Source organism: Podarcis bocagei (genome assembly GCF_964188305.1).
Source record: "Podarcis bocagei genome assembly, chromosome: 4".
NCBI classification, from domain to species: Eukaryota; Metazoa; Chordata; class Lepidosauria; order Squamata; family Lacertidae; genus Podarcis; species Podarcis bocagei.
Genome location: NC_138128.1, coordinates 17,792,379 through 18,945,811, shown reverse-complemented (window position 1 = coordinate 18,945,811; position 1,153,433 = coordinate 17,792,379). Strand labels below are relative to the sequence as shown.

The 1,153,433-nt window shown below is 43.7% G+C and overlaps 8 protein-coding genes and 2 long non-coding RNA genes across 20 annotated transcripts; 3 read left to right on the top strand and 7 right to left on the bottom strand.

Moving 5' to 3' along the window:
* Window positions 1–49,653: 49,653 nt before the first annotated feature.
* Window positions 49,654–102,349, bottom strand: BCHE (butyrylcholinesterase). Its single transcript, XM_081190317.1, has 4 exons — window positions 102,222–102,349; window positions 95,550–97,062; window positions 56,790–56,956; window positions 49,654–51,597 (listed from the first exon to the last, which is right to left on the bottom strand). The coding sequence occupies exons 2-4, from the start codon at window positions 97,055–97,057 to the stop codon at window positions 51,473–51,475; spliced, it is 1,800 nt and encodes a 599-aa protein (XP_081046443.1). The 5' UTR covers window positions 97,058–97,062; window positions 102,222–102,349; the 3' UTR covers window positions 49,654–51,472.
* Window positions 102,350–482,486: 380,137 nt separating this feature from the next.
* On the bottom strand, window positions 482,487–491,917 carry LOC308585208. The gene is made up of 3 exons (XR_014007152.1): window positions 491,764–491,917; window positions 490,404–490,460; window positions 482,487–482,844 (listed from the first exon to the last, which is right to left on the bottom strand). It is a non-coding gene; the product is annotated as an uncharacterized lncRNA (long non-coding RNA).
* A 58,218-nt stretch (window positions 491,918–550,135) lies between these two features.
* LOC308585209 lies at window positions 550,136–1,043,648 on the top strand. The gene is made up of 3 exons (XR_014007153.1): window positions 550,136–550,187; window positions 1,042,892–1,043,115; window positions 1,043,243–1,043,648. It is a non-coding gene; the product is annotated as an uncharacterized lncRNA (long non-coding RNA).
* Window positions 656,946–698,142, bottom strand: ZBBX (zinc finger B-box domain containing). The gene is made up of 20 exons (XM_081190141.1): window positions 698,018–698,142; window positions 691,514–691,636; window positions 690,497–690,610; window positions 686,892–686,982; window positions 685,958–686,006; window positions 683,267–683,382; window positions 681,490–681,585; window positions 677,651–677,830; window positions 675,931–676,111; window positions 675,381–675,501; window positions 674,408–674,556; window positions 673,190–673,293; window positions 671,761–671,837; window positions 669,571–669,719; window positions 668,709–668,959; window positions 664,646–664,799; window positions 662,182–662,334; window positions 661,097–661,345; window positions 658,873–659,002; window positions 656,946–657,194 (listed from the first exon to the last, which is right to left on the bottom strand). Exons 2-20 carry the CDS (start codon window positions 691,579–691,581, stop codon window positions 657,122–657,124), a joined length of 2,505 nt encoding a protein of 834 aa, XP_081046267.1. The 5' UTR covers window positions 691,582–691,636; window positions 698,018–698,142; the 3' UTR covers window positions 656,946–657,121.
* Window positions 718,474–766,646, bottom strand: SERPINI2 (serpin family I member 2). 2 transcript variants are annotated; one of them, XM_081190474.1, is made up of 9 exons: window positions 765,608–766,646; window positions 760,553–760,845; window positions 746,002–746,229; window positions 744,581–744,775; window positions 739,005–739,200; window positions 736,548–736,645; window positions 735,263–735,349; window positions 726,084–726,173; window positions 718,474–718,653 (listed from the first exon to the last, which is right to left on the bottom strand). In XM_081190474.1, exons 1-9 carry the CDS (start codon window positions 765,634–765,636, stop codon window positions 718,577–718,579), a joined length of 1,293 nt encoding a protein of 430 aa, XP_081046600.1. In that variant the 5' UTR covers window positions 765,637–766,646; the 3' UTR covers window positions 718,474–718,576. The 2 variants fall into 2 exon arrangements, with proteins under 2 accessions (XP_081046600.1, XP_081046601.1); XM_081190475.1 differs by lacking the exon at window positions 765,608–766,646 and adding an exon at window positions 765,027–765,157.
* WDR49 (WD repeat domain 49) lies at window positions 766,790–883,178 on the bottom strand. 4 transcript variants are annotated; one of them, XM_081190056.1, is made up of 20 exons: window positions 883,016–883,178; window positions 880,934–881,406; window positions 864,104–864,547; window positions 862,121–862,297; window positions 860,374–860,548; window positions 856,470–856,637; window positions 852,741–852,889; window positions 848,376–848,612; window positions 836,543–836,707; window positions 833,077–833,192; window positions 819,549–819,679; window positions 817,061–817,159; window positions 807,530–807,679; window positions 795,114–795,301; window positions 793,773–793,970; window positions 784,807–784,991; window positions 777,423–777,532; window positions 775,915–776,061; window positions 770,665–770,837; window positions 766,790–767,137 (listed from the first exon to the last, which is right to left on the bottom strand). In XM_081190056.1, exons 2-19 carry the CDS (start codon window positions 881,054–881,056, stop codon window positions 770,692–770,694), a joined length of 3,108 nt encoding a protein of 1,035 aa, XP_081046182.1. In that variant the 5' UTR covers window positions 881,057–881,406; window positions 883,016–883,178; the 3' UTR covers window positions 766,790–767,137; window positions 770,665–770,691. The 4 variants fall into 4 exon arrangements, with proteins under 4 accessions (XP_081046182.1, XP_081046184.1, XP_081046181.1 ...); XM_081190058.1 differs by lacking the exon at window positions 883,016–883,178 and having other exon boundaries at window positions 766,790–767,135; window positions 770,661–770,837; window positions 880,934–882,316; XM_081190055.1 differs by lacking the exon at window positions 883,016–883,178 and having other exon boundaries at window positions 880,934–882,316.
* On the bottom strand, window positions 885,839–910,568 carry PDCD10 (programmed cell death 10). Of its 3 annotated transcripts, none has more exons than XM_081191175.1 (8): window positions 910,473–910,568; window positions 898,821–899,032; window positions 897,730–897,783; window positions 894,094–894,211; window positions 893,522–893,648; window positions 890,406–890,484; window positions 889,823–889,905; window positions 885,839–886,346 (listed from the first exon to the last, which is right to left on the bottom strand). In XM_081191175.1, the coding sequence occupies exons 2-8, from the start codon at window positions 898,914–898,916 to the stop codon at window positions 886,265–886,267; spliced, it is 639 nt and encodes a 212-aa protein (XP_081047301.1). In that variant the 5' UTR covers window positions 898,917–899,032; window positions 910,473–910,568; the 3' UTR covers window positions 885,839–886,264. The 3 variants fall into 3 exon arrangements, with proteins under 3 accessions (XP_081047301.1, XP_081047300.1, XP_081047302.1); XM_081191174.1 differs by lacking the exon at window positions 910,473–910,568 and adding an exon at window positions 910,275–910,388; XM_081191176.1 differs by lacking the exon at window positions 910,473–910,568 and adding an exon at window positions 909,955–909,973.
* Window positions 910,809–1,016,111, top strand: SERPINI1 (serpin family I member 1). The gene is made up of 9 exons (XM_081190660.1): window positions 910,809–910,965; window positions 967,800–968,072; window positions 972,088–972,318; window positions 979,961–980,155; window positions 983,661–983,865; window positions 993,860–993,957; window positions 1,002,180–1,002,266; window positions 1,009,450–1,009,539; window positions 1,015,740–1,016,111. Exons 2-9 carry the CDS (start codon window positions 967,823–967,825, stop codon window positions 1,015,814–1,015,816), a joined length of 1,233 nt encoding a protein of 410 aa, XP_081046786.1. The 5' UTR covers window positions 910,809–910,965; window positions 967,800–967,822; the 3' UTR covers window positions 1,015,817–1,016,111.
* A 1,271-nt stretch (window positions 1,043,649–1,044,919) lies between the features above and the next one.
* On the top strand, window positions 1,044,920–1,072,966 carry LOC308585083 (acidic leucine-rich nuclear phosphoprotein 32 family member B-like). Of its 4 annotated transcripts, none has more exons than XM_081190638.1 (7): window positions 1,044,920–1,045,146; window positions 1,055,717–1,055,862; window positions 1,057,754–1,057,847; window positions 1,067,644–1,067,762; window positions 1,068,852–1,068,994; window positions 1,070,498–1,070,695; window positions 1,072,099–1,072,966. In XM_081190638.1, exons 1-7 carry the CDS (start codon window positions 1,045,074–1,045,076, stop codon window positions 1,072,208–1,072,210), a joined length of 885 nt encoding a protein of 294 aa, XP_081046764.1. In that variant the 5' UTR covers window positions 1,044,920–1,045,073; the 3' UTR covers window positions 1,072,211–1,072,966. The 4 variants fall into 4 exon arrangements, with proteins under 4 accessions (XP_081046764.1, XP_081046765.1, XP_081046766.1 ...); XM_081190639.1 differs by having other exon boundaries at window positions 1,055,709–1,055,862; XM_081190640.1 differs by lacking the exon at window positions 1,044,920–1,045,146 and adding an exon at window positions 1,045,270–1,045,389 and having other exon boundaries at window positions 1,055,709–1,055,862.
* Window positions 1,072,967–1,100,069: 27,103 nt separating this feature from the next.
* Window positions 1,100,070–1,152,280, bottom strand: GOLIM4 (golgi integral membrane protein 4). Of its 2 annotated transcripts, XM_081190214.1 has the most exons (16): window positions 1,151,262–1,152,280; window positions 1,127,136–1,127,210; window positions 1,125,475–1,125,524; window positions 1,124,547–1,124,600; window positions 1,123,586–1,123,736; window positions 1,123,290–1,123,372; window positions 1,122,222–1,122,305; window positions 1,117,447–1,117,614; window positions 1,112,922–1,113,281; window positions 1,109,667–1,109,905; window positions 1,107,807–1,107,883; window positions 1,107,353–1,107,471; window positions 1,104,968–1,105,135; window positions 1,103,045–1,103,113; window positions 1,101,422–1,101,502; window positions 1,100,070–1,100,335 (listed from the first exon to the last, which is right to left on the bottom strand). In XM_081190214.1, the coding sequence occupies exons 1-16, from the start codon at window positions 1,151,446–1,151,448 to the stop codon at window positions 1,100,171–1,100,173; spliced, it is 2,130 nt and encodes a 709-aa protein (XP_081046340.1). In that variant the 5' UTR covers window positions 1,151,449–1,152,280; the 3' UTR covers window positions 1,100,070–1,100,170. The 2 variants fall into 2 exon arrangements, with proteins under 2 accessions (XP_081046340.1, XP_081046341.1); XM_081190215.1 differs by lacking the exon at window positions 1,122,222–1,122,305.
* Window positions 1,152,281–1,153,433: the final 1,153 nt, after the last annotated feature.

Below are 1,153,433 nucleotides of genomic sequence, written 5' to 3'. Positions count from 1 at the left end.
TCAGTCAAACATGCCAAGTTCTGGGGCAGGCCCAGGGGTCACAAGCTTGTTCCCACATCCATGTGTTCATTCTACCTGGATAACAGCAAGGAAACGGCCCTCGTGGATCGTCACATATTGATTTCTGTTATCTTCAAGGCAAAAAAAAAAAAAAAGTACTTTGAATAATGTTTTTCAAAGATTAATGAGGATTAGAATATCAGCAACACTGTACTCCAAGTGACAACTTACGAATCGTAAAGTAGAATGATGCTCTGTTTGGGCATTTTTCACTGTGACAGTGGTTATTTTAAAAGAAAAAGAAAAGAATGCTACAACTGTGGCGTATGATTTCTCTCTCTCTCTCATGCCTAAAATAGTCCCACACACTATATAATATTTTAAGCCAGCTAATTGAAATGGAATATTCAGTAGATTCATGATGGCAAGGATCCCAATTCTGCCAAAATGTCATTTAAAATCTTGAATCTTACTTGGAAATCTTGACAGGTGTCAATTATAGATTATTTTTAATTTATCACTTAGAGCATAGAACACAGATAGCCATGTAGGACTTTTCCACTGTGCATATGCGCAGTTGCTGGTGACTTTTTTTTTTCTTATTTCAGCAGGCATTTTAGGTAAGCATTTATGCTTAATTTTAAGTTTTTATCTTTTGCAGTCTCATTGCACACTGTTTAGAAACCACATTGCCAAGTGCAGGAAGCTCCTGCAGCCAATCGGAAGCCCTGCCTTGGTTTTCGAACAGTTCTGGTAGTCCAATGGAGTCCAATGGATTAAGTTCAACAACCAAGGTACCACTGTACTGACTTTTATCTCTCCTGAACCTTCTAACATTCAGCTTCTTTCTTTCGATGACCACGAGTTCTAGTCCCATGAGAGATGGAGGGGAACTTTTCTGTATCCGAAATGGAGAAGCAAGACCATTTGGGGTGTTGATGTTGTGAGCCCCTCCCTCCCATTTATGTGCAAATGCAACCATGTATCTTAAAGAACACAGGGATGCGGGTGGCACTGTGGGTTAAACCACAGAGCCTAGGGCTTGCCGATCAGAAGGTCAGCGGTTTGAATCCCCGCGATGGTGTGAGCTCCTGTTGCTCGGTCCCTGCTCCTGCCAACCTAGCAATTTGAAAGCACGTCAAAGTGCAAGTAGATAAATAGGTACCACTCCAGTAGGAAGGTAAACGGCGTCTCCGTGTGCTGCTCTGGTTTGCCAGAAGCGGATTAGTCATGCTGGCCACATGACCCGGAAGCTGTACGCTGACTCCCTCGGCCAATAAAGCGAGATGAGCGCCACAACCCCAGAGTCGTCCACGACTGGACCTAATGGTCAGGGGTCCCTTTACCTTTTTATCTTAAAGAAACCAGTTTCCACCAACCTTCCTTCCAAGGAACCTGAGTCCTGGAGTCTCTTACCATTTGGAGATTAGAATGACTTGCAGCAATATAAGAAGCGGGGCATCTGTTAAACTGGAAGTCTTAAGTTCCATTTGAAATATGGTCTCCACTTTCGGATTCCCCCTCTCCCTGTTTCGAACCTTAGGGCGCACAGTATTAGGTAATGGATTTTAAACTAGATACAACTTGGGGAAGGAAGGAGGCTTTCCAATTTCATCTGCAGTGAGCGGGGGGAAGGGAGCAAGCACATATAGCATTTTTAGTTTCCTTGCTGAACTGGAGCCTATTTGCCTTTGATCACTGCAAAACAGGCTAAGCCTTCTGAAACATTTCTCTCAATTATTTACCCTTTCATATATTACCCTAAAGCAAAAACGAAGTCTGATAGCGTGTCCTCCACCCCCTCCACCAAGCAAATGCAAATTTATGTGTTTAATTGTTTCCCCCACTTTTTTCTAGCTGGGCATAAGCAAATAGAGATTTAAAATAATGAAATGGGCAACGTCACATGTTGCTACTTTGTTAATCTTAACTAAAGCATGGAGGAGGGTTAAATCAATTTAAATTAGCTTTGTGATGACAAGTGGGGGGGGGGGGAGAGAGAGATAAACCTTTTCAGAGGAGGTGTTCTTTTGCATTTCCTTCTGCAAAGAAGCGACAGACTCCCACCTTTCTCGCTCTAGACAAGAATGCTGTGCTGCTTTCTAGTAGAACCATTTGTGCATTATTAACCTAATGCTAGCACTGTTATGTTCAGGCATCAGATAATAAATGATGCTGTAGGGGGCTTGTAGCCTACCTAAAAGATATTCAAAACATCTCCTTTTCTGGAGCAAGTGTCCTAAAATGACCTGATCGCACCCTTCTTGTCGACTTTAGAAGAGGAACAGCTCAATCTTTCCTACCTGCAAACAATCATTCTCAAACTGTGTGTCAGTATAACTTCAGGGAACTGCTGTGAGCAACCAATAAATTAAATAATGGAAGGCACGTCAGAGGCACTGGGAGCACCCCCTGACGCAGTTAGGTAACATTAGTCTCTGGATTTACTGGTCTTATTGCTCCCTGATTTAAATGGCAATGTGTATTGTTACACTTACTTCAGATTGTGGCTAAACTGTTGCAGTTGGAGGTCCTCCTGCTGAGTGGGGAACTGGACCTCTGTCCCAAAGTCGTGTCTCCTTTGGATCTTACCTGGCAGGGGAGATATCTTGATCATGAAAGAGGTTTTGTTAAGTATAATTAGCCTTAAATTTTGTTAAGTTTAATTATAAAAGGGAATGGGGGGAAAACTCTGCATGTGTATTGCTAAAAGTTTGACACTGGAAAATTCCATTGATGCCAAGTACGAGCAGCAGAGTGCCTAAGAGCGGATAATTATTTAAGAATGTATCTCTGCTGTCTCTCACATGGTGTTTAACTTAGATCACATGAAAAAGGCATTCAGTTACAAATTTCCATTTTATGTGAGTTAGTTTTTCTTCTGTCTGAAGCAGCCAGAGAAGAAAGGATGTGCCAATGATTGTCTCCAGGAACAAAACCTCAGGCTGTAATGAAGGCTGTGGGAGAGACGGAGCTTTGATTTCAGTTCTGGATAAAGTTAGTTCACATGTCTAAGATGCTATACATGTGCTTGGACAAGCACATGATATTATGCAACTATTTGGATGTAACCTTGTTGTTTTGAATGTCTGTTTTGGAACAAGTTCTGTTAGTAAAACTTTTGAACCATATTTTCGGACTGGACAATTTTTATTCCAAGAAGCGTATGGTTTTATTTGTCCTATTGCTTCCAAATGCACAATATTAATAACTGCAATAGGTTTTCCCAGTGGAGGCTCATCCATTGCTCTCTAGGTGTGCTGACCCCTGTGATTTCCCCAAATGTGGGAAACTCGACTTCTCTCTGTCTGGCCCTTTGAACTCTCCCCAAGCCAGACACCCTTTACTCAGGCCACACCTGTCACTCACACTGCTTTGCACACTGAGCCTTCTTGTATGGCTTCATTGTGACTTTGAAGATAATGCCTCTTGCTTGCAGGATACAGAGGGGCACGTGCACATGTGTGTTCATGTGGAAAATAGCCTAACTCTAGAAAGGTAACATGTGAATTATTTGCTCTGCACACTTTTGCCTCTGTCCCCATCTGCCACTGGCATGTGGCCCTCAGAAGGTTATGGAGAAGCGATTGCGGCCCTCAGGATGAAAAGCCCCACCCTCTTGATATATTAATTTTAAAAATTGTGGTAGTGCTGCATGCTACTCATGTACTGTTGTGCATAGTTATGCTCGTAGTGTTTTTGAGATGAACCTCAAACAATAACAGCATTTGGACAGCGGATGCTCACAGTTTCTATACACCAAAATATCCAATAATGAAAAGGGGACTGAAAAATGAAATGCAAAACAGCATGAACCAGCAGGACATTTGTGACCAAGTCCAGGGACCTAAGTATTTTGTTGTTCACTCCATTCATTGCTCGTTGCCTTTAGCTGGCACGCATAAAGTTTACCCAGCAAGTGTTAGATAGTCTTAACTTCAAGTACTGGGTAGTAAATTTCTGGATCACTTACTCTGGTGGCTCTTCAGTACACAAAGAGCGAGCAGATGGTAAATGTGCTTCAGATGTGCTGACCACCCTTCCTGAAACACTTGGCAGTGGATGGGGATTTTTATGTGACTTTGTCAGTGGCAGCAGATGTACAGTAAAGAAGAAATAGAGCTGATGGGTGGATAGAAAGACAGATGCACAGATTTCTTTGCCCACCACTGTAACTCCATGCATTATTGCACACACCCCAGTTTTTATTTTGGAAATGGAAACGAGTTTTGATTATCATTGTTGTAGAGGGAGGCTGAGATTCAGAGTGGCTGCTCAGTTTCCAAATGCAACCTGCATGTTCTCTATCTATATTAGAGTGCAGGGTTCTCGAAGCTTGTAAAGGAGGGGTGGGGAGCCTGTGGCCCTCCAGGCGTTACCAGACTACAACACCTATAATTCCTTGCCACTGGCTATATAGGATGAGACTTATGGGTGCTGGGGATGACTGTTTGGGGGCCAGAATGCAGTAATGTATGGAAGTGAGAGCTGGACCATAAAGAAGGCTAATCGCCGAAGAATTGATGCTTTTGAATTATGGTGCTGGAGGAGACTCTTGAGAGTCCCATGGACTGCAAGAAGATCAAACTTCTCTATTCTTAAGGAAATCAGCCCTGAGTGCTCACTGGAAGGTCAGATCATGAAGCTGAGGCTCCAATACTTTAGCCACCTCATGAGAAGAGAAGACTCCCTGGAAAAGACTCTGATGTTGGGAAAGATGGAGGGCACAAGGAGAAGGGGACGACAGAGGACGAGATGGTTGGACAGTGTTCTCGAAGCTACCAGCATGAGTTTGACCAAACTGCGGGAGGCAGTGGAAGACAGGAGTGCCTGGCGTGCTCTGGTCCATGGGGTCACGACAAGTCAGACATGACTAAATGACTAAACAACAACAACAACAACATGTTGAGTTACTTCCTTTTCTAAAGTCAGCAGGAAGGGTGCAATAGGGTCACTCATTACTTACTGACTTTATATTCTGCCCCCACCCCCCCATCACAAGTGATCTTGGCACGGGTCACAACAGTAATTATAAATAAAACAGGGAATCCTCTGACATCATTACATGGAAGCAAGATCTGTTTAAATTGGTGAAAGTTACTTCGACATAAACATGGGTAGGATTGGGCTACATCTCATGGAAGAGCAGATGTGGCCAAGATAGTCAACTCCAGATGTTTTGGACTCCCAAACCATTTGCTGAGCTGTAGTCCCAAACATCTGCAAGTCACCATGTAGGCTTCCCCCCGTGTTAGAGCCTCACAAAAGTATAATAAAACCCAAAATGAAAGCTCATGTCTATTATATGGCTTTGAAACGTGGTTTATCTGTTTTTATTTCTGTGCATAAGTATCACCTCAGAAGGTGTGGACTTTTATCCACCTTTATATCTCCCATCTTCAGTTTCCAGGAAGACAGCTTTGCAACTCAGGCATTTCGTTTCAGTTAATTTTGTTCCTTTCCCAATATTTGCATAAAGAAAACAAGCCATAGCAATCCAATTTACAAGGAACATTACTACATTTAGTTCTCACCTCCTTTGATCCAAGGAAATCAGAAATGCGATTCCTTTCTTCCGTGCCACACAACTGTCAAGCAAAACACATCCCTGAGCTACATTTTAAAGCTGTTCTGGAATGCAACAAACCCATCACTTCTAACAGACGTTAGACTCACTTGTGGGGGAGTGGAGGGGGGGGAGAAACAAACAACGCCCCACATAATTAATATCCTCCTTGTTCCAAAGAAAGTGAAGAGTGAAAATTGTTTGTATGGCTTAAATTATTGATTGCCCTTAAGCATCTCATTTCAAGGTCTTCAGAGGAGACAAAAATAATTATTTATCCAAATATAATTAAGTTTGATTAAAGATTCTAGTGGACAAATTGATAATTATACTTGGTTGTTATTTAAAAAAAATGTTTTTAACTAACCATCCAGACTGAGGTTTTTATGCTGCTCTGGTTATATTTGTACACTTTCTATTGAGGGAACTTTTGAGGAAATCAAAGGGCAAAGGGCAAAAGTGCCTCATTATCTGGAGATTGCAAATGTATGTGTTGAAGGGTTTACTTTAGGGGTTGGAGAGAGCTGTGGATATGATCAGAAGGTTACATTCCAGCCTTGCAAATTCATTCTCCATCCTCAAACACATGCTTCTCCCTCCTGTTGCACAAGAGGCATTATTACAGCTAAACATTACTGTCAAGCAAAATCATCTGAGAAGGTTGTGGCCTGGGAAGTGTCATGAGGGCCAGTTGGACAGGCTTGGAGGGCTACATTTGGCCTGAAGTTATGCCTAGCAAGGGGTGGAAGAATTCCTAAGTACAGTGGTACCTTGGGTTACAGACGCTTCAGGTTACAGACTGCGCTAACCCAGAAATAATACCTCGGGTTAAGAACTTTGCTTCAGGATGAGAAGAGAAATTGCGCAGTGGCAGTGGCAGGAGGTCCCATTAGCTAAAGTGGTACCTAAGGTTAAGAACAGTTTCAGGTTAAGAATGGACCTCCAGAACAAATTAAGTTCTTAACCCGAGGTACCACTGTACTTAAAGGACTCAGGCCAGTGACTCAAATTTTCATGAAACTTGCATATGCAGATGTTGGGAATCTGAGGTGAGATATACACTTCATGGAAGCTGTCCCCAGTTCCAGTCACTACACAGAGGCAGTTTAAGGTCCAAAGTAGTTTACTGCTGCGGAAGATAAGGCTTCCGTAATACAGTGCTGGACATGGATATACGCAGTACATACAGCTTGTTGGCTTTGCAGCTACAGATACAGATATATACCAGTACAAAGTATTTCTGTTGCTCCAGGAACTCAAGATGTAATACAGACTCTGACTCACTTCTCAAGACTGACACTGACACACAGACCAAGACCTTGGCACAAATGAGCTGATGGGCCTTAATCAGCTATGTAGACAGCATTGGGGCACTGCCATAGCAACTGGCTTGGCTGACCCTACACTTGTTGGCTTATCTCATATATGGAGTGATTTGTGCTCATGAAGGAAATTAACTCTTTCCTCCATGTCCAATTCCTCCAACAGTGAATGCTTCTGGAATAAATTAAAATGGTAGGTAACTGGGTTCTCACCTGCACTGTTCTTTGGAGTGTGGCCAGCTGTATAAGGAGAGCCTGAAGATTGGTTTGTAGTAACATGGAAGTGGGCTTTTTCACTGGTGGTCCCAGTGTTGTGGAATACCTTCCCTGCTTAAATAGAAGAGGTTCCATCAGTATGGGCATTCCACTGGCTCCTGAAGACTTACCTGTTTAGATAAGCATTTCCTGGAACTGATCTTCTGATTGTATTATTTTAACCGTTTTAACTGTTATGATTTTTCAACATTTGGAAGGGATAGAAGACACAAAAGACCTTGGGCTCATTCACACCTGGGTCAATTCCTAACAGCATCCTTGCTAAGAGGTCACAGGTGCTATGAAACTATAGCACCAATTCTGGTTAACAACTGAATGTGCAGGCCCTGGAGCAAAGAAATTAAGACATTGCATCATGGGGTCTAAAGCAGTTCCCCTAATTCTGAATTTTGTCAGGAGGTCCATTGCCACCATGACTATAAGAACATTGAAATGGAATGGAAACTAAAAGAGAAGACTTGTTTCTTTTCAAAGATTAAAAACAGACATTTTTTTTCTGAACTGCACCATTTCAGGCAGCAGGTTTGTTATCCTGCCATCTTCCTGACATGCTGTTTTCTTTGTGTAGAAATATTGAGAAATATTTGAGTGTGCTGCCCCGTGTTCACAGCTTAAAATGTCTGGTGGTATAAACTGACCCTACCTTGCAGCCAAATGTCCTAGTTGCAAATTGAGGGTAGTGTTGTATCTCTTCTCCTGTAGCCTTCAGAAGCTGGTCCACAATGTTCCAATGATTTTTGTAATTCTGCTGCGCATTGAATTATACTTTGCCTCCTTCCAGTAGACTTCTTAACACAGAAACCATGTTCACAAGCAGGATCCACCTTTGTGACCTACATCTTTGAACTGATCCAGTGATTCCTTGTGGGTACTGGAGATCCTTTTCACATAAGGACTTCCCTGTTCATGCCTTTGGAGGAGACATCTTCATTTATACAAAGGGATGCATTTATACAAAGGGATACAAAGGGATAACTTTGTGCACTACCAATGTGTAGAGGCTCAATCTGTGCTTTGAGCACATGCAAAGCATTAGATCAAAGGCCACAGGGAGCAAAATCTCTGATAATTTAAATGGTCTTGCTGAAGAGCTCATCCAGCATAGGTGGTTTTAAAAGATGGGGACTACATTGAACTCACTCAGCAATACTTAGATAAGGGAAACAATTAAGATATTTCTTTCCTCTGCTCTTGGAAACCATTCTTATTGCTTCTGAGATACTTATCAGGTAGCCCACTCATGACAAATCAGCTCTTTCCGTATAATGTCACCTTGCTTCTCTCCATAGTTTTTTAAAAAATCGTTTTTAACTTTAAAAGAACTTACGCAATGATTAATCACTTGCTTAGATGTAAAATGAGGCCAGAGACCCCAATTATGCATGGGACCGTGTTTATCTTTATTAAATAAAAAATACTTAATTATAATTGTTGACTGTAAATTAATTAATAATTAATAATAATAATTAATAATGAAATTAATCCATAATTAAACTTAATTATTTTAAGGTTTTTTTAAGATTTTGCATTCTCCTTTTAGTGCAAGAAAAACATTCAAGTTAGTGGAGATGACAATATTAAACCAGAATGGAAGATAAACTGGAGACAAACTAGACCAGGATTAGCCAATGTGGCATCCTCTACATGTTTTGGACCACAACTCTAATCATCCCTGGCTGTTGACCATGATGGCTGGGGCTGATGGGAGTTGTAGTCCACAACGTATTGCACCACCACCCCACCAGCTATACCTCAGGCAAGTAAACCAAGCCATACACCTAGCAAGTGCCAGATGAAGGTGAGATAGTGAATCCCTTTATATCTTCCTGGGTCAAACCAACCTTTGGCTCCTCTTTGCACACTTCCTTGTGCAGTAGTCCTGGTACCTGATTCTGCATATGCTCCTCTTCATTTCCCTATCCCTTTCCCCCTTGCATATTGAGTCTAGTAAGCTGCAAGCCATCATTTTAAACTGTGAAAAGTCTTGAGTGCATTGACAGATAGGTGAGGTTTGTAAATATAGTATAAGGTAAATAAATAAATATTGCTCAAACTCTCTTTCTAACCTGATAGTAACTGGTAATATTCCATTGCTGGAGGTACAAAGTAAAGTCTGGGGGAAATTAATAATAAATTATCATCTTGAAACTCTTTTGCTTCCCTTGAAATTCCTCCACCATCTTGGCCATGCAAGAATCCAGCTTCACTTGCAGCTTGCTTTCTGATGATGAGGGAAAGCATTTTGCAAAGAAGAAAGTGCTGAATACATCGTACATGATTAGCAGAATAAAAAATACAATTTTTCTGGGGTGGGTGTACATTTGAGCAAATGTAAACCATGGAAAAATGAGCAACCATCTATATAACGAAGGAAGTGCATTTCTCTCTCCCCCCAAAATAAAGATTTATTATTAGAAGGACACAATCTGTAGAAAACTTTAATTGTTTAGATTTACAGTTAACCCTGTATATTAGGATCAGTGCTATGGATTACCCAGGATGGTTATAATTGTTTTGTTTAAGAAAGCCACATTATAATCACATTAAGACACCTCAGGGTGTCTACCGTAACAACGACATGTCCTGCTGTGTTTTATTACTTAAATGTTGATGCAATTTGGTCTCCCTGCTGATTACCCATTTGTCTTTCCTGGGCATAGATAGATAGTTAGCTTTATTGAATTGTGCTTGTGTTTATTTATTTTTTTCTAGGAAGAGCTTTGATCAATAATACATGAATAGTGACCAACAGGCTCATTTTTCTAACTCGGCTACTTCTGTGGCAGGAGAATATTGGACGCTACAATTAAGTCATCCATGCTAAGAAACACAGACTGGTTAGACAGAACCACCAATATGGCTGTTGTTGCTGGCAAACATCCATGGCAGGATCCTATCTACACCTAGCAGCAGGCCAGCGACACAACAACAGTAATGATAAATGCAGCAACAATGGCAACCACTCCCAATGCTTTCCTAGTAACCTTGCAGTCCCCAGCCAATCACAGCCATTGCCCCATCCTGTAGTAACAGCAGTGTAAAGAAAACACCATTCAGATTCAGCAATGCAATGTCTGCCAAAAACCTAATACAGTGGTACCTCGGGTTAAGTACTTAATTCGTTCTGGAGATCTGTTCTTAACCTGAAACTGTTCTTAACCTGAAGCACCACTTTAGCTAATGGGGCCTCCTGCTGCTGCCGCGCCACCACCACACGATTTCTGTTCTCATCCTGAAGCAAAGTTCTTAACCCGAGGTACTATTTCTGGGTTAGTGGAGTCTGTAACCTGAAGCGTATGTAACCTGAGGTACCACTGTACTTCCAATGATGGACTTTGGCTCTCAGATTTCATTGGTGGCTTGTGCAATGCTAAAATTTGGCTCCCCCAGCCTCTGTTTTATAGCATTGTTTGTGGGGCTGTCTGCACCAGTTCCGTCACACCGGTCATGCCACCCTAAAATCACCTTTGATACTTCCCCCTCCTCCCCAGACTATTGTCAATGAGGGATGCAGGAATAAGGAAGGCCATCCTTATATTCTTTGATGCCCTCAGTCATGACACTGTAAGCTAGTAAGCAGGAACCCTTCAAAGATGAAGCAAAACACATATGTTCAAGCGCTATCTTTTATGAATGACACCGTATACCCTACTCTCAATTCCTTTCTCCAGTCAACAGTTTTGGAATAGCTCAGTGCAATGAACACAGCGCATGGCTAACAAGTCTTAACACTTATGTCCTGAAAAGTAACTGTGTAGTAAAGGGAAGGTTGATGTTTTCCATTCAAGACAAAATGTACATTGATGGTCAGTGCATGAGAAATGTTGAATGAAGGAGTAAGCGAGGGGACAGTAAAAAGAAAGCCATCATTCACCAGGTCAGGAGACCAAAACCAAGGCAACAAGCAAATAAAGGAACTCTGTCACATAGCCTTGCAAAAGACAGGAGACCATTTTTACTTAATTGCTTTAATTGTCACTACAAATCAGTTCTAAAGATTAGTACTAAAGTAACATGTTTTCTTGGGTAGGCCTTATGACTAGGCATAGTGAGTAAACTTATTTTAGGTGTTACAAAAGGGCAGGAAATGGCTAGTCATTAAACCTATTGTTGTTGCATTGTCACTGACTGCCAAAAGAGGCGGATTTAGGGCAGTGCGAGTGGTGCAGCTGCAACGGGTGAACAGTCAAGGAAGGCATCTTCTCAAAGCCCAGCAAGCTCTTGCCTGGCTTCACAAAGTGGGTGGGAGGGCTCTTATAGGGTCCTACAGTCTTCCTGCCTCCTGCCCTGCACAGGATGGCATATTAGCAAGGTCTGCCCCTGTTGCCAAGGAAGAAGAAATGTGTGATGTTCTGTCACAGTTCCAAAATAACTCTTAGAAGGGAAAAGCAGGTAGAATGGTGAGATTTTGTGTGTGTGAGCATCTGCAGGGGGGCCAAATTGCCTTCTTTGTGGGACACCCCACACTACCAACCTCCTAGTTGCCTCACCCCTCCCATTCACTGTCCTGGTAAGCAGCAGTGATTCTACTCCTCCCTGCCAGCCACTCCTGGAGTGTAATCCTTATGTAGCCAAGATGGCACCACCCACCCACAAGAAGGAGCTATCAGCAAGCTCAGAGAAACCCCAAGCAGGGGAAGGAAGTGAACTCCAAAACAGCCCAACAACTCATTGGTCATGCAATGCAGACTAACTTTTGGGAAGGGAATTGCAAAAGCAGAGTGGACGTCATGGAGTATCCTGGAAAAGAGATGTGACTGGCTACAAGGAACCATGACAAGAATCGCTCCAAACTGCACCATTTTGTTGTGGGCCCCACTTGTATAATATAATGCTAAGTAGTTTTATTTTATTTTTTTTTAAAAAAATATTTTTTATTGAATGATATTATGTTATAAAAAACATTCACAACCATACTACCATGAAATATAATTGAGAAATAAAAATTACATGCATCAATATTTTGTTTGTTATTTGTTATTTACCGTCTTATTTCCTCCCAAACATTCCATAATTGCTAAGTAGTTTTAAAGGTAAAGGGTAAAGGGACCCCCTGACAGTTAAGTACAGTCGCGAACGACTCTGGGGTTGCGGTGCTCATCTCGCTTTACAGGCCAAGGGAGCCGGTGTTTGTCTGCTCTGCAGACACTTTTTCCGGGTCATGTGGCTAGCATGACTAAGCCACTTCTGGCGCAATGGAACACCAACACCAGAGCAGCACACGGAAACACTGTTTACCTTCCCCCCAGAGCAGTACCTATTAATCTACTTGCACTTTTTGGGGTGCTTTCAAACTGCTAGGTTGGCAGGAGCAGGGACCGAGCAACGGGAGCTCACCCCATCACAGGGATTCGAACCGCCGACCTTTTGATCAGCATGCCCAAGAGGCTCAGTGGTTTAGACCACAGCGCTACCAGCATTTTACTGTTATTGAATTTCTGCCAGCATGCAGCCACTAAAAGCACAGGACAGGGGGGGAAGTCACCTTTCCTACGTCAAGCAGCCTGCCGTAATGATACCAGGAGAACAAAGCTGTTGGATTTCTCATGCCATTCCCCATCCTTCAGTCTCATGTAGAAACCTGCATCTGCCAATGCAATGGACTCAGGTGGCACAATCTAAATATTTTCACATGAAATGCTCCCAGGTAAACAGATGTTTCATTGTTTTGCTGGCAGAGATCAGACACAAGAGTGTGCATTTCTGAACGGGAGAAACATCTCAAAATCCTGTTCCTAGTCAACACTTTACATTCTTCAATTGATGGAGCATACATACCTGCCAGAAAGCAATAAATCAGAATGAATATGTGAAAGGACCAATTTTAAGGAAATGTATTGTGCATTCCATCTCCAATATCTTCAACACAACTCTCTCCCTCTCTAATACGTATTGGTTGACCACTGGGGACAATATTCAATGCAAGCATAAACTAACTGCACCTCAGTTATAAAAAGGGGTGTGTTTAGCCTCATACAGTGATTTAAAAATAAGTAAATTATGAAGACATTTTCTACTCATTCAAACACTCAAAAGAAGCAGCCTCTTGCCATTACTACAGTAGAAAAATAAATTAAAAAGGTGTGTAGAGTCAGCAAAAATACATATATTAGACAAAATTGAATGCAAAAAGGGAGCAATTTGTGCTAAAATGCTGATGAATCGTCACGAAGACCTTAAAAAAAATATTAACTGATGTAGAAATGTGGAGAACTGCAGTTAAGAATGAATCCAATAGCTGTCATGTAACTATCAGTACACGTGCACCAAGATTATACCAAGATTACAAGCCAGGAGGGAAGTTGTGGAAAAGGAGAGGAACTTAGCCCAAGAAAGCTTATAAAAATTAAGTTGAATCCAAATCAATCTGAGGTGAATTTGCCCTTCTCCGCTTTTTATGACCTGGAAAGATTTATCCCTCCCTCTGCACCCTTTGATAGGCTATTGGACACTAAAGTGTAAGTAACCTCAAAAATTCTGCTTATTAATGTACTGATTTGAAGAGCTTGGACTTCAATCAAGCTATATAATTTATTCCAGTTTTCTGAGCTTTTTCCTGATCTCTGTTTAATTCATTTTTAATCCCTTTATACATTTTTAATTACATTATTAGAAAGCGTATGTCAAAATTCACCTAGAGTGTTACGGAGTGATAATTAGTATATGTATGACTAGGAATCCCATTGTATTGGCCTCCACTGAAGATTATAGGAAATCAAAATGCTCTGGCTTTGCAAACTATGAGGATCACATGTGCCTTGATGTAAATTTCCTTTCACAATACAAAGCCGTTGAATATAAATCAGGACGAGACAAAAGGCTTTCGGGATTTAATATTTATCAAATAAATGCTTTTTTGTGTTTCACCTGAACCTGCAATGACATTGCCAATGAACCTTGGTTTTTTAAATTAAAAAATATATATCCTAATTGCTTGGTGTGTATGGATAAAGCAATTGTATTACACTTTCATGAAGAAGGGATTAACTGCAGGACAATGATTTAATAAATCCAGTACTGTTCCACATAGTTAAGAACTCTTAACAAACTAGGCAATTAGCATTACAAGTTCAAAATACTGGGTTAAAGTAATGAGGTCTTGGAGGGTAGAAAACTTGTGGGTTTTTAAATACTAAATGCTAGGAGCTAGTGGTTTTATGAAGAATGTTTTCAAGGTCTGATCCCACATCTATTAGAGTTTAGAGTTACTGGATGATGTCCAAGAGGCTTTCCAATTACAGCTTAAATGAATTTGTGGAGAAAAGGTCTCGGATTCTGACTGTTTGAATTTGCATGCTAATATTTGCCTCTCAGATTCCAAGTTTTAGATTTTAAAACTGAAAATTGTGGGTGCCAAGTCTGAGGTGCTAGTGTTGTTGGGTTTTCGAAAACAAAACAAAACAAAAACAGATCTGCTTCATTAAATGGCTTTCATTTGTGTGCATGTTTAGAGAAGGATGGACAATGCCGTCAACTGTTGGTTTCTCTAGGTTACTGATTTTCCAATACTAAGTTCAGTTCAGCAGATTTCTGCATCAGTTTCCTTTTTAAAAAAACAGAAGAAAAATTCACCAGCATTTTAGTAAACTTTTCTCTTAATAGCCACATTTTTAAAAACAATTTTGTCTAATATAACATTTTTTTAAAAATCCCCATATGTAATACATTTTAGTATGTTATTTCCATGAAGAGATACATTTTAAAGCAAGTCTCCCAGCTAATACATGCATTTCTTTACACTCCAAGGAATCTTTACAATGCTCAGCTAGAGTGTGCCCAGAGTCATATTGATTTCATCAAGAGAGGTGTAAGCTCTGAAATCAAGGAATCTCCCAAATGCTTGGCTGGTTTATGCGCAAAGTAATATTTCCAGAATAGTCACACAGAAGTGCACTTTGCAAAAACAATATCCCAAGACTGTAAACCACGAGACTGTGAGGGCCTAGCAATCTTACAGCTACTCTAGGCCCACAGGAGCTGTCATTTTTTTTTAAAAAAAAAGCAACTTCAGTTTTAAAAATATATCAATAATGTCATGGGTCAGCGTTTGGCACCAGGGTCCGGGGAGAGCGCCCCCACAAATAGCAGTCCACTATTCAGAGTTCAAAGTCACACCCTCTGGTCCAACTTGGCAGCTTACAGCCATTGTCTTCCCTCTTCTTGGTGCTGCCACACCTCTCTCCGACACAGCCTCACATCCCCCTCTGACACAACTGTGCTGCCTTCCTCCAGCAAGGCTCTGTTGCCCACCATCAATCCTCGGTCCTCATGCAACTCCTCTGCCAAATGTCCACCCAAAGGCATTGTGTCGATAAGGGTGCCTCCTCACACCATAAGTAGAGGAGAAGGAGGAGGAGGAAGAGGAAGAGGAGGAGTTTGGATTTGATATCCTGCTTTATCACTATCCTAAGGAGTCTCAAAGCGGCTAACAATCTCCTTTCCCTTCCTCCCTCACAACAAACACTCTGCAAGTAAATTTTTATTCAGAATTTGTAAAAGAAAAAAGAAAAAAGGACAAACAAATACAAAAATAAACATTTTAACATAAATTATTCATCCTAATTTCATGCTATACAAAAAGTAAGTGTACAATCATACAAAAAATTAATATAAACATTAGGCTCTACTTAGCCTTTGACTTCCCTTCACCCTTTTGGTAAGTATCAAATAAATCCCGGGTTGCGTAATTAGTTTATTAAAGTTTATAATTATTAGCTGATAAAGTTTTTCTAATACCGCCAGTTCCTCCTATATATCCGTTCCAATATATTTCCAAAATTTACTCCAATTTTTTTGAAATTTCTGGTCGTCTTGGTCTCGTATTCTGCCTGTTAATCTATCTAGCTCGGCATAGTTAATCATTTTGACCTGCCAGTCACTTACGTTAGGTATAGTTTCTGTTTTCCAGTTTTGTGCCAGCATAATTCTTGCGGCTGTGGTGGCATAGAGAAATATTTTTTTATCTTCATTTTTTATTTCCTTACCCATAATTCCCAGCAAAAAGGCCTCAGGTCTTTTGGGGAAAGTATATTTAAAAACTTTTTTAAGTTCATTATAAATTGCTTCCCAAAAAACCTTCACCTTGTTGCATTGCCACCACATATGGTAGAGGTCTCCCTCCACTTCACCACATTTCCAGCATGTTTTATTTTCTGATCTATAGATTTTAGCCAATTTTGCCGGCGTAAGATACCATCTATAGAGCATTTTCCAAACATTTTCTCTCAAACTCGTACAGGCCGTAAATTTAATATCTCTATTCCACAATTTCAACCACTTTTCAAACTCGATGTTATAGCCGAAGTCAATTGCCCATTTAATCATTGCCTCTTTTAATCATTGCAACAAACACTCTGTGAGGTGAGTGAGGCTGAGAGACTTCAGAGAAGTGTGACTAGCCCAAGGTCACCCAGCAGCTGCATGTGGAGGAGCGGGGAAGCGAACCCGGTTCACCAGATTACGAGTCCACCGCTCTTAACCACTACACCTGCTACAGGTGTGGGAGTCACACGCCACTTGCCTGCTCATTGGTGTACAGCCATAGTAGACTTTCCCCACCTGCACTCAGCTGTCAGTGACTTTGTATTGATGCGCATGTGCCGCCAGGCGCCCATTGCATCGCTGAGGCAACTGCCGTTGCTCCTCCCTTCTTGCCCTCTGGTACAATCGTGGTATCAGTGGCAGCAGGAAAAGTGGGACTGGGGGTTCTCCTCCATCCTGATCACATTCTGCTGGTAGGTTCTCTCCTTTCTCAGGCCTCATTCCCCAGCTCCTGCTGGAACCTTCCCCAGTGTCCTCTTCCTCCTCAGACCAAGCATGGAGTGTGGGGCATTTCATGACATCTAACAACAATTTTTTTTTGGGGGGGTGCGGTCTTGTAGGGGCTAAAATAAAGATGGTTGTTTGGTATGAGTGTTGCACCTGCTCTCCTTTGTTTAATTATATCACAGCAGATTCTGAAGTATCTCAGCGAGTAACAAGAGAGGGAGAGGCAGTGTACTTTGCTGGGCAAACTCTGTTTCAATAGTTCACAAGCTGACCTCAAGTTAGCATCATCAATCCAGCAGAATTTGAAAATCAGTATGTTTCTGTGTGTTCATTTTAAACGTTTACTCTCCTCCATTTCCTTGCGAAAATTCCACACGAATTTTGCATTCCATTCCGGGTTTTACAGGCTATTTTCGTCAGCTGGCTCCACCACTGACAAAATATTTGTTCCAGTTCTAGTCCAGATTGTCTGTCCCAGATAGCACAATGTGAAATGGAAGGTTTCACATTCAAATGCCATTACATGATATATCCTTGTGTCTCCTGCCTGGTAACAAAACACTCATAAATCCCTTTGGCAACATCATAAAAATAGCCAACCTGAGGCTTCTGTTGGGAAGGAGTCGCACTAAGCAGCATGATCTGTACCAAGCTGTGGTAATATCCTATTCCCATTCTTTGGATGCTCCATTTCCATTTGGAGTTTGGGGTTTTAATTGCTCAGATGCTGGGAATTCATCACAGAACTCTGGAGTCTCAGGTGTACATCAGGCATTGTCCCAAGGAGAAAATTGAGTGTGCTTAAGGGCCTAGAGAAACAGCCACTGGGGGAAACTACAGGCAAATCTCTTGAAATGCCAGTGGAGGACCATTTCCTGCACTTTGCCCAGCAATTGTATGCAAATGCCACCTTCTGCAGAATTAATATCCTTTGCACAGTGCCATGGGGGCTTGTTTTTGGAGCATTTGCTGTCTTGTGTCAAAAGCTGAATCTTGACTCATGGTCATGGGAGCACACATTGATCACTCGTAGCTACCATGCACTGTAAAAATTGTGTGACTTGGCCCCTAAGTTGCACTGGAATAAAATGGAACAAATCACTTGTGCCCCATTGATTTGAATGGAACAAAAGAGTTGAAGTTCTCAGAAGAAGAGGAGCAGTTTGGATTTGATATCCCGCTTTATCAGTACCCAAAGGAGTCTCAAAGTGGCTAACAACCTCCTTTCCCTTCCTTCCCCACAACAAACACTCTGTGAGGTGAGTGAGGCTGAGAGACTTCAGAGAAGTGTGACTAGCCGAAGATCACCCAACAGCTGCATGTGGAGGAGTGGGGAAGTGAACCCGGTTCACCAGATTACGAGTCTACCGCTCTTAACCACTACACCACACTGGCTCTCAGCTAGTGTGAATGTAATATTTTGGGCTGCCTTGAAATTATATATAGAAGGTGGGACACAGTACTGTTCTCCTAGAAAAAGAGGTGCCAAAACTCACCAAGAATGGCCCCCTTGTTCTCCCTTGTTTCCCTGTTCTCTTATAATGGCAATGGTGCCCACCTGAGAGGTGTCAGAACTGAGTTCCGGTGAGTACCAGCTGAAAAAAGCCCTGCAACTACATAACACAAAGTGTGCCATGTGATTCTTTTTGCCTCATGGAAGCACCAGCCCCCATTCCAACAATATCTGGAGGGCAGCATGTTACCTGTCCTTGTTCTACATGGCAGCCATGGTCCCCACAAGGCTGGCTGGCCAAGACAGAGAAGAGGAATGGTCAACAGATGACCCCAATGAGAGATCCAATGGGCTGGAAAGGTTTCTACCTGGGTCAGGAGAGCCTGAGGAAGGGGATCCTGTGGAAGGTCCTATCTCCCCATACATCCCTACAGGACTACACTTCTGTCTCTGCCTCCAGAGCTGTTCTGGTTCTGGCTCATCTATTTTGCCTGTTGCCCCCAAAACTCCATCTCTGGAGTTGCTAACTGTGTCCACCCCTTTCCCTTGTAACAGGATTGCAGGGCATTGTTCATTGTTGGATCAACATCTCTGTGTAGCCATGTGTAGTACCTGCTGTGCCTTTGGACTGCATTTTGCCTATGTATTTCACCAATCATATTTTAGTAGAAACCAGAATCTGAGCAAGTTCTTCACTGCGTGGGAGCCAGGACAATGACTTGCGTGTTGAGTTCCACAGTGCCACCCCCCAAATAATTACACACTTCACACATCAATTTTGTTTAAGGTTTTTGGCATAATTTTGGCCACAACTTTATTCAAATACAAAAAATGTGAGTGGTTGCTTAGGCATTGGTGACTATCTGTCCTTGCCCCCACAGGACAGAGCTGGCACTTCCGGACTCCACCGGAAGCCAGCGTGGGAAACAAGTATTGGGTGAGAAATGAGGCTGGGAATCAATCCAACACTTCTCACCCTCATGTTCCGGTGGGGCTTGCACGGCCCAAGCCCGGCTCCACGGACAGGACGAAAGAATGGCAAGCCCCTGGATTCCTTTAACGGAATTCCCTTTCCGCATCATTTGGAGGGGTAGGCACTTACCCCTCCAAGCACCAATTAACCAATGCCTAACCGCCAACCTTACAAGTTGTGACGATTTGCTACGCAGTAGGCAAAAACCAAATGGCACCAGCCAATCAGCCAGATGGCAAAATTCCTACCGTGCCCCCGCACCAAGGCGAACGACACCATGACAGGCATAGCAAGGTCAAGTGATCAGCTTAAATAAAAAAACCCCCTATTAAAGGGAGGGAGGGCGGGTGATCCGATGCAAAACGGCCAAGAGGACGTCCCTACGTCTGGCCCTTCTATTTATAACTTCTGACTCCTCCTCCAAATTGGTAACAATCATATTTCCCCAGCAACCCGATTAACCCTAAAGGCCAGGGTTGCAGATTAATTTGCCTAGTCATGGCTGGGCGGCCTGTTCCCCAACCGCAACACGTGCTCTCTGTTAGGGAGAACACGCTTTAGCAATAACTGCCATCAGTAGCCCTTTAAAGTGGTATCTGTGCAGTCGCTGTTTCCTGCACACCAACCTTCAATATCAAGTTCAACTGAAATTGTAGTTCCTGATAGGAGAAGCTCAATATTATATTCTGTGTCTCTGTATTTTTAACCAGAGCTGACAGTAATTGAAGGATAGCACAAGTAAGATGATAGTGCTGGAAAACCCACATAAAAATCCACAAAAAAAGGGAATAGTGGTTTGCCTAATCTGCCTCGCCAGGCAGAGGAGACCTCATAGCGCAGCACTCTGTAATCTCCAGGAAAGTAAAAACATCAGTATTTATCTGTCAACACCCCTTAATATATAGTCAGCAGAATCAGAAGTCACCCGACATAAAATAAATCCTGGCAAAGGATAGGGACCACTTTCCATCCAGTGCTTTTCAGAATGTCATGGAATGACATATTATTGTATTTTGCAACAGGGAAGACTGCCAAGTGCAATGAAACTTAAACAGTAACATTACCTTTGATTGTATCCATCAGCTAATTAAAATTCTTTGTTAGGGATACCTTAAACAGAACATAAGATGCCCAGAATCCTTTGGTTTTGGGGTCTCAGGCAGGCACAGATCCTGAAGCAAAGGTTTTGATGCAGGTACAGAGAAAGGGTGTGAAAAGGCACCGGCTAAGGCAGGCACATGGCCTGTCCTCTCCCTCTAACATAGAAGAGGAGACAGCAGTGAGGGAAAGCAGAGCAAGGCTCAACATGCACCTGAGAGCAACTGACTTTGAACATTAAACAGAGTTGGACTCTGTAGCATACTGGCTCCACTAACCAATACTCAAGAAAGAACCGACTACAAGTGGGGCGGAATTGCAAACCTGATAATTAGGAGTGTGAAGTCAATTCCCTGAATAGAAGAGCAGAATTGTGAGGGGTTCTTTCCTAAAAAGGGGCAGATAGCCATGATACATGATAAATATGGGTGATAGGAAGAGCCCTGGACTTTTCCTTGAAGGAATAAAGGACTCATTCAAACACCTCAGTGAAGGCAGTTCGGGGGTTCTGAAGGCATACCAAACCTAAAATGAAACATTTATATCAAAGGAAAAGCATTACATAATCTCACAAAGGGTTTCTCTTCAATGATGGAGAGGGCTGCACACCTTTCAGTGCATCAATGGAGCCCTGAAATGCATGGGGCAGTCCCTCTTCGTGCAGAGATGTGGGATCACACTGAACTATCCCATACGCAATGCGTATTGACATGCTGGATTGTGGGTTTTTGATGTTTAAATCAATTTTTTCCCTTCTGTCATGACACTAGAACTTCACCCAATGAAACTGGTTGGCACTTGGTTTGGGACTCAATAGAACTACTGCTTCGCTCTGCACAGAATTAACTCACCACATGATGGTTTTTATTGTTACTAGAGTGGTGTTGCATGGGACACAGGTGGCGCTGTGGGTAAAACCTCAGTGCCTAGGACTTCCCGATTGTATGGTTGGTGGTTTGAATCCCTGCGGCGGGGTGAGCTCCCGTCGTTCGGTCCCAGCTCCTGCCCACCTAGCAGTTCGAAAGCACCCTTAAGTGCAAGTAGATAAATAGGGACCGCTTTATAGCGGGAAGGTAAACGGCGTTTCCGTGTGCTGCGATGGTGCTGGCTCGCCAGCTGCAGCTTCGTCACGCTGGCCACATGACCCAGAAGTGTCTTCGGACAGCGCTGGCTCACGGCCTCTAGAGCGAGATGAGCACGCAACCCCAGACTCGGACACGACTGGCCCATACGGGCAGGGGTACCTTTACCTTTAGAGTGGTGTTGAAAACTGAGTTGAATACCATCCTTAGTTGGGAATTGCAATTACGTAGCAAAGAGTACATCCATTGCCAGCATCTTGGTGGCAGAGCTTATTCTTTTTGCCTGCTTAAAGTTTCAGATCCAACCCCTTGTAGCTCTGTCTTTGCAAAATACTTAACAGAACAACACAAAAGCAGGATCTCAGGTCAGCAGCATTGGGAAGAAGATTGCTGCATTTCTGCTTGACTCGATGGGTCAAAAGACTGTATCAGGCAACCCCAGATGTACATGCAACTCCTCTATTTCTTTATTATTATACCGTCTGTAGCTGATATTATATAGATACACTGCTCAGCAGTGTTTTCTGTGAGTTACACAGGCCATGTCTTAGGGGTGTGATTTGCTTGCTATATACAGGAATTTCTATCTCAGGCATGTACATGTCTTCCAGTGCTTCAGGTAGTTTGTCATGTCACACTCCACTGCATGAGCAGCACATTAGGTTCTGTTTGCTGCACAGATCTGGCACATATTCATCAGGACGTGCTGAGCTATGAAATCTGAAAAGCTGCAGTTTGCTGATGGCCGCAACTAAAAAAACATGCTCTTGCTCCCTTCTTTCTCCTCCAGCTCTTGAAATATATGTAACATTCAAAAGCCAGATTTGAAGCCAGATTTCTTCTGTTTGGTTTGCTTTCCTCTGCAATTACTATTGTTTATTGATTTAGGTCATGAACACAGGGGCAGATTTAACTGCTTTTAAGTCCCATTGATTTCTATGAGAGAGATTTAAGAGCCTGCTTAACTCTCCCTTTGAAATCGATGGGACTTACAAGTGCTTAACTAGGGTGGCTTCTGCCCCTGGTTATAAAATAATGTATTGCAGTGTGAGATGTGCTATTCGCCTTGATACTGTAAATCCAGGGATGGCGAACATGTGGTCTTCCAGATGCTGTTGAACTCATCTACCTCAGCCAAGCGTGGTCAGTGGAGTTGTGATGCATGTAGAGTTGGAGCCAGTGGTCCATCTATCTGACAATTACTCATAGAATCATAGAATCATAGAATCATAGAGTTGGAAGAGACCACAAGGGCCATCGAGTCCAACCCCCTGCCAAGCAGGAAACACCATCAGAGCACTCCTGACATATTGTTGTCAAGCCTCTGCTTAAAGACCTCCAAAGAAGGAGACTCCATCACACTCCTTGGCAGCAAATTCCACTGTCGAACAGCTCTTACTGTCAGGAAGTTCTTCCTACTGTTTAGGTGGAATCTTCTTTCTTGTAGTTTGGATCCATTGCTCCGTGTCCGCTTCTCTGGAGCAGCAGAAAACAACCTTTCTCCCTCCTCTATGTGACATCCTTTTATATATTTGAACATGGCTATCATATCACCCCTTAACCTCCTCTTCTCCAGGCTAAACATGCCCAGCTCCCTTAGCCGTTCCGCATAAGGCATCGTTTCCAGGCCTTTGACCATTTTGGTTGCCCTCCTCTGGACACGTTCCAGTTTGTCAGTGTCCTTCTTGAACTGTGGTGCCCAGAACTGGACACAGTACTCCGGGTGAGGTCTGACCAGAGCAGAATACAGTGGCACTATTACTTCCCTTGATCTGGATGCTATACTCCTATTGATGCAGCCCAGAATTGCATTGGCTTTTTTAGCTGCCGCGTCACACTGTTGGCTCATGTCAAGTTTGTGGTCAACCAAGACTCCTAGATCCTTTTCACATGTACTTCTCTCAAGCCAGGTGTCCCCCATCTTGAAACTCTCCAGAGTTTCAGACTGGGAGTGCCTCCCAACCCTACTTGGAGTTTCTGGGGATTGAACCTGGGACCTTCTGCACGCAAGGTGTATGCTCTACTGCTGAGCTATAGCACTTTCCCCAAAACTTCTGGAGGGCCACAGGCTGCCCATCTGTATCGTAATTGCTTGTGGGCAAAGGGATTTGCACACACACACACACAGAACTCTCTTCTGCTGGTCTTCCCCATTATCAGCAACCAAGGGGGGGAGGGTGGTGGATGAGCATCTTCTCATGCACATAGTAATGTGTATGCACACTCCATAAGAGGAGTCATAGTTCAGTGTTTTATATGCAGGATCTCACAAGCCCAACTCCTTATAACTTTCATGCACACATCCATTGGGGGGGAAAATGCAAAATTTAAGGCAAGGTGGTTGAACAAGCAAGCAGTGGGGAAACAGCCTCAGTGTAGTGGGTGTTGCCTTTAGCAAGGACCCTTTGCCTTAGAGCAGCCTTCCCCAAGCTGGTTCCTTCAAAATGTTGCTGTAGTCCAGGGTCTAGCAGCCCCAGGCAGCATATCTAGTGATCAGGGACAGTGAGGGTGCAGTCTAAAACATCTGGAGGGCACCAACTTGTGGGGAGCTTGAATTACACCTATAAATCAAGAGGAGGGAATCTGTGGACCTCCAGATGTTGCTGGACAACAGCCTTCATCATTTCTGGCCATTGGCCATATTAGCTGGGGCTGATGGGAACTGGTGCCCAACAACTTCTGAAGGGCCACAAGTTCTCTCTTAAACTATAAGTAAAGGTTAAGAAAGCTGGATAGACCCAGCCATAACCAGGAACCGAGAGAGCTAAGGAGGAAACCATTGTTGCCTCCAGCTTCCCAAATCTGAATGTGATCACCTCCCAGGCACAGTGGAGCATCTCAGTCGCTTAGCCTTAGGGGCTGCACCAAGTCACGAATACTTAAGTACTGCTACCCCTTGGGGAACAACCAAAGAACAATCCACAAATCCCATCTCTCTCCACTTACCATCTGTCTGCTGAAGAGAAGAAAAGTATCCCTAATGGATCTTGACATGCCAACACATAAAATAAGCCAGAAAAGAAAAGGGAGCTAGCAAACTTTCCAGCATCTGTTTTGGGTGTCTCAGTAATATTAGGGTGTATGAATCCAAACTGACACATCTTTCCAAATGTGTTACTCTTTCCATCCTGCTATAGACAACCTCTTATGAACAATGTGTGATCTGTCAATCAGCATCAATGGAGGTGGCAATCAGAGCTTGGCACAAGACAACTGCTGCCCTAACCCAATTCTTCGTGTTAGAGAAAATGGAGCATAAGCAGAGGTAGTGCTTCTCTCTCTGCTGCTGCCTAAGAAAAAGGTGGCAGGATTATGTGTGGAAACAAGGGGAGAAGTATCAGCAAGATTGAATGCAAGTGAGGCTGAATAGCTGGCAGAATGCTCAAGAAGCAGGTCAATGGTCCTGATGAGGATAAGGGGAAGGGATTGGATGCAAACTGGAAACAAGTGCAACCTGCAATAAAATTACCTAGTGGGGTGCTAAGAGGTGAAGGAGCAGCAGGAAACACTGGAGATGCTAATGCCTATCAGATTCTGAAAAGCTGGTGTCCTTGGGTCAGCTTAATCCATTTTGTTGAATTAATTTAATTTAATTTAATAGTGTAATTGAATTTTGAATAAAGGTGCAATTAACTGTTACTTGGTTTTGAGTATTACTGTGTTATTATCTTCCTCCATGAGTTGTGCAAACCACTATCCCAAACAATGTTTTTGCATGGTACAATAGGGGGCACTGGGAATGTGTGGAAAGTGGGCCGAAAAGGCTTGGGAACCACCAGTCTAAAGCGTGGTAGAGGGGGAAGATGAGTGAGGAATGCTGTGTGAAAGGGAAGGGGAAGGGAAACAGGACATGGAGAAATAAGAGCAAACATTGTTATATGTCAACAGACCACTAGACATCATAGTAATATTTTGTGTACATTAAGCCCCAAATGGGAGTATTTTTTTAATAAAATAAGCTATTTAATGAGGACAGACCAACCTGGTGCCTTCCCCATACATTTTGAACTAAAACACCCATCAACCCTACCCAGCATAATCAATGGTGAGGGATGATGGGAGGCAGAGTCTGTAAGGCACTAGGTTGGGGAAAGCTGAGGCACACCAATACTCAGTGATAGAGCACCTGTTTTGCATGCAGAAAGACTCTCATTTGGCCACCAGCATCTCTAGTTCAAAAGCTATTGGGCATCGGGGCTGGGAAAGATGTGCATGTGAGATGCTGGAGAGCCACTGCCAACCTTAGTAGCCAGTACATAGTAATGCAAAAAACTAGAATGCAACAGATTAGTCAATACTAGGGCTTTCAGCTCGTGTTAGTTGGGAGGGCATGGGGAGAAAAGGGCCTGAAACTGCCCCTGCTGGCATACAGTTTGCTTGCTGCTGCTGCTGGTTTTGCAGTGTTGGTTCGTTCTCCTTCCACCAGTCAGCAGAACCCATCTGTTTTCACAATGGTGCTATATTGCTCAAAATGGGGCATTATTGGAGGGGAAGAATGTCATCAATGCATCCACTTTTTACACTCTTCTGCTAATTGCCCAGATGCCACCAATTTGGACAGCCATGAGTGATGTAGAAAATTCTGAGGGAAGGCATTTCAGCTCTGCTTTAATGGGCAAGGCCAAAGGTGGGGCACAGCCCTGTGGTAGACTCCGTGTTTTCCATGCAGAACGTCTTCAGACTTACCATCTCAAGTGAAGAGTATCTTGGAGCCAAATTGTACTTTGTATGTACATACAAAACTGCTTTATACTGCATGAAGTCACAAGTCCACCTTTCCGTTATTGCCTCCTCTGGATGACAGTGGCAGTTTGTGGCCTCAAGCCCATGATCTAGGCAGAGCTCTGCTGAGACTCTTAAGTTGGAGATGCTGGGAACTGAACCTGATGAGCAAACAAAGAAATCAACGTTTCTTTGGTGCCAAAAGTTTAAAGGAAATGATTCAGAGCACATGTGCACTAGAGATTTACAGACTAACAGTGGAATCCTGCATGTATTTACTCCAAACTAATGCAGCTGGTTTACTAAATAACCCTTGGTGAACCCTGGAAATTACAGACATCTGAGCAGGACTGCTAGTCTCTAACAGAACATTTTCAGTTCCAGTGTTATGTTACTTGATGTTTTTAAAGGACTTTATTTGAAGCCGTGCTCAATTTTGGAAGAGCTATTGTTTTACAGCTGCTGCTGCTCCTACCACTACTAGCATATTAGGATGGTTATTAATAAGGATATAATAGTAAGAATAATTACAGTTAATTTATTATTTGCCTTCTAAACCACCATCTCAAGGTGATCTACACATAAGATATTTAAAAACAGTTAAAAAACAACAGCAAATGCATTTAAAACAAGATGAAAACCCTAACAAATAGACACTTGATAAAGTCCCAGTTACACAACTGGGATAGCCTGTCAGAACAGAAATCTCTTCAATTGTTTCTGGAAAGTGCATACAGTGCACTTTCCTATCTCAACAGCTATGCTATTCCACAGAACAAGCTTCCGAGATCTTTGGAACTTGCAGGAGAAAGTCTCCAGCAGACTGCAGTTAAAATAATGGCTTTGAAGGAGATTTGAAGGACGAGAGAAAGATAGGTCCTACTGAGTCCTTTGGGACTTGGTTGCAGCCAGAGAGGGTTGGCTTTTTCCCAGCACCATCTTAAAGTCCGCACAAAGCACCTGGAAACGCCCTGGGAGATTGCTGTGGTTCTTTAAAAAAACTATATCCAGTAACGAAATAAGCTTCTATATCACACATTCTAAATCCGAAGATTGTTTTAGTTCAAACAAAAACTTTTGAGAACTGGCCATCTTATTTTATCCCCAAACTTTAATGAAGAAAATGCTCTGAACTTTGCATTAAAATGATTTCTTTTTTAAAAAGAAAAGAAAACAGAGAACTCTTTGGTTTCATGGTCTACATAAAAATAGATTTTATTTTATATTTATTTTTTAAAGGAAGGCAGCCCTTTTATAAGCAGCCCTAGCATAACCAGGAGGATTGATCTCCAGAACCTATTGCTTCACAGTTCAATGGCTTTATCATATCCTCACTGTGGAAAGCTGATGGCATCAAGAAGTGTCTTGTCAGTGTTGTGTTTATGACACCTGCATGTAACCATTAATCTTTTCTTGGAGAGTATATTAATGATATAGCCCTAATGGGGGGGATCCATCATCTCTGATTATAAGAATCTGCCTGAAAAATAAATGGAACCAATTAGCAGTTAAAAGAGTACTCTGAAGTAATGTCGAACAAGGACAATCTATTATACATATGAACCGTGTCCTTAAGGCAACTAATGGCAAACACATAATTCTCCCTAAGATAGGCAAGACAAATATTTCCACAAAGTTTCATGGAGAAAAACACTCAAGAAGAGCATTAGATTAGACAACTTTCTTTCTGCAGGAAGCGAGGGTAACAGCCAGCTGAGTCATGGATGGGTCTACTCTGAGTATGACCAATGTTGGCTATGGCATCTAGTTTCTCATGATTTGCTTTTAATGGTAGGGGAGTCTGGTTACAGCCAAAGCTGTGCATTAGCAGCTTCTTAAAATTCTCCATCTATTTGTATGCAGAGAACCTGGGAGAGTGGGTGTTCAGCAAATTTCCCCCAAAGTTTTTTTTTCCAGGACTGGCACATGTTGTTAGCAGTGGCAGTAGTACAATGAATTTATCTTCCCCTAAAAGCTGTGTTGACATCTTGGCTTCCTTTCTTCATGTCCCAGGCCTAGCATCTCTCTCTCTCTCTCTCTCTCTCTCTCTCTCTCTCTCTCTCTCTCTCTCTCTCTCTGTGTGTGTGTGTGTGTGTGTGTTGGGCACCACAAAAAAATTGCAGAGAATATTCAGAGAAAATTGTGCAAAATTGCCTTCTTTATCTGCCTCAGGGAAGGAGCAAAAGAAATATCTTAGAAATTTGCTTGTAAAAAAAATGTCTTCTGGGAGATTTTAGCTCAATTGAAGCTATAAACATTATACTGGGTTTACCACTCATAAATATAGCTACTCCCAATAGGGCATGTTCATATATCACCATTGTAGAATTTGAGAAGCTTAAACTTGCATTTAAAAAGCAACAGCCCAGAGTTTGAAAACCACAGGATTGGTCTTATTTTGTTTACTCCCAGCATTTCTATATCACCATTTTGCACCATTTTGCACTCAGGGTGGCAGTTGTTGTCACTGGCATTCACTGTCTCGAGAGACAATGGAGAGGTGCACTTTTGCTGTGGCAAAACACAATAGCATATAGTTTAACAGGCATGATACAAAAAGGGGGAGGATGGGCCTCTGGAAATAAAGGATGGAGGCAACATTCAAAGCTCTGCTGCTGCTACCAACAAGACACTGACACGTCCCTCACTCCGCAATGCTTTGGGGGTTTGAATCACAGCCTCCAGAAGGTATTGAAAGAGCTGCCACCAACTTGCCACCTTCAAATGGAACAGTGTAAAAAGGGAGCCATTTCAGTCCACACCTAGGACAGAACTGCTATGATTTCAAATAGTCTGCCTGATTCTCTCTCGCAGTGTCCCTTCTCTTTCTATTTGTTAACATTCCCCCCCCACCTCCAACTTTGGTCTCTGCTGTTTCCTCTGCTGTCAACATTGTAAGCTCCTTGGGGCAGGGAGCTCTCTCTCTCTTCTTTTTTTCTTCTTTCATTTACTTCCATGCCCACGGATGGTGCTGCAGAAATAACACTAGACTCCCTGCTCCATCGCCCCATGCACCGTGGCAGCTGATTCTCCACGCTAGCGGGCAGAGTGCCAACTGTCTATTTTTTCACAAGCTTTTTGATTTGCTGGGATTCATCTCTCTGGGACCTTCCAATTTAATGAGCACTTCCGTGGGCATGAAAATCCTTCTTAGTTCTTTTGATTTGCTTGTCCTTGGGCAGGAGACAAAACAAAACAAGAAATACACAAAAGACCTTTTTGCAGCTTATCCTTTTATCATTATACGGAAAACAGTGGGTACAAGGCATTTTGCTGAAGGTATCTATGCAAAGAGCCTAAATAAATATATATATTTTTCCCACTGGCAGAGGTAGCCATTTTATGCCTCGTATGCTTGAAATCAAACCAGAAATGCCATTGCAGTGTAAAGCTCTTGCAGCGTGTGCACAGAGAGTAGGTCATCAGGCAAAGCTGTTCTTAGGCATGTGTGACATGTCCCGCTTGATGACATATCCTGCCTGTTTCTCCTTGTCATAAATACATTTCATAATTGCTGCTTGCCGGTCAAAATGGGGCCCCATCTGCACAGCCGTTGAAGCAGCGCTGAAGGTCAAAAGATGGTTTTGCTGACAAGTGAAGTTTGGAGCGGAGTCAATCGCGAGGCTTTTTCCACTCCCTTGAATCAGGTTCTTAGGACACAGGATTGGAATTGAGGCTGTTTAGGGAAGAAAGGGAGGGGAAGGGTAACACAAAGGGGAAGTTAGAGACACTTGAGAGGGAAATGGCCGTAGCATTTCCAATACAACTGTGAATCCTGTTACAGGAATTGCTGGTGGCGCCAACGAGGTCAGGAATAAGGTCTTGGAAATCAAAGAGCAACTGAGCAGTGCTGCTCAGCCTAAAGGCTTGAACAACAGGGAATGCTGAAGAGAAAGAAAGAGAGGGGAGAAAACCCTCTTTGAAATGAGATAGAATGCAGCTGAAATCCTGTTGTTCGAAACCCACGTATTGGCAACGGCTATGGAAAATTGCCTTGCCGGCTTTTTCTTTTCTTTTCTGTTTGATAAGTATAAATGGAGCAAAGGGACTCTGAGGAGTGCTGCCAATATCTTAAGGTAATGTAACCACTGATTAACAGTGGGGAGGGGGGGGAGAGGCAAGAAAACAAGCCCACCAAAGTGAAAGACAAGGATATTGGCAGCAGCAGCCGGGGGGGGGGGAGAGACTGAGGAATGAAATAACGTGTATGCTAGTGCTGGGGGCATACATAATAATGACTCTTGCATGAAGGTTTGGGGCTTTGTGGGGTGGGAATGTTATCAGAATAAGCGAGTTGCCCTGGTTCCCCCATGAACATGGACTAAATTAATAAAAAACCTGTCTCTGCTAGGACAAAAAAGCAAGCTTTTTCAACTCTTGCCAAAAGATACAGTGCCTGGCCTGGAGGACAGAGAAAAGCACACCCGTTGAAATATTTGAGGGGGAGAGAAGCTAAAAGGCAGCTCATCTCAAAATGCTCTTATGGGTCTTTCAGAGCTGGAATTGCAACCACACTCCAATTTAAAGAGCAAACACTTGCTGCACTTACGGTTTTATTTACTAAACCACAAATAGGACTTATCATACTGTCAAAAGCTACATATATGTGAGAGGTGCTCCATTGCTAGATTGCACCATTTTAGGATGCAGGGGGTAGGCGGGATCAATATAAAAACTCTCCCACATGCCTTACGTTGTGCAAGAGGTCTGTGATATTTTACCCTAGTACTCCACAATCTAGGAATTTTCAGTGGCGTACCATCTTGGAGATCACCACAGCAGATCCTTGTGCTGTCTAAAAGTCTAATGTGAAAGTCCAACAATGGAAAAGGATGAGCCAACAATGGAAAATGGTGGAAACAGATCCAGCAAGGGGCATGTTGCTACCTGGAACCTGAGAAGCAGAAGGCATTAGTACTCACAGAAGGTCATTCAGGACCCTGGACAGATCCCATTTTAAAAGCAATGTGTTCAGAGAAGGCATGGGTGCTAATTGTGTCCTTATGTCAGGGGTTGCCAACATGGTGCCCTCCAGATGTTGTTGGACTACAACTTGCACCATCCCTGATCACTGAGCCACACTTGTTGGAGCTGATGAGAGTTGGAATCTAACATCTGGAGGGTGAACATTGGCTATCACAGCCTTATGAATTTCTTTTGTTTATCCACCTCTCCCAAGTCGTATCATCTTCTAGAGATTGGAGAACCTTCAAAGGACACTCAGACATCTTTTGCCAGACATGCTGCTTGTGGGGTGAGCAGTACTGATATGTAAGGCCATGGATGCAAGAATATCGGCTCTTAGGTGTTTCTGTAATTCCGATAGGTTGATCTCAGACGTTTCCTTGCTTGTCTACACTCCAAATCAAACCATCTCTCTTGATCCTATGCCCGCTTTGTAACAGAATTAAGTATCTCAGGTGTTAGGAAGGTCTTTAGTCTTGCTAATAACTCATTGAACGAGTCCATGGCCTTTTCCCCGGTATTAGCTGATACAATGGCTGAGTAGATGGTCTTCACGTCTTCCGAATGGAGGAGATGAGTTAGCTCTGTATTGAGCATGGGGGTCCATTTAATTCTTCTGGGAGCCAGTGATCCCAGATTAACGATGGGGGTGTAGTAAAGGTTAGCTGTGGGTTTGTTAAACGATGGGCCATTGAGCGCTAAAATTAGTGGGAGGTGGTCGCTTTCGGTGTTATGTCCCACTTGAAACTTCGACACAGAGTTATAGGCGAATCTTGATATCAGTATATAGTCTATCACACTTCCTCCCATCTTTGAAAAATGGGTATACTCCCCTGGGCGATCCTCCTCCTTACTACCGTTTAATATCATCAGCTCCCTTCTTTTTGCGACCTGGGCTAGACATAGCCCCGAGTAGTTGCATTTATTATCTTTAGAAAGTCGTGAAACGCCTGCTTCGGTTGGACTTTCAGGGTCCTGAATCTAATTATATTGGCTGTAAAGATTGTTATCATCAATTCCCATACGGGTGTTGAAATCCCCCCCGATTATAATCGATGTAGAAGGGTGGAAAGATTCTATGGACTCTAGGAATGCCTCTAACTCTGCCCAGTTAGCTTTCACTATAAATTTTTTTTTGGCAGGGGGGCAGATAGACATTGACCACTACCAGTGCATCTCTCTTAAATTTGAGTAGGACTGCCGTGGCTAGTGAGTTGCAGTTTGGGAGGGCTTTTAAGGAATGTTCAAGCTCTGTGGAGATAAGGCTAGCTAAACCTCCACTAGGCCTTCCTCCCCTCACAGATGGAGTAGCAAATAGGGAGTGACAAGAATACCCATTTAACAGAATGGGGTCGCTGTGCCAGGTCTCCTGCAGGAGGATGATATTGAATCGCTTAAGAAACATTGCAAGTTGTTGATTGTTTTTCTTAGCGCGCCATCCTGCAATGTTCCAGGACAGCAGCTTTAATTCTCTGTCCCTCCATGGTGTAGATTTGTTGGGTCCATGGTGTCCAGTGACCCCTTTACATCTAAAAAAACACTCCCATTAAGTTTGTCAATAGGCATTTGCTGCATAAGGGAGTGATTATCCATAGCTCTTGGGGACTTAAGGGGGTGGTTTGGACTTGGGGGAGTAGCTATTTCATTTGGGGAGAGTTTTAGATAGTTAAACCAGGTACTCGGAGATGTGACAATCTGTTTTAGTTTTGCCTTACCATACACCAGCGGGGGCTGCAATTGGTCTTCCGAATCTACACATTTAAAGGCACCTCCCACCGTCCTCTTGTCCACTAGGCACTTGGGGGATATAGGACGTGTGTGAGAGCCTTCCATAGTCTCAACATGGGCCTCCTTTTTGGTCAATCTGCTTCTCAGGGTGTCCAGTCTAACCAAGATTTCCTTTTGGGCTGGCATCTGCAGTGACCCGAACCGATTTATTAGGGCATGTTCTTCTGTGTAGAAAGAGTCCTCTCTGTCGTTCAGATGAAGTTGAGTCTCAATAGGGCTATGTTTTCCTGCTGGTGCATTAGGCTCTGGTTTTGCTGGTTTTGTTGCATGTGCACTCTATCATTTTGTTCCTCTGTTCCTGGTCTCCCTTCCCCCTTGGCCGCCAGTAGGGAGGTTAGCGGGGCTCTGTTTTCAAAGATTCTTAATAAATCTATTCCTTTCTTTAAAAATAGATTTCTTGTTCTATTCTTGACCAGATTATGATCTGTGAAAGTGATCAGGGCACGGACTGAATGTCCATCTTGATATAGGTAGTCTATACTGTCTATGTCGGTTGCTTTAACTGCCCCAGGTAGAATGTTGTTTATAATAGTCAGCAGGTGCCTCAGGCGGTCTGTCCCTGTGCGAGGACCCAGTGGTTTATATTGTAGAGGTCTGTGCGTATCTGATCTATTTGATCGTGTAACTGGTCACCCCTCTCTTCTATACTGTTGGCATTCGCTGTTTTAAGTACTGAGATTATTAATTTATCAGTGGTCTCAGCTTTTGTCCTTAGTCATGGATCTGGTGCTGCTGGTGCAGCTGGGCAGTCTTCCTCCAAATCAGTGTCCAAATTCACCAATGGTGGTCTGAATCATGATGACAAGAGTGCAAGCATGAATCACAGAATTGTAGAGTTGGAAGGGCCATCTAGTACAACAACCTTCTGTGCAGGGATCCCTTGCCCAATGTGAGGCTCGAACCTATGGCCCTGAGATCCAGAATCTCATCCTCTACCAGCTGAGCTATTCCAGACATGTGCTACACAATGAAAAAGTATGATGTTCCTCTAATGTGTTTTTGCTGTCACCCCAACCAGTGGATTTGTTTCTTTGTTCTATAAGGAAGTGCTGCCGCAACCAGCGCCCCTTAATGATTCTGTAGAAGTTGGTAATGAAACATTATGCAGCTGATTCAACTGCATAAGGTCATATTCATTGCCAGGAAATCTGTATAAATTTGGTATAAATCTGGGCCAGATTTAACTAAATAGTTGCAGCAGTGTGAGCCAGCAGAACAGCTTTCCCACTCTTGTCCCCCTACATGGCCCACAAAGATGCTCTGGGAGTAAGTAGAACCCCCAAAACAGTAAATGGGGAATCCTCCAAGCAATTCACACACCTCTTCCATTTCCTGACATTGTTTTTTTGGGGGGGTGGGGAGATCATGCAAGCAGAAATGTCTGAGTTGATGGAATAACCAGATTAACATGATGTTGTATTCCGCCTTCTAAATACCTTCAATAAGTCTGGTTCTTTAATAAAAAAATGTAACCAGGTTGGTAACCAAAATATCATAAAGTATCTTGTTAAATGCCTTGCTGAAATAAAAATGAATTCTATTCACTGGCATTCTCACAATCTACTAAACTAGTAACCCCAATTAAAAAGAGAGCGAGAGTGGAATAATTGGACTGGAATAATTCATTTTTAACGAATCCATGGTGACTTCTACTAATCATTGCACTGTTAAGCAGGTGTTTAGCAACTGATTCCTTTATAATCTGTTCTCCTATCTTCTGTGCTATCAGACTGACATTTCTGTAGTTTCCTGGATCTTCTCATGTTTTGAAGATTGCAAATATTCCGTGCTAGTCCTATTCAGAATAGACCCATTGAAGTTAATAGACACAGTTCATTAATATCAGTATTCAACTCAGTCCTGCTCAGAGTAGACTGACTGATATTAGTGAACCATGTCTATTGATTTCAATGGGTCTACTCTGAGTAGGACTGAGCTGAATACAATCCATAGTTAGCATTTGCATGCCTCCAGGCCTGGGACAGCCCACCCATTCTCCATGATTTATCAAAAATGACAACACATTTTGTGAGCAACTCAGCAAGCACCTTTTGTGCCCTGGGATGCCCATTCATCTGCCCTGGCAGTTCTGAGCTCATTTAAGGTAGCTAGGCATCAGTTTTGAACTGCAATCCTGAGTCCTCTCTAGTTAAATTACATGTCCAAGGTTGCACACAGCTCTCTCTTTAGAATATGGAGAAGTTGAGCAGTTCCACCTTCCCTTTGTCACCCATTACTTAGCACTTGTACCTTCCTCTTCCTTTGAGCATACCTGAAAAAGTGCTTTATCTATCTCTCTTTGTGTTCTTAACATCCCTTGCCAAGCTCAGTTCATTCTGAGCTTTAGCTTTCCTGACACATCTCAACATGCCTGGGATACTAGTCTGCAGCCATCCTTTGTTACCTGTCCTTACTTCAATTTCTTATACATGCTCTCTTTGATTTTCAGCTCTTCACAAAGCCTTTTGTGCATCCACTGGGGATGGGCAAATCTGTCAATTCTGGTTTCTCTCAGTTTCTCATTTTCCCCAGTCTTAAGTTCACTTCATCACATTTCTGCATCAGTTTGCAGTTTTTGAAAGTCCTCATAACAGCTCATCAGCATTTTAGTGCCTGTTTTGTCTACTATGCATATAGATTTTTGTATGCAATTCTGCCTAATTGGAACATTTTTTCCCCAGCAGTTTCTCCTAATTTGATGCATGTGTATGTTCTCATTTTTGTTTGTGTTTTCAGAAAGTTTAAAGGCTAAAAAGGTTTGCACACGCCATCAGTAAAGGGCATTTAGTGAAACCTTTCCTATAGTGGTTGCAAGAGACAGGTGAGTAATTTGATTCAGTTTGCATTTAAAGGTCACTCTATCAAAGTAGCACTTCTTGAAAGAATTTGAGAACTGAAATGCCACAATCCTTTGAAATTTGTACTTATCTGAATTTTGTTATGCGGTTTGCCCACCAAACAATGTTTTGAAATTTGCATATACCAGGGAAGTGTGCATAAAATGAATATATTGGGGGGGGGGGTAGTATACAATCTTACAAAAATGGGTACATTACTCAAAAAGTGTTTATTATGAGAAATTTGTACTAAAACTCAAATGATTTTTTATGATTTTTTTTTTAAACTGTGAATTGCTGCATGAATTTGAAGAACTGAATTTAAGATTGGAGAAATGAGAAGCAGAGAACCAAAATGGACGGATCCTTCCATACTTAGTGGTGGCCACTAGGGATAAGTGGATTGAGGGGTGAGATGGAAATGCTTTGCTTGCTTTATTGTTCATCTTCATTTAAATCAATCAATCAATCAATCAATCAATCAATGGTTTTCATTGGTTTTTCAAAAGGAACATGAGACTATAGCCATCTTATAAAACATTTGCTTTTGAATTATGGTGCTGGAGGAGACTCTTGAGAGTCCCATGGACTGCAAGAAGATCAAACCTCTCCATTCTTAAGGAAATCAGCCCTGAGTGCTCACTGGAAGGACAGATCATGAAGCTGAGGCTCCAATACTTTGGCCACCTCATGAGAAGAGAAGACTCCCTGGAAAAGACCCTGATGCTGGGAAAGATTGAGGGCACAAGGAGAAGGGGACGACAGAGGACGAGATGGTTGGACAGTGTTCTTGAAGCTACCAGCATGAGTTTGACCAAACTGCGGGAGGCAGTGGAAGACAGGAGTGCCTGGCGTGCTTTGGTCCATGGGGTCACGAAGAGTCGGACACGACTAAACGACTAAACAACAATAAAACCTTTTCCCTCCACACACCCCTAATTTCCAAATCCTATGGGAAAATGTTATTCCAAAGTTTCAGGTGGGTACCACTGTATTTGATGTACTGCTGTGCATGGGATGAAAGGATGTCATTTCTCATTAAAAAGATCCATTCTTCTGCAGTGCTAAATGGAACTAGCTGCACTTATTTCAAAAGTCAGGTCTGCCAAATGCTTTCCCAGTAAGCCCTCCCCTCCCCAAAAGTTCATAGACTTTATCCCAACCCACCAAAATGCACTCCCCAAAAGAATTTGCAGCCTCAATAATGGGACCTCGAATTGAGGAGACGTTTTCTGCACATTGCAGAGCTATGGGAAGCTGAGCCTCCATTTTACATCTCCTCCAATACGCCAGGGTGCCTGACAATACTCTGGAGTGATGCGAAATTAGCAGTCTGAGTCACTGTAGGCGACTTAAAATGAAGTTTCATGCCTTCTTAAAGCCTAGCATGAGGTCCAGCATCAGAGCTGGTGGGGCCTGCATGGCGCTGAGATCCCACCAGCTGCCTGAGGTTGTCAAAAGCTGAACACATAACCTTCGTTCCTGCATGTGGCAGATAAAATAGTCATCTTGTAATAATAATAATAATAATGATTTATTATTTATACCCTGTCCCTCTAGTTGGGTTTCCCCAGCCACTCTGGGTGGCTTCCGACAAAATATTAAAATACAGTAATGCATCAAACATTAAAAGCTTCCCTGAACAGGGCTGCCTTCAGATGTCTTCTAAAAGTCTGGTAGTTGTTCTTCTCTTTGACATCTGGTGGGAGGGCGTTCCACAGGGTGGATGCCACTATCAAGAATGCCCTCTGCCTGGTTCCCTGTAACTTGGCTTCTCACAGCGAGGGAACCGTCAGAAGGCCCTCGGCGTTGGACCTCAGTGTCCGGGTAGAATGATGGGGGTGGAGACGCTCCTTCAGATATACCACACCGAGGCTGTTTAGGGCTTTAAAGGTCAGCACCAACACTTTGAATTGTGCTCAGAAACGTACTGTGAGCCAATGTAGGTCTTTCAAGACTGGCGTTGTACTGAGTTTTAGTCCTCACTATTGCTTTACAATTGCTCAATTACATCTAGTTATAGTGGCATGCCAGCTCATGCCAATCTCAGTGAGCGATTGTAGTAAATGGGTGCTCATGGGTGCTGCTAAGGCTGAAACTCCTTTTGGGCATTTACATGCTAAATATCTTACTTGTGATGCATTTTGGGACAAAGGGGTGTCAACTCTCTGCCTAAATTGCCATGCCATCAGGGAGAATTAAGCAGCTGCCTCTGGCAGCAGATGTTGGGGAGCAATGAAGTTTCGGAAGGAAGAGCTGAATGCACCATGTGGCCAGGCCTTCACCCTCTATGCTAGCCTGCTGCCCTCATGTGCAACAGAGGATGTTGCGTGTTGAGTTCCACAGTGCCACCCCCCAAATAATTACACACTTCACACATCAATTTTGTTTAAGGTTTTTGGCATAATTTTGGCCACAACTTTATTCAAATACAAAAAATGTGAGTGGTTGCTTAGGCATTGGTGACTATCTGTCCTTGCCCCCACAGGACAGAGCTGGCACTTCCGGACTCCACCGGAAGCCAGCGTGGGAAACAAGTATTGGATAGAAGGGAGGCCGGGAAACAGGCCCTCACTTCTGACCCTCATGTTCCGGTGGGGCTTGCACGGCCCAAGCCCGGCTCCACGGACAGGACGAAAGAATGGCAAGCCCCTGGATTCCTTTAACGGAATTCCCTTTCCGCATCATTTGGAGGGGTAGGCACTTACCCCTCCAAGCACCAATTAACCAATGCCTAACCGCCAACCTTACAAGTTGTGACGATTTGCTACGCAGTAGGCAAAAACCAAATGGCACCAGCCAATCAGCCAGATGGCAAAATTCCTACCGTGCCCCCGCACCAAGGCGAACAACACCATGACAGGCATAGCAAGGTCAAGCGATCAGCTTAAATAAAAAAACCCCCTATTAAAGGGAGGGAGGGCGGGTGATCCGATGCAAAACGGCCAAGAGGACGTCCCTACGTCTGGCCCTTCTATTTATAACTTCTGACTCCTCCTCCAAATTGGTAACAATCATATTTCCCCAGCAACCCGATTAACCCTAAAGGCCAGGGTTGCAGATTAATTTGCCTAGTCATGGCTGGGCGGCCTGTTCCCCAACCGCAACACGTGCTCTCTGTTAGGGAGAACACGCTTTGTGCTGTCACTGGGATTTGCAAATAAATCCATCATTTCAAAATTTAAAGCTGAGATTCAATACCTGGGTTTTGATAGATGGGAAGTGACTGAGTTTTAATACATCATTTAATGTTTCGGGTTTACACTCCCATATGCAAGATTAGGTTCTCAGAATTATTTACAGCACTGACAAACCTTTAATTGGATTTTTTTTTCCGGTGGCAGTGCATATGGTCATTTCCAACTTCTGGAACATCCTTAAAGGGGAAACTTTAAAATATTGGTATAGAAGACTGTATGGAAAAGCTAACACAAACATCATGATGGGCAAGAGGAATAAAACAAAGGCACTTCTGCTAGTATGTGGTAGAACTTTATTGTCTTTACAAATATGCCAGAAAGCAGAAGACCAGTCTTTAGAGTTTATACTAATGCATGGATTTCATAATAACATTCCTGCCAATATTGTGTGGGAATTGTTATTTTTGCAAGGGTGAAGATATCACCAAGGTGGGAGTTGTATTTCTTTGGTTTTGTAACACAGCTGTAAAATGTGGAATTTTTTAAAAAAGTTATTTACAGCACAGATATATTTTCTAAACCTGGAATGACTTGATTGCCTTGTGTATTATTTTTTTACACTAGAATTTCTTCTATCAACTCACATCAGTGTACAGATTGTGCCAAATATCTAGGTATTTATTAAAATACTGACCATCATCTGGAAACTAAGCCTTAAGACGAGCACTTGAAGGAGCTGGGTATGTTTAGCCTGGAAAAGAGGAGCAGAGGAGATATGATAGCCATCTTCAAATATCTTAAGGGCTGTCACATGGAGGAGGGAACATACTTGTTTCCTCCTGCTCTGGAGGGTAGGACTTGAACCAATGACTTCAAGTTACAAAAAAAAATAGATTCTGACTAAACATTCATAAAAACTTAGATAGTAAGAGCTGTTCAGCAGTAGAACAGTCTCCCATGAGAGGTGGTGGACTCTCCTTCCTTGGAGGTTTTTAAGCAGAGGTTGGATGGCCATCTGTCTGGGATGCTTTAGCTGAGATTGCAGAGGGTTGGACTAGATGACTCATGCATCCCTTCCAACTCTAAGATTCTATGAAATCAGATGTGCAAAAGGAGTTCTATAAGTGCAGGAGCTCCCCCCCCCCCCCATTCTCTTCTATGGACAGGAGAGCACTCCATTTTTGCCACAGAGAATTGGCATGTCTGTACAGATTGCATCACTTTGCAGAAATGAACATGGCCGTAACTTAAGGTGATGCCTAATACAGGTAACTTTACTTTAAAATACAGACAAGACCAAAAGGTATATTCTACAGATGAATTATGTGACCCTATAATGAATAATTAGCTGGCATTTCAAGACACTGCAAAGAAAGACAGAAAGATCAAAGGGTATAACGATTATTAAAATATCAAAGGGTGAAAAGCCAGGAGCTGGAAATAAAATAGTAGTAATACAGACTGTGAAGGAGGAGGTACTGTACTGCTTTAGGCAACTTTTGCCATGTTAGATCCATTCGTTATCATCTACTTTTGTAAATTAGAAGTTGGGAATGGGAGAGGGGGTTGGTTGCAGGGAAAAAAAGGAGGCTGCACAGATGCAATTCTGCAGGCTAGCTATTCTGTGCTGCAGTCAACACATAGTTGATTGTGGACCAGTTCGAACTGGTAGCCTGGCCAATGTGTAGATGAGTCACATGACCCACGCCAGAGAACACAAACAGTGGTCCTATCACAGCAAATCAGCTCTGACAAGGAGCTGAGCTACCATCACAAGATTATTCCCCCCCCCCCACACACACACTTGGTTTCAGGACCAGCACCTGGATTCAGCATTGTTGGGCAGGGGACCCATGGGCAATACTTGAAGCTTCCTAGGCTTCCTCATCCTCACTGTTGCTGCCTGTTCACCTGCTGTTTCTGAAGGTGAAAGCAATGACATGAGTGAGGTGAAGCAGCTGTAGTTTCCTCTCAGCTAGCCCTCACTTTCTGAGAGGAGGTGGAGATTAGGCTTGGTGGGCTTGAGATGACTAACCTCTGACTCTCCAACACTGTTGGACTGTTACTCCCATAATTCCTGACCAGTGGCCACATTGCCAGTGGCGTATCGTGGGTTGTCAGCACCCGGGGCAAGGCAAGTAATTTGCGCCCCCTAACCCGTGGATTTGCGCCCCCTAACCCGTGGATATGCGCCCCCTAACCCGAACCCCCAGATGTAGCGCCCGGTGCGGCCGGCCCCCCCTGCACCCCCCACGCTACGCCACTGCACATTGCATTGTCTTGGGTGGATGGGAGTTGTACTTGGACCACATCTAAGAGAGTGCCCCACTAGCTACCCAAGGTTAAATAGTCCATCCAAAACAGCAACAAAAGCTCCGTCATTTTGTCCCTTCCAAAGTACTTTCTTTTCCACAATCTCACCTTTCTAATTGATCTTACTTCCATATAAGCACCTTGTGTCTCAAAGAAAAGGGAAATGTTCCAGGGGAACAGGAGGGTACAGATTTTTCTTTAACGTGTGATGAAAAATGATCTCTCAGTTCATTTTAATATATTGGTTTTGAGGGTTCATTATAGGTTTTTACAAACATGAAGAGCTTATTCTTTCTATTGAAATCAAATAGCAAACATTCATTTAAATGGTACAAATATCCTTACAAAAAGAAACCCTATTGAATAGCTAATTCAATAGCTAACCCTAATGCATAGCTGCTGGTCATTATTGCTATATTACAATTAAATATGTAGAAAGATACACTGTCAAAAATATCAGTTTATTTGGGTTTACATCCAATTAAATCATAGAGTATGTGCACTAAAATCAATGGGCTTGACTAACTTAAACGTCTTGATTCCAATGGTTCTACTCTAAGTTGGATGCAATCAATTGTCAGTAATAGTCAAGACACATTTTCTGCAATGTGTTTTCAATATTTCCATGCACCAACATGAAATAAAGGATGACAAGCCATCATAACAGGAAACAGAAAAGGAAATGACATTATTCCTCCTTTGTCACCACTGATTACTTATTAGTATTTCTCCTGATTTGAAACAAATATCTTAATGGTCATGCACCTATCAGTATTACTGAATCACTCCTAGATCTCCAGCTGATAGCGTCTATATAGTGCACTGCTCTATAATTAGTGAGTGGGAGAAGGTTTAATATTTCAGAAATATCACTTTGGATGTTTAATTCAACTGGCTTCCTGCAGCCCTAGATAAAAATCCATGTGAATTACTTTCTAAACAATCTCTGATAGATGATCCATCACATCCCTTGGAGTTATACCAGGTTAACCCCTGATACTCATGTGAGTTGAGATAATAAAATCAGATCAATCTAGGACTCCATTGAAATATACATATCTATTTCTGAACCCAAAATGCAGTTGGTAATAAAGAGATGGGTGATGAGATGCCCTGAAAGTGATTAGCCATGCAGCAAGAATAGATTTAATTTGGGAGATTGAGAGGTGCAGAGATAACTGCTTTCTGCCTACACACTTCTACCAGTGCTCTGTATAACCGAGACTTTAAATACTTTATAAATTGAAAGAATTAACCACCACAGTCCTGAACTGAAAGAACCACCTACATCATTTGTGCATTTATTCTATTATTAGTGTCTCACACATTAGCTGGTGAAACTCAAGAATAAATTAGATAAAAACGCAAAGGGATGAGCACTTGTCTTCTGCTTGTGCATTTATATATGCTAATGGGGAAGGACCAGCGAGAGGATGGGACACTTTTTCTAGATCTCAGCAATGTGCCCAGGCAATTGAGAAGCTAGTTTGGTTCAGCAGTACCCCCTCCAGTGAGTTAGGAGGACACTGTCTTACGGCGCTGCAAAGTGGAAACTGACTCAAGATAGTGTGGTCCAGAGGTGGGGAATCTATGACCAGCCTCATCCCCCATTATCCCCAGACACCCTGGACAATGGTGAGGAAAGATGGAAGAAGAAGAGTTTGGATTTGATATCCCGCTTTATCACTACCCGAAGGAGTCTCAAAGTGGCTAACATTCTCCTTTCCCTTCCTCCCCCACAACAAACACTCTGTGAGGTGAGTGGGGCTGAGAGACTTCAAGGAAGTGTGACTAGACCAAAGTCACCCAGCAGCCAGCAGCTGCATGTGGAGGAGCGGAGACGCGAACTCGGTTCCCCAGATTACGAGTCTACCGCTCTCAACCACTACACCACACTGGAAGCTATAGTTCCGCAATATCTGGAATGCCACAAGTTCTCCACCCCTCTTCTATATACTACCATTCAATTCTGTTGTCCAAGTGTGCAATCCTATACACAGTAAGCCCTGTTATACTCAGTAGGGCTTACTTCTGAGAAGACATGTGAAGGATTGTATGTAGTCAAAATGGCACCATCTATGGTCAAGTATTGGCAAGCTTGCAGAAGTAATCTTTAGAGGGAGGGAATCTAATGTGAAAGGACCAAAAATAGCTCAATGAGGACTGGGTGTTTTCCATTGCCATGGAATGCTAGCTGATTGTTGGAGTGGGGTGAGGGGAAATGGAAGAAAAAGAATGGGATGGTGTTTCCTTGAAGATAACATGGCTGGCTGGTGGCATCCTGAACAGGAGCATAGTACCAGTCAGTGTAGACAATACTGAGCTATATAGACCAATGGTTTGACTCAGCAAAAGCAGGTTCCTCTGGGGTCATGTGGCTTGAGAAAATCAGGAAGCAGAGGATGTTGTTGAGCACCATGAGACATCATTTAGAGGGAGAGGAGGGGGCAGTATCAGTTTAAAGAAATGTGCACTGTTCAAAACTATATGGTTTGTGCTTAATTGTTCTCAGGTGTCTGATTCTGTGCATAAACCCCCAAAAGAGCACGAGAACGAAGCCTTTCTGGTGCTACAGTTTTCAGCATGGATGTAATTTACAGCTGTGCTGTATGAATGCACACCTAAGGGGGGGGGGGGAAGAGTAAACTGAACCAAATGATCCATTTATTTTATTTATTTTTTAAAGAAATGGTGTCTGGCTTAAATGGAAAAGAAAAATGGAATTAAAAAAAGCCAAAAGAAAATGTGCTTGACCAAAAATGGAAAGCTTCTAAGAGATAAAATGAATTGGGAGGGGTGAGGGATAAAATATGATGGAGCTTACTTATGTAAACAAAACTGAATTTAATGCCAGCTGAAAAGGAATTGGGTGAAGCTGAAATATGGAGAGAGAATAGTTGACTGAATGGAAAGATTCTGAACATTTATCTTGGACAAAGAACAGATGAGTGTGGGAAGCTTTAGACGTGGAAGGGAACAGAGAAGCATGTGATGGAATCCATCATTGGAAAGCTGGAGGCTGAATATAAATTAAAAAGTAGAAATAGAGAACAAGCTCATAAAGAGGTATATCTTTGCAACTGAAGCATGTCACTGCAAACTGGGGATATTTCAACCAAAAGATCTGAGATCGTTTTTGCACTTACTTACAAAAGTTCAACATTAAAGACCGGGAGCAAGTGGCCAAGAGCAGAGAAGAGTAATACTTTTCATGAAGCCTGGTTTTGGTTTTTTTGCCTTCCTTCTGCAGTGCCTTGAAGATTTTGGGTGGGTGAAATTCAGGGAAGTGAAAATGACTCCGGAGGTGGGGGAAATAAGAACATAAGAAGTGGTCCATCCAGCCCAGCCTCCTGTGGCCACAGCAGCCAACCAGATGCCCTGGGGAAGCCTGCAAGCAGGTCTAAGGTGCAACGACCCCCTCCCCGCCTGTGATTCCAGGCAGTCAACATTCAGAGTCATATCACCTCCAACTTGAGGTGGCTTTTAGAAAGTAAAGTGGGGGAAAGCAGCAGCTACTACTACTATGAAATAGCCCCCTCCCCCAAGCCACTGAAATCTCGTTCACACTGCCTATGGATGTGGATGATTTTTTTTTTTTTTTTGAGGAGGGCAATGTCACACATCCCCATTTCCAGATTTTCACAAGTCTGAAGGAGTTGGATATGTTGTTTCCTGTCTTTACTCCCCACAAAAATGCTTCATAAAGTAATATGTAGATGTTATCAGCTCACTCTCTCACACACAAACACAGGGGTGCCAACTAGAATAAAATATGGGGAGCAGGTAAGCCCCACTCTGCACAATTGGTCAAACACCATTTTAATTGCAATGACCATCAACTTTTTTTGGGGGGGGCTTGGCCCCCTCAAATATTTTATTGGGGTCCCTGAAGTGACCTTGGACCTTAGGAGTTGGACCCTATGACAAGAAAACTCCTTTATGCCCTGCCTTTGACATTACTCCCACAAGGGATTATCTATTCAATTTTTTTACTTTCCATCTTTCCTCCAAGCAACTCCAGGCAATGTACATGGTTGTCACCTTCCCCATTTTATCCTCTCAAAAACCCTGTGAGGTAAGTTGGGCCGAGAGGCAGTGACTGTCCCAAGGTTCAATGAGAACTTCATGGAACAGGGATGCCCTCAGGTCTTAGTCCAGCACTCTAACTCCTACACCACATGGTCTGAGAAGGAATGTATTGTTCCAAACTGAGGGCAGAACTAGACGTGACAAATGGCACAGGGCTGCTACTGAAAGTAGTACAGTGACTGACTAGATCCCCTTGGGATCCAGTGTGGGATTCTTTGTTCAGCTGACAGGCAGACAAACACCTGGCCACTTTTTTGAGGGTCAGGTGTTTCTCCTCCCTAGTTATTTGGCAACCCCACACCACAGAATTATGACCTGCAAGGTTCCCCATGGAGAGAAAGAAATAGAAAAATACTGTTGAGCTAATTTAAGGTGTTGTAGATGGTGCACACTTCAGAGTTGGCATGGTACCAACCAACAACAAAACAAAAGACAAAGTGTCTGCCACCAGTTAAATTACCCCTTTATCAGCAACTTTCTAGGAACAATTGCATAGCATTATCCCGCCCCAAACAAAAGCAGCAACACCCACATATTTAAATGATTGGTTAGAGATAAAAAAAAATAGAGCATGCACGAGAGAGAGAGAGAGAGAGGGAGGTTCTTCTAAATTATGCCAGGGATTTTATCTTACGGATTCAAGTTCCCAGTCCACCCACTGCAAATCCATTGGCATGCAAGCCTTTAATGCAGATGGATCTGGCTTGATAAACATATCCAGCTGCAAATGTCTGTACCACAGGTGCTTGGTTTTTTGTAACTCTGAGCTGGCCAAAAGCAGACAGATTTATTGGCCTCGGGGCTGCTTTTCACTGGCACTGGAAGCGGAAGCATGTTGGTAAAAATAGACATGATATCCTGCTTGGCACGTGCGTCTCCGTGGATGGTGGGAAGTGTTGCACATAGACAAAGGCAGCCACTGTCAGTACATGAGCAAACGTAGTCAACTCAGCCATTTTTAACCCACAGAAAGTGCAACTATCAACTGAAAAGCTATCACAGACATACAGAATTCAGAGTCAAATTCAGAATCACTTTATGCATTGTTTCTGCTGCATTTATATTCTACTTTCCCACCAGTTAATGATCCACAAAATATTTCACAGTCAATATGCACTAAAATAAAATAAATTTAATATTAGAGTAGACCCACTGAAATCAATGAGTTGCACTCCACTAAGTTCTATTGGGAGAAGACCCAGTGAAATTAATACACCCAAGGTAATAATGTCCATTAATTTCAACACTGAATTCAATTCAATGGAATTAAGTCCATAGCTTTCAGTGAGTTAGTTAGACATCATCTATTGTTATTGATGGGTTGTCTGCAAATAAGTTCTAAGTAAACCCACTGAAATTAATGGACCTAAGTTAGTCATGTCCATTAATTTCAAAGGGCATTTTCTAAGACTGATGTTGATACAAACTGTTATTGATATTGTAATTGTTATATTTAGCAGTGCAATCATGAGCAAGGCTCTTCTAAGTATCTTATGCTGAAGTGAGAACAGCTTTTCCCTTGCTAAACATATGACCCTGTTGTTGTCATATGGTTTTATTACATACATGATTGCCATGGAAGGATTTGGAGAAAACCAAAAGCAGTGCTAACGGTTAAAGTCTTCTCAGTGTAGGGATTCAAGACCCCCTCCCACACACAGCATGGTTGAAGGACCTTAAATTGAAATATGGAATCGACAAATGGAAGATCCATCATTATTATGGAAAGAAAGCAAATCAGGGATTTACAGCTAAGGAGCCCCCAAATGGTGTGGTTTTCCATTTTGAATTTCAAAATTTAGTGAACTTTTAATTGCCATCATTTGGATTTGGATTTCAAAGTTTTGACCTTAGTCACCCCAGAACTGAAATTTGACCTCCAAATTCAAACTTTGACCATTTTGACTGATTGAGGCTGCAGGCTAACAAAGAAATCCCATTCATCTCAGTGGAGCTCAATAAAGGAGCATAAAATTGTACTGCAAATAAACAACAGAAGTTAATAATACAAAAAAGTACTGAAATTTATTGCAAACCTTACTGCAATCTATCAATTAAATACTGCCAAAGCTGATAGCTGCTTGCCAGTTTGTGTCAGAAACTAATTGCTACTGCAGATCAGCTGTCAGAGAATATTCGGGAAACGTTTAGCAGAAAACTCACAGGAAATAACATGAAGGGGCAGTTCATTACAAGTCTGTGGGAAGATGGCCTGCAGAAATAGTAGATCACTGGGGAAGATGAAAGTTGATGTTGAATGTTCAACGTCTACCACTCCGAACTTGAAGTCAAGGTTTTCTGCCCCCTGGTCTTGCTATCATCTCCAGACTGCTGTTTCACATTATTGAAAGACACCTCTGAAACACTATACATGTCTATCACAAACTTGATTCTTATAAAGCAGTGAATGCTTAGATCGGCCCTACAATTAGTCAGAGAGAGTTGACTGCCTCAGGCAACAGATTTGGGATGTCAGGGAAAGTCAACAAATTATTAGTTATTTAATTCATTATTGCTGTATTTTCACTGGCAAGAAGGGGGAGAGAAGTTTGTATGTTTTTTCTCATGTGCCAAAAATAATCAGTGCTATTTTTCGAGGGGAAAAAAGGTGCAGGAACCCACCATGAACACCTCTCTCATAATGGCAATGGTGCCCACCTGAGAGGTGCAGGAACTAAGTTCCGGCTGAAAAAAGGGCCTGACTTGTATGGCTTTGGATGTCAAGATTTTTACTAAAGGGTTTCACAAAACAGTAAGATATAGAAAACTAATGTAAATAAATAAATAAATAAGACATCTACAAAAATTACAAATAGAATACAGAGTCCTCACTTAGAGGTAGTTCTTAACCCTTACCACCCCAGAAAGTAGTAGCCCATCCCAGCTTTCACATAGGATATTTCCTTTCTCCTCCCAGCCTCTCACCCTGGGGGACTGATATTTCCCTGCCTCGCACCCAGGGTCCCTCCATCAGCCATCTACCGCAGCCATGGGTGTACAATCCCTGGGCCCCAATCAATGCCCTGATCAGAGGTCTCCAAAGAAGAAAGAGAAGAAAATAAAAAGAAAGAGAAAGACGCAGGAAGGAAATGGGGGAAAGGGAAAAGAAACAATAAAGAAAAAAATGACTTCCAATTTTCCATATGCCTGTTACATACACAAAAGTTCAGTCCATTATAAAATTGAATTTTGTGTGTGTGTGTGTGTGTGTGTGTGTGTGAGAGAGAGAGAGAGAGAGAGAGAGAGAGAGAGAGAGAGAGCGCACGAGAGAGAGAGAAAGAAAACGTAGGAAAATATAAAAATGTGTTTGACCAACCTTGGTGTTCATCCCCACCTACTGTATAACAGGGTGGGGAAATCTCAGACTCCAGGGTCAAATGCAGCCCTCCAGGCTACTATATCTTGCTTCAGCAGTCTTCCCAGGCCAACCACCCTCCTGTGCTACACCTGCCACCAGTTGTTCTTTGCACCCTCCTTGACTGTTTTTGCCTTGGCTGGATTGTGTTCTTGAACTCTGATCATGACTAGATGGAGGATCGCGAGGAGTGGGGGAGTCCGTAGAGAAAGTAGGCTACTGTACAATGGCAAAATGAACATGCATTGTTCTGCTCATGCCTCTCGCCCTGCCCACCCCTGACATACTGCCCTCAGAAGGTTGTTTAGAAAGGAAGGTGGTCCTTGAGCTAAAAAAGTAAATGGATGTTGGGTATATTCTTGTCCTGTGTACAAGAAGTCCCATTCAACCTTGGGACTGCTGCTGCTCTTCCTAAGCCTGTCAATGGGAAAACAAGCCTTGAAATAGTGTTCTGCACTGAATTTCCAGGTCGCATGTCTGAGCTGAACCCACTTAGGATCCAGCCTACATCTCCCACAGCCCTACCTGCATCACACCCCTTTTAGAGAACTTACACTGGTCTCAGCAAAGCCAGCTGTGGCTCGGTCAACTGATCCCCAGCTGAGCCATGTATCTTAAGTTGAGCTGGAGTTGGGAACTTAATGCCGTCCGAGGCCGGCTGAGCCAGGAATCAGCCAGCTGAGCCAAAGCATCATAAGCTGCCCCACCTGGCAGATCTTCTCCATAGGACTGCCCCTTTAGTGTAGAATGCAACCAAGTAGAATTATTGTATTGAATGGATGGTGCAATATTTGTTATGATTCGTTTCTAAGCATCCCCTGATGTACGTATCTAAAAAACTCCAACCAATAATACTACATCATAGACAGAGATCATCAACACTGACACACCAACATCTCAGCTGAATGGTTTTACAGTGAATTTTATTATGGTTATTTGGTTTGCTTTCATCCACAACATCTCCTTTTATTATTATTTTTTAAAACATGTGATTGCCTATAAAATTTGGAGAGTCTTACTCTCAGAATATACTCCTCATTTCAAGGGAAAGGTGAAATGAAAAGTGTGCAACATTCTAAAGCAGCAATCTGCAATTTGCCGGTCCAAAACCTTGGTAAGGTGCCTGGGGATTCAAAGTTGGTACCAAACTCCATTGAGATTATCCTGGATGGAGAAGAGAGACCCGGTGGGATAAACAGACTGTGAGATTTCAGTGAACAGACTGTGAGATTTAAGTGGCATTAAGGGAGCAATCTTTTACACACAAGAAGCCGGCATAAAGGAAGCTGCTGTAAATTAAGTTGATGGAAAGTTACACCAGATCCTGTTCAAAAGTGGGGCTGCTCCTCCTGCTCTGCATAAGCCTGGCAGAAGGAAAACAAGCTTTTAAAAGAGTCTTCTATGCCCAGGTTGCCAGGTCACAGGACTGAGATGAATGGGTTTAGGAACCAGCCTAAGTCCACCCTCTGGTCCTGATTCCATCGTGAAAAAGCCAGATCCCTTTTGGGAAACTTACACTGCTTGCTTCAGTCAGCTGAGCAAGTCACACCAGCATATCTTGGGCTGAGCCATGGTTGGAGGCATAACACCAGCTGAGCTAAGAACCAGCTGTCTGATCCACAGTTCCATTGTATCCTAAGCTGCTCATTCTGGGGGATCTCACCATAGGATTTCCCCCTTATCCACCCATTCCTACCTACTGCAGAAGGATGTTGGGAGACCAGATAAACTGATGATTTCAAAGCACTTTACAAATTAAAAGTGCCAGATAAGCATTTGATAATAGAAAGAGTGCTCTTTCTCAGCAGATGATATGCTCCAGTGGAAGAGGGTGAAGGGGTGAAGAAAGGTTTGCCTGAATAGCTCTCCTTTGATTCATTGACAGTGTCAAGAAATAATTCTGTTCTCTGTAGGGAAAATTGGTATAATTTGACAATGAGCATTTGGGTCTCCAGAATGTTTAGCTTTCAAGGAGCGAGACAGTCAGTTTTAAAAGCCTCTTTTGACTTAACAAGAAAATTGCATCTTTTTTTATTTCCTGTAACATTGGCAACTCTTGATATACCCCTAACAAGTAAATTACAGCTGAAGCAGGATTAAAATGTTGTGACATTGCAGTTGGAGATCTGAGCCAATGGAGCTTTTGATGGCAGTGTTCTGGAATACTGATATTTCTGCTGTGTCCTTTACGGTGAAAGAAATGTTGCATTTATCTGTCAACATACCACAAATATTTATTTCCGCTGAAACTTACTTGCCGCAATCCAGCTCAGGAGACACATGTATACAAATAGGCTTACGCATGTGTGCCACTTCCTGGATTGGGAACAACAGCCATAAATGGGCTGTGTATTCAGAAGGACAGATAGAGTACTGCATCACTTGGAATGGGTTGCAATTCCTGATGTGCAATCAAATCTCCATCCTCATGCTTGTGCAACTAGCCATGCGGCTAGAGTTGGATCGGGGCCATCAGACATCTAACGATAATCCTCAGGTTTTAATCACACTTGGTCTGATTTTCATTTCTCAAAGCTTCAAAGAGGAGAAGCACTTTATAACGTTTATTGATATAAATAGAAATGGACCTGGGAGACAAGTATATTTGTGACGTGTCACTGAGCCTGCATAACATACCTTATTGCTGGATATGCTACATTAGCTATCTCTGTGTTTGCCTTGATCTTTGACAATGAAGGCATTCCAGAAAGGCTGGAACTTTTAATTAGAGACCTGCACAGCTTTCCTTCTTACTAGTGTAATCATTAAATTGATTTTTCCAGTCCATCATGTAATTGTTCCAGCGAAGGAATCCTGCTTTCCACTCTCGTTCTGCTTCATCAATATTGCCTGTAAAACATGAAATGGGTGGCATTAATCTAAATTTAAATCTCTTTGTACATTAATTGAAAAATAATTCTGATTACCAATGCCATTTCCCTCTAAATACACTACACAGCACTACACCCTCCCCTTTGTCACCTGATTTATTGCAAATTCGAAAGGGCAACATTTTATCTCTAGATCTTGAGATAATTGGTTGAAGTGAATAATTATTCTTACAGATCAATGTAGAGTATCCTATGGAATGTCGTTTTCCATATTTACACCCCTTTGACATTTTCCAAGCAGTGTATAGTTCATAACGAATAGGCACCTAGTAACTTGGATCCAGATATTGGCTTCTAATTAGGATGGGGACATTATGGCCTTCCAAATGGTGTTGGACTCCAACTCCCATAAACCGCAGACAGCACGGTCAGTGGTCAGGGATGATAGGCACTGTAGTCCAACAATACCTGGAAGGTCACAGTTCCCCCATCTTTGAACAAGGGAGACGGAGTGGATTTCCTTCTGGAAACAAAACAAATAAATACATCACCTATTCCCAGATGCAGAACAGTGTCCTAAATATAGCAACAATGTGTTAAAAACAAACAAAACAGAAGTCAAAATGGACCTGAAAAAGGAAAGTCTTATTTGTTCAGTATGTTTGATAATTAAAACAGGTGGAAACAGACAATCAGGTCCATGTATCCAAAGCAGTGACCAGAGGATGAATAACTGCTGTGAGGAGTATAGGAAGAAGAAACTCCATGGTGCACCTGTGGCAGCAAAACCAGAAAACCTTCATCTGCCTCAGGTGCAACAAAACATGTCTCTCCCATATCGGTCTCTACAGCCACAGCAGGCACTGTAATTCTCCAACAGTTTGACTTAACCCTCAAAGGCTCACTCCTCCATTGTCTCCTGGGACAGACAGATGCCAGCAACAAAGCAGCTGTACAGAGTCACTAAGAATATGCAATAACAAGCACTGAGAAACAGCCCTGTTATCACAAACAATAGCAAATCAGTTAAAGCACTCACCACACCTGCGAGAATCCTGGGACCTGTAATTTACCCCTCACACAGCACCCTTAACAAACTACAGCTTTCTGGATTATTTTGGAGGGAATGAGCTTTAAATGTATGCTACGTACTCAGCCTTAGTTGCGTGTTGAGTCCCACAATTGCCACCCCCCAATAATTCACACTTCACACATCAATTTTTGTTTAGGTTTTTGGCATAATTTTGGCCACAACTTTATTCAATACAAAAATGTGAGTGGTTGCTTAGGCATTGGTTATGACTATCTGTCCATGCCCTCAGGGACAGAGCTGGCATTTCCGGACACCAGTGGAAGCCAGAGGCATTCCGGACACCAGCGGAAGCCTTAGTGGGAAACAAGTATTGGGTGAGAATGAAGCTGGGCATCAGTCCCTCACTTCTCACCCTCATGTTCCTTTGGGGCTTGCACGGCCCAAGTCCGATGCCAGGGACAAGGACGAAAGAATGGCAAGCCCCTGGATTCCTTTAACGGAATTCCCTTCGCATCATTTGGAGGGGCAGGCACTTACCCCTCCAAGCACCACTTTAACCAATGCCTAACCGCCAACCTTACAAGTTGTGACGATTTGCTACGCAGTAGGCGAAAACCAAATGGCACCAGCCAATCCGCCAGATGGCAAAATTCCTACTGTGCCCCCGCACCAAGGCAGACGACACCATGACAGGCATAGCAAGGTCAAGCGATCCAGAGAACCCCCCTATTAAAGGGAGGGAGGGCGGGTGATCCGAAGCAAAACGGCCAAGAGGAATTCCAACCTCTGGCCCCTTATATTTATAGACTCTAACCCCTCCTCTGAATTTGGCAACATACAAAACTCCCCAGCAACCCAATCTTAACCCTTTAGAAGGCTTGGGTTCTCTCCAAATCTGCCTAGTCATGGCAGGGTGGCATGTTTCCCCAACCGCAACACGTGCTCTCTGGCTAGGGAGAACACGCTTTGTAGGATATGAAATAGGAATAGGGTAAGCATCCATAATATTATCCAGTCAAGAATAGCTCTCTGAGCTGCCTAAACAGGTTGATAATTATCTATTGTTACTGTTCTCTGGTAGCTCTGACGTGGTGTTTTAACCTTAGATCACATGAGAGGTATTGAATTGCAAGTTCATCTTGGTTCTCATGCTCTGTGGAAGTAAGGACATGTAAATGACCTTCTCCAGTGAGTGAATAAAGCTCCAGGCAAAATGGAAACTGTAAGGAGAGACAAACTTCTGATTTTAGATCTGTTTGGAGTATTTCATATTTTATTTCTAAGATGATGAGCCTGTGCTAGACTGCACAAGATATTGTATGACATCATTTGGATGTATCTTTGATGCTTTTGTTCTGCTTTGAAGAAAGTTTGACAAGCAAAGTTTTGAACAATCTAATGGGTCAGGGTTTTTTTTTTGCATCCAGCCACTTCAAGTTGCGCAATATTGATATCTGCAACATTTAGGGAGCAATCCTATGCACAAGAATCTGGCATAAAGCAAGCCAATGTAGGTTGAGCTGCTATAAAGATCCAAGAACTTGCAATCCAAGGACTGCAGCTACTGCGCCACCTAAGCCTGGCAGATGGAAAACAAGTCTTTAAAGTAGTGTCCTATGCCAGGTTGCCAGGTCATGTCACTGAGCTGAATGTGCTCAGGGTCCAGCCTATGGCCCCCTCAGTCCCACTTGCCCAACCCATCCCCAGAACCGCCACCCCTTTGGGGAACTAACACCTGCCTGAATGAGCAAGTTATGCCAAGTACCTTCAGCTCATCTGGGGTTGGGGACATAATGCCACCTGAGCTCGGATGGGAATCAGCCAGTTGAGTTGGAGATCTACTGCAGTCTATGCTGTTCATCTCAGCAGATCTTGTTTTAGGATTGACCCCATCGAGTTAGACCACATTTCATTTTACGTCCCCATTACTGGAGATTATTTTACTGGCCTATTATGTAACACAGAAGCATATCTTACTGATATTGGTTATTTCACAGAACATTTGGTTACATGCAGCACAGTTGCTCATCAGTATCATCTTCCAAACAGATGGCGTCTACAGTTATGATTTCCGTGAGTAATGTCAGATGATCACAAGGAACATTTCGTCAGATTCACGATATACCCACATCTTGCTTGAAACTGGTCCAGGTTCACACATAACACACACACAGGATGCTTGTTTTTGAATGTCTCCCACATCCTACATATGATGGGATGTCATGATGCAAGAGATGATAAAATCTCTCAGATGTCAAATGGAAAACAATGTGTCAGATGAAGATGGCTATGTTCTTTCCCCACTAGGAAGCCTTACGCATAACAGCTATTTGAAAAACCAACCAACCAAAGCCAGCTTATTTGTTAGCTTTCGCTGTCAGAGATACAGACAATCCCAAACACAATATATAGATATGACATGCGCCACTTGGCTGAGTATAAGTACACAAGAGAATTCAAACATACAAAAGAGAAATAAGATGAAGATGTTGCAGCAGCTCGTTCACACTTTGTATAAAGTTCTGGGCCCAGGCATAGGTACCTCTCAAACAGATATGCAATACTGAGCACTGCCTCTACTTATGAACGTCCTAACTGGCCTCTCATGGCTAATGTCTAATAACAGATCTATATCCCACAAATTTGTGTAATTCTTTTTTAAAAAACCCAAAACGAAACCTAAATTTGTGGCCATTGTCACTGTTAACTTCTTACAACTTACTCACTTTTGTAGGCCCAGAGAACTCTTGGAAATGTAGCTCTGTGAAGAGAATAGGTAAAGGGACCGCTGACCATGAAGTCCAGTCATGGACCACTCTGGAGTTGCGGTGCTCATCTCACTTTACTGGCTGAGGGAGACAAACGATGTTTGTCCACAGACAGCTTCTGGGTCATGTGGCCAGCATGACTAACCTGCTTCTGGTGAACCAGAGCAGCGCATGGAAACGCCGTTTATCTTCCCGCTGGAGCGGTACCTATTTATCTACTTGCACTTTGTGCTTTCAAACTGCTAGGTTGGCAGGATCAGGGACTGAGCAACGGGAGCTCACCCCATCACGGGGATTCAAACCGCCAACCTTCTGATCGGCAAGCCCTAGGCTCTGTGGTTTAACCCACAGCACCACCAGCATCCCTTATGTGCAGAGAATAGGGGTCTCCAAATAACTCTCCACACTCTTAACAAACTAGAGTTCTCAGGACTATTTGGGGGAAGTCATGACTGGTTAAAGTGGTATTATAGTGCTTCAAATATACAGTGCAGATGGGGCCTTAGCGTCAATCCCTTACAACTGGAGACAGTTCATAACTCTATCATTACCCATTACTACAACTTCTGTTTGTGCAATGGAATCTTCTGGGGCAGATCCGTGAAACTGAAGGAGTTAGGAGGCGAGAGGGACAGGAATTTCCATTGTGTGATCAGAAGGTGTTCTGTGACCATAATGGTTTCATTGGATGCAATGACACCCTGTTCTTTATTCTAAAGGTTTTTACACCTACCATTGGTGGGTGGATTTTGGATTTCTAGTAGGAAAAAAACCCTGAAGTAGTCCTGACAAGCCAGAAGTCTGTTCAGCCCATTTTAGAAGGCTCATCATTGCTGCGTCTAAGATTGCACTTCAGCCTAAATTTATTACAAAGTAAAGTCTGCAACTAATCCAAGTTTTGGCTTAATTACTGAAAAAGAAATGACAGATTCCACCTATCCCTGGCTGCAACCTTAAGCACCCTTACTAAGATGAAAGTCCTGCTGATCTTGGTAGGGTTTGATTCCAAGGGACTATCACACTTCCATATTTTGCTTTTGAAATGAATGGAATCTGTGTAGGAATGCAGCTGTTCTTTCACCCTTTCATTTCAATGGGGCTCATGCAGCAGATGTTCTCAGCAGACTGTGTTCATGCAATGGACAACAAATCTTATGCGAATGAAGCTGAAGAGAGCATGTGAAACTTGCACAAAACTATATATTACACAAATTGATTGTGTGTGGGGGAGGAGTGTTAGTTAAGTGAAAGAGGTTGTCTTTTTTGAAGGACCTCTGGATTTAATTTTACACAGATAGTTCTTGCTCATAAAAGCCTTGAAATTGAAATTGAAATTAAAATTTAGTAGCAGCAAAGTGACCTTGCATTAACCAATTTACTGTACATACATACATTTGCCACCAAAATTACCTGTCATCTCCAGGAGTTTGGGAAAAAATATATTCCAGAATCGGCACTGCTGGGCACGTAATTTTGTACGAATCTTTGAAGCGTCTGTGCTTAATGTTAAGTATTTTTGTTCAGCGGTGGTGAAGACTGGCCATCTTGTTCCATTAATCTGAGTCCCATTGGGTGTTCTAAAGGATTAAAGAGAAGCATTAGATCTCTCATGGGAAATTACCTGTGCACATCAGTAGTTTAAAATTATACTGCTGAAAAGTTATTTTATTTCAAAGTTTGGTAGGGTTGCATGGAATTACCCCAGTACTTTTGAAACTAGATAGGAATAAATATCAACATCCCCAAACTTTAAATGGGAATTTGGAAAAAAAAGTTTAATTAAGAATAGAGAAATATGCATACAGTAATAAAATCACTGTTCATCAGTTCCATGGATGAGCCCAAGAGGTCAGTGAGAAAATGCAATCTCATGGATAACATTAAGGACAATAAATTCACTAGCTTGGATTGCCCAAAGTTCTTAATAAGAATGCTAATGCCTTATTCCAATATGCAAGAATACTATATTGATTTTTTTTAAGGTAGACATTTTGCAAAGATATGCGCCTATATGGGTGAAATGAATGAAAATTGTATCCTGATTAAAGTATGCTGGAGAAAGAATGAGTTTCCTAATGGGGAAAAAGGCATCTTTCCACTGTTCAAAATAATTAATGTAAGACGATGTGCAGAAGTGCTGTCATATATTGGAATTGATTATCTTAGACATGATGCAGTAATGTAGGGGTGGGTGATGTTGGGACTTGCAGGATCGTTGCATTTGGGGGGGGGGGCACAGGTTCCCTCTTCCTGTTCCTAGCTAAAGAAAGGAAAGTTCCTAGCTAAAGAAATCCTTCCATCCACAGGCACGCACATTAAAGGATCACTTAGCACTTGAGTGACAATGTAAGAGGAAAAGGTGAATCTATATAGGGCATGTAGGATCACAGCCCTTAATTATGCATGCTCTGCAGACCAGGACTAGAAAACCAGTGAAGCATCCAGATGTTCCAGGACTGCATCTGCCGTCATCCTTGACCATTGGCCATGCTGATTACAGCTGATGGAGGGGGACTGACCAACAGTATCTAAAGGTAAAGGTAAAGGGACCCCTGACCATTAGGTCCAGTCGTGACCGACTCTGGGGTTGTGGCACTCATCTCGCTTTATTGGCTGAGGGAGCCGGCGTACAGCTTCTGGGTCATGTGGCCAGCATGACTAAGCCACTTCTGGCAAACCAGAGCAGCGCACGGAAATGCCGTTTACCTTCCCGCTGGAGCGGTACCTACTTATCTACTTGCACTTCGACGTGCTTTTGAACTGCTAGGTTGGCAGGAGCAGGGACCGAGCAACGGGAGCTCACCCCATCACGGGGATTTAAACTGCCGACCTTCTGATCGGCAAGTCCTAGGCTCTGTGGCCAAATTCTCCACCTCTGCTCTGGATTGTTTGTACCAGCCTTCTTCAACCTGCTATCTTCCACATGCTGTTGTCTTACAACTCCTGCCATCTTTTATTATTTTCCAAGCTGGCTGAAGCTTGATGGGTGTGTCCAAAACAAATGGAGGACACCATGTTGGGGAAGGCTGGGCTGTGTAGTGCTGAGGTATGTGCAAAAGGGACACATATAGGTTCCATACATGTGTTGAAACAGTCAAGTGAACAGGCACAAGTGGGAACAGGAATTACTGGTGTGATCCTGCTGCATGTTTGGCCTATGTAGCTCAGTTGTAGAACACACATATCTCATGCTGTTGGCCCCAGGTTCCATCTGCAGCTAAAATGAGATTAGGTACAAGTAGGGATGGGAAGCTCTGATCATTTGGCTTTCTCAGTTTCTCATTTCCCCAAACTGAAGTTCAGTTCTCAACATTTCTGCAACAGTGAATTTCTCCAAACACATTTGTATGCAATTTTCCCTAAAGTACATATTTTTGCAAAACAATTTCCCCCAATACAATGTATCTTTGTATACTACTTTCACCAATGTATGCATTTCTATGTATCCTTTACCCTAGGACTGCAGGTGGATTTTGGTACACATTACTAGGCTGGAGAACTGCACGGCAAAATTCTGAGAACTGTGAATTTTGAAGGATAATTGTGTTTCAGTTTGCATATCATTTCAGAAAGTGCAATTTAGATAGTTTTGCCTTTAGATGAATTACATTACCCCCTCATCCAGGAAAGGTCCCTACCCAACATCTTGGAGAGTTGCTCCCAGTGGTAGGGTAGAGGGACCAATAGCCCGATCTGTTTGTTTGTTATTACGTTTGTTTGTTATTGCGTTATTACGAGAAGCGAAGTTACAGGGAGCCAGGCAGAGGGCCTTCTCGGTAGTGGCACCCGCCCTCTGGAACGCCCTCCCACCAGATGTCAAAGAGAAAAAGCTTTAGGGAAGCTTTTAATGTTTGATGGATTACTGTATTTTAATATTTTGTTGGAAGCCACCCAGAGTGGCTGGGGAAACCCAGCCAGATGGGCAGGGTATAAATAAACTACTACTACTACTACTACTACTACTACTACTACTACTACTATTCCTTTCCACCTTTTCTGCAAGGAGCTCTTGGTGATTTACACACTACTCCCCTTCTCCATAGATTAGGCTGAAAGATGGCCCAAAGTCACCTGGTAAGCTTTATGGCTGAGTGGGGATTTGAACCCCTGTCTCCCAGACCCTAGTCTAGCACTCTAACCACCACATCTACTCTCTCTATGGGGCAGCTTCCCATCCCATCACCAATTAAGAAGCTCGGTATCAGCATGAATCAATAGGAAGAAGGAGCAGAGTTCTCTTTTGTTGACTTCTATTCATGTTTATCAGCCATCTCTCCAGAGAGGGCTCTGTCCAAGCTTGTGCACAGCAAAGAAATTGCAAAGCAAATTCTCCAAAGCAAGGGAAAAGCTACAAAAGCTTCTCTTAAAAGAGGTTTACAAAATGCCGTGAATGATTATTTAAACAACACTCAGAGAGGAAGAAGGCAATAAAAGAACTGAAAAGTGCAAGGGCTGAGAAGAGTAATTGGGTCTCCTTTCCCATGGTCTCCAGCCAGGAAAACCAGCGAGAGAAAGCTAACTCTTTCTGAAGACAGTGGGAGTTTCAGTTTGTTTACCACCGCTGAAGTAGAGGTCAAGAGTGGCCATTTTAGGAAAGAGTGCTGGACTGCAAATGTTTACTTCAGGGTGTGCTTTAGAAAAAAAAATCTCCTAAGTGGCATGGTTGTTAATGTATGCTACGGTTAGCAGCTGGAGGGCCTTGAGGAAAGAGAACTGGGTTTAAGGTTCATGTTCATCTAAGGAAAAATCACTTTTGCAGGAGGCTGTTGGAAACACATCGCTCGATTTGTACACGGGCTGGGTAGTCATATCGCTGTTTTAAAACAACAAAGGATGCTACAGCTAAATGTGTTAAACAGGTAAACAACCAGCCAATGCAAAAATGAAAAGAACACCAGCTGTTCTTGCTACAGGCCACTGGCTGGATGCCTGGAATATCTCAACTCTGTGAAGTGACTACCCAGATGTAGCAATGGGAAGCAACTTTCCTTGCTGTTGCGATCAGTGAAGCTGGTGAATGTCAGGCTGTGGAGGGAGGGCAGGCTCAAGAATAAGTATGTGCATATTTTGCCCACTCTAAGACCAATCCCATGCCAACACACACACCATCCAAAGTTTGGGTCCCAATCGAAACTGGCATGGAGCGTTGCCAGTGCTACCCATTCATCAAATCACAGAATCATGGAGTTGGAAAGGATCCCAAGGGTCATCTAGTCCAACCCCCTGCATTACAGGAATCTCAGGTAAAGCATCCATGACAGATGGCCATCCAATCTCTGTTTAGAAACAGAGAGTCCACCACTTCTTATGGGAGTCTGTTCCATGCTGAACAGCTCTTACTGTCAGAAAGTTTTTCCAAATATTTAGTCATAATCTCCTTTCCTGAAACTTGAAGCTGTTGGTTCGAGTCCTACCTTCCAGAGCAGGAGAAAACAAGTATGTTCCCTCCTCCATGTGACAGCCATTAAGATATTTGAAGATAGCTATCATATCTCCTCTCACTCTCCTCTTTTCCAGGCTAATACCCAGCTCCTTCAACTGTTCCTCATAAGGCTTGGTTTCCAGACCCTTGACCATCTTGGTAGCCCTTCTCTGCACACACTCCCTTTGCTAAGCAAAACTCTGCCTGATTGTGAAAGCCACCATGACAAGCATGACTGACAATGGGGCCTCCGTTAGCGATTTTGAGCAGCACAGCCACATAGTTTTCATGATTGGACATATTTTAATGGATTGGGTAGGACTTGTCTGTCTTAACATATTGCTGGAGGAGCATTTTATGCATTTTGCATTGTTCGGTGTTTTAAAACTGCTATGGTTTCAAGCTGTTTTTATGTGCTGCATTTTACCTTGTCTAATCACCTTGAGACTTTTTGTTGCATAAAGTGACTGATAAATGTAATGGATAGTCCTAATTCATTTCTTCTAGTCCGGATAATTACTAGAATCCTCACCTACATACAGATACACACAGAGAGAGACATGTATGGAGAGAAGGGAGTAGTAACTATAGCAAACTAGCATCAACTATAACTCATGGGTCATTTCATAAGCTCTGCTTTTAGTTACTACATTCCGGGCATTTAACTCTTCCTGAAAGCCCACTGGACAGACACTAGTGAATTCAAGCTTTTAGTCTAAAATATCCCTTAATCTGATCTGGCATGGCAATTCCTAGGTTCCTCAGTTGCCCACTTCTTCGCTAATTCTGCTCTGATTAACTTATGGCACCCATTTAATTGCATGTTTATTTGTGGCTCCTGAGAATAGTGACTTAAGCAGAGCTGACTAGTACTTCAGTTCAAGATCAGGACACTAATAGCACTGTCAGAATTCATTTAAGCACTCCTGCGCTATGAAGCAAGTCATGACATTCCAAATTGTACTTTACAGGTGGGAAGAGGGCTATGCTTGAGGATGCAGGTATCAGTTTGTAGGAAGTGATTGAAAACATCATGTGTTTAATATCATGCCCTGTCGCACGAGACTGAGATATATGTATATTCCTTGCACTGCTAGAGAATACTTAGTACTTTAACAGGAGATACACAGAAATTCCCACTTATCAGATTCACCAAAAACATTGCAGAACTTACAACAGAGTTTTTATGCATGTTCAGTGCAGGCTGGTCTGTTCTAATGGGACAGCAATCTCCCCTCATCCATCCTACACCTGTCTGTCGTCTTACTGATGTCCAGTCCTTCTCCATCTAGAATACCTGGATACAGCTAAAGTTTTAATGTTATTGTCTTCTTTTAACTTTGCAACAAAAGGAAGAAGCAAAGGAAAGAAGGAAGCTATGAGATGAAGCAGGCTGACATCTGCCTCGATGAATTTAAATGTAGATTTTGCAGCTCTAAATGCAACACATTGTCCAAGATTTTGTCTGAATTCCCACCAATATTTATCTTCCATCTGTTCTTTGATTTGCATGTCAATTCCCCCCCCCCCCCTCAGATCTCAGATAGAAATAATCTCAAATCTCATCTGGGTGCCATGTTTACAGAGATTAAATATTTTTAGATGTGGAGCTATTAAATATATTTCATATTTAGTAATCTCTCCATATTTGCTGTGCTCCATTCATGCAGGGTCATATTCCATCAAAAGACAAGTCTCTCTCTCCAAATTTACAAGTTAGAAAAATCTCAGTTAATAGCATTAGGCTGGCATTATGCTAGTAGAGGATCAATATGAGACCTTTGGGACACTGAAAACTCTGCAGAAGCAGTAAAACTGCCTTTAAAGGTTGCTTTTTAATAAACATTACATTTGTAGGCAATTGCTTATTAGCCACTAATTCCATAAGAAACTGTTTATTGGCAGCTGACTTTCGTAGATTCGCTGCTGACAGATAAATACTTTTTGGTCCAACAAAGTAACCTTAGTGGAAATCTTTACTTGGGAAGGAAAACTTCCATAATTAAAATGAATTTTTTTGACCATTATTGTTTTTGCACTAATATGATTAATGCAAACTGAAAGCACGATGTAAGCAGACATTAACTTTTTTTTTATTAAAAGCCACATTGTTATAGATAACTTATCATTCACAGGCAAAAAGGCAGTCAGCTTAATTTTTAATCTCTACAAACAACTTTCACAAGTTTGTTAAGTCCTCTTTTTTGTTACAATTCACTGAGAACCCATTTCACCAAGGAAACTGATGTTAACGTAAGTCAGTGTAACATTTAAACCAGGGGGAGCCAATGTTGTGGCCGTTCATATGCTAATCACATCTCTCAACATCCCTGAGCATTGGCCATGTTGTCTGGCGCTGATAAGAGTTGGAGTCCCATACCATACTGAGGGTACCATAGCGCCTACCTTTGAGTTAACTACTTTTACTCAATAATAACATTGTTCAAGTACAGTCATATCTTGGATTACAGATGCTTCAGGTTGCGTTTTTTCAGGTTACGGACCCGCCAAAACCCGGAAGTACTGGAACAGGCTACTTCCGGGTTTCGGCGCTCGCACATGCGCAGAAGTGCCAAATCGCAACCCGTGCATGCGCAGATGCGCCACTGCAGGTTGCGAACGCTGCAGGTTGTGAACATGCATCCGGCACGGATCACGTTCACAACCCAAGCGTCCACTGTACATTGTAGTGCAACACTTGTGTCCACAAAGCTTCACTAAAAGCATTTTTTCCCCATAAGGCTCCATCCAAACAAAACCTGCCCACAACAGAGAGTTATTAATGAACTGTAGTGGCTGCATCTTCTTGACACCTTAAGAAAACGAAGATTACCAGTGCTTGTCACCTTCAGATACCAGCAAACTATCAACCTTTCCTGAGCACTCCAGGACACCAACAGAATAGGTGAGCTGTCCTGGAATTAACCAACCAGAGAGTCTTTCTTGGAAGCCAAGTGCTGCCTTATCTTCAATGAAGACAATTAGAGTTAATAACAATCGCTCTCACTTAGAGAGGCGTCCCGCTGCATGCTGTTCCTTTTATTTCATTGTCATAAAGGTAAGGTAAAGGGACCCCTGACCGACTCTGGGGTTGCGGTGCTCATCTCGATTTATTGGCCGAGGGAGCCGGCGTACAGCTTCCGAGACATGTGGCCAGCATGACTAAGCTGCTTCTGGTAAAGCAGAGCAGCACACGGAAATACCGTTACCTTCCCACCTCAGTGGTACCTATTTATCTACTTGCACTTTGACGTGCTTTCGAACTGCTAGAATGGCAGGAGCAGGGACCGAGCAATGGGAGCTCACCCTGTTGCGGGGATTCGAACTGCCGACCTTCTGATCAGCAAGTCCTAGGCTCTGTGGTTTAACCCACAGCACCACCCACGTCCCTTTCATTGTCATACAAACCACTAAAAAGAGCCCTGCTAGATCAGGCCTAAGGCCCATTTTGTTCAGCATCCAGTGGCCAACTAGATGCTTATGGGGAACCGACAAATGAGACATCAGAGCAATAATGCTCTCCCTATGCTATCTTGCAATACTGAGGCAATCCAGACAACCTAGTGAATGTAGTAAATCAATTCAGAGGTGCCAGCAAACCACTATAATAAGTTCAGGGGAACAATATTTGGGAACCGTGGAAGATGAGCTATAATTGCCATGATCCCACAGCATAAAATGATGCTGTCATGTTGTGCTTTACTAACATAGGGCTCATGGGAGGGAGAAGAGTCCGTTGTGCCACTGTGACACATCTTTGGGGTATTTTCTGTTGCCTGCTGTGTGGAAAGCCTTCCTCAATAAGCAGTCCTTTGTGCTTAGGGAAGGGGACTGATGCAGCGAGTGGTGGAGGAAATCCAGCCATCAGCAAAGACACTTTGAAAGCTCAGCATCTCCCATCTCCAAGCACAGCAAGCACATCAGATCCCCTTATCCATTTTAGCTGGATTTTGCAGTAAACCTTTGTCAGTTCTCTGGGAGAGTGAACTTACTTGAGAGGAAGGTTAACTCTTAGATATAACCATGCATCTTTGTTGAACTGAGCACCACCTTTGCTAGTCTATTGGAGAAGATCGATAAATTGCGCTGTTTATGACTGGAAGTAGAGTCCTCCTCCTTTTTTGTCCATGACAGAAGGATGCTCCTAATTAGTTTGAAAGCTGGAAGAGCAAACCACGTATGATTACTCTGCCCCCAGACAATCAAGTCACAGCTAGTTGTGTGTGCAAAGTCATCAATCAATCAGAGATGGCAAGAAGTATTTGCGGCATTACAGAGACATAACACATCCAGATGTCTCACATAATTTCTAAAGGCCAGGAGGACACACGATCTTCAATGTAGACCTTCTCCTATTCTGTACTCACAGTGTAACAACTGCAGGGCAAGTACCCATCATGAGCCTTTATGCAATTCCTGGGAGAGAAGTAGAATTCCAGTGACAGAATGCACAACACTTCCTGCAATTTCCCTGCTCTGAGATGCAGACAGGAATGAGAGGTGCTGAAGATTTACTACTGAGCAGTCTCTTTCTAAACCCCACAAACGGCTTATTTTAGCCCTGAGCTAGTAGGAGAGAAAGGAAAGCTTGTTCGTTTGGAGAGCTGAATCATATTCCCGGGCTGTTATCACCTTATATAAAGGTAAATTGAAGTTGTGCATATGCATGTTTAATTAGCAAGGGAAATCAGCTGTTGCATAGCTGGCATCATTGTTATGTGGTTGCAGCTTCTGAGATTGGCCCAGAAATGGCAGCTAGTGCAAAATGCAATAGCTCGACAGCTCATTGAGGCAGACTATTCACTGCTGCTGAAAGAATTGCAGTAGCTGCCAATAAGCTGCCAGGCTAAATCCAAGGTGCAGGTACGAGCATGCAAAACGTTGTGGAGCTTGGAAGCAGGGTATCTTTACCAGCCAGCCAGTTCTTACTGATGTGTTTCAATGTTTATGTAGTTACCGTATTTTTCGCTCTATAGGATGCACCTTTTCCCCTTCAAAAATTAAGGGGAAATGTGTGTGTGTCCTATGGAGTGAATGCAGGCTCCTTGGCTTCAGCGATAGCAACGCGAAGCCTCCGAAGCGCAGAGGGAGTGCTCCCTCCGCGCTCCGGAGGTTTTGCGTTGGTTTCGCTGAAACCTGGAGAGCAAGAAGGGGTCGGTGTGCACTGACCCCTCTCGCTCTCCAGGCTTCAGGGATAGCCGCCTGAAGCCTCCGTAGCGCAGCGGGAACTTGCGCTGTGCTCCGAAGGCTTCGGGTTCCTTTTGCTGAAGCCAGGAGAGCAAGACTGTCCCGTCTTCAGCAGAGAGGGAGAGCTGTGCAGCGCCCCTTCAGCGAAGTGGGAGGAGAAATGGAAGGGGCTCCGTTTCTCCTGCTGCTTCACTGAAGGGGCACTGAGCAGAGAGGGGGAGATTTTTTTTCTTGTTCTCCCCCTTTAAAACAAGGTGCGTCCTATGGTCCGGTGTGTTCTATAGAGTGAAAAATACGGTATATACCACCTTGTGATATTTTATATGAAAGTGCCATTGATACAGTGGTACCTCGGGTTACAAACGCTTTGGGTTACAAATGCTTCAGGTTGCAGACTCTGCTGACCCGGAAGTAGTACCTTGGGTTAAGAACTTTACCTCAGGATGAGAACAGAAATCGCGTGGCGGCATCACGGTGGCAGCGGGAGGCCCCATTAGCTAAAGTAGTACCTCAGGTTAAGAACAGTTTCAGGTTAAGAACGGACCTCCAGATCAAATTAAGTTCTTAACCAGAGGTACCACTGTATTCATAAATAAATACATCAATAAATAGCACCTCACACCTTATATACCCAACGCACCACAACACTTTTGAGGAGAGGGCCTCCCGCACATCCCAACCCATCAGCAGATCTGTATTCATGCATGCAGAGGTTACAAATACTTGGAGAGTGTAGGATTTGTGAGGAATATATCTGCTGCTTTTTCATTGCTTTTTCGGAATAAATGATGCTTTTATTAATTGCTTTTTTTATAAAGGTCAAAAGGCCTCCAAAGCAGCTGTCTTTCAGAATAATAGCGTGTGTAGATTTTTGACAAGGGTTGTAGTTGCTGAGAATGCTGTAACTGATAAGATAACCACAAACGGCTCCAGGATGATGGATACACATATTTAGCAAAACTCGTGGTTAAAATGCTCGTAAGTCATATAGGTTGTGGTTGGGACCCAGACACGAAGCCTCCTTGTACCTGTGGTACTGGAACAACTGGTGGTAAAAATGCTTGCATTTGGAACAAATGGCGGTTAACATGTGTAACTAGAACAATTTGTGGTTGGATAAGGCTATGCTGCTTACGTCAATAGGTAAATGCTAGGGAGGCTTTGTCCAAATAAGGGCAGTAAGGAATGGGCGTTAGGGTTCTGGGAAATGAGTATAATCAGGCGGTCTGGTAGGCTGTAACCTCTGTGCCACCCTTCAACCAACTGAAGGACAGGGGCGGGATTTTGCACTCAGGGAAAGGATAAAGGCTCCTGGGACTTTAAGCCTTAGGAACCAGTGTTTTATATATCACAGAGAGAAACCATAGCTTCCAAGTTTTTTCTTGCAGGACCTCGGCAGCCATTTTGGATGCCACATTCTCCTGCACTTTTGCACTGCACTCTCCCCCTCCCCCACCAGCACTTGGGGGGGGGCAAGAACAAGGTATGGGTCACATGACTCACCGGGGAACACATCCTAGAAGGTGTTCGTCCCAGAAAACGTGTGTCCTGGTTTTGCATTAGGAAATGCTGGATGATACAACATTCTTTCTTTCCATCTTAGCTTCATGGCAAGTAATGGGCCAGCTCAACACATCTGCCTGCCTCAAATGAAGGTGAAGAAGAAATTCCTCTCCTCAATTCCACCTGCAGAACTTGAACAGACTGCCATTTGATTCTTACTTCAACAGTGAGGCTGCGACAACTTCCTCCACCTTGCCAAAGGGCAGCATGCTAGTTTAAAGGGTGATGAGCAGGCCATCTTAGGAGACTCTGGGCCAATGGTAAGGGCTGTTCTAGCCCCCAGAAACTGCTTCCTAAGTTTCGTTCTGCCCATTGACAGAACCAGACTCAATTCTTAGAGGCTGACATTAGGAGGCTGAACTACTCTTAAAATAGCACTTGTTCGGGAAATAGAATTCCAGCAAGCCAACCACTGTGTGTGTGTGTGTGTGTGTGTGTGTGTGTGTGTGTGTGTGTGTTTAGAAACTGTGCTGCTTGACAGGTTCGTGAGACACTGAAAATTAACAGGCCCCACTTGACGAAAAACAGTACTTTTTCATACAGCTCATTGTTAAACTATGGAATTCAGTCCCACAGGATATAGTGGTGGCTGCAATTAGGATGGCTTTAAAAGGAATGCAGAAGGGATCTAGTATTAGAAGCAGCGGACCTTTGAATGCCAGGAGCAGGAGATCAGAGTGGGAGGCTGCTGTTGTCCTTGTGTCTTCTTTGTTGGCTTTCCAGAGGCATTTGGTTGCTCAGTGCTCAACTGGATGGGCCTTTGGTGTGATCTAGCAGGACTCCTTTTATATTCCACAGAAAACACTGATTATTTTGCAGAGTGTGCCATCATAAAAAGTGCCTGCAATCTACATTTAAAGAACACACCGATTGTTATTATTATTATTTATTATTCTATTATTTCTATACTACCCTTCATCTGACGAACACAGGACACTTCACAACATAAAAACAAAAAAATACAAACAAACCACCGCCCCCAGGTTAAAAGGCCATTGATTGTTTAATGAGCCAAAGGCCTAGGAGCAGAGGGGTGTTTTTTGCCTGATGTCTGAAGATATGCAACAAAGATGCCACGTGGGCCTCCTTGGGGAGAGAGTGCCACAAGGGGGGCCACCACAGGAAAAATCTACTCTTATGTTGCCATCATCCAAACCTCTCACAGAAGAGGAGTAAGAATTTAAGCCACATCTGATTAAAAACATGAGCTGAACTATTCTGGGTCAAATCAAACACCCATCTATTCTAATTGGGGATGTTTCAGATATTTCCCCCATCTCTTGCTTCACTCCAGATCTTCTGTTTCTAAGGCACCTGGTCTTTGCTTCCAAACTAGAATGGATGCAGTGGGAAATCTGCATTGTTTGGAGTCTCTGCCCACAAACAATTCCACAGTATATAATGCAAGTTTTCCAAAGTTCCATGACTTGGTCTGTGTCTTCTCCTTGTCAACATTACCCATGAGTTTGCCTGTGTGTTTCAAAAAATGAATATAAAATAAAAGCAATCTTTCTCCTGCTGCAATCTTTCTCTTGGGTGGTATCATGATTCTTTGGGTATGGTGTTTTATCACTGCATAAGGGAGCAGACATGTGGCCATTAACACACTACACAAACCAAATATTGGTGCAAGCGCATCTACGGTCATATCAAAATTGTTTGGTACTGTTTTCTGAACATTGGCAGTACAGTGGTGGTGAGGAGATGCAAAAGAATGAGAAAAACTAAGTGCATTGGGGATATGAAGTACAAAGAACCTCTGTGCACAGCCCATACTGCGGAATTTGCCACCACAATACATCTTTAAAAGTTCGACTGGGTTGCTGACCATAGCAATTGGCTGTGGTGGTTGGCTCTGGGAGTGTGGGTCTCAGGAGCATACTGGAGGAAGAACCTCCCCTTTGGGGCAATTCCTGGGCTATCAATTAGGATCCTGACCTGGATTTTGGTATTATCATAACTGATCACCTCCTCCCCCCATTTTCTCTTACCTGGCAGCACTCATCCAGTTCAAAGCTGTCCACCTCCTAAAGACCTAGATGTGCCAATGGAATCTTTGTTGTTTGAACCTAACTCATAGCTAATTCAGCCAGTGATGTGTGGTCCCTTGTCTTTACTACAAAGAAGCAAACCTTGAGAGTGCTACATGAGACAGCTCTCCAGAAGGTGACAGCCAGGAATATGGGTGCATTGCAAATACGTACTTCAGCCAACTGGTGGCTGTAGCAAATTTATATTCCAGCCAGCAGATGGCAGCAAAGAGATTCAGCCAATCAGAAGTATAGGCAAGATCCCAGCTACCAGCTCACAAACCTCCCCCCTTAGCAAGTGATTTCCCCCAAGGCATGATGCACTCACATATTAGTGATTTCAACTAATTGCAGCATAGGAGACTTTGCTGAAGAGCTGCACAAATGCATGCTTCATGCACTCAACTCAACAGTAGATCAGCTGTCAGAGATCTAGTTGCAATTCAGACTAAAAGCAAGCCATCGACCTCTTCATTGAAAAGAATTCAAGCGCTGCTAGTGATTTCTTATTTAATGAGAGTGGCAAGGGGTGGGGTGGGAAGCACAGGTGTCCCCGGCACCCTTTGCTGGTAAGCATATTGCAGCAGTTCCAATTCAGTGTTGCAGCTCCTACCAACATGGAAAGTGGACTTCTTCACAGCAATGCATCTTGGGTTTATTACAATAAGGGTACACTACAAGCTTCCACCACTTAGTGACTTCCCTTTTCCTCTATAATCTTACGATTCTCTGTGATGGTACATTAGCACATGTGTTAATATCGTTCATATATGTTTGGTTTACCATATGGAGATCTAGAAGCCTGGAGCCGCAGTTTCTATAAATTGATATGCAAAGTTCAATACACACACACACACACACACAGAGAGAGAGAGAGAGAGAGAGAGATTTGCTTCACCCAAACCACCCTACACTCACATTGATCACAATGTTGGAGAAATATAACTTACTTTCCTATTACAACTACAATATATACCTGGCCACTTACTTTAGCTACCTTTTCTCCAAACCATCCTCTGTGGCATTCTCCATTTTGCTTTCCTGAACTGTGAGTTCCCAGACTCCTTTCTGTTCAGTCCCTTCTTTCTTCAGTTTTCTCCGTCACCATTGCACTTTCCCTCAGGCTGATTATCCTTCCTTTAGGAGTCATTTCTTACTCCATTGCCTTGACTTACTAGCAGGACATGTGAAAAGGATCTGGGGGTCTTGGTGGACCACAAGCTTCACATGAGTCAACAGTGTGGTGCAGCAGCAAAAAATAAAATAAAATAAATGCTATCCTAGGCTGCATCAACAGGAGTATAGTGTCCAGATCAAGGGAAGTAATAGTACCACTCTATTCTGCCTTAGTCAGACCACATTTGGAATACTGTGTCCAATTCTGGGCACCACAATTTAAGAAGGATGTTGAGAAGCTGGAACGTGTGCAGAGGAAGGCAACCATGATGATCAAGGGTCTGGAAACTAAGCCTTATGAGGAACACTTGCAGGAACTGGATATGTTTAGCCAGGAATAGAGGAGAGTGAGAGGAGATATGATAGCCATCTTCAAATATCTTAAGGGCTGTCACATGGAGGAGGGAACTTATTTGTATTCTCCTGCTCTGGAAGGTAGGACTCGAACCAATGTCTTCAAGTTTCAGGAAAGGAGATTCTGACTAAATATTTGGAAAAACTTTCTGACAGTAAGAGCTGTTCAGCATGGAACAGACTCCCATCTGTCATGGATGCTTTAGCTGAGATTCCTGCATTGAAGGGGTTGGACTAGATGACCCTTGTGGGTACCTTACAACTCTAAGATTCTATGATGTTATGACTTGGGCCTCTTTGCTTCTAGAGCAGCCTTCTTCAAAGCTGGGTCTCCAAATGATATTAGGAATACAGCCCTCATCAACTCTGACTATTGGCTAAACTGGCAGGGGATGATGGGAATTGTGTTCCAATATCTGAAGATGCCAGAGTCTTCTGTAGGGTACCCGTCCCCCTGCTACCCAACAGGTTCCATGCATTCTGAAACCTCTTCTCAATCCTCAGCTTTACCAGGAGGCTTTAATCCCAGCCAAACTGACAACATTCCCTTCCCTCTTAGAAGTGCCACTGCTGCTGTTTAGTTTCCTGAGCAGCTGAACATTCCATGCCATCACAGCAGCTCAGTCAATCAGTATACAAGCACAACAGAAGAATGATGCAAGGTAATATACAATAGTGGTGCGACCACAAACTGGAACCACCTATATGATGACTTATAAAGTGAACTCCCTCTCCAAAGGTCTCTAACATCAGTTGTCAGATTGTCACAGTCCAATATATTTGAAATGATAGGTTTATTGTGCAGAAAAGTTCCCTTTCGGATACACACTGACTTTAAGGGGGGGGGGTAAGAATGTGCTATAGGTGCTACGTGAATGTTCCCATCTGATTTCCTCAGGTTACCAAATGATGTCACTTGAAATAACAGAATTAGAAGAAGCTTCACTCCAGAATGAATAAAATGGGAATCTGACACCCTCACTCTTTATGATTGCTCAGTTTCATTTGAAGTCACTTTTGCTGTCATTGGGGCCCATTGATGTGCGATTTGATATAATGAGCTCTCTCTCTAGATTTCTTTTTAAATTCAGAGCATTTCTCCACTTCAGCTAGTCATTTATCATCTCATCAAATGATGTGAAGGATTCCCTGTGCAATTTCATCATGCCTTATGCCTAATTCACAAAAAAGTCTATTCAGGGTTTTCATACCTATAAGCCTAAAATAAAAGGCAAATGATAGAAATATTTCATTTTGCAATTTCAGATTTTATTCATGATGCTAGTTTGCATCGATAAGACTCCAGGGTTTATGATTTGTGGGGAAAGTAGAAGATTGAGCTCACCAACTTCTCTGCTGCCATCTCATTCTCGCCTAGCCCATTTCCACCCATCTGTCTTGTCCATTTAATGTAAGTTCTGTGAATAAAAGGCTGCACCACTACAATGCAATGCTTCAACTAAAGAAATGTTTGATTTCAGTTCCTTTCACAGGGAAAGTCCAATAACCTCAGAGAATTCAGGGAGATATACAAAGACTATGCTGAATGGGAAATAAGGACTTGATACCATCTAGTCCAGCATTCTGCTCCCATAGAGGCCAACCACATGCCTATAAGAAGTCCTCATGCAAGACATGAGGATGAGAGCTTTCTCCCACTTATTTCCCCTAGCAACTGGTAATCTAAGGTAGACTGAAGCAAAACTGTTGCCTGGTAAAACTTAAATCTTAAGAAGCTATGCCCCATATCCTGAGATGCCATCAAAACTCAAAATTAGGTGGCTCATATGCTAGAACTATCAGGTTCATAAATGGCTGAATGTGCACCAAGTCCAGATATCTGTCTAACATATCTTAAAATTACCATAATTCAAAATTAAATTAATTCTGAGTTCATTTCCAGATTTTTTTTGCACATGCACTTTCTACATACCGCATTTTTCGTCCTATAGGACGCACCGCCCCATAGGACGCATCTAGATTTGGGGGGGGGGGATAAAGAAAAAATATATATCCCCCCCCCAGGCACAGGGCTGGTGCGGGGGAAGCCCGAGCTTCCCGCGACCCCAGCCCCCAGAACAGGCTACCTGCAAGCCTTGCGAGCCCAGCGGGACCTCCCGCGGGCGTGCGAGGCTTGCGGACATCTGCCCGAAGCACAGGGCGTCCTCCGGAGGGCGCTCCGTGCTCCGGGATGCAGGCTGCCGCCCGCAAGCCTTGCAAGCCCGCGGAAACTCCCGTGGGGGTTGCAAGGCTTGCGGATAGGTTCCTGAAGCCTGGAGAGCGAGAGGGGTCGGTGCGCACCGATGCCTCTCGCTCTCCAGGCTTCAGCGAAAGCCTGCATTCGCCCCATAGGACGCACACACATTTCCCCTTCATTTTTGGAGTGGAAAAAATGCGTCCTATAGGGCAAAAAATACGGTAACTAATCATCTAAATTCTGCATACTCAGGTGCTTCTCATGAGGTGGTGTTATTTTAACCATTTTAGCTACTCTTTGCCAAATCAATTAGGTTTAAAGTTTGGATCTGAACTCCATCTGCAGTTGATCACTTTTGAAGCAACAGTCAAACTCACTGTAAGACAGGAAAACAATTTCTCAGAGAAGGAAGCTTTGTGATGCATGACATCACAATGTATGCTGTGAGTCCACTGCACTATAAATCACACATTGCCAGGATGAACTAACTTATTTGGTTGCTTATTATTATACTCTACCTTTCCTCCCAAAAGAGCATCCCAAATTGCATATGGTTACAAAATCTGGAAAAAACAGAGAACTCTCATCCAAGTTTTTAATGTGGGATTTGATGAGCTAAGTACAGTTTCTGATGGGTTAAGTTCACACGTCACTTCCCATATTCATTGATAGTAGGGTTATCGCAGCACTGAGTTTTACCCAAAGTGACATTTTGAGATGAATTTGCTCTGTTGACCAACCAGTCTGATAATGTTGAAGAGGAACAACAAGTTTTTCAATAACATTAGCAAACTTTGTGACCTAGTTCAACACGTCTTGAAGGGTTTCACCTAGAGCTCTTTTTAAAAGATCACTTTGTACAAACAACGCATTTGAGGAACAAGATTTCTCAAAGAAGTACCAGATGTTAATACGTCCTGGGGGAGTTTTCCAAGTCTGCTTTTTGTTTCCTATGACTAGCACAATAAAACAGGGCCAAATAAGCACATTTATGTAAATGTTTTTAATGTGTGTGATTCATACAATCTGAGACCAGGTGGGCTTTCTGGCAAAGAATTAGAGTTACCCTAGTAGAACTTTTTCTCTGTCTGTACATTGCCCTGACCCGTTACTCTAGCTTTCCTGTTATTGTATGAGTAGCCCTGAAGTGAGTTAAACCTGTTGTTGTCGTTTAGTCGTTTAGTCGTGTCTGACTCTTCGTGACCCCATGGACCAGAGCATACCAGGCACTCCTGTCTTCCACTGCCTCCCGCAGTTTGATCAAACGCATGCTGGTAGCTTTGAGAACACTATCCAACCATCTCGTCCTCTGTCGTCCCCTTCTCCTTGTGCCCTCCATCTTTCCCAACATCAGCGTCTTTTCCAGGGAGTCTTCTCTTCTCAGTGGCCAAAGTATTGGAGCCTCAGCTTCAGGATCTGCCCTTCTAGTGAGCACTCAGGGCTGATTTCCTTCAGAATGGAGAGGTTTGATCTTCTTGCAGTCCATGGGACTCTCAAGAGTCTCCTCCAGCACCATAATTCAAAAGCATTAATTCTTTGGCAATCAGACTTCTTTATGGTCCAGCTCTCACTTCTAGGTTTGATCTTCTTGCAGTCTAAGGGACTCTCAAGAGTCTCCTCCTCAAACGTAATGTTATCAGTTCAGGTCATTCACTTTTAACCCAGCCTTTTCCAGCTTGATGCTATCCAGATGTTTAAATCTATATTTCCCATTGCCCCTGATGACTGGCAATAATGTCCAGGGCTGATGGGAGTTGTAGTCCAAAATATCTGGATGGCACTAGGTTGGAGAAGACTGCTTTAACCACTGGCAAATATAGTTGTCTGCCAGGAGGAATTTGTAAACAACTGGTGGAGAAATGTCTCAGCAAGTTCAAACCCAGTATGCTGAACCTGCTGAATAAGCATACAAATGACAGAAGAACCAAAATCTAGGTAACCATTGGCATTCAAGCCCATTGCCCCCCTAAAACTCTTGGCCAGCTGACTGGCAAAGGTCAGAAGAAACAACATTTATATTCCAATCTAGCTCTGAAAATATTTCTAATTGATTCCTAGAATATCATTTTGAATCATACATTTTGTAGAAGAAAAACAAACTGCAATCCCGATAAAGGATATTAAAAGCAAACATTATGCCTTCCTCTGATCCCTTGAGAAATGTCTGTGATCCAGTTGGCTCTCATCCTGGCATCCAGAAACTTGAGAAGCTCTTGAGCATCTCAATTTTCTGATGCCTAGACATGCTAAATAAAGTTCGGACCTCTCCATTGACATTCCTACTAGGTGACAGCAATCTTAGCTGTAAATTCCTTGGGACACTCAATTCAAAATGACATTTAGAGCAGGAAATGAAGTGGCATCAAGTTGCACATTGAGTGTAGTTGCCCAGGTATGATTTAGCTCTAGTCTGCCCTCTTGTAGGTCAGTCCAACTGTGAAGTTACCAGTGCATGAATCACATGTGAAGTACTGTTTTTGGGGGACAGGGAGCGGGTTGGTGTGGGGGATTCCCTGGTCTTGAATGGGGTAACTGTGCCCCTGAAGGACCAGGTGCACAGCCTGGGAGTCATTTTGGACTCACAGCTGTCCATGGAGGCGCAGGTTAACTCTGTGTCCAGGGCAGCTGTCTACCAGCTCCACCTGGTACGCAGGCTAAGACCCTACCTGCCCGCGAACTGTCTCGCCAGAGTGGTGCATGCTCTAGTTATCTCACGCTTGGACTACTGCAACGCGCTCTACGTGGGGCTACCTTTGAAGGTGACCCGGAAACTGCAATTAATCCAGAATGCGGCAGCTAGACTGGTGACTGGGAGTGGCCGCCGGGACCACATAACACCGGTTCTGAGAGACCTACATTGGCTCCCAGTACGTTTCCGAGCACGATTCAAAGTGTTGGTGCTGACCTTTAAAGCCCTAAACGGCCTCGGTCCTGTATACGTGAAGGAGCGTCTCCAGCCTCATCGTTCAGCCCGGACACTGAGATCTAGCGCTGAGGGCCTTCTGGCGGTTCCCTCATTGCGAGAGGTGAGGCTACAGGGAACCAGACAGAGGGCCTTCTCGGTAGTGGCGCCCGCCCTGTGGAACGCCCTCCCATCAGATGTCAAAGAGATAAATAATTACCTGACATTCAGAAGACATCTTAAGGAAGCCCTGTTCAGGGAAGTTTTTAATATGTAATGCTGTACTGTTTTTAACACTGATTGGGAGCCGCCCAGAGTGGCTGGGGAAACTCAGCCAGATGGGCGGGGTATAAATAAATTATTATTATTATTATTATTATTATTATTATTATTATTATTATGTGAGAGCTGATGCAAGCTGAATCCCTGATCTGGACTGCGTGCAGAGTAGAAACGCTTTAGTGAATAGTCTTAAAATAGTTACAAAGAAATGTTACAAAATGCAAAGTAACACATTGCTCTTAAACAGCAAGAAATGTACACCCCTCTTCTTTAGGGAGAGAGATTGCCAATGCAACCTATCATCATCACTGAACTTAGTCATTACTGCTAATGCTGTTGGCTCCACCGACAGACAAAGATACTGAGTTCTCAGTTTTCATCTTCCTTTTGCTTGACTTTCCAGCATGAGTCACCAGTTAGCGTAAAGACTGGAAACATCCAACTTTTTCTGCCACATTTGCTAGAGTGAAATCTCCTGCCCAATGCAAACTTCTCGACTTTCCAAATGTAAATCTTTATATAAGTTTTTCAAAGTTGAATGCATACAAACATTGCATTTCATGGATATAAAACTTATACCTATAACATCACAGTGACCAAACTATCCCGGAACAGAGAAGGGCATAGTTGGTGTATCAACCTAAGTTGACAATAGGTGCTCCAATGCAATAGGTGCATTGATGTGGGGCACCCATTTCTGACTGAGTAGGGTAGGGCACATCTGTGTAAAGAGGCAGGGCTGAGATCAGTGTATTTTCCCCTACACTTCAAATATGTATAATATATCAATGACAGCAGAGGCAGTTTTAGGCTAATGTGGCTGGTTTGGTCGCACTGGGTGCCATGGTGAAGTGGGCACCAAAACAATACTGTAGAACAGAGCACAAGAAGGTGGTGCCAAATTTTAGCATCACACAGGGCACCACTGAAATATGAGAACCCAAAGTCCACCACTGACGGCAGAAGTTGTACACTGTTGCATTGACCTGAGAACCCAAGCCCTCTTTTTAAACAATGCTCCATTATACTCAGAAATTAAAGAATGCATTGTTCTCATGCCCTCTGTAATGACTGGCCTCATTAAAAACAAACAATTTGCAATAACTCCCAAGGCCAAATGAGTCATTCTGCAACCGCATTTATTTCAGGCCAATTCATTAGTCATGGTGAGCCAAGATAAGGAAGAAGGGTAGTTTTATGAGCAGCTACACTGCCTAAGACAGAAATTAACAGGTCTAGGAATTACGCAGAGCAGTTTTAGGCTGTAAATTGTTTGTTATGGTTGATGATGGAAGAATGTACAACCAGCAGAGAAGACACCTGTTTGTATGTCCTGATAAAATAATATATATATATAAATAGCAGGGACATGACTACCACCTGGAACAGTGAAGACCAGGTCATGGTTTGAGAATGCCCATAGCAAAGTGCTCTCTAGTGTGTGTTCTCCTATATTAATAGACCCCTAGTCATGGGGCGCAGGTGGCACTGTGGTTTAAACCACTGAGCCTCTTGGGCTTGCCGATCAGAAGGTTGGCAGTTTGAATCCCTGCGACGGGGTGAGCTCCCATTGCACAGTCCTTGCTCCTGCCAACCTAGCAGTTTGAAAGCATGCCAAAAAGTGCAAGTAGATAAATAGGTACCACTCTGGCAGGAAGGCAAACATTATTTCCATGCACTGCTCTGGTTTCAGTGTTCCGTTGCGCCAGAAGCAGCTTAGTTATGCTGGCCACATGACCTGGAAAAATTGTCTGCGGACAAACATCGCTCCCTCGGCCTGTAAAGCGAGATGAGCGCCGCAACCCCACAGTCGTCTGTGACTGGACTTAACTGTCAGGGGTCCTTTACCATTTTAGTAATGGGCTTAACTAGCAGTGGCAATGACTGGCAAGAGTAGTATGAGTTTCAGTGTAAAATTTCACACAATGACCTGCGCCAATGTTATACCAAGGGCTTACCTCCCCCCAGCCCCCAATATTTTATTCAATTTGGTACCCCTAGTACAGAGACATAGAGCAAAACTTTCTCTACTATGGCACCCTGGGTGTAGAAATCCCCACAGGAATTTGACTGTCCTCTGCGTTACTGCTTAGTGTCAGGCCAATGGTATTGGTGGAGAGTTTTTGCACAAGGTGTTGAACTGTTTGCAATTTCTCATTCTTAATTTAATTATGTCCGCCTCTCTCACTATCTTGATGTTCTATATTGTTATATGGTTTTTATACATTCAGTTGTACCTTGGAAGTTGAACAGCTTAGTTCCAGAATGTTTTGGCCCCTGAACAGCTGCAAACCCAGAAGTGACTGTTTCGGGGGGGGGGGGGGATGCTTCAAGAATAGGAACCGATGTATAAGATTGACGTTTAAGTTTGGATAATGTCAAGTTGGTTTTTTTCTCTTTTTTAATGAAAATAAGGTTATCAAAATACAAAATTAGAAGTTTAAAAGTCAAATGGTTTTCAGCAGTAATGTTTAAGTTAAAAGAAAAGAAAGGGCAAAAACTAAATGAAATTAAGGGAGAGGACTTGCTGAATAAATAATTGTAAATTGGAATTCAGAAAGGGGAGGTAGGAGGAGGTCAGCGAACTAAGGTATAAGAAAATAAGGGATTGAAATTATACTTTTTTTTGTCTGTGTTTTGCTTGTGTGTATATATAATCTTTGAAAATCTCAATAAATATCTACTAAAAAAAAAAAACAGAAGTGACTGTTTCGGTTTGCGAACTACTTTTTGGAAGCTGAACGTCCGACAGGGCTTCCACAGCTTCTGATTGGCTGCAGGAGCTTCCGGAACTGATTCTGTTTGACTTCCAAGGTGCGGCTGTATTTTACATTTCATATGCAAAAGGTCCCAGGATCAATCCTTGGCTTATCCAGGAAGGACCTGGATTTCCCTTCCCTGGAATCCTGAAGAGTCATTGCCAGTCTATGTGGACAATATTGTGCTAGATGGACTTTTGGCCTGACTTGGTGTTAGGCAGTTTCCTATGTTGCTATGTACCTCTCAAGGAATTTTAAATAGGAAGCTGTCATATGCCACATCAAACTATTGGCTCATCTAACTCAGTATTGTCTGGCAGCAGCTTTCCAGAATTTCAGGTCTCTTCCACCCTGACTTGGAGACGCCATTGATTGAACCTAGGACCTTCTGCATGCAAAGCAGATGCTCTATCACTGAGCCATGATGCCCTTGTTGGGATTTTGCCTACGTGCAGCTTCAAACAGCAATTAAGAGTTGGCCAAAGGCCAAGAAGACTGAGCAGAGGGAGTTATTCTGCCTAGAGATATGGGACCTTGGATACAGCTCTACTATTGGTTGAGGTCTCCACATAGGCATGATGACTCATGACCTTCCTTACTGGATAGTGTGTTGGTCAGTGTAGTGTTCTGAGAGTCGTTTGGAGTTTGTTAAGAGAGCTAGTTAAGATCCGTATCTGTTCATGTATATAGTACCTTGTGAGTCTACTGTAAATAATAAACACCTCTAAGTAACCAAGTTACTGGTAGCAGCATCTCCTTCCTGCCTGCAACTGATTGCTTCTGGAAGTCTGTGTATGCTCTGCTGTATTCAACTGGGTCTGGCTAAGATCCTGCAACAGGTTAAAGTTGCGAAACACCAATAGCCCTTACCTTCAAGCCTTGGGTGGAAGGGTAGAATACAAATTAAATCAACAATAAAAAGATGATAATATAGAATAACATGAGGGAAAGGCATAAGTCCTTTGTCAGAGTAGCTTACAGTTGGGGGAAAAGGGGAGACAATGAAGGCAGGGCAAAGGAAGAAAATATAGAAAGAGCCAATAAAAGAGAGAAAGGGGGAGAGAGGAATCATGACAAAGGGTAAGAAAGGGTTGACATGAGAAGATGCAGTTCCAGCAATGAGGGCTGCAGTCAGGACTTCAAACCTGTAGGTGGTCAGTCAACTAAGCCAGTTTGACAAGAAAGGTCAGTGCGTAGGTGAACAGCAAGAAGCACTCTGCATCAAACTGTGGCGATTCTTTGAGGTTATCTGAAATTACTGTGATGGGAAAGTAGGGTGGTGCGTATTAATAAAACACTATAAGCACTTGAGGTTCCTCAGTGAGGAGAGATTTAAGTCTGTGCTTAAGGCTACCATGCTAAACACACTTTCTAAGGAGTAAGTCCCACTGAGCACAGAAAGACCTGCTTTTGGATAAAAATGTGTTTATGCTGCTGCTGTAAATCTCCTATGGAAGCCAATGGGATTTGAAAGTTTCTAACTTATACTCTTTTTACCAAGGAAACCTCTGGGATATTTTTTCCAACTTTTTTTCTTGAAATAAAATAAAATGTTTCTGGGCCAAACTAGGTGATATGCTGCAGATAAGACCATAAGAAGTCAAGCATATGGGAATCTCACAAGCAGAACCTGAAGGGAAGAGTAGTAGTAGTAATAATAATAATAATAATAATAATAATAATAATAATAATAATAATAATAATAATAATTTATTACTTATACCCCGCCCATCTGGCTGAGTTTCACCAGCCACTCTGGGTGGCTTCCAATCGAGTGTTAAAAACAATACAGCATTAAATATTAAAAACATCCCTAAACAGGGCTGCCTTCAGATGTCTTTTAAAGATAAGATAGTTGCTTATTTCCTTCATATCTGAAGGGAGGGCATTCCACAGGCCACTACTGAGAAGGCCCTCTGTCTGGTTCTCTGTACCCTCACTTCTTGCAATGAGGGAACCGCCAGAAGGCCCTCAGTGCTGGATCTCAGTGTCTGGGCTGAATGATGGGGGTGGAGAGTGGTCTCCTGACTTGCAATTCACAGCCACTGGGTGCCTATGTAGATAAGTGTGCTGTGGGGGTGATGTGGATTGGCACCTTGGCAAAGGGGGATAGTGGTCCGAGGAGATGGGACTTATCCCCTTCTCCCTGCATGAATGAGAACCAGTAGGAAAATATTACGAAAAACTGATGCTTTTGAATTATGGTGCTGGAGGAGACTCTTGAGAGTCCCATGGACTGCAAGAAGATCAAACCTATCCATTTTTAAGGAAATCAGCCCTGAGTGCTTATTGGAAGGGCAGATTGTGAAGCTGAGGCTCCAATACTTTGGCCACCTCATGAGAAGAGAAGACTCCCTGGAAAAGACCCTGATGCTGGGAAAGATGGAGGGCACAAGGAGAAGGGGACGACAGAGGACGAGATGGTTGGACAGTGTTCTCGAAGCTACAAACATGAGTCTGACCAAACTGCGGGAGGTAGTGGAAGATAGGAATGGCTGGCGTACTCTGGTCCATGGGGTCACGAAAAGCCGGACACGACTAAACGACTAAACAGCAACAATCTTGCCTATTATTGCAAAGACCAGCTTAGGAACAGAGGGTATTTTCATTAGGGAAACAATTAATACCTCATCCCTGTATGCTGTGGTTTCCATTAAAACCACCAGCTCTACCAGGGTGGGGGTAGTGTAGCGCTCCAATATTGTTGGACTCCCATTTCTATCAACACCAGCCAGCATGGCTAATGGTCAGGGGCAATGGGAGCTGAAAACACTGGTTTTGCAAGCAAGCGTGTCACCAACATCCCCTTTGATAACTGCCTCACTGCAGCAGCCTAGAAATTTCACGAACCAAGAGAAGAAGGTCATTTAAAGGAGCTGAACAATTTGCAGATGCCCGCCCTCTTCCCAGTATCAACAGTCTGGTTCCCAAACTTATTTTGTCAAACAACAGCAGGTTCAAATATGCTTAATTATGAGAGTCTCTGACAGCTTGTCAGTGCGCAAGCCAGAACTTTATAAAATTGTCAAACATTCATCTCCAGTTATGGGTTTTTTGCCTCAAGTCCAAAACACAAATTTATTGAAACAGCTAAGTGGTTTTTGTTACCATTCCACAATATTAAATAGGTGTGGACAGCCATCCTGTTATGATAAGAAAGCCAGCAAATTCCAAGTAAAGTGAAGAAAATATTATTTATAGCAAAATTCAACACCTCTCATTTTCTAGTGTCCCTCCCCCTATAAATACTCACCATTGTAACCGGTCTGAACAGTACTGACCATACTATTATTTTTAGTGGTAGTGGCAAGATATGCTGTGCTGTTTTTATTGTAATTATCTGTATGCGCTCTCTCTCTCTCTCTCTCTCTCTCTCTCTCTCTCTCTCTCTGTGTGTGTGTGTGTGTTCTTTTAACTCTACCAATGTTTATTTTTTTATTTTTTATGTTTTAAACTGTTCTTTTTATCTGTAAGCTGCCTTGAGTCTCTGTTATTTTATTATAAAATAATAAAATTCTAAGGGAATTTCAAAAGTCAGCTTCTTCTGGGCCCCATCAACAACACACCCAGAGAGTGAAAGCAAGATAAATAGAATCTATTTCTACTTGTCCTTAGTCCTGTTACTGCTCCCTTGCTTGGAGAGGACAAGTAGAAACCATGCACAGCAGGCAGTGATGTCAGTGGGCTTTGGGATATCGGGTCCTCCCTTAAAGAGGGCATGTATTGCGGTGAGACCTGGAAAACCAACACCCTGCCTTGTGGGTGGGTACAATTGGACAGCCACATCACCCGATTGGTAGGTCCCTCGAAGCTGGGTACAATCTGGCCAATGGGACACAGTCCAAACGGTTCGAGGGACCTATTTATGCCTGTGCACGTGACCCAGAGCTTCCTCTTTTGGTGCGTGCATTTGGAACACCCGCCAACCTCTCCCTATATTTAGGACTCTTATGCTTGACCTTGCTATGCCGTCGTGTGTTGTCTGTCGTTGGGACAGGGGCACGGCAGGGATGTTCCCCACTTGGTTGATTGGCTGTTGCCATTTGGGTTTCGCCTGCCGTGTAGCAAATCGTCACAACTTGTAAGGTTGCGGATACACTCTGGTTCAGGTGATAGGGATGGGAGAACGCTCTCACCATCCCTATGTGAAGGGTATTCCGTTACTTGATGGTTTGGTCAACCCCTGAGAGGGGGTTGTGCCTGTGCCTGAGTCCAGGGGGACATTTGGGTGGTGGAGATGGCCCATTCCTGGCTTTCCGCTTATCCGGGTGTTCACCCTTGTCTGACCTATGCTGGAACCCTGGGTCAGTGCTACCTGCATGGCAGGGAGCTAGTCGAACCAGACCCTATGCAACCAGTGACTTTCTGTAATCAATAAAGTTGTGGCCTAAATTCTGCCAAAAACCAAACTAAAATTTGAGTTGTGTGAATTTATTTAGGGGGGAGGTTTCTGGGTCTGAACATGCAAATGACAGTGGGCCCCTGTTGGAGTGTGGGCCTTGACAGGTGCTATTTGGTTAGGGGGCTGTCATTCAGATTTTTTAAATTTTAAACTCCAATGACTAAGTAATCTAAAGCTTAGATAGGCTAAAAGTAGGTCTATTCATGATGGTCTTTAATAACTCAATGAAAACCTTTTGGATGCCTTCACAACAGAAAGCAATGTGAAGATGTCTTAAAATATAAAAGGAGGAATATTTAAAATACTCAGATCCCAATTAGAGCCTGCAAAGCATTTGTTTCCTAGAATGGAAAAAGAAAGATGGTATTCTGTCAGTTCGTCTAAATGAAGCATTCCCCCAAAGGCCCAGCAATGGTATTTTTGTGAGTTCCCTTCACTTGCTTCTTTGCAGCTTTCATTTCATCTGATTTGTCTATCTTTTTGTCAGTTGTTTTTTTTTAACTTCACTCATGTCTGGAAAACGGTACTGAATAAAGATAATGAATAAAGTAATGGAAAAGGCATAACCTAGCAACTTCTAGTGTTGGTTGACAAGCATTTTCTTCCATGATAAATAAAGCTTTGCCTTGCAAGGGTTTAGCGGAGCATACCGCTGACTGTGATTGATCGTACCGGTTAGTGTCACTCATTTACTTCCAAAGGCTTTCTGAAGAACACCAAAAGTCAAGAAGAAAAATGAGAATAAAAATGTATTTTAAAATAAATAAAAAAGCAAGTAAGTTGTCATTGTGGATTTAAACTTAAAATAAGTCACATGAGGAAACCACAGACAGAAATAGCCTCGTTCTAAGAAAACATTCCTTGATTAATATTCATATAAATAACTGCAGAGAAGTAAATTGGCCAAGAATCAAAAGTTGTATTGAGATACTGAGAAACTTTTACATGGACAAAATAGCTTTATCAGTCCAAAATCAGCCCACCACTATGATTGCATACAGGGCTAGTCCAACATAGTTGCTGCCTGAGACAGAACAACAAATGTCACCCCCCACACACACATCCTAAATCAAGATGGCACAGTAACTGAGACTAGGAATAAAAAAATTCCTTCCAGTAGCACCTTAAAGACCAACTAAGTTAGTTCTTGGTATGAGCTTTCGTGTGCATGCACACTTCTTCAGTTAGTGTATCTGAAGAAGTGTGCATGCACACGAAAGCTCATACCAAGAACTAACTTAGTTGGTCTTTAAGGTGCTACTGGAAGGAATTTTTTTATTTTGACTATGGCAGACCAACACGGCTACCTATCTACTACTGAGACTAGGAATGTTATTTTGCCATCTGAGACAGAAAAGCCCCACAGGCTACTCTCTGTGGGGATATAATTACAATAAAAATACATTAGTTAATAAGTCAATATTGTCTCGTGGATACTCTGACCCTGTGGAATTCTTCTGACAGGCCTTATGTTTTCAGCCAACCAAGAATAAGTCCTCATTGCTACACTTCAGGGCTCAGCTGTCTCCCAAGACTCACTAAAAGTTAAATCTCTGACCAATATAGCATATGAGAATGCTGGTGATGGAGCTTGGTCAGTGTTCCTTGAGTTGAAAATGAGTGTGTTGCTCACCTATCTCATCTAGGAAAAGTTGAGTTGTGATTCACCTATGCTGATTTCGTAATGTTTGGGTAGAGGAAGTGTCTGGTGACACTGAAAAGCATTTCCTTGTCTTTAACATGGCCCAAGTTGAACACATTAGCTTAAATTCTGTTCCAAACAGGAGACACTTGGCTGCTTACAAATATGTATCATTGTCCTAGATTCTGGTTGGAGACTGTGCAGCTAATGAGGTAGCACATCTTGAGGATAGGGTGAGCTAGCCTGACTTTACTCAACTAACCTCTCACATGTGCTTTCAATCTGCAGAGTGGGGTTGTCTGAACCTCTTAATGTTGCAGTGGGAACAAGAAGAACGAGGGACTCGGGTTTTCTTTCCCCTCCAACATCAGAAACAGAACCTTAGCATCTCTCAAATTTGGAAAGAAAGATAGGAATGGCCAGCACCTTGGGTAGCATTAACAGAGGATTAGACAAATTCATGCAAGATAAAGCTATCCTTAGCCAGTAGTGTAGCTTGGGTTGCCAGTGCCTGGGGATGCACAGAGGATGGGGCTGGGAAAAAGGGGAACAGACGGCGTATACATGCACACTCAACTGCCTAACTGCGTCCAGGTCACCCAGGAAATCGCAGCCACAGAGATAAGAAGAGTCTGGAGAGGACATTCCCTGGTTTGCATGGAGAAGTCATTTTCAGTGGAGCCCCATGACAGAAGCACACAGCTGTATTGAGGCACCACCAGGTGTTGAAATTTTGAGTCCCTAGCAACTTTGCGCCCGGGGCAACCTTAAAATGCAATACACTACTTTTCTTGGCGACTATCCACAATTTCTTTGTCCTGTCTGTACCATCAACAGTGAAATGCTTTTGAATACCAGTTGCTGGGAATTGCAAATGAAGAGAATGTTATTGCACTCAAATCCTGCACCTGCAAGCTTCTCACGGGCATCTGGTTGACCACTGTGAGAACAGGATCCTAGCAGACAGGCCTTTGACCTGATCCAGCAGAGCTCTTACATTCTCATGTAAGGGTGGGGAGGGGGAAATAGGAAATTGATCTTCCTCAAACTACTCTGTAGGATAGCGATTTCTCAGCCATGCAGATTCTGGGACAGTCAGAATCTGTGGAACTTGAAACCCTCCATCCAAATACATTTCCATCTAATGTACTCCAGTTCCATTGACTAAAGGCTAAAGTGACTAATGGAGCAACAGAAACTGGCTATTGGCAAGGCTTTGACGCCCACTCTTTGGAATCTTATTTACAGCTTAGAGGTATTTGCTTTCTTCTGCCCTTTAGGGAATGTAATGTCTGAGCTGCAGGAAATCGTGTAATTATTGAAAAATCAAGACCCCTGAAGCATATCCTGAAGGCCACAAAATAAAATTTAAAAAATTACACCCTCCAAAGCACGAGAAACACTGAGACAGCTGCAGATCAAGAATGTGTCACATGATATCGCTTCCTATCATCTCTTCATTCATAACCACTTTCCAGGCAGCATTTTTTCTCTGTAATAAAATAAATTCATCAATGAGGCTGACGTCTTATGTTCAACCTTATGGGTCTTCCAAAAAAGGTGTATAGGATTGCACATATTAAGTGGGGAGGGACCAGTTATCAATGCATAGAACCTCTGAATTTATCAGGTAATTGCTTTGCTTATATTATTATACAGAAAGGTGATGCAAAATATCAGAATTTATATCCCAAACTTGTTTATATCCCAAACTTGTATTTGTTTATATCCCAAACTTTTTCCAAGGAATTCACCCCTCTCTCATCTACAAACTCATAAGAACTTTTTGTGGTGGTCAAGGTACACAGAGTGAACTTTATGACTTTGATTTGAACTTGGGTCTGCCCATTCCTAGTCCAACACCATAATCTAACTTTCCACTACCTGGTGCTCTCTAGATGTTTTCTGACTGCAGATCCCATCTGCCCCACCAACTGAGGCCAATGGTCAGGCATTTTAACAGAATGAATATAAAAAGAGCCCTGCCTGGATCAGAACAAATGTCTATTAGATTCAGCTTCGTGTTTTCCCACCATAGCCAACCAGATGTACGTATAGGAGGAGCCCACACAGCCAGGGCATAAGCACAGTAGCCTTCTCCCCTTGTGGTTTTTCAGTGACAGGTATTCAGAGACATGTTGTCTCTGGTCTTGGAAGTTGTACACAGCCTTCATGACTAGGCATGGGGGAGACATTTGATTCAATTCACATTGGTTTGCAAAACTACCTACTTCGTAAGAACTAAAACACGGCCTTTGAAATTTTCACTTCATATTTTGCAATGCTATTTTCCAGCTAAGCAATGTGTACCAAAGGAAAAAAGAGAAAAAAGAGAAAGATTATAGTAGGGCAAAGGGAGCATAAAAAGGTAAAGGTACCCCTGACCGTTAGGTCCAGTAGCGGACGTCTCTGGGGTTGTGGCGCTCATCTCGCTCTATAGGCCGAGGGAGCCGGCGTTTGTCCACAGACAGCTTCCGGGTCATGTGGCCAGCATGACTAAGCCGCTTCTGGCGAAACCAGAGCAGTGCACAGAAATGCCATTTACTTTCCCGCCAGAACGGTACCTATTTATCTACTTGCACTTTGATGTGCTTTCGAACTGCTAGGTTGGCAGAAGCAGGGACCGAGCAACGGGAGCTCACCCTGACATGGGGATTCGAACCGCCAACCTTCTGATCGGCAAGCCCTAGGCTCTGTGGTGTATAGTAGGGCAAAGGTAGAATAACTATGCATATATTCATTAAACTGATGTGCATTACATTTGGGGAAATTGCTTTGCAAAAAAAAGTGTATATCAGGCAAAATTGCATACAAAATGTGTATATGAGGAGAAATTTGCACTAAAATGCTGGTGATTTTCATGAGGACTCCCCCCCCCCAAAAAAAATATATATATATATTCACAAATTGCTGAGGTAATGTGGAAGACTAAACTTAAGATTGGAAAAATACAAAACAGAGAGAAATTGAAACTGACAGATTTGTCCATCTTTACTCATCACTAGTAACATTGACTGCCTTTCCTCCATGAATTTGTCTGTTCTCTTTTTAAACTCTTCTAAATTTGTGGCCATCACCACATATTGTGGTTGCAAATTCTATAGTGTGACTTTGTGAGAAAAATAACTTTCTACAGCACAACACACATAGTTATAAACATGGTGTTATTATCTGTGTTCTTGTGGAAAGGATTTGTGGCCTTCATTGCACTGGATCTCTCCAGGCCAAATGACAGCCTCATTCTATTGCCAGATACAAAAGAGTAATTGATTCTATGAACAGCGCTAGAGTAATGTTTTGATGGAGCAATTTGTCTTTTCCATGATGGCTTTTTTGGTCCATTTGTTAATAATATAACTCCAACACTTAAGTGGACATCCTAAAGAATTTATTTACTCTTTTTTTCTCCTTTGAACTCTGAGCATCCCAAATTGCAGCCTACATGTCAACATGAAATATCTTCTTCATTAGTCTCAAAGCAGGCAACCACATTTTGAAGCAATACAAAAGCATTTCAAATAACGCATAATGAAAAATAAGGATTCCCCTTACAGCATTTCCTGCTATTAAGATGAACCAGTTCTAAAAATGCCGTAGCAAGAAAGAAGCTTTATTTTTCCTGGGAAATACTCGGGCTCTGATGATGTCACAACTCTGCAGAAGAGTTTTTTTAAAACCACAACAACACATATTTAATGTAATTCGCACAAAATGTACATATTCCTTTCTGTTGTAAGAATGGCAAGATTTTTGGGATTCTAAAGTAATCTAGGATGCTTGACAAATTTGTGGATATCAGGTAAGACTGGTCTGATCCATACTTCCTAAACTGTGTGAAGCAGGACAAAATTATCCATCAGCTTTCATGATACTAACTCGGTTTTTGACTCAAAAAATATAGAGGAATAGGTTTGTGCTGGTTTGGGCCAATGGCCTATCTAGTCCAACGTCCCGTTCTTACAATGGCCAGCCAAATGTCTTTGAGAAGCTTGCAAGCAGAACCTGAGGGAAACATCACTCTTAAAACTTCTGGTTCTCAGCAACTGGTATTCAAAGGCTTATTGTCTCTGATAATGGAAGAGAATATAGTCATCATGGCTAGTAGCCACTATCCTCCATGAATTTGTCTAATATCCTTTTAAAGCAATTCAAGTTAGTGGCCATAATGACATCTTGTGAGAGCAAATTCCACCATTTAACTATGTGCTGTGTGACGTACGTTATTTTGTCTTTCTCAACATACTTACAAAAATCATATTTGAATAGAAAAAAAGGTTAGAAATGTATTTGAAGGAAAGGATGTTCCAGTATATATGTCAATGTAAATATATGTGTAAATGAATAAATCCTAGATCAATGCAGAAACAGGATGATGATAATAATAATAATAATAATAATAATAATAATAATAATACCTTTATTGTCAATGTACAACCTGTGTACAATGAAATTAACTGAGCCTCCCCCCCCACAAACATTTAAAGATATCTGCATTTAAAGGAATTTGGGAAAGAAATAGATCGATTCACTCATCCCTAATTTAAAACATTAAGAAGTCCAACAATATAGGTCATGTAACTTAATATTACAATTCACATCCAAGTGATTTAGAATTAGCCCAATAACAGATATTCATACCTGGAACAGCTGGTGAGAAGTTGATTCCTACACTATTAACTTAGCTTTCCCAAATCTTGTACCCTGTGGATGTTGATGGACCCCATCTCCCATCATCCCTGACCATTGGCATTGGTGGACTTTGGGCTCTCTGATTTGTATGATGCTAAAACGTGCTAAAACATAAGGCAGGCTTAAGCAGTATGTGGACCGAGAACTGCCAGAAGTGCAAGCTGGATTTTGAAGGGGCAGAAGAACCAGAGACCAAATTGCAAACATGTGCTGGATTATGGAGAAAGCTAGGGAGTTCCAGAAAAACATCTACTTCTGCTTTATTGACTACGTCAACCACAGCAAACTATGGCAAGTTCTTAAAGAAGTGGGAGTGCCTGATCACCTCATCTGTCTCCTGAGAAATCTCTATGTGGGAAAAGAAGCTACAGTTAGAACTGAATATGGAACAACTGATTGGTTCAAAATTGGGAAAGGAGTACGGCAAGGCTGTATATTGTTTTACTGCTTATTTAACTTATAAGCAGAATTCATCATGCGAAAGGCTGGGCTGGATGAATCCCAAGCTAGAATTAAGACTGCTGAAAGAAACATCAACAACCTCAAATATTCTGATGACACAACCTTGATGGCAGAAAGTGAGGAGGAATTAAAGAACCTCTTAATGAGAATGAAAGAGGAGAGTGCAAAATATGGTCTGAAGCTCAACATCAAAAAAATGAAGATCATGGCCACTGGGCCCATCACCTCCTGGCAAATAGAAGGGAAAGAAATGGAGGCAGTGAGAGATTTTATTTTCTTGGGTTCCATGATCACTGCAGATGGTGACAGCAGTCACGAAATTAAAAGATTCTTGCTTCTTGGGAAAAAAGCAATGACAAACCTAGACAGCATCTTAAAAAGCAGAGACATCACCTTGCCGACAAAGGTCCGTATAGTTAAAGCTATGGTTTTCCCAGTAGTGATGTATGGAAGTGAGAGCTGGACCATAAAGAAGGCTGATCGCTGAAGAATTGATGCTTTTGAATTATGGTGCTGGAGGAGACTCTTGAAAGTCCCGTGGACTGCAAGAAGATCAAACCTATCCATTCTTAAGGAAATCAGCCCTGAGTGCTAACTGGAAGGACAGATCCTGAAGCTGAGGTTCCAATACTTTGGCCACCTCATGAGAAGAGAAGACTCCCTGGAAAAGACCCTGATGTTGGGAAAGACTGAGGGCACAAGGAGAAGGGGACGACAGAGGACGAGATGGTTGGACCGTGTTCTCAAAGCTACCAGCATGAGTTTGACCAAATTGCAGGAGGCAGTGGAAGACAGGAGTGCCTGGCGTGCTCCGGTCCATGGAGTCACGAAGAGTCGGACACGACTAAATGACTAAACAACAACAACAAACTACAACAAAACTTGGTGCCCCCACCTCTTGCACTTCAATCTACAGCATTGTTTTGGTGCCCACACTGTGCCACCCTAAAACCACCTTTGCCATTGGCTATGCTGGCTGGAACTGAAAGGAGCTGGAGTCCAGCAATTTGGAGAAATCTGCTCTAACTCTAGAGCACAGAAATCTCTATTTAAATGAAGACTGAAGTGAGACGTCACTAAAATGTGAGAAGTGTAGCTAGCATGGTGCCCCCCAGATGCTATAGCACTCCAAGTCCCATCAGCCCCAACAAGCTTTTAAATTGAATTCTGATTCTTTAAAGTGTGTGTGGGTTTTTAAATAGTTCTTTTGCATTGGGTCTTCTGCCAGTGACTGTAGAGATGATTGTAAATTAAGCAGTATATATATTGTTGTCAGGGAACTGCCATCGGCTCAAAGTCAAGAGATAGAAGGGCAGTTGTGTTACAGGGAGCCTCCAAAAATCTTGTGAAGCAGTTCCTCTTCCGGAGAGGAGGAAAGTGGAGAAGAGGTGCAAGGACCAGAGGATGCTAGGAAGAGCCTTAACACCGAGCCTGAGCAAGCTGGAGAGGCGGGGAGCACGCCCTTGCCATCGGCCATCCTGCGCAGTAGTTTGAGGTGCAGGGAGGGGTGGAAAAGGCTGGGGGAGGTACAAAAACAGACCACTCCCGGATTCTGCTAGCGATTGAGCCAGACATGAACTTAGGACGCTTTTCACTGTAAATACTTTGCACCAAAATAAAGCCTGTAAAAGACAGGTCGGAGCGTTGCCTGGTTACTCTCGAGCAACTGCAACAGCACCTGACAATTGTTGAAACAAATGCAGAATAAATTATAAAATCAGAACTTTGCGGCAGGGGCTGGGGAGGTGGCTGACAATTACAGAACCATGAAACAAGCCACTACCTTCCAAGGCTGTTGATCCAAACTTTGACAGCCTATCATCTCAACTGGCTGCCTACTCAAATGCTAGACTCTCCAAGGAAGCAGAAGTTGTGTTTGTAAGGGAAACAGAACTCCTGAAAGAATGGGAACCTCTTGAAAAATCCAGGTAACCAGAATAATTTTGCTTTCAGAAAAACACACAGCAACAATGAACACACCATTTCTTTTTACTTTGGAAGCGGCAGCGTGGAACAAAAAGAGAACTGTCTTCATTGTGTAAAGAGGGACAACAACCCTGTCATTTACATCTTCTTGACTTGAAGCCAAGTCTTGCCTGCAAATTGACTGTAGGGCTAAGAAATCCCATTTTGCACCGCCACTGCTGTTTCTGAAGGCAGATGAGGGGTGGTGGTGGTGAGAATTGTTTTTCTTTTGCTCATTTTAAAGTAGCAAACGCTTCCCCCCTCTTTGAATGGCTGTCTTGCAAATAGGCTGCAGTTATCTGCGCTGAAAGTCTAGCATTAACTAGCAGGGCATTGCAAATGTCAGACACTCACTCCTTTTGCATCCCAGGAAGACAGATAAACACTGTTATTTGAGTTGCCGCTGAATTGGGCCTAAAGCAACATTTTGAGTCAAATGTGGAGGTTCCTGCTTAGGGGAAACCTCCAAAGAATTTTTCTCTCTGTTGTGTGTGTGTGTGTGTGTGTGTGTGTGTGAGAGTGAGAGAGAATTGAGCTGCTACTGAGTTCTGCCTAAAGTAAAAATTCAACATAAATGTGGATGCTTCTGCTTGGTTGTAATATTGAGGAATTTTCTGCCAAGCAAAAAGAGTATCAATTCGACAAGCAATAAATATATTTTCTTTCCAAGAGGAAGTTGCAGGTCCCTACTAAAACATTAGGCACATATTACAAATAGGCTTAGTCAGTTAGGTCATCTGGGTAAGTGCTATTACTGCCCCCCCCCAATGGAGCAGAACCAAAGCTCATATCAACAAGATGTTGTGGCTTCATTGTTGTGGGTCCAGCTCTCCTGAGTTTCCTCCCAATAGAAGTCAGAAAGGCACCGTTCCTGATAGGTTTCAGATACCGAATTAAAACTGCTCTATTTCAGAAGGCTTTTCCATCATGAATGTTTCTCTGTTGTTTCAAAATTTTGCGATTTTATTTTCAAAAAGATTTTCAATTTCTGAGGTTTTCAATTTTGTATATTATGTTTAATTTTTTTACTACAAGCCACTTTGAGACCTAGATAGTTAAAAGTGGGATTGTTTATTTAAATTGTAATCATTTATTAATGCATAGTTGTAACCCTTCTTTTTTTCCAAAATGGTAACCTCCACAATTAAGAAGAGGAATACGAAAGGTGCCCTTCATGATGCCACCACCAGAATAGATGTACAGTAACGAATTTGGGAATTAAAGCTTAGATTATTGGGTGCATCTTATGTTACGTTTTATAGACATGGCTTCACCCCATCCTATATATATATATATATATATATATATATATATATATATATGCCAATATAATGTGAGAATAGCAATATCAACAGCTAAGTTTGAGAAAATACATGGGGGATTTCTTATCCAATGTTTTCTTTCTCACGTCATGCTTTATGGACACTTCCTGAGCACTTGCAAGAATGCAAGGTCATATAACCCAGTCATTATATCTGCCTTTGGGAAGAGTGGAGTTAATTTCTCTGGTTGAGAGAGCCAAAGAGGGTGACAGTGCCAGGGGTCACGGGGCTGTAAATAGAATACTTTTTTTGCAACTCAAAACTGTGGCATTCATTTGCAACAGCTGTTACTGTGATGAAATAAGGTTCCGCTCACTTGTAAGGTAAAGCAACAAATGATCAAGAACACTGAAACCATATCCTGTCTTGTTATAAACACATCTGATACTGCCAGCTTCTGGAATAATAGGAGACATCTTGCCTTGAGAGGCAATGAACACTTCCTTGCAGCCTTTGTGAAAGTGCATAACCAATCATATTGTTATTAAATGCTGCTCCAACTACCAGTATTCTCTACTACTTCTGCCACAACCTGTATCCTCCTTCTCCTGCTCCACTACTAAATGACCCAGAACAATTCAGTATGATCAGTACACCTGGCCACTTCATTCTTCACCTCTAACTCTAGATCCTTTATGAATAAGTTAAAAATCATGGATCCCAATACCAATCCTTGGAGGACTGCATTCAGAGAACTGTCCATTTTCCCCATCTCTTTGATTCCTCCTACTGAACCAAATCCTGATCTAAAGAGGACCACTCCTCTTATTCCATAGCCAGGAGTCTTTGATGAGGTACCTTGTCAAAAGCTTTTTGAAAGTCTAAGTACACTATGTCAGATGGATGACCACTGTTTGTATGATTGTTTTTAGAAACTCTGATGGGTTCCTGAGACTTCCCCTTGCAGAAGCCCTGATGGCTCTGCTTCAGCAAGTCTTCTTCTGCATACTTGGTTATTTTACCTTTAACAACACTTCCCACCAGTTTTCCTGAGACAGTTGTTAAGCTAACCAATCTGTAATGTCCAGTATTCCCACAGATTCCCCACTGAATTGCCCTTTAAAAATTGTTGTTGCATTGGCTACTTTCCAGTCCTCAGCTATGGAGGCTGTCTTGAGGGACAAGTTACATATTTTTTTGTTAGAAGAACAACAATGTCACATTTGAATTATTTGAGAACCTTTGGGTGAATGTCATCTGGGCCTGGAGGTTGATCAGTTTTTATTTTCTCTGTTAGGCCTAAAACTTCATCTCTCATCACCACTATCTGCCTCTGTTCCTCAGGTTGCTTTACTGCAAAAGTTAGTTCTTGCACTGGAATCTGCCTTTTATATTCTGCTATGAAGACAGATACAAATAATTCATTCAACTTCTCTGTAATCTCCTTATCCTCTTTGGGCACACCTTTGGATCCCTTGTCATCTGAGGGCCTAATCACCTCCCTAGATGGTCTCTTGTTGCTAATGCATTTAAATAACTTCTTGTTGTTGCTCTTAATGTTCTTAGGGACGTGCTCCTCAAGTTCTTTTTAGCATCATCTTTTTTCATTACATACTCTCTACTGGCACTTTATTTTTTGCTAGAGTTTTTGTTAAACCATCACTGCCACCATATTAATAGTGGGAATGGAGAAGGAATAATAGGATTCAGAGATTAGCCCCACCCCCCACTTCTGCAAGCGAGCACCGAAAAAATACTCAATAGCATGGAGGAATTATTCTGAATTTTTGTAGGATGAATAACTAGGAAAGAGACTAAGCTGTAAACATAAAAATATTTTTCCCCAAACACCCACACCTCCACACCTACAACTTACCCAGTTTTTGCAAAACTTGTCCAGTACTTCAGAATAGACCTACTCAGAGTTTCCTCCGCCTTGGTGTAATTAGCTCTTCTCTCTAGAGGTAGTCCAAATACAAATTCTATTTCATAGCCATGTGGTACTCCCATCCACTCTGGCCAAGGTAGTTTTGAAGATCGGTGCTCAAAGAAGTATAAGAAAGCGTTGTTCTGTGCCTCGGCAAAATGTTTTACAAACTCCACGGTAGGACATATGAAATTGTAATCTCCAACGATATCATCCATAGCATCACGGTAATTGAAAGGGATCTGCTCTTCCTCCCAGTCTGTATAGTGAAAAGCAATAGATTCCAATCCCACTTCACTTGTTTCTGGGAAGGATAGTGCCAAGCCTGCCCAGAATTCTGTTTCATTGATAAGGCTGTTGTTATCTTTGCTGAAGCCAGGTGCTCCGTACACAAGGAAAGCCGTACCTTCATCTTTGTTCACCCCCAACAAGATCTGTGTTTGTTTAAAATTCCCATTCTTCAACAAGGTTCCAGGGAGATCAGCAAGAAAATCACCATCAACTACTGGAGTGAAGTACAGCTCTAAAAGAGCCCTGTATGGTAAAACAGACACTTCATTGGCAAGTATATCCTGGGGATCTTTGCTCTGAAGACAAATAATGATCTCTGTTTCATTGCTACTCGTACAGTGGAGGAGTTTAGCTAGAGCTAGAGTTCTCCGTGTTGCTTCAGAGGGTAGAAGTGCACCCCAAGGGGCATTCCCAGCACCGCTTTGCATGATTGCCCTGGTGAAGAGAGGATGGCTTTGTGGAGAAAGGAGATGGTAGCTGACACCTCCTGCTCCAGCACTCTCTCCAAACAATGTCACACTTTTAGGATTGCCACCAAAAGCTGCTATGTTGTCTTGGACCCACTGAAGTGCCAGTCGTTGATCAAACAACCCTGCATTTCCTGGAGCATCTTCGTTCCCCGGCAAAGCCAAGAATCCCAATGCTCCTAACCTATAATTCATTGAAACGACGATGACTCTCTCAACACGGGCTAGAAATCTGCCATCATAGACATTCAACGAGGAGGTCCCAGTCTGGAAGCCGCCACCATAGATCCATACCATGACAGTTGCATTTTTAGGCTTGGGTGAAGGAACCCACACATTGAGGTAGAGGCAATCTTCACTGAGGTTTGTGTTGGGGTTCCACATCTCGGATCCTGAAAACCCAGGGAAAGTATTGTCTATGTTCTGATAGCAAGAGTTTGCATACTTGGTGGCATTCCAGACCCCTCCCCATTCTTCCCGAGGCTGCGGCTTTTTGAAGCGAAGTCGCCCAACAGGTGGAGCTCCATAAGGAATCCCGAGGAAGGCTGAAACTGTTCCACCAAGCACAGGCAACGCCAACCCTTTGACTCTTCCACTCTTAGTAGCAACGACGGTGTCATCTTGAGGGACCACCTTCTTGACAAACATGTACAGCACAAGAAGCCACATGAGAGTGCATGTTCCATTAGGGTATATCATGTTTCCTGAAATGAAATTGGAGGGGGGATATGTTTTCAGTGCAGCAATGCAAGAGGTGACTGCATTCAGGGGGGGAAATGTGCTATAGCCTTAAAGCATTAAAAATCACAAAATAGTAGGCATACCCTGGGGAGACCAAGAAATGAGCCTTACACAGTAGCTAACTTGAGGACCTAAGACCAAGCTCTCCTAGTGCTTTGAATTACAAATGTAGCCAAACAGGAGTGGAGAAAAATGAAAAGCATTATCCTCATCATAAGACCACAGGAAGTTGTTGTACACAGTAGAGGCAGGATATTGGTCTATCTAGCACAATCCTACCCAGAGATGGTGGTGGTGATTGAATTTGGGACCCTGTGCATGCAAGGTAGATGTTCTGCTACAGCTATCCTCATCCTCCCTGAGTGACCACATATCGGGGGTTCTGTCATAGTGGATTTCCTCCATTGGTAGGGCATGTAACGCTTGAGATCCCTTCCAGCTTAATGAACCAACCATTTTCACTTATAGTCAGCTTCTCCCATTTCTAGTCAAATTCACCAGGAGTGCTTTCCTCAAGGGTGTCTAGCGCCCTTTGAGACTGGTAAGGCAGACCAACACTAGTTGGAGCTTCAGACAGACAGGCAGAGCAACCTAATTCTAGTTTTGCCCACCCTGATGAGGTCTACAAGGACAATACAGAGACTATGGAAGAGCAAGGTTACATGTTCATCACTGCTTCCTGTAGAAATGAGTTCCATAGTCTAGCTGTGTGCTGTATGAGGAAGTACTTTCTTGTTTCTGCCCAGCTTGATTCAGACAAAAGAATGCAGAGGGACCTGCAGACTGAACTATTTGGTTACTTCAGAGGATCTAAAAGAATTAGGTTGACACCATTTTGAGGCATTTCATGGAGAGCAAAATATCCATATCTTATGCCAAGTCATATTTTTACACCAAACTCATTCCTGGAAACTTTGTGTGTGTTTATTCATCACGCCACTAATGATTGCGCTTTCTTTCATATCGAGTTTTCTTTCAGGAGTTATGTTTGAGATTCAGGCCATGATATTGACCTTGGTAAAAAAAACACCTCCAAAATGATATTGCAGTAACTTGGGCGTTGTGAGTAATTTCTCCTTGAGGAGGGTGAAAAGATATGGGGGAAACGAAAGAATTCTGTGTCCTCATTACTGTCATTGTAAACAGTCTGTTCTAGGTTATTGAGTAGTACTTCTATCCTTAAAAGGAGCAGAGTTAATTTCTGTGCAAAATACAGCTGTGTGGCTCATTGAGGGCCATTTTGCTGGCTGTCTGCTTACAGTTGAAAGCTGAGAGTGGAAAATAGGAACATTTTTGCTTGAAGTGCTTCCTAAGTATGCGAGAGCATCAAAGGAACAGAAGGAGAGGGGGATTATCAGAGACAATATTTCACAGATTCAGTCGAATGTGAGAGCAAATAAAAAGCCATGGCGTACAGGCCAAATACTGAAGGAAAGGATTTAAAGTAATAGTAGACTTTATGTAAAGCCTCTTGGGGCGGTTCATAAAGAACTGTAGAGCATGATAAAGGAGCATTAATCTATCCTTAAACTTTGCTCACCTAAGATCTTACCGGAAACTGCACACCTGTGAACTTTGTGCTTGCCAGGTGTTTGGCGATGACACTGGGCTTGCATGCAGAATGCTTGCACAAGGTTTTACATGGAGATCCACAGCCCCATGGGCATGATATTTTCACAAATATATGCATTTTTTGTACATATCACTTGGCTGGGGAAGATGTTCATTCAATTCTTTGTTCCCCTGGGTGGGTCATGCCATTCCCCTTGCCTTCAGTGTTCCTGAAAGTGTCCTGCTATGCCCATTGACTTCAACATGCCATCACAACATTCCACCAAACAAAGGCTCACAGAGCAGTTTACATATCAATGAAAATATGACCGTCTCTATTCTCAGGCTTACATTTGAAGATACCTGACACAAAAGGGAAATGGATTGGGGCAGAGAAGGAGATAAGAAAACTCAAGTGCCAGTTGTCATTTACAAGTCCTTCTAATGACTGGGCACGAGACATGATTTAGAGCACATCCACATGGTGATTTAGATGGATGATGTGTTGACAGAAGTGACCAAAATCTTCTTGGAGATGTTACGTTAAGTAATATGTTTGATTGTTGAATGTGTAACTGTATGTCTAGAGGCAATGGATAAAACAAACACCATTGGCTGCACTGCTGGCTAAGTGTTTAATGGTTATTGTATTCACAGTTGTTTTAAAACCAATAAAAATTATTTTAAAAAGACAAAAGCAGTGACATAGAAGACAATGGGTACAGTATTACATACACACAAGGAGCACAGAAGTAAATGGGCATGGCATGACATACCCATAGAAACCTTATGATCAGAGCACAGGTGGCCAGGCATGTGCTTGTTTAGAGGCACTCATTTAATTAATTAATTAATTAATTAAATACACTGTCCCTTTCTACAACAGATTGGAGCTCATCCCCAAGTAAATGTGTTTAGCATCAGGGCAGGAAACACAAATACTTTCCATTCCTAAGTGGGGGAAATAATGGTGAAATATATTATTTTGTTGTACTGCAAATGCCTGAGAGGAGGAAGCAAAGTAGGATGACACACACACACAGTAGTAAAGTGGCTATGTTGGTGAAATTCTGTTTCTTGCTTTTCTGTTTATAAATGGGTACTTTTAAGAAATTATAATATGCATATGAGGGAGAGAAGTAGGTGGCTCTCAGCCTTTTCAACATAGTTGGCAAAAGACTGAGTGACTGATGGGGCTTTTTATGACTTGAGAAGAAAGCAAGCTGATTCCTAAGCGTATCAGATTTCAGCTTGCCTGCCTACACCCCACCAGCTTCTTCAGTGAGGCTGCAGTCCTAACCCAATTTATTTGGGAGTAAGCTCCATGGAATTCAACAGGACTTCCTTTACTTCCAGAATGTTGAATTAATGTGGAGGAATCATCAAAAATCTATGAAGAATGTTGCCTGCCCTGGTTTTGATCTCTCTCTCTCTCTCTCTCTCTCTCTCTCTCTCTCTCTCTCTCTCTCTGTGTGTGTGTGTGTGCCTAGAGAGAGAGCGTGGGTTTCAGTTCGGGAGGGGGAGATAGATGTAAAATGAGTAAGATTACCAGGCTTAAAGGTTGGGCTTTGGTTTCAAACTGCAGAAGGTACAACAGGCAATTTGATTCAAGAATTGATTTGCAAGTTAATTATCAACAGTACACATACAAGTGAGCACTGTGGAGGCTATCTTCTGAGCAAGATAAGGAGATTAAAAAGTGAAGAATCAGGAAAGGAGGAAAGGAGATTGTGAGAGGTGGGTATGGAGAACTTTGCACTGTATCCAATGCACATTTACTCAGAAGTCAAACCTATCCAGATCAATCCTATTTATTTCCTAGCAAAGCATGCCTATGATTTGCAGGCTGTTTTACCTTGACTTCTTCCAGTCTTCCTGTGGCAAATAATATATACATGATTAAAAAAAGAAAGCAACAATATATCCGGGCTACTCATCCCTTCACACATACTTCTTTTCACAAAGTGGACATGATCCTGTTAAAACTAACTAAAGCAGTGTGTTGTGATGACTTCACATTGCACACACCTCAATACACATTTCAATGTCCCTGTGGGAATGCAAATGGATGGTGATAATGAGCAATTAACAGCCTAACAGCTACACAACTTCCAAATAGTTCTTTGAAGAATCGAAGGCAATGATTTCTGCAAATGGTGAGAACTGATCAAACAGACAAGTTTTTACTAACAATTTTGCCATCAAATCAAATAGGCCATAACAAACTGTAATTATTTTCCTTTAACTTTTGCATTAGTCAGTGATTACAAATCCCATGCCAACAAGGAAGCACCATTGAGGTCAATGGGTTTCTTCTCAAGTAGGCACAAAGAAGCAACACAATTCAGTTCAAATTCTGCCGAATTAGCACTTCCTCAAACCACAGGCGTCATTCAAAATTTGCACTTTTCCGAATTTTGCAACGCAATTCACCAAGCAAGCATTGGATACAAAAGGGTATATACTAGTGAATGGGCATAAAACGTGTGTGTCAATGAAAATAACATAAAAATGCATTATATTAGGGGAAATTGCTTGCAAACTTGTATATAGCATGCAGAAAATGCTGAAGAGTTTTCATGATGTGGAAATGTGAAGAGCTGAGTTTAAGATTGGAAAAATAAGAAATTGAAAGAAATCAAAACTAAAAGATTTGTCCATCCTTATTCCCAAGTAAAGGCGAAGGAAGCTGCGTCCTAATGGTATTCTAGGACACAGTTAAATATACTTTAGTCCAATTAATTTCCACATGATGCAAGTACATAAAACAATGTTCTGGCTTGCAGCCAAGTGTCAGCTATTAAATAGGCACACTGGAACCACACATAATGTTGTGCATGTCACAATTATCCCTATAACAGCTTGTGCTGACTTATTTTTTCCTGCATGATGGAGCAAAGCACTCAAGAGCAGGTACAAAGTTCCCTTTCAAATATTTTCCAAAAGCCAACTCTCAACTAAAAGTTAAACTGCCATTGTTTGGTATGAAATATTTGAGCCTGTGCTTAGGTTAACGTGAAACAGACTGAAGAAAATAAAACTCACTTTATTACTTCCAGAACAAAAGAACTCAGAAGATTCTTTTAGGCTGTCATCCAAATGGAGATACATTGGTAAATGCATCTACTTTTCTTTTCTTTTTAAAGTTTTTTTCCATTAGTCTTTATCCATGAAAGTTCAACAGAACAGACTTCGGTATTCTCATTCAGTGAAGCAATACAATTTATTTCAATGATTGTTTCCTCTCCTTGCAAATCTTTAGCCAACCAAGAAATCTATACACAAGGCTGTGTAATCTCTATTTAAATTCAGCAGATAGTTGAATTAATAAATGATTTTTTTTTAGTTCAGTTTAATTTACTTAGCCCAGAATCCATTGAATAATACTATGGTTCGATACACATGCCTGCTTATTTGTTCCATCAGTTCCATTTGCAGAATAGACTTTGTATTCCCAGCAGAGCAACAAATGGACAGAGCATAACGTTTTAGTAGACTGCAATTCCCATACAAATCGAGCTTAACTATAACTTATGCTGATAGAGATCAACGTAAATAGAGAATCTCTTACCCCGTTTCGTATTACAGAGATGCCAAAGTGTGTGTGTTTTTTAAGATCCAAGATCTTTAATACTTCAGCAAAAGGCAGTGTTCAGCTGCTTCTTTAATGCTTGCAAATTGGACTGTGCTGACATTATAATGAACTGTTTAAGAGAAAGCTCGCGAGACTTGGCAACAGCAATTTGATCTGAAAGCAGGCGGTCTTAATATCTGACATCTGCTCAAAGGAGAATGCCATCATTGTTGAAAGGCTTTGCAGTTAAGTCAAGTAGGGAATCGGAGCATTCCAATTTTCAGGATTTCGTCAGGGACAGGGAAATGAAGGAAGTGCACGCATATTTAGAAAAGCCAGTCCATTGGAAGTACAAAGTATAAAAGCAATGCAGCTTTTCCCATGCCTCTTTCCATGTTTAGTAACATTCACATGCAGGTCTAGAGGAATCATTGTTATCATATGAGTGGTTGGTGGGACTACAGACTTTGTTTGGCACCATCACCAGTATGGGGTGGGTGGGAGGAAGAGAGATACAATGATAATGCAGAAGAGAAATAAATTTAAATTAAATTCAAAATAAAACACACTCCAGTTTTGTTTTGTGTTAGATGATTTTTAAACCGCCCTTCATAGAAGCCCCAGGATGGTTTACAACAAAGTCAAACAAGCTAAAGGTAATACATAAAATCCCAGGTGTACAACCTGACATCTGGACCACCTAGCAGGGACTTATTTAGATCCCCCCTGCAATAGTGTTATTTTCCATCTCTCGGGTATGGAGGCTATCATTAAAATGCCCCACAATGCCCAGAAGCAACATTATATGGGGGAATTGTGACGAATTAAAGAGGGAGCTGCAAGCTACCTACTGCCAATTTCGGTACTGCTGTTGTTCGTCACCGCTACTAATACCACTGAAATTTCCTGCGACCCACCAAAGGCACTATGCTCGTTCGTGGAGCAGACCCTATCCAAATGCTTTTCAGGAATGCACTTTTCAGGAATGGTTAGATTGGTCTCAACTAGGGTAAGGGTCTTTTCAGTACTGGCCCCGACTTGGTGGAACACTCTATCACAAGAGACTGGAGCCCTGTGGCACTTGACATTTTTCCACAGGGCCTGCAAGACAGATCTGTTCTGCCTGGCCTTTGGTTTGGACTCAGTCTGACCCTTATGTTTCCTTCCCCTTATGGTTTTGATTTATGGGCTACGTTTAAAATGAGGCTGCATTTAAAATTGTATTTTAACCTGTATTTTAAATTGTTTTTTCCCCCCTCCCATTATGTTTTTACTGTAATTTTACTGGCGTTACCGCCCTGAGCCCGGCTCTGGCTGGGGAGGGCAGGGTATAAATACATAAATTTATTTATTTATTTTATTATTAAGCCACTTATATGTGCCTTTTTTGTATGTGTAAAAAGTGTAAGGCAGCATACAAAAGCATGAAAGGCATACAAGACATCATAAAACATTAAAACAGCATAAAATACAATTCTACTACAAAGCGTGTTCACGTGTTACAGTCATTGAGTGTGCCATCTTTGTATATGTGCACACATGGAGTTGATCCTTAAACTCATAGAATCATAGAATTGTAGAGCTGGAATGGACAACCAAGGTCACCTTGTCTAACCCCTGCAATGCAGGAATCTCAGCTAAAGCATCCAAGAGCGATGGCCACCCAACCTCTTCTTTAAAACAAAGAAAGAAGATGCTGGCTTGGCTGGTGTTGTCACCTGTGACATTGTTATGTACTGAGTTGAATAGGATCCAAAATGCAGCAGTCTGATTGGTCCTAGAACAATAGGATCCAAAATGCAGCAGTCTGATTGGTCCTGGAACAATAGGATTCAGAATGCAGCAGTCTGATTGGTCCTAGAACAATGCAGCAGTATGATTGGTCTGCAGGAGCCATCCAATCTGGCTCCAGATGGAAGTGAATCCACAACCTGATTGGCCTACAGGAGAATTCCGGAATTAGCCAATCACGTGCAGCCCATTGTGTAAATAATGTATATAAAGCAGATATTCTGGGGGAACTTCCATTCCTCCTCACCACTATGAGCTGAATAAAGAGCATGAAATCCACTCTTGACTCCGAGTATACTTCAGACATCATCTGTGTGAGGGGGGGGGGGTGTTTGCAGATTGGAGGAGATGGAGGCAGAAAGACAGGAAAGCATTTGATTGGATGCAGCTTTCAGCGGCTGTTCAAGTTGCACCCTATAAAACAGTCTTCTGGCTTAAACGAGTGTCTGTTTCTCTTCACACACTGTGTGCGGGAGGACTACTCTCAATCTGAATTTAAATTTGTGAATTCAAGTCAGGAGAATGAATGTCAAGGAGGAAGAATGGTACAGTCCAAAAAATACTGTGCCATCTTGGAACAAATGTGTCAACATTCTGGAGCTTTTTAATTTGCATAAATCTGACATTGTTGGAGTGACATCATTGTGTGAACGCAGCATAGATTTTTAAAAAGCATTTCCTCCTTTCTTGTTAAAACAGCCTGTGCTCCTGCTTCTGTCACTTTAATTGGTCAAGGTGAGGACAGTTTAATTGGGTTTACTCAAAGCTGTTGACAAGGTTTTCTTTTTAGATCTGTCCTTTTTCTCTCTCTTTAGCTCCTAGTTTGTACAAAATTATGCCAGTGCTGTGGAGAAGTGAAAAGTTTGCACTTAAAACACTTTTTTAGCCTCTAGCTGAGTCTTTAGATTTTGTTTGCTGCTCTGAGTGCATCTTTAGTGCATTTAAAAACTCTCCAATGAGTAGTTTAACACTTCCATGCTCCCATGAATGCAAATGATGTTGCAGATAACGTTTTACCTGAATAAAGTAGTAAATGTAAATGCTTGGGAAGGGAGATTGGAACCCACAGTGGGGACTAAGTTGCAATTATTGTTGTGATTATTACTTATTCCTTTGAGCCCAGTAGTGCTGAGAATGGTGGAACTTAAGCTTACAGAAACTGGGAAGAAGAAACCACATGATATACTTCAAAAGAAGCAAGGCACACAGGATTGGCGAGTGTATTTGGAAGTGAGCCCCATTGAGTTCAATTGTATGCTCTCCCAGGTACATATGTATAGGCTTGCAGGCTCAGTTTTTATTAAACCTATGAAGCAGGGATGGGAGTCTGGACCTGGGTGGGCCGCCAGCCCTGTGGGCCAACTTTGACAGGTGGCGAAAGTTCAAGTTCAAAGGGGTTCGCTGTAACCACCAATCATAGAATTGTAGAACGGGAAGGGACCCTGAGGATCATCTAGTCCAACCCCCTGCAATGTAGGAATATGCAGCAGTCCCACATGGGGATTGAACTTCTGACCTTGGCGTTATCAGCACCATGCTCGAACCAACTGAGCTACCCATCCGAAGAGGAAAAATGTCTGCAAACCTCAGAGTCCAAAGGGATCTTCAAAGGGGCTCACAGTCTTCTTTAAATAAATTTATTTATATTTTCAGATTTGCAAACAATCAGCAAGCAAACAAGTAAAACGATTTCCATAAGATTTCCTTGGACTTTCCCCCTCCCTTTTGTGGGCCCTTATCTTAACTTTTTCTCCTGCATCTTCTCTGTTAGTTCAGTTTCATTAAATCTCCGAAAAAACCATAGTCCAATGTTTAACTACAAATGTCATTCCAATCCTACTAATAATTTTAATTGTTTACAATGATTTTTTAAGGCAAATTATATATTTTCCCCATTCCTTATTGAAATTTTGATCATCCTGATTCCTAATTCTTCCAGTCAGTTTTGCCATTTCTACATGACCCATGAGTTTAATCTGCCATTCTTCCCTGGTAGGGACTGTGGCTCCTTTCCAGCACAGCCTTGGTAATCTGTGGATAGTGATAGTCTTCACTTGAATGCTGTTATTTTAACCAGTAGGCAAATATACTCATTCTACGTGCCAGTTTTATAGCTTTGTTTTTCATCTTTTAATTTTCATAAGTTATAATTGCTCTCTCTGTTACATTATAAAATGAAAGAAAAGCAAACATTACAAAACAATAAAAAGGAGCTCACAGCCCGTGAAAGGGGTGAGGAACAGCATTGTACAGCCAATCCTATTGGAGCTCATTGACATCAATCAGCTGATTGGTGCCATCCACACAGGGCCGTCTTAAGCATATGTGACACCGGGGTGCAAAGATCTGCCCGGCGCCCACCCCCACGCCCAGGTTGCCCAGAGTTCTTGACCTTTTTTTAGTGGGGGGAACCCACTAAAAGGTTGTCAACCTTTTTTTAGGGTGGGCCGGCGAGGCGTACATGGCAGAGCTGGCCTGGCCGGCCACCTCAGCAACAACAGAGGAGCCCGAGGAGGTGGTGACAGCAGAGTAAGGGCGGACCAGGTGCCGGGGGGGGGGCAAGCAGATCCCAGCGCAACATCAGTCAGGCTTGAGGCAGCAGCCGCGAATGAGCGAAGCCAGGCACCTGATGTGAACTGACTCTCGATGGCCCACCAATCCCAGGTGCGCAGTAGGGTGGAGCTGGTTGGCTGCCTCAGCAGCTCGCTCGCCCACAACAGAAGAGCTGTGGCACTTTGATGGGCTCTGATCCACTTGGCTCTTGTTGGCTGTTGGCTCTTCCCAATCCCTGGACTCCAAATCTCGGCCCAGGACTCTTGGCCTGCCACCCCTGAAAACCCGGCGCCTGGGTGCCCCACACCCCTAGAACCTATGGGCAAGACGGCCCTGCAACAACAAGTCCCACTTGCAAAGGAAGATTTGGGGCCTTCCTTTGTTCCTCTGTAGCCATGTCTTTACTTGTCCCACACCTCATGTAGGACAGGTGGGTGGTGTGGAAAATGGCCTTGCAGGTCAAACTGAGACCTGTGCCAGGAACCCGTGGCCAGATGTCCCCCACCACTACAGTAAGTAAGGCAAAGTTAATATGATCTAAAATATTTAGGCAGAGCTTTACACTTTTTTTTTGTACTACATGAAAATTCCCCAATAATTCTCTCACAATGAAAAAGTGAAATAGATATATGTTTCTGTAGAATAACTTTCCAATATTAGGAAAGTTCATGCTACTTACCTGCTCATTTCAGCAAATGGGAATATCTTTAACTATATTACAACCAGTGAAAGACTTATTTTATATATATATATGTCAGTATATCATGCAGAGCTATAATTTTCTCTTTATTGCTCTAATTATAGCTGGTTGTAAAAAAATTACTCATTAGTAAAATTATAAGTTGCTAGTTTACAGAAAAAAATCGGGAAAAGACTGTAAATGAAAAAAAATGGTTCTTGGTATAGTTCTTGTCATAGCTTGGTATTTCTTATGAATATATTTTTCTGGTATATTTATTGCACATAAATAAATGTATTATTTTGCTGTTTGCTGGGCACTTCTAAAAAGCTTCCTGGTTAGCCTGCATAGTCTTAAAATGTACTAAAAATGAACAAAACAAAATAGAAGCAACTTCAGAGTACAAACTCCTTTCGGAACAGAAGGCTCTGTCAGTCTGTGAAAATGCAATTGGTGTGTGATCATGAAGATCTCATTATAAACATCTGTGAAAAATTTCCAGGAATATGTCACGATTTCTGCATACTGTGTAAGTATATCACGGTACCATCTGCTTAGAAGACATGGCTTGTCAGAAGGGTGTGTTAGTGGGAAAATATAGTAAATGTGTTCACGTATGCAGATATATTGGATACATAAAGCGTGCCACTGAAAATGACTTCAAAACAGGTTGGTTTTAGCGGAGAGCAAAACATAAGGACATAAATAGCATAATATGGTGAGATCTTTGAAAATCTCCCTTCAGTGATGGTGGTCTGGGGTCACGTAGTGACTGCCTGTGCAATCTGAGTCTTGCCTACTCAGAAGTAAGTCCAAATTAGTTTAATGGGTCTTAGCAGGGCTTTTTTCTTTCTAGAAAAACAGTTGCTTGTTGACAGTGGTACCTCGGGTTAAGAACTTAATTTGTTCTGGAGGCCCGTTCTTAACCTGAAACTGTTCTTAACCTGAGGTACCACTTTAGCTAATGGGACCTCCCGCTGCTGTTGTGTGATTTCTGTTCTCATCCTGAGGTAAAGTTCTCAACCCAAGGTACTATTTCTGGGTTAGCGGAATCGGTAACCTGAAGCATCTGTAACCTGAAACATATGTAACCCGAGGTACCACTGTACTTATAACAGTCATTTAACAATAATTATTATTATTTAATAGGAATAATAATAATAACAATAATAATAATTTATTTATATCCTGCCCTCCCCAGCCGAAGCCGGGCTCAGAGCGGCTAACAAAAAGTAACACAACATTCTAAAATCAATTCATTTTAAAATCAATTCAAAATCAAATTAATGACAACCATTGTGCTAGTGTTCTGTGAGGATTACCAAAGGAGGGGGTCAGACTGTGCCTTGGCCAAAGGCCTGGTGGAACAGCTCTGTCCTGCAGGCCCTGCGGAAAGATGTCAAGTCCTGCAGGGTCCTAGTCTCTTGTGACAGAGCGTTGCACCAGATCGGGGCCACAGCCGAAAAAGCCCTGGCTCTGGTTGAGGCCAGCCTAACCTTCCTGTGGCCCAGGACCTCCAATATGTTTTTGTTTGAAGACCGTAAGGTCCTCCGTGGGACATACCAGGAGAGGCGGTCCCGTAGATACGAGGGTCCTAGGTCGTGTAGGGCTTTAAATTTCTCTATTTGTGCATTGCATCATGGCTATTACAGTCTAAAAGTGTCATCATCATCACAGGATATTACAGTACACAAAAATGTTAGCATTTCCTTTCCTTATTTATTTGATTTTTATACTACCCTTCACCACAAGAGCCCAGTTCACAAGATCACGTGATCTGTGATCACAGATACCACAAGACTACATAGTGTGCATAGCAATGTGACAATATGTGACAATGGTAAAACCATCCTAGTACACAATGAATGAGTAGGGGGTTCATCAAAATCAAAGCAAATTCCCAAACTACCACAAAATTTTAAGGAGAAAATAGGAATATGACAAAATAGCCATATTTGCCTTGCATTATAGTGGTTTCAAATTTCAGTGGCCAGGGAATATGTTGCAGAAAATGTAGGCTTAGCTTTGTAAGAAACTTGCATTCTGATGTAAATTAACAATAAGATATTGCTATGAAAATCCCTCTTGTCAGAATAATATGTGAAATGAATTGTTGGGCACCTCAGCTCATCTGCCTCAGGCGTTTGACATTACATACACTTCTTTTTATTTTGTCACTTTATAGGTTGGAGCTGTTAACAGGTGGGTTCCTGACATTACATATCAAGTTGGTAATAGCTATGGAGCCGATAACAAGTGGGACTGTTTGTCATGAAGCCCTGCGCCAGTGTGAGCTATGGAGCTATTAACACATCTGCTTTTGACAGGGGACCTTTTAACAACATCTTCACAAGTCACCTGATATAATACATGTGTCAATCCATTCTACAAAATGGCGAAATGGATTTTGAAGCAATGCAGGGGTGCAAGGACAGTGACTGCCATGAGGTAACCTCTCATTAATGAATCCCTGACACAACAGGCGCTGCAGCCTCAATAACTGTGAAATAATGATAAAAGTGGGGAATGACCAAATCAAAGATGAGGAAATAAGAAAAGATCAAATCACAAAGAGGGGGCGGACGGCAGACTAAGGTCTTCTTAACTCTCATCCTGTTATATCCAGAACAAGATGAGACAAATCATTTATATATGAATAGGTGGTAAGGGGAACTTCCTATTCTTTTTCTTTCCTCAAAAGATGACCCGTTACTTTTCTTCACTCCTTAAGGAGGGGACAGGAGTATAGTTAAGGGGAAATGATTCAGGGAAAGGGTTAAATATGCCCCCTCCCCCGGCTGCTGCTATTTCACTCTGGATCACTTGATCCTACTGGCTATGCTCACCTGAGTCTGATGGCTCCAACCTGATGGTCCATGTCTGAACCACGGATATTTACGTTTCTATACAGGTTCCCCTATGCATTTAGTCACCTTGATCATGCAAGGGTCAAGTCATATGGGGAGCCTAGGCATGCTACAGGTGACTCCCAGTTTCAGACCTTCACCAGCAGCATATGGTGCAACAGGACCACCGGGAATGTGATGGAGATAGAAAAGCCTTGCAAAATGCAATGCTTCCTTTAAATGCCTGATGTGATACGGAGGTCTTCATCAGGAGCCTGAAGTTCCACAGGGACTTGTCTAATCTCTGCTGGGAGGAAGTTCCAAGAATCAGCAATGCACTCTATGTGGGGCTACCTTTGAAGGTGACTCAGAAACTGCAACCAATCGAGAATGTGGAAGCTAGACTGGTGACTGGGAACAGTCACTGGGAAATATATTGGCTCCCAATATATTTCCAAGCACAAGTCAAAGTGTTGGTGCTGACCTTTAAAGCCCTAAGCGGCTGTGGCCCTATATACTTGAAGGAGTGTCTCCACCCCCATCGTTCAGCCCGGACACTGAGATACAGCTCCAAGAGCCTTCTGCTGTTTCCCTCATTGTGAGATGTGAGGTTACAGGGAACCAGGCAGAGGGCCTTTTCAGTAGTGGTGCCCTCCCTGTGGAACGTCCTCCCAGCAGATGTCAAACAGATAAACAGCTATGTGATGGTTAAAAGACATCTGAAGGCAGCTCTGTTCAGGGAAGGTTTTAGTATGTGATGTTGTATTGTGCTTTTATAATTTTTTGTTGGGTGCTGCCCAGAGTGGCTGGGCAACTTAGTCGGATGGGTGGCATATAAATTGTTGTTGTTGTGAGTTTATATATAGTGAGTTATCACTATATATATAAAAAACTCCCTAGGAAATCTCAGTGATTCAGGCAGGGATCTTATAAATCAGGCAGCTCTTAATGCCTGAATAATCCTTGCAACTCTGGTACTTTTCATACTGCTGTGACAACCGGTTTTACACTTTCTTTCTGCCTTTCAGCATTGTACACCCACATGGACATCAGTCCCTGGCCAGACTGGCAGATGCCTGGAGCTGGTATGTCAATTTGTCACTGCATAATTCATAGTGCATAATGCTACAATACCAAATGGTGTCAAAAATTCGGAGGAGGTGAGGACTATAGGATTTAGTCTGTTTGCAATAAAGATGTCCACACTCCTGCAAACTCTGGAAGAACGTTTAACAGCACAGAACCTCATGTTGACTCATTGGCTTAAACCTGACAGACATTAACACTGTCAGGTTGGTAATTATTGTTGTCTCTGTCGATGCTAGAGCAAGAGAAGTTCTTCGGAGGGAACAGAAATAGAATAGAATAATTAATACAGTTAGCACTGGCTACCTAAAAAGGAAGCATATACTGAATGATCTCAGCAACACTCAGAGAGAGAAGCATAACATCAAATTTAAAATCCAAACATAACAATTCATCTGGAACCAGACTTACTTATTCTCATTCATTTAACCAAATGTATATATTGCTTGAACGAGGTAAAACCTCTAAGTGGTTTACAAAAAAATACTAAAATTATCAATAAAAAGATTGATTTTGTACAAATCTAAAATGAGTATTATTGTGGCACTGAAACCATGTCAGCTCCATAGATTGAAGCAGTCAAGGGAAGACATACAGGGCAAGTCAATTACACAAACTGATCACCGTCCACAGACAGAAAGAAACCTTCCATCCATGCAAGGCTTTTGATCCAGTGGAGAGGTTGTGCCGGCAGAGAGCAGAGGTGACTTTTGTTGATTCTCTTTTACTTCTCCTGTCTTCACAGCCACTTCCCACACTGTTCTGCATAGTATCCCAAGCCAATAGTTGTGGTGGGCACTGGGGTGTGTTATTGCCCTCCACCACTAGAATTGTCCTAGTGGATCTCCACTCAGATGATGCTCTCATGGGGCTCTGTGGGCGGGAACAGGGCTCTCCTAGCAACTCTCAGTACTGTAAACAAGCTACACCAGTGTGGTGTAGAGGTTAAGAGCAATAGTCTCGTAATCTGGTGAACTGGGTTCATGTCCCTGCTCCTCCACACGCAGCTGCTGGGTGACCTTGGGCTAGTCACACTTCTCTGAAGTCTCTCAGCCTCACTCACCTCACAGAGTGTTTGTTGTAGGGGAGGAAGGGAAAGGAGAATGTTAGCTGCTTTGAGACTCCATCAGGTAGTGATAAAGCGGGATATCAAATCCAAACTCCTCCTCCTCCTCCTCCTCCTCCTCCTCCTCCTCTTCTACACTTCACAGGATTTTGTTTGTGTGCAGGGGAACTATATCTGGTATATATTGGTATGATACCACTTAAATGTACAGGGGAGATGGGGCCCAATGTAGAACAAGCTCCTGGAACACACAGATGCACAGAGGAAAACCCCATTGTCCCAAATCATGATTGCTGAGTAAATACATACAAATGTTGCAATAGGCAAATAATTTTGCTTGATCCTGTTCCCCCTACCATTCTCAGAAAGAGCACTGTCACAATCTTCTCTGGCCTTGCCCTGATTCCAACATAGCTGTTGGGGCCAAAAACCTCCTCCCACCCCACCTGTCAGGCTACTGCCAACGACTTCCGGCTGGTTGCCCAGGAACGTACAAAGACAAGGGAATGTTTCTTGCTGTCCACTTTTTATTCAGCATTTACAGAGAGAGGCTGTAGAACCCATATATAATGTTGTTGTCCACCCTGCCCCATCTCTCCCTCTTCCTCATTTGTGATTCTTGTCGTCTCTGCTACGGGTGCTGCTACATGCCCTCTGTCTTTGAGCTCTTCACTCTCCTACTTTCAAGGCTCGCCGGGTTCTGGGAGTGGGTGGGATCTGGAATGCTTTCTAAATTAAGGTTACCAGATTTTTTTTTCAATGAATCCGGGGACACTTTTCAACTTCAATGGATTTTGTATAAGGACTGATTTGTAAATCTGGGGACTGTCCCCGGGAAACGGGGACATCTGGTAACCTTATTCTAAATACACTTTGTCCATCAGCTGTCACCCCCCCGTGCTTCCTCCTCCTCTTCCTCTCCCATTATTTCTCAACTTTTCCCCTCATCTTCCTCTGAGCTACGACCTCCCTCAAGTCCCGTTGTAAATCTAAACTGTCTTTCTCTTCCTCCTCCCTGGAAGGGTCAAGCTGGGGACATAGACTCCACCATTCCTCCTTGGCCCAGTCCCTGACACCACCTTGCATTCAGGATCATGTAGCATTGCTAGCAGTTAGCAGCTATACTTTAAATTTTTAAAAAAAATGAAGAAAAAGGTTAAAAAGAGAGAAAGTAAAATACCCCAGGATGGTTAAGTCCAGTCAAAGGCAACTATGGGGTGCGGTGCTCATCTTGCTTTAGGTCAAAGGAACTGGCGTTTGCTATCAGACAGCTTCCCAAGGCCATGTGGCCAACATGACTAAACCGCTTCTGGTGCAACCCATGATGGAAGCCAGAGCACACGGATATGCCGTTTACCTTCCCGCCGCAGTTGTACTTATTTCTCTACTTGCACAGGTGTGCTTTCAAACTGTTGTGTAGGCAGGAGCTGGGACAGAGCAATGGAGCTCACCCCATCATGAGGATTCGAAATGCCAGCCTTCCGATTGGCAAGCCCAGGAGGCTCAGTGGTTTTATGAAGAAAAGAGAAACAGCTGGCACACATTTCATTCAGCTACCACCACATTGCTTGCAGGTGCATCCCGATCAGCCACACAAGTCCTCTAACACCAAGCAAAATAGAAAATTCTGTTAATTGTTTTTGAAAATCCCTTCAGAGCCCCATTTCTTTCCATTGTTCCATTCCAAAAACACAGTCCAAGACCTGGCAGATACCCCAAAAAAGCAGAAGAAAGGGGAGGGGGGGAAAACATATTTATTTTCTGTTCTGTTTGAATATTTTTTTAGCCTATGCAAACTGCTCGTCTTCCGTTTCATTCTGACCTATAGAATCTAGCAAGATAAACTGGTGCTTCCCCCGCCTCCCAACCACTTTGAACATTTTTACCCCTTAGTGTATTTTATAACTTATTGCAGCATTTTCATGCTAGCCAGCTGCCTCTGGCAGATTGATTGGAACAAAGCAGAGCTCCAAACACATCCAGTCCCCCAAACACAGAATGCAATTGGCCACAGCTACAGCTACAAGTCTATGGATCATTTAAGAAGGATGAGGTCTATTTAATCAAACTCAACATTGTTCAGCGGACAAACTACCTTAAAAAGAAATGAGAAAACACCCCCCCACACCCCTGCAATTCTCCTGCATGATGTTTGGACTCCCAATGAAGCCTGGGGTAGCCCAGTGTCCTACAACTGATTTAATTAAAAGCATTTCTTTACTGCCAGCTGCAAAGAAATAGTGGCTAATAAATTAAAAAGACATGTTCCCCTTATTGATACATGATAATCAGATACCACCAGGTTGTGCTGTTGCACTTAGGCACCATAAATATATACAATGGTAGAACTATGTTACCATGTTTCTCTGATGTTGACATTTGTCTCTGGGAAGGAACTTAAACATCGGAGCACAGAGGCAAGGAATTATTCATTTTCTCCTTCGTTTAACTGCCTAGCATTCTCTTGGAGAGCTTTGGCTCCATCATTCAAGCACCAGCAGTGTTCACTGGCCGTGAACTGTGAACGTACGCCACAGGAAACAAATAACTCACCTGGAAAAGCATATGATGCAAAGCTGCTCAAAAGATGGGCAAAGCTAACATAAACGTGTCAAGTAAGAAGAAAGCTGCATTGAGTTCAATGGGAATTCATCTCGGGTGATTATATATTGGAGGAATGTGGTCTTAGGAGTCCATTCATCTTGCAGGACACCATTCATTCATTAAGACTAGTATTGCAACCAATGTTCTTTGAATACAAGAGGTGGTGATGGCTACCATCTTAGGTGGCTTTTAAAAAAAGGATTAGACAAATTCATGGGAGACATGGCTATCAATGGCCAGTAGCCAGGCCCAGCTATTCTCCCTCCACTGTTGGAAGGAGCATGGGTGTTGCTGGGAGTCACAAATGTGGAGAGTGGAGGGGGCGCAGAACATTATACCCCAAGTGTGTCTCTCATTGACCCTCTCAGAGCTTCAGCAAACTTGGCTCCAATGCCAATTCCCGGTCCCTTGGTGCAGCCTCCTCCAACCAGCACTACAATGGTCTGCCTACTTCCTCCTTCTTGTTCCCAGAACACCTTTAGATTTCAAAAAGGACACATTTTTTCCCATGACATCGCTTTGGCAACCCAGGAATTTATTGCCTGGCACAGTTCTGCAGCTTGCATTCTCCTTCCATATCCCAAATACTATCTAAATACCAAGATTTGTTAATTTCTACCATTCACTAACTGACTCTGGACCTCAGATCTATAACAGTATATGCCAGTGATGGCCAAACTTGGCCCTCCAGCTGTTTTGGGACTACAACTCCCATCATCCCTAGCTAACAGGACCAGTGGTCAGGGATGATGGGAATTGTAGTTCCAAAACAGCTGGAGGGCCAAGTTCGGCCATCAATGGTATATGCATTCCAGAGAAAATGTATAAGGCAGGCATAGGCAAACTCTGGTCCTCCAGATGTTTTGCGACTACAATTCCCATCATCCCTGACTACTGGTCCTGTTAGCTAGGGATGATGGGAATTGTAGTCCCAAACATCTGGAGGGCCAGAGTTTGCCTATGCCTGGTATAAGCTTTTTAGTAGTTAACAAAGTTAAATATTGGTGTCGCAAAATCTCTCCCCCCACCTCTCTCCGTGTGTGTGTGTGTGTGTGTGTGTGTGTGTGTGTGTGTACCATTTAAAAATTAGGAATCTCAACTGACTTTCATGGTACTTTTCTTCCTCATCCAGGTATACACCAGAATGAGATCTGCTTCTTTGTAACAATATAGAAGCATCAAATGTCCTCCAGCTATTTTCACATTTACCTTGTGTCCTCAAATTTTCCATTATCCAACATAATAACTTTTAAAAGTCTACAAGGGTTGCTGAGCATGATATTTAGATGCCACTACCAGAAAAGGTTCTTAAGTTTAAACCTAGGAGATATATTTCTTATTGCTCAAAGACATAATTAAGGAAGAGTTATAGCTCCTAGAAGATTACAAGAGAATTGGTAAAAACCAGCAAAATTTCCACGAGGAAAATAAAAGCTGTGCCTAACCCGTTCACATTCTGTAAAAGATAAAACAATGTAGAGTGCAATTTGAGCAAATTATTTATACTTTTCAAAGGCTCCTGATAAAAATCTATCACAAAACGTTATTACAGGAACTCAGGAACCACAGGGTGAAAGGTAATGTCTGTACCATGGATTTAAAAAGTGGTTAAAAATACAGAGGGAAGAGAGGATGAGTACAAATGGCTAATTCTCAGCATAGAAAGAGGTTAATAGAGAAATGCCCTGAGGATCCGTAATGGCCGTGGTCTGCCTAAATATAACATATGGACATGGTCAGGAGGCTTGCCCTGATTTAGTTAAATGATCTTTCTGTATTTCACATTATATTAACCTGCTTTAGTGGCTCGCATGTTTTTACTATTCAGTTTTGATGAAACTGCCTGAGTCCCTTCTGTTCATTCTTGTTTAGCTATTTCAGAGTCAGAGGGACACATATGTGTGTGTGATGTGGCAGATCGTCTGTATCTTGACAGCTCAACACATTGGAAGGTAAGGCAAAGTTTATTGCAGTTTCATAGCTGGTGTAGCCAAGGACTGGGTGATTGCCATGATCTGCAGGGATGGGGGTCCAGGCGATCCAAACCCACCAGTTCCCTGCCCCTAAATGCCTCATTTTCAGATCTGCTAAATACCAGTCACTGGGAATCACAAGTGGAGAGAGACTGTTTTTCTCAAGACATGCTTGTGCGCATCCCATAGGTATCTGGTTGGCCATGGTGAAAACAAGATGCTCGAGTAGATAGGCCATTGCTTTGATGCAGCAAACACTTCTTATGTTCCGGCCATCCAGGAGAAACTCGGACCAGTACTATGGCAGAGTCCCTTCAGATGGCAGTGCCAACAGAGACTGGAGGAAGGGCCAGTATGCACAATCCTACACAATCCTACCAATCCCCAGACCTCAACATCTAAGGAGGTGTTAGGAGTGCTCTTAAAAACTGGAAATTTGTCGCATCTATTGATGTATATGGCCAGGCATTTGTGGGGAGCTAAATACCAGCTCAACCTAGACAGCATCTTAAAAAGCAGAGACATCACCTTGCCAACAAAGGTCCGTATAGTTAAAGCCATGGTTTTCCCAGTAGTGATGTATGGAAGTGAGTTGAAACCAACCACATGCCAAAATCTCCCTGAATTTTAATACTTGGCTAGACCTTTCCCAACATGTAAACTCTGCATAGTATGGTGATTTTGATGGGGGTGTGTTTTTGAGCCACTTATCCCTCACATATAATTAGGCCAGTGAAAGGACTATTGGCATATCTGAGTAGGTTTTCACTCCAACAAGACACCTGATATGGTGAGCGTTTTGCTGAAATGGAGAAGACAAAGATCTTGTCTCTTGAGGCAAAGATCAGAAATTTACTAGCAGCAGAAAGACTGTAGCAAGGGATGCTTGCGAATCCCAATATGAAATGGCAAGTTTTGCACCTCTTAAACCACTGTGTGGACCAGAACTTGGCTATCTACCATGTTTCACACTTCTCCAACTATTGCAATGCTTGGTTAGAATTTGTATTGTTACAGATGAAATTCAGAGCTAGTGCTAAGTATCAGACTCAGGCTAGGCAGAATCTGGTTCAAATCTTCACTCAGCTATGAAACTTGGGCCAGTCACTACCTGTCAGCCTAACAAAACAGCCTAAAGGGCTGTGGCGAGGCTACGATGGGTGCAGTAAGAATGATGTGCCCTACCTGAGCAGCTTGGAGGAAGAGTGGGAATAAAATGTAATAAATAAATAATTGATGGATGCATCTTATTGAAAATCGTTGATTTTCTGTGGTATATACTATACATTTAATATGCTTAAAGAAGAACTGGGACAATCTTGTGGAGGGCATCATGGAATACTGAAGGTCTCATTCTATGTAGGTCTAGCTACAGTATAGTAAGGGAAGTTTGTTGATGGAGGTCTTCCTTTCCACCACTATGGATGCCCTCTCAGTGGTTCTCTGCTAGCAAGGAGGGGCATGGGGCAAGGAGCTGTGTCAGTGGCCTAGAGTGACCAGTCTTTTGGGTATCCACAGGATCCTATATGCCTTCGTTTCCATGACACCCACCCCACTTGCCCCACAAAAAAGAGAGAGCCAGAAACTGCCTCAATCCGAGAGCTGGAATTTTTATTTCCCTCCCACTGGAGGATGTGGGAGCGAACAAAAGAAGGTCATTACAACCATTTGCAGGGCTTAGGAAGTATGTCACAAACTCCCCCCCCCCCATACACACACCTCACACGTGCATGCCATTAAAGACATTAGGATTTAGGAGATGTACAAATGAAACAACCACTGATATAGAAGTGCGCAGGGCACTGTTGTTCATGTGGAGCTCTCTACATATCAGAGCCCTGCTTATTATGGGATTTCAGCATCAACAAAAGTACAGGTATGCCAAAACGGCTGCTGTGAATTTACACTCTCTCTTGGAGGGCCTGTTAAAATATCTCACATCTTTTAATTACAGGACTGGAAGTTTTCCCAGACTAAAGAATGCATCTGGACACTGAGAAGTTTTAAAAAGAACAATTAAAATGAAGTTAGTAACTGGATTATTTAAAAAAGATTGCATAAGAAATGTGGTCACTTTTCCCCACCACACTTTCTGAAAATATAAGGAACAGCTGTTGAATTGTGCAGTCATAAAAAACATGTCTATGTTCTGATCCAGGCATTATCCAACAGAAGCATATATCCAAATACCACCTACCTGTTATGGAACTTATCACCTTTGCAACAGTTGCTCTTTTTTTTCCCTCTTAAAAATGTCAATTTCATTTGAATATCTGCCATGAAATTTGGATGGCATACATTGCCTGATAGGTTTGAACTGAGATGGATGTTGTATTATTAATGTAAGCTGATGTTTTACCTTTTTCTCACTTTTTTATGTTAAACTTGCTTTAGAAAAATAAATAAATAACACACTTTCCTGAGAAGTGCAATTTCACACATCCATCTGAATTGCAAATGTTGCTGTCCTTTGCATCTTCTCACCTCCTACTCCTGACTAAATGCCACAACTCTGTTTTTACAGTATTAATTCATTAAGAGGTAGAACAAATGCCAGCATCTCCCACTGTTCTTCTGAGCTGGCTTTGGTTCTGTTAAGCTGATCCATGCCTGCCCTGAAAACAGAGCAGACTGGAAGGGCGCAATGTCAGCCTTCTTTGTTCCACCTTGCTCAAAGTATCAAGCATAAAACAGGGCAAGCAAACAGGTAAGTCAACTGAGGACTTAATGGCTGACCAGAGAGATAAGCTGACTTACTGCAACTTTAAATAAAACTTCTCTGTTTACTAAATCATCAACAACAACAACAACATCACTATCTACCAGTGGGTGGTGATTTAAGTAGCTGTACTGCAGATCATTTAAAAAAAGAGACAGCACCTTGCCAACAAAGGTCTGTATAGTAAAAGCTATGGTTTTCCCATTAGTGATGTATGGAAGTGAGAGCTGGACCATAAAGAAGGCTGATCGCTGAAGAATTGATGCTTTTGAATTATGGTGCTGGAGGAGACTCTTGAGAGTCCCATGGACTGCAAGAAGATCAAACCTCTCCATTCTTAAGGAAATCAGCCCTGAGTGCTCACTGGAAGGACAGGTCGTGAAGCTGAGGCTCCAATACTTTGGCCACCTCATGAGAAGAGAAGACTCCCTGGAAAAGACCCTGATGTTGGGAAAGATGGAGGGCACAAGGAGAAGGGGACGACAGAGGACAAGATGGTTGGATAGTGTTCTCAAAGCTACCAGCATGAGTTTGACCAAACTGCGGGAGGCAGTGGAAGACAGAAGTGCCTGGTGTGCTCTGGTCCATGGGGTCACAAAGAGTCGGACACGACTAAACGACTAAACAACAACTGCAGATCATTTTGATTCCTGGATATGAAGCAGGTGTAAGAATGTTGTAAATGTTTCCAGTTGAATCCCAAAGAAGACAGGTGGAGAAAATGGGGACTGGATGCAGAAGTTCATACTCTCTCATTTAGAAAGTGGGTTCCCTACCAAATCTTCTGAAGATCACAGTACTTTTCACAATGGGTTGATGTATTTCCCAGAGATGTATTTCCCAGTAGGGACCATGATGTGACTTTCAGGCAGTTTCAAGTATTAACCTGCATCTATGTTCCCAGATGGATGTGTTAATGGACCCTCAAGTTACATACCACTCTGGATACGTACCTTTCGGGCTGTGAATGTGGCAAACCCGAAAGTGTATACGGTACTTCTGGGTTTCTCTGTGTGCGCATGCGCAAAAATGCTCCACACACTGCACGCATGCGCAGAAGCGCTCTATCATGCCGCGTGTGTGCGCAGAAGCGGCACCTTCATTTATGGACTTTTCAGGTTAAGTACAGACCCTCGGAACGAATTTAATTCGTATTCGGAGGATCCACTGTACAAGATGGCTTTATGCAGATCATAACATCCATCCATATATTTCACTGGAGCCTAGAGATCAGTTTCCCAATGGGAAACATGCTGTGGGTTTTAGTCAACAGCAGATTTGTAAAAATACATGCAAGTTGCCCATTTATTTATTTAAACGTTGCTTAGAATCTTGTTTTCCAGTGGGGAACATGATGTGGCACTTTGAGAAGGATACAAACAAACTAGAATCATTGCAGAGGAGGACAACCAAGATGGGCAGCAATGTGGAAAACAAATTATATAGAAAATGGCTGCAAATGATATACAATCCTATCTAAAACAAAACAGGGTGTATTTTTTTGGGCGGGGAGAGATAAGAAATGTAAATACTGTCTAAGTAACCAAGACTAAGACACAGACAAGAAAGTTTCTGTTGTTGTTTGCTTGTATAAAAATGTGACTGAGATTGACTGGGAAATGATGGAAACTTAACAGGTTTGAGGCTGGGTAGGATACTGTGAAGGAAACAAAACACAAGCTGAGCAAATGCCACGAAACTTCACCAAAGTCTTTCTGAGAGACAGTAAAGCATTTTATTTTATTTTATTTTAATCATATTTATTAAAATTTCCAATAATAACAGAATAGAAAAAATAGAAAAGATAAAGAAAAGAAAGAAAAAGAAAGACCAATTTTAAACCCTTATTTTCATAACCTTCTTTCTGGGACTCCCTCCTTCCCCTCCCGACTGTATTCTCCTTTCCCTACGTTGGTTCCACAAGTTCTCATTCCCAATTTAAACCTAATATGTTGTACCTATTAGCCAATTTAAATTACAATCTTAACATCACTCCTCATCTTTAACAACGTAGAACAAAGATTTTTCCCCCAAGATCTGCCCCGTTTCCTTTCACGAATTCCCCCTTTTTTTCCAAAACATGTTAAATCAAAATACCAAAGTTATATAGAAAGATAAAAGATAGAAGATAGAAGAAGATTCCAAAAGTTGGTTACATAGCCTTTGGATTCTAGAGTTCCCCCTCCCTTCCCCGGTTTGGATTCCCCATGTCCATCAGTCTGTATGTTGTCGGCCTGGAGGTCTCAATTCCACAGCCAAATTTTCCTCAATCCATCTTGCCGGTTTTCTTTGAATTTGCTTGTTTTGATAATGTTTAATTTCAAAAATCCAGTCTAATAGAGGCCTTTAATTTCCCTTGGTCATTGTTGCTCCTCCCATTGTTCTTTCCGTGGCGTAGTTGGTCCTTTGCTCTTTTGTTTCTTACTTTCTCAGGTTTCTGTCTTGTTCAGCTGCAAAACCATTCTTATTCTGAAATCTAGTATCTCTACAGAGGTTTGTTATTCAGGAACAAAAACTTACGTCCAGTTCCTACCTTGTTTCAATAGAAAGATTCTATTGTGTTGTCACCTCTGTAGACAAAACAATATTTCAGTTTTGCTACTTTCCCAGGAGCTAAGACCAGTACACATCCCGGAGTAGTTTTCCACATACGCCACTTGTAATGTCCCAAAGCCCCTCTAGGGGGGTTGCAGTAACTTTGTGTCCTCTAATCCAAAAGTCAAGTTGTTGTTTCTTTTCCCCCCGACATTTTGTATCCATATTTATATCCAATTGTAACAAAATTAACCAGCAAAATACTTGTAGTAAAGTCCTCTTTGTATTCTCAAGATTTGACAGCTACTTTGACAGCTGTCAAACTCTCCATCTCTCTCTGCCAGGTTCTCCGAATCGCCCCGGTTCCCAGGGGGGGGGGTTGCCTTTTCCCTCTCACCCTCGACTTTCCTCCTCCAGCACAATTCTTGTAGTATCCCATCGTGGAATTGATATTTTTTGTCAGCAATAAACTTCTGAATCGATCTTGGTTTCTCAGTCCTTGTTTTAGCATGTTTACAATCAGGGAGGGGACTGACTTCCTTTTTAGATCCCCCCGCTCGTGCCGAATCCGAAAAAAAATCCTTTTTTTCTCCTTTTATACCCGGTTATCCAATTACTCACGGGTTGTTGTTAAATGTCCGAATTTCCAATGGAAGAAGCCAGCACTCTCCGACGAATGGCATGCGGCTGCGCTCGGCAGGGGAAGCGATAGACTCACAGTACCACGCCGCTCCCCGGCACCCGATCCGTAGCCTTTAAAAAGGCTCCTTCACGAGTCGGGAGGGCACTGACGATACCAGCCGAGTCCCCATGTCAACGGGCTCCGTGCCCGTGGTTTTTGAGGGTCCCCGCGTCGCCGGCGCGGTAGGACCCAGCCCCTGCCGAGCAGACTCCCTCCGGAGCTCGGAGGGAGTCCGCCATTCGGCGATGGCGCCAACCCGGAAGTTCTAAGCTTGCTGCATTTTAAGGCTTCACCATCCCTTCCTTCAAGCACGGTGATTGGAGAGCATTGGGTGAGATTCTAAGCCTGGAATGGAAACTAGAGCTCTCACTGTGCAAAGTTCAGGTCCCCCTTTCCCCCTCTTCTAACAAAGTGATTTAATTGATAATTGAAACATTTTGGAGACAGTCTTTCTGGCTTCAGAGAGATCATTTTAGTTCCAGATCAGTACACATTGTCCCAGAGCAATTCAGGTCCATTCAACCCAGTCTGTAACAATCTGTAGCTACCTTGACCTGATCTAGATATGGCACAAATTGCCCCAGTTTGGTTTAGGATTTGGAAAGATCTGTTTTCATCAATACAGACAGTTTCTCTAGGTCCAACCACCCCCACTCCCCATTTATATTTACAATGTAACATTTTAGTCAACCTGGAATCTAGAGCAAGGGCCCTCTGATTTTTGTCAAGAAAGTTTAATTATTTTGCTTAGGTTGTGTTCCTGAACAAACTTTGATCTGAATTAAATGTGATTTGCAAACATTGACCCTCTCTATGAAATAATTTAGAGGCATTGTGTGGTTATTGCATCATTTTTCGCAAGGTACTTAAAAGAATAAAATGACCTCTCCAGATAGATGGCCGGGACATATTTATATATAGAAATGAATAAGTGATCTGTGGTCTATGATACTCAAGTGCTCTAATAACACTGATATATGATGGAACCATTCTAGCCATGGCAATTAATCTCTTCTAAAGCGGCACACCTGATGATAAAGAAGCATGCTTGAGATCTGCCTTAAAATCTACAAGTCTTAAGAGCAAAAAAATAAATTTTATCAGCTAAAAGGCTGGAGACATGACATGCATGCAGGTTTGAGAAGAAAAAGGGAGGAATGGCTATGTGGTGTGATTTATAGTATCTGCCTGAAAAGAAAGCATGCTTCCTAACTGATGTAGGGTATTTTTTTGTAATACAGTGGAACCTTGGGTTGCGGACATAATCTGTGATGGAGGCACATCCGCAACCCCCAGCGTTCATAACTTGCAGCGCTGCATCTGCGCATGCATGTGACACGATTGGGCACTTCTGCGCATGCACGAAGTGCAATTTAGTGTTTCTGCGCATGCGCAAGCGGCAAAACCCAAAAGCAACCCTTTCTAGTACTTCTGGGTTTCCCGCACTCCGCAACCTGAAAACATATAACCCAAAGCATCTCTAACCCGAGTTACCACTGTACATCTGATTGATTTAATGTATTGGGTTATAGCTATCTATTATTTATTAATTTCATTTGTATTCCACTTTTTACCCAAAGGAATCCAGGGTAGGAAACACTTCAGGAGGTGGTTCAGAGGAAGGGTGTGCTCTTACTTGTGTGCCTCAAAATCATCCACTTTGAAAGGGGGAGCAGGGATGCCCCCAAACTCCCAGCAGAGAGTCTCAGTGGTCACTGGGGAAGGGCTATATGAAATGTTGAACTTGTCCCCTTAGTTCTTAGTAAATCTGGTGCACAGCAAAATGGTAAAGGTAAAAAGCTTAAGGTAAAGGACCCCTGGACAGTTAAGTCCAGTCAAAGGAGCCAGTGTTTGTCCACAGACAGCTTTCTGGGTCATGTGGCCAGCATAAACCACTTCTGGTGCAACGGGACACCGTGACAGAAACCAGATCACACAGAAACACTGTTTACCTTCCTGCCACCTATTTACCTACTTGCACTGGTGTGCTTTCAAACTGCTAGGTTGCCAGGAGCTGGGATAGAGCAATGGGAGCTCACCCCGTCATGGGGATTCAAACTGCCGACCTTCTGAGTGGCAAGCCCAAGAGGCTCAGTGGTTTAGACCACAGCACCACCCATAGAATGATACAAATATCATGGCAGTAGACGATATGTGCATCAAAAGGACCAAGTTGGTTCTCACCCCCCCCAAAAAAAATAAAACCCAAACCCCAAACACCCCACTATCACATTGGATCCTGCAAAAGGTTTGAATAATGAAGGAGAATGCTGAAATTAAATAAGCCTGGTGGCTTTTATTTATTTTGATGTTTATTGTAAATATATTTCAAGTCTCAATATGAGTTGTGTCCCTCCCTCCTCCTTCTTTTTAACTATAAAAAGGAAGTAAAACAACAGTTTATTGTGGCAATGCTTCATACTGCCCTACTTCCGTAAATTGTCTCGAAGCTCTAGGGTAAATACAAGAACATTCATGTTTTTAAATTGGATACAAAAGCGCTTTCTCTGCTGCCGCATAAATTGCTACATGGAGGCTATCAGATATGTCTGAATATATTGCTGTTCAGCAAATTGCAAACAATGTTGAGCTTTGCTTTAGCTTTGGTAGACACCCTCGGTGCTTTTGTTATTTATCTGTCTATCATCTATCTATATCTATCATCACATCACCTTGCCAACAAAGCTCCGTATAGTGAAAGCTATGGTTTTCCCAGTAGCGATGTATGGAAGTGAGAGCTGGACCATAAAGAAGGCTGATCGCCAAAGAATTGATGCTTTTGAATTATGGTGCTGGAGGAGACTCTTGAGAGTCCCATGGACTGCGAGAAGAACAAACCTCTCCATTCTTAAGGAAATCAGCCCTGAGTGCTCACTGGAAGGACAGATTGTGAAGCTGAGGTTCCAATACTTTGGCCACCTCATGAGAAGAGAAGACTCCCTGGAAAAGACCCTGATGTTGGGAAAGATGGAGGGCACAAGGAGAAGGGGACGACAGAGAACGAGATGGTTGGACAGTGTTCTCGAAGCTACCAGCATGAGTTTGACCAAACTGCGGGAGGCAGTGGAAGACAGAAGTGCCTGGTGTGCTCTGGTCCATGGGGTCACAAAGAGTCGGACACGACTAAACGACTAAACAACAACAACAACAAATATCTAGCTAGCTAGCTAGCTAACTATTCTAAACAACTCTTGCGTATCAGTGCAAGAGTTCCCTGCTGCCAGCTATGAGCTCCTTGCTTGAAAACATCAGGGCAACGAAGCACAAGACATGGGTGCCACAAATGGATTGCCTCCCATGTTCTCTCACTTGGCGGTCATTCTTTGCTCAGCATTCTAGGAAGGGGAAGATGTTGCAGGAGAGGCAGGGGTGGGCAATTCTGTCAGTTTCAATTTCTCAGTTTTCCCATCTTAAGTTCTGTTCTCCACATTTTGACATCTGTCTGTGAATTTTTTAAGTCCTCACAAAAACTGATTAGAATTTCAGGGGAAATTTATCTTAATATACATGGTGATGGGGTCCTCTTGTCCTCTGTTCCAGGTAGCAAAACAGCTTTGTCCAGCTCTGCCACAAAGAAGGCTGCTGGATCAGGTTCACTATTAAAATTCATATCAAGCCATATTCTGTGACACACAGGATCATTTGAACATCAGTCTACTCTCAAACTGAATTTGGTACAGCTAGGAAAAGCTGTATGGGACAAACTGTAGGAAAAGTTGTATTGGACAAGCTAGGAAAAGCTGTATGGGACGCGGGTGGTGCTGTGGGTTAAACCACAGAGCCTAGGACTTGCCGATCAGAAGGTCGGCGGTTCGAATCCCCGTGATGGGGTGAGCTCCTGTTGCTCGGTCCCTGCTCCTGCCAACCTAGCAGTTTGAAAGCACATCAAAGTGCAAGTAGATAAATAGGTACTGCTCCGGTGGGAAGGTAAACGGCATTTCCGTGCACTGCTCTGGTTCGCCAGAAGCGGCTTAGTCATGCTAGACCTAATGGTCAGGGGTCCCTTTGCCTTTACCTAGGAAAAGCTGCACCACATAGTTTTCCACTTTAATAGATTGCCTCTTATTCTGACAGGGGAGCAGAGAATATACCACCACTACATATATTCTTATTTTGACCTGATTTGAGCTTGGTTTTGCACTTTTTTCCCTTGGTTGTTCTGTAGTTTAGGTTCAACATGCATGCTCAGGTTCTCTTGCAGCACTGGAAAATGAAATATGAATACATCTTTTGGTTCAGGCCCTGGCTCAATTTGTCTTTCTGCTGACAGTCTCTAATATTTATTCAGAATAGGATACTCTTATTAATTTTTCCCTGAGATCTACTATTAACCAATATCCTGTCCATGTTCTGTTAATGAAATTGTAGGACTGTAAAGCACTGGAAATAACTGTAATAGGCATCAGTAATCCCATTGCCATGAGATGCATTATTATTGGACTGAATACAATAAAACCCCTTTTGCTTGCAAGATCTATCACTGAGCAAAAGACAAATAATGCCTTTTGAGATTTGTAAAAATGCTAATCAGGAAAAAAAATGGAAACAAATTAAGCTTTGCCACGGATGAGGGGAAACAATACCTTTATGTAAAGACATTTTGAAAAATAGCTGCATTTCAAAAAATATAACCTACCCATTAACTTTGAGCTGAAAAGTGATGGAAAACTTGAAGAACGCTTTAATTTGTCATTTCATAGCAGGAAATAGGTGCAGAACACTAACATTAAAAGACATTACTTTCCCCTTGTGTTCCAAACTAGCAGTTCTGATTGAAGTTTGACTGAGAGGAAGGACTTTGGCAGAAGTATAATTCTCATGGAAACAGAGAGGGAGAGCTGTTCCTCCATTATGCTCCATAATTAAACATGTGGAGCCCTGAATTTATTGTGATAGGAAGAATAATAGTCTTCATAGCTCCGTTCCCCGCCCTGCCTTAAAAAGAACTGATAAACATGTCCATCAATCGCTGAAGAAGTTCTGGTGACATTGAAAACATGTTGCAGGTTTTGACTATGCAGAAATACATTTTAGATCTACTGGAAGAAAATTAAATTCTGAGTGAGCATGAGCTCCCATACACAGTTATTGAGATCTGCTGAATGGGAGCCAATCTTGGAGGGTCACACTACACATGCGTATACTGTATTGGTCCGAATATAAGCCACACCTTTAAAATTCCGGGGGGGGGGGGAGAGAAAAAAAGACAATACCCGAATATAAGCCACTCCCTTAAAATTCTGCAGGCACTCACACCCGTTCCGTTTTACCGTATGTCTGTTTCAGCAGCGATATCGTAAAAGCCTAGTTTTGTAAGGTCATGAATTTAAGCCTCACTTTAACTTTTCACACTCAGAATTGTGGGGGGGGGGAGTGAGGCTTATATCCAGGCCAATATATTTTTTTCTAAACAAAATGCTATTGGCAACCACTGTGTGCACGTGTGAAATATCAGAATCACAGCATTGGGGGTGGGGTGTTGACTGTATACCGTATGTCTGCTTGCTTATTTATTTATTTATTTATTTATTTATTTATTTATTTATAATAGCTGATGTTCTGCTCCAGCTGTGCTAATGGCCTGGTTTGGGATGAGTGAAGATGAGTTGACTGTGTTTGTTTGTTTAATTTTATTAAATTAATAGCCTATCTTTCTTTCATAAAGCTCAAGTTGGCTTGCACTGCTATTCCTCTGCGCATATTCTCTTCCTAACAACTTTGACGTGTGTTAGATGGAGAGACAACAACTGTCACAAGGACCCTGGTCTCCCAATGTCCTGGTCCACTCTAACCTCTATACCACACTGGATCTCATTTGTTTTATTTCCACTTCAGAAGCTTTCAAGAGAGATTACAAAACACTGTTCAAATGCCAATACTACAAGAAACTCAAACACTAATTAAATGCAGTCACAGCTAACATCTGTGTTCTCAAGCAGGGTAGACTTGACCTGGCATCTGAAATGTAACAATGATGGTGCCAGGTTAAAATGTCCAGGGAGAGAGTTTCCATGATGGGCACCATGACAGAAAAGTTCCTCTCTCCATCTGCCTAATCTGTGTTGGCTGTTCATATTGATGCAAAACCCATACGACCAAACCTTTGAGGCAATCAGCAGCATAATGGCCCTCTTCAAACATCCAATAAATGTAAACAGGAGGAAGAACAACAGGCTGTCCTTCCAACCTGCATGAATTCATCAAATGGAGCTCCATGCACAGAGATGAAGTATGGAGGGTTCTAGATAAAAGATCAGGAGCTCTGCACACACAGGCGTGCCATTCCGATGCCCACTAGACATTCAGTAGGTTGAGATTAGTGTCTACCTCCATAATCTCCCCCACCAACATATTTAATGGCCATGCTTTGGAAGGTTTTGAAAAGGACAAAACTCTCCAAAGATTTCCAATTATATCACCTAATAATAATAATAATACAATAATTGTACCCAACCCATCTGACTGAGTTGCCCCAGTCACTTTCAAACGATCTTGAAATTGATCTTAAAATTGAATCCTCCCTAATATAATGCATTATTTTCACTAATACATGTTGCTCCAGTGTTGTCATTTTGTACACATTACATGGCTGGAGAACTGCATTGTAAAATCTGGAGGAGTGTGAACGTCAAAGCATGGCTGTTTCAGTTCTCATATTGCTCCAGAAGGTGCAAATTATGCAGGTTCACTTTTACATATGAATAGACTTGCAATTCTCCACCATCACACACACCTGACCTCCAGAAATATAAAAGGCAGCTTCCTGTGTTCCTAATCAGACCATGGCTCCATCTAGCTCAGTGCTGTTTGCCCTGACTGCCAATGGATCCCAGTATTCCAGACTGGGCAATGACAAACCTAGACAGCATCTTAAAAAGTAGAGACATCACCTTGCCAACAAAGGTCCGTATAGTAAAAGCTATGGTTTTCCGAGTAGTGATGTATGGAAGTCAGAGCTGGACCATAAAGAAGGCTGATCGCCAAAGAATTGATGCTTTTGAATTATGGTGCTGGAGGAGACTCTTGAGAGTCCCATGGACTGCAAGAAGACCAGACCTATCCATTCTTAAGGAAATCAGCCCTGAGTGCTCACTGGAAGGAGAGATCATGAAGCTGAGGCTCCAATACTTTGGCCACCTCATGAGAAGAGAAGACTCCCTGGAAAAGACCCTGATGTTGGGAAAGATGGAGGGCACAAGGAGAAGGGGACGACAGAGGACGAGATGGTTGGTTAGTGTTCTCGAAGCTACCAGCATGAGTTGGGAGGCAGTGGAAGACAGAAGTGCCTGGTGTGTTCTGGTCCATGGGGTCACGAAGAGTTGGACACAACTAAATGACTAAACAACAACAACAACAATTCCAGACTGGGTCATGGGTATAGCCAAGGTGGGCAGCTGCCCTTCCATATCAATAAAAACAATACAAATCAATACAAATCTGAGGTTCTGCCCCACTGACAAAAACCTGCAACCCCCAACAAAATCCCTGGCTATCCCCATGGTATGTTTCCAACCCTACCATAAGATTCTGGCAATTAAATCTGAGACCCTATGCATCAAAGCTTAGCTACAGCCTTTCCTCAATATAACATCTGCAAGTGTCCCAATGCATGCCATGTTTTTGATGGTCTTTTATCTCCGTTGTAAAAAAATTAAAATGGTTATACAAAATCCCATGGTGGTGTATGATGGTTTATAAATATTTGCATAAATAAATGTGCACAGGGCTCTCTTCATGTGATCAGGACCTCTCGTTTTTCAAGGTCATTCAACTGAACGCATGTAGGTTTTGTCACATGTGAACCCACTTTCACCTCCCCGGAGATTTAGATGAGCAGAAAACTCCCGTGCTTTGAAGAGGTGTGGGGAAATGCACTGAGTGTCTGGATCATGCCTTTCCTGTAAACATTGGCCTTTTACATATAATGGTTTGAAAATAAATGGTAACAATATTTTTTTAAAAAATTCAACCATCGTTAGTATGCATAACAGCAATTTGTTTTGGAAGGAGCAGAGGCAGGAAATGAAGGGATCTTCCAGTTAAGCTTTGAGAATGAGAGATAGGTTTCCATTTCTCGCTTCCAATTCCGTTACCAAGCTCAGCTCCTTTTGATTGGCATTGTGATTGTCCCCATCTGATGCTTCTCTCTGGGTTTATATTGGAAAAAGTAGCCCTTCATTTATCTCATCTCTCCACTGCAATGCCTTTGAATTTGCCAAATGAGAATCCCGTCAATTCACCAAAATTGTTTTCTCAATCTAGGATGAGCGATGCCATATCTCTGACGTGTTTCTTACCTTATTTTCCTCCACCATATGTTCTTCTCTTGTAGCCAACAGCATCCTAACCAGGGGATAGCTCTGTGAAAAATGTGACAATATATCACCCAGCGGTGAATTTCTGAAGTGCCTATGCATCATTTTTAAAGTTGCAATGAATCCTTTGATCCCATCTTATCTTATCAGTAGGCATAAGAAGTGCATTAGAGTTTGGACAGCAGAAATGCAGGATGTCAAAGGTAACACACTATATTTGGGTGTGTGTGTGTGTGTGTGTGTGAGAGAGAGAGAGAGAGAGAGAGAGAGAGAGAGAGAGAGAAGTCACCTCCAGATTGGCAAGGCCTCCTGGGAATGTAGGTTTATGCAATTAGAGCAGATTAAAGCACTCTGTCACCCTAACACGACAAATCTACTTTAAAGGAAATGTTTTTGCTTTTGTTATTTTCCCGTTAGAAACATGGCAGGGAAAAGCACTGAAAAGTGTGAGATGAGCAAATGGTTATTGGGAAGATGTGTAAACACCATGCAAAACTAATCAGGATGAACGATCATAGTTGTATAACCACCCGGTTATACAAATCACAGTGAATGTTCAATAAAGACCAGACACAGTTAAACCTCTGTGTAAGCTTTGCTCAAGCAAATCGGGATGAATGCTCAATAAAGAGGGGAATCTAGAGAGAGGTAATATTTACAGTAAAACATTCAAAGTGACTCTCATGTTGTAGATTAGAGGTGGCCTCCTGCTGTGTTACTTAAGGAGCAATAAATGTTTTCAGCTTTGTCATTCTTATTTGTGTGTCCTGATTGCATGGAGCGCTTGTATGTAGGGCTCTGTGTGATCGGTGTATCGACACAGTCAGGGACCTCAGTTGCCTAGAACTTTTAATAATGAGTCGCAGCTGCTCTACTCCATCCACAAGTATACCCTGCATGCATGGAATGCATTCGTCGAGTTTCTTCTTCTTCTTCTTCTTCTTCTTCTTCTTCTTCTTCTTCTTCTTCTTCTTCTTCTTCTTCTTCTTCTGTGATCACTCGTAGCCGAGTAAGATTGTAAGTGTACTTTCTTAGCACATTTCTCTCTTGCGTCCTGAGTTCGAGTGTCTTCAAAGTCCATGACACCTTTGGTAAAGGCTGTTCTCCAAGTGGAGCGCTCGCTGGCAAGTGTTTCCCAATTGCTGGTGTTTATACTACATTTTTTAAAAAAATTGCCTTGAGACAGTCTTTGAACCTCTTTTGTTGACCACCAGCATTACGCTTTCCATTTTTAAGTTCAGAATAAAGTAGTTGCTTTGGAAGATGGTCATCAGGCATTCACACAACATGACCAGTCCAAAAAAGTTGATGTTGAAGAATCATTGCTTCAACACTGGTGATCTTTGCTTCTTCCAGTACACTGGTATTAGGTCACCTGTCTTCCCAAGTGATTTGTAAAAAAATTTGGAGACACCGTTGATGGAATCTTCCGAGGAGTTGGAGATGGCATTTATATGTGGTCCATGTTTCACAAGCATACAGTAAGATTGGTAGTACAATCGTTTTGTAAACAAGCATTTTGGTTTCTCTGTGAATGTCCCAGTCCTCAAAAACTTTACCTGAAGCGCTAGAGAACCACTGCCCATCAGTGTAGGCCATATGGAGCAAGATGGTCATATAATATAATAATAATAATTCTTTGAGCTAAAGAAGCAATGTCATGGCTGCATTTCTGAATGCAAATTGTCTCAGTCCTACTTGCCTTTGAACCTGAGAGCTGAACTGCATATTGCCACTGACATACGGCAACAGCTTTATAGAGTTTACTATTGTTTTTCTATTCTGCCTCCAAACCAGATCAAAGTAGAATACAGAGGTTTTCCCCCTTAATGCAAAATGGAGAGACACCCAAACTGAAAGTTTCACCCACCTTTACAGGGTACCCATGTAGCATCTTCCCACTGCATTCTGGTCCCAGAAGGAAAATCAGGCTGAAAAGCTCAGAGATTGGTACAGCTGACTTTGCAAGGCTTAAAAAAAATGCAGAAGCAAAGAAACAAATCTACCGCATCACCTAATTTCTCCCCACTCCCTGGAAAAAAATTATTCAGTGAAATTTGCCCCTTCCAAGGGGGCTGGAACTCCACATCCACTTCGGCCCAAATTTACTACATAATGCTGAACAGATCTCTGTGGCATCCTCATAAAATTGGGGCAGGTGGGGGAGAAACAAATCAGGGACTTTCTGTTCTATAACCTTTCACTGTTTAAAGTAATAAAGTGAAATGTGTTCCAAAAATTGTGATCTACATAAACTGCACAGGCCTTGTCTTTATTATGTTTTATTCAAAATTCCTGAACACAAAGTCAATTTTAATTTATTCAGTAAAATTGGGAAATTAATATTTTATAGAGACCATTGTGTATTCTGGAAGTGTTTCATTTTATGACCTATGCTATTTGTAATTATAAAAACGCTACATTTTATACATCTTTAATGTTGCAATGCTGTTACAATTTGTTGGTCGCTTATGGTTCCTCACACAAAATTCTGCTTTTAACTTGGAACATTTGACACATCCATTTTGTATTCCGTGGACTGATTTTTAAATGCAGGGAAACGTGTCCAGACCGGGAGGTTGGGGAACCCATCACAGCTGAACCAGGAAACAATGTTTTAAGCTCAGACTGGAAGATGAGATATGAAATTGTGGTCCGAGTGTGGACAGCATGACAAGAAGCTAGCCTCAACAACAGAGACCTGTCCCTACCCCTGTAACTATTTAGATCATTTAAGCTGCTTTCTGTCACATCACCACATAGCCAAATCTGATGTTCCAAATAGTGCTCTGCACAGGTGGGTTTAGGGCAATGCGATTGTCTCTTTCCCAAAACCCAATAAGCACTTGCTTCGGGAAGCAGGCATTAAGGATCTGATAGGGTTCTAGAGTTCTCCTGCCTCCTTTCCAAAGCCTGGTTAGTGTTTGCCAAGCTTTGGGAAGGAGACAGGAGGACTCTAGGACCTTGCCAGAGTTTTGGGCCTCATTCCCAAAGCCCAGTGTCTCCCTTACCCAGCTTTGGTAAGGCGGCAGCTTTGGAAGGCGGATTTGGGCTGGAAGCAGGACATTTGGCCTCGCACAGGGTGCCATATTACCAAGGTCTGCCTCTGTCTAGAATCACTCAAGAAAGAATGACATAAACAGGTATTCAAGCTTGAAACAGCTGTCAACAGCCATGAAGTAGCTAGAGCTCCACCACCCCCGCAAACACACACACACACAGAAACAAAAGCTTCAGAGTGAAAATTGTTCTCTTATAATGGCAATGTTGTCCACCTGAGAAGTGCCATAACTGTGTTCTGGCTGACAAAAAGTCCTGGGTTTCACATTCCCATCTACTGAATGTCTAAAGTATACAGTGACATGACGTTTCATCACCTACATGGTGAATTCAGACTTGGTTCAGATGTGAGACATATACCACTGAAAAATAATGTAAAGGATCACAATTTGATTGGCAGACTCTATTCCCCACCAGCAGGCTTTGTTTGCTGCTTGGGTCAGAGTGTTCACACAAATGTCTACTATGACAAAATTAAAATCGCCCTGAGCTGGTGGCTTCACTGCTTCCCTTGCCACTCCAGAGGCTTGTCTGAACTCACCTTCCATCTTAAGATGACAAGATCCATATTTTAAAACACCCTATTTGAATGTGAACTACAGCCCTGCTGCCGTTCTGCCTGAATAGAAAACCTTGTCTGCTTGCAGAAGCTTTTCCCAGTAGCTGTGTAGATGATCTCTTGGATGGCAAAGTGCTGAGGTTGTTCTCTGGGATCGTGATTGTTGACCATTGCTGCTATTATCGCCTCTCTTCAAGAAAAGGGCATTATGGAACCCAAAAAGGTTCAGAAAAGGGCAGCCAGGATGATCAAGGGGTTGAAAAAACTCTCCTCTGAGGAAAGGTTGTAACATGTGGGGCTTTTTGATTTAGAAGTCTCTCAGCCCCACTCACCCCACAGAGTGTTTGTTGTGGGGGAGGAAGGGAAAGGAGATTGTTAGCCGCTTTGAGACTCCTTAAAGGGAGTGAAAGGCGGGATATCAAATCCAAACTCTTCTTCTTCTTCTTCTTAGAAAAAAAAGTGAGTTGGGGGGGAAACGATAGGGAGGTATAAAATTGTGCATGGTATTAAAAAGTGGGTAAAGAGGGGGGAAATTCTCCCTCTATCATAATACTAAAACTGAGTACTAGTGAACAAAGTGTTTCATGCAGTTCTTCTAAATAAAGTGTGGAATTCACAACCACAAGATAGCCACCAACTTGGAGAGAGCTTCAAAAGGAGATTTGACATATTCATGGAGAAAAAAAATTCAATGGCTACTAGCCTTAATGGCCATTTTCTGCTTTCAATGTATTCCTCTGAATACTAGTTGTCATAAGTCACAGGAGAAGAGTGTGCTGTCATGCTCAGTTCCTGCTTGTGTCTTTCCATGGGCTTCTGGTTGGCCTCTGTGAGAAGAGGATGCTAGGCAAGGTTGGCCTTTGTCCTGATCCACCAGAACTCTTCTTGTGTCATCCTAAGTTCTGTACTGTGCAGATCTTCTCGGATGTCTTCTCCAGAGAATGTGACATATAAATAAGCCAATCAGACTGTTCTGTGCTTAATAAAACATGGTACGTTGAAGAATGCCTACAAGTCAAGCATTCTCACCCTAGAGAGGCATGAAACCCCTTTGAATCATCACTCATCTTACTGAAACCATGGTTATTTCCCTTAAATTCCCTTAGATGTTCCACTTATATATGAAAATGAAAATTCTCTCAAAATTTCACATTGTGTTAGAGGAAGGAAGGATGAGCATGGGGTGAGGCCTTCTCACTTAGGCACGTCACCGGACGTTCTCTGCATGCTCCCCCCCCCCCAAGCATTTGGATTATTCCCTTCATATTTTACAGTGGTAGAAGGGCCAGTGTGAGAATGACACCAGTGGCCTTGTTTCCAGGACCAAGGAGTTAAAACCCACTGTGACAGGTACATCAGTATACAAGCTGAGGAGAAGAGTGAGAACTGGAGTTTCCACTAAGCTCAGTAGCTAATGCATGGATATTCTTGGGATACCCCTTACTGAAACAGTTGGTTTGTTCCCCTCACCCTGACACTCCCTCAGGTTAAGGTGTTGACTCTAGGGAGGGAAAAGACATGAACCCACTTGCAAGCTAGACATTTTTCCCGGAATAGAGATTATTGGGAGCAAGCATTGCCTTGGGTTTAAAGCTTGGTAGGTGGGCATGGGAACTTATTGGAACAGCTTCTCAACTCCTGTGTAGTCTTGAACTTCTTATCACTGATCCTGGATGTGTGACCCTTGGCCCTTGCTACTACGCCAGGCTCATCTTTGCCCACCCTTCTCCCCTGGATTGGATTAGGCGATACTTAACGCTGTCTGCTGTCATGTTATCACTATCTGCTGTCAGGAGCCAGGGCAGTTTTGTCTTTTCCTTGCCCCACCCTACTGTGCCTACCCTGCTCTTATATGTTGGAGGTCACATTTGTTTAGAGGTCTACATCTGCAGAATCCAGTTCATTAGGGCCCAAACTGTATGCGATGCACACATTAGTGATGAGGGAATACTAGTGAATCTGCAGACAATCATTTTCTTATGCCACCACTAACAGGGCTTATTGCTGGAATTATAAATGGACTCGGGCTTTAGGCCTTAAGTCATAGGGAAAGCCTTGTTCACAGTACAAACCAGTATTTATTTATTTTTTGTGAGGGGATGCTAATTGCCCAAATTTTCATGGGGGAAGGGATCAAGGAACAGTCTGTCCCTTCCACAACTTCCTCTATAAAAATTTGCAGACAACCTCCATATCCAGCTTCAGTGTGATTTCCAGAAGATTGTCCCATTCCCAAACTGATTTCTCCCACATTTACGAGGCTGAGGATATACTACACAATGCACACAGATACATGCATCCAAAACCCATTGGCCACATTGGATTTCGTTTTGTGCTTGTGAGTGCAATGTGCAGCCAAGAAATGAGAACCCTCGCAGAGCCATTTGCAAAAAAACTAGCAATGTTTAGTATAAAGTCACACTATTGAATTATAGCAATTTGCTTTTCTCATTCTCTCAGAACTTTTCCATCACTTTGAATGCCAATCTGTTATTTCCCTCAGCCATCAGGAGCCTTTTATTTATGTGCTATTATTATTGGCTGGCAATAAAAGCACAATGTATTTTAATCACATATGCCATAATAGTGAAATTATGATTGGAACACCTGGACTGCATAAAAACCAAAGCAATACAAAGGCGTGTGAGGAAGAACAGCCTGCTAGCCCTAAGTGGTGTTTAGAAGAGAGCTTTGATGAAGAAAAATACTTTTAACAGCCCTCAGGCCTGCTTCTGAAACTACTAGCGTTATGGACCATTTAGGTATTGATTCCATTTTTGTGTGATTTACTCAACCTTTTCCTCCCAGGAAGACTTTCATATCCTTCTCCTGTCTGTCAAAATCTATTATTCTTCCGATGGCGGAATGCATATGTGTTTTGCAGAGGGCGGCGTCAGTATCTTGTATAATGCTAACACTATTTTTTAACAATGTTGGTTGGAATTTATATTGCGTCTCTTTCTAGTAATTAACTTATCTGTGCTGCAACAGGTAGAACAATCTGTATCCTTTTACATAGTGCTAAGTATTTACACTGGCTGGCAGTGACCTCCAGGATTTCACACAGGGGACATTCCCAGGCCTACCTGGAGATACTGGGGATTGAACCTGGAACCTTCTGGACCTGGAAACTGCATTTTATGTCCCTTACTCACAGGCATCAAGGTATTCCTTAAACTTTTGTGATTGGTGGGCAATGAAAGAAGCCCCTGGCACTTGCTTCAGGCATTTTGGGACTCAAGGAGTAGTGAATTCAGTGGGCCTTCCTAAGTCTTGGAAAAGGTGCCTGTGTCCGGCTTACTTTCATTTAGATGACAGTGAAGATCTCCAGGCCGACAATCAATAAATCAACCAGTTACTCGCTGAACTGAGCTGGAATGAGGTTCCAGAATATCACTCAAGATGATCCCCTTTTCAGGTAACACTGATTGCCTTGCGTTCCTTGTCCCCTGAATTGCACATGGGTAACTGCATTATTCCAGCCCTTCAACCTTTGTTGTTTATTTTAGTGTATCCTAGCTTTCACAGCTAATTATCTATCCTCCCTGTTGTTTTTCAAATTACCCATGCCTCTGTGCTGCAGTCTCTTGGCCTCCTTCCTTGTGGAGAACTAAGGGCACCAGGTTAAATTTACTCATGAATGCCTGAATGTGAATTTCCACAATGAATCTGGCCCTCCTATCTTGCACCTGCCCTTTCTTAACCTTGCTAACGGTACATAATGAACCAAAATTTGAAGAGTCTTCTATAAATGCCCTCACTTGACACTTCTGGCTGACTAGAAGGGTACCTGTGTGTCTGTATTCATTAACTTCATTTATGTATCCAATACTTGTGTTTCTTCCTGTTGTCCTGTTCCTCATTCTCCATGTTTGTGCTTAGAATTGTAGCAACCTATAATGGCATATGGTTATTTTGTCCCCTGAGAAAAGAAGGGTCAATATATGTAAGGATCAGTGCACCTTTCCATTGAACTTAGAATTTGGCTTATTGATGTGCTAGTGGAGAAGACCAGAGTTCCTTCTCTGTCACAAACTAGAGCTCATTGCATATGAGTGTTGGTTATGGAAGAGGCCATATGATCAACTACAGAGCGCAGGCTTTGAATCCCTTGCACCTCCAGTTATGAAAGGCAGGTGGGAGGTGATTTCTGGTGGGTGCTATTTCTGAGAGGAATGAATTGCAACATACAAAACTATATTATCCAGGAGCCAACATGGTGCTTTCTTTCTGCCTTTGATGGAGGCAACTCTGTGACTGCAGCAAAATCTCTAATCCAATTCATGGTGATGTGCCCAAGAATCACAATTACTTGGCATTGTAAAGAGGCAGAAAGGCTCACCATTGCAAACTGGTATGCCAAATCATGACGCCTACAAGCTATGGAACAGTTTACATGCTATATCTGGATGAGGAAAGACGGGAAAGATCCAGAATACTTGGTTTGGTATGGTTGTATTTCTCATGTGAATACCTCATATCAGAGAAGGAATATTCCATTACAACAAAAACAATTATGAAATGAGTTGTGGACTGTGTGTGTGTGTGTGGCATTGTATTTTATCTTGGTTGAATTTGTTCAGAGTCCTTTGTGACCCCAGACTCTAAGGTTTATGTTTATGTTTATTTTAAGTAACTTTCTAGCCCTTCCACAAAGAAGGTTATGGGACAATATGCACAGGTACCTTTTAATTTATGTGAAATGGGTGTGAGTGTGTGGTGGCTATGTTGTATATTTTTCCTGGTACCAAGGAATGTTCCCTGCTGCTATTAAACATTGTGCATGTGTGTGAAAGAGACAGACAGATAAATCAATACTGTGGAGCTTCACAACCAGGACTACCAGGACATAGCTGACTTCCCCTTGAAAGCATTAGATTGCTGGGTGGTTGTCTCTCTAACTGTGTTATGCCACACTCATAATTTGTGTAATTTTGTGTTGTGCTCCCACACCAGCTGTTTTGTGACTGGTGCCACCAGCACTCTTTTAAAATTCAAAATGTGCCCACTGCTCCAAAAAGGTTGGTGACCCCCTATTTTTTTATTTTTTTTAAAAAATTGGAATTGTTTTATTGATAGTTTGATTTTATACGTGATGTGGCCCACACTGGGATCACTTGTCTGATGAAGGACATGCTAAAATTGGGGGGGGGGGGGAGAGAATAGACATGCATAAAATTGCTACTCCTTGTGTACAAGTGTGTGACACAATCATTCTTCATCATTTCTTCAGTAGAGAACCTTTTTACCCCATGCTCTTTGCAATGAATTACTGTCTAGCAGGACTTCTTAACCACCTTTACTTGCAAAACCTAAAATTTGTCAATCAGATTTACAATGTACAATCTCCCTTTTGTGAGTGCATGCTGACTATTCTTAATTAAATCATAACTTTTTAGTTGTTCTCTGGCTCATTCTGATGAATGTTGCTAGTGGAGATTTCAAGCACCGTAGTCAATCTTTTAAAACCTGGATCTTTCCTAGATTCTCTGTTTAAAGAAACCTTAAATCTTGATCAACGCCTACAGCTCCATCGGCTTCTCACCAATCTACTGCACCTTCCTGGGATTCCAAAATGATTTAGGGGCCTGTTTTTCACAGCTGGTTTCTAATTCTCATTTATTATTCAACTGCAGTTGTGATTTATATGCTCAAGCATGCTAGCTGATTGTGTCTAAAAATTAGGAATGGTAGCAAGGTGGCTTGCCTCCAATTTACATGCCTTCCTTAATTATATGGCAAAAATTCAGGTGGGAGAATGGGCATTAAACATCAACTCATGCATGTTCATCATCAACCAGATTTTAAGAACTTGATGGATGTTGTTGAGGAACCTGCTGGTAGAATAGCTCCCATGTGGCCCACTGTGGCCCGGTGTCAAATGTTTTCGACAAGTCTCAGAAAGTTGGATTTAGGTTCATACTTTTCAACTTCTGAAAATACAAAAGAAAGCTCATTGTTGTTACCTTTGCAACATGGGAGACGATTCAGTGTGACATCTTCCCATTTTCATCATGTAAGGTCAGAAGTCCTTGACCATGTGGGAGAAGTTTTAATATCTGGGAAGGCCAACGCTGGCATTGAACTAACTGTCAGCCCACCAGCGTGGCTGGGGCAACCCAGTCGGATGGGTGCGGTACAAATAATAAAATTGTTGTTGTTGTTGTTGTTGTTGTTGTTTTGTTGTTGTTGTAGAAGTAAAAGCTTTGAGAATGCAGTAGATAATGTGTCCTTACCCATCCAACCATTTAAGCATTATTGAGCTTTTCTTTTCTTTTCTCACAAAAAAGGTGGACAAGAAATCCCATCATACCTGACCACTGATGGGAGTTGGAGTGTGTAGTGATTATAGCAATAAAAAGACCAATCACCTAGTGTCAGACTAGTTGATTTCTGCACGTGGGATGGAGGAGGGTCCATCTTGTCCTTTTGTCTCAGATGGCAAAATGTCTTGGGCTGCGCCTAGTTCTGAACTATGGCTACCCTTTAGTTTCTACTTTGGCAGTTGCAAAGCCAGTTCTGTTATATTAATATTGGATATGCAGTCTTGTTCTAATAACCAATTATAGATTTGTTACGGCAGAACAGCCTTCTGTTGTTGTTTTCAACCAGAACTGTTTATTTTCTTTCTTTCTTGTAAATCCACTTTTTGTTTCCTTTTTATCAGAATGTGTCAAATCTATGAACGGCATGTTATTTTGTCATATAGCAATCTTCATCAACACTAGGCTTATTGTGGGCAAACATTTGCTCTGATATCTTTTGAAGTACTAGTGCCAGGGACAATTTTACCAGTACAGAAAAGAGGGGGAGAGGAGCAATGAACTTTTTTTTCCCAGACCTCTGCTTTATGCATGTGGCAATATAGGGGAAATGACTTTGTCAATCTCACCTGCCGTTGAACCCAAAGGGTTGACTATACAGTGGTACCTCGGGTTAAGAACTTAATTCATTCCGGAGGTCCGTTCTTAACCTGAAACTGTTCTTAACCGGAGGTACCACTTTAGGTAATGGGGTCTCCTGCTGCCACGCAATTTCTGTTCTCATCTTAGAGCAATGTTCTTAACCCGAGGCATTATTTCTGGGTTAGCAGAGTTTGTAACCTAAAGCGTTTGTAACCCAAAGTGTTTGTAACCCAAGGTACCACTGTATGCCATTCTAACTTTAGGCACAATACCCGGAACGTAACCTCCATGTAAGTTGCAGCTTTACTCCATTTTATTTTATTTTTTTATAAAATTTTTATTGGTTTTACAGAATTTTTTAAAGACAAACAAACACCTAAAAAGACATACAAACACGTATAGTTTCATAATATTTCTTCATGAACCTCTTTTCCGAGACTCCCCCATACCCCCCCCTTTCTGCATCCCAATGTCCATAATTTTTTTAGCAACTTCTAAATATTCCTTTCCGACCTCTGTCATTTTAATCTTTTCTATGATCTGTTCTTATATCACTGTATCCCTTTTTTCCTGAGAACCTTAACATTCTAGCATTCATCAAGTTTATAATAGTCCTTAAGGTATCTTTTAAATTTTTTCCATTCTTCTTCCGCCGTCTCTTTTCCCTGGTCACGAATTCTGCCTGTCATCTCAGCCAGTGTCATATAGTCCATCACCTTCATCTGCCATTCTTCCAGAGTAGGTAAATCTTGTGTCTTCCAATACTTTGCGATGAGTATTCTTGCTGCTGTTGTAGCATACATAAAGAAAGTTCTATCCCTCTTTGGCACCAATTGGCCGACAATGCCCAGGAGAAAGGCCTCTGGTTTTTTAGAGAAAGTACACTTAAGTACCTTTTTCATTTCATTATAAATCATTTCCCAGAAGGCCTTAATCTTCGGGCATGTCCACCAAAGGTGATAGAAGGTACCTTCCGTCTCTTTACATTTCCTGCAGCTTTACTCCATTTTAGGGACTTTGAGGAGCAGCTCTCCTGTGGAACACCATAAACTGCTGGATTTATAATGGATTGACCTTTTGAAAGGACTTGTGAGAGGGTAACGCTGGCAAGCCTTTCCTCCCGGCAATGCCATGCCTGCTGGTGAAGCTGTGCGTTCTGTGGTCATGTGAAGTGGCCCTACACATGTAATGTCATACACATGTAGGGATCTGTTGAATACAGCCCACTGGCAACTGCTGTCGGCAGTGAGGGCTATATAGAACCTCAAGGTTCACAGTATTCATGGTATTCAACTCTGAATACCAGTTGTTGGGAACAACAGTGGGAGAACATCACATCATACTTCCAGGAGACATCTTGTTGACTGTTATGGAAAAACAAGATGCTGTACTGTACATGGTCTCTGCCATGGGAGCATATTCACCCAGTGCTTTTCCAGCTGCACTGGCTCCCGGTGGAGTACAGGGTCAGATTTAAGGTGCTGGTTTTGACCTTTAAAGCCTTTCACGGCCTAGGACCCTCATAGCTATGGGACTGCCTCTCCTGGTATGCCCCACAGAGGACCTTAAGGTCCGTAAATAGCAACACCCTAGAGGTCCCAGGCCCTAAGGAAGTTAGATTAGCCTCAACCAGAGCCAGGGCCTTTTCAACACTGACTCCGGCCTGGTGGAACACTCTGTCTCATGAGACCAGGGCCCTGCAGGATCTGATTTCTTTCCGCAGGGCCTGTAAGACAGAGTTGTTCCACCTGGCCTTTGGCTTAGAACCATAGAATCAAAGAATCATAGAGCTGGAATAGACCACAAGGGCCATCGAGTCCAACCCCCTGCCAAGCAGGAAACACCATCAGAGCACTCCTGACATATGGTTGTCAAGCCTCTGCTTAAAGACCTCCAAAGAAGGAGACTCCACCACACTCCTTGGCAGCAAATTCCACTGTCGAACAGTTCTTACTGTCAGGAAGTTCTTCCTAATGTTTAGGTGGAATCGTCTTTCTTGTAGTTTGGATCCATTGCTCCGTGTCCGCTTATCTGGAGCAGCAGAAAACAACCTTTCTCCCTCCTCTATATGCCATCCTTTTATATATTTGAACATGGCTATCATATCACCCCTTAACCTCCTCTTCTCCAGGCTAAACATGCCCAGCTCCCTTAGCCGTTCCTCATAAGGCATCGTTTCCAGGCCTTTGACCATTTTGGTTGTCCTCCTCTGGACACGTTCCAGTTTGTCAGTGTCCTTCTTGAACTGTGGTGCCCAGAACTGGACACAGTACTCCAGGTGAGGTCTGACCAGAGTAGAATACAGTGGCACTATTACTTCCCTTGATCTAGATGCTATACTCCTATTGATGCAGCCCAGAATTGCATTTAGCGTCACACTGTTGGCTCATGTCAAGTTTGTGGTCAACCAGTTTGATTGTCTCCCCCTCCTTCTTTTTCCTTTCTCCTCCTATGAAGAGATTGCACCCTAATGTTTTAATGTTGTACCTTAATCTTTTAAATTGTATTTTAATCAACTTGTTTTTATTATTGTTTGTTAGCCGCCCTGAGCCCGGTCTTGGCTGGGGAGGGCGGGGTATGAATATTATTATTATTATTATTATTATTATTATTATTATTATTATTATTATTATTATTACTACTACTACTAGATGGGTCTTGGGTAGAAACCAGCAAGTCTCTTCTTGTGCATTTCAGGAACAGGTGAAGGGATAGGGTACAGTGATTTTGTTGGCTTCCATTTCTCACTTTACAATATTTAGCTCACTTTCCCACGTTTCCACACCACTTTGCAATTTTCTCATTTAAAAAGTCCTCATAAATGCACCAGCTTTTTAGTCCAATTTTCTTGCAATATAAATAGTTTAGTATGTGATTCTGCCTAATATACACATTTTACAATGCATTCCCCCCTCCTATGATGCATTTCTGTGCATTATCTTTACCAATGCATGCATTCTTATGCACGCTTTACCCTGACACATGCATTTGCAAGCATATTAGAGAACTGCATTGCAAACTTCAGATAAGCGCACATTTTGAACAATGACTCTGTTTCAGTTCACATATTGTTTTGGAGTGTGTGAATTAGGTTGGTTTGCCTTTCAGTGCAAACTGTATTGACTTTCTCTCTCACACGCCTAGCGGAAGCATGGGAATGTGATAATACCTTGTCCTGGAGTGTCTGTTTAGCTATATCTGGATATTTGAGAAACCTGCCACAGGGATGTCAATAATGAGCAGAACGGGCAATTGTTCTGGTTTCCTAATCTGCCTACTGAGTCGGTTGCATCTGTTAATATACTCGGTGTTTAAAAGAAAGGGCTTATGTTCAGCACAATTTGAAAATGAAGGGTGGTATCCAACTAAGTCATACTCAGAGTAGCCCTACTTGAAGTCAATGACTATGAAGTCACTTCGGTACATTGCTTTCAGAGGCTCGACTCTTCGTATGACTAACTGTTTATATCACCCAGAGTTACTAGCTCAGTTACAGCTACCCCAGGCTCATTAAATTTTCGGTCAGCTCTTTTTACACTGATGCTTCCTGACACAACATGATTGGTACGTGGGAGACACCACAATCCCAGCAAAGGAGCACTTGCTACAATGCCCTGGAATTAAACTATTAATGGGAAATGTAAGAGGACATAAAAAAGGGGGAATTTTATGTCCGGATTGTAAAGTGTAGGTGTGAACAAAGTCCAGATTTGTAAAGGTCCATTGCATCCCATAGCTCAGGGTGAACTATTTATTGTTGGGATTAGCTGTTGAAGGCTTAATAGAACTATTAATTGAGAGCACAGCACTGAGTAAGCGGGAGGTGAGGAACACAGGTTTGAGGAAAGCGATGCTAAAATTTTCAACAAATGCAGTCCCCTCTTAGCTGCTGGCTGTGTGTCAATACTGAATGCAATGGACAAATGAGCCCCTTGGGTTCCTTTTGGCATACACTTCAATGCAGAGCACACTTGGTCAAAATCTCTTCTCATTTCAACTTAGGTAACAGTCGGTTTGCTTCTGTATGGGACATTCTTTGCATTTAGTTAACAAGGCAAATAAATCATTGGTTTTCTCTGTATTTCTTCATCACTGCAGGGGACATGGGGTTGCAAGCCTGCCCTCTGATCAAGAGAGACATGCTGCAGTGTGGAGAATAAACAAAAGAGAGAGGAAGGAGGAAGGAGATGATGAAGGGGAAGCCAGTATAGCCTCTCCTCCCACACATGTATTCTGTTGTGAGATCCACAGGCTGCCAGGCCTTATCTACAAGGACCAGTTTTCGATTTCAAGGAACCCGCAGCAACTCAGTGAAATGTCCTCTGGAGGCACCCTTCTATATTGGTGAGCCCCTGGTTGTGGAGCTCCATGGTAGGCGTCCACTGTCATTTCCCACAATGTCCCTGATGTAGCACTGCTTCAGGGCATTGTGGGAAGTTAAACTGGTAAGCATTGCTATAGGAACTTATACCAAGTTAAGGGATTAATGTTGGCATCCGCCTGTCTCGTGAGACAATGGAAGATAGCACCTGCAGGGCTAAAGTCAAACATTTGGAGACTTACAGCGCCTGCTGTGGCTGTAGAGATTGATATGGGAGAGACATGTTTTAATGCAAGTGGGGCAGATGAAGGCGCCCAGTTTTCCTGGCACAGGTGCATTGTTGCATCTCTTCTCTCTGTACAGTGGTACCTCAGGTTACAGACGCTTCAGGTTATAGACGCTTCAGGTTACAGACTCCGCTAACTCAGAAATAGTACCTTGGGTTAAGACCTTTGCTTCAGGATGAGAACAGAAATCGTGCGGTGGCGGCGTGGCAGCAGTGGGAGGCCCCATTAGCTAAAGTGGTATCTCAGGTTAAGAACAGTTTCAGGTTAAGAACGGACCTCCAGAACGGAATAAGTTCTTAACCCAAGGTACCACTGTACTCCTTCAAGAGGTTATTCCTCCTCTGCTCACTGCTATGGATACACGACCTGACTGTCCTTCTCCAGGCACTGCAATCACCTGCAAGAGATTCCCTCATGGTGGGGTTAATGTTGCCAGACTTCATGTCACGTTTGCAGAGTGGGTCTGCTGACATTGGTCTATCTAACTCCATATTGTCTACACTGACTGACAGCAGCTCCCCAAGGGTTCAGACAGAGGACATTTTCAGTCCTACCTGGAAATGTTGACGATTGAACCAAGGACCTCAGCAGAAGCTCAACTGCTGAGCTACGGCTCTTGTTCCTTGATCCATTCTTCTAGTTTGTATCCTGGCTTCATTCATTCATTCATTTTATTTGTATGCCACTTGTCAGAGAACTGCCATAGGCTCGGGGGGAGAGGGGAAAAGCCAGATGGATTACAGAGAGCCCCCAAAGATCATGGGAAGCAGCTCCTCCTCTGCGGAGGAGAGTAACCACGACTCCAGTGGAGAGGAGCTTCAGGGCTCGGAGGAGGAGAGGCAGTGCCAGGACACCTTGCCTGGGCAAAGCGGGGAGGAGAGTGCTCCTCCGTTACCCACGCCCTCCTTGCGCAGTAACCTTCCGCGCCGAGAGGGGAGGTGCAGACTGGGAGTCAAGAAACTATTCTGCTGGGTAAGGTTTAAGGACCGCCCACTCACGGATTCTGCCAGGAATGAGCCAGCCACGGGAGAGTGGCGCTCTGGACAGATAAAGTTTATTTTGGCATCAAAAGCAAGGCTTCACAGCCGACCAGGGAGGCATTTGTCTGCTTGCTCTCAAACAACCCCTTGGAACCCTTACACCACTTTTCTACACACACAAAAACCATGCCGAAAGCAGCTTCCAACGAAGGAACAGGGTCTTGGCTACTGGCTTGCCCCCATAGCTCTTGGCTCCTGACTCACCTGAGACTGTTGTCTATAGTCCAGACCTGATATCAGGTCACCTCAGAAAGGCAAGTAGTTTTCTACTTCTTTTTCCTATCAGCTAAAGAAAACCATTGTGATAAAACATTTCTCACCTCGTCGTTCATGGGAAAACATTTTTCTGCCTTGATCTTTTACTTCATTCAATCAGTTCCCGGGCTTGTCCCCCCCCCCCTAACGCTTGGTTTCTTTGAATTGTTTTTCTGCTATGGGCAATATCTGTCATTGGTATAAAAACTTCAGAGCTTTCAAAGGGCAGCTAATACATATTTTTCATCTTGACTTGGTTTATGCCACATGCCATTATCAGATTGCATTTAAGCTCGCCATGACAGCATGTCATTGTTCAATTAGGGTTTTCGACATCCTTCCTAATTGTAAATATTTCAACTCCTCAGGTGCCTCCTACAATTGCCTTTCACTTATTTGTCACTGGGAGCCATTGCTCAAGCAAAGGAAAATGCTCATGTGTTTTTTGAGGGGGAAGAGAGCAAAGAAACCACATTTACTGCTTTAATAAATATTGTATATAAGTTTTTGGAGGAACATTTGACAAAGTTGACGCAAGTTCTTGGCCTAAACAAAGAGGTTGGATTTCTGGAGCCTTGCAATGGTATCTTACAAGAGTACTCAAAAGTAAGCCTTACTTAGTTCAGTGGGGCTTACTCCTATGCAAACTAGAAGTGCTGTAGCTCACATTAAGTATAATTGAATAATTGCACACTGAAATGAAGAATCCCCATATGTGTATTGCCGAAAGGCTGAACATTTGAAAATTTCATTTGAGTATACTAAACTAGAAGAAAGCTCTCTAAGCCTCTGAGTTGATAATTAACTGTTGATGTTCTTTGCTAACTTTCACTTGGTGTTTTAGCTTTAGATCATGTGCGGTTTTCAATTACAAATCTCCACCTTAAAGGGCGTTGCCTGTTAGTCTTTCTCTGGACCCCACAGAGGAAAAAAAAAAGGATGTGATAATGACTCTCTAGGAGCTTCATAGCCTTAGGCTGGAGAGACAGAGATTTGATTTTTACTGCGATTGCAATTATGTTATACAGTGATACCTCGGGTTAAGTACTTAATTCGTTCTGGAGGTCCATACTTAACCTGAAACTGTTCTTAACTTTAGCTTATGGGGCCTCCTGCTGCTGCCATGCCACCGGAGCACAATTTCTGTTCTCATCCTGAAGCAAAGTTCTTTACCTGAAGCACTATTTCTAGGTTAACGGAGTCTGTAACCTGAAGCGTATGTAACCCGAGGTACCACTGTATATATTTAAGAAGAGCCTATGCTTGGAGAAGCGTATGCTTTATGGAATTATCTGAATGCATCACTGGTGATTTTTATACCTGTTTTGAAGAAGTTCTGTTTAGTAAAGCTTTGAATCATAATTATGGGTCTGGACAATTTTCATTCCAAAAGAAGTCAACTTTTATGCATCCAATCACTTCAAGCTGCACAGTATTAATATCTGCAATGTCCCAGGCTCAGTCCTAAATATCTCCAGTACTAGGAAAGACTCTCACCTGAATCCACAGAGAATTTCAGCCAGTCAGTATTGACAATACTCAGCTAGATGGGCCACTTTTTCTGGCTTGGGAGAAGACAGGTTCTTATGTTCTTAGACTTCTGTTGCCAGGGAGTTCCACAGTTTATTGGTCTGCTACACCATGTTGAACTTAAAACAGTGCTTCCAACGCTCTATCAGCATGTGAAATGCCCCACAAGAGGGGATAAGACACTGGATAAAGTTTATTCGAATGTAAATCACGGCTATAGGGCTTTGCAGCTGCCACACTTGGGCCAGTCCGACCATATGTCTCTGTTCCTGGTACCAGCATATATCCCACTCAGGAAACGGGCTCCTAAAATATTAAAATCTGTTAAAATCTGGCCTGAAGGTGCTATTCACCAGCTGCAGGACTGTTTTGAGAGAACCAATTGGGATATTTTCGATAGTTCAGACCTGGAGGAGCACACGGCGGCAGTTCTGTGCTATATCAATCACTGCACAGATACTGTCACAGTAAATAAATCCATCCGGTTTTATCCTAATCAAAAACCCTGGATGAATGGAGAGGTCCAGTGCCTGCTGCGGGAAAGGAACAGGGCTTTCAGGTCGGGCGAGGTGCAGCTTTACAGTGTGGCAAGAGCAAACTTGAAGAGGGGTATTCGACGGGCAAAACTGGATTATAGGCAGAGGATTGAGGATAATTTAAGGAGCAACAACATAAGACAGATGTGGCAGGGGATTCAGCATATTACCAACTACAAACCTAACCTTGGCGCTGTCGACGGCGACCCTTTGCTGGCGGAGGAGCTTAACCTCTTCTTTGCTCGCTTCGAGAAGGAGCCACCTGAGACGCCGGTATTACAGCCACCAGCCCATAGGGGCCCCTCATTCACTGTAGAGGAGCACGAGGTGAGACAAGTATTGAGGATGGTGAATCCGAGGAAGGCGGCTGGACCTGATGGCATCACTGGAAAGGTGTTGAAGGGCTGTGCGGATCAGCTGGCGAGGGTCTTTACTAAGATCTTCAACAAGTCCTTACACCAGTCTATTGTCCCACCCTGCCTGAAGTTGTCAACTATTGTCCCTCTGCCTAAAAAATCCACAATCAGTAGTTTGAATGACTACAGACCAGTTGCACTGACTCCAATCATCATGAAGTGTTTTGAGAAACTGGTGCGCCGTCATATTATTTCTTGTCTTCCATCAACTTTTGACAACTACCAGTTTGCATACAGGGCAAATAGATCCACAGAAGACGCTATCACCACCACTCTCCATGCTGCTCTGTCCCATCTGGAGCAGCCGGGGAATTATGTGAGGCTGCTGTTTGTGGATTTTAGCTCTGCTTTTAACACTATCCTCCCCCATAGACTGGTGTCCAAGCTAGAGACGATTGGACTCCCCAACTCCACCTGTCTCTGGGTTTTGGATTTTTTGTCAGAACGTTCTCAGAGGGTTAGAGTAGGGTCACATGTGTCCACAGCCCTTAGCCTTAACACCGGCTCACCACAGGGTTGCGTGTTGAGTCCCCTGCTCTATGCTCTCTATACGTATGACTGTACAGCCATCTACTCCAGCAACAAAATCATCAAGTTTGCTGATGACACTACGGTGGTGGGGCTCATTTCAGGAGGGGATGAGTCCGCCTATCGGGACGAGGTGGAGCGGCTCTGTGTTTGGTGTGGAGAGAACAATCTGGCTCTTAATACGGCTAAGACCAAGGAATTGGTGGTGGATTACAGGGGAAAAAAGGCGGACATTCAGCCCTTGTATATCAACGGGGAACGGGTGGAGAGGGTGGCGGAATTCAGGTTTTTGGGAGTGACTATGGATCAGGGCATGACTTGGAGCGCAAATACCACTGCTCTGGTGAAGAAGGCCCAGCAGAGAATTTATTTCCTCAGACTTTTAAAAAAGAACAATCTGAGTGAGAGACTGCTGGTGTCCTTCTACCGAGGCTCCATAGAGAGCATACTTGCATACTGTATTTGTGCTTGGTTCTCCAGTTGTACAGCTAGGGAGAGGAAGGTGCTCCAGAAGGTCATAACCACAGCCCAAAGGATTATTGGTCACCCTCTCCCACCTTTGGAAGAACTGTACGGTTCCCGTTGCCTTAGGAAAGCAAACAACATCCTGCAGGATCCATCTCACCCGGGATACAGTCTGTTTGCACTACTGCCTTCTGGCAGGAGGTATAGAAACATCAAGTCAAGGACAAATAGACTGAAAAACAGTTTCTATCCAAGAGCTGTGGCCTTTTTGAATGCTGTAACTCGATAGTGAGATCTGGGAGTTTTTGGGGGTGGGTGTGGGTGTGGTTGGAAGGTGGTTTGTTTGATTGTTGTTGTTGTTTTGCTTTTGTTGTTTTTAAGGGATGGCATCCAATTTCGTTGCACTTGTGCAATGTTGCACTAGTGTAATGACAATAAAGAATCTATCTATCTATCTAAAGGCCTGGTAAAGCTCAACCAAACCTCAGAGAAATTGGGGATAACAAAAAAGGCTCCTTCAGAAGACCTGCTGGGAAACTCCAAGGGTTCAAACTATCTAAGTTCTCCCATGCCATGGGGTCCCAGTTCATCTCCCCCTCCCCATGCCTGTAATTTACTTTTAAAAAAGTCATTCCTGTAGTTGCAGATTTTGTGAATGGTGTCTTACTTAGTTGGGTTATAAGACTATGGACACTTCTTAAGTACTTTACAGCTCCAGTAAGTAAAATTATCTACATATTATTAGTTCCCTTTTTAATGAACGCTTCTTCAAACTGTCTCCATATTTTGTGGAAGCGGGGAATTAATTTTAGGCAGGAAGTCAAAGTGTATATAAGAATGAGAATACATGAGTGTGCCTCTAGAACCTTCATAGATTTCTTCAGCACCATAGTGAGGCCTTTTGAGGCAACCACCTGTATGAAGTGGCTCAGCAAAGCCAGTCTGGTAAATACATTACCCTTTTCATTTTGCTGCTGAAGCTCTTTCCTGAAAAGTACTCAGAAGCAATTCATGAGTCTACTGCAGTGGATTTCCAGTCGACATACGGACAACTAATCCCTTCCCAGGGTATTCTGTGTTTACACCAAAGGTTTAGCCAAGTACCACTTGGTGACATTCGAAGATTTCTAACTGAGTGGCATTATTTCTAACGTTCTCCTGGAGCGTGGAGCTCTTCTAAAAGAAAAAGAAAAGGACACATTTTCAAAAGCTCAACACGAACATGGAAAGGAAATAAGAATGGTTTACTGGGTGGTTTTATCAACCTCTGCTACCAGCTTCCCAAGGCTAGGGGTTACTAAGTGCTCCCAACCTAAAATTAAAAATGCCATTCTTGGATAATCTGGCTTCTTCTCCTGTGCGGTGTAGTGGTTAAGAGCAGTGGACTCGTAATCTGGTGAACTGGGTTCACGTCCCCGCTCCTCCACCTGCAGCTGCTGGGTGACCTTGGGCTAGTCACACTTCTCTGAAGTCTCTCAGCCTCACTCACCTCACAGAGTGTTTGTTGTGGGGTGAGGAAGGGAAAGGAGATTTTTAGCAGCTTTGAGACTCCTTGGGGTAGTGATAAAGTGGGATATCAAATCCAAACTCTTCTTCTCTTCTTCTTCTCCTCTGGTGGAGGAGGCATGGTCTCTGGGCCTGCTGGGGGTGGCCTGGCCTGCACCGCCATCAGCTCCTCCACCTCCATCTCCATCTCTCACACGAAAGATGCACTTGGAACCAGCAGAGGTTCCAGGAGGTGTCTCCTGTGTGATGGAAGCTCTCTGGTGCCTGCTATGGTTTCTTCCTTTCCCCAAATAAGGTTTTCCTTACCTCAACAGGGAGTAGCAGAGGTAGCAGATGAGCCCCAAAGAGGGAGCTGGTGTTTCTATGAATTTCGGGGCACCCTATTTGAGGAAGGGCTGGGATTCTGAGCCCTTCACTTCTGAGTTCATTTCTAGTCTTTGCTAAGCTCTCGTCATTCCATTATTTCAGTTACCGCAGCTCAAAAGCAAGCCTCTGAGTTACCTACCCGTCGCTCGTAAGATTTGCTTGGTCATTTGGTTCTAGGCAAAATGTGTGATGGTAGAAATTTTGTCTGACTGCCAGCCCACATTTGTTCCTTTACGTTGCTGCAGTTCTGGGCACCAACCACATAAAAAGAGTGTGTCGTTGAATTTTAGTTGGGGGTGGGGAGGCTTATTGAAAGCTTATAAGCAGAAAAAAACCCAGAAGCATTTTTACTTGGTATTATAGGTCGGGACATTAATAGGCAAGATGTTAAATTGTTTTTATATGCAACAACTGCGGCAAGAGTATAGTTAGCCCAGAAATGGAAACAAGAAGAAATTCCGATGAAAGAAGAATGGCAGACGAAATTAATGGACTATGCAGAATTGGACAAAATGACAGGAAGGATTTGAAACCTGAGGGACCAGAGATTTACATAAGATTGGAAGAAGTATATGAATTATTTGAAGAGCAACTGTAATCAACAAATTACACTAGTAGGACTACAAGAAGTTTTGTAAGGAGAAATATACGAAGTGTTACGAAGTATCATCGGCCAATTGGTGTTAAAGAAGGATAGAACTTTTTTTATGTATGCAACAACAGCAGCAAGAATACTCATCACGAAATATTGGAAGACACAAGATTTACCCACCAGGGAAGAATGGCAGATGAAGTTGATGGACTACATGGAATTGGCGGAAATGATTGGCAGAATCCGAGACCAGGGAGAAGAGTCAGTTGAAGAAGACTGGAAAAAGTTTAAAGACTATTTACAGAAATACTGTATTTACAGAAATACTGTAAAATTAATGAATGTTAGAAAAATGTTGGAATGAAGTTATATGGCTTTAGTAGAAATGTTATAAGCAATTAAGTATAAATAGATTATTAGAGCATTAAAGGGGAAAATAAGGTGAGAATGTGTTAAGACAATTATAGGATAGAAAACAGAGGAAGATGGAAAGGAATTGCTGAAACAATTAATAGAAGTGGAATACAAAAAGGGAGGTGTGAGGAGGTCGTGGAAATTAGTGAAAGAAAGATAAGATATTGAGATTGGACTGTGTTTTAAACAGGTTTTGTTTTGTTTTGTTAGTTGTGTGTTAGTGTTTTGCAGTGGGGGGTTTTTTAGTATTGTATGGTATTGTTGTATTTTTCTTTTTTTGGTTTTTTGTAGTGTTGTGTTCAATTTGTTGGAAAACTAATAAATATTATTATTTTAAAAAAGATAGAGATATTGGTTATGAGTTTGAAATATAATAGGGAAGATAAGAAATGCATACTGAGAGATTAGACTGGAAAATTTTCAGACAGGATTGATGGAAGTCAAAAATGTGAACAAGATGTAAAAGTATGTTTAATTACTGTTGAAAATGATATGTTTAAAAAAACTAATAAAAAATTATATATATAAAAAGGAAGCTTAGAGGCAGAGTTACGTTTGGGAGCCTCATCTGGATAAGGATGCAGAAGTGAGAGGGGCTTTAACCTTTTGCACCATGCTGCAGTCTGTATTTGAGCCCCTGCATGAACAACAATAAAGCCCCCCATTAATGTGTGTGCATGAAAGAGAGAGAAAGAGGGTCCAATTCACCACTGGCATGTGGGGCCCCCCACATTAACCATGAGGGAATGAGTACTCTGAAGAGGAGGAAGGTTCCCACACTCTTACTTTAAATTATCCTTCTTATTTTCTGAAATACAGGCCAATAATCTCTGGAATGTTGTACTATCATAAAACTGGAGTGGCATTTCATGAAGTTCCATTCAGTTCATTTGGTGGTATTAAATACGATCTCTCCTGCATGGGAAAAGCAAATGATTGTTCTCTCTCTGAAGCCGACTGTGTAAAATGTACTTCAATAAAATCCAAGAAAATTAATATTCAATGATTTACAGTAAATCTCCTGAGTACAGAAGGCTTGCTCTAAGACAGGAAAGGCAAACACTTGTGGGCTACATTATAATGATGGCTTATGCTAATTAAACTGAAGCAGAAATGCTTAATTTATGCCTTACCATCAAATGGATGGTGGGGGGAACACCCTCTTGGTTCAAGCTTTACCTTATTAAGAGGATTTACCTCCTCTTTCCTGTAATAAAAATCTATTTTGAGTGTAGGCAGAGAAAGCAATGACTCGCAGTGCTTTGCCTCTAGTTGCTGTGCCATTTGGGATCTCAACCTCCATTCAGTGTAGTGGTTGCAATTAGGTTAATTAGAACATTATCTCAAAGTGCACAGCTATTGAGGAGTAAGGAGAAAAGAATGCATTCTCACCATCTCTTGCTGCCTTCTCACAAATAAATGGATTTTTGCTGGAAATTATTTTCTAATTATACCGAATAATCTCTCTCTCCCCGGGTTGGGTGACATTTAAATATAACAACTGAAGATCTCTACGCGAGGAAGGGTTGTTGACACAGAAGATCAGTGAGCAGATCGCCTCTGATTTTGATCAGATTAACAGTATTAGTAGACAGGCATTAAACACTTTCCCATGCTATTTCTATGATTTAAATTGCCCCCCAAAGTAACTATAGCCCAAAATTCAGGGGTGTCAACTTGAATAAAATATTGTGGGGGCCCAGGTAAGCTCTGCCCCTCATAATAGATCACATGACACAGTACACACACACTATTTAAATGGGAATGCCCATGAACTTTGTGGAGGCCCGGCCCCCTCAAATATTTTATTGTGCCCCTAGGAGTTTTCTCCTATGCCAAAATGCCAGACCCATTATAAGCCAGCCATATGAGTTGATCTCATCGTGAGCCACACTGTGAAGTCAACTATAACCCATTGCCTGATATTGTTATGTTATTGGTTTCTCACCCATGCTCCAGATTATTGGTTGTTGATGGGTGTGGTGGACATTGAACAGTGTTATGTCAGGACATGGGCTGCTTTCTAACGTATAGCAAAAAGCATCCCCATGTCTTTACATTATGTTGTTCAGTATACACCACACCCACCACCAGTCTTATGATGGTGAACCCCATGTTTCACAGATAAAAATGGCTGCAACTACAATGATGTAGTGACTTCCGTTCCTTTGGAAGTATTAATGTTTCAAGGACCTGATAATACAACCTGGACAGAGAACATGGGCTGCAGATAATAAAATAATATTATCAGCAATATTAAATAGCAATAATAAAATCTGTTCTGCTGTAAACTGGATCTTCACCCTCTCTCTTTCCAAGTTTGTAATCTGCAATGCAAGCAGGGTGATCTTTCCCAGAGCTATCTGGAGATGCCAAAGTCTGAATCTGGGACCTTCTACAGACAAAGCAGACTCTCTGCCACTGAGCTATGGCCCTCTCCTAAGGTTACACCTTCCTTAACACCACTAGTAGTCCGTCCCCCCCCCCCCATGTGAATTGCTGCACACAAAGGAAGACTTTTTACAGAGATTTGCAGATGGGGAGAGAAGGCTTAAACTTCCCCTCTCTTTATACTTTGGTGTTGTTGACTATTGTTCCCCACACCTGGTATTTAATTAAAGAACAAACAATGGCATTTGGGCCCTGGCACTATTTATATGTCTCAGAATGTTTGCTTTTTTTGACTGGCACCAAAAAAGATCACAAATAGATGCCAATCATGGTCCCATCCAATGCTAAAATTCTATGACTCTATACTACAAGTCAGAATAGACAGTATTGGTCTATGATTCACACTGAGAATCCCAGGAATTGTATATCATTAAGAGTGTTAAGATTCCTTAGGAAACCTCTCTCAAAGTGCTGCAATTTTTTCGTGGGAAGTGTTTTAAATGTATTGTGAGGATGTGACCCTAACATCATTTTCTGCAAAATAGCCCATTTCGGCATGAGGGAGAGGGAACAAGAAAGAAAATGTTCACAGTTTTTTTCTCAGGAAAAAAATAATCTGACATTTAAACTCTAGGTTTAAATACACAGATAATGAATAAATGGTTGAGTACCAAAACCTGGTGCTAAACCTCAGTTTCCACTTTCTGTAGTGTCAACTCTGACTCTCAGCTAATGAAGATTCTCCTCACAGAATAAACACCTGCTCTTTGTGTTTAGCTTATGAGTGATATCAGGAAAAGAGAGAAAATAATAAGGATCAGGTAGCTGTGACATTTCCAGCATAATAAGAAAGAAAGAATTGCCAACAGTCTCAATGATTCTGAAGCTTTGGTGGGCCCAATGTGGGTTCAATTAATTTGGTTTCTAGACTTTCATTTTCTTGAAGCATCCATTTCTCCCTATGAATTTTGGGGCTTAAACTGACTCATTTGGACCGCCCATTCTCCTAGTGTGGGTTATACAAGAAGAATATCTGATATGAGTTACAGAGAATTGTGAGACAAAATGTGAAGGTCAAATGGGCTGTGGAAAAATTCCCACAGATCATCCATCTTAGGAGAAGTAAAAAAAGTCACAAGGAAAATAAAATAGGCATGCAAAATCTTGTCCTATATATTACTGTTCCGAATTATAATAGACGAGATTCTATAAGGCCAAGGAATGCATTAATTGATTTCATAACACCCTTCTTCTCTCATTTTATTTGTTCATTTTCCTGCATTTACTGTATATAGGATGTCCCATAACAAATGTTCTATGAGCAGCTCCCAAATCTAATGGTGCAGATGCACATAAGCGCACACATAAAAAGATAATATAAAATGATAAATAGTGCTTAAAGAATGGCAATACGATTAGAACTCAAACATCAAAGATAGCACAGGGGTGAGGGAACTCAGCTCCAGGGAAATATGAAATATGTCCTCCCCGTACCTCTCTATTCAGGTCTTGAGATTCTCTCCAGGCCACACCCTTTCCAGTCATGCCTTGAGTGCTTTTACCTGGCTTGAAAGCATCCTTGGTGAGATAAGATTCCAAGGCTTAGGCAGGAAGATCTGACATTGGACGCCTCCCCCCCCCCACCACCACAGAAACTTCTAAGACATTTGCCCTGCCAAAGTTAAAGCTTTAATATTGGCAGAGTTGCCTAATTTGCCCATCCTGAAACGCCGTATGAACTGTAACAGTTATGCTTTGAAATTCACTCTTCTCCATAGAGGGCTATTGGGCTCAGGTCCTGTTTATGGGCTTCCCCTAAGCAAGTCCTTGGCTACTATGAAAAGCAGAATCCGGGAATAGATGAGCTACAGCCCTAATCCAGCAGGCTCTTCTTATGTCCTACAAGTCCTCCTCCAATTTCATGAGTCTATGATTATTGCATTTTTCTTCCAAGGAGCTGGGACATATACCCCGCTCATTCTGTTGTCACAATAAACACCTTGTGAGGAAGGTTAGGTTAAGATTTGCGTCTGGCCACCCAGAAAATTTTAGAGTTGAATGGAGATTTGACCATGGGATTCCCTAGTCATCAGGGCCATCTTTACCCGGGGGTGCAAGGGGTGCGGGGGACCCGGGCGCTGAATTCTGAGGGGCGCCTGGTGCCCACTGCTGAAGCAGCCTAAGCATATTGTATTGAGCTGCTATGTGGCAGAGGGGTCAGTGGTACCTTTGACACAGCTCACCAAAGCTGGGAGGAAGGGGAGGGACAGGAAAGAGGGAGCAACAGACAGAAAGTGAATGCGCCTATCTAGCTACAGAAGCATGCACAGGCTCTGGAACCTTCCCAAGAAGAACTCATATATGCGCGCAAGGGCCCTCCCAGCTCCTCTAGAAATAAGGTTGCTCCCACAATGAAAGGCTGCCCGAGATGGCTCTCCCATGCATGCGCACAATGCCTGGCCGTCTTATCATTCAGACAACTCCCTATGACTGTAAGTGCATGCGTGGAGTCTTTAAACCAACTCCCAATGTGTTCTTTGTCTTTAGAAAAGCTGGTCTTAAACACAAAACACCCTCTTTTTGGAGCTGCACAGGTGTGAGTGCTATTTATCAAATGATAAAGCATGCCCTCCTCCCAGAGAGCACGCATTGCGGTGAGATAATCAAGACTGACCTTGCTGCTGTTGTGGGTGGGAATGATTGGATAGCCACAACAACCCGCCTGGTGGTCCCTCAGTTGCTGAGTAAATCTGGCCAATGGGATTCTTTCATGCATTAACCGAGGGACCCATATATACCACTGCATGTTGCTTTGAGCTTCCTCTTTTCGCCTCATGCACCAGATCACCCGCCCACCCTCCCTATATTTAGGGTTCATCATGACCTTGCTATTCTGTCATGCATCATCTGTTCTTGGGACAGGGGCCCAGTAGGAATTTTCCCATTTGACTGCTTGGTTGGTGCCACTTGGGTTTTGCCTGCCGCGTAGCAAATCATCACAACTTTGTAAGGTTTGGCGGTTAGGCATTGGTTCAGTGGTGGTGGAGGGGATGTGGATAGGCTGTGCTTGTCTCTCCAACATTAAAGGAATCCAGGGGCTCTCCTTGCTTTTGTCCGATCCCCTTCTAGGGGTTAGGGCCACGCCAGAGCCCCTGGGAGCATTTGGGGTGAGCTTGAGTCTGAACCTGGTCCAATGCTCCCCCAGGATGTTTTCCTTTACTGACGTCTGCCGGAGTCCAGGAATCAGTGTTGCCCTGCTGAGGTCAGGTGCAGCATCGGGAACCAATGCCTAAGCAAACCACTCACGATCTGTAATCGATAAAGTTGTGGCCAAAATTATGCCAATAACCTTAAACTAAATGTCAATTGTGTCTTTATTTATTGGGGGAGGTCTTGGGATCTTTACACGCAATAGTGACATAAGCATAATAAAAGTTGATTTGGGGGCTAAATTAAATTTGGGGGCGCTGGGCAAATCTTTGCCCCCTGGTGGCGCATATGCTAAAGAAGACCCTGCCAGTCATATTCCAACACTCCAGCTACCCCATTGTGCCGACTCTCTAAAGATGTGGTGATTGGAAGGGTCAAGCTAGGGAATGCAAATCCACTTCCCACATTGCTTTTGCGCTGTGTAAAATAGGACTTTATGGTGATGGTTTTGGCTTCTGCACCTGAAATGAAAAATATAGATGTTCTTACTGGTGCATTTCTCTTTAGGGTATAAGGGATGACTGTTTGAAATAAATGAAACATCCCTCACGCAAGAGTAAAATGGCGACAGAGATCCAAACACCCTCAAATTTCAGAACAGTGTAACTGTTTTACTCTTTATCCTATAAACAAGTCAAATGTGACGAGCTATGTAATAGCTTTTTTATGGTAATTATATCGGTTTGTTTGGTCTTTTTACCAGATCATTAAGCTGCTGAGGATGCTGGAGGAGTAGATTTCTTTTTCCAGTGTTTGAAATGGTCCTTCTTTGAGAGTACAGGAAGATTTTTTTGGAGGGGTTGTTGTTGTAATGATCAAAAGCTTTTTAAACAGCAGGGGGAAAGGTGATTTTTAACAGTGTTTTCATTTGTTTGTTTGTGTTCTCTGTAGCAGCATTTGTCCCTAAATTCCATTCAAGGATTTTCTAGTTTCTCTATTTTAAAAAATGACATAAGTACTGCCCTGCCCCCCACAACACAAAATGGGAAAGGAATCACCTGAAAAAGTGTGAAACCAGCGTAAGTTGAGAATTTTCCTAGGGGAAAATTCTGAAAGTATTCCTCCATAATCCAACCCCAAAACGGATTCCTTCCTCAGTAAGTTTTGAAACTGAAGCCTTACAGTAGCAATGCTTGAGAAACATGACCTCCAAAATCTACAGCAGCTCTTCTGTTCTATACCAGCACTTGTAAATTTTGTTTTTATGCCCTAGGTGACTGTAGAGTACTGCGACCAGCATCAGGGACGGAGAATCTGTGGTCCTCCAGATGTTGTTGGTCTCAAACTCTCATCAGCCCCAGGCAGTAGGCCAGAAGTCAGGGATGATGGGAAATGTAGTCCAACAAATTCTGGAGGGCCTCATGTCCCCTGTCCAGCATCACCATGTTTCTAACACAATGATGGATTTGTCATTAAGGCAAGGGTGGTGCTGTGGTCTAAACCACAGAGCCTAGGGCTTGCCAATCAGAAGGTCGGCGGTTCAAATCCCCATGACAGGGTGAGCTCCCATTGCTCAGTCCCAGCTCCTGCCCACCTAGCAGTTTGAAAGCACGTCAAGTGCAAGTAGATAAATAGGTACCACTCCGGCAGGAAGGTAAATGGTGTTTCCGTGCGCTGTTCTGGTTTGCCAGAAGCGGCTTAGTCATGCTGGCCACATGAGCCGGAAGCTGTACGCCAGCTCCCTCGGCCAATAAAGCGAGATGAGTGCCGCAACCCCAGAGTTGTCCGCGACTGGACCTAATGGTCAGGGGTCCCTTTACCTTTACCTTTACCTTTACACCTTGAGAAGCCCTCATCTTGTGGTTACACATACATTCACAGAACATTCATATATTTTCTCCTTCTGCTTGCTGCTCTTCCGAGCCACACTTTTCAGTTTTTCTATAGACAAGATTTGGTGGTAGCTGTGCTTCAATGGTTTGTTTGTATTGCACATCTGAATGATGACGTCACACCATGTCTGCTCATTGATATGTTAACACTATAATGCTTTTAGAAACACCATCTTCCCTGTCTTACTAGTGTAGGAAATGCCGCCGGGAAGGAAGCCCAGATGGTATATTTCGCTTTGGCAAGATTGTGGTAGGCACCGATAATGCCCATCATCTTTAAGAGCAGAATATCTTTTTTTTCTCAGGAACAGGAAAGTGTTCATCTACCAGCTCATTCAAATTAAATAGCCCCAATTCTAGGGGCTATAATTTGAATTCCAAATGGCTGCTCCTATTGTTACATGCCGCATTAACTATACGCACAAGTTAAAGAATAAAACATATTGCAGGCACGAGGAAAAAAACAAAACACAAATGGCTTTTCGGTGAAGAGGCTACAATGGAAGAAATCAAAGTTGTAATGTGCAGTGTCTAAAACAACAATGCTCCATCAAGAAATCATTTCCAGCCAAGTTTTTAAAAACTTTGAGGATGGCACTACTCTTTGGCTCTTGTTTTCCAAACAGGATCTATCTGAGAAAAAAAGAAAGATCACACTCACCGTCCATTTCATGCATTCAGCCAGGACATATGAGTGTAAGACACATGAGTGGGTGGGTGTGCAAATCAGACCCGCACCAACATTGCGTTTTCAGCAGGAAGGTCAGCAGGGACCTTGCCAATCATTTTTCCCGAGCATGTTTATTGGTGGTTAGATTCAAAAGGACAGGCTAGAAAGAACAGGTGGTGCTGACCTTTAAAGTCCTAAATGGCCTCGGCCCAGTAAACATGAAGGAGCGCCTCCACCCCGTCATTCAGCCCGGACACTGAGGTCCAGCGCTGAGGGCCTTCTGGTGGTTCCCTCACTGCGAGAAGTGAGGTTACAGGGAACCAGGCAGAGGGCCTTCTCAGTAGTGGCACCTGCCCTGTGGAACGCCCTCCCAGCAGATGTCAAGGCAATATGCGACTATCTTACTTTTAAAAGACATCTGAAGGCGGCCCTGTTTAGGGAGGTTTTTAATGTTTGATGCTGTATTGTGTTTTTAATATTCGGTTGGGAGCCGCCCAGAGTGGCTGGGTTAACCCAGCCAGATGGGCGGGGTATAAACAAACAAACAAACAAACAAACAAATAGATTTGGTAGTTTTCAGACTGGTACTGAAGCATAGAGCTTATTGCACTTGGTTTGCTGAGGAACCAGTGCATTCGTGGCAGAGGTGGTAAGGCTGTGTGCTGGAGGCCTGAGCCTATAGGAATAGGCAAATATATTTCTAATGCCTTACAGAACTAGAAACTGAATGCCTGAGGCCTGTGAGCTGCCTTGGATTGTTTATGTTCCGAGTCAAAGTCCCCTTGAAACATGGGCTTGTATCTAGAAGATTCATAATATCTACCAACTGCAGGTATTCATACTGATATTCAAGGGGATCATCTAATCTTGGACTTGTTCCTCACCAAAACTGAGGAACTATTGGAGAAGCTGAAGTATTGTGAACCTTGGGAGGAAGTGATCATGTCTTCTTGGGTTTCATGATATTGAGGCAAGGGAAAGCTGAGTGCAGTTGGACATGAACTCTGGACTTTAAGAAGGTTGATTTCAAAAACCTTAAGGAACTACTGGGTGAGATTTCATGGTTTGAAATACTCAAGGAGAAGAGAGTCCAATATGGATGGGAGTTTCTTAATGGTGAAATACTGAAGGCAGAAATGCAGACAATTCAAGAAGAAAGAAAATTGGGAGGCCTCTAAAATAACTGCTGAAGAGCATGTAAAAGAAATGGAAGAAAGGGGAAATCATGAAGGAAGAGTATACACAAGTAGACAACAGTTGCAGGGAGAAGGTCAGGCAGGCTACAGCTCAGAATGAGCTCAGGCTTGCAAAAGAGGTTAATAATAATAATAAAATACGTTTTTTTCTGCTATATTTGAAGAAGAGGAAGAACAAACAAGTAGTAGGTCCTCGGCATGGAGAAGATGGAGAAATGTTATTGGGTGACAAAGAGAAGGCAGAACTGCTCGACGCCTACATTGCCTCAGGCTTCACCCAAAAGGAAAGCAGTGCCCAACCTGATGATAACAGAATAAGTGATATAACAAGGCAGCTGATGCCCAAGATAGGAAAAGAGGTGGTAAGGGAACACCTAGCTACTTTAAATGAATTTGGATCTCCAGCACCTGATGAGCTGCATCCAACAGTACCGAAAAAATTGTGGGTGTAATCTCAGAGCCTCTGTCTATTATTTTTGAGGACTCTTGGAGAACAGGTGAGGTCCCTGCAGACTGGAGGTGGGAAAATGTTGCCCCCATCTTCAAAAAGAGGAAAAAGTACTGACCAGTCAGCTTGACAGCAATACCAGGAAAGGAGAGGGAAGGAAAGTACCACTGTGCAAGCAAAAATCCTTTTATTAATGAAGGAGTTTTGTTAGGTGCAACCCACAGAAGGGTCTAGAGATGGTCAATATCAACCTGCAGCAGATAGGTAGTATAAATCTTCTGGATCATCCAGGGTTGGTATAAATCAGGGATGTGGAAGCAGTAGCCCTCCAGATATTGCTGGACTATTTAACTCTCATCAGCCCAGCCAGCATAGCCAGCGGTCAGAGATGATAGCAGCTGTAATGCAGCAACATCTGGAACGTTGCAGGTTCCCCATCCCCATCGAAACTGGGATCCCGTCCATTTTGACTTTGCTTGATCATCAACATAGTGCCATCTGCTTGCTGCACTGAATGCACCCTCAAAACAAAGTCACCGCTGCCCAGCCTGAGATACATTCCTCCACATATTCACATCTGAAATACCGTATGACCTAGAATTTTTCTGAAGCATTTCCCAGGTCAGCTATGAATGCTAAATTAGTTTGGTTTCTAGAAAAAAGGTGCATAAAGATACGTGTTTTTTCTGGGCATGGATATGGAACAACACAGGGAGAACACACCCTAGATGAGAGAAGTAAGTTCAGCCAGAAAAAAGATAACTGTGGGAGAAGTTAATCCCCTGCCATTCTGCTTCTTTCTTTTTTTGATATAAGTACGCACTGATTCCCAACCCTGTTAGAAAATATTTTACGCTCATGTAACCCCATTGATTGATTTAATTAAGCCTGTTGGTAAATTAGGATTTTAAAGAGTCACTCATCCAAATAAACAGCAAATTAGCAAAATGGGCAGGCTCCAAGGTCACCTCCTGATTTTCAAGCTGGGCCCAGAATGCATCTTCTAGAAATGTGCCGGATAATGTGATTCATTAGCAAAACCATCTGAGCGGTTGAATTTGGTTTGGGAAAATGGTGGAAGTTTTAAGTCTGATTTGCTTAATGCCCGAGACATCCTGATGCTGCTCGTGCCGCATTTGCTGGCGAACATTTCCATTTCGTGTTGTAAAACTCTAAATGAAGGCATCTCCGTTTTAGTGAGGTAACAAATTGAAACCTCATATGCTGCGGTATGCTGCATGTTCTCCTGCTAATAAATTTGATTTGGTAAGCCTTCAGAATGGAGCATCAATTGAAAAGAAGTTGTTTTTGCAGGCCTTTTTAATATTCAGTGTGCGCCAATGAGTATTGCAGATTGTGCTGCAAAACAACGGAAGAAGAATAAACCTTAACTACCCCTCTCAAATGCTGAAGCAGTTAGGCAGCGCTGTAGACACCAAGAGAGGCATAGGGACATAGGAAGCTACTTTATACCATTGGTTCCATCTAACTCAATATTGTCTACACGGACTAGCAGTTGATTTCCAGGATTTCCGACTGGGTTCTACCTAGAGATGCTGGGAACTGAACTTGGACTTCCCTCACAAAGCAGATGTTCTACCATTGAGCTGCTTCCCCAAGCAGGAGTGCCAACTTGAGTAAAATATTGGAGGGGGGAACAGGTAAGCCCTGCCCCACATAATTGGGGGGACAGGTAAGCCCACACCTCTCAGTTCTGAGAAAGTGTGTTCTCCCTGAAATGAGAGCACGTGTTGCGGTGGGGTCTGCCAGGCCAACCCTCTGTTGCCAGGCAGGTAAAATTGTGCTGGCCTGGGGCAACGATTGGATGGCCGGGTTGCTGGGGCAAATTTCATGTTGCAATTTGGTGGGTGGGACCAAAGGCTTTAAATATTGGGGCACTCAGCTTTTGCTTTCTCTTTCGCTGAGTGCATAGGATCACCCGCCCGCCCGCCCTGAGTTCCGGTTGACCTTGCTATGCCTGTCATGGGGTCGTCTGCCTTGGGGCAGGGGCCTAGTAGGAATTTTGTCCATTTGGCTGATTGGCTGGTGCCATTCAGTTTTTGCCCACTACTTAGCAATTTGTCACAACTTGTAAGGTTGCGGTTAGGCACTGGCTATAAAAAGCTGTTGGTGGAGGAGGGGTAAGGATAGGCTGGGCTTGCCCCTCCAATGGTGGTGTGGAAGAGAATTCCGTTAAAGGAATCCTGGGGCTTGCCACGATTTTGTCCAATCCCTGAAATGGGTCCAGGGCCAGCAGGCCTTGGGGAGCTGGTTGGGTGAGTGGTGAGGGACTGTCACTCAGCTCAACTGATCCCCAATATTGTTTTTCCTTCACTGGCTTCCGAGGGAGTTCGGAAAGTCAGTTCTGTCCCAGGCAGGGGGACAGATAGTCATAACCAATGCCTAAGCAACCACTCACAGATTATGTATTTAAATAAAGTTTAAATTATGCCAAAAACCTTAAACAAAAATTAGTGTGATTTGTGAATTATTTTGAGGGTGGCTTGGGGACCTCCACACACAACTTGGAAAACATAACACCTCTGCCTTATCAGGATTCCGCTTTGATTTATTGGCCCACGTCCAGATTATCACCATTTCCAATCACCAGTGTAGCACCTGCACCATCTTTCCTGGTGCAACAGAGAGGGAGGGAGAGAAAGTGTCCATGTATTGATAGCGCGTCACTCTGAATCTCCTGTTGATATCTCCAAGCAGTTTCGAATATTTAAAATGGAACTAAGGGAACAAAACAGGACAACTCCTGTATATGTAGCCAATTAATATAGCTAATTCAATTATGGTCCTGTCCTTAGGCTGCTTACTTGGTCCTATATCCCACTAGTTATCCTACGGGCATCTGGTTGGCTACTGTGAGATGAGGACGCTGGACTAGACGGGACTTTGGTATGAGGCAGCAGAGCACTTATTTTCTTAATTCAAATGGGACTTGTTTCTGATAAGTGTTCATAAGATTGCTGCCTTAAGGAAGAGGGGGAAAGTGCTGATAAACTGGGAACATATTTGAGATTAGGATCTGTTTGCTAGACATTAGAAGGTGTGGATTAACCAGAATGTTTCCTCTAAAATCCTTTTATTCTGACATACTTCAGTGTAATGTCTATTGTGTTCCTTTATCTATCTATCTACTTTACAATTCACGGAGCTGGTATGTGGAGCAACAAAAACAAAATATCCTTACCACCATTTAAAATAATCCGTGTGTGTGTGTACTGTATATATTTATATATGCAGTATATAGTAATATAGATATCGATATCGATATATGCATGAGAGTGTGTATAGGAATAGTCAGTTTTCTTCATTTTTACATAATCCAAATTGGCAGACATAAAAATCTGAGTTTCTCCCCCTCTACTACAGTAGATATTTCCAGATAATGTCAGCACTGCAGTCCACGAGCATTTTGAGAATTAATTAAAGTGTCATGAAATCGTTCTTTCATTAGCATATATGTGGTCATAAAAATAATTATAATTATATCTTAGAGGTGGGAGAGACTTAAATTTGATTGATGGAATTAATGAATATGTAGCCCATTCTGACATATTAAACAGCAGAATTACTGTCCGCCCCCCCCCCTATTTCTAGAAAGAAAAGGGGAATTAAGTATATTAAATGACTATGAGAAATATGCTAGAGAAATCTTATCAAGTTTTAAAAAAAGTATAGCCCAATATTGTTCTTTTATTTGGGAACCTAAAACAAAGTATCCCATGGTGACCAATTTTAGTCCGCTGGTAATATTATAGGGGCACAGTCATGACCCCACATTAAGAGTGAGTTGTCTGAATCGTGTTCAGCCACTATAATTACAAACTCCTTCAATGAGTTGACTTAAAACATTGCAGTTTAATAGAGGCAAGTTTGAGGATGGCCCATGCTGAACTTTGGGTAGAATGGATAATAAATTGATTGTGTTATGGGCAATGTTATCCAAAAGGATTCCATAAGGGTTCCCACTAGACATGATTAGTAAGGACCTATTATTTGTGCTGGTTAAGTGAGAATGAGTGACAGGCGGAGGGGGTTAACTGGAAAATGACAGAACCTCTCATAGGTTTGCACTGAGCATGTGCAAGGGGAACCCCTCAATGGAATCCCACTGAGTAACGCCGCCCACAAAAATGTCTCCTTGATTAAAAAAAACAAACTGCAAACATTACACTTTCGATGGACGATAGCACATCCTAGATATTGCCCTTGACCTAACACGTGGTTTCCCAAAACACATGGCACAAATTATTTCTGGGAAGGGCACCCTAGCAAAATCTAGGAGAGAAAAAGCCACACCACCAGACAGCTTCATGAACTCCCTTGCCAAAAGTTTAGCTCATTGAAAGCAATCCATTTCTTATCCTTTCCTCCCTGAAAATCAAGGAATAAAGATGAGAAAAGTGCAATACCCATGTATATTTTTATTGGTTTTGGCAAGTATGCTTAAGGTATTTTCCTATTAGCCATATATTTCCCTACTTCAAATTAAGTACTAGAAACTACTTTAAATGCTTTAGATTTTCAGATGCATACAGCAAGTGCTAGTGCAATGCGATTTTTATTATTATTATGCATAAATTCTCAGCAGAGCATCAGCGGGAACCAGCAGAAACACAGAGAGCAGAAACCAGATAAAGTTAAGCACTGTTTAAGTCTCTTTGATTTCACTTAATTTGACTAAATCATTCTCAAAGTTTAGTTCACAGCTTCCTGAAGTTGGTTAGCAGCTCGTTCAGCAGCCTACCTGATCTCTACAAGATGCCTTGTTGTTATCATCATCATCATCATCATCATCATCATCGTCATCAGAAATTTGGTCAAACCTCTTTCCATAAATCATAACACAAAATAATAGAATAAAAGAGTTAGGAAAACCACAAATGCCATTCTAACTAAGGTTTTTGTTGTTTGTTTGTTTGTTTGTTTGCTGTCCAATCTAGAGAAAAACAGTAACTCCACTGGCTGAATTGAAAAGGTTTCTGCAGGGGCTGGTGTATATTTTTGCGGTCTTTAAAAAAAACAAAAACTGGAAGAAAAGGATGTGATACAGTTTATTAGAGCAATAACAAGTCACATGCCCACATTTATTTTGGTATTTACTTCTACAATTTATATCTTGCCGTTTGATCGTTTAGGTGTCCCCTTGTGTCATAAAACAACATAAAGACACAATAAACTGACATTAAGAATGCATTTAAAACCTTTAAAAAAACAAAAGCAGAAGAGCCCAATTGACACCTCAAGGTAATTCTCAACCATTTGGAAGGAAAAAAGAACAGATGCTGTTGGTTCCTAAAACCTCTGAGAGCACTGAAGTCATCAAAAGTTGGGAGTTGGTTGCATGTCTTAGCTTACTGATTAGCTTGCACTCTGATGGTTAGAAGCCTGTCCACCTACCCATAGAGGATCAGTGGCAGCACCCTCTCTTCTAACATTGTTGTAGAACACTTGTCCCAAGGATACCTCACTGACACTAAGGGAGCAATCCCATAAAAAAGAAATAGACTAATTTGTGGTGCATAAGGCTTTCTTCTCCTTTCTTCTTCTTTGGTCATCACTCTTAGCCGAGTAAGATTGTCTTCCATGAACACGGTTTTAACAATGAGTCCGTAAGTGACTGTGGAGGCCAATTCTGGATCCACACGTCCTTCCACAATGGGAATATTGGTTTCCGGGTGAGAGTTGATTGTGGTGAGCGATTGCCAAGTGTGCCTTCCTCTTAGCACGTTTCTCCCTTTCGTCCTGAGTTTGAGCGTCTTCAAAGTCCATGACACCTTTGGTAAAGGCTGTTCTCCACTTGGAGCACTCACAGGTCAGTGTTTCCCATTTGTTGGTGTTTATACTACATTTATTTTTAGATTTGCCTTGAGAGAGTCTTTGAACCTCTTTTGTTGACCACCAGCATTACGCTTTCCATTTTTAAGTTCGGAATAGAGTAGTTGCTTTGGAAGGCGATAATCAGGCATCAGCACAGCATGACCAGTTCAACGAAGCTGATGTTGAAGAATCATTGCTTCAACACTGGTGATCTTTGCTTCTTCCAGTACACTGTCATTAGTTTGCCTGTCTTCCCAGTTGATGTGCAAAAATTTTTGGAGACACTGTTGATGAAATCTTTTGAGGGGTTGGAGATGGCATTTATAAGTGGTCTATGTTTCACAAGCATACAGTAAGATTGGTAGTACTATAGCTTTGTAAACAAGCATTTTGGTTTCCATAATTGCTTACTAACGCTGATGGCTAGGTCCTACCTCCATCACTGGAGGCAATATGCTTCTGAATATTAGGTGCTGGAAACCACAGGAGAGTAGTGTTCTGTGGTGCTCAAGTCCTGCTGGTTGGCCACTGTGAGAACAGGATCTTGTGCTAGATGGGCCACTGACCTGAACCAGAGGGGATCTTCTTACACTGAAACTGTGCTGCAAAATCCAGAGAAGTTTATAACCTAATTAGGAGTTGCATTCCAAGGCACAATCAAGTTTGAGATTGGGTTAGTCCACTGTATATTTCTCCTCCTTTGTGCTTTTAACTGAATGAAGTCACTCTGCCCTGCTAGTCCATTGCTTTCTGCTGTCTTTTGGAGACTGGGTCATTGTTCTATTGCGTTTTCATATGGTTACTTGAAAACAAATTGCTGCCTTAGAATTGTATGCCGAAAAGTAAGGTAGCAATGTTTTAAATTGGGGGTGACTCAGTTGATGTTGTTGGACCATCCTTCATTCTAATTGGGGCTCATGGGAGTTGGAGGCCAACAATAACTGGAGGCCAACAGTTTTCTAATCCTTGCTTTAACTAACTTACTTCGCCAAACCTTTATTAGGCATTACAAATATAGGCCATCATAAAACATCCATATATAAAATTTTAAAATATATACAAATAAACAGCCTTGTAAAATATGTAATAATGAGGATTTTAATTTCTAATTAACTAATTAAATGTGAAGTTTCACCAGTCTTATGGACACTTCTGGAACAGAGAAACAACACCCACATTTATCTGGATTTTGCTGTACGTAAAGTTGGGGTGGCAGTTCCAAGCAACAGCATCCATGTCACTTTTATTTTATCCCTGCTACCTGTCTATGCTCTGTGTGTGGTTTATCACAAGCCTGGAGGAAGGAATAGCTTAATAAATTCTTGTTGGCAGTTACTGCCTGATCCGTCCTTTAAATCTTGTTATCAGATATGAAGCATCTGGATGACCCGATTTAACTGCTGTGATTATACAAAGCAATGCTCTGTAATAGTTTTCAAATGGTAGCTAGGAATTGTAAACTGTATTGTGCACCAAAAATATATATGCAAACAAACAGCATTAAAGGATGTGCAGTAATTAGTGCTGTTCACAAAGCAGCTTCCATAGCAACAAGTAACCTATTCTTATTACTGTAGAGTTTGTATGAAAATACCTGTGCTCTGATTTCCCAAAGATATGATGATTGGCAGCTGTTAATCTTAGAAGTACAGCTGCTGAGCATTGGTGAAATCAGGCAGGTCCTGCTGAAGCCAACAATTTGCATCTGTCTGGAATCTAAACTGTAATCTTCTGCATTTAATTCGTATGAGGATCTTAGCATGGTGAGTTCTGAATTAAAAAGCCTCAACTATGTTATTATTGCTGTGCTTCATCCAAATGTTCCTTTCCTATGACAGAAAGATGATGATGATGATTATTATTATTTACTATTAACTACAACAATGAAAATAATACACTTTGGAGGGGTTCCTGTTCAGGGTTCCAGTCAACAAGCAATGCCCCCCTGCCCAGGATACTCCATTTTCTTCTGGAGCTATGCTACAGGTTCAACAATCCACCTAATAGGTAAAGGTAAAGGAACCCCTGACCATTAGGTCCAGTTGTGACTGACTCTGGGGTTGCGGCACTCATCTCGCATTATTGACCGAGGGAGCCGGTGTACAGCTTCCGGGTCATGTGGCCAGCATGACTAAGCCACTTCTGGCAAACCAGAGCAGCGCACAGAAACACCGTTTACCTTCCCACCGGAGCAGTACCTACTTGTACTACACCGGAGCAGTACCTATATATCTACTTGTACAGGTGTGTATCTGAAGAAGTGTGCATGCACACGAAAGCTCATACCAAGAACTAACTTAGTTGGTCTTTAAGGTGCTACTGGAAGGAATTTTTTTTTTTTTTTTTTTTTTTTACTATGGCAGACCAACACGGCTACCTACCTGTACTTGTACTTTGACATGCTTTCAAACTGCTAGGTTGGCAGGAGCAGGGACCGAGCAATGGGAGCTCACCCCATCACGGGTATTTGAACCGCCAACCTTCTGATTGGCAAGTTCTAGGCTCTGTGGTTTAACCCACAGCACCACCCACGTCCCTAAATCCTAGCTAGAGCTATTAGCTATTAGGTGGATTGTTGGAAATTAAAATAGCATGGCTCCTCTTTCCAAAGTGAACCTCACTTGGTGGAAAGACGGGGGGGGGACAAAGACTGCCCACCTGGTTCCTTCTGAGGGATGTTCCTAGAAAGGTGTGGGAACAAGGCTCGAGGAAACAGCTGCAAGTAACTATAAATGCAAAGTGTGCATTTTAGTAACTTCCATTTATGTCTATCAGTATTTGCCTTGGTCTGATTAAAGGAAAGATAGAAAATGTTTCATTGGCATAGAGCTAAATCTGAGGGGAAGGTTTGAAGGAATAGCTTGAGTGTTCCTAAGGAGCCCTTACTTTTGCTCAGAGTATTGTATTTACCTCCCCAATGCCATTTCTTTCTTCTTGTGAAGCACCCTGTGTCCAATTACGTTTGCTGCCATGAATCATCATAATCTAGAAAACTCCTGGAGCATTTCCAGAGTCTCAGGTGTGCCTGCTGAAGTCAGGCAGGGTTGCCAACTCTGGGCCTTGAAGAATTAATTTGAGCAGGAGGCCTGAGGAGCAACTCATATCTGCAGCAAGAACTTGTTTCTATTGGCCATTTGAGGCTTATTAAAATTTGGCTCTAGGGTTCCCCGGTTCAAACTTATCCCACCCTGCTTCCACCTTCCTGTGTGAATAGTTGCACAGCACCAGAAAATCCAGCTGGTGCAACATCTGCCAAACCTCTTTCTGCCCCAGAGTTATTGCTGATGGTGCCAGAGCGCTAGTCCTGAGCTGACAGAAAATTGTGCCTGCACTCCAAGTAGTCGCTAGAATGCTGAACTTACACAGGGAAGAATCAATTAATTCCATGTCTAAATTTAAATAGTCTTTTTTTCCTCATCTGTTTCATGAGACGAAGCCACTTCATCAGTGTGCTTATTAAGGGCATATCTATCTGTTACATTTTGGAGGAAAAACAAAACATAATAACCATAATTGCAGAATTTGTTGCCACATAAGGCAGTGATAAGGGATGCGGGTGGCACTGTGGGTTAAACCACAGAGCCTAGGACTTGCTGATCAGAAGGTTGGTGGTTCGAATCCCCGCAACGGGGTGAGCTCCAGTTGCTCGGTCCCTGTTCCTGCCAACCTAGCAGTTCAAAGGCACGTCAAAGTGCAAGTAGATAAATAGGTACCACTCTGGCGGGAAGGTAAACGGCATTTCCATGCGCTGCTCTGGTTCGCCAGAAGTGATTTAGTCATGCTGGCCACATGACCCAGAAGCTGTCTGTGAACAAACGCTGGCTCCCTTGGCCAATAAAGCAAGAAGAGCGCCGCAACCCCAGAGTCGGTCACGACTGGACCTAATGGTCAGGGGTCTCTTTACCTTTAAGGCAGTAATGGCTACCAACTTGGGTTCCTTTATAAGATGATTAGACCATTTCGGTGGCTATGAAGCACCACGACGGTCTAATTTACACTACAGTTACCCAAGGAAGGTACAATAGGCAACATTTCACCATCCTACAGAATTTCTGTGCAACTGATTCTTTTTTTCTAGAAATGTCAAAACTCAGCCTTTTCTCATTTTATTTTAATGGGATTTTTCTTTCCTAATTTTCTTCCAATCTGTCAGAACCATTTCCTGGTTAAGAGTTCAGAGAGTTCACTGAGGTTCAAAGGACCTCAATTTATTGTCTAAATAAGATTAGCAAATCCTTGATCCTGCTCCAGGTTTTATTGCAAAGCGGAGGCTGCGGTCCTAAATGCCTTCTTAGGGAGCAAGCTATCACTGAGCTCAATGGTACATACTTCGAAGTTTTGGCTTTTTTAAAAAAGCAATGTTAAAAGTGCACAGCTTGTTCAACAGCAACCAGATATTAAACATGGAATCAAAGTCATCTTACTGTCTATTACATCTGATGGAATTGCTAGTCTTCAGCAATTCTTTATCCACCTTGAGATGCTGGTGACTTCTCAAGGTTCACCCCTGTTCAGTCATGGAATCTGAGATAGCCTTATAGGAGCATCAGTGGAGAGCAGGAACCTTCAGAGATCTCCACATTACCAATGACCCCTGCCCTAGGAATAGAGGTAAGCACACCAACTACAGTACCTGGTAGATCCCAGCCACTTTCATCCTCACTAGGCCCACAGGAGCAGAGGATGAGCTAGGTAGGATCTTCAGAACCACCACCGAAGGACCTGGATAACTCATGTGAGGCTTCTCAGGAAATCACATGTCTAAATCAGGCCCTGGCTGAGAGCCAAGAAGGAATGGAGCCTTAGCTCCTTGTCTCCAATCTGCTTCATTATTAAACAGTGACATCTTCAAGCTCCATCCTTCGTGAAGTGGGGAAACAGACAGGAATGACCTGGAAACTTGCTATATCTAAAGCATGTGAGCTATGGCTTGTTCACAGTGGTCTCTTGCAAGTATGAGTGGGGCATGTCAAATGTACAAATTCCACATCATGTCACATCAGATTCATTGCTTTTCAGTTTAATCATTCAGCAGCACCATATAAATTGTGTCGGATCCAGCAGAATTAATCTGAGCCCCGAAAAGCACATAAAGCTGAAAGAGGGAGTGGGAAACAGCTTCACTCCTTCAATTTCCTCCTTCCCCTCTATGTATTTTTCAAGGGAGGAAAACAATGCATTTGCCACCTCTTACCCAATGCGGAAGTAAAGTGGGGCTCAGAGGCTTTGTGGGCACCAAAAGAAGACATCAACAGCATCATTGCACCCACAGATGCCCCATTGGCAACCCCTGTTTTAGCATAAGGCAACATCACTTTGTTTTCCATTGCATATTTCTATTAAGTTAAACCAAACTAAAAACCAAAACTCTCTCACAGACCTGTCAGTTTGGAAATGTGCAGGTACTTGCATCTTTGAAAGGCTTTGTTAATATGGCAGAATTTTCAAGGCTAACCTACTTATTTTGTCTTTCCTCCCCACCTAGAAAAGTATGGCGGTCCTTTATGGATGTTACAAAAACATCCACACATTTCTAATCAATGTATAAAGTGGCAAAAAAACCTCAACCCATCTCTCTGAGAATGTGACGGAGATGGGTGGAGAGAAATTTTCCCCAGCAGACTAAAATTGATAGGACTGCCTTTAAAGGGAATTTTTAAAATACTCAAAATGACTTTTAAAAATAGTTATGCAAATTATTATGCATCTCTGGTGAACAGTTACCTTCTCTTTTATGGATAAAAGGGATGTGCCACAGTGCACTAAATAAAATGTTCTGTATATAACATTATGCTTTCTGTCTCAGAAAAAAAAGAGTAAAATACCATGCTATATAGAAGCTCCCCTGGTAATACTCCAGTACTAAATATATGTAGGAATATCTTCAACATTTGATCAAAGGCCCTCTCCAATGCAATGGACCCTGATCAAAATGCTAGAGATCAGGATGAGGGAAAATAAACACAGCTTTTCACGCAGCCTGTTTCCCACTTCTCCTGCCCCAAAGCGAAAAGAAACAGTGGTGAGCAGTCAAAGTGAAAGGTAGAGGCAACAGCGATGGCTGCAGGTGCTCCTAGTCCCAAGCGGAGCATTGCTTTTCCCCAGTGGGGATGCAACTGCCAAGTGACACCATCTCCGGTGGGAAAACAATATGGCACACACTGTTCCGACTGTCAGAGAATGTCCCCTGGGCCTGCTGCTTTGACAGGAATGCAGCATAGAGTGTTTTCCCATTGGGATCCGACTAGAAATCAAAGGGGTCTTTTCCTTTGGTGGGAAGAGTGCACACATCATCACTTGGATGGTAGAGACTCCTGGTTGCATCCTATGGGATTCCCATTTGGGGAATCCCATGGGAGTCCTGGCTGCATCCCTTGGGAGCCCTAGTTGGGGGATCCCAGCTGTAGCCTGAAGCATTAAACCTTCATCAAGTAACTGGAAGGGCCTACAACTTCCACCACAACCTCCCATTCTCTCTTCACTTGTCTGGAGGTACCAGTAAGTTTCTTTCACCTTTGGGAATGGGGATGGGAAGAGGTACACATCAATAAAGTCACTTGATTCATTAGTATTTTAGCAATGTTGCTACCCTGTTGTGGAATATTATCCAACTATCCCTTGGCAGTCTTACTGGGGGGAAAGACATCAATCTGATTTGCAAGATTAGAGGTTCAGCATAGAGATGATGTCCATATGCGATATCACTCAGAACAACATCAGAAAAATACGGTGGCTTTGCTGAAACCTAGCATTTGGGGGAAGTTGGCATAGCAGTTGTCAGAGCATCAATATCAATAAGAAAGCTGGAAACCAAATAAGTGGCAATAGCAGACACAGCTGTGTGTGCCCACTTCCACCTGCTACAGCCTACTACTAAGTGCTTTTTTTAGTCAGCATTTTTACAAGATTGGGAAAATATATATCATCTAGTACGACTTATTGCAAACTTTAAATATAGAAGCCATGTCTGCAGAACAGATCTCGAAAGACATAACTGGAAAAGATTAATTATTTGAATAACTTGCAGAAAGATGAGCAGGAAATGGATTGGGTGAGGAGGACATGGAAGGCGGTTCTCATTTCCAATGATGTTGTAGCTTCCACCGAGCCATGCTAAGGGAAAGGAGGGCAATGGGTGTCTCTTGGCTCCCACGTGCTTCTTCTGCATGCAAGAACTCCACTCATACTAGGATGCAAATTTGTGTAGGTGGCATCATTACATTTCAGCAAGTTTAGTGTAGTGAATGGAGATATTGTCATAGACTTGCTGGATGCAGAGGAAGGGTGGGAGGAACGAGCTGGGGAACCACCAAGGGGAGAAAGCGCAGAGCCCAGGGAATGGTGATGGGACAACAATGAGTGGTCACAGGGCGCAAGACTTAGGAAATAACATTCAAATGGAAGACACGGGGAAATTATGGAAAGTGGACTTAAAATTTACTGACTGCACATTGTTAAGAGAGGATTATATGAAGATGATGTATCGATGGTACATTACACCTGTTAAGATGGCAAAAATGTATAGAACAGGCTCCAATAAGTGTTGGAAGTGTAAAGAAAAAGAAGGCATGTTCTTTCTGTTGGCTTTTTGCAGTATAGTGACGCTGCAGAGAGCTTGCTGGGGAGATCATGCATTAAAAAGAAAGGACTCAAAAATAACTTAAAGGTTTTAATAAGAAAAACAAAAACTCCATTTAAACTAAATACATCAACAAACCAGACCCAACCACCAACCCATCCCCCAGGGTAATGGGAGAGCTAGGTGCTGCTTCTTATATACTCTACCCAAATGCTGACACGCCTTAATCAAATACAACTCAGCAGCACCTGCTACGTTTCACAGCTGTAAAGCTGGGTCTCGTTAGTTTTCTCTGGCCCTTGCTCCGGCCCCTTAAAGACATACACATGGAGTGGAACAATGATGAACCTTTACATTTAAAGAAACCATTCAACATTTCCCCTGCGGTTCATCATTGTGGAACAAAAACATAAAGCATACTTTGTACATGTCTTTCATGTGTGATGTAAACTGCAACCTATAATGTTTGGTATGTTTAAGGTACATTACCACTCTCTTAAGAGCAGAGAAACATTGCATAGCAGGCTTTTCCACACTGTGAAGCATCTTTTAACAAAAGCTTAACTGTTTCATATTTTACACTTGGTGAATAGCACAAATCATAATCTTCACCTGGAATTTGTTGAAAACCCTTAGCAACTACTCTTGCCTTGTACCTTACAACTTCATTTTTGTCATTCATTTTTGACTCTATAAACCCATTTTGAATCAATAAGTCTCATATCTGGGGTTTGTGGTACAAGAGACCAAGTGTTATGCTCTTTTAAAGAAGCTATCTCAGAGTTCATAGCTTTATACCAATTTACAGCTTGGTGCTTAGGTAAATTCTGAACATCATTGTAGCTTTTTGGCTCAAAAACCACCTTATTGGCATACACAGTATTAAAATATTCATCTGCAAATCGTTGTGGCTTCTGCCTCTTTCTATCTGAACGTCTCAGTCCGGAAGGAGAGTCAGACTCCTCAGACTTAATGGGACTCAGTGAACTACTAGTTTCAGGTTGAAAATCATCATTGTCAGACTGAAGAGGTGCCTGTAGGCTAAGCTCACGGTCAGAAAACTCAAGAGAATCTAGCCTCCCCTCGGGTGCCTGTGACTTTAAATCCTCAAACAAATTATCCGATTCAACAGGCTTTTTGTCTTTCCCCATTAATTCAGAAGCACCATTTTCTCCTGCTGCTGCTGCTTCTTCTTCCTCTTCTTCCTCAGTATCATTTATACCATCAGTATCTTGGAAAACAGCAACTCCATTCCAATTTACAGTTTGTATCATGCTTCTGGTAATATGAAATTTGCCAGTTGCTGGTATGTAAATTCTGTACGCCCCCTGCTGGTAGCCCATTAACTTCCCCTGGACACTACGCTCACCCAATTTCTGCTTAGCAGGATAATGCATAATTACATCTGAACCCCAAATGCGTAGGTATTTCAGATTAGGGCGTTTTTTTTAAACAGCTTCTCGTAGGGGGTGACATCTAAACCAGAATGATAACTGCGATTTCTAACATAACAAAAGGCATGGAGCGCTTCAGCCCAAAAGTCTTTGGGCAGATTAGCATCGTGCAGATAAGTTTTAACCCCTGCCTGCAGGTCACGCTGCACAACTTCAACAAGCCCATTTTGCCAAGGACTTCGGGGGCAAGATAACTCATGAGTAGTCCCCTGCGCTTCCAGTAATTTCTCAAAATCTTCAGAAACAAATTCCCCACCCCGGTCAGAAAACAGGTTCTTAATTGGTTTGTTAAAGTGTGTTTTTACCCAGTTGCAAAAAACCTTGTACTTTTCAAATGCTTGGGACTTCTCAGCTATTGCATAAGTCCAACAATATCTACTATACTGGTCTATGAGGGTAAGCCAGTACTTTGAACCTCCTAATGATGGTGGGAGTGGCCCAACTAAATCACAATGTACACGCTCAAATGGCTCAGTTACTTTCCTATCTGAGCACCTACCCTTGCGTGCAACCTTAATCTTATTCTTGCAACAGGATAGACACTGCATAAAGAATTTACATGGTTTTAAGTTGAGGCCATTGACAATATTCTGTGTCTTAATTACATCAGCAAAATTCAGGTGTCCCAGAATTCTGTGCGCCTCGTGGACACACCCAGAATGTGGCCTTACATTCCTCAACCCCTGGCTTAACTGTGCTGCTCTGCAATTTATAGGCGATTGGGAGTAGGTGTGAAAATACAGTCTATATAAACCATCAGATTCCCGGGCATACAATAGACGTTTGTTCCCCTCGAAAAACTCACACATAGACTTTAAGAAACGCACAGTTATCCCTTGATGAGCAAAGCACCTTACTGATAATAAATTGTCCACTGACGGGCAGTAAATGCAGTTCGCTATTGTAATGTTTAAAGAGTCAAGTTTAACGGTACCCCTGCCAAGCGACTGCAGGACTTGTGAATTGGCTAAATGTACATTACCAATTTCCTCTTCGAAAGAAATAAACAAGCTTCGATCATTGCAAACGTGCTGCGATGCTCCTGAGTCGATAACAAAAGACTTCCACTTGGCATCTTTAATTCTATTACGATCTTTAGTCCGAGCATGAAAAGCTCGCGGCTCGTTTCTGTCTCTACTATACGATGCCGGCTGCTGGGCTGACGACCGTGATTGACGAACAGAAACAGGCTTGGGAGTACTTTGCTTTCTTTTGGATCTGCAGTCCCTTGCAAAATGTCCTTGCTTATTGCAGAACCAACAACGCTTTGCAGCTTTAAATGCAGTTGTATCACCACAGGTTTGCATATGGTGTTCCTCATTCTTTCTGGAAACAGGAGTGCTTATGGCACAAGCCTCCCTTCTATCCAACTCGCCCATTAATCTTGCCGTTACCCCTTCCACAGTTAATTGTGCTGGTGGAACGGCAGATATCTGGCTAGCTATACCATCAAAGTCCTCGTTAAGGGAACAAAGGATGATAAAAACATACTGAATATCAGGTATCTCCATGTCCCTTCGAATTAACTCGCCGCGTATTGCCTCCAGACGTCTCAAGTGTGCTGCCAAATCACCACCAGGCTGCAACTTCGTCTGGTACAACTGCTTGAAAAACGTCAATGCAGACGCTGACTCTTTTCTAACATGCACTGCTGCAAGACTGTCCCACATTTCTTTGGCAGTTTTCTTATTTCTTATATAGACTACTTGCTGGTCGCTGACTGCCAAATTAATTATCGCCCTGGCTTTTGCATCTCCTTTCGACCAAGCATTAGTTACAGGGTCAGGAGGGTCATCAGTTACATAGGTCCATACTTCTCTAGAGGTCAAAAGCGCCTCCACCCGAAAAGACCATAAACTATAGTTCTCATCTGTTAGCTGTGGGAAGACCAGAGCCTTCTCAGCTTCAGGAACCCGGTCAACCATTCTGGAACTCTTCCAGACCCACAAAAACTACGCTAACAGGAGAAGGAGTTTTCAAACCTTTCTCAGAGTCCAAAAATATGCAGTCATCCACTCAGCAGCTGGGCCCATAACCAAAGATGTTGGCTTTTTGCAGTATAGTGACGCTGCAGAGAGCTTGCTGGGGAGATCATGCATTAAAAAGAAAGGACTCAAAAATAACTTAAAGGTTTTAATAAGAAAAACAAAAACTCCATTTAAACTAAATACATCAACAAACCAGACCCAACCACCAACCCATCCCCCAGGGTAATGGGAGAGCTAGGTGCTGCTTCTTATATACTCTACCCAAATGCTGACACGCCTTAATCAAATACAACTCAGCAGCACCTGCTACGTTTCACAGCTGTAAAGCTGGGTCTCGTTAGTTTTCTCTGGCCCTTGCTCCGGCCCCTTAAAGACATACACATGGAGTGGAACAATGATGAACCTTTACATTTAAAGAAACCATTCAACACTTTCATGTGTGGTGGAATTGTAAAATAATTAAAAAGTATTGGGAAATGATTTATAATGCACTGGAAAAAATGTTAAAAGACCAGAAGCTTTTTTACTAGGCATTTCAGATCAAGGTATGCCAAAAGAGAGGAAAAAACTATGTATGCTACAACTGTGGCTAGGATTTTACTAGCCCAGAGATGGAAAAGTGACGAAATACCAACCAAAGAACAATGGCAAGAAAAACTAATGGAATATGCTGAAATGGCAAAGCTAACTGAAAGACTTAGAGACAAAGACAAGAGAGACTTTAAAGAAGACTGGGAACCATATATGCTGTATCTACAGAATCAGTGTAAAGAAATGGACTCAGTAGCAGGGTTTGAGTAAACACTTACAATTAATAATATAAATATAGAAGCTGTAAAGAGGTTAAAGTGATGAGAATACAGCAACATTTAATTTAAGGGTATAATATTGAAGTATAGTATGGTAAGCAGGGCACGTTTAAATATAATAAACCAGAAGGGGAAGTTGAGGGAAGTCGGGGGGGATTTAATTTGTCATTATTTGTCATGATGTAATTATTGAAAAATAATAATGTAAAACTCAATGTGAGGTGAGGACTGCTTCATGGGGGTTGTTTTGCTGTTCTCACTATGTTCCGTTGCATTAATAATAATAATAATAATAATAATAATAATAATAATAATAAAAAGGCCCTGCCATGCGTCTGCAACCTCCCACGGTTGTTTATATTTTAAATTGATACTGCTGGACAGCAGAATAGAGATGGAATACTGTATCCACTTGCCCCACTCCCTCCATATACATAAAACCTTTCCTCCCAATGCTTGCTTTAACAAATGCATGGAAACAAATAAATCTGGCTATGAGGAACAAGGCTTGCTTACAGACCCCTGCACCATGCAATCTTTACAGCCAGGTTTTACAAAGACGTTTTTCTACAGCAAGAGACAAGCTGAGAGAGCCTTAAACCTGTCACCGCTATCATTTTTGAGAGTACTGAAGCTTCAAATATAAGCCTTTGGTCACTCAAATTGTTCCAAGGTCAAGGAAAGGGAAACGTGCCTTCTTCATTTGTCACATAGCCTGTCTCCCTTTCTATGGAATATCACATTAAGGCGGGGGGGGGGGGAACCCCGTCAATGGTACTTCAGTGGGTCCACACCTTTCATTTTCCAACTTGAAAATGTGTCTTCTTTCATGGTGTCTAACTTGCCCACCTGCACACCAATGCAATAAACTGCTGATAGATACAAAAAAAAGTGAAACAGGGGGTTATGGACACTGATGGTCTGTTCTAGTTATACTCAGGATTGTTTTATGGCCCTCTGCTCTGAGATATATTTTTTACTCCAGATCTTTGATGATGCTGCTATCAGCAGCTTTCAGGACATAAAAGTACAAATGACAGGTACTGTCAGATAGTCAAACGAGAATGGTAGAAATTCACTGAGCATGTAATATGGTAGATTTCAGCAAAGCTAAAAACTCATGGCAGCTCCGACTGACATGATCTTTATATATATATAAAAAACCAACCCAAAAACCCATGCTATTTGAAGAGCAGGCTCTTGAAATAATGAATTGGATGAATTCTTACATAACCACTTATTCCCCAGGCTCTTGTCTCCTGCCTTCTTTCAGAAATTGTGCGGATTTTCATGCTAGATCAATGAAGAGCGTACAACAAAATGGAGATGAAAACAACCCGTCCTTGCCCACCAGAAAAATTCTGGTGTGTGTGTGCTCCCCCCCCCCATTTGTTTGTTTGTTCTTTTAAAGAGTCACCTAGGCAATGCTGAAAAAAGCAGATCCTTCTTTAGATATACCGCTGGATAGGCTTTCCTTAGGCAGCAAGAAGGAAAGATGTCAACTTTGTACAGTGGGAGTTTCCCACTTTGGCGAGGATCATATGCACAGCTGATTTTAAAATATGGCAACACTCGGAGAAGGAGGGAAACTTTTGGGTCAAATCATGGAATTGCAGGTGGTTACACTGACTTCCACACTTCCCACCAAACATCGGATTTCCTCAGTTGTCCGTGTGTTCTGATCTGTTATTCAGATTATCTTTGGCAGGACCACAAGTTCAGTCCTGGTTGCTGTGATCGGGTGTGGGCATTGCCTGCTTGCATCCTCCTCCTTCATCTCAGTGTTGCCCTTGCAGAACTCAGCATGGAGAAAATGGGGACAAAACTAGAATCAGTTGACTCTGCAGTTAGCTCTGCTTCCACCTGCCTTCTGTCCTCCCAGTCCCAATGAGCAACAGACACCACTGCTGCTGCTGCTTAGCATACAAAATGGAATATTTCGGAGTGCCATGTGGATCCTTTGCATCCCACGGAGCAGGCAGCTGCTGGCTGTAATCTTGTCAAAACTATGATGCACTGAATATCCATGATTTCCATTCATAGCTGGAAAAAGATAAAGTCCTGACTATAACAATACATTTCTCTTGGAGGTCTGCAGGGAGAGGGGAATTAAATTCTGTGGTGCAGAAAATCTCTGGTGCAGCTCATTGCACTGAATGGGGAGGAATGTGCAAGTCTCAAACAGCAACAGAGTGGTGGACTGTGATGTGCATTAATCCAGCAGCTGGTGAAATAGATGTGTTAACAGTTGAGAAATAATGTGCATTAGGAATACTGGATGGATCTCCAATAGCTATTCAGCCTGCAGTTATGTGGCAAACCTTGTTAAATGTTGCTTAGGCCACAGACATCCACAGTACTTGTTTTGGATGAGGGTTCTTTGGAACTGTCCAACCTTTGCTCTGAATGCGAAACACAATGAGCATAAATTAGACTGAATTGATGACCACCAACTAGTCCGTCATTGATAAGAAATCATGGCAAGATGGATGTCAACCTGGATCCATCCACCAGGCAGAGAAGGAATAGCCACATGGAGCTTACCCCCACAGAAAGAAAGCCGGAGCTCTGCGAGTGCAGCCTTCTCCTGATTGAAGTGCAGAGTGTTTGAGGACCGGGGCATTCTCAGGGAAACCAAAATGCTTGTTTACAAAGCTATTGTACTACCAACCTTACTGTATGCTTGTGAAACATGGACCACTTATAAACGCCATCTCTAGCTCCTCAAAAGATTCCATCAACTGTGTCTCCAAAAATTTTTACACATCACTTGGGAAGACAGGCGAACTAATGCCAGTGTACTGGAAGAAGCAAAGATCACCAGTGTCAAAGCAATGATTCTTCAACATCGACTACGTTGAACTGGTCATGTTGTGCAGATGCCTGATTATCGTCTTCCAAAGCAACTACCCTATTCTGAACTTAAAAATGGAAAGTGTAATGCTGGTGGTCAACAAAAGAGGTTCAAAGACTCTCTCAAGGCAAACTTTGAAGACGCTTGAACTCAGGACGAAAGGGAGAAACGCGCTAAGAGGAAGGCAAACCCTTGGCAAACCTTCACCATGATCAACTCCCACCCAGAAAACTATGTCCCCACTGTGGAAGGGTGTGTGGATCCAGAATTGGCCTCCACAGTCACTTACAGACTCACTGTTAAAACCGTGTTTATGGAAGACAATCGTACTCAGCTACGAGTGATCGCCAAAGAACCCCCACAGAAAGAATACTTGGCTCTGCCACAGTTGAAGGACAACAGATGGAGAGTGGTCACAGCTCAAAGTTGCTGGATGTGTGATTGTTACATCACATCTCTGTATTTACTTTCCAGGCTTGGAAAGTGTGAGAACGGAAGCCACTCTTATCTCTTTCACTCTATTGTACTTTTGTACTGCTTTTCCCCCTCTCTCTCTTGGAGAAAAACTGAGAGGATGCCATGATAGCTTTGTCCTGTATATATTGTTTAATAAGTACTTAGAATGCACACCCCAAAGCTCCACTTCATTTCTGCTATACTCTGCTGAGTGAGCGTGCACATAGTCTTCTGATATGTGTCTCTGGTGCATGCCAGGACTGAAGATTTATGGACATCCTGGGCTGCGCTGCATTAGGAAGACACCTGGAGAGGTTTGTCTCATTCTGGGGGCTGTGTGTGCCCCCCAAGAGTGTTATGACAGATTGGCCATGCCTGTTGTAGTGAGTGCAGACCTTCCCTTCCAATGCCAGGGTTGTGGCAACTTACCTGGATGAGGCCCCTTCATGGATCACTGCCTTGCCGTGGCGAAGGGGCTTGAATAACTCAGAGAAGCTATGAACTATGTCATGCAGGGCACTCAAGATGGACAGGTCATAGTGGAGAGTTTTGACCAAACGTCATCCACCTGGAGCAGGAACTGGCAAGCCACTCCAGTATCCCTGCCAAGAAAACTCCATGGACAAAGACAATAGGCATATACAAGTTACGACGCTGGAAGATGAGCCCCTCAGGTCGGAAGGCGTCCAAGACTCTCTAGAAAAGACCCTGATGTTGGGAAAGATGGAGGCACAAGGAGAAGGGGACGACAGAGGACGAGATGGTTGGACAGTGTTCTCGAAGCTACCAGCATGAGTTTGACCAAACTGCGGGAGGCAGTGTAAGACAGGAGTGCCTGGCGTGCTCTGGTCCATGGGGTCATGAAAAGTCAGACACGGCTAAACGACTAAACAACAACAACCTGGATGAGGATGCGGAAGGGCAGCAGTAAGGTTGGGTCTGCGTTGACAAGCCAATAGAACCAAAGCATCCCTGGGAGCATCCCTGGGAGCTTCAGCAAGGCAGGTGTTGGCAGGGCACCTTTGAAGCTCCTCCCTGACCCCACTGGATACTACTGCTGAAAATGCTGCCTAGCGCAGGAGATCTGGAAAAGCACATCGTTTAAGAGATGCATAAATAGTTGTGGTGCTTGCGTTCCTCGAATGTTCGCCTTAATTAAGCAGAGAGATAATTCTGTAGTGGCATGCGATGATTCAAATTGTACAGATGTTAATCCTCGGGGAAATTGTCATTTTCTAATGCCGTTATTTTGGTTCGGGTGAACTAGGAACCCTTTTCCCTTTTGCAAGCCAGCCTGTGGTATTAAAAGATTTTCTAATTATTCGGTGTGAATGCAACATTCATTGTACATTTGGTCATTTCGCCCACCCAGCTGCAGATGACTACATTGCGCAAATAACTCCCCCACCCGCATTCTGAGTGCCTTCTATCTGTATTTTGATAATCCTGGTTTTCGACTGTATCTCACCAATAGCAAGAGTGGGGCGGGGGGGGGGGGAGTTTCATCCCTGCCACCCCATTCTCCACAGTGTTTAGTGTACAGGGTTCCCAGCACATTTCAGTGTGCTGCACAATGTTATAACAGCCACATCTAGTACTGTAAAATAAATACAGTCCAGGCTGCAGCATTGTATTTGTCCTCTGTATACATCACCCATATTCAATGCAAATGGAGTGAGATTTCAAAACATTCACATCCCTTGTCCTTTTCTCTCTCCTCTGATTCATGTTACATATCAAATCCATTCACGTCCAATGCTAACCATGAAATATCCATGTAAATTTCTGTACTACCTAGGATCACTTATCCCATAAATTTTGTTCTATTTATTTTTCCAAAAATAAAATAAAATTATATTTGGTTATATCAAGAAATAATACAAAAGCTTTATGTTGAGTTATATAAATAATCTAAAACACATTTCCCTTTACATTCATCAGTTAAATAATTCCAGTCATGAGTAGCTTATGTCTTATGTTAACTTGTATATACTGGCTTTGTGTGTGGGCAAAATAACAAAGCAAATCAGAGTTTGACAAATGAGTCAAAGTGTGATAACAATGACCTGCCACCATCCTCATGAGTTGGATTGGGGACTCCACAATTGTAATGTTGTAATATGCAATTACTGATGCACACGTACATGCGTGGAAGGGTTAATCTGAGACTTGAGCTCAAGTAGCCAGTGGGTGTGGCTTAGAAGTCTCCCAGCAGCATTTGCCCCCGCCCCCTTCTCTCTCTTCTGCTGCCTTCCTGGGGAAAAAAAAATCATGCAGAATGGCTCCCATCTGAAGGGAAACCACATGAATGAAATATCACCAAAAAGCGATTTTAAAGACTGCATTATGGAGGAAATATAATTGTTTTACTAGGTAGGGTAGTAGTAGTAGTAGTAGTAGTAGTAGTAGTAGTAGTAAGGGCAGATACCTGAACTGAATGGCTTTTGGAATCAATGCCTGAAAATTGCCAAGATTTTTCTAAACATCTGAGTCAATGTCCTTAGGAACAGGAAAAAACCCAATTAGACAGAACAAAGAGGGGGGCAGGGGGATAGGAGGGCAAACAGTTTGGATAGAGACACAATTATAAATGTAGCTGGGTGGGGGAAAGAGGTAGGGAAAATAGGAAAAAAATGAACAAGAAAAAGAAAAGAGAAGAAAATGAGAAATTAGTTCCTTTCACCTCTTTCTATCTCCCTGACACAAAAAATTACCCTGCTTTTTAGTGCCTTAATATTTAATTTGCCACAACAAGATCTAAGAGCCTAGGATCTAAAGACAATTACTGTGCACATGTTCAACACTTTTTATTATGCAGATGGAGTTACAAAACTTCATAGATTTCTAAGCAAATGGCAGGGTGCTTGGTTTAATTTTATAAAGCATCTTGGAAATATCCATTGGAAAGAAGTCCACTTTCCATTTTTCCTCGAGAGAGTATTTTGCTGTGCTTGCGGTTGCATGCTACGAGACTACGTCCTTTTTGCTTCCCAATAGCAAGTATATAGGATTTAGAGAGCAGCCAAATAACCATTGTGTACACATCATAAGATCCAATTGTCTTCCACCTTGAGAGAGAGGTTCCTATTGGATTAAAATGAGAAACTCCTGTGCTGCCGAAGTAGATGTGATGTTAATTCTTTGAGTGGAGAGCTGTGCCAGTCACAGTAGACAAGGGATAAAGAACCTGTGGTGTCCAGATACTGGCAGACTACGAACATAAGAAGAGCCTGCTGAATAAGGTCAATGCGGAGGCGTACAAAGTGGGGGGCGGAGGGGGTGGAGTGCCCCAGGTTCCACTTGGGGGGGGTGACAGAATGGATCCTGCCTCCCCCCAGCTGTAGCGCTCTAGTCTAGGGCATGCACAGTCAGTATGGTATGGGCACTGCTCGCACGGTGACCATACGGGCTGCCGCATTTGCTCAGTCTGTACGGAATGCTGCACATGCACAGTCCATATGGGATGCCATTCATGTGGCATCCCATATGGTTGTCGCACATGCACACTCCGTACAGGATATCACTCGCGCAACAGCTCATACGATCGCCATGCAAGCGACAGCCCGTACAGACTGCGCATGTGCGGCATCCTGTACAGTCGTCATACATTCGCACTCCATATGGGATGTCACTCATGTGGCAGCCTGTATGGATGCCGTGCAAGCGGCAGCCCATATGGACTGCGCATGTGTGGCATCCTGTACGGTCGCCGCACATGCGCAGTCTGTACGGTATGCCGCACATGAGCAGTCCATACAGATGTCGCGCATGTGTCACTGGGTGGTTCACCCCACCCCTCGGCATCCCACCCCAGGTGCCAGAGAGGGTTCTTCCACCACTGGGTCACTGCTCCATCTAGTCCAGCTTCCTGTTCTCCCAGAAGTCAACCAGATGCATATGGGAAGCCTGCAAGCAGCCCATGAGTGCAACGGCATGCCACACACTTGTCATTTCCAGCAACAGGCATTCAGAAGCATATTGCCTCTGACAGTGGAGGTGAAACATCACCATCATGGCTAGCATCCACTGGCAGCCTTGACCTGCATGAATTTGTCTAATCCTCTTTCAAAGGCATTAAAGTCTGTTTTCATCTCATCGTTGGCCATGCTGGCTGGTGCTCGTGGGATTTGCAGTGGGCCAAATCTAGTGGGCCGCATGTTCTCCATCCAACAAGTAGAAAATAAGTCGCTAGGCAGACCATTGTGTGAGATAGGTTGGCCATCTTCAGATCTCTTAAGGGCTGCTGCATGGAGGAGGGAACAAGCTTGTTTTCTCCTGCTCTGGAGGGTAGGACTCAAACCGATGGCTTCAAGTTACAAGGAAGGAGATTGTGACTAAACATCAGGTAGTAAGAGCTGCTCAAGTGGAATGGACTTCCTCAGAAGATGGTGTTGGTGGTTTTTAAGCAGAGGTTGGGTATTCATTTGTCATGGATGCTTTTAAGTTGGGATTCCTACATTGCAAAGAGTTGGACAGGATGACCCTCAGGGTCCCCTCTAATTCTATGATACTCAGAATTCTTTTTTTAAAAAAAAAATTAATCATACAGAACAATAAAAAGCAATCTAAATAAAAAACAAAACAATTATTATTATTATTATTATTATTATTATTATTATTATTATTATTATTATTATTATTTTATTTATACCCCACCCATCTGGCAAAACAAAGGGAGGGAGGGAGGGCGGGAGGGAGGGAGGGAGGGAGGGAGGGAAAAAGAGCGAAGAAAATATAGAATCATAGAATCATAGAATCATAGAGTTGGAAGAGACCACAAGGGCCATCGAGTCCAACCCCCTGCCAAGCAGGAAACACCATCAGAGCACTCCTGACATATGGTTGTCAAGCCTCTGCTTAAAGACCTCCAAAGTAGGAGACTCCACCACACTCCTTGGCAGCAAATTCCACTGTCGAACAGCTCTTACTGTCAGGAAGTTCTTCCTAATGTTTAGGTGGAATCTTCTTTCTTGTAGTTTGGATCCATTGCTCCGTGTCCGCTTCTCTGGAGCAGCAGAAAACAACCTTTCTCCCTCCTCTATGTGACATCCTTTTATATATTTGAACATGGCTATCATATCACCCCTTAACCTCCTCTTCTCCAGGCTAAACATGCCCAGCTCCCTTAGCCGTTCCTCATAAGGCATCGTTTCCAGGCCTTTGACCATTTTGGTTGCCCTCCTCTGGACACGTTCCAGTTTGTCAGTGTCCTTCTTGAATTGTGGTGCCCAGAACTGGACACAGTACTCCAGGTGTGGTCTGACCAGAGCAGAATACAGTGGCACTATTACTTCCCTTGATCTAGATGCTATACTCCTATTGATGCAGCCCAGAATTGCATTGGCTTTTTTAGCTGCCGCGTCACACTGTTGGCTCATGTCAAGTTTGTGGTCAACCAAGACTCCTAGATCCTTTTCACATGTACTGCTCTCAAGCCAGGTGTCACCCATCTTGTATTTGTGCCTCTCATTTTTTTTGCCCAAGTGCAATACTTTACATTTCTCCCTGTTAAAATTCATTTTGTTTGTTTTTGCCCAGTTCTCTAATCTGTCAAGGTCGTTTTGAAGTGTGATCCTGTCCTCTGGGGTGTTAGCCACCCCTCCCAGTTTGGTGTCATCTGCAAATTTGATCAGGATGCCCTTGAGTCCATCATCCAAGTCGTTGATAAAGATGTTAAATAAGACCGGGCCCAAGACAGAAACCTGTGGCACCCCACTAGTCACTCTTCTCCAGGATGAAGAGGAACCACTGATGAGCACCCTTTGGGTTTTCGGTCAGTCAGCCAGTTACAAATCCACTGAGTGGTAGCAGAGTCAAGACCACATTTTACCAGCTTCTTTACAAGAATATCATGGGGCACCTTGTCAAATGCCTTACTGAAATCAAGGTAGGCTATATCCACTGAGTTCCCTTCATCTACCAGGCTTGTAATTCTGTCAAAAAATGAGATCAGGTTAGTCTGACATGACTTATTTTTCAGAAATCCATGCTGACTATTGGTGATCACAGCATTCCTTTCTAGGTGCTCACAGACTGTTTGCTTAATGATCTGCTCCCTCTCTGAAAGGTAGAACTCTCTGAAAGGTAGAACTTAATCCTTTTTCTCACAGAAAAGGGGGTGGCATTCCCAGCTCTTACTGGGCCTGGGAGCTTCCCTTTCTTCTCCCTTCCCTGCATCTCTCACAGGGTTCTTTATCAGCCAGCCATCACCTTCATGGGCATACAATCCCCAAATTAACCCAGTGTAGAGGAAACCTACCCCCCCCCAAAAAAAACCAACTGGAAGCAAGAGCAAAGAAAAGAAAAAGATGGGGAAAGAAACAGGAAGATAAAAGTAATAAATGAAAGAAAATGAATGAAAGAAAAACAAAAGGGGCTTCCAATTTCCCACTCGAAAAATAAAGATTATTCAAAATATTCAAAGTTTTCACTCCAGGATGGTATCCAGTTATTCCTCCTGCTAGGTGATATTTTCCCAGTCTTCAGGGCTCAAGTTCATTCCTTTTTCCTTCCACACAAAAAAACCTAAAGTGGTTCTCCAGTCTTCCTCCAGACCAGCATAAAAACTTTACCTCCAGTGTTGAGAAACAATAAATTCTTCATCTTTATTCACATAGGAGTCTCTCTGCTGTGGTCATACCTGTATATTAAAACACCAAATTATTTTGTGACAGATCTTCAGAGTTCTGAGGTGTGTAAGAAGCTTCTGAAAGAATTCCAATGGAAGTCGCAATAAGTTTGAAAGACATTGCTCAGGAGGTTTGCTGACCACAGCATACACAGCACCCGGCCTCTCAAGCACTGTTAGCAGGAATATTATATTGTTTTTTGAAAAAAAAGGTCAGATATGTGATAAGGCAATTTTGACAGATGTTCAGACCTTTTGCATTTATCGGGGTGTTCCTTATTTTGCTTTAAAATATATCAAACTTTGCTTTCAGATATCTATGGTGAAGAGTTACTTTATCCTCTCTGAAACAGCGGTAAGTGCATATTCTTTTAATATCATCATTATCTCTCAGTGCCTTCTGGATAATGAATCTGTATTAAGTCTTCAGTGCTGGCTGTTCCAAGGGTTCGCTATTTCAGACATTGAGAAATTTAATCTAATCATGGCTTTTTGCTATTTTTTAAAGAAAAACTCATGTCCTGAGATGGACTTGAATTAATTATCATTCCCTCAGCATATCAAATTCATACTTAAATATAGTTCCCAGGTAGATTAATCCCAACAGGTGACACAAATAGGGGCATTTGAAATGCAAACTCCCCCACTGAGAAAAATCCGACTCCATTTTCGAGTTGGGCCCAAAGCCCTTCAAGTTCTGCCCATCCAAAGTCCGACAGTGGAGGAAGCTGCCTTACACCAAGTCAGAACATTTGTCTATCTATCCAGTATTGTTGACACTGGCTGGCAGCAGCTCTCTGGGGGTTTTGAGATCAAATCATTTTCCATTCCTTCTTGGAGATGCCAGTTATGGAACTTGAAACTTTTTTTTGCAAAGCATGCGCTCTCCCAATGTTTTGCAGCCTTCCTCCATAGGCTCTTTCCTATGGGTGCCAACTTCAATAAAATATTGCTAGGTCTCAGGTCAGCCCTGCTCCATATAATCAACTACATGACACAGTGTGCACACACCATTTGAATAGGAATGTGCATCAATGTGGGGGCCCCATGCGGATGTGTCACCCCTCCCATTGCAAGAATCTGCTGACAATGTTTCAGAAAGGAGGGGGCGGATTTTGCTCATCGCTTCTTCCGCTCCAGCCTGTAGGAGTCTGAGTGTTATCTGTATATAGATAAGGTGACTGCTCAAGCAGCTGTAACACTCATGCAGTCCAGCGTCTCCGATTAGTCTTTAGTTAGTTTATGCAGTAGCTGTAGAGAATAAAAGAAGTTATACTTCAGAGCTGTCATTTGTGTGGTTCATACTCTGCTGTGCTCCGCTGACTTTTGGAACTGAGTTTGGTGCTCACAGCTCTAAGTTGTGAGTCCACAGCACTTAGACCTGCTCCCTGCAGTGGAAGGTCTCTGGGAGTGCTTTTCCAGCTCGCCTGGCCCAGTCGGGGCTGAAGAGGTTGAGCCCAGTCATTGGCACTGGCTCAAAGGCGAAGTTGACACCCAGCTCCCTCAAATATTTTATTGTGAGAGACGAAGCCCCCACAGCCCCTAGGAGCTGGCTCCTATGGCTCTTCCTATCATCGCTCTCCTTGTCAGCTCCCATGCCTTCTCCAGGCCAAAAAGATAAAAAGGATGAGAGACTTACATTGGGAAAAGGAGGTACAGTAAGAGACAGCAAGCAAGCTCATTATATAACACCTGAGAGGCTCCCAGAGGCCCCTCTTGAGCTGGAAATAATGCTCAGAGTTTGATTTACTGCAGGAAATCATAGGGTTTGTAGTTTTCCAACTACAAGCCCCATGATTCCCTGTAGGATAGGATGTGTTGTACTGCCTGCCTTGAAATATATGCTCACCGATAACAGCTACTGACACTTACACGTTCCCATCCGCATCAACAGCCCCATCTAGCAGTGCAGCAGGATGCACACAGGCACTGCAATGCAGCCTGGGATGCAAAATCTAGATGCTTATTTTTGGAGGCACATCTGCAGCTAGTGGTCCTGCGCACTTCCACAAAAATTCAAAAACCTTTCTAGATGGTTCAAGTGGAGGGGCCACATGAACATTGCGATACAGGGATGCAGCTTTAGTGCATATTTGTAGTTGCACCTGTTCCCCTACAATTGGATGTTTGCTTCCTTACATGGACAGCTGGGGGAGCAACTGAAGGGAGTAGGAAGGATGAACAAAACACTTAATTTAGAGCACTCTTTCTCTTACCATCCATTCCTATCTTCCACCCATAAATATTGAGCACCAATCTGTTGCAACTGCTGATTGTTACTCAGTATCATTCCCATATCACATTTGGCTCAGTGTGGGCAAGTGAGAAGCCCTCAAAGAGGAAAGGACATCATCCCCCAAAGCAACATGGAGCACCACCAGCAGCAATCCAATTGCTCCTTATGAGGTTACTGACTCCTAATTCAAGCAGGGGACACAGGTGGTGCTGTGATCTAAAGCACTGAGCCTCTTGGGCTTGCCAAGGTGAGCTCCCGTTGCTCTGTCCAAGCTCCTGCCAACCTAGCAGCTCAAAAGCACGCCAGTGCAAGTAGATAAATAGGTACCGCTGTGGCAGGAAGGAATACAGCGTTTCTATGCACTCTGGCACTCGTCACAGTGTTCCGTTGCACCAGAAGTGGTTTAGTCATGCTGGCCACATAACCCAGAAACCTGTCTGTAGACAAATGCCAGCTCCCTCGGCCTGAAAGTGAGATGAATGCCACAACCCCATAGCCGCCTTTGACTGGACTTAACTGTGCAGGGGTCCTTTACCTTTTACCTTTACCTTTAAGCAAGGCTATTTCATCTTTGAAACCAGTTTCAAAGCTCAATCAGACACTGCTAAGTCTCAGGTATCTCAGGAATGATGCATTGTACATCCTGGTTTACTTACTAGAAAAGAATGTGGACAATTGCCCAACTTTCTCAGGAGCTGCCAGTATTATGTTTCATTTACATTTGCAGACCTATATTATTCCAACTAAGGAATGGGGAACCTCTTTGACTCCAACTCTCATCAGTTTTGACCATTGGAGATGCTGGATGGGACAGATGTGAATTGGAGTCCAACAACATCTAGAGGGCCACACGTTCCCCATGTCCTGTCCTGACTCAATGAACTTTGTGGGTCTTACTTCCAAGTAGAGATATTTATCCAAGTAGAGAGTAAAGTAATTTTGCTTTAATGTATAATGTAAGCAAGTAAAATAAAAAATCAACAATATCCAAAACTGTAGCATTCCACACCACCACAACTTTGACTTTTTGCATTTTCATAAAAAGAAAATGGGAAGGGAAATATCTTCGTTGGTATTTATGATCACCAGACCATATAAATGGCTGGTGGTTGCCACATGAACAATTACTTTAATTTCCAGTTCCTTCTGCTGGAACTTTAATTAATTGAATGATGGTCTTTTTATAATGCATGAGAGCTCTGGAAGTTGTGACTGCAACTTCACTTGAGCAAGTAAAGACACAAAAAGAGCAGGCAGTTGCTTGGACTTTTTCAAAACAGCTGTGTGTGCTTTAAAAATTTAGTAGGGATTAGCACTTTGTCATTTCAATATATCACTCAGGAGTAACTTGTAGAATAATGTTCTGAACAGAATGATGCAACATAATGATACAATGCACTGGAAAGATGAAATGACAGATTGCTGTCATAAAATGTGTCCTTGCTTCAACCAGTATAGTGTCTTTCTCTAATAAGCTCATGCACATCTGTACAAAACATGATATGAGCTGGGTGTCTCTCTTCTTCCTTATATGCTAGAGAGGAACTGGCCACATAAACAAAGCACTGAACTATACTTGGATGTCTAACTATTATGGTACATAATTTGGCACTTTTTGTAAGCTGTTTTGGATGGGTGTTGCTGGGAAATGCAAGATATAAATATTCAATAGCAGGGCATGGTTACCTAGACAGGGACTGGGGTGGCATGGCATGAGTGTATTGGTTTGGTGGTGGTGAAAATGTGTGGCTCCAATTGGCTGCTCCTCCACCCAACCATAGGACAGTTTGGGTGACTTGCGGGAGCAACAGATTTGTTCCACTGGTGCACTCTCATTGCACCAGTGTTGCCACCTCTCTGTCCCACCCGACCCCATCTTTGCATGTGATAGGGACACTACTGCTGACAAATCCGGTCCACTATACTGCTTCTCTGTACCAGACGTTTCGGTAGACATTTTAAAGGAATCAAAGAAGTCTCCCCTTTGTGGCAATTGCTCAGTGCTTTGTAAAAAATGGGTACACTTACATTGCTCTCATTATCACTTGTGGGTTAAACCACAAAGCCTAGGACTTGCCAATCAGAAGGTCGGCAGTTCGAATCCCCATGACCGGGTGAGCTCCCGTTGCTCAGTCCCTGCTCCTGCCAACCTAGCAGTTCGAAAGCACGTCAAAGTGCAAGTAGATAAATAGGTACTGCTCCGGTGAGAAGGTAAACGGTGTTTCCGTGCGCTGCTCTGGTTCGCCAGAAGCGGCTTAGTCATGCTGGCCACATGACCCAGAAGCTGTATGCCGGCTCCCTTGGCCAATAAACCGAGATGAGCGCCACAACCCCAGAGTCAGCCACGACTGGACCTAATGGTCAGGGGTCATTATCACTTACCCTCCCTTGCCTTTGGTGATGTCCAAAGGCTGCTGCTTCTGATAGGCTATGTAGCATTGTGATGTTCCCCCCACCATTCAGCCAGATCCCTCATTTAAAAAGTAAAGGATGCCTGACAGTTAAGTCCAGTCGCAGACGATTCTGGTGGGGTTGTGGCGCTCAACTCGCTTTACAGGCCAAGGGAGCCGGCGTTTGTCCACAGACAGTTTTTCCAGGTCATGTGGCCAGCATAACTAAGCCTCTTCTGGTGCAACGGAACACCAAAAGTAGAGCAGCGCACGGAAACGCCATTGACCTTCCCGCCAGAGCAGTACCTATTCATCTACTTGCACTTTTTGGCATGCTTTTGAACTGCTAGTTTGGCAGGAGCTGGGACCAAGCAACGGGAGCTCATCCTATCACGGGGATGCAAACCGCCAACCTTCTGATTGGCAAGCCCAAGAGGCACAGTGGTTTAGACTACAGCGCCACCCACGTTCGTAGATCCCTCATTAGGTGGGACACTGGCTCAAGGGGGATATTTGAGAAAGCTCCACTAAGAAAGAGAAATGTTAAGAGGGAACTATTGTCTAAAGCACACACCCCAAGATAAGTCTCCTAATAGATGTTAGTTTTCTGCCGCTTGAATCCCTCAACAAGGCAGTTAATTTTACAAAGTATCACAAGGTCTACTTATCATGCAGTCAGAAAGCAGGAAAAGGAGCTCTCTCTCCTTTTAATCTAGTGTCAACTCCATTGCATGCATCATTCTCTGGTTTGTGTGGGTGTGCTCTTTCTCTTTCACAAAGCTCCCAGGACACAGAGGGAGGCATATGAAGGTTTATAAGAAAAATAGGCAAGGCAAACCCATTTATTCTAGCAAAGTGAACATTTGAATGTGCTCAAAAGTTTAGTTTTTTAACTATCCCGTTCTTGTTCTCACGAGGAGGCCATAGGATAAGATAGTGGAGGGAAGTTGGTTGCTCTGGGGCACTGGGGGAAGCTGGAGGTGAAATGAGGCCTTCCATGCCTCCAGTCCACCTCTCCTTTGCTCCACTGCTGGAGAACTGCAAAATCCCAAAGCGCCAACCCTCTGGCCTAAAGAAGGCACTTCTTCACTCCATGGCATGCTATTGGGCTGGCAAAGTAATGTGGGAAGAACTCAACTCCCTGGATCCTGAGCAAAGTGCCTGTGAGGATCCTGACTCAGGTTCTACAGGTGCTGACATATCTCAGGATTATTGGGCCCTGAGTAAACAGCACCAGGTTCAGAGCCAGAAATCTGGTCCAGATCCTCAGCTGGTGTCAATGTAGCCTTGGACTCATTGTACTGCTCACTCCTGGGTCTTGATACTAATACTTCAGGGGACACTTTCAAAATACAGTGGTACCTCGGGTTAAGTACTTAATTCGTTCTGGAGGTCCGTTCTTAACCTGAAACTGTTCTTAACCTGAAGCACCACTTTAGCTAACGGGGCCTCCTGCTACCGCCGCACCGCCAGAGCCCGATTTCTGTTCTTATCCTGAAGCAAAGTTCTTAACCTGAAGCACTATTTCTGGCTTAGTGGAGTGTGTAACCTGAAGCATATGTAACCTGAAGCGTATGTAACCCGAGGTACTACTGTACTTGAAATCTTTACTTTACACAACAATCTTAACTATTATTTGATAACTTCAGTACTTTTCCAACTTCTATAATAGGTTGCTCATCTATTTTGGCAAGTGAATTAATAATGGGAGAATTTGTTTCAGTATTGCAGCACTCATTTTTTTAAAAAAAAAAAACAACTAGTCATCAACACTCTTGTGTTTCTTTGTGGTCTTACTGACCATTATGAATTTGCTTTAGTTTCAGATGGTTCTTTGTGATGTATTCATTCAATTAGATGCAGACTAACTGGTAAGTTTTGCACAGCATGCAGAATGAGAATTCCCGCTGAAAGTTGTGTTGCCATGATGCCCTCGGCAAGCCCTCACTATGGTTCATAACAGCAGTGGCATGACCTATTCTTACCTCTCAGTGAAATAGTCTTTTCTATGGCCTTTTACCTTACCTGTCAGACAGATGTGACAGGAATCACTAGGAGGACTGGAAGGTAATAATGCTAATAATGAAACTATTTTGATGCTAAAATATTGCCAAATGCCCAGACTCCATCTCTCTGATCTACAAGATAAGGGTTCTCTATAGACAAACATGGGCTTGACTTAGATGTTGATTGAAAGAATGAGCAAAACTATGGAAGTTTATTTCAGGTATTCTGTCAGAGCAGGAAGCAACATGCACAGCATCTGTTTAAAGGTAGATACTATATACAAGGGGCAAACTCAGAGGAATGAAGCTCTCTAAGGATAGTTGAACATGTACACACAGACATGACCTTCAGGTATAAACCAGCTTTTTCTGCCAAGTATTCATTAAGCCCACCTGCCTATACATCAACAGACTCCTCCTCTTACATTATTTAACCCCACCCATAGAATCTGAAAACTTAATTACAATTCATGTGTTGTATATGTGTCCTGTATTTTTTGTGTCAATGATCAACAAAATTCTTGGCCCAAAGGAAGATAAAAAACACACATATAAACACTTGCTGTGATTCCTGCATTGCTGTGATTCCTGCATTGCCCACAGACATCGGCTGTGATTCCTGCATTGCTGACTTGATGAGCCTTGGGGTCCCTTCCAAGCCTATGATTCCATGAGAATCGGAATCTCAAATCCAATAAATCTCCAAAGGCCGGAAAACAAACTAAGCAGACATCTTGCCAGAGGAACTATCACAACATCTTGCAATGGGAACAATCATGGAGACGTCGTTTGTCATTACTATAAACCAAGAGGGACCTACAACAAAATGTTGCAGTGTCTAATACTGCTGTTCAGGATTTTAGACGGCTAGCTACGCCCCTCTCCAGGACACTCCATTCCATTTCCCCTTGTCCTCCCCTCACAACCACCTGTCTTTCTTTGCCCTCTCCAATAGTAAGTAGAATTTTCTGCCCCATCCTTGGAGGAGGGAGTCCACCTTGGGTATTTTTGTCATGAATATAGCGCTTAACAAGTTTTCTGTCCGGATTTCCACTGTTTGAATTATGGCAACCCAGATATATATATCTACAAACACTGAGGTATCCCTGAGCTTTTTTGTGTCTGGCTGGCATTATTACAGCTGCAAAAAGATCCACAATCAGAGAAAGAGATGGCTCAGTTGGTAGTGCATGAGGCTCTTAATCTCAGGTTCAAGCCCCACATTGGGCAAAATATTATCTCTCAGCCTAACCTACCACACTGTGAGCATACAATGGAGCAAGGGAGAAGGGTGTACCCCACTTTCAGTTCCTTGGGGAAAAGGATTATAGCTGTTATATATAGCTTAAGTCCAAAGGGACAGAAGGAGGGAATCGTAGAAGACTTCTGGTATCTGAGATCGGAGCAATGTAAGAGTTTCCAGGAGGTGGTTCCCTAACACTGCCAGAGAACTGCTGTGTCTTTTCAAGCACAGTGACAGCTTTTATCAGTTGCTGGAGCAAGAGAAAAGATTAATGGAGGGTCCTGGTCCATTGGCCCAGAAAAGAAGAAAGTGCTGGGTCAAAGAAACAATATGAAAGAGCCGCTTGGTTGCATGATGGATATGCAAGACAGGCAGACAGACAGACAGAGGTAAGAGATTGCAAACAGAACTGGAAGGCTTGGCAGGCATGTGGATCTCCCCATTAGCCAAGGAACCACTTTTAGTCAATTCTGGAAATTGATAATTTATTACCCAAACACAATCTGTCTCAGCTCATTAAATATAATCACTCCCAGTTCCTGTTTGTTTTCCCTCTTTTGCAGCTCTGTGGCCATTTCTTCCATCCTTCTTCCCCACCATTAACTAACATGTCAGGTGTGTGTGCAGCTTCTAAATGCTTTTTCTTTCTTTCTTTAAGCCTGTGAATAAAATGCTTGCTTTTCCAAGCTGAAACTTTTGTAGCAGAGAAACGAATCAACCCAAAGCGCTGATCCTGATAGCTTCCAGGCTGAGCTAGAAGTAAGGGGAGTGGGAATTTCCATATTGTGGAAGGAAGTAGACATGATAGCAGCAAGTCTGAGTCTTTCAACCATGCAGTTGAAGGAGAACAGGGGCAGGGAAAGTGGGGTGCATGTGTGAGTGGGTGACAGGTGCCTAATTTTCTTCACACTTGCCAGTTCTTTCCTCCAGATACCTCTCTCTGTAGCTCCTTCCACCCTGCCAAATTCTGGTTTTGGAGCTGAGCTTGAAGAGAGGGATTAGAAATTGCTCAGAGCAGGTGCTTCTGTAATATTCTCTGTTTAATGACAAGCGGGTCAGAGGAGTTGAATAGGAAATAGTTTTATTAAAGAACTATGCACAACAGCTTTCCCTGATGTTGGGAAAGATTGAGGGCACAAGGAGAAGGGGATGACAGAGGACGAGATGGTTGGACAGTGTTCTTGAAGCTACAAACATGAGTCTGACCAAACTGCGGGAGGCAGTGGAAGACAGGAGTGCCTGGCGTGCTCTGGTCCATGGGGCCACAAAGAGTCGGACACGACTAAACGACTAAACAACAACAAATGCACAACAGGTCTTCTTCCCTTTAGCTACTTACTCTTTCTGCCTATAGCCAAAACTAGATAGGGGGTGGCCTTAAAGCTTATAGTCACATTTATCCTAACAGATTCAGGGGTCCAGCTTCTGACTGCAGAGAAGGTATTGGCAAATCTCAGTTTTGATTTCTCTCTGTTTCTCATTTTTTCCACTCTCAACTTTAGTTCTCCGCCTTTCCACCGAATAGTCCTTGTGAAAATTCATGGGCAATTCAGTGCTGATTCCTCCGAATATATTCTGTGGTTTTACTTGTATACTAATTTTGCTTTGCTTCCTTGTTCGCCCTGTTTCTTGCTGTGGTTTAACAATGGTTGCTGTATTCTGAGCTGGAAAGGAATTTACCTTCAGTCAAAATGGGCCTATCTGGAGGTTTTGCCCTCCTCAGAGTAAAAAAATTAAGGATATACCCCCAATGTCTAAGCCAAAGCCTACCTACATATGTAATCAATTCAAGTTGTGGCCAATTTTTAAATTACAGAAATTGTCCTGTCTGGTTTGTTTACTCCTGTTGTTGTCTTGGTTTTTCCCTTTGGGAGGGGAGGCACTGTGAGTGGGTCTGCAATTAGATAGGTTTGTATTAAAATGTGAGCACAACCAAATTCCTCCTCCAGCCCTACCTAGGGAGTAATCCTATGGCAAGATTCACAGGGATGAGATCCTAAGTCCATTCAGCTTGGCCATCTCATGTAGAACACTATTTTAAAGGCTTGTTTTCCCTCTGAATGGGATTTGGATCAGGTGTAACTTTACGCTGGCTTAGTTTACATTGGTTTTCATTATTCCAGCATAGCACTGCTCTCTCCAATTCTGATTTACCATTAGATATCACATATATTAAAAGATAAACATGCAACCAGTGGATATTCATTTGTATTTTGGCCACTCAGAAATGTGTGACAAATACAATCTCATATCAACATTTGGGTGAATAATTAAATGTAACTTCTCTCTATTTTGAGTTAAAATTAATTCAACATCTGAACTACAGATTAAGAGCAAATAGATTTCCTATGTTCTCCCTTGAATTGCATCTAGAGTAATTAACATGCCATGGAAATCAAGGATGTGAATTTAAAAGTTCAAGGTATTGGCTTAACCAATAATTAATTCAAAACCAAATTGCATAATTGCACTCATGTATTCGAAGTGTTTCGACATTTAATAGTACATTAAATAAGTTACGTTCAAGGGTTAGATATCATTTTTTGCCGTGTGTCAATATTTAGGCATTAATTGTTAGAGTATGTAATTTACTTCCATATGTCAGCTTGCTAATTAAGAACTTAAACATTCCCTACAAGTTTAATGCTCTGGTTTGAAATTAAACATGCTGGTCTGATTTTAATTGCAGATTTAGTTCCATTAATGTCAATAAAGTTGTGTCAATGATATGTTTGATCCAGTGTCTATGGTTAAATATAATTTGAAGTAGATTGAGCTGTCTTCTGAAGGCCAACACTTGGAGGGTTTATGGAGGTCTGCATCATAAATGTAAAATGCAAGGGATCTCCATTCCGTGTTCATAACACCTTCAAGTGCAACTAATCAAACCATACAGTTCCTTTCAAAATATTATTTGGGGTTGAATGCCTTCAAATTTGTTTTAAGCAAATGCATAATTTTAATAGTTTATAACTTATACTGTTTTAGACTGGCCATTGGTGCATCTCAGCATTGTAGAACCTGGACTTACAGCCTATTTATTTATTTAAAATTTATATACCACTAGATTTCCAAAAAGCAGGATTATTCTTTTTTAAGTATAAAACAATGAAACTATAACTCAGAAGAGTTAAAAACAACTATTTAAAACATTGGAAAAATAATTAGAATCAGCAATAAAAAAAGAACCCCCCCCCAAAAAAAAATCCCAGATAGAAACACATGTCAGACATTCTATATTTCTATAAAAGGCTTGCCTAAAGAAAAGAAAAAGTTTTTCCCAAAGAAGCCTGCCTGATATCAGTAGGCAAGGAGTGGATGCTGCCACATTGAAAAGTCAATTTCTTACCAATCTGGAATGAGTATTATGTCGTACCTGTAACAGTGCTGGTTCTGCATATCGAAGTGGTTGATTGGGCATATATAGGGGAAGGTGATTTCATAGATAAATTAGTCCTACGTTGTTAAGGGCTTTATATATTAATCTTGAACTTGACCCAGGAGCAGATTGGCAAGCAGTGCAGGCTTCTTGTCATATGCTGACAACATCTCACTCCCGTCCAGTGCTGGATTTACGTATAAGCTAAGCAAGCTATAGCTTAGGGCCCCACTCTCTTGGGGTTCCCCCAAAAATGTAAAGGGGGAAAAACTGGAAGTACATTTCCAAAATATAAGATAAAAACACACAAATAAAATAAAACCTACATACAGTTAGAGTTTGATAATTTTTTCACTATTAATATACTTCTTAATTGTATTTCAGTTCAACAATTACTTTGATAAAATACATATTTTGTTATGTGCAAATGTTCATGATTCTCCTTTGAGTTAAGGAGAAGCAATACTAGTCTATTCCTACATGCATCATCTAGTTAGATAGTGGCGAGTAAGTTTAACACATACACAAAACCTCCAGCTAGATCACAACCAGGCTTTATAGCACATTGCAGTGCTATTTACTGGACTTTAAGAGGCCCACTTAATAGTACCATTAAAATCCAGTCACTACAAGTCCCATCAGTCCCAACTATCATGGTCAGTGGCCAGGGGTGATGGAAGTAGTGGTTTAAAAATCTGGAATACACCAGGTTGGAGGAAGGCCAACAAGATGCAGGGATAGACAGAGAAATAAAACGAGCTAGCTAGTTGTTGGATATTGTTTTAGTCTTAAAATTTATCAAGTTTTTTCTTTTAGTTAACCTTCAATTTTTTTAAAAAAAAATAAATATATGAAATTTACCAACTTTTGCATTTCTGCTATATTTCATTACAGCCTGAAACACTAATTCTTTTCATTACTCCTTTGCAGTCTGACAGGCTTCACAAGGACTGTGGCTGCTGCTCAGCAGAGAGAGCTCCTCTTTGAAATTGCGTTTAATTTTTATCTTGTTTTAAATGAGACCATCTTGGCTGTGAGCCCTGGAAGACCTGCAACCTGCCTTGCTGGCCTTTTCCCATCTGGCCTGGGAGAGTGAAGTGCTGACTGACTCCAGCTACAAAAACTGAAGCTGTTGAACAGATTCTTGGGCTGGAGTATTGTTTATGGGGGGTTTGAGAGAGCTTGTTGCTGTTATTGATATTATTCTTGTATCTTTGGTTTAGATCTTATGATTTATGTGGAAATTGTTTTCATTTGGTTGTGTACTTTTTGATGTGCTTTATTTATTGTTTATGACTTCTGCTATGTTTGTGACTATGTAAATCTTGTCATGTTGTAAGCCGCCTTGTTTCAACTATGTTTCAACTATGGAAAGGTGGCATACAAGTAAAAATGATGATGATGTAAAATTGTGGCGTTTCAGCCCCTCTGAATTTTTCCACAAAGACTTTCATGGGATCATGGTAAGATGTACAGTCTGTGCCTGTCTTGAGGGGTGGAGAAAGGCCATGACAACTGAGATTTTAGGAAGAATCATCTGAGATTCCCTCCAGAGCTTGTTGGACTCCAACTTCCATCAGCATCAGGCAGCATGGCTAATGGCTGTAGATGATGGCATTTGGAGTCAAACAACATCCACACATCTGATTACAGATAATTTGGTCTGCTATTAGGAATTTGCTCACCTTGTCAAATTGGTTGCAGGAGACCACTGAAGAAGGGACATAAAAGAGGGAAAGAATGGGCCTCATTTTTAAGTGTGATTTTTATGATATGGTCAGTAACTTTAGGCTCTCAAAGCCAATCTGTTCTTCTGCCAGCAGAACAATGTTTTATTCAGTTTATGAGAGCCAAAGCCTAAGACTGTACAGTAGAGCTTCATAACTGTCTCCATAGACAATAGTGCATATAAAAGCAGTATAAATCAGAGATACCGCATCCCCTTTTCTGTGAATGCCAGGCAAGACAACAGTCTTGCTCTATAAATGTTTAAAAGCATCAGCACACACTTGTCAATGAGTCAGGGTTTAGTATGAAATGTTATATAGCAACCATTTTTCATAGTCAACTGCAACTTACATCCTCTGGCATTTTATCACCTCTAATAGCAGCTATGGTCAGCCTCAGTTTAATCACTCCGTTTTGTGTTGGCTCGTGCAGCTGCTGTTGTAGGTTCCATGGAATTGCAGGACTAAACGTTCTTGGGGGGATTATCTTTCTTAATCCATGGAAGGAAGCAGGATCCTCCATTCCTCCACACCTCTAACAGATTAGTCAATGCATTAAAAGAATGAAGGTTATGTTGGCTGTTATTAACACTGTGAAATAAGGACAGGGAACAGGAGTGTAAAGAGGGCAGGATTAGTACTGGTTCAAACCTGTCTGAGAAATCCATTTTAACAATTCAGAAATGGGTTTCTGTTGAAGGAGCCAAATCTATAATAATATTTATCAGGAATGTTGCATGCTATATATTGGCTCCACCATACAGTTAATGAAGTTCTGGGGCATGTGTGTTTGCCTGACTTGCTCTGAAAGATGCCACTTACATTTCACTTCTGTACTACACTATAAAGAAGGCTGATCGCCGAAGAATTGATGCTTTGGAATTATGGTGCTGGAGGAGACTCTTGAGAGTCCCATGGACTGCAAGAACATCAAACCTATCCATTCTTAAGGAAATCAGCCCTGAGTGCTCACTGGAAGGACAGATTGTGAAGCTGAGGCTCCCATACTTTGGCCACCTCATGAGAAGAGAAGACTCCCTGGAAAAGACCCTGATGTTGGGAAAGATGGAGGGCACAAGGAGAAAGGGACGACAGAGAATGAGATGGTTGGACAGTGTTCTCGAAGCTACCAGCATGAGTTTGACCAAGCTGCGGGAGGCAGTGGAAGACAGGAGTGCCTGGCGTGCTCTGGTCCATGGGGTCACGAAGAGTCAGACACGACTAAACAACTAAACAACAACAACAGGTAGAATCAGCTTGCCTGCCTATTGTAATCATATATTTAGTCGGACACGACTAAATGACTAAACAACAACAACACTATACATTGTAAGCACATAAAACAACAACACATGGCTTCTTCAATATATGATTACAATGGTGAGATTATTATATGCACAAATACGAAAAGATACAGTCCGACCTTCTATGGAGGAATGGTTGACAAAATTATGGGATTTGGCTGAGATGGCAAAGTTAACGTGTTTAATTGGAGAAAAACCAGTATTGACATTTATTAAGGATTGGGAACTTCTTGTGGACTTTTTGAGTGAAAGAGAAGATGAGCTTGTCATATCTGAATTGGGGGGGGGGTGGCTTATAGAAAATAGAATCGTTGGATTTCAATTTGAGTGAATACTTTGAACAAGTTACTATATTTAGCTGACAGAGAATCAGAACTCTTTTCATCCTTCCCCCCATTTCCTTTCCCCCCCTCTCTCTTCTGTTTCTTTTTTCTTCTCCCTTCTCTTTGCTCATGTGTCTTTTTAGATTTGATTTTTCAAAAAGATTTCTTTTATTCTGGTATATTACAAAAAAGTTACTTTGTCTTGGGTATAAACTTTTGTATATATTTTGATGAGTGTCAGTAAAAATTAGATGGGGAAAGCCTATGGCTTCATTAAAAAGGCTGGGAACTGGTTTGTTAAGGGTGCTGCGAATTCTAGGTCAGAGAGCTGTAAACTACAGTTCCCATGAATTTTTGAAGTAATCCATGGGCTTGAAATGTGCTTACAATGTTTCGCGTGGAAATTGCCATAGTATTTTTGATCTAGTAACACCCATTCAGCTTTGCATTTCTATGTTGTGTTGCGTGGCATGAATATTTGAGTTCACACTCTGTAGCTTCTATAGTAATTAAATGTGTAAAGAAGTCATATTGAAATAACAGAATTTGTAGGGTAGTTGAGATTTGTTTTTGCTTTTCATGTGGATCTATGCTGTTTTTATCCACAACCAACATGGCTTCCCAAGGGAGAAATCTCCCCAAGGGAGAAGAGGCTATTTCCCTCAAAACATTGTCCCCATTGGGGTGGATAGCTGGCATCTCCGTCCTTCTTTATTTTTCATTTGTATGTATATCTCACTGCTCATCAAATGGTCCCAAGGCGGGTTATGAAAATCACATTATTACAAAATAAAGCTACAAAACAGCAAGAGTAACAGAACCTTTTACCACATGTGGGATTTAGGGAGCAATCCGGTATGCAAGAAGGTGATGCAAAGCAAGCTAGTATTAAGTTGCACCAGAGCTGAAGTGTGTTCAACAATGGGGCCTCTGCTGTCTAAGCTGGCCTAAGCTTGGCAGAGGGGAAACACACCTTTAAAATAGAGTTAGACCTCTCTTTTTGCCAGTTGAATTTATGCTGGGTTCCTAGGTCACAAGACTAAACTGAATCGGCTTAATATACATCATAAGTTCTCCTTTCTGGCCATGCCCCCAGAAAATTCCTTTTCAGGAGTCATGGGACTGTGGTCTAAACCACTGAGCCTTGGGCTTGCCGCAACCCCAAAGTTGTTCACGACTGGACTTAACTGTCATGGGTCCTTTATGCTGAGACCTGTGGGTATAAAGGTAAAGGGACCCCTGACTGTTAAGTCCAGTCATGAACGACTCTGGGGTTGCAGCACTCTTCTCGCTTTACTGGCCGAGGGAGCCGACGTTTGTCCCCAAACAGCTTCCGGGTCATGTGGCCAGCATGACTAAGCCACTTCTGGTGAACCAGAGCAGTGCACGGAAATGCTGTTTACCTTCTCGCCAGAGCGGTACCTATTTCTCTACTTGCACTTTGATGTGCTTTCAAACTGCTAGGTTGGCAGGAGCTGGGACCAAGCAACGGGAGCTCACCCCGTAGCAGGGATTCGAACTGCCAACAATTGCAGATCTACTGTGTTGCACTCATCCAGCTGGGTCCCAGTTGGGCCAGGATGGGGGAGGTACACCAGCACATTTCCAGCTGAGCTGAGGATAAGGGAGGCATAGCCTAGTTGTGCCAGGAATCTCCCAGCTTAGCTAGAGACCTGCTGGATCCTAATCCACTCAGCGCAGCAGACTTTGCAATAGGATTGCTCCCTGAGAATTCCTGAATAGGTCTCTACTTTCCTAATGTAGTTTGGATGGTTTCACCCTACAGCTCTCTGTATTGTAACACCAGGTTAACAATTCTTCAGCGGAAATATATTTTCCAATGCTATTGTTGATGACTCTGCCCACATTATCCTAACTCATCTTTACAGTTCTTTAACCAAAGGAAAACAATTTGCATAAGTATATTTAAATAAGCCAAAGAAGACAAATCTGGGATGAAGTGAAAGGATTATCTGAAGGTTCACTTGGCAGAAAATATTTTATGCAAATACGCATAGCAGTTAAAAGTGGAGGGAAGTGACAGAATGTATAATACACTGGATCCATGGAACAAAATAAATAATTAGTTTTCAGCTTTGGGGTAGAGAGGAGAGGTGAAAAATAGCAATGGGATGTGAGCAGACTGAAAGAAAGGAAAGAAAGAAATCTTATTTCAGTACTCTAGTAAATAGATAAATCTGCTGAAGAGATTGAAAAGATTTAAATTAAAATGAATTCAATCAATTTATGCAAAGAATACAAGCAGATTACAAGCCTAAATATATAACTCTAAAAGAGTGTTAAAATAATGGAAGGAAACACTTTAGCATTATGAAGTACTACTTAAGCGGCATTTCTGCCAGGGTTGTCTCATTCATTAGCTGGTGATCCTTTGACCCTCCAAATGTTGCTGGACTACAGCTCCTGTCAATCCTAACTATTCACCAAGTTGGATGGGGCTGATGGGAACAGGAGTCCAACAATATTTGGAGGGACAAGGGTTCCCCAGCCTTTCTTTCGAGGAATAGCTAACCTGAGTGGGCATCCAGCTGCCATGCAAATTAACTCCTAGGCTGGATAATTATCTGAGCATGATAGGATTAGGAAATGTTATCTGAACACCAACCCAAATATTGTTAAGAGGAACTATTTTTCTACTTCAGTACATGTATGTTTCAAGATGTACATATGCTCCTCTGGTGGTGTTGTTGCTGGACAGCGAAAACTCCCCTGGATCCAGCTGTCATGCTGGAGGTGAGGTGTTTTCCCAGGCTTGGGTAAACCCTGTGTGGCTTCACCCAGGCCTAGGAAGTAGATTGTAGCTTGCCTGACTATTTGGTAGGACGTAGGTAGAAACAGCTTGCCTGCCTATTTGCATGGCGTAGGTAGAAATATAGATACATAAAAGAGCATGAATTTCTCACTGCGTCTTTCTGTTTGTTCACTTAAAGAAGATAGATTGCTAGAAGGGTGCTGAGTATTATAATTTTTACTGGAAAGGGGGTGGTCGGCCAAATAAGTTTGGGAACCTTTGGTCTACGTTGACAACTGTCAGTAGCTGTCCAGGATTTCAGATAGGGTTCTCTCCCAACCTTAGCTGGAGATTCCAGGGGTTTAACCTGGGAACGTCTGCATGGAAAGTAGATGCTCAGCCACTGAGCCATGGGTCGTTCCAACACACTTCCTGAATGGGTGGTATTCTAAATATATGGTGGATTCTAGGCATGTTCAGATGAATGTGTGATGATACTGACTTCTGACCTTCCTGATCAATGCATGACCATCTACAGCTACACCCAACAGAGGAAGGGATATTGGGGGCTGGGCTAATGCCTGTGGCCTCCATCTCCCATCCATCCATTCCCATCGAAAGTCTACTTATGGAAAAGTCATTGTGAGGTTGTGTCTGCCTTCACTTTGTTTGTTGACTTGTGGCATTGGTCCCTTCCACACACATTCATACACCTGTCTCAGGGCCACATGCAGTAGAGATTGAAACTAGGGAATCCTAAACCATAGCAACTTGAAAACATGGGAGAATATTTTCATGAAACCCTTTACCATGAAAATAAAAATTGAGGGGAATCTTTATCACCAGGTGAATTCTCTTCTTGGTGAACCAACAATGGCTTGACAACTTACTCAAATGTTTCCTTTTTCTAAAAGGAGTTCCCTCTCCTCTTGCAACAAGAAAGCTCGCTGACTCAAAGGGAGGTTGGTGGCACAGATTATTTTAAAACTAGAAACAGGAAAATTGAACAGGTGCTGGGGAGCCTTCAGGTCAGAGAACGAATCTGCTAGGAACAGCAGCCGTACAAGTGAAGGGATACTAAAATAGATGGATCATTAATCTGCTTCTGAGAAGTTTGCACAGATCAACAAAAATCAGTGGCACTAATCCAATCCTCTTAAATTCATTTATGCCCGGTACTTCAGACACCAGTTTAATGAACAGAAAATTGTTGAATCCTGTGCAGGATTAATTGGTTGTGCTGAAGAGAGCAGGTTTGTTTGCACACAACCACATATGAGTTATTGGTCAGTCTGTGATGCAGCAAGGGCGAAAGATGGACAAATCTCTGCATTTCAGTTTCACATTTCTCCAATATCATGCTCAGTTCATGATATTTCCACATTGGTTTGGGATATACGTGTGTGTGTACTCATGAAAATTCATCAGTAATTTCATACTTGTGTCTCCTAACACACATATTTTTCCATGCCATTTTGCCCAATATGCACACGTTTAAAAGCAATTTATCCTCACATTATGCATTTCAATGTTGTTTTCACCAAGGTATAGCTTTTTATGCACGTTTCCCCCTAATACATGCATTTATGTACACCTCTTTTCATTTAAGAAGTGCATTGCAGGGACAGGCGGAGTCCCCCAAACCCTGGGTGGCCCCTGGGTGGAATAACGACTCAAGACAATGTGCTATGGGATTAAAATTGGCCACAACTTTATTATGTTGTGGGTAGACCTTGGCTCAGGCATTGGGCATTTATCCCTCCCAGTCCCCCGCTGGGGATCTGGGGAACATCAGGTTTATCCAGAGTGTGTGTGGGGGATGGGATGGCTCTGGAGAACATATATTCAAGCAGAGAGAGCCCGCCCCTATTATGCCGCCGTCACAGGGGAAAGCAATGACAACCTCTAGGCATACGGCCAAAAACAACCCCCTTTAACGGGGAACCCTGCGATCGCTGCCACAAAGAGAAGAGGGGTGTGGGTCATCGCTACACGCCTACCCCCATTTAGGGAAGATAGACTAAAGGATTCCGCCCAAGGCCTGATACCGCCAAAGTTGTGACGTTTTGCTACGGGAAAGGCAAACCTGCCAATGCAGGAGAATTTCTTTCCGGCCCTTCAACAGTGACCTTGATGTAGCAGCGCCTGCATACCAGTGGAGAAAAGGTTAACCTGCAAAAGAAGTCTTAACTGAGGGTGAGTAGGGTGGGAGAAGCTCCGGAGCCAACTGACGATTCCCAGGTAAGATCCTCCCCCTGTTCTGTGGGCAGGGTGGTCCCTCCCACTACCTGGCCTGATCACCTTGGCAACACTTCCCCAGGTGGGATTAGGCAACTGGCTGAGGTAGGCGGAGACCTCCAGGTATCCCCCCTGAGGAAGGCGAAGCCTGTGCTAATGGTGCCGCATAGGGTCCAGGGGGCTGCGCGCAACCATGCAAAGGGCGCCCCCATTTAATGTGGGGAGCGGTCATTGCCAAATTTGAAGTGAAACTTTTTAAGGATAGTGCAGAATGCTGTGGCACAATTGCTGACGGGAGCAGGGCTGGATTTAGGTTTGATGAGGCCCTAAGCTACTGAAGGTAATGGGGCCCTTCATGTGTCCAGCTGTCCTTTGTCAACAATAAATTGTCACTTTTTGTGTTGAATATATACTATATGGTAATTTATGGACCTAATAGGTATCTAAAGCCATTTGTACATGCAGAATATAGGTACCCTATATATAGAAATGAGCAAACCAGTGATATTTTAAGGAGCAGGCTAGCAGGTGGGGCCCATTACTTACATCATAGGAGCCTACACAACACAAAACACTATTGCTGTATGTAGGTTTTATTTTATTTGTTTTTTATCTTATATTTTGGAAATGTACACCCAGTTTTTTCCCCTTTACTGTTTTGGGGGACCCCCAAGAGAGTGGGGCCCTAAGCTATAGCTTGTTTAGCTTATACGCAAATCCAGCACTGAACATGAACAGTGCAGGCAACTCCCCTTTGAGATTCAATGACAATGTGGGGAAGCCCTTTACACAAAACCCTTTACACAAAGCTGAAACCACAATGACTAGTTGTGTAGGAAGTGGGGTGGCGGGATTCAGTCAACACCTGTCTTTCCTTTCTTCTCCCTGGAAATGCTCAAAAGTGAGATCTAAATCCCGCAAACTGTCAGACCAGTCATCGACAAGCTTTCTCAGAAGAAGCACTGCTAACAACCAGAAAGGCCTTACTACCAGGAAGGGTCTTCCAGTGCCCTTTCACTCTCTGCTATCTAACATCTATGCACCTTACCTGTGAGGTTATTTCTTACAGCAAAGCAATGTACCAGCACTTGTTATCCCACTGAATAATGGGTGGCATTTTATAAGATGACCCAAGAGTTCAGAGTAGGTTGAGAAAACAGCACACGGAGCACATGGCAAATTAACAGATCAATGGAACACACAACATTCATGCTAATAAACAGGGGGGGCATTCCTCATCCTCCCCCCACAAAAGGTAGGGGCGAGTAGTATATTTCCTAGCCCCTGTTCTGGGACAATGGACAATAGACATGAATACAGGAGAGGGAAATCAATAAAGGGAAAGAAGCAGGAAGAACTGTAGAAGCAACTCAGTTTGGAAAGATTAACAAGCCTTATTGAGTGAAATGTTGTCATGTAGGAATCAATGGAAGGGCTGGTATTGACTTCAATGACTAAACAGAGTTCAAGACACACTTTTCATGCTGTGCTGCTGTTAGAGATTGAAGAAGGAGCAGCATCAGAAGGAGACGGTGCTAGAGTGGCAAGAAAACACTCACCAATGATGTAAGGAAGCCATGCTCTCTGCTCCATGCTACGGCGAAAATGGGAAGAAAGTATAGCACAGAGGCAATTTCAAATAGTCCCACTGTGATGCGAGAAGAGTGAAGAATGGCCCAGACGGTGGTCAACATCACTGCTATGTGAAGACATGTTCAGGAGTCTGCCTCCATAAGTAAAGCCAGGGATGGGTGCAGGAGTGCAGAAGCAATCACCACTGCAAACATCACCAGCATGTGGGCTGCTCTTCAGGACTTTTTGCAATTATTCCCGAAGGCTTGAAGGAAGTTTTTAAGTTAAGCCTTTCCTAAACTGATTTAGTATGGTATACCCCGTCAAGTATAACATATTTTTTGCATAGTGTAACTGAAGGAAGACTCCATTTTCCTTTGTCCTAAAATTCTACCTCCCATGGTCACTCAATTTGAACAATTTACTCTCTGTTTGGACTGGTGCATTGATTCCCCTAAGGCAGGCATAGGCAAACTCTGGCCCTCCAGATGTTTGGGACTACAATTTGGGACTACAGTTGATTTGGAACAACTTCTTTGCAACTCAGAATTTAATCAGTTCCCTGCAAATTGCTGGGTGCATAGGAAATTTTAAAATCAGTTGCAGGAACTGTGCGACAACAATGCTATTTGTACCTGGAGAGTATGGATAGGAATATCTGTCAGTTTGGGGTCTCTCAGATTCTAATTGTCTCAGACTTAAATTCAGCTCTCCACATTTCAGCAGCAATCTGTAAATAAAAAGAAAAAGAAAATTATCGTGGATATTTTCCAGCATTTTATTGCAAATTTATCTTAAGAAACACATGTTTCTACATCATTTACACTAACATATGGATTTAGATGCACATTTCCTCCTAAAATATGCATGAATGTAAACACTGGTAGGCTAAATAACTGCAAAGCAAATTCTGGATCGGTGCACATTTTGAAGGATGGCTGTATTTTGGTTCTCATATCGTTTCAGAAAGTGCAGTTTTGATAGACTCGCATCTCCAACAACCTATTCACTGGACCACACTGGCTAGTTTTTGACCACATGTTGACATCAGTTGAACTGTGTCATGGTAGATACATGGGCATACATGAAGAAAGTTGCTTTGGGAAGAGCAAAATATGGGCCACAAATACTGCACTGTTTTATATTCTCTTTCATATTCCTGTATCTTTTAGCTTCTGCATAATGAGCTGATGAAGTTCCAGTTGTTCCCATCACTTTGCCATCTACCATTCATTTTAAGATCTATTATGTATACAATGATTATGCTTGGGAAAACTTTTCTTCGGTAACCCAAACTGATCAAAAGAGAGCACTTTCTTTCTTTTTAATCATGAAATTAACAATGCCATTTGATGCAGGGTGAAGAATGCAACAGTGAACAGGCATAAATCATTGCCAAACGTCTAATGCCCGAGGCCACTTCATATACAAAGGTTTGAAAAAATTGCCTTTTATAACATGGCAAGTTTTCTATGCTTCATATTTTAATCTTCACTATGATTTTACAAGTGCTTTTTTAAATAAGTAAATTATTGATAGGCTCTTCCTCGCTTGACATTATACATGTCCTGAACTGGACAAAGAGAAAGGTAAGACAAGGACTTAGAGAGTAATCAAAAGAACTGACCTTTGGTATATGAAGCCAGTGTGGTATAGTGGTGGTTAAGAGTGGTGGACTCGTAATCTGGTGAACCGGGTTCGCTTCCCGGCTCCTCCACATGCAGCTGCTGGGTGACCTTGGGCTAGTCACACTTATCTGAAGTCTCTCAGCCTCACCTACCTCACAGAGTGTTTGTTGTGGGGGAGGAAGGGAAAGGAGATTGTTAGCCACTTTGAGACTCCTTAAGGGAAGTGAAAGGCGGGCTATCAAGTCCAAACTCCTCCTCCTCCTCCTCTTCTTCTTCTTCTATATAAATTTAATAAAAATAAAATAAAAAGAGCGACTCTAACTGTGCACAAAACTACCCTATACATGGCTACCATCAAATATCTTCTAAAGGTTGCATAGTTACTTATCTCCTTGACTCAAGGGTCACATAACTCCATACTCTCCAACATTTCTCTGATGAAAATACGGACATCCTAAAGAAAAGTGGGACGTTCCAGGATCAAATCAGAAACTGAAATGGCTTCTGTAAATCCGAGGCTGTTCCTGCAAAATAGGGACACTTGGAGGGGCTGTAGAATGTCATTGTTTTCATTGGAGAAATGTTGGAGGGCATGATCTGAGAGCAGCTTACAAAAATCAGTACCAGGGTGGCCTCTGTTCTCAGCCTCACAATCCAAAAATACTTGAGGGGGTTAAAAAACAGAAGGAGAGCAAAGAGGAGAATTCCCCCCCCCCCATGGGCTAAGGATTATGAAGGAGGTTAATTGTGGCCCTTCTAAGCATGAATTGCCCTGTGACTATTCATTGCACAGTGAATCAAAATTTCATAGGGCCTCCAAAGCACAGACTGAAGGAACTCCACCTTCCTGAAGCAAATCAGTTCTATGCCTGATCAGCCTGGAGACACCTATATAATCACACCCCCTCAAACTCTCTGGAGGAAAGGCAGGCTATGATATCAACTGTGATAAATAAACAAAGTGTCATTTTCTGCTCCATGTTCTTTTGTTTTCTTTGACTTTCGCAGGGTGTGTAAGCAGCAGGCCTTAACATCACTTTAAAACGCTTTGGGGACTTGGCTAGCCTACTTGATCACATTTAGGATTCTTTTTTTAGGCACATCCCCCCACCCCACCCTGCCACCACCCCTATTTCCAGGGATAATTGTTTCCTGTCTTTGGTGCTTATTCTTCATTTTCTTCAGAGAGCGACAGAGGTTTATCATAGTTATTGTTGTCTTCCCAGTGCTGCCTCTGGGACAAATTAGTCGGAGCCATCACAATAATGTATTTTGAGCCAGTCTTGATGATGACTAAATTGTCAGCCAAGCTGATAAAACAAGCTGGATGTGCTTCTGTTTGGCTCTCAGTTGCCACAAGCTCCAGGTTACCTCATTGTTTCTTTTGGCATTAGATAAAACTTTACTAAATCATTCATTATTTTTCTTCCTTTAAAAAAAAAAAATCCAACTTAGTTTAGTTCAGTTCTGGAAGAGCTATTCACATTTCCATCTCCTCCAGATTAGATTGCCCCAATGTTCTGCTTTCTCCACTGCCAAAATAGACTAATTATCAACCTCCAGGTTCTGTATAAAGTCATCAGGCCTTCTTGCTAACATTTACCACATGGTGTGGGATGCTCAGAAAAATCAAATCCATTTACAATTTCTGTTGATGCGCAGGACTTCTCTGGGGATGTGTTCCTGAGGGTTCTCCTTATTTTGCTTTTGGTTTTATTTCTTTATCATGTAAATGTGCCATGCAAATTCAAACAGAGCTTGCATTCCACAGATGGTCACAGTAAAATCTGCTGGCTTTGGAGCAAGGTATGCAGTTAACACTGTCCAAAGCTTCAAATCATCAAGTCTCAAATGGGGATGAATAGTTCAGGTAATTTTTAGTTCTTTCCACTTTTTCTTTATTTAAAGTCCTTTTTAAAAAAGTTCATTCTAGTCTCTCTGCAGTAATGGTGAGCTGGTCATTGGTTTATGTTTTATTCTACTTGCACATATTATCTCACCAGAGTGGTACATGCTCTGGCTATTTCCTGCTTGGACTACTGCAACAACTACTCTATTCTGAACTTAAAAATGGAAAGCGTAATGCTGGTGGTCAACAAAAGAGGTTCAAAGACTCTCTCAAGGCAAATCTTTAAAAAAAATGTAGTATAAACACAAACAATTGGGAAACACTGGCCTGCGAGTGCTCCAACTGGAGAACAGCCTTTACCAAAGGTGTCATGGACTTTGAAGATGCTCAAACTCAGGACGCAAGGGAGAAACGTGCTAAGAGGAAGGCACACTTGACAAACCCTCACTGTGATCAACTCCTGCCTGGAAACCAATGTCCCCACTGTGGGAGGACGTGTCGATCCAGAACTGGCCTCCAGAGTCACTTACGGACTCATTGTTAAAACGTGTTTATGGAAGACAATCTTACTCGGCTAGGAGTGATAGAAGAAGAAGAGGAGGAGGAGGAGGAGGACGAGGAGGAGGAGGAGGAGGAGGAGGAGGAAGAGAGCTTTGGAGATGATTTGGGAATTACAACTAATCCAAAATATTGCAGCCGGATTAGTGACTGGGAGCAGACACTGGAACTATATAACACTGGTCCTAAAAGATCTACATTGGCTCCAGTTCAAAGTGTTGGTGCTGAACTTTAAAGCCCTGTGTACCTGAAGGAGCATCTCCAACCTCATCATTCACCCCAACAGTGAGATCCAGCTCCGAGGGCCTTCTGGCGGTTCCCTCGCTCTGTTGAATGCCCTCCCATCAGATGTCAAGGTGATAAATAACTATACAACTTTTAGAAGACACCTGAAGGCATCTGAATAGGGAAGTTGTTAATGTTTCATTCCTTATTGTGTTTTTACATTTTGCTGGAAGCCATCTAGAGTTGCTGGGGAAACCCAGTCAGATGGGCAGGGGAAAAAGAAGAAGAAGAAGAAGAAGAAGAAGAAGGAGGAGGAGGAGGAGGAGGAGGAGGAGGAGGAGGAGGAGGAGGAGAATGAACCACCTTGATATGTTAATGTAAATAGGCAGTTTCCATTATAAATGAATTAATTAATTAATAATGTGCAGATAAATCCACACAAAATTCTGACCCAGAATTTTATTCACTTTTACTAAGGCTGGATCCAGACACATTTCGGTTAAAAGCGTTGTAAATTTTAACAGGGAAAACAGGTAGAGAAAAATGGGACTACACATCGCCATCTGTTGGCACAATGTTATACTGCATATACAACACATATAAATCACTTTTTTTTTTACCAATCTAGCTGAGTCCTAGTGGTCCAGGAGTTACCTTTTAATCTCTCTCTCTCTCTTATTTCTAATTCATCTGAACTAGATGGTCACTGTATTCTATCCCCCCCCCCCAGTTGTACCTACATGTTTACCATTTTTTGATTTTTAGAAAGGATTTTCAGCTAATAATTTAGAGGAGCAAGCCCTTTTTTAAATTTTATGTTTTTTGTTCCCAAAGAGAAAAACAGAATTTGATCACTCCTAATGAATTTCTTGCACACATTAAACTGATTGAACTGAGGAGAATTCACTGTAAAATCCAAAAGGACAAGTCTGAAAGCTACTTTCACAGCATGAATAGCTCATCAGTTGTTAAAAAATATTCTGTTCTGGCTATGAGAGTTCATTGATTAACCCCATATTAAACATATGGTCATGGGAAATAGAATATTTGACTTCAAAACATTCAAAATCTGTCTGTTAATATGCAATTATTTTCTTGCTGTGTTTCCTAGATTTTTTTCTATATATTTTTAAATACCCTCTAATGGCCTCATTAGACCTGGGTGGCGCTGTGGTCTAAACCACTGAGGCTTGCTGATCAGAAGGTCGTGGTTCGAATCCCCGCGATGGGGTGAGCTCCCTTTGCTCGGTCCCAGCTCCTGCCAACCTAGCAGTTCGAAAGCACGTCAAAGTGCAAGTAGATAAATAGGTACAGCTCTTGCGAGAAGGTAAACGGTGTTTCCATGCACTGCTCTGGTTTTGCCAGAAGCAGCTTAGTCATGCTGGCCACATGACCCAGAAAAACTGTCTGCGGACAACCATTGGCTCCCTAGCCAGTAAAACAAGATGAACGCTGCAACTCCACAGTCATTCACAACTGGACTTAACTGTCAGGGGTCCTTTGCCTTTACCTTTTAATTGCCTCAAATCATAGCAAAGCTGGGGAAAAGAAATCATAGGATAGCTTTATAGACTGATTGCATTTCCAAACATCAAAGAAAGAAAGTAATCAAATGAACAAGTTATGGAGTTTTTTCCATGAGCTATAATGACAGCCCTTATTTTTAAGTTGAAGGGTAACAGAAAGTTACAGGTAGGTAGCCGTGTTGGTATCTGACTTGTCCTTTTGTAAATTATGCTGTTTTAAATGTTCCTTTTGTATTTGACTTCCTGTAATAACGTTTTCTTTTGAAATGTTTAAGATAATAATTTTTGGTTAACTTTCCTGCATTCAGCGTGCATCCTGCAGTTGACCTCCTTTGTAATGCCTTATTTAAAAATCTTTAAGATAATATTTCAGTTTCCTGTTAATTATATTGCTTTGAATGTGAACTTTATATTTGACATGCTTCAATAATGTTTTATTGTGGATTCTTTTACCTGATGCTCTAATGTGTTGTAAACAACTTTGAGGGTTGTTGTTTTTTTTAATATAAAATGAAAATTATTTTCATAAAAATGAAAGCTGATGTTGTTTGTTTGTTTCAGAAAACCAGGTTCTAGAAGAGATTTGTTGCCTTCATGGCCTGCTTATAGTCTTCCTGGAAATATAATTATAAATATTTAGTTTTGGAGAAGAGGAGGTTAAGGGGTGATATGATAGCCATGTTCAAATATATAAAAGGATGTCACATAGAGGAGGGAGAAAGGTTGTTTTCTGCTGCTCCAGAGAAGCGGACACGGAGCAATGGATCCAAACTACAAGAAAGAAGATTCCACCTAAACATTAGGAAGAACTTCCTGACAGTAAGAGCTGTTTGACAGTGGAATTTGCTGCCAAGGAGTGTGGTGGAGTCTCCTTCTTTGGAGGTCTTTAAGCAGAGGCTTGACAACCATATGTCAGGAGTGCTCTGATGGTGTTTCCTGCTTGGCAGGGCATTGGACTCGATGGCCCTTGTGGTCTCTTCCAACTCTATGATTCTATGATTCTATAACTTAGGAACATAGGAATCTGCCTTGTGCTGATTCAGAACATTGACCCTCTAGCTCAGCACTGTCTCTCTCCAGGGTTTCAGGTAGAGATCTATTCCAATCTTACCTGGAGATGCTAGGCATTGAACTTGGGACCTTCTGTATGCAGAGTAGATGCTCTGCCACTGAACTATGGCTCTTCCCTACTGGAAACGAGCTGCTTCACTGAATGGACTGTTGGTCCCATCCAATGGCGCTCAGGCTTTAATTCACAAATAGCCAATGTTACACCCTCAAGACGTTGTGAATTACAACTCCTTTCAGTGCACCAAGCATGGCCAGTGGACAGGGATGATGGCACTTGTAGTCCAACAACATGTGGAATGAACAACGTTGGCTACACATCTGTAGATCAAATGGTTGAAAGGTGGGGGGAATAATCTGATCCACCCATTCACTGCAATGTAGGAGTGTTGACAAATTAGCTCCCTTCATCTATAATTCCTCACGATTCTGAATACAACATTGCACAAATGGCTCCATAACTTGCTTTAAAAGTTTTTGTTGTTATTGTTAAATATATTTTCTGGTGAACTGCCAGAGAATCTCCATTACCCAGCAATGTACACAAGTTAATACATTGGCAGGGTTTTAAGATTACTTGTAATTTTATTATGAATGGATAATAGATGATTTCAATATATTATAAACTTAACAATGGACATGCAGTATTTTGATTAAGAATTGAACCAAGGAAGGGATTAGAGGGAAGTCCATTTGTTTTGTTTTGTTTTTTATTTTTGTTATTTATGGAAAATTAAATATTATTTTTTTAAAAAAAGAGAATCTCCGTTACCCAACCCTTATTCCATCCAAACGTTTTTCCACAATCATCGCATAGTTCATGTGAGTTTATCCTAAGATAAACATATCTTTCGCTTACTTCTGCTTCTGTTTAAATCAATAATTTGGATTTTCCTCCAGGCCAGTGAGATGGGTTGAGAGTCACAACCAATTTGTGTTTTCCCCTCTTTTAACTGATGGCACTAGACCTGATTCACTTTATATCAGATAAAGTAAGTGGCTTGATAACTCATTGCTGGTAATAAACTTGCTTTAAAAAATGTGCCCTCTGCACACATAGTATTTTCTTGATGGTATCAACAAATTAAACCTAAGCAATTGTGTGATGCCTCAAGTACAGAGACCTCAGTAATTAAATGTATTTCAGATAAAATTATTTCCATCTATATTCATCTTCAGCAGCCTTGCTGCATCCTTTTCTCAAAAAGGAAAAAGAAGAAGAAGAAGGGAAGGAAACATGCTGGGAAAATGATATTTTAAGCAATAACAAATTTATTTGCAAAGTACCATTTCCTCGAAGGAACTTAAAATGGCATATTCTTTGCAGATATCATTGCCTAATGCATAGTGTCTCTGTGTGTTTTCCCCAGAGCCTCCAACCTATGCTGAGGAACTCCAAATAAATGAAGTTTACCTATTGGAATTGTCCGTCTTTATGTAATTATCTGTTCTGAATTGGTGCCTAAATGCAGTGACAGGCTGGATAAGGGTCAATAAATTGAATTCTGAAAAGGCAAAAACATAGGCACAAACATAGGCCCATGCCAGGCCTCCAAACGTGACTTCCGGTATAAACCAAAAGTTGTGTTGGAGATCTCTTGAAGCCTCGGGCGTGACCTCTGAGACCCCACAAAGTCTCAGAGGCAATGTCTGAGGTCGTGTCAGGCCTCAGAAACTGACTCCCAGTTTATACCAGAAGTTGTGTCCAAGGTCTTATGAGGCCTCAGACCTGACCTCCAAGAGCTCGTAAGGCCTCGGAAGTGCCGCAGCGGTGATGCTGAAGTAATGTGACATTATGATGTCAAGAGGACCCAGCTATGTACATTTTTCACCAGTGCTGAAAAAACTGTTAGGAGAGCTTGCAGCTTGGCTGAGTTAGATTGAAATGATCACTTACAGTTTCTGGAGTTCAGAGGCTTTATTCAAGCAGGAGCATATTTATCTTGGCAGGAACTATTTACAGATTCAGTAAATATGGAAGAGAGAAAATAACAGACATCTTGTCTCAACAAATTTGGAGAGAGAGAAAATAGCTCAGCTTTTAGGGGTGGTGTTAACTTAGACAGGGAGGCTACAAACAGGGGTGGCTAGATCACTAAACAAACAGTGTCCCCATGTGGTTTAAAGTAACACATGCATCCTCCAGAATCTTAAGAAAAGACAATGTATTCGCTTCTATCCAGCAGGAACTGTGCTGGCTGTCAATTAGCTACCTGACTCTATTCAGTTGCCATGTTGGTTTAGGAAGTATGAATCTGGTAGACTTGAATTAAAACGTAAACTGAACAAATTTCTGCCCCACTACTAGATCTGATACAAGCTAGCATATCAACTGCCTTGGACAAGTGGACTCTGCCTATATACTTGCAAACAAAGCAAATGCTAGAAAGATGCCATAAATCTTGGTAGCTCTCTCAACAAAAAGAAACTAAAAGCAATTCACTTCCCTTTGGGGAAGTGGGAAGTGTTTAACAACATGTTCCCAAGGCTTCTGTGTGATGAATGATTAATGTGTGCCTTACTTCCATCACCCCAGTGGTCCTCATCCAAGCATTTATAATGAATAGTAGGTTGAGCTGGACCATAAAGAAGGCTGATCGCTGAAGAATTGATGCTTGTGAATTATGGTGCTGGAGGAGACTCTTGAGAGTCCCATGGACTGCAAGAAGATCAAACCTATCCATTCTTAAGGAAATCAGCCCTGAGTGCTCACTGGAAGGACAGATCCTGAAGCTGAGGCTCCAATACTTTGGCTACTTCATGAGAAGAGAAGACTCCCTGGAAAAGACCCTGATGTTGGGAAAGCTGGAGGGCACAAGGAGAAGGGGACGACAGAGGACGAGATGGTTGGATAGTGTTCTTGAAGCTACCAGCATGAGTTTGACCAAACTGTGGGAGGCAGTGGAAGACAGGAGTGCCTGGCGTGCTCTGGTCCATGGGGTCACAAAGAGTTGGACACGACTAAACGACTAAACAACAACAAGTAGGTTTAATGGCACCTCTCCCCTGGTTTGCCAGGGGACGAACCATCAGCACATTACACATCAGCATGGAGTATCTAGAGCCAGCTCATGTTTAGAATAAAGTGGCAGCCACTGCTTGGGAGAGAGAATGACTTGGGGACTCTCTGAGCTATGCAAGGGCATCTGGGTGGTGGGGCATCTTAGACCTGCACTCCTTTGACCACTCTTAGCAGTGTTCCTTGTATCCACATAGTGTGGTGTTGTCTACATGGATTGCAAATAATTCCTCATTGTTTCAGAGAGGAGTCTGGAGAAGCTGGGATTGAAACTGGGGCGTTCTGCAGCCCAACTGTCCTTGAACCCAATTTCCTTAAGAGTGTCATTCCTTAGCAGTAATTCTCCAAGCGCAGAATGCAATTGAGTTTCCCTTGTACCAAACGCTATTTTTCCTCCAAAAATCACCTCCTCTCTCTACTTGGCAGAAGGAGGTAATTTTGAAACCCCAGGAGCTGGAACAATTATTCTGCAACAGAAAGGTTTTCCCAATCTATGATTTACATATAATGGAGTTGGGAGAAGTCAGCCAGATGGACTGAACAAAACAAGTAAATTTGGAGGGTGACAAATTGATGAGCGATGAATATTTGTGGTAACATTGTGATAGGGCCCTAACATCCTTATTCAAAGGAAACACATATCCAAACTACAAGTTTCTTCAATCAACAACGAGCCTGGCTTCATTTCAAAGGATAGCAGGAATCCAGCTCGGCCCTATGAAATAAATCACAGCACAGTTTAGGCAAAGGAGCCATGCTGGAGAATACTGAGAAGATATGTCTCTTTCAAACTTTGGAAAACAGTATTTTATTGATCACATAAAAAGTGATCTATACGGGGAGAAAATGTTTGAACGTCCTCCTGCTTTTTTGGTTGACTGAACACCCTCATTGACACCCCATTTACTCTGCGGGAAGCAAGGTATTATAAACCTAAGACAGGCAGCTGACATGCTTGTTCTTCTTTATGGCCTGTTTTGTCACCTTTTCTTATGAAGGAGGTAAGGTAGGGTGACAGAGCTCTGATATTGGCTTCCAAACAATATTCAATGACTAAGCCATTCAGCAGAAGGCATCAGGGGTGAGGACTAGGGCTGGCCCAAGACATTGTGGTGCCAGAAACAAAGGATGATATCATGTCCCTCTTCCACAAATAGAACCAGACTAGACTGGCAGACAAAAGTGGTGACTGGACAACATCCTCCGCTGAACTGAGGGACATTTAAAGAGTGCAAGGTGGGCTGTGTGGCACACACAATTTTGTCCTCTAATAACTTGCGCCTACTCCCTGTCTACCCACCTTAGCATCTGCTGCCTGAGGCAGCTACCTCACCCAATGCTAGGACTGGCCCTGGTGAGGACAGCTTTGGTCCCCTACAATTAGGCAGGTGCCAGAACCTCATATCTATATTAAGTGCTTTTTTTCTGGAGTACACAGGGGTACGCATACCCCTAAACATTTTGTGAATCTATGTTGGGCCTCATTGAGGGGCGGTATTTCAATATGAGTAGGGAAATGAGAATACCCCTAAACATTTTTTTAAAGAAAAAAAGCACTGTCTCTATTATGGCGCACTGATATGTGTCACATTCTTTCATATTAGGCACCCTTCTCACAAGCCCTTGACAAGATCCTGTGTGTATTAGGAGTAGGGAACCTTTTTCAGCTTGAGGGGGATGCATTCTCTTCTGGGCGACCTCCTGCAGATCACATGCCAATGGTGGCCAGGGCCAGACGCAAAAGTGTTTGGGGCAGTAGATGTTCATTTTGCCTTTGTACAGTAGGCTGCTCTCTACCCACACTCATGCATTCCTCTCTGCCCTCTATCCTGGCAAGCAAGGCACATTCCAGCCAGTGAAAGTCAGAGGATAATATAATAATAATAATAATAATAATAATAATAATAATAATAATAATAATATAATTTATATCCTGCCCATCTGGCTGGGTTTCCCCAGCCACTCTGGGCCAACAAAAGATTAAAAACACATTAAAACATCAGTCATTAAAAACTTCCCTAAACAGGGCTGCCTTCAGATGTCTTCTTAACATCAGATAGTTGTTTATTTCTTTGACATCTGATGGGAGGGCATTCCACAGGGCGGACACCACTACCAAGAAGGCCCTCTGCCTGGTTCCCTGTAACTTTGCTTCTCACAGTGAGGTAACCGCCAGAAGGCCCTCGGCGCTGGACCTCAGCGTCCAGGCAGAACGATGGGGGTGGAGACACTCCTTCAGGTATACTGGGCCAAGGCCATTTAGGTCTTTAAAGGTCAGCACCAACACTTTGAATTGGGCTCAAAAACATACTGGGAGCCAATGTAGGTCTTGCAAGACCGGTGTTATGTAGTCTCGGCGGCTGTTCCCAGTCACCAATTTAGCTGCCACATTCTGGATTAGTCGTAGTTTCTGGGTCACCTTCAAAGCCCCACATAGAGTGTGTTGCAATAGTCCGAGCGGGAGATAACTTGAGCATGCACCACTCTAGTGAGACAATCCATGGGCAGGTAGGGTCTCAGCCTGCCTACCAGATGGAGCTGGTAGACAGCTGCCCTGGACACAGAATTGACTTGCACCAGCTGTGAGTTCAAAACGACTCCCAGGCTGTGCAGCTGCTCCTTCAGAGAAGGGGATAAGAAGAGGATGTTGGGAGTAGATGGGTCACTAGCCTATTCCAGCAGACTCGTATTATGCTCCTATTTATCTCCCTTGATTATCATAGTCCAAGTTACTATTTCACAGCTTAGCCTTCTCATAGGTTACCACGATATTAAAAAAAATTAAAGCACATTGAAGACTGAGAAGTGCTTTAAAATTATAAGCCATAAAATATTTAGATGTTCTGTGCTATTAAACGATACTGCTAAACCAGCACATTCCAGTTTGTGGATAAACACAAGTGGATGAAAATCTGGATGACCTCAGATAGGAGGCAAGAAACTGCAGTTGCAGGTAACGATGGCAAAAGAAAATAATGTTTAAAGAAATCAATTGCAAAGTGGTCAAAGAATAATGGGAGGCAGATATTGCAAAAAATATCAGCCACTGGTTTCTTGCATGTTCAGCAATTTTAATATACTCCCTCCCCCCCCCCCACTCCACAGTCACCACAAGATCGACATTATTTCCTTCGCATTTTGGAGACAGATGCCTAAAATTACCACTTGAACAATTTCCAGCACATCTTGTAAGCTCTATACGAACACAAGCAAGCAAATGATGCATTGATTCTAACGTGGCAGTATTTATGGTGTAGTCATTTGAAGCAAAGATTATCTGAGCTCCCAATTTAAAGAAGAGAGAGGAGCTGGTAATCGTCTCACTACTAAACAATGCAAAATGGTTTGCACAACTGATGCATAGATGAAGACATTGGAGTCAATCCAGAAGAGTCAGCATTTTTCTGTACGTTAAGAAGAAGAAGAAGAAGAAGAAGAAGAAGAAGAAGAAGAAGAAGAAGAAGAAGGAGAGAGAGAGCAGGTTAAAAATAAAGAAGACCTGTGTTGCAGTCACCCAGCTTTGCCTTGATCTTCACAAACTCCACTTTTGAATATTTGTTTGCTACAGAGTCCAGTTGGCTGAAACAAACTGTTTTGTTAATTGGCTCATTCCTCCATGTTAGTTCCTTTATGGTAGCTCAGATTCCAGTCCTGATCCATAGCTTGAAGTGATGCTCTTATCTAAATGTTTTCTAGATTGCCCTCTTAAGAGGAGTCACAACACATTGCATTATACTATAGTATTAAATAGTATTAAAATAGTATAGTAGAAATATCACAACGAAAGCATATAACAAACAAACATCCCAGAAACCAGCAACATGTCATCTAAAACATTTATTCAGCCCAGTAATCAAAACATAGGGCACACCCGCAATATGAATTTAAAGCTTATTCAAAGCACTTTTGAAACACATTACTTTCACCAAAGAATCCTGTGAACTGTAATTTAAGGGTGCTGCAAGTTTTGTGCTGAGGAAACTACAGTTCCCTCAGTTCTTTGATGGAAATCATGTGCATTAAATGTATAGTGTGGATGTGCCCATAGTCTAAAAACAGCAAGGAAAGTCAGCAGTACTCTTGATAAAATAGCCATGCCTTTTTTCTGGTCTTCTTCTCTACCCAGTCAGGATGGAAATCCTCGTAGCACAACATTTTTTATTGGCTGAGCCTGTTTCCATGTTACTGATGTCGGCTGATGCCTTTTATGGGCTTGCTTTGTTTTCAAATGTTGTGCAACGCCCTGAAAAGTTTGAATACATAGGCACATACATATAAGGTGCAAAGACAAGAAGTGCACTTGCAAAGTCTCAGTCTTGCATTGTTATATTTATTCATAAAATGTTAGTCCCACTTCACATGTAGCCTTAGGGCAGCTTACAGTACAAAATATAAAAGCAAAAAAACCCACATCAATAAAAACAACATTTGCAGAGCAATCCAATCTCCTTGGCCCATGAAAAAGTGAAGAAGAAGAAGAAGAAGAAGAAGAAGAAGAAGAAGAAGAAGAAGAAGAAGAAGAAGAAGAAGAAGAAGAAGAAGAAACACTAGGGTGGAGAAGGAGCAGAAGTTTCTCTATGTGAGTGGAAGTCCTTTCTCTCATGCAATGACTTCGGTGGATTCAGATCAGGCTTCCTCAACCTCAGCCCTCCAGATATTTTTGGCCTACAACTCCCATGTTCCCTAGCTAGTAGGACCAGTGGTCAGGGGTGATGGGAATTGTAGTGTCAAAACATACGGAGGGCCGAGGTTGAGGAAGCCTGATTTAGATCAACCCAGCATTCAGAGGCAAAATACCTCTGAATATCAGGTCCTCAGGAGAAAAAACTAGGGGTGATCTTTATCTCCTGCTTGAAAACAGTGAATGTTTGGTGCATGGCAGCAGGGCTCATCTAGTGTTCTTATTGAGACTTGTATCACAACATTTAGAGGCAGCAAAGATGACACCTGGAGAATTAATGGAGTTTATTCCTCAGCAAAGTAGAAGTCATTGCACTTGCATAGCGCCTTAGGTGGAGTCAACCCTTAGTCATTCCAGAAAAAGAGAGCTTACTGGATCAGATACATGAAACACACTGCTTCCCAAACACCGCCAAAAAACTCTGAGAAGCAAAGCATCAAGTCAATTGAAGTGTTCTCCTACTGGTTTCTCTGTTTTGCCAAACCTTACGCCAAAGAATAAACAGACATAAATCTGACATCAAGAATCACAAAACAGAGAAACCAGTAGGAGAACACTTCAATCTCCCAGGACATTCTATACAAGATCTCAAAGTAGCTGTTTTACTACAAAGGAATTTCAGAAATAGACTGGAAAGAGAAGCTGCTGAATTGCAACTCATTACCAAACTTAAACGCGGGTGGCGCTGTGGGCTAAAGCCTCAGCGCCTAGGGCTTGCTGATCGAAAGGTCGGCAGTTCAAATCCCCGCGGCGGGGTGCGCTCCCGCTGCTCGGTCCCAGCGCCTGCCAACCTAGCAGTTCGAAAGCACCCCCGGGTGCAAGTAGATAAATAGGTACCGCTTACCAGCGGGAAGGTAAACGGCGTTCCGTGTGCTGCGCTGGCTCGCCAGATGCAGCTTTGTCACGCTGGCCACGTGACCCGGAAGTGTCTCCGGACAGCGCTGGCCCCCGGCCAATAGATGTGAGATGGGCGCACAAACCCCAGAGTCTGTCAAGACTGGCCCGTTCGGGCAGGGGTACCTTTACCTTTTACCAAACTTAAAACCATGGAGAGACCTGGTCTGAACAAAGACATTGGATTCTTATCTCATTATACATGACTAAGCCATTTCTCACCTTCTCACCCCTTGCCTTTTCCTGTAAGACCTATTATAGTTGTTTAGAGTCGTCAACAGGCTCATCTCAGCTATCTGCCAATCTCCCATTCCCACCACCCTTCTGAGTAATACCCCTCCCCACCTTCTCACTATATAGAAGGGTCTGGCAACTTCTGTTTCAGTGTATCTGAAGAAGTGTGCATGCACACGAAAGCTCATACCAAGAACTAACTTAATTGGTCTTTAAGGTGCTACTGGAAGGAATTTTTTTATTAGTACAAGTCAATAAAAAGAAAATAGAGAACAAAACACACAATACATCAAAACCAAAAAACCAAAGCAAACAAAAAATTAAAAACAAATCCAATATTCCCAAATCTTTATCTTTCGTTATCTTGTTTCATCGACCTCCTCACACCTCCCTTTTTTGTATTCTAGTTATTAATTATCTCAGCAAATCCTTTCCATCTTTCACTATGTTCTGTCATTAAATTGTCTTAATTTATTTTAACCTTATCTTACCATAAAAAGCCCTAAGACTTAAAACTTTGTACATAACTCCTTATATCATTTCTACTAAAGCCAAATAGTTTCATTCCAACATTTTTTCTAACACTCATTAATTTTACAATATTTCTCTAAATGAATTTTTAAACTTTCTTCCAATCTTTGCGTGTTGAGTTCCACAGTGCCACCCCCCAAATAATTACACACTTCACACATCAATTTTGTTTAAGGTTTTTGGCATAATTTTGGCCACAACTTTATTCAAATACAAAAAATGTGAGTGGTTGCTTAGGCATTGGTGACTATCTGTCCTTGCCCCCACAGGACAGAGCTGGCACTTCCGGACTCCACCGGAAGCCAGCGTGGGAAACAAGTATTGGATAGAAGGGAGGCCGGGAAACAGGCCCTCACTTCTGACCCTCATGTTCCGGTGGGGCTTGCACGGCCCATGCCCGGCTCCACGGACAGGACGAAAGAATGGCAAGCCCCTGGATTCCTTGAACGGAATTCCCTTTCCGCATCATTTGGAGGGGTAGGCACTTACCCCTCCAAGCACCAATTAACCAATGCCTAACCGCCAACCTTACAAGTTGTGACGATTTGCTACGCAGTAGGCAAAAACCAAATGGCACCAGCCAATCAGCCAGATGGCAAAATTCCTACCGTGCCCCCGCACCAAGGCGAACGACACCATGACAGGCATAGCAAGGTCAAGCGATCAGCTTAAATAAAAAACCCCCCTATTAAAGGGAGGGAGGGCGGGTGATCCGATGCAAAATGCCAAGAGGACGTCCCTACGTCTGGCCCTTCTATTTATAACTTCTGACTCCTCCTCCAAATTGGTAACAATCATATTTCCCCAGCAACCCGATTAACCCTAAAGGCCAGGGTTGCAGATTAATTTGCCTAGTCATGGCTGGGCGGCCTGTTCCCCAACCGCAACACGTGCTCTCTGTTAGGGAGAACACGCTTTGCGTGTTGAGTTCCACAGTGCCACCCCCCAAATAATTACACACTTCACACATCAATTTTGTTTAAGGTTTTTGGCATAATTTTGGCCACAACTTTATTCAAATACAAAAAATGTGAGTGGTTGCTTAGGCATTGGTGACTATCTGTCCTTGCCCCCACAGGACAGAGCTGGCACTTCCGGACTCCACCGGAAGCCAGCGTGGGAAACAAGTATTGGATAGAAGGGAGGCCGGGAAACAGGCCCTCACTTCTGACCCTCATGTTCCGGTGGGGCTTGCACGGCCCAAGCCCGGCTCCACGGACAGGACGAAAGAATGGCAAGCCCCTGGATTCCTTGAACGGAATTCCCTTTCCGCATCATTTGGAGGGGTAGGCACTTACCCCTCCAAGCACCAATTAACCAATGCCTAACCGCCATGGAGCCTCCAGCTCACCGCCAAACCACTCACAGCCCCAACCAAGACCTCAGCTTGGCAGCCACCGCACCTAACCAAGCCTCATTCCCTGAAGCAGAAAGGTGCACGCCATCATCTCGGAAAAAGGATGGCATCTTAAAAAGAATCGCAGGGTGAGAAATCACATCTCCACCCAGCTCAGCAATCCGGTGTGTCTCAGCAGAATTGATGCGCTTTCTGGCCCTTTCTGTGGCGACTGGGCAACGACTGCCCCTCCAGACGCATCGTTGCAAAAGCTGAGACCAAAATATCATTGCTGTAGGCACCATTGCCCGCAATGTCCCCAAGTCCGTCCAAATTGCAGCACGCAGTGAAGAACAGCCCATAGCCACCAGGTCGTTCTCTCCCAGCAGTATTAAACCAAGACCTCAGCTTGGCCACCACCGCACCTATCCAAGCCTCATTCCCTGAAGCAGAAAGGTGCACGCCATCAGCTCGGAAAAAGGATGGCCTCTCAAAAAGAATCTCGGGGTGGGAAATCACATCTCCACCCAGCTCAAAAATCTTTTTTGAAACAGCAGAATTGATGAGTTTTCTGGCCCTTTCAGTGGCAGCTGGGCAACGACTGCCCCTCCAAATGCGTCGTTGCAAAAGCTTTGACCAGAAAATTTTTTGCTGTTGGCACCATTGCCCGCAGCGTCTCCAGGTCACCCAAAATCGCAGCACGTAGCGAAAAACAGTCCATGGCCACCAGGTCGTTCTCACCCAGCTGCACCCCAACAGCAGTGGGCGGCCCTTCCAGCAGCACCTGCCTCCGAATCAGCGGCAGGAATTCTGGCCGGCGCATTCCCCGTCTGGACAGCCAAGGCAACTGCACATGGAGGAAGGCCGAGACCCGGTCCCAATCCGGACTGCCGAGCACTGATGCCAGCCCAATGCATGATGCTGTGCCCCACCATCCAGATGCGGACAGCTGCTAAACCTAAGATAAAACAAGCAAAAATTGTAAGACCAATAATGTTAACGAACATAACCTTTGAATGCATTCGATTTCCAACGACCTGTATTTTATTTCCACTGCCTTATTAACATGCTTTCCGGCCTTCTTGGTGGTAGTTTGTCTAGGCATTGGTTCCCAACTAGCTGCACCTGACCTCAGCAGGGCAGCACTGACGACTGGGCCCCACCATATCGTCAGTACCAGCAAACATTGTGGGGGAGCAATGAATCCCAAAACAATCACATCCCGCCAGGTGTCGTTCCCCATAGGGGACAGATGCACCCCATCGCCCTAAAGAGGGCAATAGCCTTGAAGAAAATTAGGAGGGTGCAATATTACAGAACCACCTAAAGCAAGGACCTATTTTATTTTATTTGTTATTTTATTTACTTTATTTTATTCTATTATCCACCGCCTTATTAACATGCTTTCTGGCCTGCTCGGTGGTAGTTTGTCTAGGCATTGGGTCCCAACTAGCTGCACCTGACCTCAGCAGGGCAGCACTGACGACTGGGCCCCACCATATCATCAGTTCCAGTAAACAGCATGGGGGAGCAATGAACCAGGATCAGACTCAAGCTCACCCCAAATGCTCCCAGGGACTCTTGCATGGCCCTACCCCTCAAAAGGGGTCGACAAAAGCATGGCGAATCCTTGGATTCCCTTAATGGAACATCTTTGCGCATTGGAGGGGACAGGTGCTCCAACCCCCCCTCCAGACCACCTTGAACCAATGCCTTAAATTATTTTGAGTCCAGGGAGAGCTGCCATCAACTCAATCCAAGCCCTCTTGCATGCAGGAATGCAAACTTATGCTGGAGGAAGACCGCAAACATTCTCGCCCAGCTGTACCACCAGCACTGCGGGAGGACCTGCACAGGTCACACTCGACCGCACCAAAGGAAGGATCTCCTCCCAAAGCATTCCCCATCTAGACATCCTGTATATGTTCACATGGGCAGGAAGACTGAGATGGCGCCCCAGTCCAAACTCGTCAACATGCTTGCCAGCCTAGTGTACAATGCTGTGGCCCAAATGTGCACAGCTGCTCCTATGAAAAAAGGAAATAACAGACAAGCATCAGCACAGACATCATTGTGACACTTCCTGATATAACCCTTGTCAGCGTCAGACTTCCAATGACCCGTATTCACAATCCTGTCTACTGACAGGCCCCCCAGTGTGCAGCCTTTGCAGCAGCACCTAATCGTAAAGAATGAGGAGTGTTCAGCGGTAAGCAAGCCACAGGCTGTAATAACTGGTGCACGACGTAAGCACATCGATGCCTGGCTAACGGGAACCCATTTTAATGCACTAGGAGCGGGCAAGCCCCCAGGGAATAAAAAGCCAAATATTCTGTTATCCGGGCAAGGGCCCTCCTCACCTGTGGCGGGAAGCCTGATTGTGGCACTCCTGTCCACTAAGTCTGTTTTAGAGTTACCAACTCTAATGACAAGCTCCAAAGGATAAGGAAAAGTCCAGAAGCAATAAGCCTCCAGACTCTCAGCCCCGTGCTGGCTCCAACAACCATTTTCCCAACCCTCAGTGCGAAAATGCAATGGACTGCTGAAAGGAGTCTCACCTTGATCTTTAACCAGCAGACAAGTTTTAACTTGTTGCAGATACTGCATAGGTAAAAATTGACCAACTTCCCGCCCACTGTCCTATGAGGTTGGAGGTTCCAACCTTCCAAGGCCCTGCGCACTTCAAACTTTATACAAGGGTCTCTGAAAAATAAAGCTTCAATGTAACAGACATTGCAGCGGACTGAATTCGGATAGTTATAACCGCATGCCCAATCTGCAGCAGGTGGACCAAATACTGCAGGATCTGCTCAGAGGATGGGGGCCAATTCTTCTGAATGGCCGAGAACTGCCAGCTTAAGGCTAAGAAATCCATCCAGGCCTTCCCATAAGAGGTAAAAGCAAAAGGGGAAATGGAAACTGCCGCTCTCTGTAATTACTAATTGTTGTCAAAATGCCACAGGTGGTCTGGAAAAGTCTGGCAATAGCTGAGTCTGGAGCCCAGGATCTGAAGCGCTTCATCTGAAAATCGGATAGTGTTTCAGTGTAATTTGGAGCGTAGAAAGCACAATATTAAACCTTAAGTGGCGCAGCTTGAAAGCATGAGCGGAGGGGCGGAGACTGTGCTAGAGTGTGAGGACTGTTTTGCCAAGACGCTCACCACTACCTGGTTATCAGACCAAAAGCAGATCCGATGGTCACTGAACTCCTCGGGCCACATGTGAACTGCTACTACAATGGGGAAAACTCAAGAAAAGTTATGTCACATGATTGCCTCACCACACCTGGCTTGAGGCCATAGCTTTGCACACCAGCAGCCCTTGAAATAAAAACCAAAGGGCAAAGATCCAGCAGCACCAGCATGAACCTGAAAATCCCTGAGCGGGTTCAAGGTATCCTGCCATGGCGAACTACTATTGCATACATTCAGGAATTGCTACCATCGCCTGATATCTGCCTTCACCATGCTTGGTAGGCATACACAAAGGTAAGGGGACCTCTGTCAGCATCGCCCTTGAGCCAGTGCCACCAACTGGACTCATCCACTTCAGCCCCAACTGGGCTAGGCAAGCTGGGTAGCACATCCAGAGACCACCTTCTGCACAGGAACAGGTCAAAGTGCTATGGACTCACAGCTTAGAGTTGTGAGCACCGGATTCACTCCAACAAGACAGTCGTCGCACAGCAGAGTACAGCAGAACATATAAACAACTCGGAGAGCAGCTCTGTAGAATATCTTCTTTATTCTATCTACAACTATACAAACTATATACAGAGCTTAATAGGTCTAAGCATAAATAAATGCTGCACTGCACTGAGTGATTGCAGCTGCCCTTAGCAGCAACCTTATCTCTACACATGATCTCTAACACTCAGTCTCTCTCTCTCTCTGACACTGACTGACTGATTTGGTGCTGGAGCAGAATAAGTAGAGACCAGAACATGCCTCCTCCTCTCTGGAGAATCAGCAGACTCCTCAGGAGATTCTTGGATATGGGAGGGGTGAAATCTAGGCAGCCTGGCCTAGTGGGAAGATTAGTTAAGTGACCCAGCAAGATCGGATTTGGTGAAGCATCACTTGCTACAGAGGAAGTATTACAAAATAACTTCCTTCAAGGCAGACAGCTTCTCCATAGGCAAGTGGTATGTTTTAGCAACGATATCCAACTGGATCCCTAAATAAAATGGGAATATGGGCAAAAGGTATTGAGCTATTGCTTGCCAGCTTCCAGCCCCTGCTTGGGCAGGGGGCATCTTGTGCTGCCATCATGATATGTAAATTTACAGGGCCGACGCTGGCCAGAACCCCTAAAGAAGTCCCAACCAAGCTGCCGCCAAGCCAGTTTCCTTTTTAGACACACACTCTGTGCAATGCAAAAAACACACTCGGTGCAGTGCACATACTCTCCATGCAATGCAACTACACACTCCGTGCAATGCAAAAAACACGCTCTGTGCAATGCAACTACACACTCCATGCAATGCACACACAAACCCTCCGTGCAATGCAACTACACACTCCGTTCAATGCAACTACACACTCCGTGCAATGCAAAACACACTCCGTTCAATGCAACTACATACTCCGTGCAATGCACACACACTCCGTGCAATGCAAAAAACACACTCTGTGCAATGCAACTACACCCTCCATGCAATGCACACACTCCATGCAATGCAACAACACACTCCGTGCAATGCACACACCTCAGTGCAATGCAACAACACACTCCGTGCAATGCAACAACAAACTCCGTGCAATGCACACACAAACCCTCCGTGCAATGCAACAACACACTCCGTGCAATGCAACTACACACTCCGTGCAATGCACACACAAACCCTCCGTGCAATGCAACTACACACTCCGTTCAATGCAACTACACACTCCGTGCAATGCAAAACACACTCCCTGCAATGCACACACCCTTCATGCAATGCAACTACACTCCATGCAATGTAACTACACCCTCCGTTCAATGCAACTACATACTCCGTGCAATGCACACACACTCCGTGCAATGCAAAAAACACACTCTGTGCAATGCAACAACACACTCCATGCAATGCAACTACACACTCCGTGCAATGCACACACACCCTCCATGCAATGCACACACGCTCGGTGCAATGCAACTGCAAATCTCCCAGCAATGCAATGCAATTGCAGCCCGTGCTCTGCAACGCAAACTGCAATGCGGGCACGCAAAGGTGCTTTCTCCCAGTTGCATATTGCAAACGTGGCGCCCGTTACATCCCTTGCAGTGAGGTAACCACCAAAAGGACCTAAGTGTCCAGGTAGAGCAATGGGGGAGCATGCAGCTGTCCCATACAGGGACCAATCCTGCAACCTAGGCATTACCGGCACTATCCGCTGACCCAGTGAAACCAATGCTTCATGGACCACATGGGGACACTATTCAGGCCGGAAACACTTCCAGGCCATCGAATTCTAGGGCAAAGCCCTAGGATCACCTGCTAGGCCAGGCATAAATGTTTCCAGTGAAATAGCAGAGTTGAGGTAGCCCCCAGCTTGTCCAGGTACCCCTGCTTGCCCTTTTTGAGGGAAGCACCCCTTCAAGAAACCCAAAGTTCTTTTATCACAAATGGGCCGCTTAAGGAAAATAAACTTGTTCAGAAACAGCATAGTTCAAGAGCATATACAGAGTGCTCATAGTCCTTGGAGGCACAGAGAGCCATAAAGCCAACCTTCGGGGATACTATAAATGAAAGTGATACCAGCTAAGCTGGGAACAGCCCTGACTAGCCCCACAATTTCAACAAGAGAAATGGGGGAAACCTTTTTGCGAAAGAAAGCCCCTAACGGGGGGCTCTCTCACTATTGGGAAAGGCAAGCCACAGATACAGGGAGAATCTTCCCACAGGGCAGGGTAAGGGGTGGGGTGGGAAATCGAACAGGAAAAGGGGGGAATTAAATTATTTAAGGGACTAGAGAGGATTAAAAAGAAAGGAGAAATAAAGGGGGGAATTAAATTATTTAAGGGACTAGAGAGGATTAAAAAGGGGAAATAAAAAATAAAGAAATGTAACCAGACAATGAGAAGATTGTCCAAGTGCTCCACGTGATCCGATGCAAAACGGCCAAGAGGACGTCCCTACGTCTGGCCCTTCTATTTATAACTTCTGACTCCTCCTCCAAATTGGTAACAATCATATTTCCCCAGCAACCCGATTAACCCTAAAGGCCAGGGTTGCAGATTAATTTGCCTAGTCATGGCTGGGCGGCCTGTTCCCCAACCGCAACACGTGCTCTCTGTTAGGGAGAACACGCTTTATCCACCGTCTCTTCTTCCTGGTCTCGGGTTCTGTCAGTCCTTTCTATCCATTCCATTTAGTCCATCAACCTGGTGATCTTCTATCCAAGGCTCTTAACTCTTTTCCATGCCCCTTCTGCAGATCTTCCTCATATTTATACCTGCACTTTACTTTGTCTTCTGCTGATCTTGCTCTTAATTTCCTTCCTTTATCGCTGAGGAGTAGATCTCGGGAAGACTCCAACCCCACAATGTCTTTATCCCTTCTTGACAGGTCAGCCCATTCTCCATAGTCAGCACCAAAATCCAAAAGGTATTTCAAGGCATGTTTCAAAGTCCCTCCAAAGTTAAAGGCCCCCACAACTCCAGACTCCCCCTGGCGCAAAACCAGATCCCAGAAGCCAGAACAGCCCTGCATAGGGGGATCTATCCAATTTCCCATCTCCAATCCAAACGAGACTCCATCTCTCCAAATCTGACTTTCTCCAGGTTCGGTCATCAAAAACAACAGCTTATGTTCCTGCAAAGCCACGGCTCTCTCCATTTGTATTACTTGAGGTTCAACAGCAACCTCCTCCTTTGTCTTCTGCACAACTTGCCCTGTCAAAGCAGATTCCTGGGTCGGTTCCTGAGTGATTTCTATATAGGTATTCACTGTTTGTCCAAAATTATTAACTGCAACAGTCATCAAATCCATCTTCTCATGTAGCTGTTCCAATAAAGCGCTTGTTTTGCAAAAAGCAATCACTAAGGCTTCTTCTGGGCACATTCTTGTTCAAGGTCAATGTCTGGTTCTCACAATCTTTAATCTCTACAGCTGGAGAGTTCCCCAGATTGACTCCAACAACAGTTTCAAAAGCTCCCTCTAGGGGAGACAATTTCTATTTGTATCCGTCCTTTTAAAAGCAGATCCAGCAACAAAATTACTTTCGTTTTTCAAATATTTTGTTCCTTTTAAATGCAAAAGGAAACATTGGAATCAATATGTTTCTCTTTTTTAACTATCTGTCAACAAACGTTTTATTCACAGTCAATGAACTTTCCCAAAACGTCTGTCTTCCTAGCAACCCGTTCCCAGGTTCAAGGCGGTGGAAATTTATCTTTCTTTACTCTCTCTCCTGCAGGCTTGAACAATCTAAGATTTCCCCCCTCTTCTCCTGCTTCCAAGGGGGGTTTAATAGTTTTAGCTGATGGAGATTTAGTCCTTTACAAAAGACTTTCCAGACTTTAGCTTGCAATGTCTTTGCTTCAATCTATTTACAAAAGTGCCAAATTAGGATGTTTCATAGTCCAATTTTCCGTTCTACTCACGGGTAGTTGTTTAAAATCCAATTGTCCACAGGAAAAAGTCAGCGCTCTCTGGCAACAGCAATGCGGCTTCACTCCGTGAAGAGAGCAGTCAATTCGAAGCACCGTGCTGCTCACCCCACGTCGCTCCGGATCCCCGAAACCGGGTTTCCCCGCGAGTAGGGGAGGCGCAAAAGGTGCCTGCCTAATCCCACGTCCACAGGCTTCTCCCGCCTGTGGTTTTTGATGGGTCTCCGCCTCGCCGTGGCAGTCCAGACCCTAATTTCCACAAAGCAGATTCCTCCCGAGAGGAAATCTGCCATTGCCGGAGGCGCTAACCCGGAAGTCCAGCATCAAGTCAATTGTTGTTTAGTCGATTAGAGATTCCTTCATGGATCACTCCCTTATCGTGGTGAAGGGGTTTGAATAACTCAGAGAAGCTATGCCGTGCAGGGCCACCCAAGACATACAGGTCATAGCCGAGAGTTTAGACTAAATGTGATCCACCTGGAGAAGGAACCGGCAATCCGCTATAGTATCCTTGCCAAGAAAACTCCACGGACAATAACAACAGGAATATAAAAGGAATATAAAAGTCACGACGCTGGAAGATGAGCCCCTCAGGTCAGAAGGCATCCAACAAGCTACTGAGGAAGAGCAGAGGACAAGTATGAGTAGGTCCAGAGCTGAAGCTGGTGGGACAAAGCCAAAAGGACGCTCAGTTGCAGATGTGCCTGAAAATGAAAGGAAAGTCTAATGCTGTAAAGGAAAATATTGCGTAGGAACCTGGAATGTAAGATCCATGACCCATGGTAAGCTGGATGTGGTAAAACATGAAGTCAGTAGCTCCCCCTATTGCTTTCGTTTAGCTGCTATGGATGGCAAACATCGATGGAATGGTCTTCCACCTAGAAGAGGCAGAATAATTTGCCATCGGCTAACCATTTATTGCAGCCTGCCAGGTGCTTAACAATATTATTATATTTCCAGCTCTAGAATGCTGATTGAGCCCTTAGTAGACTACCATGCAGGGACACTGGTGGCACTGTAGTCTAAACCACAGAGCCTAGGGCTTGCCGATCAGAAGCTCGGTGGTTCGAATCCCTGTGATGAGGTGAGTTCCCGTTGCTCGGTCCCTGCTCCTGCCAACCTAGCAGTTCGAAAGCACGTCAGGTGCAAGTAGATAAATAGGAACCGCTCCGGCGGGAAGGTAAACGGCGTTTCCTTCGGCTAATAAAGCGAGATGAGCACCAGAGTTGTCCACAACTGGACCTAATGGTCAGGGGTCCCTTTAGCTTTACCTTTAGACTACCATGCAGGGCCGGTTGTCTGCATCAGGCTGGGTGGGTTGCATGCACTGGGGTAGTGGTTAGACCATTTGACTATGACCAGTACAGTTCGGCTTGAAATCCGTGTTCAACCATGAAGCTCATTGGGCAACCTTAGGCCACTCGCTGCCACCACCTGTCAGTTTAGCCTACCTCAAGGGTTGTTGTAATTATAAAAGTGTATGACAAGAGAGAACCCTGGTATTCCACCATGGACTTCTTGGGCTATACAAGAAATATACACAGTAAATAAATGGCGTGGTTTTGCTATCAGATTAACCTGGGACCAATTTGTGATCTTAAAAACAAACAAAAAAAGCCCTAAAAGCTATGACAGAGTGAATTAAGGAATTAATAGCCCATATTAATTATTCACAAAAACAAACTCTTGTTTCCCTTTGCTGCTATTCCTACTTTTCCTCAGCTGCTTTATTATTTCTTTTGTTTAGGTAGAGCAACAATGGTTCGGTTCTTCTTCTTTTTTTTAAAAAAAAAGAACACCACAAATTCAGTAAATAATAATATATAAAAGGAAAGGTCTGACATTGCATATAATCTTCCCTTGAGAAAATAAGGCAGCTTCAAAGGCGGCACTTTACTCTCCTGAGAGAATCTGTAAATATCGTTAGCTTTCCCAATTATATTATGCATATTTAAAAGCTTGCTGATTTCCCCAGGAGACACAAGCAGCTATTTCGCTGAACAGTTCCATTCTAGCAACAAAGTCTGCTTGTCTATTGTGAAAACTATTATTTAGCTGAAATACCTAGAGTGTAAAATTGGTACATCAATATTTTCTTTGGCCAGATCTAAATGATTTTAAATTATTTAAACTGCACAGTGCAGCATTTATCATCAGGTTCATCTTACTGTACATGTCTCGTCAGGCAGAAGTGACTTCCACTTAGTGCAGAAAAACTTTTTCCCAGGCAAGGGAATATAGGATTGGATCTATAATATTATTTCATTTTTCACTTCATAGCATTTTTCTCCCATGATCTACTATGGATCATCTGAGCAAGCACACACACACAACAGGTGCAACCCACAACCCACATAACACCTTATGCACCTGATTTGTGATCTGCTTTCAACTTTTCTGGTTATCCTTAGAGCTGCAGCAAAATATCAGGAAGTTTTTAATGTTCAACATTTTATTATGTTTTTATATATGCTGGAAGCTGCCCAGAGTGGCTAGGGAAATCGAGCCAGATAGGCAGCATATAAATAATAACATTATTATTATTATTATTATTATTATTATTATTATTATTAGCCACTTTGAGGGACTCTCGCTATTGTGATAGGTTCACAATTTCTTTCCTCAAATTACTGTTGTTGTTGTTATTATTAATAATAATATATTTCCTATTTTCATCAGAGACATGTTGGAGGATATGGAGGTGTGTGACCCCTGAGCCAAGGACATAAGTAACTATACCACCTTTAGAAGATATCTGAAAGCAGCCCTGTATAGGGAAGTTTTGTAATGTCTAATGCTTTATTATGTTTTTATATATGTTGGAAGCCGCACAGTTGGACTGGGTATAAAGATGATGATGATGGTGGTGGAATAGTAGATCCCTTTTTCCATTGAAGACACATTGGAGGGTATGAAAAGGCTCCATAGATGGAAGGCAAAGTCTGGTTCAATATGTATTGCAGAACACGGGAGAGTTTCATTCTTATCCTGCTTTTTCCCCTCCCTACTCGGTATACTTTTTACTGTCTAATCATCATGGCATATCATTTAGAGAACTACATAATCCTGATAAGAAGTACTTAAATTAATAACCCAAGACTTGTGAAGCACTCTGGCATGATTAAATAGCGAACAATATATAGCGATATGCAAAACAGTGGATAAATTAAGGTATTCCTCAAATTCTACCTGAGGATTAATTTGCAAACGCTACACTGAGAAAGCAGTACCTGGTGCAAATAACTGATTTCCAGTGACACCGTAGATCTTTCTTCTGTCTGATTAGCCACTGGCCTTATTTATGGGCTGTAGCGCATGATAGAAACACAGGGAGGGAGGCATGAATCTTTCCGCTTCAGCCGACAGGGCGACTAATGCATTATTAAGCCTCTGCCATTCTTGTTCCGCTTACCTGTAAACCAATAGTGTCAGTGCTGAATTATTTTTGATATTGAGTCTATTGATGAACTGCAAAGGTTAAAATTAAAGTGTGATTTATGCTGTGATCAGTCGCATGGAGGTAGAGCACCAAGTGAAGTGTGCAAAATTATAACCATAAATATACTTCAGGCTGACAAACAGCTCTATTTCCCCCCCCCCATCTTCCACTCTTTTACTCTTCTCCCCCTTCGATTCTCCTAGAAGGACAACAATGTGATACAAACTTTGTGCTGATGAAGATCATAATCACTAGGGTACTGATCATTTTGTGAATGGGCTCTCTTTTACAAAAAAATAGAAATAAAAATCCCAGGAGTGGTCTATTGCTTGGAACTCCATTTCGACACCTACTAACAGCACTTGCAAAAACGAGTTTGAGCCATGTGATATACGTCCTGGGTTCCTCAATGATGCCAGAAACAGATCATAAAACTATTTGCACATAAATCACTGAGGTTTTGTGTCATTGGACACCTTGATGAATAGAACAGCATTTTAGGTAATTAAAAGGATTAAATTCTCTGCCAGTCAGAACTATCTGGCCCTGTGCAGAAGGTAGAGAGCTGATTGTGGAAGATCTGGAAGTGAAGTTGGGCACAAGGTTTTAAATAGGACCTAGGTATGCACTGTAAGTCAAATGTGTTTATATAGAGGAGTAGCTTAGTGGTAGAGCAACTGCTTTGAATGCAGAAGGTCAAAGGTTTAATCCGCAGCATTTCCAGGGAGGGCTGGAAAAGACTCCTGGTCTGAAATCCGCTACCAGTCAGTTAAACAATACTCACCTTGATAGAGGACCATGGGTGGCGCTGTGGTCTAAACCACTGAGCCTCTTGGGCTTGCTGATCAGAAGATAGGTGGTTTGAATCCCCACAAAGGGGTGAGCGCCCGTTGCTCTGACCCAGCTCCTGCCAACCTAGCAGTTTGAAAGCACGCCAGTGCAAGTAGGACCACTGTGGCAGGAAGGTAAAAAGCATTTCCACATGCTCTGGTTTCCATCACAGTGTTCCATTGTGCCAGAAGCGGTTTAGTCATGCTGGCTACATGACCCAGAAACCTGTCTGTGGACAAACGCCAGTTCCCTCGGTCTGAAAGTGAGATGAGCGCCACAACCCCATAGTCACCTTTGACTGGACTTAACCGTCTAGGGGTCCTTTACCTTTTCTCTCTTTTTTACCTTTTACTCACCTCAATGGACCAATGTTCTGACTCAGTATAAGGCACATTTATATAATAATGCCATACCAGGAGCGGTCCACAACATAGCCATATCATTCTGGCTATTTTGTGAACACTGCAGTATAAAATGGAGCCCTAGGAACCAGGAATGTCCTCTTTTAGGATATGGGAATGTAGCTGCCAACATTTGACAGATGAGAAAAAAATGTATGCATAAATATACTTTCAATGTCACTCTTCTCATAATAACCATCACTGACTCTCTCCATATGCTAACTGCACTTTGCTACAGAGTAAAGTCATCTACGCTACAACCACCAGCTATGAATAGGGGCAATAGAATGGCTGTAGAGCACATTATTTCCGTGACAAAAGTCCTGGGTTCTCTACTGGAGCCATGGGGGTTTTGTGGCCAGGTGTGACAAGGGGCTCAGGATCCCAGAAGCCCTCTTCATGTGTTGTGATGATAAGTACAGGAAACACACGTGGGGGTGCTGTTGCCACACCAACCCACCGTGTGGTGGAGAAAGACCTTGTGGAAATCAGGATTCTAAAATATTTGAAGAGCCTCCACAGCTATGATAGGTTAATCCAGGGTTTCCCAGACCTGGGTTTTTGACTGGTTTTGGACTACAATTCCCCATCATCCCTAGCTAGCAGGACCAGTCTTTGGGAAACCCTGGGTTAGCTGCTTCAGACTGTCACCTTCCCACACATGGATGATGATGGCAATGGGAGGAGCTAGTGTGCTTCTTCCTATATCCTCTTCCAAATGTGTGGCCACCATAATGTCTGAAAAAGACTAGAAAGGCAAGCAGTTGGGAGTGTTGCTGTAGCACTAGCTAACATATGGTTTAAATAGCCACACAGAGGGGTTTGTGAAGGCCTCATGTCACCAGTGGAAGCCTGCTTGAAAGTCAATAGGGTGCAGTCTATTATGTATCTGTGCAGTCTATTGTGTATCTAGCAGGGTTGGAATATCCTCTTCCGCCCCAGGTATCCCTTTGCAGAGTGGAGAATAAAGGATTCCTCTTCTGCAGGCTATTCAGAGGAGGAAACATTCAGTCTGGGGACGGAAGCACAGCTCCATCCTTCCAACTTTGGGATGGATGTTTCTCTGTTTGCTGAAGGTTCTCCTTCGCAGAAGGCTCCAGCAGGATTGCTGCTTTGAAGATTTCCTCCTGGGAGCTTCAAATTAACTGTACACTCATAAGAAGAGTCTGCTGGATAAGGGCAGTGACCGATCTACTCCAGCTTCCGACATGAGAACCTGCGTACGGTGTTACTGTTTTGTTGTTTTTATTCCAGCTATTCAGTTGTGCCTTTATCTGTATTTTTATCTTGTGAACTGCCCTGAGATCTTCCGATGAAGGGTGGTATATAAATCTATAGTGGTAGTAGTAGTAGTAGTAGTAGTAATAGTAATAACAGGCAGGTTCCCATGCTCCATTCTAAAAAAAATGTACACCAAAGAAAATTCCCTGTGTTGCAAAACAGAACACTCTAAGCAACATGTCAGCTAATAATATGCTAACAAAATCTTTATAACATTATACTGTTTCAAATTTCATAAACAGAAGACAAATAATATGTGCATGGAGTCACAAGTAATAGAAATCAGATAAGTATTCCATAAACAAGAATTGCAGGCGTGGTAACTCAAAGGTACATCAAATAGCCATGGATCAGCAATCACTTAAAAGCAGTGATTGCTGATCCATGGCTTTTTGATGTAATTTTGTGGATAATTAATTTGCTGATGAAGAATTATCACTGAAAAAGTTCCTTATCCAGAAGTACTGTTCTGTTTGCTGCTGTGCTTGGAGTACCCTACTGCTACATCCGGAGCACCTGTCTGTTAGAATTCCTGCCCCATGATTACAGTCATGGGATTTTTGTCTATCACATGATGGTATATGTGGGAAGTGACGCAAACAGGAAGTTTGTGTTACTGTGTTCCGTGAAGTGGGACTATGGTCCTTTGTGTTTTTTCTCTTTGCTGTCTGATGCTAGAGAGAGGGAGCCATGATGGAGTGCTCTGTGTGTGTTTATATGTAACTAAAAGTAGATTAGCCAAAATGCTGAGTTGCTGAGGTCTGTCATGCATGATGTGCAAACTCTGTGGATCCCTAAGTGTGCCGGTGTCGGTTGGCATCAGTTGCTGTGATGTTCGGGCAGAAGAAAGCTTTTGAAGAAGAAGAAGAAGAAGAGTTTGGATTTGATATCCCGCCTTTCACCCCCTTTAAGGAGTCTCAAAGCGGCTAACATTCTCCTTTCCCTTCCTCCCCCACAACAAACACTCTGTGAGGTGAGTGGGGCTGAGAGACTTCAGAGAAGTGTGACTGGCCCAAGGTCACCCAGCAGCTGCAGGTGGAGGAGCGGGGAATCGAACCCGGTTCCCCAGATTACGAGTCTAAGCTCCTGAATGAAAGACCAGAGGAGAGAACATGCCAGTCGGGCATGTGTCTCTGCCAGGGTCCTACTCGAGTGTAGGCTGAACTCCTGACACTATCATCTTACCTTTATAGAACACTGACTGCGGAAAGGCATTTTGCCTCCATCTCAGTAACTTACCACACCTACCATTCTTGTTTATGGAATATTTATCTGATTTCTATTATTTGTGACTCCATGCACACATTATTTGTCTTCTGTTTATAAAATTTGAAACAGTATAATGTTATAAATATTTTGTTAGCATATTATTAGCCGATGTGTTGCTTGTTGTTTAGACCATTCTAAAAAAAAGGCACAGACTCCTGCTGCTTAATTCATTTGTAGTATTCAGGTTGACTTGAAATCAATATTTCTCACCAGCTTACAGTGGTACTTTGGGACTCAAATGACTTGGCTACCGAACAAATCGGCTCCCAAATGCCGCAACCCCGAAAGCAAGTGTTCCAATTTGTAAACGTTTTTTGGAAGTCGAACATCCGACGCGGCTTCTGCTTGAGTGCAGGAAGTTCCTGCAGCCCATCGGAAGCCGCACCTTGGTTTTCGAACATTTTCCGGAGTCGAATGGACTCCAGGAATGGATTAAGTATGAAAACCAAGGGACCACTGTATCTCACAGTTAGATACTGGCTCTGTATAGCAGAAGATGGGGGCAATGACCATGTACTTGTCCATGCAGATGGCACTGCAGTATAAAAACCTCACTTTCATTAAAATCACCTGCCTCCATACTTCTTTTCACTAGCCTCTTTCCATTTCCTAGAATGCCCGCCCCCATTTTCTCTTTTTCAAAACATTCTCCTCTTTTCCCACTCACAAAAAGCAAGCAAATACCCAAAGTTGGATCCCCTTTTCTCACTCTGCGTGTGTGTGCTTAGGACTTTGTAGTTGGGGAGCATGGAAACCCTGTTTGAATAACTTTGAGCATTAAAACTATTCCACTGGGAGGAAAAAGCGGAATACTGCCTAGCTGGTTTCTAGCCTGGGAAAAAGGTGGGGGAGAAGAGTATAATTAAAAAGTTGCATTTTGAAGACTTTACAAAATGAAAATGACTTGATGTCAGACTATATTTCCTAAATGTGCTGGTAACAACCCTTTCAGTATAATCCCTTTGATGCTGAAGGTCAGAATTTCCTGAAGTAAAGAGCACTGCTGGCAGTGGGCACAGAGCCAGGCAGGGGTGGTAGGAAACTAGAGAAATAAAATCCCTCTCTAGCCATACCAGCAACTTTGGAGAACAATGCAACATATGCACTACTTTGCTGGGGTACTTGCATCCTTTCCCCTGTGGGGCTATTCAGTTTAGATCTGATGTATTTAGACTGGGAAAATGGCAATGTGCACCTAGCGTGTGTGTGTGTGTGTGTGTGCGCGCACACACACACACACTATTATCCAAGCATATTTACAGGCAGGGTGTGATCAGGATCTGTGGGGTTGATAGCACAGCTTCAATGCTTCCTGCCTTCTGGGAGTCAGCTGTGGACCCTTGAGACCTGCTGCTAACACCATTGCTGCTAACACTGAGTGGCATTGAGTCCTAGTGGTCATCTGGAGGCTTGAAAGGGGTTGACCATGGGGAGCTGGGGGAGGAAGGAAGAAGAAGAAAAGAGTAAGGTTGGAGCAGAGGCCCAACTGTGGAGGAGGAAAGTGTAAGAAAGACATTAAAAACACAGGAAGTCCATCCGGTGGCAAAGAGTTGTCTACACTAACCAACCATGATTTCTCAGGATTTCAGACAAGGATCTCTCACAGCCCTACTGGGAGATTCTGAGGAATGAACCATGGAATTTCTGCAAGCAAAGTAGATTCTCTACCCTTGAGCTACAGAACAAGAGTGAAAGTTCCAGCATCAGGAAGGAGAACTGCAGGGATAGAGTGGAAAGACAGAAGGAGCAGAATAAATGAGACAGATGTGGAATCAGAGGAACAGACTACCTGGGGTTGGGCTGAAGAGGACATCTGTTTCTATCAGGGACCGATCTCCCTTTCCATTCATACCACGTGGCAGGACTCTTGAATTCCTGTACCTTCTTCATGTTCAGCTGATATATTGGGAAATGCTATGGGGCTTCCTCACTTATACTAGGGATGTGGAAACAAGCAAATATGTTTAAATTTAATTGAAGATTAAATGATCCATTATTGGAGGAGGAACCTCATTCTGTTCTTAACACTGGGCAGCACCAACAAGAAGGCTGTCCTGTGGGTGTCAGGCGGCAGAGGAACCAACCCCCATGGCAGGTTTCCAGGAACAGATGAGACGAAGAAAAGTTCTTACCATCTGCTTTTTATTCAACATTTACAGAGAGAGGCTTGGGAATGCAGCCTCTTGGAGTAATGGTGTTGCCATGAGTGATGCCCCCACCCTTCTCTCCCACTTCCTCATTCATCATCTCTTCTACGGGTGGCACTGGGGGGCCTTTGCTTCTGAATCCTTTGCTCTCCTACTTTCAAGGCTCACCAGGTTCTGGGAGAGGGGGGTCCGTAATGCTTTCTAAGGGCACTGTGTCTGTCAGCTGTTGCCCTCCTGTTGCTTCTTCCTCCTCCTCCTCTCCCATTATTTCCCAGCTTTCCCCCTCATCTGCCTCTGAGTTGTGACCTCCCTCAAACTCCTGTTGTAATTCTGTATTGTCTTCTTCTTCTTCCCTGGAAGGGTCAGGCTGGGGAGGTGGTCTTCACCATTCCTCCTCTGCCCAGTCCCCGACAGTGGGTAAATAAAACTTTTATACAGAAATCAGGAGTTATTGGATGCACCTAGCTCTAGAAAACATTTTCTGAACCTAAGAGCTAAAACTCAGACACAAAAGGATTGCTACATGACAATGAGAGTTTCACAGATATGACATAATGTGCAGCAAAAAAATAAAAAAATTAAAAAAATGGCCCTGGAGTTTTGTACACAAGGGCAGTGGTAGTTTTTCTTTGAAGAACTATTAGACTTGTCAGTTCCTACCCAAGTGCTACTTTGCCAGTCCAGGAGCTGTACTAGTCCTGTTGTTACTTGGTGGGCTTAATTGAAATTGGTGCTATAAAGAGCCCCTTCAGACATCAAGTGGACTGGCAAGGCTTGCTTAGTTGAATGATGTTACTTAGTGGTGACTGAAAAGGCATTTTTCAGATCAAAGAGGCGATTCAACGCCATTTCGAGCTACAAGAGTGGGGATTAGAGAATCCCACCACTGTTATTGTCTGGCCCACATAAGAGAAGGATGCCTTCGAGAACTATGATCTGTGGATTCCAATGCAAATATAGGCTATCCAGCTTCACAAAGGAGCATACACCAGATATTCATCAGGTTTGATATTAAATCATGGGGGGGGGGGAGTACTAAATGCAGTCATAAGCTCTCAAGCAAGAGTTAAACATTGCAGAGAATAAGGCTCTCTTCTCAAGCCCTCCTGACTCTAGATGCCAGATCATAACACTCATATTTCTTGTTGGGAAACATGATGGGGCTTTAAGTCCATTTTACTTCCTAACATGGATCCGTGCCACCTCAATGGAAATGATATTGCTCAGGAATGGTCTTTCCAATGAGGAACAAGATGTGGCTTTAAGTCAATTGTGGCTCATGAGCCTCATCTGCGCACCGTGCAATGGACTCTTTAGAGACATCCTTTCTAATGGGGAATGTGATGCAGCTTTAAGCCTGTTTCAGGTAATAGTGTCTGCTATTTCTATGGCTTCCAAATAGAGCACATGCTTCTTTCTAGTGGTGTGTTACTTTTTAAAAATATTTAGCTAAACAGATCGGTACAATGCTGATTTGGCTCTCTGCAGACACTCAAACTATTGCAGGGGTCTGTGGGCTCATTTTTAGGACTGTGGGCCTATTCACAAACTACAGGAAGTGTGATGTACAAACTGCATTCCTGCTCATGGAAACATACTCTTCTCTGCAGAATAAGATGCCTGCAATCAGACAGCCATTCATTTAACCCTCCTAAATTGATTTGTTGCTGCGAAGTTTATTTTTCTCTGTTCAGTGATTTGATAATGGAGCTGCATTGATTTTGTTTAAACTTTCTTTGTTTTAATCCTTGTAAGCCACCCAGAGAACGTCAGTTGCAGGGCATGTATAATTTATGCACAAATTGTAAACATAAATAATGAACAATTGCATTGCTGGGCTGATTGTGTTCCTTCCAGTCAAAGATTACAGACACCCTGTAAGTCTGAAAAGCTGGGTCCCTACTCAACCTTGTGCCTTATTTTATAAGATAATCGTATGCACAAGCTAACTCTCTCTCTCTCTCTCTCTCTCTCTCTCTCTCTCTCTCTCTCTCATATGCATATGTGAATGAGCATTTTTCTCTTCTTTTGCTCCAGGACCTATTTCTATAGATATGTTTGCAGCCAACAGCTTCCTTCAAAAGGACTAAAGAAGGAAGTATATTATTTCTGTCCAATGCAAAATGCTTCCACTGGGAGACAGGTCCCCTAGAGGTGATGCCCAAGCATTGCAGCATAGCAGAACATTGTATGGAATCATCTAGAGCAGCCTTTCAGCAAGCTGGCACAAGTTGCATGGCTCATAGTCAGAGATTATGGGAGTTGTAGTCCAAAATGTCTGGGAGGCCCAGGTTAGGGAAGGCTGACTTAGAGAGTTCATGGGATAATGGAGAGGCAGCTCAGCACAAGGTTAGCAGAAAGCATCTGATGATGGGATGGAGCCATGAGAGAGGAACAGTCATGGGCTTTCACAGAGCCATGGAGAGTGTGCATTGCAAAAGCATCTTTAGGGTTGTGAACACAGCTGATCAGAGGGGATCTCTCTAATGCTTGGCTGAAGGACACTGTGACTGAGGGAGATAAGCCAACAAGTTAGACTCCCTCCCGTCAGACCATGGGATTCCCATTTTTACAAGAATTTAATCGTTTGTGGATAAATGAATCCTTCGTTTAGAGAACTGAATCTGTTGCATTCATTGTGGAAGACAAAACCACGGCTTCTCTCTGCCCCTCAAATTAAGAATGATGTTCTCTCAGCTGCAAGGCTGATGCCCACAATATAATTTGCAGTATTACTTATTTGAACTTTCCAAAATAGAAGCAAGACCAAAAAAATAAAAATAAAAAATTAATGCAATTAAAAATATAGGATTGTTTTTCTCAGTGTCTTTTTATAATGGTATTGATTTGCAATTCCTCATTCTATTTAAAGTTCAATATTAACACAATTGTAATATATCAACTTTAGCCTGAAATCAATTCCGGAGCCAAAGCCACGGCCCATTATGAAGTAACGGCAATGCTAATTTTATTCTGCCAAGTGTAAATTGACTGATTTATCACACCATTATAGAACTGTACTACTCCCTTAATCTGTTTGCAAAGGGAAGTGCAGAAAGAAAAGAAAACATATTATGGTGCCTACACCTTACTGAAAATAGCAGTCAAGGCAGAAAGCCATCCCCCAAGAAAAAGGAAGGGGGGGACGATGCCAGAAGTGTTTGCAGTGGAAGAAAGTCAAGAACAGATGCTCTTCAGCACAGCCCCATTGATTTTATAGCATCCCTAAGGAGTTCTTTACCTCAATTTACCCTTGTTGCCATAAACAATCTGGGACTCTGTGCTTAAATAAGCGAAATCAGGCAAGTAAGATTTAGTGGCTAGGGGAAAAAACCCATGCCTTTGCCCTGATTTCCATGCCTGGCCCAAGACAGTGTGGTGGGAAGATCTATGGAGTCTGAGGAAAGCTCAGCCAGGCCTGAGTAGGGTCAGTTCTACAGCTCTGAGTAATGAATCCATATGAAATTAGAATTATGGGAGAGGGGGAGCAGAAGAACACTTGCTGGTATCATCCCCTCTGCTGCACCCTCTCACCTGGCCCTGCTGCCTACTACACAGTGGTGATGAAAGTCTGAAGCAGGTTATCTGCTGCATTCAAGTCTCAGGGCTGGTTCAGCTGCAGGTAAGCATGGAGACCCGGAGATGAGCCGTAAAGTTGATTATTCAAGGAAACAGAATACAAATAGAGAAACTCATGGGCAAGACTGGCTCCAGTAAAGCAGTTGCTAGAATTGACAAACTGTATCTCCCACTTCCCCCTAAATCTCCTCCCCATCCGTCTGTTTTTCCTGCAATCTTAAACTCTGTCAAGGAGCTTCTGTGGTCTCTGCTCTGCAAACATGCAAAGGCTTCTGTGCCCTTGGAGACAAGGGAGGAGGGGAGCTGAATACAGTAGGACTGGCAGACTCCTGTGAATCTGTTGCAGCCTCAACCCCCACCTCCTCTCTGCTGCCTGTCCTATGTCTGCAGTGCTTTCTGCTTCTTCTTCCTCTTTCTCACTCAAACATGTCCAGTATCCAACCATTCTGCCTCCCCTCCTTCTCTGACCTGTCTTCAGGGTCCCAACACCACTCCCCTGGCTCTGAGCCTTCCTCTTCTGTTGCTTGCCTAGGAAGTTTCTCCAGCTGGAACTTTCCACCACTTCTCATTGTGCAGCCAGTCCCTGACAACAAAGATTGTGACTGTGCAGAGTTCTGCAGAGAGCAGGGAGTCTATGCAGTATGGAGGCTCAAACCAAACTCCCCATGAATCAGACTTTATTCAGGAATGCTTTACCAGACAGAGTTCTAAACAATCTGTGAGAACATTTCCATTAGCACACATCCTATATAGGAAAAACACGCCATCTTAGCTGTTTATTCTCAAGCCCACCACCTTCTGCTACCCTGTCACCCCACCATCTCTTCATCCAACCACAGTCCTTGAAAACACTTACTCAAGCTAAGTTTTTTTCTCTACGTGCAGAGTCCTCCTTGCACTTTATCTGGAGTTCCACTCTACCATTCAGCTGTTAGGTTTCTCCTAAACTGGTTCTTACCAGTTTTGTGGTCAGGCCACATGGATAATGGGCTTCTCTATCTCAGTGTCAGGGCAGCAGCAGCTTCACATGTTGGCAGACAATTTTATCTTGGGGTTTCTATGGAAATAATGATCATCATCCACAAGCAGCAAGAGAACATAAGCAACGGGGATCTGCTCCCCACAGCAAGCCGTCAGTCCCAGGCTAATTGTCACAAGCTCATTTTGATCTGCTGCTGCTGCTATTTATCTCTGTATGCTTAAAAAAACTTTTTTTAAAATGTCTTACATCATATTTTTGTTGCATCAAGTTTATAGGACTGTTCAATGACTATTTTATATAGAAAGCAGACTGTGGATATTTTGCACCCAAATATTTTTTCACTGATTTACCCCAGATTTTGCCCCTTAAATGTTAGGTTACAATAGAAAACATACCGTACAGAACATTTATTTCCCCTGTTCAAATGTTTGCACCTCCCCAAATAGTGAAATCTCAAAACTTTTTAATTTTAACAGTTATTTTGTCATTCCCTGTTCTAAAAATCTTGCGCGCCACTAGGCTAATTAATCTTTTACAGAGTATTTCATGCACCAGGAAGCTGCCTCTTGCCCTTTCTCATTGCATGTCTAATTTACTGTGAGCAGAAGCTAATAACATTACAGCTGGTAACGTAACTAAGATGCATGAAAAAGATTGGCTATTTCTATTTAGGCTTTAAAGTTGTTTTAAAAAATAAAAAGTCATTATGCACAATGCAATTATTTTAGTTTGTGCTGCGGCTACTACTAAATTTTCATAAGGGTATGTTTCCTGGCCAGAAGCTAAATTAAAGCAGAAGAAATTCATCTCACTTATGATTATGCAATAACCAGCATGGTAAGATAAACTCCACTCATCCCAACCATTGAACTTTAGTAAGAAACTTAACTCTCCCCTATTCTCCTCGCATCCTTAAGCCCGAGGGTCCCATGAGATGCTGTGCAAAAAAAATAGAGAACAGAAGTGCAATTATAAAAATGCTGCAAGTAGTACTTACTTTATTACAATTTTGGCCCTCTCTAATTGCAAGACACTCTGTTTCATTTGGATTGAATTACCTTTTGTACAAAGCTGACTTCTGTTGTTGAGCGCTTTGTATTTTCTTCTTGGGCTGAATCGACTTTCATCTGTGATTTCTATTAGAGGATGTGTATAATGAGCTAGAAATCCACAAGCTGTGCTCATGAACAGGTCTGTGGTCTCTGAACTGCTTGCTTTGCACTAACCCCATGATTAGGCCTGCTGCAGAATAGGTGATACAGAGCTGCAAGGCGCAGTTCAGAGACCAAAGCCCCAGAATTGGGGTTGAGTCCCCCAATTTCATTTCTGGTCCACAGCTACCAGTGGCGTAGCGTGGGGGTGCAGGGGGGGCCGGCCGCACCGGGCGCAACATCTGGGGGTTAGGGTTAGGGGGCACAAATCCACGGGTTAGGGGGCGCAAATTACTTGCCTTGCCCCGGGTGCTGACAACCCACGCTACGCCACTGACAGCTACAATTCTCAGTGTTCCCTGGGAAGAGGGATGGACTGTTAAGCCACCCTGAAAACGGTAGCTCTGTGAGGGGAATAGAGGTCTCCTAACCACTCTCATCACACATAATAGACTTCAATTCCCAGGATTCTTTGGGGGAAGCCATGACTGTTGAAAGTGCTATGGTACTGCTTTAAATGTATAGTGCAGATGGGGCCTAAGATTATTGCTCTAGCTAGCACAGTATTTACATTCCAGGTTCCTATTCAATATTTCTCTTTACAGCACTGGACTTTCCTTTTGCTCCCAGGCATATCCGCAACTGAGCGACCTTTCAGCTTTGACCCAGCTGCTTCATCAGCTCTGAATCTACTTGTACTTGTCCTCCACTCTTCCTCAGTAGCATGTTGGACACCTTCCAACCTGAGGGGCTCATCTTCCAGCGTCATAACTTTTATATGCCTGCTGTCTTTGTCCATGAAGTTTTCTTGGCAGGGATACTGGAGTGGCTTGCCAGTTCCTCCTCCAGGTGGATCACATTTGGTCAAAACTCTCCACTATGACCTGTCTGTCTTGGGTGGCCCTGCACAGCATAACTCATAGTTTCTCTGAGTTATTCAAACCCCTTCACCACAACAAGGCAGTGATCCATGAAGGATCCTAGACAGCATCTTAAAAAGCAGAGACATCACCTTGCCAGCAAAGGTCTGTATAGTTAAAGCTATGGTTTTCCCAGTAGTGATGTATGGAAGTGAGAGCTGGACCATAAAGAAGGCTGATCGCAGAAGAATTGATGCTTTTGAATTATGGTGCTGGAGGAGACTCTTGAGAGTCCCATGGACTGCAAGAAGATCAAACCTATCCATTCTGAAGGAAATCAGCCCTGAGTGCTCACTGGAAGGACAGATCCTGAAGCTGAGGCTCCAATACTTTGGCCACCTCATGAGAAGAGAAGACTCCCTGGAATAGACCCTGATGTTGGGAAAGATTGAGGGCACAAGGAGAAGGGGACGACAGAGGACGAGATGGTTGGACAGTGTTCTCGAAGCTACCAGCATGACCAAACTGCGGGAGGCAGTGGAAGACAGGAGTGTCTGGCGTGCTCTGGTCCATGGGGTCATGAAGAGTCGGACACAACTAAACAACTAAACAACAACAAAGCTCAGTACTGCCAACACTGACTAGCTGTGTCTCTCCAGCATTTCAGACACAGGATATTCCAAGTCTTACCTGGGAATGTCTAGGATTGTACCTGAGTCCTTCTGTATTGCATGGCTCCAGGATCAGAAAGCTCCATACCCTCCAACATTTCTCCGATAAAAATAGGAATGTCCCAAGGAAAAGTGGGACATTCCAGGATCAAATCAGAAACCAGGACAGCTTCTGTAAATCTGGGACTGTCCCTGGAAAATAGAGACACTTGAAATGTCTGAACTTCATGCCCAGGCGGGGATTTGAAGTCTGGTCTCCCAGAGCCTAGTCTGAAATTCTTAATGGCTATAGCACACTGGCCTTGTTTCCATTTGATTAGTGTCAGCCACAGGTGGCAAGCAGTCCCCAGTGTGAGATATAAAAAGTGGGTCCTAAGACCCTTAATCCCGCTCCTTGAAATACAATCTGAACAATATTGGTGAAGCAGCAAGGAGTTTATTCAATACAATATGGCAGTGGCAGAGCTAGCCACTCGGGTGCCCGGTGTGGCTTGTGAGTCCAAGCCACCCATGGGGGCAGGGCAAGCCACCCATGGGGGAGGGGTGCACTGCGTGGAGCCTCTCCACTGCCTCCCGCTAAGCTGTAGGGAGGCTGAGGGAGAGGCAGTGGGCAGATGCAAGCCCCACGCTGCCGTTTCAGGCAGCACAGAGCCTACAGGCACCCAAGCCACCATGTCACTCCCAGGAGAGATGCGTGGCTTGGGCATGCTGTAAGCCCCATGGTAAGTGCTGGCCCCTGCAGTGTGGCACCCAGTGCCAGCCACGTTTTGTTACCTTTGTTGACTGAACTAAAAAGTTTTATGAGCCCATTTAAAAAACAAAAAAAAAACTAATATTTTTGTCATTTTGTCACCCCCCCCCCGAGTGATGACACCCGGGGCAGCCTGCGCCACCTTCTTCTGCCACTGCAATAGAGTCTTGCAAGAGTAGGTGTCAAAAGTAGGCAAACCCAGTTTTGGCAAAGCATAAGCTTATATTCCCTATACCAGAAGCGCAGGTTCCCTCCTTTGTCTCCCCAGTGGCTTGGGTACTACAAGGTTTACAGCCTATCATGACTGCCTAATTACCCTACTAACATTTATTATTTGGTCTATATTCATATGCCTGTTGTCTTTGTCCATGGAGTTTTCTTGGCAGGGATACTGGGGTGGCTTGCCGGTTCCTGCTCCAGGTGGATCATGTTTGGTTAAAACTCTCCACTATGACCTGTCCATCTTGGGTGCCCGGCTCGGTATAGTTCATAGCTTCTCTGAGTTACTCAAGCCCCTTCACCACGGCAAGGCAGTGATCCATGAAGGGAAATCAGCCCTGAGTGCTCACTGGAAGGACAGATCCTGAAGCTGAGACTCAAATACTTTGGCCACCTCACGAGAAGAGAAGACTCCCTAGAAAAGACCCTGATGTTGGGAAAGATGGAGGGCACAAGGAGAAGGGGATGACAGAGGACGAGATGGTTGGATAGTGTTCTCGAAGCTACCAGCATGAGTTTAACTAAACTGTGGGAGGCAGTGGAAGACAGAAGTGCCTGGTGTGCTCTGGTCCATGGGTTCACGAAGAGTCGGATACGACTAAACGACTAAACAACAATATTCATATGCAATTATTTGTTAAGCCATGCAAAAATACCTGGAGACAAGTGTGAGTCAATCTACACTGCTGACACTTGTCTACTTATCACACCCACATCCTGACCTCTAGAAGGTGCCAGCAAGTTCTATACTTGCTGATGCCTGCTCATCTAAACTGTCTGCAGCCTTGTGACTTGTGTGAGAAAGCAACATTACATCTGAGGTAATCTAGCACCCAGCATATTAACCCCATGAGAAGATAACCCACAACAGAGACAAAGGTTTGCCACACCTGCTTTCAGCGAACATGTCTTGAGATTGCAATTGTAAGAAATACTGGCCCAGAAGCCTTAGTAGCTCATTCCTAAGAATGAGCGTATGATGGGAGAACAGTCAGTAAAACTTTTCAGTACAGTGGTGCCCCGCAAGACGAACGCCTCGCAAGACGGAAAACCCGCTAGACGAAAGGGTTTTCCGTTTTGGAGGCGCTTCGCAAAACGAATTTCCCTATGGGCTTCCTTCGCAAGACAAAAGCCCATAGGGAAATCTCCGGGACAGCGGGGAAGCACAGCGCTTCTTCCCCACTGGCCTCGGACCTCCTCCGAAGGCTGGCGGTGGGGAGAAAAGCCCTTCTCCCCGCGCCAGGCTTCGGAAGGCTGCTCCGAAGGCTGGCGGTGGGGCGGAAAGCCCTTCTCCCCACGCCAGCCTTCGGAAGGCTCCTCCGAAGGCTGGCGGTGGGGCGGAAAGTCCTTCTCCCCGCGCCAGCCTTCGGAAGGCTCCTCCGAAGGCTGGCGGTGGGGCGGAAAGCCCTTCTCCCCGCGCCAGCCTTCGGAATGCTGTCCTGAAGACTTGCGGTGGGAGGAGGGTTTTCCTTCCCACCGCCAACATTCAGAATGCTGTTCTGAATGTTGGCGGTGGGGAGGAAAAACCCTCCTCCCACCGCAAGCCCCGGGAACAGAGGAGAAGCGCTGCGCCCCTTCCCCTCTGTTCCCGTACCTGTCCTGAAGGCTTGCGGTGGGGAGAAAAGCCCTTCTCCGCACCGCCAGCCTGGCAAGCGGTTTCCATAGGAACGCATTAATTGATTTTCAATGCATTCCTATGGGAAACCGTGCTTCGCAAGACAAAAACTCGCAAGAAGAAAAAACTTGCGGAACGAATTAATTTCGTCTTGCGAGGCACCACTGTAGTTCAGCGGTTCATCTCTAATGTACGGCCTTGGGAGTGGAGGGTGTTCATTCTGGGTTCCTGTGGTGAGGAGCTTAGTACCTGCTGTCATGCTGCAGAAAAGAGAGAGAGAGAGAGAGAGAGAAAGAGAGAGAGAGAGAGAGAGAGAGAGAGAGAGAGAGAGAGAGAGAACGATAACATGCATTACAGAGCTGGCAGTACAGAAAAATGAAGAGCGAACAGAAAAAGCAAAACAAAACAACCCAATCTCCACCCACACATACATAAGCCTAGTCTGAAGACAAGAAGTGAAAATCAGAGAAAAGTAGAGGACAGCGGATACACAATAAACAGACAATGTAATCCAACATTACACAGACATTTTTTCATATCAGTGTATTGAAATTTCTCGTTATCTATGACAATAACAATAAATGATAACGGGAGTGAAGGAGAGGAAAATGAGAACTGCTTAGACTTTTGAAGCACAGATGTGTCCCTTTCAATGGCACAAAACGATCAGGAAGAAAAGAGGCATCTAATAATTACATGCTCTCCCTGCTGTTACATTCTTGGACCTCCGTAGAATTACTGAAATACTAGTGTTCTGTTTTCCATCAGATAAACTAGGAAAGAAGATGAAAGGGAAACAGGAGCTGTGAAGGCCTGCAGAGTAAGGCATCATAATCTGTCAGAACATTTGGTCCACCTACAGAGACCCAAGAGCAGAGGCCATGCAGATGAGACTTGAACCCTAACCTGAAGGCCAGAGGGAGTGAGCACTCCCACAGGTATCTTCAGCCTTCAACCATCTCTGTTGTTGTAGTCAGCAATGATAAAGGAGAAGCGCTTCTCTTTTTATGCTTCTTCATTGTTGCTATTGTTATTTAGTAATAATTTCAGTTAGTATTAGTTAATTTAACTCAAGGTGGCTTATGCACTCCTTCCTTCCCCCCATTTTATCAGGGCCAGATTTAGGTTTGATGAGGGAGGCAAAGCCAGGGAGATAAAGTCCATCATGGCCCCCAAGCCGGCTGCTGGACGATCCATCGACCTCCCGTAGACACGCAGTATCAGCAATTAGTGACATGAGTTCCAGAACATTCTAGAGCCAATGCACACTCTTTATCAGCAGATAATGCACAGCCAAAAGTTGCACTCAGGAGAGCATTATTTACAAGTTTTATTCAGCGTTGATCAGAACAAAGAAAGACATGACTGCCTGCGTCAGTGTCTCCAGACACAGAGAGAACCGAAAGCAAAGACACAACAGAAACATCCTGTGAAAACAGGAAATACGCAGGCTGCGACACAAACATCCTGCTCCCTTTTAAGGTGGAACGAAAATATCCTAACAGTCCTAAGCTACTGAAGGTAATGGGGCCCTTTATATGTCTACCTGTCCTTAGAAATGAGCAAACCAGTGATATTTCAGGGAGCATGCTAGCAGGCGGGGCCCATTACTTACATCATAGGAGCCTGCACAACACAAAACAATGTTGCTGTATGTAGGTTTTATTTTATTTGTTTTTTATCTTATATTTTGGAAATGTACATCCAAGTTGTTTACTTTAAATTTTTTGGGGCCCTAAGCTATAGCTTGTTTAGCTTATATTTAAATCCAGCACAGCATTTTATCCTCTACCTGTGGGGTAGATGAGGGACAGTGACCGGTTCAAGGTGAACTTCCTAGCTGAGCAGTGGCGTAGCGTGGGGGGTGCAGGGGGGGCCGGCCACACCGGGCGCAACATCTGGGGGTTAGGGGGTGCAAATCCACGGGTTAGGGGGCGCAAATCCACAGGTTAGGGGGCGCAAATTACTTGCCTTGCCCTGGGTGCTGACAACCCATGCTACGCCACTGTAGCTGAGTGAGGATTTGAACCCCACATTCTAACCACTACACCACACTGTCTTAGTGATAATGTTATTGGTAGTAAAAAATATTAGTAGAGATAATAATAATGCTTCTATTACAAGCACCATCACTATCAATGTGTTATATTGATTACCCATGCTTCATCTGATGAAAGCAGAAGAAGGTACAGAATATAAAATAATCAACCCACAGAATTATTAATCACAAGACCAGCAGAAGACATTTTACTGCCTGGGGTAGGACAGCATATGGCACCCCTTCTCCAAGTCAAGGTGCTTAGCTTCCAATTCTGGCCAACTTCTGTTGGCATCTGAGGTAGAAAATCCCACAAGTGTCTCTTGCTGCATGCAAAAATTAGAATACTAATAAATAAACACATAGCAATTGCTTTCCTTTATGACACCCAAAATTAGCTGTCTGAAGCAGCTGTCTCTTGGTAGGGCCAGCCCTGATCCATCATACAGCAATGAACACACATCACGCAAAACAAATTAAGGCAGCTAAACAATTCAGTGTGGATCGCTCAATCTCCAACGTTAAAAGAACTCTTCAAACGCCGGAGGAAAAAGATTGGTTTGTTACTTGAGGAGGCAGCATGCTATTGGCAGCTAATTCCTGAAAGCTGCCATTTTCCATGGCCACAGGGCTTCATTATGGTATTCCAAGGGTGCAATGAAGTAAAAAAAAAAAAGAATGGAATTGCCTAGATGAACTAGCAAATACCAACTCTGCCTACTCCACAAGTGGTACAGCAAGGTTTTGTTTTGTTTTGTTTGTTAAAGGAGGGCTAAACTGCACTTCTGCCACAAAGAGCTAAACTCCCACTCCTAGAACTTCTCCCATCAAAAAGTTGCCAGGGGCCCCAGTGTTCAAACCAAATTTGAGCCCAATTTTATCACATGAGAAAGCAAAATTCTCTCTCTCACTCACTCACTCTCTCTCTCTCTCTCTCTCTCACACACACACACAAACACACAATTCTAGTTACCAAGGCAACAGCAAGCCAATAACAAATAAGTGTTATGATTAATCAACTGATATATCTTCCTTAAACAGCAGACAAACATATTCTATTCTTATGCAACATGACGGAGTCAGAACATGTTAAAAAAGCACCTTACAGCTTTCTTACAGCATGCTCTGTGTTAAAAATGAAAGAAAGCAACATATTGTAGACCAAAACACATCCTTCCTAACATACATCAGCAATCCAAAGGAAAGAGGGTTTAGCTCATAAGTCTTCCGTGGGATTTAAATAGGAGCAGTATCTTATGTTTCTTTAAATCAACACCATCATATATACATAAAACTGGGGTGGGATATTAAGGGAGGGGTAGTACCTTGAGTGGGGAACATGTCCTGCTTCGTCTGGGGTAGTTTGTCCATCTTTGGTCCCGGTCCGGTCCCCCCCCTCGCCCCCCGCACTGCAGTTTGTCTTAACTATATTTAATTCTGAATTTTAAATTGTTCTAACCTGAGACCTGCAGGTGAAGGGCAGGTAATAAATGTAATCATCATCATAATATACATGAGCAAATTCAAGTCTCCAAGTGTAGATTCTTATGGAATCAAAATGGTGCCCTCAATGCATAAGACAGAACAGGTTTGGTGGAACTCCAAGTTTTGCAGACAAAACTCCCTCAAGTGCAGCTGCTGGGTGACCTTGGGCCAGTCACACTTCTCTGAAGTCTCTCAGCCTCACTTATCTCACAGAGTGTTTTTTGTGGGGGAGGAAGGGAAAGGAGAATGTTAGCCGCTTGGAGACTCCTTAGGGTAATGATAAAGCGGGATATCAAATCCAAACTCCTCCTCTTCTTCTTCTTCTTCTTCTTTCTTTCTTTCTTTACTGTTTAGGGAAGTTTTTTATGTTTGATGTTTTATTCTGTTTTTAATCTGTTGGGAGACGCCTAGAGTGGCTGGGGAAACCCAGCTGGATGGGCAGGATATAAATAAATAAGTTGTTGTTGTTGTTGTTGTTGCTATTATTATTATTATTATTTACAATTTACCCCCCCCCCAAGTTGGTGTAAACAGTTATTCTCACCCAGACCCATTTTATCTGCACAAAAACTCTGTGAAAGGACATTATCCAGTAAGTGTCATAGCTGAGTAAGAGTCAGATCTTAGTCTCCAATACATGAACTACCACACCACATTAATGCTCCGAATGCTCTGTGACTCCAGACACATCCAAGTAAGGTGCCATTCTTTTGGGAGGGTGGTCAAGATGGCGCCGAGGTAAGATGCACTTATCAGAGCTCTGTTTCTATATCCTGTTGGCATCCTTTCCCTATACTGTAGTATGCAAATCATCGGCTAGCTTGCTTTGCTCATGGTTATCTTTCAGTTCTCACGATAAAAGGGGGTGGGGAAACACTGGCAAAATCTATTTATATTTGATCCATGCACTTCTCGACCATGGATACATGCCAGTAAATTTGGTCGAGACTAATGTGAAATATGTGAAAGCTAAGGCAGTGCAGTGAAAAATTATCAGGCGATGTATATTAGGATGTGAAATTACTAAGTCAAGCATGAGCCCTTCAGATCAAGCCAAACGGAGGAGGGGGGAGTGAACACGGTCTAGTGAATTTAAGATCTAACTGTGCAGGAAAACTCTGTTAATGAAGCAGAAAGGGATACTGAATTCACCTGGGATCTGTAGCTCAGGTATTTATCCATTAGTTTGTACCTGTCTACATCCTTCATTTATCTCTGTGTTATATTTCATGGCCTAGTTCCTGTTCTGAGCTTTTAAAGGGAAACATGTGGCAGATAAAAGGGGAACTCTTACCACAGGACAGGTTTATCTCTATCTCTCTATTTTCAGAACTACAGTGGTTAGGATTTGTGAAACTGTGAAAGCTTCCTGAGAAATTTCTTGAATCTCACCAAAAACACATTCAGCTTCCTCCAGGATGTTTAGCATAACCTTTCTTCAGACGTTGCTACAAAGGTTACATTGGGTGGCATCCTCACAGGCAAAAACCCTTGCATCTCAACTGAAGAGGACCCTGTTCCCACCCCCCTCTAAATTTGGTGTTAAGTAAAATTCAGTGGCAAATCAAATGGCACCTTAAGTGTGTCAAATGCAATGGAGGAGATTCTGATAAGAATTGTTCAATGATACCAAAGAAGACAGAGACCAAAAATAACAACCAGGATAGGAGGGAGTTAGCAACCATTGGAGAAAGCAGTTGAGGAGACCAGGGCACTTTTCTGCCCTCACCGAGGTCCCATCTGTACTATTCATTTATATATTATAAAAAATATTAAATTTTCCATTTTAACATTCCAATCAAATCACATCATGTATTCCAAATTATACAAATTATTCAATAGTTAAACAATCCAAAAATGATGCCAAATTATACATTTTTCGGGGAGACTTCACCATGCTCTGAGGTCAGAGGGGATCTGATCATCTCATACTTCTACTGCTTCTCGTATTCATTTCCAATGGTTCTCATAGGTCATTCTGATGTTAATCCTCATTATTTTCCACAGCCTCTAGGTTCTTCCAACAAGTGAGATAAATCAAACAATATATTTCTGTGTGGTTTTATGTCCAGGATTCCTCTCTGTACTATTCATTTAAAGCAGCATCATGCCATTTTCATCACTCAAATTATCCTGGAAACAGTTACCGTATTTTTCGCCCTATAGGACGCACCGGCCCATAGGACGCACCTAGTTTTCAGGGCGGGGGGGGAAAATCAAGGAAAAAAATATGATTTCCCCCCACAGCTCTGGGAGCAGCGGACAGGCTGCACGCAGCCTGTGCGCTACTCCAAGACCTTCTCCCTGCTTTTGCGAGAGGTGGCGGAATTCCCCCACCTCCTGCAAAAGCCCACAGGAGCCCCACTTGACTCCTGCGGGCTTTTCGACCAGGAGGGAGAAGGGACTGATTCGGCCAGTCAGTCCCTTCTCCCTCCTTGGGGAAAAGCCCCCAAGAGCCACTTGCTCTTTAAAGGGTGTGCGGCTCCTGCAGGCTTTTCTAGGAGGTGGGGGAATCCTCCCCCCTCGTAGAAAAGCCAGCAGAAGCCGCAGAGCCCTTTTAAAGAGCGCGCGGCTTTTGCCTGCTTTTGCGGGAGGTGGGGGAATTCCCCCATCTCCCGCAAAAGCCCAAAGGAGGGTTGGAGAGTAGCGGGAAGGCGTCGCGCGCCTTCCTGCTGCCCCCCATCCTCTGGGGCTGGCGATGGGGGAAGCGCTGCTTTCCCCACCGCCAGCCTCGAAGCCGGGTTGGAGAGTAGCGGCAAGGCATTGCGCGCCTTCCTGCTGCCCCCCATCCTCTGGGGCTGGCGATGGGGGAAGCGCAGCTTTCCCCACCGCCAGCCTCAAACCCGGGTTGGAGAGTAGCGGGAAGGTGTCGCTGGTGATGGGGGAAGCGCTGCTTTCCCCACCGCCAGCCTCGAAGTCGGGTTGGAGAGTAGTGGCAAGGGGTCGTGCGCCTTCCCGCTGCCCCCCATCCTCTGGGGCTGGCGATGGGGGAAGCGCTGCTTTCCCCCACCGCCAGCCTCAAAGAGCAGACTCTCCTGGCTTCAGCGGAAGCAACACGAAGCCTCCGGAACGCAGGCTTCGGAGGCTTCGCGTTGCTATCGCTGAAGACAAGGATTCTGCATTCGCCCCATAAGACGCACACACATTTCCCCTTCATTTTTGGAGGGGGAAAAGTGTGTCTTATAGGGCGAAAAATACGGTAAATGACAGAGTGTCATTAGGAAAATGTTGTTCTCCAAGATCTACAATGCCCAAAATTTCCTGGGAAGGGGAATTGAGAGTTTGCATTCTACAAGGGGAAGAGGGGTCTCCTAACAACTCTCAGCATTCTTCACAAAACTACAAGATTCAGGACCCGTGTGCCTCCTCAGTCGGCTTTTCAGCCCATGCTTTCCCTGTTTATGGTTCATCATCTTTAAGTCAGACTTGAACAGGACAGCTCTTCAGAGAAAGGACTCCTTCAAACAGAGGGCTGTCCTCTGATAGTCCTTCAAAAGGAGGAGGACCTTCTGTAAAAGTAGGGAATGTCCCTCCTACCACTTTCCAGCTAAATGAATGAATGAATGAATGACCTGGCAGGGGAGGTGGAACCCCTCTCATCCAGTGATTAAGGAGCACCCACCACCTGCCTGCCTCCTGCATCTCAAAGAAAGCATCCTGGGCCTTGTGGAAGGAGACAACAGATGGCAACAGAGACAGCAATACTGAGACTTGCTTTTTGAGAGTGCACCTATGTGAATTCTCACAGCATCACTAGAATGGCTCTTGTGCCACTCATATGATCCTACAGAAATGGGTAAGGAGTGTACCAGTGGGACATAGACCTTTAGATGGCAGGTGTTCTGAAACACTGCTAATGCCAAGAGGGGAAAGGGCAGATGTGTATTAATTCCTCCAGACCTTTGGTCTTCTGCTTCCTGGTGCCTTCATATTAATGTTTTTGCTCGGTCTGCAGATTCAGAGCACAGAAGAATTGAGCTTGTCTCTCTAGATCTCCCTTTGTCCTCTAGGCTTATCTTTATGGCAGGCTGCCATATCTCTTGTTTGGCATCCAGAATGTGCTGGAGTCTCACAACATATGATCATAGGCTTAGAGAATCTCACAATCAAAGAGTAGCTCCACGGAGATTCCTTTGATTACCATATCAGAATCAGACGTTCGCGCGCACACAAAAATCTTGGATTTCTTCCTCTATTCCTCCCCTTCATCATAGAAACTTAAGAGACAAGCCGACTGAAGTTAAAGAGTACAGAACAAAAGCTTCCTTTGGCCTTTAAAGACTCTGTCAAAAGTCCAAACTTTAAAAGTCAACAGCTCAAAGTTGAGCCTGTGTTCTAAGACATCTCTCACACAAGACAGTCCTGATTATAAAGTCTACCGAAAGAAAGCTATGTCTAAGAGGTTCTGTAAGAAACTTTCACCAAAAAGAAGAAACAGATTTGCAATTTAGTTGCATTTCCTCAGCTTTCAGCCACAGATCTATGGTGAAGGCAGAAATATGAAAGAAGACTATATGTTCCACTTGAACTTCCAAGAGCAGATAGAGAGAGGTCCTTACTACTGTGGGTTTTGGGGTGTGAATTTATTAAATTAAGGGGAGTTGATGGTGGGTTCATATGGATTTCATTAAGCGCCCCCTATCTTCCCCCCATATTTGAGCCAGGTCCACTGCACCTCATTTTTGAAGCCTTAGGCCACAGCTCAGTGGCACGTGTTTGGCATGAAGGTCTCAGATTCAATTCCAGGGATCTGCTGAATGAGCTGGGAAATATCCCTGCATGAAAACACTGCTACTCAGTCACTGCGTGACAAAACTGAACTACATGGACCAACAGACTGTTTCAATATGAGGCAGGTCCCCATGTTATTCTGCAAAGCAGCACCAAGGGTGGGTGTCTGTGCATGGAAATAGCAGCAGTTGGAAGAAGGTGTGCTCATCCCTTATCCTGTCTTCACCCAGACACTTCATGCCATTCATAATTTCAATGGAAATATCAGACTGAAAGGAGCTGGGTGGGGGTTGAGTGGGAGAGTGGTGCATTGGGGGAAAGTTAAACACTTGAAGCTTCTTTCAAGTAGATCAGTTCTTATTGATGCTGCTTTGTAGAGAAGTGGAAGCCAACATTTCAAGACACGTGGTTGACCTGGAATACATCATTCCAGAGTGAGCTACTTTAAAAATCAATGAGTTCTAGAATTTAGCATAAAGTGACATTCAGGGGGGGAAAATATGTCGTTTGATGCAGAATGTAGAAGGAAACATGTAGAAATTCTAACAAATTTTGCTAGGGCTGCTGTGAGTGGGGAGGGGCAAGTTGCTGCAATTGAATTTTCTCTGGTGTGCAATTGGAGACCTGTTTGGACATTTCTCAAGGGAGAAAGGTCAGACTTGCCCCATGCAGAAGCCCCAGAGGCAGCACCCCCATGCATGCCCCACAACCATCTTGCCGAAAATTGGCACCTCTGGCAGTGATGCTTCTCCACCAACAGCAGATGTGGGATATTGTGAAGTGCAGGAGTGGCAGAAGGGTGGTAGTTCCCTTTTGGCGTCAAGTGGCAAAAGAGGCCATGCCACCCCTGAAAAGAACAATCAACACCTTTCTTTGATTGTGAACAAAAGGCAAAAGTACTGATTGTCTTGGTCATCATCTTGAAAGGTCTATCTCTGCACTGAAAGCATGACCTGTGTCAAAGTGATGCTGGGCAAGCCCAGAATGGGGAAATTACACACATATCAAGACAGAACTTAGTCTAGTCACTAGACATTGCAGTGTGAGCCACTAAGTGGTGACTTTTACCTCCCTGTTCTTGTTTAGTGCACTGTTTGTTACTTAATAAGGGATGTGGGTGGCGCTGTGGGTTAAACCACAGAGCCTAGGACTTGCTGATCAGAAGGTTGGCGGTTTGAATCCCCGCGACGGGGTGAGCTCCTGTTGCTCGGTCCCTGCTCCTGCCAACCTAGCAGTTCAAAAGCACATCAAAGTGCAAGTAGATAAATAGATACCGCTCCGGCGGGAAGGTAAACGGAATTTTCGTGCGCTGCTCTGGTTCGCCAGAAGCGGCTTAGTCATGCTGGCCACATGACCCGGAAGCTGTACGCAGTCTCCCTTGGCCAATAAAGCGAGATGAGCACCACAATCCCAGAGTTGGTCACGACTGGATCTAATGGTCAGGGGTCCATTTACCTTTACCTTTACCACTTAATAATAAATGCACACCTGTCCTCAAACTATATAATGAAATATGAATCTTGTATTGATGAGCCACTGTGTTTCACTGCTCAGAACTATCACAGCTCTGTATGATTTAGAACATTTTTTTTAATCTTTTGCCCATGGAAAACCCAGCCAAAGGATAACAGGATAATTGAAGGTCAGACCCAAACCATGTCATCAGAAGCAGATACAATGTCTGCCTGAGCTGTGTTTATCTCTAGTAAATGTTGTGTGACAAATAGGATAAAGTTGGAGGTACATTCCAGAGAGGACAAGGAATGAAAATGAAAGCAAAAATTCTGCTCTTCAGCACCTTTTGGCTATAGACATAGAAAGAATGCACCAGCGTAAATGGATGCTGAATTCTAAAAGCAGAACTACAGTCTAGTTGTCTCTTATCATCATTTAGGGAGGAGGAGAGATTGATTTGGTTCACAGTCTGATGTGAATTTGCACTTCTCGAACCTACATCTGAACCGAAGAAGAACTATCATGCAAAATTCTCACTTCATTGGATTTTTCAGTGCAGTCCTCCAACCCAAAAATGCATACACAAATGTGTATATTAGGGGATATTATCAACCCATAAATGTTTATATTAATTAAACCATTCTATAAAACTGCATTATGTTAGGGTGAAAATGCTTGCAAAAAGTGTATATTACTTGTCTTATTAGGAGAAAACACATGAAAATGCTTACATATTTTCATAACTTTTTTTGAAATGAAAACTAATGCAAAAATTGGGTGAACCTAAGATTAAAAAAGAGAGATGAAGATAAACTGAAATCATCCATCTGTGCTCTCATTTATAAATAGCTTCTGAAGCTTGACCCTAAACATATTTGCACAAAGTTCAACGATATAGTTTTTTCTGTGTGCTTAGGATTCAAGCACTAACATGCTCTGTATGAGGAAAGTCTTTGTTTACATTTATTCTCATACTTCTCTGAAGGGAAAGCACAAGCACATTGTCCTCAACTTAAAAGCCACCCATGAACCTGCCACCCTTACCTCTCTGCTCTTATATCCTGATATATCCTTGCCTGTGAACTCTACTCCATCAGTCAACCACCCTCAGCTGTCTAAAGGTCATCTTCTCTGTGGAAAGAGTCTGCCCTTCTCCCTTGATGCCCCTTCTGCCTAGAGCTGCCTCCATTTTTACAGATGGGGAACAGAACTTGAATGCATGTGACTTAGAGAGACGTGGAAACAACTTCACACTTCATGAGCCTCAATTTCTTTTGCAGGGCTTTCCAAATTCATCTCAGATTTCACTTTATGCAAAAATCAGTAGCCATGACAATAGCACGAGTCACTCAAGTTCACAGTTAGCCCATGGGTGTTAACCTAGGGTGCAGTTTTAAGGCATCCGAGGTTGTCACCTTGCTGAAATATAGCAAGTATGAATCTGGAGCCACACACATTCCAAGATGGAAGAAAGATGGGGATAAATGTAATAACAATAAGAACAATTCTAAGGTGCAAAGCTGATATTCTAACCATTAGAAGATACTAGATCTGGTCTAAAGGTAGTACTCCAAATGTTTAACCCTCTTTTCTACAATTATTGCTTGCTCTGTGAGCAAAACAGTCACTTCCTGATGCTGTAAAATGAAACAAAGCACAGGGAAAGTTCAATAAAGCTATGGGTGGGGTTCAGCAAATGCGCTCCATCAGAATAACCCATGTGCAAGGACTTTTGCTTGCATGATGGGACTTTCCTCTCACATACACCGCAACCCCCCGTCCCCCAAATTGGGTGGAGGAGTTTGGAGGAGTTTGGGTTTGATATCCCGCTTTATCACTACCCGAAGGAGTCTCAAAGCGGCTAACAATCTCCTTTCCCTTCCTCCCCCACAACAAACACTCTGTGAGGTGAGTGGGGCTGAGAGACTTCAAAGAAATGTGACTGGCCCAAGGTCACCCAGCAGCTGCATGTGGAGGAGCGGAGACGTGAACCCGGTTCCCCAGATTATGAATCTACCACTCTTAACCACTACACCACACTGGCTCTCTCTCTTCTGGGTCAGAAGAATCCCCCAGAACATCATGCAGAGGAGGAGAATGGGGGGTCACTCTGCCTGGAAAGCTGAAGTGCTTGTGGCCACAGCATGATGTTGAATTCCACCTAGGAGTTTACATAGAGAGTATAACAAACAGCTGTTTCCAGGTTCTTGGCCTCATCGTCAAGTCCAGCAAATCTAATTTAATTAATGCAACTCTTACATAAGCATGAATATGGCTGTTCATTGTGTTAATTTTCCAGCCAACTTGTTACAAAGATTAGGTAAATCCTAAAGGCTTAAAGCTGCCTTTGGAACTTATCCTGAGCCTTTCTGCTGATCGGAATCATGACAATAGCTGCAACTGAAAACTGAAATGTCTGTAGCTACTTCCTCTCGTAATTGAGTCATTGCTTTCATTACCTGGGATGTCTGGCTTCTATGGGCACAGGCAAGTGTCATTTGGGTGCTGGCTCTGAAAGGCACTCTCTAAGAATGAGCCTGGTGTTCTGTAAATTCTTTTTATTGTTAGTCATTGCATTCTTACCAATGGCATTCAGAATCAAGACTGAGTATTTGGGTGCTAAGTGTCAGAGGAAAGGGATTGAAAATAAAAGTGTCAATATCATAAGGTTGTTATACAGATCTATGGTGCAATATCACTTGGAATACTGTGTGCAGCTTTAGTCAAAAAGGATATTGTAGATGATGATCACCATGAACATTAATTTATTAATCGCTTTTTACACAGCAGTTTCAAGGCAATTTATAACACACACACCCCACTAAAAACAGTTAAAAACTAAAAACGTACAAACCCAGCCAATTTAAAACAAAACTAACTGCCAACCTAGCAGTTCGAAAGCACGTCAAAGTGCAAGTAGATAAATAGGTACCGCTCCAGTGGGAAGGTAAACGGCGTTTCCGTGCACTGCTCTGGTTTCACCAGAAGCGGCTTAGTCATGCTGGCCACATGACCCGGAAGCTGTACGCCAGCTCCCTCAGCCAATAAAGTGAGATGAGTGCCGTGTGAGGTGGGTGGGTGGCATTGGCATTATAAGAGAACAAGGAGAGTATGCCTCTCTATCTCATTTCTGGGAATCATAAGTGGGAACAGTGCCTGACTCAGGTCCTCTTTGTGAGCTTCCCATAGGCATCTGGCTGGCCTGTATGAGAACAGGATACTTGACTAGATGGGCCTTTGATCTAGTAAAGATAAAGGGACCCCTGAGCATTAGGTCCAGTCGTGACCGATTCTGGGGTTGCAGCACTTTGGGATCATGTGGCCAGCATGACTAAGCCGCTTCTGGCGAACCCGAGCAGCGCATAGAAATGCCGTTTACCTTCCCGCTGGAGTGGTACCTAGTTATCTACTTGCACCTGACATGCTTTCGAACTGCTAGGTTGGCAGGAGCAGGGACCGAGCAATGGGAACTCACCCTGTTGCGGGGATTCGATCTGCCGAACTTCTGATAGGCAAGTCCTAGGCTCTGTGGTTTAACCCACAGCGCCACCCGCATCCCTTATTTTGATCTAGGAGGACTCTTCAAATGCTGTTATTTTCCTGAGTCTGTTCAAAAAGGAAAAGTAAAGATGAGTATAATCTACAGAGGTGAAGATGTGCTCAAAACCACTTCGCCTAATCTTGTACATTGGTTTTCAAAGTTAACTGCAAGTGGTTTTGAGAGTGGAAGCCATGTTGACTCATCCAGCCTAATCTCTGAAATGCACACATGCACATATTAGTATACATTTATTGTAGAGACGTTTGCATCTGACTTGTAAATTTAAACCAAGTTCTAAATTGCAATTGATTTTCTATGAGATCAAATTTAACCCACATTAATGCAAAATACATTCTTCTTAATAAAGGATTCGCACTGAAGAGCAGAGAAATTCATGGTGATTAGCGACTCAAGGGAAAGTATGTTGCCCTTTCTTGTTACAGATAATTTATCACCTGAAATGTCTATCTGGTTTCCAAGGCAAAGTGTAAGCAAAGTTAATGAGATATAAATGACATTTTATTCTTCATCATTTATTCACACAAATTAGTAAAATCAGCTTTTATGGAAGGTTTCCTTATTTTTCCCCACATTTTGTCTCTGACAAAACAAATAAGAATACTAGTTTGAAAACATCAAAAAGGTAGTGATCAGGAGTAAGTTTAATGATATGGTCGGTCTGGGACCAGAAAAACCTGGGTTTGAATCCTGCTGAATCACGAAGCTGATTGAATAGCATTCAGCCAAACTTTATCTTTCACTCAAATATACCTTCAGATCTGTTGCAAGGGGTAAGTGGGGCAATTACATCTTTCCTGCCCTGAGTTCTTCAGAAGAATGATGGGGTACAAAAGTAATAAGTAACTTCCGCATATTAGTTACTGGGATAGAGACTGAAAAGAAGATTCTAGTGTACAAGGCTATCTTCCATCTCCATGGTCCTCAGGCAGCTTCCATGGTTCTGGCAGGGCAGGCGGTTTGAGCTGGGTGAGTAGTTTGCTCTAGCTGCCATTTCAGTTTCTCATAATGCTCCCCCATCTCCCTTTAGCTTTTCTCCAGGGTATTGTGGGGCAATGCCAATGATGAATCATAGGTGTCAGGAGTCCCGGTTCCTGTCTTGATAACACAGCAAGTGTAGTTAATTAAAAAGGAATATTTATTGCAAAAACAGAGTTTACCAGACGGCTCTAACAAGCAGCCAGTCTCATCAGTCATGACTCTTCTGAAGACTGCTTCCTGCAAGAGTAGAAGCAACTGAACTTTCACTTGTGACATCTCTTGTTTTGCTTCCTGTTTTGCAGCTCTCCCATTCTCCGAGACCTTGAGCTGAGAGGGTCAGCTCCCGCCTCTTCCCCATTCTCTGAGAGGCTGTCTCTTAGCTCTTTCCTGCCTGATAAACTGCTTCCTTCTCTGTTCGCGGCACTTTGCACTTCTCAAGAGCGTTGGCAGAGTTCCGGCTCGCTCTCAGTCATTCCCTTATCAGCCGGCATTCCAAGGGGCGGGGGAGTTGGCACTAGCTGATGCTCATCCTGTCTGGCAGTTACCCTCTCTGTTCCTGGCTATTTCCTTCAGCTGGTTGCAAACCTTCCCTGGGATTGGGCTGCAACCCTTTGCTGGGGGTTGGCTCATTCATGACAATAGGCAATGGCTGTACACCTCTACCAATTGAGACAGCCAATGGCTGAGGGGTAATGAGCACATTCCCCAGGGAACCTGAAATCTGGAGGTAGCATTGCCCAACTGGCTGGTTCCAACCTGTCTGTGCCAAATTTTGCAATAGAGAAATGTCAGGATGCTTCCCCCAACCGCAGTTTGCATCCAAAGAGCCATGAGCAAATCACACAGTCCTGTTGAGCTTCTGATGCAAGAAGGTTTGTTCATCTCACCACAGTCTAGAGACTCAAACGAAGTGCTTTCTGTCATCGTTGCCTTGCAACCTGCAAAACTTCCCTGAATATGTTCATTGTCAATGTGCCTAAGAGGGAAGCTATGTGTTTTGAACCTTTTATCTATCCTCTTTTATATCCAAATATATATTTTAACTATATTTTGATAAGGTTTGAAACCTTGACACCTGGAAAAATATGGCCTCTGATAGATGGCTACATTCCTTATCCACGCCTTAGTCTGGGAGGTGCAGATCAAATTGGATAATATCAGAATTTACAGAAATCAAATTTCTCCAGAGAAATTGGGTTCCTGGTTCTATCTCTCAGCAACCTGGAAGAGATAGAGATAACAGGATAAAAGTGCCTGTTCAGGGCATAATTCTACAGTAGATTCCAACATACCAATATCTGTTTTCAATAAGGTCAGGAAAGATACCGCAGGCAACACCATATCTAAAGAACAGCCCTTAGAACAGCCCTTTATTAACCAGGTTTTTTTTTCATAGGTGACCCTCTGAAACACATTTAGGAATCAAGGAAGCTGCCTTATACGGAATCATCCATCGGGCCATTTAGCTCAGTATTGTATATACTGATTTACAACACCGTCTCTATTGTTCCAGACAGAGGACAATTCTCATTCCTACCTAGGATGCAAAGTTGTTGCTGTTTCACTGAGCTAAGATGATGATGATAATGACGATTTATTTTATGCCACCCATCTGACTGGGTTTCCCCAGCCATTCTGGGTGGCTTTGAGCAAACTAAAACACCAAACACTGTCAAACATCAAACATTAAAAACTTCCGTATTGTCAGACGGCAGAGGAGCCAACCCCCATGGCAGGTTGCCAGGAAGGGATAAGAAAAGGAAAAGTCCTTACCATCTGCTTTTCTTCAATATTTACAGAGATAGGCTTGAGAATGCAGCTTCTTGGAATAATGGCGTTGTCCCGAGTAAATCCCCCCTCTCTCCCACTTCCTCATTCATCATCTCTTCTACAGGTGGCGCTGAGGGCCTTTTGCTTCTGAGCCCTTTGATCTCCTACTTTTAAGGCTTGCTGGGTTCTGGGAGATGGTGGGTCTGGAATGCTTTCCAGTGATAACATGTCAGCCAGCTGCTCTGGCTCTGCCTCCTCCTCCTCTCCCATTACTTCCCAACTTTCCCCCTCATCTTCCTCTGAGCTGTGACCTCCCTCAAACCCCTGTTGTAATTCTGAACTGTCTTCTGGAAGGGTCAGGCTGGGGAGGCGGTCTCCACCATTTGTCCTCTGCCCAGTCCCTGACACCTATACAGAGCTGCCTTTGAAACCCACCATAATCTTGAATCCCTTCCCAAAATTTTGATTTTCATACTCTTTACATCACGTCTGAACACTGTTAATGAAGCTAGGGAATGGAAATAAAACCATCTATCCATCCCATCTAATCCAGCCTACAGCTGATATAAAACAAGGCTGACTCAAGCCTCACATGTGAAAACAACCTTAGCAGACCTTATCAGCAGGGCTAACTAGAATAACACGGAATGTTAATAGTTTCTGTTCTTTTGGCATGAAAGTGACGAAAAACGTTCCAAACACAGCTGAGGTGGGAGACAACCGTTCACTGCTGCCTAATCAGGTAATTAATATAAACACAGAATTTTTTCCAAGGGTTCTTTGTCTAATTTACATTTTTGAGAGCAATTGATTTATTATGAAGCTCTCGATGACAGATGAACAAGTATTTGAATGTGCATTCGGATTGTGCATTGTTTTCTGCATTAGCCAACTAATAACTTGGGACGGACTCATCAATATAGCTCTGTAACGTACCACCTTTCCATGTGTTCACCTATAAGTCCATTCTACCACATTTCTGCATGAAGCGGTATTAAACTAAACAAAATATATTCTGAACCAAAATTTAAATGCAAAGCACTAAAAAACCATGCAGCATAACCCTTCCAACTCTGCAAATTTTATGATTTTATAATTCTATGTTGTCAACAGGGTGGAATTATTATTATTATTATTATTATTATTATTATTATTATTATTATTACTATTATTATTACTATTATTATCATTATTATCATCATTATTATCTTATACCCCACCCATCTTGCCGGGCCTCTCCAGCCACTCTGGACAGCTCCCAGCAGAATATTAAAGGTAAAGTTAAAGGTACCCTTGACAGTTAAGTCCAGTCGCAAACGACTATGGGGTTGCGGCGCTCATCTCACTTTGCATGCCAAGGGAGCCGCCGTTTTCCCAGGTCATGTGGCCAGCATGATTAAGCCAATTCTGACAAAGCCAGAGCAGCACATGGAAACGCCATTTATCTACCTGCTGGAGTGGTACCTATTTAGCTAATTGCACTTTGTGCTTTCGAACTGCTGGGTTGGCAGAAGCTGGGACCAAACAACGGGAGCTCACCCCATCACGAGTTCTTGAACCGCTGACCTTCTGATCGGCAAGTCCAAGCTGCACAGTGATTTAAATCACAGTGCCACCCACGTAACAGAATATTAAAAACACAATAAAACATGAAACATTAAAAACCTCCCTAAACAGGGCTGCCTTCAGATGTCTTCTAAAATTCAGAAAGTTGTTTATTTCCTTGACATCTGATGGGAGGGTGTTCCACAGGGCGGGTGCTACTACCGAGAAGGCCCTCTGCCTGGTTCCCTGTAACTTGGCTTCTCACAGTGAGGGAACCGCCAGAAGGCCCTCGGTGCTGGACCTCAGTGTCTGGGCAGAACGATGGGGGTGTGGAACTCGCCACCTAGGAGATAAAATATTGTTAGTTGGTGATGGCAAGTTAAGAGATAACCATCAGGCCATCACAAAACTAACTGGATTCCATTTGTTGATCTCAGTATCCTTCCAGGCAGTGGAGAGGAAGATAATCATGCGTAGAATTATAGAATTTGGGACCATGAGTTCTTTGAGATTCCTGCCTTACAAGGGGTTGGTCTAGATGACCCTTGGGATCCTTTCCAGCTCTGATGGTTATCGCTTTGTGGTATCATGGAGGTGGGCTTTTTCAGTGCTGGCACTAGTGAACTTGTGTTCAGAGTTTAAAGTTGTTATAGGCTTTGTATGCAACAAGATCTCAAAACTGTTTCAGTGTTTAATATGCAGCTAGTGCAGGTCCTTTATAAAATGATTATATATCATTTTATATAAAGTCCTATATAAAGTTGTATATAGAGTCCAAAATAAATATATATTTAAAATGATGCAAGTAGTCCTATAAGCCCTTGATGTATCAAAATCCCATGTGTTTTGATGAACTTTCACTGCCAGATAAAAATGCTTAGGACGTACAGAATTTAACAGAAGTGGGGAATCTAGAGTTCCAATGTCAGGGTGCTAGATTCTTGGCTACTATTTCTCAATTTGTTTGGTTACTTAGACTGTTTATATGCTTATTATTATTATTATTTAATATTTATTATTTATTAAGTTTGCATACCACCCTTCATCTATAGAACTCAGGGCACTTTACAATATGAAATACAATATAAAAAACAACAACACAAAATACATGACAGAAACAAGAACAAAAGACCCGAGAAACTCTCTGAGTGGCTTGAACGTCATCATAATGAAAATGTCCTCATGTTGTCCTCTGAAGCAAGGGTCAATGACCTGCTGAGCAGGTCAGTGTTGCTTAGCTCCTGATGAAGGCATTTAATGTTGCTATGACTACTAAAATCATTGGACTAGATGACCCTTGGGGTCCCTTCCAACTCCGCAATCCTATGATGCTATGAAGATGTCATGCTTTTCTGCCTACATCATACCTGCATCTTTTGCAAATAGGAGTCAGCTGCACCTTTAGATTAAGTTTGTGACGGGTTAAACCACAGGCAACATGGGATTTGTCAATAAGAAGACTGATAACCATTTGCCCATCATTTGGTAACAGTGCTTTTAAACCTACACCGCTAATTATGGCCCAGTTGAAAAATGGAGTGAGATCCCAGCAGCGAAAATGTCGATAGGAGGTTTAGAAAGGATTGATCTGGTGTGAGCTAGAATGGAAGATCCAATGGAAAAAAACCCAAAAGCTTTAATACACTTCCAGAAAGTTTTAAAAGTTTAGGAAGCTTTGTAAATTTGGAGACTGACTACCTAGAAATAATACCCTGAAAAGCTGCAGATAAATGGTAATTTGTCTATTTGTATAAATAGTTATTAAATGTTAAAAGTGGAGTCTAGTTGTTGGACTCCAACTCCCATCAGCTGCAGCCAGAATGGGCCTTTGTCAAGGATGATGAGAGTTATATAGTCCAACCATATCTGGAGGACCATGGGTTCTCCATCCTTATCCAAAGACAAGTATGTTCACATCTCACTATAATACCATTTGGTGTTATTCTTTGCCCATTTACTTGTAGGCTGAGGATGCCACGATAAGGAGAACAGGATGTAGTTTCCTTGGAGACAGTTTCCATAACCTGGCACCAGACAAGCACATGAAGATTTGAAATAGAGAACCAACTATATTATTTGCAACCGGACTCTGGACTGCATATGGAGACAGAGGAAAGAAGAGAGAAACTTAGTTGTTTGGGAACAGGAAGAAGCTGTTACTGTATCTCTTAAAACTACACATATATCAGCCTTGTTGGGGAATTGCTCTTTGGAGAAATAAATCAAAAGTCAAGAGCTGAAGAACTGCATGTTGCAAGGGGCCTTGGGATCTGGAAGATCCCATTCAAACATTGCTGCCTAGGGATGCAATACATCTTTCTCATTGGGGAACTGCAAACCTCTGGCCAATTACTTCTGTGGCCATAAATGTGGCAATCAATCAGAGCAGAAGTGAAAGCAATAAGAACCTGCCCACAAATTCTCTTCCATTAAAATATATTGTATGATTTGACACTTTGCATTTTTAAGGTTCTTTTTAAGAGGCGTAATAATACAATAACAATGAATAAAATAAATTTGAACAGATTCCATAGATTATACGGAAAACAGTGAAATCGTATTGAAGATTTAAGAGTGACTAATTCTCAACCTTTCCTTCAAGGAAGCAAATGAAAATGGTTAATGCGGAAAAGTTTTCCTTGTAGATATTTTCAAACAGTAGATGCTATAGAATTCAGTGATGGCCAAACTTGGCCCTCCAGATGTTTTGGCACTACAATTCCCATCATCCCTGACCACTGGTCCTGTTAGCTAGGGATGATGGGAGTTGTAGCCCCAAAACAGCTGGAGGGCCAAGTCTGGCCATCACTGCTAGATAAAGCTATATCAAAACTGCCTTTGAGAGGTTTTATTTGCTTTCACTTATCAAAATTGCCCATCTTATTTGCCCTCCTCCCCAATTCCTACCCCCCCCAAAAAAAATCCATAACATTTTGGTTATTGATGGTACCATCTCACTGCACTTTATATCTCAGATGTGATGTGGACAGAGAATGGCTATGCAGTTTTTAAAAAATGAACAATAACTGAAAGATGAGCCTTAGCCCACGCCACTCATGCTTCCTTACCAGTTTTAGTGCTTCAAGGAATGTTATGGACATTATGGGGGGGTGAGGGGTCACTATTTATGCAGTATCTTGCAATGTAACCCTTCCCGCTGCAGCTTTGACCTCCCCCCAATATGGTAATTAAGATCCAATCACGCTGTTTCAAAGCCTAATTGCCACACAGCAATTATTTTCAGAGGGCTTGCAGCAATTAGACCTGAAAGTCAGCTATCCATTGGCTCTGGTGGGAGAGAGATTTGTGAAGACTAATTACTTAAATGAGGCAGGCCCTTACATCAGGGGACGGGCCATAGCTCAGTAGCAGAGCATCTGCCTTGCAAGCAGAAGGTCCTTGGTTCTATCCTCGGCATCTCCCGGTAGGACTAGGAGAGACCAAGATGGATCAAGGATCTGATTCTATATAAGGCAGCTTCCTATGTTCCTGTGTAGAGATTCCACAAACTTCCCTTCAGGATTTATATTGGTAACTTTCCTTTATATCAGTGATTTATATCAGTGAGAGCCAACATTTCAATGTCAGTCAGAGGACAGGATTTTCACAGTTGTAGTCAATCTGATGCCTTCCAGATGTTGTTGGCCTTCAGCTTCCATCATCCCTGAGCATTGGCCAGGCAGGCAAGGCCTGATGGAAGTTGGAGTGCCAACAACATCTGGAAAGGACCTTTTGGCTATTTCTGCCATAATATTTTCTGGATATGTTTGTGTGTGTATATGTGTGTGTGTGTGTGTGTGTGTGTGTGTGTGTGTGTGATAGATAGATAGATTAGATAGATAGATGATAAACAGATAGATGAGAAATCTCAAAGTGCTTCACGATATACATAAAAACTATTAAATTTACTAAAAAATAACAATTAAAATATCCATATGGCCACCATGAAATTAATAGCTGTGGTGGTATGTAATTGCTTTATTTATTTATTTATTTATTTATTTATTTATTTATTTATTTATTTTCTGCTTTCTAACAGTTTAAGATATTACAGTGTTTTTAAATGTTTTAAATATGTTTTTATTATTATTTCATTTTAAATAGTACTATTTTATGATTTTGATGTCTTCTGCTCTGGGCTACTTTGGAAGGAAGGGTGGAATACATTTTTGTTAAGAAAAATAAAAGAAAAATAAGAAAAATAAAATACAATAAAACAAATGCCACATACTTTTAAGCAGCTACAGCAGCTTGACCCAAAAATAAAAAGGGAAGAACTTCCTGACAGTAAGAGCTGTTCGACAGTGGAATTTGCTGCCAAGGAGTGTGGTGGAGTCTCCTTCTTTGGAGGTCTTTAAGCAGAGGCTTGACAACCATATGTCAGGAGTGCTCTGATGGTGTTTCCTGCTTGGCAGGGGGTTGGACTCGATGGCCCTTGTGGTCTCTTCCAACTCTATGATTCTATGATTCTATGAAAGGAACTACATTTCAACAGTCAGGAAATGACATGGTTAAAAGATAGGTGTTTAACAGTCTGGAAAAGCATTCCATCTTCAACACACACCTAATACAGAGGTCATGCCACAAAATAGCCATTTGCTATTGAAAGCAATAGTAAATAAACACTACCTAAGAACATAGGATGCTGTCCTGCTGTATAAACTTCCAGGAGACATACCTTTGGAAAATAGGAATCTACTTTATACTCCATCTTACCACTGATCTGTCTAGCCCAGTTTTTCCTGCATTGACTGACTGAAGCTGTCCAACATTTCAGACAGCAGACATTCTCAGCCCTATCCGGAGACGCCAAGCATTGAATCTAGGGTCTTCTGCAGGCGAAGCAGATTCTCTACCACTGAGCTATTGCCCTTCCTATAGGTATACAACCCCTAGCAGAATGGTACAATGGGATGTGGTTTAAGGCACAAGTCATAAAGATCTCCCTATATTAGATATAAGGGCTTAGTCTCTCTCCCTCCCACACACCCCATTTGTGAGTTCTGGAGAAACTACTTGAATGTTTGAAGAGGGCTGGTGTTGCATTTATGACTGAAATAACACATGCCACACACAGAATGACTCATATACCTCCTGTTATTAAACAGGTACCAAGAGAAAATGATATGTTAATAGAAGTCTAATTGATGCTTTCTTTAATAATCTTGGCTTGACTTATGCAGCACAAGTGTTGGGAAGCAGCGATGCTGGAAGGGAGCACTTAAAAAATAAATCCACAGACACAGTTTCACCTGTAGAAGGGATCTGAGATTTGTGCTGGTTCCAACAAGATAAGTGTGTCGCCAAGAAGGGGTTCCATTTACTTTTTCTCCCTCTCCCTCTCTGTATTTTATTTAAGATGGATTTTCTTTCATCCACTTCAAGTGATGAGTGGCATCAATTCCTGAGACAGACAATGGAATAATTGTGTCTATAAAATACAGTTCCTGACTTCTGTCAGATGGAGAAGCCAATGTCTATGCAGAACTCACCCAGATGCATTGCTTATGCAGAATTTGAAATAGAAAAGTAGACAATCTGGACTTCCTGAAGCTTAACCAAAATGCTGGCATTCTTTGAAATTCACACTTCTCCAGATTTCATAATCTAGTGATAACAATAAAATGTGTATGAAGATGTGTGTGTGTTAGGGGACAGTGTGCATTGAAATAGATATGTTTGTGAAAATAGCATATACAAATGCATTGCAATAGGGAAAATTACTTGCAAAGATTTGCACACAAGGAAAAATTGCATACCAAATGTGTACATTAGGAGAAATGTGCAATAAAATGCTGAACATCTTTTGGATCAATTTTTCCTTTTCAAGCTGTACATTGCATCAAAAAACCGTTCTGCTTCTGTTGAAATTCAGTTTTATCTAGACCTGTGCACCAGCGGCCTCTCAAAATTCTCCACCTCATTCGCCAGCAGATGGTTTTTGTGGGGATAGGGGGAAATGATTTCACTGAATTCGGCACAGGAAATGAGAATTTCACCAACAATGTCCAAAGTGCACTTCTAAATTTGCAGCCGCCACCACAAAGCATTTCTCCCCATTCACCTAAGCACATCCCTTTATGCTACTTTTGCCACTATTTTGATCCTCCAGAACAACCTGGGCTACCTAGAGCCATTGCAGGGCACTGTGGGCAGGACATGGTAACTGCCACAAAAAGAAAAAGGCAGAGAATTTATTAAGAGTAGTAGTATTAGTGTTATATTTGTACCCAGCCCATCTGATCGGCCTTCTTTTTCCATGACAGTTAGAAAACAATGGATTTTTTTTTTCCTTTGAGAAATTTCAGCTCTATTTTCACCAGAAACTTTGAATTTGTTGACATTCAGATCCCCCCATGGGATCTGCAACCCAACTTCTGCAAAAGTTTGCTAGACTCAGATTTGCTGCCCCAGTAGGAACTTTAAAGGTCATCAAAAATTTCATCCTGTAAGGAAATGTATCAATAAACACCATCGTTAGAGTTCTGATTTTTATTTTTAAAATGAACATCCCCGCTTCCCTGTGTCCTTTTCCCCCTTTTCTTCAGGAAGCTTTATCCCAACAAACCTTGTAGTTTAAATGTCTCAAAACTCATGGAGCAGATGCACTCAATTCAGTCAAGACTCCGAGCTGTTGACTGTCATGCACTATTATCATACTTCAGAATGCCTGTCTCTTATCTGAAGGATGTTACCTCCCAACAGGGCTGATATTTGCCTTTGGTGTCAGCCTTCAGGCATGTGATCTTTGATCATGGATCAAGTCCTTTGTGGTAATGTAACGTGGTAACAACAAAGCACCAATTTCACAGTGACTGACTGGCTGTTGCCTGTTGTGCTTCTGATATGAGTAAGTAAACTTCACTGAACATTCTGAGCATATTCCTAGCTTGGGCAAACACATTCCAATATGTAGCCTTGCCTATTATTAATAATAATGGAATCTATGTGTGCAAGCTCACTAATAGCTCAGTGCACCATTCCCTTCATGTGTAGTGAAGGCTTCAAAATCCCATACCGTGTATCCAATACAGTATTCATGATCATCAGTAGGTACAAGTTAGTTTGGATTGATGAAATGATTGCTTTCTAGTCCATGCCCTTTCAGGATCCCTTTTGTAGGGATTCCCTTCTCTAGGATCCATTTTAGGAATTCTCTGTGGCACAATTAGTTAGTGCGTTTGGCTGTTAACCAAAAGGTTGGTGGTTTGAGTCCCTCCCAGGGACAGGGACAGCATTTTTATTCTACTGGTGCAGCACTAAAACTGCTTTCACATTTACAAAGCTAAGCAGGGTCTGCTATGGTTTCAAATTGGATAGGGCACCATTTCATAGCTGTCAACCATCCCTTATATGGCGGGAAACTCCCTTATCCCAGCGCCGTTTCCCGCTGCTGTCCTGGATTGATGACATCCCTTAAATTTCCCGGGTTTCAAAGGAAGCAGCTCCTCTCCCTCCCTCCCTGCCAGCCAGGGAGGAGGGAGGCTCCAACTGTGTTGCTTGGCTGCATTGCTCACCCAATAAGGAGTCTAAGAATGACTGGGGGGTGGAGCTTGCATGCCTTGTGCCGATCAAATCGGCCGCGTTGCCTGGGGACTCGCCTTTGCTCAGCGCTTCCCAGCGGAGAGGTGACGGTGGTTTTCCTTGCTGCATCCCCTTTGCCGGGTTGTTGCACTATGGGAACCACCGCTTGAGGCTTTGTTTGGCTGCTGGCTGGGCTTTCTGCCTTTGGCTCGGAGGGGCTCAGAAGTTGAACATACCTGTGCTCAGAATCGGATGGATATGTCATTGACAGCCCACTCACCCTTGCTGGGGAAAAGGTCTGTCTGGAGTGGGGGCACATGGTGGGGGAAAAGGAAAGGCGCTGGTTGAGTACAATGGCGGGGGCGATCTCTTGGGAGGGGGGGCTTTTGGATTTGTTTTGGAGGCTCCTTTGATTGACTGTTATGGGGAAAAGGAAAGGAACTGGTTGGCTAAAATCCCTTATTTTGACTGCTGATCCCTTATTTTCGAGGCTGCTGGTCCCTTATTTTCAAATCTGTAAGTTGACAGCTATGCACCTTTTGTTGAGATAGGTTGGACTTGATGACCCTCAGGATCCCTTCCGACTCTACAATTGTGTGATTCTGTTATTCTCCCTGCCTGCTTGTCCTGATCCGCAAGGCCTTTGGTCGGGGTTCAGTCTGATTCTTTTCTTTCTGTATAGGAACAAGCATTAAAGAGGTCTCCTAGCCCGCTCACAGGTCCTTTATAAGACCAGTGGTAACATTTGGCCCTGGATAATATTAACCACTCTCAGTTGTACCTGTGGACTGCCATCTGTCCAGATTTTAATTTGTTCTGAACTAATTGTAAGATATATTTTAAGTGATTGCCTGTTTTTATGTTCTTATTGTCTTTGTATACTGTGTAGGTTTTATGATGTTAGTCACCCTGAGCCTGGCTCCGGCCAGGGAGGGTGGGGTACAAATAAATTATCATTATTATCATTATTATCATTATTATTATCATTATTATTATCCACAGGCCCAAAGGAGGGCCTGGTAAAATGGTTTGATGCAGGGATACCAAAGAAGGATGTCAAAAATGATGGAAAGTTTAAGTCTAGTGCTTTATTAGAAGAAAGTATAAACTTACAAAGGATTGCAAAGCCTTGCAGCCTTGAGTCAGTGTGAACACCAAAACAGCAAGTGTTTGTCATGATTATCTACACCCATTTTATGCATTACTTATACAGAAAACAGCATACATGAGTTTCACCAGAAACTCCTTTCAGTCAACGTGGCCAATGAAGGCAAAGGTGGCAGGTATCCATGTCTATGGATAGCTCCCTTTGCCGATAAACATCTCTCTCATTATCAAAGAAATCTGAGCAGATGGTACAATGTGCACGGATAGGCATCCTTTACAACTGCAAGATCAAGGAAAAGAGGCAAAGACTCAGATGTGGAACAGCCTCTCTGCCCGTCTCGAGCTCTTGTCCTCCAGCTTTCTTCCCCCGCCCTGAACCCAGGAAGCTTCCTGGGAAGGAGCGCTCTCCCTGCAGCCGCCGCTATCAGGCCCAACAATGAACCTGTCGGTTTCCAGTTCAAGCCTCACTTGGTTGCCGGATTCAAATTTGGTTCCTATCTCAAAGATTTCCAGAAGGGAATGGAAATGATGTTCTTAATTAAGGCGCGGGAGCAAGCCACGGCTGAACTGATAATACCCTTGCTGGTACCTTTCCTGGCAAAATCAGAGGCTCACTATGTCAGGTTCCTATTGGAAGACCGGACAAATGCTAGAACATTAGCAGTGGCAAAGTTTTTATCGGTGGTTGCAAGAACCAATGATCCCTATATTCTCAACAAAATGCATCTTTAAGCTGGAGGTAGGCTGTATGAATTGTGTATTGCTTTGTAACGATTTGTTGGGTCTCTGGACCGTAATAAAGATTGATTGATTGAAAAACAAAGGTCCCAAGCAAAGGAATGCAAAGGAATACTGAAAAAAAGAAAGTGTTTGAGGAGAACATTAAGACCAACAATACAGAATTATTTAAATGCATTACAAGCAGGAATCCTAGTGGTGCTGGTGCGGACGACGGGCATTTCGTTCCCAACACAGGGCTGCAGATACAGCCATTTCCCTCTTCTTCACTTCTAAGATTGGTTTGTTGAGAGCAAATTAGTCAGGCAAAAAAGAAGAGTGATGAAGCCGGGGACATTTTGGTTGCAATGCAATTAACATTTCCATCTTCCAAGAAAAAAAGGGTTAAAAAAATACCATCTGGTTTTCGAATATTAAATGTGCTGCAAAAAAAAAAAAAAAGGAGCGCTCTTGTGTGCCTCCCTGAAATTATATTTCTCATTTGCTGTTGGCAATCAGGAAAAAAGCAAAAAGAAACAGAAATGTTCTCTGTGAGTAACAGGGCTGTGTGCAAAGTGGAAGCTAATCAAGCAGGTGCAGATCATCATTCTGATAATGATTCGGTAATAACTGCCATGCCAAATATGGCCAATGACTGCAAACACTATCCTGAAGTTGGTATGTTTTGAAGGACCACATTTTAGAGACAAAAACCTGGAGTGGAATCAAGGCCAGCCAGATTCTGGCTGTCAGGATTGTCTAGAGCTGGTATATTTGCATGGATGGAATGTACTCTTGAGCCAGTGTGGTATAGTGGTATAGAGCGGTAGACTCGTAATCTGGGGAACCGGGTTCGCGTCTCCGCTCCTCCATGTGCAGCTGCTGGGTGACCTTGGGCCAGTCACACTTCTTTGAAGTCTCTCACTCACCCCACAGAGTGTTTGTTGTGGGGGAGGAAGGGAAATGAGAATGTTAGCCGCTTTGAGACTCCTTCGGGTCGTGATAAAGTGGGATATCAAATCCAAACTCTTCTTCTTCTTCTTCTTGAGCTATGATGATCCCTCCTGCTTGCCTGCATGAAGGAGATAAGTGCATGTATGTATGTATGTATGTATGTATATTACATTCATAAACTACCATTTTCTCCCTCCCCCACCATTTTCTCCTCACAGCAACCCTGTGAGAAAAGTTAGGATGAGAGACGGTGACTGGCCCAAGGTCACCCTGTGAGCTTCATGGCTATGTAGGGATTCAAACCCTGGCCTCTTGGGTCATAGTCCAACACTCTAACCATTACACCGCCCAGGCTTTCATGTAGAAAGCTGTGGCTTTTGCATGAAATAAATGTAGCCTATCATGAAATAGTAAGAGTTATGCCTCTAGCCCAGCCGACCAGTGGCGTGTGGCCCTCAGAAAGTAGCTCATGAGGAAATGTGGCCCTTGGGGTTAAGGCATACTCCCCACCTGGTCTACAGTAGTCACCCACAGGTTATGTATTACATATTGATTGATTGATTGATTGATTGATTGCATTGTATTGTATACATACCAGATGGCAGTCCCTTCAAGGTCCCTTCAGCACCCCCTCTTTTGGTTTTGGAAAACTTTGTAACCCATTTCATGACTCCAGCACATGATTCTCTTGCATGCTCAAAGTGACTTCTTAGCAACAGCTGAATTAATTTTATAATGAATGGTTTTAGAGTGTTGTGTTGTACTGTTGTACTGTTTTATTGTTGTTAGCCGCCCTGAGCCCGGCTTCGGCTGGGGAGGGCGGGATATAAATAAAATTTATTATAATTATTATTCTTATCAGCTCCATTTGGTACGCAGGCTGAGACCCTACCTATTTGTGGACTGTCTCGCCAGAGTGGTGCATGCTCTGGTTATCTCTTGCTTGGACTACTGCAATGAACTCTATGTGGGACTACTTTTGAAGGTGTCCTGAGGTCCAGCGCTCAGGCCCTTCTGGCAGTTCCCTCACTGCGAGAAGCCAAGTTACAGGGAACCAGGCAGAGGGCCTTCTCGGTAGTGGCACCCGCCCTGTGGAACACCCTCCCATCAGATGTCAAAGAAAAAACAACTACCAGACGTTTAGAAGACATCTGAAGGCAGCCCTGTTTAGGGAAGCTTTTAATGTTTAATAGATTATTGTATTTTAAAATTCTGTTGAAAGCCGCCCAGAGTGGCTGGGGAAACCCAGATAGATGGGCAGGGTATAAATAATAAATTATTATTATTATTATTATTATTATTATTATTATTATTATTATTGACTTAGAGAAAAGATGAGTAAGAGATGACACCACAACACCAGAACTCATGGATAGCCTATGCATCTGAATGTTGGAATATTCAGGATACCTAAAGAAAGCAAGCATTTGTTCACACAGCACATGGTGAACTTGCTCCCCCAAGAGGCAGTGATGGCCACTGACCTTAGGTGGCTTCAAAAAAGGATTAGACAAATTCATGGAGAGGGCTAACAATGGTTGCTAGCCGTTATGGATATGCTCTGTTTCCATATTTGGAGGCAGTGATGCTTCTGGAAACCAGTTGCAAGAAACCACAGGGGGCACAAATGCTCTTGCGTTTGAATTCTGCTTGAGGGTTTCCCACCGGCATCTTGCTGGCCATGGTGAGAACAGGACGCTGGACTGGATGGACCACTGGCCTGATCCAAGAGCCTCTTCTCATGTTCTTAAGCTTTATCCCCACCATGTGTAAGGGATGGGTTGTTGGCTGAGGTGAGACAAGAGCTGGGATGCTGGAGCTGTGGGATAAAGCAGGAGGCAATAGGCTTGCCAACTTGCAGGAAATATTGGAGGGGCTCTGGTAAGCCCTGCCCTGCATAACTGGTCACATGACGAGGCACAACCACACCATTTGAATGGCAAGTCCCATCAACCTTGGGGGGTGGCCCACTCAAATATTTTATTGGGGGGGTGAAGGGACCTCGGCCCCTAGGCGTTGGCTCCTATAGGAGGCAGTGTCCACATCAAAGAACAAGTCACAAGGCAGCTCAAAGGGTGAGCCAGGGTTCAGGACTGAAAAACAATGGAAGACACAGGAATACAAATCAGTCAACCAGAAGCTCCTTTGTGAGCGACACTCTAATGAATACCCACTGTATTGAGGGGGGGGGCCTTTATAAAGTTAATGTATATAGGGCTGGGGTGATGACATGTAAATTTCTCTTTTAGTTTTCCTTCTTGGCTTCTGTTCCTGGGAATGAGACAAAAGAACCTATTTTGCAACAATTTTCGCTAATATATGCATTATTATGATAGCTATTATATATTGTATGTGTTTGGATTATCAATGTATTTGGGTGACTTTGTATGATTTTATGATTTAACTCAGGCATAGGCAAACTCAGCCCTCCAGATGTTTTGGGACTACAACTCCCATCATTCCTAGCTAGTAGGACCAGTGGTCAGGGATGATGGGTACTGTAGTCTCAAAACATCTGGAGGGACAAGTTTGTCTATGCCTGATTTAACTGTTTTAATTTATGTCAATAAAGGCTATTAGTAGAAACATTATAACTTTACACTAAAATGTTCATTTTGGTTCAGATTTTGTAGTTGAGAAAAATTCAAAATTCAGAGAGGTGCGAATTCCCCGGGAAAGCAATCAAACATTTGTGTTTGTGTATTGTTGGATTAGATAGATACATCTTAAAATGTAAACCAAATTTCTCCTCCATTTATAGTCTTGTCCCTTAAAAAAACCAAAACAACAACAACCTGTGAGCTCTACTGTGAAGAGAGAAAATGGTGTTTAATTGCTGTGCATAACTCACTTAATTCCCAAAAAGAACATAATCCACTGCCCATTATCCAACTTTAATCTTTCCCTGTGTTTATACTTTCTTCTAATACGGTCCAAAAAAGCCTGGGCAGATCTACAGCTGGATTTGAGATGTATGTGAAGTACACAACCAACTTCTTTAATCGCTTCTGACACCATCCAAACCCATATGCAACCTCCGCATAAGCAGGAGATAATTTGGACAGATGTTTTACTGACTGGAGCTTATTAAAATTCACCAAATGTGAGCTGTCAAAGTCAAACAGCTCCAAGCACAATAACTCAGAGCTAAAGTGGAGGAACTAGGAGAACAAGATTACAGCATCGTGATGTGATCTCTTGACAAGTGGCGAGGGAAACTTGAGAGCAATGAACAAGAGTGGGAGGGGGGATAAAGAGGAGCATAGGCTTACTTCTGATGCAATACTTGTAAAAGTTTGTTTCCCCTAGAAAAATGTTCTTCAGCCTTGGGTCCCCAGAGATTGCTGAAGAGCAACTCCCTCAATCCTCAGCCAGTTTAGGCAATGGTCATAGATGATGGGGACCCAAGGTTGAAGAACACTGCCCTAGACTGATTTAAAGGATGGAGTAGAGGGCAGAAGGTGGTTTCTGATTCAAAACATGGAGTGATTTTGCTTTATTTTTTGGTCATCCAAGAAACTAGAAAGTTCATATCTTCCCTGAGATGTATGGCACAAAGGTGATGCAAGTATGCCCATATACAAGTATGGGACTAAGATACTTGAAATCTGTCTCTTCCACTGTGACTTTTCTGGCCCAGGGCACCTTACCCTTCAGAACTTGCTCTTACAACCCACCATAGTCAGAGGGAAGGAAGGAAGGAAGGGCATTTTCTACTTTCCAAATGGTTCCCCAACACCCTCTTTGAAGCTCTGAACAAGCTGTTGTTATCTTTTTACTTTGCCTAGTTTGTGGTTTGGCTTGAAGTTCTTTTGTGCTTTTGGACTTTGCTTCAGCTGTTTTATTCTGCTCTTCTTATGGAATTAAAATGAGCAACGTATTGCCTTCCCACTAGTTTGTCGTGAGACGTTTTGGTGTCCCTTTTAGGTTCAACGACAAACAATACATAAATGATATTAAATAAATAATTCAACAAGCATGCAGCTAGACCTGGTTTGTACAATAATTTTATATTAAGGGGTGGGTGGGTGGGTTATTGTAGCAGAATAATCCTATGCATAGTCAGCTGTGTGTGCAGAGACCCTCGCACCACACCTTATGTGTGAGGTATCATATGAGACGTCAGGAGCAGGGCAAGTAGAGATATGGTGGCAGAAAACAGGGTTGAACTATTGCAGAGTATGCAACTGTGCAAGGAGTTCAAGCCTGTTCAATTTGGGCACACCAGCCATTGCCTGCTGGGAACTGACTGCTGTCTGAACACTGCAGGAAGTAGGATTGAACCATTGTTTGGTTGGCTACTGTGAGAACAAGGGGCTGAACTCTGGGCCAACCCAGAAGGGCTCTTCATATATTCTTAACATCTGGAGGGCTCTAAAATGGGGAAGACTGGCCAAAAGTAATATTTAAAGCAAATCTAAAGGTTGCAGGGCTTTTTCTACAGTGGTTCCCTGTTTGTGGAATGTTCTTCCCTGGGAAGCTTCCCCGATGCCTTCATTTTAGAGCTTTAGGCACCAGGTGAAAACATTCCTCTTCAACCAGGCCTTGGACTAATTAACATCCTATATCCTTTTAAATGTGTTTGTGGGAGAGGCGGTTATTGTTTCATTTTCGTTCTTGTTTTAATTATGTATTTTGTGGTTTTATCTTGTATTTTTATGCTGTGAATCGCCCTGAGATGAAGGGCGGTATACTACTACTACTACTACTACTACTACTACTAATAATAATAATAATAATAATAATAATAATAATAATAATTTCTTCCTAGGCCGAAACGTCTGGCGGATTATAGGGGAAATTGCTGAGTTTCACCAAGATGACAAAAATGTCCTGTCACTAACGCAAAATAGCAATGTTCATTTAAAATGCCCAAATTAATGGCTTCTCATTACTTGATGGTGAAAACCATCATCCTACATTTATACGCAGGCTATGAAATGGGAGAATAAAAACACGCACCAATCAAATTTAGATTACTTGATCCAAATTTAGACTGCATCCATTATGCCCTTATTTTGTTTTAAGCTTCCAAATATGAGGTTGCTAGGAAACACATTGCAAAATAGCAAAAAGAGAATACCATCAGTCTGTTATTCAGCAGCTTCAACACAAAACACAAAATGCACAAGCTCCCCCCCCTCCCCCGGCCAAAAGAAATCCTGTTTGTTAAAAATGCTAAGAGAAGATAAATCTTAAGTAAGCACACATTGTATTTTCCCCTTTCTTCCACTAGTGACAACAAAGTGTCCCTTCTTTAGATGACCCAATATCATCAGGTGGAATTCCTAGGCAAATGAAGATGCTGCTTCGCCAACTCCATCCCACCAGATACTGGTCCATTAGGGCAGATGAGGTGCTGCCAGAACAACCTTGGTTTTCCTTCAGCCCCCACTTACATCTTGTGACCCAGCCTGCTAGCTTCCCCCTCTTTAGTCTCAGTGTTGCCCTTGTAGAACTCAGCAAGGAGGAAGACAGAGACGAACCTGAGAGTCCTTTTTGTTCAGGATAATTCAGATGGAAATTCCCACGTGTAAAAAAAAAAGGTTATCTATGTATGCCACTACGGTGGCCCGTGTTTTGCTAGCCCCCAAATGGAAAACGAGCGAGGACACAACCTAAGAAGAGTGGCAACTTAAACTGATGGAATATGCGCAGCTTGCGAATCTGGCGTCTAGAATAAGAGAACAAGAAGAACATTCATTTGAAGAAGATGTTTATTGAATATATGGGGGAAATTGTGTACACTTGAGAATGTTGGCAGCATTAAGATAAATTCAACAGTGTAAGTTTTGATGTAAGTAATAATGGAATACTGAATGGTTTAGTTTATATAAAATATGCAGGGATATATGCTATGTAAAATGAACCATGGAAAGAGAAGAAGGGAAGTTATTGATACAGTGGTACCTCTGGTTAAGAACTTAATTTGTTCTTAACCTGAAACCGTTCTTAGCCTGAGGTACCACTTTAGCTAATGGGGCCTCCCACTGCCGCCAGCATGTGATTTCTGTTCTCATCCTGAGGTAAAGTTCTTAACCCAAGGTACTACTTTCAGGTTAACGGAGTCTGTAATTCGAAGTGTTTGTATTCTAAATTGTAAAACAGAAAATTTAATAAAAATTATATTTTAAAAAAGATGGAGACAAACCTGCATTTACTTGACTCTTCTTGTCATTGGCTCTGGCACTACCTACTGTTGGTCTTCCTGGCTCTTCTGCCCTATCAGTCCTATGGAGCATCAGCCACCACTGGATCTTCCTTCCCAGAGCTCTCTTGTGCACCTGGTGTCAGCCATTATAATTGCCTACAGTGGCCTCAAAGCGAGGTGGGGAACCTTAATCCCAGGAGCCAAATAGGGCCCTGCTGGCTTCTCTGTTTGGCTCACATCCCCCTCCATGGGCCACAACCCCACTGGTTCTGCTCTGCAATTTCCTAGAGTGTTCCTTGAGTTCTTGCCGGGCTGGAATGTGTCCCTGAACTCTGGATGGAGAACAGAGAGAGGTGTGTGGGTGTGCACCCAAACTCAACAAAGGTAAAACATTCCTCGTGCCATCCACTTTGCTGTTGGACCCACCCAGCACAGCCATGTGGCCCTTGGAAAGCTGACCAGAAGGGAATGTGGCCCTTTAGATTCATCCCAGACCTAGAGGAACCTTACTGTGGCCCAGGACATTGTGCCACCCATCAGCAGAGCCACCCACCACAGCGTCTTCCAGTCAGAAGTCAATAGGAGGAGGGGCTTCTGCAAATGAGTAATGTCTGCTTCAGTTATGTGATCTGGGACAAATAAAGAAATTGGCATATTGTATTCTTTTAAATGCATTTGCTGATTTCCCCCTCTGTACACCCCTGCTAAATACAACGTGCTGTGCAAATTGAATGCTTTTATTGTTGGCAACTTCTCTCTAAGCTCACTGTGGGGAACAACTACAAACTGGGGAAGACAGGAAAACTGAAAGGGGAGAAGTTTAGGCAAAGGAAATACTCCCTAATGGTTAGATAATAGCCATTTAAAAATGGAAATAGCTGGTAAGTGGCCTTTTCCTTTTTATTTATTTGATGCATGCTTGTTAGTTACTGGAATAAGGGAAAGAGGCAGAGAAAAAACCTAGATGTTACTAGATTTTATTTTTATTTTATTTAGGTTCTTTTGAAATAACTTTTAGCTCAGTTTTTAATTATACTGACAATCCTGACATTATATATATATATATATATATATATATATATATATATATATATGTAGGTTTTGGTGTCTTCGGGTGTCTTCCCGTGTAAGAGTTGGGGTGTCTAGGCGACGTTTCGACGAGGTCTCACTCGTCATCTTCAGGCTGGTGCTTTCGGCTTCTTGTTACTGGAACAGAGCAGGATCTCAGTGTTTGAGTTCCTATAAATACTGTTGAGGGGTGTGGTGTATAGCCTCCAACGTTCTGGGCAGAGAGGAAGTTCCCAGGTTAGTGTGTCTTTTCTTCTTTTGTTCATTAATTACTTGAGGGATATCTTGAGTGATTTCTTGAGTGATATTCTGAGTACCACTTAGGAGGGTCATTAGGTGTGGATTAGTTGCTAAAGCTTTCGTGTCTTGACCTCTTGAGCTTGTGAAGAGTTTTTTTTCTGAGAAGATGGCTGTGCTGCACTTAGTTGTGCTCTGGCTTGGCTTCGTGTATAGGGGCGAGCTGTGGTTTTGTGCCCTGTGCCAGCCAGATCTGTGTAGGGATTGCAGGGGGGTGCAGCATCCGGAGGTGCCACTATGGTTTGGCTACTGGATGGTGTCTGTAATTTATCTGTGGAGAGGGTCTGGGTTTGGGTCTGGTGTGGTTGATTGGAGATGGCGTTCTGTGTGCCTCTGGTTCTGGTGTCGGTTTTTGTGGGGAGGGCTATTTTCCAGATGTCTGGCAGGCGGGACGTATCGTCACGCTTGTTCATGTTGTGAGGGTGTTTCTCTATCTCGATGGCTTCCATGATTATTCTCTTGTGGTGGTGTTCCATGTTAAAGAGCAATTTGGAATCTGAAAAATTAATTTCGTGTCCTGTTTCTTTCATGTGTTGGTAAAGAGAGGAAGTTTTTTCTTCTTTTTTGACGGCATTCTTGTGTTCTGCGATACGTGCATTTATTCGTCTGTTTGTTTGTCCAATGTACGTGGCTGGGCAGACTTTGCAGGGTATTTCATAGACCCCTTGGTTTTCTAACTGGATTTTATCTTTTGGGTTTCTGAGGATATTGGCTATTTTTTGGTTGGTGCAAAAGGCTGTTTTGATATTGTGTTTATGGAGGATTTTGCTAATTTTATCTGTAGTGCCTTTGATATAAGGAAGGAGGGCCATGCCATTGTTTTCTTCTGTGTCTTGGTTTTTGGGGGGTGTTTCTTTTTGGATTAGCTTCGTAACCCTGTTTTGCTGGTATCCGTTGGCGATTAACACATTTGAGAGATTCTGTAACTCAGTTGTCAAGTGGTCTTTGTCAGCCAGGCGTTTGGTTCTGGAGATGAGAGTCTTGGCTACGGAGTTTATTTGTGCAGGGTGGTGGTGTGATTGTGCATGTAAGTAGCGGTTGGTGTGTGTTTTTTTCCGGTAGATAGTGTGTCCTAGGGAGCCATCAGGTTTTTTGTAGATTAGGACGTCAAGGAAGGGAAGTTGGTTGTTGGCTTCTATTTCCATAGTGAATTGTATTTTGGGGTGTAGGCTGTTGAGATGTGTGAGGAAGCTATCTAGTTTTTCCTTCCCGTGTGGCCAAATTACAAAGGTGTCGTCAACATATCTGAGCCAAAGTTTGGGTTTGTGTTCTGACTTGTCTAAAGCATTGGTTTCAAAGTGTTCCATGTACAGATTTGCGATGACCGGTGAGAGGGGTGATCCCATAGGTGCTCCTTCTATCTGTTTGTATCTTTGTCCATTGTGGATGAAGTACGTGTTGGTTAGGCAGTGGTTGGTCAGGTCCAGGATGTATTCGGGGGGATTGTATTTGTTTTGAATGGCTGTCAAGGCTTCATTAATGGGCACTTGTGTGAAGAGAGATACAACATCGAAGCTCACAAGTAGGTCATCGGGATGAAGGTTTTGCTTCTTTATTGTTTCTATGAACTGGAAGGAGTTTGTAACGTGTGAAGCGATAGATTCTGCATTCGCCCCTATACACGAAGCCAAGCCAGAGCACAACTAAGTGCAGCACAGCCATCTTCTCAGAAAAAAAACTCTTCACAAGCTCAAGAGGTCAAGACACGAAAGCTTTAGCAACTAATCCACACCTAATGACCCTCCTAAGTGGTACTCAGAATATCACTCAAGAAATCACTCAAGATATCCCTCAAGTAATTAATGAACAAAAGAAGAAAAGACACACTAACCTGGGAACTTCCTCTCTGCCCAGAACGTTGGAGGCTATACACCACACCCCTCAACAGTATTTATAGGAACTCAAACACTGAGATCCTGCTCTGTTCCAGTAACAAGAAGCCGAAAGCACCAGCCTGAAGATGACGAGTGAGACCTCGTCGAAACGTCGCCTAGACACCCCAACTCTTACACGGGAAGACACCCGAAGACACCAAAACCTACATTCCTGTACCCGTGAAAATCTACGAAAGCATATATATATATATATATATATGTGTGTGTGTGTGTGTGTGTGTGTGTGTGTGTGTGTGTGCTTGAAGGCAACAGATGCTTGAATTTTAAGTGTCTGGAAGGCAAGAAACACAGTTGTTCGATCATGGGGGGGGGGGACTTCACACATGCTCAGAGGTACTTTTACTCCTATATCCTGGTGTTTGCATGGAATGGCATGTACCAGACTGCCACACTGAGGGGACTAAAAAAGTGATTCTATGAAGTTTGGGCTTACATTAAAACTGACAGTGATAAGAAGACTGCATCTTATGCTAGCAGTGTATTGAAATAGTTGCTTATTACTTACATATGATGAATATACCTAAGTTCCATTCATCTTCCAGACAGGCTGAAAAGATTATACTTCGTCTACAACTGCAAGTGGCCCCTATGTGACTCATTGCCTTGCCCTAGAATGCTGGATTGACGATGTCTGCTTGATTTATTTATTTTGAAGCAAACAAGTTTTCTTACTTAAAACTAAACAGCAGCCTGCTGGATCAGGCCTGGATCCTGTTCTCACAGTGACCACCCAAATGCCCTTGATAATCCCTCAGGCCGGACATGAAAACACTCTCCCATTCTGTGGTTGCCAGTGGCTGGTATTCAGAAGCATAGCTGCCTCTGACTGTGAGGGTAGTGCACAGACATTGTGGCTAGTAGTAGGAATAATAATAATAATAATAATAATAATAATAATAATAATAATAATAATAATAATAATAATAATTTATTTATACCCCACCCGTCTGGCTGGGTTTCCCCAGCCACTCTGGACGGCTCCCAACAGAATATTTAAAACATCCAACATTAAAAACTCTAAGCAGGGCTGCTTTCAGATGTCTTCTAAAAGTCAGATAGTTGTTTCTTTCCTTGACATCTGATGGGAGGACGTTCCACAGGGCAGGTGCCACTACCAAGAAGGCCCTCTGCCTGGATCCTTGTAACCTCACTTCTCACAGTGAGGGAACCACCAGAAGGCCCTCAGAGATGGACCTCAGTGTCCAGGCTGAACAATGGGGGTGGAGACGCTCCTTCAGGTATACTGGGCCGAGGCTGTTTAGGGCTTTAAAGGTCAGCCAGCACCAGCACTTTGAATTGTGCTTGGAAATGTACTGGGAGTCAATGTAGGTCTTTCAGGACCAGTGTTATGTAGCCTCGGTGGCCGCTCCTAGTCACCAATCTAGCTGCCACATTCTGGATTAGTTTTAGTTTCCGGGTCACCTTCAAAGGTAGCCCCACATAGAGTATGTTGCAGTAGTCCAAGCAGGAGATAACTAGAGCATGCACTACTCTGGCGAGACAGTCCACTCCCAGTCACCAGTCTAGTAGCCTTCAGTAGCCTTCTGTATGAATTTGTCTATCCCTCTTTTAACACCATCCCGGTTGGTGGTCATTACTGCCCTCTGTGTGAGCAAGTTTCAAAGTCTAACTATGTGCTCTGTGCATAAGTATGTTGTTTTATCTGTTCTGAATTCTCAAATATTCAGCTTCATTGGATATCCATGAGTTCTAGGGTAGTGACAGTGGGATAAAGACTTTTCTGTATCCACTCTATCTGGGGTTTGGCAACTTGGGATGTTTGGGTCATTCTACAGTGGTTCTTGCCAGTGTTTTTAGGATTTTGTGAGAATGCATTTTTAAAAAGGATGCTATCTGTTTAGCTGCCTCAGGCGATAAACGAGGTTAAATAGATTAAATGTGGCCAAAGAAATAATCCATGCAATTACTAACCAGGGAAAAATTAACCACCACCACATCAAGTGATGTGGATAGTCAAGAAAATAAATTGTGACAAACCCTGCTCTGGAAATGTCAGTAGGTGCAAATGTGAGAAATGTTTTATGTCCCCTGAAAAAAATCTGGGGATCACTTTTCCTCTCCAAAAATTCAAGATAAAAGAAAGGCACCTCTCCACAGGGTTGAAGCAAGATCAGTAGCATTTGGAAATCTCACAGTGCTCAAAATTGACACAGAAGAGACCTTACAGGAAGACTGTCAGACTCTTCAAGATTGAGTTACTACCACTGAAAAGTCTATTCAAGTGAAAATGAAAGAACCTACTTAGACTGCCAATACATTTCACAAAATGAATTTTAGTGATCCGTCAAGGGATTGCTGGAGTCAATATTGGTAGCACAAGAAATGTCAGCACTGCAGAGCTGCAGAACACTGTGACTTGCACGGCTAGTCGAGGAAAAAAAGTGACAACCTCTACGGTCTTCAAAATGACTGTGATAGCTTGAAGTTTTTAAGATTTGGTTTGTATCAAAGGGTCAGCATAACATATGGTTGGAACGCTTTCCCTTCCTGTCTTTGAGACAGGCAGTTGGAATCAAGCCAGGGAAAGAAAGGACTAAGCATACAGAGAACATTTTTTTTATATATAAAAAGGCTGTAAAAGAAACAGTGACCTTCAACTGCAAAAGGGCTTAGATGGTAGACTTATGCCACCGATTCATGAATGGGGACAATCTAATGGTACCGAGTGGATTTCATTGGTGCGTTAAATGTAGCCTTTTGATTTGGAAATAAGACCTTTTTGTGAAGGAGCAAGAGGTTTCAGCTCGTAAGTGCTGCACTTGTCAGAGATAAATGAGAGGAAAGCGTGTAAGTCTCAAAACTGAAAACATCAAGCAGAAATAAGTTCTGACTCCTGAACCAGATCCATATGAAAAAGGAGAGAGATGGGAGAGATTAAAGAAGGATTTTGGAACTGGCAGAGTGTACATAAGAAAATGGTGCCCATATGTGTTTCTGCTGCAGCAGGATTTTCTCTCTATCTATTTTTCTGTATGTTGGCTGGATATGTTTAACATGTATTTTTGCACCCTTAAATTTTTATAATGTTTACTAAACACATCAGTAGTATCAAGAAAATTACATAATGCATTTTAATTATTGAAACATTTATAATAAAACTTTAATCACAAGATTAAATAAAACCAAATAATTTTAAAATCTCAGCTTACATGATTATCCTACTGGTCATCTTGCCAGTTTCCCAAATGAATCCACATATTGGCACATGTTATTAAAATCCCCAGTAACATAGGTGTGTGTGTGTGTGTGTGTGTGTGTGTGTGTGTGTTATTTAACACCTTGTCCCACCAAATCATATCTACAAATTCAGCACTTTCCAATAAAGGTATTACTCCTTTACCTCCCTAATCCTAATGTCTGCTACTGTAAACATATAAGCACTTAGAAGTTTTCTTACAATCAAGCGGGATATAAATTTTGTAAAATAAATAAGTCAAGTCCCAAATCTTCAGCATACATTCCACCTAAAAGGAATGCACCTCCTTGTTTCCATTTATAGCTAATCACCATTCTGGCAGCTGCTAACAGGTGACTCATAATTCCTGTAGAACACATGATTTTACATAGCAAAATAGCATCACCGCTGTGTTTAATGCTGGGTCCTAACCTGTCATTTAGCTTGCACTTCTAATAAATAAATGACACAAAATTCCTAATTCTGGGATAGTTTCCAAAAAGATGATCAATGGTCTCCCATAGCTCCAACACACACCATTGGTCCAGGATAATCTATATTGCACAAATGGTTTGTTTTTTCTTGTGCGATCCAAGAAAAAGCAGATGCTCATGATCAGGCTTGGGGAACTGGTGGCCCTCCAGAGGTTGATGGGCTCCAACTCCAATCAGCCTCAGCCAGAATGGCTAATGACCATGGGTGATGAGAGTTGTAGTCGAACAATATTTGGAGGACTTCAGATTTCTTATTCCTGATCTTGATTTAGGATTGGATCTAGGTGTGGGCTGAAATCCTAAACACCAGGTGTTTGGAACTTTTAGCCCTCCAGATGTTACTGAACTTTAACTCCAATCATCTTTTAATGTAGTGACATCAGTACTTTGAAACGCTGTTCCTGTTGACATCAGACAGGTGCCAACAATTTAGATATTTGGTAGACTGCTGAAAATGTTTCTGTTTCATCAAGGATTTTCAGAGAATTACGGTAACTTGATTCAGTGATGGTTGTGTCCTTTATGTAACACTACACGGAAGTCCCATTTTTGGTGGCAGGACCAATAATGTGTATTTCCATGCTAGTTTTTTTTAAGACTCAGTTAGGTCAAATGTAACATATCATTCCTTCTATTGGCATTTCTTGTTTGATTTGTATTTCTAAGTTCCTCCAAGTAGCACATCCTTTGAATATTTCAGCCACCATCTTTTCCTCTCGCTTCTTTTTACTTCATGTGGTAGCGAAAAACCAAAGTCATCCTTGTTAGGCTAAGGATTCAGATTGTCAGGATGTAAATGATTAACTGAGCCTAAGTAATTTATGTGCCTAAAAAGCTACTCTGTATCATGCTCTCTGTGCCTATCATGCATGTTCCTGAAGGATATGTCACCTCTCTCTAAAGCAAGGATTGACAGCACCAGTCACTCTCGAGACAAATGGTAGCTCTCTAAATCTAAATGTGTCAGGTGGCATACAATTCCTCTTCAAAGACTCTGCACATATTTTACAATTATAGACACAGTTCTGTGCTTAGTAAATATAGATCCTGATTAAGAACAGAACGGTCTACTATGCTAAAAGCAATACTGAGAGTGGCTACATATGTGGCAGTGATGCAGAGGGAACAGGAAGTATGAATGCACTGTGCTTCCTGTCCCCTTCTCTTTCTCACCTGAAACAGAGCTTTAATGTATTGGATATTGGAGGTCAGGCTAGCTGATACATGTGATGTTTCTTTTCTTTTCTTTTTTTAAAATTTTTTATTTCTTTATTTGAGATAAATACAGTTTACACTCTAAAATACATATACATATACATATACATATACGTATATATCCATCAAGAAAGAAAAAAGAAAAAAGAAAAACAAACAAGAAAAAACAGTAAAAAAGAAAAAAGAAAAGCACAGAAATTCTACCAAAAAATAAACTTCCTTTCATCTCGGTCTTGGAATACATATCCTTACATTACTTCTGCAGTAATATTGTCATTAACATTGTACGTCGAGGGCTTTAATTATTGTCTACTGATAAATTGTTAATTCCCATGTTTTTCTCAAAGTAATTTAAAAATTTAATCCATTCATCTTTATGTTTAACTGTATTATTTTGCCTTATTTTTTGTGTTAGTCTAGCTAGCTCGATATATTGATATAGCCTCAGTTGCCACCAATCGTGGGGACGTCAGGGGATTTCCATTTTTGCGCTATTAAAATCCTTGCCGCGGCCATAGCGTATTGTACAAAAGTTTGATCTAATTTTTTAATTTCCTCACTAATCATCCCTAAAAGAAACAACTCAGGAGTTTTGGGAAAATTATACTTTAAAATTTTCTTCAATTCCTCATAAATTTGACCCCAAAAGTCCTTCACTACATCACAGGTCCACCAGATATGGATAAAGGTCCCAACTTTGTCTTTGCATCTCCAACAGCTGTTGTCTGCAGATTTATACATTTTTCCTAACTTTGCTGGGGTTAGATACCAGCGGTACATCATTTTCTCTAGATTTTCGCGAAGAGTTGCACACGCTGTAAATTTCATACCTTTTCTCCAGAGTGTCTGCCATTTATTATATTCAATATTATGTCCGAGGTCTCTCTCCCATTTTATCATTACTCCCTTCACCAAATCCTCTTTAGTATCCCATTCTAATAATTGTTTATACATTTTGGAGAGGAGTTTGTCATTACTCTCTAAGATTTCCAGCTGGAATCTCGATTTTTTTTCATTCATTCCCAGCTTCTTATGTTCACCCCACAGTGCATTAATCTGGTGAAAGTGTAACCATTCTTTTATTTTTTCTTTCAACTCTTCGTAGGGCTTTACTTTCCACCCTTCCTCTGTCTTTACTAAAAGATCCTCGTACGTCCATCTTTCACCCATCATATTTATTTTTTTTATTTTGATAATATCAACTGGGGAGAGCCACCACGGGATACCTTTTTCAACCACTTTTTTATACCTATTCCACACTTCCAATAATGAGCCTCTGACTATATGGTTGGAAAAACCTCTATGAACTTCCCTTTTCTCCTGCCATAGGTAGGCATGCCACCCAAACCTTATATCAAAGCCCTCCAAATCTAATAGGTCTGTGTTCCTAAGGGTGGCCCAGTCCTTTATCCAGCATATACAAGCTGCCTCATAGTAAAGCCTTATATTTGGGACTGCAAAGCCGCCCCTCTCTCTTGAGTCTGTTAAGTATTTAAATTTTATTCTGGCTCTCTTCCCCTGCCAAATAAACTTGGTCAGGGTTTTTTGCCAGTTCCTAAAACAGGAGGTGCCTTTTATTATCGGGATATTTTGGAACAGGAACAATAGTCTCGGCAGAATGCACATCTTAATTGCTGCCATCCTTCCCGTCCATGAAAGTTTCAGCCTATGCCAGGTGTCCAAATCTTTTTTTATTTCATGCCATACCTTATAATTATCTTCAACCAAATTTATATTTTTCGGTGATAACCAAATTCCCAGATATTTTACTTTATTCACAATTTTAATGCCGATCTTTGTTTCCAACTGGTTTTTTTCCTGATCATCCAGATTCTTTACTAAGATTTTTGTTTTCTTCCTGTTCAATCTAAATCCTGACAATCTACCAAATTCCTCCAGTAATTCTACCACCCTACCAGCACTCTCCACTGGATTCTCCAAGGACAGGACCACATCATCGGCATACGCCTTCAGCTTGAATTCTTTCTTCCCAATTCTTATTCCCCTCACGTCATCTGCCTCTCTTATTCTATTTGCGATCACCTCTAATACCACTATAAATAACAAGGGGGACAGTGGGCAGCCCTGCCTTGTGCCTTTCATAATCTTAAAGGGTTTGGTCAGATTGTTATTTATAATCAGCCTGGCCTGTTGTTCTGAGTATATTGCCTTGATGCCTTTCAAATAGGGGCCTTCTATGCCTGCCTTATCCAAACATTGTGATAAAAATTCCCAGGAAACATTATCAAAAGCTTTTTCAGCATCTATAAAGATTAATGTAGCTGGGATATCTATTCTCATATCTAGATATTCGATGATGTTTAATATATGGCGAACGTTATCTTTCTGATGTCTGTTAGGAAGGAACCCCGCTTGATCTTTATGTATGTATCTCATTAGTAGCTTCTTAAGTCTACTAGCCATAATATCAGCGAAAATCTTATAATCACTATTAAGCAATGAAATTGGTCTATAATTTTTTATATCTGTTTTTTCAGTTTCTGTTTTTGGAATCAAGGTTATATATGCCTCTTTCCAGGAACCAGGAATCTTCCCTCCCTGGAGGATGTTATTTATGACATCTCTAAGCACCGGCGCTATATATTCCCCTAGTGTTTTATAATATTTTGAGGACAGACCATCCGGTCCGGGGGCCTTTCCATTCTTCATCCTGCTAATAGCCTCTGTAACTTCATTTACTGAAACCTCCTTATTCAGTTGTACTCTATCCTCTTCTGTTATATATTTCCTTCCGCTATAATCCAAATAATTTTTAATTTCTACGCTATCTTCCTCCCCTCTTTTATACAGCTTTTCGAAAAATTGAATGAACTTTTTTTCTATTTCATCTGGGTCTTCAATGATGTTCTCCTCCACTATTATTTTATTTATCACGTTTTGTTTCTTTCTTTTTCTTAACTGCCACGCAAGTAGCTTCCCCATTTTATTCGCGGATTCGAAATACCTCTGCTTCATAAATTTAATTGTCCATTCTATATCTTGGTTTAAAATCGCTGAGTATTGAGACTGCAGCACTTTAGAGGCTCGAATGGTCTCATCATCTGTCGGATTTATAGTCAGTTTTCTCTCACAGGCTCTCAATTTAGTAAGGATGTCCTCTTTTTTTTGTTCCCTTAATTTCCTCCTATAATTGTTTTGTTGTATTAAGAGTCCCCTTAAGACCGCCTTACTGGCGTCCCATACAATATCAATGGTGGCTTCCTTGTTCAGATTTAAATCCAAATATTCTTTCATAGTATTTTTAACTTTTTCTTTCACCTCATCGTTTTCGAGTAGACTCTCGTTCATCCTCCACCTGTACTGTCCCCTTACTTCATTTTTAATTTCCATAGCCAGGGCACAGTGATCGGAAAGTGTCCTAGGTTGAATTTCACATCTCTTTACTCTCAACGAAAGCACTCTTGTCATCCAGATCTGGTCGATTCTACCCCAACTCTGGTGGGGTTCAGAATAATGAGTAAACTGCTTAACAGTGGGGTGTTTATGCCTCCAAATGTCGATTAAATCTAAATTTTCCTCCATATCATTAAAAGATTTCGGCAATTTTCCCCTATTCAATTTCCCCTTCTTTTCACTCCTGTCCAGATCCGGTACTGGAACTCCATTCATATCCCCGAGCAGGATTAATTTCTGAGCATCTAATTCTAATAGAATACGTTCAAGTTTCTCGAAAAATTCTGCTCTGTTTGTATTTGGTGCATAAACGGTCACAACGTTAATTTTTTCCCCCCGGAAGTTTAGTTGAACCCCTAGGATTCTTCCTTCCTCATCTTTACATATCTGTACAGGCTCCCACTTCTCTTTAACATATATCACTACTCCTTTTTTTTTTATTTACCTCCGAATTAATAAACTCTACTCCCAGTTTTTTATTCACCAGGATATGTTTATGTTTCTTGGCAATGTGGGTTTCCTGAAAGCAGATTACGTCATAGTTCTTATTTTTCAAAACTTTCTCAATTTTATTCCTTTTCACTTTCTCATTCAACCCATTCACATTCCATGACAAAAACTTTAATGCGTGTGTTATTGTTTTCCTTTATCCGTTACTGTACCTCTAACCGAGGTCCCAAACTATAGTCTACCGCCTTTGTTTCCTGAGAGTTCCCCCTCCTCTGCCGTCTCCGCTCCCACTACGGCCTCGTCGTCTTCCTCATCTGTTTCTACTACCCTCTCCTCCTTCTCCCCCACCCCCTCCCGTCCGCTCCCTGCCTCCCCCTCCACCCCCTCCTCTCTAGTCCCGTATCTATTCTCTGCCTTTCCTAAATCTTTTTCATATCTTCTCAAGAACTTCTCCACCTCTTGTATATCCATCAATCTGAATTTTTTATCTTTATAAAAGAAGGCGATCCCTTCTGGGAACTCCCATCTAAATTGAATCCCATTTCTCTTCAAAACGGCCACCACTTGTTTATATCCCTCTCTTTTACGTAATAACCTGACCGGTATTTCTTTGTATATAATAATAGGTCTTCCATCAATTCTTAATCTGTTATGGTAGCTCTTTTTTAAAATTAAATTTTTCATTTCCAAAGAATTTAAGATTACCAAGCAATCCCCCAGGAATTTATTAGATTTTAAATATTTGGGCCTTGTCATCCTAAATACATTTTCTATGGTAAGTGCCATCTCTTCCTCTTTTAAACCAAGCCAGTTGGAGAGTTCTTTAATCAATTTCCCTCTTATATCTTCATTTTTTTCCTCTACTACTCCCCTAAATTTTAAATGAAGCTGTTTTTTGCCGCATTTCTGCCATGGCTAAATTGTCCCAAATCCTATCTTGTGAATTGCTTAGCTCTCTTAATTCTTCTTTTACCTTCATTGTCTCTTTTTTTTGTTCCCTCATCTCTTTCTGCATCCTTTTGTTGGATTCTTCAATCAGTTTGGACTTAACAGAGAGATCTTGAATTTTAATTGAGAGTTCTCCAACTGCTCCTTCTATCTTTTTATCAATCCTCTCCTGCACCTGCATGTGATGTTTCAGGTGAGGCCAGACAGCACTGCCACATTTCCCTTTCAACAATTGGATCCCCTTTCAGGTGAGCAAGGTGTGATGGTTGCTCTAGTTAAACAAGGATTGAGTAGGAGTAGAACAAAGCTCTGTGGTTTTTCTCAGAGTAGACCCTGGCAATATTCTCTACCATATGTTAGACACAAGTCCCTCTCACCCACAATGCCCCCAAACAATGTTAGGTCCCAGGCATGGAGGAGGTTGCAAAATGGCAGAATAGGCTTTGTGTTCTACCTTCACTCTCAGAGACAGCTCGCCTCTGAAAACCAATTGCAGGAAATCAGAAGTGGGGAAGAGTGCTGTTGTTATGGTTAGCCACAGTGAGGCTAGAACTAGATGGACCTTTGGTATGAACCAGCAAGGCTTTCCTTATCATCTTGTGTGACCAGCCTAGTAACCCAGTTGCTGCTGCTGCCACTTGTGGTGTCTGTTAAGTATAATTGTTTAATAGCACACTTCAATGGGAAATGCATGTACAGTATGCGTATTGCTAAGGGTTTAACATTGGAAAATCCCACTGGCGTATACTGAAGCTAAGAGGAGCTCTTAAAGCACCTAGTTGTGTTGATGATTAACTGTTTATGTTTTCTGATAGTTCACATGTGGTGTTTAACTTTAGATCAAGTGAGGAAGGTATTTAGTTGCAAATGATCATTTTGAAGGAAGTTGTCTTTGGACTTTGGTTCCCAGCAAGCAGTGGCAGAAAGATGAGTCTCTTTGGGAGAGAAAACAGCTGCAGGCTAATGGAGGCTGTGGAGAGAGACAGACCTCTGATTTTAAATCTGTTTAGGTCTTAGTAATCTAGTATTACTAAGAAGATGAACTTATGCTTTGACAAGCATATGTCTTATGATGTTATTTGGATTTATCATTATATGTTTTTGTACCTGTTGTGAATAAAGTTCTGGTTAGTAAAGCTTTCAAATCAAATTTATTTAGAGGAATCAGTTTTTGTGCATCCTTTTGCTTCAAGCTGTGCAGTATTAATATCTGCAATAGAGGCAGAAAACCATGGTGTTGCCGCTGCTGGTGGTGATCCCCTGCCCAAGAAACTGTTGGAGGATTTTACCATCCTCCTGGATAAATTCAGAGAACTGCTCTCCCAATAGCCCTGCCCACAATATGGTAGACCTCTGAGAGGTCATTTGCACGTAGCATTACACAGGTCAGAACGACTTGGAGAAGCAATCCAGGAATGGAGTGGGAGGAAATCCCCTCATTGCTCTATGATCTGAAGAGCTAGCTTAAGGCTTGCTTAGGAGCATGGGGAGCTGCCATAAGTGGGGCCAGGCCGTTAGAAAACCATTCTCTCGTGTAAGCCTTTGGGTAAAAGCTGACCTGTGAGAATAAGTTACTTCTCAGTAACTGGGGTGAACTCATTGGGTTGAAGCATCTGTGTTATTTTGTGCTATCTTGCTTCAGGGTCAGTGGTGAGGCCTGCTAATTGGGAATTGGTCTCAGCTGTGAGATCCCACAGTGCTAGGAGAATCTAGCTTCTATGGCTTCTGATTGGCTTATTGGATTAACCTCAGTCACTGGGCTTCTTATTATAAAGCTAGACTTTTGCTGTCTCCATTTTGTTTTCTGTTCCTTTCTTCCTGACCGGTTTCTTAGCAATGCCTGGGAGATAATATCTGCTATACTATGGAGTATAACTTTTGGAGTACTGCTCTATGGTATGTAAAAGTAAAGGTACAGGACCCCTGGATGGTTAAGTCGAGTCAAAGGCGACTATGGGGTGCGGTGCTCATCTCGCTTCAAGCCGAGGGAGCTGGCGTTTGTCCACAGACAGCTTTCCTGGTCGTGTTGCTAGCATGACTGGCACAATGGAACACATGGAACCACGGAACACCGGAACACACGGAAACGCCATTTATGGTATGTATAGAGGTAGGAATTAAGCTTTGTTACTTTACTTTTATTTGAAATTCTGATTGATTATTAACTATTAATTAGTTCTTTTATTGAATATTTGCTCCTCTTATATACCACTATTTTTATTACATTTTTGAAAACCCTTTTTCTTTTTTAAAAATAAGCCAGCATCGTTTAAGGTTGTTGTCTGCATTTTTGCATGACACTTTGGTACTAATTCCAGTTCCTAACCTCTTGGTTGCTGGCTAGTGAATGAGTTGGTTAACCTGAGGCTCTGGGAGCAGGTAGCCCTGTTGTTTAGTTCTTCTGTAGAATCTTGGAGGTGGCCTGTAAGGTCTGGAAATCTCCTGGCCCAGATTGGTTGGACTTCAGAAGCAATGGCAGCATACTACCTTGCAGGGTTGGTTTTACACTCTGGTTATTCGATACCATCTGAACCAACAAGAACTGTGTTCCAGGGTTTGTCAAGAAGCTGTTCTCTATAGGGTTCATATAGCTCAGTATTAACTACACTGACTGATGGTGACTCTCCAGTATTTCAGAGAGGGTTCTCCCTCAGCCCTACCCAAAGATGTTTTGGATGTTGTACTAAATTCGCTAAATTCATTTTGGAAATAAGATCTCCAAAATGATTTTAATTGTAAGAGTTTCTGGAGGGATAGCTGTGTTAAGGTGCATTCAGACATGGGGAATATTGTGTTGGTTTTCCTAATTACAATGCTAGCATTTCTGTCCTGTCTTCTAATGTTCCTTTCACACAGAAGTACTTGTTGTGTTATGGAATTGTGGCTTTTTGACACACATACTGGCATGTCAAACTAAATTTCATTCACACGAGTGGTCATGTTATGACAGAAAAACAAATGTCATTGGAGAACGTCGCTACTCCCCTACCCTTTCTGCATATGTATGCTTCTGTTCCCCTATGAAAACAGCAGGGAAAAACTGTATGCCGGAATACTGCTGCAAATTGTATCATTGTAGTCTCATGATTTTCCATGTTAAGGGTCTGTGAGCAGGGTTCCCCCCCCCCCCGGAATCAAATAATGCAGAAACATTAGTTTTCTGGGAGTGGCTTAGTTTTCTGGGAGTAGCAAAATCACAAATAAAATGTGGAAATTAATGGTTAGGGAAACACCGGGGGACTGGAATAGACTGCTATGTGAATGCAGCCATAGTCCTTTGCAGCAAAACAAAAGTGAAGTACCTTGACGCTTATGCCATAATAAGTGTGTTAGTCTTTAAGGTGCCCATTTTGGCTATTTTTTCTCACAAAATTCTTTCTGCCACTGAAATCCAGCTAAGTAAGTGGGAAGAAAAGAAATGTAAGAGTTAGCATCTTTGCATAGCTCTGAATTCCCACTCCTCTATTTCCTGGGCTGTATTATTATTTTTTTAACCTTTCTAGGCGGCGGTATGGAAGAGAAATAGCCCCAAGGTCCCCACCGGATATGGTTTTGAGCGTGCATGTGGGTCAAACAGCTTGTGTCACCTGTTGTTAATGTCATATTACTATTTCCCTCTGAGGCATCTGCCTCTCTCTTGTGAAGTGCTTTTGAAATTTACACAGAGTAAAAAACATGAGCATGACAAGCTGGAGAACTAGATTAACATATGGGCATCAACATCCGTTTTTACTCAAGGGGCTAAGAGGGCCGATTGAAGGATCATCTCTGTGAAATAAAATAATGTTGAAGGCTACATTTGAAAGTGTGCATTTCCCCAATTTATTATCCATTTGTTATATCTTGTAATATCAGATTACAGCTTATTGTATCTTTTATATCTCACCCTGCCTCTGAATATATGTGGTTTTCTCACATTGACCCCATTAGATTGGTTGAACTGAAAGACAGTGAAGGATAAGGCTATCATTTCCTACTAGCCATCATGGCTGTATTTTGTCCATGGTCAGATGCAGTAAAGCTTGTCCATGGTCATATGCAGTATCTGCTTTGGTCAGATCTCACCTGGAGTAATGTGTCCAGTTCAGCACATTGCAATTTTGCAGTTTAAAGAGTGTATCAGCAAAGCGTGTTCTCCTTCATGGAGAGCACGTGTTGCGGTGGCGGCTTCCAGGACACTCCAAAGTTGGGGAGGGGCTAATTGATCATTGGCCACTGATGCGATTGGGCTTCCCTTGTTGTTAGGAAAAAGTTAATGTTGCCATTTGTTGATTGACAGCCAGAAATGCTAAAACTCCTTGCATGAGGCTAGGGCTTCCTCTTTTCACCAGTGCATCAGATTGCCTGTCCCCCCCCCTCCCTAGAATTAGGGTTGTTCGCTTTGACCTTGCTATGCCTGTCATGGGGTCGTCTGCTCTTGGGGCAGGGGCTTGGTAGGAATTTTGTCCATCTGGCTGATTGGCTGGGGCCATTTGGTTTTTGCCTACTGCATAGCAAATCGTCACAACTTGTAAGGTTGCGGTTAGGCATTGGTTTATGGTTTGGTTGGTTGAGGGGCATGGATTGGCTGTGCCTGCCCCTCTAATGCTGCTGCTGCAAGGGATTCCGTTAAAGGAATCAGGGGCTAACTATTGCTTGTCCACTCTGTCAAGGGGGCTCGGGCCATAGCAATGAGCTCCTAGTTGCATTTGGGGAGGGCTGAGGGCAGGTTCCCTGCTCCGTCGCTACCCCCAAGTGTATTCCCCTTTTCTGACTTTCGCATCGTGCAGAATGTCAGTCTGTCCCCCGTGGTGGGGGCAGATAGTCGCAACCAATGCCTAAGCAACCACTCACATTTTTGTATTTTAATAAAGTTGTGGCCAAAATTATGCCAAAAACCTTAAACAAAAAATTCTGTGTGATGTGTGAGTTATTGGGGTGGCCCTGGGGACCTCAACACGCAAAATGGACTTTGCCAAAGAGGATGGCAGCAAAGGTAATGAAGGGCCTGGTGACCAACTACGAAGAGGAAATGTTGAGAAAAGAATATAATGCTGGCCATCTTGAATTATTTAAAGGGCTGTTACATTGCCAATGAAACTAACAGGTGTGTTGAAAAAAAGTTAGGAAGAACTTTGAGGGTATGAATTATTTGACAGCAGAATAGACTACCTTAGAGAGTGAACCTATCAGGGATGCTGTTATACTGAATTACCTGCATCAGCAAGACAGTGGGTTACAGATCTCCTTTGAAGTCCCTTTCAAATATTTTCTTATGATTCTGAAAGGTTCTCAGGTAGTCTTCCCTCTAAGCACTGACAAAATCCAGATTTGCTTAGCTTAAACATGATTCTTGCATCATGCTCAGCCATTTCACTTATACCATTCATGGGGACCACTTTTGTTTATCTGTTTCAGTGCCCTTTAATCTATATTGAGATCTATATAGCCTTTGGAATGGATGTCATGCAAAGGGTCTCTTCAAGTAAAATTTATGGATATGCCAAAGGGAAAATGTCAATATTCCCTTCATTGAGCTTTGATTTAGGGAGGAAAAATATGAATTACCAAACCAAGAATAGGCCCATATCTTTGCCCCAGCAAAACAACATCTGAGCATACACAGCAGAAACAAATAAATCATGTAAAATGGTCTTTTCAAAGGTCAGAAAACAATCCATTCCAGACTAATTGGTATTGGCACATCCATTGCAGAGAGGGTGCAGGGAAGTATGGAAACTGATTAATGACTAGATGGTAAAGTGATCACTATGAGATAGAGACCTCATAAAAATGTACAGGGTCAAGATAGTGAATAGATGCATAGTGGAAATTGCCCTCTAAATAGGGCCTGGGTGAAGAACGTCTTTCAGCCTGTAGGCCACCTTACTTTCTGGGCAACATTTTGAGGGCCACATGCCTGTGGTGGCCAGAGACAGAGATAACGCTGGGTACAGCACTAGATGCAAACTATTGTTAAGTATAGTAATTCAATTCACCGAAATTGTAAATGCTTGTATGCATTACTTTGTGTTTAAATTTGATTGGGTGGTAACTGAGTTCTAGATAGTTCTCTAGATTGGCTAACGTTGGTCACATGGGAGGTATCTAGTGAAGGAGAGGCTCCATTTGATGTGAAGCAAAATGACTGTGTTTTAGAATCCACTGCGAACACTGCTAAGTTGACTAGAGTGTTGGAGTGCTTCTTTTTTGCTTGAAAGAAACAGCAAAGCTGCAGAAGGTAAAAGTGGAAATCTCTCATAGGAGCTGCAAGGCATGGCCTAATTGAGATACAGGAGGCTGAAAGTGTTGAGCTCTGGAAAGAGAGGAAAATACAGTTGTTTGGACGTTAGAAGCATTTGGCTGTAAATATTATGTTTTAATTCATCTATAACTATAAGTTTCTGCAAGTAAACTTTTTGAATGTTAAAGTCTGGACATTGGTTTAATTTCCAAAGAAGGATGTCATATTATTTTTTTCATTGTTTTTCAATATTTTTCAATACCACTGGCACCAGGAAATTTATTCAAGGGCTATTGGGGCATCAGAAAACACTCCCCCCCACACACAAATCAAGCCACAGACCACCAGTTCACCACCCCTGATTTAATGGGAGTTAAGGTCAAAACACTCAAGCCAATTGGTGTTTTGTGAATGCAGACTACAGTTGTCCCACAAAAATTCTATTTTAAAAGCACAGCTCTTACACACACAAAAGACCTGAGTGATATTGGCATTGCTGTAGTCAGCTACTAAGTTCAGCAGGTAGAAAAGAATCAAAAACAAAATGGCATTCATGAGTAGTTAAAACAGGCTCACTAAAGTTTTATTAGAAAAGCAGATGGGGAGGCTAAAGTGAATTTAGTTTAACTAGGTTTTGCACAGTAGGTGCATAACTAATCAAGAAAACAGGTCTCTATGAATAAGCTTTTACAGCAGCTTCAACAGGATCCTCTGCTGATCAGGTAGGGCTGGAATGTGAATTTGTATTCCAAGGACTATTAGCAGGCATCATTTTGATGCATTTTCACAGTGGGAAGAAAATGAGGGGAGATTGTTACATCTCTCATATGATATTTCATCTATTTACATCAGTGGCTGCCTCCTTCTCTCTTTAAAACTTTTCCTCTGCTTTTCTCCCCACTGTTTGCATAGCACTGCAATACTAAATATATAAATATTTTAAGGGAATAAATAAGATGTTCCTTTTTTTAAAAAAAAACTACTGATCTGCTTTACAAAGAAACTTTTCTGCAATGCTCAATGGTGTTCTTGAAGAGATTATAAAATGAAAAGAATGAGTATATTAACCCTAATCCATGAATCCCTCCCCTCTTCCCGGCTGCCCATACATATAAACTGCCACTGCTGCTATGGTGACATTATTTCCAATTCTATTCAACAGTGAGCTTCCTAAATTTTTGATCACTAAAAGGTTATGCCTGGAATTCCTTTGTGTAAGAGAAGGAACTTCACAGATCACTTGTAAGTCTTGTATCAAAATACCCTATTGGAAAATAATTCTGATCACCGGGAGGCAGGGATCAGCTCAGTTCTGACACTACAGCAGGAATGGGGAAAGTGAGAACCTCCAGATCTTGTGGCACTCCAACTCTCATTGGCTTCAGCCAGGTTGATCAGTGGTCAAGGGTGACGGTGGTCCAATAACATCTGGAAGCGTACATGATCCCCATCCCAGCCCTATGGGCAAATAGTGGAATACTTTATCATTAGTGCAAGTTCACCAATATCACATCTTGCTTTAGCAGATTGTGTACTGGAAGAAACAAATATCACCATTGTCAAAGGAATGATTCTTCAACATCAACTTCATTGGACTGGTCACGTTGTGCGGATGCCTAATTATCATCTTCCAAAGCAATTCCAAACTTAAAAATAGAAAATGCAATGCTGGTGGTCAACAAAAGAGGTTTAAAGACTCTCTTAGGGCAAATCTTAAAAAAGTAGTGTAAACACTGACAACTGGGAAACACTGGCCTGCAGGCACTTCAATTGGAGAACAGCCTTTACCAAAGGTGTCCTGGACTTTGAAGATGCTCAAACTCAGGACGAAAGGGAGAAACACGCTAAGAGGAAGGCACACTTGGCAAATCCACACCATGATCAACTCCCGTCGGGAAACCAATTTCCCCACTGTGGAAGGACGTGTGGCTCCAGAATTGGCCTCCACAGTCACTTACGGACTCACTGTTAAAACTGTGTTTATGGAAGGCAATCTTACTTGGGTACAAGTGATTGCCAAAGAAGAAGAAGGTGTAGCATCATATATGCAGAAGAGAATTGTTATGACGAAGAGTCAGATTATTGCCTGCAGTTTCCCCTTTAAATGCCCCCAGCATAAGGCCTAACAGGCCTGGAATTAGCATTGTTCCACTGTTATCCTATTGCAATCTATCCTTCAAGAGTTAATGATTTCTTTGTGCTCAGCATTTATTCAGTAGAAATTAGCATACAAAATAAGGTATTTTTATTTATGGTTAGGCTATGCTATATGTCGCTATAAGTCGCTCGAAGGCAATTTTGTAACAAGCAACGGAGTCTAATCAATCATCGCCATCTGCTTCTCTGGATATCCACCTTGGCTTTCACCTATGAACATCAAACTTGCCTAATCCCTGAAGCTGACTCAAGCTATGGGCCTCTTGGCTTCCTTTCTGAGAATTAATTGCTGGCTGTGCACCTTCACTCTTGAATTTTTCACAATGTAGGGGGAGAAACCATTACGTGGATCATGAACAATTTTAAAAGGTTGTGATGATGTCATGAACAGGGATGTAGTGAACATCAAAGAAGCTAGATTGACTGTGTAGTCTTCTGTTTTCAATCTAGAAAGAACAGGTCCACTTACAAAACACTTACACAGAAGTTAGCAAAAAAGCCTAACAGGTTAATATGTCTTAAGTGCATGATTTCACATCAGGAGTGGCTGACTTGCCACATTCACTCTCAGGAACCCGTGCATAATACATGCAACAATTTGCAGAACATGGCTGAGATACCACGCAACACTCTCTTGTAGGGAGGTGGGATGGTGCTCTAACTGTGAGTATATGAGTTTCCCTATCTTCATTTCTTTCTCTTTTTTTGGCAAGCCTAAAGGGAAACACTTTGTTTTATGATGCATTCTCTCTGATTTATAGTTTCTTCTTTCCAGATAGAATCACAGACTATGTGTTATTCATGTACACTGTGCACAAGCTCTTGTAGTATTGTCAAATTCTTCCTCAATAAAACTAAAATTCATTGAAACAGGTCTTTAATGAATTTCTAAATGACATCCACCTGTAGACTGATGGACCAGCTGATTTTCTACTCAAGCATAGGGGTCCTGAGAAACAAATCATTTTCAGGCCTTTGAAGACTGGAAGTGTGAGGAGTGGGACTCCACAGTGATTGTGTTAGATGGCCACTCTGACATTTGCACCTCCATCTGCAAGGGTCTCTATTCATGTGAAGTCATAGATCTTTCACTCATTCTTCCACCATCCAATGGGGGGGAAAGAAGCTGGAGTCCAGGCACATACCAAATAAAGCCCTCTACATGTATGCTTATGTCTTGTATTCCTTCCTATGCACAGTGTTGTTTATATACTCCAAAACAAGACCTGGGCCCACCATAGCCCTACACAGGTGTTCCTTGCCTCATGGGATTAGATGTAGGCAGTGGTGTAGCAAGGTCAGGTGGTACCCGGTGTGGAAAATTTCTTGTCACCCCCCACATTGAAATCTAGCTGGACTCCCAAGAGACTGCGATCTACTCACAGTGTAAAAAGTCTGGCTGTGATCTACCCATTGTAGGTTGCAGGGTTTGGGTCCTGAGTTGAGAGAGCTTCTGCTTCTCTCCTTGCCTCCACCCTCTGCTTGCTTGCTTGCCTGCCTCCTTCCCATCCTCTCCCTGCCTGCTTGCTTGCTTGCTTGCAGGCAGGCAGTGTGGGAGCGCGGAGATGTCAAAACAAAGCGGTGCAAAGTAGCACAATTACCCCCTTCCCCTGATGGCTCGGGGTAGGCGGGAGTTGCAGGTGGGTGGCGCACCGAATGTCACCCCCCTCAGATATGACACCTGGGGCGACCCACCCCCACCTTGCTTTGCCCCTGGATGTAGGTGAGAGAACAGCTAACAAGCACACACTCATCTCCCAGCCCTGGGAAGCTTGTGGTACTCACAGAGACTCTCTACTTGATTTAAAACCATGACTGTGTAGAGATTGTGTGGAGTTGGTGAGGGGCTGGGACTACTATTTCACACCTGAACAAGGTGCATTATGTGGAGTGCTTAAAGCTGCCTTCGCACGCATCCTGTGGGAGAGGATTCCAGAGTTTAATTATTTGCTGTGTGAAGAAGTCTTTTATTCTGTCTGAAACTGAAGCTGACAAGAGAGGGAGAAAAAAATTCTTTATCCAACTTCTCTATGCCATGCATAATTTTATCATGTCACCCCTTCCTAGCCTTTTCACTAAACCAAGTGCTATAACCTTTCTTCATAGGGCTAGTTATTTTGGTTTTCTAAAACATTTGCAGCTCTACAATATCCTTTCTGAGGCAATATGCTTCCGGACCCCACCCCTGCCATTTCTCCTTCCATGTCTCCTCCTTGTTTCCCTCCCAGCCTCTTTTTCTCCCACAAGACTGCCCTCACCTGCATGAAATTGCTTTGAGGTCTGCATGAGATTAGTGTGGTAAGAAGAAGAAGAGGAGGAGTTTGGATTTGATAATCCCACTTTATCACTACCCTAAGGAGTCTCAAAGTGGCTAACAATCTCCTTTCCCTTCCTCCCCCACAACAAACACTCTGTGAGGTGAGTGGGGCTGAGAGACTTCAGAGAAGTGTGACTAGCCCAAGGTCACCCAGCAGCTGCATGTGGAGGAGCGGAGACGCGAACCCGGTTCCCCAGATTACGAGACTACCACTCTTAACCACTACACCACACCGGCTGGTGCATGTTGGACCAGGCCAATGGCCTGTCTAGTGCAGCCTCCTGTTCTCACAGCGGCCAACCAGATGCCTCTGGGAAGCCCACAAGTGGTTTCTGAGCACAACGGGAAGTTCAACTCCTGTGGTTTCTGGCAACTGGTATTCATGAGCATATTGTGTGTGCCTAGGGAGGCACAGCAAGACCATTGTGGCAAGTAGCCATGATTACCAGCCATGGGATGCAGCCCTTGCCTTGGACCTGAGGTAGTCCTACCCCAAGTATAGAGTTACTACATGGCAAGATAAGAAGACCCTTTATCCCTGCAAAGCAAAGAACCAGGGAGCAGGCTAAGTGACGAGGGTGGAAGAGTGAAACAATGTCTTTTCCGCATTACTTTTATTCAGAACAGCAACAACACAAGTTACAAAATTTCTTGACTACAGCAAGGAATGTATTGCAACACAGTGCAATTATGAGTGGCTAGCAATATCATTTTAAATTATTAAACGTGGAATTGGAACACCGGTCACTTACTGGTGCCTAATGATCATTATAGACTCTTATTATCCGACATATCCATTTCAGTTCCAGTCTTTGATTTCTCTAAAAATGCTGTTTTCTGCATGTTACACAGTTGTATAAACCCTCAAACTATTTAGCTGATTATTATCAATAAAAAGTTTGTGAATGTTTATTCAAAACCAGCCAAGGAGTCCAGTTCGCTTTATTGTGTCTTCAAATACTTTGTAAAGGGTTCCCATTCATCTTTAAAGTCACAGTTATCCTTGTCCCATAGCTTGTATGTCAGTTTTGCCAGTTCTGCATAGTCCATCAATTTTTCTTGCCATGATTCCTAAGTTGGGCTTTCTTCAGTCTTCCATCCTTGTGCTACCAGAACTCTCGTGGACGTTGTCGCATACAAGAAGATGTTTTTTAGCTTTTTTGGCAGATCTTTCCCTACAATCCCTAATAAAAATGCTTCAGGTTTTTTAAACAAATGTTAAATGGAACATTTTCTTCAATTCTTTGTATATCATTTCCCCCCCAAAATTGATTACCTTACAGTCCCATCACATATGAAAAAGCATCCCAGTTCTCCAGTATTTCAACCAGAGGAATCTCCTAGCAGTATCTGGAGATGTTGGGGCCTGAGACCTTCTGCATACAAAGCAGATGCTGTACCACTAAACTATGACACTGCCCCTTCTCAGGTCACAGTTACACTTTGGAACTCAAAGGCATATTCATGTTAATGGCCTCAGTAATTTAGAACAAGAAATAAAAAAGTTCTGGCATCCATTTATGGATACCCCTGTTGGCAAGTTCACCACCTGAGTTTCAGAGTTACAGAAATATAGCTGATGGCATTTCTCACAGCTATTCTTTGGGAGTATTCTGCTACCTAGGTGCCTGCCGTCATCATTTTGTTGGCCATAATCACACGATAAATGTTCAGCATTGGCTCTTGAAGTCGCTGAATATGAAAAGCTGAAGCAGCTGGCTCTAAAAGGTTTAAAGATTTTGAAGTGTCAACTTAACCGCAGCCTTGGCTTTAATTAATTGGCAATGGCGGGTGCTTAGCTTGAGAGCCTCTGTTCAGGCATTTGCAACCAATGAATGGTCAAGTCCTTGGAGAGTGATATGGACAGTTTACCTAGCAAGCTAATGGACTTTTACTGCTCAGATTGCTGTGACGGAAGCATCATCTGAAAATTAAGCACTAGTTCCAAACAACATAGGCCCATCTGCTTTAATATAGCTGAAGTCACACGTTGAAAAACAAGGTTTCCTCTAAAAGTTGGAGTCATAACTAGAAAGTGATTTCAAACAGGAGACAATTCTCAGTCCTACCTGGAGATGTGAGGGATTGAACCTTGGACTTTTGAGATACAGAGCAGATGTTCTGCCACTGGGTTCTGGCCCATTCCTCAGTGTTTTAAAACATGTTGAAAGGCTGTACAAATAAGGGATTTAACCACCATCTGAAAACTACCAGAAGGATGCTGGGAAAATTGACAGGGGTATTCCACAGCTGAGCCCCTCAACTGAAAGGCAGACTGAGCTGTACCTCTAATGTAGCCCCTACACTATTTTATCCCATGTTCTCTCTTATTGCACTTATAACACAGAGATGGAGACTTGGCTAATTTATCTATTTGTGTGCACAGTGATCTTCCTTCCAGTGAAGTGAATGGTGAAGCCCTTTTGAATGGTTAACCTTGCGGATCCAGCCTCAGCTGAGTCAACATTTTTGTTTTCTGAAGTTTTACTATATATATATATGCATCTTCCTTGAGAGCCACGATGGCACAGATTTGGGGGGACATTTTTCTAAGATGTCAGTATTGGCTAAGATAAGTGTACCCAGTAGAAAACTAAAAATAATCAGTAAAGGATGCACAAAGGACAGCTTAATCTCTCTGATTGCTGCGAAAGTTGCTGAGCCTTTAGATTACCCAAATGCATGTCTTTAATATTAATATACAAATAATGTGTTTGCCCTGGTGCCAGAAATAAGAATGGAAACTGATTGGGGAAGGTTAGAACTGATATGAGCCTTAAATACAATCTTAAGAATTAATCACTACCTTTATTTTGATTGAGAGATACTCTGCAGTGTTCACTAGTCCCTTTGATAGGACAAAGAAAATGCAAACCTTTGCAGTAATTCTGCATAAGAAACAAAAGCATGACCTAGAGGAGTCGGCCTTTCTCTGTACAGTAATTTCCTCAAAAGTACTAACCCATTTGCCTTGATCTAAGCAAACTTGAAAACAGTGAGTGTCTGGATGGCCTCAGCACACATAGGCACCTTGTGATAGAGACTGAAGGACTCCCATCAGAGCACTGGGCTGAGAAGAGGCTTATAAACATCTTATCTCATTCCACCCATATGTGCTTACCTTTCAAAGGTGTCATTTCTTCCTCTGCCTTGGCACTACAGTGGTACCTCTGGTTACGTACTTAATTCGTTCCGGAGGTCCATTCTTAACCTGAAACTGTTCTTAACCTGAAGCACCACTTTAGCTAATGGGGCCTTCCGCTGCCGCCTCGCCACCGGAGCATGATTTCTGTTCTCATTCTGAAGCAAAGTTCTTAACTTGAGGTACTATTTCTGGTTTGTTTGTTTTTTAAATGATATTTATTGAAAAAAGAATTTTTTAAAAAAAATTACAAAGAAAAAAGACAAAAACAGAAAAAGGAAAAGAAAAAAATAAAACCATCATTTTCAAATTCTCCACTTTCATTACCTTCTTTCCATGACCTCCTCCTCCTCCCATCTCTTGTATCTTGATTAATAATTGTCACAGCAAATCCTTTCCATAGTTCATAATATTCTGTCATTACATTACCTTACTCTATTTTCATCTTATCTTATAAAAACCTTAAAACTTAAGACTTAAATCTTATTTTTACCAGCTTCTCATAACCATTACCTTTTTACCTAATTCTTTAAACATTTTTACAAGAGCCAAGTAATTTCATTTCAACATTTTTCCAATGTTCATAAAACATTTCTAATGATAAAAAAGAAAATAAAAACAATCCAATCTTCTTCCAGCGTCCCCTCCCCCCGGTCCCGGGATTGTCAGTCCTTTTTATCCCATTAGTCTGGCACATTAACCTGGTGATCTTATATCCGAGGCCTTCAAATCTCTTCCATGTCCCTTCCGCAGCTCTTCTTCATATTTTCCTTTCACTCGTGGGAACTCCAGCTTGGTAGTGTTTTTAGCCCTTTTCAACAAATCAGCCCCTTTCTCATAGTCCAGACTAGACTCCATGTGGTATTTTAAGACATGTTTCAAATTCCCTCCAAAATTGGAAGTCCCAACAGCTCCAAACCTCTGACGGCCCATTGCTAGACTCGGAAAGTCCAAACATCCCTGCATAGGGGGGTCAGTCCAACCCCCCATTTCCAAATCAATCCAAACTTTGTCTTTCCAGATCTGGTTTTTCCCAAGTTCATTTGTCAAATCCAAAGGCTCCTTTTCCTGCTGGGCCAAAAGTCCCTCCATCTCTGGCACCCAAGATTCTGCAACATCCTCTTCTATCATCTGCTCTGTCAGGACACACTCCTGTTTAAGTTCCTGGGTGGGCTCCATATAATTTCCCACTGAGGTACTATTTCTGGGTTAGCGGAGTCTGTAACCTGAAGTGTATGTAACCTGAAACATCTGCAACCTGAAGCGTCTGTAACCTGAAGCGTCTGTAATCTGAGGTACCACTGTATTGTTAGAAGCTCTTACTGCTATAGAACAGGAAGGGCTTGCTCCAGTCTATCTTTTTCTGAGGGTTCTTCCATTTATGTCAAGAAGTCTCATCACATTTCTAGAAAACTATCTGTTTTCTGTCTATTTTGTGTGTAGCATAATAGCATTCTGTTACAGTAAACATATTCAGTCAGAATCATTTGCAAAATGTTAGAACAAATCGTTTAAAGCAGTTTCTAATTATCATCAGTAATGCATTAACAACAAGAAAGTAGTGGTTAATTATTTGTCATATCCCTGCTGCTCTACACAGAAGAGTGTCGTATTGTTGTTGTTTTTCATTGTGTTCCTTGATGCTAGCTAGCAGATGGGAAAATGCAACACATTTTATTTTTTACAAGCAATACAAATAGGGCTACATATATTATTCTCCACTCTCCATGCTGGGGCTAAAAGATAGTGATCTGGAAAAGAGGGTAGAAAAATACTGTCAGAATTTTAATTTTTTTTTGAAAATCTATTTATGGTTCTTCAATTCTATTTGGTTGGATTTATTTCTACAAGCTGCTAGTGGGCTGCCATTATAGGGCTATGAAGCCAATCAGAACTGGCTATCTGATAATGTCTCTGGGGGCAAATGAGGGCAGTAGAGGGATCAGCCAATCGGTTTAGCTTGTCCCATTCCTGCATGTGTTCCTAACCATCTCCATTCAGTCCTGTCTTAAGGAGGGAATCCTGAAAAAGTAACACAGAGTTAGTGATAAACAAAACTGAATGCTTAACAAAGTTATTTCAAGGCAAGAGACCCATCTCATCATGGAATCCAGTAGAAGTGAGGATGTCAAAGTGGACCCATATCCCAGTTCCACATTAGTCTAGGACAGGCATAGGCAAACTCGGCCCTTCAGATGTTTTGGGACTACAACTCCCATCATCCCTGACCACTGGTCCTGTTAGCTAGGGATGATGGGAGTTGTAGTCCCAAAACATCTGGAGGGCCGAGTTTGCTTATGCCTGGTCTAGGAGGTGCAGGTCAGGTAAACCTGCTTCAAAAGCCACTTTCATCAAATTGCTCTCCCATCCTTAAATGACTAGATCAGCTACATGATCCTAGCCACTCAGGGAGCACACCGTGAATTGGACAGCATAATACACAGCATAGCCAATCAGCTGTAGCTACATGATGACATCACAGAAACAAAAAATGAAGGGGGAAAACAGATCAACTGAGTGATGTAAATGAGTAGGCAAAGCAAGAGAGGGCAATGTCACAGAACAGGCAAATGTTTTTTGCAAGCAAAGAACTGTCCAAATGGAAGTGCATGTTTCAACACTGCTAAAAATGTTCCTGGGAAGCTTTGAGTGCTTTCAGCTCAGCCCTAAACAGGACCTTTGAGTTAGCACAACGTAACGTTCATGCCTTGCACACTATTCTATTTCCTCACACCCAGCGCTGTGAAGAGTTCTTGCTTTTGCCAATAGGCAGTAATCAGCCCTGACCACAGGGTGCATACTGAGACTCTGCCTGGAGATACAGGCGCCACCATATGCACCCTTCTGTGTGATCCAGCCAGCCTCTTGGAGCATGGTGTTTGTGCCGGCTGGCCGTCCAGAGGACAGCTGGTCAAGTCAACTTCCTCACCTTGAAAGAGCAGGAAGAAAGTTGTATGAAAGATACAAACTTCACTCAATAATGGATCAGCTTAACTTCATGCTGTTTCATAGAGCTCAGTTGATTAGGTCCCATATATTTCCTAGATAATGTTATAAAACCTTTCTAGGGATGCAACAGATAAATTATATTTTATTTCACAGTAACTGAATTTTACTAGGTAGGTAAGATTTTTAACATTGTTTTCTTCTTAATGACACAGTAAATTAGATTCCAGGCCCCTGCACCCTAGAGTTCAATTAAAGCGGATTTTTGTGGTTGGGGGCTGGGGAGATAGTAAAGTAATTTTTATTCAAACAGCATTCCAGAACATTTTCCAAATAAACCAAAAAGCAATCTGTCTGAAGTTCTCCATACTGTGTACTAAATCTTTATTTGGTACTTAATAGATCTGGAAAAGCTTTTGCAAATAGGGTATACTGTACTGTGTAACAATGGATGAATGTAACAAGATTTGACTCTACACATTTTGGAGTTTGGAGTATTCTCCTTTAGCAAAGCATCTGAACAATATATATATGTATGTATAGAGAGAGAGAGAGAGAGAGAGAGAGAGAGAGAGAGAGAGAGAGGTGCCAGGAGAAATGATTAAACCCCATTGGTACCTTTAATCTTGAACTACTACTACTTTGCTGATGTCTCACTATGTCTGGCCAACTGAACTCTGTGCTTTGAGAGAGCTTGTGGATGGGGTTCATTATTAAGCCACAGTCAGGTTGGAAGGTAGGTGCAACTCCAAACAACCTATTTATCTGTGAACCATGCCTGGCTTGCACAAAGCCTCCATGGAAGTTAGAATATGTCCAGTCTTTATTGAGCGTTCATTTGGATTTCTTTGTGGGGAGGTTCTATAACAATGAGCATAGATCATGAATTAATCCCAATTTGCTTGTGCAGTGATTATACATCTTCACATTATCATTCATCCCACACTTTCTGAACTACAAAAGTCCAGTTGCTGTTGTTGTTGTTGTTTTAAAAAAGTGGATTTGTTGCAACAATGCAAGAGTGTTTTTATCCAGTTTAATTGTGTATACCTAAAGTTAAGGTGTCTGTGATGGGACGATGAGCTGCTTGTGCGTAAAATCCAAGTCCCTCAGAGTTTGATCAAGTTTGCAAACCTCTGTCTGTAACGGAGCCCCTTAAACATGGCTCCCTCAGTCGCTGGCAGATTCCGACAGTGGTTGCTTTCGGAATCGCTTCCAACATAAAAGCTCCTTAACGGAAACACGTCTTCTGGACTCTCTGCGTGACAGTTTCCGGCGAGGAGTGGGTGTCCCTACGGGAGGTCCTGAAACCTCCCCACTGCCCTCGCTGGAAGTGTCTCGGAGCCATCCCTCCTGCTCACTTTCCCTCAGCTCAGCTCCTCTCCCCCTACTAGTTCCCTCTTCAGCTGCTGAGTCTCTCCCAACCTGTGAGAGCCCTTCCACCTCCCTTCCTTCCGATGGCAGTTCCCTGACATCCACCTCCCCTCCAGGGCCCCCTTCACCCCCTCCCGCCCCCTCCTCTATGGGCGGTGAGGAGGCAAAACCCCAGAAGGAACTTCCTTCATCTTCCGATGTCTCGAACACTTCTCTCCACCTGTTGTGGTTCCTGGTCTCGAAGTACTCCTCCCCTTCCGAATCCGTGAATCCTTCCAACTCCTCCTCCTCATCGGTGGTGCCGAAGTATTCCCTCCGGAACCTCTCCACAGGCTGAGGTTTCCTTGGGAACCTTTGATGGAACGTTTCTATCAATACCTCGTCATTGATATCTTCTGCCATTACCCAAGTGTTTTCTGACTCCGGTTCTCCTTCCCACGCTACCAAATACTCCACCTGATCCCCCTTCCACCTGGCGTCGAGGATTTCTGCCACATGGCTGCTGCATTCCCTTTCTTCTATGACCGGTCCCCGAGTGGACATCCCTTCCCGTCCCCCCTCATACGGTGACAGTAACGACCTGTGAAATACTGGATGCAGTTTCATGTGGTTGGGTAACCGGAGCCTGAAAGCCACTGGGTTGACTTGTTGAATGACCTCAAATGGACCCAACCTCCTGGGTCTTAATTTCTTGCAACCTCCTTTGAACGGCAACCCTTGGGTTGACAGCCACACCCGATCTCCCACCCTTATGGTTTCACCTTCCCTTCGGTTCTTGTCTGCCTGCCTCTTGTATTCTTCCTTCGCCCTTTCTAAGTTGAGTTGGAGCTGACGATGGATTGCTTCCATTTCTTCCACAAAATGCTCGGCTGCCGGGACGCTCCATCTCTCCCCTCCTCCCCCTGGGAATGCCCTGGGATGACACCCATAATTAGCCAAGTAGGGGCTCATCCCTGTGGACACATTCTCTGCATTGTTGTAGGCAAATTCCGCCAGCGCCAACTTCTCTACCCAGTCATTCTCTCTGTCATTGACATAACACCTCAGGTATTGCTGGAGGACACCGTTTGCTCTTTCCGCCTGCCCGTTGGTTTCAGGGTGCCGGGCAGTCGAAAAGTTGACCTCCACCTGCAGTAAGCTCATGAGCTTCCTCCAGAACCTGGAAGTAAATTGTTTTCCCCTGTCTGAGACCACCCTCAATGGCACCCCGTGCAACCTAAAAATGTGTTCTACAAATAACTTCGCTGTCTCTTCCACCGTGACTGCATGCGAGCAGGCTACAAAGTGGCACATCTTTGTTAGTAGGTCTACCACCACCATGATGGCTGTTTTCCCCTTGGACTTTGGCAGATCAGTCATAAAATCTATCGACACTGTCTCCCAAGGTCGTTCTGGGGTTGGCAAGGGTTCTAATAGCCCCGCCGGCGCCCGCCTCTCACCTTTGGCTCGCTGGCATTGCTCACACCCTCTTACATATTCCCGTACATCTTCCCTCACCTTAGGCCACCAAAATTCCCTGGTGACCAACCACATGGTTTTGTGTTGTCCAAAATGCCCCGCCGTGGGGCTGTCGTGCAACTGCTTGAGTACCCTCCCCCTTAAGTCTCCTTCGGGGATATACAGTGCCCCTTTGTAATACAATACTCCATTTCTTTCCTCGAAACCCCCTGGTTCCTCTCCCGCACCCCTAAGACCTCTGAGCTTATTCTGGGCATATTCATCATTCTCTGTTTCCTCTACCAGTTCTCTTTGCCCCACCAATGCCACCCCACACACCCAGCGGTCCTCTGGGATGACATGTCTCTCTTCTGGTGCCCCCTCCCCTTCCAAATATTCAGGTTTGTGTGAGAGAGCGTCCGCCCTAACATTTTCTGGACCTGGCACATAACAAATTTCAAAGTGGAATTTGGAGAACTCCTGGGCCCATCTCACTTGCCGTTGGTTGAGCACTCGTGCCGTTCTCCAATACTCTAAGTTCTTGTGGTCCGTGCACACTTGCACCTTATGTTGTGCCCCAATTAATAAATGCCTCCATCTCCTGAACGCTTCATGAATAGCTAGTAGTTCTCGGTCATACACCGTGTAGTTCCTCTCAGATTTGTTCAGCTTTCGTGAAAAAAAGGCACACGGTCTCCACTCCGACTTCTCCTTCCCCCCAGGCTGCAGAAGCACCGCCCCCACAGCCCGGTCTGATGCGTCCGTCTCCACTCGCATCGGTTTTTGTAAATCCACATGCAAGAGCTGTTCTTCCGAAGCAAACGCCTTTTTCAGTTCCTCAAAAGCTCGCTCCGCCTCCGCTGTCCAAACGAATTTCCTCTTACTGCTGAGACAGTCCGTAATGGGAGCCGTCAAGTGGGCAAAATTTCTGATGAACTTCCGATAGAAGTTTCCAAATCCAAGGAATCTTTGCACATCCTTCCTTGTTTTCGGTGTTTTCCATTCCAGTACCGCTTGGACCTTGCCAGGATCCATAGCCAATCCCTTGTCCGACAAGCGGTACCCCAGGAATTCCACCTCCTTGGCATGGAACTGGCACTTCTCTAGTTTCACCCACAGCTGATTGGCTTGCAGTCTGCCCAACACTTCCCTGACGTCTTTTACATGGTGCTCCTCAGTCTCTGAATATACTAACATGTCATCTAAGAAGGCCACACAATTCTTGTAAAGCAAAGGCCCCAGGACGTGGTTCATAAACGATTGAAAGCACGCGGAGCCTGCTTGTAGGCCGAAGGGCATAACTAAATATTCAAATGCCCCCAAAGGGGTGAACATGGTGGTTTTCCATTCATCCCCCTTCCTTATTCGTATCAGGTTGTACGCCCCCCTCAGGTCCAGTTTAGTAAAAATCTTTCCCTGCCTGACCCTTGTCAAAATGTCATCAATTCTGGGCATCGGGAAAGTCACTGGTTCTGACACTGCATTCAAGGCCCTGAAGTCCACTACAAGCCTGGGTTTGTCCGTGTTTTTTTTGTCCACAAAAAACACTGGGCTGCCCCCCACCGCCCTGGACTCTCTGATGAACCCTCTCTTCAGGTTCTTGTCAATGAACTCCCTTAGCTCCTGCATCTCTCTGTCTGACATGGCGTACAGCTTGCCTACAGGGAGCTGTGCCCCAGGTAGTAAATTGATTTGACAGTCAAAGGGTCTATGTGGGGGTAGTTTGTCTGCCTCCCTCTCGCTGAAAACGTTGCTCAGGTCGGCGTACTGTTGGGGAACCTTCCCCTTCTCCGTTACTTCTGTCCCTCCTAGAGTGGCTCTGGCCCCTCCTTGAGCCTCCCGCTCTTTGCAGTGTTCTAGACAATGCGCTGACCCAAAGGAGACCACTCTCTGATGCCAGCCCACTAGCGGATCATGTAACGCTAGCCAGCTCATCCCCAAAATAATGGGAGCTCCTCCCAAGGTAGCCACATTAAACACTATTAGCTCAGTGTGTCTTGCTACCCTCATTATCATTGGGACTGTCTGCTGGCTGACTTCTCCTCCCAGCAGCTCCCTTCCATCGATCGTGGTCACCTGCAAAGGGTTACTTAAAGGGATAGTCTGTATCTGGTGCTCAGCAGCAAACTCCTTACTCATGAAATTGCAGGAGCTGCCTGAGTCCAATAGCGCCTTTATCTTTAGTGGGTGTCCATTAGGCAGCTCTAGGAACACCTCTATCACTAGGGCGGATTTAGGAGGTTCCGGCGTGGGCACTTTCACTGCTCTTTGGCCTGGCTGCTGTGCCCCGACGGTGGCAGCCAGGCGTTGGCTTTTACTTGCTCCGGTACCTTTTCCTCCCTCTCCCCAACAGCTCCCGCCATTCCTTGCCATTCCTTTCTTTGGGGGCAGACTCTGGCAAAATGACCTGGCTGTTGGCAGAGATAACATTTCTTGGCACCCTTCCCCTCCTTCTTCCGCTCTTCACTGGGCTTTGAAATTGCGCGCGCGCGCTGTTCCAATTTCCATCGGCTCTCCCGGCGGGAACGGTGGCTCTGGAATCTCTGGAATGGGAAGCTCCCTCCAACGTTCCCCCTTCCCTTCCCGCCTCTCCAAGGCTCTCGCCTCTTGGCGCGCTCCTATGGTCAGCGCTGATTTGGTCAGCTGGTCCATAGACTCCGCCCTGGGCCCCCGGGAAAGTTCATCCTTTACCGCCGAAGCAAGCCCTTCTTCAAAGAGCATTTGAATGGGTTCTGCCGATAGATCCCACCCCAATTTATGGATCAACATGGTAAATTCAGTCCAGTACTCACGAACAGATCGGCTCCCCTGTTTGCACGCCATTAACTGTCTGCGTACCACCTCCTGCTCAATATCGCTGGAATACATCAAATCCATGGCACGAAAAAACTTCCTCGTGTCCTTCAGGATGTCATTGTTTGTTGCCATCAGGGGCCTCACCCAGTCTTTCGCCCCCTTTTCGAAATGCCCAATCACAAAAGCCACCCACGATTCCTCGTCGGGAAAGTCATCAAACTGCAGGTTAAGGGCATATTGCATCTCTGTCCTAAAGGCATGATAGTCCTTGGGCTCCCCCCCCCCAAACTTCTGCACCAATCCTGGCAACTTTCTGGCGAGCGGGGCGGTTTTCCCCTTCTCTGCATCTTGAGCCCTCCTCTCCTCGAGCCTCGCCGTCTGCAGCTCTAGCTGGATCTCCAACGCCCGGTACCTTTCTTCCAGGCTTGGACCCGCTCCAGCTCCTGCTTCTCCGGTTCCAGCTGGGTTGCTCATGATGCCTTCTCCTGCACAAACTGCTCACAGAGACTGTCGGAATGCTGTGATGGGACGATGAGCTGCTTGTGCGTAAAATCCAAGTCCCTCAGAGTTTGATCAAGTTTGCAAACCTCTGTCTGTAACGGAGCCCCTTAAACATGGCTCCCTCAGTCGCTGGCAGATTCCGACAGTGGTTGCTTTCGGAATCGCTTCCAACATAAAAGCTCCTTAACGGAAACACGTCTTCTGGACTCTCTGCGTGACAGTTTCCGGCGAGGAGTGGGTGTCCCTACGGGAGGTCCTGAAACCTCCCCACTGCCCTCGCTGGAAGTGTCTCGGAGCCATCCCTCCTGCTCACTTTCCCTCAGCTCAGCTCCTCTCCCCCTACTGGTTCCCTCTTCAGCTGCTGAGTCTCTCCCAACCTGTGTGAGCTCTTCCACCTCCCTTCCTTCCGATGGCAGTTCCCTGACAGTGTCCAACCAATTGCTCTTCAAAAACCTTTTCTGACCTTGGTGCTAAATTTGCAAAGGTTTGAAAGCAGCCCAGACACTCTAGAGATGGGTCTTACATGCCTAACCCTGACTTCAACCCTGTTTATAGCCTCACATGTCTTTAGTCTGCTTCACCTGATCCCAAGGTCTAATCCTTATAACCAGCTTTTCTAAAACTGTAATCACAGAGCTTGGTCCTCAGTCCCTTCTGTGGGGACTTTGCCTCCAGTCTCCTTTGATTGCTGCTGTGGAACTTGACCCCTGTCTGTTTGGGACCACAGAACTTAAATGCTTGGAGCTCATCTCTTTTTGCGGAGATGTGACAGCAATAGTTTTGACAAGGCCAGCAAAGCTTCTGAGGACAGCGGGTTCCACATCCCTAAGTTGTCCCTGTTGTTTGCCTGAAGTTTAGACATAAACCTGCTCCATTGTTTTGAAAAACAAGAGAACTTCGATCTCATCTGTGCCCTGTCTTTCCTTCTGCCAGCTTGGAACGTATGTTCCAGTCATCCCTCGTGGCTTTCAATCTGCCACCTTTCCTTGGAATTAATAATAAGCATCTCAATTACATGTGAAATGTTACACTGCATTAGCACGAAGGTATGATCAATAAACGGCCAATTCTCTCAGCGTGCTGAAAGACCTTGCCGAATGGAAGGTCAGGCCTGATGAGAATACAATAGCTGTAAGTGTCACCCAGCAATTGCGGTGATTTGACAATAATTAGGGTATTACTTTTGCTCAGACACAATGCTTAAACAACTAAGCTGGGCAAAGTGAAGACACATTTCTCAATAAGTCCTACTGGGTTTCCAAGAGGCCATCATCGCGTCTTCCTTTTTACAAGTCTGGCCCGATTCCTTTACCTAGTGCAGAGCAGGTGTCTCTCTGCCATAGGGATTGGGGATAGGACTACGTTCACACTTAAAGGCACCTGATTTGGACTTTCCATAACAATATGGAAACTGAAAAACCACCATCAAAATTTGTTGTTCTGCAGGTAATGTGTACAAAAATGCATATAGTAGAGCAAAGTGTGTCTAAAGATGCATATATTAGTGAAAAAATATCATTGGGGGAAAAACTGGCTTGCAAAAATACGTATATCGGGCAAATTTGCATACAAAAATGTGCTTATTAGGTAAAATTTGCACTAATTTTTTTCCCACCATTAAGAGCCCAACCCTGGCTCAGCAGAAGGTACACCAGTTTAATTTGTTCAACACAAATGAGCCAAGGCTGGTGTAAGTCCCCCAAAATGAGTGTTTTGGGGGTGTGGCAGGGGCAGGACCAGATTGTGGGGGCTTTGGCTGGATCCTAAGCCCATTCCGCATGGTCACGTGCCCTGGCAACCCAATGTAGAATACTATTTTAAAGGCTTGTTTTCCCCTCTGTCAGGTTAAGGAGAGCAACTGTAGCAGCCCCACTGCTGAATGGGTTTTGCACCTGCTGCAATGTTATACTGGCTTAACTTACACCAGTTTGCTTTATTTATTTATTTCATAAATTCATATGCCACTTGATTGTAAATAATAATAGTAGTAGTAGTAATAGCAGCAGCCTCAAAGCATTTTACACCAGCTTCTTGTACATAGGATTGCTCCCAAGATTTTTAGCCAAAGATATGTACCAAAATGCATATTTTGGGATGAAGTGTGTACAAAAAAAGCATTTTTGTGAAACAAACATACAGAAATAATTCCTTCCAGTAGCACCTTAAAGACCAACTAAGTTAGTTCTTGGTATGAGCTTTCGTGTGCATGCACACTTCTTCAGATACTTCTTCAGACACTTCTTCAGGGTATCTGAAGAAGTGTGCATGCACACGAAAGCTCATACCAAGAACTAACTTAGTTGGTCTTTAAGGTGCTACTGGAAGGAATTTTTTTTTATTTTGAATACAGAAATAATGCATTTTTGTTGCTTTTTTTAAAAAAGCCAGTCATGGATGGATGTGGAAACAGGATGCAATTGTCTTATGTAAAACAGTGATGGACTAGAAACAGCCTCATCCCTACCTCATCCCTATCTCCTGTCAATAGAGAAACTCCTGGATGAAACTGTTGAGGAACCCAAGGGTTCCCTGAAGCATAGTCTGAACACTATTATTCTAAAACTATTATTATAAATGCTGTAAACTGAAGTTCTATTGATTACATTTGAGGCATTCATGGTGCATTTATAATAACATAAAGCTATCTGCAAGTTAGGATGGATGTATTATTCTGAAAACCTTTCCAACATTGTGATGGGTTGATAGAAGACATCTCATTTAACATAAGAGCAAACACTTCTCCCTCCCTCCCCCTTTTCTCTCTCTTTCTCTCTATTGCAGCTGGCTTCCTTCCTAAAGAAAACTACCCTTGATTTACTAGACTCCTCTTTCAGAAAGCACATTCTCCCTCTACCAATGTCAAAAATGGCAAGATATTTCATTCTATTGCAGCTTTCCAGCTGCGCTGCAGAATCATCCTCCAGAGATTTCTGTGGAGTAATTTGATAAGAGATGAAGTCTAGCAGCTGTGCCCTCCCCTTTCGCGACAATTATGAAAAGCTACTGACAATACGGACACAAAAATTGTCATAATTCACCCTCATCAGGTGGTGCTTAATGAACCTCCCTGCCCACGGGAGCTCTTGACTTACCCTTTTAAGAATTTAACCATGCGGGCATTGATCTGGTTAATAGAAAAGGAATAGTTTGATGATTTGCTCACCCCCGCTTCTTTCCTTGCCTTCAAGCCTCTTCTTTCTGCCCATTGGAATGGGCAGACCATTACTGCTGATGCAAGAGAGTATTTTGGCAAAATAAAAGCCCACCCCATTGTTCACATGCTAACACACAAAAATATTTCAGAACTTTGGCCAAGGACTTAATTCCAGAGGATAGTAGGGATGGGGGCAATATTTGTTTGCTCTGTCTTTTGCAGCAGACTGAACTAATTCCCAAACTTTGGGAATTGTAGTGCTGTAAGACGTAACAACTCTCAGCACCCTTAAGAAACCACAGTTCCCAGAATTCTTTGGGGGAAGCTATTAATGTTTAAGGTGGTATCATAGTGCTTGAAATGAGTGAGCGTGGCCTGATTTACAGCTGTTAATTTCAATGTGCCTACTCTGTGTAAAACTTTGTTGACTACCACCTATTTTGTATTTATTTGTACAGTAACCAGAGTACTTTAAACCTTTACCCAATAAATTAAATTAATTAAGTCATGATGGGCCCAACCCTGGGATTTGGGGGAGTTAGACCCCCTTCTCCCAAGGCTGCTATTGAAATCAAAATGCCAGCCCCCACTTCACTCCCGATGTGATTAATTTTAAAACCACAGAGAAATCTTGATCATCTCTCTTCTACGCCATGTGTATTTGCACTGTAGCTAAAATGGCAAAAGATTTTGAGTCTGCGCATTGCCAGATAATTGCAACCAGCAGCTCTGCTTCAAACATCTTGCTTTCATTAAATATATACAATAAATGCAGATAGCAACCCTTTAGGAACTCATATTTAAAGTACCAATGAACTATTTCTAAAAGGACGTAATAATGACAATAACAATGACCCAGCCAGTGCAATGCGCATTTCATTAGGCACGAGTGTAGTAGCAATAAAATTGAAAGCTGTTCACTTGATACTATACATTTTTTTCTTTTTCTTTATTAAAAAGAAAACCATTCCAATGAAATCATGGAATGCTTCTTTGTCAGATTTGCATTCATCCTTGACCAACCACTGTTCCAGAGTTGGATCATGGAACAATAGTCTGAAAGGAGAGCCAAGCATTTTGTTGTACAATGTGGTTTCAATCTGTGGTCTAGAGTACCTAGTAATTACATTCCTGTGCTTCATTATAGCACGGTCTTTGTTATTTGGAAGAGTTTGCTTCAGCTTCCATTGTCAACCTCTTTTTCTCAGCAATGTATAATTTAACTGAGTCGGGGTGGGGGATTGTGTCGGATACAGGTTTGTACATAAAATCTCATTTGGGAAGAATATTATTTAATTCAGAGTTGCCTTAAAAATATCTATTCACGTTGCTCACCTTCTGCTTAGGAGAGAGATCTAAACAATGTTTTTAGCAAACAATGTGCTAGGAACAATGAAATACACACAGAGGCTCCCTATACAGAGAATCTGATAAATTAATATTATCCTTTACCAGAAGGCGACTTTTCATGCTGACGTTGTACTTCGTTACTGCTGTCCCATGTTGCCAGCTTTATATTTCATGTGGTGAAAAGTAGACAGTTGGAGACATCCAATGGTCTCAATTACACAGCAGATCTTTGGTTCTGCATCAATACTTAATTTCTCTGCTCCTTGCAGCTCCCTGTGTACCCGAAAATCTGCTCCAGAGCATTAAGGACTCCTCCCAGAAGAAATGGAAGCGGAGACAACTGCATGTGGTTCCATTGTGTCCAGTGGCATGACATTGGATCCAGTCCCTTTACAAGTTTAGAGGGAACATGTGAAGGGAGCCTAAGATGACCCAGATCTGAGAGGAGCAAAACATACTTTATAACAATAACAACAACAACAACTATGATAGTTGTTGTTGTTGTTAATCCCACCCATTTATCTAGTGTTGCACAAGAAGAACTAATCAGATCTCACAATGTGTGATAAAAATTCAGAGTATTCTATTCTTCATTATATTGTCAACACTGTCCAGTTTTCATGCTGCTATCCACCAATCTTATTTCAACAACTATCAGCCAAATAATGAGTGAATAACTGTAACTATTTCTAAATACTTCAGGCTCCTTTTTAAAGGAGGATTCCTGCAATTTGTCCTGTGTCATTAGAGATGCCCTATGCAGATGTATTAATAACCGCCTGCATTGTCAAAACCTTAGGAATGTGCTTTCATTCCAGCCCCCACTTGTTAGAGTCAATTTCCATGGACTTTTTGTCCCCAGATGAATGACTTTCACACTGGGATCCATTAAAGAAATGACTCTACAGTCCTTGAGCATAAGGCCGTAGAGAGAATATGCAGCAAGATGAATAATTACATACATGAAAAATGGAAACTAATAAGGAGATACTGCTGTGCTAGCTAATACAGGGGGAAAATGTGTCGTTGTTTTGGCTTGGGTGATTACGTGTTTTATGGCTTTACCAATGGGATCTTCAAAACTTTTTTGCAAAGAGAAATGGTTTCTTCTGAGTGGCGTATCTGAGTGGTCTTCTTTTTCTTCTTGCAAATAATTATTATTTGGGTATTTTGTTTTCAATATTTATAGACAGCTTTTCACCAAAGACGATCACAAAGCAGTTAACAACAGCAATCAATAACACAATCCATCCAACAATATAATACAAATAAAGTATTAGAATAAACAAAAACAACAGGTAAAAATATCAAGGCCCATAAAAGGGCATAGCACAACTTACCTAAAATGTCTGCTGAAATGGAAAGGTATTTGTCAAGCATCCGACATCAACAAGGAGGAGACCTGACTGATCTCATCTGAGATGGTGTTCCACAAAATTTGGCCCACAATACTCAGAGCATGGCACCTGGTGGGTAGGAGCTATGCATCTGAGCCATGGAGGATCACGAACAGAGACTCTCCCCAAATTCTCAGTGATCAGGCAGAAATATAAGAAATCGGGAAGTCCTTAAGATATCCTGGACCCAAGTTGTTAAGGGCCTAGAAAATTAATACAAGAATCTTGGCCGTGGTCCGGAAGTGTATAGGCAGCTGGCGCAAGCTTTTAAACACCTGGAGTTGTGCTGGCAGCAGCCTGTCCTCCCCAAGAGATTGGCCACAGCATTTTGCACCAGCTGTAACATACATGTAACTCAGTAGCAGTTTTAGTACTATGCCCTTCCAGGCTTACAAGCCATTTCACAGCATCATAATACAACACCAGGTTCTTTAATCATAGCCTTTGTTTGTGGGTTTCCTTGCACTGTGCTCAATATGCTTGGAGCAGTTCCTGCCCTATGCAAACTGAGCCTTACACTGTCTACTCATAAATAAGTCCCACTGCATTCAATGGAGCTTACTCCCAGGTAACTGGGTTGAAATATACTCGGAGTCAAGAGTGGATTTCATGCTCTTTATTCGGCTCATAGTGGTGAGGAGGAATGAAAGTTTCCCCAAAATATCTGCTTTATATACATTATTTACACAATGGGCTGCATGTGATTGGCTAATTCCGGGATTCTCCTGTAGGCCAATCAGGTTGTGGATTCACTTCCACATGGAGCTGGATTGGGTGGCTCCTGCAGACCAATCAGAATGCTGCATTTTGGATCCTATTCAACTCAGTACATAACACCGGTAAAGACTCTGCAGCCTTACATTGCAATCCTAAGCATTTTTACTCAGAGCTAAGACTCACTGAGTTCAATAGGATTTACTGCCTGGTATGCTCCATTCTCACAGTTTCTATTATTATCACCACCACCACCACCACCACCACCACCACCTACCTTTTTCCCTGATAGGGACTCAAGGCAGCTTACAGCTACAATTCCATTTATCTGTTGAAGGTGTTGCGCATGATCCCTTCGCTCACACATTTTTTGCTCACTCGAGGTAGGTGAGGCTGAGAAGTTGGAATCAGATCAAGGTGATTAATATCAATGTGCATATGGTGTCTATGTGTGTGGGAGATAAAACGCAGGAGAAGCTTCCTGCTGTTGAATAGGATGCCCCTATTTTCATCGGGGAAATGTTGGAGGGTCTGCCCTACCAGTTGGTTAGATGAGAGGAGCACTTCAGGGAGGGCAACTGAGGTGCTGGAGGCAAGAGATGTGCCCATTGTGCAGCCTGCCTGCATTCTCAGCATCATATGATGGTACTGGGTCCAATCCCAACTCAGTTGTCCCCACCCTACCCACTGTGGTAAGTATGGCTTGGATTGCTCCTAAGTTTGCTACCCCCTTTTTACTGGCTGTAGATCAACCCATTTTCCATCAATGTGGGGCTCATTCTAGAGAATTTTATATCCATATTCCAAATGTTCCTGTTTGGAATAGAGAGCACAGTAAGGAGATCATGGAAATTATTATTTTTTAAGTAAAAGGTCAATATCATGTATACAACTGTAATCAGCTGCTTTTCAATTATATCCAGAGAAGTCTTAATTGTACCATAATTGTAAAATACATGATTTGTGCATATAATATTATGTCTCCATGTGGCATGCTGCTTTGTCTATTATTATCCCAATGCAGGTAGTATAGAAGGAACTGAAATAGAATTAAAACACCAAGTTATTTTAGTGAGCTGTTACTAATTTGCACACAGGAATAAATAAAGCACCTTACCATAAAATGACTCATGTTTTCTGACTGTAACAACACCCTCATTATTTAAAGATCAGCGCTGTTTTATTACAATTTGGGGTGTTTTCTCCCCCCCCCCTTCCTTAAAGAAAGACTGGGGAGAGGAAAAAAAGGAAATGGAATTAAACATTATGGATGGTGATGACTTTTAGAGCGATATTATTTATATTGATAGCAGACTGAACCTGAGCCGAAATGATTATATTCCCATGACATCGTATGGTGTAGGACTTAAACAATATCAATTTAAGTAAGGGCGGGGGGGGGGGAGCGGGGAAGCTTTCAACTAATCACAGGGACAGTGGTATCATATCTGCTGTCACTTTGCATTATCCAAACACTGCATTTTTAATGAGAGTCTTGAGTACAAGCATTTGCAGAGTACCTGACTTAAATCCCGAATTTAGTCCTACAAGTGTCTTTTATGAAAACCGAGTTAGATACTTTTTCAAACTCCTGTTATTCTATATGCAGCTTTATGTTTGGTCTGCAGGCCCCAGCTCAACTGAATATATGCTGCTGAAACTTGCTTATCCTAACTCAGACAGCTGGGCCAAAGCTGGGTGAGCTGAGACCAGTGTAAGCCCCACAAAAGGGACATTTCAGGGGTGGGGCGGAGACAGGAGCAAAGAGGGGGTACATAAGCTGGATCCTGAGGCCATTCAGCTTTGTCCTGTATACCCGAAGGAGCGTTCAGCCCCCATCGTTCAGCCCGGACACTGAGGTCCAGCTCTGAGGGCCTTCTGGCAGTTCCCTCACTGTGAGAAGTGAGGTTATAGGCAACCCGCCAGAGGGCCTTCTCGGTAGTGGCGCCTGCCCTGTGAAATGCCCTCCCACAAGATGTCAAGGAAATAAACAACTATCTGACTTTTAGAAGACATCTAAAGGCAGCCCTGTTCAGCGAAGTTTTTAATGTTTGATGTCGTATTGTGTTTTAATTTGTTGGAAGCCAACCTGAGTGGCAGGGTGAACCCGGTCAGATGGGTGACATATAAAATTATCATTATCATCATCATTAATTATTATTACTATTTCTTCTTCGGCAATCATTCTTGTCATGTGATCTAGCGACGTGACGTAGAATCTGGCAACACCATTTTAAAGGCTTATCAGACCCTCCAAGTGCCCCCATTTTCCAGGGACGGTCCCAGATTTACAGAAGCCATCCCGGTTTCTGATTTCATCCTGGGACGTGACACTTTTCCTTATAATGTCCCTATTTTCATTGGAGAAATGTTGGCAGAGATGTCTCTATTTTCATCTGAGAAATGTCGGAGAGTATGGAATAGGACACTCCTTATTTTCATTGGGGAAATGTTGGAGAGTATGTTATTTTCCCTCTGCCAGGCTTAGGCAGAGCAGCGGCCTTGTTTCTGCATGGGGTTTGGACCTGGTGTAACTTTACACTTGTTTGCTTTATGCCAGCCACCTGTGCATAAAATTGCTCCCTAAGAGGTTCACTCCTGGTATTTAGGATTACATTATCCCTGGCAACTGGCCACACGTGCTATGGTTGATGAAAGTTGTAGTTCAAAAACATTTGAATGGTACCAGGCTGGAGAAGACTGATAGAGAATTTTATCTATCCACTGTCAGCCTGAAGTCTTCTAGCTCAGCTATGGCTTTACGCAACTCAGGGAGCACTCAGCCTTCATCTGCAAGATTCCATAATTCATGTTTCTTTCTTCCAGTCCAGCAAGGAATTGAGAGCCAACCAAGATTTTAGGCTCACTATGGGGATTGATTCTCAGGTGAGTAATGTAACGTGTTTATTAATACATTTGTTAATTTCCTTTCTACAAAGCAGGCAAAGTGATTTACAATATGGGCAGAAAAACCAACACTAACGGTCTGACTCACACAGAGTAAGAAACTCATCATGAGGGTTTACTGATCCCTGTCTTCTTCTTCTTCGGCGATCGCTCGTAGCCAAGTAAGATTGTCTTCCATAAACCCGGTTTTAACAGTGTGTCCATAAGTGACTGTGGAGACCAATTCTGGATCCACACGTCCTTCCACAGTGGGGACATAGGTTTCCAGGTAGGAGTTGAATCATGGTGAGGGTTTGTCAAGTGTGCCTTCCTCTTAGCACATTTCTCCCTTTCATCTGGAGTTTGAGCATCTCCAAACCCATGACACCTTTGGTAAAGGCTGTTCACCAATTGGAGAGCTCGCAGGCCAGTGTTGGTGTTTAGCCTACATTTTTTTCAGATTTGCCTTGAGAGAGTCTTTGAACATCTTTTGTTGACCACCAGCATTACACTTTCCATTTTTAAGTTCGAAATAGAGTAAAGTGGTACCTCAGGTTACATATGCTTCAAGTTACAGACTCCGCTAACCCAGAAATAATACCTCGGGTTAAGAACTTTGTTTCAGGATGAGAACAGAAATCGTGCAGCAGTGGCGTGGCAGCAGCAGCGGGAGGCCCCATTAGCTAAAGTGGTACCTCAGGTTAAGAACAGTTTCAGGTTAAGAACGGACCTCCAGAACAAATTAAGTTCTTAACCCGAGGTACCATTGTAGTTGCTTTGGAAGACGATCATAGGGCATCTGCACAACATGACCAGTCCAACAAAGTTGATGTTAAAGAATCATGCTTCGACACTGGTGATATTTACTTCTTCCCTGTACTGAATGCAAGGATACCCAAGTCTTCCCTAACATCCTGTTTCCAGCTGATTTTGAACTACAACTCACACCAGCCCTTTCTGTCCAAAACAACTCAAGGGCATCAGTCTGATCTGGATCAACATGTAAACTGAACTATGTTTCATTATCAAAGCACTTTGCTGAATAGGACCTTGGTATACAAGGCAAGGCAAAATGGAGCGACCACGACCCATCGACATTTCCTGCTGGATACTATGCCTTGCAGCTAACATCTGTATTCTCCTCCAGGCAAGGTTTTAAAGAAATAAGCTTTCAAAGCACCGTCTTTATTTCTACATGCTATTTTCTCTTCCCAACATTTTCCTAGTCAAAATATCCCTGGAGGCGTCCTGTAAAAAGAATGTCCCTTTCTTTCAATGCTAGCTGAGATCAGAAGGATAAATAATGGCCAGCTGGGACAACAGCTTTTTCAGAATACATCTGTCAAAGTTGCTCCCAACGTGTAACTCATATGTGTATCATATTCAACATTTTGTCCCCTTTGTATAAAACACAGCATCTTTTGAAACGGAGAGCGGGGAGTTTTGTTGCATTCAAGATTCAACTGCATACTTAAGAGCTGTGTGCAAAATGGCCTCTTGAAATTCTTCACCCCGTTTGCGGGAAAAGAAATTGAGGGGAAGGTTTCACCAAATTTCTTCCGGGGAAGGAGGGGTTCCTCAGCAATATTTCAGGTGTGGGCCTCACCATTAGCAGTGACAAATGCTCCACCTCTGCAGTGACCTCACCTTTTCGTTTGATCACACTCCCCCAACCTTGCTCCTCTGTTAGATTGCTTGTTTCACTTTTTGAAAACATAGGGAGTGAAAAGAAGTTTGAAATGCAGCATAAGGGTGGGTCGCTGAATAAAACAAAAGACAAAGAGCCAACAGCATTCGTGAACCCTCTGGGGCTCTTTGGATCATGGCCATTGTATGCAAATGAATTTCACTTGAGTAGGTTTCAAAACAAGACTGTACTTGTTTTTCAGGTTTGGGTGATTCAAAATTCACGTCAAGGGATACGTGTGGCATTGATGCGCCTGTTTCCTGTTTCATTTCCATATGTATGCTGGTACTTAAACGCTCTCTGTGGCAACATAGCATACTGATTGCTCTTCCACATCATGAGACAAGACATTTAATTACCGGTTTGCGCTCTAAACAGGACAGAAAGTGATACTCTGTCGATAGTGGCATTCAAAGCCATTCATGGCATGTTACAGTGTAAAATACCATTGCTAAGCAATCCCACGGCATGCATTCTGGATAATTAAAATGGCAAGGCACTTCCCCCTCCCCCCCCTTGAAAGTGTTGGTGGTGTCTCCAATTGTGGCTGAAAAATGCTTTTCTATTATTTAAAACACAGGCCTCATTTATGGATGGAGAGAAGCCTGTTGGCCCAACTGAAATGATTGAAAATAATACCATTGTAGCAATGTTTCATGGCATGGCATTATTGCAGTCTTGAAGGGAGGCTGGGCAGGAAAGGCGCTGTTTAACATAGGGTATACCTGCCAGGCAAGCCTGCCATAGCACATCCTTTGTTAGGTAAAAACTGCAGGTGTCATGTTGTCATGGGTACCAAATAGTTAGCCAGTTGTTTCCCAGTGAAGGGACTTTGTTGGGGATGTTTGAAATTCCAAATAACCCTTTTTCTTCAGCTGAGGTAATTGAGGTGTCTGTTGAAAAGAAAACATTGCTGAAGGGAATATTAAACCTTGCCCAATAAGCCTATTTCAAGAAGGTATGGGTCTTATCCGAACACTCGCACCCTTATAGACCGCAATTCCATCTCAAAGGATTTGATTTTCGCTGCTTCAGCCCACCTTGCAGTAACAACCTATTGAATGGAAAACTATGGTTGATTAACCATCTAAGTCATGCCCAAAGGGTAGATTCATTGAATTGATTGGGTCTACTCCGAAAATGACTTAACTTTGGATAGCACCCGATGAGTTCATCTCACATGCCTCTCACAAAATGGCTAGAAAGTTACCAAACGTTGTTCCTTCCACATAACTAATTAACAAATAAATAAATAAACCTCCTCTTTGTAGGCATTATTCATATTAATGACATTAAACTCCACTTAGATACTGTCTAAACTGACACAATCAGTCAGTGGCATCTTTCCAAAGCACTAATAGGCTAAAAGGCTATAATTAGTTTGAGCTGCTTAAAAGTATAAACTGAAAAGGAGGGTGGGGGGGGAACCACTCATGAATAAAAAGCAGATGAGTTGAAGTTAATTGCAAAATGTTTGAATCAGAGAAACTTCTGAAGCATCCTATATAGTTTCGCTGTCTCGGTAGCTTTGAAGTAATATGACCTCTGGACCACGCAGACAGTGATTTCAAGTACATAAATCAAGTGGAGCTTTTATAAAGCTGGCTGTCTGAGTTATACGAGGTGGAGATACAATTGACACAGTGAGGATGGCACTTATTTTCTGTGCCCTTGTACTATCACTTCATTTTCTCTCCATCATCACCCTCCCCCCTTCTTCTTCTTCCATTTTTTGTGGGGGGTTTTTTTTAAGAAAGAAGAGGAAAAACCGACAAAAATTGATATCAAGATGTTCACATTCTGAGCTGGTTGTATCTGTGAGATAACTTGTAAGTGAAATGATTTCTCCTTGTAGGGCAGGATTTTCATCTGCTGATCAACTGAAGGAGAGAATTATAATTAAGCATGGCTATTGTCACCTTGTTGATTTTCTTAAGCTCAAACCAGCATTCAGGCAGGTCGCCTCTTCTTTCTTCAGACAGGTCCCTTCTTTGCTAGTGGGTCTATTTTTCCCGCAGCCCAAGTTTTGCAGCTAGAACCTTGCCTTCCTGTTGGCTGCTAGCTACCTCCCCACCCCCTGAAAGGATGCATGGAATAGCTGTCACTTATGCTGAGAAAAAGCAAGCCTGCCTATTGGCCGGATTTGTTGTCTGGGTACAATGCGGGGAGACAAGGCATCATTTTGTGGCTTGCTCAAATTCCCTTCTCCAATACCATATCTGCGCAGCATATTAGGGTTTGTTTCATCCTGGCTGTGTTTTAGGGCTCTCTTGTCCTACCCTAACACTGCATACCCAAAAAATTGGAGCTCCCGTCCAAAGCAAACCAACAAAAACCAGCCCTAGAAGATGTTCACTCTTAACACAGGCTTATGGAAGTTGTGATGTAGTTCCTCAGAGGTGAGAGATACTCTGCATATAGTCAGCAATATTTTTTTTACCTTTTCAACATTCAGCCACACCACCAAAACGCCTATACCCCAGTGACCCCTTGCTCAAACCGAACCCTTTTCTTTTTCCAGGTGGCTTAGGGAAGCATTTAATGTCTGGTGTTTTATCGCTTTTATGTTGTTATTATTATCATTAATTCTGTTGAGAGCCACCCTGGGGAAACCCAGCCAGATGGGTGGGGTATAAATAATAATAATAATAATAATAATAATAATAATAATAATAATAATAATAATAATAATTATTATTATTATTATTATATTATTATTATTATTATTATTATTATTATTATATTATTATTATTTTATTATTATTATTTTATTATTATTATTATTATTATATTATTATTATTTTATTATTATTATTATTATTGTTGTTGTTGTTGTTGTTGTTGTTAATGTGACAATTGGATGAGTATTCAAAGCAGAGGCGCTCAAAATTCAAGGTAACTTCAATTCAAGCTGAGACTGACGCTATTATAATGGACAGGACTTTGTAATGTTAAATGCAAAGTTTGCAAAGACCCACAATCGCTAGCTGCAATGCCAGGCATCCCCAAAGACTCCCTATAGAGTATTGTCTTGGGCTTTACCAGGCTTTTGAAGCCTAAGGATCCAGAGTGCTTCCAATGTCCACTATCTCAGGCAACCTAGCACAGTCCTGGAGACATCCTTTGAGGATGCCTTTCTAGCCTGAGGTCTCAGCCTGCAAATGACAGCCCCCTTCATATCTCCCTGCAAGGCCTCGGCTGTGGTTTGCAGAACAGGAACTTGATCCTTGGGGGAAAGAGGCAGGAATTGGGTTGCTTGGCTATCCAAGTTAGGCAGTGGTAAAACCCACAGAGTCCTCATTCCATCACTACAAGGTGTTGGGACTCAACTTTGTCTGGATGTCCTGTTCACATTGCTTCACACAGGAGCCATTCCTTCCATCTATATAGTGATGGAGGAGGAAACCAGTTTGGTCCACATGCAGAATCTACCTGAGGCTGCAATCCTAACCTTGGCCACTGCCCTATAAGAATTGATGGGATAGTGGGATTACCATCACACAAATAGCAGCAAGGGAAGAAGATGCAGGGCAGGTAAATTACTTTGCAGGAGTAGCTATTGAGCCTGGATTGAACTAATGCTGTCATGTGGGGGAGGGGGCAGCTTGGGATCCAGTGGATCCCTTCCTGATGCTGGAATGCCTGTTTCAAGGATTTCTGATGGCAAAGGTTTGTGAGGATATTATTATTATTATTATTATTATTATTATTATTATTGACAACCGATAAGGCAATGTGACAAACTGAATTTAAGACTGGATGGAAATGAGAAATTGAGAGACGCCACACCTGACAAAATCCATGCATCCCTATCTGTGCGAATGTTGGAAAATAGTTGATGTTTCCTAGTGGAGAGAAGATAGCACTCTGCACATGTTTAAGGCTTTCTTTTCTTTGTAAGTGCTGTAAACACCCTGCTGCAGGGAAGAGAAAGGGTTTTTAATCTTGCAGCCTCACGCACTGAAAAAAGTCCTCGGCTGACACTACAAAGGGAGGGGATGGATTACATACAGCTCACCTACTAGAGTTATTATTATTTTTCTTGGAGAACTTCTCTTCCCCCTGCTGAAATTAACCGGAAACAGTGCAACTGCTACATCCACATTAGGGACTTAACGCATTGTTCCAGCAAACAGCATCTTTCAAATTTGCAAATCTAATTTCAATATTGGTTGATTGGGATGACGATTGTAATTCAAGCATGTGCTTTCCCAATCTGTGAAATACAATGAATTTGAAATTTGCTATGAATATTAACTTCTGCTCTACATATTTCCCTGAAGAGAATCCCCAGATTTTTGTAACCATACAATATCCTCAGAAAAGCTATGAGCGATGTTTTTAAAAAGCTTGTAGAGCAGTGTTTGCCGTTAGCAAAATTTTGCCACTTGTTACATGTCATATAACAAACAGCTGCATAAAGCTTACTGACATTTCAAAGCCCTTTCTTTCTTCTTAGCCAGAGCAGTCGGACACCTCGGAGGTGGGATTCCTCTCCTAATGAGACGGAGCAATAAAAAAGCTTAAACTATCCGTAGGAAACGGGCACATTGAAAGTGCCTTATCTAGTGAACATAAATTCAGAAAATGGAATTTATTTATTTATTGAAATTCCAAGTTCAAAACCCAATCTCGGCTCCCGCACCCTCATTCAAAGAGATCAAGAAAAATGTAAATGTGATACTTCCTTTGAAGACGGAGAGCTCCCAGTGCAAAATGGCATGAGAAACATTTACGATATAATTCACCGCGTAAGGTTCAACAAATGTTTGATCTCTGCGCTCATTTTCAAATGGGAAAGGAAAAATGCATAATATCTTGGGCTGAATCCAAAGGTTCTCGTTAAATGTGAGGGATGTTTCTGGCTGGTAGAGCACCTGCCTGCAGGAGGACCCAAGTAGGCTTGCCAAACTCTAGAAAGTTTGTTAGCTGAAGCTCTAGAAAACTGATTTCTCTCATACATTCTTTCATATGTGGTGGAACTGTAAAAGGGTACAAGAGTATTAGGAAATAATCCATAATGAATTGGGGGGGAAATGTTTAAAAGCACTTTTCAAAAAAAGAAAGAAAAACACCCCAAAAACCAGAGTCCTTTTTGTTGGGGATAATTCAGACAGAAATTCCCAGGTGTCAAAAAAGGTTATTTATGTATGCCACTTACTGCAGCCTGTGTTTCGTTAGCCTGAAAATGGAAAACGAGCGAGGTCCCAACCAAAGAAAAATGGCAAATTAAGCTGATGGAATATGTGCAGCTTGCGGACCTAACATATAGAGTAAGAGAACAAAAAGAACATATGTTTAGAGAAGATTGGAAAATGTTTATTGAATATATGGGGGGAAATTGTGTACACTTGAAAACTTTGGCAGCATTAAGATAAGTTCAACAGTGTAAATAAGTTTTGATGGATGTAATAATGGAATACTGAATGGTTTAGTTTATGTAAAATATGAAGGGATTTATGTTATGCAAAATGAACCATGGAAAGGGAAGAAGCAAAGTCATTGATATTTTAAGGTTGTTTAAATGAATACTCTAAATTGTAAAACAGAAAATTTAATAAAAATTGTTGTTGTTTGGTCGTTTAGTCGTGTCCGACTCTTCGTGACCCCATGGACCAGAGCACGCCAGGCACTCCTGTCTTCCACTGCCTCCCGCAGTTTGGTCAGACTCATGTTTGTAGCTTCAAGAACATTGTCCAGCCATCTTGTCCTCTGTCGTCCCCTTCTCCTTGTGCCCTCAATCTTTCCCAACATCAGGGTCTTTTCCAGGGAGTCTTCTCTTCTCATGAGGTGGCCAAAGTATTGGAGCCTCAGCTTCAGGATCTGTCCTTCTAGTGAGCACTCAGGGCTGATTTCCTTAAGAATGGATAGGTTTGATCTTCTTGCAGTCCATGGGACTCTCAAGAGTCTCCTCCAGCACCATAATTCAAAGGCATCAATAAAAATAAAAATTACAAAATAATAATAAAAATTACATATATAAAAAAGAAAACTGATTTCTCTCAATACAGACAGTATTAGGTTAGATGGGCCTGTTTCATGCTAAAAGCAATTCCTTATGCTCTACAACAGAAGAAAAGAAGAAGAGCTGGATTAGGCCCATGACACATCTTGTCCACCATCCTGTTTTTATAGTGGCCAACCAGATGCCTATGGAGAGCTTGGAAGCAGGACCTCAGCACAACAGCACCCTCCTCTCCTGTGGTTTCCAGCAAATGGTATGCAAAAACATACCATTCTGCCGAAGTCCAGTGGAACTACTCCTTCCGTTGGAGGATGCTTCTTCTGTCAAAAGAAGGGAATGTCTTTATCCAACCCACTACAGTCTGCATCCCATGTGGTTTGTGAGTAACTTTGGTAGGTTCTGAGTGTTAGAATTCCTGCTCCATGATTGCAGTCATGGGATTGTTGTCTTTCACATGACGGTGTATGTTTTGACTCCACAGAGTGGGAAGTGACAGAGACAGGATGTTTGTGTTACTGTGTTCCGTGAAGTGGGACTATTGTCCTTTGTTCTTTCTCTTTGCTGTCTGATGCTAGAGAGAGAGGGAGCCAGGTTGCAGTGCTCCGTGTGTGTTTATATGTAAATAAAGTAGATTAGCCAAAATGCTGAGTTGCTGAGGTCCGTCACGCGAACTGCACAGACTCTGCGGATCCCTAAGTGTGCCGATGTCTGTTGGCATTGGTCGCTGTGATGTTCAGGCTGAAGAAAGCTTTTGAAGCTGCCAAACGATCGACCAGGAGGGAGGGAACATGCCAGTCAGACATGTGTCTCTGCTAAGGTTCTACTTGAGTGTAGGACAAGCTCCTGACACCGAGGACACCCAATAATGTTGATTAATGTACAAATTTTGTAAAAATAAGGCATAGGCGAAGAAACCTGAGGCTCTCCAGAGGCTGCCTCAGGAACCAAACTCTGACCAGGGACAATGGGAGTTGTAGTCCAACAACATCTCTCCACCCCTTTCATAATGTGTAATGATGGTCAGTAGCATAGATAAGCATTAGACATATCCGTAGAGGATGAGTCTTTCAAATAGGTATGACAAATGGCAAGACAAATGGATCCCCCATTATTAAAGACAGTGTGCTGCTGACAAATGCTCTGTGTGCCTTTGTTTCTCAATTTGTATTGTGCTATTTTATGCACCGTGACTTGCTGCTATTTTTATTGGTCATAATTTAGAAATTATTTATTGTAAGAGTGAATTTCTGTTCAATTATTATTTGCTGATATTTAATTTTATGGTGTACTATTACATTCCAATGGATCATTGAATATTATTTCATTTGACATACGTAAGTTGTTTATTTTAAATGTATGCTTTTATTATGACATCTTTGTATTGGGTCAGATTGTTATAAGGTGTGCGGTCTTTGTTGTTTCTTCAACTTGTAAACTGCCTTGTGTATAGTAATAAATAATAATAATAATAATAATAATAATAATAATAATAATAATAATAATAATAAAAAATTTATACTCCGCTCTCCCCAGCCAAGGCCGGGCTCAGGGCAGCTAACAAGCAATAATAAAAACAAGTTGAATGAATACAACTTAAAAGCAAGATTAAAATACAACATTAAAATATTGAAACATTAAAATATTAAAATGCAGCCTCATCACAGGAGGAGAAAGGAAAAAGAAAGAGGGGGGGGATCAAATTGGCTCCAAGCCAAAGGCCAGATGGAACAACTCTGTCTTACAGACCCTGCAGAAAGAAATCAGATCCTACAGGGCCCTGGTCTCATGAGGCAGAGCGTTCCACCAGCCCGGAGCCAGAGTTGAAAAGGCCCCGGCTCTGGTTGAAGCTAATCTAACTTCCTTAGGGCCTGGGACCACTAGGGTGTTGCTATCTATGGACCATAAGGTCCTCCGTGGGGCATACCGGGAGAGGCGGCCCCGTAGGTACGAGGGTCCTAGCCTGTGAAGGGCTTTAAAGGTCAAAAGCAGCACCTTAAATCTGACCCTGTACTCCACCGGGAGCCAGTGCAGCTGGAAAAGCACTGGGTGAATATGCTCCCATGGCAGAGACCCCGTGAGGAGCCTCGCTGCAGCATTCTGGGACAGCTTCAAGGGCAGCCCCATGTAGAGCAAATCACAGTAGTCAAGCCTGGAGGTGACCGTCACATGGATCACTGTAGCCAGGTCGGGGCGGGAAAGGCGACATACAAATAAAGAAAGGCGGCATACAAATTAGAAGCGAAATGAGATGCTAAGGATTTACAGCAAGGCACAGCAAGGAAACAAAATGGCTATCACGTCATAGGAACAAAAGAAGCTGTCTTACATCAAGTCAGACTATTAGTCAAGCTCAGTATTGTCTAACTAGCAGTGGCTCTCCAGGGTTTCAAGTTGCCTGATGTGGAAATGAGGGAAATTGAACCTGGGACCTTCTGCGTGCAAGCCAGACGCTCTCCCACTGAGCTACAGCTCTGCGGTGAACATCCCAAGGCATTTGACACGCCACCACTGGAGACAGAGTTCTGCACTAGATAGATCTTTGGTCTTACCCAGCAGTGATGTTCTTAGCACTCTGATTAGTGTTCCCAGGGAGTTATATTATGTTCATGAGCCCTGATGGCAGGTCTTCCCCTTCCTTGTATGTCAGCTTAGCTAAGCAGCTCAGGAAGGAATAATAATAAGCTTCTCATCATCTGACACAACAGAGGAAGAAAGCCTTCTCTTCTTTGCTGTTTCATTCCATTCCAGCACTTACAAGTGTTTGCCTTCATTTATGTCACCCACCATAATGGCAATTCGTCACTTGCTTTTGTCACCTCTGCAATATATATATATATATCCCTTTGTTTTATCAGTGTTTTCTAAGGTGCAAACCTGACTGCTGAACATTTCCCATGTTCATTATCAGTCGTTTGTGATTGTTTCTCCTGCAAGCTGCTGACATGTCGGTTCACTTACAGTAGCGACTCATTTCTTGCATTCCTGCAGGTCAGCCAGAAAAAGGCAAGTGAATACAGTGGTACCTTGGGTTACATACGCTGCAGGTTACATACGCTTCAGGTTACAGACTCCTCTAACCCAGAAATAGTACCTCGGGTTAAGAACTTTGCTTCAGGATGAGAACAGAAATCGTGCTCCGGCGGCGCGGCAGCAGCAGGAGGCCCCATTAGCTAAAGTGGTGTTTCAGGTTAAGAACAGTTTCAGGTTAAGAACGGACCTCCGGAACGAATTAAGTACTTAACCCGAGGTTCCACTGTACACCCACTTCTAGTGAAAAATCCAAGCCAGGGCACAGGAGAACAGCAGGAAAGCAAATTGCATGTGCCCCATTATTATATTAGATGCAGTGAGTGGTATTCAACTAAGTTTCACTCAGAGTAGATCCATTGAAATTTAGTGAGCATAAATAAGTTAACTCCATTCATTTCTTTTTGGAAAAAAGTTTCCATTTATTTAAATGGGTCCGCACTTAGCTGAATACCACCCAGTCAGATTATGTATAGTAGAGCAAACAAAATTACAATGCCTGAGAAATTTCCAATAGTGTCAAATGGAATCATAAAACAGATTTCTCAGTGGAACACATGCATGCTATACCCCTTTCCTGAAATTGACAACAATTTTAGAAGTTGGTGTTGAAGAACTTCAGTATCCTATATACCAGTGTTCTGCAAGCTGGTGGCATCCACATGCTGTTAGACTCCAACTCCCATCAGCACCAGCCAGCATGGACAATAGTCAGGGATGATGGGAGTCTAGACAACATCTGGGGGGTATGAAGTTGGGGAAGGCTGATATATACTACTGATGAAATCATTCACTGAGTACCTGCCATAGGTAGTGTAAAGGCACCACCCGGAAATGAGAGAGGTACCCGTATACTCAGAGGAACTGTGTGGTTTGTAGAACTAACCCCCAAAAATGCTTGGGGCAGGGAGCCACAGGAACCCCTCTTCCCCCTAAAAGCTAACAGTGAGGACTGACTTAGATCCATTCATTTCAACAGGTCTACTCTGAGTATGACTGATGTTAAATGGAACAGCAACATTCTATGTATGGAAGAAGCAGTTTAAAAACACATTCTGTGCCCAGAAAACAAATGCCTTCAAATGCAGTGAAAGTGTGTTATATTAGAGATTAGAGAAAGCCTTGAGACTGCTGTTCCGGCTGCTTAGTCACCCTTTAGATCAAAGTTGTGGCTTATTCAGATCCTCATTCTTTGTTGTCTGCTTTTATGGACCCCAGAATATTACAGCAACCCTGAAATGTCTATCCAAAGCTACTCTCTTTGGTTTTAGGAAGGTAGTGGAACCCTGTTGTTGTTGTTGTTAATATTCTAACAAACATTTGATCGTTTCTGATTAGCAGAGCTAATTGGTGCTGTCCAGTGCTGAATATGTGGGATTTCTCTTTTGTGTTATCACTTGCTGCTTATCTTTCTTTTGTAAAAATGTGACTTGATTGTAAAAATGGGGACTTGAGATGCTCCGATTACCATTTCCTTTTATATTTGCCTTTTTGTTTCCAAGACTAATTTTAATTAACAAATTTGATTCTTCACTAGCAGAAGCCTTACACAGAACACAAGAAAGCAATTTAGTGATAGCAACCAGCTGAGTATTAAGAGATTCATTTAAGACGATAACCTTTGGGGGCATTCTGTCCATGTGTAAAACCTACCCATGAGCACTGAGAATGGGAATGAAGGCAGGAATATTTTAAAAAACCAAACTTCATTGAGCATGTAACTGAAGAGAGGATCATGTAATTGACAAAGGGAGTCTGTATCAACAGGAAGCCATCCTGGAGGTCTGCTATATCAAGGTGGGTCTCTGTGAGAGAGGCAAAAGCTTTGTTAGCCTGAGAGAAGGGCAAACAAAGGAGGAAGGGTTGCTACTCAATGGTAAAATTCACTGATAGCCTAGTGAGGGTTTAAGGGATTGTTTAAATCCAGGGAAAGTGGTTGTATTTCAAATCTATTATTTTGCTCCAAATAGGATGGTTTTCTGTAACTTTTGCATTGTGTATCTTTTTTCTTAAAACTGTATTTTTGTCTTAGTAAATTTTAGTTTTTTGTTTCTTAAACCTCTGTGGTCTCAGCTTATTGCAAACACCTTCAGGCCTGGATGTCATGTTTGGGGCTTCAGGGAAACCCCAGAGAAGTGTTTAGGCTGATTGAGGAAGGACAGGAAGGAAGGAAGGAAGGAAGGAAGGAAGGAAGGAAGGAAGGAAGGGCAGGATTCAGCTTACTAGTCCTGGTAGCAGTTACAGGTAGGTAGCCGTGTTGGTCTGCCATAGTCAAAATAAAAAAATTCCTTCCAGTAGCACATTAAAGACCAACTAAGTTAGTTCTTGGTATGAGCTTTCGTGTTCATGCACACTTCTTCAGATACTTCTTCAGATTCAGTGTGTATCTGAAGAAGTGTGCATGCACATGAAAGCTCATTCCAAGAACTAACTTAGTTGGTCTTTAAGGTGCTACTGGAAGGAATTTTTTTATTTAGTCCTGGTAGGGAAAACCCACACAACAACTTCAGCTACCACTATGGTGATTTCTCTTCTTTCTCCACCCACACATCCCAAAATCGACTCCAATATGGCATCAGGAGACCACGGATATTGTTCCATCTGGCAAGCTAAAAAGCTTGTGATGATGGAACAATTTTGAATCCCTCCCAGAGAAAAGAATCATGCCACACTCATATATGTTCAATGCAATTAAAGTAGGCAACTGAGTTTCCGTAATTCCAGGCTCTGCTTACGCAATCTCTCATTGAATGCTGCCTTACAAATTCATTCATACTTGCACAATTTAGAAAAAACAAAAACAAAAGCAAGCTAGTTATTAGCATTCCAAACCATGCTAACCTCAAAACGTCAAATGGCTCCTTTCTAATCTTTTTTCTTGAGAACAGATACAACACAGAGGGTGCAATCCCAACTTCAAGGGCTTTGAACATTTATGATGTGCTACATAAATGCTATTTCCTAAAATTTATCATTTTGTGCCTTCAACATGCCTAGTACGGTCCCTTAGGAAATGACAAAGTCTGTGTTGCAAGCATATTTAAGGATGCTTCCAAACTTCTCCAAATTTCAACGAGACTATTGGCAATCCAAATCACCTGGTTTATTTTCCAAAGTGGTTTAGTTTGAAAGTGATGTGACTTTATGGTAGTTTAACTCACACCAGCTTGCTTTTCACCAGCTGCTTGTGCATAGGATTTCTCCATTAGACATTATATGATAGCTGGAGTGAAGAACCTTTGGCTTTCCAGAAGTTGTTCCAGAAGTTGCCATCAGCACTGGCAAGCACTGCCCATAACCAGGATGATGGGAGTTGTAGTTCAGCAACATCTGGAGAACCAGATGTTCCCCACTCCTGCATTACAGCAATTCTGCAGCCTGCTGGAATTGAAGGGAAAGCGCTTAGGACAGCCCTTTGAGAAATGAGGATGAAAAATACATTTGGAAAAGTGATGGGGATGAAGTCAACACACACATTTTAATCTTACCATATCACAATGGGCATAAAATGAATGAGCTTTCTCAACAAATCCCATCTATTCCAAATGAATATCTGCCTTGTGCCAAAGAAGAAGAAAAGAGAAGCCAAGCATTGCAGAGATATGATCAAAATGCAAGCGAGGTCATTTAGCCTTGGGCAAAGAGAGGTCTTGATCGTTTTAAAATTCGCAGCTTTTGCAATGCACGTGTGGTGCAGCATCAATTCAAAGCCATGAGGGATATGTAAGCAGAAGGAAACCATATTTGTGTTGCCGCTTCCCAACAGGCTGATGTCGATGTTGTTGTAAATGAATCTTCTTCCTTTGTAGTTTAAGAATTATGAGCTTCAGTGCTTGAAACAAAAGCAAACAATCTGGTGATGCATGCACAGGAATTGAGGGTATTAAACAGGCCCCTGAAAGTGTTCAGCATCTCAGAGGACTGGCCCCTGATAAATGAGATACACCCCTAGAAAATATATGTTTTTATTCTGTAGTGGTGATGTACGGGTGGAATGAAATAGCATGAACTTTGGAGTTTTCATTCAGCAGCCATTCCTGTTTGCAATAGTCTGAAGTCTTCTTGATTAACTTGCGTAAAGACTTCCTTCGTGATTCAGGTAGCGGGAGGTAGTTGTTTCCAGAACACACTGAGGGCTGAATGGATGATTCATCCCTTTTCTTACCAGAGTTTGCCAGCTTACAGAGGTGGACTTGCTGGCAACGATGTCTCAGTAGCAGTCAGCAGGACAGAGTGGAGCCTGACCTTCCATCATCGACTTTGCTGCAGCTGACTGGGAGTGGGAGGAGCAAGGCAGTTTCCCATGGTACTGAAAAAATGGGGAGGGGGGAATTCAACCTGACACTGAGGAGATTGCTCCATCAGCACATGTATTCCTGCTTGCCCGATGGAACAACCTATTGGCAAAACCTATTTGGTGTTTCGCAACTTTCTGACTAGTTGCAGGACCTTAGCCAGTCTTAGCAGAGTACACGCAGAATCCACGGAAGCACTTGGCGACTTGGCTGCAGACAGGATAGAGGAAGCAGGAACTAGGAACTTGTAGTTAGGTGTTTATTATATACAGTGGACTATTTACAGGAACAGAACACAGATCTTTTGCTAGCTCTCTCTGACACGACTCACAACTCCTGCACAGAACTCTGAACTAAAGAACACTGAACTACTGAACTAACACATTCCAGTTAGTAGGCCATTAATTATCACTCCTTTGAGAGAGCTTGACCAATCAGGGAGTGGTCTCCATGTCTCTGTTATCTCCAGGCAGACTTACTCCTTCGGATTGCCTTCTGGCTGGCTGCCAAACCTTAACTGACTCTGTGTGAGTAGCTGCACATACAGTTTCCCTCTCTTTTCCCCATGCACTGCTCTGGGGGCCCTCCCAGTCCTCCAGAGTGGATTTGAGGTGGTGGTGGTGGGCAGAGGGGAAGGAAAGCCTGTTGTACTAGTGCGGGTTCTTGCTCTGACTTCTGCGAGAAAAATGGGGTACTTGAATCTATCAATGTGATTCAGTGGCATCATTTAGCTTGCAAACATGACCTCGTTATCTCCCCCCCTTCGTTCCTCCTCCCCTCCTCCTCCCCCCTTGCTCTGGAGGCTTTAGCAAAGCCAACTGCTTTCCCATCAAATAATCTCTCTGCAATATCTGGGCCAAACTCCTGTCCTTCTTCTTGTCTCCTGTTGACCTGCCTTCCTTGAATTGTGAGGTTTTGTCAGCGTTGGAGCATATGGGATGCTTTGGGATAAGGAAGCATCCTGTGGATTTACGTCCTTGTATAAATAATTAATGCCACCGTGAACAGCATTTGGAGGAGTTTTTACTGACGCCTATACGTCAAAGCTGGTTTTAATTGTATTGATAGACAATCTGGGGAAAGGCTCCTCTGCACGTCAGCTTATTGCCGTGAAATAACTGCTTACCAGGTTTGTCCCTTTCCGCAAGGCTAATGAAAGTTTCACACGCTGGCATTAAAATATGTAGGCTCTTACATTAATATCAGGCTGTTGTAAATTATATGCACTCCTTAAAGTGATGCACTATTTCAAAAAGGAAAGGGGGGGAACTATGGCTGCTTAGCATAGATATTGAGCTCACACACAAATCAGGACGCTTGCATGAGATCGAGAAACTTTTTATGCAACTACTGACTCTGCATGCACCTATTGGAAAGCATTCTCTTCTTTTTACAGATGCAGCAAAGGAGTGGTGCTTTCTTGGGTTCTGCTTTGCAAAAAACACAAACCCCTTTTTACCTCTTAAATTGCATCAAAATATAGGTTGGTAAGGTCACACTGTCCTGTCGTTTTCAGTGAAAAGAATGTAAAGTCAAGCAATAATTTATTCTCTTTTCTTTTCTTTGGTATTTATACCCCACCATTTTGGCTTTTTGAATGGTCTTTTTGGGAGAGAAATTAAGTTTGGTACACAATTGAATATGAACACAACTAATTTGCACTTCCTGAAACAATACACAAGCTAGGGGAAACACACACACACACACACACACACAAAAATGCATTTTATTAGAGACAATTGTTCAAGAAAATGTGTACAAGGCATAACTGCATCCAAAGAAGTTTTTATAAGAGGAGAACTGTACACTAAACTGCTAACGTATTTTCATGAAGACTTTTCGAAAAAATTGTTGGACAAACTGAATTTAAGGCTGGGGAAGGAATGAGAATCCAAGTGGAACTGAAACTGAGAGATTTGTCTGCCCCCACCCTGATGTGGGCATTTTGGTGAATTGCAGGCCTTATCGCAATCTGAGAAAACTCATTTTTACCCTGTCTCTTCTTTGGAGTGAGATTTGATATCAATTAAGCCATACATTCTTTTTTTAAAAAAAAAAAATCATACCCTAGAATTGAAAGAGCCTCCAAAGTTCCTCATTCTGCTCTGTGCAATAAAGAGAGAGATTACAAGGATCTGTAGCACTGGCTTTCGCCTTTTGTAATGCTTACTCTTGCTTAGTAAATAATAATAAGGTTGGTGTGTGGGGGGGAAGTGTTGCAATAAGCTCCCTATTTGTGTTTTCTTTCTGCCTCTGGTCTGGCATAAGCCTGTTTGATCCCTGAAGAATGGCTGTACAGAGTATAATTCTGAGGAGACTTGTCCAGTATTAGCGTAATCCTAGCCAAAAGGGCATAAATAAACTGACAGTTGGGGGAGGAGGGGGGAAGGCTGTTTCTCTATAACAAGGACCGATCTCATTTCAGATTATAGCTAGAAGCTGTAGGGGTGGGATAGCTTTAGGAGGGATGGACGACTGCCACCAAATGTGCACCACATAAGTTATCTGCATGGTTGCCATGGGGCAGAATGGCTTCTACAATCCTTAAGCTATGAGCACCCCATTCTGGCTTCCCAGATGCCCAGAAGGCAGCCATCTCAGCTGTATTTTAAGGCTCTAATAAGGGAAGGGGGGAGAGAACGAAATGTGCTTACCAGTTGCCAGGTGAAACAGGGAAATTGGCCGAAAGAAGAAAAAGAGAGGTGGAGAGGGAGAGAAAAAGGACATACAGGTTGTGAGAAAATCAGATGAGGCTGAAGTGTGATATTTTCAATCTTCTTTGGGGAAAACAGATTGAACGGTTTGGGCTGCATTGCCAAGACTAGTACAGTTATATCTCCAAGCAAAACCATGAAGTGGGTTTGAGGTAAAACATCATAAAAAGGTGCAAGCAAATATTGTATAAAGAAAACTTGGTACTGGAAAGCCCCATTGCAGTTGTGAAAGTGTTCCTACTGTAGAATGAATGCAGTGGTCTAAATGTTATGGGTGGTACCGAACTAAGTTTTTCCACGAGTAGACCCATTGCCTCAGTCCCTTCATTTCCACTGGTAAAATTTAGTCCTTCAATTTCCTCAGTAAAACCCATTATGCATTAATTTTTTAACGGATGAAAGAATTGTTTGTTGATTTACTGCCTTTTGGGCTTCCCTTGATGTTCTCAGATATTTTACCTCAGGAAGTTACCATAAATTTTGCTTCAGGAAGTGTTTCCATGGCAGTTGTTGCTACAGTTCAAGGCATGTGCAGAGGTAAAGATGGATAGATGTGTAATTAATGTGATATGTTATGTTATCAGCAGATATCAGTGGAGAAGATAGCAAATGCCTTAGGTGAATACAGAAATAATAGAATACAGGAATAATGGACATAATCCACTAGGCAGTCCTCTCATGCAAGGCAAGGCTAGTTGAAATGAATGGATGAGTTGACTGCACTGCGTTTAAGGGACCTATGGTTGGATTTGAAGTAAGCTGGTTTGTATGTTCACAACTGTGACGAACTACAAAGTTGCTCCCAAGAGATTTCTTATTAAAAACTGCAGGTGTAAATAAGAACCATTCCACTGATCTTTCCTGCAGGGAAAAGGGACTTTGATGTGTGGCAAGAGTGTGGGTTGTGTTTGGGGAAGGCTGGCTAGAGAGCACGACAGCTGAAGACCTACTGCACTCCTTAATGGAAGCATAAGGCATTTATCAGAAGCATTAATGAACTCTTTGATCTCTGTAATCACATAATTCAAAGAAACTGATTTCGTGACCGTTCGAGGAACAAGTTCCAAAATGATTAACAGTCATTCTCCAAAGACTTGTTTTAACCTCCTTTGCCCCAGAGATCCTGCCTTTAAGTCGGCTACAATGCTGTTCTATTTCAGTTCATTTTCATTCTAATTTCCCAAGCCTAGCTTTCATTAGCTGCCACTCTGTTAATAAGACTACAGAGTGAACTCCATAGACCTTCCTTCTGTCACTGGGAAGCTAAAGGATTGGCACAGACCTCACAAAAAAGGATATTGGGCAGTGGGGATGTGAAGCTATTCTGTTAGAATATAATATTTGCTTTGCTTCGGTCTATACCATTCAACATTTTTTTTCCCTCCAGCAACAACCAACCAGCTGCCTCTGGGAGTTTATAAACAGGACATGAAGCTGATGGCTCACTCCGTTCCCAATATTTGACATTCAGGGATAGAGTGCCTCTGTAAATGGGGCTTCCATTTAGCTGCCATGACAAATGGCCTTTCCTCAATTATGAACTGAAAGCAGAGTTGTCGGAACACCATGTGGGCAGCAAATTCCATGAGTTATATTTAGAAAAAAATCCCTTTTTGTCTGTCCTGAACTGCCTGGTAATCAGTTTGAACATTGTTTTATCATTGTGAGATACTGGAAGTGGGAACTTAACACTACGAATTTGTGATTTTGGCCAGTCAGCTGACATGCAAAGTGTATTTGATATAGGTATCTGTGCCTGTGAATACTTGCTTTCCTGTTTATGATGGCATTACCACTGCCAATTCAGATTGGAACACCAATAGATCATCCAAGGCAAACTCCTGTTGGAGCCATTGTTTGGAGGGATTCACCCGGTTCTACTGACACTGGTTCTTTTTGAAGAATGAAAGGAGTTTGGGTAAAGTCAATGTCATATAGGAGAGTGCTGGCTGAAATGATGCTGCTGAACTATGGGACAAAACTGGAAATCAGTCCCAGGTTTCTCGTTCTACTTTAGTGGACTTCAGGGCAACATGTAACAGGAAAATATTGCAATTCAAAAGTGATTCTCTCGGATCATTAGCTTTATTGACAATATTTTGGAATGGTAATTCTGGAACCAGAAGTCAATTAAAGCAAACAGTGGCAGAAGTATGAGGATACCTAGATGAAAAGTCTGGTTTTCAGAATGTTTACAGAGCAGTTCCTAGAACTTCTGCCCATTTGAAACCGTATTGGGCAAAAAGATTCCTGCATCTCAGGGGGGTTGGACCCTTGTGGTCACTTCCAACTGTACAATTCTATGATTCTATGATCTCTAAATTGGTTTGATGAGCTGACCAACTGACCCGGTCACTTCCACACCAGGGTTACCCTAATCTGGGTGTGGCTGACCATGATAATGCGAGAAGTAGCTACACCAATCAGTCTGTCCATGTGGCCTCTTCCTTCAAAGATTATCAGAGTACTGTAGAGTGCAAAGCTATAAGTCCTCCTGTATTACTCGGACAATACATTAGTTGACAGTCATAATCAATGGTTTCTCATTCATATGAGTGTGCATCTCCGCAGTATTATTCTCACTCTGATACGAAATGCTTTTCACTGGATTTCGATGGAATACTTGCTAGCAATTTTAGGAGCGCCATCCCATCTTGACAGGCTCACGACACACACACACACACACACACACACACAGTGAGACCTAAGATTGTGTGGGCAAAATAGAAATGTTAAAAATTTTGAACTGCAGCAGTTTTCCTTTTACACATTTTTAATTTCCCATGAGCTGCGCATAGTATGTGAATGGAGAAAATCATTTCTTAATTTCATTTGCATTTCATGATCGTCATCACCATCCTCATTTATCATTCGAGGTTGTATCCAATGCTACGTAAGTGGAATTTGCATGCAACAGGATCCCTGTCCTTCACCACCCTCCGTAAATTGCCTCAGCCCTCTAGAGCAGAGATGTTGAGAGTACATAGGAGTCTGGGAAAAAGAGATTGGGAAAGTTGCATTGGTGCAAGCAGAAGTCTGCTGAGTGAAAGGAACAGCAGCATTGGGTACAACCCTGTATTCCTACAGCAATGTCACAGGCACACTCAGAGAGAAGGTCATTCATGCTATTGCCTAGAATGACCTTCTCGTGCCAGTTAGTGGACCGTTAGAAGCACATAGTATCCCAACAATTGGAGTTAATGAATGGACGCCCTTAGCTGAAAAAAGACATCCAGTCTGTGAGTGCACCTCATTGTCCTAACATTTCCCCCTGAATGCATCATAATCTGAATTTGAATTAGCACTTTCTCTTACAAAAGGGTCACTTTGGAAATTGCAGAAGAGTAGACATTGTCTTCATTTGCAACAGCAAAGAATGTTCCTCTTAAAATAAATGTGTTCTGCCTACTTTTAGATCTATAGCCTCCTGAAATTCATGTGAGTCTTTCCCTTGAGCTTATTGGATTCATTTTTTCATTATTATTATTATCTTGCTGAGAAAGACACCAAAGTGATACCTAGAGAAGGGGCTCCCATCCTCTGGCCATTTCTTCTCTCCTTCAGCAGCCACATTGACTTCCTCCCACTTTTCTGTTTCCTTCCGTAAGAGTTAAAGGAGAGGGGGAAAAGAACGGTTTTGTTTCCACATCTCAATTCAGTAAAGCAGTGCAATATGATGAAGATGATAGCTGGTTTACCAAGCAAACAAAAGTGCTTTAATCAAGCATGAGGAGACAAAGAGTCTACATTGCACAGATGGGCAGTTAATTTCTTTTCCATTGCATTTGCAATGTTCTCCATGATATTATAGCAGCTGTGATGAGAATGGTGGATGTCCCCAGTCTATGCTCCATTTAACTCTTGGAATTCTAAAAGCATCACATTGTGCAGGAAATGAAAACTCCCCTTCAACAATGAAATGTGGCATCCCAAAGCAATGTTAAGTGCTTTAATAATTTTTGGATTCGTGTCTTTTCCAAATGCCCAGTAATTGTTCATGCTGTTCAAATACCGAAGCAGCCCCCATAGATTTCCTGCAACCAACTCCTAACACTTCATAAATAAGTGTAAATAATGTGGTTTGGTCACCTCTGTAGCATTTTTTTTCTCATTGTACAAAATGGCATGCAACTCTTATCTTCACAATAACCATGCAAAGTAGGCTGGATCAAAACTACTGTACTAAGGCATTACTATTTATTATTATTTATTGAATTTATATTCCACCCTATAGCCGCAGGCCGCAGGGCAGTTCACCATTTAGAAACCTACCAGACTTGGATAGAACTTGAATTGCACTTATCTAAAGGAAGAACCATTGATGGTGTTAACCAGCAGAAAATTAGGCAAGAAGGGCAATATTGGCAACAAAACTTGGAATGCTTGATTGCTTCAGTCAGTTTTCTTGGCATTCAAAACTTGGCATTCTGTAATACAACTGAACAGCTATACGGTGAATTTTAACCTTTGTAAAGTAGGCTAACACCTCCACACTTACTCGCCACCTCTACCCTCCATCGAAGCAAGCAAGAAGCATCTTCAGAGTTAAAATGTACATTCCTGCAGAACATTCAAGCCAGGTGGAAAGCAGGAATGGTAAATGGCATGGGTGGGGCAGATGGAGGTGATATGGTGAGGGGCAGATGGAGATTCATGGAGGGCCACATTTACAAACACACACCCCACTGAGGCCTGAGGTTCCTCATTGCAGCTCTAGAGCAAGCAGAACACAGTCTGCAAACCAGTGTCCTAAAATAATGCTTGGCAATGGGGAAGAAATAATTTTGTTGCTGTTGTTAATATTCCATCTATGAATAGTTTCCTGTAGACTCAACATTATCAATATGGAGATAAGTGCACAAAGAGATCTAATTTCAAAGTTAGAATGACTCGGACTTTTTTCTTTTTTTAAAAAAAAAAAAGAATATTGAGAACCGCATTTAATAAAAATTAAAACATATCCAATATAAATTGTTAGAATTCAAAAGGACAGTGATATAATGCAAATCAAATTTGGCAGGTATACCAGAATGGCTTAAAACCAGGATGAGGACTGGATTAAGGGAAGGAAAATAGAGTAGCCTGCTGTGCATTGGCCATTTCAAAGAAAACCAGTAGGGCTTTCTGTAGGCTGAGTCTGGATGAAAGGGAAGTTTAAAAGCCTCCTGATGTTTGGTACATATTGGTAATGTGAGAAAGGGAATAAAAAGTATCAGTAGGTGTCAGGGAACTGACATCAGAGCAGAGGGGAGAGGTGAGGCTCCCAGATTCTGCAGGAGAGGGAACGAGTAAGGGAAGAGAGAGAACGTCATCTGGGGAAGGAAGTCCAGGTGACACCAGGAAGAAGGGAGAGGCAGAGAGCATCTCGGAGGTGAGGCTCCGAGACTCTTCCAGTGAAGTCAGTGAGGAGGGTGGAGGACCACCACTCGGCACGCCCACTCTGCGCAGAAGGCTTCCGCGCAGAGAGGCGAGGCGAAGGTTGTCCATTAAGGAATTCTTATGCTGGAGGAAATTTAGGAGACGCCCACTCACGGATTCTGCCAGCGACTGAGCAGCCGCGCAAAAGGGCTGCTCAGCCAGGGAAAGACACAACCACACCTAAGCAGTTTGGAACAGCTGGAGGTTTACACACAAGCAACCCCAATTCCCTTGACAGTAGGCATCATGGAGAAATGACATGGGGAGGGACCTATTCTATTTCTAATAAACATCAAAGCATAAGATGAGCCTGCTAGACCAGGCCACTGGTCCATCTTGTCCCACAGCCTGTTATTACAGTGGCCAACCAGACTTCTACTTGAGGAAGGGCTGTAGCTCAAGTACAGATCATCTGCTTTGCATGGAGAAGGTCACAGGTTCAATCTCTGGCATCTCCAGGGAATCAGCTACATTAGTCGAAAAACAACGCTTTGCATGCATTATAAACACACAACACCAGATGGCGCTGGGGAGCAAAGAAAATGTCTAAGCAATTTTTACATAGAGTTTTTCTTTCTTTCATTATAATGATTTAATTTCTGACTTAATTATAGTGTGTGTTTTTCCTGTGTGTAGATCCGCCCCAGGTCAGCTTGTGACAGACTCCAGCACCTCCGTATGAACTGAATGTAAAGTTCTTTGAAGAGCTACCATCACAAAACTAACAGCAGCTCACACTCTCTCACACACATGTGATATGTCATGTACTCAGTAATTTCATGCAATTCCAACCAGGATGAGCCACCAGCGCATTTCAAGAGATCATTGCATCAAGCTCCATTGTCACTGAGAAGTCTCTGTCCATCTTACAGTTTTGATCTATAAACCAGTTAAGTCACACTACATAGATCTAATTTTAGCCAGTGGGATTTTACATGTCTTAAATCCAAGTATTTGAGCAGACATCATTTATAGATCAGGTCGTAAGACACAAAAATATTTGATCTTTTGCTTGGTGTGCTCATTTTGTTTGAAAGTGGGATGCTTTAAACTAATGGTCCAGTTAATTAATTCCAAATTGCACTCGAAATCCCATTGATGTACTTATAGCCTCTGCACTTACATCAAATGAGTTCTTCATGATTAATGTTATTACAATAATTACCTAAAGAATTAATAATGATGAGGTTATTATTCTGAAGAGGTATCAGTGCCATTAAAATTTTTCCATAGTTATAAACCACCGCAGCCCAGGAAGTGTACACTGCCACTGATATTTCTCTCTCTCTCTCTCTCTCTCTCGTATGATAATCCAGGTTGAGACAATTGGCTCAGTTCAGATGCTTACCTGAACTCAAGACCCCACCTCCCATTGTGAATGAGAATTCAGTCATGTTCCACTTGATTACAAGGTACATTACGTAATGTGCAATGTGTGAACTTCAGGGGACAAGCAGAGGCCAGAACTGTACAATTATTCCCCCTCTAAAAAAGGAAGGACAATTTAGCATTCTGCATACAGTGGTACCTCAGGTTACAGATGCTTCAGGTTACAGACGCTTTGCTTCAGAATGAGAACAGAAATTGTGCAGCGGTGGCACAGTGGCAGCGGGAGGCCCCATCAGCTAATGTGGTACCTCAGGTTAAGAACAGTTTCAGGTTAAGAACGGAGCTCCAGAACAAATTAAGTTCTTAACCCGAGGTACCACTGTATAGGTATCTACTTTGAGCATCCAAATCAGATGCAATACAGGTATGAAGGGGTGTGTGTGTGTGTGTGTGTGTGTGTGTGTGTGAGAGAGAGAGAGAGAGAGAGAGAGAGAGAGAGAGAGAGAGAGATCTTTGGCCCTGGTAAATATCTAAAATGTGCCTGTTAAAATTAAGTACAGTGGTACCTCAGGTTACATACGCTTCAGGTTACATATGCTTCAGGTTACAGACTCCTTTAACCCAGAAATAGTGCTTCAGGTTAAGAACTTTGCTTCAGGATGAGAACAGAAACCGTGCTCCAGCGGCGTGGCAGCAGCAGGAGGCCCCATTAGCTAAAGTGGTGCTTCAGGATAAGAACAGTTTCAGGTTAAGAACGGACCTCCGGAACGAATTAAGTACTTAACCTGAGGTACCACTGTAAGGTTGAAAATGAGAAAAACCAAAATGGACACATTCCCCCATCCCTAGCCTATGGTGGGTTCTTGTACACCTCACTAAAAACATTTCAACATCAGCATCTTTTTTGTTTTCTAAAGCATTTGGACAGCAGCCATCACTGGATGTTTTTACTCTGATTCTTACTTTAATGTGTTTAGGTATTTTTATTGCTTTGCTGTATTCTTTTCTTGTAAATCCCTTTAAGACGTTCTGTTGCAGGAAGCTATTGAGGGAGCAATCCTATGCACATGAAGCTGACACAAAGCAGGCCATTGTAAATTAAGTCAGTTACACAGATCCAAACCCTGTTCATCTGTGGGGCGGCTGCTGACTCTATTCTGGCTAGACCTTACAGAGGGAAAACCAGCCTTTAAAACAGTGTTCTATGCATTTTTGCCAGATCACATAACCAAGCTGAATAAGCTTAGGATCAAGCCTAAGAACCCCAGTCCATGCTATGACCCCATAATGCCCTTTTGGGGGGGACACACCAGCCTCGGCTGATTCAGATTCAGCTCAGCTCCTCAGCTGGAAAGAGCAAGTTAAGCCAGTATATCTTTGGCTGAACTTCAGCTGAGACAGCATTGGACTGAGCTGGGAAACTTGCCACAGGATTGTCCCCTTAATACAATAAACTAAACCAGTGTTTCCCAAACGTGGGTCTCCAGCTGTTTTTGGACTACAACTCCCATCATCCCTAGCTAGCAAGACCAGTAGTCAGGGATGATGGGAACTGAAGAAGAGGAGGAGGAGGAGGAGGAGGAGGAGGAGGAGGAGTAGTAGTTTGGATTTGATATCCTGCTTTATCACTAGCCTAAGGAGTCCCAAAGCGGCTAACAATCTCCTTTCCCTTCCTCCCCCACAACAAACACTCTGTGAGGTGAGTGAGGCTGAGAGACGTCAGAGAAGTGTGACTAGCCCAAGGTCACCCAGCAGCTGCATGTGGAGGAGCGGAGACGCGAACCCGGGTCACCAGATTACGAGTCCACCGCTCTTAACCACTACACCACACTGGCTGAAAAGCAGCTGGGTGACCCAAGTTTGGGAGATACTAACATCACGAATGGGATGCGGGTGGCGCTGTGGGTTAAACCACAGAGCCTAGGACTTGCCGATCAGAAGGTTGCCAGTTCGAATCCCTGTGACAGGGTGAGCTCCTGTTGCTCGGTCCCTGCTCCTGCCAACCTAGCAGTTCGAAAGCACGTCAAAGTGCAAGTAGATAAATAGGTACCGCTCCGGCAGGAAGGTAAACGGCGTTTCTATGCGCTGCTCTGGTTCACCAGAAGCAGCTTAGTCATGCTGGCCACATGACCTAGAAGCTGTACACCGGCTCCCTCGGCCAATAAAGCGAGATGAGTGCCGCAACCCCAGAGTTGGCCACGACTGGACCTAATGGTCAGGGGTCCCTTTACCCTTTACCTTTAACATCATGAAAGGCTTTGCTTTATAGTCAGCTGCATCAAAAAGCTTCTTTTTCTTTGGTTATGGCTGGGGGGCTCCGTGAGCCCTCCGGCCTTTGTGCTCCTTGCATATCTACCAGTGCGAGATTTCTGTGTGGTTGCAGAGCGCTACCCCGTGGAAGAAGGCTCACCAAATGCAGTCCTTGTTATGCTTGTCCCATCTGACTCTTGGAAGCAAAGATTAGAAAATGAGAGGAAGAGAATTCTACAGAGGAAGGGACTTATCCGTCTTGTCAGCTAATCGCACTGCAAACAAGAAACAACACCCGGTATATTTGACTGGTTTTCTAATGTTCAACGAACCACCCACACCCAACAGAGCAGTCTGATTACCAGTGTTGCTTTTGACAAGCCTTGTCTGATTTCCCATCAGTGATCTAATTGCTAGACCACATTTCCTACTCAGTATGGTGACAGATTATTTATTATGTGCTATGTAAGCTTTTAGCACATTAGTCCTCAAGGTACATGATAAATAGAAATATTATGTGCTGTTTCTCACCATCCAGGAAATGCCATTATGTGTTGACTCAGTGGGATCTTCTTAGATCAGGAATGTAGAATTTATCTGTTTTATTCATTCATTAAAACATTTATATACTGCTCCACACTTAAGAGAGTACTGTATTTATGTGAATCTAATGTGCCATCAAATCTAATGTGCAACTCCATTTTCAAAACCTTGAAGCCAGAAAAAAAGTATTTGCTGGCAAATGTAAATGTGCCATCAAATCTAATGTGCACCCTAGTTTTCACCCCAGGCTATCACCTCACACAGGAAGCTTAGCCTGTCTTAATTAGCTTTTGACACTTGCTGATTCCAGGGGATTAGAAGTGTCTACTACACAACTTAATACACATGGGTCTGGCTCCCAGTTTTAGCACTCCAAGCTTTGATTAAATTCTAACAGTTACTGGTTTTGAGAATTTAAAAGTGTCTGGCACCCAGAAATTCATAACAGTATAATACAATGCATAGACAGGAATTGGTTGGGCTAAATGTCAATGGCCAGCGCAGGGTTGGGCACAGATTTATGTTTTAATTGATGGAGAAAACAGAATACTGTATATGATGGCAGAATTCCAGAGTAGAGACTATTCCATAATGTCAGCACCACCACAGAAAAGGCCCTCCCCCTGGTTGCCATAAGCTGATGTAGGCCAGGACACATACCAGGAGAGATAAGCATCTTAGTAAATGAGCAAAGTTTATATGGAAGGAAGAGTTCTCTTGAATAACTTTGGTCCAAAGTTGTTCAGGGCTCTGATCAGGATCAGAACTCCATAGATTACTGTTCTATAGCACAAAAGGCTCAAATTGAATTGGAGTCATCCCCCCCCCAAAAAAAACAAATTACACGTGAAGGGGAACACTGATCTAGAATGGGACCACAGCAGCTGATAAAGAAGATGAAACTCCCTTACACCAAATCATTATATTTAATAATAATAATAATAATAATAATAATAATAATAATAATAATAAAATTTATACCCCACCCATCTGGCTGGGTTTCCCCAGCCACTCTGGGCGGCTTCCAACTGAATATTAAAAACAATACAGCATCAGACATTAAAAACTTCCCTAAACAGGGCCACCTTTAGTTGTCTTTCAAAAGTAATTTTTCGCTCTATAGGACGCACCCGACCATAGGACACACCTAGTTTTAGAGGGGGAGAACAAGAAAAAAATATTCTCTCCCTCTCTGCGCAGCGCCCCTTCAGCGAAGCAGCAGGAGAAACGGAGCCCCTTCCATTTCTCCTCCTGCTTCCCTGAAGGGGCGATGCGCTGAGAGGGAAAGCTGCACAGTGCCTCTCCAGCGAAGCGAAGCCAGGAGAGCAAGAGAGATTGGTGCACACCAATCCTTCTTGCTCTCCTGGCTTCAGCGAAAGCAACGCGAAGCCATGGAGCCTGCATTCGCTCCATAAGACGCACACACATTTCCCCTTAATTTTTGGAGGGGGAAAAGTGCATCTTATAGAGCAAAAAATATGGTAGTTGTTTATTGCCTTGACATCTGCTGGGAGGGCATTCCACAGGGCACGTGCCACTACCGAGAAGGCACTCTGCCTGGTTCCCTGTAACTTGGGATCTCACAGCGAGGGAACTGCCAGAAGGCCCTTGGCGCTGGACTTCAGTGTCCGGGCAGAACGATGGGGGCGGAGATGCTCCTTCAGGTATACAGGCTCCTCCCTGCCTGCATTTAATGGCATAGATACACAGCTAACATAAGCCAAAGTTTGACTCCGAGTCGCTTCTATGTGATTACTACACCACCTCACAGTGATTTCTTCCAGCAAAAATCATCTCTTGCAGCAGCTAGGGATGTGGCAAGTGGGGGGCGGGATTCATTTCAATTTCCATTTGAGGGCAAACTTGCATAATGTGCACTTTGCAAAACAATACACGAACTTAAACACGGCGATCTTTCAAAACCTGCACTTCTGTGAATTTTGTAGTACAGTTCTCCAGCCAAGCAATGTATGCAATAATGCATCTATTGGGGCAGTGTGTGCATAAATGAGCAAAAACAACATTTAAAAAATGCATTGTCTTGGGTAAAATTGAATGCAAACATCTATTTCAGGAGAAACCTGCACTAAAATCTTAGTGAATTTTCACGAGGACTTTTTAAAAATCATAGCAATGTGGAAAACGGAACTCTACATTGGTGCAGTGATAAAACTGCAGGCACGTTTGCAAAGCTAAGCAGGATCCAGTAGGAGATCGTGTGTTGAGATTCCTGCACTGCAGGGGGTTGGATTAGATGACCCTCAGGGTCCCTTCCAACTCTGCAATTCTATCATTCTATGAAAAATGAGAAAAGGCGAAGAGGAACTAGCCCTGCATGACCTGACCATCAATCTGTGTAAGTCCAGTGTTGATCTGGACAGTCTTATCAGAGTCCAAGTTGGTTTGAAAACGCACAAATTCCCATGGCCTTGAGTTTATTCCAAGCACAAAAGTGACAATCCCATCTTTAATCGTCTTAATTGTTTGGAGCATCATTGGCTTCCTTGGAGGAGCTCTTCAGTATATTACCCTAGGATGCAACTTTTTAAATTATAAGGTTTTTATAATAATAATAATAATAATAATAATAATAATAATAATAATAATAATAATAAAGCTAAATACAGTAAGTAAAAGAAACATTCACCCACAGCAGCTCAGCCTCGGCCACTTTTGCACTGGGCTTTACCATCTTCTGAGTCAAAGCAGAGTGGTGTTTCTACCGTGATGCTCTCTGAAATAGCTGCACTGGCATTTTATTTTAGTGCCCACAACATAACTGTGTTTCCCGTCATGTTCAGGTAATGCTCCACGCTAAACTAATTTCCAATTATGGCTTCCTTCCATTCTGCCACCCCCATTTCTTGCTAGATTGCACTCCTGGCTTGCAGACCACTTGATAATTTACTATGCAGAGAAGCTTCTCTCCCTGTTTCTCTAGCGTGAAGAGAAATCAACCACATCTCTTCTCTCTTTCTCTCATCACCCCTTCTACCTTCCTGGGCTATATCAAGAATGAATCTGGGTGGAATTTTCCAAAAAAAAACTTGATGTCAAGCTTACCCACCCATATTTTTGTCTTAAATTCCTACCTCGCTCCTCGATCTCAATGAGAAGTGAGATGTCCCACCCATTTTGCTCACCTCTATTACAAATACCTGTTCAGTGGTGGGGCTATTGCTAGATGAGCCAGCCCGAGGGAAGGAAAACATGCCTTTAAAATAGAGTTTGACTTAAAGGTAAAGGGACCCCTGACCGTTAGGTCCAGTCGCGGAAGACTCTGGGGTTGCGGCGCTCATCTCGCTTTACAGGCTGAGGGAGCCAGCGTACAGCTTCCAGGTCATGTGGCCAGCATGACTAAGCCACTTCTGGAGAACCACAGCAGCACATGGAAGTGCTGTTTACCTTCCCACTGGGGCTGTACCTATTTATCTACTTGCACTTTGACGTGCTTTCGAACTGCTAGGTTGGCAGGAGCAGGGACCAAGCAATGGGAGCTCACACCGTCGTGGGGATTCGAACCACCGACCTTCTGATCGGCAAACACTAGGCTCTGTGGTTTAGACCATAGCGCCACCACCATATCCCAGAGCTTGGTTACTAGGTCACATGGCTATGCTGACAGAGGTTTTCAACAGGTGTAAGTCTTTCCTTCCTTCATCCTGTCCACCCCCTTTGCTTGGGACCTGCACTGCCGTAAATTCCACCAGTTTAAATTGGGCCAGCTGAGCCACTGCAGCCCCACTTTCAGGGTTGGAGTCAGTTATAGAGGTCATCAGCAAACCAATAAATCACTCGAGTTAATAAAGTTAACTCTTCATTCAAGGAAACAATCCACAGCTCTGGCCTAGTGGTCTCAGCAATGCTTTCTAGGAGGTCCTGCCCCAATGAAGCAGTTGTGAGGACTGAAAGTCCCCACCTTCCCAGTGCCCCTTAAGTCTCCTCCTCTCCAGGGTCTTTCCCATACAGTCTCAGGCTGTGTCTGTGCACAACCACCCTCTGCTCTGCCCCTTTCATTTTTGGCATGTTCTAGGAAACCAGGGGGAGAGGATCTGGTTGCAGCAAGAGCAGATGCTGGCTTCCTCAGCATCCTGCCTCTCTGGCTCCTGGCTCCACCCTCTGCAGCCTCTGCTTCTGCCCCAGTGTCTGAACTGTGCTCTGTCACAGTCTCTTCTTGTTCACTAAACCCTGTCACCTCTTCAGCTTCCGACAGCTCCTCCTCCCCTCAGTTTGCTCCTTCTCTCTCCGACCACTCATCGTCATCCCATCACCAGTCCCCTGGCTCCAGTGCCGGATTTATGTATAAGCTAAACAAGGTATAGCCTAGGGCCCCACTCTCTTGGGGCCCTAAAAAAAAATTAAAGAGGAAAAAACTGGATGTACATTTCTGAAATATAAGATAAAAAAAATAAAAATAAAAATAAAACCTACATAAAGCAACAGTGTTTTGTGTTATGTAGGCTCCTGTGATGTAAATAATGGCCCCCGCCTGCTAGCCTGCTCCCTAAAATATCACTGGTTTGCTCATTTCTATATATAGGGTGCCTATATTCTGCATGGACTGATTATTTTGTTATGTGCAAATGGCTTTAGATATCTATTAGGTCCATAAATTACCATATACCCTACAGCAACGATTTGTTGTTGACAAAGGCAGCTGGACATATAAAGGGCCCCATTACCTTCAGTAACTTAGGGCCTCATCAAACCTAAATCCGGCCCTGCCTGGCTCTGAACCATTTCCCCCTGGGGGTCCCTAGCGTGTCCCCCACCTGTGCCTCTCACCATTACTCAGCATCCTGTTAGTCCATAACACCAGCTCAGCCAGTTGAGGGAGTTACACTGGCATAGGCCAAGATCCACTCTTCCAAACTCGCACATCCCAGTAGGCCATGGGTTTGGTTTGCACCGAACCACTGAAACAAATGAGACAGATCAATTTAAGTTCATTTATTTCCGTGGGTCTACTTTGAGGATGACCTCCACACCTCTGTTTCCTCAAGTAACCAACATATACCTACGGGATAGCTCAGTTGGTTAGAGCATAATGCTGATAACGCCAAGGTTGCAGGTCCGATCCCTGTAAAGGACAGCTGCATATTCCTGTATTGCAGGGGGTTGGACTAGATAAGTCTCAGGGTCTCTTCCAGATCTATGATTCTATGATAAACAGGTACATTCAATAATGAATATAACTAAATACAATACACATCTATTAATATAAAATTATGCTTCTGAATTAGAGTACACAATAGGGCTTCACATATGTTGTTGTTTAGTCGTTTAGTCGTGTCCGACTCTTCGTGACCCCATGGACCAGAGCACGCCAGGCACTCCTGTCTTCCACTGCATCCCGCAGTTTGGTTAAACTCATGCTGGTAGCGTCGAGAACACTATCCAACCATCTTGTCCTCTGTCGTCCCCTTCTCCTTGTGCCCTCCATCTTTCCCAACATCAGGGTCTTTTCCAGGGAGCCTTCTCTTCTCATGAAGTGGCCAAAGTATTGGAGCCTCAGCTTCACGATCTGTCCTTCCAGTGAGCACTCAGGGCTGATTTCCTTAAGAATGGAGAGGTTTGATCTTCTTGCAGTCCATGGGACTCTCAAGAATCTCCTCCAGCACCATAATTCAAAAGCATCAATTCTTCGGCAATCAGCCTTCTTTATGGTCCAGCTCTCACTTCCATACATCACTACTGGGAAAACCATAGCTTTAACTATAGGGATCTTTGTCAGCAAGGTGAAGTCTCTGCTTTTTAAGACACTGTCTAGGTTTGTCATTGCTTTTCTCCCAAGAAGCAGGTGTCTTTTAATTTCGTGACTGCTGTCCCCATCTGCAGTGATCACGGAGCCCAAGAAAGTAAAATCTCTCACTGCCTCCATTTCTTCCCCTTCTATTTGCCAGGAGGTGATGGGACCAGTGGCCATAATTTTTGTTTTTTTGATGTTGAGCTTCACACATAATGTGTGTGATTTTTTTGCATATATATGTGTGTGTGTGCTTGGCTTGAGTCTGAACCACTAAATTCCATTTATAAATCCATTTAATAAAAGACAATGACAACTTGAGGAGAGTGGAATATATAAATGAGGTGGCATGTGGATCGGGCTCAATTGTAAAAGTATTTAGCTCAGCTTTTTGACCCATGGCCACCTCAACCAAATCTCATTCAACTTTTGCACACCCACCCACAGTTATAGGCATTCTCTCCCTTACCTTTGGTAGGGGGAAGGGGGATGAAGCTCAGGTGAAGCTGATTAGTAGTTAGCCCTGCCCAGGTTCACATTTCTTTCTTCAGGAAAAAAAGTACTGTAAATGAAACTATAAGCTGGTGTGTAATTGAGAGTGGGCAAATTCTGACCTTCATCGGGTTCACCCATCACCTCAGTGCTGACCCTGAATGCACCTTTTTTTTTACTATTGTGCTTATTAGTGAATGATCGCAATTACAGTCATTAGAGAAGATTACAGGACTGTGCTTCAGGAGACGGTGGTAGTGGAAGCACGGCATTGGATAGAGAAGCATGGAAAGGGGGGGGGATGCATTAGGTGTGACATGCATTTTGCTAATGATCGGGGACAAATTTGGTTCCATTCGCATTTCAATGAATGCAATTCACATTTCCCCAAACAAGCCATTAAGCTGCTATCCTTCAAAACCGGCATTTCTCTGAATTCTAAGCTGCAGTTCCCCAACCCAAAAATGTACCCACACAGGTATATATTAGGAGAAAGGGTACATAAATATGCATATATTTGTGCAAATGACATACAAAAATGCATTACAGAAGAGGAAACTGCTTGAAAAAAAAGGTATATACTTATGCTGTCCAAATGCTAATGAGGACTTCTTAAAATGTTCAGGAATGTTGTGAACTGAATTTGAAATTAGGAAATAAGAGAAGTTGACATATGCATCCATCCTTAGCAACATGTTGAATACTGTTGTTGTTTTACACAGAGTTGTGTGAAAATCATATCCTGCTACATCCTGCTTGTGGTTTACTAAGATCGCTGCGGCAGGTAGGTAAACAGTGTTTCCATGTGCTCTGGTTTCTGTCACAATGTTCTGTTGCGCCAGAAGCAGTTTAGTCCTGCTGGCCACATGACCCGGACAGCTGTCTGTGGACAAATGCCGGCTCCCTTGGCCTGAAAGCGAGATAAGCTCCACAACCCCATAGTCGCCTTGGACTGGACCTAACCATCCAGGAGTCCTTTGCCTTTACCTTGTGGTCTACTAAGATCTCTAGATCCTTTTCACATGTGCTTCTGCCGTGCCAAGTGTCCCCTTGCCTCCTATAGAATGGAACCTTGGGTTACATACCATCCTCCTTACGAACACTTCGGGTTACAAGCGCCGCTAACCCGGAAGTAAGTGTTCCAGGTAGCGAACTTTGCCCCGGGATGTGAGAGGAAGTTGCGCACCGGTGTCGTGGCAGCAGGAGGAGGCCCCATTAGTGAAAGTGTGCCTCAGGTTAAGAACAGATCTCTGGAATGAATTAAGTTATAAACGGAGGTACCACTGTATATTTGCATCTGATTATTCCTCTCTAAATGGAGAACCTTGTTTGGGATTCTACCCTTAATATGATCTGCCAATCCAGAGGTTTCTAATGAGAGTTCTCATGGAGTTCCTGTGCCCATAATGGTTCTGCTATTCACTTGTGGAGAGAGGAATGCTAACATGTGAATTGACAGCAAACCTTTGCAGAACACAGCCGGTGGGTTTGACCATGGACAATCAACCTGTGAAGACTGTGTTAGTGGTGTGTCTCAATAGTATGAGGGGGGCTTATGGGCCCAAGTGGTTCTTCTCCTCTGGTATGGCTTCCCCTCACTGCATTACTCACAAGACCAGAGGCAAAGGCATGGGTGGCAGCCTGTGTTGCTCGTTACATTAGCACCTATCTCATTCATTGGACTTAACATGTTGCACAGCTATCAAACAGATTAGCCGCTACTCTCAAAGACTTACAAATTTACGTCATCCAAAACTTTGCATTATGACTCTAACAACTGGGGTAAAACATCAATTCCTGCAAAATGCACTTTTTGTGACATACATTTAATTGCGGTATATATTCTGCCTCCCATGGGATGTTGTGCCTTTGATGAATTGGATAGGAGCAGCACCAGAAAACCACACCAGTGACAAGTGATTATTATATTTCTTTCACAAGAGTATGAGAGTCTCATAACTCACAGGCTCACAAATGCTCATTGGGAAATATATATTTATTTACTAGGGAACTACTCAGTTGACGTTGGGAGAAAACATTTTATTGATCTGCATGCCAAGTATAGTGGGCAGCTAATAAACCACAAAGGAGGGTTTCTCTCTGTTTGTCAACATTTCCATGACTTGTAGGCAGGCCTATATTTATTTGTAAGCATTCGTTGTTGACATACTCCCCAAAATCACAGCAGACATGAAGGGAGCCTTAGACAAGTTAGAATGAACAATGCTAAACTCAGCCCACCAACCTTTCATGGTGGCCCATCAAAGATTCAACCAATCCCTGGTTTTCAGTGCCTCATTGGGTTGTCACACACCAAGCATGCCGCAACACATGGCTGGTAGTTAGCCTTATAAAATATGGTTTACCACTTATACACCACAATGGAAGCTTTTTTCTCCTAAGTGGCTGATCTACAGGTTAGGTCAGGAGACAGATGAAGCTGTTGCCATAAATGACATCTTCACGTCTAGCTCTCCTTATGTTCCCTATAAGTTGTAGGGTGCTTCCAGATGGCCTGTTTACTGAGCATTCATCCTGATTTGTTTGCAGAAACATTGGTATCATCAGTGCTTTTTTTTTTTCTGGGGATACTCAAAGGTACGCAGTACCAGCACTTTTTTTCCCCAGAAGAAAAGAACTGGTTAAAAGTGTAGCACTTGCTTAACAAATTCATGGTGAGTACCAGTATCTTTATTTTCAAGAAGAAAAGCACTGGGTGGTATTATTATTATTATTATTATTATTATTATTATTATTATTATTATTACCCACCCTTCACCCTAAGGTCCCAAGGCAAGTTATAACATTAAAACACAGCATTAAAAACAGATTTCAAAAATTTACAATCACAAAAATAAGGTGTGTCCTAGAAATACACACCTCAAGTGTCAAAAGAGAGTGGGTCTTCAGCATTCAGCATCTTCAGAGCAAAATATATTTGAGCCTAAAGGGAAGAACTAAGTCAGAGGGCAGGACTAGATGAAATGGGCTTATTTTGAGGAGGGCAAAGTAAGGGCAAATATGTTGATGGTAAGATCAGTTCAACAATTAAACCACCACAACAGCAAAAATAGATGTGTTGGCAGGGGCTAATGGGAGTTGGAATTTGAAACACTGGGAGGGCACCAGGTTGGGGGGAATGTAGTATAGCAGAGTGTGGCATCTGAATATAGACTGCATTTTTAATCAAGGCTTATATTGGCTTATATCTTGATCAGGTTCCTAAATTAAATGGGCTTAGATTTTCAAATGTTTCATGCCAGGCAGAAGGCCAGCTGTTTAAAGAACACAGGCAATGTTTTCCTCCTAGACAAGGGGCCCCTTGATTTATAGCAGAAAACAATTCTCAAAGTCGTAAAAGCTGGAATTACAGACTGAGTGAGGACACTGACCCTACATGTTACAGAAGATAAAAAAGGCAGAGATAAATATAATTAATAGTTGGTAAATAGTAAAATAATACCAATGTGCCTCCCAGTAAAATGAGCCAGATCTTCTTTCTAAGGTTAAAGACCAAATGGAGAAGCATTTAGCTGGCAGAAAGAGAGCATTTTTGGGAAGTCCTTTTTAAAAGCTGTTTCTTTCTTAAACTGAGAGAGTTAGAGGGCAATAAATGTTGGGAAAAGCAGCTGGCTGAAGGGGGTGTGTGTAAACTGAAGAGGCTTCTTTTAAAGCGGTTTTTTACTGTGTTCCTTTTACTGAGTTCCTTTTCTACTTTACAAAGGCCTTATTCCTTTTAAAAGGCTACCTATGTTATGTATTAAATATATTTGCTTAAATGTAATTATGCAAAGGATTTAAGAAATGCTAAATTCTTATTTCATATAATTGTAAGAGTTGTATTTATCCTGAAATTAAGTCAGCCACCAGTCTAGCCCCCCTGCCAGACAGGAAGACGCCATCCAAGCAGTCCTGATATATAGCTGTCAGGCATTTGTTTAGAAACCTTCAAATGAAGGAGATCTTTCAATGTTGATGTGAAACTCAAGATCCTTGACATATGTTTAAGATAAAAATTTAAGATTAACCATTTGTTTTAGAAGGCAATAGGGCAAGGAGGGCAAGAGGTGAGCTGGTAATTAAGATTCCTTGTTGAGACACATGTAAGATATATTACTACTTATTTGTCATTTATAGATGTAACAATATATAGCTCTTTGTGTTCCATATAAGGACAGGAGGATATGGGTGTATCTTTTAGGATTGGTTATAGCAATCAGCCAATAGGAAATCCAACCAGGCTGATTGGACAGAGGCAGCCAAAGGAGGAGCAAAGGGGGCTGGATTAAGGGAATATAAGTGCTGGCCATAATGGCAGGAGGCCAGGCCAGAGCTTGGTAACCATATACCACTGTGCCTCTCATTTATTTGTCTGACAAATAAATAATTATTTTAATTTCTCTATTGCTGCGTTGAATATTTCATTCCAGCTAAGCGTTAACCACAAGCAGGGTGCTACATTTTATGGTGCTCCTGTGACTCGGATAAGTGGTCTGCTGGAACGCAGCCCCTTCGCCCTAATGGGCAGGGTACAAGAGAGAGGATCTCTAAACTGCTTACCCAGCGCGCACTGGTAAATTTTTCCAGGGGGAACGCAGAAGTCTCGTCTGTCTGATACCCTGCTCACTGGCGGCGACGGACCGGGGGGAAACAGAACCAACCAAGGGTAAGTGCACAAAGGGATTTTTGGCCCTCCAATTAATTGGGAGGAAGAGAAGTCTTGATCAAACTTCTGCGTCTCAGTAAGTGGGAACTGAGTACGCTAGGTGGTTGGGTGTATCAGATGGTGGTCTGGTGAGGGAAAAGGGAAAGTTGGGAGGTAGTGTGTGGTGAAGTATCTAGCGCATTGTATGTGTGAGAAAGTACAGAGCAATCTGTAGCTGACCTGAGTGTGGAGTGGGCAGTACTTCGGTTCCTAGTAAGGCGACTTCACTAGGCAAGGAAACCCACGAAGCGTGTGTGTGAGTGACTGAGTGGATACTTCACAGGGCCATACAATGGGAGTTGGGGGTTCAAAGGGGGAAAATACACCTCTTGAATGTATGTTAAATAATTTTAAGAAAGCCTTCTCAGGGGCGTATGGAGTCAAAATGACGCCAGAGCGCCTGAGAACGTTATGTGAATTAGAGTGGCCGAAGCAAAATACTGAATGGCCATCTCAAGGAACCTTTGATATAAATTTAGTAAGCAAACTTTGGTCTAACATCGCCAAAGAAACTGGAGGGTGCCCAGAACAATTTTCATATATAGATTCCTGGCTGAGCACATTAAATAAAAATCCTCCATGGATAAGGGAATGCAAAGTCCAACGATGCAAATTATTGGCTGTAAAAGCCGAAGCTAGGAAAGGAATCTTGCCAAATAAACTCAAACCCATTTTTGAGGGACCAGAGGAAGAGCTGCTTCCACCTCCACCCTATGCTCCACATCGAAGGGAGCCTAATCCAAACACTCCACCAGTTGTAACCCCAAGGCAAGAAAGTGGAATGAATAATGGGGCTGGAGTCACAGAACTTGATTCCTTGATAGATTATGATAAATATCTTCAGGAGGCATTGGAGGCCTATAATAAAGCCCAAGCAGAAGCGGTTATTCCACCTGTGAGTCCCAGTAGAACTCCATCTACAGTCTCTTTTAGTGGAACAACTGATTGCCTACCCCAAACTCCTGTACATCCAAGTCCTAGAGAATTATTACAGAAGTTACAGGGAGACCTTAATCGGTCAGCAAGCAATACAGCCAGGCGTATAAGGCTGCTAAAAGAACGCCTTGGGACAAATACCATCCCCTATGATTTGAGGCCCCTAGAGCAAAGCGAAGAGAAAGATCACGTAGTAGCCCCTCTCAGAAGAGTATTTGATGCACTTGAGGAGCCTGTGCTGGTTAACGGGCAACCTGGACCACGGCCACCTCGAACTTCGACCCTGCAATATATTCCATTCACGACTACAGATCTGATGAATTGGAAAACACACACCCCATCTTTCGCAGAAAAACCTCAGGCTATGATGGACTTGGTGACTTCAATAATAAATACTCATAGTCCTACTTGGACAGATTGCCGCCAGCTCCTGAATACTCTGTTCACCACTGAGGAAAGGAGAGACATAATTGAAAAGGCACAGATATATTTGCGTGAGCAGGCCAGAGTGGGAAATATTTTTAATATTGACCGTCATCTCCAAGACAACTTTCCCTTGGAAGATCCTAATTGGGATCCAAACAATGCAATTCACCTGGCCAGACTTACCACTTACCGCCAGACGCTTGTGCAAGGTATCCGCAGGGCATGCCAGAAGCCCACTAATATGTCTAAAGTCTCAGAAGTAGAACAGAAACCAAATGAGAGTCCAGGAGACTTTTTAGAGAGGCTGCAAGAAGCCTATCGTATATGGACTCCTTTTGACCCTGAAGCCCCTGAAAACAGCAGAATGATTACTGCTACATTTGTGGCCCAGTGCGCTTCTGACATTCGTAAGAAAATTCAGAAATCAGAAGGATGGGAAGGGATGCTGATGAGCCAAATTATGGCCATTGCACGCCGAGTTTATCGGAATAGGGATGAGGCTGAGAAACAAGAGAAGAAGAAGTGGCAGAAGGAAAAGATGGTAATGCTAGCCACAGCAGTGAAGCAAGACTACCGCCCCTTAAATGGAGGAAGAGGGCGGGGAAGGAATCCACCACTGGGAAGGAATCAATGTGCGAATTGCAAGAAGGAGGGTCATTGGAAGCGGGAGTGTCCTGAACCCCTGAGGTTGGAAGAAGTACGCCCAGGCCCAGGCCCAGGCCCAGGCTCCGGCCTAAGAAACCAGGGACGGGGACGGGGAATGATCCGAGATGGAAGATATCAGAGACCTGGACAAGTACGGAGTAGGGACAATGTCATTGGACTGGCAGAGGAGGATTTTACCCAAGACTAGGAACGACCGGACTCCATAAAGTTAGGCTTCCAGGAGCCCACGGTCACGATTCAATTAGGAAGCCATTTAATAGACTTTATGATTGATACTGGGGCTGAATACTCAGTACTCCCAGAACTATTGCAGAAAAAGGCATCCAAAAGTGTAGTCATTAAAAGTGCCACTGGTCAGTCAGCTAAGAGGTCTTTCCTCCAACCTTTGGAATGCCAGATTGGGGGACATCGTTTAACCCATCAGTTTTTGTATATACCTGAGTGTCCAATACCTCTCTTAGGTAGAGATATGCTGTCCAAATTGCAGGCCCAAATCACCTTCACTCCTCGAGGTCCAGAAATGAAACTGCCATCAAAGGCAGCAGGAATAATTTCCCTCTCAGTACCTAAGGAACAATCATGGTGCCTAATGTCAGCCCTGCAAGTCCAACCCACATTGGATACAGAGTTAAACAAGCTCCTCCGAACTCTACAGGTGCCACCAGGAGTATGGGCTGAAAATAGCCCACCAAGAATAGCCAAGAATATAGCTCCAATTGTAGTAACCTTAAAACCTATGGCTACCCCTGTATCTGTAAAGCAATATCCTTTACCCCGGCGAGCAGCAGAGGGCATCCAGAAACATTTGGACCGTCTATTAAAATATGGTCTGCTTAAGCCCTGCCAATCAGAATGGAACACACCTCTATTGCCTGTTCGAAAACCTGGGACAGATGAATACAGGCCAGTGCAGGACTTGAGGCTCGTAAACCAGGCTATTGAGACCTTGCACCCAAATGTACCAAACCCATATACCTTGCTGAGTTTGATCCCACCAGAAGCAACATTTTTTACTGTATTGGACTTGAAAGATGCATTCTTCTGTTGCCGGCTGGCACCACAGAGCCAACCTATATTTGCCTTCCAGTGGGAAGACCCTTTAACAGGAACAAAAGGCCAGCTAACCTGGACGAGATTGCCCCAGGGATTCAAAAATTCCCCAACTTTATTTGGCACTGCCTTGGCGAAGGATCTAACAAGTTACCCCTCAATACCTGGAGAAAAGGTGGTTCTGCAATATGTAGATGACCTTATACTAGCAGCAAAGGATTTTGATACCTGTAAAGAAGGGACAGAGGAACTGCTCCACTTGCTCTGGGAAGCTGGCTACCGAGTTTCCCAGAAAAAGGCACAGTTATGTTTAGAAAAGGTCAAATATTTGGGCTTTGACATCTCACACCAACAACGAGCATTGAGGCCAGAGAGGAAAGAAGCTATTTGCCTTATCAAGGAACCTACCACAAGGAAACAACTCAGAGGATTCCTGGGAACAGCAGGGTTTTGTAGACTATGGATACCTGATTTCAGCAGTCTGGCCAAGCCCTTACATGAAAGCACTCGAGGTGCAGAAAAGGACCCATTCGTATGGGGACCTGAGCAGCAACAAGCCTTTTTAGTTATCAAACAACGACTTATGGAGGCCCCAGCCCTTGGACTGCCTAATTCGGAAAAACCCTTTCAGCTGTATGTACATGAACAGAATGGGATTGCAGCGGCAGTCCTGACCCAGAGATTAGGAAGTTGGAACCGTCCAGTAGCTTATTTGTCAAAACAATTGGACTCAGTAGCAAAAGGATGGCCTCCATGCCTAAGGGCAGTAGCGGCCACTGCAAGCCTTGTCAAAGAAGCTGATAAATTTACCTTCGGCCAGACGATGTATGTGAATGTACCTCATGCTGTTCTGACGCTCATGGAATATAAGGGTAGTTATTGGCTAACGAACCCAAGGATGGCTAGGTACCAAGGCCTATTGTGTGAAAATCCCAGGATTCATCTACGAGTAGTGAATATGCTCAATCCAGCGACTTTGCTGCCCCTACCAGAGGTAGATGATGAGGAATCACATGATTGTCTCCAAGTAATGGATGAAGTTTATTCCAGTAGACCCGATCTGAAAGATGAACCATTGAAAAATCCAGATGTTGTATATTATACTGATGGTAGCAGTTACCTGCATGAAGGTGCCAGACGAGCAGGATATGCTGTGGTCACCAATGAGGAAGTTGTGGAAGCTGAAGCTTTGCCTGCTGGCACCTCAGCACAAAAAGCTGAACTTATAGGTTTAACTAGAGCTCTGCAATTGGCAGCCGGATGTAAGGCAAACATCTATACTGATTCTAAATATGCCTTCTTAACCCTGCATGCACATGGTGCTCTATGGAAAGAAAGAGGTCTAATAGGAGCCCATGGGAAGGCCTTGAAATATGGACCTGAAGTAGAAATCCTGTTAGAAGCAGTATGGGCTCCAGAACAGATTGCTGTAATGCACTGCAAAGGTCATGGACGAGGAAGGGATCCAATAACCAGAGGAAATCATGCTGCTGACAAAGCAGCCCGAGAGGCAGCCCAAAAGCCTGTGGGAGGATTTATAGCAGCCCTCATACCAGAGGTAGTTCCAGAAGAAGTTAAACCTCACTATACCCCAGAAGAGAGGAAGTGGGCTGAACAGGAAGGAGCGGTTGTGAAGGACGGTTGGATGATCCTGCCGGACAATAGGATTTATGTACCTCATCATCTAGCAGGCACAATTGTAAGAAATTATCATGAATCTACTCACCTTGGCGGTACTGCAACCAGAGAGAGTCTCAGTCGGAAGTTGTATATTATTAATCTATCACAATTAGCAACTTGCATTTCACAGAAATGTGTTCTTTGTGCTAAAAACAATCCCAGGCAGGGACCGGTACAACCTCCTGGAATCCAACATGTGGGATATGTCCCCATGGAAAGCCTAATTGTGGACTTCACAGAGCTGGTCCCTTCTAAGGGATTCAAGTATCTCCTTGTGTTTGTAGATACTCTTACCGGATGGGTTGAAGCTTTTCCCACCCGAACTGAAAAGGCACGAGAGGTAACTAAGAGACTCCTCACTGAATTGATCCCGAGGTTTGGATTACCTAGATGCATTGGAAGTGATAATGGGCCAGCGTTCATTGATCAAGTAGTACAAGAAGTATGTCGAGTCCTACAAGTGAAATGGAGACTGCATGCAGCCTATAGGCCTCAGAGTTCAGGGAAAACTGAAAGAATGAATCGGACTCTGAAAACCCAATTGGCAAAATTAACCCAGGAAACGGGATTGGGATGGGTAGATGTGTTACCCATAACACTGTTTCGTGTTCGGTGTGCACCCACAAAAAGACTTAAGTTGTCACCTTTTGAGCTCCTGTATGGGAGACCGCCCTCCTTTGTTCAGGATATTTCAGCTGATCTTAAACAAATAGGAGACCATGTGACACAGGGACAAGTGCAATCTCTCTCCAGTGTTTTTGTTTCTCTTAACAGGTGGGCCCTCGAGCACACGCCGTGCAGCATTGCCGAGCCGATTCATCAGTTCCAGGCTGGCGATAGCGTATGGGTGAAAGAGTGGAAACGTGATCCACTTGCACCTAAGTGGCGTGGACCTTACACCGTCTTGCTCTCTACTCCAACAGCGGTGAAGGTAGCTGAGGTGACCCCCTGGATTCATCACTCCCGTTTGAAGAAGTCCGAAGGCAGTTGGACGTGCAAAGGTGACCCCTCTAATCCTCTTAAACTGACTCTCTCCAAAAAACCCTGTATCTAGCCCTACCGGGAACGGGCTAGGTCACGGGCAACATTAGACGACCGGCCTGCTGCAGCCACAACCTGGAAGCTGGCTGACCTGCGCACGCCTGAAGCTTGAGGAGCGTCTGAACCAGCGACTGTGAAAGGAAAGATTCTCTTATACAATTAATTGACTGCCCCCCCTTGTGGAACAATTAACAGAGATATTACTCATTGGGGATCCTCGGGATATATGTTTTGGTCTTGGTGGTTCCCCATTTCTGTCACTGGGGGAATTATATTGGGACTAATATTTATTTGCTATCACAATAAGGTAATCTTTTGTGGAAGGAATGCATATGCTAGACATCAACATGATTTTATTATTAATCCTGATCCCTTGGGAAGGGGAAGGGGAAGGGTCCTTGAATCTGACCAAATTTGCTAAATATGGATTCCGCCATGACCACAATATGTGGGTAGGTTTAGCTGAAATGGTAGCCAATGTTGCAAATAGGACCAATTGCCTTGTTTGCTCTCTTGGGCCAGATGATTCAGAGGGAGGTATGCCCTTATTAGATGCCATTGGTATGGTAAGCGAAATGCCACACCAAACAGAAATACAGAATTTCCCCGGATGGAACTCAACTAAACCATTACGAGTTATACCTGTACAAGGGGAATTCTGTGTACATAAATCATCAGATGCAGCTGATTCTACCATGATAGGCTCTTCTCATTGTCACTATACTTGGGATTATATTAAGAATAGTCATACCTGGGCACACGGTACTACCTATCGAACTCGGAATACCTTGCCCTGTGCACCTCCTTTTATTCATGCATGGAAAGTGGTATGGAACATAACTGTGACAGAAAAAGGCAATCTAACATACTGCACTGTGAACTCTCTACCTCTTTTGATATTTCGCCTTCTGTACTCCACGTACCAAAAACCTCAGACCCGATGGTTGTGGTGGATATGTGGAGAATGGGCATACAAGAAACTCCCCTCCAAATGGAGTGGGACTTGTTTCCTGGGATGGGTATTACCACCAATGTGGATTATGCCCACTAATTTGGCCAAGCGTACACGAAGAAACGCTGATATTTCTCGTATAGCAGGAGGAAGTACCCAAAGTTGGAGCGATACTGATGATTGGCCACCAGAGCGCATTATAGCCTATTATGATCCCGCCTCCTGGAATCCTGGTGAGCTCATACAAGGGGCACGGGATCCTATTTATAATCTAAACAGAAAAATTCGATTGCAAGCAGTAGTGGAACTTGTAACCAATGCAACGGCCCAGAGTTTGAGACTTATTGCACAACAGCTGGATGAAAGTAGAGCCGCCATTTTGCAGCTGAAAATGGGAATGGATTATGTACTTGCCAAGCAGGGAGGCCTATGTGGAGTCTTGAACTTGACAGGGAATGCCTGTTGCTTTAACATTTCAGATAATGGTGAGGCAATCCGTGTGTTGGCCACAAAGATGGAGAATATAGCACATGTCCCAGTACAAACATGGGAAGGATGGGATATGGGATGGCTCACCAATTGGTTACCTAATGTCACAGGACTCAAAGGGATACTATTGTCTTGCTTGTTTTTCTTGACAGTAGTGGTAATGGTTTTATGTATGATGCCATGTATCATTTCATGTTTTAGAAGTACAATTAGCAAAATGATTTCGAATGAAACTCTACCTCATATCATGGCCCTATACAGAGCTTTACCTCAGGAATATGATGAAGGTCAAGCTATCAAGCACACTTGGGATGAAGGTCCTTGAGCTTGAAAGGGGGGAATGTGGCATCTGAATATAGACTGCATTTTTAATCAAGGCTTATATTGGCTTATATCTTGATCAGGTTCCTAAATTAAATGGGCTTAGATTTTCAAATGTTTCATGCCAGGCAGAAGGCCAGCTGTTTAAAGAACACAGGCAATGTTTTCCTCCTAGACAAGGGGCCCCTTGATTTATAGCAGAAAACAATTCTCAAAGTCGTAAAAGCTGGAATTACAGACTGAGTGAGGACACTGACCCTACATGTTACAGAAGATAAAAAAGGCAGAGATAAATATAATTAATAGTTGGTAAATAGTAAAATAATACCAATGTGCCTCCCAGTAAAATGAGCCAGATCTTCTTTCTAAGGTTAAAGACCAAATGGAGAAGCATTTAGCTGGCAGAAAGAGAGCATTTTTGGGAAGTCCTTTTTAAAAGCTGTTTCTTTCTTAAACTGAGAGAGTTAGAGGGCAATAAATGTTGGGAAAAGCAGCTGGCTGAAGGGGGTGTGTGTAAACTGAAGAGGCTTCTTTTAAAGCGGTTTTTTACTGTGTTCCTTTTACTGAGTTCCTTTTCTACTTTACAAAGGCCTTATTCCTTTTAAAAGGCTACCTATGTTATGTATTAAATATATTTGCTTAAATGTAATTATGCAAAGGATTTAAGAAATGCTAAATTCTTATTTCATATAATTGTAAGAGTTGTATTTATCCTGAAATTAAGTCAGCCACCAGTCTAGCCCCCCTGCCAGACAGGAAGACGCCATCCAAGCAGTCCTGATATATAGCTGTCAGGCATTTGTTTAGAAACCTTCAAATGAAGGAGATCTTTCAATGTTGATGTGAAACTCAAGATCCTTGACATATGTTTAAGATAAAAATTTAAGATTAACCATTTGTTTTAGAAGGCAATAGGGCAAGGAGGGCAAGAGGTGAGCTGGTAATTAAGATTCCTTGTTGAGACACATGTAAGATATATTACTACTTATTTGTCATTTATAGATGTAACAATATATAGCTCTTTGTGTTCCATATAAGGACAGGAGGATATGGGTGTATCTTTTAGGATTGGTTATAGCAATCAGCCAATAGGAAATCCAACCAGGCTGATTGGACAGAGGCAGCCAAAGGAGGAGCAAAGGGGGCTGGATTAAGGGAATATAAGTGCTGGCCATAATGGCAGGAGGCCAGGCCAGAGCTTGGTAACCATATACCACTGTGCCTCTCATTTATTTGTCTGACAAATAAATAATTATTTTAATTTCTCTATTGCTGCGTTGAATATTTCATTCCAGCTAAGCGTTAACCACAAGCAGGGTGCTACAAGAGAACTACGAGGAAGATATCTGTATGAGAGTCATTCTGACAAATATTTTAAAAGTGGCCTGCAGGCGGTTTGGTGAGAATCAGGAGTGTGGAATGCACAGTTTTGCTCAAGCCCTACTAACCAGCCTCCCATGGGCATGGTGGGGTGGGGTCTGTAAGAACAGGATGCTGAATTAAGCTTGCCTTTCACCTGACTCTTCTTATTTTCTGTCACCCAGCATTCAGAAATAGTGACTTGGCAAGAAATAGGGATGTTATGCGGAATGATCACATACCATACGAAACACAAAACAGAGATAAACACCTTTCGCCCCTTCTAAAGGCCACCTTGTCGACTTCCGGAGGCGGCGCGAAACGGCAATGGCGGTCCTCTTCAGCTGCTGAAGAGGGGCTCCGCGGAAAAGGGTCGTGCGCTGCGGCACAGCGACGACCCATTCAGAAAAACCACGGGTAGAGTGAGCCCGTGGCCGTGGGGTTCGGCGGGCACCAGGAGCGACCTCGGAAACGAAGAAGGGACCCCGTAAGGGGCTCCGGAACGTGGAGGGGGTAGCGGTGCTGTGAATCCATCGCTCTTTCCGCGGAAGTGAAGCCGCGCGGCTGCTGCTGATGAGCGCTGACCTTTCTTCTTTGAACATCTGATTTGAAACAACATACTCGTGAGTAAGAAATCCGAGACTTTATTGGAACTTAAATTTGTGAATTTCGGCTGAAAGCGGGCGACGCTAAAAGGAAGTCAGTCTTCCGGCTCTGTTTAAAGTATTGAGCAAAGACTTATTAAAGCGGAAGCGTTGAAAGGAGTTCAAAAGAAGTTGGAATATACCCTGCAAATTCGGATTTGACTGTTTAAAAGTTAAAGAAAAGTTAAAAACTGTATTATAAGCGGACAGAGACTGTGATTTCTCTCTCTACCCCTTGTGGATTACAAAGTTACGAAACCCAGCTCTTGGGCTGTCTGGATACAAAGTAACATCAGACTGCGGCAACTGTATATAAAAGCATAAAGTCACATTGGGCTACTTTGTAAGTTATAAAAAAGGAACTGTTGTATGCACCTTTGTAAAACTTTTACTCTCTGCAGTTAAAAAGTGAGTTTAGAGGGTTCCCCCCTCTGTGTTGGATTTTGACTAACTTTTTCTTTGGGAACTTAATGGTGGAAATTTTTCATCCTTCTCCTTAATTTCTGGGGAGCTCCCCCTGCTGGATTGTGGAATTATTAGTCTCTGAGAACTGCTGGTTGTTTTGGAACTTTTATGTCTGGATGTTTACTTTTTGGATTGCTTTTCCCATGGGATTTACAATTTGACCTTGACACTTGGACAGCTGTGGAATGAGTGGTGCAGCAAAAACAAGGGCTGCCAAGAAAGCAAAACAAACTGAACGGTTGCAATCAACTTTGCCTGTGCAGCCACGTAGATCATCTGTTCCAATTGTGACAGGTCTGCAAGAAGGACAACCCAAACAGCCAGCTCTTGGGGATATGGCTGCAGGAGGGCTAGACCCTGTCTCTAAAGAAATATTGGACCAGCTGGCAGCACTAAATAAGAAAGCTGATGAACAAGCGTCTAAATTTGATGAACAAGCGGCTAAATTTGACCAGGTGACAGCTACAATTAATAGACTGACAGACCAAGTCGCTCAAAATACACAGGCAATAGGTAACATTGAAAAGACTACAACAGAAAATCGAAAACTAGCCGAGGAAGCAAATACAAAAGCAGACCAAAATAAAAAGAGGATAGAGGAATTAAGAGGGGAAGTAAGACCACTGAGCAGACAGGTTACTGAACAGCAAGCGTACCTGTCCATGGCGGAACTGAAAAACAGGGAAAGTAATCTCAGGCTTAGAAATATCCCAGAACTAGAAAAAGAAGATCTGATTGGCTATTTGACAACAGAAATATCCAAGTTCTGGGGTCTGGCAGAAGAGAAGGACTTTAAAATTGTCACCGCCTTTAGATTGGGAAGAGTGGCCAAGAAAGACAAAGCAAGAGACTGCTTGATCATTTTGAGATCCAAGCAAGAAAAAGATAATATACTCGGCCTGCATTTTAAAAATTCATTGGTGATTCAGGGAAAGACAGCAGAAATCTTCAGAGATATACCAAAACAGTTGCTGGATTTAAGAACTACATACAAAGACTTGGCAAGCTTACTGAGAAACAACACAATCCCTTACAGGTGGGAATTTCCTCAAGGATTATCTTCTACTTTGAAAGGGAAGAAGGTAAGAATTAGAACAGCAGAGGAGCAAGAAAAGTTCCTAAACGATCACGGGGAGGACCTTCGGAAAGGAATAGCAGGTACTTGGCCACCTCCTACGCCTGGTGCAAAACCAGATCCACTTCCAGGCATAGACGACAAGGGAGACAACCCTATTGGTTGACAAATTGGTCCAGGATGTCTCTGCAGCTTTTTAGTTGGAACATTCATGGCGCAAATTCCCCCGAAAAAAGGAAAAGGATTTTTCATATATTGAGGAAGGAACAATTAGACGTCATTTGCCTTCAAGAAACACATGTGACTAGGCTCCACAGGAGAGTGTTAACCAACAAGAGACTAGGCCAAGGATTTATTTCATCAGACAAGGTAAAAAAAAGAGGAGTAGTGATATATGCAAAGGAAAGCCTAGCACCAAAGTTTGTGTTCAAAGATGAACAAGGAAGAATTTTGGCGATCGAAATACAATCACAAGGAGAAAAATTTTTGATAGTAGGAATCTACGCACCAAACGAGGGGAAATCGGAATTTTATAAGAAGCTGCATGAGATAATGCTGGACCATATTGACTATACTAACATCATTCTGATGGGAGATATGAATGGGGTCGTCTCCACATACATGGATAAGTCACAAAATCAAAACTTGACTAAAGATGGCAGACTACCAAAGACTTTCTTTGAACTTACAGACAATATGGACTTGATTGATATTTGGAGGACAAAGAACCCTCTAGGTAAAGAGGGAACATTCTTTTCTGAGGCCCACCTATCCTGGACAAGAATCGACCAAATCTGGATGTCTAGAGGACTGGCACCTAAGACTAAAAAAATAGAGATCTGCCCCAAAACCTGCTCCGACCATAACGCTCTGAAAATAGACTTGAGACTTACACCAGCTGGATCCTTCAGATGGAGAATGAATGACTCTTTGTTTAGAGATCAGGAGATTGTGAAGAAGGCCCAAAAAACGTTGAAAGATTACTTTGAAATAAATTTGAATACTTCGGTGGAAAAGAAAATAATCTGGGACGCGAGTAAAGCTGTTATGAGAGGGTTCCTGATACAACAGAATACTATTAAGAAAAAACTCTGGAATGGTAAAAAGGACAAGATTTTGGAGAAGATAAGAGACGGAGAGAAAAAGTTGAGACTAAATCCAAAATCAAAAGAAGTTTTAAGAGAAATAAAATTCCATCAAGCACAATATGTGAAATTGATAAATCAAGAAGTTGAATGGAAAATTAAACAGATGAAACAAAGATCATTCGAATCGGCAAATAAATGTGGGAAGCTGCTGGCATGGCAGCTAAAAAAGAGACAAAAATTGAACTTTGTTACCAATCTGGAGGTTGAAGGAGAATGTATTCAGAAACCAGAAGAAATTAGAAAGTGTTTCCAGAGATACTTTAAAAAATTGTTTACTCAAGGACCCCAAGTAGAGACCGAGATAAACAAATTTTTAAAAAGCCATGGCCTGCAAAAACTAACACAAGATAAACAAACAGCCCTGAATTACAAAATAACACAACAGGAAATTGAAAGTGCCATTCAGAATATGCAATTAGGCAAATCCCCAGGCCCAGATGGACTTACCTCCAAATATTATAAGACATTGAAGGAATATTTGGCCCAGCCACTAATGGAGGTATGTAACCAAATTATGGAAGGGAAGGGGGCACCAGAATCGTGGAAAGAGGCATTCATCACTTTGATACCAAAATTGGAATCTGAAAAGACTCAACTTAAGAACTACCGTCCCATCTCACTCCTAAACGTGGATTACAAAATCTTTGCTGATATTTTGGCAAATAGACTGAAAAAAGTTTTAAACGAAGTAATTCATAAGGACCAAGCAGGCTTTCTCCCTGGTAGGCATTTGTCTGACAACACCAGGAATATTGTTGATGTTTTGGAGTTACTACAGACAAATTTGAACACGAAAGCAGTTTTGATTTTCATAGACGCTGAGAAGGCCTTTGATAATATATCCTGGAAATTTATGAAGAAAAACTTGGAAGGGATGGGAGTGGGAAGGGCGTTCCAAAATGGTATTGAAGCAATCTATTCAGAACAAAAAGCTAAATTGATAGTAAACAATGTGGTGACAGAGGAGTTCAAAATTGAAAAAGGGACACGACAGGGGTGCCCCTTATCACCCTTGTTATTTATTTCTGTCCTGGAGGTGTTGCTGAACTTGATTAGGAAGGATCAGCGGGTGGAAGGAATACAGGTCGGAGGAAAAGAATATAAACTGAAGGCTTTTGCAGATGATTTGGTTTTGACATTACAGGAGCCAGAACCTAGTACAAAAAGAGCTTTAGAACTAATCTCTGAGTTTGGTCGGGTGGCGGGATTCAAGTTGAACAAACAAAAAACTAAGGTCTTGGCAAAAAACTTGACATCTTCATAAATAGATGGGTTCCAGAAGGAAACAGAATTAAATGTGGTTACAAAAGTGAAATACCTGGGGGTTAATTTGACTGGGAAAAATTTGAATTTGTTCAAAGATAATTATGAAAAATGTTGGTCTGAAATTAAAAAGGACTTAGAAACTTGGTCAAGATTGAAACTTTCCTTGCTGGGAAGAATTGCAGCAGTTAAGATGAATGTATTGCCAAGAATGTTGTTTCTGTTTCAAACCCTTCAGATTGTGGACAGAGTGGAGTGTTTTGGAAAGTGGCAGAGGGACATTATGAAGTTTGTCTGGCAGGGCAAAAAGCCCCGAATAAAATTTAAAATACTAACAGACGCAAAGGAAAGAGGGGGATTTGCCCTGCCGGACTTAAGGTTGTACTATGAAGCTGCATCCTTCTGCTGGATGAAGGATTGGTTTTTGTTAGAAAACACTGATGTCCTAGATCTGGAAGGGTTTAACAGTGCTTTTGGGTGGCATGCATATTTGTGGTACGACAAGGTAAAGTTTCATAAATTGTTCAAAAACCATATTGTCAGGAAAGCTTTATTCATTGTCTGGACTAAATATAAGGACTTACTTGAAAATAAGACCCCAAGGTGGTTATCACTGACGGAGGCTAAGGCCAGAAAACTACTTAACATGGAGAGTGGCTGGGTAAAATACTGTGAGATAATAGAAAGAGTTGGTGATACTTGGAGGTTGCAGAGTTTTGAAAAATTGAAAGGAAAGGTGCGAGACTGGTTTCACTATGCCCAAATTCTAGAGATCTTTAAAAAGGACAAAAAAATTGGTTTCCAGGTGGAAAAATCAAAATTAGAGTCAGAACTACTTGAACCTAAGACGAAAGTGCTTTCAAGAATGTATAACTTGCTGCTTAAATGGAACACTCAAGATGAGACAGTTAAATCAGCCATGATAAAATGGGCACAAGACATTGGGTACAACATTATGTTTGAAGACTGGGAAAGGTTATGGACCACCGGTATGAAATTTACGGCATGTAGTGCCTTAAAAGAAAACATTATGAAAATGATGTACAGGTGGTACATGACCCCAGTCAAACTCGCAAAGATATACCATCTGTCTGATAATAAATGTTGGAAATGTAAGGAGGCTGAAGGAACATTCTTCCACCTCTGGTGGACATGCCCGAGGGTGAAGGCCTTTTGGGAAATGATTTACAACGAGTTGAAAAAGGTATTTAAGTATACCTTCCATAAGAAACCAGAGGCCTTCCTCCTGGGCATTGTAGGCCAGAGAGTGTCAAAGAAGGATAGAACTTTCTTTTTATATGCAACTACAGCAGCAAGAATCCTTATAGCCAAATATTGGAAGGCACAGGAGCTACCCACGCTGGAAGAGTGGCATACGCAACTGATGGACTACATGGAACTAGCCGAAATGACTGGCAGAATCCGAGACCTGGGAGAAGAGGTAGTGGAAGAGGATTGGAAAAAATTTAAGGACTATCTACAAAAACATTATAAGTTATATGAATGTTGAGAATTTGCTAAGTTTTTGGGAAAAACATGCTTCAGTATTGAGATTTGAAAATGATGGAAATTAAGTTATGACTGTGAAAAGTTTAAATTTTAGAGTATATAATTAGATGAAAGTACAAAAACACATGAAACAAGGTATCAATTTGCTGTTTATTTTTTATTGTAAAGAAAGCAGGGGATGGAAGATGTGGGGAAGTCCAGTTGATTATGAAAAAAGATTCGGAAAAGTGAATTTTCTTTTATTTAATTTCTTCTTTCTTTTTGTAAAATCGCTTTTGTTGTGTTATTGACGATGTATTCTGACCTTGGGAAAAAAGCAATAAAAAATATTATTAAAAAAAAATAAAAAATAAAGGCCACCTTGTCTGTTTTATGTGCATCACAATTTCCTCACATTTCCAGAAACATATTGGCACTAAATGAAGTTATAGCAAATTGTTGTGCTTCTTCAGAATGGTAGATAAGATGATTCCAAGTCATTAAGACATATTTGTCTAGCTTAGCATCCATAAAGGGTTGCTAAAGTATTTATCACTTGTTTGACAACCCAGACCGGCTACTTAATAACGGCCAATGTATGAGCTTGAATTTTCACTGGCTCCCCCTTCTTTACGAGATATGAAACAGCAACCAGGAGAGCTAATGAATCTTAAGAATACAAATTACTGCTAGAGGGGGGGAGGGGAAAAGAGATTGGATTTGAGATAATGTATTTATTTCCCCGTTAAGATCATAATTTATTTAGAGGCGTTCTCTTCCACCTTCGGCAAAAGTCGCAGCACTGAAAGCAGAGAGATTCTGGTATTTCAATTCTCTTTCAAGGGTATCTTTGCAAAACTAAGGGCAGTTAGTGTGTGTGTTTAGCAGCCTTGAGCACCCATTACATTTGTGTCAATTATCCTAAAAGAACTTGCTATAGCCATCTGTCCTTAGATGAGCAGCAACTATTCTATGCTTAGAGATATCATTAGTCACATTCTAACGCAGGGTTAGGTATGCGTAAGTCTACTGAAATCAATGGGCTTAAGAGAATCTAATCTAACATTCTTCATTAGGCCAGTCTTCCTCCTGGTGTGGAAAAGCTTTATGCATGTATATCAGGATGCAGTGGAGCCCCTCCACACACCATCTGAATATACATGGCAGTGGGAATATGTCAGGATCCCACTCAAGCCTTCTATGGAAGGGGTCTGGGACAAAACCGCACAACAGAGGACCAAGAGGAAGCCACAACAGTCCCATGGCATTCTGAGTTGCCCCATCTCATGGATGTCTCACCTGGGATCCCTGATAATCCTTCTCAGCACATTCTATGTCCTGCCTTGATTGCCTTCACCCCCTGGGGTGGTTCCCTGGCTTCCAAAGGAACCCAATTATTGGTGTCCTTGAGCACACATTTGAATGTGTCGCCATAACATACCATATTTTTTCGCTCCATAAGTCGCACTTTTTTCCTCCTAAAAAGTAAGGGGGAATGTGAGTGCGTCTTATGGAGTGAATGGCGCTGCGCAGAGAGGTAGAACTGCGCAGCGCCCCTTCAGCGATGCACCTGTCCTGGCTTCTGCCTTAGCTGTGCGCAGCCTCTTCAGGCAGGGGGAGCCTTCATCCCACTGCCCTGAAGAGGCTTGGCACAGTTATCCCAGATGCCAGAACAGCCACACGGTATACCAGAAGCCAGATCCCTCTTGCTGTTCTGGCTTCTGGGATTCAGAATAACTTTTTCTTGTTTTCCTCCTCCCATAACTAGGTACACCTTATGGTCTGGTGCGTCTTTTGAAGCGAAAAATACAGTAAACTTCTGCCCTTATGTAACATGTGTTGGGCTAGATCATTTACACAGCCAAGTGTGCCATTCTTCAGAACAAGGAAGCAAGAGCAAATGGAGCACACTGAGATAGGCACTGCTGAGAGTTGGAAGATCTGAAGAAAGGTTGCCAACTTTTTTTTTAATTGGTTGAACACAGCAGCTTGCTGTGTTAAAAGTGACACCTGAAGATCTTGACATGGGGAATGATTCATCCACTTAATTTCTTTATAGCAGTTGCTGGTGATAACAAATAAGCAAAACCAGTAAAAGAGGGGGGAAATAAATAAAAAAGCATAATTGTAATCAGAAATGAACTGGGGAGGGAATATGACTAAAAAGTAAAAAGGTACAGGGACCCCTGACCGTTAGGTCCAGTCACGGACGACTGGGGTTGCGGCGCCAATCTCGCTTTATTGGCCGAGGGAGCCAGCGTACAGCTTCTGGATCATATGTAGGAAGGGCTAAAAAAGAAGGTCTGATAGACATCACAGAGCACAGTACATATCAGGAGAAAGGTGGTAGATATGATGGGATTATCCCTGCTCTGTTTGAGGAACCAAGTAAGATTTGCTTAAACTCTTACAGGTGAGCCTACTGCCCAACCAACTCATTATTCTGATAGAGTCACTAATTGTGACATGACTCACTCAAGATGACAAGGGAGAAGAGAGGGAAGATTCTTTTTAAAGAAAAAGCTGAGCTGGCGTAATGTGGATTTCTCCAACGTGACATGCAGAGCTTGCTCAATTGGCTCTGTGTAAAAGTTCATCCTGACAACTACAAGTACAATAGCTTCAAAACTAACAAGCCCTGTAACAGGCTGGCTTCCGTTTCTCTCGGTGAATTTTGCTAACAGACACGAGCTTTGAGAGGTGTTTCTGGATCACCACTTCCCCTTCTGAAGAACTGCGTTAGGCATGCCAAGAGTTTTCAGACGTGAGGCTCAGATAGCTGTTTCGTGTATGACTGCCTGAGGATTGTCAATGAGGGAAAGGCAACCATCCCATGAATTAACCATCTGGCCAATGCATGCTTTATATGAGCATCACAAACCGGATTAAAGTCCCATGCATGAAGGTATTCTAATGCTGCTTCCACATTGGTTTTGCTTTGCAGAGCGACGAGGTGGAATCCACAAAAAAGGCGGGTGCCATGCACCCATCTGTCTGGACCCATCTTGGATTGAACACAGACTAACACATAGATCTGTCAAAATAAAAAAATTCCTTCCAGTAGCACCTTAAAGACCAACTAAGTTAGTTCTTGGTATGAGCTTTCATGTGCATGCACACTTCTTCAGATACACTGAAACAGAAGTTGCTGAATTGCAACTCATTACCAAACTCAAAACCATGGAGAGACCTGGTCTGAACAGAGACATTGGATTCTTATCTCATTATACATGACTAAGCCATTTCTCACCTTCTCACCCCTTGCCTTTTCCTGTAAGACCTATTGCAGTCGTTAAGAGTCGTCAACAGGCTCATCTCAGCTATCTGCCAATCTCCCATTCCCACCACCCTTCTGAGTAATACCCCTCCCCACCTTCTCACTATATAGAAGGATCTGGCAACTTCTGTTTCAGTGTATCTGAAGAAGTGTGCATGCACACGAAAGCTCATACCAAGAACTAACTTAGTTGGTCTTTAAGGTGCTACTGGAAGGAATTTTTTTATTTTGACTATGGCAGACCAACACGGCTACCTATCTGTAACTGAAACATAGATCTGTTTCATCCACAAGCATTTCCCCAGAATGTTTTCTTTATCTTTAAACTGGGCTTGGACAGGACATCCTTTCAAATAGAGGTCTGTCCACTCTGGTTCCACCCTGGTGGCAGAGCTGATATACTCCGTGTTCAAGGTGCCTGACTCATGCCAGGATAATGAACTCTGCTGCTCCTCAATCCCCAGACTCTGAAGTTGCTCACCCACGTACGGCATTAATTCCAAACTCAATGTTTCCTCATTTGCCGGGTTTTGTTAATTACTGCAGTTAAAGCTGCACAGGCTTTCGCTTCATATCTGAGGGCACGGAAGAAAAATATTTACATCTCTCCATTCATTATGTATTACAGGGACAGATCATCAGTTTCAAAGTGACTAATGAACTTTTGAAAGTTGTTAAGGTCACTCAGCCATCAGTGCTGCACCTTTCACAACAGGCAAAATTAAAATAAAAAAGTCACTAGAATTAGAGATGGAGAAAGATCCATTAGGTTATCCGGTTCATCTTTCTGCTGAGAAATGCACCAACTGTCATGTCTTATTACCTAATTAAAGGTATTACTCTTAATGGAGTCTTTTACTATGACTTTCAAAATAATGACTTCCAACGCTATTATCTGAGATTGCATTCCATTCCATCTTCTGGTGCATCAGCTTGAATTGTAACATGGCTTGATGGGTGGAAACACATGGAAAAGAGGCAGTGAAAATTACACAGGTCTTGTATTTATTTTTTAAACGATGCCGCAACTTTAATCTCGTTGTAACTCCAGAGGTATGTTCACTGGCAAAAGCGACTGAGGCTTGGTCCAAGCAAGGCCCAAGTAAGGGAGAAAAGAGGGGCAGTTTGCCAGGACGTGAAGATCCTGTGGGGTGTTTGGTCTGGGTCGGAAGTGTTGAGTTACACCCAATATTGGGGGGGGGGGGGAGGCATCATGAGAGTGCAATGTTGTGTGCATGATGTCATGCATGTGTGAATTTTTTTTCCAGATCTACAATATCCTTTTGGAGGTGAGGCATTTTTCACATTTTCAAATGCTTCCCTTTATTTTTATTTTTTTAAAATATATATATTGAAAATAGGAACCTAGCACAGCAGGCAAAGTGCTAAGGTACTTGTGGGGTGCAGGTAGTACTGTGGTCTAAACCACTGAGCCTCTTGGACTTGCCAGTTGGAAGGTCAGCGGTTTGAATCCCCATGACCGAGTGAGCTCCCCTTGCTCTGTCCCAGCTCCTGCCAACATAGCAGTTCAAAAGCACACCAGTTCAAGTAGATAAATAGGTACCGCTGTGGCAGGAAGGTAAACAGCGTTTCCGTGCGCTCTGATTTCTGTCACGGTGTTCTGTTGCACCAGAAGTGGTTTAGGCCTGCTGGCTACATGACCCGGAAAGCTGCCTGTGGACAAACACCGGCTCCCTCGGTCTGCGAGATGAGTGCCACAACCCCATAGTTGCCTTTGACTGGACTTAACTATCCACGAGTCCTTTACCCTTTTTTAAGGTAACACCACTCTTCCTGAGGTGCTGGTATTCTATTTGCACAGATTTTATTATACAGTGAGACCCTTCCAATGCAGTTGCCTTCAGTGGTGATCTGAAGTGGTACTTGCTAGTCTACCAGCTCAGAGCTCTGACAGTTCATTCACATATCATCTATGGGGTCAGTAGAAAATGATGTCTTTGTACAGCCATCTTGCAGAGCAGGGAAATCTCCTTCTCCACCTCCTGGTTACCCTTGTAATCATGAAAGCATTTCTTCTTCTCCTTTCATTTTTACCCTGCCCCAAGGATGATGTTGTACAGAGGGCAGAAAGTCAGATGGTTCTCAGTCATGCCCTGTCAAATAAATAATCTTTTTTCCCCCTTAAAGGCAGGCTGCAGTTGGTCTGATCCAAGACTGCTTCAATAGTGATTGTCAGTGTAATCTCAAAGAATGAGCTCCAGGAACTTTGAAATGCAAATTCGTGTTCTATCTACTATGCTGGGCTGCAGGCATGTTGCTTCCTATTTTCCTCAAAGATGTTGCATTGGGTTTCTGTCTCCACTTTCTTTGTCATCTGCCAAAGCAAACAGGGAATAACATATATTTATGTAGTCTACTGAGAATTAATTAATTAGCCGGATGCTTCCGTGTTTTTTATTAGCTGATAGTAATCAGTGTGTTTCCTTTCCAGGCAGGGATGGGGAACCTGCAGCTTCCCAGATGTTGCTGGACTCCAACCTCCCATCAGACCCAGCCAGCATGGCCGATGGCCAAGAACGATGGGAGTTGGAGTCCATCCCTGCTTTATGGGGACTCTTTTATGAAAAGGGAAATGAAAGACATAATATTTAAGTTTGCACAGATACTATGCTTTCCTTCCCAACATCTGAATATGATCATTTCTTCCCATGTCCATACATTTCCAACACTAAGAAAAATGCTCAGGAACATTCTAAGCTTATAATAATATCAACTTACACAAAGCGTGTTCTCCCTAGCAGAGAGCACGTGTTGCGGTTGGGAACAGGCCACCCTCCAGTGACTAGGCAAATTTAGTTGAATCCCGACCATTTAAATGGTTAAGCTGGGTTGCTGGGGTGTTTTGATTGTTGCCAATTTGGAGGAGGGGTCAGAGTCTATATATACAGGGGCCAGACGTTGGCACGGCCTCTTGGCCGTTTTGCATCGGATCACATGGAGCACTTGGACAATCTTCTCATTGTCTGGTTACATTTCTTTATTTCTTTATTTTCCCCTTCTTTTTAATCCTCTCTAGTCCCTTAAATAATTTAATTCCCCCCTTTTCCTGTTCAATTTCCCACCCACCCCTTACCCTGCCCTGTAGGAAGATTCTCCCTGTATCTGTGGCTTGCCTTTCCCAATAGTGAGAGAGCCCCCATTAGGGGCTTTCTTTCGCAAAAAGGTTTTCCCCATTTCTCTTGTTGAAATTGTGGGGCTAGTCAGGGCTGTTCCCAGCTTAGCTGGTATCACTTTCGTTTATAGTATCCCCGAAGGTTGGCTTTATGGCTCCCTGTGCCTCCAAGGACTATGAGCACTCTGTATATGCTCTTGAACTATGCTGTTTCTGAACAAGTTTATTTTCTTTAAGTTTGTTTTGCCCTGATAGTGGCGACTGCCATTTTAGAGATGAGCCATTGTGGCTAAAGTGTAGGACTAGGACCTGGGAGACAGGGTTCATATCCCCCTCTTGGCCATTGTTATAACAAAACAAAACAAAACAAAACAAACTGCTCCTTATGGGCTATTCTGTTGCTGGGTAGTTCGGCCCATTTGTGAAAAAATAACTTTGGGTTTCCTGAAGGGGTGCTTCCCTCTAAAAGGGCAAGCAGGGGTACCTGGACAAGCTGTGGGCTACCTCAACTCTGCTATTTCACTGGAAACATTTATGCCTGGCCTAGCAGGTGATCCTAGGGCTTTGCCCTAGAATTCGATGGCCTGGAAGCGTTTCCGGCCTCAATAGTGTCCCCATGTGGTCCATGAAGCATTGGTTTCACTGGGTCAGCGGATAGTGCCGGTAATGCCTAGGTTGCAGGATTGGTCCCTGTATGGGACAGCTGCATGCTCCCCCATTGCTCTACCTGGACACTTAAGTCCTTTTGGTGGTTACCTCACTGCGAGGGATGTAACGGGCGCCATGTTTGCAACATGCAACTGGGAGAAAGCACCTTTGTGTGCGTTGCAGAGCACGGCGCTGCACGGGCTGCAATTGCATTGCATTGCTAGGAGATTTGCAGTTGCATTGCACGGAGGGTGTGTGCATTGCATGGAGGGTGTGTGTGCATTGCACAGAGTGTGTAGTTTTGTTTTTGCATTGCACGGAGTGTGTGTGCATTGCACGGAATATGTAGTTGCATTGAACAGAGGGTGTGCAGTGCACGGAGTGTGTAGTTGCATTGCATGGAGTGTAGTTGTATTGCATGAAGGGTGTGTGCATTGCAGCGAATGTGTTTTGCATTGCACGGGGTGTGTAGTTGCATTGCATGGAGGGTTTGTGTGTGCATTGCTCGGAGTGTGTAGTTGCATTGCACAGAGCGTGCTTTTTGCATTGCACGGAGTGTGTAGTTGCATTGCATGGAGAGAGTGTGCACTGCACGGAGTGTGTTTTTTGCATTGCACAGAGTGTGTGTCTGAAAAGGAAGCTGGCTCGGCGGCAGCTTGGTTGGGACTTCTTTAGGGGTTCTGGCCAGCATCGGCCCTGTAAATTTACATATCGTGATGGCAGCACAAGATGCCCCCTGCCCAAGCGGGGGCTGGAAGCTGGCAAGCAATAGCTCAATACCTTTTGCCCATATTCCCATTTTATTTAGGGATCCAGTTGGATATCGTCGCTAAAACATACCACTTGGCTATGGAGAAGCTGTCTGCCTTGAAGGAAGTTAATTTGTAATACTTCCTCTGTAGCAAGTGATGCTTCACCAGATCCGATCTTGCTGGGTCACTTAACTAATCTTCCCACGAGGCCAGGCTGCCTAGATTTCACCCCTCCCATATCCAAGAATCTCCTGAGGAGTCTGCTGATTCTCCAGAGAGGAGGAGGCGTGTTCTGGTCTCTACTTATTCTGCTCCAGCACCAAGTCAGTCAGTCAGTCAGTGTCGGAGAGGGAGAGAGACTGAGTCTTAGAGATCATGTGTAGAGATAAGGTTGCTGCTAAGGGCAGCTGCAGACACTCAGTGCAGTGCAGCATTTATTTATACTTAGACCTATTAAGCTCTGTATATAGTTTGTATAGTTGTAGATAGAATAAAGAAGATATTCTACAGAGCTGCTCTCCGAGTTGTTTATATACTCTGCTAGACTCTGCTGTACTCTGCTGTGCGGCGACTGTCTTTTTGTTGGAGTGAATCCGGTGCTCACAACTCTAAGCTGTGAGTCCACAGCACTTTGACCTTTTCCTGTGCAGAAGGTGGTCTCTGGAAGTGCTACCCAGCTCGCCTAGCCCAGTTGGGGCTGAAGTGGATGAGTCCAGTTGGTGGCACTGGCTCAAGGGCGATGCTGACAGAGGTCCCCTTACCTTTGTGTATGCCTACCAAGTGTGGTGAAGGCAGATATCAGGCGATGGTAGCAATTCCTGAATGTATGCAATAGTAGTTCGCCATGGCAGGATACCGTGAACCCGCTCAGGGATTTTCAGGTTCATGCTGGTGCTGCTGGATCTTTGCCCTTTTGGTTTTTATTTCAAGGGCTGCTGGTGTGCAAAGCTATGGCCTCAAGCCTGGTGTGGCGAGGCAATAATGTGACATAACTTTTCTTGAGTTTTCCCCATTGTAGTAGCAGTTCACGTGGCCTGAGGAGTTCAGTGACCATCGGATCTGCTTTTAGTCTGATAACCAGGTAGTGGTGAGCGTCTTGGCAAAACAGTCCTCATGCTGTAGCGCAGTCTCTGCCCCTCCGCTCATGCTTTCGAGCTGCGCCACTTAAGGTTTAATATTGTGCTTTCTACTCTCCAAATTACGCTGACACTATCCGATTTTCAGATGAAGCGCTTCAGATCCTGGGCTCCAGACTCAGCTATTGCCAGACTTTTCCAGACCTGTGGCATTTTGACAACAATTAGTAATTTCAGAGAGCGGCAGCTTCCATTTCCCCTTCTGCTTTTACCTCTTATGGGAAGGCCTGGATGGATTTCTTAGCCTTAAGCTGGCAGTTCTCGGCCATTCAGAAGAATTGGCCCCCATCCTCTGAGCAGATCCTGCAGTATTTGGTCCACCTGCTGCAGTTTGGGCATGTGGTTATAACTATCCGAATTCAGTCCGCTGCAATGTCTGTTACATTGAAGCTTTATTTTTCAGAGACCCTTGTATAAAGTTTGCAGTGCGCAGGGCCTTGGAAGGTTGGAATAGGCTCCAACCTCATAGGACAGTGGGCAGGAAGTCGGTCAGTTTTTACCTGTGCAGTATCTGCAACAAGTTAAAACTTGTCTGCTGGTTAAAGATCAAGGCGAGACTCCTTTCAGTAGTCCATTGCATTTTCGCACTGAGGGTTGGGGAAATGGTTGTTGGAGCCAGCGCAGGGCTGAGAGTCTGGAGGCTTATTGCTTCAGGACTTTTCCTTATCCTTTGGAGCTTGTCATTAGAGTTGGGAACGCTAAAACAGACTTAGTGGGCAGGAGTGCCACAATCAGGCTTCCCGCCACAGGTGAGGAGGGCCCTTGCCCGGTTATGGATAAGAGAATATTTGGCTTTTTATTCCCTGGGGGCTGGCCCACTCCTAGTGCATGAAAATGGGTTCCCGTTAGCCAGGCATCAGTGTGCTTACGTCGTGCACCAGTTATTACGGCTTGCGGCTTGCTTACTGCTGAATACGCCTCATTCCTTACGATTAGGTGCTGCTGCAAAGGCTGCACACTGGGGGCCTGTCAGTAGACAGGATTGTGAATATGGGTCATTGGAAGTTTGACGCTGACAAGGGTTATATCAGGAAGTGTCATAATGGTATCTGTGCTGATGCTTGTCTGTTATTTCCTCTTTTTTCCCCATAGGAGCAGCTGTGCACATTTGGGCCACAGCATTGTACACTAGGCTGGCAAGCGCGCTGACGAGTGTGGACTGGGGCGCCATCTCAGTCTTCCTGCCCATGTGAACATATACTGGATCTCCAGATGGGGAATGCTTTGGGAGGAGATCCTTCCTTTGGTGCGGTCGAGTGTGGCCTATGCAGGTCCTCCCGCAGTGCTGGTGGTACAGCTGGGCGAGAATGTTTGCTGTCTTCCTCCAGCATAAGTTTGCATTCCTGCATGCAAGAGGGCTTGGATTGAGTTGATGGCAGCTCTCCCTGGACTCAAATAATTTAAGGCATTGGTTCAAGGTGGTTTGGAGGGGGAGTTGGAGCACCTGTCCCCTCCAATGCGCAAAGATGTTCTATTAAAGGAATCCAAGGATTCACCATGCTTTTGTCGACCCCTTTTGAGGGGTAGGGCCATACAAGAGTCCCTGGGAGCATTTGGGGTGAGCTTGAGTCTGATCCTGGTTCATTGCTCCCCCATGCTGTTTACTGGAACTGACGATATGGTGGGGCCCAGTCGTCAGTGCTGCCCTGCTGAGGTCAGGTGCAGCTAGTCGGGAACCAATGCCTATACAAACTACCACCGAGCAGGCCAGAAAGCATGTTAATAAGGCGGTGGATAATAGAATAAAATAAATAAAGTAAATAAAATAACAAATAAAATAAAATAGGTCCTTGCTTTAGGTGGTTCTGTAATATTGCACCCTCCTAATTTTCTTCAAGGCTATTGCCCTCTTTAGGGCAGATGGGGTGCATCTTTCCCCTATGGGGAACGACACCTGGCGGGATGCGATTGCCTTGGGATTCATTGCTCCCCCACAATGTTTGCTGGTACTGACGATATGGTGGGGCCCAGTCGTCAGTGCTGCCCTGCTGAGGTCAGGTGCAGCTAGTCGGGAACCAATGCCTAGACAAACGTACCACCAAGAAGGCCGGAAAGCATGTTAATAAGGCAGTGGAAATAAAATACAGGTCGTTGGAAATCGAATGCATTCAAAGATTATGTTCATTAACATTATTGGTGTCTTACAATTTTTGCTTGTTTTATCTTATTTATCAGGTTTAGCGGTGACCCGTGTTTGGATTGTGGGGCACAGTATCGTCCATTGGGCTGGCGTCGCAGCACGGCAATCTGGATTGGGTCCAGATTCCGGCTTTCCTCCACATATTCGCTTGTCTTGGCTGTCCAGACGTGGGATGCGCTGGTCGGAGTTCCTGCCAAGTATCCGGAGGCAGTTGCTCTTGGAGGGGCCGCCAGCTGCTATTGTGGTGCAGCTTGGTGAGAACGACCTGGTGCCCGTGGACTGTTTGTCACTACGTGCTGCAATTTTGGGTGACCTGGAGACGCTGCGTGCAATGGTGCCGACAGCGAAATTTTTTTGGTCAAAGCTTTTGCAATGCATTTGGATGGGCAGTCGTTGCCCGGCTGCCACTGAAAAGGCCAGAAAACGCATCAATTCTGCTGTGGTCAAAAAAGTTTTGGAGCTGGTGGAGATGCAATTTCCCACCCCGAGATTCTTTTTGAGAGGCCATCCTTTTTCCGAGCTGATGGCGTGCACCTTTCCGCTTCAGGGAATGAGGCTTGGATTGGTGCGGTGGTGACCAAGCTGAGGTCTTGGTTGGGGCTGTGAGTGGTTTGGCGGTGAGCTGAGGGCTCCATGGCAGTTAGGCATTGGTTAAATTGGTGCTTGGAGGGGTAAGTGCCTATCCCTCCAAATGATGCGAATGGGAATTCCGTTAAAGGAAATCCAGGGGCTTGCCATTCTTTCGTCCTTGTCCCCGGAGTCGGACTTGGGCCGTGCAAGCCCCACAGGAACATGAGGGTGAGAAGTAATGGTCTGGTGCCCAGCTTTATTTCTCACCCAATACTTGTTTCCCACTAAGGCTTCCGCTGGTGTCCGGAATGCCTCTGGCTTCCGCTGGTGTCCGGAAGGCCAGCTCTGTCCCTGAGGGCAAGGACAGATAGTCATAACCAATGCCTAAGCAACCACTCACATTTTTGTATTTGAATAAAGTTGTGGCCAAAATTATGCCAAAAACCTTAAACAAAAATTGATGTGTGAAGTGTGAATTATTGGGGGGCTACTGTGACTCAACACGCAATGCACATTTTTTGCTATATCTTGGTGGAATTCACACGCACACCTTTACAGCTCTGATGGATAGCTTTAGATCTTTCCACCTCTTCTTTTTAGCACAGAACTAGTTCTGCCAAAGAGGAAAGTTAATGCCTCATTATATTTTCCTCAAAGCACTGTATGTTTAAATAAATCCAGTGCTATAACTCAGAATGTAAAACTTCCCTGCTAAGGATACAGGCTGAAGAATTAAATATGGAAGTGGGAAAGGTAATAAAGGAAGAGCGTGGAGTGGGAGTGTGGAGGTGTTTCACAAGTGTTAGTCCCTGGACAGATCCAGCGACATCTCTAGAGAATTGATTTCAATTATCAAATCAAATGGTGAAGCAGGATTGCTGGTCATCCGGGTGGTACAGAAAGGTCAGGCAGATGTGGAGAGAGGAATGGGAAATTGAACTGGGGGAAGCAAAAGATGTTTTCTGCATCAGATGATATATGATAGATAGATAAAGGTAAAGGGCCCTCTGACCATTAGGTCCGGTCGTGGCCGACTCTGGGGTTGCGGAGCTCATCTCGCTTTATTTGCCGAGGGAGTCGGCGTACAGCTTCCGGGTCATGTGGCCAGCATGACTAAGCCACTTCTGGTGAACCAGAGCAGCACACGGAAACGCCGTTTACCTTCCCGTCGGAGCGGTACCTATTTATCTACTTGCACTTTGACGGGCTTTTGAACTGCTAGGTTGGCAGGAGCAGGGACTGAGCAATGGGAGCTCACCTCATTGCGAGGATTCAAACCGTCAACCTTCTGATTAGCAAGTCCTAGGCTCTGTGGTTTAACCCACAGAGCCACCCGCATCCCGATAGATAGATAGATGATAGATAGATAGATAGATAGATAGATAGATAGATAGATAGATAGATAGATGATAGATGATATAGTGACAGAGACACAGAGAGAGACAATTCTACATTGCATTAGAAGGCACTATATTTCACAGACAAACTGTGCTCATAGGAAGGGGAGGGTATATACAGGAAGGGACAGGAAATGGCAGAAATCAAGCAGAACATGGATAGATGGAGCAGGGAGTGAAATCCCTAAAATCACTTGGATCCAAGAAGATCCAAAACTTTCCAAAGAGGGGCTATGCCTCACAGAGCAGCACTCCAGCTCAGCCCCTAGGAATTCTGTGGTTGTAGTCTATCTTCAGCAAGGTCTTTCCCCTTGCCCCTTTCTCTTGATGAGGATGTTATTTATTGGTTATATTTTGAAAAATGAGTAGTAAAGACCTCCATTTTACTTAAGGGTAGCCACCATTGGACTAAAATTTCCATGTGCTCCCAGGGAATTTTTCAGAGGTTGGGTTTGCCTAACCCTATCAATATGAAAGATGCAGGGGCCACTGAGAAGGGGGGGGGATGTGAATATTGCATTGTCAGGATTCCTCTACTGTTGCATCTTTAGCTCATTTGAAGAGCCATTGGCATCTACGAAACTGCTTTTCCTATGCATGACTCCCTAGGATAGTCTGATATGAAGCCAGGTCATTGGTCTGTCTAGCTCGGCAATGTCCACGTTGATTGGCAGAAACTCTCCAAGGTTGCAGACAGTGTTTTTCCAATGTCAGCGACTGAACCTAGGAGCAGTTGCTGGCAAATTTTGTGCTCTTCCACTGAGCTATTTGCTGTGTTGGGCCTGATAACTAAGCTAGTATGAGGAGCTTGGATGAAAGTAGTACAATAAGGTGTTGTTTGAATAGGCCAGTGTTCTCCCTGGTTCCATTAATGTTCTTTTGATACATAAACAATTTTTTTCTTCAAGGACAAAAGAATAAGACATAAATAGTTGCACTCTTGAGTCTTGTATAGGCTGTGCAAATTCAATTATTTGATGCTAAATATAAGCATTATACGCAGAGTCTGGGCTCCCAACCAAAAAATAAAAAATAAATACATAGCTGGAACACAAACATAAAGGTATTTCTTTGTCTCGGTCAAATAGAAGATAATTTAATGGAGAGAAACTGGAGGCAAAGCCAAAGCCATATTAAAAAAACAACAAAACACAGCCATTCAAAAATAAAATAAAAATAAAAATAGCAAGATTTGTAGTCTGGAAGATTGCCTTGAAGTCCACAATATTAATAATAAAAACTGCATTCTCTTCTCTTTTGGAGAGTATGTGTTATTTAAAAAATACCACAGTTGCAAGATTTATGTGAAACGTAAGAAGAGTCTTCGTGGATTAGGGCAAATGTCTTTCTTTTTGTAAATAATTTTTATTTGATTTTACAAGTGTAAAGTTATAACAATATCAGAGACATACTCAGATTTAGAGAGTTCTCTGAATCTCTAGACCATGGGTAGGCAAACTAGGGCCTGGGGGCCGGATCCGGATCCTAATTCTAAATCCAGCTCGCGGACGGTCCGGGAATCAGTGTATTTTTACATGAGTAGAATGTGTCCTTTTATTTAAAATGCATCTCTGGGTTATTTGTGGGGCATAGGAATTTGTTCATTTGTTTTTTTTTCAAAATATAGTCTGGCCCCGCACAAGGTCTCAGGGACAGTGGACTGGCCCCCTGCTGAAAACGTTTGCTGACCCCTGATCTAGACTTCCCACCATCCCCTCCATAGTTCCTGCTGTCAACATTTCTAATTGCATGTTATTTCGCCATCCATATTTTAAATCTCTCCATATTGTCCAAAGTATTTCTTACATTACAAGTGTTGTTAAAATCCTGCTAATGTTTTCATTTGCTTACAGTGGTCTCTTAAATACATTATAAATATTTCCCATTCTTTCTTGAAACTTTTGTCTTCTTGGTTCCTGAGCCTTCTGGCCAGTTTTGCCATTTCGGCGTAGTCCAACAGCTTAATTTGCCATTCTTCTCTGGCATTAGGTCCAGTCATAGCCGACTCTGGGGTTGCGGCACTCATCTCGCTTTACTGGCTGAGGGAGCCGGCGTACAGCTTCCAGGTCATGTGGCCGGCATGACTAAGCTGCTTCTGGCGAACCAGAGCAGCACACGGAAACGCCGTTTACCTTCCCACCGGAGCGGTCCCTATTTATCTACTTGCACTTTGACGTGCTTTCGAACTGCTATGTTGGCAGGAGCTGGGACCGAGCAACGGGAACTCACCCCTTCGCGGGGATTCAAACCGCTGACCTTCTGATCGCAAAGTCCTAGGCTATGTGGTTTAACCCACAGCGCTCTTTGCCAGGCATATTTCTATCATAGCAGCATCCTCTTCTCACAGTGGCTAACCAATGCCCATGGGAAGTCCACAAGTGACATCTGAATGTAACTGTACTCTCCCAGCTTGTTATTTACAGCAGCTGGTATTCAGAGACATATTGCCTGTGACAGTGGCAAAACATCTGGCTGGAAAAATCATCTGCATATATACTTCAATTTTCAGGTAGCTGTTATGTCCTAGATTGTCTATGTGGCATCATGGCCAACCTATAGAGTATTGCCTGCCATATGTTGCTGGGTTCTTGCTCCTGCTTGCCCCGGTAAGCATGCCCAATAGTAAAGAATGATGGGAGTTGTAGTCCAACTGGTTCTCCATCCCTTCTGTAGCTCCTTAGAGCATCAGAATGAAAGAGGCATTGGTGTACTCTGCGAAATACTCAAGAGGAAGTACAATAGCCTGGCCCACTTCAAATCTGTGGTGCAACAATCTTGGCACAAACAGGGGTCTCTGTCCCTCCATGTTGTGCCAAGGGCAGCTGCTGCTTAGGATTCAGAGGCAATAAACACACTTTTGGGTGTGGACCAAGTTTTATTAGTTGCACAGCAAGTATGAGACATAAAATGCACAATAAACCTACACAGAGTCTAATCACACTAAGCAAAGCAGACTACTCAGCATTTCATAGAAGAATAGGATTGCAGAATCGGAAGGGACTCCAAGGGTCCTTTAATCACAGGTAAAATAAAAATCTTCTCAAACTGGAGCTATAGCTGTCTCATGATCCTGCCTCTCAAGGTCACAACACGTAACTGGACCTAGCTGGTGTCTACAAGATGACCACCTGAGTAAAACGTCGTTGAATACCACCCATATGAAACAGGAAACTGAGTCACACTATTAATCCACCGAGCAATCTATCGTCTACAATGACTGGCTCTCCAGGATTTCAGACATGGCTTTTCATCAGTGCTTGGTGGAGATGCTGGGGGACATTTGCATGCAAAGCATGCGCTCTGCCACTTGAATAGCAGCCTTTCCTCTCACCCCAGGGAAGTACAAGGATTCAAATTGATACAGAGTCCCCTCAACCTGCGGGGACTTCTCCATTTACATTTTGACTGTGCAGCAGCATCAGTACAAATAAATTTGCATATGGATCTGCTCTCTGTCAAAGTATTTGTTTGTTTGTTTGTTTGTTTGCATTTTCAAAAACAGCAACAGAGAGCATCCCTCCCCTCCCCCTGTCCCACTTACAAACGTACCAAATACAGTATATATCATATGACTTCCCTTCCACACTTTTCCTGGTTCCTTTTGCCTTTCTACTACTCCGCGTAATCCACTTCTTTTTAATCATCCAATTTGTTATCTATTAAGTACTTTATGTCAACTTTGCTGGATTGACACGAGACCTGCTAAGCTATGTATTTGTCTATACTGGTTCTTGAAATAGTCAATAAACATGAACCATTCCTCCTTAGATTCCTTATCTCTGTTTTCTCTTATCCTGTTCCTCAGACCAGGCAGTTCAGCATATTCAAACAATTTGCACTGCGATTCTTTCTTAGTGGGTACTACACTTGTTCTTCACCTTTGTGCCAATAAGGTTCTAGCTGCGGTGGTGGCATATAGTAATAAACACTTTTGTCTTTTGGGGGACCTCTGTTGTTAACATCCACAAGAGGAAAAGCTTGTGTGTTTTAGGGAAAGTTTTTTTAAGTATCTTTTTAAATTCATTATACATAGTTTCCCAATATTACTTAATTATTTTACAGGACCACCACCTGTGAATAAAAGAGCCCTCAATTTCATTACACTTCCAACATATACTGCTCTGTGTCAGAGTTAAGAGAGGAACCTATACAAAAAGGAGGACTTTGGATCAGGGTGACAATGTTTAGAATTGCAGGGCTAGTTTCACTTGAAAGACTCCATGGAAATGAATATACTCTTGTGTGCCACCCCAATCACTGAGCGGTGCAAGATTCCTGGGTTTCCAGGTGCTTACCCAGGATTCATGTTTCCTTTTGAAAATGAAACACAGTGGAGACTGTGGTGCCTTCATTATATATGATCAGAAGGTTGATGGTTTGAATCTGCACGATGGGGTGAGCTCCCATTGCTCTGTCCCAGCTCCTGCCAGCCTAGCAGTTCGAAAGTATGCCAGTGCAAGTAGATAAATAGGTACCGCTGTGGCGGGATTTCCATGCACTATGGTTTCCATCATGGTGTCCCGTTGCTCCAGAAGCAGTTTAGTCATGCTGGCCACATGACCCAGAAAGCTGTCTGTGGACAAACGTCAGCTCCCTTGTCCTGAAAGCAAGATGAGTGCCACAACCCCATAGTTGTCTTTGACTGGAATTAAGCATCCGGGGTCCATTACCTTTACGTTACAGCATAAACACACCATGATGGTCTTGTTTCTCCCATAGCCGCAGTCTTGGATTCAAGCAGAAATCGACCATGGCTTTTTCTTTGTTTTTCCATCCTGTGGCCTTTTTTCAACCACCTCCTAGCTCACATAACTCCTAACTCTAACCTCTCTACTATAGCTTCTGGCTTTATCTGTAGTGGGAGGGCCTTCATCCCATTTGCAGTCTTGCACCAAGTACCTTTGATTCTGTGTTCTCTTACTGGCTTATCACCCAGGCGCTCACCTCAGCACAGAAAGCTTAGTTATCTTTTAACACTTGCTGGATCCAGGGATTAGAGACGTCTAGCACCCCCCAAAACTAAATGCACTGCCATGCATCTACAATCTTCTCTTGCATCATATGGAATTAGCAGTCAAAACAATACTAAGAATGGTGTTTTTAACTGGCCATTCCAAAAGCCACCCTAACAGGGCAGAAAGCAGAATGTATATTATGTGTCTGAAGATATAATGATATCCGATTCTAGCAAGCACTTCGAAGGGAATATTTGTTTAGATCAATATTCAATTAAGGTTGTGGCTACTCCGATTCTACTGTTTGGTTCCCCATGAAATTACTAAGGCTTGGCTATTAGCAGATCTTATTAACTTCATGCTGGCCTTTTGAGAGTCTTTCCACCTGACCACTTTGTGTTCCTTAAAAGATAATTCTAAACACAGTATGATATCGATTGTCTGAAGGCTGTGATGGTAACAGTTGCAGCGAGAGTAAATCTTACTGTATGTGTACGTGTGTCAATGGGTTTCACTAAGAGGCCATTCACTTCCCACTTAGCAAGGACGTCACGGATTAACCATTAACTGAAAAATAATATACAGTGGTGCCTCACAAGACGAAATTAATCCGTTCCGTGAGTCTCTTCATCTCGCGGTTTTTTCGTCTTGTGAAGCACGGCTATTAGCGGCTTAGCGGCTATTAGCGGCTTAGCGGCTATTAACGGCTTAGTGGCTTAGCGGCTATTAACGGCTTAGCGGCTTTAAGAAAAAGGAAACAAACTCGCAAGAACTCGCAAGACATTTCGTCTTGCGAAGCAAGCCCATAGGGAAATTCGTCTTGCGGAACGACTCAAAAAACGGAAAACTCTTTCGTCTTGCGCGTTTTTCGTCTTGCGAGGCATTCGTCTTGCGAGGTACCACTGTACACTCACAGCCTAATAATATCTACTGACTGCCACTGGCCATCCATACTTGAGTGACCCATGGATGCTTTCTTATCCAGTGAGAAGGCATTGATGCAAACCTAGCAATAGTCATGTGTTCATAATCTCAGAGATGTATTGTATTGTACTGTGCTTCGTGAGGGCCTACCCTTGATGGCTGTTTCTTACTACTTTCTTACTACTGCTTCTCATCTATGCAGTGCTTTTTTCTGGGGGGCACAGGGGTACACATAGCCCTCAACATTCTTTGAATCTTTGTACAGTGGTACCTCTGGTTACGAACGCTTCTGGTTATGAACGCTTCTGGTTACGAACTCCGCTAACCCAAAAATACTTGCTCCTGGTTGCGAACTTTGCCCCAGGATGCGAATGGGAATCACAGCAGGAGGCCCCAATAGTGAAAGCGTGCCTCAGAATAAGAACAGTTTCAGCTTAAGAATGGACCTCCAGAACGAATTAAGTTAGTAACCAGAAGTACCACTGTACTTTTGTCCATTTACTGTATTTATTTTCCCCGATTTGAACTATAAAATGGTGATTTTCTTGAGTCAAAATGAGAGGACCCCTAAATATTTCTTTTTTTATAGAAAAAAGCTCTGCATCTAAGTATGAAATCTGCACCGTGTTGCTAATTGCTAATTGCTATTAGTTCCAGTATTCTTCTTTGGACGTATTAAATCTTTTAATAAAAGAAGGTGGTATACTAGTGGATTCAACAACAATTTATAATTTGATTCATTTTCAGAAGACATCTACATCTGCAGGACCCTGGGGACATATTTGCAGGATGACACACATACAGATATATCTATAGAGATATAGACAGTGCTTTTTCCTTAAAAAATTATTTAGGGGTACTCTCATTTTCACCGGGAAAAGAAATGAAGCTGCCATTGGAGGTGATTACAACAAAACTGACCAATCACCGTGCTAGATTCCAACTCCTACTTCACACATTAAACGCTCGCTTCTTTCTGAGACTCAGGAAACACGGGCAGGAAATGAGGCTGCCATTAGGCGTAGCAATGGAACTGACAATTCACCTTGTTATTGAAAAGAACTGGCAATTCACCATGCTATAGAAGAAACTATTTATTTATTTTTGAAATTTTTAGTTTCTTCTCCCGTTAGATTCACAAAATGTTTAGGGGTATGCGTACCCCTGCATCCCCCCCAGAAAAAAGCACTGGATGTAGATATGCACATGCAGAGACCCACAGACACACATACACAGTTTGGGCTGGTAAATTTCAAGCTTCCACCAACCATTTGCTTACCCCTCTCTCTCTCACACACACATAAATGTTTCTTTCTCTCCCCTCATGCCTCACAGACTTGTTCATCTCTCATTTATCTTTCCCTCCCATTTTCTGCCCAATGTATGTGCTATTTGCGGTGAAACTTCACTGCCCCAAAGACAATGCAATGGAGATATACAGTCAGGTGCCCAAAGCTGAGCATTTTAAAATGACATACTGTATTTTTCTGTGGATAAGATGCCCCCTGTTTTGGGGCACTCCAAATTAAGAAAACACCCCTCAGAGCTACCCGTGTATAAGACAAAGCCCAAATTTAAACCTATTTTTGGTATATAAAAAAACAACCCCTAGTCTTATACATAGACAAATACAGTACGTATGCAGCATCTGACCTTAATTTGGAGAAAGCAGCAATTGCAGTGATGCATCCAGCTGTCAAAAAAGTAAAAAAAATTAATAAAAAAGTAAAGTAAACAGAATTATTTCTTTTTTTTAAAAAAGGAGTGCTATGTATACTATGCAGCCTGTAATAAACACTCCTGGGGCTAGTAATTGAATAACCCCCCCCCCCCACTAATTTATATTCACAGATGCCACTTCTGTAATATGAAAGCACATGTTAGTGTGGCCTAGTGTTTAGCTACGTTATATCTGGGATTCTGGGACCATTACACTGTATGTGAATTGGGCTCTCTGACCCACTTGCAAAAAGAGGACAGAGATTTGCATATTCTTTGTGGCATATGCAGATTTGTGTTCTCTTTTGCAGGTGGAGTGAAGAGCCCAAAAATAAATCAGTGGCCACATGTGTAATAAAATGTCTGATGGACAGAATGTGACAAGCTGCTTCACATACTTGGAATTCCATACAAGAAAGTATGGGGTGTTTGGTTTTTCTTATTCCTGTTTCTATTGTATATTTTGCATTTTTATTTTGCATTTTTATGTGTGTGAACTTCCCTGACATCATCAGATGAAGGCTGGCATACAAATTTAATTATTATATAATAAATAAAGTCTTAACTCGTTGAATTTCTGCCTGTCGCTGTAATAGGCACACGAACCTTGATTTCCCCTTATGCTATCTGTATACCATGTCTAGGCTGAAATCCTGTGTCCATTTCCTAGTTGTAAGCCCCATAAAACACAGAGACTTACTTCTGGGTATACATCTAAACCCTTGTACTGTTCGTCAGTTATACAGTGGATTCTTAATGAGGGCTTAAGCCTCCCTCCACAGTTTTCACATATTTCATTTACATTGGGGCAGGCGGTGTGTGTGTTCTTTAACATCCACCCACACTAACTGTGTAATGGCATTTTCATAAAATAATTGGTAGTGAGTACCTGATCTCAGATAAACCCATGGCAGTAAAGATACATCTTGCTTGCTAGGGAAGAGCAAAGATCAAACTACAGTTATCCCAATGGCTAGAAAAGGAGGAACAAGAAAAATGCACTAGAGGAGTAGAGAAAACAGCAGCTCTTTAAATTCCCTGGCATTCCTATTGCTTGGTGTTGCTCAACAATGCTCTGATTTAACTCTTTGCTCTTTCTTGCCTTTCAGGGTTATTAGCCAACCATGTTGACTTTTGTCACAGAAATCACTTAGAAGGGTACCTGCACATTTTGCTTCATAACTTTTTTTTCTAGGAAGGCTAGAAGCTTACTTAAATAAAAGAAAGAACGCTCAGAGTCTGGGGGCCTGGTACATCATTACCCCCTATGCTTGCATCTTGGTAGCTCAACTATAATTTACCTTGCCATAATTCTATAGACTGGACCATTAATTTTTCAGATACAAGCAGTCACTTAATTAGCTGTTTGAAAATCTTCCAAGACATCAGTTAGGATGCAGATCAGGGCTGGTCAGTGTGGTACCCTCCACATCTTGTGGACCACAGATCCTATAATCCCAGACTCTTGGCCATCTGCTTAGGGCTGGTGGGAGTTCACAACATCAAGTGGCCACCAATTTGGGTACAGCTGCTGTGGATATATTAATCTCACTGAAGACAGAATTACAAAGTGGATCTAACTGCGTGGCCCTATGTATATTCCACTGTATGTATGTTCAATGTATATTCAAGTAAATTCAAATGTGTTCAATGGGACTTGCTCTCAGGTAAGCATGGATAGAATTGCATATGAAATCTACATACCCTCCAACATTTCTCTGATGAAAATGGGACGTCCCATCCCATAATGATAATATTACCAGTTATACCACACACAAACAAAAACCATAATAAAACATTTTTTAAAAAACCTCCTTATACAGGATTGTCTTCAGACGGCTCGGGGGGTCAGATAACTCCATACCCTCCAACATTTCTCCAATGGAAATAGGAACATCCTAAGGAAAAGTGGGACATTCCGGTATCAAATCAGAAACTGGGACAATTTCTCCAAATCAGGGATGTCCCTGGAAAATAGGGACACTTGGAGGGTCTGAATCTAAAGTTTACGTCTTGCTTGATCTTGTTGCTGTAGCAGATCAGCAGTTAGGACTCAGGAGATAAAGGGCTTTGATTCATTTCCTGACAAAAAACAGCATCAAGTTATTATAAGGGGGTAGTATTAACCAACTAGAATTGGTTGTCGGTCAATTGGCTATAATCTATGAGTCAGTTTTCCTTGCACATTTCATACAGTGCTGGGTGTACATGTTCATTTGTGACTTTTGACTGATTCCCAATCAACTTAACTTTGACCAGAGGAAACTTTCTTGCAAGCACTTAGCTGAGTTCTAATTTCAGTGCACTTATTCAGGATTTCTTCTGGCATCTGTAAAATAAATTGGGTCTACTTTTTTTGTTCTCACAAAGAGGAGGGAACATTCTTAGTATCTCCACGAGGAACTGAATGGATTCAATGATCAGAAACAAAATATGTAACACTCTGAAAATCTTAGATAAAAAAGCCTTATAAAGAGAGAATGACATAAAAAGAAAAATAATAACTTGGAATGTGTTGTTAGGAGGACGCTAGCCTTGTTTGGGGCTTCCTCTGTGCCTGACTGCCTTTGGCACTCCTAAAATTAAGTTATTCACATTAATATTTTAATCTACATTAGACAACCGGAATTGATGTGAGAATTAAAACAAAGATGAAGCTAAGCGGGTCTTCAATTTTTTAATGTACTCCTGTAGACTCTTTGGTCGTGAAGGTTGCATATCGTTTTCTTGAGAGGCTTCATCAATAGGCATATTTTAAAGAAAGATTTTAGGCATGAAAACTAGGTAACACTCGACTGAAGAAAAACCATAGTGCCCAAACTTTTTAATAAAGTAGGCCTCCTAGTAGAACATTATCTTAACATGATACTTTCAGATTCTACCACAATAATAGAAAAAGAGGACAAAAAGAGTACACAGATTTGCACAGCTGCCTTATATCAAGTGAATCCATTGGTCCATTTAGCTCAGTGATGCCTATGCTGATTGGTTTCAGACAGTGGATATTCATGGCCCCATCTGGAGATGCTTGGGATTGAACCTGGGACATTTTGTGTACAAAGCAGATGCTCCGAAACTGAGCTACAGTCCTTTCTTTGGTGAGCACTTGTAGCCAAGTAAGATTGTCTTTCATGAACACGGTCTTAACAGTGAGTCCGTAAGTGACTGTGGAGGCCAATTCTGGGTCCACATGTCTTTCCATAGTGGGGACATAGTTTCTAGGCAGGAGTTGGTCATGGTGAGGGTTTGCCAAACCTGCCTTCCTCTTAGCATGTTTCTCCCTTTTGTCCTGAGTTTGAGCATCTTCAAAGTCCATGACACCTTTGGTAAAGGTTGTTCTCCAGCTGGAGTGCTTGCAGGCCAGTGTTTCCTACATTTTTTTAAAGATTTGCCTTGACCACCAGCATTACACTTTCCATTTTTAAGTTGAGAATAGAATAGTTGCTTTGGAAGACAATAATCAGGCATCAGCACAAAATGACCAGTCCAACAAAGTTGATGTTGAAGAATCATTGCTTCGACACTGGTCCATATACAATACAACTGCTGTACCATGTAGAAGAATGACTATAATTTAAACAGACTATACAATGCATCTCACCGCAGTGGGGAAGACATGTGACCAAGCAACCAGCTCAGCCTGCTCATTGTGCTGTTCCTGTTGCTCATCCATAGCCTTTCCTGAGGTCCCCACAACCCTCTGGGAAGTCTTCTCAGGAAGCATTCAGGAGTAGGAGTATGGAATTCTCCTTGTGTGACTGAGCACCCTTGTGCTATGCTGTATTGGAGCTGAAGGGACTGGGAATTGTGGGAAACCTGTAGAATGTGCACAGTACCATGTGCAAAATTTGGAGATATATATATGACTCAAATGGAATGATAATTGAAAAATTATAATCCAATGGATTATATTTTAATTCATTACCCACCCTTTATCCTAAAGTCCCAGGGCATGTTACAACAAATTTAAATAAAACATTAAAAACACAATCACACAAAAATAGAGTAGGTCCCAAAAGTACAGATCTCAGGGGCAAAAGGCCAAGGTTCCATTTTGTTTCCACTTTGAAAACAAGACCAGCAGCTCAGAATTACAAAATCCAAGAGAAATTACAGTAAATTGAGGAGTATTTTAGAAATATCCATGCAGTCACTTCATCGTCTCACCCACAACTTCATTCAGAAACCTGGAGGTTCACCCAAAAGTGTCATGTCATTCTGGAGGGTATGAAATCATACTTTGAAAATAATTGCAACAGAACTTTGTGTGTCCTGACCTGCTAAACAAAGGGACTGATTATGACTAAAAATGGCTCATGATTACTATATGACTCTGGTGCTAATGTGACCATGATCCTGTAACAATTTGGGGACTAGATCCTGGATGTATTCAAGATCCTGCAAGACCACCCACCATTGGGATTTACAGGTCTCCAGCCAAATGGGACCTTTGGAATAGAAAATACCGGTAGTTCAGTGTCCACCTTTGACATATTGTCCATAGCTTGGCATAGTGGCTGACAGAAACCTAGTAGAAAAGTTCTGTAGAAATAAAAAGTATTACCTAATAAGATTATCCTGTTGTTATTAAGGATACTGGTCACAAGCAACACACCGGTACTGAAATCAATGGCTCTTAAGCTCACTTAACTCTATCCCAAGTTGAAGCCAAGAATACTAATAGAGAGAGGTATATTCTATGATGTCACCTAATACTCTGGAGCTACTGAAATCATAATCATGTGGACATTGAGATATTATGTTATTTAATAACCTTTGGTGCTCTTTCTACTGTAAAGGACATTAAATATCAAGTAATGTACCTTCCCCCCACCCTCCAATGTCCTATGACTGCATCTGTCATGATGGCTTACTTGCTGATTAATGGACTCTAAAGGAATGCTGAAAAACTGTGTTCACCATATTGATCACTTGCTGACATTTCCCGCCTTGAACAATGCATATTTTTTTTCCCAAGAGGGGAAAAGAAATACAGAGTTGCACCATCAGATTCATGAGCAGCACACAAACAGCAAACAAACCTCCTATTCTGCCTTGGAATTGGGATTTGTGGTTATGCTAAGGAGACAATATCTTTAACTAGTTTTGTAGTTTCTGCCATCATTCAGCACACCTTTGATCAGTGCCATCAGGGATTTCTGTTTCAGCAGAAGGAACAGATTGACTCAGGGATTTGACACTTTGGGTCAAATTAAAACTCTGTGAAGAAGATTGTTTTGGCGCATTATTATTTAGATGGGATATTTGGCATTCAGAATAGTTCATTAGGATGCTGCCAGCCCTGGGGAGCCACTTCAGATTTCAGCATACGTGTATGTGCTAGAGGGGGAAGGAGATTCGGAGGAAGAGACCCTCTCCTGGATATAGTTGAGATGAAACTGCAAAAGTGCAGTGTGTTTTAAGAGTTCTTTTGCTTATCTCATAACAACTATTGCACTCTTAGTGATGCAGATCCAACAGCAGTACCACTTCTTTTGGGAAGCAAAGAGACTTTTGTCATTGGCAGGCATGCAAAGAAACCAGTTTAATTGCTTATAGAAAAGGGAGTTGCATCCAATGGTGGTTTTATCCCAATAGAAAACCCTTCAACTCATGCAAGTTGGAGAGCCTGAATTTTGCTGATCCCTCGCCCCACCCGCAATCCATTTGAATGCCTGTCCACTGAAAACCTACTCCTGACGTTTGTGAGACCCTTGAGAATACAAGAGGAGATGGCAGAGTAAGAGCAATTGGTGAACATTTGGTGCTTTCTACTACGGCAAAACTGAACATAGCGAGTTTGTAAAGGTAAAGGGACCCCTGACCATTAGGTCCAGTCATGGCCGACTCTGGGGTTGTGGCGCTCATCTCGCTTTATTGGCCGAGGGAGCAGGCGTACAGCTTCCGGGCCATGTGGCCAGCATTCTGGCGAACCAGAGCAGCACACGGAAATGGCATTTACCTTCCCACCGGAGCAGTACCTATTTATATACTTGCACTTTGATGTGCTTTCGAACTGCTAGGTTGGCAGGAGCAGGGACCGAGGAACGGGAGCTCACCCCATCACGGGGATTCAAACCACCAACCTTCTGATTGGCAAGTCCTAGGCTCTGTGGTTTAACCCACAGCACCACCCACGTCCTGTTATAGCCAGTTTGTAGAATGCATTAAAACCTAAAGGGTACTAGTCTACTGACTCTTCTTGTTAGTACAAGGATTACCACTAGAACAATGGGAATTTCGTCCTCTCTCTCTCCTATGACTGTTTCTTTCATGTAGGCCCCACACCCTCCCAAAATCTACTGTAGAAGGGCACATGATGGGGGGGGAGAGAGAGTACCATTGCATTGTACCATCAATCTTTGGGTTGATGGGACCTTAACTTAGGGCTATAAAATGAGCACTTACTGTTCCTAACCCTAACCCTGCGGAAAGCCATCTAATTAGACTTTAATTTGATTTTGACCTGTTTTTAGGAGGTAATTTAATTATTGCTTGATTTTATACTAATGTTATATATTTGATGTTAGCCGCCCTGAGCCCAACTTCAGCAGGGGAGGGCAGGATCTAAATAAAAGTTAATTTTTATTATTACTATTATTAATATTACATTGGATACGACCTACAGTCTTCACTCCAACAGGTAGCAGCTTAGTTAAGTGAGAGAAACAAAAATGACCCCTCTACCCCTCCCTGCAGCCTGCCCAGGCCCAAATTAAAATACAAGGGGCCAATGTATGATCCTTATTGGAGAGGGGGGGCAGAGATCATCGTCATAAAATCACTATCTAAAATTAACAAATGCATTTGAATCAAAGGGAAAGGTTTTCATACATAAATCACTTTTCATAATCTTGAATTTTGCTGCGGCCAAGTTGTGAACGGCATCGTTCCTCCAGGGAGGTTGAGATGGCAGACGTTCATGAATTTCCCTTTCCCCCATTTTGAAAACAACCATGTACAGAATGCAAAGCTAAGAGTCAATGACTGAGCCAAGATCACCCAGTAAGCTTTATGGATGAGCTGGAAATTGAAAGCCTAAGGCTATTGCCTTATGAGTCTAACTGTTGATCTGGTTGTGAGCCAGCCCCTAGCCTTGTGCTATTAACTACTCCACAGTCTTGTGCCCTAAGACAGAATACTTAGCTATGATCTTCCCTCTATGTTGCTCTGGCTCTACGTCTCCCTCTGAATGGTTAATGTGGCTAAACTATCTTCCTAGTTCTCAGTGCAGAGACCCACTGATGATATTGTCACCTGATTCTTGCTGACTACTTTTCATTCTTCTCAAATGATGTATTTTGTGGGTTGTGTACTCAAACCACAATCCACCACAGAGTTTCAGGGAGCTCCCACTTCACACAGTTCCATAAGTTGATGGGTCTTAACTGGCAAAAATCCAATCCCCCCTGATCAAAGATGTATAAATCATAGTCTCATTTTTCACAGAATGTTTCCTTTCTCTTAATCCCTTTGGCACGTGTACATATTTGCTGAAAAAGCAAATCCTAAAGTATGAAAATGGAGTCTTGAGGCAAGCTTCTATTGGAGTGTGACTGTTATCCAGCTGTGGACTTGGATACTGATTTCTAATTACTCTAATGCTTTTAAAGACACATTTCAACCCTTTGCTTCCCTTGTCAACAGACCAGTTATGACAGCTGACCCAATGGAAGGATGCTACAGTAGGGTCCCTTCAAACAGCTGTATCCAAGACTAATGATCTTGGACAGCGATTGCCAAGGAACCATATTGTGAGCAAAGGTAAACAGAATCAGCTAGAGATTGGTGATGTGATGAAAGACAAACAATAACGAGCAATGTCAGACAAAGATTGCCAAATAGATTAGGATGAGCAATGCCCTCTCCATTGCTGAGCACACTTAAGAAAATGAAGATGGATGATGCCAGATGTTGGTAATTGATTATGGAGTGAACAAAGAAAGTGTGGAAGAAAAGTCCAGAGGTTGGGGTTTTGTTTTTTAAAAGATGCACCTACCCCAGATAATATCAGAGAACCTTCAGCCCACAGGCAAAACTAGGACCATCAAGACTCAGACGTTAGTCCACCAAGCTATTTTTGGTGAGCCATGCCAGCTTTCTCATGCTGGACGTGTATGATGTCATTTCCAAAAAAATTCAAGCCATGGCTGCAAAGGAAGAACAAGGAGTGCACACGAAGTTCCCTTCAATTGCAGGCAAAATTTTGCATGGTTTTCAAATTACCACCCATTCTAGTTGTCCTGCAAGGTGATCTGTACATTATCTAATATTATTCAATGACATTTATGCTGCTTTGACTTATCCATTTCCTTTTGCTAGCACATTATATAGATATATAGTTTTCAAGCAGAGTTCAGGGGGCTCCTTAAGGGCTTATCAGGGGTTCCTCAATGACAGTGCAGTCCAATGTAGCTTCATTCGAAAGTAAGTCCAACTGAGGTCAAGGAGACAGCTTCTCAACTCGGTTAATATAGGATTGCAGCTTGCAAGGGTCAGTAATGGTGGGGTCGCCACTACAAAATGCTGGTGTTCATCAATATCTATCTTTCTCTATCATGTACAATCACAGGGTTGCACTGAATGCTTTCTAGAGCACATTACACAGGGCAAGTGATAGGTCCAATAGGACTGCCCAGCTCAGTGCATACTAAGCATGCATCCTAGAATACTTCCTCATTGCCAGCATGCTCTGGAGTTGCATAACTTGCCTTCCCCAATCTGATTTTTTTTACTACAATTCCCAGCAGGCAAGTCACCCTGGATTTTAGGAAGGATGGGAATTGTTGTCCAACAAGATCTGGAGAGTGCTGGGTTGGGGAAGGCTGATGTAGGAGTTCATGACTGACACAGGAACCAGAGGAGGAGCTTCTCAATTCACATTCTTGGGCAGCTCTTGACACTGCAAGCCGGGTATGTGCAGAAACATCTACTAGCTACGTCAAGCTGATAGAATGCCCTCTAATCAAAGGGCCCATCTTCTCTCTCTCTCTCTCTCTCTCTCTCTCTCTCTCTCTCTTGCTTTTGAAGAGAGTAATATAAATCGTCTTTTCCCCTCCTTGCCACAGATGTATATTTTTGCGTGTGTAGATCCCCAGGCCACCCCTCAAATAACTTCACACATAACATGTAATTTTAGTTTTGGTTTTTTGGGCACTATTTTGGCCACAACTTTATTAAAATACAAAATCAGTGAGTGGTTGTTTAGACATTGGTTATGACTATCTGTCCCCCCGCCTGGGACAGAACTGACATCCCGAGGTCCGATCGGTAGCCAGTAGAAGGGAAAGTCAAACTTGGGGGTCATTTCAGCTAAGCGTCGGACCCACGCCGCTCACCCCAGCAGCTCCCCAAAAGCTTGCCAGCCCTGGTCCCATGACAGGGACTCCCATGACAGGGATTGGGCGGCCCTGGTCCCATGACAGGGATTGGACGAAATCGTGGCAAGCCCCAGGATTCCTTTAACGGAATTCCCTTCAGCGCAATAGGAGGGGCAGGCACAGCCTATCCTGACCCCTCCACCACCAGCATATTATAACCAATGCCTAACCACAACCTTACAAGTTGTGACGAATTGCTGAGTAGTAGGCAAAAACCAAATGGCACAACCAATCACCAAATGGCAGAATTCCTACTAGGCCCCTGCGCCAAGCCAGACGACCCCATGACAGCCAAGGTCAACCGGAAAAGAGGGCGGGCGGGCGGGCGGGTGATCCGATGCACTCTGCAAAGAGAAAGAGAAACCAGAGTGCACCAATATTTAAAGACTATGGTCCCACCCACCCAATTTGCAACATACAATTTGCCCCAGCAACCCGGTTATCCAATCACAATGCCAGGCAACAACTATTAACCTGCCTGGCAACAAGAGACCTGGCCTGGTGGCCCACACCGCAACACGTGCTCTCATTTATTGGAGAACACGCTATATAAAAAGAAGCAGTCCAAAGATATTCCACTATTCATTACCCCTTTCTTCCTGTCCCATAAGAACACACAAAAAAATACTTTTAATGATGCATTTCTGAAACATCCTATTACACCAGAAATGACAAGCATGCCTCCCCCATGGCAATTGAAATGCAAAACCATGCCATTAATTTTTTGATGTGGCCATCAGCTTTGTTCATTGGTTCGGATTACCCTGACTTTATCTCCAAGGAAGAATGGGCTGCTCCCTACTAAATAGTACAGGAGAGAAAGAGATGCAGTTCATATGCAATATTGTATCTCAATCCTGAACGTTCCCCAATTAATTTGAATTGTGAAGCATTTCAAAAATAAAAGCAGGAAACATGCTATGCAACATTTAGTTCCATCGAGCCATTCAGTGGCATAATTGTTAACAGTTCTTCCACCACATTCACATTGTGTTCAAATCTCATAATTTGGCTCCCAACTGCAGATGGGACCATTTTTGTAAGGCAGTTAAGGCCATCCTGTCATAAACGGCAAAATGCTGCCTTGTGAGCCCCAAAATTTGAAAGCAGATCATTTGCTATGGAAAATTAATTATTATTTTTTTCATCACTTCTCTGGCTCATTTCTCTTCAAATACATATAAGGAAAGAGTAACTAAACTATAATTTAGAGGAGAAAATAGTCCAAAGAGAAAGTTGGGCCTTAACTCTGTGAGCATTTACTCACAAATGAGGTCTGACATCATTCAGTTTCTGAAGTGGTAAGATTTTTCTGTCCTTTCATCAAGAGGTCCCTTCTGAATATAGTGAGATTGACCTAGATCCCCCTTTATTTCATAGTGCTATGAGTCTGGATCCAGGCTTCTGTGGGATCACTTCCACTGAAAGTTTCCTAACACTGATCAACCACTGGTACTGAAAAGTAAAGTATGCAATAATATATTATAGTTCAGAGATCATAGAATTGTAAAGTTGGAAGGGACCCTGAGAGTCATTTAGTCCAACCCCATACAAAGCAGTAATTCTTTTACCCAGTGTGGAACTCGAACCCATGACCCTAAGATTAAGACTCTCATGCTCTACCAAATGAGCTATGTTCTCTTGTTTGGGACACCACAGCCAACCCTACCTTTGGAAACTGTTAATTTTGTTCTCATTTTTTGGAATCTTGTTCAGTTCTCCACATTTGCACATCAGTTCATACATATATTGTAATATTTTGTTGGAAGCCGCACAGAGTGGCTGGGGAAACCCAGCCAGATGGGTGGGGTATATATGATGATGATGATGATGATGATGATGATGATGATCACCATCAATATCAATACATGATAATTCATCAGCTTTTTATTGTCAATTTCTCCTAATATGCATGTTTTTGAATGGAAATTTCCCCAAAATAATGTGTTTTCATGTGCCATTTTCACTAATTTATGCATCTATATACACGCTTTGCCCTAGCATATGCATTTTTGCGCATATTACTTGGTGAGAGAACTGCAGAGGGAAAGATTTGCTGCATTGTCTCAGGGAGAAAAATATCTTGAGCCACCTCTGGCATCGCTCTCCTCCTCCTCTTTCTTTCTTTCTTTCTTTCTTTCTTTCGTTCTTTCGTTCTTTCGTTCTTTCGTTCTTTCATTCTTTCGTTCTTTCGTTCTTTCTTTCTTTCCCCACCACAGCTACTAGATATTTTCTAGGTTGGGGCAATTTAAATGTGGGAAGCAAGCAGCCTCTTCCCATAAGAGTCTCTTGCGAGGGGAAATTAACTACTCGCAGGAGCGCTGACTTGTCCCCCATGTTGAGGGGGCACGGTCATGTGACATGTCATGTGATGCCACCCAGATGGGGGTGGGATGCGCAGAGGGCAATCTCTGTGCTTGCTCATCCCAGGCCTTGCTCCTGGGCTGCCAGGCAGAGGCTGGGGCTGGGGCAGGCAGACGGTGCCCAGTGGCAGCAGTGGATGGCATCCCCCTCAATATTTTGGGGTGCTGCCCCCTGCCCAAAAATATTGTGGGAGCTGAAACTTCATCAGCCCCGTATACCCAGTGCCTCTGACTACTCGCCACTAGTTCTGCAGCCCTGATCAAAATTGCCCCTCCAGCTTCTTTTAACCAAAGAGAAGCATGTCGGAAGATCTATTTACAGATCTATCTTGCCTTGTTTGGCCCTGTGTCTGCCTAGGAACAAAGAACGTCTACGCTTATCAACACTCACATCCAAACACTGTGATGATTAATATACTTCTTTTGGTCATTAGTGTGCATATATTTCCTAAATCACATCTTTCATCAATATTCTAATTGCGCTATACTTTCTGATCATTTAATTATCCACATGCTTTTTGCTTTTTTCTTCCAGATGCTATCGCAGAGATACACTGTGTATATCTGACCGCTCTTATAGCATTTCTCTTTCATGGTAACAACAATGAAAGAAAGCACTTCTTGGAGTGTGTTTTCCCCCCTTTCTTTACCATTCCCAGAATTAATCAGCTTATTAAAGCTTCTTAAGTGAAAAGGAAACTCTCCATGAAAAGTCATTGTTGTGTAGTTCAAAACCATTAAAATGCCAATGGCAGTTAGAACAGCAGAAATAATGCTCCTGTTTTACACATTCCACTGGTTTTCTCATAGACAGCTTGTGCATAAACGTATATAGAAGCAAGAATTACTGGAAAGCGCAAGTGGCTTTTGCTTGCAAAGCCCTGCTTTTGGTAGACTGTATGAAGCCCAGTTCATGGTCCTTGCCTGCAGTGAGATTGATGGATTCTTGATTCATAAATTTGGTCAAAGCATTGCTGACTCCACGGAAACAGCAGATTTCTTTTCACTTGTACATTTTCATGAATTAGGTGCTTGTCTACACTTGACCAGCAAGCACATCTTGGAACTGCTTTGCAGAACCTTTCCCTCGGACCCATGAAACCCCCCTGTCTTAGAAAGTAGCTGGGGGAAAGCAGACGGAGAGATGGGTTGCAAATGAGAAAGCGTGTTCACATCAAAAGAGAGCACGTGTTGCGGTTGGGGCTGAACAAAACCCCATGTTAGTGACCAGGCCATAGATGGCTAGAGGCCTGGGAGCAGATTGGAGGATGTTGTTACTGGGGCAATTTGGATGTTGCCAATTTAGGGGTGGGATCAATGGCTTTATAAGCAGGGTCCACAGCTTTCTCTTTCTCTTTTGCTGTGGACACCGGATCTATCTCTAGCACCGGAGCGAATCAGCAAAAGATTTTGGTCGTATAACCAATTTTTACCTCTTTTCTCTTTCCTTCCCCTCTTTTGACTTATCTTAAGCTACCCCAGGGTAATTAATTTTATTCCCCCCTTTTCTTTATACTCTCTTACCTTTTCCTTGTGGCCCTTGGGACGCCGGTGGGGGGGGCGCGGGACCTCCCGGTCCCGGCCGGCTTACGGCCCGCTCTCGGCCGAGCCATTGGTGGACGGGGGGTGTGTGATTTGCCCCGAGTCTCCCTGCCGGGTCCAGCCCGGTTAGTGCCGGGCCTCCCTTAACCGTGGGAGGCTCCCGGCCCTGATCTAGTCTCCCGCGGCCCGCTGCGGCCTGGTCGGGGCCTGTAGGCCTCGGCCGCCTCTCCAAGCCTTGGGGCCTGCGGGCGCCGGCTGGTCGTGGCCCCGATCCGCGGGCTGCCGCTTCCCGGGCCCGCTCCGGCCTGCGGCTGTCTTTGGGCCCGGCTGGGCCTGCTGCTCCGCGCCGCTTCTTCTCGGCGGCGCGGGGTCTCCCGCGGCCCGCTGCGGCCTGGTCGGGGCCTGTAGGCCTCGGCCGCCTCTCCGGCCTTGGGGCCTGCGGGCGCCGGCTGGTCGCGGCCCCGATCCGCGGGCTGCCGCTTCCCGGGCCCGCTCCGGCTGTTGCCGCTGCGCGGGCCACGTCTGGCGGCGGCTCCTGGGAGCCTGCGTTTTGCGGCCGTTTTCGGCCCGGCTGCGGCTGGATTGGCCGCCCCGTCGCCCCCCGCCTTACCTTCGGGCCCGGCTGGGCCTGCTGCTCCGCGCCGCTTCCTCTCGGCGGCGCGGGGATCGGCGGCCCGCTGCGGCCTGGTTCGGGCCGTTTGAGGCCTCGGCTGCTGCTTGGCTTCGGGCTGCCGCTTCGCCCCGGGGAGTCGGTGCGCCCCCCCCATCCTGCACAAGCGGTTTGGGGGTGCACAGGGGGTAGTGGAGGCCTTGGGGGGGCTCAGAGCGGCCTGAGCCCTGGTTGCCGGCCTCCGGTGTCGCTGGTGGGCTAGAGGTCCTCCATTTCGGGGGATAAAATCCTCTTGCCTTCTTCCTTGTGCTTCCTTCCTGAGCAGTGGCCTCTGGTGGCCAGACTTGGTAATTACAGGGTCTGCCTGTAATTCAGGAATTTACTCGGCAGTGGCCTCTAGTGGCTGTCTCGGTATTGCAGGGTGCTTTTTTCCCTGCTGTTAGAGTTCCTTTTAATACCTGTGCTTATATTTGGTTGCATAGGCCTCCTGTTACGCCGGCGGTGTTGGGTTATTCCCGTACCTGCCGAGTCTCCTTAATTTTATTGATTATTCGTTAATTTATCTTTCATTAATTTTATTATTTATTATTATTATTTTATTACTTTTACAATTGTCGAATTTTGATTAATTAATTATTTTGGTCCGAATTTAACCCCTTCCTTTTATTGATTTTCTGTTTAAGTTCTTAGCAGGAATGGCGCCAAAGAAGGCAGCAAGGAAGGCTGGTCCTGCTATTACTCCAAAGCGGCCCATAAAAGGCCCATCGCAGGCTCTGCGTTCCCCGCAACCTGCCCAGTCTCTACAACGCATCCGGTCCATGGTCAACAGCCTGGCGGGTGACCCAGTGGCCTTGGCAAGGGTGGAGTCCGAGATGGATGGTCTGCTCCGCCGCTCCTCTACCCCGTCGTCATCCTCTGCAATATTGAGTCCTGCTTTAGGCGCCTCGTCCCCGGTGGCGTCATCTAGCGAAGATGAGGGAGGAACATCGTTAGCCGGGGGGTTGCCGCTTGATAGTCAAACACCACGCACCCCGGTTTTACCTGCGTCGCAGGTTACTGTGGCAAGGGGTCGTGGCCGTACCAGGGTTGGGGCCAGCAGGAGGGCAACAGCACGGGACCGCATGGGGGGTTCTCCTTCGCGGTCTTCGGTGGCAGGGATTCAGGCGCCGGGTCATTCACATTCAATTTCTTGTCAGTCGATCCCAGGTACGGTGCAGCAGGCTGATTTATCGGAATCTTCAGTGGAGGATAGCCTTCCCCTACCTCCAAGGTCATCTTCTGGAGGGCTCCGTCGCCGCAAGAGAAGCTCCAAGAGGCGCGCCAAGAAGAGACGTAGAGACACCTCGTCTTCTTCTTCAGGTACCTCCTCACAGAGTTCGAGTAGTGACGAGGAAGCGTCGCTTAAGCTCTACTGGGGGTTTGGGGAGACCTCTGGGCTCCCAAAATGGGTGTGGGAGCGGAGGGCCAACTCCCATAGGGCCAAGTATGGGGCGGTTCAGGATTGTCTTGATGGGGCATTGGTGCCTGACGTAAAAGTCTCCACCAATTCGGCCAGGGACATCATCCCCGGGACCCACCTGTCTGCCAAATTGCGGTCCAGGATCCTGGATGGCCGCTATGTTGATATTTTCTGCCTTGCCCCCCCGCTCGAAGGTCAGGAGCCCTTAGACAGGGGTCTGCAGGTATCTAAGAAGCGGTCGGTCTTGTCAAAAGCAGATAGGACTTTTGAAAGGTGGTTAGATAGCTTCCAGGTTTTTGCTGGAGTTGTGTCCGCAGCTTATCCCAGGAGATCCCTGCATCTGTGGGTTTACCTGTCCATTGTCCGTTCGGCCTTTACGATGGCCGGGGAGACTGCTGCGCTGGCCTACGACCAGAACTTCAGACGTAGGGCAGCCAAGATCCCCACAGCCCGCTGGGATCGGAAAGATTTGGATGTCTGGACCACTTATGTGGCCCCCCGTATTGACAAGAAACTGCCCGACCCGCAGAAGCTCAGGCCCGCCCCGGCTAGGTTGGGCCGCAAGCTGTTCTGCTGGGATTTTAATAAGGGTGCTTGCTCGAGGCAGCCTTGCAAATTCGCGCATGCGTGCGACAAGTGCTCTGGGAACCACCCAGCATCCACGTGCGCAGGGGGTCGCCGGCCCTTTCGAAAAGGGGGGGGCTCTCAGCAGCCTCCAAAAACAGCTGCCCAGGCCCCTGCTGCCGGAGCAGGAAAGTAGTGTCTTATCCTCCTTAGCTTACACCCCAGTAAGGTTACAACCGTTGCTATCATTGTTAGAATCCTACCCTGACACCAAATCGGCGTCCTATTTGCGCGAGGGCTTTTCCGCAGGTTTCAGAATCCCGATAGTTTCCACCCCAGTAGCCAGGAACCCAGCAAATCAGAAATCGATCAGGGACATGCCAGAAGTAGCACGCAGGAAAATCGAAAAAGAATTGGCTTTACGTCGCATGGCCGGTCCTTTTGCCGCCCCTCCTTTTCCCAATTTCCACATTTCACCTTTGGGTATAGTTCCCAAAAAAGCTCCGGGGGAATTCCGCCTAATTCATAACCTCTCTCATCCTACAGGCACGTCAGTAAATGACGTGATTCCCCCGGAGCTTTGTTCCGTGAAATATGCCTCTCTTGATCATGCGATCAAGATGATTCGGAAATTTGGGACGGGCGCTTTACTGGCAAAATGCGACATCGAATCGGCTTTTCGGCTACTTCCAATTCATCCCGACGATTTTTGGTTGCTGGGATTTCAGTTCGAAGGAGGATTCTATTTTGATAAGGCTATGCCCATGGGCTGTTCGGTTGCCTGTGCGGCTTTTGAGTGTTTCAGTTTATTTTTAGAGTGGGCCTTGCGTGAGAAGACCGGACTGGGCGGTGTCACGCATTATCTTGATGATTTTTTGGTCGCCTCGGCAGGTAATACAGGGGACTGCGTGGCGTTATTGCAGGCCTTTGCTTCCTTGACGGAAGATCTGGGCGTCCCTTTAGCAGCTGGGAAGACTGAGGGTCCTTCTACACAGTTGACTTATTTGGGTATCTTGTTAGATACCGTGGCCCAAACTTCTAGCTTACCACCTGAGAAGATAATCAACTTGAAAAAGGTTATTAAGGATCTTCTGCCCTTAAAAAAGGTTACCTTGCAGCAGCTTCAGTCGTTGCTGGGCCATCTAAATTTTGCGTGTAGGGTGGTCTCCCCCGGACGACCATTTTGCTCCCGATTGGCCAAACTTACCTCGGGGTTACGAGCCCCGCATCACAAGATACGCCTTCCTAGTCAGGTACGGGCTGACCTTGATATTTGGTTGGAGTTTCTGGAGGACTTCAACGGGGTGTCCTTGTGGCAGGACACTTTGAACCTGCACAACGACTTCCAGGTACATTCTGACGCTGCCGGGTCTTTGGGGTTTGGCTTGTATTGGGACGGTAGGTGGTGTGCTGAGCGCTGGCCGCCCGCTTGGCAGGGGCAGGCTATTACTAGGGACCTAACGTTTCTCGAGTTTTTTCCCATTGTAGTGGCAGTGCACTTGTGGGTTGAGCATTTCAGGGATCATCGTGTTTGTTTCTGGACTGATAACCAGGCGGTGGTGAATGTACTGGCCAAGCAGTCTTCACGCTCCCCTAGGGTATCGGCCCTCCTACGGGCCTTCGTGCTGCATTGTTTGCGTTTTAATATTGTGTTTTCTGCTCGTTTTGTCCCAGGAAATTCTAACGAAATTGCTGATGCTCTGTCCCGTTTTCAGATGCAGCGATTCAGGTCCCTGGTGCCAGTGGCTCGAGACCGTCCGGAAATTTTCCCGGATCATCTCTGGAACCTTGGCAGAACTTAGTTTTACAGGGAGTAGCTGCATCTGTCGCACCCTCTACCTTGAGGTCCTATGAGAAGGCCTGGGCTGACTTCCTATTATTTAATGGGCAATCTACTGGGGAAGTTACCACCTCCCATTCCACCTCTCAGGTGCTCCGGTATCTGGCGCATTTGTTCCAGATGCGTCGGGCGGCTAGGACCCTTCGTCTGCACTCAGCAGCAATTTCCTTTTTTAATAAGGCTTATTTTAACAAAGACCCATGTCAGAAGTTTGTGGTCCGTAGGGCCTTGGAGGGTTGGGGGCGTCTCGCTCCTTCCAGGCCCATTCCCAGACGCCCCATTACATTTGAATTGCTGGCGAAAATGCGCTCCAAACTGCGGAGCATCTGTTGGTCCAAATTCGAGGCTCGGCTATTTTCAGCAGCCTTTTCATTAGCCTTCTTTGGGGCCCTAAGAGTCGGTGAGGTGGTGCTTGAGCCTAAGCAGGACGGAGGCTCAAGGGGTTTGCTGATACAGGACGTTAGTGTGTCGGCACGTGACCTGCAGGTTAATGTCAGGAATTCAAAGACAGACCAATTAGGCAGGGGCGCCTTTATTACGCTCCCTGCAACTGGTGGAAGTGGCCCTTGCCCAGTGAAAGACCTTACCAAGTACCTAGCCTTGCGTCCCGGCGGTGAAGGCCCCCTTTTCGTTCATGAAAATGGCCGCCCGCTGGTGAGACACCAGTTTGCCAGTGTGTTGCGAAAAGCGGTTGCGGCTTGCGGCCTCCCGGCTCAGGAGTTTGCCCCTCACTCCTTTAGGATTGGAGCTGCCACAACCGCTGCCCACTGGGGTTTGTCGGTTAAAAAGGATTAAGGACCTGGGCCGATGGAGATCGGACGCATTCAAGGGCTATGTGCGGAAATGATTTGTTGTTGTACTTACATATGTGTGTTTTAACCCTAGGTCAGGCTGCTATCCATATCTGGGTAGTAGGGCACAGTATTGTGCACTGGGCTGCGGACAGAGCTCGCCAGTCCAGACTGGGTGAAGGCCTGGGATTCCCGCAGCACGTACATGTGTCCTGGATCTCCAGAAGGGGGATGCTGTGGAGAGAATTTTTACCTCTCATGCGAAGGCGTGTCCTCCAGTTCGGCCCTCCTTCGGCGATCGTGGTGCAGCTCGGGGAGAACGATATGGTTTCTTCTTCCTGCTACGGGCTGCGTGTGGCCATTTTACTGGACCTGGGGGAGCTGGCGGCACTGGTGCCGACTTCCAAGTTATTTTGGTCACAGCTTCTTCAACGCCGCATTTGGCGTGGTAGTCCTTGCCCTGCTGCCACCGAACGCGCAAGGAAGCGGATTAATTCCGCAGCAAGTAAGCTGGTGGTGAATCTGGGCGGGTTTGTTATCCCTCACCCTCTTATCTCATTCAAGGCGATTGAATTTTATAGGGATGACGGGGTTCATCTCTCGCCAGTGGGGAATGATGCGTGGTTGGATGCTCTGGCGTCCAGGTTGAGGGTGTGGCTTGATTTGTGAGTGGTTGGCGGCGAGCATAAGGGCTCGAATGGCGGTTAGGCATTGGTTTAAAATTGGTTGGTGGAGGGGTATGGATTGGCTGTGCCTGCCCCTCCAATGCTGTTGCAGACGGGTATTCCGTTAAAGGAATTCTGAAGCTTACCATCCCCTTCGTCCAAACCCTTGGAGCAGGGTGCGGGCCGCGTAAGCTTCAAGGAGCAAGCGCGGAGTAGCTGAGGGCCTGTGACGCAGCTCCAGCTGACTCTGTCCCTTGTTCCTCCGGGACTGACTAGGGAGTCAGTGCTATCCCCCATGGCGGGGGGTGACAGATAGTCATAACCAATGCCTAAGCAACCACTCTCAATTTGTATTCAAATAAAGTTGTGGCCAAAATTATGCCAAAAACCTTAAACAAAAATTATGTGTGATGTGTGAGTTATTGGGAAGGGGGGTTTTGGTGGACCTCAACACGCAAGTGGTGACTGAGGTAAGCATTAAACACATACACCTTGCCCACTCCTTTCCCCCAGCAAACTGGGCTCTCTGCCTTTCAATGGGGCAACTTTGTGCCCAGTTTGGGTAGGGAGAGGGATCCCAGCAGAGAAAACCGTAACTCTGATGCCTGGTCATGAGTCATGAGTCAACCTCTCATCTTGGATTGGATAGACTATTTGGTGTGGTTGCTAGCCCACAGAGATGATTCTTGTCCACTGGTCTACTACCAGGCTATACAACTAAGACCTGTTGTCATCTACCAGGTGTACCAGAAGCCTTGCTCTGCCCTAGAAGCACATACAGTAGGTGCTTGGAGAGGGGGAGAAAAGTTGATTAATTCTTCGAAATGAAGGGCTGTGTATCTGTATTTTACTCTGTCATGAAGTTGGAAGAATTCCAGTGTTGGGTCAAGTAACTTCTAGCTCTGGATGATGACCGGCTAGTCAAGGAAACAAAATATATTTCTACAGCTCAGGATTTTGAAAATATAACTTATTGGGTGCTATTTTCCAATTGATTTCCGTTCTATTAAAACAGGTCCTCAAGCTTATACTAAACCTTTAAGGGTGAGAAACCTTTCTTAATATGAGATAAGAGAAACTCTGGGATTTAAGCAGCCTCTAAGAGCAGCGTGGCCTACAAGAAGTACAAAGTCAAAGTCCCACAAGTGATGGGTTATCCACTTCAGTTTTAACTTGATTTATTGTTGGCACATACTTCATTTTATTAATTGTAGCCCACTCTTACAATCTGCTTTCCTCATTGAGGGAAAATTCCTGTTAATATTTCCATCTAATTGTATGATTGGTGCATACCCAGGAACTACTCACCAGCGATCCTGGAAATCTAGCCTGCATTCGGTGTCATGTCAATCTTCATCTCACAATTTTGAGAAGACGCAATGGAGATGCTACTTCAAGCCAGTTCCACATGCCAGTGCAAGTAGATAAATAGGTACTGCTGCAGCAGGAAGGTAAACAGCATTTCGGTGCTCTCTGGTTTCCATCACGGTGTCCCGTTGCGCCAGAAGCGGTTTAGTCCTGCTGGCCACATGACCCGGAAAGCTGTCTGTGAACAAACGCTGGCTGCCTCAGCCTGAACGCAAGATGAGTGCTGCAAACCCATAGTTGCCTTTGGCTGCACCTAACTCTCCAGGGGTCCTTTACCTTTACCTTTATTCCAGAGAACTCCATTTAACAGGACTATTCTGGCACAGCTGGTTTCTAGATGGTAGCCCTTGACCAAAGTCTGGGTACAGATAGTCAAATAAATCTCTTCTGTAGAGCATCATATCTATTTGAGTATCCCTTGATTCCTTGCCAAAGCTCAGCTGTCCCTAATTGCTGGTTGCTATCCATCACCAAGAAAGCTAACTCTGAAATCTTAGGTTCATGAGCTTTTTCCTGCTTTCTTTACTTTAAGAATGTGAAGGTTGGTATGTACTGTTCTGAATATTCAGTTTTTTGTTTTTGTTTTGTTTGTTTTGAGAGAGAGAGAGAGAATTAATTAATGTGTTCAGGGAGAATATACTACCCAAACCTAGAGAAAATGGCAAATCATGTCATCCAGGTTTATCTGGGGAAGTAAAAAGTGAAGACAAGAATGAAAGAGACAGCTTTGTAGGTAGGAAAATAGAATGCAAAATATTTGGCTATTTATTGTGTATCTAAACCACTAGCTGTGCATTAGATTGACAATCATTAAAGGGGGGAGGGAATAAAAACCATATGTTTAGGAAAAATATGTATTTATATTTCCCATTTGTGTGTCACTTTTTTTTACCCATAATTCTGTCCCATTTCTACAGTAATCTGATATGCTGGAAGATGAGATGTGAAACTAACTTTAAATCCTTTAATGTTTGGTTGACATATGCAAATAATGAAATCTCCATAGGATATGATATCATATTAGAGTTATTGATGCCACCACAATTGGCATGGTAAAGCTAGTACTGTAAACTATTTATATTTATATTATTTATATTTATGTTTATGTTTATATAAAGCTTAAAATCAGCCTAATTACATGAACATTTATTTATGAAGTGAGCCCCCTTGACTTTAGTGGAACTTTCTCCCACACTGAGTGCGTATAGAATTACAGTAAGGAAACCTGAGTGTCTGCAAGATTATGAAAACAAGATTTAAGGATAAATTGATTTTGTTGTATTTTTTCTTTTTATGTTATGTCTATTTTTTCTTATTTTTTTCTTAATTTTTGTTGTTGTTTCTATCATGGTGTATGGTGATTGTATTTTATATGTTTATTGGTTTGTTTTTCTTCTGTCTAAAAATTTGCAATAAATATCTTTTTTAAAAAAAACAAAAAATCTCTGAGAAGACTAATTTTTCAAAAAAGAAAAGAAAACTAGAAACCAGGTGGGAGAGGAAGAGAATGGCAGAGTTTGGAAAGAGGAAGAGACAAAAAGATGTAAAACTGGGCGATAGGTTTTCCCAATAAAATAAAGGTTGTGGCCTGCCTCTCTCTCTCTCTCTCTCTCTCTCTCTCTCTCTCTCTCTCTCTCTCTCTCTCAACTGTTCCAGTTCCCCAGTCATCTTGGTTGCTTTGCTTATCACCTTTCCCTGCACCTTTTGCTGTTTCGAGATGATTCTAAGTTAAAACAGGGCTGCAGAAGCTGTGACCCTCTAAATATTACTGGATTGCAACTGCCAGCACCCCTAACTATTGACCATGCTGGCTCTGAGGCAGATGGCATGAGGAATCCAACAATATCTAGAGAGCGTCTGGCTCCCTGTTCCTCTATTAAAAGTCTAGAATCATATTCTCTTAAAACTGCAGGACTGGGTGAAGTATATATTTGTAAAATGAAGGAAGCACATTGACTTAACCAGGTGGATCAGACGATGACTATACTTTCATGTGACTAATTTTGTACCAGTATATTCAACAGACAGCAGGAACTGCAGAGAGGTGGCAATCAGTCTGCTTCCCCTGGATTAACCAAGGAGCAGCGGCAGAGAAATTCAGCGACAGTGAAAATTAGCCAGCCCACAGTTATTGCGGTTCATGGAAACAGCAGGAACTATATTGGCAAACTGCAAAATTTATGGCGATAACTTGTGTTCATTTGTCAAACCCGGGTTTTGGTTTTTTAAGAAAACATTCTCCTGGATGTGTGAGTGTGCATGTATTAAAAATATGTGGATATATATGTATCCCTAGTAATTCTGAATTAATAAATATAATCCTATGCTTTGATTTCAGTGACTGATCAAGTGGGATCGCCTAGATTAGAGGCATAAGGTGATATCATACTATCAAAGTAGAACCTTAGGGCTGTGAGATACCACAGCCAAAGGCTTTGGAAGAATACTACTTTCAGGAAAAGCAAATCCCATTCATCCCCAAATATGACAATAAAAGTTAAGCAGTTAGGAAATGCCATTGTAATATATATATATATATATATATATATATATATGCAGGTTTTGGTGTTTTCGGGTATCTTCCCGTGTAAGAGTTGGGGTGTCTAGGCGACGTTTCGACGAGGTCTCACTCGTCATCTTCAGGCTGGTGCTTTCGGCTTCTTGTTACTAGAACAGAGCAGGATCTCAGTGTTTGAGTTCCTATAAATACTGTTGAGGGGGTGTGGTGTATAGCCTCCAACGTTCTGGGCAGAGAGGAAGTTCCCAGGTTATTGTGCCTTTTCTTCTTTTGTTCATTAATTACTTGAGGGATATCTTGAGTGATTTCTTGAGTGATATTCTGAGTACCACTTAGGAGGGTCATTAGGTGTGGATTAGTTGCTAAAGCTTTCGTGTCTTGACCTCTTGAGCTTGTGAAGAGTTTTTCTGAGTTTTTCTGAGAAGAGTTTTTCTGAGAAGATGGCTGTACTGCACTTAGTTGTGCTCTGGCTTGGCTTCGTGTATAGGGGCGAGCTGTGGTTTTGTGCCCTGTGCCAGCCAGATCTGTGTAGGGATTGCAGGGGGGTGCAGCATCCGGAGGTGCCACTATGGTTTGGCTACTGGATGGTATCTGTAATTTATCTGTGGAGAGGGTCTGGGTTTGGGTCTGGTGTGGTTGATTGGAGATGGCGTTCTGTGTGCCTCTGGTTCTGGTGTCGGTTTTTGTGGGGAGGGCTAATTTCCAGATGTCTGGCAGGCGGGACGTGTCGTCACGCTTGTTCATGTTGTGAGGGTGTTTCTCTATCTCGATGGCTTCCATGATTATTCTCTTGTGGTGATGTTCCATGTTAAAGAGCAATTTGGAATCTGCAAAATTAATTTCGTGTCCTGTTTCTTTCATGTGTTGGTAAAGAGAGGAAGTTTTTTCTTCTTTAGTGGCACCTCCGGATGCTGCACCCCCCTGCAATCCCTACACAGATCTGGCTGGCACAGGGCACAAAACCACAGCTCGCCCCTATACACGAAGCCAAGCCAGAGCACAACTAAGTGCAGTACAGCCATCTTCTCAGATAAACTCTTCTCAGAAAAACTCAGAAAAACTCTTCACAAGCTCAAGAGGTCAAGACACGAAAGCTTTAGCAACTAATCCACACCTAATGACCCTCCTAAGTGGTACTCAGAATATCACTCAAGAAATCACTCAAGATATCCCTCAAGTAATTAATGAACAAAAGAAGAAAAGGCACAATAACCTGGGAACTTCCTCTCTGCCCAGAACGTTGGAGGCTATACACCACACCCCCTCAACAGTATTTATAGGAACTCAAACACTGAGATCCTGCTCTGTTCTAGTAACAAGAAGCTGAAAGCACCAGCCTGAAGATGACGAGTGAGACCTCGTCGAAACGTCGCCTAGACACCCCAACTCTTACACGGGAAGATACCCGAAAACACCAAAACCTGCATTCCTGTACCCGTGAAAATCTACGAAAGCAAATATATATATATATATATATATATATATATATATATATATATATGTGCAAGATGTGATTTCTAAGATTTATTAATCCCTTTGGCAATCTCCTCAGAGACTTTTTTAGTCTCTGACCTCACTGTTTACAATTTCCTCCCCCTCACAAATCTCGAGAATTAGATTTGAGTCCGGTCTCCCTGCCTGCTATTTTGTGGCATCTGAATATAGACTGCATTTTTAATCAAGGCTTATATTGGCTTATATCTTGATCAGGTTCCTAAATTAAATGGGCTTAGATTTTCAAAAGTTTCATGCCAGGCAGAAGACCAGCTGCTTAGAGAACCTTGGCAATGTTATCCTCCTGGACAAGGGGGCCCCCTGATTTATAGCAGAAAACAATTCTCAAAGTCGTAAAAAGGGAATTACAGGCTGAAGACCAAGGTTACACAGACCCTACATAATTAATGGTTGGTAAACAGTAAAATAATACCAATGTGCCTCCCAGTAAAATGAGCCAGATCTTCTTCCTAAGGTTAAAAAAAGCTGTTTCTTTCTTAAACTGAGAGAGTTAAAGGGCAATAAATGTTGGGAAGAGCTAATGGGAAAAGCAGCTGGCTGAAGGGGGGTGTAAACTGAAGAGGCTTCTTTTGAAGCTGTTTTCTACTAAGTTCCTTTTTTACTTTACAAAGGCCTTATTCCTTTTAAAAGGCTACCTATGTTATGTATTAAATATATTGGCTTAAATGTAATTATGCAAAGGATTTAAGAAATGCTAGATTCTTATTTCATATAGTTGTAAGAGTTGTATTTATCCTGAAATTAAGTCAGCCACCAGCCTAGCCCCCCTGCCAGACAGGAGACGCCATCAAGCACTCCTGATATATATAGTTGTCAGGCATTTGTTTAGAAACCTTCAAATGAAGGAGATCTTTCAATGTTGATGTGAACTCAAGATCCTTGACATATGTCTAAGATAAAAATTTAAGATTAACCATTTGTTTTAGAAGGCAATAGGGCAAGGAGGGCAAGAGGTGAGCTGGTAATTAAGATTCCTTGTTGAGACACATGTAAGATATATTACTACTTATTTGTCATTTATAGATGTAACAATATATAGCTCTTTGTGTTCCATATAAGGACAGGAGGATATGGGTGTATCTTTTAGGATTGGTTATAGCAATCAGCCAATAGGAAATTCAACCAGGCTGATTGGACAGAGGCAGCCAAAGGAGGAGCAAAGGGGGCTGGATTAAGGGAATATAAGTGCTGGCCATAATGGCAGGAGGCCAGGCCAGAGCTTGGTAACCATATACCACTGTGCCTCTCATTTATTTGTCTGACAAATAAATTATTATTTTAATTTCTCTATTGCTGCGTTGAATATTTCATTCCAGCTAAGCGTTAACCACAAGCAGGGTGCTACAATTTCATATACAGAAGCTGATCAGACTGGCAACGTGGGACAATTCAGCATCAAATTAGAAACCAGGACAGCTTCTCTAAATCCGGGACATCCCTGGAAAACAGGGCACTTGGAGGGTCTGTTTTCAGGCCCAGTGTAGTTTCTGACTAGGACCTAAGAGACCATGGTTCAAATCCTGACAACCACAAGGCTCAACTGTGTGACCTTAGGCCAATCACTGCCTCTTAACCTAATGTACAACAGCTTGATCTACGAAGAAGAAGAAGAAGAAGAAGAAGAAGAAGAAGAAGAAGAAGAAGAGGAGGAGGAGGAGGAGGAGTTTGGATTTGATATCCTGCCTTTCACTCCCTTTAAGGAGTCTCAAAGCGGCTAACATTCTCCTTTCCCTTCCTCCCCCACAACAAACACTCTGTGAGGTGAGTGGGGCTGAGAGACTTCAAAGAAGTGTGACTGGCCCAAGGTCACCCAGCAGCTGCATGTGGAGGAGCGGAGAATCGAACCCAGTTCCCCAGGTTACGAGACCAACGCTCTTAACCACTACACCACACTGGCTCTAGAGAAAAATGTGGTAGATAAATCCAATAAATAAGTAAATAAACACGAGGAAAGGAACATTGGCAATTTCTGCTCCCATTTCTGTTTTCCTCAGAATTGTCTGAGATCCCTACTCATGGCATCCTGCAAAGTACACACAGCTTAATCCGCCAACATTTCACTGCTGTTCCCCAGGAACTGCTGCCTGAGGCAGCTGCTTTACTCTCCCTAATGGTAGGACCGGCCCTGTTTGTTACCCTTTCCCTGAAGAAGCCTCTTTCTGTATTCCTCCCAGTTGCAGATTATTTTAGTTTAAGACAGGCCCGGCAATCAGGGAGAAACCTGTTTCCCTTTCCTTCTTTGTTCGAGCATTCCTTGCCATTGATACAACTGAATATTGTGGCCGCCTGCGACGTCAAGTCACTCCTCCAGAGAGCTGTGCCAGGCGCCTAAATAATCCAACAAGTATATCCACTGAAACTTTAATACTAATGGGCAACACAGCCATTAGGCATTCATATAAGATAAGCCATTTGAGTGAGTTACAGCCTGTCACTGCATTCAGGGATGCTGCAGATGTGACACGTTTTGTAATCAAACGATAAATCAGCATATAGCTGTTCACAGGTATCACAGCCTCCCCGTTGTCCCAGCCTAGATGTAGAACGCCTTAGGAAGGAGAACAGGTATGCCGTTATTTGCTTTCCTGCCTTTTCTAAAAAAACCTGTAAATGCTTCCTGCCTGGTTTCTATGGGATTAGCATACATGGCAAGGAAGCCAATTAAAGTTTATAAAGTTAGGATAGGAATGCAGCCTAAGTTTTCTTTCCGGGAAATCAAACACTTCTGGAGAACTTATCGTGTCGCATATTTTCTGTTGGGGCGAGCCAAAAGTTTCAGAGAGAAATTTCCTCGTATGTGCCACGCATTGTTATTATCTTTAATTTCCACAGCAAGCGCTGAAATTGCCACCTGCATCAGAGTCTCCTGGGGTTTTTTGAACAGTGACTGTTTGGGTGTTTTCTTTTGACTCTCTTTGAAAACTTGACGCAGTAGCAAAGTGATTGTTTCCTCCTGAGTCAGCTTCCCAAGCACCTTGTCGTCAACTCCTTGACGGTTTTGTTTGTTCGGTATTATAATTGCCACCCCTAGTTATGCACACATGGAGTTTGACAGCCCGCGATTCTCCCAGCCCTCAAATTTCAAGAAATGGATTCTGCAACTTCTGATTTATCAACTCAAATCCAATGAAATTAAATTTGCCTTAAATTGATAGTGTTCCAGGTTGGAATCAAGGTTCAAATCCCAGAGACACCCAAATACCCCGTTGTTATGTTCTTAAGTGGTGTTAGAATGGCAGCCTTAACCTTAAAAAAATGTCAAATGCCAAATAAATAAATAAATAAGGCTATAGCAAGAGCTTTGCAGGGTCAGACCAAGGGAAGCCCACTAAATGGCATGAGGCAAAGCGTGTTCTCCCTAGCAGAGAGCACGTGTTGGGGGATACAAGCCACCCCATTGTTGCTGGGCGGATTTGCGGAGAGACCCAGGCAGTGAATTGGTTAATTGGGTCGCTGAGGAAAATTGCTTGTTGCCAATTTTGAAGGAGGGGTCAGAGGTTTTAAATACTGGACGACCAACTTTGGCCATCCTCTTGGCTGCTTGCACCGGATCACCCGCCCACCCTCCCTGTATTGGGGAGGTTGTTCGCTTGACCTTGCTATGCCTGTCATGGGGTCACCTGCTTTTGAGGCAGGGGCCTGGTAGGAATTTTGTCCATTTGGCTGATTGGCTGGTGCCATTTGGGTTTTGCCTACTGCATAGCAAATCGTCACAACTTGTAAGGTTAGCGGTTAGGCATTGGTTAAATTGGTTGGTGGAGGGGTAAGTGCCTACCCCTCCAATGGTGGTGCGGAAAGGGAATTCCATTAAAGGAATACAGGGGCTTGCCATTCTTTTCGTTCTTGTCCCTGGCATCGGACTTGGGCCGTGCAAGCCACCAGGAGCATGAGGGTGAGAAGTGAGGCACTGATGCCCAGCTTCATTTTCTCCCCAAAATTGTTTCCCTGACTGGCTTCCACTGGAATCCGGAAGTCAGTTCTGTCCCTGGGCAAGGACAGATAGTCAAAACCAATGCCTAAGCAACCACTCACTTGTGTGTATTTAAATAAAGTTGTGGCCAAAATCATGGCAAAAACCCAAACCAAAATTGATGTGTGAATTATTGGGGGGTGGCTTGGGGACCTCGACACGCAACACTCTCTCACTATTTCCCCCCATCATCTGGCATTCCTCTGATTTTATATATAACAGTCATCTCTTTGGAGGGCAAAAAAATTTAAGGGACGCAGCATTTGGTGAGTAGCACAAGCCTGCGAGCTTCTCCACAATTTATCTTTGCAACAATTATCAAGGCTGAGTCCCAGGTGTCATAAATCCTCCCTGAACATTGAAAGGAAGAAAGTTGATCTAGAAAGAAATATGCTTATTTTTACTTTGGGACAATCATGATAAACTCCTCTCCATCACAGGCATCTGACTTCTCCAAAACAATGCAATTTATGGAAATTCACATCACAATCAATCATGAGAGCATCTGGGGCTGTGATTTACATACACTGCAGAGGGTGTTCATTCGCCCAGCAAATGTTCTGCGCTGCGGTTAAAAAAAATAAAAAATCATCTGCATAATGTTCTACTTAGAAGGCATTGTTGTTGACATCCAAAATGTGCTAAAGGTATCATAATCACACTAATATGCCATTATGCCATTTTTTCCCCTGCAAGGTAAAAAAGGGATTGTTAGCAGTATAGTATGTTTGCAACTAAAACAAAAAAAAGCTAAAAGAGTTGTATCTGTCCAAGTTCTAGTCAGAGTAGACCCATTGAAATGAATGGTGTTAAGTGACTCATGATGAACTAGGCATTTGGAAGTGCTAGAACATTGCACACAACAAACATGGCAAGCATTGGTTCACACATTTATTTAGTTTTACATTTTAAAGTATACATTTTAACATAATAGAAAATCACTCAATGGTTTACATAAAAATAATATACATGCAGCGACTTTCAGCAGAATTCCGTAAAAACTGGATATGAACAAGATAAAAGCAAAATAATGCATCACAAATGAAATTCACCTTTGTACAGTAATTTCCAGAGTTGTTTAACAATCCATCCCTCCTCCTGGAGAATTGAATTTCTCCTTCATTTCCCTCTCCACTCTCAATCCTTGTATCGGGTCATGGGGCGCACCTTGGGGCCTGGGGTTGAAGCTCCGGGTCCCATCTTCCTCGTGGGCGATTTGGGTGCCGTCACACGCAGCACACTGTGTATAGCAACATGGAGAGGGCAGAGCACCCAAGAATATTTAGGCCCACAATGCTCACGCCTCCCTTCTTTCAACTGTTGCACTCACCCTCCCACCCCCTGTCTTTTGACTAACGTGGTCGCTTTGGGGCCAAGTAGGAATTTTTGGCCAGCTGGCTTTTTGGCCATTCAGGTCTTTTTGCCAACTCTTCACTGTGTGAGATGGGATGGTGGGTTTGTTGTTGTTGTTTAGTCATTTGTGCCCGACTCTTCATGACCCCATGGACCAGAGCACGCCAGGCACTGCTGTCTTCCACTGTCTCCCGCAGTTTGGTCAAAGTCATGTTAGTAGCTTCGAGCACACTGTCCAACCATCTCGTACTCTGCCGTCCCCTTCTTCTTGTGCCCTCAATCTTTCCCAACATCAGGGTCTTTTCTAGGGAGTCTTCTCATGAGGTGGCCAAAGTATTGGAGCCTCAGCTTCAGGATCTGTCCTTACAGTGAGCACTCGGGGCTGATTTCCTTCAGAATGAATAGATTTGATCTTCTTGCAATCCATGGGACTCTCAAGAGTCTCCTCCAACACTGTAATTCAATCTGTAAATATTTATTAAAGTTTTCACAATATTATATAATGAAAAAGAAAAAATACAAAATAAAAAATAAAAAACAGTTAAAAATAATTCCATCTTTTCGTCACTTATCTTTCATTTACTTGTTTCCCGGACCTCCTCATACCTCCCTTTTTTGTATTCCAGTTCAATTTATTAGTTCAGCAATTCCCTTCCCTCCTTATTATCCTTATCTTTAATCTTAATATATTGTAACATTAAATTTTTACCTATTATACAGCTAGAAACCACTTAACTTCAATCAAAAGTCATTCTAACATTCATTAATTTTGCAATATTTCTGTAAATAGTCTTTAAATTTCTTCCAATCTTCTTCCACCGACTCTTCTCCCTGGTCTCGGATTCTGCCAGTCATTTCCACCAATTCCATGTAGTCCATCATTTTCATCTGCCATTCTTCCAGAGTGGGTAAGTCTTGTGTCTTCCAATACTTTGCGATGAGTATTCTTGCTGCTGTTGTAGCATACATAAAGAAAGTTCTGTCCTTCTTTAACACCGATTGGCCGACTATGCCCAGGAGAAAGGCCTCTGGTTTCTTCAAGAAGGTATATTTAAATACCTTTTTCAATTCATTATATATCATCTCCCAGAAAGCCTTAATCCTTGGGCACGTCCACCAAAGGTGAAAGAATGTACCTTCAGTTTCTTTACATTTCCAACATTTGTTATCGGGCAAATGGTAGATTTTTGCAAGCTAGACTGGGATTATGTACCACCTGTATATCATTTTCATAATATTCTCTCTTAAGGCATTGCATGCCGTAAACTTCATACCTGTGGTCCATAACTGTTCCCAGTCAGCCATCATTATGTTATGTCCAACGTCTTGTGCCCATTTAATCATCGCAGATTTCACCGTTTCATCCTGAGTATTCCATTTCAACAGCAAGTTATACATCTTTGACAAAGTCTTAGTTTTGGGTTCTAACAATTCTGTTTCTAATTTTGATTTTTCCACCTGGAAGCCGATTTTCTTATCCAAATTGTATGCCTCCATTATCTGATAATAATGAAGCCAATCACACACTTTGTTTTTTTAGTTTTTCAAAACTCTGCAATTTCAATCTATCTCCATCTTGTTCCAAAATTTCCCAATATTTCGGCCATTTGACCTCCATATTGACCAACACTGTAATTCAAAAGCATCAATTCTTCGACGATCAGCCTTCTTTATGGTCCAGCTCTCACTTCCACACATCACTACTGGGGAAACCATAGCTTTAACTATAGGGACCTTTGTCAGCAAGGTGATTTCTCTGCTTTTTAAGATGCTGTCTAGGTTTGTCATCGCTTTTCTTCCAAGAAGCAGGCGTCTTTTAATTCTGTGACTGCTGTCACCTTCTGCAGTGATCATGGAACCCAAGAAAGTAAAATCTCTCACTGCCTCCATTTCTTCCCCTTCTATTTGCCAGGAGGTGATGGGACCAGTGGCCATGATCTTTGTTTTTTTGATGCTGAGACCATATTACGGGCTCTCCTCTTTCACCCTCATTAAGAAGTTCTTAAATTTCTCCTCACTTTCTGCCATGGGTGGGTTTGTTAGATGAGCTAATAATCAGTCACTGTGGCATGGAGGTGCAGGAAGGGGAAGAGATTAGGTCAGCTTGGTGACCTCTATAGACACATTTTAGGGTGATGGGTGTCTCCCAAGTCCTGGAGCTCAGGGTTTATGGATATGGGCCACCTCTTGGTACATCTGTCCTCATCTGCTCAGAGTTTTGTGGGTCCAGGATGTGGTGATGCCTCCCTACTCAGCATATGCCTCATTTTTTGTTAGTTTTCACACCAGTGGTTTCCCTCTGCAAGTCTGCTTATGTTTGAGTTTAATTAAACCCAGCTACTGGTACCATTGCCTTTTATTTCAGCCCTCAGCCTCAAGCCTATTTGAGAGGATTCTCCCTCTTATTCTCTTCTAAACTGACAGATGCCAGTTCACCATACACACTGAATAAAAGGAAACCCTCCGAGGAAACTTCATTGATTCATTGCTATTCAGAAAGCCTGCATAGTGGAAGGCTTCATCTTTCCACTGGTGGGAATGAGAGTGTTCCGTCTGACATCCTCACTTCGGAAGCATACAGGGGTCTCTCCATCTCGAGGGTAGGTACATTTACAAACACTTTTAATTTTGCTTTATTTACTTATTGTCATTTAGGCAGTGATAATACATTTCTCAACATGATAACTTGCTTTCCCATCCTATGGGGGACCTTTTAATTATTACCATACAAATGCTATTAGCACTGTTGATTCTTGATGATTAGATATAGTGGGATTTGTCGCTTCTTCCCCCATGACTTAAGTGTCAGGAAGAGTGAGAAGCAATTATTAGCTGTTTTAATAATCTTTTCATCTGTGCAGCCAGCTTCTTTTCACGTTGTTGTTTCATTTGAAAGTATCAGAATCTCCTCAGCCTCCTCCCATCTTCACCAACCGAAATCCCAAAATGACTTGGATGCATCGTGCTGGAGAAAATCACTTCCTCACTTGTATATCCTTTTTCCTTGTCTTCTTCTTCTTCTTTTTTTTTTTAACTTCTGCTCAAGGCAGCTAACATCAATATTATAAGTACAATAAAATATAAGAAAAATACAATAAAACAGCAGTGTAATACGAAGTAAAAAAACAACAACAAGCCTGTAAACATTGGTGAAGTGTCCATAAAGCAGCCAAGTAGTTGTTGTTTTAAACATCACCAAGAGCCTACCTAAATAAAAGGTCAGTGGAGATATGAGGATCTGGGCCTTTCTTGGTGAGGAGTTTAAGAGCCTGGGAACATTCCCCCAAAAGGCTGGTTTCATAGGAGGGTTCAGATACAGTTCATGCTCCCTCAGATCTATGGAGGAAGACCATGTTTTCCCTCAAGACAACTCACTTTCTATGTAGCTCTACACATGCATGTGTCAGTCATGTGTTTAGCACTTCATTATACCTTGGCTCATGCAAGAACATGAGAAGAGCCCTGCTGGATCAGACCAAAGGTGTATCTATGCTGTATTGTTTTTAACACTTGATTGGAAGCTGCCCAGAGTGGCTGGGGAAACTCAGCCAGATGGACGGGGTATAAATTTATTATTATTATTATTATTATTATTATTATTATTATTATTATTAAGGCTATCCTTCTGCCTTACACTGAACAAACAGCTGCCCATGAGAGCAACTGCTGTCTTGTGATCCCTAACAACTATGGCCTTTGACTTGGAAGTAGTGCCTAGCCACCATGACTGGCAACCATTCAGGGTCCTATCCTCCAAAGATTTGTCTCATCCTCTTTTAAAACCAAGCAAGTTGGTGGCCATTGCTACATCTTGTGGTAGTAAATTACAGAGCTAACCTATGCATCCCCTCCATTTTTCCTGTCCTGATTCTTCCAGCATTCAGATTCATCGGATGATCTCAGGTTCTAGTATTATGTGAGATAGAGAAAAACTTCATTGTATCCATTTTCTCCATATCATGTAATTTTCTACACTTGTACCATGTCAGACCAATGGCCCATCAAGCTCAGTATTGTCTCTACTAATGAGCAGCAGCTCTCCAGTGTTTCAGACATTGGATATTTTCCAGCTCTACCTATAATAATTTTCAATCATCATCATTGTAATACTTTTATTATTTATACCCCGCACATCTGGCTGGTTTTCCTCAGCCACTCTGGGCAGCTCCCAACAGAATTAAAAGCACAATAAAACATCAGACATAAAAAACTTTCCTAAAGAGGGCTGCAGGGATGCGGGTGGCGCTGTGGGTAAAACCACAGAGCCTAGGACTTACCGATTAGAAGGTTGGTGGTTTGAATCCCCGCGACGGGGTGAGCTCCCGTTGCTCGGTCCCTGCCCGTGCCAACCTAGCAGTTCGAAAGCACGTCAAATTGCAAGTAGATAAATAGGTACCGCTCCGGCGGGAAGGTAAACGGCGTTTCCATGCACTGCTCTGGTTCACCAGAAGCGGCTAAATCATACTGGCCACATGACCCGGAAGCTGTACGCCGGCTCCCTCAGCCAATAAAGCAAGAAGAACGCCGCAACCCCAGAGTCGGTCATGACTGGACTTAATGGTCAGGGGTCCCTTTACCTTTACTAAAGAGGGCTGCCTTCAGAAGTCTTCTAAAAGTCTGTTTATTTCCTTGACATCTGATGGGAGGGCATTCCACAGGGTGGGTGCCACTACTGAGAAGGCCCTCCACCTGGTTCACTGTAACCTCACTTCTTGCAGGGAGGGAACTACCAGAAGGCCCTCGGAGCTGGACCTCAGTGTCCGGGCTGAACGATGGGGGTGGAGATGCTAGTGATTGAACCTCGGACCTGGTGCATGCAAAGTAAATGCTCTGTCACTGAGCTTTGGCCCTTTCCTATTTCTGTTTCCCTTACCTGCCTTTTCTCTAAACTAAAGGCACCAAATGTTGTTACCTCTCCTCGTAGGGGAGTTGTTCCAGCCCCATAACCATTTTGCTTGCTCCTTTCTGTACTTTCTCCAGCTCTAAGGTAAAGGTAAAGGGACCCCTGACCATTAGGTCCAGTCGTGGCCAACTCTGGGGTTGCGACGCTCACCTCACTTTATTGGCCGAGGGAGCCGGTGTACAGCTACCGGGTCATGTGGCCAGCATGACTAAGCCACTTCTGGCGAACCAGAGCAGCACACGGAAATGCTGTTTACCTTCCCACTGGAGTGGTACCTATTTATCTACTTGCACTTTGATGTGCTTTCGAACTGTTAGGTTGGCAGGAGCAGGGACCGAGCAACGGGAGCTCACCCCGTCATGGGGATTCGAACCACCGACCTTCTGATTGGCAAGTCCTAGGCTCTGTGGTTTAACCCACAGCACAACCCACATCCCTCTGCAATGTCCTTTTTAAGGTGTGACCAGATGTTGTCCGGTAGCCATGGATGGAAGCCCACGCGGGAAATAATAAATGCCCTGTGTTTGCTTCTTGTCTAGAACTGCCTGGATCCCAAAGGCAGCATCAAGCAGGTGTCAGGCAACAATGCAGGGCTGCTGGAGTCTCTTGGGCTTCGTGAGCCACAATTGCCCCAAGTGGTGTAGGAGCCACCTTTCCCCAAATCGCTCAGACTTTTCTTCAACCTTGCATTTACAGTTGTTGGATTGCAACTCCCATTGTCCCTAATCATTGGCTAAACTGACTGGGGATGCTGGGACTTGTTGTCCAACAATATCTGGGGACTCAAGGTTGAAGAACGCTCACTTACATCATCTTGTGAGTGCCTGCTGCTGATCTCCTCCTCATCTGAAATGTGGTGATTGATGATGTTACACTTTATCTTTCTTCAGTGATGAAAAGTTAGGTCTCTAGAATCGCAAAGATGGGTGTTTCAAGGCCGAAGGCAATGCAAGTGTGTGTTTTCAACAAAGCAGTAATCTGCTTTTTCTGCTTCCAGAAGTGACAGCCCAATTAAAGCTTGACTTTTAGAAGGCTGATTGCACTAACAATTCTGCTGAAAATGAGGGGTGTTCTATGGTAATTACCTCAGCCCTTTTAATATAGCAAACATATTACATCTTTTTTGGATAAGCTTTTTGGAAGGCCCTAGAATTTAGCAGAAGACATGGATTACTCTCATCGGATCCTATAGATGAGTATAGGCATTTTATTGAAAGGTTATTCTCCATTTAATGCCTCAACACTTTTTTCTGAAGGGTACATTTGTTCCTTTCTAATGTCATGTGGTAATGGCATTTCTTATAAACTTTCCAGTAATTAAATAATGGAGGGGTATGGTGGAAATGTGACATTTCCCTTAATTATAACAAAATGCAAGGAGGAAAGCAAGATCTAAGAATTGTTCTCCAATGTCTACAAATAGTTCTGGTCTCTTGGATGCTTTGAAGGGGCATTTTGCAACCATTTAGCTTGGGTCTTCCAGTGGTCAGCTCCAGCAACTAGGAAACAAAATGGAAATCCTGAAAGGTAATTTGGAAATAGTGTCTTTCTACATAGGGTTCAAGAAATATAACAAAGTTGGAAAAGAACATGGGATGGGGGGAAATATGCATACAGTGGGGCAACCTGAAAACTGCACTCACTTCCAGTCAGCTACTGGGACAGATATAAGGTGTTAATACTACCAGACAGAGCCCTAGATGACTTGGGAGCCAAGTACCAAAAACAGCATCTCTCCCAATATCAATCATCTTGGGTTCTATGATTGGCAGCAGAGGTTCTGACTGGTTGGCAGCAGAGCCTCCTTAGTGGTGGTTCCCTGTTTGTGGCATACCCTTCATGATGAAGTGCATCTGGCTCCCTCATTATTAATGTACTGAAGTTCTCACCCTGAGCCAGCAGGGGGATACTGTAGATAGTTTTCACTCAGGTCCACGTATGCAAATAAGGAATTGAAAGTGACGTTCAGTGATTGGATAGTTACAGAAAGTTGTTAGTGTTGAGTTTTAGTGGAGCTCTATATAAGCAGGCTGGCTTAAACCTTCAGTTCAGTTCTGTTCTGGCCTGTGAATAAATAAGAGCTGTCTGAAGAATCGCTGTGTCGTCTGATATGTTCACCCACAACTTAACAATTAACATTCTGGAGGTTTTGAAAAACATTCCTGTTCTCCCTGGAACATAAAAATTAGCTGTGAGGGATTGTGGCTATTTTTAAACATTTTGAGATTTTCTTACAAGTTTTAAATATGTGTAGATTATATTTTAATTGTATTGTTTTACTACTTTGCCATTCACCATTCTGTGCCCTTTGTGAGGAAAAGCAGGGTACTTATAAGGCATATTGGTCAAGCTGCTCATGGATAAGAATCTTTTAGGCAGAAATTAGTCACACTATAAGAAGTCATCAACCGCTAGATTTCACAGAAATGCTACAATTAGGCAATATTCAAGGACTGGTTACAAAGAACGATCAGGTATTCAGTACCTCACAGTAGCAGTAAAAAATATGTAGAGCCAGACTTTGGAATGAATCAAGGGTCCTAAGTGTTAATAGCTGGCTGAAACAAGTCTAGAATATTTTGGTTAGTAGAAAAGGAATGTGTTTTGTTAGGTTAACAGAAGCCAGAATTAATAACTGAAACTTTTGGAGGGAAAAGGTGTGCTTTTAATTTGGAAAGTGCTTGGACAAGAATACTGATTTCAAAACTATGGATGCCAAAAAGAAAAAGAAAATGGAACTTTTTATGGAGATCACTGTGTTTTAGAAATATAACTTTGTTTTTAACTGTGCCTCCTTTTTAATATTGAAAGGTAAAACATTTCTATGGGAGGAATTCCACATCATGCTAAAAAGATCATTCTGCCAGAGCAAGTATTTCTGCTTGGCTGCTAGATTGCTCCATTCTCTCCTTGCGCTGTTCTCCAGATTGTTAATGTATAAAGGGTTTATGAACGCAGAAAAAAGGGACAAGAAAGGGTTAAGTTAGGAGTGCTGGTTAATTTGGGTGCATTTGTCCTGCACCTACAACTAGTTAAGCATGTGAGAGTGACTCAGCACAATCTAAAGTATAGATACACTTGAGGTTGTGAAGCAAATTTGCTTTTGGCCCTGGCCCTGGCCTCTGCCCCTAGCCAGGACCTAGTCTGTGTTTGGACATTGCAAGGAGACTGTGTGCTGCTGGAAAGACATACAACTGCATGTGACTGCTAAGCTGTGGAACTACATTACTCTGTCAGTAGAGGAACTGACCCTACCTAGAACTGTCTGGTGTTTTTCTGTTCCATTGGCACACTCTGCAGGCATGTTGAATGGGCATTCTGCACATGCCCCAATACTGATTTCCCTGAGCCTATCTGTGTGGAGGGAGGAGAGGGAGAAAAGCTCCATTGTGTTTGTCAAAGTCCTTGCCTAGGCTTCCGCTAGTGGGACCGGTTAGTTGAATGGCGCCAAAGGAATGTTACGTTCTGACTGAAAATGTGTTTAATACAGGGGTCGGTGAGGTTTACCTCGCCTGGGCAGGTTCACTGCTTGGGCCAGATTGGCGTCTGCATCTGTGCAGACGAGATTTTCGGCGCCACAGAAGCGAGTCCCTGCGCTGCAATGCACCAGTTTAGCACAGCGCACAGGGACTCACCGAGTGGGCAGCTCAGTTCAGGGCGGCTCGTGGTCTGTTTAAACGACCCCTGTGGGCTGCTTGTGGCCCATGGACCTTAGGTTGCCAACCCCTGGTTTAATATCTTGCTTCTCTGTCAGTGATGGAGGTAGTGGTGGGGTTCCACCTTGTGGGCTTCTGCCGCTGGAGGCAACTTCCTCAGTTCACCTCATGGGTGGACCAGCCCTGATGAGGGCTTTAACACAGTCAGTACTTTCTGGGCAAGATCACTAGAGTGCATGGAATTTATTGACATGAGCATCATCAATAAAAAGCAATGATAGCTGTGCTGACCCATATGAAATGTTGAAACATCCAGATTAGAACAATACCTTTGTTACGTATCAGCTTCCCTCATTACCTCCCATACAGTGGTACCTCGGGTTAAGTACTTAATTCATTCCGGAGGTCCGTACTTAACCTGAAACTGTTCTTAACCTGAAGCACCACTTTAGCTAATGGGGCCTCCTGCTGCTGCCGCGCCACTGGAGCACGTTTTCTGTTCTCATCCTGAAGCAAAGTTCTTAACCCGAAGCACTGTTTCTGGGTTAGCAGAGTCTGTAACCCGAAGCATGTGGAACCTGAAGCGTATGTAACCCGAGGTACCACTGTACTATCTTCAAACCCTTCTAAGCAACTTCTCAGGGTGGAAAAGAGGCAAAGTAGGGGGACAGGGGAATCAGAGAAAACCACTACTTTGCTTTCAGTGAGATGATCTCATGAAAGAAGGGCTGTAGCTCAGTGATGGAGTGTTTATTTGCATCAGGTTCAATTCCCAGACAGGACTGGGAATGTGCCCAATCTAAAACTCTGGAGAGCTGTTGCCAGTCAGTGTAGGTAACACCTGAGCCAGCAGAACTGATGGTTTGACTTGGTATAAGTTTGTTTTGCATGCTCCTATATTATATGTAGCTCTACAGTGATACCTCGGGTTAAGAACTTAATTCATTCCGGAGGTCCGTTCTTAACCTGAAACTGTTCTTAACCTGAGGTACCACTTTAGCTAATGGGGCCTCCCGCTGCTGCCGCACCGCCACTACACGATTTCTGTTCTCATCCTGAAGCAAAGTTCTTAACCCAAAGTACTATTTCTGGGTTAGTGGAGTAACCTGAGGTACCACTGTACTCACACAAATTCTGGGTTCAACCCTCAGGACAGACTCAAATGTTATCCAAGAAACATGCAGTGGAGGGGAGGGGAAGGAGAAGTCCACTTGCATTAATGGAAGTGTATTCTCCTCATGCACTGACATCATGGGGTGCAATTTTCAATGTTTCACAATTTGTAAGTGAGAAGCCATGCGGGGGATGACTTTGGGAAGTAATGCTGAAACATTGTTAATAACATAAAAGAACATTTTTGTTTGAGAGACAAACTGTATTACCATATAGCCCAAGAACCTGGGGATTCTTTTCATTCATAACGTTTATTCTTTCTGTGCTAGCACAATCTCTAGTCTCAATCAGTACGATCACAGGTACTTCTGTGCTTGAAGGACACCTGCATGATTTATAGCCTGCTGCATTTGCTAAAAATGAATACAGAGATAAGTTAGGTTGCCCAAGTCATCTATATTGTCTAAAGGCCGCATTTATCCTCATCCAAGGTCAAGTTAGGTTGTTATGCAAAAAAGGACAATGATAAACAAAGGCAATTATGGCCTGTATAATAAAAAAAGGTGAACTGTTACAGAACAAGCCAAGGATCCCATCAGCTATTCATTTTTCTTCTTGGGGCTGTGGATAGGGAGGAAAAAAGGTAGCTTGGTGAGTGAAATTCATCCCCGATATAAACCCACACAGCTGTCATTGAGGCAAATATTATTTGCCCCCAAATTATCCCTGATTTCAGTTAGGGCCACTGTTATGGGATGAAAAATGATCAAACCTCTTTGGCCAAGCCTCCTTCTACAAAGAAATGGAAATCTGAACTGCCACCTATTCTGAATTCACCTATAATAGCTAGGTGGGCTTGTTAGACCTAGACTTGGCCAAGCATTTTGTTCCTGACTGCAGATTCATCTGCCACCTTTATAACTGTGTTAGTTTTGTACAAAATGAGCCTTGCATTGTTGTTATTCAAATAAGTTGTAGAAAGAATAATAATGCAGTGGTGTTAATATTCTCCCCTCAGCTATTTATCAATTTAATTCACTGGCTGCTTCCTTATGTAGAATTCAAAAGCAAGAAATTTGAAAGGAAGAAATTTGATATTCTTCGACTTGTGCTATCATGGGCATCCCTTAGGGAATGCAAGAAGATCAATCCCTTTTGTCCTTCATCCATCTTCTGGACCATATGCAATTACTGTGGCACTCCACACAACCGAGGCTGCCAGTGCCTTTACTGACAGTAATGGATCCAGGAGAACTCTCCAAGTTATGGATCTGCCTGACCAGGTTCCCATCTAGAACAGGTTGAGTGCTACTCAGCCAGTCAGAGGAACTGCTTACAAACAGCATCTCCATCTTGTCTGGACTGAGTTTCAGTTTCTCGGTCCTTATCTAATCTATTATCAGCACATCTACTACCTCACCAGTTGGTGAGAAGGAGAGTTGTGTGTCACCAGCATAGTGATGACAATGTTCTTCAACACGCTGAATGAGCCCACTTAGCAGTTTCCTCTGTCCTCTCTGGATGCAAGCGGTAAGCTCTAATGAGTGATGCTACCTCAAGTAACAGCAGCATGAAGCAAAATGCCCCAAACATCTGGCTAAAAATGCTCTCCATCCACAGAACTCTGAGAGAATATGTCGGTATTGCAATAGTCATATACTGGCCTCATGCAACTGATGAAACCTGCAGAGAATCTGACAGCAATTTAAACCTGGCTTTGCACTCAAGACAATTTAGCCTTGGAGGTCATGCAGTTTTACTTCTGAAACTGTTCTCCCGGGGAATCAAGGCCTAGCCAACATAATCAATTCTTCCTTCCTGTTAAATTGAGTTGCTACTGGTAAGACAACTCCAAGTGGTTGGAAAGAAAAGAAAGGAAGTCAAAGAAGTCTTTTTGAAAAAGTGTTGTTTTTTTAAAAAAAATATTTTCTTAACAAATTGAAGGAAATGGAGAGGCTTCTTTGCTACTGTGGAATATTAAGAACAGTATAGAGGTATTACCTTTCAGCACTGTGCACCGGAACTGGCTGAGTTGAGCTGAGGAATCTCGAGTTCACTCTGTGTCAGATCAGCTCAAGCCAGAATGATCCATGGCTGTCAAAAGGGTGGAAAGAGCAGTCTGGCAGCAAGCAGAGTGGAGACAAGAACAAAAGTCAGTCTGTGTGCCTCACCTTCTTCCCTGTCCCAGCTACATATTTTATTATCTCCTGTGTTTCTCCTTCTCCTTGCCTCCTGACCACATGTTTACTCTCAGGTATATGTAGTTAGGATTGCAGCCTTAATAAATAAATATTTATTTATTTATTTTAATGTTGCTTTATTTGCCTCCCCCTTAATCGTGCAATGATATGTTCAGCCATCTGTATGTGATGGCTAGGAAAGTGGTCCTTGAGAACATCCTTCACGGACTCCAAGACTCATAGTCTGCCAGTCATTCACAAAATCTTTCAGGATGTGAAGATAAATATAGAGATGACCTTGAGCTGATAGTGGTTGATGAGCTGAAGATGCCCAAAGAGAGGCTAGTGGTAAGTTCATTCAGTATTATTGTTCTATGAGTCATTCATTCTTTTTAGGCATATGGGCTTGGGATTTCATTCCATAAGCTAATTTGGATAGTGAATTGTTTCCCTTCTCTGTAGAGAAGGGTTTTTTAAGGCTGGCAAGGGCTGGTGCTGTTGGAGACTGTAATGGCCCACAGCCCAGCAGGATTCGGCTGGTGCTGTGGTCTAAACCACTGAGCTTCTTGGGACTTGCCAATCAGAAGGTCAGAGGTTCAAATCCGTGTGATGAGGTGAGCTCCCGTTGCTTTATCCCAACCTAGCAGTTTGAAAGCATACCAGTGCAAGTAGATAAATAGGTAGCACTGTGGCGGGAAGGTAAACAGAAATTCTGTGCACTCTGGCTACCATCACGGTGTTCAGTTGCGCCAGAAGCGGTTTAGTCATGCTGGCCACATGACCCAGAAAGCTGAACATCAAGAAAAATAATTAAAAAAATGAATTAAGGAATTTATTCAGCCAAACCAGGATCTGATCATATGGGACAGGGAAAGCCTTTGCGAAAAGATATGACTTTTCAATATTTCTGAAGCAGCTGATGGTTCCTGCTTCGTTTCTGGCAAAGGGAAGGGTATTCAATAGCAAAGGAGCAATCACAGAAAATGCCCTATGACACTCTGCAGAATGGCATCATAAATAGAATTTCCCCAGATGATCAAAGTGATCTTGCAAACCTATACAATGCTAACCTAGTCCTGAGTTGTTCAGGGCTCTTTATATGTTAGCAACAAATCATTGGATATTCAGCTTCATTGGAAATCCCTGAGTTGTAGGATTATGCAAGGGGCATGTGAATTTGGCTTGTGCTTGAAAGGTGAATGGTTTCACTCTCTGTAGAAAAGCGTTTTTATAGGCAAGTCAGAGTTGGCATTGTTGGGCACTTGCCAAGACTTACATCCCAGCTGAGGCCCACTGGATCCCATCCCTGGAGTCTCCTGGGCAGGTTTATGTCCTTCCTTGGTGTCACTGCCTGCTCACCTGTCCTCTCTAACCAAGTGAGTTATGGAAGGAGAAGCAGCCTGCTTTGCCTTCTCCCTATGGCCAAATTATGCCCAAAGAAAAGAGGACAAGTCAGCAGTGGCCCATCCCATTTCAGCACCTGAGGCAAAACAGGAATGTGCCACCCTCTCCCCACTACCACCACTGTGCCCACCCTGCCACTGCCGCCACTGCCGGAACCCCGCCTTGTCACCAAACTTGGCAAGAAGCAGTTCTGGTGGAAGCAGAAGCAGTGGGGCAACATCTCTTGCACTTCTGCAGCCTAAGGAGGCTGCTTCACCCTGTCTCATTGTTGGGCCGGCTCTGGAACAAATGAATGGCCAGGATGACTAGCCCATAGTCCCAGTCAAGGAGAACATAGGAAACAACTTATTTCTCCATCTTGCTGTTTATTGTCTACACTCTACACTGAACAGCAGTAGCACTTCAGGATTTAGACCAGTGTCTCTCTCAGCTATGCCCAGAGATACCAGTGAATGAACCTGAACCTTTCTCGCAAAAGAGACGCTCTGCAACTGAGCTGCAGCCCTTTCCCAAATTCACACCAGCTCCAAAACTGGAACAGGCACTCAGAAAGGCATCTCTGATTATCTTCTGAACGCTCTATAAGAAGATGCAAACTTCATGCAGCCTATTAGGCTGTTCACCTGAGTCCTCTTCATGTGTCCCACTCCAATTTCACATGCCCAGTGTCCTGTGATATGCTGATCATTCTCCCATGGTAGTCATGCATTTGGTGTTACTGTTAAAGGGACCTAGACCCTGTATGGGTGTTTGTTTCTTGCACACTGATTCTGAACACATGGCTGTCATAGACATGACCAGCATGTGCCCTGGAATGAAGATGGTGTGGCTAGCACATGCAATTTTTCTGTATAATTGTGTGGGATGTGTGTAAAAAGGGCTTTAATGAAAGTGTGTTGGTTTTTGTTTGGCATTTATAAAACCGATCCTCTATGCCACTATAGAATAACACAAAATTTCCCATTCTATATGATTTGCTGGGAAGTTCTATGCATACTTGCGAATGGAATCAAATGGAACAAAATTCAAGGCAGCAGGTGGAAGCAAACTGTTCTAAACTATCCTGCATCTGTCATGACTCATTTTAACAAGATCCACATTTCCCTCAAAGAGAGATTGCTAACACATGGCACTTCCCAACTTCTTTTGACACCTCTCTGCGCAGACAGGCTATATGTGCATGTAGGTACAATTTTTTGATAAATCGGAAGACGCTTTCATTCTGACGCATGTTATCTCCTTGAGTAGTTGAAGGAGGAAATGGGCATAGCTGGCCAACATTTTCTCATCTTCTCTTTTGCCTATGTCTTGATGAAATCTCCTTGGCACCTTGCTAGCTGTTTCATAATCCCACTGAGTAAATGTAAAGGCTACATCTGAACCAGAGCTCTTGTCACATTTTATTTCCATTTTCTATTAATCCCCAACAGGCCTCAAATAATCAAGTCACTTTTCCAGTACAGTGGGCCCTCGGGTTACATTAACTTCGGGTAACATAACTTTTGGGTTGCGAACGCTGCACCCCCGGAAGTGTATACTTCCAGGTTTTGATGTATGTGCATGCGCAGAAGCACTCTCTTGCGCTGTGCGTGTGCACAGAAGCGGCGCCTCTAGGTGCGGACTTTTTGGGGTACGTGCGGACCCCCGGAATGAATTAAATTCGTATCCAGAGGGTCCACTGTACACATTGCCCCCCTTGTCCTAGAAGGGAATAACTTCTCTTCTCCCCTACTGATGGGTCAATTGTCATTGGGCCCCACTCTTTTGAACTACTGAAAGACACTCATGATTCCCAGGACTTTTTGTCTGTTCGTTTCAGCCCAATAAACTTCATTAAATTTTTTCTTCTTCTCCTCTTGTAAACTGAACACATATAAGAAGGGGGGAACACCCTTGCACATTTATTTGTTGTTGTTGTTTCGAGGGGGGAACCTTTTATGAGCTTTTATAATTGGAGATATAATTGTGAAAATGTGGTAGTGGAGGGAGGAATTGAATGCAGTTTTCACTGATGAAAAAGATTAGCCACCTGTGATGGGATGGTGAGCTGCTTGTGCGTAAAATCGTAGTCCCTCAGAGTTTGTGCAACTCCACAAACCTCTGTGTGTGACAGAGCTCCTCAGACATGTCTGCCCTAGTCACTTGCAGATTCCGACAGTGGTTGTTTTCGGAAGCGCTTCCAGCATAAAAGCTCCTTAACGGAAACACGTCTTCGGGACTCACGGCGAGACAGCTTCCGGCGAGGAATGGGTCTCCCTATGGGAGCTTCTGACACCTCCCCACTGTTCTCGCTGGACGTGTCCCTGAGCCCTCCCTCTTGCTCGCTTTCCCTCAGAGATCCTCCTCTCTCCCTGCTAGTTCCTGCCTTAGCTGCTGCGTCTCTCTCAGCCTCCGTGAGACTTTCCTCCAGATACCCATATCTCCCCCTGCTGGTCCCTTCTTCAGCTGTTGAGTCCCTCCCAGCCTCCGTGAGCCTCTTCCCCACCTGTTCCTCCGATGGCAGTTCCCTGACACCACCCAAAGCCCTTTCATCCTTGACAGAAGGCACCCCATTGCTTCAGATAAGGAAGGTGACAGAAAAATACGTTTGCCATTGCCTTCTCACTCCCCCCCCCCCCGGAATCATTTTATCCTTCCAAGGCATTATTTGCAGATGAACTTTCCTTAGAGAAAGCTATCAGCGGCTGTGTTGTGCCCAACGATCCCTCGGATTTCCTGAATGGATTCACTGAAATATTCAAAAGCTCTTCATAGATAGGCAAACAAACAAACACATGTCATAGAACTGAATTTATGAGTCTTGTTTCACTCATTCCACAAATGCTTCACATCTTCTGTTTGCTCAACGAAGGAAGAATAGATCTAATCATGACATTTGCATCTCATGATTGTGCAGCTGAATTCCTGTCTTGATGCTGTATGCAGTTTATACAATTGGATGCTTTCGTGGTTGTCTTCTCAATGACAGTTTCAAGAATATAATGATGACTGTTTCAAGCATCTGTTGACTTCCTCGGGAGCCTTTATGTGCATACAAAATCAAGGGCTGTGTGTACACACCGTACATTTAAGGCACATTGAAAGGACATGACTTTCCCCAAAGGATCCTGGGAACTGTAGTTTGCAAAGGATGCTGGGAACTCCTTGAAGGAAACAATGTGCTTTAAGTGAGCATTAAGTGCATGGTTACTTCAGTAACCATCTTTTGCTGTGCCTCCTTCATGCAGGTATGAAGTAAAAAACATAAAACCACAAAGCTAAAATACAAATAAGACCAAATGATATATGTATACAAAAAAAACCAGGGCCTTCCACCAGTCCTTCCACCTACAAACATAATTCCCCTTCATGTGTGTACCACCACTATCCTCTTTTAAAATTCATATCTGGAAGGTCAAAAATGGTGGGCCAGGCCAGAGGCAAAACTGAGCAGAGCAACAAAAGTCAATTTTACCTGTGTACAGTACAGTGGTACCTCAGGTTACATACGCTTCAGGTTACATACGCTTCACGTTACAGACTCCGCTAACCCAGAAATATTACCTCAGGTGAAGAACTTTGCTTCAGGATGAGAACAGAAATCATGCTCCGGCAGTGCGGCGGCAGCAGAAGGCCCCATTAGCTAAAGTGGTGCTTCAGGTTAAGAACAGTTTCAGGTTAAGAACGGACCTCCGGGACAAATTAAGTACTTAACCCGAGGTACCACTGTATATAAGTTTCTACAAACCCTTTTCTTTTCTCCATCCAGACAAACAAGAGCCATTTTCAGAGTCAGATGGCATATTTCAGCCAGGCAAAAACATTTGCAAACCCTCCAACATTTCTCCAATGAAAATGTTGTTGTTGTTGTTTAGTCATTTAGTCGTGTCCGACTCTTCGTGACCCCATGGACCAGAGCATGCCAGGCACTCCTGTCTTCCACTGCCTCCCGCAGTTTGGTCAGACTCATGTTTGTAGCTTCGAGAACACTGCCCAACCATCTTGTCCTCTGTCATCCCCTTCTCCTTGTGCCCTCAATCTTTCCCAACATCAGGGTCTTTTCCAGGGAGTCTTCTCTTCTCATGAGGTGGCCAAAGTATTGGAGCCTCAGCTTCACGATCTGTCCTTCCAGTGAGCCCAATGAAAATAGGGATGCCCTATTCTATTATTATTATTATTATTATTATTATTATTATTATTATTATACCTCGCTCATCTGACTGGGTTGCCCCAGCCACTCTGGGTGGCTTCCAACATAAAAAAATAATAAAATATTAAACTTTTTTAAAAACAAAACAAAACCTTTCCTATATGAGCCATCTGAAGGCAGCTCAGGGGTCGGATAACTCCAAAGGCTTCAACATTTCTCCAGTAAAAATGGGGACATCCTAAGGAAAAGCAGGATGTTCCATGATCAAACAAAAAACCAGGACAGCTTCTGTAAATCCAGGACTGTCCCTGGAAAAGAGGGACACTTGGCGGGTCTGCATTTGAAATGTGAATTTAGTCAGTGAGTGGTGTGGTCCATGGAGACTTCTGAAGGGCAGTTCGAGAGAGCTGGAAAGCCTGTAGTTCCCCACCCCTGTCATATAGAAATGATTCTCAGAGACGTCAGGCCCCAGAAAAGCCATCTTGCTGTGGAAAAGGACTGTGTGGATATGCCTCTATGCAGAGCAAACCATTTCTTTTAAAACTTCCTTGAGACGACCTCTGACAGAGTTCGGAGTGCTACGCCACAGAATCATCTCTGTCAACAGATATTACTGTAGTAAACCCTTATTACTCGTGTTGTAAAATGAATAGCCAAGGTTAAAGCTGGGAATATATTATTAAAGCTGAGTGTGTAAACACTTGGCGTTTTCTAGTTAAACATTCATTAGCTGGCTAGGAAGAAGAAAAACTAGGGGTTTGCTCGTCTTTCAGCAAGCCAGAGCCCTTTCCTCTGAGCTCCCAAGTTGTGCAAACACTGCTGCTTAAATCTACACCTTCTGTATTCCAAATCTGCTGCACTTCCAGGAATGTGTTTGTACAAAGTAATCCTTCTGGAAGAGGTTATTCTGAAAACATCCCCATGGTATAAAAATGGATTTCGTATATTACAACAGTGCCAACAATAAAGCACCATTCTTGACATGCTGGAACACAGCCTGGCTAAGTAACCCCAGAGGGGAGCTGCATGCTTTCACATGAGGCTAACCTCAACCCAAGAGCTGTCTTCAGACTTTGAGCTATGTATAATATCAAGGGAGAAAGTTGCAGGTTACAGAGATTCAGAAGCGGTAAAAGGAGTGGGGTCTCTGTATTGACATTCTAACACATGTTGGGGGCAGGTGGATCCTGTTAAATATAAGTGGTTTAATTCACACTGGAATGGGAAATACCTAAATATGTATTGATGAAAGAGTTTTACCGGAAGATTCCATTGAATTATACTAAGCTAAATTAAGGACAAAAAGGGCTCTCCGAGCTGCCTTTATGGGTTGATAACTATTGCTGTTTTCTGCTATGTAACACGTGAGTGTTTAACCTTAGATTATGTGATTAAGGTATTGAATTGCAAATCACCATTTTGTAGAGAGTTCCCTTTAGGTTTGATTCTCAAGCTCTCTGAGAGGGAAGATGTAAATGAAGCTGTCCAGGAAAACAGCTGCATGCTGAAATGCATGCTGTAAGGAGGGAATCTTTTGCTTGTAGGTTGTGAATGAATTGATTTATTATTGTCACAGACCAGAGGTGCTTTTAATCTGTTTGAAGGATTTCGTATTTTGAAAGATGCTGACCCTATGCCTTGGACTGCTGTGTGTCTTATGGAACTGTTTGGATGTACCATTTGATGTTTCTGTTTCCTGTTATGATGAAAGTTCTGTAAGTAGAGTTTTAAGTTCATTCCACTGTCAAACAGCAGCCCTTGTCGTAAGTTTTGATTTTTTGGCTAATTTTTGGTTAATTGCCAAGTAAGCTCAACAGCTTTGCCCGCCCCCCAAAGCCTAGTAAAAAAAAATGGTTTTGATTGTTCAGTTGCACCCAATATGCAAAGTTCGCCACATTTGGGGGCTCCAAATGTAAGCTTTTGGCATGAGGGAGTAGTGAATCAGGGCTGCAGAAGGGGCAAAGCCTATCATAGAATTGTAGAGATGGAAAGGAATCCAAGGGTCATCTAGTCCAACCCGCTGCATTGCTGGAATCTTTTTGCCAAACGTGGGGCTCAAACTGTTGACCCTGAAAGTAAGAGTTTCATGCATTACTGTCAGGGAACTGCCATCAGTGCCGGAGGGAGAGAGCAAAATCCAGAGGGATTCCAGAGAGCGTCCCGGGAGTGGGAGAGGCAGCCCATCTTCTGGGGAAGAGAATCAGCGTAGCACCAGTGGAGAAGGGGGGCAGATGGGGGAAGCGGCGAGGCGGTCCCATGACTCCTTGCCGGGGACCAGCGGGGAGAGTAGAGGTCCTCCGCAGCCTATGCCCTCCTTGCGCAGAAGGCTTTCACGCAGAGAGAGTAGGAGGAGACTAGGCGTCAAAGAGCTTCTTTGCTGGAAGAAGTTTAAGAAACGCCCACTGACGGAGTCTGCCAGCGATTGAGACAGCCACGGGAGAGTGGCTGTCCGGACAGAAAAGGTTCACTCAGGCAACCCAGCCAGGTGTTTGCACCGGCTTACGCACGAGCAACCCCTAGAGCCACTACAATTACTGACTGGGCGTATCTCCCTCCATTCATGATCCCGTTGTAGGATGGTGTGTGTATGCTTTCATCTGTTATTTTATTTATTTTTAAGTAAATATCTGCCAAATTACTGATTGTGTGACTAACGTTTGACCTCATCCAGATTTTAGCAAGAGCATCACAGAAGTGAGGACAAAATTAAAAGTCCATGTTAGTATGTCAGCCTGGCCTATCATTTGCAAATCTCTTGGGTGCTTGTGTGACAATGGTGTGCTCTGAATGAAACTATTTTAAAATCTAATCAGGTGGGGGGAAATAAACAGCACTGCTGTAAAAAATCCTATATCAACTCAGTTTGTTCATTGCATGATCTGATAATCCTAGAAGATTTTAAAACTCTGTGGACTTTTTAAAAAAAGAAAGAAAAGGAAACCAAATCCATTTGCAAAAAGCTCAGTCTTGTATCCTAAATTGCATCTTAATTTTATTTGAAATCCCCAGTACACCAGATGGTGTTACTGAGAGGAGCTGAGGACCATATAGATGGCTGGCCACCTCTTCCATCACTCGAGTGTGTGTGTGTGTGTGTGCGCGCGCGCGCGCGCATGTGCATGCGCGTGTGTTTGTGCTGTAGGCCTTGCTGAAAGCCTGCTGAATTTAAATTGATGCATTGTTTTCCAACAGAAGTAGTTTACAATTAAAAGCAATGAAAACAATGAAGCACCTAGCAATGCAGTTTGCTAGGTGACCTTAGACTAGTCACTATGGGTGAACAATTCTAGTGGCTGCTGTAGGTGTCTCCCCCCCCCAATTGATGTGAGAGCTGAAGGGGGACATACACACACCATTTTGTAGCCCTATCTCTTTTTCCGCTGCAGCTTCACAACAGCCATTTTGTGTACTGCTACGCACCCCGTGACGGTGCCCAAAGCACTTTCTATACATTCCATATCTACCCAACTATCTCAAAGAGGTTGGCGATTCCTGAGGTAAAAAATCACAGGATGCTATTGTAAAAAGACAGATTCCCACAAGACTGCAGATAAACAACATTTGGGAGATTTTAGTCACAATTTTCAATCGGTGTGGCAAGTGTCTCACTTTCCAGCTGATGCAAACAGCTAGAAATGGTAGGAAGGAAGGAAGGAAGGAAGGAAGGAAGGAAGGAAGGAAGGAAGGAAGGAAGGAAGGAAGGAAGGAAGGGTGAGCAAAGGAAATTTTTGACCCACTTCTTCATCAGTATGCGGATGATACCCAGCTCTACCTCTCTTTTAAATCAGAACCAGTGAAGGCGGTGAAGGTCCTGTGTGAGTGCCTGGAGGCGGTTGGAGGATGGATGGTGGCTAACAGATTGAGGTTGAATCCTGACAAGACAGAAGTACTGTTTTTGGGGGACAGGAGGCAGGCAGGTGTGGAGGATTCCCTGGTCCTGAATGGGGTAACTGTGCCCCTGAAGGACCAGGTGTGCAGCCTGGGAGTCATTTTGGACTCACAGCTGTCCATGGAGGCGCAGGTCAATTCTGTATCCAGGGCAGCTGTTTACCAGCTCCATCTGGTACGTAGGCTGAGACCCAATCTGCCTGCAGACTGTCTCGCCAGAGTGGTGCATGCTCTGGTTATCTCCCGCTTGGACTATTGCAATGCGCTGTACGTGGGGCTACCTTTGAAGGTGACCCGGAAACTACAACTAATCCAGAATGCGGCAGCTAGACTGGTGACTGGGAGCGGCCGCCAAGACCATATAACACCGGTCTTGAAAGACCTACATTGGCTCCCAGTATGTTTCCGAGCACAATTCAAAGTGTTGGTGCTGACCTTTAAAGCCCTAAACGGCCTTGGTCCAGTATATCTGAAGGAGCGTCTCCACCCCCATCGTTCTGCCCGGACACTGAGGTCCAGCTCCGAGGGCCTTCTGGCGGTTCCCTCACTGCGAGAGGCCAAGTTACAGGGAACCAGGCAGAGGGCCTTCTCGGTAGTGGCACCCGCCCTGTGGAACGCCCTCCCACCAGATGTCAAAGCGATAAACAACTACCTGACATTCAGAAGACATCTGAAGGCAGCCCTGTTCAGGGAAGTTTTTAATATGTGACATTTTAGTGTATTTTTCATCTTTGTTGGAAGCCGCCCAGAGTGGCTGGGGAAACCCAGCCAGATGGGCGGGGTAAAAATAATAAATTATTATTATTATTCTTACAAATGTAGGTTTGTTTATTTATTTCCATATTTATAGACTATTTTCTATTTTTAAAAAAATACAGCAAGGAGATATAACATACAAAATTACAGTAAGATCAATAAAACCTCAATAAAAACTGGCTGGGAAAAGGAGATTCGTGTTTCTAAGATCTTACTGAATAACACCATTTTCAGAAGGTCACTCCAGTAATAAATTGTAGTAAACTGTGCTCTGGAATGTTCCACAGGCAAAAGGCATGCAATCTAATCCACATGTCTACATTTTGATCCGGGCAGGATCCAGAAGGTATGGAATGGGGAAGTTTGCTCTAAATCGCCTGTGAAATCCTCCCCAGTCCCTTATCTGAAGCAAACTTACAACAGCTCGCTCATCTCCACCTGTGACCTGTTCGTATGGGATAGTATTTAGTAGAGGCTTTTCATTCCAAGGAAATGAATCCTGATATTGACTGTGCTGACTTCTTCTGCCACATACTGAAGTGCCGTTCCATTCAGGAAAGTCGGTCAAGTAGATCGGTGCGAATAAAGGCACTTGAAAGCTGCACTCTCACACTTGCTGCTTGTGTAATGAAATGTCAGGTTAAATGAGAGGTGGGGAAAGCCCTCTGAAAATTATGTGCTTGGAAATAGCAGACTGGACCCACGCTGATAACCATCTTGCGACACAGAAGGCAACCTCTTAATACACACTAAAACTTTCCAGCCTGAAAGATTGCAGTGGCTCTAATTGCAACAAATTAAATTGTTCAAGGGAAAGCTTGCAAACACAGAAGGCATTATGAGCTCACCGAACAATACTGGAATGCCATCTTTTTTGTTTTTGTTGTGCCTTCTCTTCTGCCTCTTGGTTACAACGCTGAAACGTCAGATGAGCTTCAGATGCAGGAAGGAGCTGAAGTGAAACTCTAGAAAATATTACTATTTATCATCATCATCATCATTTATTGAATTTATATACCGCCCTATATCCGGAAGCCTCAAGGAGGTTTACAGAACAAAATCAAAATATAAAACCACAAAATACATAGCAAAACTAAAAACAACAACCCAATAATTCCCCCCCCCAAGAAAAACCACATTTTAAAGGGTAAGGTAAATGTAAAGGGACACCTGACCATTAGGTCCAGTCGTGACCGACTCTGAGGTTGCGACACTCATCTCGCTTTACTGGCTGAGGGAGCCAGTGTACAGCTTCTGGGTCATGTGGCCACCCTGACTAAGCCACTTCTGGCGGACTAGAGCAGCACATGGAAATGCCGTTTACCTTCCTGCCAGAGCGGTACCTATTTATCTACTTCCACTTTGACTGCTTTCGAACTGCTAGGTGAGCAGGAGCAGGGACCGAGCAACGGGAGCTCACCCCGTCGCGGGGATTCGAACCACTGACCTTCTGATCGGCAAGTCCTAGGCTCTGTGGTTTAACCCATAGTGCCACCCGCACCCCATTTTAAAGGGTATAGGATGTCAATTAAATGTCAATTTTTGATTGGGGCCTAAAGGCGTACAGTGAAGGCAGCAGGCAAACTTCCCTGGGGAGAGCATTCCACAGATGGGGACTCACTGCAAAGAAGGTCCAGTCTCATGTTGCCACCCTCCGAACTTCTCAAGAAGGCACACAAAGAAAGGTTTAAAGGTTTGCCATATCTTGAAGAGCAAAAAACAGGACAGCCAAGCTGCTGGCAGTCTGAGCCAGGGACAGAGAGACAGGCAGATATTATAAACTTCTAACACTTCAATTCTTACTCCTTTTTTCTCTATAAACTAAAAAATCTTGAACACTGCAACCTTTCCTCATATGGATACACTGTGCCACTAAGCTACAATCCTTAACCCCATCTATGCTCCTTTTTGCCACTCTCTTAAGACTACTGTAGTTTTCCTCTCCAGTCAAGAAAGCGCAGTGGGAAAAGGATTAACAGGGGTCAGCAAACTTTTTTCAGCAGGGGGCCAGTCCACTGTCCCTCAGACCTTGTGGGGGGCCAGACTATAGTTTTTTTGAGGGGTGGGAGAACGAATTCCTATGCCCCACAAATAACCCAGAGATGCATTTTAAATAAAAGGACACATTCTACTCATGTAAAAACACGCTGATTCCCCAACCATCCACTTGATGGGTTTAGAAGGTGATTGGGCCGGATCCGGCCCCCGGCCTTAGTTTGCCTGTTGTTGTTGTTGTTTAGTCGTTTAGTCGTGTCCAACTCTTTGTGACCCCATGGACCAGAGCATGCCAGGCACTCCTGTCTTCCACTGCCTCCCACAGTCTGGTCAAACTCATGCTGGTAGCTTCAAGAACACTATCCAACCATCTCGTCCTCTGTCGTCCCCTTCTCCTTGTGCCCTCCATCTTTCCCAACATCAGGGTCTTTTCCAGGGAGTCTTCTCATCACAGGAGGTGGCCAAAGTATTGGAGTCTCAGCTTCAGGATCTGTCCTTCCAGTGAGCACTCAGGGCTGATTTCCTTAATAATGGATAGGTTTGATCTTCTTGCAATCCATGGGACTCTCAAGAGTCTCCTCTAGCACCATAATTCAAAAGCATCAATTGTTTGGCGATCTGCCTTCTTTATGGTCCAGCTCTCACTTCCATACATAGTTTGCCTACCCATGGGTTAATAAAGGTAAAGGTAAAGGGACTCCTAACCATTAGGTCCAGTCGTGACCGACTCTGGGGTTGCGGCGCTCATCTCGCTTTTTTGGCCGAGGGAGCCAGCGTACAGCTTCCAGGTCATGTGGCCAGCATGACTAAGCCGCTTTTGGTGAACCAGAGCAGCACATGGAAATGCCGTTTACCTTCCCGCCAGAGGGGTACCTATTTATCTACTTGCACTTTGACGTGCTTTCAAACTGCTAGGTGGGCAGGAACAGGGACCGAGCAAGGGGAGCTCACCCCGTCGCGGGGATTCGAACCACCAACCTTCTGATCAGCAAGTCCTAGGCTCTGTGGTTTAACCCACAGCGCCACCCACACCCATCAAATCAGTCTTCCAATCAAATGCCCCTTCCTTTGCATGCCAGAGACAAAGGATTCCAGCATCTCCTATTTGTTACAATGCCTCACATACCATCAGCTCTCTTACAATTTGTTCTTCCCATCATCAGTCCTCAATCCCCTGTCACAATCTGTGCCCATGTTTCCCCCCATTATCGCTGTCACCCTTGCAAAAAAAGGCACTAGAGCTTCTGTCAAATGAATAGGGCCACAACATGGATAAGGGAGAAGGATAGCTCATGAAATGCTCCATGACTCAAAATTAAGGGCCAAAGAGATGATTTAAGGCAAGACAGTTGAAAATGTGCAAGGTGTCATTTAGACAAATGGGAAGGTCTACAGGTTTTCTTCACAGCGAGTGTTCAGAAACAAATAGGGCATTGTGTGTTTCCATATAAACTATGATTGGAACCAGAGACATTTCCCCCCTTGGGTTACATATAAATGAGAAAATGGGTGTTAGCATTTTTATGAGGTTGCAGTATGTCATTTATTGAATTGATAACTATGAATAAATGTGCCATCCACAGAATTTTGATCTTCTTTCTGTTTACAGTTCGTAGCAATATCAGCAGTGAAAGGTATCTTTTTCACTTTGCTGTCCCCCCCCCCCACCCCAGTACTGTTATTTTGCAGAGAATTCAACGCAGTTTGGACTTTAACATTTAGCTCCTAACACGACAAGTTAGGAGTGCAATGCATACATTTTGATGGTGCAGTTTGATATCACGGGTGGCAATGAAGCATTATGTCACATGGAAACTATCACCCACAATACTGACAGACGTGAGCCAGCATTGCACAGGAACCACTGGGACACACTGAAGGTTAAAAGAAAAGGGGGTGGAGCCTAGGCTCATAGTCCAATTCTGTGGCTTATGATCTTCAGAGTTTGTAGTGGGGAGCAGAATTGGGAAGGAGATGGGTGTTCTTGGGCCCAGTGGAATTCAGTGATTACTTGCTGCTCAAAATGTGGACACAGGAGACTGGATAATGCAAAGGAACATTGTAAGATGCAAGTACATCAGATCAATGTGCCGTGTAGTCCAGCACTGTACTCTCGCAATGGCTGACCAGATGTCTATGGGGAAACTGAAGGAGTTCCTGAGTACAACAGCAGGTTCTGATTTTTCAGTCCTTGCACATATCAATCTGTAGAGCTTCGTAAGCAGCATTCTAGTCCCTGGTGACAAGTATTTTATTTAGGTCAGCTGTCTACCCATGTATTTGGAGGTACAGCTGAAGTGATGAACAATGGCTGGTTCCATGGAGTGAGCAGAAAGTCAGGCTTCTAAAATGCACACGTTCAGGAGACATTCACTCTCCAATTTACGGAGGGCATTGCAACGGTGGCAGAGTTAGCATGCTTATCCCTGCAGTGTTTGCTTAAGGCCACATTCGCATCATTAACGATGGCACTTTAAAAAGTCATGGCTTCCCCCAAAGTATTCTGGGAACTGTAGTTTTTTAAGGGTGCTGTGAGTTGTTAAGAAATTTCCTATTCCCTTCACAGAGCTACAATTCCAGAGTGGTTTAACAGTCCTTACCTCTTCACAGGTAACTCTGGGAATTGCAGTTCTGTGAGGGGAATAGGTTCTCGTAACAACTCGTAGAATTGTAGAGTTGGAAGGGACCCCAAGTGTTATCTAGCTTGACCTCCTGCAATGCAGGAACTCTCAGCACCTTTAACAAATTACTGCTCCCAGAACTCTTTGGGGGAAGTCAGGAGTGTTAAAAGTGGTGTCATAGTGCTTTAAATGTATGGTGTGGATGTACTTACAAGAAGAATTCCTGAAGAGCACTGTAAAGGTTCTTATAATGCCCAGCAAGAAAGGAAAGAGTTCAGGGAGAAAAAGAGCTAAATGGTGTGGACTCTCAGCAGAATCAATCAATTGGCCTGCTTTTGCAGTATATCCTCTGCTGCAGCCTGGTGGAATAGCCACTGCCAGTTGACAGCTGAGGGAGCTAAGAGCCCAATGGAGCTGGTGTCTCAGCGAAGCCAACAGAGAAGCCCTGATTCCCATATTTTTCTCTGCTAATGGACACAGAATACTGTCAACATACATGCAATCATGTTGACAGGTAGGCTTGCTGCTGTAGGAACATCATGGGAATAACTGGTGGTGGTGGTATTTGTTTGTGTATTTTTGTGTTTTTATGTTGTAAACCAACCTGTGATCCTTGGATGAAGGGTGGTATGAAATAAACATAAATTGAGGATTTTTGTAAAAGGCACTAAATAACTTTTTTTTTTAAGAGGAGAGTTTGGTGGGCACTGCTAGGCTTTGAATGCATGTGTTAACCTTAATGCCAGGCAGACAAGCTGTTCAGAGCAACACAGCTTAATGTTGCATCACCAGTTATGTACACGCTGTACCAGGGATTGGTCTGTTGATGAAAATACAATTCCTAAATTGAATTAAGCACAATGGAAGTGATGCAGTATAATGTTAAGAGGCATAGACAAGAGGGACGCTCTTTCCCAATGAGATTTTTTAAGGATATGGGGGAATCAATGAGGCGGAGAGATGAAGAGAGCATGTTCCAGATGGCAGGATCTTCCGGGAAAGGATTTGCACATCAGGCCGTTGGATGTGACAGCAAGGAAATGGGCAAGAGATGAGTTGAGGGAATCCAAAGATGCACCAGAGAAACAAAACACTGCATGGTCGACTGAATCGGAACCCAAGAGATGCGAGTTCTGTTCCTAGTCTACAACTGAAATGCCAGTTGACCTTGGGCAATGTCTTCGCTTCTGTCGCCTTCGCTAATTAAATGAAGGATTGTTCTTTGCATTTGCACTGTCTAGCACAATGTAGTAGCATGGGGCTCAGCTATGGGAACTGAAGCATGCTCGGTATACACACCTTCAAAATGTGTCTGCCAGAGAGGAAATAGGAAGGGATAAAACCCCTCAGAAAAATGTTGATGGCCTCATTGAAAGCTGGGCTTCTTTCAAATGTCTCAGTTGATTAATCCTAGGTAGAACCTGCAGATTAGCTTTGCATATTTGCTGCAGGCAATATGCGCTGACTGCCAAGACCATGCTAATTCTGATGAGTGCATGTACAAAATCCCCCAAGTTCCACCCCTCTCATTTCTCATGGCTGTTTTCCCCAGCGCATCTCTGCTTCTTTGTTTTACATATTTATTTTTCTTTTAAAATAAACCATATGCAGGCATCCCAGCCAATCAGCAATCACACTAGCCCTATTGAGGTGTGCAGAGGTCAGCACACCAAGTTCCCTCAACCCTCAGTGTCACTAGGCCTGTCTCCCTCTATAAGCTGAAGGCAATGTCTGCAATTTGTGAAGACCGCCTGCAAAACCAGGGTTCAAAATTGCACAGGGGTTGCACCTGAGTAGAGGAGGCTTCCTGCGCCAGACCTCACCCTCCAACCTGAGGAGGGGAATGAGCATAGTGACATGGGAGGCTGAGCTTCTCTGGTACCTTGTTGTGTCACTCACATGTAGTGTTTCTCCATGCCGGTGGCATGCCCACACTGAGCCATTGCGGGTGTGGGAATGTCACAGTGCCATGTAGTCAATCAGACTTGGCTGCATGGTGATGTCAATGAGGGCAAGGGGCACATTCTCAATGCCTTCAGTCTGAATGGAGAGGTGGGGGAGAAGCAAGATATTGGCCTCTTTCCCAAGCAACAGAGTCTCCATTCCTTGCCTTTTTGTGCTGTGCTGACAGTTTCATTAACTGCCAGTGGCAGCACATCACGATGAGGCCGGGAGTTTGGGCCAAGTTGCCTTGGCAATGAGTTGGTGCATCCGCATCCATCAGGGATACTTTTCCACCCTTTCCAACCCACAGATCCCTTTTTCACCCCTTCAACTCTTTATCTGAATGTGCTTTTGTATCCTTTGCACTGCTGTTCCAAGCATCACCCCAACATCACAAACTTTTCAGGGTTGGGGAGATATTTGCCAAAACCACCTCACCCCATTCCAGCTTTGCACTAGTGTAGAAAACCACACACCCCCATCTCCTTCCCTGGAAGAAATTTTGCCGGCTGACTTCCCCTGCAATTCCACAGGCATTTGCTTCCCATTTCGCTTAGTCAACATTTTGGTAGCTACTCTAAGCTCAGTGCAGAGTTTCAGGAAAGGCCATTCACCAGCAAATGCAGGCAGATCCTCTGCCGATACAAAGTGCCTATTAAACTCTCTGTGTTCTAATTGGAAACTCAGGCAGATGCCTTGCTACTTAGTAATTCATCACTAACCCTCCATTCCACTTTTGTTGCACTCACATACAACAGCTAATATTGAAGGTCGCCACCTCCGTTGATCCCTGTTAAGTTTCTGTTCGTCTCACGATGAACCCTTTTAATGAACTGATGTTATTAGAACTTGGTTCTTCAAGAGTTCTCAATGGTCGTGCTGATCATCTTTGATATTCAGTTCAAGTCACCTAATTTGTTTCATCCAACCCAGTCTTTTGTCAGGCTTCTCTCTTATTTATTTATTTTTTCCCATTTACCGGGCACTTCTAGTGCATTTCTCACCACCACATCATGCAAACCACATGGGGATGGTCCCAACATCTCTGCTGCCAGCCCACATGGCTTTCCAAGCAGCTAGTGCAAGAGTGAGGAATATGTGGACAACTCCCCTCAACCCCAGCCAGCATGGTCATCATGGGAGTTGAAGTCCACCATGAAGGGACTACAGGTCATTGTGCTTTTACGCCTGGATATTTGTAGTCCAACAATGTCTGGATGACTACAGGGTCCCACAGGCTAGCAGGTCACTGTGATTTTTTCATTCCTGAATATACCTTTCCTCCAATTTCCTGTTCAGCAATGCACGTAATCAACTGCCTTCAGTTCTTCTTCCACCCTCCACACTTCAGAATTTCACACAAAGGTGGAAGATTGCCATTTGGAATAGAAATTCCTTCCTTCATGGAGAATCCAAAAAGATGGAGAGGGAGGAACCACATTATTCATGTTTATTCTTTAATTGTTCTGTTGAAACCTCTAGACCAAACATAATAGTTCGCCACCAGTTGTCTGACAGACTCTGAACATAGGATTTTGAAGATAGAGCTATGTTATGAGAAGTCTGAAACCTTTACCAAACTTGGCAGCCCCAAACCAAGTCCTCCCTTGGTTTCCTGTACACCTCTCTAGTATTTTATAATATTAGTAGTTTATAAATAGCAGATTTATACTTTAAAAGAAACACAAAATATAATAATTTGTGGTCTGTAAGAAAAATAAAAATAACAATGCTTGGTGGGATCCATTTATCTCCTGAGTGAATGGTGGTCCCTGATTTTCTAGATTGTTACAACCACAGATGCTGTTCTAAGATTTAAAATACATTAAATCTTAAAATATATTAAATCATACACCTCATACATTGTGGTGAAACATGTGGCATATATAAAAATAAAAATAAAATTTTTTATTTATACCCCGCCCATCTGGCTGGGCCTCCCCAGCCACTCTGGGCAGCTCCCAACCGAAGATTAAAACACAATACAGCATTATTGTGATGGGTTATAGCCAAAAGTTTATAATTTCCCCCCTGTCTTGCCATAAATTCACAGAAGATATCCTTGCCTTAAGCCCACAATCCTGAGTACACCTATTATGACATAAGTAACACTGAACTCAGTGAGACTTACTCAACATTCTTCCTTGGAAGCACCAGTCTGTTGTTAACCTTGTGCAATTAACATGGCATTTAACCACCACCTCTTTTCACAATGACTGGAATCAAAAGGGATACACCTTCTGCATCTTAAAATTAATTTCTGCATTTATCTTGATGATCTTCTGGATTTATTGAAGTAATCTGATAGAGTGTTATTTCTAATAAAATTACAGTTCCTCGTAACCATTCCTTTGCCTAAAGGTAAAGGTACCCCTGCGCGTACGGACCAGTCGTGTCCGACTCTAGAGTTGTGTGCTCATCTCGCTCTAGAGGCCAGGAGCCGGCGCCGTCCAAAGACACTTCCGGGTCACGTGGCCAGCGTGACGAAGCTGCAGCTGGCAAGCCAGCACCAGCACAGCACACGGAAACGCCATTTACCTTCCTGCTATAAAGCGGTCCCTATTTATCTACTTGCACTTAAGAGTGCTTTCGAACTGCTAGGTGGGCAGGAGCTGGGACTGAACGATGGGAGCTCACCCCGCCGCGGGGATTCGAACCGCCGACCATACAATTGGCAAGTCCTAGGCACTGAGGTTTTACCCACAGCGCCACCTGCGTCCCTTCCTTTGCCTAGAAATCCCGTAATGTTAACATTAAATAACCTACCAAGGATTTGCAAGGTTAGAATGCACTACTCACAACCTGTAATCATGACAAAATGCTGACACTGGCCGATTGTGGACAGCTCTCAATCTTTTATTTATATCTCATGCTTATGAATATTTTAGCATATCTATCTATCCATGAAAAATGTCCAAGAAATAAAGAAATGTAACATTTTATCAGCACTATGGTGTTGTTATGGCTTCATTAACACACATTTATAACGCTTGATCTTCATCACTTGAGTACAGAAAAGTAGATAACAAGCATCTGAATGTGTTCAGTTGACTCCATTGAAAAGTGTTGTGCTTGATGACTTGATCAATGGAACACATATCACACAAACCAGTCATTCTGGCCAATGGTTCCTTTGGAAAGCGATGTGCATCCATCTGACCTGGTCCTTACCAGGGTCACACACAGAAATTACTTGTATTCTGAGCAAGAGCAACTTGAATTCAAGGAAGGAACAAGACATTTGGATTTGACAAAAATGCCCTGCAAAGCAGTTTACAACCATATCGATGACAAGTCCATAAAATCCAACGTTAAATTATGGAACATTACAATCTATATCCATACAAGGTACACAGACCAGCACACCATAAAAGGAAAGAAAAATAACTCAGGTAGCTTAGAAACAATATCCAATTCACAGAGCTCAAGTAGACCCAAAAGGACATGATCAGAAACACCTGCTTTAAATTAATGAAGAGTGGTGATTATGCAATCTCACTTGAAATCAAATTTTATGATGTGGGGGGGGGGTCACCACTGAATAGGCCCTGTTTTGTTTTTAAAAGTGAGCATCTCAACAGGCCCCCCAAAGTAGTTCTGAAGATACAGGCAGGTTGATATTTGTGAAGGGTTCTTAAGGCAACCCACTTAGGTCTATAAAGGTACCAGCATTTTGAAATGGGTCCAGAAATGTACTCGTAGCCACAAGAATTGACACAACATTTATGTAAAATGCTCTGACCTCTTTATCCCTAACTAGTAGCCAGGCAGCTGCATTCTGCGCTAGCTGAAGTTTCTAAGCCATCATCAATATGGATAAAATAAACTTTCCCTCAATGACAAAGCACAGCAATAATAGCAAGTGAGAGGAAAGGGGGAAAGGAGTAAACAAAATTTAAGAACACTGTGATGAGACAGCAATCTAAAGCCTTGAAACTGATCAAGGCTTCCTAAACCCACCTCTTAAAATTTTTGCTGCTACAGTTTCCCTCCTTCTGACTCTTAGCTTTGAATGAAGTGAGACCATGATCAGAAGAAAGAAAGAAAGAAAGAAAGAAAGAAAGAAAGAAAGAAAGAAAGAAAGTCAAATGGCTCACGATATAGTGGGCCCCTGTGCAGCAGGTGCTCGCTGCTCTTTTTTCACATAGTTTGAGTCTTAATCATGGAATTGGCATTTTGATAAGCACCAATCTCTAGCGGGAATCAATCCGTTGTGTTAGACTATTCCTGGAAGATCAATAAGCTTCAGCAATACAAATAAAATTTTTAAAAAAGAGTCAGATTTTTATTTTACCGTTCCCTCTTATGCCAATCCTTCTGTCCTGAGAATCAGATACTGCGACAACCCACAGTTACAAGAACATCAGGCAAGCGAAATAAATAAATGACTTCTATGTGTTTAAAAAATAGTGGTATGATGCCATCTACCTGTTAGTTTTGAAAATTACCAGGTGAGGGAGAACAACAAAGAATCTTATGGCACCTCCGATACAATTAAGGCTGCAATCCTATATCCAATGACCTGGAAGTAAGCCTCACCTCACTTAAATGAATGGGACTTACTTCTGAGAAGCACCTTTTTAAATTATGGAATTTGCTCCCACCCAACGTGGATGACTTTAAAAGGGGACTAGAAAAATCCACAGAGGATAAGAGATATACTACCCATAATAATGGCTCTGTCCCACCTCTACTTTTGGAGGCAGCATGCTTCTGAATGCCAGTTACTGGAAACTATAGGAGCTGAGAGTGCTCTTGTTCCCAGGTCCTGCTTGTGTGCTTCCCACAAGCCTCTGGTAGGCCATTGTGAGAGCAGGATGGTGAATTAGATTGGCCATTCGCCTGCTCCAGCAGGCTGTTACATAAGAACATAAGAAGAACCCATTGGATCAGACCAATAGGCCCATCTAGTCCACCATCTTGTTCTCACAGCAAGCAGCACAGGAATACAGGCTGCTGTTTGTAGCTGTTTAAAATTCGTTGAGATTGCAGGTCCAAAATGATGGAGCATCAGGTGGTTGCATGCCCTGGTTTCTCTGGTTAGCATATTACTTTTCTGCCCTCTATCAATTACAAACAACAAACGATGTGGATATTTGGTATGCTTTTGCTCTACCAACTTTTTCAGAACTTTTATTTTCCACGTAAAAATTGTTAGTGTGTGTGTGTGTGCTATGAAAGGGTCTGGGAGAAGAAAACGACACATTCGTTCATGAAATTTCTTTCTCATCTGACCACATCTTCTGATCACTGTCTTTGTTCCTTATCTGCTGCTACTGCTTTAGCATTTCCGCTTCCTCTCCTTCGCAGTGGCAAGAGAATCATCATTAAGGTATTCTTCACTGCATGATCTCAACCAACCAGGGATCACATTATGTGAAAGGGATGATGTTATGACATGGTATAACCTGCCACACCCGGTGCTGCGTCAGCATTGCTGAGAATAACAAAGGCTTTGCATTGCCCTCACTCTGAGTGGAAGGATAAGAGAGAACTGAACCCCGCACTCCCTGACTTTTCACCTGACAGTGGCAGTTTTTGCACACAGCAAGACTTATAACCTGACCCAGTTGTACGTATTTCTTAAGAGTCACTTCCCCATCCACGTTCTAACCAAACTACGCAACTAACTGCATCCATTGTATGTGACTGATTGGGATAAGGAGTGTCAACTTGGCTGTCTCGTATGCTGGCTCCCATATTTTCCCCTTTCCACCTGCGTGTAAACATTGGGCACACAACTTCACTGGTTTGGAGATGAAAACTTTTGCACTCTTTACCAATAAATATGGAACATCACCAAAGGGAGGGTGGGACGTCATTTCATGGGGGAACAAATAGTTGACCCATTTTTGACCCAGCACAAATATTTACTACCAAATAGTACGTCAGTGGAAAGTGCTGGGGGGCTTGAAAGTAATGAACATTTTAGTAGGCCTCCGTTCCTTTGTGCCTAATTCTTACAGCCAAACTACAACCAGGCCCATGAACCAGGTCCTTTGTGACTTTACAGGGTTACAGTCACTATGGAAACCAGCCCCTTCCTATCTTTGCACTTGGTACATCTGTCTTACTCTGTCTGCCGCTCTCAAAGAGGAAACCTGCTGTGATATAACACAGGATAATAGGGGGAAATAAACAGAGGAGGAGATGAGAATCTCAACCAGATATGGGAAAAGGAAAATTCCACACAACTTTGCAGAACCAGTACACAGCTTATCTTGGCATTGGTGCAGAGAGGGACATCCCCCCCCCCAAAAATAAACCTCTTTGTCTGTGTCAGACTGTCACTATGATTAGGATTATTATTTTTAAAATAGATATTTTTAGGAGGAGGAGGACAAGAGATTATCTTTTTTGTTATGCTTTGTTTCACATTAGCTTCCATCATCTGAATCTGCAGCAATAGGTCTAAGTGAGTCGGGAAATCTGCAAGAGTGTGCCGTGCCAATTATTAACAGCGGGTAGAGATCATACTGTATCTAATGCCGGGAAAGTAATAACAACCTTTCGCATTTATACAGCACTTCACCCTTTCAAAGCACTGCACAAACATTAATTAATTAGGCCTTGTAAGCGGCCCTTTGAAACAGTCAACAATCGCTGCTTTACAGATGGCAAATTCAGGGTAAATTGAAACACAGCCTGATCCTTTGAAAGGGTTAGCACCTTCCTGTAGAGTCACAATCCCATGCACACTTACTAAGAAGTAAGTCCCATTAGCCTCAATGAGTTCCACCGCTGGGTAAACATGCATAGGGTGCTTCCTCTGTTTTGGGGCTGGCCGCTCCATTTGACCATTTTTTTCTCCAACAGCAGAAACCTATGATCCTGATTCCTTCTTCGACAACCTGGCATTTTGCTTTGCTTTCCGTTAAGGATGGGGGAGACATTCAAATTCCGTTTGCATTTCAAGACATACCTACCTAATCTGCCATGTGCGAACTGATTCACACTTATCTGAATTTTGCAACCCAATTCTCCAGCCAAGTCATTTGTACAAGTCAGGAGGGGCTGGGGGAAAATACACTCTGAAATCCTGGAGAGTCTCAGCCAATGTGAATGATGCTGGGCAAGATAGCAGGGCTAGTGCTCAGTGTGCTTACGTAGGGGGGCTCTAGGACCCTGCCAGAGGCTCGGCCTCTTTCCCAAAGCCCAGCTTAAACTAATGTCACGAGAGCTGTAGGGAGAGCATCAAATGGGCTTCATCTTACCAAGGTCCACTCCTGGACACAGCCATGTGGCAGAGATTGATTATGTGGGTTATTCCTAAATGATAGCCCATGCCCTCGCCTCGCTCCCATGTTGTTTGTAACTAGGGAGGGTCATATCATGAACCACAGGCACATAAGAAGGAGAGCCATCTGTGTGCTGGAGAGCAGTACTTACATTTCTTTCCAGAATTTATACTTTCAGTACTGCTGGCTGTTTTGGTAGTTTTCTATTGCAAGGATTCGCTTTTCATGCTGGCTTCTGAAATTGCATACCTAAAAGTTTGTGTTGCATGCTGAGCACACAGATTTTGTGCAGATGGGCATTTGTGTGTGTGTGTGTGTGTGTGTGTGTGTGTGTGTGTGTGTGTGTAAACTGGGTCACTGGACACACAATTGCACTACTTTGGAGATTAAAATATTTTGGAGGCATTTTTGCTCCATGTAATCTTAATGCTAGGTAATATCCCGAATAGCAAGATTCATGCCCCTGAAATCTAATTCACTAAATCATTACTCATCTTGGAAGACTTTGTTCACCTGAGCAATCATAACAGTCGCCAATTTAGCCTGCCACTGCATATTGTAATTAATATAACAGGTTTTCAGAAACATACATTACTTCATGCTCAATGTGCTAACTAGGATGGAGTAGCCCTCATAAAGTGTGCTTTGTATGCATCACAGGGAAATATTTACCGCAGAAACAAAACTCTCAGGAGGACCAATGGCTCAGATGATTGCTAATGGGATTTGCAGCTTTTCATGGATAAAGTCATGTGCTGAATTACGAGCAGGTACTTTAACAAACCATCTAAATTCCCTTCAAATTTAAATTTCGGTGGTGTTTGGTTCTATCTGTGATGTCATTGACTTAACTCCATAGTCCCCATGCTCTACTGTAGTGGAAGCCAACATGGTGCCGTCCAGATTTTGTTAGACTACAACTACCATCATCACTGATAATTGGCCATGATGCCTGGGACTGAAGGGAGTTTCAGTCCAACATCTGGAGGGCACAGCATGGACTTTCTTCCCATACCCTACTGTGGGTGACTAGACTGCTGATTCCCTATGTAGGGGAGAGACCCTGGGAGCATGCAAGGACCTGCTGTGACCATCTGGATGCACATTTGGAGAGTAAGGTCACTTGACTTTGGAGTGACCTAGAAGTTGCAGTGCAAGCTGCAAAAAGGGCCTTCTTCACAGTCTGCACTGCCACATGGTAGGCACCATTATTCACGCTAACCAATGTTTGATCAGGTTCAGAGCAGGACTTGTGATACCACTTTAACTCTAGTTCATCTGCCTTGCTTCATAGCCCAAATACCAAGGAGTCACTCCAAAGAGCCATTTGTTGGAGGGGGCACTCAGGAGTAGTCATGTCAACTGCCCATTTCATTCAATAGCAGGACCAGGGTTTCCAATACACCCTGCCAGCGTAAAAGAAACTTTCAGAGATGCCTGAAAATCAGCAGCAAGAATGCCTACCTAATCTCTGTTTCAACAGTATTCCCACTGTATAAGACTGCTGTTGGGGATTGGAAGGGCTTTGAAGAGTGTGTGGCAGAGGCAGGGGACCAGGGAAGGGACTGAGGAGAGGAGGCCAATAATTTATGGGGTGTCATGTCACCCACCAGATAGGAGGCAGGGGAGGGGGGAGAGTTGGGGTAGTCCACACAGGATATGGCAGAGGAAGAAGGGACAGCTCAGACAAGGGACGGGTCAGTAGATTCGCCATCTTCTCCTGCCCTACTGTCTCCTAGAACCAGGAGAGGCTTGGAGAGGGATGAGCACTGACAACTTCCATGCTGGAGAAGTCTCAGGTAAAAGGCCTCTAGTGAGAAAGATGTATCCCAGAGCACTCCCACCTGAGTACCTTCTCCTTCGGAGGGAGTACAACCCCATCCAGGGCAGGAAATTGACCCATTTTCCAGACAAGGGAACCATTTACCCACAGAGCCTCCATCTTCCCAGTTTACTGGCCCTCATCCAGTCTACAACTGCATTCGGACACTGACCCATAGTTTGCATTGCTAGTCTTAATTCAAATGCTATGGAGCAGTGGTCAGCAAACCTTTCCAGCAGGGGGCCAGTCCACTGTCCCTAAGACCTTGTGGGGGCTGGACTATATTTTGGGGGAAAAAGTGATGCAAGAGTACCATGAGCCCTGGTGGCTGCTTACCTGTGTTTTGCGAGTGGCAGTGGCTGGCGGCGGCAGTGGAGAAGGAGGAGGAGGAGGGACGATGAGCGGCATGCAAAAGGGCCCCGGAGAGGGGCTGCTTAAAATGGTGGCCACTCGAACGCTGCTGCTGTTGGCACCAACAAAGCCCAGCCCCCATATTCCTCTAGGTAGGGTTGGGAGAAGCGAGGAGGAGGAGGGAGGAGGCACTGCCGCCACCACCTTCGTGTGAAGGACAGGGAAAGAACGTGTGTGCTAGCAATCCACGCGGCGATTCCCGGACCATCCGCGGGCCGGATCCAGAAGGCCATTGGGCCTAATCTGGCCTGCAGGCCTTAGTTTGCCTACCCATGCTATGGAGCAATCATGCTGTTTTGATGCCACCAGGCTACATCTTGACCTTCACCTATGGCAGCAATACGTTCTTGCCTGACCCTTGAAGATGTGACATATGACATATTATCCTGTGCTTTTTGGATAGATAGATCATGTGTATGTACACACACACACACACACACACACACACAGTCACTCTCATCCCCATTAAAGCATCCTTTCATCAATGGATGCAATGTAATGAGAGATATGTTTATCTAGGTTGCTGGCATTTCTGCAAGCCTGTAACCTACATTTTTATTTTCTCTTCAATGGATGAATGTTAAAGGATGACCCAAGCTATAATGTATTTTATAGGTGCTGAACCTGCAGAATACTACTGCTATGCTAACAGAGGCATTTTCCTTATTATTCACTTGATTTACTTCTCGGAAGGTACATCTAGCATCAGTATTTTTAACAGGAAGAAGAAAGAAAAACTCAGTGGCTCTGTGATGTCCAAGTCTCAAATTTTGTAATGGCTGCCATCATAAATGCTCAACTTGGAAGGTGCATCTATCTTCGTTCCATGCAAAACACAGAGAAATAATTTCACTATGGGTTCCAGTTCCATTTTCCTAGCTCTAAACTGTAGATTGTCAGCCAAGGCCAGATGGATTTCCATTCCTTCCACCAGGCGCAGCTGGCTTGGTGAGTTGGTATGTTAGAGAACCGACCTCCTAACTCTGGTATGGAGTATGGAGGTCAGGTATGGAGGTGGGGCAGAGTGACAGTAAGGTCAGAGCTGCACAGACACACCAGCAGGAGCACCATATTAGGTCCACTGGTGGGCCAGTGCTACCCCAACCTTGCTGCCACCCGACTCCACCCACACCATACCAGTAAGTGGCAGCAACATTGACATGGGGAGGGTGGCTCCACACCACCACACCACCGTACCAGCTGCTCCTGCCTTAAGTGGTTTGTTGCTCATGTTTTCGTGCATGCAGTTTTTGTTCACATTTGCAATGCATCATGGGGATTTGTCCTCCATTTAAGATATCCAAATGTATAGTGATTCTGTTGCATGTATTTGTAACTGTGGTCACACTGGCTTGTGGGTTTTCTAGTCAAGGCACTCTCCAGTCATTTTCAGGCATGTTGTTTTTGTTCACAGCCACTCTCTGTTTAGGTTTTTGCAGTCTTAAAAGCTGTGTAAAACTTCCCTCTCATTGACTGTCAGTGATGCCGACAGGATCTTTCTCTTCCATAAATCACGAACTTTGCAGTTCAACTCCATAATTCCAACTGGAAGAAGAAGAAGAAGAAGAAGAAGAAGAAGAAGAAGAAGAAGAAGACGACGACGACACTTTGAAGATTTCTTCTTCGTTGGAAGCCTCTGGTGCCTTCTGTCCCTTTGCCTTTCCCACTCAGATCCTTTGAAAATCTGTTTCAGATGTTTGAAAGCCATGCTCAGCAGGGATGCATGAGGGACCCAGCCTCCTCACCCATCAGTAAACAGGACATTATTTACACACTTCTGTATTGTCTAGCATTGGTCCTCATGCACCTGGAGTAATAGTTTGATATTTCTGTCTCTCTTTGAACACTCATCCATGTTGCTTCCTGTGGAGTTGTGACCTAGAACAAGACTCCATCTGATGACTCCAGTTCTCAAAACCCACATTGACCTGGCTGTTAGAAACCATCGCTTTACCCCTTCCACTAAAATCTGCAATGTATCAGTGGGAGGTTTCCTTCCTGTTTCATAAAATCCTAGGTGATGGATTAAATGAAGGGAGGGTTATTTATAGTCTACATTATTTTCCACCCATTTTCATGAGGATTTACTAGCTAATGATTTCTCTCTCCCTCCCTCTCTTCCCTCCCCCTTCTCATATTGCAAAGTACTACTGCTTGAGGCAGTGCAATAAAAACATCATACATTTAATATGCCCCTGGTGCAGCAGGTGATGCCACAGCTGGGGATAATGGCAGGGCGAGACTGTCTATCTAAATCACTTCAGGTGCCCGTGGAACATTTTTCAATTGTTGAAAGCAATTTCTAAAAAAAAAAATCCCTACCTCTTTTCCACCCACAAGAGGATCAGCAAAATCCCCAGCTCCTCTCTGCAGCTACATTAGGCTTTGAAGCTCACGAATGTTTCGAGAGATCCATGACCACTGATGCAATCAGGGAGTATTCAGTATATTCTGCGCTCTCTTTTCCGGTTCCATTTGGCTGCTTGAGAAGCAAGTGGAAATGAGCAATTGAGAGGTGGGGGGAAGGGGTGTTGAAGGGAAATGGAGAATTGTTTTCCCCATTTAGGCTTTGTCAGAGAAAAACAGTTTGGCGCCTGTTCGCTTCCAATACAACACCTGTTTTCCCAGTGTTCTGAACAATGCCTGCTTTACATCGAAACAAACAACGATCTTAACATTAAAATGAAATGTGCAATGAGACATAAGGGATGCTTGTGTTGTATACAAACAAACACACAAGTTGTTCTTAGTGTCCCTTCTGCTTTGCTGCCAGAAGGTTCAAGGGACAGTGGTTTGCAGGGGACCAAATTGCACATGACTTGGTGGGTGGAAAGATCAGACCATTTCTGGCCCAGGTTCATTTTGCATGTCATCTACAAGGCCATTCTGCCCCACTTCTGCAGTAGCTTACATTTAAACAAACAAACCAAAAGCTGCAAGGAAAGGCACCTCTAAATGCTATCTGATCACAAAATAAGACTCTAAAGATGCATTTTATCTCAATGTATGCATTTCCAAATTTGAGCTGAGAGCTGTCATGCAAAATTCAGAGGACAAAAACGTCAAGGACAATTTGCGCTTCCATTCACATATTTGTAGATCAGATCAGTTTCACATTGGAATTCACATAAATCATTTTTTTCAAGCATCTTCACTTACGAAAACACACGAGAGGCCCAATCAGGAGCATGTGGTGAAGGGTGTTAATGCTTTTCATCCATGCTGCAGTACCACCACCACCCCAATTCTCGATTTGTCTTTGGTTGCTATTTGGCACAGTGTGGAAGGGAGCTTCCTTCTTACAGTGATTTTCATGAAACCCACATTGTAGAAGGGAAGAGCTAACACTTCCATCCCCACATGCTGGAGACCTCACTGGGCATCTTTGAAGCCATTCATTACATGACTTTAAGGATCCATGAAGCTGAAAATTCAACGTCCAACCTTAAGAGTTCAACTTTTCTGCACCTGTTCCATGATTGTTGTTGTTGTTTAATCATTTAGTCATGTCCGACTCTTCGTGACCCCATGGACCAGAGCACGCCACGCACTCCTGTCTTCCACTGCCTCCTGCAGTTTGGTCAAACTCATGCTGGTAGCTTCGAGAACACTGTCCAACCATCTCGTCCTCTGTCGTCCCCTTCTCCTTGTACCCTCAATCTTTCCAAACATCAGGGTCTTTTCCAGGGAGTCTTCTCTTCTCATGAGGTGGCCTAAGTATTGGAGCCTCAGCTTCAGGATCTGTCCTTCCAGTGAGCACTCAGGGCTGATTTCCTTCAGAATGGATAGGTTTGATCTTCTTGCAGTCCATGGGACTCTTAAGAGTCTCCTCCAGCACCATAATTCAAAAGCATCAATTCTTTGGCGATCAGCCTTCTTTATGGTCCAGCTCTCACTTCAATACATCACTACTGGAAAAACCATAGCTTTAACTATACGGACATGATTACCACTGAATAACTTGAATTGATACAGATGAGTAGCTGAGATTATATTTGCATAGTGGCAAGTCGCTTTGATCCTTGTATTAAAAAAAAAAGCATTTACATGGTGGTAAGAATCTTCACAACGTGGAATTCTTGGCAACATATATGGTTCTGTTTTTGACCTCATAACAACTCTGTGAGGTAAAAGTACATTTTGAAGGATTCTGCATATGGTTTCAAGAAGCACAAATTTCTAAACTGAATTTATCTCTCCTCCCTAACCCAGAGAATTGCATTGCCCACCCATCACGCCTGTAATACATGGATTCCTATCCCTTCCAAACCCCTGTCCGTCACAATGGTAGGTATCTCTCTAGTTCTTCTGATAAAAAGAACAATGGAGGTAAACAGCTTAAATATTTGCTAAAGCAAATTAGAGATGCTCCTTGCCTTTTAAAAGAAAGCTAACACTGTGTTCTGAAAATTTTTGGTTTTTTTTAAGATTCACGTACAGCCAAGAGTAGCTATAGCATGTCTGTCAACCTTTTCAATGCAATTGCTTCTGAACTGTTCTGTAATAATATCTTACATAACTTTTTATTCATCAACAGATTGACAGAGGCAGCACCGCGTCCGAGAATAACCCTGACAATAAAATTACTGTGTCACACTATTATTAGCACCACAATCAGTCAAATGCTTGAGATTTTAAAAAGAAATGTGAGAGCACTGATATCTTGTCAGCAACGTGCTAATGACGGCAATTCATGGTCACTGAAATCGTGCACTGAGACTTAACATTTCAAGGGAAAGAAGGGGCTTTTGATCTTCTGTCTTGATCTTGTGTTCTCAGTCATTCTGCCTTTGGAGTTGCTGACATATATAAGATATTTCCTTTTCCTTTCCTTTCTTTTTCTGGCCAGGTATCAGTCACAATTCATTTCTCTGATAGGTACGTCAAGCACTGACACTCATACGTCCTGCTTCCAAGGTCAAGCTGAAAGGAAACAGGGAGGATGCTTAGTCAGAGACAACATTGCATAGAGCTGAAGTCAAAACCCTCTAGGGACCTAGGGGCACATTTGCAAAGTGAAAGAACTGTTTCAAATGTTATTTCATCAAGGGGCAGAGAAGAAGACCCCATGGGCACCAAAAAAGGCCTCTTTGGGCACATGTGTGCCCATGGGCACCACATTGGCAACCCCTGGCATAAGCATGGAGAGGTCATATATATGATGGCCCCCTAACCACATAAAAAGCTCCTGTTGGAAGAAAATTAAAACACCATGAATTAAGGATTAATGTCGCCATCTCCCTGATGGGATAAGGTGTATCCACAGCAGTGACCAGAGATGGAATGACTGCTGGGAGAAGAAATACCATGGTGCATCTGCAGGAGCACAACCGGACGCCTTCATCTGCCCCAGCTGCAACAAAACATGTCTCTCCCAGATCAGTCTCTATAGCCACAGCAGGCACTGTAAACTTCCAGCACTTTGACTTTACCTCCCAAAAGCACATTCCTCCATTGTCTCAAGACAGAAGGATAACAACAACAGTGCTATTTTTCTAGAAAAAGAACTCCCCATGAATACCTCTCTTGTTCTCATGGAATGGCAAAGGCACCCACTTGAGGGGTACTGAAACCCACCTAAGAGATGTCAGAACTAAGTCCTGCCATGTTCTGGTTGAAAAAAAAAAAACCTAAACAACACACACATGGTTTTAAACATATAACCACTTCCCTGTGTGCATCCTCTGCAACCAAACTTTGAAAAATATGAAAGCAAGGCTCTCCTGGACATCTAGCCAAGAGTCACTACTATATTGCTCTGAAGGTGTCATTCATGAACTCTGAGCTGCCATTTGCAGCAGCACTTCCATGATCCTCAGGATGGCAACAGAAAACAGGGACCTTTAAGCTCAGCATGTGCACGAGAACACAGATCTGATTCATGCATCTATATTTTAAAGCAATCATAGAATCGTAGAATTGGAAAGGATCCCGAGGGCCACCTTGTCCAAATGATCTCAAAGAGTGGCGCTGGGAACTTCTGCCTGAAACCTATGAGACCTGCTGACAAGTCAGAGCAGGCGGTGCTAAGGCTAGATAGAGCAATCTTCTTCTTTGGTGATCACTCGTAGCCAAGTAAGATTGTCTTCCATAAACACAGTTTTAACAATGAGTCCGTAAGTGACTGTGGAGGCCAATTCTGGATCCACATGTTCTTCCACACTGGGAACATTGGTTTCCGGGTGGGAGTTGATCACGATGTGATTTGCCAAGCGTGCCTTCCTCTTAGCACATTTCTCCCTTTGCGTCCTGAGTTTGAGTGTCTTCAAAGCCCATGGCACCTTTGGTAAAGGCTGTTCTCCAATCGGAGCGCTCACAGGCCAGTGCTTCTCAGTTGCCAGTCTTTATACTAATTTTTTTTAGATATGCCTTGAGAGAGTCTTTAAACCTCTTTTGTTGACCACCAGCATTACGCTTTCCATTTTTAAGTTGGGAATTGAGTAGTTGCTTTGGAAGGCATCCGCACAACATGACCAGTCCAACAAAGTTGATGTTGAAGAATCCTTGCTTCGACACTGGTGATCTTTGCTTCTTCCAGTACACTGATATTAGTTTGCCTGTCTTCCCAAGTCATGTCCACAGGGCAGGATGATATTCTACTTTGAGAAACTCATTTTCAAAGTATTTAGCCTGAGGTAACAAGAATGCAGCGTGTAGGAACCTTGAGGTGTCAGGACCCAAACCTGAGACATAGGGGTGGCCCCTGGAGATGTCAAAAGGACAGGCCCTGGAGATGGAGGTTAATTGGAAGAAGGGAGTGGAAGGCAGAACCCCTGCACCCCAAATGTCTATGCTATAATTTTCAGCCAGGTCCTGCTGGGCTGAAGCTTACAAGCTATATGCAGCCTTAATATATTTTCTTTCCATTATTAAAGGGACTGTCACCCACCTGGAGATGCAAGCACTCCATCTGCTACTGGCAGGCTTTAGGTGAGGCCTGGTAGTCTGGCAACCCTAACAGCGTATGCTTTTTCAACCCCTGTTTTGTTTCATTTTCTTTCCACAACATTCCTGTGAGCTAAAGTTCGATAATGACTTGTCCACTGAGCATCAGGGATTTGGATTCCTGCTCTCTGAGATCTTCTTCTAACACTAGCTGCAACACCACACTGGTAATAACACTCTGAATTTAATCCCATGATGGTGGTGATTTAATGCTTCAAATTGTAATGGAGGGTTTCCTGCAGAGGTTATTTCTGCAGGAGGTGAGAAAAAGAAAAGTATGAATGTGTGGTCAAATATCACGCTGACATTGTGCCACAGGAGCTGGGTTGCTTTTTCTAGTGATGTGTGTGTGTGCTGAAGTTAATTAGCTCACAATATACAAATGGTTTTAGCCTGTGAGCTCAATATGTGAACTCAGAACATTAAATTGCTTCTCATTTTCAAGTCAAACAGAGCACTCCCTAACGCAAAAGAATCAACTTCCATTTCCAACTCAGTGATCTCAGTAAAATGGGTCACTCTGTTTTAGAAATGACTTAGATTCATCATAAAGAAAGTGTCTTAACCCTGCTATAATTCCACACTATTTAGTTAGGCTATTACTCATGGAAATGGCCCAGTGAAAACCCAGGTTACATGAGCACGTTAAGTGGTCCCAATCATGCAGTTAGCGGTCCTTTGCCTCCCAACCTGTACCTGTATTTCGCAGTCCAAAAGCATCATCAGTACAAGCAAAGTTAGGATGCTACACAGTAAAGGATCTGTATAGACATTTTATAAAAGAGTTTATTGGACAAAGCAGATATTGGAGGCTAGGGGGCTTACCATAGACATTAAAGAACCTTGGAATTGGCATAACCTTGGCACTGAAGGAACAAGAAACTGTTTCACAGAAATCATTGTCATAAACCAGGACCTGACCAAGGTAAGGTAGAACAATCTACTGGAAAAATCTAGCTTATGATAAGCAGTGCCATCCTTTTCAGTGTCTGGGACAGAGAACTTGGCATCACCCACTAGTCTTCCACATAGAAAGCAGCCTTGTATTGGGACCATTTATTTTCCCTAGGACATCTGCATTGTTGTTGTTTAGTCATTTAGTCGTGTCTGACTCTTCATGACCCCATGGACCAGAGCACGCCAGGCACTTCTGTCTTCCACTGCCTCCCGCAGTTTGGTCAAACTCATGTTGATAGCTTCAAGAACACTGTCCAACCACCTCGTCCTCTGTCGTCCCCTTCTCCTTGTGCCCTCCATCTTTCCCAACATCAGGGTCTTTTCCAGGGAGTCTTATCTTCTCATGAGGTGGCCAAACTATTGGAGCCTCAGCTTCAGGATCTGTCCTTCCAGTGAGCACTCAGGGCTGATTTCCTTAAGAATGGATAGGTTTGATCTTCTTGCAGTCCATGAGACTCTCAAGAGTCTCCTCCAGCATACAAAGTATCTATTCCACTACTGACCTAGGGATTTTCTTGTGATTCCCTTCAGCATGTTTAAAAGTCGGGAGAGGACTCCCCCTTGACATTAAATCCCTTCCAAATCCCTTCTTATTCTCAACTCTCTGCCTCTGAAAACTCTGATTTTAGTTGTCATAAAAGGTCAGGAAATGATTAATTATTCAGTTTATTCATTGTATTTTGAGGAGGCAGTTCCAAGGGTGAGAGGGGGTGTTTGCAGGGTTTTCTGCCTCAGCTGCCAAAATAACTTGACCAGACTTGGGTACCATGTGCCATGTTGGTGGTGGAACCATTTACTGTTCTGCTTCAGGCAGCAAAAATACATTGGGCTGCCTCTGCGGAGAAATATACCCCAGGACTTACATTTTTGTGAAAGTGCATGCCTCACCCCCAAACACTCCATCCCTGCTTCAGAATGGGGGATACCCAGAGGACTTTTTGTGAACTCTTAAAAGGTGAATAAAGTTTTTACCAGAAGAGAGACAGTGCTGCAACTCTCATACTAGAATTGGCGAGACTGTGGATTCAGAAGCAGGTGGATATCCAGTGTGGGTCATAATCCACTTGGATCAAATCCAGGTGGTCCACTTCAGAATGTGTGTTGGGCAGATTCCTCCCCTTACTTAGCTCTTAATAACTCATTAGGAAGGGTAGCTGCTGAAAAATGAGAAAGCCTTGTATTTCCTGTATTTCCTATATGACCTAGGACCCTCGTACCTACGGGACCGCCTCTCCTGGTATGTCCCACGGAGGACCTTACGGTCTTCAAACAAAAACATCTTGGAGGTCCCGGGCCACAGAGAGGTTAGGCTGGCCTCAACCAGAGCCAGGGCTTTTTCAGCTGTGGCTCCGATCTGGTGGAACGCTCTGTCCCAAGAGACTAGGGCCCTGCGGGACTTGACATCTTTCCGCAGGGCCTGCAAGACAGAGCTGTTCCACCAGGCTTTTGGCCAAGGCACAGCCTTGGTAGTTCTTCACAGAACTCTAGCCCAATGGTTGCCATCAATTTGATTTGAACTGATTTTATAATGAATTGATTTTAGAATGCTGTATAATTTTACTGTTGTTAGCCGCTCTGAGTCCAGCTTCAGCTGGGGAGGGCAGGATATAAATAAATTGTTGTTGTTGTTGTTGTTGTTGTTGTTGTTGTTGTTGTTGTTGTTGTTGTTGTTGTTTAAAAGGATGTATATTCCAAAGAAGGTTTTATTTTTATTGATAAACTTACAATTGCTCATGGGAAAGGCAGGGGAAAGGAATGCAGCTCAAGCATTAATCATTGTTCAAAGGTATGACAGCAACTTGCCATATCACCAAAACGTTTTCCTTTGCAAATCCAGCAACCCCTAAAAATGTATCATTCGTAGAAGCTGATTATAAAGCAATTTAAAGGAGCATGTTAACACAGAACAGAAGACCAAAGGAACAAAAGGAACAAAAGCAAAGCCAGCTCTTTGTACAAATAGTTTTCCACGCCATCAGCCAAGTTGTTTTACCATTGCTATGGCAACTGTAGTAAACCACTGGTAGCTTCCTGGGACACACTAATATATCTTGGCTGTTTATGCCATAAAATTTGCTGCTGCATATGGGGAGAGGCGAAGCAGCCAAGGAAAATTTTCTGGGATTATATACAGTTTACACTGGGGCAATAAAATGTGTTCATTTAGCTTGTATTTATTTAAGTGGTTTCAGGCTTAAATGTCAGAAACACCATCTCCTGCTGAAAGTTCCAAGAAATTCTGTGCAAACCAAAAAAAAAGGAAAGGAAAGGAAAGGAAACCCACAATGTTTTAAGCATGTTAATGGTTTATAAAGGTCTCTTCGCCTCTCTCAGAATCTAAGGAGCTTTGAAGACATACAGAAAATACCACATTCCCACAGAGCTGATTTGCACAGTATTTACTTTTGTATATAAGAACATCCCCATCAATCCATAGAAATATGATGATATTAAAGATTAGGGTATAAGAAGGCACCATTTTCTGTTGCAGCATGTGTTTGCTTCACACAGCACTATTTCTGTTCTGCTGCAGTTCATATTCTACCCCAAACCACATTATTCATCTTTCTGTCCACTGTGGTGAAATGTGATTTACATGAGTTAAGTAAATAATTGTGTGAATCACAAAAGTTACTCTTCCGTTCCACTGATTTCATTGTAAAGGAAACAATGCAAGTGGCAGGGGTGGGGAAAACAAACAGTTATGTTTCATTTGCAGATTAAAAGCAACAAGAACAATAATATCAAGGCAAGGCACCAAGTGAGCCTTCCTGGGAGGAGCATTGCACAAACAGGAGCTGCTGCAGAAAAGGTCTATTCTTGCATTGCTGCCCTCCATATTGCAAATATTAATACAGTGGTACCTTGGGTTACAGACGCTTCAGGTTACAGACTTTGCTAACCCAGAAATAGTACCTTGGGTTAAGAACTTTGCTTCAGGATGAGAACAGAAATCACGTGGCTGCAGCGGGAGGCCCCATTAGCTAAAGTGGTACCTCAGATTAAGAACAGTTTCAGGTTAAGAACGGACCTCCAGAACAAATTAAGTTCTTAACCTGAGGTACCACTGTACTGCATAGTTTGAAATGACTGGATTCATAAAAACTGACTCCTTTTTGGAAATAAAACATTGTCAAGGCCCACAAGTTTAATGAAAACTCTATTTGCAGAACCTTTTTCAAAACATAACAAAAAACAGTAAATGATATATCCAAACAGTTCCATAAGGCATATGCCAGTCCAGCACATAGACTCAGCATCTTACAAAATATGAAATGCTCCAAACAGATGTATAAGCAAAAGTCTCCCTCCTTACAACATCCATTTTGCCTGAAGCTGTTTTCCTGGAGAGCTTGATTTACATCCTTACTCCATGGAGCCTGGGAACAAAGAACTAAAGGCAACTCCCTTCAAAATGGTGCTTTGCAATTCAATAGCCTCCCATGTGATCTAAGGTTAAACACTCACGTGTCAGAAAGCAGCATACATTCAACAGTTAATTATCAACTCAGTTAAAGCTCAGAGTTCCATTCTTGCTCTTAATTTAGCTTCAATGGATTCTCCCCATGTTAAACATTTTCACCATTACACAGGCATTCACCATTTCAGTGTCAATTAAACCAATTATACTTAATACTCCAGACCTCTTGCAGAGGAGGCACACAAAGAAGTGCCTAGGATGATGATTGTAGGATCTGGGTTAGTTCATATGGAGAAAGGCAGTCCTTGAGGTATTGCAGTCCTGAGCTGTTTAAGGCTTTATAGGTCAAAACTAGCACACTGACGTGGCTACGGAAACTAATTTACAGCCAGTGCAGTTGGATCAGGATTGGTGCTGTATGCTCAAACCCAGGGAGCAACCTGGCTACTGAATTCTACACCAGTTGAACCATCTTCAGAGGTGGTCCCATGTATTGTGTCTGTGTCTCTCTCTGCTCTCCTCTTTTCTCATTTCAAAAGATATTTTTACTGTACCATGATTAACCCCGAGCTCCTTTTTAACTGATCACAAGGTTTTAAATATATGCATCTAACCAATGAATCAACTCAACAATGCGGCTGTAAGAAAGAAGTATATAAGGAAAGAGAGCTATTACTGTTCACCATGGGGGTCTGAAAGGTTGCTCCTTTTTTTACAAAAAAATAGTCACCGTGAGATTGAGAATCCTCACTGCAAGGTCATTTTAAGTGTGTCAGCTTCACCATGTTGTACTATAGGGTGAGAATTAGCAGAATGCAAAACAACTACAAAACAAAATACAAAAACCATCTGGCATGGAAACTTGTACTCAGCAGATGCAGTGCCTTTGAAAGCGGACCATTCATTTTTATTGTGCACTAAAATTAGATTTAACGTGTACTCAAAAGCATAACTAAAACAGATTGCCCCTTCTAGCATTTATGTTGCAGGCATCAACAAGAGACTGTATCTGCTGATTCTTTGCTCAGACCTTTGATCTGCTTATTATCCCTGTCGAGATATTAAATGGGGAAACATCTTTCTTTCATCTAACTGTAACTCCAGGTAATCACGTAAATTGTTCCCTTAAACTTGTTAGCTGTTCAAAAACAAAACTCACGTTCGTTCAACTTCAGGTTCTTCCACTTGAAATCCATCAGGCTACAAAGCCGTCCCACTGGAAGGGAGAGCATTTATTTATTTATTTATTTAACAAAGTATCGCCCTAACAGCGTAAAAAAAAACCAACACTATAGTGCCATGGGGGGGGGGGATATTTCCTCTATGCCTGATGCCCCAGTAGCCACAATTTTTTGAACAACAATATCACAAAAAATGGGTTGGATTAGCAACGGTCCCATTTAAAACATGCGCATAAATGCAAGTGCATATAGAAGCAGCTGGCCTGTGGAACTACCAACCACAAGAAGAGATGGTAGCCAGTTTCACTGATTTGAAGAGAAAATGATTAGATGGCTTAGGGGTGTTGCATTCCATGTGTGTACAATTGTACCTGTCTACACAAATTGTAGAGCTGTATACAGTTGTATCTTGATAGTCAAATGTCTTGGTACTCGTACGTTTTGGTTCCCGAACGCCACAAACCCGGAAGTGAGTGTTCTGGTTTGCGGACGTTCTTTGGAACCCAAATATGCGATACTGCTTTTGCAGCTTCCAATTGAGTTCAGGAATCTCCTGCAGCCAATCAGAAGCTGCACCTTGGTTTTTGAACATTTTCGGAAGTCGAACAGACTTCTGGAATAGATTCCGTTTGAGAACCAAGGTATGACTTTCCTTGGACACCTATTGTTCACATGTAGCATTCAGCAATTACACAGTCTGTGTACCTGTGCACAGAACTGTTGAACCGTACAAAGCAACAGGTGCATCACCTGTCACACAACTTATACCCATGTCGAGCGAGTGTGTACCTGTGTTTAGTGCAATTTGTCCACAAGTCTAAAATCAGAAGCTTTGAGATGCAGGAAATGTCGTCCTGTATCTCACCAACAGGATTCTCTGCAGAGCCTATCTGGGTGCCCTTTATGTATGAGCTATGCAATATGGTCAGTCTAAAGTTGTGAATAGTTATGGTTTTGGCAAAATCCTGCCAGATATGCTTCAGATATTTGGCACTTTAACAAGGAGGCTTTTAATCACAATCAGATCATGTGTTAAACATGCAGAGGTTGGGGTGGAGTCAGTCTATCTGGTGCAAATGGAGTTACTAGGGGTGCTACTGATGCATGTGCCCCAGACCTTCTATACACTTTAATTAATTGATTTTTCATTTTGGCTTTCCATTTTTATACTTTAAAAACAAAACAAAACCTCTGAGGTGTTATACAGCATATCAGCTGATGGCAGCATGTTGGGCAGGTGGGATCTAAAGCAGGGAAATGGCCAGGAAAGAAGGGGTTAAACACCCTCCTCTCTCCCCCCCCCCCCAGCATTGATCGTCTGATCAAATTAATGCATACTCACTTCCTGTCCAGCTCCTTTGAAGTAAAGAAGATAATGTCAGGAGCCAGTTATGTCCATATAATATGTCATGTCAGTTTTGGTCCCCGTGTTAAGCAGGAGATGTGGAGAAAGAACTGGACTTGATGTGGAGGGGGGTGGATGAGCCCCTTGTTTTTCTATTGGCTTGAGAGAAAGGCAGAAAAAACAGAATGCAATAACCTAGCAACACTTGCTTTGTTGTTGATTGGCTAACTCACTAGAGCAGGCATGGTCAAACTTGGCCCTCCAGCTGTTTTGGGACTACAATTCCCATCATCCCTGACCTGGTCCTGTTAGCTAGGGGTGATGGGAGTTGTAGTCCCAAAACAGCTGGAGGGCCAAGTTTGGCCATGCCTGCATTAGAGACTGAAGCCGGTCTCACAAAGTGGAGTTCCGAATGGTTCTATGTGAGCTCAACACTTGGGACAGGCAATGGAGAAGGGAATTCAGGTCCTCATTCCCTGCTTGTGTGATCTATGGATGTCCTATGACTTGCCAGTGAGAAAAAGTCAGAGGTAGATTTAGGGGAGCATGACTGGGGCATCACAACTATGATGTAGAAAGAAGGCCCGAGGCGGCGGGGGATACCGAATTTTGGCGTCACCCAGGGTGCTGATGAAATTTGAGACCCCAAGGTCCGCCACTGGGAAAAGTAACACCTGACTGACCCCACACAATATAGGGCAGTTGGGCTGTGTGTGGGTCACAAGAGGTCCAGCCCTGGTCTGAATACCGGTGGCCTTGTGGACTGCTGGTTCGTCGGTAGGCAACACTGGAAAGAACATCATTCCGCATTGTGAATAATGCAACATCTTGTTTACAGCTACTACTCTTGCAAGCAAATCCTTTTTGATTTGAACTGACAACACACACAAGAAGCTACCGAACAGCACCGAGTACCAGCACTATGCAGCACACTCTTGGTTCTCTCAAAGAGGCAGAAAGACAGAGAGAGAGGAGGGTGGGAGCTTTCTGAGTATTCTGCTCCAACTCCACAAAATGCATAATATTGGAAACAGCAACATGTTTCCAAAAGAGTAAGCAACAGAGATGAGAATGCTAAAAAATGCTCACGCATGAATGGTCCTTATAAAGTACTTAGCAATATTCAGCTAGTCAGGCTGCTCCATTGGTTTAACAGTCCACGAGCTATAATTAAGCAATAAGAAGTGACAGACAATGCATTTTAATGAGTTTGTGGCGTGACTCCCCTGCCCTTTTCAGATAAACTGGCTTCTGGAATGTTCCCACTTTTGCTCACGACCCTCCCGGAGAAGAGAGGCGATTTTATCACCTGTACCTGGAAATAAAGTGGAAGTTGCTGTAACTTCTGCTGTTTATAAGCAAAGCAAACAAAAGGCACCGTCGGGCCTCCATATTTGGCCACAGGATTAGATTGGTTTGGCACCACCCAGGCAGCCATTACTGAGTGTATCTGAAAGTTAGTGCCACATTTTGGCCAAACTGAAGGGATGGCTCAAATGGAGGGAATTAAATAATGCTGACAGAAAAGATCCCCCGATGGCACAGAATAAAGTGGTATGTCCACAGAGATGTTCCGGTGCTATACAACACAAGGCATTTATTTTTATGCATCAGCCTCTATTCAAAGCATCATCATAATACTTTATAGCCCACATCCATCATGAGCCACAAAGACAAGCCTAACCATGGTGTTATGGAATCCCTGAAGTTTAGAGAGTGGAAATTTAAGGAGGATATAAAAAAGGAAGGGAATTGCAATACAGAAGAAGGGAAGGGTGGTGTCCGTCCTATTAATATAGGTTTCTGATGAGTATTGGGATATGCTTTAGGATATTCATAAACAAATTGAGATAAGAAAGAAAAAGGGGAGAAATTGAATGGCATGAGCTAGACTGGATACACAAGGTAGTAAAGGGGCTGGATGCTCTCCCTCTTAACCTTACTTACAGTGCTGTATCTGTAACGATGGGTGCTAGTCTGTGGAACATGGCATTGGTACATCTGGCATAAATTTGAGGTAGAAGTCATTCCCCCCATGAACTAGCTGTAACCCTGGTACAGCTCCCATCTCACACGTGACCTGGAAAGAACAGCTGGCATCCTGACCCTAATAGTTGCAGAAAAGATCAGCACACAAATCCTTCAATCAGACATGAGTAGATTTGTGATCCAGGAACTGTAAAGATAAAGATGAGGTCTTCACAAAATTGAGGTTGTGTCCTCTTCACTTCAAATTTATCTCGCAGACACATAACAGTAAACTAGGAGGAATAAACAAAAGTTCAAAGGACTTGGTGTCATATTATTCACTCCCTAAGGAAGCCCCTTCCCTTCTCTACAGAAGTTACTTAGAGTCAAAGTATGCACAAACCCTGGATTTTCAATGGTTAATTAGCTGCAGCTCCATAGAGATTATAGTTTGTTGCAGGATAGTATAGCGTAGTAGCTTCATATGCATGTTGAACAGCATAGAAGGCAAGATTAAACAATATGGGGCACCACAGGCCAGTTCAGATAGTGTTGAACAAGATTAAACAATATGGGGCACCACAGGCCAGTTCAGATAGTGTTGAACAAGATTAAACAATATGGGGCACCACAGGCCAGTTCAGATAGTGTTGAACAAGATTAAACAATATGGGGCACCACAGGCCAGTTCAGATAGTGTTGATCAAGAATTCCCCAGGGCAGCACTCTCAAAATGGCCCTGAGGGATGAGTGGAGCCTTTGTAAAATAGTGCCTCCAATTCCTAATCCATGGAACCTTTCAAGCAGGAAACTGTGGTCAACAGTATCAAGCCACTGACAGGTCAAGGAGAACACACAATATTATACTCCCCTTTCCTGAAAAAGATAATCAACCAGGGTGAGCAATGTCAGCGTAGTGGAGCAGACTGCGACCAGGGAGACCTATGCCTGCTCAGTCTGTTGTCTGGGTAGGAACTGTTGACAGGCAATGTCACAGTCCTTTAACTTTAAACCAGGCTTGGGCTGGACTGGGCATCCCTTCAAACAGATGAATATCCTTTGTAAAATAGCACACATAGACACCCTTAGCATAAGACTCTGATTGTTTTACCCTTATCCAAACTCTAGAATGAAATGTAGATTCCCTGGTTAGCTACTGACCTTTCTCCACTCTTCCATCCAGAGGGAAATGTCACATATCTGGCACAAACAACTCTTCCCCCTCCTCTTGCAGATGCATCCACAAAGGCAAAGCAAATCGCACTTCTTGGACAACAGCTTCCTCCCATCCCTCCCCCTACATTGCTTTCTTATGGAAAAAATCAGCTGTGATGTTTTCATCACTATCTTTTTCAACTCAAGCTACTCTCCTTTGCTGCTAAGGCCTGCAAATTCTTTGGTTTGGTGGAGTGGGCTTTGTTTAAAAATGTCAAAGGTGTTTCAGTGTAGAACTTATTAAATGTGGCTTTGAGGCGTGTGCCAGTAGGATGAAGATCAGTAAGAACCTTAAAGGGTTGCAAGGATTCTTGTGCCTGTCACGGATCAGTCACTCCCAATTGTCAGGTGGTGCTGAATCACTTGTAATGGCAAATTCAATGTAAAAAGTGTTTAGTGCACTAGACTGCTGCATGGACAGTTAGTTGCTGCACCAAAATAATATCAATGGGAGGGGAAAATAAAGCAAGGAGACTATAAGAGGAATTGTTGGATGTTAAAACAAAATGTGAAAATCATGAGTAGACCACAATATCAATGAAACGAGTTCTTTTCTAACAAATCAGAGTTCTTCATCACTATGGGATAACTTTTCCTTGAGGAGACCAACATATCTTGAAAATTTTTAGGCGTGGGGGCTAAAACTCAGTAGTCCCAGAAGATCCTATGATCAGTTCCTCGATGATCTATATTGAATATGATCTCAGGAGTAGGGATGAGGGAGTAATTCAGTTCATTTCACACTTCAGAAGTTAAACCAACCTAATATGGACACAAAAAACAGCCATTCACCAAATTTCACAATACATTTCTCCAGCCAGGTAACTTTAAAACAACAACAACAACTTGCACATAAGAGCGTAAAGTGTGACTTATCACTGCATCTATTAGTGAAAATGTGCATGTATTACATTAGGAAAATTTGCTTTGCAAAAATGTGTATTTTAGGTAAAATTACATATAAAATGAGTATATTAGGTGAAATTCACAGTAAAATGGTAACGAATTTTCATGAGGATTTTTTTTATTAAAAACAAAAAGAATCACAAGGTGGTGTGGAAAGGGGGAGAACTGAACTTAAAATTGGAAAGATGAGAAACAGAGAGAAACCAAAACCAGCAGATTCACTCATCCCTGCTCACAGCCTCTGCTCTTGGGGTGTCACTACCATTAAAATGAAGGATCCTGGGCTAGACTGCCAATGATCTGACTCAGCATAAGGTAGTTATTTATGGTAACATATATTGGCTCTTTGGGACCTCCGGTGATACTGCCAGCTATGGCACCAATTTTGATGGTAGCTTCTGAGCTGCCGACACCTGGTCATTTGAAACCAAGCTCGGACTATCCACTGACTTCACATGAGTCACCCCCACAAGCCACTGCTTTGTTAATGACTTGCAGTTTTATGTATTCAGAAATCATGGGGCTATTATCTGCAGCTGTTAGCAATTGCAGTCTTTTGAATATTCCTGTGTTTGACAGTTTGTTGGTACCTCATTCTCCCAAGAGGTGATTTTACTTATGGTGAGCAATCGCCTAGCGCTTTCTTCCTGACTGCGACGGCATTTTATTGTGATGGAAAACAAAATTATCACTATCCATTTAGAAGTGGGCTATAATTTTCATTTCCATCATCTGTTACTGAGAGTGAAGTTCACTCACCTACAATTAGATTTGGGGAAATTACTCTATTATCATCTTAACAGCTGGTGCACACCATTTGGTACAATGTGTTGGGACACTATATTTGATACCAGTATCATGACATGCATCCTCTTAAATATGGTCTGGCCTCGAGGCTAAGTAGGGGTGCATTATGCAGTCGTAGAGCCATAAATGTCTAAGGTTGATGTAATGAGTATGGGTTGCTCGTGCGTAAGTTGCCGCCTCTCCTGGCTATGTTGCCTGGTTAAACCTTTCTGTCTGGACAGCCCTTCACTTCGTGGCTGCCTCAGCCGCTAGCAGAATCCGTCAGTGGGCATTTCTTAAACCTTTTCCAACATAAAAGTTGTTTGACGCCAAGTCTCCTCCTACTCTCCCTGCGCGGAAGTCTTCTGCGCTGGGAGGGCGTGGGTAGCGGAGGACCCGTGCTCTCCCCGCTGGTGTCCGGTGAAGAGTCCTGGAGCCCTCTCGCCGATTCCCCCATCTGCCCCCCTTTATCCCTGGTGTTGCGCTGATTTGCTTCCCCATCTGTTGAGCTGCCTCTCTCCCTGCTGGGCCCTTCTCCAGCATCATTTGAGAGCCTTCCCTCCGCCTCTAGCTCCGATGTCAGTTCCCTGACAGTTGAGCTCTTTTCACTGTACTGGATCCTGAAGCTGCCCTATGGTAGACCCACTCAATCTCCCAGTGGTGGTGAAATGCAGCCAAGGGAACATACGGAGGCTTTTTTTATACACCTCTCCACTAACAAACTTGCATATGAAGGGAAACTGCAACTAACAAATGAACAAATGATAGGGTTGTTTGGAAGGATCGTGATCTCTGTAGCAAACTTCCATTTTTAGAAGCCTGTCTCTTTTGCTGAAATGAAAATGGCAGCTTGTAGGCTAAATATGAATGGGGTGGGGGAATTGGCTTGGTCCACATTTTAATGAGTGTAATAAATTAACGTTTACTTGAACACCATTACATTGTGAGACTAGCAAAGTAGCGTTAACAGATGTCCTCTAAGTCGGGGTGGCCAGATATTGTGGACTCTACTTTTTGTGTTTGAGATCAATCAACCAGAGCCTGGTGAAAAGGCCACATACTTAGGATAAAAGACTTCTGAGTCCCAGGCTTTTTGAGTACCAGAAATGAACAATACTCACAGGCCCTCAGCATTGCCATTGTCAGTTTATTTGTATACTGCATTTTCCACAAGTAAATCAAAGCGGTTCACGCAAAAATGAATACAATAATTCAACAGCAACACATAATAAGACATATAGTATCACTAGGAAGTCAATAATCAACCATTAACAGCTCATTTAGCATGTATAAACATTTAAGCAGGCATACAGCTTTCTAATCGGTCAAGTCAAGGTATCCTAGGTCTAGAGTGTGTGGTAACATAAGTGATTCAACCCATATCATGATGGCAACCACAGGGAACGAAACATCCCTTCAAGTTGGGATAGCAGAGGATGGGAAGAGAATTACAGTGTTACATGTAAGGCAGAATTATAATGATACAATTGGGGCAATTACTACTTCCACCCTCAAGAAATGGACCTCACACTCTTGTAAATTTACTCCTGGTGAGCCAACCCTCCCCAACTTGTGCCCTCCAGATGTTTTGGGCTACAACAACATTCAGCATTCCTGCCATTGACCACACTAGCTGGGGCTGATGGGAGCTGTACTCAAGAACATTTGGAGATCATCAGATATTGGGGAAAGCTCCCCGAAGCTTTCCTCATTGCAACAATATCATTTGCAGTGTCATTTTCCTGCTGCTGTCCAGCAGGTTGGTTTTAAACGGATAAATAGCTGGTGGTAAGCAATGAAACACTCTCCTTCCCTCACCGTCTTGGTCATCCATTCAACCAGAGCCTCCTGCTTTGCATGGTAAAAGAAAACCCTTCAAGTTGGGATGGTGGCAAGGGTGGGAGAGAGAGAATTGCAGTGTTGCATGTATGACAGAACTATAATGATACAATCTGAGCAATTACACCAGGTCCTTGCTTTCAGGAAGACCCATTGCTGTTCTGGACCAATGGCAGACGAGTCATCGTGGAAAGGGTTGCAAACATGTGCATCAGACTATATTATTGATTTCAATTAAATTAGGATCAGCCAGACTTAAAATGTACACTTCTTTTGTGATGGAATTGCTCTCTTTTCATTTTGAAGGAAAAGATGTTAGAGAAGGGAATGCTAGTCATTATGTCCATTCTTCCACATGTTGTTTTGATTACTATTAAATCCAATTTGAAACAAAAAGGGGAGCAATGAATCGGGCAGATCATTATGAACTTGATGTCTTGGGTGATTATTGTAATCTCAATCAAATGTTGGCTTTTGCTGAATATAGCGGGCTGTGCTAGGGCTTGGTTAGGCTGTTTTTGTGCTGACAGAATCACATTTCATTGAAGAGCACTTATTCTGTTCTGCACTCCCTTTTCTTCACTTGTTTTAATAACGTGAATGGAAGTAATTCAGATGAAACCATGTTAAGAAGACACCGCTTGGTTTTGCTTAATATAGGCATCCATCAGATTGGGTTTCAGGAGGTATTTGCTATTTCATACAGATGTTAGCTCTGAAATTGTTAAGATAATGGTTGTAGCAACATAGAAAGCTGCCTGAGATGTACCTACTGGACTATCTAGCTCAGCATTGCTTTCACGGGCTGGCAGGGGCTCTCTGGGGTTTCAGGCAGGGGTCCCTCCCAGCCCTACGTAGAGGTGCCAAGTATTAAACCTGGAACCATTTACATGCAAAGCAGACCACGGATCCTGGTGCATGATTCTCCCTCTGGAGAGACGGCCCTCTATTTAGATGGCTTTAAAAAATAATAGGACAAAATCATGGAGGGCAAGGATATGGTTAGCAGCCATGGTGTCAGGGCTAGTTCAGCTGCAGGTCAGCACAGAGATGAACAGTAATGCTGATTCTTTATTCAGAAGGACCAAATAGAAACAAAGAACTACACAGGCAGGGCTAGTCCAATGAAGCAGTTGCCAAGACTAAGGATCTGAACCTCCTACTTTTTCCTAAGGCTCCTCCCCCAACAGTCTCAAACACCTTCAAGGAGGGGCTCACTGTGCCTTTGGTTTGGCTACATGTAATGTCCTCCTCGTTCTTGGGGACAGGGGACGAGGAGAGAGGAAAACAGTGGAACTGGCAGGTTGTGTCACGAGTGCGTGCAGGAGCCAGGCCCCAGGACCAGTAGGGCTTCGTAGGACTGGGGCCTTCCTAAGTTTGTTCTGGAGAGGCAAGGCACGGCCACAGAGGTGAGGCCGCTTGATAACTTGCTGCACCTGGTGGCAAGGGCCGGGAAGGCATATAAGGTCAGCATTTCCCTTCAGCTCTTTGCCACAGCAACATGTTTCCTGCCTTCCTGCGTTTGGGTTCTTGCTTCCTGATCCTCGGACCTCGGCTTCGTGACTCCTTGCTTCTCGACCCTCAGACCCTTGACTTCATGACTCCTTGCTTCTCGACCCTCGGACCCTCGACTTCATGACTCCCTGCTTCCTGACCCTTGGACCCCTGGCTTCTGGACTCTCATTCCTTCTCCCACCCCACCATCTTGCCCCCGGTCCCGACGTCCTCAGCCGGGACTTAGGTCGCCCGTAGACCAGACCGTGATAGGTTGCTGTGGATCTGTCACAGTCTCAGCCTCCTCCTCCCCAGACACTTCACTCTCACTCAAACCTGTTGTTTGCTCAGCCTCCAATCAGTCTGCCCCATCCCCTTCTTCCTGTCTTCTATATCCCAACTCCATTCTCCTGGCTCTGAGCTTTCCTCCTCTGATGGTTTCCTGTCCTCTCACCACTCTTCCTCATCTAGCCAGTCCATGACACATGATGGCCATGCTCTGCCTCCATGGTTGGAGGCAGTAATGCTTTCAGATACCAGTTGTTGAAGAAGAAGAAGAGTTTGGATTTGATATCCCACTTTATCACTACCCTAAGGAGCCTCAAAGCGGCTAACAATCTCCTTTCCCTTCCTCCCCCACAACAAACACTCTGTGAGGTGAGTGGGGCTGAGAGACTTCAAAGAAGTGTGACTGGCCCAAGGTCGCCCAGCAGCTGCATGTGGAGGAGCGGAGACACGAACCCGGTTCCCCAGATTATGAGTCCACCACTCTTAACCACTACACCACACTGGCTCTCTGTGCTGAAAACCACAGGTGTGGAGGGTGTTCTTGTGGTCAGGCCTGCTTGCAGGTTTCCCACAGGCATCTGGTTGGTCACTGTGAGACGATGTCAGACCAGATGGGCCATTCTTCTGACACAGCCATACATAATACAGCCATGTTCTTACATGACACAACATGTTCTTACATGTTGCTTTTGTTGCACAAGCAAAGCTAGGCAGCTGCCTTTGTCCAAGAAGATTACAGACAATGGGTAATATGCACAGCATTCCAGAAAATACAATATGGTGGCCTTCACAAGTAGCACAAGATCCAGCTCCACCTGATAAAGTCACCAGCTGTTTGTGTGTACATATAGCTACAGACTTGATGACAGAGCCAATGGGTTAACATACTGCATATATGACTGTTCTTGCTGCCAGTGCCAGAGAACTGAGCCCAATCAGTTCTGATTTACATTCCTCCCAAAACAAATGCTCGAATCCAGTGTGTGTGTGTGTGTGTGTGTGTGTGTGTGTGTGTGAAAATTGGGGATTGGTAAAAATGATTTGATACAGCCAGTAGCTCAGAAGAGCAGGCTATTTTATTAGCTGAAGATTTTTCTTCCAGAAAGAAGACATTTTTAATGTTTATATCATGGATGTGATTGCTAGAGACTTGAGGACAGTGCCAATGAGAGAACCCTTAGTTCATTGGTAGCCACTGGGTGCATTAAATAACATCTAATTAACTCTAAACCTGACAGACACATCCCAAAGAGTGTCTAAAGAACTGGGCTCCCAGATCCTTCTCTGCTGAGCTAGCTGGCCTTTTTGACATACGCATTCCCTTGCTTCTGAATGATTGTCTCGATTATTAACTCATTGCCCCTGTAGCTTTCTCTCTAGGGCTGGAAGGATGAAGATGAATTCCTTGCACAGGAAATTTCCCTTTCATGGAATGAAGCAACTTATGACCTGAAGAAGAACTGCAGAACCCTTCAAATTGCTTGAAGTATCTGTAAGTTAAACAAACATGTCTTTATTCCCATGAGACCTTCTGTGCCAGAAATATCGAGGTGACCTATTGTACTGTGCATGTTCCTACTTCACCACTCAAGGGATGGCCTTATCATTAGTTAGTTAGGTCCAAAGAGATGTCAATGGAGCAGAAAGTTTCAGGGGCATCCTGAGAAGAAAGTTGGGGCTAACTTCTGTCAGCAATTTATAATTAATTTGTGTGGGTAGATGGGGTTTGTGACCTCATTTGTTAAGTTTCTCATTATTTGTAATTTAGAGTTGTTCCTGAAATTCATCCTAAGGCAAATTCTCAAATCCATGCAGGCGTGTCTTCCTTTGACAAACCAACCTGAGGACTATTGAGAGAAACTGGGAGCTTTTGGCTAGGGTGGGGTAGCTTCTCAAAGAGAATCCTCATATTGTAAGTAACTTTAATATCCAGGTGACCCTGTCACAAAAATCAGAACACATCCCTTTCAGAATAGATCAAGGCTCAACTAGGCAGTTTGTTGCTTCTTGCTATTCCAGGCCTGGTAAAATGGATCAGGACAGCAGAATGGGGCTGGATCTATACTGATTGTAAAAACGCTTTAAAAAGAAACGTTATATACAGTGGTGCCCCGCAAGACGAATGCCTCGCAAGACGGAAAACTCGCTAGACGAAAGAGTTTTCCGTTTTGGAGGTGCTTCGCAAAACAAATTTCCTATGGGCTTGCTTTGCAAGACGACAATGTCTTGCGAGTTCCTGCGGGTTTTTTTCCTCCCCCCCCCTTTTCTAAGCCACTAAGCCGCTTATCAGCTGATCCGATCAGCAGATAAGCCGCTAAAAGCCGCTAAAAGCCGCTAAAGGCCGCTAATAGCGCTAATAGCGCTAATCCACTAATCCTTCAATGGGCTTGCTTCGCAAGACGAAAAAACCGCTAGACGAAGAGAATCACAGAACGGATTCTTGTCGTCTTGCGAGGCACCACTGTAGCTCCCAATGCAATTTTACATTGACGATTTTACATTGCTCCACAGCGCCCTTTGGTGTCACATGTTTGTAATGCATTTATAACGTTTTAAATTGACCAGGATAGATGCATCTTGGATGCTGATATCCCTTAACCCTCATAGGCTACTTAACCCTCATGGCCCACCTGCCAATCACCTGACATCACCATGACATCAGGTGATGCATTTTCCTTTGCTTATCTGGTTTGCCGCGCTCATCTCGCTTTCAGGCCAAGGCAGCTGGCGTTTGTCCACAAACAGCTTTCTGGGTCATGTGGCCAGCATGACTAAGCTGCTTCTGGTGCAAACAAATACCGTGACGGAAACCAGAGCTCACGGAAACACCTTTTACCTTCCTGCCACAGCAGTACCTATTTATTTACTTGCGCTGGTGTGCTTTCAAACTGCTAGGCAGGCACTGGGACAGAACAATGAGAGTTCACCCCTTCGTGGAGATTCGAACCGCCAACCTTCTGATTGGCAAGCCCAAGAGGCTCAGTGGTTTAGACCCCAGTGCCACCCGCATCCCTGAGTGCACATAGGTCCAGGCAAGGTCTTGTACTGCGATTGTGCTCCCCACACATGCATTCACAATACAACTTTTGACTGTGTGCATATGGAATAGGCCTAGAGCCACAGGCTTTTAAACTTGGGGGTGGGTGGGGAGACACCCCGTTGAAAGGATGCCAGCATGCCGCTTGTTAGTTTCACAAAAAGGGGAGATGAATCTTGCCAGGCATTTTGTTGCTGTTGTTTTAATTAAGCAGTAGGTGAGGCTGCCCAATAACAACATTCCAGATGGATTTGAAATGCCCTTAATCTTTCCAGCAAAGTGTTGATCACAGTCCAAAGGGTGAGGCAAGCCGAATCAGATGAGCATGTATATATCACTGCAGAGAGTGTCACACTGCAGAAAAGAAAAGCAAAGGCTCATAGAAGGAGATTGACTTCAGGATGCAATTTGGGAGATTAGAACAAGGAAAGATATAATCAACCAACCTACCAATTAGGACGGATTTATTGCCTTCTCTTATAAAGCCTATTATTATGGCAGAATATTGCTTCTGATATGATTTGACACTGGCATTTTAAAAATAAAAAAGCCATTGTGTAAACTTCTATCTCTAACTTGGGGCTAATTATTGCATGAAGGAAGTCATGTTTCTGCTCACCCCCTAGACAGCACCCCAAGACATGGGAAAGAGGTGATGCTTGGGGGGGGGGGGCATAGATCAACAACAGAGTCCACATCTGTCATGCAGAAGTTCACAGGTTCAATCCCGGCCACTGCCAGTTAAAGGATTGCTGTACTGGGATAAAACGCTGCATGAGATCTTGGTAAGCTGCTGTCAGTACATTCAGTATAAGGCAGCTTCTTATGTTCATAGATCTGCGGATCTGCAGATCTTCAGCTCAGCTGACTGATTCCCAGCTTAGTTGGACTCAGCTCACATTAAATCCCCAATCCCATCTGGAGATATGCCAGCATAATTTGCTCATCCCAACTCAGCCAGGGCGCAGCCAGCTGGAGATGGTGTAGACCAACATCTAGAGAGCTCCAGTTTGAGGAAGGCTGTCCCAGGACTATCTGGCTTGTACTGACCTTTTCATGCAAGTTCCACTGGTAGAAGGAGAATCAAAAACAGCCCCTCAACGGAATATTCTGCAATAAACTGGATTTTGTTTTTCACACTTATGAAAATAATTAAGGTCCCACCCCACCTCTCAATCCCACTAGAATAGTTAAAATTATATTGATTTCTAGCAACGCTGGGTCATAGACATTATTAACCTTAAAAAGATGTCCTTATTCCATTTCTATTACATAAGTAGGTAAATCAACTACAAACCTCAAAAAGGCAGCAGAACTATAAGGAAAATAATACAATAAAAGAGAAAATTAAGCACTACAGTGGAAATGCAAATATTCAAGATCTTTTACCTCATGGGAAAAAGCACCACTAAGCTAAAATGTCTTGCAAATACAGTGGTACCTCTGGTTGCGAACGGGATCTGTTCCGGAGGCCTGTTCACAACATGAAAAGAGCGCAACCCACAGCGGCGCGTCTGCGCACGCGTGGGTTGTGATTCGTTGCTTCTGCGCATGCGCGTGACGTCATTTTGCACTTCTGCGCATGCACAAGTGGCGAAACCCAGAAGTAACCCTTTTCAGTACTTCTGGGTCGCCGTGGGACGTAACCTGAAAGAACATAACATGAAGCGGACATAACATGAGGTATGACTGTAGTTCAAACTATATACCGAACATTGCGATTGATTGCAATCCCAAAGCAAGTGTTTTTAAAAGTTGAGCTGTAAGAGTGGAAGTTGACCAGGTCATGTAATGAACACCAGGAGAGGCCACCAGATATTTATCAGATGTAGCAAGACCTTTATACCAACAAGCATGCTACATTAAGCATTCCATCGGGGCTAGATGCCAACTCTTAACAGTGAAGGGGAATAGAAAGCGCCAGTGTTGTTCAATTTCCAAGACAGTGGCCACCAAGGAAAAGAAATGCTAAGTTCTTTATGTTCCACCTGGTTCATATTTGTTGAAGGGACTATTCTTTCAGATCTTATACATCCAGCACTGCATTGATTATGAAGGGAAGCAGTGATGCTGTGATAGTTTACATTCCTAAACATGGCCAACGACTGACTCGCAACTATGCCTTGAGAGATAACATGACACCGCCTGAAGTAATTACACAAAGTGGTGATTAATTTAACTGTTAATTTACAGTTCAACATTGGTTTCAGATGAGCTGTACCACAGAGCAGCTTTAGATGAGGAACATGCCTGATTCTTATAATTGACTGTGACTAATGAAATCCAAATCTTGAAGAAGATACAGAAATAAATTCCATTATTGCCCACCAATTTGGAAAAAGAAAAGAAAAGAAACAGCAAAAAGATAACCAGATTATAAAGTAAAGCTTTAGAGAGACAGAAATACAATCGTATTTTAATGAAGAGGTGGGAGAATCAAAGTGTAGTTGTCTGTTATCCTAAGTATAATGGATTTTAATCCGTAGCAAGGTTTTAAGGCAAAGATGTAAGAAAGATATCCAGTAATAAGTCACTTGTTGCTTTTAATTAGTATCACTGGTAATTTAATGTTAACTATTACAGAAAATGCTCTGTTTGCACTGCTCATATTGCATTTGTTCCACAGATAGCTATTTTAATAGTGTTTGCTACATTTATATCCCATGTTTCTTCCAAGGAGCTCACGATGGCTTCGTTCCATCCATTTACTCACTCACTCACTCATTTATTCATGGTATTTATAAGTCACTTTTTAGGGTCAAGCATTCACAAAGCAAAATATATTTTAAAATGATGCAAAACACGGAGACTTCCGGTCGGTGCCAGCGCTTAATGGCGGTCCTACCTCCGAGCTCCGGAGAAGGACTGCTTCGCAAGTTCGGGTCTTACCCGCTACGGCGAGCGGGGGACCCCTAAAATCCCAGGCGCTGAAGCCTGAGAACAAGGAGACTCGGTGGGCACCTTCGCGCCCCCCGGTACCGTGAAAGAGCCTTTTTAAAGGCTACGGATCGACATCGGGAGAGAGCGCGGTGCTGAGAGTCGCTACCCAGCCTGCGAAGTGAAGCCGCGTCGCCATAAGCGGAGAGCGCCGATTCCTTCCTGAAAAGAAAATCTGGACTGAATTCCCGTGAGTAAGAGCTGGAAAACAATCGGGACCCTTTAAATTTCAGAAATTGGGCTAAAAACGGGGAGATTTAAACAAAGGAAGTCTGCCTCCCCCCGACTGCATGAAAGTGAAAGCAACGGAACTCTAAACTTGCATCCGTTTAGACCTGCTCTTTGATCATATAAACCGGACATTTAGACCCTTGATCTCCCCTCTAGCAAGCAGGGCAGAGGGGAGGTGAATTCGACTAATAACTGCATGATTTATTTGGAGGAAAAAACCTCTGCTATCTCATCTATTTGAAAGCTTGAAACGGTCTGCCTTTTTAGTACACTGAGCTGACTTTTCCCTGTGAAGTGACACCTTGATACAAAGTTTCCACAGTGCCTGACTTTTGTACATTATAAGAAGAAACAGTATAAACAGTATACTGGGTAACTGTGGCAATTGGAAGTTATAAGACTTTAGCAACATTGACTTTGACTGGGTTAATCTCCTTTCTTTCTACATCTTGGACTGTCTCCTTTGTTCTTGTATTTGGAAACTTCCTTCTATGGCCATTTTGATTTGCTCCCTCTAGAGGATAAAGTAAAGTCCGGCACGGCCTAAGACAGTGGAATTTTCCAAGGGAGAATAAATCCCGTGGGAATTGACCTTGACATGAGTGGACCACAAGAAGAGATAGCTACAAGAGCTAAGACCAAGCAACAACAACAACAACAACAGTTGCAGCTGCAACAAGCAAAGAAAAGAGGCTCAATCTCAGGCGCAACAGCCGGATTAGCTGGAACAACAGGACAAGACAAAGGAGCAGCCGCTTCTATGGAAGCTGTGACAGAAGCTTTGCTTAAAATAAACCAGACTCTGGAGTCTCTGACAAAACAGACTTCAGAGAACACACAAAAATTAACAGAAATATCAACAAGATTAAACCAGAATACAGAATCTATAAACAAACTGGTCGAGGAAAACGCCACCACGCGTCAAATTGCCGAAGAGGCCAAAGCCACTGCTGGAGAGACGCAGGAGAAATTAGAGCCACTTGCCAAGAAGGTTTATGAGCATGATGCAACTTTGGCCTTGTGGGAGTTACAGAGGAAAGAGAGAAACTTAAAATTAAGACTGATTCCGGAGAATGAAAGAGACAACCTTGTGGAATATTTGACACGGGAGTTTGCGGATTGCTGGGACCTTGAGGAAGACGAATTCAAAATTACAACTGCCTTTAGACTGGGTAAAAAGCAAGATAGAAAGACACCGAGAGATTGTCTGATCACACTCAGATCTAAGGAGGAAAGAGATAAAATTTTAGGACTACACTTTGAAAAGGCCTTGCAAATTGGAAATTCAGCTGTACAGATCTTTAAAGATATACCAAAATACATTTTGGATCTAAGAAACTTCTACAAGGATTTGGTTCTTTTGTTAAAGAAAAATTCTATCCGCTTCAGGTGGGAGTTCCCACAAGGACTGTCATTCGACTACAAGGCAAAGAAAGTGAAAATAAAGACAATTCAAGATAAAGACAAATTTTTGGCAAGATACCAGGAGGACCTACAGAAGGGGACTGTGGACGTACTTGCAGAACAGAGGAGAGCATTGGATATCCTGAATCTCTCGTTTGGACAAAAACCACCACCATCAGAAGAAGAGCAACAACTTGGAGCTGTTGGAGGAGCCTTAAGAAAATAACAAGATGGCTTTGCAATTCCTGAGTTGGAATTGTAATGGACTGAATGGGCCTTTGAAGAGAAGACAAGTATTTCATATTTTGAACAGAGAACAACTGGACTTGATATGTTTACAAGAAACTCACATAACCAGAGCCCACAGGAGATTACTCACAAATAAAAGGCTAGGACAAGAATTTATTTCATCAGACAAAGTTAAGAAGAGAGGAGTGGTAATATATGTGAAGGAGAAATGGGCTCCAAAAATGATATTCAAAGATGAACAAGGGAGATATCTGGCTGTGGAGATACAAGTACAAGGAGAAAAATTTTTAGTTGTTGGAATTTATGCACCAAATGAAGGCAAATCTGACTTCTTTAAGAGACTTCATGAAACTTTGACGGACTATCTGGATTACAATATGATAATCATGGGAGACATGAATGGCGTGGTCTCCACTAATATGGACAAGGCACAAAGACTAACAGTCACTAAAGAAGGGAGACTCCCTAAGACTTTTTTCGAAATGACAGAAAACATGGACTTGATAGACATTTGGAGAACAAGGAACCCTCTGGAGAAAGAGGGAACCTTTTTCTCCCAAGCAATGATGACCTGGACCAGAATTGACCAAATCTGGGTTACTAGTGGACTGGCTCCAAAGATTAAGAAAGTGGAAATCTGCCCAAAAACTTGCTCCGACCATAACGCCGTGAAGATGGAGATGAAACTCACAATAACTGGTCAATTTAGATGGAGAATGAATGACACCCTCTTTCGAGATAAGGAGATTCTCACGAAGGCCCAAAAGACCCTAAAAGACTATTTTGAAATAAATTTGAGGACCGACGTGGAGAAAAGAGTGATCTGGGACGCAAGTAAAGCGGTTATGAGAGGATTTTTGATTCAACAAAATTCAATAAAGAGGAAAAAACAAAATGAGAAAAAAGAGAAGATCTTGGAAATGATAAAGGAAGGAGAGAGGAAATTAAGAACAAAACCAAAGTCTCAGGACATTTTAAGAGAGATCAAGTTATATCAAACTCAATATATGGAATTGATGAACCAAGAGATTGAATGGAAGATAAAGCAAATGAAGCAAAAGACTTTTGAATCAGCAAATAAATGTGGTAAACTTTTGGCATGGCAATTGAAGAAAAGGCAGAAACTAAATACAGTTACAAGCCTAGAGGTGGATGGAAAGAACATATCTAAACCCAATGAAATTAGAAATTGCTTTTTAAGTTATTTCAAAAAACTCTACACCCAAGGCCCGCAAAATGAAGAAGATATAGACAAATTCCTTGGAAGATATGGATTACAAAACATCTCTCAGCAAAGTAAGATGGACTTGAACCAGAGAATCTCAGAACAAGAGATAGAGGCTGCCATTCAGAATATGCAACTGGGCAAATCTCCGGGACCAGATGGACTGACTTCTAGATACTACAAATCGCTGAAGGAATGGTTGATTCAACCACTAAGAGAAGTTTGTAATGAGATTCTTGAGGGGAAAAGGGCACCTGAATCGTGGAAAGAGGCATATATTTCACTCATACCAAAGTCAGAGACTGAAAAGACCCAACTCAAGAACTACCGCCCAATATCACTCCTTAATGTGGATTACAAAATTTTTGCAGACATTTTGGCAAAAAGATTTAAAAGAGTTTTGATGGAGAAGATTCATAAAGACCAAGCAGGCTTTCTCCCTAAAAGACACCTAGCAGACAATGTAAGGAATGTAATAGACATCTTGGAAAAGCTGGAGGTGAATATAAACACTAAAGCAGTATTGATCTTTGTGGATGCGGAGAAAGCCTTTGATAACATCTCTTGGAGTTTTATGAGGAAGAATCTTCATGGGATGGGGGTAGGCCAGGGTTTTGAGAATGGTATGGCTGCAATATATTCTGAACAAAAAGCTAAACTGATTGTAAATAATGTTGTGACTGAGGAACTTAAGATAGAAAAAGGAACACGACAGGGGTGCCCAATTTCCCCATTACTTTTCATTTCGGTTCTGGAGGTGTTGCTGAATATGATAAGAAATGACCAGCAGGTCAAAGGTGTGCAGGTCGGAGCTAAACATTATAAGTTAAGAGCGTATGCAGATGACCTAGTATTGACTTTGCAAGAGCCAAACACTAGTACGAAAAGGGTCTTAGAAATAATACAACAATTTGGCCAGGTAGCTGGATTTAAGTTGAATAAGCAAAAAACTAAAGTTTTAGGGAAAAACCTAACAGATATGGAAAAGGAGAAATTTCAGGAGGAAACAGGTTTGACAGTGGTCAAGAAGGTCAAATACCTAGGGGTTTATTTAACACCTAAGAATGTTAATTTGTATAAGGACAATTATGAAAAATGTTGGTCAGAGATTAAAAAAGATTTAGAAATATGGTCAAATCTGAAACTGTCAATGTTAGGCCGAATTGCAGTAATTAAAATGAATGTATTGCCTAGAATGTTATTTTTGTTTCAGACCTTGCAGATTCTTGACAAGATGGAATGCTTTAAGAGGTGGCACAAAGACATTTCGAAATTTGTCTGGCAGGGCAAAAAGCCCCGAATTAAATTCAAAATACTGACTGACGCTAAAGAAAGAGGGGGTTTTGCCCTGCCGGACCTAAAATTGTACTATGAGGCAGCAGCTTTTTGCTGGCTGAAAGAATGGATGCTCCTCGAGAACACGGACATCTTGGATCTGGAAGGTTTCAATAATGCTTTTGGTTGGCATGCATATCTTTGGTATGACAAAGTTAACAGTACTTTTAAAAATCACATTGTTAGAAAAGCATTATTTAATGTTTGGATAAGATACAAAGACCTATTGGAAAATAAAACCCCTAGATGGGTGTCACCAGTGGAGGCTAAAGCAGTGAAGAAACTCAATATGGAGGTCGGATGGCCGAAGTATTGGGAAATCTTAGAACAGGATGGAGACAAGTTTAAACTACAAAGTCAGGAGAAATTGAAGCACAAAGTAGAAAATTGGTTTCAATATCGCCAAATAATGGAATTTTTTAAACAGGATAGGAAAATCGGTTTCCAGGTGGAGAAATCAAAACTAGAGACCGAATTGCTAGAACCCAATACTAAGAATTTATCTAGAATGTATAACTTGCTGTTGAAATGGAACACACAGGATGAAACAGTTAAATCTGCTATGATTAAGTGGGCGCAGGATGTTGGACACAACATTATGTCAGATGACTGGGAATGGTTATGGAACACCGGTATCAAATTTACGGCATGTAATGCCTTAAAGGAAAACATTATGAAAATGGTTTACAGGTGGTACATGACCCCAGTCAAACTGGCAAAAATCTACCATTTGCCCGATAATAAATGTTGGAAGTGTAAAGAGACTGAAGGTACTTTCTATCACCTTTGGTGGACATGCCCGAAGATAAAGGCCTTCTGGGAAATGATCTATAATGAAATGAAAAAGGTACTTAAATGTACATTTCCTAAAAAACCAGAGGCCTTTCTCTTGGGCATTGTTGGCCAATTGGTGACAAAGAAAGATAGAAATTTCTTTATGTACGCCACAACAGCAGCAAGAATACTCATCGCAAAGTATTGGAAGACACAAGATTTACCTACTCTGGAAGAATGGCAGATGAAAGTGATGGACTATATGACATTGGCTGAGATGACAGGCAGAATCCGTGACCAACGCAAAGAGACGGTGGAAGAAGAATGGAAAAAATTTAAAAGCTATCTTAAGGACTACTATAAACTGAATGAATGTTAAAATGTTGTGGTTGCCAGAAGCAATAGGGTACAGGGATACAAGGTTAGACAATAAAAGAGGACTAAGATGACAGAGATTAGAAAGTAACAATTGGGAGTTGCTAGTTCAAATATGGACATTGGGATGCAGAGAGGGGGGGTATGGGGAAGTCCAAGAAAAGAGGTTTATGAAAATATCTTTGAAACTATTCTGTATGTTTGTTATTTTTTGTGTTTGTTTGTTTTTCTTAAAAATGTTGTAAAACCAATAAAAATTTATTAAAAAAAAAAATAAAATAAAATGATGCAAAACACATATCAGATAGGGTTACAGTTACTGTGAGAAAGTAGGTTTGAATCACACACACGAGGAAAACTCTTAAGGAAAGGAAGCAGTGAAAAGTTCATCAAGGTTTCCAAGGCCAACTTTCAAACCTGCATTGATGGGGGCCAATTGGAAGTCGTACTGGAAGTGAGCTCCATCACTGTTGGGCAACACTGAGAAGGCCCTGTCTCACACTAACCTAGCTGAGCATTACAGTGAGGTCACAAGCAGAACCTCCTGAAGCATGTCTCAATGGACATGGCAGTACATTGTACTTAAGGTGGTTGTGGATAGGTGCATGAAGAAAGGCTCTTGCATGTTGACAGTTCTGAATTCATGGGACTAAGGAGCCCTGTCTAGAATCCTTGGATCCAGAAGGAGGTTGTTCTTTTGATTTAGTGCAAAGTTCATAGAATCATAGAATCATAGAGTTGGAAGAGACCACAAGGGCCATCGAGTCCAACCCCCTGCCAAGCAGGAAACACCATCAGAGCACTCCTGACATTTGGTTGTCAAGCCTCTGCTTAAAGACCTCCAAAGGAGGAGACTCCACCACACTCCTTGGCAGCAAATTCCACTGTCGAACAGCTCTTACTGTCAGGAAGTTCTTCCTAATGTTTAGGTGGAATCTTCTTTCTTGTAGTTTGGATCCATTGCTCCGTGTCCGCTTCTCTGGAGCAGCAGAAAACAACCTCTCTCCCTCCTCTATGTGACATCCTTTTATATATTTGAACATGGCTATCATATCACCCCTTAACCTCCTCTTCTCCAGGCTAAACATGCCCAGCTCCCTTAGCCGTTCCTCATAAGGCATCGTTTCCAGGCCTTAAAGTTAATATTGGTGTGGTTTAAATGCCAAAGGTAAAGGGGCTGTGAAATCAAAAAGGCCCTCCTCTCAAGGAGGGGAGATGCAACAGTCTTAACTGTTGCCCAGAGTCATTAAGCAGTGGAAAAACCACAACATCTGTAAACTGAAAGTCCTTTTATAATGTGAATGCCTACAATTTATTTCATTTTTGCAGCTTCCCTTGGGATTGGTCCAGAAGCTGTAGATTGTGCAGAATGAGAAGTACCAGGACATATACATATTACACCTGTGTTGAGGGAACTGCACCACATCCCCATCAGCTACTACACCATGTCTAAGTTCTTGTTAATACACAAAGCCCTGAACAACTCAGGACCACGGTAGCTGAAAAGCCACCTGCTCCTCTGTAAACATGTAAGGAACCTGGGGAAATTCTACTCCTGGCACTACAGACACTCAGAGGGCATTTTATCCCATTGTCCTTGCAGGGGGGGCCGGCCGCACCGGGCGCAACATCTGGGGGTTAGGGTTAGGGGGCGCAAATCCACGGGTTAGGGGCGCAAATCCATGGGTTAGGGGGCGCAAATTACTTGCCTTGCCCCGGGTGCTGACAACCCACGCTACGCCACTGTGTCCTTGTATTATCCAATACCCTTCCTTCTGCCACACATGCCCTGCAAAGGCATATTCTCTCCCCCCCCCCCGACCTTCCTTGACCCATAATATTGGATCCTGTTGCACACATTTGAATCTTCTGAATTTCTGATCTGTTTTTATATGCTTTCGTGCTACTGCTGTATTTTCATCTTAATGATACTGTTTGTTTTCATATTGCACAACACACAGAGATTTTTAAAATATTAAGTGCTTTTTAAATAAAATAAATAAATGTTGAAAGATTTATAAACCACTCACATTATAAAATACCAGAGGAGGGAAGGGAGGTACAAAATACACACCAAAATAACACAGTTAAAATAACTGTGCAACACTAGAAGATGATTCGTGGACAATAATTTACAAATTCATTATGAAAAGGTTTGGTTAAATGAAAGGGTATTGCATCATCTGAAATAACAGATTTTTGGAGATAAGTCAAGGGTGAATTATTCCACATTAAATGGGCCACAATTTCTGGGCATTTGCTTTAACACGTACATTAGTTTTGATAGAATTTTTCTGCATAAAATGTAAATCAAGCAGTGTTCTTGCAGGGCTTTTCCCACACCCATTTGTATAGGGAAGAAAGGGGAGAAAAACTTATATTTACTCATACGGAACAAAGCTGAGGTAAATCTGAGCTTGAGTACCAAGCCCAGCTGCAATAGTTCTCATGCAAAGTACCTCCCAGCTGTCTTTGGATCTGATGCCAGAAGCCATCATGTTCATAAATCCATAGCAATAGCACATCATTGCAGGACCAGTGTCTTTTGGTTGGGGAGGGTGGGGGGAAATGAATCTTCCAGCTTTTGCTGTGACATTTATACGGCGGCATAAAACTTGAGACAACGTTCCATTTCAGAGGCTCGCAAACATTCCCAGAATGTGCCAGCCACATTTCAATACCAAGAGTGCTGCACAAGCTTGCCTCCTGTCTCGCTGACAACCAGGTGGAGACACTCCCCAGATTTCCCAGAACCTCCTCAGAAGCATTTGGTGAAAAATTAAAAGAAATGAGCTACGTTTCAGCTGCCTCTGTTTGATGGGAAATGGCCACAGCGCCAAGGAGGCTTATGCGTACAATAGCGGGTAGCCAAAATGGTAGCCTCAAATGTTGTGGACTGCATTTCCCATCCTCTCTGATTATTGGTCAGGCTGGTTGGACATGAGGGAAGTTGTAGTTCACAACAGCTGGAGGGCACTGAGATGGGCAGAAGATGGGTTCAACCTCCTGGAAACCCTTAGCCATGTCTGGGATTGGAAATGTCCAATCAGGAGGGAGAGAGTTTGGAAAAGGGTCGATTTTGACATTTTATCAGACAGAGAAAGCCTGGCTAGGAAAGTAGTTAGGAGGCTTAAGGGTTTCCTCTGGTAGGATAAATCTGGTAAACTCCTCAGATAGATGGAATGGTCCTGGGAAGTGGCTAGAGTTGTTTTACAGACAAGGGGAAATGGATAGCCATTCTAGGGAGTGATAGGTTTCATAGAAATAGTTTTGTTGAAAGGACTCATAAGTGCAATTCTCATTTAAGCCAGCAGCAGTGTTTTATGATCCAAAGTTGTTGTTGTTGTTGTTTAGTCATTTAGTCGTGTCCGACTCTTCATGACCCCATGGACCAGAGCACGCCAGGCACTCCTGTCTTCCACTGCCTCCCACAGTTTGGTCAAACTCATGTTGGTAGCTTCAAGAACACTGTCCAACCATCTCATCCTCTGTCGTCCCCTTCTCCTTGTGCCCTCCATCTTTCCCAACATCAGGGTCTTTTCCAGGGAGTCTTCTTTTCTTATGAGGTGGCCAAAGTATTCTCGGCTTCAGGATCTGTCCTTCCAGTGAGCACTCAGGGCTGATTTCCTTAAGAGTGGAGAGGTTTGATCTTCTTGCAGTCCATGGGACTCTCAAGAGTCTCCTCCAGCACCATAATTCAAAAGCATCAATTCTTTAATAGTGAAACTGTTAAGCATTTAACAAACACTAAGTGTATACAGTTTGTTTTCCAACATATCTCAGCTTATACCCTTATCTAACAGAATGCCTGGTTTTAATAATTATTTTAACTATGTAATGTGTTTTACTCTGTTTTATGTACTTTGGTGTTTTTTTAATGGCTTTAGCTGCAGAAATAAATCATATTTGTATACTCGGAACTGGGAATAAGTTGCCTTCGGTAGCCCCCAAATCAAAATTCCTTGCTGTGGATTCATGACCTGGACCCTGCAGTCATCATACGAGGCCCTCCTTCACGTGCCTTCGCCATGAGAGGGCTGGAAGGTGGCAACATGAGAAAGGGCCTTTTCTGCAGTGGCTCTTTGCTTCTGGAATACTCTTCTCAGGGAGGCCTCCCTGGCGCCTTCGTTACATATATTTAGGCACCAGACGAAAACATTCCTCTTCTCCCAGGCCTTTGGCTAATAGCCCTGAGGTCACCAAGAGAGCCTCATGGCTGAAAGGGAATGCTTGTGAACTTCCTATATGCATCTGGTTGGCCACTGTGAAAATTAATTAAAATTAGTGCTTTTTTCTGGGGGGACACATGAGTACACATACCCCTAAACACTTTGTGAATCTTTGTACTTTTGTCCATTTACTGTATTTATTTTTCACGATTGGAACTATAAAAAGGTGATTTTCTGGAGTCAAAATGGGAGTACCTCTAAACATTTTTTAAGAAAAAAAAGCACTGATTGAAATCAACAGCAAGCTAAAAACATATGAAAAGCATTGTACAAATGCTAAGGATGAAGAGGAAGATGAGGAAGATAAAAGCATCCTGAATTGCCCCATAATGATCGCATCAAAGGTTTACATACCTGTACTTTATCCAACATCTCTCCTGCCTATACACTTGGGTTGTTGTCTTTTCAATGACATCATTGCACACGGTGGGGTTTTTTTTTTTTAAAAAAGTGCATCTTTATTTATCTTTATCTGTAAGGAGAGCTTCTGTTCTATTAAAGTGTAAATTATTAATATTTTAGTACTGCGGTAATATGTTCCATTCCTTTTGAGATGTCAGTCCTTAAATATTTAAGCCGCCTCACATTTGCTGCAGGTTTGGTTTTATCACATATATAAAAAGCTTTTAATATATGAGTTTGTGATTTCGACTGACAAGAGATTTATTGTTTACCATACTTGGGTTTTGGATGCAAAAGCATCCAAGCTCCAACTTTATAGCGTAGTTCTGTATGCTGGCTAGGATGAATAATAGGCCGTGGCAGAATCACAGGAGGTGAATGGATGAGGACTATACACACATTGAATACCAGCCATTGCAAGGCTAATGGAGCCAACAGAGCAGATGAGATACATCTGTGTATTTCCTTGGGCAATGCAAGAATCCACACATAAGCAAAGTAATTAAATCTGCTTTTGGGGGATGCTTCAGATGTTGTGGCACAAACAGAGCTTTTATGTCCCGCATTGACATCCAATAATAGTGTAACAAAGACCTCCAGCACTCACCATCTAAGCTTCAGAAATAGACAACCTAGTTCACAGAAAGTAACAGCAGATGAGTGGGCACAGCCATCTCTGGCTTCCACCGCTTCAGATTGCAGAGGGAGATTCACATGGTGGAATCCTTTCTCATGAAAAATTTTCAAAAGTCCTAGCCACTACAACACGAGCGTATCAGGAAGAGATTCAATCAACTCCCTGGCATTTAGTTATCCATATTCGCGTCATCATTATCATCATGCGTATATTGTCGAAAGTATCATATTAAATGCATTGTATTAGGGGAACAATGACAAACCTAGACAGCATCTTAAAAAGCAGAGACATCACCTTGCCAACAAAGGTCTGTATAGTTAAAGCTATGGTTTTCCCAGTAGTGATGTATGGAAGTGAGAGCTGGACCATAAAGAAGGCTGATCGCTGAAGAATTGATGCTTTTGAATTATGGTGCTGGAGGAGACTCTTGAGAGTCCCATGGACTGCAAGAAGATCAAACCTCTCCATTCTGAAGGAAATCAGCCCTGAGTGCTCACTGGAAGGACAGATTGTGAAGGTGAGGCTCCAATACTTTGACCACCTCATGAGAAGAGAAGACTCCCTGGAAAAGACCCTGATGTTGGGAAAGATGGAGGGCACAAGGAGAAGGGGACGACAGAGGGCGAGATTGCTGGATAGTGTTCTCGAAGCTACCAGCATGAGTTTGACCAAACTGTGGGAGGCAGTGAAAGACAGGAGGGCCTGGCGTGCTCTGGTCCATGGGGTCACGAAGAGTTGGACACGATTAAGCAACAACACAACAGCAACAAATTAGTGGAAAGCGCCTGCAAAAATGTGTTTATTGGTTGAAATGGCTTATGAAAATGTGACCATTATGGAGGAAAATACATTAAAATGCTGGTGAACTTTTATGTGCTGCGCTCTCTCTCTCTTTTCTAAGCACACTGATGCTGACATGTGGAGAAAAGAACTTTAGCCCAGGGGCATTCCAAGGGGGGGAGGGGGCAGCCAAATGCCGACTCCCGATTGGTGGCCTCCCTGGGGCGTACGCCACCGCCGCCCCCCCCAGACATGTGCCACGCCCCCGGAACAAGCACCGCTCTGGGTACCGGAGCAGGTTGCTTCACCTCTGCTTAAGCCTGGAAAAACTGAGAGTAACTGAAACATTTGTTCTGGTTATCTAAAATGATGGAGTACTTCCATATTGCTGAACTAACAGGGAGGATAAGAGGAGATATGGTACAAAAAGTGACTAAAGAGTGGGCTATCTTTAAGGAATACATCAAAATTTATGTGGAAACGTAGAATTTCTGACAGATATTGAGTGAATCCAGAAAATGATTAGACTGAAAGGAGAGTAAAGTTAAGATAGAAGAAGAGATTAAAGAAATAATGAAATGTGTTTAAGCTAGTTGGAAAAATAAAGTAGCGTAACAAGAATGGCTGAAAGTCAAGTCACTTGGTGGGTGTCTGTGTGGCGCAGGTGTGTAGGTATGTTGATAGGTACAGTATTGGAAGGTATTATATAGAGTAATGTAGGTATGTTTTATGTTATGAAAATAAGGTAGTATGTTATGTACGTGTATTGTGTAATTGTGTAAATGTATATGTATGTGTTTTATATGTTAATAAAAAATTTTTTTTGAAAAGAAACATTTATTCATCCCTTCCTTTCACCTAAGTTTAGGAACACTGACCTTTCAAACATGGAATTACATTGAATTTTCAGATGTTTTGAAATGTTGTTTCAGCTCTACGGGTACAATGTTATGGTCTGTGGGAGGATGTTCCAGGGGGCACTGGGTTTTTGCCAACCTCCTTCTCTATGGGAGAAGAGGGATGTCTGCCCAACCAGTTGCAGTACAGACCCTGGCATTAGTTGGGTCTGTTGCCATCAGAGGCACCTTAAAACTCATGATGCCTGGCTTTGGATTACACAATGCTTTTCTGGAAGTGTCTTGGCTTTTTCTGGACCAAGCGAGGGAGAACCAGGTGGAGACAGTGCTCTTCGCCCATCATCCTTCATTAGAGGAACCACATGGAATACAAGCTACATGAAAAGTATGGACAGGAGAATTGGTATATTTCCTGTGTTCACCCATCAACCCATTTAATCCTGTTTCCATGTTAATCTCTGGTGATGATGATTTACACACACACACACACACACACACACTTAAACACATATTTTTAGCTGTATTTTTCACCAAAGTATGCATGAATTCCACTACATTTATTGAGAACTGCAATAGAATATTCAGGAAGTGTGAAAGCTGGTGGCAAATAATGAAGTTATGATCTACATTTTGGTCTGGGATCGTCAGTTCCTTTCAGAATTCACAAATATCATTTCTTCAAGCATTATTAATTGCACCCTATGTGTTCCTTGCAAGAAACGGCTTTTCTCTTACTGTTTCCCTCCATCATCATAATTGATCTCTTCTTACATAATTTGTCTAATAACCCTATATTAGTAAATTTCGTCCATCTTTCAGAGCTATTCTGTGCATGCCTCTTCAGAAGCCAATGCCATCGACTTCAGTAGGATTTACTTCCAGGTAAGAATAGGAGTGCAGTTTAAGAAATCTAAAGCTCATTCCCTTGCAAATATACTGGTTTAGAGAGAATATAAACCATCACTGTCAAACTCCTTTTATTTATTTTTTCCTGGGTGGCTGGTCCTTGGTGGTTCAGTGACAATTCACTTTCCTTGATAAATGTCAACTGCTCAAACCACACTTGTTTCATTTCATTTTCTTTTATAGGTACTTCTATTCCCCGTGCCATAATCTGAATCAGTTTTGTTACCTGTGCTGTTATATTTCTTCTGCCAATTGTGGTTGTATCTCAAAAAAAACAAAAAAAACATGTTTGGTTTTTATTACCAGAACCAGAAGGGAAAGAATTAAACAAATCGATGACACTTTGATGAAGAACGAAGCAATAATAATCTGTGGCTGTCATAATTTCTCAGTTCCTGGGAAACATTTGCTTTCACACTTAAAGCAAATGCAAATAGGAAGAAACATAGGAAACTGGCTTATATTGAGTCACATAACTGATCCATCTAGCCCGGTATCGTGTAAATGTTGGCAGTGTTTTTGGGGATTTCAGACAGTGGATGTTTGCAACCCTACCTGGAGATGCCAGGGACTGAACCTGGGACCTACGGCATGCAAAGTGGATGCTCTAAACACCTTCTGTTCTCCTTGCCTAAGAGTTTGAGAGTTGTAGAAGCAACAGCCATGTAAAGTGCTGTTGCAGCTGTTGACATCAAATAGGTCTGATGTGCAGAAGACCACAGGAATCTGAGTCAGATCAGTGATCTGTCTAGATTAGTACCATCTACATAGATTAGCAATGGCTTTCCAGGATTTCAGATAGGGGACATTCTCAGCTCTCATGCTTTTTTTTGGGGGGGGACCTAATTTTGTATACTACTACTAATAATATTTTATTATTTATACCCCTCCTATCTGGCTGGGCTTCCCCAGCCACTCTGGGCTGCTTCCAACAAAATATTAAAATACAGTAATGCATCAAACATTAAAAGCTTCCCTAAACAGGGCTGCCTTCAGATGTCTTCTAAAAGTCAGGTAGTTGTTTATTTCCTTGACACCTGGTGGGAGGGTGTTCCACAGGGAAGGCGCCACTACCGAGAAGGCCCTCTGCCTGGTTCCCTGTAACTTGGCTTCTCGCAGTGAGGGAACTGCCAGAAGGCCCTCGACGCTGGACCTCAGTGTCCGGGCAGAACGATATTAGTTATAATAGTTATAAAAATAACTAGGGACATATTTGATGAGGGAGAAGTAAAATATCAGACCCTCCAAGTGTCCCTATTTTCCAGGGATGTCCCTGATTTAGAAAAGCCGTCCCAGTTTCTGGTTTGATCCCAGAATGTCCTGCTTTTCCTTAGGACATCCCTGTTTTCATCAGAGAAATGTTGGAGGGTATGGAGTTATGCGACCCCTGAACCAAAGAGATAAGTAACTATACAACCTTTAGCAGACATCTAATATTTTTAATGTTTGATTGCTGTATTGGCCTGAATATAAGCCTCACTTTCCGACCGTTAAAAGTTAAAGTGTGGCTTATATTCACGACCTTACTGTATGCAGTCCAGAGTGGCTGGGGCAACATAGTCAGGTGGATGGGACATCATCATCATCATCATCATCATCATTATTATTATTATTATTATTATTATTATTATTATTAAATGGGATGTCTCTATTTTCATCAGATAAATCTTAGAGCGTAAGAAATATCCTGAAATGATTAATGAAAGCTGTGGAAAATAAGCGGAGCAGTCAGGACAGAAAAACCTGAGCCAGTGTAAAATTGCTACAAGCAGCCGGAATGAAATCTAAAAGTTATGCTTTTCTAGGTGTTTCAGAGAAGAGAAGTCACAGCACAATAAGGCATTCGAGAAAAACTGCTTCTGTGGAAAAGAGATGAAGCAAAGATGGAGTCTAGAGAAGAAAAACATGAAGCTATTCTCAGCTCCTCAACATCCCACAACACTTTTCATGCTCACTGATTGGGTCCTTTAATTGCTTCTTTGCTCCTAACTAAAATTTGGTTCTGCATTCGTAAATGACAGAAAGTTCACCACATTGATTTTTACCGTGCAGAAACAGTAAAAACAATAATAATAAAAGTTTCCCTTTCTCTTGGGGCAATTAACAGAAACCGTTTCCTTTTGTGTTAGGGCAATTAATGTGCTCCTAAGCATTTATTAGCGTACACTCTGGGCTTAGAGCCATAGAAGTATTCAGAGTCTTCTTCACACTATGGTCCATTGTGGCACAATTTGGCCAAGGTATAGTCACCATAGCAACCACTACTTATGTGTCTTTCCCCTCATTTCAGGATCCATAGGTCCAGGCTGAGAAAAATCTCTCAGACAGGCTGTTTACAAGCCACAGTTGGAACCAAGCCATGCTATCTGGGGCTGATGGGAGCAGCATAATTTAGGAGGCCGTAGGTTTCCTCACTCCCGTTGTAAAAGAAGGAAATAGCACTGTGCAGGACTGAGAATCCTCTTTATCGGCCCAGCATTACAATGCACTTTACACTCATATCCTGCAGACATCAGAGAGAAATGCGTGTCCTCTATGCCTTCTTCAGAAAGGCCCTTGAAATTGCAGTAAAGAAATTACTTTGAGGATTTTAAACAAAATGGTGACTGTGCAGCCCTCCAGCCAGCAAAGGTATTTCTCCTTAAATCTAGCTATCATGCCACCTTCACATTTCACAGCATTTCAACTTATTCGATTCATGAATCTCCACACAAGTTACCAATGCTGCTGCCTTGAAGCTTTTCTGGATAGGTAGAATATGCTGCTAATAACTGATGGCCGGTTTGTGGCTTTCAACTGTGCCTTCCTTTTCCAGAGCAATACGATTTTTTTTTGATTTTTTTTAAAGCGCAGGTTGGTTTTGTTAATACCTACCATTATCTGGCCAGGAGTTGGAGACATGTAAATTGCCAAGTTTCTCCAGGTTGAATTTCAATCTGGTAACTTTGATAATGCTGCCACCGTGAGTTTTGAAGACATAAATGGTAAACTGTCAGATGCTGTCAGTGAGGACAATGAAAATTGGCAGATCTACCCAAGTATGAAGCATGACAAATTGTAGCAAAGCAAAAAGGAACACAGGGGTTTGCTTGACTCAGAAGTGAGCTGACATTTGCTAGAAAACCTATTGGGAATTCTCCAGACAGGCAGCAAGACATGTGTTAAGTGTTGCTGCTGTTCGAAAGATCAGCAGGTATTCACAGCATAATTATTTGCCTTTAATAGAGACTTTGAGGAATTATAAAATGACTCTGTTTTCGTTAGCATACGGCAGCTTTCTATGTTCCTGAGTCAGACAATTGGTCCATCTATCTCCATATTGTCTACAGTGACCGGCAGTGGAACTCCAGGATTTCAGGCAGTGGATCTCTCCCAGCCCTACCTAAAGATGTTGAGGATTGAACCTACATAGGACCTTCTGCATGCAAAGTAGATGCTCTACCAAAGTTAGAAATTTGTATTCTACTTCTAAATGTCTTGCACTTTCTTCAAGGAATTAAGGTCAATGTACATACATGTTATGGGTTGCGGGTGGCGCTGTGGGTTAAACCACAGAGCCTAGGACTTGCCGATCAGAAGGTTGGCAGTTCAAATCCCTGCGATGGGGTGAGCTCCCATTGCTCAGTCCCTGCTCCTGCCAACCTAGCAGTTCGAAAGCACGTCAAAGTGCAAGTAGATAAATAGGTACCACTCCGGCGGGAAGGTAAACAGCGTTTCCGTGCGCTGCTCTGGTTCGCCAGAAGCGGCTTAGTCATGCTGTACGCTGGCTCCCTCGGCCAATAAAGCGAGATGAGTGCTGCAACCCCAGAGTTGGCCACGACTGGACCTAATGGTCAGGGGTCCCTTTACATACATGCTCCTCTACCACCTTCCTGTGTTAACATTGCAACAGCCCAGTGAGGCAGATGATGATGATGATGAATTACATTTATAATACCACCTTTATCTTCCAAGGAGCTCAAGTAGTGAACATCATTCTCCTCCTTTGCATTTCATCCTCACAACCACCCCGTAAGGCAGGTTAGGCTAAGAGATTGTGACTGGCCCAAGGTTCCAGTGAAATCTCATGAGAGATCACCAAAATCTCATGAAATCTTGTGAAGCTGGCACCACTTCTCCACCAGAGCTGGAAGTGGCAGTGCTGGAAGGGTTGCCCAATGTGGCTGCCTCAGCCCACCTCATGGGCAGGCTGGTCCTTCCTCCAGCCCTTATCTCATGTGGCCTTCTTGCTACTGACAGTAGTCTCAGGATAGTTCCCAGCTGATGCAGCTACCTTGCAATATTTTCAACAACAAAAAATTTCAAATGCATTTTTTTTTAAAAAAAGAGACAATCATATATATTATGCACTTTGATCCTTCCAGAAATAAACATTATTTTAATTTAATGTTTTGTTGTTGTTATTTAAAAAAAGAACCTCAATAAACATTTATTAACTAATGCCTATTTCACATGACTGGGCTAATATTAGAAAGACTAATGATGATGAAGAAACACAGAATGTTAAGTAATTCTGTGGGAGCAATCCTCTGCACAGAAACTGATGTACAGCAAGCCAGTGTAAGTTAAGTGATGTAAGCAACACCACACCTGATTCACATTGAACAGCAGAACTCTGCCCAAACCCAGAAGTGGGAAAAGAAGCCTTTATTCTACAAGTTGTATGTCAGATGGCCAGGTCATAAGACTGAACTATGATTTTTTAGGTGAGTCCCTCCCTCCCTCCCTGGTCCTGTTGCCAGCCCCACCCTTATCCCTTCAACTGATATTGTTTGATAGATATTGTGATAGATATTTTTTAAAAAAAATTGAACCCTGCTTGCTACCTCCTGGTGAAGAACGCATAGCAAATATATTTAATACATGATTAATAGATGTAATAAATTCTGCTGCAATGCAATGCAAAAAAGAAGAAGAAGCAAATCTAATGCTGTGAACTATGCAGAGCGAATTATTGGTGTGTTGTGTTAATAGGGAGGTGGTACAATGAACTGAAGGATGCAAATTGTCTTAGCAAGAGCTAGATGTGGGTATTATTCCCGTCCCATTGTTTCAGAGTGCCACTGGTAGTGGGAAGAGGCATTGTTATTTTGATTAATCTCCCTCAGATACTAAAACGTCTGCCAAAGTTGTTGTTCTTGCTGTTTTGCTCGGGTGACATATGGCATGAAGCTTTTAACAATATGTGTACGCCCCATTCATGCTCGCGGCTTTGCTGTCCTCCATTATTCTTGCCCAGAGGAAGGAGCCTAACTGTATCATCCTGGACATTTTTTCTTGTGATTGCCTGAAATGTCTGCTGTTATGTGGCTGTAAATGCTTCTCAATGCATTAATTTGAGGCTCCTTTCTTGAGCACAGCCCTCCTCTTGCTCTCTTGAGACACACTTCAACTTGACCTCATGACTGTCTGCAGCCAATTAAGGCATAAACAGAGCAGATATATATTTCCCTGCACTTTTACTTGCTCCTTTGCAGCCCGGATTTTCAACCTGTTCATTGTTCAAGAAAAAACACCCATTGTGCTTTCCACACGAAACTTCCCGGTTGTGCGAGCAAACTCTTATCTTTGTACTTTCTCTCTACAGGAACGGAACAATCCATCTTATTCTGTCAGTCTTGAACGTGTTCATTCATAACTCTCCTGTATCCCCTTTTCTGCATGAACCTGTAATTTAAACAAAACCCAATCACACTAAAATATAATCACCATTATATTTATTTATACCTCAACTTTTTTCCTACAGGGGCTCAAGTCGGCTTACTTCAGAACAGCTAAAAGCATGGGTAGAATAATATTTAAAAAAACAATTAAACAGTGTTAGAATTAAAACTATATATGCATACATTTTTAAAATCTATTTAAAACATACAGATCATTAAAATAAAAACAGCACGGCACCAGCCCTTTCATTAAAAGCAGCCAGTTCCCAAAAGCCTGTTGGAACAAGGAAGTCTTCCCCTGCCGGTGGAAGAACAACAAGGAAGGAGACTGTCTAGCATCTCTAGGAGGGAGTTCCAGAACCTGGGAGCAGCCACTGAAAAGGCCCTTTCCTGCACCCCCACCACGTGTGCCTGTGAAGGTGGCAAGACCAAGGGAGAACCCCCCTTGGAAATCTCAAAACCTGGGCAAGTTCATATGGGGAAATGCAGTCTTTCAAATCGCTGGGACCTAAGCTGAATGTTATAACCACTACAGCTGTACCTTGGTTCACAAACGCCTTGTGAGTCAAACCATTTGACTCCTGAACACCACAAACCCAGAAGCGAGTGTTCCAGTTTGCAAATGTTCTTTGGAACTGAACATCCAATGAGGCTTCCGCTGCTTCTGATTGGTTGCAGGAGCTTCCTGCAGCCAAATCAGAAGCCACGCCTTGGTTTCTGAACATTTTGGAAGTCAAACGGACTTCCAGAACGGATTCCATTCGACTTCTGAGGTACCACTGTACTTTGAATTGTGCCTGGAAACAGACTGGCAGCCCATGGAGATGGTGTAGCAAGGGAGTCATCTGCTCCCTATAACAAACCTTAGTCGGCAATATAGTGGCTGAGGTTTTTAACCAGTTGAAATTTCTGAGCACTTTTCAGAGGCAGCCGCATGTAAAGCTCATTATGGGATGCGACTGCGGCCAAGTCAGACATCTCTAGGAATGGTTGCAGCTGTTGCATTAGCTTTAGCTGTGTGAATGCACTCCTGGCCACTGCAGAGAGCCAGGCATTCAGGCTCAGGGCTGAGTCCAGAAATGCACCCAGCCGGAGAATGCATACGAAAATGTGTATATTGAGGGAAGGTATGGGTAAAAATGCATGTATCAATGAAAATAACAAACAACAATGCATTAGATCCAGGGAGTAAAATTATTGGAGGAAAATGTGTACATTAGGCAAAGCCACATACCAAAATCTGTACAGTGGTACCTCGGGTTAAGTACTTAATTCGTTCCGGAGGTCTGTACTTAACCTGAAACTGTTCTTAACCTGAAGCACCACTTTAGCTAATGGGGCCTCTTGCTGCCACGGCGCCGCCGGAGCACGATTTCTGTTCTCATCCTGAAGCAAAGTTCTTAACCTGAAGCTCTATTTCTGGGTTAGCGGAGTCTATAACCTGAAGCGTATGTAACCCGAGGTACCACTGTATTGGGGAAAATGCACATTCAAATGCTGAGGAATTTTCATGAGCTCATTAAAAAAAAAAACTGGTGCAGAAACGTGAAGCGCAGTATTTAAGATTTTCAGAAACTGCCCTATGTGAACACTGCAAAACTAAGCAGGAGATTTATTTTCAAGAACACTTCTTTTCAAGCCTACTTGGTCGCATTTCTTTCCTGGAGTTTTCACAGGAAAGCAGTTTCCCTGACAAAGATCTCCACAGGTGAAACTGCTGTGAAACAAATGACATTCACATGTAATAATCTCTTGGTGTTCTGCTGCCCGAGGTGGCTGCCTCAAACTGCCTCCTGGGCAGGCCAGCCCTGAGGTAATGGGTCACAGTCCCTGGGTCATGGTTCAACCTCTTAGGGAAGCAATCCTGTGCACAAGAGGCTGTCGTAATGACCGCTCCCCGCTTAAAATGGGGGGCGCCCTTTGCGTGGACACGTGCAGCCCCTAGATCTGGAGCAGCTCCAACAGCATAGGCTTGGCTTTGCCTTCCCTCAGGTGGGATACCTGGAGGTCTCCGCCTACCTCAGTCAGTTGTCCAATCCCACCTGGGGGAAGCATTGCCAAGGAGACCAGGCCAGGTAGGGGAGGGATTACCTGCCCACACAATAGAGGGAGGATCTTACCTAGAGGCTGTCGTAAAGAAAGCTGATGTAAATGAAGACAGCATGAAGTTACACGGGATCCAAACCTGAAGCTGGGATAGCTCAGTCAGTAGAGCATGAGACTCTTGATCTCAGGTTCGTGGGTTCAAGCCCCACATTGGGCAGAAGATTCCGGCATTACAGGGGGTTGGACTACATGACCTTTGTGGTCCCTTCGAACTCTATGATTCTGTGATTCAAACCCTGTTCTAGTAGCAGAGCTGTCACTGCTGCCCTACCTAACCCTGGCCAGTGGAGTAGGGGGGGGGGGCACAGGAGCAGTTGCCCCGGACACAAAATCTGTTAGGGCTGCAAAATTTCAACACACAGTGTTGCCTCAATACAGCTGTGCACTTCTGACTCTGGGCTCCGTTGAAAACAGCTTCTCCATGCAAACCAGGAAGTGACTTCTCCAGCCAACAGATTGCTTCTTCTTTTCTTATATCTGCAGCTGTGATTTCCTGGGTGATGCAGAAGCCTTACACAGTTGAATGAGCATGCATACTCCATCTATTCCTCTCCCCCACCCCACCCCTCTGCACGGCCCCAGGGGGTGGCAACCCACGCTATGCCACTGACCTTGGCAGTCAAGTCTTTCAAACAGTGTTCTATACTGGATTGCAAGGCCATGTGACCTTAGCATCTAGCCTAAGTCTCGCACTTTGGTCCTGCCCCCAGCACACACCCAGAATGCCCCTGGGGGGAGGTTTACACCAGGGTTGTCTCAGCTAGCTTCATCTCAGATAGCTGAGCCATGGTCTGCTGGAATGAGTAAGTTACACTGGTATATCTTCAGCTGAGTCAGGGTTAGTGACTTCATGCTGGATGAGCCAGGAATACGTCTGATGAGCCAGAGACCCACTGAATTCTAATATGTTCATCATGGTGGATCTTGTCATAGGGTTGAAATCCTATATAAACATACATGGGAATGAGTCCCATTGAATTGGCTTGCTACTGAGCAGACATGTATAGGATCGCACTGCCAGGCACTTTGCCACATTAGTTCCAATTAAGAAAGTGATTCGCTTGCATTAGGTTCACAAATGTAATTGAATGGAATTTGAATGCATTCTTACTTTGATATTTGCACCTGACATAAGTAAAAACCTCTTCATTGTCTGTCTGTCCTGTCCTCCCGCCCCATTTGTGCATCTCAGGCACATCTTCCCTCAACATCCCAAGATATCTGCAGAGATGGAAGCTAAAACAATTTAAAAATTGTAGCCCTTCCACATTTTATACTGCACTTCAATCAGATTTAAGCCTCATCCTTTATTTTTATTTTGCTGCTGCTGTTGTTGCAGGAAAATAAAAGGAGATAACATGCAAGACAATTCTCTATATTATCATGAATGTACCTGCAAGTTGATTTTTATAGCTCTGCATTCAATAGATGTTATTTTCCTCTCTGGGAAGAGCGAGCGCTAACTTCTGTGGTGCCAGAAAGTGCTGCTTAAATTGTTTTAAGGTCAGTGAATGGAAACTTTCCATCTGCAAATTTTGCCCCAAATCTCCCAACAGTAATATTGCAACATCACAATGATATTCATTATTCAAGGTAGACACGGCAGGATGAACAAAAAGCAAGACGCAAAGGTATCTTTTGTATGATTCAAAAGCCAAATGTAGCTTTATTTCAGCTGCTGGAGAAGCGGGGGTTAGGGTGGGGATAAGCAGCTCTGCTGGAATCGGCATGTGAATACATTATGATGCACAAAGTCTATATCAGAGCAGGTGACAAATATTCTAAAGACGCCATTGATCCCCATGATTCCTATGAATGCAGACTAGCCAGAGAGACTTGAGGACAGGAGCAACATCTTCAAAAACATGAAAACAATGACCGCTCCCCACATCAAATGGGGGGCGCCTTTTGTGTGGTTGCACTCAGCCCCCTAGATCCTAGTGCGGCTCCCAGTAGTACGGGCTGGCTTCACCCTCCCCAGGCTGGATACCTGGAGGTCTCTGTCTACCTCAGCCAATCGCCCTATCCTGCCTGGGGAGGCATTGCCAGGGGATCGGCCAGGTAGGGGGAGGGACCACCCTGCCCACACAACAGAAGGTGAATCTTACCTGTGAAGCATCAGTTGGCTCCAGAGCTTCTCCCGCCCTGCCCTCCCTCAGTTAAGCCTTCTTTTGCAGGTTAACCTCTTCTCCACAGGTACGCAGGCATGGCTACATCAAGGTCACTGTTGAAGGGCCCGAAAGGAATTTTCCTGCATTGGCAGGTTTTGCCTTCCCCGTAGCAAAACGTCACAACTTTAGCAGTTTCAGGCCTTGGGCAGAATCCTTTAGTCTAGCTTCCTAAATGGGGGGGCATGACGTGGTGACCCACGCCCCCCTTGCAGCGGTGATCCCAGGGTTCCCCTTTAAAGGGATCTTGAGGGGAGGTGTTGGCCATACGCCGAGAGGTTGTCATTGCTCTCCCCTCCAACGGCAGCGAAACGGGGAGCGGGCTCTCTGCTTGAACGTATGTTCTCCAGAGCCAGCCCAATCCCTGCACATTCTGGGTAACCCTGAAGTCTCCCAGATCCCCGGCTGGGGACTGGGAAGGATAAATGCCCAATGCCTGAGCCAAGGTCTCCCAACATCTGAAACTTAATAAAGTTGTGGCCAATTTTAATCCCATAGCACGTTGTCTTGAGTCATTATTCCACTCAGGGGTCGCCTGGGGTTGGGAGGACTCTGCCTGTCATGCAAAAGAGCCTGATGGATCACTGTGGCAACCAGATAGTCAGTGGAAGGCTGCAAGCAAGACCTGAGGATCACAGCAGCCTCCCCACCTGCAATTTCAAGCAACTGGTATTCAGGTGCATACTGCCTCCGACAGTGGAGGTACAACACCACCACATTGACTGGCAGCTACTGATAGCCTCATCCTCCATGAATTTGTCTAATTGTCTTTTAAAACCATCCAAGTTGGTAGAGATCATTGCCTCCTATGAGAGTGGATTCCTTGGTTTTTCATCCTCTACATCAGTGGTTCTCAAAGGGTATGTGGAACCCACACTGGGGTGACAGGAGAAGATGGCAAGTGTGGTAGGAAGATTCAAGGATGAAGGAACGTCTCCACCCCCATCGTTCTGCCCGGACACTGAGGTCCAGCTCTGAGAGCCTTCTGGCGGTTCCCTCACTGCAAGAAGCGAAGTTACAGGGAACCAGGCAGAGGGCCTTCTTGGTAGGGGCGCCCGCACTGTCAGATGACCCTGCCATCAGATATCAAGGAAATAAACAACTACCTGACTTTTAGAAGACATCTGAAGGCAGCCCTGTTTAGGGAAGTTTTTAATGTTTGATGTTTTATTGTATTTTTAATCTTTGTTGGAAGCTGTCCAGAGTGGCTGGGGAAACTCAGCCAGATGGGTGGGGTATAAATAATAAATTTTATCATCACCATCAAAGAAACATTTAAGCATTTCAGTGTAATATAGTATAGTATAGTACCAAAACATTTTTTGGGATTTACAGCCAGAAACAGTATCCACTTCAAGAGCACTGACTATTCTACAGTTCTCCATGACATATTGTAGTGAACAGAGATTTGCAGCTCTGAGTAATCTGAGAGCTCAGAAAAGAGAAAGGCTTCTTTGCGTTGATGAGAAGATGAGAGTCTGTTTGCCTCAAATTAGACATAACATAAACGAGATTACCTGGCAAAAACAAGCTCACACCTCTCATTGAGTTTGTATACGTACTTAAGGTGCATATGTAATAGGCTTGCTTAGAGTTACATTTTGGGAATGATTAGTGTTCTTATGTGTCTGCATTGTTTTATAATTTCTGGATGTCCTATGATCATATAATAAAGTGGTTCTATGTTATAAACCAAGCACTGCTAGAAGTTGTTTCCTTTTGTTATCCAACTTATTTCTTATCAATAAAAAATGAGCAATTTTTTATTCTAAAAGTGTGGCCCAGAGAAAAAAGGTTGGGAACCACTGCCCTATATACTCAACCAGTCACTGTGTTCCGCAAGAGAGGGCAGTCTGCAGATAACTGTCCTATCGGGAGGTCCATTGTGAATGATCAGGAAGATTTATGGGATTTTCTCCCGAGTCTGAATCTTTCTTGCTATGAGAAAGCTCCAGTGTTCCAATGTGAGAGGAGTGGTCCAGCTGAATCATTATTTATATGGCCATTAATTAGTCTGCATTCTGTTTTCCTATGGCCTTTCCTTCTCACCGAGGCTCAGATGTTGTTGGCACACACATACCTGCCAAGCTCTTATGTCATATATCGACCAAGGAAAATGAGACTCCTTTGCTAAGGGCAAGTGGTTCAGAATACCCTGACAACCAGTCATGTCAGCATGTTCATAGTCATCATTAACTTCACAATGTTATAATAATGAAAGTTCTTTCTCCTGTTTTACACATTCAGAGATTCATAATACAATCATTAACTCTGTAGTCGGGAAGTCAAAACAGCTATTCCCCAATGAAGGAACTAAGATGTCAAGGAAGCATGGAGTGCCATAGTATTTACTTACATTTTTCAAAGTCACCACTTAGTCCATCAGCACTGTTAATTTATGTTTAATTATGCTCAATTAAAACTTTCACAGCTGGCAGATCTTTGATAATGATAGTTCAAGTGTTACAGGCAGGAATATCACTAAGTAGAAACTTGGTTGCAATCTACACATGTAGAGAAATTCATGCAACTAAATTCTGAGTAATAATAGTTATACATACAGGGAAATCAGGTGGTACAAATTTCCATGATGTTTCCCCTGACTCGCAGTCAGACTGCATCATTGGTCTTAAGTTTGAGTGACATTGGATCAGGATGAGAACTCATTTGGTTGAGGTTAGAGATCTCTTAAGATGGTGACAACATAGGACTGTGCAAGATTACAGAAGAAGGGTAAACGACATGAGAATAACATATGCCATGTTGTACTTACTATCAGAGTATTGGCCTATTTTTTTGCTTGTGTAAGTATTGTAAAGCATGCATTATCAATTACATATCTGGCACATAAACCCTTTAAAAGAAGCAGCTATGACCCAGGAGGCCAGATTATGGAAAGCTGAATCATGCAGCAGTCACATGGCAGTGTGCGCCATCTCCCCAATGTTTCACTAAGAAATCCACGTGCAACCCCATCAAAAAGCCACAGTCCCATAATGTGGCAGCTCTTGCAGTGTGAAAGGAACTTTAGAAAATGGGGCAGACATTTCCGAACGCAATTCAAAGTGTTGGTGCTGACCTTTAAAGCCCTAAACGGCCTCGGTCCAGTATACCTGAAGGAGCGTCTCCACCCCCATCGTTCTACCTGGACACAGAAGTCCAGCGCCGAGGGCCTTCTGGCGGTTCCCTCACTGCAAGAAGCCACGTTACAGGGAACCAGGCAGAGGGCCTTCTCGATCGTGGCACCAGCCATGTGGAACGCCCTCCCACCAGATGTCAAAGAGAACAACAACTACCAGACTTTTAGAAGACATCTGAAGGCAGCCCTGTTTAGGGAAGCTTTTAATGTCTGATGCATTACTGTATTTTAATATTTTGTTGGAAGCCGCCCAGAGTGGCTGGGGAAGCACAGCCAGATGGGCAGGGTAAAAATAAATTATTATTATTATTATTATTATTATTATTATTATTATTATTATTATCACAATCAGGTAAACTAACACAGTATTTCCTATGTCTGAATGTACCTTCAGAGGCGTGGCTCGACTGTATGAATTTAGCTTCTACTTTGTGCAGGTTCCCAGGCCTAATCAAGAATAAAGCTTAAGTTACCATTAACTCTGCTTGTAGAATATTTATATATAAGCAGCAGAAGAGAAGAGAAATATGACATGGCAGGCTCATTAAAAATATGCTGGATTTCAGATACAGCACAAGCATGAGGTGATTTAGCCAAGGAAGTCCCATATGATTTGATGCACATTTCGGGTTTTACGAACTTCAGTGGTCAACTTCTGGAATGCCCCCAAACTGCTGCAATGGTCTGATTCCTGTGACAACTCCACCTTCATGACCATTTGCCAAGCACGGTTGTGAGGATCCTTGTTTCAGTAGCTGACATCTGCCTGTTCTCACTTATCAAAAAAAAAACCACAACAACCCAGCATTTCACTTAGCAATTAAGTGTAAGCTGTGAAATGCATAGCTTTGCAGTCCATGACCAGATGGCTGACTCTGCTAATTGTTACACTTAGTGACCAATTAGAAAAATGCCTTATGCACATTACTAAGTCACTAATAAATAATTAGTCGAGGCCACTTTTAAGTTATGAGCAGAAATACTGTTAATATTGCTGAACCTCAGGTAGAAACCAATGTCTTCAGAGAAGACTTTTGCAAAGGATTGGAGGCTGGGTCCAGGTTACGGGCACGATAGCAATTTGAAACTCTGTGGCAGCGGTTGGCAAGGTCTTATCTCCTGCTGCACTAAGCAAGCTGCTGTTTGCTTTGGGAACTATTGTCACAGTGGCCAGGTTAACTCACAGTTGGATGCCGTAATGGTTATTGCCTGAAAATAGCACCGTTACCACCTGCCACTATTATTTGCACAGTGGGTATGCACAATGTTCCCCATTCCCAGTGATTGGCACACTCAGTCCAATGCCATTTTTTGGAATTAACATCTATCCACCTATGAACACTTGCTTTGACTTTCATTAATGTTGCTGGCCAAATTCGCATTGGCTTTAATAACAGGGCACTGTGGCACATATTAAAAAGGATTCGGCGCTGGAACAGAGGAAAGAAATGAAAAGAATTTGTGTGGGTGAGAGAAAATCTAATGATGTTTGTGCCTAGGACTTTGTAGGCACAGTACAAAGATTAAGAACCCACATGCTTACACTCTATGATCATTGTTCTTTCAATTATGGTTATTAAGTTGGAGCCAGATTTACAAAGCAATCAAAAACCCCAATCTACTGGGCTCGAGAGGGTTTGGATATGGCAGAAATATCCCTCCAGCTGGGTCTTATCAGTTCTGCAGGTGGCAGGATGGGTTTGGTGTTCCTACTGCCTCAGAGGCCTTGGGAAATAGTCTCAAATAAAATTTGTAGGAGAGAGAAACAACAGTGACTTTACTGTGGGTGTCTGCTATAGAACGCCAAGCCAAACTAAAGACTTGGATGATGCCTTCCTAAAGCAGACCAACAAACATTCAAAAAGGAGAGCTACAGTAGTCATGGGAGACTTCAATTTCCCTGATATCTTTTGGAACTCAAACTCTGCCAGGAATGTAAGGTTCAAAAAATTCCTCCATTGACTCGCTGATGACAATTTCATTTCCTGGAAGGTGGAAGAAGCTACAACGGGGTCATCTATCTTGGACCTGGTCCTCACCAACAGGGAGGAAATGATCAACAAAGTAGAAGTACTGGGAAACTTGGGAGGAAGTGATCATGATACAGAGGCAAGGGAAAGCTGTGTGTAGTCGGACATTCGCTCTGGACTTTAAGATGGCCAATTTCAGAAAGCTTAAGATGCTACTGGGTAAGGTCCCATGTTCAGAAATACTCAAAGAGAAGGGAGTCCAAGATGGATGGGACTTTCTGAAAGGTGAAACATTGAAGGTACAAATGCAGACAATTCCAACAGGAAGGAAAAGTGGGAGGCATCTAAAGAACCACTGTGGCTGCATAAGGAGCTTACAGATTTGAGATTTGAGAACTGCATGTATAAGAAATGGAGGAAAGGGGAAATCACTGCTCCGTGAGTGAAGTGAAGCAATGGACCACAACTGCAAGAGAACATTAAAGAGGCAGCACATCACCTGCTTCTGTGGGAGCTGATAGCCTGATAAGAACTCTACAAGCCAGAGTGGGTGATGCTCAAAAGCCCCATTTTGGGGGCAGGGAGCGGGGAAGGAGGGCTATACAAAGATCACTCTGGGACAGAGTGATCAAACTGGATTTAATCAAAAGAACAGCATCAAAAGCCTGCTTTCTGAATAGATCCTGTTCTCTCATAGGAAGTTTACGCTCATGATTTTCTGTTTTAACCAAAGACATTATCTTGTTCCCATTCTTCTCTCTCCCTACCCACCCCCGACATCCTTTTAGCCCCTCTAAACAGAGCATAAGGAATACAGATTAATTAAACATCAGACTGAATCTAGATTGTTGTATATGTCTCTCTCTCTCTCTCTCCCAGGACAGCAGCGTTAAGACAGAGAGAGAGAGAGAGAGAGAGAGAGAGAGAGAGAGAGAGAGAGAGAGGAAAATGCATTTATGCAGTTTATCATAATTTTATTCGGGGAAGGGAAATTATGCTTTTCTGGGAAAGCTGAAGTTGTAGCTTCTTTCCCTGAGCACAAAAGAACAAAAGCAAGTAGGTGCATTATAACTGTTATCTGCACACAGAGTTAGAGTTCCCTTTCCATTTGCTGGTGACTCTGCATATAAGTTACCTGTTAAATGCAAGGGGGGAAATGGGCAACACAGCATCCAAGAACTGATGGAATGAAACAATGTGTATTGCAAAAGTGTGTTTACAGGTGAGTGAATCTGGCTGCCTACATCACCCCCAGATTTGAAGCACTATAATGTGGCTGCCTTCATCCTAAATGAATCTCTGGAAGCCCTGGGCAAAGAGATGAGGTTAAACCAGTGGTGCAGTGTGAGGAGGGCACAGGGGCAGTTGCCCCGGGCACAAAATTGTTAGAGGGTGCAAGATTCCAACACCCAGCACTGCCTTAATACAGCTGTGGCTCTGTTGAAAATGGCTGCTCCACAAAAATCAGAAAGTGACCTCTCCAGACAATGGAACAATTCTTCTTTTCTTATCTCTGTGGCTGCAATCTCCTGGGCGACACAGATACTGTTAGGCATCCCTACCACCCCACCCTCTGCAGAGCCCGAGATGCTGTGCCACCGAGTTGAAACTGAAAGGAGACAAGATGGAGATGATACAGGGTTTCCAAGCTGCCACAGGCAAGCTGTGCTCATATTCCAAGTTTGATTCCAAGCCCAGGGAGAAAACTGAAGAGGAATCGATTGCTACTCTATCCCCTCATATTGCTGTGTTTTTTAACAATTTGGAAGCAGCCAAATTCTTTGCTAGCAGCTCCAGCTGGAATAATCTGTCATTTGCTCTAACCCTGAATGTTGTTATAACTCCATGCATGCATGTTAAGCCTCTTGCAAGGTTATTGTCAGTTACCACATGGCTTTATTCAAAAAGGAAAAGCTTTTATATGGGCAGTTGCCCCAAGTTTTAATATCCTTGTGGTGCCTGCTAATCTGTTAGCCTGCAAATGTGGGCTGGATGTTCTTGATATATTAATTTTTCTCTTGGTTTTGATGTATGTTGGTTTTTGGGGGTTTGATGTAAGTGGCATTGAGTTGTCCTAGCATGAAAAAGTGAAGAAGAAGAAGAAGAAGAAGAAGAAGAAGAAGAAGAAGAGGAGGAGGAGGAGGAGGAGGAGGAGGAGGAGGAGGAGGAGGAGGAGGAGGAGGAGGAGGAAATGTATGGAGGAGATGGGTTTAAATAACCCCTTTATCCATCATGGAGTACTTAGAGTCCATATGCTTTTTTATTTCGTAGATGTGGATTTTTCCCCTGTTGGGTCCTCTCTCTCTCTCCATAAGAGGGAATAACGACTCCATCTGCTCATGTGGAACCTGATGAATCCAAACAGTCATCATTCAAAACAAAAGACATTTCAGTGCTTCATGAATACGAAAGCTCAGCTCTCTACAACATTGGTGAACCCATCTGCTGGAATCCCAAATCATTATTTTCTCGGGCGTTCATTCCCACCTCCCTCGATAGGCCATTTCTTTCACTGTTTTCAAAGCCAGACAGCTCAACATCTCAATTATGTTCTGAATGTGCTATCAAGTCAGTATTCAGGGCACTAGTTTCTGTTAGTGTGGTTTTCCAACTTGGCAGGTGTTCAAGTTTTCTTTACTACTGCATTTAGCATTGAGCATTGCCATGTTACAATATGCACCATTTATCAAAGTAACCTGTTTTCTTCCGATGCCAATCTCTTATCAGATGTAACATGCCCAATTTTTAAAATAAAAAACCCACCTCTTTTCTTCAGAATTTGGTAATAGCAATAGGCCTTATTTTGATTCTTACACATCATTCACCTAGTAACTGTTTTCACTCTTAATTTAATAGAAGATAAGGGCAAATTAAGCTTATAAAACTCTAAGAGCTTTAAATGAGGTTTGTGCACCTGGCCTTTAGTAAACATTTTCTCACCATTAAAGAAACATGCTAATATTATAGGGACATTCCAGGTTATTCAAAGTCACTTTCCTTGCAGAAAAGGATCGCATAGGCAATTCCTATTGTGCTAATTGTTTCCAGAAAAGCAAGACAAATATTCTTCATCCCTCCCACCCCTTTTTTAACACTAAAATGAAGAGTCCCCCTTGCTGTTAAAGGGAGGATTAGTAATAGCTTTCCATGTTCTAAAGTACCTGCAGCAAATCGTTAGCTCTATGTAGATCATCCCGCAGCGAATAGATAGTGAATGTAATCACCTAGGGAGCACAGAAAAATGAAGCAAAGAAACGAGTTCACAGAATGTCATCGGACAGAACAGAAGCACAAGGGAAAGCTCAAAGGCTGAGTATCCAGTATCAGCTCCAGCATGCTGCTATTCTTGGTGTTTAAAGCTATATACACGTGACATTAGCCACAATCCCTCTGTATCCTGCAGCTTCTTGAGAAACACTCCTGTTTGATCTGCTTTTCCTCAAAACAACTTCCATCCAATTAGGAAAAAGAAGCTGCGATTAGCTGAGGTGTGCACAGCGGTGGCAGAGATTGCACACGTGCAGACAAGAAAACGTAGTATAAACACCGGCAACGGGGAAACACTGGCTTGCGGGCGCTCCAATTGGAGAATGGCTTCTACCAAAGGGGACATGGACTTTGAAGGTGCTCAAACTCAGGACGAAAGGGAGAAACGAGCTAAGAGGAAGGCACATTTGGCAAATTCTCACTGTGATCAACTCCTGCCTGGAAACCTCTGTTTCCACTGTGGAAGGATGTGCAGATCCAGAATTGGCCTCCACAGTCACTTACGGACACACCATTAAGACCATATCCATGGAAGACAATCTTACTCAGCTATGAGTGATTGCCAGAGAAGAAGAGGAAGCTACGCAAACGACAACTCAGGAAATTGGAGTTCAGTGTAGGGAAGCAATCTTGATAATGCACATCACTTGAAAACATTCCCGCCCCCTCGCTGGTGTGTGTAGCAAGGTAAGAAAGTCACTTGAAATACAGCAGGGGGGATGTACTTGCTGAATTTCAAACCGCTGATGTGTACACAGCCAAAGTTTCATGGTGCATCGATCCCCAAAGGGAGGGAGGGAGGGAGAGGAGAGAATCTATGTTTTCCCCATGAAAGCATGATGAAAAACATGATGGAAAACCCCCCAGCTCTTTACTACATATTTTTCCTAAAATATGCAAAAAAATTTTGCTATACAATCTTGATTAGCATTTACATTTTTGAAAGCCACTTCCCCATGTGCAATGCATTTTTGTTTGTTACTTTACTAATATGTATTTTTAATGCATTCTTTCCCCTTATATGTGCATTTTAGGAACTGTGCTTTAAAATGTAAATGAAATTTCTCCTTCACCCCTAAGCATAAATAAAACTAGACAAGACTAAAGGAGCAGAGGACAGACTCTTGCATAGCTGTCAACTTTTCCCTTTTCTTGCGAGGAATCCTATTCAGAATAAGGGAATTTCCCTTAAAAAAAGGGAAATGTTGACAGCTATGGACTCTTGCTATCTAGGTCCAGGGCAGCATGTGTGACTATAAGGAGAACTCCTAAGGGCCACATGAACTCTCTCATCATCTCAGGATAACCCAAGTCAGTAGTCAAGTGTCTGGAATATTTTCAGGTAGCAACCAATTTCTGGGTAACCCAACCTGGCAAAGTCCTTCCACTAAGGACAATATCTCTCATATTCTTGCACCACTCAACTGGGCTATAGACAAACTGCTTGAGAAAGAGACATTTTTTCAAAAGTTATGGAAACTAAAGGGGATGGAAGACGCAGATGACACTTGTGACAGGGGTCCACAACCAAGGACTCATTGTGCACTGATATATAAAAATGGATGCAAGAGCAACTAGTCCAGGCTTCTTCAACCTCGGCCCTCCAGATGTTTTGAGACTACAATTCCCATCATCCCTGACCACTGGTCCTGCTAGCTAGGGATCATGGGAGTTGTAGGCTAAGAACATCTGGAGGGCCGAGGTTGAAGAAGCCTGAACTAGTCTATGTCTACACATAGGGTCCAGCACAACCACGGAACCAAAGAGGAGAGCAGGGCAAGCCCTACCACGCAACAAGATGGAGTAGGCCGCTTCAGGCAGTGGATATTTTTTCTTGGCAGAGGAGTAGAGATGGATAAAGGCAGAACTTGATATTTGAATGGTAAAATTAGATTTTAAAAGTGTTATCCTATAATGGGAGGGGGTGGCATTAGGTGGTCCGGTTCAGTTAGTAAAATGTTTTTTGGGAGTTGAACTAGAGCATCCTTCCCCAACCTGTCCCTTTCCAGATGTTTTAGGCCATATTTCTTATCATCCCTGATCATTGGCCATTCTGGCTGCAGCTGATGCAAGCTGGGTTCTAACAACATCTGGAAGATGCGACAGGTTAGAGAAGGCTGAGTTTCATTCTTGGATAAGGACTACGGAGTGCAGAATTACAACTAGGTGTTACATCCTAGAACATTAAGGACTGGCAAAGGTAAGGTCTCATAGATAAAGTTTGGCAGAATTCTGGATAGGGCTCTGGGCAGCAGCCACAAGGCTGAGTCAGCTACACTGATGTATAGCCAAAAGACAAAAGCATACAGGTTTATCTTCAGATAATCAATCCAGACAGTCAGGTTAAGGTAATTAAGGGCTCTTCTCACTTTACAATCTCCATACCATTTTGAGAGAGTTATTTTTCTTCTTCCTCTTTAAGGAACAGCCAGTCAATTATGTGATGAACAGCAGGTGTATTTTGCATTAAGAGCTCTGTACCCAAGTTCAAACTTTAACTCAGAATTGGCTACATTAGTTCAAAAATGAAATCTAGGGAGCAGGGCTGAATTGAGAGCCAAAGAAGCCATTTTCCAGGGCAAAGAGAATTTGTAAGGAGAATTAAGAAAAATAAATATTCTACAAAAATTAATGTAAAATACCTTCAATTAGACTCACAGAACTGAGCTTCAACCACTGGAACTGCCAGGTTCAAAGGCGATATGTCACTAACTATTAGTTTCTGGGGAGCAAGAAGAGGAATGGTATATTGCAGGGTGAAGAATGTGCCCCTCGAGAATTCATTAGGCTTCAACACCCATCATCCCTGATTAGTGGACATGTTGGATGGCACTGTAGGAAGTTGGAGTTTGTCAACACTTGGAGGCCACAGGTTCTCCACTGTTAGTGTGTTGCCTTCATGCCCATACCCAGGGCCATCTTGTGGGCCCCTGTGGTAAACAGGATGCTGGTTTAGATCAGAAATAGTTAATGTGATGTCCTCTAGATGTTGAACTACAACTCCCAGTATCCCTGAACATTGCCCATGCTGGCTGGGCTGATGGGAGTTGTAACCCAACAACATCTGGAGAGCATCACATTAGCTACGCCTAGTCTAGATGGCAAAGGTATTCTACCTATTTCCATCATAGCTGTGGATCATCTGCAACTTGTAAAACTTGTAAAATCAGGCCCTTTCAGTTAGTCTCAGCCATGACGGTAAGCAAATGCCCAGTGACTTTTCATAAAAGTAGGAGAAGACACCAGGAAAATTCTATGGCCCATTTATATTCATCATTCTTTTCCCACCTGCTACTGCAGTAGCTACAGCCAGTGGCTGCCTGTATCATTACCAGCATGTGAGGCTCTCTCTGATGGATTGCAAAGGGGGGAGGATTTAAAGGTGCCCCTCTCTCGATTTCCCCTCCACCCTCTGTCAGAGCTTCAGGATGGGAGAACCTGTCTTCGTGCTGCTGTCTAATTGCCTAGAGAGTCTGCCAACTCATTTTCCAGCGCTATATATGATGGTGCTGGAGTTTTCTCAACTTCAGTTCAATGCACTGATAAGACTGAAACAACAATGATCGGAGCCAAAAGCTATCACTACGGCATTATTCCTAGCAAGGGACAGGCTCATTTAACACAGGGAATCCAGCGAGAGAAGCCAGCGTTGTTTTTGCTCCCATCTCCTCTCCCACTCTAAATTCAATGCAGAGCCAGTTCAGGAAGAACTTCTTAATTTTTCAGGAGTAAGCAAAAGAAGAGGCGTTGAATCACGGGCTGCATGGATGACCTCTATTTCACACAACACTGACCAATGGCAGAGACTAGTCTATTAGAGCAAATGGGGCACCTCCTGCCTTCAAGCAACCCCCAACAGCTTACCTCCTTACTTAACAACAGTCCTAGGGGGTGGCACTCTTCCTCCTTAGTCTTGATGCTGATTTTGTACAACCCAACCTGGAGAAGGGTGTGAACCAAAGGCAAATTAATTGGCTCTGCCTGTCGTTGACTCCACCCCTGCCAGCCATTTGCTCTATTGTCATCCCTGCCAGTTCTACCAGCCCCCACTGCTGCCCAACCCTTTTTAGGTTTACTTACAAAAGTAACTCCATTATGTTCATTGAACCTACTCTTGTGTAAGTGTCTAATTGACTGCAGATTTAGGAACATGAAATCTTGTGGGTCTACTCCGTCTCCCAAAGAGATATTTCTCACTTATCCAATCCTCAACATATCAAGACAATGACAATTAATAATAGTGACCATTAAAAAAGAATTCTCCCCAGTCCAGCCAAGGACTGTATGCATGTGAAAAGAGACAAAGGTATATAAAGAAACACTGTGAAAAATGCTTTAAAAAAAATGTTTTGAAAAATGTATTGAATTTGCCATAGCTCAGCATCGCCATCTAGTGTCACATTTGTATACTGCACTTTACACCACACTTAAAACGTTTTATTTGCAGCTGTATAGCGGAATCCCATATGGTGTCCATACTGGAAAGGGAACTGAACATGTAAATGGGTGCTACATGCATATTTCTCCAGCTTGGGTCAGCAACCAGAACTGCATACATTTTTTAGCCCTTTTAAAAATGATGGAGTCATGCTCATAAGCTCATAAGGAGGGGAAGTCATTCCTCTCTGATCACAATCCCTTCAACCGTTAATCAGCGAGATTCCAACTGTGCAAAAAGGGCTGTGTGCACAGATCCCCAACTCTTTCATACATACTCTGTTGAACTAGATCCCATAATTATATGTTGAAAATATTGCCATATTTCCAACAGATACTTACTGATTCTGGCCAGAGTGTGCATAGAAGCAGCTCAGAAATTTCAGAAAAGCTAGATCATCTGGTCCCTGGATGCAATGCCTTTGCAAATGCTGAGCTATGGACTACTTCCTATTCATTCGGTTCCATTATGTGCTAGTGAATAATTTTTGATCTTAGAGAATAGTATCTTCTTAATCTGACAGCATGTCCATCTAACGATTTGTGAGCTGAAACGAGCTATAGATAAATAGATAACCAATTTATTGATTGTTTAATCACACAGCTAAGTGGTGTATATAAGTATCATTAAAATGGTTATCATCTATAAAACTGTTTAAACACAAGTACGCATAAGATAATTATCAATGAAACACAGATTAAATTAGTCAAATGTTTAAAACAAACATAGATGACTAAATTATATGTCTGTGTACACTGGTTGGGGGAATAAACTATTATTAGTATTTATTAACTTATATACCACTTATGTGCCAAAATGGCTTCCATATAGCAAGCTTGCCTGCCTAACGTCAATATGGAGGTGGCAATAGTGGGTGAGGCAAAAGCTGAAAGAAGATCCAAATATTGAAACCTGACAGAGAAAGCTACTTATATGGCCTGGAACAGAAACGGATGAAGTGAATACAATACGTTTTTGCTGTTGCTGTTGCTTTCTGTTTGCAAACAAGACATAACTGATTATGTCCCCTCACCCCCTACATTTTTGCATTGTGTTTCCTTTGCATTGAAACGAATGAAATAATGTGATAGCAATGCAACTTATGTAATTTATAATAATTTACATGATTAATTACATAAATTAGCTGCGTTATGTAATTTCACCACATCGGAAGTGACGGCAGAAGATGAACTGCAGCAAAACAGAGACAGCACTGCCTGCAACAAATATAGGGCAGAATGATTCCTTCTTGCGTACCTAGAAGCATAGAGATGGAAGGGTCCCAAGGGCCATCTAGTCCAACCCCCTGCAATGCCATTTACATATCTAATTTATATATTTCATTATCATATAAAGGTAAAGGTAAAGGGACCCCTGACCATTAGGTCCAGTCGTGACCGAATCTGGGGTTGCGGCGCTCATCTCACTTTATTGGCCGAGGGAGCCGGCATACAGCTTCCGGGTCATGTTGCCAGCATGGCGAAGCTGCTTCTGGCGAACCAGAGCAGCGCACGGAAATGCCGTTTACCTTCCCGCCGGAGCGGTACCTATTTATCTATTTGCACTTTGATGTGCTTTCGAACTGCTAGGTTGGCAGGAGCAGGGACCGAGCAACAGGAGCTCACCCCGTGGCAGGGATTCGAACCTCCGACCTTCTGATCGGCAAGTCCTAGGCTCTGTGGTTTAACCTACAGTGTCACCCACGTCCTTATCATTATGATATATAAATGTAATAAATGGTAAACGAATAAATAAATTTCGACAGTCTTGTTTTTGACTCCTTTCCTACTGATCCCTGGCGTGGAATTCACCAAGCCAGCTGCCTCAGCCCCAATATCAGCCACTGCTAGTTAATGTTTTTAATGTCTATGTGAATTAAGAGCATCAACATGTATCTTGAATTTGGCACTCTCCAATCAGAGGCTGGCTGGGAGGGTTCTCAGGCCTCTCCCAGCAAATGCCTCCAAGTGCCTGTCATTTCACGGCCAATCTATTCGCTGTGCCAATCCACTCCTTAGCACCGTTCCCTCGTAATGGCGCCTCAATTATAGCATTCCATCGGAGAGCAATGAGGCTGAATTAAGCCTGGGACGTCTGCCAGTGAAGTTACACCCCTTTGCACCAGGGCTGAATTTGAGCCTCCCCTGTGTCCCATTAGGTTTAAGTTCCAATTGTTATGTATCTTCTTTACGCTTCGTTTAAAAGGAGCGCTTCGAATGAAGGTCACCTGGATCTGCACCAGGTGGATGGGCCTGATAAGTAGAATACTCCCCCCCTTTTTTTTTTATTCCTTAATAATGCAGCAGTGCCTGAAAATAAATCAGTACTTCTTCAAAGTTTTGGAATACATTACGTTATATAACACGGGTCATCTATGAGCAGATTAACACTAAACCTCTGAAGTACTTTTGCGGGGATGTAAGCACATCTGCACTGAGGCTCATGCTCTTTCATCTCATCTGTGTCAGACAAATTCTCACACGTAGTGGTTCAGTGCGGTAGAAGAAAGCCAGTTGAGAGAGGAATCCTAAGTATCAGAAGTCACAGGAAATTATGCCAACTTATGCCAGCATCAAGCATGCCAGAACAAATCCCCATTCAATACTGCTGACTGAGACAGCCTAAGCCTGGCAGAGAGGGTAAAAAAACCACAAGTCTATAAAACAGAATTTGTCTTACACCACCCTTTTGGTAGGTGTAAGTTCTGCCGAGTCACCAGGGACTCAGCTACGCAGCTGCAAATAAAACGTTTTAAACGTGTTGTAAAGTGCAACATGCAAATGTGACACTAGATGGCGAAAGTGAGCTATGCAAAATTCAACGTATTTTTCAAAACGTTTTTTTAAAAAGCGTTTTCACAGCATTTTTCTTACATGTGTGTAGATTCCACCCAGGTCACACAACCAAGCTGAATAAAGTTAGACTACAGCATAATTTCCCACTGCCTGGTCCTGCCACTCCCCAGAAAAGCTCATTTTCCAGGGCTTATGCCTGCAGAAGTTCCACTCAGCTTGGCTCAGCTGTCTGGCCCCCAAGTCAGAATGGTGGGGCGGTCTCTAGAGGAGCTGTGTTTAGGAATTTATGTTGGTGTAACCTGGCTGAACCAGGAACCAGTGAGCTGAGCCAGAGATCCATCGCATCCTAATTCACTCATCCCTTTACAGGGAAGTTTTTAATTGTTGATGTTTTGGTGTGCTTTTAATATTTTGTTGGGAGCTGCCCAGAGTGGTTGGGGCAACCTAGTTAGATGGGAAGCATTATTATTATTATTATTATTATTATTATTATTATTATTATTATTATTATTATTATTATTGTTATTATAGATCTAGGGTTAGGATTGTGCCCTAAGGAGCTACACCACGGGTGCAACAAGCCTGCTAAGAAATTGCCCAGCCTCCTTCCAACAAATAGTCATTTAGGGTGCAATCCATACTTGCCACCCTGTGCCCACCAAACTGAACAGGATTGAACACTCCAGTCACCAGCTCAAATATCCCAAGGAAGAGACATGGAAATGGAAGTTACTTTCACAAGGCTGGGATGGGTGGGGCAGTTTAGAGAAGCTGGCGGACAGAGTTCTTTGCAGCACTAGTCAAAAGTGTTTAAATTTTAAGATGGCTAATGGAAGGCTGCATTACAGTGGTACCGGGTTAAGAACTTAATTCGTTCCGGAGGTCCATTCTTAACCTGAAACTGTTCTTAACCTGAGGTACCACTTTAGCTAATGGGGCCTCCCACTGCTGCCGTGCCACCAGAGCACAATTTCTGTTCTCATCCTGAAGCAAAGTTCTTAACCCGAGGTACTATTTCTGGGTTAGAGGAGTCTGTAACCTGAAGCGTCTGTAACCTGAAGCGTCTGTAACCCAAGGTACTACTGTATATAGATCCGTTATTCCATATCTAGAGGATACTATTATGCCTTCAAACACTTGGAATGCTTGTGCTTTTAGAAGAAACCTGGGATGTTAGAACTGATTATGCAAATATAGGACTATCTGCTGACAAGCCCTCTTGCTATAAAAAATATGTCTAGTCGCTCTTGGCACCAGAAGGCAACCATCAGATTTGAAAGCAGATTCCTTGGGACTTTGCACGAAACCCACTCTTCAAAGGACAAGGCAAGATAATAGAGCAATATATTGATTTGATGCTTCCTTCAGCCTTCAGTCTCACATATGGAAAGCTCTCAGAGACCGTGGTTCTCTGCTTCGTTTCACACCTGCAGATTGCGATGCTCGAAAACCCATTTCCTTGCACGAAATCACATATGTGAACCATAGGCAAGGAAGGGCAGGCTGTGAATGCACCCACCCTTTCTACTTCTTCTGAACAGCAAGCCAACATCCATTGTGTTTCCTGTCCCCTCCCTTCCTGGTTTTCATTCAGCTGAAATGGTTCTCAAGCAAGCTTTTGTTTTGCCCAAAGCATCTCAGAACTCTTACTTCTTCTCTCCGACGGAAGTAGTTCCAATAAAAGAAAGTACCATCGCTATGCTTTATGCATTACTCTCTGCAACAGAAGGCAGAGAAACGTATCTCCCCATATTCTTCAGAAGGCAATATGCTTGTTAGTGAGGGAAGAGAATATAAACCATTTTCGTAGATTTGCACTTCGCTGGCAGCGCTTAAGGTGCGATGAAGGTCATATGTGACAGGGTTTTAGTCATTCCTCTCTGCAGTTTGAGTTCTCATTATGAGACTTTCTCCTGTCACTTGCAAAACTGTGGCACTCTTCATAAATGCCAAAGGGAGTTCTCCCCCTTTAGAGCGATGAAAGGACACCGTGTTCTTCACCACTGCCCAATTCAGCATCGCATGAGCCATTGAAATGGGACATTTCCACTTGCTGAGCTCAAATCTCTTCTTTGTAATACAGTCATGGAGCATTACTCTGCTAACCTTTCCATTCTCCTCTGTAATGGATCATACAAAAAGCACCTTAAAATTGGCCACCATTTGGCCAGTCCCTTTTGTAATTTGTTAAGAAAAATGAGGCAAAGGGATAAATGTTTAGTTGTAAGAATGTTTCCCATGAAGAGAACTGGAATTAGAATCATAAAATTGTAGAATTGTAGTGTTGAGAGGAACTCCAAAGGTCATCTCGTCCACCCCTCTGCAAAGCATGTTCTCCTTCATGGAGAGCACGTGTTGCGGTGGGGGCTAACAAGACACCCCACTGTTGCTGGGCAGGTAAAGTTAGTTGGCCATCATTGTGATTCGGCTCCCCTTGTCGTTGGGGGGATTTTGATGTTGCCATTTTGTGATTGACAGCCAGAGGAGTTAAATTCCCTGTGTGCAGCATTGAGCTTCCTCTTTTCACTGCGCACATCAGATCACCCACCCTCCCCATATTTAGGGTTGTTCGCATTGACCTTGCTATGCCTGTCATGGGGTCGTCTGCTCTTGGGGCAGGGGCCCGGTAGGAATTTTGTCCATTTGGCTGATTGGCTGGAGCCATTTGGTTTTTGCCTACTGCGTAGCAAATTGTCACAACTTGTAAGGTTGCGGTTAGGCATTGGTTTATTGAATTGGTTGTGGAGGGGCATGGATTGTCTGTGCCTCCCCCTCAAGTGCTGCTGCTGCAAGGGTTTTCCATTAAAGGAATCCAGGGGCTCACCATGCTTTTGTCCGAACCCCTGTCAAGGGGCTAGGGCCACGCAAGAGCCCCAGGGAGCATTTGGGGAGAGGTGAGGGCATGGTACCCAGCTCCATCACTCTCCCCAAAATGTTTTCCCTTTTCTGACTTTCGCTGGCGTGCGAATGTCAGTCTGTCCCTGTGCAGGGTCAGATAGTCACAACCAATGCCTAAGCAACCACCCACAATTTTTGTATTTTAATAAAGTTGTGGCCAAAATTATGCCAAAAAAACCTTAAACAAAAATTCCATGTGAATTGTGTTTTTATTGGGGTGGCTTGGGGACCTCGTCACACAATGCAGGAATCTCAGCTAAATCATTCATGACAGATGCATCCAACCTCTACTTTAAAACCTTCCAAGGAAGGAGAGTCCACCAAGAGAGTCCGAAGGGAGTTTGTTCCACTATCAAGCAGCTCTTATTGTTCTTCCTGAAGTTTTTGTCGGATTCCCCTTTCTTGTAACTTGAAGGCTTCCTCTGTCCTACGACACGAGCTGATTCATACAGCAAAGCTAGAATCAATGTTGTATTTGCAAAGATGGACCATTTTGCTGAACACCATATAGGTACAGCTGCAGACTGTAATTTTTAGTGTTTCGTGTCCATTAGAGCTCAATTTCCCAATGGTGGTAATAATAGGATTTCTCACCTAGCTTTCATCGTAAGATTCCATAGTGGGTTAAAATAAGATTAAAATACAATATTAAAATCCATTAATCAGAAGAATGGGGTGGGTTCCTAAAATGCATGTCAAAGGACAAGGTTGTTGTTGTTGTTGTTGTTGTTGTTGTTGTTGTTGTTGTTGTTGTTGTTATTATTTTATTTGTACACCACCCACCTGTCTGGGTTTCCACAGCCACCCTGGGCGGCTCCCAACAGAATATTAAAAACACGATAAAACATCAAACATTTAAAACTTCCCTAAGCAGGACTGCCTTCAGATATCTTCTAAAAGTCAGATAGTTATTTATTTCCTTGACATTTGATGGGAGGGCGTTCCACGGGGCGGGCGCAACTACCCAGAAGGCCCTCTGCCTGGTTCCCTGTAACCTCACTTCTCACAGTGAGGGAACCGCCAGAAGGCCCTCGGTCCTGGACCTCAGCGTCTGGGCTGAACACTGGTGGATGGGGCCAGACTGGTCTCCCCTTTTCCGTAATGTGGCCATCCAACTTCTACTTAAAAACCTCCAAGGAAGGAGAGTCCACCACCTCCCTAGGGGGTTCGTTCCACTGTCAAGCAGCTCTTATGGTTCCTCCTGATGCTTAGTCAGAATCTCCTTTCTTGTAACTTGAAGGCTTTCTCTGTCTTATGACACGAGCTGATTCATACAGTAAAGCTGGAATCCATGTTGTATTTGCAAAGACGGGCCATTTTGCTGAACACCATATAGGTACAGCTGCGACTGTAATTTTTAGCGTTACATGTCCATTGGAGCTCAATTTCCCAACGATGATAATAATAGGATTTCTCACCTAGCTTTCATCATAAAATTCCATGGTGGGTTAAAGTAAGATTAAAATACAAGATTAAAAATCTGTTAAAACTGTTTATAATCAGAAGAATGGGGTGGGTTCCTAAAACAACTGTATTTGGGTGTCAGAGGGCATGGTAAAGAAGTGTGTCTTCAGAATATGATGAGGCAGTGTAGCACCCTGCTTGTGGTTAACGCTTAGCTGGAATGAAATATTCAACGCAGCAACAGAGAAATTAAAATAATAATTTATTTGTCAGACAAATAAATGAGAGGCACAGTGGTATATGGTTACCAAGCTCTGGCCTGCCTCCTGCCATTATGGCCAGCACTTATATTTCCTTAATCCACCCCCCTTTGCTCCTCCTGTGGCTGCCTCTGTTCAATCAGCCTGCTTGAATTTCCTATTGGCTGATTGCTATAACCAATTTTAAGATACACTCATATCCTCCTGTCCTTATATGGAACACAAAGAGCTATATATTGTTACATCTATAAATGACAAATAAGTAGTAATATATCTTACATGTGTCTCAACAAGGAATCTTAATTACCAGCTCACCTCTTGCCTTCCTTGCCCTATTGCCTTCTAAAACAAATGGTTAATCTTAAATTTTATCTTAAACATATGTCAAGGATCTTGAGTTTCACATCAACATTGAAAGATCTCCTTCATTTGAAGGTTTCTAAACAAATGTCTGACAACTAATATATCAGGATAGCTCGGATGGCGTCTCATTTCTGGCAGGGGGGCTAGGCTCATCTGCCCCCCTGGTCTCCTACAGCAATATGACTCTATGAAATAAGAATTTAACATTTCTTTCTTTCTAGATCCTTTGTATAATTACATTTAAGCAAATATATTTAATACATAACATAGGTAGCCTTTTAAGAAGAATAAGCTTTCTCAAAGGAAAGGATGGACCTCAGTAAAAAACAGTTTTTAAAGAAGCCTCTTTAGTTTACACCTCCCCCCCTTCTCCGTGCTCTTGGCCTTTTGTCCTGTGGCTCAAGTTTAACGGTTTCTTTTTACGACTTTGAGAATTGTTTTCTGCTATAAATCAAAGGGGGGCCCCTTGTCCAGGAGGATAAACACTGTCAAGGTTCTCTAAGCAGCTGGTCTTGTGCCTGGCATGAAACTTTTGAAAGTCTAAGCCCATTTACCTGATCAAGATATAAGCCAATATATGCCTTGATTAAAAATGCAGTCTATATTCAGATGCCACATTAGCAGGAGAGGAGACTGGAAAACCACATGGGAGGGAGAACGGAATGGTTTGATTAAGGAGGGCCTGGCTGGCAAATTGGAACAGTGAACAGGAGCACTCCATGCCACGCCCTTCTTGGAGCAGGTCCCACTTGAAATAATTTTGTTATACTTTTGCCCTAACTATGCCTACTTGGGTGTAAGCGTTATTGAATTCAGTGAAGTTTATTCCCAGGCAAATGGATTTAGGATTGCAGTTTTAGTCTTTATGGTGCCAAAGGCCTCTTTGTTACTATAGCCGATGCAGAATAATTTCTGCTTTAGCAGAGAACAATGGGGAGGGGGAGCCCGCAGATGGAAATCAACTCAAGAGCCGCCGTAAACAGCAGCCTGTAAAGGATAATAGTTCACTTTAAATTATATTCAAATCCTCAGTTTGTCCACAAGATGGCATTTTGTTTGCTTACAGTCCTGCCGCTCTCGACAATGTACTGCATATTGTTTGCTCAGGCGACATGACTATTTTACTAGAGCAACGGATGCAATCCCAAGGAACAGTATTGCTTCAGATATTTTCACAACAGCTCTCATTTCCATCTGCCAACGCCGGTGCTACAAAGCTCTGTCACCCTTATTTTGTGGAAATGTAACACTCTGGCAAATAATCAGCCCGGTGGATGAGCTCTGCCAAATTGGTTTCCTAGATTCCTGGTACCTCAAATTCAAAACACAGGAATTATTCCCAAATGGCTTGAAAAGAAGGCCTGGCGAAATGGAGGCTCCCACTCCATCTCTGAAATCATTGCTATGAGTTTATAATGTCCCCCCTTGTAATAGGCTGAGAAATGTTCACCAATCACTGGGTGCTTAAAAACGTAAGAAAAGCTCTGCTGGTGAGCAGGCCTTGCTTCTTCTAAGAAAGCGTTTACTTCATATACTCCGTGTGATTTATTGCTGGCTGGCTCCCTGACATCAAGGCAGCTTACAACATGAAAAATACATGACTGTTGTTGTTCTTTAGTCGTTTAGTCGTGTCCGACTCTTTGTGACCCCATGGACCAGAGCACGCCAGGCACTCCTGTCTTCCACTGCCTCCCGCAGTTTGGTCAAACTCATGCTGGTGGCTTCGAGAACACTGTCCAACCATCTCATCCTCTGTCGTCCCCTTCTCCTTGTGCCCTCCATATTTCCCAGCATCAGGATCTTTTCCAGGGAGTCTTCTCTTCTCATGAGGTGGCCAAAGTATTGGAGCCTCAGCTTCACGATCTGTCCTTCCAGTGAGCACTCAGGGCTGATTTCCTTAAGAATGCATAGGTTTGATCTTCTTGCAGTCCATGGGACTTTCAAGAGTCTCCTCCAGCACCATAATTCAAAAGCATCAATTCTTCAGCGATCAGCCTTCTTAATGGTCCAGCTCTCACTTCCATACATCACTACTGGGAAAACCATGGCTTTAACTATACAGACCTTTGTTGGCAAGGTGATGTCTCTGCTTTTTAAGATGCTGTCTAGGTTTGTCATTGCTTTTCTCCCTAGAATCAGGCATCTTTTAATTTCGTGACTGCTGTGACCACCTGCAGTCCTAAACAATAAATAAAATGTTAACAAAAAACAAAAAACTGAACAATTTCCACATAAATCACAACAAGAACTGAAATAAAGATACAAAAAGACAACAGCAACAACCCTCCCATACCAACAAAACATCCCAAACAACATCCCAGACCAAGACTCTGTTCAGCAACCTCAGCTTATGTAGCTGGAGTCAGTCAGGTCCCTGCTCTTCCACGCCAGGTGGAAAAAGACCTACAAGGCAGGGAGCAGGTCTTCCAGGATTCACAGCCAAGATACAGAAGAAAGGTTAGGCTGTATAAATGCTATTCCCAGCAATGGTTTAGTAGTGCTATATACTACTGCCTGGTTGGCTCTGACCCTCCACAGGGCCTTCTTAGTGGTGGTTCCCAGGTGTGCCTGTCTCCATCATGATTAAATTTCAGGAGGAATTTGAAAACCTTCCTGTTTACACAGGCATTTGGTGGCTGGAGAATACTTTTTCCTGGCATCCTCAAGATAATTCAATGAACGCATGTTTCAAATTTATAAAAAAAAATTTAGAATGCTTTAATCAGTTTTAGGATGTTTTTGCTTTGCTTTTGTCTTAAAATTGTACATCTGCTGCTCTGAGCTCCTTGGTGACAAAGGGTGGGATATAAATTCAATAAACAATTGCATACATCTTGGGAGTGGGAGTAATAAAGGTGGAATCCTATACAGTCCTAAAGCAAATACTGTGTGAGCCTCTAACCAGGCTACATGCTTATTTCTGAAACACTGAGCAATGTTATTTCAATGCTTGTGATAAAGAATTGAGTTTGGCTTTCCACAAATAGCCTGTTTGCAGAGGCCGAGTCTGCCTAGCATTAACCAACCGAGTCTGTGTGGTACAGCTGTTTTCCCTCTCCTAGTCTGGGCTAGATTAATCTACTCGGACATATCACTATATTGGAACATATGAGTAGCAGTGGATCAGCTTGGTGGAGTCACCTGTTTCCTGTTGTACAACGATGACATTTATGTTTCCTGCCATCTTTGCTCCTGCCCGATAAGCTGAAAACTGCTGCCGCTTATCAGGAAGGGAAAGTGTTATAAAACATACTCCAGCCTTCAATATCTACCCAGACAGTGTATCAGGATGCATGGCTTCTCATATCTGGGAGGTCATATCCATTAACTCCCACAGTATGGTTTTCAAACACATCACCTGGGAGTCTACAAGGAGGATTTGCACACACAAAAAGTTGCAGAGTTGCAACGAAAGATTTTGGACCCTGGTGGATCTGCATGTAATGAATTAACCAATCATTTTCTTTTGTTTTTATTTCATTGATGGATCGTTTCCCATGGAACAGCCCGGAATGATTTACAATAAAACCACGAACAATATAAACACAAATAAAAACAAATTCAGATCTAATACATGTACAGACCAGGATAAAAATACAGTGGTATCTCAGGTTACATACTTAATTCGTTCCGGAGGTCTGTTCTTAACCTGAAACTGTTCTTAACCTGAAGCACCACTTTAGCTAATGGGGCCTCCTGCTGCTGCTGCGCCGCCACTGCGTGATTTCTGTTCTTATCCTGAAGCAAAGTTCTTAACCCGAGGTACTATTTCTGGGTTAGCGGAGTCTGTAACCTGAAGCGTGTGTAACCTGAAGTGTATGTAACCCGAGGTACCACTGTAGTTATGAACTTTTTTTTCAGGAGTAGACTGAATGTATGGGAGCCGCTTTTAATTGTATGCTAGTATCCTGGTGAGCCGATAGCCTGGGTGATAGGCCATTAAGGTGAACAAAGGAAGGGCTCTGTGCAAGACGGCAAATGGGTGGGGCTTCCTCCCTCAACTGGCGGGTAGTTAGAAAGACAAATGAAGAATTGAGAGGAGTTGAATACAGCCGTACCTTGTTTTGTGGCCGGGATCCATTCCAGAGCCCCAACCACTGGCTGAAAAGGACGCAGGGCAAAGTGCCACATCTGCACATGCACATGGAACGGTTTGCGCTTCTGTGCATGCATGAGTGACAAACCCGGAAGTAACCCGTTCTGGTACTTCCGGGTTTGCTGCGGACGTTCGCCAGAATGGACGCTAGATGAGGCGGACATTCGCGGAGGTATTACTGTAATGAGAGCCAGAAGCTAGAGGAAAAGCTGCAGACTGAGAAGCCAGAGAGGGTCAGAGCAATAGTTGATTTCTGTTTGAATCATAGAATCAGAGAGTTGGAAGAGACCACAAGGGCCATCGAGTCCAACCCCCTGCCAAGCAGGAAACACCATCAGAGCACTCCTGACATATGGTTGTCAAGCCTCTGCTTAAAGACCTCCAAAGTAGGAGACTCCACCACACTCCTTGGCAGCAAATTCCACTGTCAAACAGCTCTTACTGTCAGGAAGTTCTTTCTAATCTTTAGGTGGAATCTTCTTTCTTGTAGTTTGGATCCATTGCTCCGTGTCCGCTTCTCTGGAGCAGCAGAAAACAACCTTTCTCCCTCCTCTATGTGACATCCTTTTATATATTTGAACATGGCTATCATATCACCCCTTAACCTCCTCTTCTCCAGGCTAAACATGCCCAGCTCCCTTAGCCGTTCCTCATAAGGCATCGTTTCCAGGCCTTTGACCATTTTGGTTGCCCTCCTCTGGACACGTTCCAGTTGGTCAGTGTCCTTCTTGAACTGTGGTGCCCAGAACTGGACACAGTACTCCAGGTTAGGTCTGACCAGAGTAAAATACAGTGGCACTATTACTTCCCTTGATCTAGATGCTATACTCCTATTGATGCAGCCCAGAATTGCATTGGCTTTTTTAGCTGCCGCGTCACACTGTTGGCTCATGTCAAGTTTGTGGTCAACCAAGACTCCTAGATCCTTTTCACATGTACTGCTCTCAAGCCAGGTGTCACCCATCTTGTATTTGTGCCTCTCATTTTTTTTGCCCAAGTGCAATACTTTACATTTCTCCCTGTTAAAATTCATCTTGTTTGTTTTTGCCCAGTCCTCTAATCCGTCAAGGACGTTTTGAAGTGTGATCCTGTCCTCTGGGGTGTTAGCCACCCCTCCCAGTTTGGTGTCATCTGCAAATTTGATCAGGATGCCCTTGAGTCCATCATCCAAGTCATTGATAAAGATGTTGAATAAGACCGGGCCCAAGACAGAGTTTGAATCCAAGGCTGCAGCTATGAGGGAAATAAGGCCCTCTAGAGGCATTAATTCTGCGAGCCCCTCCATCGTTGGCTCAGGTTGCATACATGTGTAAATAAATCATATATCATAAAGACATGAGAGTCTCCTCTGTGCCTCATTCCTGAAGAACTCTGGTTAAACACCAGGAACCCCTGGAATCTAGCACCTCTCAGAGATTGGGGGGGGTGCCACAACATGTACAATAGGCTTGTTGAAGAAAGGAAGGTTTTTGAGAGGTGCTGATAAGAAGTTCTTTGAGATGGCTCTTATCTGACGTTCAACGACAGAGAGTTCCAATGGATAGGTGTGGCCTCACTTAAAGGCCCGATTCCTACAATGTGCATATCTAAATTGATTATTTATTAGTTTAACTATTTCATAGATTTGTACAGTTGGAAGGGATACCAAGGGTCATCTAGCCCAACACTCTGCAATGCAGGAAGCACAGCTAAAGATTCCTTCCCTGGTGGATGGCCATCCCACCTCTGTTTAGAAACATCAAGTGAAGGAAAGTTCAGACCACCTTTCATTACGGTCGGAATCATTAATTGCTGGAGGCAGATATACTGTAGTTATCAACCATGGGCTTTTGGTCTTTGGAAGGTGGATCTTTATAGTGAGAAAGTAAGGGGAAGATTTAAGTTCCTCGCAGATAGTGAGGGATAAGCTGGTTGAGATAAGACAGGCGAGGCCAACTTGAGGGCGACCCCTGTTAGCTAGTTTGCGAGCACAGGAGCTAAAGGAACAATAATATGGGAGAGTGATACTTTGTTGGGACCAGGTCTCTTGGAGGCACACAATGTCAAAAGAAGAGATAAAGTTTATTGCCTCAGGATCCATTTGCTTTGTCGCCCAGCCGTTAACATTCCAGGAGACAATTTTAAGGCTCTGGGGTGGGTTGGGTGCGCCTTTCAGGGAAAGAACTGCTTTTGCTTGGTTTGTAGGTAAGGATTGAGCCTGTTTGTTTCTAATGGTGTCGAATTTCCGCGGAGATAGGGAGCCGGCTGGTGTTTGCCTCTGGTCTGATCTTTGTCAATTATTTCCCAAGGAACTTTTAGGGATTACTCTTTTATGAGCCGGCCCATTGCTTTCCGGGCATGGCAAACTGGCCAAATGTTCTATAGCTTCGGCTGGTAGGTGTTGAATACTGACATTAGTGGTCACCGGGCCTTTGAAGTATGTTATCTCTTTCTGTAGGTGTTTTTCCGGGACTTGATTGTGGCCTAACTCTGCCTCATCTAGGTACCTCAGTTTGTCCCAAGAGCCTGGTGAGTTCACCTTGGGGATGGTTCTCCCTATTGGAGGTGATGTAGTGTACTCTTCGGTGTACTGGGCCTCCTTGATTGGGAGTAGATTAATCTCAGCCATTGTCTGAAGGTAACGTGGCTGACAGGCCGCCGGGTTTTGTTCTTGTATAGAGTTCAAATTAAAGAGAGTCTGGTCCTTTTTGTGGGCGGCCACATTGATTTCCTTATTTATATCTCTCCCAGCCAGCTTAATTCTTAGCAAGTCTAATCTTTCTAATATTTCAGTTTGTATTGAAGATGGAAATTGGCAAAATTGCCTGATTAAGGTATTTTCTTCCACAGAGAAGGGGTCCTCATCTTCGTTCGCTTGGGATTGCGGGTCTTGCAGGTGAACGTCTTTCCTTTTTAGGTTTAGAGGCACTTGTTTCTGGGGACCAGGCTGGGTTTTGGGAGGTTGTTTCTCCTTACTAAGGTTTGCGTGCTTAGCTTCCAGAAGGGGATTCAGTGGTGCCTTATTTTCAAAAAATCTGAGAATTTGTATCTGGGCCTTTAAGAATATGTATCTTGATCTGTAAATAAACTTGGCCAGGTTCAGGTCTCTAAATGTGATCATTGCTCTCACAGAACAGCCATCATGATGCAAATAATCTACAGAAGTAATATCATTTGGCCTTACTGCGCCTGGCAGTATATCATTCAGAATGTTCAAGGAGCTCATTCTTCGATCTTTCCCTGTAAGAAAGCCCTTTGGTTTTGGGAAGTTTGTAAATACCAATTTTTGGGGATTTAAGATCAGCTTCCAGCATCTTGTCTGAGTAAAGGCTTGCTCATCTTGTATAGTGTTGTCATCGCGATTGAGCGTTGCATTGTCCCCATTTCTCAGTTTGCTAGGTGGTTTGCTGCCTTCATTGTTAGGTACCGCTTCACCCCCAATGTCAAGTTCACTGAGTGACCTATTATCAGGGCTCTGGGGCGTTGCTTCCATCCTCCCAGTTAGTTCTAAACTCCGGTTCGGAGATACCTCCTTAGCCATTAGCTGTGGCGATGACTTCTTTTTCCCCTTCTTGCCTTTCTCTTTTTTATCTCGTACAGCAGATTTGTTTGGGTCCGATGGAAGTAGTTTGAATAATTTCTGCCATTGTTTATGTCGACTTGACTTTATTTTCCTTGTTGTTTTAATGTTCTTAGTTTTCTTTTCCCTGGCTTTTGGTCTATTTTTTTGTAATTTCTTGGTTGTTACTGCTTGTCTCATCTTCGCAGGTCCTACTGGTTTATGCATTTGGGGTGCATCAGTTGCTATTGTCTCTTTTGGTTGAGGGATGAGGTTTTCCACAAGGGTCAACAATAACCCATTTGTTATTGTCAAATAATTTTTTATGTTGGAAAGGTCTGTATTTATGTCTTGGAGGTGGGCCTGAAAGAGGCCATCACTCAGTTCAGTTTGAGTATACTTAAAAGTGGGCGTCTGGTCTTGATGGAATGTTGTTAATTCTGCCGGAGGCCGCTGATTATTGATGACAGAAACATTTTCCTCAGGTTTCTCCGCTAGGGCTAGTTCTAGCGCCAAGCTTCTTGGAAAGCTTGTGTTTCCAGAGTTTTGTTGAAACTCTTTGGAGTAGTGTGACCAGTCAGGATGAGTAAGGGGGGGAGGAGTGACTTCATCAATAATTAGTTCAGTTTGTTCACTCATGCGCTCCTCCCTCTTAGGGAAATAATTTATAATTTTACTTTGTCTCTTTCCAGGTCCTGGGGGGTTGAGTGACGATTCTGGCAAAATACCCAACTCCTTACATATCTTTCTGGTGAGGACCATGTTGGGTAGTTAGGTAGTTGTCTTCCAATTAGAGAGCCAGTTGTCCCCAAGTGTTTCTTCCTAATTTGCAGGGCCAGTGGTAGAGTAGTGGTGTATCTGCAGCTTTCTCCTGCTTAGCTCGTCAGCGAGCACTGAGTCTCAATATGTTTCTCTGCATAAATATATGTACCAGAAGGTAAAAAGGTGCCAGGAGGTAAAAAGGTAAAAAGTAATAAAAATGTTGAAGCGCTAATGCAGTAAAAGAGTGGAATTAAAAAACTGCCTTGCTGAACAAAGAGGAAAAAGAGGAGAAAGAAATGGCTCTTCTGTTGTAGGGTATAGGTTTTAATAAGGTGCTTGGGTGTCAGGATCTGTTCCAGGGTCTAACAGCCACCTTCATGCAGGTCACTTGTGCATGCTGCTCCGGAGCTTCGAGGGAGAGAAACTATCAGTCCCAAGAGGGAATACTATCCGTGAGTTATTAAGGCAGCTTTGGTGGGGCTGGAAAGGGAAGGAAGGGAGGAAAGCTTGAGAGTTCTTCCGTCGGCTCCCAGTTTCCTTTTACTGATAGAAGCTGATAGAAGCTGGGGGTTTTTCCAAGCTGCGCCTCTTATCAGCCTAATTTGCTGAAGACGCTCTTACTCATTCCGGCAGGACTCGGAAGGGGACTTGTTTCAACCCCATTTTACGGTGTTTCCGATCACCCACCTTGAGTTTTTCCTTTCCCAGTAACGGGGGTCCCTTCACGACGGGGGAGTCTGGCCAGGCCTCTTTTCCTTCCCCTCTCACTCGTTTCAGGAGATTACTCAGCTCCACAGCACCAAAGTACGGCGGGGGGTGCGACAAGGCAGCAAGGCTAAAGCTCGAGTCCGGTGATAAAACAATAAAACAATAAAACGCTAATGCTAAGAAAAGCGGAGGCAGTGCTGAGGAGATAGTACAGCCACTAAATCATTAGAATTAAAAGATAAACCCCCAAAGGGTTTGAAAAACTACTTAAAACTTTATCTACTTTGAAAAAACTTTGAAAAACTACTTAAAACTACTTAAAACTTTATCTAAAGGCAGACGAGGTTAACTAGGCTGCTACCTTCGTCGCCATTTTTGAATCTAAATATCTAAATTGATTATTTATTAGTTTAACTATTTCATAGATTTGTACAGTTGGAAGGGATACCAAGGGTCATCTAGCCCAACACTCTGCAATGCAGGAAGCACAGCTAAAGATTCCTTCCCTGGTGGATGGCCATCCCACCTCTGTTTAGAAACATCAAGTGAAGGAGAGTCCAACACTTTCCAAGATGGAGTCATGTACATGTCTACTTGGACATTAGCCCCATTGAGTTCAATGGTACATAGTCCCAGGCTGGTATATATAGACCCTCCAAGTGTCCCAGGATTTACGGAAGTCATCCTGGTTTCTGATTTGATCCTGGAATGTCCCGCTTTTCCTTAGGACGTCCCTATTTTCTTCAGAGAAATGTTGGGAGGGTATGTTTTTCGTTTGGAAAAATGTTGGAGGGTATGGTCTGTCTAGAAGTGCAGCCTAAATATTGTGGGAGGAGATGAGGATGGGATATTGGTTGTTTATGTTCTCATTTTTATTATGCATTTTATGTTTTTTATCTTGTATTTTTATGTTGTGAACCACTCTGAGATCCATGAGTGACAGGTACTATACCAATTTCACTAATAAATAAATGTTATTTTTATTTTTATTTTTTTTATAAATTTTTTATTAGTTTTACAGAATTTTTTAAACACAATACAAACATGTAAAAAGACATATAAACACGTATAGTTTCATAACCTTTTTTTTCATAAACCTTGTTTCTCAGACTTCCCCATACCTCTCCTTTTCTGCATCCCAATGTCCAAAGAATTTTTAGCAACTCTAAATATTTCTGTCAAGTCTCTGTCCTTTTAGTCTTTCCTTCAATCTAATCTTATATCGCTGTAACCCTTTCTTACTCAAAACCTTGACATTCTAGCATTCATCAAGTTTGTAATGGTCCTTAAGGTAGATTTTGAATTTCTTCCATTCTTCTTCCGCCGTCTCCTTTCCCTGATCGCGGATTCTGCCAGTCATCTCAGCCAGTGTCATATAGTCCATCACTTTCATCTGCCATTCTTCCAGAGTGGGTAGATCTTGTGTCTTCCAATACTTTGCGATAAGTATTCTTGCTGCTGTCGTAGCATACATAAAAAAGGTTCTATCTTTCTTTGACACCAATTGACCGACAATGCCCAAGAGAAAGGCCTCTGGTTTCTTAGGGAAAGTACATTTAAGTACCTTTTTCATTTCATTATATATCATTTCCCAGAAAGCCTTAATCTTCGGGCACGTCCACCAAAGGTGATAGAAAGTACCTTCAGTTTCTTTACATTTCCAACACTTATTATCAGGCAAGTGGTAAATTTTTGCTAGCTTGACTGGGGTCATGTACCACCTGTAAATCATTTTCATAATGTTTTCCTTTAAGGCATTACATGCCGTGAATTTAATAAATGTTATTTTTAGGCTGTAGTGAGATATCCACTTACCAGGGAGTAAGACTAATTAGATTCAATGGAATGATTTTTCTAAGCAGACATGTACAGGATTTCAGAGTTAATATTTAATACATTAACATTACTTTCTACAGTGTAATGATACGTTCTGCATGGATTTTTTTGTTGATGATTTCTTTGAAACAGTATTCTATCATTTTAATTCTTTATTATTATTATTATGGTGCGTGGGCAGTAAGAATAAACTCTGACCATGTGCCACTCAAAGCTAAGCATTTTTATATCCCACAGATCTCAATGGGACAGCTGAACCAAGTACCTTGATCTCTTCAAGCGGAATTTATGGCATAGAAAAAGTCCTTTGTTGCAGTGCCATAGCGTGGGTTGCCTGTGCCCGAGGCCACTCAGATATTGGTGGGAGGAAGTGAGGAAAACAGACTGAGTACGCATGCACATTCAACTGCCTAACAGTGTCTATGTCACTCAGGAGATCACTCTCAACACAAATCTCTGTTTGTTAGGGACTGGATAACTTCAAGGGAAGTGTGTGTTTTTTAAAAGGGGAGGGTAGAAAAGGGATGGCCAACATGTGACCCTCTTAATGTTGCTGGACTCCATCTCTCATCAACCCTGACCATCAGTCATGCTGTCCTGGGCAGATTGGATTTGGAGTCCAACAGCATCTGAAAGACATTGAATCAGAGAGGGACTGGAAACCAAGTAACCTAAAATGAGTTCCGATCCAAGCATCATCTGCACTCCTGCACATGGGAGACGCCCCATTGACATTCCATCCCTAGCTTATTCCTGCAGAAATTGTGGAGAAACCATGGCAACAGGAAGCCCCATGGAGACCTTTGATGAGTGGTTCATGGTGAATGGCTTGATATGAGAATCAAAAACAAAACAAAAGTCCATGCTCCACACACACACACACACACACGGAGCTAGTTTGTCACTGGTATCTTCAGACTTGACTAAAGAAAGGAGGCAATTAAATCTAGGACAAAGCAAGACATGAAATGCAGAATCTGGAGGACAAAGAGAAGGCTCCACTCATTTATCATTTGTGACAACATGCTGAGAGAAACTGTGGATGCCGCACTGACAATCTGCGCACACAAAAAATGCCCTGGGGAAAACAGGAGAGCAGAACTTAGGACATATTAACACATGATGGCCAAATGCTAGATAGCAGACAGGTACCTTTGGTTTGTTGCCAATGAGATGGTTAGTCTGCATGGCCTAGAACTCCTTATCACTGTGGAGGGATGTCTCATAGAATCATAGAGTTGGAAGAGACCTTGAGGATCATCTAATCAGCTGTCCTTTATGGGGATTGAACCTGCAACCTTGGCATTGTCAGCCCCACACTCTAGCAAACTGAGCTATCCAAGGATGCATCTCTTCAGACTGCAGTGAAGGCTCACCTGGTTGAATCCAATATACAAATTCTTGACATGTGCGCTCTCTCTCTCCAAAAGTGGTGGTACAAGTTTACAACCCCAATAAGATGTAAAGGTAAAGGACCCCCAGATGGTTAAGTCCAGTCAAAGGCGACTATGGGGTTGTAGCGCTCATCTCGCTTTTAGGCTGAGGGAGCCAGCGTTTTTCCACAGACAGCTTTCTGGGTCATGTGGCCAGCATGACTAAACCTCTTCTGGCACAACAGAGCACTGTGACGGAAACCAGAGCGCACGGAAATGGCATTTACCTTCCCGCCGCAGCGGTACCTATTTATCTACATGCACTGGTGTGCTTTCGAATTGCTAGGTTGACAGAAGCTGAGACAGAGCTACAGGAGTTCTCCCCGTCATGGGGATTTGAACCACCGACCTTCTGATCAGCAAGCCCAAGAGGCTCAGTGGTTTAGACCACAGCACCACCCGCATCCCTGCTCCCAAAAAGAACAAGGTATTAGCGGTAACAATTGACTGTTAGAGATGCAGGATATGTCAGTGTTACTTTAGCGACTTTACCCAACAAAAGTGATGGTTCCATATCAGCTAAGTTTTTGTGGCACTTGATCTGTTAAGCCTATTGTGTATTACATAGGTGTTTTACAGAAGTCTCCAAATATTTTGCTGGCCTTGATAGCTAAGCCTATTGATTGATTGATTGATTGACTGACTGATTGATTGATTGATTGATTGATTGATTGATTGCAGCTTTTTTCCTACAAAGGTGAACTCGTAGCAACTCACAAAAGCAAACATTAAAAGCAAATTTAAAATATAAGAATAACAACATAAAATGCTTACCAAACGTATATATAAAAGAGCAAATCCAATATTGTGGTTACCCAAGCTCTCCCTTCTCTCAAGGAAGCCATCCTGCACCAGCTTCTTGTGCATAGGTTCGCTCTTTGGGGAAAACTGTGCATAACAATGCACGTTGGTGAAAATAATATCAGAAGATGCATTGTATTAGGGGAAATTGCTTACTAAAAAGTTCATGTATTAGGGAAAGTTACCTAAATGAGTATATTAAGAGAGATTCACATTAAAACAAATTACAATTTTCAGAAAGACCAACTGGTGTAGGGAAATGAAGAAATGAGTATAAAGTTGGAAAAACGAGAAACTGAAATCTACCAAAATTGACAAATTCACACAGGCTTAAGTACATTCAGTTTAATGCACATTGTCCTCCTTGTGATTGAGAACCCTACACCCTTCAACCAATACAAGTCCAGAATGCCTGAAGATGACTCGGGTGACCTTGAATTCAAGCACTGATAGATAATAGGCGCATTCCCCCCCCCCCCATCACAAAGAAAAAGTAGCAGGCACAGGTAGTCATCTGTGGTCCATTGATGCCTTAGGAACTGAATTAGTTCCAAAGATTTTGTGCCTATTTACCACTGTGTATTGTCTGCAAAAATGAGGCATAAACCATCAAAGCCTTTCTTTTACATTAATTTGCATTCCAAGTGACAGTTTGTATGCCAAGTTTCAACATGATGTAGATTAAGAGGTCTGAGTTATGAACTCGTGCCCAAGAAGGTTTACAATGGAAGCGGCAATGAATCCTTAATTATAACATCATAAAGACAATAATGTAAACACAAGATGTTGCAATGGGAAGTAACAGATATATTTGGCATGGCCTTTAACTTATGGTTTGCTGCAATTTTACCATCTCTATCGGAGAGTGCCTTTTCTATTTATTTACTGTAATTTTTTAAATCTTTGACAGTTATTTTCCAACTGCAAATGCAGTTAGGGAAAGTACACATTATTCCACCAATCAAAGAAGGCCTAAAAGATGAACAATTTCAAATTACCTGGGTCCCAGGTCATCATCATCATCATCATCATCATCATTTATTATTTATACCTCGCCCATCTGGCTGGGTTTTCCCAGCCACTCATGATCAGATATCAGTGTGAGAGAGTGAATCACAAACTGAAATACATAGTGTATACATTTATTTGGTCGTTCAGGGCAAGCCCTATCACTGATCAGAGTGAGGCAGCCACCTCAGTAGCAGATGTGTGGGAAATGGTGGTGAAGTTTTAGAGTTATACATGCAAGCCTGCTCTGGACCCCATAAGTAGCCCTCAGGTATAGTGGAAGATTTCCACTGCTAGCTATTTAGGAGAAAGACTGCCATCAGTTTGAAGTGACAACTGGGTTTTTTCCCCCACCCTAACCTAGCCCTAACCTAACCCATAGGAGCCAACATCTAGGGGCCATAAGGACTTTAGTCCCCCCAATAAAATATTTGAGGGGGCCTGGCCCTCCAAAGTTGATGGGCATTGTCATTCAAATGATGCGCCTCATGTGGTCGATTATACAGGGTGGGACTTACTTGCCCCACCAATGATTTATTCAGGTTGGCACTCCTGCCCTAACCCTAATAGCCTTCAACTTCCAAACTTCCTTTCTTTTTAACATTTATCCCCAGTAGAGTTGTTTTGTTTTGTTTTGTTTTGTGCATTGTAAGTAGAAAACCACAGGTATTGGTTGCACCTATGTGAGTGGTTAAATGACAGAAGGTGTGCTGGACTATAAAGGAAATGGTCTCTGACCCATTTAGGACCTGATCAAAACCAGCTTTTGCTTTGTTCTAGGGCTAGTGGTCCTCCAGATGTTGATGGACTCCAACTTCCAAGAGCCTGAGCCAACATTACCAACCATAGGGAATGATGGGAGTTGTAGTACAATGATGTGCACAGGCTAAACATCTGTTCCAATCTGTGGCTCTGGTGGCTTTCCACACAGCATGCTTTTACAGTGCATATAGCACTGTGTTCCCAGCATCAGGCCAGGCAACTCATGAAAGGAGCTTAGCTGCAGGTGGGCAAGTCAGCCAGTAAGAAATTGCTGCAGCCCTTCTGTGGACTTGTTTAGAAGTCTAGGTTAAGGCTATGGCAGGAGAAGCCATCCCAGGAGGTAGATCTGTATTCTGCTAAGAGTGAAAATTCTATGAAATTGTCTCACTGTCATCTCAGCCTATTAATAAGGAAGTGAGTTCATGCTGCTCGATTCTCATCTCCAAGTCATTTCTATGCATTTTTTACATTTAACCTAATCACATCCCCGAGAAGCTGATCGCCTAGTACTATTGCGGAGCATCATTGAAAGCCAAATTATTATCCACTGCTGTACCGTCTATCATTTTCCAGAGACCATAAACACATAAGACATAATCTCTACGAAGAGTTAAAAGGGCACTGGGAAAACTTGGCAAACGGAGCTCAGTTTTAACAGTCCCCATAAAATAAAATCTGCCGCTTGTTTTCATTCTGAATGGGCTTTTTTAGATCACTGCAGGGGACACCACTGTTCATATCTGGTGTAATTCATCTGAATATTTAATAATATTTTTTGTGCACATATATATGCTATATACGAAGGGGTGTGCAACTACCATAAGATTTCATTTGGATCCTGATTCAGTACTTTGGAAAGCATACTGCTGCCCAATTTTATGCAGGGTCAAACTGTATCTGCTCCATAACCACTCCCACCCCCAGTTCACTATGGTGAGATTAAAAACAGCTGTAGCTGATTTTTTTTTTGCCTTTGACAGAAGTGGATGAAATTTGTAGGCAAACTAACCTCTCCCAAGTTGATAAAGTCTGCCAAACTACAGACAGCTAGGTCCAGGCGCTTTTGTTCCAGGTACCTTTAAAGTTTGTTTTTAAAAGAAAAAGAAAGAAATGCCTATAGCTTTGGAGTAGGGTGGCATTTGATTAATTTTTTAAGCATGAATCCTGCCAAATCATAGGGAGGAATGGTTTACCTGCAAGGCTTGCTGATATAGTTTTGGGATAGGTAAAACAGAAATCATACTGACCTAGCATTTGTGAGCAATTGGCTTTTCAGATGTGAGATAGGTGTTCCTGGGTAAGAAACCTAGAAAACCACAGACAGATAGGTCCAGGGCTTTCACGCTAAGCATTTTTAAAGTTGAATTGAGGTCTGGAAGACCTGGCAGTGATTTGCAATCTTGGTAAAATAGTCTAGGCTGCATCACCAGATATATGGTGTCCCAAGCAAGGGAAATAATAGTCCCACTCTAATCTGCCTTGGTCAGTGTCCTGGAGTACTGTAAGATGATCAAGGGTCTGAAAACCAAGGCTTAGGAGGAACAGCTGAGGGACTTGGGTATGTTTAGCCTGGTAAAGAGGAGACTGAGAGGAAAAATGATAGCTACCTTCAGATATCTAAAGGGTTGTCTCATGGAAGAGGGAACAAGCACAATATACATCAGGAGGCTTAGTTTGGTCAGAATCGAGCATACACTTCTAGAGTTAAAACTAAATACATTCCTTCTGGTAAATGAGCCACCATAGATGCTTGAGGGCCATGAAAAGTGGTGTCCCAGGCTTTTTAGACCTGTCTACCCCATGTACTATCTGAAACCAAAGGGGCACATTGGTTGCCAGATGTGGTGGTGTTTTTTCAGCTGTCCAACCCCACTATAAGCTCTTTTCCAATAATATGACAAGGTTGCCATCCCACAAGCAGATGCCTAGATGGAGAATGAAGAGGCAGCTGAAGTAATGCCCTTTAGCATTATGTTGTGTCACACACACACACACACACACACACACACACACACTTGTGCTTCTGACCACATCCACTTTCTACCCTGTCCCCACCCGCCATTGCCATCAAGGAAAGTGACTCTCAGGCTTTAAAATCCTTCCATCCATGCAGAGAAAGCCATTGTGGAACCTCAGTCTGGATTAAGTGTGTTAATGGCTTCAGGCATAATACCCACAAAGAGCCACACACAAAGAATAGGTATGGAAAAGGAGCTTGCAGGTATCAAGATACATTATGAGCCACTGGTGTTTTTGGTTCCCCCCCCCCTCCCATTTCTTTCTTTTACTGTTAAGAGCAGTAGTCACGTAATCTGGGGAACCGGGTTCGCGTCTCCGCTCCTCCACATGCAGCTGCTGGGTGACCTTGGGCCAGTCACACTTCTCTGAAGTCTCTCAGCCCCACTCACCTCACAGAGTGTTTGTTGTGGGGGAGGAAGGGAAAGGAGAATGTTAGCCGCTTTGAGACTCCTGAATGGGAGTGAAAGGCGGGATATCAAATCCAAAACTCTTCTCTTCTTCTTCTTCTTCTTTTTTGAAGACAATGTTATTAGCGCTGTTGCTTGCCAAACTAACCAATCAAGCAGTTCACCCAGAGAAAAGGTTTCCAGTGTTGCCAAATATAAAAAGCGCATCAACTGAATCTGTAATTGAGCTTGAAAGCTAATGAAAAGCCTGTGCTTAACCTTTCTTCGCTTCTATCTATGTTTCGAATGCCGTTGGAGATGCTTGCTTTGCATATCCCAACAGACAAAAACTTCAGGTCAGTGCTTGCATTAATCTTTGAGCTGGACAAATTGTATGTTTGTAAGGTATAAAGGGCAGCGCAGTTGTGTTTTCCATTATACACTAGGGAGCCACTGAGAGAACAGGTGGAACTCGTGTTATACTATGAACTATTGTTTAAACTTCTGGAAGGATTTTGGAGATACTGCTTGCACAGAGAAACACATTCATAGAATCATAGAATTGGAAGAGACCACAAGGGCCATCGAGTCCAACCCCCTGCCAAGCAGGAAACATTCACATGATGGAAGTAGCAGGACTGTGTCAAGTAGCCATGCCCCATCCATGCTGACACATATCATGGCCACATGAATTCAGTGTCAGTGCCAGATGTGTGCGCATGCAGCATGCATCATGCATCAGAGTTTCTGCTTGCATGGAGGACCTCCTATGGACATGTATCAATCAGTGTGCAGGCCCCCTTCATGCTAACTGTGAATGTGTGGCCCCTAAGAGGGAATTTGATGGGTTTCATCATGGAGCTGCTGGACGACTTCTCACTCTCTTTGTCACACATTCAGTGAGCAGATTAATACCCCCATATTAAGTTCACATAGGAGACTGTCTTATACCGAGTCAGATCATGGGTCCATATAGCTCAGTGTTGTCTACCCTGACTGGCAGTGACTCTCCAAGGTTTCAGGCAGGAAGTATTTTGAGCCATCCCTGGGATAGGGTCTTCTGTGTATGCAAAGGTGTCATGAGCTCATCCTGCACTTGAGTAGGACCCTGGTAGAGACACATGCCCAACTGGCATGTTCTCTCCCTCCTGGTCTTTCATTCAGGAGCTTCAAAAGCTTTCTTCTGCCCAAACATCACAGCAACTAATGCCAACAGACATCGGCACATTTAGGGATCCACAGAGACTGCTCAGTTCGCGTGACAGACCTCAGCAACTCAGCATTTTGGCTAATCAATCATACATATAAACACACACGGAGCACTGCAACATGGCTCCCTCTCTCTCTAGAACCAAACAGCAAAAAGAAAGAACAAAGGACAATAGTCCCACTTCACGGAACACAGTAACACAAACATCCTGTCTCTGTCACTTCCCACTCTGTGGAGTCAAAACATACGCCGTCATGTGAAAGACAGCAATCCCATGACTGCAATCACGGAGCAGGAATTCTAGCACTAATCTACAACACCTTCTCCAACAGTTTCTCATCCAATGTCTCTCAGATTTCATAGAGATGGAGGTAGAAAAATGCCAGCAGAAGGGGATGGGTGACATGTGACTGCCCCGCCCCATCTCCCGCAAGCAGCCCCATAAGACACCAAGAAAAGCCTCTCACAAAAGTCAGGGACCCTTCTGAATGGGGTGGCCTGTCATGCAGAGACAATCAGGTGGGGGGATTCCTGTACACAGAAAGTGTTTCAGCCCGATTTCAGGTAGTCGCTCACCCTTCTTCCTCAATCTCTCACAACACAGCCAACCAAGTCTGCTGAAGGAGGAGGCATCTTCTTCCACTCACCCCTTTCTGTCGGTGTTTGTTCTGCACATTGTGCGACGTGAGATAACCTTTTGATATTTTAAACAATAGCTCCATCAAAAAGGAAAGGCCAGCTCCACCCACTCTCAGTCTTTTCTTCAGAACTGGAATGATGCTTGTTCCTACAGTGCAATCTAGCACGTCTGTTCAAATGTGAGCCCCATGGGATTCACTCTCAGGTAAGTGTGTGTAAGATTTCAGCCTTAATCAACCAAAGAGCACTTGGAGATCGATAACATTTTGTAAATCTGTTTTTCTTACATTCGGCTTGTGAGCACAATAGCAGTCTGATTATAAGCAAAAGGAGACGTACCGAGTTTTCTCTGGTTTGGGCAAGGAAAAGGTGAGCAAGATGCAGAACGATGAGCTGCTGCTACTGATTAGGATCCCTTCACCGCTCAAGGCTCTCCATCATCTCAAAGCCACTCACAAATTATTAGGTAATTACTTTCCATTGTTTAGCAGGCAGCTTGTTCTGATTTCAGCTTTCTTTTGTTGTCAGCAAAAGAGCTAATTATATCTCTATTGTGCAACCTGTAGCAACAAGTTCAAAATCCAGAAGATCTCCAGGCTAATCAGGGGGAAATCGCGTGTGAATTGTGTATACTAGGCAAAATCCATACAAAAATGTGTATGTTAAGACAGAGGTGCACGGAAATTCTGACCCATTTTCATAACCACTTTTGAACAAAACAAAAAATCACAAACTGTTACAGAAATGTGGTGAACTGAAGTTTGGAGATACGAGAGATTCAGAGGAAGCAAAATGGACTGGCTCGTTCCAGTGGTGGAGCTTCATGCTGCAGCACTGGGGGGGGGCGGGGTGGAGAGCAGGCGGCGGGGCTGGAATGTGTCCTGGGGGCGTTGCACACCGCCTGTGGGGGCGTGGCACCCAGCACAGGTGCGAGGGCAGCCACAATGGCACCCCACCGGCATTGCGCTGCCGGGGGGGGTGGTGCGCTCCCCCCAAACTCCTCTTCCTCCGCCAGTAGTTCATTCACCCCTACCAGCAGCTGATCCAGGGGGTGGGGACAGGAGTGGGACATAATCCTTGCCATTAACCCTACAATACTAACTCCAGGCACTTCGCCCTGCATGAAGATAAGCACATCTCTCCCCCATCACATGAAATCTGGAAGCACAAGAGGGGGAGACACCACTTGATCATGTTCCTTCTCTTACCATTTCTCAGGAAAGTGGAAGCAGGCTTTGTGTCATGCGCCTTTATCATTCACTCTCTGGGCATGAAGACATAGCACTTCAATTCCACAGGGAACCACAATAGGGTTTGTAAGGCACAAATTGTTCCGTGTAACCTTGGTGATGTACCTTCAGCATCTTTGAAAGAGAATGATGAAGTGATAGGTCAGTCTTTTTTAGGTTCCATTGTATGCTCTCTCTCGTTTCCCTCCCTCGTGCTGTTATCGGGTAACCTGCTCCCTTCTGCAAATCCTTCCACAGTTCCCAGCTGGATACCAGTTTCTGGCAATATAAGAAAGCCTGGAGGCTGTACATCTGTTCTGGAACTGTCAGGTAGTGCAGTGAGTGAAGAAGCCCATAAATCTGTAGTGCTCGACTTCGCCCAGGAAAAGAAAACCGGTCTGTTCTTTTGCAGCACCAAAGAATACCATGCATCTTGAGTTCGCTTGGAGCATTTTGCTGACAGACAGCCTGAACATCACATGCTTTTGTTGAATCAAACAGCATAATGGATAAGCAAAGTATGGTTTTGCATGGCGATCCTGAATCTGAGATCCTTATTGATTACACAAGGATTTAGTCCACATTGTTCTAGATATTATTATGATTAAGGTAAGGTAAAGGTAAAGGACCCCTGGACGGTTAAGTCCAGCCAAAGGCGACTATGGGGTTGTGGCGCTCATCTTGCTTTCAGGCTGCGGGAGCTGGCATTTGTCCACAGACAGCTTTCTGGGTCATGTGGCCAGCATGACTAAACCGCTTCTGACACAACGGAACACCGTGACGGAAGCCAGAGCGCACGGAAACACCGTTTACCTTCCCGCTGCAGCAGTACCTATTTATCTACTTGCACTGGCATGCTTTCTAACTGCTAGGTTGGCAGGAGAGGGGCCGAGCAACGGGAGCTCACCCCGTCGCAGGGATTCGAACCGCAGACCTTCTGATCAGCAAGCCCAAGAGGCTCAGTGGTTTAGACCACAGTGCCATCACAACATAAAAATACAAACCGAAAACACAAAATCCATAATAAAAACATGAACAAAAACAAAGCAATCACCCCCTCTTCCACAACCACATTTAAAAAGCCATATAATTATCAGCCAAAAGGCCTGCTTAAGAGAAACATTTTTGTCTGGCGCCTAAAGATATGCAATGAAGGCAGCAGGTGAGCCTCCCTGGGGAGAGCATTTCACAAACAGGGAGCCACCACGGGATAGGTCTGTTCTCATGTTGCCACCCACCAGACCTCTCGTGGAGGAGGCACATGAAGAAGGGCCTCAGAGAACGAACTCAGAGTCTGGGTTGGTTCCTATGGAGAGAGGTGGTCCTTGAGGCATTGGGTACTTAATAAACTATGCCAGCATATATTCAGCTAAACCAGGGTTGGGGACTTAATCCCAGCTGAGCCAGGAATCAGCCAGTTGAACCAGAGAACCACTGCATCCTACGCTGCTGATCCCAGTGGATGTGATCATCCCCGAGGATGATTTCCAGGCAAGACACAATCATCCAAAATAAATGGAATGCTGCTATTTTTGTTTTTGTTTTTTAAACTGAGGCACCACCTCCAATTACAGAGGCAGGATGAAGAAATTAACAAATCCAAAACACTGTTTATGATCAACTCGCGTTGAATTATTTTCTATGCAAACACAGTAAACTGCATGTTTAAAAACTGACATAGTATCATGGCTTTTTATGCCGAAGCTGTGCATTGTTGCTACGGAAATGATGTATTGTGTCTGTAATTATAGCTTTCCTTCATGAACAACACAGGTAAGTGACAAAGACAATTTTAAAAGGACCTACCAAATAGAATTACATTCATTTGTTCAGGTACAGGTAAGAAATGTTCTTAGTGGATGCTTGGATTTCTTAAATTTCATGGACTGATCTATCTGCTCACTGATTCTCTCATAGGTCATTAGATTCCTGCATTGCAGGGGGTTGGGCTAGATGACCCTTGTGGTCCCTTCCAAATCTATGGTTCTATGACCATAGATAAAGTTGAAGTGAGGGCAAATGAGACCAAGGATGCTGCAGGCAACGCAGCAGAATAACAAACAAACAAACAAACAAACAAACAAACAAACAAACAAACAAACAAACAAACGGCACAGTGAAGCACCATGGAGACTGAAGCAACTTGAATAGCAAAGGGTAGGGGGGTGTTGAATTTTACTATTTGGTCATGAGTTGGGTATGTTTTTTGTTTCTTTCTCCCAGCATCAAATATGCTACTTTCAAAGAAAATATTACAATTAGAGAATATTTGGCTCTTTCATCATTAGACTTTCCCTTTGATGTCAGAACAAATGGCTTGGAGACTGGTTGCCCGAAGGACTGTCTGCTTCCATTTAGATTTGCCCAGACCTCAAGATCATCAGAGGCCCTTCTCCAAGTTTCCGCTGCCTACGGAAGTGAGATGGGTGGTTTACTAAAGTGAGGACTTTTAGTGGAATACCCCCCCCCCAGGGAGAGTAGCATGGCACCTACATTAAGATCCTTAGGTGCCTTTAAATAAAATAGATTTCTGATTCTCCAAATTCTCCATATAATTATTAACAAAATAATGGTTGTTATTATTTTCACATATTAGAATTGATCATTCACAGAATATTTAAAACAAAATGCATGCAGATGAAACAGAATCACTTCGTTACCCATTTACTTTAAGATTAGAGAGACACGGAGAAGCCTTTCTTTTGCCCTTGGAACAGATTATTTGTCCTGGGTTTAAAATGTTGGTATGTTGCTTACACCAGTCTTAATGCAGGGAACTGGAGTCGCTGCTTTTCTGTGTTTTAAGTAATGTTTTAATAATGTTTTATTGCATGTTGCTTTTAATTCTTATGTAAATTGCTAAGAGGACCCTTATTTATTGTGTGACCAACTCCCACTGACAGATGGTCCTCCAACCTTTCCTTTAAAGGTGATGGAGAGTCGACCATCTTGCGAGGAAGTCCATTCCACTGCTGAACAGCTCTTACCATCAGAAGATTCTTCTTGATGTTTCATCAGAATCTCCTTTCCTGTAACTTGAATCCATTGGTTCAGATCCCACCCTCTGGAGCAGGAGAACACAACTTTGTGCCTCTAAGAACTATGAGCAAGAAGCTATGGCTTTGCCATTTGATCAGTTGCCCTCTCTCTGAGACAATGGGCACATTTCTCCTAACACACATATAATGCATTTTTGTACACATTATTTGGAGAAAGGAGAATTTCAAAGAAGTGGCTGTATTTCAGTTCAAAGGATTAACTGCACGTTGGTGTTATTTCAGGAACTGCAAATTAGGTAGGTTTGTCGTAAAATGTCAACCAAACTGATTTTCTCTCCTCTCCCTTCCGGTCAAATGGGAAGAACAGATGAAAAAGAGGCAGATGGATATACACTTTTCTTTTCTCTGATGCCAAGGCAAATTCTACCCTGAACCATCTCTTATAATGTTTTCGCCAAGAAAACCAATTACAATAGCCATAAAAATATAATTGCATAAAATCATATTTTATTCATATTAATTATCTGTTTCAACACCACATAATAGAATTGTATTTCCGTGTTTCACACAATTTGTTGTTGCTGTTGGAGGAACGTTGCCTGGCCATAAAGTATGAGAAATATACAAGAGAGAAAAGAAACTCTTGAGTCAAAATGTTAATTAAATGGGTCCTATTTCATGAAGCATTATGCCTAAAAAGTATAATGAAAAAAAGAAAAGGACCAAATGCAGTAAAAATTCTCAGCGCTGCAATCTTATGTCACTATAACACAACGCAATGAAACAGAGAATGATCAAACTTCTAGCTGAGATTTCTGAAATTCCCAAGACCAGAAGTCACACAGGTAGCAATCTAACCTACACTTCCTGGAGGCCAAGTGGCTTCCAGTGAAATGTACAAAGGCCTGTGTTGTTATCCTAGAACAGGCATCGGCAACATGGTACCTGCAAGAACACTTGTGCCCAGAGAGGCCTTCCTTGATGCCCACAGGATCTCCTCCCCACACAGAAAGTAGGCCTGAAGAAACAGTCCATTGCAGCCAATAGAATACATTGTGGAGTGGACTTGGTTGTTGGGCGCATGTGTCATAATTGTGACAATTTCTCCAGTTTGCAAATGTGTCCATTGTCCCAAAAAGGTTGGCAACGCCTGAAGCTTCCCCCTCAAAAATGCTATAGTGGTAAATTTTGAAGTGGAGGATCTAAACATGACTACTCCCCTAGCTGCCCTTCCTAGGACAGTCCATAGACATGCCTCTCTCTAAGGTGAGTCTTAAAAGACAAGCTTTGATCCAGGTGTTGGTCCATTATATAGCTGCGTGCACACATGCACCAGTGTGCAGTGCATAGAATAATGCTCGGTTTAGAAGGATGTCAGGACATGTGTCGGGACCAGGTCAGTCTCATTGGAAGCTGAAATAAGCAGCTTGAAATAAGTCAGACTGCAATTCATCTGATTATTTGCCATTGTGCAACCATTTTCGTGGGTCTTCCCTGGTTATGAGTGAGAATGACCGCTCCCCACATTAAATGGGGGACACCCTTTGCGTGGTCGCACGCAGCCCCCTAGACCCTATGCAGCAACATTACCACAGGCTTGGCTTCGCCTCCCCCCAGGTGGGATACCTGGAGGTCTCCGCCTACCTCAGCCAGTTGCCCAATCCCACCTGGGGAGGCAATGCCAAGGTGATCGAGCCAGGTAGGGGGAGGGACCACCCTGCCCACACAATAGGGGGAGGATCTTACCTGGGAATCATCAGTTGGCTCCAGAGCTTCTCCCACCCTACCCACCCTCAGTTAAGACTTCTTTTGCTGGTTAACTTTTCTCCACAGGTACGCGGGCGCTACTACGTCAAGATCGCTGTTGAAGAGCTGGAAAGGAATTCTCCTGCATTGGCAGGTTTGCCTTTCCCGTAGCGAAACGTCACAACTTTGGCGGTATCAGGCCTTGGGTGGAATCCTTTAATCTATCTTCCCTGAATGGGGGGGGGGCATGCAGCGGTGACACACGCCCCCCTTCCTCTTTGTGGCGGCGATACCCGGGTTCCCCGTTAAAGGGGTTGTTTTGAGGAGAGGCTCTGGCCATATGCCTAGAGGTCATCATTGCTCTCCCCTGCGACGACGGCGTAATGGGGGCAGGCTCTCTCTGCTTGAACAGAGCCAGCCCATCCCCCCCACACACTGGATAACCCTGATGTTCCCCAGATCCCCAGCAGGGGACTGGGAGGGATAAACACCCAATGCCTGAGCCAAGGTCTACCTACATCTGAAACATAATAAAGTTGTGGCCAATTTTAATCCCATTGCATGTTCTCTTGAATTGTTATTCCACACAGGGGCCGCCCAGGGTTTGGGGGACTCCGCCTGTCCACGCAAAATGTTTTCCAGGCATAAAACTCATTCTGATGAGCCCATGGTCATCTACAACATGGTAATCCTTGGAGGAACATGCAGAAGGTAGAAGATTCAGTCCCTGGCACCTCCAGGCAAGCCTAGGAGAGAATTCTGCCTAAAACTTGGAGAGCCTCTGCCAAACAGTGCAGATAATTCTGAACTAGACTAACAGCGGCCTGACATGGTATCAGGCAGTTCCCTATGTCCCTGTGGCCCGAGAGAGTAAAGGGATGGGAATTCCTTTTGTGCATATATGTATTACTATACAGATATGAATTTAGGTGGGCATTGTCCAGCACCTAGTATATGTAAACAGCTCCCAATCCAGGAAGGAAGCTGCATTCGGAAATGCTTCTTCTGTGTGGGCAAATCTCCTTATGATATGATCCAAATAAGCTCTTATCCTCCAACATTTCACTGGTCGAAATTGGGACGCTTGTGTTTTTGGTCCCCAGCTCTCACGGGAAACAGCTGATTCACAAGAGAGCATGAGATTAAAAAACTAGCATCTTTTGGTCCAACACACTGGTGTGAGTCAGCTGATTTGTGCCATAGCGCCAGACCCAAAAAAAAAGGACATTCTGGGATCTAGTCAGAAACTAGGATGGCTTCCGGGAAGTTCCGCTCAAATCAGAACTATTGAGGTGTATGCGGGGCACAATAAAATACGCAGTATTTGAGCATGCTTAAGCCCAATAGCTGAAATTGACTATTCACAGAACAGTCTTGCAAAAACCATGGTTTTATAACATACCTCAGTATAAAGCCCATCTATTATGATGCAACTGCCAGGATGAAAGGCACAAAAGAAGTTCAGCAATGCCTCTTAGAAGATCAATGTCTAATAATGAGAGCTTACTGGCTTTGCAAGATACAGGATAAAAAGCCTATACTCTCTTAGCAAATGTGGTTGGCTGAACCAGTTATTTTCTACTCTCCCTTTGTCTCCTTCACTCTTTCAAATATGACAGCAAAACACTCTAAGCACTAACCAGACAAGTAAGCTTTGTTCAGGTTTCTTTAGAAAGCTGCTCCTGGATTGTGCATTGGGATTTTTTAACCTCTTTATCCACATATGACGTTTGTTGAGACCAGCTAGCTGTCCACACTCAAAGGGAACTCCATAAATTGCTTGTTTAGGGGAACTCAGGGCCTCAGAAGGTATATTTCCAAGTTCCCTTCTTGATTCGTCATAACCTGTCCTATTACTCATTTATTTATTTCTTATATTTTTATATGTGAACTAAACTTTCAGCTAAAATGAACATTGCCTCACAATGAGTTTTTGCCAGCCTTCCATCCAGGCTGTACTGTAGGAGAATCTTATTACATTTTTGCCCTGGCGTGCGTCACTTTCCGCTTGTTTACATTGAATTGCATTTCCCATTTTATGGTCCACTCACTCAGTTTGAGGAGATCTCTTTGGACGCGCTTCACAATCCCTTTTTGTTTTAACCACCCTGAATGATTTAATATCATCAGCAAACTTGACCACCTCGCTGCTCAGCCCTAACTCTAGATTGTGAAGTTAAAAAGCACAGGCCCCAACACAGATTGAGGGACTTTCTACATCCTGCTACTGAGAAAACTGTCTGTTTATTCCTACTCTCTCCTTCCTGTTATGTAATTAGCTCCTCTTATTCCATGACGGCTAAGCTTGCTCAGCAGTCAAATGTCAAAAACATTTGAAAATCAAAGTACGCTATGCTAACTCAAGTCCATTGATTTCCACTGGTCTACTCTGACTAATGTTGTAAATCATCCATAATACAATATTTATATAGCCACGACATTATAGGCTTTTACAGTTCTGGTGTGTTACTTAGAAATAGGTAGCATCAGGGAAAGGTAGCGTCACCACAAGACCAGATGCTGACTCTTCAAAATCTTGGTTCATGCTGGGCAGCAGGGGAGGGAAACCTAAGGCAATTCATATGATGCTGGACATGAATTTTCATCAGTCCCAGCTATCATGACCAATGATTAGGGATAACTGGCGTTGTAACATACAGTTGTACCTTGGATCTCAAATGCCGTGGCTCCCGAATAAATCTGCTCCTGAACAATTGAAACCTGGAAGTGGGTGTTCTGGTTTTGGTTTTCGAACTATTCTTGGAAGCTGAATGTCCAGCGCAGCTTCCACGGCTTCCAGATGGATGCAGGATGCTCCTGCAGCCAATCAGAAGCCACGCCTTGGTTTTCGAATGGTTCCGGGAGTCGAACAGACTCCCAGAACGCATTTTGTTTGAGAACCAAGGTACGACTGTACTTAAGCAGGGCTACAAAAGGATCTTAGCATGTATATCTGCCTATTGTATTACTTCTTCAGCTTCTACGGGGGTAACATTTTATCTACCTCAGCATTAGAGTTCAGCATTTGACACAAATGCTTCCTGGGCTAAATCAGAACACAAAGTGGGGAAGCTGTGGTCCACTAACTTTTTCCTTTCTTTCACTGCCTCTGCTGCTTGTCATGTGTTGGAGGGCGAGCTTTTGCTCAGGGGAGCCTGCGCTATTCATGTGGAATCTGTTAAGGTTTATTGTACATAAAATGCTGCGTTTGGATGCCTTATATTTAAGATACTGTAAAGGGAAGTTTACCTTAAGCAAGAAGTTTTAGTCTGGCAAAAGCATCAGAGAAGGCTTGTAATTTTCCATTACCATGACATTACAGTGGTCATTAGAGGTCCCAACTAAAGAAAAATGGCAACTTAAACTGATGGAATATGCGCAGCTTGCAGACCTAACATATAGAATAAGAAGAGCATACGTTTAAAGAAGATTGGAAAATGTTTATTGAATATATGGGGGGAGTGTGTACACTTGAAAACACTGGCAGCATTAATATAAATTCAACAGTGTAAACAAGATTTGATGGATGTAATAATGGAATACTGAATGGTTTAGTTTATGTAAAATATGAAGGGATTTATGATATGCAAAATGAACCATGGAAAGACAAGAAGAGAAGTCGTTGACATTTTGAGGTTGTTTAAATGAATATTCTAAATTGTAAAACAGAAAATGTAATAAAAATTATACACACAAAAAGAATGGCATCCCCATGAAACACGGAGCAATGGAGCTCTCACAGCAGGAAGTTGAAACTTGAGAAGCCTATGTGTGCTTGTCCAAGATGGCTGAAAGCAGCAGCAGTTGCAGAGAAGCTCTCCAATGATAGTCAAGCTTAGGATCTACCTCTGGGACCTGAGAGAGGAAGTTTATGGAACTGCATAAAGGTCTGCAACCCATTGCTTGTTTGCTCTTTTGTCTTATTGAAGCTGGTATTTAAGACTGCTCTGCAGCAAAGCTTCGAAACTCATTCTTGCAGTGGAGGGAATTCATTTCTACACAAGGTCAAGACCAGGAATCTCGCTGAAGAACTCTTAACAGGATCCTAGAAAATCGGGGCTGCATCTCCCCAAATCCAGGCAGCACCCTGCTGCTAATAGGCACCCTCCAAATTATGATGGGGCAGCAAGAAGGAGGGCAAATGCTTGAAGAGGGCCATAGCCATGCTCAAACTTCAAGGCTTGCCAGATCACTGATGCTGGTCCAGACACTCCAAAAATTGTGTTATAATACTATTTCTTGCCTACCTCTCTGGCTTGGAAGTGCTCTATTGCCACCTACTGGCACATCTGTTACATTTCAAAGGAGAGTCGTGATTCTTTGTGAATGAAGCAACAATTGGGGGAGGGGGCTCAGTATCTCTGTAGCATAACAGGGTTAAGTGTTTCAGGCGCACCGGGGAGGTGAGTGTATTAATTTCACATACCAAGCAAGCAAAATGCATAGATTTTGCATTGTGTTCTATTGAAATGAGGGACTGTCCATTTCTAAAGACACAAGAGAGATGATGAGATGGAGGTTCAGAATAGCCAGTATTTATGAACCCTTGCACTGCTATCGTCCTCAAGCCTTTTCTGCCTATTCCAATGTCTCTGAAATAGCCTGTTGGGTTCTGAATCTCGGTGAACAGGACAGACTCTGTATAAGCAGGGAGTTTCACCCATACTGTTCAGTTAGCAACCAAGGGTGCCATCAATCAGTAGAAGGTTTTAGGTTGAATTCTTGGCATCTACAGCTAAAAGGATCTCGAGGAATTGGAGCTGGGAAGGAACCACTGGCTAAATCAGGTATGAGGAAAGTTTTTTGTGGGTTCTGTGTACCAGTGGGTGGGCATAGCCACAGGGAAAAGGTAGGCAGGGCAACAGATGTGATTCTTACCTTTTTACGGCAGGCTACGATCAGGGGTTTCTGCACACAAATATCTCCATTGCAGCAAGTTAAGAGTCATTATCCAAGTTCAAGGAGGCCCAGACAAAAGGAGGTGGAGCAAGACATGTGAGGGGTGTGGCATGGGAAGGGGCGTGGTTTGGGGATAGTCCTGAGGGCTGACTGTCGTATGGACACCTTATTTTGGAGACCTGTGGTTCCACAACCTTCAGGACTTTATTCTACCTTTATGATATGCCTCTAAATATCTGTTACTGGGAACCACAGGAGAAGAAAGTGCTGTTGCACTCAGATCCTGTTGTAGGCTTCCCATGGGTTGCCTTCCATGGTTGACCTCTGTGAAAACAGTGTTAGACTAGATGGGCTTTTGTCTTGATCCGGCAGGTTCTTCTTGTGTTCTTAGCCCTGGCGAAACTCAACACCATAATTTCAGCAGCAGGCACAGCTCCTCGAATTGTGAACCACTTCCACCACTGATCTTTGCTGCATAGTAGAGGGGACCCAGTACACTTACTGGAGGTTGTCAAGAGGTGGCAGGGAAGGCAGGGAAGCTGCTGACCTGGGGCTGTGCAGGTTCACAGCTGCTGAATTGCTAGCTGCATTCAACGCACCCTGCATGGGTCAGTCTAGGCTAGGATCAATGGTGGGGTGAAAGCTTGTTGAAGTCCTTGAGGAATTTCCCTTAACTGCTTACAATGGGCTGAACTGATTGCTATAAAAAATATAAGCCAGCTGGAGAGTAAGAAAAGGACTAGCTTGTAGATTTGGCTGCTGAGTCATTCAGGGAAGGGGAGTGGGATGCAAAAGTATTCCTTGGCTCTCAGTCTCTATACTCTAGCCATTAAGTGGCAACACTTTCGCTGCTGTTATGGCACTGCCAAAGAAGATTACCATCTAAATCCCATCATTTTTACTTGTGACCAGATGGCCACAGATCGTGTGTTCCAAAAATTAAAGCTTATTCCACCACTCGCAGAATTGCAGAAGAGCAACTTTCCATTATGTTCCTGGTGCCATACTATCTACTCCCTTTATTGAATCAGTTTTAAAACTAAATGAGGTGTAATGGTTCTGCCCCCATGGAGTGAACAGTTCAGAATTTCCTGTTCTTCCTCGGGACTCTCAGAGCAGGTTATATTAGGACTTCCATTCGTCTTCCATCCAAGGGCTGCTCCCATTCAAACTTGGTTAACTTCAGGTTTTCATGCTGCAGGTTTTCATGTTCTCGGATTATCCATTTGAATCTGTTGTCAATACACAGGCAATCTGTTCCTGTGCAAACTACAACTGCAAACACTTAGCTCAGAAAACAGTTTTGAATTTTAAAAGCTGCCTTATACCAAGACAAGCTCCTTGTTGTATACACTGAGTGGCAGTGACTCTCCAGTGTGTCAGACAGAGGACATCACTAGCCCTTCTTGGAGTTGCCAGGAACTGAACCTGGGCCTTCTGCTCTACAGCTGAGCTATGGCCCAACTTGAGGGCCAAAGCCAAACAGGCCAAACCATAATTTTGATGGAATAACTGTGTGAGTGTGTTTACAACCCCCAGCAGTGGCATAGCGTGGGGGGTGCAGGGGGGCCCGGGCACACCGGGCGCAACATCTGGGGGTTAGGGTTAGGGGGCACAAATCCACGGGTTAGGGGGCGCAAATCCACGGGTTAGGGGGCGCAAATTACTTGCCTTGCCCCAGGTGCTGACAACCCACGCTACGCCACTGACCCCCAGATTGATCTTAGGTAATGATTATGCTTATAAATTATATTGGTAAATATCTATGTACTTAATAAACAAATATAACATTTCTTATTTCTTTTTATTGTTTATAGGAATATGTAATTATGTTTATAAATATCTCAGTAAATTAAGATAAACTAGTGAAACAGTAGCAAGAGATTGGCTTTCAGTGGCAATCTAGAGTTTGTTGTTTGTGCAGGCAAAATTAGTTAAAAGGGATGAAAGCTCTGTAAGTATCAGATCCCCCCCCCCCTTACTTGTGTAAGCACACCCTGCGTCTCTGTTCTTTGACATGGGAAGTTGGAGGGGGAAGGGGTGTGTTACCGTGGTTTAACGGAGCATAAACACTGAATGTAACCCATGGAACAGACTCCAACAAGCATTACGAAAAGAAAACAATTCAAAGGATTCCGTTCTTGAAAACGAATCTCTTTTCAAATCCTGGCGGGTGGTAAGAGAGTGTGAGTTATTCAAGAGTGTTTCTTTTATGAGGGCTTTCTCATCTGTAGCCCAGATATCAGAGAAATGTTGAGTGCTGTTGTGTGCTGGCTCTTGAGTTGTCAGTGCCATTGGAAATCAGGCTCGTGCTGGAATGAAACTCACTGATGTGTGTCTTTGTTGTCAGCTCTTTGCTTTGTTGCCGTAAAACCTGCAACTTCCAGCACCCTCCCCTGCAGCTTTTACTAGGATTGGCCACCCATTAGCCACATCAGGAAAATGTTAACAAGGGGAAGCTCAACCTCTAGGGCAGTGTTTCCCAAGCTTGGGTCGCCAGCTGTTTTTGGACTACAACTCCCATCATCCCTAGCTGGCAAGATCAGTGGACAGGGATGATGGGAATTGTAGCCCAAAAGCAGCTAGAGAACCAAATTTAGGAAACACTGCTCTAGGGGAAGAAGAAGAAGAAGAAGAAGAAGAAGAAGAAGAAGAAGAAGAAGAGGAGGAGGAGGAGGAGGAGGAGGAGGAGGAGGAGGAGGAGGAGGAGGAGGAGGAAGAGGAGGAGGAGGAGGAGGAGGAGGAAGAAGAAGAAGAAGCCCTGCTGAGCCCTCCCACTCATAGATGGATGCACTTGAGATTTGTTTGTAAAATGGCTCATTCTGTACCAACTTTTGATGATATCATAAGTGTCGCCTTTGCAGTTCCATCTGCGAAATCTGGAACGTGTGACACAGTACCCCAAAGCAGTTTCCTGCTTGCTCGCAATTTTGTTCATCATAATACATTACCAAATCAAGAGCACTTAGATGTCTGGCTGAGTTCTCCAGGTGTAGCCATTAAGGCTCTGTGAGCGACTGAACTCACTCCATTTGAGCTTCAGATTTGCTTTTCAGTATGAGCCTAGCATCCCTAGTTAGGCATGAAGTGAAGGAAGAGAATCCGATTGGACTGCTGATATACACCACTCAGTTCTCATAATTTAGCCTATTTCATGCATAAGGAGCCCAAGAAAAAGTGAGATTGAGCTCAGCTCCATATGACTTGGTAACAAAAGTTTCTCTCTCCCTTCCTTTCATGCCACAACTTCAAGTGAGCCAGTAGTCTGGCCGAGAAAACTGGAAAGACCTTTGGAGATGTTGTCTTTTATGGTGTTGTGGGTAATGGGAGACCTCTGCTACTAATAAGGTTAAGATCTCACCATGAACGGCACATCAATTTCTAAATCAGGGCTGGAGAACATGTAGTCCTCCAGGAACTGATGAAGGACAACTCCCAATCATCTCTAACTATTGGCCATTTTGGCTGGGACAGATGGAGTCCAACAACATCAGGAAGACCACATGTTGCTCACTCTTGTTCTAACTACTCAACCCTATGTTTAAGCACACAAATCCAAGGAGCCACCTAACTTCCTTACAAAGTACACAATTCACCTGGGGCTTACAAGGGAGGAATCTATAGCAAAGGCAGATCTAGGGGATCCTAGGCAGAACTGGTGTGGTCACACCAGATGCAGTGCTTCAGGGGCACTGCAGCAGGCACTGCAACTATGACATCCAACAGAAGGCCAGGGGGGATGGGACACCAGGGTCACACAAGGCGTCACTGAAATTTGATTTGCCAAAGTCCACCACTGATCTACAGAAGTCCTTGATTAGCTATGTTTATTTCATTGACTTTGTCTCCATCTTCTATCTTAGCAAAGCAAGATCATTTCAGAGCGAAGTGTGATTGATTGTGATGGATGCGACGGCAGAGGATTTAGGTCTGTGAATTAGAGCTGTCTGGTAGATCAGCTCTATTTGGGGGAACTTCAGAAATGAAAAGAGGTTGTACAAGTCTGAGAATGCGCTATCTCTCTACTTACTTCAGAGAGATTTCAAATGGGCTGTTTTCTGAACCATCAGATCTCCAATAAAAGGCATTCAATCCCAGCCATGTGCTGGCTGAGTGACTGCCGAGGGAGCTGCAGGTATAATAGAACCCATTTAAGGGTAATCCCCTATAGATATGAGAAACTGTGAGCTGGCCACAAGGTTAATGGTAAGTGATGGTCTGTGTGCCTTAAGGTTCCTTGTAGGCACTGCATATGTGGCACCCTTCAGATCCTGGTCACAGATAGTATCTTGTGAATGTGGCTTTCAAGATGGATTTGGAACACAGGAAACTGCCTTATATTGAGTCATGCTATTAAGGACATACGAACAGACTTCCTGGATCAGGCCAAAGGCTCATCTAGACCAGCATCCTGTTCTCACAGTGGTCGACCAGTGACAGTCTGTGGTGCTCAATGAAGGTTCCCTTGGAGTAAACCCATTTAAATGAATGGACTTAACTTAGGTTTATTAATGCCAGTGGGATACCGCTTAGTGCATCTAAGATAATAATGGCATACATGCAACAAGAAGATCCCTCCTGGATTAAGTCAAAGACCCAACTAGTCCAGCATCCTGCTCTCGCAATGTGGCCAATCAGATGCCCATGGGAAGTCCACAAGCAGGACTCTCCCCACCAGGAATTTCCAGCAAGGGGAATACAGAGACGTGCTTCCTCTGAGAATAGAGGTAGAACACAGGCATTAAGGAAGGGGAACTGCAAGTGCAAGTGCAAGTATTGAGTACCTGTCCATGCATCTCTGCCCAGCACTCAGGACTCTACCTAAGCCACACCCCTTCTCATGCCACACTCTTTGCAGGACTTGCTCAACCCACTCCTTGGCTACTGTCTCCAACAGAGGAGGGAGAACACAGCCATCATGGTTAGTAGCCATGGACAGCCCTAACTTTCATGCTTTTGTCTAGTCTTCTTTTAAAGCCATCCAAGTTTATAAGAACATCGTACACTTGGTGCATTGTGTACAACCTTTATTGTGATTGTACAACCTGTGTACAATGAGTCCCTCCCCCAAACACTCAATCTCTTATCAAACAACACACCACCTTGCAAGTCAATTTCGCTATGTTATTTTCCATTCAACAGCCTAACAGCCCAAGGATAGAAGCTATTTTTTAGCCTGTTGGTACGGCTGATTATACTTCTATATCTCCTGCCTGAGGGTAGAAGATTAAAGAGGTGATGGCCGGGGTGTGAGTCATCCCTGATAATATTTCTCGCTCTCCTAAGGCAATGATCCCTTGTGATGTCATCTAGCGGACTCAAGGGACAGTCCATGATATCATGTGCTGTATTCACCACCCTCTGTAGAGACTTTCTGTCTGTGGCTGTCAGGCCAGCATGCCACACTGTGATACAATATAAAAGGACACTAATCAGGAGCTCATCAGTTGTTGTTTAACATTATTCTTTCGCAAGACCCTGAGGAAATGGACTCTCTGTTGGACCTTTCTGACCACCTGAGTTACATTGATTTTCCAAGTGAGGTCCTCACTAAGGTAAACTCCCAGGAATTTAAAGGAGGAGACTCTCTCCACACAGTCTGCCCCCCCCCCCAATATACAACGGGGCAGGTTCCCCTCTCTTCCTCCAGAAGTCCAACACCATCTCCTTTGTCTTACTAATATTTAGGTGCAAGTTATTCTCTAAGCACCATGTAGATACTTTTTGAACCTCCCCCCTGTACGCTGTTTCATCTCCGCCTGCAATTAGGCCCATTGTGGTAGTAACATCTGCAAACTTAATAATTACTGTGGATGGATCAGTAATTTGGCCTAGTACTGTCAACACTGATTGGCAGCGTCTCTCCCAGACCTACCTGGAGATACCAGGGATTGAGCCAGAGACCTGCATGCAGAGCATGCATCCTCTACCACTGAGCTATGGCCCGTTACATGTGCCCGGATGGAAACCTGATACACTAGCTGTTTAGCTAGGATTCAACAGGTGCTACACCAGTTAACTCATCTGCCATCTAAAATTCATGGTCCTGAGACAATGACGATCCATGGACCTACAACCTGGAGGCTCCTTCAAGCCGCTCTGTTACCTATTGCAAAGCAAAACATTGTTGTTGACAGCCTTGATGCATGGGCGCAATGATGTGTAGGTGATCATCTCTCTGTAGTCGAAGGAGCACACTCAGTTAATGGTTTAATTCAGTGGCTCAAATTTTCCCAAGGCATTTCCATAGGTTTATTACAAAAAGCTACATGACTGAGGTACATCATATTTTACAGCTGCCTGTTCCCAGGCAATGGAGGGAAGCATTATCCAACTGAATAATCTGCCCACTCACACAGTTGTTGCCTGCTAGTTCATAAATCAAAGTTAATTAAGCTGAAGCATCATTTCTGATGGGACTGAAATTTGCATGTACATATTTAATAATGAATAACTGCAGATACTGCTTTATCAGGAAAGACCTCTGTCATTGTATTTCTATTAATCTCTGGGGAGTGTGCTAAATGGAGGTTACACAAGTCGATTAAAGCTAATTTTTTAGAGCAGGATCCTAAGATGAAATAATGATATCCTTGGCGAAATGTAATGGGCACCAAAGCTGTTAGACTTTGGATCAAATTCCCACTCCGTACTTTGTCCACCTCAAGCTAAAAACTAAATTGCTTTTTCTGCCTTCTAGGTTAACAGCACCATCCAGGGTGATTTTTTTTTTGTTTGCTTTTTTTGGCTTTTAGACCTATTTTCTTCAAAAATAAATAAAAATCCAAGAGCCGTATAGCTACTTTATTTGCCTCTGTGTTTCTATTGCTAATGTACGTGTGCAAATATTAAGTAAATGCAATCTTATCATGTCTGCTCATATGGAAGTCCCATTCAGTTCAATGAGGCTTACTCCCAGAGAAGTCCAACCTAAATATTGCATTGATCTGGTGTGCATTGTCAAGTATTCCTCTTTGTGCCCATTCACCATTTTGTCAGCCACCAGGAAAATGTTTATGTGTGATATGTGTGTGTGTTGTACACTAACAGTTGTTGGTGTTGTTTAGTCGTTTAGTCGTGTCCGACTCTTCATGACCCCATGGACCAGAGCATGCCAGGCACTCCTGTCTTCCACTGTCTCCCGCAGTTTGGTCAGACTCATGTTGGTAGCTTCAACAACACTGTCCAACAATCTCATCCTCTGTCCTCCCCTTCTCCTTGTGCCCTCAATCTTTCCCAACATCAGGGTCTTTTCCAGGGAGTCTTCTCTTCACATGAGGTGGCCAAGGTATTGGAGCCTCAGCTTCAGGATCTGTCCTTCCAGTGAGCACTCAGGGCTGATTTCCTTAAGAAAGGATAGGTTTGATCTTCTTGCAGCCCATGGCACTCCAGCACCATAATTCAAAAGCATCAGTTCTTTGGTCAGACTTATGTTGGTAGCTTCAACAACACTGTCCAACCATCTCGTCCTCTGTCGTCCCCTTCTCCTTGTGCCCTCAATCTTTCCCAACATCAGGGTCTTTTCCAGGGAGTCTTCTCTTCTCATGAGGTGATCAAAGTATTGGAGCCTCAGCTTCAGGATCTGTCCTTCCAGTGAGCACTCAGGGCTGATTTCCTTAAGAATGGAGAGGTTTGATCTTCTTGCAGTCCATGGGACTCTCAAGTGTCTCCTCCAGCACCATAATTCAAAAGCATCAATTCTTCGATGATAAGCCTTCTTTATGGTCCAGCTCTCACTTCCATACATCACTACTGGGAAAACAATAGCTTTAACTATACAGTTAACTATACAGTAACAGTACAATCCTATATATTTTGAAATATTTCTAGACCACTTTTCCATCCAAAGTGGCTTATAAAAGTTATGCCACATTATAAAAAGGGGAAGCGACATGACTTAGCAGTAGAGCATCAGCAAAAGGTCAGTGCATGCAAAAAATCCCATGTTCAATTCTCAGCATCTCAAGGTACAACTGAGAGAGTACCCTTTCTAAACTCGGGAGACCCACTGCTGGCCACTGTGCACAATATTAAACTAGAGGATCCAATGTTATTGACTTGGGGAGCAAGTCTATGCACAAGGAACTGGTGTGAAACAAGCCAGTGTAAATTAACCTTGCACCATACCTAAATCAGGTTCAGCAGTGGGGCGCCTCCTGCTGTGCCTATGTTGTGGGGGGGGACCTTTAAAATAGTGTTCTGTGCTGAGTTGCCAGGTAACATGACTGGGCTGAATGGGGTTAGGATCCAGCTTAACCCACTGCCCCAGTCCTGCCCCTGCCACACACCCAGAACACCCTTTTGGGGGGATTAAACAGGCCATGGATTAGCCAGGTTCAGCTCAGTTGGGATGAGCAAATTTGTATCTTGGTATCTTTGAACAAGCCAAGGTTGAGAATTTAAGGCTGGCTGAATGTGGCTGAGCCAGGAATCAGCTGTCTGAGCCAGAAATCCATTGCATTCTTGCTCAACTTGTCACAGGATTTCCCCCTTCGTATAAGACAGATTTCAATGTTCCCAAGGATCATCATTACAAAAGAACAAAACATATCTGCCCAGAAGTAATAATAATAATAATTTATTATTTATACCAAACCCATCTGGCTGAGTTTCCTCAGCCACTCTGGGCGGCTCCCAATCAGGTGTTAAAAACAGTACAGCATTAAATATTAAAAACTTCCCTGAACAGGGCTGCCATCAGATGTCTTTTAAAGATAGAATAGCTGCTTATTTCCTTCACATCTGAAGGGTGGGCGCCACTACCGAGAAGGCCCTCTGTCTGGTTCCCTGTAACCTCACTTCTCGCAATGAGGGAACCGCCAGAAGGCCCTCGGCGCTGGATCTCAGTGTCCAGGCTGAACGATGGGGGTGGAGACGCTCCTTCAGGTATACAAGTAAATTTCCCATTGTTTTCAGTTGGGCTTACTCCTACATAGTGCATAAAGAACTGTGTGTTTGTGGAGCCTTTTCTAAAACGTATGTTGATTGCTTATATTCCACCCCATCACAAGCTTTGAAAAAAATGTACAGCAAAGCCCACAATAAATTATATCTCTACATAATGACAAAGAGCCAGTCAGCAACGAGCAGTGAAAAGAGAGGGAGGGGAACGTTTAGAGGAACATGACGAAAGTCTCCTGCAGAAAGCAAGTGAGTTGTCTCTATAAGCTCCTTAGATCGGAGATCACCTCGGAATGACATGCAAACCCCCGTTAGCTCCCTGTAGGAAAGAATACACAAACATATAAAATGATGTGAAGTATTACACCCTGGAGTGTGAGGCTGCATAGTCAAAACACAGAGCAGCCTCTTATCATGTCAGCCGCCGTATGCCAAGCGACTTCCGCTGCGCATTTTAAGTGGATCAGTTCCGCGCAATGGCTTTGTCATTGTCAAGATGCTCTTTCGAACAGGAACCAAAAGCTTGCACCCATCCTGGAGCTCTGCAAATTGTGCGTGACACTCTATGGATTATCACGTGGTTACACCGATCTTATGTCGTACAGCCCCTCTGAGGTTCCGCAAGTAATTAATTACGTATGGATCTACCCTTTTGCATTTAGTAGCCTATTATTCCTGTTTATAGGCATGAAGCATTTGTGACATGTGTTTACTGTTATGCTTGATGAAACAGCATTTGTGTATATCTGAGTGACAGCCAAACCACACACTACAGCAAGGATGGGGAACCACATCCCCGTGGCAAATTTGTCTCCTCAGGTTATGCCCCTCACCGACTCTGCTTCACACTCTCCTTTTTTATATAATATTTTTTATTAATTTTAACATATAAATTATAAAATGTACCACAAAACTTATCACTTATACAATCTTTTTGGACTTCCATTAGCACCTCTGATGATCCACCGTTTTAACCACTACTTATGCATTTCTTAACTTTATATTGCCTTTACATCTCTTAACAAATCATCCTCCCCCTTATCCATTTTTACAATACTTCTAATAATACTCCTCACAAAACTTCTTGTAACCCTACAAACGTCGTCTGTTCTTCACAATTACTTTTCAAATAGTCCGTAAATTTACTCCAGTCTTCTGTGAATTTCTGGTCTCGCCGGTTTCGAATCCTTCCTGTTAGTTTATCTAATTCTACATAGTCCATTAACTTCATCCTCCATTCTTCAATCGACGGTAACTCTTCTTGCTTCCATTTTTGGGCCAATAATATTCTTGCTGCTCTTCTTGCATATAAAAAGAGCTTACATTCCTTTCTATTTATATCACTCCCCACAATGCCCAAGAGAAATGCTTCTGGTTTCTTTATAAATGTATATTTCAACATTTTTTTTCCAACTCATTATATATCATCTCCCAGAAGAGTGCATCACACTCTCCCTGAGCGTTTTTCCTACCCAAAGTAACACAGTGTATGTAGAATTGGCTACCATAAATCATGAATGGCCACCAACTTGAACAATTTTACGAGAAGATTAGATGAATTCATTGACAATGAGGCTACCCCTGGCTTTTAGCCATGATGTCTGTTGTTAAGTATAATTGCGTTCCGAAACAGAGGAATGCCTGGCTGTGTATTGCTAACTTTGGGGTTTTTTATCCATGGTGGTATATTGACAGCTCTTAGAAAGTCGAGGTAATTTCAAACTGTTTTAGTAGTTTCACTTTTGTATGTTCTAAAGTATGGTTGTGATTCCCCCCCCCCCTTATTTTCTTTATGTTTTATCTCTCAGTAAACTGGTTTGAGGTTCTTCACAACCGTGTGGTATATAAATTTAAGAAATAAATAAATAAATGTTGGTGCCAAGACTAGTCTCCAACCCTGGTGCCCTACTCTAAGAACATAAGGAGAGTCTGGTACTTGACACCTACGAAATTGGCAAAAATGTATAGGATGAGTAGTAAATTATGTTGGAAATGTAAAGAGAAGGATGGCGATTTTTATCACATGTTGTGGTCATGTGAGAAAACAAAATCCATTTTGGGAACTGATGGACAATGAATTGAAAAAGATGCTTAAATATACCTTCCCCAAAAAGCCAGAAGCTTTTTTGCTGGGCTTGATGGGAGAGAAAATTGAAAAAGTGGATCAAAGGTTATTTATGTCTGCAACGACTGCTGCTCCACCAACGGTGGAGGAGTGGCAGACGAGAATGATGGATTACGTGGAACTAGCAAAACAAACCTGCAGGATCCAAAACCAGGAGGAAGCAAAATTCCAAAGAGATTGGAGTAAATTCATGGGTTATATAAATAATAACTGTAGAAATGTGAAGACACTAGCAGGACTGAAATAAATCTTACAACATGGGCTTGACAAAATAAGAAGAAACTGCAGGAAGTAGACTGAAATAAGAGAACCTGTTGGAGGGAGGGAAGTCACAGCTTGGCAGAGTGATGGATAAGGAAGTGTGTGAATGACTGGTAAAATGTATCGTATTTTGTTTGTATTTTGTTTGTTTAAAATGAAAAATCAATTTTAAAAAAACATTTTTTGGGGGAGAACATAAGGAGAGCCTTCTGGATCAGACCAACATCCCATCAAGTCCAGTATCCTGTTCTCATAGTAGCCAACCAGACGCCTGGTAAGAAACCCGCAAGCAGGACATGAGCACAACAGCAGTACAGTGGTACCTCGGGTTAAGAACTTAATTCATTCTGGAGGTCCGTTCTTAACCTGAAACTGTTCTTAACCTGAAGCACCACTTGAGCTAATGGGGCCTCCCGCTGCCACTGCGCCACTGCTGTGCGATTTCTGTTCTCATCCTGAAGCAAAGTTCTTAACCCGAGGTACTATTTCTGGGTTAGCGGAGTCTGTAACCTGAAGCATCTGTAACCTGAAGCATCTGTAACCCGAGGTACCACTGTATGTCATTTTACATGTCTCCACATCACCTACCTCCATTGTGAACCAGTGGTTGCGAAAGGATGGGGAAGTGAGGTTTTTCAACAGAATCGCACACAAAGTTTCTTCTAAATTTGACTTGGAGGTATGTATTACTTGCAAAGTGTTTCTGTGATTGGACCTACGCTAATTATCTTCAGGAAAGAAAGTGGGGGGGGGGTAGAGAAAGCAGATGCTGCCAGCTAAAAAAAAGACATACAAAACACCATCTTGAATTGTATGCACAAAGGAAGGGTTGTTGTTTTATCATACCCAGCTCAGTTAGGTGTTTACCTGTTTCTGTGGCTCCAGCCTGGCAGGACGCCTAGTAATTCTTCTGGGGATTCTTGCTTCCTAGAACACCTTTGCATCTGTGTACAAAGACTAACCTCAGCTGTGGGGCAGGACTGCCTTGCTGCAGCTGGTTTGAAAGCCGGCTACGACACCTGTTGTATTGCCCAGGCACACGGGATGAACAGACGAAGCAAGAAACCTTTGGCAATGCAGGAACATCACATGCTCCAAGTGCCTCATTGGTCTGTGTTTCTGTCTTCCCCTCTGACCAATATTGTCAGCGATCCAAAATCTGACTGCAGGACTTGGGGAATTATGCACAGCTCAAGCAGGGGGGGTAGAAAGGAGAATCCACCTTTCAACCAGAGCCCTGCTTAAAAAATATAGGCAGCCAGTTTGGTTGCCTCTGGGATAGAGAACCTTGCTGCTTTCTCTTTGGCTGCATTGAAGAAGTACTTTATTCTGCTTTTCAAGTGTTTCTTCGCTTGATAATTTCACATTTTATTAGATCTGCCACCCGACGTTAAAGCCACTTCTGAAAATCTAGTGGAGTCCAGTATGGTGTAATGGTTGAAGTGTTGGACTAGGACCTGGGAGACCAGCGTTCGAATCCCCACTCAGCCATAAAGCTCACTGGGTGATCTTCGGCCAGTCACTGTCACTCTCAGCCTAACCTGCATCACATGGTTGTGTGGGGATGAAATTCATAGGAGGAGAGCTCTGTACACTACCTTTATCTCATTGGAGAAAGGTTGGAATATAAATGGAATAAAAAATAAACAAAAAGTTCAGAGCCAGGCGCGCCTTACCCATAGAGGCTAGTGGCGCGGGGCGCCGGGGCACAAAGTTCTGGAGGGCGCAAGGGAAGAGGCGGGGGAATTGTGGTCTGAAAAACAGCTGGAGACCCAAGTTTGGGATACCCCGATCAAAACGCTTTGAAGGCAATGGCTAGCAGTGCCCTAAAATACATATCTGGACCTGTTTTGATTAATGTCTTCAGGAGACTTTGTGGATATTTAAGTTCTAATTAGAAAAATCTTTAATAATTATTCATAAAGGAAACAGTTTATAAGAAGTAAATAAGGAGTCCAGATACAGAATAAATGAAGTCTTTTATTTGGTTGTTTGTATTGTTGTATGTTATGCTCACTGTATGTTATGTTCACGTCTAATGAGGGTGGATTTGAGTATTGGAGGGGTGAAGGGTTTATGTTATGTTGTAAATAAAATTCCAATAAAAATAGACTTAACATGAAGGCAATGGGTAGCATGCCTCATTCTTCTCCAACATGGTGCCTTCCAGATATTTTGGACTACAATTCTCACCTTCCCTGACCATTGGCTATCCATTCTGTTTGGAGCAGATGGGAGTTGGAGTTCAAAACACCTGGAGTGTATTAGGCTGGAGAAGGCTAGATGTGGACATTGTTGATGTTGTGTTCTATAGAATAACACATATAGGGGGTGGAAGTGCTTGGCTACACATTTTCTACAGTGGGTTGATGATCGACTTGCAGGAAGTTCCACATAAGCTTGCTGCAGCAGAGAAAGATGTCATCTTGTACCAGCATATAACAATAGCACACATCAAGAGTAGGAAGGAATGGTTTACTTTTATATCTTCATCAGTAAGTGTTGTTTTAACACAGGCTGTGACTTTCATTCACTCAGCCTTTTATTACATAATTGGATTTTATGTAGCCACATTATTGCAATTAAATGGGACATTTCTCATCCTTTGCGACTTCCATTTCACTGAATGCTCTGCTCGCTGCCTAACCTAAAGAGACATTCATCCTACCTGCAACAAATTGCAGAGATTACTACAATCTTGTTGCACAAATGTAACAAGCACAGGGCCATATCCAATGCTACTCCAACTCAGAGTAGATGCATTGAAATAGACATGGCTAACATTGGTCAACTCTTTTCGATAGGTCCACTCTGGGTAGAATTATTTTTAATAATTTTATTATTTGTACCCTGCCCATCTGACTAGGTTGCCCTTAATTCCTTAAGCGTTTTTTTTTCTGTGCTTAGTTTCCTTAAGAACAGTGTGTATATCCTGCATACTTAATCTCTCATCCGTATATTACATCTGAAAGAGCAGACCTAAGCATGTGGCCTGGCTCACTACCTTGAGTTATCTACTCTGCATGTGTTTTGGGATTTCTGCATTGGACTCACTGATGGCAACTGCGTTAGGCTCAGACCAGCTAGCCGCTCAGGTGCCCAGTGTGGCGTGCGCACCCTGCAGCTGGGAGCAAGGCCATCCACCCATGGGGGCGGGCATGCTGCGTGGAGCCTCTCCGCAGCCTCGCCCTCAGCTGTAGGGTGGCTGAGGGGGAGGCTGTGGGCAGGCGCAAGCTCCATACTGCCGTTTCAGGCAGCGCCGAGCCTGCAGGTCCTCAAGCTACCACATCACTCCCAGGAGAGATGTGTGGCTCTGGCACGCTGCAGGCCCCATGGTGAGTGCTGGCCCCCATGGTGTGGGGCCCATATCTGTCAACTTTTCCAAAGGGAAATTCCCTTATTCCAAATAGGATTCCTCGCAAGAAAAGGGAAAAGTTGACAGCTGGGTGGGGCCCATTGCCAGCCACTTTTTGTTGCATTTGTTGACTGAACTACAAAGTTTCATGAACCCCCCCTTTTTAAAAACTCATATTTTTGTCATTTTATCACACACAGACACACACACCCATAATGACACCTGGGGTGGCCGCACCCACTGCCACTGGCTTAGACTCAGTGTTCCCCATCTGTAAATAGCAAAATGTTTTCTAGATGCTTAATCCCTTATCTAAATAATGATATGGTTGACATGATTTGTAGCCCTTGGTTCCCCTTTCTTCCTTGAGCCATCTGCACTGCATGTAGGATATTTTAATGCTTTTTGATCATAGCAAAATTATAGTTTATGGAAGGCTTGCCTTATGCCGACTCTGACATCAATCCAGCACCAGGCAAAAACATTTTTGTATCACCAGGCATTCAAAAGCTGGTGTGATTGTTCTCGGGAATGGACCCAGGATCAAGATTGCTTTGTGGTGGTTTTGCCATGGTTGGGAGACAAGATGTTTTTAGCTGCGCTATTCTTCTTTTATTGACATGTTTACCTAATTGAATTGTTTTATGGTGTTTAAACGCTGGGTTTTAGGCAAGTTTCATATTTTTCTATATTGTATTTTATATTTTTTCACTGCACTGAGATGTCTTTGTAAAAAGCAATTCTTAAACACATCATCATCCTCTAGATCAGTGCTGGAGAAGCTGTGGTCCTTCAGATGTCTTGGACTCCCAACTCCCCAACGTGGTCAGAGATGTTGAGATAGCCAGCAACATCCTGATCTGGCCACAAGATCCTCATCCCTCTTCTAGATTGTGAGCAACTGCAGACATGTATGGCTGATAAAACTAGTGGCAGGTGACCTGTGAACACATAACAACATCCAGGTATGTGTGCTCTACTCCTGCCCAGCAGGATCCACACTTTCTTAACTCAAGGGATAGAAGAAGAAGAGTTTGGATTTGATATTCCGCCTTTTACTCCCTTTAAGGAGTCTCAAAGCGGCTAACATTCTCCTTTCCCTTCCTCCCCCACAACAAACACTCTGTGAGGTGAGTGGGGCTGAGAGACTTCAAAGAAGTGTGACTGGCCCAAGGTCATCCAGCAGCTGCATGTGGAGGAGCGGAGACGCGGACCAGGTTCCCCAGATTACGAGACTACTGCTCTTAACCAGTACACCACACTGGCTCATCCATTTCTCCTTGAAGAAAGGCTATTTATGGAACATTAACGAAACCAGGGTGAGCAGCTGTCTGTCCAAAACATACTTTACTATAGGACTTTCGCCCATGTCACTCATACTGTCTTAGTTATCTGGCCTGTTGTAGTAGATAACTTGGTTGAGAGGCACTGATTTGCATTCAGAAGGTCCCAGGTTCAATCCTGGGCGTCTCCAGGAAACTCAATGCCCAATCAGTGTGGGCCTTACTAAGTTAGTTAGACCATTGACCCAACTTGGTGCAATGCTGTTTAAGTTCCACCCTAGCTTGTTTGACCTTTACAAGACTTGGCAATTGAAGCAGAATTTACTGAGCATCGCTTTTGCACACTTCATTCTCTCCCTGCATGTTCCTTTCAAGAAAAGGTACCAAATATATTTGTTTGGAAAGTGAAACATCCAATGTCATGCCACAATAAGTGTGTGTGTGTGTGTGTGTGTGTGTGTGTGTGTGTGTGTGTGTGGTATTTCACTATTTTATTTCCACACACACCCTCCACCGCATTGAGATAAATGGAGCTTAAAGGCAAACCAAGATGCATCTTAAAAGATTAGCCTGATAATTCCAATATGTCCTTTAATATGGAGGCCAGCTGTGAAACAGAAAGCATGACAAGTGGAACCAACTCCTTATATTAGGTTGGCATGGCACCCGTCACTGGCATGGCCTGAGCGGCGGCTATGGCGTCTGGAAAGCCGTTGATAAGAAAATCCTGTTACAATGTGGCACTTTACTGTATGATTAGTATTTATTAATTTGCACCTCATGTGACTTTGCTTTGACTCGACCTGTTTGTAAGCATGTGCGTCAGGCTGTAGCATTCTCTGGCATCAAGAAAAGGTACAGAAAAGCTTTTCAACCAATTTTGGGTACAGGGGAATACAAGGGTGGTATCCGGCGATGCCTGCATGTGAGCGGAACAGACTTCAGCTCATGCAGTAGGACTTCACTTTCCTCTCATACCCCCTGCCCAAATCTGCTCTGTGTTGTTGGGGGGGGCAGCGTCAAAAACAGAGATCAGGGGCTGAAGAAGAGAGGGAGGGAGGGAGGGAGGGAGGGAGGGAGGGAGGGAGGGGAAATGAAATCCCAGCACCCGTCTATCAAAGTGACCCACAGAAGGTTGGCCACTTCTGGATCTGGTTTCCAACTGGATCCAGTCCCACACACCTGCCCTATTCCATGCCATTCAAGATCTCCCAGCCCTCTAACCAGGTTGCAGACCACTGCAGTGATCAAAAACTTTCCTTCCCTGGAATTCCAGATGTTTCCCTCCTTCCCTTCCTTTGCTCACTCTATTCCACAACCAGGACTAGGTTAAAAGAGAGTAGGGAAAGAGAGTCCCCCCTCCCTCCACACACATACTCCCCCCCCCCACCTGCTAGCACCCTTTACTAAACTGTAATTACAGTTGTGGAGGTGAAAGACTGTCAAGCCCATTGTCTGCCTCTTAACTTGAATGCATGGGATGGTTGGATTTTGATGAGATGAGAAGTTCTGGGGAAGAGGATTTTAATTCCCTCTGTAGTTTTCTAAGTCGGCTTCTAGGAAGTTACTCTTTTGGGGGTGGTTGATCCAAGTTCAGACCGCAAGTTTGAAACTATATTGTGTACTTTGCAACCAATAGTAATCTATCTGTGGTCTCCTTGCTGCTGCATGGAACAATGCATGAATCAGACCTTTGGAATTAGTAAGCAAAGCTTTTAAACTTAAGAGTGTGTGCCTGTTCATTGCTAGAGGGGTAGATAGAGGGGGCAGGTGTTTTAAGGCAGACTAAAAGGGATCTGCAAAACGGTTTAACAACCTATATTCCACTTTATGCTGCTGGTTAGCTCTGAGGCTGTTTTTAACTCTGCTGGGGGTTCTCTCCCACTGGAGGCTGTGTAAAGCCCTGCATTCTGAATCTAGGCACACAGCCAATTCTTTTGTTCTATTTTCCTCCCACAAATATAACTTGTCAAGAGAGTTCATTAGCCTTTAGGATTGGCAGGCATGAAAAAAAAATCTATGGTATGAGAACTTTTATTTAAATGCCACTTCATTATTAAAATTATTCTTAAGCCTTCTTGGTATAATATTAATGCCTGTATTAAAAGTGAACTGTGACATTTCTTTGCAAGCTGTTTATCCTGAACATGATCATTAGTGGGAATGCATTTGGGTTAACAAAAGAATGTAATAAGAGCCCTGATGGATCAGACCAAAGGCCCATCTAGTCCTGTTTTCATAGTGGCCAAGCAGATGCCTATGGGAAGCATGCAAGCCATTCCTGAGTGCAACAGCACTCTCCCCACTTTGATTCTTGACAACTTGCATTAGAAAGCATAGAGATAGAACACTGTCTAGTTAAACCACAAGCCTGGACTTTCTTTGTTTTTAGTCGCATGGGCCTGCATCATTGCAGAGATAAACTGGAAGAAGATAGACCAGAAAGCATTTGGAGAAGGTGGGTTCTTCATAGGTGTGTCCATCTTGAAGACTTGTATCTATGAGATGGCTTCTGTAGGCTGCCAATAGAGAACAATAATAATCTGTAGTTTTGTGTATATTGCTGGCAAGCAACCAAGAAAATGGGGGCAATTGGCAGGCCCCCAGCTGGCTCCAGCCCACTGGCAGGTGTGCCGGGCAAACTCCAGTCCTTGGTGCAGCATGAATCTGCGACCTGAGCTTCAGAAACTGGGGCACGCTACTCAGCAGAGTAAACAAAAAGAAGTGGCAGGAGAGGCTGTGTGAGCATATTTACAAGTTGTTTTTTCAGCGTAGATCAGGACAAAAGGAAACATGTCTGATCTCGTTCGTGTCCAAAGCAAAGCGGCAAAAGCTATACACAAACAGAGGTTCCCAGCAAGCTGTGCTGGAGTGTAAACAGGCATGTGACACACAACAATCATGCCTGTTCCTTAAGGTGGAACGGAAAATCCCAACATACATGTGTGCGTTGGAACTCAGGCTCACTCAGCCCCATTCCAAGCATGTTTACCTAGAAGTAAATCCTTTTATTAAGTTCAGTAGGTCTTAATTGATGCTTTTGAATTATTGTGCTGAGGAGACTCTTGAGAGTCCCATGGACTGCAAGAAGATCAAACCTCTCCATTCTTAAGGAAATCAGCCCTGAGTGCTCACTGGAAGGACAGATCCTGAAGCTGAGGCTCCAATACTTTGGCCACCTCATGAGAAGAGAAGACTCCCTGGAAAAGACCCTGATGTTGGGAAAGATGGAGGGCACAAGGAGAAGGGGACGACAGAGGACGAGATGGTTGGATAGTGTTCTCGAAGCTACCAGCATGAGTTTGACCAAACTGCAGGAGGCAGTGGAAGACAGGAGTGCCTGGCGTGCTCTGGTCCATGGGGTCACGAAGAGTCGGACACGACTGAACGACTAAACAACAACAACAGGTCTTACTCCAAAGCAAAGCTGTATTAAGGACTGCAGCTTTGCAGCCCAATCCTATGACTATGCTTCCTCAAAGTCATTGCCACTGAATGACTGAATCCCCCAGGGTTCCTTTCCAAGGAAGTGTGCACCAGACTGCAATCTTTGAAAAGATGTGTTCATTTCAGTCTGCATTTTATTAATTGCTCTGCTTTGGGTTCATTCTCACTGTTCATTTTAAAAGGCACGTGTGTTTTTAAAACTGGCTATTTTATATGTTTTTAGTCTCATACAACATCGTCTGGGGGAACTTATGCCTTAAAAGGTGGTTTAGAAATCTTTTATTAACAGCAAGGGGAGGGTAGGCAGGATATGGATGCAAAAGATCGATCAGCTGGAAGAGGAGAAAATATACTTTTAACATCTGATCACAGATGAGTCAGTCTCCAAGGCATCCCATCAGAAGAAAGTTTCTGTAGGTCAGACTGAAAGCCATTTAGAATCTGAGTTTGGAAGGACAGGCTGAAAGTCATTCAGGATCTAAACTAGCTCACTTGACACATGGTGGGGTAGCGTAACAAGTAAAAATATTCTCACAGCTGCTTAGTCCCCATAAGAAAAGGCTTTTGCTAATAGTTCCAAAGGACCTGGACTAGACTCATCAGTTCTTGAATAGGATCTGCAGTCCTTATCAAAAGCTTTATGAGGCGAGGCTCAAGTCCCATGCAGAACTTTCACAGATCCTTGTATAATCATACAACCTCTAGGGTGGGTGGATGCATTTCATCACTGGACTACCAATGGCATCAATTGAAAACTGCCATTTCACTGGAGAGTCCATTCCAGTCCAGACTCTATTATTGCAAGTGAAAATCTGCAAGGGTAGCTGTTTACATAACTTTACAACTACAAAACCCATGACGCAGTGTGGTGGTGAGTACAATTTCTGAAGTCTCTAGCTGAGCCACAAAGTCCTGATGTCATGAAGGAACTGCTGGGGAAACCTGTCAAAGTGGCTGTTGGGTTTCCAGTGGAATTCTGCTATGTGCTACTGAGAAATGGAATTGGCAAGAAATGTAATTCCACAAGAGGTTTCACACGTGATTTAAACACACAATTACCTGGGTCTACTCCTGATTTCATCTCGTTTCCTGTAACTCTCCAACAGTTTGACTTCACCCCTGAAAGTATACTCTTCCGTTGTCTCCCAGGACAGATGGACGCCAACAACAACTGCTTAGACTAGTGATAAATGGATACAAGTTGCTTTCTGGCTGGTGGGTGTCAAAGGCACTGAAGAAGTAGAACTGAGACAAGGATGGGGTGGGGAAAATAAGTTGGTCTGGAAGGGACTTAAAGATGGATTTAAGTGTATTCACAATGTCAGAGGTCTGAAGAGCAGATTACCACCACCATCACAAATACAAATGTGCACCTTAAGTCAGCTTCCCCTTGCCATTTTATTTGGAACATGAGCTAGGATCTCCTTGACTAAAACAAAGGTTGTCTTAGCCCAAGTGCTTCTGAAGGCAACAAGCCTGGCGTTAGGAACATAGGACACTGCCCTATACTAAGTCAGAACACTGGTCCATCTAGATCAGCATCTGACTCTCCAGATTTCAGGCAGAATTCCCTTACATCCCTACCTGGAGATGCTGGAAAATAGACCTGGGACCTTCTGCATTCAAAGCAGATGCTCCGTTACTGAGCTATTTAGGTGGTTACAAGCAATTGCCATTCATAGACCACACTACCATTTCCCCAACCCCACAACTCCTCCTTCAAGGCCAGTTTACTTCTGAGTTGATCTGGATAGGATCGCACTGTTAGCCTTGTGAACAACTTCACAACTTGTGGCCCTGAACCTCCTTCCATGTTAAATGAAGAAGCACTTTCTTTTGCTTGTCCTAAATATACTGCCAATCATTTTTTATTGGTTCTAGCATTATGCAGACTATTCCTACCTTCTCCATCTCCTAAATTCACACCATTCATGCCCCCGTCACCTGTATCCCCTGTCATCATTCTTCTTAACTAAAAAGTTGAAATCCAGAGGACAAAGACAACAGGCTGAAAATTAGCACAACACTTCAAAATAATCCTGCATTTGTTGACCAAACTCTCTTTCTAAATTAGTCCCTGAAATTGACTATTTTCTTTTTTTATATAATAGATTTTAAAGAAATTGACTATTTATTTTCAAGTCATTCATTTGCTACATTTGTAAGCAGGAGATGGAGGCAAAACTGTATGATTCTCTCTCTCTTTCTCTCTCTCTCTCTCTCTCCCTCTCCCTCTCTCTCTCTCTCTCTCTCTCTCTCTCTCTATCACACACACACACACACACACACACACAGCCACCATTGATCAGATCAGAATTAACAATTACCTCCCACTTCTTTAACTTTAATGTCCTTTCTGGAATCTCCACGGGACGTTCATTTCACAACATTTGCATAACACAGAACAAACATGATTTTCATAATGGCTGAGGAATCTTGCATGATATCTCAGGAGACCTGAGAATGAATCAAGAAAGTGTGAATCATTGTTTACCTTAGAAATAGTAGCCTGAAGCCCAGATAAAATATGCTAATGGATTTGTTCAATTCTAAAAGAAACATAAGGGGCAACTCAAACCACTTCATCAGTTATACAGTACCTTGTATGCAGATGAACACCAAAAAAATCTACCTGTGGGATTTTACTCTGGATATCACTTCTTCCTTCTTATATTCACGAATGTAATACCCAAATGCCTATCATTCCGATGAGTGTGGTATTTGAGGGCCTGTCTCTGAATGGAGAGGGAGCCATTGTGTTCTGCCAGGCTTTCAAATTTCAATGGCACCCTTTGTGAGGTCAAACTCCCACTCACACTTTTCATTCTGCTCAATTCACTATGTCAAGCATAGGCAAACTCGGCCCTCCAGATGTTTTGGGACTACAACTCCCATCATCCCTGACCACTGGTCCTGTTAGCTAGGGATGATGGGAGTTGTAGTCCCAAAACATCCGGAGGGCCGAGTTTGCCTATGCTTGCACTATGTCATCATTATGACATCCTGCAGCGCCCCCTAGGCTTAGCACCCAGTGCCACAGAACCAGTAGTGTTGCCCTAAATCCGCATCTGTGCACACTGTGTGAGAGGCAGCTGTTCATTTAAATTGGGATGCGTAAACATTTCAGTCCCCAAATGTGGCTGTGGATGGGTATTCAGGGGCTAGTGGACATTACTGGTTGTGGACACGCCTAGTATTCGTAAGTTTAAAATACTTTAAATTTATTGTTGAGGCCACATCGGTCCAATTTTTGCAGTTGATAGCTATCACAATATAAATCACACCAAAACAGCCACCCAACACCCCAACCTAACAACCAAGAATATTGGCAGAAGTGTGTATTATTCAGTAATTAACACTGCTAAGTTTTCCAAATCCATGGATTATTATTAACATCCCAGAACACTTTGTTCTTTTCACTCAGTTGCCTTTTGGCATGCTGATCCATCACTACCACTCTGTTTTTCCACTTATTTTTTAATCTTTAGTTTTCAGCATTTGCTTATTATACAAGATTACCATTTTCACCCTGCATTGCTCTATATCAGGCTTCCTCAACCTCAGCCTTCCAGATGTTTTTGGCCTACAACTCCCATGATCCCTAGCTAGCAGGACCAGTGGTCAGGGATGCTGGGAATTGTAGTCTCAAAACATCTGGAAGGCCGAGGTTGAGGAAGCCTGCTCTATATTTCCAAAATACCCCTCCTGTTTGTAGGACAGTCTTCTACTACCAGCTAGATTGGGGATAACCAACATGGTGCCCTCCAGATGTTTTGGATTCCCATTCTCATCATCCCCCAACCAACATGGCTTGTGGTCAGGGATGATGGAAGATGTGGCCCACAACATCTGGAAGGGGGCCCTGTTGGTTCCTCCTGAGCTTGATGATGTTTCTATTCTCCATTTTCTATTTCTGTGTCCCATTCTCCAAACTACCCATTCCCTAGTCTTTCTTTCTTTCTCTCTCTTAGCAGCAAATATCCTTATGATATTTACAAGAGAAGTAATATTTGAATAGTTCCTCTGTTTGGTATTTCCCCTGAAAATACCAGAAGCAGTCAGGTTTCCATGATATTTCTATTGACATTAATATCAGCAGAGAGAAGGTTTCAGGGAGAGAAAGAAAAATATCCGAGTTCCTGCCGACCTCCAACCGGTTGATTTAAACTAGAGGGTCTGGGAAGAAAAGTGGGAGGAAAATAAAATTCAGATAAGTGTACATGTCCAATGTTAGCTGCGTTTTGATTCACATATTGTTTCAGGGAGTGCGAATTAGGTAAGTTTTCATTGAACTGGGGACCACACCAAATTTCCCTCCTACCCCTAGCATAGGCGCTGACTCCTAAGGGCCGAAGCTGTTTTGGTCCCCCCAATTATATTTTTTGAGAGGGCTGGGCCTCCTCAATATTCAGAGGAGGATGTGCATGTGATGTCGAGTTCCCCTCCCACCTGATCATCTGGGGAAGCTGGCACTTCTGATCCCTAGATAGGTACCATTTCTCCCTGAGACTCCTCTGTGCTTGCCTCAGCCTACACCAGTGTAACCAGGATGTTAAGGAGAGTGTGCAACACCTCAAAGCCTGTGGCAACCAAGATGTATGGTTTCATTATTAAAACCTCTTCATACCAAAAGCCGCATATCTTGTCACTTTACGCTTGTGTTTGAAACTTTTAATTGTATAATAACATTCTCCGTCAGATAATAAAGCATTTGTGATAACGTCTCCTGAAATTCCAAGCTGGGGCTTTAGTTTATGGTGAGATTCTAAAGCCTCTTCGTCTCCCTCTTCTTCTTCTTTGCCAAAGTCTTAAGGCTAAGAACAATCCATAAATGAGAAACATATGCACTGCAGAGGAGCATTAATTTAAGACTTTTGCTATGATTACTAGCATGGAATGCTTCTGAGAGTTATTCTGCCCCCAATCCCCACTCCATACAATTAAAACGCTAATGCTGCACAATCCTGCATGATAAACAATTTGCATAAGCCACTTTTCTATTCTGCAGGCATTTATTAATTCTCTGCTAAAGGTTATTAGTATCTTTGTTTCCATGTTGTTTCTGTGTGGATCTTTCTCTAAAGAAATGTTCATTATCATACCGTATTCCTCTAATAGACTTAAGCATCAGTTTCACCATCCTTTTCACATATAAGAGACAGGCAGGAATAATTATTAAGTTCAACAGAGGCTCATTCTGTTGATCCCCTTTAATGTAAGGGCATCTGCAATTATTTTTATTTTTATAGAGCCTGACACCTGCGGATTGTATTATGTGTCTGTTTCAGAAGACGCCCACATGTCTTTGGGAAATGTGTATAGAATTCACTGATCTAACACTCTGTTCATTTGCTCAAATCACTGTATGGCCTTTTGGAAATTGGCACAAACACCCCTGTTCAGTATTCATTCATTTCTAAGCTTATTTCACGGACATTTAGCAGAGGAAGTTTAGAAAAAGTAAGTCAAGTCGCTTTTTCCCCAGTCATGTATACATGAACACTTCTGAAACTTTGAATTGTGGACTTATTTCATACCCTCCAAGTGTCCCTATTTTCTAGGGACAGTCCCGGAATTGTGAAAGCCATGCCAGCTTCTGATTTGATCCCAGAATGTCCCTGTTTTGGGGAGGAGGATAAGCCGGCGCTTGTCCCTTGGGCAGCACACCCAAGCTAATGCCTATGGGAAGCCCACAAACAGAACAACCCTCTCTTCCCCCAACAACCTTAGCCCAACAACCCTCTCTCCTTTGTGGTTCCCCAAAGAAAGTGTAACATATGGATCAGCTCAGTGTTGAGTCATGATGACATATCGCACCCTGCTTTCGTGCACAGGAAACACACACAAAAATGCAGCATTTTTACATTCTGCATAATCTGAGTCAACAGCACAATCCTGCTCTATTAAGGCCCACAACTGCCATCAAACCGCCATACTGTCTAACTGAAATATGAAACTATGCACCAAGACTGGCTTTTGATGAGATGGATGGTTCTGAGCCGAGCCATAAACTTCCCTTCACTGGGTAGCTCACATCTCTCACATATTTATGTCTGGCTTCAAACATTTCATATATAAAAAAGGCTTTGGCTCTGTGTGCTGTCCCAATATTTTTTAAAGTTCAACTTCCTCCAAAGTTTGCAAAGGAGTTGGGTAAAGAGACCAACAATATAGTCGTGGTGGCTGGGGACTGAAACTGAGCTTTCAAATGCTATGGAATTTATTTATTTATTTTAAACAGCTTTATTTGGATCAAGAGTGCTAGGGCCTACACTAGCTCCTACAAGCAGGTCAAGAAAGATGACCATCCTTGAATTAACCTAGAAGTCCGAAAACTCCATTGCTTCAAGATTTTCATTTATCTTTTCTGTGGCTATGCAAGCCTTCTCTTTCGGAGGCATAATTTAACTCAGTGGGATGTTGTCTTCCATTTCAAGCCATGGAGATGCTGTGGGTCTTAAAATGAAATATGTTTCTCCAATATTTAGGTGAAAGCTCATACTACTGAGCAAAAATAATACCTTAGTAATTCCTTTATTCCTTTGCCTAATTGAGTTGTGTCCTGATACATTGAGCTGCAAAAGATTTATAAGTTAATTAACTGTAGGTACGGCTAGCCATAACAATTTGTGAGGTTCATCAGCATTTTTGGACCCAAAACAATGAAGCACTAAAAGCAGTCTCCTCCACCCTGGTTCTCTCCAGAATTTGCTGGATCCATTGGCCCCTTGGCTAGTAGTCAGGGATTATGTGAATCGTAGTCCAAAACATTTGAAGGCCACTGGGTTGGGGAAGGTCGACATCTAGAGGTCCACAGCCACAGTACCACCGCTGTGAATATTTGCCACAATATTCATGATCATGCAGCCACATGTGTAGCTGCAGTGCTCCAACACTGTTTAGGCCTGTTATAGAGAAGCAGAAGGGAGATCATATAATGGTAGCTTAGCAATTCTTGAGCACAGCTTCTGCCACTCCTGCCTTCCCTCCATCTTCTGCCCACCTTGCCAAAACCCCTAGACACGGCCCCCTTCACCTTCTTTTTGTTGTTGTTGTTTGTTGTTGTTTAGTCGTTTAGTCGTGTCTGACTCTTCGTGACCCCATGGACCAGAGCACGCCAGGCACTTCTGTCCTCCACTGCCTCCCGCAGTTTGATCAAACTCATGCTGGTAGCTTCAAGAACACCATCCAACCATCTCATTCTCTGCCGTCCCCTTTTCCTTGTGCCCTCCATCTTTCCCAACATCAGGGTCTTTTCAAGGGAGTCTTCTCTTCTCATGAGGTGGCCAAAGTATTGGAGCCTCAGCTTCACGATCTGTCCTTCCAGTGAGCGCTCAGGGCTGATTTCCTTCAGAATGGAGAGGTTTGATCTTCTTGCAGTCCATGGGACTCTCAAGAGTCTCCTCCAGCACCATAATTCAAAAGCATCAATTCTTCGGCGATCAGCCTTCTTTATGGTCCAGCTCGAGCCAGACATCCTGGAGAGTGAAGTCAAATGGGCCTTAGAAAGCACTGCAAATAACAAGGCCAGTGGAAGTGATGGTATTCCAGCTGAACTGTTTAAAATTTTAAAAGATGATGCTGTTAAGGTGCTACACTCAATATGCCAGCAAGTTTGGAAAACTCAGCAGTGGCCAGAGGATTGGAGAAGATCAGTCTACATCCCAATCCCATAGAAAGGCAGTGCCAAAGAATGCTCCAACTACCGCACAATTGCACTCATTTCACACGCTAGCAAGGTTATGCTTAAAATTCTACAAGGAAGGCTCAAGCAGTATGTGGACCGAGAACTCCCAGAAGTGCAAGCTGGATTTAGAAGAGGCAGAGGAACCAGAGACCAAATTGCAAACATGCGCTGGATTATGGAGAAAGCTAGAGAGTTCCAGAAAGACATCTACTTCTGCTTCATTGACTATGCAAAAGCCTTTGACTGTGTTGACCACAGCAAACTATGGCAAGTTCTTAAAGAAATGGGAGTGCCTGATCACCTCATCTGTCTCCTGAGAAATCTCTATGTGGGACAAGAAGCTACAGTTAGAACTGGATATGGAACAACTGATTGGTTCCAAATTGGGAAAGGAGTACGGCAAGGCTGTATATTGTCTCCCTGCTTATTTAACTTATATGCAGACTTCATCATGCGAAAGGCTGGGCTGGATGAATACCAAGCCGGAATTAAGATTGCCGGAAGAAATATCAACAACCTCAGATATGCAGATGACACAACCTTGATGGCAGAAAGTGAAGAGGAATTAAAGAACCTTTTAATGAGGGTGAAAGAGGAGAGCGCAAAATATGGTCTGAAGCTCAACATCAAAAAAACGAAGATCATGGCCACTGGGCCCATCACCTCCTGGCAAATAGAAGGGGAAGAAATGGAGGCAGTGAGAAACTCCCTTTTCAGCTCACCTTCATCTCCCACAGACATTCTCTATCTAAGACTGATTATTTATTCCTCTGGAGGAAGCAATTATAAAATGAAGGAACACGTGAGGACATACGGAGTCAGGATAATCAGTCACTCTTGATTTCGCTCTGCAACCTTTGAATTATTGATTATTGCATAGATGGCAGTTTTGCTTGGCTTCCCTTCCCCTCCCCTAGAATTTCTTCCATTAATTTAGTTCATTAGATCAGAGGTGGGGAACCTGTGACTGTGTTGGTGTTGCCAGACTTCAACTCTCATCAGCCCCAGCCAACAAGGCCAATGGTCAGGAATGACAGGACTTGGAGTCCAGTAGCATCCAGAGCACCAAAGATTCTCCACTCCTGGAAAGAGTAACTTTTTTAAAGATGGGGGGGCATGGTGTGTGCATGGTGAGGGTTTACCATACGAAATAAGCCTAAGCCATTCAATTAATAAATGAAATTGTGCAATGCGGTAAGCACAGACACTTAAGAGACATGCAGACAGGCAGAATGCAAGTTTTGTTAAAGTTAGCATTGCAAAGATTGTAAAACGGGGGGGGGCTATGTGGTACCCTCAGATGTTGGATTCCAGCTCCCATCATCCCTGACCATCAGCCATGCTGACTGGACCTGATTGTCAGGGACTGTGCATTGAAGGAGGAATGGTGGAGACTGCCTCCCCCCCCCCAGACCCTTCCGGGAAGAGGAGAACAGTATAGCTTTACAACAGTGGTGTGCAGAAGGTCATGACTCTAAGACAGAAGAGGGACAAAGCTGGGAGATAGTGGAAGGAGAGAAGGGGGAAGCAGCAGAGCCAGAGCAGCTGGCTGACACATTATCATTAGAAGGCATTCCAGACCTCCCTTCTCCTAGGACCTGGAGGGCATTGAAAGTAGGAGAACAAAAAGCTCAAAGGCAGAAAGCACAGATCAGCCAGCATAGAGATGGTGTATAATAGGAGAGACGGAGGGGATCAGGCTTTACTCAGAGCAACACCATTATCCTAGAGACGGCATCCTACATCTCTCTCTGTGAATATTGAATAAAACACCTTGGTAAGAGCTTCTTGTTTTTCGATTACTGGCAGCCTGCCGTGAGGGAGGAGGATCGGATTCCCTGAAGCCTGACAACTGATGGGAGTTGAGAGATCTGAAGGGTCCCAGTTTGTCTATCTGTACTGTATAGAAACAGAAGAAAGGCTTTTAGGATAAGAATGTAAGAAGAGCTTGCTGGATCAGACCAATGGCCCATGTCATCCAGCATCCAGTTCTCAGAGTGGCCAATCAGATTCCCAGGAGAAGCTTGCAAGCAAAAACACTCTCTGCTCCTCTGGTTTCCAACTACTAGCATTCAGAAGCATACTGCCTTCGACTGTGGAGGCAGAGCGTCGTCATGGCTTGGAGCCATTGATAGATGTATCTGCCATGGATTTGTCTAAAGCCATCCAAGTTGGTGGCCATATGGAAGTGAGTTCCATAGTTTAACTATGTACCTTAGGAAGAACTACTTGGTTTTCTATATCTTGAATCTTCCAACACCCAGCGCCATTGGATCATAGAATCATAGAATCATAGAGTTGGAAGAGACCACAAGGGCCATCGAGTCCAACCCCCTGCCAAGCAGGAAACACCATCAGAGCACTCCTGACATATGGTTGTCAAGCCTCTGCTTAAAGACCTCCAAAGTAGGAGACTCCACCACACTCCTTGGCAGCAAATTCCACTGTCGAATATGCCCACAAGTTGTAGTGTGATGAGATAGGGAGGGGAAAAATTTTCTCCATCCGCTTTCCCTATGTTGTTGATGTTTAGTTGTTTAGTCGTGTCCGACTCTTCATGACCCCATGGACCAGAGCACGCCAGGCACTCCTGTCTTCCACTGCCTCCCGCAGTTTGGTCAAACTCAAACTGAACCATGAACTGCAAGAAGATCAAACCTATCCATTCTGAAGGAAATCAGCCCTGAGTGCTCACTGGAAGGACAGATCCTGAAGCTGAGACTCCAATACTTTGGCCACCTCGTGAGAAGAGAAGACTCCCTGGAAAAGACCCTGATGTTGGGAAAGATGGAGGGCACAAGGAGAAGGGAATGACAGAGGACGAGATGGTTGGACAGTGTTCTCAAAGCTACCAGCATGAGTCTGACCAAACTGCGCGAGGCAGTGGAAGACAGGAGTGCCTGGTGTGCTCTGGTCCATGGGGTCACAAAGAGTCAGACATGACTAAACGACTAAACAACAACATCACTGAGAAGATTCAGGTGCTACATTTTTACCTCACTCAGAGCGCCATACTACAAAAGATTACCAAATCCACCCTTGTTCTCAGGGGCCATGAAGATCTCATTACTCACCGCTATCCTGAGGAGGTGTAGTTGATGGGTCATGTTGGAGGACTGGGGCGCAAATGTTAGAAATCTCACTCTGAAGCCAAACAAACACATGGTATGACATATCATCGTGCCTACTATACGTTGGTGAAGGCAGCAAATAAATCATATTTAGCTGCATCCATCACATCCTCGTGGAGACAGCTGGCAGAGTAGTTCTGTGTAATCCAGAAACTAGATCTGGGGGTGGGGGGTTGGGACAATCCTGGGAACAAATGGTGATTAGTTTGGGTGGTTTTTTAAAAAAAATAATTTTTATTAAAGATTTCTTAGTTTACCCAAAATGTGCATTGTGATTAGATGTCAGCAATCTGGAAGGCATTTTGAAAATAATGCCACTCAAAATTGCCATTTCTTCCAGCAGAACTTGTAGAATACTTTTCCTGCAGAAATTCATCCTTGCTTCTAATCTTCTGGCATCTCTTGAAGGATTTTTTCATGATAAGCCAGTCTTTTTGATGGTTGTTTTGGACTGTTTTGTGGCATTCCATGTTGTATTGTAATTGCATATTTTGTTGTATGCTGCTTTGATATTTTATATGAAGGGATGCCCTGTAAATATATTTGTAAATAACGGAGGAGGATATTTCTGCGGTAGCATTCTTCTGCTGATCATGCCCTAACCCCTCAGCCTACATATCACTAATATGACCATCACTACCAATCATGTTTCTTACAATCTTAGCAAAACCTTCCTTGTCCACAGAACAGCAACAACCAAGTATTTCCCTTATGGAGCTTTGAACATTTTGGAACCATTTTTGTTCCAAAGATACAGCAAAAGGGTCAGCAAACTAGAAGACAGTACACCAGTTTGGCAATAAATTTCAGTTACCTCTTAAGCGAGATAAAATGCAATCACTGCTCTAGCCAAGGTGTACTGAAAGTTTGCACAGTAAATTTCTCCCAGATAGAATAATTTTTCTAAGGTACTCCACTCTAAAGACTTTGCTCTTCCTTTGCAGAACATTGTTTGGAACTAATATATAAGCCCTGGCATTTATATATTCATACTATTTATATTATACCCTACCTGGAAAAGGAATGAGTTGGCTCTACACCAGAGACAGGGGAGAAATTTGATTCTGTTTGCATTTATTATTAGCAGCAATAATTATTATTATAATTGGATTTATACTTTCCTCTGGGGAGCCCAGAGTGGCAAAACTTTCTGAAACAATAGGAACACTGAAACACAGCCATCGTTTGAAATGCTCACTTCTCTGAATTTTGTGGTGTAATTCTCCAGCCAACCAATGTTTACCAAGCATATATTAGAAGAAAATGTGCGTAAAAATAAATACATTGGTGAAAATAACGTACAAAAAATGCATTCTATTGGGGGGGAAATTGTTTGCAAAAATATGTACATTGCTCAAAACTACATTATTAGGAGAAATTCACACTAAAATACTAATGAATTTTCATGAGCATCTTTTTAAAAAATCTGCAGATTGCTGCAGAAAATGTGGACGGCCGTAAGATTGGAAAAATGAAAAGCTGAGGAAACTGAATTCAGTGAAAACATTCCTTTACTGGCTCAGCTAGCCTCTTGCCAGCCAACACATGCCCTCGCTTCTGCCCACTAAATGGGCAGAAAGGCAGTTGGTGGTATTCTTGCTAGTGGAGCCTGGCAGAAGACCACATTCTGGTAGCAGGGCTGAGCCTCCTAGATCCTGAGCCACTCTCACAGCTGATCCAGCACCAATCTGCTCTCCACCCTCCCACCTTCCACCACTGCCTTCATGAATGACCATGCTGTGGATGTTGTGATAGCTCCATAACTCCACAGAGGCAGAGCAGTGGCAGATTGGGATGGCTCTGCCCACAATGCTTAGAATATAAGCATGGGAATCCATGGGACTTAAGTTAATCATAACTTGTCAGCATCCAACCCGATATATTTAAAATGCAATAAAGCAAACAAAGGGGCAGGACTTTCCTCACCTGTTATATTTACCAAAGAATGCTGACTGGGGTGAAGATGGAAAGCTGAGGAGGAGAGTGAAAGGAATCCTGGAAGAAGGTTTGGCCGATTAGCTGGATAGAAGGAGCACTCTCCACTGTGTCATTTTATTAAAGGTCCCACTTGCTTCTTGTGCACTTTAAATGAGAGAGAGAGAGATGGAGAGAGAGGGAGAAAAAGAAAAGCTGGGTTGACTTACAGTTCATTGCTAGTGAAACAGACACTCTCTGAGTGATCAGTACTCACAATGGTCATCATGTATACTTTGCCCTGGCAGGTATACTTTCAAAAATGCTACTTCTTCCAATAGCTGGCTTCTCCTTGAGTTACTTTTATGGGACCATTTTGTTGGCTCTGCTGGAGTAAATTGGCTTTAAATTCACCCCAATGACTCCCTCGAGAAAAATGTATTTTTCTTGTATGTCTCTGTTTATTATAATCATAGATGGCCATCCAGCCTCTGCTTTAAAAATGAAGAAAAGTCCACCACCTTCTGAGGGAATCCAACATAAGAGGTATCACATCAGTTTGCAAAGCCCTTTCCTATAAAAGCTATTTTGCCTCATTGTGTAGTGCCTCAGATACTTCACACATTTTCCTGATACCTGGGCGTACATCTGCCCTGTTTGTTCCTGTGGCGTGGCATCATGAACTATGTGGGTTTGTATTAAACGTGGATAGCTTGCTTTATTCTTTTATTCAGACTTGCATTTTCCCCATCCTTATTTTCCAACAATAGTCTTCTTTTGTGTGTGTACTTCCATGGGTTCCCTTTTATGCCCCATATTTATTCACTGTAAATAAACTACCTCACTTAAATTTGGTGTGCTTTATTCTGGAATGACCGCTCCCCACATCAAATGGGGGACGCCTTTTGTGTGGTTGTGCGCAGCCCCCTGGATCCCAGTCCCACTCCCAGTAGTACCGGCTGGCTTCGCCCTCCCCAGGCTGGATTCCTGGAGGTCTCTACCTACCTCAGCCAATCGCCCAATCCCGCCTGGGGAGGCGTTGCCAGGGGATCGGCCAGGTAGGGGGAGGGACCGCCCTGCCCACACAACAGAAGGTGAATCTTACCTGTGAAACGTCAGTTGGCCCCTGTGTTTTGGACTTCTTGGTTAACTCCTACTGTATAGTGTAATTGCCTGAGGTTCAGAGAGCGGAGAGTGGACTTTTCTTGCCTATCTGTATCTCCAGAGATATCTGGTAAAGTCTGATGGGTCTCTTGTCCCAGACTGTACGACAATCAGGAGTGATGGCTGCCTCCTATTTTTGCAGAGTCTAGTTGGAAGGCTCTGGTTGGAATTCTGTACCAGCTTAGGCCAAAACAAGATTTCTGACTGCTGGGGCTTGCAGGTCAGGCAATCTTGACACCCATCACCCTTGAAGATTGGCTTATGATCACAGGTGTGGCAGAGGGGTGCCAGGGGGGCCGTTGCCCCAGGCGCACAATGGGTAGACGCATGCGAACCAGGCGCCATCTGCAGAGATCCCCATCACACAGCTGCTCACATGGAAGGCGAGGTCTGGGTGATTGGAGGGTGGAGAATACCCTCTGTGCCACACCCATCCCTGCCCAGAATGTGAATGCCCGCTCATTGGGGGCGAGGGCTGGGCGAGCAGAGATGAAGAGCACCTTCCATTCCCTGCTCCTGCCCAGTGTGTGAGTGCCTGCCTGCTGGCGGCAAGGGCTGGGTGAGGCACAGAGGGTGGTCTTCACCTTTCACTTGCCCAGCCCTCGCCCCCGATGAGCAGCCAGCAGTTCCACTCCTGGCTCAAGCCTGACCTGGGGAGAGGAGAGAGGAGAGTCGACAGCAGCGTTGGCTGGGTGACACCGTGCAAGGATGCTGCCAAGGCAGCATTCTCTTGCCTGGCCAGGCTGGAAGCAGTGGGCTATCTGTTAGAATTCCTGCCCCATGATTGCAGTCATGGGACTTTTGTCTTTCACATGATGGTATATGTTTTGACTTCACAGAGTGGGAAGTGACGGAGACAGGATGTTTGTGTTACTGTGTTCCATGAAGTGGGACTATTGTCCTTTGTTCTTTTTCTCTTTGCTGTCTGATGCTAGAGAGAGAGGGAGCCATGTTGCAGTGCTCCGTGTGTGTTTATATGTAAATAAAGTAGATTTGCCAAAATGCTGAGTTGCTGAGGTCTGTTACGCAACTGTGAAGACTCTGCGGATCCCTAAGTGTGCCGATGTCTGTTGGCATCGGTCCCTGTGATGTTCGGGCTGAAGAAAGCTTTTGAAGCTCCCGAACGATTGACCAGGTGGGCATGTGTCTCTGCCAGGGTCCTACTGGCGGGGTCCTACATGCCCCTTGGGGTGCACCCACCCTGGGAAGCTGGAGCATACGCTCCACCGCTGTTTATGAGACCTAGAGTTCAAGCACAGTTGATGGGTCATAAGTTCCTCAGCCCTAGCCCTTCATGCCATGGATCAGCCCCCAAAACATGTATTAGTACCATAGTACTATGGTACAATGGAGCACATGAAGTCATAACTGGAAGCATATTCCAAGACACCTTCCGTCATCAGTGAGTAACTGCAAGTAGAGATGGAATTAGGAGGGACCGAGGAGCCATTACTCTGGGCCCTGAGTTGAATGAGGACTTAGATTCCATGTTGTGTTGCTTGGATGCCAACCAGATTCTCAAATGAGCTGGGTACTTGCACCCAACCATACACACGTCAGATCTTCTCAAAGTCCCAGAGCTGTACAATGCAGTGCAGAATAATAATAATAATAAAGTACATTGGTTTGGATTTAATCTATTTTGTATGAATGTGTTTGATGTAAATAATTCGGAATAATTGAAGGAAGATTGCATACAGTTTATTCCTGTGTGAGGACACGATGAGAAAAGCCTTTTAAAGTCATCATAGACATAACTGACATGACAATCTAGCTTAAACTGAGACACCATTATTTTTCTGGTGGAAAGTAAGAAAAACTATATCAATATAGCTACTCACACAGGCACGCACATACATATATACAATACCATAATCAGAAATGTGTTCTAGAGCAAGGAGTTCTTAAATTACTTCTTTTTTTAATGAACTGAACTATGCTTTCTCTTTGCCTGCTGAATTTAAGATCAAGACTCTATCCAAAGCAAGGTGCAAATATATGTATTTAAAAAAAAAAAAAGCCAACAGTAAAATCCATATCCGTGTTCAATTTATCTAAAAATAATGTTAGGCTTCAAATAAGAGAAGAGAGGCTATTAACCAACCTGCCTAGTGTTGCGTTTCATTTTAAACAAAAAAAATCACCTAAGATTTAGTCCATTACATTAAAAGAGACTGCAAATAAAATATAAGTAGAAAATGATGGCATAAAACTGCAAGCCACACCAGGGAGAACTAAGACCAGCTTTATCTTTCCTTTGCAATGCATATTCCATTTTTCTTTCCTGAATGGCTTCATATATAATTTTAATGAAGTTTAGGGGGGGGCTTTTGATATCGGTTTAATTTTCTCTCTGTTTACCAGCTTCTGAAGATCTCGTGGTGCGAAGCACCAAGCGCTCCTAGACCTTCTACTGATCCAGGCAGGTGGTTATATCCAATGAAGACAGGCTCAGAGTAGACCCGTTGACATCAGTGGACTTGTTCATGACTAGCTGAAGTCCATTAATTTCACTGGAGCAACCTCTGAACACCAAGCCAAACGTGGTTCACACTTCCAACTGCGGGGAAGGTCAAAATTAGGGGTGTGCAGAAAGCCACAAGATTTGGTGTCTCACTTCTTAACCCATTCCTGATCTACAGCAAGACGACTCATTCGTTTCACTGTAAAAACAATCCCTGATTAGATTACAGTAAAATATAATTGATAAGCGTAAACTATAAAGCATAAAAAGCAATATAAAACACAGTAAAATGACACAAATGAAATACAACATTAAAACTTCAGGGCTTTTCTGGGTGAATTTGTTAACTTTGGTATCTCTCCACTTCATATTTTTCAATCTTAAATTCAGCTCTCCACATTTCAACATCAGTTGGCAGTATATGCAAAGTCTTCGTGAACATTCACCAGCATTTTAGTGTGAATTTCTCTGAATGCACACATTTTTTGTATGTAATTTAGCCTGGTGCACATTTTTGCAAAGCGGTTTCCCCAAATACAATGCACTTACGTATGCTATTTTTATTAACATATGCATTTTTAGCCACATTTTCCCCTAGTATATGCATTTTTGTACAGATTACATGGCCAGAGAACAGCACTGCAAAATTCAGACCTGTGCAAATTTTGAAGGGCAGCTTCAGTTCATGTATTTTTTCAGGAAGTGTGAATTATGTAGGTTCACCTTTAAGTGCAAATGGAATCAAATTTCTCCCTAATCCCTAGTGATGCATAAATTCAGTAAACTGAAACTTCCTGCCCGAAGCTTCTCCCTGTGGACCCTGAGTCTCTCCACTTCCTTCCATTATTGATTCCATGTGCAGAGATTGATATATTCAGTGCTCTGGGTTTTTAATGCACGTTTATCTCAGCCAATAATTTCTGTTTGCTCTCGTTTCCCCCCTGTTCTTGCCTTTGTTTCCCAATTCTCTCTCTAGCTCTCTCTTCCCCCATTACTTATTTATATTTACAAATCCAAAACCGCATTTCATCAAGGATAAACTGCTGGTGCTCGAGGCTAGCTCTAGCTTTCAAATGTTCAGCAAAAGTATGCGCCTCTCAAAAATAAAACAAATGCTTTATTATCATTTGCCACATTCATTCTTATGCAATGCGTTTGCTCCGAAAGTTAAGCTGGGTTAAACTGTAATCTTATTTTTGCTGTGCCCATAACGACTTATTATTCTGCATATTTTTCCGTAAAGCTAAAACCATGGTGACAAGCTACAATTGGCCAGTTTTTATACTGCCCCGGGCCTTGCGAGCCCAGATTCATAGCTGTTGCTGCATCATCCAGGGTGACACTGTTTGGGTACCATGATATAAAAATGGCTCACTTCACAACTGGTAAACCACCAACACCCAGATAAATGCAGCTGTGGCCTGCTCTAGGTTTGAGTGGCTCATGGGAACATAATAAGCGGCCATATGCAAGTCAGACTATTGGTTCATCTCATTCAGTATTGTTAATACTGTCTGAAAGTAGCTCTCAAGGCAGCTGCGAGAATACTAGTGGCCAGAAGTTGTGAAACAACACCAACAATAACAGAATGGCAAACACTCGTGATAGAGTATTTCAAATTAGCAAAGCTGACTGGAAAAGCCAGGGGAAACTTAAATCAAAATGTATATGGAGAATGGAAAATATTTAAGGAATATATAAGACTATATTGTAAAAATGATACCATCCTAGCGGAATTGAATGATATTTGTGTAAAATACATAAATGGAATAAATATCTTAGAGGAATATATGGAAAAAAATATAAAGCAAACTGCGTGATAAAATCAAGACAATACAAAAAGTATAATGAGAACGACTGGAAGCCTCTCACAGAAGACTTTATTGGATAAGACTTGATGTTGTATAAATATCTGGTACTTTTAATTGTTATTTTCTTTTTCTTTTCTTGTTACTTTTAGACTTTTTGTACTTTTGATGCGGAGAATTCTTTTTTCCCCCTCCTTTCTTTTTCTTTCTTTTCTGTGCTTAACTTTGTTGTACTTACCTTTATTGTAAGATTGTATTTTAAACTAATAAAGATGTAATTATAAATAATAATAAAAAAGAAAGTGGCTCTCGAGGGTTTTAGATGAGGCATTCCCAGCCCTATCTGCAGATGCCAGGAATTGAACCTAGGAGCTTCTCCAAGCAAAGCAGAAGATCTACATCTGAGCTACAGCCCTCCCCCTAATTCCTCACCAAAGGATCCTCTGGTGAGCTGGCTTAACCAAATGAAGAAAATGGCAAAGGTATTCTTCTGATGAGCACTGCACAGAATGACCCAGAGTGATGTAGCACCTTCCTGGAGCATTGTGGGGCAATTGCAATACTGATCACCAAGTAAATATATATTTAAAAAATAAAAAAATGTCCAGTAGCACCTTTGTTGTTGTTTAGTCGTGTACGACTCTTCATGACCCCATAGACCAGAGCACACCAGGCACTCCTGTCTTCCACTTCCTCCTGCAGTTTGGTCAAACTCATGTTAATAATAATAATAATAATAATAATAATAATAATAATAATAATAATTAATTGTACCCCGCCCATCTGGCTGGGTTTCCCCAGCCACTCTGGGCAGCTTCCAACAAAGATTAAAAATACATTAAAATGTCACACATTAAAAACTTCCCTGAACAGGACCTTTGAGAACACTGTCCAACCATCTCATCCTCTGTCGTCCCCTTCCCCTTGTGCCCTCAGTCTTTGCCAACATCAGGGTCTTTTCCAGGGAGTCTTCTCCTCTCATGAGGTGGCCAAAGTATTGGAGCCTAAGTTTGTTCTTGGTATAAGCTTCCATGTGCATTCACATTTCTTCAGATACATGCACACGAAAGCTTATACCAAGAACAAACTTAGTTGGTCTCTAAGGTGCTACTGGACATTTTTTTATATTTTTTATATACCGTATTTTCGCTCCATAGGACGTACTTTTTTCCTCCTAAAAAGAAAGGGGAAATGTCTATGCATCTTATGGAGCGAATGCACTGGGCGGCAGAGGGATACCTCGGCTACCGCTGCAGTCACGAGCTGAGGGATGCTTCCGCAGGCAGAGCCATGGCTCCCGTCTGTCGCTCTTGCTCTGCTGGCTTCTCAGCGAAGTGGGATGAGGGACGGAAGGGGCTCCGTGTAAGGGCTCCCTTCTGTCCCTCCTCCTGCTTCGCTGGGAAGCCAGAAGAGAAACCAGACGCGCTGCGCTGCGCTGCGCTGCGCTGCGCTGCTGACAGCAGAGAAAGAAGGAGAGCCACAAAGTGCCTCTTGCTTTTCTGGTTTCACAGTGAAGCGGGAGGAGGGACGGAAGGCAGCAAGCAAAACGAGAGCCGCTTAGATGGCATTTGTCCCACTTTGCGCAGCTCTCACTTTGCTTGCCCATCTCTCCTCCCACCTCGCTCTAAAGCAAGCAGAGCACCTGTCCCGGTGTCTCCTCCTCCTCTTTTACAGGGAGGCGGGAGGAGGGGTGGGCAAGCAAAATGAGAGCTGCACAAAGCGGGGGAGAAGCCATGTAAGCGGCTCTCGCTTTGCTTGCTTTAAAGCAAGAAAAGCGAGAACCGCTTACATGCTCTGCACAGAATTTTTTTTTCTTGCTTTCCCCCCTCTAAAAACTAGGTGCGCCTTGTTGTCAGGAGCGCCTTATGGAGCGAAAAATACGGTATTTTGACTGCGTCAGACCAACACGGCTACCTACCTGAATCTGATCACCAAGTATTCATCGGAGAAATGCTGGGAAAGGGGGCTCAGCACAATGACATTGGATGCTGCTAGCCAGCAATATATAGTGGCCCATCAGGCATGAGATAGAGCACTCTTTTTGCTGCCTGTCTGGAACAGCAGAAATGGAGGCGTGGATTGTCACACACCTTAGCAGTCTACAATCCATGGCATTGGATTTTCCATTTTTCAGCACCCTAGTGCAGCCCATCCCTGTGGGGCTCACTGCCAGTGCTGATCAGATTTGTCCTAAAAGCAAGCCCTTTCGAAGGCGTGTGTTCCCCTCACCTGTACCAGGTCACCTGCAGAAAGGGGTTTGCAATTGGCAACTCCCTGGTACGGCCAACCCCAGTGGGGCTCAGTGTGGGTACCAAACAGTAGATCAGTAGGTCCTGCTTGCACAGGAAGAACCAAGATCTCACTTCAAGCTTGCAGTTGCGCTTTTGGAGCCATATTCTTATCTGCCTCACACCTGATGTCACATACAGCATCAGGTATCAGGCAAGTAATGATGTGGGTTTGTGGGAAAGGCTTTGGCAAGCCACATTGGGGCCTATGAAGAGCACAATTAATCCTGAAGGCTGGAGGTTCCCCACTCCTGCTCTACAGAAGTGTAGAGAAGCCTCTCTTTTCTTTAGGATATCAGTATGGATATCTCAACATCTTACTTATGTGAAATCAAGGTGACTACCTTCACTCCAAGTATGTGTGCTGAGGATCCAAGTCCTAAATAAGAATCCTGCTTAGAAAATGAAAGGAAAAAATCCCCAAATGAAAAAAAACCAGAAAGCACAGACTTCCTCTACTTTACTCTTGATTATTCGTTTCACAGAAAATGTGGCAAATGTCCTAATTTATGGATATGGTAAAGGTATGCCCTTTCCTATTTAAACTTGGTAGAATTACTCAAGGAAAGGGTAAAATTAAACCTGCAGTAAAGAGGGAACCTGATGCTTTCTAATCAAATGTGGTTATCCATGCTTTTCACTGCATTCCCTAATTCAAATCTTCAATGCTCACAAAGTTTGTCAAATACATTTAATATGCCACTTTGTATGTAGTACTTTCGTATCTTTTTTCCAGTGTTTTGCTAAAACACATCCAGCCTTCCCTTGAAAATCTCTGGGGAACTAGATTCTACAATATCTTTAGACAGCTTGTTTCATTGATGAACTGCTCTTATAATTAAGACAGATAGGCAGATAGAGAGGAGGAATGAGTGTGTGCGTGTTTTACCTTGGTGTTTAAGCTAAATCTATCTTCTTGCAGTTTAAATTACAGAAGTTTGAAACGTTCCAGAGAAATTGCACTGGCCTCACAGTGATTTTTCTTGAAATTCCTCAGATGTTTTCCCCTGCAGGGCAAAAACTTCAACATTTGATTCAAATTTATCTTCAGATGAAATTTGCAGACATTACAGGAAAGCACAGAAACCCTAGGAGAAATTTTGCAAGTTGCAGCTGAAGTGTTTTGCCTTCTCTCAGAACTCCTTAGGTGTTTCACCTGCAAAGGAACCATTCACTTTGCAAATGGGTTTTTCTTTCCTTAATGTCCTATACAAGCCCTTCTGAAGAGGATAAAGTAGCTGCATCTTTAAGATGGGACCACGATTCAGTGGTAGAACATTCTGTTAATAATGTTTAAACTTCCCAGTTAAAATGATTCCATGTGGCATGTCTGAGAAGAACCCATGACCAGCACCTTTACAGAATGACTCCCAGTTGGAGTAGACAGCAGAGCCAGATCTAGTGATATGACAGTCTGGATACTGAAGGACAGGCATCATTGCCAGACCTCTCTGGGTGGCCAAAGGTTCCCCACAAATTCGCTAAGGCATGGTTTGGCTAGGTGCGGCTTGTATAGTGCATCTGCCCAGATGGAAATGTGGTCCTCAGACTGAAAAAAAGCTCTGCTCTAGACAAATGATTAGTTCTGTCTCATTTTCTCTTCTATCGGGTTTTGTTTCATAACGCCCTGCCCAAATATATGGCTGCCATTGTTTTCTTTTACATTCTTATAGCCTATAGCCAGAACCTGAAGAATGCACAATGCAATACATCCCCCTTTCTGCTGCAAAAGTTTGTTTCCATTTTGTGTTATCATCACTTCAATAAAGCACCCGTAGCAGCTACACCCAGCCAAATTGCGTTAGTGGGATTCCTTCCTTTGTACTCCAGCGAGCTGAATGCTAGTGAGAAAAGGCCGAAACGCTTTCTTTTTCATCTCTTGCATATTAAGAAAAAATACATTTCTTCAGTAAATTACTTTGACACGAGGCCAACAATGTATCTGCATGTTGTGTTTCAAAAATGTTCTCTTCTTACTAGAGCAACGTTGGTGTGAAACGCAAGCGGTTCGGAGACAAAATTCAGAGGATTGATTCCAGACAACAGCTTAATATTGCAAACAAGGAGCTAAGCAATTGCAGAGAATTTATTGGATTTTCGATAGAAACCCCAACTCTGATCCTCTTCTGAGGCTCTTCTTCATCTGCCTCTTCCACCAGAGGTCTGGAGGGTGGCAACATGAGAACGGGCCTTTTCTGCAGTGGCTCCCCATTTGTGGGAAGCTGTCCCCAGGGAGGTTTGGCTGGCATCTTCATTATATATCCTTGTTGTTGTCGTTTAGTCGTTTAGTCGTGTCCGACTCTTCGTGACCCCATGGACCAGAGCACGCCAGGCACTCCTGTCTTTCACTGCCTCCCGCAGTTTGCTCAAACTCATGCTGGTAGCTTTGAGAACACTATCCAACCATCTCGTCCTCTGTTGTCCCCTTCTCCTTGTGCCCTCCATCTTTCCCAACATCAGGGTCTATTCCAGGGAGTCTTCTCTTCTCATGAGGTGGCCAAAGTATTGGAGCCTCAGCTTCACGATCTGTCCTTCCAGTGAGCACTCAGGGCTGATTTCCTTAAGAATGGATAGGTTTGATCTTCTTGCAGTCCATGGGACTATCGAGAGTCTCCTCTAGCACCATAATTCAAAAGCATCAATTCTTTGATGACCAGCCTCATTTATGGTCCATTTATATATCCTTATACGCCAGACAAAAACATTCCTCTTCAACTAGGCCTTTGACTGATTAATATTATAAAGCCTTTTAAATGTATTTGAGGGAGGGGGTGCTACTGTTTGTTGTTTTTGTTTTAACTACTTATTTTTAATACAGTGGGCCCTTGGTTCTCAAACTAAATCCATTCGGGAAGTCCGTTCCAAAACCAAAGTGTTCCAAAACCAAGGAACACTTTCACTCACACACACACACACACACATACATACACACAGAGAGAGAGAGAGTGGTACCTTGGGTTAAGAACTTAATTCATTCTGGTGGACATCACCATTCAAATTTTGTATGCGTGTCACATCTTGTGATTGATTACGTGGGGAGGGGCTTACCTCCCCCCCCTATTTTATTCAAGTTGGCACCTCTGCACAAACCTGAGACAGCTTTTTGGATTCCAGACACTGAGGTGTAGGGCTGTCCTTGGACAAGTTTTTGTTCCCATAGCAACCGCATGCCATCGAACAACTATTCTGGGAGGCCTATCTGCAACTCTGAGGACCAGGAGGCTAGATTACCTTAGCTATCTATTCCTGTCTTCAAATATGTCAGAACTATGACTATACCAAAGAGCTCGCAACACCTCAGTGCAGGCTTCACTGACAGCTCCCATCAAAACATTTGCCATGATGGCAGCCATTGCCAGCTGGGAGATGCCATCCAAATTAGTGAGAAAAGAGAAGGGTATAAAAAAGTCCCCGGAGGTAGCTCACAAACAACAGCAGGCTACTGGATCTGCAGCCAGGCAAAACTTTTAATTTTTGAGTGTAATGTGGAGTGGCAAAGATAAAGTAAATGGAATGTCAAGAACGATGGCCTTTTCAGAAATGTAAGATATAGTTTCTTGTGGTATCTGTTAAGACAGGGTGGAATTGGGAAACATAGTTAACAGTGCTGCTCCGTTAGAAATAATGGCCATGGCAGCCAAAAGGAATGATAATCTCATATTATCTTAGGATAACAGCTCCTATTAACATAAGCCACAAATGCATCCTGTTTCAAGTGTTCTATGCCCACACACAAAAAATCCACCATGTTAAGGGCCTTCTCGGTAGTGGTGCCCACCCTGTGGAACGCCCTCCCATCAGATGTCAAGGAAATAAACAACTATCCGACTTTTAGAAAACATCTGAAGGCAGCCCTGTTTAGGAAAACTTTAAATGTTTGATGTTTTATCGTGCTCCTGGTATTCTGTTGGGAGCCACCCTGAGTGGTTGTGGAAACTCAGCCGGATGGGTGGGGTATAAATAATAAATAATAATCTACCCAGAGCTTGGGGTACAGATACAAACAATTTCAGTGAATATTATCAGAAATGCATTAATAAACCTGAAAGAGTTTACAGTGGTACCTCTGGTTACGAATTTAATTCGTTCCGGAGGTCTGTTCTTAACCTGAGGTACCACATTAGCTAATGGGGCCTCCCGCTGCCGCTGCGCCGTCGGCGCACGATTTCTGTTCTCATCCTGGGCCAAAGTTCTTAACCTGAGGTACTACTTCTGGGTTAGTGGGATCTGTAACACGAAGTGTTTGTAACCCAAGGTGTTTGTAACCCAAGGTGCCACTGTATTGGGAAAATTGGAAATTTAGAGGCAAGGGATCAAGTAGAAGCCTTTGGGAATAAGGCAGCTCTGGGCAAAGTTCATGGAGTAGAAGAGCCATTTGCCTTGCGGCTTCCCCCAAATGCATGGAGATTCTCCAGAGAAGGACTAGACTCTGTCCAGAAAGTGTAAGAATCTGCTCTGCCTATATAGCTGGCAGCAATTTAGTGTTGCAGCTACTGCATGGTGCTGCCACCATGTGGAAAGCACGCATTTCATTTATTTGTTTGCTTCTTTGATCAACCATCATTATCCAGTGGCATTTTATGGAGGTGCATTACAAAAAGATGGGTGCTTTCATTCAAAATTAAATAATACTTTCCCACCACCACTCCTCCAGGGAGCTCAGGGTGATTTGCATGAGTTCCCTGCCCCTTCTTAATGCCCTATCTCCTTGTACTTGTATTGTTACTTTGCACTGTACCTTTAAACTCAACCTCCTTGTTATTAGCATTACCTGGAGTTGGCTTTATATGTTTCTCAAAAATTATTGTTAGTCGCAGTGACTACATTATTACATAAGCACTGTTCCACAGCATTTGATATTTTCATTTACATACATTCATTCGAAATAAGATGGGGTATGTACTCTTTTTCATTACTGTTTGTATTATATATAATTTTTGTAAAGTGATAATTTTTGTAAAGTGATATGTCATGCAGGTCATCGTCTGTAAAATTTTATTTTTAGTTTATGAAGCATTCTATATCCACCCACCACGCTGACGAAGAATTCTGCGAAACAGTAGTCAATATCCGGAATCACTCTTCAGTGTTGGACATCATATTTGTTAAATACACAAAGCTTCACAGCTTGTCTTTCATCGTACCAAGTTTGATACCTCATTTCATTTAAAGATTTTCAGAGACTTTGAGACTAAAGATTTCATTTTGAACTTTTTATGGTTTGAAGGAATTCTATAAAGATTGTCTATTACATATGTATATGGTCATCGTGTTGCCCAGACATTGTTGACGTTCTCTTTGCAACACAGGAGTTTGTTTGAAGAAGAGTTTGGATTTGATATCCCACTTTGTCACTACCCAAGGAATCTCAAAGGGGCTAACAATCTCCTTTCCCTTCCTCCCCCACAACAAACACTCTGTGAGGTGAATGAGGCTGAGTGACTTCAAAGAAGTGTGACTAGCCCAAGGTCACCCAGCAGCTGCATGTGGAGGAGCGGAGACACAAACCTGGTTCACCAGATTATGAGACTACTGCTCTTAACCACTACACCTCACTGGTTTGGATACCTTCTTAATGCCCGGCTACCCTCTGATGTAGAATAAGCTAGTAAGAGGACCCGAGCCCAGCAGTGCCCTTCCTACTTGAGATTCCCAACAACAGGCATTCAGGAAATTGGTCTCTGGTGGTGGAGGTACGACATGAGCATTGTGGCCACTGATACTGACATTGTCTAAGGTACTTAACTGGAATGACTAGATAGATATAAATATGCAATTGGGTGTCTATCTATACTGGTGAGGATGATTACCTTTTTACTCCCTTGAAATGCACATAGCTCCGGCAAGCTGCAATGGAGCTTAACAAAATGTCTGGAATTGGGAGAAATGGACTAGCTGACCGAATTTGTTCAAAGGAGAGAAGGAAAGTTGTAGAAGGTTAATTTTGCTATGGGGCCGTTTTGTTGGGGGGAGGGCGTTTTGTTGAATTCTGGAATATAAGATATGGACCTGTAAGACCTGAAAGAACTTTGTTTCTGCAAATGGCATCACTTTATTAAAAGAATAGAATTGCTAGATGGGAGGAAGAAACTTGCATAGAGCTGAAGCAGGAAGTTGAGAGTGTGGTGTTCTTTCCCACTTCCTCTTTCAGCTCTATGGGCTTGTTAATTCTACTTGGTTCAATTTTAATTAGATCCCTTGGAAAATTAAAATGCGTATACACATTTCTTTCTTTCTTTCTTTCTTTCTTTCTTTCTTTCTTTCTTTCTTTCTTTCTTTCTTTCTTTCTTTCTTTCTTTCTTTCTTTCCTTCCTTCCTTCCTTCCTTCCTTCCTTCCTTCCTTCCTTCCTTCCTTCCTTCCTTCCTTCCTTCCTTCTTTCTTTCTTTCGTTCTCTCTCTCTCTCTCTCTCTCTCTCTCTCTCTCTCTCTCTCCCCCCTTCTCAGCTGGGGGGGGAAGCATGATCCAGGGAGAGAAGTGACCAGAGAGGGTGGCAGCCACAGCGCTAACACAAAAATCCCAACATGCCCGTGAGCCTGAAAAGCATTAGTAACCCATCCTGCAAGCTACACTGGTTCCATGTGGCCTGTGAGTCGAAAGTGCCTGGAATAAGCACTCTGGAGACCTCAAAAAGTACCTTAGCTTAGAGGCACTCTCAGGAAACACTTTAAGACTAAAAAGTCCTACATTCAATAAAGGAAGGAAAAAACCCACAATTCTGATGTCTAATGCTCAGCTGCTAGCAACCGAAACATCAGTTGTAGTCAGTGACTGTGACAATAACTTCTAAATCTGTCCTATTTCACAATGTAACTTTTTCCCCTCTTTCTAAAGATCTCAAGAAAGAAAAGAAATGGGGTTGCATTTGATTTCCTCTTCTTTCTTTCCCCCCTTTTAAAGAAAATGTTCATTTGCATGTGTTCTAGTTTCATCTCGAGCAAGAAAATTGTAACATCTCTATGACTGTCAGGCCATTTTAATGAGTTGAAGAAAAGTGTTTTCTTATAAATTATTCATCCCATAACTCTTCTATTTTCAAGTTTCTTCCCATTGCTATAGGACATTAGTGTACTGTTCCTTATGTGGGGGGGGGGAATACAGCTCCAAAACTGCCATGTGACAGCTGACATTTTCACATGAGGATGTACAGATTTTGGATATCTGAAAGCTCTGGGATAGAACTTTCAGAGCTCTGAGTGTTGGCAGCTGCAAGGTTGGCAACATTTTTATTTCGTACGTCAGAAAAGCAGGGGATTGTATACCTATAATAGGTTTTTTCTGAAGTTTTTTTTCTGAAGTTTTTAGTCCCTCTGTAAAACTTGGGGTTGCCTTGTGCCTGGCAATTCCCCTCACCCTTTGTGCATGGGTGATGTCATTTTTGGTATATAGAGACTGACTCTTGGAGAAAGAGTTCACTGTTAATATATAAGATGGGTGAAATCTGCCCAACTTATTTCAGAATAGCTTTATCAGGGAATGAATCACTTTTACTAGGGGTGGGGAACCTTTGGCCCATGGCCAGCCAAGGGATCCAGTTTGGCCCAAGAGACTGATTCCCCAAAACCACACGCACATCTCAGTCACTGGGTAACATCAGCAGGGTGAGGTTCAATCCTTCTGGATACACTCTGTGAGGTGAGTGGGACTGAGAGACTTCAGAGAAGTGTGACTAGCCCAAGGTCACCCATCAGCTGCATGTGGAGGAGCGGAGACGCGAACCCGGTTCACCAGATTATGAGTCCACTGCTCTTAACCACTACACCACACTGGCTCTCTGGGAAGGTAAATGGCATTTCCATGCACTCTGGCTTCTGTCATGGTGTTCTGTTGTGCCAGAAGCGGGGTTTTTTGTTTGTTTGCTTGCTTGCTTTGGGCAAAGCTGTCTTCAACCTCCCTCTTCGCAAGTGTCAAGAGAAACTTCAGTAGAGGCTTACATAGAAGCATCTCAGCCGCTCATTCCTATCTTTCTGGGTAATGGCTTATGCTCAAGTGATTTGAACCTGTATGTATAGCATAGGAAGCTACCTATCTAGCTTAGTATTGTGTACACTGACTGGTAGCAGCTGCCCAATGTTCCAGGCAATAGTATCTCCCAGCCACACTTGGAGATTCCAGAGATCAAACCTGGGACCTTCTGCACGCAAAGCAGATCTTCTACTACTGAAATACAACACTTCCCAAAATGGAGAGCTCTACCAAAGCCTCTCTTGCTTTCTACCAGGCAGGAGAAGGCACTGAAGTTCCCTTTCTTGTTTATCAGCCTAGAAGAAAGTGGCTAAATTACACGTATGTCACGCCAGAAGTGGTTTAGTCATGCCGGCCACATGACCCGGAAAGCTGTCTGTGGACAAATGCCAGCTCCCTCAGCCTGAAGCGAGATGTGCATTGCACCCCATAGTCACCTTTGACTGGACTTAACCATCCAGGGGTCCTTTACCTTTTTACCATGTTGCAGTTATACTCTTCTGAAAGTAAAGGTGCCACTGTATGTTTGGTTGGCCAACCAGTGAACTGGAGCACAAAACAGAACTGCAATTTCATTTGGGCAAAACAATAAATAAGAGAACTACATTTTCAAGACACCCACTCCCACAGATGCCTATATTCCATACTTACAGGAATATGTCAATGCAAACAATTTACTATACTACAGTAGAAGAGCGCTGAGCAACAGAGAGCCTGCAAATGATTGTTTTTATCGCTCATAAAATGTTTCTGAAATGTGGCACTGTGATGCTCTATCAAGCATACGCAATTGCATCTTGCTGTTAACCAGAAGGTTGGTGGTCTGAACCCACCCAGGGATGACTGTGGGCAAGATTCCTACATCGCAGGGGGCTGGGATCGATGACCTTTGAGGTCCCTTCCAACTCTATAATTCTATTATTCTGAGCAGATGACTCTTTTAGAGAAAATCACAAGCCTTTTAACAAATGTCCAAATGGTACCAGATATGAACTCCTAAATAAAATCAGATAAGCAACTATTTTCTTTTTGATCTCGTCATCGCTACTCTAATTAAATTAACTTCAAGCACCGTATTCCACAAGGAAACTAATGAAGGATTTTTTTCTATTAGGAGATGTGCTGCACATTAATAGCGAAATGAATGGAGAGAAATGAGCAATACCTTATGCATGTTAAATCTTTGTTTAACAAGATGTCTATTAGGACATGATGTCTATTGGTATCAGCACTGTCTGGAGGCTATATGTTTTGACAATTTATCTCTCATTTTCTTGTCTAGCAGGGTAGGCTCACAAGAAGATTGAGAGGCTTGCAAATTCAAGCTGATCTTTGTAAGAACAGTTTTGCTGGATCAGACCATCCACCATCTCATCTATCAGGGGCAGACTTTGGTAATTTTTTGTCTTATGGTGCCCCGTGTAAGGCCAAAATTTGGCACCCCCAAATGGATCATCTCAATTATGGATCTTCTCAATTTTGCATCCCTTCGGCTAAGCACCCAGTGTAGGGGAATCGCTTTGTTGTTGTTTAGTCATGTCCGACTCTTCGTGACCCCATGGACCAGAGCACGCCAGGCACTTCTGTCTTCCACTGCCTCCCGCAGTTTGGTCAAACTCATGCTGGTAGCTTCGAGAACACTATCCAACCATCTCGTCCTCTGTCGTCCCCTTCTCCTTGTGCCCTCAATCTTTCCCAACATCAGGGTCTTTTCCAGCGAGTCTTCTCTTCTCATGAGGTGGCCAAAGTATTGGAGCCTCAGCTTCAGGATCTGTCCTTCAGTGAGCACTTAGGGCTGATTTCCTTAAGATGGATAGGTTTAATCTTAGAATCATAGAATCATAGAATCATAGTTGGAAGAGACCACAAGGGCCATTGAGTCCAACCCCCTTCCAAGCAGGAAACACCATCAGAGCACTCCTGACATATGGTTGTCAAGCCTCTGCTTAAAGACCTCCAAAGTAGGAGACTCCACCACACTCCTTGGCAGCAAATTCCACTGTCAAACAGCTCTTACTGTCAGGAAGTTCTTCCTAATGTTTAGGTGGAATCTTCTTTCTTGTAGTTTAGATCCATTGCTCCGTGTCCGCTTCTCTGGAGCAGCAGAAAACAACCTTTCTCCCTCCTCTATGTGACATCCTTTTATATATTTGAACATGGAAAGCAAAACTCCGAGGTGGGTATCACCAATAGAGGCCAAGGCTCGGAAAAAACCTAATATGGAGGCCGGTTGGCCGAAATATTGGGAAATAATAGAAAACATTGGAGACAACTGGAGGTTGCAGAGCTTTGAAAAATTAAAGGGTAAAGTGCAAGACTGGCTACATTATGCCCAAATTAATGAGGTTTTCAAACTAGATAAAAAAAGAGGATTCCAGGTGGAAAAATCGAAACTTGAGACAGAACTGTTAGAACCAAAGACCAAGTTATTATCGAGAATGTATAACTTGCTACTTAAATGGAATACTCAGGATGAGACAGTTAAATCAGCCATGATAAAATGGGCTCAGGACATTGGTTACAACATTATGTCGGAGGACTGGGAAAGGTTATGGGCCACCGGTATGAAGTTTACGGCATGTAATGCCTTGAAAGAAAACATTATGAAAATGGTATACAGGTGGTACATGACCCCAGTCAAGCTTGCTAAGATTTACCATTTATCCGATAATAAATGTTGGAAATGTAAGGAGGCTGAAGGGACATTCTTTCATCTCTGGTGGACTTGCCCAAGAGTGAAGGCCTTCTGGGAAATGATTTACAACGAGTTAAAAAAGGTGTTTAAATACACCTTCCCTAAGAAACCAGAGGCATTTCTCCTGGGCATTGTCGGTCAGAAGGTGTTAAAGAAGGACAGAACTTTTTTCATGTATGCCACCACAGCAGCAAGGATCCTTATCGCCAAATATTGGAAGACTCAAGATTTGCCCACACTGGAGGATTGGCAGACACAATTGATGAGCTACATGGAACTAGCTGAGATGACTGCCAGGATCCGAGATTTGGGAGAAGAAGCAATGGAAGAGGACTGGAAAAAATTTAAGGACTATTTGCAAAAGTATTATAAGTTATATGAACTGTGAGATGCCGTATGTTTTGAAAGGTCAGCCCCAGCAATGAGAGTGGATTATATAAGAAATTGGAATAATATATATGAAAGAATCAAAGTTTAAATGGGTAAAAACGACAATATGTTATATTTTTAGAGTAAATGGAAAATAAGGGATTTAAACTTAAAATTGCAATTGAAAGTACAAAGAAACACAAGAAACAAGGGTATAACTTGCTGATAATTTTTATTGTTAAGAATGCACCGGGCGGGAGATGTGGGGAAGTCCGATGGAAATTTGAAATAAGTTCTTGAAATGGTTTGAATTTTCTGTTCTTTTTTCTCTCTATTTTCTATGTTCTTTCTTTTTTCTGTTGTAAAAAAATGTAATAAAAAATTATTATAAAAAAAATATATATTTGAACATGGCTCTCATATCACCCCTTAACCTCCTCTTCTCCAGGCTAAACATGCCCAGCTCCCTTAGCCGTTCCTCATAAGGCATCGTTTCCAGGCCTTTGACCATTTTGGTTGCCCTCCTCTGGACACGTTCCAGTTTGTCAGTGTCCTTCTTGAACTGTGGTGCCCAGAACTGGACACAGTACTCCAGGTGAGGTCTGACCAGAGCAGAATACAGTGGCACTATTACTTCCCTTGATCTAGATGCTATACTCCTATTGTTGCAGCCCAGAATTGCATTGGCTTTTTTAGCTGCCGCGTCACACTGTTGGCTCATGTCAAGTTTGTGGTCAACCAAGACTCCTAGATCCTTTTCACATGTACTGCTCTCAAACCAGGTGTCACCCATCTTGCATTTGTACCTCTCATTTTTTTTGCCCAAGTGCAATACTTTACATTTCTCCCTGTTAAAATTCATCTTGTTTGTTTTTGCCCAGTTCTCTAATCTGTCAAGGTCGTTTTGAAGTGTGATCCTGTCCTCTGGGGTGTTAGCCACCCCTCCCAGTTTGGTGTCATCTGCAAATTTGATCAGGATGCCCTTGAGCCCATCATCCAAGTCGTTGATAAAGATGTTGAATAAGACCGGGCCCAAGACAGAACCCTGTGGCACCCCACTAGTCACTCTTCTCCAGGATGAAGAGGAACCATTGATGAGCACCCTTTGGGTTCAGTCAGTCAGCCAGTTACAAATCCACTGAGTGGTAGCATAGTCAAGACCGCATTTTACCAGCTTCTTTACAAGAATATCATGGGGCACCTTGTCAAATGCCTTGCTGAAATCAAGGTAGGCTACATCCACTGCGTTCCCTTCATCTACCAAGCTTGTAATTCTGTCAAAAAACGAGATCAGGTTAGTCTGACATGACTTATTTTTCAGAAATCCATGCTGACTATTGGTGATCACAGCATTCCTTTCTAGGTGCTCACAGACTGTTTGCTTAATGATCTGCTCCAGAATCTTCCCTGCTATTGATGTCAGACTGACTGGGCGGTAATTATTTGGGTCCTCTCTTTTCCCCTTTTTGAAAATAGGGACAACATTTGCCCTCCTCCAGTCTGCCGGAACTTTGCCTGTTCTCCAGGAATTCTCAAAGATGACTGCCAGTGGTTCTGAGATCACATCTGCCAGTTCTTTTAATACTCTTGGATGCAGTTCATCTGGCCCTGGAGACTTGAATACATTTAAACTAGCCAAGTATTCTTGTACTATCTCCTTAGTTATTCTGGGCTGTGTTTCCTCTGCTGAATCATTTGCTCCAAATTCTTCAGGTCGGGCATTGTTTTCTTTATCGGAGAAGACTGAGGCAAAGAAGGCATTGAGGAGTTCAGCCCTTTCTGTGTCCCCTGTTTGCATTTCACCATCTTCTCCTCTGAGTGACCCCACTGTTTCTTTGTTCTTCCTTTTGCTACGAACACATCCATAAAAGCCTTTTGTGTTGCTTTTAACCTCTCTAGCAAGCCTGAGTTCATTCTGTGCTTTAGCTTTTCTGACTTTGTGTCTACACGTGCTGGCTATTTGTTTGAATTCCTCTTTGGTGGTTTCCCCCCTTTTCCATTTTTTGTACACATCCTTTTTTAATCTTAACTCAGTTAAAAGTTCTTTAGATAGCCACCCTGGCTTCTTTAGGCACCTTCCATGTTTCCGTCTCATTGGTATTGCCTGACGTTGTGCTTTTACTATCTCCCTCTTAACAAACTCCCAGCCATCATGAACTCCCTTTCCTTTTAGTATTACTGTCCATGGGATCTCACCCAGCACTTCCCTAAGTTTTATGAAGTCGGCTTTCTTAAAGTCAAGAAATTGAGTCCTAGTATGCTTGGCTGCTCCTTTCCGCTGTACAGTAAACTTCAGAAGAGCATGATCACTCGCGCCTAATGATCCTTCCACTTCTACCCCACTAACCAGGTCATCAACATTGGTTAGGACCAGATCTAAAATGGCTGTTCCTCTTGTTGTTTCTCCCACTTTCTGGACAATGAAGTTGTCTGCAAGGCCAGTGAGGAATCTGTTTGACCTTATGCTCTTGGCTGAGTTTGACATCCAACAAATATCCGGGTAATTGAAGATAGGTAGCCGTGTTGGTCTGCCATAGTCAAAATTAAAAAAATCCCTTCCTGTAGCACCTTAAAGACCAACTAAGTTAGTTCTTGGTATAAGCTTTCGTGTGCATGGTATCTGAAGAAGTGTGCATGCACACGAAAGCTTATACCAAGAACTAACTTAGTTGGTCTTTAAGGTGCTACAGGAAGGAATTTTTTTTATTCCGGGTAATTGAAGTCCCCCATTACTACTATCTCCCTTCCTTTTGCATGCTTGGCCATCTGTTCCAGGAAGGCATCATCTATGTCCTCCGTTTGGCTTGGGGATCTATAGTAAATTCCCACAATGAGGTCACTGTTATTCTTCTCTCCCTTAATTTTGACCCAAATGCTCTCACTTTGGCTTTGAGGTTCTAAATCTGGGATCTCTTCACAGGTATACACATCCCTGACATATAACGCCACTCCTCCTCCTTTCTTTTCTGGTCTGTTTCTCTGAAATAGATTGTATCCCTCCATTATTACATTCCAATCGTGGGACTTATCCCACCAGGTTTCAGTGATGCCTATTATGTCATATTTAGTTTGCTGTACCAAGAGCTCAAGCTCATCTTGTTTATTTCCCATGCTTTGCGCATTAGTGTACAGACATTGAAGTCCATTAATCATTCCCCCGTGTCTCTTATTTAAGGATTTTTTCCTCCCACCACTAGGTCTGCGTGCTGTTTGCTCCATTTGGTCTATGACATTTGGATGATCATCTTCATCAATTGATAGACTCCTACCTTCAGGAGCACTGTCTCCCTCCCCAACATTAGTCAGTTTAAAGCCCTCCTGATGAGGTTTCTGAGATTTTTGGCAAAAACATTTCTCCCAACCGTTGTGAGGTGCAGCCCATCGCTTGCCAGAAGTCCATCTTCAAGAAACTGCAGTCCGTGATCTAAGAATCCAAACCGTTCCTGTTTACACCATTTGCGAAGCCAGCTGTTCACTTCCACTATTTTCCCCTCTCTCCCTGGGCCACGTCGTTCAACTGGGAGGACAGATGAGATGACAATTTGTGCATTTAATTGCTTCAATTTTCTGCCGAGAGCCTCGTAGTCTCTTTTGATCTTCTGGAGGCTATTGCTTGCAGTGTCATTGGTTCCCACATGAACCAAGAGGAAGGGGTATTCGTCAGTGGGTTTTATGATCCCTTGCAGTCGTTCAGTTACATCTTGGATCTTAGCCCCGGGGAGACAGCACACTTCCCGAGACATCTTGTCAGGCCCACGGATCACTGCTTCTGTTCCCCTCAGTAGGGAATCCCCTATCACCACTACACGCCTCCTCTTAGGTTTGGTTGGGGTTCTTCCATGAGCTGTCCGTTCCAAGGTCACCTGCACATTCCCTGAGGACTGACTTTGCTGCTCGTCTTCATATACCTGATCGACTGTAATGAGGGAGAGATCCTCAAATGGAGTCTGCTCTTCGTCTTCTTGCAGTCCATTGGACTCTCAAGAATCTCCTCCAGCACCATAATTCAAAAGCATCAATTCTTCAGCAATCAGCCTTCTGCCCTTCATGGATCACTGCCTCCCCTTCATGGATCACTGCCTTGCCATGGCAAAGGGGCTTGAATAACTCAGAGAAGCTATGAACTATGCCGTGCAGGGCACCCAAGATGGACAGATCATAGTGGAGAGCTTTGACCAAACGTGATCCACCTGGAACAGGAACCGGCAAGCCATTCCAGTATCCCTGCCAAGAAAACTCCATGGACAAAGACAACAGGGGAATCGCTTGCACCACCCTAAATCCAGCACTGTGTCTAGTATTCTATCTTCAACAACAACCAGACAAATCCTTCTGGGATTCTCACAAGCATAACAAGAAGGATACCCAGTTCTATTTTTCTAGAAAAAGAAGTGCTGACCATGAACACCTCCTCATTCTCTTAGAATGGCAGTGGTGTCCACCTAAGAGGGGCCGGAACTGAGTTCCAGCAATTTCTGGCTGAAAAAAAGTCCCAAGAATACCCTTTGCTTCTAGTAAAAGGGTAGGCAGCACAGTTATCCCATGCCGAATGCCCTATTCTCAGGGATGATGGGACCTGTAGTCCAGCAAAATCTGAAGGGCACCATTTTGAAATCTGATCTAACAGAGGCATTCTCTCTGAAGACAATAAAGAAGAGTATATTTGTAAAGATGTCCAAGTTAGTGTCCATTGCCACATATTCCAGCAGTGAACTGCGTAAAGTTCATGAGTTGAATGAAAAATTATTTTTGAATACCCTTCCTGAGGGCAAGACAAACAGGCAAAGAGGGCTTCATTCAGCTTCTTGGTGTGAAATCCCACCTCCTCCTTATTAAAACAATTTAAAAACCCCTAAAGCTGAACAATAAATAACAAACACACATAAGAAAGCAGTGAAAGGAACAGGAAGCACATGTCACAAGAATACTTAGAATAGTGAAGAAGAAGAAGAGGAGGAGGAGGAGGAGGAGGAAGGTGTATACCTAGCATCTAAATGATATCAAGACAGTCACTCTGTTGGCTTCCTTGGGAACCAAGTTCCACAGAAAGACACCCAAGCTGGAAATGTTCTCTCCATCAATGGTGAGAGCAGTTGAATGGTCCCACTCTTTAATTCCATCCTTGTACTGCTCCAGCTGTTGACACTTTGATACAGAAGAAGCTGTGGGATAACCATGACATATAACTCCATGAATTGGTGCAGGGTCACAGGGTCTGGCAACACAAGTATTTTGTGTTGTCTGAAGCCCTCTCTTAGTTCCTTTGAATGAGACAATTCTGCCTGTAGCCATATCTGATCAAGTGGGAACTGCTGTTGGGGTTACAAATGAATCCATTGGGCGGGGGGTCCAAAGAGCCAACAGGTCCCCAAAATCTCAGAACAGCTACTGCATGGCTAGAAACAGAGTTTGTCAGAGGATGCCTGGATACAACAGTAGTCAGAAGATCCTGTTCAGATCAGCCCTGAGTGGGAAATATATTAAATCTCTCTCACAGCAGAATTTGCATATATAATCTACTCTATGTAGTGCAGAAGGTTTATCCTGTCAAATAAACATACAGTAATAATTTATGCTCTCTCTCTCTCTCTCTCTCAGCAATCAAGCTAACGGTTTTGAAATATGTAAATGGTTAGGATAGAAAATGGCAACACTTTGGAGTAAGTGGCAAATCTTCATTAATTCCATTGGCAGCAATTATATTAACGAAACCAATTTCGAATAATTTGTATTAATGTGGAAATGGATGGAGAAGCTGCCTTTAATTACCCTCGTAACTGCAAAGATAAAATAATATACATTTTTATGCAATGTCCTTTTTTTTTTACAAAGCAGATGTAAATAAATCTTTAAAATAATTTATTCTGTTAGTTGCTGGGGAAACCTTATTGTTGATATGACAACCGTGGCCAAGTAAATCAGTTCACAGCTTGCCTCCCATTCGCCTGCACTCCACACTTTCATTGGAGATAACTATTTTCTATCTGCTATGCGACAGTGACATCTAGAGAAAAGGAAGCAAAGATGAGGACACACAGGGGAAAGAGGCTGAATTTGGAGTAGCAGCTCACAACAATCACTGCTACACTCATAACAGCAGGCATAGCCCTAAATCAGGGGTAGCTAGGAAGTCTATGCAGCCTAGTCCAATATGGGGCCGGATCCAAGAGAAATTTGCTTCTTCTGCTGGGCCCTGTTTCAGATAACCTCTGCGCTTTCGATCCATCTTGCAGGAAGGTCTGGGAGCAGCATGGCTACATATATGAGATGCTCTGCCAAGTGGATCCTTCATCTATCCATTATCAGAGAAGAATGATTACAAGCCATAGAAAAGCGTCTCCCATTTCATTCCCTAGGATTTGTAGTTCAGTGGAACGAGAGAGAGAGAGGCCAGGCATCAGTAGCAGAAAATTCTCAGCATCTTACCAAGCTACAGTTCCCAGGATTATTAGGGGAAGCAAGGGTAAGATCAAAACAAAGCAAGTTTGTTATCAAGTTGCAAGGTAAGGTCAAGAAACACATTTTGCTGTAGCTGAGAATGTATCATTAGGATGGATTTATGTTAATAAAAACATGCTATTTTTGGAGGACATCTGTGTATGGTCTGAATTGTAGAAGCGATCATGATTCCCCCTCCCAAAAGACAAGCTCACTGGGGAATAAACAGTGTGACACAATACTGACTCCAGGCTTTGCATCAACAGTTCCAACTGCCAAGCAACTTTTCTAAACCAACAAGTGGCTTGTCTCCTTGGCTATGGGAACACCTAAAGGTAGACAGCAACCAAAACTAAATCTCCAGCTGAGGTTCTTTCTTCTTGTTGTTGTTGTTTAGTCATTTAGTCATGTCCGGCTCTTCGTGACCCCACGGACCAGAGCATGCCAGGCACTCCTGTCTTCCACTGCCTCCCGCAGTTTGGTCAAACTCATGCTGGTAGCTTCAAGAACACTGTCCAACCATCTCATCCTCTATCGTCCCCTTCTCCTTGTGCCCTCCATCTTTCCCAACATCAGGGTCTTTTCCAGAGAGTCTTCTCTTCTCATGAGGTGGCCAAAGTATTGGAGCCTGAGCTTCAGGATCTGTCCTTCCAGTGAGCACTCAGGGCTGATTTCCTTAAGAATGGATAGGTTTGATCTACTTGCAGTTCAAGAGTCTCCTCCAGCACCATAATTCAAAAGCATCAATTCTTCGGCGATCAGCCTTCTTTATGGTCCAGCTCTCACTTCCATACATCGCTACTGGGAAAACCATAGCTTTAACTATACGGACCCTTGCCGGCAAGGTGATATCTCTGCTTTTTTAAGATGCTGTCTAGGTTTGCCATTGCTTTTCTCCCAAGAAGCAGGCGTCTTTTAATTTCATGACTGCTGTCACCATCTGCAGTGATCATGGAGCCCAAGAAAGTAAAATCTCTCACTGCCTCCATTTCTTCCCCTTCTATTTGCCAGAAGGTGATGGGACCAGTGGCCATGATCTTAGTTTTTTTGATGCTGAGCTTCAGACCATATTTTGTGCTCTCCTCTTTCACCCTCATTAAAAGGTTCTTTAACTCCTCCTCACTTTCTGCCATCAAGGTTGTGTCATCTGCATATCTGAGGTTGTTGATATTTCTTCTGGCAATCTTAATTCCGGCTTGGGATTCATCCAGCCCAGCCTTTCGCATGATGAATTCTGGAACTCTAGCTTTCTCCATAATCCAGCGCATGTTTGCAATTTGGTCTCTTGTTCCTCTGCCCCTTTGAAATCCAGTTTGCACTTCTGGGAGTTCTTGGTCCACATACTGCTTAAGCCTGCCTTGTAGAATTTTAAGCATAACCTTGCTAGCATGTGAAATGAGTGCAATTGTGGAGTTGGAGCATTCTTGAGAGTTGTTAGGGGACCCTTATTTCCCTCCTAAAAAGGTAAAATTCCCAGAGTCCCCTGAGAATGGATTGGCTTTTAAATTACTCTGAGAATTTTAGCTTTGTGTGGGGAATAAGGGTTTCTTAACAACTCCCAGCACCCTTAACCAACTATGGTTCTGAGCATTGGGAAGCCATTGCTTCCCAATGACCTCAATGACAGTAAGAGCTGTTCGACAGTGGAATTTGCTGCCAAGGAGTGTGGTGGAGTCTCCTTCTTTGGAGGTCTTTAAGCAGAGGCTTGACAACCATATGTCAGGAGTGCTCTGATGGTGTTTCCTGCTTGGCAGGGGGTTGGACTCGATGGCCCTTGTGGTCTCTTCCAACTCTATGATTCTATGATTCTATGCTGTTTAAAGTAGTATTGCTTTAAGTGTACAGAGGGGCCTCACTCCATGCAGCCACTGAGCAGCCATTTTCTCTGAGGAGAAAAAGGGTGGGGAAACTTGGATTTGTTAGCCATCCTGAGAACCCTTGTGATGAAAGAAGATGGGGGGGGGGAGAGAAATGCCTAAATAAATGATCAAGCCAACACTGCAAGCCGCAGTTCCTTAAACCACTTCAGGACTGATTAGCTTCCTTGCACCTTGTGCAATTCTTCTTATGCTGCTGTGTTTAATCCTTAAATTTAAAAATAAAATAAAAATGCCAAGATTGGCCACTGGCCTTGGTTGTCACACAAATTCTGGTGGAAGGGAATACAAATGTGCTTCCGGTGTAACTCTGAGGCAGTTGAACGCTGGCTGTGTTGTGCTGTGACTTATTGCTTGCTGCTTATTGCAGCGGGAGACGTGATTTTGCCATAAGCTGAACCCCAGGTGAGTTCAATTTGCAAGGAACAGATAGTGCACCTAGTGGGGGGCCTGGAAAACAGGTGCCTACTCTCTTGTTTTATATCATGATCATGCCGTGTTACTAAGAGAGCGTGAAAACCACTTCTGCCGGAGACAGAAAATGAGGAGGAGGACACATAATAACTTTCCTGTACATTGGTCTAGAAGTGCTGAACAGAATTAAGGCAGCACAGAGTTAGATGGTACCTAAAACAACTGCAGGAACAGGCTTATTTATTTGAGAAAGGAAGTGTACTGCACCACCCCAGAGAATACAGAAAAAACAAAACAACTGAGGAAGAGATGACATGACTTAGACAGCTGAAGTGGGAGATCTGGTATTTGGTATAGAGAGACCTGGGCCTGCCCTATCATTAGACAGATTGAAGCAGCAGATGCCAGAGTGCAGGAAGCATTGGCATCCAGGTGCTGGAGGACAGAGCTGTTTAGCTGTATGATCCCTAAGCTAGTCTGCTGCCCTCTGGTGTGCTGGAGGATCCATCGCCAATGTGAAAGTAAGATTCAACCGTCAACCCAGTCAGCTTCTGTAAATGAAATGGGCCAGGGCAGCGCGGGGAGGGAGGTGGAAGCCATCTTGTTCTTTGCCTCAGGTGGCAAAATGTCTTGGGGCAGCCTGGATGAGAACTGCATTGTGATGCTCAGCAACATGGGAATTGTAATGAGGTAGCGCATTTGACTGAGTATGAGCTGAAGCTGGGAAGTTACCTCAGCTCATTACGCCTCAGGCATGTCTCTTTTGTCTCTTACTCTCAGTGGGGACTCACTGACTTCTGGTGGCTGCTGAGGATTTTCAGACAAGAGTCTCCGACTCCTACCTGTGAGCTATCCTTCCTTGTGGGAAGAACTACTTGAGGACTGAATGGAGCCATTTTCTGAGCTCGTTTCAAGAATCCAGGTGCATGCCTTTATTTATATTTTCCATTGGCAAGATCCCGAGGCTGCTTATCATAGATTCTATCACTTCAATTTAGCCTAAAGTGATGGGATAGCTAAGTGAGGTGCTGGAGGAATAAAAGGTTCCAGTTTCAAGAAGCCCTGAGCAAGGTGCCCTTTGGGGACCCCACCGCCACCCCACTGCCACTCACCTCAGTAAAACTGACCAGTGGCAGCAGGCAGGGCTCCTCTAAAAAAACAACCACCACTTTTTTATTGGGTCTGCAAAAAGTGTGGCTGAAGCTGGTCGCCATCTTCTTTCCCTCACAATTGCTCTAGGTCTCGATATAGCGGGACCCAGAGGCATTCTGGGGAAATGAAGATGCTGGGCTGCTGCAGCCTCGAATGGCCTTTCACTTCCCAGAGTACCCGCTGACTAAGTGAAAATGTGAAATGTCAGCTGCAGTGCGACTCAACATTTGCCAGACCATGCTGGGCACTGACACCGGGCCTGGTGTCCCTCCACTGGCCACCTGACCTCACTGCCATGCTGCCCTTCTGCCCCAGCCCTGTAAACTGCAGCATGAGGTGTCCAGAGGGTGACTCTATGGCTCTGCCCCTCACTGCTGTTGATTTTTCTGGGCCATAAGGATCCCTCAGTGGTTTTTCTTGGAGGGGGAAGTTTTCCCCATGGTCACCAAAAGCCTTTGAGGACCCCTAGGGAAATAAAGGTTGTTGACAGATTACTTCTGATTCTGGACACCAGTGTGGAAGAGGAATCTCCCGCCATAAACTAGCCCATGGAACACACTTACTTTTTCCCAGTTCTGTTTTATGCCTCTTCAACTAAATATATATTTATAAGTTTGTAAGAGAAGTGAATCCCGGAGGACAAGAATTGCCTTCACTTCACTGAAGATTCCCCTCCCCGCCCCCTTGAAGTCTTTTGAAGACAGATTCCTTTCCACAGATGTGAAGTCTTTGATGTCATGCTATTTAATTTTCCCATTAACATATAAGTATGTAAACGTGCCAGAGTGGGGGTGGAGGAAGGGTGAGTCGCTGAAACTGCAAGAAGGGAAGGCAAAGGGATCTGCCTGAAAGGATGACAGGCTGCCCACTTGGGACTTTCTCAACCTTCAGAAAGCTGGATTATATTCGTGTTGGATTTGATTCAACTTCTGCTTTATGGGCCTCATGCCCCACTCCTCCACAATGGGGAAAAAGCTAACCAATTCTTGTCCTAGCATAAGATTGTAGGGAACTGTCCATCAAGATCAATATTTTACACACTGACTGGATACAGGTTATTGGATGAGAAACCTTCCCAGTCTTAACTGAAGTTGCCATAGATTGAACCCTGGACATTCTGCAATGAAAATAGCTTCTTTATCCATGGACAATCACTTGGGCGGCAAAACTTAATTCACAAGAAGCATCCCAATGTATCCAGGTCTTGAGATACAATGGCTGTAATGGGATGAACCAGGGAGGTGTGGGGGCCTCTGGAGAAACATTTTAGCCCCTTTTTTTGCTTCCTAAGTTAGTCTTCTGATTGGCTAGAACCTTCACACTCACTCCGAAATTTTGTTTTAGGTGAATTTTGTTGGCAGCGCTAGTTAGTGTTAAGCAACCTCTCACCTAGAAAGAAGAGAGGTACATATATTTTAAAAGAATCTCCCCTGGTATGCAAGACCATGAGAGCAATGGAAATCAATAGGAAGTCTGAAAACAAGGGCTTCTTTTGCAAATCCGATGGCAACACAGGAAACAAAGTGCTGATCATCAAAACTGTAGTGTTAGTGCCTCTAAAGAACTGTTAATAAGGTGGATTCAGCAATTAGAATAACTAACATTGCCTGGAAAAGCACTCTTAGCAGGATTGTCAGACATAGCAATGGTGAGGGCAGGCGGGGGAATCTTATAAATTAGGTCCAGGGAGACTTGTGGATTATTCAAAAGTTTCCTCAGCTGTGTTCATTAAGTATTTCCTAGCCTGCTGGAATTGCTTCTGGAAGTGCCCTTGCTACTGTAGGAGTCAAGCATTCCCGAGGGGGAAGACGGTCTGTAGCTCAAACACAAACATTCCTGGCAAAACCTCATGATACTGGAGATGCCAGAATCCCTGGCATCTCCAGTGCAATGAAGAACCAAAGACCCTCCAGGTATTGTTGGACTCTAACTCCCATCAGCCCCAGCCAGCATGACCAATGGCCAGACATGATGGGAGCTGTATTATTTCTAGAGCACTTCTTGGTTGGGGGAAACGCCATAGCTAAGCAGTAGAGCTTCTGATCCACACACATTGTACCAATGGTCTGAACTGGTATAAGGTAGCTTCCTTTGTTGCTAGTCCCATGGAGTGGGTGGGTTGCACTCATCTGATCTCCAACTCGCTGCTGCTACCAAGAGTTAGACAGGTTCGGTGCTGGTGAAATCAGCATGGTGCAGACACACCAGGAATGTCAATCTTTCACTTCCTCTGGTGTGTTTGCACTGTGCTAAGCTCACTGCCGCCTCTCCCTCCCTCCCAGGAAGCAGCAGCAACATGACCAACAGGAAGTCAAGTGACTGCCACACCGTACCATCAGCTAATGAGATTAGACAAAGTGGGTTCCAGCAATTAACTGACGGATCCACAATATGCATGCAGAATTCATCATGTGAAAGGCTGGACTGGATGAATCCCAAGCCGGAATTAAGCTTGCCAGAAGAAATATCAACAACCTCAGATATGCAGATGACACAACCTTGATGGCAGAAAGTGAGGAGGAAATAAAGAATCTTTTAATGAGGGTGAAAGAGGAGAGCGTATAATATGGTCTGAAGCTCAACATCAAAAAAATTAAGATTATGGCCACTGGTCCCATCACCTCCTGGCAAATAGAGGGGGAAGAAATGGAGGCAGTGAGAGATTTTACTTTCTTGGGCTCCATGATCACTGCAGATGGTGACAGCAGTCACGGAATTAAAAGACTCTTGCTTCTTGGGAGAAAAGCAATGACAAACCTAGACAGCATCTTAAAAAGCAGAGATATCACCTTGCCGGCAAGGGTCCTATAGTTAAAACTATGGTTTTCCCAGTAGTGATGTATGAAAGTGAGAGCTGGACTATAAAGAAGGCTGATCGCCGAAGAATGGATGCTTTTGAATTATGGTGCTGGAGGAGACGCACTTCCCATGCATGACAAAGGTTCAGTCTCCAGTACTGAACTCAGGTAGCAAGCCTAGAGACCTGTGCCAGATGTTTGAGGTCAGTACCAGTAAACAGTAGCTGGTAAAACAGATCAAGGACCTGACTCAGTATGAGCACCCTTTTAGTGCTATGGGGCTAAGACTTGGGTTAGATGGGTTCTTGTGATCCCTTGGAACCCTTTGGTTCTGTGATTGCAACCATTGGCAGTGTTCTACTTGTGAAGACTCACCACCCAGTGTAGTCCTCATCACCCGGGATTCTGCAATGTTCAGGAAGACGACATGAGTACAGCAGGCTACCTGATGCAGACAGTCAACCTCCAACCAACACACCACTGCTCTCTCCCCTCATGTGTTGACTTAGCCAAGAAGACAAACGCTTGGCTACAGTGAAGGAAACCCACTCTTAATCGCTGTCCTTATTAATGTTCAGCAAATATCTGATTGGGATGCCTCCTTGCTTCCGCACTAGGAAAGATGTAACCTAGCAATGTTTGTGGGGGGAACCCCCACAATATTTTGAGGCCAACAGGGTTAGAATAAGAAAAATAAAAATAAAATCTAAGGTACAGGGGTATTGGTTGTTCCCCTAAAAGACCTGGTGTGAGTGCAATGGGCTTTGGATGACTATCGGAGTGGAGTAATGTGCTTCCCTCCACTGGTGCTCAACCTGTATATTTATAAAGGAGATGCAAATATTTCAAGAATGCCATTAAGCAGTCAGTGACCTTGTTCCACAGGAAATCAAACCCAGACAGAGGCTGCGCTCCTGAAACCTCTACTGCTTGGAGAAGTGGGGCAAGCGTAAAAACACCTAATCTGCATCTGTAACTACAAGATGGATAGGAAGTCTCATCTGCATGCCCTGCAGTGCACAACAGGCTTTCCATATCCACGTGTACATCGTAATGCAGATGTTGACTCCACATAACTAAAGGCTGTGAAAATTCAGATCTGCATTGCAACTCAGACAGATACCATATCCTGCAATGCACTCCGGTATCGTCTTGGATGTTTTGCACCTAAATAGGCACCCCAAAAATGGACCATGCAGCATACTGCATGACCTATTTCCATGCACAAATCTTCCTTTCCAGATTCAGACACAGTGATTGTTCAAGCATGCCCATTGAAATCAATAAAACATATTGTCAGGGGTTTAGGAGCAGAGGCAAGGGCAAGGGAGGAAACAGAGAGCGAAGGGGAGGAGGCAGAAGAAAAGATGAGTGATGACGACGACCCGAGATCTCCGAGTCTTTCCAGTGAATCAGAGGATTCACAGAAAGGAGCACCAGTGGCCAGGGCAAGGGGGGAGTTTAGGGGGGCACCCCAGGAAGATAGAGCCAGAGGGGACTCAGAGGAGAGCAGTTGGAAATCGGGACCAGCGTCACCGCTAGGGAGCAGGGAGGAGGAAGGGAGCCAGGGGGCAAGCGCTGGCAGCTCACCACAGGAGGGAGGGCATGAGTCAGGAGTGGCCACACCTCCATCGGGGAGCGAAGAAACGGTTAAGCGGAAAGTGGAAGGTTGGGCGCGCGCGCCAAGTTCAAATGCAGAGGAAGGCGGCGCAGTAAGCAGCCCGGAAAGGGAGCCAGGTCCTAAAGCCCGGCGCAAGGAGGCAGGAGGGTCCGGGTCAGCGTCAGAAGAATCACGGAAGGAAGAAACCCCGGGGGGCAGAGGGACCCAGAGGAGAACAGTCAGGTGGAAAAGGTGGAGCAGGGCTAGGATATTAAGTTGGTGCACAAGGGGCGGAGAATCAGACGGAGCTTCGCCGATCTAGCTACTAGACGTAGAGTTGCACGCAGCAGCTTGAAAATGGAAACTGTAACTCAATAAAGACTTTTACTTAATGATCGCTGGCTAGCGTGATCCTCTGTGAGCTAGGATCTTCGAGCAGCTCTGACACATATGTTAGCCACTGAGCGATGCTTCCAAAAGCTTATTGCAGAGGCAGCCCACCCATGAGGCAGGAGGAAGCCGCCGCCTCAGGCAATGGAAGTACAAGAGGTGGTGTCACACCTGGAACACACACCCTCATCAAGTTGCACCGAGAGGGGGGTGTTCCAGTGCCTAATGTTGCTGCGCATCTTCCCCACCCCTGGATTGGAGAAGATGAGCAGCAAGGCCTTGTAAGATGCCCCCATCTCATTGAGTTTCACCAAGAGGTGGGTGTTGCAGCAGGAGGTGGTGGGGGCGTGACAAGGGGGGGGGACACAGGGATGGCACATTCCTGTTTCAGATCAGATGGTGAAATGGGACATGTTGCTCTGACTTCCTGACATTAATTTATCATTTGTAATTGGGGACCGATTGAAGATCGCTCTATACCAGTACTGGAAGGTGACTTGTGTCACTTGGGGGGGGGGGAGAGACCAGACAATCCCAGCACCTAAAAAAAAAGAGACAGTGACTGTTGGAATTATTCCATTTACAGAGCAACCATATGCACATCTATTCAGAAGAAAGTCCCCATTGAGGACAGTGAGGCTCACTCCCAGGTAGGGATGGAAAGGACTGTCAACTCCAATTCACTGTTTCTCATTTTCCCAGTCTTAAATTCGGTTCTCCACATTTCTGCAGCAATTTGCAATTAAGAAGAAAAAAATCCTCATGAAAATTCATCAACATTTCAGGGCAAATTGTATGCAGTGTTGACTAATGCAGACATAGTTTTGCAAGCTGTCCTCCCAGATATGTTGTTTTCACTAATATATACATTTGTTTGCACACTTTTGCCTAATATATGCCCCTTTTTGGGAAACATTGCAGAACTGCATTGCAAAATTCAGATAAGTCTGAATTTCATAGATTTGCCTTCAAACGCAAACTGAATCAATTTTCTCCCCATCCCTACTCCCAGGTAAGGGCACATAGCACTGCAGACTTAATGGCAGTGACAATTTTGGTCTTTAGTAGTTCATATCCTCACCACCTACTTGATACTTTCCTGTATAATAATCCTCCATAAGCATCTTTGATCAAAAGCATCCAATTTCCCCCACTTCTAACTCTGCCAAGTTCCAGGTTTCTTAACTACACACCAGATGAGAGATTTTATAATGAGCATTATATACTTGATCTTCTCCAAGAGGCTCAAACGTCATTTTCTCTACCATGTGTCAACGATTTTGAAGGATCTAAGAAATATTTCCTGTCCCAACAGCAACCACATTAGTAAATTAATTATCTAGAATAGCTGTAGAGGAGACACAAGTGTCGTTATAAAATGGGGAAATAACTATGAGGAAACATACCAATATTCCTGCAATCTGACCATTAATCATGCTCACAGGGTATATATATTTATTTTACCCAGTATAGATTCAGGTTAATAGCTTTCATTTTAGCTCAGATGTGATGTTTCACAGAATAGCCTTTGATTTATGGACGGAAGGAATAAATTGAGGGAGTTTTCAAAGTATCGTGCAGAAGTGCTCTTTCAGCCTCCTCGGGGGCGGGGAGGGAAGAGAATAATCCCAGAATACAACAGGAAAATTGGGGTCCCAATGGAACAATAGGCAAAATCCAGTCAAAGTTAAGGCAGCCTAGGAGGGTACGCACAATCCCCTCTATGCACTGAATAAACATATGGAGATGTGGGGCTGTGTGGGATGCCCCAACTCCCTAAAAACCCCCCAAGGAAGGAGAGCCCACAACCTCCCAAGGGAATCCATTCCACTGCCGAACAGCTCCTACTGTCAGAAAATTCTCCCTGGTGTTTAGCTGGAATCTCCTTTCTGGTAACTTGAAGTTCTCGGTTCAAGTCCTAACCTCCAGAGCAGGAGAAAGAAATCTCGCTCCATCTTCCATGTGACTGTGTCAGGGACCGTGCTGAGGAGGGCTACAATGAGGAGGCACGGTGGCAGCTGCCTCCTCCCCCTGACCCTGAATCTCCCAGGAGCAGGAGGACAGTATAGATTTAGAGCAGTGGTTTGCAGAGGGGCATAGTTCAGAAGGGAAAAGCTGGGAAATACAGGATGAAGAGCAGCTAGGAGAAGAAACACTGGGAAAGAGAGGGTTAACAGATTCACAACCGTTGGGTAGCATCCCCCTTCCCCCTTCCTTCCCTCACCACGTTCTAGGAGAGCTGAACAGAAAGCACAGCAACTACAAGCTCAGGTTAGCAGACGTAGGGGTGATTTGGACTGAGAGAGACAAGGTGGGGTGTAGCCTTAATTGGAAGCACCAACCATTCTTAGAAGGAGACATTCATTATCTCTCACTGCAATTATTTAAGAATTCTAAGTGGTAAGAAGACTCCCTTCACATTGTTCTGCTTATCTACTGCCAAGGGGGGGAGGAAGCCAATTCCCTGAAGAACAACAGAGATATCTGAAGATGGGACATGCCCCGCCATGCTTGGGGGTGGCAGGCTAGTTTAGGAAGTGTGGAGCAGATCAGGTTGTATGCACACCACTGCCCTCCAGTGGAGAGGAACGATCAGACTGGCTACCACTGCTGCCCCCTACCTGCTGTCACACACCAGCATCTGCCACTTGGACTGGTCGCCTCACTCTCCCTAAGACCTCAAGAAGATCCCTGCTGGATCAGGCTAAAGACCCGCATCCTGTTCCCACAGTGGCCAACCAGATAGATGCCTGTGGGAAACCAGCAAGCAAGAAACCTGAGCATGAGAGCATTCTGTTTCCACAGCAGCCAACCAGAATCCTATGGGAAGGCTGCAAGAACAAGCTTAGCCCGACAGCACTCACATACTTCTGATTGCCAGCAACTGGTATTCAGAACCATACTGTCTGCAACTGTGGAGGTAAAACACAGTAAATTTTAATGGGGTTTCTAGGTTGAACCATATTCACGTGTCAGAGGTGGATTTAGGGAGGCGCAACCGGTTCGCCCGCACTGGATGCCAAGCCGAGAGGCCACTGCAGGAGGCGCCACAATGATGACTTAGAACTGAAGGTGAGAGGCTGCGGGGAGAATTTTGGCATCACACAGAGGTTGCTGCAGAAATTTGAAAGCACAAAGTGCACCACTGCATGTGTTACTCGTATGTAGGGCAGACGCATGCAGAGTGTAGGGTTGTAAGTAAATAAAGTCCTCTATGTGAGTTCCTCCACATGTGCAGGGGCTCCTCACCATAAGTTTTCGCACTCAAGTGGAGCTCTTTCCTGCTCAGGAGCAGGCGCTCAGATGTTGGGGTCTCATTACAGAAACGCAGCACGGACTTGCAGAAATAAGGCATGACATCAGGGGCAGGGCTGAAAGCATCCACTGCATGCTTGTGTCCTGCACACAAGTAACACATGCATACAGTGCTTCGATGTGCATAAGAGTTGCTTTTGTTTTTGTTTTCATCTTAGATTGGTTGTAACTCACCATTCATTGTTTCTCTTCCAGGTTGGTCCCATTAACAACAATAATTAAATGCTATTTAAAATACAGTCAAAACACAATTAAGGAATGTGCAGCAGCAGTGCAATAATAAATTCAGTTCAGCAGAGAACAACAAAGAGGAGAATGATAAAGTAAGGGGTTTTAAAAATGGAGCTCACTCACCATGCAGGATGTCACAACTGGAGAAGACTTTTCTCCCATCACCAGCCATCCAATCAGCAGGCAGGCTGCTCTTCTGCTATCATGAACATGGTCTGGTCAGATACTCCTTCCTATCAATCTGTCTCCTTCCACAATCCAAGGGGCCTCAGTAACTTTGAAGGTCTATGTACACTGGAAGAAGGAACATTCCTCATCTACTGCTGCAAACTTCTCTTATTGCTTGGGACAATGAGTGCTCTCAGACTGTTACTGTTTTAAGCAGGAAAGAAATGGAGCACATGCCAGAAATTTGGGGTTGTGCAATTAAAGCGTTCTGTTGCCTTAAGCACAGCAAATGTACTTTTTAAAAGAGGGGGTTTTTTACCGTTAGGAAAGTGATGGGGAGATTCACTGACAATTTTGGGATGAATAAATGATTCTTGGCAAGGTGCACAAACACCCAGCAAGCAAATCAGGATGCTCACTGATGTCTAACCTGCTCCATAAACAAATCAGAATGAATGCTCAATCAAGACTGGACACAGCCCTCCAGACATCCTTTTTACTGTGCATTCATGCTGATTCATTCTCACGATGATATCGGGGCAGTTACACATGCAATCTCGCTTTCAAAACAGTTTGAGCCTGCAGAAGTTTCAAGGTAGACATACTGCATTCAAGGTAGACATACTGCTTTGCTTTCAGTCTGTGCATGTCCCATAATTTCCGGCTGAAATCCTATAACTTTTCATACTAGAAATGTTCTAGCATGGGGGAGTGTGTCCCTGCTTTTGTTGCAGTATAGCACAAGGGTGTATTTTCAGACCTCAATAATGAACTATCATTGGGGAAGCATTGGGGAACTAATAAAATAGAATGGTGCATGGACAATCCAGTATAAATCAACCACTAATGGACAATTATTGCATCAATGACACATCACAGACAACATCTGCAAAGAGAATCCAGTCTGGAAAGGTTCACAGTTGTCTCCTCTTCTTCTTCTTCTTCTTCTTCTTCTTCTTCTTCTTCTTCTTCTTCTTCTTCTTCTTCTTCCAATCAAGCCTTATCTGTTATGGATGCCATAGTTGAGATTCTTGCATTGCACGGGAGGGGTATGTGGATGACTATATGACCATTGGAGGTATGTTCCAAATCTATGATTATATGAGTATATAAATAAAATTCAAACAACTAAGCTTTGTGCAAGTAAATGAGGATGGATTCAGGTCATCTAAAGGAGCCTGATTCCAGGAATCAAAAGACAACAGCTCCAGGGTTCTTGAACACCAGCAGGGGATAAGCAGAAGATTGTCACACACACGGCAACAAGGAAATCGAACTCAAATGGCTGAAAACGAAAAATGTAGGAAGATTCTGCCTCTTTGGGCTACAGTCCCTAATGTGGTGCTCAAATTACAGGTGGGCCAGAGGTTTGTTCCCATATCTTTTGGAAAGCTGCTTAGATGCTGCTTTTAGAAGGGAGGGGGTGGTTTCCTAAAATTGGGGGGGGAGTATCAGGGGGGTTATGCATTTTGTTTCAGAGCCTCCCACCTTCTCCCACCAATAATGTGTGAACTGCTTAGATCTGTGTTCCTTCACTGCATTGTGCCCTATCAACTAAACTAATTGATCGCCATTGCAAAAAGTAACACACACACACACACACACACACACACACACACACACAAATATTTATATTCAACAGATTGCATCCGTACAGAATCAATCATACTTCCAGGAAATCTGGAAGATTTATAAAAACTTACACAAAGAGAATTGCGCCCATAGATTCTAGGAAGAGAAAAGTAGGACTAATGAAGCAATATTGATATAATAAAGCGCTGTCTGTTTTAAAAGGTATATAGAGTGAAATCACCATAAGCCATCCAAAAATTATAATTCTGTGAACATATTCAGCAGGAGGAAAATTTAGCATGCAAAATATGCTGTGGGAAAGATATTTTGACTTGCAAAGCAGACTCCATCTCTCTTCCAGCATATGAAATGTAAGTTGGTGATGCTTATCTTAAGACAGTTAAGAGAATTTTAATTTGCACTGCAGAATGGAATTGCATATACTAAAGAAGGTTGGCTTTTGAAGTCCCGGCACTTATAAATGTCTGTTAAATTGTCAAAGGTAGCGTGCATCGGCACAGCAACACAGAAAATAATATGCAATCATGACAGTTGTATATTATGCTTTGATGAAGTGAATAGCTAAAAAAAACCCCAACCCAACACCCACTGTAAACTTTCTTTGGACAATGACCTTGTATTTTCTTGTAAAAGAAACGTGGACATCCCACCATATCTTGGTATGTTGAAAGGAAAGGGTTTTATTTCTTTTTAAAAAACATCGAAATAGTCTGAAGAAAAGTACTTTATCACTACTTTAGCTTTGACGGTTCCTGATAACTTGAACAGTACTAATCAGAGCTGGACCAAGATATTCATTCTGGCACTGAGGCGTAAAATTCAAATGATACTGCCCCCACCCCCATCTGCCCTCTGCTAAGCATACAAGATGGATAATGGATACACTGGTCGATAGAACTTAAAGAGTGGCTGCACACTCCTTGCCATTTCTCCTACGCGATCACAGATCTGTCCTGTCCCAGACTGCTCACCCCACTGCATGCCATTCCTTTGTGCTGTCTACATTTTCTGCACACTTCTTACATAAAATATGCACTTTTCCATAAAATGCACTTTTCAGTGCATCAGTAAGATGCACATTTGCGTATGTAAAAAAAGGGGGATTTTTGCAGATACTTTGCCAAATCTGGAGGTGGTTGCAGAAGAGTCACCGCTGGCAAATAAATGCAGCAGCATGCTCGAGGTACCTTCTCCATCTCTCAGGGAATTTAACTTTCACCCATATAAATGTTTGTCCTTCACTTCTCTGTGGAAATGCACTTGGGGACACTTCTCCAAGTGGGGGGCAAAATTTCCTCACCCCTTCTGTCACTTGAGTGGCCCAACTCCCTGACAACGACCCTGCGGGGACGCCTCACTTGTGTGACTACTTGCAGAATACAGTCCCCTCCAGCCCAGTGGTGTAGCGTGGGGGGTGCAGGGGGGGCCCGGCCGCACCGGGTGCAACATCTGGGGGTTAGGATTAGGGGGCACAAATCCACGGGTTAGGGGGCGCAAATCCATGGGTTAGGGGGCGCAAATTACTTGCCTTGACCTGGGTGCTGACAACCCAAGCTACGCCACTGTTCCAGCCACACCAGCAATGTGGGGTGGACATTTTTAATTTTCCTCTGCAGAAAATGCCCCATTTTGTTAGTTTGTTGGCAACAATGAACAAATGCCAATTGCAAAAGGTGGTATTAGGCACGCTTGGCAGCCTCAACGTTTTAGCAGGGTTTACGAAATAAAACTAAAATAAATGCACTAAATTAGATTGCTCTCCAGGATAGAGCAGGGGACATTATTCCATCTTGAGGGCAGCATTCCTTCCTGCGCAATCTTCCAGGGGCCACATGACAGGGTGGGAGGGGCCAGAGGCAAAAGGATAGAATGAATGCAATGCACGCAAATTTTACTTTTGTGCAGTAGGCTAGTTTACTCTCTCTCTCTTCTCCATGCCAGTCCTGACGAGTTCAGAGGCCAAAATCTGCTTTGTGTCCTCACAGCATAATGCACTTGTTAAATTGTTTGCTCCCTGTCACACTTGCTCCAGGTATCACAGCCGACGGCTGCATTGCGCTTCTTTCAAACAGGTAAATGCCTAATTACACAGAGACTACAATTCTGTGGCAATCCTTTGTCCACATGCCTCAGTGAATAAAACAATTGTGCAGCTCGGAGGCAAAGGAAGGAGCACTTTGCTAATTAGCGCACTTAATCTCTGCGCACAGATAATGGTTTTCTGCCACGTCCCATCAGGGCAGGAAGTGGGTTTCGCGACTCCAAAGCGGCAAACAAATGACATTCTGTCAGCTTTCGAACGATAAACACAAGGTAGCTGGTGAGGGTTGCGGGAACAAACAGGGAGCAAACCGAGCGTGGTCTGGAGTCGTCTAATCTCTGCCCTTGGCAGTTAAATGGCAACATCAAACAACCTGAGAAACCAATTCGTAGCAAGCTTAAGCATGCTGCATAAATTTACTAAAAGCTGGCGTTTGCAGGTGTGGTCTGAGCGCTATTCTTATTGAATGATTCGGGACGGGAGGGGGGGGAATAGGTACCTCTTCACACAAGAGGTATTTGCAGCATTTGAATCATAGAATTGTAGATCACATTCATCCAGTGCTTTACTAACTGCACTGGCTCCCGGTGGTGCACAGGGTCGGGTTTAAGGTGCTGGTTTGGACCTTTAAAGCCCTATGCGGCCTAGGACCCACGTACCTACGGGACCGCCTCTCCTGGTATGCCCCGCAGATGACCTTAAGGTCCACAAATGACAACATTTTGGAGGTTGCAAGTCAGAAGGTGGTTAGATTGGTCTCAACTAGGGCCAAGGCTTTTTCAGTACTGGCTGCGACTTAGTGGAACACTGTCACAAGAGACTAGGGCCCTGCGGGACTTGACATCTTTCCGCAGGGCCTGCAAGACAGAGCTGTTCCGCCTGGCCTTTGGTTTGGACTCAGTCTGACCCTTATGTTTTCCCTCCCCTTATGGTTTTGATCTATGGGCTACTTTTTAAATGAGGCTACATTTTAAATTGCATTTTAACCTGTATTTTGAATTGGTCCCCCCCCCCCATTATGATTTTATTGCAATTTTACTGGTGTTAGCCGCCCTGAGTCTGGCTCTGGCCAGGGAGGGCAGGGTATAATTAAAAATTATTATTATTATTATTATTATTATTATTATTATTATTAACATAGAATTGTAGAGTCGGAAGGGACCACACAGATCCAGTGTTTCCCAAACTTGGGTCTCCTGCTGTTTTTTTGGACAACTCCTATCATTCCCAGTGGTCAGGGATGATAATTGTAGGGCAGAAGTGTCACTGCTCCCTCAGTGGAGGCCGGTTACTGTGGAGGAAGTCTATACATTAATTGGGAATCTGAAGAGCGGAAAGGTTTTATCCTAGCGGAGTTGATTACATCAAACCAGCACTGGTGGGCTCTGCTTCTGGCAGCACCTTTTACAGTAGTAAATAACTCGGGCAAAGATTGAGTCTCATGCTGTTCCAGCTGAGCTATCCCCGTTGCTCTCAAAAGATGTAGTGATGGCTGTTATGTACTGAAGTTCTCACCCTGGGCCAGCAGGGGGATACTGTAGATAGTTATGCTAATGAAGGATCGAAAGTGACGTTCAGTGATTGGATATTTTGTATGCAAATGAAGGATCGAAAGTGACGTTCAGTGATTGGATAGTTTTAGAAAGTTGCAACAGTTACGTTGTTCTGGAGCTCTATATAAGCAGGCTGACTGAGCTCCTCAGTTCAGTTCTGTTCCAGCTTACAAATAAAGAGCTGCTTTGGAAGAACCGCTGTGTCATCTGATATGTTCACCCACAACTTAACAATGGCTACCAACCTGGAAGGCTTGAAAGGATTAGGCATGCAGAATAAGGCTATCAGTGGCTAATAGCTACAATGGGTACGTTCTACTTCTACAGTAACAGGTAGTGTGCTTCTGAATACCAGTTGCTGAGAATCGCAAGTCGGGAGAGCACTGATGCAAAAGCAGAAAGCTGATCCTGCCTGATCCAACAGGGCTCTTATTGCTGAACCATTATTATATCATATGTAGTGGGTGATCTTCAATCACATTTGACTCAGAACGGATCCACTGAATTTAATGAACACAGCAAAGTTATGCCCATTAATTTCAGGGGGTTTACTATAAGGAAAACTTAGCTGAATACCACCAAGCAGAAACTACGTTTCCCATGCTTATTTTAACTAATAGATGCATTTTAGGCACACTTTCCTTCTCCACATATGTTTTTGCAAACATTCCTCGACCGGAGAAAACATTCAGAAAATCTGGAATCTTGGGAGGATAGGTGCATTTTTTGAAAGTCTAAACATGTAGTTCTGAATAGACTTCGAACTGAATTTCCCTCACGTTCGTATTGACAGTGCAGTGCTTAACAAAAATAAGCAGGAGTTATCAACAACTTTAATTTCCAAAGCAGTCATAATTTTTGTATAAACAGCAATAATGAGTGGGTGGCTTGTGAGACAGCATAGCCGAGGGAAGTAATCTGGGAGAGGTTAATGACTGAATTAACAGGGAACAGCTACTATCCATCCCCGTTTCAAAAACTAGTTAAAAGGGGTCTTTGTTCTCTTCTAACGTGGTCATAAAAAGTTGCGTTTTTACTGCAAGAGATGCAAAGAGGGTAAACACTTATCAACAAGAACCGTACGACAGACCTTGTGTGACAGCAATGATTTTTTTTTTAATGATAGGTCTAAAAGAAGTCGGGCATCACTGACAGGAAAAAAGCTGACAAAAAGAAAACAGAATTAACTTAGTAGCAAGCTAAGATCACACAGAAACTACCAAGGAAAGTGAGAATTAGTTTGTATTAGTATTTACAAAGATTAAAGTGATTCTTGATTCTAGAGTTCTCTCACAGTACTGTTCAGTGCACTTTCTACATTTTTCAAGGGTATGAGACACAGCCAATGAATCAACACATCACCAGTGGAGCACGTTTCCAAGGCAAGATGCCATAAAAGTGTAGCCAATTCTAGGGGACCAGGACTTATGGTGATGATGCCTGTTCACTAAAGGCCCACACCACTCCTATAAGCCTGTTGGGGACCCTCCATGAAGTATAAACCACAAAGTCTTTTGACACCACAAATTTATTGTGGCACACGCTTTTGTGGACTACAGACCACTTCATGCATCTGACCATAGTTCACCAAAAATGTTGCAATAAATTTGTTGCCCTTTAAAGTTGCCACGAGCCTCTTTTGCCGAAGACCCATTCCAGCCCCGCCTCTGCTCAGGAAGGATAGCAGCAAAAAAGGACATTTGTGGGTGAAGCCATGCCAGCTAAGCCTGTATAAGCCAATCTTGCCTTTGTGGTATTCAAAAAACTGATACCAAATCAATCTGAAGGTACTGTTCTGTGTTGATGTTCTAGGAGTGTTTTCAATTTTCATACTGTTATCCGCCATTAAGTTTTGTCTAGGAATAAGGAAGATTTCCTGGGGTCTTTCCTTCCAAGAGTACAAGATCCAGAGAGTTGAGAGCCTGAACAGCAGCACTCTTGTTTAGAGAAGAGAGGAATACTACAAGGTTTTGCTGCAGGTCCCCACTTGCTACATAACGGTCAAAGCCACGCCAGCCGCCTGATCATACAATACAGCTTTCCCACCAAGGCTGCTATCTCCATAAACCAGAAAACCTTATAGCCACAAACCTTCTCCAGCGAACAGCAACTAAAAATTGTTACAATGGAACAATACACCATTCCTCCTCTTGCTTGGCCCGGGTGAACCTAATTCATCTTTTCCAAGGAAAACACATAATTTTGTGTTTTTATTATTCGGATTTGCTGGCCACGTTGGGAGCTTTTCTGGTTGAAGAGCAAGGTACAGATGCATTGAACAAATATAAAAGGAGAAAACAATGGAAGTAGCGAAGTAGGAAGAGCCCAAACGCGTTTCTCTCTGTTTGTTTTTCTGCATCAACATGCATTTTATTTATTTGAGATTTGTCTTCACATCAGCTCAGTTAACCTGCCGTGCTGGGGAGATAAGCGCCTCAGCCTGATGATTTTATATGGATTGAAGCAGAAGGGTACATCAAGTTCGATTCCTCTGTGTGTGTGTGTGTTTCTCACTGCAAATCTATCACCTGCTGCTTGTCCCTCTTGTCTTCCTCATCGTCTGTATGGCTTTCGTCATAAACTCTAAAAATAAAACATAATTAAAAGGTTCAGCTGTTTCGTTTCCAGAAATCCAAATGCAAGCAAGTTCCTGATACAGAGATAAGATTAATTACAATGAAGCAAAACAGATATGTAACCCAGTGGCTTGCATCCATTCAAGTGATAACCACTGAAATGCTGGGCTTGGTAGTCATGCCCATTGACTTCCAAAGGTCTACTGTGATTATGACTTGGTTAGATTCAACCTATTATCGCTCTCGGATTGGCATAGAAGATCAGACCACCTACTGTTTCGGAAAGTAGAAATTATTTGTCCTGTTCCGTCCATTCTTTTAAAGCCTTTGCCAAACATCTCCGGAATCACTGTTCACAACGTCTGTTTGCGAACTACTTCGGCAGCGTTGGACACCATAAACAAAGCTTGTTTTCACCAGATAAGAATCTGATTCATTGCTTCTTTCAGAGACTTATAAGACTTATGTTTATTTGGTTTTATATTTTCAAGAGAATCTATTAAGAGTGAATATTTTGTGACTTTCAGAGATTCATAAGTTTTCTGTTTATGTGATTTCATATATTTCATATTATATAAAGAGTGTATATTGGTATTGTATCACTGTATTTGGTCATCGTGTTGCCTTGGATATTACTAACTATTGTTTGCAACACAGGGGTTAAATTGTTTGGTTATTTGCCAAATATAAAACAGGAAGTAAAACGCAAATCTAAAAACAAAAGCCACTTGCAAATGTTAGGGTATAGTGCAAAAAAGGTGAGACCTGCCCTCATAGAATCACAGAACTGTAGAATTGGAAGGGACCACAATGGTGACCTAATACAACACCCTGCAATGCAGGGATCTTTCGCACAACGTGGGGCTAGAACCCACAATCTAGAGATTAAGAGCCTTGTGCTCTACCAACTGAGCTATATTCAGGCCCTTTTGCCTACCTTCTGACTTACAACCAATCAAGGGAATGGCAATGGTTGTCAGCCTCCTCCACAGCCTCCGTGTTTATAGTGACTGTGGAACTGAACATGCAGGATGTTGGGAACAAAATCAAAATTAGCTGGCTCTGCCTATTGTTGGCGCACATCTCTGTTGGGTACACTTGATACACCAAGCTCAACATACCACACAGTCAAAAAAATTTTTTTCCTGTTTTTCTAAAGAATGTAATCTCTGCTGCCTGCATGCCCCCCCCCCCAAAAAAAGAACCATGTTGCATGTTACATGTGAAGCTTGGAGGCGATCTTACTGTTCTTACATGTCTGGGGCAAGAAAAAGCCCCATGGTGGGAGATAGCAGGCTTTGAAAAAGCAGGATGAGAAAGTGTCCTGAACAGGGTTCTCATTGGAAGGCTCTATTTTTTTAAAAAAGAACAAAAGCTGGGGAAAGTTAATGCTTTCAAATCTTGCATAATTAATCACTTCTCAGTGAAGAGGAGATGAGCTGATAATTGAGAAACAAGCCATATTAGCAGATAATTAGGAAAAATAAATTAACCTAGATGAGAGGGTGCAGGACTCTTCTGGCAAACCATGCAGACCTCTAGTGTTTATAAGCAGAATTCTGATTTGATTTTGTCACATGCATCGTATAAAGGAAAGTTCGTTGTTACACAGAATGTGAAATGCTGGATTTAGCTTTTACATTTCTTTTACCCTCTTGTAAAAGTTAATGGCAAGATTAACTCACCTTATAGCATCACCTTTACTGTAGTCTTTTATTTCATGGCTATTAAGGAATTCGGGAAAATTCTGACATACCCCCTTTGAATGTCTACTGAAGTCTCCAGAGCTTAAGTCACTGAATTCTTCCCAAGGATCTGAAATTTTGTAAGTATTTTCTTTTAGTAACAAGCAACAGAAATGCTAAGGTGCCTGAAATTCTCATATGGCATGAGAAAGAACAGTCAGAGCCATCAAAATGTGACATATTGTGTATTAAAACTGGGGGAGGGGTATATACTCCAGTTCAAAATATTGCTAGAAACTCTCCAATGTAGGGCAAGTCCATAGTACTATAGTTCATAATACATAGCACCTGCCTCTGTTATTATACCCTTATGAGAGCATCCCACACTGCCCATTCAGTGCTTTAGTGCTAACCTGGAAATGCTAGCAAAGGCATCGCTCCAACTGATCCTGCAATTCTCCCTGTCTGCACTCTGCAACACAGATTAACAGGGGTAGGCACAGCTGCTGTGCATCTTGTGGAAACTGCATGGGGGACTGAGTGTTAGAATGCCTGCTCCATGATTGCAGTCATGGGATTTTTGTCTTTCACATGACGGTGTATGTTTTGACTCCACAGAGTGGGAAGTGACCGAGACAGGATGTTTGTGTTACTGTGTTCCGTGAAGTGGGACTATTGTCCTTTGTTTTTTTTCTCTTTGCTGCCTGATGCTAGAGAGAGAGGGAGCCATGTTGCAGTGCTCCGTGTGTGTTTATATGTAAATAAAGTAGATTAGCCAAAATGCTGAGTTGCTGAGGTCTGTTACGCAACTGCGAAGACTCTGCGGATCCCTAAGTGTGTTGATGTCTGTTGGCATCGGTCCCTGTGATGTTCGGGCTGAAGAAAGCTTTTGAAGCTCCCGAACGATTGACCAGGAGGGAGAGAACATGCCAGGCAGGCATGTGTCTCTGCCAGGGTCCTACTCGAGTGTAGGACGAGCTCCTAACACTGAGTACATCTGAGGGTCACCCAAAATCTGAGGCAGGATGGTCATGTTTTGATTCCATTTAGACATTCAACAAGTTGTGGGCCAATGAGTTGTTCAAAACAATCCCATCTGTGGGATTTGAATTTCGCTACAGAGACCAGAATCCCTGCCGTGAGTGTTAATGTATATTCTAGACTTGATTCTAGAGCACACAGTATTTTTCATTGGAAGTAATCTGCACTTTCTGCTAAAACTGAGTGATGAATGTGCAATGTATGAACTGGTCCCCGTCCAAGCTTCCGCTTGCTATTTCTGCTCACTAATGCCCCATGCCTATCGCTAAACCCTCTCTACTCTTTATTATTCCAATTCATTTCTACAAGCCCCCCTTTTTGCCCCTGCCTCAGGGTCCTCTAAACCCTCCACAAGCAGCCCTATGCAGACTGCTCCGATTGTTCTATAACTCCAATATGCTATGCCAGAGAAGGGGAACCTCAGGCCTGGGTATCAAATGTGGCCCCTGGATCTTTCTATCTGGCCCTTGGGACTCTCCACAGGCCACACAACCTTCTGAGCCACACCCCTCACCAGCCTTATTCTGCACTCTCCTTGAGCGCTCCTGCCAGGCTAGAAGGCGTCCTTGAACTCTGATTGTGTTGGTTGCTTGGCTGGCTGGAGCATAGAGGGCAAAAACTGAGCCAAAACTAACAAAATTAATTTCAATAGGGACAAATGTAAGGTTTAACACTTATTCAGGAAGAACCAGCTGCACAAATATAAGATGGGAGACACCTGGATCTTGGGGTCTTAGTAGACCACAAGCTTAACATGGGTCAACAGTGTGATGCAGCAGCAAAAATGCTAATGCTACTCTAGGCTGCATCAACAGAAGTACAGTGTCCACATCAGGGGTAGTAATAGTAATAGTAATAGTAATAGTAATAGTAATAGTACTTCTCTCTTCTGCCTTCATGCAAGATGATCAAGGGTCCAAACCAAACCTTATAAGGAACAGTTGAGGGAGTTGGGTATGTTTAGTTTGTGCCTGCCCGACTTCACCCAATGTTTGCCTAGGGATCAGGGAATCAGAGAAGTGTTGTTGCTTATGTCCCAATATTGTGGACTTCCTTCTTTATAATCCAGAGAATATGGGAAAATGAAAAACATCCAGCTGAGCATAAACGCAGACTATACAGATAATCAAGCTACCAAAAATACATCTTTCAGAATGGGAGTTTAATGATATTGCATAATTACCCGCATTACTTTGCCATTCGTCTTCTAAATCTGCTAAGGCTTGTTGATCAGTACTGTATTCCAAGAAAGGATCATCATGTTCGGTGACATCAATGCCTTCAATTTCTGAAATTTCAGAAGCTGCTCGGGATAAAGGCCAGGTAGCTGAGCTTTCGGATCCTGTCTGAAGAACTGAAGAAGGGCGAAGTGTGGGTGTGATGGTTCTGCAAATAGGAATATTTGCAGAAAGGGGCCTTGCAGATGCATTTTCTGAAAATGTGAGAATGATTTGCTGTTAAAGACCTACTACAAAAATTTCCTTTTCTAAAGATATGCATAAAAAGTCCTTCCCTATTCTAGAAAACATTAAGCATGGGTCCAAAGGGTGTTTACAAACACACTAAGCAGCACTGCATTTCCAAATCTAGAAACCACCTCAGTCTGGACAGGAATCAGGCTGAAGTAATATTGAAGGCCCAATTACATCTAACTTTTTTTAACATGAAACCCCAAAAAATGAAAGCATGAAAACTCATCATACTTGCACATACAGTCATGAAGTAACAGGGGCAGGAGGAAAATTCTGTGATATGTTAAAATAGGAGTTTTCAACCGAAGTATTATTGTTTTTTGCTTATCTGCAAACTTTGTGGTCCCCCCATCCTCTTATGTGTAGGTGGTACTGTTTTCAACCCACTAATACCAAAGTCATGCTCCACACTTGGGAAAGGAGTTTACTATTAGTAAATATGACACTATCAATACATGAACTCTTGCAACCCATTTTTGATTTTTTTAAAAAAATATATCAAAATCCGCTTTCTTTGTTCAAGAAAAGCCAGATACTTAACTCAGGAGTTATACAAGCACTTAAACCCCACCCCCAATTCGTCATTATAATTACACACACACGCACACAGCTCTCCTCCTACTCCCTTCAGTTCTTGTTCTGTGAGCTGGAAAGTGAATTTGTGAAGTAAGGAGCCTCTAGTCCTCATGGAGGCGCTCTGCACATTTTGGAACCCGGGAAAATCAGGAATAGCAACAGTGGATGTACTTCGTCCTGGTTTCACCATGCAAGCATGTGTTTTAAGTAGGGCTCTTACCGATGGACAACTTCGACCGATAAGCTCTTGAACCTGGGCTTTGCCTTCCCAGTCTACTTGATGGTCTGCCAAGCTCTCTTTCCAAGACATCTTGCACTACAGACTCATCAGCACATTCACTTAAGCTGAACTGCCTCATCCACTGCTGAGACCCTGGAGTTGAAAAAGGTAGATGTTTAATTCCCATAATCAAAATTTTCTTCTTAAAGCATTATTTGGTTGGACAGATTACACCTGCCTTTAAATGAGAGCCAGTGTGGTGTAGTGGTTAAGAGCGGTAGTCTCGTAATCTGGAGAACCGGGTTTGAGTCTCCGCTCCTCCACATGCAGCTGCTGGGTGACCTTGGGCCAGTCACACTTCTTTGAAGTCTCTCAGCCCCACTCACCTCACAGAGTGTTTGTTGTGGGGGAGGAAGGAAAAGGAGAATGTTAGCCGCTTTGAGACTCCTTAAAGGGAGTGAAAGGCGGGATATCAAATCCAAACTCAGTGGCGGAGGAACCCTCTCAGGCACCCAGGGCGGGACGAACCACCCGGTGGCGCATGCGCAGCATCCCGTGTGGTCGCCATGCGAGAGGCAACCCATACAGACGCCCGTACGGACGGTGTGAGAGAGCTGCAGCCTGTACGGACACTGCGTGAGCTGCGCCCATACTGGTTGTGTGCGCCCTTGGTCGCTCTACAGCTGGGGGGAGGCAGGGGCCATCTTGTCACACACACACACACACACACACACACACACAGAGTGGCACCCGGGGCGGACTGCCCCCTCCGCCCCCCACTTTGTACGCCCCTGGCATCCACACAGATTATTTACATGCACTGGGTCCTCACTCCATTCCCAGGACTTTCAGGTCCTACTTTACAGGAGTTCTGCCTCTTCCTTCCCTGGTCCCGTGCCTTTAACAATAAACTGGCACACAGAAATGAAACAGATGACGTTTCCCCAACTATTTGCTTCCATGCGCAGCTAAGGCTTCACCTTCTACAATTCTGTGTGCCAAGTTGAGGTCTAATTCCAGTAAATGGGACTTACACAGCACAAAGACAACAGATGGAATGAGAGGTGGGGAAGAGAGAAAAAATGCAAGCTTTGATTGGTTTAATCGCCACCATCAGTCCACTAGATTGTTAGCTGATTAATTGATGGCACCAGCATCAATGAACAAGGGTGACTTTCATTCCACAAACTGTTAATTTTTAGAGGCTCTCCTGTTTTGTGTAATAAAGAATGAAGAGGGGGCCTTTACTGCTGCATATGGACTTATAGTTTATTAAATTATCTCTGCTTCTTAAACATGTCAACAAGCACCTATACTGAGATTTTGCACATTTAATTATTTGTTAATTAAGATTAGTCTGTTAAAAGGCAGGTGATCAGATCAAATTAAAAACATTTGATTGGATGAAGGTCTTTCAGATATTTTATTTTATTTGCTTAATAAAATTTATATGTTACCTGGTTGTAAAAAATAAAAATCTCTAAGCGGTTTTCAAAAGTATAAAATGAAACATTGAAATTATCAATACAAAACAGTTAAAATTAGGCATTTTAAAATATTTGAAAGATGATTAAAATAAACAGTAGCTAAAAAGAAATAAAACACATATAATTTCTCCACATCTAGACAGGTTTGCCTAAACAAAAACATGTTAAGGTACAATGGGGCATGGTCATTAGCAGTTTCACAGAACAAGATGAGCGTTTTGAATTGTGCCCGGAGGATTAGAATGGAAACTCTTGGATACTGGGTATAACATTGTCCTGCCATCAAACAGTGTCTCCAGCTGAAACCTATGCACAGTCTTTATATATAAAGCGCATAGTGGCAGCCACAGTTGGTGGGAATTGTCCCTGGCCATAGCTGAACCCTTCAGTGCAGGATCCCTCCAAGGCTGCAAGCCAGAGTGATCTGGGAAGGCTGGACCCTAACTTTCACTTCAAAAGAGTACAAGAGCAAAATACAAACACATTCTAAGAAGAGTGAAAGTAAGTCGCTTGTTAATTTTCATTTAGCAATTAGCTTGTGTACTCAAGCAACTGATTTATGACTGCTAATGGCTCCTTAATAATTTCCCAAAGAGCTTAATGCACAGTTATTAAGGGAAAACAGGCCTCATCAAAGCTTTGCTTCAGAGAGGAAAATCAAGACATTTCCAGGTGACTTACATAATTGCGTTTCCCACTACAAGTATGATAAACACGGCTTTACAACTTAAAGCATGAAAGAATGACATGCTTTTGTCTCGTTGGTTTTGCTGCTACAATCTTTTCCTTGCGCCTTCTCAGTATGGCAGTTACACCAGCTTATGCCAAATGCACTTATACATGATGTCCTAGACCTGGCATCTCCAGATAAGGATGCTTTGGGTACTTAAATATGCAACTGAGGCTACCATGCCCTAAAGCCAATGTGCTCAGTAAGCAACACGCATGGAAACAGGTGTTTGATTCTGCATTACTACCTGAAAATGAAATGCCACGGCTTGGCGATTGCCTGCCTGCACGTGGTGAAGGAAACGATTCCATCATAACTTGCTCACAGCTTGTAAAGAATTCCTCAAGCCCTCGATATGGGGCACAGCTAGGTTTCTCCTTCTGGGCTATTTCCTGTAACAACTGGGGAGAGAAAGAAGATTGGGAAGACAACGCTGTTTTGAAGCCCCTTGACATAAGCTTTCCCAGCAAACTTGCATTTTTAAAATATGAAATCTTCTATGTCCTGGTGAAGAAAGAATGGTTAAACCAGGTTAGTACTAACCATGGCGCGCTGTGTTGGTACTAACCCAGGTGTACCTTTCTCAGCTAAATTAACTTGTGTCTAAGTGGGGCTGTACAGGAAAACACCAACATGGCCTGACTGTCAATTTGCAAGCAAGAGCAATTGGGAGAGGCTGAAAAGCTGCCTTAACCATGGTTTGCTTGACACAGATGGAACAGTGACAATGTAATCCTATGCGCATCTGCTTGGAAGGCCCCTGAGTTCAATGGGACTTGCTCCCAACAAAGTATACTTACAATGGCCGCTTTAATCCTGGTTGGAAAATGCGATTCAATCAGTTTGACAACCTGGTTTGCAGCCAATCCTGAACAATGGTTTAATAGTAAAGGTAAAGGGACCCCTGACCATTCGGTCCAGTCGTGGCCGACTCTGGGGTTGCAGCGCTCATCTCGCTTTATTGGCCGAGGGAGCCGGCGTACAGCTTCTGGCTCATGTGGCCAGCATGACTAAGCCGCTTCTGGCGAACCAGAGCAGCGCACGGAAACGCCGTTTACCTTCCCACCGGAGCAGTAGCTCTTTATCTACTTGCACTTTGATGTGCTTTCGAACTGCTAGGTTGGCAGGAGCAGGGACCAAACAACGGCAGCTCACACCATCGCAGGGATTCGAACTGCCGACCTTCTGATCAGTAAGTCCTAGGCTCTGTGGTTTACCCCACAGCGCCATATGGTGTACAGCTTTACCCTTAAAACTATTCTTTAAATATCATACGGATATTAAAAAGCTAAAGTTATCCACATGTATTATCTTGTCTTTCTTCAAAAAGCTAGGAATTTTGGCAATGTTGAAATTCGCTTAGTTACACAGGGTTGAAATTATGCATAAAAATGAAACTCAGACTTTTAAAAGGTCACAAAAACTGCATTGCTGTGGTTGCATTAAATACATTAGATGTACATCTTACAAGGCAAGCACAAAAAATCCTCTATTATATACTGTGTCACCAAGACTTAAGAGTCTGTGGGCCTCCAGATTTTGTTGCAACTACAACTCATAGCATCCCATACCATTGGCCATGCTGGCTGGGGTTGCTGGGAATGCAGGCTCAAAGTTTCCCAAATGTCTGCTTTAAGAATATTCTGAAATTCCTGCCAAGGTTAGAGTCCAGCAAGCTACTGATCTGTTTTCCTCCAATTTGAGTCCCTAATAGTATTCCTAGCCCCTCCAGAGCTAATGAATGAGAGCAAATTCCGAGCCACTGCTTCTTATTTCTCTTCACTTTCTGTATATATTTTTTAAATTAAAATAAAAATTGTGGTTGTCAACATAACAGCAAAAATCAAGATCCAAATCAACAGTGCATACACAAAATGCAATTCCATAAAAAAACTATATGCCATATTTAGGGAAAGCAAACATCTTATCAAGTAAATAATCAATCTGCCCTTTAATCAATCTTCAATTTATATAACCAAAAACACACTTTAACAATGAGAGAGAGAGAGAGAGAGAGAGAGAGAGAGAGAGAGAGAGAGAGAGAGAACCACCCAAAAAAACCACAGCTCATCTTAGAAACATATCCTCTAAATCTACCACACTGGAATATTTTTTCCCTCTAATTTTTAATGAACAAATCTAGTCCTTGCCCTTGCTTACTCCTTAAATAATAAGTGACCTAGGCAGTGAAAAGTCTGACCTACTGATGCGGCTTCTGCTTTTTGCAGAAGGGGTGGTGGGCAGATACTTATAAACAACTTGGCCAATATTGTTCCTAGATGCTGTTTGAAACCCCTCTAGGAAGGCATCAAAGTCTAAGAAAGCCAAATCAAACAAAAATAAAGGAAGGTAAAAGGTAAAGGTAACGGACCCAACAGTTAAGTCCAACCGCAGACAACTCTGATGTTGCGGTGCTCATCTCGCTTTACAGGCTGAGGGAGCCGGCGTTTGTCCACAGACAATTTTTCTGGGTCATGTGGCCAGCATGACTAAGTGCCATTCTGGCACAATGGAACACCAAAACCAGAGCAGCACACGGAAAGTCTGTTTACCTTCCCACCGGAGCGGTACCTGTTTATCTACTTGCTCTCTTTTTTGGCGCACTTTCGAACTGCTAGGTTGGCAGGAGCTGGGACCGAGCAACGGGAGCTCACCCTGTCGTGGGGATTCAAACTGCCGACCTTCTGATCTGCAAGCCCAAGAGGCTCAGTGGTTTTATACCACAGCACCACCCGCATCCCCAAAGGAAGGTAGTAGTATGTAATAAAGAACTATTCTATCATCCCCTCCTAGCATGATGACAATGAAACTTTCTCTGCACTGTGGCCCTGTTGAGCTGTTGACCATTGGCTTGTAACTCAGAATGGATTAAAGAAATAGTTTACACTTATATAACTTTTTAAAGATGACTCCTTTAGCAGAATCCTAATTTCTTGCTTGATTCTGTTCATAGAGTTTTGCCGGAAAGCAAAATATGCAGGCACAAAAAAATTACACAGGCAGCAACCGTTTTAGATGCATCCAATTGAAGGACGATTGTCAATGTGCAGGTCCCTTGGGACCCAAAAGAAAGCAGAATGGGGGCAAAACAGGAGCGGGGGGGATGGAGCACACTGATACGTGCTCCATCGACATGCATGGGGGGGGGCAGGAACACAACCTCCGCAAGCAATGCTCTCTTGCCTGTGTATTCTTTAGTTCTACAGATTATGTACCAATTAATCACAATTGCCTCTAAACTAAAAAAGAAATCCTCCAATTTCAGGCACTCTCAAGACCCTTCCCCAAAGTCAATTGTGTGGATGTATGGGAGATTAAAATAGTAAGGAGGAAGAGGAGGAGGAGAAAATCATCTTCCCAATGTCCCACCAGGCAGGAGTTACATGGGGCCTCCTCGTTCCTAGAATGGGAGAAAAATGGGGGTGGGGGGCTCCCTTGAGATACTTTTGGAGGGTGGGTAGTATTTTCCTTCCCCCCCCCCCGGGGATTTCCTCTTGGATTCTGTTCAGGGAGCCACCCATGGGGGAAAGTATGTGGATAATCCATTGAAATGAATCTTTTCCATTTGTTGGATCCTTTCATTGAATTATTCTATGAATGGGAAATATTGCCACCAAAGAGTCCTAAATGAAACAGGGTGAGGAAGAGGAAATGCTAGCAGTCAACCAGGAGGTAGAGCCAACCTATGCTTTTACCTCCCTATTCTTGCTTGGGTAGAAGCTTGTTGTTTATTTGCTGCATTTATACCTCTCCTTTTTTCTTCTTCAAGGAGCTCAAGGTGGCATACTTGGTTCTCCCTCTTATTTAATCCCCACAACAACCCTATGAGGTAGGCTAGTCTGAGAGGAGGAACTAGTCCAGGGTCACCCAAAGAGCTTCATGGTTTATACTGAGACCGGCAGAAACCCTTCAGGATTTCTCTCCCAGCCCTACCCAGAGATACCAGGGATTGAACCCAGAAGCTTCTGAATGCAAAGCAGATGCTCTCTCACTGAGCCAGAGCCCTTCCTTCTGTAGAGACTTAGGAATAAGAAAGCTTCTTTCCTTCTGCATCCTGTACTGTCCCCTTTCCCCACACCTGCTCTTCTCATCCCTCCGGACAGATGAAACAATGCAGTGGTTCAACTGGCACAAAAATGGCCCCATTCACAAGATGAAATGAAAAAAAGTGCAGTGCGCCATACAAGACAGACATTTATTCCCGCTGTTATTCTACTAATAGTTCAACAAATAACGAGGAAATGGCACCTGCCCCCTCTCCCCAAAAAACAAAAGTGGAGTTTAATTCCTTTTATTTATTTATTTATTACCACTGAAGACTTGGCAGTGAGTGGCGACGCTTCGTGTGACTCTGCGGACATCGCTGCGCAAGGTTCCCTCGGAGCCGATTTGGGCGGTCTAGAAGCCTGCTCCGATTTCTTGCGAGTGCTAATTTTCCTTGTCTTCGAATGTTTCTCTTTTGCTGCAGCTCCTTTAAAAGGGGTGCTAGGAACCGTTTCCTCTGCGCCGGAACAGCCCCAAGCGCCATCTGCTCTTCCTGACTCTGCAAAAGGTGCTCTTGCTAAAGAATTGAAGCAAAAGAGAGAGAGAGAGAAAGAAAGAAACCGTGTCAGTTCAAATCCCTGCATGTAGTTTCTCAAATGACTGCCTTAAAATAGGCCATTAACACACAAGTTACATCAACTCGCATGTAAAACCAGGGACCTGCACTCAGGGGCTGCACATCCAGATAGAAGTTAGGAACAAAGTAGGTTCAGTCCACAAAAGAACCGCCTATGTAAGTTTGAAAGCAGGCAGATAGCTATATTTTATTATTTCCTTCTTGCCACATTTCACCTTAAGCTGTTTCCCTTAAACAAATCTTTACTCGGTGGTACATACTCCAGGAATGATGCTTAAGGGTCAAAGGCTCATCCAGCATTTCTGAATGCTGGGAGATTCAGGCCTCCTGCCTGACTGCATAGTCAACAGAAACAGTTAGTTATGTATAGAGGCTAAAAGGTACCCACTATTGGTTTTTAGGAAGGTGTGCGCCTTTGGGAATAAGCACAGAAGTTGTCACTTATCCACGGGTTAAGACATCTGTGCCAACACAAACCACCTACTCTGGGGGAGAAAACTATGTCAACACAAATCCTCGTTTACCAGTAGAAGTGACTACCATAAGCTCACCTCGAGGTGTTTCTTTCTGTTTATTATGAAGCATATTTACACACTGTTCTTTCTGAGCTGCAGGTGAAAGTGATGACCTGGTGGTAATATTGCCAGCTTGCGCCAGAAAAACGTCAGGTTCAGTTTTCTGATTTTCCGACATGGGACCACTTGAGGTACAAGACAAAAATTGGAACAGAAAATGACCAGAAATGACATTAAAGAAACTTCCTACAGGTCTATGGGAGATAAACATATATAAATACATATATTTGTGTGTGTGTGTGTGTGAAAATGACTTCTTTTTAAAGAAAGGCTTTTAAAACACATTATTATTATTATTATTATTATTATTATTATTATTATTATTATTATTATTATTATTATTATTATTATACCCCACCCATCTGGTTGGGTTTTTCCAGCCATATGAAACATTGTAAAACATCAGACATTAAAAATTTACCGATTTACAGGGCTGCTTTCAGATGTCTTCTAAATGTCTGATAGTTTTTTATTTCCTTGACCTCTGATGGGAGGGCATTCCACCGGGCAGGCGCCACTACTGAGAAGGCCCTCTGCCTGCTTCCCTGTAATCTCACTTCTCGCAGTGAGGGAACCGCCAGAAGGCCCTTGGAGCTGGACCTCAGTGTCCAGGCTGAACGGGTGGAGACACTCCTTCAAGTATACTGGGCCGAGGTTATTTAGGGCTTTAAAGGTCAGCACCAACACTTTGAATTGTGCTTGGAAACGTACTGGGAGCCAGTCTTTCAGGACTGGGGTTATATGGTCTCAGCAACCACTCCCAGTCACCAGTCCAGCTGCCACATTCAGACCATGTGATAATTTTACACTGAAGCCATTTGATACTGATTTGGTGTGGTGATTATGATTTTTATCTGGGATAATGACTTTTGCATTTACATTCCACACAGAAAACTTCATTAATTGCACTCCTTTTTTAAAAAAAAGCTGCAATTTAAGTACAAAAATATGTGCTATATGTTTCAGGAAACAAAGGGAAAAAATGAGGCCAAGTTAAAGATTCTAAAATATGATTTTCAGGAGACTGAGCAGCGGATGAGATCCTTTAGTTGAAGCGGACTCTGAAGAGATGAAGAAGCCTCTGCACACATTGCTCACATGAAGGGGATGAGGCAATGGGGCTTTTACAACTTAAAATCAGAAGCCAGATAACTCCACTGTTGAAGGCAGTATGCACCAGCTAATGGGAATCACAAGTGGGAAGAGTGCTGTCATGTGCATGTTCTGCCTTTGGGGTTCCACAGGCATCTGGCTGGTCACTTTGAGAAATATATGCTGGACCTTGAGCCTCATCCAGCATGGTTCTCCTTATGCTCGTAATAGGTCTATGTTGGGAAGATCCTTCATGCATTATTAAGGTAAGGGGGCATCTATACACTGAAAAGCCAACAGCATTGGCCTCCAGGTCCTGCCTCTGGTGTAATGTGGCTTCCCTTTCCATACCTCTGACACCTGCAAAATGCATAGGTAAACTTAAAGGTACCCCTGACCGTTAGGTCCAGTCACGGACGACTCTGGGGTTGCGGTGCTCATCTCACTCTATAGGCCTAGGGAGCCGACGTTTGTCCACAGACAGCTACCAGGTCATGTGGCCAGCATGACTAAGCCATTTCTGGCAAACCAGGAAACGCCGTTTACCTTCCCACCGAAGCGGTACCTATTTATCTACTTGCACTTGACGTGCTTTTGAACTGCTAGGTTGGCAGGAGCTGGGACAGAGCAACGGGAGCTCATCCCGTCACGGGGATTCAAACCGCTGACCTTCTGATCAGCCAGCCCTACACTCTATGGATAGGCACCTGCAAAATGGAAGCCTGCATGCCTAGCCTTATACGCCAACAGATTTTCAATGGATCCGGAAGTTTACACCTACAGGCTTCTGTTTTGCAGGTGTTTACACTCAATGTGTGGACATCAGGGGTGGGGCTTGGGGAATCAGGTGACCTGGAAGCAGGGCCAGCAGTGCAATGCTGCTACCCCTTTTCAGTGCTTGGAGCCCCCTTGCCTTGGAATATCGCATGAAATGGGCTACTTTCTTCTCTAATATATGCCTGTTCAGGTTCTGGTTTGAATAAAAAATTCCCAGGGAAAACTGCAGGATGCAAATCAAAATGTGTCAGCACAAATGTGTGTAACCATGTTCCATAATTAGGCTGTAATCATTACCTGTAATCAATCAAATCATCACATCCAGCTTCTGACACCACAAAATTGGCAGGTTCTTCTGGCTCCTCTTTGCAAGCCTTATCAGAAAGAAAACTCATTCATTCATTCATTCAAAAGAGAATCTCAGTCCACTCCATCCTAAGCCCAGTCATGTTCGCAATACTGTAACCTAAAATCTAAACAATTACATGGTACTGTAGGCAATACAGAGCAAACCCTTGGTTGTCTGAGGATTGGGCCGATTTTTAACAGATAATTTTAATATTTTATATTTTTGCAGACCGCTTAAAACAGTTTTTCTTACCACCAAGCAGCATATAAAATTTGTTAAACAAACTAACAAGGCTTCCTGTTGCACCAGACAAGTTTCATTCCCATCCCACTTTGCCTCCCAATACGGATAGATAACAAAAAGGAGAGAAGCCACTGTTTGGGAGCTAATGACTCTCAACAATTGCTCTTAATAATAAGCCTGTGTAGAAAATAGTTTTAATATAGTGCATTCATTTTACGCTTGTTGACTGGGCAAATCCATTTCATCGAAGCAGAAGCCACAAGAATTGTTATAAAAATCAATGACCTGTTTGGTCCAGCATAGTCAGCTGTGCCTTCACAGCATAAGTAGGTAGGGTATAAATAGAGCTCATTCTGCACTTTCCTTCTAATAGGACAGAGGCTATAATTCAGGGGGTCCCCTGGACCTATATACCCACCCCCTTAATCCCAGCCACAAGGGCTGAGTTTGCTTTTTTGCTGACATAACCAAGGCACTCTCTGTAACTTAAAAAGAGTACACTCTTGGTGCACATTATTTAGCATATTCCAGGGTACCAAAAATAAGTGCAAGGTAAGCCCTGACTCAAAATGTAGCAAAAAATATTGGCTAAATTTAGGCCATCAGATGATGCCAGGGAATCCATGAAAATGTTCCGCTGCCTTGGCTGCATTCATTAAAAGAATGGCTACGTAAAGTTAACACATAAACAATGCAGAAACATTTGGGCTTGTAATGCAATCCAGCTCTAACTGCCCTGAATATTTGTTAGAAAGATGGGCCATTCATGCTGCATATTATGCCTTTTGCAACCACTTCTCAAACTCATGTCCATATTTCTTCCTCCTGACAAGCCTGTAATGCAACGGATCCCACATTTATTTATTTTCTGCTTTAACTGCTGTTAATGTTACCAGTGTTCAGCTCTGCTTAGATTATTTGTGTTCTTCTCACCTCGCTTCGTGCTACTGCGGTCAACCGTGGGTTTGTTAAAACAAGCCTGTCAAGTTAACTGTCACGGGAATGCAGACAAAGGAAATTGTATGTGGTGGGCGATCCCATTTGTACACATTTATGCTACTGTATATTTTGTGAAGTCTACTAAGTGCAACAAATGAAACTGAACTTGCACTAGCCAGGCAATAAAACACTTACGTCTTCAAGGACCCTGATTTCCAGAGAGGACTCAACGTTTGCAAGAAGTGCCTCGGGCTCTTCTCCTTTGGAAACATCTGCCCAGTACTTTTTCATTTCTTTAGCTGGAATTAAAAATTAAAACTCTGCCAGTGTTTGTATTTTAGATTTGTACTAAATAATTGTTCTTACGCAGCTGCGAAATTGCAGTGCCAGCCATTCCAGTCTGTTGAGGAAGCGCTAATGGCAAGGTATTCTCTTGCCTCTTGTTCTAGGTGTGAATAATTGAAAGCATTAGGGTAGTACGCTTTGTGCTAAGCAGGAACATCCCTATCTGTAGTAACAATGTGTGATAACAGCTCAGTGAATGGGGGGGAAATGCTGAAAACATGGAGAATCAAAAGGATAGGATGATGGCTCAACAGCAGTATAATTTCGCAAGAAAAGTAAGTGCGGTGGGCAGAGCGATGGATGGAGCCAGAGACAAAAAAAAAACCCAAACCCCATTATGGATTAACTAATCTGGATAAGGTTGGTAACAAGGGATTGTCTGGAGAAAGGAAAAATTTTAAGGACTCGCCTGGACAATGTATTTCCAGTTTCATTTCTGATATTACAGTGTAATATGTAACCGACACATGAAGTTTTTGAGGGGAAAGCCAAGAGCCTTTCTCAAGAACAATCACCTAAACACCCCTAAATTCACTGGTTCTAAGGACATCCATATTCACTTGTCTCCTACCAGATTTTATCAGCCGTGTGGAGTCGGCAAATAAACAAAAAAGGAAATATTAAAGCACCCTGTATCTACAGACTTTGCAGACTGGAAGCACTGAAAGGGTATTAAGATCTCACAAACTGAAGAAAAATACATTTGCAATAGCTGGCTTTTGTCAAGCCCAACCTTCTCAATTCCTGCATCGCTCAGGACTGGGTGACACAACCATTTTCATATGGGGAGAGTGGGTTAATGTACTTCAAATATTATCCTTTCTGGGCAAGGAATGAAATGGCTGCACAATAGCTTCACCTCACACTCCCAACTTTCCATACCACCATTTGCGTGTTGGTGCAACTGCATCTTAATTTAACTTTGTAAATTGTCAAATTGCTTTTTGGGAATTCAGTATGTCCCAATTGCAATTATTCCATAAACCTGATTAGCCATTCAGATTCTTGATGTAGCTTGCCACTGGGAGCATAAAAGTACTCTATAACGGATTGAGAAGCCCAGCAAACCTTCAAAACGAGCAAATGCTATATCATCATCGTCTTCATCATCATCATCCTCTCCTCCAACCCAAGTGTCATCAGGTTCATTAATCTGCGGCTTTTCAAGTTTCAGTTCATCTGTTATAATACTATCTGGCAACTTATCAACTGGAGTTCTAAAAAAACAAAGAGGAGGGAAATGCTTTAAAACTGCAAGCCTATTATCACACTGTTACTCTTTTTAGTATGCAGAGAGAATGTGAGAAAACTGATCCTGACTACCCACAATGGTTATCTACTTCCAGACTGGGTCTTTTGCTGAGTCTCAGTCACAACACAGAGGCATAGTGCCATGGTGCAGCACAAACATGCAGGATCCCAGAGAGACCAAAGCTGCTTTGCTCTTCCTCTGGTCCTGCTACTGTGAGTTAAACAATGGTTTGGTTCTTAGCGTGTCATCAGAACCAAGGCTTTATGGTTTAACTCCTTTGGACAAATCACAAGATGAAACCCAAGAACAAACCTTGGTTTCAGCTCCCGATTCGTCTGCTGTGTGACAAATAACATGCCCGGGTTTCGATGACATGCTAAGCCAAACCACGGTTTAGCCCTGGTAGTGCAGCAGCAGCAGCAGCAGGATCAGAGGAGGTGCAAAGGGGATGTGATTTCTTCTCAAGGGAACCACACACTTCTGCTTGTAGAAAGCCATGGTTTGGCTTAGCGCTATGTGCAAATCTACTGAGATAATCAAGTTCAATTTATAAAATTGCAACCCTTCACAACACTTTCACTTTCAACACTTTCAGAATTATTGGTAACATTATACCCTAAGTTACCTTGACATCCATAAAGTCATTCCCAATAACCATTTTAAATCAGCAACTCCTTTCCCTATGAAGGAGTATTTTCCAATATTACTGCCTGAATACTTTGATTGCACTATTTTAGAATAAGCAATTAGATTAAAGTCCCTTGTGTATTGCAGCAATCCAGCAAATACCTTCTATGCTTCTTAATCAATAATCTTTCCATATACTTCAAGCCATCTTCCTTGAATTCAATTTCAATAGCTTTCTTCGCAACTGGAGGGCTTGTCTGCACCTGACAGGAACCAGTATTTTCTATAACAATATAGAGAAAACTATCAGCTACCATTCAAACATATTAGGACATGCCTCACATTAATTCGCCAACAGTAGCTCTACAGCTCTGGCAGAATCAATGAGATTAACAATACTAAGAAAATAATTCAGAATTGATAATATTTAATAGCATAAAATGCAACTCATATTAGTGCAGCCCTTGACCAATACATGAAAACTGCAAGCCAAATGTGTAGGCTAAACCCCACAAGTAATCAGGGCAGTGAGGTGTCCCTTATATGAGTTCATGCCCAGGAATTTATTTAAATATTTCCCCACTTTTTGGACAATCGCTGTCATCATTCACAAGTCAAATACTGACCTATCCTTGTGTCACGTGGAATACTTAGAATGTAAGCTAGATCAGCTTTCTTTTCCAAATATTATGTAGCAATTGTTAATCCTTACCTGGTCCAACCTGACAGGAACGTTCCTCCTTAGATTTCTGAGAGTGATTTCTACTTCTCCACTGATTCAGAGCTTCTTGAAAAGACTTTGCAGATTCTTCTTCGTCAAACACACCATGCAGTAAAGACCCACCACTCTGGCTCTCAGGCCTCTCCTCCACAGAAGGTTCTGTAGATGCTTCCTGAATTAATTTCGAGAATTAATCTGGGTTAACAAAAATTCACCCATTTCTGATACATCCCAGTATGTCATTCGGTCACAAACCTGTTTTATACCAAACACTTGGAATATATAAAGCTTCCTGAATTTAAGGAAATCAGGTATTTATAATAGAGTAACGTGGAGTAAGGGATGTGGGTGGCGCTGTGGGTTAAACCACAGAGCCTAGGACTTGCTGATCATAAGGTCGGTGGTTCGAATCCCCACGACGGGGTGAGCTCCCGTTGCTCGGTCCCTGCTCCTGCCAACCTAGCAGTTCGAAAGAACGTCAAAGTGCAAGTAGATAAATAGGTAGCGCTCTGGCAGAAAAGTAAATGGCGTTTCCATGCGCTGCTCTGGTTCGCCAGAAGCGGCTTAGTCATGCTGGCCACATGACCCGGAAGCTGTACACCGGCTCCCTTGGCCAATAAAGCACGATGAGCAGCGCAACCCCAGAGTCGGCCACGACTGGACCTAATGGTCAGGGGTCCCTCTAACTTTACCTTTAACGTGGAGTAAGCCTGGTATGTAAGCTTCAAAACGGACCAAGTTATCACTAATGCAATTCAAGACTGCATTAGGAAATCTCTATATATGACCACAATGGCCCTAATCTAGTACAGTTATGCATACTCAAATCCAGTGAAATACTTGGAAACAGAGGGGAAATGGACTTTTCTTACTGGCTTAACTTCTGCTGCTTCTGGATGGCACTGTGCAATATTTGGAATGGTACCTCCTAGTCACTAGATTTTTTCTGGTGGAAGAGCTGCCCCCTGCCATCCAGACCGACTGGCAGCTATGGAATATTCCCACCCATCCACCTCCTAAATTTTAAGAAAAACTATGGAAAGAATTAGCAGCCAAAAAACCACAGAACACTGCCCCAGGAGATGTGACGTGCAATATAAGGCAAAGAATCAACCAAAGTGTTTTGGGGTTCCCTTGACTTGTAACAAAATCTCAGTCCCCGCATCTAGTTAAAAGGGATAGGGATAGCAAGATGAAAAACAGAAAGACTCCTGAAAAGAGAGAGAAAGAAATCAAAGTGCTGTTTGGGGGGGGGGACCAGACCCTGACCCAAGCATAAACTCTCAGCTCTGAAGGTACAGCCATTCTGGCAAAGCAGGGATGGTGGCTCCTCCTCTAGAAAAAAGTTGTATAGTATAGTGTATAGTACACATTGTATATTGTACAATGGCCACTAGAACCAATCAAGTGAAATATAAGTATATAGCCATACCCCTTCAAAAAATAACATTCTAACTAATGGACTAATTCAAGACGTCAAAAATCCTCACCTTATTCTCCCCCAAGGAGAGAATCCTAAGATTTCCAGAATCAATTCCTGGGACTGAAAATGCCTCGAAAATTAACAACACCCTCAATAAACGGGTCCTTTGACTGGATGGCATCCATACCATAACAATTAAAAGGCCAGCTTTTTGCTGTGATTATGAAAGAGAAATTTCCGTAGAATTTAAAACAAACAACACTTCAGATGGTAAATTTCCTGAATTACCTCAATATTGTAGGCTGACATTTCTGGTAAAGGTGAAGGAATGTCTGAAGTATTCACTAATATATCATTAACTTCCTTCTTCAGTCCACTATTTATGCAGCCATTAGGTTCCTCAGGATTTATTGTTTTCAGGAACTGCTGAGCAGCCTCCAATTTCCTTACTGGTATACGTGCTTTTGCCTACAGAAAAAAGTAAGTAATATATTGAATTCAAAACAAAAACAGATACTTTGCATAACCAACAAGAGGAGACTACAGGTATGCTGCCTGGATCTTCTATTGCAGTACACAAAATAGCAGATCAGGTATGTGAAATCTCTGGCCATCTAAATGTATCCAAACTCCCATCATCCCTGATCATTGGCCATGCTTGCTAGGGCTGAAAGGAGCATCAGCTTAGCAACATCTAGACGGCCAAAGGTTCCCCAACTCCTGTAAGTAGATGTAGTCAACTAGGCATTTCTATTGCACTTGGAGGCTTCTATTCTGGATTTCCAAAAAAAAATCCGTTCCCAGGAATTTCACCCATTGTTTCAAGAGTGAGTCGAGTGGAGAAGGATCAGAAGTAGACAATCGAAGAGGCAACTGTCTACACATTGCTGAAATGTTTTGGAACATAATCTAGGCTATCATCACTCAACGAAAAGCAAGATAGAAATAGTAAGACTAGGGATTTATCATTTAGCAATAGTTTGTGTAGAAGCAGAAATTACCAGCAGAAGCATGTAATGGGAGAAAATAGTATTGAAACAGCAGTCAGAGAATGCACAGGCTGGTTCACATATAACATGTCCAGTTCTCCAGTTTGGAAGACTGAGAACATAGCATTTTATGTGCTCCTTCCTCCTTTCGTGCACTCAGACTCACATTTGCTACTTCCTGGTTCTGTTGCAACTGAACTGGCAAACTATCTTTGCACTTGCTCTCTCCCAAACAGGTCTAGAAACCAGCTTCCATGTGCGATTCCTGGTCCTAATTTGGAGGACAAACCCAAGTCATAGATGGCCAGTGCAAATGTAATGGCAAAGTTCAGATTGACTGATCTTTTCTTTTCTCTTTTAACTGACTCTTGGGAGTGTTTAAGGAATGGGTAGGCAAACAAAGGCCCGGGGCCGGATCCTGACCAATCATGGCCTAGAAGTGGGAACCAAAACCAGGCAAGAAGGCTTTCGCGGTAGTGGCACCCGCCCTCCCACTAGATGTCAAAGAGAAAAACAACTACCAGACTTTTAGAAGACATCTGAGGGCAGCCCTCTTTAGGGAAGCTTTTAATGTTTGACAGACTATTGTATTTTAATATTTTGTTGGAAGCTGCCCAGAGTGGCTGGGGAAACCCGGTCAGATGGGCGGGGTATAAATAATTATTATTATTATTATTATTATTATTATTATTATTATTATTATTATTATTACCTTCTAAATCTGGCCCATGGACAGTCTGGGAATCAGTGTATTCTCACATGAGTAGAATGTGTCCTTTTATTTAAAATGCATCTCTGGGTTATTTGTGGGGCATAGGAATTCGTTCATATATTTTTTTCAAAATATAATCCAGCCCCCCACAAGGTCTGAGGAACAGTGGACTGGCCCCATGCTGAAAAAGTTTGCTGAACCCTGGATTAAGGGAAGGAGGGATCATACAAGCCTATGGCACATATACCAACTCCCCTACCAGGAGACTGCACAATCAGAAAAATCACGTGTGATTCAGTCCAATGAAACGAACAGGATAAAAAAGGCAAATATTCAACGAAGCTGTTGTTTCATGTGTGCGTGTGAATCCGCAAAAATGGTTTGCGGCTACTTAAAAAAAACTAACTGGAGAATATTCAAGTCAATTCTACAGGTAACAGGGTGTTGTATTGCATATCCATGTGGCAGATGATGAACTGGAGCCACTAATCATTCCTCTTCCAAGCTTTGGAGAGCAGTACTCCAAGCAGATGCTCCAACAGAATCAACAGCCCCAGTAACGCACTGTGTAAATTCTTTCTCTCTTCTGTAGGAATTAGTGAATACTCTTTTATGTTACGAAGAGGCAGTCTAATTGCTTTGCTTTGCATTGCCTGTTATGTTCAGCATCTGACTTTCTCTACTCTGCTGACTTTTAGATTCTCTCTCTCTCTTACACATCTGTCCTCATTCTTTTCTACATGCACGGAGGCACCCTTAGCTATTCTTTGGGAGTAGCAGAGTAGCAAACGCTTTGAGAATTTGTTTTTGGCAATAAAAAACAGAAAGGCAAATAAACTACAAGTGTCACTTCTAGGCCATACAAGTGTCCCCTCATGCTCATTCAGATAATTGTTGTTATAATTATTATTTTTATTATTATTTATAAAAAAGAAACATCAGACTGCATTAAAGGGTGGCAAACTTCACTCTGAAATAAGGCAAAGGAGGAAAAATCAGTTAAAAATATTTCATGGAAGGGTGAGGAACTGCATCCTAAAGTCTCCAATCAGATCACAAAGCAAGGCTACATATGGCAAGAGGAAAGTTGATGGAAAAAATGTTATTAATTCTCCTTTATTTCCCTGCAAAGGACAAAGCTTATACTCTCTCCAGCCACCTCCCCATTTTTCATTTTCCCTTTCAGAGGCCCTGTCCCCTCCCTGTGTACAACTTTGAGGACATTAGCTTCTCCCTTTTCTTCTTTTCCGACCCTTTAATGTTGCCAATTCTTTCCCCCTTTGTACAATTACATGCCCCAGAATTTCTGCACCAGAACTGTGGCAATGCCATGTATTTGGAAACCAATTGCGTTTTGTAGTGCTGAATGCACTAAATCTTCAAACGCTATGCCTTTGGTCACTGGGGGATAACTTACGGCAGGTTAACCTCTATTATGGAGCCTTATTTCAGGTCCCTCTTCTCCACCGGATGACAAGCCAATTTCCTATACTATTTGCTAAGGTTCAGACGACAAACTCTCAACTCCACCTTTCAGAGACAGTCTCTGCTACAGTCGATGACCGTATTGTGACGTATACAGTTTCACTCAACAGCGCATCATAAGCGTTGTTAAGCCACATTCCTGGATGGCTTTGAGTCATGCTTGGTGGAACAATGGCATGAGACACTGTGGCAATCAAGGATGGAACAAGAGCCCCCCTGGATCAGACCAAAGGCCCACCCAGTGTAGCATATTCCTCCTCACAGCTGCCAGCCTGATACCTCCAGGAACGCCAAAAGTAGGGTCCGGAGGCAAATCCCTTTCCCACTGTTGCACCCCAGCATACTGTGCATTCTCATGTGCTTCCCCAACATTTCGCACACATACTGCTTTCTATGCAGAGAGGGAAAATGCTTCTGTTTTAGGAGCATTCACCTCTCTACAAAGACTCAAAGGGCCTCCCTCTGAGAATCAGCTAGTCGTCAGAGAGCTTCTCTGAAGGCCTGTTGATTTGCGGTTACAGCCACTTCGACAATCACCTGACAAGTGTCAATCACCTTCTTTAAAAACCTAATTATGGTCACACATTTCCAGTCTTGCCTTCTGAGTTTTCAGTTGGTTTGTAATTGTTTCTATATAAACAGTTGTTTCTATATAAGCAATTTGTCTAAGAATAAATGCAGAAAAAATGACCTCAGCACAGCAAAAAGGTACGACAACTAAAGATGCTCCTGGAATTGCAAGCATAAATAAATAAATTAAATGAATGAATAAAAAAGCAGAAAATAATAAATGCAGAAAAGGATCCCAACAAAAGGATTTCTACATGGGACAACTAAAGGAGCTCCTGGAATTGTGATAATAATAATGGCGATGAGATTTGTGCCTCCTTCGAGAGGATTATTGTACAATCATAACATAAAAACTTTTGAAAGCAACATACCTGCAAAGAAGTAGTTCTGTGGAGCTTAAGTGCCCCCTTCTGGTGCACTCTGGCAAAGCAGCTAGGACAGTAATCTTCTCCGCACTCTAAGCACACCTTGAAAAAAAGAAAATGAAGGCATAAACATGAACTAGCAGCAAAGCTCTCTGCATGTCTATCTGAAGAAAGCCCCACTGAGTTCGTTGAGACCTAAGTCCCAGGGAAGTGTGCATATAAGATTGTAGCCTAAGGTTAATAACACAGCTTTCATTGTCTCATCACAGCTCACGATGGGAAGCTAAAAACTGAAGGCAGAAAGTGACAAGTGTGAAGTGGGATTTCAAGTTTGCAACTGGTGTTCAGTCAGGCTGTCACTTTAATTAAAACGTCACCCCAATTAGGTACAACTCTATCTCACCTAAACAAATTATTGTGCCATTGTCTGCATCTATCTGGGGGAAGCTTACATTTTAAACAGACTGAACTTGGGATTAAACGTTTTCTCCGGTGATTTATTATAAACATTATCTTAAGGGCCTTTCTAGGCATTTTATAGCACATGCACTTATTGCGTCTTTTGCTGCATGGGAGCCAGATAATTTAGAAAGCCCCAAATAATTTGGGACTTGCTTTCCGGAGTGCCTCTCTCCCTACTGTCTGAGCATTGAAGGACTCAGTTGTGGAGGCCTTCTTGATGGTGTTGCACTCTTAGTTAGTAGCCCCCTTCCAGTGGAATCGCCTTTGTCAGATCTCGCATTGAAATCAGAGGGGGCAGGTTAGCCGTGACTAAGTCAAGTCTCATGGATCTGAATGAAAGTTCAAGTTTTAAGCTAACTTGGGGGTGGGGCTTGATGGAGAGTCAAAGCCAGCACTGCTCTCTTAGCCCTGCCACTCATAGTGGCCAGGGTGGAAAGATGGGCAGGAAAAAATACCCACTCGCTGCACCAGCTCCAAGGCTGGCAGAGTGAAGAAGCCAGGACTGTTCCCTTTGCTATCAACAGGATGGCATCCAGATCAGCCAGGTAACTCTCAAAGTTTTGGGAAGCCATATACACCTTACAATAGTGTGGAGGTTTGAACAGCTTGACAGAAAAGGCTAAAAGAACACAGCACTGTGTCTCACATAAGCAGCAAAACAAGTTCGACAATTGCAATGTTTTCCTTTAAATTTCAACCATTTGTATATCACTTAATCATAGTCATGGTATGCAGGAAGGGAAGCTTAAAATGAAGTGAAATGATAAAATCAGAATTCATGTTCCTATTAATGATCACTATGTTCTATATTGGTCCATCCAACGACAATGGGTAGATCACTGCCAGTTTTTTTATACTGTGAGTAGATCGCTGTCTGTTGGGAGTTGGACGTCCCTGTTCTATAGATTCCACAACTATGTGATCTATTGAAGATGGGTTGGGCATGGAAAAAGGCAACTGTATGGGATCTATATGCAAAATATATTATATTAGTAGGCCCCACTATGGTATTAAGGAAGCAAGACAGGAAACAGATATGAACACAGTATAGTATGAATTACTGGGGGGATGGGGCAGAGAGAGAGATTGTAGAATAATGTCTGAATCGTCTGAACAATATAGGACAGGTATTTTAACCTCCTCTTTATGAAGGGGCTAGTCTGAAATGCAAACAGTGATAGTGTTTTATTCAATACAGGGGTACTTACTAGCCTTCATAGGCATTAAACAAAACCCCACCACAGAGAAATATTTTAAAAATATTTCAAGAGCACACTGAACTAACAAGTGCGGCTATTCTTCCTTTCTTTCATGTACTTACCAAGAGCGCAGTCTTTGTCTCACACTGCCCACACGCCTTTCCCTTCACTTTGGGCTTTTCAGGGGCTGCATCTTTTGCTACTTTACTTGCAAGCGGCTGCTTAGCTGGCTCTGGAGCTGCAAAATGTAGTAGAGCATTGTTGCTGTTGTTGTTTTAAGCCATAAACTGTACAGAGCGTGGATTAAAACGAGGCACCGATGGGGAATGCTCTGTATGAGAGGTGGAAGCATCTGGACAAACCACAGTGCACATGTGGACTCAGAGAATTAAAACCCACAGGTTTATAGGATACTGTTAGATCACTAGATAAAAATGAAGTAACAAGGCAAGAGCTGTTCAGATAAAAACATCCCAGTTGGATGGCAAAGACTTCAGTCTACAATTTTATTACTTAACTGCAACTCATTTTAACAATAATGGCTGGTGTGGCAAGAGAGACCCTTAGATCTGCTCTCCTGACTCGGGTGTCACTACAGCTTCCCTGGATGGTGGTGAGGTTGGGGCCATGAAGCAAATTGGCTGCCCCATTGCATCTATGCAGCCCTAACCACACTGATGCCCTGCCCCCACGCCATCCAGGTAGGCTTGCCTTATTTATAAAAATACTTATTGATCACTTCTCATAATAAGTATCAGAGCAGTATACAGTTGTACCTTGGATCCCAAATGCCTTGCGAGTCGAACGTTTTGGCTCCCGAACGCCGCAAACCCGGAAGTGAGTGTTCCAGTTTGCAAACGTTCTTTGGAACCCAAACATCTGACACAGCTTCCACAGCTTCCAATTGGCTGCAGGAGCTTCCCACAGCCAATCGGAAGCCGCACCTTGGTTTCCAAACGTTTTGGAAGTCAAACAGACTACCGCAACGGATTCCGTTTGACTTCCGAGGTACCACTGTTTATGTTAAACCAAACAGCCATATAAACATTTTAAGTTCGAAAACCAACAAACTATTGTTGAAAGATATATTCGCAACTGCCTGAATGAGCCTGACAGAATAGAATTTTTTTCTGTGAATGTTTAAAAGTCGAAACAGAAGGTGTCGGTTAAACCTCTGTTGGCAAGAGTATTCCACAAAACTGACCCTTGGAAACTAAAGGCTTGGTTTTCTTGTTGCCATCAAACGAGCCTCGTGAACTCGGGGAATGACAAACAACACTGACTAAAGCTCTAGCAAGGCTGATGTCAGGAAGGCAGCTATATGGCTTCAAGTGTGTTATAATTATAACAAGACTTCAAAATAGTCTGAGGCACTGAAAGTTCTAAAAATATCTGATGTACCTCAATTTATAATAAGATTTTTTCAGTGTATTCCTTATGGCTTATGCAACTTGTTAGGTTTATTTGGGCAGTAGGTCAATGGGCCGATTAACAAGATTGGAGGAGGATACTTCTCCTGTATTCCAGAGTCTCGTGTTAATCCTTAAAACTGAATTCCACAGATACTGACCAAAAGTTCCCCCAAAGCTCAGTTTATATATTTATTTATTTAAATGGGTAGCCACTTTTCAAAAGTAAGTATTTTTTCAAGGTCTAACCATTAGCCAAAGTTTTCAATGTAACTTGATTACAAGGTATAATGAAAACCCTGGGGAAAGATCATAGCTCAGTAGTAAGGCACCTGTTTTTCATGCAAAGTGTCACAGGTCTCAGTTAGGGCTGAGAAGGACTCCTGCCCCAAACCCAGGAGAGTCATTTTGGACTCACAGCTGTCCATGAAGGTGCAGGTCAATTCTGTGTCCAGCTCCATCTGGTATGCAGGCTGAGGCACTACCTAACCACAGTTCTAGTTACAGGTAGGTAGCCGTGTTGGTATGCCATAGTCGAAACAAAATTTAAAAATTCCTTCCAGTAGCACCTTAGAGACCAACTAAGTTTGTTATTGGTATGAGCTTTCGTGTGCATGTAAGGTGCTACTGGAAGGAATTTTTAGATTTTGTTTTACCTACCCACAGACTGTCTCGCCAAAGTAGTGCATGCTCTGGTTATCTCCTGCTTGGACTACTGCAATGCGCTCTATGTGCGGCAACCTTTGAAGGTGACCCGGAAACTACAACTAATCCAGAATGCGGCAGCAAGACTGGCGACTGGGGGTGGCCGCCGAGACCATATAACACCAGTCTTGAAAGACCTACATTGGCTCTCACTATGTTTCCAAACACAATTCAAAGTGTTGGTGCTGACCTTTAAAGCCCTAAACAACTTCAGCGCAGTATACCGGAAGAAGCGTCTCCACCCCCATCGTTCAGCCCAGACACTGAAGTCCAGCTCTGAGGGCCTTCTGGCGGTTCCCTCACTGTGAGAAGTGAGGTTACAGGGAACCAGGCAGAGGGCCTTCTCAGTAGTGGCGCCCACCCTGTGGAACGCCCTCCCATCAAATGTCAAGGAAATAAACAACTATCTGACTTTTAGAAGACACCTGAAGGCAGCCTTCTTTAGGGAAGCTTTTAATGGCTGATGTTTTATCACTTCATTATTATTATTATTATTATCATAGATTCTGTTGGGAGCCGCTCAGAGTGACTGGGGAAACCCAGCCAGATGGGCAGGTATAAATAATAAATTATCATTATTATTATAGAGCCAGACAGTGTTGCCACACAGTGTTGACTATACTGAGCTAAATGGACCAATAGTCTGACTTAGTTATCTATATTCCTATGACAGTTTTTCCAACACTAGCATCCTTTTACCTGGAATTTGTTCTTTGAGTATTCTTAGTTTTATCTTGCCTGATGAAACCTAGTTAAAATAAAAAGCAAAGAATTATGTTAGACATGATTTAAAATCTGGGCTGATTTTAATGTCATTTTTGGTCATACTGACTGTTTTCTATTCATCTCATGTTAGCATGCATGTGGAATATAGTTGTCCAAGTAGTCAAAACTTATTTCCACATCATGCAACAGACAGTTTTGAAGCATTTTACAACGCGGCCCAGAAAATCAGAATCTGGATGCACAACCGTGCTCAGAAGATTGCTTCTCCGAAAGGTTGATTCACATTCAGTGCTGGTTGATTAAAAAAAAAAAACTACCCAAAATGGTTTTTTTAAAAAAATCCTCAAAAGTCGCCATATGAATCAGCCTAGGAGGGCTGGAAAATCCTATCAAGTACATCAATAACTGCAAATACAGTGTCTTATTCCCCCCCCCCCCCCACTGCTAGCCTTGCATTCGTAACAACTTTGTAAACCTTTTTTCTCTCATCGTGCAACTGCAGCAGCAGCTGGTGGACAGAAAAACACTGGCAGAACAGCAAGAAAGAAAGAAAAATAAAATGAACAGTGAAAACATACCCAGGAACAAGAAAGCATAACGTGGAAAATAAAAGCATAATAATTCTGAAGTGTTTCTCATTGGTGAAAATAACTTCAATCTGTTGCAACCCTGAAATTCAATGAAGCTACAAGCTAATGGGTCATTTTTAGGTGGTTTCTGCAATATTCAAAGCAAACTTCTTCATAGGAGAGGAAAAAAACATCGCCCTTCTCCATTTCCTTGAAAGGTGGTGCAACAGAGATGGGGGAAACGGTTCAATTAATGGCTTTGCAGAGTTAGCAACCTTTTGAACAAAGCCCTAAGTTACAATAAGCCTACCTTATTGGAATTCTAGTGAGAGTCTTACCTTTCCAACATTCTCTTTGTTCTGCAACAACAGTTGGGGCTGCATGCCCAGGCCAGCTTGGCCTGATTTCCAGCGATATCCACTTGCTCGTCTATAAAAGTTCCAAAACTGCATTTGTACATGTTTTCCAATTAAGAAGAGGAATTTTTACTGCTCTCCTTTCCCCCTACCCTGCCAATACCAAAGGTAAACTTCTAAAAACAGGGAAACAGAAGTATTGTTGGAGGGGGTGGTTTCCTAGATTCTTTACCTTTGGAATATAAATCTGACAAATACCAGCTGTAATGTGTTTTTGGCACAACTGAGGCCTTTGTGGCCCATTAGTATGGCCTGCTGCTGCATTCATTATTGTTATTACTGCTCATGTATTAATTAAAATGAGTGTGTCTGTCTTAGCTGGCTGCTATGCTATTTTTGAATAATAGGAATAACATCAATAAAAAAGAAGACCTATTCCGGCACTCTTTGTTCACATAATGAAAATCACAAGAGGGAGAGTGGAGTGCAATTCATATTATTATACTATGCAGGGAGTCTCCACAACTGGAATGCAGAAACTCAGGCCTAAGGGGCTAAATGTTGCCCTCCAGGCCTCCCTAGCTGCCCTCTGGACCTCTCCCCATGCCATACCTCACCCTGGTCCTGCTTCCAGGACACCCCTGAAGTGCTTTTGCTTTACCAGAATGTGCCATTGAACTGCAATAATCCCCTTGCTTGCCTGGAGGGAGGTGTGTAAAAATACAGCTGTCCGTAACTCAAACAAACTCCATTGTACAAAGGTAAGACCAGTGGCGTAGCGTGGGGGGTGCAGGGGGGGCCGGCCGCACCAGGCGCAACATCTGGGGGTTAGGGTTAAGGGGCGCAAATCCACGGGTTAGGGGGCGCAAATTACTTGCCTTGCCCCGGGTGCTGACAACCCACGCTATGCCACTGGGTAAGACTCACATCTGTTGTCCCGCCCATTTTCCCTTCTCATCACTGGGATGCAGCCCCAGGAAAGGAAGGTGGGCCAGTTTTACTCTACACCAGGCTTCCTCAAACTTGGCCCTCCAAGTTTTGAGACTACAATTCCCATCATCCTTGACCACTGGTCATGCTAGCTAGGGATGATGGGAGTTGTAGGCCAAAAACCTCTGGATGACTTTCATCATGCCTGACAGGACAAAGGATGTTACCCTATACTCCCAATACTGGCATGAAGGGACTGGGAGCAAATTCATCCATTTGCAGCCATGCCGAGGCCTCGGCTTCTCCTCACAATTAAAGCAGCACCAACCATTGGTTCAGTGAAGGTTTTTCTGTTTAAGGAAGGGTTGGAGAGGGAGATGGGCCTGCTGCTTCATCAAAGGGTGTCAGATAATTAAAACAAAAACAGAAAAGGAAGAGCAAATTGCTGCAGCTCACATGTTCATCTGTGGTCAGCAACAGAAATCAGCCAAGCAAATGCAATCTGTATCCATTCACATTGTTGTTTTTAAGAACACAAACAATACATAATTGATCACAGTCTGAAGCGTCTGTAACCTGAAGCGGCTTTAACCCGAGGTACCACTGTACCCTTTAAAAAAAAAATAGGGGGGAAAAGCACTGGGTATAGCTAAGGATGTACGAAGGCATTCTTTTCTGTTCTGCCCTGTACTCATCACATGGAGTACTTTTTCTGTTCTATTGCAGTTCCACCAAAAACTACATTATCTGTCTTGCTGCATACGGGCAAAACTATGTTGTCATTATGTTAGTTCACCCCATTCATTTCAATGCAGAAAAAAATGTAATGCAAAAGGGGGAGGAATGCATTCAGAATGGATTGGTCTCCGTTCTGAAGATGGGACAACTAAATGAACACCAGCCATTTCTGTTCTTGAATTTTGTTAGAATTATCTGATATTCCTAGATGTAGCATGGTGACTATGACTATAAGGTTGAATAAGGTATGAATCAAGAAGACCTTGGGTTCAAGCCTTTGATATTACTAAACTAGGTGGCTTTATGCATTACGGAAGCCTTTCACCCCCAGCTAGTCATGATTTCCTGACCATGTTCCCTCACATCCTCTGCAAATTACAGGATTCTTAAACCTAGCATTTCCCAACTTTCAATACACTGTTAACATACAGTGGTACCTCGGAATGCGAACGGGATCCGTTCCGGAGCTCCGTTCGCATCCTGAACAGAACGTAAGACACGACTGCGGGTCGCGTTTTGCCACTTCCGCGCATGATGCCATTTTGAGCGTCTGCGCATGCACGAGCGGCGAAACCCGGAAGCGCTCAACCTGAAGCACATTCAACCCGAGGTATGGCTGTACTGGGAAAAATCCCATTTAGAGAATATTAGTTGCTTCCAGTTCCAGTACTATTTTGCTCCTTTGCAAATGAACAGCAAAACAAATTGTTATGAACTAAAAAATGAAGTGCCATTGCTTTTAAAAAATGAGCTTCTCCTAGCTAGAATCCAGCATTAAATGTTCTGAGAAAGGATGCAGAAATTAATGATTATGATCCAAGGCAATTAGCAACACTTAACACTTAAACAGAACCATATATCTTGTTAAGCGCAGCAGAACACTAATGACTGCACCCTTGCAAAGCTCTTTTGAGAGAGGAAAGTTAGCATTATTATTCACATTACCGAGAAAGAGAAACAGATACAGATAAAGAGAGGTTAATAAAAGTGGCTCTCGGAATTGAAGAGAAGAGTTACAGATATTCAGCGTTGTGCTTTGTCTGCAGAACATTTTGACTTCCTAAATGGATTCTATCAAATACAGAACAATTACAACTTCCTTGTGTTTTTTTGTAAATGCATGCATATGCACTTAAAACTCATATAGAATTGAGATTCTATTAAAAGATAATGACCGTTTCATGAACAATGAAGCACTCTGAAAGAATACCAAACAGAGTTCATTGGGTGAGAGCGGGGATTGAAATTGAATTCTGGTATCAAAATCCCAACAGCAGCAAAAGACAAAGGCTGCAATTCTACAAAGCAATGTGCCAGGACAGGGCAGAAGCAGATACATAGTTGGGGGTTATCTTGATGCTTCTACATCTGCTGCTGGCACAGATGAATAGGCAAGCCACTTTTCAGTTTAAAATCCACTTTGCCCCTACGGCCAGATGAGGAACAATTGGAAGTTTTCACTTAGACTTCTTCCAGCTGAGCATAGAGCACCCCTGGAGACTGCACATAAGTGTCAGGGGGAAACCATGCCACGAGCTATTGGTTGTTGTTTTTTTAAAAAAGGAAAAGCACAAAAGCAATGTGAAATCTTACAGCTGTTATCCAACTGAAAATGGGGAGGTTGGCAATTTTAATTGGCTGCTCTTTGTTTCAACTGATCTTATTTACTCAATTTTTTTAAAGTTATGTTGTTATGTATTTTAAGATGTGATATCTTTTCCTGTGTAGATTTCTTGCACTGAAAGACACTTCGGGTGCAAACAGCAGACAGGTGGAGTTTGAAATCAAATAATAATTAAAGAAAGAACTCTTGAGGAATACAACTCAACCCAGTCCCCAAAAGTGGAGGTTTGGGGTCGGGGGAGCAGGGGTTCACTAGAATCATCACTCTTAATTTTAAATCATTAAATTTCACCTACTCTCTCTCTTGTTTTTCTCTGCTCATGTTTGATTGTAGCTGCTGAAGTGTCTTCTCCATCTCTTTATTTTCAAGTTCCAGCTGAACCTTCTCCAACTGCAGCTCTCGTATACTTCTGAAGTGAGATTTAAGTTCAGACACCAAATTCAGATTTTCCTCCTCCCGTATACAATATAATATGATCAGCACGGTTCAGAAACACGCAATTTTAAACCCATTTACTTGGAAGCAAATCCCATATGTTTCAACAGAAGTAACTCCAAGCAAATTATTTTGTGACAGTAGCCATAAGATGCAATCCTATACATACATAACTAGGTGTGTAAAAACAACAACACCGCCATTGAACTTGAAGGAAGGTGAGGACAGGTGACCTCACCTAGGCCCGAAGTCACCCCCCACCAAAGCAGGCTCAAAGCTTCTCAAAGCTTTTCAAAATCATTTTCTCAGCAGCTAAGCATCAGAAACATCCCGCTTGCTGTAACTAAAAAGATTGCAACAAGGTAGAGAACAGAGCCCATTGTCTTCTCAGGCCTTTCTCAGAACCACATTGCAACTTGCTTTCTCTCCGGGAACCATGCCAAAGCACAGGAATGAAACAACGGGAACACTCTGAAAACCCCCTCACCCCCTTTCCTGCCAAGAGTCCACAATAGTCCCAAGACAGCTTTCTGTACATGCTCAGGAACCTCAACATGGGGCAGGACTCCTGAGGGTGCACATGACTGTGAACTTTGTGCATGCTTTTTTGTGACTTATCACACTTGCTCGTTCTACCAGTTCATGGATGGTAGAAATAAAACCTTTTTCTCCGAAACTATTCCTTGAGTGTCTGTTGACTCCCACTTCCCTTTCCCAGGTGCAATATTTTTCCCACCCGAGGGCAAAGCCTCATAAGGCTACAAACTCATGCAGATGATTGCTCTGTTCATAGTTATGAATAGCTTGCTTTCATGGTGCACATAAAAAGCCAATAGATTATTGAAGCACACAAGACAGTTACAGGAAATGAACTTACTTTGCTTTCAGTTTTACAGAGACTCCAGTTTTTGAACCAGGGAGAATCACAAAGTCATTGACGCTCATGATTGCCAATTGTCAAACAGTTACAGCAATACAAGAAGTTGTACAGACTTGATATCTGCTCAGAAACGAAAAAATAAATAAATAAAGACAATATCCATAACCTGTTACCAATTCCAACTATATATTTAAAAAGGGAAATAGGAAAGCCAATCACTCATTTTAGCACACAAACAACTATGATGCAGCAACATGCTAAAATCATCTTTACTTGGGTGTAGATCCCAATGAATTCAGTAGTGCTTTCTCCCAAACAAGCATTCAGGGAATTGCAGGCACAGGCTAATTCAATGTGTGTTTACCCATAAGAAAGCCCCACGAAGCCTGTGCATATGGCGAACTGGACAAAACTGGATTATGCCACACATGCTAAATTGTTTTAAAATAAAATTCTAAAAAATAAAATATTTGTTAAGATACTGTTCTAATGCTTTTTTGCAGCAGCAGATGCAACACGGTTACTGTTACAGAATTTGGGTGTGTGTGCTTACTATATGAGAAAAGGGATGTGGGTGGCGCAAGGGACACGGGTGGTGCTGTGGTCTAAACCACTGAGCCTAGGGCTTGCCAATCAGAAGGTCGGTGGTTCGAATCCCTGCGACGGGGTGAGCTCCCGTTGTTCGGTCCCTGCTCCTGCCCACCTAGCAGTTCAAAAGCACATCAAGTGCAAGTAGATAAATACCGTATTTTTCGCCCCATAGGACGCACCGGCCCATAGGACGCACCTAGTTTTTTTTGGGGGGGGGAAATAAAGGGGGGAAATTTATTTTTCCCCCCCAGGTGCAGGGCTGGGGCGGGGGAAGCCCGAGCTTCCCACGACCCCAGCCCCCAGAACAGGCTGCTATCTGCAAGCCGTGGGAGAGCTGCATGAAGTCGCGCAGCTCTCCCACAGCTAGCGGAGGACTGCGCGAAGCCCGAAGTTTGGGGCGTGCTGAACTCAGCGTGCCTCAAGCTTCTGGGTGCCGGCAAGCTCTCCGCTAGCCATGGGAGATTCACGCGGCTCTCCCACGGCTAGCGCTGCGCGAAGCCCGAAGCTTGGGGCGTGCTGAGCTCAGCGCGCCCCAAGCTTCTGGGTGCCGGCTAGCGGAGCGCTGCGCGAAGCCCGAAGCTTGGGGCACGCTGAGCTCAGCGCGCCCCAAGCTTCTGGGTGCCGGCTAGCGGAGCGCTGCGCGAAGCCCAAAGCTTGGGGCGTGCTGAGCTCAGTGCGCCCCAAGCTTCTGGGTGCAGGCAAGCTCTCCGCTAGCCATGGGAGAGCTGCGTCTCCCACGGCTAGCCGATAGCTTCCTGAAGCCTGGAGAGCGAGAGCGGTCGGTGCGCACTCCAGGCTTCAGCGAAAGCCTGCATTCGCCCCATAGGACGCACACACATTTCCCCTTCATTTTTGGAGGGGGAAAGGTGCGTCCTATAGGGCAAAAAATACGGTAGGTACCGCTCTGGCAGGAAGGTAAATGGTGTTTCCGTGCGCTGCTCTGGTTCACCAGAAGCGACTAAAGTCATGCTGGCCACATGACCCGGAAGCTGTCTGCCAACAAACGCCGGCTCCCTCGGCCCATAGAGCAAGATGAGCGCTGCAACCCCCGAGTCATCCGCGACTGGCCCTAATGGTCAGGGGTACCTTTACCTTTACCATATGAGAAAGCATTATTCTGTTAATCACTGTCACAAGAACATCAGAAGAGCCTTGCTGGGTCAGACGAAAAGCCCGTCCTAGTCTAACATCCTCTCCTCAGTGGCCAGCAAGGTGCCTATGGCAAGCCCCAAGGCAGGACCTAGATGCAACAGCAAAATCTCTCCATTTGTGGTTCCCAGCAACTGGAATGCCAGCTGCCTCTGACAGTGGAAGCAGAACCTTGTCATTACGGCTAGGGCAGGACTCATGGAATTCCACATTCATGGAAGCTGCCAACACTATTGAATTTCCAATACCAGTTAAAGACTTTGTCGCTCACACAGGCCTTTGAAAGATTGGTTGGTTACATTTTGATGAGGCGCTTAATTTCTCTCTCCTTAATATGCCATTGCTTTTACATTAGGGTTGCCATATTTCAAGAAGTGAAAATCGAGACAAAAAATTGTTGATGTTTTTTGGCGGGGATCGCCCAAAGAAAGTTGCTGAGATTTGGGGGGGGGGGGGACATTTCCAAAACCCGGACATTTTGCCGATTCCATCAGTTATTACTTAAATTGTACCCTGCTGTGAAATCGCTCTACAATGAAGAGATGTCTAAATATATTTAAAATAAATAAAATAGCTATACAGCACTAAAAACGAGTACAGGATACACGTGACGAAGGTATGCTTTTTAAAAAAAAAACGAGAGTAATTTAATCCAACTAGATTAATTTTATATAGTAAACAGAATTAGATGTGTAGGAATTAAATATGTAGAACAAATGGTAATATTGGCCCCTATAGTGATGATCACCATTTAGTGGTAGGACTTGTCCTTAAGAATATGTTATTGGGTGAGCATGGTATGGATTTTGGTGTTTAAAATTATCTGGTTTTGTTTCATTTGTAGTGCTTCTTGTGGTTAAGTCACTTTGCAACTGTTTCTTTTATACAAAACAACAAATGTAAAAAAAAAAAGAAAGAACCCCTATTCTCACTCATTCCCTTCCGCATCAAAGTCCCTACTTTTTAATAGGTGTCTACTAGCAGATCCCTGTTTCATTCCTTGGAACTCCCCAAGGATGCTCAACTGGCCCAACGCAGCCTTCAGAAGCTTTAAAACCTGGCTCTCTAAGGAGATTTTGGAGAATGGTTAGTTGGCCCTCTTTTCTGTCTTCGTTCTGATATGGATTCTTCCCTGTGGTTATACTGGCTGGATAATAGTCTGTCGATTTCATTTTTCTTCTCTCTGCTGATGTGTAATTCTTATTATACTATGTATTTATTTGTTCTTTTTTTACTGAGCTTGCTTTTGAGCTACTTTGAATTGTTTAAGAAAAGTGGGATATACATAACGGAAAATCTCCAAAAACTTCCGCAATACTTAAGTGACCAAAAGATTTGAGTGAACAATTTGCATGATCTATATACATAATTCACATATTACCATTTAAGAATGAAGGCTTACCACTAGCCTCTTAGAAATTGAGGTTAGTATTCTGCAAGTGGGAAGCAAGCTAGGAGTTGTTGCTTACAAGTATTATCAGAAACTGAAAAATAAAGTTTTAAGCAAGAAGAAGAATTCAGCCGAGGTATTGAGGCATACATTGGTTTGTCAACTAAAATACCCTGAACTTCATCTGCACCTTTACAGCAGCTTGATCAGCAACATAAATAAGCAACGGTTAAAAGATGGAGACAATTATTATCATCGTCTGCTAATGTCAGCAAATCAAACATCTGAAGAAGGCAACTAGGGGAAAAATTCTGTAAAATAAAATAAAAAGTTGGTAACCAGGTACAGAAGGGGAGTGTTAGGTGGAACAAATCAAAAGCTCTAAAGGCTTGTGTTACCATCTTAAAAGCACATAGAAATAAGTCTATGGAAGAAAGAAAGACACAGATGAGTAACCTGGCACTCATCTGCCTTTCTTGCAAGCAACAGTCAATTAAGCCCCTCCCAAATGGCAACATTAGACTCAGCAGCAGCATACGGCAACACTGCAGGGGGGCTGCAGTTCTGTGCTCTATATGCTTTACATACAAATGCTCTTCATGTTATATTCCCAGCATATCCTGCCACAAAGCAAAGGCAGCGTACAGGTAATAAGGCAGCGGAAACCCTTGGAGAGTTAACATATTGGGTTGGATGGGCCCAATAAAATGCAGCTTTGTATGTTCATTCTGTGCCCTACACAAATGTGACAACGGACAGAGAGCTAGCTACATTGGGTTTTCTGCCAGTTAAGAACACATATAATTACAAGACCGCTGGCCCAGCTAGCTCAGTATTGTCTACACACTGACCGGCAGCAGCTCTCCAGGATTTCAGATGGGACTGTCACCCAGCCCTACCTTGAGATTCTGGGGGTTGAACCAGGCACCTTCTGTGTGCAAAACAGAATTGCTGGGAGCACGCATGAGAAAAGACAGAACTGCTCATGGTGGTGAAATAGGAGTGAGTCTGGAGTACAGTGGTGCCCCGCAAGACAAATGCCTCGCAAGACAGAAAACTCGCTAGACGAAAGAGTTTTCCGTTTTGGAGGTGCTTCGCAAAACGAATCTCCTATGGGCTTGCTTCACAAGACGAAAATGTCTTGCGAGTTCCTGCGGGTTTTTTTCCCTCGCCCCCCCCCTTTTTCTAAGCCGCTAAGCCGCTTATCAGCTGATCCGATAAGCTGATAAGCCGCTAAAAGCCGCTAAAAGCCGCTAAAAGCCGCTAAAAGCCGCTAATAGCGCTAATCCGTCAATGGGCTTGCTTCGCAAGACGAAAAAACCGCTAGACGAAGAGAATCACAGAAAGGATTATTTTCGTCTTGCGAGGCACCACTGTAGAAGGGTTTCAATAGGGCTTTGTCACAGCTACAGTAGCACCTCGTTTTGAGTCCGCCTTGTCGAGCGTCCATTTTATCGAACGTCCACAGCAAACCCAGAAGTATCGGAACGGGTTACTTCCAGGTTTGCTACTTGCGCATGTGCAGAAGCGCTAAATTGTGCTATGTGCAGAAGCACAAACCACTCCGCGTGTGTGCGCAGAGCGGCGCTTTGTTGTGCATCCTTTTTGTCTAGTGTTCGGGGCTCCGGAACGGATCCTGGTCGCAAAACAAGGTACGACTTTATTCTACAAGAGTGGAACATTCTGTTATTAGGCATTCTTTTATCCAACTGGTCCATGTATGAAAAGGGTCACAATTCCAACCACACCAATACCGAGCTTGTTGAAGCTCTTTGGGGAGATTATGATTTGCTATATATTTCACACGTTTAAAAACATTTAACAATTGATTGTTGCTACCCTTAATAAGCATTCAGGACAGTCTGAACTATAAGTTTTAATGAATGTGCAAATGAAAGAAGGGCCAGAGCACATCTTTTGCATGAGAAAGAAAGTCAGCAAGTGTGATTGAGACTAGGGCAGAGAGAGGGAAGACTCCAGTTGAATGCCCCACTCAGCCACGAAGTTCATTGGGTGACATCGGTCTAGTCAGTGTTTCTTACCCTAACCCACCTCACAGGGTTGCTTTAAGGATAAAATAAGGAAGGAAAAAACATGTACGGTGCCTTGCACACCTTGGAAAATCTTATAAATAAATAAACTGCTGGTTATCTCCGATGAAAGGAATTAGGCGGCATGTGAGAAGAAACAACCTTCTCTGCCAGAGACCCAGAAGAGTCACTGCCAGTTGGAGCAGACACTACGATGCTAGATCGTAGGCAAAGAGTGCCTGACCTGGTATTGCACAGCTTCTTATGCATCTAGGATCACTTTGCTGCATGCAAATCCTAACTCCGCCACCTACTTAACAACCCCACTGCAAGTTATCTCCCAGAGCCGCAATTGAAAGTTAAGTTTTTCCTGGAGCTATTCCCAATAGAAAACCTTCTGGTGTTTTCCTAAATGAATATCTAAACATTTTTTTCATTTCGTTATATATTGTTTCCCAAAATTGTTTGATGTTTAAACAATTCCACCATATATATATATAATAGTACCTTTTCCTCACCCCTTTGCCACCAGAATTCCCCACCTTATTTTTCCCTCAGGGTGGATTTGCAGCAGGCAGAAATTCAACAAGAGAAGCCCCCTAGACCCCTCCCCCCCCAGCTTCACCCACTGGGTTTACACCTTATTTGCAGCTGTTCCATTCCAAAGGCCCAGCTTGGGGAGGGAAGGAGAAAGAAAGGTGGCAGCCTAACAGCACCCACCCTTCAGGGCTGGGATGATGGGTGTATGGGGGGGGGGGAGAGCTGCAACCCTAGATCAAGTAAAACAATAGAAATACTTAACTAATTGACAATCGCGGCAGTTCTGCACTCCCCCCTAACCACCCACCCTAACATCAATCTGGCTGCGCCCATGGGTGGGATTCACCAATTGCAGAAATGAAGCAAGCGAAGCTTTCTAGTTCCTAAACCACAGGGGGGTTTTTTAGGCTGAAGGTACCGTATTTCATGTTTGGCCCTTCAGCAGGAACCCCTGTAAATTCAGGGGAGCTGCCTTGTAAAAGAAAAGAAAAAAAATCCCAAATCAAAGCATCACGTCATCTAGCTCAGTATTGCTTACACTGACTGGCAGCAGCTCTCCAGGATGCAGCTCTCCAGCATGCAGAGCGGGTTCTCCACCAGTCCAGCCCTACCCCGCCCCGCCCAAGAATAACCCGGCGCCCTTCCGACGAGACCCCCGACGCCCCTTTAAATTAACCCTTTCTTGGCCGCCGGCTTCCCCCGCCTCACGCAGCCGCAGAACCATTTTGCCCCACCACCACCACACCACACCCCTCAGCTGCCCCCTCGGCCCAGCATTTCGCCCACCCCACCCCTCAAGACCTGCCTCTAACGCGGGAGAGGGGCGAACAAAGCGCCGCAGCGACACGAGCAGCAATCCCACCCAACCAGCCGCCTCGAATCCCTCCTATCGCAGGGCGGGAGCGACGCGCCGGACCGGGCCTCGCCGGTCTCCATGGCAACGGGTCAACGCGGCGCGTTCCACTTCGGAAAGCGGGGGGGGGGCAGTGGCCGCGGCCGGCGCTTCGGAAGGTTCTATGCTGCAGAGCGGGGGGAGTGGAACAGAGAATGAGCCCCGGGGGGGAGTGGGTGAGTGGAATGATCCGGTTTTTCATTTCCGAGCCTGCTTTGGTTCGCTTTTGGTGCACTTGGAACATCCCAATTCTATATTTCGCTTTAAGGCCCCCGCCTAAGGCTGCAACCCAAACTACTCACCACCACAAGATCCCTAATCTCCATGGCACTGGAGCCCCCCAGGGGGAGTTGGTCCATTAGGGCAAGGGGCGGGCATTTCCCTGCCAACCTCAGTGTGCCCCCAGTAAGCCCCCACCTGCCTGCAGTGGGTCTTACAATGCCTACCAGCTCCTTCCTGCTTATAATATTTCCCTTGTAAAACGGGGGGGGGGGGGAGAGATGGGGACATTGATCTAGGATTCAGATCAGTGCATAACAATTGTTATTACTGCTATTGAGACACGGGTGGCGCTGCGGCCTAAACCACTGAGCCTCTTGTGCTTGACGATTGGAAGGAAGCAGTTTGAAAGCATGCCAGTGCAAGTAGACAAATAGGTACCACTGCGACGGAAGGGTAAACGGTGTTTCCGTGCGCTCTGGTTTCCGTCACGGTGTCCCGTTGCGCCAAAAGCGAATTAGTCATGTTGGCCACATGACCCAGAAAGCTGTCTGTGGACGAATGCTGGCTCCCTTGGCCTGAAAGCAAAATGAATGCCACAACTCCATAGTCACCTTTGAGTGGACTTAACCGTCCAGGGGTCCTTTACCTTTACCTTTACCTATTACTATTATTGGATTTCATATATGTACCACCTTCCTTCATAAAATAAATTCAAAGTGCCTTACAGAATGAATTTTTGGCTGCGGGAGGATTTCACATGTCAATATATAAAGTTGTTCCTTGTGGCTTATGGTTTATTCTGTGGTTGTAATTAATTAATCTTCTAGTGTGGCAGCATTTGCACTTTGCCTATTGACATCAGGTGGGCACCTTCACTGTACTTTCTTTGGTGCCTGTTAAAAACACGCAAGCCTGTTTAGACACATATAATGTTGTTGGCATGCATTTTAATCTGGTTTTCAGCTTATCATTGATTTTAATTACTTTTTGGTATGTTTTAAATAGTTGTTTTCATCTTTTTTTTTACTGGTAATTTATTCTTTCTGCAAACTGCTTTGAGGTTTTATTACAATCAAGTGGTATATAATCTTGTGAAATAAATAAAATACAATGCACTTTATGAGCCAGACCTAATTTAGAGTAAGTCCATTGTTCATCTAATTTGCAGCTCGGATGGCCACACATAAACGAGGAATAGGTCACTTTCATTCAACAGCGAAGAAAGAATCTAAGCAGGTGTATCTTGCATGACAAATTACGTTTGCTGAAATTCCCTCTTCTACAAAGCTATTAAACATGCAGGAACCCTGTCTCTTACTCTATTCACAGCTCAATGCTGTGTTTACTCAGAAGTAAAACTCCCTTGAACTCAATGGGGCTTCCTCCCAGGTAAGTGAGTTGGTATAGGATTGCAGCCTAATTCACTTTGCACATTCTGCTATGCTCGCCTTTCCCCATGAAAGAATATGAAGAGACCTAAGGCGTGAGAGGGTCAGCTGTTTATATTTGCTCTCGTGAATGATCCTGGTCTGATCAAAGGTCTCTTCGACTCATTTATTTTGTGTGTCTGGTAATTACTTGCCTGAATGCACGGGGGCAGCTGGATTCTTTTTCATTCACCCAGGGATACGCCAGCCTCTTAACTGTACAGCAGAATAATCAATACAGGCTGCAGGATGAGAATTGCATCCTTGGATAATCTGGAACGAATGCTGAAAGAATATCTCTCTCTCTAGACAATAGACCTCAACGTGATTCTGCAGCTACATAAAACCCTTAAGAATACTTGAGAAACATGAACTGGAAGTAACATAAATTGGAAATGAAGGTGGCATATATATAGCAGCACTCAGGTTGTGAAATTAAATGTCTCAAAAGCAGATTGCAAACAGCTCTCCGCTAATGTTACACAGAAGATGTGGATCTGATTGCATTCAATATCTTCATTACTGAAGAACAAAAGACTGAAAAATAAAAAGTATATTTTCGGATGCAGGACTCTGCCCTATACTGAGCCAAACTGTTGGTCTATCAAGTTCAGTATTGTCTGCACTGACTGGCAGTGACTCTCCGGGGTTTCAGGCAGGAGACAATCCCAGCTCTTCCCCAGAAGCCAGATGTTGAACCTGAGAGTTCTGCATGCAAAGCAGATGCTCTACCTCTGAGCTATGGCGCTTCTTAATATTCTGAATGAACCCCTTGGCACAACCCCTTAGTTGGCATTCTTCACTGCAGCTAAATCTATCATAGAATTGTACAGTTGGAAGGGACCCCGAGGGTCATCTAATCCAATCCTCTGCAATGCAGGAATCTAAACTAAAGCATCCATGACAGATGGTCAGTGCCGGATTACCAAATAGGCAGAGTTGACACTGGCTTAGGGACCCCACGGGAAACAGCTCAAAGTAATATTGATTTGATCTTGAAAGAAAATGACAAACTTTCTTAGTTCAATGTCATCCCACTAGAGCACGTGCAAGAGGGGTGGGGCCCAAGATTTTAACTGCCTAGGGGCCTCTGCAGGGTTTAATCTGACACTGCAGGTGGCCACCAAACCTCTGCTTGAAAACCTCCAACGTAGGAGACTCTACCACCTTCAGAGGGAGTCCACAGTGGCAGACTTTGGGTCTCAAATTTCAGCATCTCCCTGTTGTTTAGTTGTTCAGTCATGTCCGGCTCTTCGTGACCCCATGGACCAGAGCACGTCAAGCACTCCTGTCTTCCACTGCCTCCCGCAGTTTGGTCAAACTCATGTTGGTAGCTTCAAGAACATGGTCCAACCATCTCATCCTCTGTCATCCCCTTCTCCTTGTGCCCTCAATCTTCCCCAACATCAGGGTCTTTTCCAGGGAGTCTTCTCATGAGATGGCCAAAGTATTGGAGTCTCAGCTTCACGATCTGTCCTTCCAGTGAGCACCCAGGGCTAATTTCCTTAAGAATGGATGCGTTTGATCTTCTTGCAGTCCATGGGACTTCTCAAGAGTCTCCTCCAGCACCATAATTCAAAAGCATCAATTCTTCGGCGATCAGCCTTCTTTATGGTCCAGCTCTCACTTCCATACATCACTACAGTGGTACCTCGGGTTAAGAACTTAATTCGTTCTGGAGGTCCGTTCTTAACCTGAAACTGTTATTAACCTGAGGTACCACTTTAGCTAATGAGGCCCCCCACTGCCGCCGCGCTGCTGCTGCACAATTTATGTTCTCATCCTGAAGCAAAGTTCTTAACCCGAGGTACTGTTTCTGGGTTAGTGGAGTCTGTAACCTGGAGCGTCTGTAACCCGAGGTACCACTGTACTGGGAAAACCATAGCTTTAATTATACAGACCTTTGTCGGCAAGGTGATGTCTCTGCTTTTTAAGATGCTGTCTTTGTCATCGCTCTTCTCCCAAGAAGCAGGCATCTTTTAATTTCGTGACTGCTATCATCTGCAGTGATCACGGAGCCCAATTTGTTTGCACCTCCCTATGCAACACCAAAATTCAGTGACCCCGCCTCTCCTGCTCCATCCTACATAATTGTTGTGGCATCCCCTGTGGCACCCCGGGGACTCTGCACTCTAAATCTGCCCCTGGAGTCCATTCCACTTGACAAACAGCTCTTACCGCCAGAAAAAGACATTCCTGGTGATTAGTCCTCAATCTCCTTTCTTGTAACTTGAAGCCATTGGTTGCACACCTTTTCTTTTTATTGCAAGCCACTTTGAGATGTATAAAGGAAAGCAGGGTATATATCCTATTTTTAAAATGATAATAATAAACCCTACCCTTTTGAAACTGGAAACAAAACTCCCACCAGATTTAACGAAACCAGAATGCAGTTCAGATCTTTATTCATTGCATTTCTCCCTTATGCATCATGCATAATGGCACAAGATAAATGACCTCCACCCACTTGCACACCAGTCCAGGCCGAGTTCCCACACATGGAGCATTCTGCTTATGCAGGGACAGGGACGCACACCTCCCTGATGTGTATCCAGCCTTCCCTTTCCAAGCCTTGCCAGTAATTGTTCCCAAATTACTTTTGCTTTGAAACAGTGTGCCTTCAGGAAGAGAAAGCAAGACCTGAAATTCAGCAGAAATCCATATGGTGGAGTTGTCCTATAAGTTATCAGCTTCCTACATTTCACAGGTCTTGGTCTGTGTTTGTTTCTAACAATTCGCACACACAAAAGGAGGGGATACAAGGCTTCCTCCCCCCACTCCCACCCCAAAAAACACCATATTAAGCATATTTTTAAGAAAACTCTTTTTAAGACAATCTGTGCAGTGCCAGAAACACCCGCTTTGCCTCCAGTAACGTAAAAAAGGGAGGGTTTGTAAGAATTTGCTTCTGGGGAGTGGGATAAGTTAATGAGGCAACCATGAAATCTCAAATGCATTTTTTAGGGTGAGGGGCTGGGCACATTTATGTGTTGAACGCAGTGTGACTGTTTAGTACCCAATCAAACAACAGCGTCCCCAAAAGCTGTTGGTGACATTCTTATGCTTTAAATCAGCGGTTGGCAAAGTTTTTGTGGCTTGGGCCGGTTCACGGTCCCACAGACGCCGCAGTGGGCAAGCAAACATGCACAAACACTATTTCCAGCTCTCCTTCCAGCGAGGAGGCGGCGTGCGCAGCTTCTCATTGGCTGCAGGAGCTTCCTGCAGCCAATGGGAAGCCGGCCAGCGTCACAAAAGGCGGTCCTCGCTCTGTTCCGCACTGGTTTAGCGTGGTGCATGGGAGCTGACGGAGCAGGCTGTGGGGGCCCCTGAGCAGGCGGCAGGGGCCCATGGGCCCATTAAACAACCCCCATGAGCCGCTTTTGGCCCATGGGCCTTAGCTTGCCAACCCCTGCTTCAAATGCTATGTACTGTATGCTTTTGGGTTCACCTCAGGGACCGGTGGGGAAATGCGCCTCAGACTAGGAACATGGGAAGCTGCCTTGCACTGAGTCAGACCCACTGGTCCTTCCAGCTCAGTATTGCCCACCCTGATTGATAGTGGCTCTCCCAGGATTTCAGGCATGGAGTCTCTCCCAGCCCTACAGGAAATGCTATTGGGGAATGAACTGAGGGTCTTTTGCTTGAAGGCAGATGCTGTACCACTGAGCTACAGCCCTTCCCTGAACTGCACCATTTCACAAACCAGCTACACAGTACACCAAGCACTGGTCAAAACCGGAAGACCATTTTTTAGTGGTTGATTGGCAGTGGGACGCCTCCAGCTAGCAAGGCTACAGCACCCAGGTCATACTTAAGAGATGGGCTGTGATGCGTGTGCTCTGCGGACTCCCTTCTGTTGTAGAAATGAAACCAGCAGCAATTAATCAGCAACAAAGCCAGGAACAGCTGCTAAACCTGTTGCCTGGAATCCAATCTTTATGAGTGAATTGAAGACCAAAAAAACCCAGAAGTTCAGAAACAGTGCAAAAAGCAGAGCCACTTTTTAAAAGGGGACAGTGGGAACCTTGGTGTGGGAGAATTAAAAGTGTCTTAGTGCCTAAAACACAAATGGGGAAGTAACCAAAAGGAATACAAAACATGAATATGCTAATAATAATAATAATAATAATAATAATAATAATAATAATAATTTATTATTTATACCCCACCCATCTGGCTGGGCTTCCCCAGCCACTCTGGAAGGCTTCCAACAAAATATTAAAATACAGTTATGCATCAGACATTAAAAGCTTCCCTAAACAGGGCTGCCTTCAGATGTCTTCTAAAAGTCTGGTAGTTGTTGTTCTCTTTGACATCTGGTGGGAGGGCGTTCCACAGGGCGGGTGCCACTACCGAGAAGGCCCTCTGCCTGGTTCCCTGTAACTTGACTTCTCGCAGTGAGGGAACTGCCAGAAGGCCCTCAGCGCTGGACCTCAGTGTCTGGGTAGAACGATGGGGGTGGAGACGCTCCTTCATGCATGAAAGTGGGAGGGTACCATTACGGTCTGTACGTCACAAGCTGCTTAGTGGGGTGAGTACACCTTTGAGAGATCTGTGAACCATACTGTGTACTGGTTTCTCAGATGCTAACATATTTGGAAATACTGGAAGCTCTTTTAAGGCACTAACCATGAGTGTTTTCTCCAGATTGTCCCTCTCTGTGATGCTTCAAGTGTCTTTAGGGTACTGTTCCATCTCTCCCACACTGTGGTCCTATTCAACTGCAGGATAGTTTGCAACAGAGGAGAAAGTGCTCATAACCAATGTCTGCTATCAACCAGGACTCAGCAACATTGGCAAAGAAAAAGCGCTTTATATACACTGTTTATGCATTCTAACATTGTGACACCAGATGGCACCTAGGAGCTCCATTTTGGCCAACCTGATTTCTCATACAAAGTTTGCAACATGTTTAACTGAAACACTTGTCTAGATCCAACCACAGTGTTGTTGCAATTGGTGTCTGGAATGATATGCTTTTCGCTATTTTGAAAAACGGGGGGGGGGGGGAGCTGGCAATTGGTGCGCTTTTAAAAATGTTTCCCATAATAAGGGGCGTGCTCAATATGGCAAATGTTCAGGATATGTCCACCACCATTTTCAAATCCCCTGAGAAGTATATGTGGTATCACTGAGCATGCAGTGTGCCCATGCCACACATGAAAATATAAGCTTGATTTCCCTCACAATATAAAAGAGGTGACAGTGAAGGCAGGAGGTGGGAATTTAAATATGAAGTCAGCTAAAAAGCAATATGGTTCCACCCCAAAAAAGGATGAGCAGCCATCAACGTTTTCTACCCGACTGAAAAGGAGACATATTTGACCATCAATTCAAATACTGACTCTGGTTTGCAAATAAAAGCTTGTTTATGTGCACAATCAAATAACAGGAGAAAAAAATGAATGATTGTTATTTGGGGAAATGAATTGTGGGGGGAAGCCATAACTGTTAAGGTGCTATAAATGGGCTTTAATAAACTACAGTTCCCTGCTTTAAATATGCATTAAAGGTTCTCCTGCCCCCCCCCCCCCGTTTCATCCTCACAACAACTCTGTGAGGTAGGTTAGGCCAGTGTTTCCCAACCTTTTTTGGGCAAAGGCACACTTGTTTCATGAAAAAAATCTCGAGGCACACCACCATTAGAAAATGTTTAAAAAATTAACTCTGTGCCTATATTGACTATATATAAAGTAACTCTCTTTAATAGGAATCAATGAAGGCATATTCTACATATGTAGCTGAAATAGTCGAAAAAATTCTGAGTTGTAAGAAAGGGCTTGTATCATGCCAGATGGGGAAAGGTCACTTTTTACTTATGTAAAAAAAAATAAAAAAATAGTAACAGCATAGAAGGTAATGGTTAGGCTAGCATCCCTCTTCCAAATATGCTAGGTTTTTATTTGCAGGGACTGTTCTACATGGGAAAGCATTCAGCACTGTCATTCTCCCATCTGCCATCTGAATTGGTACTATTCTGGGTCAATTTACTCTGCTGCATGTGTAGATGAAAATGGCACCAAGTGTGGGGGAGGGGGCAGAACAGGCTTCAGATACAGGATATTAAGCATACACGTACTTCAGATTGAACTGGTTGCTTGCTTTGCAAGTTTTCATTTCCCAAATGACTGCCTTGGCAAGCGCAATACCTACCAGGCTCAACGCCGGTCTCGCGCTGCCGCTTCCCGCGCTCTCAAGGACCCGGGAGGAGGAAGGCGTGAAGGGAATCCCGAAGGCGCGAAAACCTCGCGCATGCGCAGGCCTTCCGCCTGCGACAGCCCAGTAGGCCGGCCGAAGCGAGCGGCGATGGGATGTGGGAGGGAGCTCGCTCGCCGCCCCGCGTGTGCCTATGTGGAGCACGTTACAGCCCCGTGACGTCAGCGCCACGCAGGCAGCCAGGCAGGCAGACGGCGAGAGCCCCGCGCTGGGTGGCCTCTCCTCACCGCCGCCCCGCCTCTCGCCGCCCGACTCGCCCGCCTCCCTCCCACGGCACACCAGGCAACGTCTCGCGGCACACTAGTGTGCCGCGGAACACCAGTTGGGAAACACTGGGTTAGGCTAAGATATTATGACTGGCCCAAGATCACCCAGTGAGGTTCATGGCTGAGTGGGGAGTTGAACCCTGGTTTCCAAAATCCTTGTCCAACACTCTAACCATTATGCCACACTAGCTCTCCTATGGTTCCTGCAAAAAACAACAACAAAAAAACCCAAAAATGCCTCCCCACATACATTGGATACCACCGCTTAAACTTACTCACGTTTCACTGGATACCACGACTGAACACCTCTCACCGATCTGTTACATACCCTCAACATTTCTCTGATGAAAAGACAGTGGACACTCAGGTTGTGAACGTGATCCATGTGGGAAGCACGTTCCCAACCCGCAGCGCTGCATGTGCACATGCGCTGATTGCGATTCGATGCTTCTGCGCATGCGCAAAGCGCAATTTAGCGCTTCTGTGCATGCGTGACTACTGAAACCCGGAAGTAACCCGTTCCAGTACTTCCGGGTTTCGGCGCGTCCGTAACCCAAAAAAACACAACCTGAAGCGTCTGTAACACGAGGTGTGACTGTAGAGACGTCCCCTCTGACATTTCTCCTATGAAAACAGGGACATCCAGTGCTATTTCTCTAGAAAAAGAGTTGCCAGAGCTCACCATGGACGCCTCTCTTGTAATAGTAATTGTGCCCACTTGAGAGGTGCTGGAACTGAGTTCCGTCAAGTTCCAGTTGATAACAAGGCCTCAGGATGTCTTATTCCATACCCTCCAACATTTCTCCAATGAAAATAATGACATCCTATGGAAAAGCGGGATTCTGGGATTAGATCAGAAACAGGGATGGCTTCTGTAAATCCAGGACTGTCCATGGAAAAGGGGAACTCAGAGGGTCTGCTGTTATAAACAGCAGAGAGGGGCAAATAGCTTCTCTCTGTAAGTGTGGCAGTGATTGAAGTAGATCGCCCCACCACCACCACCAAGTTGCGTGGTGGCATGGCTGCACCATGGTCCTCGTTTTCTTCTCTTTTAGATGTGGCAGCCATTTTGTGTTATGATACACTCCCCTCCCATAGCACCCATGTGTTGCCATGTCCGCGCAGCAGCTGTTTTGTCTTATGCCGTGCCCCCTGCCCAAAAACAGACATAGCTGTCAACTTTCAGATTTGAAAATAAGGGATCAGCACCCTTGAAAATAAGGGATCAGCAGCCTCACCTGTCCTGGGGACAGTCTACGGGATATCTAACAATCCGGGATAGCAGTGGGAAGCAGCGGGAAACGGCACTGGAATAAGGGAATTTCCCACAAAAAAAGGGAAGGTTGACAGCTATGAAAACAGACCCTTTGTGACTGGTGCTTCCTCAAAATTCCAAATGTGTTCCCTCGTCCCCAAAAAGCTGAAAACCCCTATGTGTAGTTTAATAATGTCCGGAGGGCCCCAGGTTCCCCATAATTCTTCCAAATGGAACTGTGCTCACATATTAAACCATCATGCTAAATGGCCCTTTCCCTTCCTCGTATTAAGACAGTTCAAACACGGCGTAATTTTCTTCAACTCTCCTTGAAGCTCCCTGCTTGATAGTTACCTGAATATGGGATGTTGTAATATTTATTTTCTACCTAGCTTGTACTTTGGGAAGCTCCCGCTGGGAGGTTTTTTCAGTCCATGTAGCTGCAGGACTTGGGAGTTTGCTGAGCTCTGGTTAGCCGTGTATATACATTTACATTCCCTGGTGCAGAGCACAATAATTTCATTTCCAGGGGCCAGTATTCTTGTAAGAAGCGGACAGTGATATTTGGTTTAGAAAAGCTTTATTAACATTGAAAATAAACAAACAACAAAGCAACAGCAATGCGTCACCACAAGGGTAAAGTGCAATCTAAAAAGAATACAGTCCCACATCTATTTGAATTGTAGAATAAAATAGAGAATGCATCTGAACTCTGTCTGAACTGACTTATTACAGAAGAATGTATTACAACCAACAGTCTAACAAATGTATAGAATGGTGGAGTTTATTTGTGATGTTTTGGAATGGCAAAATTCAGGATACGTATACTACTACAGACTGGTAACTACTTTTGCTTTATTGTAACGGATTGATAATTTTATTGCTTGTCTTTTTGTGGTATTTTATCGTTTTACCCTCCATATTTATTTAGTTCATTTAACCCAGTGCTTTTTTTCTTGGGGGGCAGGCACAGGGGTATGCATACCCCTAAACATTTTGTGAACCTTTGTACTTTTGTCCATTTGCTGTATTTATTTTTCCCAATTTGAACTAGAAAATGGTGGTTTTCTTGAGTCAAAATGAGAGTACCCCTAAACATTTTTTAAGGAAAAAAAAAACACTGGTTTAACCAATTTATGAACCGCTTCCTAGCATGAAGCCACTGGAGCAGTATTCAAGACAAAAGTGGAATAAACACCAAAAAGACCTCCAAAAAGACCTAAAAACTATTAAATGGTTTGTATGTTTCTATGGATGTACAATTAGCATTCCATAAATAGGGTCACAAAGGAAAGTCTTCCGAAACAAAAATGTCTCCGGTGGGCACCAAAACATCATGGCACTGGGGCAGCAGGTACAGTGGTACCTCGGGTTACAAACACTTCGGGTTACAAACTCCGCTAACCCAGAAGTAGTACCTTGGGTTGAGAACTTTGCCCCAGGATGAGAACGGAAATCGCACGGCAGTGGCATGGCGGCAGCGGGAGGCCCCATTAGTGAAAGCAAACCTCAGGTTAATAACGGTTTCGGGTTAAGAACGGACCTCTGGAACAAATTAAGTTCGTAACCCGAGGTACCACTGTATTAAGAAGCATTGCTGCAGAACACAGTCATCATGAGGACTAGTAGCCATTGATGGCTTTATCCTCCATGAATTTGCCTCAACCTCTTTGAAAGCCATCTAGAATGGTGGCCACCGCTACTTCCTGTTGGAGAAAGTTCTGCAGTCAAACTATGTGCTGTATGAAGAAGACAAGGCAGCACTTGGGTGAGGATCTTTTACTGCTTCCAAATATGCTTTTAGGGATTTTCTGCTCAGCTTCTGTTTGAAAACAAACTAAAAAACAACAACAAAACCACACATACACATTGGAACTGGCAAGATGGCTGTATCCTGAAGCAGGCCTGTTTTTCCCTCCAATAAGTCTATCCCCAAAGACAGAGAGATCCCTGCACAGACCTAGTTATGTGGTGACAGCTATGTGCTTCCCAGCAGCCAATTTCTGTCTAGTTTATCATTACCATGGATTATATTTTGTAATAACATTGAGGCTTATCGAACAGAATCACCAAACAGAATGAGATTACCTGTTGGTAAATTGGGGAAAGGGGCCGTCAACACACAAAAGACAGTATTTTTACAGCAGGAAAAGAAATATGACCAAGATTAGCTGCGGCTTCCTGTGAATTTCCCTTGTTCTCTTGGCAAGGATTAAAAAGAACCACCAAGAAAGCTCATTTTAAGGCATTCCCATCTGAGCCGTGTGTGTGTGTGTGTGTGTGTGTGTGTGTTTTATCCCTGCTTAGAAGCAAAGACATTATGTTTCTTCACACCTAATTGTAATCGTATCCATTAATTACGAATAAGTCTTCAAATTATCCGGTATCTTTAGATGAGATGGGATGAAAAGATTTAAGGCAACGGAAGGGAGGGGTGTGAGGAGAGGAAGGAAGCACACACCTGAGAAGTTCTCTACAACACTGAATGTAATGGAGGACACAGATTTGATATTTTTTTCTCCCCACAGCAGGAGCAATGGTTCATTTGCCAGAGGAGTATTGGCCAGTGCTGAAAGCTTGCAGCGGTTAAAGGACCTGTTGTTAAGACGCTGGCTGCATTCACATGGCAGCTTGTTCCATTTCCTCAATGTTCCCTTAACTGTTAATTTCCACATTATATCTGAACTTCCACATGATATAAAAGCCACTTCTGGAAAACTAATGGACTGCGGTGCAAGTTTAATGCTAATTTCTGTGTCATTGCCGGGGGGGGGGGAATCCACCCAAAACTAGTTTAACCCAGATAATCACCAGAGAAAAGTGATGAAATTTTGGGTAATATACCAGCATAGAGGTCCATATAGTAAAAGCCATGGTTTTCCCAGTAGTGATGTATGGAAGTGAGAGCTGGACCATAAAGAAGGCTGATCGCCGAAGAATTGATGCTTTTGAAATGTGGTGCTGGAGGAGACTCTTGAGAGTCCCATGGACTGCAAGAAGATCAAACCTATCCATTCTTAAGGAAATCAGCCCTGAGTGCTCACTGGAAGTACAGATCATGAAGCTGAGGCTCCAATACTTTGGCCACCACATGAGAAGAGAAGACTCCCTGGAAAAGACCCTGATGTTGGGAAAGATTGAGGGCACAAGGAGAAGGGGATGACAGAGGACGAGATGGTTGGACACTGTTCTCGAAGCTACAAACATGAGTCTGACCAAACTGCGGGAGGCACTGGAAGACAGGAGTGCCTGGCGTGCTTTGGTCCATGGGGTCACGAAGAGTCGGACACGACTAAACGACTAAACAACAACAACAACAACCAGCATAGAGTTCTGCGCTGTTATCATGGGGGGAAAGACACACACACATGTCGAAAGGGTGGGAGAGTAATGACATTGTCCAGTGACATTTGTTGTTGCATCGCATCACGCCCCCTAGTGTGAATGAAATGTAGCCTGTCATGCCGATCTATCGGTCAAAAAGCCACAGTTCCATAAAACAACAGATACTGCGGTGTGAAAAGAACGTTAGACTATGGGACAGAAACACTAGCATTATAATATGGAAAAATAGCACCATATTCCTCATGTCTGAATGCACTTGTTGTGTGTTTGCCCACCTCTGACATCATAAAAAATATCAAATTATGAATGATGTAATGTCTGGTAATGCAAAATAACTTTGCATAACTCTTGGAGAGCTCTGGAATGGGAGCCTGATCAACCCGATAGAAACCTTTTTTTAAAAAATGTATTTACTTCAACATGCTGCTAAATGATATAGACTCTGAGATGAGGACAGCAGTATGAAGCTCAACCTGGATAAGATGAGGATATAACTCATCGAGGGTATTGTTTTGGCATAATAAAGATCAGCACTCAGAGAATGAGTTCCGTGTTTGTTTGTTTGTGTGTGTGTGTGTGTGTGTGTGTGTGTGTGTGTGTCCGTGTCCTTTTTGGCCTATAAAAGAAGCTATTGGAAACATTATGTGAAAATGAGTGATAGTGAGGAAGGACCTGTGTTAATAGCCTTCACTCTGGGTGCTGTTGGACCATATCTCCCATCATTCCTGACCATTGGCCATGTTGGCTGGGTCTGATGGAGAGCCACAAATTCCCCAGTCATAGCCCAAGAGGCATTTCCTTCCAAGTTATCTCTCCTTTTTTGGAAACAGAAGCTTGTCAACAATCACAGGTTAAATGTCCCTAATTCTAGAGCTTCTTTTTGTTATGGAGTGTCGTTCTCTGAGCACCAAGCCAACACTGGCTTTTCAGTATCAGGAAAGACACCTTGAATTGGCTTACATGGGAGGAATGAAACAGCAAGCAAATGTCCTCATGTGGTCCTGCAATGCTTTGCAGATGAGCTGTTGCCTGCCTTTTGCACATCAGCTGGGGATTTCTCAGGACACACATGGCTTTGACTTTGAATGGGGTTTTTTTTAGGCTGCTACATTTGGCAATTGGGGCCAAGGTTATGGATATAATCACTGCAGTCGGCTGTTAGTCAGTGCTCTGTAAGATGGCATCTGTGCAACACAGTCGCATTATGATACTATATATCTGACTACAGAGAGAAAGAGAGAGAGAGACGGTTAATCCTAAACATACAATATGATAATGCAAAGATAATCTTATTCAGAAATAAGGAAAGCTAGAATCTGCGAATATCTGCCGTAATTCACAATCAGGGGTCAGCAAACTTTTTCAGCACAGGGCTGGTCCACTGTCCCTCAGACCTTGTGGGGGGCTGGACTATATTTTGAAGGCGGGGGGAATGAACAAATTCCTATGCCCCACAAATAACCCAGAGATGCATTTTAAATAAAAGGACACATTCTGCTCATGTAAGGCGATTGGGCTGGATCTGGCCCCCTGGCCTTAGTTTGCCTACCCGTGTTCACAATGCTCTAGACAACTGATTTAGTAAGCTGAGTAGAGAACCTATGCTGACCAGTGGAACTTGCAAGAAAAAATATATTCTCACCTCCTAACAGGGCTGTTCAGGGTCTCAATCTGCCGGCCGTGTACTTCTCCGACAAGTCGGTCTCTCCCACCTCCTGAATTTCCTGTTTTTTTTTTCTTTTCCAATTGGCACTTGACATTCCATGGTTACTGAACATATTTCCTCCTTGGGCTGTTTTTTTTTGGGGGGGTGGAGGTGGGGACAGGTTTGTTGCTGAGCTTTAAATAACTTTTAGTACTCCTCCAAATTTTAGGCGTCCCCTTGGCATGGGCATTCTGCAGCTTCTGCCTGTTGAGGAAAGAGCGCCTTCTCCTCCTTTACTGCTGCCGCTGGAAACCAATTACTCCACCACTGTGTCCAGATGCAAGCAGAAGCTGCATATCCATTCTGGATACAGTCGTACCTCGGGGTTAAGAACTTAATTCGTTCCGGAGGTCCGTTCTTAACCTGAAACTGTTCTTAAGCTGAAGCACCACTTTAGTTAATGGGGCCTCCCGCTGCTGCCACGCCACTGCAGCATGATTTCTGTTCTGAAGCAACGTTCTTAACCCGAGGTAATATTTCTGGGTTAGCGGAGTCTGTAACCTGGAGCATCTGTAACCTGAAGCGGCTTCAACCCTAGGTACCACTGTACAGTCTTTCTATTTTTCCTGTGTTTGTCTGCTTCTTTTGATCCCCCGTTTTCTGAAGCGTTGGGGTGTGCCTGGGCACCCCGCTCCTGCTCATGCCCATGCCTCACTGTAATAACTGGAAGAAGAGAAACTACCAGATCATACTTCTTTTGAATATATATATATATTTCTCTATGTTACAGGAGTTTTTGTGCTAACAGAAGATATCCAGAGAACAAGGGCAGATTTCCTACAGAACATCCTACCCAAACTTCAGAAGGCTGGTCTGAACTTTAGACCTTTACACATTCAGCTGCCATGATTAATGAGTGCAAGGAAGTACATTCCAATTTTGCGGGGGGCTAAAATAGCTTCCGAGAGCCTGGTGAAAACCTGGATCAGCACATTTCTGCCTCTGTACCGACTCATCTGTTAAGTACTAGGCAGACTGTGATGAATTTATCTTTGCCAGTGTGAAAAACCCTGTCCTGGCTATTAAAATGTAAGCAGAATTGCAAAGGCTCCAAACAACTAGATTCTGACTGCTCTGAGGAGCAAAGATATCACAGAATCAAAGAGAGGGAGGTGGCCTTGTAGCCCAGGATAGTCCAGCATCTGCAACTGATACTCTTTAAAGGGGGTAGAGGCACCCCAAAGCCTACCTCTGCTTATTAGTAGGGCGATCGCTGCAAGCAGGAGCAGGTAAAAAACAAGTGAATTAAAGCAAATGAGGAACATCAACAATGAAATCCCCCACCTTGCCTCAGCAGGTTGAAGGCCTGTCTAAACAGGAAGGTCTTTACTTGCTGGCACAGGGAGCTAGGAAAGTCTCCCTGGGAAGGTCCCAAAGTCTGGATGTAGCCACCGAGAAGACCCTGAGCAGGAAATTCCTTCCTTCCCTGACAAGTTTCTTTGAAGAATGGATTTTGCTGCTCACGTATTCATCCCAGTTGATGACTCCCTCTCTGCCATTCGTTCATGTCTTTTCATGCTCCCACAAACTTCAGTGGTCTTCCCAATCCATTCCCCATTCGTGTTGTTGTTGTTATTATTATTATTATTATTATTATTATTATTATTATTATTATTATTACCCACCCACCTGGCTGGGTTTCCCCAGTTGCCAATGAAGATAGGACATTTTGACATGTAAGGGTTAAATTGCTCTTTTTTTCCTCCCACATCTTCTCCCTATCACCGCCGCCTAAAATCAAAGCAGAGCATGACCTAGGGCCACAGACAGGGAGCCAAGAAGAATATCATGGCAAGAGGAAGAACGACTTGACCTCATTGGTCGGCAGCTGCTCCCATGCTTTGCTTTTCTCTTCCCTCCTCCCTCCCACCCAATGCTTACTAGAACAAAACACCTCTGAGCAGTTTACAATAAACAGCCTGAAAAAGCTATTAAAAACACTGATAAAAACAAACTACACACACACATACCATTTTTTAAAACTAAGTGTCAAGATTATGTGTTAATCCCCTAAACAATGGCAACACATGTAATGTATTATGTATCTGAGATTGTGAACCTGTAAAGCAGGGATTGTCTTGTCTTTTAATATACGTGTAGCATTTGGGAAAACAGGCCCTGGCTAGCCCCTTCGACAAGCAGGTTTCTAAGCACTTTTACCAGAAGAAGAAGAGTTTGGATTTGATATCCCGCTTTATCACTACCCGACAGAGTCTCAAAGCGGCTAACATTCTCCTTGCTCTTCCTCTCCCACAACAAACACTCTGTGAGGTGAGTGGGGCTGAGAGACTTCAGAGAAGTGTGACTAGCCCAAGGTCACCCAGCAGCTGCATGTGGAAGAGCGGAGACGCAAACCCGGTTCCCCAGATTACGAGTCTACCGCTCTTAACCACTACACCACACTGGCTCTCACAGGTTTCCCAGTTGCACTTACAAGTCTCCCTCAGAAGCTCTGCAGGCAACGTTCAAGGGTGTGGGTTCAATGCAGTCAGCATTGTATTTCTCCATGGTTAGCTTTTAAGAATGGCTGGAGAGGGATTTGGACTCTATGGCCACATCCATGCCATGTATGTTGGCATCTGTCTGTCTCGAAATGCAATGAAGTGTGCCTCTGGGGGCAAGGCCAAGCCATTAGAGAGGCTTGGCACCTACTGTGGGCTGCAGACCAATAATTCGTAACTGCTGCCCCCTGTGTTGTTTTTAGCACCAAAGTGACATCTTTGGGGTGCCAGCCTGAGTAGTGTGAATGGAGGTCCTGGGCTGCCCAGACAACAACCTCTTGGCCTCGCTGATGTGGTCCAAAGGAACATTGGCACCAACTTGGCTGCAGGAGTCGCCAGAAGACACCATCCAACACTGCTAGGGACTCCACTCCAGATTTGTGTAGGGTTTACTCCTTAGCCTTTTCTTCTCCAGAATATGTCCTGCAAGGCAACGGGTAACCATACATTGAAAGCACCATTATACCACTGTAACGACCATGGCTTCGCTCAAAAAATCCTGGCAACTCACACAGTGGTTGAACAATGAACCCCACTTCCCAGGGAACTCTGGGAATTGGGGCTCTATGAGGGCAACTGGGGTCTCCTAATAACTCTCACCACCCTTAATAAATGACAGTTCCCAAGATTCTTTGGTGGACACCATGACTGTTAAAGTGGCACAACAGTCCTTTAAATGTATGGTACAGTGGTACCTCAGGTTACAGACGCTTCTGGTTACAGACTCCACAGGTTACAGATGCTTCAGGTTACAGACCCAGAAATAGTACCTCGGATTAAGAACTTTGCTTCAGGATGAGAACAGAAATCGTGCGGCAGCAGCGTGAGGCCCCATTAGCTAAAGTGGTGCTTCAGGTTAAGAATGGTTTCAAGTTAAGAACGGACCTCTAGAACGAATTAAGTTCTTAATCCGAGGTACCACTGTACAGTTGTGGCTTATAGTTCCCAAACTTTCGTTTCATACCCTCCAACATTTCTCCAATGAAAATAGGGATGTCCTATTCCATAATATTATTTTTTACTATTTATACCCCGCCCATCTGACTGGGTTGCCCCAGCCACTTTGGGTGGCTTCCAACATATATAAAAACATAATAAAACATTAAACATTTAAAAACCTGCCTATACAGGGCTACCTCCAGATGGCTTGGGGGGGGTCAGATAACTCCATACCCTCCAACATTTCTCCAATAAAAATAGCGACATCCTAAGGAAAAGCGGGACATTCCAGGATCAAATCCGTTTCCTATCTGTTATATCATAGCCATGGACAGACCCAGTCAGCATAAGGCCTGAGTATCTTTGAATAAAGAGAATATACTATAAATAAATTTCCCTCATTAGCATCCTCCAGCGAATGAGGCTTTCCATGATTAAACGTTAATATATAAAGAAGTGTTAATGGACATTGCTAGCAGCTGCTGCTGCTGATTCAGTGCAACGGATATCAGAGAAACGTCTCTGGTTCCCCAAGAATTTTGGATTTTATGTATACATAAAATCATTACGGAAGAGCACAGAACTGCAGACAGTGCACTGTTGCTAGAATCACATTGTCCACGTTATTGCTGCTGATGACTGTTTAGCAGATTATCTTGGGGGGAAATGCTGATAGCCACAACTTGGCTGCCTGCTCAGAAAGTTTAGATACTGGCATGCCATGCCAAAATGAAAGAGGCTGTGTAGCACAGCACAGCGTTTTAAGAAGTCAGACCCAAAGAAGAAACAGGTCATATCTGCCTGGACTTGTGATGACCTGTGCTCTCTGAAGAGCGATTTGTACACAGCTTGGGATCATGCCTGCTTCACACTTGGCTGTGTTAACAAACGGCCAGCTATAAGGGGAAACATACTTTAAAAACAGGATAACGTCTTATGCAGAATACAGATCCTGCTGCTTCATCATGCATTAGTTGAGCATGTGTGCAGCCCTTTAAAAAAAAACACTGAGACTAGAATAATAAAATGTGTAAATGATGCAGGAACGCAATGATCAGTCAAATCAATTAAATCTTATTTATTAGACACCACCGTATTTCAGTGCGAGCGGAGGAAGCAACAGCTTGCCAGAGAAAGCACCAAATCACCCAGTTGCAGAGTTATTAGGCTGAGAGAAAAGGGGGTAGGTAAGAGAGTGGCAGGTAGGCGGGTAGAATCTTTTGCTTTTAGGCCCAGCGCCAACACCTGGTATGGCAGGGGAAATGCTAGGACCCACAGGCTAACAGCAACATCTCCTTTAAAGAAATAAAATAAACTTGTTTAGGGACTGAGAAGTAGTGAGAAGCACCTGGCTGTCTGCATTACTCTACCTCTGGGATCCAGGAGCTTCCTGGGGAAAGAAAGATGGCGGTTCTGCAGGTACTTCACCTGCTGCTTCCCTTCTTAGTACAGGTGTGAGCAACACTGCTTGCCCCAAATGCAACATCTGCCAGTGTGGCAGTGGGTGTGCTGGACTGTCGTCTTGCCTCTGTAGTGGACTGGACAAGAGCCACAAGCTGAGGCTTCATCCAGATAAGACTATGAGTTACGTGGTTCCCTAGACCACATGGATGTCAGGTTGCCTGCTCTTGATGGGGTTACTCTCTCTGAAGGAGCAGGGATGCAGCTTAGAGGATCCATGGCTGTCGCTTAAGGCTCAGGCGGTATTGGTGGTGCAGAATGTCTTCCATCAACTTGGGCAGGTGGCCCAACTGGACAGATATAGCCTTCTGTTGTCTATGCTCTGCTAACCTCCAGGTATAAAAAATCAAATCATGATGTTCATCCAAGCCCCATCACCCACCCTTTTGTAATCTTACTTTGGCAAGATAAACCATGGTCTTGCTAGGCAGGCCTGAGTGTCAATTATTTTCCAGGGCTTCTTCAAACATGGTCCCAGCCCAAGAAAGCTGAAGGAAAATAGACCCTGCGGTTATCAAAGACAGCGAAAAGAAAAGTTTTGTAGCATGGATTCAAAATCCACATATACTTTGTTTTCTTGGTTTTTTTTAAAAAAATGCAGAAATAGTAACAGTATATTCTTTTTCAAAATCTCCTTTTTGTTTATCTCGTCATTGCCAATGGATTGAAGGATTTTGTTTTTATTTCTTACCCGTTTGCTAGCAAAGCCGAGCAGCACGTAGGCTGAAGCAATAACTGTCAAGGTGCAATCAAAATGGAAAAGCTTGCCATTTGAAAATTTCCATGAGAACTTAGAAATGCATGAGAATTGTTTTTCTCTTTTTCCTTTTATGGTTTAGATCAGAAACAATACGTTCTCTTGTATATAGCTGCTTCTTGAAGTGCACATCGTTCCTTTCAAATATCCACTTTACGAATCTTCTATAATTACCTGGAGTACTTGAGAGCATCCAAAGTACATAAAATAATTTACAGAGAAGCTAGAGACGAACAGTACTTGCAGAAATGGTTTATTCAACCTTGCTATATGAGGTGCAGAGAGACTATTCGGCAGGCAACAGCATTAAAAGAAACCACACTTCCATCTCCCCCTCAAAGCACATGTGACCTTAGTGTGATTTTTATTACTTTTTAAAGGGAGTCTCTGTCTCTTCTCTTTTGCGACTGCGTGTCAGGATTGGCCAGCTTCCCCATAAATACAATGGACCCTGAGTGGAAGGCAGAGAAAAGGTTATTCAGATGGGAACTTCCAAACAATTGCAATAATTTCATTTTCATTATGTTTATCTGGACATTTCTAACCTGACCTTCAAGCACATAGGTAGACAAACTAAGGCCCAGGGGCTGGATCCGGACCAATCACCTTCTAAATCCGGCCCATGGACAGTCAGTGTGTTTTTACACGAGTAGAATGTGTCCTTTTACAGCCATACCTTGAGTTACAGACGCTTCAGGTTGCGTTTTTTTGGATTACAGACTTGCCAAAACCCGGAAGTACCAGAATGGGTTACTTCCGGGCTTCGGGGGTCACGCATGCGCAGAAGTGCTAAATCGCGCTTTGTGCATGCACAGACGCACCGCTGCAGGTTGCGAACGTGCATCCCGCACGGATCACATTCGCACCCTGAGCATCCACTGTATTTAAAATGCATCTCTGGGTTATTTGTGGGGCATAGGAATTTGTTCATTTTTTTTTTTTCAAAATATAGTCAGGTCCCCCACAAGGTCTGAGGGACAGTGGACCTGCCCCCTGCTGAAAAAGCTTGCTGACCTCTGTTCTAGTGCCTATGTGGGCACTACGCAAAACCACTTGTAACAAATAAAAATCACAGCATCTCACAATCAGTCATGAGTGCTTATGCTGCACTTTTCTCAATGGCTCCAAGCCATAGCTGTCAACCGTCCCTTATTTGACGGGAAAGTCCCTTATCCCAGCGCAGTGTCCCGCTGCTGTCCCTTATTGATGATGTCCCTTAAATCTCCCAGATTTCAAAGGAAGCAGCTCCTCTCCCTCCCTCCCTGCCGGCCAGGGAGGAGGGAGGCTCCAACTGTGTTGCTTGGCTGCGTTGCTCACCCAATAAGAAGTCTAAGAACGACTGGGGGGTGGAGCTTGCATGCCTTGTGCCAATCAAATCGGCCGCGTTGCCTGGGGACTCGCCTTTGCTCAGCGCTTCCCAGCGGAGAGGTGACGGTGGTTTTCCTTGCTGCATTCCCTTTGCCGGGTTGCTGCACTGTGGGAACCACCGCTTGAGGCTTTGTTTGGCTGCTGGCTGGGCTTTCTGCCTTTGGCTCGGGGGGCTCAGAAGTCGAACATACCTATGTTCTGAAAATCCCTTATTTTGGCTGCTGATCCCTTATTTTCGAGGCTGCTGGTCCCTTATTTTCAAATCTGTAAGTTGACAGCTATGCTCCAAGCACTGCATGTTCATTGGGTTTTATCCAACAAAGTTTTCCTCAGAGTAGCTGCACTAAAATGAATGGACCTAAGTTGGCCATATGTCTATTGACTTCAGTGGCTCTACTCTGAGTAAGTGTAGCACTGGACACAACCCATGGTCATTTCCACAGCCCTGAATTGTTATTGGTTTGTCACAGGTGGAAGGGCTGAGACTGAGGGATAGTTATTTGCCTGATGGTGCCTGCCTTATAATTATTATCAATATATATTTATTTATACCCAACCTCCTTCCCTGATGGGATTCAAGGTGGCTTACAGATAAAAACAAAAACTGCTAAAACCAGAAAAATCAGTCATTAAAATATAGTTAAACATTGATGGAATTAAAAATATATAACATCTATTTAAAACGTACAGATTATTAGAATAAAAACAGCATGGCACCAGCCCTTTGATGATGATGATGATGATGATGATGATGATGATGATGATAATAATAATAATAATAATAATAATAATAATAATAATAATAATAATAATAATTTATTTATATCCCGCCCTCCCCAGCCAAAGCCGGGCTCAGGGTGGCTAACAACAATAAAATAATACAACATTCTAAAATCATTTCATTATAAAATTAATTCAAATCAAATTGATGGCAACCATTGAGTTAGAGTTCTGTGAAGATTGCCAAAGGAGGAGTCAGGCTAATAATAATAAATTTTTATTTAGCAGTCAATTCCCAAAGGCCTGTTGGAACAAGAAAGTCTTCACTTGCCAGCAGAAGGACAAGGAGGGAGCCAGTCTAGCTTCCCTAGGGAGAGAAGTCTGGATAGCTTGGACCTAAGCTGTGCTTTGAATTGTGCTCAGAGACAGACAGGTAGCTAGTGGAGCTGTTGTAGCAAGAGAGTCGTCTGCTCCTTATGACCAGTTCCGATCAACACTCTGGCTACAGCTCTTTGAGCAGGTCGAAGTTTCTGTGCACTTTTCAAAGGCAGATCCATGCAGAGTGCATTACTGTAATCCATATAATATTTTTTTATTAATTTTCAATTACCACAATCCAATAAAAGCCAAAAGCCAATAAAAATTTGGTATCACAATACCAAATTACAATACAATGAGAAGGCCAATTACTCAAATACCAAATTAAACAATTTTGAGTGACTTCCCTTGTGCTGAATTTCAGGGTACACAGTTTTTATTTCTTCCTGCTTCCCTGATCTTGATTGATCCAATTACAACAATTCTGATCTACTGTAATCCAAACAGGGTGTAACTAAGGTGTGTGTCACTGGCACCGAAGGAGCTTTTAAGCTCTCCACCTTGTGTGCAATTAATTTGCAGGATTTCAACCAACCGACTTTCAACCATACAAGGTTGGAATTGCACAAGCAAGACATGATCATGCTTTACGGTCTTTTCAGCCTTCGCCCAAAAGACTGTGATCCTATGTGCAGTTACTTGGGAGCAAGTCCTTTTAGAGTTAAACAGAACTTACAACTGAGTGTGGGATTGCGGTGTAAGATAATGAAGCTATTTTCCATTTTAATCCTTCTGCGATGTTTCCTCAGCACATGTCAAAGAAATGTTTTGACATACCTGACAAAGGTGACATCTTTTGGGAGTATAGTCAACACTAGAATATTTTTTTAAAAAATATCTTATTGTGCATTGTTTTTTAAAAATGTATTTCTATCCTGCGCCAATGATTAGGCTGCAATAATGGTTTTACTCCTGATTTATTCAGGGGCTCTGCCTCTTCCTTTTCAGTTCACTTCAGCCTCAGGTTAACCCAAATAATGCAAGCAGCGTCTGAAGGAAGCTAAGGTCTTACCAGGGCCTTTTCAACACTGGCCCCGGCCTGGTGGAACGCTTTGTCTCATGAGACCAGGGCCCTGCAGGATCTGATTTCTTTCCGCAGAGCCTGTAAGACAGAGTTGTTCCGCTTGGCCTTTGGCTTGGAGCCAATTTGATTCCCTCCCCCTCTTTCTTTTTCCTTCTCATCCTGTGATGAGGCTGCATTTTAATATTTTAATCTTTCAATATTTTAATGTTGTATTTTAATCTTTTTTTTTAAGTTGTATTTTAATCTTGTTTTTTTAAGTTGTATTTTAATCTTGTTTTTTAAGTTGTATTCATTCAATTTGTTTTTATTATTGCTTGTTAGCTGCCCTGAGCCCGGCCTTGGCTGGGGAGGGCAGGGTACAGTGGTGCCTCGCAAGATGAAATTAATCCGTTCCGCGAGTCTCTTCGTCTTGCGGTTTTTTCGTCTTGCGAAGCACGGCTATTAGTGGCTTAGCGGCTATTAGCGGCTTAGCGGCTTTAAGAAAAAGGAAACAAACTCGCAAGAACTCGCAAGACGTTTTGTCTTGCGAAGCAAGCCCATAGGGAAATTCGTCTTGTGGAACGACTCAAAAAACAGAAAACTCTTTTGTCTTGTGCGTTTTTCGTCTTGCGAGGCATTCGTCTTGCTAGGTACCACTGTATAAATAAAAATTATTATTATTATTATTATTACTACTACTACTACTACTACTACCTCTTAAGATCCCTAGAATTCTCTTAGGAGATATATGCAAGTAAGACAATTAAGGTATTTAACAGAATGCAGCTTTGAGTCCCTCCTGTGGCCCTTTCCCCTCTCTGCGCACAATGTGCACGTGAAAACAGTTTGCAGTATCACAAGTTGTATAAAACACACAACGCTTTTCTTCTCTTTTTCAGCTCGAATCCCCCCCTCCTTTCCTCTCCTGGCTGCTGCCAGTGTTCTATTTGTGGGGCAACTCAGAGCTGTCCAAAAAAATAAAATACCCTGGGGAGTTTGGCGCAAGACAGACCTAGAAGGATTTGTATTTATTATTGGAAGCAGTTGCCAAGGGAGACTTGAGTTTGCTCCTAGCATTAAAGGAGCAGGACCCCTACCCACGCATGCCTTTCACAGCAGACCGTTTTCAACTCACTTTATTTTATTTTCCATCTCTTTTTGTTGTCGTTGTTCAGATCTATGCAATTCTATTTGTTGTTTTGTTTTGTTTCACAAAATGTATGCACTACTTGATTGCTGTTATCCATGTCCTCAAGCTGGGCACACCCTGGCTGCAGGAATATCAGGTGTTCCCACATATGGACTCACCGATCCTTGAGCCACAGAGACTTTGCAAAACTACTTGGCTCATGCCAGATGTTTTCTGGCTCAAGCCTCAACCTGCCCCTTGGGTCTTTTAAACCTTAAAAAGACAGTCTGCTTACAGATTAAAAGTCCTCAGAAGGAGCAGGGCTGGTGTCAAGGATGGACGCTTACTAGTCCAGATCCTTCGCTGCTTGTTGATGTGCCCTCTCTCAGCGTGCAAGCAGCAACAAGAGCAAAAAAATATATATGGAGACACATCTTCCAGTTGCCTCAAGCTCAGCTGGTATGCACTGAGAGCAGAGGACGAAGACAAGCAAATAGGCAGAAGGGACAAAGAGGAGGGGAACACATTCAGAGGGAAGGCCCACTATGGGCATCTTGCACAAAGCCCCACCCTCTCAAAAAGACACCTGGATCCAGCACTGATGTAGGAGGTTGGAAGTGCGGTGTAGTGGTTAGAGCCTCAGACCTGCGAGACCGAATCCCTGATTGGCCAGGAAGCTCACTGGCTGACATTGGTCCTGTCACTGCTTCTTAGCCCATAAGCATCCTCACAGGGTTGTTGTGAGGATGAAATTGGAAGGGGGAGGGGCATTTACGCTACCTTGAACCCTTTGGAAGAAAGGTAGGGTATAGATAGATTGACTGGTACCTCACAGGTAGGTCATCAAGCTAAAATGCTTCTTTTGCCAGTGAGGCTATCCTGCTCTCGCCACCATTTGGAGGCAACAATTTTAAATACGTTTCATTTTTACATGCCAAATTAGAATTTAGACACCACCGTGATTCCCAAGGCTCTAATTCCGTTGCGGCAAGGTTACCAAGAGCTTTGATAAAGCCTGTCTGCCATTGCGATGACAAATTATCAGTAATTCAATACGAAAGTTGCCGTAACAGAAAAAAATACTGATTGTGTAATTGCTAAAAATAACAGTAATTTCCCTTCTTTATTGCAGTCACTATTATTTCCTGAAAATGAGCTGCCACTCATCCTAATCCTCAATTTAAAGCAGCGGGTTACTTTGAGACAGTTTGATTTCAGCAGGGAGCATAAAACAGTAATGCAAATCCCCCAAACCCTCACACCTTACTTAAGAACAGGTTGTTAAATGTTATGGAGCCAATAAAGAATGGATTTTCTCCCCTATATTTTCCTATGGATAATGTTCCCATGGCAGCTGTCTGGCTGCAGGGTCTGTTCAGAGACCCACAGCTTCTGTTTGGGGGGGGGTGATATAGGGCAGGGGTGAGGAGCCTTTGGCCCTCCAAGTGTTGTTGGACTCCAGTTCCCATGAGCCCATGCCAATGGCAAGAGATGATGGGATTTTTAGTCCAGCAATGTAGGGGGCAGGTTGCCCATCCCTGATGTAGTAACTAACCCACGAATGGACAGTTCTTAAAAAAAAAAAACCCACCTGCAGCCAGCCCTTAAATGGAGTCAGATAATGTTGGTCCCAGGCTGGATGTGAAATCATGTCACATAAGACAGTAGGTTTTAGAAATTACTATTATTTTTATCATCATTAATATATCAGTGTTTGTGACAGATTTCAAAGAATGAGAGAACAAGTCTCTGCCCCAAGTGGTTTGCAATCTAAAAAATACACAATCAGGAAAACAGCAGAGGAGAGGGAAGGAAAGGATGGGTGGGGTAAACAGGAGAAAAAAAATTACAATTATTTCAGTGGCTCCTACTTAGGCTTAGTTACAGTGGGGTCCGGGGACAAAAGTCCTGATTGTGTAATTGCTTAAAATAACAGTGATTTCTCTTTTGCATTCAGCCACTGTTATTTCCTGAAAACGAGGTGCCCCATTTCCTAATCCTCAATTTAAAGCAGCAGGTAAATTTAGACAGTTTGGTTTTAGCCAAGATCATAAAATAGTAATGTGCATTTCTACTGCTTTTACAAGAAACAGTAATAGATATTGTAGCAGTTTAACTGCCTATTCCTCCTTACTTCCTGTAACTTCTATGACAGGATTGCCTGGAGTAGTTGATTCTGTGGGAAAAGTTGCCAATCTTGTTGGGCCTGTGGGAACATTTGCAATTTAGGGGGAACTTTTTTGGGTACTGCACACATACCCAGCCACCCAGAACACACTGCAAAACTTCATCTTGAGGACAGGACGGGACCAGGTGGGTACCAGCAAAAGCCTCCAAGGACACATGTGCACCTACAGTTGCCAGTGCCATATTGGTGTTGCCTTTGCCCTAGGGTCTGGGCAAACTCCCTTACTGAGGGACTCTTCAAACCTTCTTCAAAAGCCTAAACTTGTAAAAGATGAATGCCTCAAAAATGTGTATCATAAAGGTCAAGGAGCTAGGATTTGCTGGCTGCAGCTTCCTGTCAAGTGTATATTCAGTGAGTCGCCTGGTTTGTGGCTTCATAATGTATGAAACTGCCCTGAGCTGACTTAACCATGGTTCCACACTGGCACTGCCAATTAAACTCCTCTCTCCAGCTGGGAATGGAAGCAGACAAACAAACAAACAAAGCTCATAGGAAAATCAGGAGGGTCAAAAAATTCATTGGTCACCTAAACCAATCCAGTTTCTATCACAACAACAGAACCCAACAGACACAATCAGGGCTCTAAATTCTGTGAGGAGCCCACCTGAGCATAATAAGAGCTATGGCCTATCTAGTCCTGCGTCCTGTACTCACAGATGAAACCTGAAAGCAGAACCTGAATACAAGAGCACTGTACAGCAGTGGCGTAGCGTGGGGGGTGCAGGGGGGGCCAACCGCACCGGGCGCAACATCTGGGGTTAGGGCAAATCCACGGGTTAGGGGGCGCAAATCCACGGGTTAAGGGGCGCAAATTACTTGCCTTGCCCCGGGTGCTGACAACCCACGCTACGCCACTGCTGTACAGACAAACAGACAGACCTAGACACACACACACACACACACACACACACACACACACACACTGATGGACGTACATATCAGAGGAGAAGGTCTGAAAAAAGCTAATGTCTTCACCTGCTGAGAAGTGGTTTAGGACAATGGTCTTTAACTTCCAAACCCTTACCAACCAACCCTCTAATAAACAACAATACATTGAATCAAATGTAACAATAAATACATCGCTTATCCATTTACCTGTCGAGTTATGTCTCAGGATAAAGAGGAATGGTCGGTTTGCCACAACCTGCTTGTGGGACAGGCTCATGATTGCTGTCAAATGCATGCCTGCAATATATTTTTTACAAAGGCAAAAACAAGCACAAGGTTCAGACAAAAGGAAGTGTTTTTCAAATGAAAAGATACAGTAACAACCTAAATTATTAGCTCTGTCATGGCTACTCAGAAGTAAGCCCCTTTGAGTTCAGTCTGCTTACTCTGTCAGTGGGTAAAGGATTGCATCCTAAAATATATAAATCCAAAAATAACAGCAGTAATGTATAGCAACACTGAAATAGTAGCCCTAAATCCCAACAAGGAACAAGGTAAAAGATAAAGGACCCTTGGATGCTTAAGTCCAGTCAAAGGTGACTATGGGGTGCGGCGCTCATCTCGCTTTCAGGTTGAGGGAGCCGGCTTTTGCCCACAGTCACTTTCTGGGTCATGTGGCCAGCATGACTAAGCTGCTTCTGGCATAACGGAACACTGTGACGGAAGCCAGAGCGCACAGAAATGCCGTTTACCTTCCCACGACAGCTGTATCTACTTGTCTACTTGCACTGGCTGCTTTCGAACTGCTAGGTTGGCAGGAGCTGGGACAGAGCAACGGGAGCTCACACCGTTGCATGGATTCAAACCGCCGACCTTCTGATCGGCAAGCCCAAGAAGCTCAGTGGTTTAGACCACAGCACCAAGGAACAGCGATAGTATAAGTCCTTAACTAACCAAATCCATGCTGACATAAAACATGTGTTAAGTTCCAGGGATCACTCCTAAAGCCAAAATCAGAGTCTTTTTTACCAGATGCCTACCCCCTTTTTAAATTCATTTTTAATTTTTGCCAGGCACATAAAGCTGAATGCCCACAAATTAAATGTGTGTAAGTTGTGGGCTTGCTGTATGCTTTAAAGCAAACAAAGAAGGAGCCAGGTAGAATACAGTGGTGCCTCGCAAGACGAAATTAATTCGTTCCGCGAGTTTTTTCATCTAGCGAATTTTTTGTCTTGCGAAGCACGGTGTCGGAAAAGTTTTGGAAAAGCTTCAAAAATCGCCAAAAACATCAAAAAAGGCTACCACACCGCGTTCTATGAGTTGCTCCTCGAAGTCAAGTCGCAACTGTATTAACGGTGTTAAGAAAAAGGAAACAAACTTGCAAAAAGCGCAAGATGTTTTCGTCTTGTGAAGCAAGCCCATAGGGAAATTCGTCTTGCGAAGCAGCTCAAAAACCGCAAAACCCTTTCGTCTAGCGAGTTTTTCGTCTTGCGAGGCATTCGTCTTGCGGGGCACCACTGTAGTCTTCGGATTCTGTTCCATGGACCAGGTGCCACAACCTAGAAGTGTTTTTCTTCCCCTCTCTTTCTCTCACATGCATCAATTCCTTGCCAACTTCACATCTATTAGCAGGGATGACTCTGAAACGGAACCATCCTGTGAAATTTGCACTTCTCTGAATTTTGTGATGCAAAGTCTCCAGTCAAGCAATGGGCACAAGAAGAAGAAGAAGAAGAGTTTGGACTTGATATCCCACCTTTCACTCCCCTTAAGGAGTCTCAAAGCAGCTAATAATCTCCTTTCCCTTCCTCCCCCACAAGAAACACTCTGTGAGGTGAGTGAGGCTGAGAGACTTCAGAGAAGTGTGACTGGCCCAAGGTGACCCAGCAGCTGCATGTGGAGGAGCAGGGAAGCAAACGTGGTTCACCAGATTACGAGTCCACCGCTCTTAACCACTACACCACACTGGCTCTCAACATGCACGTATTAGTGAAAATAAAATACAAATATGCATTGTATTAGGGGAAACTACTTGTAAAAAAATGTGCCTATTTGAGAAAATTGCATACAAAATATTTATATTAGGAGAGATTCACACTAAAATAGGGATGAGAATTTTTATATATAAAAAAGCAAAGCGATGCAGAAATGTGAAGACCTGAACACTAGAAAAATGAAAAATGGAAAGAAATCAAAATTGACAGTTTCAACCATCCCGAGTCTTACAGTGGAATTTTGTGCTAGAAGTAGTAGGAATCAAAGTAGGGATTTGAAGAGCAACATATCAGGGCGATGAAAAGTGAATGGCAGTGGTGTTCTGGTTAGAGATGAGAGGCACAGCAAGAAAAGGCCAGAGAGAAGAAATATCTCTGCAGTAGCTGGGGGGCATGACCTGGACTTGTAGGCAAGAGAGCACGAAGGAAGGGGTGGGTACCTGCTGTGTTGTTTTTTTCAGAAGCAGTGACGTGGCCCATACAGGAACAAGGGCAGCGTTGGAATCAAAGAGCAAATCAAGGCTTTGTAGCTAATCAATAGAGAGAGTCGTGATTTTGCCCTTAAACACCGGAGAACAAATGAGAAATATAGGGCTTAAGTCATGGACTTACAAACCCAAGTGATAATTTAGGGAGGGCTATGATTTTTTATGTGTCCCATAGAATTTTACGGTGCTAGGGCTCTGTATTTTATAGATAAGGATAATTCCCGAAACATGCGTCATTTCTTATAAAACGTGAGCTGTCCGGAAAGGAAAAGAGAGCCTAAAACAGCCTTTCTCAACTCTGGGTTTCCAAATGATGTTGGATTACAGTTCCCATCATTCCTAGCTAGGATGCCCAGTGGTCAAAGATGATGGGAAGAGATATTGTTGCCATCCATCTGTCTGATGGAGTGTGCCTCCAGGGGTGAAGTCAAACTGTGACCTCCCCAGGGTGCAATCCTGGGCAGCGTGTATGGAGGTCCTGGGCTGCCCAGATGACAAAACCCCACTTCTCAGCCCCACTGGAAAGCAGAGTAATAGTCAAACAACATCTACATGGCACCAGGTTGGGGAAGACTGGTTTAATATGGCTTGGTCGGTCAAATAAAGGATGCTTTTCAAGATTGAGAGTTCTACCAGCTGTACATAGATGCCAATACCTGGTTGGGATTCCTTTACACTAGCTCATCGCAGCCATAATTCCTGAATGCCTGCACTTCTAACATATTCTGCCCCTCTACTGAAAGCATGGGGGCGGGGTGGAATCAGCTGCTGAGTGATGGATAAAAAGGAATGTTTTTTGAAGTGGCAGGTACTTGAAAGGCAAACAGTTTTCCAAAATGCTTAAATGAATGCATAATATCATCCAATTGTCATATCTGACATGTTTGCACGTGACTCTCCAGGGTAGAAATGTAAGAGGACATCGTTTTCTGTTCGGCTATTTTTGTCACATGCTACAATGTTTCTGTTCCAGTGCTGTTCGTCTTCCACCCAAAATATGTTATTCCTTACTGTTGAGAAACTGCATAATTTATGTGATTCACATAATCAACTGTGCAATCAATTATAGAAATCAAATGTGAAAATTACATAGTTACATTGCCATTATGTTATTTCAACCCATTCATTTAAATGCAAAGGAAGTGCAATGCAGATTGGGGGGGAACCATAATCAATTACATATTGTTTGTGGACTGAGTCAATTAGCTCACTCAGGACAGCATGAGACTCTTAAGGTTGTGGGTTCAAGCCCCATGTTGGGCAAAAGATTCCTGTATTGCAGGGGGCGGACCAGATGATCCCCACAGTTCCCTCCAACTCTACAATTCTATGATCCTATGAAAGAGACGGGACGCGGGTGGCACTGTGGGTTAAACCACAAAGCCTAGGACTTGCCGATCAGAAGGTCGGCAGTTCGAATCCCTGCAACGGGGTGAGCTCCTGTTGCTCGATCCCTGCTCCTGCCAACCTAGCAGTTCGAAAGCACGTCAAAGTGCACGTAGATAAATAGGTACCGCTCCGGCAGGAAGGTAAACGGCGTTTCCGTACGCTCCTCTGGTTCGCCAGAAGCGGCTTAGTCCTGCTGGCCACATGACCTGGAAGCTATACGCCCGCTCCCTCGGCCAGTAAAGCGAGATGAGCGCCGCAACCCCAGAGTCGGTCACGACTGGACCTAATGGAAAGAGACATGAATTTCAAATACCAATCACATCCACTAGATTGCTTTCCCTTCCAGGCATGGGATGAACAAATGAATGTATTGCCACTCCCTACCTGGGGGTGTTGGAGATCAAACATGGGACCTTCTGGATGCAAAGCAGTTGCTCTGTCCCTGAGCTACAGCCTATAGAATTTGCTTAGCTAAATCATCTGCAGAGCTCCCTCCTGTCCTGTCAACCGATGGGATATTCCAGTAGAAAAAGCATAATATTTTATAACCTACTTCGCTCAGCCATCATGAACTGTAGATCAGTTTCATGGCCAAGGGGACACTGATGCCTATGTATTAACATAGCTGAATATGTCACAGATTAACAATATTCCTTATACCTTTTTAGTAAAAAAAAAAAAAAGATTTCCTGTAAGAGATCAAACCACCATGTGCCATCAGTTAAGCCTCCAAAATATGACTCAGAAGAAGAGAAGCAATTGTTAAATCCTGTTAAATGCTTTTCACTTTTCGGATCACCTACCGTTCTGAGCAAAATCTTTGCAAGTGGAAAATGAGTTACAACATTCTCCCCCACCCGCTCTGCCGCTTTATAGTTACAAATCATCAAAAGGCAATTGAGCCATTACTGGGAAATTCTTATACACCACACCGTTGTTTTATAATATGGCATTTTCTTTAGGGATTTCTCAAAAGCTATCAAGGATAATAACCTGCTAGAGATGCATTGAGTTGAAGAAGTTGAAATCTCAAGATACGGCTCTCCATTTTGAAACTCATTTGAAGGACATATTTGTGACTATATTCACTTTTAACTATAGTTATTACCTTCCCTGCAGGCATTTGTCAAACTGAAAGTTTAAAATGGGCCACATAAACTGCAAAATGTGCTTTAGAAGAGTGGTTTAAATCTGAAAATACATTTGCCTTTTCCCTCTTTTCTTTTACTTTTTAGCAGAAGGCACTATGATAGTAGGGAACTATGCCATTAAACTAAATATCAGCTTTTGTTCAGATTCTTATTAACACCCTTGCTAAGTGAAGGTAATCATTTGCAAAGTGACGTTATATGCTGTACCACTTGCATACAAATATGCCATACAAAACGGTCAGCAAAGCGGGCACACTCCAGTCCAGGGCTTCCTGAGCACCACAGGCATTCAAGCCTTTGATCTGTACTTCTTCTGTGAGAAAAACTGGGCTTCCAGAAGAGGTCCAGATCATGTAAGCCAGTCTGCCAAATGACCCAGAAGACCAGGGTTCAAACTGCCACTCAACAATGAAGTTCACTAAATGACCTTGGGCCAGTCCTCATCTCTCAGCCTAACCCATGGGTATACAAACTAAGGCCCGGGGGCCAGATCTGGCCCAATTGCCTTCTAAATCCAGCCCACGGATGGTCCAGGAATAGTGTGTTTTTACATGAGTAGAATGTATGCTTTTATTTACAAATCCACTGAGTGGTAGCAGAGTCAAGACCGCATTTTACCAGCTTCTTTACAAGGTGCCCCATGATATTCTTGTAAAGAAGCTGGTAAAATGCGGTCTTGACTCTGCTACCACTCAGTGGATTTGTAACTGGCTGACTGACCGAACCCAAAGGGTGCTCATCAATGGTTCCTCTTCATCCTGGAGAAGAGTGACTAGTGGGGTGCCACAGGGTTCTGTCTTGGGCCCGGTCTTATTCAACATCTTTATCAACGACTTGGATGATGGACTCAAGGGCATCCTGATCAAATTTGCAGATGACACCAAACTGGGAGGGGTGGCTAACACCCCAGAGGACAGGATCACACTTCAAAACGACCTTGACAGATTAGAGAACTGGGCAAAAACAAACAAGATGAATTTTAACAGGGAGAAATGTAAAGTATTGCACTTGGGCAAAAAAAATGAGAGGCACAAATACAAGATGGGTGACACCTGGCTTGAGAGCAGTACATGTGAAAAGGATCTAGGAGTCTTCGTTGACCACAAACTTGACATGAGCCAACAGTGTGACGCGGCAGCTAAAAAAGCCAATGCAATTCTGGGCTGCATCAATAGGAGTATAGCATCTAGATCAAGGGAAGTAATAGTGCCACTGTATTCTGCTCTGGTCAGACCTCACCTGGAGTACTGTGTCCAGTTCTGGGCACCACAATTCAAGAAGGACACTGACAAACTGGAATGTGTCCAGAGGAGGGCAACCAAAATGGTCAAAGGCCTGGAAACGATGCCTTATGAGGAACGGCTAAGGGAGCTGGGCATGTTTAGCCTGGAGAAGAGGAGGTTAAGGGGTGATATGATAGCCATGTTCAAATATATAAAAGGATGTCACATAGAGGAGGGAGAAAGGTTGTTTTCTGCTGCTCCAGAGAAGCGGACATGGAGCAATGGATCCAAACTACAAGAAAGAAGATTCCACCTAAACATTAGGAAGAACTTCCTGACAGTAAGAGCTGTTCGACAGTGGCATTTGCTGCCAAGGAGTGTGGTGGAGTCTCCTACTTTTGAGGTCTTTAAGCAGAGGCTTGACAACCATATGTCAGGAGTGCTCTGATGGTGTTTCCTGCTTGGCAGGGGGTTGGACTCGATGGCCCTTGTGGTCTCTTCCAACTCTGATTCTATGATTCTATGATTTAAAATGCATCTCTGAGTTATTTGTGGCGCATAGGAATTCATTCAATTTTTTTCCAAAATATAGTCCGGCCCCCCACAAGGTCTGAGGGACAGTGGACCGGTCCCCTGCTGAAAAACGTTGCTGAGCCCTTGGCCTAACCTGTGAAGCCAAGTGCTCAGCTGCACTTCTACTTGTCTCATGCCTAGACAGCACATGCTCAAGTGTTGTTTTGCTTCTGCTTTCTAGGCATGGGTCTGAGCAGTTTCCCTCAGGCCCCACTCTTTCCCTGGGGAAAACCCACTCCTTAGTGCTAAATTGGAGCAAACATCAATCCAGAAAAAACCAGAACTACTGTTTGTTCCGAATGGGTGCTAAAGAGCAGTTTTCCCCAGGAGAAAGCCATGGGACCAAAAGAAAGTGTGCATAAACCCTAAACAGAAAGGGGTTGTTGCAAGGATCAGATGGAGAGGGGAAAAATCGTATACATCACCATCTTGAGCTCCTTTGGGGAAAGATGAAATATAAATGTCATTAGGGATAGGGAAATCTGACAGTTTTGGTTTCTCTCAGTTCTTCGGTTTTCCAGTCTTAAGTACAGTTCTCCAAATTTGCACAGGTTTTTTTAAGTCCTCGTGAAAATCCACCCACATTTTAGTGTGCATTTCTCTTTATACACACATTTTTAAGCAATTTTGCCTAAGATACATATTTTGCAAAGCAATTTCTCCTGCCATCAATGTTTGTATGGTGCTTTCACTAATATATGTCTCTACCCTGTGAATTTTTATACACATTGCTTAACTGGAAAAGTGCATTGCTAAGGGGAGATCGTAGGAACGGCCCTTTAGGATGCATATGCATGAGCTCAAAAGAATACAGCAACTTTTCTCTCCCATAGGCATATAAGCATCAGCCCAGCCATAGTCTGACGCATGTTCATTTAAAGTACTTGCCCACTGAACAACAATGAACTTCACATTAGATTGTGCTCCATTGGCCATTGTATTCATGAGAGATGTCTGCAGAAGAACTTCCAGCGAATTCAGCCCTTAAACAGGAAGAACCTTGGAAGACAGAGCCACATGGCTGACTCCCAAATGAGTGTGAGTTCTAGGACTGCAGCCTTCAGATCATAGAAATTCAGGCGGCATCTTTTGCATCGCTCTAGACTGCTGAGAAGCACTAAATATATTCCAATGTGTCTGGAAGGCTACAAAGTCATTAATTATTGATGCCACTAACAAATGGCTCCTCTGGGTCTTGACTTTTTAGACCCTCGTGCTTTGGGGGCAAATGCGTTCTGCCTAAATTATAAGTTAACCAAAGGAAAACCAGAGGGCTAACAGAATAACAACAGTTCAACATCTCCTCTCAAATTAGGACCATGCCCTCTACTGCATCCTTTGTTTTCTTGCCCCAGTGAAGCCCAGCAAACTCCAACAAGCTCCAGACCTGGACTGGTGTTTGTGTAATGTATCTCCACATAAAACTTGCTTGGAGTCGTGGGCTGGGGGGCAGGGGCTTTTCTGTGGTGGCCCACTAGGCAACTTCATTACATATCTTTAGGTTCCAGGTAAAAACATTCATCTTCTCCCAGGCCTTTGTTTAATTTGTCAAAATATGGCCTTTTAAACTGCAGGGGTGGGTGGTGTGTTGTTTTTTGCTTGTGGTAACTATGTTCTATATTCGTGTGTGTTTTATATTGAAAACCACCCTGTGATCCCTGGATGAAGCGTAGTATATAAATTGAATTAATTAATTAATAGCAACCTATGCTTGTTCATATGCAGCTCATCCTCCAGTTCCCATTCACCCCAGCCACCAGGGCTACTGTGTATGGATGATTGTGCTTGTAGTCTAGAAATGTCAGGAGGAGGAAAGGTTTGCCATGTCTGCTGTAGAGCATTTGTCTCTTCATCTCCCAGGGCTCCCCTGTCCTTACCCTGACATGCAGCTTTCTTCCATAGGCTGGACGTTTTGTGCCAACCGGCAAACATTTAGCACGTGCCATTAAAGCTATGGTTTTCCCAGTAGTGATGTATGGAAGTGAGAGCTGGACCATAAAGAAGGCTGATCACCGAAGAATTGATGCTTTTGAATTATGGTGCTGGAGGAGACTCTTGAGAGTCCCATGGACTGCAAGAAGATCAAACCTATCCATTCTGAAGGAAATCAGCCCTGAGTGCTCACTGGAAGGACAGATCGTGAAGCTGACACTCCAATATTTTGGCCACCTCATGAGAAGAGAAGACTCCCTGGAAAAGACCCTGATGTTGGGAAAGATGGAGGGCACAAGGAGAAGGGGACGACAGAGGACGAGATGGTTGGACAGTGTTCTCGAAGTTACCAGCATGAGTTTGACCAAACTGTGGGAGGCAGTGGAAGAGAAAAGTGCCTGGCATGCTCTGGTCCATGGGGTCATGAAGAGTCGAACACGACTAAACAACAACAACAACAACAAATTATTTCCCATGAGTATTATTGCCCACAAGTGCATACACAATTTAAAAAGTACAACCCTTTGACCTTTTGGGCACCTAACATCAGCCCATCCCATCCAAATATGGTAGCCTAGATCTGGTCACGTAACATTCGTCCTGATAGACTGAATAAGATCTCTGTCATGTCATTACCAGCAGACGCTGCTGCTTCACTCCCATCTTCATGCAGCTCAAAACAGACTTTTTGAATGGCTTTAGAAATGTGGACATCAGCAGAATCTGAGAGGGGACATGAATGATAAAGAGTTCACATATGATGCACGTGTCATTATTAATCACATGGGATTGTTCAGAGGAAAAGACGAGTCTTATGCAGCCATCCTGTCTGAAACACGGCGAACCAGATGCCGAAAGAGTGATCACAACTCGTCTCCTGCTATTGTTACCCAGTTACCGATATTCAGAACCTCAGTTCCTGGAGGTAGCATGCAGCCTTCATGACTAGTAGTCCAGTCAACCTTGCAAGGTATAGGCCAAGGGAAGCGCTCCCTCGAGGTGTGTATTCTGCAGTTACTCACTTTCCCACGTGGGACAGTGGTGAGCAGTTCCCGACATCTTCCACTGCTATACTGTAGCCAACAAAAATCCCACCACTGCTACCACAGCTGCTATTAGACTCCAGACGTTTCTCTCAGAGACTATTGGCAGTCTCTGGTGCTATTAGGAAATTCCCCTCAGAGACTAATGGCAGGCATGTGTGTGTGGATTTTTGTCAAGTACGCAGTGGGTAAGGAGAGCATTTTCAGTGTCTGCATGTTCCCAATAAATGGGTGGGGTGATGTGGGGTGGAGAGATAAGCTGACATTAATTTTTTTAAAACAACACAGCAGCAAGTGACATAGTTTGTGTCGCGCCGTCTAGTTTTGCCCCGAAAGATAAGCAACAGTTTCATGGCTGCTTTTGCTAACACTTTATTCCTTGAACATGCCTTCTCCTGAGAAGGAACTTCCTCACTGGCCTTGAATTTTACTTTAAATGATTTGTGTGCTGTTGTTGTTTTCTTAAAAAAGAGGGACATGAACATTTGCAACAAAACTGACTACTTTTAACAAACCTCTTGTGCCCACCTTCAAAATTCCTTAGCTATTTCTCCTAAGGAAAGACCACGTTTCACATGTGCTTCCCTCTGAGGCAAAAAAACATGTGGCAGTTCTGTTCTGAACATTGTTCCTTTTCTTGCCTTTGCTTGAAATCTGGGGTGAGATAAGCAAGGATTCTGTCACAGAATAATAACCCCTCACTCTTTTTATATAGTTTTAAAAACCCTATATGTTTAAAAAGCAGGGTGTTCCTTTGTCCTTGAACGAAACACTGAAACACACTTTGTTAAAAGTACATGATTACAGCAGACAATAAGGACCGAAAACACAGATAAAATGTTCGCAGCAGCAACCATCAGCATAATAAATCAAAGCACCTGTTATTCCAGAAAGGTCACAGCCATTATTAAAAATCTCAGTAACGTTGAGAGGCTGGATAATCTCTTTCAAGTCCACCATTTGCTCTATTTTAAACCTGTAGGAAGTGAACATATGGAATCAGTGTTGGCTGATTCCTGTTAGAACCGGCTAGGTGCAAAGCAGAGACACCAGTAATAGCTGGAGCCCAAGTCAATGAGAGGCAGAGCCAACTAATTCTAGTTTTGACCCAGCCCACCTCCCAGCTGAGTTCTACATGGCCAACACAGAAATTAAGGAGGAGGAAGCTGACAGACATTGCTGCCCCCTGAGCTGGACATAAGAAAGATGCCAGGTCCGGCTGAGGAAATGCTAAAAGTGATGGGACACATTCACCCTAATGGAACAACCTCTACAAAGGTATGAAATTGGGTTGTGCAAGAAAGTATTAAGGTATCCTTGGTCCACCACGGATAATTTTCTTTTTGTATGTCTCAGTTTCATTCAAGCTGGAGAGTCAGAATATGGTGGGCCCTGGAATATCCCTCCCTTCGAAGCAGTTCCATCTGGCCTCCCTTTGCCAATCCTAGATGTGAGGAGCATCTATGGCAATGGGGTTTCAAAGCTGGTGATTAGAGGTAGAGGCATGGAGCCTTGGCCCTCTCCAAAACCAGTTGATGAGAAGGGATCTTAAAAACTTCCCAAATATTGATCCCTATTGGAGGGGAGGGTGTTTTACTGCTTCTGTTGTAAGTTGGATCCAAGGTCTCTTTGGTGAGGAGGGTGTTGTTGCAGATACAGTGGAACCTCTAGTTGTGGACTTAATCCATTTCAGGGTGCCATTTACACCCCGAAAAATCCACAACTAGAGCATGTGTGTGGCATGATCAAGTGCTTCTGTGCATGCATGAAGCACGAAGATCACTTCTGCGCATGCATGAAGCACGCCAATCGCTTCTGCGCATGTGCGCAGGGCGAACCCAGAAGTAAACACTGCGTTTGTAAGCTGCGTTCATAAGCTGAAAGTCTGTAACAAGAGCGGAACACAACTAGAGGTACCACTGTACAATGGTAAGTAAGGAGTCTGCATTTATCTCTGCAAAGGCTCAGACAGACAATGTCCTTGATGAGCCTATACATGCTTTGCAAGATGAGAGATAAGGAGAAGCATTTTAATTTGTGGGGGAAATATAAATATATATCTAAGAAGCCTTTTATGGCATTTTAATGAGGTTTGGCTCTGGCAGTGTGACAATGCAACACTATATGTGCCTACGCAGGAGTAATTCCATTAAGGCCAATTGGGTTTACTCCCGTGCAAGTGGAGATGTGATGGCAGAAGATTTACTACACTGGATAGATTTCGAATTTTTCTTTATAGATATTATATGAAGGCTATGACAGGCGCATTTTGACAGTTTCATTGGATGTATTATGAGGGATATACAGTAATAAATCATCCTGATTGTAATAAGAGTGGTTGGAGTATAGTAATTGTAGTAATTATTTTACTTGGTTTTTCTGCTTAAACTATGGATTGGATCTAAGTTTGTATCTTTTACTAGCATGCCCTTGGTTCCTCTTTACCCATATTTTAAAGATGAATTGGCTCTATTAACAGGCACCACTTCATTTGTTCTGCTTTCCCAGATTATCTTTTCCCCTTCACCCACCCACAACTCTTTGCAGGTGAAAATACAAGGGTGCTCATGTTTCTGTTCAGCACTCCATAAATGATCACTATCTGAGCTCCCTGAGCCCTCAGTTTTTACACACTGCTGAAGACTCTTTCCCACCTACTGGTTCATTTATTTTGCACCAGGCTATTTTAAACTTCAGGTTGCACGTATTATGGAACCAGTAGGTCTTGCAGTCTATTCTCAGCCCTTAATTTGAGTGTTTCTGTTCAGGTTTCCTGACAGACAACCATGCCCTCCTCCAGTTTATTATGAGCTATACAGGACTCGAAGGACTCAGCCAACCATGCAGTCCACCAAGACACTAGCAACACATGCTAACATTTAAAAACAGACACAATTGGGACAGTAAATACAAGAAAAAAGGGCATTCAAGCAGGGATGGGAACCTTTGGCCCTCTAGATGTTGTTGGACTAAGCATCCTATAATCCCTGACCATTGGCTGTTGATGGGAATTGGAAGCCACCAACATTTGGGGTGCCATCTCTGGATCAGGGGTGGTAAAAGCATGTGGGACCATTACCAGCTTCACGGTGCTTCTCGGGAGAATAGACGTTTTGTACCTGTCAGCTCTTAATATAGGCCCTAATTTCATTTACATTCGCTAGAGAAATTAGTAAGCACAAACTGCCATTAGCTTAAATAACTGCAAAGCTCCCAGGTCAGTAAATCAGTTTGCCCTTTTCAGTGTCTTAATTCCACAAACTCTTCCGCAAGAAGGATTTAAGACCAAAAGGGATAACGAGGAAGATCAGATCGTCACAGAGGTCATTACATACCTGGGAAGGCTGATTTCTACGTCCTCGTCCTCTTCCATCTCAGCAAACCAGCTTTTCATCAGCTGGGCTGTAATGAGTTTCTCGACCTCTTCTATAGGCACATCTTCTGCTGGAAGGATCAGCACGAAACTGAATTCCTCTCCTTTGTACGGCAGCTCCAAGACTTGGTAGCTCACATTATGGTCAGAGAAATGACCTAAAACAAAGAATAGAAAATGGGCAAAAGTCTTAATTACCAGGCTGTAATAGGAGAGAGGTGGCAAAACAAGAGCAAATGAAAGAGGATCCCAGAGGCTTCAGACTATTCATTAGACCATGGTGAAGATTACAGAGCAACCCACTCCTCCCTTACAAAAGACTGTGGCTGGTTTGGGTTGAGTGGAGGCATCCCTCCACTCACCTTTGCCAGCTGAGCCAGCCTCCAGTTGGCTGTCAAATACACAGGCAGAAGGCCTGCAGATGCTGCCAGGACATAGGGAGGCGGTCCGCCCCTGGGGTCATCTCTATGGGGGGTGATAAAAGCCCCCCTGGGTGTGGCACCACCCTGGGTGCCAATCACCCACCTGGACACTGATTGCCCCCCTGGTTGGCACACCCCACCCCCAAGTGCACAACATGTTCGCTTTTTCAGGTGCCCAAGCGGCTAGCTCCACCACTGGCTCCGCGGGGAATCTGCTCCTCTCTTGGCTAGCCTCCAGTGCCCTTCTTCTCCTTCCTCCTCCAGGGCTCAGGATGCCTCGCAAGAAGACTCTGCCACAGGCACAGCCAGCCAGGACAGGAAGCGCAGCCCCCGGGAGCGATGCCGTGGATGCTGGGGGTAGCCAGGGGTAGTCAAATGGGTGGCGCGCTGAATGTCACACCCCCCCATGACTCCCAAGCCTACCCCAAGACGCCGTAGGAAGGGGGGAGCTGCGCCACTTTGCCGACGGCCTTCCCTCCTTCCCCCTTCGTTTTGACAGCTCTGCTAAGTTAGGAACCGAAAGTTTGAACAGCCTCTTGGCCACACTCCCGGTGGGCTTGGGGGGTGAAGGAGGGCTCTTCTAGGTGCAGGCGAGTCGAAAAGGGGTGGACCCCAGGCAAGAAAGGGCTCTACCTGTAGCTGCGCTGGAGGGTCCTTTGGGGCAAGGAGGCAGAGAAGAGGCCCCTCAATGTGTTGTCGGTCACCTGGTGACTGGGAGAGGAGTGGCAGGTGAGCAGGGCTCCTTCCAGCTGCCCAAGAGCCATGCCGCCCACCCACAACTCCCAACTTGGGGGGGGGGGGTTTGACAAAAAAAGTTTGCACCAGATACCACCTGACCTTGCTACACCTCTGGGTGCTGCCCTTCCCAGGCAGAAATGGTGCATTCTGTGGACAGGAACATAGGAAACCTATACTAAGGTTACCAGACTTTTTTCAAAGAATCCGGTGACCCTTTTTTTTAAAAAAAAAAAGAGGGGGGAAGCTATTAATTTTTTTTAAATTTTTTTAAAAAGAAGTAATATCTTCTCTTCTGTGGTCTCCTCTGTCACGTGGCCTTCGTCTGGACCCTGGCCTGCTCTCTTGGAGTGTTAGCCACCATGGAGTAGGTGTGCTGGTCCCGGGAGGAAGGTTACCATTATCGTAGTCCAAGTTCAGTCCTGAGTCACTAGCCTGGAAACAGTTCACAAGGAGCGAGGCGAGGTCCGAAGCAGGAAGCTGGGCAGGAACAGGAACGCTGGAAGGTCAGAAGCAGGAAGCCGGGCGGGGACAGGAACACTGGAAGGTCAGGTCTGGGTAGGAGCAGGTACTCAACAACAACATTGCTCCCGCAACCTGGGGCCGGGCTGACTGGCCTTTATCTTCTCTGAGGCCAGGGGCGGTCCCGGCCCCCAGGAGACCCGCCTCTCCTGGCCTCAAGGCGAGCACTCCTCCTGGGAGAAACCAGTTCCCTTCGCCTCTCTGCCCTGAGCCTCTGCAGTTCAGGAGAGGCTGAAGGGCTACTGGGCCCAGGGGGAGACTCACCTGTAGGCACTGAGTCCTCAACCACCTCTGGAGCCAGAATGGATTCACCTGGTGCCTGCTGCTGAGGATCCGGCACAGGTGTAGGTGCCTCAGAATCAAGGCCCTGCCCCAGTTCAGCCGGCCCTGGAGGCGGGGACTCCTGTGCAGGCTGGGATTCCTCCGGTTCATCCTCTGAATCGGAATCCCAGGCCATCACAGTAGGCTTGGGTCGGGCCTGGTCTCTTCCACGTGTCCTTGCCCTCCTGGTGCTCTCCTACCTCTCCTCCTCAGTGGTGGTGGCGGCTCAGCAAGCTCAGGGCTCCCCTCTTTTTTCTCCTTCCTCTTCCTCTCTCTTCCTTCTCCTTCTCCTCTCCTCCTTCTCCCTGCATCGGCTCCAGGGTTTTTACTGGCCCCAGAGCACTGCTGGGCAGTCGGCTGGGCACTCTTGCTCCCAGCTCAATTTGGGTCATGGGGGAGGGGTGTCAGCGGTTCCCCATTGACATCCCTGCTTCCCCCTCGGCAGTGGCAGCGGCAGTCTCAGCAGCCCAGAGCCAGACTGGTAACACAGTTGGCTCTGGCTGGCTTCAAGAGCTACTCGCTGCTGTGGCGCCCACCATTTTGCCTCACTGGAAGTCCCCATATGATGTGTCTTGTGCTGTTGAACCAATCATGCAACATTCATTCCCTACTAATAAATCTACAACACTTAAAATATAAATCCAGGGATATTAAATGAAATCCAGGGACATTCCGGGGACGGATTTTGTCCGGGGACAGATTTGTAAATCCGGGGACTGTCCCCGGGAAGCGGGGACGCCTGGTAACCATAGCCTATACTGAGTTAGACTGTTGGTCCATCTAGTTCAGTATTGTCTACACAGATCAGCAATGGCTCTTCACGGTTTCACACAGGAGTCTGTCCCAACCCTACCTGGAGTGATTGAACCTGGGGCTATTTTCATATAAAGCAGATGCTCTACCACTGAGCTTCATCCCTTCCCCCAGGAAGTGGATAGGGCTGAGCCAGCCTGGGACCCCCTGGCTGGCATCAGGTCCCATCTGTCCACCTTCCACCATGGCCTGAAGACAAGACAAAATGCGCTGACTCTGCATTCTTTAACACAGGGTGAATTTTGCATATGCAACACTAGTGTTCACACCTATCTCTGTTTTAGCATCCTAAATTATGTAAGAGATGCTCTGCCAAGCCATCAGGTTCCAATTTTGCATGCATTTTAGACATCTCTGTAAAGTCAGGTAGCCAGAGCACTTCTGAGTATCAATTTTTAGAGAGTGAGGAGGCAGAACAGTCAGTGGTGGAGCATATGCCCGCGCTGCCCAGGGTGTGCGTGCTCCTGAGGGGAGAGGGGAGCACTCCCGAGGGGGCGGAGGGCACCCTCCCAGGCACTGGATAGCCACTCAGTTGCATGGAACGGCATGCACGCTCTGCAGCCAGAGCTGTAGGCGTTCGTCTTCCAGGCAGAATGAAAGGCACACCCACCGATCCTGCTTCCTTCCTTCCTCTCCCCTTCCCACACCCCTCTGTTGTTTGTTTGCTCACTTGCCTCCTTCCCGTCCTGTCCCCTGCCTGCCTGCCTGCCTGCCTCCTCTAGCCAGGAGCGTGGGGCAACAGCACCACACTCGCCCGTGACTCCCAAGCCTACCACAAGCCAAATGTCAACCCCCCCTCAGGGATAACACCCAGGGTGGTCCACCCCCACTGCAACCCTCTTCTTCCGCCACTGAGAACAGTCAACAGCTTTATGAGACCAAGTGGAAACTTATTGGTTACTTGAATCACGTGACCACGGCTGAATTGATAGCTGTGTTTTGCCATCTTCAGGAATGGCCTGGAGGTAGGTGCTTCTCCTGATAAGCTACCACAATGGTGCATGGGCACCTCAGACACCCAGTTGCCAGAGTCCCTGGTTCAAGGTCCCCTGCTGCCTTATAAGGCAGGATCAAACTCACTAATAAACTGAAATGCATACATGAGTCCTTCATTTTGGAAGGGAAAGAGTTTGACATGCTCCGTCCATGATTAATTTAACACATCAGGTTAGATTCAGAGAAAGAGACAGAAATAACGAGCAGAGATCTTGGGATGTGGAAATTATTTGTCTTGTACATGCACATGATTTAATTGGAATGTCACTATTGCTACTTCGCAATTTTGAGGAAAGCGTCCATTGATCTGCTTTGCCACTTCTCTTTGAAAGCGTCTGCATTTCGTGGGGGGAAATCCCCTGCGAAACACCACACATTTAAAACGGCACTGTCATACCAACACTTCTGTGCTGTGGTTCACAGTATGCAGTGCACTGCCACCAGAAGATTAAAAGAAACGACATTAACAATTAAAAAAGAAACGAAGAAAGGAAGAAAGGAAGAATGTGATACTTGTCACAGGAAATAGCCAATAGTTAACTGCAGTGCTATTTTTCTATAAAAAAAAAGAGGTGCCAGAACACATCATGAAGACCTGCCTCATTCTCTTAGAATGGCAATGGCACCCACCTGAGAGGTGCCAGTACTGAGTTCCTGTGAGTTCCCCTTGAAAAAGAGCCCCAGGTGACTCTAATAATGGTAGCTTTGTGCAACAGGCAGATAAACACACAGGAACTCGTGGTGCAAGTAGGCTCAGAGTTCAACAGAACCTACTGTACTTTTCCATGTATAAGACTATTTCCCCCCCTTAAAAATCATGCTAAAAAGTGGGTAGTGCATAGGGTGGATGTTTGATTGGTTGCTGCCGTGGCTGTCAGTGGCTATTGCACATGTTATTGGTTGTTGCATCAATGGGTGGTGTTGATTGGCTGATGCTCTGGCAGTTGGGCGGGCGATTGGCAGCTTCTGCCGGCGATGGGACAAATGAGAGGCAGATTTCTCAATGTGTACGGGTGAGCAATTTTCAGCAATCCCCTCTAAAAAAAGCTAAACAACCCTGGGTAATCCCCCCCCCAAAAAAAAAGCTCAACAACTCTGTGCCATCTCCCACCATTTTCCTAAATTTGAGTCCCCAAATTTGGGCGTCTTATAGATGAACAAATACGGTACTTGGTTGATCTGATAAACAGCTTGGAATATAATTAACCTTCAGATTGTGATGCAATTCTTGTCTCCAGAAGCATACCAGAATGCATTTATAAAATGTCTATTTTAGGATAAAAGGATATTGAATACATATTTTGTGTTAAAATACATAGTTAAGTAGGAGTTTAGATATTATTTTTGTACAGATTGGTTGTTGTTTTTAAGAATCACACCATGGTGAGGAAATGATATGGAACAGACTTAGGAATAAACACATGAGAAATCAACCCGGAGCAGAAATGGACTAATCTACACATCCATTCATACAAACTCATATAGTGGTACCTCGGGTTAAGAACTTAATTCATTCCGGAGGTCCATTCTTAACCTGAAACTGTTCTTAACCTGAGGTACCACTTTAGCTAATGGGGCCTCCCACTGCCGCTGCTCGATTTCTGTTCTTATCCTGAAGTTCTTAACCCGAGGTACTATTTCTGGGTTAGCGGAGTCTGTAACCTGAAGCGTCTGTAACCCGAGGTACCACTGTATATGCATGTGAAACCAAGTGGGATGTCTGAATTACCAAGCTTTGCCGTGAGCTGAAGACGCATCATCGGTATCTCAGTCACGGAACCATCACTTTTAGTGAAAGGCATCAAACTGGTGTCCTCTGCTTTGAACGTCTGCTTCCAGTCCCCTTTGAAGAAAAGGGCATTCACCAGCAAAAGTCTAGTTAAGGGACCAAGGTCTCCACTAGCCACGAGGTTCCTGATTTTACCTGCGCAGAAAGAGACTGTCAGTTGTGTCTAGCTGCTTCTCTAATTGGCCAGGATACAAATTAAGATAAAATAAGAACAACAGCATAGAATCGCAGAAGTGTAGAGTTGGGACCCCAGGGTCATTTAGTCCAACCCTCTGCAATGCAGGGATCTAAGCTAGATCATACATGACAGAGGGCCATCCATCCAAGGAAGGAAAGTCCACCACCTCTCACTGGAGTCTGCTACACTGTCAAACAGCTCTTACCTCTGTCCATTTTAATATCTATTTTGATAGGTTTTAATTATATATTATGTTTGTTTGTTTGCTGGTGGTGTAATCAAAATTAATATATTTGGAAAAATATATTTTGGGGGGGGGAGTTGAAATGAAATTTCAGACCAGTTTGGTGGGTGTTGCTTGGTAATACATCAGTAGGGATTTTTGTAAGAATTTAAAGGAATTTCCTTAAGACTAGCAAAATTTCCTAAGAGGACAATTCCCATATTTTTAGCTTTATAGGATTCACTGTGGAGGTGGAACTAAAATATCTTTTCATAAAGAAATTATGCATTTAATTGGTACACCATGACACAAAAATAATTCCATCTATATATATATATATATATAACATAAATTTAAAAGCATTATGCCTAGAACAAACCTGAAGTTTAGGGATCATAAGTGTGGTACTTATTAGGTCTCCTTGGTTACTATTATGGCTTATATGCAAAATGTCAGATTACATTAGTGAAATGAGCATACAAAGCTGGGCTGAATTTTGGAGCTAAAATATCTTTTTAAAGGAGGATAATTTGAACAGTCTTAAATTGCACTGTGTGCACAGAATTTCTCAATATTTTTTTCTCTTTTATTCTTGTGAATGTGCCTTTAACTCCAGGGCTAGCCCAAGGCATTTTTCCGCCTGAGGCAAATAACAAAATGGCGCCTCCCCCAGTTGCACCTTTCTTCAGCACTGGCAATGGAGATAGTGTCCTCCACCTCCAGTACAGCTGAGGAGAGCAAGCTAGCTTAGGGTATGTGTGACAAAAGAGGGGAATGGACAGGGGCTCAATGTCTCAAGGCGCTGCTGCGGCCACCCACTTTTTGCCACCTGAGGCATTTGCCTCAATCCACCTAATGGTTGTTCCCACGAGATCTGCCCTTTGAAAAAATCAACGAGGCCTAACCAGCATGCACTGGGAAGCAAACCCATGTAAGAAAGGGGCAGGGAGCTTTTTTTACCATCTGTTTTGTTTTCTACCCAAGTACTTATGGCCTCTGCGGAAGCTTTCGTATCTTGGAAATTCACCAGCTTTACAGCTGTCTGAAAGAATTCCTTGTTGCTATGGAGATACTGTTCTTTCACCATGAATCCTTCTTGAAGGTAGAGGGCATTGGCAAGATTAAATGTAAATGCCTTTCCTTCTGAGGGGACGGAGAACAGTGTCTGAAGCGGCTTGAAGGCTTCACCTGAAGAAAATAAGTGTTAAGAGTTAACATCTTCATTTGAAGAACACAAACCAGCTGTGTAATAGGGTAGTTATCCAATACAGACATGCGTTCATAATCCCCGCTTCCTGGCCGAGGTGCTCCCTAAGGTAAGTCTGCAGCAAAGATGAAGAGACACAACACAAATGCTATTATACCTGGAGCAAAGAAAGAGTAAGAATGGGGAATGGCAGAATCACCTCTCCCAAGAACCGAATTTGCTTTTAAATGAGCCAGCCACTCAGGCAAAATGAGAGCAAAGCCTTGATAAAAACAACAGACGGGTTGCTCCAACATCCCTATCTATTAAGTTAGCATTGATCTGAGAGCCAGAATGGTGCAGAGCAGGAATGGGGGAACTTTCTCAGGTTGAGGGCCGCATTAACTCATGGGCAATCACCCAGAGGCCACAAGCCAGTGACGTGTGGCACCAGAGGAAGAAATGGGTGGAGCAACAGGTGCCAACCCTCCAACATTACTGCGATGAAAATAGGGACATGCTAGTCATTCATTATCAACATCAAAAAAACGAAGATCATGGCCACTGGGCCCATCACCTCCTGGCAAATAGAAGGGGAAGAAATGGAGGCAGTGAGAGATTTTACTTTCTTGGGCTCCATGATCACTGCAGATGGTGACAGCAGCCACGAAATTAAAAGACGCCTGCTTCTTGGGAGAAGACAGCATCTTAAAAAGCAGAGATATCACCTTGCCAACAAAGGTCCGTATAGTTAAAGCTATGGTTTTCCCAGTAGTGATGTATGGAAGTGAGAACTAGACCATAAAGAAGGCTGATCGCCGAAGAATTGATGCTTTTGAATTATGGTGCTGGAGGAGACTCTTGAGAGTCCCAGGGACTGCAAGAAGATCAAACCTATCCATTCTGAAGGAAATCAGCCCTGAGTGCTCACTGGAAGGACAGATCGTGAAGCTGAGGCTCCAATACTTTGGCCACCTCATGAGAAGACAAGACTCCCTGGAAAAGACCCTGATGTTGGGAAAGATGGAGGGCACAAGGAGAAGGGGACGACAGAGGACGAGATGGTTGGACAGTGTTCTCGAAGCTACCAGCATGAGTTTGACCAAACTGCGGGAGGCAGTGGAAGACAGGAGGGCCTGGCGTGCTCTGGTCCATGGGGTCATGAAGAGTCAGACACGACTAAATGACTAAACAACAACAGTCATTCATTCATTTATTTTACCCCACCCTCCAGTTGTTGTTAGACTACATATCCCATTAGCCACTGGCCATGTTGATGAAGGCTGCCACTGGTTTGAAGAAGGTTGGTCTAGGGGAAGGGAAGTCCACGTTCAATTCCTTTTCAGACATGAAGTTCACTGGGTGGCTCTGATTGGAACCAGGAACCATCTTTCAGCCTAACCTACCTGACTAGTTTGCTGTGAAGATAAAGTGAGATGGCAGGGGGGCAGCCATGTGTATCACCTTGAGCTCCTTGGGGGGGGGGGAGAAGGATCACCATGTAATTAATGAATTGGCTATAAACCAGGCCAACTCTGCCAGTGGCAGTCTAGACAGGTGGCTAGAGTGACCCAGTTCAGAAGCCATCTGCCAAGCCACAAGTGGTGCAGACATTTTTATCATCTCCTTGCCGCATGGCTGGATCCTTGGCCCTAACTGAGGTAAAGGAAATCTTTGAGTAGCAAGACGGCACAGCTACCCCATAACAATGCTGTGTATGCATGCACAGTGCATTTCTAATAATAATTTTAAAGTGCATTACAGTTTTTAAAACCTAGCATATGGGTCAACGCCATCAAATTATTTATCATCCTAGTGAACAGTTTTTAACAACCATGCTACTTTGCTGTCTATCTTCATGCCCTCTAATAAAATGCATCAACTTGGACATAAAAGCTACTGGCCATATCCTCGGGAATCGTTCCATTATTGAAGGCGCATCAGCATTTTCTCCTCTTAATAGTCTTGAATGTTTCCTTCTTTTTATTGCAGAAACCTAGCCCTTGCAGATTTAACAAGGGCCCCTTAAATTATTCCGGATCCAAACTTCACGAATGTATCCTTGAAGGATGCCTATTTCAGGAGTCTTGAAGGATGCACAGGGCTTCTGAAATGGTTGTGGTAAGCTTGTGAAATTGACACGGTCTAAAGGAAAGGGTTAGGAAGGCCTGAACTCCCTCACCATAGCCCAGACATTCAAAACATTGCTTGCTTGCTATTTTGTGCGGTGGTCCCCAGTATTGCTGCCAGGTTTGAGGCAGGGAGCTAGTCAGGGTTCCTGCCCGTTTCTTGACCCTCCCCCATGTCACCCTGTCACTTTCTGGCCACTTTTGTTAGCTTTATTTTAGAGCAGACTTCCCCCAACCACATGCCATCCAGATGTTGTTGTTGTTGTTGAATCTGTATGCCGCCCTACATTCATAGATTTCAGGGTGGTTCACAATATATATTTTTAATGATATTTATTAACGTTTCAAAGAAAAGAATTACATGAATTAAAAAAAGAAGAAAAAAAGACAAAAATAAAAATAGAAAAAAATACAAAATACAAAAAAGATAAAAAACACTTTTAAAAAATGCATCAGTCTTTCCATACCTTACATTCATTTCCTTGTTTCCCTGACCTCCTCACGCCTCCCTTTTTTGTATTCCAATTCAGTTAGTTAATTCTGCAATTTCTTTCCCTTTTTGTTTTTATCTTAGTCCTTTAACATAATATATTATGACTTTGGATTCTCACCTGTTTACAATCCATTTTTACATACACCTTTATAACATTGCTGCTTAAACCACTTAACTTCATTCTGACATCATTCTAACATTCATTAATTTTGAAATATTTCTGTAAATAGTCTTTAAATTTCTTCCAATCTTCTTCCACCGACTCTTCTCCCTGGTCTCGGATTCTGCCAGTCATTTCCGCCAATTCCATGTAGTCCATCACCTTCATCTGCCATTCTTCCAGAGTGGGTAAATCTTGTGTCTTCCAATACTTTGCAACAAGTATTCTTGCTGCTGTTGTGGCATACATAAAAAAAGTTCTGTCCTTCTTTGGCACCATTTGGCCGACTATGCCCAGGAGAAAGGCCTCTGGTTTCTTCAGAAAGGTATATTTAAACACCCTTTTCATTTCATTATAAATCATCTCCCAGAAAGCCTTAATCCTTGGGCACGTCCACCAAAGGTGAAAGAATGTGCCTTCAGTTTCTTTACATTTCCAACATTTTTTATCGGGCAAATGATAGATTTTTGCAAGCTTGACTGGTGTCATGTACCACCTGTATATCATTTTCATAATATTCTCTCTTAAGGCATTACATGCCGTGATTTTCATACCTGTCGTCCATAACTGTTCCCAGTCAGCCATCATTATGTTATGTCCAATATCTTGTGCCCATTTAATCATAGCATATTTCACCGTTTCATCCTGTGTATTCCATTTCAACAGCAAGTTATACATCTTTGACAAAATCTTAGTTTTGGGTTTTAGCAGTTCTGTTTCTAATTTTGATTTTTCCACCTGGAAGCCAATTTTCTTGTCCAAATTGTATGCCTCTATTATCTGATAATAATGAAGCCAATCTTGCACTTTGTTTTTTAATTTCTCAAAACTCTGCAATTTCAGTCTATCTCCCTCTTGTTCCAAAATTTCCCAATATTTCGGCCATTTGACCTCCATATTGAGCTTTTTATGAGTTTCTCTTCCATCGGTGACAGCCACCTTGGGGTTTTGTTTTCCAATAGGTCCTTATATCTAATCCAAACATTAAACAATGCTTTCCTAACAATATGGTTTTTAAGTGTTTTATGTGCTTTGACCTTATCATACCACAAGTATGCATGCCATCCAAATACATTATTAAAACCCTCTAAATCCAATGTTGTTGTTGTTGTTGAATCTGTATACCGCCCTACATTCATAGATTTCAGAGTGGTTCACAATATAAAAGAACATAAAAAACACAGAATACATAATAAAAATAAGAACAGAAACAAACCAAAAAGTCTCCCCTCCCACAACATATTTTAAAAGGGCATTGGATGTCAATCAGCCAAAGGTGTGTTTAAAGAGGTATGTTTTCACCAGGCACCTAAAGGTATATAGAGTCATACCTTGGTATTTGAGCAGCTTAGTTCTTGAACGTTTTGGCTCCCGAACACCACAAAACCCGGAAGTGAGTGTTCCGGTTGGCAAACTTTTTTTGGAAGTTGAACATCCGACGGGGCTTCCGTGGCTTCCTGCAGCCAATCAGAAGCCGCACTTTGGTTTCCGAACGTTTTGGAAGTCAAACGGACTTCCGGAACGGATTCCGTTCAACTTCCAAGGTACGACTGTATAATGAAGGTGCCAGCCGACCCTTCCTAGGGAGAGCATTCCACAAACAGGAAGCCACTGCAGAAAAGGGCTGTTCTTGTGTTGCCACCCTCTGGACCTCTAATGGAAGAAGAACATGGGCTCAGAAGATGATCTCATATGGAGAGAGACACTGCTTGAGGTATTGCGGTCCTTAGCTGTTTAAGTCTACAACTTCCAGAGATCCTGTTCATTGGTCACGCTGGCTGGGACACAAAGGCACCAGGTTGGGGAAGGGTTTTTTAAAGACATTTTAGAGGAAGATGGCTGTGCTGCAGACCACCAGCTAGAAGAGAAGAAGAAGAGTTTGGATTTGATATCCCGCTTTATCACTACCCTAAGGAGTCTCAAAGCGGCTAACATTCTCCTTTCCCTTCCTCCCCCACAACAAACCCTCTGTGAGGTGAGCTGCACCAAACACTCACCATGGGGCCCAGAGGCACCCTGGGGGAATGAAGGTGGCAGGTGGCTGGAGCAGGACACAGCCGGTGCTACACTTCACAGCAAGTCCAGCCTGCGTGAAACATTTACAAAACAAAACAAAAATAAAGAAAAAAGAGATTTTGCCACAACCAGCTTCAGTCCCACATAGATGTTGGGGGGGCATGTGCTATAGAGCCCCATATTATGTCTTGAAGTTTGGCCTTATGAGTGCCATTGGCATAATGGTTTAAAACTGTGCACTAGGGTGATGAGTCTCCTCACCCCTTTTGGTGCTGCAGCATTGCAGGACGGCAGAGGCTTCACCAGGTCCCCAATGAGGGAAATGGAACAGTGGTGCCCTTCCTGATAGGCCATGAAGGCTGTCTATCAGGAACTGGATCCTAGCCTGCACCCGCCTTTGGCTAATGGGGGTGCAGGCTGGGGCTTGGGTTGCACCAGGGGGCAGAGCCAATGGAGCAGGTAGGCTTCCCTCGGATCCACCCCTTGCCCATTTAAGCAGCCAGAACCTGGGGCATTACCTGTTTGTTCCTTCGCTGGGTTTTCCCCCTGCCCACCCACCCTCGGTTTAAGCTGATAGTCAATGACTTTGCTGTGGCTACGGCGGTCACCGTCCTCTAAGGAACCAGGTAGGAATTTGCCCACCGGGCTAATTGGCATGGACCTCATGGTTTTGCCTACCTCATAGAAATTGTCACAACTGGTTGGGCATTGGGGCAATCCTTTGTTTTGGATGGAGGGGAGGTTGTAGTCTCTGCCTGCCCCTTCAAACGCTGGGGTTTCCCTTTAAAGGGTTACGGGGGGAGTCTCCATGTCTGCATGTCTAGGCGGGGCCAGGGCCAAGGGTGCTCCCCCAGATAGTGGTCCCTGCAGGGGTCACCTATTTGATGTAAGTCTTAGGAACCCCCATCTGGACTGACCACGCATCACTTCCAGCGGGTGGGCCAGAAGTATTTTGATTGCCCCATGCCCAAGCCAAACCTCTTTCATTGACTGAAATTGAAATACTTTATTGTCACTTGTACAACTTGTATACATTGAGATTACACGAACCCCCCCCACTCAGCTCTCTTAGTCTTAATTCCCCTTGTTTACTGATGCACACCCACCAAACCCGAAAATCAGTTTCCCTGTTGTTATCTTTTCATTCAGCAGCCTAACAGCCCACAGATAGAAGCTGTTCTTTACCCTGTTGGTGCAACTAATCATGCTTCTGTATCTTCTGCCTGAGGGCAGGAGATCAAGAAAGTGCCAGCCAGGGTGTGAATCATCCCTGAGAATTTTCCTCACTTTCCTGAGGCAACCTTCTTCCGCTATTTCATCCAGCGGATTCACGGGACAGCTCATAATATCTTGTGCTGTATTCACCACCCTCTGTAGGCACTTCCTATCAGTTGATGTCAAACCAGTGTACCACACTGTTATGCAGTATGAAAGAACACTTTCTATTGTTGACTGGTAGAAGGAGATCATCAAATGTTGATTGATATCGTTCTTCCGCAATACCCTGAGGATATGGAGTCTCTGTTGGGCTTTCTTAACCACCTGGGTTGTATTTATTTTCCAAGTAAGGTCTTCACTGAGATAAACTCCTAGGAATTTAAAGGAAGAGACTCTTCATCTGTATTCAATAAAGTTGTGGTCTGTTTTGACCCAAAACCCAGCCTCATTGGTCTCTTATTTGCATGGGTTGGGGTATGGGAATCCGATGCCTGGTCCTGCAAGTAACTTGATGCCATTTACCCATATGCTAGACTTTAAAAGCTGTAATGCATTTAATGATATTTATTAAAAATGTACTGTGCATGCACACTCACATAGCATTGTTATGGCTATGCCATCTTGCCACTTGTAGTTTTTCTTTTGCTCAGTTTGCAGCCAAGGCTCTGGCCATGCGGCAAGCAGATTATAAGAACTTCTGCATCGCTTGAGTGGTGAAAAGTTCCAAGGACAATGCTCTCGGGGTTAGATTACTTGGATGAGAAAGTATTGGAAGCCTGCAGAGCGCAACCCTATGCATGTTTTCTCAGAAGTCATATTGCCCCCAGACTGTCAGTATTTTGCAGGAGGGATTCAAGAGCACAGCAGAAATATAGGTTTGCACAATTCAAGGGAGAGCTCTGTCGCCTTGGCGTAACAAATCCACTTAAAAATGAGTTAGTTGCAGTTAGGAAGATGATAGGAAAATGCACCTCAGAATGTGGAGTGAACGGATTATTTACAGGAAGATGTGTAAATACCCTGCAATCACTTCAGGATGAATATTCATTCCCTTATAACCTCCCCACAAACAAATCACAATGAAAGCTCAGTAAAGACCAGGCTTCATCTAAGTATCAACTGACTACCATTCTTTCCTATAATTAAGACCATTTAAGACCACGGGGGCTGCGTAAGAACAAGGCTGATAAAGTGCATTATTTCACACTCCTCCTAATATCACTTCATGTTGCCATCTAGCAAGTCAGATGTTGCATTTCTAAAGCAATAGAAAGTCCCGGGAGCTCCAGCAGGGATTAAAATAAGCTTAAATAAGGAGAAAGCAAGATCTGTTGAATTTAAGAGTGAGCTGAAAGCATCCAAGCGCTGTTCTGATGACATATAAATTTATCTTTCAAAACGACTCTCTGCACAATTTTCAGAACTGGTGTTACAGAAGATATTGAAGCTTTAAAAAAAATACTTCATGTGTTAGTCATCCTGATCTTTCCTTCATGAACGACTTATATGTACTCTAATGAACCTTCTCCCCTATTAAAATCACATGTCCCTTTAAAAAGGGTTTAAGGGTTTCCTATTTGGGTTTTTCTTCTAGTGGTGAAATGTGCACTTAAGGTATAATCACCAACTTTTTATTAACAAGGAGACAATTGGATGGAATTTGCAGGCATGGTTGCCCCTTCTGAGAGCATGAATCCTGCCAAATTTCAGAAGGATAACTGATTTCTCTACAAGGACAGCTATTACAGTTTTGGGGTGGGTGATGAGCAAACCACTTAATCTCCCCATGTGTTTTATGGACCATTGTTCTGAAAAGCGCAGATGTGAAGGAGGTTGCCTTTGTATAAGAAAACTGCTGGATTTCAGGCAAATAGGTCTGGGGACTTTTAAAGCTGAATTTTTGGGTAGGAAGACATAATAATAATAATAATAATAATAATAATAATAATAATAATAAAAAATTTATTTATACCCCGCCCTCCCCAGCCAAGGCCGGGCTCAGGGTGGCTAACAACAAATAATAAAAACAGTTGAATGAATACAACTTAAAAGCAAAATTAAAATACAACATTAAAACATTAAAACAATTAAAATTAAAATGCAGCCTCATCACAGGAGGAGAAAGGAAAAAGAAAGTGGGGGAGAGAATCAAATTGACTCCAAGCCAAAGGCCAGGCAGAACAACTCTGTCTTACAGGCCCCGCGGAAAGAAATCAGATCCCGCAGGGCCCTGGTCTCATGAGACAGAGCGTTCCACCAGGCCGGAGCCAGTGTTGAAAAAGCCCTGGCTCTGGTTGAGGCTAATCTAACTTCCTTAGGGCCCAGACCACTAGGGTGTTGCTATTTATGGACCTTAAGGTCCTCCGTGGGGGATACCAGGAGAGGCGGTCCCGTAGGTACGATGCCTATGGGAAGCTCAAAAGCAGGATCTGGGTGAAACAGCACTAATCCCACTTGCCGTTCCTAGCAAGTGGTATTCAGAGGCATAATGTCTCCCACAGTGGAAACAGAACATAGTCATCATGACTAGTAACCATTGATTGCCTTTATTCTCTTTTAAAGCCATCCAAGTCTATGACAATCATAGCCTCTTGTGGGAGCAAACTCCACTGTTTGTGCACTGAGTGAACTATTTTTTTCTGTCATGAATCTTCCAAAGTTCAGCTTCATTCGATGGCCCCAAGATTTTGTATTATAATTGAGGGAGGAAAACATTTTTCTATCCATTTTCTCCACATCAGGCATATTATTGACAACCCTGATCATGTCCCCCACCCACATATTGACGTTTTCTTCCTTAACCAAAAAGCGTCAAAGGTTTGCTCCAACCCTTTGAGCATGATGGTTTCCCTTTTCCAGCTCTACAATATCCTTCTTGAGGTGAGATGACTGGAAGGACACACAGTGTTCCAAGTACCGTCTCACCATAGATTTGTATGATGCCATTCCAATACTGGCAGTTTTATTTTCAATCTCTTTGCTAATTATCCTTAACAAGAATTTTGCCCTTTTCATAGCTACCACATACATGGCCAACACATTCATCAAGCTATCCACTGACCTGGGGTATTCAGTTTTCCATTTTTCTCTGCTAGGTGACAATGATTTATTTATTTCTGGAATCCTTATAAATAAAGCTATGTTTGAGCTGCTAAAAGACATATTTAGTCATTTGTGAAGAATGATGTGATAGAGGAAGATAGTCTGGCTACAGATCAGGAAACTGGGAAAAGAAATATATGGATTATTAATCATGTCTGGATGACTTATCTTTACACCTGGGATACCCCAGTATAGGATGACTGCTGGGATGTGAATAAATGTTAGGAGAGGATATATTTATTAGATAAAAGGAAATTTAAAAATTCCTTCCTGTAACACCTTAGAGACCAACTAAGTTAGTTATTGGTATGAGCTTTCGTGTGCATGCACACTTCTTCAGATACACTGAAACAGAAGTCACCAGATCCTTATATATAGTGAGAAGGTGGGGAGGGGTATTACTCAGAAGGGTGGTAGGAATGGGTGATTGGCTGATAGGTGTGGTAAACCTGTTGACGACTGTTAACAACTGCAATTGGTCTTGCAGGAAAAAGCAAGGGGTGAGATGGCTAAAAATAGCTTTATCATGTATAATGAGATAAGAATCCAATGTCTCTGTTTGGACCAGGTCTCTCCATGGTTTTTACAATCTTGTAAAAGGTAAAGATAACATTTTCTCATCCAAAATAGATAGGTAGCCGTGTTGGTCTGCCATAGTCAAAATAAAAAAATTCCTTCCAGTAGCACCTTAAAGACCAACTAAGTTAGTTCTTGGTATGAGCTTTCGTGTGCATGCACACTTCTTCAGATACACTGAAACACTGAACTTCTGAACACTGAACACTGAACACTGAACTTTAAGGTGCTACTGGAAGGAATTTTTTTATTTCATCCAAAATACTTGTTGAAAAATAACACATACAGCAGCTTTGTTCAGGCAGGCCTAAAATGGTAATTCAGTTACGGAGACATACCTAAGTCCAGCTTAAGATGGAATCTGAGCATTGGACCTTAGACTTAGCCTCTGAAAAGGAGAATGTGCCCAGGCAGGTAAGAGAATATTTATGGCTACGCCCTCCCCCTATCACGGCACAGTGAGAGTGTCTCTCACAGTGTTCTCTCTAGCAAACCTACAGGAAAACTCCATGAGCTTCAGCTCCTATCATGTGCCTATCTAGCAAGACTCGAATTGTTGGTTTGAGTGCATTTTAAATATCCCACAATGATAAAAAGGGTAAGTTCACACAATCTATTTACTGGGCCTTTGTAAATCGACAGGATACTGATTCTCTCCACTGTGGAGATGATAGCCTAGGCATTCAATGAAAATTGTTGTTTGTGTGAAAGACCCATACGTGTGAAAGAGAGAAATGTCCATGGTTGAGTATCTGAATGATCAGGTCAACATGGAACACCCATCTCATATGTTTACACTGAAGTGTAGGTGGATTCCCACAAGGCAAGACACAGCGATAATGGCAAGAACCTTCATTGAACTACATAACTGGGAAATAGTTGCAAAGCAACTGCTTATATACATTCCTGAAAGCCTGGGCCACTCCCACTCCCAGTGTGATTGGCTGTCTGAACTTCCAAGCTGCAAATTACGACTCAGAGGTCAAGGGCCAATGGCAGAGGCCCAAATCCTGAAATGTTCTGTGACTAGACATCAGAACACAGGAGCTCAGAATCCTTAGTCCAGACTTAAGGCTCAGGCAAACACAGACCACTGAATACATAACATACACCATCTACACGGTAGAGGAGGTGGAATGGATTAGTCATCTGACATGTGCAGACCCACTGAGGTGTGGAAACAAGGACACATACTTTTGATGTAGCCTACCATGCCTGACCTTCTTCATGGATCACTGCCTTACTTTCTTAGGCTCCATGATCACTGCAGATGTGACAGCAGTCACAAAATTAAAATATGTGTGCTTCTTGAGAGAAAAGCAATGACAAACCTAGTCAGCATCTTGAAAAGCAGAGACATAACCTTGCCAACAAAGGTCCGTATACTTAAAGCTATGGTTTTCCCAGTAGTGATGTATGGAAGTGAGAGCTGGACCATAAAGAAGTCTGATATCCGAAGAATTGATGCTTTTGAATTATGATGCTGGAGGAGACTCTTGAGAGTCCCAGGGACTGCAAGAAGATCAAACCTATCCATTCTGAAGGAAATCAGCCCTGAGTGCTCACTGGAAGGACAGATCGTGAAGCTGAGGCTCCAATACTTTGGCCACCTCATGAGAAGAGAAGACTCCCTGGAAAAGACCCTGATGTTGGGAAAGATTGAGGGCACAAGGAGAAGGGGGTGACAGAGGACGAGATGGTTGGACAGTGTTCTCGAAGCTACCAACATGAGTTTGACCAAACTGCGGGAGGCAGTGGAAGACAGGAGTGCCTGGCGTGCTCTGGTCCATGGGGTCACAAAGAGTTGGACATGACTAAACGACTAAACAACAACAACCATGCCTGACATTGGCAGCTGGCATGCCTGTGTACCTGCTGGAGCTCACATACATATAGAAGACAACCGCTAACCAGAGACATCCAATCTGACCGGTAAAGCAGAAGATGGTTGTCACTCCTCCTCCTCACTGAGAGAGTGAATGAGAGGGAAGAGGACAGAGGTGGAGGATAATTGCTGAAAAGAATAAATGGGTACCATGGCCAAGATCTCTTTCATGCCCCTCTTTATATCTCGAAGAGCGCCATTTTTACAAAAACAGCAGTGTGAAGCCAATCAAGCATTAAGCCTGTTCCATCACTAGATCGTGTGATTGCATGTACTGCACAGGCGTTCCAGAGACCTTCCTTTTGTCTCCGTGATTGATAGCAGGGCATTTGGAGGAATTTAGAGGAAAGAGGGTTTATTTCATAATGTATTTTCTAAAGGGGGAAAAATGAACCATAATAGTAGGCAATCATCTGCTTGAATGGGTGGATTTACATCTTCAGTGAAAGGGCTAAAAGAAATGCCGCAAAGATGCCCATCTGTCTTTAGGTTTTGTTTTTTAAGTTATTTGCCATAGATGTCAAAGGATTATTTTTTTTTTTAAAAAAAGTAAACTAAGCTATGGCAAATGTGTTCCTTGCACACTGGGGTTGATTTGTAGATTTCATTTTGCCCAGACTGCATTTGAGATACAAACAATTATATCCAGTTATTGCATTTTCTTAGACCTTGCATTTGAAAGCAGCCTTCAGTTATCAGACCTTTTAGCTTCATAGGAGGCAATGTTGCTTTTGTTTGCTTTTGCTTCTGCACAAGATACGGAAAGCAAAATGTCATGTTGCGTGCCAACAGACAAGATGTAGGGCTTATACCTCCCCACTGTGCAAGTCACTCACAGTGAGAAACCTCAGAGAACTTTGGTGATATCTACGTTTTCTATGGGTGAACATACTCTTGCAGAACACTTGGGATTTGCAAAGGCCCAAAGTGAGAAGTGGAGCAACATGTTGTTGTTGATTTTTGTACTTATAAAGCACTTTATTTTTTCTAAGCACTGTGCACATATTAAAAGATGAGGGCATCCCTGCCCACATGATCACAATCTAATAAATAAGATGCAAAAGGAATAAGAAGGGAAGAGGAAAACGAGTATTGGAATAATTGCTCCCACACTGACCAGTGGATGGAGCCAGACTGACTTTGCCACTACAGTGGTACCTCGGGTTACATATGCTTCAGATTACATATGTTGAATGGTTTCTTTAAATGTAAAGGTTCATCATTGTTCCACCCGATGTGTATGTCTTTAAGGGGCCAGAGCAAGGGCCAGAGCAAACTAACGAGACCCAGCTTTACAGCTGTGAAACATAGCAGGTGCTGCTGAGTTGTATTGATTAAGCTGTGTCAGCATTTGGGTGTAGTATATAAGGAGCAGCACCTAGCTCTCCCTTTACCCTGGGGGTTGGGTTGGTGGTTGGGTCTGGTTTGTTGTTGATGTATTTAGTGTATAAGGAGTTTTTGTTTTTGTTATTAAAACCTTGTTTAAGTTATTTTTTAGTCCCTTTTTAATGCATGGTCTCCCCAGCAAGCTCTCTGCAGCGCTACTAAACTGCAAATAGCCAACAACATATGCTTCAGGTTACAGACTCTACACCACTCTGAGAGCCAGTGTGGTGTAGTGGTTAAGAGCGGTAGTCTCGTAATCTGGGGAACCGGGTTCGCGTCTCCGCTCCTCCACATGCAGCTGCTGGGTGACCTTGGGCCAGTCACACTTCTTTGAAGTCTCTCAGCCCCACTCACCTCACAGAGTGTTTGTTGTGGGGGAGGAAGGGAAAGGAGAATGTTAGCTGCTTTGAGACTCCTGAAGGGGAGTGAAAGGCGGGATATCAAATCCAAACTCTTCTTCTTCTAACCCAGAAATAGTGCTTCAGGTTAAGAACTTTGCTTCAGGATGAGAACAGAAATCGTGCTCCGGCGGCGCAGCAGCAGTATGATGCTCCATTAGCTAAAGTGGTGCTTCAGGTTAAGAACAGTTTCAAGTTAAGTACGGACCTCCGGAACGAATTAAGTACTTAACCTGAGGTACCACTGTATGTTCTTTCTGGGAGGCAAGGGAATGCTTTCTCTGAACGTGGATCTTTTTGTAGCCGAAACAACACCATTCAGGCACAAGAAAGAGCTATCACCAGATGGGCAGCAGGTTTGGCAGAACTTCAAGGTTTGAAGGACAAAATAATTGAGGAGGACCCTGTGCAAAAACAAAACAAACCCCTCTCCATTGAGGACTGAGCCTATCCAGTAGCCACAGAATGCTCACTGACAGTTGAAGTGTGTGGCATACAAAACCAGGCAGAGGGGAATTGGAACAGAGGGTTTTTTGTCTTTAAAAAAATGATTTTATTGTGTGTCAGTAGTTGGTTTCCATATTGTATCGAAATTAGTCAAAGTGGTTCACTACAAGTAGTATATAATTTTTTTAAAAAATAACCTATTTGTCTCTGTGCATACACCAATGATTATTTATTATTCCATTTATTATTATTGCATTTACATCCCGCTTCCCCCCTCCGTTTGCTTACAGATACAAAATCCAAGGTAAAAAATAAAAGTGATTTAACTGTTACCATGCAACTTAGCAAACTAAAAACAACAGCAAAACTCAAGAAGAGCAGGTAGCTAGCCAGATCATTCTGATTGAAAACATTGGATGGCTACACTGGCTGGGTCTGATGAAAGTTGCAGTCTAAAACAGGAGGTGGAGGGAAAAGGGAGCACCAGGTTTGAGAAAGCTGGTGTGGATACTCACCATCATTTCCTTGCAGGCTGAGAAGTTGCCTGATCTCATCGCGTGCTTTTCCCTTGGCTCCTAAGTGGATTGCCCCGAGGGCCAACAAAACTCCAAGTGGAGAATAGAGAATGTTCTCATTTTTCCGGGAGACAGAAAGAACCCGGGACAAATCCCCTGCCAAGCGTGCAGTGCTTTCAGCCACAGGTTGGGAGGTATGGCCTCTGGTGAGGTGGATTCCGGTGACAGCAAGGAGAAGGCATGGAAGTAGAGCTCTCCTCATTGTACTGCAGAATGCTCGGTAGTTCCTTGAGCTGTTGAATTGTTGGAAAGGAAGTTTAATAATGCATAGTCAAATTGCTTCCGTTCCCTTTTATGAATTATCCCTCCCCCAACCCAATGAAATCTTCACTTAGATTTTGTTTCCAGAATAACCTCGTACAATAAACTGCTATTTTCAGAGTACACCCTCCCTTTTGGAAGGGGGGTACCTTCCCAGCATCACAAATCCTTATCCAACTAGCCATTCTGCTGTCTTCAGGGGACTGGAGGAGAAGAAGACGACTTTGGATTTGATATCCCATCTTTATCACTACCTGAAGGAGTCTCAAAGCGGCTAACATTCTCCTTTCCCTTCCTCCCCCACAACAAACACTCTGTGAGGTGAGTGGGGCTGAGAGACTTCAAAGAAGTGTGACTAGCCCAAGGTCACCCAGCAGCTGCATGTGGAGGAGTGGGGAAGTGAATCCGGTACACCAGATTACGAGACTACCACTCTTAACCACTACACCACACTGGCTCTGGAAGGAAGGAATTGTAATGTATTTGCAAACGCAAGATATATTACGTTCGATGTAAGCAAGTGTAAAAGGATGAGCAATGAGAAGCGGAATAAAACACCCTGTCATAACATATAGGTAAAGGTAAGGTAAAGGACCCCTGGACAGTTAAGTCCAGTCAAAGGCTACTTATGGGGCTGCGGCGCTCATCTTGCTTCAGGCCGAGGGAGCCAGCGTTTGTCCACAGACAGCTTTCCGGGTCACATGGCCAGCATGACTAAACCGATACTGGCACAACAGAACACTGTGACGGAAGCCAGAGTGCACGGAAACATCGTTTAACTTCCCGCCACAGCAGTACCTATTTATCTACTTGTACTAGTATGCTTTTGAACTGCTAGGTTGGCAGGAGCTGGGACAGAGCAACAGCTCCTCACCCCGTCGTGGGGATTCGAACTGCCGACCTTCTGATATACACTAGTGGGGTTATGACCATATAGACAGGTCTTGGGGTTGTGGTGGATAGGAACGTAAGAAGAGCTCTGTTGGATCCGGCCCAAAGTCCATCTACTACAGCACCCTGTTATTACAGTAGCCAGCCAGATGCCTGTGGAAAGCCTGCAGGCAACAAACCTCTTTCCTCTTGTAAGTGTTAACTTTGTACAGTAGGCTGCTTTCAACACCCACTCACCCACTCTAGCCAAACAAGCAAGAGGCATTGGCAGAGTTCAAGGACCTGTTGCAGCCAGGCAAAAATGCTTAGGGTTCAAAGCAGGACCAGCGAGGGCTGTGGCTTGCAGAGAGTTCCAGGTAAGAGAGGCCTGAAGGGGAGCATTTGGCCTCTGGGTCTGAGGTTCTCAACCCCTGTTCTAAACTACACAGGACTTCCTTATGAGTAAACTGCAGGCTTGTTTAAGCCTCTTACCATTAGATTCCTGATAAGTCCCCTTATATCCCTCTTAAAAGAATGAACACGCCACAATCTTGTTTAAAGTATATAAAAGAAGTTTACTCACATCATCAGTTCACAGCTGGATCCCTGAAGGCAGACTTAGTTACAAAGTATATACATGTGGGTCTATCCCATATGGAGATAGTCCCTTTGTCCTCTGAAAGCCAACAGAGCATCTCTAGCCATAAAGCTGCTGGTCCAACGAAGGAGGAAGTCAAAGAGAGAGAGATGGCTGCGTACCTTGTCCTTTTTGTTACCTGGACAGGTAAGGTGACGCCCACATCTAGTCACATGCAAGAGGAAGTATGTCTCAGCCCAGGAGGAAACAGGAAGTTCCGACTGGCTGAATCAAACACCCCCCTGCATGTCCACTCTAGGAAAACAAGGAATGTTGTATTTGACTGCTACTTCTGTATCACATCCCACATAAACTCATTTAGAACTGGACTTTTACGATTCCGCTCAGTGGACAATATAAAGTTCCAAAGGAACAGCCACCTTCCTTCCACAAATGCAGTTTCTCTGACAAAGTAAAGCTTTTTTCCCCTTATGCTCTATCACCAGCGCCTTTATCGCACCCATAAATCAAAGATCCATTTGAAAGGCAGAGCGAATACAGACTCCTACGCCGTGTTAAAAAGGTGATGGAGACATTTTCATATCCTCATGCAGGGACGATGTCTGCAGTCACAAGCCGCCAGCAATATTTATTCTGAATGGCCATTTAAGACACTCCCAACATAACTTAATTTTCTTTTCCGCTGATGGAAATTACCGTGCTGGAGTTCCTGGCATCAATGATCAGCAGTGCTGTTTTGCCGCTGGTAATTAATGGTTTCGTGGTAAATAATGGATGCAGCTGCAGAGCCATTTGGCACATCCGTAATGTGAGGTCTGCTTCCCGGCGTTAATGAAACCGACATCCCAGCATAACCTGTGTTTAGGGTCGGTCAAGCTGTTTGGGGAGTAGGCAAGTGGGCAGATGAAGAAGAAGAAGAAGAAGAAGAAGAAGAAGAAGAAGAAGAAGAAGAAGAAGAAGAAGAAGAAGACAGCCCTCTTGTAGCATTGATCAGTTGTATAATGAAAGTGTGTGTTATGCAGGGTGGAGAAGAGCTATACTAGGACTGAAATACGTACATTTGCACTTGAAAATTCTCCTCTGAACATTGGCAGGGGGTGATGGAGAAGTGGAGAAGCAACTTTGGGTACAGTTTGGAGTAAAGTGGCAGGAGAGGAGAGGGTGAAGCACATAACAGTGTCACATTTTTTCTTTTAAGGCTGTCTCCCAAATATTTTCTTTAAGCCATGCCATTGGGCAGGGTATTAATATTTATTTATTTATTTATTTATTTATTGCATCCGGAGAAGACTCTTGAGAGTCCCATGGACTGCAAGAAGATCAAACCTCTCCATTCTGAAGGAAATCAGCCCTGAGTGCTCACTGGAAGGACAGATCATGAAGCTGAGGCTCCAATACTTTGGCCACCTCATGAGAAGAGAAGACTCCCTGGAAAAGACCCTGATGTTGGGAAAGATGGAGGGCACAAGGAGAAGGGGACGACAGAGGACGAGATGGTTGGATAGTGTTCTCAAGGCTACCAGCATGAGTTTGACCAAACTGCGGGAGGCAGTGGAAGACAGGAGTGCCTGGCGTGCTCTGGTCCATGGGGTCACGAAGAGTCAGACACGACTAAACGTCTAAACAACAACAACAACAAATCCCACTTTTCCTCCAAGGAGCTCAAGATGGTCACATGGTTCCACCCTCTCTTCATTTAATCCCCACAACAACCCTGCGAGGTAGGTTAGGCCAAGAGGCGGTGACTGATCCAAGGATACCAGATGAGCTTCATGGCTGAGAGGGGATTTGAACCCTGGTCTCCCAGGTCCTAGCCCAATGCTTTAACCACTAAACCACACTAGCTCTCTTTACAAGATTCTTTATCAATACAAAACTTTAATATTCTGTTCATCCTCCAATTTCGGGGTGGCTAACAAAAAGTTTTTAAAAAAACAAACAGCTAGCCAAATTAAAACAAAGTTTGCAATTTTTGCCTTGGCCCTGAAAGTTCTCTCATATCTTTAAGTATGGCAAACAAGGAGAAAATAATCGCCAGCTGTGGTTTTTCCCATCTGACATATCTAATCAATTCTCGAACCTTTTTTTCCCTTTTCTTCTCTGCACAATTAAAGTTGCAAAGTCCTGCAATCAATAAGGCAGGTATGGGAAACCTTCAGCCCTCCAGATGTCGCTGAACTACAACTTACATAATCCATGGCAACATCTGGAGGGCTGCCGGATAATCAAACGCGCCGCAAAGCAGAAACAACTGAGGATCCAACAAGTGCAGAAAACTGGTTTATTGGTCCAAAATCATAACACATTTTGAGCAATGCCAGCTGCCCCAGCAAGTGTAAGGAGCTCGTTTTGGAGCTAGTCTTACAGTTGAAAACCCATTGAGGGAAAATGCTTTTTGGTCAATAAGTCAGTTCCCTAAACCTTTGGGAGGTTTTCATTGTTCCTCGTACAGTGGGACCTTGGGTTACATACGCTTCAGGTTACAGACTCCGCTAACCCAGAAATAGTGCTTCAGGTTAAGAACTTTGCTTCAGGATGAGAACAGAAATCATGCTCCAGTGGCGCAGCAGCAGCAGCAGGAGGCCCCATTAGCTAAAGTGTTGCTTCAGGTTAAGAACAGTTTTAGCTTAAGAACGGCCCTCCAGAACGAATTAAGTACTTAACCCAAGGTACCACTGTACTCACTTTACAGCAGGGATAGGGAAGCTGAGGCCCCCCAGATGTTGCTGGATTCCAACTCCCCATCAGCCCTGACTTCTGCCCATGCTGGCTGGGGTTGATGGAGTCTACCAGCCTTTGGAGGGCCAGCCCTTCTCCACAAGCCAGAAGAGAAGGCAAAGTCCATTACAGACCAAGTGAAGGGAGGGAGAGACACTGTGTCCATGAATCACTTGTCCTGCATGGCTGAACTAATTCAGTCTGTGCTTTTCTTCTTCATATTTCTGTAGTGGGGAAGCCATGTAGATGCCTCCAGCAGAGCTACCAAAGGCAGGATATTTCAGCACAAGCTGGAACAACATCATTACTTATTTAGAAATGGACTCGTGTGAACTCTTCAGGAGCGGGATCACTTTCTGCTGCAAACTTAGTGCAAAGAGCAAAGCAGAAATACTCCCTGTAACCACGGTGAAAGAAAGGAAAATGACATGGCAACGAAAGGTAGGGCTTATAAGTCACTTGAGCTTTGCATTCATAGCTGCCACGATTGTGCCATCTTCCCCCTCCACTTTTTAATGACTTTATCAGGGCATATAAAAGGCACGTACCTGGAAAACGGCAGCATAATATTCACCATTCAGCGATTTGCAGAAGGTCTGTGCATCCAGCGTAGGCTGTCGAGTAATGCAAAGATCGAGGAGAAGGCCAAGGGCGTTTACATGGCAACATTTATTGGGAAAAGCCACTTGATTAATGAGGCGGGCACGTAACAGGTGGTCGCCGAATGTGTTATGAAAGGCTGCTTTTCTTCCCAAAGTGCTGCACTGTTAGATAAACCAAGCAGCTCGCTTTGCAAGAGGCTCGAACATCAGGCCGTTTGTAAGCGTTCCAGCAGAATGGAAACGACAACCGCGAATCTCACGAGGAGCCCCAGAATCCAGTCCAATTTGTTGCTGCTTTACCTTGGGTGTTATTGGCTGGAAAAGTTATTTATACAAATTGCTCCCCTAGTGAACGCTGGGACATAAATGGTCATATCCACCTGTCCAGTGAACGCTCAGCTAGCTGAATGGTTTATTTGTGTATATCCTTACGGACATGTGCATAGATACATTTTGAAACGGGCAGAAATGATGCAGGGGTGTTTAAGAAGGAAAGTCTACATGTAGCAATTGGCCAGAGTCCTTGAGGGCTTAAGTTTGAGACAGCGTTTAGCACCGGAATCTATTTTTACTGGAAGCACTCAGTTCTTGTTTGAACAGAGCATAAGCTCTAGAGGCCTTAATGAAATGCACAAGTCTTATTCCAAGTCCAGGGCCAGTATCTGGTTTCAGGAGGCCCCGGTCAAAGTGCACTCAGTGGACTTCCCTAGTGGGCCCTTCTAGAAGATGCAGAATCCTCCCATGGTGGTGTTGGGCTTACCAGATAGCAAGCAGAAATATGAAGAATTGAACAACTGGGAAACTGGGAAACTGAAATTGACATATTTGCCCATCCCTAATCAGTGCTGTGCCTACTTAACATTGTTTTGTCCTTTTGCTGCTGCCACCAAAGTTTGTGAAATCTTAGCAAACCCCCCATCCCCCAAAAAAGACTTAGGGGGCTGATCAGGTCCCCAGGATGGGGGTTCACCACTCCTGCCCTATTTCAAAATTGGACTGGGCAAAAACAAATGATTGTGTGAAATCAACCTCACCTCCAATAACTTTGGATTTCTGAACCTTTGTTTTCAGAATGGTTAAATATTCATTACATGAGCAGAGGGCTGCATAAATATCTTTAATGAATTGCTATTAAGACAATCTTCTTCAATAAAGGAAATGGCTTCCAGTTCTTGTCTGCTTTTTCTCAAGTACATAAACAAATCACAAGTACATGGCAGGCAGAAGATTCAGGCCTGCAGTGCTGACATTTTTTCATCATTTTTTTTTTTTTGCTGCATCTCAAAAAGCAGACAAACCTTTAATCCATAATAAATGTAAGAAAAGAAGCAAAACTTATATTCTGAATGTTCGACACAAATGCACTTTTTCATTCTGAATTTGGATTTTGAAGCTGCTTGTCGTCCTTTGATTTGGTTAACTGTTCTTCAAACCATTTTTCTTCTAGGGTCTAGCAATGCTGTGCAAAACCTTGCTCTAGCAAAGGAAAAGAAATATTGAGAATGAAGTGAATAGGTTTGTACAACACAAAGACTCCTTGTTTCCACTTAGGTGAAGCATAGTCAAGTTTATTTAGTTTATACAACTTCTATCCAGTGTTAGTCATGCTCAGAACAGATCCATTGGTTCCATTGTGTCAGGGGACTGCCATCGGAACAGGGGAGGGAAGCAGGGGGGCCGTTGGGATACAGAGAGCCTCTGAAACCCCTGAGGAGCAGTTCCTCTTCCAGCAGTGGGAAAAGCCACACCTCCAGTGGAGAGGAGAGGGAAGGGACCAACCAAGCGAGGAAAGGGCTCGAGGATGCTGCTGAGAACCCCAGCGCCTCACCTTGCCAGGCTGGCCAGGAGGGACGCATGCCACATCCATCGCCCAGCTTGCGCAGAGGGGTGAAACGCAAGGAGGGGAGGAGGAGGCTTGGGGTGCCGAAGTTCTTATGTTGGGGGAGAAGCCATAAGGGGTCGCTCCCGGATTCTGCAAGTGACTAAGATGGACATGAACTTTGCAGATCTGCACTGTAAATAGTTTGCACAAGTGGTCTCCGACCGTAATAAATCTATCTATCTATCTAGTTTGCACAATAAAACCTCTAAAAGACAGGTCGGAGTCCTGCCTGGTTACTCACGAGCAACCACCATAAGCATCTGACACATTGGTTCCATTGATTCTCCATTCTTCTTTTTTTAATTTTTTTTTAATTCATCATTAATACACATATACAAGCATACAAACATACATTTCATACAATCTTTAAAAATGTTCAAACATACTTACACTCAATCCCACAAATGGTTCCTTTCGCCATCACCATCCACCAACCCTTCACCCCACCTTTGTGTTTGACTTCCAATCTACTCAATTACAATTTCTTTCCACTTCTATTACTTTCTTTCACACACCTTTACCCTAATTTCATACTTCTTTTTCTATTACACATTGTTTTCCATCTTATTTGATATTTCAGTATTTGAAACGGAACTTGTTTATTCTAATAGGAGTTCTGATTTTTCGATATGATTTTGCAAGTATCTTTTAAAGACCTTCCAGTCCCTATCTATCTTTTCTTTTGAAATCCTTCCAATTTCTTCCATTGTTTTGGATATATTGTAATACTCCAATAATTTGGCAAGCCACTCTGTTTTTGTCGGTATTATACCACTTTTCCAGATTCTCCATTCTTCAAAGCCCCAACCAGAAAAAGGTGATTTTATCTTAGGAACACAGGAAGCTGCCTTGTACCCCGTCTGACCATCGGTCCATCTAGCTCAGTATTGTCTGCACTGACTGGCAGTGTCTCTTCAGGGTTTCAGGTCAGGAACTCCCCCAGCCCAACCTGAAGATGCCAGGAATTGAACCAGGGACCTGCTCTCTCACTGAGCCATGGCCCTAGTGAGGATGTCTGGCTACATCCCTTCAGAGGCCCCATTATCAAGCAAATGTAGACCAATAATAAGCATGCAGTGGAGAGAGCAAAACCACACAAATGATCAAGGATGCATTAAGATATTAAAGGGAGAGGGGAACCAGAAAGGCTTTTAAAAACAAAAAAAGTATTAGCATCAGAATTAGTTTATGGCTAATTCTTTTGGTGAAGTTTAAAGAACTGGGGCAGAGACAAGGAGGAGAAGGTGATCTGGGTCAACTGTTTCCATCCAATTTGCGAGACAGAAGCAAGGGTTTTGCAAGAAAGCATTGTAATATGATATATTATAACCTAACAAAATGTAATATCAATGTACTGGAGCCGAGATTATATACAATGTATTATTTATAGGGTGTAACAGGCAAAGTTCTTTTTAAAAGAGAACAGGACATTCTGTGACTGCACAGGACGCAAGCTGTGTACTCCGAACCAGTGCTATTTTTCTGGAAAAAGAGGTGCTGGAATTCACCATGAACACCTCCTTTGTTCCCTTATAATAGCAATGGTGCCCACCTGAGAGGTACTGGAACTGAGTTACGACTGAAAAAATAGCCCCGCTCTTAACAACGGGGGGGGGGGGGGAAATCTCAGCTAAGCTTAACACCCCTGGCAGATCCTCTGGCATTTCACAGGGACACACTCCAGTGTATGAGTGGGAGGGGCAGCGATCAAAGTCCAGCGGCATAGCTTGCATGACAAGGTCGACACAATCCATATGCAAGCGGAAAACCGGGACTGGTAGATGGCTCCAGGCGACAAAAGCAGGCAAGCAAGCCATAGACCACTGGTCCTGCTAGCTAGGGATCATGGGAGTTGTAGGCCAAAATTATCTGGAGGGCCGAGTTTGAGGAAGCCTTCCATAGACTATAAAGCAAGTCAAATATATTCTCTCTCACACACACACACACGGAGGGAGGGTGGGAGTTTATATGGTTAAGGAATTCGGCATTAACAGGGAATGTTGGCTCCATTTGACAGATGAGGAAGACCAAAGTCCAGCAAGAAGTCGAGCACTCTAACCATTACACAACACTGTGTCTCAGTTTTCAGTTCCATGGCAAAGCAAATGGGATCCTCATAAGAGAGGGTCCTGGTTGCGTGCGGGACCCAAGAGCTCACCTGATAGGGTTAAAATGGGGGGAAGGAGCTAGAAGTCCTGGCCATTCCCCTGGGATCACACCAGGCAATTTTAGCCAATAGCCAGTGGGTGGTGTGATCCCAGGGGCTTTAAAAACAGCAGTGTGATGCAAGGAGGGGCACTTGCTTCGCACTGTTGAACACCCGCCCACCCTCCCTAGTTTAGTTGGAGTCGCTTGGCCTTGCTTTGGTTGGGTCGCCTGTCTTGGAACAGGGTCTGGGTAGGAATTTTTCCATTTGGCAGATTGGCTTTAGCCATTTGGTTTTCGCCTACCCCTTAGCAAATCGTCACAACTTGTAAGGTGGCGGTTAGGCATTGGCTCAGTTGGATTGTGGGGAGGGGAGGTGTGGCCATCACCTGCCCCTCCAGGAACTGGGTATTCTGTTAAAGGAATCTGGGAGTCCTGGATCTCATCCGAAGTCCGCTTGAGGGGCTAGGGCCATGCCAGGACCACAGGAACACCGGGGTGAGCTGGTTGGTTCTCATCGACCTAGCTCCCTCGTTTGGTTTACCCCATTTGACGATCATCCTGAGAGGTGGAGCCAGTTATAGTGGGGAGTCAATGCCTAAGCCAATACCGCTCACGTGATTGTATTTCAATAAAGTTGTGGCCAAAATTGTTGCCCAAAAATTTAAACTAATATAAGTGTCCGTGTGTATTTATTTTGGGGGTGGGTCTTGGGGCCTCGAGACGCAATTGCATAGCAAACAGTGGGGGCTTCCTTGGTGGACAAATCCAGGATTTCCAAGGGAATTTTGTTGTTCCCTATCTTTTATCTAGGGAAGCTGTCTCACACACAGGGTCTGTAGACTTCCTTTAGAGGAATTACCTACCCAACCCCATTATCATCTCAGAAGCTGTCTTTAGACTCTTTCCCCTGCCTCCTTCTCAACGGGCCAACGCTTGCCTCATGTCATCACCAGGTGGCATCCTTCATACCTACCTCCTTTTTTTGGAAGCAAAGCTTGATTCATTTTCCTTTCAACTTCTCTTGCTTTCTCTCGTTTGTTATCCTGCCTCTGTTGCACATTTCCTCATGCAGCTGCCTTGATTTTTTTTCACGGTCCAGAATTTCTTTGGGGAATAAGTTCTTTTCATCAAATGCAGCTTTCAGGGCTACAGGACGAAAATAAAGAAAATTAATAAATAACCCCATTACGACTGGACCGGTTCATCTTTATTTTAAGAGAGAGAGAGAGAGAGAGAGGAAGAGAGAAGACTTGTGGTGAATATGAAAATGAATGAGAAGAAGAAAGCAATACAAAACACAGCCTATTTATTGGTAAGTCGTCATCCTATAGCAATTAAGAAACAAAAACCCCTTTTGGTTTAACATGTTAAGGGCTTTCTGTGTTCACATAAGCTCCAAAATGCTGGGGAATGACAGCTGTTAAGTTGCATGTATCCAGCTGACAAATAATACCACTCACATAAAATTCCATTCATGTAGAATTAAAGGTAAAAAAGAGGGGGGAGGACCCCTGGACGGTTAAGTGCAGTCAAAGGCGACTATGGGGTTGTGGTGTTCATCTCGCTTCAGGCCGAGGGAGCCGGTGTTTGTCCACAGACAGCTTTCTGGGTCATATGGCAGCATGACTAAACCGTTTCTGGTGCACAGAGGACTGTGAAGAGTGCCAGAGCACATGGAAATGCCATTTACCTTCCCGTGGTAGTGGTACCTACTTATGTACTTGCCCTAATGTACTTTTGAACTGCTAGGTTGGCAGGAGCTGGGACAGAGCAACGGGAGCTCACCCCACTGCATGGATTCAAACCGCCGACCTTCCGATCAGCAAGCAAAAGTGGCTCAGTGGTTTAGACCACAGCACCACCCGCTCCCTTGTAGAATTATTAGGGGCCTTGCCCCAGCTCACTTCACTCACCAACCCTGCCAACCCCTTTGCCAATCTCCTTCCCCTTTTAAAGGAGTGGGGAGGTGCTTCACAGAGCAGTTTGCTAAAGTGCTTTGTAAAGCACCTCTCCCTCCTAGGTTAAACACCTGCGACCAGCGCTGCTTCCTTGATCTCCTGCCTGCTGTTAGCCCACCCACTGGAGGCCACACAAACCACAGACCTAGATCTCTGTGTATGCGAATAAGAAGGTGGCTGCAGCTGAACCATAACTTCAGCTACATAGGCTTCCATGTGCCTATTCAAGTGAACAGGCAAATCCAGGACTTAGGATTCACCCCTGACTCCAAAATTATATTGTCCAGTTGGTGCATGAAAGAGCTTCATCTCAGAGGCTGTATTCTTCCTCACTTGAGTATTCCACTCACCCCCATCCATTTTAAGGGTGAGGAGAAGGGCTCAAACTGCATAGCAATATGACTTCCAAAGCAAACATTGAGGTTTACACATTTTTATGACAATGAGAGATTGATCACCCTGGATACCAAAACAAAAACCTTCTGAATCTTTAATGGTTGCAAACTCCTTACTGAAAGTTAACATGAAAGCTTATTTAGTCTTAGTTAGCTTATTTAGTGCCTAAAACAGGAGTTTCAGGAGGATTAATGAGAAAAATTCTGAAGTGCTTCATATAAATTTAATAATAGTGTTTTGTATCCAAAGCTCCTGGGGAACAGGGAAAGATCCAAAATTCTGGCAAGATTAACGACAGCAAAGAAAAATCAGCATTTTGCCAACTGAGATCATGCACCTGGCTAGTCAAAAAAGCTCTTTGGGAATTGATCCAGCCTCCAAAAGGATTATATTTTAATTTTTTTAATTGCTTTTTGGAGCCATGTGGGGGCTGTCATTGGGCTGTGCTGAATCATCAGCATAAACTCCCATTTAATTCTCTCCTTTTTCCCCCTCAGGGGGCTTTCCATCTAATTCTCTGTTGCCTCTTCTTATCTAGGTGGAAGATATATTTTTTCCTCTATCAAGTCAGGAGTGCTGATGCTGAGATATGAAAATAGCCTTTCTCCTGCACCAGCTCCATTCACTGTTATAGCCTACGAAACATCTGAGGAAGCCTTTGGTGAAGAATCTGCTGTCACGAAGGCAGTACTTTCTGAGCAGCACTATGCTAACCACTTCTTCTGATGTCCCCACAACTATTCTCCATCAATCAACAAAGGGGTAGGGAACCTTTTACAGCCCAAGCGCCACATTTTTTTCTGAGCATCCTTCCAGGGAGCCACTTACCAGTGGTGGGTATGGCTAGAGACAAAGGTGAGTAGAGCAATGAATACAATTTTTTTTTAAAGTAATATTTATTAAAAGTTTAAAAATTACAAAAGTTACAAAACGAAAAAAAGAGTTAAACAAAGCAAAGCAATACAATACATAAAAAACAAAAAAACCAATACAATAAAACCACGAAGGAACAAAACAAAAACATTTAAAAACACATCCAACCTTTCCATGTCTTTACCTTTCATATACTTGTTTCATCGACCTCCTCACACCTCCCTTTTTTGTATTCTAGTTTAATTAGCTATTTCAGCAAGTCCTTTCCATCTTTCTCAATTTTCATTCTAAAATTTAACTTAAGACACTCTAACCTTAAATTGTCCACTTTGGTCCATAAACAATCTGTTTTTACTTAATTCTTTATAACATTTCTGCTAAAGCCATATAACTTCATTCCAGCATCCTTCTAACATTCATTAATTTTGCAATATTTCTGTAAATATACTTTGAATTTTTTCCAATCTTCTTCCACCGACTCTTCTCCCTGGTCTCGGATTCTGCCAGTCATTTCCGCCAGTTCCATGTAGTCCATCAGCTTCATCTGCCATTCTTCCCTAGTGGGTAAATCTTGTGTCTTCCAGTGCTTTGCGATAAGTATTCTTGCTGCTGTTGTGGCATACATGAAAAAAGTTCTGTCCTTCTTTGACACCAATTGGCCGACCATGCCCAGGAGAAAGGCCTCTGGTTTCTTCAGAAAGGTATATTTAAATACCTTTTTCATTTCATTATAGATCATCTCCCAGAATGCCTTAATCTTTGGGCATGTCCACCAAAGGTGAAAAAATGTACCTTCAGTTTCATTACATTTCCAACATTTATTATCAGGCAGATGGTAATTTTTTGCCAGCTTGACTGGTGTTATGTACCACCTGTAAATCATTTTCATTAAATTCTCTTTTAAAGCATTACATGCCGTAAACTTCATACCAGTGGTCCATAACTGTTCCCAGTCAGCCATCATGATATTATGTCCAACATCTTGTGCCCATTTAATCATAGCAGATTTCACCGTTTCATCTTGAGTATTCCATTTCAACAGCAAGTTATACATTCTTGACAAATTCTTAACTTTAGGGTCTAACAATTCTGTTTCCAATTTTGATTTTTCCACCTGGAAGCCTAATTTTTTGTCCAAATTGTATGCCTCCATTATTTGATAATAATGGAGCCAATCTCGTACTCTGTTTTTTAATTTTTCAGAGCTCTGCAATTTTAATCTGTCTCCCTCTTGTTCCAAAAGCAATGAATACAAAATTTACCTTTGTACAGTAGGCTAAGGAGCAAGTGGGGCTTGTCAACCTAGGAAGGTAGCCCATCCAGGAGAAGGAAAACTCTGATTCTAACCCTCTGCTGCCTTGAGAGACATATTCAGGAGAAGAAAGGGCTAAGAAGTAAAGCCTACACAAATCCAGAGTGGAGTCCCTAAGATGGTTGGATTGTGGCTTGTGCGCCTCCTTCCAGCAACTCCTGCAGCCAGGCCTGTACCAAACGTATTTCTCAACTTTCCTATGGACCATGTAAGCAAGGCCAAGAGGAGAGTCTTGTTTTCTGAACAGCCCAGGATGTCCAGACACACTGCCCAGGCTTGCGCCCCGAGGAGGTCACTTTGGAGCTGCTAACACATCAGTTTGACTTACGCCCCAGAGGCACACTCCATTGTCTCTCGAGATGGACAGATGACAGCAAGAAAAGTTGGCTAGTTTCTGCACACTCTAATGCACCCGTCTTTTTCTTCCATCCAGGCAAGCAGGAAACATTATCAGAATTCAAGAACACTCATCGAGGGCTGATGGGGCGGCTTAGAAGTGTGCATGACCTGGCTTGGAGTGCCACCTTCAGCCCTCAGACCTGTGGTTGCCCATCCTTGAGGGTACTTGTGTTCAGAAATCACGTTCAAAAATTATCCAAGGGGAGAGAATTCCAAGGGGAATTCTTCCGGGTACAGTGGAAGGGTCTTTTGTCAACAATTATTTTATTTTTTTTAAGTGATGTTTGCTGTTAAAGAATTCCGTGTGGGCAGATGTTCGCTTGTTTTTGAGTAAAAAGAAAGGACTTCCTTTAAAAACTGGCTAGAAGAAGGGAGGGAGGGGTAAGAAACCAGGAACAGGTGTGATGTTGTTGTTTTGTGGAAGGGAAGACACAGGCTCAGGAAGGATCTTGGGCAGCAGGCCTAGGGAAAGCACCACTTCAGCCTGTGCAGATCTGCTGTGGGTCAGGCTGGCCAGTACTGGGCTCAATGGAATCAGGATAAAGCAATTCATCAAGCCCCTTTGTGTTCATGCAAAAGAACTCCAGTGATCAGCTACCAACAGCAAGAGGCAGCTCCCTCCTGCTGCTCCTACTTGGGGGCTGCCCGTGAACCTGGAGCACCTTCCTGAAGACTTTTGCTCTGGCCAGGAAAATGGTCCTCATATTGTTGGCTGGGAAAAGCTGCAAAGCAAAGGCGTCTAGCAGTTCTGAAATCCACCTGTGGCTGACTCAAGGCAGGGACTGGACCACAAGCTCAACATCCGCTTCAGGCCATCCTGGATAACAATGATGAACACCTCATACAAGATGTTGCATGTACAGAAAACATCTCATGGGAGCAAATCCCACCATTTAACCATGCATATTCATTTGTCTGCCCAATACTATCTGTCATGGTGGCAGCAGCCTATCTCCTATCCCAGCAGAGTAACTGAGCATCCACCATCCCCTTTGATCCTTCAGTGGCCACAGCTTGAGTGCAGGTTTGCTCTGCAAGCACCCTAACCATTTGACCACGGCAAGTGACATATTTAACATGCCAACCTTGTTTACGGCTTGGATTGCATGCTTCCAGCAACTTCCTGGCTTGTCACATCCTCAAAGGCTTGCCAGTGGCCAAGTGATAAATTCTAGACTTTCCTATTACCGTTACTTTCTTTTAAGAGAGATAAGCTAGTGACCTTTATTTTTGCCTCTTGCTAGCAGGAGCTAGAGTAATGAGGATATAATGAAGGTCTACTTACTTGCCGAAAGGGTAGGCAGCTTTAAATCTTCAGAGTCCTTCTCCGCCAACTTTCCCCCAAAGTATTTGTCAGGGTGCAGAAGAAAGTCGCTCTCATTCATTTCTGTCGTCTCCTCCAGGGCTTCAATATTTAATGACCTAAATACAACTTTTCAAACCAGAGGATTATTCCAAAGGCAGAAAATCATTTCACATATCAGCACAATTGCAGTTGAAGCAAAGCTAATGTTTTGTGCCTAATCATACTATGCCACTTCCACAACTGAGAAATATTCAGCTGGATAAACACAGATACATATGCAGCGAGATTCACTGGCCATTTTTTATTAAGTTCTGCCAAGGAAAACTCTTAATCTTCTGCATTAAGAAAGGGAGGGCCATAACCCTTAATTTTAATTAACAGGCAAGTTTTCCAAGCAGACGTCACGAAATCTGCCATTTACATAAGATAAATATGATTCTTTTCATTGAGGTTCCCCATCAATGGGAAGTTCTTGACTAGTTCTTGCAATTTATCCCTTGGCTGGGATCCAACAAGCCACGCTGGGGCTTTTCAGCTATTTCCTTCCAGTGACAGTCTCCTGCATTCCATCCCCCAAACCAATCCTGCCCCCCGCAAAATGTGAGGGGAGTGAAGGCATGGCATTCTATGAGGTGTGAGCAGGAGTTCACCTCTCAGGTGGGTGCCATTGCCATTATAGGAGAACAAGGGAGGCATTCATGGTGAGTTCTGGCCCCTCTTTTCCTTGAAAAATAGCATTGGGTGTGAGGCGCTGCATCAAGGATGGAATATATCCAGCCCACATTGTATGCAGGCCCAGTGTGGGACATTCCATGCTCTCACAGAACTCCAAACTCCCATAGCAGCAATTTCTACGAATATCGATTTCTACAAATATTCATTTCTTTGAGCCAGGGATGGGCAACCATTTTTTCTTTTGTGGGCCTGATTCCCTCAGGTGCAATCTATCAGAAGTCACATGCCAACTGTGGGAGGGTCAAAGTCAGGAATGGGTGGGGCCAGAAGCCTATCCCTTCTTCCTTTTTCTTCTTCTTCTTCCCCAACCAGAAAGGAAATTGTTAGCTGCTTTGAGACTCCTTAGGGTAGTGATAAAGCGGGATATCAAATCCAAACTCAACTCAACTCAACAAGGACTGGTGGCTCTTGCCATAGGTAAGGAACATAGGAAGCTGCTTTATATCAAGTCAGATCAATGGTCCATCTAGCTCACTATTGTCCAGGTGTTTCAGGCAAGGAATTTCTCCCAGCCTTACCTGGAGATGCTGGGGTTGAACCTGGGATCTTCTGCATGCAAGGCAGATGCTATTACCACTGAGCTATAGCCGCTCCCCAGGTCTGAATGGATTGCTTGAGACTGCTTTTGGACTTGGGACTGAAGGCTGTTCTGCATTAGGCTGAAGGATGCCCACCCTTGCTTTAAGCCAACAGATTGGCTGCATCCACTAAGATGCCCAAATGTTGCTGAATTCATCAAATTAATGACATACCTGTTGGCTTTATCACAGCAGTTCTGTTGAAAAGGGTATGTTTTCTTCTCTTCTGTGTTTTCCCCTCTTTGTATCTTTTACCTAATATTGTGTTGTCCCATATATTCAGCCTGGACAGACAGAAATCAGGAAGCAAAATGAACTGACATTCCACAATTTGTTTTATAGTTTTCCTGAACTGACCTTCTGTGTACAAAGGATCACGACTTCTGAAGATGCATCCACTCTTATTTATTGATATAACAGAGCACTAGGATTAGAGGCCAAATGGTATGTTTACCCTGAAGTGGAGTTCACTATCCATCCCTCTCAGTCGGCTTAACAGGGCTGAACAAATCAGATGGATGAATCAAACAAAGCAGCCAAAGAAAATATTTCATAGCGCCAATGCTGAGTGTTGTCAGATTCCTATAACACCCAAACAGAAGCTCTCAGGATGAGACAGAGGTGAACCTAAAGTTTGAGACCATGCTGTAAGGCTAAATCAAAGAATTGTCAAGAGACGAGGCTTCTTCACAGAAGAGGCTTCAATATATTTAAATATTTCAAGTGAACAAAATAAATCTTTAATTGGTTTGCAGCACCAGTACTATGCACATTTAGCTGGGAGTCAGCACCAATGGAGCTAAATTCCAGATAAATGTGCACAGGACTGCAGTCTTAATTATTTAAACAACCTCGATATCATTTTTGCTAATGTATGCGTTTTTACACACAATTCCTCCTAATACGTGGGTTTAATTGGTAGACATTTTTGGGTTGGGAAACTGCACCACAAAAATCAGAGGGTACGTTTTGAAGAATAGCCTTGCTTTGGTTTGCATATTGTTTTGGTCAGAGCAAATCGGGCAGGGGGTGCATTGAAAACCAAATTCCTTTCCCATTCCTGCCTTAGGACATGAGACGACACTGAGCAAATCAGTCTCCTGAAACCAGCACACCAGTTGCACATCAACCATCAGCACCGATCCTGCTGTGCGGATCCTCAACTGTTGCTGTGCTCAGCATCTTTTCCTGCCCAAGTGCATCAAGCTCCAGGCAAAAGGGTCATAGGAACTATTCCCTGGGGGGCTGTGGCAGTATAGGAAGGTTACCTTCTTTCGCCCAAGGTTATTAAAATGTTTAATAATACAAAGGCTTCATTATGTTACATCAAGGAAGTTATTTAAAACTGAGGAAGCACTTAGCCAGAGTTTAATTTTACTGTTCTTATGCTCTGGCACAGTATACATTACAAAGCCCCATGAAAGATTTATACATTTTAGAATGTATGAGCTCATTCGGAATCAAAGAGCCTCGCACCTCTAACCTCTCAGCCGTTAGAAGCGCAAAATTAGACCAGTTTGTCATAAAGAGTATTTCTGTATATCACTGCTATGAAATGAGGATGCTGTAAAACCTATTTCTAAAGCAGAACGCAGCACGTTGTCATGGGATATCTGCACACAGGACTGCCACCTTCCTTCCTCGCCCTGCTCCTGTGCTTTTATGCCATGGCCGAAGCTTTTGCTGCAATGTATTATTGGGCTGCTATGTGTCAGGGGCCAAAGGAAATACTTGCCTTGTACAGTATACACAGGATCAGGAGAGAAAAGGCAAAATAAAATCATTGGGTGGCCAGAACTAAACGTCACAATAATTACCAGTTACAATTTCTTGGAAAATAAGAGAGCCTTTATCTGGGACCCAAAACTGACTGTATAAGAGTTTGTAGGGCAGCAGTTGAAGAAGGAGCAAAAAGGGTTTTCTTGTGTGTGTGTGTTTCTTGTGGCTGATTAGCTGTTTTCCCTGTGTAAAGGTCAGAGGGGGCAGGGTTTCTGTTGAGGCAGGGGATTAGCTGTGGGAGGAGCTTATCAGAGTTTGTAGGGCAGCAGTTGAAGAAGGAGCAAAAAGGGTTTTCTTGTGTGTGTGTGTTTCTTGTGGCTGATTAGCTGTTTTCCCTGTGTAAAGGTCAGAGGGGGCAGGGTTTCTGTTGAGGCAGGGGATTAGCTGTGGGAGGAGCTTATCAGAGTTTGTAGGGCAGCAGTTGAAGAAGGAGCAAAAAGGGTTTTCTTGTGTGTGTGTGTTTCTTGTGGCTGATTAGCTGTTTTCCCTGTGTAAAGGTCAGAGGGGGCAGGGTTTCTGTTGAGGCAGGGGATTAGCTGTGGGAGGAGCTTATCAGAGTTTGTAGGGCAGCAGTTGAAGAAGGAGCAAAAAGGGTTTTCTTGTGTGTGTGTGTTTCTTGTGGCTGATTAGCTGTTTTCCCTGTGTAAAGGTCAGAGGGGGCAGGGTTTCTGTTGAGGCAGGGGATTAGCTGTGGGAGGAGCTTATCAGAGTTTGTAGGGCAGCGGCGCGCGCCTAGCGGCGCGCGCAGTTATATCCATCTTTTAGATTTAGGGGAGCTAGTCTCAAACGTTTGTTGGGGGAGACCTAGGTTTTTTTTTGTGGGCGAAGTTATTTGTCCTGTCTTCAAGCTTTTTATGATGGAGGACCTCTGTAGCCACCCCCAACAACACGATCTCAAGATGGAAGGGGAGGGAACAGCTGCAGTCGCCTGCGATTCCTGCGCAATGTTTGCCATCTTGCCAAAGGTTGCAGGCAGCTTCACCTGCAGCAATTGCATGTTGATTGCCCTTTTAAAAGACAAAGTCCAGCAACTGGAGGAACGTGTAGCTACGCTCCAAAGAATTAGAGAGCTGGAGCTCTTCTTGGAAGCAACAGAGCACACCGTCCCCACCAAGGAGGAGACAGGGGACTCCCCTGAGAAGGAGGCTAGTTCATCAACACAGGAGCCAGATATATGGAGAAACGTGACTCAAAGAAGTAGGAGGCCCAGGGTTCACTCTGATTGTTTAGAAATACACAATCGCTTTGAGGTCCTCTCCCCTAGCATGGAAGACGAAGAGCAGACTCCATTTGAGGATCTCTCCCACATTACAGTCGATCAGGTATATGAAGACGAGCAGCAAAGTCAGTCCTCAGGGAATGTGCAGGCGACCTTGGAACGGACAGCTCACGGAAGAACCCCGACCAAACCCAAGAGGAGGCGTGTAGTGGTGATAGGGGATTCCCTACTGAGGGGAACAGAAGCAGTGATCTGTGGGCCTGACAAGATGTCTCGGGAAGTGTGCTGTCTCCCCGGGGCTAAGATCCAAGATGTAACTGAACGACTGCAAGGAATCATAAAACCCACTGACAAATACCCCTTCCTCTTGGTTCATGTGGGAACCAATGACACTGCAAGCAATAGCCTCCAGAAGATCAAAAGAGACTACGAGGCTCTCGGCAGGAAATTGAAGCAACTAAATGCACAAATTGTCATCTCGTCTGTCCTCCCAGTTGAACGACGTGGCCCAGGGAGAGAGGGGAAAATAGTGGAAGTGAACAGCTGGCTTCGCAAATGGTGTAAACAGGAACGGTTTGGATTCTTAGATCACGGACTGCAGTTTCTTGAAGATGGACTTCTGGCAAGTGATGGGCTGCACCTCACAACGGTTGGGAGGAATGTTTTTGCCAAAAATCTCAGAAACCTCATCAGGAGGGCTTTAAACTGACTAATGTGGGGGAGGGAGACAGTGCTCCTGAAGGTAGGAGTCTATCAATTAATGAAGATGATCATCCAAATGTCATAGACCAAATGGAGCAAACAGCACGCGGACCTAGTGGTGGGAGGAAAAAATCCTTAAATAAGAGACACGGGGGAATGATTAATGGACTTCAATGTCTGTACACTAATGCGCAAAGCATGGGAAATAAACAAGATGAGCTTGAGCTCTTGGTACAGCAAACTAAATATGACATAATAGGCATCACTGAAACCTGGTGGGATAAGTCCCACGATTGGAATGTAATAATGGGGGGATACAATCTATTTCAGAGAAACAGACCAGGCAAGAAAGGAGGAGGAGTGGCGTTATATGTCAGGGATGTGTATACCTGTGAAGAGATCCAAGATTTAGAACCTCAAAGCCAATGTGAGAGCATTTGGGTCAAAATTAAGGGAGAGAAGAATAACAGAGACCTCATTGTGGGAGTTTACTATAGATCCCCAAGCCAAACGGAGGACATAGATGATGCCTTCCTGGAACAGATGGCCAAGCATGCAAAAGGAAGGGAGATAGTAGTAATGGGGGACTTCAATTACCCGGATATTTGTTGGACGTCAAACTCAGCCAAGAGCATAAGGTCAAACAGATTCCTCACTGGCCTTGCAGACAACTTCATTGTCCAGAAAGTGGGAGAAGCAACAAGAGGAACAGCCATTTTAGATCTGGTCCTAACCAATGTTGATGACCTGGTTAGTGGGGTAGAAGTGGAAGGATCATTAGGCGCGAGTGATCATGCTCTTCTGAAGTTCACTATACAGCGGAAAGGAGCAGCCAAGCATACTAGGACTCAATTTCTTGACTTTAAGAAAGCCGACTTCATAAAACTTAGGGAAGTGCTGGGTGAGATCCCATGGACAGCAATACTAAAAGGAAAGGGAGTTCATGATGGCTGGGAGTTTGTTAAGAGGGAGATAGTAAAAGCACAACGTCAGGCAATACCAATGAGACGGAAACATGGAAGGTGCCTAAAGAAGCCAGGGTGGCTATCTAAAGAACTTTTAACTGAATTAAGATTAAAAAAGGATGTGTACAAAAAATGGAAAAGGGGGGAAACCACCAAAGAGGAATTCAAACAAATAGCCAGCACGTGTAGACACAAAGTCAGAAAAGCTAAAGCACAGAATGAACTCAGGCTTGCTAGAGAGGTTAAAAGCAACAAAAAAGGCTTTTATGGGTATGTTCGTAGCAAAAGGAAGAACAAAGAAACAGTGGGGTCACTCAGAGGAGAAGATGGTGAAATGCAAACAGGGGACACAGAAAGGGCTGAACTCCTCAATGCCTTCTTTGCCTCAGTCTTCTCCGATAAAGAAAACAATGCCCGACCTGAAGAATTTGGAGCAAATGATTCAGCAAAGGAAACACAGCCCAGAATAACTAAGGAGACAGTACAAGAATATTTGGCTAGTTTAGATGTATTCAAGTCTCCAGGGCCAGATGAACTGCATCCAAGAGTATTAAAAGAACTGGCAGATGTGATCTCAGAACCACTGGCAGTCATCTTTGAGAAATCCTGGAGAACAGGCGAAGTCCCGGCAGACTGGAGGAGGGCAAATGTTGTCCCTATTTTCAAAAAGGGGAAAAGAGAGGACCCAAATAATTACCGCCCAGTCAGTCTGACATCAATAGCAGGGAAGATTCTGGAGCAGATCATTAAGCAAACAGTCTGTGAGCACCTAGAAAGGAATGCTGTGATCACCAATAGTCAGCATGGATTTCTGAAAAATAAGTCATGTCAGACTAACCTGATCTCATTTTTTGACAGAATTACAAGCCTGGTAGATGAAGGGAACTCAGTGGATATAGCCTACCTTGATTTCAGTAAGGCATTTGACAAGGTGCCCCATGATATTCTTGTAAAGAAGCTGGTAAAATGCGGTCTTGACTCTGCTACCACTCAGTGGATTTGTAACTGGCTGACTGACCGAACCCAAAGGGTGCTCATCAATGGTTCCTCTTCATCCTGGAGAAGAGTGACTAGTGGGGTGCCACAGGGTTCTGTCTTGGGCCCGGTCTTATTTAACATCTTTATCAACGACTTGGATGATGGACTCAAGGGCATCCTGATCAAATTTGCAGATGACACCAAACTGGGAGGGGTGGCTAACACCCCAGAGGACAGGATCACACTTCAAAACGACCTTGACAGATTAGAGAACTGGGCAAAAACAAACAAAATGAATTTTAACAGGGAGAAATGTAAAGTATTGCACTTGGGCAAAAAAAATGAGAGGCACAAATACAAGATGGGGGACACCTGGCTTGAGAGCAGTACATGTGAAAAGGATCTAGGAGTCTTGGTTGACCACAAACTTGACATGAGCCAACAGTGTGACGCGGCAGCTAAAAAAGCCAATGCAATTCTGGGCTGCATCAATAGGAGTATAGCATCTAGATCAAGGGAAGTAATAGTGCCACTGTATTCTGCTCTGGTCAGACCACACCTGGAGTACTGTGTCCAGTTCTGGGCACCACAATTCAAGAAGGACACTGACAAACTGGAACGTGTCCAGAGGAGGGCAACCAAAATGGTCGAAGGCCTGGAAACGATGCCTTATGAGGAAAGGCTAAGGGAGCTGGGCATGTTTAGCCTGGAGAAGAGGAGGTTAAGGGGTGATATGATAGCCATGTTCAAATATATAAAAGGATGTCACATAGAGGAGGGAGAAAGGTTGTTTTCTGCTGCTCCAGAGAAGCGGACACGGAGCAATGGATCCAAACTACAAGAAAGAAGATTCCACCTAAACATTAGGAAGAACTTCCTGACAGTAAGAGCTGTTCGACAGTGGAATTTGCTGCCAAGGAGTGTGGTGGAGTCTCCTACTTTGGAGGTCTTTAAGCAGAGGCTTGACAACCATATGTCAGGAGTGCTCTGATGGTGTTTCCTGCTTGGCAGGGGGTTGGACTCGATGGCCCTTGTGGTCTCTTCCAACTCTATGATTCTATGATTCTATGATTCTATGATTCTAAGTGAGGATGGCATGTGAGTTTACCTGGGGAAAATCATTTCTCCACATTTCCACATTAGTTTGTGGTTTTAAAAAAACCACATTCTCATGAAAATTCAGCAGCAATTTAGTTTGAATTTCTTCTAATATACATCTGTTTGCATTGCCTAATATACACATTTCTGCAACACAACACTTCCTGATATAATGCACTGTTGCGTTTTTTTACTAATTTATGCTTCTTAATGCATACATTATCCTAGTACAGTATATGCATTTCTGTGCACATTACTTGACTAGAAAACAGCATGGCAAAAATCTGAAGGATGGCTGTGATTGGGGAAGTGCAAATTAGGTAGATGTGCCTTTAAATGCAAACTGAATGGAATTTCTCTTCCATCCCTACTTGGGTGCCACCATGAAGAAGGCCATTTCCCTGGCTGCCATCCTGAGATACCTCTGAAGTCAAAAGGGCATCTGCTGCAAAATGGAGCTCTCAGGCCCTGTAGAGTTGGCTCATTTCAGCAAACATGTACTAGCCGTTAATACCTACCCTGAAAGCATAGAGGAAACGGCTTCTCTTCACTTGATGGCCCAAACATTCCCGGACAAAATTCTCCAGCATCATATTTTTCTCCCTCAAACCTTTCTGACTTAGACCCCAAGGAAAAACTGCTACTGGTGGGGTGGTGATTCTGATCTCCTACAAGAAATCCATTTCCTGGCCAGGCCTATTTGAATTTTTCTCTCTGAAAGGAAGCTCCTGATAATTATATACTTTGGCTCTGTCTTAATAGCCTCCCTTTTTCCAAACGTGTCACTGTAAATCATGCTTTTAGGGAAATTACTTACACACATGCGAAGTTGTCGTTATCCTCTGTAACAGGTACAGCTTGTTCCACTGGAATAGGGGGAGTCTCTTCCTCTTCAACCAAGGATACGGTGTTCTTTTTAATTTCATTCTCCTCCTCTGTGTCATACTTGTTTTCTTCCTTGAGGAAGGATGGAACATGATTTCCAATCCTCCAATGTCCTTCCTAAGAAGGAACAGAGGGTACAGTACACGTATCAGAACTTCGCAAGAGAGGTCCATCTCAGACCCTCCAAGTGTCCGTATTTTTCAGGGACAGTCCTGGATTTACAGAATCCGTCCTGGTTTCTGATTTGATCCCAGAATGTCCCACTTTTCCTTAGAACATCCCTATTTTCACTGGAGAAATGTTGGAGGGTATGGTAGGACGTCCATATTTTCATCAGAGAACTGGTGGAGGGTCTATGTGTTCCATCTCCTGTTCAGGAGACTAAGGCTGCAGTCCCAACATTTTTGCTAGTTTGGCAGGTGTTGAGTACCATCTGTGGGTCATTTTCATCATATTTTCTTTTACTGCGCAACACGCCGTAAAATTCATATTTACTTTCCATAAATTCTCCCATAGCTCATAATGAATATTATGACCCACATTCCTGTGTCCACTTAATCATACTTATTTCACAAATTCCTCTTTTGTTTCCCACTCTAGCAGCAGTTTGCTCATTTTTGATAATACTTTTATTTTTGTTTCTAATAAATCCATTGTAATTTGGGATTTTTGTTCTGCAAATCCAATTTCCTAATCTATTTTAAACAGTTCGTTAATCTGATGTATCTGTAACCAATGCATTAATACATTTTTTAATTCCTCAGGATTGTTCAGCCTTGGTTCCTGTCCTGTAAGATCTAGGATTTCTTTATATGTTAATCATTGTTTATCCATATTTGTTGTTTTCCTTCAGTTGGGGATATCCACATTGGTGTTTTCTTTTCTTATAGATTTTTGTACTTTCCCCATACTCTGTATATTTTTTTTCTGATCACATAGTTTGTAGAGATTTTATACATTTTGGCCTTCCCATACTGTCAGGGAACTGCCATCGGAGGGACAGGTGGTGGAAGGGCTCACGGAGGTTGGGAGAGACCCAGCAGCGGAAGCAGGAACCAGCAGGGGGAGAGGTGGGTCTCTGAGGGAAAGCGAGCAAGAGACACGTCCAGCGAGAACAGTGGGGAGGTTTCGGGACCTCCCATAGGGAGACCCACTCCTCGCCGGAAACTGTCACGCCGTGAGTCCAGAAGACGTGTTTCCGTTAAGGAGCTTTTATGTTGGAGGCGATTCCGAAAGCAGCCACTGTCGGAATCTGCAAGTGACTAGAGGAGCCATGTCTGAGGGGCTCCGTCACAGACAGAGGTTTGTGGACTTGAACAAACTCTGAGGGACTACGATTTTACGCACAAGCAGCTCATCATCCCATCACAGCATTCCGACAGTCTCTGAAAGCAGCTTGTGCAGGAGAAGGCATCATGAGCGACCCAGCCGGAACCGGAGAAGCAGGAGCTGGAGCGGGTCCAAGCCTGGAAGAAAGGTACCGGGTGTTGGAGATCCAGCTAGCGCTGCAGACGGTGAGGCTTGAGGAGAGGAGGGCTCAGGATGCAGACAAAAAGGGGAAAGCCACCCAGCTCGCCAGAAAGGTACCAGGATTGGTGCAGAAGTTTGGGGGGGAGCCCAAGGACTATCATGCCTTTCGGACAGAGATGCAATATGCCCTCAATCTGCAGTTTGATGAATTCCCTGACGAGGAATCACGAGTGGCTTTTGTGATTGGGCATCTTGAAAAGGGGGCGAGAGACTGGGTTAGACCCCTGATGGCAGCGAATAATGACGTCCTAAAGGACACGATGAAGTTCTTTCGCGCCATGGATCTGATGTTTTCCAGCGATATTGAGCAGGGAGTGGTGCGCAGACAGTTAATGGCTTGCAAACAGGGGAGCCGATCTGTTCGTGAGTACTGGACTGAGTTCACCATGCTGGTTCACAGATTGGGGTGGGACTTATCGGCGGAACCCATTCAAATGCTATTTGAAGAAGGGCTTGCTTCGGCTGTGAAAGACGAACTTTCCCGGGGCCCCAGGGCGGAGTCTATGGACCAGCTGACCAAATCTGCGCTGACCATAGGAGCGCGCCAGGAGGCGAGAGCCTTAGAGAGGCGGGAAGGGAAGGGGGAATGTTGGAAGGAGTTCCGCATTCCAGACATTCCAGAGCCAACTTTCCCGCCGGCAGAGCCGATGGAAATCGGAACAGCGCGCGCGCGCGCAGTTTCAAAGCCCAGTGAGGGGGGAAAGAAGGAGGGAAAAGGCGCCCGGAAATGTTATCTCTGCCAACAGCCAGGTCACTTTGCCAGAGTCTGCCCCCAGAGGAAGGAATGGCAAGGGATGGTGGGAGCTGTTGAGGGAAGAGAGGAAGACATACAGGAGCAAGTAAAAGCCAACGCCTGGCTGCCACCGTCGGGGCACAGCAGCCAGGCCAAAGAGCAGTGAAAGTGCCCACGCCAGAACCTCCTAAACCCGCCCTAGTGATAGAAGTGTCGCTAGAGCTGTCAAACGGACACCCTCTAAAGATAAAGGCGCTGTTGGACTCAGGCAGCTCCTGCAATTTTATGAGCAAAGAGTTTGCAGCTGAACACCAGATACAGACGATCCCTTTAAGCAACCCCCTGCAGGTGACCACGATCGATGGCAGGGAGCTGTTGGGAGGAGAAGTCAGCTTGCAGACCGTCCCAATGATAATGAAGGTGGCAAGGCACACCGAACTGATAGCGTTTAATGTGGCCACCTTGGGAGGAGCTCCCATTATTTTGGGGATGAGCTGGCTAGCGTTACATGATCCGCTGGTGGGCTGGCATCAGAGAGTGGTTTCCTTTGGTTCAGCACATTGCTTAGAACACTGCAAAGAGGGAAAGGGTTCGGCAGGGGCCCAAGCCACCCTAGCGGGGACTGAAGTAACGGAGAACGTGAAGGTACCACGACAATACGCAGATCTCCGCGACGTCTTCAGCGAAAGGGAAGCTGACCAACTACCCCCGCATAGACCCTTTGACTGTCAAATCAATTTACTCCCTGGGGCACACCTCCCAGTAGGCAAGTTGTATGCCATGTCAGACAGGGAGATGTTAGAACTAAGGGAGTTCATTGACAAAAATCTGAAGAGGGGTTTCATCCGAGAGTCCAGAGCGGTGGGAGGCAGCCCAGTGTTTTTTGTGGATAAAAAAAACACGGACAAGCCGAGGCTGGTGTGTGACTTCAGGGCGTTGAATGCAGTGTCAGAACCAGTGGCCTTCCCTATGCCCAGGATTGACGACATTTTGACAAGAGTCAGGAAGGGAAAGATTTTCACAAAGCTGGACCTAAGGGGGGCGTACAACCTGATACGAATAAGGAAGGGGGATGAATGGAAAACCACCATGTTCACCCCTTTGGGGGCATTTGAATATTTAGTTATGCCCTTCGGCCTACAAGCAGGCTCCGCGTGCTTTCAATTGTTTATGAACCACGTACTGGGGCCTTTGCTTTACAAGAATTGTGTGGCCTTCTTAGATGACGTGTTGGTGTATTCTGAGAATGAGGAGCAGCATTTGAGAGACGTCAGAGAAGTGTTGAGCAGGCTGCAAGCCAACCAGCTGTGGGTGAAACTGGAGAAGTGTCAGTTTCATACCAAGGAGGTGGAATTCCTGGGGTATCGCCTGTCAGACAAGGGATTGGCCATGGATCCCGGCAAGGTGCAGGCGGTGCTGGAATGGAAAACACCCAAAACAAAGAAGGATGTGCAGAGGTTCCTAGGGTTTGGGAACTTCTATCGTAAGTTCATCCGAAACTTTGCCCACCTGACGGCGCCCATTACGGACTGTCTCAGCAGTAAGAAGAAATTCGTTTGGACTGAGGAGGCGGAGCGAGCATTTGAGGAACTAAAAAGGGCCTTCGCCTCGGAAGAACAACTCCTGCATGTGGATTTACAAAAACCGATGAGAGTGGAAACTGACGCATCAGACAGAGCGATAGGGGCGGTGCTTCTGCAGCCAGGGAAGGAGGAGTCAGAGTGGAGACTGTGTGCCTTTTTTTCGCGAAAGCTGAACAAATCCGAGAGGAACTACACAGTGTATGACCGAGAACTACTCGCCATTCATGAGGCGTTCCGGAGATGGAGGCATCTGCTAATTGGCGCCCAACATAAGGTGCAAGTGTGCACTGACCACAAGAACCTAGAGTATTGGAAAACGGCACGAGTGCTCAACCAACGGCAAGTGAGATGGGCCCAGGAGTTCTCCAAATTTAACTTTGAGATTTGTTACGTGCCAGGCCCAGAGAACATTAGGGCAGACGCTCTCTCACGCAAACCTGAATATTTGGAGGGGGAGGGAGCACCCGAAGAGAGACATGTCATTCCAGAGGACCGCTGGGTGTGTGGGGCGGCATTGGTGGGGCGAAGAGAACTGGTAGAGGGAACGGAGAATGATGAATACGCCCAGGACAAACTCAGGGGTCTCAGGAGGGAGGGAGACAAACCCGGAGGTTTTGAGGAGAGAAACGGGGTGTTGTATTACAAGGGAGCACTGTATACAGTGGTGCCTCGCAAGACGAAATTAATTCGTTCCGCAATTCTCTTCGTCTTGCGGTTTTTTCGTCTTGCGATGCACGGTTTCCCATAGGAATGCATTGAAAATCAATTAATGCGTTCCTAGGGAAACCGACTTCAGACCAGGTCCGGGGACAGCCTGTCCCCGGACCTCTTCTGAAGGCTGGGGGGGGGGGAACAAGGGCTTTTCTTCCCACCCCCAGCATTTTAAAAAAACCCTGGGACAGCGGAGGACTTCTCCGCTGTGCGGGGCTATCTTAAAATGCTGGCGGGCGGCATTTTAAAATAGCTCCGGACAGCGGAGGACTTCTCCGCTGTCCGGGGCGATTTAAAAGCCCCTGGGAAGGCAGGCAGGGGGGACAAAGACTTTCGCCCCCTGCCCGCCTTCAGAAGGTGTTCCCGCCCCCCGCCCCACTTCGGAACAGCTTTCCGAAGTGGGGCGGATGGGGCAGGTGTCCCCGCCCCTCCGCCCCACTTCGGAACAGCTTTCCGAAGTGGGGCGGCGGGGCCAGGTGTTCCCGCCCCCCCTCCCCACTTCGGAAGAGCTTTCCGAAGTGGGGCGGCAGGGCCAGGTGTTCCCGCCCCCCCCTCCCCACTTCGGAAGAGCTTTCCGAAGTGGGGCGGCGGGGCCAGGTGTTCCCGCCCCCCCCGCCCCACTTCGGAAGAGCTTTCCGAAGTGGGGCGGCGGGGCCAGGTGTCCCCGCCCCCCCCTCCCCACTTCGGAAGAGCTTTCCGAAGTGGGGCGGCGGGGCCAGGTGTTCCCGCCCCCCCTCCCCACTTCGGAAGAGCTTTCCGAAGTGGGGCGGCGGGGCCAGGTGTCCCCGCCCCCCCGCCCCACTTCGGAACAGCTTTCCGAAGTGGGGCGGCGGGGGCAGGTGTCCCCGCCCCCACTCCCCACTTCGGAACAGCGTTTTAAAATGCTGGGGGTCGGGAGCGAAGCGCTGCCGACCCCCAGCATTTTAAAATCTCCCCGTGTCCCGGGGAGGTTTTAAAATGCTGGGGGTCGGCAGCGATTCGCTCCCGACCCCCAGCATTTTAAAATCTTCCCAGGACACGGGGAGATTTTAAAATGCTGGGGGTCGGCAGCGCTTCGCTCCCGACCCCCAGCATTTTAAAATCTTCCCAGGACACGGGGAGATTTTAAAATGCTGGGGGTCTGCAGCGCTTCGCTCCCGACCCCCAGCATTTTAAAATCTTCCCAGGACACGGGGAGATTTTAAAATGCTGGGGGTCGGCAGCGAACGCTTCGCTCCCGCCCGCCAGCATTTTAAGATCGCCCGGGGCAGGCGGGGGGGGGGGAGGCAGGCGGGGGGGAGCAAAGACTTTTGCCCCCCGCCGGCCTTCAGAAGAGGTCCTCTTCTGAAGGCCGGCTGTGGGCGAAAGTCTTTGCTCCTGACCGCCAGCATTTCCCTATGGGCTTTCGTCTTGCGATGCAAGCCCATAGGGAAATTCGTCTTGCGAAGCGCCTCCAAAACAGAAAACCCTTTCGTCTTGCGGGTTTTCCGTCTTGCGAGGCATTCGTCTTGCGGGGTACCACTGTATACCTGAAGGAGAGTTGAGGGGGAAGGTACTCAAGCAGCTGCACGATAGCCCCACAGCGGGGCATTTTGGGCAACACAAAACCATGTGGTTGGTTACCAGGGAATTTTGGTGGCCCAAGGTCAGGGAAGATGTACGGGAGTATGTGAGAGGTTGTGACCAATGCCAGAGAGCCAAAGGGGAGAGGCGGGCGCCGGCGGGGTTATTAGAACCGCTACCCACACCTGAAAGACCATGGGAAGCAGTGTCAATAGATTTTATGACAGATCTGCCAAAGTCCAGAGGGAAAACAGCCATCATGGTTGTGGTAGACCTGTTAACCAAAATGGGCCACTAGCCTGCTCACATGCTGTCACGGCAGAAGAAACAGCAAAATTGTTTGTAGAAAATGTTTTTAGGTTGCATGACGCCCCCTTGAGGGTGGTTTCAGACCGAGGGAAACAATTTACTTCCAGGTTCTGGAGGAAGCTCATGAGCTTACTGCATGTAGAGGTCAATTTTTCGACTGCCCGGCATCCTGAAACCAACGGGCAGGCGGAAAGAGCCAATGGCATCCTCCAGCAATATCTGAGGTGTTATGTCAATGACAGAGAGAATGATTGGGTGGAGAAGCTGGCGTTGGCGGAATTTGCCTACAACAATGCGGAGAACGTGTCCACAGGGATGAGCCCCTTTTTGGCTAATTACGGGTGCCATCCCAGGGCTTTCCCAGAAGGGGAAGGGGAGAGATGGAGCGTCCCGGCTGCCGAACAGTTCGTAGAAGAAATGGAAGCGATCCATCGTCAGCTACAACTCAACTTAGACAGGGCCAAGGAGGAGTATAAGAGGCAGGCAGACAAAAACAGAAGGGAAGGTGAAACCATTAGGGTGGGGGACCAGGTGTGGCTGTCAACCCAAGGGTTACCATTCAAAGGGGGTTGTAAGAAGTTAAGACCCAAAAGATTGGGCCCATTTGAAGTCACGCAACAGGTCAACCCAGTGGCTTTCAGACTCCGGTTACCGAACCACATGAAGCTGCACCCAGTTTTCCACAGGTCGTTACTGTCACCGTATAAAGGGGACAGAGAAGGGAGGTTCACCCAGGGACCAGCAATGGAGGAAAGGGAACACAGCAGCCATGTGGCAGAGATCCTCGATTCCAGGTGGAAGGGAGATCAAGTGGAGTATTTGGTAATGTGGGAAGGGGAACCGGAGTCGGAAAACACCTGGGTTAGGGCAGAGGATGTCAATGACGAGGTCTTAATAGAAACTTTTCATCAGAGGTTCCCACGTAAACCTCAGCCTGTAGCGAGGCTCCGGAGGGAATACTTTGCAACCACAGATGAGGAAGAGGAGTTGGAGGGGTTCACAGATTCCGAGGAGGAGGAGGATTCAGCGACCCGGAACGGCAACCAATGGAGGGAAATGTTCAAGACGTCTGAAGATGAAGAGGATTCTTTTCGGGGTTTTACCTCCTCACCGCCCAGAGGAGAGGGAACGGGAGGGGTGACGGGGGCCCTGGAGGGGAGGTGGATGTCAGGGAACTGCCATCGGAGGGACAGGTGGTGGAAGGGCTCACGGAGGTTGGGAGAGACCCAGCAGCGGAAGCCGGAACCAGCAGGGGGAGAGGTGGGTCTCTGAGGGAAAGCGAGCAAGAGGGAGGGCTCAGAGACACGTCCAGCGAGAACAGTGGGGAGGTTTCGGGACCTCCCATAGGGAGACCCACTCCTCGCCGGAAACTGTCACGCCGTGAGTCCAGAAGACGTGTTTCCGTTAAGGAGCTTTTATGTTGGAGGCGATTCCGAAAGCAGCCACTGTCGGAATCTGCAAGTGACTAGAGGAGCCATGTCTGAGGGGCTCCGTCACAGACAGAGGTTTGTGGACTTGAACAAACTCTGAGGGACTACGATTTTACGCACAAGCAGCTCATCATCCCATCACACATACCATATGTAGGCATGCTACCCAAATTGTATATCATGTCCTTCCAAATTTAACACTCTGGTATTTTCCAACAATATCCAGTATTTTATCCACCATAAACATGATGCCTCAAAGTAGATTTGGAGGTCCGGTAGAGTGAAGCCTCCTCTTTCTTTTCTATCAAACATAACTTTATGTTTTATTCTGGGCTTCCTTCCCTGTCAGATTAACCTTGATATGGTTTTTTGCCACTCTTTGAAGCATACCTCTCTGGAAATTGTTTTGCCTAGAACAAACATTGCCCTGCTGTCGCAATGCCTGAAGCTGCAAAATATGCCAGACATCAGACTTCCAAAAACCATGGGGTGGTGTTGCTAGTTTTTTGAACAATCCAATAATGAAACCACTTTGAATTGGCTTAATAAATGTGAGGCACTCATCTCCAAAGACGGGTTGGGCATTAACGTCCTAATAGCTGATGTCTTAAAAGCTGCTACCGCTATAGCTGGCCAATGAGAGTGTATTAAAAAATAAGGTCATAGAGTTTATATCAGCTGTGTCTCACATTCAGGATTTGCAGTGCTCTCAACATCACAGCTTTATTTAGACAAATTACGACCCATCCAATTATTTCTTTGAGTTATGCGTGCTTTGAGGAAAGCTTTTACCTCTCTGCAATTTCAAACATTGCCTTTGGCGCATTTAACGGGGAGATGTGCCAAAGTCCCTGTGAGTTGTTGCTTTATGTATTTTTGGCAAGGGAGAGAAAACCTGGCACACTATATATGAGATTGCTCTTTATGTGCCTTCCCCTGGGGAAAGATCTCCGCAGGAATCCTTGACAACTTTTTATTCTTAAATGATGGTAATGAGTGCAACGCTGAGAGGAAGCAAATAGTAATGTCAAAAACACAGTGAAAACAGCCACCTTCCTACCTGCCCAAATATTCCAAACGGAATGCCAGAAATATCAGTAAGAACAATGCTGCAGTCTGCCGAAGACGAGAGGATAAAGAGGCAGTTGTTTCGTACACAGGTCTCCAGATAAGTGATACAATCATCGTGCATCTGGAAAGATCTGATCAGAGTGGGTGGTTGGTAATTCACATTTTCTCCCAAAGTAAGGCAGTAATCCTTGTGGGAGGAAGAAAAGAAGCAAGTGCTAAGGTTATTAGAAAGAAAGGACAAGGATTGGGAATGATTTTTGGCTGGGGGCTGCATTGCAAATCTGAAATTGGCTACTGGGTCATATCTAGCGCAGAAAGAGAGAGAATAGCCTATAGCAAGATTGGGGAACTTTTCCAGGCCAAAGGCCACATTCTTCTGGGGACTTCTGGGCAGCTTCTGGGGGGCCAGAGCTTGGTGTGACCTGAGGCAAAAATGGGCAGATTGGTGGGTGTGACTCTTACCTTTGTACAATGGGCTACATTCCAGCCATATAAATAGGTTTCTACCCAACACAAATACACTACTCCATCATTCATCCAGTTAAAGGACACTTTCCAGGCAGGTAGAAGCCCCCAAGGAGGACATGGATGAGGTGCGGACAAAGGGTTTCGCCTGGGGAAATGAGGTGTGGCCTAGTGAGCACCTCAAGTGTTATATAAAGAGGCCTGGAGAGCCACATTTGGTCATTGGGTTTGAGATGGAGGCTTCTCAGAATGTCCACCTTCATCTACTGTCATGGACTGTTATTTGAAGGGAAACTGCCTGAGGACATGAAGGTTCCATAGCTAACAGACTTACCCTCTATGAATGTGGCCATCTAAGCTAGGATTGCCATATTTCAAAAAGTGGAAGTCCAGACACATAAGTTGTTGAGCTTTTTTTGGCCAAAGTTGTTGAACTTTTTTGGCAAAATCTCAAAAAGAGAGAGGTTTTTGAGCTATTTTTAAGGTAATTTGCCAGGGGGGGAAATCAACATTTCCAACACAGGTTGCATATGTCTGGGTTTTTACGGAAATTTCAGATATTTCTGGAAATTCCGCCTGGAAATTCCGCCGGGCAAATATAACCGCCTTATATTGAGTCAGACCGTTGGCTCAACTACCATGTCATGGAGCCTGCTTTGACTAAGCCCTAGTTGGGGCAGTGCTGCTAGTTATGTTACTTGGAATGATTTACATCAGATAATACTTTTTTAAAAAAGGAAAAAAGAAACACAAAAGAGGCTGGAAACTAAATGCACCATGCTTCGGCCATGATTTTGAATAGAAGCTTATTATTTTTCAGTCTGCCTTACCTCTTCTCGACTGATGTATGACTCTTTCCACTTACCTCTATGTTCCAGATCTTCACCCATCCAACCAGGTCTCCTGTTATGAGGTACTGGCTTCTTTCATCAATGGCCATGATAATGGACCCCACCCCGCTATGGGCTTCAAACTCTGCCAGCAGCTTCCCTCTCTGCGTGTTCCAAAACCTCACGTAACCAGCACCTCCACAGGATACCAGGTTTGCACCTCCTAAAACATGAAAACCATGGTGCGTTAGTCCAGTTAGCTCTGGGAACATCTAACTCAGGGGTCCCGGTGCAGCGCGGCATGGGGGCTCTCTTCTGCGGCTGCGGAAATCGCTTCTGCACATGCCCAGACACTGGAAATCATGTCTGCGCATGTCTGTGGTGCCAGAAATCATTTCTGCGCATGCCCAGATGCTGAAAATCGCTTCTGCACAGGCACGATTTTCAGCATCTGGGCATGCGCAGAAGCAATTTCTGCGGCCATGGACATGCACAGACATGATTTCCGGTGTCACATTGTGCCGGCCCGGCCCACGGAGGATCTCCGCAGGAGTGAACTGGCCCGGTAAACCTTGCCGACCCCTGATCTACCTCAAAAGAATTGTGGTGATGGATCAAAAGAAGGCTCTGTGGAAGTAAGGACGTGCAAATGACCTTCTCCAGGCAAAATGGAGATTGTGGGGAGAGAGAATGACCTCTGATTTTTGTAGTCTTTCACATTTTATAAGAAGCTGAGCCTGTGCTGGACTTGCACATGTTCTAATGGATATTTTGGGTGTATCATTTACTGTTTTCTCTTCTGTTTTGAGGAAAGTTCTGCAGGTAAAGCTTTAATTAAACTTATGGGCTTATGTTTTATTCCCAAGAGGAGTCCGTTTTGTGTATCCAGTCGCTTCAATATATTTTTTACGTATTTTTATTAAAGATTTTCTTGGTTTACAAAAGTATGTGTATTCTCTCTCTCTCTCTCTCTCTCTCTCTCTCTCTCTCTCTCTCTCTCTCTTTTCCAGGTAACATTTTTTACAGATCAGTTTCATTTGTTGAGACATTAGGAAGAAGAGGGTGAAAGAGGTGGGGGGGTGAAAGGTGAGTGGGGGTGGGGGTGGGGTCGGGTGGGGTTTTGTGTCAGCATCGCTTGAAGCTGCACAATATTAACATCTGCCACAAAGTTCCCATCAGTGCCAGCTGGCATGGCCCATAGTTAGGGATGATAGGAGCTGGGATCCATCAGCATCTGGAAGGTCACAAGTTAGCCACTCCTGTTCTCATTCCTGACATATATTAACATAGGGACCCGCTTTAAACTGAGTCAGACAATTTATCTCAGTGTTGTCCGGTCTGAACGACAGGTGGTGGTCATCCAGGGCGTCTCTCCAGGGTCTTTTCTTTCTTTTTTTAAAATTGAATTATTACAGAAATAGAGAGAACGAACAAAGGAAAAAGAAAAAAAAAAGATAACTTTTACACCCATACCGTACAGAAAGTAAATAAAGTTATTACAAAACCAAATGAAAAACACAAATGACTTCCCGTCTACTCCTTGGTTCAAATACTGCACACAAAACTTGTTGCTGATACAAACTATTATCATGATTAAACTGCTTCTTAGTTAGTCTTAGGTCTTCTTAAAACTACTACTGAAATTAATCAAATGCTGCAACAGAATTTAAGCTGCTATAATTATTTTTTAAATACATTTTGAGGACTTCCCATTTTGATACAAATAACTCCAGGGTGTTTTCCAAATGTGTTACTTCAGAAACCTGCTGAAGATTATCCCTGACACCTTCTGTATGCAAAACATTTGCTCCGCCATTGAACTAAGGTTCTTCCTTCTCCCTGTCCTCAGGAGAAACATGGGATGTAACGCCCCATGGGAGTCAGTATTGTGTAATGCTGATTTGCACTCTCCTTGTGTGCTTTTGCCTGGCAAGCCCTTGAACTCTGATCGTGCTCTTGCTTACCTAAGTGGAGGAGAGAGAGAGAGATGGGCAAGTACCGTATTTTTCTGTGTATAACATGCCCCCGTGTATAAGGCGCCCCTATTTCTGGGCACTCAAATTTAAGAAAATGGGGGGAGATAGCCCAAAGTTGTTGAGCTTTGGAGCTTTTGGGGGGGGCGGGATTACCCAAGGTTGTTGAGTTTTTTTTGGGGGGGATGCATAAAATCACTGACCCGACTAACAAACGCTGACAATCAATCGCGTTCGCAAAACCCAACAAGCGTCTGCCCACTCGACCACAGCAGACGGGACTCAAACGCCCAAGAGCTGCAGCGGCAGCCAATCCAAAGCAGCCCTTAATGAAACAACCAATCACACACCAAATTACAGCAGCAGCATCCCTTGTTGCAGCCAACAATCACATGCCAAAGCACCGCTGACAAGATGCAGCTCACAGCTGCAACCAATCACCAGTGCACCCTATGCACTATCCGAGTATAAGACGACGCCCGTTTTTAAACATTATTTTACAGTAAAAAAATAAATCCTCGTCTTACACATGGAAAAGTGTGGTATTTGTTGCTCAGCCCACTTTTGTTTCCAGACAGCTGGCATGTAGCCCCATTGAAGGTTGACTAGGAGGGAATGCAGCCTTCAGGCTGAAAGAGGTTCCCCACCCCTGAATGCGTGTATGTGTGTTTGTGTGTGTGAGAGAGAGAGAAAGACCAGCTGTAAAGTGTTTGCTTCCCCACCCCTCCCAGAAAGAGCACTAAGGTTCAAATATCAGTCAACCTGGGACAGCAGGACCAAAGGAAAACATCTGTTGGGCCTATTCATCGGCAAGATGGCTAAGGGTTGCTGGAGCATGCTTGCGTTTGTGTGATGTATTTCAGTCTATAGATAATAAGTCCTGAGAATTGCTTGATTGGAAGGCAGGGAATGAAACTTTAAAATAAAAAATATATCCATGTCACCTGGATGCATGTCCTGGCAAGTCCATTGGCATTTGCTCCCATGTGAGTGTACCCAGAGTTTTAAGATTACAGCCTTGAACTTGAATTATTATTTTTTTTCTAGCGTGTCTTGCTCAAGAGTAGTACAACGGCACTGTGCATCACTTTCTGTGCTTAACTTTTTCAATGCAACTGTCCTTCTCTAACCACAAGCAATTCTCCCACTGGGCATGAACCTGGTTAGATTTGTATTTTGTTTGTTTGGCTTTTGGTCTCCATTTTAATACTGCAGCTTTCCAGCAGCAGTGAAATACGGTTCAATCCATTGGCTCCCCAAACTGAAAGAAGTTACAGGAAAAAGAAATTGGGCCTTGGGAACTCATTTTCACAACCTTTTATTTTTCTATTTGCAAAAGTTTCACACGAGACTGTAAATCTTTATGTAAATGGTTTCCTCTTTGGCAAACCAAAGTTCTTCTTGTCAATTGTATGTTCTTTATGGACACTGAAGAACCCTAAATAAACCCTTAAGGCAACAGATTTCCCAAATCATTGCAGATAAATCTGCAGAAAGATTCCAATTTGCCTTGGAGGGAAATAACGATAATTTGATTCAGAAAACACCTGGAAAAAGGCTGCTAAGATGAGAAACGGTTTTATACTCTCAAGATTAGCTGCTGCAAAACTCCCCACTGGACCAAATTCTATCATGACTTAACATCCTGCAGCGCCTTGCTGGCTTGCAAGGGGTATAAATCAATAGTGAGTTTGACTCTCTGCATGCAAACAGCCTTCTCCTACACATTTGCTCATTTGGTTTATTGGAATTTACAGTCTTATCTCAGGGACAGCCGGCTCAATTCTCTTAGGTCTGGGCCATGGGCAACAATCTGGGGGGAGGCAGGAGAAGGGAAGAGGAGCTATGGGGCAAATCAGGAGGCAAGACTGAGGAGAAAGCCAAACACCAAAAAGCAAGTTAGAATTTGGAGGCAGAATTGAGGAGCGGTGGCGATCTCAAACTGAACCAGCCTGATTCGGGCCTCTACTGGATTGGATTGAGATAGCTCCAGACCAGGTTGGCCCACCCAGAATGATCCAGGACTGTCAATGTTAAGTTTAATGGTTCATTTCACACAGAAATGAAAAATGTATATGTATTAATGAAAGCTTAATATGGCTAAATGTGCATTGCAAAGACTGGGGGTTTTCCACAAGAGTTTTTCGAAAGGACTCCGAGCTGTAACTAGTTAATTATCTGTTGATTGTTTCTCTACTCTGCCTTGAGAGTGAACCTTTGATCAAGTGATAAAGGTATTGAGTTGCAAATCTGCCATCTTGAAAGGGGGGTGGCTGTCAGTCACATGTGAAAAGCAGGTCGGAGAGAGAGAGAGACACCTTTGCTTTTAGGTCCGTTTGGATTATTTCATATTTTGTAGGATGCTGAGCCTGTGCTAGACAGTGCAAGATATTGCATAGATATTTTTGATGTTTTAATTCTGTTTTGAAGAAAGTTCTGCTGGTAAAAGTTTAAATGATATTTTCATGGGTCTGGGCAATGCTTCATTTCCAAAGGAGTCAGTTCTTATGCTTCCAGTCGCTTCAAACTGTGCAATATTTAATATCTGCAACAGTCAAAAGGTGGGGTGGTCAGGTGGCAAGATGGAGGATAAGAAGAGGCAGGTAAGGACTGCTTCACCAGGACTTCCCTACAGTGAACATGCTAGAAAAGGAGCACCCAGCAGGATTTAACTCTCTGCTAAGAAGCTGGTGAGCAGAAAGTTCAGCTTCATTTCTGCAGGGGTCTGGAAGGTTTCCCACAAGAGTAGCTATGCACTGGGCTGCAAAAAAGGTTTCCTTTCCTAATGCTCATATAAGATGGATCCTAACCCAAAAGAGGAAGGAAGAATCTCTTCTCTGGTAGTGTTATTTGGTATTCCGTAACTGGCATGTCTCACATGCGTTTACGCAGGTGTGCCTTTGCTTCTGCAGTGAAAAGGGCAGTCTCAGTGTTAGGAATTGCAAGGAAGGGGCTGGAAATTAAAGAGGAACTTTCATAATGCCGTTATATAAATCAGTGACACAACCCCATTACAGAACCTGGTCGCTCCCATCTCGAAAAGGACATCGTTGTAGATCCAGAGGAAAGGCTGCAGAAAAGGGTAGTCATAGAATCATAGAATCATAGAAACAGAGAGTTGGAAGAGACCACAAGGGCCATCGAGTCCAACCCCCTGCCAAGCAGGAAACACCATCAGAGCACTCCTGACATATGGTTGTCAAGCCTCTGCTTAAAGACCTCCAAAGAAGGAGACTCCACCACACTCCTTGGCAGCAAATTCCACTGTCAAACAGCTCTTACTGTCAGGAAGTTCTTCCTAATGTTTAGGTGGAATCTTCTTTCTTGTAGTTTGGATCCATTGCTCCGTGTCCGCTTCTCTGGAGCAGCAGAAAACAACCTTTCTCCCTCCTCTATGTGACATCCTTTTATATATTTGAACATGGCTATCATATCACCCCTTAACCTCCTCTTCTCCAGGCTAAACATGCCCAGCTCCCTTAGCCGTTCCTCATAAGGCATCGTTTCCAGGCCTTTGACCATTTTGGTTGCCCTCCTCTGGACACGTTCCAGTTTGTCAGTGTCCTTTTTGAATTGTGGTGCCCAGAACTGGACACAGTACTCCAGGTGAGGTCTGACCAGAGCAGAATAGAGTGGCACTATTACTTCCCTTGATCTAGATGCTATACTCCTATTGATGCAGCCCAGAATTGCATTGGCTTTTTTAGCTGCCGCGTCACACTGTTGGCTCATGTCAAGTTTGTGGTCGACCAAGACTCCTAGATCCTTTTCACATGTACTGCTCTCAAGCCAGGTGTCACCCATCTTGTATTTGTGCCTCTCATTTTTTTTGCCCAAGTGCAATACTTTACATTTCTCCCTGTTAAAATTCATCTTGTTTGTTTTTGCCCAGTTCTCTAATCTGTCACGGTTGTTTTGAAGTGTGATCCTGTCCTCTGGGGTGTTAGCCACCCCTCCCCGTTTGGTGTCATCTGCAAATTTGATCAGGATGCCCTTGAGTCCATCATCCAAGTCGTTGATAAAGATGTTGAATAAGACCGGGCCCAAGACCCTGTGGCACCCCACTAGTCACTCTTCTCCAGGATGAAGAGGAACCATTGATGAGCACCCTTTGGGTTCGGTCAGTCAGCCAGTTACAAATCCACTGAGTGGTAGCATAGTCAAGACCGCATTTTACCAGCTTCTTTACAAGAATATCATGGGGCACCTTGTCGAATGCCTTGCTGAAATCAAGGTAGGCTACATCCACTGCGTTCCCTTCATCTACCAGGCTTGTAATTCTGTCAAAAAACAAGATCAGGTTAGTCTGACATGACTTATTTTTCAGAAATCCATGCTGACTATTGGTGATCACAGCATTCCTTTCTAGGTGCTCACAGACTGTTTGCTTAATGATCTGCTCCAGAGTCTTCCCTGGTATTGATGTCAGACTGACTGGGCGGTAATTATTTGGGTCCTCTCTTTTCCCCTTTTTGAAAATAGGGACAACAGTTGCCCTCCTCCAGTCTGCCGGGACTTCGCCTGTTCTCCAGGAATTCTCAAAGATGACTGCCAGTGGTTCTGAGATCACATCTGCCAGTTCTTTTAATACTCTTGGATGCAGTTCATCTGGCCCTGGAGACTTGAATACATCTAAACTAGCCAAGTATTCTTGTACTATCTCCTTAGTTATTCTGGGCTGTGTTTCCTTTGCTGAATCATTTGCTCCAAATTCTTCAGGTCGGGCATTGTTTTCTTTATCGGAGAAGACTGAGGCAAAGAAGGCATTGAGGAGTTCAGCCCTTTCTGTGTCCCCTGTTTGCATTTCACCATCTTCTCCTCTGAGTGACCCCACTGTTTCTTTGTTCTTCCTTTTGCTACGAACATACCCATAAAAGCCTTTTTTGTTGCTTTTAACCTCTCTAGCAAGCCTGAGTTCATTCTGTGCTTTAGCTTTTCTGACTTTGTGTCTACACGTGCTGGCTATTTGTTTGAATTCCTCTTTGGTGGTTTCCCCCCTTTTCCATTTTTTGTACACATCCTTTTTTAATCTTAACTCAGTTAAAAGTTCTTTAGATAGCCACCCTGGCTTCTTTAGGCACCTTCCATGTTTCCGTCTCATTGGTATTGCCTGACATTGTGCTTTTACTATCTCCCTCTTAACAAACTCCCAGCCATCATGAACTCCCTTTCCTTTTAGTATTACTGTCCATGGGATCTCACCCAGCACTTCCCTAAGTTTTATGAAGTCGGCTTTCTTAAAGTCAAGAAATTGAGTCCTAGTATGCTTGGCTGCTCCTTTCCGCTGTATAGTGAACTTCAGAAGAGCATGATCACTCGCGCCTAATGATCCTTCCACTTCTACCCCACTAACCAGGTCATCAACATTGGTTAGGACCAGATCTAAAATGGCTGTTCCTCTTGTTGCTTCTCCCACTTTCTGGACAATGAAGTTGTCTGCAAGGCCAGTGAGGAATCTGTTTGACCTTATGCTCTTGGCTGAGTTTGACATCCAACAAATATCCGGGTAATTGAAGTCCCCCATTACTACTATCTCCCTTCCTTTTGCATGCTTGGCCGTCTGTTCCAGGAAGGCATCATCTATGTCCTCCGTTTGGCTTGGGGATCTATAGTAAACTCCCACAATGAGGTCTCTGTTATTCTTCTCTCCCTTAATTTTGACCCAAATGCTCTCACTTTGGCTTTGAGGTTCTAAATCTTGGATCTCTTCACAGGTATACACATCCCTGACATATAACGCCACTCCTCCTCCTTTCTTGTCTGGTCTGTTTCTCTGAAATAGATTGTATCCCCCCATTATTGCATTCCAATCGTGGGACTTATCCCACCAGGTTTCAGTGATGCCTATTATGTCATACAGTGGTGCCTCGTTCTGCAAGTCTCTTCATCTTGCGAGTTTTTCGTCTTGCGATGCACGGTTTCCCATAGGAATGCATTGAAAATCAATTAATGCGTTCCTATGGAAACCGCCTTCAGACCAGGTCCGGGGACAGTCTGTCCCCGACCTCTTCTGAAGGCTGGGGGGGGACAAGGACTTTTCTTCCCACCCCCAGCATTTTAAAAAACCCCGGGACAGCGGAGGACTTCTCCGCTGTCCGGGGCGATCTTAAAATGCTGGCGGGCGGCATTTTAAAATCGCCCCGGGACAGCAGAGGACTTCTCTGCTGTCCAGGGCGATTTAAAAGCCTCTGGGAAGGCAGGCAGGGGGGACAAAGACTTTTGCCCCCCGCCAGCCTTCAGAAGAGGTCCAGGACCTCTTCTGAAGGCGGGCGGGGGGCGAAAGTCTTTGCTCCCCCCCCCTGCCTTCAAAAGCTGTCCTGGACAGGCTTCGCGGACCTCTCCCGCTGCTTGCGGAGAGTTGCCAGCATGCCGATCAGCGCGCCCAGGCTTCGCGGCCCCGCCGCCTGGCTTCGGAGCATCGTTCCGAAGCCGGGCGGCGGGAGGAGGTGTTCCCTCCCCGCTGCCCGGCTTTGGAGCATCGTTCCGACGCCAGGCGGCGGCGTGAGGTGTTCCCGCCCCGCCGCCCGGCTTCGGAGGAGCCTTCCGAAGCCCGGCGGCGGGTGGAGGTGTTCCCGCCCCACCGCCCGGCTTCGGAGGAGCCTTCCGAAGCCCGGCGGCGGCGGGAGGAGGTGTCCCCGTCCCGCCGCCAGGCTTCGGAGGAGGTCCGAGGACAGTGGGGAAGACGCGCTGCGCTTCCCCACTGTCCCGGAGATTTCCCTATGGGCTGTCGTCTTGCGAAGCAAGCCCATAGGGAAATTCGTTTTGCGAAGCGCCTCCAAAACGGAAAACCCTTTTTCCGTCTTGCAAGGCGTTCGTCTTGCGGGGTACCACTGTATTTAGTTTGCTGTACCAAGAGCTCAAACTCATCTTGTTTATTTCCCATGCTTTGCGCATTAGTGTACAGACATTGAAGTCCATTAATCATTCCCCCGTGTCTCTTATTTAAGGATTTTTTCCTCCCACCACTAGGTCTGCGTGCTGTTTGCTCCATTTGGTCTATGACATTTGGATGATCATCTTCATCAATTGATAGACTCCTACCTTCAGGAGCACTGTCTCCCTCCCCCACATTAGTCAGTTTAAAGCCCTTCTGATGAGGTTTCTGAGATTTTTGGCAAAAACATTTCTCCCAACCATTGTGAGGTGCAGCCCATCGCTTGCCAGAAGTCCATCTTCAAGAAGCTGCAGTCCGTGATCTAAGAATCCAAACCGTTCCTGTTTACACCATTTGCGAAGCCAGCTGGAAAGTGAAAGTCGTGAAAGGCCAGGAAACTTGAATCATCTTCTTTATGAAGAAAACTTCCACATTCTGGGGAAGAGGAATGAGTTGGTGGGAGGCCAGGAGTCAAAGCCTCCTACCACCAGTGACTATTTTGGCCAATACTGGGAGTAATTCTGCTGTCACTTGTAAACATTCAACTAACAGCACAATACAAACCTGAGATCCCTTAGGTCAAGAGAGTTGGGATATGGTAGATCTTGGGCTTTCTCAACGAGGGCTCAGTCAGCAAAACTTAAGCCAGTGTAATTTACACCAGCACAAGTTTGCCCAAAAGGCTGTGGTATCAGGGCATGGAGAGGTTTTCACCTATTCCAAAACTCTTCCAGCTCAATCATATGTCCAAGCAACCCAGCAGAACTTAGCGAGAGAAAAGGGTGATGTCGGTCATATTCCTCCTGAATGAAGTTTGGAACTGGTCTAATTTATGCTGGCTTCCTGCAGTTAGGATTGCTTTGTAGGCTGAGTTGGCATCCATCCACACTTTCTTTATTAAAAGCTTTTTTACACCATTCTTCAGCTGAAAAAGCTCTCAGAGCAGTTTACTGAGTGTTTTTTTTAAAAAAAAACAAAACACCACCAGCCAGTCCCTGCTCTCAGAATTACAATCAGAAAGATGGCACAGAAGGAAAGGGGGAATGGGGAATCAAATGTGAGCATGTTCTTAAAAATATGGTATTCTTATGAAAACAAGCTGGGATGAAAACTGTTCAGAGAAAGGAAGCACCAAAGGGAAGTTGTCAGTGTGGTGTAGTGGTTAAGAGTGGTAGTCTCGTAATCTGGTGAACCAGGTTCGTGTCTCCGCTCCTCCACATGCAGCTGCTGGGTGACCTTGGGCTAGTCACACTTCTTTGAAGTCTCTCAGCCCCACTCACCTCACAGAGTGTTTCTTGTGGGGGAGGAAGGGAAAGGAGAATGTTAGCCGCTTTGAGACTCCTTAGGGTAGTGATAAAGCGGGATATCAAATCCAAAGTCGTCGTCGTCTTCTTCTTCTTCTTCTTCTTCTTCTTCTTCTTCTTCTTCTTCTTCTTCTTCTTTTTCTTCTTCTCAGCAGAGTCACCCTCCTTCTCACCTCTCCCTTGCTCTGCAATCCGATAGAACACCTTTTGTTTTTGTTTTGTTTTTAAATAATCTTTATTACTTTTAAACCTTACAAGAAGGAAAGAAGAAGGAAAAGAAGAAGAAAAAAGAAGAAAAAACATACAGTACAATATATAAACAATAAACACAACATTAACACATTAAACAAAACAAAAGCAAAAACAGTTCAAAAAACACACATCATACCATCTCAATATCCTCTCTTTCATTCCCTTGTTTCATCGACCTCCTCTCACCTCCCTTTTTGTATTCCATTTCTATTAATTGTTTCAGCAAATCCTTTCCATCTTTCTCTATTTTCTGTCATATGATTATCTTAACATATTTTAACCTTATTTTCCATTAAAACTATAATACTTATTTATGCTTAATTCCTTAAAACATTTCTACTAAAGCCATATAATTTCCTTCCAACATTTTTCTAACATTCATTAATTTTACATTATTTCCATATATAGATTTTAAACTTTTTCCAATATTCTTCCACCGTCTCTTCTCCCTGGTCTTGGATTCTGCCAGTCATTTCCGTCAATTCCATATAGTCCATCAACCTGGTGATCTTCTTTCTGAGGCTCTTAACTCTTTTCCAAGTCCCTTCTGTGAGTCTTCTTCATGTTTAAACATGCACTTTACTTTGTCTTCTCCTGATCTTGTTCTTATTTTCCTTCCTTTGATGCTGAAAAGTAAATCTCGAGGAAATTCCCACCTACCAATGTTTTTATTCCTTCTCGACAAATCAGCCAAATCTCCATAGTTAAAACTAAAACTCACAAGATATTTCCAGTCGTATTTCAAAGTTCCTCCAAGTCTGGCAGTCCCCACAACTCCAGTCTCCTCCTGACCTAAGTCCAAGTCCCAAAAGTCAATAAATCCCTGCATGAAGGGATCTATCCAACTTTCCTTCTCCAGTCCAAGCGGGGCTCCAATCCTCAAAGTCTGGCTTTCTCTAGATTCAGTCATAAAAGGCATCCACTTATAGTCATCAAATTGCATCTGTGAGGCTGGGGCTCTAACAACTTTCTCCCCCGCCTTCTCCTCAATTTGCCATGTCAAGGTAGATCCCTGTATCGATTCCTGAATAGTTTCTGTATTAATATTCACTTTTTGTCCCAAGTTAGTCACTTTTTGTTCCAAGTTATCAATTTTTATAATCATCACATCCGTCTTCCTATGGAGCTGTTCCAGTGAGTCATTAATCTTACATAATGCAACCACTAAGGCTTCTTCTGTCAACATTCTTAACAGTCCAAGGTCAATCCCAGATTCTCACGGTCTTGTCTTACAGCTGGAAATTCCCCGCTCAGCTCATGTAACAATTTCAAAGGCTTCCTCTAGGGGGAAACAATTTCTATTTGTATCAATCCTTTTAAGCACAATTCAAACAATAAAGTTAGTTTCAATTTTCAATTACATTTACTCCTCTCCTCCTGCTTCCAAGGGGGGTTTGATGATTTTAGCTGATGGAAGTTTAATCCTTTATGAAAAGCTTTCCAAGACTTTAGCTTGCAGCCTTTTTGCTCCAGTCTATTTACAAAAGGGGGAGGCGGACTTCCTGTTTGAAACCTCCCCGTTTCGGTACCAAATTAAGATGTTAAAAAATCCAATTTTCCATTCTACTCACGGGTAGTTGTTTTAAAATCGAATTGTCCACAGGAAAAAGTCAGCGCTCTCCGGCAACAGCAATGCGGCTTCACTCCGTGAAAGAAGCAGTCAATTCAAAGCACCGCGCCACTCGCCCCACGTCGCTCCAGATCCCCGAAACCGGGTTTCCCTGCGAGTAGGGGAGGCGCAAAAGGTGCCAGCCGAATCCCACGTTCACAGGCTTCTCCCGCCTGTGATTTTTTGTGGGTCCCCGCCTTCGCCGTGGCGGTCAGACCCTAATTTCCACGAAGCGAATTCCTCCCGGTCAGAGGAATTCAGCCATTACCGGAGGTGCTAACCCGGAATTCCGCCAATAGAACACCTTTTGCTCTTCTGAGGTGACACTTGAGGAAGAAGAAGAGCTGGCTGCTCTCTCAGCAGGGCTGGTCAAGTGGTCCAGCTTCCCTTCTCACCCCTCATCCAAATGACCGTAGAAAATGAAATGCCTTTCCCTTACCTGACACTGAAACGTTCCTCGCCTCCAGGAAGAAGAGCCTAGTAATGGAATGACAGTTCTCGTCAGAGTTGGCGCAGTCAGCTGCAGATAGTGTGTGTCTTCTGGAGGACAGCCTGCCAGCAGAAGTTACGTTCCGCTGCATCTGAGAGCCTGCAAGAGAAGCTCCTGATTAGGGTCTAAAAAAAGAAATGTATGCTCTCGATATGCCAAGAGTGGCCACCTCCCCAAGCACAGGTGCTTTCTCCGTACGCACTTCAGCTTATTTTTTTTATGACTTCCCCTCTCAGCAGCTGTCTCAAAACTGCTTTTAGAACTCCTTTGGGTTTTTAAAAAGCTGTTTGCAGAGCTTGGCATGAGAGCTGCTGGAAGGGAAACCCCAGGGCAGGGAGGGACAGGGAGAGAGGTCCCACCTGGGTGCCAGCGGTAATTTCCCTTTTGGCAACTTTCTCACCCAAAGACCCCAAAACAAATGCAGCCATGCCAACTAGGAACTTGCACCTTTTTATATTAAAAAAATGTAAGCTGGCTTTCTGAAGAACTACAGAGGCAGGCAGATTTTAGGCTCGCCAGATCAATTTTGTTTTTCATTAGAACCTCAGGATTTACCAGCCATATCCAGCTACGAAATACTGGAATACGAAATGTTGGAATTGAAGAATAGGGTGCTTCTGAGCCTATTTTCAATACCATGCCATCCACTCCTGGTTAAGGTTTCTTTTTCCAATTCCCATTTGGGCAACCCCATTTAAGCAGGAAAAGTCTTTCTATTCCACACTTGGGAATCAAAAACCCTGGTCAATCTACTGCAAATCACCAGAGAACTACCAGTAGGTCCCAGTGTACTTTTCCGCCCATACCTGAGCTAGAAAACCTATGCCATTTTGCACATTTCTCATGTCATATGTGTGTTATTGATTTATTATGTAGAGCCAATTTTGTACATGGGGGTCAGTAACATTCTGGGGCCCACAATGAACATTTGCAACCAGGAGAAGCTGTCGTGGGAACCACACACAAACCGCAAACCAGTTTGCCCTGACATCATCTCTGCTGGCCACAACAGAATGCTTCTTTCCACACCAAGGAAGAACTCTGCAGGTCCACCCAGGGCAATTCCTCCAACATTTCTCCACTGAAAACAGGGACGTCCTATTCCATAATAATAATTTTATTATTTCCACCCTGTCCATCTGCCTGGGTCGCCCCAGCCTCTCTGGGCAACTTCCAGCATATATGAAAACATAATAATACATTAAAAGACTTCCCTATGCAGGGCTACCTTCAGATATCTTCTGAAGGTTGTGTTAAGTTGTGGGTGAACATATCAGATGACACAGCGATTCTTCAAACAGCTCTTGTTTATTCACAGGCCAGAACAGGACTGAACTGAAAGGTTCAGCCAGCCTGCTTATATAGAGCTCCACTAGAACGTAACAGTGACCACTTTCTGTAACTATCCAATCACTGAACGTCACTTTCAATCCCTTATTTGCATATGTGGACCTAGTGAAAACTATCTACAGTGTCCCCCTGCTGGCCCAGGGGAGAACTTCAGTATATAACAGGTTGTAAAGTTACTTATCTCCTTGGCTCAGGGGTTACACAACTCCATACCCTCCAATATTTCTCTGGTGAAAATAGGGACATCCTAAGGAAATGCGGGACATTCCAGGACCAAATCAGAAACAAGGATGGCTTCTGTAAATACAGAAAGGTCCCTGGAAAATAGGGACACTTGGACAGTCTGTCATGGACATCACACTGGCGATCAGCTAGACTGGTGACTGGGAATGGCTGCCGAGACCATATAATACCAGTCCTGAAAGACCTACATTGGCTCCCAGTATGTTTCCGAGCACAATTCTAAGTGTTGGTGCTGACCTTTAAAGCCCTAAACGACCTTGGTCCAGTATACATGAAGGAGCATCTCCATCCCCATTGTTCAGCCTGGACACTGAGGTCCAGCTTCAAGGGCCTTCTGGTGGTTCCCTCACAGCAAGAAGTGGGGTTACAAGGAAGCAGACAGAGGGCCTTCTTGGCCTGTGGAACGCCCTCCCATCAGATGTCAAGGAAATGAACAACTATCTGACTTTCAGAAGACATCTGAAGGCAGCCCTGTTTAGGGAAGTTTTTAATGTTTGATGTTTCATTGCATTTTTAATATTCTGTTGGGAGCCGCCCAGAGTGGCTTGGGAGGCCCGGCCAGATGGGCAGGGTATAAATAATAAATTATTATTATTATTATCCCTGCTGCATGGGATGCTTTACAAAGAGCAGCTAATCCTTTTGGAGGCACTGTTCCTCCAAATCCCAGTTGCTAGGAATCGCAGGTGAGGAGAGTTGCTGTCATGCTCAGATCCTGCTATTAGGTTTCCCGCTATGAGAACAGCATGCTGGGCTTAGATGGAGCTTTGGCCTGATCCAGCAGGGCTCCTCTTATCTGAAATAGACCCAAGGACAAAGCAGAAGAAGGTTGGAAATGGCGAGGTCATGGGTAGGCAGGAGGAGAAAACGTTCTTACACATACTTAGAGAGCTACACTCTGAAATTCATGAAGCATCCAATCAGTTCCCTGGGATGACTGTTAAATTTTAAACACTCATTAATATGCAAACTGAACCGAAATTCTCCCTCTTGCCTAATTACCCCTACGTTATATTATACCTAAAGAAGTTAGCATTCCTACTTCCTTGCAAATATATTTTTATTATTATTATTTTAGAGAGAACTGTCACTCACATTGCAATTGGGGAGAGGTGGGTTTCTGAGCAAGCAGCCTCTTTCACCTTTACTGCCGAAAGTTTTTAAAATACCTCTTTGGCGTAGAAGGCAACATCTTTTTTACAAGGAGATTTGTTGATTTTAATCATTTGCATTTTGATATGTTTGCTCAGTTCTGAAATGATTTCATTCCTACACGCCATCCTCGGTTTATATGCTTGTTCAGTTTTGTTATGGCCTATGGGTTCAAAACTATAAAATTGCTGCCACTGCATAGCAAATCAGAAGATAAGTTTTGGAAATAAGGCCTGCCTTTTGTTAGACAACATAGGAAACTTCCACAGCCTCTCACTGCTTTTTAAATTTGGGGAAGTTTGGTAAAAAGGCTCCCTCATATATGACTACAAAATTGTGCAGGCATACAACCAGATTTTAGGAAATGGCTATAATATTGTTATGCTTTACTCGTATTTCCAAGCAGCGAGAGATTCCAGGGACAACTGCACTTCTTCCTTGGAATGAAGGTCGATGGAGACTATGGTATCTTTAGGAAATATGGTTTTATTTACACAAATATACCACCTGAGCATGGGGCATGGGGGCTCACAGGATTAACACTCACATAGATTTTACACCCCCCCCCCTTTTAGGTTTCCAAGGGAGCCCCAAAGACCAGCACAGAGCAAGATATGCTTCTTTCTCCATCTTCCAACATTTAGCTTCTAGCTCTCACAAACAACTCTGTCTATTGTTCTTCCAGGTAAAAGGTAAAGGTAAAGGACCCCTGGATGGTTAAGTCCAGTAAAAGGTGACTATGGGGTGTGGCGCTCATCTTGCTTCAGGCAGAGGGAGCCGGCCTTTGTCCGCAGACAGCTTTCCGGGTCATGTGGCCAGCATGACTAAACCGCTTCTGGCGCAACAGAACACCGTGATGGAAACCAGAGAGCATGGAAACGCCATCTAGCTTCCTGCCACAGTGGTACCTATTTATCTGCGTGCACTGACATGCTTTCAAACTGCTAGGTTGGTAGGATCTTCTACCTACTAGCCAGGTGAGGAAATGCCTACCCATTTGGGGCTCACACTTTTAAGATGAAGCTCACTCATCAAAGATGCAGATGTTGAGCACTTGGCTGAGCAGCAAACCTTGCCAAAGGGACTGGTTTGACCCCTGTTTTATAATAGGGGTCACATCTTGGGCCAGCACCATTGGAGTTCTCATAGGACTCCAAAACATGTTATTGTAATGATGCTGGTCTAGAATACGGCCTGATGATAGCCAGATCCACTGAATTGGGCTGACGGATTGTCCTGTTAGCTCATTACAATCTCCACCCTGCCTTTTAGGTTCTCAAGCGTTCGGGAAATCTTCCTTCAACAAAGTAATTGCATTCATATCCATTAGAGTTTGTTCCTGGCACATCTAGATAGATCTAGGGATTATTTATACAGCGAAAATTAGGCATTCTCCCATTTGGGTGTTTAAAAGGGAGGAAGGGTGAAACCTCCTTTCCTGTGGCTTACATAGAAGCAATAGATCAAAAGTGCCCTATCATATCATTCTGCCTAGTGTTTTATAGGCAACCTAGACAGCAGGATTTCAGAAGATTTTATATATATATATATATAATATATATATATATATATATACAAACAAACAGACGAATAAATGCACGTATCGCAGAACACAAGAATGCCGTCAAAAAAGAAGAAAAAACGTCCTCTCTTTACCAACACATGAAAGAAACAGGACACGAAATTAATTTTGCAGATTCCAAATTGCTCTTTAACATGGAACATCACCACAAGAGAATAATCATGGAAGCCATCGAGATAGAGAAACACCCTCACAACATGAACAAGCGTGACGACACGTCCCGCCTGCCAGACATCTGGAAATTAGCCCTCCCCACAAAAACCGACACCAGAACCAGAGGCACACAGAACGCCATCTCCAATCAACCACACCAGACCCAAACCCAGACCCTCTCCACAGATAAATTACAGATACCATCCAGTAGCCAAACCATAGTGGCACCTCCGGATGCTGCACCCCCCTGCAATCCCTACACAGATCTGGCTGGCACAGGGCACAAAACCACAGCTCGCCCCTATACACGAAGCCAAGCCAGAGCACAACTAAGTGCAGTACAGCCATCTTCTCAGAAAAACTCTTCTCAGAAAAACTCAGAAAAACTCTTCACAAGCTCAAGAGGTCAAGACACGAAAGCTTTAGCAACTAATCCACACCTAATGGACCCTCCTAAGTGGTACTCAGAATATCACTCAAGAAATCACTCAAGATATCCCTCAAGTAATTAATGAACAAAAGAAGAAAAGGCACAATAACCTGGGAACTTCCTCTCTGCCCAGAACGTTGGAGGCTATACACCACACCCCCTCCACAGTATTTATAGGAACTCAAACACTGAGATCCTGCTCTGTTCTAGTAACAAGAAGCCGAAAGCACCAGCCTGAAGATGACGAGTGAGACCTCGTCGAAACGTCGCCTAGACACCCCAACTCTTACACGGGAAGATACCCGAAAACACCAAAACCTGCATTCCTGTACCCGTGAAAATCTACGAAAGCAAATATATATATATATATATATATATATATATATATATATGCAGGTTTTGGTGTCTTCGGGTGTCTTCCCGTGTAAGAGTTGGGGTGTCTAGGCGACGTTTCGACGAGGTCTCACTCGTCATCTTCAGGCTGGTGCTTTCGGCTTCTTGTTACTGGAACAGAGCAGGATCTCAGTGTTTGAGTTCCTATAAATACTGTTGAGGGGGTGTGGTGTATAGCCTCCAACGTTCTGGGCAGAGAGGAAGTTCCCAGGTTAGTGTGTCTTTTCTTCTTTTGTTCATTAATTACTTGAGGGATATCTTGAGTGATTTCTTGAGTGATATTCTGAGTACCACTTAGGAGGGTCATTAGGTGTGGATTAGTTGCTAAAGCTTTCGTGTCTTGACCTCTTGACCTTGTGAAGAGTTTTTTCTGAGAAGATGGCTGTACTGCACTTAGTTGTGCTCTGGCTTGGCTTCGTGTATAGGGGCGAGCTGTGGTTTTGTGCCCTGTGCCAGCCAGATCTGTGTAGGGATTGCAGGGGGGTGCAGCATCCGGAGGTGCCACTATGGTTTGGCTACTGGATGGTGTCTGTAATTTATCTGTGGAGAGGGTCTGGGTTTGGGTCTGGTGTGGTTGATTGGAGATGGCGTTCTGTGTGCCTCTGGTTCTGGTGTCGGTTTTTGTGGGGAGGGCTATTTTCCAGATGTCTGGCAGGCGGGACGTATCGTCACGCTTGTTCATGTTGTGAGGGTGTTTCTCTATCTCGATGGCTTCCATGATTATTCTCTTGTGGTGGTGTTCCATGTTAAAGAGCAATTTGGAATCTGAAAAATTAATTTCGTGTCCTGTTTCTTTCATGTGTTGGTAAAGAGAGGAACACCCCAAAATACAATTCACTATGGAAATAGAAGCCAACAACCAACTTCCCTTCCTTGACGTCCTAATCTACAAAAAACCTGATGGCTCCCTAGGACACACTATCTACCGGAAAAAAACACACACCAACCGCTACTTACATGCACAATCACACCACCACCCTGCACAAATAAACTCCGTAGCCAAGACTCTCATCTCCAGAACCAAACGCCTGGCTGACAAAGACCACTTGACAACTGAGTTACAGAATCTTTCAAATGTGTTAATCGCCAACGGATACCAGCAAAACAGGGTTACGAAGCTAATCCAAAAAGAAACACCCCCCAAAAAGCAAGACACAGAAGAAAACAATGGCATGGCCCTCCTTCCTTATATCAAGGGCACTACAGATAAAATTAGCAAAATCCTCCATAAACACAATATCAAAACAGCCTTTTGCACCAACCAAAAAATAGCCAATATCCTCAGAAACCCCAAAGATAAAATCCAGTTAGAAAACCAAGGGGTCTATGAAATACCCTGCAAAGTCTGCCCAGCCACGTACATTGGACAAACAAACAGACGAATAAATGCACGTATCGCAGAACACAAGAATGCCGTCAAAAAAGAAGAAAAAACTTCCTCTCTTTACCAACACATGAAAGAAACAGGACACGAAATTAATTTTTCAGATTCCAAATCGCTCTTTAACATGGAACACCACCACAAGAGAATAATCATGGAAGCCATCGAGATAGAGAAACACCCTCACAACATGAACAAGCGTGACGATACGTCCCGCCTGCCAGACATCTGGAAAATAGCCCTCCCCACAAAAACCGACACCAGAACCAGAGGCACACAGAACGCCATCTCCAATCAACCACACCAGACCCAAACCCAGACCCTCTCCACAGATAAATTACAGACACCATCCAGTAGCCAAACCATAGTGGCACCTCCGGATGCTGCACCCCCCTGCAATCCCTACACAGATCTGGCTGGCACAGGGCACAAAACCACAGCTCGCCCCTATACACGAAGCCAAGCCAGAGCACAACTAAGTGCAGTACAGCCATCTTCTCAGAAAAAACTCTTCACAAGGTCAAGAGGTCAAGACACGAAAGCTTTAGCAACTAATCCACACCTAATGACCCTCCTAAGTGGTACTCAGAATATCACTCAAGAAATCACTCAAGATATCCCTCAAGTAATTAATGAACAAAAGAAGAAAAGACACACTAACCTGGGAACTTCCTCTCTGCCCAGAACGTTGGAGGCTATACACCACACCCCCTCAACAGTATTTATAGGAACTCAAACACTGAGATCCTGCTCTGTTCCAGTAACAAGAAGCCGAAAGCACCAGCCTGAAGATGACGAGTGAGACCTCGTCGAAACGTCGCCTAGACACCCCAACTCTTACACGGGAAGACACCCGAAGACACCAAAACCTGCATTCCTGTACCCGTGAAAATCTACGAAAGCATATATATATATATATATATATATATATATATATATATATATATAAAATTTCCTTTTAAAATTTGTCTTGGGAGAAGTGTCAAGAAACCTAAATAAGAAACATTTAAAAACGATTTGTCAAAGCCCTCTGTAACGTTAGTTTCTCTCCCTGCTACACAGCCCCTTTCTGCCCCCCACCCCCACCCCACTTTATCCGCCAGTATTTCTCCCATTATGGAAGCTGTGGTTTGTAGAGGAGGGAACAATTACGCATTGCCTGCTAGCACAGCGCTTAATGTATGATAACCATTAGAGTGTGAAGACTTTCAACCAAATGACATTTTTCAGGTTATGAACAGCCTCAAAGGAGGGGGGGCAGGCAAGCTCTGCCAGGCTCTGTTCCGGGAGGGTGGCCTGCAATTATTTATCACCCCTCACCAAAAGAAGGCGAAAATTAAGGGAATGTTCCCTGCTGGAGGTAATGATATAAAGAAACGCTGACGTAGATCCGGGACAATAAACAGAAGCAATAGCCTTGAGAGCGATGGGGAATTAGCGAGCCCCATCCCAAGGAAGAGCAACCTCGCTGCCGACGCTTTGTCACTCTGACGCAGCGAAGGCATAAACAATCCCAGAGCTGGAACTCATTGTTAGTGATTTCATAGATCAAAGTTTTTCTAGCCTGGTTGATCCCACAGAATGAGAGAGTTAGGGTGCTAGGAGGGTGAAAACAAACGATCATTTACCAAGTGGATAACTTGTTCGCAGCAGCTTTGCAACCACACGGGGAACTGATTGTCTGTAACATCTGCCCATATGATAAGGAGCATTTTGCCACCACTCCTGGCACCAGGGGCAGATACTTGTCAAATTATTCTTGGACTGATAGTGCAGATTATCAGCTCCATGTGCAGCTTGTTATCCCAGGGAATCCTGGGATCTGTATTCTCCACACTGCTTCTCCCACACCCTCGGGATAAAGCGGATGTCCCTTGAGGTGACTATCTAGGTTTGTGGAGAGGCATGGCTCCAGTCTAACCTGCCTTGGTCCACCTCTGTGGAACGAGCTTCCACTGGAAGGTATAGAAAGATGCCTCAGGTCTACAACCGTACATTCAGAGCTAGGGCCATGGTGGGCAGTTTCCTGCTTTGTGGAGAAGTTGCAAATGTGGAGCATGCGGGTGGCAGTGTACCCACCAGTACCTATTCCAGTGCCTGAAAAATGTCTCAATAAATATCTCCACAAAAACAAACAATGCTCAAGAGGCTTGTGGATTTTCTTGTTCAGTGCATTGGATCAGACTCCCTGCTACACTAAACTTGCTCCACTTGTCACTGGATCTCCACATGTCATTGGAGGCCAGGATGGGGCACCCTCTTTCCCCATCTGTTCTGGACAGAGGAGAGATGCAAAAAGGTTCCCCCTGTGAATGAAGCTCAGCTGATAAGGTGCCTTTTCCCCATTGATGAGGCTGCTGGTGCAGGGTCTTGCACCATTTTCGTGACCCTGTCTCTTTTTCTGCTGTTTCATTAGCAACACTTCTGTGCTATGCCACAGCCCATGGCAGCCATTTTGAGTTATGCTGCACCCTATGGCAGCCATTTTGTGACTGGCACTAATACACCCAATATGCCTACTGGCCCAAAAAAGTTGATGACCCTCTGGTCTAATGTTACATTCTTGGGTGCTCCTTGCATGAACAAAACTCCAAATAAAGGTTCCTCCTGCAGTTTTGTTGGTCAATGTTATTTTCCTTCCCTAAATTAAGGAAGGCAGAACCATCACACTCCTCCTTGGTCCTAGTGCTCTCCATCTCTACAGAGACCCCGCACCTTTTTTTCCCTTGCTTTTTTTTTTTTTTTTTTTTTTTTGGCTCTCATAAAATTTGGGTTATATGATGGTTTCACGCTGACCTGAGCTGGATTTCAGTGATCTCCTGGAATTCAAGTGCAGCTTAGAGCAGGCGCTTTCTGTGCTATTATTCCATACAACAATGTCACCATCAGAACTCCCTGAAATAGACAATGAAAAGTCGATGCACTTTAAAAGTCGGGCTATAATAAAAAATGAAATTTTGTAACGTGAGTTTTTTATTTTAAAGTGGGGGATGTGCTGTGAAAATGCAATGTCTTTTTGTGGCTTCACAGGGGAATACAAGCCAGAGCTGTTAGAACAACAGCAAGGTCTGATTTCAAAGAAAATAAAATAAAATTCTGTTATACAGATGCTAAATTAAGTCATACAGTCTATACCTTGTATCACCCAATCTTACTGTCCCATCTGATTTCTGTTTCCAGCATTCAGCTTTCCTTATCAGGTGAACATTTCAATGCCATTTCCCTTAAACGTTCAGTTGTCTCAGATTCCAAGCTTTGGGCAGTATCTAATGAAGTAGATTCACAAAAATTCCAGCTTGCACAATGGAACCACCAGAACAGATTTAGCGGGCCCAGGGAAAGGAGGTTCTGTGGTACGGTCAAAAGTCATTGCATTAGTAGATCTGCTTTGCTGGATACTGTTCTTTGTGCTTAGCTGTTCGAAAGGTACTGAACAGCAACTGACTTTGGATCAAACATCAGGTTCATTTGCAAAGAGAATCTATAATATATAACAGGTCAGCTGACTCAGCATTTAAGCAAGAGGTCGTGGCCCATACTCCCAGGAGAGGCATTGTTGCAGCTTTCAATTTCAAGACACATCATCAAATACTTGGGATACATCCTGATCCTGCCAGCAGGTTGACAAGAAAGGATAAAGTTTAACCAATGGGGCGTCCATCACAGAGAGCATCTTAGGACCATTTGTAGCCTGATTCTGCCCAGTGAGTGATTAGGAGCTTTAAATTCTAAAGCTGAGCTGGCCACATTGTGACTTGCTTGGCTCTTATTTGAAGGTGAGGGCAAAACCAAACAATCATATCAGCATAGTTTTTTATATTTAAAAACTATTGTTTTCAAAAAAAAACTGCATCCATCCCCTCCTACTGCCTTGCCCCCTTAGTTGCTTCAACAATTCAGATCATATATTGATTTCGCATGTTAGGTGGAGGTGACTTTTGAAGTTGGCTTGTTTCCACTAACCATAGTTAAGATTAACCACTGTTTGTTGGGCTCAGATGGGTTGTCGAGTTCAAACCCAGTGAGCTTCCAAACTCCTTCTCACAGCCACACCACAAATGAGGGGAAAGAGAGAACCTATGGGCCTGAGGGGGGAGGGTAGGCACATTGTAGTAACACTAAACTGGGCATCCCAAAATTGTGGGTTGTCAAGCAGAGAGCAGTGGGGGCTAGTGCTCACTGTGATTGGTAGGGCAGAAGTCCAGGAGTCCAACAGTAGCTGGATTCAGAGCCAATGACAGGTGGGGCCAGCTAATTCGAGTTTTTGCTTCCTCCTCCCCGTTGCAGAGTTCTACAAGGTGGAAACTAGGACTCTGCATCCAAGGTTGTCCCCTCATCTGGTTGTATGCCTGGCAAGCAGGGTGAGGCAGCGCTGAATGCACACTGAGGTTGGTGGGGCAGTGCCCCATTTTCCCTTATCAACCAACCATTGGTGGAGAGTTTTGATTGCTCTCCACCACCATTGACTACGGGCTATAAGAATGTTCAACTAGACCTGATCCAAACTTATTGAACGTCAATAAGCCATGTGACAAAACCTAAGCCAGCAGTCAGCAAGGCTTACTGGGCATGGGCTGGATCACTCCTGTGGAGATCCCGCAGAGATCCATGTCTGCGTCGTCGGAAAACGCTTCTGCGCATGCTCAGACGCCGAAAATCGTGCCTGCACATGGGCATGCACAGAAGCGATTTCCAGCACCACGGACATGTGCGGACGTGATTTCTGATGTCTGGGCATGGGCAAAAGTGATTTCTGGAGCAGCAGAAGAGAGTCCCCGCGCCATGCTGGTTTAGCGCAGTGTGCAGGGACTCGCCAAGTGGGCAGCTCAGTTCAAGGGCAGCTCATGGGCCGGTTAAACGGCCTCCATGGGCCACAGGTTGGGAACCCCTGACCTATGCTCATTCCAAGTTAGGAAAACGCTTCAGCCTGAGCAAAAAGGGGTCCCACACCTCTCTCTTGATCTTCTCTGGCAACATCCAGACCCACCTGGGCATCTTCTATGAATCTCATTCCACTGACTTGGTAGGAGCTTTCCCTGCCTAATCCCATGCAGAGGAGGAGGAGGTGGAGTATCAATCCCATCATGACACACTTGATGACACACTTTCTTTGTCTGCTTCTTAAAAGATGTCATTTGTCTGTGTCTTGTAAGTAATTCAGCTCTGCCAAGAGCTGAGTAGCTAAGCCAGGCTGGGCAGGATCATCTCTAGCCATGCGTATAGATGACGGCGGACCCAACTGCTAATCTCAGGATGATCTATTGGGCAATAAACGTTCCACTACCTGTAACTAGAGTCTGCGGGGGCAGAAACGCCGCACATAAGATGTCGTCCTGGTGCCAAGCTCCTCCTTTCCATTCCGAAGGCTGAACCAGAAACTGAGTCAAGCTGCTCAGGCGGAAGACAGTAATTGTCCTAATGAGACAGACAAGAGCAAACAAAGCAGCCAGAGTGAACTCCAAAGTCACAATTCATTTTCCAAGCAGAGGCTCTGTGTTTATCCCTCAGGTTCAGGTGCCTGCAGCAGAAGACGGATTCCAGAGGAGCGGAAATGTTTTATTTATTCCAAAGGTAAAAGTGCTAGTCCTCAAGCGTATATAGAGAAAAGTTTGGAAATGGGGAGTGTCAAAGAAACCAAGCCTGAATCTCAACAGGGTTTCCCACTGATGAGCAGAGGTGAGACGGAGACACAACCTGTGCATATACAGGTCCACATAGTTAACAGATATCCAGAACTGCAGACTAATTTATTCCCCAGGGCTGGTATGAGCTTTGCAATTTGCATGGCAAAGGAGCCTGTAAAGGGAAGACACTTTTGCTTTAGCACCCAAGAATCATAACTAATTGTAGGGGCAGGAAGCTCTCACCTAGAGCAGGGATGGGGAACCTTTGGGTTTGCAACAGCTGTTGGAATCCAAATCCCATTAGGCCCATGATCAATGGTCAGGGATGATGGTTGCTGGAGCGGTATACCGTATTTTTCACTCTATAAGACACACCAGACCACAAGACGCACCTAGTTTTTGGAGGAGGAAAACAAGAAAAAAAATATCCTGAATCTCAGAAGCCAGAACAGCAAGAGGGATCGCTGCGCAGGGAAAGCAGCAATCCCTCTTGCTGTTCTGGCATTCACTCCATAAGACGCACACACATTTCCCCTTACTTTTTAGGAGGGAGAAAGTGAATCTTATAAAGCAAAAAACTCGGTAGTTCCCCATCGCTGCTCAAGAGCCTCCTTTACTGCATTGCACCTTCTCCCATGCCTATTGTCAAATCTGCACACAGTTGCATGGCCGGGGGTGGGGGTGCAATAGTGAAGCAAATGCCATGCCGAGTAGAGTCAAATTCTGTCACTTGTGAAAACAATTTTAACTAAGCAAATCTGCATATCGCGCATAATACCTCTACTAGCTACGGGGGAGGCTCAGTGCATTATGAAAAGTCCCCAGCCCTGAACATTCATTTCCTACTCTTGTTTCTGAGATATTAACAGACAGGCAATAATCTATATGCACACTCTGGCGCAAACCTGCTAAATGCTCCGGGGGGAAATGGGACATTTTTTCACACGTGACCATGGCAGCTATCTTGGGTGCCACAATCTCACACACTCTTGTGCTGTGCTCTTACCCCCCCCCCCCCAGAAAAAGAACTTTTGGGAGGGCAAGAGCAAGGTGCGGGTCATGTGACTCACCCAGGAGTGCATGCGAAAAGATGTACATCCCAGTTTGGGTTCTTCAAAAGTTGGATGATATGCTGGTGGAAGGGATATCCCCATAGCATGCCACTCTTTGAGTCCTTGACACAGGGGAGGTGTGTCCCATTTCAAAACCAGAACATGCTACATCCCTCCCACTGCTGTCCCCCCCCCACTGCCATACCACTGGTGACACCATGCCTCTATCATCTGTGTTGTGTGGCAGTGCCTGCAAAGCACAAGATCTCACAAGATCTCACTGAAATCTTGTATGCTCTGTGAGTCCTCACCAGAAACTGGTGCCACTGCCTGCATGGGCATTGCCTCTTGGGCTTCCAGCACTCAGGGCAGGTGCCTCACCTTATAATACTACTAATAATATTTATTATTTATACCCCACCCATGTGGCTGGGTTTCCCCAACCACTCTGGGTGGCTTCCAACCGAATATTAAAAACAATACGGCATCAGACATGAAAAACAGGGCCGCCTTCAGTTGTATTTTCAAAGTAAAATAGTTGTTTATTGCCTTGACATCTGCTGGGAGGGCGTTCCACAGGGCAGGTGCCACTACCGAGAAGGCCCTCTGCCTGGTTCCCTGCAACCTCACTTCTCGCAGCGAGGGAATCGCCATAAGGCCCTCGGCGCTGGACCTCAGTGTCCAGGCTGGATGATGGGGGTGGAGACGCTCCTTCAGGTATACAGGACCGAGGCCACCTTGCCTCATCCATAGGCCAGGCCTGCTTTGACAATGCATTCCTCATAGCACCCATCTGCCTCTCCTATAGAGCAGAGATAGAGAACTTCATGCCAGATGCAGTCACCTGGGGCTCTCCTCATGACACACACACAAACACACACACACACACACACACACACACACACACACACACACACTTCCCAAGCTATGCTCCTTTCTGGCCCTGCTTTGCACCCTCTGTGGCGATCACACAGGGTCCCCGGACATTTGACAGTCTATTGACCCTGCACCACCATTATGATTGCTTTCTTCGCTGCCACCAACCCATTTCTCATGGGTACACATGGAGTCCAGACAGTTGTTAACATTAACAAATAATCAAGTTTATTTTATAGGTATGAACAAGCTTATGGTTTCAGTTATTTTTTCTTGGCAGTTTCTTAATCTTAGTTTCTTTAGTGACCCAATGTTCCTAACAACTTCAAACTGATTATCCCAACTAACTATCTGACTCCACCTAACAATTCCTCTCACTCTCTCACAACACAACTCAACCAACCCAGAGACTATTCCTTCCTCTTCCTTCTCCAACTCCCAACTCTCAACTGACATCCACACAACACCAACTCTCACTCTAACTCCTCCTATCAGTTTCCACTGGCCAATCACATCACACTCATTTAACCCTTTCCTTATGACCCACCTAGGAGGCAAACGCCACACCCTCCTTGAGGTTTTTTGCTTGGCTGCAATGCACCCTGGAATTCTGACAATGGATGGAGGACATATGTATGTGAGTGTGTAGAAACCAGCCTACGGCACAAAGGCACAAAGGGTAAAATTTGCATCCACTGGACCACCCACTCTTGTCTCTGGTCCCACAAGGGAATTTGACCCTCAAGCTGGAGAAGATTCACCTGCAGGGCTACCAAGCCATCCTGCAGACCCACATATCTCCCAGAGTGCCATAGGCAGGCTACTCACACTCCCTGAGTATGAATTTAGTGCACCATAGTGTTTAGACTGCTGGATCAGGACCAGTGAATCCAGGGTCCAAATCTTCACTTGGTCATCGAGCTAGTAAGGTGACTTGGGGCCATTTCTTAGCCAAACAAACCTCACAAGGTTGTTGCCTGGACAAATGGGGAGGCCCAAGAACCTTGCCCTTGGAGGAGGTAAATGAGATGATAAAAAGTGGGTCGTGCTGTTGACTTTTTCAAAGGAAACTTGACATCTTGAGTGTCTGAGTCAAGATGTCAAAGCCCACTCCAAATACCAGCGTCTGTTTTTCTCTGTGGTGTCATCACGACACAGCAGAGCACATCTAATTTAGGATCTCCATCCCCCTCCAACCTCCTGGTCTCTGTGCCTATCTCACCCTCCATTCTCATCTCTCCTTATTCAAATAAAGCAATTTGTGTGAAATCCCCCAAACTTTGGAAAGAGAGCCAGTAATAAAAAAAGGGAGGGGTGACTAACCCTCAAGCAAAGAAAATATAGCACATTGATACATATCTTCGCAACATGAAATGGAATATTTTAATCATTTGTTTCTATTTCTCCCCCTTTCTGTATCAGGCATTGTTATAGAAACTGCATTGTAAGTGTCATTCTGGGATTTTCTCATCCTTCGCCTATTATAGTTCAATCATACTTCCTCGCTGCCAAAACATAATGGCAAAGCTGTCTCCAGTGCAATGCGCATTGTTTCCGACCGTACTAATAGACAAGGGGGATAATTATTGTGCCAGTCTTCTCACGGCAGTGTTATGACGAGCCGCAGTGTTGATTTCTCCCCCACCTTTTTTTCCCTAATTAAAATCTGCATTGGAGGGGATGGGCAGAATCAAAAAGAGAGAAGAAGAAGTGTGGAGTTCTTAAGAAACCCAAGAAGTACACAGGTTTGGGGTTTTTTAACAACCACGAACACAACACAGAGGATAATAATAGGGATGGGTGAATCTGTCAAATTTGGTTTCTCTCGGTTTCTCATTTTTCCAATCTAAAATTAAATTCTCCATATTTCCACATCAATTTGCTTTTTTAAAAGATAGTCTCATAAAAAGTCTTCCGCATTTTAGTGTGAATGTATTCTAATATATTCATTTTTATTTATCTACCGCATTTATCTCCCACCTTTTCCTCCATGGAACTCAGTGAGAAAGGAGTTCCTTTTTCTCCAAGTTGCGCAAACCCTGAGAGCTTCATGGCTGACTGGGAATTTGAACGCTGGTCTCCCAAGTGCTAGTCCAATAGAGTCAAACCTCGGTTCTCGAACAGCTCCATTTTGGCTCCCGAAAGCCGATAACCCGGAAGTAACTGCTCTGGTTTTCAAATGATTTTCGGAAGGCGAACATGCTATGCAGCTTCCGTTTTGAGTTTCCCTGTTGTATTGAGGCTTCCGCTTACAGTTTTCCGTTGTCGAATGTTTCGGAACAACTGACAACAACATTCGACAACCGAGGTTTGACCATACTCCAACCACTGTACCACACAGCCTATGTTTGTGGGGATTAGGATGCTGGTATAGAGATTAGAACTGCTTTGGGGGGGGTTACAATAAAGTGGTATAAGAATTTTATGGAACAAGTAAATAAAATAAAAAATTGTCTCCTATTGTAGTCTCCAGTCCGATCAAAGCCCCCATGGTTGCTAACTGTAGCACAGGGCAAAAAGTTTCCCCAAACTCCATACACACCAGGTTCCCAATCTGGATCTGGACCTCCAAATCAAAAATTTCATTGTAAAGCCTTTCTTCATTTGGAAGTATTTCTTCCCAACTTTCCATTCCTGGAAAGATGGAAAACTTGTGAAAATACTGAAGAGGTGGAGGGAGCCTCTCATGGCAACGTTTTCTATTTTAGGATAAGTAGTGTTTTTAAAAAATCATCCTGTTGCAAAAAAACCCTATATCAAGGTGTCAAAAATGAGTAATTTGAGACTGACGGGTGCTGAGATTTAAACTTGCCACCCTGACGCCTTCAAATTGAACCCCAAAACTTGGGACCTAGCAAGGCTATTTAATTCACACCAGAATGCAGAGACAGTGTGAGCAATTCCCCCTTCCCACACATTCAGTGGTCCATTCGCCCATCACCAGCGTATTCCTGTGTCTTTTTTTATTTCTAAAAATACCTATTTAAATGTGCTTGACTTCAAAGTCAAAAGAGGGTTAGGAAATATATTTTTAGATCAATGTTACGGGGAGCTCTGCTTCTAAACTGCATGTAGCCAGTCTGAGGTGGTTCTGCTTTTCAAGTCTGCGCAAACAGAGAACACCTCTGCCCTGAGGCAATCCCTTATGAATTATTCCTTCAGGGAGAAAAAGGAAGACAGACCTGACTGGCACAATACTCTGGGGGGCAAATCCAATATACCCAGTGAGAACTGGAAAATGTTCTGTGAAAGTGCAAAATCTGAAAGGTTTTGAATCTATTTCCCTGCCCCACCCCAAGTGATTCCACAACTATCCACAGGAGACCCAATTGGTTTATTGGTTTATTGGTTCTTAAAAGGTAAAGGGACCCCTGACCATTAGGTCCAGTCGTGACCGACTCTGAGGTCGTCGCTTTACTGGCCGAGGGAGCCGGCGTACAGCTTCCGGGTCATGTGGCCAGCATGACTAAGCCGCTTCTGGTGAACCAGAGCAGTGCACGGAAACCTATTTATCTACTTGCACTTGGACGTGCTTTCGAACTGCTAGGTTGGCAGGAGCAGGGACCGAGCAACGGGAGCTCACCCCGTCGCGGGGATTCAAACCGCCGACCTTCTGATAGGCAAGTCCTAGACTCTGTGGTTTAACCCACAGCGCCACCCACGTACCACCTTATTGGTTCTTACACACCATAAAATGTGGTTACATTATACCTACGTTCAGGGACCTAAGCTCTGGCCGAGGGAGAGTGTCCCAGGCACCCAGGCCCAGAGCTGATCTCTCTCTCCAAGAGTGCAGAGAGAGGTCCACACTTAGAGTGAGAGACCTGACCTTGTAGATCCCCTCCTTACTGCCATGGAAACCTCTGTGGCCCTAGCTTGACGGCATACCAAGTTGGACCTTTACAGCCCTCTAATATACGCCAAAGAAGATAAGTCTATGCCAGCTCTGGAGCTGGTGTAGGGAACATCCTTCCCATTGTTTCCAGTGTCAAGCATCCTGTTCTCACAGTGACCAACCAAACAGCCTTATCTTCCATGAATTTGTCTAATTCTCTTCTAAAATCATCCAGTTGGTGGGCAAACTTCAAGATGCTGGTAAAGCCTCATACAACTTGGGACCCAGGATACCTAAAAAGCTTATACAGGTAACCCCCACCCCAATTTATACATGTTCAAGTCATGCATATCCATGTGTGGTGCCAGAAACCTCAAAGAGCCTTGACAAAAGCCTTGCTGCACCACTGGCTTGTGAGGAGACACTCCATGGTGGAAGCCAGAGTGCATGGAAATGCTGTTTACCTTCCCTCCATAACAGTACCTTTTTATCTACTTGCACCGGTGTGCTTTCGAACTGCTGGGTTGGCAGGAACTGGTACAGAGCAATGGGAGCTCACTCCATCAGAGGTGTAGGAAGGGAGTGCTATGGGTGCGGTGCTCCCCAGGTGTCATGACTGAGGGGGGGTGACAAAATGGCAGGCGAGTGGGCCGCACACCTCGCGCCCGGCGGCAGCAGCTCTTCTGACTCAGCGACAGAGAGCAGCCCTCCTCAGCCATGGCAAAGCACACCCAGCCGCAACAGCTCCATTGCCAGATCATGTCTGACCCGGCTGCAGAGAGCAGAAGGAGAGTGAGGAGCAGCTTCCCCGTCCCTCTCCTGCCCTGAACTGTGGCGTGTGGGAGCGCACCCTCCGTGTCACTCCCCCCTCGGGAGCACACCCACTCTGGGCAGCGCAGGCATTATGCTCTGCCGCTGCACTCCATCGCAGGGATTCGAACCACCAACCTTCCAATCGCAAGTCCAAGAGGCTCAGTGGTTTAGACCACAGTGCCACCCGCGTCCCTCAAAGAGGATACCCTCTGCAGGCGAAGGTATTCTGCAGATACCGCCTAATTAGAAAGTATCCTGTATGGTATCAGAATCAGCGGCCCCTACTTGTTGAAATTTCGACCTTTTGCATATCCTACATCTCTGTTGTCTTTCTGGGTGCCTGTTGAAGACTTCCCTGTTTCAAACAAAGTTGAAGTTCTCAATCCCCATCCTAGCCCAAGGGAAGAGAGAGACATAGGACTGGGGGGCAGGGGGCTGATTTGTCTCTAAGAGACAGCACAGAGTTAATTTGCTGTGTCTGAATGCAATAGAATATGGATAAGGCGTTCACACTCTCCTGCCTTGGTTACCTCAGAGTCATATTCAGGATGTACCGGTATTTTCCCCCTGGAACTAAGGGCTTGCAGAAAAAGAACAGTACCTTGAAATAAGGATATATATTTTTGTCACTCTGCTGAGAGAGTAGAGATCAGCAAGGAGAGGCTCTATCCCCTTAATCCTGCCTAATCTATAGTTTATAAAACCACAACACTTATCCTGACTAAAGCAGGCTTTGTAGAGCAACCAGCACTGCTCCCATTTTCCATTCTGTTTAAGCATATTTACATTGATTTTTTATTTCCCGTGCCAATAGAATTTGCTCAGAAGAAATGAGGAGAAGCCAGGGTCCACAGCTGAGCAGTATCAGACAGAACAGGCTCGAGGGGAGAAAACCCAGATTTTGATATCATCACGCAGTCATGCTATGCTACAGGAGATTTTAAAGACTGAAAACCTCTAGGCACCTTGTTTACTTATTATGAATTTTTAATAGCATAACCGTAAGTGCCTCACACTTCCTGTCCCACTGCGTTTCGCAGCTCATTTGCCCGCTTTCGTTCTCCCCTCTCATCCTTTAAAAGATGTTCAAGTTCATGATGGACGGACAACTTGTGCATCTTCCAATTAGGCGGAAGACGTTGGATGGGACATTCAGGGAAACAGAAAGTGCACACAAATGTGTCATGTCTGGAATCAGATAGAGACTAATGAGCAATGGCAGCAGTAACTCTACACATCACCCACCAGTCTCTTCCCTATAAAAAGACCGCTTCCCACTTGTTTGTGCACTTCCTTCAGGTTTAATATTCATGAACTGATGATTTAGATTATGTAGTGTCTTTATTTTTAGCACTTACCAGGATGTGTTCTTTGCATCCTCATTATCTTTCCTTCTTTCTTTTGCTGTTTGGAGTCTTTGCGCCTCTGTTCCTCTATACTTGTGGTCAGCAACTAGAAGCCCCCAGATTGACTCCATAGCCTTGAGAAACACTGCTCAACTCTTCAAACCCACCCATGAGATATCTGTTCAGTGCTCTTTTTTCCTTAAAAAATGTTTAGGGGTACTCTCATTTTGACTCAAGAAAATCACCGGGAAAGGAAATGAAGCCGCCATTGGAGGTGGTAACAATGAAACTGACCAATCACCGTGGTAGATTCCAACTCCTAATTCACACATTAAACGCTCGCTTCCATCTGAGAGTCAGGAAACACAGGGACAGGAAATGAGGGGTAGCAACTGACAATTCACTGACAATTCATCATGCTATTCAACAGAACTGACGATTCACCGTGCTAGAGAAGAAACTTTAAAATTTAAAATTTTTAGTTTCTTCTCCTGTTAGATTCACAAAATGTTTATGGGTATGCGTACCCCTGCATTCCCCCCCCCCCGAAAAAAGGACTGGATCTGTTTAAAGGAGTGGGACCTCTTCTGGCAGGAGTACTTGCCAGCAGAGCATGGGAGTGCAGGGAGAGTTAGTGTCATGAACTGGTTGGATGCAGAGGGATGGTGGGAGAAACCAGCTGGAGAACCACCAATGGAAGAAGGCTCAGAGCCCAGGAAGTGGTGGTGGGACAATGGTAAATGGTACAGGGAGAAGAGGGAGAGGACTAGGAAGAGGACAGAAGCTGAGGAGGTAACAAGAAGAGCAGGGAGAGTCTGTGGCAGACGGAAGTCAAGAATCAGAGGTAGAAGCTGAAGCAGGAGAGTGGGTGGAAGAAGGCCAAGAGGCAGAGATGAGTCATCTCGCGAAGACTCACAGGTGTCTCCCCTTCCTGCTGCTACAAGCTTCCCTCCTGCTTTGTCTCTCAGAACCAGAGGAGGCATGAAAAGGGTGAAGAAGAGGTCGGCTGCACGTAGGCACTGTCTCCAATTGTTTTGGGGAAAGCCTGGAGATGAGGGAACTTAAATGGATGTGAGGAGTGGAAACTTTCAGTCTTGGCAACTGATTTTCACAGAGGAAAGTCAATGGGAAATGAGCTGCTCTGCTCATTAGGCCTGACCCTCAACCAAGACTGTGGAGACTGTATTTTTGCTAACAGTTAACTACATCTTTGAACTATGTGATTACTGGCCAGCCCATGCCTGTGACAGAACAAAATAAATTTCCAATAACTGTACTTACTGCAAGGGGTATAAGAAGGCATCGTTTTCCATTCCACCCTGTATTCATCACATGCAGCACTGTTTCACCTCTGTTGCAGTTCGCCTTCTGCCCAAAACTACGTTATTCGCCTCAATCTCCACTTTGACAGAATTATACCACTTACGTAATTAATTTTGTAAATCACAGGGATTTAACTTTCTTTTTGCATGTAAATGCAAAGAAGCATAATGCAAATGGGTGGGTTTACACACCAATTACAGGCTGAAAGCATTTGCCCCCCCCCCCAAATTAGGGGCAATTACAAACCATTTGGAGAATGAAAGCAACAGCAACAATGAACGTGAATCCCATTGCTGAACTGATTTTTGCTCTGGAAATGGGTGAGTAATGGGGCAATTTCCGCTCCTGTTTCTGCCAGAATTCTCTGACATCCCTATTTGCTGCACTAGCCTCCTTCTCAGTCCGCTTCCTATATTGGATGAAGCAGAATTTTGCCTAATGAAAGTTCATGGCTACAAGATACCAGCTACCAGGGCCAGGCCAAGACATTTTGCTGCCTGAGGTGACAAGATGGTGCCCCCCCAATACACATAACAGATGCTGACCAGAAAAATATTTTTTTAATGTTGTCATGTCCTCCACCACACCTGAGGGCAAGAGATTGGCTGAGGATGTGCTGGGCAGACCATGTGGCACACACAGCACTGCCTTTTTTGTTGCTGCTCCCCTGCCCCTGGCTTCTGCCACCTGAGGTGGCTGCCACACTTTTCCCAATGATAGGGACGGCCCACCACTTACAGTTTCAAAGTACATTTAAATCTTTGAACAGTGTTTTACTTTGTCCCTGTTTTGAGCCGATTCCCAGTGTCATGTTCAACAAGTGCAACCATTGTGTGATCGTTTGGTGGTGTGGAGTAAGTAGCTAATTGCTATGAAGAGAGCTGCTTTATCAGATGAATGCAGTACCCTTCGGCGGAGAAAAGCAACGGAAGGATGATCTTCAATTTATGCACAGGTGATAGAAGACACTTGATAGTCATCACCTATCAGTGCGGCATCTGTTCGGTAACTGGCCAGCCCAATAACCCATAATAACTGATGAGAGCCATTCCATGCATCCACTTTATCAAACGATAAGCACAATCAATTATCATGTGACTAAGGTAAGGTATAGACCTCAGTGATAACCTTTCTGTTTGGGTAACTAGCAGCTACACAGACTTTGTAAAATAAATGGAGACAACCTTGGCTTTCTAAGCTCTGTTGTCTCATAATGTTGGTTCTGTAAATAGCACTGACTTGGCTACAAAGAACCTCTTCCACAATATTTTGTTAATGTGTGTGTATGTGTGGGGGACAGAGGAATAGAGAGACTCTGGTTTCCACGCTCTACCTTCTAAAGCTTCTTCTCCACAATATCCCATTAGGGAGGGGAATTTGGCTCACTTTGCATATTCAAACTTCCCCAAACAAGAAATGAACTGAAATGCAGCCATCCTGAGAAATTTGCACTTCTCCAAATTTTGAAGTGCAGTTTCCCAGAGAAGCAATGTCCAGAAAAATGTGCACAATGGGAGGAAGTATGTATAAAAAGGCATATATTAATGAAAATAACATACAAAAAAAGTGTTTTATTAGGCAAAAATGTATGTATGACAATAAATGAGCTCTCAGATGCTGATAGATTTTCATGAGGACTTATTCAATTTTAAAAAATGTGAACTGATGAAGAAACATGGAGGAATGAAGCTAAGACTGGAAAAATGAGAGAAATAAAAATTGACAGATTTGTTCATAGCTACAGCTCAAAACTTGCTGAAGGGTGCCTGGCCATCAGAACTGGCTTTTTAGTGGGGGACAAAATATGCTGCAGTGGGAAAGAGGTGATGGGAAAGGAGAATTTTGGTCTCTGGGCCCAAAGCTAGGGATGTAAGAAGGAATCATTTCCTGTTCAGCACTGTGTTAATTGCATGCAGCACTGTTTCTGTTCTACTGCAGTTCAACTTCTGCCAAACACTATGTTATTTATCTCTCTGCCCACTGTGGTGAAATTACATAATGTACATAATTTATTATGTAAGTTCTATCACCATCCTCTTATTCCACCTCATTAATTTCCTTGTAAAGGAAGCAGAACGCAAATGGGAGAGAGGCAATCAATTACATATTGTTCTGGAACTAAAGGCAGCAACAGCAAATACTAATATCTGCTGTACTGATTTCCATTTTGGACATGGAACGGATTAAAAAAAAATATTAGCAATTTCCATTCCTGCTTCTGCTTATGTCGGAATTCTCTGACAGTCTTCATCTAAGCTATTTTCCACTATAGCAAGTGAGAATTTGTAGGTGGGGAGAGAGAGAGAAAGACTGGGGGAAGGGAGGAAGATTCTGGACCTGTAGAAAAATAATTTCAAAGGAAAAGAAATATGCACAAAAAGCAATTCATCTCACCCTAATTTCCAGACCCTCCACATAATTTTATAGTGAACAACAGCAATGAGCCTCTGCCTCTATAGAGGAAGCAGCCTTTGAGTGTTGTCTAAGTTTTCAAATTTATGGACAGAAGGGTTTCTAATTAAGTCCTGCCATTATTTTTTTGCAGAACATCTTGGTGGAGGAAATATATAGCTCATCCCCTCCCTGCCAGGATCTTTAAACAATTTTAATGGCTTTCTCTACCTCCAGCAGAAAACAAAAAGAAGAACTTTTTTAAAGTAAAGAACTCACCAAATAAAGCAGTGCTAGAATATTACACTTGAGAGTAATCCCACAAGGGCTCAACTAGGACACGTTTGAGTGTCATGAAATTGGTTGCCGCCTCACCCAACACAGAACACCAGTTCATGCACTCATCAGGCCTTCAGAGAACTGGGCTACCTGAAGGGAATTAAGCTTCTCTGTGTTGGGTCACTTTTAGAAGAGGAAAACAGGTTAACAATCCATCTGTGCGGTAGAGACGAAAGGATTGTAATGCTCTTCCACCACAATGGCTAGAGTAGATGTGACATTTGTTTGCCCTTGCATCACTTTTTTTTAATAGCCAGCATTGGGGATCTAGGGTTGTTGGGCCTGTGGAATGGGTAGCGGGACAGGGGGTCTTGGGAAATAGCGTTTCCCATGACCCTTAACTGGAAATAGTATTTGCCAGGATCCTTATAAAGGATGCCAAGGACTGCGCCTGAGACCTTCTGCATGCAAACCAGGTTGTTGGGCCTGTGGAATGGGTAGAGGGACATGGGGGTCTTGGGAAATAGTGTTTCCCATGACCCTTAACTGGAAACAGGATTTGCCAGGATCCCAAGGACAGGATGCCAAGGACTGAGCCTGAGACCTTCTTCATGCAAACCAGGTTCTTTATCACTGTTGTGGTCTTTCCTGCTCACAAAATATCACACTAGGCATGCATTAGCAGGAGGACCATATCCCTGTGTTTAAATAAAAAAGGGAGATTGGATTACACACTTTGCTATAATTCAGGCTCTCCCAATCTGGTGCCCTTCGGATTTCAGACCACAACTCCCATCATCCTGGCTATGCCAATTGGGGCTGATGGGAGTTGGAATCCAAAACATATGGAAGGCACCAGGATGGAAAGGTTGCTTTAGTAACAGGTTTTTTAAAAAAACCTTTCTAAAACACATTGTTGTTGTTGTTGTGCAATTTAGTCTTGACTACATCCAAGGACATTTCCCATAGAACCTTTTGGAAAGGCTCACTTCCCCACTCCCCCTCCAGGAAATCTAAAATGGTGTCCCTGATCAAGACAGATGAGATCCTTTCCTGCTACGCTGCACCTTTGAATATCACATCCTTTCTCAGATGACACACAGACACTGCTAAATCTGTTCTTGGATTCAGTTATCGAACAGACCTTGAATTGGTGTGACAGCCTGGAGAGATAAGCATTAGTAGATGTTATCTCCAGAAATGGAAGCAAAAAAAAGTACACTTTTCCAATTTGCACATTCTCCAACATTGTGGCGTGATATTTACACAGTACCTGTCCCAGCCCAGAACTAATATAGTCCAGCTTAGCACCATGATCTGGGAGATTTCAACTGCTCGGTCTCTTCCGGCATTGAGCTTATGGTGGCAATGTCCGTTGAAGTCCCAGATCTGCAATTTAAATTAGGAAAACAATATGTCAAAAAACAAAGTAGGCAATGTCTCTTGGTAATTTCAGAAGCAACACATCAAAACATGCAAGAACATAAACATTGCTAAGACACGCTACATAGACCTATTTAATGTAGGTGGGGGGTGGAACATTGCTTGTTGGTAGGACACAGGAGATCATGCAGGAGATCCCAGCTTTTGTCCTTGTAATCTTCCCTTAAAAGGATCACATAACATGCAGTGGGAAGGACTCTGCTGGGTGAGACTGATGTGCTCACACTTCTAGAAAAAATGCAGTAGCTTTTCTCAGTACAGTTATGGAAGAATAAAGCTGAGTAAGAGGACATTCATGAACCTGGACCAGGCTAAACCTAGGGGCTATGCAGATGCTGAAGTCCAAAAGATGCTGGTACTCCAGTTCCCATCATCCCTGACTATTGGCCATACTGGTTGGGGCTGATCAGAGTTGGAGGCCAACAACCTGTGGAGGACCACAGGTTCCCCATTCCTAATGCACAGTGGAACAGCAAGAGGAATAGTGGGGGGAGATCTCTGTGGACTCAGCTATATATCTGCAAAGAAAACATTTTAAGTGTGTTTTAAGTGCAGTATACAATGTGACACTAAGATGGCGATGAGCTTTATGGAAAATTCAATGTGTTTTTAAAAACGCTTTTTAAAAAAAGGCATTTTCAGAATGTTTTTTATATGTGTGTAGATTCCACCTGTGTGTTCAGCTGAATGTCTCAGTGGATTTTACATGTGTACAACTGTACAAACATTGGGTTCTTATCTTGCAAGCAGGAATACAGGTATATGGGTATCATGCAAATGTTCAGCTGAGCACACAGAGGTTATGGGTGAGGGCCCTAAGCACATTCTCTGTATGTAGTTGTAACATCTGCATGGGATTTTAGCCATTACAAACTCAATTTGGGCATCAATAACTTTAGCTGGAAAGGAACAATGGCTTTTGAAAACACAGCCCTGATTTTCTTAAACCAGTAGGGTTGCAATCCTAAACTGACTGAACTGGGAGAATGCCTCAATGAATTCAATAGGGCTTAATCAGTGCTTTTTTTCCTAAATAAATGTTTAGGGATACTTTCATTTTGACTCAAGAAAATCACCATTTTATAGTTCAAATCAGGGAGAATAAATACAGTCATACCTAGGATTAAAAACGCTTCAGGTTAAATCTTTTCAGGTTGCGTCCTGGGGCGACCCGGAAGTAACGGAACAGGTTACTTCTGGGTTTCACCGCTCGCGCATGCGCAGACTCTCAGAATGACGTCACGTGCATGCACAGAAGCAGCGAATCGTGACCCGCACACACGCAGATGCAGGTTGCATTCTGCTCATGATGCAACTGAGGCTCCGGAATGGATCCCATTCGCATCCAGAGGTACCACTGTACCACTGTATAGTAAATGGCCAAAAGTACAAAGTTTCACAAAATGTTTAGGGGCACGTGTACCCCTGTGTCCCCCCAGAAAAAAAGCAGTGGGCTTAATTCTGAATCAATATGATCAGGACTGCAGCCTAAGAGATTTCATTGCTTTACACAATGGGTATGGAAATTATGGTCCTTAACAACAATTCCCCTTATTGTTTCAGCTAAGCAGGAAAGTGATATCTGCTTAGCAAAATAAACAAAGATCTTTTTAGTGGTTGGAATATGAGGCCCAGAATGAAGGATTAGCACCATAGGCCTCCTACAGATAACCCACCTCTGCACCAAAAATCTAGTCTTCCATGGTGAGTTGGATTCCCCCTCTCCAGCAGCACTTTCAGCTGTTGCAAACTTTCCGCCTCCCATACTTCAGGGACTGATCTCTCATGAAGCCAGGGAACTTGGAGGTCTGTAAATGATCTCTGACTATCGTCAAAGGGGGGAGTCAAATTTGGATTGGACTTGATATGAGACAAGCCATTTCCTGCTTTTTTGGGTATGGCTTGGCTTATTTCCAATCTAATTCAGTGTGAGCTCCATCCATCTCTACTATAATTATTCTGCCGTGATTCCTGTTAGGCAGACAATAATTGCCAGCCAGAAGAACTGACCACATGGAAATAAAATATTGGTATTTATTTTGTATTTATATCATCATTCCTTTCCTTTGCTAACAAGGGTGGGTAAAAACATGCCTTGTATGCAAAACTCCAGTAATCCCAAAAGCTTTTTAATTGCTGCTAATTAAAGCAGGAAAGGTTTCCCGAACTGAAGGAATTATGTGCTGAATTAAGCATAAATGGTTGAAGAGATGTTGCACTTCTGCATAACTCTCAAAGCACTTTCCACTGGAGGTTAAAACATTATCTCCATTTTTGTAGGCAAGGATAGACCATAATCTTTTCAACATGCATGTGGTGCGTTGAATAACTTTATGCCTCTCCTTAGCACCCCTTCTCATCGAAAGCTAGCCCGTCAGGGAGCCAAGTCTTTGATCTAACATGCTTGGCTTTTATTATGTAAGAGTTTCTAATGTAAAAAAGCACTCCAAAAATGTAGCATCCCAACTACATTCTGAAGTACTATCACCATGCCTTCTCCATCCCACCTAAGGCAGAGAACACTTTTTATTCTATATAAAGCTGGCAATTGAAATACCGGTAATGACAAAGTGAGCTCAACAAAGGTTCCATTGAAACCAATGGGAGAAATTCATGGGGGGAAATTCAAATAAACTCCAGCCCAATCTAAATATATAAAAAAATAATAAAAAATTGTCCAGTAGCACCCTAAAGGTAAAGGTAAAGGGACCCCTGACCATTAGGTCCAGTCTTGGCCGACTCTGGGGTTGCGGCGCTCATCTTGCTTTGTTGGCCGAGGGAGCCGGCGTACAGCTTCCAGGTCATGTGGCCAGCATGACTAAGCCGCTTCTGCTGAACCAGAGCAGTGCACGGAAACGCCGTTTACCTTCCCGCCGGAGTGGTACCTATTTATCTACTTGCACTTTGACGTGCTTTCGAACTGCTAGGTTGGCAGGAGCAGGGACCGAGCAACAGGAGCTCAACCCGTCGCGGGGATTCAAACCGCCAATCTTCTGATCAGCAAGTCCTAGGCTCTGTGGTTTAACCCACAGCGCCACCCACGTCCCTAGTAGCACCTTAGAGACCAACTAAGTTTGTTCTTGGTATAAGCTTTCATCTGCATGCACACTTCTTCAGATACACAGATTCCAGCCCAATCTGTTTCCCTTTACCATTTTGTCATTCCAGAATCCAGTTGCTAATATTTGCCCCCTGCAACTCCTGCAACAGAGCCATGCACTGTTGTTAGCCCATGTATTCTGTGAAATTGCATGTCGAGTGCAGCAGCTTCTCCCCCGACACAAACACATACACACCTTTACGGTTCCATCTGTGCTTCCGGTGAAGAGTCTGGTCTGAGTCCCATTGAGAGCCATAGTACTGATCTCAGCATTGCCATGGCAACCTGTAAACTCTTTGATTTTCTGCCCAGTATCAATCAGCCAGAAGATAACAGTAGATCCAGCATCTGAGCTGATTACCTAAGGAAGAAGGAGGGGGAGAGAGTTTCTGGAATGAAAACCTTGCTTGTTTGCTCTCTGCATCTCCTTCCACACAAACACCTTCATTACTATAATCTTACACATACGTGAACTTCACTTATATAATTGCCAACATTTGAAATGCAAATCCGAAAAATGTCGGCATTGATTTTCTCATCTTCTTCCTTTCAACTCATTAGAAGATTTATCTCCCCCCCTCCCCATTAAGGTTTATGGACTGCTTCTTATCCTATCTTAAATACCTGCCTTCCTAGCAAGCTCCGTTTAACTAAAGAATAATGATTTAACTGCTATTATCATTCAAGGGAGAAAAGAGGTGACTTGTTCCTTCTGCAGATAATACCCCAATCCAGAGGGGGACAATGTGTCCTCAGCAGCAAGAAGTGCAACAGAGAATTTCGCAGCTGAAATTATAAGGGTGCAGCAGGCAAAGCGCTTTGTACAGTGCCATGAGATAAACCAGCCTCACTTTATCACAGCAATTGATCCATTGAGTAATGGATCTTTAAAGCTGATCTAAGAAATGTCTCAGTATGCATTAGCTTTAATTTAAAAATTTAACTGTGTGGTCAGATTGGAAGAAAGTCCATTTAGAGACAGATCATGCTCAGTCTCCTATGATAGCTTTAAGTTCAGGGCATGCTATGTTACTCATAAAATTACATTTTCTTCGCCATTTTATGTGTGATTTATTGCAGAAGAGTCAGAGCCTATCAGTGGCGTAGCGTGGGGGTGCAGGGGGGGCCGGCCGCACCGGGCGCAACATCTGGGGGTTAGGGTTAGGGGGCGCAAATCCACGGGTAAGGGGGCGCAAATCCACGGGTTAGGGGGCGCAAATTACTTGCCTTGCCCCGGGTGCTGACAGCCCACACTACACCACTGGAGCCTATCAGTCTTATTCTGGCACAGGGATAGACAACCTTTCCCATCTTGCAGCTTTAAAAGTCCGAGTGCCAAAAGCAATATATGGTTTTTCAACATGTACATATTTTGGGGGGGTTACGTTCTGGACCCCCCCCCCACACACACACACACTGGCCTGCGTAAGGCAGTTCAGCACCATTCTGCCCATGCTGCCCGACCTGTTTTACCCCTTTCTCTGATGTTCTTGTGACATTTTCAGGTGTCTCCCAGGTTTGGTACAATGCTTGTGTGCGTGGTCACACACAATGTTGGACACGCGTAAAAAGGTCACTGCCTGTACTCAGAGAATTGTATCCAACTAACTCATACTCTGTGGTCTAAACCACAGAGTCTAGGACTTGCGGATCAGAAGGTCGGCGGTTCGAATCCCCGCGACGGGGTGAGCTCCCGTTGCTCGGTCCCTGCTCCTGCCCACCTAGCAGTTCAAAAGCACGCCAGTGCAAGTAGATAAATAAGTACCGCTCCGACGGGAAGGTAAATGGCATTTCCATGTGCTGCTCTGGTTCGCCAGAAGCGGCTTAGTCATGCTGGCCACATGACCCAGAAGCTGTACGCCGGCTCCCTTGGCCAATAAAGCGAGATGAGTGCCGCAACCCCAGAGTCGGTCACGACTGGACCTAATGGTCAGGGGTCCCTTTACCTTTACCTAACCCATACTCAAGAGAAGACCCACTAAAATCAGTGAGCTTGACAAATTTGTATACTGATTTTAGTAGGTCTGTTCTGAGCATGACTTACAACCTAGAATAGTATCTGCTCAACATACCTAAAAATCAAAGCGAGAGAAGGCTGCCATTTGGGGATATGGTATCGGAGTCCTCAGAGGACGAACCAGATACCCCACAGGTTAAGGACCTTGAACTGCTCCATTTCCTTTATGGGGTGCCCAAGACCCCTTATAGAGTCCTTAATTAGGTTCCCAACTAATGGTCAGCAAGTAACTTGAAATGCCTGCATATTCAAGTTTGGTGGAGGGTTATTAAAGACCCATCATTACAACTGAGACTAAGCAAGTGAAATAAGTTTGCTGCCCTTCAACTTTGGTAATTAAATGAATCTTCCTTGTGAAGAAGTGATATGCTCCATACTTATCATATCAAATGAGCAGTGCTCCTCTAAAGCCCTGAAACCATCATTACAAATGGCGCCCAAGTGGAATTTTAATTGCAACCCAATGTGCTTTTAATAACAGGAGCACTGCCCACCGGTAATATTGGAAAGTCTCCTCCAAAAAAAGTGAGCGAACTGGGATAGTGAGACTTGTCATTACAATACAAAGCAGTGGGAAAGAAATCGCCTGAGCCTCATTCTTGGCAGCACCTGAAAGGTATGAACATCGAGTCAGCAACAAAGAGTAGCACAGCTGTTTTATGGCTTCTTGGGCCCAGCATGAAGCAGTGAGAGGTTGTGTGCGTGGGTTTTTTTTTGGTTTTTTGAATGGCTTTATCCTTTTAGTCTGTGTGATTCAGAGAGAAGGGTCACTGTGCTGTTTCTTCCTATGGATGGATGTCAGGAATTCATGGGGAATAGATAATTATAGGTGGGGAATTAGTCAGTGTTTCCCAACCACTGTTCCGCGGCACACTAGTGTGCCGCGAGATGTTGCCTGGTGTGCCGCGAGATGTTGCCTGGAGGGAGGCGGGCGAGTCGGGCGGCGAGAGGCGGGGCGGCGGCGGCGAGGAGAGGCTGCCCAGCGCGGGGCTCTCGCCGTCTGCCTGCCTGGCTGCCTGCGAGCTCGGCGGGCAGCGCCTCCGTCCGCAGCGCCCGCCTCACGGCTCTCATTCCCTGCCAAAGCTCACCCAGCCAAGCCGCGCTCTCCTTCCTGCCTCGCTTTGCTGCCTCCCCCCCCACACCCCCAAAGCTTGGAGGTTCCCCGGCAAGGGGGAGGGGAAAAAATTGAAACTTACACTTTCGTGCGTCCCTCCCGGCGTGACGCTGCGCGCTGACGTCACGGGGCTGTAATGGTGGTGTGCCTCGAGATTTTTTTCATCAAACAAGTGTGCCTTTGCCCAAAAAAGGTTGGGAAACACTGAATTAGATTGTGCCAGGTGTGAAAGGGAAATCTCTCTATATCATGGGTAGGAAAACTATGGCTCTTTGGGTGTTGGGGTTCCAGCTCCCATCAACCCCAACCAGCTTTATTACATTTGTATTTATTATTTCCACTGATAGCATTTAAGGTAAAGGTAAAGGACCCCTGGATGGTTAAGTCAAAGGCAACTATGGGCTGCGGTGCCCATCTTGCTTCATGCCGAGGAAGCCAGCGTTTGTCCACAAACAGCTTTCCGGGTCATATGGCCAGCGTGAATAAATCGCTTCTGGTGCAACGGAACACCGTGACGGAAACCAGAGCACACGGAAACGCTGTTTACCTTCCCGCCACAGCAGTACCTATTTATCTACTTGCACTGGTGTGCTTTTGAACTGCTAGGTTACCAGGAGCTGGGAGAGATCCATGGGAGCTCACCCCGTTGTGGGGATTCGAACTGCCGACCTTCTGATCAGCAAGCCCAAGAGGCTAAGTGGTTTAGACCACAGTGCCACTGAACCAGGAATCTGGTTCAGATTCCTAGAGTGGTTCACAAGTAAATGTACAAAATGCACAACAGCAAACAATGAATAATGTTAGAGGCTGTATTAAAAACAGAAAAGTAATCTCATGACTTTCAAAAGAGCAAAAAGATTATCTGGAGGGACACAGGATCCCTGCTCCTGCTTTGCCTCCTGCCTTGGTTGAAGAATGATGAATAGATAGACTTGTTGGGACTGTGTGATTGTTATATTTATTCCCTTAAAAGGGACACACAAAGTAGAGGGGAGCATTGGTTGGTAGAATGGTGTGTTCCTTTGGGAAAAGGAAACAGTATTTCCCATGTGACATGGTGTATAGAAGGAATGGGGGGCGGGGCGGGTCTGAGATCATCCCCACGCCTAAACATGTTCAAGAGACTTTTTGAACAATCTGTATATAAGCTTTTGGGGGTGACTGGGGATACTGTACTGCTTTCAGCAGGATCCCGGACTGCACATGCAGAGCTTATGCATATATGTGTAGGGTCTGTCAGGGATGGGGGGTGGGGGACAGCAATGAGCCAAACTCGACTTCTCAATCACATGCATTCCTTGTACCCGCCTTGTCTTGTAAACAGGGCTGTAAGGCATTATTGATGGCTGCTCCTCAAATTAGTGACTCCCCTCCCATTCACACCTGCAGATTTACCAACATTCATGCCTGAGCACATTTTGGGAAGGATTCTAAGATTTAGCTGTTAAAGTCTGCCTTTAGAGTTCAGGTTTAAGTCAGGGAAGGGTAGGGGAAATCCTACTGAAAAAAGATAAAACCTCATTTCGTTTTGCTGACTTTTGCTTTTGTTCTCACTCTGAGTATCTGCCCACGGCAGACTGTGCACAAAGGAATAAAAGAACTGAAACTGTTGGGAGTTTGGCAGGGAGCTACTTCTGTTTTTCCGTCTCCTTTCTCCTTCCCTGTCTGTTTTCTCATTGAGAACTTTTCAGCTTCCTTTATTTCAGATATTTTGACTAACGAAAGGGGCATATACACATATATACAGTGCTTTTTTTCTTAAAAAAATGTTTAAGGGTACTCTCATTTTCCTACTCATATTGAAATACAGATATATAGATGATGATGATAGATAGATAGATGATAGATAGATGATAGATAGATAGATAGATAGATAGATAGATAGATAGATAGATATAGATAGATAGAGATATAGATAGATAGAGATATAGATAGATAGATAGATAGATAGATAGATAGATAGATGATAGATAGATAGATAGATAGATGATAGATAGATAGATAGATAGATGATAGATAGATAGATGATAGATAGATAGATGATAGATAGATAGATAGATAGATGATAGATAGATAGATAGATAGATAGATAGATAGATAGATAGATAGATAGATATAGATAGATAGATGATAGATAGATAGATAGATAGATAGATGATACATAGATAGATAGATAGATAGATAGATAGATAGATAGATAGATAGATAGATGATAGATAGATAGATAGATGATAGATAGATAAATAGATAGATAGATAGATGATAGAGATATTAATATATATTTGCTTCATCCAGCTGATTGTTACAATGCTATGCAATGCTCAGGGCTGGATCTAGACACATTAAAACACAGAGAAATCCACTTTCTAAAAGGTCAGGCTATTTGTCCATCTCACCCACAACTGTGCACTCTGACTGGCAACTGCTCTCCAGGGCAGAATTTCTTCCCATCACTGCATCCTGAACCTTTTAACACCAGGAAGTAGACATGGGATACTAAGTATGTGGTGCTTTACCACTGAGCTACAGCCTCTTCTGCATTGGTCTTCAATGTCTGTGGAAGGACGTGTGGATCCAGAATTGGCCTCCACAGTCATTCACGGACTCATTGTTAAAACCGTATTTATGGAAGAACATCTTACTCGGCTACGAGTGATCGCAGAAGAAGAAGAAGAAGAAGAAGAAGAAGAAGAAGAAGAAGAAGAAGAAGAAGAAGAAGAAGAAGAGGAGGAGGAGGAGGAGGAGGAAGAAGAAGAAGAAGAAGAATTGACTTTGTAACGGAATCATAATTTCTGCTCTTTGGGCAGATTCAAGTATCCCATTCTGCTAGCAGAAGCCAGCACAAAGGACAGCAGGGCTTTCCACTCTCTCGTCACCACATGTGCACCTGCACCTCCCCCAAATCCATTCTGGTGGGTTGGAAGAACCCCCAGAACAGCAGGTGAAAGAAGGAGAGGAGAGACTGTTCCACTGGACAACCAGAAGTGCTTGCACTGCTCAAATGCTCCATTGAATTCCACCCTTTGTGCTTTCCTGCACATCTTCTGATTGGGCTATTTGCGGTACTTCTTCCATGCTTCCAGTTAGGAATATCAATGTTTCTTGCCTTCAGCCAGTATGTGCAGAATATTTTCAATCGACTCTACTGGCAAACTGAGGGACATTTTTAACATTAAGCAGAAGCACACCTGCATTTCCCATGGGCCATACACTTAATAGCCAGTCACACCTCCCTGATGTGGGGACATGTGTGATTCGTGCATTTGTCACATTCACTTTCATAGACACTATACATTTAAAGCCCATTCAAAGCCCATTTCCCCGTGAAAGAATAATGGGCACTGTAGTTTATTAAGTGTTGCTAGGAATTGTAATTCTGAAAGGTGTAAACTAGAGGGCCCAGAATTTTGAGGGAAAGAATGTGCTTTGAATGTGTGTACACAGCCATACACTTAAAACTTCCTAGGTGTACACTCAGTTCTATTTTTCTAGAAAAAGAGGTGCCGGAACTCACCATGAACACTTCCCTCATTCTCTTATACAGTCGTACCTTGGATCCCAAACACCTTGTGACTCAAACGTTTTGGCTCCCGAACACCGCAAACCCAGAAGTGAGTGTTCCAGTTTGCGAACAATCTTTGGAACCCGAATGTCCAACGCAGCTTCTGTGGCTTCCGATTGCGTGCAAGAAGCTCCTGCAGCCAATCAGAAGCCACACCTAGGTTGTTGAACGTTTTTGGAAGTTGAACACACTTCCGGAATGGCTTCCATTCAACAACCAAAGTACGACTGTAACGGCAATGGCACCCACCTGAGAGGTGCCAGAACTGAGTTCCGGTGAGTTCCAGCTGAAAAAAAGCCCTCTAATATACCTAATGTGTGAACTGGTCCTCTGTCTGTTTAAATATTCTTCTTTTAAAAAATACCCATGTCCTATGCACTTGGGATTTTATCCTAACAGGATATTTGAATATTCTGCATGAAAACTTCCTTTAGCAACATTTAGACTTTTGCTGTCACTCTAATTCAGGTTCCAAATACTTGATTCGTACAAAAATACATGACCAATCGCATTATTGACACTTGCAGTTTACAGATCTCTTTTCAGATTACAGTGATGGCTTTAATGCATGGAATGCAGCAATGTTTTACACCTGCACACCTGCTGGTGAAGTTGCAGCAGAAATAATCGTTAATCTGAAGCAGCAGAACAGGGACACATTCTACAATAACACAAAACATAAAGGTTGGGAAGATCTAAGACTCAGGGAGACCTACACAATTAGAAATATTATTTTTTATCACTGCAAGTACCAAGCCAAAGTACCATTTCATTTACAGTTTGTTTTTTTGTAGTTCCAGAGGGCTCAATGTCAACACTGCATTGCCATATGCTGTACACATATTTGTCCAACTTACATGATATTTGTCCAACTTAGACACGGTTGCTAAATTCCCTTATTGACCTCCACTTGGTCTCATTCATTACATAGCTAAATAGCACTGGTCCTTGAGTTGGGCTTCGTCTAACTCCTCTCTCCACATTGAATTTTTGAAGTACTTTAGCCTTGCACTCCTGTGAGCAGTGGGTCCTGATTTAATTTCGCCCATTCCTCAAATGTCATTTTCTGGTCTTCCATCTGCTCTCAAAAGCTCATAATTTTTTTCTCCCACTGCTAAATCAAATGCAAAATTAAAAAAAAAACCTCAAGAAGTGATGTATAGCAGTTGCCCATAACTATTATATGTCTGCAATAGTGATCTAAGTGAGATAATATTGTTGACGGTTCAGATAAAAAACAGAATCTCAGTTCAGACATCACACCAAATGGTGATTTGCATTAGCATTTGCATTTATGGAATCCAAAGCATGATTTTTTTGTCAATCCCAAAGAGCAACAAGCCCTAGTGTCTCTTGATTTTTCCCACCCCCATGTCTTTGTGACCTGATGTTCTCAGCATGAGGCTTCTGTCTAATTCAACCCCATCTTCCTCCAGTTCATCCCTGGCCCCTGTGGACGTCTCCCTTGTGGTTTATCTGTGCCAACAGGTACATCAACAGAACAATCCTGTTTAGTTGTTATTTGTTTATTGAACCACATTAACCCCAGTCTTTAGGCAAAAAGTCTCCCAGTGCAATTTACAGAAATCAGTGGTAAGAAAATTCCCGCTGCATAGGCTTACAAACTAAAATAAATGATATACAAGGGGGGAAAGTGTGGGGAGGGAAGAGGGGGGGAAGCAAGCTCCTTAAGGTTTTAGCTCCCTGGTAAATAGACACAGGGGGTCCTTCTTTCTCCTTTCGCTTCACAATGAAACTTAAGGAGAAAGGCAGGCTGTATTAACTGCTTGCCTTGTGGTGCATTTGAGCTGATATTTTCATTGATATATAAAAATCAATCACACCTTTCATTCTGGAAGTGTCCCCAAGGGATTTTTTAAAAAATTGAAAGATAAAGTACAGAGAAGATAGGCCACACAGACACCCGCCCGCGCGCACTTTCAGACACAAAAGATACCACTGTTAGTAGATACAATGCAGCAGTAAGAGAAAATGTCACATGGCCGAAAGCTTATGAGATAAGGAGGCTGGAAGAGAGCTGTGGTAGAAAAACTGGAGATAGTGTCCTCAGTTATGAAGAGCTTGCTGGATCTGACCAATGGTTCAACTTAGTCCAGCATCCTGTTCTCACAGTGAAATTTACCTTTGGTAAATTTGGTAAAGGGACGCGGGTGGTGCTGTGGGTTAAACCACAGAGCCTAGGACTTGCCGATCAGAAGGTTAGCGGTTCAAATCCCTGTGACAGGGTGAGCTCCCGTTGCTCAGTCCCTGCTCCTGCCAACCTAGTAGTTCGAAAGCACGTCAAAGTGCAAGTAGATAAATAGGTACCGCTCCGGCGGCAAGGTAAACGGCGTTTCCGTGCGCTGCTCTGGTTCGCCAGAAGCAACTTAGTCATGCTGGCCACATGACCCGTAAGCTGTACGCTGGCTCCCTCAGACAATAAAGCGAGATGAGCGCTGCAACCCCAGAGTCGGTCACGACTGGACCTAATGGTCAGGGGTCCCTTTACCTTTACCTTAAATTTGATAAATTTTTGTGCCTTTGGTATCAGCTGCAAAGGGGGAGCTGCAACCAAATCACACACATTCAGGAGCCTTACTCCCATGCAGGAGTAGATGTGATTGCAGCCGATTAGTGCTTAATTTACAGCTAAGGATGGAGAACCCTCCAGATTTTGTTGAGACTCCAATTCTAACCATCCCGCAACATTGTCCCTGCTGGCTGGGGCCAATGGGAGTTGGAGTCCTACATCTGCAGATCACAGATTTACAGCGATGGCACTCAGGGTAGCTATTGCCTTTATTTGACGGGCAGCAAGATTCCTGCTTTGTTCCAAAGCACTCGCAAACAATCAAACGAAAGAATACGGGGTTGTTGTTTTTAAAGGGGTGGGGAATATAAATGATCCCCCACCCATAGCTCTGTATCACCCCACAGCATACAGCTATGGTTGCTTTAGCTGAATCTCAATCTGGAGATTAAAAGATGCTGTTGGGCGCAGCTGAGGGAGAAGGAGAGGGAGAAATCAATCACAGGGGTCTTTCCCTTTTCTTCCGAGCCTGGCTATTCATTGAGATGCAGGTAGTGCTCTGATGGCAAGGGCCGCAGTGCTGGGAAGACAAATAACACCCAACTTGCATACCAAGTGGCATTGCATTTAACTGATTTCATTTTGTGATGAAATACATAACTGTGATCCAGGGCCACCACACTGAGAGTCACTTCTGGGGAAATGTGCCAGCAAGAAGGCACATCTCAGCTAATTACACCGTGTGCATATTTTATAAGTATCCTGACAGGTGCAGTAAGGTGACTTTATAGGAAGATTTCAAAACCGGGTGAATTTGCAACTGGAAGGAAGATATTAGCAGCAGCAGCAACAACATATTAATATTGCTAATTCTTAGGATTGGTACTGGGGATGGAGCAGTGCAGAGTTGCAGCATCTGCTGCACTGGGAGCGGGAAATAGCTGTTCTCCAGCAATTTGTTCTGGGATGGATAAAACTGGACAACTTCAAAGCAGGGCTGCAAAACCTTGAAACTGGATTACTGCTGTGTGCAATTTCGGGCTGCACATGGGCCACGCCCAAAAACTCCAGCTAGTGTAGCATGCATTGGCTAGACTACTGTTGGGGGTAGATCGCTGAAACACACCTGTGCTACAACATCTGCACTGGCTGCGCATATGATGTCTTCTTTCTGGTCCGAAATAACTGTTGATATTAACCTTGTCTTGGAGAAACCTGTGGATGTTCACACACTCTCCATATGGCATGGGGACTAACAGATTTGTGAGCCCTTTTGACCAAACTGTGGGAGGCAGTGGAAGACAGAAGTGCCTGGCTTGCTCTGGTCCATGGGGTCACGATGTGTCATACATGACTAAATGACTAAACAACAACAATGGTGCACAGAGCTGGAAGAGCACAAATCCACTACGTACTGCTCAGTGTTCTGAAGTTATTGCTGCCCTTTCTACGTTTGAATGTGTGGCTTATAACCTCTTTAGATAGCTATTTGGACATATGGAATGCCTACATTATTATGCTTAAATTAAGATTGATAGAATGTTTTTATTGTCACCTGGTGATGTTTTTATATTTTCTTTTTTGTAAAAAAAATATTTAGTTTTACATAATAATTATAAGCAACAAACATAACAAATCCAAAGGAAAAAGAAATAAATAACGAAAAACACCAAAAGGTTCTCTCGAACCTCCAGACTGCCCTCCCTCCCTCCATGGTTTCCACTTCTAAATTTTATTCCTGCATCTCTTACTGTATTCTATCTATTACATCTCCATAGTATCCAAAGTTCATGTTACTTTTCAAGTGTTATTGTATTCCTGCTAATGATTTCAGCTGTTTACATTGGTCTCTAAGATACGTTATAAAGTTAATCCAGTCCTTAATAAAAATTTGATCTTCCTGATTTCTGATCTTTCCCATCATTTTTGCCAGCATAGTTCATTAACTTGGTCTGCCATTCTTCTCTGGTCAGTACTTTGTCCCTGCTGCTCTTGACACATACATAAACAGTCTTGTTTAAGATAACTTACGTGTTTATATTTTTGTTCCTATCTTTTTGATATATTTGCGCGCGCACACACACACACACAAAACACACACACATGTATATACACATACACACATTCAAGTTAGGGGCTGTGTCCCTGTTGCCAACTCCCTTCCCAATACACACCCTAAGACCATTTGGTAGCTCTCTAACCAAGCCCTCTGTGGCTACATAAATCTGTATTGAGAATGAGCAAAAAAATATGTACATGGTGCCTCCCTCCACCTGCTGCCTCTCACAACTTCATTTTGTATGGAGGTTGTCATTGATAGCCCTGTTTATGCAGCCTATTCATGGAACAGAGAGCAAATTGCCCTCAGTGGCCCTTCCCAATGGCTTCCATACATCAATTCACAGTTTTGAGCTGTGCTTAGGCACCTACAAGAAGCATGCAGGGCACCCCAGTCGTATGGGAAGGTGTAGGTTTGGTGCAGGTTCGGAGGGATGCATGGAGCATAGGACTTTTTGTCCATGGCATTTGCAACACCAGCATGTAACCTTTGAACAGAGATTAAGTACATGGATTAAGTACATACTGAATTCACTGGCACCCTTGTGAAACAAAACTCTCTAGGAAGCCAAAATACTCACAATCCTTTGCAAGAAAGTCACCAAACGCTTACAATTAATACACGTTTGTATTACATAGTTTCCTTTCCCCCCGTGCTTCTACTTGCAGAAATCGCAAGGTGAATCAAAGGTTCGAAATGCTTATCAGACAAATACAGAAAGGGGCTCTATTTTCTTTCTTATTTTACCTGCTGGAGCACTGAATTGTAAAGGAGGCACGTAACGGCTTTCCTGTGACTGGCAACTCTGCTTTTGCCTGACTCTTGCTCCATCTCCAGCAATGTCAATTGGTTGTTAAACGAGATGAAAAGACGCCCATGGGATTCATCAAAGCAAAGCGTGGAATGGAAATCTAGGCTTTTGGGGAAGGAACCAGAAATCCTTTGGATGCAAAGCTGATACTGAATGTCCCATATCCTTAAGACCTGTGCATGGTAAGGAGAAGAGGAATAAATCAAAACCAAACTTCCTCCTTTTTTTAACTCAGAAGGTGCAGAAATAGGTAAAACCAAAACTTAGGTATAGTTCCTCAGGGATGGGGAATCTGTGGTCCTCCTGATGGTGTTGGACTACAATTCCCATAATCCAGGACCAAAAGCCATGCTGGCTGGGACGGATGGGAGTTGGAGTCCAGCTCTATATGGAGGGCTACAAGTTGTACTCTACAGGAGGCTTCATCAAGTCCTCTGAAGGCTGCATATTGTTCAGGCTGGCAGAGCCATGCAAAGCTGGAAAGGGGCCCATGCAAGATGGGAAATGTAGACCCCAATTCAATCATCTTTACTAAAGGGCTCCCTTTGCCTTTACCTGAGGTTGAGAGGGAGATGAGCACGGATGCTGGAGGAGCTGAGGAATTTTTTTTAAGTGCCTGGGGAAATATTTTGGCAACTTCTGTGTCACTGTCAAAGGACCCAGACTTTTCCAGACTCTGTGAGGGGTGAGAGATTCCTTCCCTCATTCCAGTGAACCTGCCAGAGGGACGAGGATAGAGCGGTCCAGGGCAGGTGAAGTGATTTTATTGCACTAGGTCAGGGATGTCCAACTTACAAGAGACTGTGATCTACTCCCATTATAAAACAACTGGCAATGATCTACCCATTGGATTGACAAAAGCAGTTGACCAGGATCTACCACAGACACCCCCCGAGTAGATCGTGATTGACCTGTTGGACCTCCCTACACTAGGTGAATCTTAATTTTGTCTCCTGTGGCCCCCCCCCCATCTTGCATTTCTCTTGTGGAGGCCTGTGTTCAAATCCTGGCTTGTCCACATACCCTCCAACAATAAGGACATTTTCATCTGAGGATTGTTGGAGGGCATGCTAACTGGCGGAGGAAAAAGGGGGCAGGGGGAGCGCACCGCCCCCGGCACCATGATCCCAGTGGGGTGCCATCGTGGCTGCCCCCCCCCCAGTGCTGGGTGCTGTGCCCCTGCAGGCAGCACGCCACACCCCCAGGACGTGTGCCACACCCCTGCGGGTGGCATGCCATGCCGCCAGGATATGCACCAGCCACGCCCCCGCCTGCTCTCTGCCCCCAGTGCTGGAGCACAATCTATATATGTCTCTGTTTCTGCTGCCACCCCACTAGGAGTTATCACTCCCATCCCAACTGACCCCCTTCAACCCCCATTTTTGTGCCTCCCCACGGAGCATTTCCTATCAGAAGAAGGCTGAGTGCCATCACAGCTACACCAATGGGATGCCCCCCACTCCCCCTTTATTCTCGCCTAGGGTGACCCTGCCCTCTGCCTGCCCCTTAGAGCTAGCACGTCATGCAGGGGTGGGCCTCAGTGGTGGCAGCGTCTTCTACCCGAACTCGGTGGCAGTGCTGTCGGGGAAAATTGGGACGTTCCAGGATCAAATCAGGAGCCAGAATGGCTTTCATAATCCCGGGACTGTCCCTAGAAAATTGGGACACTTGGAGGGTACATCAATGGAAGCCCCACATCGTGACCTCCTGCCAATCACAGTCTCTAAGCCTAACCTTCCTCACATGAGATAAACTCCATGAGTGATATGCTGAATTCAATAGCCACAGACTACTATTTGACAACGTCATTTCATGCACTGTTTGCTAAACTTCCCACTGGTCATTTCTACCCCCACAGGCAAACCTCTTAGAAATCATTACTTTTAAATACCTGGACTGAAAGATATCCTAGTTTCTTTATGAGGATGCAACCAAATTAAAATTAATAGTTGTTTTCTCCCCAAATCAAGGCCTTATCTGATGGGAAGTGCAAGCTAATCATGGACGCCTATATTTCTTTTCTTCCTGAGCTGTCAAACCAAGGCTTTCAGCAAAGGAAGCCTTTTTATCTTTTCTTATTCCAGCCCTTGTCCTACATGGCACTGCGTAGCAGATGTGTCATTTGGGTTGGCTGGCAGTATGTTGGCGGTTGCTCTAGCAGAGCAGGAGGTTTGCATGTAAATAAACTCTACCAGCTCAGGTGCCCATTCATCCATCAAAGTGAAACAGATTCATGTTAATGTCAAGAATGCTAAAAGGCAGTAAAATAAGGGCTAAACCACTACAGGCAAAACAATGGTCACAGAATGTATTAAGAGGCTTAGTGGCAGGGAAATAGTTTTTGTTGTTTTTTAAGGACATGTGAACTGGACACAAATCAAGACTGCAAGCTCAGATTGGCATGAAAAACACAACTAATGAAGGACCTTAGCTTAAGGTCCAAACTTTCCCACTCGCCCTGCTTCTGTGCATTTAAAAACAGCCTCACACCAGTGCAGCAGGTGAAGCTTTTCCTGGAATGGAAATAACTGATCCAGAGCCAGTAAAAATGTGGCAATAAAAATTTGAGAAATGTCGATAAGTCGTTTTTTAAAATGGCAGCAAAAGCTGACTTGCATTCTAGATATTTCAGTGAAACAAAACACAAAATTCAATGGAGAGGTGTCTCGTTATTTCATAAGGTATTAAAATAAATGTCATTGTGGTTGTGGCTAGACATTCCCCAGGGCAGCATCCCTAAGGATGAAGAGACTGGGAGTGGACTGGAGGGAAAGCAGGTCCAGCTGCAGCGAATGGAGAAGGGGATTTGCCATAGCTGTGAGAAACAGTGAAATGAAGGCCATTGCAACTCAAGACCAGAAACGAAGAGAGCCTAGCTAAAGGTGGGCTGGAGGCCGAAGGTAGAATCCAGGAGTTGACACCCAATGAAGTCGTCCAATTGATGCAAAGAAAAGACTTATGCCTATACAATGGGCCTTTCTCCCCCTTTCCTCTCCCTTTGTGCCCCACAAATGTGTTCCAGGGATTCCTACAACCATATGGAGCAGATTTGGGGGGCAGGAAGAGGAGAAGGAGAGGAAGTCCCATCGCTCAGGTAGAACTCATTGTGCTAAAGAGATGGCTCCATTTAATACAACCACAGGAGATGTTCTGTTCTCTAACCCTGGGGAACTGGCCGTTGAAGTAGCCCTTCAAAGAGAATCGAGAGGCAGGGGGGAGCAGGACCGAGAAAATTGGCAATGAATAGCTAACCAGAGAGTCTCAAGAGGCAAGAAGAAGAATAGCTAAGAGCTACTAAGTGGACTTACCGTATTTTTCGCCCTATAGGACGCACTTTTTCCCCTCCAAAAATGAAGGGGAAATGTGTGTGCGTCCTATGGGGTGAATGCAGGCTTTTGCTGAAGCCTGGAGAGCGAGAGGGGTCGGTGCGCACCAACCCCTCTCGCTCTCCAGGCTTCAGGAAGCTATCCGCAAGCCTTGGGAGCCCGGCGGGAATTCCTGCCGGGCTCCCAAGGCTTGCAGACAGCTGCCTGCAGCCCGAAGCCTGGGGAGCACGGCACTGTGCACCCCAGGCTTCGGGCAGCTCTCCGCAAGCTTGCGGAGCCCGGCGGGAGTTCCCGCCAGGCTCAGCAGGCTTGCGCACAGCTGTCTGCAGCCCAAAGCCCGGGGAGCGTGGCGCTGTGCACCCCGGGCTTGCGGATAGCAGCCTGTTCTGGGGGCTCGGGTCAGGGAAACACTCCTTTTTCACTTGAGATGTGAATCTGCTCTCATCTTAGGAGAGAAGCAGGATGGAACTCATATGGCCTTCTGCCTCCTTCATATATTAGCGCACGTGAGGGGAACATTTCTCAGTACTGGGTGGGACCAGCATAAAAAATGTGCAGAGCAACAAATGTAAAATTTACCTTTATACAATAAGCTGTTTTCTACATGCACAAAAACTACTCAAGAAGAGCAATGGTGGTGAGGGGTGTTGCCTGAGGGGAGTGGATGTGGCTAGGGAAGGAGGGGTGTAGAGAGAGTCTTGAGAACCAGATAGAAGGGCTTGAAAGGCTGCATTTGGCTCCCAAACCTGAGGTTCCCCACCCCTGTCTTAGAGGCTTCATTTTGCTTAGAGTCTTCCAAGGACGAGTCCATTTCTACCCATGTTAAGTAGACTTAGTCACAAGCACTACAAAGTGGAGCAGCTGCTGGATTGAGAAACTCAAAACTAGTGCCCTTCTGGGTTCCATGTTCTTAACCGGAGCATTGCCTAGAGGAAGACTAACAATCTCTGCTTCTCCGGCTCTTCCCAAGCTCACCTTATCCTTTCCGAAGCTGAAGAGCAGTTTGCGCTCAGTAATGAACCGGACTGCGATTACACTGTCTGAATGGCCCTCCAGGACTCCGGCGGGCTTAGATGTGACATAAGGATTCCAAAGGCAAACATGGCGATTAACTCCTGCGGTCGCTGTTCAAAGTCACAAAGTTGAAACTCATTTATACAAACGTTTTTTGTTTTTTTTTTACAAGCATGACAAAGAAATATGCCAAAGTTGCGGCAACCGTAAACAATTTTTGTTTAATGGATTCCATTCCACTCTCCAGATTTGATTGCCTTGATGCAGCTTCTCCCTCACCCCCTATTCATTTCCTTCATAAAAATTAATCTGTTTTTGCAGCTGCTTGACTTGATATGGAGCCAATGTGAGCCAAAGAAAGGGAACAGTGGCTGAGACTAGGAAAGATGAGTCTTGGAGACCGTGGTGCAGTCCTACAATGGACACTCCTTGGCAGGGATGAGAAATCTCAGGTCCACAGGCCTAAAGAGGCCTGTAAGGCCTCTCCATTTGGCCTGTGAGGGTGTTTTAGCCAAGCCCTGTTCATCTTCCCTATACAGTGGGATGAAACTTGCCGTATTTTTCACTCTATAACACGCACCAGACCATAACACGCACATAGTTTTTAGAGGAAGAAAACAAGAAAAAAAATATTCTGAATGAAATAGTGGATATATGATTTTTGTGGTTCATGCTGTGGCCACAGACATGTGATCTGACAGTGAGTTTGGAGTAGCCCAATGCAAAAATCCTGAGGATCCATGTGGATCCATGCTTTGTAACCACGGAGGAGGGAAGGAAGGGGAACCATGGATCCTCTGCTCACGACTGCAGCAGATCCCCCCGCCACCCATGGGCATTCGCTCCATAACACGCACAGACATTCCCCCTTACTTTCTAGGAGGAAAAAAGTGAGTGTTGTGGTGCAAAAAATACGGTAATTCATTCCGGAGGTCTGTTCTTAACCTGAAACCGTTCTTAACCTGAGGTACCACTTTAGCTAATGGAGCCTCCCACTGCCGCCGTGCCGCATGCGATTTCCGTTCTCATCCTGAGGTAAAGTTCTTAACCGAAGGTACTACTTCCGGGTTAGCGGAGTTTGTAACCCGAGGTGTTTGTAACCCAAGGTGTTTGTAACCTGAGGTACCACTGTATGTGACATCATATATCCATAGGCTGTTGACACCTGTATCAGGGGGTGGAGCCCGGCACACCTCAGAGACTCACTGGGAATTGCTTGAGAACACAGCCGCTCATCTCAGTAGCAAGCTAGATGCCAGGACTGATACAGTCAGTCCCAAGTAAGGTGTTGGTTTTTTTAATGCTCCATCAAGTCAAGTTTCATGAGATCAGTTTCAGTTTTCGCAGTCTGAGGTTGTTGACAAGGTACTTATGTGTATGCACACAATGACATGCCCTTTGGACCCCTGCCTTCAATTGCTGACTAAAGCTAGCCTGAGTGGCATGACTGGGTGGGTTCAGGCTGCAGTGAATATGTCTCTGCATGAAGGGGGGCAAGTAGCAACCACTTTGAAGGAGGTGAAAATGCCCACCCCGTCACAAACACTTCCTTTTTGAGCACAGTACTTGACAGGGTTGTGGCAACACAGCTGCAGGCATTCCTGGAAGAAACTGATTCTCTAGACCCATTTCGGTCTGTGTTTAAACCCAGGTTCAGGGCAGAATCTGCCTTGGTTACCCTGATGGATGACCAGTATAGGGAGAGGGCGGAATGCAATCCTGTTGCTTTTACAAGCTTTCTCATCAGCTTTTGATACCATTGGCCATGGTGTCCTCCTGGACCACCTACAGGGGATGGCTTTTGAGGGCACTGTTCTGCAGTAGCTTCAGTCTTCACTCCAGGGACGTAGCACTGGATGAGTGCTTCTCGGCCCCTTGGCTCTTGAGCTGTGGGTTGCTGCAGGGCTGTATATTGTCTCCATTGCTATTTAGCATCCACATGAAGCTGTCGGAAGCAGCCATTAGGAATTTTGCAGCAAGGTGACACGAGTACACTGATGATAACTCCCATCAGCTCCGACAATACGGTTGATAGTCAAGGGATGATGGGATCTCCAGTCCAACAACATCTGGAGGGCCACCGATTCTCTATCCCTGTCTTAGCATATGTTCTATATTTGGTTGCCTCTTCTTTACAACAGCCTCCTCAATCCTCTACAGCATCTCTTTATTGGTTTTGCTGTCTATCCATCTCCTTACAAATGCCTCAGGTCCCCTTTGTTCTCCTTTCCCTACCACCCCACTTCACATCAATTCAGAACAGAGCTCCATTTGTACTTTTTTTTGTTTTAATGAATTTCCTTTTCAGTGTGAAGCTTATACTCCTTCCTCTGGCAAGTGTTTCGTCGGCAATATACGCTTTATCACCTGCACCTGGCTTTTGGAAGGTGCAATCAAAAGTCTACCCCCCCCCCCAGGCATTTGTGGGCTGTAGAGCTGATGCTAAGCCAAAGGGGGGGGATAGAGAAATTGACCACCATAAGCCTAAATTGGCTGGACAATTATGACTCTGTCTAAGAAATACTTGGGATTTTTTGTTCTGTTTGGGGATTAAGAACATGGTATACCCGGAGAGCTCACTAAAGCACAGCTTGCAAGAGTTCCTCGGGGGAACTTATGTTGGTTGTATTTATCTAAAATCAGTTCACATTTGTCAGGCAGAAGTACCCTGATATATAGAGCCCTGGGCATTTAAGAGTTCTAAGATGCAGCAACCACTAGGTAAATGTCATGTTTTACAACATCAGTACAATTTACTGCACTTTACTGTGTGGAATGCAGCCCAGAAATTAATCCCATACTTTATCACACTTCCTTCCACATGATAACCCCCCTCCAGCAGCCAGAAGACTTTGAGAGTAGACCAGGCATAGGCAAACTTGGCCCTGCAGATGTTTTGGGACTACAACTCCCATCATCCCTGACCACTGGTCCTGTTAGCTAGGGATGATGGAGAGTTGTAGTCCCAAAACATCTGGAGGGCCAAGTTTGCCTATGCCTGGACTAGACCCCTCTCTCTGAGGAGAAATATTACCAGCAAAGGACAACCAGCTAGGCCACAACTGGATTCATGGGCATTTTCAAAACGACCTTCCCTTAGAGCCATTTCCTCCCATCCCTTTTCCATATGTGCCTCGTCTCGGGTGCTATATCCGAATCAAACTAGAATTTCTGCCTTCACCTATTCATTTATACTGATATTATGTGGATATAATTGTCACGGCTTTCCCCAAAGAATTCTGGGCATTGTAGTTTAATGAAGTTGCCGTTAGTGAATTTCTACCTAGCCCACTTTACCAAAGTGAAATTGTTAGGGCTCCCCTGGGAGGGGAAAATGGCTGCTATACTAGGTTGAGTCTGCAATAAACACTGGCCCATTAGGGTGCATGAGGTACTCAGTCGCAAACCTTTCTACCAGCTTCTCCTTCTCAGTCTCAGCTTCTTCTACCAGCTTCTCCTTCTCAGTCTCAGTATTACCTCATTGTTGTCCTCCAGTAGGGAGGAGGATGGAGATAAAACTAGAATTAGGTGCTTCCACCTGTCACTGGCTCTGGTTCTACCTCCCGTCAGGCTTCCTTCCAGTCTACCAATCCACATGGGCACCAGTTACCACTGCTACAGTGCAGACATACTCTTAGACTTCTGATTGTCCCTTTCGGTTTTACAAGAAAACAAATTATAGTGACATACCTATCAAGTTGAGCCTTGAATGGAAATCAAAAGCATTGACTCCTTGAGCGACGTGGAAAGTTGTCGTTGTAAGACGAGGACTTAATTTCTCTCTCCAAGCTAGCACCAGTGTGTTTGTGCTGCTGGTTGTAACAGACAGAAAGACATCTAAGGAGGGGATGTATGCAACTGAAACAGTACAGAGATGGCATTTTGATTAGATTCGTCATCAAGTAAGAGGTTCTTACATAGAGCTGAGTCAATTGCAGTGAATCAGTTTTTAAGTTTTGTTGTGCTGGGTTACGATTTGGGTGTTTTGAATGTTTCTGCACCCTGTTCTTAGTACCCTACTTGGGTAGAAAAGGAGAGATATAAATGACTAGAAGATGATAGATATAGATCAATTAATTGATGATGATAGATGATAGATGATAGATGATAGATAGATAGATAGATGATAGATAGATAGATAGATAGATAGATGATAGATAGATAGATAGATGATAGATAGATATAGATAGATAGATATAGATAGATATAGATAGATAGATAGATAGATAGATAGATAGATAGATAGATAGATAGATAGATGATAGATAGATAGATAGATAGATAGATAGATAGATAGATGATAGATATAGATAGATGATACATAGACTGATAGATATAGACAGATGATAGATAGATGATAGAAAGATAAATAGATAGATGATAGGTAGATAGATGAGAGAGAGAGAGAGAGAGAGAGAGAGAGAGAGAGAGAGAGATGATAGATATAGATAAGCAGAGCACAAACATTTGCAGTAGAAATTTAATTTTTCCAAGCCTTCACATCTAGTACTATTCTTTCCCCCAACCTGGTACCAGATTTGTTTTTGTTGTCTAATAATGGGAAGTCATGCAACATCACTAAGCCCCAACACTTGAATTTAAGGTTTGAGATGCCATCAAGCTGGCAACCTAAACATGAAGTGTACTTTTGTTGGAAAGCCATGACTAACTCCAACTGCCAGACAAACAGGGCTTTGTATTTGCATGTGTGTGTTTTCATGCATTGCCTTTATATGTGCATATGTAAAAGCATTTAATGGGTACACAGTAAAAATGTATCACGTGAAGACGGCCATTGAGAAAGAAGTTCTGAATACAAAATTGGTGGCCACACTACAGCAGTGATGGGGAAGAAGATGCTGTTCAACTCCAATCAGCCTCAGTGAGTATGGTCAAAGGTCTGGATGATGGGAGTTGTAGTCAAACTACTATAAAAAAGGATAACCACCTAGCAAAGGGTTTTTATATGCTGCTGTAATGTTTGCTATTGAATGGCATAGTTGGAATTTCAATAAAACACACACACACACAACCTGCCTCTCTGGACTCTAGGGACTTTTATGAGAGTAAAATGTTATGAATATTAGGAGCTGAGATATCTTCGCAGTTTCCAACAAAGACATAAACTTGTTTCTGACTAAATTACATTGTAAGTCAAGCTCCTTGGAGGATGCCTGACTGAAAATGGTGGTCTTAAGAGTAATTCCCATATCAGAATATATATGGCAAATTAAAATGTTATGTTCCTTGAAGACAAGACTGAGCCAGTTGCTGTTCTTCGTACTGTAGAATCATATGGCTGGAGGGGTATTATAGATCATCTAATCCAATCTCTGGCTCAAGGCAGGGAATTCATAGCTAGAGCATGTCCAGTCTCTGCTTGAAGACCTCCAGCAAGAGAGAACCTGCCATGTATACCATGAGTCCATGGTTAACACATACAGCAGGGGTAGGGGACCTGTTGTAATTGAATGAAACTCTAAAGGCTGGGGCCTTGTTCACAATGAAATGGTAAAGCTAAGCTTGGGCTGTACCAATTCAGGTTTCAGCAGGGGTTGGGGTTGCTCATATTTATTTATTTAGCAAAAATATTTGAGCACTGAGTATTTCAATTTTTAAAAATGGGATCCTGTTGCACTACAAATCCCATCAACCACAGCCAGTGAGCAGGGATGATGGGAGTTGTAGTCCAGCAATAGCTGGAGGGTCACAACTAAGCAACCCTTAAAATATTGGACCAGGCTGCTGTTGGAAATCAAGCCTTTATCGGGAGAAACTGGCAACTCTCCCAGGCACCCGGCTTGGTCTCCTGTTGACCTCCCTGGCTGCATTCCCCAGCAAGATCCAGGCTAGGTCACGATAGGCGATTCTTCCCAAACGTGGGAAGAACACACCCACTCCCTCCAGCTCCCCCGGCAGGGAAGGAGATAGACAGAAATGTATTTACATGCCTTTATTTCTGTCTTTGCAGCATTACAGAAAACATGTCTGTACTCTTCAAACTCCAGCAGTCAAGTGACAAAGACTTCCTGTACTTCCTGTACATACGCAAGAGGAAGAGCTCATATTACACTCTGAGCAAATTCCGGTGCATCGCCCTGTGAACTGACTGTCCCACTGTTTCCCACGGACAGTCCCAACATTCCCATCATGTTTTGTTTTCAAGCTAGCAGTTTGCAGCTGCATTGCATCCATATCGTAACAGCTGCAACCCAGAGATCTATCTTTGGATTGCATGACACAGAAGGAGACAAGGCAGCTGCAGTGGCTTCTTCCCATTCATTACTCTCCCAGTTCTGCTGCCTCTCCTACTTGCAATAAAAAGGAGCGCTCCAGGTATGCCATGCAGCAGGCAAGGTAGGGAAGCATAAGCAAGTGGACAGGGTGGGACAAGAAGAAGATGCCATGGATTCTTGTTCTCCAACATTACACTGTGACAGCAAAAGTCCAGATCGCATCCTTGCAAGCATAACTCTGAGATGCAAGGTTGAAATGTTGTATTAAGCAGAACACTTGAGTGGCAGAAAAGAACGATATTCCCCCCAGTAGGGCTAGGAAGGCCATTCATTATTCAGGCACGAAGAGTTAGGTTGATTGCATGCATGCAAATTACTTTAACTCTTTTTTTTTTTAGAAAAGAAAATAGAGTCACTTCAGGAGATGTGATTTCAGAACCATTGTTATCCTCTGGCTTTGATTTAAAACTTTTAAATGAGCTTTGGTGTTAAAGAGGCTATAAAAGCTTCTGGAAGGAAGCAATCAGGCTTTTTTGGCACAGGACTTGGCAGCAAAATCTTCATTTCCAAAAAGCAGGCCCAGAAGTCGCAGCCTCCTCTCTCCTACTGCCAAACACCCCACAAGTCGGTCCCCCCTCAAAAAAGAAGATGATGCAGCTATAAAAAATATTACCACCGCTTAAACATCAGCAAAATTAACCCCCAGGAAAAAATTACAATATGAGAAGTTGAAGTTTGCTGTAGAGGCTTCCCTTGGGAACTGTGAACACCAGCATGAAAGCAACCATTAGCAGGTTGACATTGCTGATGGAAATAAAGTGTGGTAAAGAAGTTCATATGAATGTGTGAGAATTATCAGGGCTACATAGCATGCGTGAACCCAGCTGCCCTTGAGGCCAAGAACTCCAGGACCTACTAATAACAATGCAAACTTGTGTGCGTTTACAGTCCCACTATGTTCAAACAGAGCTTCCTCAAGGTAACCACATATTTTTATTGTTTATTATTATTAGTTGCATTTGTATCCTACCTTTCTCCCCAAGGAGCTCAACATGGCAAACACACACATATTTCTCCCTCTCCTCATTTAATCCTTACAACAACCCCATTAGGTAAGTTGGGCTAAGAGGCAGTGACTGGCCAGATATAACCCACTGAGCTTCCTGGCCAAGTTCAGATTTGATCCCTGGTCTCCCAGGTCCTAGTCAACCACTTTAACCGCTACACCACACTGCCTCTCATAGGATTTCAGCCTTTAAGAGCTTTTGTCTGACACCCCAATCTACACCAGAAGCTGGCACCCAAGATTAAAAATAAATAAATAAAGGACTTCCTTGCGTCATTTCTCAGATCAGTACCTTGTCTAACCCATTCCTTCTCATGGAGTTTGTGCCTTAACACATAGCAGCATTTGTGATACCCAGAGACCAGCTCCTGCCAAGTGACAGTCATTGTCACATTTTCATCTTCAGTGGAATTTGAAGGTCGTTCAAACAATGAGATCAGAGCTGTGTTGAAGACAATTGCTTGGACCTGTGAAGGATAGAGTTAATTTTTTTATTTTATATATATAAATAGCTAAGGCTATTTTTTTGCTAATGAGGCTGCCGGGATTTGCTTAGGAGAGGACAACGGAAAGAACTTAAATATGTATAGGTAGCCAACATGTATAGTTGGGCAAGATATGACAAAAGGGGGAGGGTAAACCAATCTAAAAGCAAATGAAGGGAACAAAGCCTTGGGCAGCTAAATGTACTTTCAGGAGAATGAATATGAATAATGAGAAGCAATTGGGATGAATTGACTTTTGACTTAACATAAGAAGAAAAGCTAAATCTCCCTGGAGTTGGAAGTTTTGAAGCACTGTCTCCACCATTGAACATATGAAGGTGGACTGGACTGACTCAGTATATAACTTAAATTTTGTGAAAAGCAAGAGGAATGCAGAAGGCGAAGTCACCATCCAGTTCCCATCGTGTCCCCTTGCTCTCCTCAACTGCTGCTACAGGGACACCTGAAAGCCCATCTTACCCTGAGGGGAGGGGAGAAGCAGCAGAATTGATTTTTCTTTTTTTAAAAAACAAGTTGTTTCCCGCCCACTCCCAATTCTATTTCAACTTTAAAGAAAAAAAAAACCCACCATGCTTATTGTTGTAATAATCTTATGTGAACTGCTTTGTGAGGTCTGCCTGAACAGTGATATCGTGAACAAGTACTGTCACTAAATAAATAACAAGTGCTCGATCTGTGTGGATAGTGCCCTTACATACTTTACTCACTAGATGTTTTGTTGGGTAGAGCCAGACATTCCCTATTACTTTCTGTTCTTCTCTAAGAAATATAGCTAAGCTCTTCTCTAGCTCCCTGACTGATGTGTCCACTAAGCCTTCTGACAGGGGTGGGTACCAGGAGCAGGTCAGAAATAACTCATATGACTTCAGTGAATTCTTTATTCAAAGAAGAAAGACAGTCTAGGAGGCCGTGCCTAGTGAGCACAGCAACTCTTCCCCATAGAACTTGCCCCTCTGAGGTAGTTGTGGGGACCAAGACCCACCGCTTTCCTACAGCTCCCTAAGATTCCTCCTTCCCCAAGCAATTTGAGACTCTGTCATCTTGCTTGTCTTTGCTCCGCCCTCTGCATACCTCTTCAGGTTCTGGGAGATCAGGGGGGAAGGGAGCTGGTCACAGCAGGAGGGGGAAACACCATGGCTTCTTCACCAGCCTGACTCATCTCTGCCTCTTGGCATCCCTCCAGCTTCTGCCTCTGCCTCTGATTCTAGACTGCTCTCTGCCACAGCCTCTTCCTACTCACTCAACCCTGTTACCTCTTCAGCTTCTGAGTCCTCTTCCTCCCAGTCTGCTCCTTCTTCTCCCTCTAACCACTCATCACTGTCCCACAACCACTCCCCTGGCTCTGAGCCTTCTTCCCTCGGGGTTTCCCCAGCTGTTGTCTCCCACCATTCCTCTGCATCCAGCCAGGCCAGGACACCTTCCATGATACTAACGGCCCAGCAGTCTTCAAGAGGCAGCTGGTGTCCCAGTACAACAGGGATGAGGAACCTTTGGCCACCCAGATGTTCTCCTGACATTTTGTGCCATACTTGCCTGCCCACAGACATCTCCCATTGTCAGAATAGCATCATTTCCATCGTGAGGGTTGTACCAGTAGTCCATGCATATCACTGTTCCCCCAAAGCCTTGAAGTCTATACTGACATGAGAACCCTTGTTTGGAATTCAGCTCAGCAAAATAGATCTCTTTGCTTGTAAATGAGACAGCTACCTATATGGGGTGGGAGAGAAACAAAGTTAGTGGTGGGGAGAGAGAATATTCCTCCAGGTTTACCACACAGGAGCCATCCAAAAGTGCCTTCATTTCTTAAAAGACTTGCCCATTAGCCCCTGTTGCCCTTTATGTCTCCAATCTAATGCAAAGAACTCCTCTGTTGCATGTGAGCATTCTCACTTTCTTCTTCAAACCCCTGCTCAAAATCTACCTCAAGCCTTTGTCTTAATCCAGGAATAAGGAATTTGTAGCCCTCCAGAGATTGGTTGACCCTAACCTCCATCAGCTCCATCCAGCATAGCCTATGGTCAGGGACAATGGGAGCTGTAGCCCATCAACATCTGGAAGCCCACAAAGGTCCCCACTCCTGCCATCACCCCTCATTCTCTTACCTTTCTGAAAGAAAGCCTCCCCTCTCATTCATCTCTTGATGTATTTATCTTTGTATCCTCTTTCTGCCTGTACATATGACATAATGCGAATTTTAAAGTGCTGTGTTTAATTTTAGTTTTGAGATAGATTTTACGTTTTTATTGATGTTATGACCTGTTGCCGCCTACAGAGAAAGGTTTTTACAGAAAGGCAGGCAAGAAATATTGGTGCCTACAGTGCAAAAAGAAAGAAAACACAAACCTCAATGGCCTAAGAAGATAGAGAAGGAGGTAATTGTTGAGGCTGGAGTCAAAAGCTCAGCACAGCAAAGTTGCTTGGTCCTTTGATCCACTAATTGAGGAGCTGTGTGTACACGTACACACACACACACACACACACACACACACACACACACACACAGGCACAGACACTCAATCAGCTTCCATTCCAGCACTATAGGCAGGCATCATCCTTGCTAAGACCAACTTCAGCACCTAGAACCATTGGACAGCTCCCTAAAGGCACACTGCCTCTTAGGTTTTACATACTCTGGTCCAGGATTCCAAGCAGTGCTATGCAGCTACCTTAAGTCACTGTTTTAAGTTCCCACAATGCCCTAACCTAAGCTAACTCTTTGTGGGAACTTTAAATGCTGAGTAGCACAATATTGAGAGCTATCACAACAGCTACATAAGCTCACCAAGACAAAGGGGAGCCCACCAAGTGAAACTTTGCCCAGCATCCTCTTAAACTCAATCCTAAAAACTAAAGCAGGTTTGATATAAATCCTACGATGTGCAAATCTTTAACAATCACTAGCTGCAGGAAAAACAAACTATGTATATTAAGAAGCCTGAAAACGGGAGGGATGGAAGTCGATAGGGTGCAGAAGAATGATCTAAGCTTTTAAAGATATAATGAGATAAATGTGAAGAGATTTAACTGTAACGGTAACGGGTAATATCCTTATGTTATGTTTAGATTTCGGTTATTTTCTTTTACTTTTTGTAATTGTTGATCAGTTTTCTTTTTTCTGGATATTCACATGAAACTTAATAAAAAGAGATTAAAAAAACAACTCAATCCTGTTCTTTGCAACTTTTGGATAGCCCAGTTAGAATCATTTCCCATCATTCAGTCAGGGTTTAGGTGAATAGGAGGGCTCTGCTTTCTGGGCTAGGGTCCTACCCATCAGCTGTAGCAGGAGCTGTATCAGAAAACAGACCATCCTTTCCTTGGGACTAGGCTATTGCCCACATGTTGGAAGGGCAAATTAATGTTTTCTGTGCTCCGAAGGGCAGTAAGTGATTGATACATCCAACTGGGAGGCGATTCCCAACATGGATGGGATTTGTGAGAAGCTATGAAAAATTATCAGCACTAACATGGTTTCAGAAGTACTGTTACACTTCCATGAGCACAGCTACGTACCTTGTTAACATTTGGCAGTGCAACCAGAGAGGTCGCCCAGAGGTCTTTAGGCTTGACAGCTTCAGTGGTGATCTGAAGAGTCCTCTGTAACTTTAGACTCTCTCCCCAGCAGCCGAGCAAACCACTCCTGCTCACAGTCAGGTAGCTGATAGGGCTTTTCAATAATGTTACGCTCTGAACAGCATCTTTGTGGATCAGAGGGAGAAACCGGAGGTCCTTCCAGTGAGGGATGACCGATCGCCTGGCCCGTTCATCTCTCTCATACAGCTCAAGCAGCACAAAGGAGGTCAATTTGTCCCAGTCGATAAGGCCATCTCGGATCAAATCTATCTTGTCAAACAGCTCGCCGTACTCTTCCTTGGTGCCTTGCCGAACTGCTGTGGACATTTTGTCTACAAACTCTTCTCTCGTCATTGTGCCTGTGCTCTCATTTGATTCTGGGAGCTTGAAAGAAAAGCAAAGAAAAGGAGGAGTTTGCCAAGGTGCTAAGGATCGACCCTCATGGAATTCATTCAGTGACCCACTTCTCAATGGCACCCAGAAGAATGTCTTAGTGAGGGAAAGTGCCATGCTTGGTGGTGACAAGGTGCTTTGAAAGCTCCATCAGTGACATTTTCTACAGGGGATGTTCCATAGCTCAGTCGGTAGAGCATGAGACTCTTAATTTCAGGGTTGTGGGTTTGAGCCCCACGTTGGGCAAAAAGAATCCTGCATTGCAGGGGGTTGGACTAGGTGAACCTAGGGATCTCTTCCAACTCTACAGTTCTATGATTCACCATTTCAGGGCTGGTATCTTCCATAGTGATGCCTTCCATGAGGCATTACAGAACATAAGAAGAGCCTGACGGCTAGACTCAGGTGCAGGGCCCATCTATTCAAGCATCCTCTTCTCACAGTGGCCAACCAGATGCCCATGGGAAGCCCACAAGGTTGTATGTACCTGATGTTAGTCTTACTCAGAGTGGTCTCATTGGAAATAATGGATATGACTAAGGGCTGTATGCAATGCTAGTCATATTTTGAGTAGACCTAGTGAAATTAATGACTGCAACTAACTTAAATTCTTAAATTTCAGTGGATTCATTGGATACAACCCACAAAGTCCCTGGGCAGTGTAAAATTGACCCTGGGTGATTGCTTGTCATTATTATTATTATATTATTATTAATACCCCACCCATCTGGCTGGGCCTCCCCAACCACTCTGGGCGGCTCCCAACAGAATATTAAAAACATGATAAACCATCAAACATTAAAAACTTCCCGATACAGGATCGCCTTCAGATGTCTTCTAAAAGTCAGATAGTTGTTTATTTCCTTGACATCTGATGGGAGGGCTTCCCACAGGGCAGGCGCCACTACCGAGAAGGCCCTCTGCCTGGTTCCCTGTAACTTCACTTCTCATAGGGAGGGAACCACGGAAGGCCCTCGGAGCTGGACCTCAGTGTCTGGGCAGAACGATGGGGGTGGAGATGCTCCTTCAGGTATACTGGGCCAAAGCCATTTAGGGTTTTAAAGTTTTTAAAATCAACAATAAACTAAAACTAGGTTAAATAGATATTTTTTACATGTCTGAGTAGGTTTGCCTAAACAAAAGTGTTTTTTTATCATGTACCAAAAAGAGTGAAGGCATCTGTCCAATGTCAATAGGCAGGGAGTTCCAAAGTTGTGAGTGCAGCTTCACTAAAACGTAAATGTCTTACAATTGCAGAACAAGTATTATGTGGCCCCTCTAACAGTGCCGGTTCTGCAGTTTAAAGAGAGGGCAATTCGATACATGGGGCAAAGCAACCACACAAGTAAATTTAGTACTTGTATGGTGGGACTAGATTTATTTTAATTTTTTATCTCACTCTGGAGTCCTATTTGCAATGAAGAGTGGGTAAGGAATGTCTTAAATAAAACTAAATATCGTATTTTCTGCTCTATAAGACTCACTTTTTCCCTCCTAAAAAGTAAGGGGAAATGTGTGTGCGTCTTATGGAGCGAATGCAGGCTGCGCGGCTATCCCGGAAGCCAGAACAGCAAGAGGGATTGCTGCTTTCACTGCACAGTGATCCCTCTTGCTGTTCTGGCTTCTGAGATTCAGAATATTTTTTTTCTTGTTTTCCTCCTCCAAAAATTAGGTGTGTCTTGTGGTCTGGTGCGTCTTATAGAGCGAAAAATACGGTAAAATCCTATGCATGCACACTTACTCGTGAGTAAGCCTTATTGAACTCACAAGGACCTAATCCAACTAAATACAAACCTCCTCTAAAATTATGGGTTGGTGACGAGTCAATTCTCAACTTTGTATCCCCCATAAATAACTGCCGATTTCCTTCTGTAAAATATGCTTGGTAAATTGGCTTCCTCTGCTTAGGTAACAGATTGCAATGGACATTTTCGTCATATAAATACCTGGGGCCAGGTATGCTTCCATATGCTCCGATGAAAAGCTGTCAGAATAATGATTTTGGATCATTCTGCTAAAAGCCTCTTTATCCTATTTAATAATCATCCAATCCACTCTTCCCTGGGGGATTTCCTCTTTTCTTACAGAGGCTTCCTTGAATTTTCTCATATCCACAAATGAAAACATTGTGGCAAGGGGATAAGAAATGTTGTTATGTTATAAAAGGCCTCTTCCTAATCCACTGTTGTAATTATTTAACTGAACAGCAGTAAAAAAAAAAATTAAATGACACTTCGGTTCTAACATTTCATACACAGAGGGGGAGGGTGGCATCTAAAGTATAACACCATGATAACTTTGTGGGAAATCGAGTTTAATTAATTTTCACGTTTTTTAAACGAGAAAAAAAAATCCCATTAGTATTTCAACACTATCTATCTCCGTGTTCCACATAGAATGTTAATGAAACAATATTTCAAAATGGAAATTACACTCCATTGCCCCTTCAATATTATTTCGCTTTTATATATAGACAGCAAACAGGAATCTGAAATGAATCAGGGCACTGGGTGTGTGTGTTGTTTTAAGAGTTAAGTTTACAGCCTTGATTTTGAAATCGCTGCACAGCCAGAACCTCTGGACTCAATATACTTCTTGTTATCCGTGAAACATCAGCGGTATCATGATTGATTGACAGCTACAGGCTTGAGCCCATCTGGAGAGCAAGCATCAAAGGCACTAATTCGTTGAGTGAAATCTTATTTCAAAACGGTCTATGCAGCAAGTCCCTATAAGTCCCTACACAACCATTTCAACAGGGATGCTTGAGAGATTCAACTCATTGCATTTAAAGGTCACCAAATGGACAGCAGGAACGAGGGTCTGTAGAAGAGGGTGACTATTAGGAAGGTAAAGGACGCGGGTGGCGCTGTGGTCTAAACCACTGAGCCTCTTGGGCTTGCTGATCAGAAGGTTAGTGGTTCAAATCCCCATGACAGAGTGAGCTCCCGTTGCTCTGTCCCAGCTCTTGCCAACCTAGCAGTTTGAAAGCACGCCACTTCAAGTAGATAAATAGGTACCACTGTGGCGGGAAGGTAAACGGCATTTCCGTGCACTCTGGTTTCCGTCGCGGTGTTCCGTTGCACCAGAAGCAGTTTAGTCATGCTGGCCACATGACCCGGAAAGCTGTCTGTGGACAAACGCCGGCTCCCTCAGCCTGAAAGCAAGATGAGCGCTGCACCCACTAGTCACCTTTGACAGGACTTAAGCATCCAGGGGTCCTTGTTTACCTATTAGGATCATGGAAAGCTGCTTCACTCTGATTGAGGCCATTGAGTACATCTTGCTCAGCAGTGGCCACACTTCCTGCCATTCGCTGCCCTGGATTTCAGGCAGAAGCATTCCCAGCTCTTCCTGGATATGCTTTTCCTAGAAATGGACCGTCTGCCTGCAAAAAAGATGCTCTACCACCGAGCTGTGTATGGCATTTCCTCCACTGACAGATACCAGTGTCCCTGCACCTGTTCACTGGGTCTTCCGCAGCTAAATATGACAGACAGGGCAGCTGGAAAACGCCAGATGTTTAATTTTTTAGTTTTTTATTTGTTTCCGGCCTTTCACCCTACTATCCAAAGGCAGGTTCCAACACTGAAACACAATACAGTGGTACCTCAGGTTACAGATGCTTCAGGTTACAGATGCTTCAGGTTACAGATGCTTCAGGTTACAGACTCCGCTAGCACAGAAATAGTACCTCAGGTTAAGAACTTTGCTTCAGGATGAGAATAGAAATCACACAGCGGTGGCAGCGGGAGGCCCCATTAGCTAAAGTGATACCTCAGGTTAAGAACAGTTTCAGGTTAAGAACGGACCTCCAGAACGAATTAAGTTCCTAACCCAAGGTAAAGGGAAAGGAACCCCTGATCATTAGGTCCAGTCACGGACGACTCTGGGGTTGCGGCGCTCATCTCGCTTTATTGGCCGAGGGAGCCGGCGTACAGCTTCTGGGGCATGTGGCCAGCATGACTAAGCCACTTCTGGCAAACCAGAGCAGCACACGGAGATGGCGTTTATCTTCCCGCCAGATTGGCACCTATTAATCTACTTGCACTTCGTGCTTTCAAACTGCTAGGTTGGCAGGAGCTGGGACTGAACAACAGGAACTCACCCTGTCACGGGGATTCGAACCGCCAACCTTCTGATAGGCAAGCCCTAAGCTCTGTGGTTTAACCCACAGTACCACCCACATCCCTGAGGTACCACTGTAACCCGAGGTACCACTGTATTAAAAACAGTTTTAAACCAGTTACCATCATAAAAATAAACTGGGTGCTAAGAATATGCACCACAGGTGTCAGAAGCAGTCAAAAAGCCCCCTTCTGGCCATGCATTGATCATAGAGAGGAGGGGGCACACTCACTGGACCTGCTATCATCTTTAACATGATCACACCGTCATTGGTCTGTGTCCAAATCACACAGGTGGGCACCATTGTGGGGTAGCCCTCACCCGACCCATTTCTTGCCTTTACGTATTTCTAAGAAGCCCCAAACGAACATTTCAACTGGCCAGCGTGTGTGAGTCTACACTTTTTTTAAAAAAAGATCTATGACTCCATCTAGTTTTTAGCTGCTCCTTGCCGCAATTGGTCAAATGATGGGGAGGGGCCAATTCATATTTCCTTTTCCTCAATCTGTCTCCCATGTAGTCACAGTGGGCTTTAAGCTTTCCTTCCAGGCCTCTACCGTTGCACACACACATGTTTGCATGAGGCCCCTTCTGAGCTACCCTCGTCATGTGCCTGAATCTAAGAGATCGAGGGAGGCGGGGGCACAAACAGAATGGACACATCCCAGCGGACTTAGGGATGGAGCAATCGGTCTACTACTGGCCCCTATCAACTTTCCACGTTTCTGTTCATAAGCCCATTCTGTCCTGTTTTCAATCTGTGACTCCTCCTTTTAACCATCATATTCAAATGTATATCTTATTACAAATTTTATCACATGATGCATAACTAAACACAGCATGTGCATTTGTAAACGCATTGTATCCCCCTTAAACACTTTTTTTAAAAAAAAGCAGAGAACCATATCACACATTTTGGAGAAATGCAAAACCAAGTACATTTCGCTGTGCATGATGAGTCCTGCAGGAGATATGGATCAGGCTGATTTTGCATTGCAGTTCACTGAAATTGAATTCCTCAGGGATCCGTATGTGGTCCTATCTTATGAAGGAGGTGGAAACTAAAGAGCCTGTTTGTAACAGATACTCAGGCACTTGGCAAAGAGAAACCCCTTCATTTAACAATAACGTAAAGGCAGAAAATACTTTGTCTCCCTTGGGTCATTCCGTCTGCCGAATTACACATTTCCATACAAATGTAATGCTAATCTCAGAGGTAACATAGAACAGCTTCTCCCACAGATTTTTTTTTTTAAAAAAGTATTATCAATACATGTAAATGAGACAGCTCTCTCCTGGGAAAGCGCTTCGTATTTAAAACCGCTTGTTTGTACTTCACTGGGGTACTAAGAAGGATACCTGCAAAACATATTTCCTGAAAGCAAGGGACAGCAGCTTACTCTTGAGACAACCAAAATACTAAAGTATGTATCAGTGTGGCAGAGAGTGAAATTGTGACCACATCTATTGCTACAAACTGCATGCAGACTCCAATCGAGATACAGTTTTGTGCAAAAATGCACAAGTAGCCCAGTGGAGTGGCGGGAGATGTACACAGTGGGGTCGTGGCAAATTCCAAGCACAGGAGCTTTGCATCCATAGACGCACACCCAATGAGAGTCCAAAACTGCAAATAGTTGTGCTGACTCATTGCAGAGAGAGAAGCAGTACACAGTGCAATACTGTACCTCTCTGTGCTAATATGTCACTGGAAAACTTGAAAGCCTTGTCATTGCCTCATTTGCTTGCAAGAGGGAGGAGGGTCCAGTCTGTGAATTACACTAGAAACGCCGGAAGATACTACCACCTGTGACGTTAACATATGAGAGTGCTGGAGGTGAAATAGTTAAACAGGTTAGCCAATCAGAACCCAGGGGGGTGGAGTCAGAGGGACTATAAAACTAGCTCTGGGAGGGGTGAAGGGGGAGTTTGTGGGGAGTTGGGTGGTTGGTTGGAGTGGGAGTGGGAGTGAATTGGGATAGAGTCTGTGGGTAGATTGAGTTAGTGCAGTGAAATAAGCTGAGTCAGGAACAATTAGGAACAAACCCCATGATTGTAATGGACCGATACCGTTTATGAAACCACATGCTTGTTAAACTGCAATAAATAAACAGAAGTTTATGTTCCAATTTAATCCTGACCGGACTCAGTATTGTACCAGGTAGGGCCTGGGTGGTGGCAGTGAGAAATAAAGTGGTGGCACAGGGATCAATAGACGGTGGAACGTCCGGGGACCCTGTGTGATCGCCACACCACCATTCCTGCTTTGAAAAATGTCCTGGAGCCGCACTTCCTAGTATTACAGCTGCAGTACACTGCTGCTATGGACCCACAGCTCCTGCCAGTCCAGGGAATCTGCACACAAATGCTGCTCCTTCGGCTGGGTTGGGACAATCACCATGGAATCATGCGGAGCCAGCAGGAGGGAGTCTGTACTAGAGAGCAGTCCAGACTCGGAGGCAGAAGCTGAAGCAGGAAGGTAAGATTAGGGAGGCCAAGAGGCAGAGATGAGTCAGGCTGGGGAAGAGGCACGGGTGTCTCCCACCCCCTGCTGTGACGAGCTCCCCTCTCCCCCTGGTCTCCCAGAACTAAGAGAGGTGAGAAGAGGGCGGAGGAGAAGTTAGTATCATGCCAGTGCAATTTTTTGGGACTCTTAATCTCATGGTTCTGGGTTCAAGCCCCACGTTGGGCAAAAGATTCCTGAATTGCATGGGGTTGATCTAGATGACTTTCATAGTCTCCTCCAAGCCTACAATTCTAGGATTTTACCCAGGAATTCTCCTCTTATACCTAATTTTTCCTTGCCAACGAACAATTTCTAGGCCCCTCCACCACCTTGCAAAACTTGTTAAAGACTAAAGAGATCATCAAACAGGGAAAAACAGGTGGCAACAGTAGTCAGGCTAAATATATTTCATTGTCTTGAGTGATTTTGAGGGACAGGAGGAGGTCTGACTCCATGCACAAAGAAGAGCTGTAGTTTTTCAAAAGCAGTAAAGAATAAAATATAAAAATGGGGATTGTTTGAACACAACAGTAAATCAGAGCTTTTGAGAGACCATTCTGCTCTCTGTCCTCCCTTCTGCCCTTGCCGGCAGCTGCTGTCACCAAGAAAGGGAACGACTTTTGCATCCACCCACGTCTGAACAGTGGGGGCTTTTGATTCTGCCAATGAAACTGTCTATCACACTCAGGAGTCGTAGAATTTGTCTGCCTGAGAGTGATCATTCTCAAGATGTTTGCATGCTGGGACTTCACAGTTGTCCAGATAAAGCAATTGATGGAATAAGCAAACCGCAGACATGCTAACGCAGAGCAGGCAGGAAGGAGATCCCAAGCAGCTTTTTCCATACAGGCAGGGACCTTAAATTAACACATTCTGTGTAAAAATCTGTTCTCCAATTTCTCAAAAGTTTTCTTCTCCTGTGAAAGAGGCATTTATTTTCACCTGTTTGCACTGTGCTGACCTCAAATCTGCCTATCCCTTCTTCCCCCCAGTATGCCAAAGCACCTTACCTGCTATCTCACCTGGTAAGCCACTTCCAGACCCTCCAAGTGTCCCTATTTTCCAGGGACTGTCCCGGATTTACAGAAGCCGCCCTGGTTTCTGATTTGATCCCAGAATGTCCCACTTTTTGGGGGATGTCCCTATTTTAATTGGAGAAATATTGGACGGTATGGAGTTATGCAACCCTCGAGCTAAGGAGATAAGTAACTATACAACCTTTAGAAGACACCTGAAGGCAGCCCAGTATAGGGTAGTGTGTGTTTTTTAATGTTTAATGTTTTATTATGTTTTTATATATGCCGGATGCCACCCAGAGTGGCTGGAGCAATAATAAAATGATGATGATGATGATGATGATGGAATAGGATGTCCCTATTTTCATCAGAGACATAGGAGCCAACTCCTAGAGCCCAAGAAGTCTTCACCCCACCAATAAAATATTTGAGGGGGCCAGGCCCCCCAAAACTGATGGGCATTGCCATTCAAATGAATAGCGTGCACAGCATCATGTGATTGATTTTGGGAGGTGGACCTTAGTGTCCCCCCATTTTTTAAATTTCAAGTTGGCACCCCTGATCACAGAAATGTTGGAAGGTATGTAATTTTCTTCTCTTTCTTTATGTTTCCACACCCCTTTTTTTTATTCAATGCCTCCCAACTTCACCTGAGGCTACTATTGACGCTGATGCCGCCCCAGGATCATTCCAGCGCCCCCCAGGGGAAGTTGTGTTGGATATTCTCTCTGTGTGCGAGAGAATCATTTGTTCCAGAAAAGAGAAGAAGTTTCAAGAAGCAGCAGAAGGCTGAGATTGTTTTGTCTATGCAAGGACGTTTTCTGTGGGAACTGTTCTTTGGACTTCTGCAGTGAGACAGGAAGTACTGATAACAACGGTTCTGTGTAACTTGTTGCAACTTGTTGTGAACCTCTTGCTTCCGTCTTGCGGTGAGAGAAGCAGAGAGAGCGCCTTGGGATCTTGTTGTGGATTCTAAACATGCCTTGACCACAGCATTGGTGAATGTCTGTATATATTTGCTACCAATATGCTTTTATATGCCTGTCAAGTAAACCTCTACACTTGGCTGAATCCTTATGGCGTCCATGAGTGTCTATTGCCTACTGTGTGTACCTTCAAGGAGACACCACCTTGCCAACAAAGGTCCGTATATAAAGCTATGGTTTTCCCAGTAGTGATGTATGGAAGTGAGAGATGGACCATAAAGAAGGCTGATCGACGAAGAATTGATGCTTTTGAATTATGGTGCTGGAGGAGACTCTTGAGAGTCCCATGGACTGCAAGAAGATCAAACCTCTCCATTCTTAAGGAAATCAGCCCTGAGTGCTCACTGGAAGGACAGATCCTGAAGCTGAGGCTCCAATACTTTGGCCATCTCATGAGAAGAGAAGACTCCCTGGAAAAGACCCTGGTGTTGGGAAAGATGGAGGGCACAAGGAGAAGGGGACGACAGAGGACAAGATGGTTGGACAGTGTTCTTGAAGCTACCTGCATGAGTTTGACCAAACTGCGGGAGGCAGTGGAAGACAGGAGTGCCTGGTGTGCTCTGGTCCATGGGGTCATGAAGAGTCAGACACGACTAAACAACAACAAAAGTGTGTACCTTCAACCCCAAAGACGCTTCCAAGGAAGGAGCTGCGTTGAGATGTGACTCTTCTGTGTATGGATACTGGCACAGATGCACAGTGAAAGTGATGCCAGACCCAATCCTTCTAGGCAAACTAAGGACCGGGGGCTGGATCCGGCCCAATCACCTTCTAAATCTGGCCTGCGGACAGTCCAGGAATCAGCATGTTTTTACATGAGTAGAATGTGTCCTTTTATTTAAAATGCATCTCTAGGTTATTTGTGGGGCATAGGAATTCGTTCATTGTTTTTTTCCCAAGATATAGTCTGGCCCCCCACAAAGTCTGAGGGACAGGGGACTGGCCCCCTGCTGGAAAAGTTTGCTGACCCCTGTTCTAAATCATTCATCAGAGGTTGATTGATTGATCCAACACATTATTGCCCACTTTGGGAAACACTGTACCAAGGGTTGCTAACATTTTTCTCTGCTGATACAGTGGTACCTCGGGTTAAGAACTTAATTCATTCTGGAGGTCCGTTCTTAACCTGAAACTGTTCTTAACCTGAGGTACCACTTTAGCTAATGGGGCCTCCCACTGCTGCCGCGCTGCCGGAGCACGATTTCTGTTCTCATCCTGAAGCATATGTAACCTGAGATACCACTGTACTTCGTTAACACCTGCCCACTAATCAGAAATGTGGCACCTGAAGTTCCCCGTCGCTGCATAGGGAAAGGGTTGATACTATGCTTGTTATGCCACTGTTGCGAGATGGAGAAATAATCAGTTGGCAACCCTGATTTCTGCTGCCAGCAGCTGGCGGCACTCCCCAATAAGCAGCTTTGTGTATCCACTGGCAGATCTGAGGTTTTCATCATTTCATGTGAAGGAAACCCCCTGCTCCCACCTCCTGCCAATTCTTTTCCCATGGAAAAGCCAGCGATCGCATAAACGATTGAGCAAGAGCCCTGCAGGTGATCTGAAAGTGATCTGTCAGTGAGGAAACGACAAGTCGCTTGCTCCGTTGAAGCTCAGAAACGAGACCTCTCCTTTTCGTTTGTCCGGAGGAAGATCCTTCTCTTTGCAAAATCAAAGCAGTGCATGCAGCTCCAAAACGAAGCTGACCGTGAAAAGGGTCCGTCACCTCGTCGAACCGCCTGCCCCCCCACATGTCTTGCTCAAAAAAGAGATGCAAGCCACGTTCCTCTCATTTCCTGCCAAGATACAGTCCGCTATATATGGATGCCGTCAGCTCCCATTAGCAGAACGGCTGGCAGAGGGGAAAAGGGCAGCTCGTGGAAGGCAAGCTATTGTAATCGCAATCACCTCAATTAGACCCAATTTAAACCACAGGCCTGACATGCTACAGTAATTAGAGATCAAAAGCTTGGCCTGTCAAGCTTTTGCTGCTTCTCCTCTCTCTTACAGAGGTGCAGGTTAGTGCAAGAGGTCTTGCAATTGTACTACTTCTACACTACAGCGGCAGACAAGGCCAGATCAAAGGACGTACGCATCTCCTCCCTGCACCCGTCAGCACCCATTCCGAGAGAACTGACTTGTGCTGGTAGAATAGCAAGGAATGGAACAAGAACCCATGGAAGAGTCAGCCAGGGTGCATGTCTCTGTCTGCGTTGATGCTCGTGGGTACATGCATTGCTTGACATTGCAGAACTTTTGCTAATAAACTAGCCGTAGTCATCTGCTTTTCATACCTTGAGCTCACTGAGATATTCTGCTTCAGTATGGAGTATTATTCTGGAAGGGCCGGCATCCGTTTGTCTCGGGAGACAATGGAGGAGTGTGCCTTTGGGGGTGAAGTCAAACTCTTGGAAGGTTGCAGCAGCTGCTGTGGCTGCAGAAACCGATATGGGAGAGACATGTTTTGGGAGGGGTGTAGCTGGGTGGTAAGGCCCATGCTTTGCGTGCAAAATGGGCCAAACTCAATCAATCCCTGGTATCTTCCAGGTAGGTCTGGAGGAAACCCATCTGGAAACCCTGGAGAGGAACCAACACTGAGTGTAGATCTGAGGTTGGGAACCTGTAGTCTTCCAGATATTGCCTGCCATCATCTGTGACCATTGGCCAAGCTGGCTGGGTTTGACAGGAGTTGGAGTCAAACCACGTATGGAAAGCCACAAATTCCACATACCTGATAAAGACAGTACTCAGCTAAATGGGCCAACCATCTCACTCACTATAAGGCAGCTTCCTATGGTGACATCGACATTTAAAGCACACTTAGGCCACTCTTGTTAGTCATGGCTTCTCCCGAAGAATCCTGGGAACTGTTCCAGGTATGTATGTTAACATTGGTCTTTGTTGACTTCCATTCCATGTGGCTCTTCCCTTTGAGCTGGCTCCACTTTTAAGATATGGAGCTTCTTTTCCTGCAATATCTCAGGTTTGGGTAGTCTGATCATGCTCTCTTATTTAAATTCCGTCTCTACTATCTCACTGCTTCTCTCTCTGCGCTTGAGCACCTAAGTTGCCTCCAGAAGTCTTCAGTTCTCTTCTTTCTATATTTGTAGGGAGAAGGCTTTAAAAGTTTCAAATTGGCTTTGGCACAGCACTAGTCCATCCTAGTTGTGATTAGTGTCAAGGACTTGGACCAAAAAAACAAAGACGATATTTTGAGGAGCAACTGAAAACTCACCAATTAACAAATTCTCAGCTGGAGAAGAACTTCTTAAGAAATGATGTTCAGTTGGAAAGACATCCAAATTCACATCCCAGACCAAATTCATATCCCCAAAACAGATAATTAAACATGTTAGCAACATCCCTACTGGTGAGCAGTTTTCTGCCTAGTACCTCACGCAGCTTTCTCGGTTAGAATCGCAAAATTATTGTGACACCAATGACTGGCTTTGTTCAGGTTATGCATATGCAACTTCCCCCATTTTATTCTTTTAATGAATAATACTATTTTCCACAGAAACTTAAGCATCTTCGACAACAGTTTGCTTGTTCCCTTTCCACTTCACAGGCAGGATCAGGGAAAAGCACATAAAGAACAGGAAATCAGGAACTGTTGGCTGAAAGGTCCCCAGGAGGCAGCATGACTGAAAAGTCAGGTGCCACCAAACCAGAGTTTTTGTGGGCAACCTGCAACCTCTCAGCCTAGACTACATTCAGATTTGGGGAATACTGTGTTGGTTTCCCTGATTATAATAGTGCTTCTGTTCTGCTTGATAACATTTCTTTCACACTGCAGAACCTGTTGTATTATGGGATTGTGGCTTTTGGACCAGTATATTGACACGTCGTGCTAAATTTCATTCAGCAACCAATGTCATAGGACAATGGCACTATTACTGCACCACTTCTGTGTAGGCAGCCCTGTATTGGGAAGTTTTTAACATCTGATGTTTCGCTATTTTTTAATATTCTGTTGGAAGCTGCCCAGAGCGGCTGGGGTATAAGTAATAAATTATTATTATTATTTTGTTCCCCCGTGAAAGCCAGTATTGTGCCCCAATTTTTGTCACTTTACTCACACAGTTTTCCAGGTTAAGGGGTCTGCTGGAATCAAATAACATGGAAACGAGTGCTAAACATGTGCTATGTTCCATCCTTTTCCTGGAAGTGGCTTTTACGTTGTATGAAAACTCAGATATCGTGAAGAAATCAACAATCAACAGTTAGGGGAACGTCAGGGAAGTGGTGTAAACGGCCACATGAATGCAACCTTAATTTCATACAGGTGGAAAGGAGGAGAAAACTGGTAGTAAAAGATAGAAGAAAGTGAAAAAATGGAGTCAGAGAGAGAGAGAGAGAGAATGGAGTGCCCCACCAGCATGCAACCTCTAAGTAAATGCAGCCCTATGCAGAAAGGTGGGGAGCCCACCCCTCCCCCTTCTGCTTTACAGGCCGAGCCAACATTTTATCCTTTTAGCCGGTTGCCAGAATCAGACAAGGCAAAGCCAGCGAAAAACCATAATCCCATCACTTGCACTTGGACTGCTCAGAGACCCATTACTGAGTGACGGCAGAACAACAGCATCACTGCCTTTTAATTCCACGGGCCGTAAAAGCTTCCTCTGAGGATAGTTTGAGAGCAAATGGCACCTGTGGGCCTTCTGGGCCTAACAATTCAGAGCAGCTGGACCAGCTCCACTCTGAGACTGATGCTCTCACTGTTCGTTAACCTGCCATCCCACACGAGGCTACAGCACTAGCTCAGGGGCACACTTCAGGTTTGGGGGTTGTTTCTGCTTTTGTTCCAGGCTGGTCTGCTCCTCTGGCTTTTGCAACCTTTGAAAATAGGCCCATGCCATATTTTTTCCCCTTTTTTGTGTGCTAGGTACAATCGAAAGCAACCATTTATTTTCATACAGGCTGTCACTGGGCTTCGCCTGTGTGTTTATAGATTACAAAATACAGTGGTGCCTCGCAAGACGAAATTAATTCGTTCCGCAATTCTCTTCGTCTTGCGGGTTTTTCGTCTTGCGATGCACGGTTTCCCATAGGAATGCATTGAAAATCAATTAATGCGTTCCTAGGGAAACCACCTTCAGGCCAGGTCCGGGGATTTGGCGGGCGGCATTTTAAAATCGCCCCGGACAGCGGAGGACTTCTCCGCTGTCCGGGGCGATTTAAAAGCCCCTGGGAAGGCAGGCAGGGGGGAGCAAAGACTTTCGCCCCCTGCCCGCCTTCAGAAGGTGTTCCCACCCCCCCGCCCGGCTTCGCAGCAGCGCTACGAAGCCCGGCAGCTGGGGCAGCTGTTCCCGCCCCCCTCCCCCCTTCGGAACATCGTTCCGAAGTGGGGCGGCTGGGGCAGCTGTTCCCGCCCCACCTCCCCACTTCGGAACAGCTGTTCCCGCCCCACCTCCCCCCTTCGGAACATCGTTCCGAAGTGGGGCGGCTGGGGCAGCAGTTCCCGCCCCACCTCCCCCCTTCGGAACATCGTTCCGAAGTGGGGCGGATGGGGCAGCTGTTCCCGCCCCCCTCCCCCCTTCGGAACATCGTTCCGAAGTGGGGCGGATGGGGCAGCTGTTCCCGCCCCCCCTCCCCCCTTCGGAACATCGTTCCGAAGTGGGGCGGCTGGGGCAGCAGTTCCCGCCCCACCTCCCCACTTCGGAACATCGTTCCGAAGTGGGGCGGATGGGGCAGCTGTTCCCGCCCCACCTCCCCCCTTCGGAACATCGTTCCGAAGTGGGGCGGCTGGGGCAGCAGTTCCCGCCCCACCTCCCCCCTTCGGAACATCGTTCCGAAGTGGGGCGGCTGGGGCAGCTGTTCCCGCCCCACCTCCCCCCTTCGGAACATCGTTCCGAAGGGGGGCGGCTGGGGCAGCAGTTCCCGCCCCCCCTCCCCCCTTCGGAACATCGTTCCGAAGTGGGGCGGCTGGGGCAGCTGTTCCCGCCCCACCTCCCCACTTCGGAACATCGTTCCGAAGTGGGGCGGCTGGGGCAGCTGTTCCCGCCCCACCTCCCCACTTCGGAACATCGTTCCGAAGTGGGGCGGCTGGGGCAGCTGTTCCCGCCCCCCCCTCCCCCCTTCGGAACATCGTTCCGAAGTGGGGCGGATGGGGCAGCTGTTCCCGCCCCCCCTCCCCCCTTCGGAACATCGTTCCGAAGTGGGGCGGATGGGGCAGCTGTTCCTGCCCCCCCTCCCCCCTTCGGAACAGCGTTCCGAAGTGGGGCGGATGGGGCAGCTGTTCCCGCCCCCCCCTTCGGAACAGCGTTTTAAAATGCTGGGGGTCGGCAGCGAACGCTTTGCTCCCGCCCGCCAGCATTTTAAGATCGCCTGGGGCAGGCGGGGGGGGGGAAGGCAGGCGGGGGGAGCAAAGACTTTTGCCCCCCGCCGGCCTTCAGAAGAGGTCCTCTTCTGAAGGCCGGCTGTGGGCGAAAGTCTTTGCTCCCGACCGCCAGCATTTCCCTATGGGCTTTCGTCTTGCGATGCAAGCCCATAGGGAAATTCGTCTTGCGAAGCGCCTCCAAAACAGAAAACCCTTTCGTCTTGCGGGTTTTCCGTCTTGCGAGGCATTCGTCTTGCGGGGTACCACTGTATAACACCGCCATTTCCTTCCCAGACTCCTCTCTAATTGCACTTTTGAAAAGAAACAGGCCTCTTGAGCTAAAACGTGCCAACTGTCAGGGACGGGCTGGACCCTGAGGAGTGGGTACCGGGAGGGTGGTCCCCCCCCCCTTTTAATCCCAGATGGAAGCCATCTGACATCACTAAGTGCTGGAGAGATAGCACTCTGCCTATGTTCAAGGCGGTTTACCAGTATTATACACCCATTTCTAGAGCTGAGCCTTGCCACTGAAAATAGGTTCAGGGTCTACAACGTGGCGAGCCCTGGCTCAAAGTACGTCTTCTTTTGAAACAAACCTATGATCAAAATGTGTTGGGATTGATGCTTGGTAGATTTCTGGTTTTTGCAACTATCAGAAGCACAGGTCTGCCCTTCTTGGCAATGGATCAGTCTCCCTAAGACCCGCTTGCATCTCCAGAACCACCACTTGAAGAGTAATGCAAGTACAGGGCACCTCCCAATCGAATCATGGCATTCTCCATGTACAGCAAAATATGCAAGTTTGTTGTGACTGCTCCAGGTCAGAAGTGTGGACCCACAAGCCTTGGGGCTTAATACAGCCCTCCAGGCCTCTCTATCTGGCCTAAGGGGCACCGCTAAAGGCTATACCAGGCATAGGCAAACTTGGCCCTCCAGATGTTTTGGGACTACAACTCCCATCATCCCTAGGCTAACAGGACCAGTGGTCAGGAATGATGGGAGTTGTAGTCCCAAAACATCTGGAGGGCCGAGTTTGCCTATGCCTGGGCTATACCCTCTCCAGCCATGCCCCTCTTCCCAGCCCTCCATTGCATTCTCTTTTGCATGGTGGGTATGTGTCCTTGAATTTTTGCTAAACCTTCTGACGCATCTGGATAGAGAGTAGAGAGGAGTATGTATGAGAGTATATAGAAACCAGCCTACTGTGCATTGCTCTGCCCACTATGCCTCCATCCCTGGCCCAGGTAGTCCCCAGAAGTTTGTTCACAAAGGGATGTGTCTCTTAGGAAGAAACATGTTGCCCAACCCAATAGGCTCTCCTTGCTCTGATCTCTCTTTCCGCCCCTTGTTTTCTACCTCAATGATGATAGGAAAGGCGATCTTTCCTAACAACCCTAAAGCCCTTCAGGTCACTTGAGAACTTACCTTAAAAAACTCCTGCATCCTCATAAAATCATGAATAGTCAGCCTGTTTTCAAGTCGTTCTGTACTTTCCTCTCTCACAGAATCTTCAACCATGTTAAGCAGCTGCTTCCCAGTAGCAGCCATGGCTTTTTTTTTTGACCCAGGAAATGTGGTGCTCGTGCTTAATTTGCTTTTATCTCAATCAATACATCTCCAAAGGTGGTTCTTTGCTCGGCTTTCATGTCCTTTCAGAATTTAATTTCCTCCAGAATAATTTGTGGTGAGCAAGCCGTCTCTGGAATGTCAAAAAGGGTTTGGATGGACGAGAACCAAAAGGACAAAAAACGGACTTCGATCACAATGCTCGTTTTTATTTCTCACAGGTTGCATGTGAGCTCTGGAATGCTGTATGCGAGCCAGGAAAACGTAAGTGGCTTTCTCTGACGGTAAATAGAATCCATCCCAGCAAATTTATAACCTTTTACAGTTTCTTCCTGGAAATGTAACAGAAGCTGTTCACCTGGAGAAAATCCATTTTGCTTACCTTGTTTGCTATTAATGTGCTATTTATTCAGATTAAAATCCCATTATCTTTCCCAACCACACTTGATTAGCTCCAGCACTCCTTTCTCTTGAGTGCAGAGTGGAGGCTATAGGCATTTCGCAGGACTGCTTCGAGTAGCTGAGTTTCCTTGAGTTTGCAAGCGTTCCTTAGCAACCTTGCACAACACTAGCTAACTGCCCTTTCCACCCCTCCCAATTAGTGGGAGAAATTGCTTAGCTAGGAAGGATCTGTTGCAGCAAGCTGGGAAAGGAAGCCCACCTATTTGATTTAAAGACTTGGAAGCCATTCAGAAGAGCAAAGGGCCTTGAATTCTGAACAGGTGCATGCACACAGACAGGCATAGTGCTTGCGCAACCCTCATGAGCTGCTGATCGGCATGGTTGTTATAGAGCACTGAGCGGGATCCTGGCAGTAACACAATTATTACTAATTTTAGACCAGAGGTGAAGAACCTATAGCCCTCCAGCTGTCCCAGCTCTCATCACTCCCAGCCAACATGGTCAATAGTCAGGGATGGTTGGAGTCCAGCATCATTGGGAGGTCTATAGGTTTTCCATCCACATTTTAGTCCACCTGTAGTCTGTTTGCAGAGCGGAATACGACCCAGTAGCTCCTATGTTGTATTTGGTCTGGTTTTGCTTTACTCAGAAACAAAAGGAGATGGAAGGCCAGGAGAGGTGGAGATTACTACTATAGTAAATTGTAGCCTCCATGTGCAGTCTCCTTCCACCCAACCACCCAAAAAAATCTCACATATGATGAGCCTTCTGAGCAACAGTTTGGCTTCTTTGGGGCTTATTCATATATGGCACATCCATTAGGAAACTCACATGAACCACTGGATGCCCCCTTAAGAGGTTGCTGGACCAGAACTCCCATCATCTCTGACCACTAGTCATGTTGGGTGGGGGTGATGGGAGCTAGAGCCTAGCAACCTCCAGAGAGCCACATCCCTTAGTCTTTAACCCATTTCTGACCTTGGTAGGAGAGAGAGAGAGAGAGAGAGAGAGAGAGAGCCCCAACTACTAAAGAATGCCTTCCATCTGTTTGCAAGCCTTAATAAATAATAACAATAATTATTTATTGTATCTGAAGAAGTGTGCATGCACACGAAAGCTCATACCAAGGACTAACTTAGTTGGTCTTTAAGGTGCTACTGGAAGGAATTTTTTTATAATAACAATAATGTTATTATTTGTATGCCACCCATTTGACTGGGTTTCCCCAGCCACTCTGGGTGGCTCCCAACAGAATATTAAAAACACCATAAAACATCAAACATTAAAAACTTCCCTAAATAGGGCTGCCATCAGATGTCTTCTAAAAGTCATATAGTTGTCTATTTCCTTGACATCTGATGGGAGGCCATTCCACAGGGAAGGAGAATGATGTCATTGTCACAAGCTTGATGACCACTGAATTTTATCAGTCCCATCACCTGGCTGAACATGGGATTCAGCACCAGACTAAAGACTTCTGGGGTGAGGGGTGGAAGAATGGGTTTTCTTTAAAAAAAGAAAACATTTTGGTAGATTTACCTCTATCTGTTAGTCAGTTGGCACTCCACTGTTCCACTTCCAGGTGCTGCAAGATTATTCTGCTGTGCAGCAAAACATAGCCAAGCTTAACACTGGGCACTGAGAAAGGATTGACAATGCAGCTCTTTCTGATGGCTACGTCCCCGTTAAACAGGAATGCTTTGATCTTATCCTACACAATGCATCAGATACTCCAAATTATACTAAAATCACAGGCCCCTTTCATTGCTGTCACCAGGCCTAAAAACTACCTTTAAAGGCTAATCCCTTTTCTGCTGCCTCTAGAGCTGTGATCAATTTCTGTCCTGCTGCTGAGAGTAATCCAAGGCTTTGTAGATGTTCACAAAACAAAAATGCAAGTCAAAGCTTTACATAGAGAGGCTGCTACTGGGCTATATCCCCATGAAACCAAAACCCATGCAATCAATTTCTTCTTTAAAATTTCTTTTACTGAAGTTTGCTGCTGTTCCGTACATAGGGAGCTACCATTTCCTCTTCTAGCCTAATAGTGTTTAATTTTATTGGTGTTCTACTAATAGCATTGGCAGCAGCAACAGCAGATTTCCAGGTTCTCAAGGCAGAGGTCCTTCACATCATCTGCTACCTGAACCTTTTTTTACTGGTGGGCTCTGGGATTGAATCTTGGACCTTCTGGGAGGAAAGCCTGCACACTTATCCTAGGAATAAAAGGATCTGGAAAATTTTGGCTCTCAGTTTCTCATTTTTTCAAGGCTTAAATTCAGTTATCCCAATTTTTCGACATTTTGTGATTTAAAAACAAACAACCTCATCAAGGTTCATCAGCATTTTAGTGCAAACTTCTCCATATAACTTTTTATATGCAGCTTTGACTCACGTACACATTTTTTGCAAGCATTTTCCCTGATGCAATATACTTTTGTATGTTAAATTTTCACCAATATCTTCACTTTTATGCACACTTCCCCCCAATATATTCATTTTCGTATATTGGCTAGAGAACTGTGTCACAAAATTCAGATAAGTGTGGATTTTGAAGGATAGCTGTGTATCAATTTATGTAGTTTTGTAAACTGGTAAGATTCAGCTTTAAGTGAATACTGGATTGATTTTTTCTCTCTACTCCTAGTCACCACCCTACAAACTAAGGGCTAACACCTCCATCTCAGAAAGCAGGGTAGAAACAAACATGGACAGGAGCTCCCTTCTAGTTCTCAAATAGAACTGCAGCTGCTATTCAAAATACAATAAAATATTACTTCAAAATCATCAGATCGAACTTCAATCAAAAGCAGAGATTTGTTGTTGTTGTTTAGTCGTTTAGTCGTGTCCGACTCTTCGTGAACCCATGGACCAGAGCACACCAGGCACTCCTGTCTTCCACTGCCTCCCGCAGTTTGGTCAGACTCATGTTTGTAGCTTCGAGAACACTGTCCAACCATCTCATCCTCTGTTGTCCCCTTCTCCTTGTGCCTTCAGGGTCTTTTCCAGGGAGTCTTCTCTTCTCATGAGGTGGCCAAAGTATTGGAGCCTCAGCTTCAGGATCTGTCCTTCCAGTGAGCACAGGGCTGATTTCCTTAAGAATGGATAGGTTTGATCTTCTTGCAGTCCATGGGACTCTCAAGAGTCTCCTCCAGCACCATAATTCAAAAGCATCGATTGTTCGGCGATCAGCCTTCTTTATGGTCCAGCTCTCACTTCCGTAGCAGAGATACAAGAGAACAAAGGACTGAGCAGGCACAAGGAAAACTCCTGCTGGGCCCTGATCTAACATCTGAATGTGGGGAAGGTCCCATGCACACACTGGTTTGTTACCTGATCTCCAGCAAAAAGAAATAAATGTGATGGCAAGTCCAACCATCCTTTCCCATGTTGTGGCAGATCAATCAGCTGCTTCACACCTCAAACTCGACTACAGGTCATCAAGGCCGCCCCCGCCCCCAAAAAACATGCCTACTGAAAATGTCATAAAGGCACAAATGTCAATTCTTTAACAAAAACCAAGGGTAGACACCGAGGTCCAAATTGCTTGCACTTTATGGAGCTTTTATACTAGCAACTGACAAGAGCAACCATCAGGGTGAATTGTATTGTGGAATTTTAACTCTCTTTTTCAACCAAGACTTGACAGCCACTTGAGCTGAATGAAGATTAGTTTTAATTATCCACAACACCCTTTTGATATTCTGTAGTTCTGCATATGTTGTGGCCTTGTATGTATTTTACTAAATGTTTCATATTCTTTTCTGTCAACTACCTTGGGAAATCTTTGTGCGGTCCAAAAGAGGCAAGGGCTTTCCCCATGAGTTCCAGCGTGAAAGAGCTGTGTGCATAACAAATGGAGCAGAGCTTTGAAACATGCAAACCAGCTGCAAACTCCAAGTACTATGTATAAGACTTGTGTGCAATCAGTGCTTTGAGGGAGACAAGCAGCTGCACACCCCACCACTCTCAGTTGCTACCAGAAATACAGAACATCTGGAAGCTAGGAGGTTTAAAAGCTGTTAACAGTATTTCAGAGAAACCAAGAAATGCCCTTTTCCGAAAGCACTCAAAAGGTAATAGTTATTAACAGCTGACAAGCAGGGGTTAAGTTTGGCTGTGAGCATCTGGAGCAGGCACACACAGCAGAAGACACAAGCATCAGTCGCACTCGAGAGAAGTCCCTTTCACAGTGCATTAGTGACTAATGGAATGGCTGAAGAGGACATAAGAAAAATAGTTTTCCCTTTCCCTGCTGTCATCTTTGGGATATTTTAAACCTTTGTGGATGTGAAAGACATGTACACCACCCATTTCCAATCCTAAAAGATAATATAATGGAAACAGATTATACAGATAATCTAACAGATGTAAACTATTTATTGAATATTTGCCACCAATATCGTTAAATACATCATCTTGCAGTTTTTTTGTTTGTTTTTTTGCTTTCAAGTTAAAATGTCAGAAACAGAACACCAAATATTTACAATTCTTATAAGGAATGTTACATAATGACACATTAAGGCGTAAATTCTTTTGGCTTATAATTCTGAAAAGAATGATAATAGCAAAAAAGTGATGCAAAATCTTCATCGTGAGATTATGATTAAGCTACAATGTTTTTACAAAAATATGGTGTAAGATGGCAATAAATCCCATTCAAAATCCTGCAATAGGTCCCTTCAACTGGGACTGATAATTTATACAGTCAAAACTTTAAAGTTTACATATAAAGGTATCCTATCCACCATTGAAAAGTACAGCTCTCAACATATACAGGTTTTTTTTTCAGGCCACAGTTTTGAAGGTCTGGAGTATTAAGTTGGTTTGATGAATTAGTCGGTTGGCACTTATGAACACATTTATTGCCCTGTTGTAAGAAAGAAAACACATTTCAGCAGCAGAATGGAGACCTGAAGCCATCAGATAGAATACATTTCAAATGTTATTCAAGTGGAATGGCACTAGTGTCGATTTCAATGCTGCTTATTTTTCAGCACTTACAACTCCAAGAAAGAACGCTGATCAATTGATCATTCAGTGCTAGAGAGGAGCAGCACCTGGACTGATAACGTGAACTAATTAGGTTCTTTGTTTGTTTGAAGTGCCCAACAATTATAGTTTCTCTCCCCACAGATTTCTCTTCAACCAACTGAATGAATGACATGCAAAAATACTTCATTTGCACAAAACATTCCACATATTAGCAAACCTCTCACCTCCAATTCTGAAATAAGGAACTCATTCACACATTCTTGAATAATAATAATAATAATAATTTATTTATTTATACCCCGCCCATCTGGCTGGGCTTCCCCAGCCACTCTGGGTGGCTTCCAAAAAAATATTAAAATACTGTGATACACCAAACATTAAAAGCTTCCCTAAACAGATCCCTTCAATAAAGGACACAATGAGGAACACATCTTTCTTATTACCAGTGTGAGCAAAGAAAGTAAGGTGGTCTTACCCATCTTAAATCCTGTTGCAAAGTTGACACATTTATGCTTCATTTTAGTTTCTTAAAAGTGTAACTTCTAAAGCATTATTAAGCTACTTTTTCAGATGTTTAAAGTGATGTACCTCATTTAAAATACCCATGATAAAATAATGAAGAGAATTATAAGAACAGTCCAAAATACACTGAGCAACTAACACCTCAATTCTGTACTGACGAATAAGTCCCTTTGCGGTAAATGTCTTCATTTATTTCATTAATCTATATACTGCTCAGCAATGTAAAAGTAGCTGAATACAGTTTGTTTGTTTGTTTGTTTGTTTGTTTGTTTTATTTTTTGAAGTTGAGACAAGTTGAAAGCTTAAATCAGAATTCTGTTAAAATGCCTGCTTGTGGTGGGGGGAGAGACTTCAAAAAGTATTACAAGTTTAACAGAGAGGGGAACCATCTGAGCGCAAATGGAAGAGTGCTCCATAAAATTGTGCACACAATACTGAACACACAGTTCCTGGTGGATACAAGTCATGCATCTGAGCCACGGCGGACCACTAAGAGTGACTCTCCTACCCAAAACTTCAGTTATTGGCTAGGGAAATAATAAATCAGGTGGTCCTTGAGACATCCTGGATCCAACTTGTTAAAGGCCTTGTAAATCAACGCAAGAGCATTGAACCTGGCCCAGTAGCGTATATGAGAATACATGGGCCTTATTCCTAGGTAAGTAAATATAAGATTGCAGCCCAAATCAACCAAAGTCCTGCCAAAAATGTCTTACAGCTCTTGTGGAAAAACACAAAAAGGGGCTGCTCTTCATCTCTAGAGGCAAGTCATTCAAAGGTCGTGCGGCCAAGGCAGTAAAAGCCTTAATTTTTCACTACCACCACTCTTGCAAAAACTGCTTGATTAGCCAACCACAACTATTATATGGGGCAATAAAAGAGTAGGTGGTTTGTAGGCAACAAAGGGTCTTATAGGTCGAACACTGAATTGGGCCTGGAAACAGTAAATAGCACAAAATTGGCTCAGTGTACTAATCCTGTGATGTTAGAAGGTGAGCAGAACAATTCTACTTTGACACTTCCATGCCATCTTCAAGGGAAGCCCCATGTAAGAGCCATGGGAGCATTGTACACAATTATATTCCCCCCACCAACCACATTGGCCAGGATTCAAATAATTACTTTTGGCGGCACCCAAATGCTGGCACATTGTCAGGGATGTTGTTAACTTTTTTCAAAAGCAGAGAACCCCACAAGCAGCAAACGTGGAAATAGAAATTTGATAAGACCATAGCAGTAAAATCCAATGACCTACATACACTTGCAACCCCAGACAACTCAGCTTTTATGCTAAGTAAAGCTAGAATGAGTTAACAGGTAGTGAAGGCCATCAAACTCAAATGTGAGTGTTGCTTGGTGAGTAAAAGTGACTTTTTTTTTTGCTTCATCCTCAGCTAAATCAATTTCACTTCTTGTTTGCAAATTATACCCAGTCACAGCATGTGTTAGTTTCACTCTTACTAACTAATGACTTCCTGGGCTGCCCAGTGTTTAACAAACCGGAATAATACCATACAGTAGTATAAACTTTAAATAAACTGAGCATTGTACAATGCCAAAGACTGGAGGAGTTTGTGTATATCAGCACTGTCCATTTAACTCCAACTACTATGAACCAGGTCAAAGAACAGATGGATTATTTTCCTCCTCACTACCGAGAGCTAAAATCGCTGTTTGATAACTTCCATCACTGGCTGCTGTAGCTAGTCTTGTTGCACATGCTTCCCCTCATGTGCAGTACACTGCTAAGGAGCAGTGAAAATGCATGCACTCTTGCAATGGCATACGTTAAGTTCCAACTGCAAGAAGGAACTGATCAGTTGGGAAAGTGTGGCACAAAGACCAGACCACGTGCCTATGTAGTTCAGCATGCTGTTTCCCACAGTGGCCAACTCTCAGAGTCCTCTTGTCCTCTCCCAAAGTTGTTCCTTAGCCACTGGTACTCAAGATACATAATGTCCTGGACAAAGCATAAAGGCATCTTGATTACTGGCCAGGGCCATCCTTCCACCATTTGCTCCCAGTATGTGTTCCTTTGGGATGTATCACTTCTATAGTTGGATACTCCATTTCAGCTATCCTGGCTTATAAGGAAAGATATCTAGAAGGTCACAACTTCCATAATCTCTGAACATCAGCCATGCTGGCTGAGTCTGATGGGAGTTGGAGTCCAACAACCTCTGGAGGACCAGTTTCCTCATCCCCATTCCTCATCCTCATTTTAATGTCTGATGCTATACTGTTTTTAATATTCAGTTGGAAGCCGCCCAGAGTGGCTGGGGAAACCCAGCCAGATGGGCAGGGTATAAATAAATAATAATAATCCCTAAAATGGCCATTAACTTGACCATATATGATAACTACTTTTAGGAGACTTCCCATTCCTTATTCCTCCTCCCCAAACAATCTGTCACAGCAGCATTAAATGTGTTGATTTTAGTTGGGGAATGCTGGACAGTGTTGGAAGAGCAGAAGAAAACATGCTTGGATGATTTTTCCTGTTTTGAATCCATCAGGTTTGCAGCCATCTCAATATAAGCCATCAAAGGTTTCAGTATTTAAAAAAAATCCCTGATTCCCAAGAAAAGTTAATGTTAAGACAGAAAACATGGCAATCTCTATAGTAACAGGCCAATCTATTTTCGAACACTTGTTGAAGTGTGTTAGCAGAAAGTGAAGAAGTGCTTAAGACACTAGTCAGTGCAAACAATACTCATTGCTGTTACAAAATATTTTAAATAAATATTTAGAAAGAAAGATGACAGGCAAGACATAACAAATTCACCAATTCAAAAAACGAAAAGAAAAAAAACTCCCAAGCATACTTACTTTCCATCTTTAAAATAGGTTTTCAAAGTGTCGCTGAAACTTTTAGAGTATTTTACAAACTCTTTCTTTTGGTGCTCAAGTGCCTGAAATATACATATGCAAAGAGTCATTCAATCAAAGCCTCAACCTTCATAAACCATTTTTATTAGCCACTGGACACTGATTAAAAAGATAAACAGAAGAAAATAAGCATAAGTGCTGTGATAGCAAAATTCTGTGTAAGAAATGAAACGACTAACAGCACTTCTGTAAATGCATCTGGGAATGTTTGTTTACAGCAACAAAATTCATACAGAGCATATTAGGAAATTATACTAAGCCTTAAATGTAGCCACTGCAGACAGAAAATCCACAAATACTAAAAATCAGGCAGTAGGAAAAACTAGTAGCTTAGTGACAGAAGATTGGTTTTCATTCTGTTTGCTTCTTCCTCTGCAAGTTTATTTGTCTTAACTGCCAGTGGTTGTTGAAATGATTTACAATTCCCACCATCCAAGCATTATAAACTGCGGATCCTTTAATATTTATAGTTAATATGTTTATATTTCTGACAAGCCAACATAGCAGAATTTAATTCACATACCCTCCGGTTCTGGTATTGATATTTCTTGAAGACATTATTTACTGTGTCAAGAAGTTCCTTTATTGCACTGGCGATGTCCCTATTTGGCAATGAAAAGATAATTGCAACATCTTTTAAAATTAGACTAACTCGATGCAGAATTTTAATCACTTCCAAAATTATGTCTGACATGTATTTCTAAAGGATTTGCTGCCTTACAGAATGAGTTTTAGATATGGCAGAGCAAGAGTGAACACCAAGAACTAATTAGATTATATAGCATTTCAAAGTCCAAATTAGGTTTAATGCAAGCCTTCCTATGTGGAAAGGTAGCATCTGCTGGATTTAGAACTCCACACAATAGTGTTACACAGCAGGAGCTCTGGACTATCTTCAGAATGATACCCTCCCTTCAGAGGAACTCTGAATATATACTATGAATAAAATGAACAGATATGAAAAAGTGACCCATGATTCACCTTAAAACTATTTTGTGAGCACTGATCTCATGAATTGAGGCTGTTATCTTGTCCTACCTAAGTCTCTAGGCATTTAAATAAAGTTAAACCACCTGGAAGAAAACTGTCACAGCAAGTATCATTGAAAGCAATTTGATGGCAGTAGCCCCTCTCAGAATTAATGGATACAATTTCATCTTGTTCTAACTTGGCAGAATTTAAGGTCACTCTACAACAAGACTAAACAGCCTTGCGCTGTGGCTAATAGAGGTCAGGAGAGAGAAAAGACAGTCAACACTATGATCTGTGGACAACTCTCAGATTTTCACAATTACAACCAAAGCCACAGAATCCTCCCCAAAGTCACATGTGAAATTAAAATCATAGCCTGAGAAGGGTTCAGACAAGCATCTACACCCAAGCCAGCAAGTGTGACATTAAGATGTTTGGAGTAACTGAGCATATTCAGGTCTACTTCAGCTTCCTTGCAGATCATCTTCAAAAATGCCTATCAAACTGCCACGTTAAACCCAAAGGCACAAAAGAGTTGCGATTATAATTTGACAACTGAAGCCGGGTAGCGGGTCTTCTATGTGTACTACTGCACAACTGGGATACACTTTCCCATTTTTTAGGTTTGGGATTCTGCGGGCAGCAAGCTGTTCAATAACCCCTCCCAAAATTAGTTATGTCACACCAATCATGCTTGCAGCTGGTGACTTCAACATAAGGAAGAGATTGTGGGAAAGTTGGGTTAAGAGGATGAACCTTAATGGGAGCTGGAGGGATTAATTAAGATTTGTGGAAGTGCTTTCTCTCTGATCCTAACAAATGCTTCTCAAGGGGAGAAGTATTTTAAATGTATGGGGAGAGGGGGGCTTAACTACTTCAAATATTCTTGAATAAGGAGTGCAACTGGGACAAGAAAATATGTGCTCTCAGTCTACCTGCTACAGCACCATGCACATGATTTTTTGCACATTTTTTCTGCCTATCTGGGAGCTCTCCCTAGGTATGCAGAACCCCCTCCTACTCAATCTGCAGAGAGCTCGATTTTGCTGCCCTGTCAATAGGCAAAGTGCCTTTAGCTTAACTATTCAAAGGAATCATGGATCAACTTATACAGAAGTTAATTACACCAAATGAAACTAATTTGAAGCTTTTTAAAAAAATTTTGGCTCCAATCAAATGACTGAAATGAACATGCAAGCTTAACTCTCTCATGGATTGTGGCCTTTTACTTTCTCATCACTGCAATGCAGAAAGTGTTTTAAAGTTATAGTCATAAACATAGGAGCGTTTTTAAATATGCCATGTCACAGGGCACATCTAAATTGAGAGGCCATGCAAGCTCTGGACCAGTGCCTAGATGAGAGGGCCAAATTGTCTCTAAATTCTGGCAAGACAGACATTTTGGTCAGTGACCTGCATTTGATGGGGTTTTACTCCCCTTGAAAAAACAGGTTTGTAGTCTGGGGACGCTCCTGGATCCACCTTTATTCTATAGGCCCAGGTGACTTCACTGACTAGGACTGCCTTTTACTGGCTGATAAAGGAAGTTATGATCATTCTGGACCACGATAGCTTGAACACTGTCACCCATGTGCTGGTAACCTCCAGGCTGGATGTCTACAATATGCTCTATGTGGGGCTGCCTTTAAAGTTGGTCCAAAAGCCGCAGGTGGTACAAAATGTGGCAGGTCCAACGGCTCACTGGGGCAGGAGATTGCCAACACATTATCCTGCAGTAAATAACTGCATTGGCTGTCACTTGGCTACCAGGCTAACTTCAAGGCACTGGTTTTAACATATCAAACCCCATACAGCTTGGACCAGGATACCTGAAATATTTCATCAATCACTATGCTCTGCAGAAACCATCTTATTCAGAGTTCTGACACCTACCCTTTGGAATAGGGTTTAAATATTATGTTGTGTTTTCAGTGCCTACTGAAGACCTTCCTCTTCCCAGAAGCCTTTTAAGTAGAGATCTTTCCCAGTTTTTCATTTGCACTGGAACTGTTTCTGAGATGTTTTATTATCACTTGTTGTTTGCCACTGTGGGCTCTTTTGGGAGGAAGGGCAGAATATAAACTGATTAAATAAATAAAAACAGCTGCACATATAGGTCTTGGCACCACTGGAAGTCAGTTGCTTCTAGTGCCCATCATAGCTACTCTTTAGGTAGACACTGTGACAGCCTCTTTACCCTAAAGACTTTAACAAATTTTTAAAAACTTGGTAAAGCTATAATGCAAACTGGCACATGGTTCCCTTAAGGCTAGAGGAAGCCCATTTTTAAAAAATCTAATGGAATGCTTAAAGCACTATTATAAGTTAAGAGTTTATCACGGCAAACTGGGCAAAATTGGCATTGCTGTCCATTGCCAAGTAACAGATGCTGGTTAAGCTGCTGTAGCCACTATTAGCACTGAAGCAGTTAAAGTCTATCCACAGCTTGAACAGCAGACAGAAAGAAAATTTAATTTTGAAGCAAAAATTCACAAGCACCGTACACTAAAATGATAAAAACCATAATTTAAAAACACTACATGCTACACTACCTATAAACTGTAAGCAAAAAATACAAAAGGGGGGGGGGAGAGACCAGCATAAAAGATAGGTTTAAGGAAAGTCTTCTGCTTGGATCAGCAAACTAGTTTAGACAGGAGCACTTACTTGATTGTCTGAAGAAACCTCACTCTGTCATTGATTTCATCTGGAATCTTACTGAGAATCTGTTTAAGTGCTCGTGCCTTTTCATTTAAGTCTTGGAATTCTGGCTCTGGCCTTTCAATCATATACTCTGAGGGGGTGAGAGAGAGAAAGAAATTGGTTACTTACTGCAATAAGATTAGTTTTCTTTTTCAGTGGGGATTTGAGCCTGAGTCTCCCCAAAAACCACACCAGTACCAAATGCACAATGCACATGGTGGGCAAGAACTGAACTATGAACCCACCCGGTTTTCCATCTTCAGTGTAAGACAATGTAGGTAACTAAAGCCCTAAGACATGTGCCTGACTGCCTGAAGGATGCTTGAGGGACATGCCAAAGCAGGATAAGCAAATGGTGCTCTAGGTGTATGAGGGGTATTTCAGAGCCAGTAAACAGAACAAAGTCCTGGATTTGCATTCAAACTGCACTTCTGTTGAACTCACAATTATTTTTCATCTCTTAAAAAAAATAAAAAACATATTTCATGATAAGAGTAGTATCAATCAGCACAATCACAGAAGTTTAGCAGAAATACCTTCTACGTCGTCAGCTGCCATGCGCAGGAGAGACTCAGTAAAGTTAACTTCAACACTTTTTTTCTCCAAAATTTTTATGATGATATCTTGTGTGAGACCTGGATTTTCCTTCTCAGCCTGCATTTCAAGTAAGTTTTATTTATTTAGTACACCAACAGTCAATTTGCACGCAGCAAAAGATATCCAAGAATTACTACGGGTTCTAAATTCAAAATTATGTTTTTAAAAGCTAACCAAGCAGCACTGCATCATAATAAACATCCAGTTCTGCACCACCATTTTCTCCTTGAAAGGAAGACCTATATTTCTTGGACTGCATCAACATTTTTCATTTGTAACTTTGCCCAGTAAGCCATTTCATTTATTTCTGTGCAACATTTATTTCTATGCACTATAACAACCTTTCTTCTTTTTAACCCAACTGAAATTAAGGGACAGACTTATTTACATGATTACATTTAAGTCCCTACAACATTATAGGCTGCACAGAATTAGGTACGTTCAACTTATCTTCATAGCTCTTATCTTTAGATACACCAGAATAACTTTTTCAACAGCTAGCAATGTGCATATCTTGTAACAGTAACAGGAGATAATGAACTCCACGGAGGGTAAAAAGGAGCTGCAAAACCTCACATTTCCTACATCCCATGTCTTACACTTTCCTCAGAGTGCTTTTACAGTATTGATTTTTTAGCTTTTTACAGAGGATATAACATGAAGTAGTAACAGTCAACCACCACAGTAATGACTATACAAACTATGAAGTAAGATTGATACTTTCTGCTCCACACACCTGTGCCCAAATTCCTCTCAATTATTAACAAGGAAATCTGCACTCCCACTTCACATGCTTGTTTCTCAGAACAGAATCTAAAGGTAAACTCCAAATCCCAGGCCAGAGACAGGCTATCCTAGGCCACAAATACTGTATTGATCTTCTGTCCCTCCCTAACCCAGTCCACCAGGCTAAAGGCATGGGACACCATCTCCTGCATCACCAAAAGAGGACTGCTAAGGAGACATCACCAAGTGCCCTTTCCCCTTTTACACTGGGAGGCCCCACCAGGTCAAAAGCCAAAGGCTGAATGAATTTGTTGGCTTTAGTGATGTGCAAAATCAGGGACGATTCACACCCCGGCCAGTACCTCTTTAATCTTCTACCCTCGGGCAGGAGATATGGAAGTATAATCAGTCGTATCAACAGGCTAAAAACAGTTTCTATCAGTGGGCTGTTAGGCTGCTGAATGGAAAGTAATATAGTACAACTGACTTTCGGGGTTGGTGTGTTGTGCGACAAGCACACAGAGTGCAATGAGACTGAGTGTTTGTGGGGGGTGGGAAGGCTTGGTTAATTTTATTGTACACAGGTTGTACATTGATAATAAACATTATTATTATTATTATTATTGAAATGTGCTTGTGAAGTAGCTCTCATACAAGCCAAACTGCAGCATGCAAGTCATTGCTTCCTGAACCAGCAGCCCCCCACCCCCACCCTGGTGCTAGATGGAGATGCCCAAAGGACCTCTGTAGCATTAACTTAACAGAAAGATGCCTGCCCAACCATAAAGGAAGATTCCAAAAGCTCCCCAGACAGACATTGCTCATCTACTCTTATGGGCCACAATCCAGAGAACCAGATTGCTAATTCTGTCTGCTCAGTGTGTCTTTTGATATTGTTTGCCTTTAAACAGTGGCCTCCCATGTTGCATGGCAAACCTTTCAAGAAATTAAGGGGACTTTCAAAAGCAATTTGCAATTCAGCATGGCAGAAAAGGGTACGTGTTTGAAGGGGGAAATATCTAAGTGCCAACTGGGTTTGTGAAATCTTTTGAGGGCAAATGCTGAAGCTTCTCGATTCATGTTCCCGATGTCAAACATAAAACCTTCCTCATTGAAGCATAAGAATATAGCTTCTTTTCCTACTGGATGAATTTTCTTAAAGCATTTCAGAGTGTCAACAAAGCCCCATAATCAGCTGCTTCCTAAACTAAAGTTAGCTAGTTAACAAGAGTGCTTTGCATCTTTTGCTTAAAGATACAATTTTCCCAGGTAAACACTTGAGTCTTTTAAGTTGCCAAAATTTCTTCTTGAACCATGGGCACACAAAAAGGAGTATAGTACTTTCAAAGCAAATTCTACTAATGCCATATCAAGAAGTATTTTAGTTCCTTGTCCCTGGAAACCAAGCATTTCAGAAGCCGTAATATCTCTACCAAAAACAAAAAAATGTTGAGAGTGAAGTTGCTTAAGCTGGTGCAGTTATGCTCCGGTAATTCATGCTCGCTTAGTGACAGAAGGCAGAAGAAAAAGCACTGAGCTTACATGCTGTCAAAGTTAAGCTGTACTCCTAGACAAGAAATGGGACAATCTGAACATAAACCATACAATTTGGTAGTATTTTTTTCATAGGGCCAGAAATTTAACCATAACTTCTTATCCATAAATAAAGCCCACTTCTACTAGAAGAAAAAATGTGCAACTGATTTACAAAGAGTGCAATTGTGCTCATTCAAAATACAAGGTTGTAAGTAACAAGCTAAAAGCTTGTGGCAAAAGAGCACTGCTGATTATTAAAGTTTACAATAGTGATTAACAAATAATTTTGATATGAAGTGTTTAACTATGACTATATTCCATTTTACGCATTTGTTAGAGGCATGATTGGTTTTCACATAACAAAATCTAAATAATTTTATTTGAGACACTTGCAGTTCTTTTAAATAGTGGCCAAGGTCGCAGCACCCAGAATATAAAGCCATGCTTTCAAATTTCTTTGGTTCAAGAAGCAACTGTCCCAGGAACTAGCATGAGTGGAAAAACTCATTGGACTTCCCACCATGCTCTTTGTGCTCTAGCCCAAGGAAGAAAACAGATACCAAGGGATAATCACAGCTGCATTTCTAGCCTCTTTAAGAAACACAGCCCAATGAATGCCACAGCAGTCTTTCTAAAGGGTGGGAAGCAAAGCTGGGCTAATTGCAACTCACTTCTCAGACCTCAAAACCAAAGCCAACAACAGGGTTAGCACTGCATGGCTATCTCTGCTGTATCTCCTTTAAAGTAGTGTGAGTGGGAACCCTTTTAAGCCTTTTGCGACCAGGGAAACAATACAGTAAATGGCAGGAAGAGGAGAGAGCATGAATGGGACCAGGTTTGAAATGGAAGACTGGCATATCAAGCTCAGAGAAAAGGAGCAGAATCTCCTTAAATGTCTGCAAATCTGGAATACATCACCAATGCCATAGGGCATAGGCATTTAACTTATGAAGTTAGACCAAGTCAGGGTATCTAGCCCAATACTTCTACTCTAGAAGATCTTCAATGTCTCTGCAAAGGTCATTCACAATTCCTACCAAAGATACCAGAATTTAACTAGGACCTTTAGCATGCAAAGCAGATGCTTCACATCCGAGCTATAGCCAAACAGCAGATAGCTTTCTGCCTGTCTCAACCAGATGCATGCTCATTAGTGCAGGAAATGGGAATTTGTTTGGGGTCCCTAGGGAGAAGAAAAGTAATGGATCAGGACAGAACAAGACCAGTAGCTAAATCCGGTATGCAGTTAATCCAATTTTTACATTGCTGTATGAAGCTCATGTACAAATACACACAGTGTTAATTATTCTTACCTTAATAAAAGCTGCTCTCAGTGTCTGAGCTGCAGATAGATTTACTCGTTCTAGCTGCAAGGTGGAGTTAAAAGTAAATTGTTACACTAATATAAAACATGCAAAACAAAAAACACTTTACCTTATGAAACTCCACTTCCAAATTTTCTGTCAACTTACTTAAGCTGATTCTATGTTTAAGAGTAGCAGACACCGCCTCTCAGCTCAAAATTAAGGGTTCACACAGCCACTTATAAGCATAAAATTAGATAGCATGGTGATTTTTTTGCTCTCTATATTCACATGGCAAAATGGTTGTGAATGGAGCAAAGACCTGAAAATTACTGGTTATCTGGTAGAATTTGACAGGTGGAGAACCATTTCCACAAAGGCCAAGGTTTTGACTAACATACAGCCAGGGGTGGTGCAGTGATGCATTGCAACAATCCATTCATAGGACAGACAAAAAAGGACTCCTAAAGATTTACAGTTGTGTTTAACAGACTCAAGGGTGACAACTGGAACACAGCTTATTATAGACAGACATAATGAGATGCTTATACTTCCAAGGAGTGTGTAATAATTGCAAAGATAATTTAATATTTATATATGTTTTTCTTAAATGCACACCAGAGAAGGGCTGTTCCCTTGAATACTTAAACAAAAACAAAAGTTCCAGCTTCCTGGATCAGCAAATATTTCTGGATTTTACCATTTTAAAACAGGTCAATTCTGTGAAACTGCAGAAACATAGTACAAGACTTTCTGCCATCTCTGTGGCTGCCTAAAACCTGGATACTAATTAAAACCAAGTGAGTTTACATTTCAGAAACTTGCATATGCTGAGAAGTATCTTGAGAGCATATAAGTCGTGAAAAGAATGCCAGAACTAAGAAACAAACTGGGGCCAAAAACGTTAAGGTTATAGATATTGATTTCATGGAAATAAGCCAAGCCAAAGAAAGATAGAAAGCAGGACTCATTAGTGCAGTTTGTAAAGACTTGGTAGAAAATGTTAGCTTACCAAGTATAAACAGTATGTTAGGGTATCCTCTAACCTCCTGCTTCCCAAACACTGTAATACATAGAAAATCAACTAGAAGGCATGTTACCTCATTAAAGACAGGATACATAACAGCATAGAGAGGCATGGAAACCATAGAAGTGGTCTCTGCTTCATTCTTCATCTCTTCCATTGTCATCCTCATTCAAAGACCCACTCTTGAAGAAAATGGCTATCAAAGCAATGGACTTCTCATTCAATGAAGCGTTTCTTCTTTCTTCTAGTTGTATCAGAATGCTTAGAGCACTTTAAAAAACTACCCTGGAAGGAAGAGAGAGAGAGAGAGAGAGAGAGAGAGAGAGAGAGAGAGAGAGGAGGCTTCATTATGATCAGTATCACTTTTCAGACAAGAAGTACTACCAAAAATGTAATGCAGTAGATTCAGTACTGCCCCAATAAGCTCCGTTCCCTTCTAATCAAAGTTCAAATGTGTTGCAGGTTAGCTGGTGATCTGTATGCAATTAATGCAGTTCTTGAGGATTTATCACAAGTTCTCATTTCAGCTACTTTCTTGAAAAGAGCAATGAAAATGAGAAATGATGTCTTTAAAATGCTAAAGGTCAATACTATTTTTACAATTTATACAGTAAGTGTTCATCAGCGCTAGTAATGTTAGTCATACATCCAACAGTGATTTGCTTGGAAAGTGATCGAACAGACCCAAAATAGCAAGTAACATGTAAGCTGTATGTATGCCAGCATAATGTCATCTGCAAAGGCAATAGCCGATGGTCTATTTAACAGATTTACTGTATAGGTATGACTATGCTGTAATAAGTTTAAAATGTACAAAAAGCTACACAAACCTCTATGCTTAGGTTGCTTTAAAACAAACAAAAGTCTCAAGCTCTGTTTTCATAAGGGTGTGCCAGCAACTGTTAGCTCAATGGAAAATAATGGTTCATGAAACCAAATCTGGTTTGAGATCCTCCACCCTACCCTGCCCAGCCCAGCCCAGAGAACAGTGGACCTGAATTTCAAGTATTGGTAAGGAATTAGTCCTATTTCACGGAGGATATGAAAAACTATGCTGGAAAAGCATTAACCAAGTGTATGCCTAAAAATTTGATCTTAACAATTAAGTATGCCAACTCTGGCACATCTGAAATATTTTTTCATCCTCATGAGAAGTTTGTGGAGGACATATATGTTTCAAAATATCTATTAAATGGGATTTTAATAATATGACAGGTAAAATTAATCTAATCCATTGGGCTTCAACCAGTGACCCAGGCAACACAAGCGGGTTGCCTTCAACCCAAAGTGAGTCACAAAGCAGCACAATCTCTTTTTTAGGTTATATATTAAACTGATAAGAGAAAAAGCAAGGAAGAATCATAGAATTGTAGAGTTGGAAGGGACTCTGAGGATCATCTAGTCCAACCACTGTTCAAAATCGCGCAGGCCGAAGACTTGTTTCGTGACTGGCACGGGTCCAATTGCGACCATACGGAGATCTCTGGATGCCAGGTTGGCAACTGACATCTCCAGCTGGCTGGCCCCTCCAGCTTTTTTAAGCAGGTAAGCAGAAGAGCTTATTTATTGCATTCATATCCCACCCTTTTCTCCATGGACTACAGTATATGCTTTCCTCCCCATCTCAGTTAATACCTACAATGTCCCTGTGAGGTAGGCTAAGAGACTGTGACTGAACCAAGGTCACCCGGTGAGTTTTATGACTTGAGTGGGGATTTGAACCCTGATCTTTCAGGTCCTAGTTTGACATTCTAATCACTATACCACACTGGCTTCCTAGAATACTGCTATGGGAGAGCTATATAAATTAAGTAAGTAAATAAATATGGGTAAAGCAAACCTGGAATATTTTCCTTTAAGCTTGAATCTGTTTTATTCTGGATTGTTTTATTTGATGTTTTAATGTGCTGTAAACTGCTTTGAGATTTTTTTGTTTAAAATATAAAGCCATATAGAAATGAGTAATAATGATAATAATTCCCACAGCAAAAAGAAAGGCACCTAAACAATCCATTGTAGCAACTGTAACCTAGGTTTAAGATGCCATTTGGCAATTGGCTTATATACGCGTTGTTAACACCGACTCCAACCCCCTGCATTGGAGGAATATGCAGCTGTCCTGTATGGGTACTGAACTTGCAACCTTGGTGTTATCAGCATCACGCTCTAATCAACTGAGCTATAAAGTGGTACAGTGGAAACTGTGAGCAAAGGAGATGGAAAGTAAGGGGGAATGATGGGAGAAAGGGCAAAAGAAAGATTCAAAGTTTCCTAGATTTCAGGATGGACTAAAGGAGAGTGCAGAGTCTGAAAAGGTTGGAAATTAATGCTCCAGTTTCTATCAAATCACTTTATGATCCTGTCTCATACAAAAGCTAACTTCCATTATCCATGCATTGCCTCAGTCAAGAGCTCCTCTCTTATTTCCTTCACCTTTAAGTATAAAAACTCATTTTGAGGTTAATGTTAGCTGCACAGCCTCTAGAATGTCAGGTTCATCTAATAAGGTATTGAACAAGTACATTCACTCACCCAAGCATGAGTAAATGGGTAGGAAAATGGGGAGGGGAAGAGAGTTTAAAGTGATGCACATTGGACCAAAAATATTTCACATATATGCTCATGGGGTTTAATGGCCAGCAACAAGTCCTTGGAATCACAGTGGATAACTCAGTGAATATGTTAATCCAATGTACAGAAGCTGTGAAAATGACAAATTCCATTATAGGGATCATTAGGAAAGGAATTGAAAACAAAATTGCAAATATCACAATGCCAATTTACAAATCTATGTAGTGCTCACACTTGATGTAATACGCAGAGTTCTGGTTGCCTCATCTCAAAAAGGCAATTGTAAAGATGGAAAAGGCTCAGAAAAAGACAAGCAAAATGATCAAAGGGATGGAACAACCTCTATGAGGAAAGGGGCTTTTTTAGTTTAAAGGGGAAAGTGAGTTTTGGTAGCAGCGCATAAAACTATGCATGGTGCAAATAAAGTGGACAGAAAGTTTTTCATCCTCTCTCATAACACTAGAACTCAGGGACATCCAATGAAGCTGAACACTGGAAGATTCAGGACAGACAAAAGAAATTACTTCTTCACACAGCACATAGCCAGATGGGAGGGGTATAAATAAGAAAATAATAGCAATTATTATTATTATTATTATTGTTACAACTCTGGAGTTTTCACCCACAAGTAGTAGTGATGGTCGCCAACTTGGATGGCATTAAAAGAGGATTAGACAAATTCATGTAGGTTAAGCCTATCAAGGGCTACTAGCTACAATGTTCTACATCCACTGTCAAAGCAGCATGCCAGTTGCTGTGAATCACAAGTGGGGATTGTTATACTCTGCTTCTGCTTGTCTGCTTCCCATAGGGATCAGCTTAACTACTTTGAGAGCAGGATGCAGGACTAGATGGACCACTTGCAGACTCTTCTTATGAGACATGAGGATAACCAACTCCACAAGTACTGCCTGCAAGGCTGGTTTTATCTAACCTCACGCTGTATTCAGCATTTCCCTAGCAAAGAGAGGTTAAGTTTTGAAGAAGGAAGATGACATCTGTCTAGCTACACTGCAGTAAATTTACTGGTTTACAGACAAAAAGCTTAGGGGAAGCTACAGCAAGGCAATTAACCTTGACCAATTTTCTAATGTATATTCTCTCAGCATGCAAGCCAAATAGAAAAGCAAATAGAAGCTGGCAGCTGTGTATTTGGCCAAAGTACAAGCATACTGCCAAGCCAAGTTGGCGTACACTATTTCTACACTTAGCTTTTTACAGAAATTAACACTCATGCTTCAGAAGAGACTGCAGCCTCCAGTCAGGATTTCTGAAAATAGCTGAAACTGGATTTCAAAAGAACATTTTGGGCTAATGAAATGTACACCATCTTCTGCTCCCAATAAACTCTCAAGTGCCACAAAGTGCAATTACATAGATATGCACCAACATATAACAAACCTGTGTTTTTTTCACCCCAGTGGTAAAAGCAGTTAACACACTGCTGTAATGCACTTCAAATACCTGATAGCCAGTAGTGCACAGAGCTAGTAATAATAACAAATTCAGGTACTGGGCATCATCATCAGCCAATATTTAGGCATCTTGGCATAGGAAGAGCCTGGAACTTTTCCAGGACCAAACAGAAAACATTAGCAACACATAAGCATATGAGAGCCCAAATTAATTTGTCTGACTTCTATATTGAATTCAAATTTCAGGTATGCTTTCAGAGCTGAAACCATTTCATACTGAGAGCACCAGACAAAATTATGAGCCAGTGTGAGTCTTGAACAGAACTAAATTTTCAGTTCTCAAGTACCAGCATCAAAAATCTAGGTGTGTAGGATTTTATCAGATCCCAAATTTTGAAGGGGAATATAGTTAAATTAGATGAAGAATGAAATACTTCCCTGCTGGTTTGTTCTATCTGTTGGAGTGCAGCAGTGCTTGGAGAGGACAGAAACAGGACTCTTAAAGGAAACTAACAATTATCCTAAATAGAAACTTACATACAATTGTCCAAAAATAATCTAACTTTTACGATTTGCATACAATGCTCTGTTTATACTCTTACTTGTACAAGTGTTCAATATATGGCAACTTCTTCAGTACATACACAGTCATGAGTACCATAATATTCAGCATTTCTCTACGTAATTATTTTGACCTAGTTTACCTTGATATGCCACAGGGGAAACTGCTATTAAGAACTACCTGCTCTTAATGAAGTCTATGATAAGATTTTCATTCCAGAAGAGAGCCTGTTCTCTAAGTCTCCGGAGAAGAAAGCACTAGCTTGAAATTTCAGTCCCACAGTTACTAACACCTTTCTTTGAGCTCTTTATGGAGTTACCTGCTTTTTAAAAAAGTTAACTCTTATTATTTTATCTTATCATGATGACTAATGACTTACCAAACCCAGGGCAGGTACTGCCAAACCAATCAGATCACAAGGCAGTTTACCACTTCTAATAGTAGCTCATTACAGCTGCTTAAGGGGGAAATGAGACGCGGGTGGCGCTGTGGGTAAAACTTCAGCGCCTAGGACTTGCCGATCGCATGGTTGGTGGTTCGAATCCACGCGGCGGGGTGCGCTCCCGTCGTTCGGTCCCAGCACCTGCCAACCTAGCAGTTCGAAAGCACCCCCGGGTGCAAGTAGATAAATAGGGACCGCTTACCAGCGGGAAGGTAAACGGCGTTCCGTGTGCTGCGCTGGCTTGCCAGATGCAGCTTGTCATGCTGGCCACGTGACCCGGAAGTGTCTGCGGACAGCGCTGGCTCCCGGCCTCTAGAGTGAGATGAGCGCACAACCCTAGAGTCTGGCAAGACTGGCCCGTATGGGCAGGGGTACCTTTAAGGAGGAAATGGGGCCCGTCAACCTGGGAAGGTAGCTTATCTGGAAGAAGAAAAACTCTGATCCTAAAGCTCTGCTGACTTGCGGCTATACTCATGCGTGAGGAAAAACCTGTACTCGCTGCCTTTCAGGACACCTTTGAGAGAAGAAAAGGCTAAGGAGTAAATCCTATACAAATCTGGAGTGGAGTCCCTAAGATGGTTGGGAGGAGTCCTGTACTCTTTCCTTCTGGCAACTCCTGCAGCCAAGCTGGTGCCAAATGTTTTGCTCTGCTTTCCTTTGGACCACATCAGTGAAGCACCAGATGAAAATGTTCATCTTTAACCAGGCATTTGGTTGATTGTCATCCAATGCCCTTTTAAAAATGTGGGGGTGGGGGGGGGCTTGTTTGTTTTTATTTTGATTATGTATTCTGTTTTTATATTGTGATTTAATCCTGTGAACTGCCCTCCGGATGCAGGGCGAAATATAAATTTAATAAATAAAAATAATCTGGGCAGCCCAGGACCTCCAACCACATTGCCCAGGCCTGCACCCTGGGGAGGTCACTGGGTGCTGCTAATGCAGCTAAAACAATGTGGGAGGCAGCACATACGAGTTATCTGTCTCTGTAGCCACAGCAGGAGCTGTGATTTTCCAGCTGCCTGGTTTAAGCCCTGAAGTAGCAGTCCATTGCCCAAGACAGACGGATGCCAACAACAGTTGCTTAGGAGGTGGTGGCAGAAATGTTTTCAGCACCATTTAGACATCAGTAAGTAACCTTCACCCATTCTTCTGTGCTTATCTATAAAACTATTTAGTGTTTTTTGGGAGAGAAGTGCTGGCCAAACATAATGAATTTAACAGAATGGCCCTCCATATTTGATTTTTAAGCACAATCCAGGATGTCCGTGTTGACCTTTACAGTGCTAGACTCACTTACCATGGAAGATGGCTGCCTAACTGCTGCAGAACCCTATCTGCTAATGATGTGCTACAGTCTGTGGCAAGAAAAAGAAGTTTACATGGAGAACAACATTATCATTACTGTCACTTAATTCTACAACTTCCTACCCTTGGAGTCTGTCAAAGTTTAAGAACATTTCAGCAGTGATACAAAAACAGTAAACTGTTTAAGTGTCTGATGGTCTGAAATAAGCATGTTTATTTAAAGGCTAACACTTTTCTCTCTCAAAGTACTAGTAAGCTGCCATGGTTTAGAAATAAGCAACAATACATTTTGAAGGAAAATAGCTTTTCTAACCAATTTTTGCTTCTGCAAGTACATCACTTATTTGCTTACCCATTGTTTAAAAATTATATATAAATATAACAGATTAGTTGCTATTATTAGATTAGATTTCAATTAAAAAACTAATAAATAGGTCTAGGGTTTTCATTAAGGGCAGTTCCAAATGCCAGGTTTCCTGGTGCACAAACACAGAGCTCTTCTTCATTTGTTATGAAGAATCCAGGCACCTTTCTTCAATGTTTTTTTTCTTTATGAAAAATTTTCACAGGGGACAATCATATGGCAAGTTCCATCAGGGCAGGCAGCTTAGGATGCAATGGATCTGTTTCAGCTAGTGTTACCGTATTTTTCGTCCCATAGGACGCTCCGTCCCATAGGACGCACCTAGTTTTTTGGGGGGGAAATAAAGGAATTTTTTCCCCTTTATTCCCCCCCCCCAAAAAAAACACCAGGTCGGGGAAACCGAACCAGGTCGAGGAACAGCGGGATGGTGGCGCAACGCCTCCTTGCTGTCCCCCGAGCTTGTGGGGCTGGCCGATGTCTGTCCGGCGCGTGGGGTGCTCTGCTTCAGGGTGACCTGCGCGCCGGGCGGCAGGCTTCTATCCGCAGTGTGGAGAGCCCTGCGGGGAACTCCCGCAGGGCTGCCTAGGCTGCGGATGTGTTCCTGAAGCGCCGGGCGCGCTGCTTTCAGCGCACCCGGCGCTGCGGGAAGCAGGCTGCTATCCGCAGCCTAGACAGCCCTGCGGGAACTCCCGCAGGGCTGCCTAGGCTGCAGATGTGGTCCTGAAGCCTGGAGAGCGAGAGGGGTCGGTGCGCACCAACCCCTCTCGCTCTCCAAGCTTCAGTGAAAGCCTGCATTCGCCCCATGGGACGCACCCAGATTTCCCCTTCATTTTTGGAGGGGGAAAAGTGCGTCCTATAGGGCGAAAAATACGGTAAGTCCCCAATCCCAGCTCAGCCAAATATGCACAGGTGTAATTTGTTCTTCCTAACTGAACCGAAGCTATCTGAGCCAAGGCCAGTATAAGTCCTCAAAAGGACTGGAGCAGGGGAGAATGGATTTAGGCTGGATCATAAGCTCAGTCACATAACCTGGGAACCCAACACAGAACTCTAATTTAAAGGATCATTCTCTCCCTCCGCCAAGCTTAGACAGAGCTGCATCAGCCCCAGTGATGACCAGGGTTTGGATTTGGTGTAACTTTCTGCTGGCTTAACTCATACTGGCTTGCTTTCCATCAGTTTCTTGTACAGAAGATTGCTCACTGTCACATTGCAATATAAATTTTCCCAACTATATGAACATTTACAAACAAAATCGTGTTTGTATTATTGGGCACTGAACTTTCCAGAGCAGAGACAATATTATTCTGGCACTTGGGGAAATGCCATTCTTTCATCAACTAGTGCAGCTTTTAAAACAGAGCATCCTGCGTATAATGTGGCAGCATAAGGATCACAAGCCACTTCTTGAAACTATCAGTAAAAAGTAATACATTTCATTACTTCTGCTCCTCCACCATATCTGCACCTATTTTGTGTATCTTTAAAGTTTAATTATAAAAAATAATGAATACTACCAGGAAGACTACCTAAACCTCAAAAAGTATAATTACATGGACATTCTGAATGGTGTGGGATTACAATTCATCTGTGACCCTAAAGATGACTAGCAACAGTAGCAGTGTTAGAAACTCAGATACATAAGCTAGGAGCCAGATGGCTCCTTAAACTCGGGTTTCAGTCGCCAAAATGGAATGTCTGGTTGCCATTTTTGAGCAAGACACCTCTAAAGTCTTATTTTTCAAATGAAGTACTGATTGTCATTGATTCTCGGTTAAATATCTGGCTAATTCAGATGACAACTTTGAGCTAGGTTGAAAGTTTTGAGAACTTAGAGAAGAAAAGTCACTTGATCCAGGGACAGTCCACATATATTGCCCCATTCCAACCTCTTTTTCTTAATGGTGACTGATCCTGCTCAGGCTCCATTGAAAAAGCATTTTTATTCCCGAAATTCATTACAACTGTGCAGATACAATATAACTGAAAGAATTCTACAGGATGTGTTAGTAGCATGAGTGAACATTCCAGATCCAATAATCCCCAGACATGTACTTCCAGATGTAGGACATGTCAGGCACCATCCTGGCACCTAGGCATCTTCACTTGGTCACAAGTGGTCAATTACCAGGTGCAAAATGTGTCTGGTGCTGGCTAAATTTGAACACTGATAAGTAATGTTCTAATGGGAAAAGCAACATTTTGCTAATGTTACTTTTTTTTAAAAAAACAAACCCTCAAAAAGAAGGTACGTCAGATGGTAAACAGCTTTGTACCTGGCTATTTCTGTAGACTTCATTAACTTATAAAAACTGAACGAACATTCAAATCCATATGACATGGATCAGTTTCATTTTCTGTTTTTCAGATGCATTATGAGATAAACAGCCCATAAAAGAATCCAGGCAACTCAAAAGATCCAGGAACTGCCACTATCAACTGTATAAACACAAGAGTTTCACATAAATGAGTGTTAAGCCAATAAAAGCTTCAAATGGAATGAGCACCATTACTACACACTAGCTACTGTCATTAGATTAATCTCTCTTTACCATGAAGCAATACACTAAAGATCAGCACCTCTTTTTAAGAATCCTACCTCTAGACTTCAAGCCTCACAATTTCAGTATACAGTGGTACCTCTGGGTACAAACGCTTCAAGTTACGAGCTCCGCTAACCCGGAAGTAGCTGCTCCGGGTTGCGAACTTTGCCCCAGGATGCAAACAAAAATTGCGTGCCAGAGGTGCGCACACAGCTGGAGGCCCCATTAGCGAAAGCGCGCCTCAGGATAAGAATGGTTTCAGCTTAAGAATGGACCTCCAGAATAAATCAAGCTCGTAACCAGAGGTACCACTGTTCAGTATTTACTGCCTGGCACTTGTCACCAAACAGCCCTGTTCCCTGGCCATGTTAGAAAAATGGTCTCTAAAATTCTCCATGTCTCAGGATTCCAAAGCTGCTCAGCCTGGTCACATCAAGATGGAGACACGTATACCCCTCTTGCCTTCTCCAGCTAAAAAATGGGAGCCTTGGTTCAAAAGGCAGAGGACCTATCAATAACAATTTGTCTTTGACAGCAACCTGCATGCTCAGTTCAATGACTCCAAAGCAAACTCTTTAGCTACTGTACTCACTCTTCTTGCCTTCATCCTACCAACCCTCACAGTACTTCCAAGCCACATGACAACATAGTATAACCTAATAAACAAAATAACTAAGCTATGCCCAATGACGTGCGGTGGAAATTTTCCAAATTGGAAACATTTTCTGAGTTTTATTTTTCCGCAACTTTTTTGTTCATTTCATAAATTCCTTTGTGACAACGAATCATAGAATAGTAGAGTTGGAAGTGACCCCAAGGGTCATCTAGTCTAATCCCCTGCAATTTAGGAATCTCAACTGGATCATACATGACAGAGGGCCATCCAACCTTTGCTTAAAAACCTCCAAGGAAGAAAAGCGAGTGGATTACAACTACATGTGCAGTATTAGGCAAACCTGACCACTTCAAAGTCTTCAGCTTTGTTTACTAAATATAAGCAAAATAAACATGCAAAGGTAGGTCATTCCCTAGGTTATCCCAAAACTTAGCAATAAAGATGGAACATTTTCAATGGAAATTACTCTATGCAAGTTATCCTAATATGCAAAGGATTCACCCCCCCCCAAAAAAGTACTCCCTCTAACTGCCTATACCTATTCTATTGCCACCCCACTCAAGAATCCAACTCCACCCTCTGTTATCCATGCAAGAGAATGCCACAACTGCCCTGGCTATAGCAGAGCAAAGGTCCCACCTAATCCAGCATTCTGTTGGAATCCCCTGAATCCAATGGCCCAAGAGCCCTCTTCATGTGTGGACACACAACAGCAACACCACTCCAGTGAAGTACCGGTCTACTGAAACAGATGAAAGCACCAAAAACATACCTGGGCTACTTCCTGCTACGGGCTGTATAATAATACAAAACTCTTGACCGAGCGCCTATCTATGAAAGCTACTCCTTGCATGCAGAAAACTGAGGACATATAGGAAATGAGCACCCAACCTTTTCCACGATATGCCAGCTTTCCTCCCCATGCCAGAAAGCATTAATAATAGTAATAATAAAAACATGGCCCACCACATTACCACCTGCAACCTGAAGGGAAACAGTCTCTTTTCTTCTGTTATTTACACAGACCAGGCTTGTCTGGCCTATGCTGCTGCCCTCCTCTTTCGGCAGAGGGAGGAATACATTACTGTCCCCAACCCCCTGCAATATTGTATTATTATTCAGCATAATTACTGGCATAATTTAGACAAAATACCGTCAAGGGGGGAAATTATATTTACTGTATATATCTGCAAACACACATCCTCCCTTGCTTCAAGAGGCCTAAGGTCTCTCCCCCATGGAGACTGCTTCCTCTTCCCGGTTCTTCCCCCCACCCCACTTCCCTCTCTCCCTCCGACCTTCCCCGCCTACCCTTGATGTGTATTTGCCCCCCCCCAGCACGAAGCCACCCTAGCCCCAAATCCTCCCCAACGGGACACGCCATACCTCCCCGCTTCGCAGCGCTGGCACCTGCGCCCCCCGCCCCGTCCCTCGCCTCCCAGGGAGACACACCGGCCTGGCCTCTCCCGGCAATTCTCTTCCGCTTGGGAGATCTCGGGGCGGGGTCGGGGAGAGGCCCTGCCCCTCCGGGGAGAAGGCTGGCTGGGTGGGGGGACCTCTCCTGCTTGGGGTTCCTCCGAGCTGCGCCTGATGGAGGCAACTAGGCCCCTCGCCGGCTCTAGCCCGGCCACGGGATTCTCGAAGGCCTCTTACGCCTCCGGGGCGGCGTAACCTCTGCGGCGCGGCTAGGCCCCGCGCAAACCTACCAGTGACCCCTGCGGACATTGCCGGCGCTAATGATAAGGGTAATAGGAATGGCTGAGGTGAACGACGACGACAACGGCGGTAAAGGCCGCCGGAGCCGCAGCAGTTAAAGCTCCTTACCTCCCCTCCCTGCCCCACCCGCCCCTCGAAGCCTTTTAGGGCTCCCGAGCGGGCTCCGCCGTCGCTGCTCCCGGAAGTACCAGTCGGAAAGGAAGCGCCCTCCTCCTCCTCCTCTCGCCAGCCGCCGCCGCCGCCGTTACCACACAACCAGGCGTTGTCCGGAACTAGCCGGCGACCGCGCGGGCCCATGGGACCTGTAGTCCGCTTCTCAGAAAGACTACAGCTCCCGAGAAGCATTGCGGGAGGGACGAAGCCAGGCGACGGAGGGGGAAAAAAGGGAGGCATGAGAGGGGCCAGGAGGAGGGTGGGAGAGCGAGCCAATCAGGGCGCGGAACTGGGGAAGGAGGCGGGGCGTTGACCATGTATGGGAAACAACGGGGCGGGGAAAAGGGGGAAACTATTCCAGGCGCTGAGAGACGAGAGAGAAACAACCCCGGAGGCGGTGTTCGCGCTCGCTTGCTGCTGCTGTTGCGTTCGCTGCTCCGGTGAAAGGAGCTGCTGCTGCGGAGCGAGCCAGGGGTGCAGCCACACCTGCAACAGCTGCGTCGCCCGCATCGCCAGACCGGCTCTCAGGTAGGCGAGCGCGCCGACAGCAGCAGCAGCAGCAACCCTGCTGCAACCAGCGCCGCTTGTGCGGGGTGGAAGAAGCAGAGCTGGGATATCTCTTTCTTAAATAGGATAGTTATTTCCAGCGCTTTTGAAAGAACGGCGCAAGGGGTTGCGTTTGGCGGTGTTCTTAAAAAGATTTTTTTTTAAGAAAAAGGTTCCCTTGCTGCTCAAAAGAACGGCACGCTGCTCCTTTTTCTTTTATCGCGGATGCCAGATGTTTCAGGCAAACAACTTAAGCCACTTTCGATCTCTTAGGAAATGCCGCCTCGGTTTCGTAGACGCGGCTTTGCGAATCCCTCCGAGGCACTGATAAAGAGCCGCGGCTGTTTTCTTCCCTCTGGTGCCTAAGAGGGTGTATATATATTCTTGTGTCCGCATATTATGCAAACGAGACGCGTTTCCTCAGAAACAAAAGCCAAACTAAGCCCTGCGATCTTTTCTTTCTCTTTCTTTTCCTCATCGGGATTTTGGCCAATGCCCGATTTCTCTGAGTCATTAGAGAAAATGCTCCTTTTACTCGTTTTCACCCATTGCCATTCTCCGTAAGCGGCGATTCACATGTGCTCTTTGCTGGGAGTCATTCAGACAATGCTGCCATTTACTGTAGGAAATGTGCAGAACTTTAAAATGTAACGCTGAGAAGTAGCATTTTAGTGTTCGTGGGTGCGTCTCTCTGTGTGTGACAGAGGCGCTATTATTGCTGCCTCTTAATATGTATCACCTTAGATTAGGCGCTCTTGATATTTGTTCGAGATGCTATCTGTGTTAATTTCATACCTATCTCCTCCTACGGTGGCCTCTGCTGCATAGCATCAGGGTTTCTCTTAATGAACTGTTTTTGAAACATGTTGGACGTTTTATATTGAATCTTTGTGTACAGTATATTGAATATCAGTCCAGTAAAAGTATCCCCAGCCTATGGGCATTGTATATTTTCATGTCTATTGATAGAAACTGAAATCGGTGGCAGTTTTGCCATTGACTTAAAGTGCATCATTGTTTAGTAGTTCTAGCTGCTGTTAAAAGAAGAAAATGAAAATGAGTTCTCAAACTGTGTATTAAACAATCTTACCAACAATAGGAAAGGAGGTGATGTAGAGGGGGTGAATTATGCAGTTTTAACAAGCCATCTACATTTGGGTCTCCAGTACACTTAAGGTTATAATTCTCTGTACGCTGTCTTAGGAGTATGCCCCATTCAACACAGATGGGTTTACTTCTGTGTAGAGACCTGGTTGTGTGCTGAGAAACTTGGATCTGCAGCCTAATTCTGGAAATGTTTACTCAGAAGAAGGCCCTTCTGAATTCATTGGGACATACTTCTGGATAAGTGTGCAGAGATTTATTCCTATTAATCAGTGAGTCTGCTTTATATTATGCTTCCAATTATATAATCTGCATGTCTCTAGATGGTTGCTAATGCATGCCACTTGCAAATACGAGACCCATCTTTGATTAGAACTTTGGAAGTTTCACATTTCATGTGAAATTGCAGAACCAAAAGTTGGTGTTTAAAATTAAGCCAGGGGAAAGAGAATCGGGAATCTTTCATACTAGTTGCATCAGATCATTGACCCTGTCAACCAGTGGTGATAACGGAGAACTACTCTGCAGAAAATCTGTGTTACCTTTGAAACTGCTGCCTTTGAAACTACTGCCTCTGTACAGTGCAAGTGAGACTTCAGCTATATTGGACAGCAGCATAGTGTGTCATCATTCATCACTTTTCCCCATTTGACAAAGAGTTAGAAGCAAGAACGTTATGAAATGCATCTGAATGTTACACCCTCTTAAGAAGAAGAAAAATCTCCTTAGCGTTCTAGTCTTCACATTTCCCCCCTTCTTCCCATAGTTAATCACAGAGTGCTTCTCAGCATTGTGTTCTGTGATGCTACTTGTAGGCTAAAGGTGAAGTAATCCTATGACAGAGAAATGCAGACATTTCAAGTTTCCCAGCGTTGTGTTTTTCGGAACAGTCCATGAGATTATGAGAAGATTTCAAGTGTTGAAAGGAGCAGATGTTGACATTTTCTTAAGCTTGACAATTTACGCTTCCAAACTGTATTTAAGCCAAAATAATAATAGGAAACCAATGTCAGTAGCGCCTAGGTGAAAATAAAAGATTGCCTAGGGTTTTGTTTTGGAAGTTTCTGTCTTTTGGGTTTTTTTTAGAGGTGTAATCCTAAATGTGTTTACTTCAGGCGATGTCCTTATCCCAAACCACTGGTCCATCTAGTCCAGTATTTCTACACTGGAAGTAGCACTCAAAGGCTTCAGACACCTACCTGGTGATGCCAGTGATTGAACCTATTACCTTCAGCTTGTGGAACAGATGTACCACTGAGCTACAGCCCTTCCACATAGTAAATAAGCTCAGATCAGTTCAGCAGAACTTATTCCCTTAGGATGGAGCCAATTTATATTCTGAAACCTTTCATGCAGTGGAGAGTAAAGCTCTGTACATCATTAACAAATGTAATTGTTGCCGTCTGTGAAATTACTTTGGAGTAACTGATGAATTGCAGCACTTGGACTGGCCCATTTGTTTTGCTGTACTCCTCTAGAATGCACTGCCCTTTATATTCACTCTGACACCTTGTCAGATGCCAAAAATCCACCTAATTAGACAGGCTTTTCCAGAAAGACGAGTTGACCAGCAGGCAATATCAGATTTCTTCTGGAAACTTGTTTTTCTATATCATATTTACTGTATTTTCAGTGTTGTACGCCACAGTGATAGTTGCTAATATTTAACAGTCTTCAGGATTTGCAAATACTCCCTTTGAACATAGCAATGGGTGCAGCGGTCTATATGCCTGGCCCTGAGTATGTATGTGCACTGGCACAAGGTTTTGAGGATTAAGCCATAGCTCATATTTTGGTGCTTAGATTATGCTTTATATTCATGTTCCCCACTCCAGCTTTTGGGGGCCCATATCTTACATTCCCACAAGTTTCTGACTGCTGTTGCCTTTGGTTTATCCTTCCCCGCCCCCCCCCCCCCAATCATGCACAAATGAGCTGTAGTAGGCATACGGAAGACAGGTGAACTGAGTACTGGTTACACATCTAGAGCTACTGCTTTCGGTCTTGCTTGCAGTTTTCCCATGGACATCTGGTTGGTCACTGGGAGAACATGATGCTGGACTTAGATGAGTCTTCTGCCAGCAGATCTTTTCTTAGGTTGCTGTCCAGTGCCTTTGCATTGGCCAACTTGAGGTTCCATAAGAGCAACAATAAGGAGTTCATCTTTCTGCTCAATCAGGGTAGCTCTGAATGTAGCTACTTCTCTGTCCAATTCATGCCTGTGATCTCAGAATAATGGGAGGTCACCTAAGTCCCGCCTTTCATAACCTTGCGCCTCTGGCTGTTGTTGGACAACATCCCCAGCTAGCATAGCCAGTGGTCAAGGATGATAGGAGCTGTAGTCCAGCAACAACAAAATCCCTGATGGATGGTCCTATAGCCTCTGCACCTCCCCATAGCAAAGCCCATGACCTCCCAAAGTGGTCTGTTCCAATGTCTGACTCGTCTTCCTGTTAGGCCATTTAGACACAGGGTGTGTTTGGACATGGGGAATATTGCATTCATTTTCCTGGTTGTAGTGCTAGCATTTCGGTTCCATTTTCTAATGTCCTTTCACACTGCAGTATAACCTGTTGGGTTATGCAGATGCAGCTTTTGGACCCAATATATTGCCATGCTGCAGCTAAATTTTGTTTGGCAACTAAACATCGGTAGGCACTTTCTGTCAGTAATGGGTGTTATTGGACAGCGTAGCTCTCTCCCATGTTTTCTGCATATGTGTGCTTCTGTTCCCCCATGAAAATCGCAGGAAAGAACTGCATTCTTATGTACCACCCACAGTTCTATCTCTTGTTCTGATTTAAGGGGACTGCCAGCTGTTTTTCCCCCTTAGAATCAAATACCAGCAAAATCAGCCCTGCATATACATGTGTCCTTAGTTTCCCTGAAGTGCAGTTTACATCATGTGAACGCTCAAACATAATGCAGAAATGAACAAGTTAGGGAACCATCAGAGGAAATGGAATAAACTTCTGTGTGAATGCAGCCGAAATTTGCTTCCACTTATTAGTTCTAGACTTGCTTTACAAGCATTGGAGAATAAGCCTTCTCCATCTCCTGCATGACAAACTGCTGTAGCTTTGAAGATAGCATGAAGCAGGTTTTTATTATGACATGAGCTTTTATAAATTGCTACCTGATTAAAGAACTCTTAGTGGGTTAGTTATATGAGTTTGATTAATTGTGAATTTTGATGACTAAATTATTGATTAAAACTGCACACACTTACACATGAACAAAAGGCATAGTCCTGAAGGCAGAAAACCAAACTTATAGGTGATGCACCCATGATTTGTAGAAAGCACTGTTTTAACTTTACTACATCAGGGAATGCCATTTCTATGATGGCAGCTACCATTTTTGTAAATATTTTAATTTTTAAAAACCCCAGTCCTGCCCATAAGGCAGGTCATCATCAGTTTTCATATTGATCAGCTGAACATCGAAGTTCTACAATAAACCTCTGTTTCTGTAGGTTTCCATACTGTACACCTTCTGTGTTGGTTTTAGACTTCCCCTTCCATCCATGGAAGGATGCAAAACCCACTGGAGCAAGGAGTGGAGGTTGTTTTTTAACCTTTATCCCTTTCGCAATTCCCACCTTCGTTTCCCACACCATTCTGGAGGGTCGCTTAACCATGCAGAGCAGATTCTTAGGAGGTACGGGACTGAATCCAGTCCTGTGTGCATGGAGTTTGGCTTGAACAATGAAGCATCTCCCTCTTCTCCTTGCACAACCCCCAAATCTGCTCTGGGTGGTGGTGGTCGTCGTCGTCCCCCCCCAACCTCTCTGGAGCACAGAAGGCTGCAGAGTAGAGGAGAGATACGTTTCCTTGCTCAGGCAGAAGTCTGTTGCACAAGCAGAATGACAGTGTGCAATGCAACCTTCAGAAATGGGTAAAAATTGCTTCTCTCTATCACCTAGTATGAGTGATGTGGGTGGCGCTGTGGGTTAAACCACTGAGCCTAAGGCTTGCCGATCAGAAGGTCGGCAGTTCGAATCCCCACGACGGGGTGAGCTCCTGTTGCTCGGTCCCTTCTCCTGCCAACCTAGCAGTTTGAAAGCACGTCAAAGCGCAAGTAGATAAATAGGTACCGCTTGGGCGGGAAGGTAAAGGCGTTTCAGTGAGCTGCTCTGGTTCGCCAGAAGCAGCTTAGTCATGCTGGCCACATGACCTGGAATCTGTCTGCGGACAAACGCTGGCTCCCTCGGCCTATATAGAGCGAGATGAGCGCGCAACCCCAGAGTCGTCTGCAACTGGACCTAATGGTCAGGGGTCCCTTTACCTTTTTACCACCTAGTACAGTGGTACCTCAGGTTACAGACGCATAAGGTTACAGACACTTCAGGTTACAGACTCTGCTAACCCAGAAATAGTACCTCGGGTTAAGAACTTTGCTTCAGGATGAGAACAGAAATCGCACAGCGGCAGCAGGAGGCCCCATTAGCTAAAGTGGTGCTTCAGGTTAAGAACAGTTTCAGGTCAGGTTCTTAACCCGAGGTACCACTGTACACTTGCAGAAGTGACTTGTTCTCCTGCCAAATCTGGATCCAACCCTTTCTCTTCGCAGTAACACATAGGTGTCCCACTGAGGCAGGATATTATGTTCCTTTTATCTTTCATTCCTATTTACAGGAGATCCAAGAAGTCCCTAAGGCACACTGAACACACAAACGCACACCAGAACCTCCTCCCTCCCGTCTACTGCAGCTTCTTGAGTTGTATCGGAAGCTTTTCTAAAGGTCCCCCGAGTTTTTCAGCAGGGCTTGTTGTCTGGAGTGGAAGTCTGCAGTCAGAAGTAGGAGAGGAGTGCTTGCAAGCTTCGTTCTGCCTTCAGATGTTCCCCATGTGGCCTTTTGGATCCCAGCCCCTTTATTCTTGCCTTTTAAAGTTTATCCTAAAGCTCAAAATATCAATTGAGCATCACAATCCTAAACATGTTTTCTCAGGAAGTGTGTCTCATTGACTTGCATGGCTTATTGGCTCCAGCTCGTGATATCAAGGGGGGAGCTTAACTTTAAGCTCGGATTCAGACAATGCGCTAAGTCGAACCTTGGCTTAGCTCAGCACACCAGTCAGGGTGTTTTCAGATGTAGAGAATATTGATTAGTTTCCCCGATTATTATACTATTGCTTCTATCCGGTTTACTAATGTTCCTATCAGACAGCATTACCTGTTGTTTTATGGAATGGCAGCTTTTTGACTGATGTGCCGCACTAAAAGTAATTCACACCAGTGATCGTGTTGTGACGCAACAAACATTATTGGCTGACATCTCTGTTCCCCAACCCTTTCCACACATTTGTGTTTCTGTTCCCCCACAATTCCCCCATTAAAACGGCAGGGGGGAAACTGTGTACTGCTCCAGATTTTGGCACTTTACTCCAGCTATTTTCCTGGTTATGGGGGCTGCAAACAGATTTGTTCAGGAATCAAATAACATGGAAACACATGCTATATTCTATCACTTTACTCCTGCAATTTTGGAGGCTAATGGGATTGCAAACAGATTTTTTTTCTGACAGCTGTTGGCATGGAAGTGAGCTCAGGGTTCGAAATTAGCAGGGCACCAGGCGTGTTTTTGCAACTAAAGATTCTCCATTTGTGAACACCTCCAAAAGTCTGGGTGCCATTTTTTGCACCTGGCTGACACGCAAGAATTACTGAAATGGATGTACTTTGAAGATTCAAAGTATATGTTAAAGATAGACATTACGTTAAGGCATGGGTAGGCAAACTAAAGCCCGGGGGCCGGATCCGGCCCAAACACCTTCTCAGTCCGGCCCGCGAACGGTCCGGGAATCAGTATGTTTTTACATGAGTAGAATGTGTCCTTTTATTTAAAATGCATCTCTGGGTCATTTGTGGGGCCTGCCTGGTGTTTTTACATGAGTAGAATGTGTGCTTTTATTTAAAATCCATCTCTGGGTTATTTGTGGGGCATAGGAATTCGTTCATTTTTATTTTTATATTCAAAATAGAGTCCGGCCCCCCCACAGGTCTAAGGGACAGTGGACCAGCCCCCTGCTGAAAAAGTTTGCTGACCCCTGTGTTTATCAATAAAGAGTAGTTTTGAAAACTGAAGTATGCTATCTATATTTTTATTGTAAACACCAAATTAAACATGTAACAACAATTTCTGCTAAAAATGTGATATTAGCGATGTGTCACTTATGTGAATTGCGTATTAATTCATGCTTATCAAAATAATAAAGAAAAAGTGGTTTCTGACCCACCCACCCCTCGTGGCGACTAGACATTCTGTTTCGGTGCCCACAACCCAGTCCCAGAAGCCATTTGGCTCCTAGCTTTTCTATCCCAGTTTCTAACTGAAATTTGAGCTCCAAATTCTCTGTATGTTTCACTAGACTTCCAGAAATGGCCTATACTTCATGTGAAAGCACAAAAATTAACTGGGAAGCGTTGGGCTAAGAGAATAAACTCATGTGTGAATTCAACCTTAAAGAAACAACAACAACCAATGGGCCATAGAGCAGCTTCATGCTCGTCTCTGGGCGCATATTTTAGTTTACCATGTCGTGTGACCCAGACCCCACTCCTCGCCTCTTTCATCTAGCTTGCTCTGTCCATTGCCTGTTGGCTTTTATTTATTTTTAAAATTTTGTTTAATCATATTTCGATACAAACATCAAAAGACACATACAACAAAAACCATAATAGCAATAATAACACAATGTGACAGTTCAGATTTGGATACACTGATATACCTACGACTACACCTTTTTTAACAATATTTTCCCACCTCTCTCTCCTCCCCCTACTTCCCACCACTATCCGCCTTATCGCTTAAATATTCGTTCCAGGTTTCTTCATATTTAGCCATTCTCATTTTGCGTCGACATGCAATTCGTTCGTATGTAGCTAATCTGTCCATATTATCAATCCATGTGCTCAATGGAATCTTTTTGTGGCTCCTCCAATTCTTTTATAACAGTGTGAAGAAACTGTCTTCTTTTGTGTGAATCAGCTCCATTTGCATTATTATTTCCTTTTAACTATGTGTAGTAGCCTGGGAAAGACCTTGTATCCCACATGGTATAGAAAGCTAGTACCTATGTGCATAGTGTGAGCTGCTACAGGTCAGACAGATGCATTGGGCAGTAAGGATCAAAAATATTATGTCCTGGTGCCTACCACTGTAGAGCAAAAGAACAGGGGTGGGTGCGGTCCCATTCACATCTGCTTGGAAACGCATGTGTTGAATTCAGGCTTATTTTGGGGCATAGGGTTGCACAATCAATGTGTATAATCAGCCAATGTTCCCAAGCAAAGTGTTGATTATCTTTCCCAGAGAGAAGTGGCAGAATTATTAAGCCTGGTGGCATACACTGTAAGACGAAATTCAATTATTCTTCTCTTCCTCTCTTAACAGGCAAAGGAAAGAGAAAATAACTTGGCTTGCCTCAAGGCTTAAGTGCAGCGTAGCAATTCCTCCCATAGGCGTGTTTATTGTTTCTCCCGGTTCCTCAGTGTGGTACAAGCAAGATCCTGTCCCCTCTAACCAGCAGGGTGCAAACAAATGCTCTCCGCCGAGTGCAAACCAAACGACATCATAAAAGTGTTAAGTAATTGTGAGGAAAGGGCATGCAAATAAGGAAAGCACTATTTTATTTTATTTTAAAAAGCATTAATTGTCTCCCAGGTAGTCTGACTGTTACTAGTAGTGCTGCTCCAAAAATCCCGCCGCCCCCCCAAAAAACTATTCGCCATCAGTTAATGAGGAAATAAATTGTATTTGAAACTATAATATAAATTGTATTTGAGAATATAAAGGAAATTCTCATGTGTCGAGTGCAGGTTTGTGTCATGCTTTCCTTACTTCTGAAGTCACCAAAAGGTGTTTGTGGGCATCCTTGCTTTCATTCTACTACTTATCTCACTGATTTGTATGCTGTAGTCAGCCTTCCTGGGTGCCTGTACTTCAGGGGAAGACATCAAAAGGTAACTCCACCCACAGGGCTTTTTCAGGTCAGGTGGTGTATGCAGCCAGGGAGGCTGCAGTGTCTGGGCAAATGTTTGCTGGGACAGACACACACACACACACACACACCACCCTTGGTCGCCTTACAATAATACATGGTCAGAACCCACATGACCAAAATGCTAAAGAATTTTTGAGTGCCCCTTTCAAAAACAATCATTTATTTATTTATTTATTTAGCTCATTTATGAATTGCTTCCTGTGAGTCATCTTGAATCAATTTACTACTCAATAAAAACCTATATAAAATCAGTTAAAACAACTGCATATATAAAAACTTTTTTTACGATTACATGTAAAACAAGAAACAACAATTGCATATATAAAATCAATTTCAAATCTAATACAGAGACCAACTGGGATAACAATCTCCATTTAGGCTTGTTGAAAGGAGATGAATAGAACTTTTGATAAACTGGAGGAGGGATTTCGGCACAGCACTTGTTTTTAGTTAGATGCTTGTTTCGAACCCCCGACAGACCAGTATTTGCTTTGTTTTTAAACTCATAACTCAGAGCACTCTCTAGTTCTGCTTGACATAAATTCAAAGAAATCACAGCTCTCTTATATAAGGAAGGATAATGCCCAGGGTGTGTTGAAGCATAAACACAGCCTAGTAACCTGTAGATCCCTGCCCAGAATCTTTAAATCAAAGTACAGTAATACTTAATCGAGATGAAATTTCCAAAAAATGCTGAAGCTTAGGAGAGTTTCTGGGAAACTCCATCTGAAACACTGCATCTGAGGAGTGTAATTGGTGGGCAGGGATTTTTGCATTGTGGGTGTCCCTTAGGCATATAATAGCAACCACATGCATTAATAGTAATTTCAAAACTGTTGTGAATTGATGTTGAGTATTGAGGCTGATCACCGAAGAATTGATGCTTTTGAATTATGTTGCTGGAGGAGACTCTTGAGAGTCCCATGGGCTACAAGAAGATCAAACCTCTCCATTCTGAAGGAAATCAGCCCTGAGTGCTCACTGGAAGGACAGATTGTGAAGCTGAGGCTCCAATACTTTGGCCACCTCATGAGAAGAGAAGACTCCCTGGAAAAGACCCTGATGTTGGGAAAGATGGAGGGCACAAGGAGAAGGGGACGACAGAGGGCGAGATGGTTGGACAGTGTTCTCGAAGCTACTAACATGAGTTTGACCAAATTGCAGGAGGCAGTGGAAGACAGGAGTGCCTGGCGTGCTCTGGTCCATGGGGTCACGAAGAGTCAGACACAACTAAACAACTAAACAACAACAACAATTGCAGTTGCACAGGAAGGCCACCTTGTACCAAGTCATTATGGTATTTTTTTTTTCACACAAAGGAAATAGATGTGTGGGTGTGTGTATCTCTCCCTCAGCCCTGCCAAAAGTCATCTTGTTTTTTTAATGCTCCTCCTTACTAATGAGAGTATTTGGCAATGCCCAGTTGTGCATGCTGTGTAAAAGATAAGGCAGATGTTCTTTTTGGAGTGAGGCTTAATGTTTCATAAGTTCAGGAAAGCCTAGAATCAGGATTTTAAAGAGCAAATTGATTTGCGTAATTTGACGAGTGTATTGGCAGCCATAATATCCTCCTCCTCTTAATAGCTTTGTTTGTTACTTTCCATCAGTTTGAACGAAACAAGGATGGCAGATTCTGTTCTGCTTGCTCTGATGATTCAACTAATTTTAATAAATCAAAGCTATACATGTGGCAGAAATGAATTGATTCTCCTAGCTAACAAATGGACAGAGATTACCAAATTCACTCTTCTTTTTCATAACAAGGGCCTTATATTGTTAACCTGTTGGTATATTGCACACCTCCAAAGGGTCATACCAATGAAAGGGGCTTAGTTCAAACATAAAAGGGAAACTGTTTTGCATAAGAGAGCTGAGGGGAACGTTTGGCTTGTATGCTACCTCCCCTTCTTTTCCGTGCCCAGAAGAAGTACCGTATTTTTCGCACTATAGGACGCACTTTTTCCCCTCCAAAAATGAAGGGGAAATGTGTGTGCGTCCTATGGTGCGAATGCAGGCTTTTGCTGAAGCCTGGAGAGCGAGAGGGGTCCGTGCGCACCGACCCCTCTCACTCTCCAGGCTTCAGGAAGCTATCCCAAGTCTTGCAAGCCCGGCGGGATGTCCCGCGGGCTCGCAAGGCTTGCGGGCAGCAGCCTGCACCCAAAAGCTGGGGACAGCGGGGAGGTGCAGAGCCGCCACCCCGCTATTCCCCGACCTGTTCTGGAGGCTGGCGGGGGGAGAAGCAAGCCTGCTTCTCCCCCCCCCAGCCCCACAAGCTCGGGGGATAGGGGGATGGCGAAGCGCCGCCATCCCGCTATTCCCCGACCTGATCTGGAGGCTGGGGGTGGGAGAAGCAAGCCTGCTTCTCCCCCCCCACCATCCCCACAACCTCCAGATCAGGTCGGGGAATAGCGGGATGGCAGCGCTCCGCCATCCCGCTATTCCACGACCTGATCTGGAGGCTGGGGGTGGGAGAAGCAAGCCTGCTTCTCCCCCCCACCATCCCCACAACCTCCAGATCAGGTCGGGGAATCGCGGGATGGCAGCGCTCTGCCATCCCGCTATTCCACGACCTGATCTGGAGGCTGGGGGTGGGAGAAGCAAGCCTGCTTCTCCCCCCCACCATCCCCACAACCTCCAGATCAGGTCGGGGAATCGCGGGATGGCAGCGCTCTGCTTCTCCCCCCCACCATCCCCACAACCTCCAGATCAGGTCGGGGAATCGCGGGATGGCAGCGCTCTGCCATCCCGCTATTCCACGACCTGATCTGGAGGCTGGGGGTGGGAGAAGCAAGCCTGCTTCTCCCCCCCCACCATCCCCACAACCTCCAGATCAGGTCGTGGAATAGCGGGATGGCGGAGCGCTGCCATCCCGCGATTCCCCGACCTGATCTGGAGGTTGTGGGGATGGTGGGGGGGAGAAGCAGGCTTGCTTCTCCCACCCCCAGCCTCCAGATCAGGTCGCGGAATAGCGCGCCATTCCCGCTGTCCCCCGACTTGGTTTGGAGGCTGGCGGAAGGCTTCCTCCTCCCCCAGCCCCGCAAGCTCCCAGAGCGATGCCAAAGCTGCGCGCAGCTTCGGCATGGCTCTGAGTCCCGTTCTGGGGGAGGGGGAAGCTTGGGCTTCCCCGCCCCAGCCCCGCGCCTGGCGGGGGGGGGGATAAAATTTTTTCCCTTTATTTCCCCCCCCAAATCTAGGTGCGTCCTATGGACCGGTGCGTCCAATAGTCCGAAAAATACGGTAGCTGATCTTCAAACTACAGTTTACTGTGATGAACAGGCTCACAACTGTTGTTTGCTTTAACCACAGCTACTAAGGATAAACCAGGGGAACAAACCAGGGTTTCGGATCATGATTTGTTCTTGCTATCCCTATTTTTAGCACACTGCAGTCCCCCAAGTTTGGATATCACAGTGTACTACTGTTAGCTAACTTAAAATCGAAATAGGAAAGTTTAAAAATCTTCCTTGTGGGAATAAAGTTGGAAGAGCAGGGCAGCATGTAAGCCCAGGGTCTGCCACAACCTGTTCACAATCTAAACAGTGGTTTCCAATTGCATCTGAACCAAACTCCTGTATGGTTGGGTGGGGTTTCAAGTCAGTCACCCTTAATTCTGACTCAAGACAAGTGTGTTGGGTAATTGTCAAGGTTCCTCTTCCACTAACGCAAAATACTTCCACTTGTGGAATGGAACCTCCACCTTCTCTCCCCTACAGCCCCCCATAAACCTTCAAAATTACGTCTGGAGGGTTGAGGGATTCTCCAGAGCTGATTTTTGGGGCACAAGCAAAGTTCCACTTACAGAGCATTGGACACGCCTGTAACACCTCAAACTCTAACGCACACTTGTATCTCTTCCATAGTCCTTGTTCGTCAACTGACTTGGAGGAACTATGGAAACTCGATTCTAGGTTTTGGAAGGGAAGTGTCCGAAAGATAATTTCAGTTAGATTTAATAACATGAAACGCCGTAAGTAGGTTGGCTTTGCAGTCACTAGAGGAGTACATTAATCTTAACATTTTCCTTCCTCGTGTGAAAATGTGTAATGGAACTGCTTCCTCTTTAGATTTGCGAGATGCCAAATTTTAATCCTTAAATTCTCCTCAGGTAACTGATGAAATATAGAACATAAACTCGGCAATAAATCTGAGTAATAAGATACACTATACAACTTGTATACCTGTGGCTGTCTCATTCCAGCGCTCCTTTAATCAATATTTCTACACTGCTCGGGTTTTATAGGAGAACTTTCCGTTCTGCCTCAGCTGCGTGAAACCCCAATCCTGAACATTTCCAAGAGCATGGCGGCGCCCCTGTTCTGCCATAAAAACATATTGGTTTCCAGATACGTCGATGCAGTGGGCATTAGAGTGAAACTGCACATCATGCACAAGCCAGGACAAAGGAATGTGTGTAGAAATTAGGTTATGGTACAATGGTAAAATGTACAGTCATACCTCGGGTTGCGATCGCTGTGGGTTGCGCGTTTTTGGGTTACGGATGCGCCGAACCCAGAAGTACCAGAATGGGTTACTTCCAGGTTTCGGCACATGCGCAGAAGCACTAAATTGTGCTTTGCGCAGAAGCGCCGAATCGCATCATGCGCGTATGCAGATACGGCGCTGCAGGTTACGAAAGCTGCGGGTTGTGAACGTGCCTCCTGCACGGATCACATTCGCAACCCGAGGTTCCACTGTACATTTAATGCCCTGTCCACTTTCCCCCTCTGGCTCCACCCACCAATGGTGTGCGGCCCTCGGAAGGGAACCTGGCCCTCTGGCTGAAAAAAGGTCCTCCACTCCTCCTTTAGAAAAAGGGTGGTATATAAAGGAAGCAAACAAATACTACATTATGATGAGATAAACTCTGCATCCTCCCTCTGGCAGAAGGCAAGACTTCTGATGTCTGCTTCTGCCGCCCTGGAATAGATCTCTGCTGGTGCATCAAGGGAAGGGTACTTAGGCATGATAAAAAGCCTCCCAGCTCTCTGTTCTGTTTCATGAGCGCAGCTTTCTGCCCACTGAGGTTGCAGAGCCTTAATGTCCTTGATCTCATGTTGCATTCACAAGAAGTTTGATGGGAGCGACTAGGCACGCGTGACCGAAATCTCTTTGTAGATCATTCCTCTTGGCTGTTTTTTTCTCTCAAGACTGGTATGAACGCTGCAGGCATATTTATGAATCATGCATTCTGAGAGGTGGTGGTTGTTTGTTTAGTCCATAATTCAAAGACACAATTCATTCACAGTTCACCACGGGGTCCTTAATAGCTGGCAGGTGTCTGAGTGGAACCAATTCCTGCCCTTATGAATTATCAGTTGGAATCACGGCTGGTTTGAATTCACTCCCACACCCATGTACTCCCACTCCCACACACCCAGGACATTTCCAAGCACAATTCAAAGTGTTGGTGCTGACCTTTAAAGCCCTAAACGGCCTTGATCCTGTATACCTGAAGGAGCATCTCCACCCCCATCGTTCTGCCCAGACACTCAGGTCCAGCTCTGAGGGCCTTCTGGCGGTTCCCTCGTTGCAAGAAGTGAGGTTACAGGGAACCAGACAGAGGGCCTTCTCGGTAGTGGCGCCCGCCCTGTGGAACACCCTCCCTTCAGATGTGAAGTAAATAAGCAGCTATCCTATCTTTAAAAGACATCTGAAGGCAGCCCTGTTTAGGGAAGCTTTTAATGTTTGATGCATTACTGTATTTTAATATTTTGTTGGAAGCCTCCCAGAGTGGCTGGGGAAACTCAGCCAGATGGGCGGGGTATAAATAATAAATTATTATTATTATTATGTGATTGAACATTTTTCCTCCCTAGAGAATGGGTGGGTCCAGCCTCCAAGCATCTCTGCTTAGCCTCCAAGCCATGCCACCACCTCAGGTCTCTCACGCTCTCTCTCTCTCTCTCTCTCTCTCTCTCTCTCTCTCTCTCACACACACACACACACACACACACACACACTTCCCTGACCTTGATCTGCATTCTCAGGTGCATTTGAGTGGCTGAAAAATATTGAATTGTGATCATTCTTCTTGTTTACTTGGATGAAACTGCAGAGGTAGATTTATGCGTGTTTTGACTTTGCAATGTTGATTATTATGCAGATGTGAGCCACATCCTTTACTCCACCCACTTTTTGACTCCTGCCCCACCTGCCACTTGCATATGTCTCCCTCTGGCTGAACAAGTTTCCCCCACCCCTGAACTAGAGGAACCTTCCTCAAGCTTAGGTCCCCAGATGATGTTGTGGGACTTCAGATGCCGTCATCGCTGACCACTGGCCATCCTGGCTGGGGATGATGGAGGTGCATGTCCAACAAGATATGGGGGTGTCCAAGGTTGAGGAAGACTGACCTAGAGAATGTTCGCTCTAGGATTCCTTCCCATTTCACTGCAACTTCCTTGTTCTTCTCTGCTGCTGCGTACTGAAGAAGCAGCGAGACCATACTAGAAGAGCGTTGGAAAGGAACTCTCTGCAAATGGGACTTCATTTCTGGTTTCCCATGTGAAGAGTCACTTAGGTGGGTTCCCAGAAAGTCACTGAGGGCTTCCCAAACTTGGGTCTCCAGCTCTTTTTGGACTACAACTCCCATCTTCCTGTAGTTAGTAGGAGCAGTGGTCAGGGATGATGGGAATTGTAGTCCAAAAACAACTGGAGACCCAAGTTTGGGTCTAGATTTTTAGGATGTGGTGGCCTCCAGTGAAAACTCATTGCCATCCTAATTTTGCTGAGTCTGAAAGCTCCTTTTCCATCTGCATTGGGAAGGTTTGGAACATAAAGCTACACACTCTCACTGTTATAAACAAGTGCTCTAGATTTGCAGGCTATTCCACTGCATCAGTTAGTGGAAGGAAGCGAGTGAATTCCTGCATAATCTTTCATAGGCAGCTCAAGAGGACAAGTTTATTTAGGCTTCAATAATGATTAACACAACTCCTTTGGATCACGAGAGTGACGCCCAACCAGTAGTCTGTCTAAGAAGAAATACTGAAACCTGGCTGTCAGCCACTGAACTGGTTCTGCATTGATTTACAATTATAGTTTAATTCTTCTTTTGACCGTTGATTCCTACATGAGATTTGGATGCATATGTCCTCTATGGCCTTTTTTTTTTTTTTTTTTTTGTTCTTCCCACAACCATCAAATATCACTTTGGGCACATATATTTAAAATGATAGTCAAACGTCGCCTTCTGGCAATCTCCTTTTCAATATTGGATGAACTGATGCTGCATGTTCTCAGTGACTCAACACTACAGCTAATATGAATTAATACTTAATTTAATTGACTCTGTAAATCTGCTTTTCTGGAATACTTTTTCCCTGCTCATATTAAAGCAAGATTTACAACAATTATCTGCTGTGTATCTCACACATTAAATTAGGATGTGTACAGGCATTTTATTTTATTTTTTGGTGGGGAGTCAGTGTGGTTTTTCACATCCTGGCCTGACTCTGACATCATAGCCTATGTGACACATGCATGTAATTTCTCCCTGCTGTGAAATCCATTTCCTCCTGCTTCTTCCATTCACACTGGTGAGTTGAACCAAACTGGAATGTTGTACTTCTCTCTGTGCCTCCAGAAAATGGAATGGGTTAAGTTTTAAAAAAAACCCCCACAAAAATCCTGTTTTAGAGATGTGTCTTGACATATCTAGTAAAGATATCGGTGTGGTTAACCAGTGAGCAGGCTCTGTATGTGTATATAGTCGATCAGGATCACATGCGCATTTAATTTGTGCAAATTCAATGTTTCATGCTCGGCTGCAGCTTCATCCCAGATACATTCAAGCCTTTTTCTTCTGCCTGTGTCTCTTTCTGTCTGCATCCCTCCTCCCTTCTGAACTCCCTGTACTGTCCTCCCGGTATGTTTCCGAGCACAATTCAAAGTGTTGGTGTTGACCTTTAAAGCCCTAAATGGCCTCGGCCCAGTATACCTGAAGGAGCATCTCCACCCCCATCGTTCTGCCCGGACACTGAGGTCCAGCGCCGAGGGCCTTCTGGCGGTTCCCTCGCTGCGAGAAGCCAAGTTACAGGGAACCAGGCAGAGGGCCTTCTCGGTAGTGGCACCCGCCCTGTGGAACACCCTCCCACCACATTTCAAAGAGAAGAACAACTACCAGACTTTTAGAAGACATCTGAAGGCAGGCCTGTTTAGGGAAGCTTTTAATGTTTGATGCATTACTGTATTTTAATATTTTGTTGGAAGCCTCCCAGAGTGGCTGGGGAAACCCAGCCAGATGGCAAGGTATAAATAATAAATTATTATTATTATTATTATTATTACTATTATTATTATTATTAATACCATCATCATCATCTAGATAGCTTGTAGGTGGAAGAGTGAGCAAAGAAAGCAGAGACACAGGGAGAACCTCCCCACAGGGCTTCTTCCCCCTTTGCCAATCAGAAGCCAGGTGAAAATAGGTAATTTTGGCTATAGGCAATTTTTGCATAAAGGCACTGCCTCTGGAACGTAACCCTAGCGTGGGATGTGTGGCTAGATTGTATAATCAATTCTACCCCAGATTTCAGATTGTCTTGTGTATATATTCTTCACATTAGAATGTTCCCTGCACGAATTAGCCATATTTGTCTCCCAGCATGACATGGACTGAATCAATGAGGTGTTGATATTCTCCTCCTCCCTGCAAAATGAAAAATCCCCAAACCCACTAGCTTCACAAAACGCTGCTGTAATTTTTGCTGCCATTATGTTGTGGGGGAAAGCCAAACTCTGCATATGCTAGTTTATTTCTCTGTTGGATTTGGCTACATCTGTACAATGTCAAGCGTTTGGTTGCCAAATAGAAGAGGGGAGATCATGGTGAATGAAAGAAACGGCTTGTCAAAGAAACACGTCCAGCAAAAAGGTTAAGTACCTTCTAGGTAATCCGGCAGACAAGATAATAAGCAATGCCCAGGTGTCTGTCTTTGCCTCCTTTGGGTTCTTTTCCACTGAGCCTTTCAGCCACATTGAAATTGATTGAAACCTTATGGGCTCCTGGGATGAGAAGTGTGTTTCTTTTATTCTGTTCATTTTAAGGCCTTTTTTGTTTTTTGTTTTTTAGTATTTCAAGACAGCTAAAAAGGAAGGAACAAAAGAGCCAAGGAAAAACAACAAAGGGAGCACAAAAATAATAAAATTAACAGACAAGGAGACATTCAAACAAAACACAAAGGGCAAGCAGCATAAAAAGGCAGGTCAGATTCTTTTTTAAAAAAATGGATGGGCTCTGTCTAACACCTGAAAGATAGTATGGAATGTATTTAGGGAAGGAATTCCATCATTTGGGTGGTACCAACCTGGAGGCCTACCTGCCAAGAGAGGAGCTGATTCCAAGTTGAAAAGGGGTCCTGGGCAAAGCTGTCTTTTGCTAGGCTCCTGCCATCACTTGGACCCTCCACCAACCTGTCAGTCATGTGATTGACATGTTGGTGGCCCTGCCCACTCAAGTAGCCGAGTCTCCATAAGCTACACACAATATTACGGGCCTCTATTTTCGGGTGGACATGATCTGACTCAAACCATGTCTTCCCTCTTCCAGCCTGCAAAGAGAGGGAAATGTCCATTTGCAGATGGGATTTGAATTCAGAGCACATGTCTATGAACGGACTTCAAAGGGGCTCCCTCTCAGCAGCCACCAGTTCGCTCGGCGCTGAGAGTGAGAGGGGCTGTCGGCCCCAAACCGCTTCAAAGGAGCTGATCATCAACTGATATTATGATGTCATTGGGTGATAGGTGGGCAGCCGATTCTACCTGTCCATCTTGGCCAGCCCAGGAGAGGGGGGATATTAGGGGTCCCTTTGTTCAACGTGTGACAAGTTGAAGGAATTCAGGCTGCATGCAGCAACCTGAATGAAACCTGATAAAAGGATGTTCCAGAAAGGGAAGACAGGTTGAGAGCATTGAGAAGGGATCAGCATTAGGAATTCCATAAGCTACACATTGGGAAGTCCTGTTGATTTCAGCAACTAACTACACCTGCAGCTAGAATGCTGCTTTGGTAAGCAACACGACATACTAGCAAATGGTAAATGTAAAAGTAAGTGCAAGGGAGGAATACGGGGAGCAAGTTCATTGATCAAGGTTTCAATTTGGAAGCCCTGAACTCTATATATCTTGCAGCAGATGATATATACCTTTGCCTGGGATGAGCTTGTGTGGCAGCGTACGCAGCGTGCCAAAGCTCTGATCCAAATGCCACCTGTTAACACGGGTCATAAAGATGATGGAATTCAAAATGAGAAAAATAGAGCTGTAAAGCTGCAAAGGAAATATATTTGACAGGGGTCCATTAGTCATACAGTAGCCTTGTGAGAATAGTCTGATCTGTGGCACATTGAATTCTCCAGATTTCGATTTTTCCAAATGTATTCGTATTCAACATTTGTAATGAATACCTCTTCCTCCATGAAGCATGGACTGGAGCAGACTCCTTCATTTTGAATTATGACCTATTGATACTAAATGTGTTTACTCAAAAGTAAGTCCCACTTAAACACCAGTCTGAACTATGTTTGCACATAAGTAATTCTGGTGTTAATGGGAGATGCTTCCAGAGAAGCATTCTCAACACTACTACATCTTAGCATGTAGTAGACTATGGTCTACTACATGTAGTAGACTATGGTCCCAGCAGGTAGAGTGTTGAAACTAGAGACCAATTGAGTAATGCACTCACTGGGGGTCTTCTGCCCCTCTGAAAGGGGAATAGCTGTTTTGGGAATAGAATAGCAAGTAAACCATTTTTCACACTATAGAATATGTATAAAGCTACTTGTTGTAAAGGAAACAGTTTCATTTATTTTTGCTTAGAAAGCATACAAGAAACTGAAATGCGTTGTCACTCATGCAAAAATTCATTATGTTGAGTATGGTTAGAGCAAATCTAAGAGAATTAGCTTCCCCCTGTACTCTGGAAGTAGGCAATTGCAGTCTTGCAGTGTAGCAGAAATGATATGAGACAGACGGAATTGGATAAAATTTGAATTGCTTCATCAAGCTTTGATAGAACAGAGCTGAAGTCAATTTGCCGAGTAAAACGTATTTCTTAAAAGAGTAATCGGAGACTCGTATTGCAGGTTTGCTTGAGGGTCCAGTGCTCTCTCGTATGAGAGTTTTTCATCTATAGAATATTGCAGAGACCACAGAAGAGAAGAGCTAGAAAAGGTAAAGAGGAGGGCAATGGAAATGATCAAGAGTTAGGAACCTCTTTCCTCTGAGAAAAGGGTACAACATAGAAGGCTTTTCACTTGAATAGAAAAGATGATGGATAGCATAAGTTTATGAAAACTTAACAGTGTGCGTAGCAAGTCTTCATCAGTCTGCCCTTAGCCTATAACTTGGGTCACACAATGAAATGAGCTAGAGGCAGGGTCAGTAAGACAAAAGAAGGTGAGTCTTATTAAAATATTAGTAATAATCCTTTATAAAAATGCCTAAGTTTCTCTGGGCACTGTATAAAGATTAAAAAGCAAGCTGTCTTGGCCTGCAGGCTTCATAATCTAATAGGCACAGCACAAAGGGGAAGGGAGAGGAAGGAAGAGAAACAAGCAAATTCCAGGATCAGTTTTTCAGGTTTGCATAACTTCATTGGTGTTGAGATGAATCGCAGGTGACATAAGCCAATGGCAACTTGTCTCTCAATTGAGCCGATGGAGTGGGACCCCTCTGTCCCCTCTCTCCTGGAGCGACAGAGAGGTGGAATGAACATATGAAATTCACTACTACAAGATGTGGACATGTCAATCAGCTTAAGTGGTTTTTTAGAGAGATTAGACAAAATGGAAAGTTGGGTTACAAACAGCTGTGTCCTTCCAGTCTCTCTGATCTAGAAACTTGTGAAAGCAGAAGGTGTTCACTTGTGGATGAGGGTCCCCCGGCCCTCCTGGAGCAGATTTTCAAAAAGTGCTGGAGGGGAAGCAGAAACGGGTGAAAGGCCACCTCTTTCCTTAGTAGTGGCATCGACTGGAGGGCTGCTGCAGAGTGGCAAAGGGCATGCTTTTGCATGCAGAAGATCTCTGATTCAATCTGGGACATCCCAGGTAGGGCTGGGAAAAGACAACTGTCTGATATCCTGGACTGCTGCTGGTGGTCATTGTTGGCAATAGTTGTCTAGGTCAGCGCTTCCCAACCTGTGGGTCATGACCCACAAGTGAGTCGTGAAGCCCGTGCAAGTGGGTCGCAGGCTCTATTTTAGGTTTACTTATAATTACTGCTTTTAATCCTTAAATGGTATACCTCTTACCTGTTTTTGTTTTCTTCGTTTATTATAATGATGCATTAACAGTTGCAGCCAAAATTTGTAAAAAAAACCGAGAAGCATTTCTGTTAGGGATTTTAGGACAAGACCTGCCAAGAAAAATAAAGAATTTATGTATGCTACAACAGCGGCAAGAGTCTTGATAGCACAAGGATGGAAGAATGAGGAAATCCCAACAAAAGAACAGTGGCAAGAAAATTTGATGAGTTATGCAGAATTGGCCAAACTGACATACAAACTGTGGGACAAGGACAACTGTGACTTTAAAGAAGAATGGGAGCTTTTTACAAATTATTTAAAAAGGCAACAACTGGCAAAATGAATTGGACTCCTTGGCAGGTTTTGAATAAACATACACAAACTTATTGGTTGATAACATGATAGATAGATAACGTAAGGATATGTATAATTTATATAATATGAGAGCCAGTGTGGTGTAGTGGTTAAGAGCGGTAGTCTTGTAATCTGGGGAACCGGGTTCGCTTCCCCGCTCCTCCACATGCAGCTGCTGGGTGACCTTGGGCTAGTCACACTTCTCTGAAGTCTCTCAGCCCCACTCACCTCACAGAGTGTTTGTTGTGGGGGAGGAAGGGAAAGGAGATTGTTAGCAGCTTTGAGATTCCTTTGGGTAGTGATAAAGCGGGATATCAAATCCAAACTCCTCTTCTTCTTATAACATGCAGAGAACAATATGTGCTGAGAAATCAGAGAGAGGAGCCAAACACTGGAAAGGCTCAAGTCTTAGGTTTTAAGACTTGGGAACCACTCTCTGGTGGCCTGCCGCAGATTTGGCGATGGTTCACCATAAGGTGCTTGTACAGGGAGTTGTTCTGAGTGACTATTCTGGCTTGCCTCTGCTCCAACACTGCTTTCAACACCTGTACAACAGAGATGAGCTGCAACAGTTACTTAAAAAGAACAACTGGCTGTATAAGCACCTTGTGGTGAAATTTCACCAAATCTGCCGCCAGGGTTAGCCAAAGGCGATTTGAAGTTTGCTTAAAGTAAGAATTTATTAACCCTATCTTAGGAAGACAAAATATAGAGGTATGCTATGTATCGATAATGATATGAGACTATTCCTGGCAATCGTCAAATCATTGACCTACTCACTGGCAAAATGCAAGCTTAGCCATCCTCCTGAAACTTGGCCAAATGGACTTTACTGTGAATGAAACTACTGGATATTACAAGTATGATTATTTTTAACACTACTTGTGTAACCGTATGTTTTTAGAATGCATTTTTATAGCTTTTGAAGCAATATCCTGTAGTCAGATGGTTGGCATTCTTACATTCCCATAAACAGAACTGTGAATAACTGTGTAAGGACTATAAATATTTCAACAAATTTCACATTAATAAGGGTGTTGCATGATTTTTCACTTGGATGCCTCAAGTTATAAAATAGGCAGTCAAAATGCACGAAAGTGATGGCAGCCAAATAACTAAGGTCCAAAATTAATGTGACAGTAAAAGGATGCATCATCATACCAAGTAAATTTGCACTATTGGAGCAACATACCAAAAGGTTGAGAACAATTTGGTTTAAACCAATAATATTTATTGGTCAACTTTCTACCGAAAAAATTGTATTGCGCAAAGGTCTATTGATCACTAAACAGAACTTCCATATTCAGTAATGAATGGCTAGTGCTGGAAACATAACACTAACCTTAGATGGGCCTGTGATCTGACCTAACTAGCTAATTAACATTATTTTTCAGATTTAAAGGCCAAGGTGGTGTGTGTGTGTGTGTGTGTTGACAATCCTAAATCTTCCTCTTTTTGAAATTTTACTAGGTGGAAAACATCTTATTTACGTTTCTGATGGCTGTCTCCAAACCTCCGCGGAGCATAATTAATTGAGACATGCTATACTTTCCCCCTTTTGGAGTCAAACTAGAATGTTCAGCTGGCCGACTTGCATAAATAATCCATCACTGTGAATCATTAACTTACAAGACAGGCTGCCGTAATTGATGTCTTTATGCAAGCTATAGAAGCATTTGGGGAAATAATTTATTTCCCTTGCTGGCAATTTTTTAAAATCCGTTTGTTTATTTTAGCATGCTTTGTTGGGCTAAAAAGCATTGTGCAAGTCAGACTTGCTTGAGGTTAAATGCTTCCATGAGATGCATTTTCTTAAAGTTTTCATAGGAAGCTTACCTTGAAATAACTGTTTAGTACAGGAGAAAGATGTACTGTACGTTGCTCTCTAATGCTGCATTTTGTGGGATATTTTAATGTGTATGTTTCTGTTGTTTCTGTAAGCCCCCAACCACCCTTCTTGGGTGGAGGAAGTGGGATACAAGTATGTGTGTGTGTGTAATGTTTGATATTGTTATATAGTAATAGAAAATTACCGTATTTTTCGCCCTATAGGACGCACCGGCCCATAGGACGCACCTAGCTTTTGGGGGGGGGGGAAATCAAGGAAAAAATTTTTATTTCCCCCCCAGGTTTGCGCAGCCATCCCCAAGCTAGAAGAGGGAAACGGAGCGCTCCGTCTCCCTCTTCTGCCTTCAGGGACAGCCTCTCTAGCCTCCGTGGGGCAGCGGCTTGCCCCGCTGTCCCCCGAGCTTATGGGGCTGGCGATGGGGAGAAGCAAGCTTGCTTCTCCCCCCCCCCCGCCGCCAGCCTCCACATCAGGTCGGGGAATAGCGGGGTGGCGGCGCTCCGCCTCCCCACTATCCCCCGAGCTTGTGGGGCTGGCGGGGGGGGAGAGAAGTTAGCTTGCTTCTCCCCCCCCGCCAGCCTTCAGATCAGGTCGGGGAATAGCGGGGTGACGGCGCTCCGCCTCCCCACTATCCCCCAAGCTGGTGGGGCTGGCGATGGGGAGAAGCAAGCTTGCTCCCCCCCCCGCCAGCCTCCAGATCAGGTCGGGGAATAGCGGGGTGACGGCGCTCCACCTCCCCACTATCCCCCGAGCTTGTGGGGCTGGCGGGGGGGAGAAGTAAGCTTGCTTCTCCCCCCCCCCGCCAGCCTTCAGATCAGGTCGGGGAATAGCGGGGTGGCGGTGCTCTGCCTCCCCAGTATCCCCCAAGCTTGTGGGCTGCAGGCTGCTGCCCGCAAGCTTTGCGAGCCGGCGGGACCTCCCGCTGGGCTTGCAAGGCTTGCAGATAGCTTCCTGAAGCCTGAAGAGCAAGAGGGGTCGGTGCGCACCGACCCCTCTCGCTCTCCAGGCTTCAGCGAAAGCCTGCATTCGCCCCATAGGACGCACACACATTTCCCCTTCATTTTTGGAGGGGGAAAAGTGCGTACTATAGGGCGAAAAATACGGTATGTAGCAAAACTGGGAATGCTTGCACGCAGTTGGGTTGCAGAAGATGGGTGAGGGAAAAACAAAGCACATCCACATCTCAAATTATATAAACCACTATAGAAATAAGGCAAACATGGAATAAAATGGAGCAAATATAAATTACAAAGAACAAATAATCCTGGAAGATGCTTCAGAGGAACTGTTGTGGACTGTCAATATTAAGGCCATTATTAAACTTTAATATATCTTTTTCCTGTTCATAAAACTCACAGGTGAAAAAATGCATCTGTAGAGACTGGGGTATGTTCCTCTAATGCTTGCAAAGACAATGAAATCACACCATACTGCAAAAAATGAATCATTTCTACACTGGCCCTGCATTATGGCCAATTTCTCAAGTAGTGCTTACCTGCCAAATCTTTTGGCACTCAGGCATCTACAGATATTCATGGAAGTCACTCCAGACCTGGGGCACCCAGACTCTTGCTTCTGATAATACATCACTTATCAACTCCCAACGTCTCAGATCTCTATACTGCCCTCAAAATAAATTTAAGGTAGCCAGCTGTGAAGAGCCTGACCAGTAAATGAACCAGTAAATGTCTAGTGCCAATTGTTATACTTTGCAAGATTGCAAAGTGTTATACTCAGTCTTTAGGAATCCTTCCAACAGGTAGGCCATTAGAGGGAAGGCTTCTCTAAGCTCTCATTTATTCTGGGCTGCCGGCTCTACATGTTATCTGTGTTTGGTTCAGTTTTGGGGTTCTTCGTGCCATCATAGGTGCATCTGTGGCAAAGTAGGCCAGTACCTGAAGAAAAGGCAAATGTATGAACTGGTCTTGAACCATGCAGAATTAGTGTTGTATGCTTGTGTCGGTGGAAATATGCCAAATCGTAGTTCTCGTTTCAAAATGAATTCTGCCTCATTCATCATAATAAGACTCCTAAACCTCTTTTTTAAAGAAAAGAAAAGAGAAAACTACATAGTGACATTGACTCGGTGGAATTAAGCTTCCAAAGCCAGAGATATTTATTCCAGCACATATAATGCTTCTGAAAACGAATAGCTGCTGCTTTTTCCTTTTAGGAGGTGAAAGTACTTGCACAGACTTCGGAATTATTTTTAGACTGGGGTCTGTTGGGGGAGAAAGCAAAATTAAATCTGTAAATCAATGGAAATTGTCAAGACTCAACTTGGAGCTTGAAGTTTACATCTGTGGTGGAGTTTTTTTAACAGGAGTTAAATAAAATGTGCTAAATACCGGGTGATCTAAAATGTGCTATTGTGTGCATCAAAGGAATCTTGACTTTTGAGTTTGTTTGCAAATACAGTGGTACCTCGGGTTAAGTACTTAATTCGTTCCGGAGGTCCGTTCTTAACCTGAAACTGTTCTTAAACTGAAGCACCACTTTAGCTAATGGGGCCTCCTGCTGCTGCCGCGCCGCTGGAGCACGATTTCTGTTCTCATCCTGAAGCAGAGTTCTTAACCCGAGGTACTATTTCTGGGTTAGCGGAGTCTGTAACCTGAAGCGTATGTAACCTGAGGCGTATGTAACCCGAGGTACCACTGTATTACATCTCCAGCCCTACCTGGAGGTGCCCTGGATTGTACAAGGGAGCCTTCATAGAATTGAAAGGGACCCTGAGGATCCTCTAGTCCAGTCCCCTGCAGTGCAGGAATATGCAGTTGTCCCATACAGGGATCGAACCTGCAACCGTGGCATTATCAGCACTATGTTCTAAGCAACTCACCTTCGGCGTGCAGGGCACATGCTCTGCCACTGAGCAATGGCCCTTGCCATGGATGCCTCTGTTGAGTCTATATCTACATTAGTGCTTTGGGGCTCAGCTGCTACTGCTCTATAAAACCCCCAAATCTACTTACCTGGCATAGCCAGCACATTGCGTAGACGGCGTTGGCAGGTGTGTGGGAGCTCAAGGAAGCGCTTGTGTTGCTGCCACATGGCCCACTGAGCCCAAGGCTCAAAGGAATCTTGCAAGCCTTTAATCCTCTTGTCTGATTTAGCCTGGCGATGTGATCTTGGAAGCCTCTTAATACCCCCTTCCCTCAATAATCCTAAATATCCAAATAGCATAGAATGCTAGACATCTGCAATAGAGAGCTCTTATAATGACTGACAAGGAGACTAATCTGCATTGTTGAGAGGATATCATCCATCATGTTGATGAATGGTTGCTGACATTTTTCAGGATGCCATTCTTGCCGCCAAATAAATAGATCATGAATGCCTTTGCAGCCTGAAATATTTATTGATGCCTGCTCACTTGCGTGCCAAGCTAAAAAAGCAGTCTGGGGAGGGGAAGTGAAGCCTTTTCTTCCTCAAGCCAGGAAAACCTGTTCCTCTTAACAACTGCTATTTGAAGACAGTTGGATAGCTCAGTTGCTTAGAGTGTGGTGCTGATAGCACCAGGGTTGCAGGTATAGGACAGCTATAGGACAGCTGCATGTTCCTGCATTGCAGGGGGTTAGACTAGATGTCTCTTCCAACTCAGGGTCTCTTCCAACTCAACAGTTCTGTGATCCTGAACATTTTGTTTGTGTTGGCTGCTTTATTTTCACAGTGGGTCCCATTGATTTCAGCAGAAAGCCCATTGCTCCTTAGCTTGGTAGAGAAAGGATTCGGGTCTGGCAGTCAATCAACGATTTGCTTAGGTTGAGTGCCCATGTTACAAGCCACTTAGAATCATAGAACTGTAGAGTTGGAAGGGACCCTGAATGCCATCTAGTCCAACCCCCTGCAGTGCCCAATGTGGGGCCCAAAGCCACAACCCTGAAACATGAGTCTCATGCTCTATGGTTTTAAAGGTGATAAAAAAGGTAGCACTTCAATTGAGTCTCGATGAGAGGCAGAGGGCATGTGTTCATTGGAAAGACTTAAGGCCGAAGTAGCTGATTTGTGGCCCTAGGGAAGGGGTGGGCAACTTCCAGGGCCTTCATGTCAATGTCAGTGGTGGGTGGGGCTAGAGGCAAAAGTGGGTGGAGCAATGGGTGTTATTCTAATCTTGCTAAGGAGGCTACATTCTTGCTAAGGAGGCTACATATCAGAGATTTGGACCTCTCTGAAGCTCGCATGGCAAAGCTCCCTTGAGATATTTTGCATGCAGCTTCAAGTCATAGGAACCACCAACATGCTTGTGGGAAGTTGCATTAGATGTTGGAGACTTTCAGATGCTGCCAAGACCATTCGTGCTTCCTTGGTGTTTTGATGGACTATTCCATTCCATTCCCCATCAAGACTTTTCAGAGCAGAATCCAGCTCATCTCTAGTTGTTACGTGCCCTATAATATGGTGGAACCCTTGGCCCCCACCTGTACCTGGAAATCCCAATTATCTTGGTCTGAATCACATCAAAAAGCAACTGTCCATTGTCAAGCTTACGACCTAAAAAAAGATGGTGATAGTTAACCAGAGAGCAACAGCTTGCTGTGATGCAGTTACCTGTGTTCTGCTCTCATTAGCATCCCCAGTCATTGTGAGCATCCTATATTATCAAAGTGTATCTTGCTGCATGCAGTTACCTCTTTTCTTTTTGCAGTGCTTCATTTCTCAACAACACTTGAGACTGCGGGAAACCATTGCATGAGGGATATTATTGTGTGTTAAGACTTCTCTGACATGTAGCACCAGCAGAAAGGGAGCTGTGAAATAAGCACAGAAGAGCTCTATAGAAATGGTTGGAGTGGTGGATTTCATTAAGCGCCAATCAGAGCTATTTTTCAGGCAGGGGGGAAGCTGACCTCAAGGTGTTTTGCATAGTGATGAAGTCTGTTCTTTGATTTCCTTTGGATGATCACATGGGAAACCCTTTCATGGCTTATCTTTTTAATATATGATAAAAAGCAGGTCTCCAGACACTTGCATTGTCTCCATGACCAAAGAACGTATTTCCTTCTGAATGCACTCTGAATTAGACTGAAATCACTAGTGATGTTAAAACCCTGTTAGGGTGTTCATTGCTTCCATCTTGAATAACATGGGACCAAGGAAGAGGACTGGGCTGAGTAGGCCCACCTCAGTGTTGCATGCTCCACCTGCAACATCTGTGATGCCACATGATACTAGGGAAAGGATTCTTTTGGGAGTGCACAGGTTAGTACTAAGCCCTGGTTTAGCTAAGCATGACATACAAACAGGGTCTAAATGGGATCAGATAACCCTCTGTGAGAAGACTCATGGGAATGAATGAGCATGACTGTGAAGCCCATTGATTTCAATACATCTGACTAAAACCTGGTTGTTCTTTTTATTATGTATTTTGTGTTTTTATATTGTGATTTTATGTTGTGAACCACCCTGCGACCTGTGGGTATAGGGTATACAAATTTAATAAATAAATAACAAATAAAATAATAAATGGTTGAATAGCACCCAGTAACTTCTATTCTCAGTGCTAGCATTTTCTAACCGCTGCCCATTTATCAAAATAAATAGAATGAATACACCTAGAATCCGGTTATTCTCTGGTAATATATTTGTTCAAACCTTTCTTTTGTTGTTTCGTCCTATTAGGCAGAAGGCTTCAAAAATAGCTTTGTGAGTCAGTCTTTTTCGTTGGCATCCATCAGAACTTGGCAACTGCGGTTGCGTCGATAGCTGTTATAGTCTTTCAGTGTTGGAGCGTCTCTGCCAAAAGAGCACCCACTAAGTAGGGGCCTTGAAACCCCCAGTTGTTGATGGCATTGGTGGACAGTTCCAGATCCCCTGCCAGGATATCTCCATTACCTGAATGGGTTTGAGCTTTAGTGCCCCGTTGCCAGCACTACTCCCTTATTGAGGTTGAGAATCATCGCCAACACATAAGCTGCCAAGAATGGCTGGGTCTTTGTTGGCCTGTTGATTATGTGTTTCAGAGTCAATGTAGCTCCATTTTGAATAGGGGCTTTTGGGGGGCTGGCTGGCTGTTGTTCTGGCTACCGTGACTGTCTGTTGATTCATATCCTCTCTTCCAAGAGTAATTACAGCCTGACTGGGAGCTCACAACTGACTGCTGTTGCAGTTTTTCATCTCGCGTGCTATAATTGGCTATAACGCTGAAAAACATTGGAGAAGCAACTGCTGCGAGTTTAAAACAAATCCTTGATAATGATATATTGGCATTCCTAACCTAGTGAAACGTGACATCTTCTTCCACTCCTAAAAAGCTGATATTCTGTGGCTTTCCCCCTCACTATAGAGCCCCTAGCCTAGGCAATCGATGGGTACTGTGCCACTAGGGTTTTGGTTCCTAGGGCTGATTGTCATCTGTGCAATCATAAATGAAATGTAACTTCGCTGAACCTAGCAGACGTATATAGTTACCATTCTGCTGAATTCTCTGGAAGCAAAATGATGATGTTTAGGAACAAGGTAAACTTGTCACTACAAAAAAGGCATTTATGTTTTGCCACTCTTTGAAGTGGCAGAACTTCAGTGTTTTGTGTGGAGTGTGTTATCTGAAAAGTATTTTATTTAATATCTTATTGGATGTGATTTTTAGCCTTGGATTTTTAGCTTTGTTTACAAAAATAGAAAACCATTGGCATTTGTGGAGGTGGGGACAGCTCTCACCAAGGGATTTTTTTGTGGGGGGTGGAGGATGTTGATAATTGTCTCTAGACCAAGCATTTTACTTCGTGTGTAGAACAAGGATGGCTAACCTGTGACCCTTCAGACGTTGGACTGGATCAGTGTTAGCCAGACATTCTCTAGCGGTGGTGGCAGCACCAAAAAGGTACCACCTCCTGATCTTCAGATAGCCACCTTCAAATATCTCAAGGGTTGTCACATGGAAGAGGGAACATGCTAATTTACTCCTGCTCTGGAGCGTAGGACTCAAACCAATGGCTTCAAGTTACAAGAAAGGAAATTCCGACTAAACATTCAGAAAAATTACATATCCTCATGACCACTTCTCCATGTGCATTTTTCTAATCTATGGGTTGTGCTGAAGAAGATTCCAGCGAAACAGTCAGGTTATCCGGGATCACCGTCCTACGTTGTTACTCACTTCCTACTTCGGCACCATGAACGCCTAAAAAAGTTTTACCACTTAGCCCATAGGATAGCATCTATTACTTTGTTTCAACTATAGACTTACTATACTTCTACGGACTTTCAAAGATTGACAGACGTGTGTTCACTTGATTTCAAATATATTAGAGAATTTACAAGTGTACACATTTTGTTTTTGTTGTACTAAATCATGTATATCATGCAATAGAATTGCAGTGCTATCTAGTATACTGGTCTTCGTGTTGCTTGTATTGTTTGTTGTGTTAAGTTTGCAACACAGGGGTTTGTTGTTCTGTATTGATTAAGTAAGAGCTGTTCGGCAGTGGAACAGACTTCCTTGCAAGATGGTGGACTCTCCTTCCATGGAGGTTTTGAAACAGAGGTTAGATGCCCGGGGTGGACCAAAGTTGCGGACACTGCTGTTGAATAGCCACCTGTCATGGATGCTGTAGCTGGGATTTCTGCATTGCCGGGGGTTGGACTTGATAACCCTTGGGTCCCTTCCAGCTGAAAGGTTCTATGATTCTATGATCGTAGGATGCAAGATGGTTTGTTGGGGAAGGTGCTCTTTTAGGTACTTGGGTCCCAAGACAGTTAGGGCCTTATATATTAGTGCTAACACCTTGAACTTAGCCTGGTAGCTCACTGGCAGCCCATGCAGTGTTTTCAAGACTGATGGCACATGATTGCTTTAGCTGCCCTACTTGCTAGCCTAGCAGCCACGTCCTGCATAATATGCATTATACCATGCATTATACCATAATCCACAGGTCTTAATTTGTGCTAGGACTCACAAGGATGCATTTCTAGAATCCCCGCTCCTCCCTTAAGATTTGGTGCAGTCCACGAACATACCAAATGCTAAAAAATTCCCTGGAAACTCCCTGTGCACACTGCCATGGGTTCATTGACAGGGTGTAGAATGACGGGGTATCAATTAAATTAAGAATTGCCGGAAGTGCCTCCAAGCAGGTGCAAAGTATATTTCCCCCACCGCAGCAAAGAGCTTCTACATATGGCATTATTTTCAGAGAGTTCTGAGCCCCAGGCATTGCTTTTCCTTGATGTTAAGCACTGGTGATTCATTTCTGCTTCCAAAGGTCGCGGCAACTATTTCAAAGTTAACAGGCTTTCCTGCTACCAGCAGACTAGCGCTGGTGGTAATTAAAGTCTCCTGTGCCTCCTCTTATGTGAGCCTTTTTGAAATCCTCGGCAGCAGGAGTTACCAGTATTAAATGGTGTGGTGCACCACATAAAGATTGTTAATAGGATTTAATAGCACTGGGGAAGTGTAATAATGCTGTAATTACTTTATGATTCAGTCATGCGTGCATACAGGATCAAAGTAACGGTAAGGAATCTGTGCGGGCTACGATGCTAGGTTGAAATATCAGCGGGATGAGTTCACGTTCCTGAGTGAGAAGAGCTGGCAAGAAGAGCATGCCTGACTGAGTGCCACCACTTGAAGATGGCTTCAAGTAACAGTGCCTAATATGCCCCCTGTCAGCCTTGCCCAAAGGGAAGGGTCAACAGGACAGGAACCATATATTCAGTTGGGCATTGCTGCTTGAACACAGGAAACAACCTTAGACTGAATCAAACCAAAGCTCAGTATTGTCTTCACTGACTGGCGATGACTCTCCAAGGGTTTCAGGCAGGTGACAATTCTCAGCCCTACCTGGAGATGCCGGGGAGTGAACCTGGGACCTTCTGAAAGCAAGGCAAATGCTCTGTCACTGAGCTATGGTCCTTTCCCAGATGTATCTGCTTGGCTGCCACTGCTCTGAAAGTTCCCTAAATGGCTTCAGGTAGTGGCATTTTGACAACTTTGGGGAGGAGGTTGCCCGTTTGGCCCTGTGCAAACACAGCTCTCCAGGGAGATGCCTTGGTCACATAGATGTCAAACAATCCACAGCCTTCAAACTTTGGAGCTGAGGAGATGCCACGAAACTGCCATGACGACACCTGGCCACTGCCGTAGTCTCGTTGCTGAGCAACCACAGGCAGAGCTCAAGGGAGTGGGAGGCCAGCCAGCCGGAAGAGTCTCTGAGATGTACTTGCCTAGAGGCAGAGGCAGCATCCAAAGTCTGGTCCAGTCCTAGGGTCGGGCAAACAGCCATCCATGTGGTCAGATGGTCCAGGGATCAGGGAATCTGATGATGAGGAGGTCAAGGGTCAAGACAAACAGGAAGCTGCAAGTTAGGGCCAGGAACAACAAGCATTATTGCCAGCATCTTGACTGCTGTTGGAAGTTCTGCTTGAGAAGGTCGAAGCCCACTGGTTCTCATCAGTGCCTTCTCCTCTGTGTTCTTGAAGACTGGTCAGCTGCAAGGGGAGTCACTCCAGCTTCTCCCACTTCAGGCTGCTGTTCAGCAGGTGAAGCTGACTCCTGGCCCATGACAGCCACTTGTGCAGCTTCAAAGTTGGGAGGAGGTCTGGCTTCCCTAACCAGAGGGCAGTCTGATTCACTTACCACAGCAAGTGTAGTGAACAGTGTGGTATAAACCTATCTAGATATTTTGGTTCCTGCCTCTACGCTCTTCAGGTTGCAGTATAGGGCAGAAAATCCTCCTTGTGTTGTCTCTTTCTTCTACCTCTCCAGTTCCCCATTCTATCCAGAGTGCATGCGTACTGTTGTTCCATTTCACAAGGATAAATCTCTCCCATTTAAGAAGATGCCACCCACCATTGTTCCTTGGTAGAGTCGCAGTCTCAAAAGCCCCATATTTTTATGAGATGTATAGAGTTGGATCTGTCCAAAGCATGGTGCCGGCTGACTTCACAAGCTGTGGACCAATCACACAACCCCAACTTCTCATTAAGTCTACCTGGTCCGCCAGTGACGCTCTTTGTGACACATGGACCACCTCAACCCCACTGCCCCAGAAAACCACCTGTATAAAAATCAGCTCCCTTTTGCAGCAAATTAGATTGAATTCTGAAGTTGTGGCTCAAAGCATAACAGCTTAAAAACACAACAATTTTCATGTGTTTTGTTTTGATTAAGAATCCAACAGGTTGTCAATCTAGCTGAAATTCAGATAGGGTTCATGGGCCTTGTTTATAGCTTTATTCCACATCCCCTTAGGCGTTTCATTCTACAGTTCTTCAAAGTTCTCAATACACAATATTTGAAATGTCTGACCTTAAGTTTGCTATGCTCCCCGTAGCTTATAATTGGAAGGAATTTTCAGTCTAATTTTTGACTGCAAGGATATCTGTGGATCTTCAAGATTGTTTCTTCTTCTTATGTATCTGCCTGGTTTGTGGATTGAAACTCTTCGTCCCCCACTCCCCCCGCTGTTAAATGTGTTATTAAAATAAAACCAATGATAACTTTTATAGCCCACTGATGTGCTAATATCATGAGCCATAATAACAATTTCTACACCATAAGTGACAGCTTTCATCGCTTATAAAACTACGCTTCAGTACATGCAGTAATGTCGCCCTTAGACTTGAACTGCAGCTATTACAGATGGCAGTCACATATGGTGAATCTTAGATACTGCCCTTTTAATTAAATTGCAACTGGGGAACAGCTTCTGGAGGTAAACATCAAAATACCAAATTTCACAGTAAAATACAGAATATGCAACTTCCAGATTCCAAGAAGTGAGAAAACTCAAAAAAGAAGTGAAAGAATAAACAACCTTTGGTGCGGTTACATTTACAATGCTAATATACAGCTTTGATTGCTCCATCTCAAAAATCATACTGTAAATGTGGTAACTGTATTTAAAAATGGCAATGTAAATGACCAAAGATAGACTGCCCTCCTTAATGCTTTCTTTAAATCCTAGGAAGCTGGTTTTAATCCTCATATCTGTGGTAGCAGTATGTGAAATGTGCCCTTTTGTGTATTTGGTGATGGAGAATCTGTAGACTTCAAAATGTTCCCATTATCTCTGACCATTGGCCATGCTGGCTGGGGCTGATGTGAGCAGGAATCTACTCTAACGATGTCTGGAGAACCATAGGTTCCCTTTTTCTCACCTGTCCTGAATCTCCTGCCAATCAGTTTTACTGCATGAACTAGTTACAGTATTTTGAGAAACCGAGTAACATTTTCTTCTCTGTCCACATCAGCCTAGCTTTATCAATCTCTGCTATGCCACCACCCCCCTTCCACATTATTATAGCCACCCATAAGTCATTATTTTCAGGGCAGCTTACAAGCAAAGTAATGTTAAAAATATTATATATAACAATTAAATTCAACAAAGAACAATAAAAGATAGTAGCAAAAACCCATTTAATTGTAGCCCTAGGCAACATAAAACAGTCTGGATTAAAAAAAAACCCCAATTATATATTAAAGGACTTACATTTATATTTAAATATGGAGGAAAAGATCATTAAAAAAAAAAAACCCAGATGCTCCAGCGCAGCACTTCTTAAAATTTAGGCTCTGACATTTTATTGTGTGACCCAGAACAAGATTTCTCTCCTCGCCCCCGCAATTTCCATTGGTTGTTTTTCTTTCACCAGGCCAATAGCAGCAAACACTCATTTCTGTTGGATATTCACTTGAGAGATAGACTTGCTCACTTATTCCCAAATGCCATGCTTAAAATTATATGCACATATGTGTTACCTATATATACAACTATATGATTACAGTGGTACCTCAGGTTACAGACTCTTCAGGTTACAGATGCTTCAGGTTACAGACTCTGCTAATCCAAAAATTGTACCTCGGGTTAAGAACTTTGCTTTAGGATGAGAACAGAAATCGTGCAGCGGCGGCAGCAGGAGGCCCCATTAGCTAAAGTGGTACCTCAGGTTAAGAACAGTTTCAGGTTAAGAACAGACCTCCAGAATGAATTAAGTTCTTAACCCGAGGTACCACTGTATTAAATATATAAATATAAAACTTGTCAAGTGTTAACTGCTGATATGATATTTTTCCTTTGTTATAGAAAGGAAAAATTAAGGGTCAAAGGTGGAGATAGTTTACAAGGATTCCCAAAAGGCTGAATAAGTGTAGAGGTGAGTCCCATTTCAAAATGTCATTAGGAAGCAGCGCTTCAAACTTTCCTTGATAAGTTCACATTACCATGCCCATTTCAGCTCAGTTATATCCCTTTTTCTCTTGCAGCGATGGGTGATTTTATCAATTTCAGTTTCTCTCCATTTCTTGTTTTTCCAATCTTTAGTTCAGTTCTCCGCATTTCCAAATCAGTCTGCAAGATGTTTTTAAAGGTCCTCATGAAAATTCATTAGCATTTTAGTGGAAAATCTTGCAAAGCAGTTCCCCCGATACAACACATTTCTATATGTTATTTTCACAAATATATACTTTTTAATGCCCACTTTACCTTATCATATGCATTTTTTGACACATTACTTGGCTGAACAAATGCACTGCAAGATTTGGAGAAGTGTGCATTTTAAATGATGAACATCTTTCGGTTAGCATGTTGTGTTGGAAATTGTGAATATTGTAGATTCATCTTAAAATGTGAACTGGATTGAGTTTCTTCCTCGTTCCTACTCCTATCAGGCCATCAAGGCCATGACATATGGTTATGCTTCCCTGAGGATTTGAATTGTATGTTCAAGAATTGCTGGTCTGCTCAGGCTGAGCACAATTCATCATGTCATGTGATCTACCCCATTTTTTTTCAAACCAAGGCAGACAGAAAAACCAGGACCTATCATGAGACCTGGTGGGCTGCCATACGTGAACTCAGTTTGCCTTAGTGAGTCACTAACTGCATGAAGAGCTGCCCATGTATTGTCTCTGAGATGACATCCTTGCCGTTGTTTTATTTATCCTTCTAAATTGGACAGCATGCAGCAAACAAAATGGAAATCAGCTTCAAGTTTTCCTGGCTCTAGGAAGCAAGCAACTAGGTGAATCAACAGCTGGCGTTAAAATGCTGCAGTTTTGTTCTTGGCACTCATGCATGCTGAAATATGAATATAACTGCACATCACTAAGGAAAGCAGAACAAATCTAAAAATGTTTATAATGTGTGGCATATGGTCATAAAGACTCGGGTTCCAAGGCCGTGAGCTTGAATAGCTTTGTTAACATCTACAGACTAAACCAGGGCAAAAAAGATTGGTAAGCCAGAAATCTTGTTGTTGTTTAGTCGTTTAGTCATGTCCGACTCTTCGTGACCCCATGGACCAGAGCATGCCAGGCACTCCTGTCTTCCACTGCCTCCCACAGTTTGGTCAAACTCATGCTGGTAGCTTCGAGAACACTGTCCAACCATCTTGTCCTCTGTCGTCCCCTTCTCATTGTGCCCTCCATCTTTCCCAACATCAGGGTCTTTTCCAGGGAGTATTCTCTTCTCATGAGGTAGCCAAAGTATTGGAGCCTCAGCTTCACGATCTGTCCTTCCAGTGAGCACTCAGGGCTCATTTCCTTCAGAATGGATAGGTTTGATCTTCTTGCAGTCCATGGGACTCTCAAGAGTCTCCTCCAGCACCATAATTCAAAAGCATCAATTCTTCGGTGATCAGCCTTCTTTATGGTCCAGCTCTCACCAGAAATACCATGGTTTATTTGGGAGAAAGAAACCATAGGTGCTGGTTTGCACATCATGGTAAGACAAGGCTTGGGGACTGTTGCTCCTGGAAGGGCAGAGTGAAATGGGAGCAATGTCAGCAGCATGCATCAGCACACTGCTTTTTTCACAGTAAGCCATGGTTTATGGTGTACTGTGGTGTGCAAATGGGGCTTGTACAAAATCTTTTTGTACTGCTGCCAAAACATTTTATCTATTGAATGATCCATCAGTAAACAGAAAATTCAGTTCTCGGTATTCCATCAGAGCTCAGTGGTAGCGAATCTGCTTTGCATACAGAAAATCCCAGGTTCACTCCTGGCACACAGAATCAAGAGTCTGGTTTAAAAGGTGAGAGGAAGAAATATAATGTCTTGGGCATAAGCAGGTGGGATTGTCTCTTCCTTGGAGCCTAGACAGCAATTTTATTTGAGGGTGCAGGAATCAGGGCTAGGTTGTGAACTGCAGACCCGGCTTCACATTTTGTTGTGCTCATAGCTACCCCCTCCTTGTTCCCCATCCCACCCTCCCATCAAACATAACTCTCCTTTTGTCAGTTTGTTTGCACACTTCAGCCTTTTTCCTGAATGCGTTCAGGGATACTTTGCTTTTCTAGCCTTGTATATTGACTGAAGTGAACATAACAAGGCTGTTATCTGCCATGCTGCCATTGCTACATGAGCAGAAATAACTTTTTTTTCCTATATTTTTCTTACTGTGCTGAGCTATCAAAGTCAAGAATGAAGACAAATCTCACGTGGCCTTGAAAAATTGTAGCATTATGGAACTGGCTAGCTTCAGCTGTGTTACAAAAAGGGGTCAGAAAGGAGAGGGGGGAAACTATCACTCCTAAACTCTCCCCAGTGCAAACCTTGAGCTTTCTGGCATCAAATTAAGGACTTGTTTTCTTACAGCACAAACAGAGGGGGAGAGAGAGAGAGAGAGACTATTTCTGTCAGTTTTTCATGCCTTATTTGTTTTTTGAAAAATGGATTTAAGGGTGGGGTACAAAGGAATTAGAATGCAGGCAACTCCCCAACTGCACGTTCTCTATTTGCATACAACCAGGCACACACTCAGTGCCGGGATCCCAAAAGTGGATCCCAGAAATGGGGCGCACCCTGAAGAGTCCTCCTGGCTTGTGAGGAGACCCTCCTCAGAGCCCGAAGAGGATATCCTCTTCAGACTCTGAGGAGAGTCTCCACAAGCCAGAGGGGGGGGGGCGAGACTTCCTCAGCTGATATGCAGGGAAGCAGCAGCGGCACTCTGAGTTGGGTCTTCTCAGGGGCCAGGAGGACTCTCCAAGGTGCTCCCCATTTTATGCAATTCCATGTATGAACACGGGGGTTCAGAACATAACCCCTGCGTAAATGGAGACTCACCCATACAGTGCTACAAATGCAATGTAAATATGATGATGATCAACAATCCAGTATAATTCAGAGGAATAAAACCAGACTACTAAAAATTCCATCTCTGATTTGTTGTGGATTCCACATTAAGAAGGAATAGTTGGGTGGTTCCTCTATGTGTTTACACTGAGGAGATTTCACCCCTCCCATACCCAAGAATCTCCTGATCATCTCCTGATGGTCTCTGCTGACTCTCCAGAGAGGAGGAGGCGTGTCCTGCCTATCTACTTATTCTGCCCAGCAACATATCAGTGTGTGTGTGTGTGAGAGAGAGAGAGAGTCAGTCAGTCAGTGTATCGGAGAGAGTGAGAGTGTTAGAGATCCTAGAGATAAGATTGCTGCTAAGTGCAGCTGCAGACTCTCAGTGTAGCATTGATTTATGCTTAGAATATTCAGCTCTGTATATAGTTTTGTATCATAGTTGTAGTTACAGAATAAAAGGAAGATATTCTACAGAGCTGCTCTCCGAGTGGTTTATACTCTGCAAGACTCTGCAAAACTCTGCTGCGCAACGACTGTATTATTGAGACAGTGAATCCGGTGCTCTCAGCTCTAAGCTGTGAGTCCACAGCACTGTGACCTGTTCCTGTGAGAAAGGAGGTCTCTGGCGGTGCTTCCCAGCTCGCCTAGCCCAGTCGGGGTTGAGGTGCATGAGTCCAGTTGGTGCACTGGCTCTAGGGCGATGCTGACATCCACATCATTCATATATACTGTGTGTGTGTGTGTGTGTGTGTGTGTGTGTATATATATATATATATATATATATATATATATATATGCTTTCGTAGATTTTCACGGGTATAGGAATGCAGGTTTTGGTGTCTTCGGGTGTCTTCCCGTGTAAGAGTTGGGGTGTCTAGGCGACGTTTCGACGAGGTCTCACTCGTCATCTTCAGGCTGGTGCTTTCGGCTTCTTGTTACTGGAACAGAGCAGGATCTCAGTGTTTGAGTTCCTATAAATACTGTTGAGGGGGTGTGGTGTATAGCCTCCAACGTTCTGGGCAGAGAGGAAGTTCCCAGGTTAGTGTGCCTTTTCTTCTTTTGTTCATTAATTACTTGAGGGATATCTTGAGTGATATGTGTCCTAGGGAGCCATCAGGTTTTTTGTAGATTAGGACACAAACCCAAACTTTGGCTCAGATATGTTGACGACACCTTTGTAATTTGGCCACACGGGAAGGAAAAACTAGATAGCTTCCTCACACATCTCAACAGCCTACACCCCAAAATACAATTCACTATGGAAATAGAAGCCAACAACCAACTTCCCTTCCTTGACGTCCTAATCTACAAAAAACCTGATGGCTCCCTAGGACACACTATCTACCGGAAAAAAACACACACCAACCGCTACTTACATGCACAATCACACCACCACCCTGCACAAATAAACTCCGTAGCCAAGACTCTCATCTCCAGAACCAAACGCCTGGCTGACAAAGACCACTTGACAACTGAGTTACAGAATCTCTCAAATGTGTTAATCGCCAACGGATACCAGAAAAACAGGGTTACGAAGCTAATCCAAAAAGAAGCACCCCCCAAAAACCAAGACACAGAAGAAAACAATGGCATGGCCCTCCTTCCTTATATCAAGGGCACTACAGATAAAATTAGCAAAATCCTCCATAAACACAATATCAAAACAGCCTTTTGCACCAACCCAAAAATAGCCAATATCCTCAGAAACCCCAAAGATAAAATCCAGTTAGAAAACCAAGGGGTCTATGAAATACCCTGCAAAGTCTGCCCAGCCACGTACATTGGACAAACAAACAGACGAATAAATGCACGTATCGCAGAACACAAGAATGCCGTCAAAAAAGAAGAAAAAACTTCCTCTCTTTACCAACACATGAAAGAAACAGGACACGAAATTAATTTTGCAGATTCCAAATTGCTCTTTAACATGGAACATCACCACAAGAGAATAATCATGGAAGCCATCGAGATAGAGAAACACCCTCACAACATGAACAAGCGTGACGACACGTCCCGCCTGCCAGACATCTGGAAATTAGCCCTCCCCACAAAAACCGACACCAGAACCAGAGGCACACAGAACGCCATCTCCAATCAACCACACCAGACCCAAACCCAGACCCTCTCCACAGATAAATTACAGACACCATCCAGTAGCCAAACCATAGTGGCACCTCCGGATGCTGCACCCCCCTGCAATCCCTACACAGATCTGGCTGGCACAGGGCACAAAACCACAGCTCGCCCCTATACTCGAAGCCAAGCCAGAACACAACTAAGTGCAGTACAGCCATCTTCTCAGAAAAACTCTTCACAAGTTCAAGAGGTCAAGACACGAAAGCTTTAGCAACTAATCCACACCTAATGACCCTCCTAAGTGGTACTCAGAATATCACTCAAGAAATCACTCAAGATATCCCTCAAGTAATTAATGAACAAAAGAAGAAAAGGCACACTAACCTGGGAACTTCCTCTCTGCCCAGAACGTTGGAGGCTATACACCACACCCCCTCAACAGTATTTATAGGAACTCAAACACTGAGATCCTGCTCTGTTCCAGTAACAAGAAGCCGAAAGCACCAGCCTGAAGATGACGAGTGAGACCTCGTCGAAACGTCGCCTAGACACCCCAACTCTTACACGGGAAGACACCCGAAGACACCAAAACCTGCATATATATATATATATATATATATTAATCTTCTTCCTCTTTTCTTCTGTCTTATGCCTGAAATGCTCTTTGGCAGGTTTGCAATGAAGGCAGCTGACAGGGTCTTGGCCTTCCTGAGTGGCCTTGCCAGTACTGAGCTAAGTGTAACTTCCTAGTGGTTGATGCTGTTTTTTAAACAATGTGATGATGACAGTTCCCAGGTTATATACAATGGGTTCTGAGGCATTGGAATGAAGGAAAAGTGTGTGTGTGTGTGTGTGTGTGTGTGTGTGAGAGAGAGAGAGAGAGAGAGAGAAAGAAAGAAAGAAAGAAAGAAAGAAAGAAAGAAAGAGACTTCCCCATAGTGCCTCAGAAACCATCATATAGAGCTTGGGAACTATTATTATTATTATTATTATTATTATTATTATTATTATTATTAATTATTTATTATTATAAGTGAACTAGCAACCTAAGGAGGTGAATTTCTACACCTGTCTGGGCACACAAAAATGTGCTATTTTTGGCTGCTATTTTTATTTGCTTGGACAGATTTGCTGTTCTCTGAACAGGGGTTTTGAAGTCCCTGCTGCTCCAAGAATAAGCTCCAAAACAGCCTTCTGTCAAAGCTGGAGAAAAACCAAAACATTTAGGTACCTAAGGGGGTGAAGTATAAACGGTGTCACCTCCTTATGGTTGTAAAATGTAATGATGATTACAAGAGAAATTGCGTGCACAAAAGTACTTCTTCATACCAAGAATAATTTGAACACAGGGAATTTACTTCCTTAAGACAGGGCAATGGCCACTGGCTCAGTTGTCTTTAAAATTGGGTTAGATAAATTATCAAGTCTTTTAGTGGCTATTGGCCATTATAGCTCTGTGGGATCTCCTTGTTCATAGGTAGTATGCCAGCCAAACACAAGTTCCTGGAGATCGACAGTAGAACGGGGCTTTTGACCATACACCACTGCCAAGAAACTTCTAGCTGGCCTCTGTAGGAAGGAAGGCAGACTCTGAACTACAAAGATGAACCTTTCGTCTAATTTTGCAAGCCTCACGGTCTTATTTACCTATTTCTTAACAATTTTACAGCCTGCATTTTCGATCCAAAATTCTCAGGGTAGTTCACAGTGATCCATAAAACCAACTTGTTAAGTCCAAGTAAATCCATAAGCCTTAAAAATACAAGCGAATGAATCCAATCCAGGAGGAAAAAGTCTAAAATGGTGTAGTACCTGACTAGGTGGCATGTGGGAGACTGGGATTCAAGCCCCTACTTGGCCATGAAACCTACTGAGTGACCTTTCTCTCAGCCTAAAATAACCTCACATGGTTGTTGTGGGTGTAAAAGTACACCATCTTGAGCTCTGTAGAGGAAAGGTGGGGTGTAAATGCAATATTGCCATGGAATCAAAGACTTGGTGAAATGAAAAGTCCTCCGTTTTGCCTCCTGAAGCTATGGATGACCCTCGTGGTCCCTTCCAACACTACAATTCTGTGGAAGGGACCACGAGGATCATCCATAGCTTCAGGAGGCAAAATGGAGGACTTTTCATTTCACCAATGGGGACGTGGTCTAAACCACTGAGCCTCTTGGGCTTGCCAATCAGAAGGTTGGCAGTTCGAATCCCTGTGATAGGGTGAGCTCCCATTGCTGTGTCCCAGTTCCTGCCAACCTAGCAGTTCGAAAGCACGCCAGTGCAAGTAGATAAATAGGTACCACTGCCGTGGGAAGGTAAATGGCGTTTCCGTGCGCTCTGGTTTCTGTCATGGTGTCTTGTTGTGCCAGAAGCAGTTTAGTCATGCTGGTCACATGACCTGGAAAGCTGTCTGTGGACAAATGCCAGCTCCCTCAGCCTGAAAGTGAGATGAGCACCACAACCCCAGAGTCGCCTTGGACTGGACTTAACCATCCAGGGGTCCTTTACCTTTTTACCTTTTACAACTCTATAACTGGATAAGGGTGGGTGAATAAAACTGCTTCATAGGTACAGTAACTTGAGTAAGGAATTTTAGAGTATATAAATATAAGACCCACAAGAAATCATGATCATTTAGCTGGAACAAGCACAGAAATTGATAGAACTTGCATATTTAACACCAGCTGAGGCACTGCCTCTGCCTATATAGACTAAAAGGGCAGATTTAATTTCAGTCATAGAGTGCAGCAGCAGAACGATGTCATCAGGAAGCCACAGGGACATCTGTCTTAGTTGTGAAGAGCTTCATGCTTTAATCAGCAAATGCAAAATTAGCATATTCATGCTTTAAATGCTCGAATTATTTCCCCCATTGTTTAAAAGTAAGCTTATAGTGTGAGGTAAAGAGAATGACTGGAAATGATTCAGAACTCAGCTACACTGGTAGGGGAAAAGCAATTTATATGTGTTGTATGTGTGATATAACTTTGTGACGGGGAGTGGGTGGTGCTGTGGTCTAAACCACCGAGCCTCTTGGATTTGCTGATCAGAAGATCAGGGATTTGAATCTGCATGATGGGGTGAGCTCCCGTTGCTCTGTCCTAGCTCCTGCCAACCTAGCAGTTCAAAAGCACACCAGTGCAAGTAGATAAATAGGTACCGCTGTGGCAGGAAGGTAAACAGCATTTCCATGTGCTCTGGTTTCTGTCACAGTGTTCCATTGCACCAGAAGCGGTTTAGTCATGCTGGCCTCATGACTCGTAAATCTGTCTGTGGACAAATGCTGGCTCCCCCGGCCTGAAGCAAGATGAGTGCCACAACCCCATAGTTGCCTTTGACTGGACTTAACCATCCAGAGGTCATTTACCTTTTATTTACCTTTTATAACACTGTGTCACCAGGTGGCGACATGGAGCCCCGTTTTCCCTCTACCTGTTTTCCCTGTTTAAATTCACAATGCTTTAAACTGAAACACTTCTCTGATGTGTCTAGATCCAGCCTCAGATTATACCGTGTACTGTTTCAGGTGAGCAATGGCGTTCCACAGAGCTCTTTATTCAGGATTGAAAAGGACTTATACTGGCAATGCATTATTAGTCTAACTTCGAATCATTGCTTCGAAGCAATGATTCTTCAACATCAACTTTGATAGATTAGTCATGTTGTTCAGATGCCTGATTATCATCTTTCAAAGCAACTACTCTATTCCAAACTTAAGAATGGAAAGTGTAATGCTGGTGGTCAACAAAAGAGGTTTAAAGACTCTCTCAAGGCAAATCGAAACAAATGTAGGAAAAACTGGCCTGCGAGTGCTCCAGTTGGAGAACAACCTTTACCAAAGGTGTTGTGGACTTTGAAGATGCTCAAACTCAGGACGGAAGGGAGAAATGTGCTAAGAGGAAGGCACGCTTGGCAAACGCTCACCATGATCAACTCCCACCCGGCAACCTATGTTCCCACTGTGGAAGGATGTATGGATCCAGAATTGGACTCCACAGTCACTTACGAACTCACTGTTAAGACTGTGTTCATGGAAGACAATCTTATTCGGCTACGAGTGATCGCTAAAGAAGAAGAAGAATTAGCGTAACAGTAGTAAACACTTTGTGAATTGGTGGGCAGGTGCCCGAGTTTCTCACATTGGGGTGGGGTTTGCTTTCCTCCAAAGCAAAGTTAGCTAACTGTCCCATCTCCTACCTGCCAGTTTCCCCAGTGATTTCTGTTTTTGCATGTCATGATGAAATCACTGAGGGCTGCCTATTGGGCAGTTACCACCCAGTCATCATTTTCAGAAATCTAAAAAGCTTGAGATCTGGTTACCAGAAGAAACATCTGCCTCTGTGGTGGGGTTTTGTGTGTAGCCCCCTCCTCGGAGTGCCTCAGGTGAAGCAGGCAGGGATGCAAGAAAGGGCATTTTCAGTGGTGGTGCCCCATTTATGCAACTAGTTCCAGGGGAGAACTTCAGTCTTCCAAATTTCAGTGGTGCCCTGCACAAGGCCAACATTTTGTGCCCCCTGCCTCTCGCCTTCTGTTCATAGTTGTGTTGTCTTATGACACCCCCTAAGCTCAGCACCCAGTGCAGCAGCCCTAAATCTTCCTCTGCCAGATCCCCAGGAAGCCTCACCTGGTACCCTCTTTGCTATCATTCTGATGCCCATTGATTGCCTTTTTATTCTCCCAGGCTTTTAGAAGTGCGGAGTCTTATATTGTTTTATATGTTTTTGGGATCCATCTGTCTCAGGAGACAGGGTTCCTAAGGATTTCACTCTTAGCTCGTCATTGCAAACCACCCTGGTAATCATTTCAGAAGTTGTAAGGCGATCTAATGACCACATTTGCATTAAATATTTTTAATGGCTGCAAGTGCTTTTAAAGGAGGGAGGATACTCTCTCTCCCAATTTACCTCTTACCCAGCAGAAGCCAATGATTCTAGGCTGAGAGGAACAGAAATTTCTTGCCAAAAGTCTGGAAGCTATATTTTTCTAATACCAGCTCACACCTTATTCTGCTGGCCCCCAAATTTGCTACCCCTACACTTCCCAAATTGCACTAATCTAGAGTAGCCCCAGGTGTATGCAATAAAGGGTAATGGAGTCCACTTTAGTTGACATAAGATACACCCAATGTACAAGAAAATGTCCCCTAATGACTTAGGTTAAAATCCTCTGAATTCAGTAGATTATACCAGGCATAGGCAAACTCAGCTCTCCAGATGTTTGGGACTACAACTCCCACAATCCCTAGCTAACAGGACCAGTGGTCAGGGATGATGGGAGTTATAGTACCAAAACATCTGGAGGGCCAAGCTTGCCTATGCCTGGATTATACATTTTAGTGAACCTCCGTTGATAGGCTCAGGCTACAAGCCCACAAGATGCTTGGTGTAAACCAGACTGACATATCCCTTTCCCTCATAAGTGCTAACTTGCAAAGATTCTTGACAGCTTGTTGTTTACCTGGAGATACTGCAAAACATCTGCAAACTTTTCAGTGTGTTATGTCAGTCTTACACCCCCAGACATAACACTGCTGAAATCATCTCATGGAGGATCTCTTAGCCTGTCAGTCCAGGGTTTGTATCAATGAGGAGCAGTTCATTGTGAACCCCTGTTCAGGGACTAAGCAGCCCCCAAATCTCTAATGCAGTAGTAGGACTTGTGAGGTGTTTGGCATCAGCATATTATGATCATTGTAACAACTGAATAGGCACATCATTTGGAGCATCTGTGACTTTAATTTTTGCTGTTAATATTGTTTCCTTCCTTTTGAAGTGAGGTTTTTATGTTTTAAGAAGAAAGCACCCTCAATTTAGAGGAGATTAAACAACCCCTTTATTATTTGTATGCAGTTATATTGGGTGCAGAAAGAAGACCATTACTGAGATTCCACCATTAAAACACAATACCCCCAAATTTGGAAAGCTTTCCTGCTCCCTGCTCCCTACCCCTTATTAGGAAAACAGAATGTATTTTTTTCCACCTTGACTAATCTTGAGCGCCCCATCAGTGGGAAATTTGTTGAAAAATCTGTTGGAAGAGCAACTGGCACAACCAAAAGTCCCGTTGCTTAAAAAATGCATAACTTTGCCCCGATTATTCCTAATATTCTGGATCATTTTATTCCTCGATTCTTGAAGGCGACCTCTTCATTGCCATCTGTTAATTAACAGGGCCAAAGTTCATCTTGTATGATTAAAATCTACATATATTCTACTGTCATAGCATCCATACTTCCATCTGTTGTAACACAATGTCTGTAATTATGATAGGCAGGATGCGTTCTGCAGAGTGTGCTATCTTCTGCTGTTTACGTAGAAACTGGCTACAAGCTGAGTTAAAGGCAGAACAAACCATTCTTGATGAGGCCTGGGAACCTGCACAGAATAGAAATTAACTTCTCCAGCCACGCTGTGACTCAGAGTCAGCACCCAGAAACCAGCCTCCTGGGTCATAGCTGTTCCTCTTAATGGGCCCCATATGCCAGATATTTAGATGGTAATGCATACATTACACAGAGCATATGTATTGAAGAACTGTCAGGGGGCAAGTTGGCCAAGTTTGATTTATGAGTTTATAATCTAAATACTACAAGGAGAAGTAAAATAGGAGTAAAGATGGTGTAGGCTTGGTAACATTGCCCATCACTCCATAATGGGTTTGCTCTGTCTCCACGATCAGAGGCAGTAATTCTTCTGAATAACAGTTCCTGGAAGCCACAGGAAGTCCTGCTTGCTGATTTTCTGCAGCCATCAGGTTGGCTTCTGTGAGAACAGGATGCTGAATTAGATGGGACGCTGGCCTGATCCAGCATGCTCCTCTTAAGTTCTTACGTTTGAATATATGATTAGACCGCTGCCTTTATTTTATTTATTAAATCTATACACTGCCCTATACCCACAGATCTCAGGGCAGTTCACAGCATAAAATCACAATATAAATAATAATATAATAATAATTTATTATTTATACCCCGCCCATCTGGCTGGGTTTCCCCAGCCACTCGGGGTGGCTTCCAACAGAATATTAAAATACAATAGTCTATTTGGGACGCGGGTGGCGCTGTGGGTTAAACCACAGAGCCTAGGACTTGCTGATCAGAAGGTTGGAGGTTCGAATCCCTGCAACGCGGTGAGCTCCCGTTGCTCGGTCCCTGCTCCTGCTCACCTAGCAGTTCGAAAGCACCTCAAAGTGCAAGTAGATAAATAGGTACCACTCTGGCGGGAAGGTAAACGGTGTTTCCGTGTGCTGCTCTAGTTCGCCAGAAGCGGCTTAGTCCTGCTGGCCACATGACCCAGAAGCTGTATGCCAGCTCTTCCGGCCAATAAAGCGAGATGAGCGCTGCAACCCCAGAGTCGGTCACAACTGGACCTAATGGTCAGGGGTCCCTTTACCTTTACTATTAAACATTAAAAGCTTCCCTAAACAGGGCTGCCTTCAAATGTCTTCTAAAAACCACAAAACCCATAGTAAAAATAAAAACAGTGAACCAATAACGCCCCCCCTTCCACAACACATTTTTAAAAGGGCATAGGATGTCAATCAGCCAGAGGCCTGGTTAAAGAGGAAACGTTTTTGCCTGGTGCCTAATCGTGTATAATGAAGGTGCTGGGTGAATCTCCCTGGAAAGAGCATTCCACAAGCAGGGAGTCACTGCAGAAAAGGCCAGTTCCCATGTTGCCACCCTCTGGACCTCTCGTGGAGGAGGCACACAAAGAAGGGCCTCAGAAGATGATCTCAGGGTCTAGGGAGGTTCATATAGCGAGAGGCAGTCCTGAGCCTTTAAAGACTTTATAGGTCAAAACCAGCACTTTGAATTGGGCCCAGAGACTAATTGGTAACCAGTGCAGTCAAACCAGGATCGGTGTAGAGTGGTACCTCGGGTTAAGAACTTAATTCGTTCTGGAGGTCCGTTCTTAACCTGAAACTGTTCTTAACCTGAAGCACCACTTTAGCTAATGGGGCCTCCTGCTGCTGCCGCGCCACCGGAGCACAATTTCTGTTCTCATCCTGAAGCAAAGTTCTTAACCTGAAGCACTGTTTCTGGGTTAGCGGAGTCTGTAACCTGAAGCGTATGTAACCTGAAGCGTATGTAACCCGATGTAGTACTGTAATATGCTCAAACCGTCTTGCCCTGGTGAGCAACCTGGCCGCTGAATTCTATACCAGCTGAAGTTTCCAAACCGTCTTCAGAGGCAGCCCCACATATAATGCATTACAGTAATCTAACCTCGAGGTTACCAGAGCATAGACAACAGTAGTTAAGCTAGCCTGTGCATCAAATCGATGAGGTCTGAGTTTTAAGAAAGTATATATAGAGCAGGCAGGTAAGAATAAGTAGTGGCATTAAAACTCATTATGTAGTAGTTTCAAAACCTCAGGGTGTTTTGCCTTGTGAGATAGTTTACTATTATTCTCATTTCATACATGTTAAGAGTCGTCAACAGGCTCATCTCAGCTATCTGCCAATCTCCCATTCCCACCACCCTTCTAAGTAATACCCCTCCCCACCTTCTCACTATATAGAAGGATCTGGCAACTTCTGTTTCAGTGTATCTGAAGAAGTGTGCATGCACACGAAAGCTCATACCAAGAACTAACTTAGTTGGTCTTTAAGGTGCTACTGGAAGGAATTTTTTTATGTTGTATGGAGACTGAGATAATGGGTTGCCCACAGTTGCAGAACGAGCCCAAGGCAGAGCTGGGACTTGTCAAATCCCCTTATCAGAGTCCACTTCTTCTATATACTGGCACACAGCAGCTTTCATTAAGGAACAAAAGTACCTAGGGAATAATAATGAATAAACGTTGATTTCTGTTTTTGTTCAAATGAAATGCTTGCCTTACAGCCCTTGAAAGAAAATGATGATGGCCATGCCTCAGAGAGAGGAAGATTATTTCTCACCTCTCCCCTAGGAAAATGTTAAATGGCTTTATGGCACTGCTGAAATAGGTAGTTGAGCCTCAAGCAGCATTCAAAGCTGTAATGGCTATGAGTTACTCGTGCGTAAACTGGTGCCTCTCTAGGTTAATTTGCCTTGTTGAACCTTTCTGACTGCACAGCCCTTGCTCATCGCGGCTGCCTCAGTCGCTGGCAGAATCCGTCAGTGGGCGTTTCTTGAACCTCTTCCAACATAAAAGTTGTTTGACACCCAGTCTCCTCCTCCTCTCACTGCGCGGGAGTCTTCTGCGCAGGGAGGGCGTGGGCAGTGGAGGACCTGGGCTCTCCTCACTGATATCCAGTGAAGAGTCCTGGAGCCCTCTCTCCGCTTCCCCCATCTGCCCCTCTTTCGCCCTGGTGTTGCGCTGATTAGCTTCCCCCTCCACTGAGCTCTTTCTCCCCCTGCTGCTGGGTCCTTCGTCAGCATAATCTGTGAGCCTCCCCTTCGCCTCTCGCTCTGATGTCAGTTCCCTGACAAAAGCCAACCATGGTCAGGGCTTAGATAATTTATTTTTCACCCTACTACTGCAAATAGTGAGGTAAATAAGAGATGTGGACAGTGGAGCTATTGTTACTTCTTCCTCAGCTTGCTAAATACTCAATAAATGATGTGTGGGAAATGATTTTTTTTTTAAGTGTAGCATCATAGATGCACTGTCCTCCGCAGATGAAAAAATGCAATGACCTAATTTGCAGTTCACAGTATGCCACAGTGAGGCACACCAAGGTTTGGTTTAGTGTGGTGCCCAAACCCTCTCTCTAGACTAGCCATGCTCTGTAACCAAGAATAAACATTGGTTACAGCCTGTGGTTAGTCTTCACAGCCAAGAGCCTGGGTTGGAATGGCATGCTAAGACTACCACTACTACTACTACTACTACTACTAATAATAATAATAATAATAATAATAATAATTTTTTTTTTATACCCCGGCCATCTGGCTGGGTTTCCCCAGCCACTCTAGGTGGCTACCAATCAAATATTAAAAACACAATACAGCATTAAACATTAAAAACTTCCCTAAACAGGGCTGCCTTCAGATGTCTTTTAAAAGTAGGATAGTTACTTATTTCCTTGACATCTGATGGGAGGGCTTTTCACAGGACAGGTGCCACTACCGAGAAGGCCCTCTGTCTGGTTCCATGTAACCTCGCAATGAGGGAACCACCAGAAGGCCCTTGGCGCTGGACATCAGTGTCCGGGCTGAACGATGGGGGTGGAGATGCTCCTTCTGATATACAGGACCAAGGCCGTTGGCAGCATGGCAGCCAGGGACGAATGAAACATCTGCAAGCTCATATCCAGGAGTCTACACTACCCTGCCAAGCCATCATTTGGCTTGACACGTTGCGTGACTCAAACCAGTCTTATCCCTCTGTTGTGGAGGGCATAGCTGAAGCAAGCTTACCATTGTATGAGTGGTCTACGAAGTGACATAGGTGGCTGTGGGGCAGAGAATTCACCTACTGATGCCCTCTGAAGCAGATTTTGTATGTCATAATGAGCACACACTCAAAATGCCTGTTAATTGTGAGTTGCACATGCGACTCTGGTGGAATCGAGACACATATTAAAAACGTTTTGAAAAATATATTGGATTTGCCATAGCTCACCATTGCCATCTAATGTCACATTTGTATAATGCATTTTACAACACACTTAAAAATGTTTTATTTGCAGCTGTGTAGCTGAGTGCTCTGTGTATCACGAACTTCTTAAGAATAGAGGAGGCTTATATTTGGCTGAGCACTGAAAGGAGTATCTATGAGGCCATATCCCTCTCAGGCGCTGACTATTGGACATACTCACGAGAAGAGAAGGTTTCCTGGAAAAGACCCTGATGTTGGGAAAGATTGAGGGTACAAGGAGAAGGGGACGGTAGAGGACGAGATGGTTGGACAGTGTTCTCGAAGCTACCAGCATGAGTTTGACCAAACTGCGGGAGGCAGCGGAAGACAGGAGTGCCTGGCGTGCTCTGGTCCATGGGGTCACGAGGAATCGGACACGGCTAAATGACTAAACAACAACATTAGACATACTGGCTGGGCTTGATGGGATTTGTAGTCTAAGAACATTTGGAAAGATTGCACATGATTGAATAGTCCTCCTTGTTGCAGAAAAAAAATAATGTTCTACATAGTGAAGAAAAGTTTAAGTGAGAGGAGTTCCAGCTTTGCCTAGCCTTTTCCCTAATATTCTAGAGTTGTACATACGAACAATTATTTTCATGGGAAGGAGTCAGCCATGCAGTTCTCCTACCAGGAATGATTTTAGCCATCTCAACCTGCTGTTTGCATATAGTAGGCATTCATGCTGCTGCCAAAACACACACACAACAGCCTATTACACTGTGTTTCTTCACCTATAAAATGGGTTTAATAATATTCAATTACACACCACTCTGAGCTGTCACAATATTTAATTGGATAATGTTTGTGGAGCACTGTGCTAATAAGATACACCGTATAAATGTTAAGTATTATTATCGCAAAAGGTCAGCGAAGAGAAGGAAACAAACCACCTATTAACAACCACCATAAATGAACCATATCCAAGTCAAGCACTTTTTTAAAAAAATAAAAGACTGGGGCATTGTACAGATTCATAAAGAGATTGGGTAATGACAACGTTCTCTCTTTCTTCATGCTTTGCAAGACAAACCTCCCAGGGCAAATAATTTGATGGTTTCAGGCCAGCCACTATTTTCCTGATGGATTAGTGTATTGATGTTGAACAAAAGGGATTAATTCAGTAGTGTAATGGGGGGACCTCATGGCAGGAACCAACTGCATGTTAGGTATTTCTTCAGGGCGATACTCTTTTCCATTCACTCCCTTTCTGGTTACTATCTCCCATTTCAGGAAGATAAGAATGGACAGAAAGCCCACTCATCATGATACGATTTAAATATGCTCAGTGATCCCTGGATTGTCCATGTGCCTGATATAATTAAAGACATTGTTGATCCAGAACATTCAGTTCAAGAAATTTGAACCGCTTAAGCTGGTTGAATTGCTTTTTGGGTTGTTATTTCTCAGATTTTTTTATATTGGGTGGCAAAATAATTCTCTTTTTTTGCCATATCATTTTTATTAATTTTACAACAATGCTTTCCATTACAATCTCTCCTCTTATATTATACAATTGGGCTTTTTAGCGCCATGACTTCCTTCAAACCTTCCTTACGATTTTCTGTCTTTCATTTCAAATTTCTGCATTTTCACTACTTAACCATTGTTTTCAAATCAAAAACATCAAAGCATCATATTTTCTTATTCTTCTCTGCAGTGAATTTTATACCTTTCCTTACAAAGCTTCTTGCAATCCTACCGTCATGTTTGATTGGCTACAATTGTCGTTCAAATAATTTACAAATTTAGTCCAGCCCTTGATGAATTTCTGGTCCCGCTGTTCTCGAATTCTTCCCGTCATTTTGGCCAGTTCCGCATACTCCGGGTGGCAAAATAATTCTGCTAATGCAAGGACCCTCTCCACTCTTTGCATGCCTGTTAAATGTGTTCTCTTGGTTTCCCAACTCTCTCGAGCAGATTTGGTGGGGCTTCCAGCATATATAATAGAACATTAAACATTTAAAAACTCCCCTATACAGGGCTGCCTTCAGGTGTCTTCTAAAGGTTGTATAGCTACTTATCTCCTTGGCTCGGGGATTGAACAACTTCATACCCTCCAACATTTCTCAAATGAAAATAAGGACATCCTAAGGAATGACAAACCTAGACAGCATCTTAAAAAGCAGAGATATCACCTTGCCAACAAAGGTCCGTATAGTTAAAGCTATGGTTTTCCCTGTAGTGATGTATGAAAGTGAGAGCTGGACCATAAAGAAGGCTGATCGCCGAAGAATTGATGCTTTTGAATTATGGTGCTGGAGGAGACTCTTGAGAGTCCCATGGACTGCAAGAAGATCAAACCTATCCATTCTGAAGGAAATCAGCCCTGAGTGCTCACTGGAAGGACAGATCCTGAAGCTGAGACTCCAATACTTTGGCCACTTCATGAGAAGAGAAGGCTCCCTGGAAAAGACCCTAATGCTGGGAAAGATGGAGGGCACAAGGAGTAGGGGACGACAGAGGACGAGATGGTTGGATAGTGTTCTTGAAGCTACCAGCATGAGTTTGACCAAGCTGCGGGAGGCAGTGGAAGACAGAAGTGCCTGGTATGCTCTGGTCCATGGGGTCACGAAGAGTCAGACACGGCTAAACGACTAAACAACAACAACAAAAGGAAAGATGGGACATTCCTGGATCAGATCAGGAACTAGGATGGCTTCTTTAAAACCAGGACTGTCCCTGGAAAACAGGGACACTTGGAGGGTCTGTGGCAGTTCAGATGGCGACTGCATTTGTAATTTGTTGCATAATGCATCTGTTGTAATGTACATGTTGTGAAGACTGCATGCTGCAAATAAGAGGCATCACCCTGTCCTCCTCATGGAGCTCCACCCATTAATGGCTGGCACGGTTTTTGCTCTCCTATTTGCTGACTAGCCAGCCAGCCAGAATTGTAGGTGGAAGAGAGATGCCTGTTTTAGAGGAAGAAGCTTCCAAGCTTCCCAGGAACTGATAAGTGAATGCAACCATGAGCACACTGTCCAGAAGGACTAACATTTATTCATGGACCTCCTAAGCAGAAGGAACCGAAGGTGTAAATTAGACTGACAGCATCCACAGTGAACTGTAATGTAAGGTTCCATTCCAAGCTATTTTTTGCTACATCCTGGCAAAAAGGCAATGCGCTATGCTTCCGTGTGTCAAAGAAAACATACGTCTTGGATGTCCTTTTTTGCTTTAGAAGTTAACCCCGTCTTCTAATAGGTGTATAGCAGGAGCTAGAAACCTGTGAGTCTCCACAGACGCAACAGCAATGCTTCTGAATACCAGTTGCTGGAAAACACAGGAGCTGAAGAGTGTTTTTGTGTTCATGCTTTGCTCACTGGTTTCCCACAGGTATCTGGGTGGCCACTGTGAAAACAGAATGCTGGACTAGCAAGTTCTTATGTTCTGCTGGACTATAAGTCCCAGCCAACATGGCCACTGGCCATACTGGGTGGAGTTAGTGCAATCTAGAGGAAAGACCCCCCCCCCATTCCTGGTGTAGTGTGTGTCTTTGTGTTACAAGAAACGTCTCCACCATTCATGTGACACAGCATTCAGTTAAAGGCTGAATCTATGAAAACTAGCACACTTCTCTGCATCGGGGTAGCAAATGTGCTTCCGGCCAGAAGCTGTTGGGTTGCAACTCCTAGAAGCATGGGCAACTCCTAGAAGCATGGGAGTTGTAGTCCAATAACATCTCGAAGGCACCATGTTGGCTGCTGTTGCTCTACATCAGTGCTTCCCAAACTTGGGACTCCCACTGTTTTTGGACTACAGTTCCCATCATCCCTGACCACTGGTCCTGCCCGCTACGGATAATGGGAGTTGTAGTCAAAAAGCAGCTGGAAACCCAAGTGCGGGAAACATTGTTCTACATGTTTCTTGCAGATTCAAATCCCACTGTGTGTTCAAAGGATTCACTTCTCTGGCATAGCAGAGTTAGCCTTGATGCTTATCAGAGCGAAGAACCTTCCAAGAAACTGGCTATTGGATATCCATTTTATGTGTTTTCGCAGTTGGATGAGGCATTGCCTCCCTCATAAGTTTTGGTTTCTCGCAGTTTCACATTTCCCCAGTCTTCTTCAGTTTCCTCCATTTCTGCATTTGTTTGTGATTTCCGCCGGCATTTTTGTACACATTTTGTTGTCGACGTTAGAAAGCTGCGTCACAACATTTGAGGAAGTGCTCTTGGCTTCACGGGTTAGTTTGGAAGTGGCAAACGAGGCAGGTTTATGCTATAATGCAAATTGGTCAAATTTCTCCCTCCTCGCTACTCCCCAGAGGCAGCACCTGGCAAAGAGTGGAGTCTAAGGCCCATAAAAGGTTTCACAAAGGGGGTCACATCCAGTGGCAAACTCCTGCTCAAACTCTAGCCAGCAATGTAAAACTGCCATCATCCACCCCCGTCGTTCTGCCCAGACACTGAGGTCCAGCTCCGAGGGCCTTCTGGTGGTTTCCTCGCTGCGAGAAGCCAAGTTACAGGGAACCAGGCAGAGGGCCTTCTTGGTAGTGGCGCCCACCCTGTGAAATGCCCTCCCACCAGATGTTAAAGAGAAAAACAACTACCAGACTTTTAGAAGACATCTGAAGGCAGCCCTGTTTTGGGAAGCTTTTAATGTTTAGCATGCTATTGTTTTTTAATATTTTGTTGGAAGCCGCCCAGAGTGGCTGGGAAAACCCAGCCAGATGGGCGGGGTAGAAATAAATTATTATTATTATTATTATTATTATTATTATTATTATTATTATTATTATCATCATCATCATCCCTGACCATTGGCCATAGTTCAGGAAGTTCAGTAACACCCATAGAGCGATAGCATCACCAGCCCACCGTAAGGGAAATCCACCTCCCCATTCATGGGAGGAAATGGATATCCATTCTTCTCTCGTCAGGATTTCTTCTTCTTCCCATTTTTGGGCAAGTAATATTCTTGCAGCTGTAGTTGCATACAGAAATAAGTTTCTGTACTGTTTTGGTAGTTCTACACCTATAATTTCCAAAAGAAAAGCTTCTGGGGTTTTTTGTGTGCAAATGTTACCTTAAACATCTTTTTCAATTCATTATATATCATTTCCCATTAAGCTTTAACATTTAACCACAGGTGATAAAAAGTACATTCTTTCTCTTTGCATTTCCAACACTTATTAAATTTTGATGTATACATTTTTGCCAATCTACTAGGTGCTAGATGCCATCTATATAACATTTTCATGTCATTTTCTCTTAAACCATAACATGCTGTAAACTTTATGTCCGTATTCCACAATCGTTCCCATGTTTCCGTATCTATATTATAACCAAAATCTATTGTCCAATGTATCCTTGAAGATTTTACTTGCTCGTCCTTTGTCTCCCATTCCAATAATATCATTTTAGAGTAGACAGCACTTTGACATTACATACCAACAGGTCTCTCTCCAATTGTGATAATTGTTATACATTTTTCTAATTCACTCTTGTGTGTTTGTGAATGGCATCTGAGTTGCTGTTTTTTAAAAAAAGAAAGAAAGAAAATGACACTATGCTCATGCTTAATACAATTTAATGATCCCACTAATCTATTATGTGCACAATATAATATTAACTCGTCAATTCTTTAATTTTCCTTACAGATCTGAAACGCCCTCCGTTCAACATGCTTCTCCTTGGCTTCCTGTCTCTGCTTGTTTTGCAAAGCGAAGGCTTCAGCACCAGTTTTCCTGATGAAACCATTGCGGAGTTTTCAGTGAATGTTTACAATCAGCTGAGAGCTGCGGGGGAAGATGAAAACATTATTTTCTCTCCACTGGGAATATCAATCGCCATGGGAATGATGGAACTCGGAGCTCATGGGTCCACCCTTAAGGAAATCAGACACGCCATGGGATATGAAGGTTTGAAAAACGGTAATGAGTGTTCAACAAAGCGCCAAGCGACACTTATTTGATTATTATTTTGTCCAGTCAATACATTAAAACAACAGCTTAACACTCACCTGGGATTAAATTCCATTGAACTCAGCAGGTCTTAACATCTTAGCAGACACACATAGGGTGGTCCTGCATAACAATCTAGGAAGCGTGAGTGCCACATATATTTTTTCCTTTACAAATGGCTCTTTCATAGAATTCTAGACAGGATTGATCACCTGTGTTGATGGAAGTGAATTTTAATATTTCTACAAGGTCTCATCTGCTTGAAGGAAAGAAGGGGGGCCCTTAATATGTATTATTAAAGAGAAAATGATGAGTTGGTATATTAATACCTCGGCTTTCAATAATAAAAATGCCCAAGGCAGCTGACAATAAAATTCTCAATAAAAAATAACGCATAAAAATCAGATAAGAGCTGATAAAAAAATAAATTAATCTTCTTTTATGCGTATTGAATGAAAACCTGCTTGAAGGAAGATATTATATTACTTGGGGGGGGGACACCTCATTTTATTTTGACATCATGCTGATTGGGTGATGTGTATGATGTCGCAAATCAACACACACACAATTCCAGGAATAGCTCTGCATTCCTTTTTAAACAAGTAGTTTAAACAGATAGTTTAAAAACTATTAATAAATAATTGCTATTTTTATTTATTTTATTAACTCAATTTATATCCCACTTACCAGCCTAGCAGCTACCTTCTGTACTAGAGGCAACCACTGTCCCATCTTCAAGGGCAGCCCCACATACAGTGCATTGCAGAAGTCCAGATGGGAGGTCACCAGAGCATGGACAGCTGAGGCCAGGCTATTCTGATCCAGAGACTGCAATTGTGATAAATCATTCTAAACTAGGCATAAGCACACAGAAGCCACCTGAGACTCGAGAGACAAGTTGAAATCTAGGAGTACTTCTAGCCTATGAACCTATTCCTTCAAGCGGAGTTCAGCCTCTCCCAGAACAGGTTGTACACCTGATTCCGGGACACAAAAACCTCCCACCCACCTCTCTTTACATCTTGTAAGGATTTAGCATCAGTTTATTTGCCCCACCCATCCTTCATTGCCCCCAGATGACACTTTTTATAGCCTCTCATGATTCATACGGAATAGTGAAGAGAAAGCTGTGTGTCATCAGCATACTGACGTGTTTCAAATCCATGTATAATAGCTCTGTTAGTTTCATATAGGAGATATAATGGACCTTTGTATACCAAAGGCTATGGAGCCAGCAACAATCTCCTAGTACAGTAGTACCTCCGGTTACGTAACCCTCTGGTTACGTAAACTTTGGGATGCGAAAGCGGCGAACCCGGAAGTATTTGACCGGGTTTCATCATGCGTGTATGCACAGAAGTGGTCCTCAGGTTGTGGAGACCTCAGAATCCGACTGGACCTCCGGAACGGATCCCGTCCACCTGGAGGTACCACTGTACTACTTTCTGGTACTGACCCTGCAGGTAGGAGCTTTGTTACCACTGTAACAGAGTACTCCCACCTCCCAAAGTCACTCCAGAAGAATACCATAGTCAGAGGTATCAAGAACCACTGAGAGATCAAGGAGAACCAACAGGGTCTTAACTCCCTTCGTCTCTCTTCTGATAAAGGTCGTAAATCAGAGCAACCCCTAAGGCTGTTTTGGTGCCAAATCCAGGCCTTAAACCAAACTGGAATGCCTATAGGTAACAAGGGGATGAACAAACACATAAAATATGCCTGCTGCTTTGTTTTAAAATGGAAAAGATGAGTGTCATGCATTGATCAGAAAGGCAAGACTGAAAGGTAGACCAACATTCAGTTGGCTGGCATCTATATGTCACATTCAGATGGTGGGTTGCAGCTAAAGAATTCATTGCTAGTCTTCTTTTATAGATTATTTAACTAATTTAGTTATGCATTTTTAAGCACACTTCAGAGAAAAGGGTTGTTTACTTGTGCATATGATTAAAGCTACAGTATTACATAACTAAACCAGAACTATAATCAGTTCCCATTATAAACATTCGCCCACTTCACCAAAACTTCAGCATTCAGTCCATGCGCAATGGAGTTAAAATTATGAACAGCATTAGCCTAATCAAAGGCCTGATTAAGGTGTGTCTTCACAGTCTGCTTAAAACTCTGTGGAGAGGGAGCCAAGCAGAGGAGGGAACCTTGTGTTGTTGGATTGCAATAAAATGTTGAATTGGACCTGGTAGCATCTGGTAGCCATTGCAGTTAGTGCAAGACTGGTGTTATGTGGACCGGAATAGAAACTTCACTCTCAATCTTGCGCGCTTTTTTCTGAACACGAGGAGCTTCCAGTCTCCCTTCAGAGGTGCCTTATAGAATCTAAACTTGAGGTTACCAGATAATGGGCCACTGTGGCTAGCTGCTATCCTGATCCTTCCGTCTTCACCCTTCTTATTGTATCTGAGACATGGGGATAAGGTTTTCCCCCCTCCTCAATAATTTGGTCCCTTGCTCGATGTGATTTCATGCCTCTTCATGGGAGAACAGAGGTATCTGGGCTCCACGGGAGCAGATTTGGGGGCATACAGGGATAGCAGAGGAAAAATAAGTTGTGTTACATGAGTGGAACTCTGTGTGTAGAGTGTTGGATACAACCCAAAATGTATACTCCGCACCCATCCCCCTATTTTTTCACAGTCACCGCAGTATCTCCAATCCTCACTTTTTCAACAATTTTTTGTGAGGGTAAAGGCAACTGCCAGCCCCACTCCCTTGCAATGAGCTTGGGCCTCGCACTAAATTCCTTATGTGTCCTGTCTGGAGGCCCATTTATACCCTCAGCTCTTTTAAACCATCCCTGCTGACAGAACCGCATTTGATTTATTTTTATTTTTTTTGCAAACCTTGCAGCGCTAAACAAAAGGGGTGAAGGAATTTAAAAATAAGTCCCGTTCTCATTTTGGAGACAAGGTGACAGTCTGTCATCATTTTCAAAATGTGGCGACATTTGCAGCATGCTGAGCTGGTTTATTTTTTCTGTGCAAATGGTATGCGCTAATCCTATGTAAACATCGTTAGTGCGGCTTTTGGGGAAATCTTGAAGGAGCTCTATGGGAATCTTTAGAATAGCAGAGGAAATTTTAAACAGCTGGCCCAACAGTGTAAATATTTAACAAAAGTGGTTGGGAACCTCCCATTAAAAGTTGGAAACATATGGGCACATAATGCCGGTTTATAAAACAGTTGATTGTCAACTGATGAATGCTATTCCCTGTCAAAGGACTGCTTTGTGCTCTAGTTCATTGCCTTGGTTATGATTTTTTCTTTTCTTTTCAAAAAGAGAATGATGTGCACGCAGGGAACATGCAAGAGGAAAGGTGAGGGTAGAATTAAAGAACAAAAGGATTGCACACAGAAATGGCCGCAAAGAAGTTTTTGTTCCCCTGTCATAATATTAGGAATTTGGGTCACCCAGTGGAATTGGTTGGCAGTAGACTCAGGACAAAAATACCTTGAGCCATGCATAATTTAACTTGTGAAATTCACTGCCACAGGCCCTCATCTTACATCTCTGTAAAAGGGGATTAGACATATTCTTGGAGATAGATCTGTCAATGGCTGGGGCTTGTAGTTGAGAAAATCTGGAGGGCCAAAGCTTTCCCAAACTTGCTCTGTGGTAAGAGGGGGCTGCCCATTATTTTCCATGTATGCAAAGCATGACATAATAGGGACACATATTGAACACTTATTGGCATTAATGGAGAATTCTCCGTTTAAATGTAGCTTTGGCTGCTCATGAAGACTCTTGAATTGCTTTGGGCGGCTGCCTCTGCTTCTAATGTTTTATTAGTCCCAAGTCTTTTTGAAGAAGAGTCAAGCCACCCTATATACCATTTCACAGTGACCTTCTCTGTCGAAAGCGAAAATATCACTGTGATTTTCCACTGGGAAGACAATGGGATTCTTTAAGCCCTCAATATATTTACTTAACCCTGACAGAAATATTTCCTATCTCACACCCTGCTTCCAGGTGAAGAATTTTCCTTCTTGAAGGACCTTTCTGACATGGCAAACGCTGAAGACAGCCAGTACGTGATGAAGCTTGCCAATTCCCTCTATGTACAGAACGGGTTTCACGTCAGTGACAAATTTTTGCAGCTGATGAAGACGTACTTCAGAGCTGAAGTGGAAGATGTGGATTTCAGTCAAAACATAGCAGTCGCCAGCCACATCAATAGATGGGTGGAGAATCACACAAATAGTACGTTCCTGTATTTTTACATTCCTCCTCACTGTCAACAGTTGTCATTTTATGCTTGTTGGGATGCTGTTGAATGTCTTAAAATGGCTCATCGCTACAGTTGTCGATTGCACCAAATGTCTTGTGTTTCTTTCTTTGGAGAGAGCTTAAAAACAGGCTCAGCTCAGGGACTGCAATCCCTTCAGGGAAACCTTCCAGGAGCTACAGGCCACTGGTTTGAAAGCCTTAGGGTTCCCCAACCCCTCCTTTAAAGCCTTTTACATCTTGGTCCCAAACATTTCCATCTCTTTGCAGAAATACTGGGATGAACTGCCCTGCAGTGGTGCCCTTATGTTGTGGTTCTGAAGCATGGTGACCAAGCCACTCTGAACCCACTTCCGGGCATGGCAAGTTGGAAGATCAGCCTTGTAGAATTGTAGAGTTGGAAGGGACCACAAGAATCAGTCCACGACCCTGAAATTGAGACTCGTGTTCTACTGACTTAAGCTATCTGGTCTGTTAAACTGATGTAGTTAGTAGTTACAGATCTCTTATCTCCATGTAAATGTTTGATTCTAAATTATCCCCACCAGTGAATGGCTTGGCTGACTTGCTTCTACCATGCAAGCAAAGGCACAGTCCCAGTTGCGCACCAGAATGCGCACAACTGTTCGAATCGGTGACTCTGTACCCGAGTGTCTCTGATGCACGTAGCTTATTTTATCCCAGATAAAACACAGAGACCCCCGTCTGTAGTGATCTGTGAAATTTCCACCCATCCACTCGATTCATCACTGTCGGCGCAGAAATCCAAAGACGAAATTATTATACCGAAAATCAAGCAAGCCGTTCCCAGTTGGCAGCACCAGGTAGCAGACAATGCCTTCTGATTGGAGTGATTTATTTAGGAATGTGGGCACAGCAGCTGCTAGGCTTGGCTAACAAGCCTCCCCTGACTCAAACAGATGCAAGACATCTCTTCCTTTCCTTGAGTAAATGTCAGCGGGGCGGATGCTGAGATGCGCTCCCCGTTTTATTACTCGCTTATTACTCTCGAAGCCTGTGGGAATGTTGCCCAGGTAAAAGCAAGCAGGAATCGTAGCGTGAGGAAAGTTTGAAGTTGGTAGACTTGCTCTCTGGATCCTGTGTCAATTTTGTACCAAAAATTATTTGCAGATGGGAGGCAGTCAACAGAACAATCCCTTTAAGAAAGGAGGATGCTGACTTAAGTTTCAGAGACCCTGAGCCAGAGGTGCTTGCTTTGGTGTTGCATATTCGTGTTCGTGTAATGGAGGTGTCAGGGAACTGTCATCGGCTCAGAGGCGAGAAATAGAAGGGCAGTTGTGTTACAGGGAGCCTCCGAAAATCAGTTCCTCTTCTGGGGAGGAGGAAAGCCCCACCTCCAGTGGGAAAGAGGTGCAAGGACCAGAGGATGCTGGGGGGAGTCAGAGTCCTGCCTGGTTATTCTCGAGCAACCGCAACAGCCACCTGACAGCGGGGGGGGGGGGTCCACTTTCACGAATCACATTTCCATTCCTCAGTGTCCTCCCCTCCTCCCAGCCTGGCAGACAAGAGGCATTAATCAGAGTTTAAGGGCACATTCCAGCCAGGCACAAACAACATCCAAAGTGGGGTTTATTTATTATTTATTTATTGAAGGGATTTCTATATCAATTGTTTGCATTTGTAAGCAGTGCGGATAAAAGCAATCTGCAGAAAATGGGGACAATTGGGGGGGGAAGTGTCATAAAACCAAACGCTACCTTATTAACGCTTGCTGGAACAGGAGAGTCTTAGTCTGTGCCTGGAGTTCCGCAAAAAGGGTGCCTGTCTAGTCTCCGTTGTGGGAGGGAGTTCCACAGGCTTTGCAATGACTGCACAGGACATTGAGGGGCGTGGCCTGCACAGAGGAGGTGTGGTTACTTGAGAAGTCCACCTTATCACTTATATACAGCCACTAGGTCACTGTGGCATGCAGGAGAGTTTCTCCTGCAAATTCCAAAGAGCTGAGCCCATGCCACAGTAATTTGGAGCAGGGCTTTCAGCGTGGCTCTGTTCTGTGGAATAGCATTCCTGTCGAGGTAAAACAAGCACCCACTATCTGCGCTTTCTGGAAACAATTGAAAATACCTCCCCCACCAACAAGCTTTTCCATCTGGAAAGAATGGGTCATTATCAAGGTTGTTTTACATTGTTTTTCAAACGCAGCCTGTTGTTGTTTTCTGTTTTGTTTTTCACTCTTTTTATGGGCATCGCCTTGATCTAACATACCAGCTGGTTAAACGTTGTAAGACAATTTTTTTTTTTTTTATAAAATTTTTATTGGTTTTACAACATTTTTAAGAAAAACAAACAAACACAAAAAGTGACAGACATACATGAATAGTTTCAAACATATTTTCATAAACCTCTTTTCTTAGACTTCCCCATACCCCCCCTCTCTGCATCCCAATGTCCATAATTCAACTAGCAACTCCCAGTTGTTACTTTCTAATCTCTGTCATCTTAGTCCTCTTTTATAGTCTAGCCTTGTATCCCTGTACCCTTTTGCTTCTGAAAACCACAACACTTTAGCATTCATTAAGTTTATAGTAGTCCTTAAGATAGCTTTTAAATTTTCTCCATTCTTCTTCCACCGTCTCTTTTCGTTGATCACGGATTCTGCCTGTCATCTCGGCCAGTGTCATATAGTCCATCACTTTCATCTGCCATTCTTCCAAAGTGGGTAAATCTTGTGTCTTCCAATACTTTGCGATGAGTATTCTTGCTGCTGTTGTAGCATACATGAAGAAAGTTCTATCTTTCTTTGTCACCAATTGGCCGACAATGCCCAAGAGGAAGGCCTCTGGTTTTTTAGAAAAGGTACATTTAAGTACCTTTTTCATTTCATTATAAATCATTTCCCAGAAGGCCTTTATCTTCGGGCATGTCCACCAAAGGTGATAGAAAGTACCTTCAGTCTCTTTACACTTCCAACATTTATTGTCGGGCAAATGATAGATTTTCGCCAGTTTGACTGGGGTCATGTACCACCTGTATACCATTTTCATAATGTTTTCCTTTAAGGCATTACATGCCGTAAATTTAATACCGGTGTTCCATAACCATTCCCAGTCAGCTGACATAATGTTATGTCCAACATCCTGAGCCCACTTAATCATAGCCGATTTAACTGTTTCATCCTGTGTGTTCCATTTCAACAACAAGTTATACATTCTAGATAAATTCTTAGTATCGGGTTCTAACAATTCGGTCTCTAGTTTTGATTTTTCCACCTGGAAACCAATTTTCCTATCCTGTTTAAAAAATTCCATTATTTGGCGATATTGGAACCAATTTTCTACTTTATGCTTCAATTTCTCCTGACTTTGTAGTTTGAATTTATCTCCATCCTGTTCTAAGATTTCCCAATACTTCGGCCATCCGACCTCCATATTGAGTTTCTTCACTGCTTTAGCCTCCACTGGTGACACCCATCTAGGGGTTTTATTTTCCAATAGATCTTTATATCTTATCCAAACATTAAATAATGCTTTTCTAACAATGTGATTTTTAAAGGCACTGTTAACTTTATCATACCAAAGATATGCATGCCAACCGAAAGCATTATTAAAACCTTCCAGATCCAAGATGTCCGTGTTCTCGAGGAGCATCCATTCTTTCAGCCAGCAAAAAGCTGCTGCCTCATAATACAATTTTAGGTCCGGCAGGGCAAAACCCCCTCTTTCTTTAGCGTCAGTCAATATTTTAAATTTAATTCGGGGCTTTTTGCCCTGCCAGACAAATTTCGAAATGTCTTTGTGCCACCTCTTAAAACATTCCATCTTGTCAAGAATCTGCAAGGTCTGGAACAAAAACAACATTCTAGGCAATACATTCATTTTAATTACTGCAATTCGGCCTAACATTGACAGTTTCAAATTTGACCATATTTCTAGATCTTTTTTAATTTCTGACCAACATTTTTCATAGTTGTCCTTATACAAATTCACATTCCTAGATGTTAAATAAACCCCTAGGTATTTCACCTTCTTGACCACAGTCAAACCTGTTTCTTCTTGAAATTTCTCCTTTTCCATATCTGTTAGGTTTTTCCCTAAAACTTTAGTTTTTTGCTTATTCAACTTAAATCCAGCTACCTGGCCAAATTGTTGTATTATTTCTAGGACCTTTTTCGTACTAGTGTTTGGCTCTTGCAAAGTCAATACTAGGTCATCTGCATACGCTCTTAACTTATACTGTTTAGCTCCGACCTGCACACCTTTGACCTGCTGGTCATTTCTTATCATGTTCAGCAACACCTCCAGAACTGAAATAAAAAGTAATGGGGAAATTGGACACCCCTGTCGTGTTCCTTTTTCTATCTTAAGTTCCTCAGTCACGACATTATTTACAATCAGCTTAGCTTTTTGTTCAGAATATATTGCAGCCATACCATTCTCAAAACCCTGACCTACCCCCATCCCATGAAGATTCTTCCTCATAAAACTCCAAGAAATATTATCGAAGGCTTTCTCCGCATCCACAAAGATCAATACTGCTTTAGTGTTTATATTCACCTCTAGCTTTTCCAAAATGTCTATTACATTCCTTACATTATCTGCTAGGTGTCTCTTAGGGAGAAAGCCTGCTTGGTCTCTATGAATCTTCTCCATCAAGACTCTTTTAAATCTTTTTGCCAAAATGTCTGCAAAAATTTTGTAATCCACATTAAGCAGTGATATTGGGCGGTAGTTCTTAAGTTGGGTCTTTTCAGTCTCTGACTTTGGTATGAGTGAAATATATGCCTCTTTCCACGATTCAGGTGCCCTTTTTCCCTCAAGGATCTCATTACAAACTTCTCTTAGTGGTTGAATCAGCCATTCCTTCAGCGATTTGTAGTATCTGGAAGTCAGTCCATCTGGTCCCGGAGATTTGCCCAATTGCATATTCTGAATGGCAGCCTCTATCTCTTGTTCTGAGATTCTCTGGTTCAAATCCATCTTACTTTGATGAGAGATATTTCGTAGTCCATATCTTCCAAGGAATTTATCTATATCTTCTTCATTTTGCGGGCCTTGAGTGTAAAGTTTTTTGAAATAACTTAAAAAGCAATTTCTAATTTCATTGGGTTTAGATATGTTCTTTCCATCCACCTCTAGGCTTGTAACTGTATTTAATTTCTGCCTTTTCTTCAGTTGCCATGCCAAAAGTTTGCCACATTTATTTGCTGATTCAAAAGTCTTTTGCTTCATTTGCTTTATCTTCCATTCAATCTCTTGGTTCATCAATTCCATATATTGTGTTTGATATAACTTGATCTCTCTTAAGATGTCCTGAGACTTTGGTTTTGTTCTTAATTTCCTCTCTCCTTCCTTTATCATTTCCAAAATCTTCTCTTTTTTCTCAGTTTGTTTTTTCCTCTTTATTGAATTTTGTTGAATCAGAAATCCTCTCATAACCGCTTTACTTGCATCCCAGATCACTCTTTTCTCCACATCGGTCCTCAAATTTATTTCAAAATAGTCTTTTAGGGTCTTTTGGGCCTTCGTGAGAATCTCCTTATCTCGAAAGAGGGTGTCATTCATTCTCCATCTAAATTGACCAGTTATTGTGAGTTTCATCTCCATCTTCACGGCGTTATGGTCGGAGCAAGTTTTTGGGCAGATTTCCACTTTCTTAATCTTTGGAGCCAGTCCACTAGTAACCCAGATTTGGTCAATTCTGGTCCAGGTCATCATTGCCTGGGAGAAAAAGGTTCCCTCTCTCTCCAGAGGGTTCCTTGTTCTCCAAATGTCAATCAAGTCCATGTTTTCTGTCATTTCGAAAAAAGTCTTAGGGAGTCTCCCTTCTTTGGTGACTGTTAGTCTTTGTGCCTTGTCCATATTAGTGGAGACCACGCCATTCATGTCTCCCATGATTATCATATTGTAATCCAGATAGTCCGTCAAAACTTCGTGAAGTCTCTTAAAGAAGTCAGATTTGCCTTCATTTGGTGCATAAATTCCAACAACTAGAAATTTTTCTCCTTGTACTTGTATCTCCACAGCCAGATATCTCCCTTGTTCATCTTTGAATATCATTTTTGGAGCCCATTTCTCCTTCACATATATTACCACTCCTCTCTTCTTAACTTTGTCTGATGAAATAAATTCTTGTCCTAGCCTTTTATTTGTGAGTATTCTCCTGTGGGCTCTGGTTATGTGAGTTTCTTGTAAACATATCAAGTCCAGTTGTTCTCTATTCAATATATGAAATACTTGTCTTCTCTTCAAAGGCCCATTGAGCCCATTACAATTCCAGCTAAGGAATTGCAGCGCCATCTTGCTATTTTCTTAAGGCTCCTCCAACAGCTCCAAGTTGTTGCTCTTCTTCTGATGGTGGTGGTTTTTGTCCAAACGAAAGATTCAGGATATCCAGTGCTCTCCTCTGTTCTGCAAGTACGTCCACAGTCCCCTTCTGTAGGTCCTCCTGGTATCTTGCCAAAAATTTGTCTTTATCTTGAATTGTCTTTATTTTCACTTTCTTTGCCTTGTAGTCGAATGACAGTCCTTGTGGGAACTCCCACCTGAAACGGATAGAATTTTTCTTTAGCAAAAGAACCAAGTCCTTGTAGAAGTTTCTTAAATCCAAGATATATTTTGGGATGTCTTTGAAGATCTGTACAGCTGAATTTCCAATTTGCAAGGCCTTTTCAAAGTGTAGTCCTAATATTTTATCTCTTTCCTCCTTGGATCTGAGTGTAATCAAACAGTCTCTCGGTGTCTTTCTATCTTGCTTTTTACCCAGTCTAAAGGCCGTCGTAATTTTAAATTCGTCTTCCTCAAGGTCCCAGCAATCCACAAACTCCCGTGTCAAATATTCCGCAAGGTTGTCTCTTTCATTCTCCGGAATCAGTCTTAATTTTAAATTTCTCTCTTTCCTCTGTAACTCCCACAAGGCCAAAGTTGCATCATGCTCATAGACCTTCTTGGCAAGTGGCTCTAATTTCTCCTGTGTCTCTCCGGCAGTGGCTTTTGCCTCTTCGGCAATTTGGCGCGTGGTGGCGTTCTCCTCCACCAATTTGTTTATAGATTCTGTATTCTGGTTTAATCTTGCTGATATTTCTGTTAATTTTTGTGTGTTCTCTGAAGTCTGTTTTGTCAAAGACTCCAGAGTTTGGTTTATCTTGAGCAGGGCCTCTGTCACAGCTTCCATAGAGACGGCTGCTCCTTTGTCTTGTCCTGTTGTTCCTAAACGTTGTAAGACAATTTTAATGCCGATAACTTCAAAACTATTTTAGATAGGTGTATATTGTATTTGTTGTGTGGGTTGATCTGCCTGCGGTGAAGCCTAAGTTCCTCTCTGACCAAACAGTGGACAGTTAAATGTGGGAATATGGAAAGGAGTTGCTTTTAGATTGTTTTGTTTTCCCAAGAAGATGATCAGAATCCCCCTTCGGATCTTGAAATATGGGTCCCCCCAACAAAATTTAAAATTCGGCTTTGTAATTCGGAATTTATGTGATGTGATTTAATTTGATTTGATTGGCCAGTTAATAAAAATTATTTTTTTAAAAAAATAGATTGTTTTGTTTTCCTTCCACGGTGTTGGTCTTTTGGGGGTGGGCGTTTGCTGCGTTGGTATAAATGTTCAATTAGGCATTCTGATTGATGCGTTCCTTCTCTCCCCTTTCAACCGGCAGACATGATCAAAGATTTTGTGTCGGCCAGGGATTTCGGCGCTCTCACTCACTTGGCCCTCGTCAATGCAATCTACTTTAAGGGAAATTGGAAGTCTCAGTTCAGGCCAGAAAACACAAGAACCTTCTCCTTCACTAAAGATGATGAAAGTGAAGTGCAAATTCCAATGATGTATCAGCAGGGAGAATTTTATTACGGTAAGCAATATCGTACATGTTTTCTTTCTAGCAGAAAAGATTAATTTTCTAGGTATACACTATCACCCTTCTTCAGCACTTAATGCCAATTCACACCTCTTAATAACATCTCCTGCACAATTGCCAACCAGACGAAAATGAAATCACATTGTTTTCACCGGAGCCTCAGAAATGGAAGTTTCCAAAGGAGCCTTCTATGATTATTGTGCCAACTGCAATGTTTTCATTGGTGTATCAGTATGGAAAATGTGAATACTGGGGGACGTGGGTGGCGCTGTGGTCTAAACTACTGAGGCTCTTGGGCTTGCCGGTCTGATGGTTGGCGGTTCGAATCCCTGCGACGGGGTGAGCTCCCGTTACTCTGCCCCAGCTCCTGCCAATCTAGCAGTTCGAAAGGACACCAGTGCAAGTAGATAAATTGTGGCAGGAAGGTAAATGGCGTTTCCGTGCGCTCTGGTTTCCGTTATGGTGTCTCATTGCGCCAGAAGCTGTTTAGTCCTGCTGGCCACATGGCCCAGAAAACTGTCTGTAGACAAACACCAGCTCCCTCGGCCTGAAAGCGAGATGAACGCCGCAACCCCATAGTCGCCTTTGACTGGACTTAACCGTCCAGAGGTCCTTTACCTTTTACCTTTATCTTTCAGGGTTGTTTTAAGGATTGCATCGAGACAGGGTCATCTTTCCGCAGGGCCTGCAAGACGAAGCTGTTCCGCCAGGCCTTTGGTCGGGGTTCAGTCTGATTCCCCCTCCCCTTTCATAAGAACTTGCATGAAAGCAGCCTCCCAGTTTTTCTCACAGGCTCATATCAGTTCAGCATTTCAGGTCCCCAACCCTAATCTGCAAGTTGCCATCTGACTGCATTTTATTCTGATCCTGATCTGATTTTTGGATGTATTTTAATTGATTGCCTGATTTTGTGTTAATGTGTTATACATTTGATGTTAGCCGCTCTGAGTCCGGTTTTGGCCAGGGAGTAAAGGTAAAGGGACCCCTGACCATTAGGTCCAGTCGTGACCGACTCTAGGGTTCCAGCGCTCATCTCGCTTTATTGGCCGAGGGAGCCGGCGTACAGCTTCCGGGTCACGTGGCCAGCATGACTAAGCGGCTTCTGGCGAACCAGAGCAGCACACGGAAACGCTGTTTACCTTCCCGCCGGAGCGGTACCTATTTATCTACTTGCACTTTGATGTGCTTTCGAACTGCTAGGTTGGCAGGAGCAGGGACCGAGCAACAGGAGCTCACCCCGTCGCGGGGATTCGAACCGCCAAACTTCTGATGGGCAAGCCCTAGGCTCTGTGGTTTAACCCACAGTGCCACCCACGTCCCACGCCACCCACATCCCACATTGGCCAGGGAGGGCGGGGTATAAATACAATTTATTTATTTATTTATTTATTATTCTGCCACCCAAGGCAAAACAGAAATATGCTGCCATGACACCCCACACCAGCAAATCCTCCCTGATCTGTAGCAATAGTGATGGCAGTTTCCAGTGAGATTTCTCAAGATTTCAGCAGTTTCCAGCAAGATTTCCAGGAGATTTCAGTCTTGCCCAAGGCAGCTGCTTCTTCCTGCATCATGGGCAAACTGACCCTGTATCTAGACCAGAAATTTCCAGACTGTGACCTGAGCTTTGTTCACAGTTCTACAGCATGTCTGTGGATTTGTGGTTGAAGGTGGAAGATGGCACACCCAATGCATATTGATTTTTAATTGCTTCTTTTATTTCTATCGTTGTATTTTATTATATGCATTGCAATCTGGATTTTATGGCATTCAAACAGTAATACAAAAAATATATAATATATAAGGGGAAAAAGAGGAAGCAATAAAAAATACAATTAAAAATAATACAGAATCTACAGTGGTGTCCCACAATCGCTACAACAGTCAGAAAAAATATTAAGTGGCGTCCCAAAGCCCTCAGTAATTTTCAAGTGGTCTGTGAGGGGGAAAGTTTGGGAACCACGGATTTAGATAATGCACACAAAGTGCTTTGGACACACAAAAGTGCTATACAATACAAATGTTATTCTTATTACTATAATCTGTATCCTGCTCATGATCAAAGGAACATACGTAGGTAATTCCAGGCAGCTCCTTGTGCAGCTGCTGACCAGAACGATAACCTGTTTGGTTTTGGAGATGAAATAACCAGTTATATTTTCACACCACTTTCTGGGTCCGTACTGTAATGCACAGAAGAAAGTTTCTGGATCTCGTCTCTGTGGGCAGTGTCCGGACCTAATACAAATCCTGGCTGAATCAAAATCTGCCAACAAACCATAGTCTGCTTCGCAAACAATGGTTTACTCTAACTATGGATCTGCTATTATGTCTGAATTCACAGTCCATTGAAAAACAACAGTTGGGCCATTGATCTGCCCCAAGAAGCTTCTGTAAAGTTGAGTACATGGGAAACAAAAGCTGACAAGCCGCTCCAGAAACCATGGCTTGTTGGCTGAATGCTCAATCCATGTTGTGCATTAATAAATATGATTAGCACAATGTGTTTCACCTTATGTTTGACCCATATGTCTAAACCATACATAATAGAGGGTTTTTTGTTAGTAATGCCCAAAAGTTAAAGAAGTCTTAAAAATATGATAGTACAGTACAGCATTTTCATTTTCAGTACAGCTACATTCACAGGGCAGTGCATTTTGTTTTCACATCTTTTCCCTGTTAAGTTCTCCATCATATCTGAGTATTCACATGACATAAAAGCCATTTTTCAAACTATAGTGGAATTTAGCGCAAGCTTAGTGCTCATATTCGTGTTATTTGCTTCCAGAAAAAAGAAAACCTGTATGCAAATAAGATGAAAATGAGTGCTAAACCTGGGCTATATTCCACTGTAGTTCCGGAAGTTGATTTTATGTCCAGTGGTACCTCAGGTTAAGTACATAATTCGTTCTGGAGGTCTGTTCTTAACCTGAAACTGTTCTTAACCTGAAGCACCACTTTAGCTAATGGGGCCTCCTGCTGCTGCCGTGCCGCCAGAGCACAATTTCTGTTCTCCTCCTGAAGCAGAGTTCTTAACCCGAGGTAATATTTCTGGGTTAGCGGAGTCTGTAACCTGAAGCATCTGTAACCTGAAGCGTATGTAACCCGAGGTACCACTGTATTCTAAAAGCTCAAATATAATGTGGAAATCAACAGTTAGGGAGATTTCATGAAAATGAATAAACTGCCATGTGAACGCAGCCTTTGTATTCCCCCCCCACAAAAAGGGGGAAGTACCCCCCCCCAAAAAAAGAAACAAACAACGAAGAGGATAAACCCACCAATTCTACGCCAGGAACATTGTGTGTGTATACCCATCTAAAGGTGAAATAATTGATATTGAAAATGTGAAAAGACAATCAAATGGTTTTAACTGCTGGTCATAATTTGCCTCAAGGCCTGTTCTCAGCTGGAGACCATCCTGTGAATTTTAGTACTTTACAGGTAAATGAAATTATCTCCGAAAAACCAACCGGGCTGTTTTTCTTTTTTCTTTTAGGGGAGTTCAGTGACGGCTCCAATGAAGCCGGAGGCATCTATCAAGTTCTGGAAATCCCCTACGAAGGAGATGAGTACAGCATGATGATTGTTCTTTCCAGGCAAGAAGTTCCCCTAGCCACACTGGAACCTCTGGTCAAAGCCCAGCTGATTGAGGAATGGGCAAGCTCCGTAAAGAAGCAGAAGGTGGAAGTCTATCTACCCAGGTGAGAATGCTTTTCCAGCTTCTGGCAGGATGGAGGGGAGAGGAGAGCCAGTTTGGCTTAGTGGGTGGCATGTAGAGCTGGGTGATATATGGACACAGCGTCCAAAATCCGTGTGAAGTCCATATAATGATACCTGTTTCATAATTTTGACCTGGCAATATATCTTGAATCATGACGCACGTTGCTAAGTTGTGTGTGAACATATCAGACGACGCAGCGATTCTTCAAACAGCTCTTGTTTATTCACAGGCCAGAACAGAACTGAACTGAAGGGTTCAGTCAGCCTGCTTATATAGAGCTCCAGTACAACGTAACTGTAACAATTTTCTAAAACTATCCAATCACTGAACGTCACTTTCGATCCCTTATTTGCATAACTATCTACAGTATCCCCCTGCTGGCCCAGGGTGAGAACTTCAGTACATAACACACGTGTTATGCAAAAATCGCAAAACCGTGAAGCCAGCCAATGCTTCTCTCGATTCCTGCACCCCTCTCTGCCAGCTGAGATCTCCCCTACCTCCTGCAGTGGGCAGCGCATCACAAGAGCAGGAAAAACCACGATGCAGGAAAAACCACAAAGCCAGCCAATGCCTCTACATGGCTCGGTCCTTATTTCAGTCATTGTGATATATCGGTATATCTCAATGTTCAGCTAGCGATATATCACGAAAACCAGACATCGCCCAAACCTAGTAGCATGTTGGATATTGGCCAGGCTAGGGACTGTGAAAGCCATTGGATTCAAACAAACAGCTCGACCCTGCGGCTCATTTGAAAAGTTTCTCTCCATTTTTCTTTTGTTTTACCTCAGTGCCCCTCATGTAAAATGGAAACACCATGATTGCCATTTGGAGAGCGCATAATAATATAGCTGTGAGGAGAGGACTATTGCACTCAGGTCCTGCTTTGGGACTAATAATAATCATAATAATAATAATAATTTATTATTTATACCCTGCCCATCTGGCTGGGTTTCTTCAGGCACTCTGGGTGGCTCCTAACAAAATATTAAAAACACAATAAAACATTGAACATTAAAAACTTCCCGTGGGCATCTGTTTGGTCACAGTGAGTACAGGATGCTAGACTAGATGGGCCAATGGCCATAGCTGTCAACTTTTCCCTTTTTTAAAGGGAAATTCCCTTATTCCTAATAGGATTCCTCGCAAGAAAAGGGAAAAGTTGACAGCTATGCAATGGCTTCATCCAGCAGGCATTTGTTATTCCATTATGGATAATAGTTTGGTAGGGTGGTTTGAGACAGGAGCCACCGTCGCAATCTATTTTTGCGGGTGTGCAAAGGCTGACTGAACTTTGGGAGAGGTCTTCTGTTGGGAACCATAAGGCTCCATGTTAAAAGAGTCCCTAGGGCTTGCACAAAGTCATGGTGGGAGTTCTCTCTGATCTTCCCGCTGAGTTTCTCATCCAACTACACACAGCCCTTCATGTCCCATTGCGTGTCATGCTTGAGACTCCCCTGACACATTAAAGCAGCTTTTTGATGCACAGGCACGAGGGAATGTACCGGAAGGCAGGTGAAAACGCCCTGTTGCAGAAGTAGACCCACTCATGGTTCTGTGGATACAAGGCAGAACCAGAAAACAGTGCTCAACAAGGGTTTCATCACCTGCTCTTTTCTTCTGCTCACCAAGCTGAACGCTCCTGTCTCTTCTCTTCCATCTCTGGTCACATCCAGACCTTAGAACTCATTTCAGCATATGTTTTGATGCAAAGCTGTGATAAGTTACCTGCAGTACTAGAAAACTTGTGGATTTTTTGCAGGAGCTTTAGGGGGGGTGTTCTGCTCCTCTTTGTGCAGTGTGGTGAAATAACAGCTCTCTCCCATTTCCATCGGACCTGACAAGCTGGTCCCTACCCAAGTACCAATGCATGCCCACATGTGGGTTTAATGTTCAGGAATGGAGTATGTAGGCTAAATCCAATGAGCATAAACCCAGATCTCACAGTCAGTCCCCACCCCCAATAAAATCTGGGTCTCTCGACATTGGGTCCACACATGTTTGTGGATCTATATGTGGATATCTGGTGGGGCCAAGCATGTTGGGTAAGGCAGTCCTGTCTTCCCACCATGCATTGCATCAGAGAGTGATCCAAATAAGCCCGTTGTTCAATCTCACCCAGCCTCCAGTTGCCGTATATGATGTTTGCCATTCTATTGTGGAAATCAGAACGCTGAATGAATGATTATTGAAGGGAGGATAAAGGGAAGCATCACATTTCTGCAGGTATAAGAAATGATGCAGCTATGGGAGGAATCGATCGACATATGGTTGCAACAGGAGCAGGAATCCTGATTTTAAGAAATTGTATTAAATTAAAGTAATTTGGTTGGATTTATAATAATTTGGGAAATTAATAAAAAAAAATTGGAGAACGTAAGAAGTTCCCTTATACCAGCGGTTCTCAACTTGTGGGTCTTCAGATGTTGTTGGACTACAACTCCCATCATCCCTGAGCTCTGGTCTTGCTAGCTAGGGGTGATGGGAGTTGTAGTTCAACAACATCTGGGGACCCACAGGTTGAGGAAGGCTGCCTTATACAGAGTAAAAAGAAGAAGAGTGTGCATTTGCAAAGTGGTGTCCTTACTCCAGGTGGCTTCCTTGAGGGGAAGATATTCAAACAATGAGCAATTATCAGGGAAACAAATGCACAAACCCCAAATACCGTGGTACAGAGTGAAATTATTCCGAAGGAGAACGTTGCAGACTTGGTTACTGTTATTAGCTGGTCCTTGCCCCGCATTGCATTCCCCGGCTAAATTATGCTTGGAAATCATTTTTGCAAATTAGTTTCATGGTCTGTTTCCCTGCTACACAAAAGTGGATTAAAAAATGTTGATCTCTTTGGCTCCGAAACAATGATTTGGGAATGGAACAGAGTATAATTTAACAATCCTGTGCTGTTTCCCCACCCCCGTTTTGCTATTAAGACAAGCAAACTGCAGTTTCAGTTGGACGCAGATAGTGCAGACAGAAAATTGGAAATGTTGTGATTAACTCAGCTTTGCTTAGTCGTTCAAGCCCTATTACAAATGCAAAAGTTAAAAAAAAAATGTTCACTTTGTAAGTGGATGGACTCTTTCGGGGCGTTGGGAATTTAATTTTATTCCACTGCTATTTCTTAGCGTGCGAGGCCCGCGGGCCCACACATTCCTTTCCCTTCCATCTTGGTCTCTCGCCTTCTTTGAGGGGGTGGAGGGAAAGGGAGAAATAGCATAAAATATTTATGGAGTATTTATTTGGTGCATTGATAACATCCACCAGATCTGCTTGCCATCCTCAGAGAAATTCAACCTCGCAAGTATATAATTAATTTCTGCAATTTAATAAGGGAATTACAGCATCGGGGTGCTGCACTTAAAGTTTGCGCTAGCTAGCTAGCTAGCTAGCTAGCTAGCTACCTTTTCCATTCCTATTATGAAAATACGCCGGAGAGGAATGGCATCTAATTTTATCCATTCTCCGCTGTGCTTCACTCATTAATATTTACAAAGAGCCTTAAGAATGTTTGGGCAAATTCTGAAAGTATCTGCTCTGTTTATAAAATCCAGTCCCCAAGGTTCTGTGACATTCTAGCGTTACTCTGTACTGTGACCAAGAGACAGATCCTTCATTGGGTCTAGGCAGATATGAGCATGCTTTAAGATCAAGGACTAGTCGCTAGAATCTCTGAAGGCTGGAAGTTGTCCATCCAGTTTTCTCCAGATGACAGCCCAGGATGCATCTCTTAATTTTGCCCATGGTATTCACAATTATTTCTGTAGCACCATCAATTTGATTCAATTTAATGCTTGTATGCAGCAGTTCCAGTAATTAATTGGAGCCCTCAAAGCAGCTAACAGCAGTAGCAAAGGTGGACTTTAACTAAGTTTTACTCAGAATGGCTGAGATCTAATCTTTCAAAGATCATGCTGTCAGCTTTATCAGCCTCTTCAGGGACTTTGCAACATGCAAGCCCCCATTCAGTACGTGCAACTCTGTAGTAATGGCTGTCAAGTTGCTAGTCAATATGTAAAAGCGAAATCTCAATTTTTATCCAGCTGGTATGTTTATGATTCTGGGTTGCAGACCCATTGAAACCCATGAACCCAGGCTTGTCACGCTTATTGGCTTCGGTTAGTCTACTCTGAGTAGGCCTGGCATGGGACACAACCCTCTATCTTGCTGTATGTAAAAATTGCCCAAGAATTATTATTTTTAAAAAAATTATGCTTGCTAGTGAGAGCTGTCTCAGATCACCTTATCACAATTATGATAAAAAGCTGATTTTTAAAAAATGAAATTGTCAGGGGACTGCCATCAGAACAGGGGAGGGAGACAGGGGGCTACAGAGAGCCTGAGGCTTCTGAGGAGCAGCTCCTCCTCCAGCAGTGGGGAAAGCCACGCCTCCAGTGGAGAAGAGAGGGAAGGGGGCAGCCAAGCGAAGGGAGGCCTCGAAGATGCTGCTGAGAGCCCAAGCGCCTCACCTAGCCCGGCTGGCCAGGAGGCACACCTGCCGTTTCCGTCGCCCAGCTTGCGCAGAGGGGTGAAACGTAAGGAGGGGAGGCGGAGATTTGGAGTGTCTTATGTTGGGGGAGAAACCACAAGGGGCCACTCCTGGAATCTGCAAGTGACTAAGACAGACATGAACTTTGTGGCTATGAACTGTAAATAGGTAAAGGTAAAGGGACCCCTGACCATTAGGTCCAGTCGTGACCGACTTTGGGGTTGCGGCGCTCATCTCGCTTTATTGGCCAAGGGAGCCGGCATACAGCTTCCAGGTCATGTGGCCGGCATGACTAAGCCGCTTCTGGCGAACCAGAGCAGCCCACAGAAACGCCGTTTACCTTCCCGCCGGAGAGGTACCTATTTATCTACTTGCACTTTGACGTGCTTTCGAACTGCTAGGTTGGCAAGAACAGGGACCGAGCAACGGGAGCTCAACCCGTCACAGGGATTCGAACTGCTGACCTTCTGATGGGCAAGCCCTAGGCTCTGTAGTTTAATCCACTGCACCACCCACGTCCCTATGCACTGTAAATAGTTTGCACCAAATAAAACCTGTAAAAGACAGGCCGGAGTCCTGCCTGGTTACTCATGAGCAACCACCACCAGCACCTGATAGAAATGATCAAAACAACACGAATAAATGGAAATTGAAGGGAAGCAGATATTGGCTGAACATTAAGAGACACTTTCCAACAGTAAGAGCTGTTTTGGAGTGAGCAGGCTGTCTTAGGGGCTCGGGGTCTGCGCTCTCACTTTGCTGGGTGCATTTAAACAGATGCTGGACATTGAAGCAGATGCACGGAGCAGGAAGTTGAACTAGGTGACCTCCCAAGTCCCCTCCAATGCTAAATTGTGTCATAGAAATCTGCCTTATGCTGAGTCAGACCACTGGTCCATGTGGCTTATAAGAATAATAATTATACCTGTATATCTGAAGGAGCGTCTCCACCCCCATCGTTCAGCCCGGACACTGAGATCCAGCGCCGAGGGCCTTCTGGCGGTTCCCTCATTGCGAGAAGTGAGGCTACAGGGAACCAGACAGAGGGCCTTCTCAGTAGTGGCGCCCACCCTGTGGAACGCCCTCCCATCAGATGTCAAAGAGATAAATAATTTCCTGACATTCAGAAGTCATCTTAAGGCAGCCCTGTTCAGGGAAGTTTTTAATATGTAACGCTGTACTGTTTTTAACATTGATTGGGAGCCGCCCAGAGTGGCTGGGGAAACTCAGCCAGATGGGCGGGGTATAAATAAATTATTATTATTATTATTATTATTATTATTATTATTATTATACCCCGCCCATCTGGCTGCATATCCCCAGCCACTCTGGGTGGCTCCCAACAGAATATTAAAAACACGATAAAACATCAAACATTAAAAACTTCCCTAAGCAGGGCTGCCTTTAGATGTCTTCTAAAAGTCAGATAGTTGTTTATTTCCTTGAAATCTGAAATCTGATGGGAGTGGGTTTCCCAGGGCAGGTGCCACTACTAAAAAGGCCGTCTGCCAGGTTCCCTGTAACCTTACTTCCTGCAGCTATAATCTTACGGTGCTATGAAATTCCCCCACAATACGTAACTTTTTTATTTGCATTTTCAAAAGTGGTCCACATCCCTTAAAACGTAGGCAGAATGCCGCAGAATCTGTGAGCGACTCCCTTCACACAAATTAAGGGGGCAGACTTTAAATCATGCGCTGGTATCACTGCTGAGAGCTCCAAACCCCTCAGAAATTAAAGGATACGCTGAAAGCTCAGTTTATATAACTGTAATATGTACTTATCTAAGGTGACTGACAAGTTTGTATGGGCAGCCTTGTGCATTCCTATCATATATGAAAAAGTCTGACAAGGCATTTGTACCCATGGGCATATCTCTGTTGTTGCTCCAGGTAACTGGCAGAAATCAGCATGTCAGCCAGGAAATCAAAGGTGACAGTAAGACGGATTTCTATTTGGATCAAATTAATTCCAAATTTATTGTCGTCTCCTAGGTAATTGTAACTGGAAGGCTCAAAGGACTTCCTTGCCACTACCAGAAATGATTCTCTGTTTGCTGAACACACAAAAGAATCTCAAACTGTCATGGAAACATAAAATGCATAGTTTATGGTCACAGTTGTTTACCATTGTTTCCAGCATTTCTCAGATTCACTTGTGTTGCACAAAGCAACAAAGATAGAAAATAGGTCATATTTTCTTTGTGTGTTTTTATTCTACTATTCCTTCGATCAGCTTAGGGTAGCATGCGTGGCTTTATCCCCATAACAGCAATGTGAGGTAGATTATGTTGAGAGAGGTTATAGAGTTAGATGCCTCAGGGTTATTCAGTGAGGTTCATGGCTGAGTAAGGATTTGAACCTGGGTCTCTCCAATCAATGATGAACATGGTAGCTTGGCTTTCGCATAGCTTACGTCTCCTTTCCAGCCTTTTGGAGGTGTTACTCTGTCTGTTTTTGCCTCATTTTTATAAATTCATACAACGGCTCATAATACTCTCCACCTTCTTAAGGTTGGGCGTTTGTTGAGTAAAAATGCAATTGATTGATTGGAGTGGGGACCTGGGTGTTGGCCATTCAAAAAGACAAATATACAGAATTCCAGTGTGTATCGTTCAGGGTATAACCAGGCTGTTCGGAGTTTGGTCATTTATTTCCCTTTGTAGCAGCACCAAACTACATGAGACATCTGCTACCTGTCTGTAAGCTTTGGCCCACAGGTCAAATAACAGCTCCGGTGTATCCAGTCACAAATCTCCCAACATCTCTACTTGTTATGCTGCTAGACACACAACCCAGCACAGTGCAGTAGAGACAAGGGTACGCTTGGTTCTTGCTGGCCCCCATTGAGTTCTATGGGATGAAGGGTTGTTCTGCCTGAGACATTGGCACCGGAGATGACTGAGGAGTTAAAGTGGTGAGTGAAGAAAGCACTGAACTCTCCCCGCTGCTCCAACTTGAGGAACCTTTGGCTAAAAAGTGCAGTCCAATGTGACTTGGCAAATGCAGCCCAGTTAATGCCACTGCATATCTTGTTTTTAAAATGCCTTATTTTGGCTTGCTCAGCTCTTTTACAGCCCTGTTACAACTTGCCACAAGAATAGGGCAGGGAGGAATAGGTTATTCACATCAGCCCCATGTTTGGTGCCATGATTATTTCCATCAGGGGTGGGGCTAGTGCCCACTGGGGAATGGTACGGCCAAAGGCAGGGAGCCCCACAGCAAGTGGAGCCCAAAAAATATGACGGGCATAGCTAACTAATTCTAGTTTTGTCTCCACCCACCTCCTCGCTGCTCAGTACTATGAGAGCCACAATGAGCCTTAGGAGGAGGAAGCTGACCCCCCCCCCTGGACTGGCTATAAGTAAGAAGGCAAGCAGATGGGGCCAGCTCAGGGCACCCTAAGGTTTGTGGGGCAGTGCCCCATTTGCCCTAATGGATCAGCCTCCATTGAGTCCTTTGTGATTTTGTGGAGTCCAACCAACAACCCACTACTACTTTCTAGACCTGCTGTCTTCTACATCACTTCTCTGTGGACTTCTTTCCAAAAGAGTGCTTGACTGTGCCAATCATTTCAGACCAGCTGGCTTCCTGAGGAACCCTGAAACGCAGTTTTCCCAACCCAGTGCTTTCCAGGTGTTTGGGACGACGGCCCTGAACCTAGAGATGCAGCTCTGGCAGTGCAGTCCAAAACACCTAGAGAGCACCAGGTTTGTGAAGGCTGCTGTCACATGTCCCACTTGTGTGCTACGTGCTCCCCTGTGCATTCCACAGCAGCCGTCTGTGGAACCGAAATCCTTCATAATTAATGCGCCCGTCATTCTAATAAAAGCCTGTTCGTTCCTCTGGTGTTTTCAGCTATGCTGCTTTGTCTGGCAATTATGCCTCTGTGACATTTTTAAGCAGCCTCTGGTTACCATTTCTCGACGTTGCTTTTCAGACAAACTCGTTTGCTGCAGGAATCCAGATGGCCAGGGGCGTTTGTCTCGTTTTGTACCTCTTATGCAGGGACAGACAACTTACATTCCCTACACACACACACACACACACACACACGCTTCACAGTCAAAATTTGACAGATGGGTGCGGCTGGCCACCTGTTAATCACCTGATGTCAGAATTACACCAGGCAACACCTGTCTGGCACTTTGGAACACAATCAGCTGATCAGCAGGACTTCAAAGGACAGCGCAGGGCACTTTGCAAGGGGCTTTGCAATCGGTGTGATCACCGGGCCTAATAATGAAGGGCTTCTGATTTGTGGGCAGGGGCTTATGCAGTAGAATGCATGAATGAGCCGGTTTCAAGGCTAATGGGTGCCCCACACATTGAGAAGTCAACCCGCCCTTGTGCTAAAAAATAGTATGGTTGCACCTAATGGCAACAGTACTACTTGGGAGCTCATTCCTGTGTGATAGAGTGGCATCATTTCACTATATTTGATTCAGTGCTCGGAAGATGCACTGCTGTGCCCATGATGGAATGACACCTTGTGCACAGGTGGACAGTTTCCCTGCTGGGGTGCTTACAGCTTCCTTGATTTAAGGCTGTTTTGTTCTTGAAAGCGCCATTCTGCAATGCACATCTCTCATTGCCTGCAGCACATGTTGGTCTGGATTGCATAAGGCTGTCCGTGGCTGGGCTGTTTCTGCTTTGGGGCAGAAGGCTGGACTTAGCTGGTCGAGTAGCCTCATCTCTCTCGGTTCAAAGGCTGCTGGTCTCTCCCTTTGTATACCAGATGATACATTTCTCAATTCTTTTATTCTTGTGGTTCAAGGTTGGGCAACCTGCAAACCTTAATTTCATTCAGATAGGGGTGGGGAGTGTCAGATAGAGAGATAACTCTTTGGATTTAAGCTCTGCCCCCTATGACTCCAGGCAGATTATCATGGGGGGAGTTGTGTGTCCCTCAACAGAAAAAAGGCTTGCCAACCTCTACCTATAACCTTTGATAGACTTCTACATTGGGTTTATATTCCTCATATTTTGGCAAACTTTGGTAGGATGTGCCTGTTTGTTTGTTTGTTTGTTTGTTTGTTTGTTTGTTTGTTTTATTTTAAAAAATGTTTAAAAAAGAACGAATACTTCATCTTTCAAATTCAGTCTCTGGTCTGAATTTTCAAAATTTTAAAATTATTTTTAAAAACTGACTGCATGTCAGGTGACTTCATACACAAAACAATCACCCTCACCCATTTTGTTGGCACAAACTCCTTTGGGGAAAGTGTTGTTTGACTGCAGAACTGTTAGTTTAACTGACCATATTACGGCAAGCAAACCAATGGCCATCAATACTCTAGTGCTGAATGTCAGCTCAATAAATACGATTTATCACTTTTTTAAAAAACCACACACACATACACAGTTTTAAAAACTGCTTTTTCCCATGCTGTGCTTCCTGAAGACCAGTGCCATCTTGCTGATCTGCTTCTGCGGGGAGAAGGGAAAGAGGCTAGCGAGTTTTCACTCTTTTTTATGTCCTCTAGGTTCACAATAGAACAGGAAATTGATCTGAAGGATGTTCTGAAGGGCCTTGGAATTACAGAAGTGTTCGGCCGGAGCGCTGATCTCACCGCAATGTCTGGTAAGAGGCTTTTTGTACATGTGTGTGGCGTCCTTGCACATGTTCTTAAATGGGGGCAGATTAAATTGACCTCATAAGGCATCTGTCCTGGTCTTCTGTAACTACCATTGGCCACTAACTGCCTGTTGTGGCAGGGTAAGTCCTTCACAGGAAAGTCCTCTGCAATCTTCTAGCTACAGCAGATAAGGTGCCCAGTGTATCCGACAATGGTCAAACACTGGTACGTCCACACATAATGAAACCACCAGTGGATTGCCCAGTGAATGCAATCTTGCTTTCATGATGGGCAGGTATATAAGATATACGATATCTTGATTGTCATTTTACCATACAGAACAATGTAATTGAAAATCTACATAAAACATTCAAAAACCCCTAAAAACTCTGAAACCCCATTTTAAAATGCAATATACTATAGACACTCCTTATGCTGCGTTTAGAACCAGAATTGCATTTGCGTAGAAACTGTTTCTCAGGCGGCTAGTCCTGGTCTTTATAACCCTGTACCTTCTTCCAAAAGGCAGAAGCTGAAAGAGATCATTTCTGGGGTGCGTACTATCCTGCACTATCTCTGCAGCTTTCTTATGGCACCTGACAGCATAGATTTGATCTAAGGTGGGAAGAGTGCACCCAATTATTCTCTCTGCAGTCTTTACAACCCTGGACAGCATTGTTTTTCCCCTGGCCGTGCAGCTCCCAAACCACACACACATACCATAAGTTAATACACTCTGCACAGTACAATGGAAAAATGCCATCAACATGTCCTCTGAGAGATTGTTTTTCCAGAGGATTCTCAGGTATATCTGTTAGAATGACCATGGCACAATGACCAGCAAATGCGCTGATAAACAGCACACGCCTATGCACTTTTGCTAGGAAGTAAGTCCCACTGAGTTCAGTGGAGCCTGGTCTAGGTATGTCTAGGATTGCAGTCTTAAACAGGGGAAAGGCGGAACTTGGGGAAACAAAATCAAAACAATTCCACCGCTTGTTTATGTCTAAATTGGAGTGGCTGCTTGTCCACCAAGAAGTGCTCAAGGCAGTTTCCAATCGAAGATTAAGACATCATTAAATGTGTCTGACAAAGGATACTTGTGCTTTGTATGAAGGCATCACTGTGGAGATAAAAATCTTTTTAATGACAGTGGAATTGTCTGAACTATCATTCCGTAAGAACAATGCAATCGCCGTCTGCCCAAAGAGTTCTGCTTCTTCAAGAAACTATTACAAAAGCCCTCTGCATCAATGGGAAGCCTCCACACTCTGCCATGACTTTTAACAAAGTATTAGTCATGCCCGCCTCTATTAAGGTTTCTGACTCCCACCTCCAATTAGGTCTGACTGCCATGCTTGTTAAAGTTCTCACTTACGTATTCTCTCCCCTTTATCCCTGTGCATTTCTCACCCGTGGTTTGATGCCTCTCTGTATTGGGTGCTTCAGGTGAGCAGTAAGGACACCACTGGCAGCTGGCGTACAGCCAGCAACAGTTGTCGGCTGATAATTACAATGTCAGTGCCACGGCGAGATGGAGACGTGTCATGACCGCAACAGAAGTGATAGTTTTGTGTCCTATTATGAATTGCAGGGCTATCCAGATCGTGTAGGCATCTTATCTTTTCACAGTAAGACGTTTCGCTAGCAGTGATTTAAGTAAATCTTGTAGTGTGTGTGTGAGTCATTTGCTCTGTTCTTTTTCTGAAAAATGGAAAAGAACAGCCTCACTTCATTAGAACTGTGATCCATTAGGTTCAACAGTCTGCTCTGGTAGGGATGTGCCAAAAATGTTAGTGTCAAACTAGGTTAGTAATGGAGCGTTCAATTAATCCATTTTTACCGCCTGCTTAGATTATGCTTTCTGGAGAAAACAATCAAGAGGGCCTCATCACTCAGAGTATAACATAGGGTTGCCATATTTCAAGAAGTAAAAAATCCAGACAGCTCAGCTTTTTTTGGACAATCATCCAAAGTTGTTGAGCTTTTACATTTTTAAATTTAAAATTCCTTTTGGGCACCAATTCAGCTCCCAACGCCTGGACATTACCAGAATTTTCCAGTTTATTTGGTGACCCTAGTATAATGTTGTTTGCCTACTTGACCACCTAATTTGATCCTTGGGAGATACGTTGTGCTGAGACACGGAAGATCCAGTTATGTTTCCTAGCTTAATGGATGTTGATAGACAACTTGCTCCAGAAACACATTTACTCGTTCCCAAAAAATTAAAAAAATAAAATGAAGGTATATTCAATATTAGAATCATCTTGTTGTGAATTCAGCTTGCAGTGTGGCTGCAATGTTTGAAGGCAGGTTAGTCACAAAAACCCCTTAATGCAAGTTGCTGGACCAGTCCCTTACTACAAATTGCTTGCCTGCGTTTCCACGCTTGCATTTCCAGGGCAAGTTAGAAAATGCAGGCTTCAAATCTCTTAGCAGGCTAGTCAAACAGTTGCCTTCTGCCTAATGGACTGGAGGAAATGAAACTGATCACTCCTCTGGCCTCTTTCCTTTGCAGCTAGTACTGAAATTAATTAGGCTGGTAGAGGAGGGACAAAGTGGCCTGTCCCTCCTTTGCCAACCTGCTTGCTGACCTGTGGCAACCAGGTGAGTTGTTAAGCACAAGTCTCTGTGTTAGGCTGGTACAATATTTGCTCTGTTTACAAGTATGCAAGCATAGTCTTAAGTGGAGGCAAAAGCAGCATTCTACAAGACAGACAATCCTACGGAAAGCAACCTGGACAGCCCTCTAGACTACACCTCTAATTCTGGCTTAAGCCACCTAGAAATTCTCAGCTCTCCCTTTTCTGTTTTTTCTCCTGCTTTATTTTTGTTTTAATAATAATAATGTTATTATTTATACCCTGCCCATCTGGCTGGGTTTCCCCTGCCACTCTGGGCAGCTTACAGCACATAAAAATTTGTAAAGCATTAGACATTAATGATCTCCTGATACAGGGTTGCCTTCACATGTCTTCTAAAAGTCAGGTAGTTATTTATTTCCTTGACATCTGGTGGGAGGGCATTCCACAGGGTGGGCACCACTACCAGGAAGGCCCCTACCTGGTTCCCTGTGAGGGAACCGCCAGAAGGCCTTCGGAGCTGGACCTCAGTGTCCAAGCTGAACCATGGAGATGGAGACGCTCCTTCAGGTATACTGGGCCGAAGTCGTTTAGGGCTTTAAAGGTCAGCACCAACACTTGGAACTGTGCTCGGAAATGTACTGGGAGCCAATTTAGACCTTTCAGGACTGGTGTTATATGGTCTCGGCGTTTTTGTTTTTTAAAAAATCCATTTGGATTTCCTGCCTGCCTTCCCTTAACTGGAGGGGTTTCATCTTCTGCAAGCCCTGGTGAGCATTGTATTCAGAAACGCAGAGAGATCCCCAGCTTTCAGGAGACTTTAAATCATGAGCTGTCTTTAATACAATCAACCAGCTGTATTAATCAGCAATGGGTGACCAGAAACCATGACACAATGCTGATGTGGTGGTTTTTTAAAGTATTGGACCTTCCCAGCTTGCAGGACAGGATTAAAACACTGGTCTTAAAGCCCCTTATGTGGAGGCAAGTCCCTTTGATTCAAGAATTCGTGTGTGAATGTGTGTCTTTAGAACTGCCACATCAGAGCACATGTGACTGTGCATAAAAGGTAAAGGACCCCTGGATGGTGAAGTCCAGTCAAAGGCGACTATGGGGTTGCAGCGCTCCTCCCCTTTCAGGCCGAGGGAGCAGGCGTTTGTCCACAGACAGCTTTCCAGGTCATATATAAAATCAGGAGTAGAATGGGTCAGGCGGAAGCAAATAAGCAACAATTCTTTAGCCTGTTGCTAGAACAGTACACCAGTGAATTAAATTGAGCATGTAGGTGATGTAAAAACAAAAGAAATTGCATGTTTCCACTTGGTACATCTGTTGAACCAACAGTAATAATAAAAAGTAGCACATTAGCAAAACGATAGAACAAACTCTCAAGAGGGGAGGAAACGAAAAAAGCTGCTAGACTAAGACTGGATATGTAGGTCATCTGCTTCAATGCTCAAGTGTTCATAACCTTATTATCAATTACCAGAGCCTGTGACTACCTGGAGAGCACAGTCAACGTGTTAACAGTAGGAGTCACCCATGGAACGGAGGGGATCCTAAGTCCCTCTGCTATAGGATTTGAGAGTTGGAAGGGACCTTGGAGGTCCTCCAGCTTAGCTATTCCCACCCTTGGATTCCTAGATGTTCTGGGCTACAAGTCCCATCATCCTTAGCCAGCAGGGCCAATGCTCAGAGGTGATGGAGGATGTTGTCCATCAACATCATGGGACCCAAGGTGGAAAAAGGCTGCTCTAGTTCAAGCCACTGCTGAGTGCAGGATCTACAATGCAGGTTGCAACTTCAGCAACAATAGGGAACTTGTGGATTGCCAGTTGTTGTTGGACCCCAACTCCCATCATCTCTTACCATGAACGGTGCTTCCTGGGATTAATAGGAGTTGGAAGCCCAGAACATCTGGAGGCCCACAAATTGCCAGTGTCATACAGCATCCCTGTCCAGCCTCTGCACCATTGTCTCCAGTGAAGAAGAGCCTTCCCCAAACAATCTGTTTACAGTCGTACCTTGGAATCCATTCCCAGAAGTCCGTTCGACTTGCAAAACATTTGAAAACCAAATGGCAGTTTCTGATTGGCTGAAGGAAGCTCCTGCAGCCAATCAGATGCTACGGAAGCCCCTCCAGACATTCGGGTTCCAAAAGAACATTCACAATCCGGAACAATCACTTCCGAGTTTGCGGCCTTTGGCAGCCAAAACGTCCGAGTTTCAGGGCGTTAAACAACCAAGGTATGATTGTACTGTCAAACACCCGGTTTAGGAAAATTTCTCCTAAAGCCTTGCTGATAATCTTTTCTCTTCAGCCAGGTGTGGAGAACATTTTATAGCCCATTCCCTTATGGACAGCCCTCTGAGGGCCACATGTTGGTAGTGTGTGGGGCCAGAGGCAAAAGTAGGCAGGACAACAAATGTGGGCTAGTTTCTACTTGCATGCCTCTTTGCAAGGCAAGCAAGAAGCATTATCAGAGTTCAGAGGTGCCCCAATTCCACACAGCATTGGGGGAGCCCCTCGTGCGCACCTGATGTCACCTGTGATGTCATGCACATTGGGAGGAGGCTGCAAGGCCACAAAGAAGCCCAGCAATGCCCAATGCAGGGAGGCCCAACAAGGCCCTTCCACCATCACGGGGAGGCCCAGCCCCTCAAGATTGACGGAGGCTCATCCCCGTACCACCTTATGGGGGGGGGGGGGGCTAAAGTGTCCTCAGCCCCATAGAAAGTGTGTCAAGATTTCAAGGACAACTTCCAGCCAAGCAAAAACGATGGCAAGGCCAGTGAGGCATGTGGCCTGGGGAAAGATAGAGCGGCGAGCCCTCGATGGTTGATTTCAACCCCTGGCTCTGAAGTTCCCTACTCCTGCCGTAAACTGAGAACCAGCAGCTGGGCCACAAGGGAAGCGGGTTTGCCTCCACAACCAGCTTTCCAGAGGCATGTGGTTGCCTGGCCAGTGCCAGCAACAAAACTGTGGCCTCGGTTGCTCTTTGGCTTGATCCAGTAGAGCATTTCTGACTACTTCCACACCTCTATTTAGCTCCTTCAAAGTGCTGATGCAGCGAGCCCTAGGATTGGGCTGTGAAGCACAAAAATCTGCAGCTGCATTGAACCGGTGTTGCATTTCATCCAAGAGACAAATTGTTTTCCTAGAGATTTATACTTTTCCTGCACCTTTACCTTATGAAAACCAGCAGGCGAACCTTAAACCCACAGACCTGTTTTTACGCGGCCAAATTAACTCCTCCACCGTTTTAAAGATTAAGTTGTTTATAGAGGAACGTTGAGCATTAAGCATAGAGAAGATTAATGGGCTCCACAGCAGGGCTGTTAATTTTTCTGTGTGAGTAACCAAGGCATCCCAGGTGGTGGCGGAAAGGTTTGCTCACAGTAGGGTTTTATTGAATTAAGCACCCAGCAATAATTTCAAAGTACCATCTTTAAATTACTTAAGAGCTCTGGCTTGATGTGGTAAATGCAGTGCTTCATTTATTTTTGTTTCTCACAAAGGCTACTTTCCCTCTTTTTTAATTATTAGCAGGGTGAGAAAACAAAAATGAAATGCAGGATTTTCCTCTCAGTCGTTTCTCCTCTAAGCGGGCTCAGGCATGCAAAACATGAGTGTATAAAATTGCAATTTTGATGCTCAGGCTGTTTTCCCAGTTTAGGGTCTGATGGGCAAATGTTTTGGTCTCACGCTGATGATTTGGGTTATGGGTGTCTGTTCAGCACACCTGGTTAAAAGAATTAGGTGACAGTGATGGAATAGACATTCTGCCTTCAGTCCTGGAGAGCCACTTCCCATCAGAGTAGATGTTACTGGGCTAAAGGAATCATTGAATTGACATGACATCAGTGCAACACGCTCCGTGGAGTTGCCCTTGAAGAGAGATTGATTGTTAAACCTACAGCTTTAGATATATGGTGTAAATGTGGGCAGAGACAGAGAGCAAGTGCCTTTGGAGAGATCTGATGTGAGAATGGTAGATTGCTGGGAGTATTTTAGCTTAGCTTCATCCACCTGCACCCAACCTGTATATCTGTAAATAAGGTAAAGGTAAAAAGGTAAGGGAACCCTGGATGGTTAAGTCCAGTCAAAGGCAACTATGGGGTTGCGGCGCTCATCTCGCTTTCAGGCCGAGGGAGTCTGTGTTTATCCTCAGATAGCTTTCCAGGTCATGTGGTCAGCAGGACTAAACTATTTTTGGCACAATGGAACACCAGGACATAAGCCAGAGCGCACGGAAACCCCGTTTACCTTCCCACCACAGTGGTACCTATTTATCTACTTGCACTGGCATGCTTTCAAACTGCTACGTGGGCAGGAGCTGGGACAGAGCAATGGGAGCTCATTCCATCACGGGGATTCGAACTGCCGAACTTCTGATCGGCAAGCCCAAGAGGCTCAGTGGTTTAGACCACAGTGCCACCCGCGTCATTTGTAAATAAACTCAAACAGTACACATACTAAATCTCTGATGGTCTCTCTCAAGGGAAAGCCAAGCTCACAAGGTGTCCCTGAGAATTGTGATCACTAGGAGAAACGGGGAGAGCATAAGCTAGTGAAGTGATCTAATTTGCACCTCCTGGAGCAACAACCAGATTAGAGTATAATTATCGTTTGCATTTTGCACTTCTCTGAATTTTGCAATATAATCTAGGCTCAAAAAAGGACCAAAATCCATTATTATTATTTTTAAAAATGTGCATTCTAGGATAAAATACACTTATAAATGTGTACATTGAGATAAAATACACGCTTTGATGAAACACGTATGCAAGTACATACTTGAATATATATCTAAATATGAAATAACCTTTCACACACCCCTGATGCTATTTTATGAAATGAAGTATGGACACACACACACAGACAGAGAGAGAGAGAGAGAGAGAGAGAGAGAGAGAGAGAGAGAGAGAGAGATGGAAATTGCTAATAGCTTTGCAGGGGAAAAGAACAGGTTGAAGATACAACATTTGAAACAAATTCAAGGTTTTAAAAGAAAGTAGTATAGATATGATTTAGTAATTAATTTTGCAAATAAGATGGATTAATCTTAAGACTTTATATTATTCTACCAAGCCCAAGAACTGCAAAATAAATCATTGGGTTTTTTATTTCTGTTTCTCTTTCTTTTTCCACATATTTAATGTTTCATTGGTATGTGGGTGTTTTGAGCACACTGATAAAAAAATTAAGAGGAGGTCAGATTGTCAGTGAACCTACGGTTACCTAAAAAGTAAGCTGCATACATAAATGTGTATATCAGTAGAAATAACACATTACATTGCATTAGGCATACATTCAACAAAAGTGTGTACAAAATGTGCATATTCAGAGAAATCCACACAAGTGCATGCATATTTGTGTATATCAATGGTACACGCATGGGCCGTGCTTCAGAGAAGATGTTTAGGGTCAGCACAGCTGGAAAGAGGTGAGCCCAGCTGTCTAGAAGAGGTGGTATGTACAATCCCTGATACATACAAAACACACACATACAAAAATAAAACTGCAAAGTGATGCTGAAATGGAGTGAACAAAGTCTGAGACTGGAAAAAATGAGAAACTATGACACACATCCACCCATCCCTACTTTTCCTCTGACCTTCGTTTCTCCTTTCTCTTCCAGACAACAAAGAACTTCACCTTTCAAAAGCAGTTCACAAGTCTATCTTCGAAGTGAATGAAGAAGGCTCAGAAGCTGCCGCTGCCTCAGGTTAGCACCTCCTCAAACTGTTGACTCAGTTACAGGAACCACCGCTATGCATCAGCAGGGTATGCTGACTTGGAGCATAAAATGGGAGTTTAAAAGTACTGGGTTCAGATTATAGCTCAGCCATGAGCTCTCTTGAATGGCTTTAAGCTACTGCCTCCACCTTACTTCCTGATCTGTTGTATGGAATAATGACATGGGTGTAACTTGTCCAGAGAATCCTTGAGACCTCGTGGGCTTGGCCATTGTGAGAAGCAGAATGCTGGACTAGACAGCAGGGCGTTGCAGCGGAGCAAGCCAGAAAGCAAATCATGCCAGCACAAGTCTTTTGCATAGCTCAGTTGGCTAGAGCATGCTGCTGATAACCCCAAGATCACAGGTTTGATCCCCATATGAGACAGCTGCATATTCCTGCATCGCAGGGTATTGGATTAGATGAGCCTCAAGGTCCCTTCCATGCCTACAATTCTATGATTTCATTTTTTTAAAAAAAAATTATTAAGAATTTAAAAATTGCAAAAAAACAAAAAGGAAACACAATAAAGAATTAACAAACATACATTACAATACATCTAAAATAAAGAAAAAACATAAACAACAAAGCAGCAAAAAAGAAAAAAACATTAAAACACATCCAATGTTTCATAACTTTACCTTTCATTTACTTGTTTCATCGACCTCCTCACACCTCCCTTTTTGTATTCTAGTTCAATTAACTATCTTCAAATTCTTTCCATCTTTCTCAATTTTTTCCTGTAATATATCTTAACGGTCTAACCTTTAATTTTTTCATTTTGACCCACTATCAATCAGCTTTTACTTAATTCTTTATGACATTTCTGCTAAAACCATATAACTTCATTCCAACATCCTTCTAACATTCATTGATTTTACAATGTTTTTGTAAATATACTTTAAATTTTTTCCAATCTTCTTCCACCAACTCTTCTCCCTGGTCTCGGATTCTGCCAGTCATTTCCGCCAGTTCCATATAGTCAATCAGCTTCATCTGCCATTCTTCCCTGGTGGGTAGATCTTGTGTCTTCCAGTACTTTGCAATGAGTATTCTTGCTGCTGTTGTAGCATACATAAAGAAAGTTCTATCCTTCTTTGGCACCAATTGGCCGACCATGCCCAGGAGAAATGCCTCTGGTTTCTTCAAGAAGGTATATTTAAATATGTTTTTCATTTCATTATAGATCATCCCCCAGAATGCCTTAATCTTTGGGCATGTCCACCAAAGGTGAAAGAATGTACCTTCAGTTTCATTACATTTCCAACATTTATTATCGGGCAAATGATAAATTTTTGCAAGCTTGACTGGTGTTATGTACCACCTGTAAATCATTTTCATTAAATTCTCTTTTAAGGCATTGCATGCCGTAAACTTCATGCCAGTGGTCCATAATAATAATAATAATAATAATAATAATAATAATAATAATAATAATAATAATAATTTATTATTTGTACCCCGCCCATCTGGCTGGGCTTCCCCAGCCACTCTGGGCGGCCTCCATAGAAACCAAAATACAGTAAAATATCACAGATTAAAAACTTCCCTGAACAGGGCTGCCTTAAGATGTCTTCTAAATGTCAGGTAGTTATTTATCACTTTGACATCTGATGGGAGGGCGTTCCACAGGGCGGGCGCCACTACCGAGAAGGCCCTCTGCCTGGTTCCCTGTAGCTTTGCTTCTCGCAATGAGGGAACCGCCAGAAGGCCCTCGGTGCTGTACCTCAGCGTCCGGGCAGAACGATGGGGGTGGAGACGCTCCATAACTGTTCCCAGTCAGCCATCATAATATTATGTCCAACATCTTGTGCCCATTTAATCATAGCAGATTTCACCGTTTCATCTTGAGTATTCCATTTCAACAGCAAGTTATACATTCTAGACAAATTCTTAACTTTAGGGTCTAACAATTCTGATTCCAATTTTGATTTTTCCACCTGGAAGCCTAATTTTTTATCCAAATTATATGCTTCCGTTATTTGATAATAGTGGAGCCAATCTCGTACTCTATTTTTTAGTTTTTCAAAACTCTGCAATTTTAATCTGTCTCCCTCTTGTTCCAAAATTTCCCAATACTTCGGCCATTTGGCCTCCATATTGAGTTTTTTCTGTGCCTTTGCTTCCATTGGTGACAACCATCTTGGAGTTTTATTTTCTAACAAGTCCTTATATCTTATCCAAACATTAAACAATGCTTTTCTGACAATATGGTTTTTAAACGCTTTATGTGCTTTGACCTTATCATACCACAGGTATGCATGCCAACCAAATACATTATTGAAACCTTCCAAATCCAGCACATCCGTGTTTTTCAAGAAGCATCCATTCTCTCAGCCAGAACAATTCTGTGATTTTAAGGTCAACCCTGGATTGGGCTGAGGCAGCCTCACTGGGTCCACCCAGAGTGATCTGGGGCTGTTGGAAGGGAGAGCAGTCTGGCAGTGAAGATTTGGCATGGAGGAGAAGCTCAGGCAAGTTGTGTCATGGTCCAGTTCACAGGCGGTCAAAGTCCCGGCTCAGGATGTCGGGACCGGGGGCAAGATGGCAGGGTGGGAGCAGGAACGAGAATCCAGAAGTCAGGGGTCCAATGGTTGAGAAGCAAGGAGTCACGAAGTCAAGGGTCCGAGGGTCAAGAAACAAGGAGTCACGAAGTCAAGGGTCCGAGGATCAGGAAGCAAGAAGCCAAATGCCGCAAGGCAGGAAACGTGTTGCTGTGGCAAAGAGCCAAAGGGAAATGCTGACCTTATATCCCTTCCCATCTCTTGCCACCAGGTGCTGTGAGTTACCAATCGGCCTCACCTGTGCGGCCGCGCCTTGCCTCTCCAGAACAAACTTAGGAAGGCCCCAGTCCTGCAAAGTCCGACTGGTCACAGGGCCTAGCTCCTGCACGCACTCCTGACAAGCTGTGTGTCTCCTTCTTCCTGCTCCCAGCTATGTGGTCAATTAGGGTTTTAAACATGCAGCGAAGAGGTAGCAGGGAGAAGTCTCAGAAGAGGCCCTAAATCATCAGAGGACCCCTGCACAGCTCTACTAGACATTAGATAATGGTCTGAGAGCTATTCATAAAGTTGGAACCCGTGCTCTGTTGCTGCTATATAGCAAAATCTTGGATTGGAGTCAGAACTTTTTGTTTCCAAGTAAGCTGGAAATAGTGCAATAATTCAGTTGCTTTGGATAAAGGCATTGTATATGAATAAAGGGCGGGTGGGGGGAGAACCAGCTTACGGAAGGACCAGATGGTAGAACTGTTTGCTTGTCACTTGCAAATATTGGCTTTTCCCACCAGCAAATCATTTCTGTTTCTTCTGTGGTTTGAATTGATCTCCCCAGGTCCAATTATTTCATTAGGAGATAAAGAAATAATTTTTGCGGCAAGCCCCCTGTACAGCTATAATTCTGGCTGAAAAACTACATTCCCCAAACTGTTCCAAGTGAGGATTACTCTCATGCCTGGGCATGCATGGACATTTTATTTACTCAGGTTTATTGTTGCTGGGGGGTTTTCACACGTCAACGCAATAAAAGTTAAAAAGTTAATTGAAACCCTGGAAAATGCAAAGCTCAAGGGAGCAGTCATAAAAGATTTTCAAAGTTTATTAAGATCAAACCCTGCCTCTATACTAATATGTTCGGCCTACAGTGTTCCTTTCGTGTCCCGGTTGTTAAAAATCAAATCTGCTTGCTGTTAGACCTCTCCCTCAGGAATACAAATGTTCAGCCATTTTTGTCTGTTCTCCCTCAGTTCAGCCTCCTATTCAGCTCCTCAAAGTGCCTATCCATCTGTTACCTCCACCAGGACACCCTGGTTCTTCCTTGGCCGTAGCTTCTGCAACAAAAGCAGAGGTTGCCACCGGGACAAATAGGACTCGGTGCACATGGGACAATGGTTCCCTGTTCACCAACTGGAAACAAGCCCTATATAGCGATGGTACATGAGACAGCCTCCTGGGTGTGAAGCTGCCACTTGCCCCTATGGTGTGGGGCAGAGTGTTGGTGAGGGAGGTGGGGGGCACCTGTGCCTGTGCCCACATGCAGCTCCACCAACCTAGTGTCGGAATCTCCACTCGGCCAAGTTGATAAAGCCTCATCTTCGGGCCGAGTCTCCGGAATCGCCTCCGACGAATAATTAACGACCTCGAGCCTTTGATGAGGCTCCAAGGCACATTCCTCATCCAGCAGAGTTCCCAGCACAGGGAAGAGACGAGAGGTTTGGCTACAGGCTATGCTTTATTTCTAAGCTACGCAGACAGCAAAAGAAAAGTACATCCTCTCTCTTTGAAAGCAGAGAGCAACTGAACAAAGGAAACAGGAAACCACTTACGTCACATCCCGTCTCCTTTCCTGTGAGACTGGAAGGTCTCTGGAATGTAAACAGAGTCCTGTGACTCCAAGCAGCTGCTCAGTGAGAAACAGAAACTAACACCTAGTACATCCCCATCGTCATCCTGCCCACCCAATCCCAGTTCCAATGAATGGGATCAACACCTCACCTCTCATGCTGATGCTGGCCATCCTGGAGCAAATCCCTCCCTTTGCCAATTCACCCTTTCCCCCCCCCTCCTTTTTTCCTCTGTTTTTCTTTTTTTCTTTTGAAAAAGTAATAATCATAAATAAATAAGAATAGAAATGTGCGCCCCACCACCGAGACCATTCCATTGTAACTATCCAACCTCCCACCTCTTGCGATGGTTTGACCCCTTTCTGTTTTAACAGTACAGATTCTACAAACACCCTCCATATCTCCTCAAAATCATTTCTCCTGCGTATTCCCCATCTTACCTTAATGGCACGTGTTAATTTATCATTAATAGCTATATCCCCACACCTCTTTATGCCATTCTTGCATTTTATATTCTGCTTGCCCCTTCCACTTCCTAGCTGTCATAATTCGTGCATAATTTGTGAGCAAGTCCTTCATAGCCTGAGAACCTTCCACCTCATCGTAAATTGATAATAATGCTACCTCTGGACTTTTGGTCAGCTTTAACCCAGCGATTTCTGTTCTCCTTGAACACCCTTTGCCAGAAAAATTGTACATATTTACACCCCCACCACATGTGAACATAATTCCCAGTTTCCTGGCATCCCCTCCAACATAACACCAAATATTCCTTGTTTATTTGATTTAATCTGACTGGTGTTAGATACAATCTCCAAACTAATTTATCGTAATTTTATTTTATTCTTATAGGCAACATTTTCAACATATGATTCTCCCATATTTTCCCCCAGCTTTGACTATCTTTCTGCCCTGTAAATCACCCTTCTTAATTGGCGCTATCATTTTATTTTATTTTATTTTTACTTTAGAACCACCCTTCTTCTATCATGGACCCCAAGGTAGTGCACATGTCATTCCTAGGCAGTCTCCCCATCCAGGCACTGACGTTTTCCAAACTTTGCTTTGATTCAGGAAGGCGGTGGCCTTATGTGCCTTTAAACCATCCTCTGGAACCATGGCTAAAGCATGCCACCATTAGCTCTTAAGCCAGGATCTGGAGGTGCAATCAGACGTGGGTTTCAAATCAAGGGTTAAGGGAAGCCCTTGTTAGCCTTGACCTTTATTAATGTTGGTGTTGACAGATTGCTTAACCATGCATAGTCAACTGGGTTGGTAGGAATTAGCTCCGCCCAACAAAACTGATTGGCAGGAGATTCATTTCAGTCTAAAGGTCCTATCAGATTACATAGCACATAAACTCTTTATGCAATTTGCTGGCGCCATATGTGGTGGTTGCCACTAACTTAAGTGGCTCTCAACGGGGGATTAGGCAAATTCTTGACAGGTAAATCTATCGGTGGTTATGGGTCATGATGACTATATGCAGCCTCCAGGTTGAGAAGCAACATCCCTCTGAAGACTACTTCCTATGGGGGAAAGCAACAGCAGCAAGCAGGGTCTATTGCCTTCATGCCCAGTGTGGGGGCTTCCAAGAGGCATCTATTTGGCCACTAAAAGACCAGGATGCTGGACTGCACCCAGCATTTTTCTTACGCCGTTAAGAAGAGCTGAGGAGAGTGACTCCGCCTTCACAAGGACAACTCTCCATTTGCTCACTGTGGTTAGCAGGGATCTAGCATCACGGGATGCAGGTGGCGCTGTGGTCTAAACAACTGAGCCTCTTGGGCTTGCTGATGAGAAGGTCGGCGGTTTGAATCCCCGCGACGGGGTGAGCTCTTGTTGCTTGGTCCCAGCTCCTGCCAACCTAGCAGTTCGAAAGCACACCAAAAAGTGCAAGTAGATAAATAGGTACCACTCCGACAGGAAGGTAAACGGTGTTTCCGTGTGCTGCTCTGGTTTCACCAGAAGTGGCTTAGTCATGCTGTCCACATGACTCGGAAAAACTGTCTGCGGACAAACAGCGGCTCCCTTGGCCTGTTAAGCGAGATGAGCCCCGCAACCTCAGAGTCGTCTGCGACTAGACTTAACTGTCAGGGATCCTTTTAGCATTACATCTGCACCAACTCCTAAAGAAGAATCTTGTCTCTTGCTGAGGGTAAACACTGCAAAGTAAACACTGCACACAAAGTGGTGTGATTATTTCCAACCGTAAGCCCACAAGTCCTATGCACACTTAATGTCTGTAACCAGAGTAAGTTAACAAAAGTTTTGCAATAACCTATTCAAGAGCTTGCATTTCTTTTCAGCCCAAATGTTAGATTTCAAGGAAGGCCAGAGCAAGTTGCAGGAAATGACCACAGTCCAATAGAGCCAAGAGTGAATGGGTTTCCACGTTTGCCCAATGCTTTCTGCCACTGCTTAGCATGTGGGTGGCGGGACTGTCGAACACAATGCATTTCCTAGGTTGAAAGGGAATGGCCACCATAACTCTCTCTCTCAAAGTTCTGCCTCTTTTTGTAAGTTATAAGCCGTTCCCCCAGCAGTGAGAAATAAATGGTGCCACTGCCAGTTGTTAATCATTCCCAGAGCATAACTCAGCACATCCATTTCTTTGCAAGTCTCTTTTCATTTTAAGACGAGATTGCTAGCTGTGTGTCTTGTTGACAGCCTGCGCTTGCACAGAAGAGTTGTGGTGTGTGTTTCTTCAGATTTCCCGTTTTGCGCTGTCTTTACATGTGTTCTTAATGGTGTGACACAGAAGAAGAGTGGGGGATACGAGGACATTGGTGGGATATTTCAAAGGTTGCCCCTTTGTCGTCTCTCCCCAGGAATGATAGCCATAAGCAGGATGGCTGTGCTGTACCCCCAAGTTATAGTGGATCATCCTTTTTTCTTTGTGGTCAGGAACAGAAGAACAAGTGAGTACATTCATCTCTTTTTTGAGTTCTTGTTACTCCTGTTGAATCCTCACCAGAATATTAAGAAGCTGCCTAAAGCCAGGTGAGATTATTTAACCAGATATCCCAGTATTATGATGCCTCCTCTGACGGGTGGGCCCTGTATGTTCGTAGAATAATAGAACTGTGGAGTTGGAATGGAGAGATGACTCCAAGAGTCATCCAGTCCAGTCCCCTGAAATTCAGGAATCACAGAGGAGGGATCCCTGACAGGTGGCCATCCAACATCTTTTTAAACACCTCCATTCCAGAGTCCACCATCATAGTCCATTCCACTATCAGACAGCTCTTACCTTCAGAAAGTTGTCATTTGACGGCTCCTAATAAATATGACAAGGGACGTGGGTGGCGCTGTGGGTTAAACCACAGAGCCTAGGACTTGATGATCAGAAGGTCAGCGGTTTGAATCCCCGCGACGGGGTGAGCTCCCGTTGCTTGGTCCCTGCTCCTGCCAACCTAGCAGTTCGAAAGAACGTCAAAGTGCAAGTAGATAAATACGTACCGCTCTGGCGGGAAGGTAAACGGTGTTTCTGTGCGCTGCTCTGGTTTGCCAGAAGCGGCTTAGTCATGCTGGCCACATGACCCGGAAGCTGTACGCCGGCTCCCTCGGCCAGTAAAGCGAGATGAGCGCTGCAACCCCAGAGATGTCCATGTCTGGACCTAATGGTCAGGGGTCCCTTTACCTTTACCTAATAAATATGATATGATGATCACCTCCTCCCACATAGGCATGCCCAAACCTTAAGATCATTTTCAGATGCCCTGATATTAGCATTGCACCAAGTGAAGTGGGCCAGGTCGCCACCTAGGAGAGGGCCTTTTCAGGAGTGGCCCTGCAGCTGTGGAATAGCCCCCCTAGAGAGGCTTGTCTAGCACTTTCTCTGTGGTCTTTTCATCATCAGTTGAATAAGACTTTGTTATTCACCCAGATTTCTTAATTGTGGCTCAAACTAACTTGGGGTTGTTGTGACCTAGGGCAGTTTAATTTGGGTTGTAAAAGTGCATATTCTCTCTCCGTTTGCAAGAAAAGTTACTTGCTTTTAAAAAAAATATATGCTTAGTATTATTTCCAGTTATTAACACCTTGTATTTTTAGCATCATCACAAACAAGACAATGTACAAAATATTAATAACTGAAGTGGTCACTTTTTTAAAAAAAAAGCCGCTCAGTGAATAGTTATTGATGGGTGTTTATATACATTTAATTAATTATAATGATGGGGTTTTCTGACTTGTTCTCCTCCAGCAGAACATGCAATTTGTCATGCTGGTGTAAGCCTCCTAAATATAGGCTGAGCCTGCAGTTCTGTAATGAGTGTCTTGAGTGCCATAGTGGCCTCCCAGAAGCAAATTGGCTCTCCAGTCCCCTGTACACACATCCCAAAATACAATTGTTTGCTCCTGCTCCTGCTTCTCTCAACATATCTGTTTCAGGGGACGGCGGCAGGGGAAATAATATATGAAATGGCTGTAAGACAATTTAAACTTCCAATTGCTGCTTTTCATTTACTTATTTTATTTTTAAAAATGTATATCTTGCTTTTCACTGTCAAGGTCTCAAAGCAGCTTACAGTGATAAAAAATATACACAATTTAAAAACAAAGATGAAAGCTCCAAAACAGAGAGACCTCGGAAAGTTAAAATGTCAACAGAAACCATCAGGATTTATTTATTTTTAAAATATTTTTATTGGAAATTTTATTTACAACATAACATAAACCTCCCACCCCCTCATACAGAAATCCACCCTCAGTAAACATGAACATAACATACAGTGAGCATAACATACAACAATACAACCAAATAAAAGACTTCCTTTATCCTGTATCTGGCCTCCTTATTTACTTCTTATAAACTGTTTATGAATAATTATTAAGATTTTTTTATTATAACTTAAATATCCTCAAAGTCTCCTGCAGACATTAACCAAAACAAGTCCAGGTATGTATTTTAGGGCACTGTTTTGTGAAGTATTCTCTGCATTTCCCCCATGCTTTCTGAAACTCTTGTTTGAAACACCAGAGAAGCATTTGTGATGGCCTCTTGAAATAAAAGCAGGTTTTAAGCAGGTGTCTGAAACTCAACAAGGGTAGTCCCTGTCTGACTTCTAGTGGGTGACTGTTCCACAGGCTTGGACCCTCAGCACTGGAAGCATGACTTCTCATTAGCATGAGTCGTGCTTCCGTTCCATAGGGGAGCGCTATCGTGCCTCTCCGGACAATCTCTGCTGTATAGCTCAATTGGTTGGAGCATGGTCTGATAGCACCAAGGTTGCAGCTTGATTGAAATACTTTTATTGTCACTTGTACAACTTGTTTACAGTGAGATTACACGAGCATCCCTCACTCAGCTCTCTTAGTCTTAATTCCCCTCGTTTACTGACGCACACCCACCAAACCCGAAATCCAGTTGCCCTGTTGTTATCTTTTCATTCAGCAGCCTAACAGCCCACGGATAGAAGCTGTTCTTGACCCTGTTGGTGTGACTAATCATGCTTCTATATCTTCTGCCCGAGGGCAGGAGATCAAGAAAGTGCCGGCCAGGGTGTGAATCATCCCTGAGAATTTTCTTCTCACTCGTGAGGCAACGTTCTTCCGAGATATCATCCAGTGGATTCATGGGACAGCCCATAATATATTGTGCTGTATTCACCACCCTATAGGCACTTCCTATCAGTTGATGTCAAACCAGCGTACCACACCATGATGCAGTATGAAAGGACGCTTTCTATTGTTGACCAGTAGAAGGAGATCATCAAACGTTGATTGACGTCATTCTTTCACAATACTGTGAGGAGATGGAGTATTGATTCCCCTACAGGGCAGCTGTGTATTCCTGCATTGCAGGGGGTTGGACAAGATCAGGCATAGGCAAACTCAGCCCTCCAGATGTTTTGGGACTACAACTCCCATGATCCCTAGCTAACAGGACCAGTGGTCAGGGATGATGGGAACTGTAGTCTCAAAACGTCTGGAGGGCCGAGTTTGCCTATGCCTGGACTAGATGATCCTTCCACCTCTACAATTCAGTGATTCTCTGATCTCAACGGCTGGCTTGATGTTTCCCCCCAGCAGCAGCAAAAAACAACACCACACCCTGATAGTGTATATAGAACTCATTTATTTGTATAAAATAGAATTACTTGTGGGAAGCCATTCTTAGGATGGTGAGAGCCACTGCCATTTTGCAAGAGCGAGCCAGCGTTTCGACTCCCTTGTGGCCTAGCTTAAAAGACACATGCAGCTGTCCTCCTTTCATCCAGTATCAGAGTCGGTTTGCTTCTGAAAATGAGTTTCTGGGAACTTCAAGCGCAGGGAATGCCGTTGTGCTTCTGTCCTGCTTTGAGGCTTCCCTTTGGCTACTTGTGAGGACAGAATGCTGGACTAGGCAGACCTCTGGTCTGAACCAGCAGAGCCGCTCTTATGTTTCCATAATATGCTGCACTTTTTGAGTCTTATCCCACTTGTCGGTATTGCAGCAGAATACTAAAACTTTGAACCGAGAGTCCCCAGTCCAGCAGCATGATCAGTTATTCATGTGTTGGACAGGAGTGGTGAGTATTGCCTGCTATCTAACAAAACAGATTGATTTAAGAGTATATGGAGTTTTCTTCGCTTGTAGTCTTGGGAAGAAGCAACAGCCGAACGGTAGAGCGCAGGCTTTGCATGCAGGATGTTTCAGATTCAATCCCCAACAGCGCCAATTAAAATTACAGCATTGGGTAGCAGGACTGGGGTAAGATCTGTTCTGCACACGACACTCAGGAGAACTGCTAGGCAAGATGGACCAGTGGTCCGACTAAGACAGCTTTGTATGTTTCCCTAGCAAATGATGCAATGATACCTATGTAGTGGCCTATCCGTGTCTCCCACATAAAATTGAAGGAAGCAGGCTGAGATTCTTGTATTGCAGGGGATTGGATGAGATGAGCATTGGGGTCCCTTCCAACTCTACAACTCTTCTGTGTCCATGTTAGACTTTGCCCATTTTAGCCCTTTTGCAGACATTGTAGGTCCATTGTACATTGACTGTCCTAGAGATTGAATTGATGGGTCTGGTGGATGGGATCAACACTTCTCTCTATTCCAGGCATGGGCAAACTTGGCCCTCCAGATGTTTTGGGACTACAACTCCCATGATCCCTAGCTAACAGGACCAGTGGTCAGGAATGATGGGAATTGTAGTCCCAAAACATCTGGAGGGCCGAGTTTGCCTATGCCTGCTCTACTCATAGCCTTATCCAAACCAATCCATAATTGGATTGTTTTGGGCATATTGTGGTGTTTGGCATCTTTTTTTAAAAAAATCCACTTCTCAAACAAACAAATGTGGGGTTTTTTGCAGCTGGCCTTACAGAAAGATACAATACAGTATAAATTTTAAAACAGTGCATCAGCCTCAAATTTTTACAAATTCCGATAGCTGTGGGAACCTATCTGTTAACTTTCCAGCAGCTCCCATAAGTCTTTCATCGGTTATGAAATTAAGCCATAAAAGAAGACCAGATAATTGAGCAATTCTCCATCTACTGGATGCATAGTTCTCTAGTGGATGGAGAATTCTTCTATCCGACATGCGGAGTGGGAAGAAATTTGACTCATTCTGCATTTAAAGGCAACCCTACCTAATTAACGCTTTCTGAAAGGGTATGCAAACCAAAACACAGCCATCCTTTGAAATTCGGACTGCACCAAATTCTGCAGTGCTGTTCTCCAGCCGGGTAACATGTACAAAAATATGTGTGCCAGGATGAAATGTGCATAAAATGCATGCATTGGCAGGGATGGTATACCCAAAATACATTGTTAGGGAAAGTGCTTTGCAGAAATTCACACTAAAATGCTTTCCTGGGAACTTTGGATATATTTTTTTATAAAATGCAGATTGATATAGAGATGTGGGGAACAGAATTTAGGACTAGAAAAATGAGAAACCAGAATGGATAGATTTGCTCACATCCACACAATGCCACATTTAAAGGGCGTGAAGCATGCAGGGTTCAGCCAGCTGTCCCAAGGTTGGTGTTAATTCCCCAAATTGAGGTGTTCTGGGGGTTTGGCAGGGGCAGGACCAGAGGAGAGGAGGCTTGGGGTGAATCCTAAGCCCATTCAGCTCAGCCATGAGACCTGAAGGCTTGTTTAAAGACTTGTTTTGACACTATTTAGGCAGAACAGGAGCGGCAGCCTCACCACTGAACAGGGTCTGGTGTAACTTTACACCAGCTTACCGTATTTTTCACTCTATAGGATGCACCAGACCATTGGAGGGGGAGAACGGGGGGGGGATTCTCTCCCTCTCTGAGCAGCGCCCCTTCAGCGAAGCAGCAGGAGAAACGGAGCCCCTTCCATTTCTCCTCCCGCTTCGCTGAAGGGGCGCTGCGCAGAGAGGGAAAACTGTGCAGCGCCTCTCCAGCAAGGTGAAGCCTGGAGAGCAAGAGGGATCGGTGTGCGCTAACTGCTCTCACTCTGCAGGCTTCAGGCGGCTATCCGCAAGCCTTCGGAGCGCAGCAAGAACTCCTCCTGCGCTTCAAAGGCTTGTGGATAGCTGCCTGAAGCCCCCGGAGCGCAGCGGGAGTTCGCGCTGCGCTCCGGGGGCTTCAGGGGGCTTCAGCGAAAGCAACGCGAAGCCTCCGGAGCGCGGGGGGAGCTCTCCCTCTGCACTTCGGAGGCTTTGCGTTGCTATCGCTGAAGCCAAGGAGCCTGCATTTGCTCCATAGGACGCACACACATTTCCCCTTAATTTTTGGAGAAGGAAAAGTGCATCCTATAGAGCGAAAAATGTGGTAACTTAGGCAAGCTTGCATTACGTCAGTTTCTTGTGCATAGGATTGTCCATTTTGTTTGCGCAGCTCAGTATTGTCTGATTGGCAGCAGCTCTCCGGGGCCTCAAGCAGCAGACAACCCCAGCCCCGAGAGACCCCCGGGTATAGGGCGGTATGTAAATTAAACAAATCAATAAAATGCCAAAGGTTTGGACCTGGGACCTTTTGCATAACAAGCAGAGACTCTACCACTGAGCTATTTTATCCATGGGTTTTCCAGCCTTGAATCCATACATTTTGAAAGATGCAGCAAACGTCCCCCATCCCCCCCCCCGCTGGCCCTCCTTCTGATGCCTCCTCCTCCTTTGTACATCTCTCTCTTTTTCTCTTCCCTTTAGGTACCATCGTTTTCATGGGGAGAGTGATGCACCCAGAAGCGATGAATACAAGCGCTCATGACTTTGAAGAACTGTAATATCCCCACAAGGCTCGCCAAACCCACCTACACACAAAAGAAAATAAGCACATTGAGATTGCAGTCGATGTATTTAAGATTTGCCCTGTGATTTGTTTGTTTCTTTTTTGCATTGTTACATTCGAGGCACGGTTTGAACGGAAGGGAGGGGGGGAAAGGAAAGCCAGTTTCCAGATCTTTAACTTCAGCTAGAAATTGCAGACTACGGCTGTGGAAGAAAAGCTTTCAGTATTAAAGTAAATGTCGTCCTTGTGATACCTTGTGTTGTTCCTTTAAAATAAAAACCGTAACCATGTCAGCGGCCGCACTTTCTGTCTCGTTGAACTGTAATGCAGTTGTCCCCAAAGTCTGTACTGCAGTAACTTCCTGTGCTGTGGAGAAACTAATTGGATGCTAGGAGAAATAATTAAAGAAGGGGCGGCTGATAATATTTTTGAGAGCCACAGGGCCACATTCCCCATTGGCAAGCTCTCTAGGGGCCACATAGCAAGTGTGGGTGTGGCCATGGCATACTCTCTTGCACACACAAACACACACACAGTGTACACAGGCAGATCAGCTGAGGAGGGGAGTTCATGCTCCCTTTCAGCTCATCAAATGATCTATTTGATGACTAGGGAAGGGTGCAGTTTTCATTCCCGTCAGGGTGCTGCCCCCACCCCAGTCTGTTTTATTGCATTTTTATTTTTATTGCCATCGTTGAAATTGGTACGTGCTGAAGTGGGGCAGAAAAATTGTTTTGGGTTGCTGAATTGGGAGTTAGCCCGTCCTGTGAGTTCAAATAGTAACCCACAGAGCAGGTGACTTGGTGCTTCTCACAGCTCTTGCCTGACCTCTTCATTCACCTCTGGCAGAGGTTTGAAAAAATGGCACCATCTCTTTCGTCGTCTCCATTCACAGACCATAAATGCAGGGGGTGGCAATTCAGCTGGCGAAGATGTGGGGAGGATTTCAAGGTTAGTGGTCCCCAGAATGTTTTGGGGCATTCTGCAGAGGAGGGGCGGAGCAAATAAAGGCCTCGCTTCTGTTGTCCATATTTATTTTTTCCCAGAATACCGCAGGACAACAGCCTCCTTCATGTGTTGAATGGAGCAGCATTGTTGCGGTGCTAACCCCTTGAAGGTCATGTGACTGCATCAGCCCCTCCCACCACAGGATTCTCAAGTGTGCGCAAGGCCTAATTACATAGGATTTCCTTTGCAGGCGGCCACACCTAATGTTTGGAAGACAGAGCTGGTGATGCTCAGGAGTGTAACCAGCCAAGTTGTACTTAGAGTAGACGCGTAGAAATTAATGGACATAAGTTAATCATAACTGTTATTTTCATTAGGTCTACTCTGAGTAGGACTAACATTGGCTACCACCCTAAAGCTGTTTTGTGCTGTAGCATCACTCTGAGGTTATTCTAATTTAAAACAATAACAGAGCAACCGCTCTTAAATGGTGGGAACTTCTCCCACCCAGCTAGAATGCCCCTCAGAACGTCATGACATAGTGTAGTTCGGGAGCATTCAGAGGAAAAACCAAAATGGCGGCTGGCAGCAGTGGGGAACCAGAAGATGCTGGTAAGTTTCCCCCACTCGTGGAGAATGCAAAATACAAATCTGGTCTGACTGACCACCTTGTCTTTTGAGTCACCATTCCAGGCTTGTTTCTTTTCCATGAGGAAGCATGCCAAAGCCATAGATTCATGCAAAGACCTGGAAAGGGTGTTGGAAACACATCTCTGAGGGTAATTCTTACTCAATCTCAAGGTTAATTTTCCAGGATGTAGAATTGATGTGTGCCTGCCATATTAATTCCATATATATATATATATATATATATATGCTTTCGTAGGTTTTCACGGGTACAGGAATGCAGGTTTTGGTGTCTTCGGGTGTCTTCCCGTGTAAGAGTTGGGGTGTCTAGGCGACGTTTCGACGAGGTCTCACTCGTCATCTTCAGGCTGGTGCTTTCGGCTTCTTGTTACTGGAACAGAGCAGGATCTCAGTGTTTGAGTTCCTATAAATACTGTTGAGGGGGTGTGGTGTATAGCCTCCAACGTTCTGGGCAGAGAGGAAGTTCCCAGGTTAGGTGCCTTTTCTTCTTTTGTTCATTAATTACTTGAGGGATATCTTGAGTGATTACTTGAGTGATATTCTGAGTACCACTTAGGAGGGTCATTAGGTGTGGATTAGTTGCTAAAGCTTTCGTGTCTTGACCTCTTGACCTTGTAAAGAGTTTTTCTGAGAAGATGGCTGTACTGCACTTAGTTGTGCTCTGGCTTGGCTTCGTGTATAGGGGCGAGCTGTGGTTTTGTGCCTTGTGCCAGCCAGATCTGTGTAGGGATTGCTATACACCACACCCCCTCAACAGTATTTATAGGAACTCAAACACTGAGATCCTGCTCTGTTCTAGTAACAAGAAGCCGAAAGCACCAGCCTGAAGATGACGAGTGAGACCTCGTCGAAACGTCGCCTAGACACCCCAACTCTTACACGGGAAGACACCCGAAGACACCAAAACCTACATTCCTGTACCCGTGAAAATCTACGAAACAAATATCTCACCTCTACGGGGAGGAAACCTTCCAGCTGACAAGAACCTACGAGAAACTAGAAATCCGAAGAGCCACCATCTTATGTGATCTCTTGTTCCTACGCAACTGCCGAGACAACAACTTAATTCCCACATGCTTCCAACTTAAATTCCACTCTAAAACCCCAGCTACCGAAAGGATCCTGAAACGAACTGAACTATCCCTAATCAGAAACGAACTACATAAGAAAAGATACCTACTAAACCAAACCAACAAAGATCTGCTCACTCTTCACCTCAAACTCTGTAACAAAATCCACCCTGCACTCTGGGACAAATGCAAACAACTAGCCGTTTGGAGAGCTGAAACAGAGTCCTCACATAAGACAGACATACACACCAACAAACTCCACAAACTAGAGAAACGCCAGAAGCCCAGCCACCCTCCACAACAACCCATGAAACAAACAGTACATAACATATCAGACAGGATCCTCACCTCAACTGAAACCAAAGTACTCTCCAAAGGTTTCAACTTTGCAGTCGCCCCGAGACGCATCCCCACGGAAAACATCATATGCGGAGTCGAAGCTAGCCTAACCAAAATCAACCCAGATGAAGCCAATAAAATCAGACTTGAAGTCACCAACATCCTCTGCTCCAGCAAACCACCCAGAAGCAATTTACACAAAGAAGAACAGAAAGCACTCACCAACCTGAGGAAAGACAACAACATAATCATTCTCCCAGCAGACAAAGGTAATGCCACTGTTGTGATGAACACATCGGACTACCAAGCAAAACTATCAAATCTACTCCAAGACCCTACCTACCAACCTATAAAAACAGATCCCACCACCTATCTGGAAAAAACCACCAAATCCAAAATAAAAGCCTCTCCTATCAGTGAAGAAATCCAGCTAAGAATCATCCCCAGAGAAAAATCATCCAGATGCCCCAAACTCTACGGTCTCCCCAAGATACACAAAGAAGGAACACCACTCAGACCAATAGTCAGCTCCATAGGCTCACCTCTACAAAATCTCGCTAAATTTCTCGCTAAGCAACTTCAGCCCTATGCAGAATCTATCGCTTCACACGTTACAAACTCCTTCCAGTTCATAGAAACAATAAAGAAGCAAAACCTACATCCCGATGACCTACTTGTGAGCTTCGATGTTGTATCTCTCTTCACACAAGTGCCCATTAATGAAGCCTTGACAGCCATTCAAAACAAATACAATCCCCCCGAATACATCCTGGACCTGACCAACCACTGCCTAACCAACACGTACTTCATCCACAATGGACAAAGATACAAACAGATAGAAGGAGCACCTATGGGATCACCCCTCTCACCGGTCATCGCAAATCTGTACATGGAACACTTTGAAACCAATGCTTTAGACAAGTCAGAACACAAACCCAAACTTTGGCTCAGATATGTTGACGACACCTTTGTAATTTGGCCACACGGGAAGGAAAAACTAGATAGCTTCCTCACACATCTCAACAGCCTACACCCCAAAATACAATTCACTATGGAAATAGAAGCCAACAACCAACTTCCCTTCCTTGACGTCCTAATCTACAAAAAACCTGATGGCTCCCTAGGACACACTATCTACCGGAAAAAAACACACACCAACCGCTACTTACATGCACAATCACACCACCACCCTGCACAAATAAACTCCGTAGCCAAGACTCTCATCTCCAGAACCAAACGCCTGGCTGACAAAGACCACTTGACAACTGAGTTACAGAATCTCTCAAATGTGTTAATCGCCAACGGATACCAGCAAAACAGGGTTACGAAGCTAATCCAAAAAGAAACACCCCCCAAAAACCAAGACACAGAAGAAAACAATGGCATGGCCCTCCTTCCTTATATCAAGGGCACTACAGATAAAATTAGCAAAATCCTCCATAAACACAATATCAAAACAGCCTTTTGCACCAACCAAAAAATAGCCAATATCCTCAGAAACCCAAAAGATAAAATCCAGTTAGAAAACCAAGGGGTCTATGAAATACCCTGCAAAGTCTGCCCAGCCACGTACATTGGACAAACAAACAGACGAATAAATGCACGTATCGCAGAACACAAGAATGCCGTCAAAAAAGAAGAAAAAACTTCCTCTCTTTACCAACACATGAAAGAAACAGGACACGAAATTAATTTTGCAGATTCCAAATTGCTCTTTAACATGGAACATCACCACAAGAGAATAATCATGGAAGCCATCGAGATAGAGAAACACCCTCACAACATGAACAAGCGTGACGACACGTCCCGCCTGCCAGACATCTGGAAATTAGCCCTCCCCACAAAAACCGACACCAGAACCAGAGGCACACAGAACGCCATCTCCAATCAACCACACCAGACCCAAACCCAGACCCTCTCCACAGATAAATTACAGACACCATCCAGTAGCCAAACCATAGTGGCACCTCCGGATGCTGCACCCCCCTGCAATCCCTACACAGATCTGGCTGGCACAGGGCACAAAACCACAGCTCGCCCCTATACACGAAGCCAAGCCAGAGCACAACTAAGGGCAGTACAGCCATCTTCTCAGAAAAACTCTTTACAAGGTCAAGAGGTCAAGACACGAAAGCTTTAGCAACTAATCCACACCTAATGACCCTCCTAAGTGGTACTCAGAATATCACTCAAGTAATCACTCAAGATATCCCTCAAGTAATTAATGAACAAAAGAAGAAAAGGCACATTAACCTAGGAACTTCCTCTCTGCCCAGAACGTTGGAGGCTATACACCACACCCCCTCAACAGTATTTATAGGAACTCAAACACTGAGATCCTGCTCTGTTCTAGTAACAAGAAGCCGAAAGCACCAGCCTGAAGATGACGAGTGAGACCTCGTCGAAACGTCGCCTAGACACCCCAACTCTTACACGGGAAGACACCCGAAGACACCAAAACCTACATATATATATATATATATATATATATATATATATATATATATATATATATATATTCAGATTTTAGAATTTTGGGAACTGCTGTAATGTAGTAACGGCTCTGCCAGCTTGAAATTGAGTAGCTGCTCTTGTAAATGGCAAAACTTCATAATCAATACGAGAAAGTTAATAATTTATCAGGTTTTAATGTGGTTCCTTCTTGCAAGCAGATTTACAGGAATTTGTGTGATGCCTTCTGCGACGCTGTGGGTTGCTTGTGAATGTAGCAAATGAGCATTGCAATAGCACTTTACTTCAGTTGTATAACTAGAACACTGGTCCCAATCCAGGTACAGATTGTTGTGACTAAAAGTGCAACCTTACACATGTATACTAAGAAATCAGTTCCTTAGTGTTCAGAGGAACTTACTCCTAAGTTAACTACATGCACGGTCGCAGCCTTAGTCTTGCTGGGTTATATTCAATGAAGTCGCCTGATTGATGCAAGGAAGGACCTCATCCTGCACAGTGTGACTTCTTTTTATTTTCCTCTCTGTCTGCTCCCCTAGCCCTTAGGAGCAGCTTTGGGGAGATGCAAGGAAAGGATGAGAGGAAGACCCATTGTGCAATGGGATGAGTTCATTGGATATAGCCCATTGAAAGCAATGGGGCACGTGTTGAAGGCTAACTTTGTTTGCACTGATTTCAGTGGGGCTTGGTTGCCACTGACGTTGGCAGTGCCCATAGCTTTAATTCTCCTTGTGGTTGAATGATTGCTGGTAACAGCATGTCTGACACAAATGCACGAGCATGTAGAACTTGGCTATTCTTTCCTCCCATTGCTAGCATTCCTGCATGTAACTTGCCATTTTTTGTTTCTGAGAACATTAAACTCGTTCAAATGCAGGTGCAGTGATGCTTGTGAAGAGTGACTATGATGCAGATTACAAGAAAAACCTGGCCGAAGTAAAGCAAGGGATGTGAAACCTTTTACAGCCTGAGGGCCTCAATCCTTTCCAGGCAACTTTAAAGAGGTCACAAGTCCATGGCGTGTGGGGCCAGTGGAAAAGGTGCGTGGGGCAATGGATGTAAAATTTACCTTTGGATAGTAGTCTTGCCTTGGTCAGACCACACCTGGAATACTGTGTCTAATTCTGGGCACCACAATTTAAGAAGGATGTTGACGAGCTGGAATGTGTGCAACCAAGAGGGTCTCAAAACCAGGCCTTATGAGGAACGGTTGAAGGAGCTGGGTATGTTTAGCCTGGAAAAGAGGAGACTGAGAGACGATAGCCATGTACAAATATCTTAAGGGCTGTCACATGGAAGAGGGAACAGGCTTGTTTCCCCCTGCTCTGGAGGGTATGACTCAAACCAATGGCTTCAAATTGCAAGAAAGGAGATTCCGACTAAACATCAGGAAAACCTTTCTAACAGTAAGAGTTGTTTGACAGTGGAACGGTCTCCCACAGGAGGTTGTGGACTCCCTTGGCGGTTTTTAAGCAGAGGTTGAATGGCCATCTGTCCTGGATGCTTTAGCTGAGATTCCTGCACTTCAGGGAGTTGGACTGGATGACCCTTGGGATCCCTTCCAATTCTGTGATTCTACACATACTCACACAGTCCGCTGTTTTTCATTCATACAAGCAAGAGTTCAGAGACACATTCCAGGCAAATGAAAAGTATTAAGCAGGGCTATTGAGGGGTGTGGTCTGGGGAAAGAGATGTGGCCAGATAGGTTTGCAGAGCCACAGGCTCCCCACCTCTGAAGCACAGTACCTTGGGTACCTATCCTGTGCATGATTAACTGACTTCAGTGGGACTTAACTGTGAGTTAACATGCATAGAATTGGGGAAGCATAATAGCCATCCCCGGCCACTTTCCATTATTTACAATTCACTAACTAATGCTATAAGGGACGCGGGTGGTGCTGGGCCACAGAGCCTAGGGTTTGCCGATCAGAAGGTTGGCGGTTCGAATCCCCACGGCGGGGTGAGCTTCCGTTGCTCGGTCCCAGCTTCTGCCAACTTAGCAGTTCGAAAGCACATCAAAGTGCAGGTAGATAAATAGGTACCGCTCTGACGGGAAGGTAAACGGCGTTTCGGTGCGCTGCTCTGGCTCGCCAGAAGCGGCTTAGTCATGCTGGCCACATGACCCAGAAGCTGTCTGCGGACAAACGCCGGCTCCCTCAGCCAATAAAGCGAGATGAGCGCTGCAACCCCAGAGTCGGTCACGACTGGACCTAATGGTCAGGGGTCCCTTTACCTTTACCTTTAACTAATGCTATAAGGGATGTGGGTGGCGCTGTGGTCTAAACCACAGAGCCTAGGGCTTGTGATCAGAAGGTTGGCGGTTCGAATCCCTGCGACAGGGTGAACTCCCGTTGCTCTGTCCCTGCTCCTGCCAACCTAGCTGTTCAAAAGCACGACAAAGTGCAAATAGATAAATAGATACCGCTCCGGAGGGAAGGTAAACGGCGTTTCCGTGCGCTGCTCTGGCTCGCCAGAAGTGGCTTAGTCATGCTGGCCACATGACCCAGAAGCTGTCTGCGGACAAACGCCGGCTCCCTCGGCCTATAGAGCGAGATGAGTGCGCAACCCCAGAGTCGTCTGCGACTGGACCTAATGGTATCTTTACCTTTACCTTTAACTAATGCTACTCTTACAGATCTATTGCTTTCCGCCAATCAATGAAGCTGTTGTTTAGGGGGAACACACAAATATAATATATTGGTGCTTAGATCATGCAGACTTAACAACTGAACATGCACACCCAGAAACACCCCTCAATCTTTTCCTAACCATTTAAAAGCAATTGTTATTGTTATTCTTGACAATACCCTTCTATAGGGACCAGAACAGCAATCTAGGTGCTTGCAAGCATAAAGGAGCCCACTGCTATTCACCGAAAGAGAGGACAAATTGCAGCAGTCAATACCTAAACCCTGTGAAATGATTACTGCCTCCAACTTTGTAAATTTGAACAAAAAACAACTGCAATTAGTGCCAACAACAACAAAAAAGCAAGAGAAGGAAAGAAGAACTGAAGGCAGGATGAGAAGCAAAATTAAACCTAGTTTTTTTAAAAAAAAATCCTAAAGGGAACAGACTTCGGGGTAACAAGTGAGATGAATTGCTCTCCAGTTGAAACTGGAGACCCACTACTGGGACACAGCCTGATCTGAGCAGCATGACCACCATACATGGTAATATTGTAGCAATGCATGTTGGGATAAAGGTGGCTCCTGGTGTTAGTCATGTGATCCTGTCAATATCAGTGCATACCATGCCAAACCTGGGCCAATGCATTGGACCACAATCAAGGTTCGGTTAGCAGCCCAGTGGAATAGGGAGTAAAATGTAGGTGATTTTTTAAAAAGACCAAACTCACAGACTACCGAGTGTAACTGAAATGAATCACTGGGTTTACTGATACCCAAAGCTTAATAGAATTAAATGATATGAAATAGAATTGCGAATGATCTAGAATTTATAGAGAAGTTACATAGAAAATTGAATTCCTAGGAATCGATGCAAAATAAGATAAAATATGATTAGGCTGAAAGCAATTGGATATGATTTGCATGTGAACTAATAAGTAGCATTGGCAAAGCAATCAATCAAAGTAAATAACATCACTCCTAACTCCCTCCAGTCCATCTAGATGTGAAACAAATTTAAGTTTCCTAGAATATTAGATCAATAAAAATTCATAGCTACCTATCTTAGGGCAGCAGGCCAGGTCTCGTCCTAGTCCTGAGCTTCAGCAAAGCATATGAAGCAAGGCAGATAGCAAGCAGCATGAATGAAAGAAGGAAAAAACACAACCCCCGCAAAAATAAGAATCAGCCCCAGAAAAAAATCCTGAGTACAGCTTTTCTATCTACCAGCAACAGTTGTTAGACCATACAGTTGAATTTTTCAATTCAGTTGAATTTTTCAGTTTTTTAATTGGTTTTACTTTTCATGTGGACAGACCTACATAAAATGTAGACTTTGAATTACCATTATTTATCTGGGAGGGGCGATTGAGCAATCAGGACCCCTCCTGTGCCAGTGATTCCCCACAGAGGGGATGCTGATACACTTCCAGTGCTGGTTTGCAGAAACATGTTATGCTTTCACTTTAGTTCTGGTACCATAGCAGCTTTTTACTACTCTCATCATAATACCAACATCTCCATGAGCCTTACATAATGCAGAAAATATGTGTGTAAAGGTCCAATCTGCTTCAAGACTACCCATCCATCCATCTATCTATCTAGGGCAGCCTTTCTCAACCTGTGAGTCCCCAGATGTTGTTGAACTACAACTCCCATCACCCCTAGCTAGCAAGGCCGGAGCTCAGGGATGATGGGAGTTGTAGTCCAACAACATCTAGGGACCCGCAGGTTGAGAACCGCTGATCTAGAGGATAGACTGGCAGCAGCTCTCCAGAGGTCTTGACCATCACTTGCTGCCTGATCCATTTAGCAAGAAATGCTGGGGGTTGAACCAGTGACTTTCCGCATACAAAGTGTTATGTACTGAAGTTCTCACCCTGGGCCAGCAGGGGGGTACTGTAGATAGTTTTCACTCAGGTCCACATATGCAAATAAGGGGTTGAAAGTGACATTCAGTGATTGGATAGTTACAGAAAGTGTTACAGTTGTGTTGTAGTGGAGCTCTATATAAGCAGGCTGGCTGAACCCTTCAGTTCAGTTCTGTTCTGGCATGTGAATAAACAAGAGCTATTTGAAGAATTGCTGTGTCGTCTGATATGTTCACCCACAACTTAGCACAAAGCAAATGTTTTACCACTGAACTAGGGCCCCACCCTCCATTTTCCCACTGTTTCTTCTCTCCTAAGTCCCAACCTTACTCCCCTTGGTCTGCTGACTTGTTTTCCAGGCTTGTAGTCTTCCCTCCTTTCCAAGCCCTTGCCTTGCCTCTCCTTACAGTCTGAGCAGCCACATGCCCTTCTGCCTGCTCCCCACCTCTCTGACACCAGGGCAGCCCAACCAATAACTGCTAAGGCCTTCAACGACACTGCAAAATCACTGAATGCATCACAATAGTTTGTCTTGGCTTCCAGAAGAAAGCAAGAGATTGACTGGAATTCAACTCTGCCCTATCCCTGTCCTCCAGGGCTGGTTTAGCCGGTTTGCTTAATGAAAGAAAAAGTCGAGAGAGATTTGTGCTCATGCTTCTCTGCCCTGTGCTCAGCTCTTTGGCCCAAACTGAACCCATCGGCAGAGAAGGTTGCAGGGGCCGTGTGACCCCCAGCGTGCTTCTGAGCTCACCATAAAGGTTTACATGAGGATTTGTGAACCCTCCTATTTTGTCTGCTACAACAGGTGTAAGGAATCTCTGACCCTCTGGATGTTGCTGAACTACAACTCCCATCAGCCTCAGTAAGTGTGGCCAATGACCAGGCATGCTGGGAGTTGTAATTCAGCGACATCTGAAGGGACAAAGGTTCCCCTCACCTGTGTTTTCTCTTTTTAAATCCTGACCCAGACATGATTCATCCAGCCTTTAAATCTATCTGCCATTGGAGGAGTGGCAATGTATTTCCTTCAGAAGCCCTTGGCATGTTATTTCAGTGCAAAAAACCATTATAAACCACTTGGCTTCCTTGAAGGGAACCTCATGTTGTACATGGGCTGTACCGCCCTTCACTGTCCTTGACTTCATTTGCCCCCACTAACTGTTTATTCTGATTGGCTGTCGTGACTCACATGACTTAATGCTACATCCAACAAGATGGTGTCACAGAGGTTCATAAAATCACATAAGTCATTACAGCATATCAGAGTCAATGTAAATATGAGTAAATGAGACCAAGGTCAGTAAAGGAAAAGAAAATGATAATGGCACCGTGAGGCAGCAGACAGAGGAATAAAAGAATGCTAAATAGTGTTGAAACAATGTGAATGTTTGGTGCAGTGAATATTTTTTGCTGTAATTGGATTAGCGGCATCAAATATGCTAATCTTGAAGCAAATATCAAAACTGAGAGTATCTGATGATGACTTGCTGAATCATGTACCATTTCATTTTTCATTTTGCTTTTAATTTGTATACCGCCTTTCTACATTACTATACATAAGGTGTTTCACAAGCTGAAGAAACAACAAAGACATCACACCTTATAACAAACTGATCCAATACAAAAAAAATCATAACAAAAACATAAATTTAAAATACACAACTTACATCAAATGAAGTAATATTCAATAATCCATTAGAATATAATAGTTCACAATACAATTAAATATCAGCAAATAATAGAAATTCACTCTTAACAATTACAATAATTTCTAAATTATAATCAACAAAAACAACAGCATTTTTTTTTTTTGTTATGTTTAAAATTCTACAAGGCAAGCTTAAGCAGTATGTGGACCAAGAACTCCCAGAAGTGCAAGCTGGATTTCGAAGGGGCCGAGGAACCAGAGACCAAATTGCAAACATGCTGGATTATGGAGAAAGCTCCAGAAAAACATCTACTTCTGCTTCATTGACTACGCAAAAGCCTTTGACTATGTCGACCACAGCAAACTATGACAAGTTCTTAAAGAAATTGGAGTGCCTGATTATCTCATCTGTCTCCTGAGAAATCTCTATGTGGGACAAGAAGCTACAGTTAGAACTGGATATGGAACATCTGATTGGTTCCAAATTGGGAAAGGAGTACGACAAGGATGTACATTGTCTCCCTGTTTATTTAACTTACATGCAGAATCCATCATGCGAAAGGCTGTACTGGATGAATCCCAAGCCGGAATTAAGATTGCCAGAAGAAATATCAACAACCTCAGATATGCAGATGACACAACCTTGATGGCAGAAAGTGAGGAGGAGTTAAAGAACCTTTTAAAGAGGGTGAAAGAGGAGAGTGCAGAATATGGTCTGAAGCTCAACATAAAAAAATAAATAAATCATGGCCACTGGACCCATCACCTCCTGGCAAATAGAAGGGGAAGAAATGGAGGCAATGAGAGATTTTACTTTCTTGTGCTCCATGATCACTGCAGATGGTGACAGCAGTCACCAAATTAAAAGACGCCTGCTTCTTGGGGAAAAAGCAATGACAAACCTAGACAGCATCTTAAAAAGCAGAGACATCACCTTGCTGACAAGGGTCCGTATAGTTAAAGCTATGGTTTTCCCAGTAGTGATGTATGGAAGTGAGAGCTGGACCATAAAGAAGGCTGATCGCCGAAGAATTGATGCTTTTGAATTATGGTGCTGGAGGAGACTTGAGAGTCCCATGGACTGCAGGAAGATCAAACCTCTCCATTCTTATGGAAATCAGCCCTGAGTGCTCACTGGAAGGACAGATCGTGAAGCTGATGCTCCAGTACTTTGGCCACCTCATGAGAAGAGAAGACTCCCTGGAAAAGCCCCTGATGTTGGGAAAGATTGAGGGCACAAGGAGAAGGGGACGACAGAGAATGAGATGGTTGGACAGTGTTCTCGAAGCTACTAACATGAGTTTGACCAAACTGCGGGAGGCAGTGGAAAACAGGAGCGCCTGGTGTGCTCTGGTCCATGGGGTCACGAAGAGTCAGACACGACTAAACAACTAAACAATAACAAGTCCCATGTAGTCCATTACTAGTTTTACATAACTCACTATCATGAAACTAGAGTCGAAGTAAATCAATAGACCTGATTTATTCAGAGGCTCATTTGTTATTTTAAACAAAGTTGGCATCAGGTTCAGTGAACTGATTGTGTACACAGAAAAAATGGTTGTGACTGGAGTATTTACCACACAGTGGCTCCGGTGGTGGACAGGAGACATCCAGGCTGCTCTATTGTAATATATTATACATGGGGCTGCCTTCAGAGATGATTTCTAAACTTCAAATGATGCAAAATGCAGCCCCCAGATGTTGGTGGGGACCAGGTGGTTGGAATATTTAACACTCATACTAGTGGCCAGTGCATTCCTGAGCCCTGTTTAAGGGCTTGTGTTAACCTTTAAAGCCCTACGCCATTTCGGTCCAGATAATTTTGAACTTATGACCCTGTCTGGACCATAAGATCAGCCTCAGAGGCTCAACTGTAAAATCAATTTAATTGGTGGACACGAGACAGGGCTTTTTCAGTGGTGGCTCCCATAACTGTGGAACCCCCTTCTAATTAAGTTGAACATTGCCCCTTCAAATGGGCCTTCAAAATCCATTTCTTTGGGGCAGTTTTCTCTCAAGTGTGTCTTGGCCTTGGCCTGAAATTATTTTCTGATGTCTTATGTGGATTTTTTTTTTTTAACGATTTCAGCCTTAGCATTGGTTTTAATCCGCTGTTCTAATACAAAGGTGTTATTTTAGGCTTCATGACTGTCTTAGGTGTGCCACTGTGTGAGGACTACACCCTCACAGGCAGCCTAAAAATGCATAAATAAACAAACAAACAAACAAACGGCAAGCCATAAGGCAAAGCATTTCCTGCTTCTATCCAGATTTCAGGGTCCAGTTCCCCTAAATTGTGCACAGGAGGATCAACCGAGCCTCATTTCATGCACTGTGCCCTGACTAAATAAGCAAAAATTCTGACACAATAGAAACTCCTTAAAAAATAATGCTCAGGATATGCTAGACTGCATCAACTCTGCTGGACACCTTTTATGTAGACAAAGGGCCCTCTCATCTGTGGAAGGATCCTTTGTGCTTGGCAACACCATAAAGAAAACGAGCACAGAGCAGCCTTAATGTGCCCAGGCAGGAACATAATTCTATTCTTCCGGATTCATGAACCCGCAACAACGCACACCCATCAGCTCCATGTTCCTCGTCGCTCACACAGTTTAAAATCCACCTTCTACCACCAAATGTGTATTGAAAGAGAGGGAAGAAAATCTATCCTTCTTACAATTCTTCTCAACTCAGAATGTGTGCTTACAACTGCGTGGATAAGGTGAGGGGAAGCATTTCTCATCACGGTTAAGTGAGCTTGAAAAGGTAGTTCTGGAGCCTTGGCTTTAAAATTTGATTCAGGGACTAATGTTTTGTTGGGCTGTGTACACACCATGCATTTAAAACTCCTTCTGTCATAGCTCGCAACAGGTAACCCTGCTTACGTTGGGGGGTGGGGTGGTGCTGTGGATCTCAATTTTTGCATTTCAGTAACTTTCAATATCAAGCATGATCGTTTTGGCACAGAAATCTTTAAACAGAACTGGCAGCTACATTGTACAGTGGTACCTCGGGTTACAGACGCTTCAGGTTACAGACGCTTCAGGTCACAGACTCCACTAACACAGAAATAGTACCTCAGGTTAAGAACTTTGCTTCAGGATGAGAACAGAAATCGTGGCGCGGCGGCGCGGCAACAGCGGGAGGCCCCATTAGCTAAAGTGGTACCTCAGGTTAAGAACTGTTTCAGGTTAAGAACGGACCTCCAGAATGAATTAAGTTCTTAAACTGAGGTACCACTGTATATAAAATTGACACACACAAACGCCAGCGGTGGAGCAAGCCGATCGGGCGCCTGGGGCCCCAGGGATGGGGCCAGCTGCCTGTGGGGGCAAGGCCAGCCGGGGCAGGACGCTCTGTGGGGCCTCCGAGGAGTTTGACTGCTTCCTCCCACTCAGCCACCCTATAGCTGAGGGGAGGCGGTGGACGGGCTGTTTGGGACAGTGAGTCCCAGGAGAGATGCATGGATCGGGCGCACTGCAGGCCCCGAAGTGAGTGCCACCTGGCATTTTGTCACCCCTCTCAGTGATGACACCCGGGGAGGCCCGCACACCCCTTCCTCCACCCCTGACAAACACACCGCATAACACACAGTGTTGCTTCTTTCTGGTGTATTTCAGGTATGGGAGAATGTGATGCTAATGTCCAACGAAGGTCTACCAGACTTGCGTGCTGAGTATGCTGCTTTATGGAAGTGAGTCATGGGCAACTTACAGCTGCCAGAAGCATTTGCCTCAGCACCTGCCACCAGCAAGGTTTTGGGCATCACATGGCAGGACAGAGTCCCAAACAAAGATGCGCTCTTCCAGGCCTACATTCCCAGCGTATTCACACTCCTGTCTCAGTGATGTCTATGCTGGCCTGGTCATGTCTACAGAATGGAAGATGGCAGGGTCCTCAAGGACGTGCTCTTTGGCGAGCTGGCTTCAGGCACCAGGCCCATTGGCAAACCAAATCTGTGTTACAAAGATGTCTGCAAACATGACATGAAGGCAGGCAACACCAACCCAGGGAATCCCCTGCAGACAGCCACAGACAGGCAGTCAGATCATGCATCCATAGCTGTGACCAGAGAAGGAATGATCGCTAGGAGGAGCGGAGACAGAAGAAACATCATGATGTATCACAGCCAGATGCCTTCTTTTATCCTAGCTACAACAAAACATGCCTTTCCCACATAGGTCTCTACATCCACAGTAAGCACTGTGTGTTAGCATTTCACTCCTCCGTTGCTGGATGTGTGATTGTTATATCACATGTCTGTGTTTACTTTCTTGGCTTGGAGAGTGTGAGAAAGGAAGCCAGACTTATCTTTCCCGCTGTACTGTACTTTTGTAGTTACTTTCTCCCTCTCTCTTGGAGAAGAAGGAGGAGAGATGCCATGATTGCTTTGTGCTGTATATAGGTAAAGGTAAAGGGACCCCTGACCATTAGGTCCAGTTGTGACCGACTCTGGGGTTGCGGCACTCATCTCGCTGTATCGGCCAAGGAAGCCGGCATACAGCTTCCGGGTCATGTGGCCAGCATGACTAAGCCGCTTCTGGCGAACCAGAGCAGCGCACAGAAACGCTGCTTACCTTCCCATCAGAGCGGTACCTATTTATCTACTTGCACTTTGACGTGCTTTCGAACTGCTAGGTTGGCAGGAGCAGGGACCGAGCAACGGGAGCTCACCCCGTTGCGGGGATTCGAACTGCTGACCTTCTGATCAGCAAGTCCTAGGCTCTGTGGTTTAACGCACAGCGCCACCTGCATCCCTTGTGCTGTATATATTGCTTAATAAATACTTAGAATGCACACCCCGATGCTCCAGTTCGTTTCTGCTAAACTCTGCTGAGTGAGCATGCCGGGGCTGAAGATTTATGGACATCCCGAGGTGCGCTTCATAAGGAAGATGCCCGGAGAGGTTTGTCTCATTCCGGGGGCTGCGTGTGCCCCCCAGGTGTGTTCCAACACTGTAACTTTCCAACAGTTTGACTTTGACTTCACCCCAAAGGTGCACTCCTCCTTTGTCTCCCTAGACAGATGGATGCCAATAACTAATCTAATCTTTCTACAGTTGCCCTGGTTAAATCCATAATGAAGCTGGTGCTACAAGAGTTCATGTCTGCAAATATTTCCTGACTTAACAACCGTTAGGGCGGGAGACCTTTGCACATGCAGATATTTTCCATGCTGTCCTCTGTACTGAAATGAACAGAGAAGCTTGCATCTTCAAGATCTCCGTGTATACCGTACTTTTCGTCCCATAGGACGCTCCGTCCCATAGGACGCACCTAGCTTTTTGGGGGGGAAATAAAGGGGAAAAAATTCCCTTTATTTCCCCCCCAAAAGCAGGTTGGGGAAACAGAACCAAGTCGAGGAACAGCGGGATGGTGGCGCTGCGCCTCCCTGCTGTCCCCCGAGCTTGTGGGGCTGGCCGATGTCTGCCCCGCGTGAGGGGCACTCTGCATCAGGGCACCCCACCCACCGAGCGGCAGGCTGCTATCCGCAGCGTGGGGAGCCTTGCGGGGAACTCCTGCAAGGCTCCCCACGCTGCGGATGTCTGCCTGGCGCAGGGGCGCTCTGGTTCAGGGCGCCCCGCCCGCCGAGCGGCAGGCTGCTATCCGCAGCCTAGACATCCCTGCCGGACCTCCCGTAGGGCTGCCTAGGCTGCGGATGTCTTCCTGAAGCCTGGAGAGCGAGACGGGTTGGTGCGCACCGACCCCTCTCGCTCTCCAAGCTTCAGCAAAAGCCTGCATTCACTCCATAGGACGCACCCAGATTTCCCCTTCATTTTTGGAGGGGAAAAAGTGCGTCCTATAGAGCAAAAAATACGGTACATAGGAGTGTACATGGAATTCTAGGGCAATGTCTTGCATTTGGCGGCATCGCAACCATACGTAACCATCATTAAACCACTTAGAAGCCTGTGATTATTTTGTGGTGGTTGCATTTTGACAGTTCTTCCAAGTCTGTAAATTCCACAGTATAAACAGTCATTGGAAAATCTCTGAAGCAGGGAAAATTATTCGCATCCTGATTTGAAAATGAACATTAGAAAGCTGCAAACGGCAATAAAAACAGGGTTGACAAACAGGGCAAGATTCTCATTGACTCCAGCAAATAAATGTCTATCTCAATGTATAAAATGAATGCTTGTGAGACCAGGAGTCATACAGTGACAGAAATGAGTAAGTGATCGTTTAGTTCAAATGTGTTGTGCTTGTGTTTCTCCAGATGTTTTCCCCCCTTCTCGCCAACATTTATCATCAAGACTGTCTTGCTGAGTCATATCAAACCTTTGCAGAAGCTGGATCAATGTATGTTATGCCTTTGTTAGAGCCCTGATAGCAAGATCAAGGAAGTAATCCATTCCCGCCATGATTAAATGCGTAATCTTACAACAAGACTGCCACTGGAGGTTGAGGAAGCAAGTATTGCAATTCAACCATAACTTTGGGGAGGAGGGCAGGATCCAGCTAACTAAACCGTGGAGTAAAGGTAAAGGGACCCCTGACCATTAGGCCCAGTCGTGGCTGACTCTGGGGTTGCGGCGCTCATCTCGCTTTATTGGCCAAGGGAGCCGGCGTACAGCTTCTGGGTCATGTGGCCAGCATGACTAAGCCACTTCTGGCAAACCAGAGCAGCACATGGAAACGCTGTTTACCTTCCCGCTGGAGTGGTACCTATTTATCTACTTGCACTTTGACGTGCTTTCGAACTGCTAGGTTGGCAGGAGCAGGGACCGAGCAACGGGAGCTTACCCCGTCGCGGGGATTCGAACTGCCAACCTTCTGATTGGCAAGTCCTAGGCTCTGTGGTTTACCCACAGCGCCACCCGCCTCCCTTAAACCGTGGAGTATGACCCTCCTAAAAAACCCTCACAATCCCAGTTTAAATAAAATATGTTCTGTGCTGCTTGGGGGCAATAATTCAGTTGCAAAGCACATGCAGAAGGTCCCAGGTTCACTCCCTAGCATCTCCATCTGGAAGGATCAGCTAGCAGGGGATGCTCAAAACCTCTGCCTGAATGAAGGCTGGCGTGGGTGCCACTAAGAAGTGCTTAATCCAGGGGCAGGCAGCAGCCATATTTCCTTGGGGTAACCTGTCAAGGTCCACATGCTGGTCGAGGGTGGAGGTTGTTGGTGCAATGTGAACAATGGGTTCAATGGCAAAGTGCTTGGTCTCATGTCTTGAGTTAGCACACACACAGACACACCCGCAGGTCTGGATCTTCGGAGGTAAGAGAGCAGGTGCACTGGGTTACCACAGAAACAGAGCAAGGTCAAGTGTATGTGTGGCAATCACACAGGGTCCCCGGACGTTTGACGGTCTATTGATCCCTGTGCCACCACTATGATCACTTCCCCGCTAGCACCAACCCGTTTCTCTCGGGTACACACTGAGTCCAGACAGTTGTTAACATTAAAACAAATAATCAAGTTTATTTTATAAGCATGAACAAGTTTATGGTTTCAGTTAACTTTTCTTGTCAGTTTCTCATCCTTAGTTTCTGTACCGGCCTATACCTTCCTAATAACTGCTAACTGATTATCCCAACTGTCTATCTGACTCCTCCTATCAGTTTCTCTCACTCTCTCACATCAAAACTCGACCAACCCACAGACCTATCCTCCCTCTTCCTTCTCCAACTCCCAACTGACTTCCAAACAACTCCAACTCTCACTCTAACTCCTCCCCTTGGGTTTCCCACTGGCCAATCACTTCACACTCATTTAACCCTTTCCTTATGACCCACCTAGGAGGGCAAACGCCACAGTATGACTTACTGAATCATTCACCTCACTCATTAGTACAGGAATGCAGAGATGGGTATAATAGTCTCTAGGGCAGAGCTTCCCAAACTTTTCATGATGGTGACACACTTTTTAGACGTGCCTCATTTGGCAACACAGTCATTCAGTTTTACTAGCAAACCCTTATAAGAGTGTTTGCACGATACACCTACACACTGCAGCTGACACACTAACATGTTGTGACACACCGTTTGGAAAGCTCTGCTCTAGGGCACTGCTTTCATTATATCTGTTAGGTTGAATCCTGTTGCATTTTTGTGTCCTGTCCTGTTTGCTGTCAGGGTCTGACTCTGAATCTGTGAGAGTGAGAGGAAGAGGCTGTGGGTTTTACGCAGCAAGTTAAAAAACGGATGGCTGAGTCCAGTCAAAGGTGACTATAGGGAGTGGCGCTCATCTCGCTTTCAGGCTGAGGGAGCTGGCGTTTGTCCACAGACAACTTTCCAGGTCATGTGGCCAGCATGACTAAACTGTTTCTGGAACAGAACACCATGCTGGAAACCAGAGTGCACAGGAACACTGTTTACCTTCCCACCACAGTGGTATCTATTTATCTACTTGCACTGCCATGCTTTCAAACTGCTAGGTTGGCAGGAGCTGGGACAGAACAACGGGAGCTCACCCCATCACAGGGATTCGAACCGCAGAGCTAGCACAGTGAAAGCGTTAGTAGATCTCTCTGCACATATGTATCATAACTACAGAGACCAGAAGAACTGTATCTAATAGACAGAAGTGTTTAGCTTTGTCTTGTATCTGGACCCAATAAACACTTTGTTACTTTGAACTGTGTGAGAAAGGAGCTTTCCCCTTAACCAGGGACTGTTTCAAAGTTACATTTTGTTCTTATGTTAGGTTGTATGCACAGTGCCCTGTGCTCTCTTTGAAGGAAGGGCAGGGTCAAAAAAAAAAAGGATAACAAACAAATATATCAAAACTCTGCATTCAAAGGCCACTGAAAAGGCGAAGGAGGGTTGCCTTTTTCCCCAGCCTGGGGACTTCTCAGGAGTGATGAGAGTGAGGGAGAAAGCCCTCTCTACATAAGTAATTCAGGGCTGTGACAAAAGCAATCTGTCCCTTCTTTGGCAGCCTGCTGGATGGGGAGGAAGCGAGAGAAGGGAGGAGTGACAGAAAGAGGGGGAAGGCAGGCAAGAGGAGAGAGAGACTGCATCTTTTTGGATTTGGCTCTGTCCACCACTCACATTTGAAAAGAGGGTGGTCTTCCGATGAGTAGCCCTGGACTCCATTCACCACCGGATCTGGCCCTGCCCATTGCCAGCATGCAGCCCCCACCCCCCCACCCTGACACATTATCCCCTTGGCAGAAAAAAAAGAGGTGCTAGTGATCCTAAAAGACAAATTCCTCTCCCCTCCCTGCCTCAGATATAGCAGAGGCCTCTGCAGGACTGCAATGGAGAATCACACCCACTGCCTTAAAATAGGTTGATGGAAAACCAAAGGGAAAGTAATCGATGCTCATAACCTTAAGAGGTATAGACCACCAGATGTCACTGTGCCCTAAGAAGCAAAATTACTTTTTTACAAACCATAGTTCAAAGGGGTTTTCAGCCCTTTGTAAATTGCGGTGAACAAAACGGACACCTTCTGTGACTCAATTTGCACAGTGCTTTGGGCTGGAGATTTTTCAGTGCGGTAAGAGTTTGGCATGTTCTTTCTCCTTCTGTGTCTCTTTAAAAGCAGGGGTGGGGAATGCCAGCCCTGGAGGCCAAATGTGGTCCTTCCTGTGGCCACACCTGGCTTTGCTCTATACCAGTGGTGTCCAAACTTTTTTCAAAGAGGGCCAGATTTGATGAAGAGAAGGGCCGTGGGGGCCGACCAAAGTTGTTGACCTTTTTTTAGGATTGAAGTTTTTGAGCTTTTTTACCCCAGGAAATAAACTGCCACAGGGGCCGCCAAGATGGACTTTGGATATGCCTGCTCTATGCCCTTTTCAAATGCCTTTGGTGACTAGAATATGTGCTTGGACTGTGACCATTTTTCTTGCTTGCTTTCTGTGGATGGATCAAAGAACTGTGCACAAGTAAAAACTTCTCGCTTTTGTCTGGATGGAGCTTAGCCTACTATGCAAAGAATCACATCTGTTGCTCCTCCCATGTTTGCCTCTGGCACTGCCCAGCTGGCCTCCAGAGGGCTGCCCATGCGGGAATGTGGCCCTCAGGTTGAAAAAGATTTCCCCCACCCCCTGCTTTAGAGCACTAAGGAATTGTGCTGTGCTGTGTCTGGCCACATTCACATCATAATTTTAAAACACCAGGTTACCACTTTAAACAGTTGTGGCTTCTCCCAAAGAATTCTGGGAGCTGTAGTTTGTTAAAGGTGCTGAGAATTGTTAGAAGACCCCCATTTTCTCCACACAGCCACAATTCCCAGAGTTCCTTGCAGATAGGAATGGACTCTAGGAATGGTAGGCCCATAAGGGGAATAGGGTATGCTAACAACTCTCAGCATACCCAAACAGCCGAAATGTGCAGAATACTTTATGCAGATAAATAAGAATAAGAATGTATTATTTATATTCTGTCCCTCTGACTGGGCTGCCCCAGCCAGTCTGGGCAGCCTCCAACAAATTAAAAACATTAAGCACAGTAAAACACTAAAAAAAAACAACTTCCCTATTCATGAGAAATAAGACAAACGGTACAAACTGTTGTAAGAATGTATTAGAAAAAATATAAAGAATAAGCTAATAATGACAGGTACATTCATTATCAGAATGAGAGTACACACCGGGAAATGATAGGGAGCCCAATTATATTCTTTTAATTTATGTTAGTAAATAGACAAGAAAATAAGAGGTAGTAAAAATATAAATTAAGCTTAATTTCTGTAAATATATAGAAAATCACTTGTATATGCTTTTGTTTATACGGTTTATATTTTTGTTTATTTAAGAAAATGTACACTATATTAGTTATATAAGATTGTCAATAAAGCATCTAAAAATTCAAGAAACAAAAACAAAAACTTCCCTATTCAGGGCTACCTTCAGAAGTCTTCTAAAAGTCAGATAGTTGTTTATTTCCTTAACATCTGACGGGAGCGCGTTCCACAGTGCGGGCACCACTACCAAGAAGGCCCTCTGCCTGGTTCCCTGTAACCTCACTTCTCGCAGTGAAGGTACTGCCAGAACCATGTATAACGCATACAGGTTACAGAAACTCCTCTTTGGTTGATGAAGTATCTGGAGCAGAACACTGCTATGTTTTATTTTGAACATCGAATGCGTTCAGTCTGTTGGCGACGTGTGAGATTGTTGTCTCTTTAAATATTGCTTCAGTTGGGGAGATGACAAATAATTGAGGAGCAAGGGGAATGTTGCTGCCTCAGCATCAGCCCACATTTCGACCAGGAAAACAGCACACTCAGATATTCCATTGGCTTCTGCTCTTGTAGCCCAAGGGAAGCTGACTGGCGTCTTACAACTTTGTCTTTCAAAGACGCTGACTGCAGCTTCCCCCAGGGCCTTCCTCGCAAGTTAGAGCAACAGTGATGGACACAAGCTAATGGAAGAGTCTAGACTACAGAACGAGCACAATCCCAAAGTGAGGTCATTAAATACGTGGAGCAATGAACATGGGCATACTTAGTGCATCGGCAGATGAGTACAATGCCCAGTGCACAAATGGATTCTCCCTTTCAATTCAGTGCTAGAAACTCTCAGTCTTGTTCCAAAGTGACCTTGAGAAACTTTAGACTCACAGAGCCACTCAGAAACAGTGCAATTGTATTATTCACAATGAGGCATGTAATATATATGTAAATGGTTTATATATAATAGACCTGCATTGCTTTGCTCTCCTTGGGGGAAAGGGGTGTGAATATTACGCTGCCCTTCCTTTGAAGCAAAGTGCACTGAGACTTACTTATTTTATTTTTATTGCTTTTATTGAATGTGCTGAAAGTGACCCAAAAGGTGTTTACATAAAAAGAAACAAAACTTTTCATTACAAATCACGGAACACAATTACGATAACAGTAAAACAGCAGCGGCACTATCAATAATAAGACCACAACATTAGTATTGTACTATGAAAATAAACAGTCTGGAGGCTTGAAAAAGTCTTACCATTGAAACCAAGAAGTAGAAAAAAATAATAATTTGCCATGGAGCAGTGTATTCCAAGCAAATACATGGCCATTCATGACTTCAAAAAGAGGGTATGTGACTTGGGGGGGGGGGGAATCAGGAGAAAGAGACTAATTTGAAATAAGACATGACTAATTTCCAGGAGAAAGTGTTACAATTAAAATGCATCTTTAAACATGCTTTCAGTAAACTGACAATGCTAATAAGCAGAACTTGTGTACTTGGCCATCAAATATGTTAATGCTTATTAGAGATATTTATGCTTCTGATGTGTTCAAAAATAATGCTTTTTGAAAATGTGTATCGAACCTCTTCATTGTATTCTATCCATTTAAAAGGAAGCTGTGTTTTTAACCCAATTGGATTGAAAACCTTAGTTGTGAGCAGTGCTGAATATATCAACTTTGATGACAAATAGTTCAAGCCTTAGTTACTGCATAGCAACCAGTGCGTATGTGTGAATGGGTTTTGCATTGGGGGTGAGGGAGGTTGTGTGGCAAGGTCCCGAACCCCCCCCCCATCCCGGGTAGAATAAAGACACATGACTCAAATATTTAAGGTTAATGGGCTAAAAAAAGGCCACAGGTGGTTATTGGTTACAGGTGATGAGTGGTATATCTGACTCCAGCCCGTCTGCAAAGAGTTCAGGAAGGAGTTAACCACCAGTAGAGGGAGTCCTGCTGATGCACATCAACTATGAACTCCCCCAGGGGTCACTGATAGCGATTGTGCCTTAGGCCCTAACCTTCCTAGGCTTCAGACAGGGCCACGGCCCCCGGAATCCTTTAACAGAATACCCTTCACTATGTGGGGCAGGTGATGGCACTACCTCCACTCTTCTCTTCTCCAGAAACATTCCAACACCTAACCACCAAACCTTAAAACTTGTGACAATTTGCTACGAGGTAGGCGGAAACCAAGTGGCTGGTGCCAATTTGCCTAGTGGAAAAATTCCTACCAGGCCCCTCAACGGCAACCAACCGAAGTCCATAGCAATGCCAAAAGAGATGAAAACCTTAAAGGGCGGGAGGGTGGGAAAACCGGAGCAGCTGGAAGCAGGAAAGAGAGAGATCTCCCGGCTGCGTCCTGCCTTTATGGGGCAGGCCACACCCCCAGACCAACTGGATTGGTCGGCCTGGCCAGTGACGCAGCCGGGAATCCCCCAGTCGCGCAGGGCTGGCTACCCACCCCTGCGCACGTGGGAGGGTCGTGAGAGCCCACAACACCACCTCCTCCTTAAGGAGGAAGTGGCCTTGCATGGCAAGGTCCTGATCCCCCCCCCCTTGGTAGAATAAAGACACATGACTCAAATATTTAAGGTTAATGGGCTAAAAAAGGCCACAACTTTATTGGTTACAGTATTAGCTTAGGCTATGGTTACCAGATTTTTTTCAATGAATCCGGGCACACTTTTTTTGAAGCTGAGTAGCAACAGGGAGCCAGTAGCAGGGATGGTGAGGCAAAAGACCCTGGGTCCAAGCACATGTGCATATTCTATAAACGTGCAAAGCCCTTCTTTTGCACCCTGTGAAACAAAAGCGCAGAGTTTTAAAAAAACTGGGCAACGCCCGCCCACCCGCAACTCCTGAGCCTCCCCCGATCAGTCAAAACAAAGGGGGAAGGGGGCAGGAGATCTGTACCACTGAATGACCCCCATACCCCTTTTGCAGTGGTGGTGGCAGCGGCAATTAGCAGCCCGGAGCCAGCCTGGTAGCGCAGTTGGCTCTGGTTGACTTCAGGAGCTGCTCACTGCTGTGGCATCTGCCATTCCTGAGAGGACTTCAGGAGGAGCAGCTCCTGAAGTCAGCCAGAGCCAACTGCACTACCAGGCTGGCTCCGGGCTACTGAGGCTGCCGCTGCCAAGTTTCCCGGGGACAGATTTGCAATTCTGGGGACAGAATTTGTCTGGGGACAGATTTGCAAATCCAGGGACTGTCCCCAGAAACCGGGGACGTCTGGTAACCCTAGCTTAGGCATTGGATCTAACTGACTATATCTGACTCCAGCCCGTCTGCAAGGAGTCCGGGAAGGGTTAACCACCTGTAAGGGAAGTCCTGCTGATACACATCAACTAGGAGCTCCCCCGGGGGTCACCGATAGGGGTCGTGCCTTAGGCCCTAGCCTTCCTAGTGGCATCATTCCCCACAATACAGATGTTGGTTTTCCTCTCCTCTTGTGGCTGCTCAAGCATTTAGCTCAGTTCAGGCCTAGGGATGAGGAAATCAAAATCTGATAGAGTATTTGCATGCATGCCGATTTGTGGACACCTCTTGACTGACATCACTCACCTTCCTCTATCGGGCTATACCTGTGGTGAAATCCCCACTCGGGCATAAGGCTCGCTACATGACTGCTTCAGGCAGTACCTCTCAGACTAACCTACTCAGAGTTGTTGTTAGGAAAGAATTGTGGAGCAGAGACCCATAGGACAAAATAACAATGCAATAGATGCATTCCCGGAGCGGCTTTGCAACTGCATTTATTAAATCTATTTTTGCAAGGTGAAAAAATGAACATATAGGCAAATCTGTGCCCATGTGATTGGGTGCTCAGCGAGCATGCTATTTTGTTGTCGTTTTTTCAAAAGTCAAAAACCCCTGTAGTTAAGTATTTGTTTTGCAAAACACAGTTCATTTGATCAATAAATGTAACTCAATTAACGGAGCCGTCCAACACATAAGTAGATAATGAGCTAATAAGCTATTAACATGGCCTAGAGAAAAACATGCAAAAGGTTAACATTTTCCATTGACTTTTTAAAATATATAATCACAGCAAACCCATCATATCAAGGCGCCCACTCAGCCTTAATCAAGTCAAGGTTCCCACTCAGTCCTGATTACAAATTTTGTGGGTGTCGAATTTATTTATTTATTTTACACTAATACAGACCCTGTGACCCTTCAGACGCTGCTGGACTCCAACTCCCATCAGCCCCAGAGAGCATAGTCAATGGCTGATGGGAAGTGGCCATAGATTCCCTGCTTCTACACTCCATGTATTCTATAACTAGTCTAAACCTGTAGCACCCTGCTTGTGGTTAACGCTTAGCTGGAATGAAATATTCAACGCAGCAATAGAGAAATTAAAATAATAATTTATTTGTCAGACAAATAAATGAGAGGCACAGTGGTATATGGTTACCAAGCTCTGGCCTGGTCTCCTGCCATTATGGCCAGCACTTATATTCCCTTAATCCAGCCCCCTTTGCTCCTCCTGTGGCTGCCTCTGTCCAATCAGCCTGGTTGAAATTCCTATTGGTTGTTTGCTAGAACCAATCACAAAAGATACACCCATATCCTCCTGTCCTTATATGGAACACAAAGAGCTATATATTGTTACATCTATAAATGACAAATAAGTAGTAATATATCTTACATGTGTCTCAACAAGGAATCTTAATTACCAGCTCACCTCTTGCCCTCCTTGCCCTATTGCCTTCTAAAACAAATGGTTAATCTTAAATTTTTATCTTAAACATATGTCAAGGATCTTGAGTTCACATCAACATTGAAAGATTTCCTTCATTTGAAGGTTTCTAAACAAATGCCTGACAACTATATATCAGGAGTGCTCGATGGCGTCTCCTGTCTGGCAGGGGGGCTAGGCTGGTGGCTGACTTAATTTCAGGATAAATACAACTCTTACAACTATATGAAATAAGAATCTAGCATTTCTTAAATCCTTTGCATAATTACATTTAAGCCAATATATTTAATACATAACATAGGTAGCCTTTTAAAAGGAATAAGGCCTTTGTAAAGTAAAAAAGGAACTTAGTAGAAAACAGCTTCAAAAGAAGCCTCTTCAGTTTACACCCCCCCTTCAGCCAGCTGCTTTTCCCATTAGCTCTTCCCAACAGTTATTGCCCTTTAACTCTCTCAGTTTAAGAAAGAAACAGCTTTAGAAAAGACTTCCCAAAAATGCTCTCTTTCTGCCAGCTAGATGCTTCTCCATTGCTCTTGGCCTTTTTAACCTTAGGAAGAAGATCTGGCTCATTTTACTGGGAGGCACATTGGTATTATTTTACTATTTACTCATTCCTAATTATGTTTATCTCTGCTTTTTTTATCTTCTGTAACATGTAGGGTCAGTGTCCTCGCTCTCAGCCTGTAATTCCCCCTTTTACGACTTTGAGAATTGTTTTCTGCTATAAATCAAGGGGCCCCTTGTCTAGGAGGAAAACATTGCCAAGGTTCTCTAAGCAGCTGGTCTTCTGCCTGGCATGAAACTTTTGAAAAACTTTAAGCTCTCTTTAATATACAAGCCCTGATCAAACATTAATAAAATGCAGGCTTATGATTAGATGCCTCAAACCAAAGCAGCTTCATTGTGGCATATTTATACCAGAGCTATTGTATGTTTGAAGGCAGAGGGCCTTCTTGGTAGTAGCACCTGCCCTGTGGAATGCCCTCCCATCAGATGTCAAGGAAATAAACAACTATCTGACTTTTAGAAGACATCTGGAGGCAGCTCTGTTTAGGGAAGTTTTAAATGTTTGATGTTTTATCGTGTTTTTAATATTCTGTTGGGAGCCAGCCAGAGTGGCTGGGGAGGCCCGGACAAATGGGCAGAGTACATTTAATAAATTATTATTATTATTATTACCACTACTATTTCTGTTCCTCCACATTATAGGGATTGTAGAATAAATGGAAGAGCTAGCAGGTAGGCCAATTGTCATAGAATCATAGAATATAGAGTTGAAAGCAACCCTGTGGATCATCTAGTCTAACTCCCCACAGTGCAGGAATATGCAACCGTCTCATATGGGGATTGAACCTACTACCTTGGTGTTATCAGCACCTTGTTCTAACCCAGTGTTTCCCAATCGAAGGCCATATAGCCCCCTGGGAGACACTAGGATATTCCAAGGAGGCCACAGGTGAAAATCGCGAAAGTGGAGGGCCACAGCACGAGGCTAGAGGGCCACAGAGGGAAGTGAGAAATGAAGAAGAAAAAATTCATACATATTTTTAATTATGGAAAACGTCCTGATTGGCTGGCTATCTGCTTGGCCAATCACAAGTGGGTAAGGGGGCTGCCCACCAGGGCCCAACACTCCTTTTTGCCACGTGTGTTTTCTTGGATCAAACCAGGCCTGAGCTACCCAGGCAGACCACACACTCTGCCACAATACACTTTGGAGAACAGGGACTTCAGTCTTGATCCTCCATACTCTGATTCGACATTCCCCAAGCTGATGCCCTCCAGTTGTTTCGAACCACAACTCCAATCAGCCAGTAACCAGGGATGATGGGAACTGTAGCTCAAAACTTCTGGAAAGCACCAAGCTGGGCTTGGCTGCTTTAATCCGTTCTCAAAATGGCCCCCTGGCAAAACCTAACTGCTACTCTGCCATTCCTCTTTAATCGGGTAATAAAAAATGCTAGTATCTGGAAATAATTGAGAACGTGGCAGATTTATCCCATTGATGAAACATGTATAACCTCGTGTGTGTTGTCAGCCTCTAGAAAACTCCCGAAGAAATAAAGGCTTCTTTGCTATTGGCTGGAACCACACAGGAAATCCTTCGATGCACTTAAGAGATTGGTAACAGTACCTCCTTCAGGTGGACGAGCATTGCGAGTCGAGCAGGCTGTCTCCTTAGCGACACTGAATCCAAAGAGTTCCAGCCAAGACCCCAAAGGGGTTTTTGTGTTTCTGTCAAAGGGATGCCGTGTTGCAAAGCCAGGAAGAGGAAAGATGGGGGGAGATGCTTTTTCGGAAGGCAAATAGCTTCATGGGAGCCTTGAAAGCTTCACGCAGCTGCGCAACATGTCTGAAAGGTAGGCAGCTGAAAGTAGGCGAGTAACTTTAGTCTTTGCACTATTGACTTGACACACTTTGAAAAACCGAGATAGGGTTACAGGATTGAGTATCTCCTTTTTTGTATATTAATGCACAGTTAGCAGTCACTGAATGGCTGAGGCTGGTTCTGCGTGCTGGGAAAGCAAAGGAGAAATATGTCACTTATTCATTACTGAAGACAAATAGCATCCTCGAAGAAATGGATTATTTATGAAAAGCAGGTACAAACAGCCTCTCAAATGCGATATTAAATGTACAGTCGTTAAAATTATTGACGACTAGCCTGGTGTCCGCGTTTTGCATCCGCCGGCAATGGCTAATTGTATGCGATATGGCTAATTATGCTAATTGGGCCTGAATTGCAAGTCAGAGACATTTTCTGTGCAGCAAAGAAATGAATGCCGCAATGTTAGGATAATCCTTCACTGTGTGGCCACACGTTGGAGAGGTATGTGCGTTGGTAAAATTGCTCTCAAATGGTTCTGTTATAATAGTTGGAGCCTCTAATGAAGCCCCAAAAGATATATTGCTGTGTCTAATGGCTCAAATGTCGGTGGTGGTGGTGGCGAGACCTCGAATGTGCACCTCTAAAGTATGCCAAGCTACAGCTGGGTTGTTAAGCTAGCAGGAGAGAGATGGCTGCAATCACCAGAACAGCAGGGTCAGAACAAAATAAGAATAAAAAAAGAAAAATAGCAGTCACTGTGGAGTGTTGAAAGGACTTCGGTTTAATGTAGGCCTTCATAGATGAGGGTCCACAGCTATTTATTTCCATCCCATCTCACATAATGGTCAAATGACCAGAAAAAAACACGCAGGTTTCTTTAGTTGTTCTGCTTTCAGGTACTTGCCAGAACATAAATAAGGAAGGCTTGCTGTTGTTTTTCCTCCCTAACCTGCTTGACTTTTAAAGCGGTATATTTTGGGTGAACTGCACTGGCCACACAACCAAACTCTGGGCTCGCTAGCCCCCAAACCTGCCTAAAAGAATTGGGCTCCACCTAGGGAGGCCAGGTGCTAAAGTACAGCCCTGTACTGGAAGGGTGGTTCTGTATTTCGTCCTCTGCTGTTTTCGCAGAAACTCACTAAAACCTGAGTGAATGCTATAGCAGACTTTATTCTTCATGAGGCCTGGGAGCCAGGCCACACCACTGGGTTAGCTCTCCAGGAGCTGGTCTTCTGGTCAAAGTTGCTTCTCTTAAAGGCGCCATGTGGCACTTATTTAGCTGGTAACACATACACTACAGTCTGGTCCAAGTCCAGTTTAAAAATAAAGAACGGGAAGAAAGGAGGGCAGGATGGACCTTAAAGTTGCCCACCAATGGTTCGATTGAGCAGGCACAGCTTCTTCCCTGCTATGGTGAGAGGTCTTGTATTTTCACTGTAGCATTTACAAATATGCATCCTTACATAAGCATTGTTGTTGCTGCTGTTTAGTGGTTTAGTCGTGTCCAGAGCATGCCAGGCACTTCTGTCTTCCGCTGCCTCCCGCAGTTTGGTCAAACTCGTGCTGGTAGCTTCGAGAACACTGTCCAACCATCTCGTCCTCTGTCGTCCCCTTCTCCCTGTGCCTTCAATCTTTCCCAACATCAAGGTCTTTTCCAGGGAGTCTTCTCTTCTCATGAGGTGGCCAAAGTATTGGAGCCTCAGCTTCAGGATCTATCCTTCCAGTGAGTACTCAGGGCTGATTTCCTTAAGAATGGATAGGTTTGATCTTCATAAGCATTAGCATATCCAAATGTTATGCAGATCCGTGTCATCATTTGCCCTCTTTTTTGGGTGATGAACATGTGTCCAACTCTACCCTTCCAGCAACCTGCTTTGGGCTCTGTCCTCATGCCCTGCCCTGGCATCTGAATTTTGTATTTCAAAGCTAGCAGTCCTAACCCCACAAGCCATCCCTCCCAGTCCTCACATCCCTCACATTTACTAGTCATTTACAGCAATGCACTGTTTTTCCATTCATCCCTGCCACTGAGATTGCAAAAAACCAAGTGCTATACACAGCCCTCTGATTCTATCTGGTGATTGTAAGTTGGCTCATGTAGAGCAAGAGCACAGTGCAAATAGGAAGAGCTGCTATGTTATCCTTCTCTTGATAACCCCCTGCCTGGATTGCCTCCCGCTCTTTGCTTCTTTCACACATGGAGTTGGTGTTCAGCCACAATGCTGGAGTTCCATTGCTGTGTGATTTACTTTTCTTAGCTTTGTGGGTTTTGCTATTGGAGAATCCACCCCTGTGGTCTCAGATGACCCTGATTCTTTTCAAATGGTTTGCCTCGTCCCTCAGAAAAATTGAAGGAGGACATCCTAGGGCTATCAGACAGAAAAGGACAAAGGTTTGTTCTCTGCTGCCCCAGAGGGTGACTCTTGAGCCACATCCACAACAGACATTTATAGCAATATTAGACCACTTCGAACAGTCATGGCTTCTTCCCAAAGAATTCTGGGAACTGTAGTTTGTTAAGGGTGCTGAGAGTAGTTAAAAGACCCCTGTGCCCCTCAAAAAGTGGCAATTCCCAGAGTTTTCTGGGAAGAGGCATTGGTTGTGAGGCTATACTGGAATTGTAGCTCTGGGAAGGTAATAGGAACCTCCTAACAACTTTCAGCGCCCTTAATAAAATACTGTTCCTAGAATTATTTGTGGGAAACCATCACTGTCTAAATTGGTACGATGGTGCTTTAAATGTATTGTACGGATGCAGCAGTTGCTGGGAGGCTATTGGACAAGATGTTTCCGGTCATTGGATTACTCAGTATTGGGTGACTCACAGATGAATTGTCTCCATTAAAAAGTTGACTTTGAATGATATGAAATTGGGTGCTGACTCATTCACACATCCAAGCAATTGCTTGTTACTGTAGTCAGCGAGTGGTGATTACAAGCCCCTTTTAAGACACTGAGAAGGGCTGAGTGTTTATTTGAAACCTCCTTCCTTCCCACAGTACCATGTGTCAATATTATTTTTCTCTCCACTGGGGGGGAAAACACCACCCAAATATGCATATAATATTTTCAGACACCATATATTACTATATTCAATACTATATTGGATTCACTTGTAATGTGGTGCACACTTCCAGTCCTTCTGCATATGGGAACCTCTTTTCATGTTTTATCACATAATATAAACATCTAGAACAATGGCAAAGGATCCTCTCTCTCTTTTTTACATATAATGACAAACTGTATTTGGGTTATTGTAAATCTTACGATTTCTTCTTTTCTCTCCTCTCTCCTCCCCCCTCGCCCATCCAACATAACTTGGCAGCCAATTCAGACAGCCGATTATCAAAAGTAATTTTTCTCAGAAGTTCTGTGGAGAGAAAAGATAATGACAGTCTTGAGTGCAGCACTGTTGACCGTAATCTATTTTTAATAAAGGATAATTTGGAGAACGTTTTTTCTCCTTCAAATGGGCAGAGCTAGATAAGGGCAGAAAGCTCTGGTAACATGCGGAAAATCTTCAACCAGTTCCTTGTTGTCAATTCTCCTCAGGATTCTATGTGCAGTGGTCTCAAATCTTTTACATCCCTCTGTAGTATCTGATAAGTGAGTCCTCCCAGCAAAAGCAGAAAGCGCAGAGATCTGGCTGATGAGGTGTGAGAGTACCAGATTCCACTTCTAAAACATGCAGCCTAATTGTTGATGTGAAACCTACCAGCTACAGTTGATGTTTTTAAGGTGTGTTTAATTTAGTTAGTGCATGGCAAGGGGACATTATCATCCTATAGTTGAATTTGTTTTGTGATTATTTCCCCCCCATTAGGCTTATGGAGTTCGTTAGTGAGATTCTTGCCAGTGGGGAGGGGAGGGGAATTGGCAACAACATCGCAGTCCCAATCTACCAATGTTGATTATCAATGCTGATGTGGCCTCTTCATGGATGTGGCCCAAGCAATTGCCCCCTGCACACACACACACACACACACACACACACACACACACACACCCATATACCCAAACAGAGATGGCACTTGTGAACATGAACTGCCTCTCATCTGGTTTGTCCCCAGAGACCCACTTACAGCAGTCTTCTAATATCAGCAGTCCCAACCTAAAGAGAGACCTCTCCTGTTACAAATTACCAGGGGGCTGAAAGAGGGAAAGGCCTAGGACAGGGGAGGGATAAATATTATAGCCCAAGGGCCATATTCCTTCAATGGGAACCTTTTCAGGGCCACATACCAGTGGTAAGTGTGCCCAGAGGCAAAAGTGAGTGGAGCAACAGATGTGTCTCTTGATTTTGTACAGCAGGCTGCATCCAAGCCATTACTGCACACCTTTCTCTATCCAAACAAGAGGCATTATTGCAGTTCAATATTTCAGCCAGGCAAAAGCATGCAAGGACAGGGCTGAGCCAAGCCAGTGAGGGATGTGGGACGTGATGGAGCATGGCCTAGAGAGATTCCTGAGGGCCAGATAGAAAGAACTGGAGGGCCACATATAACCCACTCACACACACACCACTTCCCTGGACCTGAGGTTTCCCACTCCTGGTCTACAGCTATGAGCATAGCAGGTTTCTGTGAGAGCATTAGTGGTATGAATTCCTCTCTAGAAGTAAGCCCTGTGATTTATGGTAACAACCAATTTCTCACTGTGGGCAAAAGGAGGGAAATAACTCTGCCAAGACAGACAGCATGAATCTTTCCCCCCCCCCTCCACTTAATGGTTGATATCATCTAAAGCGCGTCTCCCAGAGGGCCTGTTTGGAGATTCAGACCGAGCCAAAGTGCTCTCCGATCTAGGCAGAAAGCTAAGGTAGTTTAAAATATGGTAAGCTGTAATTGTTTTAAATTGCATCCTGCCTCTACTGCCACAATTAGTTAAACTCGCCCTTAAGAGGCAATAATAAAAAGGAGAGCGAGGGGGAAATTGTCATCTAGCTGAACCGATCACCTTACCTGGAGTTTTAAAATATTATGAGGTGTGAAAATACAACCAGCCGAAGCTCAGCATCTTGCTGGCTGAAATGCTGTTCACCTTGAATGTATCTTTTATATACCTGCCCTACAGCACCAATTCCCCAGCCGCCATTTAGCTCAGCTCTGTCTAGTATGAAAGAGAGCAAGTTCCCAGAATCTGAGCCAGAGGCCTCTCACAGCACTTCCGCCTGTGATGCTTTTAGCTGGAGATTGAACCTCTGACCTTCCGCTTGTCCATGTCCTGTGCTTTCCAGATATGGTCTCGCACTCTCTTTCTTCTTTCAATGGATAAAGGTATTAAGGCAGCCTTATGGGATAAGAAGAGTGCAGAGAAGGCTCGTGGTGATTTCGCCATCTGTGTTCGTTTATGAAGACACAAGAAGGCCAGATGGGAAGGAAGCAGGCAGAAAGGCAGGCCAGGAAGATGCTTTAAGGCAGGTCAATCTATAGCCTTTGTGCATTATACACATGGAGATCCATTGATGCAATTAAGGGGAAGTAGGGCCCCACCGGGACATGGTTGGCGCTGTGGGTTAAACCACAGAGCCTAGGGCTTGCCGATCAGAAGGTCGGCGGTTTGAATCCCCGTGACGGGGTGAGCTCCCGTTGTTTGGTCCCTGCTCCTGCCAACCTAGCAGTTTGACAGCACGTCAAAGTGCAAGTAGATAAATAGGTACTGCTCCAGCGGGAAGGTAAATGGTGTTTCTGTGTGCTGCTCTGGTTCGCCACATGACCCAGAAGCTGTCTGTAGACAAACGCCGGCTCCCTCAGCCTAAAGAGCGAGATGAGCATGCAACCCCAGAGTCAGTCACGTCTGGACCTAATGGTCAGGGGTCCCTTTACCTAGGGCCCCACCACTAGCTTTGTCTCCATAAAAACAGCCCTGCTGGATTGGATCGAAGGCCTTTCTAGTCTAGCATTCTTTTCAACCAGATACATCCCTGGGGCCATAGGATACGTTGGCTCTCTCCTTCCAGTGTTGGGGAGAGAGAGAGAGCTCTGACCTTGGAGAAGGAGATCTAATGTCTGATTCCTCTCTCTGAATCTCCCATGGCTTTATCTAGCCTTCCAAATATGGGACCTCCAAAATAGGTGTGGAAGAGGGTGACTATCAAGGCATGCTAGTGCAGACCAGGGAAAAACTTGTGCCTTCCTGACCCCAAGACACAAACTAGAGATTTAATTTTGTCAGCCAGGAGCTGGTGTAGCTCAATCCTGTTTATTTCCCTCCAGTTACTCTTTCGCATATCTGTAGAGCCAGTCTACAACAGGCTTCATATTTGAATATCATCCTATCAGATCAGCTTCTTCATCCAGCTGTCGCTTTTTTTCTTTTTCCTTCATTTCTTCTTTTATCTTGTTTTTTTTTAACACCACAACTTTGCATTTTCTTAGCGTTAAATATCTGCAACTGAACCTGTGGTATCCCTGCTGTAGCATTTTCAATCTGGCATTCGTAGACTAAATCATTTTAACAAATGACTATAATTTAAATCAGGGGCAGGCAGACTTGAGGCTTGTCGGATCTGCTTGGTTTTTACTAGAATCCCAAGGTCTGCCCATCAGAGCCATTTTCAAAAGGGCAAGATGCTTAGAGTGAAAGAAAAGGGTGCCTCGGAGCACATTCTGAGTATAGGAATTTGTTAGCAGCACCCAGCAATGAACCGAGCTCACAATCCTTTCACACCAAAGTCCGCACCTTCTTGGAAGAAGTTTTCCTCTCAATACCAGTGGCAAGAAATCAAAAGTGGGGAAGAGTTGTTTCACTCATATCCTGCTGGCTGGCTGGCTGGCTTCCCATGGAAATCTGGTTGGCCACCATGAGAATAAGGTGTTAGACTCGATGGGTCTTTGGGAGCTTTCTTGATGTTCCTCAACACCAGCATCCATGGTTTTCCTCTAGACTTGGTTAAAGCCATTTTGCGGTTGACTCTGCAGAAAAGAAGCTGCAAAGGAATGGCACAGAAGAAGACCTATCCAGATCCAAGCCAATAACTCTTTTGCATTTTGTCGAGATGCTTATTAGTTCAGTAAATTGTTCCTAAGTGGCCTCAGTCTCTTAAGAAAATATTGCTGCTGCTGCTGCTGCCAGACTTCTGTCTTGGAAAACATCCCCATAGAAACCTGATCAGAACTGGGTAATGTTAATAGTGAATTATTCCATTTTGTAACCATTTGGTGGCATTAAATGTGGAAGGAACCATAAAATCATAGTGCCTCATTCCACTTCACAGTGAAGCTCCTTGGGTGGCCATCAGCTAGTCGCTATCACTCTGCTAAACCTACCTCACAGGGTTGGTGTGCTGATAAAAAAAGAGAGAAGCAATGCATGCCACCCTGACTTCTTTGGGTAGGGTAGGAAATAATATTTGAATCATCATCATCATCTCAACTCTATAACACTCTGCACTAACAACCACCTCTCTCCTATTCTGAATTATTTTCCACGTGCCTTGTGACATGGTATAATGACATATTTTATGACACTGACAGTGCATCAGATGATTGTATTGTATAAAGCTAATAAAAGTCACCCCCACAGAACAGTTCACTCAAAGCAGCTTCAAATCCTTGCGCACAGCAACAATCTAATGTGGCTACACGGAGAGGAATGGCACAGTAAATTAACATTTTTATCGGCTTGGGAATAGAGGCACGTAAATATTGTTTTCCAATCCAGCTTCATAAATCAACCGTAAACACCAAAACACATACACAGATGTTTGTCAGACTCTAAATTTAAGCTCGTATAAGTCAGCCCATGTATAAAACAAAAGAAATGTGAGATTCAGAGGACGTGTTAATAAAACAACCACGTGCTTGATCCAAGCCAGGGTTTGTAGGCGAGTCCTGGCTGAGCGCAGTAAACATCCAGAATGGGCTGCAGGTCATCAGGACCCTGGACAGCTCACAGTGGCACTTAGTAGCTCCTAGGTCTAAGCTTGCTCCAACAGTAGTCTAGAGCAGGTGGTTCCCAACCTTTTTGGGTATGGTGACTCACAAGTAGGTATACTTGGTCTGTTGATCCATCAGTTTATTGTCACTTGAATTTTGGACCTTAGGTCTTCTCTGCCACCAGCCTCCAGAGAACTAAGTATGGTGTAATGATTAGAGTTTCAGACCTGGGAGACGAGGGTTCAAATCCCCACTCAGCTACTAAGTCCATTGGGTGACCTTGGGCCAAAAAGGTGGCATTTATATCCCACCTTTCTTCCAAGGAGTTCAATGTGGCGCACAACAAATGTGAGTCCTGAAGTCTTACTTCATAAGTAATACCTCTTAACATTTTTCTTGCTGTTTTGTTGCCCTATTATAATGCTGTGTTCACACTTGCAACCAAACACTGGAAAGTGTTAAAATTTAAGGCTCAAGACTTTGGTGTGGTACCAGAGAGAGGTTCAGAGGATGAGACAGAAGCATCCCTTCCCTCTTCAGTGCGGGAGAGAGCTATCTCTTCAGGCACAGAGGATGAAGGCATAATTGGTCCATGATGCTTCCCTTCCATGGAAGTCTTTGATGGGAGTTGCTTCAGATATTGTCTTCTGTGGTAGAGACTCTCTCCGTGGGTGAGTCCTAAATCTCATCTTCTCCTTTTACTGTGATTTTGGACATCTTCTTTGTTGGGGGGGGGCGCACGATGGAGCAAAAGTGTACACAGTCCAGAACCCTGGGAAATGGAAAGTTCAAGTCCATGTAAACAGGAACCTGGAGTCATCCAGATGTATGTACTGTGCAAGCCATGCCATTCATGTAGAGATGGTGAACCTGCAGCTCTTCAGATGTTTTAGGACTCATCACAGACCATCAATGGAAGGATACAGGTTCACGATCCATGCTTGAGTACATAAATGCCATGGGGTGGAGCCAGTAGGCATGGCCCGCAGCTTGTCCACCTCCACAGGTCTTTCTTTTCAATGCCTAGCACATGCCCAGCTTGTCTCCTGTGTAAACAGATGGCATGCCTTTGAGGAAGCCAAAATTTTGCCACAGTTCATGTCAGGCAAATTGGAATGGAAAGGGTCCCCCTGAGCTTAGGAAGTTTGAGAAGCATTGCTTTAAAGAGCATATGGAATATTTGGCAGAACCTCTGTTATCGGATATTTCAAAACGGTGAGTTTTGCTGAAGCAACTTATGATTCTGTTCAAGGGTATTCTCAAATGACAACACTGCTTCAATTTGAAGCCACTTAGTACTTTATATTGGCCTTACACTCTCGTGTAGAAGGAAGGTTCCATTACCATTCTTACCAGAGCGTTTTATAGTTGCACGTCTTCCTCTGCTCCCTTGTGCAGCTGTTATAATCATGTTTTGTGACAGATCATGGGGCTTGTAGAATAACCGGAGTGTGGTTTGCTGAATCGACTGTGCTACTAAAGATCAACATGAATATCTATCAAGGTATTCCTCCATAGACTTCTCTGAGCCTTTAGAGATGTTCATTTGCTTGAAATCACAACCTTGAAAATTGCACCATTTATGCAATAAAGAATAAACCAATTTCAATTCTCCTGCCCAACAAAATAACAAACCGTATAAGCTCATCTGGTGCATGCATAAAGTGCTATCTGTCAGACTCGGCTCCAGTAAAGTCAATGGTGGAGAAGAGAATCACAGAATCACAGAATTGTAGAGTTGGAAGCGCCATCTAGTCCAATCTTTTGCTCAATGTGGGGCTCGAACCCACAACTCTGAGATAAAAATCTCATGCTCTGCTGACTGAGCTATCTCAGGGAAAAAGGGGAAAGTGTCAAAATGGAAGTATAGAGTTTGCAAGTTGTTCTGGTCAATGAACAAGCCTGAGCCAGAAGTTTTTATAGGAATCAGGGTGTGTTAGGGTCTGGCCTTGTTCAGAGGCTTTCTTGCTGGCCATCTAACAGTTCCCTTCCTTTGTGCATTGCCAGGTGATGTTACAGAGGCCCATCCTAACAATCCCAGGTCCTGGATTCAGTGGCAGAGCACATGGATGGAATGCAGGAGGCTTCCAGTTCAACCCCTAGTACCTGAAGTTAAAAGGACCACTCACTGAGACCTCAGAAGTTGATGCAGATCAGAATTGACAATGCTGGGCTAGATAGAGAAAGAAAGAGCCTCACCTGATACCAGGCAGCATCCTTGCCTTGTTCAGGCATTATGCCTGAACAGGGAATTCCCAACATGATCAGAGAGTACAGGGTAGAGGGGAAGCACACACGAGCCCCACTTCCAAGAATCCCATGCATGTTGGCCCCATCTATTCCACCCTTCATCTTCTCATGTTGTGCAGGTGGGTCTGAAGGAGACGTCTAAACATGTTTGACTGAATGCGCTTAGAATCCTGTGCTATCAAGGTTCGTGCCATAGGTTCTCCATTTACGTTAGAACCAGACTTTAACCCAAATGCATCTTGGATGCAGAGTTCTAGGAGTAAGTGGACTGTGGTTCTGACCCACCTCTGCAATTTCTGTGGAACCAATATCATTTTCAACTCTGTGTTTTGCTCCTATACTTTGTGCACACCAGCCTCGCAGCAGTGAGCTGTACCTCTGTGTTTCCCACCCCTATCCCCTGGGCCTGATTGCTGATACTAGACCAGGAGACCCCTCTGTGACTTTACCATGTGATCTTCTTAAGCTCCTCAGGTCTGAACGCAAGCTGGCTTAGATTGCGCACCAACCATTCATCGCCCTTCTCCGATCTAAGCGATACAGAAATCCCTTTGCCAGTGTTATCGTCAAGGAGCAGAGGGGTTCGCCCGCCCAGCTGTGATTCCGGCATTGCCTCTCCAGTAAGCATTCTGGTTCTGAGTTCTGTGGAAAGAAGCACAAGTTGATGGTAACCTCACTACTAGCATCTCCTTCTGCAGCATGACAGTGCAAACATTCCCCCTGAGTTTTAGCCATCAGAAACAAGAGACTGTCTATTGTAATAGAAGAAGTAAGGGTGACCAGTTTGGGTGTGGGTAGAGATGGATTGCCTCTTCAGATCCACCTGAGTAAGGACTTCAAAGCACCATGCAAGGTGCTGTTAAAATAAATTTGTCTCCCTGCCCCCCTAGATTTAGCAGGTTATTTCATGCAGTTTGCATGGAATTCTACTGAACGGAGCAGGATTTAAACCCTCTGCATCCGCTGATGAGCTCCGTTTAGCTGCTTGGTCCAGTTCATTGCTAGGAAAAGGCATGTGGTATGCCCCGCGGAGGACCTTAAGGTCCATAAATAGCAACACTCCAGAGGTCCCGGGCCCTAAGGAAGTCAGATTAGCCTCAACCAGGGCCAGGGCCTTTTCAACATTGGCTCCGGCCTGGTGGAACGCTCTGTCTCATGGGACCAGGGCCCTGCAGGATTTCTTTCCGCAGGGCCTGTAAGGCAGAGTTGTTCCGCCTGGCCTTTGGCTCGGAACCAGCACGATCCCCTCCCCCTCTTTCCTTTTCCTTGACATTTCCCCCCCTCAGACAGTTTTTGATCTGGGCTTCCACTGAAATGAGGCTGCATTTTAAGTAGTATTTTAATCTTGTTTTTAAGTTGTATTTTAATCAATTGTTTTTATACCCGATGTTAGCCGCCCTGAGCCTGGTCTTGGCCAGGGAGGGCGGGGTATAAATAAAAACAAATAAACAAATGAATGTGTAGCCTATGCAGGGTTTAATCCTGTCCAGTCACCCATCAGATGATGTCACAAGTTACGTATGTCAGCTGCTGGGCGTGTGGACATGGTTTGAGGGAAAGGGCCTCGTGGGCCAACTTGATCTCCCTCATGGGCCATAGACAAGAGGTTTCTCACCCTTGCCTTAAAATAATTAAGAAGTGGTCAGGTGGTATGTTATTTTTGCTTTTACACTTTTTTAAAACTTTGCGGCTTCTCGCTAGCCTTGCTTTCTGGTGGTTATTTGAGTCCTCAAACAGGCTTATAGACCTCCCAATAAGCCTTTAAAGGTTTGCACCAAGACTTCCATTGCAAAGCTGTCTAGTGGTATTCCTGCTGAATTCTGAAGAGCTCTGAGGTTTATGTGTTGCTAAAGCAGAGCAGGTTTTTTTTTAAAAAAAAAAATAACTTAAAGTTTTCAGTTTTAAAAATATCCTCTGCTGTTGTGCTCTAACATAATAATAATAATAATAATAATAATAATAATAATAATAATAATATCCAGAGCTCTTACATGCTTTGCAGGTAATGTTTTGGACAGCTTTGCTACTGGCAAAGCCCATGAACCTAGAGAAATATAGAGTTGTATTGACACAAAACAGAGCACTCTGTGACAGGGGTGCCAATTTGAATAAAATACTGGGGGGCAAGTAAGCCCCAACCTGCAAAATTGATCACAAGACCATTTCCATGGCAATGAAGATCTATTTGAGGGAGGCCTAGCCCCCTCAAAAATGTTAGGGGCAGAGGGACCTTGGCTCCTATGCTCTGTGCGGGTCCTGATCCAAATGGAGTCAGTTGTTGACATTGTTCTTCAATACAGGGTGGGAGACCCCTAAATCATTCTGATTTTTCAGTCCCCACCCCTAATAAATGTGCCATCCTTTTAAGGTGCTTTTGCCATTTTCTTTCAAATGCGTTGAAAATGTCCACTGTTTGGAAACAAGCTAAAGTACTGTCTGAAATTTTTGTGCTGATTAAAAGGTATCTGGCAGAAGGGGAAATATTCCTAATTTGGCTTCTCCTCTTTCAAGCTTCCATCAGATTCCTTCAAGTATCTCACCTGGCATGAATTAGAAGAGCATGATGTTCAAGGGAACCAAATCCGCTGCCCCCGAGTGAGAGAAGGTATAGAAAAAGAATCTGGTTTGTAGCCTCCATGGTATTAGGAGATAGTGGGATGTGAATGATGGCAGAAATATGAATTATCGAGGCAGGTGCCTTGCTTTGGAGCTTGTGTGTGCTTCAACGAACATGCCGTAGGATTGTGCTGACAGACTGATCTATGAGTTCAGTGAAAGTGTACTTCTGCATTCCCGTAGGAGGTTGCCCTTTTCAGTGAACTGACTGGGTTTAATTGGTCTACTCAGTAGATAAATCAAAAGATCTAGATAATTATCTGTTGCAGGCCAAATTTTATTCAGCAGGGTTCCATGTTAAAAGTAGGCTTGTTTGCATTGCAATCGGCCTGTTTGCATGGTTAATAATAATAATAGTTATTATTTGTACTCCACCTATCTGCCCATTCTGGGCAGCTTCCAACCTGCATCAATATATAATAAAAGGCTTCCCTAACCTTTCCTGTTAGGCAGATCACTGACTAATAGCCCAGAATGATTGTTGCTATCATGTCAGTGGGAGCTCATGGTTAGCAGATAACTGGATGTCTCTCTGTGTTTCAAAGCCTTCACCAACCTGCTGTCCCAGGCTGATGGGATTTGTAGTCCAAAAAAAATCTGCAGGCATCACTGTTGTTTATGACTTGCTTCCGATAAAATATCTCAAAGCTATTTAACAGTAAGGACATCAACAATAAGAAAAAATGCAACAATTTAAAATAGAAAGCAATTTCAAACCCAGTACCGACAGAGACCAGGATTTAAAAAATATATTTAAGAAGCACTGACAAGCCAATGGAAACTGTGCCTGTCTGATATGTAACAGAAGGGAGTTCCACAGGGTGCGTCTGCCATGATGATGATGTTTTTGGAAGGGGGCTTCCTACCTTTGGAACTTCCTCCTCTTAAATATTTCTCCTGCAGGCTCTTTCTTGCAGAGCATGGTGATCAGAAGGGCATATGAATGATGTGATATCCTGGTCCCAAGCTGTATGAGGCTTTGTACACCAGTACTAGCACTTTGAATTTAGCTTAGTAGCTAATTGGTAGCCAGTGCAATTCTTTCAGCAGTGGCACAGCTTGATGGCAATATTCTGCCCCAGTATGCAATCGAACTGTTGCAGTTTGCATTAGCTTCAATTTCTGGACCAACCTCAGGGGCAGCCACACACACAGTGCATTGCAGTTGTCCAACCTGGTGGTTGCCAAGGCATGGGAAACAGTGGTCAGGCTACCCTGCTCCTGAAATGGTTGTTGCTGGAAGCTGGGGAAAGGCATTCCTAGCCACTGAGGTCACCTAGACCTCTAGTGATGGATAAGGATCTAGGAATGCCCTCAGATTATGAATCTGCTTCTTCAGGAGGAGTATGACCTTGTCCAAAGTGGTCAATTTACCATTTATCCTGTGTAAGGATCTGCCAACCAATAATAATAATAATAATAATAATAATAATAATTTGTTATTTATCCCCCGCCCACTCTGGGCGGCTTCCAACAAAAAATTAAAATACAATAGTCTATTAAACATTAAAAGCTTCCCTGAACAGGGCTGCCTTCACATGTCGTCTAAAAGTCTGGTAGTTGTTTTTCTCTTTGGCATCTGGTGGGAGGGCGTTCTACAGGGCAGGTACCACTACCGAGAAGGCCCTCTGCCTGGTTCCCTGTAACTTGGCTTCTCGCAGCGAGAGAACCGCCAGAAGGCACTTGGCACTGGACCTCAGTGTCCAGGCAGAACGATGGGGGTGGAGATGCTCCTTCAGGTATACTGGACCAAGGCCATTTAGGGCTTTAAAGGTCAGCACCAACACTTTGAATTGTGCTCGGAAACGTACTGGGAGCCAATATGGTCTCGGCGGCTGCTCCCAGTCACCAGTCTAGCTGCCGCATTCTGGATTAGTTGTAGTTTCCGGGTCACCTTCAAAGGTAGCCCCACATAGAGCGCATTGCAGTAGTCCAAGCAAGAGATAACTAGAGCATGCACCACTCTGGCGAGACAGTCCATGGGCAGGTAGGGTCTCAGCTTGCATACCAGATGGAGGTGATAAACAGCTGCCCTGGACACAGAATTGACCTGTGCCTCTATGGACAGCTGTGAGTCCAAAATGACTCCCAGGCTGTGCACCTGGTCCTTCAGGGGCACAGTTACCCCATTCTGGACCAGGGATTCCTCCACACCTGCCGGCCTCCTGTCCCCCCAAAACAGTACTTCTGTCTTGTCAGGATTCAACCTCAATCTGTTAGCCACCATCCATCCTCCAATCGCCTCCAGACAGGACCTTCACCGCCTTCACTGGTTCTGAACACCCAGCCCAAACCTCCTGATGATCTCTCCCAGCGGCTGCATGTAGATGTTGAAAAGCATGGGGGAGAGGACAGAACCCTGAGGCACCCCACAAGTGAGAGCCCAGGGGTCTGAACACTCATTCCCCCCCCCACTTTCTGAACACGGCCCAGGAGGAAGGAGCAGAACCACTTTATAACAGTGTCCCCAGCTCCCAGCCCCTCTAGACGGTCCAGAAGGATGTTATGGTCGATGATATCAAAAGCCACTGAGAGATCCAGCAGAACTAGGAAACAGCTCTCACCTTTGTCCCTGGCCCACCGGAGATCATCGACCAGTGCGACCAAGGCAGTCTCAGTCCCATGATGAGGCCTGAATCCCGACTGGAAGGGATCCAAATGGTCCACTTCTTCCAGGCGTGCCTGGAGTTGTTCAGCAACCACTCGCTCAATCACTTGCCTAAGAATGGTAGATTTGAGACTCGGTGATAGTTGGCCATGTTGGCCGGGTCTAAAGATGTTTTTTAAAGAAGCGGTTTAATGACCGCCTCTTTCAGCGGGTCTGGGAAGGCTCCCTCACAGAGGGAGGCATTCGCCACCCTGCAGAGCCCATCGCCCAGCCCCTCCCAGCTCCCTTTTATCAGCCAGGATGGGCAAGGATCAAGGAGACAGGTGGTCGGTTTCACTTGTCCAAGCAGCCTGTCCACATCATCAGAGGTAACAGATTGGAATTGATCCCATGTAACAAGAACTCTAGCACTCTCCCGCCCTGGCCCTGCTCCACAGTGGAGTCTAGCTCCTTCTGAATCTGAGCGACTTTATCTGCAAAAAACTTTGCAAAAGCATTGCAGGAGATCTTGGGGTCCCTACAAGGCCCTGGTGGTGCAGGTGGTTCCAATAGATTGCGAACCACCTGAAAAAGTCTCCTGCTGCTGTTTTCTGCAGATGCAATAGAGGCGGTGAAGAAAGGCTTCTTCACAGTCGCTACCACCACCTGGTAGGCTCAACTCTAACCCGTGTCCGGTCAGCTTCAGAATGAGTTATCCGCCACCAGCACTCTAGCCATCTCAGTGATTGTTTCATTGCCCTCGGATCCGTGGAAAACCACGGGGCTGTCCGGGCGCCATGCAATCGGAGAGGGCGTTTCGGAGCCAAACAGTCAATAGCCTTGGTTAACTCCACATTCCAGCGGGCCACCAGGGAATCAGCTGAAAGGCCATCAACATGGGATAAAGCATCCCCTACCACTCTCTGGAAACCATTTGGATCCATTAAGTGGCGGGGGTGGACCATCCGAATCGGTCCCACCTCCCTGCAGAGGGGAAGGGTCGTGGAGAAGTCCAGTTGCACCAGGAAGTGATCTGACCATGGCACTTCTTTAGTTTCACTTTTACTTAGTGTCAGATCACTTACACAGCTTCTCCCAGTTCAGAAGTGATAGAAAAATAGGTCTGGGTATAATCATCCCCAAATTTCCTACTGACCGGCAGCTTCATATACAGTAGATGTTAAATAGCATTGGAGACAAGATGGTATCCTATGGTATCCCACAGTACAGTTGCCAGGAGGCAGACAGATAATCGTCCAATGACGTTCTCTGAAAGTGATCCCAGAGATAGGATCAGAACCAACGTAAAACAGAGCCGCCAGCATGCATCTCACTGTGTCGGCTCAAAAGGATATCATGGCCTATGGTATCAAAAGCTGCTGAGATATCAAGTAACAACAGGGTCTCAATCCCCATTCCTTCTCCTGAAAAAGGTCATCCATCAGGGTGATCAAGGCTGATTCAGTCCCACAAGCAGGCTGGAAGCTGAATTAAAAGTGGGTCAAGATAATTGGCTTGCAACCGTCCTGCCGTGACCCTCTCAATCACCTTCCTCCCCTCCAAAGGGGGCATTTGTGACCAGGCAGAAGTTGTCACAAACCAATGGCTCTTGGGTGGGCTTTTTTAATCGTGGTTGAATCTCTTCCAAGATGGCCAGGACAACTTCCTCTCCTAAGCAGGGCTTTTTTTCAGCTGCCATTATAAGAGAACAAGGGAGGCATTCATGCTAAGTTCTGACACCTCGTTTTCTAGAAAAATAGATATCACAGTCCCCAGAATATCAGAAGCCTGTTTTACAGTAACTTAGAGGGGAGTTTTCAGTCTGGTTGCCCCCATGCTGTAGAACAGCATGTCTGTTGAGATATGACAGGCACCCACAATCTATACTTTGTAGAAACATTAGAAGTCATTTGGTTTTTCTTTTGACTGGCTTTTTGAGCAAGGTGGAAATGTCTGTGGCTTAGGTCTCCATTCTGTCTTCAGTTGTTTTTGTACTATTTTAGACTATTTCTTATCTGTTTTGTTTTTTAATGGTATATCGGTAAATCAGTTTGAGACACATGTAAAAGGTGCTTCATAAACAATAATAACAGCACTAATGAATTACACTTTATTGTTTAAAGCCATAGACAGTCACAATATAAATAGAGCAAACAATATATTTAACATATTCAATGATGATGATGATGATGATGATGATACCCCCTCGGCATGCTTTAGAAGCCAGGGGCAAGGATTATCTAGCCCAGTGGTTCCCAATTAGCCAATTACTGAGGGCACCCTATTTTTTCAAAAGTCAAGCCACGGACCCCCTACTTTTGAATATTTTGATAACTCTATGGTAGCTACCTCTATAAAGCAATTCTTTGAACAAAATGTGGGGTAGCCCCTAATAAGCAAAGGATTTTAGGTACACTTTTAAAAATGGACCATAGAAATTGTGATATTACCATGCAAAAATGACAAAAACGTAGTTGGAGGAGAGGCACAGGATGGAACCATGGACCCCCCAGGGGTCCCCAGTCCCCTAATTGGGAGCCACTGGTCTAGCCTCTTTCATTGCCCTTTGTTCTCTAGTATACCAAAGTCCAGAACAGGCTCAGCAGTGCCAGAGGGGGTGGTCAGAGAAAACTGTATCAAGAGAGTATCATGTCTCACTTGTCCACTGTGCCATGGCCACCTGGAAAAACAGCCCCTGGAAAAACGACTCCATTTGGGTCGTCGTCGTCGTCCCCTGCCAAACATTCCCTCTCTACCTTTGTGAATTTGGGATCAGACGCGGGTGGCGCTGTGGGTTAAATGACAGAGCCTAGGACTTGCTGATCAGAAGGTCAGCAGTTCGAATCCCCGTGATGGGGTGAGCTCCCGTTGCTCGGTCCCTGCTCCTGCCAACCTAGCAGTTCGAAAGCACGTCAAAGTGCAAGTAGATAAATAGGAACCGCTCCGCCGGGAAGGTAAACGGCGTTTCCATGCGCTGCTCTGGTTCACCAGAAGCAGCTTAGTCATGCTGGCCACATGACCCGGAAGCTGTCTGCGGACAAACGCCGGCCCCCTCGGCCCATAGAGCGAGATGAGCGTGCAACTCCAGAGTCAGTCACGACTGGACCTAATGGTCAGGGGTACCTTTACCTTTACCTGGTTATTACCCAAATGCTGTATTTGATTAATGGATCTTCTTAGTAAACTTGACACAGCTTACAACAAAGAAATGGGCCATGCTAGGATGTTACAGAATGTTGGGAGCTTTCATAAGAAGCAATCACCTTACTCTTTCCTCGGTACCATAATAAAGCACATGCCGTGGGATTTTGGCAGCAAACACATTTATTTAAAGTGGCAGAACAATGCAAAGCAGGTAGAAGATTGTGGAACTGCCAAATCCAAAGCTAGGCTTGTGTTGGCAGGTTAGAAAATGTGGGTTCTTCAGGAGGGTGTGTGTGTTTCATTCCCCCCACTTTCTGCCAGCTGAGGACTTTAATGGATTTTACTTCCCATTGGTCCCGGTGGAGGAGAAAATGAGTATGCCTACCCAGGACTGGCATATTTTACCTTTCACTCTGGAGGAATAAGAGATTTGGATAAGCCTCCCTAAATCCAACTCTCTCCCCCCCCCCAACACACACACAGAGCACCTCCTTTTTGCCCTCCGCTGTAGGAGCACAGACAGCAGAGGACCAACAGCCACTGAGGCTTTCACACCTGCAGTGAGGAGACCTAGTGGATCGTCTTCTCTGTATCTCTCGCTTTCCACCCATGGAGAGGAAGAACTGCAAATCCTATGGCCTTTATGGCTTTCTAGGCACCATGCCATAGGTCCCTTAATTGATCCATTAATTAGTTAGTTAAAAAGTAGCTGATTGATCAGTTGGCAGCCCCAATTATCATGTTTAATTGGAGCTACACAGTTTAGCTGTGTATGGGCCTGCAGCTGATACATACTACTATCCCAGCGAACAGGAAGTATGAAGAAATCATGGAACAGAAAGGAATAAAGCAATCAAAACCTGGCATCGGAGATAAGAAGTAATTTGCAATGCGAATCAGTTGAAAGAATTCCAATTTGTTTTCCTGGCAGCTGTCCTCATCCCCTTCTCCCCCAAAGCAATCTTGAAAGCAATCCAATATGGCAAATACATTATCGTAACAATGCAGGCATCCATGATCGTCCCAACTTCCATTTCAATGCTGTCTTTCTGGGACCTAGATGGAGATCAGTTTTGCCAGATACAGCTGTCCCGAGATCTAATCCCCAACCAGTTATTTTATTCACTGTTGTTGACAAACAATAAATATGAGAAAGATTATATGAGAAAATCCTTAAGATATGGGAAACTGCATGGTTGCGCTGTCATCCCCTCTTGAATTTGGTTTTGTAAGTTGTTGTTTTTTTACTGTATCAAAAACCTACGGAGCCTGTTTGCACAGAGGCTGACAGTGGGAGAAAACAAATACGTGTGTCTGCAAAGGGAAATAAAGACTTTTTCAGAGCACTTTAAACTCTCATTTATTTGTTTTCTTTTATTAAAGAATGCATAACCCACTTTTCATTGCTCTCACAAGGTGGTTTGGAAATTTCAAGCTACATAGGGATGCATTAATCACACAAATCATTTTTTTAAAAACCCAATCCTAATAAATAATCAGCAGCAAATCACAAAATTATCCAGGCACATCAACCAAACACAGACTAAAATAAAAGAAGTCTATAGATTTTTTTTTAATAACCAGTAAAGATGAGCCATCCTTATGGATGAAGGACCAAAACAGTCTTGTCCCTCAGCCACTGATCTTAAACCTTGGGTAGACTCATATGCATCCAGGCAGCCTTTCAGATACATATTCTGTGGTGCCAGGTGTGCATAGAAGCAACCAGAGTCTTAAAGTGCACTCCTAGTTGTTCCTTGGCGAGACAAGCTTGCTGTCAGTGCCAATCAGCTGATCAGCAGTGAAAGCAAGCCCTGGTGGGATCAGTAACACTGCTGAGGTACCAACTGGCAGCACAGCCAATCTGTGCCCAGTCAGCTGATTATTGGAACATAGTTGCTAGCAAAGGAAATATTCACTAAGGGTCATCTAATGTCATTTGTGATGCCAGCCCCTGCCCATCTGCCAAAGTGGCCTATGGGGAGCTCAGCATCGGACTCGCTGACCAGATCCTGTTCACTGACCCTGGTTTAGAGCTTTAAAGGCCAAAGGTAAAGGTAAAGGGACCACTGACAGTTAAGTCCAGTCGCGAAAGACTCTGGGGTTGCGGCACACATCTCGCTTTACAGGCCGAGGGAGCTGGCGTTTGTCCGCTTCGCAGCCAGTTTTTCCAGGTCATGTGGCCAGCATGACTAGGCCGCTTCTGGCACAACAGAACACCGACACCCGAGCAGCACACGGCAGTGCTGTTTACCTTCCCGCCAGAATCTGCTTGCACTTTTGGGTATGCTTTTGAACAGCTAGGTTGGCAGGAGCTGGGACCGAGCAACGGGAGCTCACCCCTTCACAGGGATTCGAACCACCAACCTTTTGATCGGCAAGCCCAAGGCTCAGTGGTTTAGACCACAGTGCCACCCGCGTCTCCCTTAAAGGCCAAATGCGGCCCATTACATTGGGCCCAGAACCCAAAAGGAAGCCAGTGTAGCTAGCCCAGAATTGGTGTGCAGTAATGCAATCTGAACACCTGGCACTTAGCCTTAATGGCTCTCTCTCACAAAGTATATATAATGTACTCCAACTATGGAGTTGTCTTCCCAGGGAAGTCCACCTGGCAGGAGAATCATTATCGTTTTGGCACAAGGCTTTACCTCCAGGGATTAAATCTTTAATGTTTTGTCTGCTGGTCTGGGTTTGATTTTGTGAGATGGTTGTTCTAATAGTGGCTCCTACTAGTCTAGCGGTGCAAATTTTGAAACGCAGTTGCTTTTAGTGAGCCATATTTCAAAAAGGACACCCCAAAAGTTGTTGAGCTAAAAATGCGATTTTTAGATTGACTTGCCTAAGATCCAAAGATCCAGGACAAAGAGCCCCTTTTCTGAAATTTCCTCCCAATGTCTATTCCACCTTTGAAATCTCAGTACAATGGTGCCTCGCAAGACTAAATTAATCCGTTCCGCGAGTCTCTTCGTCTTGCGGTTTTTTCGTCTTGCGAAGCACAGCTATTAGTGGCTTAGCGGCTTAGCGGCTATTAGCGGCTTAGCGGCTATTAACGGCTTAGCGGCTTTAAGAAAAAGGAAACAAACTCGCAAGAACTCGCAAGATGTTTCGTCTTGCAAAGCAAGCCCATAGGGAAATTCGTCTTGCGGAACGACTCAAAAAACGGAAAACTCTTTCGTCTAGCGAGTTTTTCGTCTTGCGAGGCATTCGTCTTGCGGGGCACCACTGTAATGTCTGGGAAGATTCGGACGTATGGCAGCCCTAGTTTGTATGCTATTTGTATGTGTTTTGTGTAAGCGGCCTTGAAACTTTTGAGGTGTAAGGCACTATAAATATATGTGTGTTTGTATACAAGTGTGTGTGTGTGTGTGTGTGTGTGTGTCACACATACATGTACACATATCCCCTCTTGCATATCTCTAAGCTTTGAAATATTCTGCTAAGATATAAGGTAAAGGTAAAGGATCCCTGGATGTTTAAGTCCAGTCAAACTTCACTATGATGTGGTGGTGCTCATCTCGCTTTCAGGCCAAGGGAGCTGGCGTTTGTCTGCAGACAGCTTTCCTGGTCATGTGGCCAGCATGACTAAACTACTTCTCACACAACAGGACCCTGTGATGAGTGCCATACCAAATGGAAACGCCGTTTACCTTCTTGATGCAGCTGGTATGCTTTCGAACTGCTAGGTTGGCAGGAGCTGGGACAGAGCAATGGGAGCTCACCCCGTTCATGTGAACTCGAACTGCTGACCTTTCAATCGGCAAGCCCAAGAGGCTCAGTGGTTTAGACCACAGCGCCACCTGTGTCCCTCTGCTAAGATATAAATGACAGGAGCAGGAATATAATATTGAGATGCCCTACTCCCTTCCCACCTCTTCTCTGCCAAAGCCTTATACTGTCTATAACATTAGTGTCTCACATTGAATATATCTGATCTGTAGACAGGCCTCTATGAACTGAAAGCAGAGGTGCTATGTGTACTTTTGTAACCCCATAAAATATTAATAAAAACTATTTTTTGAAAAATATTGAGGTGGATATCTATATTTCTGAACAGGACCTTCTGAAGAAGAGCGTTTTTTCAGAGGAGAGCATCACACTCTGTGTGCCAGAAAAAAACTGACAGAGAATGAGAAATGGGAACAAAGACTGCAAGAGAACTGGGAAAACTGTGTGGTAAGGACTTCTTTAAAATTGTGGGCTTTATTTTTTAAAAAACATTGCTAGTAATATCTCATTCAGGCTGCATTCCTATACACTCTTACAAGGAAGTAGGTGTCATTGGACTCCTAAATTATTGTTTCTGACTCTGGATAAAAAGTATAGGACTGTCAGTGCAGTTTTAAAAATATTTTATTTAAAGAATTTGTATCCTGCACTTCTGCCAAAAAAGGTTCCCATAGCAGCTTATAGATCACAACAAGACAGTCCCTACCCTTAGGTTTATAATTGTAAAATATGGGGCACAAAAGGAAATCTGATTAGGAGGAAGGAAATTTGTACTAATGTATGACATCCTCCTACCTATCAAATTTTCATTTGTGCCACACCTTTTTAGATTACAGTAATCGCTTACTCTTATTCTTCCTCTACTACTACTACTACAGGATTCTCAACCCTGTCAGGTAGTTTGAACCTCTGCCAAAGAAGGCAGCAAAATTCAGCTTGTCAAATTTGTCACCCTAATTTGTTAGCAGTTATAGGTATAACAGAGAGCCTATATGCAAAAACCAAATTAACTCAGTGAGCCTCACAGTAGCTCAGCCATCTTGCTTAGAAGTAAGAAGAGTTCTGCATTGCATGGAAACCAAGGGCCAAACAGAGATGTGCAAAGTAATCTCTGCTCCCTTTAAACATTTATTGTATCCTTTAAACATCTGCAATCGAGCTATGGAATCTGGAGATCTATACTGGAACTGTGACAGGGGACATTTTAACCCTTGCCTCTGTACCATTTTCACCCCATGAATATCTACCAACACCACCTCAGAGCTGTGATATGCATTTCCCAACAGAGTAAATAACAGTTTTGGAAGAGATTTTTCTTGGGAAAAGAACATGGTGGGATTAACCCTCCCACCTCACCAAATTACTCAAATCCATATTGTGGTCCACTGGAGTTGTTATTTGCAAGACCTGAGATGCATTCTTGTCTAGTTTGGTCTTGATGCTGTCATAAACATTCAGTGTGCCAAAGATCTCCACTTGACTGTTCAGCTAAATGGGATCTATTCGTGTGTTCTTTGAATTCCCTCCCACCACCAGAGTTTAAATCTTTCGTACCAAGACTTGGGAGACCTTTACCAGGTAGAAAACTGCAAAAGGATTCTCCGCCGTCTAATCCGAGTGGAGAGGCTTTGGCTGGTGGACAACTCCTTGACAGATCTAAGTGCCATATGCTTGCCAAGGTAATTTGATTATTATTGGGACTTTTCCAAGCATTAACTAAGTTAATAGCAGAACGATGTATATCCCATGCATCCACAGTCACGATTGCAAGCAATTTACTATAGTGGGTTTAAATCATTAGATCACGTTATACATCATTTGTTGCAAGCGCCATCTGGAGAGGTGTTTTTTGGCCACTAGAAATTGCACTCGACCTTAGTTCATCCAAGTTTTATTCAGCTTGGAAACTAGGGTTTCCCAGTTCAGAAAAGAAGCCAGGAACTTGAACCACAGTTTGGAGTTATTATAAGATCCTAGACTGTTCTGACCCTGGCAACCACCATTTGCCAGTCTGAATGAAAAAAGGGGGGATAATGGTTGACAGATTGTGCAAAGCTGAGGCTTCTGCAGGACTTATTCTCAGGGTTGCTTCACTGGAACATTATCTCATCACCCCAGAAAGTAGCACACCCAACTGTAGCATAAGGTAAAGGGGTAAAGGGACCCCTGGCCGTTAGGTCCAGTCGCTGACAACTCTGAGGTTGTGGCGCTCATCTCGCTTTATTGGCCAAGGGAGCCAGTGTACATCTTCTGGGTCATGTGGCTAGCATGACTAAGCCACTTCTGGCAAACCAGAGCAGCGCATGGAAATGCCGTTTACCTTCCTGCTGGAGCAGTACCTAGTTATCTACTTGCACTTTCACATGCTTTTGAACTGCTAGGTTGGCAGGAGCAGGGACCGAGCAATGGGAGCTCACCCCATTGCGGGGATTCGAACTGCCAACCTTCTGATTGTCAAGCAGGCTCTGTGACTACAGCGCCACCCGTGTCCCATAGCACTGTAGCGTAGCCGGTGCTATATAAACAACCTGAGAGAGGCAGCCAGGTGAGAGGCAGTGAAGAGTGGAAGATGCTGTCTGTGTTGCAAGGAGGGAGGAAAAACCAAGGCAAGCTTTTTTTCCCCTGAAGGGAAAGGAAAGTTCCAAAACAAAAAGGCAAATCAAGGCTGGGAGACATTTACTGTAGCTCTTGCAGCGATACCAAATAGTCTCTGTGTGATCTTATCAGAAAGGGAGTTTTTCCACACATTGGTTAATTGGAGACTTCTGGATTTAATTGCCGCAGGTTGTGAAAGGGGAAGCAAAGTGGCTGTTGACATCTTGGCTAATTGTGTCAAGAAACTGTTTTCCAAATGAGCCCCTTCACTGACACAGGAAGAGTGTCAGAGAAATGCAATGTGAAACCAAGCTGATACGGTCCTCACCTGAGGTCTTGACCGTTTCACAAACAGATCTTTGAGCATAGTTCTTGCCGCACTGGAGACTAATTAGCACATTTTCTGGTGCCTTTTGTAAGATAGTGTCAGTATGGGGGTCCATTGAATTGCTTCTTACAAAAGAATCATTGTCTACATTTTCAGGACTTAAAATAATAACCTCCCAAAAAACCCTTATTGTTGTAAGTTGGAATGTCTTTTTCCCTGCATGTAATAACCGATCGCATACATTTAATGTGCTTTCCAGATGCAAAGAGCTGAAACTCAGCAGAAATCATTTTACATCCTTCAAGCATCTGCCAAAACTACCTGCGATTCAACATCTGTCCCTTGATGAGAACAACATTGAGACCCTACATGGGCTGTGTGCCCTGAGACGCACTCCACTGGAGTCTCTCGTACTCCAGAGGAACCCCTGTGAGTTTCTTGACAACTACAGGCAGCTGTAAGTTATTGCACGCCACTGGAGTGTATTTAGTAACAAGTCGGTCTGCAACAAAATGTTGCAGTGTGTCCAGTGTCTCATTTAGTCAGCCACCCCCTGCTCTCCACTCCAGTAGTCTGTTCCAGGGGTGGGGAACCTGTGGCCCTCCACATGTTGCCACGTTGCAGCATGACAGCTCCCATCATTCCTGACTCTTTCTCCACCCTTCTTATCCAGCTCCCCCCTGCTAACAGTTACTTGCTTCTCTATGACCAGTGGGCAAGTTGGGTCCTCACTGGTATGTTGAGGAGAAGAGGGAGGTTGTACCCTTGAATTACCCCCCCCCCATCCTTTTGAACTTTGAAAACTATGGGGTTCCTTTGAGTCTGCTGACACCTCCCTCTCATGCATGGATAGGAAACATAGGACTTTCACAGAGTCCGATCGAGGATCCTTCTAGCTCAGTATTGACTGGCATGGACTGTCTAGGATTTCAGATAAGGGATATTGTGAGAGCCGGGTGTGGTGTAGTGGTTAAGAGCGGTGGACTCGTAATCTGGTGAACCAGGTTCGCGTCTCCGCTCCTCCACATGCAGTTGCTGGGTGACCTTGGGCCAGTCACACTTCTCTGAAGTCTCTCAGCCCCACTCACCTCACAGAGTGTTTGTTGTGGGGGAGGAAGGGAAAGGAGAATGTTAGCTGCTTTGAGACTCCTTAGGGGTCTATAAAGCGGGATATCAAATCCAAAACTCTTCTCTCTCTCTCTTCTCTATCTGGAGTTGTTGGGGATTGAACTTGGGGCAGCATTTCTCAAACTTGGGTCTCCCCAAGCTGTTGTTGAACTACAACTCCCATCATCCCTGACCACTGGTCCTGCTAGCTAGGGGTGATGGGAATTGTAGTCCAACAACAGCTGGGAACCCAAATTTGAGAACCACTGACTGGGGGGGGGGGGCTTCTGTGTGCAGTTCAGATGCTCTGCCACTGAACGATGGCCCTTCCCCTGGTATTGTCCTGAGTGGTGGTGCTTTGCATACCGAAACACTTCTGAACACTGGTAATAGAAGGAATTGTGTGTTCCTGGGAAGCATGTTAAGTTGTTCTCAGATTCACTGATACACCCAAAGGCATGGGAGTTGTAAGGCAAGGCACATAACCTTAACCTCTGCACCATGGAGTCAGTCAAAGCATTCTACTCTCACATACTATGCTCACTTAGAGTTTAATTTCTGGGCACCACTGTTTCCTTTGGTCTTTCTAGTGGGTCCACTAGTGGCAAAAGTGAGGTTGACCAACACACACACCAGATTTCAGGGATGGAGAGCCCAAACTGGAGAGGGAGGGTATGGGAGCAAAATTGAAGTTAAGGTCAAGGGCATGGGATGGTGGAAATTAATTTACTCCTAAATCATATTCTCTTCTAGTGTGTTCTCTAACTTGCCAAACTTGAAAATGCTGGATGGGATCCTGAAACTGCCAGAGGACTGTCCTCCACCGGAAACCAATTTTATGTCGAAAATATGCACCATCCTATAGCATTATATTTTGTGAGAGGACTGAAGGACTTGCCACAATTCAAAGAATGAATCCTGCGAATGCACAAGTCTGTTTCCTGACCTTGCGGTCATAAATAGAGCAGCTTGTATGTCGTGCCAAAAATGTCCAAATTATGCACCACAGAAAACCAAAATATGCATGTATATATACTTAATTTAGAGTATATTTCCAATACTTTGTGGAGGCTGAAGGTGGCTTCAATGGCAAGGAGTGCCCATTTTCAACTGCAGTTGGTTCACCAACTTTGACCACTGTACTCCATGCTCTGGTGACTTCCAGATTGGATTACTGCAACATGCTCAACATGGAGCTGCCCTTGAAGATGACTTGGAAGCCTCAACTGGTCCAGAAATGCAGCAACCAGATTACTGGCTAGGGTTTAGGGCTCACATAGCTCCTGTTTTAAAACAGATGCACGGGTTGCAATTCAAGGTGCTTACACTAGTGTTTAAAGCCCTAAACGACTTGGGCTCCAGATATCTGAAGGGTTGCCTCCTTCTCTGTAACACCTCTTGGGTGTGAAGATCAGCTGAAGATTACGTTTTGGTAATTCCACCAACCTTAGAAGGAAAGGGCATTCTCTGCATCTCGCCACCATCCTTGTATAACTTTCACATATAAGACACACCTCTGTAACCAGACCTTTGGCAATGGGGATATTCATTTTCAGAGCCCGTCCTGTTCCTTTGATTGTAAATGGTTTAAACTGATCATATTATTGTATTTCTACATTGCCGTAACAATAAAACTATTGTTATTACTATCATTGATGATGATGGCGGTGATGATGATGCTAAAGATGAAACAAATCTTGTCCTCACATAAGGAGCTATATCTCCTGCTCCCTCCCCCCTTTCACCCTCACAACAACCCTGTGAGATGATGGCTAGGATTTGAACCCGGGTCTCTCCAGTCCTAGTCTAACATTCTAACCACAATGAGATTTGGCCGAAAACCTTCACACTTTTTATTTTGTATTTTGATGGACCCTTATAGAGCAAACAGGCCTCTTCTTTTCTTAAAAGAAAAACGAAGGGCTTATTCTGACACCGTTACCTGACTGATGCTTCTGCTCACGCTTTCTCCAGGCTGGTGACCTCTGGGTGTTTTGGAATTTAGCGCCCATGAGCCTAAGCCAGCATGTCTGGGGAGGACAGCACTGGAGCAGCTTATTGAGGTTCTCATGGTTCCCCTGACCCCCAACCCAAAATGGGTTGGGGTTGATGGAGGTGAGATTGCCTGTTCTTCGTCTGTAGTAAATAAGTCTATTCCCATTGCAGCTCAGCAAAATAGGGTGCTATACACTTCCCGCTACTCCAGGTCCCGATTGGTGAGAGCTTTCAAGAGCAATACTCACACAGGTTTGGAGAGCTCTCTAGAGACTTGCAATATTGTAATATGTGAATTTCTGTACAAATATATTGTTACAGGTTTGAAGGAGGGCAAGTATACCATACTATAACATGTACAAAAGAGTCAAGTTCCATGGTGCTTTCTGCAGCATAATTTTATAAGTATATTAATGCATACATATTTTTACACAGTTATTATATGCACTGATGTATATATATCTATCTAATTGCTTTTTACTTTAGGGAACCTGAAGCATATAAGTGTGTACTATGTGAATAATATTGTACGTATAATAACACATATAATAATACATATAATACTGTTTGTGTTTTATCGGAACTGGGGGGCATGGGGCTTTCTTACCATCAAGGTTAAAGAACAGGACAAGAATTAGGAGAAGTCCATACAGATAACTTTGACGCTGATATTTTCAGAAAATTCCAAGTCTTGAGCTTCCGTATGGGAGGAACAGAGAGTTATGTATAGCAAAGTCGCAGGCAAAGTATGGCAAAGTGTCACCAGAAGACTCTTGAACCCTCTAATTGTTTCCTACAAAGACATACTATGTCCTGCCAGAGAATGTGTTGCGCTGACAGATAGCCAAAACATTTGCTTTCTGCCCTCTCCCTCTCCAGCTGATTATAATCAGACCCTTTCCATTCATGGTGACCACTGACTTGTCCATCCCCAAAATTGAAAACTGCAGCAAGCCTGTGGAGAGAATTTCTTGGTCATCAGCACTAAAAGAGAAAAATGAATTTAAGCACACATGTGCTGATGGATGCTCTGATCAATTTGGATGCATGTACAAAAGCACGCAGGGGCACCGTTACGAGAACTCGAGTCAGGCGCATGCTATTAAGCTGTTTCGGAGCCCATCATTTTTCATTTGTGAACTCAATCGCAATATTTATTTCAGGTGGTGTGCACTCTGCCACGCTTAATAATTGAAAGTGCTGACAATAAGGAATGGGGTTCACAGGCAGCATATGCCGGAGATCAAAGGAACTGTATAAACAAATGTAATCAGTTTGAGAAGAATCCTGCAGGCTGAGACAGTGATGAATTAGCAATGACCGCTGCACTCATGAATAGTCAAGGGACAGGATGTCCCTAAAAGCAACAGAAATGACGAGATGCTTTAAATATGGAGAAACAATTGACACTGAAGAGTGTGTTCGTTGTCCTAGCACCGTGGTCCTCCATGTACAAGACTGATATCCTGGGGCTGTGGATGTAGACAGAGAGAGAGAATTGACAGCAAGGGCAACCTTCCTACAATGATCTTGAAACTTTGTGCTGGGGCATGCGAAAGGGCTGCAAAAAGGCACAGCAGTGTCCATTGCCTGTTTTAGTCACCATACTGGATGCATCCATTATGCTAGACACATCTGGGGGCAGGGGGCTGTTGCAATGATCCCTTCTTTTATCTCCCACCTTATGGACAGGGGCACCATCCCATCAGATGGATTAAGAATGAGCTGGGATAGCTCAGTTGGTAAAGCATGAGACTCTTAATCAAAGGTCACGGGTTCGAGCCCCACGTTGGGCAAAAGATTCCTGCATTGCACAGCCTTGGACTGGATGACCCTTGTGTGGTCCAGCTCTACAATTCTATGATTCTACAAATGAACTGGGATTCTTTGGTTATTTACTTAGAGCAGGGGATTTCAGGCCCAGGGGATGCAACCCTACAGGCCTCCTTATTTGGCCACCAGGATCCCACCTCGGCCACATCAGTCTCCCAGAGACACCCATCACAGCCCCGCTGCATGTCCTCCCAGAGGGCTTACAATTGAGACAATGCCTCTTGCTTGCCTGGGTGGAGGATGCAGAAGCATTCGTGTATGTATAGAAACCTCTGACCTTTACCTGTAGCCCACTATACCAGAGTCACATCTGTTACTCTGCCCACTATTCCTTCTGGCCCTGCTGGATCTTGAAGGATGCCTACAAGGGCCTCTGGAACCACATAACACTGGTCCTAAAGGATCTACATTGGCTCCCAGGAGGCTTCTGAGCACAATTCAAAGTGTTGGTGCTGAAATGCATACCCTCCAACATCAGATGAAAATAGGGACATTTCTCACTCCCCCTCAACTGACCCTCTGCAACTCCCCATTTTTAGTGGAAGCCTGGGAGTGGGGTGAGTTACACACATTTAGGGTTAGTTACATACCTACTTGATGCAGCTTTCTCTGCATGGAGCTGTGGAGAGGAATCCCAGAAATATCAGAATTTGCCCCCCCCCCCGAAAAGTCCCATTCTTAGGGATAAGCAGATCTGCCTGTTTCTTTTTCTCTCAACTTCCCCATTTTTCCAACCTAAAATTCAGTATTCCACATCAAATGATAATGATGATAATAATAATAATAATAATAATAATAATAATAATAATAATAATAATAATAATAGTTGTTGAAAGCCCCTGGTCTGAACCAGCAACCTCTTATTATGTTCTTATCACCATTTATGGCTAATGGCCATTGATAGACTCCCATGGTTGACTATGTTTAGCCTGGATAAGGGGAGACTGGGAAGAGATAAAAAAAGGTAAAGGACCCCTGACAGTTAAGTCCAGTCACAGATGACTCTGCGGTTGTGGCGCTCATCTCACTTTACAGGCCGAGGGAGCTGATGTTTGTCCGCAAACAGTTTTTCCAGGTCATGTGGCCAGCATGACTAAGCTGCTTCTGGTTCAACGGAGCACCAAAACCAGAGCAGCAAACGGAAACGCCGTTTACCTTCCTGCCAGAGTGGTACCTATTTATCTACTTGCACTTTTTGGCGTGCTTTCGAACTGCTAGGTTGGCAGGAGCTGGGACCGAGCAACAGGAGCTACCCCATCGCGGGGATTCGAACCGCCAACCTTCTGATCGGCAAGCCCAAGAGGCTCGGTGGTTTAGACCACAGCGCCACCCGCGGCCCTTTGGGAAGAGATAGCCCTCTTCAAATACTTGAAGGGCTGTCATGTGGCTGATGGAGCAAGCTTGTTTCAGAGATTCCAACAAAGCGCTAGGAAGAACTATCTGGTGGAAAGAGCTATTTCAGTGAAACATATTGCCTCAGAAGGTGGTGGACTCTCCTTCGCTGAAGGCTTTCAAGCAGAGGTTGGGCGGCCATGTGTCAGGGATCCTTTATCTGTGGTTAGTCTAGATGGCCCTTGGTGTCCCTTCCAATTCTACAATTCTATGATTCTATGACTATTCAATGGGTCTTGATTGGACATGGGTGGCGCTGTGGTCTAAACCACTGAGCCTCTTGGGCTTGTCAATCAGAAGGTCAGCGGTTCAAATTCCTGCAGCAGGGTGAGCTTCCGTTGCTCTGCCCCAGCTCCTGCCAACCTAGCAGTTCGAAAGCATGCCAGTGCAAGTAGATAAATAGGTACCACTGTGGTGGGAAGGTAAACGGCGTTTCTGTGTGCTCTGGTTTCTGTCACAGTGTTCCGTTGCACCAGAAATGGTTTAGTCATGCTGGCCAAATGACCCAGAAAGCTGTCTGTGGAAAAACGCCGGCTCCCTCAGCCTGAAAATGAGATGAGCACCACAACCCCATCCTCGCCTTTACTGGACTTAACCATCCAGGGATCCTTTACCTTTTTTACCTTTACTACTTCAAGGAAACATGTTTCTAAACATCAGTCACCGTGGATCAACTGCAGTCATGTCCTGTTTGTGGACTTTCTATAGACAACTGAGGAAAACTGGACAACGGCCAAATAAGTCTCTGTTCTGATCCATCAGTACCCTTCTTATGTTCTTCTTATTATGTTCTTTCTTCATCAGTTTCTTTATCAGTTTGTTTAATCACCTGTTAAAGTCATTTCAGCTTGGTGGTCATCATAAATTTCAAAAATTAATCATACATTTTATGAAGACATTCTTTCATTTATCCGTCTTGAAACGACTTTTCATCAATTCCATTGGGTGACCTCAAGCTCTAGGAATGAGAAGCAAAATCTCTGTATTCAATTTTCCCCATCCCCCCCCCACACACACAAAGGTGAAAATGAACAAAAGCGATACTAGTTTCAGCATAACACTAGAACGTGTGTGTGTGTGTGTGTGTGTGTGTGTGTGTGTGTGTGAAGTTTCTTTCTTTACCCCCAAAAAGTTAAAGAAATATTTAGGCAGGTATCCTTTTGAGGATACTTCAGGAAAAAGGAATTCTGTCTTGGGACTAGGAGGTCACGTGAGATGATGCATTGGATTCCTCGCAGCTCCCTAATTCTTCCTTCTGTATTGCTCTCCGGTTTGTATCATCCATCACTGCAATCAGCGTGTTCAACATTAGCAGGTTGGCATCTCCTATGTAGCCCACGTAGTTCCCATAAATCACAGGTGGAGCAGGTGCGTCTACAGGGAAAGGCAGATCCATCAAGGCTCTCATCAATTCCAGTGTTGTACACAGCGTCCTTGGGTAGTCTTTAGAAGGCAAACACTTCTTCAGGACGAGCGTCTGAAATGGCATATAAAAATGCGAGGGAGAAATAACTAAGAAAAATCATAAATGCACCAAGGTCCCAAAGACCTGTAAGATTAAGCCAGAACACAGGCAAGAGAAATGGTGCCTGAGTTTTTCCTGGTTATACAGAGAATGTGAGAAAAGCCGTGCTGCATCAGACCAAATACCCTTTCCAGTCCTCTTTCCCATAGTGACCTTCCATAAGGCCTTTCCCACTGTTAGGCCCCAGCAGCTGATGTTCAGAAGAAAGTTGATTCTCATCCTGCAGGTAGCATAAAGCCATTATTAGAGGATGTCTCCCAGTACATTTCTGAGCTGTTTTAATGTTGGCTGTTTTATCGTGTTTTTAATATTCTGTTGGGAGTTGGCCAGAGTGGCTGAGGAAGCCCAGCCAAATGGGTGGGGTATAAATAATAATAATAAGTTGTTGTTGTTGTTGTTGTTGTTGTTGTTTCTACTCAGAGCAGACCCTCTGAAATGGGAAGTTTTATTCACACAGGCACTCCAATTGCGGTTAGTATGCCAGATTCCTGCTCCCAACACTGGCCCAGGCTTCATTCTAAAAATTGTGCATGCTCAGCTACAGACATGAATTTCCTGCACACAGGAGGAAGGCAATACACAGCCTTAAAGCGACTCGTGCGCTTACTATCTCTGTTTAAAATCAGCCAAGATACTCTTTCATTTGAGTGAGCCCCTTGCCTATATTGGAGCCCCTGGATCTTGACCACTTTGAGTAGTTGACTAAAGTTCTTAAGGATCTTTCCCTTGAGCAGTTCCACCTATTTCAGTAATGTTACTTCTGAACAAATATCCTCACTCCTGGAAATGAATTTGTAGAGTTCCACAACTCTTCAATTAGTACAGAAGCCCAATATGAAGTTAATAAAGCAAGAGATTTCTGCATGGACAGAATCCAAAGCACGTAGGCTTGCCTTCTGCATCATAATTGAAAACTGCCCCAGCATTGTACATTTTCTGGCACAAAAGGTCTGAATTGCACCATCCAATAAACAGCAGCTGGAGAGAGAGGAACAGCTCCCAAACCATGACCGATGGTCCACGGAGTAACTGTCTGAGAAATTAAAGTGAACTAGATTATCCTCAGCAAAATAAATGTGTTATTAAGAAGCTCCCCCAGAGGCATTTGAAGATGAATAAGCATTTCAGAGGAGAGAGAAAAATTAAATTAGCTGAATACCTTCAAACTAAATGCCATCTAAATGCCAAACTCTAATCCAGAATTCTTATTTACTTTTTCAGTTTCCCTCCCTCCTTGTTTGTCTTAAGCAACTGGCTGGAAATTGTTTCCCCCAATTAAATTCTCAAAGCAGATCTTAACATCCTCCCTCCATCCCGTCCATTTTCTAAAATATTTTTCTTTAAGGGTGTCATGATTTGTGAACATTTCACATCCAGTTTTTAGCGCTGAAAAATTGCCAGAAATAATCCTTACTGCTTTTGTTACAGTAGCACCCCCCACATCCCTGCACCGGCAAGATAGGCAGGCCTGTGGAACTAATGAGAATGAGCATTGCAAAGTTAATCCAGTCCACATTGCACTTGAGGGATTCATCCTAACTGAATGGGAACAAGCATCCCAGTTCAGACCTATTGGTTGCATACATGCCCATGTATGTGGATATGTACATGCACACACATAAACACACACACACACAAGTTAGTTGCAATCAACTAATGTGTACCATTTGTTTCAATGGGACTTATTCATGACTAACATTAGTTTACCATTCAATTTACATAGCCTGTGACTCCCTCATATCAGCTTCAGCCAGCATGACCAAGGATCAATGGTGACTGAAGTTAGGAACATAAGACGCTGCCTAATACCGTGTCAGATCACTGGTCCATCTCGCTCAATAATGTATACACTGACTAGCAGTGGCTCTTCAAGGTTTCAGACAGAGGAAATTCCCAAGCCTGTTAAGTATAGAAATTTAATCCACCGAAATGGCAAACGTTTGTGTGCATTATTATGTGTTTAAATTTGATTGGTTGGTAACTGAATTCTAGAGAGTTCTCTAGTAGTTCTCATGTGATTGGCTAACATTGGTCACATGGGAGATACCCGGCGAAGAAGAGACTCCATTTTATGTGAAGCAAGATGACTGTGTTTTAGAATCCACTGTGAACACTGCTAAGTTGACTAGAGTGCTGGAGTGCTTCTTCTCTGCTTGAAAGGAAAAGAGCAAAGCTGCAGGAGAAGCTAAAAGTGGGAACCTCTCATAGGAGCTGCAAGGCATGGCCTAACTGAGATAAAGAAGGCTGAGTGCTGAGCTCTGGAAAGAGAGGGGACATATAGTTGTTCGGAAGTTAGAAGAAGAGACTGCAAGTGTTAAGTTGTGGGTGAACATATCAGACGACACAGCGATTCTTCAAACAGCTCTTGTTTATTCAGAGGCCAGAACAGAACTGACTGAAGGGCTCAGTCAGCCTGCTTATATAGAGCTCCAGTACAACGTTACTGTAGCAACTTTCTAAAACTATCCAATCACTGAACGTCACTTTCGATCCTTCATTTGCATAACTATCTACAGTATCCCCCTGCTGGCCCAGGGTGAGAACTTCAGTACATAACAGCAACCCCATGCTTGGAGAAGCATGTGACTGTAAATAATATTTTAATTCATCTACGGTATATCTATAAGTTTCTGCAAGTAAAGTTTTGAATGTTAAAGTCTGGACATTGGTTTGATTTCCAAAGAACAGTGTCGATCATATATATGATTTGAGCTTCTTAGCTGCGATTTTGCTACCCTTACTTCAACAAAACCTACCAGGAGATTCCAGAGGTTGAACTTGGAACCTTATGCATGCAAAGCAAATGCTCAACAACAGAAGTTGAGCAATATAGAGAACCTGCAAAATTGCATCTACTCTTGTAATTTGTAGCACTTTCAAGAGTTTGGGTTAAGGTATTTACTTGCGACTTCATGACCGCCATTGTTTGCCATTTCTGTAGTCCAGGGGTAGCTCAAACCTTGGTGTCTGAAATTTCAGCGGCACCCAGTGCAATGCCAACAACTCTCATCTCATGCCTACTGTTGGACATCATCATTGTGGGTGCCTCTGCTACGGTGCCCCAGAAGCTCCCTCCCCTAGACCTGCCTTTGCTAACGTGATTCTCTCCTGACATTGTTGGGCTACAACTCCTATCAGCCCCAATAAGCACAGCTCACCCACCCTTCAATTTCATATTACAAATACACACACACATTTTACAAAGTAAATGCAATGTTACAGAGGGATTTAGGCACGTCATTAGGAAAGGTTCTGCTTATCCAATATTTGTACTTCAGCTCAATCAGTTTCAGGTGCTTGGCATGGTTGCAGGTATTATTCATATTACAGCATGAGCAAGAAGTTCCATCAGCATACTGTGATGTTGGTGCTTTATCACGATTTGTTTCAGCGACATGCATAACAAAATCAAACTGCTGTGAAATAAACACGTTCCTATTTACCCTAGCCATTCTTAATTTATTTGGCAAATTTTCCATTAAAGCAATGCTCCGTATCCTTTTGTAACAGTAAGCTTTCATGGCCCCTGTAGTATCTTTTCCAGAATCGCTAAGTGGACAGTCAGGCTGGCACTAGTAAGTCACTAATGGTTGATACAGTGGTTGATACAGAACCCCTGAGGTTGATGGGACGATGCAGGGAATGAATAAACTCTACCTTCCTCAACCTCAGCCCTCCAGATGTTTTGAGACTATAGTTCCCATCTTCCCTGTCTGCTGGTCCTGCTAGCTAGGGATCCTGGGAGTTGTAGGCCAAAAACATCTGGAGGGCCGAGGTTGAGGAAGCCTGCTCTAGAAGTTAATAAAGGGCTGAAAAAAGCCTTAGTGTGGAAAAGAAGTTTATGAGGTATAGTGCAAAAAAAAAAAATTAGGAACTATGAACCTCAGAAATAAAGAACATCATAGGCATGTGCAGAGCACATTCACCATGCCAGTGAGGAACTTCTGCATTTAATAAAATGATTCCACACCGCAACAAACCATGCTGCTTTATTGCTTTAAGTCCTGATTATTTTACATTTTATGATCCCTAGAAATGGCGATGGATGATTAGGAAGTGTTGATTATATATTGATTTTCCTTGACTTTATTTCATTGATATTCCTAAGAATTTGGGTTGAAGTTGACCTCAACTTTATGAGCTCACCAAGGGCTCAAGTTTTGGAAACCCTGGCCTAAATCCACCCATGAGTGGTGCATCCTTTACTTTGTTCCTCAGTGTAGTGGAATGGGGTGGCTAAAACTTCCAGGAGGTCCTGGCTGTTTTTCTGCTGGAACGTTTGAGAATTTCATATGCACAGCAATGAAAACCAGTGAGAACCCGCCTGTTTTAATCTAGTAGCAAAACATCCCTGTGATTTACAGTCTCCTTTGCCGCATCCTATTAAGCTCAATGACATCCCAGAGTATTGAGGCAGAATTTAATTTTGCCTGCTACAGATTTTTATAGGGGGCTATAAAAAAAGTTATGTATCTGTGTTGGTGTGATGGTCCCAGAAAAAGGCCAGCTCCTATATTTTGGTTCAAAGTTAACGGTTGTTTTCTAGGCCTTCTGAAATTTGAGGTTCTCGGGTCCTGCTAGAATTCAGTGAAGAGGTATGAGCTCAGAGTTAGAGGATGTGAGAGCATGGGAAAAGGCAGGATTGTACCTTTAGGAGTCTGTGCTTTTTAGCAGCTATACAATGGACCCTAATACGTGGAACTGCCACATCCTCAGCTTCTCCAAACTAAGGAATGCTGAATTTTGTTAAAAGGAAAGCACAAAGGGCTTCTCAGAACAGTTGGCCCCCAGAAGCTTGCCCAGAGGGGAATGTGGCCCTTTTAATGAAAAGGTTTCCTTTCTCAGCAGTGGCTGGTGCTCACTAGGACTTGTAGGGCAGAAGACAGAGAGCCCAATAATAGGAGGAGTCAGAGCCAATGACAGGCATAACCAATGGATTCTAGTTTTGTCCCCATCAGAGGCGCCAGCTTCTCCAGAGGATTGCAGCATCCTCTGAATATTGAGGGGACCCAAGCCCCTGGAAGAAAATATTTGGGGGACCAAAACTGCCTCAGCCCCTAGGAGTTGGTCCCCATCCTTCTCCCTGCTGAGTTCTATAAGGGCAACACTGAGACTCCGGAGAAGGAAGTTGAAGAAGAAGAGTTTGGATTTGATATTCTGCTTTATCACTACCCTAAGGAGTCTCAAAGCAGCTAACATTCTCCTTTCCCTTCCTCCCCCACAACAAACACTCTGTGAGGTGAGTGGGGCTGAGAGACTTCAAAGAAGTGTGACTAGCCCAAGGTCACCCAGCAGCTGCATGTGGAGGAGCGGAGACGCGAACCCGGTTCACCAGAATACGAGTCTACCGCTCTTAACCACTACACCACACTGGCTCTCAGTGACAAGCAGAGACATCCCCTAGCATGGCTGAGAACATCTGGTTGGCCAGACAGAAAACATTATGCTGGGTGCTGAACTAGATAAACCTTTGGTCTGATCCAGCAGGGCTTTTCTTACATCCTTGTATACAGAGGATGTGTTCCCCCCCTTCCCACTAGAAACACAACTTATAGTCCCTCTGTTAAGTTCTGGCACTGTCACAGCAAAGAAATTTGCCCAGATCTGCACAGTCTTTTTAAAAAGCAGCCAGTTGATGTGATGGATGGATCTCTCTGCCTTGCCAAGCTGTAAACTGAGCTGATTCCACACCTGATGGCTTTAAATGAAGTGCTGGACGTTCATTTAAACACAATGAAAACAAATGAGGACGTGCCTGTCTCCTTTTAAAGTCAAATTTGATTTGATTTACAGTCTCCTTGGCTGTATTCCTTTCAGTCAAATGTTGTATTGCTCTGAGAACGAGAGAGCAGGCAGGTGAGGTGGAGACTTGGTCAGGCTAGAGGGGCAGAGAGGAGTTGCTCTCCCTCTTTCATACAGCTAGAACCTGGGGTGTAATGTGTATGGGTTGCTCGTGCGTAAGTTGCCGCCTCTCCAGGCTTTGTTGCCTTGCTAAACCTTTCAGTCTGGGCAGCCCTTCACTTCGTGGCTGCCTCAGTCACTAGCAGAATCCATCAGTGGGCGTTTCTTAAATCTTTTCCAACATAAAAGTTGTTTGACACCCAGTCTCCTCCTACTCTCTCTGCGCAGAAGTCTTCTGCGCAGGGTGGGCGTGGGTAGCGGAGGACCCGTGCTCTCCCCGCTGGTGTCCGGTAAAGAGTCCTGGAGCCCTCTCGCCGATTCCCCCATCAGCCCCTCTATATCCCTGGTATTGCGCTGATTTGCTTCCCCATCTGCGGAGCTGCCTCTCTCCCTGCTGGGCCCTTCTCCAGCATCATTTGAGAGCCTTCCCTCCGCCTCTAGCTCCGATGTCAGTTCCCTGACATGGGGTCATCAAAGAAGTTGACTGGTGAGAGATTCAGAACAGACAAAGTGAAATCCTCCTTCATTTGGGTCAGTATCAAGGATCAGCAATAGCAGGTGCCTGCTGAGTGCCTGGAAGTTTAGAACTGCCCATTATGAACCCAACTACCAATGGGGCTCCAACCACTATCAAGGCTCACCCGCCCCACCCTTTCCTCTTTGTAGACATATTTACCCAAGCAGCAGTGCTTGTTGCCCAGTTGACAGCAGCATTTATTGCAAGAACCAAGAACTGGGTCAGCATAGCTCAAGGAATCAAACATGGTGGCTACCAGAGTTTGGAGGGCAAAGTTCTGAAGTAAAAAGCGCTTCCCCTACTGATGGAGGCGCCCTGCACAATTTAGAACCCTGTATTGTCACGACTCTTAATGAAGCAGAGAGCCTCCCTGCTTTAGAACTTCACCCTTCAACTCATGGGGAGCTCTTAGGTAGATGGATAGAGATATTATATTGCAAATATATTATTGGCCACTTTGAGAATTTACCTGAAATATGTCAGGTAACTAACTAACTAACTAACTAACTAACTAACTAATGACTCTTAGCTGATGATGGGATTGAGCCAGCAGTAAATCACACAGAACAAGTCATGTTAACTCCTTATTAGCAAAAACAGAATTTGCACAGGAGTGCCAGGCCTAATAAGCACAGCAACTCATCTCCAGTAGCTCTTGCCCCCAGGAAGCAGTTGCTGGGACTGAAGGTCCCTGCATCCCCACAGCTGCCTAAGTCCCCTCTTCTCCAGGGTTTTCCCCAAGCAATCTGAGACTGTGCCTGCACAATGCTAGTTTCTCCTCCGCCCTTTTCATACCTCTTCTGGTTCTGGGAGACAAGTGGGGAAGGGAGCTTGTCACAGCAGGAGAGGAAGACACCCTGGCTTCTTCACTAGCCTGACTCATTGCTTCCTCTTGGCCTCTCTCCTCTCCTGTTTCAGCTTCTGCCTCTGATTCTGGACTTCTCTCTTTCACAGACTTTCGCCGCTCACTAAGCCCTGTTATCTCTTCAGCTTCCAACACCTCCTCCTTAGTCTTCTCCCTCTGACCACTCATCATCGTCCCACTACCAATCCCCAGGCTCTGAGCTTTCTTCCTTTAGGGTTTCCCCAGTTGGTTCCTCTCACATTCCTCTGCATTTAACCTTTCCATGGTATCTGGTTGGATCCTAATTAAGGCAAAACATCTTTTCAGCAAGCCTAGGCAGGCCTGAGGCTTGGTGCCCACCCATTTTCTTCAAGATATATACCCAATGTGTCAAAGGAGAAGCAGACCCTGCCCTAAGGGCCACCGTCTATGCATCTACCACCACCAATGTCTGTACAATCAGTGTGAAGTCCAAAAAGAGTGCCTCCCATCAGAAAGCAATGTGGTGTGTTTAGGGAGGCAGGAGAGGATGTATTGTTTAATAATATCCTTCCTAACTTGTGTTAACAAGTTCTATAACTTAGCAAAGTTCCAAACATTCCCCCTTTTAAATTACGCAGTGGTTAGCTTGTTGCTGGCTCGTCTGGGTCTCACTACTTAAGATTCCTGGTAAGATCCCTTCTAATCCTGACATCTCTGGGTTAGCGCCTCCGGCAATGGTGGATTTCCTCTGATCGGGAGGAATCAGCTTCGTGGGAATTAGGGTCTGGACCGCCACGGCGAGGCGGAGACCCACCAAAAACCACAGGCGGGAGAAGCCTGTGGACGTGGGATTCGGCTGGCACCTTTTGCGCCTCCCCTACTCGCGGGGAAACCCGGTTTTGGGGATCCGGAGCGACGTGGGGTGAGCGGCGTGGTGCTTCGAATCGACTGCTCTTTTCACGGAGTGAAGCCGCATTGCTGTTGCCGGAGAGCGCTGACTTTTTCCTGTGGACAATTGGACTTTAAACAACTACCCGTGAGTAGAACGGAAAATTGGACTATGAAACATCTTAATTTGGCATCGAAGCAGGAAGGTCTAAACAGGAAGTCCGCCTTCCGCTTTTGTAAATAGATTGAAGCAAAGACATTGCAAGCTAAAGTCTGGAAAGTCGTTTGTAAAGGACTAAATTTCCATCAGCTAAAACTACCAAACCCCTCTTGGAAGCAGGAGAAGAGGGGGGAAATCTTAGACTGTTTAAACCTGCAGGAGAGAGAGTAAAGAAAGATAAATTTCCACCGTCTTGAACCTGGGAACGGGGTGTCAGAGACAGACGCTTTGGGGAAGTTCATTGACTGTGAATAAAACGTTTTTTGACAGATAGTTAAAAAAGAGAAACATATTGATTCCAATGTTTCCTTTTGCATTTAAAAGGAACAAAATATCTGAAAAACGAAAGGAATTTTGTTGCTGGATCTGCTTTTAAAAAGACGGATACAAACAGAAATTGTTTCCTCTAGAGGGAGCTTGTGAAACTGTTGCTGGAGTTGATCTGGGGAATTCTACAGCTATAGAGATTAAAGATCGTGAGAACCAGGCATTGACCTTGAACAAGAATGTGCCCAGAAGAAGCCTTAGTGCTTGCTTTTTGCAAGACAAGCGCTTTACTGGAACAGCTACATGAGAAGATGGATTTGATGACTGTTGCAGTTAGCAATTTTGGACAAACAGTGAATACCTATATAGAAACCACTCAGGAACCAACCCAGGAATTTGCTTTGACAGGGCAAGTTGTGCAGAAGACAAAGGAGGAGGCTGTTGCTGAACCTCAAGTAATAGAAATGTAGAGAGCCGCGGCCTTGCAGGAACATAAGTTGTTGTTTCTGACGACTGAACCTGGAGAAAGTCAGATTTGGAGAGATGGAGTACTGTTTGGTTTGGAGATGGGAAGTTGGATAGATCCCCCTATGCAGGGATGTTTTGACTCTTGGGATCTGGTTTTGGGCCAGAGGGAGTTTGGAGTTGTGGGGGCCCTTAACCTTGGCGGGACTTTGAAACATGCCTTCAAATATTTTTTGGATTTCAGTGCTGACTATGGAGAATGGGCTGACCTGTCGAGAAGGGATAAAGACATTGTCAAGTTGGAGTCTCCCCGAGATCTACCCCTCAGTGAGAAAGGAAGGAAATTAAGAATAAGATCAGAAGACAAAGTAAAGTGCAGGTATAAACATGAAGAAGACCTGCAGAAGGGACATGGAAAAGACTTAAGAGCCTCGGATAGAAGGTCACCAGGTTGATGGACTAGATGAAAGGGATAGAAAGGACTGACAAAACCCGAGACCAGGAAGAAGAGACGATGGATGAAGATTGGAAGAAAGTTTAAAAATTCATTTAGAGAATTATTGTAAAATTAATGAGTGTTAGAAAAAATGTTGGAATGAAACTATTTGGCTTTAGTAGAAATGCTAAAAGGAATTATGTATAAATAAGTTTTAAGTTTTAAGCTTTAGGGCTTTTTATGGTAAGATAAGGTTAAAATAAATTAAGGTAATTTAATGACAGAATATAGTGAAAGATGGAAAGGATTTGCTGAGATAATTAATAACTAGAATACAAAAAAGGGAGGTGTGAGGAGGTCGATGAAACAAGTTAACGAAAGATAAAGATTTGGGAATACTGGATTTCACAGAATCACAGAACTGTAGAGTTGGAAGGGACCCTCGGGATCATCTAGTCCAACCCCCTGCAATGCAGGAATATGCAGCCGGCCCATACAGGGATTGAACCTGCAACCTTGAGTGTTATCAGCACCATGGTCTAACCCACTGAGCTATCCAGGCTAATATTTGTTTTTAATTTTTTTGTTTGGTTTTGGTTTTGATGTATTGTGTGTTTTGTTTTTTCTTTTTTTTTGTTTTTATTGACTTGAATTGTTTAATTCCTTTTTTTTTGTCTATCTTTTTTCCTTTTCCTTTTTTCTCTGTAATTTTAAATTCTCAATAAATATCATTTTAAAAATATTTTAAAAAAGATCCCTTCTAATCCCTCTTAAAAAGAATAGACACAAGAATCTGATTAAACTTAATATAAAAGTCGTTTACTCACAGATTCATTCAGGTTCACAGATAGATCCCTGAAGGCAGGCTTAGATTACATAACTATATATCTACATGAACTGTCTCATAAGGGAATTAGTCCCAAGTGACTGCAACTGAGCTGTCACTTCTCCTAACACACAGGAACACAAAATGGAGAAGAAGAACAGTACAACATGGAGGAACATCTGCTCCTCTGGCCAGAACAGGCCACACCCTCTTCAAGTCACATGCAATGGAAGTCTGTCCCAGCTCAGGAGGAAACAGGAAGTTTTCTCCTGAGTGGTACAAAACATCCCCTAACATGTCCACTGGAGGAATGTTGTGCTTGACTGCTATAAGTTTCATATCCCACAAGCAATACACATGTAGGCTCTCTGGCCAGCCCATGCATGAGGTGATGTGGAGTACCTGCCTCAGGCGATGGAAGTGCGAGAGGCAGCACTCTGCCTACCCTCCAACTTCTTTTGCTGGCATTCTGGCACGCAACATTGCTGCTCATCTTCTGCACCCGTGGGTGGAGAAGCTGAGCAACAACGCTTTGAGGAGTCTCCCGGCTCCCGCTGAGTTTGGCAAAAGCTGGGGCATGACTGTGTTGCCGATTGGCTGCCACCCCAGGGGGAAGCCAAGGGGCAATGCTTGAAGGATTTAATGGCTTCTCTCAAATGTCACTAGGATTTCCTTACAACCCTGGACATAGGATCTCAAACAGTAGCTAGAATGGGCTGGAAAGGAAATCTGCTGTTACTAATACAATATTAAAATCCTGTCACAGAAGCCTTTTCCTACTTAAGCCTACTCTTATGTTTCGAGTTCTGCTTTTTAAACAGATTTGCCCGGCTGCACATCCATAATAGTTGTAAAAAAAGAAGAAGAGAGAATTAAGGTGTTATTCTTTCAATAGGGAAGTCACATAAATTCAGTGGATTTCAACCTGAAAGAGGTACCTGCTTCCCCACAAAAAAAATGCTGCGCTGCACACATAAGAATTTCACTGAATATTTTCCTCCCATTTGATAATTTTTGTATCCAATTTCCTTTCTCATGAACTCACAGAGAATGGTTAGCAGGAGAGGAGAAGCACTAGTATGTATTGTGATTCTATTTTATGTTTATTTCTTTACTTTCATTCTTTGTTAACTTCTTTACTGACCTGTTATCAAGCAAGGTTAGCAAATAAAGCATTTCAAGTAGAATAGAACAAGTTATTTGCAACACATCAACAGCATAAAAAAGAGGATATTCTTCTCCCTTTTTAAATTAAAAAAAAAAAAACTACCAATGAAGAGACTGGTGAGATGGGGATGGCAATGATGTAAACAGTCTCTCTGCACCACTTGCATTGGTTTTTGTGGGCAGCTGGGCTTGTAAAATGGGATTCTCATTTTTGTGCAAGCCTGAAATAGGGCTTGGAGGCCCATTATTTCGGAGAGTGTTGCAGCTTCTAGTTTCCTAAAAGCATCCTAAAAGCATTACCCATGAACATTTACTGGTTATTCACAGTGCTATCCAATGCATGTCTACTCAGAAGTAAGCCACATTTTACATAAACTAAACCATTCAGTATTCCATTATTACATCAATCAGAACTTATTTACACTGTCAAATTTATCTTAATGCTTCCAACGTTTTCAAATGTACACAATTTCCCCCATATATTCAGTAAACATTTTCCAATCGTCTTTAAACGTATGTTCTTCTTGTTCTCTTATTCTATATGTTAGGTCCGCAAGCTGTGCATATTCCATCAGCTTAAATTGCCATTCTTCTTTAGTTGGGACCTCGCTTGTTTTCCATTTTCGGGCTAACAAAACACAGGCCGCAGTAGTGGCATACATAAATAACCTTTTTTGACACCTGGGAATTTCCATCTGAATTATCCCCAACAAAAAAGACACTGGTTTTTGGGGGAAAGTACTTTTAAACATTTTTAAAAATTCATTATGGATTATTTCCCAATAATCTTTTACCCTTTTATAGGTCCACCATATATGAAAGAGCGTTCCCTCAACCTCATTGCATCTCCAGCACTTATCTGATTCAGTCTTACACATCTTAGCAAGCCTACTCAGAGTTAAATACCATCTTTAAATCATTTTCAAGTAGTTCTCCTTCAAAGAATAACATGCTGTAAACTTCAAATCGCTTCTCCAAAGTTTTCCCAGAGATTAAAATCTATATTATGTCCTACATCTATTGCCCAATGTGTCATAGAGGCTTTGACAAGCTCGTCTTTTGTTTCCCTGACCGGGATTCATTTCCAGTCCATTTTCCTTAGGATCAAAGTCTCATATATTTGCATGTACACAGAAGGCACCTGTGGCCCAAATCTAGGACTTCTTGCATTAACAAAGAATTGGAACAGGATTGGTCACAAGGGTCCTGGTCTACTGCCACTGCAGTAGGATCAAGGAAGCATGTCAGCGGTTAACTCATCTGGTGAGATCCCACAGAACTGGAGGTGGCAACCCTATCCAGGAGACCCCCCCCCACATCATTAGAGTAGTTCACGGTATCTGACCATTAAAATACAAACCCATTCGTGCTGTGAAGTCTTCTGTGAGCTACACAGCACAAAGCGCAACAGTATTAAATGTCTGTGCAGATGGAGTGTTAATTGGTGACTGAATGATCAGCAAACAGAGACGTGTGCAGAGAGCTAGATGGGATCTTGTGGAAATTGGCGCTGGCTTCCATCCAAAACTAAATCATTCCACTAAAACAACTTCAGCAGCAGGATTGGGGGGGGGGGGGGGGACTGGACGATGACTGTGCTTGCTATTCAAATAAGGAAGAATGTTTCAAGTCTTGAGGCTCCCTCCTGAAACCATTTCTAGTTATAGGCAGTTGTACTTTACCCCATATTACCCTCAGTGAAATTAGTCACCTATTTATTAACAACTTTTCTCTGGCTCACAGCCAAAGGACTCTTGTTATTCACATATAATGAAAGAGTGGGGAAATCAACACTATTGCTACAAGTGGAATTCCTGGACCGGAAAGAGTGTTATGAATGTGGAGGGGAAGGGAGACACACTCCCCTCCACTAAACCTAAGAAATTAACGAATGCCAGAAGCTAGATAATATTCGGGATGTTGAAGGGAAAATACAAGCTGTAGAGGAATTCCTGGGTTAGCCTATGCAAACCAGCCAGAGCCATTAATGGAGTGCCGTTAAGGGCCATTGGCAATGCCAAATAACTTTCCTCTTCCCCCTCTGAGGTGTGAATAGAGACAGGGAGTGGGGAGTGATGTCAAGAGGGAAATCTGTCCCGCTTGGAAATCTAAGGGTGTTCTGGAAAGGAGGAGAAAAAGGCCAGTCACCCATGAACTGGAGGTCAGACCATCTTGGCTCTGGCTTGAAGAGGCTGTGGTAAGAGACCAGGACTGCTGCTTTGGAACCAAGCTTGCTGAAGCCAAGAGAGCGGCAATGAGAGACACACTTGGGATATAATGTGCTGTGCCCCCTCCATTGAAGACTTCCAGGTGTAAATAAGTGTTGATAAACCACATTTCTTAAAGACACAATCCTGGATAAGCGCCAGGAACCCCTGGATTTTCACACCACTCGTGAAGTCCAACTGCTGCTCCATTCATCTCTTGTCAAGGCCAGAGATACACTTCTACAGTTTCTGGGATTACTCATTACCTGGGGTTATTCCGGTGTGTATATTTCTCAGAAAGGAATAGATTCTCCACTGTTGTTTTTTCCCCCAACAGAGATCCCATAATGGGAGGTAGAGTAGGTTTCTAACCTTTGCAGGGGAAGTAGACTCACCAGCCCTACAACCAGAAATGTGCATGTCCTGTTGTGTTTTCGCTATTCTTAATCACCCTAAGGTCCCAGGGCAGGTTAGAACAACTAAAACACAATGTTTAAAACAACTTACAATTCCGGAAATAAGGTGGAGCCTAAAGAGATACACCTCAAGTGTCAAAAGCCAGGGTAAAGGGGTGTCTTCAGAAATCACCTAAAGATAGCGATAGTCACTGGCACCCACAAGGATGGCCTTTCAGTTGTTCCTTGTTCATTGGCCATGTTGGCTGGGTCTGATGGGAGTTGCGAGTCTAACATGTGAAGGACCACTGGTTACTCAACCCTAGCAGGCACCACAAGCAAATGGAAGTTCATATAGCTCCTCCAGTTCTTGTCTGTCTCCAGCTGAAGTGAGCATAGCTCACTGCATGAAAGGCAATGTATGAGTAGATTGGGATGGGAAACTTTATCTGGACAATGTGCCTGTTCTTCATTTTCCCATCCCTCTGCTGGGCCCTATTTGACAGGTGGGAGGGCCTGATCACCTGTCAACTACCTGACATAATGCAGGTGAGGCTGCACTTTGAAGCCCTTGCTACATCCTATAGCAGGCACCCCCAAACTCGGCCCTCCAGGTGTTTTGGGACTACAACTCCCATCTTCCCTAGCTATCAGGACCAGTGGTCAGGGATGATGGGAGTTGTAGTCCCAAAACATCTGGAGGGCTGAGTTTGGGGGTGCCCGTCCTACAGCTTCAAAGCACAGCACGGGCTGCTTGAAAGCCATGTGCAGGCAGCCCTACAGTTCTTTAGACCTCCAAAAACCACAGGTTCATAGGACAGTGTGAGGTTGTTTGCAAAAGGGCTTTCAAATAGCCCTGTACAGCTTCGGCTGTGCACACCTGTTCCCAAGTGAGCAAGATTCAAACGGTCAGTCACTGATGGTAAAGGTAAAGGGACCCTTGACTGTTAGGTCCCATCACAGACTCTGGGGTTGTTGCGCTCATCTCGCTTTACTGGCCGAGGGAGCTGGCGTACAGCTTCCGGGTCATGTGGCCAGCATGACTAAGCTGCTTCTGGAGAATCAGAGCAGCGCACGGGAACGCCGTTTACCTTCCCACCAGAGCGATACCTATTTATCTACTTGCACTTTGACATGCTTTCGAACTGCTAGGTTGGCAGCAGGGACCGAGCAACGGGAGCTCATCCCATCACAGGGATTCGAACCGCTGACCTGTGCTTGCCAGTTCCCAGCGGGGGAACTAGCATGTCCAGTCAAAGCAGAATCAAACCTGACCTGCCACTCACCAGCTGACATTGGAATGGCATCAGCTGATTGGCAGGTGGACATGGATTTTTGAAAATGTCCTTGCAGGCCACATTTGACCCCCGATCAGGCCAGGACTGGCCCATGACTAAGAGGGTCCCCACCCCTGAAGTAGAGCGATGCACATGTTTCAGTTGGACCCTGCATAACAGCTGTTAAGATGCCTATCTGCTGTGCTTTCCATTCTCAGCAGCTGGAAATATTTATATTTAATATGAAGCAAACTAGTGCCTCCTTTATATTCCAGGATTCAACTAAAGTTCAACGCTGACATTTAAATTCCAATAAAAATGTAAGCATGTGTTTTGGCTTGATGTGGCAGGCACATTTATTTCTTATTTTGTTTATATGTATAAAAAAATGGCTGGTGATGACTGAGAAATTAATGAATAAGTGAAAAATTGAGCCAACCCAAAATATTGAATTTCTTCCAGGAAAACTATCAGAAGTAATATTATTATGTCATGCATATTAAGGGAAATGTTTTATCTTGCTGAAGTTCAGCAGCTTTGGGTGAATGGGTCTTGACATTCTGTAAGTATTTCCATTGTTAAACTACAAATGCACCTGCTTATAAATAGCAAACAAATGTGCACTTTCAGAATTTGAAAACCCTCATGAAGGTCACTTAAGAAAATCAATAGAGTGCTGTGAAGCAGCATTAAAATTTAAAACATACTGTCTTCTGCTCAAATATGTTATTGGTTATCTTGAGTCAGTATATATGGGGTAGGAGGTGGGGAGAAGACTTCATAGTCTTTTTGACCGCCTTCACCTCCCCACAAACAAATCCTTTCCTGTCATGGCATTCTGTTCCCATTTGTCTCCCAATTATAGGTCTCCATCCCTCAAACTCTAAATTCCCCATCCCTCTGCAGTACACAACTCTTCATCTCAGAAGTTCCTGGGCTTTCCCTGCTCTCTCTTCCCCCCTACATACTTTGACACCCTTCTCCTCAGCTACCAAGCTTCCTTCAAAAAAGTGTAGGCCAGGGAGCACCAGTAACTTCTGTGGCACCCATAAAAGTTCTCAGCAGAAAATGCCCTCAACAAGCCCACAAAGCTAGGAACCTGTGCTTCCTGCTCAGTTCCTGTCGGCATTGGCTTGGCCTCACCCACACTGAACCACCCCTTTAAACTTGCTAATTTTTCACTGGGTGCAGCTGAAAGCTTCTCTGCAAGCAAATGTGGTGTTGTGCCAGGCCTTCACAGCAGCCATCTTGTCACTGCCACCCATTGCACTATTTCAAGAGCATGAATGTGCCAACTGACCCATGAAACTTCATCATCCAGTGCCGTTTCTCAACACTTATCTTGTACTGTCAGTGAAGCGTGAAAGGGTTTTCCCTCACTGTACCTCAACATTTTGGGGGCCCTGCACCCCCTCAGCCCCACTCTTATACCTATGTCCTCTTCCCACACAAATGTACTTGCTTTTCCACTAATAGCAACTGCACATATTTTAATACTTTTTTATTATTATTACCAGCACCTTGCTCCTTATCAATTTAGATATGCCTAAGGCAGGCATGTCCAAAGTCCAGCCTGGGGGTTAAAATTCTACAAAAAGCTCAACAACTTCAATCCTAAAAAAAGCTCAACTTAAAAAAGGTCAACCACTTTGGTTGGCCCTCACGCATGTTCACTTCATCAAATCTGGCCCTCTTTAAAAAAGTTTGGACACCCCTAGTAAGCATTCTGGTGACATCATTTGTCTTAGAAAAGCTTGGAAGAACCTAAAGACATGAAGGAAGTCAATGTACTATGATTATAAGGTCAGTAAAACATGGCATATGAGTCAAGACTGATAGGGTTGGGTTGGGTTTGATTAGCTTGAAGTAGAAAAGATGGAAATCTGTAAGACTTCAAAACGCAAGGACTCTTGTCTATCCTGACTGTAGTATGTCCCATTAATTTTACCATAAGATGTATTTCTACTTGAGTGTAAGGATGTCTCCAAGGCCACCACATATCACTCAGGCACAAGCCAGGCAACTCCAATGCACCCTTGAGCAAAGGGAAGATTCTCCAACTCTGAGCTAGATTCTCTTCCTTTCTCCTATCTTACTTCAGAGGCCTATTCAGAGCTGAGGCAGCAACAGGAACACAAACAACTTTCTCTGACGCTTCAGTTTTTGGCCTTTAAATGATAGGAGCCTAAACCCACTTGGAGATATCCAACACGCAAGAGAGAAACACATACACATCACTGGATATGGTCCATCATCCTTTCCCAAGGCAGGAACAGACTGAAGCTTCCTCCGAGGTTCTGTGAAATTTGTTCTAGAAGACTGAGCTGTTTTTTTTACCTTCTTTGACGAAGGGTTTCCTATAATTAAAATGTAAATAGTCGGCACCAACTGAAGTCGGTTTAATAAAATATAATTTTCTCGACCATCAGCACAACATTATGTTTTTTCTCTTCCCAACAAATAAAATACTTTGCTCTTGTGTCAGAGCAGATGCAGTCAAGATGATCCATGTGTGAACATTTCCAACTAAAGATGAAACAGGAAATACTTAATATTTGCAAGCATTCCTTACCTGCAGTTTTATCCATTCATTCTCAGAACAGCTGTGAAACTGCCACCAGAGCAATAGCAAAAAGAGCACCAGACTAACATAGTGGTCAGTTTTGATTCTAGCTTTTATTGATGACCCTAAAATATGCCTCAGAATAATTAAATACTGCCCCATGGCATTAAAAATACACACAAATGTATCAAAATATTTGTATTCCGAAGATTATGTACATATCATACACTTTACAGTCATTTATGTAAACAGGAATCTCTTTTCTCCGTGTGATAAATCTTTTTTTGTAACATTTAGAAAACCTCAAATCCGCACACACACAGTCCTATGAAATGTTAAGAGTACCCCTACTCTTAAATATATATATATAAAGGAAATAGTTCAAAGCATCTACAAAAGCAAAATTAATAATTAGGTTAGTACAAAAATGAATTATATTACATTCATATAAAAAAGTTAAAATAGTAGCCTATGGGTCATATATATGCAATTTCTTAAAAGATGGAGGAAGTGTTGGAGCCCGCCCAAGACCTTTTGCTTCCAAAATGTGAAGCGTAAGATGGTGCCTCTATCCCAGTCCATGTGTAGAAGCTAACTGGCCTGACAGATTAATCTTACTTCCAACATTGGCCGCAGACATCATCTTCTGCCACATCTGTGGGTGGCAGGTTAGCTCAGCAGCCAAAGAGCTGGTCATGTGGCACACAAAATTCTGTCCTCCAATACCTTATCCTATTCCCTGCTCACTAGTATCCCTAGGAACAGAAGCGCATGAAGGATGGGTGGTGCAGCATATTCATGGATATAAGCTCTGCAACTCAGCTACGATCTTACAAGCCCACGAGCACAGAACTTGCCACCTGTCCTCAGACAAAGCAACAGTCACACATTGTGTCGCCTGCAGAAATCACAGCTAAGCACTACACCAGCATCGCCGAGGTCCTAATTTCTGGCTAAGCCATTGTGAACTGTTGCCCGTTAACCTGGCCCACGCCCGTGATGCTAACCGTACAAGATTGCAGGTGGGTAGGCAGAAGGAAACAGGTGAGTCATTCTCTTGGCCCATGTGGTCACTGTTAAAATTGCAGGAGAAACAATAATATTAGTGGGAGAATAAGAAGCAACAAAGTTGGTGGTCCAGTGATTCAGGTACGGTGGGGCTAGTCTATCACTGCTATCAATTCCCAGTGTCTGACATTTAACAATGACGACTTGATTTTTAACCCTTTTGAAGCCAACGTACCATCACATTAAAAAATACAAATAAAATACGTAATGGGGGTATGAAGCATATATGATCTGATTGCGGTCCCCAGTTTGAACCCTTAGAGGGATTATGCAGTATAGGACTTGTGTGGCTAAAGATGTGTATCCTCCACCATGCCAGGAAAGAACCACCCATTTTATTTCTGCCAGGTGAAGCCTTTCCGCTTGCCTGGAAAGCAGCACATCATTAGGGAGGTGAGGAATATGGACCTTGTAAGCAGTCCAGTGTACCACATTTTGTACCACACACTTTTCTAACATAAAATAGAGCTACTGATCCGAGTATCAACAGATTAACATACTCTTTTTTCACATTCTTTTCATTCTTCTGTCAAACATAATACTAAATTTTATTTGAGTTTAGAGGAGACCATCATCTCCACCCACTTATGATAGGAAAGGTCTGGTTTCAAATCTCATGTTAGCCATGTATTCAGTATATGCCTTAATACTATCCGGTCTTTTACACTGGCTAAGCGACCAGAGGGCAAGAAGAAGAAGAAGAAGAAAAGGAGGAGTTTGGACTTGATATCCCACCTTTCACTCCCCTTAAGGAGTCTCAAAGGGGCTAACAATCTCCTTTCCCTTCCTCTCCCACAACAAACACTCTGTGAGGTGAGTGGGGCTGAGAGACTTCAGTGAAGTGTGTCTAGCCCAAGGTCACCCAGCAGCTGCATGTGGAGGAGCAGGGAAGCGAACCTGGTTCGCCAGATTACGAGTCCACCGCTCTTAACCACTACACCACGCTGGCTCTCTGGCAAGCCACCAGTCTCCAGCCTTCTTATGCATTTATTTGGCCTCCTGCCTTCCTTACTGACATCATGACTAAGATTCAGGCCAACAGTGGAAGCCCAGAGAAGGGGAGCTTTTATGCACAAGAGGAGAATGGCTTCAATGACCCCCTGGGTAACCTCCAGCCAGCTGTCTTCTTTAAACATTAGGCTACATCCATTTGGAAATAAGAGGACAGTATTGCTGGTTTACCTTACAAGGGTTGTGGTAAGGATTACTGAGATAATATATGTGAAATACTCCTTTAGCCCTTAAGATAGGCACTTTACGGTCTACAAACAAAAACAAATCCCACACAACTTTTTGAGAGGTGCACAATGCTGAAGAAAAAGAAATTGTGACTGTGACTTCAAAATGTGTGTATCATATGGTATATAAACCAAATGGGGGGGGGTCTATATCTATCTTCTTTTGATCTAGAAGGGATTTGAGTGGTGGTAGAGTCATACCCCAAATATGTTTACTCAGAAGTAAGTTTCTTTGTTTTCCTTGGGGCTTATTCCAAGATTGCAGCCTGAGATAGGGCAATAAGGCTAAGGACAGATCTATCTCCACCAGCACATGAGAACAATGTTGGGGTCAGATGTACAATGGCCAAGTCTACATGCGCATAATATTTGAAGTGGTAAGAAGAAACCCTTTGATCCATCTATACTTTATGGCCTGCGGTAACACACTTGTGTGAGTTAGGTACTGCATATATATGGGTAAGACCAAATGTCTGCATTGAGCTAATCTAATCAATTACACCTCTATAGGAAGAAGAGCAACAAGAGGGTGTGAAAGACCTGCAACATGAGTCCCACCCAGTGTGTGCATGAGTGTCACATGCAAAGGGATTCAAACACTGCCATTTTTGGCACACTCACAACTGCCAAGTGATATTCACTTAGATGCTGCAGATACTGTGCTGGCCAAATTCATTCAGATCAAAATGAATACACAGAGGTGCTTGAATGTGCTGTCCCGTAGAGAGCTGGATGTAAAATCCAGCATCTCACAGAGATATGGGTGCAACTCTGCAGCCTGCCGTTTCTCAAACTCCAAGAGATTAGATAGGTAGCCGTGTTGGTCTGCCATAGTCAAAATAAAAAAATTCCTTCCAGTAGCACCTTAAAGACCAACTAAGTTAGTTCTTGGTATGAGCTTTCGTGTGCATGCACACTTCTTCAGATACACTGAAACAGAAGTTGCCAGACCCTTCTATATAGTGAGAAGGTGGGGAGGGGTATTACTCAGTATATAGAAGGGTCTGGCAACTTCTGTTTCAGTGTATCTGAAGAAGTGTGCATGCACACGAAAGCTCATACCAAGAACTAACTTAGTTGGTCTTTAAGGTGCTACTGGAAGGAAATTTTTTTATTTTGTCCAAGAGATTAGGCACTAATGATCGGTCCCCCCTGACCCCCAGAAATACACCTGAAAGCTAAAGTCTGGTCACGGTTTGGACAATGCCAAACAGATTTAAGTTGAAACTGATCCTCAAACTTCTAGAAAAGAAACAGTATAAAAATAAGGAGGAAAAATAAGGGGGTTGCCACCTCACCTATTTGTTTTTGTCACTTAAAATCTTGTACAAAAGGAATGCTAACTTAAAATATTGCATTTGTATAAAACCACAAAGACTTCTAAGAGAAAAAATTTAAATTATGTATACAGTGGTGCCCCGCAAGACGAATGCCTCGCAAGACGGAAAACCCGCTAGACGAAAGGGTTTTCTGTTTTTGAGCTGCTTCGCAAGACGATTTTCCCTATGGGCTTGCTTTGCAAGACGAAAACGTCTTGCGAGTGTTCCGATTTTTTTCCGCTCCCCCCCTTTTTCTAAGCCGCTAAGCCGCTAATAGCCTTTTAGCCGCTAAGCCTTTAATAGCCGCTAAACCGCTAATAGCGCTAATCTGCTAATAGGGTTGCTTCGCAAGACGAAAAAACCGCTAGACGAAGAGGCTCGCGGAACAGATTAATTTCGTCTTGCGAGGCACCACTGTACATATAAAAAGGCCTTCTCTAGCAACTAAACATTTTCTTCTTTTTTTCCAAGCAGATGCCATTTTGCAGCTCAAGCAAGAATCACATTTCCCCTCGTCTATGAGCCTTTGCTGCCACAGCGCCACCTTCCTCTTCTTCCTCTTCCTCCTCTTCCTCCTCGTAGTTCTCATCACGGCCTTCTTTACGATTATTTTCCTCTTTGACTTCTTGCTCTTGCTCTGCACCTTCACTCATTTTTTCTTCAGCCTGGCAGCATGAGAAAATAATAACCCCAGAACAAAGATAACAAAAGAGAAAACTATTCAGCTTTTTGGAAAACATGTATTTGATGATAAAACTCTGCAGCATTTGCTATGGCGAAATATTTCTTCACACACACACACCAGTCACAGCACAGAACAAAACAGGATTATTGTGCTACTGCAGGCTGTTGAAATTCTATGATTACTAAAGCCTTGAACCGAACTATCCTCTGCTGGGGGAGATCAAGTTGTGACAAACAGCTGGAGCAACATATTGTGCTCTTTTAAGACTCCATTCAACCCTATTGCTATAAATTCTTCTAAAAAGAATACCAATAATTACACTTGAGGTTTGGGCCAATTAACCTGTCCAACATTGTCAACTGATCACATATTGTTTGACAAAGGTCAAATAGTCCAGGGAAACAAGAATGCCCTGGTGTTTTTTCCATTGCATCATGGAGGCTGTTCAATAGCAACTGCAAGAGCGCAAGCTGCTTGCTCCTCAGCCTGGAGTAGTCGGGGTCTAGGGCCGCGTTCAAACAACCTGCTTGCAGCACAAAACATGTTGTGTTTCCTCAATCCAGAATCAATCGTGCTCACCCTCAAAATGCTGCTAGATTGATTCCAGATCCTGCTGTCCACAAAGTTGGGTGTAATTACTTGATATGACTTTTGAAAAGCCTCCTCTTCTCTTGACTAGGTGACCCATGCCTTCTCCACCCTGCACATGCCCCAGGTGAATTGGCGAAGGAAGGGGCAATTACAATCTTGGCATATGCTTACTCACACTGCCACTGGGCAGGTGAATGAACACACACACACACACACACACACACACACACACACACACTTCTGGGAGTGCCTATATCTGTTTTCAAATGAACACACTGTGGGGTAATGCGTAATTAACCCGTGATGAGCTTTCCTTTCTGGAATGAAACCAGTTTGTCCTTTTTCTCATTTTATACGTAGACCAGTAGTGTTATGCAGACATCTCTAACCTCGATATTCAAGGTGCAGGAAGCACACAAAGCCTCCCTTAACCACCCATTTTATCAAGCGTCCCCCATCTACGCAGTGTGCCTACATTTTCATCATTTTCGCCGTATGGCTCCTCGCCGTTGTGATCCAGCTCCCTCTTCTTCTCCTCGGTCAGATCTCCCTGGGCCTGAAAAGAGACACATATGCCCAGTTGGAAGGGAAGTAAGAACCCATTTGAAGCCACCTAAGGTTTTGTGGCCATTTATTCGTTGCATTTATATCCTGCTTTTCTCTCTCTCTGGAACTCAAGGTATTGAGAGCAGGTGGTTTTTATACACAAACAATCCAGTCCAACATGACTGCACAACCTCTTTGGATAATTAGTTTAATTATCCTCCTCATTTAATCCCCACAACAACAACAGCCCTGTAAGGTAGGTTAGGCTGCTGAGAGGCAGCGACAGGCCCAAAGTCACCCAATGAGTTTCATGGTTGTGTGGGGATTTGAACTCTCATCTCCCAGGTCCCAGTTCGGCACTCTAACCACTATGCCACACCTTTGCAATGCATAATAGAGGAAGAAAACATTCATTAAATACATATGCATATAGGAGGGCCCAAAGTGCCTTGACCTGCAGAAAAAGGGGGATTTTCTCCTCCTATCTCCTAGAATATGCTTTGGTTCATTTCCCAGCTGCAAGAACTCAATTGTACTCAATATATTCCATTTTCTTTCTCCCATATCCTACAGGGAAGGGCTGCAGTTGAATGTACAGCAAATCTCTTTCTTTTAAACTGTTTTTAATGTGGTGTTTTTTTATTTTAAAAAATGCAGTAACCAGCCTTGAGACCGTATGGTAAAGAATGGGTAAGGAACTTAAATAGTAATAATACAGATATATGCTGGCAATTAAGAGAGCTGTTGCTTTGGCTCTTGTCGGTGTTACCATACTTTTCCGTGTATAACATGCCTCCGTGTATAAGACATCGGGGACTCAAATTTAAGAAAATGGGGGGAGATGGCACAGAGTTGTTCAGCTTTTGGTGGGGGGTTACCCAGGGTTGTTGGGCTTTTTTAAGGGGGGGATTGCCAAAAATCGCCTCCCGTCTGTCCCATCACCAGCAGAAACTGCCAATCGCCCAACCAACAGCCAGAGCGTCAGCCAATCAACACCACCCATTGACGCAGCAACCAATAACACACACAATAGCCGCTGACAGCCATGGCAACAACCAATCAAACGTCCACCCTATGCATTACCCATGTATAAGATGACCCCCACTTTTTAGCATGATTTTTAAAGAAGAAGATGAAGAAGAAGAAGAAGAAGAGTTGTTGTTGTTGTTGTTTGGATTTGATATCCCGCTTTATCACTATCCGAAGGAGTCTCAAAGCGGTTAACAATCTCCTTTCCCTTCCTCCCCCACAACAAACACTCTGTGAGGTGAGTGGGGCTAAGAGACTTCAAAGAAGTGTGACTAGCCCAAGGTCACCCAGCAGTTGCATGTGGAGGAGCGGGGAAGCGAACCTGGTTCACCAGATTACGAGTCTACCACTCTTAACCACCACATCATACTGAAAAAAACATAGACTTATAGACGGAAAAGTATGGTACTTATCACATTTTTAGCACATTCTTCCTCCAAAGCACTTGTGATGCATACATTCTGCTCCCCCGCCCAGCTATAATCCTCACAACCAGAGAAGTGTGTGTCCTCAGGTTCCTTACCTCTTCTTCTCCCTCTTCCTGGTACTGCTCATCCACATTGTCTTCTTGCTGATCAGGGTTACCCACCATCTGCAGACAAACACATTCCATAGCTAATATCTCCAATATCACTCAAAACCATGCACTGGCTTACTTATTGAAAATCAATTCCAGGGCATCCAGGAGAGGCATAGCTACAAAAAAAGAGGAAGGATGCAACATGGCAAGGATTTGATTTCCAATGCTCACCTTTCACCAGGAGGTCTGTGCAGGTATAGTTTTGTTTCGTCTTTTAGCAGCAATTAATGTTCCTCTACCGGAGTTTATAGTTAAGAAACCAACCATAGTTAAAGCTAGCCACAGTTTTATTACAACCAGGGCTTAGTCACCCTGGACTCCCTTTGGGGAGGAAGAGCATGGTATAAATCTAACAAATTAAAATAGATTTGTGTAACATAAACCCAATATTTCTACATTAGCATGCACTCAAAGGAGCTTATGCATTTTGCAATCAGTGAGCAAAAGTGACAGATAATGGATGCAATAATGGAATACTGAAAGGCATAGTTTTTGTAAAATATGCAGGGATTTATGACATGTAAAATGAACCATGGAAAGAGAAGAATGATATCTTAAGGATGTAAAATTAGTATTTTAAGTTGTAAAACAGAAAACTTAATAAAATTCTATATATACAATGCAAAAAAGTGACTACATTAAAAGGGGGCCTAGAAGAGGCAGAAATTACCATTTAAAAGCAGTAGTAAGGAAAGACATGCTTGCAGCATAACCCTATATGTGAGAAGTAAAATCGGCCGTGTTCAATGGGGCTTATTCTAAACTATGCTTTTAGCATTCTTTTGAAAATGGTCAATGAAAGGTAAAGCATTTAAAGCACACACAAAAATCCTGGTTACAAGGGAGCCCATTGCCACAATCAGTGGCGTAGCGTGGGTTGTCAGCACCCGGGGCAAGGCAAGTAATTTGCGCCCCCTAACCCGTGGATTTTAGCACTCGAGCCAGGTAGGGGCAGAGAGCTGCGAGTGCGAGCACCCCCCCCAGATGTTGCGCCCGGTGCGGCCAGCCCCCCCTGCACCCCCCACGCTACGCCACTGACCACAATAAAGACTCGTGTCAATGCAACATTCACTGTGGTTAACGGGAAGAGGGAGCAATTCCAGAGCTCATTCTTTAACATTTAAGCTTAATAGGACACTACCCAGAAACCTGACATATGCTGCCCTGAATAGGATCATGAAAGGTAAAGGTAAAGGTACCCCTGACCATTAGGTCCAGTCACGGACGACTCTGGGGTTTGGGTGCTCATCTCGCTCTATAGGCCGAGGGAGCCGGCGTTTGACCGCACACAGCTTCTGGGTCATGTGGCCAGAATGACTAAGCCGCTTCTGGCGAACCAGAGCAGCGCACGGAAACACCATTTGCCTTCCCGCCGGAGTGGTACCTATTTATCTACTTGCACTTGATGTGCTTTCGAACTGCTAGATGGGCAGGAGCTGGGATCGAACAACGGGAGCTTACCCCGTCACGGGGATTCGAACCGCCAACCTTCTGATTGGCAAGCCCTAGGCTCTGTGGTTTAGACCAGGATCATGAAAGAAAGGTGTAAATAAATGAAACAAATCAGCTGCGGCAAACTTCACATGTGGTCATTTTAGGAAATTATCCTTGTTGCAATTGGAAGGAAGGTGTGGCAGAATGCAAAGCAGAGCAACCCCATGGAAGCCTAATGTCATGGGAAACTCACTTTTGTCTAGAAAAAACCCTCAATGACCAGCAAACAGGTCAGGTGTTGTAATGCATTGTGTGTGAGGTGAAATGCCTATTTGAAATGGCTATTTCATACATGCAGGTCATCCCTTGAAGCTGCAGCCTTTGTTTGAAACAGGGCCTCCACTTGATAGCTATGGCCTTTTGCATACTGACCACTAAATGTTCTTCCATTTCAGGGTTCCCTTGTTTTGGGTTATTCGGCTTCAGTTGCTTATTCTCATCAGGCAGGTTCTCTTCCCTCTCCTGCTCTGCTTCCTCAAACTCATCTTCCCCTTGATTGTTGGGATCATCAGCTGGGTTGACATCATCCCCGGCTGTCTTCTGCATTTCAAGAGAATTTCAGTAAAGAATAAAGTGCATTTCACGACAACGTCGCCTTAGGTCCATATCCAACACATCACTCAGATCTGATTTAGATTTTCAAGAGCAGGCAAAGTTACAATCTATGGGTTGTACTCAATGAAGCCCTATTCAGAGTAGACTCACTGAAATTTAGTCATTCCCATTAACGTCAACGGGTCTACTCTGAGTAGCATTGGTACTAGATACTACCTTACATTTCTGATTTTTCATTTTTCATTTATTTATTGAATTTATATACCGCCCTATACACGGGGGTCTCAGAGCCATTCACCACAAGGAGACATACCCAGATGCAAATCTCCAGCGGCTGCAAATTAAAAAGTCTGATGGGCACCCAGCCAACTCTCAGCTGTTGAACTGAGTGTATGGGATGGCAGCTTAGAGGCCTTCACCCAAAGGCCGCAGGATCAGGGCCAGACTTCTTGATCCTTACAATAGCCCTGTGAAGTAGGTCAAACCAGGAGAGAAAGTGACTTGCCTAGTAGGTTTAATAAAGACTTACAAGTTAGTACACCCAGGGTAATTCTTTACAGCATCCACTCCCAGTCAAGGGGCACCACTATAAGAGGAGCAAGTAGGCAGGTGCTCACTGTGTTAAAACTGACAGGGCCATACTGATCTGAGCACATCTCTTCCTACTTCCAAGCTTGATCCATCAAGCCTGTGTAGCATAGCAGCTAAGAAAGCCCAACAGAGACTCCATCTCCTCAGAGTATTGCGAAAGAACGATGTCAATCAGCATTTAAGGATCTCCTTCTACTGGTCCACAATAGAAAGTGTCCTTTCATACTGCATAACGGTGTGGTACACTGGTTTGACATCAACTGATAGGAAGTGCCTATAGGGTGGTGAATACAGCACAAGATATTATGGGCTGTCCCATGAATTCACTGGATGAAATAGCGGAAGAACGTTGTCTCAGGAGAGTGAGGAAAATTCTCAGGGATGATTCACACCCTGGCCGGCACTTTCTTGATCTCCTGCCCTCAGGCAGAAGATATAGAAGCATAATTAGTTGCACCAACAGGGTCAAGAACAACTTCTATCCGTGGGCTGCTAGGCTGCTGAATGAAAAGATAACAATAGGGAAACTGACTTTCGGGTTTGGTGGGTGTGCGTCAGTAAACGAGGGTAATTAAGACAAAGAGAGCTGAGTGGGGGGTGCTCGTGTAATCTCACTGTATACAAGTTGTACAAGTGACAATAAAGTATTTCAATATTTCAATTTCAATGTTCAGCTGCAAACCAGGAACCCCTTGGAGACAATCTCACCCCTGCCATGAACTTAAGAAACTGCCTTATAAACAAGCCACCCTCTCTCACCTCAACCTTCGCTATGTGGAGAGAATAATTGCCTGTCTTGCCAAGATCAGCTGGCTTTATTGCTCTGTGTGTGTGTGTGTGTGTGTGTGTGTGTGTGTGTGTGTGAGAGAGAGAGAGAGAGAGAGAGAGAGAGAGAGAGAGAGATATGCTTGACTGCAGTCTAAATTGAGCTATTAAATGGCTTTTGTTTTAAATTCATTGCAAATCACATTGAAGTAGCATTTGCTTAGAAAGGCAGGATATAAAACCTAAGATAAAAGCATATATATGTAAAACAAAACATGGAACACTTTGAAGACATGGAAGTGTTATATAAATGCTAGCTGTTATTATTCGGACTTCCTTCCTAACCCTTCCTTCCTTGAATTCTGAAGAACCTGATTTACTATTTCAAGATATGGCAAGATTCTTGGCCTACATTTTTGTTCTCTGATGTTACCACACCCCATTTATTTGTTTGTTTTATTGCTTTTAAGACAGGACCACCAACCTCAGAGCCAGCTGATGAGGAGGGCTCAGCAATGTACTGCTGAATGGGCCCCTGGCCACCATCGTAGTTTTCCCAAAATGCAATGCTCCAAACATTCTGTGGAACTGTTGTTTTTCTTTTAAAAAAAAATGGCTGCCACAAAATACCTGGGAAAACTTAAGATGGTGGCCCCAGTCAGTGTCACCGACAATCCCAGGCGGTACCTCTAGGCCAAACAAGCCTTGCTTCTGCCTTTGTTACAAGAAAAGGCACCTTCAGCATGGTGCTTGACACACAATTACTGATTTAGCTAGATTCATGTCTATTGATGTCTGTTATAAAATTGCAATTTTAAAATATCAATGTATGCTATTCCCACTCACTGGTTCTTCATTCTGCTCGCTCTCTGCTCGGTGGTCCAGTTCATGATCCTGTTGTCCATTTGCATTATTGTGGTCTTCTTCCTCCGCTTCATCTGGGTGCTGGTTCTGCCGATCGTAATCTGATCAAAGGCAATTCAGATCATTCATTCAGCCCTCCTTCCATTCAGAAAGGAGCATTGTAAGTGGAACACCATATTTGTAAGCCACGAAAGAAAAAGCTTCCATGTGCAATTCAAGACGTATGAAAGTTGGATTATGTAGACAGGGAAAATTTCGGGACAAGATAGAGATGAATGAGCCCCACCCCTTCTCCACTGGCCATGAAATCCAGAAATAAGCCAAGCTAGGCTTTACCTGCTTTAAATATGGCCAACCCATTGATTGCATTTTCAATTACACACAGCATATTTCAAAGACAGCATTAAAGACAAGGGTTGGAGAGAAGGTCACTTACTTTCTTCTTCTTCCTGGGCACCTTGTTCTTCTCCTTGCACAATATCCTGATCCAGGTTGTCGTAATGGGATTGGTGGCTGGAGAAACATTATACAAACGGGTTAATTCGGATTCACAAGGGGATTTTTATTGTTGTTAAAACAGGGGTGGAGAACCTATTGCCCTCCAGAGGTTGCTGGACTACAACTCCCATCAGCCCCTGCCAGCATGGCCAGGGATGATGATGATGATGCTGATAATAGTAATAGTAATAATTTATTATTTATACCCCGCCCATCTGGAACATTAAAAGCTTCCCTAAACAGGGCTGCCTTCAGATGTCTTCTAAAAGTTTGGTAGTTATTTTTTCTTTGACATCTGGTGGGAGGGTGTTCCACAGGGCGGGTGCCACTACCGAGAAGGCCCTCTGCCTAGTCCCCTGTAACCTCACTTCTCGCAGTGAGGGAACCGCCAGAAGACCTTCAGCACTGGACCTTAGTGTCCGGGCAGAACGATGGAGGTGGAGATGCTCCTTCAGGTATACTGATGATGGGCAATGGGGGTCCAGCAACAACTCAGGGGCACACATCCTTGTGAGAAAAGATGGAAGACCAATGCTTGCCATTTGCTCCTTTGCTGGGGTCTGGGCCAGCTAGGCACCTCTTTGTATTACAGAGTGTGTTGGTGGGAAAGGTAGCCTTCCGCCATTGTGGGTTGCACCTCCCACTTTACATGTTTTGCCACAGCAACACAATGCACCCATGCGGAAGTACAGGGCCATTGCTAGCTGCACTGTGAGTGTGAGATGGCAAGAGAGGGTGCTCTTTCATGAGTGGGAAGAATAACCCAACCCAGGACACCAAGTGAGTGCCCCCCCCCCAGAACACACACACCTTTTTCCAGAATCCTCTGCAACGTGCAGGGTTTCCATGAGGGGAACTGTGATAATGAATGCAGACTGGAGAGACGCATGTATGCAAAACCTCTCACTTTGAATGGCTGGAATGTTGTTCACTATAAAAATGCTAATTAATAATAATAATAATAATAATAATAATAATAATAAAAAATTATTTATACCCCGCCCATCTGGCTGAGTTTCCCAGCCACTCTGGGCGACTCCCAGTGTTAAAAACAATACCGCATTAAATATTAAAAACGTCCCTAAACAGGGCTGCCTTCAGATGTCTTTTAAAGATAGAATAGCTGCTTATTTCCTTCCACAGGGCAGGCGCCACTACCGAGAAGGCCCCTGTCTGGTTCCCTGTAACCTCACTTCTCACAATGAGGGAACTACCAGAAGGCCCTCGGCACTGGATCTCAGTGTCCGGCCTGAACCATGGGGGTGGAGACGCTCCTTCAGTTATACAGGACCGAGGCCGTTTAGGGCTTTAAAGGTCAGCACCCACTATTCCACCTACTAGGCTTGCCCACCACTGGCATGTGGCCCCTGCAAGACTTCCCTAGAGGGAATGTGGCCCTGAGTCAGGAAAAAGATCCCCTGCTTTAAGGCAATAGAATGCAAAAAGGATTCCAGACAGCAGACACTTGAAAAGCCAGTTTGTAGGTGCCCATGGCGAACGCCATTTTCTAAATGCTTGCTGACAGGACATGGTACAGATCAAGGAATGGCCCGCATCTTTATCCTGCTCCACTGGCAGCAGTGGAGAAGTGGATTGGCCTGCACCTCCTCATGGGTAGCATATTAGCAGCCTGACCCCCCCACAAAGGCCCTGACCTCCCAGCAGGGGTTTGAAGAAAGTACCAGAAGGTTCCAGAAGGTTCTGGCAATTCTAGTCACTGTCAAAGTCTGAGGCAACCTGAGCTAACCTCCTTTCTCAGAGGCCGACAGGAGCCAAAAGTGCATTTTAGAAAGATAACCTTAGGCGGTGTTTAAATTGCTCTTCGCCCTGCTCTGCCTGCCTGCGCAGTGTCAGCTCTCGCTCCTGAAGCTGCTGCTGCCGTAGCAACTGCTCTTGTAGTCTCCCCTGGTGCAGAGACTCCTGGTGTTCTCTGAGGCGATTGGCCTCCTCCGCTCGCTGGACGGCCAGCCGCTGTTGTTCCAGCTGCTCCTCGTAGGCAGATTTGTATCGGGTTATCGTCTTCACCTTCGGTGGTTCCTGGGCCAAGACAAATAGCTTAAAGTAAAGACCTAAGTAAGAAAAGGCTTAAGTAAATAAAGGCAGAACGAACTGCAAGAACAGTAGCTCAGTGGAAAAGCATAGGCTTTGAATGCAGAAGGCCCAGGGTTCAATCCCCATCACCTCCACTTAAAAGAAACATGTAGCACAGGGGGCAGAAAAAACTTGTTGCAAGAGCCTGGAAGCCACTGCTAGTCGCTGCTGGGCTATACAGACGGAAGGGACCCCTACGGCCATCTCATCCAACCCCCTGCGATGCAGGAATCTCAACTAAGGCATCCATGACAGATGGCCATCCAACCTCTGCTTAAAAACCTCCAAGGAAGGAGAGCCCATCACTTTCTGGGTCGTCGTGAGGATTAAAAAAAAAGGGAAAGAGGATTAACCCCTCCCTGAGGGGGAGAAAGGGAGAATGAAATATTGGAAATAGATTAAAACAGTAGCCTTTGGGCCACTGTTTTGGCCAGGACCCTCCTTTATCAATGAGATCAAAGCATTTCAAGTGTTCCACCACAACTTCTCCCCCAAATCCCAGAATCTCTTCCTTCCATAGATGATAGGACCAAAAATAATGGAGGGAAATGACAGGTGGATGCCCAGTCAGAAAGAGGGCTTGAAAGAAAACCTAACACTCACTCTCTCTCTCTCTCTCTCTCTCTCTCTCTCTCTCTCTCTCTCTCTCTCTCCCTCTCTCTCTCTCTCTCTCTCTCTCACACACACACACACACACGGGAAATTTGGGATGCTTTTAGCCAGGAAACCCTCTAAAGTTGGGCAGGAGCCCCAGGGGAAATACATTTCACGTAACGATTTGAGCATCAGCCAAGACTCTGGGCTGAGGGACACTCATGAGTTCTAATGAAGCTTGAAATACAGGATGACTTTGTTAGTCAGATAAACACCAACAAGGTCCTGGGCTGAAACCAAAGGAACAAGCAGATTTTTGCACCCCTGAGACATGACCCAGAAGGCAGAGCCATCTCTCCGAGATTCTATTTACAGCTCTACACAAAACATGACCTGCATGCACTGTACCCTTGAGATGCTCGGTTCCTTGAGGCAGGCTGCTTGCAGAATTAAAATGGCCTGTCAAAATATTAGGGCACATCTGGATGCAAGGAAGAGTGCTCTGGACTCACAAAGGTAAATGGCAAGAACAGATTCTGCCATCAAACGCAACTATACTGCCTGCAGATTACATACAACTTATAAGGGGCTCTTTTATTATATTGCCGCTTTTATTTTTAATGATGTTTCCAGCTGGGCTAAAAGCCTTAACAAATTTAATTGAGAGGAAGTTGCCCTATAGAGAGCCAGACCAGTGGTCCACCTAGTTCAGTACTGTCTACGTTACTGTCTTCAGCTTGTGGGTTAAGGACCTGCTAGTGGATCATGACCTGATCCAAGGTGGGTCACAACAGGAGCACTGCCACCATGCAAACATATTGTAAAAGGCTGAGAAATGGGTCCCCTAAATGCATGTTTGGGTTAAAAGTACGTCCTGGGTCTGAAATGTTTGAAGATACCTGGCAGCAGATCTCCAAGGTTTCTGACAATGGTCACCCCTCTGGTGATGCCAGGAATTGAACCTGGGAGTTTCTGCATGCAAAACATGTTCTCTACCACTGAGCTATGGCCCCCCTCCCAGTGAGAGAGTCACTGTAGTGCGCCCTACAGTGCAAATGTATGTACGTGTATGCATGGATGCACACACTCATATAGAATAAGAGTTTGGATTTGATATCCCGCTTTATCACTACCCAAAGGAGTCTCAAAGCGGCTAACATTCTCCTTTCCCTTCCTCCCCCATAACAAACACTCTGTGAGGTGAGTGGGGCTGAGAGACTTCAGAGAAGGTCACCCAGCAGCTGCATGTGGAGGAGTGGGGAAGCGAACCCGGTTCCCCAGATTACGAGTCCACCGCTCTTAACCACTACATAGGCAGCCCTGTTCAGGGAAGTTTTTAACGTGTGATTTTACTGTATTTTTGGTTTTATGGAAGCCGCCCAGAGTGGCTGGGGAGGCCCAGCCAGATGGGCGGGGTATAAATAATAATAATATATTATTATTATTATTATTATTATTATTATTATTATTATTATTATTATTATTATTATGGTTCTCATAACCACTACATACTGGTTCTCATATGATTCCTGGGCCAGGAAGCAACACAATTCTGGAAAGAAAAGGCTGCTTGGCCACGAATTAAAGCTGAATAAATGTTCCGGCTGCTGCCTCTTCCAGTAATGCAGCTGGATTTCAAATTGAGCACCAGCTAAGGTGACAGTCTAAACAAGGCGGAGGATTTAGAGAACAAACAGGGTGGGGTGCCTGCTATTTAAGCACACAAAAATGTGTTTCGGAAAAGGAATCTAGAAATTCGCTCTGGCTTCCAGTGTCCTGGGGTGATGAATGTGATTTCTTTTTCGAAAGGTTAATAGAGAGATCGTGCAACAAGTTGCTCCCCCACCCCCACCCCTCCTCGCTTGCAAATTTTAGAAATGGGAAGACAACTAGTGTTGCCAACTGCATCCGTCACACAGCACATTCTGTAAGATATAGCATGCGCTGCATTTCAAAGTGGCACGATTCCCCTTCCAAAGTGTGGCCGGGTCTGCGCACATCCAATTAATCAACAGGGTGACAGTGACAGCATTGCACTGGCAGGCTCCATCCCTTGCCCTCTGCAAATTGCAGCACACCCCTCCGGTCATGGTATGTGCAGTGCCCCAGCCTCCATTCTGAAAGGGCTTGTTTGTGACTGGCAAAGCAAAACTAGCTATAAATTGTTTCAAGCCCCCCTCTCTCTCCCTGCTGCTTAAATTGCAATTCCAAACTGACTTACTGGGCAATGAGTCCCGATAGATTTAATGGGGCTTATTTCCTAGCTGGTGTGTTGAACAGTGCAACCCCGCTGAACACAGAGGGGTGCTATTACTATGCAAAGCATGACAGTGCTCTTATTTATGTGTCTATTTCACCAACAGCTCACCTCCGAATGATGGTGTTCGCCCAGGGTGTTGGCTTCTTCCTCGTCAGCCTGCCCTTTCTCCTTCCATTCATGCTCCAAGTTGCCTTGGTCAAGATCCTCTGTCAAGCGTTCAGGCTGCCCAGCTTGCTCCATCTCTTCCTCCTCGAGTTCCTTCTTGTGCTCCTCTGCAACCTGTTCCACACGTTGCTCCTCGTCTTCTCCCGCCTCTTGCTTCTGCTGAATATTGAGTTCCCGCGGCGGGTGACCTTCATTGGCTTTTCTTTCAGGATGAAACGGCTCGGCTCTGCCTTCTCTTCCTTCCAAGTGGATTCCTCTGTTGGCTTCTTCTCCCCCCAGTGGCTGATCACCATTTAGCGTAATCTGCAACAGTGCAGAATATTAAACTTCAAATGGCCCGTTTCAAAGACTCTGCTGCTGATTTATTTTATTTTATTTTTTAATATAGAGAGACTTCTAGCCCATCCTTCTAAGTGCTTATGAACCACTCAGGGCAGCTTGCAACAATTAAAAAGAAAACGCAACGTCATGAAACACAACTAAAATACATTCAACACACAATAATGCAAGATATGAAAACGTACAACAAAGGCAAGGAGCACAGAGGAAACATGAGCTTTAAAGCGGATACTTAGCAGTGTAGAAGAAGAAGAGTTTGGATTTGATATCCCGCTTTATCTCAAAGCGGCTAACAATCTCCTTTCCCTTCCTCCCCCACAACAAACACTCTGTGAGGCGAGTACGACTGAGAGACTTCAGAGAAGTGTGACTGGCCCAAGGTCACCCAGCAGCTGCATGTGGCGGAGCAGAGACCCGAACCCGGTTCCCCAGATTACGAGACTACCGCTCTTAACCACTACACCACACTGGTGTAGAATAAAATCACAGAATCATAGAGTTGGAAGGGACCCTGAGGGTCATCCAGCCCAACCCCCTGCAATACAGGAATCTCAACTAAAGCACCTTTATTTCTTAAATGTGATAGGCTAAGAATGGGGGATTTGTGGCATGGGCCATGGCTTCTTGCCTGCCTAGTTTGCTTCCCCAAAGCATGTGGCTGATCACTGGTGGTATAAATGCCAGACTGCACAGACCTAAATGTTCAGTAAAGCAGTTCTCCTCTCCTTAGAAGTGTGGGCATATATCCAAGCGAAGAGTTCACACAACAGGCCAGCCTGTCGGCTGCCAAACGCTCAGAGAAGTCAAAGCTTTCCTATCACCCCACCATCGCCCATGAGCACAACATATTCCAGCAGAGGCAGCTCACACATTCAGTTGTGAATCGGAGCCGAGAGTCTTCAAGGGGATGGGACATCAGTTGGCAGGCACCCAGGTGTGAAATCAGCCCTAAGAAAAAAGGATCTTATTTTTATTTCGGAAATGCTCCAATTAGAGTTCAGTTGCCTGCACAAATCCTTCACGTTTGAACTGCCTGCGGTTTCTCTTCATATCAAGTCACCCTGCAATGGCAGCGTTTATGGAACCCGTGTCTCCCAACATGTATCGCCAAGAGCTCGGGTTGATGCTTTGTGTGTTGTTTTTATATAAACAGATCAGAGACGGCCCATCACTGTACTTGACTCTTTCTTTGTTTCATTATTTTTTAATGAGAATAATAACCGGATTTGCCCTTTTTACATAAAAAAGTGCCGCATACAAACAAGATGACACCAGGGGGTTTAAGCTGCTTTCTTTTGCTCAAACTATAATGATGTGACATTTGGAAAGAGCAAAGATCTTCCATGCTTTATTAAGCGCAAGGATTCACTAAGGAGCCATTGCTCAACACACATATGTGGCCAGCCGTATGCGAAGCCAGCAAAGGACGCAAACGTTTGCTTGCAGCCTAATCTTAAGGGAGACAAGCCTTTGCCTACAATGAACACAGCACAGACGTGAATTGCCAGGTGAAGCAGATCTGCTACACTACCTTCCCAGCAGGTGGGTCATTGTTGCTTACCAGAAGAAGGGAGAGTTGGTGGGAGGTTAGTGTGGTGCAAACCCTGCTGCCTTGCCCCTCCCAGTAAGCAAATTTGATGAGGGGGCGCTCATCAAATCTGCAGATGACACCAACCTGGGAGGGGGAGCTAATGCCACTGAAAACAGAATCAGGATTCAAGTTGACCTTAACAGAATGGAGAACTGGGCCAAAGCTAACAAAATGCCTTTCAATAGGGACAAATGTAAGGTTCTATGCATAGGAAGAGCCAGCTGCACAAATATAAGGCGGGGGACGCCAGTAGTGCACGTGAAAAGAGATCTAGGGGTCTTAGTATGGATGGATGGCGGCTAATGGATTGAGGTTGAATCCTGACAAGACAGAAGTACTGTTTTGTGGGGACAGGGGGCGGGCAGGTGTGGAGGACTCCCTGGTCCTGAATAGGGTAACTGTGCCCCTGAAGGACCAGGTGTGCAGTCTGGGAGTCATTTTGGACTCACAGCTGTCCATGGAGGTGCAGGTCAATTCTGTATCCAGGGCAGCTGTCTACCAACTCCACCTGGTACGCAGGCTGAGACCCTACCTGCCCGCGGACTGTCTCGTCAGAGTGGTGCATGCTCTAGTTATCTCCCGCTTGGACTACTGCAATGCGCTCTATGTGGGGCTACCTTTGAAGGTGACCCGGAAACTACAACTAATCCAGAATGCGGCAGCTAGACTGGTGACTGGGGGCGGCCGCTGAGACCACATAACACCGGTCTTGAAAGACCTACATTGGCTCCCAGTACATTTCTGAGCACAATTCAAAGTGTTGGTATTGACCTTTAAAGCCCTAAACGGCCTCGGCCCGGTATACCTGAAGGAGCATCTCCGCCCCCTATCGTTCTGCCCAGACGCTGAGGTCCAGCGCCGAGGGCCTTCTGGCGGTTCCCTCATTGCGAGAAGCAAAGCTACAGGGAACCAGGCACAGGGCCTTCTCGGTAGTGGCGCCCGCCCTGTGGAACGCCCTCCCACCAGATGTCAAAGCGATAAACAACTACCTGACATTCAGAAGACATCTTAAGGCAGCCCTGTTCAGGGAAGTTTTTAATGTGTGACATTTTAGTGTATTTTTGGTCTCTGTGGCTGGGGTAGAAATAATAAATGTGGCTGGGGTACAAATAATAAATTATTATTATTATTATTATTATTATTATTATTATTATTATTATTATCATCATCATCATCATCATTATTATTATTATATCACAAGCTTAACACGAGTCAACAGTTAATGCTGCTCTAGGGTGCATCAACAGAGGTCTAGTTTCCCAGTCAAGGGAAGCCAAACAGTGCTGGGTGAAGGGGTTGTAGCAGCCGAAACCATCTTCATTTTCCCAGAATGCCACTGGGCCCAGCAGCATTGAACATCATGAAGACTGCAGCAGCTGTAGCTGCAGTGATTCTCTGTCTACAGAGCATTGGGACCTGAAAAATTGTTTTCAAAAAGGGAGGCTGGCGTCAGCCACGGTGGACTCTCCAGAACTTATTTGCTGCAACATGCTGAGCATCAAGGCCAGGCCCGTGAGGGGCTCACGATTTTTATGCTGTTTTTATATTGCTCAGTATCGATTTCTGTTTTTGAAGTATTCTGTGCAAGTCACCTTGAGTCTTTCGGGGATCCCTTGAGATCAAAAGTTCAGGATACAGAGACCATAAATAAATTAAGCATTCAAATCCCAGAAAGTCAGCTTCTGTGAGTCTGCTATGAACAGTTTAAACATATGAAACTAACAAATCTCACCCTCCCCTCTTGTTTGCAAATGCCATCTATCTAACCAATAAGATGCTTTTGCAACGTTAGACACAAACTTTGCTCAGCAACAGCCAATGGTACCACACAGGCTAAATTAGATCCACCGCCACCATTACTAAAAATGGAAATAGCAAAAACGGCAATGTGGGAGCTGCTCCAGAGTTCTAGCCAACCAGCCATGTCTTCTCCCCAATAATCTATTCCATTTCTCTTCTTCATTCAATTCTTCCAATTGCTTGACATTCCCATTTTGGTGTAGGAATCTCCGGAAGCCAACAAAAGGCCATATCTGCGGCCCATCACTTTGAATAGCCACAGCAAACCATGGTTTCTCAACTAAAGCATCCTTAACTGTGGTTTAGTGTGATGCCTGAATTGAGTTATTGTCTGTCCTTCTCAATTTCTCCCCTCCTGCTTGTAATGTGTAATACTGACCTTCCTTGATAGGTTATTGTAATAATTGCTGAGATAATACAGTGGTACCTCAGGTTACAGACGCTTCAGCTTACAGACTCCGCTAACCCAGAAATAGTACCTCGGGTTAAGAACTTTGCTTCAGGATGAGAACAGAAATCGTGCGGCAGCGGCGCAGCGGCAGTAGGAGGCCCCATTAGGTAAAGTGGTATCTCAGGTTAAGAACAGTTTCAGGTTAAGAACGGACCTCCAGAACAAATTAAGTTCTTAACTTGAGGTACCACTATATATAGAACCCTTTCTGAACACTGAAAAGCATACTATATAAATGTTAATCACCGCCATCAAGGAAGGTGACTTGGCCAGTCAGCCAATATTACCTCCTTTTGCTCTTCAACCATGTCAGGGCCATGTGCTTTGGCGTCCCCTAGAGGGGAAGGAGCTGATGTCACCGGCAGGACATGTTGCTGCTCAAAATTTTCTGGCTTCTGGAAGCTAGGCATCTTTTTGAGCGTCTCCTTCAGCTGTCTGTATTCCTCCACCTGGGACTAGAATTCAAATGCAACCATTAGATATCACTGTCAGATGAACCGCTTCTTATTAAAAACTGCAGGGAAGCTGGAGGCTCCGAGGCAAGTTGGGTATTTTAGCTAAACATGCACATCCGATCAAAAACGCCCATGTGCTAAAGCGAGATCTTTTCTATGCGCCAGGGTGCGCCAATTTAATACATTACAGCAGGCATGCAAAGTCTAGCGTAAAATCCCCACAGCCCAGAAACGGGGATTAGTTTTTCATGCCACGCAGAAGAGGAACAGAACTGTCAGAAGTGAATTATTACATTTCCTTTCAACCCGTTTTTGAGGGGGCTGGGGCGGGAAATCGCAAACAGGGGGAAAGTCCCATGAACTGAAAAGATACAACCAAAAGAGGACGACCGAATGAGTGTGTGTGATGAACAATCACAAGCATCTCTTCAAACGCTTGCAAGGAAACTGGCTTCCCGTTCTTAATGGAATTGTCCAACATATGATGGAAATGAATTTATCTGGAACAAAGGTGTAGTGTTATTTCATGGGTGGTTCACTAAAACAAAATACGCGGTGGACCAACACACTTTCCACATCAAGGCAGCATCACATGGCTGAAAGGCAAGAGATGTGATCCTACCCTTTCCAGCCTAAAAGTGATTTTGGGTGTTCGCTGCTGAAGCTTGCCACACATAGCTGCCCCATTCATAATTTTCTTCCCCATCAAGAAAGGAGAGCGGCACCATGCAGATGGGCCAGCTCTGCCTACGACCTTTGTATGGCATGCCTACACCATCATTTCCCCTATATGCAATGCTCAGGCAGTGAGCGCTGTTCCTAACGTAGCCAAAATAGCACAAGAACACAAGTAGAGCCTGCCGGATGAAACCAATGGCCTGTCTAGTCCAGCATCCTATTCTCTCAGTGGCCAACTGGATGCAACGCACAACAGGCTTGGAGGAACCGCAGTTTGCAAAAGGAGCATACATACACACACACACACACACACACACACACACACACTCAACAAGACCTGAGCACACTCATGTTCACAGAAAGCCAACCAACTGTAGGGACAGGAAAACAGAAAACGGGGGCCAGGGGGTTTCAAGTTGGAGGCTGGAGACAGTCAACAATTTCAGAAGAGTTCAGCAGGTTAGTTTCTAGGCGAGAATGCAAGTTCTTTTCTTTGGTCTCATGGCTGCCTTTAGAAAAACGGAACCTACACAAAAAAGCCTATGAACCTAAAGGAATTTGGGGTAGGGGGTTATGCCATAGAGAGCACAGTCTCCATCACACTGCTGGCTTCATCTCCGAAAAAGGACACCATACACATCCAAAGTGTTGTTCATTTTGCAGCAGAGCAACTCCATCCCTGTCAACAAGAAGTTTGAAACACACTGGAAGCTCTCCCTCTCCCTCGGTGCGTACATCCAGCACACACAACCCCCCTTCATAAGCTGTGTAGTGCTAGGAGTCTGCGTGGTCTCTTCTTTTACACATGTAAACATCTCAAAGTTGGTTCTTGCCAAGTTATGCGAAAAAGTGTATGTGTCCCCTTGCAAGACCCAATTTAGATGAAGAGAGGTTTGTAAACTCATCACGGTGCAACTCAAACCAATAACCTGGAGCATTTCCCAGCAGGGTTGCGCCTACAATGCCAAACAACAAGGCTGAGGGTGCTCTTCAAAAGGTATACTTGTGCTCACTTGAAGGACCACTTTAATATCTGCTCTGCCTTATGACGAAACAGAGTTTCCCCCACTCGACGCAGAATCAGAAAAAACCACCTTTCACCAAGGTCAGACCACTGGACTATCAATCCAGTGCTTTTCCGGGATCTTGGGCAGAGGTCTCTCTCCCACCCTTTGCATCACCTTCTCCTTTTAAAAACTGGAGACAAATGGGATGGAACCTGGGACTTTGCATGTAAAGTCTGCAGTCTACCACTGAGCTATAGATCTGGTGCTGCCTTGGAGTAAGTTCGCACTGCAAGAAGCCCCTTGGCAAACAACTGTCTCAAGTTCTTTGAGCTCCTAAAAAACAGTAAGGTTTTCTTCCCCTGCTTAAGCATCCTGCCAATCCTCCCCCCCCCCCGCCCCCCGCTTTATCCTATGCAACTCAAAGCTCATCATCCACATCCCCTGGGTAACTCTTAAAGTTGTATTGCTTCAATACACTTTGCGTGGGGCTGCCTTTGAAGACACTCTGGAAACTGCAGCTAGTTTAGAGCCCTGTGCCTAGGCTGCTAAAGCGTAGGTGTCAGGCAAAAAAGGACGTTCCTTTACTATTAACGCAAGCACTTTTAAAATAAAAAAAATTAAAACAGACTGATGTTCCTGTCTATAGGAGGTACCTGAGTACCTGAGTTTATTTTAAACATGCTGTATTGGTTTGTACACTTTGTTTTATTATTATTATTATTATCACCACCATGAAATTGTACTCTCCCCGCAGTTGCTACTTTTGCTAGCCTCTCTGGGAAACACACCTCGATGCTGAAGGGGGATATTAAATGATGCAGAGCCCTAGCCAAGCCACTAGCCTCACCAGGTGGTGCGGGCCAAGTTGCAATCTCTTGACTTCACTTCTCTCGCAGGGCTGCTCAAGGATAAAATGAGATAACCCTGAAGCTCCTTGGAGGGTGAAGGAGAAAATCACGAGAAAATTAAAAACAGGCAAGTATAGCCCAGCACTTGGAATACCATGTGGAACCACGACAAATCACCTAGCAAATCACCTCCAGGGTTTCAGGCAGGGGTTCTTCCCAGCCTTACCTGGAGTTCCCAGGGAATGGGACCTTCTGCATGCCAAGCATGTGTCCCAGCACTGAGCTACAGCCCTTCCCCTTCGTTGTGCCACAGGTCTCCCATAGAAGCTTTGCTAGGTGCTTACAAGACTCTGTCTGCAGAGAAAAGGGCTGTAGCTGAGTGCACTCGAACCCTGGTGAGGGCTCATCATCGAGCCTGCCTAGTGGCAGTGAAGGCAGAGCGGAAAAGAAGGTTTCCTTTGCTGCCTCCATTGCACCCTCATTGTGCCATCTGGCAGAGCTTTTCCGGGTAGCGCGGGGCCTTTTACAGTCTAGCCCACAGGAGGTGTCAGAACCGACAGTAGCTCGCTGTGACTTGCTTGCAAAGCATTTTGAGGATAAAATTGCATGCATCTGCGAGGACCTTTACTCTGCTCCTATTAAGGGAAAGGTAGAAGACCCCTGGACGGTTAAGTCCAGTCAAAGGCAACTATGGGGTTGTGGCGCTCATCTCGCTTTCAGGTCAAGGGAGCCGGTGTTTGTCTGCAGACAGCTTTCCAGGTCATGTGACCAGCAGGACTAAGCCACTTCTGGCACAACGGAACACTGTGACGGAAACCAGAGTGCACAGAAACACTGTTTACCTCCCTGCCACAACGGTACCTATTTATCTACTTGCACTGGTGTGCTTTCAAACTGCTAGGTTGGCAGGAGCTGGGACAGAGCAACGGGAGCTCACCCTGTCATTGGGATTCAAACCACCAACATTCTGATCGGCAACCCCAAGAGGCTCAGTGGTTTAGACCACAGCACCACCTGCGTCCCACAGGGACTATAATTCCTCTTATAGCAGAGGAATGTGATGGAGTGTCCAGAGCGTTGCCTAGTCCTGCTGTATTGGATGATTTTGTTGCATGTGTGGCTTATGGGTTTGCTTTGTTCTTAATATGTATTTTGTGCATTCATTTTGTATTTTTATGCTTTGACCCGCCTTGAGACCTTCAGATGAAGGGTGGTATACAAATTGAATATAATAATAATAGTAATAATAGTAATAGTAATAATAATAATAATAATAATAATAATAATAATAATAATAATATCATCATCTCCTTTGCATGTGGAAGATCTCAGGTTCAATCCCCAGCAAATCTAAGAAGCAGTGGGAACACCACGTCTCTGAAATCCTGGAGAGCCACTGCGGGTCACTGTAGACACAATACCGTGCCAGAGAGACCGGTGGTCTGACTCCACTTCCTATGTTGCAAGTCCTTAGCACAAATTTGCATGAGCTAATTTATATGCACAGGTGCTGGCTTAGGTCCCTGAGCAAACTGAGATGGAAGGTGGCTGGGGTCTTGCCAGAACTGTACTCTGCAGAATATTCAGCAGCCCTGCAAACGAAGTCACTTTTTAAAAAGGGGGGTGGGAAGGTGTATATGATCTGGGGGGGGGGACCAGTGCAAAAGCTCCAGGGGCTCAGGCCCCCCAAGGCACACCCTCACGGCCCCGCTGTATGGAAGCCGTAGCTTGTAGCCTCCTGGACAGGAAAGAAAGATGTGGTTTTTATCCATATATGCATGCATTCACTCGAGCCCATAATGGAGCTGTCAAGAAACAAAAACAATTTACTACGCTATAATTTTGGCAGAGCAGAAATCCTTCGAAGCATGCATTTCTTACCCCGAGAGGGCAGCTGGTTGTTAACCGGAGATCCCCACCCCCACCCCCACCAAAGGCGTGCATGCATAAAAGTTGTGGTCAGCAGAAAAAAAAAAAGAGGGAAGAAATGTTAGGAAGGTTTTTTTAAATAGACGAAAACAAAAACACCATTCATTAAGAGCAGAGTGGATGCAAAGCCATTTTCTTGGCTGACCTGCGCAGCTTCTAGCGCACTCTTGTGTTCTTCCAGCGTCACTACAAGCTGGTCATGTTGAGAGATTAAACTCTTATGCTGCAGCTACACAAAAGAAAACGCCACCATCAAGGTTGATCCCAAATGCACTTCATCAGACACCAAGAAATAATCTTAGGATTGCCAGCAGTTTAATTGATTCAGCCCCTGCCTTTCATATAATTATTTTTTGTGTGTGTTTACATCTTACCAACACTTCAGTAAAGTTGCCTTTTTGTGCAGAAATAACTATGGTTTTTGCCTCTTGTGCTGCCCCTGTGTTTTGGCTTTGGACTGCGACCCGCCCCCCCCCCTTTTATAGCCCCTGTGAATGGATTTGGGACTGCTGAATTTGGTTTCATCTAAAGCAGGACACTATGTAAATCTGCCATTACTGTTCCCAAGACAGAGAAAGAGGTGTTTGTTAGTGTTTGGAAACCATTTTGAATCAAGATGGCGGACTGAGCCCTTCTGAACTGCCTTGGTTTTAACCAAACATGGCAGGAAACCAGCAAATTCATTACCCATTTATAAACCTCAGTTTTTTGGGGGGTTTCTTAGAATTCCCGAGCAACACTGGGTACTTCTTCCCTGGTCTGCTACCTATTTTGGAAAGTTGTTTGCTGGTTTGCTGTGCATTTCAACACCACTTAAGCTACCACAAACAAATTTTACGTGGTGGTTTCGGAAATCAAGGAGCAAGGTTTTGTGGGTGCTTGGATTCAAAATGGACAGCGTTTTGGATCAATTTAGTAGGCTGAATCTTTCAAAACTGTAGTAATTTCAACCACTGGTTTCAAAATTGCACTGATTCTTGGGTTTCTTAGAATTCCCGGGCAATACCGGGTTCGAGGCTGCTAGTAAATAATTAAAAAGTAATATCAGCACGATTGTGCGCACATTTAAGAAAAACATACCCATCGCATCTTTCCTTCCATTAAACAAGAAAAGATCTATTTGCAACCATCATCTTATTTTCCCAGTTGCAAACAAGGAGCTTTTTCTCTCTCCCTGCCCCCGACTCTTGCCTTGGGGGGTCCAAGTTCTTACCTTCACATCTTGTAGCTGAGTATGAATATCTTGGTGGGCTTTCCTCAGCTGCCTGTTCTCTTCTCGCAGATTATACATGGATTCTATTAAAAATTCAGCGCAAACAAAAATTGATCCGACAGATTTATACATAGCAGAGAGAGACACAGAGCATCCTAATTATTCACGAATTTAAATATTTGCAGTCAAGTCCTAATGGAAGCTGCGTTAATGCCAACACGGGTAGCAATTCCAGGGAATGGCCCAGCCCCTCTTCCCCCTCCCCAAAATTTAAATCAAGTAACACAATGCTGTACCTTTCAGCTTGGAGAGCTCCTGCTCCTTCTCTTGCTGTAACTCCATATATTTTTCCTTATGATCATTGACCACTCTGTTGAAGTCATCTCCCTGCCTCCTGTGCTCCTCTTCCAGGTCTGCGTGCTGCTTCCTCAGTTCTTCATGCTGGCTCTGCAAAAAGGAGAGAGGGGGAAAAACAAGACACATCACAAGGAATTATTTATCTGACCAGCTGACAACTTATGTATTTGGACGTTCAGGGCAACCCCATCCCAGGATGAGAGCATGTTTTAACATAGGCCTGTAGAATTTCAATACTTCCATGGAGTCAGTCTAGTTAAGATGAAAACCATGAGTAGCATTAACCTTGGGTTAGTGTTGGTGGGAGTGTTAACAATGCCTTGATTTGGACATAACGCTGAACCATGGTTTACCTTTCCCTCTCCACTGGTTCATCCTTTTCAAGTTCCACAGTAAACCATGGTTAGTTTCAAACAGGAAGTGGATTTTTCCAATGTCCTCCTTGCAACCATACCATGAAGTAGAGGGGAAGGAGTAGCGTAACTGGCATAGCACTAAATTATTATTTCTGCATTACGTGCAAACCAGATCAGTGATTCAATTTGAATCTTGCTAATGTTGTAAAGTCCTCTGATGGGTCTGTTACCACCTCAGATTGTAGGTGAGGCAGATCGCTGCTTCAGAGTGTTCCCCAAGTCAAACACTTCTCGGTGTGTAGAACAACAGAAGATTAAGGCAGCTGCTGGGGTACACATGTTCCAGAACAGTTTAAAATTTTGCACACAATCACCGGGAAGCAAACATTTTGCAACCAAGGCCTTCTCTTGACACCCAGAAGGTCTATTGGTGTTGGAGACATCCATTTCCCCAAAATGCCAACTAGGACTGGAAGCAAAAAGTTGTCATCTTTTTCTAACTTCCCTGTTAAGACAGGATGCTTAAGAAGATCCATGTATCTACCTTCAACATCTGGTGTTGCACATTCAGTGCTCCATATCTGCTATTGGAATCTTGCTGCAAAACAAAAAGAGTCATATATAGTTAGCTGACATACTCAGCGGCTTCCTGCATAGCTACAGTACCTCTCTGTAAATTATAATACTAGGAAACTCTGAACTTGCCCATGGATCTACTTATAGGGCTGCCCATGTATCAGGCTCGCAGGGCACAGGACATCTTCAAGTTGCAGATTTCCCACAAACAACAGGCCAACTTTAACCCCCCAAGATGGAGGCAGAACACAGAAGAATAGAGAAAGTTTATAGGTCCTTTTAGTTCACAACGGTCTGTATTGACTGATAGTAGCTCTTCCGAGTTTCATGCCCAGCCCAACTTAGTGATCCCAGGGGTTGAACCCAAGACTTCCTGCAAGCAAAGCAGATCCTCCGCCATTGAGCTACAAAGGTGTCAAACTCTGGAGTGGAAGCAGTAGCAAAGCCTCAGCAATTTTCTTAGACATCCCGACATCACTCTCCACCTTCAGAACATGCAAGCTGCACTTCCCCTTTGTCTCCATGTCTGTAGGAAGGGAATCAAAAGCTCCCGCTGTTTAACTTCAAGCGTCCAAAAATCGCCCCCTCCAAATTAAATTGGTCTGGGGGAAAAAACACTTTTTCTGAAGCAAGAAACAGACCCAGCAAATCTACCAGGGGGAAACCTCAGTAACCATTGGATAGCCTTATCCTTTGTGAATTTGTTTAATAAGACTCCTTAAGCCTCGTAGGACAAGTCAACCTCCAAGTAATCTTATTTCTTGTGAATTATAATTATGTATGTTTTCCTTTTTCTTCATACCTTGGAACAGGTTAAATGTTAAGAGCATTCATAACTCTATTATCAGTTCAGCTTATGCAATAAGCAGAAACATCTTGTTCATTACTTCACTTACCCTTCCTTTATTTAGTGTTTCTTGTGCTTCTAATTTATAAACAAGAAAGTCTAAAAAACAAAAAGGAAGAGAAAATGATGTTAAAAGGCTAAAGTCTATTTATATTTATAATCTCCATCTATACAGCTATCAGGGCGGCATGCAATGTGTTTAAACATTTAAAAGGCATACAATAAATCAACTGCAAAAACAATAAAACACATCCAAGAGACAAAGTCAAAACATCTCTGCATACAGGTGGTATCAGTCTAATCTGCTATATCCCTAATTAGGAAGATGAGTTGCTAATTGGAAAGATGGCCTAAACAGGCTGAACAATGAAACCATCTTGCTGTTTTGAGGAAGAAACCTTCTGCATCTCTCCCCCAGACAAAAGAAATGCAGAAAATCTCTTCAACAATACAGAAAGGTGAATTCATTGTTCATCTCCATTTAGGTCATCCGTGATCAAGAAAGACAAGTTCAAGAGTCCCTCTGGGTATCTCAGTCCAATGAAAGCGTTGTTCATTAATCATAGCATTGCATTATTTTAAGTCAGTGTAACTAAGTCCTATTCAGAGTAGCCCCACTAAAATTAACAGACATTGCTAACTTAGGGCCATTAATGTCAATGGGTCTTCTCGTGAGCTGAATACAACCTTTTGCTACGGACTCTGCTGAGGCTGTTGGTTTACACATTCAGCTACTAGGAGAGTCTTCTTCAGGCATTTGTTGTGCACACGTAAAGAGGCAAGTGAGAGCACCTGGGACAAACCAAGTCTCCACAATTATGCTACATGCATGGACACAAGCAACACATAATCCATGTTAGTGGGAAGGTTTACTTGTCCTTAGGGTTTCCAATATGGAGATAGGAACCCCGATCAACCACAGACCCAAGTGGGCGGAGCCAATCACCTGTCATTTGCCCCGACAGCATGGGATGCCAGGCATGTGCCGTGACATCAGGGATTTCCCATCACACACAGAAATATTAAAGCCACAGCTGCAAAGGAAGAACTGGGAGGGCAAATCAGGCTTGGGAAGGTGGGCATGGACTTATCCAAAACAGCCTCACAGGCCAAATCCAGAAACCTGGGGGGCCTGAAACCCACCACTGGAATAAGGATATACCAGGACTGACTTATTAAGCCTGTGCTACAACTCAGAGATGCTGTGGTATCTCAGAAGTGCCAACATGACCCAGAAAGCACAGCCCTAGCCGAATGAGCAATGGTTATAATGGGATGCCAGGAGACACTGTTACCTGAATTATGCCATAATCTGCAAAGAGTGTTTGCCTATTGTTCTGAGTACTGGCCAGGAAATATATCCATAGGTATTAACTGTAGAAATATAAATGTGTTTTTGAGTGCAAGAATCAAAACTTTATTTTGGGAAAACACTCATATAGTCAGATGGAGTTTTGTTGCTGTTGTCCTTATCCACTAGATGGCAGTAAAAACTCATTAAGAAACTCCAGAGATCTGATCGCTCCGAAGCAAAATAGCCAATTCTTATTTTCAAAAATGTTTGGCAAAGCATAACCTATTTTAAAGGAGTCTTGAAAACCGTGATGGCCCTGAATGCAACACAGTGTTCCTGTAATAAGAATACAAGTAGGAACAACATTTCTCCTGTTTCCTATCCTTTTTCTTTTTGTGAAAAGTAAAATCTTTTACCTTCTTTTGCTTTCTTATGTTCAAGCCTTTCTTTCTGCAAAGATTTCTCTAATCTTGACCGGTGCTCATATACAACTGAAAAAGGAAAAAATAAATAAACTGGATGTAAATGAGGAGTAGTTCAACAGGTAACAAAATATGTGTGTGTATCCATTTTGAAAAATAATAATAATAAACGAATGTACAAGGAATAGGAGGGAAGGAATCCTTAACAAAATCAGCAAAAGAAAGTTCTCAGGAACTATCAGTGAAGTTGCACAAACCATGCAATTTGTGCATCGACAATGTGGCCTTTGGGAAATTACAGGTTGCATGCATCCATGTAGCCAAAAGCTTCCCACCTTTACAACCTGATAGCATTACAAGAACAAACCATCTGTGTTAACCATTTGAATGAACTTCCTTTCTTTAGCTTTCTGGTGCACTCTGAACTCACATAATTGGGCCCAAGGGTCATCTAGTCCAACCCCCTGCAATGCGGGGAATCTCAGCTAAAGCATCCATGACAGATGGCCACCCAACCTCTGTTTAAAAGCCTCCAAGGAAGGAAAGTCCACAACCTCCCGAGGGAGACTGTTCCACTGTCAGAACAGCTCATACCACCAGAAAGTTTTTTCGTATGTCTATTCGGAATCTGCTTTCCCGCAACTTGAAGCCATTGATTCGAGTCCTACCTTCCAGAGCAGGAAAAAACAAGCTGGCTCCATCCTCCATGTGACAGCCCTTCAGATATTTGACAATGGCTATCATATCTCCCCTCAGTCTCCTCTTTCCCAGGCTAAACATACCCAAGCTCCTTCGACCGTTCCTCATAAGGCTTGGCTTCTAGACCCTAGAAGGGCCAAAGCTGAGTGGCAAAACATCTGCCTTGCATACAGAAGGTCCCTAGATCATCTCCAGGTAGCACTGAGAAAGACCCAACTGCTGCCAGTCAGTGTAGACAATACCAAGTCTGTCCGTTTGTTTCTTCATTAGATTTCTTTCCCTTCTTTCCACCAAGAAGCTCAAGGTCACAGCATGAATGACTTTTCCCCTCCTCATTCTATCCTCACAGCAAGCCTGGGAGGCTAAGAGGCAGTGAATTGACTCATGGTCACCCAAGGAGCTTCATGACAGAGATTAGATTTGGACCCTGGTCTCCCAGATCCTTGTTGGACACCCTAACCATTACACCACACTGGAGTTCAATGGACAAATGATATGGTATAAGGCAACTTCCTCTTTTCAGAAGACAGGATGAGGCCATTAGGGTGCTAAAACCTTTTCGCAATCCTCACATAATTGCTGCCTGGTTTCAAAAGACGTAGCTTTTTTTAACTGTCTAAACTGAAAGATGCTGCAATCATTTAAAGATTCCAGATGTGTGTGTTTTAAAAACGCATATAATGGAAGCAGTTTTTCCTCCCCTTCTGCTTATGTACATAGTGCAATGCGGGAGGGAAAAGGGATACGAAGGTCTGGCATTATACACAGGGAAAAATCAGTTGGCAGCAGTCAATGGCGGCCCAAAGGGATGATAAACCTAATCACACATCAACACACAGTCAATACATGCCAAGTGAACTAGCAATAAATCAAGAAAAGTCAGAATTATCTTCAATCTGATTATGCATTCTTTCCACCCTTTAATTGGAGCATGGGCGAGGGGAGGAAAAGAACACAATGGAATTGAAAATTAAAAGCCTTTTTCTTCTCCCACCTCTCTGCCACAACCCCCCCCCCAGTAGATGTGACTTGATTGCAAATTATCATATTATGTGAATAATTCACTCAGTGATTCTTAAGTAAGGGGGGTGGGGGGTCACAGAACACCCCAAGATGTGCTGATTGCCTCCAAGTTAGACAGGTGTACGAAACCCTGGAGAGTCACTGCTGCCAGTCCGTGTGGACAATACTGAGGTGGTTGGAACACTGGTCTGATGCAGTACTAGGCAGCTTCCTAATAGTTTGGATTTGATATCCTGCTTTATCACTACCCAAAGCGGCTAACAATCTCCTTTCCCTTCCTCCCCCACAACAAACACTCTGTGAGGTGAGTGGGGCTGAGAGACTTCAGAGAAGTGTGACTAGCCCAAGGTCACCCAGCAGCTGCATGTGGAGGAGCGGAGATGCAAACCCGGTTCCCCAGATTATGAGTGTACCGCTCTTAACCACTACACCACACTGGCTCTTATCTGCTTGATGTAGGGTAACTCTGTGGTATGAGCAGGTTCAATCCTTGAAATCTTCAGAGGGACTGCCCTCTGTCTGAAATTCCAAAATTCCCCGTTCATTTAGACAATACCAAGGTAGATGGACCAATGGTCTGATTCAGTAGACGCTGTGTTCCTTCAACAGCATACGACCCAACTATCTGAAAGGCCACCTCCTTTCCTACCGGGGTTAAGGAAAGCAAAGAAGGCCCTGCTGAGAGGCACCTAGTATTTTCCTTACATAGCTTCCATCGTATGTTGTGGATGCACCTCTTCACTCTGGCCTTTTGACAGTTAAGGGTGGTATCCAATGCAAAAGAACTTCCCCACTCCCTGTGATGGCTGTTCTCTGTCTCCAGTCAAAGACAGTAATGTTTCTGAGTCCCAGTAGCTGGAGACTATGGTGGGGTTTTTTTCTTCTTGTGCTCAGGTCCTGTCTGCAAGTTTCCTTGTGTCCTCTGTAAGAACAGAATGCTGGACTAGATGAGTCATTGGCCTGATCCAGGAAGCTCTTCTTATGTTCTCCCCCTGCAGCTTTCCCCAATCTGTTCTAAAGTGCGGGAAACCACAAGAACAAGTTTAGGGGGTGCATAGGGGGAGGAGAGAGGGGGTGCTCAGCTGTGAAACTGTAAATCCTTGCACTAACATAATGAGTCACTGCTTTGGATACAACCCTAAGGCATTTGGTTTTACAGGACCCCCAACTTTTGTCGAATCTATATTGTTCTGGCTTGAGCTGCGATGGCTTTACCGCCTTATTTGTTTTTATCACTGCATCTTTCATTGTTGTAACTTGCCCTGTGGTGAAGGACAGCTAAGAAATCTTATAAAAAGGTACAGGGGACACAGGTGGTGCTGTGGTCTGAGTCTCTTGGGCTTGCCGATCGGGAGGTTGGCGGTTCGAATCCCTGTGACGGGGTGAGCTCCCGTTGCTCTGTCCCAGCTCCTGCCAACCTAGCAGTTCAAAAGCATGCCAGTGCAAGTAGAGAAATAGGTACCACTGTGGCAGGAAGGCAAACAATGTTTCCGTGCGCTCTGGTTCTGTCATGGTGTTCTGTTGCGGCAGAAGCAGTTTTGTCATGCTGGGCACATGACATGGAAAGCTATCTGTGGACAAACGCCGGCTCTCTCAGCCTGAAAAGCAAGATGGGTGCTGCAACCCATAGTCACCATCAACTGGACTTAACCGTCCAGGGGTCCTTTACCTTTACTTACAAATTACTAGGGGATAAAGCGAAGGGTACTAGTTATGACGGGACATGGGTGGCACTGTGGTCTAAACCACTGAGCGTAGGCCTTGCCAATCAGAATGTCGGCAATTCGAATCCCAGCAACGGGGTGAGCTCCTGTTGCTCGGTCCCTGCTCCTGCCAACCTAGCAGTTCGAAAGCACGTCAAAGTGTAGTAGATAAATAGGTACCACTCCAGCGGGAAGGTAAACGGTGTTTCCATGCGCTGCTCTGGTTCGCCAGAAGTGGCTTAGTTATGCTGGCCACATGACCCAGAAGCTGTACGCCAGCTCCCTCGGCCAGTAAAGTGAGATGAGCGCTGCAACCCAGAGTTGTCCGCGACTGGACCTAACGGTCGGGGGTCCCTTTACCTTTACTAGTCAAGACAGCTGAATGCTACCTTCAGGATCAGAGGAAGCATGACTCTGCGTACAAGTTCCCTGGGGAACAAAAACGGGAGATAGACATGCCCTGCTTGTGGGTTTCCCTGGCTGACCAATGTGCTGGATTTGACAGGCCTTTGGTCTGATCCAGCAAAGCTCTCCTATTGTTCTTATGACCTGATGTTGCAAAGAAAATGAGATGTGGTGTTCTGAACCATATCCCCCAATAATAACCCAGAGGTCGCATCCTCATCCTTCCTTGGTTCTCCCCATTGACTTCAGCGGAATTTAAGCAAGCTTAAATGTGCCGGACAGCAGCCTCCAATTTATTAAATTCCATCTCAGAGGGTGGTTTGTATTCATTTCACTTACACAACAGCCCTACCTTAACTTAGGACAGCTGCTCAGCTTGTCCTAAACCCATCAACCTGTTTCATCCTTACAAACTTAAATTAAAGAAACGCTGCTAGGAATGACCTGAACAGCTGTGTTTCCAAGTCTCTATACTCGGTTCGGCAAGAATCGGCACACTTTGCGCAGTGTTAAGATGGTGCTGTTTCTGGAACGAAACAATTTTGCCATTTCAGCATTCTGCCTCCCAACTGTACTTCCCTCAGTGTCCTGTGGAAATGTGCAAACAGACTATGGTGACAATACTCCTCACTTTAAAATTATTGATTGATTTTAGCGGGAATTTTACCCTGAAGATCACAAAAGCAATTATTCCCTATGTGTAAATAATGAAAAGTTAGTTTTAAAAAATGAAACTACTATCTTATGTTTTAGCTTGATTATAATAGGATCATGGAAAATTCCCCAAAGTTTTAATACACTTTTTGGAGATGCCAGGGACTGGTCCTGCCCTCTGAAACCCAAAGCAGTAACAACTAATAATGATATGTAATAATAAGGCTGTTGTTGTTTAGTCATTTAGTTGTGTCCGATTCTTTGTGACCCCATAGACCAGAGCACACCAGGCACTCCTGTCTTCAACTGCCTCCTGCAGTTTGGTCAAACTCATGCTGGTAGCTTCAAGAACACTGTCCAACCATCTCGTCCTCTGTCGTCCCCTTCTCCTTGTGCCCTCCATCTTTCCCAACATCAGGGTCTTTTCCAGGGAGTCTTCTCTTCTCATGAGTTGGCCAAAGTATTGGAGCCTCAGCTTCATGATCTGTCCTTCCAGTGAGCACTCAGGGCTGATTTCCTTCAGAATGGAGAGGTTTGATCTTCTTGCAGTTCATGGGACTCCCAAGAGTCTCCTCTTAATAAGGCTAGTTACTTAATAAGGCTAGTTACTCCTAATAAGGCTAGTTACTCTCAATTGCCACAGGACTGTGGAATCAAAGGGAGGCATACTCTCTGACCTCTCCCACCAGCCAGGACATTAAGGGCACTGGGAGGCTGTACCTTGTCTCTTATAAAGAATATCATGCCAATGGGGAGTAAAACCTGGTCCCATCCATTGGCAAGTGCAGAAGAAGCTGCCCTAACGCTTGCTTTCCTCTTCCCTCCCTATTCCTTTTTCCTTTTGTATCGTGGCTATTAGATTGTGGGCCTGCAGGCAGGTACTCTCTTATCTTCTGATACGTATAAAATGCTTAGATAATTTCAGGTGCTTTGTAAGTGTTTAATGGTCTGCATAGAGCTGAACAATAATGAAAAATATTAATAATTAGCAAATAATGCTGTGCATATATTGAAACATCTGGTTTAAATAATCTGGTTTAAATACCAGCAAAACATTGACCTTCTGACATCTGTGGTCCAATTCATCACCACAGCCATAGTTTCAGGGTGTTACAAAACTGTGAACTTCTAAACTCAACGATGAAATCATCTTTTTATTACTCTTATTTTTAAAATTAGAAGAGAAAGAGAGAGGGAACTCTAATTAAGCACGGTTGTTGTTTTAATTAAGAATGAATTCTTCCAAGTTTCAGGTTAGAAGTGCATAGTGGATTTTTTTCTGGCTGTTTGTATGTACACTTAAAAAAAAATAGGCCCACTGTATAAAAGCAGAATGTCTGTCCTCCCAAAATTTTCCACTTGGCATAAGAAGCTTCTGAAAACCAAGAGCTTATTCATTCCTTCTGCATTCTCTCATTTCCTTTCAATAAAGCAAGTACCTCAGTACAGAGGGCACTATTAGAAACTTGAATGTTGCAAATTCATATAATTAATGTCATTGGTATATTGGAAGCCTTAACTGGAGTGGGCGGACATTTATTCTTCCACTTCATTATTATAAAATGACAATCGAAAGGATGAGAAATGTTCAGAAAGGATAGGTCTACTAAAGCCTATTAGCTAGGAAGGACATTTGCAGGGGGTAGACACCTCTGATTGCCAGATCCTGGGGACAAAGATGAATAAGAGGCTTTATGGGTAAGAGGCTGACATCTCTTTGCTTTTAAACTTTATGGTTAAGAGGATCACATCTGGTAGAGACAAAAAACCCCAATCCACTAGAGCAGGGGTCAGCAACCTTTTTCAGCTGTGGGCCAGTCCACCATCCCTCAGACCATGTGGTGGGCCAGACTATATCTTTTTTTGGGGGGGTGAACAAATTCCTATGCCCCACAAATAACCCATAGATGCATTTTAAATAAAAGGACACATTCTATTCCTGTAAAAACACGCTGATTCCCAGACTGTCCACAGACTGGATTGAGAAGGCAATTGGGCCACATCCAGCCCCCGGGCCTCAGGTTGCCTACCCCTGCACTAGAGACTCTCCAAGCTGATACTCTTAATGTCTTTTGGAATGTAAATGCCCATCATCCCTGGCCAACATCGGAGGGAACCAGTCTGGGGAAGTCTCAGAGGTGAGCCCCACTGAGTCCAATGGGACTTACCAATTAAAAGTGTGTCTGGGGCTGCAGACCAAGCATTGCTTTCTCCTGCCTTAAACTTAAAATGGCAGCGAGTGCACAGATATGAAAATATATTTTACTCTGGCAAAAGCAAGAACCATGGTGCAGATCTATAACAACTAAGGACACAATTTTGCCTTAGCAGTGTTGTTGTTGTTGCTTTTAACATAAATAACTTTAAAGACAACTTTTTGGCTAGGACTCTGTTTCAAAAGTTACTCCATCCTTGACGCAACAGCAGAATTGGTTTTCTAAGATGTTATGGAGCTTATCTGATCCTAACGTTTTAGAATACTATAAACAAACATTATGGGATTCTAGTATTTTTCTTGGCTCAGCCCTCATCTCCAACAATTTCTGGCCAGAGAGAAGAAACCCAGGAGGGAGATGTGGTTACCAATATCTCAAAACTGTTAAAGCCACTTCCTCAAAGCAGTTTTGTTACACAAGGATTAAGACAGATATACTCAAGCAACAAATCTTATGTGGAAAAGCAGAACAGTCAAGGCCCTTGAATTTATATACGTTATGAAGACTCACACCTTCGGTGTCACACATTTTTGTTATGCACATTAACCACAACATAAACACACAAGCACAAATTTAATGACCTGTATGTGCTTCCCACCGTTCAACACATTTAGAGTTATGTAGAAGTGCAAAGCATAGGGTTTCCAGGTATTTTGAGGCTCAAGACTTAAAGAGAGTGGGGGCTATGAGATAAATAGAGGTGCCCAGCAGATCAGAGGGTGGGAACCTGGTAGGAGCAGCTGTGCCAACTGCATCAGCCTGGAACCAGATGAACATGGAAGGGGGCATTCAATAGCAAAAGCTTTCAAGCCAAGTAGAAAATACTCTTACTCCCGAGAATTAGGACATTCCCTTAGAGATCGAGGTGTGTGTGGAGTGTAAAAAAGAGGTGGAGATTTAGATCCAGCCAACAGACCAGATCCTTATTTCCCCAACCCCTACAGGCCAAATTTGACAAGTATCACCCAATGTTACAATGACAGCAGGTGGCCCATTTTTGCCCATAATGCTTAAAATCAAAGGGTGCAGATGAAGGCACTGTGCCTTTCAAGCACCGATGATCAGCTGATTGTCGGCACCTGCAGAGCACTATTTGCAAGCCTCGCCAGTCCCCTGATTGACAGGGCTTGCAAAGGGTTGTGCAGGGGACATTGCAGGTGCCAACAATCAGCTGACATGGGGTGTCTGGAAACCGCAGCCCAGTCATGTGTTTATCTGCCCCACACCGGGCATCAAGCGGGGGAGGCCTGGTGGGTCTGATGAGGCCCGTGGGCTGGAGGTTCCCAATCCCCTGGCTTAAAATTCTGAAATGCACAGCAAGCCCCAAGACGTGAGCAACTTAAGGATGCACACTATTATCTGCTGCAAGAAGGAAGGGATGGATGGGAGAAAGTCACGTGACAGGAGTCCAAGGCACAAAACGGATTCATCAGCTAAGGTGCCATTAAGGATTCCCCACTGGAATGCACCAGTTTCCCATTAATCCAAAGCACTGAATTTAGACAAGACCTTCTAGTCTGTGAATTATTTAACTGTGCATTACTAGAGCATACATTAGCAAGGTGCTTCGCAACGTGATTCAATAGGAGTCCTTTTCCTTCTCGCCCAACAAGTCCAAACAAGCGTAGAAGCCATAAAACTTCACTTCACCACTTCCAACAATTCAGGAGGAGTATTTTATTTCCAGAATGAAAAGAAGAAACGTTTATTAGTCAGTTTCCACTTCCCAACCCAGGGGAAACGGCCTCACCAATTCTGAATCTCCATCCATGCATTGTTGTTTATTATTTGTCATTATTGCTAGGGTTGCCCCTAAGCAATAGAATTGAAATAGCATCCCATTCAAGATCTTAGATATCAATTAGCACTTTGGGCATGTTATGTCAGCAGGTATTAAGAGTCCAAGTAATATCCACTACAGAGCCTTTTGTTTTACAGAGAATCAGAATGACCGTCACAGAACAAAGCTGATGTACTGCAGAGGCTAACAGACAATGCCAGAGATCAGGAAGTCACAAGTTTGGATCTTGCTTCTGCCACAAACTCGCAAGGGGGCCTTAGGCAAGCCAGTCTCTTTCTCTCTCAGGCTCAGTCAGCCCACCTGTAATATGGGGGACTAATAATATACACTAACTTTACAGTACAATGTTATTGTAAGGATTACAAGAGGGTAATGTATGTGAAAGCACTCTGAATACTTAAAAGCACTATACAAGTGTCAAATATGATTACTACTTTCAAGCTGCTAATGGAAGGATGGTTCTGAGGAGCTGAATAATCATGCGAAGAATGGAAGATTTGCTGGTTTCAACACCAACTGCATCTATTGCTGCTGCTAAAAGTTCCATGGTGCTATCTATAGAGATGGCATGGTCAATTAACCGGTCTGACTGTGTCTATTTCAGGAAAAGAAATATTTTTGGCTAGGGAGTTTTATAGATAAATGTAGACTGTGGGGACTTACCCTTCACTGTAAAGCTATTTTTTCCATTTACAGTCCTGACATTTAAGCAAATGACACTGCGATCCCATAGAAGTTGACTTCACTTGAGTTCAATGGGACTGTTGCTGCAATACTAAGCACATTTAGCAGAGGAGTAGTGTTTAAACAAACCTACCAAGGGAGTAGTGTTTCATACCACTTTAAACAGTTATGGCTTCCCCCAAAGAATCCTGGGAACTGTAGTTTAAGGGAGCTGAAAGCTGTTAACAGACCCCTATTCCACACACATAACTACAATTACCAGAGATTTAACAATCAAACCCTCTTCCCAGGGAATTCTAGGAACTGTGAGGGGAAGAATGGCCTCTTAACAACCCTGAACAGACTACAGTTCCCAGAATTCCTTGGGGAAGCTATGACAGTTTAAAGTGGTATTATACTGCAGATGGGGCCTTGCTAGTCACTTGGAAATAGGCTGCTTTTTCTGTTAAGATAGCCTACCCCTGCCCACACTCGAAAAAAGGCCCATTTTAAAAACTTGCATAATAAGGAAGCACTCCATAAAACATTTTTTTTTATCCACAATATCCAGTAATTAAGAAAGGAGGACCAACTAGGCTACCACACAGATAATTTTTCATGGGTATGTCAATAAATTAAGATGCCTAATGCATGTAATTAGTAAAGCTTTGATTACTGTCTGTACAGGGTGCTGGACTACAAGAGCTATTCAATAATTAGTTTGTTAATTGGCTCCATCCAGGGATGAAACTAAGCTGCTGGAAATTTGAAACCAATCCCTTTGGCATTTAATCAGAAATATTAATAAAAGGAAGGGGTGCCGGGGATAGAACAAATGCGACAAAACCCCACATTTGTCCTCCTGTATAAATATTTAGAAGTTTCTCCTTCCAAGGAACCTGAAAAACCTGCACAGCAGCTAGAAAAGGTTCATCTGAATCTCTTATTTATTATCTGAAAAGAGGGCATACATTTGCAAGTGACACAAAGCACATGCAAATGTGTGTCGTCTTTTGTGTGGGGGTCAGAGGGTCCAAATCACATAGAGAATACCCTGTTGGCACCCTTGGTTTTTGAAGTTACAAGTACAATAAAACATCCTCTGTAACACCCAGGAGGCAACAGAGGAATCTAGCACATCCAGAGTGTTGATTTTAATCAACATAGGGCACAATCCTTAACCCTGGCCAGAGTGGCAGCAAAAGGCTTGATGGAACAGCACAGCCAGCCTGCTGTTTGGGGAAGCACACTCTGGCATTCTCACTGGCAGAGCGAAAACCTGTGCCAAGGTGGACCGGGTGTTTGTATTGCTCTGTTAGATTGCAATCTTACTGAAGCTTTCTTCTAGGAAAGCTGCCATAGCCAGGCCCATAAGTCCTCATGCCATATTCCAGCAGCTCTACAAACACTCATTGCCTGTGGTATCTATGGCACCCACAGACTTGATACCCTGAAATAAAAGCCATAGACTTGATACCCTGAAATAAAAGCCATTAATGCATCATTTGATACAGAGGCTAGATTTGCATATTTCAGGACAGGATTTGCCATATGCAGTGCTGTTTTTCTAGAAAAAGAGGTGCTGGAACTCACCACAAATACCTCCCTTATTCTCTTATAATGGCAATGACGCCCTCCTGAGAGGTGCCGGAACTGAGTTCCAGAGAGTTCCAGCTGGAAAAAAAAGCCCTGGTCATATCACACTGGGAACTTTGTAATCAATAGACAAAAAACCACATGAGTTTATGACACTTCCTTGCCTATTTACCCGAAGGCAATTTTAACCTGAAACAGGTGACTGGGACAAAGGTGGTAATAAGCTTCCCAGACACAGGAGCTAGATAGACAAGCTCTTGTGGTTCTTTAACGGTCAGACGGAGAAGATTGGCTTGTCAAAGATGTGGCAATACAGAATTATCTGGCCCTTCAAGTATTTTCCTTATCTAATCAGCAGATAAGCAGTGCTAATATGGAGAAAGATTTCCATTTTTTCAAAAGGCAACCTGATGGTTTCCTTCGACCTGTGAGCCTGCCCTGTTAAAGATAGCCCAGTTGCTGCCTCTATGAGACATCTTACTGCAACAAGCCATGGGCCTGGTTCGTATGTCACGGGAAGGCAAACACCTTGGCCCATGGTTAAGAAGGAGAGAGCACTTAGGCATGATCTCAGGCTCAGATGATGCTTTGGCTTACCTGCTGCACCACACTGAGCTGAAAGGACTGGGGAGGAGTGTGACGGGCGCATATTTGCGCTAAGTCGCAATTTGGCTTAGTGGTATGTGCAAATGCAGCCATATATGTACAAATGCAAAAATGAAATTAGAAAGGTGTCCCTAATCTACCATCAGTGTTCCTTTTCCTGATTAATACCAAACACAGAGGCGGACTTAGGGCAGCATGACCGGTTCTGCCACACTGGGCACCAAGCCTAAGGGGTGTTGCAGGGCATTGCAACTATGACGTAGTGAATTGAGCAGAACAGAAGGTGAGAGGGTGACAAACTTTGGCCTTGCACAGGGCTCCGCTGAAATTTGAAAGAGCAAAGTCCGCCCCTGCCAAACATCAGTGTTGTGAATTAGTACTGTACTGTATTTTGATACCATGGATCACTTATAGTTTAGATGTGATTTTATGACTGCAAATTTTTCTTGTTAAGCCACTTAGAAATCATCACTATTTAAATTGTATAAGTAAGTAAAATAAACATGTCTTAAGACTGACCACAATGGTTTTAAGAAGCCGAACAGAAATTGGACGCTGCATCAGGTAGCTCTTTGATCTGAAGCAACAGGGCTTTTCTTCGGTGTTATTTCCATGCAGAAAATGATGCACTGGTGATATTTTCAAATGCTAAAGCTTTTCTACATAACACGGCCATCATCATCATCATCATCAAGCTGCCCAAACATTAGATGTCCTACAATTGCAAAGTTAATAAACCATGCCTCCAGATCAGCAGCGGAGCAAGTCAATCGGGTGCCTGGGGTGGCGCACATGCCCTGTGCCCAGGGACAGGGACAGCCGCCCGCAGGGGCAGGGCAAGCCAGGGCAGGACGCTCCGTGGGGCCTCCGAGGAGTCTACCTGCCTCTTCCCACTCAGCTGCCCTACAGCTGAGGGAGAGGTGGCGGGTGGACCGTCTGGGGAAGCATGGAGCCTGTGGGTGCCCAAGCCACCATATCACTCCCATGAGAGACGCATGGCATTTTGTCACCCCCCTCAATGGTAACACCCAGGGCAAACCGCCCCCACTTCCTCCACCCCTGCTCCAGATATCAGCCTGAGTCAGCAGAGCCATTGATTTGGGACGATGGGACTTATTTTTATTACTATTATTAATAATAATAGAATTTATATACTACCTTTCCTTTCATGAAAGAGGCCATTCAAACAATTAAGAGCCAAAAGCAAAATAACAAGAAGAAACCAAATTATTATTTTTTAAAAATGCAACTCCCCTGCTGCGGGAAAGGAACAGGGCTTTCAGGTCGGGCGAGGTGCAGCGTTACAGTGTGGCAAGAGCAAACTTGAAGAGGGGCATTCGACGGGCAAAACTGGATTATAGGCAGAGGATTGAGGATAATTTAAGGAGCAACAACATAAGACAGATGTGGCAGGGGATTCAGCATATTACCAACTACAAACCTAACCTTGGCGCTGTCGACGGCGACCCTTTGCTGGCGGAGGAGCTTAACCTCTTCTTTGCTCGCTTCGAGAAGGAGCCACCTGAGACGCCGGTATTACAGCCACCAGCCCATAGGGGCCCCTCATTCACTGTAGAGGAGCACGAGGTGAGACAAGTATTGAGGATGGTGAATCCGAGGAAGGCGGCTGGACCTGATGGCATCACTGGAAAGGTGTTGAAGGGCTGTGCGGATCAGCTGGCGAGGGTCTTTACTACGATCTTCAACAAGTCCTTACACCAGTCTATTGTCCCACCCTGCCTGAAGTCGTCAACTATTGTCCCTCTGCCTAAAAAATCCACAATCAGTAGTTTGAATGACTACAGACCAGTTGCACTGACTCCAATCATCATGAAGTGTTTTGAGAAACTGGTGCGCCGTCATATTATTTCTTGTCTTCCATTAACTTTTGACAACTACCAGTTTGCTTACAGGGCAAATAGATCCACAGAAGACGCTATCACCACCACTCTCCATGCTGCTCTGTCCCATCTGGAGCAGCCGGGGAATTATGTGAGGCTGCTGTTTGTGGATTTTAGCTCTGCTTTTAACACTATCCTCCCCCATAGACTGGTGTCCAAGCTAGAGACGATTGGACTCCCCAACTCCACCTGTCTCTGGGTTTTGGATTTTTTGTCAGAACGTTCTCAGAGGGTTAGAGTAGGGTCACATGTGTCCACAGCCCTTAGCCTTAACACCGGCTCACCACAGGGTTGTGTGTTGAGTCCCCTGCTCTATGCTCTCTATACGTATGACTGTACAGCCATCTACTCCAGCAACAAAATCATCAAGTTTGCTGATGATACTACGGTGGTGGGGCTCATCTCAGGAGGGGATGAGTCCGCCTATCGGGACGAGGTGGAGCGGCTCTGTGTTTGGTGTGGAGAGAACAATCTGGCTCTTAATACGGCTAAGACCAAGGAATTGGTGGTGGATTACAGGGGAAAAAAGGCGGACATTCAGCCCTTGTATATCAACGGGGAACGGGTGGAGAGGGTGGCGGAATTCAGGTTTTTGGGAGTGACTATGGATCAGGGCATGACTTGGAGCGCAAATATCACTGCTCTGGTGAAGAAGGCCCAGCAGAGAATTTATTTCCTCAGACTTTTAAAAAAGAACAATCTGAGTGAGAGACTACTGGTGTCCTTCTACCGAGGCTCCATAGAGAGCATACTCACATACTGTATTTGTGCTTGGTTCTCCAGTTGTACAGCTAGAGAGAGGAAGGTGCTCCAGAAGGTCATAACCACAGCCCAAAGGATTATTGGTCACCCTCTCCCACCTTTGGAAGAACTGTACGGTTCCCGTTGCCTTAGGAAAGCAAACAACATCCTGCAGGATCCATCTCACCCGGGATACAGTCTGTTTGCACTACTGCCTTCTGGCAGGAGGTATAGAAACATCAAGTCAAGGACAAATAGACTGAAAAACAGTTTCTATCCAAGAGCTGTGGCCTTTTTGAATGCTGTAACTCGATAGTGAGATCTGGGAGTTTTTGGGGGTGGGGGTGGGTGTGGTTGGAAGGTGGTTTGTTTGGTTGTTGTTGTTGTTTTGCTTTTACTGTTTTTAAGGGATGGCATCCAATTTCGTTGCACTTGTGCAATGTTGCACTAGTGTAATGACAATAAAGAATCTATCTATCTATCTATCTATAATGCAACTACATTAATCCATGATTGAAATATAAAATAACTCAAGCCCATTAACACAGCATAACCATTAAGACATCAATCAAAACAGGAGATTCAGGTCAGAGCAGGGAAATGCTTGTCTAAACAGGTGAGGCTATGAGAACTGTCAGAATGGATCCCAGATTTCGGCAGGGAAAGCATATGGTGCCATCAGCAAAAATGCCCACCTCTGTTGTGCCACCAGCTTGATATAATCACCAGGCCACGGCAAAACTAAAGAGAGTCAAATTGCTGGTCATGTTGCCCTTACTGAGTACTGGAGGCAGTGAGAGCCCCAAACCTCCTGATCACTGCTCCCAATTGCATTTTTGTTGTTAAATAGCATTTGGGACAATGCAGCTCAGCGTACCAGGATTGCACCAGGCTGAGGAAACCTCCCATAGGCTTACAATCTAAGACAAAGCTTTGGCCCTTCAAACACAGGAAACTGGTAGGCAGGATTGAAAGCCCAGATCTAAGAACAAAGACCAAAGGGAAATTGCAAGATTATTTCAGGCCGGAGGTGAAATGACACGACACTTTTTGATACAGAGGTTTGTCTTTTCATTTGTTCTTCTTTTCAGATGCTCTCTTGCTCCTGCCCCATGAGCCGTTCACTCGCTTTTATTTGGACAACGATGTGGTAACTGTCTAGACCTCCCATGCTATCACATTTCCTGAAGCTCGTTTGGGCATGCAGGGTTTTTAATTCTTACCGAAGACCGCGGAGTAATTCCTATTTTAAGCACTTGGGCAGGCTGAGCTAACATTCCTGCTCTTCCAAAATTACATCAGTATCCATTTCACAAAAGAGCAACTGGTTAAAGCCACGCTGGTAAATGGAGAAAGTAACTATTTATAGATTTTTGCCTGAATCGTGCAGGCAGCAAAACATGCTTAGATGGCATTGTCTTCATCCCACTGAACACTACATAAACCGCACACAGTATTATACCATTTCAGGCTGCAATCCTATACCCATTTAACTGGGAGAAAGGTCCATCACTACCAATGAGATTTACTTAGGAGTAGACATGTATAAAATGCCATTCCTAACCCCCCCCCCCGGCAACAAATCCATGTTTTAATATATAGGAATAAATTCTATGTTTTTTTCTCATTTAATAAGGGCAGGGGTGGGGGAGGGAGAGAAATTATATTCGGTTTGTATTTAAAATGCAAATTTGGACTTTCCAGAACAAAATGTGAGCAAGAACAGCCACCCTTTGAAATTCACATTTCTCCCAATTTTGCAATGTAGTTTTCCAGCCAAGTCATGTGTGTAAGAATGCATATATTGTGGTAAAGTATATATATATATGCATATAAAATATAAAAATGCTTTATATTAGGAGAAGCTGCTTTGCAAAGGCCAAAACTGCATACAGTGGTACCTCGGTTTATGAACTTAATCCATTCCTTGAGTTCATTCTTAAACCAAATCCGTTCTTAAACTAAGGCACACTTTCCCTAATGAGGCCTACCTCTGCCGGTGCCCTTCCACCGTTCGGCTTCCATTCTTAGACCAAGGTAAAGTTCACAAACCAGAACACTACTTCCAGTTTTGCAGAGTTCGTAAACCAAATAGTTCGTAAACAGGACTGTTCGTAAACCGAGGTACCACTATACAAACTTGTATAGGTTTGAATACATTCACACTAAAAGGTTGGTGAATTTTCATGGCTTAAAAAAAAATGCAAACTAATGTGGAACTGTCCTGAACTTAAGACGGGGGGGGGGAGGGGGGAATGAGAGAAACTGAAACAGACAGATTTGCCTACACCTTATGTGTGAGAAGGTACTGGGAAGCCACAGGCAATGCCAGATGAAATCTCAGAAACCGGGTGAGGGACAACAGTCCATCTTGGTCATCTGCTCTTTCTGCAGTTGTGGGCAGCAGAACAAATTATTCAAACAGTAAAATACGAAACCTTGCTTTTGTATAACTTAAGCAGCTTGTGCAATTCAGCTTTTACCCAAGGGGCATTTGGATAACATGAGTCCAGAACCTTTTATTACATTCTTTAAAAAATAAATAAACAGCCTCTCTTTTTTGCATCTATTTGAGTTTTTTTGCACTCTGCAGCTAAGGAGCCCAGTCCTCTGATCAGAATGGTACCAATGCAAATGTTGCCATGCTTCATGAACTTAGTCCTAAATTAGTGCTGGGGGGGGGGGGGCAAAACTCACTACAACAGACTTTTTTCAGTGGTTGATATCCGTCTCCCATGGAGCTTTGACACAGGTAGAGCAGAAGAATAACCCCATGGTATTTGTTCAGTCAGCCAGAACAGACATTTGTGCTTACAGCATTCCTGTTACCATTCTCCACCATGGTCTTCATTATCCCTTGCTTGCCGATGTGATCTTGAGGGACACAGATTACAGATCAGTGGTACGGGGAAAAGAGAAGCTCCTAAAGGCTATATACACTTCTGCATGGAAATACAGTGGTGCCTTGGTTCTCAAACGCCTTTGTACTCAAACAACCTGGAACCCAAACACTGCAAACTCGGAAGTAAGTGTTCCAGTTTGCAAACTTTTTTTGGAAGCCGAATGTGCTCTGTTTTGAGTGTTATGCTTCTGACTTGGGTGCCACACTTCTGTTTTGAGTGTTACACTGAGGTCTGTCTGTTTTTGCTATTTATTTTGTGTTTTTGTGGCTCTTTTTTGTTTTTGTGACTGTGTGGAACCCAGTTCAGCTACTGACTGATTGACTGTGTGACTAAAGTACATTATTTATTGCTTTCATTTTATGGATCAATGGTCTCATTAGATAGTAAAATTCACGTTAAATTGCTGTTTTAGGGGTTATTATTTTTAAAAGTCTGGAAGTGATTAATCCATTTTGCATTACTTTCGATGGGAAAGCGCGCCTTGGTTTTGGAACGCTTTGCTTTTAGAACGGACTTCTGGAATGGATTATGTTTGAGAACCAAGGTATCACTTTGCAAAAAGCAAAGAACCACTTAATGCAGATTGGCTGGAACAGAATGGGAACTGGTTCACACATGCCAGTTCATCACTTGATGGTTGCAACATCGTGTGATAATTTATTATTTATATGTATTACATTTTTTATCCCCTATTTCCTGCAAGGAACTTAAGGTGATGTATATCATTCTTCCTTCCCCCATTTTATCCCCACAACAACCCTGTGAGGCAGTGTTAGGTCACCAGTGAGCTTCATGGCTGGGGAAGGGGAGTGGGTCTAGAACCCTGGTCTGACTCTAACCACTAGACCACAATGTGCACATCAACGCACAGATGAGTGAGCCATCACACACTGAACACCAAAAGCAAAATTTTCGCACTGACCCACAGAGTGCTTTTCAATGGAATATGTCCCAACGTTCAGCTGAGGGTCATCAGCTAATCTCCAGTGCTGCATTCTCATGTGTGTACCATTCATTATATGAGTAATATTTTTTTAAAAAATGGTTAAATGCAGATGAGGATTGTATCTCCACACTTTACACAAACTGTCAGAAAAAGTCCCCCTTTGCTGCGTTTCAGCCATCTCTTCGAGCGAACAAAAGGCTTGACAGAGCATGATGAGAGTTTAATTAATGTGTATTAAATTATCTTGGGAACGCCTTCTCAGATAAATTGCTCTGTGATCCATGATCTGTTCCTCTTCTGACTGACTGCTTCTGTGCAACGGCCTTTTGTGCATTTGCTTATTTTAATAAGACAAATACTCACCCGGCATTTGCTCCACATTAAGACAGCAATGTGCCAAAGTTTCCTGTACCGGTACATTTCAGGAGCAAGGCTATGTTATTTTCTAGTTTGGCAAAAGCAAACTGGCCGGGGGGCAGACACGCAGGAAAGAAGGGTGACACAGAGTTGCTGGATTTTAACTTCACAAAGGGACATGATGTTCATTTCCAGAAACAGCTCTTCAAATATGTTTGTCAAACGCACCAAGCTGCCAACTTGGTCCATCTGCCACACAGTAAACACTAGGCCAAAATGCTTTATGTACCTTTTCAGTATACAGAGGTTTGGCGAACACAGGTTTGTCCCAATGACTGCATCTCTGAAACTGAATGGATACAACACCTCAACTTCACTGCAGTTCAAAGCTAGGCATGTCTACTCAAAAGTAAGTCTCACAGAGTTCAGCTGGACTTACTCCCAGAGAAGCAGCCTTAGTCACCCATGCAATCTAGGTTTTAAGAACCCCATTACAGTAAATGTTCAGAATTTGATGACTCCCTAGGAACTCGGAAACAGTTGCTTTTGACTGTTGCCTGAATGCAATTCTGAGTCCAAAAAGAGAGTAACTATATCTATGCAACAGTTACAATGTAATTGGTCAAACATTCTAGTCCACAGTATTGCATGAATTTTATTATTACAGTCACAGAACAGTTCCAGCTCACTTACAATATCAGGAAAATCATAAAACACAGCAAGAATACATTGAATTGCAATTGGGTATAACAGAGACAATACAGATGTAGCAGCAGTTAAAAATATGTATTAAATCTTGAGCACTAAAATAAAACCTAAAATTGTCATTTAAAACCTTAATCCTTCTGGTAGTACAGTTTGTTCCCTACGTTTTATGGCAGTCGCACAGAATTTGGCCACCCTTAGCGTGATCCTTGTCCTCTAGCAGGTGTTTTAGACATTGAAGTTTGGACCCATTTGGAGATTTTTGTATAACAGGAGTGATAAGTACCGAGCTTATATCCCCGTAGAAACGGCAGCGTAACAAGACATGAGAGACAGTTTCTACCTCCACCAAGCCGCAGGGGCAGAGTCATTCCACGTATGGTTTACCCTCGAATCCGCCCTGCAATAAGGCAGATGGCAGCACGTTGAATCTAGCGAGGGTAAATGACCAACACAGTATTGCAGCTTGGAAATAGTTTCTGAAAAAGGTGGACATGCTTCATGTTCCAGCATAAAGAAGACAGTATTTAGCACATAGGGGCTATCTCCAAGGGCCATGGGTGCTTGGGCACCCACAATAATATAACTGTGGGGGCTGGGCACACATAAAGTAAATGAGCACAGGTGGCAGGCAGCAACAGCACTGCCTTTGAGAGAGAAGTTCACCTCCAACCTCCACAGCCAGGCACCCTTTTCGGGCAGGGCAGGGCTCAGACATGGAGGCAAAGTCTCTCTGCCTCTGAGTCTGAGCCCCTCCCCAAGGAAATGGTGCCTCGCTGGCTGCAGACAGAAGGAGGAAGAGGAACCGCTGCTGCTGCCGCTGCAACGTGGACATGCGATGTCACAAGCACACACCTGCACATAGTGAGTGTGATATAACATTTCCCCAGCCACTCTGGGCAGCTCCCAACAGAATATCAAAAACACAATAAAACATCAAACATTAAAAACTTCCCTAAACATGGCTGCCTTCAGATGTCTTCTAAAAGTCTGGTAGATGTTCTTCTCTTTGACATCTGGTGGGAGGGCGTTCCACAGGGTGGGTGCCACTACCGAGAAGGCCCTCTGCCTGGTTCCCTGTAACTTGGCTTCTCGCAGTGAGGGAACCGCCAGAAGGTTCTCAGTGCTGGACCTCAGTGTCCGGGCAGAACAATGAGGATGGAGATGTTCCTTCAGGACATTCACTACATGTATTCTCTATATTTCAGATACTTCTACTGATATGGAGGTCAGAAATATATTTTTCCACCCAAACTTTTTTTCACAGGTAGCCATTTCTACAATTAAGTAGTCAAGACCTAATGAGAAGACTTCATAACTATGAAGAATGCATGTCTCTTGTGTATTACTCTCAAAATCCCAAGAGGGTATAATCTGTTTCTTATTATCTTTAGATAAAACACTGTCTCTACTTTACAAGTGAAAACAAAGGCAGCCTTTAAACAACTTAAAAGTTTGATAGGGCTGCAACAGGGGCAGCTATCATTGGCTATTGCAGGTTGACTGAGATTTTACATATATATATATGCGCAAAATGAGTTTTTGGCTCTGTGCTACATAAAATGCTACAGATTACTATAATTATTACTTATACTGGTCCATCGATTTAATGCTCTGACTTGATTAGCCTTAGCAGAATTACTAGCACTCAAAAATATGTTTCCAATATTCATCTGCAACACAATCATTTTCAGAAGATGTGATTGAGAAAGTTTCCATGTGTTATGTTGTAACCAAATGGATATTCCAATATTAAATAGGACATTTTATTATGAGCTGTATTTCTCTTCCTGGTATTGCTTCATGGAACTTTAATTCTCACAAATACACCACAGGGGAGCATTCTTACCTTCCATCATCACATCAACAGCATATGAATGATGTCGGTCGGTATTTTCCAGTTGGTAGGCTTATGCTAATATGGCTTAGAAACTTTTGGGTCAATCCCTGTTTCAAACATTACTTTTTGCAGCTAATCATCTAAAAGACACAGCAACGTTGTTGTTGTTGTTTAAAAAACTGCCAACAACACATTGATCCCATTTCAATAATTTAAATTTATAACCCCATCCATTCTGAAGACGCAAAGCGGATAATTCCAAGTCATTTAAATAGAAAGCAAAGTGATACTATACCCCTGTGCATGTCTCCCTATAAGTCTGACTGAATTCAGTAGGAGGCGAAGTGCATTCGATTGCCCCCGAAGAAAAGGAATTTAAAAACCAAGGATGTACAACTTGTGGCTTACCAAGCCATACACAGCCCACCAGCTAGGAAAGCCTGTCTACCAACTACTTGATAAATTCTCATGTTTTGTTGCCTGCCCAGTATTGCAAAAACAGAGCAGGGGAAGATGAAAGGGTGTTTATGAAGCACCACTAGATGTCAAAGTTATTTATTGCCAAGACAGTTCACTGACATATCTCAGGCTTTTGATATCAAGCAGGCGCCTTCACTGTACTTTTTTGGGCGCCTGCTAAAAACATTTTTTGTTTAGACAAGCCTACCCAGACATTTAGAAAGTTGGTGTGAATTTCATTCTCTTTTCAGTCTATTTTTATTTTAACTTTTCAAAAGTCTTAAATTGCTTTTATTCATTTTTCTCATTGATAATTTTATTGTTTTGTCTTTTTGTAAACCACTTTGAGGTTTGTTTTTACAATAAAGCAGTGCATAAATTTTATGAAATAAAAATGAAGAAGCAGGCTCATAGCTCGGATACGAGAGCTTCTCAAGCAAACTGCAAACCTGATTTTAAAAATAATAATAATAATGCTGTTTTCATTGCCTTTTTCAATAATAATTGAAAGAGCGTCCACTTTAAGTAATCTGCAGGGCAACAATACAGACAGAACTTTAGCTTGCATATCGGCTGTCGACTTTCCTCAAGTAAGAACCTGTATGGTAAAGCATCACCTTGGCACAGAGACATTTTAGTTCATCAATTTGTCGCTTTCTGGAACTTTTTATTACAACAAAAAGCTGGGATGAACAACTTTCTTCCTGAGAGCTGCTCTAAACTCCAGACAGCAGCTCAGAGGTAGAGAAGGGTAGAAGTCTATTTCATCACAAAATAGGCCCCTTCCCAACTGATAAAGCTTTATGATAACGTTTGAAGACATCTGGCAAACACAGATTCCCAAGTTATAGAGCACATGGGCTGAGACTAACATTGCATAGAACTATGTGGACGGACATGTTCCACGCATCTTATTTGAGGATTCTGTCACTTTACAGTAGTGTAATCTCCTGTTTTCCTGCCTGTCCTGATTACAGCTTGATAACGTGAAACAGTGGCAAATCGTTTACTAGCTCCTGACGAAACTTTTGATAGGAGTGCCAGATAAATTCTCAGCACCTAACCCTCGGGCTAGCAGTTACCTGTTCTTGTCCAAGAGCACTTTGCTCATTAAGCATGTAAACTGCCTACGAGTGAATTTAATGTTTATTTTTTTTTAAAAAAATAGGTGTAAGTTTCTAATGAAAAAATAATAATATAAAAAGGCAATGAATCTTACAGGTGGCTCCACAAAAAAGTTCAATGTGAAGACGAATTAGAAAAGGCAACGGCGAAAAGAAGGGGTTGTTAACAATTTTTGGCATTCACCAATCCTCTGGGGGCCACAAGTCAGCAGTGGGTGTGGTCATCACACAATCTTCCTCTCACAAATCCTGCATAGACACACAGACCAACAGATGCCACCCCCTACTCAGTTGATATGCGCAGAAGTGGGTTAATGACCCTGTCTCCGCTTATCAAATGTTTGACCAGACGATCAGGATACAGGTCATTTTCTATCCCCATCAGGGCGCTGGACTCTGCCCATCCCAGTGCCATGTGTACTTTAAGGGAAGGGAAACTTTTGTCCTTAATACCTGCACAGCTGAACCAAATATTTTGCATAAGCACGGGCTGTCTGCCCAGAACTGGCAGCCCTGAAGATGAAAAAGCAGATTCACCAGGGTGCAAGCTAAGTTCACAATCGAAAGGTTTTTCACATTTGAGCACAATTCTGGTAATGTGAAAACACAAGTAACGGATCAACGGAAATGATCCAAGAAACGTTCCACAGCCAATTCACAGCACAATCTTATGTTGTGTGGTGCAGTGGTCAGAGTGCTGGATTAAAACTGGGGCAACTCAGCCATGGAGCTCACTGGGTGAGCCACTAGTATGGCAGGGTGGGGAATCCATTTATGCTCCCTTGAGCTCCTTGGAGGAAAAGTGATACATGAGCATAATAAACAACTACTCAGAAGTGACTCCCATCATGTTTCCATAGGGCTTGGTCCCAATTAAGGCTATAGGATTGCAGGTCAAGCCTTCTGTTGCTGCTTCTTTGGGGAAAAGACAACTAAGGAGGGGAAGCATGGCAGAGGTTCATAAACTTATGAATGGCACAAAGAGTGAATAGATGGACTTTTTATTTCTTTCCTCCTTTTCTCATACTACTAGATGTCAGCACCACCTACTTCATTGACCAGCAGGAGGTTAATGACGATGAAGGGAAGGTCCTCACAAAATGCATACAGTGGTACCTCTGGTTATGTACTTAATTCGTTCCGGAGGTCCGTTCTTAACCTGAAACTGTTCTTAACCCGAAGCACCACTTTAGCTAATGGGGCCTCCCGCTGCTGCTGCGCCGCCAGAGTACCATTTCTGTTCTCATCCTGAAGCAAAGTTCTTAACCCGAGGTACTATTTCTGGGTTAGCGGAGTCTGTAACCTGAAGCGTATGTAACCCGAGGTACCACTGTAGTTAAATTATGGAATTCTCAATTGCAAGACACGGCAGTGTTTGGCTTTAAATAACTCAATGGAACCTCCATCTTCCATAGCAGTACACCTGTGATTAGCAGGTGCTGGTCATAAACAAGAGGATATCCATCACCTTCATTCCTTGCTGGTGACAGATAAGAAATGGATGGACCAGGATTCAACCCAACAAGGCAGTATGGATGCTGCATCATGCCTGAAATTCCACAGATCGCTGCATGCGCACAACTCCCATGAATTTCAATAGCGCATGTGCACACACAACTGCACACCAGAGCTACAGCCCAGCGTAACCAGCTGCAGAACTAGGACGGCTCGCTTTGCTGGGACACAAAAATAAAAATAGCTTTTGGGAGCGTCCCCCCGCCCCCAAAGTGGAAGGGGAGGCAGAGCTTTCGGAGGGGGAGCAGCCAAGCAGCTTTTACCTTGTAACTGAGCTGATAGAGACTCCTGGTGCTGCTGGTATTTGAGGGCCACAGCCTCCGCCTTCCTCAGCTGGCTCTGCAACTCGTAGTAGAGCATTGCCCCGTAGATGAAGCCGAAGATCACGATGAGAAGCAAGAGGGACTGCAGAATCCGCTTCTGCTTTCGGGAACACATCCCGTTGCCCATAGTCCCTTCCTCTGCGGATCCAGGGGCCCGTCCACCTCAAGGCTCCTCTATCCTCAAACAGCAGCCGGAGCACGAAGCAGCATCAGGGGCAACGGCCCAGGCGGCGGAGGGGCCTCGGAGGAGAGCTGGACCCATAGACCCTGGCGCCAACTTTAACCTACCTGAGCCAAGTTTTGCCAGGCACCTGGGGTCACGCAACAGGCAGGCCGAACTGGAGGGCTGAGATTTCAAGGGACCCCGAGGAGCAGGCAGCCTTTCGGGCCCCCGGGAAGGGTCAAGAGCGGCTCCACAGGCCCCCTGCCCTCTCCACGGAGTCAACGCTCCCTTTGCGCGTAGACGGAGGGGGAAGCCTTGGGAGCGCGGATGTCCGGAGGCAGCTCAGAAGAAGCCGGGCATCCCCAGGCACCTCTGCCCTTGCGAGCGGAGTTCTTTTGAGTCTCTAGGAGGGCGATCCCCAAGGTTATTCTGCAAAGATCTCTCCGGATCTGCTTCCCCCCAGATCGCTTCGTTCTAACTGCAGGAACAGTTCGAAGGGACGGGCAGGATCCGATCCCCCAACGTTCCCTTGCTTCTGCCCGTCTTCCCCTCCAAGATCCGTTTCTCCCAAGCGAAGTTTTCCTTTGCAAGATCTCCCCGGGGATCCCTTTCCCTTCGCCCTCCCTCGGGGAGCTAAAGTTACTTTCTTCCGGCGGCTGATGCTCCTCCGCTGATGGGGGCAAGAACTTCCCTTCCCCTGCCTTGCCTTGGCCACCTTCCAGCCCCGCACATACGTGTCACCCTCCACTCCTAGGCAGCTTTTGCCAGCGGGATCCCCGAAGGAAGTCCCGCTCAGGCCGCTGCCTCATTGGGCGCAGCGCTAGCTTCTCCCCGCCCCGCGGGCTGGCAGCGGTGGCGCGCATTGGACGCAGGCCGCGTCCGTCCGGCCTACCGAGAGCCGCGCTTTCCAGCTCCCGCCCCGCCCCGCCGCTTTTCCCAGCCTGGAGCGCGCGGGAGAATTGAGGAAGTGGGCGGGGTCGCGGGAGCAAGCGCTCGTCGAACTGGAGGCAGCGGGGAAGGGTCCTCGCCTGTTGGAGCGGGTCTTTGCCCGCGCGCCGCTTTAGAAAGCAGCGTGTGGGGGGCTTGGCCATCTCCCACTTTAGTAAAACTTCTTTATATTTATATGAGGGTATAAATCTTTTTTAATTTTAATTTTCCATAATTTTTATTAAATTTCCTGTTTTACATTTTAGAACATACATTTCAACAACCTTAAAATATCAATGACTTAGCTTCTTTTCTTTCCATGCTTCGTTTTGCATAACATAAAACCCTGCAAATTTTATATAAACTAAACCATAGAGTATTCCATTATTACATCCATCAAAACTAATTTACACTATTGAATTTATCTTAATGCTGCCCACGTTTTCAAATACACACAATTCCCCCCCCCATATAGTCAACAAACATTTTCCAATCTTCTCTAAACGTATGTTCTTGTTTTCTTCTTCTATGTGTTAGGTCTGCAAGCTGCACATATTCCATCAGTTTAAGTTGCCATTCTTTAGTTGGGGCTAAGCTCGTTTTCCATTTTTGGACTAACGAAACACAGGCTGCAGTAGTGGCATACATAAATAACCTTTTTTGACACCTGGAGATTTCTGTCTGAATTATTCCCAACAAAAAGGACTGGGTTTTTTTTTGGGAAAAGTACTTTTAAACATTTTTTTTTCAATTCATTATGAATTATTTCCCAATACTCTACTCTTTTACCACCACATATGATAGAATGTGCCCTCAGTTTTAATCTCTTTTTTAAAGGAAATGTCACCCATTTATTGAATCGATTTCTCATTCGATTAAATTTTCATGAAAACAATAGTTGGGTGTTTTCAAAGAAATAAACTAAATATGGGTATGGGAAGGGGTTTGCATCCTCGTGAGAATGGGATCTGCAGGATGCCTGCTACTGCAGATGTTCCACTGGGTCTAAAAATAAAAATGTG

Excerpts from the sequence above, each read along its gene's own strand:
- BCHE (XM_081190317.1), bottom strand. The coding sequence starts at position 97,057 with ATGATATACCCTAATGGAACATGCACTCTCATGTGGCTTCTTGTGCTG. Across the intron at positions 56,957-95,549 it reads ACAAGTTTTGCAAAAACTGG|AACACCCAATGGGACTCAGA; the intron begins GTAAGTTGTAGG and ends TTAATCCTTTAG. Across the intron at positions 51,598-56,789 it reads CAAACTCCTGGAGATGACAG|GCAATATTGATGAAGCAGAA; the intron begins GTAATTTTGGTG and ends CATGTTTTACAG.
- ZBBX (XM_081190141.1), bottom strand. The coding sequence starts at position 691,581 with ATGAGCGTCAATGACTTTGTGATTCTCCCTGGTTCAAAAACTGGAGTC. Across the intron at positions 676,112-677,650 it reads TGTCAGCCTACAATATTGAG|GAAGCATCTACAGAACCTTC; the intron begins GTAATTCAGGAA and ends AAATTAATTCAG. Across the intron at positions 675,502-675,930 it reads TTCCTGTCAGGTTGGACCAG|AAAATACTGGTTCCTGTCAG; the intron begins GTAAGGATTAAC and ends ATATTGTTATAG.
- SERPINI2 (XM_081190474.1), bottom strand. The coding sequence starts at position 765,636 with ATGGTGAATATTATGCTGCCGTTTTCCAG. Across the intron at positions 739,201-744,580 it reads TCAGCTCACGGCAAAGCTTG|GTCATTTCTCTGACCATAAT; the intron begins GTAATTCAGACA and ends TCTTTGTTTTAG. Across the intron at positions 726,174-735,262 it reads TGAAGCAGCAGCGTCTGCTG|GCATGCATTTGACAGCAATC; the intron begins GTAATGACATGA and ends AATATATTGCAG.
- WDR49 (XM_081190056.1), bottom strand. The coding sequence starts at position 881,056 with ATGGCTGCTACTGGGAAGCAGCTGCTTAACATGGTTGAAGATTCTGTG. Across the intron at positions 864,548-880,933 it reads GGATGCAGGAGTTTTTTAAG|CTCCCAGAATCAAATGAGAG; the intron begins GTAAGTTCTCAA and ends TTTTCTTTCAAG. Across the intron at positions 833,193-836,542 it reads GCACAGATGGAACCGTAAAG|ATCTGGGACTTCAACGGACA; the intron begins GTGTGTATGTGT and ends TTTAAATTGCAG.
- PDCD10 (XM_081191175.1), bottom strand. The coding sequence starts at position 898,916 with ATGAGGATGACAATGGAAGAGATGAAGAATGAAGCAGAGACCACTTCT. Across the intron at positions 890,485-893,521 it reads AGGTTTCTTCAGACAATCAA|GGACATCGCCAGTGCAATAA; the intron begins GTAAGTGCTCCT and ends ATTGCCAAATAG. Across the intron at positions 886,347-889,822 it reads ACCTATTTTAAAGATGGAAA|GGCAATAAATGTGTTCATAA; the intron begins GTAAGTATGCTT and ends TTCTTACAACAG.
- SERPINI1 (XM_081190660.1), top strand. The coding sequence starts at position 967,823 with ATGCTTCTCCTTGGCTTCCTGTCTCTGCTTGTTTTGCAAAGCGAAGGC. Across the intron at positions 968,073-972,087 it reads ATATGAAGGTTTGAAAAACG|GTGAAGAATTTTCCTTCTTG; the intron begins GTAATGAGTGTT and ends CCCTGCTTCCAG. Across the intron at positions 972,319-979,960 it reads GGTGGAGAATCACACAAATA|ACATGATCAAAGATTTTGTG; the intron begins GTACGTTCCTGT and ends TTCAACCGGCAG.
- LOC308585083 (XM_081190638.1), top strand. The coding sequence starts at position 1,045,074 with ATGCTTTTTCGGAAGGCAAATAGCTTCATGGGAGCCTTGAAAGCTTCA. Across the intron at positions 1,045,147-1,055,716 it reads CTGCGCAACATGTCTGAAAG|GTCTGAACGCAAGCTGGCTT; the intron begins GTAGGCAGCTGA and ends TAAGCTCCTCAG. Across the intron at positions 1,068,995-1,070,497 it reads AGTGCCATATGCTTGCCAAG|ATGCAAAGAGCTGAAACTCA; the intron begins GTAATTTGATTA and ends TGTGCTTTCCAG.
- GOLIM4 (XM_081190214.1), bottom strand. The coding sequence starts at position 1,151,448 with ATGGGCAACGGGATGTGTTCCCGAAAGCAGAAGCGGATTCTGCAGTCC. Across the intron at positions 1,109,906-1,112,921 it reads GCGAACACCATCATTCGGAG|GAACCACCGAAGGTGAAGAC; the intron begins GTGAGCTGTTGG and ends GTCTTGGCCCAG. Across the intron at positions 1,100,336-1,101,421 it reads ACGGCGAAAATGATGAAAAT|GCTGAAGAAAAAATGAGTGA; the intron begins GTAGGCACACTG and ends TCATGCTGCCAG.